The following is a 1,153,433-nucleotide window of genomic DNA, read 5'->3' as shown; positions in this document are numbered from 1 at the left end:
GTCTATCGCCACACACATATACTTTTGCTTGCAACTATATCTTAATTTTCGGTAAACAACCCTTGCCCATCTTTCGAACTTTAAACTCTGTTCTCTCTCTTTTCCCTTGTCTCCTTTAAATACTCTTCACTTCCTCACCCTTCCTCCTCTACTCCCACCTACCGCACCCTCATATACTTGACTCGGTGTTATGTACTCTTGCGTTAAACTACCCTTGTTCAGCCCTGAAGAAGCCCTAGGCCTGATGGCCATTTAGAGGGCGAAACACGTGTTGGCTGTGCCATCCTTGTTCTTTCCTTACAGACAAATAAAAGCACAAATTTCTCACCATTATCATTTGATATACTTGCATAAATTGGATATTTTATCCCAATCGACCATCAAATCTATACTCTTGCCCGGACACACAGAACTCATCTTACTTCACTCTAGGGGGATAGGGGCTTCTCCCCCTGTTTCTGGGCAATAAACAGCACAAGAACGATACATGCTTATTATATGATTAGTAAGGGATGTGGATCTTTTTCCCCTCACCTAAAACGCAACAAACCCTCTGGAGCATCAGACAGAGGACCAAGCCAAAACACAGGACAAAAGAGCGGAACCGCCACAACACGATGCCGCAGACAGTAGGCCTGACCGGCCGAGCGACGTAGCGACAAGGAGAAGGATGGACGTAGCGCAAGCTGCTCCAAGACAATTGGCAAGAAGATCGCACCTGCGACATACAGTGACGCCACGGAGAGCAAGGAACCCGAAAAGGGTGACCAGACCTCCCCAGCACATGACAGAGCTATGTAATAGCTACAAGTACCCCACATAGGGTAGGTATCATCCCAAGAACCATGGGAACACCTCTTAGGAAAACATTTCCGCAGCAGAGGACAAAACAAAAAGACCTGCAGAAAACCCCCCAGACGGCTTAACAAGCAGCCAGTAAAGAAGACACAGAAGGCCTAATCTCAGGGCCTACCAGGCTTACCAACAGCAAAAACCACAAGTCAACAAAGGCCTGGACCAGCAGCCAACAGCACCAAGGGCCCAACAAAAGGACCCCATGGGCACAGCAACCACACAGAACACACAACCCAGGCTACCCGTTACAAGGCCCCAGGAAAAACAACGGTAGAACACCTCCCAAAACACAGACCGACAGTCAGGTCACTGAGGGGGAGGAGGAAGAGGGGGAGGAAGAAGAAGAAGCCACGCAAGAAACCTCTGAATGGCAGAATCCGCAGGGGCATGGAACAACAGAGCGCCATCAAGGGGGAGGTCAACCAGCCGCTCTCTAACGTTCTTATGGAAAACACTATCCCATGGCATGGCGATGAAGGGCCACCGCAGTAGCCATGGTACGACCAAGCACCTCCGAAACGTCCAGACCCGAGCGAAGAATAAACGCCGCCAGCTCCAGGCCATCCCACACATGGTGCCGCAGGTCAACACAGGCACCCTTCTGAGAAGCGGAAGACAGAAGGGACTCCGCCGAATCCCATAAGCAAGAAGTGGCTCTGGCCAACAAACAAAGAGTGTTAAGGGCCCACAAAGCAGCACAGGAGGAGGCGAAGATGTTGCGCCCTCAGGAATCTAACCAGCGGGCCTCCCGGGACCGAAGAGCCAAAACCGATGGCAAGGAGGGAAAGGCAGTCTGTAAAAGAGGGCCCCTGGTAGAAGGGTGGAGGGAAAGACAGACAGGATCATGCGGAGCAGAACGGTGACGGTGCAGAAGAGGATGAGGCACCGGGTCCCCCGTGGCAGGACGTCCCCAGGCCATCAAAAGAGAATTGTGGAGCGCAGCCTCGAAGGGAAGAAGCAGCTCCCGTCCACCAGAGCCCTGATGGAGAACCTCCAGCAGATGATCTGTGGGGAAATGGGCAGCTGGATCGCCCATGCGCAAGATTCCTGCAGCCGTGGAAACAGCCCGAGCGAAGGCAGCACTCGCCTCTGTGGGGCCCCGTGGCGGGGAAAGCAGTTCCTCCGTGAGTGACGGCTGCAAGCTAAGGAGGCCGTCCCCCAACCCAACCGGAGGAAGGAAAGGCCAAGCCCGGAAAGGGGGAGGGTGGACCGATGAATGGGGAACCTGAGGCGCCTCCGGCGAAGACTGTGGGCGCGGTGACGGCGAAGAGCCGTCCTTGGAAGACGCCGGGGAAAAAGCCACGACGTGGCGACCCGTCTCCGGAGAAGATGAAACCAACAACCGCCGAACATCTGGAGAAGAGGGGGCATCTGAAGACGAATCAACGACCCGACATGCGCCGTAGAGTCCGCCACCGGCGTCAGGTCAACGACGACCGGCACCGAAGGGGCGCAGGAGACCGAAGCGGGGTCGGAGCCAGGGCGGCTAAGGATTGGCACCGAAAAGGCGTTGACGACCTCCGACGAGGCAGCCGCCTGCGTGGAGGGACGAGGGGGGCCCGGGGACACGCCCTGACCCCTAGCCGGCCCCTGTGGCGCCGCCAGGGCCAGCAGCGCTGACGCCTGAGCGGTGTTTCCACCGCCTGCCCAGAGGACAGAGGAGGACTTGAGGACCCGCCCTGAGCCCCGGCAACCTCCCGCGACACCACAGGGTCCCCCGCAGGGGTTTGCGGCGAGGCAGAGGCACCGTGGTCTGAAGGAGGGAACCGCGAAGGGCCGCACCTCAACGGCACCACACCCTCCGAACCTGGATCCGAACCTGTCAGCGCCGGACCCGCCGGCGACGCCGCAGAAGTCCCCACACGCGGCAAGGGATCCGCAGATGTCCCAGGAAGAGAAGGAGGAGAAGGAAGAGGCCGCATAGGCCTCCATCTGGGCTCTGTTCGCCCCCGGGCCGGGGAACGGCGGATAGGGTGGCGACGTGCGGAGCCGCACCACCCACAGAGAACCCACACCCCCCAACAGGCCGGGGACCGGGCCTCGGGGACAAACTGTGACACTTACCAACAGGTGAGTGACGCCCTTGCGGCCTGGGAGAAGGATGATGTCGGAGACGGAGGCGGCGGTTCTTGATGCCGTCCGCGGGGGACGGACGCGGCGACAACGCCGACCTGGACATGCGTGCCGAAAGGAGTTTCATCCGGCGCTCCCGTCGGGATTTCATCTTCATTTGCTGACACGCCTCACAGTCTGTGGAGTCATGGTGCTCCCCCAAACACCACATGCAGATCGGGTGAGGATCCGTTGCCGACATCTGGCGTGCGCAAGACGAGCACGTCTTGAAGCCCGAAGGCATTCGCACAGTGTTCCCAAGAAAAACGCTCAAAAGCGGAAAAAGAAGGCCTGAAACAGGCCAGGAACACGATCCAGATCCACGTTGAAAGCGGAAAAGAAGAAAACTGGCGCCAGCGCACCGGGGTGGGGTTTATGTGACCTCGCTGATTTCACGCCCGCAGAGGACGTCGGGGCAGAGTCGCGAGGTACCGCCCGCCGGTGCGCAGAGATGCTGGGCAAGAAAGTTTTCCGGTTCCAGTCTCACACCTGGGAATAATTCTACGTTAAGGAATCTGCGGCTAGTAGTCTCTATAAGATGATATCTCTGCTGTGGGTTGCAAGAGTGAAGTATACTTGACCATGACAGGGGCACGGCTATTATATGAAGGGGGCTCCTTTACTGTACATTGCGGGGAGGCCCACTAAGGTTTCCTAACACTACTGTCTGCACTTCTGTTCTACCATTAATGGGGAAGGGCCTCATAGTCACTATGTAGTTGTATGATCACTTCTCAGGAGGGGATGCCATACTTTTACTAGGATGGTACTGACACCTCCCAGAGGGTTCCTACTTTTCTCTGAAGGGATACAATAATTTTATTAGATAAAGAGAGCCCATTTGTTTGGAAAGTAGCTGCACTGGGATGTTCCCACATACAAAGCACTGTTTTCTGGTAGATAGATACTTTATTTGTGTATGTGTCTCAATCTGAGCACTCCTGATTAATGCCCGGTTACTTACCGGTAATTTTCATTACTCCGAGTCTACAACCTCCCTAAATGAGTCCTTACATCTATGAGTGTCAGCTCCTCTTGCAGCCTTTATCAAGCAAAACCAAAAAACACACATACAGCTCCCATCCCCTCCCAATAGGCCACATCCTGTGGGATATAAAACCCCTGAACTCATATCCGGGAATCCTGTAATCCAAAGCCAAATGAAGCCGAACACAGGGAGGGAGGGAGGGATGGGAACCAGGACTGTGACAGATAGTTCATAGACTCTGAGTAATGAAACGTACGGTAAGTAACGGGGCATTACCTACTCGTCCGACCCCCTCCGTCACAGTCCTACATCTATGAGCAGATACCCAAGCAATAAATCAGCTTCATACACTACTGTTGCAGAAACGGAAATGTATCTACTGAGCAGCACATTAGTAATCATGTACAGAACTCAATCCTGCATCACCAAAACATGTTTAAACATCACCGCCCACCACCAATCTGTGATGTGACAAAGTGTGTGGCGAACTGGCGGCCCTGCAAATATTTGCCATTGAAGCTCCGTTCAAACTTGCCCAAGAAGCAGCCATCGTCTTGTAAAGCAACCCTAAACTAAGCCAGGCACTGACTCACCCATGGACTCATGTGCCGCAACAATAGCCCACTTCAACCACCTACTGAGAGTAGACACAGAAGGCTTCAGACCCTGTCCAGCCAAAGCAAATGTTACAAAAAGTGAATCTACCTTACAAAAAGGAAATGCACGATTCAGATACACACAAATAGCCTGCTTTACATACAAACAATGCAGAAGAACTTCACCCTCTGTCTGAGAGTTAGAAAAAGAAACAGGTAAAATCAACTCCACCGAACAATGGAAAGTTGAAGGAATCTTAGGAACAAACTTAGGATCTAGACTCAGAACCACCCTATTCTAATAGCATTTCAAACATTTTACCAAACACAGCAAGGAGCCAAATTCCCCAAATCTTCTTGACGACATAATGGGCACTAGAAAATTCACCTTGATAGTGAGAAATCCAATGGAAATCTTCCCTAAAGGTTCAAAAGGCGCCAATTGCAAGGCCTGCAACACCAAAAGTAAAACCCAACTAGGAGTCTGTGACTTCACCATTAGTTTCTTAAGAAAACAACTCCTCAAAAGTCTTGCCACTAATGGAACCATGCTCCCACATTTTGAATCTCTGAATGTCAGAACAGCTATCCAATGTGCTAGTAAAGTGGAAACTGCTAAGCCCAAATCAAAACCGTCTTTACGAAAGTCCAATATCTTAATCTTGTCTACAGTTAAAGCTGTCCAAAGTTTCCCAGAACACCATCTCTGAAAAGAAACCCAATGCCTTATGCTTGGCATAAGATTTTAGCTTAGATGGTTTCCTGGACTGCTGGATAAAGAGAACAACCTCTGGAGAACAACCCAAAGTCACAAGGTTTAGCCTCGCAAACAGCCAGCTCGCCAACTGTAACCTGGCAAGACCCTCCGGAGACAGACTGGGAAAGCTCAGTGGACATGGACACAGTGTAATCCTCCAACAGGGCAACACTGCCAACTGCAACAACAGAGGGAACCAAGGCCTCCTGCTCTAGCCCAGAACCATCAGAATCACAGATGCTTTGCCCCGTTTGATTTGATCAAAACTCTCGGAATCAATGCAATCAGAGGAAAGACATACATCAACCCTTCCCCCCAGGGAAATAGCACTGCATCCACTTTCCAAACCCTGCTTAACTGACTAAAAGAGCAAAGTTTGCCCCTCAACCTGTTCTCTTGAGTCGCGAAAAGATCCCCTTCGGGAACCCCAAACTTTTGCATCAGGACTCCAAACACTCCCTTCTATAATGCCATCTCTGACAGGAGAGGAAAAATCCTGCTCAAGCGATTTGCATCTGTGTTCAGCACCCTAGGAAGATGAACTGCCCCCAGAGACAACAGATTCAGTTCTGCCTACTGGCAAATCTGCTGAGCTAACACATTCAAAGAAGACACCCTCACACTCCCTTGATGATTTATATAGCGCACCACCACTGTGCTGTCCGTCCTCAACAGAACTTCCTGTTGCAACATCACCGGAAGAAAATGAACCAGTGCCAACTGCACCACCTCCAATTCCCTTGAGTTGGAAGATCTCTAAGCTTCCAGGACTGACCAAAGTCCCTGAACTCAGTCTTAAGCTAAGACTGCCCCCAACCCAGTGTACTGGAATCCGTTATCAAGATCACATTCTGCTGATGCACAAATGGAGAACCCTTCATCAGATTCCCCACATCCAACCACCAGGCAAGCTCTAGGGAAATCTACCAACCCCCTGGAACCAACTAATCCTGCGACAGGGGTGACAAAAGCTGAAGGATGTGATTTACCAAGGGATACAAATACAATCTAGCCCATGGAACAATCATGACAGTAGCAGCCATCAACCCTTGAACTTTCAACCATTGTCTCCCCGTGGAAGCTCTGCAGGCCAAGACTGTCCTCAGTTCTTTCATACAAGTCATTCTCCTTGTCTCGGAAAGGAACTCTTTCCTTTCCATCATGTTGAAGACCCCTTCAATAAACAGCAGTTCCTGCGAGGGAACCAAATGAGACTTTTCCAGGTTTATCAACCATCCAAGCCTCTTTAACCGACCACAAACCTCCTGCATCTGGGACTGAGCCTTTGAAAAAGAAGAGGAAGAGATCAGCCTGTCATCTAAGTAAGGGAACAACTGGATCCTCTGAGCATGTAATAAGCCTACCAAAGGGGCCAACGCCTTTGTAAACACTCTAGGAGAAGCAGAAAGATCAAAGGGTAATTCCTGAAATTGAAAATGATCTCTACACAGGACCTCAGCAACCTCTGAGATGACTGGTGAACTGGCACATGAAAATATGTGTGCTTCAGATTCAGAGATGCCAGCAAATCTCGTACTGACAGAAAAGGGAGAATCATTTGCAAAGTCACCATCTTGAATGATTTTTGCGGAATGCACAAATTCACTGCTTTAATCCAACACCGGCCTGTAATCCCCATTTTGCTTCCTCACCAAGAAAAGGATCAAATATGTTCCTTTGCCCTGTTGATTCACTGGGACTCTCACAAAGGCTCTCTTTTCTAACAGGTCCTGTACTACTACTAACAGGGCCTGTTTCCTCACTGGTGACTTTGGAACAGGGGTAGAATGGAACACATCCACGGGAGGATTCAAAACTCTATCTGATACCCCAATCTGATGATTTGGAGCATCCAACGATCTCTGAAAAAATCCTCCAAAAACGACAAAATATTCCTGAGGCGACTCAAAACCAGGACCCCTTCCAGAGTCAAAGGATAGTCATGACTTAGACTGACCAGGAGTATTGGAACCTCCCTGCAGGTCTCAGGACATATTAAAGAAAGGGACTCCCTGGCCTCCTCCCCTACCATGAAAGGGTTGAGTGGCCATTTTGTTCTGAAATGCTTGCCCAAAAGCTCTTTTATAGCCATAAAACTTCCCTTTCTGAGGCCATTAACTGTACCATATAGCTAGTATATGCAGCGGATCTGATCACAAAATTTGAAGCAGCAAATGACCTCCTCAGAGCCCCTTCAACCCACTTATCATCCGGGTCTGAAGGCACTGCATCCTCAGAAGGAAAATGCTACTTACCAGTATGCATCTGTTCTTGGCATGTAGAACTGCAGATTCACACACTGTGCGTAGATCGCCATCTGGTGTTGGCCCCGGATGTTTGCACTTTGTTGTTGTATTGGAACAAGTCTTTGGAAGTCACGAGATAGGTGACTCCTCCTTTGGACAATAGTGCGCATGGGCATCGACTCCATCTTCAGATTGTTTTTTCGCCAAGAAGGGAAATGATGGAGTTTTGTAAGAAACAGAAATAGATGCCCATGTATGTTGTATCTAATTAAGATAATACTGGAACAGGTAAAAGTAGCCAGGGAGGCGGGTGGGCGTGTGGGAATCTACAGCTCTACATGCCAAGAACAGATGCATTACTGGTAAGTAGCATTTTCCGTTCGAGGGATATGAGCTGCAGATCACACACTGTGCATAGATTGCATAGAAGTACTCCTCCTCAGCGGTGACCACCAGTATCTGTTGCAGTAGTTTGAAATAGCGTTTTGAGTACAGCCTGGCCCACATTAGCTTGTTGTTTTGCCTGCACATCTACACAATAGTGTTTTGTGAATGTGTGTGGTGTAGACCATGTAGCTGCTTTGCAGATATCATCTAAGGGAATGTTCCCTAAAAATGCCATTGAAGCCCCTATTTTGCGGGTAGATTGGGCTTTAGGGGGAAAAGCTAGTGTACGTTTTGCTTTGTGATAGCAAATTTGTATACATTTGACAATCCACCTGGCAATCCCAGACTTTGATATGGGATTGCCTTTAAGTGGTGGTGAAGATACAAAAAGTTGTTTTGTTTTGTTCTGTCAATATAGTAAAGGAGTGCTCTTTTTACGTCTAGTGTATGAAGAGCTCGTTCTGCTACTGTTTGTGGTTGCAAGAAGAACACTGGCAACTCAACAGATTGGTTGAGATGGAAGGGAGAGATAACTTTAGGAAGGAATGTGGGATTTCTCCTGAGAACCACTTTGTTATGATGGAGTTGTAAAAATGGTTCTTGAATAGTTAGCTCACTGACTCTTCTAAGAGATGTAATGGCCACAAGGAAAGCGACTTTCCATGTAAGAAATTGTAGCTCGCATTTATGCAGAGGTTCGAATGGAGGACCTATTAGTCTTGTGAGGACGATGTTTAGATGCCACACTGATGAGGGTGGTACCCTGGAAGGACTTATTCTTTTGAGGCCTTTTATAAATGCTTTAATGGCAGGCACCCTGAACAATGACAGATGTTGTCTGTTTTGTAGGTAAGCTGAGATGGCAGCGAGATGTAATCTAATCGATGTGTATGCAAGATTACATCTTTGAAGACGCAGCAGGTAACATATGATGTGTTGAGTGGAGGCATCTAAAGGATTGATGGTTTTGTTGTTACAGTATATAACAAATCTTTTCCACTTGGCTGCATAGCAGGCTCTAGTGGTGGGGCACCTAGCCTCTTTGATAACGTTCATACAATCAGGTGGAAGATTGAGCTAACCAAATTCTAGGACTTCAGGAGCCAGATCGCCAGGTTGAGCTGTGCTGGATCTGGATGTCTGATCTCTCCATGGTTCTGTGTTAAGAGCTGTGGGGAGAGGTGTCATTTTTGGTGCGGGACTACTGATAGTTCCAGAAATGTTGTGTACCATGGTTGTATGGCCCTTGTTGGAGCAACTAGGATCAGTGTTAGTGACTGTTGTTGCAGCTTGCGCACCAGTAATGGAATGAGTGGGAGAGGTGGAAAAGCGTACGCAAATCTGCCTGACCAATTCATCCATATTGCATTGCCTTTGGACAAAGGGTGTGGATATCTGGCGGCGAAGCTTAGGCATTTTGTGTTGTAATGTGTGGCGAAGGGATCTATCTCTAGCTGCCCCCACATTTGGAGAAACGGTTCAAGAACTTGTGGATGAAGTTCCCACTCATGAATCTGTTGTGTCTGACGACTTAACAGTTCTGCCATGTGATTTTGAATTCCTGGAAGATGTTGGGCTAAAAGGAATATGTTTTGAGGAATAGTCCACCTCCATATGCTCTGTGCTAGTTGAGAGAGCTGCAGAGAGTGGGTTCCCCCGTTTTTGTAAATAGTACATTGCTGTCATATTGTTGGTGCAGACTAAGACAGCTATGCCTGATATCTGTTTCTGGAATGATTTGAATGCCAGAAAGATTGCTAGTAACTCCAAATGATTGATGTGGAGTAGTCTTTGCTGAGGTGTCCATGTGCCCTGTATGGTGTGATGAAGTAGATGAGCTCCCCAGCCAGTGAACGATGCGTCTGCTGTTAGCACAATCTGTGGAACAGGCTCTAGGAACGGTCGCCCTTTGGAAAGGTTTTGGGTGTTCCACCACTGCAGAGAGCGATGTGTGCGGCCATCCACCAACACCAGATCTGTTAGCTGACATTGAGCTTGGTTCCACTGACGTGGCAAGCATTCCTGTAAGGGGCGCATCTGGAGTCTTGCATGAGGAACTATGAATATAAAAGAGGCCATCATCCCTATTAGTTACATGAACACTCGAGCTGGAAGTGAGTGTTGCGGCTGGAATTTTGTTATAAGGGTTTGCATGCTTGCTATCCTGGCTGGACAGGGATATGCAAGGCCTTTTGAGGTGTCTATTGTGGCACCTAGATATTGTTGGATGTGGGATAGTTGGAGGTGAGACTTTGTGAGGTTTATTGTAAACCCTAAGTAGTGAAGTAGTTGGATTGTGGTGTGTGTGTGATTTACACACTGGGTATGCGACTTGGCTTTTATGAGCCAGTCGTCTAAATATGGGACGACATGGATTTGTTGTCTTCTTAAGTGGGCTGCTACCACTGCCAGACATTTTGTGAAGACTCTGGGTGCTGTGGTGACTCCGAATGGGAGAATCTTGAACTGGTAATGCTGACCTGTCTACTACAAACCAGAGATATTTCCTGTCAGCAGGTTGAATGGGAATGTGGAAGTAGGCGTCCTTGAGATCTAAGGTGGCAAGGAAGTCGCTTTGCTTGAGTAGAGGAAGGCCCTGTTGAAGAGTAATCATATGAAAGTGGTCTGATTGTATGTAGAGGTTTAATGGTCTGAGGTCCAAGATGGGTCTCAGGGTTCCGTCCTTCTTTGGAATGATAAAGTACAGGGAGTAAACCCCTGTGTTTTGGTGATGCAGGGGAACTGGTTCTATTGCATGTTTTTGTAGGAGGGAAAGCACCTTCTGTTTTAAGAGCGTTATGTGCTCTGTTGACATTGGGCGCTGTCTGGGTGGAATGTTTGGGGGAGTTGAAGTGAGTTCATAACCGGATTGGATGATTTGTCTCACCCACCTGTCCATGGTAATGGTGTTCCAGGCAGGTAGGAACTGTAGCAATTTTCCCCCCATCGGAGTAGAGTGGTCTGGGGGGAGTGGAGGGAAGTCATTGTTTGGGGTGGAGGCAGTGCGAGTATTGGTAGTTTTGCCTCTACCCTTGTTGTTATTGCCCCTGTAGCCTCCTCTGTAACAGCCTCTGGTAGATGAGGTCTGGGTGGGACTCTTGTAGGAAGTGGAGGGGTTGTCAGTGTTAAAGCCTCTAGAGGCGCCCCTATAAGAGGAGCGACGAAAGGAACTTTGGGGAGCTTGCGATTGCAAAGCTCCCATTGATTTGGCAGTGTCGGTATCTTTTTTCATCTTCTCCAAAGATGAAGCTACACTAGGCCCAAATAAGTGTTCCTGGTCAAACGGTTGGTTTAATATGGTAGTTTGGATTTCGGGTTTAAAGCCTGAAATGCGTAGCCACGCATGTCTGCGTAAAAGGACACTGGTATTAATAGCTCGGGATGCTGTGTCTGCAGCATCCAGAGCGCAACGAATGGAGGTATTAGTTATGACTTTGCCTTCCTGGATGAGATCATTGGCTCTTGTTTTATATTGATTTGGAAGGTGTTGTAGTAGGGTCACTAGCTCGTCATAGTGTGCCCTATCGTACCTAGCCAGCAAAGCCTGTGTGTTGGCAATTCTCCATATGTTGGCTACTTTGGACGCTGTTCTTTTACCAGATGCGTCCAACAATTTTGACTCCTTATCAGGAGGTGGAGCATCGCTTGTTGTTTGGGAGTTAGCCCTTTTCCTGGCGTTGGAGACTACTAAGGAATCCAAGGGTAGTTGCCCTTTAATGTAAACAGGGTCAGTTGGGGTAGATTTGTACTTATTTTCCACCCTGGGGTTAATGGCTCTGGCCCTTACAGGATCTTTAAACACTTGAGGAGCGTGTTTGATTACGCCTTTTAGCATTGGGGGAATGGAAGTGGACCTTTGAGATGGTGCAAAAGTGTCCATGAGGAAATCCTTTTCTACAGGGTCTGTGTGCAAATTCACACCGTGGTATTCTACAGCTCTGTGAATGAGCTGTGTGAACCCTATAGTGTGCTCTGGAGGGGATGGTCTAGATGGGTAGATATCATCTTGTGGTGCATTAGGGACATCAGGTGTGCCATAATCTTCCCAAGGGTCCTCTGGGGTGTTAGGGTGACCAGGTTCCCCTAAAGGGTCATTATCTTCTTCCTCCCCGGAGAGGTCTTCATCATCCTGTGGTGGAGGAGATTGTGAGGGTACTGGAGATGGGATAGGAGCGATGTGGGGTGGAGGAATTCTAAAAGGAGAAGTGGCAATGTCTCTCTTCTTTGGGCGTGGAGCTGGTACAGGTTTGTCCATTTTCCTTTTCCTGCAAGGACTAAGTATAAGTTGACCTGTCTTTGGGTCTATTTCAAGAGTTTTTTGGGTTGGATCAGGCCGAAAAAGCTTCCCCTCAGGAGTGTGTTGTTTCGGTGCCGATTTTTTCAGTTCCGATTGTTTGAGTGGCACAAGGTTTGGAGTGGTTTTCTGCTCCTTAGGCTTGGAATTGGGAGTTTTCCTGGGTTCTGTTGGGGTCTTCAGAACCGACTGTTTCTTTTGTTCTGTTGATTTTTTCGGATCCGAAGGTTGAGTGCCAGTGGTCTTCGGAGCCGGTTGCTTGCTTGGCTCCAATGGTTTTTTAGAAAATTGAGCGGCAGCCTTTGGAACCGGTTGTTTGGCTGGTTCCGACGATTTTTTTGGAGCCGAGACGTCCGTACCAGCAGATTTCAGTGCCGAAGGCGCCGATGTTGAACCAGGTGTAGGTACGGATGAAGACAGTGGTTTCTTCTTTGGCGCTGGGGATGGGTGTTCGGTACCGACGGTAGGCAGACTCGATCCCGAGTGGCCTGAAGGCTTATGTATTGACTTCTTTGCCGAGCCCGAAGGCGGGGCGTAGGAAGTTTTGTCCCGGTGTGCACCTAAGCCCGAAGATGAAGGTGTGACCAAAGCCTTCTTGTGAATGGGTGTGGGGGAGGGGTCGACGTCAGTACTTACGACCCGCTGCCCTGGAGTGATGTCTTTGACGTCGGAGTCGTCGGAGGCGCTAATGTCGCCCTCTTCGATCTGCTCCTGCTCCGGTACATTGATGCCTTCTTGGAAGATATCGTCCGGTATCGATGTTGAAGATTGAGCCATGCTTCTTCGAGCTCGACAATCCTGAATTGTCTTCTTGGAGCGGAAAGAGGCACAAGCTGGACAGTCTTTGGACTCGTGCTCGGGCGAAAGGCAGAGGTTACACACCTCGTGAAGATCGGCGTGTGGAAACTTGGATCCACATTGAGGACACTTTTTGCAAGAAGTCCTTTCCATGAGCCAATGGTCTAATGGCGCAGCTAGGCCTGAAGGTCTGCGTCAATGATCGGAATCGAAGAATTCAAGTTTGGAGAGATGCGCGTCGAATGGGAAACGCGATCAAAACAATACCGAAGAATGGGTGAAGGATTGCACGTCAAAAGGTAGAACGGTAACAACACCGAACTGGAGCGCGACAAACACATCCGAGCGCGATGGCGGAAAAAAACAATCTGAAGATGGAGTCGATGCCCATGCGCACTATTGTCCAAAGGAGGAGTCACCTATCTTGTGGCTTCCAAAGATTTGTTCCAATACAACAACAAAGTGCAAACATCCGGGCCCAACACCAGATGGTGATCTATGCACAGTGTGTGCTCTGCAGCTCATATGCCTCGAACATAATTATACCCTGAGAAGTCAGCCCAGCCATTCACGTATCCACCTTTACCCCTATAGGGAATACCTCTGCAAATCCCTGAAGCAGATATCTCTTAGCCAGAAATCTTGGAAAAGCATGTTTGTCCACATCCTTCCATTCACCGTCCAGGATATTCTGGACAGATTTATGCATAGGAAGAGACTCAGGCACCTTCCTCTGGTGGTTTGCAAAGAAATACTCTGTTTTCTCTGCTACCTGGGGGTCTGGAAAAGCCAAATAGTCTTGCGCATGTTGCAAGATACTCTTAAGCGCTGACTCCTGAATAAACCTTCCCATCACCTCCTACTCAGAATCCCAGTCAAGATCTGGAGGTTCAGGGGAATTCAACATTTGGTTATTTTGGGCCACAGAATCTCTGGCTTGAAAGGCATGGGGAACCTGCAGCCTCAATCATTTTTGGCACCTTTCCAAACGAAGGGGCAGCCTGAGGAATAGGAATCATCTCCTATCCAATTTTCCTACTCTTCCCCACTCTCTTTCCAGCCTCCATGATCGTGGATAAAGGAAAGAAAGGAATGAAACGTCCATTTATATCTATCCAGAACAAACCTGGGTCAATGAAAACATCTCAAAATCAACAATTTACCCACTTACTGCAACAACTGTTGATAGGAAGCTAACTACCAATGGAAATGTCCAAAACTCACAGGCAGGCCAATACCGCCAATCAACCAAAAGACGGAAATATAACTGGCCAAATCAGGATGCAGCGTGTTGGTCCAAAGAAAAACACCCTAATAAGGCTCGCACTGGCCAATCACAGTGGTGCTTCTCCGAACCAAGTAACAACCAATTCCTGAGACTCGTGCTGCTTAATCATACCCAGGCGCAAATCTTCCAATCGAGAGGCTCCTGCAGGCACAGCCAACAACAGCGTGGCCCCCTAAACTCTGCTCCTAGTCAGAGTCTCACTTGCTGAACACAACCAGGCATGCTTCCCAGAGAACAGAGACACTTCATTTCACAAAGCTCTTATGCCAACAATGCAAGATAGGAGCTGGTCCTTTAAAGCAGGGACTCTAATGCTCTGTATAGCCTAAATTGAAGAAAAAGGTTGCAATGCAAGCCCTTCACATACCTACCTGCACATTCCTACCAGCAAATCCCGGAGAGATGCCAACCAACAATCCTGCTTGACTACGACCCTGCAGCAAAAAGCACCAGGATTTACGGATATGAGGTCAGGGGTTTTATATGCCACAGGATGTGGGTGTGGCCTAGAGGGAAAGGATGAAAGCTTTATGTGTGTGCTTTTGGCTGCTTAATTAAGGCTGTGTGGAGGAGCTGGCACTCCTAGATGTACGGACTGTGACGGGGAGGTCATGAATTGTTGCGGGGCTGAATATAGCTCTGAGCTGCACATCTCTGCCAGAGTTGGATCTGTGCCGATACAGATCACATCTCCTTATAAACAAGCCTGTATTAATTAAATCTGCCTTTATTACACAAAGCTGCTTTTAGTACCTTTCCTCGATACAGATATGCAATATACTTGAATCTGACCTTGACAACAACCACTGAACGTAATGCCCCTTTTGGCTGTGAAACAGCTACATAGCTGGATGTGTTCTTATCATCAATATCTCTGAGGTTTTATGTACCTGTTGTTATAAAACAGAGAAGCACATTTTCTCATGCCTCATTGGATACATGATGCAGGCTGGCTTTTCTTTAGGTTCATTGTTGCTTACTTTCAAGATACTTAATTATATCCTCCCCAGCAGAATGCAGTTTCATACCACACCCATGACCAGGATTGTTTACAACGATTGTGTTTACTACCTGCAATGCCCCTTACAAATAGTTCTGTTTTATTCTACTTTACATCAATTACTGTGCACCCTAAAACTCGCTTCAGCTACACCAAAAAGAGTGACATGATTACAAGTAAAAGCTATTCTGAGTGTAGGGAAACTTGTGGAAAAGCGAGCTAGAGAGACAAAGAAGACTAAAAGCGAAGAAGTTATAGAAAATGAGATGGCAGGAGGAAGAAAAGGAAATAGAGTGGGCAGTGTACATGGGAAATAGAAAGCAGAAGAGAAGACTTGCAGTGAGGGACTGCTAGAGCTATGACGGAGGGAGAAATACAAAGAATGAGGTAGAGGGTGGGAGACAGAAATGGGACAAAGAAAGGGGAATAGGTAAAAGATAACTAGAGAGATAGGAAGGGGGAGGATACAGAGGAAAACAAAGTGGCAATGGGGCAAAGGTCAAGAGATACAGAGGAAGCAGATAGTGTGAGATGGACTAAAATGAGAGAGAAAGAGAGCGCAAAGGAGCAAAGTCAGAGTTAGAGACATATGGAGACATGTGATGGGAGGTGTTAAGTGGAATTTATAGGTTATTGTGATTTTTATAATGCTCCTGGCCAAATGTGCTTTCAAGTGCACAGTTATGCACTTATTTTGTAATTTTGCTCAGGTGTATGGCAGAATATTGAGGACAAACATATTGTGGCAAAAATATCGAGGACCAAAATGTTGCGAAGGTAAGTGCACATAGGTAACTTTAGATCTACTATTCTTAATTCCACATCTGCATACCTAGAAAACATATTTTATGTCACTGTACATATTTGTGGAGTAAAGTATAGTAAACCTCTGCTTACCTATAAACCTACAATATTTTTAGCCTTGATATTTTTGCCACAATAGTTTGCCCTCACGATACTCTGGTGTCAATACTCTGGTAGAATCCCTCATGCACTCAGTCTGGGACTTGAAAATGATACTTTAAAGTGGTTTTTAAAGTCCTATCAATGTCTGATCAATGTTACTTACCCGCCTTGGTTTTGGGCAGATCTCTTCATAATGGTGCTCTGCCACGCCTGGTTAATTATTACTATCTTCTCTCAGTTGGAAGTGCTCATACTGTCTTTTTCAATATGGAAACTCACTGCTCCTGGATGTACTGAACTCCGAATCTGCAAGCACACAGGGACAATCACTCACAGTGGTAGCAGTCTCATCATGGCAGTCTCTACCACCCAAGCTGAGAAAAGGAGCTTTACTCTGCATGTTTAGGAAAAGCCTCTAAAGATACTTCTTTAAGAAATATCTAAACACAGACAACAGTGACTAAAATTAACTTTGTGGACTAGCACTCTATAAAGTCTAAGGTCATTCAAGTTTGTCTCTCCCCTCCCTAATGTTCTACTCATTTCTTATGTGTCTGTGTATGATTGTTCTGTGCTATCTGAACTCACTGTCACCTGTCTGGTGCAGGTGTGCTATACAAATGAGTCAAATACATAAATAAATGTATATCAGTAGTGTCTAGATTTGCTGGCATAGTCACTGAAGTTATAGCGTATACATTGAGAGCTAATTTGGGATTCTAGTGTGTATTTAAGCTTTGCCATCTCTTAACTGCCTTATACCAAGAAGACTCCTTTCAGCTGTACCTCAATGCCGAGCAAACCCCATGAAACTAAATATTTTCCATTTCTTGTACACATAGCAGACTCCCATGCTTTCTACATTCACCACTCATAAAAGTATGTGCTTGTCGAAGCAATGTTAGCCACCTAGATTGTGCCACCATGAGGAGTCTATGGGATGACGATGCTGCATGTGCAAAAGAGGAGAATGATTGTCATTTTATACAAACCAGCATTTTCCAGCAGCCACATGGGCACAAGGCAAGCACCAGCAAAGAAAGAGGTCATTACAGAGTAGGATTCTAGATCCAACCTGTAAATGCACCACTTACTGACAAGGCCTTAGTGACAAGGCTGCTGCCTAGCTGGCCATGGTTCCTGAGACTGGAGATTAAAGTTCTGTCCTGTGCCATGCCAAAATCCTCAAAGGATCCTGACCGGTCCTGAATCATGAAGCCCGCACACCCGTGACTCCTTACAGCGTGGTACTCCACTGCTTACAAATCGTATACAGGCAGCAGCTCGTCCTCTCCATGGACCCATCAAGTTGCCAACGGACTCTCTCTGTAACTCAACCAGAGACCTCCCAACGTGCCAAGACCTGGACCCTTACGAACTAACAGACGCTTGCTTTACCGAATTATTCTGGTATTTCTCATCCCCACGATTAGGAGCCCTACGTTATTCTACGCCACTGTAATTAAATAAGAGTAACCTGGTCCTGATGATGGCCTAACCTCTTCTACAGGCCAAAACGCCGTCGACTCGACATTTTGGAGCTTATTCTTCAAGGATACCCACCTTGACTCAACTTGTATATATTAACATTCATTGTCTGGGTATCTCTACCATGTAAACTTCGTCACCAATTGTCTTTTGTTCGAGCCTTCCACTGTCGCTGTACATATTTTCTCACGTGTCACTTGCGCCGTAACCATTTTACGAGCACTTGTGCACAGTATCCCACAGGTTACATGCAGATTCATGTAACACAGTGCTGCTCTTATACATGTCTAAATATATGAAGTTAACTATAACAAATATATATGACTTTTTGTTGAATTGAGTTTTGGCTCCTTGGTCTTTTTCCTTTGCTCCCAGTAATTAATTGTGCTACTATTGAAATTGACTATTAACTGATACCCTTTGAGACATTGTAGTATGATATAAAAAAATAATCCTCAAAGGGGCTCAATCCAGGATTCCACAATCACCTAGCAGCTGCCATAGCAAAGTACTTTTGGCTATCTGAGGGAGGTCTATGTACAGAATTGTGTGAGTGGTGTGATGGGATTGTGTGAGTGGAATGATGGGGGAGGCTCCCAGCAGAGGGCAGATTTAGCAATTTTCTTCAACCCTACTTTAAATCTCAAATGAGCTTTAAGTGGTACCAGAAAAAAAAATCCTCCTATTCTTTCAAATAGAACCAAGCCAATAATGAAGAAAGGACACAATCCACTCTGTGCTTTAAAACTCATACTGTAACATAACTTACAAATATCAGCACCACCAGACCCCTTATTTTAGGTCGAGCCTAGCGCAGTGCACATGTGCTGCTCTTTGGGATGCTTCTTGTGAGCACTCTAAACTTCTCCGTGTGGGTCTGACTCCTCCCACCCATTAGATTGGCTTTTGTGTGTGTCTTTCAAAAATGAAATCACGCAAATGGCTAAAGGCGGGTGCATGTCCCACCACTTTTTCTAATGTTCACTCCTACGGCGTTTTGCCCTCGGGAGTGAGCAGCAGCGCGCAGGATGTCAGCTGCATTCCTCGTTTTTTATAGCTTCCACGGGGGTGCCTTTAACAAGGCTGTTTACGACTATGTGTGCTTCTGGGAGGGGTCAGGTGGCGAGGGCTGGGGCTCCGAAGGTGTCTCTTTACAGCGCAGGGCTCTTTTTTTAAAAGACTTTAAATATACTTTAACTCAGCGCAGCGCCCGTTTCACGAGCGCCGCACTTTATCTTCTACCACTCAGCTGTTACAAATAGCCGTATTTATTTCAAGTTTTAATCTGCATGCCTCCCCCGCCTTCTCAACCTCTGGGGCCCCATGTAATGAATGTGATAACACTTATTGTCCCTGACGTATGGTATCTTCGCTTTTGTGTATCCTCACATGCTTTCTCTTTTGCACTACACTCCTGGCACGTCTCGGCAAGACTGCATTGAGGTGTGCGTGGTGTTTTCTCAGACCCTCATTTAAGATGTGGCCAGGGTTGGCATCTCCACATTAAAGCGCTATATGTCTGCCCATCAGTCCGTGTCCAGGTGTGTACCACCCAATAGTGCCTTGCGAGGCTCTTGTACTAATTGGCGCTAGCCACACACAGACCTTCCAGGGTGTCTTGGACATGCTGTCCACGGTTACAGTCCCCCCCTCATATAACGCACGCCGCAGAGCGAGCTGTGTCTTGTTGCTAAAGCAATATACTGCAGCCATTCCACCCTCTGGTACTCTTTGTTGACGGAAGGGTAAAAGATTGAGTTGGCCCTGCAGTTGCACCTGTGCAACACGGCTGGGCTCTGCTGTGGAAGACGGTGTTTGCTTTTATGTGTGCATATTTCACCCACATCATAGAAGTGCAAATGTACGGCTGCCAGTGTAAACGCACAATCGACGTGTTTCCAAGTCCCGGGCCGCTCTTCGCGCTCTATGGCCTCAGGCGTGCTATAGTCAAGCGGCGCTTCACATGCCAAGCTGTAGTGAACTCACCTGTGTCAGGAATACGCTGCTCATAGCTTCCGTAAGGGCGTTGCCTGGCAGAGTGTAGCGCCTCAGGTTACAACTCTTGGCCACCCTCATGCTGTTATTGTCTTGATAAACCTCTTTGCCCGTCAGCGTGTGTTCACTGCTGTCCCTTCCCAATCTGTGGTGTCTCACTGCAGTAAAAGCGCTGCATGGAACACCTGTAGTGTCTTTCTCAATGGTGCCTCGAAGACAGCCCTCCTTCCAGAGTTCAAGGCGCTAAGTTGATGATTACTGTTTACTAGTGCTTAGAAACACCCATTCATCTCCAACGCATCTTGGCTCATTTCATATCGACTTTAAATAAAAGGTGTACGAATATTTGAAAATGTTGAGTGTGTGGGCATGCTAATAGGGCATAATCTGCTGCATGGCTAAACTTATAAGGTCCCAAAGGCTATGTCAATGCTTGTTTGGCCACAGGTCTGATTGGCACTAAGATGTATGCCAGTGTGGTGAGTAGAAGTGCTGTTGAGGTGGCACTACCTCGCCAGCTGTATGGTTCTGGGCTGTGTTGTACTCATGAAAATACCGGGGGGGCAAAGTCTAAGTGCATTGAAAAAATGTTGTGTAGTGAGCGCTGGTGGGTGAAAGCTGCTGTCGAATTACAGGTGATTTTGGCTTGTGAGAAGTGTGTTGTGCCATGTGTTGAAGGGGTGGTTGTGTGGAGTGCCTCGGTTCTGCGTGTTGTTTGTAGCATAGCACTTGTTGACTAAACAAGAAATCTTAGGTATCTGTTTGGCTGGAAAGGAAGGTAAGAGCAGAAAAAGCCAGAGAGGTAGGCTAACGGCTGGAGACGGAATTAGTGTCTGTCTGGCAACAGAAACTGGGCCTATCATAGGATTAAAATAAAATCTAGTCTGTGGGAGGGATACTAGGCCCAGGGGAATGGCTCATGCCGCCTACTCCTCTGGGGGTGCCTGCACTCAGACCACAGCCAGCTCCCTCGCCCTGATCCATGCCCATTTTATGCACGTGCCACAATCTGATGAAGGAGATGGTGCGAGTTAGAGCAGGAGCTGATTGGTACACTTTCCTCTATTTCCCTAAATGCTGACATACATGAGAGCTGAGGTAGTAGTAGTAAAAACTATATTAGATTTTAAATAAAAATCGTAAAGTGTACAAATCAAGTACAGTTCCTACACAATAAAAATACATCATCAAAATATGAGGATACCTAAGGCGATTGTCAATGAGCAGAATTAATAATATACCTAAGAGAATAACAACATAACAAAATATACATTTCAAGGCCCGTTGCGAGAGAATACATATACATGTACAGGAACAATGGCTAGAACTGTCGAAAAATCTTAGAGTCTCGAGCTCAAGACTCCTGCTAAAAACCATGTCACATAAAAACATGTATCAGGCACTGATAAAAGCTGCAGATATACAAATATGGGTCTCACCTGTCTAAAATTCAAAGTTGAGGTGTCAGCGATCAAGGCAGAGTGCTCTTAGGGATGCCACAGACACGCGCTCGTCACCTGAAGATGGCTTGGCCTAGGTTACCAGAGTGTGGAGCCACGCCCTGGTCACCTGAAGGTGGATTGGGCTAGGCTACCAGAGTATGGAGCCACGCGCTGGTCACCTGAAGGTGGATTGGGCTAGGCTACCAGAGTATGGAGCCACGCGCTGGTCACCTGAAGGTGGATTGGACTAGGTTACCAGAGTGTGGAGCCACACGCTGGTCACCTGAAGGTGGCTTGGGCTAGGCTACCAGAGCATGGATCCTTGTGGTACATCACTGTCGCAATCCGGAATCTTTCCCAGAGGCTGGCCAAACCAATGAAAGTTTGTAAGAGAGAGGGATAAAGTTCAGCAAGTTTTGTTTTATTCCAAAATTCAATTTGTCAAGAGCACAAAAATTAAGTCAAAGTCTGTGGTCTTTCAGGGGTCCTAACTCCTGGTTGGAAAAGGTTCCGTCTTCACCAGGTCTTCCCCTGGACTTGGGGTTGGATATTCGGTACGTCACCTCCCCAACGTTGATGGAAATGGCGTGGGTGGATGGGAATAAAACAACAAAAGAAATAGACCGGAGTGAGTCACAGGGAAAAACTTGCGTTTCTCTCTCAGGGAAGGGGAGTGAGTGGAGAAGTCACCTTTGACCGGCACCGAGTGAGCCCCGACGTGAACTCCCTCCTCCCTCTATACAACGTCCTTCCCCCTCCCGTGTCCCGTAAGCCCCTGTAGCATCGCCCGTACCTTAGTAAGCCCTGGGCAAAACGTAGTCCCGTTGGCCTCCCGGCTTGTCGTCTCTGCACGCCACAGCAGTACTTGCTTCGGTCTCTTCTTCGGCTCCGCTTCTTCTCGCTGCTATTCTGCCTCCGCTGTTCCTCGCTGTCCACGCCACGACCTCTCCTGCTCTGGGGAAACCCGCTTCCGTCTCCTGAAAGAAGGACGGCCCTCTTGTTTGCGCCCGCTGCTCCTCCGATAGGCCGCTTGGGTATGACGTCGTGGGCCACACCCCCGGGGATTCCGCCTGAGAGATTCCATTAAAGGGCTCTTGTCCTTCCTGCACAAAGGGTGAAACAACTGGGTCAGAATCGAAGGGCAACAAAGTCCGCAGTTCGTTATCGGACTTGTGACAATCACTTAGGTGGCTGCTCTATTGGAGTTCCTCAGCTCTGCACCCAACAAGTGCATGGGCTTGGTTTGAGCGTGTTTGGATCATGCTTATTGATACATGACACCAGCCCCAACCCATTTCCTGCAGGATCCTGGAGAGCAGTAGAGAACTATCAAGTGGGTGCCTTGCAGTGTTGTATAGTGCAATGTGGTGTTGTGTATCTTTGGTGGAAGGAGAGTACGATGGGGTGCTTGAACGGGAGCATTTTGAAGCCTGAGCTGGTGAGTGTTTGAGTGGGTGACTAAACAAAAGAATGGGTGCAGTGCGTACCCCAGGTATACTAGGGTATAAGGAGAAAAGGGTATGCGGAGATATTTGTAAGTAGGAGCAAAGAGGAGCATTGTAAAGTGAAAACTACCATTGCAGCATTGTTCCCTGACTCACCATGGATGCTATTGTGCCGGTGCCGCTTTGAAGCCTGAAGAGATTGGTCAGTTCTAACTCTGAGCTATGTAATGTAATGTAAATGTAATGTAATGTAAATTGATACTTGTATAGCGCACTACTCACCGGCAAGGGTCTCAAGGCGCTTGTACGAATACCGCTGTGGAACCCATCCTGGCTTTCCCTGTGAGGCGTCCACTCCTGGGCACCCCCAAGGTGGAGGCCAGGCATCCTTAGCGTTGTGGTGGCCGTTGTGGAGATTGAGCAAGCTATTGCCGAGAGTTGCAGAGTGGGACTCCATGATTGGAATGGCACCGAGGCGAGAATTATCAGGTCCGTGGAATTTTTGAGCCCAAGACCCGCCGAGGCGGGGGATTGAACCCTGGTCCCGGGCTAGACCTCTGCATCGGGGTCTGCCGCTCTAATCATTGAGCCACGCTATGAAAGGTGCACAAGAGAGAGCAGCACACTTTTAAAGCGCCCCCTCTCTCCACCTCCCTCTAATTTCCACTTTAGCCCTTCCAATGCACCTTAATACCTCTTGTTAAAAACATTACAATACACAGGCATGGTTAATACACCAGCATGCATTTGATATCTGATCAGCCACTTTAATGAGCGTTTATTGTGGTCTCATTAAAAGCATTAAATATTAAGGGGCAGATTTCTAGGCTGTCAGGCTACCAGAGCAGGCATTATTTGTCCCAGTCAGTTAGGAAGTGAATGGAACAACATTTTGATTAATTAAAGGGTGGCCTTAGTTCAAGTGCTCTGGTGCTGAATCCCAGCTTCCCTGCATGAGTGCACTGTGATGTGCTGAGCATGCTGTCCCGTTTCTCTGTACCTTCAATGTCATAAAGCTGAGTCCAGGTCCCAATGAGCATCTCCCTTCCAGACATTCAGCTATGCAGAATCAGGCTTTAGAGGGCCTGTACTTCCAGCCATGCCTCTATACAGATACAGGGAAGCCTGGTCCCAGGCAGTCTGTTCCTCCCAGCCTTGTTATAGAGACATCATGAATCCAGGTGCCAGGGAGTATGTCACTCACAGACATGTTACTATGCAGGTACAGCAAATCTTACAAAGAAAACCTGTCCGTCCCACACATACTATACTGTTATATTGAATGCGGGTCATGGACTGCCTGTCTTCCCTGTCTATCCAGACGCAGTAAATGCAGGTCCCAGGCAGCCTGTCTTCCCTGTCTATCCAGATGCAGATAGCCTTTTCCACCTGGGCTCAGTACCATACAGATAGAGCACAGCCAGGCCCCAGAATGCTCGCCCACAAAGGCATTAGCATACATATAGAGTGAAGCCAGGCCATAGAAGCTTGTCCTTCCCAGCCATGTAGCAACAGATCCCAGACTGTTTGTCCTTACCAGGCTTGTCCCATACAGAAACAGCAAGCCCAGGTAACAAGCATTTGTAATGCAATAGGTCTCGCATTTACAAGAGTTTTGTAAATGGAAAACCTATTGCATTACAAATGCTAGTTTGTGAAAACGCCCATGCTGCACTTTAACTTTAATGTCGGCCGCGCCCTTTTCTTTAGATGAGCCGTATCTAAGGAAAGGGGCGCAGCCGACATTAAAGTGTAAGTGCTCATGGGGCAATAAAATAAATAAAAAATAATGGTTAAAAAAAAACACGCGGCAGCGTTTGGCGCAGCAAGTAAAGCAAAGACACGCCTGCCACTATCAGCGTGGCGAGGCGTGCTATGTAAAAAAAATGATAAACCGTTGTGAAAGAGCGGGTCCTGTCTGCAACAGCAGGCAGGAGAAAAACATTAAACAAAATAGTGCGTGGAGGCTGTAATTAAGGCCTACAGAGGAACAATACATGTAAAAGGGGGTGTCCTCATGGGAGGTTACAAATGAAGAAGAGGAGGGATTAACAAGCCTATTAACGAATCAGAAGCCAGCATTTACGAAGGACAATGACACAAGCCAATGAAAAATATGGGCGGAGAGTGGCTGGGGCTTCAAGTTCATACTTTAATACAGCATGTCACCCTGAGCAGTGCTTGCGCTGCCCAGGCTTGACCTAAAAAGCCATCTATCCTTCCCAGTAACATTCCCTTACAGATACAGCAAATCAAGTGGCAGAAAGCCTGTCGCTGCACAGGCAGCTGCCACAGAGGGATGCCGGATGTCTTTCCAGGTATTTCTCTGACTGTTTGATGATTAGACAACCCAGGGGTGGGACTAGGCTACCTCTGGATGGGAAAAATGGTCGCCAGAATGAGACTGAAGCACAGTGATTGCCAGTTTCGTTGCTGAGCTTCGACTTTTAGGGGCTGTATGTCATTTCGGCGTAATACCCTGTTTCCAGCCTTTTAGGACAACTCTTAATGAGATTTGGTGTATATTATGGCCCAGGTCCTCACTGTAGCAGAGCACTGATTCTTACAGTACGCAGAGACAACGACAATCAACACAGACACAAAGAGACGTATTTAAGTGTGGAGGTACATATATATTTGTACAGCAATAAAGCAATTATTTGCTTAAGCTATTTTATCTAGGGCTACGATGTGCAGATTTAGTAATGACTCCTACAACAGCAGATTAACTCAAATGCAAGGAAACTCAGATCGTAGTGCAATGGGGCCTAAGGTACAAGCATGACTGCATTTACATGTGATTTCATTTATTCGGCAGTGTGACCAGCACAACAATCTAGGAAGCCCATACAAACAATAAGAAACTGGTGATACACTCATGCAAGCTTTCAAATCTACACATAAATAAATTGCAATGCTTTTATAGAAAATAAAATACTTTTGAAGTTAATGGCTTAAGTTCTGGCAGGATACAATAATGCCACCAAGACTTTGTTTTGGTAGCAGTTACATGGACTGACAATAAGTTAATTGTCAAAATTGTTTTTTGACTTACAATAAGTTCATTGCTATTCAGTTAACAGCAAGGTTAACTGACTAGGATGGATGCACTTGATATGTTGAATTTTAAACAGCACATCTCAGAGAGGCGAAGCTTGGTATCTGTAACCTCATTTAGCTGTCAGTAATAAAATGCGATTCAAAACATTGATGCAATAAAATGTGATTAAACAAAGACATTAAACTTGTCTCGATGGCGGCTAATGGATGGCAGCTCATAGGACCAGTGCCGGATTAAACCCAGTGGAGGCCCATAGGCAGTTGATGTGTTGCCCCCCCCCCCCCCCCAACGCCTGCTAATTATCTCCTAATACCCAATGCATTAGATTGTTTTACAAATTGACTGCTGCCAGAAGATGAGCTTTTAAGGGACAAAATGTTATGTGAATCTGATATCTCTAGTTTATGTACTTTAAGTGGTTAATGGGTATATTGCATTAATGCATTATTTTCTCTATAGAGTCTTTATTGTAAAGTTTTTGTTTCTTTGAGTTGATTCATTTTTTTTTCTATTTTTTGTAAATAATATTTAAGAAAGCTTGGTTGTAATTGTCTTTCAAGATCAAATCAATATTATTTTGATCTATTGTCCCGGGTCCCCTAAAAGGAGTGCGGCCCATAGACCGGTGCCTACTTTGCCTATTTGGTAATCTTGAACTGCATGGGATACTGAATGGCATAAGAGAGTGCAAAATTGGAAGAGATGGCACACAGGACAATGGAAATGCCACCTACACGTAAAACTACATTTCTCAGAGTCCGATTTGCAGCCCCAGCCAGTAGGGAACCAGCAGACACTGACATGCTTCCGGGACAGCAGTGGCAGCTATCGTATTTATGCCTGACTCACACTAAACTCTGGCAACAGCGATTGTTGTGACTCCTTGCTACTCGCTTTAGTTTGTACCCAGCTTGACTCACTCCTTCAATGTTGTTGTTTTCCCTCTGCTCGATTCCCTTGTTCCCTCTCCTGCTGTAATTGCTTTATTATTCTCTTGTTTACCCATATGTCAAGTTTGTATTTCCCTTCCCATGCGTCACTGGTCTTGATCTTCGCCTCCTGTGTTGATTTTGTGGTGCACCTGGGCTACCTACATCCTGCCAGCTGCTGCTAGTTCTCTTATTTACCATCCGTGTTTAGCACACCTATAACCTTGTGTTCTCTCACTTGTAGGTGGAAACGTTGCTTTGATATTTCTGACTTAATATGCTCTGCCTAGGAAACCATTCGGATCTTCCAACTGCCAACCGTCATGAATGTCTCTCTCTCCTTAAGGGAAAATATTCACACACCCAGAGGTTTCTCGCTTCCATATAGGAGTTCTCCACTGGAAGGGTTGGTGATACCGAAACACAGAGTGGAAAGAGTAGAGTTTTCAACAGTGCCAAATTGTAGTTGTTGAATAGCCGCCCCAGAGGCTTGCATCTAAAAAGCTATTTTAAATCGGCAATCTTGCGACCAATCAAATGACAATTCTTCAAAGAAAGGCCTGCAGTTTCTGCCTTCGGTCTGTACTGCAGTCCATTATGGAATTGTTCTCTTATGTGCAGGAGTTGTGTTGTGTGAAAAACTTTTTTTCTCTCTCTCTCTCTCTCTCTGTCCCCGTTTATATAATTCACCACGGTTCACTGACAAAATATCGAAGTTAAAAATATAGAAGTAAAAAATATCAATGTAAAAATATTGAATGCAACAATATCGACTCCCTATACTTCAACAGGCAAGTACAAAAATATCGGAAAAAAATACAGATGTAAAAAATATAGCTGTACAATATATCGAATATATATATATATATATATATATCTACACTTCAGTATTTCAGCCTATCCATGTATCCACTTGGACTTTGAAATATTCTTTTATGTGGATGTACAGCATACCCGCTAGGGTTTTATTGCCATGTAGGAACTGCAATGACCACGATGCACAGAGGCGGATTGCCCACCATGACACGCCCATTGGGGCGGGATGTAGTAATAAAGGAGCAGGTGTCCTACATTGGTTTTGCTGCACATTTGTTTGAGGGGCTCGTGAAGAAGGACTACTCGTCTGAAACGCGTTGAGCCAGCATATCAGAGATGGGAGAGTTGTGAGCTGTTGATGCCGTGTCCTCACGTTCAGGATTTAACCTTCCGGGTGGGCGTCTCCACATTGGTAAACTTTGTTTTGTGGATATATATATATATTATCTACTGGCGGCCGCCAGTAGATAGTTATAGTTAGGACCTATTTTCCATAGGAAATCCGCAACATTCTATTCCCAATAAGTCTGGCGCCGGTTGATGAATCCTTGCGATATTTTGCGGTGATCCGTCAAGCGGGGGCCGAGAAAAAAGGGGGGTCCCAAAACGCGTTTTCCCCATGCAATTTCCCATAGGATCTGTTGTCGCAGTTAAAGCCCAAACCGCTGAACGGAATTACACCGAATTTGGCAGAAAGGTAGACCTTGGTTCAGAGTCGTGCCTTTTGCTTAAATTGTGTAAATCCGTACAGTAGTTCCTGAGAATATCAAAATCAAAATCACATATATATCTGGGCGGAGCCTAACCACACATCTCATCGTGAGATCTGATTGGCTGTCAGTACTTCATCCAAGAAGTGTTGGCAGCCATCTTGGGACCAATATACATGATAGCACCTCATTAAAAAGCATTGCAGTTAATAGAAGGTTTTAAAACTTTAGTTACATTATAAATCATTTGTTGATGGTACCATACTCATTTTAGGAATTGTGGTGTGTTCTAAGGTGATTTCACCATGTGAAAAAGCCTTCTGCTGTGATATCATGAATCATGTTTGAGAGAAAACTATTTTCTCATGCTTTTCCCACAGAGGTTTGGAAGGTGATCTATAAGCTAAACTGAGAGCACATTTTCTGTAAATTCACATTATCTTTCTCAGTCATGTGAGAATGAAGGCTGACATTCTCAGTAAAACATGTACATCCAACAAGGGCAGAGACTGTCAGTTGATTCCTTTGTGTTCTACTGCAGCTTCACAGAGTGTTCCAAAGAACAACTAGAGCGCTAACAGTCTTACTTATGACAAAAGTATGACACACCTGAAGCCATCTTGATTGGAATAAAGTGGTAACACTTAAAACATTTAATTTGCAAAGGAACAAAATGAGGAGGTACATTTTGCCATAGAAATTATGATTAGTGCTGCAGAAAGAAAAATTAGGGCACATTTTGACTTCTCAAATCCTCTTCTAGTTCATAAAAAAATTCTGATATGCAGACTGAAACATGCACTTTGAATACGAGCAGCAGACTTCCCTGGTGAGCAGTAGCTTTACTACAGTGATCTAATGAGCAACTAGAGTGCTAACATTCAGAATTTATGGCAAATGTGTGACATATCTGAATGCCTTCTTGATGGAATCAAAGTAAAAAACTGAAAGCATTTCCTGCTGAGGAGACTGCAATAAATGAGGAAATTAGGAAACTTCATAACAAATAAATCTCCCAAGATGGCCACCAGAGACAAAAGAGCCCAAATGCAGCACAAATATCTCCCAGATGTAGCCCACATGAAGCCCAAACAGAATTGTGCAAAACACTTATTTTTTGTGTTTTTGCAGTTTTATATAGTGCAGACTTGTCAGGTATTGGAGTGCTTTACATGAGCATTGGTTACATCACACAAGATCAAATTCATTTTGGTTGTAGACATGGAGAGATTAAGTGATTTGACCAGAATCACAGAATGTTGAGCTGAAGCAGAAACTCCAACCTGGTTCCCCAGTTGCAAAGTCTGCAGTTCTGGAAGTAACACCACATCCTCTCCCCTAAGTGCAACAAATAATCAAGTGGTCAACTGGATAAAAAAACATAAAGATAACAAATAATTTAAAAGTGCTTTGTCGCTATTTGAAAACTCAGAAAATATGTCCTCATTTTAGTTTTTTAGAGCACTAACCATAATTATGATGCAAATAAGACCCTCTCATATATGTAATTTCTAAAGGAAATGCTCTAGGTATTACAGTTTTGATCACATCAAGATGACGTCAGGCGTTCCACACTTTTGTAATAAATATAGAATGTTAGCAATCTAGTTGTTCATTAGGATACTGTTGAGAGACAGAGGCCAGGGGCACGGACTCTGAAAATTGAAGGTAGGTAGGAGGGTGCAGAGGCAACAATTTGACCACACTGGGCAGGCAGGAAGGGCAGTGGCAGCACAACAGACTATGGAGGGCAGTGGAAAGGGGGGCAGGGGCAACAAACCAACAATACAGGACTGGCAAGAGAGGCTGTGGCAATATAATAGACCATTGTGGGCAGAAGGAAGAGGCAGTGGTAGTACAACCATACATGCCAACAGACCCGATTCAGCCAGGAAACGTCCAATGTTTTTAATCTCAAATGGGCTTTATTTGATCTGTCTCCTGTCTACAATCTCCTCTTTTTCAATGTAACTCATAGGGGAAAATCAATACCCCAGTTTGTTTTCAAAATCTCCCTCTTACCAAGTTAAAAATGTTCGCAAGTATGGTACATTGGATCATGGAAGGGAGGAGGAATTAGGGTAGGGACATGGACTCGGATAACAGAGGACAGGAGGGACATGGAGAGGTGCACCAAACTGACCCTACAGGGCAGGCATCAGGGTTTGCAGCCGCACAATACACCACAAAGGGCATGCGGGACGGGAGTGCAGCACAACAATCCATAGAAAGCAATAGGGAGGGGACAGGACCATGCACATGGACAACAGAGAACAGAGAGGAAGGAGGCAATGGTAGCTAGCTGACCATAATGGACAGACAGGAGAGAAAGCTGCAGCATAACATGCCATAAAGGGCAGGAGTGGCATTACAATGGAACAGACAAGCCAGGAGGGAGGGAATAGGGGTCTGCACATGGAAACATAGGGCTGGGGGCAAGGGGGCAGGGCAGGAGCAGCAAGAGGACCATGGAGGTCAGGCAGGATGGTCACTAGAAACAAGACACACCATGGAGAGCAACAGTGAGACTATGATGGCATACACACAGACCATGGAGGGAAGGTGGGAGGGGGTCAGGGGCAGCTAGCTGACCACACAGGGAAGGTGGGAGGGGCCGTGGCAGCACAGAAGACCATGCATGGCAAGCGGGAGGGTAAGTGGCAGCACAATGGCTATGATCGGCAAGAAGGAGGGTGCAGGAGCATGCACAAAGGACCATGGAGGATAGAAGGGAGGGTCAGGACCTGGGCACAGACACGAGAGTTCAGGAGAAGGGGCCTCACAACAGACCGCGCGGGGCAGGCAGGAGGAGCAGTTGCAGCACAACAGACCAGGGAGGGCAGAAGGGTGTGGCAGTAAAATGGACCATGGAGGACAGGAGGAAGGGGATAGGGGCATGGCATGTGGACAGTCTGGGTGAAGGTGGCAGGGACAGGTTACAGTCATCTGACAATGCTAGGCAGGTGGGAGGGGAGTGGCAGCTCAACAGAACACTCAGAGTAGATAGGAGTGGCAGGTCCATGGAACATGGTGGGCAAAAAGGATGGAGCAGGGGCATGCACAAAGACATCGGAGGGCAGGGGGAAGGAAAATAGGGGCAGCAAGCTAAGCACAGAGGCTAAGCAGGAGGTCATTGATGGGGCATAGAATTGGGCAATGGAGGGCAGGAGGAGTGGACTGGTACATCATGCTAAATGGAGGGCAGTGGCAGCACATCAGACCATGCATGGCAGGAGGGAGGAGGCTAGTCCATGGATACAGACAACAGAGGATAGGGAGGAGGTGGATGGTGCAGCAAGCTAACTGTTCAGAGAAGGTGGGTATTAGGAACTTTATTGTTTTTAAAATGTGTGTCTGTGCGAACTACTTAAAATATGAATAAGTATGCAGCATAATCTCACTTTTATTCAGGAAGAAGAGGACATTTGTGACTGTGACCCCGGGCTCACTTGGCAGAAACACCCCCTGACCCTCCACCCCCCATCACAAAATGTAATGACCGTGAAAAGGGTAGGTGAACGCAGTCTTATATAGAACATAGTTCTGGGAGCACGATTGAAAATTAAAACTATATATAGTGTATGGTATGAACTATGCATCAAAAAGTGTGATATAAGATGAACCGGGATGTGAAATATAATATGCAATACATTGTGCGCAATGACAGATTCATTGGAGAGCGCGAGATAGCACAGGCACTAGCGCATGCTATACGATATGCGCCTTGGAGTGTAATATGCACAGGGCAGTGTTGTGTAACCTAACTAGTCTCTAACGTTGTAATATAAAATATGTGCTGGGGAGTGCAACGTTGCATATGCACTGTGACAAAGATATGGATCCCAGATTGTAATATGAATGGCATAGCGCTGTGCGTTATAACATAGGCATCGAGGAAGGCACGTTAGATGGGACAATATAACCCGTGCGAAGGCAAGTGTGGCATGACATATTCACGGGGTGGTATTACAGTGCACTTGGGCTAGAGGGTGTCATAGCATACGCACTAGCTGGTGGAATACAACACAGAGGTGTGTGGCACTCGGCAGGCACTGGTGGGTGTAACACAGCATTGGGCTCAGCCAGGAGTGCGCTGTGACTCTCAAGTGAGGTTTGTCTCCTTTCCAGAGAGTAAAATAAAAAGTATTACACATCCGGTGGTGGATGTGTGTTTTATTAACCATGAGGGGGGTTTCTTGCATAGTTTTGGTCGAATTTTTGTCGATTCCCCTTTGAATGGCTTGGTGTGCGTGTGTATTAAATGTGCCCGTCAATAGCTACCCATGTTTGTATAAATAAACGACAAGGGCCAAGATGGCGGCGAGGTAGGACGCAGGATTCGGAGCTCCTGCCCGCCGCCCGCCGAAAACAGCTTCTGAGAGCTTCAGGGAGACCCGTGGCCGTCTGCAGATCACGGCGAGGGGCTGCCCCGGGGACCCGCTGGCTCCGACTGGAGCGGGAGGCGGCCACAGTTGGCTACGGCTAGAGACGGAGCCCTGAGAGGCGACCCGGCCTGCGGTGGCCGGTCCCCGGCGGAGGCTTCACCAACGCGGAGGCCCCGAGAGAGGCCTGCCGAGGCCAGCTACCCCGATCCCGGCCTCTGCCTGGGGGCCTGATCGCGGGCCGCCCCCGCCGGGCGTTGGAGACTGCGGAGGCCCGGGCGGCGAGAAGGGGTGGCCCTGGACGGCGGCGTGGCTTCTGAGGCTCGCCGAGGCCTGTGCCCGGAATCTTGCTGGCGCTGGAGCGGGACCCCTCTCTGTCCCAAGTGGTCGACGGGTGGACTGGTGCTGGGGGCTGCCCGGTGCCGGGGGGAGCCGTGACTGGAGCGCCGGCGGCTGGACGCGGACCGGGACCGGCTGCTCCCGTACGGGGCTCCGCCTGCTGCTGGGGTGACGGGGGCTCCTGGGGCGCCGACGGCGGGGCCCTCGACCCCTTCCTGGACCTGCACGGAGAGACTGGCTGCGACGCCCGGGGAGTGTGGAGGCCTGCCTGTTCGCCCTGTGCGCGTGGGAGTCGCAGGAGCGCCAAGGCAGAAGCAAGGTGAGAGCCAGGGAGGCCCGGTGGGTGCCCGGACTTGGAACATTGGGAGGCGATGACAGAGGTGCGCCCCGGGGGCTGAGGGTACCACCGGGGATCAACCAGCCAGTGGCATAGACAGTGGGCCCCGTTCGGGCATTGGCCTGCGGGCGCACGTGACTCCCCTCCCCCCCGTGGCCATTGCTGGGAGACGTGCCTACCCAGTTGACACCCCCTCCGAGACCCTGCCACCAGACCCGAGGGGCGACGGCGGGAGATAGCCTGCGACTGGCTTGGGAACTTACCTGCCGTTACTAGTCTCCACCTCCCTGCGCTTCCTGATCCCCGGCGGCGACATCGACGCGCCCCCTCGGCGCTGGTCACTTCGTGGGACACTACGCTATGCCAGTATCCAAGGCGAGGAAATCAAAGCCTCTAAAGGACATATTTGGGCGCCCTCAGCCTGTCCCCAGCAATCAAGGCGCGGATTCCCAGATGGCGACCCTGCAGCGTTCTCCCGGTGCTGGGGAGGAGCCGGTCACCAAGGCGTTCATGGAATCTCTCTTCCAGACTCTGCGGGCTGACCTACAGACAGTGAAGGCTGGCCTTACCGCAGAGATAAAAGACATTCGCAGGGATGTGGAGGAGGTGGGGGAGCGAGTGGCGGCGTTGGAGGAGAGGAGCGACACCACTGTGTCAGACATGAACACGATCCAACAGGAACTCCTCCGCCTGCGAGACCAGCAGCTAGATGTTCAGACCCACCTCGAGGACCTGGAGAACAGGTCCCGCAGGCATAACATCCGGATTCGCGGAGTGAAACCCGCGGACGACAACGCGGACCTCCATGCCTTCGTCGTGGGCTTCTTCCGCCACATCCTGGCAGTGCCGGATGACGCGGAGATCGTCCTGGACAGGGCACATAGGGTCGGTCCACCCCGAGCGCCCAACAGCCCCCCAGCGGACATACTGGTGTGCGTCCAAGACTTTAAAACCAAAGAAGCTATCCTCGCGAAAGCAAGGACTCTCCACCCCGTCTCTTATAAGGGGCACTCTCCAGTGCTCTACCAGGATCTAGCCCTGATCACTTTGCAACGCCGACGGCAGTTCCGCCCTGTCGCGGATCATCTCCGGCAGCGGGGCATTCCATACTCGTGGGGGCACCCATTCCGCATCATCTTCCGTCTTGATGGCAAACTTCACCAGCTACGTTCGCTCTCCGAGGCCTGCGGAGTGCTGGACTTGGTGCCACCGGACGGGGAGGAGGACAGTCGAGCTGCGGACTCGGAGCCGGGGCCCTCGGCGTCAGGATGGCGGCGGCAAGGAGGGCGCAGGCGGGGCTGGAAGCCTAACAAAACAGACATAGCTAAGAGTCAGCGGGACGCTCTGGCCTCGGCGACGGACGCGCTGGCCGGGCTGCCGGCGGGGACTGAGTGAGCTCTGGCCACTTGTAGCTACATGCACTTGACCCAGGGGTCTCCGGCGGGAGGTGGGCGGCGGTGGGCACCGATACTCCCCCTCTTGGTCACACTATGGTCCCCATATCGACGCCCTCCTGGCTTTGCCAAGGTGACGAACAATCTTACCAGATCATGACTTTGTTATTGGGTCTTGTTACTGTTGTTCTTATTGCTATATTTGTTTTGCAAGGGGTTTTGGGGTTTTTCTTTCGGTATGGGTTCCCTCGTCCGCTCTCCCCTGTTGCACCCCTCCAGATGCTGCACAAGGTCTTAGAGGGTTTTAGTGGCCACCCACACTTGCTTAGGATAGTTAGCGCCCTTCAGCGATTCCGCCTTGCTCACCGGACCGTAGATGCCACACACCCCCCTTAAGGTTCTTACGCTCAATGTGCGGAGGCTGAATAATCCCGTCAAACGAAAGGCAGTCCTTAGCTACCTGGAACATTCGAAAGCGGACATATGCCTTCTACAGGAAACTCATCTACTGGCTAAGGACCACCACAGATTGAAATCCCGAGCCTTCCCAACACAGATGTTTTCCTCTGCCAACTCCAAGACAGCTGGGGTGGCCATTTTGGTTTCCCGCTCCTTCACAGGTAGGGTCTTACACAAGGGGGCGGAGATCAGGGGTCGACTCCTCACCTATCAATTCTCACTGGGGGGGGTGACTCTGGATGTTGGCTCCATCTATGCACCTAATGATGGGCAGATTGCATTCCTCCTCAATGCTCTTGACGATGCGGCCGCCGCTTCGGGCCGCTGTCTGCTGCTGGGCGGTGATCTTAATATTGTCTTTGACAACGCATTGGACCGGTCCGGTCAGAGAACTGGTCAGGCGGGTGTCCTCTCGGCTGCCGGGCGAGCTCGTCTCCGTGATCTGGGACTGTCAGACCTGTGGCGCCACTTTCATCCGTCTAGCCGAGGCTACTCCTTCTACTCGGGGGCACACAAAACGTATGCACGCTTAGACTACTTCCTTAGTTCCTCATCACTTCAGGCCCACGCATTGAGCACTGACATCCTACCGGCCTCCCTCTCCGATCACTCCCCAGTTCTGGCCACCTTCCAGCTCCCGCCATCCCTGCAGCCTCTCCGACATTGGCGCCTGCGCGATACACTGCTACACCACCCCTCGACTATTGAACAGCTCCAGAAAGCCATCTCGAACTTCCTCACTCTCAATGCTAATCCGGATACGACTCTAGCGACACAGTGGTTGGCGTTGAAGGCTGTCCTGAGGGGGGAATTTATAGCCATCTCCTCTGCCCAGAACCGCGAGCGCAGCCGCAAACGGGCGGAACTTTCCCAGCGCGTCTCAGAGCTTGAACAAATGCATCAGAGGACCGGTGCTTCCCGGGCCTGGCGGCAGCTCTGCATAGAAAGAAAGCAACTTGCTGCCTTGGATCAGGACAGGGCCGAGTTCGCCGCGATCAGGCTTCGACACGCATACTACACGGGAGGGGATAGGTGCGGCCGCCTGCTAGCAAACAAACTGCGGGAGACCAGACAAAAGCAGGGAGTCCGCGAGATCCGGACATTAGGGGGGGAACCTGTAACTGACGACGTCGATATAGCGGAGGCATTCCGCGACTTCTATGCGGGCCTCTATTCCGGGGAGCCCCTGGAGACTCAGGCCTGCGCTGATTATATAGCGGGGGCCCACATGCCTTCCCTGCCTTCTGTGCAGGTGGATCTCTTGGAGAGGTTGTCTCGGCGATCTCCCGCCTTAAGTTGGGTAAATCGCCGGGCCCAGACGGCTACACAGCTGCCTTTTGTAAGACCTTTTGCAACCAAGTAGCCCCTCTCCTGACAAGTTTATTCAACACCTTCGATCAAGCGGGAGCTATCCCGAGTGAAATGCTAGAGGCCGCGATAGTCGTTATCCCCAAATCTGGGAAGGATCGGACAGCTTGCAGCGCGTACAGGCCCATCTCCCTGTTGAACATAGACATTAAACTGTACACTAGCATTCTCGCGGCCCGGCTGGCGCCGCATATGGCCTACCTGGTTGAACCGGATCAGGCGGGCTTTATTCCACAGCGGCAGACAAGCGACAACACTAAGCGCATCTTGCATCTGATCGAAAAGGCGTCTCGTACGCAAGGGGAATACATGCTCTTGGCCATTGATGCGGAGAAGGCCTTCGACAGGGTGCACTGGCCATACCTCGAGATGGTTCTGGAGAGCGCCGGGCTTGGGGAGAAGCTACGCACCAGGATCTTAAACTGCTACCGCTTCCCCATGGCGACGGTCCGGGTGAATGGCTATACCTCCTCCCGCTTCCCCATTGGGAGGGGTACTAGGCAGGGGTGCCCCTTGTCACCCCTCCTGTTCGCGCTCTATATGGAACCTCTGGCTTCAAGGGTGCGGAGGCATCCCCTCATCACGGGGATTAAATTTGGAGGCGACACCCATACCATTAGTCTCTACGCGGATGATATACTGCTTTCCCTATCCAATCCAATCTCAGCTCTGCGCGCTCTTTTCATCGAACTGTACGGCTTTAAGCGGGGCTCAGGGTTCAAAATCAATTTGGAGAAATCCATGGCACTTGACGTCTCGCTCTCCTCCCACACCCTGGCCCATATCCAGGCAGAGCACACTCTGAGCTGGGCAGCTGCCTCGATTCCCTATTTAGGCATTCACCTAGCTCCGACCCTTCAGGCCACCGCGGACCTTAACTACTCTAATCTCCGCTCCCGCATTCGATCAGAACTGCGCAGATGGAAAACTTATACGCTCTCCTGGCTAGGCAGGATTGCGGCCATCAAGATGACGGTCCTCCCGCAGGTCTTGTACCTCTTCCAAACTCTTCCCCTCCGCCCACCGTCCGGCTGGCTCCAACAGACTCAGACGGACCTGGCGTGCTTTATCTGGCGTAAGCCCCGATTCCGACATGCAGTAGCGACTCTCCCGCCGGAGCGGGGGGGGGGTGGGGGTGCCCGACCTCCAACTATACTACCATGCTGCTCAGCTTAGATACTTAGTGGAATGGCACCAATTGGAATCAGAGAAACACTGGCTGTTTCAAGCGGTGGCGGCCAGACCGCTGCAGGGCATCCCCTTCCTTCGTAAGCAGCATAGACCGCCCAATCTCTACGCCTCCTACATCACGGGCACGGTGCTGGAATCCTGGGATCGCACTAACCTTGCCCACCGACTGACCTCCTTTCCGTCACCGCTCACCCCAATCTTCGACAATCCAGAATTCCGCCCTGGTGCGGACGCCCAGGCCTTTCGCACCTGGCGCTCCTCCTCTTGTAGGTCCCTGGGTTATCTTTTCGATTTTGACGGCATAATCACGTTCCAGCAACTCAAGGAGCATTATGGTCTCCCGGAATCAGAGCGCATGCCATATTTACAAGTCCGACACTGGGCACTCCACCAACAGGTTAGGCCCCAGGCGCAGCGTCTCCTGACCCCTTATGAAAAATGGCTGATGACGCGCACGTCCAATAAGAAAATAATCTCTGACCTCTACAAAATGCTTCTGGACTCCACCGCACGCACATACAACGCAGGCCGGGCTCGGTGGGAAAGGGACCTGGGCAGATCCTTAAGCCACAAGGAGTGGGACGGTATCTACCATAGAGCGCGGCACTCTGCATACCACATGGGTCTCACGGAGACTCTAACCAAAATTGCCACTTACTGGTATTATACGCCAGAGCGCTTGCATCGCTTCGACCCTCGCCGGAGCACGCTGTGTTGGAGGAACTGTGGAGAAGTGGGCACCCTAGTGCACGTTCTATGGAGCTGTACCTGTATACAACCATACTGGTCCCAGGTTCTGGATGACATTGACCTGCACTTTGAGACAGAGCTACCGCGCTTCCCCGCGTACATTCTTTTGGGCTTGCCCAACCCATTGACGTACCCACTCAAATCCCGGAGGGGCAGGCTGATGGCCATCGCCTTAGGCGCAGCGACACAAAACATATTGATACACTGGCGCTCAGCCCAGCTCCCGACACACTCTGGATGGCTCCAGAGACTCTGGGAGGTGTTGGGTATGGAGAAACTCACACTCACTTTAGCTGGCAGAGGATCCGAATTCCCAGAGTTGTGGAGGCCCTTCCTCACCCTACTGGTGTCTGAATTCCGTGAGCTGACCTGTCCCCGCTATCTGCGGTTACTGCGCCTAGCAGACACGCAGATTCCGAAAGATACTTCCCAGAATCCGTTGATCCTTTAGAGGCTGCCCCTCCCTTGACCAGTTGTAGCGGACGAGGGAAAGGGAGGGGGGAGGTAGCATTGGGGTTTTGTATGATTTTAATATTTTTATAATTTTCTGTCCTCGGTTTATGTTTACCACCCGTAGTTTAGCTAAGCTTGACAACCCAGTTGCCTCATTGGTATTGTGCCTCTAGAATCGAGGGTGGTTGTTGTTCAATGTTTGCTTGAAATCAATAAAGAGATTTAAACCATAAATAAACGACAAGGGTGTCTACTTGGAGAGTACCAACCGGCGGGGGCACCGGGATTAGGCACGGTAGGGCGTCAGACACGTCAGAGCTTCACTAGCGGTGTAAATACATTCCACGTGGATTCATTCTATGCATAGTCGCCTTTTAATGAATATCACACAAATCGTCATGGTGATAGGTACATACGGTTTGTCCAGCATGTCCTAGGTGTTTCTATAAATATATATTTTTTTTCAAATAATAAAAAACAAAGGTGCCCCGGGGGATGGGGTCCCTGGGGCCATAAGTGGCTGAGGAGGGGGGCAACGCAGCCCCCCTCCTAAAGAATAAAAAAAAAAAAGGCCATGCCCCGGGGGTTGGGGTCGCCGGGGCCGATTAAGGCCTTGGGAGGGGGCCACGTGGCCCCCTTCGAAAATTCTTTTTTTTCAAAAATAAAAATTAGGGGGCAGGGCCTGGGGGATGGGGTCCCCAGGGCCAATAAATTAGAACAAGAAGGGGGGCCACACAGCCCTCCTTCTTAAAAAAATAAAAAAAATAAAAGACCAGCATCGCGCCGGAGTCCACGCCCCCTCCTTGCAGCACTCTAAAAACGCGCCCCCTGGCCAGTTGTAAGTTGGGGAATTAATTCCCCTTCAATACTGAGGGTCCCTGAGGGCCAATTAGCCCAACAGGTATCTCCAGTATGCACCAGGGAGCTGTGTTGCAGACAGGTGTTCTGAGGCCATGCCCCTTTTTACACTTCTCTGCAACGCAGCTATGTGGCGCATACTGGAGGTACCTAGTGGGCTAGTTTGACCCTAGGAACCCTTAGGATTCAAGGGGACTTAATCTCTCAACTTAGAACGGCCACAGGGCGCGTTTACACAGTGGTGAAGGGAGGGGACGGGGCCTGAGGTGACGTGTGCAAACACGCCCTGTGGCGCGTTTTATGTTGGGGAAATAATTCCCTTTCAATCCTGAGGGACCCTGGGGGCCAACTAGCCCACCAGGTGCTTCCAGTAAGCGCCACTGCTCTGCGTTGCAGAGAGGTGGTGTAGGCCATGCCCCTTTTTACACCGCTCTGCAATGGCGCTAACTGGATGTACCTAGTGGGCTATTTTGCCCCTAGTGACCCTCAGGATTCAAGGGAACTTAATCTCCAAACTTAAAAATGCCGCAGGGCGTGTTTACACAGTGGGGAATGGAGGGGACGGGGCCTGAGGTGACGTCTGCAAACAAGCCCTATGGCACGTTTTAAGTTGGGGAAATAATTCCCCTTCAATCCTGAGGGCGCCTAGTGGCTAACTAGCCCACCAGGTGCTTCCAGTAAGCGCCACTGAGCTGCGTTGCAGAAAGGTGGTCCAGGCCATGCCACTTTTTACACCTCTCTGCAACGCATCTCTGTTGCGCTTACTGGAGGTACCTAGTGGGCTAGTTGGACCCTAGGGACCCTCAGGATTCAAATGAACTTAATCTCCCAACTAAAAACGGCCACAGGGCGTGTGTACACAGTGGTGAAGGGAGGGGACGGGGCCTGAGTTAACGTGTGCAAACACGCCCTGTTGCGCGTTTTAAGTTGGGGAAATAATTCCCCTTCAATCCTGAGGGACCCTGGGGTCAACTAGCCCACCAGGTGCTTCCAGTAAGCACCACTGCGCTGCGTTGCAGAGAGGTGGTCTAGGCCGTGCCCCTTTTTACATCTCTCTGCAACGCAGCTCTGTGGCACTTACTGGAGGTACCTAGTGGTCTAGTTGGACCCTAGGGATCCTCAGGATTCAAGGGGGCTTAATCTCCCAACTTAAAACGGCCACAGGGCGTGTTTACACAGTGGGGAAGGGAGGGGACGGGACCTGAGGTGACGTGTGCAAACATTCCCTTTGGCACGTTGTAAGAGGTAGTTTTAATCCCCCTGCCCCATTATATACTAGGGGTTTACAGAGGAGGTCATGCTAATCACAGGGGGACCCCAACGCATAGTGTTCCCTATTGTATGATGGTGTTTTCACTGTATTCTGAGTGTCTTTTAACATAGCACTGGCTCTAGGACTGGTTAGTCAGACTCAGTTACCACCAGTATCCGTCTGAAAAAGTTGAGGGTACAGGATGATTTTGCAACAAGGCTTCTCTCTGCTCGTCTGTTTGTTCTTTCTGCACGTTATCCTTCTTCCTGCACTTTTCTTTGTCTTTGAGGACTTCTGTTGCCTATTTCTGCATTTCTTTTTTTTCTTTCTGTGCGTTTTTTCTTCTTTCTTCACATGTCCTATCTCTGTAGGCATAGTTAGAAATTAGCATTTAAAAAACCTCTGAAATTAACTGAAAAAACCATAGGCTTCAGGCATGTTATAGTTAGGAATTAGCATTTAAAAACCTTAGAAATTCACAGAAAAAACCATAGGTTTCAGGGGCGTTATAGTTAGTTGGACTTTTCACTCGTACAAAACCATTGAAATTTCCCCGTTATAGTTAGTTCAGCTAACTATAACTCGCGCGCCCGCAATGCACTGCTGATGACGTCACATATTACATCACTCATGACATGGTCAGTGACATCACTCATGATATCAGTGATGACATCTCAAATGACATCACTGATGACATCATCCTTGTAATAGAGTGGCAGACCTCCTCTCACCCTAATATAACCTTTGATACACACATTCAAAAATAGAAACTAACATTTTCAAAACAATGGACATACCAATACCAGTTACAACAACCTATTCAGTAATTCTAAGATCCACATACACATCCACTCATTCACCAAAAGTCCTATACAGTCACTCATACATGTACTCACTCATCATATGTACTCATACACCTATACATCCTGTTACACAACGCCACTCATCCATAGAGTTACTCACACACATAGTCACTCATGCTAGTAAAGAATCAAACATCCATTTACTTGCATATACAGTTGTACACACACCACCACACTTACTTCTACAGAAACTCACACATACTTAGTCTTTTAAACAATCACTTATAGAAACACATACTTATTCATACAGGAACTCTTCCAATCTCTCACTCTCACATATACTCACTTATATACACCAATAGTCACATATACTAGTTTAAAACATATGTAGTTACTAATAAAGACACCATTGAGACAGTCATTCACTCACTAACACACCCATGCACACACTCATCCACCCATACAGTCCTGCACACATGCTGTCTTCAACACATACAAACAGTGAGTCACTCATTCATGCACCTATGCACTATGTAATACCCCCCACCGAACCATACAGACACTCAGACACTGATACTGATACTCAAAAAACCAACTAATAACCTATATAGACACTCATGTAGCTACTCACCAACCCATGCAGCCACTTATACATAAAGTGAGAGACTGATAAGGATATTCACATATTTAAACATTACTCACTAAGCCATGTATTCAATAAGATACACTTAATCAGTCAGTTATACAATCAATTTTTCAAAAACAAATCATCCATTTAGACACTTATATACTTCCGTCTACCTTGAGATATACATATATAAAACATATTTAATTTTCAGAAAAACACACATTTATTGGATGATGTCATCAGTGATGTCATCAGTGATGTCATTTGAGATGTCATCACTGATGTCACTGACCATGTCATGAGTGATGTAATATGTGACGTCATCAGCAGTGCATTGCGGGCGTGCGAGTTATAGTTAGCTGAACTAACTATAACGGGGAAATTTCAATGGTTTTGTACGAGTGAAAAGTCCAGCTAACTATAACGCCCCTGAAATCTATGGTTTTTTCTGTGAATTTCTAAGCTTTTTAAATGCTAATTCCTAACTATAACATGCCTGAAACCTATGGTTTTTCAGTTAATATATATATATATATATATATATATATATTACATGTATTGATGGAATTCGTTATTACAAAATGTGTATACATAAAGCCAGTGGAAATTCACATAAAATAACGTGATCACATATTTGGTAAAATGACAATATCATATGGTCTAACAAAATGCATTGTGCATAATATCCCTACAATGATCATTAATTGTAGAAGTTCAATTGTATTTTACTTTTTATAATTTACTAAACATGATACTACAATATCCATAAGGCAAAGCACCATGTCACAGGATATGATGTAATATCGGTGTATGTACCTTTAAAAAGTAAGCATCTGACATTGTGTCTTGCACCCGTGAGCAAGGTCTGAGGACAGACCGAAACGTTGGGTTGTTGAGCTGTTTATGGACTTTGTTGCCGAAATAAATTAAGGCAATCTGAACCCGTGAGTGCGAGTGGAATTTCTCTTCCGAGAAGCTGTGGTTTAATTAAAACGGCTGGGCTCTGCCGTATCCACTGTTCGCACCGTCGTTAGAGCGCCATTGCCTTGCAGGGAGCCAAACGAGGGAGGATTAATTGAACAAGGCACCAGTGAACGCCGGCAAAATTGCTACAAAGGACGAATATCACACAATTACCGAAAAGTGAGGAAAGCGGAAACCGAAGCTGACAGCGGCGGTGAACACGGAGAATCCTGAGTAAGTGGAAGCGTGGTACAAGCCTTGCAACATTGTATCCACCTGAAATGCCGAAAAGAGAAGAACGCGGGAATCGGAGCTGAGGGGCCTCGACGAACGCGAAGAATCTCTGAGTAAGTAAGAGCGTGGTGTTGAAACATTGTATCTAGCTACAACCTTGTAAAGCCGGTTGATTTCCCCAAACAAACGCGCACTTGATAAATATCAGAGGCATAAATGTAGATGCCCCAGACTGTTCTGCAATATTGCAATGAAACAAAAGTTGCGCGTTTAGGGAAACGGGGACATTTTGCATTGAAAACACAAACTTATTCAATAAATATACAGATATAACAGGCATCACACAAAGATAACGCCATTCAGCTCAAATAATGGAGAAAAGAGGGGCTAAAAGGAATGAAATCCTGGATTCCTTTTTCGAAGAACAAACTGCAACTTATTCAGGCAATGGAGCACAATCTACTCCACGCAACATGGACGTGAGAGGGAAACTCAGACTTTGGGAGAGACTATCAAAAAAAGAAATAAACAAATGGTGGGAAGTCACCTCACTCAAAAAATATTTAGAAGTGAAAAGAGTCCCAAGGGGGTTACGAATAAGTCTGATGCCTAATCACCAGGACACTAGCAATGAACTGCTACATGAATGGGGGGAGCACATTCTGACATCCTCATTAGGTATAATGGAAATACTCATCAAACACATCACAATAGCACTGGAAAAAACAACTTTACAATTAAAAGAGCTGGGGGAAGAACTTGAAAAAATGGAATTAAGTGGGGATGTGTTAAAATTCAAACAAGAATTAGAACATCAAATCGATAAACATGAGGAATCAGTACAATTACGGAAACAATCCAAATTTCAAAGGGATAAAAACGACTACTCCGAAGGACGCATTATTACTTATGCCAGAAAATTTGACATTTTAAAGCAATAGGACAAGTAGGATCTGGCCACTAACACCTCAGGAAGTGTGTCGTCACTAACATCAACGGAGGCAAGTGAAAATGAATCAGAAAAAGGAGGGGCACGTCCCAAATGCAATTTTTTAGGGGAAATGAGACTGGCCCTACAACAAAAGAATTGGGAAAAAAGTATGGGGGCACAGCCAACAACAAACGGAGGACGGGGCAGAGGAAGGGGCCGCCCAAGAATAAACTAACAAGGAGAGGCAAGCGCATCCGCAGACCCCTCAAAACCCGGAACATCAACAAGGAGCATGAGACAGAAGAGACCTTAGATAACAAGAAACAGGAACTTGAAGTGATCAATCTCTCTAAAAGAATAATAACTGAAAATGAGATCAAAGTTCTGAAAAGAGGTTTATCATTTTGCCCCACCAATGAGATGGACTTAGCGCAAACAAGAATAGAATTTACAAATACATCAGAAAATTAAAACTTGCGAAAATACACGAAGAAAAATGGAAATTCAACACCTTTGAAAAACAAAAAGAAAACCCCTCAATGGAATTACAAATTAAAGATGCTGAGCACTTTGTAACATTAATAGAATTAGATCAAAATGTAAATGAACAAGGACATGCTCTGGAAGAATACTGCCCACAATTGGGAGAAGGAACCAGTGGAATGAAATGTAAATCTAAATTCTATCCACAGCTACAAAGTGGAAATAAAATTGATACATTACATGAAGCAATTGTCAAGGATCTATACAAACTCAAATCCTCCAATAGAAAATATAATTTAACAGCAGAAGAATGGAATGCTTTGCAAATGCTTAAAAGTGATGAAAATATAATAATAAAAATGGCGGACAAAGGTGGGAACATCATTATTCAGGATAGGGACCACTATATCCAGGAAGCCCACTCTCAATTGATGAATACCAAACATTACCAACGATTATCAGAGAATCCAACACCACAATATAAGCAAAATCTGGACATTAAATTACAAAATTGGTTTGAGGAAAGACTCTTAGACTGCGAGGAACTAAAATATCTAACAATAGACTTTCCAGTAACTGCAACAATCTATTTCCTCCCAAAAATACACAAACATCCAACGAGACCTCCAGGCAGACCTATAATCTCCGCCAAAGGATCTCTTTTAGAACCAATCGCTAATTACATAGATGGTTACTTGCTGCCATATGTAAAAAGTTTGACATCATACTTATGGGACACTAGTGATTTACTAAGGATCTTACAAAACATTACGTGGGAGCCAACATACAAAGTAATCACTATGGACGTTATCTCGTTATACACCAACATACAGAACTCGGTGGGCATGAAGGCATGCGAATATTTTCTAAAAGAACGAAACATTCATTACTCTAACCATAATGCGATGATAATGGAAATGATTAATCTGTGTTTGTCACAAAATGTGTTTATGTTTGGAGAGGAGGTATACTTACAAAAAGAAGGTACAGCGATGGGTTTTTCTTTTAGTACAAGCTACGCCTCTATCACCATGGGATGGTAGGAACAAAAAATAGCTTGGAATTCAGAAAACGACAAACATGTGGAAAAAGTAAGATCATGGTTGAGATACATTGATTATCTCCTGATAATATGGGATGGTTCAAAGGAAGACTTTGAGACATATTTTCAAATTCTTAATAATACAAACACAAACCTACATTTCACATATGACATCACTGAAAAAAGAGTGGTCTTCCTGGATACTGAAATTTACATCATAAATGAGAAAATTCACACAACATTACATCGGAAAGAAACAGCAAGTAATGCAACATCACATGCGGAAAGTTTCCACCAGGCCTCCTTAATTAAAAATATTCCATATGGAGAACTTTTAAGGATACGACGAATATGCTCTGAAAACCAGGAATGGCAAAAACATAGCAAACAGGCAATTAACAGATTCAAAACAAGGAAATACAACCAAAAGATTTTGGCATCTTGCTTAGAGAAAACTGAGAAAAAACAACGACCTGAAATCATACAAGAGGAAAAAACATCAAAAATAGTGGAGAAAGATGAAGTGATTCGATTAATTACAACCTACTCTACAGATTCCAAACAAATTGAAAACATCTTGAGAAAAAATTGGAATATCTTATGCTTGGCAATGGCAAAAATAGCTGGGAAACAACCCAGGATCACATATCGAAGAGCTAAAAACCTGAAAAACAATCTAGTCCACAGCTACCTAAAACCTAAAAAACGAAATACTTGGCTCACCACCAAAGGTTTTTTTAAATGCTCAACTTGTAAGGTGTGCCAGATCGCACACAACACAAAAGAAATATCAATGGCAAACAAGAAAATGTGGAAAATAAATCAACTAATAAATTGTAAAAGCCAATATGTAATCTACATAATAGAGTGCCCCTGCAAATTAAAATATGTAGGGAGCACAGTGTGTGAACTAAAAAAGCGCATACTGGAACACATAAGAGCAATGGGGATCGTAGCTACGCTGTAGCAGAACATATGGAAAAACACCACGAGGGTGATTGGAAACAACTGAAATTCTATGGAGTGGAGATGGTTGAACGCCATGTGAGAGGTGGCAATCGTGAAAAAACCTTGAGACAAAAAGAATCCCGTCATATTTTGTCTTTCAGAACTCTAAGCCCGTACGGCCTCAACAAGGATGAGGAAATGCATTCACACCTATAATGATTCACATAAGACTATAATAGTCTCTCAAAGAAATTGGGGAACCCAATCACAACGATAAATAACAATGAGCGGACAATCAGCACTGTAAAACTGTAATCATATCAGGATACATTTCCTTAGTCCCTAGTAGATAGCTAAGAGAAACAATGTGGTAGGGAATGTACACATTGGCCTAAACATGAGTTCAATAGTTTCCCCTAAAACGGGGAAATATATATGTAAAAACATCATTTATCACACCCACCTGAGGGTTAATATTGAGAATTACAGTGGTGAACAAACACAACCATATTTTGAGAACTTTGTAAAGGAACACCCACCAGAGGGGTATATTACATGTACTGATGGAATTCGTTATTACAAAATGTGTATACATAAAGCCAGTGGAAATTCACATAAAATAATGTGATCACATATTTGGTAAAATGACAATATCATATGGTCTAACAAAATGCATTGTGCACAATATCCCTACAATGATCATTAATTGTAGAAGTTCAATTGTATTTTACTTTTTATAATTTACTAAACATGATACTACAATATCCATAATGCAAAGCACCATGTCACAGAATATGATGTAATATCGGTGTATGTACCTTTAAAAAGTAAGCATCTGACATTGTGTCTTGCACCCGTGAGCAAGGTCTGAGGACAGACCGAAACGTTGGGTTGATGAGCTGTTTATGGACTTTGTTGCCGAAATATATTAATGCAATCTGAACCCGTGAGTGCGAGTGGAATTTCTATTCCGAGAAGCTGTGGTTTAATTAAAACGGCTGGGCTCTGCCGTATCCACTGTTCGCACCGTCGTTAGAGCGCCATTGCCTTGCACGGAGCCAAACGAGGGAGGATATATATATATATATATATATATATATATATATATATATATATATTACCTACTGGCGGTCGCCAGTAGGTAGTTATAGTTAGGACCACGTTTCCATAGGAAAACCTCAACATTCTATTTTGAATAACTTTGGCGCCGGTCGACGAATCCTCGCGAATTTCTCAAAATAGGTGGGGCGCTACGCTCCGCTCCTACCCTGAAAGTCTCGGGGGGATCCGTCAAGCGGGGGCTGAGATAAAAGGGGGGTCCCAAAACGCGTTTTTCCCATGCATTTTTCCATAGGACCTTTAGAACGAGCTACAGCCCGAACGGCTGAACAGAATTACTCAAAATTTGGCAGAGAGGTAGTCCCTAGGTCAAGGAAGTGCCTTTTGTAGGTTTGGTGTAAATCTGTTCAGTAGATTCTGAGAAAATAGCCTTTAAATCAATATATATATCTGAGCCCGCTTACGGTACGCTTACCGTACGCTTACGGTAAGCGTGCGGTGGCGTGCGCGAGCGCGATTCTGATTGGCTCTTAGATCTTAGTAAACATTCGAATCGGCCGAAACCAGGAAGCGGCGGCCGCCATTTTGTGTATTTCACTCTGAAAAAAAGAGTGAAAACAAGGAAAGGGGGCAATGAGGAGAGTTACAGACCCCCTAACATTTGTAAGGGGGTCAAAGAAGGACAGAAAAGTACAAAAAAAACATTTATTGATTTTAAAAAAAATCACGGGGTACGCGTACGGTAAGCTTACGGTAAGCGTACGGTAGAAAAAAAAAAAAAAAAAATGAAAATCAGATTTAAGTGTTTAGATATTAGGGGGCTCTAAAAAGAGCCGTTGTGTTTATGAAATGATTTTTTAGTGGTACCTACAAGTAAGTACCGATGCAGAGTCTAAGGTTCAAGAGGAAGACTCTGTTCCCTTCATCATTGAAGTGCACACCATCTCCTCTATAAATGTCTTGCATGTCATAACGCAAGTTGTTGTGGTAAATGGCACCCATACCATAGTCACGGAGGAAAGCAGAAACAGATTTGTTGACGTGCTTTCTTGCTTTGTCATCGCACCGCGTGCCCACCGTGCGTGCACGGCACTAACTGCGTAAAGTGGGCGCGCGGTGCGCGAAGCGCACCGCGTGCTCACTGTGCGCGCACGGTGCGCGAAGCTCACCGTGCGCGCACGGAACGAACTGCGTTAAGTGGGCGCGCACGCCGCGAATGGCGTAAAGTAACTTAGCATTTAAAAAACCGTACAAATTCACTGAAAAAACCATAGGTTTCACACACGTTATAGTTAGGAATTAGCATTTAAAAAACCTTGCAAATTCACTGAAAAAACCATAGGTTTCACACATGTTATAGTTAGCGGAAATTTTACTGATAAAAAACCAATGAAATTCCCCCGTTATAGTTAGTGCAGGCAACTATAACTCACGCGACCGCAATCTTCTGCTGATGACATATGTGTCTTTATGAAAAAAAAATATTTGTAATATATGTATAGCTAAAAATGTATGGAAGAAGACATGGGCAAATAAGTGTCTAAATACAGTATTAGCATCAGCAGAGGATTGCGGTCGCGTGAATTATAGTTGCCTGCACTAACTATAACGGGGGAATTTCATTGGTTTTTTATCAGTAAAATTTCCGCTAACTATAACATGTGTGAAACCTATGGTTTTTTCAGTGAATTTGCAAGGTTTTTTAAATGCTAATTCCTAACTATAACGTGTGTGAAACCTATGGTTTTTTCAGTGAATATATATATATATATATATATATATATATATATATATATATATATATTACCTACTGGCGGTCGCCAGTAGGTAGTTATAGTTAGGACCACGTTTCCATAGGAAATCCGCAACATTCTATTTTGAATAACTTTGGCGCCGGTCGACGAATCCTCGCGAATTTTTCAAAATAGGTGGGGCGCTACGCTCCGCTCCTTCCCTGAAAGTCTCGGGGGGATTCATCAAGCGTGGGCTGAGATAAAAGGGGGGTCCCAAAACACGTTTTTCCCATGCATTTTTCCATAGGACCTTTAGACAGGGCTACAGCCCGAACGGCTGAACAGAATTACTAGAAATTTGGCAGAGAGGTAGTCCTCAGGTCAAGGAAGTGCCTTTTGTAGGTTTGGTGTAAATCTGTTCAGTAGATTCTGAGAAAATAGCCTTTAAATCAATATATATATCTGAGCCAGCTTACGGTGCGCTTACGGTACGCTTACCGTACGCGTACGGTGGCGTGCGCGAGCGCGATTCTGATTGGCTCTTAGATCTTAGTAAACATTCGAATCGGCCGAAACCAGGAAGCGGCGGCCGCCATTTTCTCTCTCGCACTGAGAGTGATGTTTAAAATCTAAAGCACAAAAACATGTAAAGGGGCTGTTTAGACAGCTCCCACACACATAGCAATGTTGAGGGAGTCCCCAAAGATCCCCCAAGGCCAAAAACGGAATTTTTATTTTTTCGCTAATTTCGCCGATTACGCTTACCGTACGCGTACGGTTAAAAATTATAAAAAAAAAAAAATTATCCACTCTCTCCCCACCCCGTGTTCAATTGGTTCCCGAAGGGCACCAATTGAGCATGGCTTATTAAATATGAGTTAAACTAAAATATTTTTTTTAAAAATAATTAAAAAAAAAATTATCCACACTCTCTCCACCCCGTGTGCAAATGGTGCCCGAAGGGCACCATTTGTGCATGGCTTATAACATTTTCGAAAAATTAAAATATTACCTTTCAAAACGAAGTGCATCATATGTCCTCCATGTGCGCACGGTGCGCGAAGCGCATCGTGCGTACATGGCCCATTTAGCGTAACGTGGGCACGCGGTGCGCGTAGCGCACCGCGTGCCCACCGTGCGTGCACGGCACTAACTGCGAAGCGCACCGTGCGCGCACGGAACGAACTGCGTTAAGTGGGCGCGCACGCCACGAATGGCGTAAAGTAACTTAGCATTTAAAAAAACGTACAAATTCACTGAAAAAACCATAGGTTTCACACACGTTATAGTTAGGAATTAGCATTTAAAAAACCTTGCAAATTCACTGAAAAAACCATAGGTTTCACACATGTTATAGTTAGCGGAAATTTTACTGATAAAAAACCAATGAAATTCCCCCGTTATAGTTAGTGCAGGCAACTATAACTCACGCGACCGCAATCTTCTGCTGATGACATATGTGTCTTTATGAAAAAAAAATATTTGTAATATATGTATAGCTAAAAATGTATGGAAGAAGACATGGGCAAATAAGTGTCTAAATACAGTATTAGCATCAGCAGAGGATTGCGGTCGCGTGAGTTATAGTTGCCTGCACTAACTATAACGGGGGAATTTCATTGGTTTTTTATCAGTAAAATTTCCGCTAACTATAACATGTGTGAAACCTATGGTTTTTTCAGTGAATATATATATATATATGTATATAATATATATATATATAATGTGATCAAGGCCGCTTTGACGGCTGAAACGCGTAATGCAGGCGAGGAGGAATAAAATACTTTTGAATCTACACAAGGAGGTCTACGTTCGTTCTTTTTCCTTGGAGAAACTTGTGAGCGAAGAGAGCTCATATATATATATATATATATATATATATATATATATATATATATATATATATATATATATATATATATATATATATATATATAATCTACTGGCGGTCGCCAGTAGATAGTTATAGTTAGGACCATGTTTCCATAGGAAAAGTGTTTTTTGATTTGCTTATAACTTTGGCGTCGTTTGAGGAATGTTTACGAAATTTTCCAATAAACTTCTCTTTTCAGATCAGCTCCTATTTGGAAAGTTTGGGGGTGATTCGTCAAGGGCGGGCTGAGAAAAAAGGGGGGTCCCAAAACGTGTTTTCTCCATGCAATTTCCATAGGAAACTTTAGACAAGGCTACAGGTCAAACTGCTGAACGGAATTACGCCAAATTTGGTAGGGAGAAAGGCCTTGGTCCAGAAAGCACGCTTTTGTTTAAATGGGGTAAGTCTGCTCAGTAGGTTTAGAGAAATATCAAAATTTACAGATATCAATATTTGAGAATTCTGACATCTGATTGGCTGAGGCGTTACGAGCACAAGCGTGCGGCTCATTGGCTGCGAACTGCTAAAACTAGGAAGTGTTGGCAGCCATTTTGTGACTGAGTTGAAAGGCGTAGGGGGAAAAAAAGAGAGTAATTGTATAAGAGGGTATAGTAGGAACACTGTGGTCTTAGTTTAAGCAGTCTGTACGGTGAAGAGGCAGGGAGTTTGAATGTTGCGTAAGCTGTGGAAATCACGTCCGCAGAACAACTGTGCGCGGTATTGCGGCAAGGTTGCGTAGGCTCTGGAAATCCCATTGGGAAAACAATGCACCGTATTGCGGCAAGCAGTGTATAGGGTGCACACACAGGTAGGGTGAATGTTGCGTTGGCTGTGGAAATCACGTCCGCAAAACAATGATGTGTGGTACTGCGGCAATGTTCAGTAGGCTGTGGAAATCATATCGGGAAAATAACAATGCGCCGTATTGCAGCCTTCCTTTAATATAATGCCCAGTTATGTTTACTTATAATGCGGTGTTCACTTTTATCACGGACAGTGTCACTTTGTTAAACAAAATGTAATATTATGTGGGAGGGCGTGTTCTGTTCCAGTGCGCGGAACAAAATTAACGTTTAATTGACTGAGGTGTTCCAACAACGAGCTCAATGTTCATTGGCTGCAAACCATTAAAAGTAGAAGTGTTGCCAGCCATTCCCTCCCCCTGGGCAGAGTAGCAAGGACATCTGATTGGCTCACATGTTCCAAGCAGGACCTTCCAGAGGTTAATGTTCATTGGCTGCGAACCATTGAAAGTAGAAGTGTTGTCAGCCATTTCCTCCCCATCCGCGGAGTAGCAGGGACATCTGATTGGCTGACGTGTTCCAAGCAGGACCTTCCCAAGCTGGAAGTTCATTGGCTGTAAACCATTGAAAGTAGAAGTGTTGGCAGCGATTCCCTCCCCCTCTGCGGAACACCATGGACATTTTATTGGCTAAAGTGTTCCGAGTACAAGTTTGCTCATTATTGGCTGGGAACGGTTCACTGTTGTGAACCATTTTGTGACACACTTCAATGGAGTACGGGAAAACAAAGTAGTAGCAGGGAGGGTTGGAACACTATTAACTCTGTACAGTGGTTACAGGGTAAAAATTGTTTTTTACATATTTTAAGGGCCATTTATATAATTGGCATGGAGTGTACAAATCACGGTGGGAAAATAACAGAGTGTGTTGTGGTCTTCTTTTTATTAAGTTGACGGGTGGGATACTTCTTAGGAGCACTATTTACTTATAATGTGGTGTTTACTTTTCTGACAGGGTGGTGTGGTTGCGCAGCAAAAATTTCAGTCTAGGTTTGAAACAGTTTTTATTAAGCAATTACAAATAAACTTTCTTCGGAAACTGAAGCTGTATATATCAAAGGGGTGACAAATAAAAACAAAAGTCATAAAATATCCCTTAAGCGTGGCCATACCCTCCCTTTTTTTCTGCTATAGTTTGTAAAAGTGTTGCCCCATATTCTTGATAATATAGGAGGGCATGAGTTACTTTTAGATAAAGTAGAAAAGAAGTGCTACAAGAAACACTCCCGCACTACATCATCTCAGGTCACAAGAACAATAACAAGTAAAAACAGTTAAACACAAATGACTTTATATTATATAGAAATGTACTCTTAGTCTCCAAGTCCTGTTGTCTGAAAATAGGACACTGTACTAGAATATACACAGTGTTACATATGCTAGAGAAAAGGAAAAGGAAAATCAAGGAATGAACAAAAAAAAGATCAATAGCAAAATATTTTCCAGCGGTGAATATGTTCAAAGCATCTTTTCTCCGGGACTTCGAAATCTTTCCTGTTCGCGTCGATGGGTCATAATCTCCTCTGAGATCACAATGACTGTTAATATTATAATATACATATTCACCGTATATGATCTCAAGGGGGAAACAGAGTACGAACCAGAAGCTGCTGACGTTACATATAAATCTTTAGTCTTCGCGCCGACGGGTCACCAACAAATCTGAGGTCAAGTACAGTGTCAATATTATAATATACAAAGTCACACTATATGAGTTCAGAGGAGCCAGAAAAGGAACAATGTTTGCTGTATTCTGTCTGTTTCTGAAAACAAGCTGCAGAAGTTACATATAAATAGCAAAAACAACCAATAACACTTTTTTCTAAATACAAATGTTTAAATATTGACAAATAGCTACGTATTATAAATATCTACTATGCCATAATCAAACAACTTACAACTCTGGAATTTGTTTTGTTGCCGCAAAAGAAGAATCCGACGCTAGAAAAGGGAACCTGCATTACAGAATGGACATGCGTAAATAACTTGCAAAAACAAAACTAATCGAACAACGGGTGTGGTTTATATACTTTTTGGTTATTGAGTAGTCTATGGAAGGAAGATGCGGCTACCCATTTAGATGTCACCTTTTAACTGTTTAACTTGTGCACGTGTTGGGAAAAGTTACAAAATGTGAAGTGGTAAAGGTTTCGATTTCGATCCTAACACGTATAAGCTCCTTAATATGTACATACGTTAGAGAGCTTAAAAACTGTTACCCGGCAAACTGTGTCATTTCCATTGTAATGACTAAAAACATCTATTAATTTTCGTAATTCTAAATAGAAGACATAACAAAAAAATATCGTTCAGAATAGAAGAAGAAAAAATACGGGCTAATATTTCTCATCACTATGGTTTTAAATTAAAAAAATGCCAGCATTTGTAAAGCATACAGCTACCCCCGGAAGGGTGTGCCGGCGCTCGGCGGCGTTGGGAAGATTAAGCAAAGTGTTGCCCACAGTGACATAGTGGTGGGCTACCGTTCCGCTGGAGCCGGGAATCGAACTGTGAACGCTGTCGTTCGAAGTCAAGTATCATAGCTGCTGCGTCACACTTTTTCCACACTTATATGTTAATTAATGCTAATTAAGTTTAAAACATTGTTAAATTATAACTTATAACAGACTACTGTTACAGTTAGTTTTTCACTACAAAAAGTATGCCGTCTTTTAAAAATTTACTTAAAAACAATATAGGTTTCAGGGACATTGTAGTTAGAAATTAGCATTTATAAAACCTTTGAAATGCACTGAAAAAAACATAGGTTTTACAGACATTATAGTTAGAAATTAGCATTTAAAAAAACCTTAGAAATTCAATGAAAAGAACATAGGTTTCAGAGACGTTATAGTTAGTTGGATATTTCACTCATATAAAACCAGAGAAATTCCACTGTTATAGTTAGTTCAGCTAACTATAACTCGCGTACCCGCAATGCACTGTTCATGACGTCACATATTACATCATTCATGACATGGTCAGTGACATCACTGATGACATCTCAAATGACATCACTGATGACATCATCCCGTGACTGTGTGTTTCTGTAATTTTTAAATATGTTTTACATATATATTCCTAGGTGTATTGAAGAATGAGTGGGTGTCTATGTGTCTGGATGGAGGATTTAGTAGGTGGGTGACTGACTGCATTAGTCAGTGATTAAATGTGTCTTACTGAATGCATGGATTAGTGACTAAACTGTGTGAATGTCTGTATCAGTCTGTCTGTTGTTGTGCAAGCTGCTGCATGGGTTGGTCAGTAGCTATATGAGTGTCTATATAGGTTATTGATTGGTTGTCTGAGTATTTTTGGGGGAGATTGAGTGTGTGTGTGGGTGGGTGTGAGGTGTGTGACTCTGTGCATAGATGTGTGAGTGGTTGATTCACTGGGTGTATGGGTTCAACAGAGCATGTGGAAACACCTGTATGGGTGAGTGAGTGTGTGTATCGGTGTGTTGGTGAGTGAATGGATGTCTCAGTGGTACATGTCCAAGTAACTACATATGTAAAAGGCAGTGTATGTTAGAGTTGAAGTATATAAAGGACTCTACATGATAGTTTGTGATTTTGAGACTGGCTGTATAGACGAGTGTGTACTTGTATCGCTGATTATATAATAGAGTAAGTATGCATTAGTATCTGTATGAATAAGTGAGGTGGTGTGTATAATTGTATATGTGAGTAAATGGGACTGTGATAGATTCTTTGCATGACTAAGTAGGTGTGTGAGTAACTGCATGGATGAGTGGCAGTGTGTGATTGTCTGTATAGGTGTATGAGTGCATAGGATAGTGTTGTATTTATGAGTGATTGTATGGATGAATGAGTAGATGTGTGTGTAGACCTAGCAATCAGTGAGTGCGTATGTAGGAACTGGTATTGGTGTGTTAACGATTTTGAAAATGGTTGTCTGTATTTTACAGTGGGTGTATTAAAGGTTATATTAGAGTGTGAGGAGATGCATCAGTTTTTCACGTGGATGATGTCATCAGTGATGTCATCAGTGATGTCACTGACCATGTCATGAATGATGTAATATGTGACATCATGAGCAGTGCATTGCGGGTGCGCAAGTTATAGTCAGCTGAACTAACTATAACGGTGGAATTTCTCTGGCTTTATATGAGTGAAATGTCCAACTAACTATAACGTCTGTCAAACCTATGCTTTTTTCAGTGCTATATATATATATATATATATATATATATATATATATATATATATTTTTTTTTTTTTCAGTGTGGATATACTCCGAGAAATCTCAGTAAATAATCCGGCGGCACACCCAGGACAAAACAATAAGTTTATTATTGTTTCAAACGAACAGAACTACGCGTTTCGGCGAAGCCTTTGTCAAGTTAGTGACCCGTGCCCAAATTCCCCTAGAAATACAGGTCATGGTTGATGGATAGTGAGGAAATACTGTCGCGATCAAACATTTCATTTGTTTACATTTTCGTCATTTAGAATAGTCCATGATAACACATTCAAATAATAAATATACAGTTATTTACAAGTCCATCAAACAGCAGAACATAATCAATTAACATATTCATATGATGTCTTACTAATAGCACACATTCCTGTACACAATGAACACTAAATGATAGATAGTGAAAAAAATACTATCGAGCTCCACCATTTCAATTGTGTATGTTTGTACGATTCAAAATAATCCATGATAATGTCTTGAAATTGCTAATGATTATAATGCTATTCATGCAATTATTTTGCCATCTACATTCACAATTATAAGTAATTGTCTCTGAAATATTGTCGGGGTACATTACCTGTTATTTATTTGAGCACCTTAGTACCAGGTGGGTACCTCAGCCAAGCACCCTAGGACTTCTCGTTTTATGGTTCATCAAATTTAAGGACAACAATTAATAAGTTGTGTCACATGTGGGAGATATTGCATCGATATATGGATAACCTGTATTGTGACTTGTCTTAACCTAATCTAAATGTTTAGGATTTACGAAGAACGTCCATATAATGTATCAGAAATTATTTCTATGAGAATATGTCATTGGTGTACACTGGGTACCTTTACCAGGTGCATGTATGATTTTGTGCCTTCAGTGAGACATTGTATCAATTTGTTAAATTGACAGTATTATTATTTCACATTGTCGGATGAATTGAAAGATAATTGCATGAATAGCATTATAATCATTAGCAATTTCAAGACATTATCATGGAATATTTTGAATCGTACAAACATACACAATTGAAATGGTGGAGCTCGATAGTATTTTTTTCACTATCTATCATTTAGTGTTCATTGTGTACAGGAATGTGTGCTATTAGTAAGACATCATATGAATATGTTAATTGATTATGTTCTGCTGTTTGATGGACTTGTAAATAACTGTATATTTATTATTTGAATGTGTTATCATGGACTATTCTAAATGACGAAAATGTAAACAAATGAAATGTTTGATCGCGACAGTATTTCCTCACTATCCATCAACCATGACCTGTATTTCTAGGGGAATTTGGGCACGGGTCACTAACTTGACAAAGGCTTCGCCGAAACGCGTAGTTCTGTTCGTTTGAAACAATAATAAACTTATTGTTTTGTCTTGGGTGTGCCGCCGGATTATTTACTGAGATTTCTCGGAGTATATCCACACTGAAAATACTTAAAACGGAGTTGCGACTGAGGCTGGCACCGGCGTCGATAGGAAGGAGAGCGGAGGTTCGCAACAATCTCTTCGTAAACATATATATATATATATATATTAAATATGTTAAAAAATAAAGCAGATTTAATATAAATTAAAAAATATGATAAATAAACTGAATTGAAAAAGTTAAACACACAAAAAATAATTCATTTATATTTCCTTTAAAACAATTAATAAACTATTAATTTGAATTTATTTTAAATGTTATAATTATATAAAAATTTACATATATATGTGTGTGTGTACCAATAACACAAAATTTTATTTAAAAAACATTCTACTATAAATTAAAACATTAAACTATTTAAAAGTCTTCAAACTTAAATTTCCCACTCCGGTGAGTGCAACACTAGGAAAGTGTTGGGTAGTGGAGGGGTAAAAATTACTATTCCCACTCCAGTGAGTGCAACAGTAGGGAAAGTGTTGGATAGCGGAGGGGTAAAAATTACTATTCCCACTCCAGTGAGTGCAACAGTAGGGAAAGTGTTGGATAATGGCAGGATAAAATGTACTATTCCCACTCCAAAACTTGGAAAAGTAGGGAAAGTGTTGGATAGTGAAGGGTTAAAAATTACTATTCCCATTTCATTGAATGCAACAGTAGGGAAAGTGTTGGATAGCGGAGGGGTAAAAATTACTATTCCCACTCCAGTGCGTGCAACAGTAGGGATTCCAGAGGAGTAACAATTAACACTCTCACTCCAGTCAGTTCAAAGTTAAAAACAAACTAAATTTTAACAACAATAAAAAATTTCAAAAACAAAATACATTAAATAAATATATTAAAAATTCAAATACAAATATATTTAGTAGTAAACACAAAAAATTAAAAATATTATGTTAAATACATATAACAAATACCTACAAATATTATATTAATGAAATAAAAAACATTTTCCAAATAAATATTTTTTATTAAAACATTTTTCGAAACAAAAACATTAATCATTAAGTAACTGTTTTTATTTCCTACCCTATAACACTACACAATTCACAACACACATATACATTTAAAAAAAATTACTTCTTCAACTAACATAATTAATTACCAACTAAAAAAATATTATTAATTAAAAAAACTCATAAAAAGTATTACATTTCCCACACTTTACCCCTATAATCCCCACTACCCACATTTAAAATTAAACTACAAAAAATAATATTACACAATTAAAACTTACTTTCAATTAAAAAACTTTTTTTACACAATTCACATAACTAATTATAAATTCATTAATTAGTATTAATAACCAATTAATAAATAATTACAAATAAATTACTTCCCACAATTAACGTTATGAAATCTAAATTGCATAAATAAAAATAATCATTAATTTATTATAATTAAATTACTTCCCACGCTATTCCTCTATAAACCCACAACAGAACTTAAAAATGCAAAATGTAATTAAAATAAAAGTCATAACTACTAAAAATGTAACACATATATTAAAAAACATAAACAATACTTATACAAAAAAACATACATCACATACATTTAAAATATAAACTAAAATACATAATACTAATTAAAAAATCGATATTTTAAACATCTATATTTTTGCAAACAATATTAATGACTTCTATATTTTTTAAATTATATTTCTAACCTTAAATTCGATATTCTTGACCATATTATTCTTGCTGTCGGTATTTCTGAATCACGATATTTCCAACTTGATATTTGTGTACGTTGACATTTCCAACTCAATATTCTGTCTCAGCACCATTCACCACTACTTTTACAAAGTGGCCTGCCCCTTAAAGCCACCAAATATGGGGTATTCCTGAAATGTATGCAGTGTTCGCCTTCAGCAATGAATCTTATTAAATATTAATATTCATATGTTTTCAAACTCCACCTTCCTTTCTTCCTCCTATCAAAATAGAGGTTTAAACTCTCAATGTGATTTCTACAGAGCCCTTCTTCTTAGACTTGTCCTATTTCACATTGGCGTGTAATAAGCCTTTCAAAAGATTTCAAAAGTTCACTATACCATTGACGTGTTATAAGCCTTTCAAAAGATTTCAAAACTTCACTCTATCTATTAATAATTTTCTTTTTTATATTTAAAAATATTCACAACTGCATAATTTTCAGATCCCTGCCACTCTCCGAATGGTGACCAGGAGTGGTTTAAATATTCCAGGAACTCCCAAACAATTTGAATTTAATATCATGAACAAAACACGTAAATATTGGATGCTTATGATGCTTATGATGATGCTTATAATGATGTTGGCTTGTTTTCATGAATATACTTTCATTTATACTTTAAAAGTGCCCAGCAGTTGCTCTTTGTAATGTTTGAGAATAGTCCACGGGTGACTCCGAACAGCATATGAAAATTTCACTCTCCCCTACTTGGATAATTTCCAAAGCATGTCCAAATCATAGCTAAGAGATGAGTGAGAGAGAGAGAGAGAGAGAGAGAGAGAGAGAGAGAGAGAGAGCAAATAGTGACACCTACAGAAATGGTGAAGGCACATAATCACACTGGACGTGTAGAGTCTGTCAACATCATGGAATCTGGTGGTGGACAGAGAGCAATTTGGACAGAGACCAATTTGTTATAAAGATACAAAGATATAATCAACAGGTTCTAGTAAGTTACAAACTCAGGGGGAAGAGAAGCAGTATGGCAGACACCACCAACAAAAAGGTGAGAAAGTAAGAAATTGCTTTGGAAGAACAGCCTCGTAAACACCTTGTATCATGAAAGAAAATGAGCAACTAATCCCTAATCGTGAAACTGCCCCAGGGCAAAAATATGGTACAATGACGCCAGATGAGCATGAAATGCACGTGGCGCAACTAATCCACCAAAGTCTATTGCCAGATTAGCAGCCCCTGTTCTTTTCTAGGTTGTCATCTACCAAAAATACAGAAATGCAGAGGGACGGGATAGATACAGTCGAAATCCTAAGTGGGCCTGGGACAGAATACGCACCAGAGCTCGCCTGTAGATACTATATGCCCCCTCTGTACCTCTGTCACGAAACCCACAGCTCCCACCCATGGCTGATGATGGGAACATAGCATTGAAAAAATCAATGGGACTTGAAACATTCGCGGATCTATACCCTGAAGACACATTCTGTGCCCCACTGGAATCTACGGCCGAGGGCTCGAAAAAAAATTCGGAGCTATTTCTCTATTTTAAGATTAAAGCCACTTGCAGGCAGTTACATGCCACCTTCCCAAAACCCCCAATCAATTACCAGTACTAGAGCAGTTGATAAGTACTTCAGGCTCCTGCAGACTAATAACGAGGATGTACTGCTCTATGCAAATGTCAGTGACAGACGCTTCATTCGTCTTTGGCCCAAGCCGCTACACGGAGGTTTGGTTCCCCTGTTGCAGCCCCGGAGACCATTAAACGCCATCTTGTGACTCCGTGTTTTGACACAACTTCTTCCTTTGCAAACCGGACTTGACCGCCTGACGCTCGCACACATTGCGTGGATCGTCACACCCTCTCCCTGATTAATCACGTTAATTGATCCATTTTGGTTTTCAAACGGATTCCTGACGCATCGCTGGTTACCAATCCCCTGATTGCTCTGATCTAGACAACTGACTTATCCCTGTCTAATTCAGCACTACCCTCAAACTAATGATCATAGTCCTGATGATGACCTGAAATAATTCAGGTTGAAACGAAGTCGACTACCCAGCATAGAACTTGGGCGCTGTTGTGGTCAATTTATTTAGTCTGCATCTTAAAACATCAGCAAGGTATATATCTTTTTGTAAATTTTGACCACATTTCTCTTACCTCTTGTCGCCGTTCACGCTGTTTTCACCACTCTTGTGTCACTGCGCCGCTCACTATCACTTAAACACGCCCAGTGCTCACTTTATGTGTTATGGTCATTGTATATTTAATTGTACTGTAGTGCTGTAATAACTACTTACAAATAATATCCTTTTTCACTCCAACTTCATCATTGTGGTCTCCCTTCCTTTTGTTTCCCACCCCCGCTGTTATTTACATCACTGTTTTTGCATTGTCCTATGTTAATGATTTCCAGTTGAGACATTGTTGTTTGGTACACACTATGCAAACCACAGCACCACTGATTAAACCCAAAGCCCAGCAAAGCTGGAATGAAGATCTTGACGGTCAGGTAACGGACGAAAAATGGATCTTCTGTTGCGGCCAACTCCAGCTACTCTCACCCAATTATAAACTGAGATTAATACACTTTAAATACTTGTCCAGGTTCTACTGGACCCCCACTCAGTTATATCGCATGGGGTTAAGACCAGATAAGAGATGCTGGAGGTGTGGGCATGCCCCTGCCACCTTCTACATATGGCCTGGCATTGCCCACCCATCGCTTGCTTCTGGGCTGCCATTTTTAGTAAAATTCATGAAATAGTAGGAGTGCCCAGCGGACCTCAGCTGGACATTGAGCTATTGGGTTACGTGAAAGACACTAAGGCGGAGTACCGCAAATTACACGCTTTGTTAGTCCTGATGGCTAAATGAAGAGTGTCCATTCATTGGGGGATAGGAAACCGGGGAGGAGAGCTGGATACGACTAGGTGAGGCAGCGGAAAGCGCACCTTGATGAAGGTTTGACTACAGGGGCTTTCCCTTTATCCCCCCTCCCATGAAGTACATAGGATGAAAGCTGTGGGGTACAGAGGACCCCAGGTAGTGGAGAGTGACACCCACCCGACTTCTTAAACCACAGTGTTGGTAAGAGTGGAGCCCTTTATAAATATAAAGACAGGTCATGATGAATGCCATGTGCCACTGTTGACACTAGGCAGAAACATGTTGACCCAATTCTACACGGCGAGGCGTTAATAACCTTCCCCATACCGCTGTTCACTTGTTTTTAGATACCATACAGTTACCTAATCCATTAAAATTTAGTGAGGCAACTGTAATGGTTTTTAATCTCACTCACTCACTTTGGGCCCCCACTTAGCTTAGAAGTGCATCCCTGTCGTCAGGTGTATGCCCGCCCTCTATCAAACCAAGTTTTTAGAGGGCGAGGACGGCCGATGATGAAGCATGACACCAGGTGGTGTGTGAGGCCAGTCCTAAACTTTTTGTGAGATGCCTACACTCACATACACATAGCACACCGGAGCACTATTTAGGTCATTTTAGTGGGAGCGGCCTCATTTGTGTAGAACGGGATAGGAAAGCACCCACATTCAAGGCCTGGATTCAAGACGTCACTTTCAGTCACACTCAACTATCGACCTTCTGGGAGTAAATGCCCGTAGCCTCCAGGCCAAAAGATATATGGGGCCCCTTCAAGAAGGCATCCCTGCCTCCCCTAACCGAGTTACATCTCTCATTTCACAGTCACTCGAACCACATGCAGATACACACCCAGTTTAGCTAAACTCTCTTGAATGGTTGTGGGGACCTCACATTAGTTAGCCACTCACTGCAGGCTCAATGTGAGTAGCTTATAATGGTATTGATTTGTTGAGCTCTACATGAGGAATAGCCTAATGCCTACTGTCTTTAACTCGGTGATGTGAGTTATATATGAAGCCTCCTGTCCATTTTGAAATTGTTCTGTTTTGCTTTTTGTTTGCTTGTTCACACATTTGGGACGAAGTTGCTCTCTGATTACACAGTCTTGATATAGCGATGCTGAATGGGTATTGTTGTAAAAAATGTCAATAAATAAAAAAATGACGTCTTACCCTGACTCTTTTCCTCCTGACCTCTAAGTGTTCCTGTGCCTACAGTGTCCCCCTATACTGCCCAGGAAGTGCTTTACCCTGAGTCCTTGCAGTCCTGCCCAATACCATTGAGGGTGCACCAAACTCCCTTAGGCCATAGCCTCCATTGCTGTCTCCTGATTGGCCCAGCCCTCTTTGGCTACTGTACTGGATGCTGGCCTACTCTTATCAATGTTTTCTGAAACATGTGGGACTGGATGTTCTTCTGAACGCTGAAACATTCTCTCTGCCTCTTATAATACATTAATCTTACTGTGCCTTCCAGTTAGAGATTAGCTCGCCTAGCCTCCAGATCCAATGGTTCAGTAGACTGAGGCTCCTGTAACTTCACATCCTCTAACTTTTAGATGAAACGCCTCCAGGGTTAAATAAAGCTGCATAGAGCCTGTGACAGGGAGGATATTCTTATCTTAGGTTATAAGCATTTCAATTAATTTACATTGTGATTCATAAATTCTTAAATTTTGAGGATATATGTATTCCCTTGGTAACCCCACTTTGGAAAGCTACTAACTTCTCTGCATGAATCCGATCCGCTCATGCAGTTCAGCAAAGGTTCAATCACTGTGTAGTTTCCAAAATGGGCCATTAGAAGGTTCTATGTGCCAGCAGGGAAAATTAGGGGCATAGTGTGGGGATTTTAATATGACATTGTAACTACAAATCTAATCACACAAGAACTGCGTTTATTCAGTACCACCCTATCCTTTTAAGTTGTGTTTTTTTACTGCATTTTCTAACATGTTTTCATATAACCAAGTCACCCACAGGGGGCAATGCACAGGTGCTATTGATAGCTTCAAAGCTCCAGATTTCACTTTGACCATCACTGTGCAATGTGCAGCTGTCACTTACACACGTGCCACTCTGCCACACGAAGTACATTTTCCAAAGCAATAGTATGCATATTTGGGATTTCATTTTAATCACATATTTTGGTGTGGTACCCAACAAATGAATAAAGTCATACCATGGGTCTCATCTGAAAAGTTTAACAGTTATAATATTGTGATTCCAAAATTGAGCTGCAAAAATATCATACCAATGATACTGACTACCAACGTAACGTCAAAGAAAGTATACATACAGGGAAGGATTGATTACTCTGTTTAGTTGACATCGCTGACAAAATGTATGTATCATGATCATCACGTATTTTGTTGATTGGTACACTTGACTGGAGTCAAAACATTACAAGATGCAAACTATATAAGTATTGTTTTGTCTTCTTTGTAATTAATTTTGGTCCGGTGAATAAGTCAGAGTAACTCTGGGTTCCTTTTAAGACATATAAGAAGGTATCACTTTTGAATGAGTACCACAGGACAATTGTTATATTAATACATACCTACCCCGGTCCATGTGTGCAGATAGGGTTGTCCTTATTATTTAAACACTACTGGGCCTACAGCACGTATTGTGCCACCGACTTAAGAAGCTCCTTAAAACATGTCCTCAGGCATGCCATTGCTGCAATTTCGGCATGTCAAAATTACCCCCTTAACAAGCCTTAAACTACCTTTTCATTATATATATGTCACTCCTAAGGTAGGTCTTAGACAACCTATAGAGCAGGGTACATTGTAATTCAAAAGTTGGACATGTACTTTAAGGTTTACATGCCCTGGTAGTGAAAAACTCATAAATTCATGTGTCACTACAGGGAGGCCTAGTTCACCAATATGATAACAATAGGTCACCTTATTACATTTAATAAGTGCTAAAGTTTGATAAGGAGGAGGTGGTAAAGTCATGTTTGGTGTCTGAGAAATTGTAATTTAAAATCCTCTTTAATGGTAAAGTTTGATTTTTTAGTCACAATTTTGAACATGCCTCTTTTATAGCGTTGCCATTTTCCTGTCTTAACTATTTAGTGAATGCAGCCTTTTTCTGGGTCTCAATACCGGATGTAGTTGGCAGTTAGCTTTTGTATATTCCTCCCAGACAGCCACACAATAGAGGGATTAGGTGTGCCTGGGTGGGCCATCTCAGACAGGATTGGGGGGGTGGTGCTAGCCACAGCCCCACAAGTCAATCGGTTGTGCCCTGTCTTCAAACAAAGAACTTTACGCGAGCCTTTTATGCCTGCAGACAGACTGGGACCAGCGCCGGGAGGCAGGAAATTTCAAGCACTTTTTAAAAGGGAATCTGTAGAAACTTCTCCTACTTCAAAGGAGGTACCAGATATAAAGATAGGAACCTCAGACTCACTCTTCAGACCACTTCCGGAACTGTGGAAGACTCAGAAGAAGGACTCCTCTGCTGCTGCTGCTGCAAGAAGGACTGTTCTCCTGTCCTGCTGCTCTGCTGCCTGAGTAAAATGGACTGGACCTTCACCTTAAACCCAAGACCATCAGAGTGACTCCAAGGGCTAGTTGGCTGGCCTCCTTGTCGGAGCCTAAAGGACAAAAAAGCTCCAACTATCTTATACCCAGCACCTAGACTCTGCCTGCTGTGAGACCTAACCCCCACTGCACCCCCCCCCCACCAAGTGGTGCCTCCCAAGTCCTGGACCCTGGACAGACGTGGAACCAAAGGTGCTCTACCAGTACAGTTGTGGTCCCCTTCCGAACTGACGCAGCACAACACAACACATCGCAGCCCTTGCAGCTCCTCATCGGAACCAATGCAGCACAATGCAATTCTGAGCAGACCGCGCATCACAGACCATCACAGACCTCATAGCTTCTCCTCGGAACCAATGTAACATAACGCAAATCGACGCAGAACCCCGCATTGCTCCTCGGAACTGCCGCATAGTGCATAGCTACCCATAGGGTTTCCCAGTGCTTAGCTCGCAGACTACAACATGAACTTGCGACTTTGTTAAGACCTGGTGCAACCAGATAACCACAGTCGGTGCTTTGTGTTTTTAAGCACTATTTTCACCTAAATCTTTAAAATTGTATATGTCCGGTTCTACTAACTGGACGTTTGTTGTTTTGGTGATAAATCATTTATCAAATGTTACTCTATTTTTCTAAATTGGTGTGGGAGTTTTCTTGGGTTGACTTTTCACTTTATTGCTGTTTAAGTGCTGCATAAATACACATTGCCTCTGAGTTAAGCCTGACTGTTTTTGTGCCATGCTACCAGAGGGTGAACCACACGTTAATATAGTGAATTTGTGTGTTTCACCCTGGCAAGGATTTTGGCTGTTGCTTGAGTAGGGTTTCACCCACCTTAACCAACAATCCAATTTCTCACGTACACATACCCAACCAAAATATGTACGTAACCTTAAATATTATCAGAAACATAAAAAAGTGACACTTTGGCACTTTAAAATAAAAGATTCAAAATAAACATAAAACTACAATATATAAATATATACATATGTATTTAAAAAAACACTGTCAACATATTCACAATGTTAAAAAATAATATCAACAGCAAAAGCAATGTTACATGATATATAAAAAATATAATACATAATTAAACAAAAAAATAAATTATACAGAAAGTAAATTAAAGAAAATAATTCCCTAAAAATTATTCAAAAAACTAAAACATGGAAAACACAATAACAATACTAAAATAAATTATTGTCAATAATAATTTGCAAATACTACATAACGTATATACATTGTAATATCTGAATTTACCTTTGCCCTTCCATCCAATAAAATAGTACAGGAAGTGGTGGACTCGAAGGTTTACTATTCCCACTCCAATCTAACCACCATTAGGGAAGGTGTTGACTCTGGAGAAGTTAGATTTACTAATCCCACTCCAAAGAAAGCACATTCAGAGAAAGTGTTGGATTTTGGAGGGGTTAGATTTAAGAATTCCCATTCCAGGGGAGGAGCCTAGCGCTTGACCAAGATGGCCGCGTGAGCTTAGAGCTCCCGAGACCCTCGTGCCCTCCGTCGACTATCCTGTCTCTAATCCTGATGGTATGCATGGCATCGTGTTGCTGAGTTGTCAGGGAGGCGATTGATGCTACCCGCGGTCGGATCGCCCATCGAGAACCGGACTTACGCCTGGCGGAAGATCGCGGCCTATCTCCCGGGGATGCCAGGGGCTAGAGTTGGCAGAATGCCCGGCTCCTAGTTGATCAACAACGGACAGGCGAGGTGTGAACTGTCGGACGGAGGTCCCCGCGCTTTCACTTTCGATTTCGTTCCCTTTGTCTGCCCGGCCACTGGAGAGCTCTGGGTGGCTTTATTACCCCAAGGTCGCTCGGCGAGCTACTCTGGCAGCTTAAGACAGAACTGCTCACTCCTTATTCCTCTCTCTGAGAGGGACCAGTTGTAACTACACTGGACGGCCTGGAGTCCATTATGTCGGGCAAAGCAGAAGGGGATCGGCTGAAGACTAAGTCTACCAGGCGGGGAACGTATACCCAAGTCAACAGCATGGACCGCTACGCTCTCCAGAAAGTATCACCGAGTGGATCGAGCCAGGCACCGGATGCCCAGAAGGAGGACTCGCCTGTGACACCGGAGCTCTCCCTACAGGATGTCATGGGCGCGCTCGACGGGATGCAGACCTCGATGGGGAGACAGTTCGAGGCCCTGGCGCATAAGGTGGACGCCATCCTGGTGGATGTCAATCTGGTCCGCTCGGACCTGGGCAAGACGAACGAACGCGTTAAGAACCTGGACCTCAGGACCACGGGCCTCACTGATGATGTTGCGGAACTGCAGACCGAGGTCCGTAAGCTGAGGGCCGAGAGTGACCTCGTCGCCCGCCGGCTGGAGGACTTCGAGAGCCGGGCCAGGCGCAACAACGTGCACGTCATCGGGGTCCCGGAGTCCTCGGATGAGGCTTCGGCGGACCTGCTTGTTGAGGATTTGGTCCTTAATCATCTGAAGCCTAGGGGCCTTGGAAAGTTTTTTGCGGTGGAAAGGGCCCATAGGGTGCCGGGCGGGCGGCCCAAGGCGGGTGCCCCGCCGCGGCCGATTGTCGCCCGGCTCTTTCATTTTCGAGATCGGGACGCCATCCTGCAAGCATCGAGGGTGACGGGCCCAGTTCCCTTCCAGAATGCGTCGGTGAATTTTTATCCGGACTTCACCCAGCAGGTGCAGAGACAGAGACAGAGCTTCCTGGGGGTGAAGCGGAGGCTTCGGGAACTGGATCTGAAGTATGCCATGCTTTTCCCTGCCAGACTACGGGTGGTGCACGAAGATCGAACATTCTTTTTTGACTCTCCTGTTATGGCCGACGAATGGCTGGACGCTTTGCCCCGGCGACGGACGGGGGACGACACAGCCGAGCATGGAGACAATGGCCGGGATGGACAGGGCTGATATCTCAGAGACGGCCTGACTTGATTTGACTATACTTGAGAAATTGATCAGAATGCAGTAACTGTGGAGGGTTGCGGGAGGACGAGGGGTGCTCTTTTCCTCCCTTAGGGTACTTTTTGTAGACTTTGGGTTTTTTAGGGCGACAGGCACACTGCAAGTTGGGGGGGCTTTGTAAGCTGCAGCAGGGGTGCAGGGTGGGGGGAGTTTCGGGGATTTGGACTTTGTTGTTGGGGGGTTTATTTCTGCAAGGCATGATGATTATCCTCAGGGCTGTTCCATGGTGGCTCCTCGGGTGTGGGGTGGGCCTCTTTCCGTTTGAGGATGGGGGGTAGAGGCTTAAGTGTTATAAGCTGGAATGTTAATGGTTTGGGGGATCGCATCAAGAGGGGGATTGTTTTGCAATTTTTGAAACGCTCAATGCCAGATGTTGCCCTGCTGCAGGAGACGCATCTCATAGGTAATACGTGCTATGCCCTGAATAGGAAGGGGTATAAATTCATTGCACACTCTGGATTCTCTTCTGGGTCCAGGGGTGTGGGCATCCTAGTTAGAGCATCGTTGCCTTTTGAGGTGGACTCCACCATTGTTGACGATAGGGGGAGGTTTGTGGCGGTGGCGGGGAGGTGGGAAGGAAGGTCTTTGGTTTTGATTTCGGTTTATGTCCCGCTGGCCCTGCAGGCCTCCACATTTGCTGATCTGGGCAGGGCTTTGTTGACTCTCCCGGGGGGTATGCTGGTAGTGGGAGGGGATTTCAACGCTGTGGGCTCCGGACTGTTGGATAGATACCCGCCCAGGGACACAGGGGGGGCTCAGAAATGGCTTCCAGATTTCCTAGACACGCTTGGTCTGATAGACTGCTGGAGACTCCGGCACCCCACACAGAGTCAATACACGTTCCACTCCGGGGCGCATGGTAGCCTCTCCAGGATTGACTACCTGCTCACTCTGGCCGCACATGCCTCGTTGGTATCCGAGGCGAGGCACATGGCACGCGGTATCTCTGACCACTCGCCAGTGTGGATCCGGCTGGATCTAGGTCGGGAGGGAGGAGGGAGGGTGGCCCCCATCAACCCATGGTATTTCCGAGACCCCAAGATGCGCAGCGCCCTGGTAAAGAAGGTAGATAATTACTTCGAGGACAATCTGGGAACTGTGGACTCGGCGGTGTCGCTGTGGGAAGCTTTTAAGACCGTGCTTCGGGGGGAAGCCCTCTCCCTGGTGGTGGCTGCCAAGAATCGGAGGGATGGCGAGGTACGGCAGGTAGAGGAGGAGATCGCGGCCCTTGAGGAGGCTATGGAGGAGGGGGTTACAGAGTCCTCACTGCATGAGCTTTGCTTGAAGCAGACGGAGTATAGGGACCTGGTTACGAACGCCGCTAAGACCCTCAGTAGGGAACAACAGGGCCGCTTGTATGATGTTAGAGATAAGGCAGGGAAACTCCTGGCGTGGTTGGACAGGAAAGAACCGGTCAATAGTGTGGTGCCAGAGTTGACGGGAGAGAGGGGAGAGGCGATTGCGGAACCTGAGGGGATTGTGAAGTGTTTCGCGGAGTATTTTCATAGGGTTTATTCCTCTGTGTCGGACAGGCCGCCCGAGGACTCGTCGGATCTCCTCCGTGATATCGAGTTGCCCTGCCTCTCTGACATAGATAGGGACGATTTGGATGGTGACATAACAGTTGACGAGGTGGCGGGGGCTATTCGCGCGTTAACCTCGGGTAAGGCCTCTGGACCGAACGGATTGCCGATCGATCTGTACAAGCTGTTCCCGGATAGGGTCGCCCCTCACCTGCGCGCCATGTTTTTGGAGGCGCGGGGGGATGGGATCCTTCCGTTGGACCAGCGGCTGGCGTCGATCGTGGTCATACATAAAGAGGGTAAACCCCGAGATAGGTGCGCCTCCTATCGGCCCATTTCACTCCTCAACGCTGAGCCGAAAATTCTGGCTAAACTCCTGGCGACCCGTTTGATTAGGGTACTGGGCGACTTGGTTCACCCGGATCAATCCGGATTCATCCCGCACCGAAACACAGCATTAAACCTTAGGCGTCTTCATGGCGTCATCGCCAGGGCGGGCACGCTGCGTGAACCGGCTATTGTGGCGTCTCTTGATGCCACGATGGCCTTTGACACGGTGGAGTGGGCTTACTTATGGGCCGTGCTGGCCAAGTTTGGTTTTGGTCGCGGTTTCGTGAGTTGGGTTAGGTTGCTGTACGAGGGGCCGCTAGCGAATGTTGTGGTGAATGGTCGGGCCTCTACTCCGTTTCGACTTGGTAGGGGTACTCGGCAGGGTTGCCCCCTGTCACCTCTGTTGTTCGCCCTCGCCCTTGAGCCGTTGGCTGCGTGGATACGTTGGCACCCGGATATACGGGGCCTTCGGTGGTCGCCTGATCACGAGGACCGTATCTCGCTTTATGCCGATGATATCCTGTTGTATCTTGCCTCACCTAAGAAGTCACTTATAGTGGTCTGTGACGTACTCGCATCGTTCGGTGGGAACTCGGGGCTCGTTATTAATTGGGGCAAATCGTACTTGTACGTTCTTAGTGGCGAGGTCCCACCGATCCCTAGAACATGTTCGATACAGGTCGCCCAGGAGGGGTTCGTGTATTTGGGGATCTTTATATCCATGGACCCTGCTGTGCGCTACGAGAAGAATCTGCTCCCCCCCCTGGCACGTTTGAGGCGAGATGTTGAAGGTTGGCGGAAGTTGCCGCTCTCCCTTGTTGGGCGTGCGGCCCTGTTCAAAATGATGTCTCTTCCCCGCTTCCTCTACGCCCTCCAGAACACTTTGGACTGGGTCCCGGCCAAATACTTTCGGGAGGTCGAAGGCCTCCAACGGACGTTGCTGTGGGATGGGCGGCCGCGAATAGCTATTGCAAAGTTGACGCTCCCGTGGTACGATGGGGGCATTGCGCTTCCAGACATCCGACGGTACTATTGGGCCACGCAGCTGAGCGCGATCAACCATGGGTTTTATGGCCCCGCCCTCAGCCCTGGGTATGCCATGGACAGGTGGTTGCTGCGTGGTGGCAACTACTACAGGGCGTTGTATTCGCGGTCTTTAGACTCGTCCCTCACGGGGCCCACAGGTGTGGCGGTGCGTGTGTGGAAGATGGCGACTGACTCGTTGGGCTGGAAGGATAGGCTCACCCTCGCTACCCCATTGTTTGAATCGGAGAGATTGGGAAGGCTCTGGCATACGAAGGGCTTTGATAAGTGGGACCTGATAGGTATATCCAAGGTGGGAGATGTGCTGAATAAGGGGAGAGTGAAGTCCTTCGAGGAGTTGCAGACAGAGTATGAGCTGGGGCCCTCCGAGTATTTCAGGTATATCCAGCTGCGCCACGCCCTCCGATCAGTCCTCGTGGAGGGTGAGAAGGTGCCGGAGTCCTCTCCCCTTGAGGACCGGGTCCTTGATGGTCATATGCCCGAGAGCACGATCTCGCTCATATATAAGAAATTGATTAACGTCCGGGCAGACATGCTTTTGGGGCTGAGAGAACAGTGGACTAGGGATGGCCTTGAGTTGGACAATGAGGACTGGCAGTCAGCGGTTTCTTCTCCTAAGGAGGTTGCGATCCCGTCGCGTCTGAGGCTGGTGCAGCTTAAAATACTGCACCGGGTGTATGTGACGGGGCCAAGGCTGGTCCACATGGGATTCTCGGAGGATGGCCTGTGCAGGAGGGGATGTGGTATGGTGGGCACTTTCCTGCACATCATTTGGGAATGTGGTGTCATTGTGGAGTTCTGGAGGAGAGTCCATGCAGTTATGGGGGAGGTGATGGGCATTGCTGTGCAGCCGGAGGCGCGGTGTTGCCACCTGAACGTCTGGGGGCCCACTGACCTCGATGAGGCGCAGACCCAATGGGGGACTCTGGGTAACATGGTCGCTAAAAGGGATATCGCGCGATTGTGGGGCTCCTCGGGACCCCCTACACTGACCGCGTGGAAAGAGAACATGGACTGGAGCATGTTTAGGGAGAAGACGGTCTATTGCTCCAGAGGTCGCCCCCGGAAGTGGCATGCCATCTGGGGGCGGTGGAACCAATACAGGGGGGGAATATGTCTTGCCCCGGATCTGGAACCTCCCGAGGAACAGCTTTCCCCCTGACCTTCTTTCCGGCACAGTTGGGTTTTAGGAACTGTTTTGGGCCTCTGCTGCCCCCCTTTTTCCTCCGTACACCGTCTTGTAACTAGTAGATGAGTGGGGTCCGGCCTCCCCTGGGGGCTTTCACCATGGGCTTTCAATGTTCTTGCCTTGCTGGGGTTTGTTGTGGTTTTTTTGTGTTTACCTAAAATTGGACCTTTGCACTACTCTTTGTACTGTACTGGGGACACGTCACTGTATCTAATTCTCAATGCTGCCGAACCTTCGGGCTGTCGGCTGAATAGCTGTGTCCTGATTTTTGAAATAAAGGTTTTCCAAAAAAAAAAAGAAAAAAAAAAAGAATTCCCATTCCAGTGTAAGCAACAGTAGGGAAAGTGTTGGACTGCGAGGTTTTAGATTTACTATTCCCACTGCAGTCTATGCAACAGCAGGGAACGAGTTACTATTTCCACTCCATTGTAAACAACAGTAGGGAAAGTGTTGGACTGCAGAGGGGTTAGATTTACTGTTCCCACTTCAATATACTCAACAGCAGAGAAAGTGTAGGAGAACTTAGATTTACCATTCCTACTCCAGTCTAAGCAAAAGTAGGAAACATGGTGGACTGAAGATGGTTTAAATTCCCTATTCCCACTCCAATCTACACAAAAATAAGGAAAGTGTTGGACTCTGGAGGGGTTACATTTACTGTTCTTATGTTTCACCTAGCTACCCCAATATAGGCTCAGGTAGCAACCAAACATTTCACCTATATTTCCTCTGCCATTGCACCTCATAACTGTTTTTTTTGGACTGACCTTTTACCTAGTTACGGTACTGCTTACAGGACGTAGGGTTTTCCCTGAAAACTAGCCTCATGAGGGTCCTTGGAAACTCAGCAGGACTCCATCTCCTGCATAATAGCTATGTATGAGAGTAATTCCTTCCGTCATCCTAAGTCCGACATAACACAGCTAGGTAGATCCCCTGAGGGTACCACTTTGGGTATATAAAGAACATATCTTTGCTGAGGCATGGAGAGGAGAAAAAGGACTTCCATGCTGACACACTGACGCAAGACGCTAAGGTTCCTGCACGCAGACACTCCAGCTCGCAGAGGTCTGACATCCCTCGCGGGGTGTCTATCTCGAGACCAAGACAGGGTCCCACAGTCTCTCGCTTCAGGTAACAGGGTTGACTTTATCCTAGAGGGATTCTTAGCTCTTCACCTACATACATGCTAGGTACACTTAGGTACGTCTAGTTAGGGTTGCATCGTAGGAGTACGCATAATTACTGTCATGTATTATTATACCAGTCTGTATTAATTGTTTTAGCACTATGGTAGGAATCTACCATCCTTTTACTCAATTGGTGCTTATAATCATTTATAGCTCTTTCTGACTTATGGTTGTTTCAGCACACCTATTTTACACTAGAATGTCGCTGGTTCGATAAATGCTGATTGAAAACGTCCCCACTGTTTATTCTGTGTATCTCTCTGAGACAAAGTGAGCGCAAGTGACTGAGCGAAAAGTACTGTACTGTTTCCACGATCCCTGATGGTACAGAGATGTCATGTTCGATAGTTGCCAAGAACTATTCTCTCCTTGGTAAGATGGGTTTCTAGTGGCACTGTGAGCAAGCTGGTATACAGGCGAACATACCCAGTAGGGGTGTCTGGAATCAGTCTGGACACCAATCTCACAGTCTATGTTGTCTAAACGCGCAGATCCTATGTAGGTTTATAGGAACTACTCTACACTATGCCCACTGAAGTTCAACAATAGCAGGGAAAATGTAGGACTGTGAAGAAACTACCAATAACATTCCACATTCTAATATTTTTCTACCTTATATGTAAATACCTAATATGATATTCTCTGACAAACTATTTTTGTTTTAATTATATTCTTGACACAATATTTAGGAATAACAATATTTATAACTCAATATTTTGTGCCATCACTTTTGCAACATCACATTTTAAGGGGGTGTCATTAGACATAGGGTAGTCCTGGCTTTGTCAAATGGCCACCACATTAATATATATAAGGCAGGCCTACTGGCTGTCACCAAATGAATAACAATAACCAAATGTTATAATTTAGCAGCACACCACCATGACATCACAATTAAAACCAATGGGAACAGTATTCACATTCATTGCAATCATAAAACTCCATCTCTGGGAGGGCTTTGAAACAAGGTAAAGCTTTCCCGGGGTTATAACGTTTATGGTCCTGGAGACTTAGGATCAGTTTTTTCACAATACATCCAAGAGGGAAAGCTTGACTCCTTGCACCCCCAAACACACTTTAAGTTCGTTTATGGTGCCCCTGATACGTCTGAGATCACCACAAGCAAAAAGAAATGTATAAATAAGCCCTCGCACGGGCTTACTAGCCCTTCTCTCCCACTTCAGTACATATGACATGAGCGGCTTGCTCTGCTCCTCATTCTGCTTAGCAACCATATGCCACATGTTGTCCCTCTACTTCTCCTTTGGTATCTCAGGTGCTTATGGCCACCGGGCACCAGGGCTATGGGGGCAGACAGGGATCCCACTCCCTGTCCTTCTGGATCACAGTTCTCATGTGCACCCGACCTTATCAGGAGCACAGTTTGGTGCTGAGTACACCTGCCTGTCCCTGTGGTCCCCCAAGGCAGGAAGAGAATAATAGCCCAAGCCCTTTGCATTGGGCAGTTAGGGGCCCCCGGGGGAACAATATATCCAGGTAGGGTGCCCAACGCATTTCCCCCTCGCCCAGTGAAATCCGTTCCAAATTGATGCACCGACTCTCTGGTCCTGGCACAACCTGCGAGTTTCCTCAGCAATTGCAACAGATTGCTATGAACCCATTTTCTCTGTATCTGCCTTTAAATGGGCAGATCTTTAACTCAGCGTAACGTTGGTCCCATTAGACCGATTTCCCACATCCTGGGCTAGTTTTGCGCCCGGTGGCAGTCCTTGTCACCAGGACCATTTTCATCACTCCTCCTTCCCTCTAAAGTGACACATTTCCAGCGTGCTGGATTTGATTACTCCCGTGAACCAGCCTTCTGCTCTGCCTGACTTGTGGGGCTCCTCTTCTGCAAGTTGGGGCATCTTGCACAGCTCATCCACTGCCAGTCATAAAAGCACCCTTCTACCCTCATTTGCCAGGCCCCAGAGCCTTCTGACTTTGTTGCAGAGCACCTCTTGGGGGCTAATCGAGTCCAAGTCTTTCCCTTAACTGGTCCCTCGGGGGCATAAGGAGGCAAGCACCACCGGCCCTGTTGAGTCCTATTCTACTCCTGGGACCAACTGGTGACAAAGTCCTAAGACCATCTTTGCAGGGTATCCAATGGCTTCTTTTCTGGGCATCCGTTCCACCGCCCTCGCCTCCCAGTTCAAGGATCTTCTCAACTGTCTCTTTCTTGTGCAGAGGTTTTTAAGTAGGGGTGGCAACTTCTATATGCTAGGCACCCCTGACCAATTCTAGGATGCCACTTCATCCATCCACCCCGTCTCACCCTTCTTACACAGCACTCTGGGACAATCCATCATTGCAACTTCAAGTTTTCTCTGGAAACAGCTCTTCTGAGGGCTTCAGTTCCACCCCTATTTGACATCACCGCTTGAGCCCTTCTCACCAAAACGTTAAAAGAGTGCCCCTACCATGTTGGCTCCAGAGGTCGGGCCCTCCCCCTTTGTTCTAGTGGGCCTGGGCTGTCTCAGCCCAGGAGCAGTGTGACAAGCTAATTATCAGATGCAGATTTTCCTGAAGTCCCTTTCCTCTCCTAGGAACAGGGTCAATCACTGATATTGCTCCTATTCCTTGAGGAGACCTTTGTTCCCTATGCTGTGGAGCAGAGTAATTAATGTGTCCCTGTAGGGGAGACACAGGCCTAGAATCTGATTATGAGCTGAGCCCGAGAAAATTGACAATTCCTGAAGTCCCATTAGATGTGGATGTAGTATTTCGGTAACTGCAAATTGAAATGCAGCATACATGTTTTACTCCTGTTTGACACCTTGCTTGACTGTGTAGGTGTAAGAGAAGTGAAACTGCACTTTAGGCTAGATTTTGCCTACATGTATAATACAGCGAAAGCACTACAGATTCACTATGAATGCTGCCTCATATTATAAGGCCAACCACAGGTCAGCACCTATCCTTGCACATTCCCTCTGCACCAGGCTACCTGTGCACAGATATCAGGCTGTGCACAAAGCTAGTCTCACATGTGCAGCCTGTACATGTATGCATTTGCGTGTGAACTTCTGCTCATGTGTAACCAGCCCAGTGACCCTTACCCTAGCTGCGGCGCAGCAACCTTATCTTACAAGGTGGACAATGGTGATTACCACACCTAGTCCAAATATTGTGAGTTTAACATGGGTGAGACTTCGTAATAAGACTCACCCACAGTAAAGGTCCAAAAACAGGGAAGTCATTAGCGAGAAATTCGGGTGGAAGACATGAGCAAAACCCTTTCACTAAAAACACACTACACAAAGAGACCTGTAATGTACAACAAGCATCTTGAAGGATTTTCAAATAGTTCATCCTTGCAGATCTATCTCTTGACCATAAAAGATTACAAATTCTTTGAGACCTCACGTAACTGATGGCTGTTATGCAGATCACCTGGGCAAATCTATGCCATTCCCTTACCCTCCTCTCCAAGCCCAGCTTTTACAGAGAGGGCCCTCACATTGTTGTATCCACCACAGGAGGTGGAGTGAAGTTTTTGGCCAGAAACTCAACATGGGTCCTGCATAGTAGCTTATAACAGGCAGCTAACATAATCTGAGCATGTCTTTTCTTTCACTCATCCTTCCTTCATCACGCTAAGGGCTGCGTTCCAAAACACAATAAGAAACCCACTCAGGTTGCAAACGTATGCATAGTTTTGGGAAACAGCGCTTACATCGCATGCGATACTTCGTCATTACAACGCGGTTGTTACAACGACTGCGTTGTTACATCGTGAACCATTACATCGCAAGTCGTTGCAACGACTTGCTGTAGGGGGCAGAAGGTGTTGGATTTACAATCCAACACCTTCCCTGCTGTTGCACAAACTGGAGTAGGAATAGTAAATTATAATAATTCTAAATCCAGCGTGCCCCCTACAGCAAGTCGTTATAACGACATGCGATGTAATGGTTCGTAATGGAACAATGCGGTCGTTGTAACGACTGCATTGTAATGGCATGCGATGTATCGCATGCGTAGTAAAGACATATATTCCATAGTTTTACGCCTGTTATACTACCACTTTTATATCAGCCATATTGTTTTAAAACCTGATTTATGATGTACTCCTATCTCATAGCAAGATGTACAGGCTTTCTCAACTGTGAAATTAACTTACCTTACCTTCCTGCCGGGTCCTGCGTCTCTGCCCCATGCTCTCCTCAAGAATCAGGAAGCACAGCTAGGCCCCACTGACCAATCACAACGCTGCAATGCAGCGTTGTGATTGGTTTTGAGCGTCCTGGTTTGACATTCAACCAGGGAATGAGGGCCTAGACGTAGTGTCCATGCAGGCTGTAATGCAGCCTGCATGGAGACCAGGGAAAGTGCGCATGAGTGGTTTGGGCGGCCAGAGAGGGCCGACCAAACAGTTGTTGCGCACTTAGGAGCGGGCAAACCGCTAACTGATTATCATTTTAGGTTTCCTCTTCTCGCACTGCTTGTAAGCAGTGTGGTGATGCTCCGTTATCCTCCGCCATAGCGGAGGAGCCGCCACTGAGTTAGCATACTGTTAATTCAGCATAGAAGCCTTTGGCTTAGGCTCTTCCGACCACTAACCCTTGAGAACCAGGGCACCTGTCTCAGCTCCGGATTCTGTAGTTGTGCTCTTAGCCATGTGACTCTCTGTGTGCTTATCTGAAGAAAATGTATAAACGTTATGTGTTTTCTAGACATAGCATTATATGCTCAATAACTGAGGGCGGAGCAATGGGCTATAAGTTGCTATACAAGAGCAACTACAATACAGTGCAATAATGCAGTAAGAACCCCCCTGTGGGTCCAGTCCTGGTCTTTTCTCTTACAGATCATTGTAACAGGAAAGAAAGACGACAACTCCCAGAATGCAATGGTTAAATGAAATGCCATGGCCAGAGTCCTGGTCTCCTCTCCACTCCAGTAATCTGGAAACCCTATGTCCAAAGCCCTCTGCCAGTAAGTCTATGAAAAGACTGTGACGCAGGCCCGCAGCTTCCAGTGAAAGTAGGGCTTTGTGACCACTGAACTGCTGCAGCTTTCCAGATCTTTCCTTAAATCTGGCCGTGTACATTTTTTGGCCATCTCGTTGTACTCATGTTTGACGAGGTGTCCCTGTGGGGATAGCGCATTGATAGTCGGTGTGATTGATGGCTCTGCAGTTCCGGCCAGCATCGCGTCTCTGGCAGCCGCAGCCTCCTCTGCGTCCCACTGCAGCTCTGATGGCCTGAGCTCTCTGGGCGGTGGCTGAGGCGGGCGCCCCGCAGGCGGTGGGAAGGAAGCCTGGCCCTGGTTTCACCGTGTGAGCAGAAATAAAGCGCCATCTTCTAACGGCAGTGGCTCAGCAGGACGGATGGGCACGCCGACTGACTTTCCCTCTCTGGAAATAGTCTGTTTGGAAAGAAGCCAAAGACTGAATGGGCTTCGAATAGGGCCTACACATTTGTTGCCATAGTGGGCCAATAATAATACTTTTTTATAAACTGTGATGCCTGTTATTTTGGGACGAATGAAATGGGTACAATAATTGGAGAGTATCTTACAGTTCGAACAGACGCTTTTGTTGAAAACCTCTTGGTGTCATGAATCATATTACGAATGGTTTTGTGGTTTCCATCGCAGACTGGATGTGGCTTGTGAATCTGTGCTAAGTAGCAAGGACCTATTCCAACAAAAAATAAATTGCGGAACTAATTATCTTAGAAAGTGAGCAATGGCGTTAAAGGGAGTGATGGCACAGTTTTGTCACACCCTTCACTTTAATAGCATCAGTCAAACCAGAGATACAAATTTTATTACATATTCTAACCGATTTTGATCGACTTTGGAATGAGGTATAGTCAATACATTCTCCTTATAAATGTCCTTATGAAGGGGCGTGGCCAAGCAGGCTACAATGGTGGACGTGCCCTGCTGAGGTTCCACAACCGGGCGAGCATATCGTCCACCCCACAGCGTCGATTCTGGCAACAAAACCGACTCACAGCCATCGGAACACACGGGGCATCCCATGGTAACAAGCCCCTTCTGCAACGGAGCAGGGCTGCAGAGTGCACCGAGCCGTTACGGGACCCGGCACTTGGCGCCAAGATGGCGCCCACCTGCGCCTCTATCCGACTTCAAGAGTTCTGAGCCTGAACTGTGACGCAGGTCCTGGAGCGTGGATTACGGGACTAGGGAGACTGGAATCCGAAAGACCGACGACACCAATGTGCCCGACAGCAGGTATGGGCAGATAAGGCACCAAGGAAGACATCGGGCGCCGTGCGGGTGCCCGGAGACCTACCGTGTGAGGCGCAGCAGACAGAGCGCGAGGGACGTATAGCGCTGAGCACAGTTGTGTGCGGCCAGGAGAGTCTCACTGGGCGGCAGAGGTACTGAGACCCTAAGACGACCTTCTTTCACTGGCCACCGGAGACTGGTGAACGATCTGGGCCTAGAATGCCTGACCCCAACATGACGCCTGGTGAGCGCGACAACTGAACCTCCCTGGGGAGGGAGAGGAGATCCAGGCCCGCTAGGAGTGGACTGCACGGACATTGAGGCGGTGAGTGGGCGGACCCCCCCGGGGCTGCCTGATACTGGGGAGGAGTGCCCATGATCCCCCCCACCGCTAAGACCAGGCTCGACCAATGCCTGACCTTGGGATGGAGGGCCGACATCTCGATTGGCGCTCAACCCGGTGCTCGGCCTGAACCAAACCAGCGGCCGCAGGGAGGGCGACGCAACACGAGCCTCCTCAGCCCCATAGCTCGTCGGAGGGCCGTCTTGGACTGGGCCCTCCTGGCCCCACGAGCCACTTGCCAACAGGAGTGGCGGGCGGGGAAGGTGAAGGGGACTTGCGACCACGACGGATGCGCCCTATAGGCTGACGCCCACGGTACCAGCCTCGAGGCGCGGTCGGGGTGGGACAGAGCATACCCAGGACCCATCCTAGAGGAACAGAGGCTCAACAAAGCGGCACCACATCACACCACCCTGCACGAGACGAGATACCCCAGGAGACACGATGGGGAAACCCAGGGCCACGCAAACAATAACTGTGCCGGAGATGGCGCCGGAGAATATGCCACATCCCAAGACCGGGGTCAAGCTTACCGCGACTCCGCCCGACTCATCCATATCGGACAAGTTGGACAGAGTGTTAGTGGCTATTGAACTTTCCAGGGTGTCTATGGGGGAGCGGCTTGGCACCCTGACGACCGACATAAGCTTTATCAAGGACGACCACCGAAAGCTAGCAGACAGGGTACACGAAGGGGGAAAGATCGTGGCCGACCTGCAACCCACAGTTAAGGAGCATCAAACGACGATCTGCGATGTCCTGATCCGTCTATCCACTATGGAAGGGCGCATGGACGACCTGGAGGGACGCTCGAGGCGCTGTAATATCCGGGTGCTGGGGCTGCCAGAAGGAATTGAGGGATCAGACCCAGTGGGGCACATGGAGGCGTGGGTGAAGTCCTTTACTCCAGCTGCCGGCCGTTCGCCTTCTTTTCAATTGAGTGCGCTCACAGAGTCCCGGTGCGCAGACCCCAGCCTGGAGCCCCCCCCCACGGCCGATGTTGGCAAAATTCCTCCACTTTAGAGACCGGGATGCGGTGCTTCGAGCCGCCAGACGAGCAGGTCCCCTCCGGGTCGAGGACAAACAGGTAATGATCTTTCCTGACTATGCACGGGCGGTGCAGCAACAGAGGTCGCTATTCCTGGAGGTGAAACGACGGTTCAGGGCGAGTAATATTCAGTATTCCCTGCTATTTCCCCCAGACACAGAATTATCCATAACGACTCTGCCATATTTTTTACACGTGCAAAAGAGGCGCAGGACTGAGCGGACCAGCACTGCCCGCAGCTATCCGGGACAGAGACCGCACGAAGGCAGAACCGAAGGTCACCACGATCCAGGCGGCGCCACCCAAACAGAGGGCGGAATGAAGAGAACACAGTGGCACAGAGCCTCAATGTGGACTCCCCGGACTTGGAACAAATCATGCAGGAGCGCCGGGACGCTCTACGGGCAGTGACAGCACTGCAGGCCTCCCCGCCCTCGGACGACATGGACAGAGCCCCGCACCTGTTGTCATCCGTGGGAGAGGAGGATAGTGATGAGACTTCATCTAAGGGAGACTCCATCACACTACCCCAGGTCACCCCCCAGACAGGGGATCTCATAAGTTGATGGACACGCAAGGTCGCTACCACCGAGACGCTGTTCACAGTACCCCGCAGCAGATAGTCGCAGGGTAGCCCTACTAACAGCTTCTCTGCCCCCTCACAAAACTGCAGCTCTCCCAGGTTACACAAGCAACAATGTCCCGATGCATCCCGGGACCAGACGACGAACACTGATCCTTCACAAGCCCGTCGTGGACCAAACTCGCATGCACGTTCCACCACCCCATGGTTGCTTTTTGACGCTCTCTTCCTTCTGGAGAGCCAGTTTGGATGTATCGCTCCCAGCGATGGGTCCCCAGTATTGGGACTGTTTCCCGACCCCGGTTCTTAGTTCACCCACCCCCTGTGCCATGACCTCTTGTTACCTCCCATATAAAGGGCGGGGGCACTCACCCACAGCTCCACACAGCTTCGCGGGCAACACCCATTGGCAATGGATGGAAGGTTAATGCACCCCCGGAGACCCAACACTGCTGCAACATAACCTATCATCCACCATGGCACACACAGATTTCACTTTTTTAACCATAAATGTACGGGGATGCACACAGCCAGGAAACGCTATGCGATATATGCGTATGTTAAGCGCCAACAAGCGCAGATCATTTTCCTACAAGAGACCCACCTCACTCATGCGGAATTGAGCAAACTTCAGAAGAAATGGCGGGGCACATTCTGCGCCACAACCTACTCTGCCTTCGCGAGGAACGCTGGTCTGGATTTGGCACGGAGTTCCCTTTCGCGAAACCAGTAGGAAGGTGGACCCCGAGGGACGCTACGCGCTGCTGGAGGGGTTACTAGATGGGCAGCCCATCCTCATAGGTAGCATCTACACCCCCAACGTAGACCAGGAACCTTTCTGGGGACTCTGACATGCACCCTGGCGCGATTCACATCCTCCCCGTGGATACTAGGAGGGGATTACAACTGCTCCCTAGATCTTGCATTAGATAGATCATACCCCCCACCAAACACTCTCCAGCTCACACATACATGGTGGGACTTCGCGCTTGGGCTGCCCACTGGTCTTTAACGGACGCATGACGACATACACACCGACCACCAAAATCTATTCATTTCATTCTATCCCCCACAACTTACGAGTTCGTTTAGACCGCTTCATGTGCACACAGTCTATCCTGCTGCGCATTCGACACTCGGACTACTTGGGTAGGGTCATATCGGATCATGACGCGCATGTCGTGACCCTCACATGGCGCCCACCCACGCCCGATCCCTACATGGCGCCTCTCCAAGCTGCCTTCTAGACCCGGTGTTCCAACACGAGCAGTCAGAAACCATTCAACACTACTTTGCTGAAAACACGGGCACTACACCAGCGAGATCACTAGAATGGGACGCTTTCAAAGTAGTCTTACGGGGAGCATGCATCCGGCAAATCACAGGGGTGAGGCAAACACTAGAGAGGGCGGTACAATCCACAGAACAACAAGTGGCGCAGTTATCTAAGGCAGCAGATCAACAGGAGCTCCCTCCCGCGCCATTGGCGGAGGTCAAAACCAAATACGAGGAGGCGTGTGCCGACCTACGACGTTATAATTTCCGTACATACACCACTAGAGTCCATAATGAAGGGAATTGTGCCGGCACCCTGCTAGCTTGGCTCATTAGACAAGACACGCAAATGCAACCGATCACCGGCGTTCGTAATGCCGTTGGGGAGGTGGTATACACGCAAGCTGCCATCCTCTCAGCCTTCCACGATTACTACACCACACTATACAAGGAGTCGACCCAGGACAGGGGGGAACATATTCGAAATATGCTGACCACCGACACCATAGCCCAAATAACAGAGGAGCGGACGACATTAGACGCTCTACTCACAACGGCTGAGATAAAATCTGCCATTTCCCGCCTGGCCAAAAACAAGGCTCCGGGGCATGACGGTTTCCCCGTAGACTTATACTCCACATTGTCGCAGCAGCTGGTCCCGCCGCTGGGCGCTGTCTTTCACGAGGCATTGGAGGTAGGGCTACTCCCCCAATCTATGCGGGAATCCGTGCTGGTAACATTCCCCAAACCCGATTGGGACCCCTTGCTTCGGGCCTCCTATCGTCCCATCACCCTCCTGACCACGGATTGTAAAATACTAGGGAGGATCCTGCCAGACAGAATCACAGAGGTACTCCCAAGATTGATACACTCGGACCAGAGCGGATTCCTCCCTGGGAGGAACACCTCCCAAAATATACGTCAGCTGTTCCAGATCCAGGACGGGGTGCAGGGCAGGTTCCCACGTGCGGCGTGCCTTGTACTGGATCTCGAGAAAGCGTTCGATACCCTGGCATGGCAGTATTTGTTTGAGGTGCCCCAGAAGGTGGGCTTAGGGCCCCAATTCATAGCGTACACCCGGCTATTGTACACTGATCTCACCACAGGGGTCAGAATCGGACACCACATTTCATCCCCCATTTCGATCATGAGCGGCACACGCCGAGGTTGCCCCCTGTCCCCCGTCATATTTGCCATCGCCATGGAACCACTGGTGGCACGACTGCGAGAGGTGGGCGAGCATTGGGGCATTCCGCAGGGAGGCCGCACCCATAGCGTCTCCCTATATGCGGATGATCTCCTCATCTATGTCAGAGACATCACAGCGGACCTCACCACTCTATGGACCACGCGCGCAGACTTTGAGAGGGCGGCAGGGGTAAGGGTGAATTGGGATAAATCCTCTATCTATCCCCTACACCCGAACACACCACACAGAGAAATTTGCCTGGGAGATGCCTCACTGGCATGGACAGGGGACGCCCCGCGATACCTGGGTGTCAGACTCTACCATGCGCCTCGGGACCTCCTGGAGGGCAACCACTACCGAGCCCTCCGAGGGCTTAAAAGCCAAATTAACTTCTGTCGGACCCTACCCTTGGCTCCCATAGGGAGGGTAGCATTATCCAAAATGATCATGGTGCCCCGACTCCTTTACTACTTCGCTAATATCCCGGTCATCCCACCGCGGCCTTTTTTCCAAGAGCTAAATTCATTACTAATCTCCCTGATCTGGGGGAAGGGCCGATGCAGAGTGGTCTTGTCGAGCCTGCAATTGCCCCGTGATAAGGGTGGGATGGGCACCCCGTCCTTTGAAGCCTATTTTTTGGCAGCGCAACTGCAGTGGCTGTCACGCTGGACAGCACATCGCAATCTCGGGGAGAGAGACTCCCAGGACGGACAGATAGCAATCCCGGAACGAACCCGAATACTCCACCCAGGGACTAAATCCAACCCTGCTCATCCTCTGTTGGTCAAAGTGGCTAGATCTTGTACCATGAGGATTCATCGCCTGTCCAAAGGGACACCTATGTATTCCCCATTACTGCCGCTAGTAGGCCTCCCTAAGGGGCACGGGTACTACACCGTGGGAGAGCTCAGGATTTGGACCAAACACATGCTAACTGAAGCTGAAGCCCTATTCACCGACGGCCAACTGATATCGTTCGCAGGCTTGGCTGAAGAAAGCGGGCTCCCGGTCGGTCAATTCCTACTGCACAGGCAGCTGGTGGCAGACTGCAGACGGACCTGGGATCTCGGGGACGGAGAACCCAAAACACACCCGGTGTTGCACGCACTACTTCACACAGGGACGGGCAGACATCACATTACATGGATGTATAAATCCATTATGGAACTTACACACGCACCACTGACACGATTGCGGCTCCATTGGGAGGAGGACTTCGGCCGAGCCCTCCATGATAGAGAGTGGATCATAGCCCTAGAACACCACAAAAACGTGTCCCGCAATCAAAGATTAAAAAATGTACAGTTTAATGTGCTGCACCGTGCTTATCTCACGCCGGCACGGCTAAAACGCTTTTACCCGACGTCCCGCTTTGAATGTCCCCGCTGCCACACTCCAGACGCCCCATTCATCCACATGTTTTGGACATGCCCCACGATACAAACCCTTTGGGCAACGGTACACACTACACTACAAACAGTCACGGGTCTATCAGATTTCCATGCGTGGGAAGCGCGCGCCCTGGGCATATTTAAACGTAAGAAGCGAAAGAAGGTAGAAACCAAATTTGCTCTGCTAGCCATACTTCTAGCAAAACGCAGAATAGCAATGCACTAGAGTTCACCGGGCAGCCCCCCGATAGCAGCATGGTGGGGGGCAGTAAACAAATGGGCCACGGCCGAGGAAGATCTCATCCGGCAGGAGGAAGCTCGAGGCAGGCTACGGCAACCAATTTCATTAGAATGGGCGATGCTCCTCCATAACTTCAAACAAGCACACACTGCTGGCGCAGAACCCCCACAAGCCACCCAGACGGAACCAGGGCCCAGCGCACATTGATCCTTCCAAATTTCCCCTCCATCACACTAGCTCACCCTCCCAGGCCACCCGTAGGGGATCACACCGTTCGGAATCGTGGAAATTACTGCCCGCAGTTAACGTGACAATATGGAGCTGTACCGCACCTACCCCCACCTTCTGCGCCCCCCCCCCGATCCCTAACTTCCCGGGTTATGAATCCCCAGTTCAGTTTAGAACCTGGATTGCCATTTAGCATTACCCTATACAGAGAACAAAGGACTAGTGACTGTCATACGGGTATGGGTGGCACGGTAACCTTACCAACGGCATATTCAACGGTGTTTCCCGGCATATCCTTTAGAGGTGGAGAAGCGCTCCCTCCCCCAATAATAGTCACTCGGCGATTTGACACAGAAGTGTTGACATCAATTGTAATGTCGCAACAGATGAGTCGGATTATTTTATGACATGTTTAATGCTAAAATCCAATAAAAAGGTTTTGCAAAAAAATAAATGTCCTTATGAAAAGAATATAAGGTGTACGCCACAGAGCAACTGTAAGTGCCTGTTATCAATCCTGTTGCCAGAAGTTCATGGAATAACAAGCATTTGCAATGCAATAGGTCTCACATTTGCAAAAGTTTAAGCTATTGGCATTGTAAATGACAATGTCTTTTATTTATACATTTTGATAATTAACACATACATAAAAGGCATTGCCATTTACAATGCCAATAGCTCAAACTCTTGTAAATGCAAGGCCTATTTCACTTCAAAGAAGCAGCCTCTATTGCCCCGGGCTGCTTGGAAAGTGAAAGCATGCATGGCGCCCTGAATGTTGCAGGAAAACATGTGCCTGGAGTAGGAGAAACTCATCAAAGAAAATAGTGCTTACAGACTAAATAAGACATACCGTGTAACAACAGAAGTAAAAGTCACAGTCCTCATGGGAGGTTACAAATGAAGACAAGGCGGTACTAAGGAGGGACTAACAAGCCTATTAACGAATCAGAATCCAGCATTTACAACGGACTATGACACAAGCCAATTACAAATTTGGGTGGATAGTGTCGGAGCTTCAAGTCCATACTCAAATACAACATGCCTCGCAGAGCAGCGCTTGCGCTGCCCAGGCATGACCTAAAAATGACTTATGGCAACTACAGCTGAGTCCCCAAGTCCTATAAGGTAGGCCACAGCTTTTTCTTCTGCTTGGTCGCCAGCGAGTCAGAATGTTTTGTCCTGTAGGACCGGACCTGTCACACAGTACTGAAATGGCCAACAGGAGAAATAGCTCCCTTAGGGGCATATGTATGAAACTCCCGTTTTGCGAATCCCAATTTGCGATATTTAGCGATTAGCAAATTGAGATTCGCAAAGCGGGATGTAAAAAAAATTGCAAATGTTTAGCGATTTCTTAAAAATCGCAAAATATTCTCAGAAACCTCATTTGCGATTTCTTAATTGCGAAATTCACAAATTAAGAAATCGCAAAAACGGGAATCTGCAATACAGGTGCAGCCTGCTGACATCACAAACAGAAAACTGGAGTGATTTCCTGCACCTGCTCACCTGAGCCACACCCAGAGGCTGCTTGGAGAGTGTGAGGAGGCATCCCAGGAGAGAGCAAACAGCAATGGAGTCCAACAAACAACAGGAGGGCAAGGATGCAGAGAAGAGGAAGAGGAAACACAAGTTTTCAGAAAAGGAGCAGGAGGTCCTCATTGAGGAGATGGTGTGCAGCCCTGAGCTCCTTTTTGGCAAGAAGGCACTGCGTGTCCCGGAGGCAAGGAAACGCAAAATCTGGCTGGACATCCAAAATAAGGTTAATGCAGTGGGAGTGACCAATCGCACCATCGAAGAATTGCGCAAGCGATGGTATGATATGCACCAGAGGTCGGAGGAGAGGGTGGCAGCCAGACTAAAGGACGCAAACCAGACTGGGGGAGGACCATCCACAGCAGCACAGCCAACACCCCACGAGGAGCTTGTTGAGTCCACTCTCCTGCCTGAGAGCGTCGGTGGTGTGGCTGACATTGACATCTCCGACCCTGCATCCAGCAGCCAAGGTAAGATGCATGCAAAATCAATCTGCACTGATCCCCATCCCAAGCACACTTCCCCAAATGCGCTAAATAACCCCACAAAATGTCATTCCAGTCCAAGTCTTACAGCACACCCAGCAATGCATCATGGGACTTGTAGTACTATGTCTGACAGTGTGCCCATGAGACAAAGGAAATCTAATGCAACATGTGGGTTGGGGATAAGTGAATGATTCAGTGTCAGAGGTTAGCCGATACAAACTGTATGAACTTTATTGATTGCTAATTGCAGACAAAGACACAAACTCATGTAGTCCCCTTTACATCTACAGCACAATCAAGGGCACGTGAAGACAGTGCAGAGGGAGAGGAGCCTGCACATCCTGAGGACTCCAGTGACGAGACAGAGCTCATACCAATCCAGCGCAGGAAGCGCACACATGTGCCCCCACTGCCTCCATTTGAGGATGAAATACCGGCCACCAGGGAGGACAGTGAAAGGAGAGAGGGGAGTCAGGGTGTGTCACACATGCCCATTCAGGACACACCAAGGCCAAGGATTCGACCACAGGACACACGCAGGTCAAGGCCCAGGAGCAGCACTGCCACTGAAGCAGAAGAAACCGTTTTTTCTGGCCTGGAACACAGCATGCTGCAGGAACAGCACCTGCAAAGTAAATCACTCAGGTCAATAAATAGGCAGCTATGCCGTATCCACAAGGATCAGAAAAACATGGGGGAGGGCATCATGGCCATGACAGGTGCCATCCGTGACCTATGTGACACTCTGAGGCACAACCAAGCCACCAGTGAGAGGGCTGGCCGACGTGCCAATGCACGCCTTCACAACTATACCAAGGCCGTGAACTGCCTCTGCACCACCACCAGCACTCTCACACGCAGAAGCATCACAATGCAGGTGGAAATGGCGCACTGCTGTCAGGATATAGCCAGAGGACTAGCAAAGGTCACCAGTGCTGTGGAGCAGCTGCAGAAGGCCAAAGCAGGTGGCAGCGCTCTCATGGCCTCTGGCGAGAGTGAAGACACCTCCAGTAGGAGCAGCATCACTCCTACATTGCCAGGAGAAAGACGGCGCAGTTCCAGACAGGGTGCAGGACAAGGGAACACCATGGGGGGCACTCAGCCTGGACGCCAAACACCACCAATGCGTCACCGAAGGAGGTGAACTGTGCGGTGACACTTAATGCAAAAAGGGTGAAGTAACCCTACTATGCTGTTTGCACAGTTACTTGTGCCTTACCTGCATTGTGTGCATAACATGTGCTGGGGACAGCTACAATTTTCATTATTGTGAAGTGTGAATAAACACTGCACACATTATCAAGCTTTTTGGTCTCATGTCATCATTGCTCACCTAGAAGTAGTTTTGTGTGATCTCAGTCTGTCTCTGGCGTCCAGCACCTGCCCCGACTCCTGATGCAGGTCTGCCAGGGGGAGCAGGGCGATCGTCATCCGATGTGTCTGTATCGGTCACATCAATTGTGGTGCCTTTCCTCATTGCCATGTTATGTAGCATTGCACAGCTTGCCACGATTTTACAGCAGGTCTCAGGGCTGTATTGCAGTGCGCTTCCACTTTTATGCAGGCACCGGAAGCGGCTCTTCAGGATTCCAAACGTACGCTCAATGACGCAGCGTGTAGATCTGTGTGCCCTGTTGTTGCTCCTCTCACTTGCATTTGCTGGATCCAGATATGGGGTCAGGATGAAGTCCCGCACTGCATAGGCACTGTCACCTGCAGGGATAGACACAATAGGTAAGTCAATGTCCCCACCCTCCAGTGATGTAGTGGATGTATTGATGTGTGCCATGTATTTACCTAGCAGGTATCCCTCCCCAAACTCTCCAGCACTCAGACGTCTGTGTATTCCACTGTGTCTAAAGATGAAAGAGTCATGTGTACTGCCGGGGTATTAGGGTACAATGTCAGTGATGATATACTTTGCGTTGCACACAATCTGTATATTGAGGGAATGGTAGCATTTCCGGTTTCTGTAGACATATTCAGTTGCTGATGGGGGTGTGATGGCCACATCGGTCCCATCGATGCAGCCAATGACGTGTGGGAAACGTGCAATCTGGTAGAAGTCCAGTTTTGTTTGCTGTAATGCCTGTTGGGTGTTTGTGAAGTATATGTGATGTGGGAGCCTCTGTAGCATTGCATCTAGAAAGGCATGTAAGAAGCGCGAAAGTGCACTCTGTGACACCCCACCAACCTCCGCTATTACCCGTTGAAAACTCCCTGACGCCAGGAGGTGCAGGGAGCACAGGACCTGCACATGTGTGGGAATTGTTTGTGTCCTGCGTGTAGGGTGTTCCAAGTAGGGTTTCAGCTCCTCAATCAGGTCCATTATGGTCTGTGGGTGCAGCCTGTACTTGTCATAGATGTCCTCTTCAGTGTGCTGGAACAGAGTGATGCGCAGCCTGAATATACGTTCCTGTCTCATTCTCCTCTGTGCAAGAGCCCGAATACGCAGCCTCCTGGCTATCACGAACATTGCTGCCATTGTGGTTGGGTCTGTTGCATTGTGGGGTGGTTTAAGTACCCTGCACCAGTTTACCACCTGCATGCAATTGGTATTAATTGCGATTTCTTATTTTGCGAATTTCGTGAAATCGCAATTAGCGACTTTTTCATACATTTGTTAGCGATTTCTTATTTTGCGATATCCTTATTGCGAATTTCGCTAATTAAGAATATCGCAATTTAAGAAATCGCACAAATATTCGCTATTTTTGAGTTTCGCAGCCTAAGAAATCGCTAATTTCGCAATTTCTTAATTTTTACTAGGAATGTGTGTCATACATATGAAATTGCGAAAATTTAGTCGCAAACGCTGTTTTTTGCGATTCTCAGCGTTTGCGACTAAATTTTGGTTTCATACATATGCCCCTTAGTCATTCAGGAGGTCATCTTGTTCTAATTTTCTGTACCATGGGACTTCCGTGGGGCTAACATTCCAGGTGTACCTATCTTTTTAACTCCTTCAAGCCCAACCTGAGCATCACTTCAAATGCAAATTTCTGGAAGTACAGCCAGGACTACACCGTGTGGATTTGCAAAGGGTCCACCAGTCCTCAGCCTTTGAAGAGTACCAGTGTGTGTACTATAGAAAGAGCCCATGGGCCTCAACTGGTGTGTGTGTGCCGCTTTTATCACTCCTGGGGCCCAAGATATTCTATAAGACTGGTCTCAAAAAGAAGTCTCAGATTGGGCACCAACTTTTCACAACCAGTCTTCAGTTTTGCAATCTGACCATTGTCCTAATAGGTTGTATCACCAGATCTCCAGTCGCAGGGTGTCCCAGAACGACCCGACTACGAATATTAATTATGCAGGTAACTATTTGCAACCCTCTGTGATTGACTGCAAAACAGCAATGGTGGCCTGCAAGGAACAGCACACCACCGTGCAGCACATACTGAGGGTTTATTATATCTGAATGTTGTAGTTTTAACTCAAATTAATACTATATGGTGAAAGATTTCACCTTATTGGCGCTTGATTACCACCTGAACAGTGCTTAATTTGAGCTGGAGGTTTCCGGACTCGGCACCAGCATTTTATTTGGCAGCACTGTCTCTAGTGCTAGTCCACCACACCAGTGTTTTGAACTGAGCTCAACAACTGTGTTTAAGTCAATATGTATTGGAAATTAATAATACCATCTTCCCATTCCATTATTATAGCTTTGTGTGGCCTGAAATAGTCTGAATTTTCAAACTTGTAGGAGTGCGATGGTTAGGTGCTATGTTGGTACTGACATTGGCAGCGCTGGCAGGGCATGGGTGGTGGAGGCTACAGTGGCCTTCTGAGCAGGGCCCTGGCACTTAATTTTTTACAAATTAAGCACTGCACCTGAACACAACAATAAGCAATTGAAAGGACACTAGTGCCGCGACCACAGAACCACCTAATCTCTCTGAGCTGGTTATACGGCATCATATGCTCCAAGTATGGAAATCCTCATTTATTCTAAGAGAAAAATGGAAAAAGCTATTTAAGTGAAACATTCGATGTGCAAATCAGTCGTATTTTGGGGGAACTAAAACACACTGAAAATTCTGTCAAATTCAAACTCCTTTTAAGCTGACAGCAACAACGTGACAGCATCGTGACAAATATACTAATAAAAGGTGGAATATACAAGAGACTTTTAGGATCAGAGTGCTCAAACAAAACAGAGTGCTTTCAGCTGTGGGCTGTAATTGGGATGTTGAACACGTGCTATTAATTTCCCTGGTTTCTTTTGTATACCATTTCAGAGACCTATAAATTCTGAGCACTCATGAAAATAATACAATTCAGTAATTGTTTAAAGGCCCATCTGTTTAAAGCCTTTAAAACAATGTAATTCATTCTGTTTGACCTCGGTTTTTTATTCTTTTATTTAAAGTTGTTTTTACTGCTCTTGTTTTAGGTTTGTTTCAGGAAAATGTGTGTTTTGTTTCAGGCTCAAACCATAATAATGCTGTCAAGCTTACACTGGAGCAGCGGCGCAGTAAGTGTGTTACGGACGATGGTGCAATGTCTAGTGCAAAATCCCCCCAGGTTTCTCGACTCTGGTGCAACTGCACCTGCTGCACCATTGAACTGGACGGGGCTGCTGCGTTCGTGATTGCGGTCAGGTCATCAGGACCATGCGGCGCTAGGATAGCGTAAGTGGGGAGAAGACATCACTGTGTGTAGACAGTAGTGATGCAAGCTGCTTGTTCAGAATGAAAGAAACTCATCCAACCAGTGCCTGGGGCGATTTATGCCATAGTGCCTTCTATAGGAGTTATCTTGGGTGAGCGGAACGTGAGCTGCTGGCATTGCAATCGTGTGTTTGCTGGCCCGGGAGTGGTGTGCGTGCACGTGCAGGCGGCTCTTTTTGGAAGCACATACTCATGCTTGTAGCGCTCTCCCGCAAGGTGGATGCCGCCACAAGCACGAGTATGTGCTTCCAAAAAGAGCAGAGCGACGGCTAAAGGTCCTCCTACGCAGCGCATGCAGAGCTGCTTAGGCGAGACCTAAAAAAGCATGAATAGCGCAAAGATCAAATTTATGGTATTCCACTCTGTGAATCAAAAAAAATCATAAGAGAAGCATGTATGTGGGCAATAACTCAATTGACCAGGTGTCATATTACGATTACCTAGGAGTAAGACTTACGTCAAATTTAAACTGTGTTCCCCCAACTCAAAAAACAACACACTCTATTAACCCATCAGACAGTGAGCATAGCCAAGATCCCCAGATGGACAATATCTAATAGGGTGGCAGCGGCTCTAGAGATATACAAAATAAAGGCCTTAGGGGCTGCTATGTATGGCTCAGAAATTTGGAGATGTGCAAACACTAAAACAGTCAAACACAAGTTTACTAGATCTCTTCTGGGACTACCAGTTAGCACGCAATGATCCTGGCGTCCTTGGATTTGGCCCACAGAGGTATATCCCACACAATAGAGTGTAGACTTTTGATCTACTGTCATCAATTGTGGAATTCACCAGCTCTTGAACCACATTGGGTCTGCCTTGGAGATCTAATGACTACGGCATATGCAAAGAATATCCTGTGGCTGAACTGTGTGAAAGCATTATTGGGAAAACTAGGTTTGGAGAAATGTTGGTCTTCCCCTGAAGAGATGTGTGCGATATCTAAAGCAGGCCTAAAAGAAACTTACTGGGAGTATGTAGCTGTTCAAACTGTGATTAAGTGCAGAGGAATTTTAACAATGGAACGCCATGCCAGTCTCATGGCACCATTTTGTCAGGGAAAAACTTTTGCATCCTCCCAGGAGCCATGAAAGAAATACACAATACACAGCAGTTGCTAGGGAACCAAATTACATTTATTTGTAGGTACCAATACTTGCTGACCAGCTGGAAAGAAGTGCTCTCAGTCTTCTTCCCTGAGTGACTGGTCTTTGGGCCATGCATACAATTCAGTAAGTGAAACCTCAGCAGAAGCGGAAAAGGACGCGGTGCCAAACATAGGCAACAGAGAAATGCAAGATCTGCATTGTGCCAAATATAATGCTGACACACAACGTAAGCAGAAATGAACAACCTGATGAGCAAACTATAGTGGAAGTCAGGAAAAGCGAAGAGCTGCTATAAGTGGGATCCAAACAGCTGTGAAGTTTGTCCAGTAAAGGTCAGATTGGAAGACGCTGCAGCTCAGAGCATCTTCTTACGGGGAGAAGTAAAATAGTTCAGTAGGTCTGAGATAGTGCGGGTGAGAACTATAACTAAGTATGATATCTATGTAGTGAATACATAAGGATTTATATTTTTTTCCACGACACCCACGGTATGACCCCACAATTGATGAAATGACTTCCCTTCTCGCAAGTAAATTGTACATCCAGTTCTGATAAAGGACTCTCCCAACTAAAAAGTTCTGAAATAAATGGTCATCTGACTGCTCTGGGGGTGACATTGGCGCTGCCTTTGCAGGGGCGTTGGAATCCCTAACCCACATCCTATTTTTATGCCCGGTGTATCATACCGAAAGAGCAAAATGGATAGTTTCTCTTTGTAGGATTCTGGATACCAGACGTTACAAGGAGGCCTTTAGGATCCTTAGCCTTGACACCAGTAGAGTGGTGGAATTCTCCATGCCAAATGTTTGATGTCAGCATGGATTAGACGTTGACGTGTATCCAAGGTAGTGAGTGGTTGTTGCACAAAAGTACTTAATGAAGCCGGCTCTGTGGTCTGTGGTCTGTGATCTACTGCTTTAAAAGCTTCATAGGCCATAATGAATGGAGATCCTTGTTGGGTGGAACCTTGTTAACTCGTGTCCCTGAACTAACTTTGGCATATGCTGTAACAACTGTGATTTTTTATACCAGAGTACCCCATTTGGAACATTTTTCTAAACTGTTATTGCACTTTATTCCCTTTTTCACTTCCCGAATAAGGGACCTGTGTTGCTGGAAACGTATGTACCACCCTTTTTGGATTATATCAAGTTTATTGTCACTGGTGTCGACGTTATGGTTCATTATCGGGAGCTTGTGCACTAATCTGTTGTTTAATGTTGAATGTGGCCTCTTCGCGGTTTCTTTGCACTTTGTCTGTTCACTTAAAGTGAATGTTATTTTAAAGTATCAGCGCTTGAAGATGTGATTGTTAAATATAGTATTTATTGATGTAATCTATTTTGTCTTTAGGGAAAGGTAAGTTGTGCTCAGTGAAGCTTGCAAGGCTTACATAAGATTAGCTTTTGGAAGTCTTTTTAGTACTGGAGTCTTTTAACCCAAGTGTTCAACTATAAAATATATGTATTGGTGTCCTGAATCTGGGTTTTTGGAGCAGTCTTAGTGTTAGCCAAGAATGAGATGGAGCACTTTTTGTCCATTTTGTATAATGGTTTTTCTGGCTTTTAATTTTCCATTTATCTCGCTGTAATGGATAAATGTTTATACAATTCTTTTGATCCTGGTGAACAAAATAAAGTTATGATGATGATGAAAAAAGCATTGACAAAGCCAATAAGTTTGGCTTTCATGTGCCAACACGTGTAAACACTGGCATTTGTGCATGCTATTTATATGTATTTCATGCATAAATGCTCTTTATCACATTTCTCTAAAAAAAGCATACAGGAAATAAGCAATTGAATGTGACAAATGAGTATGGATTGCACTTTAGAGACAGAAAAATAGTCCCTCATGCATTCCAATGGAAGAGCTTCCTGCAAAGAGGAAAGGTTCACCTAATAGAACATAGCATGAGGTGAGAAGGTATTACTCCACTGGCTGGAGCCAAAGCCTCCTTTATGTATATTTTAAATAATTGGTAACAATATGTCTTGCAGACATGTACGCTGCTAAGCACGACCTAAAACAGTAGTTTTGTTTTTAAAGGTTGTGTAAAATGAAACACAACACGTGTAGAGGCCAAAACAATAACAAGTGTTTGAGGCAAAAAACGCATTGGCAAAGCCAACAGGTTTCACCACTGCGAGATCCATTGGCTTTGTCGATGTTTTTTTAGACATGCTGCACAGCATTGTGGAGCTAACTCGTCCTTTTCTTCGTGTTGTTTACTTGGTGGTATTTGCCACACAAGGTAGGTGATCTGTCACAGACTTTAGCGGTTATGATAATAGTATTTTTCCAGGAATCCTTAACGATCTGAAAATTGTAGACCTACCTTGTTTTATTGAACATCCTAGAATTTCCAAAGCTGTCTGCTAGAAGACTATATTGGTTATGAGCCAAAGTAGGGCTATGTTCAACAGAATCTTTCGGATCCCATCCTTTCACGCAGGAATCCAACTAATTGAATGCAATATTTTATCCTCTGCTTTTGTTCGATGATGATGGAAAGAGGTGGGAATCATTACAATTGGGGAACTACTCTCCAGCTCTTGTTTTAAAGATTTTCCAAGTATTCAGTCAGCTAGGGAAAAGGACATTGGCTGGCTTTATTTCTCACATCTTCAATTGCTTCAAATATTTAAGATGTATCCATGGGGTGCAAATCAGATAATCGATGGTTACATTAGATTCTCCAAAATAATCAGATTTAAGAATGGAGTCATGGGATAATAGGTTGCAAACTGAACCAGGAAACGGCTCAGCCCATATTAGAAGCAAATGTGGAGATCCGACACGCCTTAAATACTACGTCAAAAAATTATATAATATTAATAGCTTTAGATGCATAACTTAGAGGGGGCACAATTTAATTGTTTAATGTTGTTAGCAGATTAATGCTATGTTACACGCTTATTATATTAAATACATTTTCTTCTCAAACATCTTCCAGCTATCCCCAATGCATCAGTATTCAAAGAGGTAATTGGAATGTCCAGCCTTACAGGACTACTGGTGTGCTATTTCCAAGTATCATAGCCAGGAAATCGTCAGTCCCCTACATCCTCCTGCAAAGACTGTGATCTTTGGTATCCAGATGATGGTGGGATTCGACTGGCTATCCAAGTTAAATTCCTAATCTTCGTCTCAATACTTATTATGCGCAGCGTATGGTGAGCGAAGCAGTCTGACCTGATCACCGCAGAACTACCTGGACCAGAAGCAGCTGGGGGCAGTGTTACAATCAGCAGCCCCTCCCTTTCAAACCGGCGGCGGACTTCAAAAAGACCTCGCGCCTCCCGCTTCGCGGGACGCGCAGCGTATGGTGAGCGAAGCAGTCTGACCTGATCACCGCAGAACTACCTGGACCAGAAGCAGCTGGGGGCAGTGTTACAATCAGCAGCCCCTCCCTTTCAAACCGGCGGCGGACTTCAAAAAGACCTCGCGCCTCCCGCTTCGCGGGACGCGCAGCGTATGGTGAGCGAAGCAGTCTGACCTGATCACCGCAGAACTACCTGGACCAGAAGCAGCTGGGGGCAGTGTTACAATCAGCAGCCCCTCCCTTTCAAACCGGCGGCGGACTTCAAAAAGACCTCGCGCCTCGCGCTTCGCGGGACGCGCAGCGTATGGTGAGCGAAGCAGTCTGACCTGATCACCGCAGAACTACCTGGACCAGAAGCAGCTGGGGGCAGTGTTACAATCAGCAGCCCCTCCCTTTCAAACCGGCGGCGGACTTCAAAAAGACCTCGCGCCTCCCGCTTCGCGGGACGCGCAGCGTATGGTGAGCGAAGCAGTCTGACCTGATCACCGCAGAACTACCTGGACCAGAAGCAGCTGGGGGCAGTGTTACAATCAGCAGCCCCTCCCTTTCAAACCCGCGGCGGACTTCAAAAAGACCTCGCGCCTCCCACTTCGCGGGACGCGCAGCGTATGGTGAGCGAAGCAGTCTGACCTGATCACCGCAGAACTACCTGGACCAGAAGCAGCTGGGGGCAGTGTTACAATCAGCAGCCCCTCCCTTTCAAACCGGCGGCGGACTTCAAAAAGACCTCGCGCCTCCCGCTTCGAGGGACGCGCAGCGTATGGTGAGCGAAGCAGTCTGACCTGATCACCGCAGAACTACCTGGACCAGAAGCAGCTGGGGGCAGTGTTACAATCAGCAGCCCCTCCCTTTCAAACCGGCGGCGGACTTCAAAAAGACCTCGCGCCTCCCGCTTCGCGGGATGCGCAGCGGGACACACCGGGCTAAGCCCGGGCAAAGGGCGGGCCGTCTACGGCCGTCCAAGGCCGACCGAGGCTGGGCTGGGCCACCCCCCCTGATGTAGGCTACTCAAACGCTACAAGTTGTTCCAGAGCAAGGTGACTGTTACTTTTATTGCCTTACTGTGGGTATAAGGAGGGCTGTCTCTTATAGCCATTGACCGTTTTTTAGTTTTATGTGCCATATTACTTCTATTGCATGTTAGCATTGGCTTTCCTTCTTACTAGCGTTTTATCCCCAAATAACAAATTAACATGACCACGCATCCTACAAAACCAAGGCTCTCCCTGGTAGGGGGCTCAGTTAGGGGGACCTTAGACCATTTTATTACTAGGGCTGCTTCCGTTTTGGAACAAGAGATTGCCATTACGGAACGTCGCCTATCATTGGACCCTGTTTTTCAGAAGCATTCTTCCTTGGTTCCCATTCAACAGGTTCCCTCACCGCCATCTAGGACTCCTGATCCTGACTTAATCAACGATGATGGGATCCTCGCGCAATCTTGTGATCCAATAGACATAGCGCCCACTGTAATTGAATCCGATATACGTCCCCTCAACTTACAACCTTTAACAGGCACTCCCTGTGTGGATTTAACTCACATTCATACTGATAAGACACTTAAGAGAAAAGCCACTAAAACCACAGCCTCTTGCCCCAAGACTACAGCAAAAAAAATTCTTACTGCTCCAATAAAAAAAAGGAGAAAAGACTGCCACCAGGACGTGCCCAAACCCCCGCTCCAGTCAATATCGACTCCTACACAAATCAGGCCTTCTGCACTCCCGACACAGCCTCCTATTTCTCCTTTTTCCAACCTATTGACCGATATAGAGCACTTGGTAAGATCTTTACTCTCACCCTTAATAGAGAGAGTTAAGAACATTGCAACACAGCTAACATGTTTGGAAGCATCTCATGCTTCCCTCATTGCATTAAATAATGATTTGAATTCTCATTTATGTAAAAACCCCACTGTGTCTACCACGCCCCTCCCTTCCACTCAAACAACTACTCAGTCAAACACATTTAATCATACAAAGAAGATACAAGTTTCCCTGCCTATACCAGAGAAACAATTCACCGCCAATAGGCTTTCAAGAGAAGATCAAACTTCGAACCCAGTAGCGCCTCCGGGCAATAACATCAATTGGCAGCCCCCCCAGACTATAAATTCGATAAAAGTTCTTACATTGACTTACCCCCCGAAGCGGCTCCCTACGTAGTGACTCTTATTGGTGTCCCTGCGCTTGCTCAGGGTAAAACGGAGAGATACCAGGAACTCAAGAACAAAGTAGTACACTGGCTGACTCAAAATAGACCACTCCCCCCTGAAATTAATGGCGAAATATTACATGTCAGGAGACTGAAATGGTTGGGCCCCAGACCCAAGGACATACAGGGTGATGTCATTATAATTAACTTCCGAGATCGCAGGGTGCTATCCCACATTGTGGATTGGTATACTCCAGGTAGGGGTTCGGGAATTTCAACGGTCGACTTAAGCTATTTTTACCCCCGCTCTCTTTTGTCATCATATTCATCAGCGAGGGCCATCACTGAGCAATCTCATTTCACTATCCCAACCTCAAACAGATACGCCACTCTCTCAGGTTTGGACGAACAGGATTGACTTCTCAATCCTGGACCCTTGGTTGACAATCCTCCTACCATGAGCACCCCGTCATCTATTCTAACATCAGATAACTTCAATCCCAAGAACAATACATATCCCACTGACAATCCAGGGTGGAAGTCAACTCTTGACATCGTCCCTGACTCTTCATCTTTAGAGCCAATGCCATCTCCAGATTGTTTGATCACCAATCTTCCTCTCACTTATTCGGCCCACAGATATACTCTTTTCCCAAAAATTTCATCACACTCCTCAGAAATTGCTGAGGCTGTAACTGACCCCACGAATGGTAATATTGGTATGGATGAGCCCCTGCAGGGTGATAGTCTTTTGTCTTGGAACGTGGCAGGACTCCTTGACAAATTGACTAATGCCGCATGGATCCAAATTGTTTCCCGATATAGTATCATCTGCCTGCAGGAAACTTGGACTACCACAGAGCACCATCTCTTAGGGTATCAGACTTTTCACACCGCAGCTTCTCCCAGCTTTCATGGTAGAAATAAGGGAGGACTCATGACCTACATTTCTGTAGAATGTCGTCTTAAACCAACTTATATCATAGGGTCCTCAAACTATCAGTTAATTAGTTTGACCGGTGGCCTTTTTAAAAACATCGTCCTGGCCAATTTCTATAATAACATCCCAAACTCACACCTGGACTTGGTCCTTAATGGATTAAAATCCGATCTAATTAAAATAGAGTCCCAAACTAACTCTGACACCTTAATCATCTTGGTAGGCGATTTTAACTGCTCTCTATGTCCTCAGAGTATTAAAGGCATCTGTGGCCTGACAACTGATATGGATGATTCTTCCAGCCATTTTCGTCATACCAAACTGGGAGACTGGGAGATGAAGGCTGATTTGAAGACGCAACGCAACCCTGACGAGATATACGAATCCGCAGGTTGCGGTTAAGCTATCCAGAAGTCTCTGGGATAACGCTGACCATTGAAATCAGTGGGGGTGAGGTATGCAGTAAGTGAGCAACCCTTACGGTAAATATACCTGCTTTGAGTGTAACAGGCAGTACGCCCATTGCCTGGCTGAGTGTATGTCTACCCCACTGGGGTATATTTGTGGTGTGTACTGAACCTGTATATGTCCATTTTTATGTTTCCCCTAGGTGCTGACAAACCATATATTGGCCAGCATAAACAAAGCTAAGAGGCTAGTCGACCCTAGCCCTGAAGAAGTTGCCGCCAATCCATACAGGCAACGAAACATGTTGGTTTTTTAAGGGGATAGCCACACAGCCTGAATAAAAAGTCTCTTTAGCTAGTGTGGGCTACCCGGTTTTAAATTGGGAATACTTGGGTCCTGATCAGACTCATTCTCCCTAGTCTCAGGGTCGACACCCATTGTTTTTTGTTGCACATACACACAGTTAAGTTATTAGTTCTTCCCACAATAGGCACTAGAGACAAACGCTATACCTGTTGTGTCACTTTTGTGTTTTTCACTGGGGACGGCAGTAACCAATGATGATAAAGTGAGGTAACGGACGAGTACCTGTCCGCTTACACCTCGTGGGGGTTACGTCCGTGAGGTATTGCCGCCCTCATCCTTTTTTCCCACTTTTTCCACTTTGTCTACACTCTTCCTCTGTGGCATCGAAATAGATAACAATCTTTGGGGGTGGAATGTGAAATTGCTCAAGTTTTCTCCTTTTCCGCCTTTCCTTCCTTCTTTACATACAGGGGGGCCACACAGGTTTCTAGGGGAACCTTTATTAAATTCACTTAGTCCACAAGTATTGGTAGAGCTCGAGACCATAGAACTGTTTAAATCACTAATTTTAGTACCAATAGCTATAGGATAACGTACTGTACCTGTAGCCCTCAAGCAGAATAGAAAACATCTATTAGTCTTCGTGCTTAGAAAAGTAGGAATTTAGTTTGACGTAAGAGGCAGGTCCTTTGTTGTGCATTTGATATTGAGTGGGGGGCGACCTGCCTCAGAGACCCCCTTAGCTCCTTTGTGTAAAAGACCTTCTGAATGGCCTAACATCCCATTTTAATCTATCTTTCGTCAATGACCTATGTCTTCCACCTAAGTGCTTTAAACCCACTTACAATGGGAGAGGCTGCCATACCACGATTGATTACTCACTTATCTCTTCTAGGTATTCAGGGTCGATACTCACCTGGGAGACCCTTGATACTGTTATTAGTGATCACTATCCGATCGAGGTAACTTTTAAGTTAACCTCGCACACTAATGACAAGGCCAGGCAAAACCCCCTTTATTCTCCTCCCCTGCAGTTGGGAACCACTATGGGCCTTTTTCTTAAATGGGACAAAGTGGTTCCCCTTATTTTTCTAAATACTCTGGTTAATAATGTTTACGACCATATTCAAATTTGTCTGTCACCCACAAAAAATTTGCAGACAATAACAGATTCTTTCTCTGTAATTTTGTCTGAAATTAAAACTCTGCTTGCTCGTGCTCCAAATAAAACTACCCCACTCACCCATGGCTGGTTCAACAGGGATTGTTCCAAAGCTCTGCGACTTTTGAAAGCAGCTTTGAAGTCTAACCCTAGAAATCGTGCAGAGGTCCAGCAAGCCAGACACAACTATCGTATCCAGCGTCAGGCCAGACAAAACCAGCTGAAGTCGCAGGCCTGGTCATCTCTTGTGGAAGCCTCTGGGAAGAGGGATAACACTGCTTTTTGGAGGGCAGTAAACGCCCCCTTTTTTCGACCCTCTCAGCAACCGATTTTGGACTCAGCTATTACCCCAGAAATCTGGGTTAAACACTTTAGTACATTATATAACCCTATCGATTCGGATAATCGATCATCTGAGTGGGAAAATGTCCCCAACTCCCCTTCTAACTCAATCATCACCACCCCCTTCCCTTTAAATATTTTCTTTGACCACGCCGAGGTATTGATGGCCTTAAAAGACAGCCCCTCCGGGAAAGCCCCAGGCCCAGACTGCGTCCCAATAGACGTCTTTAAGTCACAACCTGACTTATGGGCCCCACTGCTTACCAATGTACTGAACTCTTTGAATACTACCGGTTTTATTTCCACCTGGCCAGAGGCAATTGTCGTCCCGATCTTTAAAAAAGGCGCAAGGGATAATCCCGCCAATTACCGCCCAATTTCACTCTTGGACTCCCTTATGAAGGTAGCTGGGCGAATTATTTTAAATAGAATACATGATTGGCTAAGCACTCAAGATATTATCTCTGACCTGCAATATGGCTTCAGACAAGGCATGGGTACTATAGAACAGGGCCTAAACCTGACCCTAATAATAGCCAAATATGCCCAGGCAAAAAAAGGAAACCTCTTTATAACTTTTGTAGACCTCAGTTCTGCATTTGATTGTGTTGACCACATGCAGCTATGGGAATCCCTTGCAGAGATTGGCTTAGATCCTCTCATTATATCATTCATTAAAGAGCTGTATAGGGACGCATCTGCCCGCGTGAGATATGGTAATAATGGAGAATGCTCCGACAAATTTTTTATCAGACGAGGTGTTAGACAGGGTTGTATACTAGCCCCCTTACTTTTTACCCTTTATATCAACTCTGTCAGCCTTCATCTGAATAGAACTTTCCACGATTACCCCACAATTAATGGTAAACCTATTCCCATTTTGCTCTACGCAGACGATGCTGCAATTATGTCCCAGACCCGCATGGGGCTACAAAGGGCAGTTACTGAATTCACTGACTTCATGTCAAAGAGAGGTTTAAATGTCAACACCTCTAAAACCTACACCATGTCCTGCGGCCTAGGGATCGGCAAAAAACCATGTACCATTTTTCTGAATGGCAAAAAATTAATTAACATTGATAGTTTCCCCTATTTGGGCATTACCTTCAATAAGAGGGGCACTTGGCGAGCCGCGGCCCAAGCCAGAGGGTTAGCACTATCTAAAGCCATAGGAGCACTGACCAACTTTTCCAAAAAATTAGGGGGTCGCCCAATAAGCCCCTTACTTCAGATTTACCGGGCGAACTGCATTTCAACTGGTACCTATGGATCGGGGATTTGGGGGATTGAACCCGCTGAGCATATCCAACGCCTTGAGAATGCTTTGTTACGTTACCTTCTGGCTGTACCTCCTCTCACTTCTACTTATATGGTGCATACTGAATTGGGCCTCACATACATTGCGGATACCATTAATTCTTCTCCACTCATATTATGGCATAAAGTCTGGACCAACGAAGAGACACCTTTTAATAGGGAAATTATTACAGACTGTCTAAAACTGAAAGAGGTCAAAAGCATCAAATGGTTGAATTATGTCAAGAGGTTATCCATTGACATAGGGCATCCTGAATTTTTTAACGATCCTTCAACCCTTGGTAATATTGCAAAAGCCAAGCTAAAGGGACTTGTTCTAAATCACTTGAGCTGCCAACGATGGTCCCAAGAAAAACAGAAGAGTACAACTGCGGACTATCAACATCTGATCACTACGAGCGGCATACAGCAATACCTACTCTTGGAACCATCACCGTTTACCCGCATGCTCTTGACCCGCTTTCGTACCAACACTTTTTTTAGACTTTTAACTTTTCCCAACTCAAATTGCTGGTCCAGTGACTTACCGAAATGCCCATGTGATGGCCTTTCGACTCAATCCAATATTCACTGCATCCTATTCTGTAGATTTTATCAACTCCCAAGGGTAATTTTCTTAAAACCGTTGCTTAAATCATGGGGATTACGCTCTTGCAAACTGGCTTATCAAAAACTAAAAATCTTGGAAACACCTTTAGCCCTGGCAGCCATCTCATCCTACCTGAAAATGACGATGAGGCTAAGGATATCAATGCAGACTTAAGCGGATCTGTATCTTGTTGCTTTGACTGTATTCATACTTTTTATTCTGATCTTAATCATGTTACAATTTGAATGAAATTTTAATTTGTTTTTATTGGATTTTTATATGTATGTACTTTTATGATATTGTTTTTATACATATCGAATAAAGTTCATTATCATATCATATCATACTTATTATCTGATCTATTATAACTACTGTTTTAAAATCCTCAATAATCCCATCTCAGATGGCTAGCGTGCTAAAATGATTGAGATTAATCAGCGGGAATATTGTTTTCACCTCCAGGAGGATAAGTTAGATAAGTACCATAAATGTTGGAGTAAATTTGCTAAGAGTTGGGGTGAATGTTAGATATTTTATTGGCTTTCTCGCACCTTTTCTTTGCCTTTTATCAATGGCGCCATAATTTTCAGCTAATAGATTTAGCTATATTTACATTAGGACGTTTAAAGTCTAGATTCATGAATTTCGCTTTATGCATTATTTAATCTTATTAACATGATAGCTAGCATACTTTAGATATCACATAATAAATAAATAAAGACGTGTTAAGCCAAGTGAACCTTTTGTGTACAGTCATACACAATGTGAATCCAAATTAGTACATCACATTAAATCTGGACAAAGCAGAGACTAAACACTTGGAGTGATGTTTTACACCCTATTTTCAACTGCTTAGATTAGAGAAGCACCTTGAGAATACACAATGTTCAAATGAACTAAATAATGAGATAGGATGATGGGATATTCATTAGCCCTGGTACTGCAGAGCACTCCTTGTTGAAATATAGCCTTGTATGTTATCCAATGTGCTGTTTCTTTTCAACGACTTGGGTGCTTATGTATAAAGACAATGTGTTTTTTCTTCCTTTTAATTTCTCTGTACTGCAACAAATACTCAACAAAATGAATTCATTTTTATATATAAAATATGTGCAAAATATGTATTGTGCTGTTATCTACAAAATGTCTTTGCGCCTGTGTCTGTGAAAGAAGTGAAGGTGTTAGGCAACACTTTAGTCTACATTTATGAAATAATAAATGCATTCATAAAATTTGATTACTAATAAAAAATGACTAAATATATATAAATGTGTGTGCCGTGTAATTAAAGATACATTAAGGGTTGCAGAGATTTATTTGAGAACTTATGTGGCTATTTGGAATGTGTCAGGCTGTATTGCATTCTGCCAGGGCAGAAGAGCAGAAAAGGCATGTACTATGCTACCCTGACAGACTGCAGCCCGCCATATTTAGAGGCCGCCACCTACCTAGCAGAGATGCCTGTGCCTTCCGGGGAACAGCCATCATAGCGGCTGTAATGCTATTTTTTTTATTTTTTCTGCTTAGGACCTCCATTCCTGCCGTGGTGGTCTCAAACAGGAAAAGAAATGCATGGCAGAACATCTAGCATAAAATAGGGTGGACAGCAAGAGGTACTTAGACTGAAGGCCTGAAGTCCATTGGGTTGTTGGTCTGAGGTTTCCAAACCACACAAAGAGAGAGGAAGGTAGGCCACAGTACGTCCCTCCAGACAATAAAACCTACCACATAACCAAGTATGGTAGGATCAATGGCAGTGTGAGAAAAACACACATTTCTCTATCTATATGCCTACCAATTATGGTAACAGACAGGAGACCAAAGACTTTTTGGACTTATGCGTGTTCAAAAAGAAAGTCATTCTTTATGGAAAAGGAAACCTCACACACATAATAGTGTCATGCTTCATTATCAACATTCTCTCCCCACCCCAGTAGGTAAACACCACCAGGGTGGACTCAACCTCCTTGAAGACTTAAATGGAAGGAGGAAGTTCTTGAATAAGACTAACTGGACAAAGATGAGATCCAGATTTTTAAAAATACCTTGATGCTGCCAAGTTATTACCTTTATTCAAAGGGACACCGGGTATCACAAAAAAATCCTCTTGAATGGGTATTATGAGTATAATGGCTCAAACCCGTTCCTCATCTTCCAACATGTTTCTGCCCAATGAAAATAGTCAAAGCAGTCTGCGGCATTCTTCAGGGTTAATAGATTCCTCCCAAAGTATTTGTGACTTTTAATAGTCACTAAAATGAAAAAAAGAAAGTAGAGGTTGTAGGAAAGTAGGATCTACTTCTATGGTTACCCCCCACTTTTTGCTTGATGTGATGCTGTATTTGACTAGTCTGACTGGGATCCTGCTAATCAGGACCCCAGTCTAGCTGCTTTATCCCTAAATTGGTTTGTTCAGTATTTAAGTACACCCTGAATTGGATACTGGAGTACCCTTATAAGTCCCTAGTATATGGTACCCAAGTACTCAGGGCATAGGTACGCCAGAGTCTCCCATGGGCTGAAACATGTATTATGCCCCCCATGAGAGACCATTCAAAATGGAACTACAGGCCTGCCATTGCAGCCAGTGTACGTTGGTGCATGCACCACTTACTAAAGATATAGGTTTAATATATCCAAGGGTCACTGCACTTAAAACCTATAAGTAACTCCTATGGCAGGCCTTTGCAATCCTGAAGGCAGGGTGCTTGGTCCTAAGTGAGAGGGTGCCCCTGCATGAGCGGACTCCCCTGCAGCCTACGGAGTCCATTCTCCTGGGTAGTCAGTGAAGCAGCCACATACTATATAGAGGGGCACTGCATAATTATGCAATGACCATCTTGAAAACGGCTGCAACAAATCATATCATGTTTGGTATCAAACATGTTGGAATCATACCCCCATAAGATTCTGATCAGACATCACTGCACTTCTACCGTCTTGGCACTCTGGACTTCGCTGGAATCGTTTGGGCTTGACTTTGTATCCCTTCCAGTCTGCCTCATTGTCTGTGCCTGTGCATCATACAGGAACCTTCCAAAGCATGTAAATCATCAAAGACAACCGAAGTAATCACCCTATGAGTGAAGGAGTCACTCCCCTGCATTTGCAGGCACCGCAACTAAGTCGACAGGTCTGCAGATCCCAAGCTCCTTCGGACTCCGTGGGCTCTGCAACACAGGTGGTAGTTTTCTTCAGCTCCCAAGGCCTGCTCTACCCTCTTACCAAGTTTGAGGCCAGTAGTCCTCGTGGGGGTTGCAATAACTGAAACCCTGGGTACCGCATCCAACTTGCAGTTGCAAAGGTTTGTTGGCTTCTTTGCAAGAAGATCTTCAGGTTCTAAGTAGCCCCAATCTCGAGTATCTCCTGTGACCAGAATCTTCAGCCATACCCCATCGTATGCATCTTGGCCTGCATCTTTTTGGTGAGCTGCTTCAGGTCCTCTCGCGACTCCAGTGCCTCGGGCCTGTAGGTCCACTTGAGGGTCACACTTGTTTTTTTTGGGCTCCCCTGATTGCTCAGGGCTGGCCATGACTCCCCTGCCTTTGGTTAGTGCCCTGGACCTTGCTTGTCCCAACGTTGCTCCTTCTTTCATTCCTGCGTGGCTTGCCTTTGCCAAGGCTTGTTGGTGCTCCCGCCGGACACCGACTCCTCAGCACTCGACATCCTTTGTGGGACAGCCCGTGCATGGCTCCTGGTCCTCCTCAGCATCGCCTGGTCCTCACAGCTGCAGAGTCAAGGTTATCTTCATCCATCCTGAAGCACCCGATATCGGAGGGCATTCGTCTTCCAAGTCTTCTGGTCACGCCTGAGTGACATAGACTCTGTCCCCTCTGCTTTCAGGTATTCTTCTTGAAGAATCCACATTTGGATTCCCAAAGACACTTTCTCCTCATCCATCAGTGACACTTTCCTGAAGTCCTCCATTGGGTTTGAAGGTGGTTTCCAAAACCACTTCACACGTATGCACCCGGCTTCCCTCGTGTAGGGAACATGGGTACTAGGGTATCCACGGGTGGGGTGGCTCTCCAACCTTCTGTCTTCCCTGGGGTTACTTCAGGGTTCACTGGGAATGGTCCTTAATCTTTAAAAATCCAACCGCGACTTGCACATAGACCTTAAGTGGTTCTTTGAGGTCCCAGCAATTCAGCGTCCTCTTGACACTGTCTTGACTCGAGTCGTGGTTCTTATACCACTTTCTTAATATATGGTTTGTGCATTGTGTTTATCTCCATGTTGGAGATACTTGAACATTCTACAGAGCATCATATAATAAATACATAGTTTTATAAATACTTGATGTGGCTTCTTTTCACTCAATCTATAGTATAAGATTGCATTCTGGTAAAACAAGCTGCTTTACACTCCTTCTGGACTAAGCCTGGAGGGTGCTCTCCACAGCTACCACTTATAGAGCCTTCTACGGTTGTCTAAGACCTCTTAAATCACCATAAGGGTTGCCTGAAGTTGTGCAAGGAGCCCACTTACGTTAGTGGACATCATATACCAGGCCAGCCTCTCAAATTGGCGTGCAGGGGTTGGGATTCAAGCTTGCATCATTTTACTAGATAAATCTTTGTTTTGATTAATTGAAAAACTATAACTACTGCTAGGCACATATAAGCTTAGAATAAGTAAGTTCTACTGAACTTGGGGTTGGGTAAGTAAGGATCTAGCACACCCTTTCTCCAACCTAAGAGAGAGCAGTTCCCACTAGATTAGGTCGGTGCAACACTACATCACACTTAGCATGTCTTCCAAAGGAGATACCAGTGGATCTCTGACTGCTAGATACAGAGGACTTTCGTTCCAAGAACTGAAAGCACTGTGTGCCTCTAGAAAGCTGAAGACAAGGAAAGGAGCCACTACTCAACGCCTGTTAGAAATGGGGGCCTCTAGTTGGCAGAGGTAGGTACCTTTGTCCAAATAAGGGCCCTTACTTCTAGTCGGGGTAAGGGGAATACACACTTTAGATAACCCCTGCTTACCTCCTTGGTAGCTTGGCACAAGCAGACAGGCTTATCCCAAAAGGCAATGTGTAAAGTATTTGTACCAAAACTCACAGTAACACAGGGATAACACCACAAATGAACACCACAACAGTTTAGAAAAAGAAAGTATCTTTATCTAAACTTAACAAGACCAAAATGACAAAAATCCAACATACAAGTATTAAGAAAAATGACATTCAAAAGGTTTTATCAACTGAGTCCATAGAAAACTATGGATGCGTGATTTCTTGGAAATGACCTGTCGCTGCGACAAAATTCACCAAGCCAAACAGCCGCAGCGATGGGAAGCATTGAAAAACAAAGAGATGCGTCGATTCCTGAGACCTTCGTGGATGCAATGCGACATTTCGACTGGACACAGGGGAGCGGTGCGTCGGGTCTGGTCTGTAGGGGGAAGCGATGCGTCGATTCTGAGACGACTCTGATCCGCGGGTGATGCATTTGCGTAGGCAAATGATGTGGCGGTGACGAGCGGCGCTGCGTTGGTTTCCTCAGCCGCGATCCCACGATTCGTCCATTCTTGCAGCGGCGAGAGGCGCTGCGTCGGGTTCCGCAGTGGCGCAGTGGTGCGGGGAGATTCTTCTCGCACCACGGCATTGCGTTGGAAAAACTGTCGCAAGAAGAGCGATGCATTGATTTTCTTGTTGTTGCATGGCTTTTCAGCTCCCAGCAGCAGAAACAACCTCCAGATGCCCCACACAGTCACAGGCACTCTTGGCATTTCAGAACTCTCATCAAGGAAGTTCAGGGCAGCTGGGGGTGAAGTCTTTGTGTTCCTGAGACTTCTAAACAGGAGGCAAGCTCTACTCAAGCCCTTGGAGACTTTCCTCAAGCAGGGGACACAGCACACAGCAAAGTCCTTCTCCTTTCTTAGACAGAAACAGCAACTGCAGGCCAACCCCAGACACACCGCAAGGGCAGTACTTCTGCTCAGCTTCTCCAGCTCTTCTCCTCAGCAAAGGTTCCTCTTGATTCCAGAAGTAATCTAAAGTTCAGGTGTTTTAGGTCTAATACTTATCCCTCAAAATGTCTTTGTTCTCTTTGTGCAAGGGTCTCTGAGCCCAGTCCAAACTAGTTCTGTCCTCTCTGGTGCAGCTGCCCAGCAGGAGGTTGAGACAGCATTGTGTAAGGCAGACATGCCCTATTCAGGTGCAAGGGAAATCTCCTGCCACCACTCTAAATGCAGACCAGGCCTATTCAGGTGCTAGTGAGAACTCCGCCCCCTACTCTGAACGTAGCCCAGGTCTATTCAGCCCAGCCCTGACTCATTCAGGAAAGGTAGGACATGCATCAACCCGTCCGGTGGCTGTCGGAGAGAATGCACCTCCCCAGCCCCTGTCACTCCAAAACCAGACAGTCACTACACAAACAGGCAAAAGGCACACAGAATGGTTAAACAAGAAAATGCCTACTTTCTAAAAGTGGCGTTTTCAAACACAATTTAAAAACCAACTTTAGTAAAAGATTTGTTATTAAATTCTGAGTTCAGAGAGCCTAAACTTTATTTATCTATCTTATCCCTATGGGAAGATATGCTTGTACAAGTTACAAAGCATTCCCTATTCTGTCCTATGGGGCAAGATAGCCTTCCAATTGTAAAAAACAAAACTGGCAGTATTTCACTATCAGGACATGTTACACACATCATTACACGTCTTACCTTTCACATACACTGCACCCTGCCCAAGGGGGGTACCTTGGACCTACCATAAGGGTGTCCTATATGTAAGAGAAGGGAAGGTTAGGGCCTGGCAAGTGGGTGCACTTACCAAGTCGACAAAGCAGTTAGCAAACTGCGCACAGGCACTGCAGTAGCAGGCCTGAGACATCTTGTCAGGGCTACTCTTGTGGGTGGCACAATCAGTGCTGCAGGCCTACTAGTAGTATTTGATTTACCACCCCCGGCACACTTAGTGTACTTTACTAGGGACTGACCAGTAAGTCAAATATGCTAATCATGGATAACCAATCATGTTCACAATTTACACAGAGAGCATATGCACTTTACCACTGATTAGCAGTGGTAAAGTGCACAGAGTCCTAAAACCAACAACAACAGGTCAGGAAAAAATAGGACGAAGAAACAAAAAGTTTGGGGATAACCCTGCAAAAAGGGCCAAGTCCAACAACGCCTCTTAGAGGTGTTACTGTTAGATGACCTCAGGAAAGTCTCAGGGTCAGATGAGCAGGAAAAAGTGGATGGGACAGGGCATGAGGCGAGGCCAGGAGGGGAGAACCCCTGTGACCTAGAATCTAACCCTGATGACTCCCACTTGGACAATTCAGACCTCCCAGATGAGAACACAGGTGGCTTACAGGATGCACCCTTTGATCCTCCTGGGAAGGTGCAGAGTAGACCAAGGAGGTCTAGATCCTCCTCTGCAGAATCCATTGGCTCAGGACAGTCAGCAGGGACCTCCATTTCTCAGAGAAGGGAGAACTCGTTGGATAGGGAGTACCAACTTCTGGAGCTTGAGAAAGCAAGGCTTAGGCTCAGGAAAAAGTTGGGACTAGAGTCCCATGGTGGCAGCAACAGTGTCCCTAGAGTTAAGGAATGGTCCTTTGATTATAGGAACCTCAACAAGATTGTCCCTCCCTACCATGTTGGGGTTGACATTCACAATGAATAACTGCTTTAGAAAGGGCCTGTAAAGTTTAGAGGGTCCCTCGCGAGCAGTAGGCAGCTATCTTGTGGCTCTCCTTTGCTGACAAAGGTAGAGATAAGCTCCTCACCGTTAGAGAAGAGGATGCTGGCAATTACTCAGTTTTGAAAAGGGCTCTCATTGATGGGTTTGGCTTAAACACTGAACAATACAGGATTAAGTTCAGAGATACCCAGAAAGTACAGACCCAGCACTGGGTAGACTTTGTGGATAGTGCCATTAAGGTTAGTTGCTTGGCAGCAAAGTGCATGACTATGAAGGATTGTACAATTTGATTATGAGGGAACAGATCCTTAATAATTGTCAAAATAAGCTTTTGCATCAATACCTGGTGGACTCAGATCTGACTTCTCCTCAAGAATTGGTAAAGAAGGCAGATAGGTGGGTCTGAACCAGGGTAAAGCAGAAAAACCAGAACAGTGGTGGTATTCAGAAGAAGCAAGATTCTTCTAAAACTCAAAATAAGGGTGGGGACATGTGTAAAGACAAAAAAGAATCTTCTCAAGGGCCCCAAAAACCTGAATCGGGGTGGGGGTGTGGGGGGGGGGTCACAATCCAACAAGAAAGACAAAAAAAACCTTGGTGTATCATTTGTAAGGTGAAAACCCATTGAACAAAAGATGCTGATTGTCCAAAAGCCAAGGAAAATACTCCTACTACCACTGCGCCTAAAGCAACTACGCCCCCTAGCTCAGGTACAAGTGGTAGTACAGGGAACAAGGGAATAGTAGGGTTAACCTTGGGATCTTAGTTGGGTTCTGGCTTAGTCAGAACTCCAGCTCAGGCTGTTCTAGTTTGTGATGGTGGCATAGATCTGACCACCTTAATTGTCAGTCCCAGTAACTTGGGCAAGTACAGACAACAAAGCAAACACAAGGAGACGATGGACGGACCGCTGAAACTTTTCAGACACTCACCCCCAGTCACAGATCTGGGTTGAATCCATCATCATTCTTTAGCTCACTTTGCCACCTCAGTTCAGACACAGCTATATGCAAATCAGTCTTGACCCTGTGCCTCATGGGAACAGTCCAGCCCGAACTGCCAAGCCAAGTCTTCCCTGAACCGGAAACAAGCATCCTGGGACTGGTTTCTGGGTAACACCCTTCATCAGCCAGGCTAGCTTGAATCCAGTGGCAAAGTGAGCAAGGGACCCACGTCTGGGCATACCCTGCCAACTTGGGGCGAACAAAGCAAACACAAGGGGATGATGGACGGAGCGCTGAAACTTTTCAGACACTCACCCCCAGTCACAGATCTGGGTTGAATCCCTCATCATTCTTTAGCTCACTTCGCCACCTCAATTCAGACCCAGCTATATGCAAATCAGTCTTGACCCTGTGCCTCATGGGAACAGTCCAGCCTGAACTGCCAAGCCAGGTCTTCCCTGCACCGGAAACAAGCATCCTTGGACCGGTTTCTGGGTAACACCCTTCATCAGCAGGCTACCTTGAATCTCGTGGCAAAGTGAGCAAGGGGCCCACGTCTGGGCATACCCTGCCAACTTAGGGCGAACAAAGCAAACACAAGGAGCTGATGGGTGGAGCGCTGAAACTTTTCAGACACTCACCCCCAGTCACAGATCTGGGTTGAATCCATCATCATTCTTTTGCTCACTATGCCACCTCAGATAACAGCCTTTGATCAATGGAACAGAGGCAATGGCACAGGGGCCAGTGTCACAATGGTGAAAGAAAAACTTGTGTCTCCTGGACAAATCATACTTGGTGAAATGTTCCAAGTGACCAATGCAAACAATGTCAGGACTGACCATTCCTTGGCAGAAGTTAATTTCAGCTGGGGAGGGGTAACTGGCCCTAAAAAGGTTGTAGTGAGTTCAGGCCTACCAGTAGATTGTTTGTTGGGCAATGTTTGAGGAATTCAGCCTGGGCTGAGGTTAGATTTAGGACTCATGCAGCAATGTTGGACATCTCTGCAGATGTGTTTGCTGTGACTAGGTCACAAGCCAAACTGATATCCACTGAGCAGGCCCTGGATCCTGGAACAATGGACCAGGTGCCTTCCAAGAGATGAAGCAGAAGGGGTAAGGCTGTGTCGTCCCCCCAGACTCAAAGTGAGGAGCAGTCTCTTGAGGGAGATGATCTTAGCCCCTGTGAAGGAACTGCCCCAGATGAACTTGAGGCTGGTCAGGTTGAGTTCTTGGGGGCAGGGGGCCCTTCCAGGGCAGACTTCTCTTGAACCTCTCAAACGGCAAGCTGTTGCTGAGGCTGCTGGAGATGTCATTAGGTCCCACAGGATTTACTGGGATGATGGACTGCATTACTCTAGACACCCCAAGCCTGGTGCCACCAGGAGGTTGGTTATACCTCTGAAGTTTAGGGGATTCCTACTCACCCTGGCACATGACATTCCCCTGGTCGGACACTTAGGCCAAAGTAAAACCTGGGACAGGCTTGTCCCTCACTTTCACTGGCCTCACATGTCTGAGGACACAAAGGAGTTTTGTCGCTCCTGTGCCACTTGCCAGGCCAGTGGTAAGGCAGGTGGCACCACAAAGGCCCCCCTGATCCCACTTCCAGAGGTGGGGGTTCCCTCTGAGTGGGTTGGGATTGATATCATTGGCCCCATGAACCCTCCTACAGCATCTGGGCACACTTAAATTCTAGTGGTGGTGGACCATGCCACTAGGTACCCAGAAGCCATTCCCCTTAGGACCACTACAACTTCTGTGGTGGCAAGGGCCCTCTTGGGAATTTTTTCAAGGGTGGGCTTCCCTAAGGAGATTGTAACTGACAGAGGTACAAACTTCATGTCCAGTTATATTACTGAAATGTGGAAGGAGTGTGGTGTGAATTACAAATTCACCACACCCTTTCATCCTCAATGCAATGGGTTAGTTGAAAAGATTCAACAAAACCCCAAAGGGCATGATAATGGGCCTCCCAGAAACGCTTAGGCCAAAATGGGGTGACCTTCTGCCCTGCATTCTCTTTGACTACAGAGAGGCCCCTCAGAAGGGGGTTGGCTACAGCCCTTTTGAACTTCTGTTTGGGCATCCAGTTAGGGTCCCTTGTGTCTGGTGAAGGAGGGATGGGAGTTACCTCTCAAACAAGACATAGTGGACTATGTACTTGGTCTCCGCTCCAGGTTGGCTGAGTACATGAAGAAGGCAAGTAAAAACACGGAGGTCAGACAAGGCTGTCCTGACTGTGTACAAGCCAGACCAGGCCAGAAAGTGTGGGTGTTGGAACCCCTGGCTCCAGCAGCTCTCCAAAACAAGTGGAGTGGACCTCACACTATCATTGAATAAAAGGGTAAGGTCACCTACCTGTTGGACCTTGGCACTCCCAGGAGCCCCATAGGGTGCTCCATGTGAACCAGCTTAAACATTTTGTGGACAGGGCTGACATGGGCGTGCTCATGGCAACTGATAAGGGACAGGAGGAAAAGAGTGACCCTCTTCCTGATATCCTCTCACAAACCCTGATGGTGGGTCAGTAGATGGTATAGCCTTGGCAGGCAGCCTCACTGACCAACAGCAGATTGATTGCAGGAAGGTCCTCAATCAATACAGACATATGTTTTCTTTGCCACCCAGTCACACCACCTGGTATACCCATGAAGAGGACACAGGTGAGAGTCTACCTGTTAAAAATAAGATTTACAGGCAGCCTGACCATGTCAGAGATTGCATCAGGACAGAGGTCCAAAAGATGCTTGAATTGGGAGTGAATGAAACCTCAGATACCCCTTGGGCTAATCCAGTAGTCCTGGTACCAAAACCTCACACCAAGGATGGAAAGAGAGAGATGAGGTTCTGTGTTGACTACAGGGGACTCAATGCAGTCACTAGAACTCATGCTCATCCAATTCCAAGGGCAGATGAACTTATTGACACTTTGGCCTCAGCCAAGTTCTTAAGCACATTTGACCTTACTGCTGGCTATTGGCAAATCAGACTAGCTGAGGATGCCAAAGCAAAAACTGCATTTTCCACCCCTAGTGGGCATTATCAATTTATTGTGATGCCCTTTGGCTTGAAGAATGCGCCTGCCACATTCCAAATGTTGGTGAATAAATTTCTTACAGGCCTGGAAGCCTATAGAGCAGCATATCTGGATGATACACCTATCTTTAGCTCCACCTGGGAGGATCACCTGGTCCACTAAAATAATGTTTTAGAGGCTCTACAAAAAGCAGGTCTCATTATCAAGGCTACTAAGTGTCACATAGGGCAGAGTAAGGCTGTGTACCTGGGCCACCTTGTGGGCGGAGGCCAGGTTCAACCCCCTTAAGAGCAAAATCCAGACCATAATGGAATGGGTTGCTCCAACTACCCAGACTCAGGTCGGAGCTTTCTTGGGACTGACTGGGTACTATAGAAGAGTTGTGAAAGGGTATGGGTCCACAGTGACTCCTTTGATATCCAAGAAAATGCTCAAGAAAGTTCAGTGGACAGTTAGCTGTCAAAAGGCATTTGATGATCTCAAGCAAGCCATGTGCACTGCTTCCATTCTGCAAGTCCTGACTACTCTAAGCAACTCATTGTCCAAACAGATGCATCTGAGTTGGGGGTAGGGGCTGTGTTGTCACAACTTAATGCAGAGGGCCAGGATCAACCAGTAGCTTTTATCAGCAGAAGGTTGACCCCCAGAGAGAAACGTTGGCCAGCCATTGAGAGGAAGGTCTTTGCTGTCGTCTGGGCCCTGAAGAAGCTGAGGCCATACTTGTTTGGCTCTCACTTCATTGTTCAGACAGACAATAAGCCCCTCTTATGGCTTAAACAGATGAAGGGTGAAAACCCCAAACGTTTGAGGTGGTCCATTTCCCTACAGGGGATGGACTATACAGTGGAACATAGACCTGGGAGTACCCACGCCAATGCAGATAGACGTTCCAGATATTTCCACTTAGAAAATGTAGACTCAACTGGGGAAGGTTAGTTTAATCTCCTTAGGTTTGGGTGTGTGTGTAGGAAAGTAGGATCTACTTATATAGTCACCCCCACTTTTTGCTTGATGTATTGCTGTCTTTGACTAGTCTGACTGGGAATCTGCTTACCAGGAAACCCAGTCTATCTGCTTTCTGCCTAAATTGGTTTGTTCAGTACTTAGGTACACCCTAGATTGGATACTGGGGTACCCTTATAAGTCCCTAGTATATGGTACCAATGTACCCAGGGCATAGGTACCCCAGATGTCTCCCATGGGCTGAAGCATGTATTATGTCACCCATGAGGGACCATTCAAACATTCAAAATGGAACTACAGTTCTGCCATTGCAGCCTGTGAACGTTGGCGCATGCACCACTTACTAAAGATATAGGTTTACTATATCTAAGGGTCACACACTTAAAACCTATAAGTCACCCCTATAGCAGGCCTTTGCAATCCTGAAGGCAGGGTGCTTGGTTCTAGGTGAGGATGATGCCCCTGCATGAGCAGGACATCCCTGCAGCCTACGGAGTCCATTCTCCCCGGGTTGTCAGTGAAGCAGCTATCTACTATATAGAGGGGCACCGCATAATTATGCGATGACCATCTTAAAAACGGCTGCAACGAATCCTATCATGTTTGGTATCAAACATGTTGGAATCATACCGCCACACTGTATCTGGTGTGGGAGATATGATTCCAAGCACTGGAAGAGCCCTTCGTTGGGCTCTCAGTGTTCCCGGCACCATCCTTCTAGACCAGGACAGCACAAAATGGCTGCTGCAGACCAATGACACATTTCTGCCCTCCTGCTGCTGAGCCAAGCTCGAGCAGAGGAAGGCGGAACAATAGGCATCCTATCACAGAGAGGTGTGACCGCCTCCCAGAGAGGATTTGGTGTATTGGGACCGGGTGGGTGTGCTTGCCAGCGCCTGAAAGTCTGCATGAAGGCCACATTTGGTGTCCCTGTGCATAGTCCAGTTCAAACCAGTTCTGGGAGCTCTTGGCTCCCGCTTTGGCACGAAACTGGATAAAGGACATGGAAGTAACCTCCCCCCTGTCCAGACCTTCCCCTGGGAGGGTCCCCTGAATCTTCCCAACACTTTTCCTAGGGTACTTAAAGGCTTATCTCGGTGTAGGTCCCTAGATTCATCGTGGGATGAGATTCAGATCTGACACCACTGCACTTCTAGTGTCTGGGCACTCTGTACTTCGCTGGACTTCGTTTAGGCCTGACTTCTTCTCCCTTCCAGTCTGCTGCATCGTCTGTGCCTGTGCATCATACAGGATCCTTCTAAGGCCTGTGAAGCATCAAAGACAACCAAAGTAATCTCCCTTTGGGGTGTAGGAGTCACTCCCCTGCATTCGCAGGCACCGCAACTAAGTTGACTGGTTTGCAGATCCCAAGCTCCTCCAGACTCCGTGGGCTCTGCAACATAGGTGGTAGTTTTCCTCAGCTCCCGAGGCCTGCTCTACCCTCTTACCAAGGTTGAGGGCAGTAGTCCTCGTGGGGGTTGCATTAACCGAAACCCTGGATACCCCATCCAACTTGCAGTTGCATAGGCTTGTTGGCTTCTTTGCAAGAAGGTCTTCGGTCTCCAAGTAGCCCCAAACTAGAGAATCTCCTGTGACCAGAATCTTCAGCCACATCGCATTGTGTGCATCGTGGCCTGCATTTTTTTGGTGAGCTGCTTGAGGTCCTCTCGCGACTCCAGTGCCTCCGGCCTGTGAGTCCACTTGAGGGTCACAATTGTTTCTTTCGGGCTTCCCTGTTTGCTCGGGCCGGCCCTGACTCCCCTGCCTTTGGTGAGTCTCCTGGACCTTGCTGGTCCCGACGTTGCTCCTTCTTTGATTCCTGCGTGGCTTGCCTTTGCCAAGACTTGTTGGTGCTCCCACCGGACACCTACCCCCTCAGCACTCAACATCCTTGGTCGGACAGCTCGTGCACGGCTCCTGGTGCTCCTCAGCGTCACCTTGTCCTTGCAGCAGCAGATTCAAGGTCCTGGTCATCCATCCTGAAGCAAACAACATTTTCCAAGTCTCCTGGCCACCCCTGAGTGACATAGACTCTGTCCCCTCTGCTTTTAGGTTCTCCTCTTCAAGAATCCACGTTTGGATTTCCACGGACACTTTCTCCTTACAGAAGTAGCGCTTTCCTGAAGTCCTCCATTGGGTTCGACGGCGGTTTCTGACAACACTTCACACGTATGCAACCGGCTTCCCTGGTATAGGTAACATGGGTACTAGGGTATCCACGGGTGTGGTGGCTCTCCAACCTTCTGCCTACCACGGAGTTTCTTCAGGGTCCACTGAGAAGGGTCCCTAATCTTTTACAAATCCAGCCGTGACTTTCACATAGACTTGTACGGAGCACGCATTCGTGTTCCCACATTGCACACGCTCTCTGTGGGGTCCCTATCTTCTCACCTTGGGTGGTTCTTTGGGGTCCCAGAAATTCTACGCCCTCTCGACACTGTCTTGACTTGAGACGTGATTCTTATACCACTTTCTTGGTACATGGGTTTGTCCTACCCCCCCAACCCCCCCCCCTCCCCCCTCCGGGTATATTTTTTTTTTTATTTATTTATGAAATTTTTTGTGCGCAACTAATACCCTAAGGTGTCTAGGCGCAGCGAGATACTCTAGATTACAGCACAGATCAGAGCGCGTTCTCATTGATTAAAAAGCCAGGTCTTCAGTAATTTGCGGAAGTTAATAAGGGTGGGAGCGGTTTTAATGTGCAAAGGAAGTGAATTCCAGAGCACAGGCGTGGTTACCAAGAATCGCCTGTCACCCCAGGTGGCCGTTCTTGTGCGGGGGACAGTCAAAAGATAGCTAGCTGCTGATCTTAGATTCTTTTTGGGGATGTACACCTGAAAAGCCTCTTTTAGAAACTTTGGTCCTGTCTGGTGGATGGCCTTATAGGCTATACAAAGAGCCTTAAATTTGATCCTGCTCTCAACCCTTAACCAATGGAGATGGCGTATGGCTGCAGAAGTGGAATGACGCCTAGGGATGTTAAGCAGGATCCGTGCTGCCATGTTTTGGACGGACTGAAGCTTGTTTAAGATGTATTTGTGTGTACCAAGAAAGAGAGCATTTGCATAATCTAATTTTGAAAATACTAGTGTGGTAACTAGCGTTTTTCCTGCAGATACTGGTAAATACGGCAAGAGTTTTTTTATTTTCTTCAGTACAAAGAAAGTAGCCGAAACCACCTTGTTAACGTGGCATCCAAAAGATAACTTATTATCAAAAATCACTCCCAGATTCCTGACTTTGGTGGCTGGCACCGGAGGCGGGCCCATCTGACTAGGCCACCATGTGTGAGACCATTCTGGAGAAATTGTGCCGTAGGTCATAACCTCAGTCTTCTCAGCATTAAGTTTCAGGCAGTTACTGTGCACCCATGATTGTACATCCAGTAAACCCTCCTGAAACTTAGCTGCTACCACGGGGCCATTCTTATACACCGCCAACACGAGCTGGGTATCATCGGCGTAGGTGGTTAAACGCATCCCATGGGATTTAATGACACTCGCCAAGTCCGAAACATAAATGTTGAAAAGTGTAGGACTTAGCGAGGATCCTTGAGGGACCCCACAAGGCAATTCAGTAGTGGGCGAATAATAATTGCCCAGCTTTACTGCCTGTCTACGGTTGGCTAAAAAGGAGGCTATAAGATCTTTGGCCAGATGATCGATCCCAAGGGTTGCGACACGGTCGACCAAGATGGTGTGGTCGACCATGTCAAAGGCCGCCGATAGGTCCAATAGAATAAGAACTGCAGCTCCTCCTGAGTCCATAATCTCTCTAATTTCGTCTGAGGCTTTTATTAGTGCTGTCTCAGTTCCGTGTTCCCTCCAGAACCCGAACTGAGTGTCGTCTAAGAGTTTATGATGTTCAATAAACTCTGAGAGCTGTTTATTCATAGTTGCCTCTATAATTTTGGACGTGAAGGGGAGGCAGGCAATAGGCCTGTAGTTGGACGAAATAGTGGGGTCTAAGGAAGGTTTTTTAATTAAAGGTTTAACAATGGCCTTCTTCCAGCTTGCTGGGTAGACACCAGATTTAAATATGGAATTACATATTTCAGTTAGCGGCTGTGTGATAACGTTCTGTAGTTTATTCATTGTTGTAGGTGGGCAAGTGTCAAGTGGGGAACCTGATTTGATCTTACAGATCAGCGCACTGATCTGATCTTCAGTAGCTGGCTGAAACTGATCAAAAGAGGAGTTATTGGGTGTTGGATAAATGATGGGTGTAACATCAGTTTTTCCTGCCTGTTCATTAGAAAAAGTGGAATAGATGTCCATCACCTTGGTTTTGAAGAAAGTGGCTAATGAATCACATAGTTCTTGCGAGTTCTCAATTATAGGTCCCTTTGGACTAGAAAGAGAATTCACAACTTGAAAGAGCATCCTGGCTGTATTTTGTAAGAGCAATACTGTATTTCGTGATATTTACTAAAATATTGTGTGCATTGTGTTTTTCTCTGTGTTGGAGATACTTGAACATTCTAGAGAGTATTATATAATAAATACATATTTTTATAAATACTTGGTGTGGTTCTTTTTCACTTAATCTATACTATAAGATTGCATTCTGGTAAAACAAGCTGCTTTACATTCCTTCTGGACTAAGCCTGACGGCTGCTCTCCACAGCTAACACTTAGAAAGCTTTCTAAGGTTGTCTTAGACCTCTTAAATCACCATAAGGGTTGTTTGGACTGGTGCAAGGTGCCCACGTACATTAGTGGACATCATATACCTGGCCAGCCTCTCACAGGTGTGAGCTACCTGGTTCAGGTTCTAATCTTCAATGGATTCCCTAAACTTTAGGGGATACCGGCTTCTTGGTCTCAAAGAGAGAGGTGTCCTTTGTAGTCACACAAATGACATTCAAAAGAGTGGTGGACGTTTGTAAAGGTTACAAATAAAAGAGGAAGATTCAATGAAATCCAATGGGATACTGGATCATCCTTTCAGCATTTTAGATATGTCTGATCAATGGAGATGTATCTACTCTATTGTTGTTCAGGATATACGAACCCAATCTCTTAATTTCATATTGGTTTTAGTAAAAAGAAAGAGGGAAAAAGAAGCTCTAATCTTAGACATTTGAGACTGTCTCTTCTGAAGAGGAAGATGATAGGGGCAGGAGCAGAAGCAGATCCCTGTGTTCCATCTCTGTCAGAGTCCTGAATCCTGATCCTATCAGAGAGCTGTACCATTCTGATATAAAGAAGATTGTAGATGAAACTGCAGAAAAATACATATGAAAAGAGAAAAGGCTGAACGCATTTTTAGAACACCTAAGGGAAAATTTGGGATTTCAACAAGCAGAGAAAAGAGAGGATGTTCTGTTATGTGGATTTATAAAGCATGGTAATCACCTGTGAGGGTATCCACGTGCTTGAGCAGGTATGTTGTCGTAAGGCCCCACTGAGTTAATTGAAGAGCCAGGTCTTCAGTCTCTTGCGGAATTCAATAAGCGAGGAGGAGGCTCTGATGTGTTGTGGGAGGTTGTTCCAGTTTTTGGGTGCGATGTAAGAAGATTAGTGACCTCCTTTCTACTTTTGTGAATGAAGATGGTGTGAGTGAGTGAGAGTGATGCTGAGTGTAGGTGTCTGGCAGGCTGGTGAAAGTGTATTCAGCTGTTCAGGTATGCTGGCCTAATGTTGTGGAGTGCTTTGTATGTATGTGTGAAGAGTTTTATTTGGCTGCATTCGTGAATGAGGAGCTAGTGGAGCTCTCTGAGGCATGGTGAGATGTGGGTGCGATGTAGGAGATTGAGAATGACTCTAGCAGCGATGTTCCGGGTGGTCTGGAGTCTATGAAGGAGCTGTTTGGAGATCCCATCGTAGAGTTTGTTGCCTTAGTCAAGTCTGCTTGAGATGAGGGCTTGTATGACAGTTCGTCTTGTGTCCTTGGATAGCCATTTGAAGATATTCTGTAGCATGCAATGGATTTGGGAGCAGGAGGAACTCACTGTGTTGACTTCTGCATGTCAAGTTGAGTTTTTCGTCCATAAAGATTCTCAGGTTTCTGATGTGATATGTGGGTGTTGATGTTGGTCCAAGCTCTGTCGGCCACCAGGTAGAGTCCAATGGAGAGTTCTGGTTTCCGAAGACCAGCACTTTCGTCTTGTTGGAATTGAGCATCAGACAGATGGACCGTATTCATTCTGCAGTTGGTGATGTTGTTTCTGGTGGTGCTGGTCTTGTCCATCAGGGCAAGGATTAATTGGGTGTCATTGGCATAAGATATGATGGTGATACCATGGGATCTGATGATGTTAGCAAGCAAAGTCATGTAGATGTTGAACATGGTGGGGCTGACAAATGAACCCTGGGGGACTCCGTAGATCAGGGTTCTTGGATGTGTAAGGTGGTAGTCTGACTCTTTGTGTTCTTCCTGTGAGGAAGGAGCCTATCCAGTAGAGGGCGCGTCCTTGGATGTCGATGTCCTGCAGTCTTCTGATGAGTGTGCTGTGCAAGACTGTAACAAAGGCTGGGGAGAGGTCGAGCAGGATGAGGGCTGCTGTGTGTTCTTGGTCAAGTAGGGTTCCGATGTCATCTGTGGCTGTGATGAGTGCTGTTTTGTTGCTATGGTTACTTCTGAATCCTAATTGGGTGTAGTCTTGTAGGTGGTGTAGTTCAAGGTGGTTGGTGAGTTGTTTGTTGATGGTCTTCTCCATCATTTTGGCTGGGTAGGGGAACAGTGAGATGGGACAGAAGTAACTCAGTTGGTTTGGGCGGGCCAATAGATTTTTGAGGAGGACGTTGACTGCTGTGATGGAGGTGTTGATGATGTAACTGAGGGTGTTACTGATAAGTGATTCTCCCAGGTTGTAGATGTAGTGTGGGCATGGATCTGTTGGGGCCCCGAAATGGATGGTCTACATGATCGTTGCTATGTGTTCTCTGGTGAATGTTTCTATTCTGTCAGGTCTCTGTCTTGGTTGGTGGTGGGCAGGTTGGTGATGAGATCTCTGCGGTCCGGTTGGTGTTCAAAGTTGCAGTAGAAGTTTGCTATCTTGCTATGGAAGAAGTTTGATAGGTTGTCAGAAAGTTCTTTGGAGGGCATGATGCTGTTGACTGCAGTCTCGAGGTGGTGAATTCCTTGACATTGGAGAAGGTTTTCATGCAGCTGATTGTGCTTGCTGCGATGTGTTCAGCTACTGCTCTTTTTTTGGTGTCTCTCAGTTGCTAGTGGTAGTGTCTGAGTGACGCTTTGTATGTGGTTCTGACAGTGGTCTCATGGCTGGTTCTTCATTTCCTTTCTAGCTGTTTGCAGTGATCTTTTGAGTCTCAGAGGTTCTCTGTGTACCAGCTGGCTTATTTGTCGGTTCTTCTTTGTTTTGATGGGTACAAGAGAGTTTGTGCAGTTCTCAATCCATTCCTTGAAGTTGGTGATGTCCTTGCTGAGGTTGTTAGTGGCGCTAGGTTGGCCATGCTGAGGCATTCAGCCAGAATGCTTCTGAGATTTTGCCGGAGCTGCAGCTTGGTAGGCTGATGCTGGTGGATGCATTGACATGTGGTGATTTGGAAGTGGATGATGGAGTGGCCTGTCCATGTGACTTGTGAAGAGAACTTGTAATTAATGTTGTCACTAGTGGTGAAGATTGGTTCCAGTGTGTGTCAAGAAATGTGTGTTGGGCCTGTGACGAGCTGGGTAATCTGATGTTGTGTAGACTTTCAAAGAGTGACCTGGATCAGGGATCTGTTCTGTCTTCTAGGTGGAAGTTGAGGCCACCGAGAAGTACGAAGTCTTGGAGTTGATAGGGAACGGGGTGATGAAGTCCATAATGAGGTTGCTCAAGTTGGCTCATGGTCCAGATGGTCGGTAGACGAGGTTCCCTTCAGGATTGTTTTTTTCCCTATTTGTAGACGAGGTTCCCTTCAGGATTTTTTTTTTCCCTTTTTGCAGTTTGAAGTGCACGTGTTCCATTATGGTGGTGTTGTCCTCTGTGGATATTGAACATTTGTAAGTGCCCTTGTGGATGATGGTGAGTCCTCTTCCTGGCTTGTGATGGCAGTCCTGCTATGAGATCTTGTAGTCCATTGGGATTGCCAAGGCGATCGTGGGTGCAGAGGAAAGGTTGAGCCAGGTTTCCGTGAGGTAAGGAATGTATGGCATGTTGTTGCTGAGTAGTTCCCAGATCTCAGTTGCGTGTTTGCTGAGAGATTGTGTGTTGAGTAGCATGCATGTGAGTCTAGGTTGAGGTGTGGGTTTGGTGTGTTGTGTGGTGTCAGGTGGGGGTTTTGACAGTGTGTGGAGGAGCTTTTCTAGCTTTGTGGTGGAGTTCAAAGTAGAGTAGGGACGCTAAAGTTTGTTTTTTCCGCGAGTGAAGGAGCCTGCACAGAGGAGGGGACTCTAACCCCTAAAGACACCCGCGCCTGGAGGCGCTCTTTCTCCCGCGTCACTCCCGCTGCACCAGAGGCCCTTAAATACATCACAGGGCCCCCACAGCACGGGACGCTAAAGTTTGTTTTTGCCGCGAGTGAAGGAGCCTGCACAGAGGAGGGGACCCTAACCCCTAGAGACACCCGTGCCAGGAGGCGCTCTTTCTTCCGCGTCACTCCCGCTGCGCCGGAGGCCCTTAAATACATACCTCTTGGCTAAGGTGATCCTGAAGTAAAGATACACTGGTAAGGGGTCGGAGAATCATCTAATTCCACACGTTGAAACCTGCTTGCCGGGAGCAATAAACATAAAATGGGGAAAAGAAAACTAGCCTCAAATAAGGGGAAGGTGGCCGGAAAAGTCGTTCCTATTACGAATTATTTGAAGAGTGCTATGGGTATTTTAAATGACGAAATAGTCCAAGTTGAAGAACAACTGGCAGCCGCCAAAACAGCCCTGAATATTGTACATAGGGAGGCCAAGACTACAGTAGAGGTCTATGACCCTGTTTGTGAAAATAGACTGGCCCCAGTTAATTCAGGGGATGTGGTGCAAGATAGTGCACAGAGGAACATAATAGTCCTGATATCTCCAAGCTACACTCTCCAACGATACCAGGTCCATGTGTATTAAACACCCCATTAGAAATATCAATGTCACCGAAAGTTTATGACCTGGCTTCACCACCAGCCAAAAGAAGCAAACAGCATACCGCCCCGGTAAAGTCCAATCACCAGAGAAAAAATGGAATAAACTATAGCATGATGGAAGTGGCATAGGGTTGGAACATGGGGTGTCACCATCTAATATGCTCGGCATTGACGTCCTTTTTAAGAAATTGCACGGAAAAATTGATACCATTGAAAGGCACATCATGACTGAGTTAAAAACAGTGCAAAAGGATTTCTACCAACTAACTGAACTGATTACAGACTTAAAACAACAAAATATTTCTACAGCAGGTATTAATATTGCGCCATGTAGAGAATCCGTTAAGCCACCATCTTTGCCTGATAAAAGTAAAGGAACAGATACTGATACAGGAAAGATTAACCCTGAAACATATGCCACGAAGTGTGCAGTAGGACTATCTGGTACTCTTGATAAAGAAAGAACTGAAAGATTACAAAAACAATCAGTTTACAAATCCAGATCTGAGGATTTTCAACAACCTAAAAATCATCATGGTGTCTTTTTAAACCTGCACCCCCCAGGCTACTCCTTATGTTATCATATTAAAAAAATTACCTAAATTGCCAGAAAATCGTATAGAAATGTGGGATTCATTGAAAAGTGTGTGATACATTGGTTTGCTAGTAACATTTGTTGCACTATCGAGGTTCTCGCTCAGGAAATAATTATGTTAAGGAGAGTGAAATGGGTGGGCAAAATGGACAAGACCTGCGAGGGTGACTGTGTTGTTGCAAACTTTCGCCACCCACATTTTGTGGCCTACTTACTAGATGAGGTGTTAAGTAAACAGGAGCGGTCAAGTAAAAATGACCATCAACATACTGGCATTGCCGCTGTACCTCGTATGGAACTTTTATAGACCTAGCTCTGAGCAATACTTTAAATATGGAAGATCCCAGTATTGTAATATTGAAGAAGCAATTCCAATCATGCCTAATAGGTTTGATCCCCTGAGGAGATGTAGTGAGGTGGACTGACTAAATATAAAATCTGACTATACAGCTGATTATCACTTGACAAGAGAATCCTTGGCTATTGAGATATTGCCCAAAGTATGTAATTCTCCCTCACCTTATATCAATACAGTAATATTGCCAGCAGAAGCTATGCCGCCTTGCTCTCATAATGATCTTATTCCTTCTAGCTACCCGAGCCAGATTGGAAAAGTAAGTAGCCGTTCAAGTGGTTCAAATCCTGTCATGGAATGTTGCAGGGGTTAATAATAAACTGTCTGATATACCTTGGCTTAATACGATAGCAAACCGAGATCTAATGCTAATGCAGGAAACTTGGCAAGTAGAACCTTTTTATGTAAATGGTTTTAAGACAATTTTTTCTGAAGCAATTCCTTCTAAGGCAGGGAGAGCAAGTGGAGGTTTAGCTGTGTTTCTATCTGTAACTTCCCCATTAACCCTACAGAAAACCTTTACTAAGTCACAGCATTTTCAATTTCTACTCCTTAGCGTAAAAGGAAAGCAAAACATTGTAGTGATTAACTACTACAATAATGTTTTTAATAAAACTACAATAGGGATAGTCACTGCAATGGAGGAAGAACTCTATACTTTTCTGAAGAGACTGGGGAATGAGTACATAGTGATTTGGGGTGGTTTGGGGTGGTGATTTTAATATCGAATTATGCAAGTCAATGAAAACGAATCAATGTGGCCATAAAGATCATTTAGGGGATTATATCATTCATTTCCCACATAATCCTTATGGCGAAATACTTAACTATGTTATGTATAAATATGGCCTGGAAGTTTTGAAGTTGAGTGACAATGATGGAGCCATTGAGGTACATACTTATGAGGGGGCTAGGTCTTCATCATGTAGTGATCATTTCCTGACATCAAGGAACAGTAGGCCTTTTGTGAATGATTGCATCATATCGCATAGTTTACTTAGTGATCATCACCCCATTTTGTTAACGTTAAACTCCAGCTTATACTCTATTGAAAAGACTTGTGCCACTGACATTAGTACACAAGGTGAAAATGGGATCTCTATTAAATGGACTGGCGTTAACCCTGCCAATTTTATGGAAAATGTGGCTACTAGCAAAATTCATGATATAGAAGTTTGCCTAGATGGATCTTCTAATAATATTGACATCGTTATGGCTTTTAATAATATTTCAACAGAAATTAATAAAAATTTGACATTAAAAAATAAGAGTCATAAAAATAAAAGAGATCGCTGTCCACGTTGGTTTAACCAAGAATGTTCGAAATTAAACAGAGAACTGAAGGAAGCTCTGAAAGTTAAGAAATAGAGAAAAAATTAGTAGCCTTAGAAAAAGTTACAAACAAGCACAAACCGCTAGGAAAACAGAAATTAGAGAGACTGCATGGGACAACTTGGTCCAGGCAGCTGAGACCAAAAACTCTACCCTCTTTTGCAAAACTATTGACCAACCCCTGTTTAAGGATATTTCTATGGCAGGGATTGATACAGTAGTTACCCCAGAAGATTGGTTACTGCACTTTGAGGATATTTTTAACCCCACTAAATGTTGTAACGAAACGAACCAGGACAGCAACATTATTCTAATCAAAACTAATAAAATTGAAACCATTACTGTTGATGAGGTTGAAACTGCTCTTCAAAATAGTGCAAGTGGGAAGGCTGCTGGCCCTGATGGGGTTCCAATTGATATATTCAAATACAATGGTGACTTTTGGTCCCCCATTTTAGTTAACCTTTTTAATGCTATTACTGATGGGGTGCTACCTGCAACTTGGGCCAAAAGTGTGATCGTTCCGATTTTAAAAAAAGGCAACAAAGCTAGTGCTAAGTGCTACCGCACCATTTCTCTCCTTGATTCCACTTTTAAACTTATGGGCAGGTTTTTATTAGCTAGACTTGAATGTTGGGTCAAGGATAGTAATATTTTAACTGAAGTCCATTATGGCTTTAGAAAGTGAATTGACACGGTTGAGCAGTGTGTAAATTTAGAGCTACTCATAGGGAAATATACCATGGCTAAAACTGGCTCACTTCACCTATGCTTTGTCGACCTTTCCAGCGCGTTTGACTTAATAAATCATAGTATGTTATGGCAAACGCTGGAAGGGATGGGTGCTCCACACAATATTATCAGCGTCCTGTCACACATCTATGCCCATTTAATTTCAAAGATTCGATATGGACAGAATGGGGAATGCACATCGCACTTTAGAGTAACCCGAGGTATCAGACAAGGTTGTGTCCTTGCTCCACTCTTATTTTCATTATATATTAATGGAGTGAACTTTTTATTACAGAGTTATAAGACAGACGCCCCTGTCGTTGGTAAACGCGTAACACCGGTTTTATTATACGCCGACGACGCAGTCCTGATTTCTAGGACTGCAAATGGCCTACAACTTCTGATTGATGAATTTACAAATTTTATGACTTACAAAAACTTATCGATTAATTTGTCCAAGACTCTAGTAATGACGTGCGGAAAAAGTAAAGCTAAAATTAGAACCCACTACTTCAATGGTGCACCGATTGAAAGGACATCAACTTTCTCTTACCTGGGGTTACTTTTTAATTGCAAAGGCTCATGGAATGCACATGTTACTTTATGTAAACTAAAATTTTTAAGAATAACTGAGGTCATTTTTAGATTCTCACAAAAAATAGGCAATAAGCCAGTGCGAGAGATTTTAAAATTGTATAGGAGCAAATGTATAACTGGGGTCTGCTACGGCGGATCGCTTTGGGGTATGGCGGATACTTTGCCATAACAAATATTGGAAAACAAATTTCTACGAAGAGTATTATCAGTTCCTAATTCTACAGCTACTTATATCATACATAGGGAAACGGATGTACCTTTTCTAAGTAACTTGATTAGCGTGTCCGCCCTAATTTTATGGTATTGAATCTGGACGAAGGAAGAAACTCATTTTACCAAGGACATAATACGTGATTGCTTAACCCTTGGTTATTGGAAGAATATACCTTGGCTGAAATACATTCACAGTCTCCTTATGGAGTGTGATGTGAGTGCTAATTTTGGAGATCTAATGAGTTTCGAGAAATTTAGTAAGGGGGAACTAAAAAGGAGATTCCTTAAATCAAGGGAAGCTGCCATGGAAACAGAAGTATGTGTTAAACCAAACGTTAGTTTGTACCGTGACGGACCCCTGTCTCCGGGCACTCAGCCATATCTTATTTTCATTAGAAATACTCAACATAGATTTTATTTAACTAGACTAAGGCTGAGTACTTTGCACTTCCAAATTGCATTCCCAAAGATGGGTAAATGGAGTGCATATCTCCCGAAATGTCCGTGTGATGGTAAGTCCATCCTTTTTTGTAACTTTTATAGGGATCTAAGGAAATTAATTTTACGACTACTTTTTATCTCGAATAGAATGTACTCATTCAAATCGGCCTTTTATTTTATTTGTGATTTAGAACATGTTTATATATGTAATGCGGTAATTGCTTATATCCAACTAGCCATTAAGAGAAGAAATGAGCTTTCCTATTTGGAATCTCTTGTTTATGAATAAGTTGTAGTCTTATTCAGTCTTTTTACACATGTTTTACATGTATTTTATGTTTTGAAATTCCCATGCACTGATAAGAAGTATTAACTGATGGTTATGATGTATTCATTGTAATATGTAAAAGGTGAAATTATATCTGAAAAAATTATAAATTACTGTCTAATTTATGATGAATTGGCTTTTGTAATGTAGAATGCTTTTATGGATATATATTCTAATATACCGAATAAAGCTTGTTTTGACTTTGACAGTGTTGCTGGTGTTTGAGTGCTGTGTGTCTGGGTTGCGGCAGCAAACCCCGCAGTGGCTTCAGGTGAAAGCTCCTACCATGCTGTGCAGTGCGGCAGAGCAGCAGTGGGAGGCGCGGCAGCCAGGGTCAAGCAAGCAGAGGAGCGCTGAAGAATAGTGCTGGGGGTGATTGGACCAGGGTTAGTGCCACTGGGCGTGGACCAGGAAGGGATGGGCACAGATGGGCCTCCCTTTGGTGTACCTATTGTGCACGGATGTGCAGCTATTAAGTAGGCTCTGGGAGAGGGGAGGAGCACGGGGCAGTGGATGGGGCTGCGGCGGTTCAGGAAGAAAAGGTGGGCAAGAGACGTGGTGGAAAGAGCAGGTAAGGAGTGGGAGAGGCAGAAGGCAGGTAAATCGTGCAGGAAGGAGCTAGGGGGGCTGAGGGGGCATGGTGGAGGGCGAGAAATTGTATTTTTTGTGGAAGCAGGCACAGAAAGCTCTTGCCAACAGAAAAGGAACAGCAGGGTAAAATAAAGCACAGAACAGCAAGAGACGTAGGAATGCAGAACAAGAAGGGGGAAAGAACACAGAGAGCTAGTTACATAAGAACTATGGCACAAGAAGGGTCTGGTGGCTTAGTGGACTAATGGCTCCACTGTAGTGGCCTGTGTTCAACCTGATGGTCACAGGTCCAAATCCCAGTGGATCCCCTCAGCCTCTCATTCTTCTGAAAGAGTACCATTGAGTTGGGTAACAATAAACATCTGTTATTTAGCGCCAAGATACCCTTGGGTGAACGTGTGCTTTACAAATACATATGCTATCTCAAGAATGCAAAGAGCGAGTGACAAAAGCACAAAAGCGTGAGACAGTGCAAAAAGACTATGCCACAAAATAGGTGAGAGGACACAAAGAGACTATGGCATAAAAAAGGTTAAAAATACCGAGAGTGATGGACAAAACAACTATGGGCTAAGGGCGAGAGTCTGCAGAGGAGCGGAGCAAAGGCACCAGGGGTGATCCCTGCTTGAAGCAGAGGAGATTGCAAAGGCCGGTCAGGAGTGAAGAGAACCTACACAGGTCAGTGGACCAGGTCCAGGTAGGTGGGGGCTGGGCCTAGGCACCTGAGTCTAGCACGCTGGTTTCACTGCCTGCTCTTCCATGATACGAGAAGCCACATTCCTTACTTATGAGAAAATGGAAGGAGTTTGGAGCATTTATCTATTCCTAGACTAATGCAGAAGATGTACCTGTGCTAAGAAGCTCATCCAGATCTACCTCGTTTTTTTGTAGGAATTCACTTGATTGAATAGTTAGTAAAAAAAATCTCAATAAAAAACAATTAATAGAAGATAATAATAATGGAAGGTAAAAGGCACACTAATATCTGGATGCAATAAGAGCACAGTGCAATTAAAGGATGGTAGCCACAGAGCAGAATAGCGCAGCGTTAGACTCTTGATCCATTAAACATTGTCCATGTTCAGGCTGGGAAGGTGTGAAGAAAGCAGGTAACAGTAATATTAATCACTGTAAATAGAATGTAAGTTTATTATTGACCGGCGTCAGCAAATCTTGTAAGGTTGCAAAGTAGCTGCAAATCATTGTTTTTAATTTTTTTTAAATAAGTCTTTATTAGCATTTTAGAAAACTTGGACATGTGACATATTGGGGTATAACATAATGCAGCAATATCGCGGAGATTGAATAATGTGCAAATAAATATATACAGCGATGTAGGCGTGGTGGTGAATTCCTTCTGTGCTGTGTACCCCACTGTCCGTCTGTACATACCGGTGTGCATCTGCACTGCACTGCTGGTAACGCTGGCCAGCATGGCTGCAAGGTAACTGCGTCTCTGTGGAGTCTCAAGAAAGAGGCTTTCAAAGAAGGTCTACGTTCACTTGCAAAAGCCACAGAATGTGTGTCACAGGCTCCGACCCATAGAAACAAAACTACAGCTGACATTTGGGTTCAGATGTTTTCATGGTAGTAGCAGTTCCCCTGCCTGAAACAGTCCCATTCTGACCCTAATACACTCAACTTTACAAGAGAGCGCACTTGGCCCAATCAGATGTGTGGGCAAATTCTTCTGAGAGTAGGGTTTCAAACAATTTTGGATGCCTGCGAAGAGTGAAATCAAGCAGGTCAACGAATCTTGAAAAGATGCTCAACTGGATGGACAACACCTTTTAAAAGGTGAAATGTGGCGGTGACAGATTCCAGATTCATGCAGGTGATAGGTTTTTAATCGCTTGCAGCAGCTGAGCATGCCAACTTCAGCTGCAGATGAGTTGCTCTGCATTTCCTTCCACAGCAGCCCTTTTGGGTTAGCTTCAGCAACGTGCCTAATCAGGGCTTTAAGTGGGATGGAAAAACTGGAGGGGTTCTCAAAGGGGCGTGGCCAATGTAATTAAGGGTGTGGTTTAAGGGGGGCGTGGCTTGGACGCCGACTGGAATGGCCGCCTGACTTCGGAGCTCCGCCGCACCGAGACGGATTTTCACGCCGTACGGAGGCGTTTCTGAACTTTTTTCGTTCCTTCTGGCATCTCTCAGCGTCGGAACGTAATGTGCACCTGGTGAGGCCTGGGGGGCTGCTCTTCTGTGAAGAAATGCCTCGTTTTCGGCTAATTTGCTAATCCCCTCAGCGCGTCCGCCATTTTGTCTGCATTATGTCGAGTTTGCGATGTCACCGCGTTTGAGGAGAATGCCTCTATTGTGCTTCATTGCTGTTCCCTGAGTCTGTCACGTTTGCCTTCAACACTCCTGAGAGGTGATTTAAATTGACTTCTACGCAATGTGGGCGCATAAAGATAGATTTTGTACCAGAGACTCTTTTGTCATGACATTTGGGCAATTTTAATGTGCCACCACAGATTTTGTTTCTTTTCAGTCAAGTCTCACATGGCGCTAAACCTACTATTGGGCAATGTTATCTAACCACCAATCCTGTCTGAATTGTTTCCGGTGGCTGCGTCAGGGGGATATGTCATTTGACCACATGAGGTGTGTTTATTAATGCCAGCTTCTCTGAAAGTCTTTTGTTTTTCCTGGAAGTACTGGGAGTCGTTGTGACATCTTCGCTGACAGCCAGTATTGTGTACCTGACAGTTAACATCTCTGAATTTTAATCACCCTTGAACTTCACTGAGTCGATACGCAGTTGGAATGTTGTGAAGAATAACGCCTGTGCTTTCCACCCCCTTGCCAGAGACGCATTCAGGTTCAGCAGACCACTAACAACCGATGCTTCAATCATGCTGATTTCTGCGCTGCCTCATTGGTCTTTCTGATGGTTCTAACATATCTTTCCTCAGTTGCCTTTATTAGCATTTCATTGCACAGTTCTTGCTGTTTTTGCTGTGTTACGCTTTTCCAACTCTGTGATTTAAGATATGTTTACGCAAGGCTAACGTACCTATCTGGAGGAACTCTTTCATATTCATGCTTGCATCTTTCTATGCTGCGCACCTCCATTTCCCATACTGTGACTCCCACATATTCCACCTAATTGTTCCTGCTGGGAGTTTGCGTGCTTTAGTCACGTTTGTGCATGTGCACGCTGCAATACCTCCTCCACCTAGTCTATTTATTGTCTGTCTATTCAAGTATCTATGGGCAAATTACGCAATCCAAAGTTCGTTTTTGTGCCCTCAAAGAGTTCTCCTTCAGTACCATCTTCATCTTCCTCAACAGTTGACTCTTCTTCTATCACGGATCAAATGGCGTCACCAGCTCCTAGTCGCCCTTCCTCATCCCAGTCAACTTCAAGTAAGTCCTCTCCTCCTATCACGTCATCTAAGCGCCTGAAACAGGACTCTCCCCCGCCGGATAAATCGTCATCTCCTATCTCCTTGGAACTTCTTCTGGAGGAGATACGTGCATTATGACCGTTTGTTGAGGAGACCAATAATAAAATGCAACTCTTTGAAGCAAAATGGTCGACTATGGAAAATAGAGTCTCTTCTGTTGAGCGTCAGGTTTCAGAGATCCCAGTCAACTCTCAGCCTATTTCCTCTCTGGAGAAGTCTGTTCTTGCCCTCCAGCAACATACTGAGGATTTGGAAAATAGAAATAGGAGGAATAACTTACGTATTTATGGTCTACCTAAGTCTTTGGAGGGAGACGATCCTGTTTTGTTTTTCTCCTCCTTCCTCCTGAAATTGTTGGACATGCCTGCTACCACCTCTCTTACTATCCAACGAGCTCACAGACTTGGTCCTCGCTCAGCAACCTCAACTAAGCCTAGAGGAGTCATTATTCTCTTTCTGAAATTCACAGATCTACTTCTTGTCCTCTCTGCGGTTCGCTCCAAGCGCCAAGTCTCCTGGTTGGGTCAGAGGGTTTTTCTCTCTCAGGATGTTTCTACTGTTACTGCAGCAAGAAGGAAAGAGTTTCTGAGCCTTCGTGCCCCTCTACGCTCTCTTGGTGCCAGATATGGTTTATTTCACCCCTGCACCTTCAAAGTCACTCATCAGAACCAGACTTGGTCCTTTCAAGATCCTGCTGAACTTAAGAACTTTATTCATATTCAGACTAATGCTGGCATGGATACTTCTACTTCTGCTAGTGGCTGATTGTTTAACTCTATTTTTTTTTCTTGCAGATTTTCTCTGATAATGTTTTTACATTGCCCTTGTTTATTATATTGTTAATTCGCCTTTTGTCTAACTCTTCAGACTTTCTATATGAACTTTTTCATTGTATGTTGCTATTTTGCTGATTCTCATTCTTTTTTATGGCCTGTCTTGTCATTATAGCGTTTCTCATACTTATTTTTCTTATCCAGATCGATTGGTGTCCTCCCCTACTCCCTTATATGGCTCGTCCTCTCATCTCTCGTCCTGATGCGGTCTGGTGGTCTCCTGGTCCCGGAAGGTCATTCTTGTTTCGTCTCTCCATTGCCCCGCTGTCCTCTTCATGTTCCCTTTAGGTATGTTATCTTCAGTCGTCCTTTTTGGAATTGTGCTGTCTCTTCTTGTATCTGTCTCTGTTTACCCTCCCCCTCTTTTCCCTTTGCCTCCGCTCCACTTATTATTTCTTTTTACTTTTCCTTAGTTTATCTTATTCTCCTCTCTTTTTAGTGGCTATGTTTCAGTTTTGAACTTTTTTTTTTTTAATTCTTCTTATCATCTATTTTCACTCAACCTTCTTATCTAGCTTCTATTCTTTTCCACTTTTTGTCATTATCTTTCCTTCTATTTGCTGCTGTAGGTATTGTTCCTGTTCATGTTCTTCAGTGTTTAAATTCAGAGTAATTTCCTGGAATCTAAAAGGTTTTAACAATCCCATTAAGCGTCAGAGGATTCTCTCCCATCTCGCCTCCTATAGTCCTGACATAGTTCTCTTACAAGAGACTTATCTCTCTGAGGCTGAGTCTCTCAAGCTAAAGCGTGGTTGGGTGGGTACGGTTTAATTTTCTCCTTCTACCAATAAGAAGAATGGTGTTGTTATTTTGTGTCAGAAAAAGTTAAAATGTAAGGTTTTACTACAAGAAACAGATTCTGATGGTAGGTGGATATTAGCTAAGTTATCAATCAATTCTATTCCCCTGACTGTACTTAAAGTTTATGGCCCTACACAAGCTGACTTGCTTTTCTGGCCCTCAATTACGAGCAAATGTATTCAACATAAAGATGACCTCTTCATTCTAGGTGGTGACTGTAACCAGATTGTGGATCCCTTTCTTGACCGAAAGTCAACGGTTCGGTTTTTACCTCACAAACCTCACAAGCAATTTCTAGACACCATTTCTCAAGCACGTCTCACTGATTCCTGGAGGCTCTCACATCCTGACACTCTTGACTTCTCTTTTTTCTCTCCTCCTCACTCATCTTTCCCTTGTCTCGACTATATTTTTCTTTCTTTCTCCTTATCACAAAGCCTGCTTTCTTCTTCTATTGAACCTATACTTATCTCGGACCATGCTCCTATTGTTACGGATCTTGACCTCCTTCCTCCGCATCCCAAGCCCACTCGTTGGCGATTTAGCAATTCTCTTCTTAATGATTCTTTCTTCTCCTCTTCTTTTCGCTCCTTTGCCATTGATTTCTTCCTGTTAAATTATACTTCTGATATCTCCCCTCACCTTCACTGGGACTCTTTTAAGGCTACAGCTCGAGGGTTTGTTATTGATTTTGTCTCCAAGAAGAAGAAACGTTTCCTTCAAAAACAGAAATCTATTCTTGCCCAGATTAAATCTTTAGAGCATACATTCTACTCTTCCCCTACTAATTCCGTGTCTCCGGATCTTATTCGTGCCAAGCTTGAATTCAATAAATCTACTACGGATAACGCTGCGTCGATGCTTCTTCGTAGTAGTGCTCGTTACTATGGTGGTCGTAACAGGGCAGGGAAGCTTCTGGCTAATTATCTTAAGACACGTAAGGAACGCTCTTTCATTGACTTTATTCATTCTTCGGACAACACTTTATTACATAAGTCTCAGGATATTCTTGACCAATTTCAGTTATTTTATCGTAACCTTTACACACCGGAATCCTCTACTTCTTCCTCTCTTATCTTAGCTTATTTTGACAATCTTCCTAAACCCTCGTCCTCTCATCTGAGTTTCCCAGACCTGGAAGTTGATCTTTCCTTACATGAGCTCTCTGCAGCTTTGAGGACTCTCACCAAGGGTACAACTCCAGGCCCTGATGGTTTTTCTGTTGAATTTTATTCTCACTTCTCTGATCTTTTACTCCCCAAACTTCTTTCTCTCTTTCAATCGTTTTATCTGTCGGGTAAGGCAGAAGGCACATTTCAAGAAGCTACCATATGTCTTATTCCCAAGGATGGTCGCGATCCCAAATTTTGCAAGAACTATCGTCCGATCTCTTTAGTAAATGTGGACTATAAGTTGTTTGCTAAAGTATTGGCTTTACGCTTAGATCCTCTAATGCCCCATCTCATTGGTAAGGAGCAATGTGGTTTTGTTAAAGGCCGGCTTACCTCTGATAATTCTCGCCTCTTCCTTAATGTTCTAAATAAGGTTTCTTCTCTTTCTATTCCCTTGGCGGCTATTTCTGTCGACGCAGAGAAAGCCTTTGATCGGGTTGATTGGTCTTTCCTATTTGCATCATTGCGTTGGCATGGTTTTGGTCCTCATTTTATCTCTCTTATATCTTTGTTGTATTCTTCCCCTAAAGCTTCGGTTTTGGTCAATGGTCAGGTTTCCTCATATTTTCCTCTTCAGCGAGGCGTTCGTCAGGGTTGCCCCTTATCTCCTTTACTCTTTGTTCTCGCACTTGAACCCTTTTTGTCTTCCATCCGTAATAATACCTCCATTTCAGGTTTTCCATATGGTAATGATCAGTTAAAGCTCTCTGCATATGCAGATGATATTCTTCTATTCATCTCTGCTCCAGACACTTCTGTTCCCTCTCTGCTGGCTGAGTTTGATTCTTTTTCACAGGTCTCGGGATATAAAATCAATTCGGATAAAACTGAAATACTTCCTCTTACAAAATTTTGCACTCCTCATGCCTTTTCTTCTACTGGATTTGCTTGGAACAGCTCCAAAATTAAATATTTAGGAATATGGTTTTCCAACTCTATTCCCTCGTCAATCACCCGCCACATGTCTGAGGTTTTGTCTCGTATTGAGCGACTGTTTTCCTCCTGGAATCCCCTCTTTCTTTCTTGGTGGGGGCGAATGGATTCAATTAAGATGATGATAGCGCCCATTTTAATTTACATTTGTCCATGTTACCTATTCATATCCCCGCAATTTATTTTAAACGCATTGACTCTTGTTTGTCAAAATTTCTTTGGAACAAAAAGAAATCTAGAATCTCCTTAGCACAGCTTCGTAAACCCAAGTCCAATGGTGGTGTCAATTTTCCAGACTTTCGTCTCTACCATAAATCATTTTCTCTTCATCAGGCATCCAGATGGCTTGCGTCAGTTCCTTCTCCTTTTGCTCCTCTTTGGCTTCACATTGAACAAACGTTGTTGTTGCCATTCTCTTTTGGAGAATTCATACGCTTTTCTGCCAAAACTCCGCACATGTCATTTCCTTTATTTAAACATACTTTTTCTCTCTTAAAGCCTATTTTCAAGTCTACACTTATCACTCGGGAATCCTTTCTAGCTTCAACGGTTTGGTATAATTCACTCATCCTTATAAATAATAGGCCCATTTTCTGGTATTCTTGGAGATCTAAGGGCATCATATGGGTAAACCAGTTTTTTGACGGAGCATCTCCTTGTTCCTTTCCCCAATTTCAGAAGTCCTATGGCTGTCCTCGCTCTTTTTTGCAAAAATGTGTTACTCTGGCCTCACTTATCCTTGATATTTTTTATTCTCTTCCTTCTTCCCCTCCCTCCGAGCCCCAGGCCCCTCTTCTCAAAATTCTTTCAACCCTTCCCAAAGCCTCGCTCATTTATAAATTCTTTCTATCGCCTAATCCTGATCGCCTTAAGTCTAAAACGGAACTCTCTTGGGAGGCGGACTTGGGATGTGTTTGGTCCGTTGCTCTATGGGATAAACTTAGGTCCAGATCTTTGAAAATTTCTCGTTCTGCTTCCCTCACTCAATCTTTGTTTTACATGTACCACAGACTATACTTTTCTCCACTTTCTCTGGCTCGTTTTTCCTCTTCTTCGGAGTCTAACTGTTGGACATGTTCTACCCCTAACGCTAATCTTTTTCATCTCTTATTTTTATGTCCTTCTGTTTCTCAATTCTGGAATAATGTTTGGCTATACATCTCTCGTATTTTCACACTCTCGTCTCAATACTCGATTTCTACCCTTTTTCTAGGCAGTTTATCTGACTCTTTAGATCTTCCTCTACATTTTCATGGTCTTTTGACCTTATGCCTTCTCTCGCCTTTCAACACATTTCCTCCAATTGGAAATCCCTCACAAAGCTTTCCATCCGTCACTGGTGGAACTCTCTATGTCACTTTCATAGGCTTGATATTGCTTTCGCAGCCTCCTGTAATCCTACACATAATAGGGATCTCTTCTGGTTACCTCTTACTTCATATTTAGATCGGATGGTTCGAAAGAATGTATCACGTGTCACTTCGGAAAATTTTGAGCCACCTTGAGGATATTGCCTCTTCTTTTTACTATATTCACAGTATACGATTTATTTATTGTTGTAGTTGTTCTTCTTGGTTCTATTTGATTATTGATTTGCTTACAGCACTTACTCTTCAGACGTATTTTTATACTTTCATAATATGTTGTTGACATTTTCCCTTTTTTCCCCCCTTTTTATTTCTTTATCCTTCCCCTTCCTTCCCTTTTTTCCCTTTTCTCCTTAAAACTGTATAAAATGCTTTTGCTCGTTTCTATATGATATTAGCTTGCTACTGTTATTTTACTTCTATTTGCTTATTTCTTAAGCCTCTACTGATATCTTTGTAATGACATTTTCTTGAATAAAGCTTTTCAAACACAAAAAAAAGGGTGTGGTTTAAAACCACGTAAGCTAAAAATCTGTGCCTAGCATAATGTGCCGCCGGACCGGTATTTTGCTGTTTCTGTCATTGCATCTAGATATTTGATACAACATGTAACATCATACCTACAACAAGTCTGGACTATTGGCTTTGTCAATGGTTGTGAGTTGCATAAGATAAATAAGCTGAGCAAAAATAATGGGGTGACCCGGTGTCCCTCAGAACCCGGGTGGACGTATTATATAAATACAATGGTTCTGTCGGGAATTTCTAATTTCTTCTAGAAAGTTCAAAAAATATTCATTACATGTAACAGATATCAGATAAATGAGGAAAAAAAGGCACACACCAATGAAGTTTGCACTTCGGTAATTTTTTTTTTTTTAAACTTATTTTTATTGCCATTTTCATATTTCACACAGTGTACATTATACAAAGTTTCGCAGAGTTAAGTCAATTGTACATCCAATGGTGGTACCGTTCATCTGTGTATACTGGTGGTACGTCAACGGGGAGCATGCATAACGTATAGATATATCGTATTGCGTATACCCTGTTGTCTCAGGTTCCAGATATGGCACATGAACTGGGGTGGAACAGGGGTATAACCTGGGGGACGGGTGTGGAAGGACATCCCCAGTTACTCTTGCCTAGGTATGTAACGCCGTATGGGGGAGGCTCCTCTGTGACTCACGGTTGCCTATCATATGTGGTTCGACCTAGAGCTGCAACAGTATACCTGATACTGTGGCTGGCCATGCGGTCATGTGGTCGGTATTTCGGGAGATTGGTTAGGGAGGGTCTGTGACTGCGTGTGCCGGGCTGACAGTGTGGGTAAACCATCTGTTGAATCTGTTCCCGGGGTTAGCTGCTTGAACTGATATAAGAGCATGGCCCATTCCATAGATATAGGGTGTTTGCGGACCCCTCTCACCTCCTCCTCCCGCAATGTCTCCTCCTCCGCCGTCGCCCATATGTGTGTAGCCCCCACCCAAGCCGCCAACGGTGGACCGGTGGGGGAGCGCCAGTGCATGGCGATGCTGCGTTTGGCTAAAAGCACCGCAAGGGAGAGAAAACGGGTCCGCACCCTGTGCTGTTTACTTGCGTGAAAGACGCCTATGGCGCTGGCCTCCCATGTGTTCATGCAGGTCAGCCCTGTGAGGGTACCCAAAGTAGTGTGAATGTGGTGCCAGAAAATTTTTATAATGGAACAGTTCCAAAACATATGTCGGAAATCTGCATTCTGTTCGTGGCATCTGGGGCATAAGAATTGAGTGTCGGGGTAGAATCGTTGGAGGCGCGCGGGTGTTAAGTAGGCCCTGTGCAAAATGTAATATTGGATATTCTTAAAGCGTGCGTTCCTCGAGACCTTCTTAGGGTACTTCAAAGCCCTCTCCCACACACTCTCATGGAGCACACGCCCGATTTCTGCCTCCCAGGTGGCTCTCAGGGTCTCCAGTGGTTTATTAGTCAGTTCCCGTATGGCTTTATAAAGCCATGTAGTTAGATGGCGTCCTGCTCCCATGTGTAGGATCGTGTGGAGAACTGGGTGTGTGCGTGGTTCCCCCTTGATTAGGTCCTGATATGGTCGGTAGCTATCTAGGAGTTGACGGTGAAGCAGGAATTGCCCCGGGGGAAGATCGTATTCTTCCGTAAGGCTGCGGAACGGTCTTAGTTGCCCATCCTCGAACAGAGACCCCACTTCTGTCATGCCACACAATGTCCACGTGCGAAGCGTGTTATTTGTGTAGTAGTGTTCCTGTTTGGGCCATCCCACCAAGGTGAGTAAAGGGGAGTACAAAGGGGCCCCCGGGGACATGCGGTGTATCCGCAGCATGCACCTGCGTGCTACTGACACCTGTAGAGGGTATGAGCGTTTTGGTTTAGTGTCAGGGAGGAGCAGGCGACGGATCTCCGGAACCGATATCCGTCCTGCGATGGTGTGAGTTTCCACAGTGTACCTGTCTGCCGTCCAGTGAGACAGCCATTGCAGCTGTGCTGCCAAGAAGTAGGCCTCGAATGAGGGGGCTCCCAAGCTGCCCTGTGTGGTGGGCAACTGCAATTTTTTCAGGGCTATCCTGTGTCTGGCGGATCCCCAAATGAGTGCGCTGAGGAGGGAGTCTAGATCCCGAAAAAAGGCTCTGGGCGGGATTACCGGCAGATTGGTAAAGAAATACAACAATCGTGGAACCATAATCATTTTGGCCAATGCCACTCTCCCAATTGGGGCCAACGGGAGGCTCCTCCAAAATCCGATCGCTGCCCTGATACCCGCCAATGCCCTGTTATGATTACCCTCGAACATATCTGTGGAGGAGTGGTAGAGACGGACCCCGAGGTATCGAGGGGCCTCCGCCCTCCAGGGCACCCGCTGATCACCCAGCCGAACCTCCTGTGGGGGCAAATCCGGATGCAGCGGGTATATCGTGGACTTATCCCAATTCACCCGCAATCCCGAGGCCACAGAAAAGTCCGTCAAAGTCTCCCAGAGGGGGGTCAGGTCTTCCGTGATGTCCCGTACATAGATCAATAGGTCATCAGCGTATAAGGAAACGCTATGTACCGTGCCTGCTACCGGGATGCCCCAACTCTCCCCCTCCCTCCGCAGTCGTATGGCGAGAGGCTCAACCGCTAGAGCAAACAGCAGCGGGGACAACGGGCAGCCCTGTCGCGTGCCCCGCTGGACCGCGAACTCCGTCGATATGCATCGGCCCAGGCGTATCCGCGAGGTCAGCCCGGTGTACAGTAGGCGCGTTTAGCTAGCAGGATGGGCCCAATGCCCGCTCGTTGTAGCACCAAAAATAGGAACTGCCATGTGAGGGAATCAAAGGCCTTCTCGAGATCTAGGATGAGACAGGCCGCCCTAGGGTATATCCCCCTCACCTGATCTTGTATGTGGAAAACCCGACGTATGTTCTGGGACGTGCGTCTGCCAGGTATAAATCCGCACTGATCCGGGTGGACCAAAGAGCGTATGATTTGCACGTATCTATCCGCAAGAGTTTTCCCAAGGAGTTTGCAATCGGCGGACAACAGCGATATGGGGCGATAGGAGGCCATTTGTTGCGGGTCCCTATGGGGTTTCAAGAACGTCACGATTACAGATTCTCGCATGGAATGTGGTAGTTCTCCCTCCTTCAGTGCCGCCGCAAACATCTCCACCAGTCGAGGGACTAGGTGCGCCGAGAATGTCGCGTAATATTCTAAGGGGAACCCATCTAGTCCCGGAGCCTTATTTCGGGCTAGGGCCTGCAGGGCCCGTGTCACATCGGCCGCGGATATTACGGCGTCTAGGGTCTCCCTCTCTGTCCTCGTAATTGTTGGGATAGGCAGGGGATCGAGAAATCGATCCACTACAATTTGTGGGGTGGAGGCGGGGTCACTATATATTTCCGCATAGTAGTCGCGGAAAGCCCCAAGAATCTCTCCCTGAGAATGCACCAGTTCCCCCCTAGGATCCAATATCTCGGTAATGGGTTTGATGTCCGTGTCCTGTCTGGCCAGCCACGCCAAGAGAGTGCCCGTTTTGTCCCTTTCTTTATGCATCCGTGTAGCGTACGAACGGAAGTTGTACCTTCGTAAATCCGCAGTTGCAGCTTGATAGGCAGTTTTTGCTTCGGCTATACGCCGCGTCTCCCCCTCGGACGTAGAGTCCTGTTTGGTGAGAGCAGCCAAGCGTTGCTCCGCCGTGGTGAGAGCCTGTTCTAGTACGCGCTTAACTCCCGTTATTTGCTTCAAGCACTCTCCTCGGGCCACCACCTTAAATGCATCCCATTCCACTAACGTGGATGATGCTGTGCCCGAGTTGCATAAGAAGTAGTCTTGGATGCTGCTCTCCTGTTCGTGTCGGAAGATCTGATCCGACAGACAGTCCCACGGCAAGCGCCAAGTAGGGACAGGCGGGTGTGGGGGCCGCCAGTGTAACTGGAGAATGTGAGCATCGTGATCAGAGATGACCCTGCCCAAGTAGTCTGTGTGGGCAATCTTGGGCAGTATAGTCGCCGAGCATAGAAAGCGGTCCAGACGAATGCGCAGGTTGTGTGGGATGGAGTGAAAGGAGTACAATCGGAGCAGGGGGTGACGCAGCCGCCAAGCATCGGTGAGCGACCAGTGTGTAATCCAAGCCCTGAATCTGTCCGTTTGCCTATGTGCCGGGGAGTGCGAAGGAGGGGGGTGTGAGCGGTCAAGGTTCAGGTCGAGTGTGCAGTTATAGTCTCCTCCCAGGACCCAGGGTATGGAAGCAAATGGGGCAAGGACCCCTGTGAGATGGTCCCGAAACTTGTCTTGTTCTACATTAGGGGCGTAAATGCTACCGAGAAGCACAACCTGCCCGTCGAACAGACCCTCCAGCAGTGTATATCTGCCGTCTTTGTCCACCACCCTCCGGAGCTCTTGAAAGGGAGTTCCCGGTCGTATCCAGATCAGCGCCCCTCGTGCATACGCAGAATAAGTAGTGGCGCATAGGAGACCCCTCCATTTTGATTGTAGTTTCCCGACCTCTTTCGCATTGAGATGTGTCTCTTGTAGAAAAACTATCGGGGTGTTGTGACGCTTTGCATAGGAGTACACCGCATATCGTTTGCGCGGAGTGTGGAGCCCCGTAACATTTAGGGTGAGGATGGTAACATCAGTGTGGGTTGTATGAGGTGTTATGGCTGTGTATCTGTTCGCCATGCGCGTGGCTGCGCCTAGTGAGATGCGTGAGGCGCGGTCGAACTAGCTGACTGAGGGCGCCTATAGCCTCCGACGCTGTGTAGCCATGAGTAGTGGATGTCTGGATTCGTGTCCTTCCATGCGGGGGGTTGGGGAAGTGTTGAACTGGGATAAGCAACTGAACAATCGGGGTCGGGGAACATTCCCAATGCCTAGGGCCCATCGCCGAAACGATGCGTCCAAACCTGTTCACCCAATTAAGGGGGTTACAACAATATAAGGAGGGGGCGGTGGTGCATGCGTACTGGGCCAGACACGGATCGGGCCATTAGCAGGATAAATGGACGTTGCTCCTGCTTTAGCGAGTAATGAGACTGATGCCTATGTTCGATGAGTGGGGGAAAGCGTACTTAGCTTCACGTTAGGTTCAGGAGTCCCTTCTCATTTCGCTCGAGAGCCAGATTGTTCGTCCAGAATAAGGTCCGCGGTCTGTGGAGTGACCATGGGGGGTGTCGCAGAGTCTTGTCCCGATACTGTTCCATCGCTGTCATTCTCCCCCTCCGAGGTAAAGATATGTGGTGGCTGGTCTATGTCGTTCGGGAGGGGAGACGCTTGCAAATCGATCACTGCTTGTAGAGCCTCCCGTCGCTCTTTCACAATTTGCTCTAGATCGGGAGAGTCCTGGGTGCGTGCACGGGCTCTGCCACCCACTCCACCTCGTGAGCGCCGCTGTGATCGCCTTCCAGACTGTGAGTGCTTAGGGTGTGGGTCTCTTACGATCTCCGCTCTGGACTGCCGTGTGCAATGTAAGTCTGCCCAATCTTGTGCTTCCGTGGCATTGGTGAAAAAAACAGTGGAGTCGGCGTGGACCACCCTGAGGCGAGCTGGGAAGAGCAGGGAGTATTGGATATTGTTTTCGCGCAGCCGGCGTTTCACACTCATGAAGGAAGCCCGTTGTTGTTGAACTGCTCTCGCGTAATCTGGGAACACCATGACACGCTGGTTGTCGACCCGCAGGGTGCCCGCCACTCGCGCTGCGCGTAGTACTGCATCCCTGTCTCGAAAGTGAAGGAACTTTGCCAGCATCGGTCTTGGGGGTGTTCCTGGGGGCGGTCTGCGGGCCGGGACCCTGTGGGCTCTCTCCATAGAGAAGAAGGCGGAGCGATCCCCCTCCGGAGTGAAGGATTTCACCCATGTCTCCAAGTATGGCAGGGGGTCCGTGCCTTCAATTCCTTCGGGTAACCCCAGTACGCGAATGTTGCAGCGCCTTGAGCGTCCTTCTAAATCGTCCGTACGTTCCTCCATGATTGTCAGGCGGTGCAGCACCTCCTGGAGAGTCTGCTGGTGTTTATCGATCGTCGGCTGTATGCCCTCTATCTTCTTCTCTCCGTCTTTCACTCTATCCACCAGTTTCCGATGGTCGTCGCGGATAAGGCTGATGTCCGTCGCTAGTGTCCCGAGCCGCTCCTCCATCGAGACTCTAGAATGCTCAATAGCGGCCAGAACCTGGTCCAACTTGACGGAGACCGAGGCATCGGGCTGTGTCTCCACCGCGCCCACCCATGTCCGAGTCTTGGGCATCTTCTCAGGGGCCGTCTCGGGAACCGCCGTCTGTTGGGTCCCCCGGGGTTTCCCCATCGCTGCGATCCGGGTGCGTCAGCGCCTCGGGCACTGCTACCGATTACTCGGGGTCCCTCTTTCCCCCGATAGGCAAGGGGGTCACCTCGTAGGCGGGCCTGCGATCCGCGTCTCCTCTGGGGGCGTCTGAGCTCCGCTGTAGGCCTCCGCAGGCCCCGTGGACCCTCCGCCGCTCCTCCCCCGTCCGTGGGCCACAAGGAGATTACCGTCCGTCGCCTCTAGGGATCAGTTAGGAGAGCGCAGGAGAGGGACCACCCAGCCCCGCGGTTCCTCGTGACTCAGGGCCGGTGGACACTCCGTCACCCAGTGCCCTCCAGTAGATCGCCAGGGGGCTGCCCTCCGTCGACTCGTGGGGTGTTGTATTAACACTGACGTTGGGTGTCAATCAAACTTGTGTCTCTCTCAGGTTCAGTAAGGGGAGAGCTCAGGTCGTACCCCGCTGATGCAGACTGTCCCTTCCCTCTTGTTTCGGGCTCCGGGCACTGCTACTGTGATGTCCCGTCGGGCGCCATCTTAGGGTCAGGCGCCCCAGTCTTGCCCCGAGATACACCAGGACTCCCCCTCAGCTTCGCTTGCACCGCAGATGTCGTATCGTTTACATGCCCTGCAGGAGGTGAGTCTTCCCCTGCCAGCGCTGCCTCGCTCCTCACCCGTGAAGTTGGTCACCGCGCGAGGCGCGCGCCGCTGGTGACATGGCCGCCCATCTTCTTCGCACCAATGCCGATATGAGGCCGTTCCCTCTCTCGGTATGCCTCCGGGACTCCGCAGCCCCCCAGCGCTAGTCAGACGCTGCTGCTGCTGTAAGCGTGTGGCACGGGGCAGCTCGCAGGCTATATCCTCATCATAGTCGTCCTCCTGGTGCACTAATGCGGACCTCTCGGATCGCCCGCCGCCATCTTGGGGCACCGAGTCTCGATCCGGCGTTTCGTCTCGCCGCCGTTGCTCTTCTCCCCTTCAACGCCCTGCGTCCACGCAGCAGTGGATGCCAGGACCGTTCCGGCGCCCGGGGTTGCGGTTCTATGCCGGAGCAACGCCTGGAGTCGGTCACTTTGCCGGCCCGATCTCAGAGCCCTAGCAAGCTGCAGCCACCATCGTAGCCGGCTTGGCCACGCCCCCTGCACTTCGGTAATTTAAGGGAATAAAGTATTATGGGCTGTCGTAATACATAAGTTCAAAAGAACAAAATATTGGTGACTTGTGGTGAGAAAGTGACATATGATGATAAATAGTATATACAATATATTTCAAATTCGGTAAAAGTGAATAAGTAGAATAGAAAGGTACATTATTTCTTGATATGTCTTTATGGTTTTTCACATGTGCTACAAGATCCTATGTGAAATAATCTGTGATCAGAAGCATTGTGTAGACATATAAGGGTATACAGCCCAAGCGCAGACTGAGAGCTGACAAGACCTGCTGAACTACAGATCCCGTAAATGATGGGACTGGCTTAAAAGTAAAACCCCAAGTTTATTGAAGCCATCATCCTTTTACCTCAAAAATCTTCAAGGCCTCCTCCTGATTCACCAGGACTACAACTTTGACTGAGGAAACCTTCTCGCCCGCAGATATTAACCAAAATCTGCGCTTGGGCTGTATACCCATCTGCACTGTCCTGAGGAAGACCCACCGTGACGCTTATTATATTTTGCGCAGTACACGGAGTCGAAATGTCGACGCACCCTTATATGTCTACACAATGCTTCTGATCACAGATTATTTCACATAGGATCTTGTAGCATATGTGAAAAACCATAAAGACATATCAAGAAATAATGTACCTTTCTATTCTACTTATTCACTTTTACCGCATTTGAAATATATTGTATATACTATTTATCATCACATGTCACTTTATCACCACAAGTCACCAATATTTTGTTCTTTTGAACTTATGTATTACGACAGCCCATAATACTTTATTCCCTTAAATTACCAAATTGCAAACTTCATTGGTGTGTGCCTTTTTTTCCTCATTTATCTGATATCTGTTGCATGTAATATAAGCAGCAACTATGGCTTGTATATAATATTGAAAAATCTTCCACTTAAAGCCCTGGTGACCCCACAACAGTGTTGCTGCTCCTGAGTTTCAAAAAGAGAAGGGAAATCCAGAGAGAAAATGACTCTCTTCAAAGGATTTCCCTTCTCCTACGACGCTCACCTGGAGTGACGTCATGCCGTAACTTCTCCCCTAGTGAGAAGTGAGCAGTGTGAGCAGCACACGCTAGTGAGAAGTGATCAGTGTGAGCAGCACACATCGATGTGCCTGCTATCACTGCAGTCCAGGAAAACACGGATCGCCTGTGCCAGGGCACAGAACAGAGCCCGATAGAGACCCATTTCGAGGCCCCCTTAAAAAAACTTGCCAGTGCTCAGACCCGGTGAGACCCGGCCCACTTAAAGCCCTGTGCCTAATTCAATGCCACGAACAAAGGGAAGTAGCATCAGACGCGAGTATTTGTCCTATGAGACAAAATTCCAAGCTGGTCTGCTCCTCAGAGGAGCACTAAAGCAGAAGAACCAATAGTCAGGCACATTGCATTGTTTTCCATCCAGCCATCTGGCCAGCTTCCCTGGGAAAGCCTTACTCCCATAATTGAGGGATGGGAGGAATTTGGCTTTAACCACATTGAAGAAAGGAAGCAGCGATGGTCTGGACAGAGCTTTAAGAAGTTTGCATGAAGCAGATGATAAAGACGTGGTTTTGGTTCTTCCCTGGAAAACTGATGCATGCGACTGCAGCGACCGCAAAGCCAAACACCAGGATGTTTATATGTCGCTGCCATGTTCATTTCTTTACTGTCCTGAAACTACCTCCCAGTTTTCCTTCTTTTCTTGGTGAAGAATAACACGTAGCCCCAATTCATATTAATGTTCAACTTATTTGCTTTGCAGGGGGAATGGAGAGCAGTTAGGCGGTGTTGTAAACAAATTGAAGTTTTATCTAATAGGAGAGAATCATCCTCATATTGTAGTTGGGAAGGTGGGTGCCTCCTAATCTTCGAGGGCAAGAATGTGGTTTAGTCAAAACATTGCTTATTATTTATTTATTTATAAGTTTTATATAGTGCTAGCTAGACCAAAGGTATTAGAGCCCTTTACATGATCATTGAGAATACAGTAAATTATAAACGTAATACTATATGAAGCAAGACTCAATGGATTATAGTACACATCAAAGAAAAACAAAGACAAGTTAGAGAGGATCCAATAGACAGCATAAGCAAACAAACAACCAACTATGACAGAGGGTCTAGTCCTGTAACGAGAGATAATTAACCAAGTTCAGTAAGCTTAAGAGTTAAGGTATTTGTTGAGGAGGAGGAGTTTCAGGTCTCTTTAGAAGCAAGGGAAGGAGGGGTTGCATTGTAGATCGCTAGGTAGAGAGTTCCATATGTTCGATGCATTTCCAGAAAAAAGAGCGAGTCTTGATTGATGTCTTTTATAGTTTGGGAGGTAGGAGCAAAAGTGCGTTGGAGCTTCTCAAAGATCTAGGGCCAGATGTATCAAAGGATCTTACCCATTCTGTGTCTATGGGAAAATGTGGTCATACATATGGCCCGTAGTACTCCAAGCTTTCGTAAGCTTCTTGTCTAAGCAGTTGGGGGTAGATGAGTGAAGGGCTTTGTGGGTGATGCAGGCAGTCTTGTAAGTATATCTTCCTTCGATAGGAAGCCAGTTGAGGATCTTGAAGGCAGGAGTGATGTGTTCAAACCGTTTAAGATCTGTTATGAGCTTGGTTGTGCCCCAGGGTGTCAGCCTTCTGGCTGGAGGTCTGCGCCGCCATCTCTGAGATAACCTCCACTCGGGTTGTCCCCCGACCCTCCGTTGTGCCTGTTGGGCTTTGTCGAGGTTTGTCCGGACGCCTCTCGCCGATTGACTGCAATGTTACTAGTCCCCGCAAGGCGCAGGGTGGCTATGTGTTGGGGTCGCAGACCGGTGCCCAAATTCACCCATTGGCTTGAAGACGCTACAAGATGTCAGACCCTTTTATCCGAGTTCTGGGACCTGATGCCTGCAAGGTCATGTCCACCCAACATATGGGGGTCCCTTGTGACATACCTCCACTCCCGACCCCAGTCGAGCGGAGCTCCTCTCCCGTGCTCCCCGCCGGCACTCCGCCCGCGGCGACTGCCGGTGCTGGTCAGTTACTGCCCCCCTCCTGGACCATTTCCCCCTTCTTGCCGGGCCTGTCTTTTTCCTCATAGGGCTATAACTATCTCCAGTGATTTTCTTTCATTCCCATCATGTCGGACGTGCTATACAGGTTACTTGTTACTATCATGTTGGAATGCTCATATGTCTATTGTGCTTTGGGACTCGCCAGATGTGTAAAATGCTCTGATTTTATGCAATAAGTGTACCATGACCGTGTTGAAGCAGTAAATAAAGGTTTTCGAAAAAAAATAAAAGATCTGTTATGAGTCAAGCTGCCATGTTTAGAACTGATCTAAGGGGGGCAAGGGGAGTTTTTGGCGTCCCTGTGAGGATGGAATTACCATAGTCCAGTTTGGAGAGGACAAGACATTGCACGACAATTTTAAAATCATCAGAGGGAATTAATGGTTTAATTTTCTTGAGGTGTTTTAGCTTCTAAAGCTCTCCTTTGGCAGAATTTTTGATGTGATCTTTCATTGACATGTTGTAGTCCAGGATAAAGCCAAGGAACTTTGCGGAGTTGAATAGAGTGAGAGAACAATTTAATGTGATCAGATCTCTGAGCCATTCGTGGATTGGTAGGTGGCTGCTTTTGGGGGCGAATAGAATTATTTCTGTTTTGTTGGGGTTTAGCTTTAAGTGGTTAGAGTTAAACCAAGATTGTATCTTGGTCAGTGTGGCGTTGAGATGTCAAATGTCACTGGGTGATTTGGTTTTGTAATAGTGTTGAGTGTCATCAGCATAAAGGTGATATTTGATCCCTGCCTGCTACAGGATGACTGTAGGGGGTTCCATGAAGAGACTCAAAAGGGAAGGTGAGAGAATTGAGCCCTGTGGCACGCCAAGAGTGACATGTGTGAGTTTCAATAGACATGAGTTGATTTTAATTTGTTGCGATCGGTGTTGTAGGTAAGATGTGAACCATTTTAAGACGGTGCCATTGATACCAAAGCAAACCTTCAGTGATTCAAGAAGGGCTGGGTGATTAACGGTATCAAAAGCTACAGATAAGTCGAGTATGCATGCATCTCCATCGTCTAAGGATGTCTGTGGATGTCATCTAAGATATTGAGCATGGCAATTTCAGTGCTACAACCTTTCCTGAACTCAGACTGGAAGGTGTCAAGGAGGCTGAATTTTCTGACATGATAGTTTAGTTGTTGTAAAACACATTTTTCCATAGTTTTGGCTAGGTATGGGAGGTCGGAGATAGGTCTGAGGTTGTTGAGATCATTAGGGTCAGCTTTGGGGTTATTGAGTATGGGTGTGATTTGTCTTAGTTGGAGAGAGGCCAGTACACAGCCCAAGGTGAGAGATGTGTTGATGACTGGAGTCCAGAATGGGGCAGTGATGTGGTTGAGATTTTGTACCATCGTGGATGGGACGGGATCCTTAGTGTGGACCGATGGCTTTGATTTCGTGATTATATTGAAGACTTCAATTTCAGTCAAGGGTTTGAAGTCAGACCAGTTGGCATAGTTTTTCAGTTGGGAGTGATTAAGGTAGCCGCTAGTTCCTTTAGGGGTCATTTGGTCAATAATGGGTTCTGGGGGGGAGCTGCCGAGGAGGGAGGATGGGTCAGTAAGGATGGAGGGAATGACAGAGACTTGTAAGAAGGATTGCTCAATTTTAGCGACTTAGTCAGAGAAAAAGCTAGCAATTTCTTCACATCGTTCATTAGTAGGGATTATATCATGACGGGGTGAAGACGTGGTTTGTTGTTTGAAAGTGTTAAGGAGCTCCCTGGGTCTATTCTTTGCACGGTCCAATTAGTTGCGGAAGAAGGAGGCTTTTTCTCTAAAAATGTGTTTCTTGTATGATAGCCTTGTAGTTCTAAGTAGTGCTAGGTGCTTTGTCGAGGGGTTTTGTCTCCATGCCCTTTCTGCTTGTCGGAGTTGTCTTCTTTCACTGTTAAGATCTGAATTAAACCACAATTTTGATTTGAATGATCTCAGTTGTTTTAGTTTAGGTGGTGCCTCTTGGTCGAGAACATCCAAAATTGCTGTGTTATAGTGTTTAGTGAGATCATCAGAGGTGTACGTGAGGGGGTGATGCTGTAGTTGTTCACAAATTTGGGATTACAGTTCCGGTATTGAGACTTGTTTGAGATTTCAGGTCCACTGCTTGGGTTTCTTTGTAAAGTCCAGGAGGGGTCGGACCGGGGTATTGATATTGAAAAGTATTAGATGGTGGTCTGATCAGTCAATAGGTGAGATGGAGCTGAGGGAGACCAGTTCATTTTTTAGTGATAATTGGATCTAGAGTAGAGTCTTTGATGTGTATTGGTTCATTGGAGAGTTGATTAAGGTCATTAATTTCAAGAAGGTTCGTAAGTAGCCGGACTGAAGTGTCTTCTGAGTTGTTCCAATGAATGTTGAAGTTGCCAAGGAACACATCCTTCATGTCAGTTAAGGAGAACTGAGCAGTTTGGTCAGATAACTCTTCTGCGAAGAGGGTGCGATCATCATGAGGGTGGTAGATGGTGTGGAATTGGATAGGAGGGTAGTCTTTGCTTTTAAGTTCAGCACCAAGGTATTCAAAAGTTGAGTATTTTGCCTTATTTAATGTGGAAAGTTGTATTTCTACTTTGTGAATTATGGCTGGCCCTCCACTAGTTCTTTTAGGTCTGTCATTGTACAATGATGGCGTACCTGGTGGGGGGGCGGTCAGCAGGTCAAGCATGGGGAGGGAGTATTCATTAAGCCAGGATTCCATGAGGAAAGCAATATTTATTTCCTCCCTGAGAATGGATTAAGCGACATCAGTAGCATGTTTGGCTGCTGATCTACAGTTGAGAAGCATGCACAAGAGAGGGCAGGGCTATTCCTTGGAGGAAGGTAGTGTTTGAATTATGGTGAATTGAGCAGGAGGTCTGGGCTCGTTGATCGGGGATTCTATTAGTGCTCAGTCTGGATCTTAGCAAGGTAAAATTCACTAAGAGCAACAGCTTCAAGATCAGATAGGGTGCGTTGAGCATGGTGGGGTCTGTGGGACAGACGACATAAAGGAGTACAGGGCCAGGGGATGTGTTTTGAGGCTGTGGAAGAAGAACCTGTGTGTGGAGGTAATTTATAACTCTCGGGGGTGAGATAGTGGGATAACTTAGCCTGACTTGAGATATCTAGTCTTAGGAGTGCTATGTCAATCACAAAAGAATCAAGTTTCTGTTCCATTTGGGACAAGATCTGTGTAAATGACTTATTGAAGCTTCCAGCATTGTGAGAGGGAGGATGTGAGGCAACTCCTAGGTAGAAAGGAGCAGAAGACACTTTGCTATGGGAGTGCTACTTACAGTTGGGACTAGGATTGTAGACAGTCTGAGTGGGATCAATAGGGTCAGCAATGGTAGGGAGGGGTGCGTCCGCTGAGGGTTCTGAGGAGGCTGGAACAACGTTACGATTTGTTACCTTGAGACTGCTGGTTAGGGTGGAAACAGGTGAAGTCCCACCAGTGGTTGTTTGTGGACGGGGTGTGTTGATGGGGGGGTAAGGTTGCTAGTCACGTCAGGGGGATGGATGGTGAATTAGAGGGGGGAAGAAGGTGGGTCAGTTCTGGGTTGAATGTCAGAGGTTGAGGTATAAAGGAATTTGGGACAGATAGCCCTGTTGTGTGAGAGGTTTGTAAAATGACAGGAAGTGTTGATCGAATAAGGTGAGGTGAGGGTCGGTCACTTGTATAAGAATGTTTCCTGTCTTAAAAATGTATATATCAATTTCCCCTCTAAAGGATGGGGAGGAGGACGTCGTCAGTTTTGTTCCATAGGGTATCTTGATAGTCTTGGTAACTTGGAGGAGGAGCAGGGAGATGTTTTTCCCTTTTGCTGGGCATATGGAATAGAAGACAAAGTTGGTTTTCTTGGTGCCATTGGTCATATTATGGTAGGTATCAGCAATTAGTGTATCCAGGTGCTGTTTCAGTAGTTTGAGTTTGAGATTCTTTTTTGCGTTATTGGAGACAATAATAGGATATGCAGTAGTCCATGAGTTAGGGCCATATCTGACAAGTGCAGTGTCGAGGGGTTTGTGAGGGTACACTGTAAGCGACATTAAGTGGCTGGTTAACAGATGATGGTGCGACATACGGGAGTGCATCAAAGGCTTGAACCCGGTGTGGTGAAAGAGTGACGAACAGTAGCAACCAATTAGAATTGATATGGTTAGGACACAATAGAGGGCTGGACAGGACGATTGAAGGAGCGGATATAAACTAGTGATTAAGACGATAAGCTAGTTTGAGGCGTATGTGAGTTTCTTTTGAGAAACTCACCAATATGTCCATCAACTGAGAGAAGAGTAGGCAAGTAATAGGCACTTAGTCAAAAACTTAGTTTTGCTCCATAGAGGATAAAAAGCAGGGGAGCTTGAAGTCAGCTCTGCTTAAGGCTTCTTTTGGTGTACATTTGTGGGGATGATGCCCTAGTGGTAGTGAGTTTGATTTGAATTCAGGCTGTAGGCTATCATCCTCCTACATTGTAATTTTGATCAAAGGAATGCACTATGAATGCAGTCTAAAGCTGTCCTGAAATCAATGAATCCCCAGGGTCTTACCAGACTGATATTCTTCTGAATTAACATGGATAAAGCAAGGATGTTATCAGCTGTGCCAGAGTTGGCTGTGATGCCTGTCTGGTAGCAGAGCAACAATTTGCACTCGTCCCCATTGGTATGGTCAGCCAGTAAAATGTTGGCATAATATTTAGCCTCACCCTCCAAGAGAGCTATTAATTTGTAAACACTAATACTGTTAAGTGGTCCCTTTTTAGGTCTCGCCTGACCCAGCGCATGCGCTGGTCTGGCGAGACTTATTGAGAGGGCTCCAAAAAGTGCTACCAGGCCAGCATAGAGCTACAGTGCATGTGCGCGGGCACGCGCTTTACCGCGATTACTTTCACTTTCGCGGCTGCTTTGATGTTTGATCGCGATCACTTTCACTTTCGCGGCCACACGGCTGCTTTGCATATCCAATAGGTCTCGCTTTTGGGACCTTATAAGTATTTAGTTATGCAACTGTTGCATAGCTAAACATTTATAAGGTCCCAAAGGAGAGACCTATTGGCTATGCCAATGCTTGTTGTATAATGGATCTTGAATACAACCTCTCCATGCTGAATCATGTTACATACAGAGCTTATAAAATGGAGTCAAACATTGACCTCAGAAATCTGGGTTGTGATTGAAAATTGCACCACACAGACCACTGAGGCCCAGGGCTCTATCTGACTTAGATGATTTAACTAACTTAAGCACATACGACATGGTCACCAGCTGTTAAAGTGCCAGAGAAGAATCAGTGATAGCGCTACGATCGGCTGCTTCTCCATCCACATATTAAGAAGAAATATGCTTCATTCAATCAAATAGAGAAACTGGCAGTCTGAGTTAGATTTGTTGGATGAAAAAAGGCATAGATGAATTCCAGAATCTTTTGAAGTCATTAGGTTTGCAAATGTCATAGATTTTTAGTCATGGAGCTTGATTAAACAAAATTTGTGCATTCCAAACTAGCATCTTATATATTTTTTGAGATCCTTGATTTTGTGCATAGCAAGATAATTACCTTTGCAATGACTAAGTTACTATTTGATCTATTGAGAGCCTTCTTATTTTGCTTAAGTAATTTCGAGAACCATTTTCCTCTTGAGGTGTAGCAGTCAGAAGTCAGCTTTAGATTCTTAGCTAGGTGTTTCGTGAGTAAACGCTTCTTTAAAGAGTTGTGCAATTTTGCTTTCCAGGGATTGAGTGAGTCATGGAAAGTAGAAGAATGTGTCAGGTTGTTAGTATTTAACTCTAATCCAAGAGCGCTTTTCCACTCTGAGAATTTAGGAGCAAGTTTAAAGACAACCCTTATACGTTTTTGCTGCCCAGCACCTACATGTAAACACAAGGGAAAAGGCCTCTTTCTCCCTAATCCGTGTACGTAAAAGATTTGCCAAAATTGATCCTTTCAGGCCTGCATAATGCAGTAAAATCCTCCACTGTGGAAAATAATTCCACCGGTAAAAGTATAACGCTGTACTATTGTGCTTGAGTTGACAAAATTAATTGGACTCATGAGTTATCCCCTGCAAATCTTCTGTTCAATGCTTTTAGACTTATGCCATGTAAGAAATTAACCATCTCTATATTTTTTTTAATCTTTGCACAAAGGGAATGTGTGACGGCGAAATATTCAAAAATTCTTTTTTGCACATGATACCAAGTATTTTCCAGGTTCAAAAACGTCAGGTTGTGGTTGAAGTCACCTGTTAACATGATTGGAATATTGGCATTGAAGGCTTTAAAACAAGCAAGCAAAGCTTTATGATCCTGTGCATACCGGTCTTTTACATTATACCTCAGATTACTATACACATTTAGCAGCAAGTAAGAGAAAGACCTGGATTGATCAACTGCTGTTCTACCACATACAATCAAGGTGGGATCGATGTTGGCCATTCATGATGTGCAAAACATCTGTTAATCCAGAGGACTGGTCTTCTTCAGATGTGATAGATTGTGAAGGGTAAATCAGTACTGCAAAGGCTTATGCTGGTAGCAATTTAGCTTTAGGAGCTGGGACTTATGTGGACCTACGCTGATCAGCCATTTAGTCAAAGACCTTGATTCCTTACCAGGAGCAACGCAAGAGTGAGACGGCTGCCCAGAATTACTGGTTAACATGGAGCAAGGAGTCAGATTCCTCTTGGAGTCAGAGCATCTGCCTTGGCTGCTGGTGATACCATATTATCATGATGTCAGATTTGGTTAGGAGACTCGAAGCTGAAAATTCAGAGGAACCTACACTGTTTCTGTTGTCTGATGTACAGCTGTTTTGGACCAGTTGGACACCATGGTAACTAAAGGGTAGGAAGCACTCCCTCGCTTATAAGGGTAAGAGTTCCACTGTTTCTACAATATCAACCTCCCAAGATACACACAAGCAAGCCAATAAGATAAATATTATTTCAGCCATGTTGGTAATCAAAGAAAAAACAACTCCAGTTCAAAAATCATCAATTCAAAAGAATAAGAATCCACATTCCTGGTTTTAAGGTGTAGGGGATGTCATTACACCAGTAGAAGGGCATATCCAAGATGTTTTAACAACAACCTGAAGGAGAGATGTCTCAGATTTATGGTGCTGGAAAATGTGCAGAAAGGTTACAGTATACACTTCTTATCCATCCCCTCAAGAGTTGGTGTGCATCGATGCTCCAGTGTACTGAAACAAAGAAAAGAGAGCCTAGTGCAGTTGTGCCAGTCGCTTCAGAAGAACATTTTTTCAATCATGTTTCTGGTACATAAGGCCTCGGGAGATGTCAGGCACTACTGAATCTGGAGAAAGTAAAATCATTGGTGACAATGATTCACTTAACAAAGGGCTGTCCCCGAAGGATTATACCATTAATCCAATTAGGTGAATTCATGGCATCATGTGATCTGCAGAACGCCCATCTATATATCCCTGGATGTAAGGAACACCAGAAATTTCTACAAGTTAAAGTTATAGATCACCATTTTCAATTTTGTGTTCTCCTGTTTGGTCTGAAATCAGCTCTAGGGTGTTTATAAAGGTGCTTGCTCCACTGGTAGGACTCTGCAACAACTAGGGAAGTGGTTTCCAACCTTTTTGGTAATAAGAAAATCACCCTGAGCTACTAATATTTTTACTGTTGTACTAGTGATGGATATAGGACAACATTATCTATATGGCCACCAAATGTAAGCTTATGAGCAGTGATCACCTCAGTTCACCAAGCAGGTTACCAGCAAAAATGTAAAAAAACGGCTTTGTCAATGCGGAATGCTTCTACATGGGTAATACATAACAGCCACAGCTGCAGCGCCCTTAGTACCAAGGGGATACTTTTAGTACTATGTCTCCTCAGTGCCACATGATTGGTCTGTAAATATGTTTAAAATATTATTCAACCAAGCAAAGATTCTGATTGGCTGGGCTGCACAAAGGACAGCTGCTCACAGGAAACTGAAGAGCTACCAGTAGTTCTTGTACTACTAATTGGAAAACCCTGAACTGGGGAACATCAATATACCTATACTTGGATGATGGGTTATTCCATGCATCAACAGTTATCCAAATGGAAAGGCATCTTCAGGAAGTAGTTTTGCATCTTCAGTCTCATGACTTATTGATCGATTGGAAGACGTTCAAGGTGACTTCTGCTCAAGTCATTAACATTTTTTGGAGCAAGATTTCAGAAGCTGAAAGGACAGGCGAGGCTTCAGTAATAAAAAGAGTTCTGAAAATTCAGAAACTTGTCTTGGCACTCCTGAAAAAGGAGTCACACACTGCAAGAGTTATGCTTCAGGTTCGGGGAGACTTGCCTCCAAGAATTATGTTGTTCCCAGGCTGCAATTTCATCCAGGGATTTGCATCCATCATCTCTTACGTTACTTCAAGCTAGCATCCTTGAAACTAGAGGCTAGGGTCAACCTAAATCCAATAATCAGAACTTAAGGGGTGATTAGATCTGGGAAATCTGTGACCAGGAACACTCCTATGCTTACCATGTGCAATGATAATCACAACAAATGCTAGTAGATACAGACGGGGCGCTACAGTGGACTCATTGCCTACATGACAAATTGTCTCCTAAGTACAACAAGTACTCCTCAAACTGTTAGGAGTTGGAAGCAGTCAGAATCGCGGTCCTAGGATCTGCACCTCATATCCTGGGAGTCACAGTACTGATGACAGCCAATCCATATATAAACAGATGGGGGTTACATTCTAGGTGCTTGGCATCACAAGCCTGTTCCAGTGGGTCACACTAAACTTATTATCCCTCTCATCCTTCACATCAAGGGAGTAGAGAAGTCAGCTATGGGCAGGCAAAGCAGGGTGTTTCATTCCTCACAAGTTATTGTGTGAGCCCTTTACCATACAACAAAATCTGCAGGAGATAGGGCTATCTTTTCCACACCAAGGACAATGCCCTGTGTACAAAGTTGTACACGAGGATCAGGAAGGAGGGGTTTGGGTGATAAAGGCACAGTCTTGTCCAGAGACTCCAGGCTCTTGTGCTTTTCCTCCTTTTACTTTGATTCCAAAGATGCTAGCAGAGATCAGATGGGACAGAGAATGAGTAGTCATAGTTGTTCCATTCATTCTAGTTTCCACTTTGTAGGATAGCGAGGGGTCAAGAATGGGTATTTTCACAAGTGTTCCTTCTCATCTTTGATGCCTCCTTCTGAGTCTGGAAATATTGTCACATCCACAGTTAATGGCTTAGATACTGAAAGATTGAGCCTACAGAGATAAGCTAGCTGTGGCAGCCCGGACTTAAAGAAAGCCATCTCATTTAAGATCCTATTCTCATCACTGTTTGCTTTTCAGAAATGATCTTTGAGAAATACAATTGATCCAGTTTCTTATGACGAGGTTTTCATTCTTTAATTTCTTCATGGAGCATTTTCCATTGGTTTATCAGTGGCTAAGCTTTAATTACAATGGGCAGCTAGTAAAGCTTTTAGATTTGGAAGGCAGGGCATCCTCCTGAGTCCTAAGAAGTTTTTTCCTGTCACATCCTCCATTTGAGAATTTAGTGCCTGAATGGGTTTCGATTTTGATTCTTTCAGCTCTTCAGAACCATCCCTTTTAATGTTTGGAATCAATGCCTGTGCAATTTCTGATTCGGAAAATCTTCATTTGGGTGGCTACCACCTCAGTTAGAAATATCCATTTGCATATTGCACATCGACTTTTTGCAAAGGGAAAGGAATTTTGTGAGCCAACCTGTGTTCTGAGAGGTTGATTTCCAACATTTGGAATCATAGTGGGTTGCAATCTGCCCGAACTCATGAATATCTATGAGGTAGGTTGTACATTGCAAGCCATTACGACTGGATGCAATCACAGGGATGGTGACCTGCAGTGGTGAGCAGACTACCATGTCTGTGATCGCATTTTAGTAGCGAAAACGTTTTTTAAAGTACAGCCTGTTTTCCTTAGAGGAAGCAGGACTGCTTTTAAAAAGAAAAGTTTATTACTTTTTTAGACTTTGAGAGTTGCCAGTGGTCCCGTGGACCACTGCCTACTTCCCAATAAACTTTTTTAAAACTTTTTTTACATCAAAATGGGGAAGGGACCCCAAAGAGATCCCTTCCATTTTGCATATGGGTTGACATCTCCTTAGAGGTGTCTGCAAAATGTCAATATTTTGCAACCCAATTTCAAATGCAAAACATTGATACATCCCTTCAACAAATCGCTGTTTCTGGTAGGGACACCCTATACAATTCCCTTTCAAATAGTAATTCGTATAGGGTTCTTAAACTCATTTTGTGATTCGGTAACCTGTTACTGAATAGCATTATTGGTTTAGTGCTTAACAGTTGGAAACCCTGTAATTTTATGAATTACAGGATGTGCAACCTCAAAATTGAATTGTATACCAGGCCATAGGCTCTTTTTTGTGCAGATCAACTACATTTTCTCCCTAAGGTGTATTCATCATTTCATTTAGATCTGGAGGTCATTTTACCAGAGTTTTTGACAGATCCTATTTCTCCAGAACAAGAAGCTTTGCATCATTTGGATGTTAAAAGAAAAATGTGTTAATTGATCTAGAAAGACTTTATACGTTTCAGAAAATTGATTTCTTAATTGTATACTATGGTCCAGTCAGAAGAGATTTAAAGCATTCTAATCCTCCTCTGCCTTGTGGGGTTTGTTCCACTATTGCTATTGATTATGAACAGAACAATTTGTCTTGTCCTGGTGGGATTAAAGGGAGGTCAACTAGAGGCATGCCTGCATTGTAGGCAGAAGTGAAGGACGTTTTTACTATGCAAATTTGCAGAGTGGCTTCCAGGCACTTCCCTCAACGTTTGGTAATCATTGTTTAATCAGACATGAAAACACAGCTGTGGGATCGAAGATCGTTTCAGCTGTTTTATGAAGAGGATTTGTTTAATAAACACTGTATAAAGCACCTTTGAAGGTTTTTTTCTTCTGTTTTTGACATGTTTTATAACCGAATTGACATGGTGTAGCTTAGGTATTCTTCAAGTACATAATGACTGATGAGGAAGTGCACTAGGAGGTACTGTTTCAATTACTTACCAGTAGTTTCCTAACTCTGAGTCCGTTAGACCCACATTTTTGGGTTGGCAATACCGGCTTAAAATGTTTTTGGGTAAAGCTTTATACATGCATGATGTTTCTCTGGATGGGAGGGATGTTTATTCACCATTGGAATGTTACGGCTGTTTTGACAGGCGCGGCCGGCAGTTAGGAGAGGTGGGACGGGGCTGGGTGGGGGGAAGTCGACAGACGACGGAATAGGTCAAATTAAATTAAAAAAGAACTAAAACCACTTATCTTGCGCTCCCCGCACCGCCATGTGCTTTATTGGGGCATTCTCCGCCTATCTGTGGGATTGATCAAGAAGTTCCTGCCCACATGCTTGACTGCCAGGTACGCACCCTTGCACCTGTGACCCATCATTCATTAATCCTGTACCTAGGTCTCAGGGCCTGCTTGACCACATATTTGCAAGTCGAGGCAGCTGTGGAGTTCAGATAGACGATTCTATTAATAAGGAGGAGATTTCATTTTTACTGGCGAACATATTGATTTCCATAGCGACAAATGGAACTACCATTAAGTAATTGAAACACTGTTGGATTACCTGCAATGGGCCATACCCTATAATCCAAGTGTCCCTCACCTCTAGTCCTTGCCTCATACCCCTGCTGGCAGAAACATGCTGGTGACATTTATCGATCGAGAGATAGAAAGAGGCAGGTATGAATACTCAGTATGTGATACAAACACAGAGCTACACACAGAGAGAAAGAGATGTACATAGGATTCACCCACACATCTCTGATGTCCTTGCGGTATGAACCACTGATGTTGTTATATGCTCTACTTCCCTTGTCCTCTCCCTTGCTTGTCAGTCCTGCCCCTTCCTCCCTTGTTGATATGGTCCCATTCCTGATATCATTTGGAATGTAGAAATTTCGAATGATAGTGTGAGGAGATTTTAAATCTGTTCTGAGAAAAGAACATTGGGGCTAACATCACAAAGCTCAATGCACTGGCGATGAGGACTCCAGCAGCTGTGCAGAGGACAGTCATCTCACCTCCACCCAAGTCCGTGCTATCTTCCTCAGTAGATGCTGGCCTGTGGAGAGGTTTTTTTCAAAGCAGCCAACATATACTTTTACACAATTTAGGCATTCATGGTAAAAGAAGTATTTGAAAACATTTCAGAATCTGCAATAAAAAAAAGAAGAGGGGGGAAGCCCAAACAGACATTTATCAGGTGATGTACAAGAAGTAAGAGGGACAATTTGGAGAGCAAGTAAATGTGGTATTGGAAAGGCATACATTTTTCAGCAGGGTGCAAGATAAAGAATAAATAAGTGCTGGTTACACTGCTGCCTTACACGGACACACAAATAAATCTAATTTTAGTGCACTATGTGATTTTTTTCCAATTAGGTACCAATTAGTGTGGTGTACAAATACCCAGCGAATACAAGAAAAATAATTATGTTGTTTGTGTGAAACAAATTAGGATTACAGAGGAGACAGTGAGTGATATTGTTGACAACAAAAAGAAAAATTAGAAAGTATTCAAGATGATATAGTTGAAGTCCTTCAAGACTGAGGGTCTAGCAGTCAACAGCAAACAAAGTGGTAACAGCAATTGTCTTGCAAATAACCCTAGCTGTCCTGCTAGAGATGTGGCATGCAGAAAATGTAGCAAGAGGGGCATTTTGCCATGGTTTGTAAAGAACAAGAAACCAAATACACTTGATAGAAGGTGGAGATGAAGAAAAGGAAAATTGGTGTTTCAAGTGAGTATGAATGGAGATGACCATAATTACCCCACTTAAGAGAAAGAGTTAGATGGGGAACCTAGTACTGTCATTCCTGACGCTTGGTCACATTTCACGCTTATAGACAATAACATTTTTCTGTAAAATTTGTAGACAAATGTCATGCACTACAGCGCCTGAGTTCATCTGCAAGGGCACCCTATTCCTTGAGAAGGTATGATCCAGTTGGTGTTAAATTGCACGTGCAATTTGCTCTTTTTCCAACCGTTCACAAATTGTGAATGCTTGGTACGTGCAATTTGTAATTCGGTAATTGAAATTCGTGAGTTACGAAATGCAAAAACTAATTGGAAAATAAAAAATCGAAAAATATTAGTTTCTCTATGCAATTTTAATGAACCTAAATGTTACGACTAATGAAACATCAAAGAAGCCCATTGTAATGGCCACCAACCATTTTGCGAATGGTTTGTGAAATGTTAATCCTTTGTATAACAGGCCCCATATTTGAGTGCCAGCCTCGGTTCAACATCCTCTTCCTTTAATTATGTTTGTCTACAGAAAAATAAGAAATGTAATCTGCTTCTCTTCTGAGAGACCTAATGCAATGAGGCCAAGTTTGCACTATATAAAACTAAAAAAGCATACAGCATCCTTAGCCAACTCTCAAGTTTCTTCAAGCTTGAAGTACATCAATTTCATCACACTAATGCCCCTATTTTAGAGACTACAGAGGGAATGAGGAAGGTAGGGCTGACACACTCTAAGTATATCACAATTATGGTATCCTGCTGATGTTCTCATTTCTTACAAATCAAAGGTTTGGAGCTCCCCAAGGAGACAAGGAGGGGCTTGGGGTGATTCTAGTCTAGGCTAGTCTTTTGGGATTATTATTGTTCTGAAGGGTTGGCTGCAATGAGACACTGTATCGCCTGTAGTTAATCTTCATTCATGTAATTTGAAAATATAATAAAAAACATGATTTACAAATGTTCAAGTGGGTGCATAAGAAGAACATCTCTTCGCTCCAATGCGTTTTATATCTTGCTGAAAGATCCTTTCAGAGCTTTGCTTACTCTTTTAGGAAGAATGGAGGTTTCTGTATTCACTCTGTCCCTAAATTTATTTGGAAAAAAATGTAGTCTGCTTCTGGTCGATTTCACAAACCTGTTCCAATTAACCTTTCAAGTTATTATTATTATTATTTAGGCTTTATAGAGAGCATGGCTACCCTAGGGCTTCCCAGCACTAAGAGACACGTTGTTAGTTGAAATCGGAACAGACATTAAAGGTATTGCTTAAACAGCCATGTTTTGAATGCTTTGCGAAACTGCAATTCTTTGTCCAGTGTCCTGTATTCTCTTAGTAGAGAATTGCAAAGTTTAGGGCTAGGTGGGTGAAAGATCTACCTCCCCAACTCTCCTTCCTGGCCCTTGTAGGTTTTAAGCGCCCCTCAGCGCTTGCTCTCAGATACCTATTAGGGATGTAAGGGGATACTAGACTCTTGATCTTCCTTGGGCCCCTGTTATGTAGAGCTCTGTGTGTTATGACCAGAGCCTTAAATTTGACTGTGGCCTCTACTGGGAGCCAATGCAGCCCCTTTAGGTGCTTTTGTACCGACTCTCGAGCAGAGACATTACACAGCAGCCTTGCTGCTGCATTCTGGACCACCTGCAGCCTGTTGGTCACATATTTCGGTGCCCCTAGGAATAACGCGTTTTCATAGTCTAGACCCGAAGTGACCAAGGAGTGAACTGCTGTCTTCCTGAGCTGACTTGGGATCCGTCTAGAACTTTCCGGAGAATTCTAAGTAGACCAAAACAGGTGGCTGCGACTTTGTTAGCTGGTGTCGCCATGGAAAGATCTTTTTCTAGCCAGAAACCCAGGTTCTTAATTGTTTCTTTAGGTATGGGTGGGCTGCCCAAACATTAAGGCCAGCTTATGGAGGGCCAGGGAGTTGCCTTGTTCCCGAGGATCATTAATTCTGTTTTGTCCCCGTTTAATTTTAAGCAGTTTTTTGTCATCCACTCCTTGACTTTTTCCATGCATGGTGATAGTCTCTCAGGGTCCCCGGTATGAGTGGGATCCAAGGAGATCACCACCTGTGTGTCGTCCGTGTGGGATGTCATGGAGATATAGAACTCTTGGACAATCTTAGCTAATGGCTCCATATACACATTTAATAGTGTGGGGATTAGTGAGGAACCCTGTGGTACCCTACACATTAACAACATCGTTTTGGAGAGGGTGGTGTTTTCCAGTACTTGGAATGCCAGGCCAGCAATACTATGTAGAAAGAAATATTACTCCATTGATTCAAGTCCTCACAAAATCTGTACACATATGAAAAGATGTTCCCCTATCCCGCTCTTGATCACAGGAAGCATTGAAGGAGATGCTGCAGCAGCACTGAAGGGAGAGAGCTGAAGTAGGAGCTCAGGCAGAACCTAATTTGTGCTGTCTGCTGCAGGTGCTGGGCACCTCATTTTTGGGGAATAAGACTCATTCTTCATCATCAAACTTTGACCCAGAGCAAGAGGGGAAAATGCAGGAAATGGAGAAAGTAGGAGGAAGAAAAAGATAGGAAAATATTGACTAGGGGACAGGGATGAAAAATAACCTGTTAGTGTGAGATACAGAGCCCGGAAGTGCTGAGTGTTGGACGTAGGAGGCATGAGGTGGAATAAAGACTAATCAGTCTTTGTATTCTAAAAATCCTGACATCAAGGGTTCATAAAAAATGTGGGCCCTAGCACTTTTTTAACAATTGAAGCAGGGGCGGCTCCTCCCTGTGAGCTGAGGAGCGTCATCCCGTCATCTAAAATGCCCCAAAAGCCCCAGAGATGAAAAAAATAAAATAGTAATAAAGTTAATTTGTAATCATTTTATTTTTCATCCACCCATTCCGAACTGAGGGTCAGGATAGGGCAGGGCTCGCTGATTCAGCAGCAGGGAGGAGGGTGGGCTGCCTGGGCACCTTTCAAAGTGCGCATGTCCCTATGGCTGGCAGTCTTGCCAGCTGGGTTACAGCAAGTGCAGGCCCCCAGTGCCCTAGGGAGAGCAGTGAGAGGCCGCTCCCTCCAGGATTGGTTAAGACAGTTAGCTGGGGCCCGCGCAGAACATCGGACTGCAGGAGCAGGATGAGGCCATGTTAAAGGCAAGTGTTTTTAAAAAACATTTACCCACCATCCATTTGCCTGCCCCGCCATTCCCCATAGATGCCAGCAGATACTAAGTACTGAAGCACAAACTCAAGACACGTTTTACAAGCTGGGAAATTAGTTTAAAGGCAAGAGAGTCAGGAGCATGCTCAATGAGAGAACAAGAAGCTTTAGAATATTATAATTGCTTCTCCCAAAATATAAACACGATGGGAAAACGACAAGGTGAGAGGGTGCCACAAAGGATGTTAAGACTTTTCTATGTCTTACGGATCATTAGCTGATGGATATAGGTATTGGCCATCCACATAATCCTGTACAGAATTCTAGGACCTTTCAGAAGGGTTTGCAAAAGTGCTGGAAAAAGGGCAGTTCAGAATGGACACTGGTGATTAATGTGAAGTCCAAGGTAGACCATTAATGGTGCCTAGTGGCCAACTGGCAGAGCTGCTATACTCTCATGGGAATCTATACTTGGAGGAAGAGAGTAGTGTAATTATATATGGAGGATCTTTGTCAGAGAGTTGTGGGTGAGTGGGGTAAATTTGTCTGTTTGATAAGTTAGTGTGCATATTATTGTGGATTACATGTTTGAATATTTTGCAGAATTTAACAAGGAGACTCTGTGATCAGTGGAGTGGCAGAGAGATATGCCACAAATACTCAAGGCTGGTAATCAATATCGCTGCAGTTTTTTGTGTAAGCTTTAGTGTTTGCAGATCTGTGTTTTTAAGGCTAGACAGGCAATGTGCTGGCTCAAACAAACCAATGTGCTTCATACATGTACCAATAGCGTCCAGTGAATAAATTGTGCTAGTGGTCGCAGGCAGTCGGCATCTGCTATCGTTTTTGGGGATCGGGACTTATTTTTCATTATCAGATTTTGACCCCAAGAAAGAGGAGAGGAGGAAGAGAAAGACAGGAAAACACTGACAAAAGGAGAAGATAGGAATAAAAAAGAAACTGCATGATCTCAAGAGAGTGGTGTTTGCGAAGTGGTGGGCGGCCGCGAGGTGGGCTGGCTGGAAGGGTAGGGTTACCCTCCAGACTCACCTTTCATATGGCTCCACTAAGGGGCTTGCCTAGCAGGGTTTGGGAGGAGGGACCTTATCTGTATTTCTCCGCTAGGTGACGTGTGGCAATGACGCACATGCGTTCCTTTCTGGATTTGCAGGCTGACTTCCAGCTCTACCACTCCCAGTTTTTCAAATTCCTACAGCTTCGGCGTGGCCTGATGTCCCTTCGTGCTTCCATTGGGGAGGTGCCCAAGTTTAGTCCTATGGAGGCCAAATTACTCATGGGCCCATTGGGCCAGGGAGGGGTCTCTCAAATATATCGATGACTGGTTCTCAAGTCCTCAGGGGTTGCTCTCCTCCTTACATACACAATGGGAATCATGGACGGATAGTATAGAAGATGGGGAATGTAGGGAGGCGATCATGGCCCTGAAGAAACATGGGAATTTCTTCCAAGCTTTGCTTGTTCCAGGTGAACATTTACATATCACATACTTGTTTCTTGTAGGAGAGTAGGATCTGCACTTATGTTGCCCCCACTTTTTTTCTGATGTATACACTGGTTTCTGGCTATAGTCAGGCTGGGTCCCTGCTAATCAGGGCCCCAGCCTCTCTGTTCTCTCTAAACGACTTGGAGTGCATATTAGATGCACTAGTGATTGGTTACTGTGGTGCCTTATGAGCCCCTAGTATATGGTACCTTAGGTACCAAGGGCATAGGTACTTCACAGGCCTACCAGGGGCTGAAGCATGTATTATGCCACCCCTGGGAAGCAGACTAAATCTGACACCTCAGGCCTGCTACTGCAGCCTGTGTGAGGTAGTGTTAGCACTCCTCACAGAGGTATAGGTTCCTATATCTCACCATACACACACATATAAACCTATCAGCCACCCCTATGGCAGGCCCAATCAATCCTGAGGGCAGGGTGCTCGGTTTACAATGTGAGGGGGTGCCTCTGCCTGATCAGGGCCCCTCTGCAGCTGGCAGGGTCTATTACCTGTGGCTGTTTGTGGATGCGGTTAAACCATATACTCTTAAGTGCATTATAACCTCCCGGTTAATGCTAACTTTGGAATGACTGCATCAAAGCATGTCGTGTTTGGTGTCAAACATCTTGGAATCATACCCCCACACCAGTAACTGGTGTGGGAGTATGATCCCACCCTTCTAGAAGGGATGACATGTACCTACTGTGGTAACACGGTAGAAATCTGAAAGAGCCCTGGCATCACAAAATGGATGCCACCAGCACAGACACTGGGCTGCCCTCCTGCTGCTGACCGAAACTCACAGTGGAGGAAGCCCAACAATAGGCATCCTGTCACAGGGAGGTGTCACCACCTTCCAGACAGGATTTAGTGTATTGGGGCCGGGTGGGTGCACTCTTAGAGTGCTTTGAAGTCCTGCACTGGGGGAGCAGTAGGCTCCTCTGTGCATATGCCAGCTCAAACCGGTTCAGGGGCTAACAGCCCCTGCTCTGGCGTGAAACTGGACAAAGGGAAGTGGGTGTAACCACCCACCCCCCTGACCCTCCTAGAGGAGTGGTCATAGAGCTAGTCCCTCCCTTTATTTTACTATAAGATAGGTACACCTTGCCATTGCAAGTTAGATAACGCTGGACGACGCTTTACAAGAAGAATCTTGGCCCTTCGACATTCCACTACCTTTGGAAGACAGAAGAATCTCCCTTGGAGTCAAGGAGTGACTCCCCTGCTTGGCAGGCACCAAAACTTGAAACAACGGTCGCAAACTTTCCCGCTCCCGCCGGAGTCCGAAGTCCCTGCAGCCCCAGAAGGGGATTTCCTGACCTCTCGTCGGCCATTTTGAGTCCCCAGTGAAGCTGTGGCGTCTGGACCCCACGAGTGACGAGGAACTGCAATACCTGGGAACCGTGCACTATTGTCGAGTGCAACCCCTTCACAACGTTCAACGAACTTGTGCTTTGGACCATTTGTGGCCCAAGCCTCCAGCAGGTTTTGCAGCGAAAATCAGAGGCCTACCCCATCCCGAGTGACCGTGGGCTCCTGTGAAGCATTTCCTCAAGAGGCGTCTTTGCGATCCCTTGCCCGTTGGCTTGTGGCTCCCCCGAAGACTTTCTTATCAACTAAAATGGCTCCCCTGGTTGCTCCAGGCCTGCCCTCATTCACCCTTGCTGGGTGAGTCCCTCAGACCTTGCTGGTCTGCACCATCGACTTTCTTCACTCCACACAAGACTTGCTGTTGCCAAGGCTTATAGGCTCCAATCCGGTTGCCGACACCGCAGTCAGCTGCAGACGTCGTGGGACACTCCGAATCCAGCTGCTGGTCATCGTCGATCTCTCCTGGACCTCGTGAGCGAAGAGTCAAAACACCATCGAGGACCTGAAATCAACCTACATCCGTGGGCATCCATCTTCCTGGCCCCGGGTCACTGGCAAGTGACTGTGAACACTGTCCCTTCAATTTTCCGGTCTTCTACATCTTGAATCCAGCCTTGGATTCCACCGGACACTTCTTCAGTCGCCGCAAGCAGCAAGTCTTCTTTGGTCTCCATAGAAAACAGCAACGCGACCCGACACCAAAAGACACCTATGCACCCGGCTTCCCTGGGTGTGGTAACTCCTGCACTCCGGTGCCCTAGTGTGTGTTGGCCCTCAAATTACTTACCTTGTAAGTGGCTTGCTTGTAGACTTCCTCGAAGTACCCTAAAACTTTAAAAATCAAACCGATACTTGCTCCATTGTAATCAATAGGGAACCCGCGGCTGTGTTCTCACACTGCATGCGTCTCCTGTGGGTCTGTTACTGACCTGCTATCACTGCAGTCGTGAAGCCTCAGCGGTTCTACAGGCCCTAGGCCTTGTCATTCTGCAAGTCGACTTTCCTAAACCTCTTTTTTAGTATATGGTCTGGTACGCCCCTAGGGCCCCAGCCATATTTGTGCTTAACTTATTGTGAAACGTTGATATTTGAATGTGTTCCTGGCTTCTAATCTCATAAAGAGATTAGTAGAGGGTGTCTAGAAATAAATACATATATATTTGATATATATACCTGTGTGGTGTCCTTTCATTTGGTAATTCAAGAGATTATAAGGTAAAACAAGCTGCTTTACATTCCTCTGAGACTTAGCCTGAAGGCTGCTCTCCACAGCTACCACTAGGATAGCTTTCTTTAAAAGGTTGTCTTAAACCTATCTACCATAAGAGTCGAATTGGACTGGTGCAAGGTGGCCACTATAACTAGTGACCAGCATATGCCAGGCCAACTTCTCACAACCCTGCTGCAGCTTTGGAAGGCGAGTTGTCTTTTGTCGTCTGCCTGTCACCACTGCAAGGCAAAGGGGGCTGACTTTTATCACGTAGTCTGGCTGTGCCCTGCTGTGTATCACTAATGGTTCTGGATCATAGGAATTTTGTTTAATGTGTTGGGGAGACCGGTGGACTGTTCACCTTGCATTGCGCTCCTGGGCCTGCTGGTGGATTTGGCTGAGAGCAGATCTGACAGGTAACTCGTGGGGCAGGGGACTCTGCTTCCAAGCAGGACATTGCGCAGAACTGGACGTCTGCTTCTGCCCTGGATTTGAATGCCTGGCATTGAGCTAAGGACTGCTGCAGCAAGATGTAGGAGCCTATGTATGCAGCGCGAGGCTGACCCCATAAACACAGTAAGATCTGGCATATTTGGCAGGACTTCTTTGGGCTTCAGGGTTTGATCTGATGATTATGCCTAATATGTGTGTCTGTGAAATAATGGTTTGGATGCATTGCTCTGCCTGTTGTTTTTAATTTTATTAGCATTATGTCTGAAAAATTCAAGACATTTTTTTTTTTAAAAGCACCCGAGTTCCTCAGGGCTCCATTCTTAGCCCTACTCTTTTTGATCTGTACCTGTCCCCCTGGCATCCATAGCAGAGGCAAATGGTGCAAAGATCATATCCTACGCGGATGACACGCAACCAATTTTCACCTGTGAAAAAGGAGCAGATTTCGACTGTGTTAATATCAGAGCCTGTCTCTCTAAGGTTTTTCAGTGGCTTAAGGTGAACCAGCTCAAATGCAACTTGGATAAATCCGAGATTGTCTTCTTTGACCAACCCGCCGTCAGTAACTGGAATGCATGGCGGCCAGAAGAATATTCGCCACCGCACACCGAGCAGTCAGCTGTAACAAACAACAAACCTCTGAGTTTTTCTGGATAACGCCCTGTCCATGAAGTCTCAGGCCCAAACTCTGGTTGGCTCCTGCTTCGGCATCTTGCGTATGTTGAAAGACTCCTCTCTTGACAACAGAGTCTAGGAAAATAGTGGTTCAGGCCTTGGTGACATTAAGACTGGACTACGCAAATGTCTTGCATTTCGACCTTCCCTGTTACCTTGTACAGCGCCTGCAAGTGGTACAAAACGCTGCAGCTAGGGTGATCCTCCAACCTAAACAATGGTCTCTGATGTCCCCCCTCCTTATATCACCTCGTTGGCTGAGACTGAAAGAAAGGATCAAATTCAAAGCTCTCGTTGTCTTTTTTAAGGCACTCCATGGGAAAAGAGCTGGCTACCTTAGCAAACGAGTCAATCGCTACATCCCAGCTCGATCTCTAAGATCCCCCTCCTCCGACCTTGCTCGTACTCCCAAAGTACGCCTGGCTCAGATAGGTGGCAGATCTTTTGGATTTTTGGGGGCCCAGGCTTGAAACAGGCTCCCAGCCACCCTATGTTCCATTTCAGATATCTCAGTTTTCAAGAAACACCTGAAAACGTGGCTTTTAAAAACTCATCAGCGTACCATTGCTCTCCCCTAACCGCTTCTGTTAGCGCCGGTACACTCTTCTGAGAAGCTGGTTTGCACTATAACAAATGCATTTAATTCATTCACTAGTGAAATAAACAGACAGGAAGTGTAGGGTCAATCAATTAATTAATCAGGGGCTTGTAACCTGCAGCTTCTCACTCGTGAGGGTCTCAAGGCGCCAGAGTAGAGTTAAAAAGTGGCATGAGGTGAAATGAGACTTGGCCGCCTTGGAATCCTGCAACTTGAGCATCAGTAAGCAAAGCTTTGCTCCCCACACTTTCTTTTGCTTCACAATTTAAGAAATGATATACTTTTAATGGGTCACCCAACTTATTCACACCAAAAACCAATGTCATTGTGTAATAACCTGCATAGTGCATGCAAAGAGGGCCTACATAAACCAAGGTTTCATATATAAAGCGGTGTAAATGCTAAGTGAGTCACTAATGATGATATAAACCTTTAAGTGTCGCATGCAAAGCAATTGAATGTTGGCCTGTTTCACCCCTTGCAACACACTCAAGCGATTTGTTTTTCTAAATGCAGATGTTTAGTCTCTCTCACTTGCTTCTGCAGCAAGCCTTCATCGGGGCATACCTAAGCATTTAGTATTCTTTAATAATATCCTTGACATTTGTGTTAATTTGCTACTTGAGAACCAATTGTGAGGCAGGTGGAAACGAGCTGATGATTGATACAGGCAGATCAAGGATGTGAAGCGCTTAATACAAAGTATCTGCACTATTGACATCTTGCTTGAGAGAAATCCATATTATTATGCATGGCATGCTGCAAGCATAGTGTCTATTGTGTAACTATAGGAGGAACTCATTAACTAATTGTTTGGGGATTGCTCTGTAAGTCAAACAAGACGTGTAGCTCTGAATGATATGTACATATTATACAGGACTCTGCTTCATTAACTCCTGAGGCTGAGGTCTCACATTTGAGAACTGACTGGGCCCGATTCTCGTGGCAGAGCCCCCAGTCGTGGCAGGGGCCCACACTCTTGGTGTGACCTCTGCATTGAGAAACTGCAATGCGCTGGTCCAGGCGCTAAACTCCCATTGGGCTTTATGGGCTTCAGCCCCCCCATCGTGTGTCTCAGCCCAGGCTGCTGGGGCTTGGAGGGCAGTGTCTGGAGTCTTATCTCTGGCACGCCCGAGTTTTTCACTAGTCTTTAAAGACCATTTGCATATTTACAAACCTTTGTACAGTGATTACTGAGGCTTAGTTTTTTTCTGGTTCCAGTACCCCCCCGGGAACCCACTCTGCCTATTCCTTTGCTGTAGTGTGAGAATGCATTTCGTGAAAAGGAATATAAAGTTGAGTTGCCAAAACAAAAATGCAAGCCATGTGTTGTTTATTTAAAGAGCCTGCAAAGATCTAGTCTTGACTAATGAGGGTTTTAAATAAAAAAGTACGTATTAATTTGTAATGTGACTTTTCTGTCTTTGTTCCCTTTAATTATCAGTCATAGATCATTCAGGCAGCCCTAGAACACAATTAAAAGTGTTTTTATTTACATTTGCTGTTCGAAGTATGCACAGATAAGTGCTGAAAATACGGCTTCAGGTGACTGTTCATTTTTGTACCGTCTGGGACATCAAAATAATGAGCTGGCAACCCTAATCATAAGACTCGAAGTTTGTTGCAGGATCAGCACATTATTTATTTCCTCCACCCTTGATCCTTGATTAATGCCATAATAGCAATAGTTTAACCTGTATCTTAAACCCTAAGCCGTCATCAATAATATGCTGAATTACTTCAAGTGTTGTCTCAATGCAGGGTGCATTCCCAGACTCACTCCTCATTCTCGCTCTTCACTTTCACGCTCACCCTGTACTCACAGCGATCGCAATGCACTCTCACTGATCATGATGCACTCACACCATTCACCCGCTCACCCTGCACTCAGTTATCACTCTGCACTCACAATGCACTTGCAATGTTCACCCTGCACCTCACCCTGTAGTCACACAAGTACGCTACTCACCCTGCACTACTGTGACATTTGACTCACCTGTCCCCCTCACAGCTCAATCTGAATGCCCATCACTAACCATACATTAATTCTTCCCACTCTGCCCTTACATCCGTGCCCAAATTCATATGGTCACCTCACTCACCCTGAAGTCACTCCTCTTACCCTACTCTCACACTGTCGCATCACTCACTGTGCACTCACATGGGCACTCCTGCCACCCACACAGCAGGTTAATGTGCCTGCTACAAAGAATATGTACCATGCAGATCACAGAACTAAGTGTGAGTAAACTGTGAGTAGCAGAAAGGTGATATAGAGAGATGAGGTGCAATTGTTAGCGAGTGGCAGTGAGGGAATTTATGGAAAAAGGAGGAACTGGGGGAGGGGGCGCCAAAAAAGACAGTTGCACCATATGCGACCAGTGCTAGGGCCAGCACAGGCTGGGAGTGTTAGCCCCCATTGGCGGCATAGCTGAGAAGCGTCGCCCCACTGCTTTCGAGCATTGGAAAGGAAATATAAAATGATAATAACTTTAAGTTATTAGCATTTTATGTTTCCTTTGCGGGCGGCGGGGCTGCTCTGCTCATGGAGCAGGGCAGCAGAGGAGTGGTATGCCCACTCTCAAGTGCACAATGACTGTTTTGTTGGCCCTATCGGGCCGCCCAAAAAGTCATTCACACTCTCCCCTTCTCCATGCAGGCTGCATTACAGCCTGCATGGAGAACATGCCCACCCCTACAGCCCCTGGCTGAGCACCATGTCATGGCGCTAAGACCAATCACAACGCTGCATTGCAGCGTTGTGATTGGCTTAGAGGAGCGAGCTTGGCTGCCTGCTTCCTGTTCCTGAAATCGGAAGCAGGAGAGCTGGACCAGAGATGTGGGACCCGGCTGGCAGAAAGGTAAATTTTTAATATTTTTTTTTTATTTCCCTCGCATGAACCCCCCACCCCGCGCGACACCCCGCAACTGCCCATGCAACCCCATCCGCGAGCCATGCTGGCCACCCCTGTTAGCCCTCACCCCCCGAAGTTCGGGTCTAGTTACGAGGGATACCCGGGGAAAACCCAAAGACTTTGTAAGACCCGCCACCAGCACAAAGGAGGAAATCATGAACCGGGTTTATCTAGAGCAGTTCATGGAGGCACTTCCCTACGGTACCCAGCGGTGGCTCAAACAGCATTCTAACCTTTCTGCGGAACAGGCCATAGAGATGGCCGCCAACTACTCAAGAGCTCAGCCTAGAGCCCTACCCTGGGATAGCGATAAAACCGCTAGAGGCGGGATTCCTCCAAAAACAGAGAAGAAGTCAAAACCAGGACTAGATGTCACAAGGAGTAAACCTATCAGAACTGAACTACCTCCGCTTAGAGGACCTCAGTGTTACGAATGTGGCGAATGGGGCCACATCGCCCGGCTATGTCCTAGACGGAAACCAGTAGACGAGCCCATGGAGGTCGGGTACATCCCAAAGGCCGTGCTGTACTCTGCAGAAATGGGCCCATCTTTTTATGTACATGTACAGGTGAATGACAAAGTGGTGAAGGCCTTATTAGACTCTGGGTGTAAACAGTCGATGATACAGAAGAGTCTTGTCCTCCCTTCCCAACACGTTCCAGACACCCTAGTCCACATCCGATGCGTGCATGGTGATGTTAAACCATACCCCCTTGCGGTTGTCACCCTACTCCCGTGTTCCCGGGCCCCTTGTACGGTAAGGTTGGGGGTAGTGGACTCCCTCCCCGAGGATCTTATTTTAGGGGTGGACAATCCCGACTTCCTTTCCCTGTTTCACGACACTCTTAGTAACACAGTAGGGAATCCGGGATCTCCCCTTTCCGCCCTAACGACCCCCGCGCCCTGGTTGATGGACCGTAGTTTCAGGTTTGCCCAGGCTAACGACACCACCCTCCTCAATGCCTGGGAAGAAGCCCATATCAACCAAAATACGCCCTCTCTTACTTATTCCCGGTTCGTGATAAAAAATTAGCTCTTATATCGGGAAGGGGGTGCGGGAGAGCCCATTCAACTGCTAGTTCCTTTGTCCTTCCGCGAACAGATACTGTTCTACTCTCATGCACATCTCACCGCAGGACACTTCGGAGGGGAAAAGACCACCCAAAACCTGTTGCGGCATTTCTACTGGCCCTGCATCTATAAAGCCACACAGAGGTACTGTCAGACGTGCGAAACATGCCAGAAGAAGAACCTTCAGCGACCCCCGGCCGTCCCATTACAACCAATGCCAATCATAGGTAATCCCTTTGAAAGAATCGGGATGGACATAATAGGCCCACTACCCCGTACATCCAAAGGAAACCTATACGCCCTAGTGATTGTGGACTATGCCACCCGATTCCCCGAAGCCTTTCCCCTCAGGGCCCCCACCTCGAAGAACATCGCCGAGAAACTGCTGGAACTATTCTCCCGGGTTGGTTTCCCCAAAGAGATCCTGACGGATCAAGGGACGTCTTTTGTGTCCAGGCTGATGAAAGAAGTGTGCCATTCCTTAGACCTACACCACCTACGCACGTCAGTATGCCATCCCAAACTGACGGCCTGGTCGAAAGGTACAACCGAACGATAAAAACCACCTTGAAGAAGATGCTCACACTGGAAGAGCGGAACTGGGATCGCCTCCTCCCTTTGGCACTGTATGTCCTACGAGCTCAGGTGCAAAGTAGCCTGGGTTGTTCGGCGTTCGAACTGCTTTACGGCCGACAACCCCGGTCGCTTATCGAGATCACAAAGGATGCCTGGGAAAAAGAAGAAGAAAGTGATCAACAGTCCCTCTTGGAGTACACCCTCCAATTGAGATCCAAGCTGGGGAAACTGAGGGACCTAGCCTACTCCCACTTGGAGAAAAGCCAAGAAAAACAAAAGAAACAATATGACAGAGGAAAAAAATGGAGGAGAGTATCGGTAGGAGACTGGGTGTTGGTTCTGCTTCCTTCGTCCACACAGAAATTTCAGAGTGAGTGGTTAGGCCCCTATCCAGTGGTTGAAACACTCGGTAACACAACCTACCGAGTCCAGATCTCTCCCACCTGAAAACAGTGCTACCACATTAATCTTTTAAAAAAATAGTTGGGGCCTTTGCCGACGACTGCCCAGCTAGTATTGCCGACATCCCCCGACAAAACAACTCTAGACCAACTTATAGTTAACGAGGAGCTCACCGGCGACATGAGACGAGACCTGCAGGACACCTTGTGGCCCTTCTCAGCCATATTCTCAAACACCCCAGGGAGAACAACGCTAGCTGAGCACTGCATTGAGACCCAGGCTGGAAAACACGTAAAACAGAAGCCTTACAGAATACCAGCGGCTAGAAGGGCAGAAGTAAAAAGAGAGATACAGGAGATGCTCCGGCTTGGGGTCATCCGGCCGTCCAAAAGTAACTGGTCCTCGCCTATTGTGATGATCCCCAAGCCGGATGGGACGACCCGTTTTTGTATGGACTTTCGAGCTCTGAATGCTATATCCTCGTTCGATGCCTACCTGATCCCGAGAGTTGACGAGTTAATCGAAAAGCTGGGGGAGGCAAAGTTCATCACCACGTTCGACTTAACGAAAGGATACTGGCAGGTGCCCCTTCGAGAGGAGGACAAAAAGAAAACAGCATTCGCGACCGAAGAAGGTCTGTTTGAGTTTAATGTCCTCCCTTTTGGGCCTCATGGCGCCCCGGCCACGTTTCAACGGCTCATGAACACCATCCTCCAACCCTATCCCTCGTTTTGCTCAGCGTATCGTCGTCTTCAGTACGTCCTGGGTGGAACACCTACAGCACTTGGACACTATCCTGCAGGCCCTAGAACGAGCCGGACTACACATTAATTCTAAAAAGTCACGAGCAACATACCATAAGGTGAGATACCTCGGATATGTACTGGGGAATGGAGTAATCGCCCCCCAATCAGAGAAAGTAAAGGCAATAGCGAGCACACCCTTTCCCACCACCAAGCGAGAATTACGAGCGTTCCTGGGGCTCATTAGGTATTACCGGAGATTCATCCCCCTATTCTCAGAGGTAGCAGCGCCCCTAACCAACGTCTTACTTAAGGACATCAAACAACAGCAGTTACTACGTCCCACCGAATCTATGACGAGGGCTTTTCAGAACCTGAAAGAGGTCATTACCACCAGTCCCGTGTTAATATCCCCAGACTTCACCAAGTCCTTCTTACTGTCCACTGACGCATCTAGCTCTGGATTGGGGGCGGTATTGTCACAAACTGGGGATGATGGGTTGGAACACCCCGTCCTTTACATAAGTAGAAAGCTATTCCCTAGGGAGTGTAAATACCCCACAATAGAACGGGAATGTCTAGCGATAAAATGGGCTGTCGATAAGCTAAGGTATTACCTGGAAGGACGTCCCTTCATTCTATACACAGACCACCCCCCTTACAGTGGATGAGCAGGAATAAGGCCCAGAACCCTCGGGTACTCCGCTGGTTTTTATCCCTGCAGCCATTTGCCTTTGAAGTACGTCACCGGAAGGGAAGGGAAAATGCGAATGCTGATTACCTGTCTCGGACATTTCCTCTCCCCGATCGGGAGAATCCAGGGGGGTGGTGTGTGACCGGGTGGACTCACCGGCCCCACAAAGTAACCCCGACAGGGACTGGTGGACCGCTATACCCCCAACTCTCCCTCTTTTCCCTTCTCAGCAGGGTGAGTGGAACTGGGAAAAGACACCGCTTGTGACAGTTCAAGAAGAAGAGGCCGGCGCATTTAACTGGGACTTTCAGTACGAAGAAGCCCCGCCCCCAGCTGACGTCAGCGGGAATCAGCTGCTAAAGTCCGAGGAAACCCGGAAGCCGGTGTGCATCGACACCGGAGGAGAGACGGAAAACGGGAGAGTCGTAGCGGTTGCAGTGACGGAGAGAACAGGAGAAGACGGAGGACGGAGACGAGCCGGAGGGTCGGTACCAGCGGACACCCAGGCTGAGCCAGGAGGCCAACGTCCCCACGCATCGCCGATTCACGCTCCTGGAGGAGCGTGGCTTCTACAGGTACGAGAGAAAGTCTCGGGTAGGTTGGGAGGCGGGGACGCCCGACTGCGTAAAGCGGAACAAACCCTGAAACCCCATACCGTCTCACGACCTGATTTTGGAACCTCACCCGCGCACTGGTCACTTTTCACTACCCTCCCTCCTACGTGGTGATCCTTTCACTCCCCGGTCCCTGGACTGTATACTAGCCATCGGACACCGTCCTGACCCAGTGTTTTCTTCCTTCCTACATGCCCTATCGATGGATGACGCACGGAGAAGCCTGACCTGACCCTAAGCAGAAAACCGGGCCCGAAGACAGCGCGACGAACCACCTGGCATCACGGATCCGGCTAAGTTTGCCACAGAGAGACTGTCAAGTCGCCATAAGCGCGTGTTTAAAAAAATAAAACCTTATCTACCGAGAACTGGCCTCCGACCTATCACTCTTACCCCGCCACACGGGCCCTCTATTTCTACTCGTGTGTTGCAGAACTCAAGCGGGCAGGCAGTACTGCACGCGGACTTAGACCCAAAACAGTGAACCTTGGGGAGAAAAGCCCGGAAGAAATCTTAAACACACCTAGGCCCAGATTCTGATTCGGTCGGTGTTTTCTGACCCCTGTACAAACAATTGTTAGTAGGGGCATTGAACTTCCAAATTTGATTGTATTTTCTGCACCCTGTAAATTACCAGGTGTGTTGAATAACTAACTCACTCTTCAAACAATTTAAGAACCATAATCTGCATGTTATTCCTCAAAAAATCTGAGTAGGTTTCATTTATTGCCCTGGGTAAATTCCAAGCCCCGCGTATCAGACTTTATAGGGTGTGATAAATAGCCCCTATAATACGACAAACTCAGAATCAGGGCCCTAGTCCTCAGGTACACCACACCATGAGCATCAACATTCTCAACTGCAAAAGAAACAGCAAGCAGTTTGGACTTTTCCCAGGAAGAGTTTTGGTTTGTTTGTGCTCATAAACTAGACTTAAAGCATTTTTTTTATAAAAAAGAATGTTGACGTTTACAGGTTCATAAGGCAAGCGCCACCCTCTGTACTGCAGACGGAAACAGTTAAGGTAAATGAAACCTTCAACAGTAAGGTGAATTAGGAACTTAGATGACCCGTAGGCTTCAAGAGAAAAGGATACAGGTTACCAAAAGAATATAATAATAATAATAACATTAACAATAATAGTAATATTAGTAATATTAATAAATTCATTTGAAAACGCATCCTGGCGCTGAACTTAACAGTAAACATGGATGTCATTTAGGGGTCGCCGGAGGTTTCAGCTGCGACCCCTGGCTTGCCCCTTGGGACCCCTAGCACTGCCTTTGCAACCCCTGGCATCAGAGTTGACAACATTAGTGCCAAGAACACAGTGGCTCCACATTCATTACTTTCTGACAGTTTTTCATTACACTAAAAATAAATAATATTATATTATTCACTATTATTATAATAAATGAAATGGACCTTTGGTGGCACCTGTAGGAAGTAAAAATGGTTTAAGTTGTATACATGCTTGTGGGTGAGAGTGCGATTGAGTGAGGGAGAGAATGCATATGTGTGAGCAAGTGTGTCATTATGTGAAAGCAGGTGTGTGTGAATGAAAGTGAGTGAGATTAGATTGACAGGTTGTGTGTGAGATTGTGTGGGATTGAGACTCAGATTTCCTTTTGTTTGACTCAAAACAACACTGCACCATAGCTACTGTGCTGCCTTGCATCAAAGGTAGAGAGAAGAAATGTGCCATACTTAATAAGATATTGCACATTTTTATCTCCCCGTGCACCAACGCACTTCTGGCAGGCATGCACCAATGCACACACTCTTAGGCCATAGTGCAAGGGTATGTGCATTTCCTGATGCATAGTTTTAGCACTGGAAGGCATCCTTTTCAGTACAAACTATGCTTTAAGGCTTTTCCCAATTCAGCACACATGCAAAGTCTAAAAAACATGGAGAAATGTAAAATATTTGCCCTCATTAGACCTGCTTCAAGGAAGTGTAAGATTGTGGTGCAAATTTCTGTCTACCAGTGTTTGTAGATAGGAATTTGTGCCAAACCTCAAGGCTGGTTGCATCTGAATGAAAAATAACCGAAAGTAGCACATAGGGCAACTTTGTGATACTGTGGGATACTATCAAACTCAAAGCCTCGATTTTTGTGATGTTAGGGTCATGTGACATGCCTCCTGAAAAAAATCAAGGTGCGGGGTCATATGATGTCACTTCTTGTGATGTCTTTAAGGTCAAAGGGTATGTGATGTCACTTCCGCTACCCCAGGCATTTTGGTGAATCAACGTCCATGACAGTAAGGCATTCTTCCTACCAACACTTACAAAGTAAGCAACCAGGTTTTTAGCAACTTCCTAAATTGTCCATGGTCCTTCTCAAAGAAATAGACGCGCCACTTGCAGCGAGAACGCTATGCCCCCACCCGAGAGAGTCTGAATTTTGGCTGAATCAAAAGACTGGCCTTTGCAGATCACAGCAAATGCCCAGGGCATTATCTGGTAAAAAACCTGTACCGCAATTACACCGAACCGACCTTATGGAAGGCCCTGTAAACAGAAAGATTTAAAAATAATCCTTTAAGGCCCATGTAACAAATGTAGTATTTTCAGCGCAGCAAAGGCCGATGAAACTCGTGGAAATGAGAGGGCAAATGCCAGCTGAAGCATTTCGTATATGCAGAGGGTTTAATCAATAAGTCTGGGGCTCCCAGGAAAAATGAATTCCCGTAGTCAAGCCAACTAAGTATGGTGGCTTGTTCAATCAGCAGTCGATGTTTGGCCGGAAGCAGAAGTAATACATTCCACAGTACTTTAAGTAATAAGAAACAGGTAGCTGCCACCCTGTTTCCATAGAAGGTAGATCACTGACCATTGGAAAGCCGACGTGGGGGAAATTAGTTTGAGTGTGCTCTCAGTGCCCGAGGATCTTAATATTGACATTGCACAGTACCTCCGTTGTATCCTCATTAAATTTGAGGGAATTCAAAGTAAACCAATTTGTTATGGTATGCATACATTGATGGTACCTTTCATAGGGCGTTGGCATCTTTGAGTCCACAGATATTATAAGTTGGGTGTCATCAGCATAATTCATGAAAACTACCCCTTATGTCAAAGTAACTGAGCTGCAGCCTCGAATACGTGTTAAATAAGGTAGGGATCAGCCCAGATCCCTGGAGGACATCCTGTTTGGTACAGCAGAACTCAGAATGCAATGACGGAAGGTGAGTCACCTGAGTTCTGTTGTCCAGATAGGACCACACCATCTCAGAGCTCCACCCTTCATGCCAATATCTGCTAGGCTTGAAATCAAGATCTCACTGGAGACCATATCAAAGGCAGCCGATAGGTCTAATAATACCAGGGCAACCCTGTCGACAGCCATCCTCAAGTCATCAATGTGACCTCCCTACCATGTATAGAATGGAATCCAGAATGGACTGGATCCAGTAGATCATTACTCTCAATATAACCCATTAGAATAGAGTTCACATGCCTCTAAGGATCTTAGCAGGAAATGGAAGCAGTGAGATACGCCGAAAGTCACTGAAAATATTGGGATCCGATGAAGGCTTTTTTCAGAAGTGGCACCACACAAGCCTTCTTTCAGTCTCAGGAGACCTTACCTGATGACAAGGAACCATTGCAAATGGGGCTCAGAACTTCCAACTGTGTATCAGCCAGAGGATGCCATACGTTTGGCAGTAACACATCAGTTGAAGAGCCAAAGCGGCTTATGCTCGTTTGGGAACTCTCATGTCAGAAACCTGTGAAAAGTCTCCCAAGGAGAGAGCCCCACTCCCAACAATGGGTACTAATCTGTGTACACAAGAAGGTGGCTAAACTGTACTAATCTGTGGTCGAGTTGGGATAGCGACAGGTGATTAATAGTACTCCGAAGGTAAGCAGACAGCTTTCATTCTTAACATGTCTACTGGAAGTCCCCAAGGCATTGTGAGATTTTACAAACCAGCCAATAGTCCAGACTATTTAGGGTGAGGATTTTAGTGACAAACAAGGAGGATGGATGTCAATGAGGAGGTGTCCTTGAGAAGGTAGAGTTGTACTCCAAGGAGGAAATCTACTGCAGATGATATTGTAACCGAATTGAATAATCACAATTTCTGTCAGCACAACCAATCCAGGCAAAGTTATAGAGCAGGTAAGTAGAACAGGCTAGCCAGTTTGAGGTGCAAGTCAGAACCAGAACATCAATTCAAGATTGGGGAACAGACAGAAGCATGTCAGGTCTGGGGGGTATCAGATACTTTGTGATAAAAAAAACTCCAAAATACCAAGCAGAAGCAGGTCACGAAACACAAACCTACTAAGACACTGAACCAACAAGTGGTAGAATCCAGGAGAATAGCTGTATAGCACCGACGTAGAGAAAACCTGACATTATAGTGTCTGTGCTGTCTCCACCTTTGTAAATACAGGATTTCTCATAACTGCTGGGAAATATATGTGGCAGTGCAGAAGCAGCTCGTACCTTTGCTACTGCTACTTTGCTGATGTTTGTGAGCACTGACAAGAGATGCATAGCACCCACCTACCAGCTGTACCCGATAGTCGCCATCAATGAGCCACACAGCCAGAAAAGAGGAGACCGTTCCACCTCAACACAACAGGTCCTTCCACCCACCTGGGAATAGCGCAGCGTGGCCTGACATAACCCATCATTACGCCTTTGCAGTCAGAAAGTCTGTGATTCAATATAGCTGTGACTAAACATCTGAATACGTGCGCTGGAATTCTTACAATCTGGGGATCATTGCTTCTGGTGATAAAGTGAGTCAATCATAATCGGTTTTGAGCTCTCCATTTGGGTGCATACAAATCAAGATGGATAGGTAAATGAATTCCAGGTCACTTCCCAGACCCTATGAGGATGTTTGGTTGTTCAATTGTTTTAATATACCCCCTTGTTACACTGTCGACGTGTTTCGACCCTGCTGCTGTGTTTTTGTGTTTCATCAGGATGGGGACTGGTGACATGAGGATAAACTCCTATCAGGCTAAGATGTGTGCAGCTTGTGGCAGTGATCACACTGGTGCTTTCAAATTCCTGCTTGTATTTGTGTTGCACATAATGGACCTTTGTGAGGATAATAAACCTTGGAATACAATTGTTCCTTTTCAATAAACAAAGTAGTTACAAGTATTGTGATAGATCAAGTACTTGGCTCACCGTCATGTTGGTATGTTTCACACCCCACAAACCAGCAGAACCTAATTTTCGTATGTTGTATAAAACCCAGTGCGTAAAGATATTGTTTAATATACTTCAAATATAGCCTGGGTTAAGCTCTTGTATCCGGTACCAATGGCCAGGGTGTGGTCTGGGAGACATGTGTCGGAGGCTATTAAGATAGGGAGGGGCACACGGCAGGTATGCCCGTCGTCTCTGTTGCTGTTTGCCCTGGCCATAGAGCCTTTGGTGATATGCTTGCACAGAGACATGGAATAGGTTACCTCTGTCGGTTATGGGGAGAGTAGCGTTAGCAAAAATGGTTTTGCTACCCCGTTGTCTCTATGTGCTCCAGAAGTCCTTTTGCAAAATCCCGAAGCTGACTTTTGATACGCCAAACAGCCTCCTGATATCCTAGGTCTGGGCTGGAAAGCAGAGCAAAGCCAAATTAGATATACTAAAACTTGACATAGATGGGGGTGGCCTAGGTTTGCCGGAACTACGACTATACTATATGGCGGGCTTGCTGCAATATGTTGCCCAGTGGTGCATGGGAGAGCGCACAGTTGAGATGGAATTACTGGGGAGCTGGAATGAAGGGATGCAACTCCAGAAATACCTAATGATGGGCTTGAGGGTCCCGAAAACGTGCCCGCATATAGTCCGCCAGGTTACTGAGGTCTGGGACCAGGCAGTGACTTAGGTGGTTAGAAAAGCCCCATGTGCTAGCGCACTATAGTTGCAATGGTTATAACGTTTTCAGAGGGTACAAGGAGTCATGGATCTCTCGAAATGGTACGAGGGAGGTTGTGCGACGGCCGGAGATTTATACCAGAATGGTACGTTCATGACCTTTCAAAATGCGCAGGCCTGGTTTCAGGTGCCACCAGGACATTTTTTACAGTACGCTAAGTTATCGCGTACTGTCCGGGAGATGTGGACAACATTTCCTGACGAACCAGAGGAGACCAGTACACTGGTGACTCTGCTAGACCCAGGATCCACTCGAGGGCTTACCTCCTGCATATATAAGGTGTTGAAGATGGATCGGGGCTCGAATTTAGACAGGGCTAGGGCACACTGGGAAGAGGACCTCCAAACCCCTTTGACAGATAGCGAGTGGAGGAGAGTGTTAGCACAGGTAGTCAGAGCTACCAGTAATGCACGATTTAAGCTAATTTAATTTTATTACCTTCACCGCACATACCTGAACCCCCCAGCGCCGGGCTCGATTCACGCCAGGGGTATCTTCCGCATGCCCACGATGTGGCACAGATCCAGCTACATTTCTACATATGGTCTGGAGCTGCCCCTGTATGCAGCGGTACTGGCACCAAATGGTGCAGTCTCTTGGCATAGTGACTGCGGTGCGCATAGATGTCTCCATAAAGCACTGCCTACTGGGGGTACTTCCTATACTTTAGAAAGGGACGAAGATGCGCTATAGGTTCGCTCTCTTGGGACTGGTCCTAGCAAAACAACGAATAGCTATTCATTGGGTACAACCAGGTCCACCTGCATAGAAAAAATGGAGGGAAGACTGACGGGAATGGGGGTTAGCCGAGGAGTGTCATCTTAAGATAGTGCGGACAGATGACAATGCGGAGAGTGATCTCCTGGAATGGGGGCAAATATTAAACGCAATGTCCACAACAACAAATGAGAGTGAGACGGACAGCGCGCATGGCACACAGAGCACCATACCCGTCTCAACACACCCTGAAGAGTCGCCGTTCCATACACCTTCTCACACCATGAACACATGATTCACACGTAGTTATGAGTGCACCACCAGCTTTCTACTAAGGTTAACCAGGTTGTGCCACCTGTCTGCCGCTGTCAAGAGGGTGGGCTAGGGAGGTAGGAGTTGGATGGGGAGGGAACTTAATTCCCTTTTTGGGATGATCACTAGTGTTGTTTATTTTTTATATAGAGTATAGGTCCTACGAACATGAAAATATAAACTGCATTTGCACTGTTATAATAGACGGATAGTACGCTCACGTGATGGTGAGACTGTCTGTGAACAGGATATATGTGGACACCACAGACTGTATATTGTTTATAAGATCCTAAATTGTATATGCATGTGCTTTGTACCTGATACAGTGGAAGCGGTTTTTAATAAAAACAAGGTCTAAAAAAATATATATACTTCATATATAAAGTCTGTTAAAATTTCATGACTCTTTTCCTGCATTTATCTTGTTATATAAAATTGTGAGCACGTTGAAAAATGTATCGTATTCAATGGAGAATTAATTTTTTGAGGGTACCTCGTATGAAAAGGCATACGTCTCGCAAAGTTAATGGCATGTAAAATGGTGGACGGTGATATCAATATTTATGCAGGTGGTCCAGTGTCCAACTTCCTTGTCTTAAAAAGGCGCGACCACGTTCTCTTCCACGGAAGAATAAAAGCTGCCACAAACTATCAATCAACAAGCATCATTACCTGATGGAGCTATTAAATTGCCACTCATTTTCAGTATCAGTAAAGAGTGATCTGACCAGTGGGTTTTGATGGTTAATGACCAGATTTCATTGCTTATAGAGTATAATCGTTTACCAACATTACACACACGCACCCCCACACACATAGATACACACACGCTTACTACACAATTTACAACCATCCCTAAATTACATATGGTTTTGCTAAACAAAATATCTTTTAATACACTGACAGTATACATAAACATAAAAATAAACGTCATCAACATCCTTCTACATTAAGAGCAATGGCACATCACTATACCCTTAACTTTAGCTAAAAATCTACCTGCATTTCTGCAGATATTCATTGTCACACCTGACAAAGGAATGTCCTTATCACTTTCCATCGCAAAATGAGACAAAAAGTGTTCTCTGATCCTTAAAAAGGTGAGACCATCTGAGAGAACTTGTTCTAGGGAGCCTAAAATCCTCACATTGCAAGGACAGGGTCTTTGATTCTTTAATAGACCTCTTTCAACTCCACAAAGGTAGGACTTAGCTTTCAAGCACAATTGCCTCAGTGTTAGCTTTTTCAGGTCTCTCATCCTGCATGCCCTAGTTTGGGAACTGTAGTGTATAACAAGGATAACAGAGGAAGGCAAGCTGTGTGTTCCAGATTAATACGTCTACCAGGTTTTAAAAAATCTGTTCTTACTTTTAAAACCGACAGACACAATTCCCGAATAAAGCAATGTTTTCAACTCATGATAAGACGCAGAGGAGGGAAGTCGGCTCCTCTGAACTCAAGTCAACAGGGCAAGTTTTGACAAACGAGTAGTAAAGGATCATTTGCCTTAACCACCGCTAGTTAAAAGTGGGGGTGGGTTTAAATGCCGGTGATGACACATGGTGCTAGCATCATAAAGCACCATGGCAGGGGCAGCCGTGGTATTAAAGAAGGATTTAATAAAATGGATAAACAACCAAACCACAATGCTAGCGGTAGCCCTCTAGAGCAGCACCGGATTTAAAATAACTCAATATAAATGTTGGTGATATAGTCCATTCACCCTAAGTGTGCAATTTTGGTTGACACCCGCCAGCACAATGTCGTTCCAGTGACTGGAAAATACATGTACAAAAACAACACCAAATGCACCACTTAAACAATGTAAATTAAATAAAGTCCGAGTTCTTAAGTTGTTTTTCGTTTTCTCAAAAAGATTCTTCTTGTGTTTGTGTGGGTTTCGAATAACCTTTTTGGGTATTAAATATGCGTCTGTATATACTTGGCATATATATGGAACTTTTAGTATTATTATGTTGTATCTGTTTGTGCCTTGTCCTTATGTTATATATTTACAATGCGCTTTTGTATACATCTGTTGCAGCCCTGAAGAAGTCCAGAGGTGGACGAAACGCGTCGGCTGCTTTGGCTGTTTTGGAAAATTGTTTTTTTAATTACAATACTTACTGTAAAATAAAGAAGAATCTTTTTGAGAAAACGAAAAACAACTTAAGAACTCGGACTTTATTTAATTTACATTGTTTAAGTGGTGCATTTGGTGTTGATTTAATAAAATGGAGTACACATTCCCAATTGTGTGGGCGATAGTCCTAAAATGGCTGTGGAAACCTGGCCACGGTGACCCAGTTTGACCATGTCTGGTGTTTCCTGTGGTTTTTCACCAGAGTTTGATGGAGTGGTTCCATGGTTGTTGCTGACTTTCTGGCCAGGGGTGAACTCCAAGTCATCTTCATCCACAGCTGTGGATGTCTACTCGCCCTTACACCACACTGGGGGTACTGTCAGCTGATTACAGTTAGAAGCATTTTTACCGGTGTTCCTGGGGGAGTCCATCTTTTGGAAAATCTCATAACTGGTTCCCAAGATTTCCCCTAACAGAGAGCGCGAGGGAGGGGCAGGGGCTGTGTGCGCAGATAGCAGCTGCTGTGTCTGTGCCATTCCTCGCTGGGAGCGGTGTGTGGGGTGACGTTCTAGCCTTTCTCGCCGAGACCTGGCAGAAGCTCTGCTGTGAGGGTTCTTAGGTCAGAAGGAGGATAAGAGTGACTGTCCTCATACGCCTGTTTGCTGGCACTCTGGTGAATAAAGAGAAGCAGAAAGGTCGTGAGTATGGTGGAATAACTAGCATCCTATTAAATGAAATGAAATGAATCGAAGCTCCTAGAATGAAAGCATGCAGCATTAAGTGCCAGATTTAGTCTGCCCTCTCATTGTAGCACACACATTTCCAAAGAAACAAACTTTTTCATTCCCTTAAGCAAGGGTGAAGTGTGAGCTTGAATATGGTAAACCATCTAAACACTGAAGAGTGTAGAATAAATGTGCTACATACATGAAAACGGTTTCCTGCCTTTCGTTTATTTGTATTATGTGAAACCAGCTTCTCTTTACATAAAAAGTTACTTTGCATTTTCTCAAACCCTTCAATCCTTTGAATATTTCTTACTTCCTCGTCTGTTCAATGATAGCAGCTTTGATTATCTTTAGGGAGATAAAGAGCCATAAACACACGGAGAGACAACACTGGCACCCTTAATTATAGTTGTTCCTTTGTATCGCCAATTAAACTCACATCTCCACTCATTTGAGGTTTCAGATTCTGCCTGAGCTGATAATGTGGAATATGTTGATCAATTTAAATGATTAATAGACTAGCAACTGGTCTATATTTATTACTGCGAAGTCAGGTCCAGCAATCTTGGATCATAAAAAAATCTAACTATTATTTCACTGCCTTACCGTAAGATCATTATAAAATCCGAAATTTTTATATTCGTTAGTGCGGGGTAGGATAGATAAAGAGTGACACTATGAGTCATAAATGTCTTCACCATTAGTTGGACTCTATTAATAATTACGAAGCAAAGTCTAGCAATTTCCTATCATAGAAAACGTCAACGATATTTCAGAGGTTTGCTGTAAGATTGCATTGAAATCGACAATCCATGCATGTGCATTAACGGCGCATAAACGGATAAAGGGCGGTCCTAAGAGTTAAATATGTTGGTATTCCTGATTATCATATTCAGAACTACTCACTTAGAATAAAACAGGGAATATTAATGGACATCGTTAGAACTGAGTAGTTCTCTGAAGACAAATGAATGAATGTGCTCCATGTAACTGATACAGATTAAATTTTATATTGTATTTGTGCTGATGTCATGATGTTAGAGTTCGTAGGAGCTAAATAGAGGTGAAATCACATAAATAATACATTATATGGTACATAAAGTGAAAATGACAACTAACTTTAGAATAATTGAAGCAACAGTAGGCGAACTGCGCGATTACACTCTAGTCCAGTTATGGCATTTGGTTATTGGAAATATCATGACACATACTATGACTGCATATACATGTAAGAAAATCTTTCTTTTAGAATAACATGTGGCTTTGAGAAGCATTCATCGCAGAACTCCATATCATAGGAATTCGCCATCACATAAGGATCATATTCAGTATATACATGAGGTATGCAAGATATATAAATGTTATGTACAGGAACTAATATATAGTTATGACTCGTGTAGCTGGTTAAACTGTAGGAATATGAAATGGTTATAATGGGAAACGCTTAACTGACAATGTTTATATATAATGGGACTTCCTCTTTGGTACTTATCCTATATTATGCGATAAATTAGAACAGTCCTGATATAATCAAAACAATATGCATGCTTCTCATGACTATGTCCTTGATGGTTTAATAAAATTGACTAGATAGTTGTGCTGAACTTTGTTGGTATGATGTAACGTACAGATGCCTATGGAAAACCATACATATAACTGCGAAGCAAATACTGTGACGAATACATGATGTAAAATACACATGATGTATTGAGAATAAGGTTTCTTTCTATCGTAGCATACCCAGGCCTTCTTGTCTGAATGTCAGTAAATGAACTGAACTGTTAGTGGTGCTTTGACTTTGGATTTTTAATGAAATGATATATATATTTTTATAATATGTTTGGATGAATTATTATAAAATGAGAGATTTGAGATTGTTTTTACATATTTTTTACATATGTTTTTTTGGTAGCCCTGAAGAAGTCTCGTGTGAGACGAAACGCGTTGGCTACAGTTATGTGAATATATGAATCATAAGAAATCTGCGATCAAGAAAAATAAAGAAGAAAAATCTCTACAATTTGTGTCACATGTTCTGATTATATGAGAAGTGTATAGTGTATAGTGCTGAACCCTTTGTGTCTACATATGTTCTCACTTGTAGCCCGGTTTCCAGTGCTCATTGCCATGCTAGACATGCACAATAAGCAGACGTTTTTAGCAGCCTACGCCTGAGAGGGGCGGCTCCTCCTTTGGAGCAGAGGAGCGTCACACCACTTAAATGCCCCGACCCCCGAGATGAAAAATAGAATGGTAACTAATTACCATTTTATTTTTTAGAATCCCGACCCGAACCCCGTCAGGACGGGGCAGGGCTTAGTGTTTCAAAGTTTGCATGTCCCTTTGGCCGGCCGTTTTGCGATGGCCGGCCAGACATGCGCACTTGGAAACCTCTAAGCTAGCTGGGTTAGAGCAGGTGCAGGGCCGTTTCTACCATTAGGCAAGACTAGGCGGCCGCCTAGGGTGGCAAAAGGGGGAGGGCGGCAAAAAAAATGAGTTTGGGAATATCTAATGCATTAATTCTTCTAGCCTGGATGGCAAGGGGAGAGAGTGATAGTAGTAAAAGGGAGGGGGCGGCATTTTTCAATTCTCGCCTAGGGTGGCAAAACACCTAGAAACGGCCCTGAGCAGGTGCAGGCCTCCAGAGCGATGTGGAGCACCGAGACAGGCCACTCCCTCCAATCAGGACGCTGCTCTCATGCTGGTGAGAGCAGTGCCAGGATTGGTCAAGGGAGTTGCTGGGGCCTGCACTGTAGTTGCGACGAGGTCTGGAGCGAGGAGGTCCTTTAGTGAGTTAAGTGTTTTTTATATATTTTAATTTCATTTGTGCTCACACGCCCGTTTGTTTTTATATTTTTACATTTTTTTGCACGCACGCAAAAGTAGATGCCAGCCATCATTGTTGTAAAAGGTGCTCAAAGCAAACAAAAGACGAGTATGTATAGTGCAGCAGGTCCACTGGCTCTATGGTGCATTAGGTGCAGTGGGTGTGCAACCCAGGTCTTGGAGGCTCCTACTTGGAGGTGTAGGTATCAGTAGCGCAGGGGGTGTAGTGGGACTGAGGCCCTCATGTGTGATGGGCCCACTGCAAGCCAAGTATGGATGGCTCTGATACCAAACCAGTGGTAAAGGTACATTTTCCTTGCTTGCATAAGGGCCATTAACACCCTTGCTATAACACTGGGAAGCAACTGTGGAAGCATGACTGCATTAACGTCCACTAAGGCCCATGGCAGTCTTGCTAGTAGTAGCTTTAGAAGATAGAACAAGAATGAGAAATGTAAGACATTGGGTTATTGGTATTGCAGGATTTGAGGCCTGCACAAGTACTAGGTCCACAATGTCCCCTTTCTAGGAACCAAGCACCTCATTTTGGCGCTTGACTCTCATGGCAGCAGAGCAGAGCAGACCAGGGCCTACTCAGGGGAGGTGGTGTGGGCTAGTAACCACCATTCGCTGGCACGCAATATTAACACTTAATTAACGCTTGTCCAGTCAGTGCTTTTACTTAGAAAATGAAAAAGTACATTTATAACAAACACTACAAAATCTATGCATTAATTTACAAATATATAAGGCAGATTAAAAAGACCTTGGTGACACTCTAATCAAATCAAATCAAATCAGGAATATTTATTTAGCGCAAACATATCACCCGAAAGTCTCATGGCGCTTGCAGAGAAGCTCAGATGTTAATTAAGCAGAGCCGTTTAGGAGTCAAACAGCCAGGTTTTTAACTCACCATGAAAAAGATTATGACTTGAGATGGTGCGCAAGTATAGGGGCAGTTTACTCCAGAAGGTAGGCACGAGGATGGAGAAGGATCTCCCTCTCATTCTGGTTGCACGGATTTTGATAGGATTGAAAAGAAATTTGTTGCTGGATCTTAGAGACCTGCATGGGCAGTACCAGCTGAGTTTCCTCTTCCAGTATCCAGGACCATGTCCATAAATGTTTGTATGAGTTAAGCAGAGAATTTTAAAACAAGTTCGTTTTCTAACAGGGAGCCAATGGAGGAGTCTTAAGTTTGAGGCTGAGAGGGATCTTGGAGAGAGATTCAGCAACAGCCTTGCAGCCGTGTTCTGCAGGACATGGAGCCTGGTTACGAGGTCTTCATTTACAGAAGACAGCAGAGCATTGCCGTAGTCCATGCGATTTATGATCAGGCCTTGAACTAATGGTTTTCTAGCTTCGGTCAGGAGCCACTTAAAAACTTTACGTAAATTCTGCATAATACCGAAGTTTGTTTTTTAACAGGGAACCAATGGAGGAGTCTTAAGTTTGAGGCCGAGGGGGATCTTGGTGGGAGATTCAGCAGCAGCCTGGCAGCCGTGTTCTGCAGGACTTGGAGCCTGGTTACGAGGTCTTCATTTACAGAAGACAGCAGAGCATTGCCGTAGTCCATGCGATTTATGATCAGGCCTTGAAGTAATGGTTTTCTAGCTTCGGTCGGGAGCCACTTAAAAACTTTACGTAAATTCCTCATAATACCGAAGCAGGAACCAACTAAATGGTTGACCTGATCTTTCATAGACAGTTTGTTGTCTATTTGGATACCTAAGTTCAGGACAGATTGTTTTGGATCTGGGCAAGTTCCCAGGGATTGGGGCCACCAGTCACTGGACCAGCATTCGTGGGCTTTGCCAAAGAGGACTATTTCAGTCTTTCCTCCGTTTAATTGGAGATGGTTCAAGTTCATCCAACTATCGATGCAGGTCATACAATCTTTAAAACATATTTTTGTGTCAGTGAGGTCCGGGCCGAGGGTGATCAGGACCTGAGTGTCATCGGCATATGACACGACTTCAAAGCCGTACGATCTGATCACCTCAGCCAACGGAGTAACGTAACGAGTAAAGAGTGTCGGGCTCAAAATAGAGCCCTGGGGTACTCCCATCCTTACAGGTCTATTACTGGAAACGAAATTGTCTATCTGAACAGCAGTGACTCGGTCAGTTAGATAGCTTCTCAGTCATTTGAGGGCTTTCCCTCTGACACCAATCTCCCAGAGTCTTTGATCTAAAATGCTGTGGGAGATGGTGTCAAAGGCAGCCAATAGGTCTAGTAGGATGAGAATTGATGATTGTCCTCTATCCAATGCTAGCCCGATATTGTCGGTGACTTCTATCAATGCTGTTTCAGTGCTATGTGCGGCCCTAAAAACGGACTGTGATGAGTCCAGAAGACCATGGCTTTCTAGGTAAGTGACAAGCTGTCTGTTGACCAGCGACTCGAGCATCTTCCCAAAGTAGGGGAGGAGCGAGATAGGGCGGTAGTTTATTGGAAGGTTTGGGTCGGCAGTGGCTTTTTAAAAAATAGGTCTGACTCTTGCGGCCTTCCATATTTTAGGGACGACAGCTTGTGACATCGTGTTGTTGAATAAGTCTGTCAGTCGATCCAAGCTTACAGGTGCAATTGTTGGAAGTAAACACGGTGGAAGAGAATCCACAGGTGTGCCAGATTTTACTATATTCATGACGCTAATCACATCTTCCAGATTGCATGGAGAGAATTCTTCCAAGGTAGGGATAGAACTAGGAGGAGTAGAGGAATGATTTTGTGAGATATTAGTGGCTTCTTGAAGTGGAAAGGAACTGTGAATTATGTTTATTTCGTCCTCAAAATATTCAGAGAGAGTTTTCACCCAGTTCTGTGAAATGGAAATTGGTAACTGTACTGGGGGTGACGTGAACTCCTTTAAGATGTTATAAAGCTCTTTATTAGAATTTGTTGTTTTTCTATTTGGTTTAGGAGGAATAATTTTTTCGCTTGTCTAATGCTTTCCAAGTAGGTACGGTGGATACTTCTATATGTTTCCCGATGTTGCTGATTCTTACTTTTCCTCCATTTTCGTTCCGCGGTCCTGCAAGAGAGTTTCAATTTCTTCAGTTGTTCCGTGAACCAGGGGGAAGTTCTAGGTTTGAAATTGACTTTAGTGAGAGGAGCAATTTTATTTAGAGCAGATGTTATAGCTACCTAAGAGAAGTTGCAACCAGGTCGATGTTATCTTCCTGGCATATAGATGGAGGGTTAAAATGAGTAGAAATGGAGGTAGAAGTGACCTTCCGCCATGACCTCCTCCATTTTGATTCGGTTTTCAGCTAATTTTTAATTTTCTGAGCTCGGATTGTAAATTTCAGTAGTTTGTGGTCTGACCATAATAGTGGGGACGGGGGTTCTACCCTAGTACATGACAAATTTGTAAATATTAGATCAAGTGTGTGCCCAGGGGAGTGGGTGGGGCTATCCACCTGTTGTACAAGTCCTAGAGATCTCATGTTGGTAATAAGCTGGTTAGTATCGGGATCGGATAAGATCTCTGCATGATAATTCAAATCTATTAGGAGAAAGAAATCTGAGGCTAGCACATGTGGAGCGATGTTCTCTAGTAGTTTATATGTAAAGTCGTTTCTCGGGCCTGGAGGTCTGTATACTAGGGTTCCTCTCCAGGTAACCTGGAAAAAACCGTTTATTCTAAAAATACATATTTCTAATTGATCTGTGCTGGCAGAGTCTAAGGTTGTGATGGTCAAGCAAGGAGTTGTGGCGATTAACAAACCTCCTCGTCTTTTTCCCCTTATATGAATCCCCTCTCAGGTGTGGAGTCCCTCAAGGTTACACCATCCTTCCCACTTCTTCATCCTTTATATGAAATTGCTGACGGAAATACTCAAGAATGAGAACATCACCTACTACATTGTCACAGACCTGGGGGCACTGGGAGTATCGAAGTCGATAGCACCCGAGCTGACTACGCTTTCCTAGCCCGCTCTGTGGAAACAGGAAGTCAGGCTGAGGGGAGGAACCAAAGACCTCTGTGGAGCGGCAGGACGCAAAAAGGAAGTGACGAGACAACTGCGTCGTCGGAAGCAGAAAAGGAGAGCAGAGAAGCGCGTTGCGGGAAGCCGAGTGAAGAGACTGCTTGGACAAAAGATCCCAAAGAACCCGAAGAGCCGGAGAAGGGAATCCCGGAAGAGCCAGAGTCGAGGGAAATCACAAGGACATCTGGGAAAGAGCTCACGTCCCCTGTCTGCTGGTTGGGTTCTGACCCTGGCCACGGATCAGGAGGGATGTAGCTTAACCAGGTGCGTGCACGGCTCCTAAGTCGAGCCCCTAAGAGAGAGGGAAAATCACGAGCAGGAGGTATGCTGGCTGGGGTAGAAGGAAAAGCGGATTATTAGTCACTGTGAACCGACGCTATTCTTGCCAAGGCTGAGAAAATTATATTTAACTTCTAGCCCCAGTAATTCTTTTCTGCATAATTATTACAGGTTGTTGGGGCCTGTTACCAACTCCTTTTACTTTTTCTTTTTGGTAGTTTGTGTCCCTTTCTCCTGGAGCACGGGTCCTTTCTTTAAGGGTATGCCACCTTCCTACTAATCCCACAAAACAAAGGACAAAAGAAAAGAGATCACCATTCCAACTACTCTTTACTAGACAATCCCGATAAAATAGTGACTTACCTGATTTCTTCTTTCTGTCGAGGGTACCAGCGGACAGGAACTCCAAAGGCCCTACAGAAGAAAAGAAGATGTTTTGTTGAATTTGAACCCTGAGCCTTCTCTTACTATTGTTTTTTGAAGACTGTAAAATAAAAAGACAACAAAATAAGTTCTGTAATAAAGCTGTGTTGTGTCAACCATCTAGACTGGCTCACACACACACATGTATGCTGAGATATCACTTAATTACATGATATGCTAACTAAAACCCAAAACCGGCTAGTATGAAAGTTCCTCAAATTAAGCTCTCTGAAAAACATATTCCTTCTCAACTCACTCTCCAACACCCCCACCCCAATATCAGAATAGATCAATCACCTTGACACCTTCAATTGCAAATTACCCTTCACAAACACGTTAACATGCATGCTCACATTAGTGCCTCCACTTGCAGTTTAGCCCACCAACTCTACCTACTCAAAAAGGTGAAAGTGTTCATCCCACCCTCAAACTTCAAGATAGTGGTACTGTCACTAGTTGTATCCAGACTGGACAATGGGAGCGCAACCCTGCCAGATTTACCAAAATCACGAACAGCTCCACTCTAGGCAATCCTTAATGCCGCAGCAAGATTGACAACAGGGAAACAATGCTTCAACCATTACACTTCTTTTCTCAATACTCTCCATTTTGAAGGCAGGTCCAACAAAAAATTGCATGCCTCACACACAAAGCCCTACATTACGATACTCTGTGATACCTCAAACAAAAGATCACAATATCAGGAGGTAGCCACTTCCTTAGGAGTGCTGAGTCCCTATGGCTATCCTACCATGCTGACAGGCTTTGGAATACACTGCTGGCTGAAACTAGACTACAACCAAATAGAGGTTTGTTCAGGAAGATGCTTAAGACCGTGCTGTTCTCGCCAAGGAGGCATTAACTACTCCACTCTCAGGTGATGCACAAGTTACTCGCTTCTTTTAGCGCCAAGACACCTCGGCATTCGTTGCGCTTCATAAATGTTTTACTTACTTACTTAGTTGTGGCTTGAACCCCCAAAATTCAGAAAGTTAAAGACCTACTCTCATAATTTCTCTGGTCCCACCCCAAGAATATGGAACTCTCTTCTACCTAAGATTCGTACGAACCCTTCCACCATAGCCATCGAGAAAGAAGTTAAAAGACTGCTACTCAACAAATTCCTACAGTAAGATCTGAGATCAAGGATGGCCTAAGGTCCACTTGACTCCCTTCTACTATAATGCAGTAGTGTGAGCCTCTCGAACAAGACTCATGAAATATTATTGGCCAACAAACTTTGAGAACGACTATATATTGTATATATTCTTTGTCATTGGACTATATTTGTTCTGTAAGGGGTATAGGTTGTTATTTGTATGGCGCTCTGATACCCTTGGGTCATGTCTGTGCTATATAAAACTGTTTAAAAAAAATATAAAAGGAAAGGGTTGTGTTGAATTTCAAAAGAAACCGCGACTCCAAAACAGGTTAGTCAAGAGTCTTTGTTCTGACCATCCGCTCTCACTAAAATCACAACAGTAGCTCCAACATTCTAAGTTGAACTCCCCTGGGTTATACCACTTGCTGGACAGAGGGAGGGGGAGGTGGAACATACCATAACGAAATACCTTATGCTTAGATTGCAACACATCTCCCCATGAAGGGAATATAAACAGAAACATTACTTCAAGCAGTGTTCACAACTCTGTCCTTACTCCATGTTTGTCCATTTTCTAAACGGACTACATTTCTACCTGCTTTATCCACCCTTAGGGGTACACCATACTTGCTCAAACCTGGTTGCACCTGACCAGGTTTTTTGATCACAACAGGAGAATTCGCTTTAAACTCCACATTCTTTGCTCCCTGTTTTTCGTCATACCACAACTTGTATTTCTGTTGATGTAACTCAACTCTCTCGTTACTTTGGCTTAAGTCATGTACCACACTCTTTCCCCCACCCAACCATCTTGGATTCATTTTGGTACTGGGTTCCCTCCCTCTGAGAAATACATCCCTGTGACCCCATTAGGAGTGGTGATACGCCCAAATGGACTCTCTTAATGAGTCCTCCACGTTGAATCCATTTGTGATGGCTAGCTGTATGTGTTCCTTGATCATACGATTCACCCTTTCTACCAACCCATTAGCTTTGGGACAATAGAGAGCAGTTCTTTCATGCTTTATGTTGTGTTCCTCCAAGAATTCTCTCATTGTCTCAGAAACAAACTGCACTCCATTGTCCGTTACAAGGGTGGCAGGGATGCCTTCATAAACAAAAATGTTCTTCAGGAATGAGATGAGACTGTTCGTTGTGGTGGAAGACGTAAACTTAAAATTTACCCAATGGGAGGTGTAATCCACCAGAACGAATATAAATCTCTTCTGTGGACCCAGAACCTCCATAGGACCAATGATGTCCATAGCCAGTTTAGTCCACGGAATCATCGGCACATTGACAGGAGCCAACGGAGCTTTGTGGAGAACTTTACTTTTGTCATTTTTCGCACAACTGACACACTCTTTAACTTTCAATTCTACCATGGAATCCAATTTAGGAAACCAAAAACAGCTTCGCACTTTGTTTTTCGTGAGGCTCCTACCCAAATGTCCTTCATGGGCCAAGTCTATAATCTTGATCCTCAAACTCTCGGGTGGAATGATTTTGTCCCCCCGATGTATGCGACCAGACATGAAAGAAAGTTCAAATCTCACTTCCCAAAAGTCTCTGACATGGTCAGGAACTTCTGACATCTTTTCAGGCCAACCTTGAATGATGAGGTCTTTTAACGTATCCATAGCCTTATCTTCCTTCATGCCCTTGTCCCATTCTACATCTGTTAGAGAGAGTAAATTCATTGACAAAATGGGTATATCTAACGCTTCCTCAACATGGTTATCCTTGAGTGGTAACCTTGATAGGAAATCCGCGATTACATTTTCAGGGCCTGGTAAGTACTCCACTTTGAAGAAGAAGTTTTCTAAACCCAGAACCCACTTGCTTATCCGGGGAGACATATTTTGTTTATGTCTAGACGAAAACATGAAAGTCAGGGGTTTGTGGTCCGTATGAATAGTAAACTTTGTTCCCCACAGAAAAAATGTAAAATGATGCACCGCCCAGAAGTATGCCAACGCCTCCCTTTCAATGACTGAGTAGTTGCGTTCTGAATCGCTCAAGGTACGGGATGCAAATGCTATAACCCTTTCTTCCCCCTCTCCTTTTTGGGATAACATAGCCCCCAACCCCTTGCTTGATGCATCCGTGGTTAAAATCATTTTCCTTTTTGGATCAAACGACCCCAGGCCTGGTGAATCCAAAATGCGTTGTTTTATCACTTCAACCATTTCGCTGTGTTTCTTCTCCCATACAAATGCAGTGCTCTTCTTTAGAAGATCACGTAAGCCATCACACAAGTCCGCAAAATTTCTGACAAATTTGGACATGTATTCCACCAAACCAAGGAACGATTTAATCTCCTCCTTGTTTGATGGATGCGGGGCATCCCTGACTGCCTGAATTAAGCTGTGCTTGGGCCTAAACCCTTCCTTGGAGATGGTGTGCCCCAAATAGTCAACTGACGTGACCTTAATCTTACATTTATCTAGCTGCACCGTTAACCCTGCATCTGAGAGTCTGCGACACACTGTATTGAGGGTAACATCGTGTTCTTCCTCTGTCTCTCCATACATTAGTATGTCGTCCTGGAAACAGAGAGTGTTCTTGACACCCTTAAGCACTTGTTGCATTATTTTTTGAAAAACGGAGGCCGCTGAGGCGAGCCCAAACGGCATCCTTACAAACATAAAGGCCCCAAAAGGCGAAGTGAATGCCGTCAAAGGTCTCGACTCAGGATGCAGCTCAACCTGATGGTAGGCCCTGGACAGATCAATGACCGAAAAAAAACAAGCCTTGCCCATAGTACTTATCATTTCATTTATATTGGGGAGAGGAAATCTCTCTACCCAAATATTTTCATTTAATGAACGAAGGTCCACACATAGACGAATACCTTTTCCATTACCTTTAGACGCCAAAACTAATGGCGCAAGCCATTCTGTTGCTTCAATGGGTTGTATGACTCCAATCTCACACAGTTTATCCAACTCCATCTTTAGCGTTTCTCTAAGGTGGAAAGGTACCGACCGTGTTTTGTGAACCACCGGTTTAGCACCCTGTCTGATTTTGATTTTATGTTGGAAGTCACGCAACTTGCCCAAATTCTCAGTGAAAAGTTCAGGAAACATAACCTGCAGGTTTTTGTCACTGTTATATCTTTCAACCAGAATGACCTGGTTCTCCTCATTGGGATTTAAAATAATTCCCAGCTCTCTCTGATGTTGCCATCCAAGAAGATTGGCACCACTCTCTACGATGTATACATTCCCCACCGTGGTTCTTCCTTTGAAATCAATTTGGCTACTCATCATGCCAACCAGGGGAATTGGATCTCTAGTGTAACCTTCTGGTGAGATATCAGGAGACTTTAACACTCTCTTACAACCACCCAGCGACTCCTCAAAATCTTTTACATTTACCAATGTGAAAGGTGAACACGAATCTGCATACACCTCTAGCGGTTTGCTATTGAACAGTACAATACACTTAGGATAATTTGGTTTCCCACCTGCAGCGCTATTTCTTACTTGAAACACATATTTTGCCTGAGATTCTTCACATGTACTAACCACCTCTCTGCACACCCTTGCTAGATGCCCCCTCCTATTACATTTTTTACACAGGACACTTCGTGCTGTACACATCGGGTTATTCGCAAGATGGTTGCTACTGCCACATCTAAAACATTTTAAACTATGCACTTCCTTATTGGATTTAGAGACCAGAACATCTTTGTTGCTCCATTTGTCAGATAACTTAAGCACTTCGTTACTCTTCTCCTCCACTTGTACTGATGCCACAACTTCATCTCTAACTTTCATCTCTTTTACACATTACGCTAGATTGTGCAATCGACACTGCATCCTTAAGCGTTGGATTTTTTGCCAGAAGTTTTTCTTGTACCCTACTGTTGTTTGTACACCTAACTAATTGATCTCGTATGAGAGAGTCATTTAGGACCCCAAACTCACATAGCTGAGTAAGACCCCTTAGTGCTGCAATGTAGTTATTGATCGACTCACACTTCCCTTGTACTCTGCTGAAAAACTTATGACGTTCCAGAACTACATTGACTTTGTCTCCAAAATGTATTTCAAGTTTCATTAGTGTGATATCAAATACGTCATATTCATCCTCATCTTCCACATCGGGTTCAGGTAGAGTTTCGTATACTTTGCACCCATGAACGCCCAAGTTATGCAGAAGAATTTGCTGTTTCCGCAATGCTGAGAACTTCTCACCACCCATAGCAATCAAATACGATTCAAATAGCTTAGCCCAATCTTTCCAGTGAATCTCTGGATCCCCACAGTCATTTAAAAAGGACGGAGGTTGACTCATACCTGGCGTGCCCATCACAAAAATGAAATGACTTTACGTAAAAATATTAACAGTCAAAGAGGGCACTCTACAGAATAACCCACAATACACGGGCGCAGAAACAAAGTACAATTCCTTGGACTACCCACAGATTGTTCACTGACATGTAACCAGTCTTGCAGGTGGGCGCCCACGAAACTCACCCTTCAGAAATACTGCTATACCACAGACTAGTCTCTGTTTTAATGGCCAAGCATGTCCCCCAAATATATAATCTTACTTAGGGCTGAAGAAATCCTCGTAATGTCACCAGCATGAAGTGGCGAAGTTGACCTTTTTCTCTCCGTAACACCTGAACTGGAGCGTGAACACTAAAGATATGCACACGACAAAGCTCTGAAGCGGTGGAAACGCCGGGCTTCCCACAGGAACTCACGCTGAGGGAGACATCCACAGGACAGCCCACAGCGTTTGACGATTCAGGAAGGACACCCCTCTGAGGAAGTCTACAGCTGATGGCCCACACACGGCTGGGGCGCCGGATCTACAGCGTGCACCAAGACCTTCCCGCGTAGAAGAACGGCCCTCAGTAGTTGGCGCGCCGGCTCCTCAGAGGAAGGAAATTACCTCACAGGACGTCCGCCGCCGGCAGTAATCTCCACACGTCAAAAGCTCCGGACCTCTGCAGGGAAGATTCCACCTCCTCCGTAAATCTAGCCGACTGGGACTTGGCTGCTGCACACGCCACAATCCTCCGTCAGCCCATGGAAGCAAAGGATGACGCTCCACCGACACAGCACACCGTCACCACTTAGGTTCTGAATAGAGGATCTCCAAAAGAATCACCCTCCACCGGAATCTAGCCGACTGGGACTTGGCTGCTGCACACACCACAATCCTCCGTCAGCCCCTGGAAGCAAGGATGACGCTCCACCGACACAGCACACCGTCACCACTTAGGATTTGAATACAGGATCTCCTCTATGGATCCATAAACCTCACTCAGGGATAAAATTCCAACGAGCCCCAAAAATACAAAATGCCCCGGGCAGATTTATTCAAAGGTAGACATCCGCCCGAACTCCACAATGGCTCCTCGATCAGCAGAATAGCGAGTAGGCTCACATAAGCAGCACAGCACCCTCTTAGATGCGCGATCACCACAGGTAGCTGATAGAAGGAGACAAGAAGGTCCCAGCAATGATGCTACGAACCAGTCCTCACCCCGGAGAGAATACACAGAGGGGAGATGGTCAGCTGCCCCCTACACAGCTCGTCGCCAGTGTTGAATTTCAAAAGAAACTGCGACTCCAAAACAGGTTAGTCAAGAGTCTTTATTCAGACCATCCGCTCTCACTAAAATCACAACAGTAGCTCCAACATTCTAAGTTGAACTCCCCTGGGTTATACCACTTGCTGGACAGAGGGAGGGGGAGGTGGAACATACCATAACGAAATACCTTATGCTTAGATTGCAACAGGTTGCTTGGATAAAGACAGTCAGAACCTTTGAGAACCTGCAAACTGGGGCACTGTAGAGTATTAGAGAAAAAAGTTGTTATATTATTTATTGACCAGCTGCCACTGAGACAGCAAGAGGGGGATGCTACAGACTAGGCCTGGGCGAAACTTAAATTAAAATGGCATAATTCACATAACGTTGAGAATATGGCACTATGCTTGCTACGCTAAATTCCTGAAAGTACTCCATTACGTCACGTCACATAGTGATGCTAGAGTTTGTGGCAACATTATAACGTTGGAATAACATGAACAAACAGTTCAGTTGAGCGGCTATTGTTCATGGCAATTGTATTTTTCATGCTACTCTTTAGCACAAAATGTGTCCCTGCTTCAATTGATAGGAGGACGTAATTCACACTATAGCACTAAATGACAGATTTGCATTTTGTGTAACAGTGTGTAATTTTCCTGAAATTTCACATAATATGTGAAAGCAAATTATGCCAATTTCGCACCCCGCTTCTACACACCCCATTGTCCATCCGGAATCTAATACAAATATGCGACTCTCCTGAGATAATGTTACGTAACATGCAGTCGCGGCTGCTACCTCCCACCCTCAGTAGGGCAGTTGGGGTGGGAAGGGGCAGGCGGAGGGGGGGATCAGGTAAAAAGAAAATCCCTTACCTCCCGGCCAGCTGGCTGGCCAGCCGCTGCCGCCACTCCTGCATCTTTTCCCTTCTTTGGAGAAACAGGAAGCGCTGGGATTGGTCTGAGTCCCGTGACACGGTGCTTAGCCAGGGGCTGGAAGGGTGGGCATGTTCCCCATACAGGCTTTAATGCAGCCTGCATGGAGAACAGGGAAAGTAAAGTGCACATGACTGTTTTGGGCGGCCCAAGAGGGCCGACCAAATAGTCACTGAAAACTTAGGAGGGTTGTACTCTCCCTCCCAGCTCTTCAATCCGGCCTGCCCCCACTGTCAAGAATCAAGTGAATGCTATTGTTTTGAGAAAGAGAAAATACAGGTGGCACAGGGTCCTTGTAAAACCTTCTTGGGTCAATCTGTGGGTGACTGTGTAGAGGTTTAGACATGTTTTAAGATGGCCGCCACTTTCACAATGAGTTACTGATGGGTAGTGAGGAATGACGAAATCTCGTGTGATTCTAGATTTCGAGTCGCGAGAATGCGCTTTCAACTGCGCACTTCAATTTGCCTCAAAGCAGTGAAGACTCGTTTTGTGACGCTCTCCCGACAGTTACTAATTTCAGGAAGTGTCTAATCCTTAGTAATTCCAGTGAAGTCGGAAGACTATTTAGGAGTTCCCCGTAGTTTAGAGACTCCCGTATTAGTATTTTTTTTCCCACTTGGTTCCAGTTTCACAGAGAGTTCGAAGCAGCCTTCCCAGACGAATTCACCTTCTGAATTGTAGCGGACTCAGCTCTCGTTCCTGATTTTGCCTCGGGTCTGTTCCGTGCTCTCAGCTTCCACAACACCTGAAGGTGAATCACCGAGCTCAAGAGCCCAGGGGAATTGAGTGAAGTTCCTGAGCCTTGTGCCTACTCTACAGTTCCCTAGTAAGCTAGTAATTTCAGTATTAAAGCAGTGTTTGACTGGAGCTACAGTCTAGACTTCTGTGCGGATATCCAGGGGCTCCAGTGCAACGCTTCACGTTACCTTTTGCCTCCCTAGCGTTACTTCCTTCTTTTTCCTTCCTCTCTTACCTTCCTTGATCCTTTTTGCGCGTTCCCTTCAGTGAAGCCGGACTGCTTGGAACTCTTCAGAAACCTAAATCTACCTTTGAATGAGAGAAAACTATTTAAAAAGAAACATTGACTTAACGAAAAAGGAGGGTAACTTCTACTGAACTACTCAACTAACTGTATGCTGTTGTTATTCTTGTTGAACAGTTGTTGAAGAGAATGTATACACCTTAATATTTGGTAGGAGCTAGTAATCATCACCAAGCCAATTTAAGGGTGGTTGGGTTGTAGAGTTTTTAACCCTGAAATTGTATTTCTCTGTGTGCACTAGGTACCTTCAGCGCAAGGAAACATATTTGCTGACGCTACCATACTGAATAGAAGAGGAGCGAAAACTCTCGTAGAATCTGGTAGGGAGAGGGGAGCATTAAAGGGTAATAACATATAATTGTACAGAGTACCATTATATGTTATTACCCTTTGAAAGGGGTTCCCTCAGCTCCAGAACTAGCCAAACAATTTAGTGAACACATAGTGAAAATACATGGGATTCCAAAGATTCTGATCTCTGATAGAGATCCCCAGTTTGTGTCTAATTTTTGGAAAGCCTTTATGCAAGGATTGGGAGTGGAAGTCAGACATTCGACCAGTTACCACCCTGAGACAAAGGGTCAGACCGAGAGGGTGAATCAGGAGCTGGAACAATATATTTGGTTGTTCCATCTGGATCAGGATGGTGAATGGTCTGATTTGCTTTGGATGGCGGAGTTTGCGCTCAACAATGCCAAGAACATTTCCAATGGGTATTCCCCGTTCTTTCTAAACTATGGATGACACCCAAATCCATTTATTTGTCAAGGAGATTTTGGGGTACCAGCAGTCAGAGACCTCTTGAAGGATTTAACCTAAGTCCATAAATCAGCTGAATCTAATTTGCTAAAAGCTAAAGAAAATTACAAGAAGCAGGCAGACAAACACTGAAAGATAGCGCCTGAGTATCAGGTGGAGGATGAGGTGTGGTTGTCCTCTCGTCACCTCCGTTTAAAGGGGAATAGGAAGTTCCAACCCCGCTTTGTGGGCCCATACTTCATAGAACAAGTGTTAGGACCAGTTACCGTCAAACTCCCTTCTAATCTAGGTATTCACCCAGTTTTCCATGTGTCTCTTCTCAAGAAAGCTGCGCCAAACATCCGATTAGGCAAACCAACACCTCCTTTGATGATAGAGGGACATTCAGAATATGAAGTGAAAGGAAAACTTGACTCAAAAAGAATCAGAGGAAAGCTGCTTTACTTAGTGGATTGGAAGGGTTATGGTTCTGAAGAAAGATGCTGGGAAGCAGCCGAAAATGTCCATGCCCCTTTGCTCACCAGACGTTTTCACTTGCAGCATTCTCTCAAACCAGGACCGATAAATCGGTCTTTGAGAGGGGGTACTGTCAGGAATCAAGTGAATGCTATGGTTTTGAGAAAGAGCAAATACAAGCGGCGCTGGGTCCTTGTAAAACCTTCTTGCGTCAATCTGGGTGAATGTGTAGAGGTTTAGACATGTTTTAAGATGGCCGCCATGTTCACAATGAGTTACTGATGGGTAGTGAGGAATAACGAAATCTTGTGTGATTCGAGATTTCGAGTCGCGAGTACGCACTTCAATTTGCCTCAAAGCAGTGAAGTCTCGTTTTGTGACACTCTCCTGATAGTTACTCATTTCAGGAAGTGTCTAATCCTTAGTAATTCCAGTGAAGTCGGAAGACTATTTAGGAGTTCCCCGTAGTTTAGAGACTCCCGTATTAGTATTTTGTTTCCCACTTGGTTCCAGTTTCACAGAGAGTTCAAAGCAGCCTTCCCAGACGAATTCACCTTGTGAATTGTAGCGGACTCAGCTCTCATTCCTGATTTTGCCTCGGGTCTGCTCTGTGCTCTCAGCTGCCACAACACCTGAAGGTGAATCGCCGAGCTCGAGAGCCCAGGGGAATTGAGTGAAGTTCCTGAGCCTTGTGCCTACTCTACAGTTCCCAAGTAAGCTAGTAATTTCAGTATTAAAGCAGCATTTGACTGGAGCTACAGTCTAGACTTCTGTACGGATATCCAGAAGCTCCAGTGCAATGCTTCACGTTACCTTTTGCCTCCCTAGCGTTCCTTCCTTCTTTTTCCTTCCTATCTTACCTTCCTTGATCCTATTTGCGTGTTCCCTTCAGTGAAGCCAGACTGCTTGGAACTCTTCAGAAACCTAAATCTACCTTTGAATGAGAGATAACTATTTAAAAAGAAACATTGACTTAACGAAAAAGGAGGGTAACTTCTACCAAACTACTCAACTTAGTGTATGCTGTTGTTATTCTTGTTGAACAGTTGTTGAAGAGAACTTATAGACCTTAATATTTGGTGGGAGCTAGTAATCATCACCAAGCCAATTTAAGGGTGGTTGGGTTGTAGAGTGGTTAACCCTGAAATTGTATTTCTCTGTTAGCACTGGGTACCTTCAGCGCAAGGAAACATTTTTGCTGACGCTACCATACTGAATAGAAGCAGAGCGAAAACTCTCGTAGAATCTGTTAGGGAGAGGGGAGCATTAAAGGGTAATAACATATAATGGTACAGAGTACCATTATATGTTATTACCCTTTGAAAGGGGTTCCCTCAGCTCCAGAACTAGCCAAACAATTTAGCGAACACATAGTGAAAATACATGGGATTCCAAAGAAAACTCTCGTAGAATCTGGTAGGGAGAGGGGAGCATTAAAGGGTAATAACATATAATGGTACAGAGTAGAAGAAGTTAGGTTATTCTGAAATTCTAACTCCATCTGTGCATTAGGAACTCTCCACGTCAGTCAAATAGAGTCTGAAGAAGAAGACTCCTCAGAAGAGAGAGTCCAGGGCCAGCCAGAGTGTCTCTTCTCTGTCCCTATCCCCTTTCCCCCTTTCTGGAGCAGATGCATTTATAGGCAGTGTGTTCCGGGGAGTGGGCATTGGGAGATTAGCCATGTTCTGCCTCCGTGGAGAATCCAGCACTTGACACCAAGCGCCAGCTGCAGCAGCTGGAAGACAATATATAATGATAATAACATTACGTTATTATAATGTCATTATTAACTTTCTTTTGCTGCATCAGTGGGGTGACGCTCCTCAGCCTTAGCGGAGGAGTCATCACTGATAACATGCCTTTGTAAAGGTCATGTTAACCCACTAGGGGTGTGTTGGTACTATTTACTAATCTATGTGTTTACCCAACTGGAATGTACGCATTTTCTCCGGAGGATGAAAGTTTGAGAGAACATGTGAGGATTTACACTTGTGGCCATTAGATCAAAACAGGCTCCCTGCACGGGCGGCTTTTGCCTACTCAGCCATCATTCACAGAAATTGGTTCTATTCAAGGGCTTTACGGCATCCCTACCAATAAGTGCTTACATTGTTCAACAACAATATGGACATTTTGCAGGTAGGCATTAGGATTTGAAGCCCTGTTCCTTGAACAGTATAGCAGCCCAACTGAGTTGTAAATGTAAATGTTGTAGACTTGTAAAGCGCACAGCTGCCCCAGCAACGGGGCGTCCCGGCGCTGCAGACCGCTGGGGAACCCGTCCTGGCTATCCCTGTGAGATGGTCCCTTTCTGGGTATCTCCAAGGTGAAACCAGGCATCCCCGGCGTCTGTGGGGGGCCGTTGTAGAGATGAGGCAAGCTTAATGCCCAGAGTTGCCGAGTGTGTTCCTGGTTATAGTAGGTACCGAGGCGAGAATTATCAAGTCCGTTTTGACCCTGGTCCACAACCCTGCCGCGTCGGGAATTGAACCCTGGTCCCTGGCCGATTCTCTGCTTACGGGTCTGCCACCTCCAACCAGTGAGCCACACCTCTCCACAGTACTGGCATTGTCCAATCCCACTGAGAAGTTTTAAGTAAGATCATGCAAAGAGTAGTAGCTACACTGTTTAGTGTTGGCATTGCTCAATAATTGTATAGCAGCTCTACTGAGGTGTGACTCTCCTGTTCCAACGAAGACATTGCAGCCCTCATGAGACGTGCTAATACCATCAAATCATCAAAAGCTTTATTTCGACAGTTTGTCATAAAAGCACAATACAACACATATCGCACAATAAATAACACATAGTACAATACAATTACAAGATAAAAGCTTATTAAATTCCATATACTGTCTGATATCTAAAAGTTTATAAGAAAAACACATTACTGTAACAACTGTTTCCTTGCAGTTCTTATCCTCCAAGCCCAACCCAAAAATTTAGCCATACAACAGGCAAAAAAGGGACAGGCATCTGAGCGCAATATGCGTAGAGCTTCCAAATGTGATCTTGTGCCTAGACTCCTACATAAAGGCTTCAACCATCTCGACCTGGGCACAGAATAAGCATGGCACTCAAACAACAAGTGAGCTATAGACTCCACCCTTGAATCACAAAAGGGGCAATAAGGAATGGTTTGGAATGGAGGTTTCCAAGTAGACGTGAAGAATCCTAGAGGAAGAACACCCACCCTGAATTTAAAGTATAGTGCTCTGTCACCCGGGTTGGGGATTGAATCCAGGTAAGGTTCTCTGAAAGGGATCTCCTTAACTAGCAGAAACTGGGCGACAGATTTGCAATGATTAGGGTTACGCAACCTCTCATTATCCACCCAGAGCCAATAAACCTTCTTAAGCAATTGTTTAGAGGGTGCTGTTCTGTTAACCCAAGCATCTCCTAAACCCAGCTCATAAAGAAGTCGCTTAACCTCCCTGAGCCAGATTACCTTATACCAGCCAGATAAGGATAAGATTTCGCTGAGGGCATCTGCATAGCTACTCAATTCAGGGACATTCCATATCCTGGCCCATAATAAAAGAGGACGTAGCCTGGCTTGCTCGCAAATTGGGCGTGTGCCTGCATCTAACAAGAGGGGAATTGTAGGGGTGCTGTGGGGTAACTTCATAAGATCTTTGTGGAAATTATTTTCAAGGTGTGTCAAGATGTCAACTCTTTGTGTACCCCACAGTTCCGCGCCATACAATGCTGCACTCACCACCCTTGCCCTGTAGATATCAAGTAGTGCCCCAATAGGTTTTAAAGCTGAGGCACGTTGTTCCTTGAGCAGGGCCCCTGAGACCCTCTTATGGGTCAAAAACACCTTTTGGTGGTGCGCCTTCCAACTCATATTAACACACAGTCGAATACCTAGGTAGTCAAATTCGTTGTCTCTATCAAGAGAAACAGAGTCCAAGGTAGGAGGAACAACCGCTTTCCTGGGAGGGTTAAGAACAAGGAATTTGGTCTTGCTTATATTTATAGACAGGCCCTTGGTATCACAAAAGGCCTTAAAGCTAGAAAGCAACTTTTGGATACCTACTGGTGACTTTGAAATTAGGAGGGTATCATCCGCAAAAAGGAGCGTAGGAACTTTCCTACCAGCCAAGGATGGTGCATCTGACGGCTGTTGAAGCAGATGGTCCACCACTCCGTTAACATAGAGAGAAAACAGAGTGGGGGCAAGCACACATCCCTGGCGGACGCCCCTATCTACGGAAATACGAGATGTCTTCTCCCCCTGGGTACCCCATCTAATCTGAGCAAAGTTGCTTTCATGGAACTTTATGAGCAAGGCCAACAAATAGGGAGGTATACCCAACCTACCTAAGACATTCCACAATTGGACTCGAAGGACCAGGTCGAAGGCAGTTCGCAAGTCTATGAAGACTAAATACAAGCTGCCCCCACCCAGCAAGACCACTTTCCAGTATATCATTAAAAGGCGAAACGTCTGTTCGATGGTGCCCATCCCTGATCTGAAACCTGCCTGGAAATCTGACAGAACCGGGTTTTCTTCGACCCACTGCAGGATCCTGCCTAGTATCACTTTGCCCGCAACCTTTTGTGTTGAGTCAAGCAGGCTAATAGGGCGATAATTAGCTGGGTCGTCCCGACAGCCTTTTTTAAAAATAGGGACGACCTCAGCACCCCTCCATGAGTCAGGGAGAGAACCTCCCAACACAGCCTCATTCAAAAGTGAGGCAATTAATCTACTCCACGGTAGTGGATATTTCTTCAACAAGTCGCCCGGAATTCCATCCGGTCCAGCAGCCTTATTGGGTACAATACAACTGATTGCCCTTGCAACTTCCTTAGTGGTGAAGGGGCAGGCAATGGTGGGAATCTCGGCTGGTAAGCTGGCGAGAAGGCCCATGTTTAGATGGGGTTCCCCACTTTGGACAGAGTACAATTTGGAGAAGTGGGCAAACCAGAGATCACCCGGAATATTACAAGTAAACTGGGAATCAAGAGGTTTGTCCCTAGCTCTCAGCAGATCCCAGAACCCCTTGGAGTCTTTCCTGGCACTTGCCTCCACTAGATCCCACCAAAAACTGTGATCGTGGGCCTCCTTCGCCTCTGCCACAACTTTTTTATAGAGTTTCCTCGCCAATCTAATATTGCCTGGAACCTTACTCTTCACTGCGGAAATGAGTTCCCCCTTGGCAACCCGACATTTAGAAGAATACCACTTATTTCTTGCCCTAGGAGCACCTTTCACAGAAACCTTCACGCTGGATTGGGGTATAATAAACAAATCACTTAACACCGCAATGGTTTCTGTGAATATTGGTAAAACAGTTTGGCTGGTGGCACCCAGGGCATCAAGGCGCGGCCCCACCGCTACCATAGTGGTCCCTGCCTGTGCCAACCTTTCCTCATCCGCTGCTACTTTAGCCCACTTTAAACGCCTGTCACAGCACGAGGGAACAAGCTCATGGGAGGTTTTCCACTTATGGGGAATCTTAACTGAATTCCCAACCTGCCAGGGCGAAATCAATGTTAAGGAGAGAGGATTGTGGTCACTATCGCAAGACGCAATAACCTCCATATCAAAGTGAAGTGACCACAAATTATAATTCAACACAGCATAATCTATTCTGGAAGTGTGTCCCATCCTGTTATAGGTGTGCGCACCCAAGGGATCCGATTTAGATCGGCCATTGGTTGGTCTTAGGTCATGTTCCATACAGAGTGCATTGATGTCTACCGCACTCTGGGACCATCTAGGAATCGGATCTATGGTCAGGGTGGGAATACCTCTCCTTGTGTCCTCATCCCAAGTGTCCAGGATATCCTCCCTAGCCAATGGCTCAAAGCAGCAATTAAAGTCGCCTGCAAGAAGAACATAGGAATAAATACTGCAGGCGGCTAGATCGCTGCTTAATCCTGTAGAGGACAGAGTGGATAACCCGCCCCTGGCCCCCCTTAAATAAAGGTTAAAAACTTCCAGCTTCCTACCCCCTGGGCATAGAATGGTTATCCACTGGAGATCGGGAGAATGCGTAGGCTTTTGGCTTACACTCAAACCTAGAGCTATATTAACCCATATAAGAAGGCCACCTGACGGGCGACCTTTGCATCCATAATGATGGGAAGCTGGAACAAAGTAGGTCGTAAAGCCCACTCTATGCCTAGGTTCGAGGCACCAAGTTTCCTGCAAAAGACAGATGTTATAAGAGGCCAAAGAGGCATTCCATTCAGGAATTTCAAAATTGCGGGCGAGCCCTGCCACATTCCAGCTTATGATCTTTAGCAAGGGGTCGTCTGTGGTAATCTGCCTTGGAGGGTTATCTAATGTAACCAAATTGGACACAAGTCCTACCCCCCCCGCAGCAGATCTATTTAGCCTAGGCGGTGTGTCAAGCTGGTGGTGATGGGGAGCCATTACTACATCAGTCAACTTCCTAATTGGTGGAACATTCTGAATTGGAGGCAAGGGAATCAAACAAGGTGGGTCCAGTTGATCCATTACTACTTGGGAATCAAAAGTACATGACGTATTCAAACCCGCCTCTATAGGTAAAACAGAAAACATTCCCTCTAGACTTGGAGGGCTAACAACCGTAGGTTCAATCGACATAAGAGAAGATTCATTATGCCCTAAAACCTGTGGTAAAGGAACTTGGGGAACAAGTTGGCGTGCGAGTCAATCTACCTCCTCAAGCCCAGCAAACCGATTCGAAGTGGAGAAGCCATTCCAGATTGTGGAGGAATCTTGGAATTTTTTGGGATGGCTCCTCCAGTTATGGTGGTGAACTAAAGACCAGTCCTCTTCCCGTGTATATCTAGGGCGCGGTGGGTAGAAAAAGGACAATGGCCTAGGTGTAACAAGAGAACCTTCACCAATAGGGCAGGAGCAGATATGATGTGCCGTGTGTGGGTCCTCAAAGGTCACCACTATACAGTCCCCGGGACTAGATTTCCTTGAGGGGCCTACCCAGGGGATTCTGCGTACCATCAGGATTCTGCTTCTCTGTCCGATAGGAATTGGTCTATTCGCATTAAGCCAATGAATTGTCTTATTCTTCAGAGACCATTGGTTCTCATGTTGGCCGTTTCCTATCTGGGGGACACCCGTCAACACAACCACATAATCATTGGCCTCTGGAGGGAGATCAATATAACCCCCTCTAAAATTATTCTTGACAGGTGGGCTCTTGGTTGGATGTAGCGCCACTTCACTAGGAGGGGGGCTACGCGGTACACCTACATTGGGTTTAACTGGTGGTTGAGAGATAAGGCACTTAGGAGCCTTGTGTATGGAGGCGGTGGTACTATGATCCACACCCACAGTCCCCAATGTAGAAACCGATCGTGCAGTAGCTGGAACTGGAGGGGAGGCTTGCGGGACTTGAGGAATTAAAACATGGGGTGGTGGCTCGACAACAGGAGAGCCCTGATTTTCAAGACTTCTCAGGTCGAGGGTGGCCAGAGCAATAATGCTCTTTTCCATCTCGAGCAAATTGTTCTCAATACGTGAGAGTCTGAGATCGAGAGGGGAAAGAAGTTTCTTAAGGGTTTCCCAAACTAAACCTATAAATTCCCCATCATTCCTATCCACGCTCCCTGCATGTAGGCCCTCAACCTCTGCCTCAGTTGCCGTAGGGTCAGTCGAGAGAGCAGAAACTAACCCCTCTTTGGCTCCCTCATAATGTGGTTGTTCCCTGGACACACACCCTCCAATAGGATTTAAAACCGGAACACTAGTCGAATTCAGGTGATGTGCAGCCGCAATTTTGGCCTTCTTACGACAGTAAGCAGACCGAGAGGTGCATTTTCTTTTAGAATGGTAATCTTTGCTAATAGTGCGCCTAGATGAAAACATTGCAGAGATGGAATTATTAGAACTAGCATCTTGCCTGAGAGGAATAGTGGGAGGATTCGCTGCGCTATCCTGAATCAATGGCTCTAAAGTGGGGGGTAGTGGAGGAAAAGCCGGAGAATGATGGACATCAACCTGTGTAACTACACAATGGGGGATTGCTGAACGTACCGGGGTAACCGCAGTGGCTATATGGCCCAGGGAGGATTTTTTTGCCTGTACTCCTTATGTAGCTGTTCTGACTGGAGTCCCGGAACTAAAGGAAGGTGTTCTGGAATCATATCAACAACTAAAAAACAAAGTTACGTTCTGGTTAAATAGGAACAGACCGCTTCCAAATCATTTGGATGGAAAGATCCTCTTTACTAGAAGGGTTAGTTGGGTAGGCCCAAGACCCAAAGACGTCCCTGGGGACTCCATTATTGTCAACTTTGGAGATAGTCGTACAGTGCATTATATTTGCGACTCCCCACTGGCTTGCGACCAGTCAAAAATTGGAGTACATGATTTAGGGTTTTTTTATAATGCTAACCCCAATATTCCTGTAGGATTTAGTCCAGCTTTGGAAAATTGGGAAGCAAATGATCTGTGTTCCTCTGTAGCTTTTGCCTGACCGGCACTTGGGACGCAGTCACTTATTACGCCTCTTAATCTAAGTATCCCAGTGGGAGGGCTTAAGCTTAACCAACATCTATGTTACTCCCCTGTTACCAGGGCGGACGAGATAGCAGATGTAGTTGCAATAACCCCTGATCTGTCTGTGGAATTACAGTGTGGACACGACCAGTCGTGTGCGCACTCTGCTCACGTCCAAGGCCGAGGAAGGGAGGGGGGGTCTATGGTATCCTGGAATATTGCAGGCTTAAAATCAAAAATGGACTCACCGGAATGGTTAGCCTATATAGGCAACTTTGATGTCTGCCTCTTCCAGGAAACTTGGTCCTGTGAGCCTCAGTTCCTACAGGGATTTCTGAACTTTTATGTCCCCGCAATTTCGGGTTTAAGGGGACGCCCAAAGGGAGGATTGGTAATTTGGGTTCGTCAGGACATATTTCCTGAGGCTTTTGCAATACCTACTGGGTCCGATGATATCCAATTAGTTAGGGTGTCACTTGGGATCCAGGGTAACTTGGATATCTACAATCTGTATCTGAGAGACCCTAATAGGACAGGCTCCCAGGTTTTGGCTTACTTAGTTTCCCTTATTGAACAGCACTCAGGTGGGAGGCAAATAGTTGTAGCAGGGGATTTCAATATCACCTTCGAACCGCTCCTAGACCCTGACTCTGGGTGGGGTGATGAAGCTATGGAAGACCAATTATGGGGAGTACCTGTGCTTGATCTCAGTCCAATTAAAAGGTGGACTGAGACTATTGTCCAGGCTAACGCTCTTTGTTTTGAGTACGGTTTGAGGGCCTTGAATGGGAGAACGCCAGGTGACAAACAAGGGGCGAAGACATTTGACAATGGTCGACATTCTAGCAGGATTGATTATGTTTTATGTAGCTTCCAACTATGGCAACCAGTTTTAGACATGGTTGTTGAGGTTAGAATTGAGAGTGACCATAACCCTATCTGTGTAGCTCACAGATGGTGGTCTAGTAATCGTTTAATAGCTAGTGAAATGGTCCCGTGCCTGTCTGAGGTAACTCTATCTACTAATATGCGTAGACTTAAGTGGGGGGAGCTCGAGCATAACATCCTGGCCATTACCGATATAGATAGCAAATTAGTTGATTCTATTGTTGAGCTTGAGGGTATGCTAATCCGTGACCCCGGCAACATCGAAGTCACTGCATGTCATGACAAGTTGTTTGCTGAAATAGGTTCCTATTTTATGAAGCCCTTGAGGAACATGAATAAGGCCCCAATTAAGAAAAATAGATGGTATGATGGGGCTTGTAGAGAAGCTAGGACCAACCTGGTGAAAGCTCTGTCTAATGGTGGACAGGAGTGTATCCGTTTCGCCAGACTAGCGTATAAAAAAGCTGTAAGAACGGCCAAAAAAAACTGGGATGAGCAACGCTGGCTTGATTTAAAAAGCGCCTGCCATACCCGAGATTCCCGGTTATTTTGGAACATTCTTAAGTGGGGCAGTGGTGGGCGGCCTGATAGTCCCTCTAATTACGTTTCACAGGCAGAGTGGATTCAATATTTCAAACCTCAATATGCTTGTAACATCTTGTTTAATTTTGCATGGGTGCCAAATTATGTCTTCTTCTCTCAGGGTCCCTTTTGCATCCAAGATGCCAATAGAGCCCTACGCTCAGTTACCAGTGGACGCGCCCCTGGCCAGGACAGGGTTCCTTCGGACGTTTTTCTTCACAATAAGGATAACTGGAGCAAGTATATAACCCTATTGGCTAACGCTGTGGCTGTAGGCGCGCCAGTCCCAAAATCATGGAGGGGGGCAGTTATTATACCTGTATATAAGAAAGGCGACAGGACGCTCCCGGGAAACTATAGGCCAATTAGCCTCATCGACTCCATTCAGAAGGTGGTAGGGAGGATGGTCCTGAACCAAATGCAAGATTGGATCGATGATAATAACATTTTGTCACCCTTCCAAGCTGGTTTTCGGAAATTAACCAGCACGGTGGACCAAGTCTTTTACTTTGTCCAGCTCCTTTGGAAGGTGGTGACATTGGGGAACGGCAGTCTTTATGTAGCTTTTGTAGACTTAAGGGCTGCCTTCGATCTTGTTCCACGCCATCGGTTGTGGGCAGTCCTTGAGAGACTAGGTATCCCTAAAGAAATTTTGACAATGGTGATGCGTCTCCACGAGTCTAACTATGCTAGGATTCAGTGGGGTGGGGCGGGAGAGGTTACATCAGAGTTCCCGGTCGAGCGTGGTGTGAGGCAAGGTTGTACTATGGCACCCACGCTCTTCTCACTTTATATCAATGGGATAGTTGAACTCATGCTTTCTGTTAATACGGACGCTCCAAGGTTGGCTGGTGTTTCCATCCCCATACTATTGTTTGCAGACGATACGCTAATCGTATCTAGAACATCTAATGGTCTGCAAAAAGCCCTTCGCCTGTTTGATGAGTTTTGCCTTGACCATGGTCTAGAGGTTAATGTGGCAAAAACGAAGTCTATGGCCTTTAACCCTCACAGCAGCTTCCAAGGGAAAAGAGTGTTTATGAATGGGCAACCCTTGGAATTAGTAACCAATTCTACGTATCTTGGATTGCAAATTTCAAATAGTAATAATTGGCGCCGGCATCTTGAAATGGCCTCCCTGCGATTTAAGCAGATAACTGGTGCCCTGAGCAGGGAATTTAGCAGGTCATTCACTAAACCAATAAGCCCGGTTTTGCAAGTTTATGAAGCAAAGGCCCTAAACTCTGTCCTCTACGGGGCGGAGCTCTGGGGTTTTGAACAGCTAGCGACTTTGTCAAGTGTGGAGCACAAATTCCTACGTAGTATAACTGGTCTTCCCCAGAGCACCCCTCTGATCCCACTTAGGTATGATCTGGGCAGGAGGTCCATCAAGGATATTGCAAGGCTCCGTCCGGTTTTATACTGGCGGAGGCTTTGGACTACTCCGGAACTTTCTCATTATGCCAATGGCCTCAAGGACATTATAAAATCTGATGTCTTTCATAAAATCGAGTGGCTAAAGAACTTGCATGAGTCTTTAAAAGACATGGGTATGGAAGGGATGTGGTCTGACCCAGCTACTGCCCAGTTTCCATCAAAAAGCTCTCTCAAAATAGCATACTGGGAAAGAATTGATTCCCAGGTTTTGAGTAGAGCTTCAGGGATGTCCGGGAACTTTCTGGAGTTCAAAGACTTCCCCAGCCTGGAACAATACTGGGATGTGGTGACTAATGTGGGTGACAGAAAACTCTACTTCCAGTTCAGAGCTGGTTCTTTGCCTCTTAGATCTTTGACTGGAAGGTGGGCCAGGAATTCGGAACTGCAGTGCCCTGCATGTGGGGCTGCGATTGAAACATCTCCCCACTTTTTGTTTGTTTGCCCGGCATTTTCCATTCCTAGACGTGTTTGGCTTACTCCAATGTGTAAATCTCTCGGCACAAGGAGCTGCGCTGTAGCATTACGCATTTTGCGCACTAGCTCCTTGGCATTAGTCTCTGTCGCATTGGCAAAATATCTGGGCTGGGCATGGGCATTGCGGAGAAAATCAATCAAGCGTACTCTTGATGGCCTCTAATGAATTCTGTGTCTGGGTTTCCCCTATTTTTATGCTGTGTTAGGGACAATTTTAATTCCAAAATCGTTTTTACTATATGTCAGTCCAATGAAGTGTTTAATGTTTTTTTAACAAGGTTTTTTAATAAGGTATTTTAATGTATTTATTGAAATGTATGTTTTAGGTACTATGTTTGTGTCTTTTATGATTGTTTTTTAAATCGAATAAAGACTGATTGAAAAAAAAAAAAAAAAAGACAAATCAATTACCTGGGACAGTCTCCTAGCAGATGCCAATTCCAGGGAAACACGAGTCTGAAGTTTGGAAATTTCATGGTCTATAGCTGTGTTGGTACGAGTAATGAAATCGTCCATAGGACCATTGATTGGCAGACCGCCATTTGCGGCCTTACTCCGTGTTAACCTGGTAGACATAGCTTAACAACCACAACAACGACAACCCCCTGACTTAACTGTGGGGATGAAGAAATAAATGGTATAACAGTTAGGCTCAACACAGAACTGTTGGAATTAAGACGAAAGGGGATAGCCCCGACCAGACCTTGCAGACCTCGAACGGCCTCAAACGGCCCGCTCTTTGCCCGGTCTTCGCCCCGGCTCTCGTCCCGCACGCGTCCCGCTAGCGCGCGAGAGCTGTAGTGTGATAATATAGAAGAAGGGGGCGGAGATAGGGGAGGAGTCGGGAAGAGGGCCAGGTGCAGCCGATGTGCAGCGCGCACAGCTCCCTGGTCCTCGCAGTCCCGAGTGCGTGGATGTCAAGTGGCAGACTCTCCCCTGTGGCAAGTGGGTTCAGGCAGCGTTGAGTCCTCCAAGATGCAGCGTCCGGTGTGATAGATGAGCCCCAAGGTCCAACAGCCAGGTAACGGTCTCCTCGAGCGGCTCCCGCGAAGCGGGGGCCGCGAGTCGTAATAAGCTCTGCGGGGGAGGAGTCGGGAAGAGGGCCAGGTGCAGCCGATGTGCAGCGCGCACAGCTCCCTGGTCCTCGCAGTCCCGAGTGTGTGGATGTCAAGTGGCAGACTCTCCCCTGTGGCAAGTGGGTTCAGGCAGCGTTGAGTCCTCCAAGATGCAGCGTCCGGTGTGATAGATGAGCCCCAAGGTCCAACAGCCAGGTAACGGTCTCCTCGAACGTGCTAATACTGTATTTTAAAACACAGCAGATCTTAAAGATATTCATATTTTCTAATATAGGTATGGCAGCCCTTCGGAGAAGTTGTGTTATCGTTCATGAAGAGTGTGGTAGTGCTAATAAAATGTGTTGGACCTTTCAATTAGGGATATGGTAGCATTGCTGAAAGTGTGCTTACATAATTTATGGTAACATGATGGGTTAATGGACCGCGTTTCACCTAAGTAGTCGAGCTGCTGCCTAATACCAGAACTTCTCACCCTGCTCACAGATTAATTATTAAATGCCCCAAAATTTTACGCACCTATGTGGACAATTTGATCTACATTGCCTCATACATTCAAGTCAAGTCAAGATTAACTTTATTTCGGTTCAAAGAACCATAAAAGTCGATACAAATGTTACAATTCATTAAAACAGTCAAAATAAAAGAGCTACAAGACAATTCATAAGATTCCAGCAATATAATATTATTTACACACAAAAGTCAATTCAAGCAGCATGATATACACCAGTAGTTATGTGCATCTTTTACTCATAGTGCTTACTAATTGCAACAGAAACTTAGTTGGCCACCGCGGTGCAAATATCTGCAGTGGCCAATGGATGCAGAAAATTAAAACCATCAATGTATGAGCAAGGACGAATCTTTCTTAGTAACAGAAGTAAAAATCTAGATCTCGCTGATTTATATAAAGTGCAGAATAATAGAAAGTGCATCATGCTTTGGCTCGCAAAAGAATCGCATGGGCAAGACATAAGCTTATCGGACCACCCTCCTTGGCACAGAAATGCCAACAAAAAGTGCACAGTGCATAAGCGGAATCTAGTTAAGTAAAATCTAATCTGAGAGTTAATGGAAAAAGTTAAATAATACAGCAGTGGGACGGGAAACTGTTGGGACACGCCCATCACGCCATGCTGATAATCGCGTATATTACCCCTGTTATGGTACACTTCTTTGGCATTTGGGGGAATACTTTCAGGATTTTCCCAAAAATGCGCCAGTCCTATCTCGTGCTATTTTTCCCTCAAATAATGGAGCCAAGATATCTTAAAAGCATTGCCTGAGTTTAGACAATTGTGGGAGGGACAGGCGGAAACAAAATCTAGGAGGCTTGATGTGCGGCTCAATTTTGGTGTAGTTTTATTGTAATGACACAAAGCAATACTTAAGGACAGAAATGGTAGGGGTATTCCCTGAGGTTCCAAACAATCACTCTCCTTTTTCTTTTTCCTCTCCAGGTATCTTCTGTCGAATAGGACACATTACAAAGCAAACTTTTACAACGCATGCCTTTACAACAAGGTTTTTAAATCGCAACATCCATTACAATGCATGATTTTACAATGCATGCCATCAAAACGCATTTTTAGAAACTACACTTACAACGCATGCCATTACAACGCATACTAATACAACGCATAATACTTTTAGGGCAACAGTAGTGTAAGTGTTCGATAGTGTAGGGGTAAAAATTACTATTTCCACTCCAGTGAGTGCAACAGTAGGTTCAGTGTTGAATAGTGTAGGGGTAAAAATTACTATTCCCACTCCAGTGAGTGCAACAGTAGGGTAAGTGTAGGGGTAAAAATTACTGTTTCCCAATACTTACTATATAATGCGTTGCAGTGGCATGCGCTGTAATGGCATGCGTTGTAGTGACATGCGTTGTAATGGCATGCGATGTAAAGGATGTTGCATTGTAATGACTGTGTTGTAAAGGTAGTGCGTTGTAATGACTGCATTGTAATGGTTGTTTCCCCTTCTGTCAGGACGACGTCCCCCGGAGTCTCCGGCAAAAGAAGAAAGTAGCGGTAAGTATGTTGGCCCTGTGTTTGGGCTTCTAGTAAAGGTTCCATCACCACACCAAAGCAAAAAGTGCAGGGATATAGAAGTGATAAAGGGTCATGAATGTGCTTGCCAAAAACCAAGAATATTGTGCCACTTTGTCTTCTCCCTCCCTCTCTGCCTGGTTCTGCCTATCCCTTAGTCCCAGGGAATAGGTCATTTACCACACGAAAACAAGAATAAAAAATAAATAAGGAATAGACCAACATGAGTGGCTCCAGTAGGTGATTATATCCCCCAAAGCATGTCTCAGCCTGCCTCTCCGGAGGTTATGGGTAATCCAGGTGTGAGGGAAAAGATTGAAGTAGTGCACAATCTCAGAGAGGTGTCCCGCTGTGAGCCCTCTCCTCCTTCCCTATTGTGGTTATTCTAGAACAGACCTTTAGGTTCCCTCCCTCGCCTGAGTCACCTACCACAACTGCCGCAACTCTCCTGAGGTGCGGCGGCTTGAAGGCAATCCCTGGGGGCGTCCACCAGTTCTCGCACCAGTCGTCGGGGTTGTCGTCTTTGCCGGCGTCTTCGTCCTCTCTCCTAGCGTCATCTGGGTTCTCCTCTTCGGTCGGCTTGGCATCTTCACTCCTCGTCACAGCTGGGCTCTCCAAATATTTGGCATCTTCCAAGTTTCCTCTAACGGCTTCCTGGGATTCTCTCCTGTTACGTCCTGAAGTCCCCTCCTTTTCCGCCCTGATCGATGTCATCCATTCGCCATCCTGCCGGGGAGAACGCCCTTCTTCCTGTGATGGGGAGGCGTTAGTTATTGTTAACCCCTTCCTGTCCCCTTTGTCCAAGTCGCAGACATCGAAGATTGGTGGACCATGGAACAGGCATGGTAGGTTACTGGCCTATTTCCGGTCGTCTTCCTCACATCCCGCTTCCCTAACTTTCTTGCCAAGAAATGAAGCAAGGGGGTGTCGGGAAAGATAGTCCGTATTTGTTTGGTCTTTCCCTTTTCTGTGAAGGGTGGTGAATCAAAAGGGTTGTAGAACAAGAAGCCATCTCATGATTCTATTGTTGTGTCTCTTGTTCTTTGAGAGACACTCCAATGGGGCATGATCGGTAAACAGGACAAATTCACGACCTTCTAAGTAGTACCTAAGGGACACAATGGCCCACTTTATGACTAATGCTTCCTTCTCGATTACCGCATATCGTTTTTTACGAGGGAACAGTTTCCGGCTGATATACAAGATGGGTCTTTCCTGTCCTTGGGGATCTATCTGTGATAGGACAGCACCTAACCCATATTCCGAGGTATTTGTTTGTAAAATAAAGGGTTTGGTGTAATCGGAACAGAGGAGGATGGGTCTTGAGGTTAGGGCCTGTTTCAACCGATGGAAGGCTTGACGAGACGATGGGGAGGGTTGTTTCAGCTCTTTTTCTGTTTTTGCTTCCTTTTTAAGGAGATCTGTCAGGGGGGTTGCTATCTGGGAGAAGTTGAGAATAAACCGCCTATAGCAGCCCAAGACGCCCAAAAAAGCTCTAAGGTCTTTCTTTGTTTGGGGGAAGGGCACATTGGTTATGGCAGCTAACTTTTCCTCCTGTGGCTTTATGAGACCCTCCCCCACAAGGTATCCGAGATACTTCACTGATTTAGCTGCTAGTCTATTCTTAGAGGGGTTTATGGTCAGATCGCTTTCTCTTAGGGTTTGAATGACTTTCTTCAAATGGTATATGTGTTGCTCCCAGGAAGCACTGTGAATAACTATATCGTCTATATAAGGCAGTGCATGGTCTAAGGACAGTGTTCATTAGCCTTTGGAAAGTGGCCGGAGACCAGTGTATTCCAAAGGGGAGTACAGTAAACTGATATAGTCCTCCTGGAGTGGAGAAGGCAATTTTTTCTCTGTCTTGTTGTTTCAGGGGCACTAGCCAGTAGACCTTACACAGGTCTAGGGTGCTCATATAGTGGGCTTTTCCAAGTCTCTTAATCATTTTATCGACCCGTGGTAGTGGATAGGAGTCCAATTGGGAAATCCTATTGACTTCCCTGAAGTCAATGTAGAACCTGATAGACCCGTCAGATTTCGGTACCAGAACAATGGGGGAACACCACTCACTGATGGAGGGTTCTATTATACCCATCTGGAGCATCTGTTGCACTTCGCTCTCGATTGCTTGCCTACGGAATTCAGGGATGCGATATGGACGTAGCTTTATCCTTTTTCCCGGTGGTGTAGTGATCGCACGTTCCACTAGGGAAGTTTTACCAGGGGTGAGGGAGAACACCTCCTGAAGAGGCTGTAAATGTGTACTCAACTCTCGTTTTTGTGGTTCAGCTAATTCAGATTCTATGCTCTGGTGGTATAAGGGGACTGGACATTCTGTCAGTCCTAAGAGAGTGGGTATAGCCCATTCCCACTTTTTTAATAGATTGATATGAAATATCTGCGTGTTGGACCTTTTTTCAGGGTCCATCTCAAGACGGTATGTCACTGGGGTTACTCTTTCTACTACCCTGAACGGGCCCTGCCACTGACTTAACAACTTGTGATCAGATGTGGGCATCATTAACAGTGCAAAATCACCTATTTCAAGGGTACCTTCTTTGGTTCTTTTGTCATACTGAAACTTTTCTGTTTTAGGTGGGTTCTTTTTTTTTTTGTCAAATATTTGTATTAACATTTTCGTATTGGTAACATATTGTATGGCAGTACATGTATATTGTATTTGGTTCGTACATTTTTAACATTTGTTATCACAGTTGTTTACCCGTAATGGCATCTATGTTTTACACAATATAACTGTTTCAATATACATTATCACATTATACTGCATGTCTTTGTATATGTAAGTGCATCTCCTTAGTTTTGACTATCGGCTTACTAACTACCGGTATAGGTTCTTAACTGTTAACTGGGGTGTTGAACTGGGGTGGCGTTCATGAGATCTGAGATTTGTGGGTCAGGCGGGGCATCAAGGCTGTGTTGCATCATGCCAGTGGTTGTATTTAATTTCTTATGTTTGGAACCCGTCCAGCCGTCTCTGCATTTCTGACTGACCAGCTTAGTGTATGGTTGAGTTGTCGTTCGCTAGAACAGGGAAGGATAGAGATCAAGCTCCTGGCACAAGTAGGGATAATCTCACTTTTTTAGAACAACGCCAAACAAACTATGGCCCAAACAACAGGGGCAGAGAATAAGGAAGAGGGGGTTTTTATCCCCAAAATCAGACTCAGAAACGGACATACATGAAAACAAGGAGTCAGAAGAATTGGGATTAGAGAATAAAGTCCCAATCAAAAATCTATCTAGGAGAGTTTTAACAGAAGATGAAATAGCAGTGTTAGAGAAGGGACTAGGTTCTGCCATTTCCTCACCTTAACTAAGTGTAACTTAGAAAGAGATCTACACAGTTTTATTTAGAAAAATTAGATTAAATAGATTTTTTGAAGGTAAAGAAAGACTACCTACTGAAAACAAATCAGGACTCAAACCAAAATCAACTTGGACACCATCAGTTCAGATGGTTAATAAAGAAATCAAGATTTTTGAAAAAGTTGTAGAGAAGGGAGTTCTCGAAGATCTGTTAGACAAAAAAATCTGGGTTAATAATAATTTGAGCCAACAACAACACAATGCACTATGTGATTTAGAACAGTGTAAGAAGATCACTATAAATTCTGAGCAGACAGGTTTCCAATTTACTAAGACTAGCAAAGGAAGACAGTATAATATGCCAAGAAGAATATGAGTTTTTATATAATGAAAATCCTACAATACCTGCTTTATAAAGACTTCCAAAAGTCCATAAGGATATTAATAATCCTCCCATGAGGCCAATAGTCTCTAGCATAGATTCTATCACAGAACCATTGAGCAAATATGTCGATATGTTTTTACAGCCGCTTGTCACTAGACAAAAGGCCTACATCAAAGATACTACGGCCATGATTCATAAAGTGGAAAATATTCCCTTCAATGCCAACAAACAATGGCTTGTTACATTAGACATAGAGGCCCTTTACACAAATATACCACAAGAGGCTATGATTGAGATGGTAAAGCGCCTCCTTGTAAATGAAAATGGTGATTTATCTCCACATTCAACATTTATTGTGGAGTGTGTTGAGATTATCCTAAAGAACAATATTTTTCTTTTCAATGCAGATCCAAGGAACCAGTATGGGAGCCATGTGTGCTCCCAGCCTGGCATGTCTTTATGTTTCTTTATGTTTTTAAGGGTACAGCGCAGTTGTACCAACTTGAGTGACTATGAATTCCATGCCGCAAGATTGACTAAAAAATGTACTGCTAGAGGTTACCCTAAAAGATTAGTAAAAGGAGCTTAGAAAAGAGCAAAATATTACAATAGAGATTCTCTGTTTGGTCCCAAAACAAAAAATCTGGATGTAAAAAAACAGCAAATTACTTGTGTAATCAACTTCAGTAATATAAGCAACAAAATTAAAAACCTTATTAATAGAAATTGGAATCTTCTAAACGGTAAGAGTGGAGTTATTTTACCAAAACCAATTTTTTCATATAGAAGAAACCGAACAATCAGAAACTGTGTAGGACACACATATAGAACAATATTGAAAAAAACAACTATGCATCACTGACGGCACAGTGCTTAAGGGTAATTACCCATATAGTTCCTGTAATAACTGTACCAATATAATCAAAGGGTCAACGATAGTGCATAATGGTACCACACATCACCTGAGAAACCTTCTAAATTGTCGCACTAAGAATGTAATCTATCGAATAGTATGTCCTCGCAATAGACGCTATATAGGAGAAACCTCTCGTGAAATACGAGTAAGACTCAATGAGCATAAATCTGCGATTCGAACAAAAAAGAAAAACGCTCCGCTAGTGGACCACTGGACAGAGAAGAGCTATACAATAGATGAGTTGAAATGGTGCATTGTAGAAGTAATTCAAATAAACATAAGAGGTGGAGACTTAATACTAAAGAGGAAAAGGAGAGAACAATTCTTTATGTCAAAATTCAACACCTATAAGAATGGATTAAATAGCAAGGAAGAATGGGAAAGGTTCATAGGATAACATAGTTTTGAGTCTCCAATTCGCCCCTCTTTCATTAGTAAAAGACTCTTACGATACCCAGAATGTAGTATCACTGTAATAGTGGGCTGTGATCTTAAGTCCTTCTAGTGAGTACTTTCCTTAAAATTTCAATAGGTTTTTAAACAATCTCTATATTGGACAGTTTGGAGCTGTTCCTGTAGAGATGCAATCTCATTGCAATTCGGTTCAGACATTTTCATGCCATAGAAGATGAATACGATTTCTCGTAATACCAGCGGTCTTCAGTTAAAATACATTTTAACTTGAGACCTTAAACTACTTGAAATCGGCTGACTCAGCTTTAACCATTATTCCCAAGTCAGTCACGATATTAGATCAGGTGAAATCAGTGGGGGACGCCGCCACAGCCATCACCACTACTGTTGCCGCACAACGAGGACTCCAACATCTGCAGTGCCTAGCTTCTCCCAGGAGGGAGGGGCCAAGGGACGCACTCTTAAGCCCGCAGCTCCACCGCAGCGCGGAACGCCGCCACAGCCATCACCGCTACTGTTGCCGCACACCGGGGACTCCAACATCTGCAGTGCCTTGCTACGCCCAGGAGGGAGGTGCCTGGAGACACGGTTTTAAGCGCTGCAGCTCCACCGCGGAGTGGGACGCCGCCACAGCCATCACCGCTACTGTTGCCGCACATTGGGGACTCCAACATCCGCAGTGCCTTGCTTCTCCCAAGAGGGAGGGGCCTGGAGACGCGTTCTTAAGCACCGCAGCTCCACCGCCGCGCGGGAGGCGCCCGGGCGGGACCCGTCCTTGCCAGGATGAGGCAGGGCAGGGCCACCCCATTTTCATAGGGCACTCTGACTGTGGACATTAAGACGGCAAGTTAATTTTGGTTAAGGTACTGTACTTGTAATATCGGCCCTGTATTTTATCATACGCCTTTGCCTGCCCAGCTTTGAACTAGTTCTAACATCTAGTCTGTGTAAACTTTCTGATCATGTGCACCAACTGTGTTTGATATCAATTGGCCATTGTTAAACCAGAGGCAGATGGTTGAGTATTAGTGGGTGTCCCTATTTGCGTCATCTGCAATTTAGTTAGAAGCGTTGAAAGATGGGGAAGAGAAAATCTATGGAGGGGAGTGGGAGCAGTGGGGGAGGTGATAACGGTCGGACTGACAAAGGAAAAAAGGCCAGGAAGTCTCAAAAGCATCCAGGTAGTAACTGTGTCCTAGACCGCATGGATACTCTTGTTAATGAATGCGAAAACATCCTTGAGGCTGACCCATCCACGCACACTAGCCCTGATAAAGCCCCCCGTCTGACCACCCTCTCAACTAAGTCCAAAGCTAGTACCTGCCCTACAATTTGTGCAATATTTCAAAAACCACTCAGAAAAGGGGTTTGCGCACCAAGCGCAGAGACAAACCTAGAAGCAGAGGGAGATTATCCCCCCTCCATTGCTCTTTCTGGCGCTGTTCCTCAAAAGATGGGTGCCGCAATTTCTTGCGTAAATAGGTTTTCACCTTTGCTGGACCTGCCTGATGCAGATAAGGATGACACACCCCAGCTATCCCTGTCGTCGGCTCCTGGTGGAGGGACAGGCCCTGGCCCCAGCTGCGACTCCCAGGAAACACTCCATCTCATAAACACCCTCAGACTTGAAATAACGGCTATGAAACTGATGATCGAGAGCCTCACTTCTCTGGTTAATCGTCTAGTTCACAAGGATTCCTCCCGGTCCAGGGTCCCGAGCCCCAACTCTTTGTTAAGCCATATTCAACAGTCCGACAGGTTAATCATACTGATTGCAACATAGTTGCACAGGGCTTAAGCACCCGCTCTAACGGCCCTAACCCATCCTTCACTGCGGCATCATCTTATAAAGTAGGTCTTCTGCCCCCACTGGTTAGGCATCCAATTAATTCTAGCACCAGCCACTTAAACACTCGCAATAATATGCCCCCCAACGCAGGGCCAATCATTTTGCCCCAGATCTCTTATTTCATCTCATGTACAATATTCATTCTGCGATCCCCAACACAGGCCGATCGAGCCGACCATCCCTAGTCTGGCAGAGGCACCCAAAATCTATATGGTCAAAGTGCCTAAGCTCGACTCTAGAAATGGATTTGAAAATGCAGACTCCCTGATCAATAAGTTCACTCATTGGATCCGCCAAGTCCAGGGTTGTCACTCAGTCATACGAGATGATATCATCAGGGCTCGGAGGTTCTCCCCACCTGCCGAATCATCAGATTACATTGAGCTCACCCTAAACGGGGTCGATCTGGCAGAAGGCCTTCTTGGCCTGGAGTTCCGCACTTGCCCGCCCGGAGATTCCCCCATTCAATTCAGGCGATTCCCATTAGTTAGGCAGGATAATCGAGCTGTTAGGCAATTACATATTCCTGGGGAAGGAAGCTCCTTATTGGATGCAAATGACTAACTACTGAATGAGTCCCAAATGGCTTGCGATCTCCCTATTCCTCCCATAATTAGGATTCCCCCTACTCCCAGTATCCAGGTACCATCTAGTGATGCTGATCAGACGCCTAGCATTACACCAGCTAGACCAATTCCCGACGAAGAGAAGCAGGGTAATAGTGGCACGGTCCCTAAAACAGCGGTTGGGAAATTGGCATCTTGTCCCACTGTAAACAAATTAGCCGTAATATCCTGGAATATTGCAGGGTTGAGGTCCAAGGTCTTTTCCCCTTATTGGCTTACTTTTATCGTGGGTCATGACATTTGTCTTTTCCAGGAAACATGGTTGACGGAGCCCAGGGTCTGGAGACGCGCTCTAAAGCACCGCAGCTCCACCGCGGCGCGGGAGGCGCCCGAGCGGGACCCTTCCATGCCCGTCATTGCCAGGATGAGGCAGGGCAGGGCCACCCCATTTTCAGAGGGCACTCTGACTGTGGACATTAAGACGGCAAGTTAATTTCGGTTAAGGTACTGTACTTGTAATATCGGCCCTGTATTTTATCATACGCCTTTGCCTGCCCAGCTTTGAACTAGTTCTAACATCTAGTCTGTGTAAACTTTCTGAGCTCGTGCACCAACTGTGTTTGATATCAATTGGCCATTGTTAAACCAGAGGCAGATGGTTGAGTATTAGTGGGTGTCCCTATTTGCGTCATCTGCTATTTAGTTAGAAGCGTTGAAAGATGGGGAAGGGAAAATCTATGGAGGGGAGTGGGAGCAGTGGGGGAGGTGATAACGGTCGGACTGACAAAGGAAAAAAGGCCAGGAAGTCTCAAAAGCATCCAGGTAGTAACTGTGTCCTAGACCGCATGGATACTCTTGTTAATGAATGCGAAAACATCCTTGAGGCTGACCCATCCACGCACACTAGCCCTGATAAAGCCCCCCGTCTGACCACCCTCTCAACTAAGTCCAAAGCTAGTAGCTGCCCTACAATTTGTGCAATATTTCAAAAACCACTCAGAAAAGGGGTTTGCGCACCAAGCGCAGAGACAAACCTAGAAGCAGAGGGAGTTTATCCCCCCTCCATTGCTCTTTCTGGCGCTGTTCCTCAAAAGATGGGTGCCGCAATTTCTTGCGTAAATAGGTTTTCACCTTTGCTGGACCTGCCTGATGCAGATAAGGATGACACACCCCAGCTATCCCTGTCGTCGGCTCCTGGTGGAGGGACAGGCCCTGGCCCCAGCTGCGACTCCCAGGAAACACTCCATCTCATAAACACCCTCAGACTTGAAATAACGGCTATGAAACTGATGATCGAGAGCCTCACTTCTCTGGTTAATCGTCTAGTTCACAAGGATTCCTCCCGGTCCAGGGTCCCGAGCCCCAACTCTTTGTTAAGCCATATTCAACAGTCCGACAGGTTAATCATACTGATTGCAACATAGTTGCACAGGGCTTAAGCACCCGCTCTAACGGCCCTAACCCATCCTTCACTGCGGCATCATCTTATAAAGTAGGTCTTCTGCCCCCACTGGTTAAGCATCCAATTAATTCTAGCACCAGCCACTTAAACACTCGCAATAATACGCCCCCCAACGCAGGGCCAATCATTTTGCCCCAGATCTCTTATTTCATCTCATGTACAATATTCATTCTGCGATCCCCAACACAGGCCGATCAAGCCGACCATCCCTAGTCTGGCTGAGGCACCCAAAATCTATATGGTCAAAGTGCCTAAGCTCGACTCTAGAAATGGATTTGAAAATGCAGACTCCCTGATCAATAAGTTCACTCATTGGATCCGCCAAGTCCAGGGTTGTCACTCAGTCATACGAGGTGATGTCATCAGGGCTCGGAGGTTCTCCCCACCTGCCGAATCATCAGATTACATTGAGCTCACCCTAACCGGGGTCGATCTGGCAGAAGGCCTTCTTGGCCTGGAGTTCCGCACTTGCCCGCCCGGAGATTCCCCCATTCAATTCAGGCGATTCCCATTAGTTAGGCAGGATAATCGAGCTTTTAGGCAATTACATATTCCTGGGGAAGGAAGCTCCTTATTGGATGCAAATGACTAACTACTGAATGAGTCCCAAATGGCTTGCGATCTCCCTATTCCTCCCATAACTAGGATTCCCCCTACTCCCAGTATCCAGGTACCATCTAGTGATGCTGATCAGACGCCTAGCATTACACCAGCTAGACCAATTCCCGACGAAGAGAAGCAGGGTAATAGTGGCACGGTCCCTAAAACAGCGGTTGGGAAATTGGCATCTTGTCCCACTGTAAACAAATTAGCCGTAATATCCTGGAATATTGCAGGGTTGAGGTCCAAGGTCTTTTCCCCTTATTGGCTTACTTTTATAGTGGGTCATGACATTTGTCTTTTCCAGGAAACATGGTTGACGGAGCCCATTTATCGCATAGTTTATTTAAACTACTTTACCTATTAGTGGGGGAAAAGGCCGTCTTTCAGGGGGATTGATAATCTGGGTTCGCCAATCGATTGGCTATAATATTCAGGCGCTTCCAACACAGAGCAGGGATATCCTTGCAATCAGGCTGAAAATGGGCACGAAGGGAAATATTGACATCTATAATGTCTATGCAAGAGGTGTGAGAGGGGGGAAAAGTTGGAATTTATTGTGACTCTCGACGATCTCCTAGATTTGCACTCCAGGGATTCCCAAATCCTAATTGCAGGAGACTTTAACTCGACCTTCAAGTCCCTTGCTACAGAAGAGCACGATCTTAAAAATGAGGAAGACTCTCAGTGGGGCATCCCAAAACTGGAACTAGCTCAAATAACTAAGTGGACAGATGTAACAATCCAAATAAACTCCATGTGCCTGGAAAAAGGCTTCTGGGCAGTAAATGGAAGATCTCCTTCTGATAGACAGGGGATAACACATTTAACAATGGCCGCAACAACTATCTCTTAATTAACCTGCGGCTATGGCATGCTTTTGGGAACATGTCTTTGACAGGGCGGGTAGAGAGTGACCACAATCCTTAATGCGCGACCTCTGACCTGCTACCCGAGAGGGTACTCCCCCGGTCGAGCAGCATGCTGACCACTCTTGACATGGTCCCCACAAATGAATTGAGACATGCGCAGTGAGTGCAGGTAATAGCGAAATCCGAAACCCTAGTGACTATTAATAATGGTATTGATGTTGCAAAAGCCAAGCTAGAAGCTTGCCTAGCTAAGCCCGAGGCTCCTGGTAACCCAACTGCTATTCACAATAAATTCTTTGCCCAGCTACGTTCCCACTTTGTGAGGCATCATAAGGTTAAGTGCTCGCATCAACCGAAAATAACCCACAGGTTTAATGAGGAATGTAGAATGGCCCGTAGGATCTTATGGGACGCCATCAAGGCAGGGGACCCTGTCTTAGTACTGTCATCCAGACTAAAATATAGGAGGGCCCAGGAAAAAGCAAAGAAAGCTTGGGACGAAAGCAGATGGCAGGACCTCAGTCTTGCCTGTGCTAGTAATTGCTCCAAGCAGTTCTGGAATATAGTAAAATGGGGCAGGGGAGTCCAGCCATCACCTCCACAAAATTACATAGCTCAGAACCATTGGGTCAACCACTTCAAACCCCAATATGCCAGCAGCACATCTGAGGGTGATCAGGCCGAGCTCCAACATTCCTTTTATCAAGACACACCCTTTGAAGGGACCAATGTTATTACCGCCCTAGGAGCAGTAACAGGTGGAAGAGCCCCTGGCCTAGATGGTATCCCGGACGATATATTCCGCCATGATCAGTCAAGATTGCCCTGGTATCTTGTTCTGCTAGCAGATGCAATAGCCCAAGGTGCTCCTGTGCCCGATGCCTGGAAAGGGGCAGAGATTATCCCCGTTTTTAAAAAAGGGGCTAAATCCCACCCAGGTAATTATAGGCCCATCTGCCTTATAGACTCTGTGCAAAAAATAATGGGGCGTCTAGTTTTAAATAAGGTCCAAGACTTGATAGAAGAGCTGTGCATTCTATCTCCGCTGTAGGCTGGGTTCCGGTCACACATCAGTACTATTGACCAAGTGTTTTGGTTTATATTAGTGTATTGGAGGACGGTGGTACTAGACAAGGGCAGCTTATATGCTGCCTTTGTCGATCTTAAGTCAGCCTTTGACCTTGTGTCTCGTAGCAAATTATGATCAGTACTACAGGAGATGGGGATGTCTCCTGAACTGCTGTCCCTTATTGCTCCATGAGGGCAACTATGCTCAAATTCGATGGGGCACTCAAGGTAACGTCACCAAACTCTTTCCCAGAGAGAGAGGGGTGTGCCAAGGTTGTGTCATGTTTATTAATGGGATCGTAACGTTTTTAGAGCCCATTCCTACAGATGCCCCGGTCCTAGGTGGCGCAAAAATTCCTATATTAATGTTCGCTGATGACCCATTAATCATCTCAAAAACACCAAACGGTCTTCAACGAGCATTAAAGATTTTTGAAGAGTTTTGCCTCCTACGGGGATTGGAAATTAACGTGTCCAAAACAAAATTCATGTCGTTCAACCCACACAAAGGATTTAGAGGAGGCATACTTTTGAACGATCGCCCCCTGGAACAAGTCAGCACCATCACGTATCTGGGGGTCATGTTACAGAATGACTTGAGGTGGGACCAACAGTTAGATATGGCCACGTTGAAGCACCGTAAGCTATCAGGAGTTTTACAAACTGAATTTAACACCTCGCTGACAAAACCAGTTAGCCCGGTGCTCCAAATATATAATATGACAATGGTCAGTTCCACCCTATACGGAGCGGAACTCTGGGGGTTTGAGAAGATGCCAAAGCTAACAGCAGCTTAAAATAGGTTTTTACGCAAGGTTACAAGCCTCCCGCAAAGCACCCCAATACACACACTGCTCTACGACTTAGGCAGGAAAGCGCTGGTTGATATAGCCAGACTGCGCCCTATATTATATTGACGTAGAATTTGGTACACCTCAGAACTGGCAACCTACGCCGCAGGCCTAAAAGATCTAATTAGCGCTGACTGCTTTCATAAAATTAAATGGCTACGGAAGTCAGAGCATCTCTAGTAAATATGGGCATGGCAACACTCTGGGAAAACCCCTCATGTGCTTCCTTCCCAACTAAAGAGATCCTAAAAGAGAAATACTGGGATCTGGTGACCCACAATATATACAGAATTGGTGACACGTCCTCACTCACGGGCAGATTCATAGAATCTAAATCATCCCCATGCCTTGAGCAGTACTGGGACACAATAACTAAACATCACAATCGGAAATTATACTTTCAGTTCGGAATAGGTTCTTTACCAGTTAAATCTTACACAGCAAGATGGGTCGCAGAGGGAGATAGCGCATGTCCCACTTGTAAGGCGCAGCTGGAGTCATTAGTCTACTTGCTGTTTGCCCTGCATATGAATCTCCGCACCGATCGTGGCTGACGCCAATTTGCAGGACATTGGGCACCAGAAGGAGAGAAGACGCACAAAGAATAATGCGCACAAACACCTCAGTTCCAATTGGTATCGCAGTAGCAAACCTTTTGGGTTGGGCCAGGGCTACTAGGTCGAAGGCACTTTATGCAATTTAAAGATTTTGTCAGTTCCTTTTAACCTACATTGGCACATTTGTAACACATGAACATGTTCTTACTGTCTGTGTTTGTATTGCGTACCCTAGTCCCAACTTATATAATGAATTTTAATTGTTTTTATGTTTCGTCATTTTATAGTTGTCTTAATCGGTTCTATTTTTCTTACTAATCCGACCCAAGATCTGAAGTACCAAATCATGGTTTTAAAACTTTGTATTTGTATTGTGTTTTATGGAGGATGTACTGTGCTTTTATGACTTGACGTCGAATAAAGCTTGTTGGATGCGATTGGTTACTTTACAAAAAACAATCTTTTCATATAGAAGAAACCGAACAATCAGAAACTGTGTAGTACACACATGTAGAACAATACTGAAAAAAACACAACTATGCATCACTGACGGCACAGTGCTTAAGGGTAATTACCCATGTAGTTCCTGTAATAACTGTGCCAATGTAATCAAAGGGTCAACGATAGTGCATAATGGCACCACACATCACCTGAGAAACCTTGTAAATTGTCGCACTAAGAATGTAATCTATCTATTAGTATGTCCTTGCAATAGAGGCTATATATGAGAGACCTCTCGTGAAATAAGAGTAAGACTCAGTGAGTATAAATCTGCGATTCGCACAAAAAAGTAAAACGTTCAGCTAGTAGACCACTGGACAGAGATGAGCCATTCGATAGATGAGTTGAAATGATGCATTGTAGAAGTAATTCAAATAGATATAAGAGGTGGAGACTTAATACTAAAGAAGAAAAGGAGAGAACAATTCTTTATGTTGAAATTCAACACCTATAAGAATGGATTAAATAGCAAAGAAGAATGGGAAAGGCTCATAGGATAACATATTTTTGAGTCTCCAATTCTCCCCTCTTTCATTAGTAAAAGACTCTCACGATACCCAGAATGTAGTAGCACTGTAATAGTGTGATCTTAAGTCCGTCTAGTGAGTACTTTCCTTACAATTTCAATAGGTTTTTAAACAATCTCTATATTGGACAGTTTGGAGATGTTCCTGTAGAGATGCAATCTCATTGCAATTCGGTTCAGACATTTTCATGCCAAAGAATATGAATACGATTTCTCATAATACCAGCGGTCTTCAGTTAAAATACATTTTAACTTGAGACCGTAGACTACTTGAAATCGGCTGACTCAGCTTTAACCATTATTCCCAAGTCAGTCACAATATTACATCAGGTCAAGTCAGTGGTTCCGTAGACCACTTTGAGATGGCCAAACCAATTTGTTAACTTTTTACATGGCGGTTCGACAAACACAAAGCAATTGCTAACTTCTTTGTGCGCATCCTGCTAAAAAAGGAATTAGGTTCTAAAGCAGATTAGTGTACGATATTCGCAAACAGACTGAGTGGTTATCACGTTATATACGATAACCATATAATTAAACTTAGGCAGTGGTTACGTAGACCTTCTTAAGATGGCCAAACCAGTTACATCTTTAATATCAGGTTAAGTTAGTGGTTTCGTAGATCACCTCAAGATGGCTGAACATATTTTTTAAAGTTTTTGCTTTTAACATGGCGGTCCGATAAACACAAAGCAATTGCAAACTTCTTCGTGCACACCCTGCTGAAAAGGGAATTAGGTTTTAAAACAGATCAGTGTAAGATATTTGTAAATAGACTGAGAGGTTACCACGTTATATAAGATAGCCATGCAATTAACCTAAGTTAGGGGTTACGCAGACCACTCTAAGATTGCCGAACCAGTTACATCGTGAATATGGCAGCATCACTAATTGATGCATTACACACCTGTTTAGTATTTCCTGCTACAAAAGGAAGTAGATTTTAGGAAGCGGGTTTAACACAATTTGAAAACGGAGGAACGTAACGCATTACCGGCAGAGCGTGGAAACGGTAAGCAGGTATCTTGGGCATGTAAGATGGAGTAACTGCAGAGTATGTAGTTTTGCATGCGTGTGTTTCACAGCAAGGTACCGGTTTACCTGCTCTTTGTCCCCCTTTCTTTAAATAATACAGGGAGGGATTGTTTTTTGAAAAAACCTTTAGATATCACGAAATCTAACACGTAATGTTCGAGGGGATTTGCCTAAAATGAGCAGTAACTAAGTATGACAACAAGGAACTGGTTTACCTTTCTTTCCTCAAATAACAGAGGGAGAGATTGATTTAAATATATTAGATACCATAAAATCCAAACATGTAGTATTTTAGGTGATTTGTCTAAAATGAGCCTAAATTAGATATCTAGATTAGACCTGATGTTTTTTGTTATTAAACACAATCATTTAAATTAAAGGATAGATTACAATAGCAGCTGGGACCTAGAATAACATATACACTGTCTGGTCCAGACTTATACAACTAAGAAAAATCCTATTTCTTATAGATCAGAAGTTAATGACTGGTATATTTGATTACCTACAACAAAGCCACACAGCAATATTGAATAAGCGTTGTGGCAATTTGACAATACTGAGTGGATTAAGGCAAAACCAAAGGAAATGATGGACGGAGTGTTGAACATTGCAAGCACTCACCCCCAGTCAACTGATCTGGGTTTAATCCATCACCATTCTTTAGCCCACTCTGCCACCCCAGTTCAGACATGGCCATATGCAAATCAGTCTGACCCTGTGCCTCATGGGAACAGTCCAGCCCGAACTGCCAAGCCATGTCTTCCCTGGACCGGAAACAAGCTTCCTAGGACCGGTTTCTGGCATTTCAGCCGTCTTCAGCCAGGGTTGCTTGAATCCAGTGGCAAAGTGAGCAAGGGACTCGCGTCTGAGCATACCCTGCCAACTTATGGTGAACTAAGCAAAACCAAAGGAAATGATGGACGGAGTGTTGAACATTGCAAGCACTCACCCCCAGTCAACTGATCTGGGTTTAATCCATCACCGTTCTTTAGCCCACTCTGCCACCCCAGTTCAGACATGGCCATATGCAAATCAGTCTGACCCTGTGCCTCATGGGAACAGTCCAGCCCGAACTGCCAAGCCATGTCTTCCCTGGACCGGAAACAAGCTTCCTAGGACCGGTTTCTGGCATTTCAGACGTCTTCAGCCAGGCTTGCTTGAATCCAGTGGCAAAATGAGCAAGGGACTCACGTCTGAGCATACCCTGCCAACTTATGGCGAACAAAGCAAAAACCAAAGGAAATGATGGACGGAGTGTTGAACATTGCAAGCACTCACCCCCAGTCAACTGATCTGGGTTTAATCCATCACCGTTCTTTAGCCCACTCTGCCACCCCAGTTCAGACATGGCCATATGCAAATCAGTCTGACCCTGTGCTTCATGGGAACAGTCCTCAGGGTATGCTCAGACGTGAGTCCCTTGCTCACTTTGCCACTGGATTCAAGCAAGCCTGGCTGAAGACGGCTGAAATGCCAGAAACCGGTCCTAGGAAGCTTGTTTCCGGTCCAGGGAAGGCATGGCTTGGCAGTTCGAGCTGGACTGTTCCCATGAGGCACAGTGTCAGACTGATTTGCATATGGCCATGTCTGAACTGGGGTGGCAGAGTGGGCTAAAGAACGGTGATGGATCAAGCCCAGATCTGTTGACTGGGTGTGAGTGGATTGCCAGGTAAGAAGTTCGGTTATTTGCTAAATATTTATAGTAATTTCTACTGATTGTTCATATTTATAATTTTGCACATTCATATTGAATGTAGGGTGGACCAAGGTCGAAGAAACATAACGTATACACAATAAGGAGCTATAGAGGGAAAAAGGCCTAGGTCGCCCTCCTCTCAATCAATATATTTCTGCACAGGCCTAGGTCTTAGAAGGTACAATGGCAATGGAATGTGGTTCAAACCCTTATCTTTTAAGGTATTTTGTACTCCCCATTTTTCCAAATCTTGAGGTAGTCGCCAACAACACTCGCCACCTTCAATATTTAAAAATTTTTTAAACTACTAAAGGTTTTACTTCTGGAAGTCATCCCAATGAGCCTCGCGGTGTGAAAAGCTCACCAAGTGTTTCTCAAATCAAGATAGTAAAAGAAACGTGAAGAAAAAATGTGAACGAGGCGTGATGGCACCTCAGGTGCGCAACACCAATTGAGCCTGCTGACTGGTACTCATCAGCTTTGCCCACTCTTATCATCATCGGTGGCCATCACGCTCCAAAAAAATAATAAACAAGTGTCCACAACATAAACCCAAAAGGAAAGTTTTTAGGTAAATAGTGCGACTGAATAGTGAAAAGTAAAAATTGAAAGGGATGCACCCTCTATAGGTTCACCCTTTATTCTTCCTTAGAAGTACACCCAATTCAAATCTTAAAAAAGGTTGCTAAATATGCATACCATTATGTAGTGCCAACATGTTTCATCGCCAGAAACAATTTATAGCGATTTCGTCAGGGCAGGTACAGTCGCTTGGCACACGTCAGTGACACTTCTTAAAGTTTCATTCGGGGACTGCCAAAAGTAAAAAGACACAAACATACACACAACTTAACTATTGCCACTGCCAGTTCTATATGGACGGATATGTGTCTCTCATTAAAAATCATCAATTACCCTTATAGAGCCATGGCCTCTCGTACCAGCTCTGATTTTGGTTTTTAGATCACCCCAAGGCTCCTTGTGTGAGTCCTCGTGATGGTTCAGCATTCAGCCGTAATGCCGATCTATAAATAGGGTAATTACAATATATTCAGATTTCCACATGCTATTAACAGCAGCGTCGTCTCCCACACTAGTGCCATAGGCCCCCGGTTAATAGTATTCTGGTGTTTATCTACACACTTATTGATGCTGTCCTGGGAAGTTCATTGACCGGTATACGTCCGTACATACTTAAATTTCCTCCCCATATATCACCGGACACCACTATTAATAAAGCGTCACCCAACAGAAGCAAGAGAGGCGGTTTTTAAGAAAGTGGTCGATGTATCGAGATTTTTCAAAATGCTTCTCGTACTTAAATATTTTTGATACTAGGCACGCACGGGATCGTATGGGGCCCCAATATTAACACAACGTCACCCAACAAAAGCAAGAGAGGCGGTTTTTAAGAAAATGGTCGATGTATCGAGATTTTTCAAAATGCTTCTCATGATTCAATGTTTTGGATATCAGGCACACACGGAATCATCTGGGGTCGCCTATGTCATATCCAACCCCCCTTCCTCTCATTCAACACCTCCTTACCACCCAAAGCCTCACGGAGCTCCTTCTCTCCGCCTGTCGCGTGTATTGTGTTCCCGTGTCCGATTATATTCCTTCTCTGGGGCCGCCCACCATATCGCGGCGCTAGTATAGGCGCCATTTTGGATTGGGGAGTATTAAATCAAGATCAAGCGCCTGCAAATATCAAACTGTATATTATACGCAGTTAAGTCCTGGATCGTGGTCTAGAAATTCATTTCTGGTATATTTAATCAAAGAGTTGCATAGTGAGTATTACACTCACCCATGCCTCCCGTTTATCCTTATGGGCGCCATCTTTTGCTAGTGTACTCAGTCGTGGTTAGGTATGTTGTTCATGCCAATCTCTATGCCGTGTCTTTAGTACAGATAGTGGATGGGTCATAGTCCATCATCTAGATTTTGTTTTCTTTTATTTTATTTTCCTTTTCTACTATACTACTCCAGAAGGCTACTAGGTGCGTGTCGAAGGAATATTACAATCACCTATGCCTTACATTTACCATTATGGGCGCCATCTTTGACTGGGAGATCTGATTACAACCCGGAAGGTTCAATTTCTGATTTGTATCTTTATAGATTCACCTTAGTCGTTTTCAGGAGTATATGTATCCAAACGCAGGTAATGCATAGATAGATCCTGGGCCATCGTCTAGAAACTATTTTCTTTTCTATTCTTTTCTATTCTGATGTGCTGCTCCAAATGGCTACTTGGTGCTTATCGGTAGAATATTGTGGACACCTATACCTTATGTATACCATTACGGGCGCCATCTTCGGCTGGGAGACCTGATTCCATCCCGAAGAGTTAGATTTCTGATTTATGTCTCTATTAATTCGCCTTAGTCGTTTTCAGGTGGGTATGTGTCCTAGATTAAGAATCAACATGATTATATCATGGGCCATAGTGTAGCAGACCCACAGCACTGCCCCTCTAACATAATTGTGGATACTTCTTAATGATTCTTTGTGAAATGTGACATGTATGTTACCCTACATGTATCCTGAAGGTGGGGGCTGTTATCTAGTGATTCCATGCCCCCCGGACTGGTATGGACCAAAAGAGGGAAAGTAAGGGAGAATAGACAAAGATATTGGACAACCTTAACCATTTATCCATAGATACAAGTAGTTCCCTCATATAAAGGTCAATATCGTGCCCTCCCCCACTCAATTTGGTCATTGAGTCCAACCTGGTCAGACTTCTCTTGGAAAATCCATCTGGCTTCCTTAGAGGCCAGTAGATCTTCAACGTTTTGGGGTGAACCTATTATCCTCTCTAAGACCACCCATGTGAATGTATGCTTGGTGTTATAGCAGTGTTGTACCAACTTAGTCGTGAGCTTACCTACTCTGATCGTGCTCAAATGTTCCTGTACTCTGACTTTTACCTTCCTCGTTGTAAGTCCAATGTACTGTAAGTTACATTGGCACGTCAGTCTGTAGACCACATTGACGGTGTTGCAATTGCTAAAGTTCTTCAAATGCCAAATTTTTCCTGAGTTGAGGGTTACACTTTGGGTTTTCTTTGTTAATCCACACACCGAACAAAGTCCGCATGGGTAGTGTCCTGAAGGAATGGACGACTCTGTGGTCCTCTGTGCCATTTTAACCCGTGTGTGTACAAGTTTGTCGCCCAGGTTGCTAGATCTTTTAAAAGCAAACCTCGGCGGAGGCATGTTAAAATCCTCAGTAGACAGTAGTGCCCAATCTTTCCGTATGGACTGACGGATCTGTGTGGCTAAGGGGTCAAACGTCATGACCACAGGCAAGCAGTCATCTTTTATTTTTTCATTTTTCTGGAGCAACACACTCCGCGGGGTGTTCATTGCTCTTTTTTTAGCTTGTCTAATGATTTTCCTAGGGTATTGCCTCGTCTCAAGTTTGGCACAGAGTTCTTCCGACTGGTCAAGGAATGTAGCAGTGGATGAACAGTTTCTGCGGTACCGAAGGAACTGCCCCACGGGTAAATTGTCCCTGAGGGCTCTGGGGTGATAGGAGTTGTAGGACAGGAGGGAGTTCTTATCTGTGGGTTTTTGATGCACCTTTGAACCCAATCTACCCCCTTCTTCATAAATATCAAGGTCCAGATATACTGCTGTCTGGCTACTGTAGTTCCAAGTGAACCTCAAGCTGGGGTCTTGATGGTTCAACCAATTAAGAAACTCTAATAGCCCGTCCTCAGGACCCGACCAGACACAGAACACGTCGTCTATATACCTCTTCCAGAGGCGGATGTTACTCTGGAAGGGATTAGACTGATGGTATATAGCGTGCTCTTCGAACTTGCCTACATAAATGCAGGCCAGACTAGGCGCCATCGTCGCGCCCATAGACGTACCCGTGATCTGCAGGAACATTTTGTCTTTATAACAGAAGTAGTTCCGGGTTAAGGCAAGTTCCACGCACTGTAATACGAAGGATTGTGGAGCATCATAGAACCACTCTTGTCCCTTAAGAGCATGCGCTGCTGCCACCAACGCTGCATCTTGTGGTATACAGGTATAGAGTGACTCTATATCGATGGTTACCATAAATTCCTTACATGAGTCAAAATGAAAGTCCTCTAAGATGTTAAGGATTTCTGTGGTGTCTTTTACAAAGGATTTCTGATTAATAACTGACTCCCTCAGAAAATAGTCAGCAAATTGTGAAAGGGGCTCCAACACCGACTGGATCCCCGAGACAATGGGTCTACCAGGCGGGGGACGTTGTGGCTTGTGGATTTTGGGTAATATCTAGAACGCCGGAGTTCTTGGCTTGTCATTAACCAAGAACTCCGCCTCCTTACTCGTAATCCATTTTTTCTCCTTAGCCACACCTACCGTCTTCTTGATGATTTCTAAAAGTTCATCCACGGGATCCTGTGTGAGTGGACGGTAGTTTTGGCGGGCACTTAGTAGTCTCATTACTTCGGTGTCGTAGTCAATGGTATTCATAACCACTACAGCTCCACCCTTGTCAGCGTTTTTGATCGTAAGTAGCTGGTTATCCTGAAGGCCCTTGACTGCTTCCCAGTCATCCCGACTCATGTTGTTGAACTTAGGGATAGTACTTAGCTGTTCTAATCTGGATATATCCTGTAGTACTTTATTCTCAAATACCGTTACTTCAGGGCCTACCATTGTGTTAGATGGACAAAAATTGGATGGCTTTCTGAGTGTGGTATTAAACGGGAGTGTAGGGTCCTGAGGTTTGTTAGCGAAGAATTTTTTCAATTTTACTCTTCGCAGGGTTTCATGGAGCTCAATCCTACATTTAAAGGGGTCATGTGTGGGGGTGGGAACAAAACCTAACCCTTTATTTAAAACTTGTTCTTCATTAATGGTGAGTACATGATCTGATAGGTTCACCACTATGTTGTTTTCGATCATGACTGGTTCCGTCCGCGACTCCGCGTTACCCTCGGGGAGTGGGTTTGCCATTGTTGGTTTTGGTTGCCCCTCCCTCTGCCCCTGCCACGTGGACCTCCTCCTCTGTTGCCCCTGTGGTTCTGTCCTAAAAAAGAGCGAAGGAGAGTGCCTAAATCTTCGTTGTTCTTCTCTTGTTCGTTAAATCGTACTCTCGGGGGGTTGGACTGCGGGCCTAGCTCTTCCTCTTCGCTGGAGGTATTATCGAAAGTCCAGTTATAAGGTGTGCGTTTGTTCGGTTGTCTCCCACCTCTACCTCTACTTCCTCTAAATGCGTGCTCTGATACAGGTTCGTAGTGTTTATCTTCCACATAGGGAAATGCCCATTCGTGGGAGAAACGATCAAGATTCCTTTTCAACCCTTTGATTTTCTGGTAGATCATATAATTTTTGTAGTCAGTTAGGTCTTCCTGGATCCTCAACAGCTGTTCCTTGGTATCTACAAGGGTGGTATCTCTCTTTATGCTCTCTTCTAGGTCCACAATTTCTTTGAGTAGATCTTCGCTTAGTCTCTTAGCAGTGTTAATTATAAGGATTAGCCAATCCCGTGTGCATTTATTGGCTATATAACTCCAATCTAGCCTAAAGGTTTTATCTTCTAGGAAGATTCTGGGTACAATCCTTACTAAGAGGCTTTCCGGGGCTGCACCTGCTCTTAGATATTCTGTCATTAACGCCCCATGGAGAGCTATCCTGACTTGTTTTTTCTTGGTTGTGCTAAGTCTCTCCCACTCTTCCCTTGCTGATGTTACATTTAGTAGGGGGGCATCGGGGAATAGTGAAGGGCCTGATAGAATTGCCGCTATCTGTTCGTCTGTGAAGGCAAGACAGTTTCTGTCCATTTGAAACGTGGAAGTATACCTTCCGGGGTGTGTGCACGGAAGTTCTAAAGTGAGAAATAGAAAGGAGTGGAAACGGTGCAGTATGTGTGTCTCTTTAAAAGGTAGTAACGTCACGGTGAGTTCTAAAAACGCTCTCACGGCTGATCCGCCGTTCTCAACATATACACAATAAGGAGCTATAGAGGGAAAAAGGCCTAGGTCGCCCTCCTCTCAATCAATATATTTCTGCACAGGCCTAGGTCTTAGAAGGTACAATGGCAATGGAATGTGGTTCAAACCCTTATCTTTTAAGGTATTTTGTACTCCCCATTTTTCCAAATCTTGAGGTAGTCGCCAACAACACTCGCCACCTTCAATATTTAATTTTTTTTTAAACTACTAAAGGTTTTACTTCTGGCAGTCATCCCAATGAGCCTCGCGGTGTGAAAAGCTCACCAAGTGTTTCTCAAATCAAGATAGTAAAAGAAACGTGAAGAAAAAATGTGAACGAGGCGAGATGGCACCTCACGTGCGCAACACCAATTGAGCCTGCTGACTGGTACTCATCAGCTTTGCCCACTCTTATCATCATCGGTGGCCATCACGCTCCAAAAAAATAATAAACAAGTGTCCACAACATAAACCCAAAAGGAAAGTTTTTAGGTAAATAGTGCGACTGAATAGTGAAAAGTAAAAATTGAAAGGGATGCACCCTCTATAGGTTCAACCTTTATTCTTCCTTAGAAGTACACCCAATTCAAATCTTAAAAAAGGTTGCTAAATATGCATACCATTATGTAGTGCCAACATGTTTCATCGCCAGAAACAATTTATAGCGATTTCGTCAGGGCAGGTACAGTCGCTTGGCACACGTCAGTGACACTTCTTAAAGTTTCATTCGGGGACTGCCAAAAGTAAAAAGACACAAACATACACACAACTTAACTATTGCTTGCCTGTGGTCATGACGTTTGACCCCTTAGCCACACAGATCCGTCAGTCCATACGGAAACATTGGGCACTACTGTCTACTGAGGATTTTAACATGCCTCCGCCGAGGTTTGCTTTTAAAAGATCTAGCAACCTGGGCGACAAACTTGTACACACACGGGTTAAAATGGCACAGAGGACCACAGAGTCGTCCATTCCTTCAGGACACTACCCATGCGGACTTTGTTCGGTGTGTGGATTAACAAAGAAAACCCAAAGTGTAACCCTCAACTCAGGAAAAATTTGGCATTTGAAGAACTTTAGCAATTGCAACACCGTCAATGTGGTCTACAGACTGACGTGCCAATGTAACTTACAGTACATTGGACTTACAACGAGGAAGGTAAAAGTCAGAGTACAGGAACATTTGAGCACGATCAGAGTAGGTAAGCTCACGACTAAGTTGGTACAACACTGCTATAACACCAAGCATACATTCACATGGGTGGTCTTAGAGAGGATAATAGGTTCACCCCAAAACGTTGAAGATCTACTGGCCTCTAAGGAAGCCAGATGGATTTTCCAAGAGAAGTCTGACCAGGTTGGACTCAATGACCAAATTGAGTGGGGAAGGGCACGATATTGACCTTTATATGAGGGAACTACTTGTATCTATGGATAAATGGTTAAGGTTGTCCAATATCTTTGTCTATTCTCCCTTACTTTCCCTCTTTTGGTCCATACCAGTCCGGGGGGCATGGAATCACTAGATAACAGCCCCCGCCTTCAGGATACATGTAGGGTAACATACATGTCACATTTCACAAAGAATCATTAAGAAGTATCCACAATTATGTTAGAGTGGCAGTGCTGTGGGTCTGCTACACTATGGCCCATGATATAATCATGTTGATTCTTAATCTAGGACACATACCCACCTGAAAACGACTAAGGCGAATTAATAGAGACATAAATCAGAAATCTAACTCTTCGGGATGGAATCAGGTCTCCCAGCCGAAGATGGCGCCCGTAATGGTATACATAAGGTATAGGTGTCCACAATATTCTACCGATAAGCACCAAGTAGCCATTTGGAGCAGCACATCAGAATAGAAAAGAATAGAAAAGAAAATAGTTTCTAGACGATGGCCCAGGATCTATCTATGCATTACCTGCGTTTGGATACATATACTCCTGAAAACGACTAAGGTGAATCTATGAAGATACAAATCAGAAATTGAACCTTCCGGGTTGTAATCAGATCTCCCAGTCAAAGATGGCGCCCATAATGGTAAATGTAAGGCATAGGTGATTGTAATATTCCTTCGACAGGCACCTAGTAGCCTTCTGGATTAGTATAGTAGAAAAGGAAAAGAAAATAAAAGAAAACAAAATCTAGATGATGGACTAGGACCCATCCACTATCTGTACTAAAGACACGGCATAGAGATTGGCATGAACAACATACCTAACCACGACTGAGTACACTAGCAAAAGATGGCGCCCATAAGGATAAACGGGAGGCATGGGTGAGTGTAATACTCACTATGCAACTCTTTGATTAAATACACCAGAAATGAATTTCTAGACCACGATCCAGGACTTAACTGCGTATAATATACAGTTTGATATTTGCAGGCGCTTGATCTTGATTTAATACTCCCCAATCCAAAATGGCGCCTATACTAGCGCCGCGATATGGTGGGCGGCCCCAGAGAAGGAATATAATCGGACACGGGAACACAATACACGCGACGGCGGAGAGAAGGAGCTCCGTGAGGCTTTGGGTGGTAAGGAGGTGTTGAATGAGAGGAAGGGGGGTTGGACATGACATAGGCGACCCCAGATGATTCCGTGTGTGCCTGATATCCAAAACATTGAATCATGAGAAGCATTTTGAAAAATCTCGATACATCGACCACTTTCTTAAAAACCGCCTCTCTTGCTTCTGTTGGGTGACGCTTTATTAATAGTGGTGTCCGGTGATATATGGGGAGGAAATTTAAGTATGTACGGACGTATACCGGTCAATGAACTTCCCAGGACAGCATCAATAAGTGTGTAAACACCAGAATACTATTAACCGGGGGCCTATGGCACTAGTGTGGGAGACGACGCTGCTGTTAATAGCATGTGGAAATCTGAATATATTGTAATTACCCTATTCATAGATCGGCATTACGGCTGAATGCTGAACCATCACGAGGACTCACACAAGGAGCCTTGGGGTGATCTAAAAACCAAAATCAGAGCTGGTACGAGAGGCCATGGCTCTATAAGGGTAATTGATGATTTTTAATGAGAGACACATATCCGTCCATATAGAACTGGCAGTGGCAATAGTTAAGTTGTGTGTATGTTTGTGTCTTTTTACTTTTGGCAGTCCCCGAATGAAACTTTAAGAAGTGTCACTGACGTGTGCCAAGCGACTGTACCTGCCCTGACGAAATCGCTATAAATTGTTTCTGGCGATGAAACATGTTGGCACTACATAATGGTATGCATATTTAGCAACCTTTTTTAAGATTTGAATTGGGTGTACTTCTAAGGAAGAATAAAGGTTGAACCTATAGAGGGTGCATCCCTTTCAATTTTTACTTTTCACTATTCAGTCGCACTATTTACCTAAAAACTTTCCTTTTGGGTTTATGTTGTGGACACTTGTTTATTATTTTTTTAGAGCGTGATGGCCACCGATGATGATAAGAGTGGGCAAAGCTGATGAGTACCAGTCAGCAGGCTCAATTGGTGTTGCGCACGTGAGGTGCCATCTCGCCTCGTTCACATTTTTTCTTCACGTTTCTTTTACTATCTTGATTTGAGAAACACTTGGTGAGCTTTTCACACCGCGAGGCTCATTGGGATGACTGCCAGAAGTAAAACCTTTAGTAGTTTAAAAAAAATTTAAATATTGAAGGTGCCGAGTGTTGTTGGCGACTACCTCAAGATTTGGAAAAATGGGGAGTACAAAATACCTTAAAAGATAAGGGTTTGAACCACATTCCATTGCCATTGTACCTTCTAAGGCGAAGAAACATAACGGCCATCCTCTGACAGGCATTACTATCATAGACAAACCGCCTGTTTGGGTTTTTATTATTGGTGAGTAACCGTTACAAAAGAGACTAGAAGGTACAGCATGTTGGGGTAATTGCTAAATCCATGCCCTTGCCTTGTAGATTTTACACGCTCTACCAAAGATATTGGGAGTGACTACGTTTAATTGCAATTCTGGATTAATGTATTGATGACGCCGAAGTGCAGGTCACATAAAGTTTACAGATGACCACGTAGGTGGGTGCATTCTTAAAATACAGTTTTTTCACAAACAGAAGACTAGTATTTATGCATAGTCTAATCAGTTTTCTATCTTTTGATAGAATTTTATCAGCAGTATACCACTGGAAGGGAAATAGGTTCCTTCCATTTTGACGTTGAGCCAAGAGACGACTTGTTGAAGGGTCTCAATATAACTTTATTTGGTAAGACTCTTTTTTCATGTTCTCTTGCCTACAAGGTTGTTCTGTCCTCTTTAAATGGATAGATAAGTTAATAAGGATCATGTGATATACGCACAAAAAACATTATTTGTTCTAATGGTTGGAAGGTCATAAAGCAAAAGTTACAGTGCATGCATAATCAGGTCAATGTATGTGATTTATAAATTTGCGAAGATTTTATTCAATTCAGTTGCTAGTTTTAGTTTAATGTGCTTCAAAAGAATTAAATGTCACATGTAATATGTTTCTAATGTGATGCCTTTATATGTTTTTGTTATTCAGAGAAACTGAAATAGAATTTGTTTGTCCTGAAGAAGGCGAAGAACTACTAAAATCTTGACGAAACGCCGCGTCGCCAGTATCTGACAGTTTTTCTGTTTACATAATACTTGTATTTATTTTTTATTTTTTTTTATTTCTGTATTTGCCATTTACCTTTAGATACAATAATACAGACAAAGGTAAAGAGATGAACTTGGTAATGGAATTACTGTGATTCTTGTGTATGAAATTGGATTTTATGATTTTTAACTTGGTTGGTTTATAAACAATAGTGTTTTTAATAAAATAATTGGAATTGAAGCCCATTATTGTTTATTGTCTTTTAATGAATTGCTTTTTTGGAATTACTCTTATAAGATCTCAACTACCTCAACACTGATTATTCTCTTTCACCTCCTTGTATTAACTATAGATGTTATTGCTTGCTTATATGTATGTTAAGTACCTATACCACATGATCCGCATTTGAAGTTAAGATTTACTCGTATATCCATCACGGTTACAATCGTTCTAGTTGAAAAGGGAGTACTTTATTTTTGTCCTTGACAGACCTGTCCCTTTTCTTAGCATCAGGGTTTCTCTCTTATATTTTTGCATCATGAATCTGATGTGGAAAATTGATGCGGGGCTTCCAGTGGGAGAATGACATAGATGATTGCATATTCTTATATGCAGATGATAAGCTTCTCTTTATTCTCTACCCTCAATGAACAGGGCAGCAATGTACCTGTATGAGAGTCATTCTCATTATGAGTTAACTTGTGCAAATCGACCTCAGCCTCAATTTGCTGAGACAATGATGGCCGAGAAAATTGACTGTTCAGACTACCAATTTCGAATATCTCAATATCTATATTGACCTTAGGGTGAAATTAGCATTCTGAAAAGGATAACGTTGTACAAAATAATCCTACTTTCTTAAATTCTATGTTGTTCAAAACCATCCATTTGAGATTCCCCAATAGTTCTTTGGCTGTGTGTGAGTCAGTGCACACAATTTATTGTCGGCAGATAGCTGAGAATTGATTTTGATAAAAGCAGTGTTGGAAGCATGAATGGCCAATATCCAACTTTACTAATGGGCTGCCATTAAGCCATGGTATATAACTGGTTCTTTGGAGAAACGGAGAACCCAGCCTTTCAGCTAGAGCAAGATCTTCTTGAGGGTGTAGAAATAGTGAGACTTCTTTATGGAACTCCTGTTACAAGAAAATCCCATGACTTAAGTTTAGCTGGAGTGCAGGTGCAGAGTCTTTCACTGTATTGGTTGGCAGGGGAGGATCACACAAGAAACCCCACTGTGACAGGACACTCAGCTAATGCAGTTGGCACAGATGGAGGGATTTGGCTTGTTGAATTTAAAAGCATATCCAGGTTTGAGGACATGTGGGAATGAGATCATATGAAAGTAAACATAACACTGCACAATAGGTTTGAGCTTCATAATTCACAGTTTTAGCAATATCTCCACTTATGACATGTGCTCAACACATATCAAGCCAAGGTAAAATCTCTCCTGAAATTCAACCCAGTAGAAGCTAAATTAATTATGGAAAAACTAATCAAAGGTGGGATTTCAACAAAGTAGAGGCCCCTCATGCCCTGTCGGATTGTATGAGAGACCACGAGAAGACAGGAGATTTGTTTTGTATGATAGGGGATGGTCAATAATTTGGGAGTATTGGCGCAACATTATCCAGACACTATTGCGTAGATCTGTCTCCCAAATTATTGATCCTTCGGTTGATGGAGGACCTTGGAGGCTAATGAGTGAAAAGGGCACTAGTGGGACTGTGGGTTCCCCTGGCCAAGATGGACATAGCTAAACACTTGAGGCCGGGAAGAGCCCTGTGACAGGATGAGTCGCTGAGAGCCAGGGATAGAAGCTCCCAAATGCAAGAGCCAAATTCTTGGACCAGAGGTGCCCGTCTCGCCATAAGGGGGGAGCTCTTTAAATGTAGCATTCATAGAGTGACAGCCCCCCTCTGCCTGGGTGGTGAATGGAATATCCCATCCTTTCAAACGATTAAACTGTGGATATTGCTGGCACCGGTCCTCCTGGTCATGTTATCAATTAAAGATTAACATCTGCTGATGTCACAACCAACAGACTTAGACGAGTTCAGTAAATTTTAAACATTGGAAGAAGCCTTTACATCCAGATCATTTATGAGGGCACTGTGGTGAATGTGTATGTTTAGGTCCTTGTGGAGACAGAGCACTTCTAAGTAAGGGTCCAATCATTAAATGAACCTGGCTATGGAATAAAAGAGACTTCCTGAGTAGTCCCTTCTCACTGTCGCCAGCAGCGTCCATGTGGCATAGGTATCAGAGCAAGCCTCCTGGAGACATCAAAGCAGGAAATACAGAATTTGTGGTGGGGAAAGGCAGAAACAAGAACTGTGGTGAGGTTGATGCCGGCAGGCTTGGCGCAAGGCAGACAAAGGGTTTAGGAAACCTAACTCTGCCCCTCTGCTGTGCCTCATGCACTAATTTATTCCCCGGCCCCAGAAACCTGTTATAAGTAAGACATTTTGCACCAAAAGGGTCGCTGCCCTGGCACTTACTAATATTTGCTGTTATCATCTGCCCAATTCTGCAGATTTAATACTTGCATGAAAGCAAAGTACTACCATGCCATGTGGGACATCAACCTTCAGAATGTTACAGTTTGAGACCTTTCATCTAATTTCACGTATAACATGGTAAGCGTGGGCTTAAAATCCCAGCATGTGTGCGGTTGCTTAAAAGACAAGTGAAGGTTGAAAGAGTCTCATTGGTAACAATGTGTAAACAGTTCATCATTCATGTCCATAGATGCAGGCACTAAGCATTTGAAGCAGGGTCTAGTTTTTACCATATAGTGCCCCAGGCCCATTCTGTCCATATCTTAAGCATAAAAGTCTCAATTGTCCCTGGCTGCCCACAGACAGGGTTGTGTTAAAATTGTCCACACTGCATTGAGCGTCTAGGAGGCAGTAGGCCCCTTGCCCTCCTGTATACTCAGATGTACATCTTTCTGAACATCAAGATGTAGCAATAACAGGATGTGTCTATCATTTAGGAGAACAAAATTGGCCAAGAGTAGGAGTGGCTGCCAACTGGGCAAACTGGGACTTTCCACAGCTTTAGAAATTACAAGTGACGTATAACATTTTGTATTCTTCTGCTTTCTTTCTGAGAAGTGACGCAAATCTTTTTAGATAAATGTTCAATTTCATTATGATTTACGGTCAAACATCAAGTGACCTTTTGGTAAACTTTTCTAATGTAGTGTCACTTCTGTTTTCCTAATATTTCCGAGAAGTGGCCAAAGTGCGTCATGTTCTGCGTTCAAAACACCTGATAATGTCGGGATTCTGTGGTCGATAGTTCCTTATTAAAAGAGTATAATAAATGATCTTCTCTTCAGTCCATTTGGCGGACTACCTCGCACAATTGATCCCATGTGTCATGACGCTTGTGTGTGTGCCCCTCAGCCAACTTCTCTAGCATCTTCTCTAGTATCTTTGGCTGAAGTTATAATGCTTATTATATTTTGAAATTGTCTCGTTCTCTCTCCTCTGCAGTGCTGTGATTTTTAAACTTACAAAATTGCATGATTTACTTTTTCATCTAGGAAGGTGTCTCTGAAACATGCTATCTTCTAGATTACATGATGCTATTTTTGATTAACAATGTGCCTTTGACATTTATTGCTTAAAATTGTTCTTTAATAAAGTGCCACTCTGACTCAGTTCCTGCATTTCACACATGTCTTATCATATAGTGGGATCGTATAGTGTGAGTATGTATATTGTAATATTCACATTTAAACTGACCTCAGAGGAGTTTATGACCCGTTGGCACAAAGACTAAAGATTTATATGTAACGTCAGCACCTTCTGGTTCAAACTCTGTTTCCCCCTTGGGATCATATACTGTGAATATGTATATTATAATATTAATAGTCATTGTGATCTCAGAGAAGTTTATGACCCGTCGGCGCTAAGATGAAAGATTTCAAAGTCTCGGAGAAAAGAAGCTCTGAACATATTCATCGCTGGAAAGTATTTCGTTATTGATCTTGTTTTCTATTCATTAGTTTATGTTCCTTTTCCTTTTTGTGTGCATCTTGACATTCTATATATTGTAATAGAGTGTGATATTTTCACACAACAGGAATTGGAGATTTGTCGCCGCCAGGAGTAAACCATCTGAAATACAGCTTACTGACCCTTATAACTTACTTGATCAGATATTTTTTACAGTGAGAATATTTTTCGAAATTGCAGTTTAAAAAAAGTTAGTTTGCTTACTTTCTTAGTGAATACCTTTGATAAACCCTACATTTCTGATTTTTTTTTGATATTTCTATTTTTCTCTGTTGAGGTTCCTATTCACCTTCTCCCTATAGAATATAGAAGACCAGTAGTGTTTATTATTATACTACTATCCTATATGTTCTTAAAGGAGTACGTGATTTGTTAGCGGAGCAGTGAGCGACCTCTAAGCACTATGACAGAACTTTCCCGAACTCTACAGCATAGAAATAGTAAAAAATGATAAAGTATACATTTCTATGTAATATAAAGTCATTTGTGTTTAACTGTTTTTTACTTGTTATTGTTCTTGTGACCTGAGATGCTGTAGTGCGGGAGTGTTTCTTGTAGCACTTCTTTTCTACTTTATCTAAAAGTAACTCATGCCCTCTTATATTATCAAGAATATGGGGCAACACTTTTACAAACTATAGCAGAAAAAAGGGAGGGTGTGGCCACGCTTAAGGGATATTTTATGAATTGTGTTTTTATTTGTCACCCTTTGATATAAACAGCTTCAGTTTCCGAAAAAAGTATATTTGTAATTGCTTAATAAAAACTGTTTCAAACCTAGACTGAAATTTTTGCTGCGCAACCACAGCTCCCTGTCAGAAAAGTAAACACCACATTATAATTAAGTAGTGCTCCTGGGAAGTATCCCACCTGCAAACTCAATAAAAAGAAGACCGCAACACACTCTGTTATTTTCCTGCCAGGATTTGTACACCCCACGCCAATTATATAAATGGCCCTTAAAATATATTTTAAAAATAGTGTTCCTACCCTCCCCCCTACTACTTTGTTTTCCCGAACCCAATTGAAGTGCGTCACAAGATGGTTCACAACAGTGAACCGTTCCCAGCCAATAATGAGCAAACTTGTACTCGGAACACTTTAGCCAATAAAATGTCCATGGTGTTCCGCAGAGGGGGAGGGAATCGCTGCCAACACCTCTACTTTCAATGGTTTACAGCCAATGAACATTAAACTTGAGAAGGCCCAGCATTGGAACACGTTATCCAATCAGATGCCCCTGATGCTCCGCGGAGGGAATAGCTGGCAACATTTCTACTTTCAATGGTTTACAGCCAATGAACATTAAGCTTGGGAAGGTCTTGCTTGGAACACGTCAGCCAATCACATGTCCCTGCTACTCCGCAGACGGGGAGGAAATGGCTGGCAACACTTCTACTTTCAATGGTTCGCAGCCAATGAACATTAAGCTTGGGAAGGTCCTGCTTGGAACACGTCAGCCAACCAGATGTCCCTGCTACTCCGCGAAAGGGGAGGAAATGGCTGGCAACACTTCTACTTTCAATGGTTCGCAGCCAATGAACATTAAGCTTGGGAAGGTCCTGCTTGGAACACGTCGGCCAATCAGATGTCCCTGCTACTTTGCAGACGGGGAAGAAATGGCTGGCAACACTGCTACTTTCAATGGTTCGCAGCCAATGAACATTGAACTCGTTGTTGGAACACCTCAGCCAATTAAACGTTAATTTTGTTTCGGGCACAGGAACAGAACACGCCCTCCCACATAATATTCAATTTCGTCTAGGAAAGTGACAATGTCCGTGATAAAAGTGAACACCGCATTATAAGTAAACATTACTGCGCATTATATTAAAGGAAGGCTGCAATACGGCGCATTGTTATTTTCCCGATATGATTTACACAGCCTACTGAACATTGCCGCAATACCGCACATTCACACTACCTGTGTGTACACCCTACAAACTGCTTGCCGCAATACCGCGCATTGTTTTCCCAACAGGATTTCCAGAGCCTAAGCAACCTTGCCGTAATACTGCACACCGTTGTTCTGCGGATGTAATTTCCACAGCCTACATAACATTCAAACTCCCTGCCTCTGCACCGTACAGACTGCTTAAACTAAGACCACAGTGTTCCTACTATACCCTCTTATACAATTATTCTCTTTTTTTTCACCCTACGCCTTTCAACTGAGTCACAAAATGGCTGCTAACGCTTCCTAGTTTCAACAGTTCGCAGCCAATGAGCCACACGCTCGTGCTCGTAATGCCTCAGCCAATCAGGTGTCAGAATTCTGAAATATCGATATCTGTAAATTTTGATATTTCTCTAAAACTACTGAACGGACTTACCCCATTTAAACAAAAGCGTGCTTTCTGGACCAAGACCTTTCTCCCTACCAAATTTGGCGTAATTCTGTTCAGCAGTTTGACCTGTAGCCTTGTCGAAAGTTTCCTATGGAAATTGCATGGAGAAAACACGTTTTGGGACCCCCCTTTTTTCTCAGCCCGCCCTTCACAAATCACCCCCAAACTTTCAGGATAGGAGCTGACCTGAAAAGAGGAACTTTTTGGAAAATTTGGTAAAGATTCGTTAAACGACACCAAGTTATAAGCAAATCAAAAAATGCTTTTCCTATGGAAACATGGTTCTAACTGTAACTATCTACTGGCGACCGCCAGTAGATTATATATATATATGCTTCGCTCCCCTATGACCACAGAACTAAAGCAACACTAATGACCGACTGTCACGATTCACTCCCTGTGCTCTCGTTCCCACCACCAGGGGGCCGAATTGTGGGGCTTTCCAGCATTCTAATATGCTTCCAGACACTCCCCTGTATGCATATCCTGACTTCCAGGCATTTGGACATCATTTAGGAATTGACATCCATTCCCAATCCATGTCGGGTTTTGTGGAAGCCAGTCTGCTCATGCTGGGAACTCCATTACCTATAATCCCCTGCTCACTGCTTTGTCTCCACCCCTGCAGGCCAAGGATGGGTGAAGGAATTCAGCTCACCTGTGGCTGGCTGCTGCTAGCCTGCTCACACCTGACGCGCATGAATACTGTGAGCTCTTTTAAGTCCCAACTCCCTTCAGTCCAGGGTTGGTCATTGTAGCTATGTACCGGTGAGACCGATCCTTGTTTCCAGTGCTCCCTGAGCTTTTGATATTCCTTGATTCCTGAGCTATAGTTAATCCTTGTTCCTTGATTCCTGAGCTATAGCTATTCCTTGTGCCTGAACTAGTACTGCCTGCAGTGCTACCTTGTTTCCTGAGTTCCTGAGCCATAGCTATTCCTTGTACCTGAATTAGCACTGCCTGCAGTGCTACCTTGGTCCTTAGTTCCTGAGCTATAGTTCTTCTTTGTTCCTGTTACTCAGCTATTTCTTGTTCCTGATTTGCACTGCCTGTAGTGCTCTCTTGACTCCTTGTTTCCTGAGCTGTAGCTATTTCCTGTTTCCTTGAACCAGTACTACCTGCAGTGCTACCTTGACTCCTGAAGCTTTAGTAATTCCCTGTTCATGAACTAGCACTGCCTGCAGTGCTACCTTGACTTCCAAAGCTTTAGTAATTCCCCTTTTCCTGAACTAGCACTGCTTGCAGTGGTACCTTGACTTCTCAAGCTTTAGTAATTTCCCTGTTCCTGAACTAGCACTGCCTGCAGTGCTACCTTGACTTCTGAGGCTTTTGTAATTCCCTGTTCCTGAACCAGCACTGCCTGCAGTGCTACCTTGACTCCTGAGCCTTAGCTCAATTATTGTTCCTGCCCCAGCAGTGCCATCTATGCTACTTTGTTTTCTTGATTCCTTAACCTGCACTATTCTAGTATACCCTTGTAGCCTCCCCTTCTGTATATCCCTTTCCAGTCCCTACCTTTCTTACAATTTCCTTGGTTCCAGTTCTAGTTTGCTGTCTTTATATTCTGCTGTCTTGCTTCTGTTACCTTGTATGTTTGTTACCTGCTTTCTGCCAAGTGTGCCCTGTGATTTCCTTCCTTTCCTGTTAAGCACTCCTCCTTGCTAGCTCCTTGTCTGTTGTGCTTGTGTTTAGTTCTACCCCTTTGCTGTTACAGCCTTGCGTGTTCCTGTTTGATCGCCAGGATCCGTGGGAACAGTCCAGCCCGAACTGCCAAGCCATGTCTTCCCTGGACCGGAAACAAGCTTCCTAGGACCGGTTTCTGGCATTTCAGCCGTCTTCAGCCAGGCTTGCTTGAATCCAGTGGCAAAGTGAGCAAGGGACTCACATCTGAGCATACCCTGAGGACTGTTCCCATGAGGCACAGGGTCAGACTGATTTGCATATGGCCATGTCTGAACTGGGGTGGCAGAGTGGGCTAAAGAACGGTGATGGATTAAACCCAGATCAGTTGACTGGGGGTGAGTGCTTGCAATGTTCAACACTCCGTCCATCATTTCCTTTGGTTTTGCTTAGTTCGCCATAAGTTGGCAGGGTATGCTCAGACGCGAGTCCCTTGCTCACTTTGCCACTGGATTCAAGCAACCCTGGCTGAAGACGGCTGAAATGCCAGAAACCGGTCCTAGGAAGCTTGTTTCCGGTCCAGGGAAGACATGGCTTGGCAGTTCGGGCTGGACTGTTCCCATGAGGCACAGGGTCAGACTGATTTGCATATGGCCATGTCTGAACTGGGGTGGCAGAGTGGGCTAAAGAACGGTGATGGATTAAACCCAGATCAGTTGACTGGGGGTGAGTGCTTGCAATGTTCAACACTTCCTCCATCATTTCCTTTGGTTTTGCTTTGTTCGCCACAAGTTGGCAGGGTATGCTCAGACGTGAGTCCCTTGCTCACTTTGCCACTGGATTCAAGCAAGCCTGGCTGAAGACGGCTGAAATGCCAGAAACCGGTCCTAGGAAGCTTGTTTCCGGTCCAGGGAAGACATGGCTTGGCAGTTCGGGCTGGACTGTTCCCATGAGGCACAGGGTCAGACTGATTTGCATATGGCCATGTCTGAACTGGGGTGGCAGAGTGGGCTAAAGAACGGTGATGGATTAAACCCAGATCAGTTGACTGGGGGTGAGTGCTTGCAATGTTCAACACTCCGTCCATCATTTCCTTTGGTTTTGCTTTGTTCGCCATAAGTTGGCAGGGTATGCTCAGACGTGAGTCCCTTGCTCACTTTGCCACTGGATTCAAGCAAGCCTGGCTGAAGACGGCTGAAATGCCAGAAACCGGTCCTAGGAAGCTTGTTTCCGGTCCAGGGAAGACATGGCTTGGCAGTTCGGGCTTGGCAGTTCGGGCTGGACTGTTGCCATGAGGCACAGGGTCAGACTGATTTGCATATGGCCATGTCTGAACTGGGGTGGCAGAGTGGGCTAAAGAACGGTGATGGATTAAACCCAGATCAGTTGACTGGGGCTGAGTGCTTGCAATGTTCAACACTCCGTCCATCATTTCCTTTGGTTTTGATATCCTCAATATTCATGTTTTCACCACCTCATGTCTGGTTAGAAATATAAAAAAAAATAAAGAAGAGTGGAGTACAACTAGATCCCCTAGATTTTATCTATAGGCAGGCTGTAACAGGAAAACATGTCATACCACAGGCCCTACTACAAGTTTCCGAAACATTTTATCAAAGATGGACTACGTGTCCACTGTAATATTCAAGCAGCAACAAATTTCACCAATGCCTGAACGGACTGCTTAAAAATAAAATAAGCACGATAAGGGCCACAATTGAGGGAAAGAAAGAAGAATAAATAAATAATTAAGAAAAAATAAAAATAGTTTATTGCCCATGGATCACCTGGTTATCACTCAAGTTCTGATCACCACTTAACGCCCCATCAGCTTGTCACTGAACATTTGATACATGTATTAGTACCAGCAACTAGACCTAAGAGTGAAACTGAAAGTTCTTCTGAAATTATGAAAAGTAAATATAAGAATATTTGTATGAGTTAACACGCACTGCGAAGTTTCTTTCTACTCAGGTATCCAGGCGGAAGGAGAAGGGCCCCATCATTCATGAGCTCCGATATATCCGTGCTGGAACACAGATCTTTGTCCAGTAAAATGTCAGGCAGTGATCCAAAAACATAGGGGCAGATTTATAATAACTGACGCATCCCTGCATATCGGCAGGGATGCGCCAGTTATTTTGCGCCCCAGCTCCGCCATCATGGATGCGCCGCATTTATAATGCGGCGCACCATGGGGCAAAAACGGCACAGATGCGTCACGCATCTGTGCCGTAAAAGTGGCGCATTGCTGGAGTTGCGTCGCAAGCGCGACGCAGCTCCAGCAAGGCTCTGGGGTGCCCTATCTGCACAATGCTGCGTCAATCCTTACGCCTGCTTCAAGCAGGCGCAGGGTTTTGACGCAGCATGGGCTCAACAGTGACTGAGTGAAATCTTGTAGATTTCACTCAGCCACTTTTAGGAGGCGTTCCTGCGCCGGAACGCCCCCCCCGCGCCGGAACGCCTATATGTGGCGCAGAGCTTCACAACATGACGCATCTCCCAGATGCGTCACGTTATGAATACCCCGCACCATGGCGCAGGATTTGCGCCGCCGCTGCGTCACAAAAGTGACGCAACGGCGGCGTAAATGAGGCGCAAGGGCCTCATAAATCTGCCCCATAGACTCTTCACCAACAGCTATCCCCATTGCCAAGAGGAAAGGATTAACGGAACAGACTTCAGGGTTGACCCTGCACCCCCTCAACACTGAATGACGAACTAGAGGAAGGCATTGTGTTTCCATTGACTGTCCAAGAAGAAGAAGACAGTGATCCCTTGGTCGTTTATGGATTCAGACCTCGCCGCAACACCCGCCGCACAGAAGTGTTCTATGCGAAGTTATGTACATACATGTTAATATTTTACATTATTGTCGGAGTGGCACTAGGAATATTTAATTAGTTCACTATTTTATCTCATTGTATTAATAGAAAGGCTTGTATTACTCAAAATGTTGAAGTTGCCAACACCACTGTGCACCACAAGTCACCTCCCAATATACCTGCTAGCACATGTACTGGAAATGGTCCCCGTAGGAATGCAAAACGTTCAACATCCTCTGCCAGTACCGTCAGTGCCCCAAATACCTATGCGCACTGTGTGTCCTCATCGCCTTCCCCTGTTGAAAATAATACTGAAGGGGACGGTACCATTGATATCACTCTACGCCCCCCACTATTGTCTTGTCATTGTAGGGATGCCCCAGTAGATAGACAACATGACGCTCATGACTCCCTTCACGACATCATGTGATAAAGGCAGATGACAATAGTAGGTAGACAGAAGATTAATGAATACTGTTATGTGGCTCATACATTCGCCATGCAGTAGGAGCAGATAGACTGATTTTCCTAGGGAGATACCACCACACACTGTATAATATCTCCTACACCTGTTACTCCACAGAATACAGGGACAAGTTCAGATTATTGAAGCCAACCTCTCTGAAGTGTTGGTAAATAGAACAGTATGGGACCACACCCCAATGATGCATGAAGTTATCACTGACAATTCCAGAATAGAAGGGAAGGTAACAAAGATATTTTAGATAGGAGTTCCTGATATCGACCTTAGTGTAGCTTTTGGTAGGAACAATGGGTTTATGATAACAGGATCACTATCAGACTGTAATGGCACTTTGCCCCACACCCTACATTTCCCAAGCCAAAATAGAACTGCTTTATGCTTATTTGCTTAAATTTACATCCATGACAAATGAAGTGCCCCAGATTACTTGAGGTATAGAGCAGCGTCCTTAGGGCCACATAGGGTAGACTCAGATTATGAAGATGGGATAGACTGGAAGTCTACTTGAGGTGGAGAGAAAATGTCCAAAATTATGAAAAGATTACAAATTAAAGTCACCTCTTCTCTGTTTTCTAGGAAATGGCACGGTACCTGTTGGGCGCAACTCTGGCTGCAACAGCACCATTTTTAATTCGGATATGCAACATGGAACCTCCAGCCTGATGGACTTCTATTGGGCCTGCGGAGAACGTCTCTATCTCCAACAGCCTCCTCGAAGGAGCAGCCTGTGCTCACTAGAACAATGCACAAAGTCTCCCTGATCGTTCCAGCAGCAAATATCTCCCACATCCATGCCCATTCCTGGTCTGTTACCTTGCTCCACAGACATTGGCGGTATGCTGAGTACTATGGGTGTACAGCATTACAAGACATACCACAGGAGTTCTGCCTATTGAACAGGGTCCAGAAATCTTCAAAAAATATCAAGAGGAGAGTATGCCTTCGGATAGGGAGTTTGTGCTGCACATTGCAAAAGATAAAGAAAATAGCTCCATCACCAAGGCCATTGAGGACTTAAACAACATAGAAAAGAAAATGATTGCTGGAGGAGGTGCCATAGCAGCCACTGATTGGTTGAACTTTGACTGGACACCTTCATGGCTGTCTGCCATTCTAAAAATGCTGTTGCTCCTCTGTTGTGCCATGCATATATATATATATATATATATATATATCACATCCACAACTTTTCGAACACTCACGAAAAGAAATCCAGGACTCCCAGGGGTGCTTGTTCAAAGTTTTAATCCAGGCAAATTATCGCCTCACCAACGCGTTTCGCTGTAAAAGCTTGTTCACGGTATGGCGAAAAATCGATTGCAATCTCCCCACGTACTAGCATTCATAGACATGAAAATGGGACTGAAATCAACCTTTACAGTCCAAATATAGGCGCCATTTTGTAGTGGTTTTACATTATAGTGCGAACTTTGAACAAGCACCCCTGGGAGTCCTGGATTTCTTTTCGTGAGTGCTCGAAAAGTTGTGGATGTGATGTAAAGGGCAGCCGGAGCCCGTCCAGGACCGCCGTGTTTGAAGCTCCGTACTTCCGGGGTTTTTGTGCAATGGAATTGTGAGAACGGAGCTACCCGCTAAGATCCCCGGCGGCATTTTGATTTATATTGCCGCTTTCAGAAATGATAACGTCAGCGCTGCAGAAACCATTTCTGGTGAGTGAAGTCAGCATTGGTTATTGAATTCGGATTTTATTTATCGGGTAACACGAACCAGTGAGCGGCGTCACGTAGGTGTACTCAGCCCATTGGTCCTAGTGAGACGCGAGTTGATCCGTGCAGCGGGGGAATGCGGAACGGAGCCTAAAGACCTTGGATATTACAATTGGTCATTAGGCACAGAGGTGCTACTTGAAGATTTGAGGTGTCCTGGCTGGATGAAACCTGAATAATGGCCTCTTTAATCGAAGCAAAACGTAAGGAAACTTCCAATAGACTTTTTTTCACCCAAGTAACAAATGGGTCGGTTACAGAAGGAGGATCTAGTAATGAATATGTACAGATCAACAAAGAAGTACAAATATTAGCACTATATGATTAGTTGGGAAAACTTCATAAAAAAGAATTGGCAAAATGGTGGGAAGCGGAATCCCTTCAAAAATATATCGATGTGGGACCTGTACCTAGAGGACTGCGCATTTATACGGTCCCTACTTATGAAAACCCGGACCCAGAAATGCTGGAACAGTGGGCGGGGAACTCCAAAGAATGTTTTGTAATCATGATGCGGATTCTCATTAAATATGCTCTCAAGGATCGCACTAAGATCTTTGAAGAAATTGATAAGACTTGCGAGGAATTATTAAAGTTGATCTCAAAAGAAACATTTGACGAGTTTAACATCGCAGTACAACTTAAATTGGATAAACTTGAAGAGGAAATTACAAATAAAAAACAGCGAAAATTTTAAAGAGATTTCAAAGACTACCAGTCGGGTAGAACTCTCACTTTCCACAGAAAGTATGATCATGTGTTCATGGAAAGTGGGACACCGAAAAGGAGCGAGGCCCCGCATGTAATATCAAGAGGGGAAATTACTGAAGAAAGTGATGTTTCTGATAGTAATGTATCTGATATATCGGCGGAAACTTTAGGTCAGAATGTACCAACCAGCAATGTAGGTAAAAGTAATTTCCTCAAACAATTCCAGATGATTACTAGAGCCAAACAGAATCAGCCACAAGGTGATCAGGATTTTCGTCGTGGCCGAGGACGGGGTGCACGAGGGAAAACGAGAGGGCGAGGAGGAACCGCAGGAACAAAGAAGCCAGAACAAGGAGAAGAAAAAGGAGAAGCCGGCAAATCAGTGGCCTGGTCAACCCGAGCCAAGAGGGGAGCAAGATGACTGTAGTCAATTTGTCGGACCGTAAGATATCTCCTTTGGACATTAAATTGCTTTCCTTGGGGCTTTCATTTTGTCCATCTAGACAAATGGATTATGTACAGACCCGCATTGACATTTTTTGTTTTTTAAGGAAACTCAAATTGAAAAAATGGTTTTATTTAAAGGCCCCACCAAGCAGAGCGTTGAAATCCAACCAAGGGGTAGAGTCACTGTGCATCTCTGATGTTGACATGTTACATACTATGGCTGAACTTAATGAGAATACAACCTATCAGGAGGATTCACCCATTAATCTAGATATACTGCAACTATCAGTAGACTCCGCTTAGAACCTAGTCATTTCAAACCTAAGTCAACATTTATACCATATATTCATTGTGATGCAATAGAGGTTTTTGAAAGAAGTGTTATTCAAGATCTTAAAAAATTGAGATATGAAATGGAGGGCAGAACACGGAGTAATTTAAATAGTGATCAATTTAATGCAATACAAGATCTGAAGAATGACCAGTCCATTGTTATCAGATGTTCAAATAAGGGTGGAAATGTTGTAGTTTGGAGTAAAAAGGAATATTTGAATGAAGGTCTGCGTCAACTTAATGACCCGCTTTGTTACATCTTAAGTAGCCAATCAGAGGTCCTTAAATCATATTCTGAATATAATGAGATGTTAGTTAACTGGTAAGATCAAGGGTTACTAGAATGGGAGGAATTTCGTAGTTTATACTGCAAACACCCTAAACTGCCCGTCATGTATTTACTTCCCAAACTCCACAAAAATAAGGAGAAACCTCCTGGGAGGCCCATAGTATCTTCAATGGGCTCCCAACTAGAAACAACTTCTAAATTTATTGACCACTATTTGAGACCTTTTGTTTGTGCCCTACCGGCATATATCAAAGATACAACACATTTCCTGACACTAATTGATGGGGTAGTCTGGGAAGAAGATCTGTTATTGGTTACACTGGATGTAACTAGTTTATATACCAGTATTCCGCATAACCTGGGGCTCCAGGCTATGAGACACTTCTTGAGAGCCAGGCATATTTCATTACTATTGCACACACAAATGTTACTTGAAATGACTCAGTACTGCCTAACTAACAACTATTTCTTCTTCAATAACAACATCTATAAACAAGTACAAGGGTCTGAGATGGGCACCTGCTTCGCCCCCAGCTATAGTCAAGTCAAGTCAAGTCAGAGGTACTTATATCGCGCACATATCACTCAAAGAGTCTCATGGCGCTTGCAGAAACACTCCGAAAAGAAAAGAGGGCCACAGATTAATTGCCAAAGAGCCAGGACTTTAACTTCTTACGGAAATCACCGTGATCAGGCATGTTAAGGAGATGATAAGGCATCTTGTTCCATGAAAAGGGTGCCAAATAAGAGAAGGCACGGCCACCCTGCCTAGCAGTGTGAATCCTGAAGGGGGTAAGCAGGGCAGCATCACTGGAGCGCAGAGCCCTATAGGGTTGGTACCAACGAAGTTTCGGCAGCCAATACTTGGGACCGTTTCCATACATTTGCTTGTGAGTTAAGCATTGTGTTTTAAAAAGAGTTTGTTTTCTTACTGGGAGCCAATGAAGGGTGTTTAAGCAGAAGCGGGCCGAGGTCCTGTATGGACAGTCCAGGACTAACCTGGCGGCCGTATTTTGAAGGACTTGAAGTTTAGCCAAGAGATCTGAATTAATAGCATGCAGAAGCGAATTGCCATAATCCACTCTGTTCATGATAAGGCCATGTATTAGAGGTCTACGGGCCTCGAGAGGAAGCCACTTAAACACTTTACGCAGGCTCCGCATAACACCATAACATGTGCTAATTACGTGCTTTACGTGGCCACTCATAGACAGGCTATTGTCGATGTAGAAGCCCAAGTTCCGGACCACGTTCTTGTGTGAAGGGCATGGGCCGAGCCTAGACGGCCACCAGTCATGCGTCCAATGGTCAGCTGCTTTGCCAAACAGCATGATCTCTGTTTTAGTTCCATTTAATTGGAGATGGTTTGATGACATCCATTCATCCACCTGGATCAGACAATCTTTAAAATGCTGCCTAGTTTCCCCGGGGTCAGGGCCCAAGGTGATTAGAATCTGAGTATCATCCGCGTAAGATATGATATTAAAGCCATATTGTCTAATCACAGCGGCCAGTGGGGTCATATAAAGATTAAAAAGGGTGGGGCTCAATATAGAGCCCTGAGGAACACCCATCTTTACCGTTCGTTCACTAGACGTGATGTTGCCCATCTGGACCATGGTTTTGCGATCCCTCAAATAACTGCTAAACCAGTTTAGGGCCGGCCCCCTGACCCCCATCTCCCAAAGTCGGCGTTCAAGTATATAATGGGAGATGGCGTCGAAGGCCGCCGACAAATCAAGCAGAATGAGGATGGCTGACTGCTGCTTATCCAAGGCTAATCTGATATTGTCCGTGATCTCAATCAGTGCCGTCTCTGTGCTATGTGCCGCACCAAAACCGGATTGGGAGGGATCCAAAAGATCATGGCTCTCGAGATGATTTACGAGCTGCTTATTTACTAGAGACTCCAATATTTTTCCAAAATAGGGTAGCAGGGAAATTGGCCGATAGTTCAAGAATGTTTCTGGATCCGCCAAAGGTTTTTTTAGAATAGGCCTAATTCTCGCTTTTTTCCAGCACAATGGAAAGTCAGCTTTTACTAAGGACTTATTGAAAATTTCTACAAGTCTGGACAGGACTGTAGGGGCCAGTGAAGAGAATATTTTAGGAGGGAAAGGGTCATCAGGGGAGCCAGATTTGATTTTTGTAATGGCCTCAGCGACCGACTTGAGGTCACATTCCTTAAAATTCAATAAAAGGTCACCTGAGCTCAGTGGAATCTGGGAGAGTACTTCCAGGTCAGTGTCAATATGTGCAGGGGTAGGCGGAAAGGTACGATGGATATTCATGATTTTGGCCTCGAAGAAGTCGGAAAGGGAGTCCGTCCACGTTTGAGAGACGGGCGCTGTGGATGCGTTGGTACTGGTTGTGAACTCTTTAAGGATATGGTATAACTCCTTAGAGGAATTTTCTGCCATATTTATTCTATCGACCAAATATGTTTTTTTAGCTAGTTTGATGTCGAGCATATAACCATTATGCATCTTTTTATAGTTGTCGCGGTCAACAAGATTTCAAGTTTTCCTCCACAGTTTTTCTGCAGTACGGCACAAACGTTTAGTGGCCTTAAGTGTATCAGTGAACCAAGCTATGCAAATTTATTCTTGGGCTGGTGGGAGGAGCAGGTGTCCCAAGACTGGGAGCTGCAGGGTGACAACATAGTGACGTGGGCAAGATTTATAGATGACATCTTTTTAATTTGGAGAGGGGATGAATCATCAGTTAATCAGTTTATTGAGACACTAAATAATAACGATATGAATTTGCAATTCGCCTCGCACATCAGTAAAACAAAGATTGTGTTTCTAGATGTGGAAATTCAAGTCAAAGGTGGAACCCTAGTCACTAAATTGCATAGGAAGAAAACGGCAGGGAATAGCCTCCTGAGTGCTCATCCATCAAGTTTAATACAAAGCATTCCATATGGAGAGCTGTTAAGAGCCAAACGCAATTGCAGTACTCAGGTTGAATATGAAGTGGAGAAGTCAGTAATGTATGACCGATTCAGAGAACGTGGGTATAGCCACAAAAACATCAAGCAAGGTGAGACTAAAGTTGACATGCTTCAAAGGACCAAGCTTTTAAGATCCAAGCCGAAAATAGATGAACAAAGTGATAATGTGAGATTTATTACTACCTTTTCGAACAGTGCTTTTAAAATTAGGAGATTATTCGATCACAATTGGCATATTTTATTAAGTGATGCTACTCTAAAGAAGTGTCTTAATGACACACCACAAATAACATTTCGTAGAAGCAGATCACTTAAAGATGAATTATGCAATAATGCAATTTCCTCTACAGTTAATGTCAACATTGAAGACAATACTGGCTTTAATACATGTAAGCGTTGTAAAGCTTGTGCTAATAGTAGAGATTGTAAGATCTTAAAATTTCCTAATAGCAATAGAGAATATACTATTAGAGGTAATTTTACTTGTGAAACTGACTACTGTATTTATTGCTTACAATGTCCTTGTGGAAAATTGTATATAGGGAGTTCTATCCATTGAGCAAAAAAAAGAGTTTTGGAACACTTACGTGCAATCAGGAACAATGATGTGCAATATCCAGTGGCTCGCCACTTTTACAAGGAACATAAGCAAAATGAGAAACTGTTATCTTTTGTAGTGTTCCATGCTATTGCAAGGCAGGAGAGAGGTGGTGACAGGGAACGACAATTGAGACGCATGGAATCAAGGTTTATAATAGACTTTGATACCCTGACACCGACAGGATTGAATTCAAGTGAGGAGATGGCTGTACATTTGTGATTGAGTAATATAGTATCATGTATTCTATTAAGTATGTTGGAATTTTCAGGAAATGCTAGCTATAATTATTTTGCTGATTAAATTGTAGACCTGTATAATTTTATTGGTATATTTTATCTGAATGAGAAAAGTCAATAAGATGCTTTTTCTCTTTTTTTCTTGTCACTCTCCTCCTTTCTAACATTCAGGGAATATTGATAGTGGTTTTTCATGATAGCCTCTTGGGACGGTCAGCTAAGAGATGTTGTGTTACTTATTGAATTATGCAATTACATGAATGCCCACTTGGGCGAGACTTCGCTTAGAATTATAGCACTGAGATAATCAATTTAATATTAAGTTACAATATCCAGTTGCCCAATGTGATCGATTGTAATAATTATTGATGAAAGTTGTGCTGTTAAATACAAGCTATTTCAAAACTTTATTTATACAACATGTTTAGAAATTTTGGATTAATATATATTCCAATTGTGTGTTATTTGCACGGATAATGAGTTCAATGTGTGATCGCACTATAATGTAAAACCACTACAAAATGGCGCCTATATTTGGACTGTAAAGGTTGATTTCAGTCCCATTTTCATGTCTATGAATGCTAGTACGTAAGGAGATTGCAATCGATTTTTCGCCATACCGTGAACAAGCTTTTACAGCGAAACGCGTTGGTGAGGCGATAATTTGCCTGGATTAAAACTTTGAACAAGCACCCCTGGGAGTCCTGGATTTCTTTTCGTTAGTGTTAGAAAAGTTGTGGATGTGATGTAAAGGGCAGCCGGAGCCCGTCCAGGACCGCCGTGTTTGAAGCTCCGTACTTCCGGGGTTTTTGTGCAATATATATATATATATGATATATCCGGATGTATTTCCCTTTAAATGCTGCTATTTCCCTTTGCAACGCGTCATGTGATCAAGGCCCGAGTGGGGGCTGAAACGCGTCATGTCAGACTGGCTTGAAGACATTCAAATAAACTAACTTGATTGGCACTGATCCTTGGGTCTGTTCTTCGTCCTTTCGACAAAGGTAGCAATTCAGACGATTTTACCTTCATCTAAATTACCGTGGAGCTTCAGCGGTACAAACGGAACCCCTCCCCTTTGTTTTGGGCACTGCGGCAGGAAGCAGTTGATTCCGGTTTCCGGAACCTTTTTGGATACTCTCGAGAGGAGGAAGCCGCCGTAGCCCCTGAGAACTGTATCAATTACCTACTTCTGCCACGGAAGCTGGGACGTTCATGGTCGGCCGACCAGAGAAGTGTTCCTGGCATTTGGCAAAGGTAGGAGACTACAGACATCCCAGTGGGGAGAGTGCACGGCGTGTGATTGGGACATTGCGCCGCGAATCCACGACCGCAATCATAAGTGTATTGTAAATTATTCTAATTTAGCCAACATGTCCGCCGACGCGTTGCGACACCGAGAGGAGGCAGCAAGCTCTATGTTCCTTGACACCCCGGCTGGGGAGTCAATACGGAGTGAAAGCCTTATGAGCCAATCAGGATGTGCTACCGTTAAAGAGCATTACAAAAAATTGGAGAAACTCATGCGAGCAGAGCAGTCCAAGTGGTGGGAACACAGGTCTTTATCCCGCTACTTGGACATAGGAAGAGTTCCTAGGGGTCTGAGAATTACCCTGGCGCCGAGCTATGAGAATCCAGACCCGGCAATGCTTGCCGAGTGGGCAGAAACTAACCTGGCATCTTCCAGCAAACTGATGACGATTTTAATCAAATATGCAGAAAGTGACCGAGCGAAGTTACAAATACAAATTGACGCTCTGGAAGTTGAGATTGACAAAATGGAAAAGAACAAATTGAGGGACGATATGCTGGCCCACCTGAGCAAAGATGAAGACGTAATTAAACGGAGAAAGGCGTTTAAATTTGAAAGGGACCGCGCTGACTACCAGAATGGCCAAATATTCACATATGCACGCAAATATGATGCGGTCAAAGCGAGGGGTAAGAGGCCCACACAGAGAAATATAGGTGAAGTAACAGCACTATCTACTTCGGCCTCTGAACTCAGTTCGGCTGCGGAAAGTGATCTCGAAGGGGATGCCACTAGAGCACAGCAATTGGGGTTTATCAAACTATCCCTCGCCCAGGAGGTCGACTGCCTATGTCAAGACAGACGAGAGACCCTAAGACCTCGTGGACCTTTGGCAGCAAAGAACAAAGACACAATTACAAACGAAATCAGAGAAGAAAGTGTGCCAAAAGAAAACAAAAACAAAAATGTGGGCAGAAAAGCATCAAGGGGGAGATGGAATCGCTTTCAAAACAAAAATTGAACATTAGTAATTACCCAAATGCAGTAATCAATCTAACTAATGTACAGTTATCTTCGGCTGAAGAGAAAATTTTGAGCTTGGGATTATCATTCTGTCCACCATGTGACTTCAACTATGTGGATACCAGAATGGATACCTATCGCTTTGTGAGGAAGCTTAAGTTACACAAATTCCATATACTCCAACCCAAAAAGGCCACAATCCCTTCTACCTCTAACCCGATTAGTCCTCCTTTACTCACAGCGGGGGATGCAGCTTTATTTCAAGATGCTTGGTCTCTAGTTACAGAGCAAGTGGAAGAAATCACAAAAAGGGAACCAGCATTAATTGGTAATAGAGGAACTTGTGAAACCCCGTTCAAACCTAAATCTACCTTTCAGCCCATTTTTTTGCACGATAATTTGGATGTATACCACGAGTTGGTGACCCAAGATCTGAAAAAGCTGTATACATCATCCAATAGGACTTTTCGCAGTAGAAATAAACACAACCTTAACTACCAGAATCTCATAAAAAAATTGGGATCTGATACCAATGTAATTGTGAGACAGGCAGACAAGGGCGGAAATGTAGTCCTATGGCCACGCCAGTTATATATGGATGAAGCGAAATTACAACTTGATGATATAGCATGTTATCGGAAGAGCAATATTAATGTGGTTAAAGCGGCATGGCAAGAACATTACTTAAAACTCCTGGCTTGGCAGAGTGGAGGATTATTGACAGAGGCAGAATATCGGTTCTTAATGAAGGAATACCCAGTTATCCCCACATTTTATCTGATTCCCAAAGTGCATAAGAGCACCACAATTCCACCAGGCAGACCGATAATCTCAGCCATCAACAGCATAATGGAAAATACCTCCAAGTACATAGACTACTGGAATGGGTTTGTAATTTAGCCTCATATGTACAAGACACTTCGGACTTTCTCCGCAAAATTGACCATTTATCGTGGGGTGATGATAAGTTCTTGATGACTTTGGATGTGACATCCTTATACACTTCGATAAGGCACTGCGATGGTCTCAAAGCAATAGAACATTATTTAAATTTGAGACCTATGAACTGCGCAGCACATAACAAAATGCTTATGTCGATGGTATCTGCGTGTTTGGAGCAGAATTTTTTCCTGTTTGATAATCAGATTTATCATCAGATTAGAGGTGTTGCGATGGGGGCCTGCTTCTCCCCCAGCTACGCATGTTTACACATGGGGTTGTGGGAGGAGCAGGTCCTTAAGGGTGACCACTTGGCTATCATTAAGGAACATGCTGTGTTATATTTGAGGTACATTGATGATTTGTTTTTTGTTTGGAGGGGCACAGAGCAGAGTGCAAAGGATTTTGTAAATTTACTCAATGTTAATTGTTTCAATCTCGAATTTACATCTTCAATCAGCAAACAAGCGATATGTTTCTTAGATGTTGAGATTTTTGTAGACAACAACATATTAGCCACTAGACTTTATAGGAAGTCGACTGCAGGCAACACTATCTTGCATGCCTCAAGTCACCATCCTCAACACCTCATTCGGAGCATCCCCTATGGGGAGATGCTCCGCATCCGGCGCATTTGCAGTTCTGATTTAGAATGTGACATTGCCCAGGAGGCAAGTAAACAGAGATTCCTTGCTAGGGGTTACTCTCTTAAATCAGTTGATTATGCAATTCAAAAAACAAGACTTATGTTCAGATCTAAAGCACAGTCACCAAAGGTTAGATCAGACAAGGTATTGGAAAAGACCCCTAGTTTCCAATCGAGAGTAATCCTTACTTTTAGCAGGCAACATCAAGAACTGAGGAAGATTTTTAGCCGCAACTGGAATTTGATCCAGGGCGACCCGGTTATTGGGGGTACCATCAATTGTAAACCAGCCATAACATTCAGAAAAGCATTTTCAATGAGTGATGGTTTAGTAACAAATAGCCCTGAGTCTGTCCCCGTAGTTACTTGGATGTCCCAAATGAAAGGCTTCAGGAAATGCTCAAGCTGTAAAGCATGCAAATTCGGTTGCAGCAAAACTCATTTTTCAAGTCCATTTAAATCGACACCTATTGAGATTAATAAAAGACTTACATGCAAAACCGAATTTGCAATTTATGTGCTGGAATGTCCCTGCGGGCTTAAATATGTGGGCAGCACTAAGCTGCCGGCTCACAAGAGAATATTGCAGCACATCAGAGCCATCTCTAACAAGGATCAGGCCTACCCAGTAGCAAGGCATTTTGAACAAAAACACAATGGCAACCCCAGTTTCCTACAATACTATGTCATCGACTCAGTATTACCGATGAAACGGGGCGGTAATCGGGAGGCTAAACTTCGGTTACTAGAAACCAGATATATTTTAGAACTAGACACGAAGAATCCGATAGGCCTGAACTCAAGTGAGGATTTTTATACTTGTTTATAGCTCTTTTTACTTTAAGCCATTCTTTGGTGGCGATACAATGTGGGCTCATGTTGTCATCCCGTAAAGAATTTGGAGACTTTTTGTTCCATATCATCATGAGTTATAGGAGTTCTTTCCATCTTTTCCTATAGTCAATAGAAGAAGCAAGCATGGATTTTTCTGCAGCTTTCTTTTAGGTTAAATATTGAGACGAGATACAGTATGAATTTGAGTGGGCATAACAACGTATTTCATGGAACTCATAAATCAATAGTATATGAATAGAGAAATATCAATAAAGATATAGAGAAAAGTAAAACAAAAAATGGAAAATAACTATAAGAACTCCAATCTAGATTGTAACAACCTATGTTTAGTTTTCAGAAGATTTTTTTAGGTATATTCTTGGTGTGGGAATTGCAATGAGACAGGGTAGACATTCCTTGCCTTGTTTGTCATTGGGTGTTTTTTTAATACACACAATCGAATTCCGTTTTATTCTCACCCAATGAGTTTTAGCGGGAAATTTTGGGATTACATTGTAAAGTGATTTTATGACCATTTTTGGATATGTATTGGCCCACTTGGGCATTTATCATTGAACAAAAAGACAGCATGCATTTTAACTCCTGTTATTACATGGGGGTTAATCTGTTCTGAAATCATCACATTGCACAATGAATTATTAATCCATTCTTCATATATAGACACATTTGGTTACATTTTTACAGCTGTGGTATTTTATGGATATTGCTGTATATATGTGGTGTTTTTACAAATCTCAAATATTTATTTTTGATACGAATATTTATTTATATATATATTTATATTTATATATTTATTTGTCTATAGATATTTGTAAGAGCCATTCTATATCTATATGGTGCAAAGTACTTCATTTAATTGTATAGTAATGAGGAGAGAAAATTGTAGTGATGATTTTAAGTAACTCTTCGCTGTCCATGACAACATCACACTAAGGTCATATCCGGATGTATTTCCCTTTAAATGCTGCTATTTCCCTTTGCAACGCGTCATGTGATCAAGGCCCGAGTGGGGGCTGAAACGCGTCATGTCGGACTGGCTTGAAGACATTCAAATAAACTAACTTGATTGGCACTGATCCTTGGGTCCGTTCTTCGTCTTTTCGACAAAGGTAGCAATTCAGACGATTTTACCTTCATATATATATATATATATATATATATATATATATATATATATATATATATATATATATATATATATATATCCACAGAGTAAGAAGCTCCTTCCGGAACTGCTGGGACACAAGAGAGGTGGCGCACGCGCCGGCGGAGCACGCCGGTGAAGATAATATCCACACGAAAAGCAAGTTGAGTGGTGCGCTCTCAGTAAGAAACAGGTAAACAGCGCGGTAAGTAATCCAAGTGTTTAATTCACACTACGCGTTTCGGCGACAAGCCTTGATCACGTGTGAAAGTGTGCGCTCCAAGCAGTCATTAATAAAGCATTGAAAGTTCGAGGTCATCACAATCAAGAAAGGACTACACGCATCAACTGGTAGCGGCCATCTTGGAATGGTCATATCACAAAATGTAAAGAAAAAGCATCATTTTAAACGTAAACATTGCGTGCTCAAATTTAAAGCAGATAAACAAGGATACATGTTATAGCGAAATGAAGCAGTGCAAGCCGCCAACCCAAATTGCCAAAGGGGGTATGATCCCTTAGAATACAGTACGTGCAATACTAGGCTAGTGAGTAGTACCCCTTAAGATTACAACTGAGACATATTGGGCTAGCATCCATAGTCAAAGTACGGGGTAGTCGCCAAAAGCATATTGTACAAAAGTAAAAATGCCACAAGGTAAATATCACGAAAAGTGCGTGAACTTACAAAAAGGTCATGGTACTTAAAGTCTACGGGCAAGTGCCCAGACAACCTACTGGTATGCTTAAGTCTCAGGCTGGGCTAATGTAGTGAAAGCGGTCAAGATAATACTAAAGTAGAACTACTCACAGACCTTAATCGTAAAATACATGTAATGACCATAGGTCAAAAGGACTTATCTTAAACCAAAAAACGTGCTCGTATGCTTTAACAAGGAACCGCCAGTGGAGAAGATGAGGTGATGAGCTAGTGAAGAGTGATACCATGGAGGAAAAGGGTAGGATGCCCGTGCTGGTGAGTCTAAGTGAAGGGCTCCTTCCTTCTCTCCTGTAAGAAATACAAGAAAGATATATATGTCAGTACAAACGAATAACATAGCTCATGAAAATTAGCAAAGATGTAAAGTGCAATACAATCTCATGGAACAAGAAACGAAATAGCTAAAATACAGAAAAGCAAAAATTGCTAAAAATACTTAGGGCAGGTAAGTATAAATACATAACATGCAAGGAAATGATAGCAGCAACTAAGAAAATACCAAAAGCCTGCTGTAATCCCTTATTTAAGGTGGATTGACATTTCTTCGTCCATGTTCAATCCACCTGGGCTTTTTGTTTGAAAATCTATAATGTACCTAGATTCCCGCTGTCTGAGGTTAAGAGTTCTGTCCCCACCTCTGGGATTCCTAGGTATGTGTTCAAGAATGAAATAGCTCATGTCATTAGTATTGGAACCATGTTTTTCATAAAAATGACGTGCAACAGGGTATTTTTGGTCATTGTTGGTAATAGCTCTCAGATGCTCCATCACCCTCTTTTTGGCTGGACATGTTGTGCTCCCAATATACCAGAGTCTGCACGTACACTCGATAACATAGATCACAAAACACGTGCTACAAGTAAGGAATTGTGTAATTTTCTTAGACACCCCTCCATACAGCAGACTGTCTTTGAATGTGCTGTTTCTGCAAGCTTTACAGTGGCCACATGGGAAAAATCCCATGAGGCCATGTCCAGTGTTAGTAGTACGATCAGTGATGTCATTTCTTACTACTATGTCCCGTATATTCCTATCTCTCATATAGGTTATACTGGGCCTGTCTGGAACCAAGTTGCCAACCACCCCATCAGATTTCAAAATATCCCAATGTTTGGCAAGGATGCGTTGGATTCTATGGGCATCAGAGTTATACGTGAGAATCACACGGACCTCATTAGTGTTGTCTTCAGTCTTTCTCTCTACTTTGTCTTTAAGGGTGTCAGCCCTACTGATCCCTTCCGCGCGTTCTTTCGCTTTCTTGAGAACCCAGTTAGGGTAGCCTCTAGTTTGGAATCGACTGACGATGTTATCCCTCTCAGCTAAGTAGGCATCGGAATTGTTACAGTTTCTCTTTGCCCTAAGCAGCTCCCCGTAAGGTATGCTCCATTTGAGCGTATCAGGGTGGCTGCTTAGGGCATGCAGGATGCTGTTGCCCGCTGTCGCTTTCCGAAAAAGAGTGGTGCATATCTTGTTCTGTATTACTTCCAGTCCTACGTCTAAAAAGTCAGTTTTGGTGGCATTGATACTCCCAGACAGAACAATGTTGTAACTATTGGTATTCAGTTTCATGATAAACTCCTCTGCATCACCTCTGGAACCATTCCAGACGATGAACAAATCATCAATGTAGCGACGCCACATGACAACTTTGCGGAGATCGGTTTCCAGGGTACTGCTAGCTGTTATTTCTTGCTCCCAGTAGCCCATGAACAGATTGGCGAAACTGGGAGCAAAGCAGGAACCCATGGCAGTACCGTTCACCTGCCTGTAGAGGGCACCATTGAAGGAAAAGATATTATTTTTAAGACAGAAATCAATCATTTCCATTATCATTTGGCTATGTTCCCTATACCTGATCGGTCTTTGCATCAGAAAGTGCTCACAGGCTTCCAACCCCTGTTGATGATTGATTATTGTGTGCTTTGCTACCAGTTTCGCCAATCTGTTCATGGGCTACTGGGAGCAAGAAATAACAGCTAGCAGTACCCTTGATACCGATCTCCGCAAAGTTGTCATGTGGCGTCGCTACATTGATGATTTGTTCATCGTCTGGAATGGTTCCAGAGGTGATGCAGAGGAGTTTATCATGAAACTGAATACCAATAGTTACAACATTGTTCTGTCTGGGAGTATCAATGCCACCAAAACTGACTTTTTAGACGTAGGACTGGAAGTAATACAGAACAAGATATGCACCACTCTTTTTCGGAAAGCGACAGCGGGCAACAGCATCCTGCATGCCCTAAGCAGCCACCCTGATACGCTCAAATTGAGCAAACCTTACGGGGAGCTGCTTAGGGCAAAGAGAAACTGTAACAATTCCAATGCCTACTTAGCTGAGAGGGATAACATCGTCAGTCGATTCCAAACTAGAGGCTACCCTAACTGGGTTCTCAAGAAAGCGAAAGAACGCGCGGAAGGGATCAGTAGGGCTGATACCCTTAAAGACAAAGTAGAGAGAAAGACTGAAGACAACACTAATGAGGTCCGTGTGATTCTCACGTATAACTCTGATGCGCATAGAATCCAACGCATCCTTGCCAAACATTGGGATATTTTGAAATCTGATGGGGTGGTTGGCAACTTGGTTCCAGACAGGCCCAGTATAACCTATAGGAGAGATAGGAATATACGGGACATAGTAGTAAGAAATGACATCACTGATCGTACTACTAACACTGGACATGGCCTCATGGGATTTTTCCCATGTGGCCACTGTAAAGCTTGCAAAAACAGCACATTCAAAGACAGTCTGGCGTATGGAGGGGTGTCTAAGAAAATTACACAATTCCTTACTTGTAGCACGTGTTTTGTGATCTATGCCATCGAGTGTACGTGCAGACTCTGGTATATTGGGAGCACAACATGTCCAGCCAAAAAGAGGGTGATGGAGCATCTGAGAGCTATTACCAACAATGACCAAAAATACCCTGTTGCACGTCATTTTTATGAAAAACATGGTTCCAATACTAATGACATGAGCTATTTCATTCTTGAACACATACCTAGGAATCCCAGAGGTGGGGACAGAACTCTTAACTTCAGACAGCGGGAATCTAGGTACATTATAGATTTTCAAACAAAAAGCCCAGGTGGGTTGAACATGGACGAAGAAATGTCAATCCACCTTAAATAAGGGATTACAGCAGGCATTTGGTATTTTCTTAGTTGCTGCTATCATTTCCTTGCATGTTATGTATTTATACTTACCTGCCCTAAGTATTTTTAGCAATTTTTGCTTTTCTGTATTTTAGCTATTTCGTTTCTTGTTCCATGAGATTGTATTGCACTTTACTTCTTTGCTAATTTTCATGAGCTATGTTATTCGTTTGTACTGACATATATATCTTTCTTGTATTTCTTACAGGAGAGAAGGAAGGAGCCCTTCACTTAGACTCACCAGCACGGGCATCCTACCCTTTTCCTCCATGGTATCACTCTTCACTAGCTCATCACCTCATCTTCTCCACTGGCGGTTCCTTGTTAAAGCATACGAGCACGTTTTTTGGTTTAAGATAAGTCCTTTTGACCTATGGTCATTACATGTATTTTACGATTAAGGTCTGTGAGTAGTTCTACTTTAGTATTATCTTGACCGCTTTCACTACATTAGCCCAGCCTGAGACTTAAGCATAACAGTAGGTTGTCTGGGCACTTGCCCGTAGACTTTAAGTACCATGACCTTTTTGTAAGTTCACGCACTTTTCGTGATATTTACCTTGTGGCATTTTTACTTTTGTACAATATGCTTTTGGCGACTACCCCGTACTTTCACTATGGATGCTAGCCCAATATGTCTCAGTTGTAATCTTAGGGGTACTACTCACTAGCCTAGTATCGCACGTACTGTATTCTAAGGGATCATACCCCCTTTGGCAATTTGGGTTGGCGGCTTGCACTGCTTCATTTCGCTATAACATGTATCCTTGTTTATCTGCTTTAAATTTGAGCACGCAATGTTTACGTTTCAAATGATGCTTTTTCTTTACATTTTGTGATATGACCATTCCAAGATGGCCGCTACCAGTTGATGCGTGTAGTCCTTTCTTGATTGTGATGACCTCGAACTTTCAATTCTTTATTAATGACTGCTTGGAGCGCACACTTTCACACGTGATCAAGGCTTGTCGCCGAAACGCGTAGTGTGAATTAAACACTTGGATTACTTACCGCGCTGTTTACCTGTTTCTTACTGAGAGCGCACCACTCAACTTGCTTTTCGTGTGGATATATATATATATATGTATATATATATATATATGTATATATATATATATATATTACTCTCCAAAGCGTCCAGATCTTGGGGAGGCACACGACAGCTTGCATCTCTTCAACCCTCCTCCAGCACTCCCGAATTCTCTCTCTCATGCCGACGCGTTTCAAGGTAAAGACCTCTTCTTCCAGGGCAGTATGTACAACTGGAGTGCAGTGAGTACTTTCCTATTGGCTCAGTGCTTTTACATTGATTGGCTTAGTGCAACTTCCTGTAGAGGTGCATGCTAGTTAAGTACAACTTCCTGTTGGAATGCATGCTGGGATATTGAGTCCCAAGGCAAAGTACAATTATTTTCCCTCAGTGGGCCACTCGCGCTCCTGTATTTTAAAACAAATCAATCCCCTATAGTAGGGTCTGGAGCTGCCTGGGAGGAATCCTCTTCCTTTCTGGCTCGCTGTGCTTCTCTGCCTGGATGTAGTTCCTGGCTCCGCCTCACTTCAAATTAGTGATGGTGCTCTCCCCCACGGCAGGACAGCCGCGTTAACATTACTCTCCAAAGCGTCCAGATCTTAGGGAGGCACACGACAGCTTGCATCTCTTCAACCCTCCTCCAGCACTCCCGAATTCTCTCTCTCATGCCGACGCGTTTCAAGGTAAAGACCTCTTCTTCCAGGGCAATATGTACAACTGGAGTGCAGTGAGTACTTTCCTATTGGCTCAGTGCTTTTAAATTGGTTGGCTTAGTGCAACTTCCTGTAGAGGTGCATGCTAGTTAAGTACAACTTCCTGTTGGAATGCATGCTGGGATATTGAGTCCCAAGGCAAAGTACAATTATTTTCCCTCAGTGGGCCACTCGCGCTCCTGTATTTTAAAACAAATCAATCCCCTATAGTATGGTCTGGAGCTGCCTGGGAGGAATCCTCTTCCTTTCTGGCTCGCTGTGCTTCTCTGCCTGGATGTAGTTCCTGGCTCCGCCTCACTTCAAATTAGTGATGGTGCTCTCCCCCACGGCAGGACAGCCGCGTTAACATTACTCTCCAAAGCGTCCAGATCTTAGGGAGGCACACGACAGCTTGCATCTCTTCAACCCTCCTCCAGCACTCCCGAATTCTCTCTCTCATGCCGACGTGTTTCAAGGTAAAGACCTCTTTTTCCAGGGCAATATGTACAACTGGAGTGCAGTGAGTACTTTCCTATTGGCTCAGTGCTTTTAAATTGATTGGCTTAGTGCAACTTCCTGTAGAGGTGCATGCTAGTTAAGTACAACTTCCTGTTGGAATGCATGCTGGGATACTGAGTCCCAAGGCAAAGTACAATTATTTTCCCTCAGTGGGCCACTCGCGCTCCTGTATTTTAAAACAAATCAATCCCCTATAGTAGGGTCTGGAGCTGCCTGGGAGGAATCCTCTTCCTTTCTGGCTCGCTGTGCTTCTCTGCCTGGATGTAGTTCCTGGCTCCGCCTCACTTCAAATTAGTGATGGTGCTCTCCCCCACGGCAGGACAGCCGCGTTAACATTACTCTCCAAAGCGTCCAGATCTTAGGGAGGCACACGACAGCTTGCATCTCTTCAACCCTCCTCCAGCACTCCCGAATTCTCTCTCTCATGCCGACGTGTTTCAAGGTAAAGACCTCTTCTTCCAGGGCAATATGTACAACTGGAGTGCAGTGAGTACTTTCCTATTGGCTCAGTGCTTTTAAATTGATTGGCTTAGTGCAACTTCCTGTAGAGGTGCATGCTAGTTAAGTACAACTTTCTGTTGGAATGCATGCTGGGATATTGAGTCCCAAGGCAAAGTACAATTATTTTCCCTCAGTGGGCCACTCGCGCTCCTGTATTTTAAAACAAATCAATCCCCTATAGTAGGGTCTGGAGCTGCCTGGGAGGAATCCTCTTCCTTTCTGGCTCGCTGTGCTTCTCTGCCTGGATGTAGTTCCTGGCTCCGCCTCACTTCAAATTGGTGATGGTGCTCTCCCCCACGGCAGGACAGCCGCGTTAACATTACTCTCCAAAGCGTCCAGATCTTAGGGAGGCACACGACAGCTTGCATCTCTTCAACCCTCCTCCAGCACTCCCGAATTCTCTCTCTCATGCCGACGCGTTTCAAGGTAAAGACCTCTTCTTCCAGGGCAATATGTACAACTGGAGTGCAGTGAGTACTTTCCTATTGGCTCAGTGCTTTTAAATTGATTGGCTTAGTGCAACTTCCTGTAGAGGTGCATGCTAGTTAAGTACAACTTCCTGTTGGAATGCATGCTGGGATATTGAGTCCCAAGGCAAAGTACAATTATTTTCCCTAAGTGGGCCACTCGCGCTCCTGTATTTTAAAACAAATCAATTCCCTATAGTAGGGTCTGGAGCTGCCTGGGAGGAATCCTCTTCCTTTCTGGCTCGCTGTGCTTCTCTGCCTGGATGTAGTTCCTGGCTCCGCCTCACTTCAAATTAGTGATGGTGCTCTCCCCCACGGCAGGACAGCCGCGTTAACAATACTCTCCAAAGCGTCCAGATCTCAGGGAGGCACACGACAGCCAATAGGAAAGTACTCACTGCGCTCCATGTGTACATATTGCCCTGGAAGAAGAGGTCTTTACCTCGAAACGCGTCGGCATGAGTGAGAGAGTTCGGGAGTGCTGGAGGAGGTTGAAGAGATGCAAGCTGTCGTGTGCCTCCCTAAGATCTGGACGCTTTGGAGAGGAATGTTGAACGCGGCTGTCCTGCCGTGGGGGAGAGCACCATCACTGATCGAAGTGAGGCGGAGCCAGGAACCATATCCACGCAGAGAAGCACAGCGAGCCAGAAAGGAAGCGAATCCTCCCAGGCAGCTCCAGACCCTACTATAGGGGATTCATTTGTTTTAAAATACAGGAGCGCGAGTGGCCCACCTAGGGAAAATAATTGTACTTTGCCTAGGGACTCAATATCCCAGCATGCATTCCAACAGGAAGTTGTACTAAACCAGCATGCACTCCAACAGGAAGTTGCACTAAGCCAATCAATTTAAAGGCACTGAGCCAATAGGAAAGTACTCACTGCGCTCCATGTGTACATATTGCCCTGGAAGAAGAGGTCTTTACCTCGAAACGCGTCGGCATGAGTGAGAGAGTTCGGGAGTGCTGGAGGAGGTTGAAGAGATGCAAGCTGTCGTGTGCCTCCCTAAGATCTGGACGCTTTGGAGAGGAATGTTGAACGCGGCTGTCCTGCCGTGGGGGAGAGCACCATCACTGATCGAAGTGAGGCGGAGCCAGGAACCATATCCAGGCAGAGAAGCACAGCGAGCCAGAAAGGAAGAGAATCCTCCCAGGCAGCTCCAGACCCTACTATAGGGGATTAATTTGTTTTAAAATACAGGAGCGCGAGTGGCCCACTTAGGGAAAATAATTGTACTTTGCCTAGGGACTCAATATCCCAGCATGCATTCCAACAGGAAGTTGTACTAAACCAGCATGCACTCCAACAGGAAGTTGCACTAAGCCAATCAATTTAAAGGCACTGAGCCAATAGGAAAGTACTCACTGCGCTCCATGTGTACATATTGCCCTGGAAGAAGAGGTCTTTACCTCGAAACGCGTCGGCATGAGTGAGAGAGTTCGGGAGTGCTGGAGGAGGTTGAAGAGATGCAAGCTGTCGTGTGCCTCCCTAAGATCTGGACGCTTTGGAGAGGAATATATATATATATATATATATATATATATATATATATATATATATATATATATATATATATATATATATATATATATATATATATATATCTTTATGAAAAAGGATAGAACAGGGAATGAAGATAACTTAGCAGTAGTAGAAGTCACAACAATAGGACTACATTCAATGCAGCCTGCTACCATTACCCAGTGCCAGGTCGATAGCCCCCAACTCACCAAGTAGATGCTAACTGAGATAGGATTTAATTATGGATCCACCATCACCTACACAGACACAATATACATCCCTCATTGACATATCTGAAGGAGAGTAAACAGAGTTAAGGAAGACGCAGGAGAGCCAATGTTCCAAATGTGCCAATGTTCCAATGTGAATGACACCCCGACGATACACCAACTAGAAGGAGGGCCTGTAAGAATTTTGTTCAAGATTGAACAAGAGGAGGGAATGAAGCAGGGTCTAGTTTTTACCATATAGTGCCCCAGGTCCATTCTGTCCACATCTGAAGCATAAGAGTCTCAATTGTCCCTGCCAGCCCACAGACAGGGTTGTGTTAAAATTGTCCACACTGAATTGAGCGTCTAGGAGGCAGTAGGCCCCTTGCCCTCCTGTATACTCAGATGTACATCTTTCTGAACATCAAGATGTAGCAATAACAGGATGTGTCTGTCATTTAGGAGAACACAATTGGCCAAGAATAGGAGTGGGGGCCAACTGGGACTTTCCACAGCTTTAGAAATTACAAGTGACGTCTAACATTTTGTATTCTTCTGCTTTCTTATAAAAAGTTTCCGAGAAGTGACGCAAATCTTTTTCGATAAATGTTCAATTTCATTATGATTTACGGTCAAACATCAAGTGACCTTCTGGTAAACTTTTGTAATGTAATGTCAATTCTGTTTTCCTAATTTTTCCGAGAAGTGGCCAAAGTGTGTCATGTTCTGTGGTCAAAGCACCTGATAATGTTGTGATTCTGTGGTCAATAGTTCCTCATTAAAAGAGTATAAATGATCTGCTCTTCAGTCCATTCGGCGGTCTACCTCGCACAACTGATCCCATGGGTCATGATGCCTGTGTGTGTGTGCCCCTCAGCCAACTTCTCTAGCATCTCTGGCTGAGGCTATAATGCTTATTATATTTTGAAATTGTCTCTTTCTCTCTCCTCTGCAGTCCTGTGATTTTTAAACTTACAAAATTGCATGATTTACTTTTTCATCTACGAGTTTGTCTCTGAAACTTGCTTGTTATGTTCTAGATTCCACAATGCTATTTTTGATTATCAATGTGCCTTTGAGGTTTATTGCTTAACATTGTTCTTTAATAAAGTGCCACTCTGACTCAGTTCTGGCATTTCACACATGTGTCTTATTATTTTAGTTAGCACATTTATAGGGCAAAAAAAACCACCCTGCAACACATTATTCCTTTGAATCTCTCTCAATCTGGAAGCAATGCATCAAAGTAACTCAAAGTGTAGCCCTCAGGTGCCCACAAAGGACCTGCCAGAACAGAAGTTTGAAATTATAAGAACTCATGACTTTTAGAAAGTCCCTTTTAGGTCATTGGCTTAACCACTGCCTCACCACATTCATATTACTGTAAGTATGATGTTTGTGGGCGCGTCAACTGATCTCAATCACCTGTGTAAATGTTAACCTATGGTGACCACACTCTGGCGGAAGATTTCCAGGTGACTGTGTGCTACCAAAGTTCTTGGATTGTTATTCTGCTCAAGCATGTTAATCAAATAGGTTAGCACAATTTGGTTAGTTGGCGGAAAACAAGAATCCAGCCACAAGGATGAATTAGGTAGTTCAATGAAAGATCAGAATTAGTTCAATTTATCCCAGGTGGCATGGAATCACCTGGTAACCTATCAACAGATCCTGTGCACCACACAACAGCCATGCCAGTGAAACTGAATGCGACTCCATGTCTCTTATAGTAACTGTAATAATAACGCATAGTTACACATCTTTTTACTACCGTGTAAAGCTCAAATTCAACATTATTAGTACAGTGTGGAGTAGCTGATGTGGGAAAACACTTCTTATTCTCTCATAGGTTGCATGACACAATGGACTTGATAACAAAACTACTCTGATAATAGTCGCCAGGGCTGCTCAGAGTGATTTTATCTCATTGCTTGGATTTAATGCCTATAAGCTCGTTCTGTTGAATCACCTTTGCTTAAAACTACTAAACATGTCAAAGCTGCCTGGCATAGACCTTAAGTGCAGATCCACATGCAGTATGTAGCTACTTACAGCTGTTGTTGAGCGAGGGGACCAGTATCATAAATGACTGAGTTTGCGACTCTTCTGACTAGGTACACACACCAGCCCTGGCAATTCAAACGGACCAGACATGGGCGCTAGTGTGAAGCACTGCTGCTGCTTTAGTTACATGGGGCCAGTATTGCAGCACAGTTGCAAAACTGGTCCCCAGTGAAAAAAAGGCCTTCACCGCTCCAAAACCAGCCCCCATCCTTCCAGCCCGACGGGAAAACGAATGATGCCCACTAAGGCAAGTCCGGTCCTGTGAGTCATGGCACACATTCAACAACGCTAATAAATGGTAAAGGTGCCACCTGCACCTTGTGTCCAAACCCCACAGTACTAAGTCAACATTAACTCTCACCCCTGTAATTAGCTAAGGAGTCATGAAATGAGATGTGTTTGAGAGAGACGTGTATAAACGTTGTATGGGGGCATGGTTGAATTCTGAACTGACACTGTATAGAACTGGTGCATTGTGGATATGTAGGTGCATTATGGTTTAATGTGTTGGCATGTGCCAAGTAAGTGTGGGTGTATGGTAGTAGTTGTGCATGTGTCTAATGGTGGCTGTTTAGGTGTATGATTGTAGCTGTGTCGGCGTATCATTGGGGCTGTGTGGGTATATGATGACGGTTGTGTGACCACTATTATGACTTGAGACAGAGTGAAAGGAGATATCTTGGAAAGAATTTTGATTATGTTTAAAAGCTAGAAAAAGGATTCATAATTTTGTGACTAACTTTTTGGAGGGCTGCCGTAGAGCACTCGTGAATGGTGGTTTTGTTGTGTATGATGATCTGCGTGTTGGTATTTGATGGAAGGTGTGTGGATTTATGACGGTGGTTGTGAGAATGCACTATGGTGATTTGATATATGAAGGTAGGTTTATTAGTGTATGCAGGGACATCTTAGGGATTTTGGGTGCCCTGGTCTAAACGTATTTTGGGGGCCCCTGTCTGGAACAATTTTGAATTTATAATCCAATTTCAGCTCTTTCATGCTCATTTTGACCAGGTTACTGTCAGTGTGTAGGCACACTTCTCCAAATTCTAAATGTATTTACATCTAACATTCAGGGCTAGTGGTGTATGTTTTCAATATAGTAACACAGCAGCAACTTACTAATATTACTGCAAAAAATCTCTGTGACACCCTCTCATTTCTCATATGCGAGGTCCTGTCTTGATCTAAAAGGAAGTTTTTTCTCAATGTTGCATGAAACATAAGCACAACATTTCTCTTTAAAATGTTTCTAACAGACTCACGCATCACCCACAAACTAAGTAAATTTAAGGAAAACAGTATTTAAAACAATCTGTTTAAGAATTATTCAAGGTCATTAGGGTATACTGGCTCTATCTGAGAGCCCCTTGCCCATGCCTTAAAATGTCTGTGACCATGGCTCCGAAAGGGATGATGGGAGGAAAGGCGCCATCATCCAGATACTTTTTTGTTTGAATATCTGGACTTGTAAATTATTTGGGAGTCTCAAATGACAGAGATATACAAAAGTGTTAACCCCTTAAAATGCACTCTGCACCTTTTATAAATACTAATATATTTTAAACTAATGAATGAATATATACCAAACCAATGTAAGCACACTTTCTAAGAAAAGTTCTACTTTTATGTCAAGTTTGGTGTAAATCCATTCTGAGGTTCAGGTGGCAGCCATGAGCAAAAATGGGAAAACCTTATCCTCCCCCTCAACTTTTGTTTTAATGGACGGCTTGTCACGAAACTTAGCATGCTGAAGGACTGCTGATGACGCTAGTAAATTGCCAATTTTGTTGAAATCCATCCGCAGAGCCAAAGGTTTTAGACCAATCAAAAAATGCCTTCCTTAATGGAAAGTGTGTCTGATCCATAACTATACTACATATATATAGTATATAGCCCAACACGTGCTGAGGTGGGTGGGGGAGGGCGGGGAAGCAAAATGGGGGGCATTTCTTAGCGTGCTGCCTTGAAAATTTGCAACATACAACTGTACTGGTAGCGATTTTACGAAGATGGCGGACTCTGAGAGGAGCAACACGGGGCTGGGAACCGGTCTTGTGTCCTGGAGCCGAGACCTGAGCTGCGGCAAGTGCTGTGGTATGATGCTCCGCAGTGTTATACCCCTGGAGCCATGGGCGGAAGTTTGGGAGCTCTGCCGCTTAGCTGGACCTGTGTAACGAGTTCGATATTTTGTGGACATCATGGAAAGGTGGAGCTGGACTCTGTAATCCTTGCCATTGCTATAAAAAATGTTGCTGGAATATCAGTTGGTTCAGGACTGTCCTCCGCATGTGACACCCTGATATCCCAGACCTACGGGTTGGGACGATCCTGAAAAGGGGAATCCTTATTCTGATGCTGTTCTGTTTCCCCTGCTGGGCCTTCTTTATTAACACTGAGCATATATTACTACTCCTTAAACAGAATCCAGATGTGGCCAGATTAACGCAGCTCTATGTTATGATATTCATCTCTGCACTTCCTGCAGTGTTCCTCTATCGGCTGCAGACCAGATATTTACAGAATCAGGGAGTGATTTGGCCTCAGGTTATAAGTGGCGGTGTTAAACGTCCTTAACATCGTTGTCAATGCCATCCTTCTGTATGCGATGGGCCTTGGAGTGGCAGGCTCTGCATGGGCGAACACCTGCTCCCAGTTTGCCTTCTCTGGCATGCTTTCCCTTTCCATTTGGTGCAGAAACATATATGTGGAAACCTGGGGAGGGTGGTCGACTGACTGTCCTCAAGAATGGGGTTTCTTTATATGACTGGGTATTCCAAGCATGCTCATGTTGTGCATTGAGTGGTGGACCTTCGAAAATGGAGGCTTTCTAGCAGGTCTTATCAGTATCTCTGAGCACAAGCCATAATACTGGAACTGGCCATAGCAGCCTAAATGCTGCCTGTTGGCTTTAGTGTGGCTGGAAGCCTCAGGGTACGAAACACTCTTGGAGCTGGTAATATTCAGCAGGCGAAAAGATCATCCAGTATAACTTTGCTGTGCACGGTTTTTTGGGCCATTGTGAGTGGAGTTTTGATTGCATCCTCCCAAGACGTAGTGGCATATATATTTACCAGAGACAAAGATAGTGTCAGACTGGCTTCACGGCTTATGCTAATCGTTGCTCCCTTGCATTTGTTTGATACAACTGCAGCCACAGCCAGTGGAATAATGAGAGGATCAGGGAAACAGAAAATTGGTGCAATATTAAATGATGTAGGATATTATCTCGTTGGATTGCCTATTGGAATCTCTCTCCTGTTTGCAGTGAAACTTGGAGTTATAGGCCTGTGGTCAGGAATGCTCATTTGTATTTCACTGCAATCAGTGTCCTTTCTAATATCTGTGTTCAAGATGAAATGGACCAAGGTTGCAGAAGAGGCTAAAGTTCGAGCTGGGATGAAAATGGTGCAGGAGGATATAAATGCAAACACTTATAGTCCTACAGCAACTATTTCCAGTGTGAAAATTGAAGCTGATGAGACTTTCCTAAATGATAGCTACACTGATGACCAGTGCATTGTAGAAGAAAGCCCTTCCTGTGCTATGACAACAGTTGGGGAAGTGTTATCTGTGCAAGCCCTCCTTCTTCGTAAAAGCGTTGCTCTGGTTGCTGCTGTTTTAGTGTTGCTTGTAGGGCTGCTGATAAAACTTACTTTAACTGGCAATGGCTAGATGACAGTGATTTGATGCAAACCAACAAGGGGAAGCTGGATGAGAACCGGAACCAACTTCAAATCGAAACCCATTGAAAAGATGAAAATCAGGACTGCAGAAAGAGGATTGTGAGCCTTCTTGATGTTCCTTTTAGCGCCTTGAGACCCTATGGGTAGGTAGTGCGCTCTATAAATGTCTTTGATTGATTGATTGATTGATTCCTTGGAACTTCTATGGGCAGGTGGATAAAATATGCAATGGTTTGTTCACATAATTTGTAACGTGTCATATTTTGAGGAGTGCAGCCAAATGACTGTATCCCCTCAATCCTATTTTCTTGTGCATCATTGAATTGAAGAGTTCACATTGGTGGTGAGGAGTCGGTATAAGACTTAATCAAGAACAGTATTGATCCAGCGGGTTACCAGCTTGTGTTACACACACCATATACTCACTTGGGCCCATAAACATTCAAACAATACGCTAGTTGCATCGCTGAGGTCAATTTTGATTTACCTGCAAGATTTATCTTCACCCAAATCTTACCAATCCAATCTCCTTGACAATAAATTTCCTCTGGTCAATGAATCTAGTAGCTAGTAGCTAGTAGAATATGTAGAAATAACATTTAAGGTTTTCTCCAATAACCACAGACTCAAAGAGTTTTAAAAGTGTTATCTAATCAAAAGTTTGTGAGTCAAAGATCAAATACGTGTTAACACCAGGTTCATTCAGGAAGAAATCAAGTTTTAGTTCAATATATGACTCATTAAAATATCGTGATGACAGTACCTGAAGAGGGAGAAAAACAAAGAGCAGGTACAAGGACAGATTTCACAGAATTATATTTACCTAAGATGATAGATGAACCCAACTCCTTGAAAATGAGTCAGATGGAGTCCACCAGGACAGGTGGAAGACAAGGATCAGGACAGGTTCTGGATTGGGAAGGTAACCTCTTCTAAGTGCAACGCCAGGGTCGCACCCCTCTCTGGCACTACTCTCCTCGGTTTTTCTTCCGCGACTCCCTTCTTGAATGTGCCTCCTCGACTTTTCTTCCGCGATCCCCTTCTAGATGCTTGGATTCTTCGATTGGTATTTCAGTCTCTTGAGCAGGGTCTCTGGCATCTGCAGTCTGCGTAGGGTCTGAGACAGCGTCTCCGACTACATAGACTCATTGACGGATCTGGGACGGGTCTGTGACATCTAACTAAAATACCCACCTCAATTATACTATTCTGTGTTCATGTAACATCCCAAATGTTTCAATATCGTGAAATCCCCTATTTCTGATTGGACAAGGCAAGGAGGTGAGTTCATCACACCATGCTAAATGTAATATTTTACTTTAGGTTCATTGTTCAATGTTCCCGCCCCTTAATTTACTTTCCCAAAGCTTTATTCCCATCCGCATTTCACATTATGATCAATACATTTTATAGAAATTGTAATTTTTGTTTCCTCTGTCCGGGTCGATGGGTTAAGTTCCCAAGAGATTCTTGCCAGTGCGACCTTGACTGGGTTTCAACGGTGTCATCATAGTTCCGGGCAGGGTTTGAGTGCGCTTGCGCACAGATCAGGGGGAGTAAGGATTTCAGTCACTTTTGAGGCCCAAATACGAACTAATAATAAAGTCAAAGAAAGACATGTTAGAATACGAAAATAAATGAATTCACTGTATACCACTTATCTCTACTCTATCCCCATTTACTTATATAAATCTTTCGCATTAGCATTTAGTAGAACTTATAAGGTTTATTTTAAGCAATAGCATGCGCATTAACATGTGAGTTTCAAGCGACCATTTTAGAAGCTATTGCGCAGCTGCAAAGTTTTCCCTCCAAGCATAGAAAATGGCATACTACATAGATACAGTAGACGCAGGCGCAGTGAAATTCCCGCGCTTTGTCAGCCATTTTAATGACACTCGGGTTACTGGTTAGTAATACACATAGGCAAGCTTCCCCTAGATTCAGTATAACATGTGTAATGCAATTATTAGTATTCACAAACAGATTGATTACGGTATTATACGTTATTTTGAGGATTGCATCGAGCAAGTTTCTTCTTTACGAAACCTTGCTCCATCAGTATTGAACTGGGGAACTTAAGTATAAAACTCAAACCTTATTGGGGCGATGAAGATCTTGATAAGAAGGTATTATGTAACATAGTAGCTTGAGCAAAATCAAGCTCTCTAGTTAGCACTCTCTGCATTTTAAAATAGTACAGAAATCTACATGTTATTTCTGGTTTGTATACTACACTTCAAGCACCGTATCATTCTATATGCTCTCTGAACTGCGTATGGTCTTAGCGGAGAACAGAATTAGGTATTGACGGGCATACTAGTCAGTGGTGTATTAAGTTGAGTATGCTAGAACGTCAACATCTTGTTATATCATCATAAATGACAGTCAAAGTCCACTATCACAGATGCAATTTAATGCCCGGGTCCTCTCGCCAGTCACATCACCAACTCCTCTCCCACAGCTGCATGCATGTGATAGAAAGCCGGCATTTTGACACACTTGTTTTGTCTTGCCTGGCTTTACTCCTGTGTTAGGGCGGCCCCAATTTCCCTGTGGTCCCACCTGTACGTTTTCTCCTCCTATTATTTTGTTCTTGTGTTGTCCATTTCGCCACATTCTTCAAGCTGAACAACCCGATGGAAAGTGGAGAACTGGGCTACGGCCTGGGTGCACTGTGCTGTGTTGAAATGTTTGTGTGGTCTCCACAGCTTGCTAACAAAGCGGGTACAGAATCACTTGCTGTTTCTACTTTTGGACCAGTATGTAAGCCTGCTGCTTTAAAATATTGCTCACAAGCCCTCTACCTCACCCCACCCCCACACAGTCAGTAAAACTACGATTTAGTACTGCCCTTTTGCCAGTATCACACCTGTGTGCCACTGTGATCTATCTCTGTTTCCAAAGTAGCTTGAATCCTCACTTGCATTCATTTTGCTGTTTGCAATGTAGTACCCCAAAATATTACACCTAAATCAAAATGTTAATTATACGCTAGTCCCTTTTTTCAAAAGAAAACGTCCCCTGGAGAAAAGAGGGTGGGGGGTTCATTACATAGGAATTCTACATCTCCAAAACCACTGAAACATTTTGCAAAACCAGAATAGACCAACTTGCTGGTCAAGCAAATGTAGAAGATTAGCATTTATAGCACCAGTTAACCATTAATTAAAAGTATATGAACTTTCTACAGCCGTAAAAGCGTCAGTTAAAATGTGAATCAAAAGAAACTGCAGTTTATACATTTTCTATAATGAGGTATTCTGAAGCACTTTGCCTGGACGCAGAATTGGAGAGAGCACTTTATGTTATTACAGCCTTATTTGTGAAGCCGACTTGATGGTTCAAAGTCAAACCAATAAAAATATGTATAGCCCAACACAGCAAACTCACCACACCACTTCACACGTATCTGTAGTTCCTATTCCTTCACACTCCTATTTTTAGATGTTTAAGCTATATATTTAAGTGCCTTGAAATAAATGGATGATGACATGGCTGGAAATGGTACTAGTTGCATACCACCCCTCCTGTCCACCTGGATATTAGATGCCAGAGAAAATAGACCAGTACATTGTGAAAGAATAAAGAAATATGCCTAAATCACACTAACTTGAAGGGCAATCATAATTACGCTTTTCAAGAAATGAATTGCCGGACTAGATGTGAAATTAGTCCAGCAGAAAAGCATTACACTGTGCCTTCAGATTCAGCAGACCATCAGATGAAACTGCATAAGGCTGCTAACAGACAGAGGGCTCCATTTTTTTTTTTAAGCTCTACATAAAATAGAAAGTGTTAAGAAAATATGCCTGATGAAGATTGCAGAATTTTGTGTGTAGTTATTGCGCAATTTGTGCAAGTGGTGAATACCAGCACAGTAGCATAGCAAAGATGCAAAGGGCCCTGGTGCAAGCAAGAACATGTCCTCTTTTACAGTTGATGGTGTCGTACAATCAGTAGCGGCTGGTGTCCGCACTGAGTGGTGAGCTGTATGGGGGGGACCAACAACAACAAAATACAAATACATTTTTATTTTTAGATCTCGCTGGCGTTGCAGTGCGAAGCGCTGCTGCCAACGAGACTATTGTTGCCGTGTTTACTCCCAAGGGAGACAGACCTGGGCACGATCCGATTCTGGTCTGGGCACGAGCCGATTCTGGTCTGTGAACGCGCTTCACAGTGGAACAGCTTGTGCGCGTTAATTCCAGTTGAGTGCTCGTCTCCGGAAGACGTGCTGCGCATTAATTATAGTTGAGTGCTCCAGCAGCCTGGGGCGCCTGTCGACATGCTGTGCTAATGATTACTGTGGGGTCTCATGCTGTGATAATTCTCACTTTCTGTGTTGTGATCGGGAGCAGGCGTATTACTGGCGCCACCGCCACGCCTTCATTAGTCATAAAAGCTGCATGGCAAGCGATAATTAGGGCGGCATGTTTTAGGACATTTTTAGCAATTACTTTGTTTACTTAGTGCTATTAGTGACATCTTTCGTGCATCCAATGCTCTATTTAAACGTGCAGCACTGAACATTTTCAAAGAAGGCGAATCAGCGACATTCATTGGAGACACAACCTATTTGAAGACGCTTGTTTTCCTGGGGTAAGTTTTGTGAACTGTTTAGTTTGTTTACTTTATTATAGTATAACTGGCAGGGTTGGCTAAATTATGCGAGAAAAGGAAAGATATGCAGGAGATGATGGTATGAGGCAAGTGTGGCAAATGTATAATTATGCGTACACCATATAAAAGCAAGTTGCAAAATGTCCGGTGTTGGGCGGATGGGTTCACTGTGCTGTTGCGTCGCCTGTAGGTGTGGTTATGAGTGCATGTGACTAGCTGGCGACATGTCCTTGTACTGTTACTTGCCTTTGCACTTGTTTTTTTTTGTATATATATATAGCACAAACTCGACCCGAAGTTTATTGGAGCGCTTTACACGAGCACCGTATTTACATTACACATTCAGGCACGGGGAGATTAAGTGATTTGCCCAGAATCACAGGATGTTGATGCGACCTTGGGGCTCAAACTCTGGTTTCCAGCACCAAAGTCGGCAGTTTAGCCGACGGACCACATCCTCGCCCTTGCCCTGCTGATTTTCAGGGACGGCTGCTCTGTCTTCACAAGGGTCGGGCGAACTATGACTCCGCTGCCTGACCTGGAACAGATCTGTTAGGTGTTTGTATTTATTTTTTAGTTTTTTTTATTTAGCGCAAACTCAATCCGTAGGTATTGGAGCACTTTACATGTATACCACATCCATTATAGAAGGACACATTCATGTTTGGTAGGTACGTGGATATTAAGTTATTCATAACCGGCGGAGCCAAGGCTGGTCTCTCTACCTCTGTGACTCCGGTTGCTGCTCGCGCCCCGTGTATAGCTGGTTTTCCTAGTTATCTGGCGAATACAAAAGCGGGCTTTGCTGTGTTTCTGTTTAAAGGCTACACATAAGGGGCTCAACTGATCGAATTGTAACCAGCTGTCCAACACAATACCGGCAGAAGTGCTCAGTGAGACGTACACTTGTAAGGGGCAGAGGTTACACTCCCGGCAAGTCTGCCTCAGCCTTCATTCTTTCGAGGTGAATCAATTGAATACCATTGATTGGGTAGTAGTTATATCTGTTAACCGAGCGTAGAAATGGAGCAAATTTAATACGGAGGGCTATTTGAAAAGTATAATTTTTTTCCAATGTGCCATATGAATTTGTCTTTATGTTCTTGGGACTTATAAGAATCTTGTAGTGTGTACATCAGGCGGGTCATGTGTCTTTGGAAAACTAGCACCTTTTTGTGATATTGTAGTTGCATGATAGTTTCACATTATAATAGTGGGGGCTCGGATGTCAAACCTCCTTTCCGGGTGTTGGTCCTTGCCAGCAGTCATCACCTACTGCCAAAGACCTGCTTTTTGAAATGTATATCACCTGTCCACCTCCTTCCCCTTCCGGTACCCCCCTCACTAGTGCCCTCTCTCCCTTTCGTTTTCACCCTTCTAGCCTCTCTTCCCCCATTCTCTCTCAGTCCGCCATTTCTCTCCATGCCCCCATTTCTCTCTCCCTGTTCCCCCTTTCTCTCTCTCCCTGTACCCCCCTTACTCTCCATCCCATTTTCCCGTGACCCATAGCTTTGGCTGCAGGTGAGTTGGCACAACTCCTGTGAGAGAAGTGTCTCTAGATGAGGTGGCACGTGCCCCTGCTGGGACCATGGTCAGGCGTTTGTCTGTTACACAGAAAACCACGTCTCCGTTAAACTGCAATTTGAGAGTATTTTTGGTTATTGTGTTTATTTACTGTACCAAATGAATCATGGTGGAACAGGGAATCTTATGCCAGAGCATCCCAGGAATCCAAAAATTAAAACTGAAAAAACACATTTTGGAGAAAAATCATGTGATGTTGCAGAAATCGCTTCATCTCTTAGTGGTGTTTAATGTAGGTTCATTTACAAACCCCAGCCATCATATAAGGTCTCTGGAATGCCTTAGACCTGGCAGAGTCTCTTGATGCCCATGAGCAACAGTAAAGAGCATGTTCACCGCTGAAGAGAGTGACCACTTCACCATTCATCCCTTTGTGCCTGCAAACAGAGCTGAATACTTCACCTTTCACCACTTTGTATCTGCAAACAGAGCTGACCACTTCACACCCCGTACTACCGATTTGTTTATTGCATATGATGCATATGATGCCCCAATCACTTCAAGTACATTTGTTGTGATCGGTAGTCCCTGTCCCCTGCTATACATTCCATCGTAAATTTTTAGATCCTGTTTTTTGTATTTTTATTCATCCATTCACACTCCTTTACGTTAAAATAGCCATAGCTTTACTGTACAGTTGCTAGAATAGCTTATAATATGGTATAGTGTGTAATTTTTAAATAATCAGTCAGTCAAATACTTTTATTCGATAAAATTAATATCATTAAAAAAAACAATCACAGAAATATTACATCAGTAAAAAGTGGAAACAGATATGGCATCAATAGTTAACATTATAGAGTCAATGAACAGGGACAAAAGACACAGTCCCCACAAATTCATACAGGGGTAAACATAAAAATTCCATACAATTAAAATCGTTAATAAATATTAAATTTAAGATCATGTTAAGAATCATAACCAACTAATAAAAACCCAATAAAAACCACAACATCATATCAGGTCAGAGTATATCTAGCCCTGGTCTTACTTTTCTTTTCTTTTTCTTATTATTAATACGAACAGCAGCAACTAAGAAATTAGCAACATGGAAGATTGTCCGGACATTACTCAGTAATTGTAGATATACAAGTGCTGGTCTAACCTGAGCAAACCCTATTTCTTTAAACAGCGGTAGTAAATACCTTTTCCTGATATCTGAGTAAAACCTGCAAAACATAACAAAATGTAGAGTATCTTGTGAAGATAAGTTATCACACTTGCAGGGCTCAGCTTTATCAGGAGTACCCCATTTGGGAAAGTCTCCCAAAGAAAAATGAATTAAATTAAATCGAAATCTGATTAACAGAAAACGATGATAGGGGCGTGTTACTAGCTTCAGGTAGGGTTCCAGACCAGGTAAACTCACTAACCCAAAGTGTAATCTTACTAAAGGTTTTTTCAACTCTAATTCTTCTCTTTCTGCAAGTTGAAAGTTTACCATAGCAGATTTTATCAAATCCAGATCTGCTTTCTTTTTTTTTTTTTTTTTTTTTTTAAAACCTTTATTTTCAAAAGTCAGGACACAGCTATTCAGCCGACAACCCGGAGGTTCGGCAGCATCGATATATAGAGACAGAGATGTGTCCCCAGTACCATGAAAGGAGAAGTGCAAAGGTTAAATTTTAATTAAATACAAAAACGCACAACAAACCCCAGCAAGGCAAGAACACTGAAAGCCCATGATGAGCCCCACAGGGGAGGCCGGACCCCACTCATCTAACAGTTACAGTACAAAGTAAAGAGGAAGAAGAGGGACTGTAGAGGCCAAAAAGTCCATAAACCATACTGAGCTGGAAAGAAGGTTAGGAGGAAAGCTGTTCCTCGGGAGGATCCAGATCCGGGGCAAGACATATTCCCCCCCTGTATTGATTCCACCGCCCCCATATGGCGTGCCACTTCCGGGGGCGACCTCTAGCGCAATAGACCGTCTTTTCCCTTAACATACTCCAGTCCATATTTTCTTTCCACGCGGTCAATGTGGGGGGCCCCGCGGAGCCCCACAATCGCGCGATATCTCTCTTAGCGACCATGTTGCCCAGAGTCACCCATTGGGTCTGCGCCGCATTATGATCAGTGGGCCCCCAGACATTCAGTAGACAGCACCGCGCTTCCGGCTGCATAGCAATGCCCGTCACCTCCCCCATCACTGCATGGACTCTCCTCCAAAATTCCGTGATGACACCACATTCCCAAATGATATGCAGGAAAGTACCCACCATACCACAACCCCTCCTGCATAGGCCGTCCTCCGAGAATCCCATGTGAACCAGCCTTGGCCCCGTCACATACACTCGATGCAGTATTTTAAGCTGCACCAGCCTCAGACGCGACGGGATCGCCACCTCCTTAGGAGAGGAAACGGCAGACTGCCAATCCTCGTCATCCAACTCGAGGCCATCCCTAGCCCACTGGTCCCTCAACCCCAGAAGCATATCCGCCCGGACGTTGATCAGCTTCTTATAGATGAGCGAGATCGTGCTCTCGGGCATATGGCCATCAAGGACCCGGTCCTCCAAAGGAGAGGACTCAGGCACCTTCTCACCCTCTATGAGGACTGACCGGAGGGTGTGACGCACCTGAATATAGCGGAAAAACTCAGACGGCCCCAGCTCGTACTCCTTCTGCAACTCTTCAAAGGACTTCACCCTCCCCTTAATCAGGACATCTCCGACCCTGGAGATGCCGATCAAGTCCCATTTGTCAAAGCCTTTTGTGTGCCAAAGCCTACCCAGTCTCTCAGATTCAAATAGCGGGGTAGCGAGGGTGAGCCTATCCTTCCAGCCCAGCGAGTCAGTTGCCATCTTCCACACTCGCACCGCCACAGCAGTAGGCCCCGTGAGGGACGAGTCCAAGGACCGCGAATACAACGCCCTGTAATAGTTACCACCACGCAGCAACCACCTGTCCATGGCATACCCAGGGCTGAGGGCAGGGCCATAAAACCCATGATTAATCGCACTCAGCTGGGTGGCCCAATAGTACCGTCGGATGTCTGGGAGCGCAATGCCCCCGTCGTACCATGGAAGCGTCAACTTTGCAATAGCTATTCGCGGCCGCCCATCCCAAAGCAACGTTCGTTGGAGGCCTTCGACCTCCCGAAAGTATTTGGCCGGAACCCAGTCCAAAGTATTCTGCAGTGCGTAGAGAAAGCGGGGAAGCGACATCATTTTGAACAGGGCCGCACGCCCAACGAGGGAGAGCGGCAGCCTCCGCCAGCCTTCAACATCCCGCCTAAGGCGTGCCAGGGGGGGGAGCAGGTTCTTCTCATATCGCACAGCAGGGTCCATGGAGATAAAGATCCCCAAATACACGAAGCCCTGCTGAGCGACCTGTATCGAACATGTTCTAGGGATCGGGGGAACCTCGCCACTAAGAACATACAAATATGATTTACTCCAGTTGATAACAAGACCCGAGTTCCTGCCAAAAGATGTGAGTACGTCACAGACCACTATAAGTGATTTCTTGGGTGAGGCAAGATACAGCAGGATATCATCGGCATAGAGCGAAATACGGTCCTCGTGTTCAGGCGACCATCTAAGGCCCCGTATATCCGGGTGCCAACGTATCCACGCAGCCAGCGGCTCAAGGGCGAGGGCGAACAACAAAGGCGACAGGGGACAACCCTGCCGGGTACCCCTCCCAAGCTGAAACGGAGTCGACGCCCGACCATTCACCACCACACTCGCAAGTGGCCCCTCATACAGCAACCTCACCCAACTCACAAAACCGTGGCCAAAGCCGAACTTAGTCAGCACGGCCCACAAATATGCCCATTCCACCGTGTCGAATGCCATCGTGGCGTCAAGAGACGCCACAATAGCTGGTTCACGCAGTGTGTCCGCCCTGGCGATTACACCATGAAGGCGCCGAAGATTTAACGCTGTGTTTCGGTGCGGGATGAAGCCGGATTGATCCGGGTGGACCAAGTCGCCGAGTACCCTAATCAATCGGGTCGCCAGGATTTTAGCCAGAATTTTCGGCTCTGCATTAAGAAGTGAGATAGGCCTATATGAGGCGCACTTATCTCGGGGTTTGCCCTCTTTGTGTATAACCACGATCGACGCCAGTCGCTGGTCCAACGGGAGGGTCCCACTCCCCCGCGCCTCCATAAACATGGCGCGCAGGTGAGGGGCGACCCTATCCGGAAATAGCTTGTACAAATCGACCGGCAAACCGTTCGGGCCCGAGGCCTTACCCGAGTTTAACGCGCGGATAGCCCCCGCCACCTCGTCAACCGTTATGTCACCATCTAGATCGTCCCTATCTATGTCGGAGAGACAAGGCAACTCGAGATCACGGAGGAGGTCAGACGAGTCCTCGGGCGGCCTATCCGACACTGAAGCATAAACCCTACAAAAATAGTCCGAGAAACACTGTACAATCCTCTCAGGTTCCACAATCGCCTCTCCCCTCTCTCCCGTCAATTCTGGCACAACTCTATTGACCCGTTCTTTTTTGTCCAGCCAAGCCAGGAGTTTCCCTGCCTTGTCACCAACATCATACAATCGGCCCTGCTGCTCCCTACTGAGGGTCTTAGCGGCGTTCGTCACCAGGTCCTTATACTCAGCTTGCTTCAAGCAAAGCTCATGCAGTGAGGACTCTGTAACCTCCTCCTCCAGCGCTCCCTCCAGAGCCGCGATCTCCTCCTCAGCCTGCAGAACCTCGCCATCTCTCCGCCGCTTGGCAGCTACTACTAGGGAGAGAGCTTCCCCTCGGAGCACGGTCTTAAATGCTTCCCACAGCGACACTGCCGAGTCCACGGATCCCTGATTATCCATGAAAAAATTATCTACTTTCTTTACCAGCGCGCTGCGCATCTTGGAGTCTCGGAAATACCACGGGTTGATAGGGGCCACCCTTCCTCCTCCCTCCCGACCTAGATCCAGCCGGATCCACACTGGCGAATGGTCAGATATACCACGCGCCATGTGCCTCGCCTCGGAGACCAATGAGGCATGCGCAGCCAGAGTGAGTAGGTAATCAATCCTGGAGAGACTACCATGTGCCCCGGAGTGGAACGTGTATTGGCTCTGTGTGGGGTGCCGGAGCCTCCAGCAGTCTATCAGGCCAAGCGTGTTTAGGAAGTCTGGGAGCCACCTCTGAGCCCCCCCTGTGTCTCTGGGCGGGTATCTATCCAGCAGGCCGGAGCCAACAGCGTTGAAATCACCTCCCACCACAAGCATACCCCCCGGGAGATCCAGCAGGGCCCTACCCAGATCTGTGAACGTGGAGGCCTGCAGGGCCGGCGGGACATAAACCGAAACTAAAACCAAAGTTCTTCCTTCCCACCGCCCCGCCACCGCCACCGCCACAAACCTCCCCCTATCATCAACAATGGTGGAGTCCACCTCAAATGGTAGCGAGGCTCTGACTAGGATGCCCACACCCCTGGACCCAGAGGAGAATCCCGAATGTGCTATGAATTTATAACCCTTCCTATTCAGAGCATAGCACGTATTACCAATAAGGTGCGTCTCCTGCAGCAAGGCGACATCCGGCATTGACCGTTTCAAGAATTGCAAAACAATCCCACGCTTAATGCGATCCCCCAAACCATTAACATTCCAGCTTATAACACTTAAACCCCTACCCCCCCATCCTCAAACGTAAAGGGGCCCACCCCACTCCCGAAGAGCCACCATGGAACAGTACTGGAAAGAATCATCATGCCTTGCAGAAATAAACCCCCCAACAACAAACCCAAAATCCCAGAAACCCCCCCCACCCTGCACCCCTGCGGCAGCTTACAAAGCCCCCCCAACTTGCAGTGTGCCTGTCGCCCTACAAAAACCCCAAAAATCTACAAAAAGTACCCTAAGGGAGGAAAAGAGCACCCCTCGTCCTCCCGCCGCCCTCCGCATTGACTACACTCTATTCAAGTCTTCAAATATAGCCAAATCGAGTCAGACCGGCTCAGAAAAATCAGCCCTGCCCATCCCGGCCACTGTCCCCATCCTCGGCAATGTCCTCCCCCGTCCGTCGTCGGGGAAAAGCGTCCAGCCATTCATCAGCCATAACAGGAGAGTCAAAGAAAAATGTCCGATCTTCGTGCACCACACGTAGTCTGGCAGGGAAGAGCATGGCGTACTTCAGATCCCTCTCCCAAAGCCGCCTCTTCACCCCCAGAAAGCCCTGTCTCTGCCTCTGCACCTGCTGGGTGAAGTCCGGGTAGAAATTCACCGACGCGTTCTGGAAGGGGACCGGGCCCGTCACCCTTGATGCTTGCAGGATAGCGTCCCGATCTCGAAAATGAAAGAGCCGAGCGACGATCGGCCGCGGTGGGGCACCCACCTTGGGCCTCCCACCCGGCACTCTATGGGCCCTTTCAACCGCAAAGAACTTTCCAAGACCTTTAGGCTTCAGATGATTAAGCACCAAGTCCTCGACAAGCAGGTCAACCGAAGCCTCATCCGAGGACTCCGGGACCCCGATGACGGGCACGTTGTTGCGCCTGGCCCGGCTCTCAAAATCCTCCAGCCGGCGGGCGGCGAGATCACTCTCGGTCCTCAGCTTACGAACCTCGATCTGCAGTTCCGTGACATCATCGGTGAGGCCCGTGGTCTTGAGGTCCAGGGTCCTAACCCGTTCATTCGTTTTGCCCAAGTCCGCACGGATCAGGTTAATATCCACCAAGATGGCATCCACCTTATGCGCCAGGGCATCAAACTGTCTCCCAATCGAGGTCTGCATCCCTTCGAGCGCGCCCATGACATCCTGTAGTGAGAGCTCCGGGGCCAAAGGCGAGGCCTCCTTCTGGGTATCCGGCGACTGGCTCGACCCACTCGGTGATCCCTTCTGCAGAGCATAGCGGTCCATACTATTGACTTGGGTATAAGCTCCCCGCCTGGTAGACTTAGCCTTCAGCCGATCCACCTCTGCTTTGCCCGACATGGTTGATACCAAGCAGGTCGGTTCAGATAAGACGGGTCCCTCTCAATGAAAGGAATCAGGGGTGATCAGTTCTGCAGTGGGCCACCAGAGTAGCCTGCAGAGCGTCCATAGGATAATAAAGCCACCAAGAGCTCTCCAGGGGCAGGGCTGACAAAGGGAGAGAAAGCGAAACTGAAAGGACGGGGACCTCCGTCCGACAGTTCACACCTCGCCTGGCCGTTGTTGTTCAACTAGAAGTCGGGCATCCTGCCAACTCTAGCTCCTGGCATCCCTCGGAGATAGGCCGCAATCTTCCGCCAGGCATAAGTCTGGTTCCCGGTGGGCAATCCGACCGCGGGTAGCATCAATCGCCTCCCTGACAGGTCATACACACGATGCCATGCATACCGACAGGATTAGAGACAGGATAAGCGACGGAGGGCGCGAGGGTCTCGGGAGCTCGGAGCTCACGCGGCCATCTTGGTCAAGCGCTAGGCTCCTCCTCCCAGATCTGCTTTCTTAATAGTTTCTGGCGCCGAGAAAATCTCCGGCCTACCGAGTTTTTTAAGGGTTAATTTAATGTATGCTAACCACTGGATTTTACTGGCCATATCTAAAGCCAAACAATCTTTTAGAATCATGTGGTTTAAAGAGATCTCATCGTTAAGCCAGGTCTTGAGCCAACATATTATTGGGCCCATTTTTACTTTATCTAGGACATAATCCAGCCCCGTCTCCACGTGTATCGAGAAAATGGGGGTTGACTGTGGCACTGAAAGTAAGGATCTTAGAAATGTATTTTCCACCACTTGGATCTGCTGGTTTTCTGTAACATACCCCCAGATCTCAGAACCATAAGTAGCTATTGCAAGGCATTTTGCCTTGTAAACCTTTATAATAGCTTCCATGGGTCTGGCTCCTAGGCGTTTTGAGAAACCCATAAGAGCTGATGTAGATCTTGCAAATACATTTCTTTTATGTTTCATTTGCGGACCCCAGGTCCCCTTCTCGTCAAATAGAATACCTAGATATGTAAAGGCAGGGACCCTACTAACCTCGTCTTTGCCACAAAAAAATGTCAATGTGTTTTTCTTTGTTCCCCCACTATCATTACGTGTGATTTCTTAGCATTTATTTTTAGATTAAGTGATTCCATAAATGTCATTAATAATTTATTTAGCCCGATGCCTGTGCGTGCCAGAAGAACTGCGTCGTCAGCATAAAGGAGAACTGGTATTGTTGTATCTCCTACTCTCGGAACATCTAATGATGCTCCCTTCAGGGCAGGTTCTAAAGCATTCATGTATAATGTAAAAAGCAGGGGGGCCAAAATGCACCCCTGCCTAACACCTCTTTCTGATTTAAAATACCTTGTGCATCTGCCGTCTTGAGTTACTCGTATAGAGGCGATCAAACCACAGTGGAGATCGGCAAGAAATTTAACCAATGTGCGATCGATCCCCATATCAATTAAAATTTGCCAGAGCTTGGACCTATTAACTAAATCAAAAGCTGTTGATAGGTCCATAAATCCCAGGTAGAGGGAGCCCTTTTTGGCAACAGTATATTTACTGATAAGGAGCTGTAGATTAAGACATTGATTTAATGTGCTCCTTTTTGCTCTAAATCCATATTGAGCATTAGAGAGGATCCCCCTACCCTCAAAATAATCTGTCAATCTAGCTAAAATAACTCTACCTAAAATCTTTACAGCAGAATCTATCAGGGAGATTGGCCTGTAGCAAGCTGGATCATCCCTCTGGCCTTTTTTAAATACCGGAATGATAGTGGATTTTGACCAAGATGTGGGCAGGGTATTGGAGCCTAAATTATTAAAGATGTTAGTCAATATCCTTGCCAAAATTTAGGAAAACTTTTATAGAGGTCCGCCGGGACCCCATCTGGGCGTGGTGCCTTGTTAATCATGGTCTCCATTATTGCTTTTAATACTTCTTTCTCCTGGAAGACCATTCCTGACGATGAGTCCGAATTAGAAGTATATTCTTGCAAACTCTCAGCACCCTGACTGCCATATATTTGCTCAAAATGGGCAATCCATAACTCATCTTGGATGATACAATCCAGGCGAGAATTATCCTCACTAGAAAAGTAGGGATCATTAATACTTTTCCAAAATTTTCCACTATCCCTCAGGACCTCCGGGGACAAAAGTTTGTCCCATGCCTCATCCTTAATCTGATTTTTTCTTAACAGAGTAGCTTGTTTATAGAGTTTCCTCAGCCTTTTTATATGCTCCCTGTTTCTGGGGTTCTGCTTTAGTGCTTTTAGGAGGGCGGAATGGGCCCTAGTACAATCTTTGTTAAACCATCTTTTCCCTCTGATGCTAGGTTCTGGGGGCATTTGCTTCGTCAGTTTACTACTGATTTGCTAACAGATACTTTCAAAAGCATCTATAATAAATAAATAAATAATCACTCCACTGCAAACAAAAACATTGATAAAAAACACTGCCATTTACAATGCCAGTAGCTCCAACTGCAACAAATGCGAGACCTATTGCATTGCAAATGCTTGTTTAATAACTTACCAGCCCGTCCTGCCACACAGCCACTATTTTCCTTCTCCCTCTCGCCAGCACAGACTCCCAGAATCCCCAGCAGCCAATCCTGATACTGCTCTCATTCATTAGAGCAGCATCAGGATTGGCCTGAGCGCCTTCGATTTGCACTCCCAGGGAGACTGGGTCTGCGCTGGGGTTGGAGAGGCCTTCAGTGCACATTACGCATTGGCCGGCCTGCCAAACCGTCATGCACACTGAATCACAGTGCTTACCCCTCTCCCCCCTGTGACCTCCCCCTCCCGCCAACCCAATGGCCCCGCCCCCAAGACTCGTCCGAGAGAGAAAAATAAAATGATAATAAACCTGGTTTATTATCATTTTATTTTTCACTTTTTGCAGCAGAAGGCGGGTGGGGGGGGTCGTATACAGCAATTATCAGGGTTCAATGGGCCCTTAAGGGCATTGTGCCCTGGTGCCACTGCTCTGCCACGCCAATAGTGGCTATGCCCCTGTAGCAGCACTCATTTTTAGGGGCTGGGCCTTCTTTCTCATCATTAGACTTTGGCCCAGAACAAGAGAGGCAGAAAAGGATGAAAGAAGAGAGACGCAGGAAAACATCAGCAAAAGGGATGGAAAAGCACCTGCAATAGTGCCAATATAGGCAACTGTTGTCACAACACACAGATACATAAATAAACCACACGACACATATGTAGGTGGAGAAATATTGCTGCAGGTTTATTAGCATAACCAATTATGCAAACATGGTGGGTTATCTTACGGGCGATCCGATCCCAGGGCAGGTAAACCCCTATGCCACCTGCCCGTCTGATAAGCCTGAATCACACCGTGGCAGTCGCCAATTGGTGCATACCAAACTTTGGGAGGGGCCACCCCCTCCCATCAGTGGACCACCAGTCCACTTGTTTACTCACGCCCCCCCCGTAAGAGGTGGGCGGAGCGTATTATGGCAGCCCCCGGTTGCTCAAACCCACAACCGACCGTAGGACTAACGGGGCGCCGTAGTTCTTCCAGGGGACAACGCTAGACATCCATGGGTATCCTGGCTGACCACATCCACGCTTGATTAGCCCTCACGGAACATTATTCCTAAATAGGGCTTCTACATAATTTTAATAAGGCTGGAGCTACCTCAGTAATAAAAACTTGAATTAAGTAGGACGGCTCTATACCTTTTTTATATACCTCACTCCTTGTGCACTACCCAGCCCTCACACCCACACGCACCCATATGGCTTCTTCAAAAGATCCCTGATAAAGAGCCCCGGTTTCGGGAGCCCGTCAGGCATTGCAGCGCTGGCCTGACGAGGGGCAAATGCCCAAATGATGAAGCATGACATCCTTTGGGGTGTGTGAGGGCATTTCGAAGAAAGACCTGTTCTTCCCCTTTTCCCCCCTCCCTAGTCAGTAACTCCCAGGAACTGCTCATTCCTCATACAGTATCCTGGCTTAGCACCACACTGTGCTGCTGCATGAAGTACCCCTTGGTATCTGCAGACTCTGGATCCTCCTGCAACACAAAGTAACATGTTAGAAGCGTAACCCCCCCTCCTTTGTACCTCCGTCTGCTGGGTAAACGGAGGGGCGGGCAAGGCGAGACGAGAGGGACAAGAGGGCGAGGAGGGGGCGGGGACAGCCTATATACCCCTGCCCCCTCCCCCTTCCGCCGGAAGATCCCTTGCCGGACGTCTTCCCTGGCCCAAGCCAGGAACTTGACAGGCTGCCCACAGTGCCTTATGCGGCACTAAGGCGGCCGCCCTTTTAGGGGGGTTGCTGCGCAACCCCCCGGGCAGCCTTGCATAGTGCCAATATCGGCAACTGTTGTCACAACACACAGATACATAAATAAACCACACGACACATATGTAGGTGGAGAAATATTGCTGCAGGTTTATTAGCATAACCAATTATGCAAACATGGTGGGTTATCTTACGGGCGATCCGATCCCAGGGCAGGCAAACCCCTATGCCCGTCTGATAAGCCTGAATCACACCGTGGCAGTCGCCAATTGGTGCATACCAAACCTTGGGAGGGGCCACCCCCTCCCATCAGTGGACCACCAGTCCACTTGTTTACTCACGCCCCCCCGTAAGAGGTGGGCCGAGCGTATTATGGCAGCCCCCGGTTGCTCAGACCCACAACCGCCCATAGGACTAACGGGGCGCCGTAGTTCTTCCAGGGGACAACGCTAGACATCCCTGGGTATCCTGGCTTAGCACCACACTGTGCTGCTGCATGAAGTACCCTTGGTATCTGCAGACTCTGGATCGCCCTGTAACTCCTCCACAGCCTTGGGAGTGGCCACCGTCACTACCAGGGCCCCCCACCAAGGTAGCCTTATTTCCTTACAACCTGCTGCAGCCAAAGCTTCCCCTAGGTCCAGTAGGAAAGGATCCATGCCTAAACTAGAGAGGTGCACCCCATCTCCCTCCAGGCACCCTGTGGACTTGGCGTGTATAAGATCATGCCTGATGAAGCCAAAACCGCTTTGCTCTGTGAAATCCCCGTGTATTGAGACTGATGTGACCAGAAACCTAATATAGGCGTTGGTCCAGTGTTACCTTAGCCTGGCTGAAGAACAATACATATGACAAGCCACTCCTGCCCGGAAGTGCCAATGCGGGTGAAGTTAAGGGTGACAAGCCTGCACTACTTCCTCTTTCCTCAGTATCTGAGTCTAGCACTAGTCGGAGTATGACCATCACCTTCCGACAGACACCACCCTATGTGAAGCCTTGCTCTCCCAAACTTCTGCTAGCATACCAGAGAGCCGACAGGACAGCGTGACCCAGGGGGAACCACAGCATAACTACCTCTCTATGTTGAATACTAGGAAAGCCAATAGTTCTCCTGCCACTTAGTAGCCCAAATATGTTTCCCAGGAGATTCCCCCAATCATATGGCCCAAATCGCCCCCGTTGGAAGGCCACTTCCACAACCTGCATCGCTGCAAGCTAGTGCTGGATGGCGGGAGAAGTTACTCGTTACCGGTACTCAATCAATGGTACCTGTTTCGTCGCACCCAAGGACGGGCTGCTAAGTGAGCAACCAGGCTCTGCCCTTGTAACCAGAGGTCAGACCCAAGCCCCTCTAAGTTCTGCTGCTACACCTGCCTGTTAACACGAATCCCAGGGCAGACCACCGGCCTCTAACCCATGCTTGGCCAGGACTGAGCTAAAACACCTCTGAAAAGCATGACAACAGGCTAACCACCAACATTACATACTGGATGTTCCTGACACTGCCAAGGAACATACACGTAACTGCAGCAACTGGCACCATGCCATAAAGTTGCAATTTAGCCTTCTATGAATGCAACATGTGCTCTTGTGGCTACCGTATTAGTGCTCCTTCCCAACAAGCAGCCCTAACCAGGCAACCCGCACCCTCTTGGCACTGGCACACTCCCGCCCCAGCTGCCCTAGAGTGCCTGTTCTAGTGTAGCCACAACCTTACGTGTTATCACTGACGTTATACCGGGTATGATGACACTCATCTGACTCAACTGCTGAGTGCCCGTTGCACCAACGCAAGTGTGTCTTAGCCTCATCAGTGTGTGGCTACAAAGGTTGATGACATTGCCAGCCCCAGTCCCGGGCGAAAATAGAAGCGATACAGCTGCACTTCCCTTACTCTTGTTGAGCACGAACCCACAACCAAATGCTAACCATGGTTCAATACCTTCCTGCTAATAATCATTTCCTTGAGGAATGTTGACAAATCTATGTTCTGCAATGGCACTACTTAACAGCCTGCACCATTCTGCGAGTGCCGAAACGACCTTTGTCATGCTGCCTGGCCTGATCATTATGGCCCTGCTCTAGAAGCGCCCACTTCTGCCTTAGGTCAAACAATTTGCCAATAACATAGCTTAGCCGAGATGCTGCTGGGTTCTGCCTCCTCATCCATAGCAACCAATTATGAATCAACCCTCATCCGGCCCTGCAGCAAGCAGGACTAGGACTCAAAGCGTCACACCAGGACTCACAGTCACAACCCCCGGTACGGACGTGCTCCCCCCACCCTACTGATCCACAGACCGCTTGTTGGGGGTGGAAGAAAGAGGCATCAAGCTGAATCAAAACTAGGCAGCCCTGGTATGCTGAAACCCGGCATTCGTCAGCACCAGCAGCTGGCTTCTATGAAAATCTCTGGGCCCCTGCTCCAATCACTGTACGCAATCACACTAATGACTAATTATATAGCAGACTATACAAACTGCACGTTATGCCAATTATTAACAGATGCTATTCATTAACCATCTCAATAAAACTCATGTTTTCATCCTTAGACAAATGGTAATGCTCAGCAAGAATTCCCACTTATGCCTTACTGATTACAAACAGATTTTTCCTGCTGTGGATGTCCCATTCAACTGGATGGATAGGAACGTGTTACCTTTGGATTATATATATTTGGGGAGAGGATGTGGTCCGTCGGCTTAAACTGCCGACTTTGGAGCAGGAAACCAGGGTTCGAGCCTCGAGGTCGCGTCCACATCGTGTGATTCTGGGCAAATCACTTAATCTCCCTGTGACTGAATGTGTAATGTAAATACGATGCTCCAATACCTTCGGGTCAAGTTCGCGCTATATAAAAGATGCAAAAAAAATGATAAAATATGCAGAACTCTGCAAAAAGTGCTGGATTCGACTCTGCTAGGTTTACATAGGAAATAAACATGTCATTTGCCAGATGCACGCAGAGCTCTGCAACAGGCATATTGTGCAAGACCGTGGAGGTGACAGACGGCACGTAAAAATACAAGTAAACCTGTCTGCGAACGCATCCATGTTTGTTAATAAAACATGTGGCGCGTACACTTCATGTTCGGTGCTTACACTCGGTATTTTGCTAGAAGTAAAGATGGCAACCTTGCAAAACTGATCCAATAAGTACTCATAAACGAATCAGTTACCAGTACACGTACTCCCTACACTGGCAGGTTACGACTTTTGCCCCCTTGCCCTTAAGTTACCCAATCACCCAGCAGAAGGATACAGACATGGTCCTCTTAACTATACAAACAATGACAAGGAAAGAGGAAGTGTGACGACATAAAAAGCAGATGACGTTCTCCGATTGGCTATTTTCTGTAGTACTTGGATCTTGTCGTGCGATAGGTATTTCGGGGATTGTAGTTTTATCGTGATGTCAGGACATGATTTAAGCCCCTTCAAGCCCCTCATCAGGGACAAGTGCGTGTGTTGCATGGCCGAACGCTGCGGAGGATTGGACCCAATCATTAAAGCAGCATTAAGTTACGTACCCTTCTGCACACACAGCCAGGCTGGGGCCGAGGGACTACGAGTCCCAGCGTGCACTGCACGACCAGAGGGAGGAGGACCGATCCGGAGCAGAGGCAGCCGCTTCAGAGCCCCGCACTGGTGAGTGTTGGGGGTGGCAGGGAGAAGGCTGCGCTCCAAAGTCTAGGAGGGCTGACCTTGGGGCTCAGTTTTAGGAGGCGACTAGAGTGTTTATGAAGGGAAAGCGACTCTGAGGACTGGTTTACGGTTCTCCTTCCGGAGACTTCCTGGGGGAAAGCAGCCACATCACAAATGTAGAATTCATGCAGCATTGGAATGAACGAGGTTGACAGAGTGAGACCGAGAAACGACAGAAAGAGAGCCTGTCATGAGAGTGACAGGAAGAACCATTCGCCGTATGACCCTTTCTCACGCGCATACACCCCTCCCCACCCTCCCCTGTCTCTGAGCTCATACGTTTGCAGCCCTCCTAATTAAATAGCACACTGATCCATTTACCTGCATCAAGGAGCTGCATGCAGACTGTGAGTTATGGGTTTAGAATAGATCCTTATTGTTTTTACTCAATCTATAGTTATTTTAAGAATGCAAGGATTGGCTCCTCTGGGAATTAATAACATCTTTATTACAGACAATCTCAATCACTAAGTTACGTTTTATAGCCTGACTGACTTTGTGTTTCGCCTGACAGTTTACTCTTAACATATAAAGTTTACAAATATGGACAATATGTGATTCCTACACCATATAACCCTCGTGTTTAAGTAACATTTGCTGTGCATTGATTTACTCTTTATTGTGTCTCTGTGTCAGATATGAAAGCGCTTTGACAGCCTACGCAGGGATGAGTAGGGCTAAAAAAGAACTAAATAGAAACATATTAGTAGGTGGCATTTAAATCATTAATAGTGTGATTGCATATAATTCAGATAAATCTTGCATTCTTACAATGCATGAACATCTCTTACATTAAGGGTTAAACAAAGTCTAAATCCTGCCTCCAAGTCATAGCTTCTCCAAAGTACTTGTGAAGGGATAAACTGTGCGTCTTTGTTTTCTTTCACTGCATTGACGTCTAGGTGTTAGGCTCCACATGGCTCCTGGTCAGGATGATACTTCAACAAAGGGCTGATGGCCTTTTTATTCATTTATTTTTAAGAACAGTGGTCCATAGAGAAACAATAGTAAAAAGGGGGGGAAATGAATATAGACCCAGTCAGTACTATATTTGTATAACTTGTCCAGCCGGACAGAGGTCAGATATTTAATATTTTAAATCCTAATAGGAACAATACAGACGAGACAATTTGTAAGTGGGACACAAGCCTGCATACAACTAAACCAAGAGGGACAAACAATGAAGAACATAAAAGGCTCAGGCAAAGCTGTAGGTTTGTTAAACACACAATTTTCAATGTGACAAACAAAATGCAAGAGAACACCTTTACACATTAAATGACAATTTAGAGCAGTGTATAAGGTGTATCGGGTGTCGACGGTGTTTCGATCCATATATACAATAAATGGATCATCATCAGGACATTTAGAATAAGCATGCCTGTGTGCAATTGCCTGTAATAAATGTTGGCAACTCCCTCATGGATAGTAACAAATATGGAACTGAGGGCACGAATGGTGAACAGCCAGACCAAGAAAAATACAATCAGGGGTGTAGGGGAACCGGACCGCTTAGAGCGTCAAAGGTAATGGCGCAGTATTAGTGAGACCCATCCAGTGATGGGAAGGCGTGATGGCTTGAGTATCCCAATGGGGGAGGGAGCCGCAGCCGCGTGCGCCTAATTCCAGATATAGGGTTGTGCTAGGTCCGTGTTCCTGAGTTGCAGACAGTAAATGCAAGCCACCATTACCTTTGACTCTCTAAGTGGTCCGGTTCCCCTATACCCCTGATTGTATTTTTCTTGGTCTGTCTGTTCACCATTCGTGCCCTCAGTTCCATATTTGTTACTATCCATGCGGGAGTTGCCAACATTTATTACAGGCAATTGCACACAGGCATGCTTATTCTAAATGTCCTGATGATGATCCATTTATTGTATATATGGATCAAAACACCGTTGACACCCGATACACCTTATACACTGCTCTAAATTGTCATTTAATGTGTAAAGGTGTTCTCTTGCAATTTGTTTGTTACATTGAAAATTGAGTGTTTAACAAACCTACAGCTTTGCCTGAGCCTTTTGTGTTCTTCATTGTTTGTCCCTCTTTGTTTAGTTGGATGCAGGCTTGTGTCCCACTTACAAATTGTCTTGTCTGTATTGTTCCTATTCAAATTTAAAATATTAAATATCTGGCCTCTGTCCGGCTGGACAAGTTATACAAATATAGTACTGAGTGGGTCTATATTCATTTCTGCCTCCTTTTTACTGTTTCTCTAGGGACACTGTTCTTAAAAATAACTTAATTCCCAAGGTCCCTGGCAGACCTTACTTGGGTTCCCTTGTTTCTTTATAGTAGGCCTTTTTATTCAGGCCTTTGTTTGTGCCCGGCTGGAAGTGAGAATAAGATAGCACCCTCACTACCTGCAGGTTGCTGCAATGAACGGAATGCAGATAGCTTGTGAGCTCTGCTCAACTGTGTACCTATGTTGGAAAATGACATCAGGACAAATTCAGCATATTTCCCTCTGTCGTCCGGATCCCAGATCTGGCGACAAATAGCTGCCAGAACCAGGATCTGGGGCGATCCCACTACTGTACAGCACTGCTTGAAAGGGAAATGGAGAAGTGCAATTACTCAGAGACCAAAACTCTTTCATTAACAAGTATTGGCAAAGTCCATTGGTCTCGACAATCCAAGAGCTATTGGCGCTGTCAATGTCTTTGACCATGTTGAATAGCAGCATTGTTGCCGTTCAACATGGCTGAAAGTTATGGAAAAAAGCGCTATGACATAGCTAGCTCTCTTTAATTTGAGAGTACATCTTACAGACAGTGCATGTGCTTTCTAGCCGAGACCTATGAGAGGAAGGAAGTGGCCACGGGAGAGCTGACCAGCAGGAAGCAAGCATCTGAGAGTGGCTCTGAAGCCATTCAATGGTAAGTGATAGGCAGCCTCCAAGCCCACTATCAGAAAATATGTCTCAAAGAGACAGCGCATGTGCTGTCTGGCTGAGACTTAAAAATGATTCCCAGCTTTCCAGTATAGACAGTAGATCGGCTTTATTAAATAAGCGCACAGTTAACAATGCTAGTAAATCGGACACAGAGTATGTTTTAATTAAGTAATCGGAGCACGGCTGAAGTGCATTAAATAAAAGTATGGGAACTGTGATGCATGTGGAGGAGGTGGGGTCAGTGAGAGTGGGGGCGGTGTTAAAGGTGTGGCTAAAAAAATATTCTGCAAGTGTTTTTGGTCTTTCAATGTCAGGTAGCTACATATAAAATAACACACAGCTTAAATGAAAAATAAATGAAAAATATTGTTACTCAGTGGGAAATGCACTGTAGTACATTATGAAACCTCTATTAGTTAATGCACTGAAGAGGTCTGTGTGTAACCAGAGAGTCAGAGAATGAAGTCTTGGTTGGTGCATTGAATACTAGTGACTTGTGTATTTTAAGTGCTACGAGGTCACAGCCTGTGACAGAAAGCACTGTAAATATGTAAGTCACTATTTTAAACTTGCTTTACACAAAGTATAAGATATACTGCAACAAAATGCGCAAAAGATTTAAGACAAAATGGTGCATCCAAAATATAGATTTCAGTAATAACCAGACTGTCCGTAATGCAATTTTTATATATAACTGACCCGTCAACACCTCCAGGGGCAGTAAGCGCTATATAAACACAATTACAATTAAAAGCACACACTTCACAGCTCAGTTGTTAACTCTTTGCACTACCACTCAAAAATAACACATCTTTGTCATCACAAAGCTTCAAGTGATTTGATCAATTAAAGCCAGTACCATCTACTATGCATCCTATACATTTGCAGATTACCTTTTACATTTGCAGTATAACATGGTGCTCACATTTGCATTTCTTTCAGGCCATCAGGCAACCTGGCAGGGAGGCTTGTTTAGCTGTCTTCCCAGCTTCGGTTTCACAGCACAGGAGCCAATGCCGATTGAGTTTAACCACATGTTAGTGACCAGACGTCTCCTTTTTTCAAATCTTATCTTCTCGCAACGCTAACTAAGGATTTCATCTTACTTTAAATAAACATTACACCCTGAGGAAGCCGGATGGCCGATGTAAGGGGGCAAAACATGTATTGGCTGTCCATTTAAAATATTCTGTTGCTTTATGGATCGATGATCCATTACTACTGTGCATGACTCTGAATCCTGGAAAGAGTCAAGTTTCATAAAGATCTCTTAAAGAGCATTAAAATTGGAATTTGCTCCTTAAAAAAAAGTGACGATTCTGACTTGTTCTGGCACACCGCTAAGTTCAGTACTAATAATGGGGAAGGGGTCTCCGATTGCCATGAACAAGTAAAACATAATTATTAGCCTTGAGTATCGCAGGATTGCTAAGGATCGGGACCCATTACCCACTAACTTCTGACCACAGCACAGGAGACTCACTGAATGACACTTCAACTGAAGCATTTAAAGTATCAAAATTATCCCATCCAACACACACAGACCTCTGGATCAGGAGAGTTTAAAATGTTACTCCTACGTGAGGAACTGTGGCAGTAAACTGTAATCGGAACTGCTGCAAGCTGACTGGGCATCGCACTCACCACACTTGAAGTTAGTAAATTTTCCGGGAAATGGATGTGTGTTCCACAGAGCCATCTAAATTATACCGTGCTTAAGATGTCTCAGAACAGAAAATGACATGCTGTGCACTTCAAATTCTGTCAAACGTTCAGAAGAAACAAGCAGAAATTTGCAGCAAGTAACTAGGGGCAACAGGGGGACATATGTAAGCAGGGCCGGATTGGCCATAGCGGGCACCGGGCATTTTCTTTGTGGGCAGGAAGGGTGGGGGCTGGTTTTAGACTGGTGGGGGGGGCATTTGTTATACAGGGCCAGTTTTGCAGCAGTGCTGCAATATCGGCCCCCTGTACCAAAAGCAGCAGCGGTGTTTCCCACCAGCACCCCCGCGGCTGGTCCTACTTAATTGCCAGGGCTGGTTTGCGTTCCCAGTCCAGCCCTGTATGTAAGCAGCAAACATATGCAACGAAAAGTCACACACAGTATATTATTCGATGTAACTGGATGATACATGGAGCAAGAAGGCATTTGCCGCAAGCAGACTAAACAGCAAATAAAAAAATGCAAACACATATGACAAGTGAGCACATGCAACAAGTGAAACATTTAATGTGTCTAGTGGTTGCATAGTAGACACATTTCATAAAGCTGCCAGTTGGGTAAGCGTTTAAAGCGCTGAGACTTGAATCCATGAACCATATTCACACCAGCACGCTTAGTTCCATTTTGTTCAGAGTGTTGTTACATGGGGCCACAGAGGTAGTATTGCGTCCCAACTATGATCACTGAAGAGATCGCAAGAGAGTAATGGAATAAAACTGAAAATAAAAACTATAGGAAAGTGCCTCTTTTGTCATGTTTAGCCCCCACTTTTTGCCTGGTGTATGATGTGATTTCGAATTGAAAGTGCACTGTGTCCCTGCTAACCAGGTTCACTGTGCCAGGTCTCTTTCCCAAAACTGAACCATGATTGGCACAACTTCAGTAATCCCTGTAAGTCCCTAGTGAATGGTATCCCTGGTACCTAGGGAATAGGTACTGAAGAGGGTCCTCTAGGCCTGCAGTACAAATTGTGCCACCCCAGAGACCCCTCACCCAAGACCATCCAAGTTGCCATTGGAGGCTGTTTGTCTTAGTGCAGAGGAAACCGAAGAGTCAACATGGCAAACAGCCCTGTGTGCCATGCCCCCATACACTGCATGAGGTATTGGTAAGTCACCCCTACTGCAGGTCTTATATCCCTTAAGCAGGGTGCACTATAGTCCATGTGTGGATATATCTGTATGAGCAGATTTGACCCTGCAATATCTAAGCCATTCTTTGATGGTGTAAGTGCACAGGGAAGCCAAAGAGAGTGCATGGGCTGGATACTTGTCATTACGAGTTTCCTGGCTCCATGGTGGTTTCACTGTACCCTAAAATGTTTGGTACCAAACATCTCATCTTAATAGATCCTCACTGATGCCAGTTTTGGATTAATTAATAAATGCACACAGGAGACCCTCTTAGAGGGTCCCTTGAAAACCTACCAAGCACTGTTGTGGGCACTGACTAGTCTTAGCCAGCCTGCCACCACCAGACATGTTTCTAACCTCATGGGATAAGAGCCAATGCTCTCAGAGGCCAGGAACAAAGTCTGCTCTGGGCAGAGGTGCTTCCAGGCCAGGATGGCAATCGAAGGCAGGAAGGTTCAAAGGGGATGCCGCCTTTAAAATGCAACCAGGCATCTCCAGAAAGTGGAGGATGAAACCCCCCCTTTCCTGTTCCACATTTGGGGGGAGGACAGGCAGGAAAATTAGTTAAATTAGGAGGTGGGTACCCATTCAGCCAGAACCACCCCAAAGGGGGGGCAGGTGATGTGGAGCCCAATTTTGATTTCCCTCCATCTTGGTTTGAGAGAGAATTGGCCAATTAGTGTCAGGGGAGTGACCCTTCCCACAGGAAGTGGTCACCTAGAGGATGTAGACACACTAAAGCTAGGTAGCCCATTGGCTACTACCTGTCATCCCTCTAACAGCCCTAAATGTAGTACTTAGGTGGCATCCCAAGACTCTGAACTTAGATTCGACAGACACAGAGAGGAAGGAGAAAGAAGACCTGCTGACCTGACGACTGAATCCCTGCTGCAGAAAATTGGCGGCTAACCCAGCCTGCTGCCTTAAGAAAGCAACAATGGTGGTGTGCTGTCTTGTGCTGCAACTGTGAGGCCTCCAAGAACCTTGGAGCTCCTTCAGCCTTCTGCCAATTGCCAAAGAACTCCCTTGGAGTGGAGGTACTGATCCCCTGCAGCTGCCTGGTCTGGGTACTGACGAACCAGCTGTGCTCCCGTGGTCCTGAAGCCCTTGTGACCTGCTCCCTCAAAGGGACCCAGCGGACTTTCCATTAAGTCTCCTTGTGCAGTGTGTTTTCAATTGGTCCCCTTCTTCGTAGCGCACCAGCTACCCACAAACTCAGCATCCTGCTCTCGGCCAAATCCGGGACGCTCCTGAGAATCCTCTGGTGGAACATTGGGCCTGGCCTTGCTACTTAACTAAATCCAGATGGTGAACCTTGAAATCCAACTGTGTGATTTTATATGCATTTTTCTATTTTTTCCCATTGACTTCAATAGTGCGCAATTGTACACACAAGTGATTTATTTTGCGAACTTGAAAAATTCATGTCATAAAAACTACTTCATGTAGAATGAAGTTCTTGGTCTGAAAAATTACATGAAAATCTGTTATTTTTGTAAATTGGTCACTGATTTATTTTTGAGTGTGTATGTCATTGAATGCCTTCACGAGTACAACAAATGGTTAGGACTACCCTCTGATAAGCCTAAATGCTAGCCCATGCTACCACAAATAGAGCATTAGTATTATCTACTTTTGCTGTATCCCAATCTGGGTCTCCCTGGGCTCTCTACCCAGTGTACTATTTTAGTTACTCTATAGAAAGCCAACTTCCTACAAAAAACAGCTGCAATTTTATTACATAGTAAAGTGGATTGTCTGGGCGAGCAGCGGTCAGGCCCTACCACAGGCCACAAGGAGAGGAAGACCTGGTCTTGTTTAATTGTGTAAGATAGATTTTCTGGAAGATAAAGTAGCGTGTTCAGTTGTGAGGGCCATCTGGCTGGGTTGAAATGGGGCGGGTGGGAGGGGGAAGAGGCTACAGGAGAAGGAGTGAGTGACGAGCCATATATTTTAAACATTGGCCACCGCATGCACTGAAGCTTCACATATATATTAAAGTAATCAGTTTAAAAAACAGATCTTTGACTGGGGCATATGCTCTGCATACCAAACAAAGTGACTCAAGAACAGAATGCAGTGCAAATCTGGTGTAGCTCAGTAGTGTTTACAGCTCACTTGTGCTTCACGCAAAGGAATAACAGTTAATGGAAAAGACGTGTCAGAGAAGGGCTTCCTGTTAGCTCACAGCATGCGTATAACAAGGTTCTTATGTACTTACCAGCCTGCCACGTATATATGGTACAGCTGAATACAGCAGAGCATTTCATTTGTCCACTGTATCATCTGTCAATGTGCATCTGCACCCCTTTGCTGCATGATGTGCTGTGAAGTGTTAATCAAAAGAAAGCAACTTTAAATAATTGCGGCGCCCTCTGAAACCATTGTCTGACATAAAGGGCCATATGTAGGTAAATTACATTTACCGATTCTTAAATACCGAATTTTACCGATTCGGTATTTATGAATCGGTAAATGTAATGTAGGTAAAAAAATACCGAATCGGTAAGTATCGGTATTTTAGAATCGGTATTTACCGATTCGGTAATGGCAACTGGCTTCCCATTCATTCCTATGGGCCTGGAGGCCCATAGGAATGAATGGGAAGCCAGTTGCCATTACCGAATCGGTAAATACCGAATCGGTAATGGGGGAGGCATCATCATGGGTGGCAGGGTGTCACATTGACACCCTGTTGCACCCCTGATTCGTCCATGTGTGCACATGTGGCGCACATACATGCCCTAAGGGCATGTATGTCTGCCACATTGCACACTTCAAAGTGCACAAAAATGCATTTTTACACCTATTCGTCATTTACCACCAACTTTTAGTTGGTGGTAAATAACGAATCCCCACACCCACGACACACTCCCCCTACATCTCATTTCAGGATTCGGTATTTACCGAATCGGTAAAATTACCGATTCGGTAATTTACCGAATCCTGAAATGATCCCCCTACATAGCAAAAGCCTAAATACCGGTCGGTAACGGTATATTTACCGAAAATCGGCCATTACCGACCGGTATTAGGCTTCCTACATATGGCCCTAGATCTCTGTATTTGAATGCTCAGCAAATGTGACGAGACAAGGAGATGATTTACAGCCCTGTTTACTGAAACGGTGCTCGGAGCCAGCGAAAACACAAGCGCTCCTGAGGAGGGAGGTTTAAACACCGGAAGAGGTATGACGCATGCAAGTTATGGACAAATGGTTTCGAAGAACATGAGTGACGAAGGAGAAAGCAAATGGGAAGCATATGGCGGGCCGAAGTCCACAAAGTACATACAACATGTCTCTTCGAGACAGCGCATGCTATGTCTAGAGCCAAGACTTAAGAACAGACCCCTATCTACATTGAATATACTGAACACCAAGGGTGCAATTACAAACCTCTGTTTACAGCCTGTTTTTATGGACCTTATTGGAGAGTTGAGCCCATGCATTACTTAATCATGATCCAACTGTCCCAGTACAGGGTCATTGTAGCCAACAAAAGCAGTGGCAATTTTCCTATATGTTCAGTTTGCGCCACAGCAATCTTATATTGACTCAGTCAAATATTGTTTTATAGTCCAAGAAGCAAGCCATCATTTAACCAGCATCATGGTCAATTGCGCAGTAATTAGCAACAATATGGCCAAGGTGTTGTCCATTTTCATAGTGCTAGAATCTAGCTGTATCTGTGCTGTGGCAAATGTAAAAACAGTGCACCATTCCGACTCTAACTACCATTTATTTGCACCTTCCAATATACAGTCTTTATCATGCTTGCCATTGTTCTTGAGGGCTGCTCCACTGGAGGCTTCAATAGCCTCATTATTTTCCTATGTAGGATCATTTTTCCTCTATTAATCTCTTACCATACCATTTTGCAAACCTCCTGTGAGCCTCTGACAATTTTTGTTTGGGTGAAGCGCACAATGAGACATTCAGAGAAGTTAAAATCATCCTACAGCACAGCCAGGTCTGAACCAGACCTCATCCTGAGCCATTCTTCAAACAAGGGCTTAATATAGGCACAGAACATCATTAAATAGAGTTCTTTCCTTGAAGTCAGACCCCATGTTGTACTTTTAAGGGCAATCACATCAGCCCTGGACCGTATCTCCTGGAAGTCACGAGATTTTGTGATATGAACCTTATCTGGACCTGGAAACGTTTCTATAATGCACATGTGGTTCTGCTTGAGAATGGCCATTCAAAATTCTCTGACTTTAGCATGTGCCATAAAAAGGCACCGCAAAGCCGATCTCGTGTAGTGTTAATGGAGGCGAATACGGAAATTCCCCGGTAAGAAGCCCCTGGCTCCATTTCATCATCCAATAGAGGAATTTGCAGTTAGCTTAAGTTAAAATCTCTGGTGACTGCCATCCCATCTTAGCAAGAATTACTAGTTATAAAGCGCATGCCATTGATTAATTTGCCACCAGCAACATCCTTTGCCTTGTTTGCGGTTAGGATTACAATGTTTGTTACAAATGATTAGACTTCTTTTCTTCTTATACAGTCATTTCTGAAGTAAATTCTTCTGAGTTTAATGGATGTTGAGTAGGTTAACAACCCATCAGCCATATATTAGTTTATAAGACACACACTTTATATTTTATTCAATAATTGGATTCCACAGTTCATGAATTGAATTCCTAAATCTGATTAACTTTATAAATAGAAAAGATAAACAATTTGGGAGCTATAAAAAATACTGTATGCTGAACCAGTGAGGGGTGAATAGACAAGATGTGTATTTAAAAAAAAAAGAAAAGATTTATCCCTAAGCACAGTGGTGTTCTTAGATGTACACAACAAATACACATGAGAAAGGTATTCAACATATAGTACAGAGTATTTGTGGCACTGGCAAGGTTTTGGTTCATAGTAGTTATTTGAATGAACCTTCATCAGGACTGGAAGTCTGGAACCGATTCATGAGAAATAAGTAATTGATCAGTCTAGCAGTAAATTTGTCCCCCCTATCCCAAGTGTTTCTAATGTCAGTTGAGCAATAGTATATGTAAAACCAGTTTGCTTAAATGGTAGAATATTTTCTTATTTCAAGGTTTGTTTTTCACACGTTTAGCAACAGACATACCTGAAGAACCCGCAATATAGAGTCAAGTGTCTAATAGTTGGGGCTTTACCTTAACACAAGGAACCACAAGGAAAACTCTATATGGAGTTGGCTTTCTTCATTGAAAATAATCCTCCTTAGGGCAATGTGCTCACCAGCAACAGAGCTGACAAAAATGATGGAAGTGAGATTTTTTAATGAAACCTCTAACCACAATTATACTGTACAAAATAATAGAAACTTGATAGTACAAAAGGAAAGCACCGGAAAACTTGAGAAGCCTCATTGCGATATCACTTTGGGGAATACTCAACTTAAGATGTTAGTGGATCCGGGTAGTTTGTTTACCATTATATCTAAAGATGTTTTTGAAAAAGTGAGTACATTGCAACAACCTGATATAAGAGCAGTAGGTTATGGTGGTAAGAGAATCAACAACGTAGGGATGGAATGGAAATACCATATTTTTTAAGAACAACGTTGTACATGGTAGAGTGTATGTGACGGAACCTGTTGGGGTGGGGCCATCAAAAGGACTTAACTATTATCCTTGATCCCAATGCTAAGGAGCCTGTAATGGTGGTGGAGACTATGCATGATGTTGATTTGGAGTGGGGAAAGAAATTAATGTTATCGTTTCCTCATGTATTTATTGATAAGTTAGGAATGTTAAAAGGTTTCACACATCGTATAATTTTGAAAAAGAATGCTGTTCCGGTGGTACATAAAGTGAGGTCCATTCCATTGTTAATGAGGGAGCCACCTCAACAAGAACTTGATAAAGTGTTAGAGAATAAAATCATTGAACCCATTAAGGCCTCTAAATGGCTCGCTCCAATTGTAGTCGCTCCCAAGGAAGAAAACAAATTTCGTCTCTGTATTGATTCAAGAGATCTAAATAAGAACATATGGGTGGATCGTCAACCACTTCCTAATACTGCAGAAATGTTAAGCGTAATGGGAGGTGGGAAAGTTTTCACCGTTTTAGATATGTCTGCAGCTTATCATCAAGTGAACTTACACCTGGATTCACAAGCTTTAACTTCCTTTGTTACACCGCTGGGTGCTTTTCGCTATTGTCGGATGCCATTCGGACTGGCATCAGCCTCAGCGGTAGTCCAATGGATAATGCACAATACTTTTCAGGGAATGGAAAGGGTCTTGTGTTTTCAAGACGATATTTTGGTGGTGGAAAAAATCGTTTGAAAACCATGATGAATTGTTGTTTGAGGTGTTGAGGAGGATTGCTGAACATGGACTAACTATCAAGAAGAAAAATGCCAACTAAGGAAAGATCAAGTAAATTATTTGGGCCATGAGATTTCTGCCAATGGGATCAAAGCAAAAAAAAGTATTGTAAGGGCAATTGTTTATGCTCCACGGCCTATTGATAAAGAGTTGTTGAGACCACTTCTCGGTCTTGCCGAATACTGTTCTAAGTTTGTGTCCAATTTCTCTGATATTGCCGAGCCAATGAGAGCATTATTAAAGAAAAGAGCGGAGTTTGAGTGGAATGAGGTGTGTGAATTGGCTTTCATTAATGTTAAGGAATCATTGATTTGTGCACCTACTTTAGGTCACTTTGATGTTAGGATGAAGACCATGTTAACAACTGATGCAAGCAATGTGGGCTTGGGGGCTGTGCTAACCCAGAAAGTTGATAATGAAGAGAATTGGGTATGTATCACGTCGTCTACAAGGTGCTGAAAGGTCTTATTCTGTTGTTGAAAAAGAAGCCTTAGCCTGCTGTTGGGCAATTAATCATTTGAGGTTTTGCCTTTGGGGACTACCTTTCATGCTTAGGACAGATCACAAGCCTCTATTACACATTTTTAAGGGAGGTAAGGGCCTTGAAGGGAGCGTGACTCCACAAATCTCTAGGTGGTTGTTATCAGTGATGGATATGAATTTTACGATTGATTTTGTCAGAGGAAAATAAAATGTGGTCGCTGACTGTTTGTCGCACATGCCTATTAATGATGAGGAAAAGATTTCCTTTATGGTAGAAGTGGACCCTTTGTCTACACTGATTGATGGAGAATTAGCATTGAGACATGAAGAATGGGCTGAGGCATTGAGTGCTGATGAAGTGTATAAAGAGGTAAAATGTGCGATAAGTTGTGGTTGGCAAGATGTTTCGACTTTGAGTGAGGAATTGAAACTATGTCAAGGTGAAAGATCAGTTAAGTATTCAAGCTGATAAAGTCTTAAGATGCAATCGGATTGTTCCGCCTAAGGTGTTGAGAGCAAGGCTGACTGATTAGGCTTGTACATAAAGGACATTTAGGGAGGAGCATGAGCAAAAGGAGATTAAGGCAGTGTTTCTGGTGGCCTGAAATGAATAGGGAAGTGGAGGAGATGTTTAAAGATTGCTGTGCATGTAGCAACAGTGATAAGTGTAGAGTTGTTCGTGAACCACCGTTGGGGTGTGTAAAGGTCCCTGATCGACCATGGGAGAAATGAGTTTTGGACTTTTTGGGTCCAATTGAAAGGTTGGATATTAGGAACAGATTTGTAATTGTTCTGTTAGACTACCATGGTAAATGGTTTACTGTCAAAACTGTTGAGAATATTACATCCATGAAAGTGATCGAATTTTTAAAGTGTTCTTAGAAGAGGGTATTCCTAGAACATTAGTCACTGATAATGGAGTACACTTGGTTTCCAGTGTAATGTCTAAATTCCTTGCTGAGTTGGGGATCAAAAATGACAGAGTGGCATTGTTTAGGCCACAGGCCAATGGATTAGTTGTAAGAGTTAATCGAATAATTGTAGACAACATTCAATTTTCCCTGGCTAATGGATTAATGTGGAAAGATGAATTGGACAAGATGATGTGGGCCCATAGGGTAACTCCTCATTCCGTCACTGGAGTTTCCCCGTTCATTGCTCTCAAAGGCAGAAAACCTGCGACCAAGGAGTCTCCTGTGTGAAGAAAAATCAAGTTTGGGTGGATCGTGAGTGTATTGCTGAAAGGGTTAAGGAGTCTCATGAGCGCAACAAAGAGAGCTACGATAAAAGGAAGAGCGTGAAGGGTGTTGACATGAGGTGTGGTGATTGGGTTGTTGCGAAGAGGATGGGTTTTGTCAGAAAAGGAGAGAGCAAGTATTCTCTGCCGCAGAGATTGGTTAAAGTGATGAGATCTGTGGTGAAATTGGATGACGGAAGAGAGTAGAGTATGGGTAATCTGTGTAAGATTTATATTCCAAATTCAATGGAATAGTGGTTTTATTGTATTTATGTTTGCTATATTCGTTTATGTTTTATTTATCAATTGTAATGAATCGTTTGTAAGGGGGAAGATGTGTGGAAATATCTTTCTTCTATTGTGGAATCCAATGATGTAATAGGATGACATCGTAGTGAGTTCTATGAGTTGTAGTCAGTTAAGCTGGAGGTAACTATGAAGCTGTATAGATGTACTTGTGAATAAATACGCTTCTACTTGCATACCACTGTAAGCATGGTTACTACACACGGGTTAGGAAAATCCGGAGCCTTTCTGACCGACATCGTAATGAAGCCCTAAGTTCTGACCAGGTACAGCTGACAATTGACCCTGTGACCTTTTCTGTATCTGGAAATCCAAGAATGCATTTGTTTGAGCTGGTCCTCAGGCAGAGGTACACCCTGTTAATTTGCTGTTACAGTAGTTGACACTCAGAACAGACATGCAAACTTCAGTAAAAAACAAATAGCGATAAACGTGGGGATGCTATTGCCTTTCCACATGCTGCAGACCATTCTAAATATACATCCACAGGTGCTTGGCATCAATATATTCGCGCCCTACATTAAGGACTTTGTGCTTAATCTGTTTCTGAGTGGCAGTAAATTCTAGAAGAGGGAACTGATCCACATGAACATAAGGTTCAGCTAATTAATCTTTATTGCAAATGTAGTTCATCAGACCACTTTTGCTTAAAAAACAAACAAGCATTAACTTTTTGTACCTAAGCCATTTTTATGACAATTGATTAATATAATAGTTTTAGTTATAACTGGCCCTGCTTGAAGTAAAATGTGGTGGGAGAGCAATGAACCGAAAAAAGAAAAGTATGTAGAAGAGTTTGTTCAAGTTATGTTAGTACAATGTTCCGAGGATAAAATCTACTGTGCAGTTAGTACTGCCACCAAGTTAATTTAATGTGATTAGCTATATGAGTTTTAACCGCTTAATATACAGAGTGCATAATAATAACACATTACTGGGGGGGTGCTAGAGTGCCGGCTGCAGGATGGCCGGCACATAGTGAGGCTCTGCAGGCTGGACAGACAAACCGGTACTTATCCTGCAGGCAGAACGCCCTTCGCAACCTGAAATGGTGTGAGGATGTGCCTGGATAGCTGCTGCTGCTGCTGTAAGAGAAATCAGGGGGGATACGAGCTGCGGCTCTGGAGCATAGAAGCGGGTGCTTCCCATGGAGAGAAAATGGTGGCCCCGGCCTGGACACCGCAGTAGCTGTGTTGGATCCGGTCTGATCTCGCCGGGGGTTGTGCTGTGGCCTGGCCATCACATGGCGGCGAACGAGACGACTCGTGTTGCAGGGGAGACGGCTTGCACCCAACGCACTCTGCGGGGCTGGCCGAGGGCGGTCCCTCACCCCGGGCCCTGGAACCACATGCTGAGAGGCCCCCCCAGCAGAGCCCGGACCTTCAAGAAATGTAGCAGGTTGAGTTGCACCCAGGTAGGGAACCATCGGCCGGGAGGTCGCCTGGCGGGGTGTGTACGTGGAAGCCGGGTGGTATGCAGCGGGGTGTTGTTCACCCGTGGGGCCGCAGTCTCAGTTTGGAGGTTCACCCCCGGTTGGGCCTTCCTGGGCTGGGACGCCTTCCGGCAGAGCAATCGGAGAAGTGCAGCGGTCTAGCGGATTAAGGGGCTGTAGAGGTGGCGCACCCTCTGCCGGCCCCCAGTAGCGAATAATAAATGCAGCACAGGCCGGGACGGACTGAGCTGCAATTTATTACACACCAGTGAGACGGAGCAGATCCCTCTGAGGCCCAGTAGGACGCACTGGGAACAGACTTGGCTGAAGGCGCTGGGGGTGCAAGGGACCGTAAATATTTGAGAGGCCCAGGTGACTGGCAGTAAGTGGACTGCGGGTGCCGCCATACGGTGTGGCAGAGGAACCGGCTGGAGAGGGGTGTGCATACTGTGAACAGGTGAACCCTGTGCCGCTTGTGGCCCCCCGCCCTGACCTTGGAGGAAAGTGTTGGATGGGGCACGCAGTGTTCTGTGTTGCAGGGCCTCTCGACGGCAGTAGCGGCACACCGGCCTGGTGAGTCAGGACCAGTGTCAAGACCCTGCGGTGAGGAAGCACAGGCCTTTTAGGGACAAAGAGATAAGAAGGGGCCTCGTAGTCTGGAGGGTCTCATAGCCTGGTGTCAGAATAAAGGCCCCTGCTTTTTCCCAGCTTGTTGTGATCATGATACAGGGCGGCCCGGTGGGTCTGACTGAAGGAATAACCCCTGGAGCAGCCTGGGGACACGGGGGCAGCCCTCTTACTGGGTCTTATCATCCCTGGAGGAGGAGAGAGCCCCTGGCCCCCTCGACAAGTTCCGTGACGACCCTGAGGAACGGGGGCACTTGAAGGAAGACTGCATTTACCCGCGGCAACGCCGGGGGCCACTGCAGTATAGACGTTTTTGGGTAGAGAAGACTGCGCCCCACGACGCAAAAGACCCAGAGTGCACCCTCGCAGTGACCCGATTGAGCCTGGGCCAGCTGGGTTTCGGCAGACCCGCCTTGGTGGGGCTCACCCCCCGTTGCATGATCAGGCAGTGCGCCATGGGCAAAGCGGATGCGAAACAACCGAAGATCTCATTTGAACAACGCAAAACCCCCAAGGGAAGCACCCCTCCGGTGGAGGAGCAGGAAGATGCGTACATGGCAGCTGCGTCGACTACCGAGCCAAACATCTGTGCCATGATTGTGGATCTGAAACAATTCCTGGCAGCAATTGATTTAAAAATTGACTTGATGTGAGACCGCCTAGATCGGCTGAAGAACAAACTGACAAACCATGATGAGTGCATCGCGGAGGTCGAACAGCGGACCTCTGTGCTGGAAGACGAAGGCACGTCGACCCGCGAAAAACTGCTCCGCATGGAGAAGGTGCAGGAGATCATCAGGAATAAAAATGAAGACCTTGAAGCCAGGTCCCGGTGCAATAATTTGCGCATCCTTGGAATCCCTGAAACTACCGCGATGTCCTGCGTGGAGGACTACGTTGAAGAAATGCTTCGGTCCCTCTTTGGGGATGCCCTATCGACAGTTTGCGTTGTGGAGCGAGCTCATAGATCCCTCAGCCCGAGACCCCCTCCGGGTGCCCCGGCCTGTCCCATCATCGCAAGGCTTTTAAATTACAGGAATCAAGACACGGTGCTGCGCAAGGTCCAGGACCTGCAGGATACCAGATACCAAGGCAATGTTGTTTCTTTTTTTCTGGATTTTACCATATCCGTCCAGGCTGCCCGTCGAGAATTTGTGCCGGTAAAAAGAATGCTGCCGCAAATAAAATATTCCCTACTTTATCCGGCGAAACTACAAGTCTTCCACTCCGGTAAGACATCCTACTTCACGGACCCCAAGCCGGCCGCTAAGTTCACCCGCAGCCTCAAGCGCACAAAACCGGCTGCCTCCATGGACAGAGACCAGGTGGAAGAGAACCCGCTCAACGAGAATGATGGAACAATATGCAGGAGCTTCACAGAGCAAGACGAGCTAATATGCATTCCAGCGATTGAATGGACTGAAATCTGTTGTTTGTACCCCGGACACTGTCCTTTAATGGTCATTTGAGCTGGACAGGTGCTGCGTAGGTCGCCCGTCTGATTGACTTTGTGAGCGCTATTGGTGCTCTTGTCCAGCCACCCAGCACTTCAAAGCTGGGAAACGCCGAGCTCCCTGGTGTTACCCCATGGGATGAGTCCCATGTTGCAATTTGTTGCTGGCCCCTTGTGGCCTGGTTGGGTGGGGGTAGATGCTCTCCAGCCAAGTTGGGTGGCTCTACTGGGTGGGGGATGGGTTGTTCGAGTGGTGGGTGAACTAACTGGGTTGCAATGCGCTTTGTTCCCTGCTGTTTCCCCCTCCCTTCCTCCCCCCTCTGAATCCAAAACTTCAGCTGCAGGTTTTTGCCCCTCTCTTGTCGTTCATGGATATGAGGTAGTGCAGGGATGGTTGAAAATTCAAGTAGCAATCACCTGGAATGTGCGGGCCTGAATGATGGTAGAAAGGTGCGTCTAGTGGCAGCGCTGCTTAATCGACACGGGCGGACATCTGTTTTTTACAAGAGTTACATCTGACAAGGGACAATTATTTGTGCTTGCGAGCGGGGTGAATGGGCGAAAAATGTATTGCAGTGTATTCTAATTATGCCAGGGACACAGCCATTATCCTCAGAAGCGAACTGCCATGGCACACATGCACTGCCATCTGAGACCCTAAAGGCGCTACGTGATGGTTGCCGGGATACTTGGCAGTCGTCCTGTCCGATTGGTCTCGGTGTATGGGCCTAACATTGATGATACCCTGTTTTTTTGTGAAATATGGGGGCTGGTGGAGTCCCTGGGTCCTGGTGCAGTGCTATGGGGAGGAGATTTTAATGTGATCCTCAATCCCAATAATGACACATCGGGCGGCTCCGCCGGTATCATCCGCCGGGTGAGGGGGATAGAGCCTAGAAAACTCTTGCAGGTTTTCTAAAAAAGCCGAGGGCAAATGATTACCTCAGTGAGCTGCGGATGGGTGAGGACGAGCTCGTGGAAGGAAGAGGTTCAGGCCGAAATGTGTACATTCTATTCTTCATTATATGCCGCACGCCAGCCGGGTGTACCTCCTGATATGCTTCCCTTTTTTGACTCGATCGAGCTTGTCTGGCTTAGCGACGCCCACCGTAGGTTTTTGGATCAACTGATCAACTGTTTTCCGGAGAGGAGGTGATCGGAGCAATTCGGGCTACGCCCGAGGACAATGCACTGGGGACTCCCCTCCGCTTTTTATAAGGAATTTGCGCCGCTGCTAGCGCCTCATCTCCTCAACATGTATGAGGATTCGCTGGAACAGGGTGTTCTCCCCCCTTCCCTTCGTGAGGCACTCATAGTGACCATTCTTAAGCCGGACAAGGATCCGCTAATGTGCGACTCTTATAGGCCACTATCAATGATTAAGATTGCTAATAAAATTATTGCTTAATTCCTTGCCTCGCACCTGCTCCCATTGCTCCCCACGATACTCAGACCTGATCAATGCGGCTTCGTCCCTGGTAGAAGCACAGCTCACAACCTCCGTACCCTCTTCGCCACGATGCAGGAGGTAGCCCCTCCCTCCCTGCGGTGGCCATTTTCCTCGATGCAACTAAGCGTTTGACATGCTGGAGTGGCCTTATCTATTCTCGCTGCTTGCTCGTATTGGTATAAGTTCCGCGCTTCTTAAGAAGATAACATAGCTCTACACCACCCCAATAGCCAGGTTGCGGATCAAACAGAGTCGTATCCCCCCCTGGTCCAGGTGGCTTGTGGCACTAAGCAGGGGTGCCCGTTATCACACCTCCTCTTCGCTATCGCAATGGAGCCGCTGGTGGCCCGGTTGTGACAGTTCCATGCGCGAATAGGGCTTGCTTTTACACCCTGGGTGATCCTTGAGTCCATGTATGCGGATGATGTGACCCTTTACGTCAAACACCCCGCGACTAATCTTGATCCCCTTATACGAGAGATCATCAGATTTGGCGGCCTATCAGGTATCACCATAAATTGGGGAAAGTCTATGATTTTCCCGCTTACAGTAGCCACGGACACGTTCCAGTCAGAGTTTCCATTAAAGTGGGCGGACTCTCCAGTGAAATACTTGGGCATCTGGGTCAGCAGCGATCACGAAGAGCTGTGGCGATATAATTGCGGCAGGCTCATGGAGTGGCTGGAAAGTCGATTACCCCGCTGGAAGGCGCTCCCTCTTTCATTAGCTGGTCGTATCGCCATCGCCAAGATGGTGATACTGCTCAAGTTCCTATACAGTTTTGTTAACCTTCCGCTCCCTGTTACGGTGGCATTCAAGAAACGGCTATACTCTAATCTGATCTCTTTGGCATGGGTGGGTGGTTAGCCGCGGGTGTCCCGGGAGACTCTTACACTCCCATTCGAGCAGGGAGGCCTGGGTGCGCCGGACATGGAATTGTATCCTTGCTGTGCACGGGCCCAATTTGCGTTCCATTGGGTATACCCAACACGTTTATGGCGCACACGGCCACTGAGAGTGACCAAGCGGACCCAACCCCACTGCATATGGTGCTGTTTCGACCCCTGAGTCGCCCTACACTCTATTTGCACCCTTGGTGGCGCTCACCGGGCACCTGGCATTACCCTTCACTGCAGAGGCGGGAGTCTGTCAGCGTCTGCGTAAGCTTCAGCTACATACGCTGGGACGGCCGTTTCCAGACGGTGTATTCATAGATTTGGATGTTGCCTTGGGGGACAAACACACGGGCCGCCTGGATAGGATGACATATTATTAGCTGTGGGCGGCCATGCGGGTACAGTATGCTTCATGTTTCATGTCCTGGAAGCATTTTTATCCAATCCTTCACCCCACAAGCTTATCACCCGTCTTTACTCTGGAATATAGTGAGATTTCCCAATAAGTGTGCCCTCTGAAGAGCGCAAATGGGAGGAGAGCTTGGGAGTCCCCTTCAAAGAGGGCATATGGACCTATTGTTGTACGCAATCCAGAGATATGTCGCCCAACTATAGGCTTAGGCTTATCCATTTTAAATTCCTCCATAGATTATACGGAACTACTGTGTGGCAGTGCAGGGTGGGGCTGAGTGCGGATGCATGCTGTGTCCGGTGTGGTGCACTTGAGGCCTCCTTCATGCACTTGGCATGGGAATGTTGGGAGGTGGTGGTATAATAGGGAAGGGTGTTTGATGCACTGGACGAAATGCTGGAATGTAGGACACCCCGTTGATAGCTCTACTAGGCTATGTCAAAAACCTCCCTAAAGACAATAGGAGACTTGCGGCCATGATGTTGTTACTGGCGAAGAGACGTGTGGCGATCTGTTGGGGCCGCAGGTTCAAGCCGCGTAGGGATGAATGGCTCAGAGATGCAGCTTTCTGCCTCACTCAGCTTTCTAAGTTTTGGGATTTAATGCCCGGACAAGCACGCCCTCAAAACATACGGGAACCATTGCAAAGCTTTCTACGCACGCATCAGGCTAGCCAGGCGCAGGCCCCTGCAGCAGGTGAGTAGGCGAGAACAAAGGAGTCCTCGCCAAAGGTGGGGGGCAGGGGGCTGCCCCATGCTCCCGCACTCCACCATTCTGAGCTCAGCCAAAGAGGATTTCCCACATTTCCCCCTCTTTTCCCCCTGTCTTCCCTTCCTCCTTAATTCCTTGTTGCTTCCCTATTGTTGGCAGGCGACTGTTGCCCTCTGGGCAAATACAGGGGCTGGCTTTGCTATATTCGGCTCTGAGGCCACTGCATGATCAGTTGGACTCTCCTTTTTTCCCCGAAATAATAATTGTTTCTGCGAAGTTAGGCATGCAAACGCAAATTCCTCTCCGAGTTTCTGCCCTCACCTTATTCTGTGGCCAAATGTCGCTGTTTGTAATTGATAACATTTACAAATAAAGTTTTTTAAAAATAATAATAACACATTACTCTGAACAGTTAGCCATATAGCTTACATTTCTGGTAAAAGTATTTATTATCAATCAAAATACTGCATATGTACATTGAATGAGTTGAGGAGTAAGATATTTTAGTTTTTATATTGTCTTAGGTCACTCATTAGTGTTTTAGTTGATTAAGATATTTAGGGCATAATGAAACATCTATAGATAAATATCAATGCCTGTTTTAGGAAGCAGTACTGGTCTTTTGGTCCAAATTTGCAATAACGGTTGATTTGAGGATGGGGTTTGCTTAGGGTCACATGATTCTGGCCAAGTGTGGTGAAGCTGGGACCGTAACTTCTATCTCCTGATTACACAGGCTGCACTTTAAGCAGACTGAGGGAACGCAGTAGCACATTTTGCTGCGGGCCACAAGTAGTTTCCCCAGCTTTTACCACATGACCCCTGCTGGTCTGTAGTAAGCACGCTTGCTGGTTTCCTGTCTGTGTAAATGGTGTTTTGTAAGTGCTGAGCAGCACTTATTAAAGTGTTGCACCGAAAAGGGGGGGGGGGGAGTGTAAGGTGGTGTTTGGAAGGCTGTCTTACCTAAGACAAATGATTTTCTTAGGTGACAAGTGCATAGGCGGGTTGAATCTTGTTAAGGAGACAGATGGTAGGTGCAGCTTTTACATGACTAAATGACTTAATGACTAAAACCTGTTTCTTACATCTTAAAGTTCTTAGATATTTATGTTTCTCTCTATCACTTGGAGATTAAAGATGATCATTGCTTTTGTTCAGTCCCAAATCAGCCTCAGTAATTTGGTCCATCGCCTCATACATAACAGGAGCATCTCAAAGCTTCAATAAATAGATTTTATGGATGCAGGAATTCTCCTGCACCTAAAGAAATTTGACCTTGTGTCTGATACTCCATGTCTGCTTCACTGGTTCCCTATGAGCAAGCGCCTCACTTTTCAAGCTGCCTGCACGATGCATCACATCTCCTAAGTTGGGAGGCCCAACTCCTAAGAAGAAAATGTGATAAACATGCTCCTTAGAAGGCTCTGAGATCTACTGGGGAGCTTCTAATGGAAGCACCAACATTCAAACTGAAAAATTTGGAGGTAAGGCTCTTCTGTAAGGAGCCTTGTTATGGAATATAATTACTGTGGTCTTCCAGATCTTTCCCTTTTATTTTTGCTTTTTGTACCACGACATTCAAGGATGAGTACAAATCCGCCTTCATGATGCTCTGTAGGAATAGACCAGTCTGAAGTGCTCTGCCCAAAGCCAATTGGTATGGCATTTGCAGCCAGCCTTTTACCTTTGCCAATGCTTGTTTTGCTTTATCACTTTTTTTTTGTAAAACTTTACTGTTGGGGATCTTTGGCGACCACACAACAATGTTACCAAAATAGACTAAAAGTAATAGTAATAATTTGTGGAACTGAAGGGAGCCACTTTGTGTGTGAATGTGCTCCTCATGAAATACCAGTATGTTGTCACTCGCAGTGAAGTTAACCAATAGCTAAACCCTTTACTCCATGCTATAATGGTCGGACGAAATATGTGAATAACACGACGACTGGCCAATGGATGAAGAGGGCTTGGTAAAAGCCCCTATATATAAGTATATCTTATATCAGATTGTACTGAAATCAAAAGGTTTTGGCCAACGCCAGACATAACAAGCATTGGAAATGCAATAGGTCTCGCCTTTGTTTAAGTTTAAGCAATCTGCTTTGCAAATGGTATTTTTTTTTGCTTTGTATTATTTGCTGCAGCCAACATGTCATTCTGAAAGACAGTAAATGTTATTTTTTCGATAAGCCCTAAAACTGTGGTGAGAGCCTCCGGATCTTTGGCAGACCAGAGAGGTGACAAATTGATGGAGGGAAGAAAAAAAACCTACACGAAGTCGTAGTGTTGTCAATCGAGGATGGTGCATATAAGACCCAGGTTTCGAGGCCATGAGACCAATGAATTCCACATGCTAACCTTGTGGGCCCATAAATATAGATTGCAGCGGTAACAGGATAATATGAATACCTAGATGTGAGCCTAGTCGTATGGGCTGTGTTATTAATATTAGTCAATTTCTTGTAAGTTATTGGATTTCTGCTTTTTTCTTTCACTTTACAAAATATCTTAGTGCTGAAAGATAAAAGGCACCTGATTCCAGTTCCCAGTTCTATCCAAGTTTAATGTGGTTTAGTTAGTCAAATGGCCTCTTGATATCGAAGCACCAGAAAACAACAAAAATTCGGGTTCTGTTTGGGCGTCAGTACCTAGTGCAGCAAGACATGAGGGCTCCGAGCAAGACACTGTAGACAGGCCACACATCCCATGGGCTGGTTGTAAGTGAGCAGATCCTACAATCAGCCTACATCACTTCTCAACTATCTGCACTACCATTAACCCGAACCAACACTGTAATCAGGCTGATACAGGGCGAGCTCACTGGGCGGTGACTCGCAACAAACATTCAATTTCTGCCAAAAACGCTACATCAAAAGCAACATCAACCACATAGCAAATCGCAGTCACAAGCGCAGCTGCAATACTAGATACAACAGCGGGTTTAATATTAGCTTTATGACACTTCCGGTAAAAGTAAATGTAGTCTTCCGAGAGACCGGAAGCCTACTTGGGACGGTCATATTTGATTGCAGCCATCGAGTGCGCTACCAGCAACCAGTGTGGAGTGCTCACTGACAGAGCACGCTCCTTGTTTGCATTATAAAGGGTCAATGTCCACACTGTTCATGTGACTGTGGTGTGTAATGTTTCCTTTGCGTGGTCACGGGGCTCTAAGTGCAATAAAATAATTATGCACACAAGCAGAAAAAAAGCGTCCTAAAATGAAAATACAATTCTGGAGTGGAATCTTTGCTGATTCTAAGGTACAAGCAGGGCAACTGCTGCAGCTAACACATTCTGCCGAACCGTCTCTAAAACGGGCAGGTCAAAGAGGCTCGAAGCGCGTTCATTCACACAGAAGGTGCCGTAGAAATCCAGCTCTTGTTCACGGATGAGAATATCTTTTTTAAATGGATTTGGCGTTTTACCTTGTAATCCTGCAAGTGAAGCAATGCGCCAGACAGCTTGTCGACGGCGGAACCAAACGGCGTCAAGGGTCGTGGGACCTATCAGCACACCCTTCTACGTCACGGGACCAAAGATGGCGTCGGGCTGTCCAAATGGGCCGTCCTAAAATCAGACCAGGCGGTAACCAAAAAGCCCAATTGCCAATCACGCGCCGTTGTTTAACATAAACGATGACGCAAGCCAATTGGAAAGAAGGGCGTGGCTTAAAGCACCCTTCTGAAACCGTATTGATTCCAAAAGCCCCTCGCAGAGCGAGCAACGCATGCGCACTGCAACGCCAGGCGAGACCTAAAAATGAAACATGCTATAGCACCATGAGCAAACACAATGCTTGGATTTTGTGATGAGCACTAAACATAGCAAGAAGTTAAAGAAAACAGCATTCTTATATAAAAATATAATGCAATGGAAAGATAACATGTTTTTTCCTTGTTCCCTATAAATGACTAGAACACCAATAAGGTACAATTTAAAATTCAAAGCAAAGTGGGTTAACATGTCACAGTAATTGTTTTAATGAGGCTTTCAGCTACAATGGTTTTTGGGAGAATAGTTTCTGCCAAACTGTGTGAACGATGACAGCGAGATGGCATATTAATTTGTACTGTTTACTACGAGGCCAGCCTTTGCAGCAGACTATCTTTGTGGAAATAAGGCAGTCCAACCAGACCCTTGATCCGGCAGCCATTGGTGTAAAGAAAAGTTATGGGGCCTCCTGCAAGGCGCACTGAAGGGGCATCTTTGACACCCACATGCTATCCTCGTACCCTGCTTCCCACCTTTAAAGGGAGTCGCAGAGGGGAAACAACATTTACAGCATGATCATTACCACACGTCTGTGCCATGCAAAGTTACCACACATATACCTTTACCACGCATGGCTTTACAATGAAAATGTAAGCATTTTGGCGGTAATATATATATTAAGGTAAGGGTATTTTTAGGTTATAGGGTAGGAGATGGTTTTTGAATGGCATGGGTAATTTTTGGGTTTAAGGTGGGTAAGCATATATGTGTGGCAAGGATATTTATAGGATTTCGGGTTGGTAAGGGTATTTGGGTAGCAAGGGTGTTTTTAGGGTGGATAAGGGTATTTGGGTGGCAAGGGTGGTATTAGGGTTTAGGGTGGGCAAGGGTATAGGGTGGTAAGGGTATATTTAATGTGTAGAGGTGGTTAAGGGATTTGGGGTCGATATGGTTATATATATATATTTTAACGAACTACCCGCGAAAGTCTTCACTTTTGACCTTTCCAGCACACAACCGGCATTGATAAAGGCATCCGCCGAAATGCGTCTGCCAGGAGCTGTGAGAGAGGACATCGCAATATCAAAATAGTGCTGCATGGTGGCATTATATTTCTGCAGTACAACCCAAGCATGTGTCAGACCCGTTTTTATCCATAAAGCGGGATTGGTGGTATATTTGTGGCGGAGGTCGGCTCTGCATTCTGACACGCCTCTTGGTCTGGTGCTCCGCATATCGCCGGCAACCTTGTGGACTCCGTGCATGAACTGCACAATGTGGTGCCCCCCCAGCCTGGATATTGGAAGGCACTGGGGAAAGAGCAACAGATGTACTGTTGATGAGTTGCACTTCGGCGATGAAATCCGCCATGGATCGCGCAACTTACAAGGAGCATGGCGCTTGAGGGCTGACTCTGTCAGTGCACAAATGTATGCACGAGCGGGTTACTGAACCGGGCTCGCGATTCCAGCGTTTCATCGCTCCCGAAGCGTGATTGGTGCACTGGAGGAACCTTGGACTTAGAGAGGGGACAAGTACTTACTTTGGAACTTTCACAGTCCTCTTTCTATGATTACATCTAGGGTCCATTGGGATTACTCACCTGGAGTTTTTAAACGAACTACCCGCGAAAGTCTTTAATTTTGACCTTTCCAGCACACAACCGGCATTGATAAAGGCATCCGCCGAAACGCGTCTGCCAGGAGCTGTGAGAGAGGACATCGCGATATCAAAATAGTGCTGCATGGTGGCATTAAATTTCTGCAGTACAACCCAAGCATGTGTCAGACCCGTTTTTATCCATAAAGCGGGATTGGTGGTATATTTGTGGCGGAGGTCGGCTCTGCATTCTGACACGCCTCTTGGTCTGGTGCTCCGCATATCGCCGGCAACCTTGTGGACTCCGTGCATGAACTGCACAATGCGGTGCCCCCCCAGCCTGGATATTGGAAGGCACTGGGGAAAGAGCAACAGATGTACTGTTGATGAGTTGCACTTCGGCGATGAAATCCGCCATGGATCGCGCAACTTACAAGGAGCATGGCGCTTGAGGGCTGACTCTGTCAGTGCACAAATGTATGCACGAGCGGGTTACTGAACCGGGCTCGCGATTCCAGCGTTTCATCGCTCCCGAAGCGTGATTGGTGCACTGGAGGAACCTTGGACTTAGAGAGGGGACAAGTACTTACTTTGGAACTTTCACAGTCCTCTTTCTATGATTACATCTAGGGTCCAATGGGATTACTCACCTGGAGTTTTTAAACGAACTACCCGCGAAAGTCTTTACTTTTGACCTTTCCAGCACACAACCGGCATTGATAAAGGCATCCGCCGAAACGCGTCTGCCAGGAGCTGTGAGAGAGGACATTGCGATATCAAAATAGTGCTGCATGGTGGCATTAAATTTCTGCAGTACAACCCAAGCATGTGTCAGACCCGTTTTTATCCATAAAGCGGGATTGGTGGTATATATATATATATATATATCACCTCAAACTCGTGACACCTCCCTCTGCTTCGCGCAGAAATAACGAGTGCAGACCAGCAATAGTGCAATTATTTATTCCAGCATTTTGTCTAGACGCGTTTCGGCCGTACAGGCGGCCTTGATCACATGACTGTGCTTGACTTCATCCCCAGTTTTTAAAGTGACAGTGCATACATCCAACCATGAACATAGAAAAAATATTTGTAAAATACTTGTGGTAGGTCATTGAATAAAAGTTTTTTTATCCAAATATAAATATTGTCAATTTCATATAAGCTTAAATGCTTTTGATGACATAATGATCACAGGTCTAAATAGATCACAATTTACCTAGACAAATATGTGCTTTTTATATATATAAAGGCATAAATGCATTCCTGACCAAATTTCTACCGTACACAGGTGGTGCAATTAATAAATCAAAAAAGTGACAAAAACTTAACGTGCTCCCTGAAGGTGAATTAAAGGACTTTACCCCCCTGTATAGTCCAAATAAATCGGAAAAAACATAGGGCAATAGTTCCAGAAAATATAATAAATAGGCCAATTACCCATTTCCAAATATATCCATTTTCACAAGTCAATAGTTTGTTGATGAGATGTTGACATAAAGGGTATGGCATCTATCTTGACCATTGCCCTAAGGTAATCCATCTACTATTATACGGAGTTCTGCTTGGTAGCCCATGCTGTTTCTATACTTCCGAAAACTCAAGTAGTTGCCATTTTTTGCAATCCCTACCTTAAGTTGATGAAACTATTAAAGTGACATCATGCTACAGTACTTGGAAATAAGGTGACTTGTGCCAATAAAGTGCCAATGCAGAGAACTTAAATTCTATTATATATATATATATATATATACATATACACACATAGAATTACATATGTACATATATATATACATACACGTATACACACACATAAATCCTTTGTGTTTCAAGTATACCAACCATAGGACAACTCTTAGTTTGTACTCTTAGTTTGTAGTTCTTATTCAGACGTGCGGACAAAAATGATGTTAACGACCTATAAAAGAACAATATAAATATCAAATACACAGGGACCCCACTGAAAAATGACTAGTTAAAAAGGCATAAAGATAAGAAAACTACCCTCCTGTCTAAAAACCAATCATCAAGACCTGGACCATAAATAGATTTAGTGCAAAGATATAGTTCCTAAAAATGGTCTTGGTTGGGGTAAGACAATTTTAAAAAACATTTTATCCCCATCATAGCATCTGTATTTTGCATAATAAAACCATCATGTATAACATCTTAGTTCAAATCGACTAGATAGATAGTCGAGCCTCAAAAATATTGTGGATAGATATGTGAGTCCTCAAAGAAATGTGTGTAGATCTTCTGTTGCATTGAGCCCACCCGGAGACTTGGAATCAAATTCCAAAATGTAGCTTGTTTCCAGGCGTCGCAATTTAGCCTCTCTGTCGCCCCCTCTTTTTGCCACAGGTATAGCTTCAATGGCAAAATAACGAAGATATTTTGGGTTACTATCGTGTACTGCCTGGAAATGTCTCGCAACTGGGTAGCTCTGATCCTTGTTGGATATTGCCCTTAAGTGCTGCAGAATACGCTTATGGACTGCCAACTTTGTGCTACCAACATACTTTAAATGGCAGTCACATTCCAAAACATAGACGCAGTATTCCGTCCTGCAGGTTAGATGTTGTTTAATTTCCCTGACCGTTCTGGAGAAAGCTGTAGTATACGTTTTTGTATTGCTCCCAAATTGACATGCTCTACACGATAGGCACTTAAAACACAATGCTTGGATTTTGTGATGAGTACTAAAAATAGCAAGAAGTTAAAGAAAACAGCATTCTTATATAAAAATATAATGCAATGGAAAGATAACATGTTTTCTCCTTGTTCCCTATAAATGACTAGAACACCAATTAGGTACAATTTAAAATTCAAAGCAAAGTGAGTTAACATGTCACTGTAATTGTTTTAATGAGGCTTTCAGCTACAATGGTTTTTGTGGGAATAGTTTCTGCCAAACTGTGTGAACGATGACAGTGGGATGGCATATTAATTTGTCCTGTTTACTACGAGGCCAGCCTTTGCAGCAGACTATCTTTGTGGAAATAAGGCAGTCCAACCAGACCCCTGATCCGGCAGCCATTGGTGTAAAGAAAAGTTATGGGGCGTCCTGCAAGGCGCACTGAAGGGGCCCCTTTGACACCCACATGCTATCCTCGTACCCTGCTTCCCACCTTTAAAGGGAGTCGCAGAGGGGAAACAACATTTACAGCATGATCATTACTACACGTCTGTGCCATGCAAAGTTACCACACATATACCTTTACCACGCATGGCTTTACAATGAAAATGTAAGCATTTTGGCGGTGATATATATATTAGGGTAAGGGTATTTTTAGGGTATAAAGTAGGAGATGGTTTTGAATGGCATGGGTAATTTTTGGGTTTAGGGTGGGTAGGCATATATGTGTGGCAAGGAATTTTTTAGGATTTCGGGTTGGTAAGGGTATTTGGGTAGCAAGGGTGTTTTTAGGGTGGATAAGGGTATTTGGGTGGCAAGGGTATATTTAATGTTTAGAGGTGGTTAAGGGATTTGGGGTTGATATGGTTATATATATATATTCACTGAAAAACCCAAAGGTTACAGGGATGTTATCATTAGGCTCAGATTTCACTGGTACTAAAGCAGTGAATTTCAGCAGTTATACTTAGCTAGGCTAACTATAGCTCACGCCCCCGCAGTGCACTGCTTATGACCTCACATATTATATCACTCATGACATGGTCAGTAACAACACTGAGGACATCTCAAATGACATCACTGTCCATTTTAGTCCTGAGGCCCTCAGGGGTAAAGTGGAATTCATTTCCCATCCAGCAGCGCGCCAGCAGGTGTGTTTGCAGGGTGGTGGAGAAAGGGGACGTGGCCTCCAAGTCCTCCCAGCAATCCTTCTGTGTGGGACCTTACTGGAGGTAACAGAGGAGGTTCTTGGACCCCCAACCACCACTGCACCAGGAGGCGCATTTGTAGAGTTGTGGTGAAGGGGGCGTGGCCTCCAGCAACTAGCTGGAGGTTTTTAATTTTTTTTTTTTTTAAGAATTTAAGGGAGGGAGGGGGCTGCGTGGTCCCCCCCTTCTCTAGGCCATTTTTGGCCCTGGGGACCCCATCCCCCGGGCTAAGCCTTTTTTCATTGAGTCCCCGGGTGGATTTTGGACCCAGGGACCTCATCCCCGGGGCCGGCCCTTTTCTTTTTCATATTTTTTTTTATTTAAAAAGAAAGGGACTGAGCGGCCCGCCTCCCAGGCTATTTTTGTCCCCGGGGACCCCACCCTCAGGGGCCCAGTCTGTCTTTTTTTATTTTACATATATATATAAATACATTTTTTTACTGAAGGGAGGGGGCCGCGGCCCTCTCCTGGGCTGATTTCGACCGCAAGGATCCCTTCCCCCGGGGCCTGGCTACTTCCTTATTTTTTTTTTTAATTAGTAAAAGAGGGGCAGGGGCTGCGCAGCCCCCATCCCTGTGTTGATTTGGGACCCAGGGATCCCATCCCCTGGTGCATGCCCATTTAAAGTGGGTGCCTCCAGGGCACCCACTTTCCAATGGGACCGTGGGGGAGCCTGAAGGCCCCCGCAGAGTCTGCCGGCTCCCCGTCCCCTTCAGGAGCCGGCATTGCTTTGAGACCCAGGGAGCTGCTAAGATGCAGCTCCCTGTATCTCAAAGTAATGGGTCTGCTTCCCTGCTTGCTTGACAGCTGGCAGAGAACAGACAGATGCTCCACTTTCAGCAAGCGAGAGCATTTTCTGCTTGCGCTTCCTGAAAGTATGCTTGAGTTTGCGGTGGCTTGGCAGATGTGGTGTTCCCCCCAAGCCATAGCAAACTGCAATATCCCAAGGATGGGCATCCTGAGACATTGCTGAAGCTAGCCCTGGGGGGGGGGGAGGGGGGGGGGGGCCTTTTCTTTATTTTTTACTTTATTTCCAGGACTCTGCTTCAAGCCGAGTCCCAAGATGGCTGCCAACACTTCCTGATTGAAGTGTTGGCAGCCAATCAGTTTTTAGTAGGATTCTCGAGTCCACTGCAAGGACTCACGTCCCCAGATATCTATATTTGTTCAACTTAAGTATTTCAAAACTACTGAACGGATTTATATCAAATCACAAAAAGCACGCTTTTTGGACTACATCTAGCTTTCTGTCAAATTTGGTGAAATTCCGTTCAGCGGTTCGGGCTGTAGTCGTGTTCAAAAAATGTAAAATCCCCATAGACATAACATGGGGAAAACGTGTTTCCTTTTTTCTCGGCCCCCACTTGATGGATCACCCCGACACTTTCAACACAGTAGCTGAACCAAAAAATTGAAATTAAAAAGAAAATTGTGAAGATTCATCAAGCGGCACTAAAGTTATTGGCAAAACCAAAAACGATTTTCTCTAGTTCAACGCTCACTTTAGTTCCACAGGAGGTTTTAAACAAGGCTACAGCCCGAACTGCTGAATGGAATTACACCAAAATTGGCATAAAGGTAGCTGAGGGTGCCTTTTTGTTTAATGGTGTAAATCCCTTCAGCAGTTGCTGAGTTATTTAAAGAAATTTCCAGTTGTATATATAGGGGCGCGGTGGAACCACGACTCCTCACAATCTCATGCTGAGATCTGATTGACTGCCAACACTTCACACCAGGAAGTGTTGGCAACCATCTTGTGACTCGGTTGAACCAAGTAACCTGGCAAAAAAATGTTTAAAAAAATAAGAAAAGGGGGCAGGGTAGAAACACCCTGACCCCTAGGCCTCTTGGTCCGGGTCCCACAGGGACCCTGCAAGGACAAAAAAGCATTGTTTTTCAAAAATGTCGGCGGGAGTCACCCTGGATCCACGACTCCCTCTGAAAAAAAAGAAAAGAAAACGAAGCACAGATTCCCACGCTTTGTTTCCCATCGGCCCAGGGTGGGCCAGATCCCAAGGGCATGTCCATTGTATGTACAAGGGAGGCACACAGGCCCCCCTCCTAGGTACCTTAAATCCCCGGGAACCGCCGCTTCCCAGCAGCATACTGTGTAATTTATGCACAGGTTGCCCTGGGAACCGCCACCTCCCCATGGCAAATGTTATATTGATGCAGGGGGCCTGTGCCCCCCTCCTGGAGCCAAGGGGACTGCCATCTCCCTGGGGCTAAATATGACAAATGCACGGGCCACGCGGTCCCCAGCAACCCCGGGATCGCCAACCCCTCCGGAGCTAAATAAATATTGTGTGAGGGGGGGCTGCAGCCCCGGGGACGTCACCTCCCCGGGGCAAATGATTACAATTAAAGTGGGGGGCTGCGCAGCCCCGGGGACCACCACCTCCCCGGGGATAAATCAAACAATGGAGAGGAGCCATGCAGCACCCCTCCTGGAGCCATATATGGACCTGGGGTCTACCAGGGGGAGCTGCATATTTAGCAGCTCCCTCTGTCCAAAACCAATGCCGGCTACCGCATGACGCGGGGAGCCGGAAGGGACCATTGGGGGCCTTCAGGCTTCCCCTGCGGTCCCCAACGTGGGGACACACCGTTTTCTCCACCACTCTGCAAATGCGCCTCCTGGTGCACTGCTGGTTAGGGATGAAGTCCTCCTGGATGCTGAGGTTTCTTGGGGGCCCATAAGCCCCCCTGTTACCTCCAATAAGTCAGACACAGCAAGATTCCTGAGAGCTGGTCGAAGGCCTCGCCCCCTTTGTCCACCACTCTTCAAACGTGCCTACTAGTTAAAAAACCTTAGAAACCTTTGGACATTAGAGTTAAAAAAAAGATTTTGAAAAACCTTCGAAATTCACTGAAAAAACCAAAGGTTACAGGGACGTTATAGTTAAGCTCAGATTTCACTCGTACAAAACCTGTGAAGTTCAGCAGTTATAGTTACTTGAGCGAACTATAACTTATGCCCCCGCAATGCTTTGCTTCTGACCTCACATTTTACATCACTTATGATATGGTCAGTGACATTATGATGATATCACCTCACACTCATTCTCACATCTCTCTCTCCCTCTTGGCTGTACCTTTGTAATTCCAGCTTCCTCTCCTCTGTCCTCCATCGTTCCTGGTTGACTTTCCCCATTTCCTCTGCCCATTCCCACTCTCGATGGGCTGCTGTTTTTTTCTTTCTTTGTTTTTGAGTTTTATATAGCGCACAAACTACACTCGAAGGTATCCGAGCGCTTTACATGAGCACAACCAGTTGCATTAGAGAGACACATTCATTTTTTTGTTTGGTTTTTGTTAGGCACAGGGAGATTAAGTGTTTGCCCAGAATCAAAGGATGTTGAACATCCCTGCCCAGACTCAAACCCGATTCCCCTGCTCCAAAGTCGACTGCTCTAGCCGTTAGGCCACATCTTCTCCCCTAAAAAGTTTTGCAAAAATCTCCGTGACATCCAGAGACTTGTGGGGGCCGTTTCGCTTTTGGCCCTTACATGCCAACAATTCATTAATATGTATTTTTGTTGCTTGTGCTTCACCAGAAATACATGGTGATAGGCTGCACTATGCAGCAGGCGGTAGCCAAGCAGCAGCTGCGCTGATTTGTTCTGCATGCCTTTGCACACAGACGGCAGAAGCAGGGAGAGGCCCCAGCAGGATGGAGGCACATGTGCCTCCACAGCAAGGCGGGGGCTGTAGGGTCTTCAGTGACACCCCTGCCCGCAGCTATTACTGAGCTGGGATCTGGCCCCAGTGAGATATGCTGAATTTGTCCCGGAGTAATTTGCCCACATGTGACACATTGAACACCACCTGCAAACTTCTGGTTCGGAACAGCAACCTGCAAGTGGTGAGGGTGCTTTCTTATATTCACTTCCGACTGGATACAAAACAAATGTCTAATTTAAAGGGCTATCGGTCCATTTTGTTCTGTGTCATCCTGGCAAGGAGCTACTTTAAGCCTAACACCCGAGCCTGTATTACACACACAGTGCATTTTCCTTGATTGCGCCGGGGACACCTTTTAAAAAGTACACCCGGCGTAATCAAGGCAAATGTGCCCTATTAGGGTGAATGGCCTGCCCCAAGGGCAGTCGTGAACTCGCGCTGCCCTGGGGGCAGCGCATACACGTGAAAAACGGAGCGGCTGCTTTGAAGCCACTCCATGTTTTCTCAGTGCGGGCGGCAACCCACCTGCACTTTTAAAGGGGATTAGAGCTCCCATTGCAGGCGGGTGCAGTGAGTGACTGCACCCACCTGCAAGGGGATGTCTGCAGAGTCCATTTCTCCCCGCCAGAGGGGTGCAATCAGGGGGCACGCTTGAGTGTGCCAACTTTTAGGAGGCGCACTGCCAGTGCGCCCGAGTCTGTAATATGATGCAGGCGCTGAGGCAAAGGGATTCCCTCATTTGCATAGGGCCACGCCCCCATGCAAATGAGGGGGAACGCCCTCTTGAGGGAGCGCTGTATGTGTGCCAGTGCTTTTGGTATTACAGAAGGGGATGCACAGGCGTCTGCGGCCCCTTCTGTAATACCAAAGTGCCCTGGGGGCGCAAAGCGGGCACAAACGCCTGTTGCACACCCAAGGCACTTCTATAATACGGCCCCTGGATGCTAATACAATGGAGGGGAATGGAAGGCACACAGCTTGTTATCACTTCACAAGTATTTAAGAGAAAGTGTGATTTTAAAAAGCAGGTTTTTTACTTTTGATCAACATCTGTATGAATGAGATATGCATTTACTGTAATAATGTCTAATGTACATGTCTGGATTAGTGATAACACAAACAATTATTTAAACAGCACTTACTAATTTATTTATTTTATTTTATTCTTTCATGGCACTGCTCACCCCAATGTAGGGTGTTGAAGCGTTTTACATCACACACATTCCTTAGACAGAGGCAATAAATCATACACGTGTAAATCAATGTATAGGAAAGTATACATCAGGCAATGAGGGGTGCAAGGTGTCGAAGTGCATATTTTTGATACTGGTAGGCATTATATGTTAAGCATGCCTGTTATGGAGAAAGACACAGTAACCATGTAAAACATAACACAGTGGTTTGGGTTGTCTCTACTAATAAAACTGTATTACTACACAAATGATTTTTTTAGCAACCTTACAATAATGACAGATTGAGATTAAAAAGCAATAAGGTTCCAAATCTTTGCCTTGCATTTTGCATTTAGCTCCTAGATGCCTTTCATAGCTCAATGTGCTATATTAGAAGGATTCCAACTTATGAACTGCAAGTAACAAAAACATCTCTGTGTCAAAAGCAGTAACTCACTTACCTAGCTGCATAAAATACAAATCTGTGATCAGCATGCTATATGATGTGCTTTCCTGCAGGGCACACTAACCCTCTGTGCTACTTTATGAGTCGAAACAGTGACCAGACCAAAAGAGATCTCTCCAGTAAGAGCACTAACCGCCAGAGTTATCTTGCCATTATCATAATCCCCTGAAAATTGCTGGGCACACCATTCTCTCTGCTGCAGGGACCTTAACCCAGTAACATATGTTAAAGTGCAGTCTCTTTGTATCCAGGATTTACTGTCACATTTGCCCTTGTTGCCAGTTTCTTTGAATGTCAGACTCTGCTTTCTCATGACTCCGCCCCATAGGGACTCCACTCTATTTCCACTGCCGCACCTTGACCCCCAATATGTGGGTTCCTGCGGTAATTCGTTTTCCATGTCCAACGTTGGATGGAACCTCCTGTCTACCAGCCTGCCTTTATCACCAGCAAACACCTCTTTTCTCTAATATCCTGGGAAACTGTGACTTCAATTTGAGAGGTGTTAAATGCAACAAAGAACATCAGAAACATGAAAGTAAACTGAGCATTCAACCGCCTGCCTGTCATCTCACTTTCAGTGGGTGAGAAGGGGCATGATAAGCGGTGTGGCGTCTGTGGCGGCATTGTGACGCCACTAGGGGTCGTAGCACAAATTTATTTTTCAGATGTCTAGCGATGTTTTAAAATATATATATATATATATTATTATTACAATGACGTCTTGCACCAAAGATGCTCATAATAAGAGAATAAATGAAAGACCATGGATCAATTATTTTTATTAAAGCCACATCGGTTCAATGGCATACACAGCTAGTCACCTACAACCTAGGGGGCCGGCAGCGTTCAGTGAGGCATCTGAATCCCATCTAACACAGCTATCCGCCTACAACGCTGGGGCCAGGAGCATTGCTTAAAGGTGAAATAATCCAACAACCAACCCCCTCCCTCCCTTCTCCTTCCATAGTAGTAGCTAAGTGGTCCATAATAATGGCATCTCAAAGCAGCACGGTTTGGCAGGTAATATAGTGGTGTGTAACGACAGGTTAGGGCTAACTATTAATAGGGGCAGTTTCATTGATCAGGTGTAGTAACCTCAGCTAGGCCGGGCATGTCAGCTCATGGAATTCAGAGGAGAGAATCTGAATGAAAGGCGCCCACAGATCGGAGTAGGACTTGTGTCTCCGGTCAATCAACAGGGACAGTTTTCCAAACCTAGGAAAAACAACAGCTTGTGGAGCTAAGAGGTATAAGGAGGAGTCTTGTCAGTCCCCATAGGGAAAGAATCACCTAATGGGCCCCCCCGCAGGGCAAGAACCATTTGCCTCTCTCTCATAGAGCGGAGCAGGTGGGTCTGGGTATTAGGAAGCCTGAGTATAGTGTAGGCAGGGAACCTCGGGATTGAGGTACTGAAGGTGAGGTCATTGTCAGTCAGGATTTGATGCCAGTAGTGAGTTTATTTCATGCAGCGCCATAGAAGGTGGAGTAATGTTTACGTGCCCACGCACCCTGCCAACATTACTTCCAACACCTCGTGTTCCCTGCCTGGAGCCTTGCTGGTGTCAAATACAAATATGACACTATTTTGTATGCAGTCTCGGTGCTTGCCATATTATGTCGGCTTCTGTAGTAGATATCTTCTCATTCTTTGGAAGAAGGAGTACTACCCTGCTCAGCCTCCTATGTCAACTGCCCTTTAGAGTTAGTCGGTGGATACCCTTTACCTAGTAGGGCATACAATTCTGTGATAAGGCATTTATCATCTGTACCTACTTCTTGATGGGAGTCAAAGGCCTTCCTGCATGCAGTCTCATTTCAGATTGTATTACCCAATGTCGTACCTGGAGGTACTCTATATGGTCTATTTCTTCCAGCGAGTAATCACATTTCAGCTTTTTAAAGGGGATGATCCCTTGGGGCTCAAAGAAGCATCCACTGTGTTTACATCCACTGTCCCACCAGCGCCGAAACCCTTCCTGCTGCATCCCTGAGCTAAAGTCTGGATTAGCCAAAATCAGAGTCATAGGGGAGGGGAAGGTCGTCAAGTCTGCCCTAAAAGCTATTGACTCCAATACTTTGAATATGGAGTTAGTCACCGGCGAGGAGTAGAGACCCAAAGCTCTACGCTTGCAGGGAGGCCAGGCTTCCTTCCATATGTTGGAGCCTGCTACGGCTTGGTCCATTAAGGACCAGTGCTTTTCCATTTTACCAGGAATATGAGTTGGGAGGCTTGGTGGTAGCGCAGTAGCATGGGTACTGCCATCCCTCCCTCTTGCATGGGGCAAGAGAGTAGGTGTTTATGGAGGCAGGGTTTCTTCCCATCCCATTGGGACAAACCTTTAGAGAATTGATACTGTGCTCATTGTACCTAATCGGGACACTGCATTTCACAAAGGACTTCATGTCAATGCAAAGGCACAAGGCTGCAGGCACATCTGTGAGGCTGCAACCATAAAGTGATCTGTTACACGCTGAAAAAATTTGGTTTCATTTCTCTTTTTTTACCACTATTTCTAGTTCGACTCTAGAATCCAGGCATGGACAACTATACATGCATAGCTCCCAGCTTGGTAATGATGCGTAGATCTCAGCCACTTTTATAGGTGTGTAGCATTGGGCCTGTTGTAGATGCATTCCTCTCAAACCTTTATAAATAAATAGCTCTTTGCCTATTTTAGATGGGTACCTCTCGTCCTTTTAAATATACATAGCTCTCTGCCTCTTACAGATGCACAGCTTTCGGTCAGTTGTAGATACGCTGCTCCCGGTAGGTTGTAGATGCGCTGCCCCCGGTTGGTTGTAGATGCGCTGCCCCCGGTTGGTTATAGATGCACAGCTCCCGGTCGGTTGTAGATACACAGCTCCCCGTCCGTTGTAGCTGCACAGCTCCCGGCCTGTTATAGATGCACAGCTCCCGGTCGGTTGTAGATGCGCTGCTACCGGTCGGTTGTATATATACAGCTCCCGGTCAGTTGTAGATACACAGCTCCCCGTCCGTTGTAGATGCACAGCTCCCGGTCTGTTATAGACGCACAGCTCCCAGTCTGTTATACATGCACAGCTCCCGGTCGGTTGTAGATGCGCTGCTACCGGTCGGTTGTATATGTACAGCTCCCGGTCTGTTATAGATGCACAGCTCCCGGTCTGTTATACATGCACAGCTCCCGGTCGGTTGTAGATGCGCTGCTTCCGATCGGTTGTAGATGCGCTGCTTCCGGTCTGTTATAGATGTTTAGCTCCCAGTCTGTTACAGATGTTTAGCTCCCGGTCTGTTCTAGATGCACAGCTCCCGGTCGGTTGTAGATTCAGAGCTCCCGGTCTGTTGTAGATGCACAGCTCCTGGTCTGTTGTAGATGCACAGCTCCCGGCCTGCTGTCGATGCATAGCTCCCGGCCTGCTGTCGATGCACAGCTCCCGGCCTGCTGTCGATGCATAGCTCTTGTTCTGGTAGAGATGCATAGTTCCCAAACTGATATACATGCAAGGTTTCTGCCAGTTATAGATGCTTGGCTCTCAGCATGTTACGGATGTATTGGTCTTAGCATCTTATAGATGAGTAGCACTGAGCTTGTTAAAGTGTGTTTATAGATGCACCATCTTCCAGCCCGGTATAGATGCACAGCTTCTCAGCCTCTTTTACGACAATGTCTTTGAGCTTGTTATAGACGAGAGGCACAGCTCTCAGCCTGTTATAGGTGCATGGCTCTGAGCATGTTCTAGAGGCATAGTTCTTATTCTGTTATAGATGTATAGCAATGAGCCTGTTATAGAGTCACGGAGCCTGTTATAGATGCATAGTTCTTGGCCTGTTATGGACACACAGCTACTTGCCTATAATAGATGCACACATCTCGACCTGCTATAGATGCATTGCTGCCAACCTCTTTATATGTGCATATCTCTCAGCCTGTTATAGATACCTAGCTCACAGCCTGTAGTAGATGCATAGCTCTTGGCCTATTAGAGAGGTATATCTCCCTACCTGTTACAGGCGCACAGCTTGTGGCCTGGTATAGATGCACTAGCCTCCAGTTTGTTATTGGTGTACAGCTCTCTGCCTGGTTTAGATGCATGTCTTTGAGGCAGTTATACATGACCAGTTCTCAGCCGGTTATAGATGCATCGCTTTGAGCCTTTTGTAGAGGTATAGCTCTCAGCATGTCATACATGCATAGCCCTCAGCATATTTTAGATGTATGGCATTGAGCCTGTTATAGATGCATAGCTCTCAATCTATTAAAGATGCATAGCTCACAATCTATTAAAGATGCATTGCTCTCAATCTATTAAAGATGCATTGCTCTCAAGCTATTAAAGATGCATAGCTTTCGTTCTATTAAAGATGCATAGCTCTCAATCTATTAAAGATGCATAGCTCTCAATCCATTAAAAATGGTCTATTAAAGATGCATAGCTTTCAGTCTATTTAAGATGCATAGCTTACAATCTATTAAAGATGCATAGCTCTTAATCCATTAAAGATGCATAGCTCTCCTTCTATTAAAGATGCATAGCTCCCAGTCTATTAAAGATGCATACGTCTCAGTCTATTAAAGATGCATAGCTCTCAATCTATTAAAGATGCATAGCTCTCAGTCTATAAAAGACGCATAGCTCTCAGCCTATTATGCATAGCTCTAAATCTATTAAAGTTGCATAGCTCTCAATCTATTAAAGGTGCATAGCTCTCGATCTATTAAAGTTGCATACGTCTCAATATATTAAAGATGTATAGCTCTCATTCCATTAAAGACGCAGAGCTCTTACTCCATTAAAGCTGCATAGCTCTGTCTGTTAAAGATACATAACTCTCAATCTAATAAAGATGCATAGCTCTTAATCTATTAAAGATGCATAGCTCTCAGTCTATTAAAGATGTATAGCTCTCAATCTATTAAACATGTATAGCTCTGAGTCCATTAAAGATGCATAGCTCTCAGTCGATTAAAGATACATAGCTCTCAATATATTAAAGATGCATGGGTCTCATTCTACTAAAGATGCATAGCTCTCATTCTATTAAAGATGCATAGCTTCTAGTCTATTAAAGATGCATACGTCTCAATCTATTAAAGATGCATAGTTCTCAATCTATTAAAGATGCATAGTTCTCAATCTATTAAAGATGCATAGCTCTGTCTATTAAAGATACATAGCTCTCAGCCTATTATGCATAGCTCTTAGTCTACTAAAGATGCATAGCTCTCATTCTATTAAAGATGCATAGCTCTCAATCTATTAAAGATGCATAGCTCTGCTATTATAGGTGCATAATGATGCATAGCTGTCATTCTATTAAAGATGCACAGCTTTCATTCTTTTAAAGATGCATAGCTCTCAATCTATCAAAGATGCATAGCTCTCAATCTATCAAAGATGCATAGCTTTCATTCTATTAAAGATGCATAGCTCTCAATCTATTAAAGATGCATGAGCTCTCAGTCTAATAAAGATGCAAAACTCTCAATCTATTAAGGAGGCATCGCTCTCAGCCTATTAAAGCTGCCTAGCTCTTAGTCTACTAAAGATGCATAGCTCACAGCCTAATATAAATGATAAGTTCTAAGCCTGCTATGGAGGCATTGCACTGAGCCTGTTGTAGATGCATAGCTCCCTGTCTGTTATAGAGGCAACGTCTCAGCCTATTATCGATGCATCTGATCAGATGCCAATACGAGAAACCATGGCACGTCAAGTAAACGCGACAGCAATGAAGGAAGGTGAACGGGGTTGAAATAAAGACCATATATGAAATTAAACCTCAGATAATTGCCCTGATGAAGTCCCCATAAGGGATGAAACCGTGACTGGGTCTACCATGTTTGTGAATTGAATAAAGGATTTTGTGATAACAAACAACGTTTGATGATTTGGTTAAAAGTTAAAACAAAGACTTTATGTATGATTGGAAAGGAAAAAAAGAGTGATTACAGCTCCTAAATCGGATGGTCACTGAAAAATAATTCGATTATATTGTTGCCCTCCTACATATAAAAAAAGGTTTGTGAAGTATTGAGCTTGGGAAGCAGTGAGAACATTAGGAGTTGGCACATCATCAAAAATATAGAGTGGTACTTTGGCCTGTGCACACCAAGGATCACCACTGCCACTTGTGTGAAACCCTCAATGTTTGTTACAGATAGTTTGTGATCTGTTTCATATGCACGCTTCCAGCCTGTTATAAATGCATTACCCCCAGCCATTTAGGCTGGGGGTAATGCAGTACCCCTTTGCTTTTTACAGACGCTTACCTGAAAGCCTGTTATAAATGCATTGCTCTCAACCTGTAATATGTGCATATCACTCAGCCTGTTACAGATGCATAAATCTCAGCACATTATAGATGCATAGCACTAAACATCTTATATATGCATAGCACCAAGCCTGTGATGGATGCAAAGCTCACAGCCGGTTATAGATGGTTGTATGACATTACAACGCATGCTTTTACTCCGCATGCCGTTACAACCTAATTTTTTACCCCGACTTGCTGTCGGGGTTGCACTGGAGTTTGGATTAGTATAGTTTACTATTCCAACTCCAGTCTGTTCAACAGTAGGGAAGGTGTTGGAGTTAAATCCAACACCTTATAACTTCTAGAGCAAGCAATTTTCATTATAATGGCATGCAGGGTAAAATCATGCGTTCTAATGCATGCATTGGAACGGTTGTTTCCTGTTATAGATGCATTGCTCTTAACCTCTTATAGATATCTGTGCTTGTTATAGATGCATTGCTCCCTGCTTGCTTGTCATAGATAGATAGCTCTTAGACTATTATAGATACTTTAAGGGTGTTATAAATGCATAAATCTAAGCCTTTTATAGAAGCTTTGCTTCCAGCCAGTTATAGATGCATATGCCCCAGACACTGATGGATGCACCCCTCACAGTTTGCAATAGATGCCTAGCTCCGAGCTGGCAAAAGATACAAAGCTCACAGCCTGCGATCGAGGCACAGCCTGCGATCGAGGCACAGCCTGCGATCGAGGCACAGCCTGCAATGGAGGTATAGCTCGCAGCCTGTTACAGACACATCTCGCAGCCTGCAATAGATGCCTAGCTCACAGCCTGTTGGCCAGTTGTAGATGCATAGCCCTCAGCATGTTATAGAGGCATAGTTTCCAGCTTATTATAGATGCATACCTCTCAGCTGTTGTAGATTCCGGGCTGCCTGTTATGGGTGCCTAGCTACCTGCCTGTCATAAATGGTTTTGCCTGCTATAGCTGCATCTGTTAGCTGTCTAGCTGGTTTGCCCCAGCCTGTCATAGATGCTTCCCTCTCAGCCTATTGTAGATGTATCAGTCACATACTGTTATAGATACAACCTAACCGCCTGCAGGTGCTTTGCTCCTAGCCTGTTGTAGATTCATAGCTGTCAGCATGTTATAGATGCATAGCTCCCAGTCTGTGATAGGTGCTTTGCTCCCAGCCTGTTGTAGATTTATAGCTGTCAGAGTGTTATAGGTGCATAGCTCGCACCCATTTACAGATGCTTTGCTCCCAGCCTGTTATAGCTGCATAGCTCTCAGCCTGTGATAGGTGCTTTTCTCCCAGCCTGTTCTAGATGCATAGCTGTCAGCATATTATAGAGGCATAGTTTGCAGCCTGTTATAGATGCATAGCTCGCACCCATTTACAGATGGTTTGCTCCCAGCCTGCTATAGATGCATAGCTCTCAGCCTGTGATAGGTGCTTTGCTCCCAATCTGTTTTAGATGCATAGCTGTCAGTATGTTACAGATGCTTATCTCCCTGCCTGTTGTAGATGCATATCTCCTCGCCTGTTGTAGATGCATAGCTGTCAGCATGTTACAGATGAATAGCACTTGGCCTGTTACAGGTGCATAGCTCTCCGCTTGTTGTAGATGCATTGCTGTCAGCATTTTGTAGACGCTTATCTTCTTCCTGCCTGTTACAGATGCATATCCCCGCCTGTTGTAAATGCCTAGCTGTCAGCCTATTGTAGATGTATAGCTGTCAGACTGTTGTAGATGTATAGCTGTCAGCCCATTGTAGATATATAGCTGTCAGTCTGTTGTAGATGTATAGCTGTCAGCCTGTTTTAGATGCATAGCTGTCAGCCTGTTGTGGATGCATAGCTGTCAGCCTATTTTAGATGCATAGCTGTCAGCCTGTTGTGGATGCATAGCTGTCAGCCTGTTGTGGATGCATAGCTGTCAGCCTGTTTTAGATGCATAGCTGTCAGCCTGTTTTAGATACATCGCTGTCAGCATGTTGTAGATGCATAGCTGTGAGCTTGTAGATGCATAGCTGTCAGCCTGTTGTAGATGCATAGCTGTCAGCATGTTGCAGATGCATAGCTGTCAGCATGTTGTAGATGCATAGCTGTCAGCTTGTTGTAGATGCATAGCTGTCAGCATGTTGTAGATACATATTCCCCCACATGTTGTAGATGCATATTCCCCCACATGTTGGTTGCAGATGCATATTCCCCCGCATGTTGCAGATGCATAGCTGCCAGCTTGTTGTAGATGCATAGCTTGCAGCCTGTTGCAGATACATAGCTGCCAGCATGTTGCAGATGCATAGCTGTCAGCTTGTTGTAGATGCATAGCTTGCAGCCTGTTGCAGATACATAGCTGCCAGCATGTTGTAGATGCATAGCTTGCAGCTTGTTGTAGATGCATATCTCCCCACCTGTTATAGATGCATAGCTTTCAGCTTGTTGTAGATGCATATCTCCCCACCTGTTGTAGATGCATAGCTGTCAGCCTGGTATAGATGCATAGCACTTGGCCTGTTACAGGTGCATTGCTCCATGCTGGTTGTAGATGCATTGCTGTCAGCATTTTATAGACGCATATCCCCTGCATGTTGTAGAAGCATAGCTGTCAGCATGTTGTATATGTATAGCTGTCAGCATGTTGTAGATGCATAGCTGTCAGCATGTTGTAGATGCATAGCTGTCAGCATGTTATATATGTATAGCTGTCAACATGTTGTTGATGCATAGCTGTCAGCCGGTTACAGTTGCATATCCCCGCCTGTTGTAGATGCATAGCTGTCAGCATGTTGTATATGTATAGCTGTCAGCATGTTGTAGATGCATAGCTGTCAGCATGTTGTAGATGCATAGCTGTCAGCATGTTATATATGTATAGCTGTCAACATGTTGTTGATGCATAGCTGTCAGCCTGTTACAGTTGCATATCTCCGCCTGTTGTAGATGCATAGCTGTGAGCATGTTACAGATGAATAGCACTTGGTCTGTTACAGGTGCAAAGCTCCCCGCATGTTGTAGATGTATTGCTGTCAGCGTTTTGTAGACACTTATCTTTCTGCCTGTTACAGAGGCATATCCCCCGCCTGTTGTAGATGCATAGCTGTCAGCATGTTGTAGATGCATAGCTGTCAGCCTGTTATAGATGCATAGCTCTTGGCCTGGTACAGATGTCTGGCTCCCTGCCTGTTACAGATGCATATCGCCCTGCCTGTTATAAATGCATAGCTTGCAGCCTGTTGTAGATGTATAGCTGTCAGCCTGTTGTAGATGCATAGCTGTCAGACTGTTGTAGATGCATAGCTGTCAGACTGTTGTAGATGCATAGCTGTCAGCCTGTTGTAGATGCATAGCTGTCAGCCTGTTGTAGATGCATAGGTTTCAGCCTGTTGTAGATGCATAGCTGTCAGCCTGTTGTAGATACATAGCTGTCAGCCTGTTGTAGATGCATAGCTGTCAGCATGTTATAGATGCATAGCTCTTGGCCTGGTACAGATGTCTGGCTCCCTGCCAGTTACAGATGCATATCGCCCTGCCTGTTGTAAATGCATACCTTGCAGCCTGTTGTAGCTGTATAGCTGTCAGCATGTTGTAACTGCATAGCTCTTGGCCTGTCACAGATGTCTGGCTCCCTGGCTGTTACAGATGCGTACCTCTCTGTTCTAGACGCATAGCTAAGGATCTTCTGAACCCAGAATGCTGAAACTCGCCTTACAATACATACCTGGGAATAGATGTAAGTGTGTCTGATCATCTAGATACATGAGGTTCGGGAGCGTCAAATTATTAGCCCTTAAAAGAATTGCAGTTATGCACATTTTCCTTTGGGAAATAAACCTTTCTCATCTTCAGTGACTTACAGATCCTCTCCAGCAGTGTTCTACAACACAGAGTGTGGGGTAGCTCCACTCTAGACTGAATGCGGGCCTTACGCAAATCCGCCCTGGCCCTACTTCAATAGGAACAGTCAAGCCCAAACTGCTGTGCCAGATGCCCGCCAGACAGGAGCACACCTATATAGGCCTCATCACTGAGCTATAGCTTGAGCAGTACTGCACACTGGGCATACCCATGGCACTTAAGGGGTCACACTGAACATAACAAATATGTGATGCCAGGACCCTTATATGGAGACTCACAACCCCAGACCAATAATGCTACTCCCCTGATGGCGGTGCAGTGGGGTCTTTATACTGGAATTGATTCCCCAAAAAATAAATTGGACATCCCATTATTTCAACATTTCATGGTCCAATGCTGCAAATATCACGGCTGTGACATTAAACAAATGTCACAGCGTATTTGCCTATCGCAAAAGAGCAGCAGTTGAAGCTGGCACATTTGTGAAGCGCTCCAGACCCCATTGCTCTCAGCCATAAAAAAACCACACCATTCATCTTCTCAGAATGGCTTGGAGGTGATTCAGATCAATGCCACAGAAGGAAGCAGGCTCTTTCATAAGCAGAAAAGCATGGCATTTATACTGTAAGAAATGATTCTATCCCTGCCATAGATAGTTGAAGCATTGAACGAGACGTTTGATGAAACCCTGCAGTCGTGTATGAGCAAGTCACCGGGTGCTCACCCGGCACAGATGGGGAGAAAGAGTGGGTGCAGCCAGGGAGGAAACCGTGCAGAACCCCGAAGACCAGGCGACCGAATGGCACGCATGCCACATGCGGAAATGCTAAGGCCATGAATGGAACAACTTGCAAGAGGCTGAAAGAGCAGAGATTGTACCCCCGTGATAAAAGAGGCATGATCAGTCACAGAGTCAAAGGAAATAAATGTCAGGTGCGACAGACAGGCGACGGAATGCGGGCAGAGAGAAGTCATGCACAATCTCCTTCACTGTATGACACGAGGTTTAGATTCTATTAAAGACAGAGGCGAAGACTGTGACTCACTTGTTTATGGGACAATGTCCTACGGCAAGGAAATAATATACATGAATATAGATCCAACGTGTACAACTGAAAACAGCATGAATACAAACAGTTTAACAGGCCACAGCCCTATGGCGCTAGGATGTCATGGCAGGCCGCCGAGGCTCCAGAACATGCCGGTCGACAAAGATTCTCCTGAAATCGGACTAAAAGGAAAGGAAAACAACTCCTTAAAGGAGCGGCAGGGAGGGGTGATCGGTGTTCCGTGTTCCTATGTTTGTAATCGGATCTAAGCCTCCGGTCAGTTCATACCAGAGATTCTGGGATCTATGTGAAATGCGGAGGCTCACGTATGACAAGCTCAGAGTCTGCCAATCACATTATCTGATACATGAGCCACCACTTGTGACAGAGCATTCTGAAATGGGATTTATAAGACCAATCTGCCGCTTTCATGATATCTGCCGAACAGCCAGAAGCTGTTTTCCCAACTCTTTTAATGTACACCAAAACATCTGTCCTGAGCAGAGGCGCAACTAGAGCCAAATTTCGGGGGGGGGGGGGCTGAGTAAAAATTTCGGGGGGGGGGGGGCTGAACTTTAAGCAATAGACAGAGTGGAGCTGCAGGGGCTCTTAGAAGGGGTGAAACAACAGCAAGGCCTCATTAACATGCAAATGTGAAGTGCTCGGGTGCGGCTGCTTTTTTGCCCGGGAAGGTGTCTCATTCCGGGCTGCCACACACGACGGGGGGGGGCTGAAGCCCTTTGAGTCCAATGGGTGTTGCGCGCCTGGTCCTGAGCTATTAACTCTCTAGTTCAGCATTTCCCAAACTGTGTTTAAGGAGTCCAGAGCCACTGCTCATTCGCCATTTCTAGTGAGTCCCAAAAGAGCAATAAATAAAGATGCCTTTTTATTTTGTAGTAGTAGTGATATTCTTTACCGGTTCAAAACAGTGTTACAATGCAGAAATATAAAATAGATTTTTAAAAACACAGAGGCCAAAAAGCATACAAACAATAAAATGGATGTCGAGCGCCATAAAAATTAACACGGAGGCCATAGGCCAGATCAGGGCCAAGCCTCCCGAAGTTAGACTGTGCTACTTAAACACCCAGCATTCACGCACCTGTAAACATCCTTAAGCATTAAAAGATACACCAATACAGATCTCACTTGTTTACATTTTAAAACCTTTAGAATTGGTAATAAGAATCATTTTCTTGAAAAAGAATAAAACGGGCAAAAAAAGACAAAATGGAGAACAGGCTGTGCTGAAATATTGTCACTCTCACAGGGCCCAAGGGAACAAATGGCAGACCAACCCTTGGGCAAACTAATGAGGTGCAAAAAAATATTTAATGTAAACCTAATTAAAAGCTGGCGATGGTACACATTGGTCACCCATGTCATATAAGGCTCAGTAGAGATTACAGTTTTTATCAGGCAGGTTTCTGCAATTCATTGCCTTCCCTTGCAGCAGTAGTATGCCTTAAACAAATCAGTTTACCCACATGTAATCAGCCTTAATTACCTTGTCTGTATATAAAAACAGATTCGAGCATCCCAGTGAGGCAAATAGGGACTTAACGTTAGAGCGATTCTCTGGTCGAATTACATTATCCAAGGTGGGGCAATCCCCAGTAATCAATATATTCAGAGTTGGCTCACTCTTGTACTATATTGATAGCCACCATAACAGTGGCCTCACGGATAACATACGTTGGGGTGCTTTACGGGGCGCCCTATAGGCACCTGGCAAACCTATTTTCCTCAAGCTGAATAGCAGAGCAGTCCTAGAACCCCCAAATGTCGCTGCCATAACATATCGCAGATACACATTTGGTATTATAGAGATGGAAGAGAGCCTTAAATGGTTTTTTCCCCAACCTAGCACTAAAATCCAGAACAGCCCCCCAGGCATGCACCAACATTTTGTTTTAAAACATTTTTTTTGCCTTTTTTAAACAACAACGCATCCACAATTTCGGCAAAACATTTACATATTCCAGCCCGTTTATACATGTCTCAGAGTTAGTAATTACAGAGAGTACTTATTCATGTCAGTGACGTAACAATTAGTTGTAACGCTGCTGTCTAATCCACCTGGCATGCACCAACATGAATCTTTTGGAGGCAAGTAAGGGTCCCCATGTGAGTGTGAGTGATCCTGGATTTATTGCAGAAAAGGGCTTTCTGCTTGGCGGGTCTGGCACCAACAACCATTACATAGGATTTTATATTGATAGACAAGCCAAGACTAGTCCTAAAATCAGCAAAGGTGTTAAGTAGGGATTGACACCCTAAAGCCGTCCTTGACATAAGCATGGCATCGTCTGCATATAGCAGAGCTGGTAATAGGAGGGTGCCTACATGGGGTATGTCACATTGTTTACCCAATAACACCTCAGATGGTTTATGTAAATGGTAAATAAAAAAAAGGGGACAAAATTCAACGGGGCCTAATACCCCGGGTAAGAGAAGAAGGCTTAGTACAGAAGCATCTGCCCAAACCTCACAGTTGCACACATATGTTTTTTGTCTGACATTCATAGTGATTTCAGGGCTGGGTCAGCTCCTAGGGACAGCATCAATGAAGCTTAGCACAGTTCACCAGGTCAAAGGCAGAGGTAAGATCCATGAACCCCAAAAAGTGTGTACCCTTTTTGCACAAGGTATACTTCTGAATTAGTAGATACAAGTTCAGGCTCTTGGTCGATGGCACTAAGACCAGGCCTGAACCCATACTGTAAATCAGAAATTATATTACTCTCCTTTGCCCATGACGACAGCCTTTCTTTCCTGTTCACCTGGCCCCTCCCTTTGACAGTGGTATCTATCAAGGAGATGGGCCCGTAACATCTAGGGTCAGCCTGATCTCCCTTTTTGAAAATAGGCCAATAATAGAGTGAGATCATAAGCAAGGAGGACCCAAGGTTACCTCTGCATTTAAAACTGTGGCCAACAGTGGGGCCCAGATAGTTGTATCCCTCCTTAAAAGGTCCACAGGAACTACGGGAACTTAGCGTCTCCTGCGGCCCCTCTTTTGAGTGTTGCTGCCCCTAACAACTCAGGGCATGGGGGCACTTCCAGTTCCAAGTGCATTTCCACTGACAACTCAAAGGCTGATTGTAATGGTAAAGTCTTGTGTTTCTGAGATTGGTTATCTTCCTGTGCTTTCAACCTTAAATAGGGCTCAAACGAAAACCATTTCAGATATGCGCCAGGATGGTTTTCGGTCCAATATCAACCAGTTGGACCTCTCACCTACTGAACACTTTATGTGCTGGTTTTGGTAGACGTGCCCTCACTTAAATGCTACCAAAGGATTCCCACAGTTAAAGAACAAAGTCACACACTGGTTAACTAGGAGGGTAGGGGTGGACACAAATATTTACACCCAAATTAATATGATATGAAGGGTGGACTGGGTAGGGCGGGACACTAAATCCTTCATTGGTGATTACATAGTGCTGACTCTTAGAAACAGCTGGATTGCTGGGAGACTTTTGGCCTTCTTTGTGGGGAGGGCTGCGGCCATTTTTTTTTTTTTTTTTTACAGACCAAATATTGTGTTTAATGTGAGACCGCCTAGGCATACCCCCTCTAAGGTGAACCGAGACCTCAGAAGGTTCATCCTGGATATGGCCCCCCTCCCCTTTCAGTAATTGGCCAAGCAATGGGGGATAATGTCCCTGGGGCTGTAATCGACCTCTGGAGGGAGGATGCAGATTGCCGGCATGTGGGGGTTTGGCCATAGACCCTGGCAGCAGGCCAGGCCTTGTAGCCGGAACCCATATGGTGTACGGTTGGTGCCTGCGGAGGGTTGGCCACTGGATCTGGGTTGGATTGATTTATGGTAATTAAAATTACAAAAACCTTATAAATTCACACAAAAATCAAAGGTTACAGATACGTTATAGTTAGGTTCAGATTTTACATGCACAAAACCATGGAAATTCAACAGTATTATTTATCTGCAGAAATCAACCCGGGAAGGGGTTCTGCATGGCACCCTTCCCTTTCAGTAATTGGTTGTGCCCCGGAGATGTAATCGGCCCGGGGATAAGGGCTGCATGTCACTCTCCCGGTTTGCCTGCATGTGGGGGGTTGGCCACACGCCAGGCCCTGGGGTCATCCCTCCCGTTGAGCACAGCCTCCGGTCATGCGCAGCACAGAGTTGGGTGCCTGCGGGGGGGGTGGGGGGGCAGGGGGGGATGTTTGGCCATGTATAGCGGGGGTTGGATTAACGTAAGGTAATTAAATATTTCTTAACATTATAAAAACCCTAGAAATTCACTGAAAAACCAAAGGTTACAGGGACATTATAGTTAGGAAATATAATTTGAAAAAAACGTATAAATTCACAAAATTACGTAATACTTGGGTTCAGATTTTATATGCACAAAACCACAGAAATTCAGCAGTATTAGTTATACTTATCTGAAGAAACTGCAACTCGTGCCCTAAGGTAAGTATAACTCGCGCCTTCGCCATGCACTGCTATTTACTTCACATATTACATCAATCCTGGTCTTTTCTATGATATCATTGATAATATCACTGCAACATTTGCAATGAAATTATTGATGAGAAAACTGTGCATGGCAGGGACACAAGTTATAGTTTCTTCAGATAAGTGCTGAATTGCTATGGGTTTGTGCGTGTAAAATCTGAACCTAACTATAACGTCCCCGTTACCTTTGTTTTTTTTGTGTGTAATATATATATTTATATATTCAAAATCACAAGTTTCACCGGAACAAAGTGGAGCACTCAACACGTTCTGCACGGGCAATTTATTGACATCCAGCAAGCGCGTTTCGTAAATTCTCCTTTTTCAGTGCCGGTATAAACATGGAGGATGTTGTTTTCAAGTTGTTAAATACATCTTGAATAGTCCCCATTGGATAATAGTTTGTGGCAAGTAAAAGAGGACTCTCAATTTTAGTAAAATACTCAGTTTGTATTCCCTTCACCAAGCGCCGCAAAACTGCCCAACCTCCGCCAATGTATAGAGGGTAGTAAGTCTGCATAGTTTTGTGGAGATTCACACAAACTGGTTCAAAGCTATCAAGAGGCAAAAATCTGAAGAATTCCTCTCTCTGGTAACTCTAACTATAACTACAGAGTAAAAAGTCTCTGAAATACACAAATAAAATTTAATCAGCTAACTATAACTTGCGCCCACACCATGCGCTGCTTATGACCTTGCATATTATGACACTTATTGCATGTTAAATTACATCATTGATGACATTATTGATAACACCAGTTATAACTATGCATTGCCAAATGGATTAGGTTGACTGCTAACTTCTTATATCATGCAAGTTGAAGTAGAGAGCCAGTTTTGCCAACTCCACCCATGTACTTATTATAATCAAGAATACAGTAGGGCTTGTGCACTTTTGCACATCGACCCCAGACCATTACTGGAGTAATAATCTCATTGTTAATTGCAGTAAATACATATACTTGTGGCCTCTCTAGGAATTTCACAGTCAGTGGTTTGTTGTAATGCAATGCACTGTTCTGGCCTTTTTGGAGCTTTTTACCATTTAGCTCTTGAGGGAATTCTTTGCGGTAAATTTGAGTTGTACCACAAGCCACAGAGCCAGCATTGTACAGTTCACTGAACAGCTGTGCTCCTATGTAGAAGTTGTCCTCATAAAGGTTATAACATTTATTAAGGACTGATTGAGAAAGCTCCTATACAGTTTAACTAATTCCCAGTTTGGAAAGGGAACCTGCATGATTTATACTGGAGTCCTTACACTCTCCAGCTAGATGCATAACCATTGGAGCTCTCACACAGAAGGCACAGCTTGATGCTGAGCCATAACAAGCTCCTTTGCTTGGTATGCACAGGCTGAACAGCAGCTACTTTTTATACAGGAACACCTTATTGGCCCCTGTATTCTTCCTTGGAGTAAACATCTCTGGAACCTGAGGACTAATGCCCCACAGCAGGATGAATTTTCGCCAATCTGTCATGATCTGGATGATCTTGTGGCAAAATGGTGCAAAGTTATGACTGAAATACTACATACACTGTTGAGTCAAAAAGTGACATCCGGGCATGACAGATGGGAAGCTAGATGTTGCACAAATCCTACAAGTAGACCAGTAAGACTGTTCTGTTGGTTTGTGCAAAGTCCTATGAGCAGGGTAAGACTTCAAAACGTTTTCAGCTCCCTTTGTGAAGTGTGAGTCCACAGGTGTGCCCTAAAATGAGGTCCTAGAGTAATCCATAAATAATATGTTTCCTGGGGCACATGCTGGTTGTCCTATTTGTAAGGGGGGGCGCTGAATTTTCACATATAGTTTGGAGGTGTTTAGAAATGACTATTGAAACAAAGTGTAACAGTTTATCAAAGAGGCCACGGGCAGGTCTGTCTCTAATGTTCCAGCTGCATGCTTAGTGAGTGTGTTTCCAAGAACCAAAACCAACAGGGTGTCCAGCAAATTTATAGACCTAAAGCTCGTACTGGCCAAATGACAGATATCCATGAGCTGGTCCTAACGTGTGGAAATTGTATAAGGAAGTCTCCAAGTAGTCTAAATGTGAGGAGGCAGCACTAATAAGGCAGCCAGGAGGAGGATTCGATAGCCAGAAGTGGCACAAGTCTGGGGTGATATTGTGCAGAAAATACCAACAATTGACAGTAATGGAACAGTGCATGCCACGGTTCATAATGATGACTAAGAAGTTTCTCATCTGCTTCCCCTCACCAGTAAATGTAAAATTGTATTACATTGTATAGTTCTAGGATTACATGTACTAGCTTGGGCACTATGCAGAATGTAAGTGATCCCCCTGCGAACTATTTATATAGCTATCATTCATATTTGGTCCTGTGTGTCTTGTGAGCCCAGCTGCCTGTTATTATTGTAGTTTATTAGTCAGAATGTAACATCGTTGCAGTGTACATGCTCAGTCCTGAACTAGATATACCGCTACTGTGATGAACCTTACAGAACTGTGGGCTATTTCATCCTCTATTACTGTTGTGTACATTACTTGCCTCTATGAGTATAGGACACTGGTTACAGCGGCGGCTCCTCTGCTATGGCAGAGAAGCGCTCCCCCCCCCCCCCCGCCCGCAGAGACAAATGTAAAATAAAATGATCATCATTTCATTTTTTGTCCTGTAGCTGAGTCTTGTGGGGCGGTGCCAGAGTACTGCAGACGGGAATGGTGGGTACTGCTGTCAGTGCACATGGCGGTTTGGCCGGCCGTCTCAGGATGGCCAAACCATCATGCGCACTGACATCTCTCAAACCCAGCTGTGTTGCTGGGTGGAGAGACCAGCAGGCACAGACTACCAGCTCCAGATGGAGCACAAAACAAGACTGCTCCACCCAATCCCGACACTGCTCTCATGGCTATGAGAGCAGCATCTGGATTAACCGTAGGGAAGTATGGGAGCTTCAGTCTGTGCCCGGAAGAGCGGTGAGCAGAATAATCTTTTTTATTGTTTGTTTTGTTACAGGTCTCCCCCCGTGCTGCCCCACTACATTTCCCTGACACCAGCCGCTACTGACTGGTTATGGATAGATAAAATGTCAATTGTTTACTGCACGTTTGTTCAGTGTTACTCTGAATACTTAATAAAACTGTGTTCCCAAAAAATCTTCAAAGTTCCTCTTTGAGTCAAAATTCACAGATTTGACCTGTTCATGGAGATTTTATTTCTAAACCTACCGCAATGGAAAAGCTTATATTTACATAAGGCCTAAAATTAACAGTCAATCTGCAGGAAGTCATACCTTATACATCCTGTGTAGCTTATCCAGATTTATAATAGATTCACATGCCTGTGGCTTAAAACCTTGCTCTACCCTTGGTCTGTCTTCTGAATCCATGACTGCCCTTGACACTTCTGACCATAACTTTTATATATGGGATGTGGGTGCCCTTGTAGGCTTTAGTGGAAGATGATGCTTAGACCTCTGCATATAAAAATGAGGTAAATCCAGATCCTAAATCTTTTAGTAGACCCAGTTCTTCTGAGAAGTCATTCTTTGTTGTATGATGCCAAGGTTGCGGGTGTGGTCTGTTGGTGTGGGACTGTGTTCGTTTCACGGGGAGGTGTTGTTCCCAAAAATCAGCACTTCCATCTTGTCCATGTTGAGCTTCAGGTAGTTGTTTTTCATCTAGTCAGCGATGCTTGTCATGCAGCTATGGAAGTTGGTCCTAGCTATGGTGGGGTCTTCCAAGAGTGAGAGGATGAGCTGGGTGTCTTCTGCGTAGGATATGATATTGAGGCCATGGGTTCTTACGATGTTGGCCAGGGGCATCATGTAGGTGTTGAACAGTGTAGGGGTGAGGGATAAACCTTGAGGGACACCGCAGATGATGCTCTTGGTTTCCAAGGTGAAGGGAGGTAGGCGGATCCTCTGGGTTTCTCCTGTGAGGAAGGATGGGATATATTTGAGGGCATCTTCCTTTTTCCTGATGTGGGGGATTCTGTTGATGAGTGTGTGGTAGAATACGGTGTTGAACGCTGCTGAGAGGGGGACGCAGTTTCTCCCTGGTCGAGGAGTGTTCTGATGTCATCGGTGGCAGTGATCAGGGCAGTCTCCGTGCTGGGATTGGCGCAGAATCTGGATTGGGAGGTGTCCAGCAGGTTGCTTCTTTCCAGGTATTTGGCGAGTTGGTGGTTGAGGACCTTCTCAAGGACTTTGGCAGGGAAGGGGAGAAGAGAGATGGGGTGGTAGTTCTTGAGTTCCCTGGGGTTGGGGAGGGTTTCTTGAGAAGGGGTCTGACTTTTGCGTGTTTCCGGCCATCTGGCAAGGAGGCCGGAGTGATGGATTAGTTGAGGATGGAAGGGAGTTCGCTCCTGATCCTCTTGCTCCTGAGGTTGAAGACATGGTGGGGGCATGGGTCAGTGGGTACTCCGGAGTGGATGGAGTTTTTGATGGCTGTGTTCCTCTGAGTGGTGAGCTATTCCCATGTGGTCTGAAAAGTTTCAGCACTCCGTCCATCATCTCCTTGTGTCTGCTTTGTTCCCATGTGGTGGGTGGTTGGTTGTGGGTGGCGTCCGTTAGTGTGAGGTGGTCACTGAGGTTGGTGGGCTGGAGTTTGAAGTTACTGTAGATGGTCCTCTTGTAGTTGTAATCACTTGTCTGCATGGTAATGCTAAGGGTGCTGATGTTTCATTTAATCTTTTAACATTAACTCTCTTAATCTTAAATTTATCCATGGCTTTGATGGTCTAGTCTACTAGAAGTCTTAAGCCCCCCACTATTGCACCTTGCAACAAAAATGTAGTGACACTAATAAAGCTTTACATCCTGCTCTAAGGTGTATACTCCCTGATTCCTTTAAGCAGTATTATGTTCTAGAAAAGATTATATTACACTCGCATTATGTCTAAAATAAGAGCGCTACAAAAGGAAAGTCAGGCTGCTGTTTCTAAATGTCTTTGGATTTTTGGAGGATTGACAATAAATCCTGGTTTTCACCAAAGCATGATAGGGCTCTTGAAGTGAATATTTAAGCAACTACCGGGTCAATCCCTTTCCCTTCATTTATGATTCCAGTTCCAAGCAAAGGTTTTCTAACAAGTATTCAAACCGTTTGCTGTCTTTTTTCGCAAAATAATTTATTAATGCCATTAATGGTAGCCTAGCAGTAAAGCTCCTGGCCCGTACAGGGTACCTATGGACCTGAATTTAATGTCAAAATTGTGGGCCCATTGTTACCATTTATTTTAAACACAGCTCATGGTGGAATTCTGTTATAATTCCTTTCTTTAAGGGAGAAGATGGAAATGATCCTGAGTTTTATCGTCCCATTTCTCTCGTAGGTTATTGGCAGAGTGCTTCTGTCACAGTTTCAAGTATGGGCAGAAGACTGAGGAATCTAAGCAGAAGCACACTTGGGCTTTGCGACCCTCAGAACAGTGCCTTAATCTTAATATACTGTTATGAAGTATGTTAAAGTTCAAAAGGGTTGGTTACACGTGGCATTTATGGACCTTTGATTCTGTTAACGGAGTGGGAAATAACAGCACATGCGTTTGTAGATCTGGCTCTGATTCATTTTCTTCAGTGTATGCTCAGAAATCTGACAGCAAGAGTACGATATGGCTCTAGTCGGGAGTGCATGGATCCTTTTTTAGGTCTCGCCTGAGCCAGCGCATGCGCTGCTCTGGCGAGACATTTAGTGAGTGGGCTTTAAAAAGTCAACCACAACTTTTTGTGTGGCCTAGCGCGTGCGGTTACATGCACAGTTACGAGCAGAGGCACCATCTGGCTTTCCTCCCTCGTCATGGCTCATTCACTCTCGTCGGGCACCCTTACATCGCTCTCGCGATCACTTTCACTTTCCCTGCTTAATAAGCCCTTAACCCCACATCGCTTTCACGTCCACGCGGCCGCGTCACTTTCACGGCTGCGCGGCCAATGCTTGTTATCTGTGTGTCTGTGGCCATTTTCCTTTCTTTTCCATACCCGTCTCTCGTACTGTGCTTCAAAGATACCTGCTGCGGTAGCAATGATACTGAGCTAGTTTATGTTTACAATGGCTCCCACATAGCCTAAATGTAGAAATAATGTTTGTTGTCAAGTCCTCCGATATGGTGGTTCATTAAGAGCGGCCCAGCGGTACCAACACCAAGTGCATAGCTGTGGAGTAGGGACTGCCAAACACTTTACATTCATCCATCTCCCTTCTGGACTTGGGGACGTTTTGTATGGTCAAAGGTTGGGAGAGCAGTCAGCTGGCATATTTGCATTTCCAAAAGCGGATGACAGCTTGTGACATCATGAGTATTCATCCAGTCTGGTAGTTCTAAGCGGCAAGGCTAACATCTCTTGGGACCCATGGTGACTTTTGGTTTGGTAAAAGCATTGTCTGCACGTGGCAAACGTCAAGTGCAACTTTTTTAGCTGAGCCAATCAACACTTTTGCAGCATTTTCCTCATCGAAGTTGCGACACAAGCAGCTGTGCAGCAGAAATCGCAGATTTTGAGTACCTCCGAGTGAAACATTGCCAACCTACCTCGTGCATTTGTCCTTGGTGTAGTACAACACCTTCAAAAGCCCTGTGTGCACGAAGACAGTCCGATGCAGCGAAATTTGGTAAACGAGCATCTAGGCGCTATTCTTCAGCCAGAGGTGAAGGGATATACCGAAGTCAAGCATTTATATGGTTGCCCTTATCTATAGCCATCTGTCCCTAGCACTCAGTGCAATATGCTATTTGCAGAGCTTGTTCGTAATGTGGGACTTAGTTTCTGGTTTTCCTATGAAAATGATGTGCTGGCTCCTCTTTCGAGGCAAAAGGTGCAGCCTATCATTGGTGGATGCATCATATGTCTTTTGTTTCTGTGCCACCATGTTCCCATTCCTGGTTTGTTGACAGTTGTTAAAGAAATGCATCCTGGGATTTGTAGTGCGTGCCAACTTTAATTGAACCAAGCGAAAATCAAGTACCGGGGTAAATAGGTTTATAAAAGGGAATCCAAGTACTTAAAAGAAGGTGTCTGGTGACTTGAAATCTTCTACTCACCTAGTGCTCGTACTGTTCGGGCAGGTGGTTTTATATTTTCTGTAAGTGTTACAGATATTTTCAATCTTCTTCCTAACGGCACCTGACATGCACTGACGTAGTACTAGTGCCAGAGCCCCTTATTCTTTAATGAGTAAGATTCTTTTATTAAAGAAGTGCGAAAATGTTTCCCCAATACTGGTAGGAGTAAAGGCTTGTGGGATCTAGTTCCATAACATGCATTGGCAAAGCCAAAAAGTGTAGCTTGTAATTTTATTCTAGACTAAAAAAAAAAAAAGTGCTGCACTGAAAAAATAAAAGTGATTGTTTTCTATATATCTTGCATGTATGAGCTAAAAAATGTCCTGCATGATGTTTTAGTTTACTTTTGATGTGTCATATAGTCCCCCATGTATTTGCAATGCAGGCACCCCATAGGAGGCGGAATAATGTGCCAAACCAACAAATAAAAAAAGTTGAGACAATTTTACTTCTGCCAAGGCCCACCCTAAGTAGATTTGAAAGCATTGGTATCAAGATGTCTGGCGCACAGCTGCAATGCCAAGCAGATCTAAAGTGGTCTTTATTTGAAAAACATTGAATTGCCTTTGCTTCCTGCAGCCTCTCTTTTGAATGAAGAGAACCTGATTCAATTACAATTCAGTCTCTTTTTGGGGTTAATGATATAGGCGATCAAATGGTTTCTTGCAAAGCTGTTGATTATTTCTGTGGTAAAAGTTAAGTTAATACTGATGTGGAGTTTGTTCATTTTTATTATGTAAATTGTATTCTAAATATACAACTATTTGTAATGACTATTTACTTTGGTATTTCTTAAATGAATTTTGAAGTTGTTACGAAAGTTTTGTTTTTTTGTTTGTTTTTTAAAAAGCCTATAGCTTTTTTAGAGGGGAGTCGATGCCGCTAACAAATGTTAGCTTTTTACAGGGTGGGTTAATGAGGTAAGCATTGGTACTGCAGCAACCTAAACTGGACTGTACAATGAATTGTATTGTAACCGGAAAGGTTGGTGTCATTTCGCACCTGCCTGTGATCCCAGACATCTCTTTCTGAGTGCAGTGGCCGCCTGCTGTAGGCAGATGCTCTGTGCAGCCACCCCCAGGCTTAGCCAATAGGTCTCGCCATTGGGACCTTATAAGTGTTTACCCATGCAACAGTTGATGTTGTTGCACCAAAGATATTGTGCTGCATAACTAAATACTTATAAGGTCCCAAAGGCGAGACCTATTGGCTATTCCAATGCTTGTCCTCCTTGAGAGAAGAATGCTATCTACCCTGGCCCCCTTCCTGTTTGCTCTATGTACAAACCATCTAGAGTACACTTTGAGGAAACGAGGCAAGGATGCTCAAGATTTGTTAGGAAGCATAACTAATCTTAAGCATATCCCCATACTGCTATTCTGTGACGCTGCCGTTTTCATATCGCGAACAACCAGCGGCTGACAGGAGCTGATCAAATGCTATCTGACTTTCACAAGGAATTTGGATTGAAATACAAACCTCTCAAATTACGTCAATGTCCTTGGCCGTACAAATAGGAAAACCAAGACTATGTTTGTTGGGAATGCAATGCTTGAATCTGTGAAGACATTCCAGTATCTCTATATCTTTTTTTTATTCTCAGCTTAACTGGAATGCTCTTCTTTAAGATAAGAGGTTAAGCCAACTCAGGCGGTTTTCAGCCTCCCCTCAAGACCAGGACACAAGCAATTGACCCAGATTTTAATGGTATACACAGCCTAAATAAATAAATAAATAAAATGTATATCTTCTGTTATTTATGGATCTGGGGCTATGTAGATGTGGACTGTTTTAAAAGAGGAAAATACATTTTTGAGATGTCCGTGGGTTCCCCCAGTCAACTCTCCTTTTCCCTGCATGAAGGGCTTGGTTTTAAGGACGTGAAGAATTGTATTCAATTCGCCCCGTCGTTGCTTTGGGGACCTCCCTGCAGCAATTCTGTTGTGAATTTGAATAGGGAATTTATGCCTGACTGCCTCCTTTTCGAATATTAGTGTAGGCTCTCATGGCATAAGTATATACGTGACTTCAGCAGGGACATCAGCAGCCTAAAACTTTTCACCAATCCAGATAAGATGTGGACTGTGGATAAGAAATGGCTGGTGGGCACACTTTTGTAGCCAAAAAGTGTGGAGAGAGATGATATTGAATTAAAGAAAAGCTCCACAGGAGCTTATTTTTCCTGAAAAAAGTCAACCAGATGGAGCCATATCAGACGTGGGTAGCTAGTAGGTAAGACAAGACTTAGGTTTGGTATCATAAGCCACTTGGCTCTTTCATTCTAGCACGCCTTTCTAGCAATTCTAATGATTGCGTTCATTTATCTAGTCAAAGTAGCCTGTGTTTGTTGTTTCTTTGTAAATTCCATTCTGTTATCCCTAAGAAATTTATCATTCAGATAATCTGAGAGACATTTTAGGATCTGTTGTCATGTTTTTTTTACATCCTTTTATTATCGCCGCCCTTGATTTGTGATGCTGTGAGGAGATAATCTACGGCAGCAGTAAAACACTGAAGAATGAATTAATTTTGCTATTGTTGGGTCACTCTTGAACTAGACTATAATGACTAAATGTTTTAGGTCTAATTGTGTATTTGACTTTGGATGTATTTTGTACACTGGCTATGTTACTAATTGATTCCTTTCTTTTGTCATCTTTGGCTTTGTAACGGAGTAAATTAGTTATGCAGCATATGTTTTTATTATTTATTCTTGGTTTATTGGCTGTTTTATGTGTTGTTGTTTTTATGTTTTATACAATGAACGGAAGTAATGTTTGTCCTGACCTGATTTTAAAAAGAGCTCATAATAAAAGCCTGGTATTAAATTAATTCAAAACACTTTTTCTGCTTAAATAGATTGGTGGCTATTTAGGATATTAATTATAGTGCCATGGGATTCTTAAAATGTTCAATTATTTTATTTTTCTTTGTCATCATGGCTGCCAGAGATTTTCCAGTGCAGAAAAGTCATAACTGAGCACCCAGTCGTGTAATAGAATCCCAAAGCAGAAAAAAAACTATGGTCAAGGAAAAACAGAAGCACAACTGAAAGAGACAATGCAGAGTTTGAGGATGAAAAATAAATATAGATTCACATTTTTCATTTGTTTATGTTCAAAAGGAACAGTGTAGAGTAATTTCACCTTCAGACTTTTTTTTAATTCCATTCAGAAAATATGTTTCTTCATGGAGCAACTCCTTTCCTACACCAGTTTTGGTTGATTTCCCTCATGTTTCCACTCTACATAAGAATGTAATTTTGTTACCTTGGGATAAGTGTGTATCATCAGACAATGCCCATGGTTGGAATGAGCAGTAGAAAAGTGTGTTACTATCAACAAGCATGTTAATGTGTGGGGGTTGCATATCAATATATCATAGATGAAATAGCTCCCTAGAAAAATATTGTATCAACGTGAACGACTACCACTATATCGTCAAACTAAGTATATATGTGGAAGTATTAATTTACTCACCATCTACTTACCATGACGATGAAGTGGTAGTTAAGATTGTGGATTCGATATTTTTGTAGTTCTATGTTTTGATCACTATAATGGAACGCCACCCCCATCGTTTGTAGAGCCACTCAAACTTCACAGCACATCTCCAGTTCTGGGACACCCTCTCCCCACCTATGGGGGGAAATGTGCTCACAAGGAAAAGTATGTGTGAGTTTTGTGATTATCAATTCCCGTTTTGAAAATCCCAAATGTAATCCAGCGATTTAAAAACCTGATCTGAACTTAGATGTGAATGTGAATTTGTGACTGGAGTCCATAAATTCACACACCTAAGTCCTTATTTTACTCCAAAGCTCTTAGGAGAAAATGCCAGAAAAATAGTGAATATGAAATCTACATCTTTGCAGAGGGTGGAAGGAGGGCCGCGATCTCTCTCTCTGATCACCGTACTATGTTTTCAAAGTGGCAGGTTGCATAGGTCTCATTTAAAGCAGGAGTGTGGAATTTTCTATATAGGGTTCCCAGTGTTATGGTATTTATTTTGTTGACTTTTTTGTCTGTATTTATCCATATTTATTTTTTGCTAATTTTATCTGTATTTATCCGTATTTACTTTGTGTTTAGTGTAAATAATAAAGCTGCAATGGAGATATTTCCATGTTTATTTACCTGAGATATTATTTACTCATCTTTGAATGTCAAATGAGTTTTAGCCATTTAATGTACGATACAGTCATCTGGAATCATTTGCATTGTACAGCAGCTTAAGCAGCCATACAGCTGCTGTTATTTAAGCTTCATTAGGACATCTTTTTTTTCAACTCCCTGCCTGTCCGTGTGCATAGATATTGACCTAGAACACATGATTGACAATAGTGAGAATCGTCCAAAATAAAAACTATTTTCTGTATTTTTCCATATTTAAAAATAAATCAGACACGAAAAATAGATATCTCGCTGTATTTATCTGTAGAATTCGGTAAAACAGTAAACTTGGAGCCTTATTTCTATATTTATAAAATATATATCTGTGGAAATGACTGGATTTTTCCAAAATCTACTTGTCATGTAGAAAAATAAATCTTTGTTCTTTTTGGCGCCATGCAGTGAGGTGACAAATGATGGCACGCTCGCCCGCACTATTGCCTGCCTTCAGTGGGGACTCTAACCCCCAGCCTGCCTTGCTGAAAGACTATAAACCCTATCAGTGCTAAGAGGAAACAACCCACCCGCCCAACCTCATCCCGTACCGCATTGAGTTCATGGATACTTGACTCTGCCTCCTCCAAAGCTTCTGAAGTTCCTGCGCACATTCCAAATAAGGAACTCAGTCATTCTATCGGCAACCAGACTGATATTGGTTCCTCTTTTTCAGAGTGCTGTAATCAAGGAGAATCTTTTATCAATCTTGTTGCGGACACTTTATTTGGAGGTGTCAGAGACTTAATGGATAACAATTTTGCTATTTTGAGGAAACGACTGGATCATTTAGACACGAGTGGTGTTAATTTAAGTTCTCAGATTAATTCTATTGAGCCTGGTAAACTCGGGAGTGCAGAGCCGAACGCGACAATGAATAATGCCCATACTTCTAACACTGATATTTTGACAAGCGCACTAATACCCACCTCATCTACTGATTCCTGTATGACTTGCAACAAAGATAAGGAATGTTTTGTACCAGAGTCTTGTAGGGTGCAAAATAATACTTCTGATATTAGTGGTGCGGATAGTCTGTCAACTAAAAACCTGCATTTGCCTCGTAACCCTCCTATTGCCTCTACTGGCGTTCCGGACAACATTATTTCTGGGGGTGGCAAACCAGGCGAGGGCGGTCTAGATTCTGTGCGCACTCTAAATCCTAAGTGTAGCTGGGAGACATTGAATTTACTACCAGCAGCCTGTCCCTACATTGTGGTTTTGGCAGGTGGTCCTCCCCTTAGAGAAACCAGGTCGAAACCTGGGATCAATTACGTAATAAAAGTGTTGACTGGTTGTCCAAACATAAGGGGTTTAGGGCATCCTTTATTAATAATATCATCATGACGTGTAGAGTTGGCTGGGTGAGACAGTCTCCAAAGAACATCGAGGGAGACTGTATAGTCATAAATTTTCGTAAACCGTCTTTGGTTAAATCTATAGTAATGGCTCAGGAGACCAACTCCAAAATCCCAACATGCATTTGGGCTTTGCCCCTGGGCTATTTCTATAAGCCAATCTTGGGGGCTACAAACACTGACGCTCCTCCCCTTTCTACATATAATAGGTTTTTACCATTATATGATTTGGACAATCAGGATTGACTACCCCCCGTAGCAGTATCACCTGAGCCCATTTCTTTACCAATTGAGTCTCTATCCTGTGGCTCTTGTACACCAATTGTGTCCGCCCCTGATTCTAACTTAAAAATACTCAGCTGGAATGTTGCCGGTCTGGCATCCAAATTAAATTCACCAGACTGGTTAGAACTAGTTCAAAAACAGAACATTTTAATGTTTCAGGAGACATGGGCTACAAGGGATTTATTTTAGAGGGGTTTGAGTGTTTTAACATCGTTGTTCCTATCCCAAACCTAGGCCGCCCATCAGGTGGCCTTTCAGTCTGGGTAAATATCTCTGCACGTGGAAGCGCAAAGGCCCTTGATACTAACAATGATACATTTCAGGCAATCATTTATAAAAGAGGGGTTTCTATTTGTTTTATCAATTTTTATAATAATGATTTTCAGAATGCACCAAATATGAATTTCATCAATTTGTTTACATTTATGTCCACTATACAGAGTCAAAAGAGTTTTGCTAGGTTTTCAGGGATTTATTTAGGGGGAGATTTTAACGCAAAGATATCCAGCGGAAGTTACACAGCTATCCATCCCACTAGCAAGACACCGCTATGTAATGGGGGGTTGAATTAATAGACCATTTGTGTATCAACAACCTCCTAGATGTAATGGAGATTGATGCAGTATCTAATAGGGATAATAATATTATTCCAACATACAGAGGCAGGGGTAGTGCCTCCGTAATTCATTATGTCTTCATATCCCCCTCATTAGAAGATTGTCTGCTAAAAGCAGAGGTTAACCCCACGATTTATGGAGATCATAACCCCATTAATCTAACCCTGAGACTTGACCCTAGGCCAACATATGGCCAAGTGTGGTGCTAGAGATCTGTCTCCCTCCACCGATAATCTTAGATTGGTCTGGCGTGGTGTTGACAATACAGTTTTATTTGACAAGATGGTAAGAGAACACTTTGATCTTATTGACACTTGCTTGTCTTTTAAAGAATATAATCCTGCAGTAGTTGGTGCCTTCACGCAATTATGTGAGGGTATCAAACATATGCTATCTAGGCCCATTAAGGAAACATTTTCTGGTCCTCGATGGTTTAATAGCGACTGCTCTGCATCTAATAGGGATCTTCGCAGGGCACTTGCAAAACATCCCAGAGATCAGACTGCTATTAGATTATCTAGACAACGCTATAAGGCAGTCATCATGCTAAGAAAGGAGCAAATAGTTAAAGAGCGCTGGGACAATCTTGTATGTGCCGATACGTTAAAGGACGGGAACGGATTTTGGTCGGATGTTATAGACATGAGGTCCTTAGGATATCCCCTGTCTCCGATCAGCTGCAATTTCACCAGCGAGATATGGGAGGCCCATTTTTCTAAGATTTATTCAGCTCCCGTTCAAAATATGGCCTCCTATGAGCACCGAGTAGTTACCAGGGTTCAGATAACTCTTTCTGAAGTGGAGGAAGCAATTCAACAGAGCCTGGGCAATAAAGCCCCAGGCCCAGATGGCTTGCCTATTAATCTTATTAAAAACCAGCCAGAATTCTGGGCGCCTCTTTTATTGAACGTTTTTAATAATTTAATAGTTTCATTAATACCAAATACATGGTCAACTAGCATCATCGTGCCAATTTTTTAAAAGGGTGATCGTTCTAACCCAAGCTGTTATAGGCCAATCTCCCTGATTGACAATACACTGAAAATTCTGGGGAGGACCCTGTTTAACAAGATCCGGACATGGGCTTAGGAGGGCCATATTTTACACCCTTGTCAGTTGGGGTTTAGAAGCTGGATTTGCCTAAACCTCAATTTGATCATTGGTAAATACACAATAGCTAAAAATCCCCTATTTACCTGGCTTTTATGGACCTTGCCTCGGCTTTTGATTTTCTCAACAGGTCCCGACTTTAGTCTATCCTTTTTAAATACGGCCTGGACAAGGATCTAGTACACTTTTTAGCCTATTTACATATGTTATGTTCTGTTAGATATTTTTTATAGCGCGCAATAGTTACTCCGAGGAGTGTCCCAGCGCTAAGCCAAGTGAGGAGATAACAGAGTAGAAAGCTATGGAAACAAATGGGTTTTAAGGAGACGCTTAAAACAGAGTGGGTCCTGAGTATTACGCAGGAAAAATTGGAGAGCATTCCAGGCCACGGCGGCTTTGACCGCAAGCGAGCAGCCCCCTATCCTGGACCGGGAGAAGCGCGGAACCCTGGCCAACAAAAGAGCTGACGAGCGTAGTGCTCTAGTCGGAGCATAAAAGGCAAACCGCCTCTGCAAATAGATGGGACCCAAATTGTGGAGGGCTCTGTGGACAATGACCAATGCTTTAAACTTAACCCTGTCAACCATGGGCAGCCAGTGCAGGGCATGAAGATGAGCGCGAACACTACTACTTTTAGCGATACCAAGAAGCAGCCTTGCGGCCGCATTCTGGATCACTTGTAGTTTGTTCATGGAATAGCCAGGTAAGCCAACATATAGGGCATTGGTATAGTCCAAGCGGGACAATACCAATGCCCGAACAACCGTTTCCTTGGCAGATCTAGGGAGAAGAGGGAGAAAACTCCTAAGAACCTTAAGAAGGCCAAAGCAGCCGCCCAAGATCTTCTTCACCTGGACAGAAAATTATAAATTATCCTCAAACCAGACTCCTAGGTTTTTAGCGGAGCTCCCATTAGAAGAAGGAGGGGGGAAATCCGGGGGCCAGATCTTACATCTGAAGTCCAAGGGGAAGTTACCATAAAGAAGGATCTCCGATTTGTCTTCATTGTACTTGAGTTGTGCTCTAGCAAGCCAACCAAATACCGAAGACAAACACTTCTGCACAGGCAAGACGGAATCATCCCCCTTGCCCCAGGTGAAAAGAAGCTGGGTGTCATCGGCATAAGCTATCACCTTAGCCCCCAACTTCTCGGCCAGAAAGACCAGAGGAGTAACATAGATGTTAAAGAGGAGGGGGCTAAGGGACGAGCCCTGGAGGACACCTGTGGAGACCTCCTGCAGGGAAGAGGCTGCCGGCGGCAACCAAACCTGTTGGGTACGACCCTCCAGAAAAGACCTCAGCCAGGCCAGAGCCAAGCCAGAGACCCCAATCTCAGAGAGGCGGGCGAGCAGTCTGGCATGCGGCACCGTGTCAAATGCTGCTGACAAATCAAGCACACCAAAACTGCTCTGCCACCTACATCTAAGCAGTCCCGAATTGCTTCCGAGATCTCAACTAGCGCTGACTCCGTGCTATAAGATGCCCGGAACCCAGACTGAGCTGGGTGCAGAGCCTCAGAACTTTCCACAAATTCGGAGAGTTGTCTGGTCACTGCCTTCTCACAGACCTTAGCTAGGCTGGGGAGAAGGGAGATTGGGCGGTAGTTGCCAGGCAGCGCGGGGTCAAGGGACGGTTTCTTCAATAAAGGAAGAATTTTGGCCTGTTTCCATTCCGGCGGAACCCCAGCCTCCCCAAGGGAGAAGTTAATAATGGCATTGACCTCAGGATTGATGGTCTCCGCAACTGCTGCCAGCAGTCTGGCTGGGCAGAAATCCGAGGGCGAACCGGACTTAAGACCCTTAAGTATTTTCAGAGAACTAGCGAGATCAACAGGAGAGAAGACCGACAGGGCGTGATTCAAAGCACCCTGGAGAGGCACAGTCTGTCCATCTTCCACCAGGGAAGCCGCACACACAGGCAGGGACTACTGTATCAAACTGATTTTATCCGAGAAGAAACAGGAGAGGGTGTTGCACCAGCCATCCGTGGCCGGGCCAGAACAGTTGAGAGCGGCAGGGGATGTAAAACTCTGCACTATATGGAAAATCTCCTTCGTATTATTACAGGCCTGCTCAATACGCTCTGTGAAATATTGCTTTTTTGCCTGGTAAATGGCAGAATAATAGATTTTTTTGACTAACCCTCAAAGCGGCCTTAGCCAAAGGACAGTAATCCCGGCGACGCCAAATCCGTTCCAGCCTTTTGCAATCCTGTTTAAGCGCACGCAGCTCAGCCGAAAACCAGGGCTTTGATGGCGAAACTCTCGAGGACCTAGAGGAGGTGGGAGTAGCCAGCAAGGTCATAGACTTGTCTAACCAGTTAGTAAAGCCAGCGAGGCTCCCCTCAAGATCACCGGTAAGGGTCGGCCTGGAGGCCGCCAAGGCCCCAGCCAGGGAGGCGGGATCCACCTTCTTAAAGGCTGGTTTCCGCGAGATAGATTCGGCACCACGGGGCGGGCCTACCTTCCAGGAGAAAAAAGTGATGAAGTGGTCTGACCACACAAGGGGAAGAGGATCCTCTACTGAAATATAAAAATTAGAGCAGATAGGATCAAGGATGTGACCACCCTGATGTGTTGGGTGGACAACCCATTGAGACAGTTGGGCAAGCTGAAGCATATCTTTTAAGGCAATAGCATCAGTACACGACCCTTGATCCAGATGAATATTCAAGTCTCCGAGGAACAGGAACTGCGAAAAACGAAGCGCCCTGGAAATCAGCTCCTCACCCCAATACTGAATGGTGGCGTGGGCAGAACCAGGGGGGCGATAGACCAACGTCCCACCCAATAGAAAATGGGGGGAAAACCTGATACTAAAGTCCAACGCTTCCCCTGTCCCCCAAGCATGGGTCTCGCCCCTAATGAACTCCCACTTCTCTCTAAATATGACCGCCACACCGCCACCCCTTCCTTCCAAGCGATCAGCCCTAGCAACTTTGTGTAAAAAAAGGGACAAGGGCAGCTTTGTAACCCGCAGGAATAGCCAGAGTAACAAAAGGGTCAGAGTTGGAATCGAGCCATGTTTCCGTAAGGAACAGAAGGTCAACAGGGTGGTCAGAGAGCAGCTCGAAGATGTCGGAGTGATGTTTTTTAAGGGACCGTACATTGATTAGGGCGCCAGAGATGGATGGTGCAGTATCAAGCTTAGGCCGCCGGCCTGACGCAAATGAGGCAGCTGGAGGAATGGCCGGGAGACAGCAGCCACATGCAGCACAGACATGCTCCTGAGCGGCCAACAGGTCAAATTGAAGGTGGGAGAGGCCTAGAGTCACATTCAGATTTAGTAACTCATCCCTACCGTATGTCAGCGCAGCCTGAGCGCCCCCCGGTCGGCGGGCAGAGTAACAGGCCCTGAATGCCAGGGTGCTGATCAGTAAGGGCGGAGAGGTATAAAAAGACATCAAAGTTGGTAGAGGGGTCAGGCAGGGTTGTGTCCTGGCCCCTCTCCTTTTTATTCTTTATATCAATGACTTGAATTATTTGTTGGAATTACTTACTTCTGATGTCCCTAGCATTAACGGTAATGCGTTCCCCTCCCTACTGTATGCCGATGATGCGGTCCTAATGGCCGGCACACCAAATGCTTTACGCGTTTTGGTGCGGACTTTGTTGATTTTGGGCTAGTTTGGACCTATGAACTAATTTTAAGAAATCGTTTTTAATGGCTTGTGGGTCGAAAAAGGTTTCTAATAATACTATTGTTGTAGATTCAAATAGTTTACAGAGCACTTGCACTTTTCCCTATTTGGGGTTGGTTATTGCAGCGAATGGTTTGTGGGCTGAGCAGGTGGCGTACAGTAGAAAAAAGTTTACTAAAGCAATTAATAACATACTCGGCCTGCCCCAACCTAGAAAGACAGAGGTAGTTATGTCTACTATTAAAATTTTTAAATTACAATGCACCCCCACTGTTACTTATGGTGCAGAAGTTTGAGGTTTTAGACGGTGTGATAGCATCCAGGGGGAAGAAAATAGATTTTGTCATAAACTACTGGGTGCCCCTATTTCTTCATCACAGTATGCCTGTCACACTGGACTGAAACTGCCCTACATCGAAGGTTACATCAAGGCCCGCCCCGCAATATTTTGGCTTGCGGTCTGGATGAACCCTGCAGCACATTTAACTTGGGAAATAATAAAAGACTGCCTCAATTGTGATAAGGGAAGGGAAATACCCTGGCTTGCTGCTGTCAGGAAGAGTTTGATCAGTGTGAATCTTGAGCGAATATTTTTAAATCCTATCGACTCAGATGGTATCAGTAAAAAAAAGCCTGCAGAAGTCACTTTATGCTGTTTACAGTAAAACCAGATATAAAACAGAGGTACAGAAATCCTTAGTCGCCAGATATATGATGATCGAGGATACCTCCCATTTACCATCTAGCTACCTTTTAAAACCTATTGGCCGCTGGGAGAGGGGTTTGCTCTTTCGATAAAGGGTCGATACTATGACATTTCTGCTCTGTTTCCCTCTGGGGTACAAGCCTAACCTCGATCACCTTCCATGTCCTTGTAATGATCAATGTAATCAATCAATGTTGCATTTTTTATTCTTTTGCAACTTTTATTTAAAATACACTAAATGGTTTTTGATGCAATTTTTTAAGACTATACCTTCGATTGATTACAAGGTGGCCTATAGGGATATCATTACCTTGGCAGATGGGGAGTTAACCTTCCGCGTAGACTCCTTCTTGAAAGCGGCAGCACGTGCTCGAAATTCAATGTGCTTCCTTTGAAGCCTGTTTTTGCATATTTTATGCTGTAGATACATCTTGTCGGACTCTGTTTTTTTAATATTGTATTTTTAACCTGTATCGAAATTCATGATGTATTTGTTTGATGCTTAATAAGAAATTATTTCAGCCATGATCTGTTTTATTTTTAACTGTCTCCCCTCTTATTGGACTTATGTTTTATTCCTATAGGCTGTGATCTTTGGATTTGTGCTTTTATGGATATTTATTGTATCCGAATAAAGATTTTGAAATGAAATGATGGCACGGTTCTCATTATATGGGAGCTCTGTTAATAGCCTCTCTGATTATGTTAGGCTAACAATAATCAGGGTTTGGAATCCGGAAGTGCTCTTCGTTTGCCCTTTTCAGCAAATATATGTACAGGGGGTTGAAGTAGATAGGAAACAGTAGTCAAAGGGTTGGCACGCCCTATCAGTCTGTGCGCATACAAATCTAACTTGTGTAAGGTATTTACTAACTCCTCTCCAATCACTTCTAACACTGGAAAAGGCTGGAATTTTACTCCTGACAAGGGCAGAGCTAATACGTTTTCTAGGGTGGGTAAAAAGAAGGTGTAGGAAAAGTGAGTATGCAGTTGTTCAGTAGATGCTGCGCATGAGCATATGTGCATGTATATATTTGCTCATGAAAACTTGGAAATCACCAAATGTTTGGTAATATGGCTTCCAGGCCTACTTCTGTAAACTCTTGTGAGGTACTAAAAGTTGGAAATCTCATCAATGCAAGATCATAGCCCTGAGGGGTAACTTTTATGACTTTCTTTAAGAATTGGGCTTCTAATTTATTTTCATGTTGCCCATAATGATGGCCATAATGGGTTTACACTGATTCTGTTTTATTAATATTTTTTTTAATATTTGCTGATATCAAACACGTTTTATTGAAGGATGCCTCAAAGGATTGGCATTGAAAGGTTCACAATAGCTTATCAAAATGTTGTTCTTCAAGTTGCATTTTATTTGTGTACATTTTATTTTGAAAGTGAACAAACATCAGTCTTGCTTTTATGCTTTTGCATGTATTTGCATGTCACCCGGGAGTATTCTGGGTGCATTATGAATAGCCGCAAATGGTTACATTTTGTAAACGTGTGCACGTTTTAATACGGTAACCACTGTCCATAATGCAAGCTGAGCTCTCAGTTTACTACATTTCCTTGGAGTGCGCCTGCTTATAGTACATGCTTTGCGTTATTGATTCATATGCACACATTTGAATGACTTCTATATATGGATCCAAACCTTCATCCTCTTTCGCTGACAGATGAGGATTCCACACTCCTGTAAAAACAAGCTTTGTCTACATCAATGATGATTCACTTTCAGTAACTGCTCCATAGTGCATTCTAGTCCTTTTAATGCTTGGAGATACCAAGGTGTCTTTTGCTTTGTTGGTAGTATGCAACTGCCACACCATGTTCACTGCTTGTGTAGCGCTCACATGACCGCAAGGCTGTTCTAAGCTCTAAAGTAGAACATAGAGGGTAAGGGAAAAGAGGGACATACAGGGCATAATGAAACATTATCAGCATTTGCTTAGAACATTTCTGCTATTTGACTCGTCTCGCAGTAGTCGTGGCATTTTAGGGAGCCTTTACTTTGGCCCTCCTTTTCTCACTGTAGCCGGGTATCTTTTCTCACGTCTGTGTATTCAAAGGTCAGTTCGATGTAGAAGATAGTGATGGCTCCTATCACCTAAATGAGCAATGCCTGTGCTGGAGTTTGCACACTGGCTTTGTGTTGTGTAAATTGGATGAGTCGTATGAGTTTGTCTCATTCAACAACAGTTAGTGGTTGACTCGAAGCCGAACACAAGCTGTGTTTTTAAGGTGCAAGATTCAAGTTGCCAAATATTTGAATATTGCGCTGTGTTGCATGTGACAGAGTGCTGAGAGCCTGTTGGCGTTTTGGTGCTTCTTTGATATTTTGCTGTGTTAACTACTTGCTACGTGTAGATTTCGAACTGAACCAATGCTGCCTAGGGCAATTGGTGGGACTTGTATTTTCAGTTATGAGCCAGATCTACAAGCTTTGTCAAAAAAAGCAATAAAATATCGAGGTACATAAAATAAGAGTAATGAATGGAATTGGAAAATAGACTGAGATATAGTTTACATTCAAAAGGAAGATTTAGAGTAGGTATGAACGTAAACCGCATCACATTTAGAGAGACTTGCTATGGAGGAGCATAGGATTTGGGTTGCAGAATCTGGGTTGAGTAGGGAGCTACTGATAACTAGGCAGAAATCTTTTTTACAGGATGAGTAAGCAAGGTTTGTGAGCGTCTGCATACACCTCGAGGAAGTGTGCTTGTAAAAAGACTTGTTTTATCGTCTGCATACACCCTGAAAAGTGTACATGTACAACGTCGTGTTTTATCGTCTGCATACACCGAGAGGAAAGGCTCTTGTGCATAGACTTGTTTTATTGTCTGCATAAACCTGATAAACTTATTTTATCGTCCGGATATACCCTGAGAAAGTGTGCTTGACTAGGCTAGAAATATGTATTTAAAGGATGGGTAAGCAAGGTTTGTGAGCGTCTGCATACACCATGAGGAATTGAGCTTCTAAAAAGACTTGTTTTATCGTCCGCATACAACTGAAAAACTTGCTTTATCGTCTGCATACACCTTTAGGAAGCGTGCTCGATTTGTTTGATATTCTGCATATGACTTGAGCAAGTGTGATTGTATAAAGACTTGTTTCATCGTTAACATACACCTTGAGGTGTGCTTTTAAGAAGACTTGTTTTATCGTCTGGGTACACCCCGAGGAAGTGAGCATGTAAAAAGACATGTTCCGTCGTCTGCACCCTCTTCAAAATTGTCATTATTAGCAAAAAGAGGAAAATAAAACAATAGTGAAAGGGTAAGTGAAAGAAGTAGCTGGAATGGAAGCCATGCCCTGCTGCATTCCTTTAGGAGAGTTTAGAAACTGACTGCCTGGCTGTAATGGTGCGATGGCACCGCGGCTAAACGAACAGGAGATACACACAGTGTGTACTTAGTCGTGGTCTCTAAACTGAACACACTTATTTAGCACTGGCTAAATAATGCAAACATCAGGTCAAACCAAACTGCTCACACCCTTGGGGTATCACGACGTCTCCCCCCCCCCTCCCCTGGGCATCCCACATGGTGTTGCCTAGAACATCGTGACACTATGATCCTCCTTTACCACGGATTTAAAAAACAATAACAAAACAATGGAAACATTGCATGAAATAACAGCAGCAGAATTCAAAGACTCATCATGGTTACTCGGAGCCAAGGTCTGAGGCCCGTGTCAAATCAGTCAGTCAGAAATTCAGCATACCGCTGGGAAGGCTCTGGATCGAGTCTCAGGTGGTAGCGCCCTCGGCCACTCCAGGCAGATGCTGCTGGGTCAGTGCGGATGGTCTTATGGCATCAGGAGGGCTGGATGTCGTTTGGCTCAACGCACCAGATGTCGGGACCAGACTTGGGAAAGGTGCAGCTTGCTGAGGTCAAGGCATGCTTGGCAGACTGGTTGAGCCCCTCGGGCACGGTCGAACTCTTCTTCTCCATCGGTTACACTGCCCACTGACCCATCATCCAGTGGGTCTCATTCTTCTGAATCAAGAACAGGAGGTGAAGGAGCTTTCTTGAACTGAGAGACATTACTGGTGACACTCAGCTCCTCTCACCGCGGTCACAGTCCAGGGGTCAATTTCGAAGGGCAGCCGGAACTTTCCCCCCCGGGTGGCGAACTTTCACAATGACTTTATCTCCGATTCGGAAGGTAACTCGCTTGGCTTGCCGTTTCCTGGATGTATAGTCGTTGTGGGCTTGCAGGGACTCAGAGTGATTTGTGGGATTCGGCTGATCTGCCCACATGGCATGATAGAGAATTGTGTCTATCCAAACATAGCTTGCTTGAGGTGATGCCAGTTGTAGAGTGAGGCGTGAGCCGGTACTCTCGCAGGAAGTTGTATATAGCTGATTCGATGCTGGTAATTTCGGCCACTGCAATGCGGCTCACCATAGTCCGGGTCCTCACCATGCACTCCACCTCTCCTGGTGGCTCTGGAGTGAAGGTAATCCACCCATTCATGACCATTAAAGGGGAGTCATTATCTGTGTGGATTTCACCAAACAAGCCATGGGTGGCCATCTGCTTCTCCATCTTTGGGATGACTTCAGCCGCAGCGGTGGTTGAGACAATTTCTACCTCAGGTACCGGAAATAGTCATCCACAACAATGAACATGTGGGAGCCATCGGAAAGACTCCCAAAGTCTGAGCTGACGTGCTGCCATCTAGCGGTCGGGCCTTCCTCAGTAATGATAGGTGCAGGAGGATCAGGCAGGCTGGGGGCCTGGCAGGCGGGGCAGTTCTGTATACCTTCTTCCACTCTCTGGTCCAGGCCAGGGAACTAGACCTTGCCCCACAGCCTGTTCTCCGACTTGAATATGCCTTAATGTGCTCCATTGGCTAAAAGGACTGCTTTTTGTCTTAGGCTATCTGGGAGTACTAATCGTGGGCCCCTCAATAGACAGCCTTCATTGATAATGGACAGTTCCTGGCGGATTCACCTCTGCAGTATGATACGGGGCCGGGCAACGAAGAGAATGCCAGTCCTCAGACAAGATCACTTGGATCGTGATTTGCAAACATTCATTGTGTTTTGTGGCTTCCACCACCCCTGTGAGGTACAGGGATATCGGCCTGGATTGTTCCACTACCAGGCAGACGTATTCCCCTGTCTTGAGGGCATCTGCTGACTTAAGGGGGTGGCTGGGCGAGCATGACGGGATCGGAAGTCTGCCGAGTACAGTACCTGGCTGGTACTCCACTGCGAAGTTGAACTCCAGCAGTTGCAGCATCCATGTTTCAATCCTAGGAGAAGACTTGGATGATAATCCTTGAAATAAGGAGACCAAGGGTTTATGGTTCGTGACAATGGAGAATGGGTGCCCATACAAGTAGATGTAGAAGTGCCGGCACCCCCACTTAATAGCATTTGTCTCCCATTCAATCTGGGAATAGCGCTGCTCAGTTGGTGTAAGTGTTTGGCCAGGGTAACAACCGTTACAACACATGCATTACTCCACATGCCATTAACCCGCATTTTTTACACCGCAAAAACTTTTACAACGCAGGGCTTTACACAGCGAACTGTTACAACGCATTCCCCAAAGTAACGCCCCGTGGAGATAGAATAGTAATTGTGTTGGAATGGGGAATGAGTTGTAAAGCCCTGCGTTGTAAAGGTTTTTGTGGTGTACAAATGAGGGGTAATGGCATGCGGAGTAAAAGCATGTGTTGTAACATCATACAACCGTTCGGCTAGCATAAGCGATTGGTGCCCATTCGCCACACTCCTGACGCTGGGCTAGCATAGCTCCCAGTCTGATAGGGCTGGCATCCACAACCAGCTGAGAGTCCTTCTTAGGATTGAAGTACTTTAGGGTTGTGTCAGCGAATGACGCAGCCTTGGTTTGTCTGACGGCTACTTCCTGTTCCTCTCCTCAGATGCAGGGGTTGGTGGACTTGGTGAGCTACCTGAAGGGTCCGGTGATGTCAGAGAGATTTTGCATGAAACATCTGCATATGTGACAATACCAAGGAAACTGCGGACACCTGACAGCGAGGAGTGTACTGGCGCGTTTTGAATGTCCCTCACTTTGTCAGGGTCAGGGCCAATCCCTCGGTCGCAGAAATGGTACCCAAAGATACTGATATCGTTCCTCAGAAAGTCACACTTCTCCCTGTGGAGAGTTAGACCTTGTTCTTTGAGACTAGTGAACACAGCTCTGATGAGAGTGAGGTGCTCTTCAAAGGTTGGGGCATGTACTAGAGTGTCATCACTCATGTTGAGTACCCCTGGAAGCGTGCAGAACTTCCTTGACGATAAGCTGAAAGACTTTGGCTGCGTTGGAGATTCCGAAGTTCAACCGGGAGTACCTCCAGAGGCCGACATGAGTGGAGAACGTGGTGATTGGACGTGAGTCTGGGTGTAGCGGTATCTGGTGGTATCCAGATTGAAGGTCCATCTTGGAGAACCATTTTGACCCTGCAAGTTCAACAATTATGTCATCAATGGTCGGTGCGAGATGACACTATCATTTGATTGCTAAATTGGGTATTTTCAGGTCCACGCATATGCGTACAGCGTCTGGCTGCTTAGGCTTTTTACCACCACAATTGGAGAGACCCACAGGGGTGGGACTCGAACCATTTCAATGATGCCAGGCATTTATTAATGTTTTCTGGGTTTTTTTCGCCTTGAGGCAGAGGTGGAAGGCAATTCTGCGGTGTTGAATTGCCACTGGGGCTACCGTGTCGTCAATGTGGAGGTGGATAGCTGGACTTACCAGGCAGCCAATACCATTAAACAGGGGAGCAAAGCCATTTAGCAGCTGGTCAAGGTTATTGGCTTATACACTGAAGGTGAACTGTACTAGGGTAAGATCTTGGGCGGTCTGACAGCTGAGGAGAAACCCTTGTCTTTCGTGAGACATGTACACTTTGGCTCTCCAGCTTTTGGAGTCATGGTTGAGATCAGCCTGGAATACGCCCTCCAGTTGCAGTGGTGAGCATTTACATATACGTGGACTTTGGTGCGGTGCAGGGCTCGAGAGTCAGCAAGGCTATGATAGACCTCCACGGCCATTAGGTTAACAGAGGCACCTCTGTCTGTAAGAAGCAAGACAGGATGCTCCTGCACATCTATGAGGCATGTGGGCATCGACTGGTGTGTTCTGCAGAGCTGGTCGATTGCCCGAACTACCCAAACAACTTCAGCGTCGTCGTCATCTTCCATGTCGCTTTCTGTCAATGCAGCTGAATGATACTCCACAGTGCTGATCGGTTTCTTCGGGGGTGTCGATCTTTGCTTCGAGGGAGAAGAACGGTGCAATTTGAGAAATGGTTGAGTTTGTCGCAGGCGCTGTATGACTTCCCTTTGGGAGGACAGTCACCTGCATGGGGATATGAGCCCCCACACCAACCATAGGTGAGACCAGATGCTTTAGTCTTGGTGAATTCTGGTTTTGATTTGCATGTTTCTCTGCAAAGTGTGTTTACAGGTTCCTCTTTGCTGGCTGCGGGTTGGTTGAGTTCCATGTGGGCGGCACAGGCTTTCAAACGTTCTTTGGAGCGGCCTAGAGTCAGGATGTCGCACACGGACATGTTGGGTTCCAGTTGGATCCTTTCACGGAGTTTCGAAGAGGCACACCATTGGATGAACTGTGCTCGCAACTCATCAGCTTCATCTAGGAGGGTGCAAGTGCCTGCAAACTTCTTTAGGCATTTGACAAACATATAAACAGACTCATCAGGCTTTTGCCTCACTTGGCGGAGAAGAAAACATTCATAATCGGGATTTACGTTGGGCTCAAAATATGCTGTGATAGCATTCTTCATAATGGTGAAATTGCACGGGGTCACGGCCTCAACAACTGTCTTCGAGATCTTGTGGATTTCAGTGCCACCCAGGTGGAGAAACATGGCACGTTTTCTCTCTGGGGTTGTCTCCACTGCTTCAAAGAAATTCTCCAGCCGTTCCACCCAGTCTTTCCAGCGAGCGGCCTGCGATGGCAGGGGCCTGGTGATCGTGAAGGGCTCTAGAGCTGGAAAGAAAGACATAGGGAGGTGGTCGAGGTGTGGAGATGGGAACAGGATGTCCTGTCTCTGGTGTCTCCAGCAGTTGAGGCAGCGACTGATGTGGCATTCTGGTACACCCAGGACGTGTGCAGCCAGCAGGGGTAATGTTGGGTAGCAACCAGCAGTGGCATGAGCTGGAAGGGCCGAGGCAATCTTTATCTCCACAGCCAATCTGTGGCACCTAAGATGGAGGCATGGGGCCAGAACCAGCCAGTGAGCTGTAGGTGTGGCCAGAGGAAGCGGAGAGACTGCAGGTAGTGCTCAGGCAGCTAGGAACAGCAGGGGAGCCGTGGGCTGGGGCAGCTAAGGAGAAAGGTGTTTTCCCTTGAGTGGAGTGTCTCCGTGGACGAAGAGCAACTATAATTATGTGGGGCGTGGCAGCCCCAGGCTGAGAACTCTTGAACAGAGCCACACCGTGGGAAGTGTCAATCCGGCTGTCCCCTGGGCAGAGGCAAATTAGGTGTGGCAGCAGCTGTGCTTGGATGTGCCAGCCACAAGTTGGCACTGGTGTGCAGGTGGCCGACATCAGCTGCAGATGCAGGCAGCGCGCGCTCCCAGAACGAGTGGCCAGGTGCAGTGGAGCAACCACTCCAGGCCAGCAAGCTTCTCAGCGCCAGAGCAGGTGGGTGGGAAGGCTTCGGGCAATGCAGCAGATTGGGATTTTGGACAGCCGCCTGTGGTGACTCAGGTGAGCGTGCTCGCCTGTTGATGAGAGGCGGCAGGCTGCTCCCAAGGGATCAGAGGTGCAGGCACACGCGGTAGGATAACGTGTCCCACCCTCATCGCTAATGTAATGGTGTGATGGCGCAACGGCTAAACAAACAGGACACACACAGTATGTACTTAGTCGTGGTCTCTAAACTGACCACATTAGTTTAGCATGGGTGCTTTATTAATTACTATTGGAAAGTGGGTTATTAGTAGTGGTAAATATGCATCTGCTACTGGCAATAAGGCCACTAACACAGTCTAGGGCTCAGAATAGGTCTCAGAAAATTATTCCCATGCTCAGCACTTGGTAGCTTGGCTTCAAGCAGGCAGTCTTAACTTCAGAGACAGGTATGTAAAGCATTTAAAAACATCTATTCAGTAAATAATTTAGGCACAACGCACAATAAAAATCCAACACCATTTATAAAAATAGGAAATATTTTTATCTTTTAAATGACACCAAAATGAAACAAATCAAACGTAGGGAATCTGAGAGGATTTTTTTAAAGATAATCACCCTTATGCATCAAGCCAAAATCCAGTCGGTAAAATACCGATTCCTTATTAGCTCCCGGTATTAAGTAAAAAATACCCAATCCCAATGCATCAACCCAAAAGCAGAAATCGGTATTTAAGGAATCCTTAAATAGCGATTCTTTAAATAGGGATTCCTTAAATACCGATTCCTTAAATAGCTCTTGCATTTAAGGAATCCCAAAGTGAGATTCCTTAAATGCAATGCATCAAAGTTAAAAAATTAGCGATTTCGCTAATAAGGGGAGCAAATTACCATGAAGATGAACTGCATGGTAATTTGCAAAAACTTTGAAAAATGCACTTTTGTGCATTTTTCAAAGTGTCATGTTGCGCACACACATGCCCTTAGAGCATGTGTGTGTGCAACATATGTGCACATATCATTTTCAGGGGTGCAACAGGGTGTCCTTTTGACACCCTGGCACCCTTGAAAGTGCTCCAGCTATTAGCGATTCGGTAATACCGAATCGCTAATACAGAATGGCTTTACATTCATTCCTATGGGCCTCCAAGCCCATAGGAATGTATGGGTAGGTATTCCTTATTACCGATTCGGTATTACCGATTCGGTAATAAGGAATGTTAAGGAATCGCTATTTGAATAGCGATTCCTACATGCATAGCCTTTTGCTATTCCTTATTAGCGATTCCTTATTTTTCGCTAATAAGGAATCGCAAATGCTAATGTTGATGCATATGCCCCTAAACCCTTTTTAGCACTTAGTCACTTTATGGAGTTTTTTTCCAAAGTTGCTCCAAACTTCTTTACCTTCTTCCTGAAGTTCACCTTCAGGGTCAAAAGGGTCAAAAACACCACCCAATGGTCTAGAAGCTCCAAGATGGTTATGGGACGTTTGGGACCAGAATTCCCACAATGCAGCTGGCCAAAACCCTTAAAAGTCCACTGAATGCATTCCAGGCAGGGGACACTTGGTGGAGTTAATGCAGGTAAGCTCTGTTAACCTGTAGCTAGCAGGGAGCCCACTCTTTATTCCACTTGAAACAAGGTACATCCAAAGGGCTGTATTTCCAGATAATGCAGCAGGCGCAATAAGTCAGAATGAAGGCCCTGAATGTGCAAATCAAGTTTTCAGCTTTGCAATCCTTCTCTCAGTTTCAAGCAGCAGAGCTGAGAGGCTCTGCCTTTCTCAGATACTTATTCAGTGTTCTCTGGTGTCAAGCGAGAGGGCACTCCTGTCCAATGAGGTGCAGGCTAACACCCCAGAGCATGGTCATTTCCTCCAAATTGTGGCATAATCGTCTCCCAGAAAGCACTATTCTTCCAAAATTCGAAATGGCTGAAGTCTGAGTTGAGAAGCAAGAGCTAGCTAAACCAACCTCTAAGATGGCTAATTTCCATAGCTCCTCTCCCTCCTACATCTGCAAATTCCTTCCTTAAGCCTGCTATCTGGCTGGGTTCAGAGTGGAAGGGGGTAGATGGACCTGGCGGTCTCTTTCTACCTTTGAAGCTGAGGCTTAACTTCCCCTCCCCCCTGCTCTAGCATTCCTGTGGAGCAGGGCTCTCTTACAAGAGATAGCCTTTCTCATTGTAAACCACTTATCACTTTATCAAAGCAGCCTGGCGAATCCACTTAAATCTGACCAATCAGGGCAGATCACAAGAAAGCTGAATTTTGGCTTACAGCAAGAAAGTCTTATGACTTCTTTTCTGTACGTTTTAGGATAAATTAATCAACAGCATATTGTTGAATTTATCAATACCATTCTCCTAAGTCTTTGAATGATATTTTTTGGTTGTCCGTTGCGGTAGTTATGAATTCATAAACTATTGCAATGTTAACCTATGTGGCTGGGGATCTACAATGGGGAAAATGAAATGTCTAATTTCTACAACACCAGCATTGGTGTAACAAAGGCCCCCGCGGTGCGGGACCCCAAGCTTCAGGGGGTCCCCTCAGCACAGTACCTTAGCCAGAGAGCTCCTGAAGGAGTCCGAAGGGGGGGGGCCTCCATGTAGTATGCCAGGGGCCCTCATCAAGTTTTGTTACGCTAGTGAACACCAGGGCCTATAAAACTGATTTTATGATGACCCTGCTTATATGGGAGACTTTAGGGGTCCTGAATATACAAAATTAATGTAGATCCTCACGCCACGTGGCTCCTAGCACAAAAGTCAATTTTTTTAAGCACTTTACTACATTGAGGGAAATTAAATGTGCAATTGCTCTATCCCCAGGGCATATAAAACTCCTTTTATAAGGGTCCTCCTTATAAGTTCTTGACCCCCACCCCCACCCCTGGAACACCTAGGGGAGACCCTGGGGTGCCTAGTATGCCACAATATTGTAGTTTATCAATTTATAAGTGCCCCAAACACCAAAGTCGAGTTTGGGCACAATGTACATTTAAAAGTTGTTCTGCAACACGGCTGCTTTTAAAATGACCTCAGGCTTCAGAGGTGCACACATGCAAGTACAGAAAGGGCTGCTGTCCTCTAAACTGCCATGCCCTATTAAATACTAGGGATTTAAAGGTAGTTGTAATACTCCACTCTATTATGTACTCGGGCCTTATAGGTGAGGTCATGACAATCATAGAGGTACCCTAACCCATACTATACCCTAGTGTAGGTGTTTTCACTCTATTCAATGTGTTTTCAGCATAGCACTGGCCCTGGACCTGGTTAGACAGAGCCCAGGGACAATCAGAGACAGTTATCACTAGTACCAGTCAGCAAAAAAATAAATGTGGGTACACAAGTTACAGGATGACTTTGCAACAATTCACTGACGCAAACGTCAGGTCAAACCAAACTGTTCACGCCCTCGAGGTGTCACCACGGCTCTCCTATCCCCTGGGCGTCCCACATGGTGTTGCCTGAAACATTGTAACACTATGCTGACTAGTGGAACACTACAGAAACCTGCATGTGTCTGTCTCTCCACAGAAGCCTAAAAAACATATCTTGGGCGATGGAATGTTACCTAGGGGGGCCAAATGACTGTGTCACCGTGCATTAGTTTTCCAGTTCTGTGATTTGATTCAACAAGTCAGTGTATTCTGGATAAGAGAGGATTGATTTTATTCCATCGAGCTAATTGCACTAACTCACATTAAGGTAATTGCTGATACAAGGGAAGCCAAGGAATGGAAAACTGGTGTCCCAGTGACATGTGATCACCCTTATTCGTAGGTAAGATTCCTATACTTCTGTGACTCCTGTGGGCATTTCGGAGGTTTTGTAGATATGAATTTATTTCTTGATCATTTTTGTAAATGTATGGATTTTTTTCTCTCGGAGTACTCTGTGCAAAGCTGTGTAATATAAATAAGTAACATTGATTTATGTTAGAATGTAAGTTTATAAAGTCTGACTCCAATATGGCCATACTGTACTCCTAATTGGTAGCCTCACTTCACAAAGCATTCAGACGCCTGAAATGATGTTGTCTGCTATATGAAAACACAAACCCATAACTGAAATAAATAAAGCAGGGAGATGAACCAGTGTTTGGGAAGCAAAAAGGAAGGACACACAGGCCTTCCCTTCGGAGTCTATATTTATCTCAGCAGTTGCTCTTCTGTCTAAAGCCTTGACTTTTCGGAATTGTGTAACTTCAAGGCCTGCTCTGCTCTTCTTGGACAGGAGGAGATATTTCTGGCATTTAACTGTTTGAAGGTTTGCAAATACTGTACTGTAACTGTAATTGCAATCATATTGCGCTTACTACCCCTGCTGAGGAATTGAAGCGCTTTGCACAGGGCAGCACGCTCCATAGAACCCAGTGTTAGTCCAGTATTGGTGGTTACTGGGATAAGTCTTGTGTACTGAAGTAAAACCATTCCATGCATTCACTCTAGTTTCTTTGTGGTGGATTCCATTAACAGGAGATAGATGCTTTCATTAGTGGAGGGGGGGTGTTTGTGAGCTCAAGCACCTGGTCGGTGGGATAAATAGAGGAGCTAGAGGAGATTCAGTATTGTTAGGCTGCATGGATGTGACTTTCAGAGGAAGGAGGAGAGGCTGTCATCTTGTAAATGAGTTGTGGGCAATTTGTAGAAATGCAATGCATGAGATTTAGCAAACATGCAGGTGGCAGAGAGGATGCTTGTCAGAGAAAGGACACCTGCAGAGGATTAAAAGGCAGGAGAGAGCGGTTTGTAAGAAAAGGGGAGTGGTGACAATCAGAAGTTTTAATTAAAGGTCAGTTTTAATGCCAGAATCTAGGGATACAGAAGATATTTTTGATATAACATGCAGTTTGGAGGTGCAAGTCAGTAAAAACACTATTTGCATATGAAGATTGTGTTATCTTAGGTATTTTTGATAAGCACTATTTGTGTACTAATGTATGGACTAGGAACTGATCCACCGGCGCTACAGGGGCAAACAAGGCAAGAAATAGTATATAAGCGAACATGAAAATGCGAAAAAAGGTCACGGTGTTGGCCAGACTGGGAACTGAAACCGGCCCTGGCAAACAGCTCGTCTGGCACCCGGGGTCAGGGCGGGGGTGCGGCCGAGCTGTTCCCAAACCCCCGGGATCCAAAACTGACCCCACCCTGGCGGCCCACCGGAGTAAGGTTCTGTGCCCACTACGGCCAGTCCGGCCCTGATCACTGTGGTCGAAACGAATAAGAGAAATAGTTTTTCCTAAAAATAAAAAAGTCAGCAAACCCTAACAATATAGAGCTTAACTTCCCGGAGAAGAACCAGTTGGGCCGTGCAGTACCTGTTTGCAAATGCACTTATCTATTCGCGCACGTTTGGGTTGCAGTGAGTTGTGCAGGGTGACCGAGCGTCAGCTGCTCATAGTTAAGGCAGCGTGGGCTGCCCTGGTGTGCAGAGCGTGCTGCTGCCCAGATGTGAGGCTAGTTTCATCATCCTAAGCAGATGTAAGCCGCACACACCCTTGCCACGCTCTGTCCCACAAACAGAACATTCTACAACACTGCACTTCCCCTCTCTCCCACCCCGCCCCCACAACCAGACCCTAAACAGATGCAGACACTCCCCAGAGACCGCTTTGCCTCTCAGCGCCGCTGCCGCAGTCATTACCGAGGAGCTGCTGCTGTGAGCCACAGCTGCTGCTCTGCTCCAAGGGCCCCCGATCCAGCAGCAGGTGCGCCATGCTGATGGAATCAATCAGTCAATCAATCAAACAGGGGTTTGTGACGCGCAACTACTCACCCGCAAGGTTCTCAAGGCGCGAGGTGCGGCTCCGGTGATTGCAGGGATGCTCCGAAGAGCCAGGTCTTGAGTTCCTTGCTGAACTGGGGCAGTGTAGGGGTTTGCCGGAGGTTGTTCCAGGCCTTGGCTGCGAGGTTGGAGAAGGACTTTCCTCCTGTTCTTGTCTTGTAGATACGCAGGATGGTGGCCAGAGATGGGTCAGCTGATCGGAGGTGTCTCTTGGGTGCATGGAACAGGCTCTCGTTATTGTGGGTGCAGTGCTTAATTTGCTAAAATAAAAAATAAAAAGTGCCAGGGCTCTCGTAAGGAGGCCACTGTAGCTTGCACCACAGATTGCCCCTGCCATGCTGCCAATGACAGTAACAACACAACTACTGACCGTCACACTCCTACAGGTGTGACATTTACGACTATTCCAGTCCCTAAAGCTACAACAATGGCTTGGGCGGCAGGTAATTGTCATTTTTAATGTATATTGAATTAATAATTGCCTGTTGTGGTAGCCATCTATAAATTAGCCAGACAGCGCCACCTTGTGGCAGACTGTCACAAGCCCCAGTGTTGACAATTAAGTGCCGATGCCAGCACCAGAAACCACTGGCTCAAATTAAGCACTGGATTAAAATGCTGAAAGTCCTATTCTCACACTGTCTCTAAACGCTCAGTGGAAGCTGGAAATTACTACTGATAAGACAAAAAAAACCTCTGGGGAGTAGATATGCTGTGATGACTAAATTGTCTACCATGGAAGTATGTGGTTCAGTCGCTGCACCTCTTCTTGTCCATATTGTGTGACCCTGGGAAAATCACTAAATCTCTCTGTGGTAGGTTCTGCCAAAATGCAAAAGAATTAAGCTAAGTGGCGTGTTATCTCAAATTCAGTATACAATGGATATTTACAATGACTGTATGCACAGGCGCCTGGACCTTGTCTTTCCTTAAGATGATCTTAGAGCTGGGGGGGCTGTAAGCAGGAAGAGGTTTACCCCCCCCCCCCCCCCTCCCCCCTTGAGCAGTGAAAAGACTCTGGATTTGGGGTGAGGATTTTAGAGTAGACAAAGAGCTCTTTGTTCCACTTACAGGATTTTTTGGTACCTAGAATCTACATCCACCTTGCTGTGTTGCTCGTGATGAGAGTGCAGAGTTGGCAGTGACATTCTGGCGAGTGGCACCCTTCCATTTGGCCGTGCAAAGTGGAACAAAAATAGGAAGAGCATGCGTGAGATCCGACTGACCGAAGGGATTAACCTCACTGTCAAAGGCCTGGAATTGTTTTATGTTTGTAATCTTGGTGTTCTTTCTGAGGCCTCAATCTGCAGTACCTGTGTACCCGGAGGGAGAGACAGGTCTTCTGTGTGAGGCATGAGCCTGTCAGATCTGTGTGACCTGAGCGATTGCCAGCTCTTATGTCTGATTCCGGGTTTGTAGGATCTGCGGAATCCACGATGCAGTCTAAGACCGAACCTTGTCAGATGTGTGTAACCTGGCTGATCATTGTTATACTGCAGTTATTGCAACCTAAGTGTTAGCAGTACTGGTTAAACAAGCATTTATAATGCAATCGGTCTCGCCTTTAGAACCTTATATGCAATTAGCTATGCAGCACATTATCCTGGGTGCTGAAACATCTACTGTTATTTAACATGGAGGGAAAGTAAGCACCAAACTGTGTGACACGCCAGGTATGGGAACACATGGAGAGAAGAAATGTTGCCTTTCAACAGGAAATGGTATAGTCCAAGCTCTGTTTTTAATATAAAATCAGGGCCTTCTGTGGTCATATCACTGAAAATACAAGATTTGAAAAAAATATTATTGTGCTCGTGGAAGACAATTTCTATGGACTGGAATCTAGAGAATGCTGAAGTGATTCTGGAATATTACTGACCTCTGCTGGTCGTTTTCTATCAAGAAAGTTAAATAGAGGCAGTTGCCAGAAAAATTAAAAAAAGAAAGTCCCTCAGCAGAAAGCAATTCTGGTATTTTACTGACCTCTGCTGGTCGTTTTCTATCAAGACAGTTAGAGGCAGTTGAACAGAAAAAAAGTCCCTAAGCGGATGCAGACAAGTCCTAGGGCTGATCTCAAGAGCCCACAAAGTACTTACACATATAAGTATATACTAAAAGTATATAAGTATATACTAAAGTATACACAAGAGGTCTCGAATGCTCGACCTAAAAAGGCGGGCTCTGCGATGTGAGGCTTGAGTTTTTAAGATCTATTTTGTCTGAAGTCTAACACGTTTGGGTCTGTAAGCTATGTGTAACCTGAAGTCTAGGTCTGCTGAGTAAGGGCTGAGTGTACAAAAAGGATTCTGTAATGTTCCGCTAGCCCCTTGTCATGCGTTACCTGTCCGTGGCTTTTTAACCAATGCCACTCTGCATGCTGCCATGTATACTCAATAGTTGTATAGTCCTAGAGTTCCTACCATTTTGTGTGGAAGGCTACAAGGCAGGAACGGCTGAAGGTGTAACTTGACATAGGACCTCTTGGCAGCTCTTAACATCGAATAAGTCCAGTGTTTAGGATTGCACATTTAACATAATCCTAGGAATGGCTCTTCTGCCCAAGGTCTAAAATCTGTAAAATCCCACTAAAGTCAGTGATGTGAAGGAGTGACCTCCGTCCAGGGCCTAAACCAGCTGTGCAAAAGGTAAAAAGGTAAATACAGAAACTACAGTAAACATCCAAGTGAGACTCTTCGAGCTGTTTACTTCTCCTGGAGAGATGCACCAAGGCATGCGCAGCTGGTGAACCATGGAAGTGAGGTGGCATAAATACCTCCCACAAAATATGCCCGAGCAAGCAATCTTCATTGTTCCAGGGTGATTTGGAAACTTTTCCCTCAAGACCAGTTTTGGAAAACAAAACGGGGCCAAAAGCTGAATTTCACAACACACTGTCAACATAAACTGGTTAAACATCCATAGGTTGTGAAGGGGCTCTAATTAAATATTCCAATACTTCCATGGTGTATCAGTCAAGCTGCACCCTTTCTATGGGTTGTTTGGAGTTCACTCTCCCCTTTAAGGTTTTGGACAAGTGGTAGCAAATTGTCTAATTTTCATCAAAATCTCCCCAAATACTACCTGTAGAACATCAGGCATGAAAGATAGTTAAAAGAAATCTGGCTATGAAATTTCACAGGGGATATCATTTTTTAAAATGTACGTAGCTTATTGCTTTTCTTTCCATTTTCCAGCTTGCCCATTCCCAGTGAATTCTCTTTCATATGGTTATGACTAAGAATCTACTTGGAAGGCACATTATGGATAAATCAAAAGTTACAAAATCACTGACCATAGCCAGCAAAAGTGGACATATATTATAGCCTTAGAGCCCTTCGTAGCGGGCTCTATCAGCCATTAAAGACCAACTCCAGAATTAAAGGCCCGAGCCAAAGACGAGGGCCTTTAACAAGGGAGTAGGCCTTTACTGGCCGTTAGAGCCCGCTACGAAGGGCTCTTAGACCATTCTGCCCCTAGAGGCCAGAACGTTCTAATGTGTAAAAAAAGGCCTCACAGAGCCTGAGGGGGTTGAAATCCCCTGGGTGCCGTGAGGCCTTTGATTACAGCTGTTGCTGTGGCCAAGCATTGGAATGTTGATGCTCCGGGCTTCTACCAGCCATTAGAAGCCTTGAGCACTCCATTGTCTTTAATGGAGCGCTCAACATTCCAATGTTCTAATATAGCCTTAGAGCCCGACCTAGCTGGCACTACCAGCCATTAAAGGCCCGCTCCAGCGTTTAAAGGCCTGAGCCGAAGACTAGTGCCTTTAACAAGGGAGCGTGTTTTTAATGGCCGGTAGAGCCCGCTAGGAGGGCTCTAATCCTTTGCGTGCGCACGACAGCCGGGAGCTGTCGTGCTCCACAGTGCTCATGTGCGCAAGACGGCTCCCAGCCGTCCTGGCACATGGCACTGGAAATCCGTCTGGTGCAGGCACCAGATGGATTTCTTTTTCTCCCCAAAAGCCTCGGGAGCTGGGGAAGAGCTTCCCCAGATCCCGCCGCCCCCCGTTTCTTTGAAATGACGATCAGCCCGCATGTCGCGCTGACGTCATTTTTATAGAAACCGAAACTGAAAAGAGCTTTTAGGCTCATTCAGTTTCACTTTCTATGTGCTCAGGAGGCTATCTCTGCCCCCTGAGCATGTATAAAGACAGGAGAGGTATTATTGGAAAGGGAAGAATCTCCCCAGTGGATCCCTACTTTGGGATCCCAAGCAGGGATCCACCCACTAGACACCAGGGAGGGGGGAGTGGCCCCTTGGGCAAGGGCCTTTGCCCCCCCCCCCAAAAATTGGCAAAATTCAGTCTTTCTGCCCAGGGGCAGAAAGCCCACTACAAACCAAGGATTTATGTTGTATTCATCGAGGGGTGGGGGCTGCCCAAAATGGGCATGACAGTACCCCCACCCCCCAGAGAAATTCCATTCTTTCTCACCCCCTTTCCCGGGGGGAGGGGGGCAGATGCGGGCAGTGGCTCCTGATCTGCGCCCCGGGAAGGCAGAAAGCCCACTAGGCACCAGCGATTACGCTGGCTTTTTTAATACGTGGGGGTGCGGGATGCCCAGAATGGGCATACCAATGCCCCCACCCCCCAAAAAATAGCCACAGTCTTTCTGCCCCCCCAGGGCAGCAGAAAGCCCACTAGGCACAGACTTTTTTTTTAGCAATGTGCCTACCTGTGGATTTTGGGCCCTAGCGCAGCCGGCACATAGGGAAACCGAGCAAACCTGTACATTTTTTAAAACTAGACACCAAGGGGAATCCAGGATGGGGTGACTTGTGTGCCTCTCACCAGGTTCTGTTACCCAGAATCCCTTGCAAACCTAAAACTTAGTTTAAAAAACACACATTTTCCTCACATTTCTGTGGTGGAAAGTTCTGGAATCTGTGTGGATCCACAAAATTCCACCCACCACGCATTCCCCAAAGTCTTCCGAGAAAAATGGTACCTCACTTGTGTGGGTAGGCCTAGTGCCTGTGACAAGAAGCAGCCCAAAGCGCAACGTGGACATACCACATTTTCACAGTGAAAACCGACCCTTTTTTTGCAAAGTGCCTAGCTGTAGATTTTGAACCCTAGCTCTACCGGCACCCAGGGGAATACAGGATGGGGTGACTTGTCTGGCTCTCACCAGGTTCTGTTACCCAGAATCCCTTGCAAACCTCACACTTTGTCCCAAAAAACAACTTTTCCTATCATTTTTGTGTTGGAAAGTTCTGGAATCTGCATGGATACACAAAATTCCATCCACCCTGTATTCCCCAAAGTCTTCAGAGAAGAATGGTACCTCACTTGTGTGGGTAGGCCTAGTGCCCGCAACAAGAAACGGCCCAAAACGCTACGTGGACACACCACATATTCACAGTGAAAACTGACCCTTTCTTTGCAAAGTGCCTAGCTGTAAATTTTGAACCCTAGCTCTGCCAACCCCTAGGGAAACCTAGCAAACCTATACATTATTAAAAACTAGACACCCAGGGGAATACAGGATGGGGTGACTTGTCTGGCTTTCACCAGGTTCTGTTATACAGAATCCCTTGGGAATCTCAAACTTTGTAAAAACAAACCCACATTTTCCTCATATTTCTGTGGTGGAAAGTTCTGGAATCTGTGTGGATCCACAAATTTCCTACCACCCAGCGTTTCCCCAGGTCTCCCGATAAAAATGGTACCTCACTCGTGTGGGTGGGTCCAGTACCCGCGACAGGCAAGGGAACAAAACCTATTGAGGCGACATCAAAATTACCTATCACAAAACAACCTGGTTTTGCAAGGGGGTCCCCTGGGTTTTTAGCCCCGGGCTCGGCAGCCATCTTGGGAAACTAACCAAAACTCATACATTTCTGAAAACTAGACATCTGGGGGAGTCCAGAGAGGTATGGCTTGCGTGGACCCCCCCCCCCCCCACGTTTTCCCCGGAGACCAAAAAATGTGTGGATCCATGCATATTCCAGGACTTTCCACCGCAGAAATGTGAGGAAAATGTGTTTTTTTCCAGTTAAATTTGAGTGTTGCAGGAGATTCTGGGTAGGAAAATGTTGGGGGACCCACGCAAGCCATACCTCGCTGGATTACCCCGGGTGTCTAGTTTTCAGAAATGTGAGGTGATCTGTTGCAGTTGCGCCTTTGGCTGGTGCTTGAGCTGGCCCTTAGCGAAACCCCGGATGGTGGCTTTGCTCGCCTCCCACAGGGTGCCTGGAGAGGACACCGATCCATCATTGGTCAGGAAATATTGCTTAAGCTCCATTCCCACCACCTTTCTATACTCTTTATCCTCAAGGAACCAGGCATTCATTCTCCATGTCGGACGCGCCGATGGGGGGGGGGGGCCCCCGTGCTAGGCAGCCCCGGGGAATGATCAGCCATACCCCTGGGGAGGATACGGACATCTTGAATCGTGGTGCAGTCAGTCGAAGGGACAAAAATCGCATCTATCCGCGCCTGTGTGTGGTGAGCTGCAGAGGTATGGGTGAACTGTTTGATGTGAGGGTGCCAGGTACACCATGCATCGCAGAGGCCTAGTGATTCAGACCAATTCGTTAATTGCTTTGCCTGCGCAAGTAGAGTGGTGGACGGGGGGCATGTTGTGTCGAGGTCTGGTGAGGAAACGGCGTTGAAGTCGCCCCCGATAATAGTGGCACCCAGAGGCAAGGAGGTCAGCAAAGCGGTGGACTGTTTCAGGGTCGTCGTGAGCATCGAGGGGGTGAGTACATAGATAAGAGATTAAGGGGATTACCACTCAGCGAACCACAGAGGGCCACCAACATTCCTTGGTGGTCATGAATGACCAGCGTAAGCACAAAAGGAAGGGTGCGCTTCAACAGGATAGCCACCCCACGGGAACCCCGGGCGAAGCCAGAGTGCCACACTCTGTCGTACCCATAGCGTGCCAGGAAGGGGCAGTGATTACCCATCAAGTGCGTCTCTTGGAGCAGGAGTACCTCTATACAGAGGCGTTGTGCATAGCGTAGGACAGCCATACGTTTAAGTTGATCCGGGAGGCCGTTAACGTTCCAGGACAGAACGTGAAGGGAAGCCCCTGGAATGGGCGAGTCAGTCATGGCCGTTGCCGGTCAGAGTGGTGGGGCGCGGCCCTACTGAGAGTCGTGGAGACATGCGGGATCTCGCACCTGTATGGCAAGGTGCTTGTGAAGAGCCATATATATCCCATGAGGGAGTGAAACAGAGTGTCTCGTGATTGCTGGCACAACAGAACAATAAGAAACAATAACCTTGGGAAAAAACAATTCCATTCCCTCCCCCTACCCCCACCCTATACTTCAAGAACAGAAGCATCTGTCAGCCCCCCTAGTGGAACAAAAACCAAACTGAAACGCTCGGGTTGAGTTGCGTCGAGGACCCCTCCATGTAGAAGGATATGCAATGTCTCGGCAGAAAGACGGTAAAATAGAGCAAAAAGTCTGCCGTGGTTCCGGGCCCCCGTGGGGGTGGAGTGGGCCCCCAGAGAGATCGCACTACCGGCAGCGCCCACTGGCACCTCAGAGAGTTGGGCTGCGGGAGAGGTCTGAGTCTGCCCTCAGTGAGCCCCGTTGAGCCGGTGACGGAGGAGCCATAGGTGGACTGCCAGATGAGTGGTGCCTGAGGCGGGGAGGAGAGCCCGATGGGCTTGAAGAGTCTCGGAGTCTATGGGCAGCCAGGCTCGATGATCTTAGTGGTGCCGCCTGGGACAGGCGCCTCCTGCGAGATTGCGTGTGCCTCCGGCGCTGGTACCCCGGCGACCGAGGCCCCGGGGACTGAGAGCCCGATGGCATAGGGGACAAGTTATGCTGCTGTCGGAGAGGCCGATCCTCCAGGTCCAGGCCACCTGGGGCGAGTCAAAGAACTGCTTAGTGTTCTGGAAAACGACACAGAGGCGTGCAGGAAACTGGAGTTGATATTGCAGACCCAAGGATCGCAGTTTCTTTTTAACTTCCATGTAGGAGAGGCGTTGGTCTTGCACTTCCTTGGTATAATCAGGGAACACCATGATAGTGTGGTTCTGAAATTTAAGGGGTCCCTGAGAGCGCGCCTCGCGCAGGATGGCGTCCTGATCCTTGAAGTTAAGGATTTTAAGTATGATAGGGCGAGGTGGGGCCCCAGGTGGTGGTTTTGGTGCGAGGGACAGATGTGCTCTCTCCACCATGAACCAAGCGGAGAAGGAATCCTTGGGCATCCATGATGTGAACCAGGCCTCTACAAAGGCGGAAACCTGGGTCGTCTCGACCCCTTCGGGGAACCCCACTATGCGGAGGATGTTGCGGCGTGCACGGTTATCAGCATCCTCCACGCGCTGATAGAGTTCCTTGGTGTGTGATCTTAGAGTGGCCACCTGCTCCTTTAACTGAACGATATCGTCCTCCGCCGTTGAGATGCGGGATTGAGCCTCTGTGATGCGGGCAGTGGCATTACGGAGGTCCTGCCGAAGGAGGGACACGTCCACCTTGACCTCTCCGATCTTCCCCTACACCGAAGCCTGCGATGCGCTGATAGCTTGTAGGATGGTTGTTAAGTCTTTGCCCGGAAGGGGGCGGGCCCCGTCCGTGCACCCAGGGGGTTCCTGCTCAGAAGTGGTAAACCAGTCCATCTTCGTTTGCGTGGGGGCAGTCGTGGATTTAGAGGCCTTGTCTCTCTCCATGGTCGGTGTCAAATCGCGCTCCAGTACGAGCTCCAGGAGCCAGATGGAGGGGACCAGACCCAGTCGCACGCCCCAGTTGAGATGGTGTGATCCCCCCCCCCCAGGATCAAGGGCCACGAGGCAGGGTTAGAGGCCACTGTAGGGAAAACAAATCGGGGTAGCTACAGTCACTCCGGTCACCGGTGGAACCCTTCAGTGTGGGAGGTAAGGATTGGGGCCGTGGACGGGGGCGACAGGTGTCAACCGCAGTGATCCCCTGCTCCGGGTTGAGGCACGGTGAGGTCTTTCTGAAGGCTCAGGTTGCAAGGTCAGTATCATGTGTGGTCGACGCCCTCAAGGCTTGGGGTGGTGGGGGAGCCCACTCCCGGGAGCCCCCCGCTGCCCGATCAGTGCAGCCGATCCCCCCCATCTGAGCGGATGATGTCCTGCACCGTATGCCACCACCAAGGATACGGGATGACTTGCTGCTGCAGTCTCACCTGATAGGTGTGACATGGAGCCCTCCTTTGCCTGAAGGGCCCCCCCAGATGAACGGATCGCTTGGCCTAAGAAGTGCGTCCAGGAGAAGCGGCCCCAGGAAAGCGAGGGGCACCGGGATGCACCGGCCGATCCCAGCGACGCCACCCGAAATGGCGGCAGGAGGGAGAATGGGTGCCCCACCTCCACGTCCCAAAGTGTGCAGCCGAACTGCACCCCCGCCGCCCCACGAGGCGAGCTCGCAGCCCCGGACCAGGTCCCCGGCCAAGGGAGCGACGCGGTGGCAGAAGTCCCGATGGGATCTCGGAGCACCACAGCACTGGGGATGACGAAGAAGTTGGGGGGGCGGGAAGCCTAGCGCTGACCACTCGCACCACCACCCGACATGGCATCCAATCCCCAGCCCTGTCCCCACTCACCGGGTGACCCCTCTTCCCTGGGCTCCGGGCTGGCCTTCGCTGTTTGATTTGGGCGGCTCCGCCGCCGGGTATGCCGCTCTCAGCCCTGGGATACACGTCACCGCCCGCACTCCCACTGCCTCCTCACAGACCAGGTCACAATGCGCCGGTGGAGGGCAGGCCACTCAGGTTCACCGGCCGTGGGCGCCAAAGGCTGCCATTTTGCGTGTGCGGGAAAGCCAAAGCACCAGACACGTCCGCAGACGTCCGGGGCAGCTCCCGGAAGCCAGGCCACTCGTCGTGTTGATGCCCCGTTGAGCAGGAGAAGCAGCACCGAACGGGACCCCCCGGGGAAGGCGCCGCGGTCACTGGCAGATCGCAGTGGAGGCCGCCATATTGCGGCCGCTGGGCCTCAGAAAATCCGGATCTCAATAGGGCGCTTGGAGCCCGGACTCAGCAGTTCAAACGCGCCGGAGCAGCGCTCTCCCTTCAGGGGACCTCTGCAGGCAGGTATGGAGGACGGATGACAGCCGCTGACATCAGGATGCGAGGCGGATGACTGAGGGGTCCGGAGCACTCTTAGAGTGCGACCGCCATCTTGACGCCTCAGGCCACGCCCTCTGTTGTTGTTTTTTAACAGATTGTGAGGTTTGCAAGGGATTCTGGGTAACAGAACCTGGTGAGAGCCAGACAAGTAACCCCCTCCTAGATTCCCCTGGGTGTCTAGTTTTCAAAAATGTATAGGGTCCGTTTTCACTGTGAAAATGTGGTGTGTCCACGTTGCATTTTGGGCCGTTTCCTGTCACGGGCACTAGGCCTACCCATACAAGTGAGGTACTATTTTTCTCAGAAGACTTGGTGGAATTTAGTGGATCCACGCAGATTCCAGAACCAAGTCACCCTATCCTGGATTCCCCTAGGTGTCTAGTTTTCAAAAATGTATACGTTTGCTAGGTTTTCCTAGGTGCCGGCAGAGCTAGGGTTCTAAATCTACAGCTAGGCACTTTGCAAAAAAAGGGTCTGTTTTCACTGTGAAAATGTGGAGTGTCCACGTTGCATTTTGGGCTGTTTCCAGTCGCTTGCACTAGGCATACCCACACAAGTGAGGTACCATTTTTCTCAAAAGACTTTGGGGAATGCGGGGTGTGTGGAATGTTGTTGATCCACGCAGATTCCAGAACTTTTCACCACAGAAATTTGAGGAAAGTGTGTTTTTTTGGACACATTTTGAGGTTTGCAAGGGATTCTGGGTAACAGAACCTGGTGAGAGCAAGACAAGTCACCCCATTCTGGATTCCCCTAGGTGTCTAGTTTTAAAAAATGTATAGGTTTTCAAGGTTTCCCTAGGTGCCGGCAGAGCTAGGGTTCAAAATCTACAGCTAGGCACTTTGCAAAAAAAGGGTGAGATTTTCACTGTGAAAATGTGGTGTGTCCATGGTGCGTTTTGGGCCATTACCTGTCACGGGCACTAGGCCTACCCACACAAGTGAGGTACCATATTTCTCGGAAGACTTTGGGGAATGCGGGGTGCATGGAATTTTGTGGATCCAGGCAGATTCCAGAACTTTCCACCACAGAAATGTGAGGAAAATGTGTTTTTTTTAAAAACAAAGTTTGAGGTGTGCAAGGGAATCTGGGTAACAGAACCTGGTGAGAGCCAGACAAGTCACCCCATCCTAGATTCCCTTGGGTGTCTAATTTTAAAAAATGTATAGGTTTGCTAGGTTTCCCTAGGTGCCGGCAGAGCTAGGGTTCAAAATCTACAGTAAGGCACTTTGCAAAAAAAGGGTCAGTTTTCACTGTAAAAATAAAGTGTGTCCATGTGTCCATGTTGCGTTTTGGGCTGTTTCCTGTCGAGGACACTAGGCCTACCCACACAAGTGAGGTACCATTTTTATTGGGAGACTTAGGGTAACACAGAATTGGAGAGCAACTGTTATTACCTATTGACTTTCGATGCATTTCTGCCTTCCAAATGAAAGACAATGTGTAAAAAAGAAGTCACTTTGAAAAATGTCGTGTAATTCTCATGCTAGTATGGGTACTCACAATTTCTGAAATTTGCAAATAGCTACTGTTTCTAAACTCTATATTTTGTTTCAATTTCAGAAAAACATAGGTGTCTTTCATCCCGATTTTTCACTGTATATATTTTCCTTAATAAATTGCTATATACCCGGTACATAATAAAAAAACATTGAAAGACGCTGCTCAGTTATTGGCTCTGGGTTTGTCGGGTTTGTGGTGAACCTACAAGTCCTATATATCCCCACAACCAGAAAGGTGCAGCGGATGTAACGGTATATTGCTTTCAAACATCTGTCATGATTAGAAGTTACAGGTGAAAACGCTGGCACAAATGGCTGTTTTTTTAACTCATTTTCAATTTTTCCTATTTTCAACTGTTTGTTTCTATTAAAGAATCCTTGAAGGATCTACACAAATGACCCCTTGCTGAATTCAGAAATGTGTCTACTTTTCTAAAATGTCTAGCTTTCCAGGATCCATTACTGCTTTCATACCCATTTCTACCATTAACTGGAAGAAGGTTGAAAGCACGAGAAATAGAAAAATCAGGCTATTTCCCAGTAAAATGCGAAAACTGTGTAAAAAATGTTAGTTTTGTGACAAATGTCTGTCAGTCCCTGAAAACTAGGAAAATGGTGATTTCAGCCCCACAAACCCTTTGTTGATACCATTTGCAGGGAAAAAAACAGACGCTTTCATTTGCAGCACTTTATTCCCATTTTTCCAAGAAAACAACAAAATTTAGCTGTATTTTGGCTAATTTCTTGGTCTCCTCTATGGGAACCCACAAACCCTGGGTACCTTTAGAATCCCCATGATGTTGGAAGAAAAAGACGCAAATTTGGCGTGGATACCTTATGTGGTCAAAAATTTACAGGGGCCTAAGCGCTAACTACCCCAAATAGCCAAAAAAAGGCTAAGCACAGGGGGGAAAAGGCCTAGCAGCGAAGGGGCTAAGGCAGAGCTTTCCAAACTCTGTGTCGTGACACGGTACTGTGTCGCCTGCAAACGGTGGGTGTGTCGCGGGATGACGCCGGTACTGCGCAGTTCATACGCCAGACATACGTGAAGAAAGGAGAGGGAGACCTTTTGGCGATCGTGTGCGCGCACGCGGTACATTCGCAGTCCTGTCTACAGAGCCATTCCGGGTAGGAGTGTTAGCCCAGGGACAAGGAGGAAACGGCAGGCCCGGAGAAGAATCCGGTACTCCGCTGTCTGTCTGAGCCCCTGCACTAAGAGCATCAAGCCTCCAGCTGGCCTGACCGACCTGCTGCACACTTCATTCTGACACTGTAAGTAAGGCCTTGACATTCGGGACTTTCTCACAAGTACAGGTGTTCAAGTAGGTAGGGTAGGGCCATAGACCGCGCCTTTCTGCCTGATGTGTTGTTTGAATATTCGCTGGTCCTGGTTTGCCCCTGCCTGGAGGCTGAAAGTAACGTGTTAATAACTGGACTGCTGAGGGGCCCACTCAAGTATGCCGCTTTCCGTTCGCATCAAGGTGCTTCGCCATTCAAACAGTGTGAGTTTTGCACATTGCGTTTGTTCCCACATCGCCACATCACCATTTAAGTTTGCCAGCAGCTGTCAACAGCTTTAAACGTGGCTGAGTTCCCCTTTCTCTGGCCCTGCTCATGACTCATGGGACTTCTCATGTTGCCAACGGTATATTGCTAGCCTTAGTCATAAAACATTTTTTCAGGATTTTTCTTATAAATCTGAGTGGTCGGCAAATCCGGAAATGCTTGAAAAGTCATAAATAATTTAGCTCGGTACCTATACCAGCGTTATCTCGTCCGGTATGGGTTTTAAATATTTAGTACATCAGAAAGAAAATGCACAGAGCTGTCCGAGAAGTTTAGGCGAGGGTTTCTGAATGTGGCCATCAGCCTGCATTATCTTTCATCTGTACTTTGTGCCATGGCTAGATATACAGTAGGAGTCCTGCTGCTTGCAAATGTGGAAGCTCAGACTCGGTTTTTACCAAGACTGTGGATGGACCAACGGACATCCGTCTGTCAATCAGGTAGTTCCATAGCGCCATGAACCCCACATAGGTCAAAAGCAGGGGGCTGTCCCAGCTGGGAGAAGTTACTGAAACAGTGAGTGTCTTCTAGTGCCTTCATGACCGTGCACTCTTTGTTTAAAATAATCTATATGAGAAAATATGTAAACTGGTTTAGAGGGAAAGAAAATAGAGAGTGATCCAGCGCAAAACTAGGGGGGGGGCGAAATTTACAAATCCTCCCTGCGTTGCAGACCCGTCGTCACGCTAACTCATTCACACACGCATTCATTGGTGGGGCCCATAACACCAACACTTGTTTCTCTTACAAGTCTGCACACAGGAGGAACGATGCGCTGGACATGTGGGGGGGGGGGGGTACCTTATTACCTATAGGGAAGAAAAGTTATATTACAGAATATACATTTGCATCACCACCTATAGGATCCTAACCTTAACATCAATGCACTCCACCACTTGGTCGACGGACCAATTAGTTGACTGGTTGATGGTGATTTAGAACCAGCTAAAACACATTAAGCTATAGAATCCTCTAATCTCATATTGGGGAAAAAATCACAAACTCATAATCTCTTGTTAATCAAATTATTTTTATCAAAATCTTATTTTCAATTAGCATTTTAGTCAATCAAAGTTTAAATTTTTTCAGATAACACAAATTGCATGACATTTATTTTTACCTATTCTTGTTATTGGGGTCTTTCTAATTCAATTGGCTCTGCATAAACCAAATTTTCTGCTTAATTGTCCCAAAAAGCAGGCCAAGACTCAAAGTCCGGAAAGTTCTTTGCTCAGCACGTCACAGTCCCAAAGATCCCCAAAGGACCAGAAAATGTGCAAGCATCTGTCATCACCTGCGGGGTCGGTAGGAGTGTACGGTCATCGATCGATCTCCAATCTAACTCCTCCCTATTCTACTGCCCTTTTTATAATAAATTTCTGGGTAACATGAAACATTCTTTTAAGAATACTATAATCCGATTGGTCCATTTGAAGAAAATTTTAACATCACCCTACTTTCCCATGCTTTTGGTTCTCAAAGAAGTGTTAAGTAACTTCCTCGGTCTGGGTCATATCCATGAAACTTTGTATTTCTTCTGGTTGTGAATATTCATTGTTCTTGTATTGGTTTTTACTAACTGAAGTTTGGCAGTCCTCCATGTTCCTATCCTTGACCAGGAACACTGTGCTCTGACTTGAGGTTGCCTGGAGGTCTACGGAGCCATCTGAGTCTGCGCAGTAGACATCGCGCTCACGAGACGGTGGCCAATTCTGAACTCCATTTTGGATGTCATGGTTTGGTAGGCCTAAATGCCAACTTAAGCAAAACAAACACAAAAGAGTAATTAATACACCGAAATGAAGATTCTAATGTTAAACCCTCACTAATCCCTTTTTGTATTAGTATTTTCCTAGCTTTTAGCGACATTTAAAGCAATAAAACTCACCATTCGGTCCAAACAGGAAACCAAACGTCACCAAAGCAACATAAATCATGCAATATCCTATTACTACACGTACTATTATTAATAGGCGTACCACAGTTAGTTATTAGGGTTATTCTGCCATGCAAATAGCAATAAGTCCCGAGTGTAATTTGTGTTTACCAAAAGTGGAAATGGTTGATTAATATAACACTGCAAACAGTTAATTCAAATTATAATGTAAGTCGATTATGTGATTAGTATTTTCATGCAAAATAGAGAAGGTATACAAAATTTTGCTTTACCTGCTCCATCAATCCCCCCTTTGGTGATTTTTAATATCACCACAAATTCCCTTAAATTTTAATAAAATTTGTAATAGAAATGAATTCAGTTCTCTTAAGTTTTGTTAGGTCACATAATTGTTTCCCCTGTCTCTTTTTCTCTTGTCTTTTTATACACATTCTCTTTCCATTCTTCTAATTCTATGTCTTCCATTTCTCTTTCCTTTCTTTATTTCTCTCTTTTCTTAATAGCTTCTCTTTTTATATGATTTTGTAATTTTCTTCTTTTACTACATAAGCACCCTAATCTCAGAATTAATACTAAAAGTATCACACGTTACTGGAACTAAAATCTTACGGGGAACAACCTTTACAACGCAACTTTTACAACGCACTACACTTACAACGCATTTTTTACAACGCACAATCCATTACAACGCATGACATTACAACGCATGACACTACAACGCATTTTTAAAAACTACCTTTACAACGCATTCCATTACAACGCATACTACCATTACAACGCATACCATTACAACGCATAATATTACACTACACTATCCAACACTTACCCTACTGTTGCACCCCCTGGAGTTAGAATAGTAATTTTTACCCCTATACTATCCAACACTTACCCTACTGTTGCACCCCCTGGAGTTAGAATAGTAATTTTTACCCCTATGCTATCCAACACTTACCCTACTGTTGCAGCCCCTGGAGTTAGAATAGTAATTTTTACCCCTATACTATCCAACACTTACCCTACTGTTGCACTCCCTGGAGTTAGAATAGTAATTTTTACTCCTATACTATCCAACACTTACCCTACTGTTGCACCCCCTGGAGTTAGAATAGTAATTTTTACCCCTATACTATCCAACACTTACCCTACTGTTGCACCCCCTGGAGTAAGAATAGTAATTTTTACCCCTATACTATCCAACACTTTCCCTACTGTTGCACCCCCTGGAGTTAGAATAGTAATTTTTACCCCAATACTATCCAACACTTACCCTACTGTTGCACCCCCTGGAGTTAGAATAGTAATTTTTACCCCTATACTATCCAACACTTACCCTACTGTTGCACCCCCTGGAGTAAGAATAGTAATTTTTACCCCTATACTATCCAACACTTACCCTACTGTTGCACCCCCTGGAGTTAGAATAGTAATTTTTACCCCTATACTATCCAACACTTACCCTACTGTTGCACCCCCTGAAGTTAGAATAGTAATTTTAACCCCTATACTATCCAACACTTACCCTACTGTTGCACCCCCTGGAGTTAGAATAGTAATTTTAACCCCTATACTATCCAACACTTTCCCTACTGTTGCACCCCCTGGAGTTAGAATAGTAATTTTTACCCCTATACTATCCAACACTTACCCTACTGTTGCACCCCCTGGAGTTAGAAAAGTAATTTTTACCCCTGTACTATCTAATACTTACCTTAAATGCAATTTAATGTTATGCGTTGTAATGGTATGTGTTGTAATGGTAGTATGCGTTGTAATGGAATGCGTTGTAAAGGTAGTTTTTAAAAATGCGTTGTAGTGTCATGCGTTGTAATGTCATGCGTTGTAATGGATTGTGCGTTGTAAAAAATGCGTTGTAAGTGCATGCGTTGTAAAAGTGTGCGTTGTAACGACATACATCCAAATCTTACCAATAAATGTACTACCTAATTTTAGTAAAAAGTCCTTAATAGTAGAAAACCCTTTTCCAATCTTTTCCCAAACACTTTCAACCTGCAGTGGAACAATCTCCTCATGCAAATCAGTTATATTCTTTATATATGTCTTCAAATCTTGACTTTCGTCAGGAATATAAGTACAACAATGTTGAACCTTCAGCATTCCACAGACTCCACCCTCTTTGGCCAAAATAATATCAAGGGCAAGTCGATTTTGCATCACCATGGCTCGCATGGCAACCATTTCTGTGTTTCCCAATAAAAATCCTCCAGCAGTGCTTGTTGATAAGCGATCCACTACTGTAGACAATTTTCGAATTTTGTGTGCATTCAGAGATATTCCAACGGCTGGTATCAGTGCTCCAAAAATATCCCCTACAATTTCTGCCCAAGATTCTCTCCTTCTACGTGTTAGTTGTCTACCTATCTCATGTGCACCATCTTTTCCCCTTCCCACATGAAATATCTTTGGGAAAACCAGGCCTAGGTAACATGCCATACCAATGGCCAGGTAATCGATAATAAGCTTTGTTCCCGCAGATAAAATATAATCCAGGGAATACCGGATCATTTCCTCCTTTAAATCCTTCTACTACACAATTTCCCTTTCTGAGGCCAATCTAAAGCCATAGCTGGACTAGTTTCTCCTTTCAAATATTTTTCTCTTTCAACATCCCAGACTGTCTTTTCTTTTTTTTCTCTCAGGTATTTTCTTTTTCATTGTTATTCTCCTTTCTTCTACCATATCTAGGAAAGTCTTTTCTTGCTTCTTCAAACTACAAGTGAGATTATTTCTAAACACTGATTCCAATGTTAATTCTCTAGTTTCTAGGAAAAACTCTCCTAACACTTTACCAGGTTTTACTCTATTTAATTCAGAGACTACTGGTACTTGTGAAAAAATGTTATCTACATCAGAAATATAATATTCTAATTTCCCTGTTTTATAAAACAAACTTGCTAGCACGCTACATGTTATTCCATATGTTACTGGAAGGTGATGGTACGTCACTCCCTCAGACACTGATGCAGGTAACTGCATACAGACATAGCAGTCTCTCACATCCATTGTTTTGACATATTCATACAATAATTTTGAAAAATGATTGTTAGAAATATCAGTTATGGACCTATCTTTATGTAAATAAGTTCTATCTATTCCTCTAGTTGGATTAGTATCATGAATCTTCTCTACATCAGTTTTATTTTCAGTATGACCTTCTATTGTCTCAAATGTTACTTTAAATGATACTATTAAAGCTAACGCACTCCACAGCAGCATTAGTAATCCTGTACAACAGCAACACACCTTGCACCATCTTCGAATGAACACAAATGTAGATTTTCTACTTTCTGTGTTTGCCATTTCAGAAAATGATCAGTGTCTTTTGACTTAGCCTCGTCTACACACAACTAGTTTGTCTAAACCCAAGGCTCTAGGCGCCTAGTTGGTTCTTTTCAGATATGTCTCGGTAATTTTCAAAATTTCTCTTCTGGATCACTTTTGTCTCTTCAATTTGGCATTTGATCGTCTTTCACTTTGCTCTCACAATCTTGATTCAGAATTTCCTGAACATCTGTCTCTTCCCCAATGTCGGACAAGATAATTCTCAGGATTTCCGATTCTTCGTCTTCCTCAACCACTTCTGGTATAGTCACTGTGAGAAGTTGGCCTGATATATGATGTCACTAATTCTAGTGTACACCTTGTATCAGTCCAAACAACCCTTATGGTGATTGGTTGTAAAGTCAACCTTATAGACCAGCTATCCTAGTGGTAGCATGGACAAGAGCAGTCTTAGGCTAAACTCTGAATGGCATGTGAAGCCAGCTGTGATACCATATATAATCCCTTGAATACCAAATGAAAGGACACCACAACAGATATATATATAAAATAAAGTGTATTTATTCTAGTCAAACCCTCAGCACTCTTTATGAGATTCGAGGTAAGTACAACACAGTCTTATTTAAGCATACATTAAGTCACACAGGTAAGTAATACAGTTAGGCCCTAGGGGCCACGCAAACCATATACTAAATAAGTGGTATAAGGACCACTGTCACGGAAATAGGATAGGCCTAGGCCTAGGGAATCGCTGGGGCTACACTACACTACCCAAGGTTAGGAAGTGGGAGGCCCACGGGATTCAGGTGCAGAGTGAAAACACTCACGCGTAATGCGTATAATCGATAGAAATAGTACAATTCAGAAATAAGCAGTTTTAGGACACTTCTGGTATAGCTAGAAAGTCGAGACTCGGAAACTAGACCCTAGGATAGTCAATACCCTTGTGAGCACCGAAGTACCCAAGTTACCTAGCCCACGGGCTGCGGGTGCATAGGTGTGAACTTGCGTCGGGTTTCGTCGTGGACTTCTATGGATGCCTGAAGGAAAGATGCAGACAGGCAGTCAGTGAAGAGTGTCCGGTGGATCCCAAGGCCGGGATCAAGAAGGAAGGATACCTGCAAGCAGAAGGGACAGAGTCTGGGTCACTAGCCAGTGACCACGTGGAACCAGGAAGGAACCAGGCGATGTTGTGAAGATGCAGGTGAAGAGGTGAAGCTTGTCGCAGCAGCCACGGGTACCAGGAGACGTCGAGGACGACCAGGACCAGGAGGTGAGCTGTCCCACGAAGGCTCTTGCTGTCGGCGGCGTCGAAGTCGAACTAGGACTCACCAAGCCTTGGCAAGCGGAACCCACGAAGAATGGAGGACTTGCTACTGGTGCAGACCAGGAAGGTCTGGGGTGCTTCTCGTTTGCAGAGGAGCAGGAGCCAGTCTGGAGGAGCCAAACCAGCAGTGGAAAATCAAAGGTGTGTCGTCGCAAAGGTGGCTAGCCAACGGGCAAGCAACCGGACAGACGCGGCAAGCAGGAAAATGCAGAAGGGCCCCACGCAGGACTCGTGGAGTGTGGGGGGCTGATCTTCGGTGCAGATGGTGCTTGGGGTTGGGGCTTCTCAATCCCCGGTGCACAACTTCGAGGGTGCCTCAGAAGCTGCGCTGGAAGATACTCGCCACTTTTCCCAGGTAGCCGGTCCCACGTCTCTCGTCGCCTCCACGGATCTCAGCTCGGCTGTGGATGTGGATCAGGGTCGGAGAAGTCTGGAAGTCAAGGCTCTGGTCGGGCTCTGCAGTCGGTCCCTCGTAGAACTTCAGCAAAGCAAAGGGTAGTCTCTTGATGGTGCCTGTTTGCACAGGGTAGCCACTCCTTGGCCACAAGGGAGATTCTTCAGTCTTCTTTTTTCGTCGAATGTCGAAGGTCCAGAGTTTCTGTTCAAGTTGCAGGTTCAGGATAATCTAATCTCCTGGGGCCCAGCTACCACACTTCTACTAATCTGGGGGGCTGGGTTGCCTGCTAGGTCACGCCTTATGGGTGGGACCTGGGAGGGGGGGTGGTTACACCCCCTTCCCTTTGTCCAGTTTCGCGCCAGGACTGGGGCTGGAGTGCCCCAGCACCGGTTTGAACTGGACTATGCATGGGACACCTTGTGTGCCCCAGGCAGTGTCTCGTTTCTTTCATCCCTCCCTGCCCCAATACACTAAGGCCTGTCTGGGGTGGTGCTCGCACCTCCCAAGGCAGGAAACCTATTGTCCAAGCCTCCCGTGCCGGGATCACTCCCAGCAGCAGGAGGTCAGACTTGTGTTGTGGCAGCAGCATCCATTTTGTGATGCTGGGGCTCTGGTTAACTTTAACCGGGTAAGTAGGTTTCAACATGTCTTCTCCCTCTAGAAGGGAGGGATAATATCCTCATCCCCAGAAATGGGATGGGGGTATTATTCCAAAGTGTTAGACACCTTACACGATATGTTTTGATAAAGCCAAACCATAGTTACCATAACCGTTTAAGATTATAAGGCACTTTAAGAGTAAATGGTAGGCTATATCATAGAACAGCTATAAGGACATGGTTCCGAAAGCTGCAGACAGGCTCCGCTCATGCTAGAGCACTATCTCACATGTTACCAAGCACTCTGCCTCCAGGATTGTTAAGGCCTGCCATAGGAGTGGCTGATAGGTACACATGTGTCTATATATAAGGTAGGTATAGGAATACTACACCTAAGCAAGGGGTGATTACACGACCTTGCCCCAGCTGAGTGATCAGCCAGTTGTGTCATAATGGAAGGCCAGGCCAGGGGTGGCATAATACATGCTGCAGCCCCTGGTAGGCCTAGGGTACACCTATGCCCTGGGTACCTAAGGTACACTGTACAGGGGCCAATAAGGTGATCCTATCCAATGAGGTTATGCACCTAAAGTACCTAGTATTAATTTAGAGAGAGAACAGCAGGGCTGTGGGTCTGATTAGCAGGCCCACAGCCACATCTAAGTCGAAAACCAGTAAAGCAAAAAGCAAAAAGTGGGGGTGAACATAGAAAGCAGACCCTACTCTCCTACAGTCACCCCCAGATCTCCTTGGCTGTCTGCTTCCTCTTGTACTTCAGGAAGTGCCACATATGACCATTCTGGTGACTTATACTTCTGGTTAGGCTTTCTAGTCCGTTTTCTTTCCTCCGACGGTGTCTGTTCAACGTCTTTCGATTTCCCCTGGCTAGACACCTCATTCACTTGTTCAGCTCTGGATGACTTTACTCGTGTCAATCGGTATCTCAATCTCTTTATCTTGTTTGGCCAAACTTCTTCCCTTGCTGGCCTTTTAAATGTATTTCCTTTTTCACTTCTCTCAGTTCTCCATGCTCTTTTTCTCAGAACTCGACCTTCCTGTACTTCGTCATCACTGTCCTCAGATTCAGTTCCACCTTGGCTCTTACTTTCAGTAGTCATTCTTTCCACCACTTCCTTTTTCTTATCTACTTCTGTCCCTCCTCGTGTTTCTTCCACACAATCTTCCTGCTGACTAACTGTCCCTTCTTCTATCTGGATGTATAGTTTCCCTACACCTCCTCAGGGGTCTTCCGCAACAATCTTTCCCTCTCTCTCTGTATCTGGTACCTCACCATCTACCTCTGTGATTTCAGGTGGAATTTCTATTGTTTTTTCATGTGGTGCTTCTTTTTCAAGAATTTCTGTGACAGTTTCTTCACTGTTTCCCTTTACCCTTTCATGTACCTGTACTGGTTCAGTATCTCACTCTGAGCTAGTGTCAGAAATTTGCAATCTCCTTCTTGATGGTAGATTCTCTGGTGCTATAACTGGACTTGGTTCTGAATCCCCCCTTTCAGGAGTTGGTCTTGCTTTTTTCTCTTCTGTATCTGACTCAGAACTGGTTTCAGATTCTTCAAAGTATTCTTCTCTGTTATCCACTGGATTTGGAATTCACAAGGTATGGCTAGCATGAATCCAGCTCTTTACTCCTGCACATTTCACAGCTGTCGTCGTGGTCAGAATCATCTGACGTGGTTTACCCCACCTTGGGACTAGACAATTTCTTCTTCTATGCACTTTTATTCTCACCCAGTCACCTGGGCTTAGATCATGAGCTGGCTTCATTTCGAGAGTGGTTGCATCCGATCCAACCTGATGAAACACAGAATGAACGGAATCAGCCAATCCCTTGCAATAATCCAACACCAAGTCATCACATATAGGCAATAGTTTGTTGACAGGAGTGAAAACATGTCTCATTGCCCTCCCCATCACTATCTCATGGGGACTCAATCCAGTATTCCCATCAGGAATAGATCTAATAGTCATCAGGCCATTTCAAACCTGTGGCTAAACACATTTTTCCCAATCTGTTTTTAATGGTGCCATTATCTTGTTCCACCACACCAGAAGCCTCTGGGCGATAAGCACAATGCAGTTTATGTTGTAAATTCAATGCTTCACAAATCAGTTTCATGATTTCATTATGAAAATGTTTTCCTCTATCTGATTCAATCGTGACTGGAAAACCAAATCTGGGAATGAACTCTCTCAACAATAGCTTTGCTACAGTAATTCCATCACTTCTAGTTGGGTATGCTTCCACCCATCGTAAAAACAAACAAACTACCACCAGAACATACCTCAACCTATTGCAGGGGGTCATTTCAATGAAGTAAATCTGCATTCTTGTGAAAGGCCCTCCTTCTCGTCCTATTGTTTCTAGGCTTACCACTGTTTTTCTTCCGGGATTGTATTGCTGACATATTAGGCATCTTTGACATAGGCTTTCAGCTACAAGTCTATATTTGGCATTATACCATGTCTGTTTGAAAAGTCTGATCATAGCATCTCTTCCTACATATGCTTGTCCATGATACATCAGTGTCATGGTAGAAACCATGCTATCAGGCATGACTGGTCTTCCATTCCGATAAACCCACACGTGATCTGTCTCCCGTGGTGCACATCCTGCTTTTACCCATTGTCTTATTTCCTCATCTCCTGCTTCTTCCTGCAACTGCCTCACTTCTTCCCATGTATTTACAGTGTTAGTAAAAAGCAAGGGACATGAATTAATTTCCTTTTCCCTACCACGATTGACCGAATTCTGATTTCGTGCAAAATATTGTGCCATGTCATTAGCAAACTCGTTTCCCGCTGATATATAATCAGCAGACTTCGAGTGTGCAGCACATTTCACTACTGCCAATTGCTTAGGCAGCTGTATCGCCTCAAGCAACTTTCCAACCACTTCAGCATTCCTTATAGGAGTTCCACTTGATGTCAAAAATCCTCTTTGGGACCAAATTTTCCCAAAGTCATGCACCACACCAAAACCATACGGACTATCGGTAATCACAGTCACTCACAGATTCTTTCCCAACTTGCATGCTCTTGTTAATGCAAATAGTTCAGCAACCTGGGCTGATTTCACTCCTGTTAGACAAGATGCTTCCAGTACAGCTGCTACAGTACATACTGCGTATGCTGCACTCAAAATTCCCTCGTCTGTTCTCAAGCATGAGCCATCCACAAACATCACATAGTCACTTTCTGTCAAAGGTACATCCTTTATATCAGGGCGTGGCTTGGTACAAAAATGAAGCACTTCCAAACAGTCATGATTCACATCATCCCTGACTTCCACATTCTCAGCATCAGGTAACAGTGTTGAAGAGTTCACATTCAGACATCTCACAAGGTTCACATTTGTTGCACCTAAAATGACTTTCTCATATTTAGTTAGACGGCTATGGGTCATAAACTGAGTGCTGCTCCTAGTTAAAAGGATTGCCACATCATGAGGCACAAACACTCTCACAGGATATCCCATCACAATTCCTTCACTCTGTTCCAGACTCTTACAAGCGGCTGCTACAGCTTTCAGACAACCAGGCAATGCCACAGCTACAGGATCTAACATAGCTGAAAAATATGCAATTGGTCTTCTCAATTTTCCATGTTTCTGTATTAATACAGAAAGTGCACATCCATTTCTTTAGCTGCAATAGAGTTCAAATTCTTTCTCATAGTCAGGCATGCCAAGAGCTGGTACTTCACACAAACCATCTCTCAATTGTTTAAAAGCCTTTAACTCTTCTTTATTTAATTCAATGGGGTCTTTTACATCACTCTTTGTTAAGCGTACCAGAGGTTTCGCAATCAATGAAAAATTGCTAATCCACTGACGGCAATATCCAACCATTCCAAGAAGCATTCTTACCTCTCTCTGAGTTATTGGTGCTCTCATTCCTTTGATTATCCTAATTCTATCTGCAGTCACTTTTCTTAGCCCTTTTTCAATTTTATGGCCTAAATACTGTACTTCTTTTTGACAAAATTGTAATTTTGATGGGGATACTTTAAGTCCTCCATCTGCTAAATGGTTTAGCAATGCAACAGTATCCACTACACAAGCTTCTCGAGTCCTCGATGCCACCAACAGGTCATCGATATACTGGACTAGTACTGAGCTTTCGGGCATTTTTAAATCTTCTAGGGATTTCTTCAAAATTTGATTAAATATCGATGGACTTTCTGTATATCCCTGTGAGATTCAGCACCACGCCAAAGTACGTTCGCCAAACCGAAACGCAAAAATCTGTTGGCTATCAGGGTGCAATGGAATAGAAAAGACAGCATGACACAAATCAATGACTGTGAGCCATTCTGCATCGTGAGGAATCTGATATAAAATCACAGAAGGATTTGGTACGATGGTACTACATGATACAACAATTTTATTCACTTTTCTCAGGTCTTGGACTATCCTGAAAGTTCTGTTACGCTTTTTCAGACCCATAATTGGCGAATTACATGGACTGCTCATTATTTCTCTCAAAATACCTTGTTCAATCATTCTGTCTATTATAAGTGTAACTCCTGCAATTATCTCGGGTGTCAATTTGTATTGTGGAATATTTGGGTAACTTACTCCTTCTTGTACAGAAATTTTTACGGGATCTACATTTTTCATTAATCCCACATCTTCTCCCGTGAAATCCCATACCTCCGTTTTCACTGTTTTCTTCAATTCCTGAGGCAATTCTTCAGGGTCAAATACAGCAAATGCCTCAGTAATTTCAGGTTCCATATTAGCTATAATCATTTTGTACAGTACATCCTCATCAGGAGTCTCAAAAGCTATGCCATCAGGAGTACAGAAAATTGTGCAGTTCATTTTGCACAGCAAGTCCCTTCCTAACAAATTTACAGGGCTGGTATCGCACACGACAAAACGGTGCATTTCGGAACATTTCCGTATTTTGACCTTAACTGGTTCAGGAAGATATGTTTTTATCTGTCTGTTGGATACTCCAACTACTTGGATTGTTTCATCCGAGGGAGCAAGATTTTTGACATCAGCTGATCTAACAGTTGAACGAGTAGCACCAGTATCTACTAGAAAAGTAATATTTTCATCATTTATCTTTCCATCCACAAAAGGGCCTGGCTGGTCTACTTCTAGAGTTGCGCCAAGTACGCACTCTTCTTCCTCTCCTCAGCACCGTCAATAACTCTCTTCTGACTCACTCTCACCGCGTTGTAGCCAATACTGCGAAACAGCACTAGCGCGCGGCAGCTTAGTTACCTGTTCTTCGTTGTAGAATCTTGTCTCATTACTGTATTTCTGAGGATTTACGCTCTGTGGAAAAGGCGGTTTTGGCACCTGACACTGTTGGGCAACAACCTGCTGCTGTCCCTGAGGTTGACAACTCACCTCATTCTGCACCTGTGGATTCAATGATGCATTATCGCTGTTAGCACTTGGGGGAAATTTACACTCGGTTTTCCAATGCCCTATCCTTCCGCAGTTATGACATGGCCACTTCTTTTTGGCTTCTTCTATACTAATCTGTCCCTTTCCTTTTCCAATATTGGGCTTTTGTTTCATGCTCATGCCATTTGCCTGTTCAACAAGTTGGGCTTCCTGTCTTTCTGCCACTTTTACTTGAGCCCACATGGCTTTTTCTTTTAACTTACGTTGCTTGGCTTCAATCTCCTCACTAAAATATTTGGCAACATTTTGTCTCAATACTTCATCTATCTTTTTATTTTGCCAATCTACTGTATGCTGTTTAATCATTTCACTTACTTCACGATGCAACCCATACACAAATCGATATACAAAATGACTCAACTCTTTCTCGCTCAAATTTTCATCACCACTGTATTGTTTAAAAGCCAATAACAATCTTTCATAATAGGCATGTACAGATTCTTTTACTTCTTGGTGAGTTCTATCAATCTTTACCCAATAAGTTTCTTTTGGAGGCACTTTATTCTTTAGGAAGGTAACTACCTGTTCATATTTACTCATTACGTCCGGATCAGGGGCACCTGTTTTTGGATCCCTAGGGTATTCTTGAGTAGGTCAACCTATTGTAATTTTACATTCTGCCCATAGATCTGCTGGCACAATTATGTCAAATAAACTGTTCAAATCAATCCATAGTACTTTTGATAATTTGACAAACCTGTCTACCTGCCTATACCACTCGACTGGCTTCTCGCGTCTTTGGTGAATGATAAAATGTCCTGTCTCGTCCAGGGGACATGCACATTGCCTCCTCTTGGAATCTCCCTCGTGGGACATTCAGTTACCACCTTTTCTTTGTCTCTTACTGGAAAAGCTGCGAACGTTTAATCTGTTGCATCGTCCCTTTTTCGAAACCACCTACTTTTCCATTTATCTAAATCGCCCCATTTTCTCAGCAAAACAATTAGTTCTTTAATTTGAGTTATTCTTCTTGTTGTATTCAGATTCTCAATGTCTTTCTCAGCAAAGTCTACTCTGTATGGTTTTTGTAATGATTTTTTTTTTTTTAAATCGATACCCATTTCACTTGCTACTTCTTCCAATTTTTCATGTAAATTTCTCGCTCTCCATGTTATACTTTTACATAGAAACATTAGTTCTTCATCCTGATATGCTTTTAATTTTTCTGTGGGGATAGTTCCTACTATTAATTCTTTTAAAACTATCTTTAATTTTGCCACATCTAAAGGTCGAGGTTCAGCATCTTTTTGCTGTAAACTCCTTAACCATTCACTTAGGTCATCAGAAGTAGGACCTACAGGAATTATTTCATTTCGTGTATGTTCTAAAACTCTTTGGTGTCCCTGGTACTGATTCTGTCGTCATTATTGCTTTATTTGCTAGGCTCTGATTCACTGTCACATTTTTAGGAGTACTTAATCCAGAAGTTCCTACCACTTGTCCCCATAGATTTTCTTATAAATCTCTTTTTTCCATTTCGGTTTGTTTATTACTGTTGTAAGGGATCGTTAGACAATGTTCACTATCTTTTTGCTTATCAGAAATAGGCATTACTGGTCCTATTGTTACAGAAACCGTTACAGCTTCCATATTTTTAGTCAATTCCCTAATCTTTTCAGTTAACTCAAGAGTAGTTCTGGCTAATTCAGCTGAGTTTTCATTTGTCATTTTACCAGGTTGTATATTTTCTGATTCTCTAAAGGAATTATTTCTCCCTACCTCAGGTGGCATTGACTCAAATTTTATATTTTGTGGTGACTCTTTTACTGGGGCACTAGGTGTCAATAACGTAGAATTTGGTTGATACGGGGGAGGATTTTTATAAAACATGTCCTCAAGTACATCATCCTCCGACTCGTGCACTCCATACTTGTAGCCTTCTGACCCTGTATTGTTTTTCTTCTCTATACATTTTCTGCCACCAGTCTCTTCAGCATTTCTCATAGGGAACATCCCATCAGCCATATTAGCACTTCGCCATCTTCTCATCCTGTCATCATGGTTCTCTTGTCCACTTGGTCTACCAAACATGTATTTATACCTTCCGCCACTCCGCTGTCGCTCTCTTTCATACATCTCATCTTCCCATTCTGTTGATGCTTCAAACTGAGTAGGTCTAGGTCTCGGTTCTAATCTCATCATTCTTTCTCTTAAATTCCTTAATAGCGCCAAATTAAATGATTCATGTTCTGGAAAAGCTAAAACTCCATCATCTTTTGTATACTTTGCCCAATTATCTAGCTAAATGCATGTATGATACCCATATTTTGCAACCATGAAGGATGCGTGTGATTTCGGTGGAGGAAGAAACTGTCCCTCTCTAGTCACAATCGGTTTATCCTTTTTGAATAAGCTCTTAATCTTTCCAAACCAAGATTTTTCTCCTTTTCTGGTGGATCGTAATACATAATTTTCTCTTCTCAGTATCGCTAAATTTCTTCTACGACTATTTTGGTCTTATCCAATCGTAGCGCGACACACACTAACGCACCAATCAGGAACGTCTATGTCACTTTTGCAATTCTCCAATCCCAGCGCGATTTACACTAACGTACCAATCCGGAGCGTCTACGTCTCTTAATGGCTGGCCAATCCCAGCGCGGTCTTTTCTGACGTCAGCTTTCTCGCTACTCCTGCTTCTGCTGACCCCTCCTTTACAAAAGTTATCGGCACAATTTCTCTTACGCTCTCTTTTACTCAAAATCTGTTAGTAACGACATAAAAAAACCACCATTGTCCGTCTCGCTAACAAAGAGATAGTTTTTGACCTTTTTCACAAGAATTCCATATTTCTCGAGAACAGCGCTTACCTCTGCCCTACCACAGAATTATTTCTCTCGCCGATAAAGTAGCACTTCCCTCTACCTTACCCTTCTAGCAAGCATTAGCTAACCGTTTCTCTGAAAATAAAACACCTGTTGGAGACTACACTGCTCCTGAGAATTAAGACCAGAGTTTCACAACTAAGCCGAATGCTATTTCATTTACACACATTCATACGGAAAATGTAGTCCATTCGCACAGAATCCTGTATTTCTCGAGAGCAGCGCTTACCTCTGTCCTTCCACAGAATTATTTCATTTGTTGATAAAGTAGCACTTCCCTCTACTTTACCCTTCTAACAAGCTTAGGGGACACCTATTACCTTTCCAGTGATAAGCGTAATCAGAGCTCACAATTGACTCCTGTTACTTAATACCAATATTTTACAGGTGGCCTTCGCTACCCATACACCTCTTTCATACAGAAATGTCCCTAACGATAACACACGACGATGTTACCAATTCGAACCCAGACAATGCGTCGTGCAACTCCAATCATCTCACGTTTTCCTCATGTACCTACAGGGCAACATACAATACACCATGTGACTTCACTTGCCACAGGGCATCCGACTTCCTACATCCCAGAAGTCTTCAAAAACAACATAGAAAGTAACGCGACTCAACAAAGAATGTTAGTACATAAATCAATACTCATCCAAACATCCGTAATCAATAAGCAATAATCACCAAACCAATGCAATAAAACCATCAATCTGCTACCAGAAAAAACTGATACAGCGCAAAACTAGGAGGGGCGAAATTTAGAAATCCTCCCTGCGTCGCAGACCCGTCGTCACGCTAACTCATTCACACACGCATTCATTGGTGGGGCCCATAACACCAACACTCATACGTTTCTCTCACGAGTCTGCACACAGGAGGAACGATGCGCTGGACATGTGGGGGGAGTACCTTATTACCTATAGGGAAGAAAAGTTATATTACAGAATATACATTTGCATCACCACCTATAGGATCCTAACCTTAACATCAAGGCACTCCACCACTTGGTCGACGGACCAATTAGTTGGACTGGTTGATGGTGATTTAGAACCAGCTAAAACCCATTAAGATATAGAATCCTCTAATCTCACATTGGGAAAAAATCACAAACTCATAATCTCTTGTTAATCAAATTATTTTTATCAAAATCTTATTTTCAATTAGCATTTTAGTCAATCAAAGTTGAAATTTTGTCAGATAACACAAATTGCATGACATTTATTTTTACCTATTCTTGTTATTGGGGTCTTTCTAATTCAATTGGCTCTGCTTAAACCACATTTTCTGCTTAATTGTCCCAAATAGCAGGTCAAGACTCAAAGTCCGGAAAGTTCTTTGCTCAGCACGTCACAGTCCCAAAGATCCCCAAAGGACCAGAAAATGTGCAAGCATCTGTCATCACCTGCGGGGTCGGTAGGGGTGTGCGGTCATCGATCGATCTCCAATCTAACTCCTCCCTATTCTACTGCCCTTTTTATAATAAATTCCTGGGTAACATGAAACATTCTTTTAAGAATACTATGATCCGATTGGTCCATTTGAAGAAAATTTTAACATCACCCTACTTTCCCATGCTTTTGGTTCTCAAAGAAGTGTTAAGTCACTTCCTCGGTCCGGGTCATATCCATGAAACTTTATATTTCTTCTGGTTGTGAATATTCATTGTTCTTGTATTGGTTTTTAGGTCTCGCCTGACGCAGCGCATGCGCTGGTCTGGCGAGACTTTTTGTGAGGGCTCAAAAAAGTGCTACCACTGTAGCCTAGAGCTACAGTGCATGTGCGCAGGCACGCGCGCCTCACTTTTGCGGCCGCACGGCCGCTTTGATGTTTAATCGCGATCACTTTCACTTTTGCAGCCGCATGGCCACTTTGATGTTCTCCGTGAGCCAATTTTATTTTTCCTGTTTATTACTTCTATGTAGTAATGGTGGCACCCGTGCGCCACCAGTACTACAGAGCAGTAATAAACAGAAACAAACATTGGCATAGCCAATAGGTCTCGCTTTTGGGACCTTATAAGTATTTAGTTATGCAACTGTTGCATGGCTAAACACTTATAAGGTCCCAAAAGCGAGACCTATTGGCTATGCCAATGCTTGTTACTAACTGAAGTTTGGCAGTCCTCCATATTCCTATCCTTGACCAGGAACACTGTGCTCTGACTTGAGGTTGCCTGGAGGTCTACGGAGTAATCCGAGTCTGCGCAGTAGACATCGCGCTCACGAGACGGTGGCCACTTCTGAACTTCATTTTGGATGTCGTGGTTTGGTAGGCCCAAATGCCAACTTAAGCAAAACAAACACAAAAGAGTAATTAATACACCGAAATGAAGATTCTAATGTTAAACCCTCACTAATCCCTTTATGTATTAGTATTTTCCTAGCTTTTAGCGACATTTAAAGCAATAGAACTCACCATTCGGTCCAAACAGGAACGCAAACGTCACCAAAGCAACATAAATCATGCAATATCCTATTACTACACGTACTATTATTAATAGGCGTACCACAGTTAGTTATTAGGGGTATTCTGCCATGCAAATAGCAATAAGTCCTGCGTGTAATTTGTGTTTACCAAAAGTGGACATGGTTGATTAATATAACACTTCAAACAGTTAATTCAAATTATAATATAAGTCGATTATGTAATTAGTATTTTCATGCAAAATAGAGAAGGTATACAAAATTTTGTTTTACCTGCTCCTTTAAGAGAAAAAGGAAAAGATGACAAAAAATGAAAAATAGAAAAGAAAAAATCATTGAGCAGTGCTCCAGCGCAGAAGTGGAGAAGGATTGAAAATGTAATCCAATGAAAAAGGCAGGCATTATTGCTTTCCTAACAATATACCGGCAATCCCACATATATAGTGTCTGGTGGTGAATGAATATTTGGAATTGTTGTGCTACTTCCAATTTCAATCACACCTGAGTGGCTTTCTTGTCAGTTCCGTATATCGTCACACCAGAGTGTGCATTCTAAGTTGTTTTCCATGGGTGTTTTGCAAGAATCTTGTTTTTAAAAAGCTTTTACAGCCACACAGTATTGAGATGTGTATTGGCTGCTCTGATCGAAGGATGCAACAAAGGAAAATAAAGGAATGCAGTGTCATTCAAACGTTGGCATTTGTTGCTCTGATGTCAATTATAACCAGGAACACTGGAATTCTGTGCGGGGTTGTCTGTATAATAATGGAATTGACACATTTGCCCCATTATCCACCATCTCCTGCATAATTTGCAGATTGTAACAAAAAAATGTTACTAGCTCAAATAGATAAAAAGTTACGGAAAATCTCACTATTCATGTTATCGCACACTGGAAAACCTCTTGCAAAGATTGACTTGTCATCTTTCAGTCGCTTATCGCTGTATTTGGGTGTTAAACTGGTGCACCCATGTGTATCTACAGAGAGAGACTTAACATGGGTAAAAGGACAAAATATTGAAGTAATACTGCCACAAAAATGTGCCTTTTCTTGCTGCATAATTTGGTCCTACCCTTTCACTTAATTCCAGTAGCCCTGACTATAACATGTTTTTCTAAACGAAAGGGAACTCGCACTGGCAGTGAACACAAGGAGTCTTTGGCAATGAACACACGAGATGGGAGTGTACTTCAGTTAAAGGTCTCTCTATGTGTGGAATGGTTGTTGGTTCTTAGTCATTCCAGCCAACACCATTGACAGCAGGTGTCAACCAGTCAAGAGGGCCCTTCGAGGACTATGTGAAACTAGAAAGAGTGACATCAATATGCCTGCCAGAATCTGTATGAATTGTCACTCAGATATAAGCTTTAAAAATATTAACCTTTTTGGCTTTAAACATCATCTTGTTAGTTTCTGAAAATACACACATTTTGCAATTAAATACTGACTGTTGACTTTTTACGTAGTACTTTATGTACTACTGATACACAAGGACAGACCCTGATGTCCATTTATGATTCGGGCTCCCAGTTTTATCTGTATTTATCCATATTTATTTTGGGTTTTGTGGAAAAATTAAGCTGAAATTAGTATATTTCCACATTTATTTAATCAATAAATATGCTCTCATGCTTGAATTCCTGCCAGGTTTCAGTAACATGAACACCCGCAGAAGAAAAATCAATACACTTATATGAAAATATGCACATCTCAGCATCAATGTGCATATCTACTGCTGTTAAAGGCTCTTTACTAAAATTCCTTTCTTTTTAACCCCCTTTTCTGTCAATCCACACAGCTATTGGCCTGGCAGTCATGGCAGACAGTATTTAGAATTACTCAGAAAGCAGCAAAGAATATTTTCTGTCTGTATTTGACTGTAAAAATCAGTAAAAACGGAAAACAGGGAGCCTTATTTAACATTGGAATGTTGGGAGCTCCATTGAAAACAATAGAGTGCTCCGGGCTTATAATGGCTGGTATAAGCCCGGAGCACCAACATTCCAATGTGTCATTGTTCACAGCTCTGGCTGTGAACAAAGACTTCAGGGAGCCTGAGGGGATTTCAATCCCCTCGCGCTCCCTGAAGGCATTGTTTTGTTAGAACATTCTGCCCTCTAGTGGCAGAATGTTCTAAAAGCCTTATAGCCCTTCGTAGCAGGGCTATACCGGCTTTTAAAGTCCCTCTGCTTTGTTAAAGTCCCTCGCCTTCGGCTCGGGCCTTTAACGCTGCAGCGGGCCTTTAACAGCCGGTATAGCCCGCTACGGCGGGCTATAAAGCTATATTAACAAATACTTGAGATGTACTTCATGAGGAAGGAGCTTTCTCCAGAACTCCAATAGGCTGTCCGATGGTATTATGTGAATGCAATAGCGCCTTCCCTCAAGTTCATTAAGGGCCCTGTGATGGTAGGCGTTTGCATGTGGCACCACCAGCACCCTGTAAAGACAAGTAGGCATCTCCCTCTCCTAACCTGAAATCGCTCCCTCTTCCCTTCCTAGTCCATTTTCCTCTTGCCTGGGAAAACAAAGAGGAGGGATCAGGCCACAGTCCAGCATCCCATCGTTCCTCCTGAGGTACTTTACATAGCTGGCTGGGTCGCTCAGTCCCGTCTCTCTCTTCCCAGGAAGGGGAATAATTGGATGATATCTTCTTCAACTACCACTGTACTCCGCTGGGATTGGTATCATCATTGTGTCCGGGCATCCCTTTAAAGTCTTCACCCTGCCTGTGGGAAAGTGTGTTTCTGTTGCAGTACCCCCCCCCCACACTTTTTGCCTGGCCTGGCTTGTGATGCAACTTTGACTGTAGAGTACTGTGTCCTTGCTGTCCAGGTTCCCAGTACCAGTATTCTTTCCCTAAAATTGCACCACAATTGGCACAACTTCAGCCTCCCTCCCCCGTAAGACCCTACTAAATGTTACCCCTGGATCCTAGGGCATTGGGACTGAAGAGGGTCCCCTAGAGACCCCTCACCAAGGCCACGCTAACTGCTACTGCAGCCTGCATGCCTCAGTGCAGACAAAAACGACAAAGTCGACATGACACACTGCCTGTGTGCCATGTTCAAGCAGCACTACTTAGGGTATGGGTGAGTCAACCCTTATGCAGGCCTTACAATCCTAAAGCAGGGTGCACTATATGTCAGGTGTGGGCATAACTGCATGAGCATGTATGCCCCTACGATATTTAGGTATATTCTTACATTTTGCAAGTGCCAGGGAAGCCATAGATAGTACATGTGCAGGAAACTTGACAACTCAAGTTCCCCAATACCATGATGGCTTCACTGTACCTAGGAGTGTTTGTTACCAAACAACTCCTCTCAATAAAAGCCACACTGATACTAGTGTTGGATTTAGTGAAACATACTCAGATGGCACCTCAGAGGTGCCCCCTAAAAACCCTACCAACCCTGGTGTGGTCTCTGACAGGCTTTAGGCAGCCTGTCCCACCAGACATGTTTCTGAATCCCTGGGTCAAGAGTCCCTACTCTCTGAGGCCAGAAACAAACCATATCCTGGGCGAAGGTGTCACACCTCCTCCCCCAGGAAGGCACGGTGCTCCAGAGGGAAGCTTCAAATGCCTTACCACTTTTGTAATGCGACCCAGCCTCTGCAGCAGATGGCAGACCCTGGTTCAAACCCCCACTTTGCCAACTCCACCCCTCAGGTATTGGAGGCGAAGTTAATTACATTTATCAGTGCCCACCATCTTGGATAAGGTGGGACTTATCCAATCAGGGCTAGGACTATGCCGCCTCCCACAGGAGGGTGGCATAATAATGAGCGTAGACACCCCAGGTAAGAGACCTATTGGTCCCTACCTGTTACTCTCCTGTAACACCCCTTTTTTGTTTAGAAATTGCCAAATAGATTCAGCCATCCTTGGCTGGACCTCTTTGCACCAGAAGAGAATGCCTTTTTTTCACAGTTTCTGCAGTTTAATAAAGTCAAAGAAAGCATGGGGTATTGATGTATTATCCCTTATGTGTTTTCAGGGTCTACTTGATTGTCTCTGTCCCTTTTTCTAATATATCTCAAGTTATTCGAAAGAACAGGGAAGAAAGGTGGAGGTGAAATATTTGCCTATATGTTGTCCCTGTTGCCCATGTTACCCATAACTCATGCAAATGTCAGTAAAGTCTCACTGGATATTTATGATTCACCAGTCCCCTCCCAAAGTTCTTGTTCTCTTTCAATAAACTCAAAAGAGGCAATGCTTCTGTGTATGGATCTTCAAAGTTTGCGTTTATACGACTGAGTCTACTCAAGTGAGATAGCTTCCTGCATACAGCTATCGCTTCATTCAATCACCATGGGTCACTGATCATCACTAGTGCAATTTTGAATTTTGATGCATGTTAAAAGACCTCTAGGCTCTTTCGTGTGAGCCAGTTAAAGTCCTTGGCTTCCTTAGAGCTGGGGTTCTCTTAGTTATAGCAGAGTCGGGTGTTTTGTTTCTCACTCCCTGTTCGACTTTTTCTACTGTTTCCTCTGATCAATCCCTGACAGTTTTGGCCTTGCATTTGCCTCTCCACTCATTCCCTGCAGAATACTTGTTATTTCTTTCGGTATGTATGAATCAGGATGGGATGAGGGGTGGACGGAATCTTGTGCCGATGATTTGGGATTGTCTGATGTACTCAATGCTGCTTTTACATATTTGCAAATTAATGAAAAACAGAGTTAACCTTAGAAGCCAGTGGGTGGCTATACAGGCATTTAGAGGTTCAGAAATGGCTATAGTGTCTGATTTGCTGGCAGACTTGTTAATAGTTTGTGGGGGAACAACCACATCAATCTACAATACCCCCCTAGACTCTTTCCCTGGAACTACAATATTACCAGGTTCGCCTTTTGAACCACTGCAAGAAGTGGATTTGAAATTTTTGTCTATTAAGGTTCTTTTTGAGTGCCCATTTGTTCAGCGCCACACATTAGTCAATTACGCGCTCTTCTCTCCTCTACTACATTTGTGCTTTTCTTTTCAGATAATGTAGTTTTTAAATCAAGTGCCGTTTCTTGCCATGTTCCAACTGGTTTCCGCTGTATGCAAGAATTGGTTCTTTCAGCTTTTTTTCTTTACCCAACATCAGAGGAAGAGAAAAGGAGGCTTCAGGCTCTAAACATATATACAGCTCTTTTGATTGTTGGAGCATACAGCACCTTTCCGCAAACCCGATGCACTGTTTGTTACTTTTGGTTTTGTGGGACAAAATCATTGCTCCTCTTGTCCGCCCACTATTAGTCATTAGCTAAAGCTTATAATTTTACTGTTGTATGATACAGTAGGTATGGATCATCTGGTTCCTGTTCTGGGTAGGTCTAAAAGGGAGTTACTACTTGTTGCGCAGCTTTCAAAGGTGCTTCTTTGTAGCACATTTGTTTTGCTGACATATGCTCACCTTCTTTTATGAATCATTAGAGATGGTATGTGAGGGCAGAGACTTTTTTTGTTTTTTTTAGAACACAAGAATTGCCATCAATTAATGACTTAGGGGCATTTGTATGAACAAGCCCTTTTGCGATTCCTTAATAGCGATTTTTAGCGAATTGCTATGAAGGAATCGCAAAATGCTATGTATGTAGGAATCGCAATAATAATTGCGATTCCTTAATATTCCTTAATTGCTAATCGCAAATCGTGATTCGCAATTAAGGAATACCTTCCCATTCATTACTATGGGCGTAGAGGCCCATAGGAATGAATGGGAAGACATTCTCAATTTGCAATTACCAATTAGAGAATCGCAAATTGAAAATGCGATTTCAAGGTTGCAAGGGTGTCATAAGGACACCCTGATGCACCCCTGAAATGAGCATGTGTGCAAATGTGGTGCACATACATGCCCTAAGGGCATGTATGTGTGCCAAATGGCACTTTGAAAAAAGCAAATAAGTGCTTTTTTCAAAGAATTCGCAAATTACCACCAACTGTCAATTGGTGGTAATTTGCGATTTCTTATGCCAAATTCTGGCGATTTCTTATGCCAGAATCGGCCCGTTTGCGAAGGGAAAAGGGCTTGATACATATGCCCCTTAATGGGGTATACTTATTAACCACAGTTGGCAGTCTTTTTCTTCTTTACTTTAATTTGCAGGAAGGATTGTACTTAAATTGAAGACCCATTTGGATTGACACTTTTAGCGCTACCCGTACTGAAGGAGCGCCTCACCCCCAGTTTTGGCCTGAGACTGCAAGATAGGAAGAAACTAACTCATGGTGCTCCCATTCACTCAAGGACCTGGCAGTAGAGTTGAATTTCTGGATATACATGTTTTATCTCCTCACAGAGGGTAGAAACACTTTTTTGAAGATTACCACTGTTAACTGCAGAGTTTAGGTTGGTGAATGACTACTGAGTATAGCAATATCTGCTTTGTTGTTCTGTCCTTAGATGGTGGCCAAGACTGTTTGGGTATATTCTCAATGTTGTTAGGACTGGGATGAGTAGACCGATGAGGAGGCAATGACTAGCTTACTTATCTGTAATCTTCTTTACTGCAAGTCCAGGTCTTCCTCGTAACAGTCCGAGACTCCTTTCTGCCCACAGGGTGGGGTGTTCTTGGGTGTTCCCTTTTTTATATTTGATAGAATATTGCAGAAAGTGGAGAGGTCATAACTGCTTATTGGGCTTCTAACAGGGGTGTGGAACCTACATTTCGGAGAATTTACATTTTATGCTTTTTTGTAGCTTCTTTTATAAATATGAGAGTGAGTTCTGTGTGACGAGGTAAAACCTATGCTTTCTTAGAGCTGTGACGAGGATGACCTGGACTGAGTAATGAAGATTACCGATTAGTAACTGGGTCACCCACCAGATATATGCATGAGGAGCATGGTGCACTTCGATACCTGGCCTAAAACTCTTTTATAGCCTTAGAGCCCGACCTAGTGGGCTCTACCAGCCATTAAAGGCCCACTCGAGCGTTAAAGGCCCGAGCCGAAGGTGAGGGCCTTTAACAAGGGAGCGGGCCTTTAATGGCCGGTAGAGGCCGCTAGAAGGGCTCTAAGGCTATTAGAACATTCCACCCCTAGAGGGTAGAATGTTCTAATTAGTAAAAACAAAGGCCTCTCGCAGCCGGAGGGGGTTTAAATCCCCTGGGGCTCCGAGAGGCCTTTGTTCACAGCAACAGCTGTGAAAGTAAAACAACATTGGAATGTTGCTCTCTTGGCTTCTACCAGCCAGTAGAAGCCCGGAGCACTCCATTGTCTACAATGGAGTGCTCAACATTCCAATGTTCTAACCCTGGTTAAGATATGGTGACTGGGTCTTTCTGCACACTCACTATAGCCAATATTGCAGGCAGCAGGTGCATGATGGCTACTATAGCAGGCACAAAAAACAGCTTTTAGCCACAGCCAAAGGTACGAAATTATGGCAGCAGTGCATGCACATACCTATAAGTTAGCTCCATGCCATCACAGTGACTTTTAGTCAATGCTGGGCTTTAAGCGAAAAGTACTATAGACACTGAAATAATGTGATTCAATAGGTGTGCTGCATTTTCCACATAATTAGGGATTTACTGCATTTACCACTTAATCCGCCATCTGCTGCTTAGTTTGCAGATTCCAAGAAAAAAATGTGTTCCTTAGCGCAAAAAGATCAAAGGTTACTTATGGTGCCACACAGTAGCAGGTCATTTGCAAAGGGTAAATGGTCGTCTTTCGGGTGACGATTGTTGTACTGCGGTGTTTAGCTGGTACTAATGAGATGAAACATTACTCAGACAATATTAATGGGTCTTGAAATTACAAAATAGCACAATAACACTACCATAGAATGTGTACTATTAAGATACATAATTTGCCTTTTCTTGCCTCATAATTTAGTCTCTGGTTATAACCTGACCCCTGGAATTATGCATCATTGGAGGCCAAAACTACGCAGATCGTTGACAATGTTATGCAGCATAGAAAAGGAAAATATGCAGTATATAATGTAGAACGTCAGATTTTGTTAGACATGCCCTTTCTCCTTTCCAGAGTAAAACAGTTTGTGTAAAACAGATTAAATGATGCGTTCACCAGAAAATAAGCATATGTATAACATTATTGTAACAAAACAGTGCCCTATCAATTGTGACCATCTGAGACACTTTCTAAAACGTTAGCACCTTTTAGAATGGCTGATTACAGTAATCAATAGCTGAAAGCTGACTAGTTACATTTTGCAGACTGCCCGCTGTGGCGATGCATCCTGTCTAATAAACCTTTTCGACTGTTTGCGCTAGAAATATGTGTTGTTAATCTGCATGCTATGCATCACGTAATGGACCGTGTGACAGGTATGATTCTCAATGGCCTATAATCCCTTGAGAAAAGCAGAAAATCACTTTTTAGGTGGACTGTCCGGTTGCTAAAGGCTTCTTGGGGACATTCGTAAAGCAAACCCAGGAATGCATTTCGCCCATTGTTTACCATTGGCTGTATGGTTTGTAACACATTTGCTTAGTTTTTATTTGTTGGCTGTATTTGTTTTAGGTTTTCCAGCACAGCTTTGTCCCTCCCGGGTGAGCATATCCTGATCACTGTGTTTTTCCATGAGTTATAGTTTTCTGTAAACACGCCTTTACATTTGGTTCTTATCTTGTCACATTTGTTGTACATTCAACGAGTTTGAGTTCAAATGTCAAGCTATGCCTTCAGAGGGAACTTGGTGTTTTGCGTTTCTTTCTTTGACTTCAAAGTGAAAGACTTTTTCTGACAATCTGAGGTGTGAAAGAAAAGTTTATTTCGAACATACAACAAATTTTAAATATATGTAAATAACCTATGTAAATATTTTAGAATATATCAGAATAAGGAAAGCACAAATGAAGCAAATTTTTTGTAATTCTGAAGTGTGCTAAAATCATAATTTAATACAGTCAAAACAAATCCATACACTAGGTGATGCCATTTCCACATTTTACCGTTGATGAGCTGTATAGTTGTATCAGTAAAAATGTATGTCTATGCAAATATAATGGTAATTCCAATTGAAAATTAAGGGCAATCCAAGGGATAATAAGGGAAAAATAACACGCAGAAGAGCTCAACACTGAAATTTAGAGACAAACCGGGGATTGTTTTCACTCACATTGAAGTGACTCGCTTAGATGTGACCCACACGATGCCACGGATTTTAAAACAGGCAGACCCCGGAGCACGGAACATCAGCACTGGAAACGCCTTCTGCCGGGCACATCTAGCTGTGTCTTTCAGCCTTACCTTTTTCAAAAGGTCCCTCCATATCGATTTAAGGCAACATAGTGTTCTTACATAGCCGAGCTAAGCCCGGTCATTAATAGGAATACAAAAATGGCGTGGGCAAAAAAGGCGTGTTGCTTGAGAGGCACGGCCTCTGCACAAATTCAAGTGGAACAGAATCCTTTGACAAATTCAACAAGCATTGGAAAAGCCAATAGGTCTCGCCTATACAAGATCCAGGCGCGCAACGCCCATAGGGCTCAAAGGGCTTCAGTTCCCCCCCGTTGTGTGTGTCAGCCCAGGCTGAGACAGCTTCCTGGGCACACACACAGACAGTTTTTGAGTTTATCACAGCTGCACTCGAGTACTTCACATATCTTTAAAAGACCATTAACGTGTTAACGAGACTTTGTTGTTTTTTCACCCCTTCATCGCCCCTCCCGAAATTTGGCACTAGTTGCGCCTCTGACAAGATCTATTGGCTATGGCAATATTTTTTATCCATGCTGCATAGCAGCTTGGCCACTCTGCAATGAGTCTTAAAGTTTTAAAAAATGAAAGTGCTATAACATGGCTACTCTTGTTTACTTATGCTACTGCTAGGATATTTTTTGACAAAAAAAAATCTAACAAACATTATCATTTGCAACGCCAATTGCTCAAAGTTTCACTAATGCGAGACCTATTGCATTGCAAATGCTTGTTATTATTTCACAATCAGTGTGGACTGAGCCAAGCTCAAGTGGTATTCATCTAAGGTGTTCCCAGACACACCCTTAAAAAGTTCAGCAAGCATAAACTAAAGTGAAATAAAGTCACATGTCTAACTTTCATTGAAAAGCAAGGTTATAACTCCGAAAACTCTGTTCGCAAAAAGAGGCTTCGAAAACATGTGGGGTGCATTTGCTAGGGGCGTAACGCAGGCCCCTGAAGTCCCTGCGGCTCAAGAGGGCCCCTCTAGGGGCCTCCAAAGCCTCACAGGGCCCCTTAATCGCCAGAAAAACAATGAATTTCTCTAAGCTATTGGAGACTCTCTGCAGGGGGCAGCATCAGTTCTTATTACGCCACTGCCATGTGCTTGATGGTTATAACTTAAATAAACATATACTTATCGAACTCGGAAAAGAAACTGTATGATAAGCGAGTGCGGCTTCTATATACGAGACCAGCAGGTCACGCGTTACGAATCTCGGTAAGAGAAGTAAAGTTATCAAACAGAAAGGCCATGTTCAAATGAATGCAGATAACTTTATATGGCGCTCTCTGAGCATCACGCCTGCTGGCCCATTGGTGCAAGAAGCTGCCTTGGGCCGGTCGGCACATTAATGTATACAGAGTGAACAGGGGCAGAGGGCCGAGTGGAAGTGGCCTCACTGGAGTCTAGGTAAGAAAGGCCAGTATAGTCACCACTGGGGGCTGGCAGTGCGCCTTGACTGACCGCCACCCCCACTGATGGCGCTGGTTGGGCAGGTGGTGATGGCCTGAGTGGCTTCAAGTTCTGACCTTCCATGCCTGAGAAGGTTATTCAGTCCAGGTTTTATGTCTGCCTTCAAAGATTAGTGGTACAAAAGGGGGTGGTGATGGACGGAGCATCAGAACCAATCAAACACTCACACCCAGTCAACAGATCTGGGTCTGATCCATCACCGTTCTTTAGCCCACTCTGCCACCCCAGTTCAGACATGGCCATATGCAAATCAGTCTGACCCTGTGCCTCATGGGAACAGTCCAGCCCGAACTGCCAAGCCATGCCTTCCCTGGACCGGAAACAAGCTTCCTAGGACCGGTTTCTGGCATTTCAGCCGTCTTCAGCCAGGCTTGCTTGAATCCAGTGGCAAAGTGAGCAAGGGACTCACGTCTGAGCATACCCTGCCAACTTATGGCGAACAAAGCGGTACAAAAGGGGGTGGTGATGGACGGAGCATCAGAACCAATCAAACACTCACACCCAGTCAACAGATCTGGGTTTGATCCATCACCGTTCTTTAGCCCACTCTGCCACCCCAGTTCAGACATGGCCATATGCAAATCAGTCTGACCCTGTGCCTCATGGGAACAGTCCATGCCTTTCCAGTTTGAACCCAGCCATATAGCCTGGCTGATCAGGGTTATGAACTCAAAACCGGTCCCAGGATGCTTGTTTCCGGTCCAGGGAAGACATGGCTTGGCAATTCAAGATAGCCTGGCTGATGAGGGTTATGAACCCGAAACCGGTCCCAGGATGCTTGTTTCTGGTCCAGAGAAGACATGGCTTGGCAGTTCGGGCTGGACTGTTCCCATGAGGCACAGGGTCAGACTGATTTGCATATGGCCATGTCTGAACTGGGGTGGCAGAGTGGGCTAAAGAACGGTGATGGATCAAACCCAGATCTGTTGACTGGGTGTGAGTGTTTGATTGGTTCTGATGCTCCGTCCATCACCACCCCCTTTTGTACCGCTTTGTTCGCCATAAGTTGGCAGGGTATGCTCAGACGTGAGTCCCTTGCTCACTTTGCCACTGGATTCAAGCAAGCCTGGCTGAAGACGGCTGAAATGCCAGAAACCGGTCCTAGGAAGCTTGTTTCCGGTCCAGGGAAGGCATGGCTTGGCAGTTCGGGCTGGACTGTTCCCATGAGGCACAGGGTCAGACTGATTTGCATATGGCCATGTCTGAACTGGGGTGGCAGAGTGGGCTAAAGAACGGTGATGGATCAAACCCAGATCTGTTGACTGGGTGTGAGTGTTTGATTGGTTCTGATGCTCCGTCCATCACCACCCCCTTTTGTACCGCTTTGTTCGCCATAAGTTGGCAGGGTATGCTCAGACGTGAGTCCCTTGCTCACTTTGCCACTGGATTCAAGCAAGCCTGGCTGAAGACGGCTGAAATGCCAGAAACCGGTCCTAGGAAGCTTGTTTCCGGTCCAGGGAAGGCATGGCTTGGCAGTTCGGGCTGGACTGTTCCCATGAGGCACAGGGTCAGACTGATTTGCATATGGCCATGTCTGAACTGGGGTGGCAGAGTGGGCTAAAGAACGGTGATGGATCAAACCCAGATCTGTTGACTGGGTGTGAGTGTTTGATTGGTTCTGATGCTCCGTCCATCACCACCCCCTTTTGTACCGCTTTGTTCGCCATAAGTTGGCAGGGTATGCTCAGACGTGAGTCCCTTGCTCACTTTGCCACTGGATTCAAGCAAGCCTGGCTGAAGACGGCTGAAATGCCAGAAACCGGTCCTAGGAAGCTTGTTTCCGGTCCAGGGAAGGCATGGCTTGGCAGTTCGGGCTGGACTGTTCCCATGAGGCACAGGGTCAGACTGATTTGCATATGGCCATGTCTGAACTGGGGTGGCAGAGTGGGCTAAAGAACGGTGATGGATCAAACCCAGATCTGTTGACTGGGTGTGAGTGTTTGATTGGTTCTGATGCTCCGTCCATCACCACCCCCTTTTGTACCGCTTTGTTCGCCATAAGTTGGCAGGGTATGCTCAGACGTGAGTCCCTTGCTCACTTTGCCACTGGATTCAAGCAAGCCTGGCTGAAGACGGCTGAAATGCCAGAAACCGGTCCTAGGAAGCTTGTTTCCGGTCCAGGGAAGGCATGGCTTGGCAGTTCGGGCTGGACTGTTCCCATGAGGCACAGGGTCAGACTGATTTGCATATGGCCATGTCTGAACTGGGGTGGCAGAGTGGGCTAAAGAACGGTGATGGATCAAACCCAGATCTGTTGACTGGGTGTGAGTGTTTGATTGGTTCTGATGCTCCGTCCATCACCACCCCCTTTTGTACCGCTTCAAAGATTAGTGGCCCTGCTGATCCCAGCATGCAATCAGGGCTACATGTACCAGAATGCGAAGTATAACACCTATACTCGATGAGCTATTCATGCGCTGGCCAGGGAAACTGGAGATCTCTGCAAGCGGCGCCCCAGAAGAGGCGTGCCCACTCCCTACTGCTATAGACTGTTCGTGCTGGTATCTCCTCACTGATGTTCAGATGGGGTTCACCGGTGTGAACCAATCCATGCACAAGAATGCGTGCTGACAACGTGTGCGCTTATGTCAGTGAAGCTAAGAAAACAAATGTTGAGAGTCAACAGGTGCTCCGGGGATCTTTACAGCTATACTGGCAGCCCAGTAGGTTAATGCACTTACTGCATGATGATGGTCATAAAAATGTCACTGGTTCGGGTCAGCCCCTGCTCATACTGGCTCTGTTATAATAATGCTAACTACAGTCACAAGCGTGGAGTCCTCTCTGTGGCTTTTTGGTAACATGTTTTCCTGCTGGGACTTTGATCCTCTGACAGAAGTGTCAAACGGAGCATCGATTACTGCTCTCTCTCTAATTGCAGCTTGACTAGTTGATATTTTTTTCATCATTTTCTGCTCACCTTGTAATGTGAACTTGGGAACACTGTCAGACTGCAATAACACAAAACCCACAGCCAGCTCTACAAATACTGGTCAGGCACATGTTTAAACATCCTTAATTACATAGACAATGCTTCTTGGAAATAAATCAGTTACACTTTTTTGGCAACTCCTCTTTTATAGGACAACCCTCCACTTTTTCATACCACTTAAAAACATTGAACCATTGTGTTTTTGGGGTGCACAGAACTATTTTTGATCCCAATCCAACCCTACCCTGATGGCCTTTGCAGATTTTTAAAACTTGATGAAGGGCCAGCATTTTTCTTTTGGAAAGGGGGCAACCACTGGAAGGCAGTGCCAATGCAGGGGCCCTTTGAATTCATTCCCGTGCTTTTTTTCGGGCTGGGCTAGTACTTCGGCTCTGATCCACGCAGACCCTGGGCTCGGCTCAGCTCTACAGATGAATTGTGTGGTTTACCCACCTCTATTCAAACACTCAGCACTGCCAAGAACTCCGTATCAAAGGCATGTGTACTTATTAATACATGTGCACGTCATATGCATATCAAAACAAGTTACTCACGAGCCTCCCCGGACAGCTGTATCCCTTCTATACACCGAGACACCAACATCTTACTCCTGCCCCCTCCATGTGACGTACAACACTCGACAGCTCCCTGCAGCAAGTGCATGGACATGTTACTCACGAGCCCCCCCACACCTCTCTAATTACCTAAGCTTACTGCTGTATCCCGTCTATACATGAGACCCCAACATCTTACTCCTGCCCCCTCCATGTGACGTACAACACTCAGACAGCTCCACGCAGCAAGTGCATGGACATGTTACTCACGAGCCCCGACACCTCTATCATTACCTGACCTTACTGCCGTGTCCCGTCTATTTACTGATACCCCAACATCTTACTCCTGCTCCCCTGCCTGCGTCACGTACAGCACACGGGCAGCTCCCTGCAGCACGCGCATGGACAAGTTACTCATGACCCCCCGCCCAGCTTTCATTACCTGACCTTACTGGTGTGTGCCCCTATATACCGAGACCTCAACACCTTACTCCTGCCTCTGACGTACAACACAGAGACAGCTCTCTGCAGCATGCACATGGACCCAGGGAGTCGACTGGTATCTTGTTATTAACTAGAAAAAAAAGCAGAAGCCTGCGAGTGGTGTGCGAGTGTGCGCCATTGCGAGCCATATGCTTTCAATTACCACGCCCGTGTCTGGGCACGATAATTGAAACCACATGGCCTATTGGTGTCTATTACGCGCACCAAGCGCGTTATAGACACCAATAGGCTATGGGCGGAGCAATGCGCCCGCCTGTGGCCAATTGCGTGCAGTCTTTTATAAAAAGACGCACGCAAAGGCCAATGGGCTAGCACAAAAGGAAAAGGACACGCACAAGCGTGTGCGATTCCTAGGTCAGTGCTAAAACCCCGTTTTTCACCTACTAAATGTCTCGTGCTGCGCGAGCACTGCTACGCAGTGCAACGCTAGGCGCGAGACCGAAAAATGGGTTCTCATCACATGACGCATGATAACAATCAACGGGATATGTTATTAAACAGGTCATAACACAAATTCATCCAGGGTAACTCGACAACGTAAGTTTGAAAGTAAGTGGCAATACTTTAGTTATTCAGTGGAAATGAAATGAGGCTTTAGGTCTTGAAACTCCAACTGAAACAAAAGTAACCATCCTGCGCCACGAAAGAGCCTTCTGGTTGTGACACTGCGTTGCAGCACTAGCATGTGACGTGCAGGCAGGGCTTTTTGCAACTGTGAATGACTGAAAGAGAGGGCCCCTGTAGGGCTTTGGTTTATTGTCCATTTTTGGGTTTGCCAGGCTGAGGCTCTGGCAGGGCCGGGCACATTTAGGATAACTCTGAGCTGTTTTGCGGACCCATTTAGCTGGTGATGAATCCAGACACAATGAGTTCACTACGCAGTACAGATGTCTGTGCTGTTTGCTCCATTATGCTTGTGCATACATGCCAACATTTTAGGACAGGGACGTGGGAGATTTAAAATAAAAAATCGGGAGAATGAAAATTCCCCATTGACTTCTATTGAAGAAAATGCAATTTCAGGCCGGAGACAGCTAAAATAAAGCCATTTTTGCCTTGAAAAATCGGTAGTCTCCCGCCTGAATCTGGTCTATTGGCATGTATGCTTGTGTATGTGTATTTATCTTCTGGTTTGCCAGACCATGTTAGGGGGAGGCAAAGGGCACACGGCTACTGGGTCCCAACCACCATGGCTGACCTCATTTGCCACTGGTGTGCAGGGGTCTGTCCTACTATGGTGCCGCAACCTGGGCCAAGTACAAACCGTTCCCTGTTGTGCTCAGCTTTTGAGGATTTCCCAGTGCTCAGAGTGGCATGCACGCAGGGCTGACTTGCCCCGGTGGAGATGAAGGGGACTGCGCTTACGAAGCGATGCACACTTATGGGCTCCGACGTCTGCTGGGAGGTAGGGAGCGAGCCCACAGCCCAGCCGTGGTGCAGTACCTAGGGGCCAGCGACCGTGCTATTAGTGTGATCCGGGGACATTTCCACCCCTGCAGCCTCAGGCTTCATTCCCAGGAGCGTGCTGGGCATCACAAGCAGCTCCCTGGCAGTCCCGCTCAGGCCGAGGGACGGCCCAGGCCCACTCCCAGCTGTTTCCAGCAGCAATTCCCAAGAAGTGCGGGGCAGGACCCAAGCAGGTCCGCAGTGTAGTGTGTCGCGGCCGGCTATCGCTGCTAGCCAGTCCCTTTCAGGCGATTCCCCTCGCAGGGTGCCGAGGCCCCCATCAGGGTGCTCCACCTCTCCCACCACAGGGCCCCATCTGTTTCGTCGAGAGCCTGCGCCACTGAGACGCCCGAAGGCTGCTGAACTGCTCTCACCTTCCCAGCATCGGATAGGGAAGGCGGGCAGTCGGCATTGGCTGATGAGCCGGCGCCAAAGGGTCACCAGTGGTCTGATTTTTGTCAACCGGCCCACAGAGCCTTATTGTCTTCCCCACCAGGCCACTGTAATGGGGGGGAGGGGGGAGGCAGCATCACGAGCAAGGAGACTCTGAGGGGGTTGCTTTCAGCAACCTTGCTAGGCCAATATTGTTCTGTCCGCTGCAGACTCTATCTTGGCCTCCCGACGGGCCGGCGCAGACACCCAGAAGCTCTGTCCCACTCCCCTGCTGTGGGCCATTATCACCTCGGCTCCCCTGGAGCAGCAGCAGCTCTGTGCTTCTCTTCACCCCTCCCCTGCAAGGCCATCACCCTGAGGCTACAGTTGGCTGGGCTGGGGTGATTAAGTGAATGGCCTTGCCTAGGGCCTGACGTTGGCATCTTGGCTACAGTATCTTTCAGGCCTTGGTGGGTGGGTGGTGGGGGGCGGTGTATATTTGCATAACCTGGCTGTGAAGCACCTTTCCCAGAGCGGAAAATTTAGATAATGTAATGTTCGGGTTTCAGCTGCCGAATGTGGAACTATGGAAATAGGTTTGAGTCTTAATTGCACAAGGCCTAAAATAAAAATGAATTTGATCTTCTGTAATGTAACTGGTGCTTATATAATTGGGCCCTTTGGCTGATTTTACACTATATAAAACTACAATAAAAAAAACTTCTGTTTGCTCATTTTTTAAGAATCTGCAAAGGCTGGAACTTAATAATGAGAGAGGATTCTTTATTCAATAATAAAAAAAAGTCTGTATTCCTTCTTAACATGGCTTTACTTCATTTGTTTAGTTTTAACTATCAGTCACGGAATAATTAAAGAAGCTTTATACCACATTTTAAACTGCCTTCATCTTACGTTTACTGTTAAAACTTTAAAGTACATATCGATCAGGGGAGAAAATACCAGCTTAAGGTGTTTTTCTTCATTTTCGTACTGACACGGGCATTAAAATACTGGTAATGCTGGTAAAAAAATAACGGCCAGGTGGCAAACATAGCCATATCAGAAGTTGTGGCCTTTGGGCCACTTTATTTCACTTCACCCGCCCGCCAAAATGTAGTGCTTCTAGTTTTCAGCAATGTTTCTGGCTCTATGAGCTTTAAAATACATAATTTATACAACATTTCTCTAAAAATGAGCCAGATGAGACCAGGCAAATGCTGTTTCGTGAACAGGCGTGATCCCAGAATCTGGGCCACTTTTTTGTGAGTGCCCGGGCCGAATTCTGATCCCAATCCAACCCTGCACCTTCCCATGCGCTGGGTGCCGGGCCACATCAGACCGCGTCAGCCGCGACCTCCCAACTCATTGCTCACCAGTCCTTGTCAGAGTCTGAGGTCTGCCGTGGGCCGCACAGGCCACGTTGCCAGCCCTCGCACCACCAGTCCTAGCACCATCAGCCCTCGCACCAACAGCGTAGCCAAGCCTCGCAGGTGGCGTCTCAATGTCCTCAGGCTGCCAGGAATTACTCACCTCACGGTCTGTGGGAGCGCAGCTCAGGCATTCGGGGTCCGAGCATCTGCCCCTTTCCGCAGAATCAGTGGCAGCCCCAGTGGGTCACAAAGGGCCAATGCACGCCACAGGCCCAGATCTAGTGGGGTCCTGTCACAACTCCAGCTCCTGGCCACAGCTCGTGCAGATGGTGCTTCTGACGTTTTTCAGTCGTCAGAGTTTTCCAGGCCATGCCCCTGCAGTGATTATCTTGAAATCCATCATGTTGCCACCCTAATCACCATCACCCCTCCCCACCACCATCACCCCTCACCATCCAAACCACCACAGACTACAACCTACCACACCCTACTAACCAACACAACACTGTTAATTAACCAATGCCATTCTACCATAACTACCACAACCCCACCCAACCGACAACCGCCCTAACCACCACCTAAGTCAGCACCACTACCCTCACTACCATCCACATGCGGAACCATAATACTACCACCACCATATCCCTACTGCCACCACCCTGCTACCACAACAACTAACCCTACCACAACCCCAGCCACCTCACCCTATTCACCCCGTAACCTCCAACACCCTACCCTAACCACCAACAACTTCACCATCCTGACCAGTACCCTAACTACTACAACCACCGCCCCTGTCACCTTAGGGATTATGGTGGCCCTAGGCCAGGGGTCTCCAACAACTAGCTCAGGAGCTACTAGTAGCTCGCCAGTACCTTCAAAGTAGCTCTCTGAGGTGAAGTCAAGCCCAGTATCAAATTCAGATAGTAGGTGCCTATTAAAGAAGGCAGCACCGATCATCTCAAGACCCTTAGAGTGACAGCCAGCCAAACTTATGACAGTAACTAATACTAACACTCAAACACACACTATGTCGGCTTATAGGACCTGCTGCATGATAGTCTGTATCCAATCTCAATATAATTAAGCCACAGGGAGAGTGACCATGTTGTGGTCCCTCCTTTATCAGTCACAACATGTGTGTGAACAGTGCACCATCAAAAAACTATCGCAGCAGTAGCCTGAGCTGTAATCAGTGCTTACTCACCAAAGTGCGGGACTGCAGGAGTCAGAGTGAAAATGTGTCTGTTAGATGCATGATCAGCTCAAGACCCGAGGAGAACAGGGTATGATCCAGACCAGAAAAAAATTAAGAGATTCATCAACATTTATGTGTGTGTCCATAATAAACACTATTGCTTCCTGAAACTATGCCTGGTGCCAAGAACTGCCAAATATATATATGCTAGCCCCCATCATAAGAGTGTTATCTTTGGCATAATTGTGTCCATTCCTGACATAAAAGTGTCAATGGAATAATAATGGTCATCCTTGACTATTTTAGTATTTGTGGTCTAGTTGTGGTATACTGACAGCCATCATAGACCTACTAAGAGCATGACTGGTCTTTATGTACCTATTCCTGGCATATTAATGGTCATGACTGATATATGGTCTTATCCCTGATCCGTATGGTTTCCAGGCTTGGCACAACTGTGGCCCTAGTTTAATGATGGGCATTACTGGCATAATCCAGGCATCCGTGGTGCTATGGTAAGCATCCATGGCATACGACTGTAATACCTGGTAATTCAAAGTAGTCTGTCCATATAAGGCATTTGTACATGGGAGTACATGATTAAAATGACAAGCTAATGTTTTGACACTGTGCATTTCTCAAACTGAAAACTGATATTTTAAAAGCGGTTTTAGTTTTCAAAAATGGGTTTTCTTCTGGAAAATTGAGTTTGTTTGCCCACAGTGGAAAGTGGTATTTGATAGAAAAATGTCCATTTTCAGAAACTGGTGAATGATAATTCAAGCTGAGCTGGGGAGACCTACTGCTGTGCTTATGTCCTTTGTGCCACTGGGCATGTCAAGATTTGAATGTTACTTCATAAGTCAAGGGGAGGCATTTAATATTGATGAACTTTTCCCCACCATTTCTGCTGGTAACCGTACTTGGTATACATGGGTGGTAACTACTGAAAATCTTGCATTGGGTGGTCATAGTGTAGTCACTATTTTACAGTTAGAAAATTTGCTAGTAGCTCAGGAAGACTTTCCTTGAGCAGAAGTAGCTCTCACTACAGAAAAGGTTGGAGACCCCTGCCCTAGGCAAACCATGTTTGGATTTTATAACCCATTCTAACTCTTCATGATGCTAAATAATACTAAATTGTGTGTTAATTTTGAACAAGGTCATGTACAAAATGTCAAAATATGTCTTACCCGGGATGCCAAAAGTCCTTAATGTGACACTGATTCTAAGAGACAAAGTTGGAGGTAACGATAGTAGAAGGGGTAGTGTTTAGAGAGAGACATAGAATAAACAAAGGCCAAATAGAGATACAGTTAATTTTACCACAGGGTCCCTCCGAAGGTGGGGGCCATGGGCAATTGCGCATGCCTTAAAACTCCTCTGCTTAAAGAGAGATATTGCGCAGCTTTGGGGTTCCCAGCGGCCTCCCACCGTGTCCGTCTGGAAGGAAAACATGGACTGGTGCATGTTCAGGGAGAAAACGGTGTATGTGGCCCGTGGTAAACCGGGGGCTTGGGGTAAAATTTGGTGGCAGTGGAACGCGTATCGTGGGTCTATCTGTGCTCCCCCTTTGGTAGATACGTCCGGGGTTGCCTCGTCCCCCTGATCCTTGAGGGTTCCTTGTGCATCTCGTACTTCGGAGTACAGATTTGGTTCTCTCGTTGCCCCCCCCTCCCTCTCAGGTCTTCTTTTATTGACCGCCCTCGGGTGGTGTGGTGTTGACTCCCCCGGCTGGTGTTCGCCGCCCTTCATAAGTCGTTTCGCCTTGTTTGTTGTATTTTTGTATTTTTCTTTTTTGTTGTTATTCATACTAAAAGTGTGTATTCTGATTTCCTTTATGTGCAGTCTGATTTACTGTGATAGTGCGGAGCCCCTGTGGGCTAGCCATTGTTTTCTGATATGCTGGACCACTTTGACTACTAGCGGCCGGCCCTGGTGGTTGTAGGCCCGTGTTTGTAACCCTTTTATGCACAATAAAATCTTTTAAAAAAAAAAAAAAAAACTCCTCTGCTTACCCACCCTCAGCATCACCACCAACCTACCACCCTCACCAGTTTTATCGCCAACACCACCTCCGTACCCAAACCACCCCCACCCTTTAACTAAACATGGCTCTCAGGGGGGTGTAAGGGTAGAGTCTGTAGAAAGAATTGTAAGAGGTTGATTGAGCAAACTAGATTAGAGTGTTGAAGCAAAACTATGGACAGCGCCCTGTGGTACCCCACCAACTTTTTAGCAGTTTCTGCGTGCTTTTCTAGGGTTGAGCCTGCGAGAGCATGTGCTAGCACATGCGTCTCACTTGCGAGACTCTCTTGTATCCAAAAAGGGCTTGGAGCCTGCCCGTTGCTTACCATTTGACTCCTTCAGGGTCACTCTTCTTTACAGGCATGGATATTGGCCAGTGCAGCCGAGAGATTAAGCCATTTGACCAGAATCACAGGATGTCGAGCTTCCCGCTGAGACTCAAACCCGTTTCCACAGCTTCAATGTCGGCTGCTCTAGCCATTACGCCACATCCTTTCCACTTCTTATACAAATGCAAACCTTGCTTAGTTTTGACCTGTGATTTACTGTTTTACTTGTCATGCACGGGTGATGTGCTTAGGATCAGATGTTGAACCGATGCTGGGAAACATATTTTTTCGCCCTGTCTCCTCCTATTCCCTCTCCCAACTGCTCTCCATATTTTGTGTGTGCGCTTGCATGAAAGAAAGTGATAGAAGAGAAATGAGCGGGGCATCTTTTTTCTTTTTTTAGAACAGTCTCTGATTTAGTTTCATTTAAGGCAGCTTGAAGTGTTCCCGGGAAACACAGCAGAAAGTCGCTAACTCTCATGAGCAGGCTTCCACATCCAGTCGCACTATACATGCCAGTATTCAGGAGCGGGTTAACTCGCAAAAATTACATTTCTTTGCTTTTGGGGACTAAAAAAATGAGCAAAATGTTGCTTTATTGGGAGAGGACGGTTAAGAAAATGGGATCTCAAAATGGCATACATTCATAATATTAAACTTTTAATTTAGAGTCCGTTTTTTAGGTCTCGCTTACGCAGCGAGCTTGCGCTGCATAGGAGGGCCTTTAGCTGTCGCTCTGCTCATTTTCAAGCACACACTTGTGCTTGTGGCAGCATCCAGCTTGCGTGAGTGCGCTGCAGCGCGCCACAAGCACGAGTGTGTGCTTGAAAATGAGCAGACATCTCTCCCAAGCGTGCCTCTCTCCTCGCCCACACGTCCCGGCGACTCGCTCCGCCCTCTCCGTCTCCTTTTTTTGCTTGTGCGTCTCTCGCACTTCTTGTTCTAAACATTCATCAGTTTTCCACCCTTGTTGGATATATTTTATTAACAAGGAATCCTTTAATACTTTTATGCCAAGCTGCGGTACATGTGATGTTGGGACAAAATGGGATGGGGCGGGAAAAACACTTTCTCAAAATATTGTATTTCGTGCTACAGATATATTTTCTCTTTGTGTCTAGTTGCTATGTAATTGTAGATAGATGTACTTTTGTTTGTGTATTCAATTAGTATATGTGTAACTATTTCTGACAGGCAGGTGGCTGTATGTAACATGATGCGTGTGTGCGTGTGTTCCTGTATACATCGCTTAAATTTTCACACATGCGCTTGTTTCTTCCAAACCACGCTGCCTCAGGATTCAAGCAAAGCGAGTGGCTTTAGGCAACAGTCCTATGCCGAAGTGAGACAGGTACAGCACAGGGCGCAGCAATGACAACCGGATTATTAATTTTCTGAGTGCTTTATGGGCAGAGTGTGCATGACTGTTTCCTCTCTGGTCAATGCCCAGGGGCACACAGCGCGCCTCTTGAAGGTGTATAGAGCCGAACTGCTTCTTTCAAAGCCATCCTCGGGGAGCAGTCACCTCGCTCGTTGTTTTGGCTCGACTTGTTTATCAATGGCTGACAGTTTCTTCCTAAGTGCCGGGTGGGGTGAATTTGAATGCGGGTCAATGCCCTATTTAGCATAATCTAAGACTCAGATTTAAATTACAAGGATCCGTCCTTCTCCTGAAGTTTGTAACTGAAAGACCCGTGCGTTTTTTCTACATTTGAAGCGGTGGCCGCTTTGCGTAGCAGTCCACTTTAAAACTAGTGCTTTGAGATGCAGGGAAGTTAAAAAGAATCGTAATTAAGGAGAACAGTGTATGCCTCTGGAGTTCAAGTTTGAATAAAACAACGAATGACTCGAGTTTGCAAGGTGGAAACCTGCTCGGGGTCGTAATTAAGGCGGGCAATAACATTGACATTACCGGTTGCATGTGTCTGAAAATTAAATCCGTCTACAGGAATCTGACATGTAAAACACCTTGGTACGGTTTTTTAGTGTACTAGTACTGTGGAAGACACAAAAAATAGAATACGCCATTTTAAAATGAACACATCCTTTAATACTTTTATGCTAAGCTCTCGCGTATCTTTTTTACATTCTCTTACTCAAAGCGTCCGTCACTCTGTTTAGCGCCTTTTTTTTTTAAGCTTCCTCCTTGGGCGCCACTTCATTTGCTCAACCACATCAGCACCCACTCAAGTATACCAGTCTTTCTCTATTTCCATTCTTGCTATGGCCGAATATTTTATTATATACGTGCACTGCCTTACCAGTGTGCTTGAGTACTTCTGAGCACATTCTATTAGGACAAAAAGGAGAAGTCTTTCCACACACAGCCTTTTTCCCTCCATTAGTGATCTCCGCGGATGTTCATCTGGCCGGGACTGAGAAATTCTCCAACTGAAGTCCCTTCCATGGACACACAGATGTCGCCTTTGACCCTGCCCTACAGCCAAACTCCCCAACGTCTTACTACTTTCTACCCATGCGGGGCTGTCCTGTTCACGTCCCAGGATGTGGACTTCAACAACCGAGCCTTCCTCCTCCAGGCCAAGGTAAATGCAGTTCCTCCCCTCTTTTCCTCATCAGGGATGGCATACCTTTTTTTTAAAAAAAGAACAGCAGCCCGTGAGCACTACAGTCAGTCTTTACTGTATAGAGTTTTGTCTCCCCCACCCCCCATTTCAAATCTCGTCACCCCTGCCTATTTTCTATCCTGCAGAGAAACTTGACCTAGTCGATCAAGAGATCCCAGAGACTTTGCATAAAGGTGTTATTGCCCCTGCTCCAGCCAAGTGTGGTTTTGAAAGCTCTATTTTCCTAGTACACAAGAAGGAACAAGCATTTGTTTTTTAAACATAAATAAAAGGCATTGTCATTTACAATGCCAATAGCTTAAACTCGCGTATACGCGAGACCTATTGCATTGCAAATGCTTGTTTGTCTTTATTGCCTTTTTAGATGGTGTGTTGCAATGTAAGTAAGGTAGAATGCGCCTATAATTGTTGCAGCCTTGTGCACTTAGTATTTTTACTTTATGGAATTCAATGTTGCAATCTAAATAAGGGTGCGCCATTGTCAGGACCTGTATTCTGCTTACATTGCAGGTTGTTTAACAGAGTGTTGGTATTTTATAAGGTCTTGCCCGAGCTGAGTTTGCACAACTGCGAAGTGCAGCTGATTTCTTGTAGTAAGTAAAAGCTAAGACTTCATTTTTCATATTATTAATGCAAGTTTCAATTTGGCACATATACGGCAAACACTAAACCGATCTCTCTCACGTGACTGTTTGTAATGTAGTTAGTTATTAACAGTCTCCTCCTTTCACCAATTTGGACTTGTACATTTACTGCATTTTGCCGATTTTTGATGTCATTCTCGATTTTTGTTCTAAAGGGCATCATCTATGATTCCCAAGCTATCTATTCCATGTATCGCTATTGCAATGTTTCTCCTAAAAAGGCTGATGGTGTTGGGTGTTTCGATTGAAAAAGGAACACTGAACTACCAAAATGACTGAATGTTTGCAAGATGTTCCAGTGAGTTAAGCAGTAACTGCTTACTTCTGATCTTGTCGACTTGAATCATGGCAAAGCCTAGTATGACTTCCTTTGAATGTAGATTCAGTTCCATTACATTTTAATGGCAGTACCACATTGGAAAAGCCATTACGTCAGCACTCGCCTATTAAAGGCGCGACCTATTGGCTTGGCCAATGCTTGTTTATCTCAGCTGATGGCCTGCATCAAAACAAAGTTTTTGCAGTGTACTGTAATGGCTACTAGTTCTGACTGTCGCTGGACATTTGCACCAGAAGGCCCACACCAATGAAAATGCAGAGCAGCATGACGGCTGCCATCTTGAATGATTGCAGCCAAAGGTCACCACAGGCCTAAAGTAGAGATGAGGCCATTTTCATTTTTCTGCCATATTTATAGCTGAGACCCAGACCTCTGAGCACAAAGCCTCCTTGTTTAAACAGAACGGCTACTGTTCTACATTGCTTTACATAATGTCAAATTGTTCAGAAATTGTAGGTCCATTTTAGTAAGCTTCCCAAGCAGCCGAAAATTACCCAGATAGGTTTACATTAACCTTGAATTGGAAATGTGCCAATGAAAACTGTCTCACACAGATGCAGTATGTGTGGGTTAAAGGTAGGATTGATGTACATTTTTAAAAACGTGGCAGCAGCTTTTGACGCTTCAACTTTTCAGCATTGGTGGATATGGTATGCATTTTATGATTAGAATTGGATACTTTCTAAATATTTTTCCAACACTGTTGAATGCAATCAAATGAAGCACAGATACTGCCACTTTAAGGGTTCTTGGAGGCAAGAGAAACACACATTTTTCAATCCCCCTCCTCCCTCGCCCCCTCATGAAACAATTTTAAATGTCTTTATCCACTTCCAGCTAACTAAAACCCTCCTGATGGCGAACAATATATACTTTTACTAACAGCCTCATGCGAGGGAACGTTAAGAACGGCCGAAACCTAAAAGTGCTTGGCGTCGACCAGGCAAATAATACCAAAAGAAAGAACGAGAAAACATTGATGAAACAATTTCTTTTTGGCCGTGTATCAAGATTTGTTGTGTTACACATTCAGTATCTAACGAGCTTGCCCCTCCCATTGCAGGAAAAACGCAAAGGTGGCTTGGCGAATATTTAGTGGGCATGTGCACATAATACATGAAACTGTAGATTTGAGTCCGGATACTTCAGTGCAGGCATTCAAGCTCCAGCAGTGACAATCTGTAGGAGAGTAGGATCTGCACTTATGTTGCCCCCACTTTTTTTCTGATGTATACACTGGTTTCTGGCTATAGTCTGTCTGGGACCCTGCTAATCAGGGCCCCAGCCTCTCTGTTCTCTCTAAACAACTTGGAGTGCATATTAGATGCCCTAGTGGTTGGATACTGTGGTACCTTATGAGCCCCTTGTATATGGTACCTTAGGTACCAAGGGCATAGGTACTTCACAGGCCTACCAGTGGCTGAAGCATGTATTATGCCCCCCCTGGGAAGCAGACTACATCTGACACCACAGGCCTGCTACTGCAGCCTGGGTGAGGTAGTGTTAGCACTCCTCACTGAGATATAGGTTCCCTATATCTCACCTTACACACACACATATAAACCTATCAGTCACCCCTAAGGCTGGCCCTATCAATCCTGAGGGCAGGGTGCTTGGTTTCCATGTGAGGGGGTGCCCCTGCCTGAGCAGGGCCCCTCTGCAACTGGCAGAGTCTTTTCTCTGTGGCTGTTTGTGGATGCGGTTAAACCATATACTCTTAAGTGCATTATAATCTAGCTGTAAATGCTAACTTTGGGATGGCTGCATCAAAACATGTTGTGTTTGGTGTCAAACGCTTTGCAATTATACCCCCACACCAGTAACTGGTGTGGGAGTATAATCCCACCCTTCTAGAGGGCTAGACGTGTACCTACTGTGGAAACACGGTAGAATCCCGAAAGAGCCCTGGCATCACAAAATGGATGCCACCAGCACAGACACTGGGCTGCCCTCCTGCTGCTGACCGAAACTCGCAGTGGAGGAGGCCCAACAATAGGCATCCTGTCACAGGGAGGTGTCACCTTCCAGACAGGATTTAGTGTATTGGGGCTGGGTGGGTGCACTCCTAGAGTGCTTTGAAGTCCTGCACTGGGGGAGCAGTAGGCTCCTCTGTGCATATGCCAGCTCAAACCGGTTCAGGGGCTACCTGCCCCTGCTCTGGCTCGAAACTGGACAAAGGGAAATGGGTGTAACCACCCACTCCCCTGACCCCTGATAGGAGTGGTCATAGAGCTAGTCCCTCCCTTTCCTTTAGTATAAGATAGGGAACCCTTGCTATTGCAAACTAGATATCCCTGGACGACGCTCTACGAGAAGAATCCTGGACCTTCGATGTTCCACTACCTTTGGAAGACTGAAGAATCTCTCTTGGAGTCAAGGAGTGACTCCCCTGCTTGGCAGGCACCAAAACTTTGAATCAATGGTCGCAAACTTTCCCGCTCCCGCCGGAGTCCGAAGTCCCTACAGGCCCGGAAGTGGATATCCTGATTTCTCGACGGCTATCGTGAGTCCTCAGCAAAGCTGAGGCAAGTGGACCCCACGAGTGACGAGGAACAGCAATACCCGGGTACCGTGCACTATTGTCGAGTCAACCCCTTCACAACATTCTACGAACTTGTGCATTCACAGCAGGCTTTCCACGGAAAATCAGAGGCCTGCCTCGTCCCGAGTGACCGTGGGCTCCTGTGAAGTGAATCCTCCCGAGGCGTCTTCGCGATCCCTTGCCTGTTGGCTTGTGGGTCCCCTGAAGACTTTTCTATCAAACCAAAGGGCTCCCCTGGTTGCTCCAGGCCTGCCCTGACTTAGCCTCGCTGGGTGAGTCACTCAGACCTTGCTGGTCTACACCGCTGACTTTCTTCACTTTCCACGAGACTTGCTGTTGCCAAGGCTTGTTGGCTCCAATCCGGTTGCTGACACCTCCGTAAGCTGCAGACATCGTGGGACACTCCGAATCCAGCTCCTGGTTGTCGTCGACGTCTCCTGGACCTCGTGGCTGAAGAGTCAAGACACCCGTGATCACCTGAAATCCCCCGACGACTGTGGGCATCCATCTTCCTGGGCCCGGGTCACTGGTAAGTGACCTTGAACACTGTCTCCTCTGCTTTCAGGTCTTCTTTCTTCAGAATCCAGCCTTGGATTCCACCGGACACTTCTTCTGTCTTCACAAGCAGCAAGTCTTCTTTGGCTCCCATTGAAAACGACGCCGCGACCCGACACCAAAAGACTCCTATGCACCCGGCTTCCCTGGGTGAGGTAACTCGTGCCCTCCGGTGCTCTTGTGTGTGTTGGCTCTCGAACTACTTACCCTGTAAGTGACTTGCTTGTAGACTCTCCCGAAGTACCCTAAAACTTTAAAATTCCAACCGCGACTTGCTCCATTGAAGTCTGTTGGGATCCGCGGCTGTGTTCTCACACTGCATGCGTCTCCCGTGGGTCCTTTACTTACCTGCCTTGGGTGGATTAGTGAGGCCCCAGAGCTTCTGAAGACCTTAGGCCTTCTCCCTTCTCAAGTCGTTCTTCTTATACCTCTTTTTTAGTATATGGTCTGGTACGCCCCTAGGGCCCCAGCCATACAAGTGCTTAATTTGTTGTGAAACATTGATTTGTGCATATGTTCCTGACTTCTAATCTCATAAAGAGATTAGTAGAGTGTGTCTAGAAATATATACATATATATTTTATATATATACCTGTGTGGTGTCTTTTCATTTGTTAATTCAAGAGATTATAAGGTAAAACAAGCTGCTTTACATTCCTCAGAGACTTAGCCTGAAGGCTGCTCTCCACAGCTACCACTAGGATAGCTTTCTTTAAAAGGTTGTCTTAAACCTATCTACCATAAGAGTCGCATTGGACTGGTGTAAGGTGGCCATTTTAACTAGTGACCAACATATGCCAGGCCAACTTCTCAAACAATCAAAGCACCGATCGGAGGATTTTGACCATTCTTTAAGATGACATGTAATCTCTGCTTATTCTATTCCCTCGCTTGCCCCTGCGCTCCTCTTTCTATGTGCCCATTTCTCTGACTAGATGGTGACATCCCGCTCTGCTGGGGGGGTTGCTTGCGAGGTGAGGCATCTGTGAAGGATGCATCGGCAAGAGAAGACCGACATCAGGATTTCCACAGTCAGTTATAACTGTATACAATTTCCTGTGTCTGCATTATGTAGGGGTGGGTAGAGGTGGATAGGGGTGGCTAGGGGTGGCTACAGGTGGGTAGGATGGTAGAGGTGTGTAGGGAGATCGGTGAAGAAGGGAGAGGCTGAGATAAAGAGAGAAAAGTGTGTTAGCCAGAACGAAGGTACAGAGAGGCAGGACGAGGCAGAAATAGTAGGAGAGGTAGGATTTTAGAGTGAGGAAAATGGAAATAGAAGGAATAGGATTTTTTTTAGAGAGGGGTGGGGTGCGCGGAGGGGTGCATTAGAGAGTGAACAAGTAGAAAGACAGGAGAATTAGAGCAAGGTGACGACAGAGTGAGGTAAGGTGAGGTAGAGAGAGAAGTATAGAGGGATACAAGGTACAAAAAGTGATGAGGTACACTGTCAAAACGAGAAGACGTACAGAAAGACAAGTCAGGTAAATAAATAGTGATCGAGAAAGGTAGAGCAAGAGGGGTGAATGGTAGAAAGATGAAGTGCAAGGAGAAAAGAGGTGACAGAGAACCAGAGAGGAAATTAAGCAAGAGGCGGTGTTTTTACAGGGGTAGAGAGAGTGGGTGAGGTAGAAAAGGTAATGCAGATAAACTACAGATATGTATAAAGAGCAAGGTAGAGAGATGTGTGATAAAGAGAGTGAGTTGAAATACAGAAGGCGGTGGAGAGAGCGAAGAAAGTGACGAAAGAGCGAAAAGGCACAAGGGTATGATAGAGAAAAGAGACAGAGGTATAGAAAGACATTGCAGGAAAGGAGAAAGATAATGAGGTGAGGTAGATAGAGAGCAGAGATATTAGGAAGAGGTACAGATGTGAGGTAGCAAATGAATGGAGAGTAAAACTCCTAGGTTAGGCAGTGAGAGGGAGGTTGGGTTGAGAGATGATATAGTGAAAGATGTGGAATAGAAAAATGAGGTAAAGAGAGAGGTGGGTAGAGAGTGTGAGGTAGAGGGAGGACTGAGAGAACCAAAGAGATGAGGTATGATGAGATGACACATGATGGAAAGGCTGTGCAAAAGGGACCTGATGTTGAAAGAGAGCGCTGTGAAGGAACCAGCAGTGATGTGCAGAGAAGCGGGAGGTATAAAAAGATTTGAGGGAAAAAGAGTAGGAGAGAGTGTTGCATTGAGAGGTGAGGTAGGCATAGGAGTGGTTTGGAGAGCTGAGATAGAGAGAGAAAGGGAGTAGGAATATAGAAATTCAGACTAAGGTAAAGAGGGCGAGGTAGAAAAGATGAAATTAAGAAAGGAAAAAGAATCAGAACCATTAATCTCACATTTGATTGCCACCAGCTGCCTGCAAGAACAGAGATAAAGGTCAGGCAGGCCAGGAATGCCAGGATGGCAAATTAAAAATCAATCAGTTTGTTATGCCTGCCATTATCACTTCACCAGGGGGCTCCTTGGAAGGTCGGGCTCTGGGCCATTGCCCACTTAGCCCATGCCTTGATACATCTCTGAGGAAGTAGGCTAGAGGGGGCTGTGTCAGTCTGTCCACTACTGAACGAGGACCAGGACATTTTAAGGGGCAAATCAGTGGTCTTTTGAAAATCCTCCACCACCCACTCCAGTGACTATAGAAGGGGATGTAGGACACATGGTTGGGTCCCTTTAAAACTTTGATTAGTTATGTATGGGTCCCTCTCTGTTTGAAGGTCTTTAAACCAAAGCCCTTGCGGTATACTAAGGGAATATTTTAGCAGTGCAGAGTGGTGGTGGTGAGGTCAGCCAAAGGAATAAAGAGATGAAGTAAAAGAAATAATGAGCATTGGTAAAGTACAGAGAGAGAGTCAAATTGAACGATTGAGGGAGTGAGAAGAGATTAAAATAGTAAGGAGGGGAGAAGAAACAAAGATGGGGAGAAAAAAGAAAGGGGGAAGAAATAGAGAAAGAAATTAAAAAGGAGACAGGTAGACAACAGAAGGACATGAGAATGGGGGAGTGTGAGGAAAAAAGAAGGGAATGGATGTGAGAAGTTGGCCTGGTAAATGCTGTTCACTAGTTATAGTGGGCACCTTGCACCAGTCCAAACGACCCTTATTGATGATTAGGTTAAAGACAACCTTTATTGAAAGCTATCCTAGATAGCTACAATTTCACACTTAGACACATACATGTAGCATAAAGCAGAGGTGTGCATGCTCTTTACTAAATCAAGTTCTTGAAAAGATAAAAGAAAAATAGGTATAAACTTGATACCTTTTCCCTTGTTGGATTGTGACTCCCCACCAGATGCAGATTTTTGGGGCCCTTGAGAAGACTTCTGGTCTTTACCCTTCTCCCCACCCTTATTAGAGTTTTTAGAATCCTGCTTCCTGGAGTCACCACCTTGGTTCTGAACCTTCTGCCTCACCCTGGTTCTGACCCATTTGTCTGCCTTCTGGCCCAATTCTTGGGGAGAGATCAGATCAGAGTCCACCAGGTACTAATGCAACAACTGATTTCGACAATTATTAAGGATCTGCTCCCTCATAATTAAATTGTACAATCCTTTAAAATCACACACTTTACTGCCAAGTAACCAGCCTTCCAGAGCTTTAGTGGCACAATCTACAAAGTCAACCCAGCCTTGAGTCTGAGCCTTTTGGGATTCTCTGAACTGTGTACTGTATTGTTCAGTGGTTAAGCCAAACCCATCCATCAGAGCACTCTTCAAGACTGTATAGTTATCAGCATCCCCTTCTCTAACAGTGATGAGCTTGTCTCTACCTTTGTCTGCAAAGGAGAGCCACAAGAGTGCTGCCCACTGCTCCTGAGGGACCCTCTGTACTTTACAGGCTCTCTCAAGTGCAGTTATCCATTTGTGGATTTCATCCCCACTCTGGTAGGGAGGGACAATCTTGTTCAGGTTCCTAAGGTCATGAGTATGTTCTCTACCTCTAGGGACACTGTTGCTGCCACCATGAGGCTCTAGCCCCAACTTTTTAGAAGCTCTCTGAAGCTCCAGGGATTCCCTATCTAAGGCCAACTTCTCTCTCTTGATTCTGAGCTTAGCTCTCTCAAACCCAAGCAGTTGGCACTTCTTCCCATAAGAGGACTCCCTTTTATGAGAAGAAATCCTATGAGAAACAGAGGTCCCTACAGAAGTACCAGAATGATTGGATTCATGAGAAGGATATCGTGATCTTCTTGGTAAACTGTTAACCCTTCCAGGTGGGGTAAAGAGAGGGCCACTGAGGCCTTCTCCCTCACCTTCAGGAAAAATTGGATTGTCCAGGTTAGAATCATCTTGATCCTCCTGGTCAGCTTCAGAGTCTAGGTCCTGGATGTTTTCACTTCCAGGCCTGTCCTCTTCTGCTGCCCCACCCAACTTGCCTGCCTCGTCAGACCCTGGGGTCTTTCTGAGGTCATCTAAAAGCAAAGCCTCTATGAGGCGTTTAGTTCTAGGCTTTTTCCCGGTCTTCAGTTTTCTAGATGCACACATATTTCTCAACTCCTGAAATGAGAGATGGTCATACTTAGTTAGCAAGGAGCCACTGGCTTCTGCTCTAGAAGACATACTAGTGTTATTTGGCGTGGCACCTACCTAACCTAGTGCGAACTACTAAACTCTCTTGAGTTGGAGAAAGGGTGTGCTAGACCCTTGACTTAACCAACTCTAAGTTCAGTAGAACTTACTTTATTCTAGTCTTGATTATATGTACCTATGTTGGTTTTCAGTTAGTCACACAATGAGATTATCTGGTAAAGCAATAGCAATCTTGAATCCCAACCGCTGCACACCAATGTGAGAAATTGGCCTGGTATCTGCTTAGGAACCCATCTCCTGTGTTGCAAAATCTTTGGAGTCCGTCAGGAGCTGCGTAGATGCAAACCGGTCAGATGTGTTTTAGGTGCCTGCCTTGCAGGAGAGTAACTCCTTTACTCCAAGGGAGATTTTTCGGTCATCCAGTGTAGTGTAGATAGTTAAAGTACTTGGTTTCTGTAGCAGAGTTTCGTCCAGGTAAATATAAAGTCCTATAGCCAGGGGTTCCTACTTTATACCAAGGAAGGGGTGGGACAATCTCTGGGGACCCACCTATGGGAGGGTCAGGACAGAGGGGTAGCTACACCCATGTCCTTTGTCCAGTTTCGCGCCAGAGCAGGGGCTAGTAGCCCCTGCAACCGGTTTGAGCTGGACTATGCACAGGGACACCAAATGTGCCCCCAGTGTAGACATCAAATCACTCTGAGTGCACCCACCCAGCCCCAATACACTAAAGCCTGTCTGGGAGGCTCCGAAGGCTGCAGAGGGGCACCCTCTCACATAAAACCCAGCACCCTGCCTTCAGGATTGATAAGACCTGCCATAGGGGTGACTGATAGGTTTATATGTGCAGTGATATAGATAGATATAGTGAACCTATATCTAAGTAAGGGGTGCATGCACCACCTTGCACAGGCTGCTGTAGCAGACCTGTTGTGTCATTTTGAATGGTCTCCCAGGGGTGGCATAATACATGCTGCAGCCCCTGAGAGGCCTCTGGGGTCCCTATGCCCTAGGTACATAGTATACCATGTACTAGGGACTTTTAAGGGTACCCCAGAATCCAATCTGGAGTGTACCTAAAGTACATGTAATCAATTTAGAGAGAAAGCAGATAGTCTGACTGGGATCCTGCTAACCAGGACCCCAGTCTAAGTCGAAAAACAGTAAAACATCAGCAAAAAGTGGGGGTAACTATAAGAAGCAGATCCTACTCTCCTACAATGGAGAAAGAAAGAAGGAGAGAAAGGAGAAAGAAATCAGAAATAAAGGAAAGGTAACAGATAAAGGGAGAAAGCCTGAGAGGTAGAAAGAAAGAAGGACGCTGAATGGGAGGGAGAAAGAAGGAGAGATTAAAAATAGAGGCGGCAGGGAGAATGCCAGAGAAAAAGAAGGATCATTAGAAAGAAGAAAAGAATGGGAAAAGCGATGAAGAACAAAGAGAGTAGCAAAAGGGGAAAACGAAAGAAGAAGAAAGATAGGATTAGAAAGAAGGAAGAAGAATGAAAGGGGAAGGAATGGGGCACAAATAAAAGCTTAGAAAGAAAGGTGAATAAAAGAGTAAGGACAGAATGAAAGTGAAATAGAGCAAACTGTGAGAACAAGAGAAAATGGAAGACAAGGCGGAAAGTAAAGAAATAAAGAGAAAGTGGTGAAAGAGAATGAAAATAGCAAAAGGAAGAAATGTAGTGAAAGAGGGACCAGAGAAACAAGGAAACAAGTGAACAAGAAAAGAATGAGTGCATCCATGAGAGAAGAGAATAGAAGAAAAGACAAAAATGTCAAAGTGACAGACAGTAGAGAAGAAAGGAAATACAGAAAACAGACATGAAAGAAAGAGTAGAACATAAAGGGAAAGAATGAAAGACAAGGGAAAAGAAAGAATAAAGATAAAGGAAAATAGAAAGAACAAAACGATAAGAAGGAAAGAGAAAAACCAAATAAAGTTGAGAAAACCCAAAAAAGAAAAACAAGGGAGACATACATAAAGGAAATAATGAAAGTAAACAGAGGGAAGAATTGGAGAAAGACTGTGTTAGAAAAACAAAGAAAGAAAAAGGAAGATCAGGAAGCTAATAAGACAAAAAGAGACCAAAAAGAATTGGAATGAAAAGGGAGAATGGAAAGAGATGAAAATCAAAGGAAGAAACAAGTAAGAAAAATTATGTAAACATAAAGAACTTCCTGCTCCTTCCTGGCTTCCTAGCACAATTTCCTGGTGGAAGCTGCCTAAGTTGGACAGCTTCACTTTTGCAAATCAAATACCATAGCTTTTGAGGTGTCAGTATGTGATCAATGGATGGTTGCTGCAATTGCAGTTCCAAAGCATTAATACATTCCATTGTTACTTCTAAATTATGAAGGGAACGTGCCTTGACTTCACCCCTCATATTGGTTATTCGTTATTGATTACAGAACCACTTTTGGGAGTGGAAAGGGCTTTTCTGACTTGGAAAAGAGGTTTTGCATTTTTCAAACTAGTGTTTTGTGGTGGCAAACCCAGTGATTTTGTGAATTGCTTGCTTTGCAGATCGGGACATTCTGTTGATCATCTGGCTCAACATCTTTTAAAGTGATAGTGATTGCACCAATTGATTTCTGCCTCCATTGTATTGTATTGCATTGTAATTGCATTTATATAGCGCTTGCTACCCCTGATGAGGCATCGAAACGCTTTTTCGGCGAGTAGCACGCTACTTCGGAACCCATAAAGGATTAGTGTTGAATTAGTATAGTAAAATATGAAAGTAATTTTAGTGGTGGATAGGTTAGTCACTTATTTGGATTCGGAAGGATAGCGGAAGGTTAGAAGAAGGAAAAAAGGTTTTATTTATATAGCGCTTGTTACCCCTGATGGGGTGTTGAAAAGATTTTTGGCAAGTAGCACGCTACTCCTGAACCTATAAAGGATTAGTGTTGAAAATTAGTATAGTGAAATATGAAAGTAATCTGAGTGGTGGATATGTTATTCAGTTATTTGGATAGAGAAGGGTAACAGAGGGATAGAAGAGGGAAAAGGTTTGCATTTATATAGTGCTTGCTACCCCTGATTAGGCGTTGAAGTGCTTTTTCGGCGAGTAGCACGCTACTCTGGAACCAATATTAATAGTGAATTAGTATAGTGAAATATGAAATTTGAGATGTGGACATGTTAGTATGTTACTTCGATTGAAAAGGATAGTGGAGTGATAGAAGAGTGAAGGACTTAGAATTTCTTTTTTGGTTTGTAGAACATAGCAGTAGGAGGAGGCTTGGGATGAGTAAAAAGGGATGTGGAGGGGAAGAGCCAGAGGGAAGAGTTTAGAAAGGCTTGTTTTGGGGGATCGGTATAGTAAAAAAGGGTGTCAGATGATACAAGGAGGGGTAGAGTAGGGAAGAGTCTAGAAAGGGTTATTTTGGGGATCATAGTAGTGGTATGGGGTTTGGGATGAATGAGGGAGTGGATGTATAGAGTATATTGATAGAGGTATATGGTGGGAAATAAGGTACTGCATTGGAAAGACAAGTAGAAAGAAGTTTGAGATGAGTCAGAGAGTTGGGGTAGGAGATATATTGAGAGAGGTATAGGGTGAGGAATATGTGGTGCATTGGATATGCTGAATTAGAAGAAAGTAATAAATATAAAGATCCATAAGTACATGGAAAGTATATAGATGCATAAAGGAGGTAAGTATATGTAGATTAAAGATATTGACAGAGGTATAGGATGAGAAATAGGGTAGTGCATTGAATATGCTTTTTTAAGAGAAAAGTAATAAATATATAGATCCAAGTACATGGAAAGTATATAGATGCATAAAGGAAGTAAGTGTATGTAGATTAAAGACACATTAGATAAACTCTGGTTTTCAAGTGTTCTAAAAAATATTATTTTTTTTTGACAACATAATTATTCTACATGTTTATACAAAGCAATACATAAAGATAGGTACATATCCATAGTACAAATAAATGCTTATATACAGAGGGATATGTTGTATATTTCTGTTTGCATATGGGGCTTTGTTATATTCCATATAGGTACCATAATATAGGCCCCGGTAACTTCATTACCCTTCACCTATATTCTTACCTACATTACACTTGTCACGGTTTACAGGGACTGACTTTTTACCTAGATACAACCCTGCATTCAGAACATGGGTTTTCCGAAGTTGAAGATCTCATACATTATGCATGAGGATTCTTGGAAGCACAGCAGGACCATCTCCTGTATAATATCTATGTATAACGTTCATGCCCGACGTCATCCTTAGGCCGACACAGTAATACAGAGAAGTAGGACCCCTGTGGAGACCTATGGGTATATATACATCACATCTTGCTAAGATAGAGCAAGCAGAGAAGACTGAGACTTCCCAGCCGACACACTAACCAGAGACGCTGAGGTTTCTGCATGCAGACACACCAGCTCGCAGTGGTCTAACATCCCTCGCGGGGTGTCCAGCTCGAGACCAGGACGGGGTCCCATAGTCACTCACTTCAGGTAATGGGGTTGACTAAATCCTAGAGGGATTCTTGGCTTAACACCTATCCACATGCTAGGTACATTTAGGTACATCTAGTTAGGGAAGTATCGTAGGAGTACGCATCTTTTTATCATGTGTTTTATATACTCATATGTATTCATGATCATTATAAGATGGTAGAGGTATACCATCCCTTTACCTTTTTAGTACTGCTAATCATTTATATCTTATACTGTCTACGTTTGTTGCAGCTCTTCTATTCTACACCAGAATAACAACTGTTCAATAAATACTTATTGAAAATGCCCAGCCTGCTTATTCTGTGTATATCTCTGAGAGAGCACGAGTGACTGAGCGAAAAGTAGTATATTGTTTCCACGGTCCTGAGGGATCAGGGTTGTCATGTTTGATGGTTGCCAAGAACTATTCTCTCCTTGGTAAGAGGAGATTCTAGTGGCACTGTGAGCTAGTTGGTACAAAAGGGCAACATACCCGGTGGCGGTGGTCAGAATCAGTCTGGCACCAATCCTACAGTGTATATTGTCTAAAACGCGCAGATCCTGTATAATTGTTATAGGAACTACACACAGCTTATGTGGGAAGAGCCTATTCGTGAGTAGTTTTCTGAAGATAAGGTGGTTGTCCGTGGATCTTATGTTCGGGGGTAAGGAGTTCCATAGTTTGGCTGCTTGATAAGAGAAGGATGTGCCACCCATGTTTTTTCTTGTATCCTGGGATTTTGCAGCGAGGTGCCACGATAGAGCGGAGTTTCCTCTGTTGAATGTGTTTGGTGATTTTATTCCTGATGAAGAGCGGTCCCATTCCATTTATCGCTTTGTGGGTGATACAAAGCAGCTTGAACATGGATCATCTGGCAACCTGTAACAAATGCAGGGCTTTCAAGGCAGGTGAGATGTGGTCTTGTGGTTTGATATGCAAGAGTAGTCTGGCAACTGAGTTCTGAATCCGTTGTAGTCTTTTCATGGTCGTTAAAGGTGATCCGTGGTAGAGGCTAATGGCGTAATTGAGTTTGGACTGAACAAGGGAGATGGTATTTTGGACCTTGTGTGGAAATCCCAAATGGGGGAAGATTAGTCGCAGAGTTTTTATAGTGACAAAGCTTGATCTTGCTAGTTTGTCCACTTAGGCATTCATCGATAGCTTGGAGTCCATGGTCATTCTGAGGTTTCGTACTTCCTTTGATACTTTAGGTGGTGATCCCAGTTCATCAGGCCTGGCAGCAAACGGGTCATAATGTTTCCAATCGCCACACATGAGTATTTCTGTTTTAGAAGCATTCAATTTGAGATGTATCCAAGTCATCCATTGATCCACGTCTCTGAGACAACTGAAAATTGGCGAGTTTCCAATGTCTTTGAGGCATTCCAGTTGAAGGAGTATTTGTGTGTCATCTTCATAGTTATAGCAAGTGAGGTGAAATTGATTGATCAGTACCGGTAATGACTTCATGTAGAAGTTGAAAAGCATGGGCGAGATGATAGAACCTTGAGGGACCCCTGCTTTTGTGGAGTATGGTTTGGATGAGAAAGGTGAAGTATGGATGATATTAGTTCTGTTTTGAAGGTAGGACGTGATCCAGTCTGGAGCAGTCCCCCCTCTATGCCGGCTTCGTAGAGTCTTTGATTCAGAGTGTTATGGTCAACCGTGTCAGAGGCAGCCGAGACGTCCAAGAGGAGTAGAGCAGCAACCCAGTTGCGGTCATCTGTGTTTCTCAGGTCATCCCAGATGGCAAGGAGGGCTGATTCTGTGCCTCCTCCCAGATGGAATCCTTTTTGGAAGTCTGAAAGTATGGCATTCTCTTCAATGAATTGTGACATCTGGGCGAACGCTGTTCTTTCTATTAGTTTGCCCAGGAAAGGTCCATTTGTGATGGGTCTGTAGTTTTTAGGGTACAGCAGGTCCAAGTTTGTTTTCTTCAGTAAAGGGCGTATGTATGACTTTGAGTTCTTCTTTAAATATTCCTGTAGTGAAGGAATCGTTGATGATTCTTCTTACTGGAGTGGCAGCAGAGGTTGTTAAAAGAATTGTCTTGAAAGTTTGAAGTGGACACGGGTCAGAAGGCCTGTTGGCAGGCCGGCTTGCTTTGACCAGGTCCAAAAATTAATTGTGTGAGATGTGTTGGAAGGAACAGAGAGGCTGGATTGGAGTATTCTGGGATTGTTGTTTTGTAAAAGGGTTAGTGCTGGTGCTTTGTCTCTGTTTTAAGTATGAGTCCAACATGACTGCTTTGTCCGTGAAATGATTTGCCAGTTTGTCTGTGAAATCTTGAGTAATGAGATGAGTTCCTTCTAGGCAATTTGGTTTACGAAATCCATTGAGTATTTTATATAATTCTTTATTATCACATTTAGCATTTTGAATTCTGTCTGACTAGTACCTTTTCTTTGATTTTTTGACAACTGACTTGTATAATCTATAAATTTTCTGTAGGTAAAGTTTGTCTTGTTTTGCGTTTGTTTTGAGCCAGGCACGTTGCACCTTTCTAATTTGTTGTTTAGGTCTTTTATCTCTATATTTCTCCAAGGTGCTTTTTTTCTTTTGTTCTGTTGTGTGGTTTTGAGTGGTATCCGGATGTCAAAAGCTTCCTGAAGCCACTCATATAGTTTTTGAACAGAAATTATTGTTTCCAGATCTGTATTGGATGTTAGTTGTGTTTCTAAGTGTTCCAAATTGAGTTTGTTCCATGGTCGATAGATGCATGCATGTAAGGTAGTTTTAGTGAGTCGCTTAGTGTTGTTTTATGTTGGAAAGCAAGCAAATGCTGGTCTGACCATGTGACTGGAGTTATAGTTTGAAAGTTAGTACTTGCATCTCTTGGGTTTGGCCAGTGTTTCCCATGAGATGAAATCAAGTTGATCTTTGAAGTTGGTCCTGCCTGTAAAGCTCGGTCTGTGGGCATTGTGGAAGCCCAGCTAAGGGATTTTAAACTTCTGACCTTTCTACCACTCAATTCATAAGTCACCATCTCACATGTACCCCCTGTAGGACATTTCATCTTGGGAATTATTAACCTAACAAATAGACCGGCAAGTTCAGATGCTTCCAAATAGGCGTGCTCAGACTTAGAAACTCGTGAGATTGGTATACAAAAGGACTAATACGGGCACATTAAAAGTTCATATTATTTCCAATTTATTTTGATACATAAATTGTAATCTAAAGAAAATGTTCATGGACTGAACTGTTTTTGAGTAATTTGTAATCATTTGCCAACTCTATGGTCAGTGCCAACGCATGTATCGCGACCTCCCTAATAGTTTGTCACTTATTCAGGGCACATTTACTACACATTTGTCTGCGTTACCTCTTAGTATGCAGATGGTGTTAATCCTAATTTACCAAAGCAACTCTTTCTGTGCAACTGAAATGTTCAATCGTTTCAGTTATTTAGAAATGATTGAATATTTCTGTTACATAGAAAGTGTTAATTTGGTATATTTAGATTGACAACTTTTGTAAACTGAGAGCTAATCCATACAGATGTTGGCTGGTGAATGTAAGTTAAAATAGCCTGTGTCCAAGGTAGTAAAAAAGAATCAGCGGAGTATCAAAAACAGGCTCTAGTGGCAAAAGGGCATCATTGATGGTCAGAAGATAGTCTGTGCCCCAGCACTCACACGGGCAAGGAAGTCTGGTTGGGAATAATGTTGGGAGTCTGGGGGTTTCGGAGGAGAATCAGTCCTTGGTGGTTGCACTTTCTAAGTGTAACTGTGTACAGGATGTTCAGCCTTTCTGTAATGTTGATGTTCATTCCTTTAGAACTGGTTCCTAAACTTCCAGTTCTGAGGCTCACTTATTCTGATGCAGTTCTACATTTAGAATTAGCACATTAAATGCTTTCAGCACATAGGTTGACTACGAGTCCTCCAGATGCATGCAGGTATTCTCCGTTACTGGGTTTTCTCCATCTAGACACTTTAGAAACACGTTCCTCTCAAAGAATTAGCAAGCCTGAGCATATCGACTCTCTCCACAGACTGGAGTGCCCAGTAATCCTAGCACCTCCAGGCAACTCGCAGCCACTCCATAGGCATCGTCAGAGCAGGCAACACCATTCCTCAGGCTCAAAGGCTTTAAGGGCCAGATGTACAAACATTACGAACAGCAATTTCCGAATTGCGATTACTTCCGAATTGCAATAAAGAAATCGCTAATCCTAATGAATAGAACTTCCTATTTCAAAATAGCAATTCCTAATGTTTACAAATTGACTTACCTCATGAATAATAATGAGATAAGTCGCAAGTTGCGACCCATTAGAAATTGCGGCCATTACATGGTTTGTGGCCTGCTAAGATCAGCAGACCACCATGTCTGTGATTGCTTTTAAATAAAGCAGTCTTTTATTTATTTTTTAAATGCAGCCCATTTTTCTTAAAGAAAAAAAGGATGTGTTTGAAAAAAAATAAACTGGTTTATTTTTATTTATTTTTTAAGAGTAGGCAGTGGTCCATGGAACCACTGCCTGCTCTTAAAAAATATTTTTTTTTACTTTCTCACATAGGAAGGCATCACAATTGGACCCTTCCCATTTGCAAATGGTTACTACCAACTTTGAGTTGGTGGTAAAGTATGAATGTTTTGCAAGCACATTAGTACATATCATTCAGACTTCCTACTTGGAAGGTACGCCCTCTGCACGCCCCTTCACGTTGTTTTGTAATAGATAGGGGGCGCCTGCGTTTTTCGTCCCGGGCTTGGTGGCCATCTAGGGAAACCTACCAAACCCAGACATTTCTGAATACTACACACCTGGGGGAGTCCAGGGAGGTGTGACTTGTGTGGATACCCCAACATTTTCTTTACCAGAATCCCCAACAAACCTCAAATTTAGCTAAAAAGTCACATTTGCCTCACATTTCTCTGTGGGAAAGTTGTGAGATCACCGCGCCAGCACACATTTCCCACCACCTAGCGTTCCCCTCAGTCTCCCGATAAAAATGATACCTCACTTGTGTGGGTGCGAAAAGCAGAGTCGGCCTGAACATGTATTTTAAAAACTGCCCTTTTGGACCCACTTTGGTTCCCTCTCAGTTTTTTATGTTATCTGTTTTTATGTTCTCTGCTTTGGGCACCCCCACAACTGAGGCATCATTTTTATCAGAAGACTTAGGGGAACGCTGGCAAGCGACAGTACAGGCACACTGCCAGCCAAGCGCTAGTCCACACATACTGCCAGCGAAGCGCAAGTCAACACATACCGCTAGCAAAATGCAATTCACGCACAGCCAGCCAAGCACAAGTACATCCATGAGCCGAACTCCATTTCACACGCACACACAAACACACAGGAACGTTTGCCAGTGATTTTCTGTCCCCCTTTGGAGCAGATGAGCATGAAAATAGGCTCATCTGCTCCGACGGAAGGAGGAAGAAAAGGCCTAAATGTGTGCACAGAAAAAGGGGAAGCGGCCCTTGACCATGGGACCGCTCCCTGACATGCCCATAAACATATCTGTTACCTAGTGGGCAAAAAGAGTATATCTATTTTCGGTTGAGGGCATTAGCATGCCCATTCTGGGAAACCCTCCACCCATCACATGCAAACAAAAATGTCCCTGCTGCCTAGTGGGCTTTCTGCTGGGAGCTATTCCCCCCCATATGCTTCCACGGGGGGCAGAAAGACCGTGCCCATTTTGTTTTGAGTGGGGGTCAGGGCATTGGCATGCCCATTCTGGGAACCCCCACCCCATCTCTTCTAAAGTAAAATAGTCCCTGGAGTCCTAGTGGGCTTTCTGTCCCCCGAGGGGCAGATCGGGGGTAATAGCCCCCATCTGCTCCCCGGGGGGGGGGGGGGGACAGAAAGACTGTCCCTTTTATTTTGGGGGTAGGGGCATTCGCATGCCCATTTTGGGCAGCTCGGGCTGTTGCTCCCATCTGCCCCCATGGGGGGCATGAAGACTGAATATGCTCAAAGTAATATGGCGGGGAGCAAATGCCCTTGCCCAAGAGGCCGCGCCCCTCCCTTGTGTTTAGTGGTGGATTCCTGCTTGGGGATCGCCCTCCTGAGGCCAATGTATAAGACTTTGGTTCTGTATTATTTTAAACATTTATTTTTTATTTATTTATTTACTGAGTTTTATATAGCGTGAACTTGACCCGAAGGTATCGGGTATCAGAGTGCTTTACACGAGCACCAGTTGCATTACATGAGGACACATTTATTTTTGTTAGGCACGGGGAGATTAAGTGATTTGCCCAGGATCACAGGATGTTGCGTGTCCTTGCCGAGACTCAAACCCAGTTCCCCAGATTTGAGGTCGACTGCCCTAGCCGTTACGCCAACTCCTCTCCATTATCTTTAAAAGATTTTCAAATTTCCATTAATTCTAAGAATCAGTTAGGGTTTCCTCTGAAATTCGAACAAGTTTTTTAAAATACAGATTACAATATTTTACCCCCCTGCAAACTAAGGGAATCGAGGTCCCACCTAACCAGGTGATTACGGCTTCTCTGTATGTTGGAATGTTCATGTTTATAAATATTTATTTTAATATCTTTCTTTCTTTTAATAACTTTGAGCATGTGCAGAGAATTGTGTTAATTTCTTCTACAAAGCCAAATTAAAACGAGCATTTGCAAAGCAATAAGTCTTGCATTTGCGAGATTTTGAGCTATTGGCATTATAAATGTCAATGCATTTTATTTATGTGTTTTGAAAACCTGGAATCGGTGCGTAAACATGCTTTTTTACTTATAGTCGTTGCTTACGAGAAGCAAGGCTGGCATTAACTGTGCTTCTTTTACTGCCAGCCTTGCTTCTCGTAAGCAAGGACTATAAGTACAAAGTGCGTATTTATGCACTGCTTGCAGGCTTTCAAAACACATAAATAAAAGGCATTTTCATTTACAATGCCAATAGCTCAAACTCTCGCAAATGCGAGACCTATTGCATTGCAATTGCTTGTTCCCTTATGTATTCCATGTGCATTAACCTCCATTGCACTTCCCCAAAAATTTTGGTACCCATCGTATTCTATGTACTTTGTGCAAATGAACAAAAAGCATTAACAATTGAGAGGCTTCAATCGGAAGGCAGACATCGTTTCAATAGGGGACTGAATGAGCACCTGAATAAAACTAAAACTGACCTCTAAATATCACAGCTCCCCTTGACCACGATACTTAAAGGATGGGATGCCGCAACCAATTTTTAAAACTTATTTTGATAGTGCCCCCAGTTAGCACCTTCAACACCAAAGGACAGTTGTGCACAATGTGTCCAACACTGATTTCTGGAAGTGAAAGACTTTTAAATTGCACCCCTGTCTGAACTCTGCAGGTCACAATGTCGTAGCACCTCGGACTTCACCTTCCAGGTAACGCAGATAGAATTGTCCTATACCTACTGCACTTCATCCCGTCCGCCGATATTTTTCACAGTTAGAGAAAGTGAGAGCGCGCATAGTGTGCTGAAAATACAAGAAGCTGCGCCATTGCTATGCGCTGTCGCACTGGAAATACAAGAAGCAGTGCCAATCGCAATGTCTTGCCTGCTTCAGCAAGACATGAACTAATTAAACAGTGCTCCCTAACTGCTAATGAAAGGTAGGTGTAAGGACACAAGTAAAAGGGGCTGTCCTTATGGGAGGGAACAACAAAAGAGAGGTAGGTACTAAGGAGGGTCTATTTAAGACTATTTTTCAATCAAAAGCCATCATTTACAGAGGACAGGAAGAGGAGCCAATTGTAAAGATGGGCGTAAAATGGGAGGATCTTAAAGTCCATATCTGAATACAGTATGTCTCGAAGAGACAGTGCAAGCGTTGCTAGGCGAGACCTAAATAACAGTAAAATTACACAGAGGGGAAAAAAACTAAATTGTTATATTATCCATCTGGACACATCACTGAAATGCCAAGGATAGGTGAAAGTGGCATCACACACCCTTTAACCATGATGACATCACAGGTTTGACAACATGTTCCATCTTTAGCACTTGTAAAATGTCATCTTCGCTGTTTAGGTGCTGGGGCAGTGTAAGGATTGGACACCAAGGCCCTTATGTATCCTGAAATGTTATGGTTGTTAAGTTTCCGATTAGTAAAATCTGAGCCTTTCCGATAGCAAATGGCATTCTTAAATTCACCAAACCCAATTTGCAATTTGGTAATATGTTACCGAATATTACTGAATCACTAATTTGGTTTGGGAATAGATACTGAATCGGTATTAGAAAGGGACGTGCTAAGGGCGTACATTCCAAATACTGATTCCTTTAGAGATTAAATATTATTTTGCAACCCAAATCTGGTTGCAAATCATTATATTTTACCACCTCCTCAAATGAGGAGGTAAGCTATACTCAAATGGGAAGGCATCCTCTAGGGACCCCTTCCCCTTTATGAATGTAAACAAAAATGTTTTTTGTCAGCATGCAGTTGTCTATGTGACCACTGCCTGCCCATAAGAGAGCACTGAATAATGTTATTAAACGTATCCCTTTTTCCTTTAAGGAAAATGGGCTGCATTTGGTAAAAAAGATTGTTTTATTTAAACACAGTCACAGACATGTTTGTCTGCTGACCCCAACAGGCCACCATGTCTGTCACTGTGGCCAATCGTAGTGGATCTCAATGTACGACCTACCTCATGCATATTAAAGAGGTAGGTTGAATTGCGACCCACTATGAATTTGTATTTTGAGAACCAACCTATTAATACATAGGTCAATTCTCAATATACCTATAGATTCATTAGATAACAAATTCATTTTGTACATTTCATTCAAGGAATTGCAAACCGTTATTTGTCTCAATTTACAATTACTTAAATGGAATCTTTGTACATGAATGCTGAAAAGAGGTAAGCATGGATTTAAGAGGCCTGTTTAGTACCTGTTCTTGCCGCTGCCCTCATGGCCTCCGGGGTAGCAAGGGCAGTGCCGGGATTACCAATGGACACGCCAGGAATTACAGCCGATATCTCTGGCTACCCCTCATTGGTGTCAATGCCAAAGAGCTATTCATAGGTTAAAAAAATGGGGACAACCTCTACTTTACCGCTGTGCATGTGACATTCCTTCTCATCAGCACAACTTGGGGTGTTGCACATTAGAGGCAATTTCATCAGCAGCTGCCTTTTAAGGACAGTTATTTATATAAGTGAAGCTGGAACAAAATGTTAAGGGCAAAAACATGAATTAGCATCCTCAAATAACGTATCTAGGGCGCAAGGGGGGAGAGTGCGCCCTGGTGCCAAGGCAATCCATCCAAGATCTGCAACTGGACTGGGCTAATCCGTCGGAGCGCAGGAGATCAGGCTGAAATCTCGACTGAGGGTGAGAAGAAAAGGACAGAATAGGGAGAGCGAGGAAAAAACAAGCAACATGGGTGATGTGACACAGAGAGAGCAGAGAGGCTCTTCAGCGACCCTGGGAACACGAAGATGTGGAGCTCAGAGGGATGAGTGTCATTTGAAGAGGTCTGTATACCCAGATCCCCGACTCAGATTAAATCCTTTTCAAGCTTATAAAATGAGTACAGTCAGTTGTAATAATTATTACTTAAGTGCAAAAAATAGGTTGTATTTTGAGTCCTATAAACTATCCATAGTAGTAGCATTAAATACAGTACAAAGTCCTACAAAGGTCTTTGTCATTGTTTTGAACTAGTGGCTTGGCTCCTTAGTGTAACATTAATACAGATATGAATAAAGGATATGGACAAATGTTGTCCCATATACAGCCCCATAATCTAATGACGACAATTGTCACTAGAAAAATATGAAGTGATGTGTTTCTGTCTCATTTGTATATTGGTATCTGAGGCGTTCCTAATGAGCAGAAGAGATCTCTAAATGAAAGTGATGCAGAAGTCTATCATTGTAACAGATGCATAAACCCAGTTATTTTCAGTATTTAATGACCTCCGGAGAAATGTGCAAATGGAAGAATCACGTCTTGTTATTGGAGAGCATAAGGGATGAAAGCCCAAGTCATGGACATTGAATTAATATGACGTATGCATGATTTTCCCTCATGGAAGGATGTTATTTTCCTAAAGTTTAACACAAGTGTCCCTGTGATGGAAGGATCAGCCCAGGCCTTTCCTTACATGAGAGCTGTGAGCCGCTTCAGTAAGAGGTTTTTCTTCTCTTCCAGGATCATCCCTGAGCCCCCAAAGGTTCTGTGTGTCTCCATGGCACCCACCCGAGTGGAGTGGACAGTCCTTGTCCTGACCTGCCAGCACAAGGACAGTGTGGCCGCATTCCAGAAAGGCAAGTGGAGTGTTTCCTAAAGTGGTGGGCATGGTGTCAGCCTTGGTCTTACAGTGTCCAACATTATGCTTTTGTCATCTGACATACTTTGCTCCCTCTAGTATTGTCAACGACTGCCAATGAGAAGCTCCTTGGCGTCCATCTATGGGCGCGTGCCCTTGAGAGCCAAATTCTGCTCTTCACATTGGAGTAATGGGTTGATTTTGCTAATAGTGAAGCATCGTCCGTATTGTGATAGATCACAGGGATCAATTTGCAGCCAAGCCCTCCCCTCAGAATTATGCAGTAAAGTCTTCTACCTCTCTTCAAAAGCCCCCAACATATTAACGCTCTTAAATTGTGAACATCTGCAGTACCCATTAATGAGAAACCTTACTCTTTTTTGACCTAAACAAAAATGCACACTTTCTTCAGAAACAGTATTATAAAGGACATTATTAATGGAACCCCTACAATTTAATCGTTGTTTTTCGCACATATCTCCATTTATTGTCAGCGTCCTATATGGTTCTGAAATACACTTAAGGGCTGAGAAAATAGTTTGGTTTATGTGATCAACCTTACCATTGGCCGTGTGACATCACCTATCGGTAGAATATGACCCAACTATTTTCATGATAATTGGTCTGTTGAACAGTATCCACAAGGCAACACTGATAGATTTGATTTAGAATATGGAGTTAATGGAAAATCCTCGAATTTGTGCAGCAAGTTGTAAATCCTCCAATCATGCAGTGGAATCAGCGGGATCTAAGCAGAGATCCCGTCACCAGACAGTTCTCCAACTGAGGACTCACTGCTTCCTTCACCGATCTGTGGCTCCCCCCTCGCAACCCAACTCTAGATAAAGCCCTACCTCAAAGGACATCAAAGAGGGGTAGCCAGTGGGGGCAGTGCTACCTACCTCTTGCCCTTTACTACCCCCTGCCACCTGCTACCTCTAATCACATGGCTCGTGAATGTAGCAGCAGGAACAGAAAAGAAACAGGGCTCGAAGATCCTTGTTGTCTTTCTGTGGTTGTCTCTGTGTGCCCTTTCATTGCCCTTTAGCAGCAAATAGGAATCTCTTGAAGGCCTAAGCCACGTCTGGGACAATAGATAAATGATGTGATACCATTGGGGGTCAAAGGTTGTGTGATTCACCTTCACTAGATTTGGAACTTGATACATCTACTCCCATGACCACGTCCCCAGGGCCAGCTGAAGATAAAGAGGGGCCCATTTTATTTCAGTGAATGGGACCCCTGAACATATCTGGGCACAATCCAATGGCAGATGTGCAGTATGTATACTTTAATGAAATATCAGAACACTAAACATATAAATACTGTAAACACAAACTATAAGTGCAGTATAAGCACCTCGGGTGGGAACAGAGCATACTATAAACAAACGCAGCCTCACTTTAGCTGAAGCTGCAGGCTCCAAGCTCCTTCCATCATGAGGAGAGGGCCACAAGACAACAGGACCTACTTTGATTGAAAGGGATGAAATGCCGGGACACTGGCACTTTAAGACCCTAGATGGGAGAAATGGGTAAGGCCATGTACTTGCACGTCGGTCTCATTGAGCCTTGGCATGTGGTTGTATCCGTCTCCCAGAAAAAGGGCATCTTATTCAGATCTGGAGAGGTAGAAAGCTAGTACGCCACAAGCAAAGTGCATAGTATGATTATTGGAAGTGTGAGAGCATGTTATTCGTTTTTAATTAACTTGGACATTACATTATCATGTTTGCCAGTAGTTGCATATCATAAATCGCATGTGTGTGGAATACAGTGTCATGTGATATAGTGCAGTCAATGTTTCTGGCGTGCCTACCTACACTGGTTCTCCAAGATCCGCCATATAGGCTGTCCTCGCAGAGAAAGAACCCCATATTCATTTCGAGGTGCTGTAGGGTTGCTGTCTCACATACCGACATACTATTTCAGCTCAGAAATTGATTGTCTTGTCTTGGTAAATTTGTGCGGGCTCTGTGGGGCACGCAGGGGACGTGGCAATTCAAGACTCACTACAACGAAGGTGATCTGCAGTTAACAATCCCAGGTCAATAATCCCTTCTTATTTCCAGGAAGCCTATCGACATTTGTAATATTTATAAATGGGAGCACTTACTCCTCCCACTCCCGTATCCGTGTAGTCGCCCTATTCCCCCTGAGGCGCTTGGAGCGGCCGACTACCCCTTCCATATGAACCCAAATGCTGCTCTTTTGACCCATTACTAAAACCTTTGATCTACACAGGAATTGCAGAGGTGTGATCTGCACCTTTTCCCTATCACCAAACCCAAATCAAGATACATATTACCCATTTTCTTCTATTTGTGACGGGTCTTAAACCTAACAAACACTCTTTGGGTCTCATGACAGCAGTCCTAACCAGCATCAACTGAAGCACATTTGTACTTTTCTCCAAATATCGTGAAAGCACCCCATACCATATGTCAGAAATCCGCCTTTTGCTCTCGTATCTAGTACAGTTGAATGGTACTGTAAGGTATATTCTAGACAGACGCTTGGGTGCCAGGCATCTCCTATACAAAAAATTTAACTGTTACATTTGGGATAATTCTGGAAGCCTGCATTATTACCTATCCTGTGAACATCTCTCTTTCAGGTCCATGAGGTAATTTGTTTTATATTCGATTACAAGTACCTTTTACAGAATGCTCACCACTTTCTTCCTTGCCCTCATCGTAAGTAGCAATTGTAGGACCAGAAATTAGAGTGGCTCTAGGGTAATATCTCCCCCCATAGAGAAAGGATAGATCCAACCAGCATGACATAGGATAGGGATTATCCCACGGTTGCACCATGGCCTTGCCTCAGTTCTTAAAAGATTAATAATTTGCCCTAGGTTTCAGAAAACAGGCCCCTTTTCCAGATGCCCCCAACTTTTGCCCCCATTTGGACTCCTGGTTTTCGACTCTGACAGTGCACTGAAGCCTGTTAACTAGGCGCCAGTACTCTCTCCCTAAAACTGTTGTGTGTAAATTGGCAACACCAACTAACAAGGACTTTACTCCCTAATAAGTCCCTAGTATATGGTACCAGGGGTAGCCAGGGCCTGGGTGGTAAAGAGGTCCCCAGGGCTTGCAGCACTATTTGTGTCACCCAAATAAACTACTGACGGCAGGCCTGCCATTGCAGACTGCCGGAGCTGTGCAATCTGCATGAACTCAACTTTTTTTACAAACTCCACCCTCACCATGTGTGGCAAAGTCAATGCACTGTCTTTGATATATGCCAGTCACCCCTAAGGAAGGCCTCCTAATGCCCAGGATGCATTATATCAGAGGTATGGACATGTAAGTGCAAGCTTATATGACCCTATAATGCACTTTACCATTAAAGGACACAATAAGTGATAGACGTTGGTAAGATAACATGGGCTGGCACCCAGGCAAACCCGAGGTTGTCATCTCAATTATGGTGCAGCCTAAATATGTCATGTTTGATATCAAACAACTCACCTTCTCTCCCCTGATATGACTCTCGTGTCCAGGGTAATGTGCCATGCACTCAAGTGACTACCTTAGACACTGGGCACCTGGTTGCCCCAACTTCTCTGTGCTCTGGCTGGCAAGCCCGCGCTTGCTGGTGCCAAGACAGGATTCTGACCTCCTACCAGGCAGTGTGAACACTCCCAGGAGTCAGGAACAAAGGCCTGGGGATGAAGAAGGTCACATCTCCACCCTCCCAGGCAGGCTAGTGAAGTGGCCCGTCAAGGCGGTGAGCTTCAAATGCTGCACTGCCTCTGGTATGCATCAGGGCTGACTTCCAGAGGAGGAATGAGCCCTCCCCCTGCCCCAGGCACATTTGCACTCGGGCAGGCCGGAAATTAGTACAAGGAGGTGTACACCTACAGTAGGTTAGACACACCTCCAGGGTGGCATCTCAGCCTGTACACTGAAAGAAGGGTTCCGACATTTTTAGACCCACACCCCCAGATGTGGTCATCTGGGGGGGATGGGGGGGGGGCAGCCCATTGGCTACTTGCTCCCACACCCCAAACACCCCTAAATCCAGAATTTAAGGAACACCCCTGACACCAAAATCTCAGTTCTGAAAAATCTGCTTCAAAGAGGACAGAAGAAGAGAACTGTGTTTGTGACAACAGGAATTGCATAAAGCAAAGGAGAGATACTCTGCACCTGTGGCAACGCTCCTGGAACTGCCTGATCAAGACACATCCTAGGCAATCTCTTGTTTCCCCCAAACTGAGGGACTCCTGTGGAAGCCTGACGCGCCCTAAGACTTCCCTGGACTAGTGGCAATGGTACCCTGCAAACTGCAGGTAAAACAACGCCCCAGATCCAAAGAATCACTGGACATTGGGTCCTCCGAGGGATCGCCCAAATTCAGATGGTCTAGTGCATTGTGGTAACTGTAGTCCTGCCCTCTACAAAGTTACAGGGAGCTATTGCATTAGCTACAGCGTTCCCCAGGACCTCCGGACGTCGAAGTAACTTTCTGTTCCACTTACTGCTGCCAGGGCTTGTTGGTCACCAGTCCAGGCCCAACCCCTTCACTCGATGCTGCACCTGGAGGGAACTCCATCTGACCATTGACTGACGTTGGTAACCACCCCATTGTTGTGTTTTTGCATCTTTTTCACCAGCAGCACAGTTTCAGAGGTAAAAGTAGCTTTCCAGCGGCTCCTGTTCCGCACCAGGGACAGCCAAGACAACTCTACACCCGGGATTCACAGCCCAAGTAAAACTGTATTGACTGTTGTGGCCTGGACCAGGGACTTGCATTATCTTAATCCTGCAAGGGTTCAATGCAACTCGATCTGCAAGTGACCGATTGTTACTGGTGGTTCTTCCCATTGGCAACTATTTTACATTTTCACTGTATTATTTTGCATTGATTTCATATTGCTTCTAAAATCTATAAATCCGATAATATGTATGCTATTCCGTTCATATTTGTGTCTGAAATTAAGATAAAAATACACTCTATTTTTATAAATTGGTGTCGTATTTCTCTCAAGTCATGTCAATTACTTATCGTCCATGTGGGTTCTCTGAAATGCTTAACACATGTTCCTCTAGTAAAGCCCGACTGCACTTTGCCACTCTGCCAGGACTGAGCTAAGGATTTATTAGTGTTAATCCAAGGACCATCTTTGGAGTTTGTGACAGTAGTGCACAGTGAGGCATAACCAGCATCACCGCATAATACTCCACCTTCTTACACAAGGCATTAAGCTCGCCCTACTCACATGTTCTGTAAACGTCCAACTGCAGCAGTCCTCTCCCCGGTTCACCAGTCAATGCATCAGTCAGAGCTCCAGTTGCAAATAGAAAGCTTCCTTCACAGACATTTCTCCCAGCAACTCTCTACCAACTTAAGCAGACCAGGGAGACCTCTCTGCATTCGCCCTGACACCAACCAAAAGGCTGTGACACCATTGATGCTAAACTCCTTAAACTCCACTAATACTGTGAGGGACACCCACTGCAACTGCAGCACAAAATAATAGAGCTCATAGTCCAGGACCGAAGGCTCTCTCTCCGAATAGGGGTGGCCTGAGCACCTGCAGCAATACCCTATGCCTGTCAGAGTTCCAGGTCAAGGCCGTCAACAGTCCACCCAGCTCTTTAAAGATCCTAGCAGATACTGGAAAGGACAAATTAGCAAAATAATTCAAAAGGCAGGCAAAATCACCATCTTAAGTAGCACCACCCGGCCCATTATTGTGATTGGAAGTTTCCTCCAAAAGGTGACACAGCCTCTGAGAGATCTAATTGGCCTGTCCACTCAGTGTTATCAGTATCATTGTTCTGAATATCCATATAAAGAAATATCAGAGATCCCACTTGGGGTTATTTGCCAACATTAGATTGTGTAAACCTACATCTTCAGGCCTAATCAGATACACATAGGATTTAGATCTATTAACTCGTAATCCTGACATGCGTCCAAAGTCTGAACTCTTCTATCACAGTCGCAACATGTGCTAATCCGTTGGGAAGTATGTTCAGTAGATAAGTAATATCTGACGATACCAAAGATTACTTAGAACTCATGGGAGTCATGATCACGGGAGGAAGCTCAGAAAAAACAAAACATTTACTTACCTTTCCACCGGTCCTGGGTCCAGCGTCTCTGGTCCTGCTCCTGCTTCTGACTTCAGGAATGAGAAGCAGGCAGCCAGGCTCCCTCCCCTAAGCCAATCACAACGCTGCAATGAAGCGTTGTGATTGGTCTGAGCGCCATGGCACGGCGCTTAGCCAGGGGCTGTAGGGATGGGCATGTTCTCCATGCAGGCTGTAATGTAGCCTGCATAGAGAAGAGGAAAGTACGCATGACTGGTTTGGGCGGCCAATAACGTTATCATTTTATATTTCCTTTCAACTGCTCGAACGCAGTGCGGTGACGCTCCTCTGCCATAGTGGAGGAGCCGCCACTGCTGACACAAAAGAGAGGACAAGAGCACCGCAATGGTCTCTCAACCACTTTCCACAAAGACTAACTGTTGGATCATGTGCTTAGGCGCCTCTTGAGGGATACGAAGCGCTACTCCAATGCAATTATAATACAATACAGTACAATACTTCAGCTGCTCCTGGTAAAAGAAAAGTGATATCATCATTAATGGGACAAACTAAGGGGCTTATTTACAAGCCCTTTGCTGGTACGTCACTTTTTCCCATATTAAAAGTGACGCATCTGCAGTGCAAGGGGTTTGTAAATAAGCCCCTAATTTGCTTGAATCCAGCGGAGCAAGGCAAGCGATGTACTTATTGGTCCATACGTAATTTGAGTGGCATTGCAATCATGATTTGAAGGGCTATGTTGTGAGTCGTTTTAAAAAGGCACTGGTAAGTTGCTGTATCATGTGGTTGCAGTTTTTCTAATGCGCTTGTACTCCATTTAAATGGTCTCTTGGTTCTAAAGTTTACCAGAACCGTCACAGAATTCGAATGGTGTAGCATACTGCAGTACATAGGATGGAGATGCTTATTTCCTGAAGCCAGTGTGGCCATCAGTGCAGTGATGAAAGTTCCTGAGGGCTGCAGCAAGGACTGAAAAGGCCTCCATTCCTTAGATCTCTCGGAGGTGGGTGGGGGAAGAGGGTGGCGGTTACACAAAGCACATCCTGAGGTGACCTCATGGAGTGGCTTGAAACATGATGATACAGTGCATCAGTGAGTGAAGGTAGATCCTTTTGGGAAGAGACCCTGTAGGTCATACTCAGTGCTTGAATTTCATATTTTGGGAAATGAGAAGCCAAAGCAAAAAGGCTAGGGGTGAAAAAATAGATTGCCCTCTATAGCTCAGCACTGCTCGAACAACTTTCTCCCCAATAATCTGCCTGATCCTCAGGCAGAGGGAAGAGCCATAATGAAGACAAGTCTGGATAACTGCAGCAAATGCTAAGATCCTGTTAGCCAGGGAAATGAAAGGGAAGCATTTGGTCTGTTCACTGCTAGAAAACTTTGACACTATATTAGGTAATTAAATAAAAAGTCCAAGTTTTGATGTGATGGCAAGACGATGGTGTGGCATACGCCCCTTACACTGTCAAAATATCATCAACATGTCATTAAATGGCTGGGGTTTATTGATGATCTGCGTATTCTTTGGTTGGGAAATGAATTATTACTGTTGGGATTGTGTTCAACATTTGCATGCTAGTTACCTGAAACTTAAAATGAAAGAAAATAACTATTAGTAGTCAGTTAGTGGTTAATTTGGATCTGAACATGAGGGTAGAATTGTTACCTCAGTACATCAAATTATTTTGGGCACAAACACAATTACTTTGTTTATTTTTTTTAAAGGGAAGGAGAAGGCAAAGATGGATGTGTCTATCCAATCAGGTACTAAAGGCAGCTATATAGAAAGTTGATCAAACATCAATATTGTTTTAGAGGCAGCTCCTACTAAAATCTTTTCGAAGATCATCTAATCTATATTAAATGTTTCTGCCCAATCGCAATATTTGAATCGTGAAAATTGGCATTTCATAGGGTTGGATTTTATTTTAAAGAATGGCATTGGTGCCTCTGCGCAATTTACTTTTAGTATAAAGCATACAGGATACAGTGAACTGGAGTCTATATCTTATGAAACTGTCAAATAAGATGGCTTAGCAAAAGCGCTAAAGACTTCTATGTGTGTGGAAAGTGTAGTATATGAAGTTATGGCAGATAAGGAACACATTTGACTGGAAAGATTCTTTATTGAAACAAAATTAACGTCACACTTCTGATCACCTATATCTCTACTTCCAAAATCTATTACTACAAAATAGTTTATTTTGGGAAATTCTTTCCTTAAAAACTCAATACAACATATATGATTCATCAGTAATATGGCTGACCGCTAGACAATATATTTGCTAAATCATTATCCTACACTAAACTTTGTAGGAGGTGCATGAATTCATTAACAAAGAATATAAACAATGAGAATATTTTTTTAAATGTTAAAAAAGTTGAAAATATATCATGAGATTTAAAAACAGTAATTCATCAGTACTACGTTTCCATTAGGAGGCTGTGCTCTTAACCAGACAGACAACAAATATTTGGACACCAATATACAATATACAACTAAAGTGACAGTGTCAGATCTGGAAATTCTTAGTGCCTCACTGTGTCGTGTGCAGCCAATACACTTGCATAGCAGAACTATCCATTTTTTCCCGATGTGAGACTTATTACTTACTGAAGATGAGATGGACCACCCTCTCCATCTCAGTAGTACAAGCGGGACATTTGTTAGATGTATCTTCTTGGTGTCTCTAGTTTTACAGAAGCTCTTGGTTTTCAGGAGGTAAAGCATCATCCAAAACGTGTTCTAAGGATGGTACCATTTTAAAATCACCAAAATTGTCCACAATCGCTCCGCTTTTTCAGTTCTGAAAATTCTCGTCCATCACAAAGTTCCAGTACTTCTCTTTGATTAATGACCTGGAAATCGTGGCCATCTCTTCAGGGTGTTCTCAGAATCTTCACATTCTTAAACTGGTCAGTGTGGATTTAATATATTTCAGCCATGGTATTCTACTGCTGTCGGTACAGCAGAGAAGTTATCTTGGGCCGACTCGGTAAGGACCAGCTCATCTGTTGTCCACAGAAGATACTAGTATAGGACTGGGCGACTATGTATCTTTTGTACGATACACTTAGGGCCAGATCTAAATACATTTAGATTCAGAGAACTCTATCCTCGGTGGCAGATAAAATATCATAGTTCATCGGCCCCATAGTTCAGTTTTATATAAAGCTACCCTCAATGCCTTGATATCATACATTTATATTGCATACTGTTGTAAAGTTGCTTGACCTTTCTGTAGCTGGGGGGTCCAGGACAAATCATGGTTTAACCTTATTCCTAAATAATCAGTGTTGGAGACATGCCCAATCTCATCTATGCCTACTTGCATTTGTATGTTAGGGCTTTGTTGCTGCTAACAACATATATTTAGTCTTCACCCCGCCTACCTTTGGAAAATGACTCAAAGGCATTTAAGAACTACTGGCCGCAGGAGGTTTTAGACTCTAAAACTGTGTCTTCCGCAAATAGAAGGGCAGGTATCCCCTGCCCTCCCATTTTCAGCATGTCGAAGCCATCCCTGTCTAGCCCGCTCACCACGTCGTTAATGAACAGATAAAATAACATAGGGGCCAAGACACACCCCTGTCAAACTTCCCTTTGGATTGCGGTGGGGTTGGTAAGTTGCCCTCCAGTGCTCCGACTTACCTGTGAATAATCACTGGCATGCAGCCATACCAATATGGACAGTAGGTTAGATGGAAGTCCCATATCATCTAGGACTGCCCAGAGCTTGTTTTTTGGAATCAGATTAAAAGGGCGAGCCTAAATCAATGCAGGTCACATTCAAATTACCCCCCCTGATTAATGTGGTCTTCCAATAAATATTACAAAAGTAAAAAACCTGATCAAGCATACTCCTCTTAGATATGAATCCCGCCTGGTAGGATGAGAAGATATCGTTTTCCATAATCCAGTCCTGGATCTTGTCAAGTATTTGCCTGCAAAAGACCTCCTGCAGGCTGTCTATAAGCCTTATAGCTACTGGGAGATTCGCAAGAACCCTTTTTAGGTCGAGCGCAACGCGCATGCGCTGCTCTAGGAGCGAGCCTCTTGGAATCACTCTGGACTTTTATCAAGCTTGTGCGTGTGGCTTTTTTTACATTATTATTACTAAAAGACAGCACGCAATTGGGTAAAGGAGGGTGCATGTCCCACCTTTCCCAGTACATGTATCTGCCCACGGCCTACAGCTTGCCGAAGCAAGCATTGGCGCCATCTGTTTGTGATTATGTTCCAATTAGCGCGTTCACGGTCGCCGCGCTGCCCTGCTTGTTTAAGGTAGGCTTTTCAGTTGTTTGCTGACAGAAATGGCAGCGATGTTGTCCTTTGGCTGAAAATGCAAGTTTACTGATAGTTGCCAATTTATCGCAAATGTTGTGTCTGATGTTCTGTTCACCACGAATATGCCTTTGAGATGGAATCTTACAATGAAAGATTGGTTGGCAGATTCTCTTGTGCATAAACGTGAATCGTCAGTAATCCATAGATTTGTAATAGTGCTTGATTTGTGAAGTGTGTAGGCTTTTGTATGATTTCATTTTACAGCTAACTTGGGGGGTATTGTTGACTTGTTTAAAATATTCTCGATTGTTTCGGTTTTATGATTAATGATGAATGCAGACTTTATTATTGCCAAATTCAAATTCAGTTCGCTCGATGATTTGAAATGAATACATTTGCGAAGAAACGTGTTTTACTGTTGCACAAAGGTGAATTACAGTGCAGTGAGGACAGGCCAGTCCTGGCGTGTAGTCCACTGAGTGCACAGGAAGCTCTGGACAGTGACTGTGGAGAGTGTCCCACCTGCAGCCGCGAGTGCAGCGCTGATCAGGAGTGCAGGGAGTCTAGGACTGCTTGTAGGCTTCAGGGCAGTGAGTGCAGGGTCAGTTCTGACTGGAATGCTAAGTCCTGGGACATAACAGCCGACGAGGGCTCCGAGTAGGGGATGGTGCAGCCCGGGCCTACAGGAACAGGGGACACGGTGACGGCCCCTCCCGTGCGCTCCCGGGCAGGGGGTGGCGTGGGCGGGGTACGTCCACTCGCGCTGCTGGGGAGCTCCGTTTTAAATCTGGTACAAATCGATATTCCATTCTCCCGCTGTGTTTACGCCTCTCTAAATATTTAATTGTGCGCCTTGTCAGCCTCCCGTCTGCATGTGGATTGGCCCGGTCACTGACAGCCGTTGGATGTGACAAAATGCATAGCCCTCCCCCACCTGGCCTCTCAGTGCTGGGAGCTGAGCGCCAGATGTAGGAACACGTAGATGGTGCCCTAGGCGGCATAGCCACCGGTGCATCTGCTGGGACACCAGGCGGAGAGGGGTGCCAGATCTGTTTTTCCCTTCTTTCATACTCTGTTTATTATTTCACGTTTCCGTCATTGTCTCCCCAGCTGCCCCCATTTTCTTCCGTGATCTAATACCCCTACTACCGCCTTTCCCATTTTCTATCCAATCCACTTCCGCCTCCCCTCCCCCATAACTTCTGCTTGTTTTAGCCACTTCTCCCTCTTAGTCCGTCCACCCTCTGTTCGTCCCTACCTTCCTCTGTCTCACTGCATGACCGCAGTCGTCTAGGGTTTGGCACCGCATCATTCCATGCAGAGCTGTAAGTGGGGTGAAAAAAATAGTGAGGGTGTCTTTACAAGGGATGTGGCATAAAATGCATAACTAAGAATCCCTTGAAAGGGGCGTGGCCTATGTCATTAATGGTGCGGCTTAAAACATGTAAAGTAAAATCCCTGTGCTTGGCATACTACCACCCCACCAGTTTTTTAGGTCTCGCCTGACCCAGCGCATGTGCTGGTCTAGTGAGACTTATTGAGAAGGCTCCAAAAAGTGCTACCAGGCTAGCCTAGAGCTACAGTGCAAGTGCGCGGTTGCGCGCGCCGCGCTTTACCGCGATTACTTTCACTTTCGCGGCCGCACGGATAGCCAATAGGTCTCGCTTTTGGGACCTTATAAGTATTTAGTTATGCAACTGTTGCATGGCTAAACACTTATAAGGTCCCAAAGGCGAGATCTATTGGCTATGCCAATGCTTGTTTGTGCTTCTCTTCAAGCTTTCGTCAAGGGCCTATCACGAAGTAACAGACATGCCCCTAAACCAAACCAAACCTATTGGCTTTGCCAGTGCTTGTAACCAGTATTGGATATTTCATTTTGTTGTGAATAATTAGAACTGAAAAATTGTTCAATTTGGAACATATGAGTGAATTAAACATTTGAAGATCTGCGGAAGGGGTGGTAGTCTTAAGAGTGTCTCAAACATTCCCTTTCTTCCAGTCATATTACTTTACTCTGCAGTCTGTCTGCTACACACCTACACCCAGGGCTTTAAGTGGGATGAAACAATTATTAGGGGGGGGGGGGGTCCCTGAAATGTCAGAGCCTAAATTAATTAAGGGTGTGGCTTAAACATATACACTAAAATTCCTCTAGAGAACCACCGATGCCACACATATGCATAGAATCACAACGGCAATTGCATACCTGAACATTGCTCTGTGTGCCTTGCAGCGGGGCTGAAGATTGAACAGCCACTGACAGGAATTGAGAAAAACACGCGTACTACCTTCAGCCACAATTCAATTGTGCCCGTTATAAACACTTCCATGTGACTTAGTACGAATTATGCACTAGACAAGAGCAATATGCTGCCTGGAAAAAAAAAAGGTAACACATCATCCTTGAACAAGCAAACACTCACAGGGAATACAAGATTAAGTGAAGCACGTGAAAAATACATCACAAAAAGATGATGGACGCAGGGGCGGCTGGTGACATTTGAAAGTGGTGAGGCGTAAAATGATTGTGGTACTGCACTGCGGTGAGAGAGCGAACTTGAACAGTCTTCGGGGGGATTTCCTCCCATGGAGAAAATTTTAAATAAAGAAAGGTCAAATTTTACATTTTCAAGCAAATTTGAGAAAGCAGGAAGGTTAATAAAGCAATTTTGAATCAACTAACTATACAAACAAGCACTCTGTTACATACTCACTGGAGCTGCTTTTGTTAATATAGAGGGTTGATATGGGACAATGAGTATTTGTTGTTTCACCTCTCACTTTGGTTAACACCCAAACTATCCTCAAAGCCCGCACGACAACAAAGATAATAGAAAATGAATCTGCTTTTAATGATCAATAAATTGCTTTGAAACATCAATTAGGCAAAATCAACTGCCAAAAAAGTCACACAACACATGATAGTTCAAACAAAATGGAATGGGAAAGTCAAATAATAACTCTGCCTTTTTGTATCACATACAGGAGCCACAATTAAAGCCATGTTGGAAAAAACACAGATAAACTCTGTTGCAAATATAAAAAACAAAATAGAGGCAACACAAGACCCAGCGAGTCTCAAAATTCACGTTAAAGATCAATAAAAAATATGCACTGCCTTTAACGACGATGCTGTGAGGGAATAAATGTAGTTCCACAGTCGAAAAGCAGCATATGAAAATGTGATACCCGACGAGTGAAAAAAATGTCATTCGTCGATCAATAATCCCCACGTGAGGATTCAATGCAACAAACAAAACATGCTTAATGCCATGGTAGCCCATGTGGTTAATGTAGAATCTTGATTGTTTCAGCAACAAACTTTTAAAAGTTATTTCAGTGCAGGAGGAGAGCCGAGTTAAGAGTAATTGCTCGGACTCTGAGGCTTCTCGTAGCTGCTGAAAATTATAAATAAAAGTCGGCTCAAATACAGTGAGAGATTGTCCTTACCCAGAAATTACTTACCTGTTGTCACACCCCATCCTGTCAATAATCTGCAGTGCTATGCTGTGACTGCAGCCGGTGCCAGTGTCCGTCCCAAGCAATAAACACAGACATGGAATACAGCATACCTGCAGTATTCTGTGATTCGGGCATCATCTTTTTTAGCGAGTTGTGTATGAGGAGTAAGTCTCTTTGTATGATAGTAATGTGCACCTACAGCAGATGCAGATACAGATGCAGCACAGGCGTGGACTAGGTGGCCCAGAGTGGGCATCTAAACAGTATTAGCACTTTAGCTAAGGGCTGGTTGGCAAGATACTGCCATGGCCTCCAGGGCAAGAGAAGTAAATAGGCAGGCCTCTGGGTCACCGCACAGGACCAGCAACCCTATGTGTGGGTCTGGGCACTGAACTCCTATGCCTGGGTTCTGGCTGACCGCTGGTGACCTCTCCTGGGTCCGAAGTCCTCGCGGCACGGTCCAGTCTACTCTGAGGGCCTCTGAGTAGGGCACAGGAGAGTCGTCCTTTAAAACTTACAGTCCACAGTCTTTGGAGTCCACCCACGAGCGCGCCCTCACTTCACCTACACCAGGGGCAGCTCTGGAGCAGGGACACTGTGCGGGCCAGGTGTTGGTAGCCCTTGGAGCCCAGCGTGAGATATAACAGAGCCCAGGCGCCATACTGACTCCACTGATCCCTGCCGGAATGAAGGCACTGGCGGGGGCCGGCGTGAATGAGCGCTGCACTGACATCCCCTCGTGCATTACAACAGCCCTGTACTGAAGCACACGGAGGACTGCAACATCTTACGCCCACCTTAAAGGGCAGTGAACTCTGCCGTGCGATAGACCGGAGCAGGGGGCTGGAGGGGGAATCGGGCAAAGGACGACATAGCTAAAGTGCTGTGCGTAGAGTGGAATCTATCAGCTCAGGTTTAAGTAAAACCGATTATACAGCACTCATGACTAAGTGATTTGTTGTCTCTTGGCGCTTAACCGGTCGGTGAGTGTTCTAATTAAGCAAATCGGTTCTTCAGTTTTTGGTTTTTGGGATTTTTTTCTTCATCTTTTATATAGCGCAAACTCGACCCGGAGGTATTGGAGCGCTTTACATAGCACCGTATTTACATCACACATTCAGGCACGGGGAGATTACGTGATTTGCCCAGAATCACTGGATGTGGACACGACCTCGAGGCTTTGGGCGGCTGAAAGGCTAAGTCGGGCATTCCAAGTGATGACCCCCAGGCTAGATACCATGGCTATCACGGAGTCGTGCACAGCTGCACGGAGGCTCGCTGCAGGGCCTGGCATGGCTAACAAAACTCATCATTGATCTGCCTTACCTGTGTCGGTGGAGGACAGGAGCAGCAGCAGGGCCGCGAGCGTGGAGGGGTAGGAGCGCGCCGAATCTGATTATGCCGAAATCAGAGCTACGCAGTCCAACGCTTCCACAGCCCACTCCCCCAGCTCCCAATATCCAATAAGGAGGCCTAAAAGTCACGCGAATGCAAGGGGAGCTCCAATTGTTGCCACCCACCACTACTCTGTCTTTAGATAGTCAAGCCCTGCCCCTTGCCATTCATTTCAATAGCGCGCTGCTAAAACTGCCTGGGCCACAGCATAAGCGCCCCATTTAAACTGAACCATTTTCCCTTTCTCTGGCCACTCCCTTCAGGCTGACATCACTGTTCTCAAATGTGCTTCGTGGGCGAGCAATATTCTTCGCCCTGACTAGCACATGCGCAGGAGGTCTCTGATCTCATCCCTTCCTAAAAAGAAAACGGAATTTGTATTCAACATAAAGCAGTGAGCACTTCATTTGAATCAAATGAAATGCTCACTGCTTCAAGTTGAATTCAAATTCCGTTTTCTTTTTAGGAAGGGAGCTGCAGCTGCTGCATTGTTTACAGTTTCTTCTCCTCCCCGATCCTAGTCCCGACTGACACCGAAGCTAGTGGGGAAACGCCACTTTCGCCCCTTAACACCAGCCGCCACTGGATGGACGGAAGGTTGAACATTGTCAAACATTCACTCCCAGCCACAGATCTGGGTTTAATCCATCGTTATTTTGACCTTGTTCCGCGTCGAAACAGTCCAGCCCCAATTGCCGTCTCCCTGGACCTGAAAACAAGCATCCTGGGACTGGTTTCGGGGCATCACACCATCAGCCAGGCTGGCTTGAAAAACATGAAATATAAGCAGGAACGACATGGAATACCTTAATGTTTTTACTTACACTCATTATTCAGAAGTCTATCAGTGTTTTTTGCATTGAAAGTTGAGGACATATATACAGGGCCCGAGACACGTTTTAATGTCCGTTTTAAATCACTACCGGGTTTGAGACACAGAAGGACCCGACCCACTTGAAGCCCTGCCTACACCCCCACATCTATGAGAAATGCTCCATTTGCATAGCTCACACCTCCTCTATTTCTTCTTCAGCACCCTCTTTTTACCCTCTCCTGCATGTACTTCCTTGTATCTCCTTCACCTCACCGTCCCCACACACCACAGGCACTCACTCACCTGTCTGCACTTCATTTTCTTTTATTTTCGCAGTGTCAGTGTTTCAGCTCCTCTGTACCTCTTTCCCACGCTTTCGCATAGTATCACAATTCCAGTTGGGCCACATGACCATTCCTGTGTGCGATCTGCAGAGAGGCCAATGATTGGATGAGCATGTATTCTTAACTCCTTTATGACCCACTGAAGGGCGCTGTGAGAAACTCGCACTGCCTCCAGCCTCCACTGAACACTTATAAGGACACAAAGGCAAGACCTATTTGCTATGCCAATGCTTGTTAAAAATTGGAATAATCTCAGCAGCATTCCAAGACTTCCAAAATCTATGCGTAAACATGTAGGTGTTCTTTATTATATGTTGGAAGCACAATCCATAAATTTAAAAATTATTCAGAAGCATCTTCTTTTTCAAATACCCTAATTTCATATCTACTCTCATTGTGTGTTTCTAATATGGATTGCGGCACCTCAGATGTTTGCACAGAAAACCTATTTAGGGCATTTCTAAAACATATGAAGAACATTTCTTTCCCCAACTCCCTGCACAGTGGCAACAATGAACTTCACCAGTTTTTCATTATTCGTTTTGTTTAAAACAGACATAACAATACAAAATACACCATTCTAAATCCATGATGCAAGCTATAAGAATGGTAAAATGCAATCCCAGTTATTACAAACATATTCATCAGTCATCAGTCTTGAAGTACCTGAGTACACACTATTTCATATCCCAATTTGACCCCAGTAGACGATGATTCCTACAAATGCAAGTGTATAATATGGAGATATAAAGTAATGTATTTTGTCACCCTTACAAGAAAAGACTAGTGTAAAAGGTGTAACACGCTCCTGGACAGGACATACCCTGAGTGAAGCTGAGTGAGTTAGTAAGTAGTATCTAAGGGGACATATATGCTGTTTTATAAATGCACAGTACATTGGATGTTCTTTGAGACTGAAATATTTTGAGAAACTTTGTGATTAAATGTTAGTTGGTGCTGTTGTTTAACCATGTAACCTAGAGAAGCTGTCTTTAATTAGTCTATACTGATGCATTCACAATCAAGACAGCGTTTGGACTTGGCAACTAAAGTGTAGTTTGAAAACATTGCTGTGTATGTAAATCAACCAGGCACGAGCTCCGTGAATAAATACTTTTGAAGGACACTCACCCTCAATTGTGCTGCTTATAATCTCATTCCTGCACTTGCTGTTTAGAGGAGCTACAGGCTAACCTTGTAATGTGATTCTAGAAAATACAGCTGTAAACTATAAATATGAGTGTTGTTGATCCTATGGGAGCTGCTTTGTTTTGTAATTCCCAAGGGACTGCTGCCCACATTTTTTTAATGAACACATTTTGCAGACTCACCCCTAAAAAACCGGGCGCTGAAGCTTCTTTGACAACTTTATCTATTTAATAATATTATCCTTGGAAATATATTAGCCTAAAAGTAAGCCTAGAAAAGAAATGGTGGAATTATTGGAAAAATAGATATATTTAAAACGATGTACGAGTGTATGTTAATACTTGAGCGATGACAGACCAGACTTTCATACTTCCAATATGAATACAAGTAGTACCATTAATTGGGGCAGTAGTAATAGTTGTTGTTTTCAGGGATTAGAATTGGCAAAAATATGGTATTAAAAGTTATAAAGATCCAAGTTATTATTTTACATAGCACTATGTCTAATAAATGAATTCCTTTGGGAAGCACAAATTGCACACCAAGTTCTCACTGTACACTCAGACACCAGGAGCTTATCACAATAGCCAGCCAATCAAATATGTAAATGTTTATTCATTAATTCAATAAAAACAAGTTAATAAGTGTAAAAAACAAGCATTTGCAATGCAATAGGTCTCGCATTTGCAAAAGTTTAAAGTATTGGCATTGTTCATGACAATGCCTTTTTTATCTATTTTATAAAACAAACATAAATAAATGCCATTATCATTTACAATGCCAATAGCTAGTGTTGCATTATTATTAGCAATGCCAACTGCTCACACTTTTATAATGTGAGACCTATTGCATTGCAAATGCTTGTTGGAGCTTGCCAAGCAGCTCGCATGGCAGTACAGAAAAAGGCCTGGGTGGCTGACGGCTGGCTAGAGGTGCTTATCACTAATAAAAACCCTTCTCCCACGCCCCATCACGCTGGCAACAGCAAGAGAAGAAAAGTGCGTCTTCGCCAGCTAATAATATAGAGATGTGCCCTACCAGAGTCCAGTCACCTCTTCTTAATTGTATGAATTTTAGGCTTTTGGCTAGGCAGGGACTAAGGGCTTCCCACACTTCAGTAATGCTGCTGCACAACAGCAGGCACCCATGACGGTAAACTCCTTATTTCAACAACTCGTACCACAATTAGCTGAGAAAGACCATTAGTCTTCATGTTTATCAACCACCACAGTATGGATTAAATCGATTTTATTGAGTGTTTTCAAAATACAACTGCCTATTTCTGAAGGCCGAGGGGCATTAACCACGAAACCCAGTACCTTAAAAAATATATCATCCTTTTCTCCAACTCACAGCTTGTGAGTACACCTAGTTACACACACTATAGATAGTGAGACCACTTAGAGACCTCGACCCGACTGTATATAAGTCGTAATAGAACCAACGTATCTTACTGTTCTTTAAGATTTTCTATCGTTGGTCTTCCACCTGTCCTGTGAGCTGAAGAAACTAGGACAAGGCAATTCCTTAAATTTGCTTGGCATCGAAAGACGGGTGGGATAACACTGGTTGCCCGAAATCTTCCTCCATGTTCAAAGGCCGCTGCCAACTTCTCCATTGGCATCAGGTTCATAAAACATGTATCTAAGACCTGTAATTTGGTATTTTGTCAGAGCCTCAAAATATGAATATAGTTTACTTTGCAACACACACAGGACTAGTTAATATCAATTTGCTCTTCGGGGAGAGTACAGGGTTGGGCTGTCTGTTCAGGAGTATGAATCTCAGTATCAAACATGGTGTCGATATAATTGAAGACCAGTTTCTGGAATCTTTTCTGCTTGAAGTAGTGCCACAGACGCTGTAAGCGGAAGCAACAGTCTCCACATCTCCTCCATCATTCTTGGGACTTGGAACGGGCACATTTGGGTATTGACAGGAGTGCAATATCAATGTAACATGATTTGACAGGCGCTTTTTCTCAATCGTAAGCCAGCAAATATCCTTCCATTAAACGTCAGATAGGGCTCAGCCCAGTTCTCGCTCCCATCCCTTAGACTAACAGTTATGCAGACTTCTTGGGCAGGGATTACCAGTAACTTGTATATGTCTGAGAGGTGGCATTTATTGCCAGTCTTCATAAACATTCATCTTTCAAATTCTGTTCGCTTTTACTTCCAAATGGCTGGATAGAATTTTCAGTGGCCCAATGTCTAATTAGGAGATATTGCCTTCTTTATTTTTCAGTACGGCTGCATTCAGATTTAATTTGCTCACATGATTTTAATATCATGTGGTCACAGAAATCTCCATCTCTTTTATAACCTGCCCCCTGCCAACAAATAGGATTCACCCGATGCTTCTGGGATAAAGTCAGGGTTGCCTATGATGGAATTAATTGGTGACGGTTGGTTTATAAACCCCTTTTTGATGGATACCTTATATCAGGTTGCTAAAGTCCCCCATGTTACCGGGGATGAGTAAAGGCCTATGCTCACTGTTTGTTTGGGACCAAGTGGCCTTCTATAGATGCATACCCATCAACGCTGGTCTGTGAAGCACCAGTACGTCTCCGATTCTAGTCTGTTCCACTCTAGAAAACAGCAGATGTAAGCCACAAGGTAGTAACTGATCAAATTAGGAACCCCCCCCAGCCGTTTTGTCATCTGTCTTACTACATTAACTTTTCTTTCCACTCGCCACCCAGCCCCCTGATTAGAATGTGAGGGTCTGCCGCAGGAAAAGTATTGTGGGCAGAAAGATAATTTTAATTTCATCTAATCTTCACAACCATCAGGTCTAGAAAAACCTGAATTTATTTTCCAGACCTGCAGGTTTAATGACTTCTCGACCTAACTGTAATTCACTTGACCCATAAACTCATCTTAAATTGTGTGACCCAAGGCAAATATTTTGCTTCACAGATTAGCTTTTTTCATCACTCTCACACAGGAGAGCACCTTCAAATTATCAAGTTCAGTATGTCTGCTGTTGAAAAAAACTCTATAAGTATTTAGTTATGCAGTGCAGCAACATCAACTGTTGCATGGCTAGAAACTTACAAGATCCCAAATACGAGACCTATTGGCTATGCCAATGCTTGTATTTTTTGGGCAGGAGGAGATTAAGCGATTTGCCCAGAATCACAGGATGCTTGAGCCTCCCACTAGACTCGAACCTGGTTCCCCACTTCAAAGTCGGCCGCTCTAGCCTTAAGCCATATCTCTCTCCTTTCCAGTGTTCTTTTATTTACAAGACTCTACATATTTGTAACCAAACGTTGGAGTGTGAAGGCGCAGTTATTTTCCTGTGTAGTAAATGAGTATTGACCAGGAAAATCATAATGTGAGCAGTGTCCCAGTCACTGGTGTCAGTTTCTGCACCTGTTTACGTTGCACGCAGGACACAATGTGTAAGTCCTTGGGGATAGGGGTGGGGTCAGCTGCTACCACTGACAGGCCCCCGGGGCGCAAGGGGCGGGCTGCACAGCTGTTTCAGGGCTGCCACTTCCTGCTCCGAAGTCACGTGACGACGGCGGCCGCAGAGCGCGAGGATGTCTGCGGGTTGAAAATGGCGGACTTCTCCGAGCTTCGGGTGAGGGGTGTGCGCGTCTGGCGACTTTGTGGGCGAGGCTCTGGCTAGCGGGAGCGGGGCGGGTCCCGCTTCAAGGATTTTGAGGTCGTGATGAGGGGCGCTGTATCTGTAAAGGGGGGGGGGGGGGGGAACAGGCCATTCCTACTTAGGGGCTTAACCGTTGACCGTGATACGGGCTAGTGCTGAAGTGAAATCTAAACTGGTTGTCATTGGACTGAAATAGTTTGCGAATAGCGACGTGCCCTCAGCCTGTTGTATTCCCTCAGTCGCAATCCGGTGCTTTCTTATTTGTGTGTTTGGGTTTGTAAAATAAGAAACGGGACCACGGCAAGGTTGTGGCTCGGCGACGTTCCCAGAACCGCAACTTTGGCCAGTGACATCCCTTCGACCAAATGTTTATTTATGTTTACAGTTTTGTATAGCGCAAACTCGACCTCTTGGCATCGGAGCGCTTTGCACGAGCACCGGTTACACCTCACAATGTCTTGTTTGCTTTTAGAAATCGGGATATTATGTGAATAGCCCATAATTACAACATGTTGAGCTCACGCGAAGGCTCGAACCTGATCCCCCGTGTTTGAAAGTCGGCAGCTCCGGCCGTACCACCACATCCTCTCCCAGTATTACAATGACAATCATTACGGGCAGGGCACAAATCCTAAACGAGGTGTGTGCGCGCGCGTTAGGCAGCCGCGGATGCGGTGAGGGGGGTCGGCAGCGGCGGGGTGTGTGCGCGCGCGCGTGTGTCTGTGTGTGCGTCTGCGCAAGCGCGTCTCAGAAGCGCGTCCACAGACCCCGACCCCAACCGCTATCGCTGCGCGTGCCCCGGTCTGTCTCCCTTGAGAGGCATCTCGGCGACAATAGGTCTCGAGAGCGAGACCTAATCACATTAAGCACTCCGCTCTAACATTAAAAAGCATACCACACCAATGCATTCAGGGTTATTGCACAATAAAATACACAGTAAAATACGTATTTAATCATTCATCATGGACACTCTGTCAGACGCGGAGATTTTTCAATCCCGGACTGCAGGGTGTCGAGTTTTGACAGGAAAAGTGCCGAAGGAAAAAAAAGGGAGGCACTCGTATATTTTTTACTTCTTCCACAGTGGAAATTCCCCGGTGGAGTGTGTACATAATCAAAAGATGGGAATGAATAGAAAGGAGAAGATTACCGCCTGCTTGGTCTAAAGCTTATTGGCTAAGACACAGTGTTTACCTGTAGAAGTAAATTACCTGGAGATAAGCCCTATTTCCAGTGAAGCTGGATGGAAGATTTAAGTCAGGAGTTTTTTTCCCCATATATAGATTGTATACCCAGACTACGATTCAAAGTGATGGGAATATTCAATTGTGTCTTTGTAAAGCCTGAAGAAGGTGGTTGGACCTGTTAAACACCACCGAAACGCGTCGCTTCTTGGTCGTTTTTTTAAAGAAATATTTGTTATCTTTATGGAATCAAAATACATCTCACCATAGAAATTATATAACTTAAGGTTGATGTGAGATGGACTATTAATGCTGATTCCTTAGATCGATGCGCACTTTGTTTTAAATATGTATTTTACTGTGTATTTTATTGTGCAATAACCCTGAATGCATTGGTGTGGTATTGTTAGGTCTCGCCTGACCCAGCGCATGCGCTGGTCTGGCGAGACTTATTGAGAGGACTCCAAAAAGTGCTACCAGGCCAGCCTAGAGCCACAGTGCATGTGCGCGGGCGCGCGCGCCGCGCTTGACCGCGATTACTTTCACTTTCCCATGTATCGCATTCTATTTAACATCGCACATTCGGAATGCTGTAATGTCAAGGTTTTTTTTTAAACATGGAGACGTCGTATTTGGCAGGGACAATTCCTTCAAATAATATGCAATGAGTCTGAGATGCTTTCTCATGTTGATCGGTGAATGTTTTTAATTTTTACGAACATATATTCTCTAAATCCAATTACAGGGTGTGTGTGTGTTTTTTTAACGAAGTTCACACAATAGAGTTCAACATTCCTGAAAAAAACCAGGGGTGCATAATGCTGGCTCTGAGCAGAGCAGATCGTCGGTTCTTTTGAGCTGGAGACGGCTACAGTTCAAACATTTAACTCGGAATTTCTCCGAGTTAATGCACGAACTTTAAACAAGTTGGAAACCGTGAGCAGAGATTGCCTCTCCCTGTTTCCTACTTGGCCTGTCTAAAGTGCGTGCATCAACTCTGAGAAATGGCGAGTCATAGTTTTGAATTATAGAGCGAATAGAACAGGTGCGTGATTTTGCGCAGGGCCATCATGATATGCCCTTGCGTGCCATGTTATGAACTGCTGTCCTGGCTTGGCACAGAGCGAAGCACCTGCTTGTTTGTAGTAGGACTGACAGCCATACATTTAACTCTGAATTTCTCCAAATTAATACATGAACTTCAGAAAGTGCATCTCTGAAACAGGAAAAGACAATCAGTGCTCACTGTTTCACAGTTGTGCTGTCTGGAGTTCGTGCATAACCTTGCGGAAATTCAGAGTTACAAGCATGAGCTTTGGACATTACAAACGCATAGAATAAGTAACTTGACTGAATGGTATATGCCCTGGGATGTTACAAAAAAGGATGCTCCTGTGCAAAGGTGTTTGTACATTTCTCAAAGAAATTCACATAAGGAAAAGAGCTGCTACTTATTTGAATTACAATCTAATTTGGCATTAGGGCCAGGGCTATTAGCTTTTGCAAGATTTAGTTAAGAAATGTGCATATTGTTTACACATGCGCACATTTCTTGATATACCATAGAGGTCATATTATGAAAGGGTGCAACGCAACTATTTTGGAGACATTGCACTGTCTAAAGTGCAAGCCTTAAATAAGAAATTCTCTCTCTGAGCTGTAGATAACACTGCTTAAAGCCAGGGAGCAGTACCCACTTCTTGCTCTTTCCAAGCTCTGCAGCTCATGCCCTAACTCAAATGTCTCCAAGGTAAATATATGCATTTTAGACTATGCAATATCTTAAGTGTTGCACAGATCTGGTCTGAAAGAATGAAAGTGTTCATAACATGACTCATGTTATTACAGTAACTGTGCTTTGAGGATAAGTCGTGACAGTGACACTAAGTTTCAGACCACTACTTCCTGTTAATTGGCACATGCTTGATGCATGGACTAGTGCTTGGGCTATGTCCAGGGTCTGCATAAGGAAATTTCTCACCCTAAATGACTTGATAGTTTGCGCCACCCTCTCTTGCTACAATGGCTACATTTCCTTCTCAATCACATCCATGTGTACCTGTAGTGAAGATGGGTTAAACAGATGCAGTGTCCTAACAACTATCAATCTGAGTCAACGGTAGTCCTGAAGTCCATTGAAGAATACCTTCTTTGTCTTAGGTACAGTTTTTAGGTATCATTGTGTAACCAACGTGAAAATACACCCCAAGGGCCCTGTGACTGTTCCGGCTCCCCAGAGTGTGCCATGCTTTTTAGACCTCTGTAGAAATGGGAGAAAATGTGTTCATCTGAAGGGGCAGCTCGAAACGCACATGGAATGGCTGCATTTTGTACCGACTGTTCATTAGATGCAAGGCTAAGATTGGTCAACTTGTACCAAGCATCCCTGTCTCGGATGATTTAACAAGCGTGCCTCATTTGTTTTTTAGCTTTTACGTATTTCCTAGGGACAACTTTATCTGTCTCGCCAGCCACTTATTTTCATAAATCATAAAAAATCATACTTAAAATAGCCACTAATACATACAGGGCCTTTCAGTCAGCCCTCTTCATCCATTGGTCTGTTCAAGTGCCATTCACAAATGTGCTGCCCTCCTCACAGCATTCAACAGGATGCAAATGGTCAGCCCACTTCTTCCATTGGCTTTTCCTCCACTGTGAGAGTGACAGGCATTTGCCTTGGCTGTGGGAATTGTTTCTGAACAGCACGCCTGCAGCCTACCTAACAAAAGCTAAGAATGAGAAGTTGAATAAACTGTGCTTACTGTGGACAAAAATAAAACAAGCATTGGCATAGCCAATAGGTCTCGTCTTTGGGACCTTATAAGTGTTTAGTTATCCAGCACAAAATCCTTGGTGCAACAACATCAAGTGTTGCATGGCTAAACACTTATGAGGTCCCAAAGGCGAGACCTGTTGGCTATGCCAATGCTTGTTTTTAAAGTTGTAGTGGAGTGCTTATGTGATATTTTGCACTTATTAACTTGTTTTTTATTGAATTAATGAATAAACATTTACATATTTGATTGGCTGGCTATTGTGATAAGCTTCTGGTGTCTAAGCGTAAAGTGAGAACTTGGTGTGCAATTTGTGCTTCCCAAAGGAATTCATTTATTAGGCATAGTGTCAAGTTGGTGTCCTGTCCCTTTGGAAGAGTGGGACCCCTCTCTCTTATTTTATAATTATTTTACATAGCGCCACAAACCATACAGGCACTCGTTCTTACGAAGGACGCTGTGGCTAATGTCGTATTGGTTAACAAATGAGTTCAGCAACATTGGTTAGCACCAGGCAGGATTTGAAGACCAATTTACTTTACTAAAGAGTTTCCCTCTAAAGTTCGAGGATATTAATTTGCTACACTGCATTTCAACTTTATTAGATTTAAGACTACTATGCAAGGGGCAGAGAGGAAACTCGCCCAATGATTTTTTGGGAAACATAGCAATGTATCGGAAAGGTAAGTAGAATTTAAAAAACAATTTATATACAAACTAGAGTGGCCTGTTCCTGGAACGTCTCGGACAACAAAACCCTTGACATTGTAGGGTTCACCCATCATTATTGTCTAGTTACAGGCACACGAATACATAGACACACACAAACCACTTTGCAGCAGGCACTTAACCCGCTAAGCGTACTTACCTAGACTGAAGACTGTGCTATCAATGCAATGCAATGCACATAGCATTGAGGCCTCTGCAGCTGATTCTTTAACCCTCTGAGCTAACTTACAGCTATTGGAACGCGTGACCTCGAAGATCCACACAGATCTCTGTAGCAGATAGCCAGATGTTTCAGTCAGGCCAGTGAACTTCAATGGGAGGCTCAAATTGGCTCAACATTTCATTGTGAGATGAACCTAGTAAGTTGAGGGCAATGTGTCACATCACTGGAATTATATATTTTGTCACTGGCATTTTACTTTTACACAGCTAACAAGTGAACCCATGTCACGTTACGCCATCATCTACCATCACTATGCATGCTGGGAGTTGTAGTTTCACTTTTACCGGAATAAATATGATAAATTAATTCTATAAAAAAAAGACAAGATAATAGTTTTCGATAGACCACAGGTGCATTCAGCTACATACAAAATAGTGCCGAAATACTGCAAAAAATAACGGTTAATGTTTGTCGGGCAAGAGGGCAGTGTGAGAAATGTTGAGCGGCCTACCGCAAAATACCATCATGTATAAACGAATAGCAGGTTTAAAAGATGTGGTCGAGTGACTGGCTTGAAGTGATGGTATTGGAGCATGGGGAACCAGGGTCTAATCTCGACCTCAGCTCAACACCTTGGGATCCGGAGCAGCTGACTTAATCTCCTTGTGCCTACTGTAGTGAGCCACCAAGGGCTATCCAGGTTTTCCAGCGAGGCGACACTGTGGTGGGGTCAGCCAGTTCACTAAAAGGCTGAAGTACACCCACAAGTGCGTGCTGTGGCGGGAATTGCCTCTGAGGTGAAACTCCTAGGGGCACAGCGTTGCCATTATCCCCCATAGCAGGGTGGGTGTGCAATGGGCCGGGCGTGGCCTGCAACTCTCTGCACTTACAGTATCAAAGTGGTATGCCCTTGTGGTTTGTATTTATTTATTTGAAGAGTTTTATATAGCGCTGGCTAGACCCAGAGGTATCAGAGCGCTTTACATGAGGAACATTGAGTTACAAGATACAAATTACATCTGCTACAAGAGCATAGTAAAAACACAGGCAAAAACAATGTTAAGGTAGTTCGTCAGAGGGAGGGGGAGGAAGGACACACAGCGGGGAGACAAGGAGAACTATGCCCAATGTCCGGCTGGGTAGGTGACGGCCGAGGGGGTAAACCAGGGTCGATCTCCTCTATAGCTGTCTAGCAGCTCCACCGGGCATCAGCCATGTTGCTCAGGTCTCCGAGGTCAGGAATAACAGTTTTGCATAGTTACATTTAGTTACAGTTGCATAGTCAAACATATGAGGATAAGTCCCCAATGGAGGATGGATGGAGATGGGGAGGGGAGTAGAAACAGGGGGTTGGGAAGAAGATCAGTTCTGGCAGACCGGCAGTGGAAGAAAAGTACCTCATGGGAGCCCAAAAAGATTAGAGTAAGCGGTCCCAGAACCCAGGTGGGGTCACATAGTCACTAAGTCCAGTGCCAAATTCAATCACCGCGTTGGGTCATCTCGGTAATTTGGGGGACCTCAAGGCGGGGGTGAAATAAGGGAGCCTCATTAGTTCCCATTAATGTCTGGAGGGGGAGAGAGCGTCCCAGAGGGGGCCATCCAGGGGCAATGGACAGGCAGGCGACCAAAGGCGTGGACCGGCGGCAAGCAGTGATCCAGGAATCGGTCGAGGCCAACAAGATGGTGGGCCCAGAGTAACAGTAACAACAACCTCGGCACAAAATGGCGGTCCCCAGATCAATAGAATATGCAAGCCAAAGAACAGCTCCAAACTCTTCCACAACCAAGCGCATTCCGTATAGTCCATTATGTGCACCATCTTCACCACTACGTTCACATGGCCCCTAGGAACAGCATCGATGCCCTCTCCACACCAGGTCACACACCCAGCTATCACCGACGGGGGGGGGGAGACAGTCTTCAGCACCCACAGGCCCAGTCAGCTGCTTCACGGCAGATAGCAGCCCATGCAGTAATTTATCGCCAGCACGTCCAGCGGGCCACAAATACTGCTAGTCCCCTTCTCACCTGCCCGGTAGCACAGACGCGGTCACCACACTCGCAGTGTCCGCCTGCTTCAGCCACAGCTCCTCTAGTGCTTGCAGCGGTCGCTACCCCACAGCCAGGATCACATGCACAACTCCAGTTAGGAGGAGGGGGCTCACTTTACTGTTGTTGTTTTTCTCTGTCCTCAGTTAAATTGTCAAATAGATCAGAGCAGATGGAGGTAGCGTGACACACAGGAGTGCCACTCGCGGTCATCAAACCGGATGGGGCCAGGTAAGGGGGTATTCCTTGGCGAAGTCTCATTCACTGTGAGGTGGGACCCAGTGAGCTACTTGGTGCAAGGGTAGGGTTGTTGATTAGGCAGACAAACAAGTGCGTGCAGGAGGCAGGGGCAGGAACTGCGGCAGGAGGGGAGCGCAACTTACTGGAAACTGGGACATCTTAAGGATTTTGGGGGCCCTGAGCAGTGGCGGCTGACTCTGTACAGGTCAGGAGTCATGAAAAAAGAAGAAAAATACATACCTTCTTCGCCGCCGCACGTCTCTCCTTCGTCCTCGCTCTTTGCCACAGGAAGCTCCCAGGCTCCCGGACTCTCCCAGCCAATCACGACAATGCAGTAGCAGTGTCATGATTGGTCTGAGCGGCCTATTTGGTCACTCAGGCAGTACCTGGGAGGCTGGGCATGTACTCCACTGGGCTGTGCAACACAACCCAGTAGAGCATATGCCAAGTGCACATGAATGTTTGGCCTGCCCCAGAGGGCCTGCCCCAAGCCATCAAGTACACTTAGAGATGGAGTGCAAACCACTCCTGCTCCAGCTCCGCCCTGCCTGACCTGGCTGGAGTCCTGCAAATAAAAACAAAATAATAATTTCTTGTTATTATCATTTTCTTTTTCTTTTGCACTGCTCAACAAGCAGTGGGGCGACGCTCCTCCACCTTAGCGGATTAGCTGCCACTGGCCCTGAGCAAAAAGTATTTTGGGAGCCCCTGTTCAGAATTGCTTTGAATTTATGATCCATTTCGAGCTCTTTTATGCCCTCTTTCGCCAGGTCACTGACAGTGAACAGGCACACTCGTCCAAATTCTAAATGTGTTTACATCTGATATTCAGGGATAGTGATGTGTGTTTTCAGTATTGTAACACAGCAGTTGCTCACTAACTTTACTGAAAATAATGTCTGTGACACTCTCCCATTTCTCTTATGTGAGGGCTTGTCTTGATTTAAAAGAAACTGTTTTTATGGATGTTGCATGAAATATAAACAACATTTCTCTGGGAAATGTCTGCAATAGACTCATGCATCACCCACATAAAAAATAATCAAAGGAATACAGTATTTAAAACAATCTGTTTAAGAATTATTAAAGGTCATCAGTGAAAGATCTAAAGGGGCTCCTGAAAGGCTGGGGCCTGGGCCAGAGCCCACTTTGCCCATGCCTTAAAACGTCTCTAACTGGAAAGCGAGCATGGCACTTGCCTGTCGCGCTTCCGCGGGGGAGGCTGTGCGCCTGAGTGTAGCGGCAGCCAATGTCGTCCTCTTGAGGAGCAGGGCCACAGACCGGGCCGGAGTGCACAGCCAGCTCCAGGAACCAAGCTTTGGCCAGGATCGACAAGCAGGTGAGCCACCTGGGCGGCGGTGACGGCATCCAACATGCGGGGCAGGGCGCTGCAGAAGCTGCTGGGTTCTGGAACTGACCGGAAGAATTGTAGCAGACAGCAGGTGCTACTGCAGGGGCGGCTTCTCCGCTAAGGAGGAGGAGCGTCATCTCACAGCTATTTGAGCAGTGCAAAAAATCAAAATAATATGATAATAACAAGTAGTTATTATTATTTTATTTTTCTTTGCGGGACAGGAGCCAGGTCGGTGCGGGGCTGAGCAGAGAAGATTGGTTTGCACTCTCTAATTGCGCATGTAAGTTTGGACGGCCCTCTTGGGCCAGCCAAACATTCATGAGCACTTAGCATGTTCTCCACCTGGCTGTGTTGCATATCCCGGTGGAGAACATGCACAGGCTCCCAGGCACTGCCTGAGCGGCCAAACAGACCACTCAGACCAATCATGACACTGCTGATGCAGCATCGTGATTTGCTGGAAGAGTCTGAGAGCCTGGATGCTTCAGGCGCTGCCAGCAAACTGAGGGGGGGGGGGGGGCGCAGAGGTGTTCAGCAGTGAAGGTAAGTTTATTTCTTTTTTATCCATCAACACCCCGACCCCACCACCCCACCACCCCCGTTCCGAAGCAGCCGTCACTGTTCTGCTGGGTGTGAGAAGGAAGACACCCTCATCGCCAGAATTGTAAGACGCCCAGGTATAGGTGAGGGGCCTTGCCAACAAGGCCTCATGCAACCCCCAAGACCCACAGAATGTACACCCACACAGGATTACTGTACCGACAGTTAGACCATATGCAGTCTACGCCTTTATTTTATATCCTCTGGCCAGAGGATGTACTTGGTGGCAGCCTCGGATTGTCAAGGTGGGCAATTGGGCATCAGCCGATGGGCCTCTGGCTAAGGCCAGTTGGTGAGCCGTTTTTTTGGACTCCACCCCTGGTGCACAGCGTGAAAGGAAGTTGTTACAGCCTTAACAAACATGACCCCATGCAGCTGAAGTCAGACCAGCGGGCTAATGTCAGAGGCAGAATGACAATAGGCTGTTCCTCTCCGACTCTCACATCATGAGGTGTGCCTGCCTCCGTCCAGGTGTGACAGAGGCCTCAAGGAGCTGCTGATGGGAAGCAATTAGCACTTACTTTTCAGGGTTGTATGACGTTACAACGCATGCTTTTACCCCGCATGCCGTTACAATGCAATTTTTTACCCCGACTTCCTGTCGGGGGTGCGCTGTATGTTGGAATAGTATAATTTACTATTCCAACTCCAGTCTGTGCAACAGTAGGGAAGGTGTTGGAGTTAAATTCAACACCTTCCACCCCCTACCGCAAGCCATTTTCGTTTCAACGTCATGCTGGGAAAAGCATGTGTTGTAACGCATGCGGTGTAACGGTTGTTTCCCACTTTTCAGCGGCCTGCAGCAGGGGAGAGGACTGAAGCATTGGGGGGTGGGGTTTGTGAGAGCCAGCAAGGAAGCGCCTCCGTTTTTTATCCTCCTTCACTGCATGCAAGCAGCAGAGATAAGTCAGTCTCTTATCTTCTCCTTTGTCTAACAGATAACAATTACTGCAATCAACAGGGACAGGTTGTGGACTTAGTTGCCTTTGAAACTGGGGAACCAGGCTCAAGTCCCAGCGTCAGTTCGATATCCTGTGGTTCTGGGCAAATAACAATCTACATGAACCTAATAAAATGAATAAGACCCTCTGTAATGCTATCTGGTGCTCAGGCAAAGCGCCCCAATGACTCTGGGCCTAGTTCATGCTATGTAAAACTGCATGTAAGGAAAGTGACACTATTGTTTGTTTATTTTTGGATTTACGCACCAGCATTATTCCCTTTCTCAGAACGTACAAATGATGCAAGCCACAAGTAAAACAAAAAACAGAGATGCACCTTTCACCAGTCTCTGAACATTGGAGGGCCTCTCTTAAGTACTGCAAAAAATAAAATGAATATCATAAACAGTGAGTGTAAAAGACATATCATGTTTCCCAGTGAACAATAATCAAAACATCCACAGAAAACGTATGGATAAAAAAAAAATTAGAAGTGAGTTCCCAGTATTTTTGATAATTCTGTGCTTCTAAATTATATTTTTTCATTGGTAAGTTAATTTCTTACTGAAGTACTGGCCCTATAAGCTTTACAATACTTTCATTACCGCAAATGTTTGTCATCATTTAGCTCCATTATCCAAACTAAGCGGTGCATTATGAAAGGTTGCAATCCATGACTGTGAGCTGCTGTTTTTGGCTGCCCGGGCCGAATTGTGGCCCCAATCCAACACTGCTTGGTGGTGCATCCGGGTGAGGGCCTCCTTGTAGAGTCCCGGGTGGCTCACTACACCCACAACGGATAAAACATGTGTAACGTTGTCCGGTTCTTTTGAGAAGCCCTCTAACGCCCTTGGGCCAGTTCGCGCTATACAAAATTGCAAAAAATGAATAAATGAAACATAAGTGGATACTCTCTAACAAGTTGCCTGTTCTTACGTCGATGTCTGGCAGCAGGACCGCGCGGAATCTCTTTTCAGCAATTCACTGGTAACATATCCGAGGGCTTCACGCCCGGCGTAAGAGCGCGCCGTTATGACCTCAGAGCTCTGGCGACGCTCTGTTTTCACAGCTGTCTTTGAAACACTGCGCAGAGCCAGGCTGCTGCGGGGTTTGAGGCCTGGCACGAGGTCACTCAGAACCAACAACACGGAACAGAGCGAAGGGTGTATGATGGCTTATTCGCAGGTCGCGGCTGCAAATGTTAATATGTCACCCCCATCACTTCCCACGGCCCTAGTCCGGGGCTCTGCTCCTGGGAAATCGGAGACACCAGTTGGAATATTTTACAAATTACACACGCGCAGTATTTATTTTTTATTTTTTTGCATATTTATATAGCGCGAACTCGACTCGAAGGTATTGGAGCGCTTTACATGAGCACCGTATTTACATTACACATTCAGGCACGCGGAGATTGCCGCTGCCCGCGTCCCACGAAGGGGGACATCAGCAGGGCAGCCCTCTAGTGGCCACCCGTCGGAGCCCCCCCCCTGCTCCGCCTCTCTAGCGAGGCCGCGCCTCGGGGAGGGGAGGCCCCCAATGGGTTTGTCTTGGGGGAGGCGTGCCGCGAGGCTGGGGTGAGGCTAGACCCCCCTCTTAAGCGCCTCACCCCCTCAGAGCTTCCTCTGCTCGGCTCGAACTCTGGTTTCCAACACCAAAGTTGGCAGAAAGCCGTCCTTTCACCGCTGCCTTTTCGGCCACGGGCGTAACGAAGGTCTCGGAAGCCCCTGCGACGTGGGCGGAGGCTCTCGACCCCTCAGTAGGGCCCCCTTCATCCCATGTCCATGAACATGTGCGAGATAGGACCAGGGCTTTAAGTGGGACGGGTCCTGCCGGTGCTGGCTGGCAGTTCTCAAAAGCGCAGGTGCTGAGAGGGGTCCCTATGGGGCTCTGGCTCTCCGTTTGTGCCCTCACCATCAGGGTGAAAAATAAATCTTACCTCTGCAGCACTACCCCCTAGCACTGCCTTTGATGTAACTTTAAAGAGACTAGTTATAGTTTTTTCACAGTCATCATTTTTAGATCTGAAGCATTTTCAATGCTATATACAAGGAAGCCTTAGTTGTTGCATATCTTATGCAACTGACAACCATTGACAAAGTCAATACGGTTTGTTGTAGGTGTAATGTTACTTGTTGTATTGTCTGGGTGCAATGACAAAAGAAGCAAAATACCAGTGGGGCGGCACACTATGCTAAGTACAGATTTTTAAGTCTCGCTAGAGTCAGCGCATGCGCTGCTCTTGTGAGACATTTAGTAGCTGCTTCAAAAAGCGCTACCTTGCTGGCCACCAGCTTGCTAGAACGCGCACAAGCGCGCGCGACGTGCACAGAACTTTTTCCTGTCGCGCGTGTGCGCACATCTCACGTCACACTTGCGTTTTTTATTATTTCATTTTGCGGCCGCCGCGCAGCCAATGCTTCTCTTTTTTTTCCTTCCCCATCCTCAACAGTCTTTGTTTCCCCCGATCCCTCACCCACTTCCCATTACTTCTCCAACACTTGCTCCTCTGTCGGTCCCCCAACCCAAACGGTCCCTTCAATAGATTATATTACGTTTTTTGGAAAGCCTGGCAGCTACTGGTTCGCTTCACATGTCAAAATGCATTAACGTGCACGTAAAATGTCATTTTTAATATGTGTCGATCCAAGTGATATCTGCGGTTCGATAAAAACAAAAAAATGAAAATGTAATTCCATAAGTAAGCGCACACATGCTGATGCATGCACATGCCTAAGAAGTGACCTCACGGGCAGTTGCTGCAGCAGCATTGTGTCTTTTTTTTCCCCGATGCTGCACAGGATGCCAAATTCTGCTTTTTTACGGTGCTGCACAGCACCAACAAAAAGCACTGTCAAAGCCAATAGGTCATAAAGGCAGAACCTATTGCCTTTGCCAATGCTTCTTCCGATGGTATGCAGTGGCAGGGCTCATGGGGTCTGTCTTTGTAAACAAGGACATGTAATGTTCCCCAAACAGTGTTGCCTCTCTAATGATATTTTCAGTGGTGTTTAGTCTGCTAAAAGGGTTTTCCTGGCAGCGCAGACAGTGGCCACTTCACCACCCACTCCACTTGACATGAGGTGGGGATGCGAGAGGTGTCCACCAATTTCTGGCAGCTGTCCCATTACAGAACCTTTTTATCAGGCCATGTATAATCTCGAGTAACACAGCTTATTTCTGATCTTTCTTATCTTTTGTGACGCTTCACCTCGATACCACAATTGAATATGTGATGATAAAATAGTTTTTGCGAGAGGCCGGACTGTGATAATGTGGAGAAGACAGTAACTAGCTGAAGAGATGAGGTGACAGCTTCTGGCCTTTCATGACACCCTCTTGCCTCACCGATATCTCTCTAGCAGTCTACCATGATTTCTCAACTCTGTGAGATGCCCTGATTCCTGACAGTCATCTCCTCCCCCATCCCCCTTCACCCCCACTCCACAACTTGAAAGCCCTCTCTTCTTCTTTTCCATGCTACTCACTCCTTCCACGCCCTCCATAGCTTCTCCTCCACCATCCCTGGTGGCCTGTCCAGCAACCAACACCAGGTACTCACAACTCATTCTCGACCCCTTTCTGTGAGGAGCTAGTACTTCAGCGAAGACCACTTTGTCTACCATTCATTCTATCTTATTTCCTTATTTTCCTCTCTCACCATTACACGTTGTTATAGCGCTAAGAACCCCCATGTGCTAATAAGCACTGTGGAATCTGTGACAATTAGGCCTTTGCAATCAGGCCTTCAGAAAAGAATAATTTTTATTCCCTCCAAAAACGTAGACAGTGCTTGCCAGGCCTGAGCCCAGGCAAAGCGAATAGGTCTAAAAAAACACAAAATGCTACCGAATACTGTCGCTTATCATTGGTGCTTGGGCCCTAACATACTATTTAATTCCAAGGGTATAACCAAGTTATATCCCTTGTACATTTATCTCTCCAAGGGCAGCGATTGCATGTTTTCACTGCATTGCATACTTTTAAATTGACCTTGTTAGTGTTTTGTTAGGTATGGCCCAAGTTATCGGTGCTGTGATACACTTTAGTGAATCTGAACTGTCAGCCACGGGATTCTATTACACAATTTTGTTCTTCCTTAATTATATAGGCCGAGCCTCTTATAGTGGTTTCTTGGCAATGCTTTATAGGGCAAACTCCTTTTAGAGCCCAACTACCTTTTCATTGTTTATTAAGTATTAGCTTACCTGTCAGCTTGTTCCACAACATACATGCCTGTGATAAAAAAGAAGGTGGTGCACTCCCACTCTTGTCGTCAAAGATGGAGTGTTGTATTGTATTCTGCTATCCTGCTGTTGCTTCATACTTGCGGAGAGGCACCAAAGTGTATTTGCGAACAAGCAGCATGCTTCTGCGTGGGTTTACTTTTCTGGTGAGGCGTAAATGGGAAATATTTCACTGTCACACCTTTTATCCGATTTGTGATGCTGCTCCATCAGGGCCTAATTTATTTGTTTTTGCTGCAGGCCTTCTTGCTGCTCTGCCCTATGGAAAACGAAAAGGGCAGGAATGCGCTATATCTATCAGATACAATGCATTCCTGTCCTTTTCCCCTGCGCTGGCACATGATGGGCTGCTGTGTACCAACACAGGCACCTTTGTACCATGGTGCAAGGGTGCCTGCGTTGAGGGGATGATTATTTTTGTCCAGGTTGGAAACCTTCCTGCACCAAAAGAATCAGAAGAGGCTTTTTCCTCTTTCTAGAAAAAGGAACAAGCATTGGCATAGCCAATAGGTCTCACCTTTGGGACCTTATAAGTTTTGAGTTATGCAGCACAATATCCTTGGTGCAACAAAATCAAGTGTTGCATGGCTAAACACTTATACGGTCCCAAAGGCGATTTATATGCCACGCTCTTCATTATAGCTACCACGCTGCTTTGAGAAACCCAACCCCCCCCCCCCCCCCATTTTGTCATCACACTTAAATCCCTGGCTATTACGGCACTGACTGACCATCCATGGCACATACATACATGCCACTAGACCTGATGAAGCCAAGAATTGCTTTCTTTGGCTGCCTCGCACCTGAAATTGCCTCGTCTTCAATAGAAGTCAATGGGGGAGTTACAGTCTCCCGAATGTTATATATTTTTTTTAAATCTCCCACTTTTTTCTTAATTAAATGTTGGCTTGTGTGCACCTATCCTCAGGGCCATTCGAATTATGCAGCGAACAAGGGCCAAATTATGCAGCAAAGGAGAGACAAATTATGCAGCGATTATATAATTAAAAGACAAATATGCAGCTCATTCTGCAACAGTAATTACTAGCCCCTTTTCCTTTATTCAGGCTAGGTAGTGTTATAGAAACTACTTAAATGTATTAATAACGAAATTATACATATTTTGCGAATCCTTATAAAAAATAGCACTCACCACCAATTAATTGTTCCACTTAATTTGTTCATGTCGGCTAGGCATTAACTATAAAAAGATTGGCAATACAAAAGGATCAGGCAATAGTCTATAGAGACAGAGCTCTGTGATAAACTCAGGTCCTTCTTCACCAACAAGTGCAGTGCTTTCAGGGCGAACAATTCTGCCATCATCCAAGGCATAGAAGAGACAGACCAGCTGTCACTAGCTTAGAAGCTCCCTTTTTATGATCTGGCTTGACAGCACAGCTGGCGCCAGACAATTATGTAAGAATCACTAGGAGAGGGGCTTTGGCTCCACCCACATGTTGGGAGTCAGGAGTACATGTTTTCTTAGCAGAAGTGTTGTGCTTCCACAAAAAAGTGCTTGGCCTCCACACAGCTCTGATCATTTTGTTATTTATTCTGCTGCCTAAACTTGAACCTTAGTGGGCACACATGTCATTGTAATGCTATTAAAGTGCCTCAGATAACTAGAAACTTTATGGTGTTTTCTCTGGTGGCAGCGCAGATGTAAACAGAGCAGTCATTAACCTGCATGGACTTTCGGGTCTGGCCTGGCAGTGCAACTGCCACCTGACCTTTTAACTTACACTAGTATTATTATTGTATAGTTATTTGATTCCACACAAACATGTATCCATTCCCATGCTGTCTACATGTAATACTCCACATTACCACACAACATTCCTGTAAAGCCAGACCTATTGTCATTGCCAATGCTTTTGCGAGTTTGCCATGGTCAGAGAGACTGATATTCAGAGAATCTAGGCCTCTTTCAAAAAGCTCTAACCACCCTGGGACATCTTCTATACCAAAGTGATTAACCTTGGACTTGCAGCTTTTGCTTCAAATAACACTGCTCTAATCAATGCCTCTCTCACTACTCAGGCCCTCAGACCTGTTATCATTACTCCTGTCCAAAAGATAACCGTTGCTGATCCTGGCAGTATCTCCAGGTGTAGACGTATACCAGGCATACCTTGTATTGCCAGGGCACTAGGCACTCTTGACGCCTGTCGGCTGGCCTCTCATCTGGAATCTAATTGTTAAGTCATTTCTATTCAGGTTTTAGACCTAGCTAACGCACTGATACTGACACTCCTAAGCATCAGGGATGAACCTCTCAACAGCTGTGAGCCCCTGTTCTCTGATTCTATTGAACTTCTCGGCTATGTTTGATACTATCAACTATCTAATGTATCTCAAAACATTGGCCAATTTGGTCCGCATTAACGGAGGTGCATTATCATGGTTTGAATTTTTACTTCATAACAATTCGCACCTAGTTAAACAAGGTCTTTTCCGTTCAAGTAATACCAGTATCTTTGTGGCGTGCTTTAAGGCTTGGCCTTACCACCAATGCTTTTCATAATATACACTGCACTTCTGACCATCTTTCTGGACTTGTTCAAGGTTGGTCACCTTATGCTGAGAATACCCAGGTTTATTTCACGGCGGAAGATAATTCGGCGAACCAACTCAAAGTGTCTCAATGTTCATATCTGCTGTATCATTGAATGCAGAAAGACTGGCTCTGTCTGAATGACAAAAAATAATTTCTGGTAATGCGCCCTGTAAATCTTTATCCATTGCTATTTTCTTGACTTGAAGTTTTGGACACCCCCTGCACCATTAGCAAACGAGTGTGCTAGTAGACTAATTTCTCTTTCAACCCTCAAATAATGTTGTACATAAAACATTCTTCTATCAATTACGCCTGCTTCAATGAGTCCTATTATTCCACCACCTATTTCAGAAAGTCACCCGAATCCTTGTTATGGTTTTGCCTCACCAGAGTTACTGCAGTAGCCTCCACGCTGACCTCCTAAACAAATCACTTGCAAAACACCAATGAGTCCAGACCCCGACTGCATTACACCATTTCGACCTAAAGTGCAATGATGGTCTTATACGGACTTTGAATAACCTCATTGAGCTCCATGTTAACGAAAAAACAAGTTTCAAAACTCAATACTCTTTACACGCCTGCTCGCCGTAACACCGCTCCAAACTGTCCCATACTCTCCACCGAGAAACCTATGGTCTGCCAGTCAAAATCAATTGGGATGAGACACCACAAGAAAGAAGGTGGAAGATTCCTCTATGTTCAACGCTCTTTAAAAGCAAAGAGTCTGAAACCCAAAATAACCAAAAAAAGGCTAATCACAACAAACATGAGGGATGGGAAGGCCAGGGGCTAAACTGTAGTAGGAGTGAGGAAACTTAGCAGTATGCACAGCTAATAAAAGACTACGAAGGAATTAGGAAGAGTCTGCCTTGTTCTCTTCTGCTGCTGTTCCACCTCTGATCCGGAAGTAGGGCGTCTGTGATATATAATGTATACCAAAGGTATAACCTTTTATATAGAAGTTTGTAGTAAGGAGGTCCGCGCAGGTAGGATTAATTGAGGAATCTTTATTGTAGATAGTTACATGAAGAATAATTCCAGTATAACAGGTAGTTATGTTCTGAAGGAGAGCCCCACCAGGAGCAGCCTGTATGCTGCTCAGCCCATGTCCAACTGTCACTTCACCTCTCTGTGTCCCAACATTCCGAGGCACATCAGGACTCCAACATTCTATTGAGCACAGAGCACAGGCACTGGCTGAGCAGGAGGTGTGAAATACATTTCATGACAAATGCAGGGTACTACATATCCCCTTTCCTTCCAACAGAAGCACAATTACTATATATGAATAAAATGTAACAAGAGTAAACAAAGAACAGAACGCAAGGGAGGAACAATGGTGTGACAGAATAAACGTAAAGGAAAAGAGTAAGCAAGGCAGAGCGAAGAGACAGGTGGAAGAAGACGAGGAGGAAGTAAAGAGCATGAACACACAAATGGGAAAGACCCAAACGCTCCAACAACGAATACAATGAGGCAGCAAAGAAATGACCAAACAGAAGAGAGTGAGGAGATAGATGAAAGAAGCGAAGAGAGAAAATGCACGGAAGGAAAAGACGCATGCCCTCCAGAAAGGAGTTAGAAAGGAGAAGGAAGCAGAGATAAAGCGAAGTAAACAACCAGAGAAAAGAGAGACATAGATGCACCAAAGTCTACCCCCAAACATACCCACTGGCCAGGCAGGCAAGAAAGGAAGGAAGAACAAGGCATGACGCAAACCGGACACCGGCCTACACACAGACACACAGAAGAGGGAATAACGGATCTCCTCCTGAACAGGGAAGAAAAAGAATGAAAATACGAACGAGGGAAGGCTGGAGACAAAGGATGACAACAAGCAATGTAAATCCAGAAACCAAGGATGAAAATTATGTATAACATCATCACGAGGAAAGCTGGACATAAGAGAAAACAAAGAGGAGGAAAATAAATACAATCAGTGCAACAAATCCTCTCCCAATTTTCAAAAAGACAATACAAATCAGATTTGAGAGTAACATAGCGTTGTAAAAACAGCAATGTGACAATGTAGAAAGACCATATCAGCCAATGGGACTAAAACCCATGACCGTCCTCTACCCTAGGCAAGAGTGTGAGGAGCACATAGAATGGGACTAAGACCCATGAAGAAACCACCTGTGAAGGGGCAACCCGCGTGTAAGGGTAGGATGCAGTGCAAAGAAGAAATGGGACTAACACCCATAAGACGCACCCAGTGTGAGGGTAACAATGTAAATGTAAATGGGACTATGACCCATGAAACGGTGCCCTGTGTAAGGGTGAAAACCGTATGTAACCTGAGTAGGCAAGTGTAAGTGGGCAAATGGGGGTAGTACCCATTGCCATCCCTGTGTGGGAAGAAAGACAGTGTAAAGCGTTCAAATGTAAAATGAACAATGATCCCCTGGGGGAATGTACCAAGAGTCCATGTATGTAAAATACAATCCCATGGCGGATAAGTGTATATAAGAGCAATTCCATCAAGAAATGTACAATAAGACAAAACATGAGTGAACGTTGCATAATCATAAACAAGCAATACAACTGGCATAAATGAGCACCATCACCTTTGGGTTTATAAACTTTAAAGATTAAAGGTGTGCGTGTCACCGAAGTCTTGTGACACCCACTAGAGCTCGTATGTTAACCAGATTCTGCAAAGGTAATGAACAGCTGACCTAGTAATGTAAGTAGCTCGTAGACTGGTAGCACAGAGAAGAAGTAACACGTATAATGTGAAAGCAGATGTCAAGCTAATGCTTAATCATCACATAAAATAATGTGCAAGATGGAAGTGTGGAAAGAGAATCATGGGATCACCCCTGTGGGCTGCGAGTACAATAAGTGGTAAGACTTGCATGTATGGTCGTGAAACCGGAGCTGTACAGGGTGGACTGGAACACCAAGCACAGAATTTACTCAAAGAATTAATCTCACGTCCATGTAAGTCTTAGTTATATTTACATGTTCTTCAGATCTGCCAGGGTCCCAAAACTTGCAAATAGACGAGTTCCGGTAGGTGCATTGGCCAGTATTGAACCGTTTTATAAACAAAGTCTGCTGTATTCATGTAGATTCCAAGCCGGGTGGCTCAAGGCCCGTACAAGCACCAAACTGTAACTTTGCCAGTACTGCCACGGAGGTCTGTATGACGTCACAGAGGATCCTGACGGGAGGCGCGCGGTATCCAGTCTGAGGTGAGTTACGCGCGCATGTAAACTGACACAAAGCGGCGGTTAAACGGCCAAAGACTCCATGTCTGACGTGAGCGAAAATGCAATAAAGAAATGTCTGACTCACCGGCAATGTGGTGAGCACGTGAGATACTTTCTCTTTTCTTACACACTTTTTTACACATATACATTGGAAGCTGGTGGTATGTGTAAACTAAACAAAATAGAAATTGTTCTCAAAGTACTGACTGTTCACTCTTTCACTTTATCTGTTTCCTTTATTTTTTAGAGTATGAGGTACGCTGGATTGGGTCACACCAAGACATTATTTAGGTGATTGAGGTTTTTGATAAAATGATCTTTCCTCTTCCCAACCTTGGTTAAATTGAAGAGTGCCTATTTGTGCCGGACCTTTCTTTGTCCCTGTGGCTGAGAGCAGAAGGCCAGCCAAATAGCGTTTGGAGTTACTCTGGCAGTCCTTGTTTCAAGCAGAAAGGCAGGCCTCAAGCAGCAGGGCAGTCTTCTGAGGGTACAGGGCTGGCTTCAAGCAGCAGGGCAGTCCTCTGGTAGCAGCAGGGAAGTCCTCTGAAATACAAGGCAGGCATTCTGAGTGCTCCTGCAGGTCCAGAGGTGTACTGAAGAGTGACTCTGAGGGTTTTGTTTTTATACCTGGTGCTAGCTTTGAATAGGGAAAACTTCTAGAGTTTCCTCCCTCACAGTTAGTTCTGGAATGTTCTTCCTTCCCTGCCCAGGCTTCAAAAGGTCTAGGTTGACAAAGACTGGTGTCAAGTTCGTTGTGAGTGCTCTGAGGCAGCGCCTTTGAAATGTAAGTGGGGAAGGGAACCGCTCTGCCCCTCTCATCCTGGCAGGATAGCCCATCCTTCCAGCACCTAGCCCCCCATTGTCTGACTATCTGGGAGGAATACACAAAGGCCAACTGCCGATATATTCACAGTCATGTAACCGAGGACATGGGCTGCATGGCACCAAATAGAACAAGAAAATTGCAACTTTCGAAAAGTGGCATTTTCAGAATTGGGACTTAAAATGTGATTTACTATTTAATTACAATTCTTTTGAGACCAAGCATGACATTTTTACCTGTTCCCAAACAAAAGTTATCGCTTATCAAAAGTAATAACGTACCCAATATTATCGTACGGGAGAGATAGGCTTCACGGTAGTGAAAAGCGAATTTGGGAGTTTTTCACTACCAGGACATATAACACTTACAACTGCATGTCCAACTTTTTAAATACAATTCTCCCTGTCATATGAGCTGTTTAGGGCCATATCTGAGGGGTGAGTTATATATATTAAAAAGGGAGGTTTAGGCCTGGGAAAAGGTATATTTTGCCAGGTCGAATTGGCAGTTTAAACCTGCACACGGTCTGCAATGGAAGGCAGACCTATTTTAAAATGCTACCTAAGTGGGTTGCACAAACAGTGCTGCAGGCCTACTAGTACCATTTAATCAATTTAATTTACAAACCCTGGGTACATGTTGTACTACTTTACTAGGGACTTCTAAGTAATTTAAATGTGCTAATCATGCGTAGGCCAACTTGGCCATGTTTGAAGGATTAAGCACAGGCACTTTAGCACTGGCTAGCTCTGTTAAAGTGCACAGAGTCCTAAAGCCAACGAAAACTAACTTCAACAACAGGAGGTGAGTAGGCAAAACGTTTGAGGGAAGACCATCCTAACACTGACCGGTCTAACCGTGGTAGTTCCTTGCATTCTGTAGGCATTTAAGGCATGGTGGTGACTACCACTAGTATTATGCTGACCCCTAGTGTTCTGCAGAATTATTTAGTGATAATCACTCTCATTGTTCGAAATCCTAGGAGTCTAATCAGAAGGTATATTTCACAGTACTTGGAGTAGTAATACTCTAGTACTAAAGAAAACTATTCACTAACTTACAGGTAGATATCCCTGCATGTCCCATTTTTTGTGTGCAGTGATCTCCGGACCAATAAGTCTACATTTTAGTAATAATTGTAGGAGGGACGAGGGAGAGGATCACTAGAAAATGGGGATTACTTACTACAAAATCTGAGGGGTTTAGGGAAAAGTAAGGAGGGGTTCAGAGAGGGACAGGCTACTACAAACACCAACTTAAAAAAGAGAAATCCCATTGCTATTCATAAACTACACATCTAAAGTTACTACAGCCCTAAACATAACACAACAAAACAGTAGTAAATGTAATCCAACCCATTATTGGAATAAGTCAAGGACTATATATGGCCAGTTAGATGTGCTGTAACACACTCCCATAGAAAATCATGGAGGAAGGGACTAAAAATAACTCCCCATTGGAAATAATGGTAAATATATAAAACTATATATATATATATATAGTGTTGAATGTTAAAAAAAAAAATACATACAATTGTTAAACATTTTATCTATGTATTTATTTTAAATTAAATAACATTTTTAAACTTTTGGTAAAACCTTTGGTAAAAAATAAAAGTAATTTCAATTAGTTCTACACATAACGTTTAAAAAAATGTAATACATTATAAATTGAAATAATGGGTGGGATTAAAAAAAAAAGATTCTGTAAGAAATATTATTTATAATTTGTTTTTTTATTAATAAATTATTTAATACACATTCAATGTACTGAGTTAATTTGTTCCAGCATTCTATTTTAATAGTTGTAAGTTTTAAATAAACATTCTAAACCATTTTACATGTATATTGAAATATTTTAATATTTAATATTTTTCCCTATACTTTCCCAATAGAGTGACCTCTGTTGTGGTGTTGGAGAGCTCCACCTACATGTGAAAAGTTACTAGTGTTAATTTGACCTCATAAATCCTGTCATAAGAGGCACCATCAGGTGGTGGAGACATGTAAGTCTTCATTTAGGTGTAAATCTACACTTCGGAGTTGTGAATAGCAAAAAAGTTTAGTTTTTCACCAAGGTGCAGTAAAAAGTTTTACTCGTGAGCAAATCTACACATATAAATTTACCTTTATGAATCGGACACCAATTTTGTAAGTTTATTGTTACCAGTCTGCTGTTTGAATCTGTAAGACTTCTGTGCCCTGAACAATAGCACTGGAGTACGGGTCGGTAAAAATTGTCTCCCTTTGCCATACTGCCTAGGATTGCAAACTTTTTAATTTTTTAAGCTTAAAAGAATGCCTTCTTCCATGACTGACCTCATACAATTACTGGCCAATCAGATAGTCTACTCCTGTAAAGAGGGTAATCAATTTTCCAACCATCCTTACTTGGTACTACTTTTTTTAAGATATGAGAGCTGGCAGACAGCTAAGCTTTCTTTAGCTAGACCTAACAAGAAAAATAGTTCATACAGAGTGGGTCTTTGGAATGTTGATTAGCCTCTTTACTGGAGCTAACCATCTGATCTGATACAGACTTCTAGCCGCAGATTCCTTACCTTAGGATTATCCTCGAGCGTCAGACTGGATCCGGACATTTTGCACAAGTAGTACCCCTCCACGCAGGTAGGCGGCATCTTTCAGCTCTGTGTGGCGTCGTGGGCATCGTCTGTGCCGAAAGTGACATTTGCATTGCCTATATAGGTGACACCCCAGCGAGCTGACATCAGCTCTATTCTTTCCATGCCAGTCAGCGCAGATCCAGAGACAGCTACCCTCAGTCGTTTTTCGAGTGTCTTTTTTTATGTTGAAGCTTTTTGAGACTTGTCTCCTGGTGTGGCAGGGATGTCAATGAGGAAGCCTGGATTCAAGCCTTGTGGGCACCTGTTACCAATAAATATCGGTGACGGACCCGCACCTCATCTGTTTCAGGTGCCTGGACCTGCATCAATTGTCACGCCATGCATCCAAGGACATGAGGGAGCAAACCCTCAAGCTCCTTTCTGCTCTATGTGTGACGACGCAACGGTCTATATTCCAGGCGAGAGGAAGGCATCAATCTTCGTTTCAGTTGAGGTCGTCCCATTCCTGTAAGCCCCACAAGAAAAAGAAGAGCAAGAAGTCGAGGAACTCTTCGACTTCAACCCGACCGTCGATGACCAAACGAGGGAGCATCGACACTGTAGGCCTGCCTCTGCAGTTGAGTCTGTACCTGGGTCGTCTCCACACCTCGCAGAGTTTCCAGGAGATGGAGCTATTCCTGCACAACTTTGAGAAATCTTTAAGGCCATGCACCTCATATTTGGGCAGCCCATCCCCGCTGGATTGCCTTTGGGCCCCACAGGTTCAGGAGGTACCCCTACAGTTCTACCACCGGCGGGTTTGCCCTCAGTGCCGGTCAGGTCCATTGGATCCACAGATAGAACCAGAGTGGTGCCAATTCAGCTACCTCGACCTACCCCTGCGCAGGTCTCGCTGCTGTTTGCGCCGTCCCCATTCTCATCCCTGACTCCGACACTGAGCCGGATGGGCGTAGTTTGACGCTGACTCTTGAGCCGACTGGAGACATTCCCTCCAGGGTGGAGCCTAAGCCCTATTCCTATGGGCTTAGACTTGGGGAAGATTTGGAGGGGCTACTGGAACCTTAATTAATGCCAGCCCCTAGACCCTAATGAGGACACCTGTTGTGAGGATTTGGCAAATGCCAGTGGCCTGGACATCTCCGCAGATACTGGCTGATCTCTTCTCCTAGCATGGCTACGGAGGACAAAGCGTCATTTACTATGGTCGTAAGGAGGGTCGCAGAGTTCTGGAACTTCAGTGGCCCTCCTTGGTTGTCAAGACTACTGTCTGGATGAAGGTGCTTCAGCTGGAGTCACCCCTTCAGAACCCCTTCTCCCATTTAATGAAGCCCTCACGAACGTCCTGCTCAGGGCCTGGTCCAAGGCTTGCACAGGTACTCCTGTGAACAGGACAATTGCCCACCGCCATCGCCCCCCCAAGGCACCCCAACTCCCTCACCCAACACCCTACCCCAAAGAGCTTGGTGTTTCAAGCCTCCACTTCCCGAGGAAATCCTGGCGCATAACCTACCACCCCACCGGATAAGGAATCCAAAAGGCTGGACCCTTTGGGCAAGAAAATGCTTTCTTTCGTCAACCTGGCACTGTGGTCGGTGAACACCACATGCCTTATGGGCCGGTACTCCCATTCACTCTGGGATTCGGTTGTTTAGGTGCTACCTATGGACCCGGTGAAGGCTCGAGCCAAAATCTCCCAAGCTATTGCTGACGGAAGGGACACTGCTAAGTTCACAATCTGATCTGGGCTGGACATGACCGACTCACTAGGCAGAGTGGTTTCTTCGTTGGTGGCCTCATGGCTCCACGCCTGGCTGAGAACGACTGCCTATTCTGGGGACGTGCAAGCTTTGCATATGGAAATGCTCTTTGATGGCTCCTGTCTCGCGCTTCAAGGACAGCAGAGCTACGGCCTTTCCATGGACCCTCGCCAACCCTAGTTGCTTCTTTCGTGTCCACCGAAGGGGCTTGCAACAGCATCTCTACCCGCCCAGCCACCAAGGCATGCAAGCTGCGCAGCCCCTACGTGGCCGAGGATGTGGTACCCACAGACCCCATAGGCCAGGCAGCCAGAGGTTGGAACAGTCCACCACTCCCCCAGCAGCCTCCAAGCATCTTCAGTTTGCCCTACGACCATCATGGGCAACAGTGGGAGGCAGGATACCCATCACCTTCACCACTGGAGGTCGATAATATCCGACCACTAGGTTCTCCAGGTTGTCCGAAGGGGCTGCTACCTCCCCTTTGTGGCCTCTCTTCCACCCATGCCACCCACTTGCGACAGGCTGACAGAGGACCATCTTTCCTTACTCCGCAAGGAAGTAGCGGCTGTCTTGGCCAAGGAAGCCATAGAGAGGGTGCCAGCAGCAGAACTAGATTGTAGTTGCTGTTTCTGCTACTTTTTGGTGCCCAAGAAAGATGGAGGTCTTTGTTCTATCCTAGAACTGCACCCTCTTAATTTCTTCCTGAAAAAGGAGAAATTTGAAATACTCCTGTGTGCCCTGGACCCGGGAGACTGGATGGTAGCATTGGACTTGTGGGATGCATATTTCCACATTCCTGTCCTGCCTGCGCACAGACATTACCTGCGGTTCACAATAGGTCATGAGTACTTTCAGTTCACCATACTCCCTTTCGGCCTTACCAGCGCCCCTTGGGTGTTCACCAAGGGGATGGCAGTGGTTGCAGCTCATCTTCAGAGATCAGGGGTTCCAATCTGCCCCAATCTCGATGACTGGCTGTTGAAGGCAGGCTCCTCTTTATGCGGTCGTCTCCCACCTCCAGACTATGGCGGACCTCCTGTACTCGCTGGGAGTCACACCTGGCCCCTTCTCAGATGCTCTTTTTCATTGAAGCTGTTCTGGTGCAGTTACGGGTTTACCCTACAGAACGGCAAATCTAGGATATGATACCGATATTTCAGCCTCTATCCTGGGTTTCAGTGAGACTGACTCAGAGGCTGCTGGGCCTCATGGTCTCCTGCATCCTGCTTGTAACATATGCCCACTGGCATATGCAGGCTTTGCAGTGGGACCTGAAGTTCCAGTTGGCCCAACATGGTCCAGATCTCAGAGGGCACTGCAAAAGAACTACAGTGGTGGTTAATGAACTGTGATTGGGTCAGCAGCAGACCCCTCTCTCTTCCCAAACCAGACCTGACAGTAGTAACAGTTGGATTACTCCTGGGATGGGGCGGCCATCTGGAAGAGGTTGAGATTAAAAGCCTCTAATCTCTGGTGGAATCCGGGATCTCTGGTGGAATCCGGGCTTACATCAACCTATTGGAGCTCTGAGCGATCCGGCTGGCATTAAAAGCCTTTCTACCCTCCATCAAGGGAGGCTAGTGCAGGTGTTCATGGACAACACCACTGCCATGTGGTACAGCAACAAACAGGGCGGGTGGGTTTGTAGACCCTTTGCCAAGACGTCCTGCGACTCTGTACATGGCTGGAAGTCAGACCATACCCTAGCAGTTCAACACCTGGCAGGCTCTCTAAACACCAGGGCCGACAAACTCAGCGAAAGGTGCCTAGCGCATCACAAATGGCATCTCTACCCCAAGGTGGTGCAGGATCTCTTTCAGCAGTGGGGAGAGCCTTGGTTAGATCTGTTCACCACCACTAAGAATGCGCAATGTCAACAGTTTTGTGCAATGAAGTTCTTATGGCGGCCCTTCCTCATACAGGCTTTTCGTCTCGAGTGAAGCTCAGGCCTTCTGTATGCTTTTACGCCCATACCACTTGCGCCCAGAGTTCTTATGAAGATCAGGAACAACTGGACCCAAGTTATCCTTGTGGTTCCGGACTGGACTCAGAGAGTTTGGTATCCCGAGCTGTTGAGTATGGCGGTCTGTCCTCCGATTAGGTTACCCCTTTGGGAAGATCTTCTGTTGCAGCAGCAAGGGAGGGTTCTCCATCCGAATCTGTCAACCCTCCGCCTTTATACATGGAGATTGAGTGGCCACAGTTGACAGCTATCGACCTTCTGCCCGAAGTCTGTGATGCTATCTTGGCAGCCCGGTGTCCCTCCACCAAGATGATGTATGCAGCCCATTGGAATAAATTTGCGGCATGGGGTGCTGAGAAACAAGTTGATCCCTTATCTGCTTCTCTTTCCCATTTTCTTTGGTTTATCCTAACCGTGGCCCAGCAGGGCTCTGCGTTGGGCAGTTTGAGAGGTTATTAATGTGCCACCTCTGCTTTTCTGTGGCTCCTAGATTAGCCATCTCTCTTCAAGTGCCCTAATGTGAATACGTTTCTTAAAGGTCTGCAGCACATGTTTCCCCCGTTCCCTTTGTTATGCCTTAATGGGACCTTGACTTGGTTTTTACTTTCTTATTGTGCACTTGCTTTGAGCCTCTTCATTCTTGTTCCTCACCATCAAGACCGTCTTTCTTGTGGCAATAATATTTGCCCGGAGGGTCAGTGAGCTACAGGCACTGTCTTCTCAGTGTCCCTACATTTCGTTTTTCCTTGACAAACTGGTCCTTTGGACTCGAGCTTCCTTCTTGCCGAAGGTAGTCACCCCATTCCACATAGGCCAGTTCATCATTTTGCCTACCTTTTACTCTCCACCTCTTCCCTCTAAGGAAGAGGAGAGAATCCACCCGCTGGACCCAAAATGAGCATTGCTGTTCTGCCTAGACTGCATAAAACCATTCTGGGTGGAGGATCAACTCTTCGTGGGGTATGTCAGGGCCAAGCAAGGTAAGGCTGTGCAGAAATGGACCATCTTCCGATGGATTGTGCTCTGCATTGAAATCTGCTATGCATTGGCCAAGAAGCAACCCCCAGAGGATTTGCATGTTTATTCCACCAGAGCAAAGGCTGCGACCACTGCGTTAACACGCAGAGTCCCTGTCCTAGACAAGTGCCAGGCAGCAACGTGGGACTCTATGCACATGTTCACTAAGCACTACTGCCTGAACAGTCAGGTCCATCTGGACAGGCACTTTGCCTGTTTAGCCATGCAGGATTTTTTGGTGTGAAATTGTTTCGCAGACCCACCTCCAGCAAGTTATTGCTTGGGTATCTATTCTAAGGTAAGGAATGTGCAGCTAGAAGTCTTTATCAGATGACAAATCACTTAAAGACAACACCTTATCTGGTAGAGACTCTATCTTACCACATATTCCTTACCGATCCTCCCTGCTCTGCGAACGGATTTCTAGAAAAAGGGCTGTTCTCCTTGCAGGGCCCTAGTTTTCCACACCAGTGGTTAGTTTTATTTTTCTGCACTCCTGCTTTGGAAAGTCTTGAAAAGAAACTGGCATCAGCGCACTGGGGTGGTGCCTATATAGGCACCGCACAAGTCACTTCCGGGTCGGAAAACGCTGATGACAACGCAAAGTCGAACAACACCACTTACCCGCGCTGGGGTGCTGCTCACGAAAAAGTTCTGGATCCAGTCTGACGCCTGGGGATAAGGTAAAAAATCAGCGGCTAGATAGAGTCTCTACCAAATAAAACATTACCAAAGGTAAGTAACTTGATCATTAGCGAGTAATTGTATGAACATATAGAGAGAGAGGCATGTGTTTTTTTTTGGTCTAGCTAGAGTCCGCTTTAGCTGCATGCTGGAGATCATTTGATGAACAAAAAATATATACAGAGAAGGGCTTTGGGTTAGCTCCTTTTGCCTCGCCAGCCCAACAATACCCGCAATCATAGCAGGGACCACAGCAGTGACGCAAACTATTACCTAAGCAGCACTCACAAAAGTTGCCAATGTCTGCCACCATAATATGGAAAATGTCTGCAACCAAAGAAAGGACCACAGCTTCCACCATGACGGGGACAATACCAGAAACACCAGCTTTCGCCATATCAGGGACCAAAGCTACAATAAAAGTTGCCAGGACCACAGCAACAATTGCTCTGACAGACGTAATCAAATCTGCCACAACAACGGTGGCCACAGCAAAGACAACAATAGGAACCATGGCAGCAGCCATAGCTGCCACCAAAGTTTGCTTTTACAACAATTACTGTTCCAGCACCCACAAAAACAGCAACAATACCATTATCCTTGTAGTCCAATCCAATGGGCGCGATGTGAGCTTTCACACTTTTCCAAACCCACAGTCAACCTTGCATTAACAACTTGTAGGCCAGAGGTAGACCCATGGAAAAGAAATAGGACAACAGAGAGAAACAGACATACTGAATATCATTACTTTGCCTGATTGCACAGCTGGGCTTCATCTGTACTTCAGAAATATTGATATCTAAAGACAAGAGAACACTTTCAGTGTTACTTTGGAAACTAATGTTTGATAGCAGATCTGATGTAGCCGTTGTCACTCTCTGTACTTCATGCTCTATTTTGTGGAAATGAAATACAATATTTCTTCTGAGCAGCAATATAATTAAAGCTGATATGGTTACTGCAAACAAAACTCTGAGCCATTACATATTGTTTGCCATAAGCTACCTTTATTATCAAGTCATAGTCTTCTGTACATCTGATTATATTGAGTGCAATGATTGATAACTGTAACATGAAAATCATATGTTTGTATCCTGATGCTAGACCTCTGGTAAAAACTAGCAAAGTGCAATATACAAGTTTGTAATCATCATAAACAAATCTAGGGAAGAAAAACAATTGCAAGTCTTTATCCCAAGATGAATGGGTGCAAGGCTATCTGTTTTCTGGATTTCTTTCTAGAACATTGCCCTGAAAGGGGTTTTCTAGACCCTCTGGCACCAAAGACTTAGTCAGTGTGCCACCCGAGAGAGAAAACCTGATGGACTTCAAACACCTCACAACCCATTGAGCATTCCTTGAGTGAGTTAATTCTAGATAACATCAATCCTGTGAGATTTCACAGAGATAGTTAATGGAACCCGAGCTCTTACATCATGGAAAGGCATATCCGAGAACACTAGGAAGCCATAAATAATTTTTCAAAATGTATTTAAAATCAAAATACTTTCCTAGTGCATACAACCTGAATAGTAGCTATTATATAAATAACCAAATTAGTGGCAGCAATACTTATTAGGAGGACAATGAACAAAAACTGTTGTAACATTGTGATGATATCCTAAAGCTTCTTTATATCAATATATCCAACCCCATCATTCTCTCAACTAGCAAAGCTAAACTTAGCACCAAGTGAGGCCTCCTTCATGTTTCAGAGATGGCTCGTACCTGCATATCTCATATGAACGATAGAATCAATGTTGAGCAAAGAAACAACATCTGTGTCTGCAGGTAAGCCCAGGAGTGAAGGCTGGAGGTGCCTTCCCTGTAGCATTCAGCAAAAGACGGTATTTACAGCTTGTCTGACCTTCAGTCTTGATTCCCTGGTACGATGTTCCTTTCTCTCCTATTACAATCTGTTCTTAGTTTAAAGATTGTACCTGAACATTTCTGAACATTTGCAGGATAGACAACTCACAGTAAAGCCCTTGCAGTCTTTTACTTACTTATATTCTGTGAAACTTTTCTTGTTGTTTTCAAACAATAAGTGAGAAGTGAAGATAGTAATTTCTAGGAAACCTTGTTCATTATTTAAAAATAATCACTGGAAACACTGCTATCCACAGATGCCATGCAGAAGTGGGGGTGACATATATATAGGATGCGATCAAGATTAAGCTCGTGCTCATATGAATCGCAACCAGAGGCGGGGCAATTATAGCTTTTATGAAGGACTGTCCGTCAATAGATAGGGCCTCGTAATCTTGTGGATAATCTTTTTAAAGTGCTCCCTCCATAATCTGTGGTTGGGAGAATTTCTTGCTAGACCAGACCCATTAAATAAGTCATCCAGAGACATCTTACAAAAAGTGTTTGAGGAACATGTGCGAAAGTCACAATTGATGACAGAATCCAGTAAACCAACGGTTCTCATATGCTATTATTTCAAAACCATCTGTAATTGAACCTTATTTTAAGTATGTGACAAGCTCCCAGGCAAGGTACTATTTGATCAATGTTTAGGCTAAATCTGGTTCATCGCTTGGTATATGACCCACTGGTTGGCCATGAGTATAAAGAACCAAAGAAATGTCTCTGACAACGTTACGAATGACAGCACACTGCACTTTATTTATTTTTTCTGAACTTTATACAGGACCAAGGAAAAGATCATTTCTATCAATTCTTTGTGCAGCAAACTTGAGACGGTGTCACCTTGATCTTTTTACAAATGCTCTCTTTATCATTTATTGCGGCTTGATTGTATAGTTTATACAGGCTTTAAAGTGTGTATTGCAATCCTATGTGTGAATTAGCAAGTCTTGTATTCCATTTTAACTATAATATTTATAGTATTTTACTTGTACTTTTAGTCTTAGAATATGTATATTAATGTATATATGCATCTGTGCAGAATAATACATGGAAAAAAACTAGACTGTTTAATTTTATCTTCCTTAATAATGGTCGATAGGGAAAACACAAAATCCAAAAAACCCATCCAAAAAGTTTTAAAAATGGCACAAATTTTCCCGTTTAGATGAACTCCATTTTGAGAACTGTCACAATTTCTTTGTAATGAAAATGAAAGAGACCAAACATTTTCAGATTTTAGGGCAAATTTTTTCTCCAGATGCTTATCATGGTCATAAGTGTCTCAAAAAAGAGGAGGTTGAAATCGCAGGTGAAAATGGTGTCTTTGGTGATGTCGAAGGCAAAGCTGAAACATTTTGTAAAGCGACACCAATTTAGTCTGACAACGTAGACACGGTTGATGTTGAGGATGAAGCGGGCACATTTTGACAATAGCAATGGAATCTAAATGTTAGACACTGTTGGCGATGTGATTCTAACCAGTGTCGTTATGGGTGGGGATACCTCAGGTGATGGCATTGGTGGACTGCTATATAGAGCTTCTCCAATGATTAGCAACTGCGTTGCAGTTCAATATGCTTGATGCACTCTTACTGGTTTTATTACTTCTTCCACGGCAAGGGCCAATATTGGCAATTGTTCCAACGGAATTCCCAGGTAAACTGTTTCTTGGCAGATAATGCACCAGAAAGCAGGCCTTACTGGGGTATATAAAAATAGTTTATTTTTACGAAATACGGCCCCAGCAGGAAATCAGTTGAAACAAAGTCTCCACTTAGGTTTGACTGGAGTTCCTTCACAGAATTTAGACCTGATTGACATAACCATCTTTGGCATAACCTGCCAAGACTGTACGTAGTTACAGTCCTAGGACAATATATATTTTATTGAGGGTTAGGTCTGTTTGCTAATGGACCAGCAGCTTTAGGTAGGAATCTGTTCATACATACATCCGTATTTATTGGCCGTAGGGCTATTCCATCTGAGCCGAACATAATTAAATGTTATGTTTAAACGTAAACATAAACATAATGTTCCATTCTGCACCAATTCTGTTGACTTGCTATCAGTGATGTTTTTGTTCCATTTCCAACCTGAAAAGTGTCAAATTAACATTGGCAATTGTGGGTGTCTTTTACATCTCTAAAATACAAAAAGCTCAGGCATGCTGTATACTGTGCTGTCTTGTTTAGAAATATCATTTCACTGGGTATCATGCATGTCCTAAACAGGGTATCAGTGCCCTTAACTTGCTAAAGGTTGGTTCCCCACAAAAAAACATCTGTACATATAGTCCTAAGTGTTTGAGATGGCCGCCACCATCTGCAAGTGTTGTCAGAGCTCTGTGGCTCCCTAGGGTTGATCTGAGCATTACTCAAGTGTTTAGTGTAACACACCTTTTTGAAGCACAACGTTCCGGTGCAGGTGGCACCCGCATTCTGCGCACCTCTCCATCCTTGCCAGGTTTTGAAGACGTATATGTTCAGAAGATTCAGAGAAGTGCGTCGCACAGGACAGTTGCACTGGTATAAGCATGTCCCGCATTGTACCAAGGAACTACAGCTATAACCACCACAGGGAACACATCAGTGACAACAGATGTCACAAGGGCAGGGACCATAACCAAGTTGTGAGAAAGTGCCCTCTTTCTTGCATGGTGTGCCCCCACTTTTTGCTGAATTGCTGATGTACTTTGACTGAGTGTACCCTGGGCTCCTGCCAATCAGGTACCCAGGGCCTTTGTTCCTTCCCTAAACCTGCATTGAAGCCTAAACCCAATTGGCATCTCTGGCCAGATGTCAGCCCCTGGTAAATGGTACCACAGGTACCCAGGGCACTGTGACCAGAGAAGGCCTCTAAGGGCTGCAGCACTTATTGTGCCATCCTTAGAGGTCCTGTACCCTGACACTCACACACTGCCTTTGCAGTCTGCGTGTCTTGGTGCAGAACAAAACAAAGAGTCGACAAATAACCTGCCCACAAATAACTGCTCTGGCATACATCAGTCACCCCTCTAGCTGGGTGCCCTATGCCAGTGGTGAGGGTACAGGTGCATGAGCCCTGTGCCCCTACAGTGCCCAAGTCCATTCCTGGGCCCTATAAGTGCAGTGTTGCCATTAAAAGTATATGGTGCTGGGAGTTTGTCATTACGAACTCCACAGCACCATGATGGCTCCACTGAAGACTGGGAAGTTTGGTATCAAACTTCTCAGCACATTAAACCCACACTGATGCCAGTGTGGGATTTAATGTAAAATGCACAACAGAAGGCATCTTAGCGATGCCCCCTGAAATTCGACCAACTTTCAGTGACCTGACTGAGTGGCTGCATAGGCTGCCACCACCAGACATGTTTCTGGACCCCTGGGTCGAGAGCCTGCTGCTCTCGGGGGCCTGAAACAATGCACATCCTGGGACGAGGTGCCAACGCTCCACCCCCAGGATGGGCAGGGGTCACAAAGGAGAAGCTTCAAAGGCATGCCGCCTTTGTGAGCCTCTCCCGACCATTTACTGCTGTCAGCAACTGGTCCCCACTGGTTCTACCCCTCCACTTTTGGCGGCAGAACTAGCGGGAAAAACAAGTGAGGAAGGGAGGTGTGCCCACCTCTGCCAACTCCACCCCTCAGGTGGGGGAGGCGAGGTGAAGCCCAACCTCAAGTCCCCGCCATCTTGAGAATGGGGGGACCCAGCCAACCAGGGACAGGCTCCTGCCCCTCTCCCACAGGAGACTGGCAGAATAGGGGGTGAACCCACCCCAGGGAAGGGACCCATTGGTCCCTGCCCTTTACCTACCTGTAACGCCCCTAAATTTAGTATTTAGGGGGCACCCTGAACCTTGCTTCCTCAGATTAGAAACCACAAGAAAAGAAGATAAGAAGAAGGACCGAAGAGCCGTGCAGAGCTAACAAGAGGACGACGCCCACTGACTTGGCCCCAGCCCTACAGGCCTGTCTCCCTTCGAATCTGCTTTTGCAAAATTCCGGCGTGTCCTGCAGCCAGCAACCTCACAAACCCCGGAGGGCCTGCCTGCCTTCACTTCCAGGACTCTATCTCCTGAGAACACCGGACGTGTTTAAAACTGCATCTTCTGGTGCCAGCCAGAGACAGCGAATCCAGCACACTCTGCACCCGCCGACCCCGAGCTCGAGTGAACCAACAACACGAGGAGCTCCCCCCAGCAATCCTGACCCGAGATCCGGCGACCCCTGACCTGCCTCAAGCCTCCGGACGACGCCTGCAGCCTCAATCCAGAGGACCCCCCCACCACGGTAAGAAAATCAGACGTCAAAAGGCACCCCTACACTCGACACCCCACTTGTGTGCCCAAACCAACGGTGCCTAACCAACCCTCAACATCCCAACTTGCCCCTCGAAGTGGTGGTCGCTCCTGGAAGATCCTTGTCCCCGAGCCTGCAGTGTTTCTTTGTCCCAGAGAATCCCCATTGAAATCAACAGGGCACCCGACCTCAAAACAGCACCCGGCCGCCATAGTGTCGCTGTGGGTGCACCTTTGGTGCTACTTTGGTCCCCAACTTGCCCTGAGCTAAACCCTAGGAGCTTTGCTCCCACAACCCCGTGGCCCGCTTGCCAGCAGCCACCAACCGGAGCCCCCCTATCCTCCATAGGATAACATTGGGCCTCAACACTCTGCACCCGGCCGCCCTAGTGCAGCTGAGGGTACAACAACAGTGCATCACTGACCCTGGGAGACCCCTGAGTCTAACCCTAGAACCCCAACTCCAAAGACCGAGTACCTACCTCGAAACCGATAACCTGCTTTTCCTCATAGGATAACATTGACACTTTTTCTCCCAAAAAGTTTCTAAGTGTCGACTCTTGAAAACTAAGAATAGTCTTTAAAAATCGCACAAATAACCAATACGCATTTTCTCAACTGTTTTCAGGAAATGTCCCAGTGCTGAATCTAGGTATCCAGCACTGAGTAGGAAAAGTAACGTAAGCATAACTTACCTGTGAATTTAATTTCCTTTCTTAGGATAACATTGGTGGTTCTCTGTGAAAAAGTTTTTAAGTGTCAACTTTTGAAATACAAGAATATTCTTTTAAAATCGTACATCTAACTACAACGCATTTTCTCAACTGTTTTCAGGAAATGTCCCAGTGCTGAATCTAGGATCCAGCACTGTGTTAGAAAAAGTAATCCGAAAAGTAACTTACCTGCAATTTATTGAAAAAGCCCATTCATTTGAATGTACTATACCTGCTAAGTGTTGCAAACTGCTTCCTTAACTGTAAACCAAAACCAGTATAATTTCTACAGCAATTTTGAACTGTGTTCACACAAGTTATTTATTACTGCAAAGTATTTTTATGCTTACCTGTACCAGGCTTGCTTGGTTCTAGAAATAAAACAACAGTATATTTTTTTTATGCAAAAACAATTGGCTTAGATTTCAGTTCTTGAGTGTGTGAATTCATGTGCTGACTGAGTGTGTACTTCAAATGCTTAACACAGTCCTCTGATACTGCCTTACTGCTCGACCAAGCTACCACTTTAGAGAGTAAGGTTCTATCTAACTTTAACCTCTGCCTACCTTTGGAGACTCTTGGACTCTATACACACTGTACCTCACTTTGGTGCAGTGTATATAGAGCCAGTTTCTTACACAAGTCCACAGCTGCATCAACAACAATGACCAGAACATTGATTACAGCTCCTACCACTGCAAGGACCGCCACAGCAAGGACTGCAGTAAAAACCAAAGCCATGATCACATCTGTCACCATAGCAGGTAGTTTTGCAATGACAACAGCTGCAACCTCAGCATGAACAATAACATCAACCACAGTTGCCCTCTCAGCACGCCCAGAATAGCTTCAATAGTAATTTATACCACAGCACTGTGACTGGCCACAGCAGTAACAACAGGCGCCATAACAATAGCTGCTACAGCTACGTCAACAGCAGCTGCAACAATGGCTGTAAGCATAGCAAGGACTACAGCACTGATGACAAGTCACATCACAGTTGTAACCTCAACTGTCACCAAAAAGCAGCACAATAACAGCAACCACAGATATTACCCCAGCACTTTCAACAACATCCACAACAGTAGGGACCACAGCAGCAACTACAGCTGTAACCACAAGAACGACCACAACAGCAACAACAGGTAATAACATGATACCACCACTAATAACAGTGCCAGTGAGAATGCAGGCGGGGACAGCAGGATTAACTCCAGTTGTAACTGATGGAAAAAACAACAAGCATTGGCATAGCCAATAGGTCTCGCTTTTGGGACCTTATAAGTATTTAGTTATGCAGCACAATATCTTTGGTGCAACAACATCAACTGTTGCATGGCTAAACACTTATAAGGTCCCAAAAGCGAGACCTATTGGCTATGCCAATGCTTGTTTTGTTAATCGCTGGCTTAAGAAATGACAGTCCGCATATGCATAATGTACATCCCACTTGCTCTATAACAGAATGTTAGTGAACATCCCGTCTGGCTCTGTTACTGGGACAGATAGATATTCAAGAAAAGAAATCAGTAGTGTGCCTGTAATGGTACCAGATGTGGAACAAAATGACATTCTGAACTGGCGACTTTACGGCACGCTACAACAGGAAAAGTCATACAGAAAGCAAAGCGGTTGCAATATCCTCACTAACGGCTGGTAAAAATGATCTGTTACTCGAACACAAATGATACGGCGAATTTGCAACAAAGAAGAACTTCCATTAGAGTTCCACGTATGCTGGTCCGTACCTGAATACTGCTCCTGCTCTTGGTCGCCATGCTGGAGTTGTTAGCTTGGGGTTGCCTCGGAAACCAAGAGGCGGGTGAGTGACTTCCGGCGAGCCTGCCATTGGGCAATGGAAGTCACATGATGACTGAAGAAGGCCAGTTATTTTTCGTTTTTTGCTTTTAATGGAAATGCGGCTTCTGGGTCTAGGAAACAAGCATTGGCCGCGCGGTTGTAAAAGTAACGCCGCGCGGCCGCAAAAGTCATCGCGATCACGGTGAAAGCGAAAGTGATCGCGATGACGCACTCTGTGCTCACAAAAATGAAATAAAAAAAACACGAGTGGTGATGCAAGTGGTGCGTACGCGTGATGGGAAAAAGTGCTGTGCACGTCGCGCGTGCTTGTGCGTGTAAAAGCAAGCTGGTGGTCGGCAAGGTAGCACTTTTGAAGCAGCTACTAAATGTCTCACCAGATCAGAGCATGCGCTGGCTCAGGCGAGACCTAAAAACTTGGTGATTGGATTGCGTAAATTAATCCAAGCCACTGCTATTAACTCTGGGCTGCATTCCTGTTGACCTTTGTATCACTGTGCCATCACAGACAAATACCAATTATATATAAATGATCCTTGTTTCTGCTGTAGCACCAATAATCCATATGAACTGCAAGTCACATCCCCTCTCAACGGACAACAAGCAATCCCAGACTAGTATTGTTCTTGTTAGAACTCATCATTGAGGTACGACTTAAGTCCGTGGCACAGCGACCATTAGTCCCATGTCTGGGCATACCCTTCGCCTTCGTGGCATCTCACTGAGAAAAAAAACGAAGCACTGGCAAAACCAATAGGTCTGATTATAATATTTGAACACCAGCTGTCTTTCGTTCCTGTGAAACCAGCCTTGTTCTCTGCCTTCTAGGTCAGTGCCATGTTTTTTTCCTAAGATCACTGTGCCACGTAGCAGGCTATTGTGCTGTTCTTAAGATCACTGTGCTACAGCAGGCTACCTGCAATAGAGTGTACTCTTCGGGGAACAATATTTGCAGGTATTTTTAGTAATAATCATGGCACACCCTCAATAGTATGCATGCATCTATACATGTCTTTCATTGCATGTGTTAACACATTCAAGCCAGAAGTGCTGGCTTTGCCAATGTTTATTTTTTCTACCTATGAAGCTATTGAAAATGCTTCTAGCTACATGTGGTGGTGTGCTTGATTGCCAGTGCAAGCGCCATGAAGAAGGAGCAATGTAGTATTTTCAGTACCAAGTTGGTGATGCTGTAAGTTCTTTTTCCTGTTTGGAAATGGAGTCACCGGGTTGTCTTGTAGCAAGCGTTGAGGGAGAAGGAAGGGGTAGAGTAGGCTAAAATTGGTTGCCCAAAAAGAAGGGGAGGGGAAAGCCCTGGTATAATATATGAACAATATAAGGCCATTGTCTCTTCCCTTTGTTGGGCACTTTTCCATTGGTAGAGTCCCCAAAGCCTATGATTTTTTCAAAGTCACAGAGCGATGCCCATGGCAGAAGGCTTGTTTACCAAAAACCTTACTGTTCTCTCCATGCCTGTACTTAAGCCACAGGAATCTACTGGTGGATCTGCACGTGTGTTGAAGGACTTCCAGAACCTCCTCTCTTCCTGCATGCCTGCTTATTAGCTTGTGTTATACTCACTGAGCCATAACTGCGACAGACTGGGTCAAACAGCGCTAAAGAAGGTCGTCAGTCATGTGACATGGTCTCCGTGGCATGTTGGGAAGCTCTCTTGGGGTCTCACCTCTCATGATCAGCCATGCAGTTCAGTGGCCTTATTCCGAGCACTGTACCAGAGGTTTGAGAGGTCTAGAGGCACAATCCAGCACCGCTCTTGGCGTCTGCATCCATGCTTCTAACAGTACCTCTCATACAAGCATGTCATTGAGTCTCACCATAGACTAGCACTGAACGCTCACGATTTGACAGAGTGTTAGTCTTGAAAGCCAAGAAGAGGAAACTGCCCAGGTTCCAAACTAGGATGACATCTTGAGTATCGGTAGGGAAGGATCAATGACTCTACTCACACTTTTTGAAGCTTATAATACGTTTCCTCATGACATCATTATAAAATGTATCATGGGGGGGGTTTTAGAGCCTCCGGGAACAGCCTTTTGTGATGAGGCTCATTCTTCTCCATCAAGTCAGACTAGACTTCTTCCTCCTCGAGCTCATCTCCGATCCTGCTGCTTCCTTCAGGGCTCACCCCTCTCTCTGCTCGTCTTTAACAGGCTCCCTCTCCTGGAGCTTCTCAGGGACCTCCTGCTCTCCTTCCACTCCTGGACTGGTGATAGCACCCGTTGGTTAGTGGTTGGTGTGGGCCTAAGACACCAGGATGGTTAATTGTAAAAGAGTAGGGTCCACCTGTACACAACCACATATGGCACCCTCACTTAACCTGCCCATCATTTCAGAGACCAAGTTCCTTTCTATTGATTAGCACAAAATCCTGAATTTAGCATGAACACTCCCGTTAGGACAGTAGTAAACAGAGCACACTTTCAAATGAGGCAGCTCAAGTGACTACTATCCAGCAGTGCACTAGACCTTCATGCTGCAACCATGTGTACCTTCACTGGTTCAAACCTGAACTTAGTAAACATCCTGTCTTTATGATGATCAAACTTCCATCCACAAGCCTGATGGTTCACGTTGACGACAATGGAAAGAGACACTGTCTCTGCGCTGAAGTGTCTTCACAGGCTCCCACTGAAAGCCACAATTCACTTCATGGTGTTTGGACTGGCTTGCAGGTGGCCTACGTGGACCTCACTAAGCCCTGTATGCGACCAAAGCTGCCTATACATCTTCAACCAAGAAATTCACTCTGCCAACCACCAGTCTAGACTCAAAAATGATAAACTGAACCCCTGTTGGGTTGATGATCAATACACCTTCTGAAGAAACACAACTCAATCCGCACTACTGACATATGTCTGCACATCCCACAAAGTACACTATGTGCAGTTAAATTATTCACCTCGAAGAGTCAACGCTCAAGGTGTGAACTCCCATCCTTCTGGCCAACTAGTGACCTCCTTGGTGACACTATGAGCTTTTAATAAAAAATGTGATTGACTACTGCATTAGGTTTATAACATTTTCTTTGAAAGTATTAAATAGCTCCTTTGAACTCATGAAGCCGTACTGGAGTCTGTACTGCCCATGAGATCATGTAGTGTAGGCGTGTCATCGACCTTTGCTCTCCTCCTTGCATGTCTGCAAATGAAATTAGATTGAATATCAATTCGTATATTCAGTAGAATTGCTAATACTGGTACCCTTTAATTGGTTTGCGAAACGTGCAAACTGCTGGAATTCTTGATGTATTCTAGCATAAAATCTAAAGTGGGAGAAATTTTGACTCAGTAAAAATGTTCCTTTTCATTGATCATGGAACACGTAGCATGCTACTCGCCAAAAGAGTGCTTCGACGCCTCGTCAGGGGTAGCACGCGCTATATAAATGCAATTACAATATGATACAATACAATTGACTACCTCACATACACGTTAATTGGGGCCTATTGACGAAAGCTTTTTTGAGAAGGTCAAGTTGTACTCCAGCAGTCCTCCTTGATGTCCTCACAGACTGCGGCTGGAGATCTCTGCCCACGCCTCCCCTGTCTCTTATGTGCACAGCACTCCACCATGGGCTGGGGACACTGCATGTGGAGGTCTTTGGTTCAGAAGTAAATGTGGAAGGGGGAGGGGAGTAGGAAGATCTGGAATATCTTTTACTAAATGGGGACACTGTACATAATAGAACATCCTACCTGTAACTGTAACCCAAGGTGAGCAAAATGGACATTTGCTTTAGCTTTGCAGATCACCTACACAGGGAAATCTGTCGGTGATGTACAGGCAGGATTTAATTGGTAATCAAGAGGCTGGCGTGGACCCAGGAGCGTCAGGGCTTTGTCTTGTTTCCCCCGTGTGTCTCATCGTATTCTGAAAGATTAATTTCAGAGCCGGTTTTACGATGCATCTTAATAGGAGCTGCCTGTCTCCTCACCCTGCGTTGTCCGGCAGTGTACCGAGTGTTTACAGCAAACATCACTTTGCAATTCTAAATATACAGCAGCTTAAAGTTGCATCTCTGCTTCTGGAAGTTCTGGTTTCACCTTCAGCTACCTTCACTCTGTTCTATTATCCTCTGTTTTCGTGTATTTTCTGCTGGGCTAAACCGTAAGTGGGTTTTCTCCAGTGGCAGACCGAGGACTGCAAGCAAGGGTAGCATGCATCGCCAGCCCGTCCTTGCCTCGGACCGCTGGAGGTGTTGTCATGCATGGCACAATGCCCATTTGTTACAGCTAGGTGGACGCTTTGAGTACATTCCCTTCGGAGTACGGATTAAAGTCCACTCCTGTGAAGTATGTGGTTCTGGTTAATGCGTCAATGGCTCCATCCGAGTCTGTGGTATTGCCTGGGGTGATATCATGGGTCCGGCTCTGTTAAGTTCCAGATGTGGCGCACACCGTGTGGCTGCTTTCTGCTTCTGACTGATGAATATCAGAAGCCTAATGAGATGTTAATGCGCAGGATGTTTATTTTTTCATGTTTAGTAGAAAGCGCTTCGGTAAGGGTGAGGGTCGTGTCCTGCAGCAGCGCCCTGTGCACTTGTAGTTCCAAGGGGAATTTAGGGAGTGAGCGTCATTAGAGAACTGTGAACAGATCCTATCGTTTGACTCCTTTCCTAATATATGCTTTAAGTCTCCTTAAATTACCACTTTTTAGGTCTCGGCTAGACCGCACATGCGCTGTATCTCCGGGACATTTTGTTAACTATTCATTGGGCTTTGGAGGGCACCCATTACTTACCATTGGCTGGCATCATCCTGCCTGTTGCTTACATTCTGTTGCTCGGCGCTGCAGTATCCACAACTACTTCTGTGTGGTGCTCCCCAAGAGCAAGGCCCAAGTACTGTGTCCTTACACTGCTTTGGTTTATGGGAGCTATTTTTTTCTTTTTGCTGACGTACTCCACAGAGTGCATCATTTGTAGTTGGCTTAGTCTTGTATTACTCCCCTGTCCTCCGGCTCCCTCCCTCACATTGTTGTGCTTACTTCTTACCTCCCACCATTTCCCAGTTGCCTCACTCCTGTTGCCCCTCAGCCACCATACCAAAAAATGTGCAATAACGTGACTCCGCTGGTCACTTCATCGCGCTTTTTTTTTACCTTCTACACACCCGCCATCTACCCATTCTTGTGATTTGTTGCTTGCTCAGCCCCCGTTTGTTTTGCTTCTTCATACTTTCCTTGTCAACGTTGCTTCTTCCACGTGTATGTCCCCTAGCACATGCTTGCACAATGTGAGTATTTCTGTGTAAATTATCAGTGTTTGTGAAAATGTTCCTGTTGTGTTTGCTTCTTACATCCCACCTGTTTTCTGTGTTGTCTCACTCCTGTTGCCCCCCCACCCATAATAGCAAAACAAGCATTGGCAATGCCAATAGGTCTCGCATTTGCGAGAGTTAGAGCTATTGGCGTTCTAAATGACAATGTCTTTTGTCCATGTGTTTTGGTTTGGAGTTGATGTATGTGGCTTGGAGTGGAATTATGTGGATTGGGTTGGAATTGTTAGCTGTGGAATACTGTGGTACCGAGTAGATTTGTGTAGTGGAATAATGTGGTATAGTGTGCAGTGGAATTATGTGGATAAGATCTATGTGGTTTTGAGTGCGGAGTTTAATTACGTGGATTGGTATTTTGTGTTGTGGAGTGGTATGTAGTGAAGTTTAATTATGTGGTGTGCTGTTGAGATTTTGGGCATGATGTAGAATTCTGTGGCGTGGTTTGGATGTATGTGGTGAGTTTTGTAATTGTGTTGTTGAGTTACATTATGTGGTTTGTTGTCAAATTATGTGGTGTGGAATGGAAATGTGTGGAGATGAATTGTGTGGCGTGGTGTGAGTGTATTTATGTGGATTGTTGCTATGTGACGGAGTGGTTTTATCTGGGGTGCATTTATCTGGTATTGAGTAGAGTATAATTATGTGGAGTTGAATCATGTTGCGTTCAGTGGTATTATGTAGAGTGCAATTATGTTGGGTAGCGCTGAATTGTGGGGCGGCGAATTGTGTGTTGAGGAATTGTCTGATGTTGTTTACAACACTAAACATGAAGGTATGCCACAAGGTATCCAAGGAAGTGGAGCAATTCTGTTTATTTTACATCTTCTTAAGACTATTCAGATAGGATTCGCATTAACCCCTTCGGTGCGGAAGGAACAGTTCCGTCCTCCGCCACGGTGCTCATATGCAGAGGACGGAACCGTTCCGTCCTCTGCACACGACCATCAAATCCCTCTGCTGTAAATAGCAGAGGGATTTCCTTTCTGTTTGTTTTTTAGACTCAGGAGCTACTCCAACCTCCTGAGGCAATTTGTTTTCTGAATGTATTGACAATCGCACGCATGGTGTGCGCACGTCTTTACATATAAAGTGAAACTGAAATGAGCTGATCGGCTCGTTTCAGTTTCACGGATCCAGTGCTGGAGGGGCTATCTCAGCCCCCCTCAGCATTTTGTTGGAAAGAAGGAGATAGTTTCCAATGGTACCTTTCCAATGGTACCCTTCCCTACCGGATCCCTGCTTGGGGATCGTCGCAGGAGGGCGATCCCCAAGCAGGGATCCACGATAGACACCAGTGGGGGAGCGGCTCCCTTGGGCAAGGGCCTTTGCGTCCCCCATATTTCTATGGGTATATTGGGCATTAGCCCCTGATCTGCCCCCCAGAAAGCACACAAGGCACCAGGGAGTTTTTTGTTTTGAAAACAAACATAGGGCTGGGGTTGCCCGAAATGGTTATTACCCCCAATCTGCCTCCCATGGGGGGGGAGGGGGCAGAAAGCCAACTAGGCACCGGGGATTATCATTTTTGCTTTTTTATAAAAGAGGGGTGTGGGCTGCCCATAATGGGAATGGCAATGCCCCCACCCCCTCCCCAAAAACAGGCACCATATTTCTGCCCCCTGCGGGGCTTTGGAGGGCAATAGCCCCTGATCTGCCCCCTGGGGAGGGGCAGAAAGCCCACTAGGCACCAGGATTTATTTTCCTTAGTGTAGGAGTGGGGGCTGCCCCAGAGTCTTTCTGCCCCCCCGGGGGGCATATTGCAGAAATGGCCCCCATTCTACCCCCCAAGGGGGGCAGAAAACCAACTAGGCACCAGGGACTATTTTTTATCTTGTGCAGGGGTGAGGTCTGCTCTGAAGGGGCAATGTTGATGCCCCCAAACCCCCACAAAAAATGGGCACAGTCTTCTGCCCACCCCCTGGGGGGCACAGATGGGCTACAGCCCCTAACCTGCCTCCCCTGGGGGAGGGTGAAAGCCCACTAGACACCAGGGTCTATTTTTACTTTGTGTAGGAGTGGGACTGATCAGTGATATTTGTAGGCTCATCTGCCCCCAAGCGGGGGCAACAAAACAATAGATATCAGGGAAAGCTTGTGTGTGTGTGTGTGAACTGGAGTTCAGCTGATGGTCTGCATGTACTGACGTTTGGGTGGCTGTGTGTGTACTGGCATTTTGCTGGTGATGTGTGTAGACTTGCGCTTGCCTGGAAGTGGATGTAGACTGGCGTTTGACTGGTGGTGTGCGATGTATGGTGCTTGGCTGGCGGTGTGCTTGGATGGTACTTGGCTGGCAGTGTGTGTGGACTGGCACTTAGCTGGTGGTGCGAGTGGACTGTCGCTTGGCTAGCGGTGTTGCTTGCATGAATGCTCCAGTGTTTTTTTCACAAAGCAGTCTCTGCAAACCTAAAATTTAGCTAAAAAGTCAAATTTTCCTCACATCTGTGTGGGAAAGGGGAAGGATCACCATGCCAGCCCAAATTTACTACCACCCAGCATTCCCCTCAATCTCTTGATAACAATGAATCTGATAGAACCTCTAGTTGTAGATTTCTTACCTTTTGAGTTGCCCCCAGGCATCAGTCTGGATCCGGAGATTTTTTCCTCAGCAGTACACCTGTGTGTCGTTAGGAGGCGTTGGTCGGCTCAGCATCCGTCGTCCGCATCGTGGGCACTGGGATGACGTCGCAGGACCTACATAGACGCCGTCCATGCGAGCTAACGTCAGTTCTTTCTTTTTCCACGCCAACCTAGCATAGATCCGGAGAGAGATACCCCTAGCCCATTTTTGGCTAGCTGTTTCGACTTTTTGTCTATGTCTTTTTTGAGTTGTAGACTCCTGGTGCGTCGAGGATATCCCAGCGAACGACCGGCTTCAAGCCCTGTAGTTCCTGTCACCTGATGATGTCTGTGATGGATCCGCTCCTCGTGTGCCTTTGGTGTCCCGAGTGCAAATACAACCTGAGGTAATTCTCCAAGTGCCGGGCCATGAACCTAAAGGCTTTGCAGGAGCAATTCCGGAAGCTGCTGAAGGCCCGGCGCTCGGCTCTGCATCACTCTCGTTCGAGGTGAAGATCTCGAGAACAGTCGCGGAGCCCACACTCCTCGCACTCCAAGTCATCGGGTAGGTATTCGGGTAAGTCAGGGAAGCACAAAAAAAATTGAAGAAGCACAGGCATTCTTCGACTTTTCCCCATCAGTTGGCTGATGCGATGCTGGATCCTGAGCATCGTCGCTCGAAGGCTCCGTCTCCGAAGCCTACTTCTGACATTACTCTGCGCATCCCTCCCTTTCCGTGAGCCAGAGAGTCTCCTGCCCAAATCCAGAAGTTCTATGAGGCCTTGTACCTCATATTTTGGCAGCCCGGCTCCGCCAATGTGCCTTCGGGCGCCACGGAGTCGGTTGGGGGTCCAGGAACTTCGACACCGGCGGCTCCGGAGTGACCCCGTGAATCAAGGCCTGGATCCGGTTCGACACCGGTCAACCTCACTCGACCTTCCCTGACCTCGATCCTGACGATGACGTTCCCGGTGTCGACCATGCCTTCGGCCGGCGCTGACCTCATCCTCATCCCCGAAGTGGACACAGAGCCGGACCGACGTCGATGAACGTGGATTCCAACGCCTGAAGGGACTTTCGTCCCTGTGTTCATTCCTGGTGTTCCTTTTGGGCCAGAAGGTGAGAAAGAGGACTGGGAGGGGCCAACTGCAGTGGTGGCTAACAAACCAAGATTGGGTCAGAGGCAGATCCCTCTCCCTTCCCTAACCAGATCGAACAGTGGTGATGGATTCGTAGCTTCTGGGATGGGGAGGCCACCTGGGAGAGGTGGAGATCTGAGGTGACTGGTCTCCGGCGAATTCCGACCTCCATATCAATCTTTTGGAGCTTTGGGCGATCAGACTGGCACTGAAAGCATTCCTTCCCTATCTAAGAGGGATAGTGGTGCAGGTGTTCACTGACAACACCACTGCCATGTGGTACTGCAAAAACAGGGCCGGGTGGGTTTGCGGACTGTTTGTCAAGAGGCTCTCTGCCTCTGGACATGGCTGGAACATCAGGACATAATCCTGGTGGTTCAACACCTGGCGGGCTCCCTGAATGCTAGGGTGGATGAACTCAGCTGCCGGTGCCTAGGCGATAATGAATGGCGTCTCCATCCAGAGGTGGCACAGGGTCTCTTTCAGCGGTGGGAAGAGCCTTGGTTAGACCTGTTCGCCTCCAAAGAGAACGCGCAATGTCAGCAGTTTTGCGCATTGGAGTTTCCAGATGGGGCTCGCTCTGTGATGCTTTTCGTCGCAAGTGGAGCTTCGGCCTCCTGTATGCCTTTCCGCCTGTACCACTTCTGCTCAGAGTGCTCTAGAAGATCAAGCGCGACCAGGCTCAAATTATTCGTGTAGCTCCGGACTGGGCAAGAAGAGTCTGTTAACCCGACCTTGAGCATGGCCATTGATCCATTGATCCTCTGTCAAACTGCCCCTTTGGAAGGATCTTCTGTTGCAGCAGTAGGGGAGTGTTCGTCACCCAAACCTGTCCAGTCTCCACCTCTTTGCATCGAGATTGAGCTGTGGCAGTTGGCAGCTTTCAGCCTTCCACCCGAAGTTTGTGATGTTATCTTGGCAGCTAGGCATCCCTCAACTAAAACAGTATACGCCTGTAGATGGAACAAATTTGTGGCATGATGCACAGCAAAGGCTGTTGATCCCCTTTCTGCTCCTCTTTCAGAGGTTCTTTTGTATATACTTTCTTTGGCCCAGCAGGGATCCACCTTGGGCACTCTTAAAGGTAATCTTGCAGCCATCTTTGCTTTTCTTCTGCTGCCAGATCAGCCTTCTTATCTTCTAAGCCCCCTTCTCTAGCTGTCTATCTAAATAAAGTGGCACTTCGGACCAAACCTTCATTCCTTCCTAAGGTCGTCATGCCTTTTCACGTGGGACAATCTATCACACTGTCCATCTTTTATCCACCCCGCATTCCTCCAAGGAGTAGGCATGACTCTGCTGTTTGGACCCAAAACGTGCATTGTCTTTTTATCTTGATCGCACAAAAGACTTCCGGTGGATAATCAACTCTTCATTGGCTATGTGGATGCCAAGAAAGCTTGGGTTGTTCAGAAATGGACCATCTCCTGATGGGTTGTCCTTTGCATTAAGATATGCTATGCTTCGGCAAAGAAGTACCCTCCTGTGGGGCTGTGTGCTCATTCCACCAGAGCAACGGCAGCAACCACAGCATTAGCATGTGGAGTTCCAGTCCTTGACATCTGTCAGGCAGCTACGTCGATATCTTTGCACACATTTACCAGACACTACTGCCTGGACAGCCAGGTTCAGAGAGATGGGTACTTTGCCCGTTCCGTCCTCCAGGACTTTCTGGTATGATCTTAGTTGGCAGATCCTCCTCCGGAGATGGTATTACTGGGGTATCTATTCAAAAGGTAAGGAATCTACATCTAGAGTCTCTATCAGGTGAATAAGTTACTAGCCTTTGGTATCAATGTGTCTGGTAGAGACATATTCTAGTTGCCCGGGACAGGGAGGGGCACAAAACTTATTGTGGATGCATCAAAATGATCGATAAAAAACCTGGTTTTGAAAGGGGGTCACCTGCGTTTTTGGTCGTGGGCTCAGCAGCCATTTAGGGAAACCTACCTAACCCAGACAGTTCTGAAAACTAGACACCCGGCGGAGTCCAGATCCCCAAACATTTTGTTACCCAGAATCCCCTGCAAACCTCAAATTTATCTAAAAAAATCACATTTTTCTTACATTTCTGTGGGTGAAAGCTGTGGGATCACCGGGCCATCACAAATTTCCTAAAACCTAGTGTTCCCCCAGGTCTCCCGATGAAAATGCTACCTCAGTTGTGTGGTTGGGCCAAGTGCCCGTAACATGGACGGGCCAAAAACGTGTGTGGAGGCATCAAAATGTTCTATCACAAAACGACCTGGTTTTGCAATGGAGTCACCTGCGTTTTTGGTACAGGTCATCTAGGGAAACCTACAAAATCCAGACATTTCTGAAAACTAGACACCTGGGGAAACGCTGGGTGCAAGAAATTTGGGTCAGCCCAGTGATCCCACACACAAATGTGAGGAAAGCATGATACATTTTTTTCAGATAAATTTGAGGTTTGCAGGGAATTCTGGGTAGAAAAAAGTTGGGGTATCCATGCAAGCCACACCTCCCTGGACTCCCCTGAGTGGCTAGTTTTCAGAACTCTCTGGGCTTGAGAGGGTTACTGTTGCGCCCGGGCAATAAACAAATGACGGGATAACAGCATTGTTCCACCACTATTTATTTCATAAGGGGAATTTCAGGCTTGTAGGTGTAGCATTTCACATGGGTTTTCGGCTTCAGTCAGTGGCCCAGCAGGTTGTAGGGAAGTAGATGTGCTCTCCTTTGGGATTCTCGGTTTTCCCCGGGTTTTTGCCAGATGAACAGGATCAAAGAAACAAACAAATAAAAAAACAAAAAATAAGCTAAGTAGGGGTCCTAGTAGAAAAAAACAATAAACACTCAGGGTAGGGAGTGTGGGGAATAAGACCTGCGTTCCTCCACCAGTGACGAGCGTGCAGCACGCGTTTCTTATTAGCAGCGCTCTCTGCTCACTATGATCCTGCCTTTATTTCTGAAGGGGACTCCTAGCGTGAGTCCTCCTTCCCCAAAAGGTACGAACCGGAGCACGTACCTCTTGAAGCCATGTTCCTCCGGGAACGTGGCAGGTGTGGTTGTAGTGCCGGACAGAGTCCGGCTCCCTCTTCTTAGTGGTAGAGTCACCGTCCGATGTCTCCTGGGAGGCTTCTCGTCGTGGTAGGGGATCCGCTCTCGCAGCTTCAGGTAGTTGACGACTGGACAGCTCCAACTCTGTTCCGATCCTGTAGCGGGGCTCTTCGGCGTCCTGAGGTTGGGCCAGCCTCATTTTCATGTCCTCTGCCTCCCCATACTCCCTGCTGATTGGTGCATGTGACCACGTCACATGGGTTGGAGATGAATCCCAGACATCAGTTGTCTTAAAGGGGTAGTGTAGCTCCTGAGGCTCGTAACTGGAGGCAGACTGGAAATAGAGGAGAGGGGAGATATGAGAGGGAAACAAGTCCTCTCTGAAGGTCACAGGTAGGCTCTTCGTGACACCCCCCCACCCCAGATCGTTCCCGTTCGGGGAACAGGGGAACACAGGAAAGGAAGTCTGCGTTCCCGATACATCACCCCATGCGATGCCTGACTTCGAAGGAAAAGGGCTGTAAAGAGAGGAACCACTGCAGGACACAGGGGTTGTTCCCCTTATTACGGGTCATCCAAAGCAAAGGAGCGTGGTCCGTGTACAAGAGAAAATGGGAGCCCTCGAGATAGTAGCAGAGCTTGTCTACTGCCCACTTGATAACAAGACATTCTTTTGCTATTACTGGGTATCGTTGCTCTCGGGGAAACAGCTTCCGGCTGATAAACAGTACCGGATGATCTATTCCTTCGTCTGAGGTTTGGGATAATACCGCTCCTAGGCCGTTCTCTGAGGCATCGGTTTGGAGGATAAACTGTTTGGAAAACTCCGGGGTCCTCAGAATGGGATTGGAGGTGATGGCGGTTTTTAAGTCTTAGAATGCTTATACAGCCAAAGGAAGTGGATTCAGGAGTTCCCGTGTTTTCACTTGGTTCCGAAGGAGGTCTGTCAAAGGGCTTGCTATGTCCGAGTATCTAGGGATGAATCTTCTGTAGTAGCCTAGTAAGCCAAGGAAGGCCCTGACTTCTTTCTTGGTGGATGGGAAGGGGGTGTTTGATTGCCTTAATTTTTTTATTGTTGTGGTTCGATAATCCCGTTGCCACGTAGATAGCCCAGGGACCTGACCTTGTAGAACCCAACCGCGGATTTCTTAGCATTGATGTGAAGGCCTGCCCGTTTTAGCGCCTGTAACACCTGTTGACAGTGGTATAAGTGTAAGTCCCAAGTAGGGCTATAGATGACGATGTCGTCCAAATATGCGGACGAATACCCCTGATGGTCCGAGAGGACTTTGTTCATGAGTTGTTGGAAGGTTGCAGGTGCCCCGTGGAGGCCAAAGGGCAGGACAGTAAACTCATAGAGACCTGTAGGAGTGGAAAAAGCAGTCTTTTCCTGGTCTTGGGCTCTGAGAGGCACCTGCCAATAGCCTTTGGTAAGGTCCAGGGTGGTTATGTACTGTGCGTCACCGAGCTTCTCTATAAGTTCACCGACTCAGGGTAGTGGATAGGAGACGAATTTAGAAATGGAGTTAACGGCTCGAAAATCTATGCAAAACCTGACTTATCCATCCGGTTTTGGTACTAGGACTATGGGAGAAGACCATTCGCTTTGGGAGTCTTTTATCACCCCCATGGCTAACATGCTCTCTACCTCTTTCTTAATAGCTTCTCTTCGGGCTGCAGGTATGCGATAAGGCCTTAGTTTGACGGTTTTCCCGGGAGGAGTGGGGATTGTGTGTTCTTCCATGGTTGGTTTTCTGGGGAGGTCGGAAAACAGTGGAGAAAAAGGCAGCAGGGTGGTCTGGAGGGCTTCTTTTTGGCTGTCAGACAAGGCGTCATTCACTACCAATTGCTCTAGGGTGTTGTTATGATCTGAAAAGAGGACAGTGAGGCGTACAGTCTGGGGTATGGGACCAAGCCATTTTTTTAGGAGATTTATGTGGTACAATTGGGTACGTTTTAATGTGAGTTGTATCAGATAGGAAGTCAGACCAACCTTTTTGACAATACGGAAGGGTCCTTTCCATTCGGAACGACCCTTGGGTAGACTGGATGGTAGAAGCACCAGTACCCAGCCATCCACCTTTAGATGTCGCCATTTCTTCCCTTTATCGTAGAAGAGCTGTTGCTTGACTTGTGCTTTTTCTAGGTTTGCATTAGCGAAGTCCCTTAATTTGTGTAGTCTGGTGCGTAAAGCTTAAGTATAGTCAAGGAAAGACCGGGTCTCTTCTTGTTTCTCTTGTTTCCATCCCTCCCTGGTGATCTCTAGAAGATCACGGGGGCGTCTTCCGTAAAGGAGTTCGAAAGGTGAACAACCCAAACTGGTTTGTGTTTGGCTCCTGATCACAAAAAGGGCAAGGGGAAGGAGTAAGTCCCAGTCTCGTCCCTCGGCCGTGAGCATTTTTTAAGAGATAGTTTCAGTGTGGCGTTATAAAGTTCACACAGACCATCGGTCTGTGGATGATACACCGAGGTCTTGATATGCAAGATGTCCAGTGATTTACATATCTGGTTCATCAACCGCGAGACAAAAGGAGTTCCTTTGTCTGTGAGAATTTATTTAGGGAAGCCTACACGTGAAAACAGTTCTAGGAGCTTGTCACTGATGTTAGTGGTTGTGGGAACTCATAGGGGAAACGCCTCTGGGTACTGAGTAGCCTAGTCTACTATGACTAACGCGTATTGGCTGCCCTTCTTAGTGCGAGGGAGTGGCCCTATAAGGTCCATCCCCACACGTTCAAATTGTTTTCCGGCAATTGGGAGGAGCTGAAGTGGAACGGCAGGGGGCCTGTATGGGTTGTTTCGCTGACATATCTCACATTCCTGGCAATACTTGGTGATATGTGAGTATATTCCTGGCCAACAAAAGTGTTATAACACTGTAGTGTAGTTCCTATTCCCCTTATAGGCTCTGCGCATTGGAAAAATATACACTATAGTTTTTACATAGGACTAAGGTCAGTATGCTCCTATTGAGTACATTAAACTTAATTACTTGTGTGTGCCAGCTAACTCAGAGGTCACTAGAAACTTCTCAAATAAACAAGAAGGGATTCGTTTCTGACAACCGCATAAACATGACAACTTTGTTTCTCTTAGAATCGGAACGCGTCTCAGAATCGTGGAAACAATAGATAACAGTTTCACTCCGTCAACTGTGCATGCTTAGTTTCTTTAGAGTTACACAGAAATAGATAGACGGGCGTTTCAATAAAAGGGTTTATTGAACAGTCTTGTTTCTCGTGTAAGAGATGTGAGCTGTTACAATCATTAGACAGTAAGCAAGATATAATACACACAGCGTAAGCAGTAAGAAGAAATAATACTGCAATAGCATTGTCTTTTAGCTATGACATATATTCATATATACATACATAAATAAAACATAGGCTAAAACGTGAATACTCGTCTGATGCTTCTAAACAGTTATACCCCAGTGTACCCAACCTAAGTGTAGCATGAGGTAAGAGTAGATGCTGTTTTCTATAGTATGGTATATACTAAGTTTGTATGCCAAGAGTCCCTCTAGGGTCTAATCATCTCCATACCTTTAGAATGAGAGAGGTGGGTATCTCTTTCCGGGTCTCAAACTCTAACACCCCGCGAAGGGAGTCAGAACACTGGAAGCTGGATTCTCTGCGAGCAGGGATGACAGCATCTGGTCAGTGCGTCAGGCCGGGATATGGTCTCCGAACTTGGCGCGGCGAACCATGCAGTCAAGTTGTGCCGAGCCGTGCCGTCGTTTGCCATGGTATGGGAAGATATATTTATACCTGGAAGGTGCTTAGGAATGCTAGCATTGACGTAAAGTCGGGCAGAGGAAGACGTCATGAATGAACCCCTAAGGAATAGTAGTTCATGCATAATAAATGAGTTTTTGGAGAAATCAATAATCCTAGCTAGGGAAAGTCCCGATGGCTTAAGGGTCTGGTTTCTAAGAACTCATTGTGACGTGGGATGGACGGATGTAGGTGACCATGCCTGTATTTGGTTAGCATGGCTAATGCCTAAATAAGGACTGGAATTCAATGTCTAAATAAGGGTAATGCGAATTGTGCCTATATAAGGACATGATTCAGGGAAACCTATGTACGGGTATCTAAATCGAAACACAACAACACCATGTCAGTGGTTTTTTGTGTGCCTCTGTGTCCTGCAAGTAAATGTGTATGTGCAAAAAACAGGATTTGATCCCAGAAGACTTGGGGTACCAATAGTTGGGAGGAGGCTCTATGGTCACTTGTCCTATATAGTAGGCAGTTCTCTATATGGAAGAGGGGGTAGATAGGATGGAGTGCTGTGGCTGACTGACGTGCATGGGTCCAAGCAGGTTGGAGGGTGGGGTCATGTTCTTAGTTGTACCTAAAACTCTTATCAGAGATCCAGGGGGCTTGGGTTAGGAGGAAAGCCTGTTTTTGAGGTTGGAGTTTGGAAGGGTGTATGTTGGCCTTAAGAAGGTGTAAAAACAGAGGATTATCTAGACCTAAGATCAGTTGCTCTGGAAGATTGGGCAGTACCCCTAATCTGGCATGTATGGTTCTACCATCCCAGAGTGTAATGGGAAGTCGTACCACAGGGTAGATGCGGACATCCCCATGAACTCACCTTATGGGTATACGTTCCTCTGTTGAAAGGGCCGACGTATGTACCAAGTACTCAAGGATGATAGACTGACGGCATCCTGAGTCTAGTAAGGCTTTTACCCTCCTCCCCTCCACCTGCACACTTACGTAAAAACATGGGCCCATCTCTTCAGCGGATAGGATGGAACGCGGTATGCAGCTAACATCCATTGGTTCTTCTGTTGTGTTTTTTGTGGGGGCAAAATCGGGTATGTGGCCCCACTCCTCACAGTCAAAACTCTGGGGACCCTTCGATGGGGGGAGCTCTGGTCGGAAGCGAGGTCGGGGAGGTTCTGATGAGGGCTTAGGTATTTTTTTCTCAGATTTATGAGGCTATAGCTGGGCGACTCTTGTCGTTTTCTCATGGTACTGAACGGGGTTGGGCCCTAGCAAGCATGGTGGCCATGTCTACGGCTTGTTCCACTGTTAGGTGCGAGTGTTATTTCAGCCACCTCTGTGTGGGGTACGGTAAGGCCTCTATATATTGTTCTAGGTAGATCAGTTCCATGATCTTCTCCTTAGTGTTCTCATGAGGTTGGAGCCCCTTATCGGCAGCAGCTTTGAACTTGAAATACAAAGTCTTGGGGTTGTCCCCTGGCATACCTCGTTCCTTCCTAAAACAAATCCGATAGGCTTCGGGATCCAGCCCTAGATGGTCCAGGATAACACTCTTTATTTTTGTTTAAGGGGTGTTCCCCAAGGGATTAGCTACCTGATATGCGGCTTGCACGTCCCCCGTCAATAGGGGGGTCAGAAAGTAAGGCCACTTAGCTTTTGGCCAGCCGCAGGCACGAGCGGCCCTCTCGAAGTTCATTATAAAGGCGTCCTGGTCCTCGCCAGGAACATACTTCTGTAAGGATATGTTGAGGCCAGAAGAGTGGATATTGGGTCTTGTTTGCATCTGAGAGGCGAATTGGGCTTGACCACCTGCAACCTTCTTTATGCAGTCCACTTGTTGGCTCATGGTATTCCTAAACAGTTTCCTGTCTGCCTGGGCCGACGCCATCTGTTTATCCAGCACCCATTTTAGTTTCTGTTGTCCTGCAATCAGCTGTTGAATTAAGTTCTCCATACTGAGTCTATGGAGCTATGATGCTCGCATTCTCCACCACATGTTGGGCTGGGCAATAAACAAATGACAGGATAACATCTTTGTACCACCACTCATTATTTCATAAGGGGAATTTCAGGCTTGTAAGTGTAGCATTTCACATGGGTATTCGGCTTCAGTCAGTGACCCAGCAGGTTGTAGGGAAGTAGACGTGCTCTCCTCTGGGATTCTCGGTTTTCCCCAGGTTTTTGCTGGATGAACAGGATCAAACAAACAAACAAACAAGCAGCGCTCTCTACTCACTATGATCCTGCCCTTATTTCTGAAGGGGACTCCTAGCGTGAGTCCTCCTTCCCCAAAAGGTACAAACCCGATCACGTACCTCTTGAAGCCATGTTCCTCCGGGAACGTGGCAGGCGTGATTGTAGCGCCGGACAGGGTCCGGCTTCCTCTTCTTAGTGGCGGAGTCACCCTCCGATGTCTCCTGGGAGGCTTCTCGTCACGGTAGGGGATCCGCTCTCGCAGCTTCAGGTAGTTGACGACTGGGCAGCTCCAACTCTGTTCCGGTCCTGTAGCGGGGCTCTTCGGCGTCCTGAGGTCGGGCCGGCCTCGTTTTCATGTCCTCTGCCTCCCCATAATCCCCGCTGATTTGTGCATGTGACCACGTCACATGGGTTGGAGACGAATCCCGGACATCAGTTGTCTTAAAGGGGTAGTGTAGCTTCTGAGGCTTGTAACTGGAGGCAGACTGGAAATAGAGGAGAGGGGAGATATGAGAGGGAAACAGGTCCGTATCGTCCCCTCTCTGAAGGTCACAGGTGGGCTCTTCGTGACAGTTCCCTACATGCCTGCCGAGCCCAAGACCAAAAACTCAGGTGACTCCCTCACAAAACCAGGTCTTTTTGTGATCGAAAATTTTGAAGTCTACACCGTACGTTTAGGGCCCTTCCCTGTCGCGAGTACTTGGCCCGCCCACCCACACAAGTGAGATACCATTTTTACATGGAGACCTGGAGGAACACTATGTGGTAGGAAATTAGTGTCGGCACATTGAACCCACAACAGGAAAATGTGATTGTTTTGGCTAAATTTGAGGTTTGCAGGGGATTCTGGGTAGGAAAACATTGGGGGATCCATGCTAGCCACACCTTCCTGGACTCCCCCGGGTGTCTAGTTTTCAGAACTGTCTAGGTTTGGTAGGTTTCCCCAACTGCCTGCCGAGCCCGGTATCAAAAACGCAGGAGACTCTCTTGCAAAACCAGATCTTTTTGTGATTAAGAATTTTGAAGTCTCCACAGTACGCTTTGGGCCATTTCCTGTCGTGGGCACTTGGCCCGCCCACACAAGTGAGGTACCATTTTTATCAGTAGACTTGGGGGAATGCTGGGTGGGTGGAAGTTTATGACTCCTCACAGATTCCAGAACTTTGAATCACAGAAATGTGAGGAAAATGTGTTTCTTTGACAAAGTTTGAGGTGTGCAAGGGATTCTGGGTAACAGAACCTGGTGAGAGCCAAGTAAGTCACCCCATCCTTGATTCCCCTGGGTGTCTAGTTTACAAAAATTTAGAGGTTTGCTAGGTTTCCCTAAGTGCCGGCTGAGCTAGCGTCCAAAATCCCCAGCAAGGCACATTGCAAAATAGGGTCAGTTTTCAGTGGAAAATTGTAATGTGTTCACATTGAGTTTTGGGCCATTTCCTGTCGCGGTGAGTAGGCCTATCCACACAAGTGGGGTACCATTTTAACGGGAGACCTAGGGGGATACAGACTAGTAGAACAAGTGTTATTACCAATTGAATTTCTATACATTTCTGCCTGCCAAATGTAAGACAGTGTGTAAAAAAGATGACATATTGAAAATCGCCCCCTAATGCACATGCCTGTGTGGGTACCCACACATTCGGTGATGTGCAAATAACCTCTATATATTGTTTCCATTTCAGAAATACATAGGTTTCCTTGATACCTATTTTTCACTCTTAATATTTTACTGAATAAATTGCTGGATACCCGGTACACAATGAAAAACCATTGCAAGGTGCAGCTCAATTATTGGCTCTGGGTACCTCGGTTACTTGGTGAACCTACAAGTTCTATGTATTCCCGCAACCAGAAGGGTCCAGTAGATGTAGAGGTATATTGCTTTAAAATATCTGCCATACTTAGAACGAGTTACAGGTGAAAACGCATGGCTGTTTCTTCACCTCAATGTCATTTTTTTTAATTTCAACTGTTACCTTCTATTGGAAAACCTTGAATGATCTACACCAGTGGCAGTGCGTTCATTAGGGCGCTGGGGTGTTGACCCACAAACCTCGCCTGCTGACTCCCGAGACAGTCATTTAGCAGAGGCTCAGCTCCCTCAGCGGCTCTGTCTGAAGGGGGTGGGCGGGGCAGCCAGCAGGTTGATTCCCGGCATCATGCTGACTGACATCTCATTATCAGACTCAGCAGGCCAGGGGGTGTCGCGGAGCGCACAGCAGGCAGCAGTGCGCATCTTGGGTCGGAGAATTTTTCCGACCAGCCCAGTCATGCGCACTAGTGTTTGCTGTGGCTGGCGGCAGCGCATTAGGAGAGCAAGGGTTGATCAATGCCACAGCGCGGCAGCCCTCGGTCTCCTAATGGGCGGCGAGTATCCCTGCTAAGCCAACCCTGGCTCTGCTGGAGCAGCGTCTGTATTGGCTGAGAGGGGTTGCCACACTTGCGCAAGCGCCAGCAGCATCAGAATTGGTGTATAGTTGCCGCCGGTGGGCGACATTAGTACACAGCTCTGGGCCGGGACCGCAGCATGCATTAAGGCGGCAGGCAGCGCTGGGGCATAAAGATCAGGATCAAGGCTGGTTGACATGGAGCCTTTGGGTCAAAAGAAAGGACTTGGATTCCCCACAAATTCCTTCATCGACATGAGCCAGAGAGTCTCAACGCAGGTTTGGAGTTTCTGGCGGACCTGATTCCAAGGTGAGGGGGCATTTCTATATAAACGCTGTCAGCAGCGACCATTACGCTAATACCCTTTTCAGGCAGACAGCAGGGTGAGTCCAGGAGCTCCAGGCAGAGTGCGCCGGGATTGTGTATGGATAGGGCCAGAGCAGGAGCTGCACACATTCACACAGCGCGTGTGTTAAAACAGCTTTGTGCTAGTATATTCCATGCATGCACTTCTAGCTCCATACTCTCTCTGTCTTGTCTATTACACTTGTATAGGCACGCTTACACCTCACCACTTTAAAATGTCACCAGCCGCCACTGATCTACACAAATGACCTCTTGCTGAATTCAGAATTTTCTCTACATTTCCGAAATGTATAGCCTTCTGGAATCCATTATTTGTTTCACACCCGTTTTCTACCACTAGCTGGAAGGAGGTTGATCGCACAAAAATAGAAAAAATAGGCTATGTCCCACTAAAATGCTAAAACTGTGTAGAAAAGTTTGGTTTTCTGACAAAAGTCTGCTTGTTCCCGAAAGTTGGGAAGATGTTGATTTTAGTACAGCAAACCCTTTCTTGATAAAATTTACAGGGGAAAAAAATGACACTTTCTTCTGCAGCACTTTTTCCCTCCTCAAAAAAAAATGTAGCTGTATTTTGTCTAATTACTTTGTCCCCTCCAGGGGAATCCACAAACCCTGGGTACCTTTACAATCCCCAGGATGCTGGAAGAAAAGGACGCACATTTGGCGTGTATGCCTTATGTGGACAAAAAGTTACGGGGCCCTAAGCATGAACAAAGCCAAATAGCCAAAAAAGGCTTAGCATAGGGGGGGAAAGGCATAGCAGCAAAGGGGTTAATTAAGATTACCTGATTTGCCCACGATTACACAATGTACTCAAATGAGAGAGTCATGATTAAAATCTAAGTTTACTGGTTCCACAGTCAACAATTTAAGCTTCAAATCTTTTCTAAGAAATCGGATGTATATATAGCTGATTATGTGCAAAATGCAGAGCGTGAGCAAATGTAGGAAATTAGACCACTTCCTATCAAGAAACTCTCAAACTGATAGGAAAATGGCAATTACAGTTGTCTGCAGCTCTAAGAAATGCTTGCTTGTCCTTAGGCGCGCACTTCCACAATTCAGATGGAGATGGTAGATTATTTAAAATACGTGGCCATTACCTTCCTGCATCTTTTTGTTCCTGAATTGTTGTTGTGGTTATCACCTTTCCCGCAAAACTTCTTTATTAATGAACATGTGTTAGAGTATTGACAAAGCTCCAGAGGTTTGTTTTTTGTATGCTGTGTGCACTCGGACAGACACCATACTGCCGTTCATAAAACATGGGCATTGGCAGGCATGAGTACACTGATTTTCACAAAGTCGAACAAAAACGAGCACCAATGGCGGCAGTGTTGTTGAGGAAGACTGAAGAGTGGTGTGGAGGGGAAGGTAATAGAGAGCAAGGAAGAGATAAGAAGAGGGAAAAGATGGAGAAAGGGAAGCCGAGAGGAAGATGGAGGGAGGAAGGGGAATGAGAGTGGGAGGGACTAGAAATAAGGCAAGACTGGAAAAGGATGGGAGAGGCACCCTTGGAAAAAAGCAAATGTGATGGGAGCGGTGCTAGTAACTAAATGCAATGTAAACAAGAAGAATTTGGAGCATTCCAACCTCAGGAGGATGATGGGCTGAGCATGCTGTTTTTAGCAATACATTGGTTTTAGTGTTTTGCTGTGTGCCCTAAGGTGGTGTTTCCTTCCTCTTAAGGAGCCTCTATGTGCTGCAGGCCTGCAGTAGGCATGAGACATTTATGAAATGGGAGTCTCACACGAGGACCCATGTGTACCTTCGTTTAGCTTGAAATTGCAGTAAGTGAGGAACTAAAACTGAAAGTACATTTAACAAGCACAGTGGAGTGAAGCTGGAAACAGAGATGTGGAGTGAAAGTAAATCAAATAGTGGGGCGCTGCAGACCGAGTGCGGGCACACAGGGCTGTGGGGGAGTCATAGGAGACAACACAAAGAAACAACTGGGAGAGGATGTAGCCTAACGGCCAGAGTGGTCGACCTCCGAGCTGGGGAACCGGGTTCGAGCCTCAGCAGGGACGCTCAACATTCTGTGATTCTGGGCAAAGCACTTAATCTCTCTGTGCCTAACAAAATGAGTGTGTGCTTCTGTAACACAACAGGTGATCATTTAAAGAGCTCTGATACCTTCGGGTCGAGTTTGTGTTATATAAAACTTAAAGAATGGGGGTGAAATATTGTTGAGTTAAACAACACAAGGGGGTGCGGCTTACAAAACTAGAGGGATAACTCAGGCCCTCTGTTAGAGAAGACCGCATGCAGACAAATGATGCAAGGTTATTGGCACAACCTTCAGCAACATGAAACCGGCCAACAACTGAAGCCACACTGCACCCACGGATACCATAACACTTAATAGGCAGGTGAGAAACTTTTTGCCTGAGCCCTCAGCTTTAAAGACAGGAGGGGCGATGCTGCTGCGGGGAGCAGCAGTGCTCCGTAGCAACGGGACAGAGGGGCCGGTGCATGAGGTGATGGATGTGATACAAGTACAGGCCAGGTGACTCTCAGCAGTGGAACATGTTCCAAAAATGAACAGTCCGAGTTAAAAAAAAAATCATTGGGAAACAGCTTTATCTGTATCGAAAGCTTAAAATATAAACAAGTGAGCAGCAAGGAGAGAGCAGAAAGAAAAACGAGTGCGCCAGAAACTTAACTTATGGCCGATAGTGAAAGGATCCATGTAGCAGGAGCAGCCTTCAGGGCGGGAACAAAACAGCCGAAAGGCAAGATAAATGAAGCAACTAATAATAAAAATAGCAAAGCCCCCAGTGTGAATACGGCATGTCTTGAACACAGCGCATGTGGGCTGCCTAGGCTCGACCAAAAAAGAGGTATGACGTGACTCCCCTGGCCACGTCATAGAGCTTTTTTTTTTTACCTTTTGCAGACTTGCCCGCTACCCCCCTCCCATGTTTTGATGCTTGCACAGACCCTGTGTTATGTTGCTAGTTTTATTTGTGCTTTACTTCTTAATGTTGCTTCCTCAGCACATATGTCCCTTAGCACATGCTTGCACAATGCACATATTTCAGTGTAATTTATAAGTGTTTGTGAAATATACATTGCACTGTTTGTCACCTAGGGAAACACAAATCTGTGGATGCGCATGTGACCCCATTTCCATTTTCCCTGATAAATGGGTGCCTGGTTTGGAAAGTCCACTCAACCCAGACTTCACATGTGCAGTGTCCTCTTTTCCTTTTCCAAGGATGTAAAATAATTCAAAATGGCAACAGCTGGTCATTCTTTCTAAGTTAGTCGTCACAATAGCTTAGATTTACCTAAATGCTGAAAGTGCGAACACTTCTTGGGTTCTGACTGAGAGTCCTCTCGAAGCATTTTTTTAAAATTTCAGTAGGTCTATACTAGCTCGATAGCAAGGTGAAAATATATTTTCTGCGGAAAAAATGACAATATTTCAAGGAAAGTGCCTTTATTAGGTTAACATAAAATTTTGGTAATTCGCTTTTAGTACATATAGGTCTCTTTGGCTTCCTGAGGAATGGAATACGGGGCTCTGAGTGAAGGTAGGATTGATAATGCGTAATTCTAATGAAAGTACCCTTCTTACTAGATATCACATGGGTTTGTAAATAACAAAATGTACCATCAGGAGACTGACATTCGTCAAGACTTTGTCTAAACGAAATGGGAAAACTGGTAAAGCATACTATTCAATAAATGCCTTCATATTATTTCTAAGGTGTTCTTTTCACTAGAAGCTTGATAACAGGACTTCAGGGACCAGTTTTACTGTGAATCAAGCCGGCTCTGCCTATTCCTCTTTTACCCACATGGGAAGTTATTAGCCTCCCCTTCCATTGTCATTACTTTCCCTGTCACCCCGGCACTCCGTTCGCCATCGTTGTTTGGCACGCAGGGTTGGAGCAGAGGAAGTTGCATGCAGCTGACGCCACAGCGTCTTGGTCTGTGTGTGAAACTATCTTATGAGGTAGATGCCCATAGAGTTAAGGTCTATACAGCCTGCTGGTCATGTTTTAAAATTCCTGCAGGGCCGTCCCACATGGCTAAAAGACATTGACGTTGACAAAGCTAATAGATCTTGCATTGCTGAGATCTTCTTGTTTTGCCAATGCTCGTTAGGCCTCAAATTAGCCATGACCTTTTGATTTGACTTAAATTAAATGTACAATATACTTTAGGGGCTTTCAGCGAACCCTTATATTTATTTATGCATTTTTATACAGCGCAAACATTACCCAAAGGTGCCAGATCACTTTACATTAGACATATGTCGTTCCATGGATAGGTATAGAGGATTCAAGAATTACCAAATATAGTTACATAAGCTCTAGAATTACAAAGTAGTAAATCATTATAGTAAAATGAAACAAGTTATACTATAGGTATATACAGCAGGAAAAAAATTGTAAGCACCTGATGGTATGCAAGTAATGTAATTCTGTGCCTGGAGGTGAGTGAACATGTTCTCAATGGTGAATATTAGCAGCAATGAATTAGCTCAAATATCATTGAAAAGATAAGCTTTTAGTTCCATTTTGAAGGTTGCCAGCGAGGTGGCAGTGCAAAGATTTGGAGGTAATGATTTCCGACATCTGGTTTCACTACTCAAAGAAAAATTGTGCCAGAAGTCGTTCCTTTTTAAAGGTCAGGGGTTCTAGCAGCAATTGTAGGAAGGTGGAATCTGACTGCATGGTTGCCCCCACTTTTTTCCTGGTGTTTTGCTGGTTTTCAACTTAGTCTGGCTGGGATCCTGCTATTCAGGACCCCAGTCTATCTGCTTTCTCCCTAAAATTGATTCCATGTACTTTAGGTACACTAATAGATTGGATTTTGGGGTACCCTTATAAGTCCCTAGTATATGGTATACTATGTACCCAGGGCATAGGTACCCCAGAGGCCTACCAGGTGCTGCAGCATGTATTATGCCACCCCTGGGAAGCCATCCAAAATGACACCACAGGTCTGCTACTGCAGCCTGTGTAAGGTGGTGTATGCACCCCTTACTGAGATATAGGTTCCCTATATCTCTCCATATCACTGCATGTATAAACCTATCAATCACCCCTATGGCAGGCCTTATCAATTCTGAAGGCAGGGTGCTGAGTTTTATGTGAGAGGGTGCCCATACATGAGCTGAGCCCCTCTCCAGCCTTCGGAACCTTTTTTCTGGGGTTGTTTGTGATGCAGCCAAACCATATACTCTTAAGTGCATTATAACCTCACGGTAAATGCTAACTTTGGAATGGCTGCACGGAAACATGTTGTGTTTGGTGTCAAACACATTGGAATCACACCTCCACACCAGTAACTGGTGTGGAGGTGTGATTCCACCCTACTAGAGGGAGAACCATGACTTCACCGGTACACCCGGTACCAGCTTCACAGACCTTGGCATCACAAAATGGATGCTGCCAGCCACAGACACGAGTCTGCCCTCCTGCTGCTGGACGAAACTCCGGCAGGGGAGGCCTGGACAATAGGTTTCCTGTCACAGGGAGGTGTAACCACCTCCCAGACAGGCTTTAGTGTATTGGGGCTGGGTGGGTGCACACCAAGAGTGCTTTGATGTCTGCACTGGGGGCACATTTGGTGTCCCTGTACATAGTCCAGCTCAAACCGGCTGCAGGGGCACTAAGCCCCTGCTCTGGCATGAAACTGGACAAAGGACATGGGTGTAGCCACCCCTCTGTCCTGACCCTGCCATAGGTGGGTCCCCAGAGTTTGTCCCTCCCCTTCGTTGGGTATAAAGTAGGAACCCCTGACTACAGGACTTTAGATTTACCTGGACGAAACACTGCTACAGAAATCCCAGAACTCTACTTTCTACATGACGTTGGATGACCGAAGAATCTCCCTCGGAGTAAAGGAGTGACTCCCATGCAAGGCAGGCACCAAAGACGCATCTGTCCGATTTGCATCAACACTGCTCCTGAAGGACTCCGACGATTTTGCAACACAGGAGGGGGGCTTCCAAGCTTCCCTGAGGTCGATCTGTGCTCTCAGCAACTCTGAGATCCAAAGCCTTCGTGGGGACCGTGCAACCCGAACCCCTGGACACCGTGCACATATGCAGCAGCATATGCTTCTTGGCGATCCCTGAGGCTGTGCTTTGGGCTACTTGTAGTCCAGACCCCGAGCAGTGATTCCACCGAAGATTGCTGGCCTACACTCCTCGAGTGACCCGTGGGCTGGTATCTAGTGATTCCTCTCGAGGTCCTTTCATGATCCCTTGTCCGTCGACTTGTGGGTCCCTGAGAAGGGTACTTTGACTTTCAACGGGCTAACTTGGTTGCTCCAGACGTGCCCTGACTCTCCATCGCTTGAGGAGTCCACAGGACCTTGCTGGTTCACACCGAAGCAGTTTTTCTCTAACCGCGTGGGTTGCCGTTGCCAAGGCTTGCTGGTCTCCAATCCAGACACCGACCCCCCAGCACTCGACATCCTTTGTGGGACAGCTCGCCTGCAGACTGTGGTTGTCATCGATGCGTCCTGGTCTCCGTGGCAGTGGAGTCAAACTTCACCTCATTGCACCTGAAACACCCGAAATCGGTGGCCATTCATCTATCATGCCCCTGGTCACTGGCAAGTGACCCAGACTCTGTCCCCTCTGCTTTCAGGTTCTTCACATCTTCGATCCAGGCTTGGATCACACCGGACACATCTCCTTTCCACGGCAGCAGCACTTTGCAGCAACTCTCCATTGACGACATTGAAGATACCCGACACCATTTAACACCTATGCACCCGGCTTCCCTGGGTTAGGTAACACGAGTACTCCGGTGCTCACATGGGTGCTGGCCTTAGAACCTTCTAAGTCTAAAAGGGTTTACTCCAACTCCTCTCCTAAGTGTCCTTAAACTCTAAAATTTCAACCGCAATTTTCCCATAGGATTGTACGGAGCTCGCGACTGTCTTCTCACACTACACGCGTCCCCCGTGGATCCGCTGTGTCACTACCTTGGGTGGTTCCTTGGGGTCCCAGTGATTCTACGTGCTCTAGGCACTGTGTCTAGTCAAATCGTGGTTCTTATACCACTTTCTTAATATATGGTTTGGTCTCCCCCAGGGGCCCATTGTATATGGTGCTATTTACTGTCGTTTTGGAACTGTATTATTGTGTGCCTTGCTCTCTAACTTCATAAAGAGGTTAGTAGAGAGTGTTTAGAAATAAATACATATATTTTATATATATACCTTGTGTGGATCTCCTTTCATTTAGTTATTCAAGAGGTTATAATCTGGTAAACCAAGCTCCTTTACACTCCTTCAAGACTTAGCCTGACGGCTGCTCTCCATAGCTACCATAAGGATAGCTTTCAATAAAGTTTGTCTTTAAACCTATCATCAATAAGGGTTGTTTGGACTGGTGCAAGGTGCCCACTATAACTAGTGGACAGCATATACCAGGCCAACTTCTCACAGCAATGCTTCGGCATTTCGTGATGGTCTAGAACCTCCTGAAAGCTTGAGTTTGCCCAACAGGTAATGAGAAGTGGCTGTGTTTAGGGCCTTATGGGTGATGCAAGCAGTCTTGTATACAGCCCTGGCTTCAATGGGTAACCAGTTGAGCGAGACCAGCATAGGTGTGATGTGGTCATTACTTTTGGCCCTGTAAGCAAATAGTGCTGTTAAGTGTAGAATCAATTTAATGGGGTGAGATGGGTTTTGGGGATACCAGTCAAGACAGAGTTACATTGGTCGATTTAGGAGAGCACCTATGTATGAGCAAGAGATTTCAGATTATGCTCAGGAACGTTGCGCTGGATTCCCCTGAGAAGACACATTTGATAATCTGTGTTTCTGGCCATGGTGCTGATTTGAGACAGCAAGTTGAGCTTCTTGTCAAGAACAACTCCTAGGGATTTAGCACTGTCACTAATGGTGGGTTTATGGTTGGGGATATTGAGTGTGTTCATCCAGAATTATAATCGAAGATTTTATTTCAAAGTGGAGTTGAGGAGGAATACAGTTTTGGAAAGGTTCAGCTTTAGGTGAGTAGAAGTCTTCCTATTTTGAACAGAGTTTAGGGTGATGGCGAGGTGCGAGATGTCGTTTGGAGTTGTGTATCATAGGCATATTGATGATAGAAAATCCCTGCTATCAGGCACGGATAGACTCTTTGGGGACACCTTGCTCAACCGCCATTGTTGTTGAGAGACAGACATAATTTTTGCAATCTGGTCCTGAAGAATGATATAAACCAGTTAAGGACCATGCCATCAATGCCCATTCAGTTTATGAGCGTGTTTAGGAGCGAGTGGTGGTTGACCGTGTCGAAGGCTGAAGATAGGTCGAGAAGAATCAGATGGCAGGAGTTGTCTGAGTCTTGGATTCAAAGTGCATCATCGACCAATTGTAAAGCTGTTCCTGTGCTGTAGACCTGATTCAAAGTGGATTGGCATTTGTGTAGGAAGTTATCTTTGATGTGTTGGGTGAGTTGCTCCGCTTTCAATGATTTGTGTGAAGAAAGGCAGGTTGACGATCGAATGATAGTTGTTGAGGGCTGAGGAAGAGATATGCCACTTTTGTCCAGTAGTGAAGCATGTGAGTATAAAGGTCTTTGGCAATGTTACCCAGAATTAGGTTCGCAAAATGGTTTGAAAATTTGGTTTTCTTGTTGATTTTGAGTAAGTCTTCCTCTGTAATGATGTTAAATATTTTCAAAATGTCTTTGGATTTTCACATCAAGGGAGAGGGAGAGTGGACGTCTTGATGTATTAGGCTGTTGCTCTCTCATTCACGATTTTCTTCCACCCGCTGCAGCATACAGCATGGGGCACAGAGCCAGCTGCTTCAGCCATTGGCTAGCTTTCCTCTTGTGGCGTCATTGTTCCTGGATACAAAGTAGTTCCTTTGTATGCTAGGAGATACAAACTATGTCAATGTGCGCTTTCTGGAACCCCGCCAAAGAGATTTTTGCTCTTAGCTATGTTTTTATATTGGTAAGGGCACTGCTGCTACTCCAACAAGAAACATTTAAAAAAAACACTGGACAAAACAAGCATTGACAAAGCCAAAAGACTGCCACCCACTGTAAGACCTAATGGCTTTGCCACTGCTTGTTTAAATCTTTCTTACTGACAATCTAACCTCGGCTTCTTACCTAGAACTATTGACTGTAATTTCTGGTGCAAATCAGAATTACTTCAAAAGTACGTAAGTAACTCCTTCAATTCTATATGAAAATTTCACTCCCCATAGGTACATTGCAGGGAATCTGCCTTGAGGTGAATGGCTTGAATTATCCGTTGAAATAAAGATAAATGCTAGATTGCTGTCCGGGATTGAAACGAAATTGTGACCTTTTGCGGCAAACAAAAACCAGCAAAAATCAATCAGGGAAATAAGATTAGCTCAAATAAGTACTTATTTCTTGAGCAATAGCGAAGCTAAATCTTTTTTACAGTGAGACAAGCTCATACTTAATCAGGCTTCCGGGGAAACAAAATAGAAGAGTTATGACTGCTGGCAGGTTAGGGTGGGAGGAGGAGCAAAATCAAAGAGTCTATAAATGTCGATGCTGTTCGCGCAGGCGCGGCCCATGGTCATTTAATTGATATTAATGCAGGTTTTAGTTTGATTTTTGGCGGGGACTTCAATTTAGTACAATAACACCTAATGGCAATCTAGACTCACTCCCTGGGGAACTAATCTCACTCATAGTTGTTGTGTAAAGGCCTAGTTCAGGATAGAGTACTTCTGGAGAGCCCACAGTCCTGGTCAGATATCCGCTTGCGTCTCCTTTCCGCGTTTATCATTCACGCATAGAAGAACAAGCATTGGTGCTGGTATTTGAACCCCTTCGTGTCCCTAATCACGCTGTCATTTATTTGGCCATTCCTGCTCGGAGACCAGGGGTGAGCGGCATTGCATTTTTTCCTCATGTACAGTAGAATTGGGCGAGCCAACTAATTAACAGGGCGAGCCGGGCCAAGGCCCTGGCTGGAGTCTAAGAGCCAGTTCACGAGCCGAGCTCTGAAAATAGATGGCATCTAAATGATGCAACAGACAGTATGTGAACATATGATAGGCTCTTTAAATTTAAATAAAAGCTATTTCTTTAACATGCAGAAGAACTTCAGCTTATACATCAGATTATTTTGGTACAGTGCATACCCTCAACTCACCTATTAGAAGGCACGCTCATGTGATAAAGAAGAAAAAGGAGTTTCTATAGGATAAAATATTTGCCTAGGATCACGCAATTTAGTTAAATGGGGAAGCCAGGATGGATCCCATTATGCAATTCACCTATTACATGGTTACCTCTCTCTCCCTTTTAACACAAGGTGTATGCTTTGATTTCAATTTTTGACGAATGATGGTAGAGCGTGGATGGCAGGCTGAAGCCACATTAAAGCTCGGCTCGTTTTGGGCTCGAGCCAGATTCAGGCCTCTAGCACGAGCCCTAAGTGGCTCGCCCACCTCTAAAGTATTGTAAGAGTAATGTTTGAAAACATTGTGTATATGATGAAAAATGAGCTTCCGCGGTCATCTGCATGAAAGTTATACCCTAAACTTGCCCTCAGGGTTAAAGGTCACGCATGGTACCTGCACAATGTATTTCCTGAGTACTTTCCCTGAAATACTTGCTCTGCTGGAACCAGTCCTCTATGAGCAAAAATTAAGCCAAAAGCATACTGTTGAGAAAAACAACATGCAATGGCAAAACCAATAGGTCCCATCTTTTAAATGCAGATACAGTGCTATCTATCGGCTTTGCCAAAGCTCTTTGTTTTTGGCATACTTCATAGTCGAAATGACCGCCCCATGCGTGCTGATGTGTGATGTGTGGAGATGCACAGGTGGCCATCCTGGAATTTTTATTGACATATCAAAAATCAGTCTAAGATGACCCCCTCCCCCACGCGTATACGTGCTCATGCGCCACTGGTTATCTTTGAATGATTTTTTAAAATACTTTGAAAACAAAGTTCCAAGATGGTTACTGTGCATAAGCATGCATACAACTGTACAGGCTATCTTGATTTATTTTTTTATTTTTAAGAAGTCACAATAAAATGGCCAGTATTGCCTGCTAATGCATGTGTGCTCAGACATGGCGACCTTTTTGGATTTTATTTTTAAAGTTTGTTTTTGCCTTTTGAATATGGTGGGCATCCATTTCGAAAAAGTAAATTAAAAGTGGACTGTGGTCAGGTTGCAGCATAAATAGGGACGTGCGTGTGGTCCACTAGCAGTGTGCCCTGGCCCTCCCAATCGCAGCATTGTAATCTCATTACCACTGAGAGGGGATTAGAATGCAGGGTGACAAGGGGTAGGATGAAAGACTTATGTGATAACATAACCAGCAAAATAAAACAGGCACATCAAAATGAGATGAACATATATGAATCCTGCTGCTAGGATTGCGAAATACCACCTTGGTATAGAAGTTCCCCTAGCAGCCCAAGATAAGCATGTCTTTTGTATGGCTATTAAATGTTTGAAAAGCACTGAATTGAATATTCGATTATTAGGAAGACTGGTCAGGCACCGTATGAGCACAAAGAAGTGCTAATCGGCACAAAGTCATGGCAACAACAAGACCCGAAGCTATAACTTTTAGTCTGAGATCCAGAGACCATACTCTTATTTGGCACTCACAGCCCACCACCGGTGGCCAGAAGCTATGACTTTCAGTCTGAGATCGAGAGACCATACTTTTATGTGGCCCTCACAGCCCGCCACCGGTGGCCCGAAGCTATAACTTTCAGTCTGAGATCCAGAGACCATACCCTATGTGGCACTCACAGCCCGCCATCCGTGACCCGAAGCTATGATTTTCAGTCTGACACTCAGAGACCAAACTCTATGTGGCACTCACAGCCCGCCATCCGTGACCCGAAGCAATAACTTTCAGTCTGAGATCCAGAGACCATAATCTTATTTCGCACTCACAGCCCACCACCGGTGGCCAGAAGCTATGACTTTCAGTCTGAAATCCAGAGACCATACTCTTAAGTGGCACTCACAGCCCGCCACCGGTGGCCCGAAGCTATAACTTTCAGTCTGAGATCCAGAGACCATACCCTATGTGACACCCACAGCCCGCCATCCATGACCCGAAGCTATAACTTTCAGTCTGAGATACAGAGACCATACTCTTATTTGGCACTCACAGCCCACCACCGGTGGCCAGAAGCTATGACTTTCAGTCTGAAATCCAGAGACCATACTCTTATGTGGCACTCACAACCCGCCACCGGTGTCCCGAAGTTATAACTTTCAGTCTGAGATCCAGAGACCATACCCTATGTGGCACTCACAGCCCGCCATCCATGACCCACAGCTATAACTTGCAGTCTTAGATGCAGAGACTATCCTCTTATGTGGCACTCACAGCCCGCCACCGGTGGCCCGAAGCTATAACTTTCAGTCTGAGATCCAGAGCCCATACTCTTATGTGGCACTCACAGCCCGCCATCCGTGACCCGAAGCTATGACTTTCAGTCTGACACTCAGAGACCATACTCTTATGTGGCACTCACAGCCCGCCATCCGTGACCTGAAGCAATAACTTTCAGTCTGCGATTCAGAGACCATACTCTATGTGGCACTCACAGCCTGCCATCCGTGACCCGAAGCTATAACTTTCAGTCTGTGATCCAGACACCATACTCATATGTGGCACTCACAGCCCGCCACCGGTGGCCAGAAGCTATGGCTTTCGGTCTGAGATCGAGAGACCATACTCTTATGTGGCACTCACAGCCCGCCATCCGTGACGCAAAGCTATGACTTCCAGTCTGAGATCCAGAGACCATATTCTCATGTGGCACTCACAGCCGGCCATCCGTGACCTGAAACAATAACTTTCAGACTGCGATCCAGAGACCATACTCTATGTGGCACTCACAGCCCACCATCCGTGACCCGAAGCTATGACTTTCAGTCTGACACTCAGAGACCATACTCTATGTGGCACTCACAGCCCGCCATCCGTGACCCGAAGCTATAACTTTCAGTCTGAGATCCAGAGACCATACTCTTATTTGGCACTCACAGCCCGCCACCGGTGGCCCGAAGCTATAACTTTCAGTCTGAGATCCAGAGACCATACCCTATGTGGCACTCACAGCCCGCCATCCATGACCTGAAGCTATAACTTTCAGTTTGAGACACAGAGACCATACTCTTATATGGCACTCACAGCCCACCACCGGTGGCCAGAAGCTATGACTTTCAGTCTGAGAGACCATACTCTTATGTGGCACTCACAGCCCGCCACCGGTGTCCCGAAGTTATAACTTTCAGTCTGAGATCCAGAGACCATACCCTATGTGGCACTCACAGCCCGCCATCCATGACCCGCAGCTATAACTTGCAGTCTTAGATGCAGAGACTATACTCTTATGTGGCACTCACAGCCCGCCACCGGTGGCCCGAAGCTATAACTTTCAGTCTGAGATCCAGAGCCCATATTCTTATGTGGCACTCACAGCCCGCCACCGGTGTCCCGAAGTTATAACTTTCAGTCTGAGATCCAGAGACCATACCCTATGTGGCACTCACAGCCCGCCATCCATGACCCGCAGCTATAACTTGCAGTCTTAGATGCAGAGACTATACTCTTATGTGGCACTCACAGCCCGCCACCGGTGGCCCGAAGCTATAACTTTCAGTCTGAGATCCAGAGCCCATACTCTTATGTGGCACTCACAGCCCGCCATCCGTGACCTGAAGCAATAACTTTCAGTCTGAGATCCAGAGCCCATACTCTTATGTGGCACTCACAGCCCGCCATCCATGACCCGCAGCTATAACTTGCAGTCTTAGATGCAGAGACTATACTCTTATGTGCACTCACAGCCCGCCACCGGTGGCCCGAAGCTATAACTTTCAGTCTGAGATCCAGAGCCCATACTCTTATGTGGCACTCACAGCCCGCCATCCGTGACCCGAAGCTATGACTTCCAGTCTGCGATCCAGAGACCATACTCTATGTGGCACGCACAGCCCACCATCCGTGACCCAAAGCTATAACTTTCAGTCTGACACTCAGAGACCGTACTCTTATGTGGCACTCACAGCCCGCCATCCGTGACCTGAAGCAATAACTTTCAGTCTGCGATTCAGAGACCATACTCTGTGTGGCACTCACAGCCTGCCATCCGGGACCCGAAGCTATAACTTTCAGTCTGCGATCCAGAAACCATACTCTTATGTGGCACTCACAGCCCACCATCCGTGACCCAAAGCTATGACTTTCAGTCTGACACTCAGAGACCGTACTCTTATGTGGCCCACACAGCCCACCATCCATGACCCAAAGCTATAACTTTCAGTCTGACACTCAGAGACCATACTCTTATGTGGCATTCACAGCCCGCCATCCGTGACCCGAAGCTATGACTTTCGGTCTGACACTCAGAGCCCGTACTCTTATGTGACCCACACAGCCCACCATCCGTGACCCGAAGCTATAACTTTCAGAGACTGTACTCTTATGTGGCCCATACAGCCCACCATCCGTGACCCGAAGCTATGACTTTCAGTCTGACACTCAGAGACCATACTCTTATGTGGCACTCACAGCCCGCCATCCGTGACCTGAAGCTATGACTTTCAGTCTGAGACCCAGAGACCATACTCTTATGTGGCACTCACAGCCTGCCACTGGTGGCCCGAAGCTATAACTTTCAGTCTGAGATCCAGAGACCATACTCTACTCTATGTGGCACTCACAGCCCACCATCCGTGACCCAAAGCTATGACTTTCAGTCTGAGACCCAGAGACCATACTCTTATGTGGCAGTCACAGCCCGCCATCCGTGACATCGGGAGGGCTCGTGTGCTCCCTTCTGACTGACACTATTGGGTATCAAGTGAGTCAGGGCTGCAGCTATCATTAAAGCAGCAGTGGCACAAGACTCGAAGCTGTATTTTACTTCCCAAGGGGGCATGTTGCTTGCTTGCGCTAGGACCCAGAGCGCCTCTACAATGCGAGTGCGACTGCAAAGAAAAGTGCAAAGCATATGGCTCTACTTGGTAGTGCGCACTAAATCAGATAGTGGTTCTAAACTAGGGGCTGCCTTAACCAAAAGTGTCTGCAAAATTGAAACGGGGGAAGGTTTTTATTGCAATCAGGGTGCACGCACGTGCATAGTTCCAAAGTTACAATTTAATTCAAGCCTTTCCCCTACTTTCTCATGAAGCAAACACAGGACTAAAGCGACAGTAGATGTTGACCTCTTCACCTTCAGACAGAGGTCAATCTACTTACCCATTAAGCCACAAAGGATGTTACTTAAGTATTCAGATAGGATAACAGAAGCTTTGAGGCTTATCCAGTACATACCGGAGACGCTAATGCCTCATAATGTAAGATTTCTTATCTAGCTTCAAAATACATAGAAGTAGGCTATGAAACCAAGCATTGGCAAAGCCAGTAGGTCAAACCCCCTTATGGTCTATTGGCTTTGCCGTTGGCGTTTAGAAACACTGCACAACATCCCTGATGCTATGTGCAGTGTGGCTAAAATTGAAAAAAATACGACTTTTGGCATGATGCCTGTGTCATTTTGTAGGTACATGTACCACACATGGTGCCTACCATATAACACAGTTGCTTTTTTGGTGACCCCTGAGACAGCGCATGCACTGTCGGTGAATAACTTTATTAACAGAAAAAAGAATAAAGTGGCTTAGATCCCGCCCGTTACTTTCCTTTGGTTGGCTTCAACGTCACTCGTTTCCTTGCTTTTTACTAGTCAGCTATCTCCTGGTTCTTAAGTGTTTTTCCCTACAATAGAGCAGGGGCCAAGTATAGCTTCCTGTCTGCATTCAGTGTCCCTCTACCGGCTGTGTGCTCCTTGCTCCTACAGGGTCTTGTTTTGTAACTTTTTTGCATGCACTCTATAAGTGTGCATGGGGCATATTTAGAAGCCCCTATCGCCACAGGAACATTACTTTTTACGATATTCCTGTGGCGACAGGGGCTTCACTCTATTTACAAGGCAGCGTTAAGCCACTTAATGTGGCTTAACGCCGCCATGTAAATAAGGCACCCTTTCACACTAAGTTGAAAGGGGTGGGCAATGGGTGTTGTGGTGGACGTCCCACCGCAACACCCATTGATTTTGACGCTGCCCCAAATTTTCAAGGGTGGCTTAAATATGGGGCAGCACCAAAATTAAAACCAGGGAACACCTGGTCTTAACATGGCGAAACAAGGAAAAATGCTTATTTTCTCCTTGTTTTTACTGTTTCTATGTGTGCTGCATTGCGCAGCACACATGCTGCATTGTGCAGCACACATAGAAATAGCAAAACGCCATGAATGATTGTTTATGTGCAGGAAGGTGGCCTTCGGCCAGGTCACTGACAGTGCACAGGCGCACTTGTCCAAATTCTAAAGTTGTTACATCTAATATTCAGGGATAGTGATGTGTTTTCAATATTGTAACACTAATATTACTGCAAATAATCTCTGTGACACCCTCCCAGTTCTTATATTTGAGGTCCTGTTTGGTTCTATAAGAAGCTTTTTAATGGATGTTACATGAAACATAAACACACAATTTATCTGCAAACTGTCCGTAATAGACTGTCACACACCACTCACATTAAAAATAAATTAAAGGGAAAGGGTAACAGTATTTTAAACAATCTGTTTAAGAATTATTCAAGTTCATCAGGGCAAGACTGCCGGAAGTTCCGAGCTGACTCTATCAGGGCCCCCCTTAAAGGCTGGGGCCCGGGGCCAGAGCTCACATTGCCCATGCCTTAAAACATCTCCAGGAATAGGAGGTAGGCCATCCTTTTTTTGGTAGATATTTTAATTGAAATTTCAAACACAAAGAAAACAAATGCAAACACACACTGCCCAACTCCGCAGAGCGAGAGTCCGCTGTACAAGTTGCCCCCATAGAAATAGCAATAAGAGAGAGTAGGCCATTCCTGAACCATCCATGGGCCACCACGCAATCCACCTCCATCCTGCTGCTCCTTTGATTCCAGATGCACCACACATGCCTGAGGAACGTGAGACAAGAGCCCTCAGTTTCTCGCATCATCGAAGTGGGGGCCTTAAGAGTATCCTTAGCGCTTCAGGGGACCTAAGAACCTGAGCCGTGAAGTGCACGAACCTGAGCCGTGAGGTGCACGAACCTGAGCAATGAGCTGCAAACCAAGATATGGTTGGCCATTGCCATGCGCTGCAGTGTAGTGGGTGTCCACACCTGGATAGATAGGGGGCAGGCAAGCAGTGGACAGACCTCTGGTGCTGGGGCATGCTTGACAGTGCAGGGTGTGCTGGGGATAACTCCCAAAGCCCCATGCGTTACCCTGGACTCTCCTCACTACTGGAGGGTCTAGGAACACCATGGCCGACCTTGGTGACTAGCTTTAGGCCCACAATCAATTGCAAGGCAGTAAGTCTTACATTATTATTTGTTCAACACTTTTCATGGAGTTTGAAAATTTTGCAATGCCATGTGTGATGTTTAACATGTTTGTTATGTCGGAGTTGTAACTATTGTATGCTTATACTACAGTGCGGTCCAGATGAATGCTACTTATGGATGTATTGGTAATTCTATTTTGTAATTACGTTTTTCAGTATATTATGTTTACACAAAGGTTCATTTTGATAATTATATTTGTACCTCACTGTTGATATGTGGCCTTATTTTTCACAATGACTAACTTTCGTTTCCACAAACCACCTAGTTGATGTTCTCTTGTGAGAACGCATCTTATACAGTGTCTTCTATATCTGTTAAATATGTTGTGCCTTAACAAGTTTAAGCATGTCAATGTTTTGTTATGTAATGCACATATAATGTAGTTACAATTACTATCCATGACATGTCCACATAAACCCTTGTTACATTATGTTTACGTTTAATTTTGTTCCGAGAGCCTCCAGCATCGGGCTTGTGATACCCCATACAACTAGGCCATATCACCCACTCACAGGTGTCCAACTGCACGCAGATTGTTACTGAGTCTGGCTAACCCAGGCAGACCTGCTGAGGTCGTGTCTTCAATGGACTTTTTACAGCAATTTTCCATTCACCACATCAAAACACTATTTCCGGACTTTCATATTAATTGAAAGCTGTGTATCATACATATTGTGGAAATATGGATTTTCCTGGCCGGTTATGTCCCCTATCTTGGACCCCAACGGTTCTATGTGCATGTCGCAAGTACATGTATGCTCCCTCCCGTTCCAGTAATGATGACGCAAACACATGTGCGTCCACCGTCAACATGTCCTCTGTCAGATCCGCCATAAATGGGCTGGATATTCCATTTCTAAATATGAAAGGCCACCGGCTTTATATGGTTCACTTATGCCATTTTACAGTCCAGGCAAGAAGGCCCTGATTCTGTCATCGAACTCCTTTTCTCTTCTGCCTCTGAAAGCTCCAGTTCAAGCCTGCATCTGTGACCATGAACTTTGTCTCATTCTCTGCGCGGCTCGCGAAGCCTGACATCAGCCTATTCTCTGCCAAGAACTGTATTTCACCTTCGAATTATCTGCTTCCCCCTCAGCCGATGCATTCCTGCCTAGTAGCTTAAGTAAACATTCTTCCAGTTACCAAGCAAAAAGGCCCATCTTCTCTGTCCTCATGCAAGTAATTCATAGCCCTGTTACCATGGAATATTCCTACCCCCTCGCATTCAGTGTAGACACCTAGACGCTTGTACACGCACGCACAGCCAGTATAGAATAGATTCTGTCCGAGAGTCCTTCTTTTGTGGATAACATAGTTCTTTAAACATAGGATGTTAGATATGATTTGGGATTAGGTTGACTTGACCCCCCAGACTTCCTGTCTCCACACGTAGAGCTAAATGTCAAGTCCCCGTCACCCCCTAGTTACACGTCAATTACACGTCAGACTGCTGCGCGCGCATCAATGCCAAGTATTATCTTATAGATCCACCTATGTATTACATCATAGCCAATCATGTTCCTTTTTACTCATTATTACACCCATTTTCGGTTACGTAAAACCAAACGTCAATGTCCTTATCAATTGTTACGCCTACTGTATTCACTTCATTATGATGTATGTATTATAAAAGTTACTGCTTGTCAATAAAGTATGTACTTCACTTCCTGAACTCCCGTGGTGATGGAACTTGAAGCATCCGATTATAATCGCTTATTGGAATAAAGCCCATTCTGAAACTCTAGTATCACGGATTCTGCCTCTCATTTCATTGAGCTATTTTACTATGTTCCTGTATCAAATTCAGTCCCGGTAAAGGAGAAATATTTACCACATGATGGCGCCCGAATAGGGACACTTTCTCATCTCACGCGCCGGCGGTGCGTTGCAGGCCCGGTCTCCTGCCACAGCTGGACGGACAATAACGCGTACCAGCAGGATTTCCTGTATCTCCCTCCGGTCAAGCGGGGGCGACTGAGACTGCAATCAACACCCAGACGAGGCGGTGAGAAGTGCGAAGTATCCCGACCAGAGCCTAGCTGAGAGAGCAAGATCCGAGGTATACAGAGACCCACCAGTCCGACGTCAAGCCCAGTGTCCGACGAGTCGAGTCGAGTCCAGTCCAAATCCGAGTCAAGTTCAAGTTACTGAGGCCTTCCGTTTCCGAAGCTACCCGGTGAGTACCATTACTGGGGAGGCATTTCTGACGTGCACATAGGTTGTGCCGGTCAAGACGGGTTTGGGTACACAAATCCGGTCTGCACTGTTTTAGCAGTGTATCTGTACTGTTTAGCAGTATATCAAGTATTCCGAAGTATTCCGAAGTGTCTAGTTATTGTCTAGTTATTGTCGAGAATTAAGCTTGGTGATTAGTTATGCAGACGATCATCATTGTTGTTTCAGTTAAAGGTTTAATGTTTAAGGTTTGAAGTGTTTAAGTATATCGTGGTATGAATGACTGTTCATTATCGTGTTTATTGTATTAAGTCTGTTCAAATTCAAGTATCAGGTCAAAATCAAGTATAAGGTCAGTTCTCAATATGCCGCTCTTCTCGAAATTAAGACAAATCACTACCAGAAAAGGGGTTCTCGAAGAAGCCGTCCCTATTCCTCCTAGGGACACTCCAGGGCATTTTATGTATCACAAACATGGCTTAGACGCTATATTATTTCTTGACTTATGGGTAGACTATACCAAGGGATTACCAGAAAGTCAGAGGTGGCCCACAGCAGGGACCTGGGATGCAGAGTGCATCATGAAAGTCGAGGAAGAGTTATGGAAAAGGAAAGTCAGACAGTCACAGAAAGACGCCGTTGAATTATGGCGTAAAGAATCACATAGACGAACAGAAAAAGCACGTAGACAGGAAGAGAGGAGTAAAGAGAATTCCAATAAAGTTCGAGAGAATCTATTAATTGAGGAAGGTATCCGAGTGAAATCAGAACAAGTAGACAGACAAAGAAATGCCCTTATGAATGGTATGTATCCCCTTCTGGCCGAAGGATTACCTAAGGCTACTCCGGAAACGCCAAAAGACTTGCCAACCCCATTGTTCCCCATAAAGGTACATCCTAAGGGGCATCCTAGAACCGCAGAAGATGTTTTTCTTTCCTCATATTTAGATGACGCAGCTCCCGAGTATGCCAATTCCGCCCCACGTAGACCGCCTACCAGGGAGGTTCAACGCCAAGATCCAGTACCCGTATCCCTACAGCAACAGATCGAGTCACAAGTTCCGGCAAGCACATCTGTTTCTGTATCCGTTCCTACAGCTACTTCTATGGCTGTGTTCACACCTGTAGTTGCTGTGTCACGTTCAACGAATCCTTTTACACCCGACGCCCCAGATGGAGCCGCGGGAGGAGCTACCAATGTCTTTTCTACGCCACCCAGAATAAATAAGCTTACTTTTCAAGAGTCAGCGCATTCACGTACACCCAAACTCCTTAGTGCCCGTGCGCTTAAGGAACTTCTTATAGATTGTAGATATGACCCGGTGCCTGGAAAAGAGGACGAAATGACCCTAGCATCATTGCGTATCAGACGAGCCGCAGTGTATTTAGCGAAGTTACCAGGAATGACTGCGCATCTAGATAATATATATCATTTTGTCCAAACAGGGCGAGATCCAGAATGTATTTACAGAGCTATGGAATACCAGAAAGTAGAGATACAGGGGGAACTGTTACGTTTCCTCATAAACTGTGTGATCAGAAATCAAGACCGACCGGGGGTAGACCCGGAAGCCATGAGAATTCTTACAAGATGGAGCCAGAATATATCAGAAGGGAGACATGATAAACAAAATTGTATAATAGCCATGTGCCGAAAGATCCGTAAAGAAATAGAACGCCTACACGAAGAGAGATTAGAGACAGACGAGTTCGAACAAAACGAGGAAGAAGGGCCAGGACTGCCCACAGGACAGTCAGACACCATAGCCTATGTAGGTAGAGGAAGATCTTGTAATAGGAATCAGACTAGATATCATACTGACTCAATACATCCGACGTGTCCAGATAATAACAGGAATTTTCAAATACCTATAATTAATATAAGGTCTAACGAGCATTCGTTCCAAACCGCCGACAAACTACTCCGAGAACGAAGGGGTTATCATTTCCTCGATTCTATGGATGAACAAGATTTAGCCAGGGCAGCTGTCCATTGGGTGGACAGTGCCGGAAAATATAGTGATGATACAGTAGTACGCACATTTTTGAATCTTACCTCAGATGAACAAAGGTTAGCTGGGATTTATATGATCCAACAACTCATTATACTATATCGGAGTCAGCATTCGGACCCTGGTCCCTTGCCTGACATACTGACTGAATTACTTATGAATAAATGGAGAGGTCCAGGTACTGAATTAATTAAAGAAATTCTAGAATCAAGAAAGCAGTATATTCTTTTCGTATGTTCAGAACATGTTCCATTGTCCGTCAAGGAAAGAACTACGTATCACATAGATAGACAGAATCCCTTACGAGAAGTGCACCCAATAAAGGGTGAGGACAATGAGTTTAAACGCGTATTTGTATATACGCCTATATCGAAAATAGAATTATTAGAAATGAAGAAAGTAGTACCCAGTCATGACAAGGACCCAGCGGGGTTTCACCGAGAAATTAAAGACATGTTACTCATGGGAGAGTATACCTACCCCGACATTATGACAATATTAAAGGTGTTGATGCCTGCTGGCATTTATGAGAAACTCAAAGAAAAAGAGTGGGAGGTAGGTGATCAAAAGATAGAATGGTCAGCATTAGAAGCAGAAGAAAGGGCCCGAGGTCCAGGTTCGGGGCTTGGGGACAAAACTAAGGCATTACCAGGACTACTAGTACAGGTACTGCCACGTTTATTAACTACGAAAAAGGAAGATTGGGGTACAATTTCAGCCTGTAAACAGAAGCAAGATGAAGACACTAGTGATTACTATGCCCGTTTTGAAAAATGTTTTGGTATAAATAGTGGCATAAAAGCAAGTAGCGAATCATACCCACATCTGTTTGTAACAAAATTAGTAGAAAATGCTCTGCCTCCAGTAAAGAATAGAGTATTAAAATTCGAAAGTACCTGGCAAGGTAACACTCCAACACAAATGTTACAAATGTTACAGTACCACCACAATAGAATTAAAGAGGAACAAGAACATGAACACAGACGCATGAAAGACACAAAAATGAAAATGCTAGTTTCCCAGACAGTTCCAGCTGAAGGACATAAAAAGGGTATGACACATTCCGATTCAGCAGGACCTGTAAAAGGGACATGCAATTATTGTAAAAAGCCAGGCCATTACGTACACGATTGTCCAGTTCTAAAACATAATATCGCCATAGGAAAAACACAAGAAAGATCACGGCCACTCAGACAAGACCAGAATGAACAAGGAGCTATACAGCATGTCCAGGCAATGCCAGCCGCACAACAGCCAATACAGTTTGTGCCGGCTGCACCCCCATTGCCTGTTGCTGCCACACAAACAACAACACGACAAATGTATCAGACCGCACAGTATGAATATCCCGAGTATCAGCGTTACGCATGAACTAGCCTAGAGAGGGAAGTTGACTTACCCCTTATCGAGATTCCTGTAGATCAAGAAGGACCTTATGTACATAGTAAATTATTAGGTCAAGATAGAAAATTTTTACTCGATACAGGGGCAAGTCGAACAACTATAAAACGTAGTGAAGTTCCAGGGGCACCCCTCTCAGGCTCACAGAATATTTCCCTGGGTTTTTCAGGCAAACCTATTGTTAATGAAGTGTCACAGCCTCTTCCACTCACGATAGGACCTCTGACCCGAACTACAGATTTACTGCTTACTAAATCATGTCCAGAAAATTTATTAGGAATAAAAACGTTAAAAGCTCTAGGAGCCATAATATGTTGTTCTCCGGAAGGAGTAAGATTGTTTTTACGTGATTTTAAAGGTCACTATGTATCTAGAGACATGGATCCCCGACTACAGACTTTACCTACACATCTATGGGCACAAGGCCCTACTGATGTTGGTTGCATGAATATTACACCATATCGAGTCACACTAAAGGCAGGAGTGGTGCTACCACGAATGCGACAATACAAGTTACCACCAGATGCTGTAGTGGCTTTACTACAAATCATTGATGAGCTCATTGCCCAAGGAGTAGTTGTGGAAACAGACTCCAATATATGTAATTCACCGATAATACCGATTCTTAAACGAACAGATCCGAAGGCCCCGCCAGTATATCGATTGGTTATTGATCTGCGCGAGTTAAACAAATGCATTGTGCCACAATTCCCTGTGGTCCCAGATATCTCGTCATTACTGACAGCTATTGATTCCGAAGCGACATTCTTCACTGTAATCGATCTCAAGAATGCCTTCTTCAGTGTCCCAATAGATCCGGAAAGCCAATATTTGTTCGGATTTAGTTTAAATGGACGTAGCTTTAAATTCTCACGCGCACCTCAAGGATTTACAGAAAGCCCCAGCATCTATAGCCAAGCATTGAAACGAGAACTTGACAGTATCCACATGCCAGTTAACACGGCTCTGTTTCAATACGTCGATGATCTGCTGATCACCGCAAGAAGTGAACCTGAATGTGAGAAAGCATCACTGACAGTTTTACAATTTCTAGCCGAAAAGGGGCACAAGGTGTCCCCTTCTAAGCTGCAATTCTGTGTCCAGCGAGTTGTTTATCTTGGACACTCGCTGGACAAGGAGGGAAGGCAGCTTACACCCGACCGCATTCAGTTAATAGCTAACATGCCAATACCCAAGACACAAAAGGAGGTGCGGGCTTTCATAGGCGTCACTTCATATTGTAGACAGTGGATCCCGCAATATGCATTCCTAGCAAAACCACTCATTCAGTTGACAACCCAGGAGGCAGCCACATCGACTGTTCTCCCTTGGACTCAGGAACACACACAAGCTTTTGAAAACCTAAAGAAAGCTTTATGTCAAGCACCAGTTTTAGCAACGCCATGTTACAGAAAACAGTTTACACTCTTTGTTACAGAACGCGAAGGTACTGCTTTGTCAGTACTCACACAGGAACAAGCAGGAGCACACAAACCTTGTGCTTATTTCTCTAGTACATTAGATCCCGTAGCTCAGGCTTTGCCTGCATGTCTGAAATCAGTGGCAGCAACAGCCTTAGCAATCAGACAAAGCGATGCCATAGTGTTAGGACATCCATTAACAGTTCAAGTACCACATGCAGTAGAGGTTCTTGTAAATAGAACACAAACACAACACTTGACCGTAGCACGACTTACAGGGTATGAACTTACATTGTTTCAGCCACATATAGAAATAAGACGCTGCAACACATTGAATCCTGCCACACTTTTGCCAGTAATCGGAACAGACCCACTAACCCATGACTGTATTGAAGTTATTACTGTAACGACAAAACCCAGACAAGACTTGACCGATGTTCCATTGTCAGATCCAGACCTGACATTTTATGTCGATGGTTCATGCATGAGAACAAGTACAGGAGAGTTAGTAGCCGCTTATGCAGTCACAACAGATACTGAAGTCATTGAAACTAATCGTATAAATACTTTGTCAGCTCAAGCCGCAGAGCTCATCGCTCTGACACAAGCCTGTATTCAAGCCACGAATAAAAAAGTCAACATATACACTGATTCACGTTATGCATTCGGAGTTGTACATGACTTCGGCGTGCTGTGGCGAGAGAGAGGTTATTTAACTTCTCACGGTGCCCATATTCAGCACGGACCCCTCATTCATGCATTATTAGATGCAATACATCTACCCACTGCAATATCAATTATGAAATGTAAAGCCCATACAAAGGTTACTGATACCATTTCCCAAGGCAATGATCTAGCCGACAGAACAGCTAAACTGACTGCTCAAACTCAAACCCCCGATATGACAAAGACAATAGTCCCGACACCGACACATTGTATGACAGTTAAAGATCCTACTCTTGACGTAATTGACATACAGACACATGCTACACCGGACGAAATAAAGAAATGGACTGAATTAGGAGGGATCCAAACGGACCAAGGATGGATGATGAAGGAAAGGTCTGTGTGGTTCCTCCCTGATTCAATGGTCCAAGTCATAATTAACACTATACATAGTCCAGCACATCTAGGAGAAAAAGCTATGCTAGATAGCATTCAACACATTTGGTTTAATAAGCATTTACGAGCAGCAGCCAAACAAAAGGTCCGTACCTGTATGATCTGTTGCCAGTTCAACCCAGGAAAAAGTGTTCCCGTAGAACAGGGTGGATTTCAGCCTCCTGATCACCCTTTTGAAGTCCTACAGATGGATTATATCCAGATGGAACGATGTCGAGGATTCAAATATGTTCTCGTAGTTGTCTGCGCTCTGTCCCGTTGGACAGAGGCGTACCCGGTTTCAGATTACACTGCCCCGACTACTGCCAAACAGTTAGTTCGAGAATTCTTCCCACGATACGGTTTACCACGTGTTGTCTACTCAGATAACGGCCAGCCGTTCTCATCCGAATTAATGAAACACGTTTCACTTCTGTTAGGTTATCAGTGGAAATTCCACTGTGTCCGACATCCCGAGGCAGCAGGTCTCGTAGAAAGACATAACCAGATACTGAAAATCAGACTGTCCAAAATATGCAGAGAGAAAGGGGTCGACTGGATAGTAGCATTACCAGTTGCACTCTTTTACATGAGAATGGTAGCACACTCTAGAACAGGGCTATCCCCGTATGAGGTGATCTTCGGTAGACCACCGAATATGTGGGGGACGCCCATACCACGCAAAATAACTGATATTGACTGTAATATGCTGACAGATTACTTGGCTTCCTTGATGTCTGCACTACAATCTTCTCGTTCACAGGTAGCTGCAGCCTTTCCCGACAACACTGAGGTGAAACCCCATGACGTTGTTCCGGGTAATCTTGTCTTTGTGAGAAATTTCGACAGAAAAACTCAACTGGAGCCCAGGTGGAAAGCACCCAAGTTGGTCCTGTTGACCACAAGAACAGCCGTGAAGATCGAGGGCCGCAAGGGCTGGATTCATTCAAGTCACATAAAAAAATTTCATGGACTACCTTCGGATATAGACACTGTGCCCTGCACTCCCTCCCAGACTGATACAAAACTCCCTTTTGTTGAACCTAACAAATCTGAAAATTACAAACTAAAGCTTAGGCCCACCAAGTCGAGCAATTTGATTGTTTAAGTCCTCTCCAAGGTGAAGCGGTTGAATTGTCTCTGACATGTATCCCTTGGACCTAAGTAGAGGAAATACCGGAAAAATGTTGAAACGACAGGCGTATTGTAAATCACTGCGCAGCCACTGCATAGTGACATTATTAATTTTGTTTTCATTGAGTCTTTTAATAATTATTACAAGTATGTTGTTGTACATATATTACCCTATTTCTAGACATGTTTATAATGTTGCTGCAGAACATTCTTTTAGTGACTTACCTCCGCATGAATTGTCTTACAGACTTGCGCTGCGCAATAACACTTTCATTAGTATGTTACATCATTCCCATCAGACTAGTAACGCCACCAATTGTTGGGTGTGTCGCCGACTCCCTCCCTATCAGAATTATGAAGGAGTCCTGCCTTTCTTTCCGCATCCATTTACACATAATGGCTCCTGTGGAGCATGGTTTAGTTTAATTAATTCCATAGACTCAGACACAGCAGTTTACCAAGACCATTGGATATGGGGAAACCTGAACCTAGTTTTACTCAAAATCTGCTACCCTGACAAGGAAGGTCGCCCCAAAAGAACAGGAACTGATCTAGAAAATGAAGTATATGGATTAGGTAATTTTACACCTAATCTCATGATTCTAAATGTCGTATCCGAAGTTGAGCTAGTCTTACCCACCATGTCAGTATTCCCATCAAAAGGTGAATTATGTGTAAGAAAGGTTGGTTCTATACATATGGGCCATAGTAAATGCACTACTACAGTAGAATTCAGTGATCAAGGCAAATCTTCATTCAGAGCTTCCCGCCACTCCTACTTTATATGTGGTCAGACTGCATATATGCGTCTACCTCTAGATTGGGATGGTACCTGCTACATAGCATTCCTTTTGCCACCTGTTTTCCTAGCTCCTCCTGATTATTACAGAAATATTCATTTAGTACACAACAGAGAACGGAGAGATCTCCCCATTGTCGATTACACTGAGACGGCATGGGACAAGTATGTAGATTTTAATAAAGGCATCTTTCCCTATATAGGTACTGTTACTAATAGTAAACTAATACGTAGATTAACTAGAACCCTTGAAACAGTAGTGAATGAAACTATTTCCGCCTTAGGCAATTTAACAGAAGAACAGTCTGCTATGCGGATTGTTGTGCTTCAAAATCGTCTCGTCCTTGACGTCATCCTGGCTGATAGAGGCGGAGCTTGTAGGGTCATCGGATCAAGCTGCTGCGTATTCATACCAGAAAATTCGCCATCCGTATATAAAGCCATCACTCGCCTTCATAAGATAGTAAGCCAGATACACCAGAACCCAGGCACTTGGACTTGGTCCAGTTGGTTTTGGAATACGGTATCAGCCTGGGGATGGAGAGTTCTATCCTTCCTAGGTATTGGCCTTCTCATACTATTCAGTTGCTGTCTATGTCTGCAATGTGGACCAGCAATTTGTGGTCTATGTGCCACATCGTGCATTCCACATCAAGATTTTCATTCAAGATCCCGGAAGAAGAAAGAAGAACAAATGATGCTATATGAACAGATCAATGGATTGATGAAGATTGATATCTCTTGAAGGGCAAGAAGGGGACAAGGAGGGAATGTGGAAATATGGATTTTCCTGGCCGGTTATGTCTCCTATCTTGGACCCCAACGGTTCTATGTGCATGTCGCAAGTACATGTATGCTCCCTCCCGTTCCAGTAATGATGACGCAAACACATGTGCGTCCACCGTCAACATGTCCTCTGTCAGATCCGCCATAAATGGGCTGGATATTCCATTTCTAAATATGAAAGGCCACCGGCTTTATATGGTTCACTTATGCCATTTTACAGTCCAGGCAAGAAGGCCCTGATTCTGTCATCGAACTCCTTTTCTCTTCTGCCTCTGAAAGCTCCAGTTCAAGCCTGCATCTGTGACCATGAACTTTGTCTCATTCTCTGCGCGGCTCGCGAAGCCTGACATCAGCCTATTCTCTGCCAAGAACTGTATTTCACCTTCGAATTATCTGCTTCCCCCTCAGCCGATGCATTCCTGCCTAGTAGCTTAAGTAAACATTCTTCCAGTTACCAAGCAAAAAGGCCCATCTTCTCTGTCCTCATGCAAGTAATTCATAGCCCTGTTACCATGGAATATTCCTACCCCCTCGCATTCAGTGTAGACACCTAGACGCTTGTACACGCACGCACAGCCAGTATAGAATAGATTCTGTCCGAGAGTCCTTCTTTTGTGGATAACATAGTTCTTTAAACATAGGATGTTAGATATGATTTGGGATTAGGTTGACTTGACCCCCCAGACTTCCTGTCTCCACACGTAGAGCTAAATGTCAAGTCCCCGTCACCCCCTAGTTACACGTCAATTACACGTCAGACTGCTGCGCGCGCATCAATGCCAAGTATTATCTTATAGATCCACCTATGTATTACATCATAGCCAATCATGTTCCTTTTTACTCATTATTACACCCATTTTCGGTTACGTAAAACCAAACGTCAATGTCCTTATCAATTGTTACGCCTACTGTATTCACTTCATTATGATGTATGTATTATAAAAGTTACTGCTTGTCAATAAAGTATGTACTTCACTTCCTGAACTCCCGTGGTGATGGAACTTGAAGCATCCGATTATAATCGCTTATTGGAATAAAGCCCATTCTGAAACTCTAGTATCACGGATTCTGCCTCTCATTTCATTGAGCTATTTTACTATGTTCCTGTATCAAATTCAGTCCCGGTAAAGGAGAAATATTTACCACAATATGCAGTTCCCAAACAAGGTGCCAGGCTGTATTCCGAGAACCTAGTTGATGAAATGGTTATATACATGCAGTGGTTCCATTTAATTTATTTGGAACACGAACTAAAATATTTATGGAGTCAACTCATGAAACATCCCCTTAGCATCAAATGCATCACAAAGACAAATAAGACTGTCCAAAATAATACCAGGGCAAAGAAGGGGCAGTAATGTTTAAATCAAATAGCACTCGGTGAATTTATATCAGGCTTGGCCTTAAAAATACATTCAATACATGCTGTGTGTGAAGGTGCCCATGAGTACTGAGTAAGTGAACCAAATAAGCAGCAACAAAACAATAAACCCACCTAACAATTTTGGCTGTGAGATAAATAAAGTATCAACATTGATAATTCCACTGTAAAGGTTCACTGAATCCAATTATAGTCCAAAATTAGATAAGGGTTGATGTTTTGATACAGAGAAACGACTTAACAAGGGGCTTTATCACTACAAGGATCATAAGACATTTGAATATCACCCTGGAAAAAGTGAAAGAGGCCAAAATCAATACTGTACAACAGATATGGCAATGGCATGACCAAAGACAAAATCGTCAAGGCTTACCTAAATGTGGCTTACCTAAATGCAGATGGTCACTCAAATATCACTTTTACAGAAGTTGTAACCTCATTACAGAGTGAGAAGGGGTGTGAAAGGTGCACATCCACCATAAAACATGCATCTGCAAAAAAGAGCATAATCAACTTACTTCTTCAGATCATTGGCCAGGTACCCTAGTCGAAAAAAGGACATTTGTGAAGTCACAAAATTATGGTTCTATGCACATCAAAAGTGAAAGGTTGAGTCCCAGAATAAGGTAAAACGGGACTTGCTGTGGCACACTCTGAAACTTCATTAAAAAAGTGTAAACAAAATTAAACAATGGCACGACCTAAAGAGTTGGCAGAGGTGGTCATCAGGTGCTCCTGTATGAAATTCACTACAACCAGAATGTAACATCTCTTATTCTTAAAATGCAGCGTATCGCACACCTGATAAAGCCAAGTAAATAGAATAAATCAAAGCAAATGTGCGGTTGCTCAAAATCAAATGCATGGACAGTTTATTATTAGACATATCAACAATTCAAAAGGTACCAAAACCTTGAAAAGGGAAATTGAAAGTATGTCAAGGTGCACAGCTACCAAAATTGTAAGATGACAAGGGTGAGTCATGAAAGTGGGTAACTGACTTTTTCAGTCTTTTTCATTGAGTCTGTCGTCCATTTTTATGACTCCTTCTAACAGTTTTGGTAGACTTGAAGTCATCTTTATTTCCCTTTTCCATATAATTCCGCCAGTAGTCCATCAAGGTCTGCTGATCTCCCTGTTATTTGAGCTTGTACTGCTTCTAAGACCTCTTGAGTTGTAATAGCCTTCTCTAATTTATTTTCTGTCTCCAACTCTACTTAGGGGAAGTTATACTTCTGATAACCATCTATCTATGGCTTCTAAATTTGGGCTATTTTTCTTTATATTGAACATGGATGAATTGCCTAAATTCCTCTCTTATATTTTTTGTCTGATGTTACAGTCCCCCTTGCCGTCCTGTATTGTAAATGATTTAGTATTATTGCATGATCTCTCAGCTTTAGTTTGTGGCATGCTAGGATTACAGCAACCTGTTACCCATATTCAAAAAAATTCAGTTTACTAGCTCCTCATTTTCTTCACACTATAACATCCAACAATACTTGTAGGTCAGCCTTAGCAATTGTTGAGTAATTTAAAAAGTCAGCGTTTCTCTCTGAAGAGACTTAATTCTTTCAGCTTTTTTACAGTTTCGTTATGCTCCCAGACCTTGGCCTTCCTGACCTGTGAACATTTTAGATGAAGACCCATAAGAAAAATCTTATAATTATCCCATACCACTTGTATTGCAATGATCCTTAATTAAAACAAAAGGGTTCATTGGTATCTTGGATTAAACTCTCCGTCACCGAAAGATCCTGCTCTAATAGTCTTGTTAATGTCAATCATGGGCTTTTCCCTTTGTTTTCGCAAAATTGATTATTGAATGGTCTGAAAGTGGTGTTGGTAAATGAAAGACCTTTCTCACTGTGGATGTTACATGTCCACTGTTAGGATTTTCCAAATCAGAAGACTAAGGGCCAGATGTACGATCCTTACATTTTGCAACTCGCAAAATGTAATGTACAACAGTGTCACAGACACTGTTAGCGATTCCCAATGGGGCACAAATTGCCTGCCTCATCAATATTTATGAGGCAAGGGCAATTGGCGACCCCCTTGGGAATCGCTAACACTCCCAGGGATGGTGGCCTGCTGGGGTCAGCAGACCACCATGTCTGGGACTGCTTTTTAAATAAAGCAGTTTTTTTTTTAGGCAGCCCATTTACATTAAAGGAAAACAGGATGCATTTAAAACAAGCATTTGCAATGCAATAGGTCACGCATTTACGCGAGTTTAAGCTATTACCATAGTAAATGACAAAGCCTTTTATTTATGTTTTAAAAACGAAAAGAAAAATAAAAGGCATTGTTATTTGCAATGCCAATAGCTCATAGTAGCGTACATTTTCAAAACCAACACATAGATAAAAGGTTTGTCATTTACAATGCCAATAGCTCAAACCTTTGCAAATGCGAGACCTATTGCATTGCAAATTCTTGTTTAATATAACTGTCCCTTAAAAGCAGAAACTGCACAGCTCAGCAGGAAACTCACTTGCACTACCACTCAAAAAGAATAAACCTGTGTCATCATGAAGCTTCAAATGATTCCATCAATTAAAGCCAATACCGGCTTCCAAGCATCCTTTACATCTGCAGATTAACCAGTTGCGCACATGTACATTTCTTGCAGGCAAGCAGGCACCCTGGCAAGTAAGCTTGTTTAGCTCTCTGCCCCTCTCTCAGTTTCACAGCACAGGAGACTCCTTGCCTGACTCTCAGCTGAAACATGTAAACTATTGGAATTACCATGGGACGGTTGTCCTTTCACAAAAAGTAGGGTAACTGTTTTTCATAAATTAAAAAAGTATGGACACGTTGTGTCTCTCCGATCCCGTACACTTCGACCTCTGACTCCACGACTTCAACACATCATCATTCCTAACAATGAACACACAAAACATCCCCCCTTACAAACATCATCATCAACTCTAAATGTGCAGTTTTGCAAATTGATGCACACACAAAAATAAAACGTGAACACTCCACCCTGACTTCCCTCTGGTTCAACAAAAAGATAAATATTGCTGGTAATTACTTGGGATGACCTGCCTGGTTGTCCAAGGGTATCATTCCTCAAACATTCCGGCACCACCAAAAATCTGTTTGCCAATTTATAGGGATCTCATAATCTTAATAATTAAGACTTCTACACATTTTTCAAACTTAAAACATGCATAAGTAAATTATCAATACTAGATTAAAAAATAAATCTACATCATTCAATTTGCAAGTGTATTAAATGCAAGGGGTAACCTACTTTTAAAGACCTTCGAAACTCTTACAGAAATACAGAATCTTCCAAACTTTTACAGAATACAGACTCAACATGGGAAACTGATACTGTCGATTCTGATAATCAAACTGATTGGTCGATTATCTGATACTATAGCACGAGGACACCTCCCTAGACTTCCAGGGATGTATCTGAAAAGAACAAACAATATTTACTATAGGAAAACTCACTGTGTAAATGTGCTCAATGCAGAGCGTTCTTACTGTGCAGTATAACATACATTCTAATAGTTAATGCCCACTTCAGGCAACAAAACAGATGGTGCAGGTGAACGGGTTGCTAATTATTTGTGTTTGTTTTATGTTCCATTACTATGTTTGTTTTATGAAGTTGGGTCATATTTGTTGTTGTACGTTCCAGTGTTCAGTAGTATAACTTGTATTTCTGCTACAACTGCCTTTTTCCACACATTTCCTGTCATTGTTTACTCTTCATTCATTGTGCAGCTTTTTCAAGCTCAAAAAATCCCCCCCTTTCCAGTTTGACCAGGTGAAAGGATTGAGCAGGTTATATTTGCACGTGCTCGTGAGCTGTAAAAAGAAGGCGTTGTAGTTCGCTTCCGGACACGTGCGCTGGAGTACAAAAGATGTTCATCATGGCGAGAACGCTGGTCGGCTGCTGGGTTATTTTTCTCACGCTGGCAGTGCTTTCTAAGCGTGTGCGCGCGACGAGTGCAGCAGCTGTGTGCCCCTGCGCGGACCCTAAACTTTGCGAACCTATCACTGAAGTCAGAAATCAAGAGGTAGGGACCACTCCGCTTCTAGAAAACGTCTTGTAGGAGTCCCGTGTTCATTAATCCTTACACATGCGTAGCAGCTTCCGTAGTTGAAACAATACAAAAATGACATGATGTAACTGGTTGGGAACCGGGTAGAGCGGCCGACTGAATTTCGGGAACCAGGATCAGTCTGGCGGTAGGTTCAAACATCTTGTGATTATGGGCAAATCACTGACTATCCCCATGCATAACAAGCACGATGCGCGCGCACTGCAAGGAATGTGAGGTATGCAGCTGGCACCCGGCCGCGCTGCTGCTCGCTACCGAGCTCCCTAGGCCAGGGGAGAGAGAAGGCGGGACATGCACCCGCATTTGGCCAATTGCGTGCTGTCTTTCTTAGAAAGATGCACGCAAAGGCCAATAGCGTGTGAGCAGAAAAAAAAGCAAACGACCAAGTTGAAAGTTCTTACTAGAAACCTCGCAGAGCAGCGCATGCGTGCTGGCTCAGGCGAGACCTAAAAAGAAAAATGAAACTTTTCAGTTTCATTTTTAAAAACTATTTTCTCACACACTCACAAAGGGGAAGGGGTCCCCTGGGGACCCGTTACCGTTTGCGAGTGGTTAAACTGCAAATATTTTGCGTCCGCAAATGTGGTCGCAAAATAATAGTACATGGCAGTGAGTCTCGCTATTAGGAAGGGATGCCCCTTCCTAATAGCAAGAGTCACAAACTCTTAAACTCGTAAACTTGCAAAATAGCGTTTGTACATGCCATAACCCTTTTTTGCGGTCGCAAACGGGCCGATCTTGCGCCAAAAAGGGTCCTACATCTGGCCCAAAGTAAGTTCCCCTTACCTGAAGGGAATGAGACCAGGATTTCGGGAAAATCAAGGCAAATATGAAAATACAGTGCCTTGCAATTATGTGCTAATATCAGACGGTCTGCAGTCATGGCCAACTCACATGGGCGTTGCAGGATCAAAATTTGTTGGGGTAGGAAGTCGTTGAAGCAAAACCAGCCTATCTTCAGCTTTGGAGGTTCCCAGAGATGTCAGCAATGTACATGCCTGGACCATCTTGCATGTAGCACAATACATGTCCTGGGCCAGTTGCCATGGACTACATGGTGGAGACTGAATGGTACCGAGTACTCAGGCAGAAAGGAGAGAAGAGGGTCTGGCAGCGTAATTACATACTTTTAAAAAGGCAGTGTACTGACCTGAAATCCCTTGAAAAGGGAGTGGAGGATGAGGATAACCACCATCCAAACTTTAGAGTCTGATTGGATGGGTTGGCCATGGAAAAGGAGCTAACAGAAAGAGTAGCCAATCAGGAATGTGGGCAGGAGAGTTTCAGAAAACCTGTCCAATACCCCTGTTATTATACATATAAATATATTCACACAAAAGAAAAGGTTATTTGGTGTGTCATAAGTTTCATTATTAATGCAGTGATTTCACATGCTCTAATTTCTGTAATATGCAGGGGGTATAGGTAGTGCATGGAGAAGGGGCGAGTTATAGTTAATGTAGTGTGGCGAGTGAGGAGACTGTACGGAGGTGCGTGAGAAAGTTTTCTTAACTATAACTTATCTTTAACCTTTGATTTACTTTGTGAATTTCAATGCTTTTTCTAATGCTAGTAAGAAATGTGTGATATTGATACAGTTTAGTGGAGTGGTAGAATATAGTGGATGATAGTGATGTAAAGTGTACTATGGTACAGTATATTTTGGTATACTGGAGGGGAATAAAGTGGAATTAGGTATACTGGAGTGGTGTACACTGGAATGGCGTACAGCGGAGTGGCGTAGAGTGGGGTGTCATACAGTGGAATAGCGTACACATAAGTCGGATTCAGTAGAGTGGCGTATATTGCACTGGCTTAGAGTGTAGTGGCGTACATGTGCTACAGACATATACAGTGGGATAGCATAGAGTGGAGTGTGATATTTTTGAGTTAAGTCCTGGAAATATTGTAGAGTGTATTCGTTTAGACTGTTGTGGCATACAGTGTAGTGCTTTAGAGTGGAGTGTTGTATAGTGTAGGGGCATATATTTGAATATTGTATACTAAAATAGTGTACAGTCGAGTGGCGTAGAGTGGAGTGTGGTACAGTGGAATGGCGTAAACTGGAATAGTGTACACTGAAGTGCGGTACAGAGGAGTGCCATACATTGGAGTGGCGAACAGTTGAGTGATGTACAGTGGGCTTACATAAAGCCGAGTTATCATTCAGTGTAGTGTTATAAAGTACAAATGCGTAAAGTGGAGTGGCGTATATTGGAGTGCCATACAGTGCAGTGGTGGAGAACAGAATACTGAACACTACAGTGGTGTACAGTGTAATAGGTTACAGTGCAATGGTGTATACTGGAGTAGCCTAAAGTGTAGTGCCATACAGTAGAGTACCATACAATTAAGTAGTGTTTACTGTAATAACGTAGAGTTTATTTGGGGTTATGTCTTGATACATACACTGGAGTTGCATAAATAGAGTAGCATACAGTACAGTGTCATACAATTCAATAGAGTTAATTATCAAAGCGCAGAGTCCAGTGACATACACTGAAGTGTTGTTTAGTAGAGTGGCGCAGAATGTAGTTTTGTAAAGTGAAATAGCATACAGCACACTGTGTATACTGCATTTTAGTAGGATTGAGTGCTGTAAAGTGGAGTGGCGTACACTTGAATAGCATACATTCCAGTAGTGTACCATAAAGTGGGGCATGGTGGAATAGCGTAAAGTAGAGTTGCATACAGTGGAATAGCATACAGCTGCGAGCAGTACAGCGTAGAGTCGACCAGTAAATCGGCTACATAAAAGTGTAAAAGAATACAGTGATAAACTGTATAATAGCGTAGAGTATACTGGTATAGACTGGAGTGGCATACAGTGGAGTTGGGTGGAGAGAGTGGAGTAATGTCCAGTGGATTAGCATAGCATTTAATGGCATATACTGGAGTGTCATAAAGTGGAGTGGCATACTGTAAATATCATAGAGTGCAGTGACAGAAAGTCAACTCTTATACACTGGAGTGGCGTAAAGTGCAATGTGTAATTAAAATGAAAGGTATCCAAAAATTATGTGAAAACATGTGAATGCTGTATCTAAAAAATGTGAATTTTATTATCTAAATGTTAATAATTTTCTGGCTGTATATTTAAATAGTGTAAGTAATTGTAAACATATACCTCTTAAGAAACGTAGTTATATATTGTGCTATGGTATAACGTGCGAAGTTCACGGTATACCGCAGTACATGGAGCTTAGAACTAGTGATGTGATTGGTTGGTGACCGTGTTTAACAAAGGTAGAAATCAGCTATGTCATTTTTATGACAAATTTGCATTATTGTACGATCAGCATTTGGCTGACTTGTGGGTGAGGGTGTTACATATAGTTAATTAGTAAGTTCTATTATTGTTAGCTACCTAATACCACTTTCATGAAGTCGTAACTGGTTAACGTTTTTGTTTTGAAAGTTGTATATATTATCAACCCATGGATTTTAAAAAATTTTATACCTTAATAACTTTGCACCCATTTGTGGAATGTCTGCACTTTGTAGCAGACTTCTTCCACTGGTTTAAATCAGTAAGGAAAACAATATTTTGCAGGGTTGGCTCGAGGCGGTGTAAATATAAATAGGGTCCCACAATGTGCTTAAATCGAATATATTTAACATACACTATAACATTTTGCATTGGGTGAAAACCGGGAGTCGTATTTTGTTTAAATTTGGCAGGATTACATATTATGGTGCACACATGTTTATTTTGTGGAGTGCAGGTAAGTAATGTTTTGAAGTGTTAAGGGGAAAAATAGGCACTCCCTGAAATAATTCGAGGTCCTAGAGGAGGGAGTAGATACGAGCAAAAACGGAAAGAAAACCTCTAATCTGACATTTTTGATTTTAAACGACCCAATAGGGTTCTGAATTACCAAACAACCTTCTGCATATGATAGATTGACATGGAAACTCTGAAGATTGTGGAGGAGCCAAGATGGCGACCGGGACGGCAGCGTAGATTCCCGGCTCCGTGAACCTCCGCATCCCGCACGGATATCCTGCACGAGATCCTCAGTCTGCGCTATGAGATCGTGTTTGTGAATGAGAGTGGCAACCGATCGTGTGACTCCGAGGTTTCTGGCTGCCGTACCACCGGAGAAATCTGCAGTTGAACTTTGCGGCCCGTGCAGCCCCGGAGCCGGGACCGCGAGTGGACGCCTTGGCCGGGTGGCAGTTTAACAACAGCGACCTGTGGTGACTGGGTGGAGTCGGTCCACCGGAGCGGTGCTGCCCTCGGCCTGCATTTCGCCGTAGTCGCTCCCACTGCTGAGCGTAGCGGACCGAGGACATGCCCGGGGGTGCAATTCTCAGATTCTTCGGTGCTTGCCCCTGCCTTTGACGGTGAGCTGCCCGGACGCCGCCCCTAGCTCGCCCTGATCCTTGCGGGCTGCTCCTGGATTTTCGCGGGAGCTGGTCCGTGGCGGGGACGACTGTTTCCCGTGACCACGCAACGGCTGAATTTGTGCCTGCCCCCGGACCCCTGTCTTCAGCGACGTAGACCTCGAGGCGCTTGTCCCTGGGTCCCGGCCCCAATACGAGTCGGGCCTTCCCGGCGGCCATCTTGTTGCGATGCAGCCTACCATCCTGTCCACTGGGTCGCAGCAGGATTGGGAGTGTGTGACTTTTGGGAGTGTGGCGGAGCGATCGCAGAGAGCTGTGCTGGGGTACGGCGACCTCCTAGAGGCCCTTGGTGCCCTTCATTTCTCCTTGGCTCGTGGCGCCGGGGTCTTGGGGAGTAAGCTCGATGGTGTGGCATCAGCGTTGGGACAGTGGCGGCATGCTGGTCCACAGGTACACAGGGGCTTCCCACACTGCACACAGGAGGATAATGTCGCGGCCACCCCTGCGATTAGTGCACAGCCGGACACTCCGGACAGTATGCTACCGTGTGATCGGCTAACTGAGGGTTTGATCTGTTCCGGAGGTATTGGACCTGAGTGGAAGGTGGTGGCCTTGTCCCGTGCACGGCCTCCGGCGACCCAGGGACAATTCCAGCAACAATTGTCTACTTTGGCTGATTCAGCCTTCCTGGACCTTGTGTGCAGTGCAGATCCTGGGGCAGCACTGGGAAAGACGTCCCTCCATGATGCGGACTGTGTTGGTACTCAGAGACTTCCACCCCACCTGTGTGCGTCGCTTCCCGGTTGTTTTTGGACACTCCTTTACCTTGGAACATCGGACATGGTGCTGGGTCTAGGGGTAGGCATGGGCAGAATTGCAAAGAGTGGTCAAGGATGAGGCTGATCCTTCGGGGGTGGTCATCTAGTAGACGGGCGGACTCATGGTTGCGTACTCTCATGGTTATTAGCATAGTTGGTGCATAATGCTCCCCATCCCCCTTTTCTGATATGGTCGATTTGGTGCTGATTATTGTTTGCTGTGGGGAGACTTCACCGTGCGGGAGGGAGAAGCCGGGGGTATGTTTTGAAGGCCCTCCTCCAGTTTATTATACTTTCTCCACCCCCCCGTCTGGTGGGGTTCTTTCTTACTCCTTTTTCCCTGTTTCTTCTATATTTCGGGTCTAGTTCCAGGGCGACAGGCACACTGCTGGGGGGGGGGGGCCATACTCATTTGCAGAGGTGCAGGGTGGGGGGTTGGGGGAGGGGACTCTTTCGTCTTTATCTCTTTTTCCATGGCCTCCTTTTTCTTCTCCGCTTCTTCTTGTTTTTTCTTTTCTGGGATCAGCGCGGTACACCTCCTTTGTTGTGAATCGTCGCCTCTTCATGTGTGCCACAGTTTCCGGGGTGTTCTCTGGGCGTTAGGTACGGGGGCCTGCAGGCGCAACTGTTTTTGATATTCTTCCCCATCCGGAATTTCCTGTGTCTGCGCCATAGATCCAATAGATTGCTGCTTATTGCTTACGTCTATTATTCTTGCCCCTTATCGCTGTTGGGAAATTGTTTGGCACCTGATCCTACTGTCTTGTTTCATTATAAAATGAAAAACCCTTTTTCTCCTGGTGTCCTACCTGCGCGGCTCACTGGCCGGACTATATTGGAATGAAGATTCTGCTCTCCGAGGTGCCGCCTGTGTTTACATTTGCTCTTATTGCTCTGATTGCTTAGCGGCCGGCCCCGGGGGGTTGTAGGCCCATACTTGTTAATGATTGAAATGTCAATAAAGGTTTTTCAACAAAAAAAAAAAAAAAAATAGATTGACATGGAAGACTTTAAATATTATTAAAGGAACATTTTATTATCAAGCTTTATCTTTTGATTTTTTTATTTTATAAACATTTTTCTATTTTATGCAACTTTAAATACATAAAAGGGTTGTCATAGCACATCTAGTATTTCAATTTTCTCATCATATCTTTTTTAACATTGAATTCACAGCGGACATCCCATAAACATCAAAAATAAGTAAAAATAGAAATACTAACTATTACCAATCATTCAAAAAACTGCTGTCATACTCACACATGCTTACATTCATACAGCACCTTTACAAAACATACTGTCTAAAATAAAGAATAGGACCCTGAGATGGATCTCAAAGGTGTTAACAGGCGGGTTAATACATTCAGTTTACAGCACCGTCTGAAAATAGGGGATACAAATCTCCAAGACCACTTTTCAGGAAACAATTCGCGGTCTATGCGCGTTTCAGTGGGGAACCACCATCCTCTCAGCAGGAGCCTCTCAGAGCTCTCACTGAGTTCATCATGGCTGTGCCACATACCAGTCCGAGCTTCTTTCTCCTCATCAATGAGACTGCTCATCAACGAGACTGCTTACCCACGTGTGCACCTTCTGTGCCTCATTCTCCTTTCTAATGCAGTTATTCTCTTCTATAGCCTCCACAAGCTCCTCTATTGACAGTGCTCGGGGACATGTTAGATCAGTGATGAGATGTATGAAATCTTCGACTCCTCCGTCAGTTTGTATCTGTGTCCTTGGATCGTCTGTTAGGGCGTGGCGTGATAGGAAATCTGGATTATTTACTCCAGGTCAGTATGATATTTCAAAATTGTACTGTTGTAACTGCACCCCCCCCCCCCCCATCTCTCAATTCTTGGTGGCCCATTCCTTGCCATTCCACTGAATAAGGGCACCAAAGGTTTGTGATCCGTGATGACATGAAATAGGTGTTCACAAAGGTGAATGTGAAAGTGTTGGCATGTCCACCGGATAGCAAGCGCTTCCCTCTCGATTTGGGCATATCTGGTATCTACCACTGATAGTGTCCGACTGGCATAAGCGATGGGTACCCACTCTCCCGAGGAATTTCACTGTAACAATACAGCTCCGAACCCTAGGGGGCTGGCATCCATAATGATGTCTGTCTGCCCTCCTGGTGTGAAGTAGCCAACCAGTGCTCCCTGTAGCAGTGCTCATTTCACGTCTCTGAATGCCTGCAATGCTGCACTCATCCACTCCCATGGCCTATCCTTCTTGGTTAATGCCCGCAAAGGTTCAGAGACGGTCCCCAATTGGTGTATTAATCCCCCACAGTAATTAACCATCCCCAGGAAACTATGCATCTCCATGGGGTTTTGGGCAGTTGCTGCTGCTCTGATGGCTTCTACATTCGCAGGATCCATTTCAAGGCCTTCTTTCGAAGAACCGATAGCATAAGAATTCTATTTCACTGGTGTAGAATGAACATTTACTCTTATGGAGTGTTGGTTCCTGGTCAACAAGTTGCTGTAAGGTAGCCCTCAGCTGGACATGATGCTCCTTCAGTGTGTTCGAAATGATCAATATTTCGTCACTGACATTGATAACGCCAACCAGTCCTGTTAACGCCTCCCTTATCGCAACCTGGAACACCTCCGCTGAGGATGAACCTCCAAAGCTGAGCCTCTTAAATCTCCTCAACCCCACATGGGTTTAAAACGTGGTTATATATCGACTGGCCTCATCCAGCATCCTTTGGTGGTGCCCCGAGTTTAGGTCCACTTTGGAGAACCACTTAGCTCCATTTATGTCTGTCACTATTTTGTTGATTGTCAGGGTGGTATGTCTTTCCCTCGATTACCTTATTCGGTAATTTCATGTCCACACACAATCTGATTGCCCCCAGCTGTTTTGGTTTGGTGGCAATTACCAGGGGTGATGTACATGGAGGATTGGGACCAGACAGTTTTTCGATCACTCTCGCCTTCTCCAGCCTGTCCAGCTCTGCCTCTACTAGGGGTCAAAGGTAAAAAGGCACACACCGATGACTTAGTGCCACCGGCTTGACTGCTCAGTCGAAATGTAACTTCACTTTGACATCTTTCAGGCATCCTAGCCCCTCACACAGTTCTGGAAACTCAGCCATGATGTCTTTTGAATGTGACGAGTGTACCTGCTTGGTGAATAATACCAACCACAAGTCCTCTACGGTGTGGCAACCCAGCAGAGTTCCTTCACTCTCCTGTGTGATGTAAGCGATGCCACTTTTCCACCACTTCTATGACTCCTTGCAGGGGTATGGGAGTAGTGTCTCCGTAGTTATATATCTTCACCTTGGTTTTCACCTGCGGAGACCTTGGCTCTTGTTACTGATATTGCTCGGCATCGATAATGTTCACTGACGTCCCTGTGCCGATGAGAGATGCTATTGAGGTGCTTCCAATGTTTACCCTACACATCTGTGGTGGTCTCTTCTTTTGGTTGTTGCGCCCTGTGAATGAAACTGTGAATTCTTCTCTTTCATCATCCTCTTCCTCCTCAAGGATTTGCATTTGTTGGCGGACCATTTGTGCCACACTCTGTCCTTCCTCATCTTCATAAACAAGCTTGACTTTTCCAAACTTCTTTTTCCCGGTCACTTGCCGGCCTTAATGCACCAGGACATGCTTTTGCATAATGATTTGGTTTCCCGCATTTCAGGCATGTTCTCCCTTTTGCTGAACAGCCTCTCAGGGGATGACTGGGGAGTCCACAGCTCCTGCATAACCTCTCACTTGGGGAGGTCCGGGCCCTTCCCTTTCTTCTACCAGACCATTTTCAGATGGTGTCAACACATTCCTCCTCGACCTTCACCTAAACACCTTGTGATGATGATTCTGCTGTGCGAGCCAGTGCCGATTCCATCTCCACAGCCCAGGCGTCCCCCAGTTTATGGGATCCACCCAATATAAGGATTTCATCAAGCGATATACCTGGCTGACGTAGGATCATTCTCCTAAAGATGGCAGACAGGCAGCCCTGAATTAGTTGTGCCCTTATCTCCACATGCGTGTCGATTCCTATGTACATGCTGGCTAGTTTGCGCAGTCATAAAGATATGTCCACCTATTCACCTTCTTATTAACTAGCTTGCCTCAGTTTAAAATGTTCATAATCCGGTTTTAATTGCGGATCAAAATACCTGTTTAACGTCACCACCAGTGCATCAAAATCCTCATCAGCGCCAGTATTCTGGAGATCCAGAAATAGTTTGTATAACTCATCTCCAACTATATGCAACATGATCGACCTTTTTACAGCACCGTCCATTTTGCGTGAAGCGCAAAAGCAATGTTCTAGCCTCCCTAACCACTTCCTCCATCTCAGCGCCACTGTGGCAGAGTCAGCCAATTGACTGAAAGGTGACATGGCCACCAGTGATGCGTTTGCACAGTGCTCATTGGTGGTCTCCTGTTCCTCATGGGCCTGCACCAACATCTTGTTAATTCTTCCACCTGCCTCTCACCACCAGTGCATCCTGCTCATTGTAGCTCACTGTCTGTCTCCCCAAGCACAATTTGTTCACTACCACTTTTCTCCACAGTCACGCTACACTGCAGGTGCTCTCTACTGCCAACGTGTACAATTTTCCTTCTTGATCTTTTATATATTTTTTTTTATGCTGTAAATGTGTTTTTTTTTTTTACCTCAAAATGCTCCCGTCTGCTTCTCCTGGGCCTTTTCTCCCTGTATCCCTGTACATTTACTCTGACCGGGAGGAACTGCAGAACTGCTCCGCCTCTCACTTGTCTGCATGTGGCCTCTCCAGGCTCACCTTGGTACTCTTCTGGGCCTTGGGCCATGGCCACACCCAATCGCGTCTCAGTGGTGCAGCCCAGCTGCTGCTACCACTCGGGGTAACCTTCTCCACGGGCTACCTTGTCTTCAACCGCCTCGCTGGGCAGTGGATTGCAGCCGCCAAGACTTCCTCAGCTACTACACATAGGGAAACTCCGCTCCCATTCACAGCAGTGCTCAACTTCACTGCGACTGGGCCACTCCTCACCATTCAGCCGGCACTGCCTCAACATGAACCCCCAGCAGCACAGCTCCACACCACTCGAGCCACAGGGTAAGTCCACCTCGTTGCCAGTGGCGGACGGTGACATTTCAAAGTGGTGAGGCGTAAAATGATTGTCATACTTCAGCATAGCGAGCGAGCCCGAACAACCTAAGGTGGGTTCGGGGGGGTTCTCCCCCCGCGAAAATTTTGAAAAAAGAGTGGAAAAATGGTGCATTTTCAAGCAAATTTGAGTAAACAGAAAGGTTAATAAAGCAATTAAGAAAGTTCAGTTATTACAGTAATAAAGAGATCATGTCATATAACATAGGTAGCTGCTTATTCAGTATAACCACAGAGCTTCATAACAGACTTTGAGATATAATGCATTTCTGAGTACCTCACAGGTGTTTTTTATTTAACAAACAACTAAACAGGTGGTCGGAAACTAGCAGCATTCTCTGCCGTCGCCATCTCACGGACTACATTACAGTCTCCTTATTCTAAGGTTCGTTGACTGCAATCATGCTACCGTGCAGCTGCTGCCTACGGGGACTGGGCTTAGGGTAAAGGATAGCTCGCTGTATTGCTTTATGAAAAGCACAACATGTCGGAATAATTACAATGAGGTCCCTACCTCATACACACACAGCATTCACTAACATACTCAGGCACTCTCACACTCATAGCAAACTGCAAGATGCTCAGCACCTCCCAGCTGTTCACTTTACGCACACAAACATAAATAGCAGACAACGAACGATAATCTCCCCCATCAACATCCCATTATCACACAGGCAGTAAATGCAAAAGTGCCGGAAGCACTCCCGAGTGGGATTTCATGTAATAAGCGCGCACACTAAATGTAGCAGTCCATCTGATGGTAATCCAATACATTAGTGAGTAATCTGCCCTCCCCCAGATCGCTCCAGTGCCACACGCCTGGCAAGAAGCCAGCCACGGAGCCCCAGGCCGAAAGCAACAAGACATCATGGGAAGTTTGCACAAACACGTCAAAGAAAAAAAAAAGAGGAGCAAGATGTGATTACATGTCGGCCCAAGGCTTGTGTATTCAAGGTGGGGAGGCCGGTGATCTCAAGTTTATAATGCTACCGTTTTCTGACCAACCTCTTATTCAATGTAAATACTAATAACACACTGCCTATTCACTTATTCGTTTACCAGTTGAGAACACACACACATACCGCTAGTGTTTGCTGCTACTAATTCTAACTGATTTCAATGCGGCCAGTTTTCTATATTTATGTTTTTTAAAAGGTTTTGTTAAAATTAGGGCTACAAACGTATCCGTGGAAACGTGTCAGATGGTACATACGGCTTTAGCTGTCTGCAAGACAGATGATTCATTTCTAATTTATAAATACTGTAGATAAAAGCACACTACAGAGGAGGATTACTCGCCACGTGCTATTGGCTATTTGGTGTGTCATTCCTCCTTCCAAAAAGGGAGGACTATTTCTATCTCAAAACTACAGTGAATCGCCACACTCAATCCGTTATGCCAACCATGCAGTGAAAAGATCATTAACACAATTATAACCATCTTTGCCTATTTCCATGGTGGGAGACACAAATAACTCTACTTTTGCAACTGCGTCCTGTCCTACCTCGCCATCCATTTATTTTCTTGTCAATAATCCATTCATTAAACATCAGATTAATATGTGTACCCATAAATTTACTTTGCAGTTTAACCAAATATTTTTATAAACCATTATCAGTCTGTGATGAGCTACAAGGACCCCTTTTCCAAGACTTCTTCAGCTTACGAAAGAGCTGAAGAAACACAATCACAGAGCACTACATCTCAACAAAGTAAACCATCCCCCTTTTCTTTCAGAAGCCAACACCCCCGGCCTAGATTCACTCTCTGATTGTATCTCTGCGCTCGACCCTGCACAGCTCTCGTCTGTCTGTCAGCTTGGTTTGATCTATGCAAATACTACTTACATGTATATATAGTGTTTTTTCGTAGCCACACCTCTTATAACCTTCGGTGTCTTTGTCTACCCCCCAATGTATGTGTTCTTAATCGCAATTCCAGTGTTTCTTTTCTACTTTGATCACTACATGGAGCACTGATATGAAAGCAGAGACTTGCGCATAGACTAAGGAAGAGAAGGCAGTTTGTAAGAGTAATTTGTGAGATGATGCATACTGCATTTTAATGCGCAAAATCAATAGCAGTGTTAGATGTGGAGTGAATCGTCTATGGCGGGCACAACCATCAGTCAGTCAGGACAAGATGCTGTGCATGAAATAGATTTTAAAAAGCATGTTCAGGATCAGGAAAAAAATGAAACGAGGCGCTTCGACTCTCGGATTTTGGTGCAGTTGTGAAATTATCAAATTATAATTAAATCCAAATGTCAGAGCGCGCCCGGGTCAGTCAGCAGAAGAAAGACTCGGAGAGATACTCCGAGACTTGATGCACGTGCCGCTCAACAATACATCACAAAGCCCTAGTGTTGTTGTCTGTGTGAAGGTAATTGCACTGGAAGTCATGCCTCAAACTACAAAAGTCACGCAAGAAACTGTTCAATAGTCTTTGTGCTGCGAGGCAAAGTTACGTTATGCTTTGAATCACGAGCGGCGTGTTATTTTGTTTGTTTGTTTTAGTTGGTGATGTCATAATCACATGCAACGTGTTAAATTTGGCATTGCACGAAATTCGAAAACCCAAAACGTAACACTTTGCATGCGCAAGAAAAGGAATTTTAATCCCACACTGGGGCTGGTCACGGTCAGCATTAAATGGAGTAGGCGAAATTGAAATTCATTCTTTTTATATCATGACCCATGGTCATTGGAAACTTTCAGACACAGATCTGTCACTGTGGCCCAGTCTTATTTTATCACACGTGGTGATCTGTTTGTGTAAGCATTCTCAGCTGTTTGCGCAGCATGCCCCAGCACAGTACGGGAAGTCCACGCAGAAAATGCAAGTCTTGAATCTGTTAGAGAATAAGATGTGTCTCTCCTGAGACCTGAGTGCAGAAGCAGGAGTCTGTTTCACACGCCACGAGTTGTACTCGAGAATGTGTGGCCTCTGTTAAGCAGGGTGTGTGATTTTTTTTTTTTTTTTTTAAGAGGTAATAAAATATAATTTTATCAATTCTGATTTCAATCCAGGGTTCCAGAGTTTAACAAAGTGTCAGTTCTTTAGTATGTGGGAAAACAGCCGTGAATTTATGTCGCAGTTACTGGCAACTGAATGCGCACTCAAATTCAGCAAATTAGCTCTTAAACTCTAACTCAGGTTTACGACTGACAGCATAAATGTAATTGGTTAAACGTTTCATTTGATGACAAGCAGGAATCAACTAAAACATAAGTAATGGTTCACCTGACTTGCTTTAGAACCGGCGAGTGCTGTGAACTGTCATTCTAATTACGAACTTGCATTTCTAAATAATGCACAGCAGGTTTACCGAGCTTTTTAGAAAGATCGTGCTTGTGTATGTTCAGGTAGTTGATAGGTAGTTCTATGGAAGACGATAGCAGGTTGTTTCAGTCGCGGCTTGTGAGGGGAGAAGAGGGGGTGTCGCGCGGGGGAGGGGGCCGGGGGAGGGAGTTTTAAAATAAAATCAATCCTCCTACCTGACCAGGTCCGCGCCGCCGGCCTCGGGTCCGTTCTGGCGCCAACAGTGGAACAGCCGCGCCGCATCACTGCTGGGAAGTAGCAAACCCCTCTCAGCCAATCCTGGCGCTGTAGCAGCACCAGGATTGACTTAGAGCAGGCCAGGGCAGTGTTACGCTTTGTCCACCTGCCCATTAGGAGACCGAGGTTCGCTCTCCTTATGGGCATGCGCCAGCCTGAGCAGGCACCACTGCGCATGACTGGGCATGGTGAAAAATTTGCCTACCATCCCCACTCATGCGCACTTGTGCTTGTGCTGCTGCCTGCCCCTGACAATCATGACTGTCAGTCAACATGACGCCAAACCGCCCACCCCCTTCAGACTCTGAAGGGGGTGGGCGGTCCGACGTCATGCTGACTGACAGTCATGATTGTCATCAGTTCTCCCTTGGAGCCGCTGCAGCTGAACTTAAATAAACTAAGAGTTACGGTGCGGGCGCGGGCGGGGGGGGCAACGCCCCAACGCCCCCAATGGATGCACCGCCACTGCTCGTTGCCAGTGTAGAGGGTGCCACCCTCACATGCATCGCTCGCTAGCTTGGCCCCTCTTACAGTGCACAGGAGAACCACTCTGGACACCACTATGTGATTACGTGCTTGGACCAAGAGCGATCCATGCACCTTTATTTATTCCCTCTGGTCCAAGCCCGGCACTCGGGTGCATGCTGACACAACTTATAGTAGCGGCCTGGTGGCTCACTACAGTTGTTTCGTTCACTGACAACCAAGCCTGGCTGCACTGTTCATCAGGTGTGTGCTGCTTGCTGAGGTGTGGGGTGCCTGGCCGGAAAAAGAGATGCCTGAGACACTATCTTGTCCCCGGAACCGGTCGGCTTCCTGCTTTCACTGGGCTCTCACTCTTCGCGCACCGTCCCTCCAATGCATGCTGGGTACCTGGACCTGTCCTTTTTCTTTTTTTTTTTTGTGGTTTTATATAGCGCAAACTCAACCTGAAGGTATTGGAGCACTTTACATCAGCACCAGTTACATTACACAAGGACACATTATTTTTTTTTTGGGTAGGCACGGGGAGATTAATTGATTTGCCCTGAATCACAAAATGTTGAGCGTAAACGGAGACTCGAACCTGGTTCCCCAGCTTTAAAGTCAGCAACTCGAGCTGTTAGGCCACATCCTTCTTGTTTACAGCTGGTGACGTGCTTAGGTGAAGGTTGAAGTGTTCTTTGCCTTAAATGCCAGCGTGTGCCAGGAGCCTCGGCAACCTACACGGTGACAGCCATCAGGCCGGATCAAACAAAAGAAAAGACTGCAATACAAAATTTGAACGCATGTCTGCCCCTGCATCCCCTTGGAGGGATGAATACAGCAAATGGTTTATTGAAAAGCTTAGCTTTTGAGCCAAGAAGCACAGTAATAAAACTGTACATTAGGTAAGGATGGCCTGAATAATTTACACCATATCATCCACCCAGGGCACAAGTCCTAAAAAAAGAAGTGGGGGGACGCTCCAAGTTAGGTGGTGTCACCGGAAGTGATGTCACGACAAGAAGTGACGTCACGAAATTTGCCGGCCTCCGTCTGAAATGTGGTGAATACATACAAGATACAAGTAGAGGTATAATACTTCAATAAGTGGCAGTCACTCAAAACACAAGAACACACTAATACACAGAACCCATTCCTCAGATTACACGGTTATTACAGACTCGGGCCGTAGGCACTACGGGCATCTGACGGGGTCCCTGGAAGTGACATGCTCGGCGTGTTGACTGCGCAACTCCTTGAAGCCTTGGCGCCCCGTCTGTGCTCTGAGAAAGGCTGGCAAGGGGAGGGCACGAGGTGGCAGGGGAGATTAGTCTGAGCCTCGGGTGCATTTGAAAGGCTATCATACGCTGCAGGTGCAGACTCGGGTACCGGCTCCATCTTTTGGGCAGGGGGGACGGCGTCCACCCCCTAAAATAAGTGGGGGGACGCCGTCCACCCGCGTGGTACCCCGACTCGAGCCCTGCATCCACCAGGTTTCATGGGCTCACTTAAGCATGAGGAAGAGGTGTGGTGCAGTGGCCAGGGCGGCTGACTCCGTAACACTGGGCTCACGGTTTGATCGCCGGTGGCAGGTTAGCCCAGCCCCATGTGACTCTGGGCAATAGCTTGCTTAATCTTCCCCAAGGCCCCCAGTGCCTTGAGACCCTTAGGGGGTGATTAGTTCGCACTTTACAAATACCGGGTTAAGAGTTAAGGGTTATGTTTGCCGAGGTTTAAGCATCATCCAAAAACGTCTGTGCTTATGTCAATGCACATTCACAAAGCAATTAGCAGTGATTGTGTTGGGTGACAGTGTTAAAGCCTGAGGCACTCTGTTCAGTTTCCTGAATATTTATTTATCCCTCGTGACTGCATTATACAGTTAGCTTCGCATGTCATTGACTATTTATTGCTTCTATATATAACAATGGGCATTATTTGGATTTTGGCAAACAAACACTAATGATTGCTATCCGGTTAGGTTTTGCAATGGTTCACTTCCTTCCTCCACAGCAGATCTCAAAGAGTCAATTAATCAATACATTCTTTATTCGATTTAACAGGTAAAATCATAAAATATCATAAACATTTACGTTCAGATTGTCATAGTCAAACTCATTCATGTTTTAACACCCCCAACAAAAAGCGTACAAGAAAAAAGCAAACAAGAGGAGAGTTTAAGAGCTGTAAAAACAATAGAGCAGGCCTGACTTGGGTAAAATTAACATAGTGATATGTAGAGTATTGTTAATCGTTATATTATCACACTAATAGCTGGGCAGGTCCGAGTATGAAAAACAACTGTAATTAGAGGGGTTAAGGCGAGGAAATAGGTTCAACCTGAAATGGTTCAGCAGACGACGCTGATGGCGTGTCATATTCCAGGTTAAACGTGGTTCTATATTACTGACAGTTTGTACTGAAATTGCATGATGCATAGAGTGTTTAGTTAGTACAAAATCTTCGCGCTCTGATGCCAGCTTGTCCCTAAGCGCTGTTACTGCCTTTATGCACACAAAGCATGTCAAAGCAGAGGGATTATCATACAGATCAAGCCGCCCTAGGACCCACAGATTACCTGCCACATATGCCAGCCACGGGAACAGGGACGGTTTTTCCAGCTTAAATAGTCCTGCAGAATAAATCTGCTAAAACTAAGTTTCTCCTTTAACCAAATTGAGTTCCAGGGCTTTAAAGGGCGAGGCGTAGCTCGTCAGTGAGAAAGTGTAAGCCTAACTCCTCATGGACAATTTCACAGGATATACTTTGGGGGACCCCTAAAAGACCTCTTAAGAATTTATTTTCCGCTACTTGAAGAGGGGCAACCCGACCATAACCCCATATTCCACTACCGTAGCTCACTAAAGGGATGCACTTGGCCCTTTAAATTTCCATGACCGATTGGAAATGAGTGCATCCGAGCTGACAGGAGAAATCTTTAATACTGAATGTCACTCTATTAAAAGCCAGAACATTCTGGGGTATAAGTGAGTGCCACTTAAGCTCTGAGTCTAGTAGAACCCCCAAATACTTGAAGTTTTCTACCTGGCTGATATGTTGGTCTTCAACTACATGTTTCATTGTTTTAGTGTTGGGGGAGCCGAATTTCATAATGTGAGACTTAGAGAAATTTGTCAACAAATCCAGGCTGCTCATGAAATAGATAAAAAGAGGAAGGAGTTTTTGTAAGCTATTAGCTGTGCGGGCAATTAAAACAGTGACATCCGCTTAGAGCAAGGCAGATATAAGACAACCTTCTGCTTTTGGAACATCATCACCTGGTACTGACAAGGCTTGCTCTATGTCATTAATGTAAAAAAGGGGCTAAAATATAGTCTTGTGGCACCCCACCATGCAATTTAAAGTGCTCAGGGCATTCACCATTGGGACCAAACCTGATGCTAGCTGAAAGGTCAGTGTGCAAATCACGCAGAAATCTTATTAAAACTGGGTCTATGTCCATCTGTTCCATCAAGGACCAGAGCTTGGAGCGATTGACTCTGTCAAAGGCAGAGCTGAGGTCCATGACGGCCAGATGGACTGTCCCCCTTTTAACCCTAGTGTATTTACGTGTTAATAAGTAAATATTAAAAGTCTGCTCAATAGTCCCCCGTCCAGGGCGAAACCCATATTGTAAGTCAGTTAGAAAGCATCTGTCCTCAGCCCAATCAGCTAGGCGGTTTAATAAAATCCGGCCGATTATTTTCACCTCTGAGTCAATGAGGGAAATTGGCCTAAAACATGCTGGGTCTGATCTATTGCCCTTTTTGAAAACCGGGACTATTATCGAATTGGACCAGGTTGATGGAAGAGGGCTGGCCGCATTTAGATGTGATGTCAATAGCGGTGCCCATGGGTCAGTACAGTTTTTAAAGAGCTCCCCTGGGACCCCATCAGGCCCTGGTGTATTATTAGATGGTAACTGGGAGATAGAGGCTTTGACCTCAGAAAGGTTAAAGATAATGTGATTATCTGTCTGGTGGTCTATTAATGGGGCAGACACTTCATCTAGGTTATAGATAGCCGCAAAATGGTCATCTCAGGCCTGAGGAGGGATGGTACAGGCCTGGCTGGAGAGTTGATCATTACTAAAAAGGGGGGAATTAACCATGCTCCAAAAGGCAGAGCTATTGCGTTGCCTACTGCCAATTTGTAGCTTTTCCCACATCTCCTCTTTAAGTTGGGCCTTACGGTCCTTGCAAGCTGTTCTAAAGTCTGCCCTGGCCTTCCTGATCTCTGCTTGGCATCGTGGTTTCGCATTCAGAAGGTTTCAGAGATCCTTGTGGGATTTGGAGCACCGGTTGTCAAACCATTTTTCTGCATGCGTTTCCCGAGATGTGGCTGTTTTACAAAGCACGGATTTAATGAAGCTGCAGATGTTAACAAATGATGCCAAGATGTTAAGTGGTAACTCATTTTCAGACAAACATATACAGAATTCCGTATGACACAAGGAGATCAATCTTTGGGTAAAAACCTCTGGGTCAATAGGGGGCCACCTCACCCTTCGACCCTGATCCGTCAAGGTCAGAGGTTCTTTATATAAGAATATTGGATCTGGTGATTTGTTATCCCAAAGAAATAAAGCTGTTACTGGGTTATGATCCCTTGGGTGATGACTTAAAGCCTTAAAATCTAAAAGTTCAGGGAAAAGGCAACTAGAAACAAAAATATAATCAATAACAGTAAAATGTCCCCTCCCTTAATTGTAGGCATTCTCTCGTATTGGGGATCCTGAATGCTATCCTTTTGGTTTCTTAAGTTAAACTCGGAAACAAGGCTGTTCGCAGCGTCACCTAGGCGGTAATGTTTAAAATGCACCAACGATTCAGGTGAGCCTTCAAGGTCGGAATGCCTGATCATTGTACATGATTGACAGGGGGGCAAATTAAAGTCCCCGGAAGTCATGATTAGAGTGAAAGGTGGTTCAGCTGAGTAAAAGTCATCGATAAGTGCTTTAAGGCTGGCGATTGAATCTGACTCCTCTTTGAATGTGACGGCGTTGTAAAAATTAATAAGAAGCAATCTACGCTTGTTGGGGAGTGTTAAAAGGGTAGCCTGGGAGGTCATGGAGGAGGACTTTAAAACCTGTACTGTGCACTTGTGCTCCAGTCTTACTAAGGTTATTAGACCACCCTTAGCCTGTCCACTAGAGGAGCGGGTTGCTGGGACAAAGTACAAGGAGAAACCATTGAAATGTAAACAGCCCACAGTAACCCACGTTTCCTGTAGACAAATGTTGTTATAACTCTTTATCATACACAGCCACCCTACATCTGTGAGCTTACTCTGTACCCCGGCGATGTTCCAACTAAGGACTGCAATAGTGTTTGGTTTCCTATTAATATGTTCCTGGTTCAGAGTGGCTAGAATCTGAGTGGCAGTTGGGAGCAGGGCCGGACTGGCCGTAGCGGGCACCGGGCAATCCCCCGGTGCGCTGCACGGGTGGGTGTCGGTTTTGGGCCCTGGGGCCATTTTTGTTACAGGGCCGTTTTTGCAGCATAGCTGCAAAATCAGCCCTGTAACAAAATCATCCGAAAACCGGCCCTGGCAAAGAGCTCGGCGGCACCCCCTAGCCGGGGGTGGGTTGGTGGGGGCCGAGCACTTTGCCAGGGCCGGTTTTGGTTCCCAGTCCGGCCCTGGTTGGGAGTGGATGGTCCAGTCAGTTGGGGTCTTCCAGCTCACTCAAAGGAAAAAAATGGTTGGTTAGTTGTAGGGTGGGAGTGATAATGGGGGCCCAGGGGGTCAGTTGGCTCATGGCACGGCTATAACTGTATCGAATGCCAATCTTTCCTGACCAGGGTGTCAGGATTCATGGGTAGATAAAAAAAAACAAAGGAAGAACGGATATTCGATCCGTTGGAGCGCCTTTATTCCTCAGAGCATGGAGGGTCAGGCCGGCTTGTGCAGGATTATTAAAGTTCCCTATAATACTATCACCCACAAAAGATTTATGAGTTCGACCCAGCCAACTCACCCTCCTGACCATTATGATTTCTTCAGCCAATGTCTGAGTGGGAGGCTGCCGGGGGCAATTGGATAGTAGTACTGGAGGGGCGGTGAATAGGAGAAACAGTTGGAGATGTACAGGGGGCAACCAAAACTGAGTTAGAGAGACTACCCTGGATGGTAGACTGGGCGTTAACAGAGGCTCGCTGTCCAGGATTGGCTATGCAGGGTGGTACAGTTTGAAGATCAGCTCTGACCCTTAGAGATAGTTGTGAAGAGGCAGTAGATGGAGCCTGAGCCCGGGCCTGATCCTGAGAGGGCGCTCCTGCCATTGCAATACCCATAAGATCATTAGGAAGAGCTCTACTACCAATAAAAGACATAGGGATATGGAGGCTATTAAGCCAGCTGGCAATGCTTATTTGGGGGTTGTTCACTGTCCCATTTAAAGACCCCACTATTTGCTCAAGAGCGGTTATCCGTCAAAGCATCAAAGGCATTAAGAGCTGTGACAATACTGGTTTCCAGGTCTAAAAGATGCAACAAACGAATCCTCTATTGTAATCTGACTACACGCTGTATGATTGTCAAGCGCAGACACAGCCGAAGCCTACCTGGGGCCGGGAATGGCCTTATTCATGTTTGTAACAGAAGAAGGCTGTCCTCTGGTAAGTTTTGTGTAGAGCGCCCAATTTACCAGATCTACCAGGTTTATCAGTGCATTTCAACATGATGTCCCTCGACTCAGGCTGAGAGACCTGAATGCTAGGGCGGGTAACTGAAGGGACATGAGGGGAGAGAAGGGGTGTAGGTGAATCCCCAGCATTAGTCTCAGTCAGAGTAGGACCAGCCTCTACCCCTATCTGGGCAACTGGGTCTTGTGAGGTGGTCTGGCAATTAGCTTCCAGTTCTATTTCTGCACTGGAGATCTAATCCGTTAGGGCCCCCACCACCAGAATCAAAAAGGACAGTATCGATGAGCTGGCTCTAGGCCTGGACTTTTTGTCACCCCCTAGAGCGGTTTCCGCCTTTCTTTTCCCCATGATAGGGAAGTCCACAGTCCACAGATCAAACTGGCAAAATGTAAAAGGGTGAAGGGGAAGAAAACTACTTGTAAGGGAACAAACAAACTCGGAGGCCGCAAAATCACGAGCACAAAGTCACAAACAGACCCCCAGAAAGGCTGAGGACACGTTCACTCACCAAGTCCCAAGGCTCCTCTGTCTGGGCACTAAAGATAAGGGGGGTGGCCCAGCCCAGCCTCTTCTGGGCTATGAAGAGTCAAAACGGTTCCATCTTGGCCCAGTCTTCGCCCAGAGCCGAGCCCAGGCATGCCACGCGCACACCCTGCACTGCAGAACACCTCTTCCGATGTTATCCTGCACTACCGCCCAAAGCAAAACACAGCATGACTCCTCCCAGCAGTGTTGGAGGCTCCCGCGCTGCATAACGCCTCTTCCGAAGTTATCCTGCACTACTGTGCCAAGCAAAACACAGCGTGATTCCTCCCAGCGGTGTTGGAGGCTCCCGGGCTGTGTGACACCTCTTCCTAAGTTATCCTGTGCTACCGCACCAAGCAAAACACAGTGTGACTCCTCCCAGCAGCGTTGGAGGCTCTAAGAGTCAAAGTGAATCAATCCCTATCTCAGACATCTACAGTCTCAATGGAGATTTCACAAGGGTCCGCCCTTTCACCCATACTCTTCAATTTATTCTTGGAACCATTAGCTAAAGCTTTGAACTCAGCGAACATTCTTTTTCACATGTATGCGGATGACATCCAACTTTATTTGAAAGTCTCCTCCCCGGAAGACTTCATTTCCCTCAACTCCATCCTGATAAACACTCAAAACTGGCTCACTGAAAACTACCTCATGTCAACACCTCCAAAACTGGCTACCTTCTTTAGACAATCCTAAGCTTTTTCAACATCTTTAGCAATAGTTTAAAAGTAATCTCTTGGAATGCTGCTGGTATTCATAATAATGCTGAGAAATTACAGTATTTATTCTCTATGAAAGCCAGCATTATTTGCCTCCAAGAGACCTGGTGTTCTAGTAGTCTATATGCAGGAAAAGACTATTTTGTCCTCGAGGCAAGGGCATTACCTTCAAAGAAAGGGCATGCCAAAGGTGGTCTTGCGTGCCTCTTGTCAAATAGATTGAAATGGAATTTTACACATTATGTTGATCCAAAGAATCTCTTTCAGGCAGTGACCCTCTGCTCGCAATCAAGTTGGGGTACCAATACTTCATTAGTAATAATAAACGTATATATTCCCCCGGATGAATGTTTTAATATTTTATTGAAGCAAGTCTTTTCATACATTAAACAGCTAAAAGAGCTAGATCCTTCCCCCCATGTACTGTTAGTTGGCGATTTTAATTGTAAGGTTTCCAACACTAGTTTAGAGTTATTCAGAAATAAATGCAAAGAAGAAGCCTACCTTATCCCTCAGATTCTCTTTCCTAATAAAATTAAAACTAATAAAAGAGGGAAGTTGTTATTGGAAGAACTTTCTGCAACTGAGGGGATAATAGTGAATGGTAGGCTTCCCTCCGATTTTCCTGCTAACTATACTCATAGATCCCCCTTCAATCAGTCAATCTTGGATTATGTAATTATTGACTATGATGTCTTTTCTCTAGTAAAAGATCTGGTAGTCTTACCGTCATTATTCAGTGACCACAACGTGATCATTATAGATTTGTCTTTATTTTTTCCAGATTCTGACTCATGGCATCTTAATAGCGATATATTTAATTTTCATAAGAATACCGGAAGATGTTTCTGGAATTTTAAAGCCAGGAAGGGCCTGAAGTGTATTTTAGGAAAAACGATCCCAAAATTGATCAATTGGCAGGGTTCTGAACTGACTCATTTCGAGGATTTTATGAAGGAGGTTATTCGTGCTGCTAATAGATCCTCCTCTTTCAAAAAGAGGAGCTATGTTCCCAGTTCGCTGATCCCTTTAAATAAGGCAATAAATAGGTTAGTGCGGGAACAATTTCTGTGTAGATCTACTGAATTAAAAAACAAAATATATTTGTTAAAAAGAAGGAGAAGTCGCATCAAGAAGAAACTTAAAAAGGAAAAAGAGGATTCTCTTTGGATCAGATTAAGGGAGGCGGTTGTTCATGGCAATACTAGAAAATTTTGGTCCCTTATCGGAGAGGGTTGTGGAGCTAGAGTCAGCCCTCATCCTATTCCTATTGCCGAATCATTATGGGTGTCGTTTATCTCCGCCCTTTATGCTGGGAATGGCGTAACATTTGAAGGTGAGTGCTCCTTAGAAGCTCCGAGAGATGCTGAGCTTTCTATTGAAGCCCCTTCAGAGAAAACCATTGAAATGGCTATTAAGGATATGCGTTCCTCTGGAGCTATGGGGCCTGATGAACTTCCCATTTCGATATTAAAGTTAGATCCTGCCCTGTGGAGTAAAATCCTCTTTCCTTTATTTAGTGCTTGCTTTTCAAGTAAGACTGTGCCATCCTCTTGGAAGGGGAGCATTTTGGTGCCCCTGTTCAAGAAGGGCGATAGGAATAATCCAATGAACTATCGTCAGATAGCTCTCCTTGATGCTATTGGAAAAGTCTTTTCCAAATGCCTTCTAGCTTTAATTACTGATTGGGTTGAGGCGAATCAGATCTTGCCTCTTGAACAAACGGGCTTCCGCAAAGGGCATAGTACTTTGGATAACCTTACAGCCCTGCAGGTTATCCTGGACAAATACGTAAGAGTTCGGGGTGGAGGAGTCTATGCGGCTTTTATTGATTTCTCTACAGCATTCGACAAAGTGGATCGTCCTCTGCTGTGGAGAAAGCTAGCTATATTAGGTATGCCCCCCCTTCTATTAGACCTTGTACGATCTCTACATTCGGACACTTGGTGTCGAGTGTTACAGGGTGGAGAAAGGGGACTCTCGTGTGCTATTCCTTCCACTAATGGTTTAAAACAAGGTTGTCTTCTGGCTCCTCTGTTGTTCTCCCTGTATATTGCTGATCTTCCAAACTCGCTCGCATCTTGTGTTGGTATAGCCCCGGTAGTGGGGGGTTATACTATAGCCTGCCTTTTATATGCTGACGATATTTTAATCTTAGATTTAACTCCTAAAGGCTTAGCTAATCGTCTGCAGGCTTTACATGATTTTGCTGAGTCCCACTTTTTGAAGATAAATGCCTCAAAAAGTAAAATTATGTGCATCACAGGGAGGAAAAAATCCAAATCTGAGAATTATGGTTGGTCAGTAGGTGGGCAGAAATTAGAAGTGGTTAAATCATATACCTTTTTAGGAAGAATTGTTTCAGCAAACCTGAGCGAGAGGCAACACATTGATAACAACTCTCGTAAAGCCCTGTCTCAAGGCAAAAGCTTGAGTTCTCTTTATTCCGCTACAGGGAGAAGACATTTTGCTCTTTTATTAGAGGTTTATAAGGCAAAAATCCCCTCAACCCTCCTATACGGAATAGAATTGATGGATTTAAAACACTGGGGCTTCCTTCACATGATTGAAGGAAAATTATTAAGGTCTTTAACCACCCTGAATTCAGCTTGCTCTACAGCCGCTCTTAGACTAGAATTTGGTCTGCGTAGCTGTTGGGTACAGGGCTTGTCTGCATTAGTACGTTGGGTCGCCAGCATTGCCAGAGGAGAATTGGGGACTTTGAGATCCCTTCTTAAGAGTGAATTATTGGGAAGTTTTAAAGAGCACTCTCAAATTGTTAAGAATTTCAGAAAGGCAGTGGCACTTCTTGAATTAGATGAGAGTTCTATTTTTATTATTTCTTCTTCCCAACTAAAATCTCTTTTGAAGCAGGCTTCCTGGTCTCTTTGCTTCAGGAGGGATAAAGAATCCATGATAGCTAAGAAGCGAAGTGCCCTATTGTGTAATACTTACTCTAGGAAGTTTGTTCAATATTATGTATTTTGGAATTTAACACATGGTATTCGGAGATTTTGGTTTCTTTTGAGGCAAGATTTATTGCCGCTTAATTCCCTCTTGGCTAAATGGTATGGGTCTTCCCCCCTATGTAATCTCTGTAATTTGTCAGCACAGGATCGTACTCATGTATTGTTTATTTGTCCTGCATTACGTTTACTTCGTTTAAGGTGGTTAAAATCAATCTGTCTACAATTAGGAATCCTTGATGCGAATTCCTTTTTAAAAGCTTTGTATACCCCTCCCAATGAAATGTTTTGCTTCAATATTTTTAACTTTTTTAAAGGTTTTTTAGATATTTATTGATGAAATGAGGAGGATTGTGTCATAGTATGCCCTTTTCGATGGAGAATGTTGTAATTGTTTATTTTTTCTTTTTATGGAATATGTATATGTATTTTGTATACTTTGTTTGTGTGGCCCTCTTTGTAGTGCCAAAACATAATAAATAATAAATTGAAAAATAAATAAATTGGCTACCTTACGAAGCTAGAATACAACTAAAGATTGCTTACTTGATTCACAAAGAACTGCACTTCAAGACCCTCATCTATCTGGCTCACAAATTAGAATTATCAGGGGGTGGCCGTCCGTCTCGAAGTGCAAACTCACTGCTCCTGAAACCACAAGTCTTCCACAAAAACAGAACGAGTAACAGAGCATTCTCGGGCATGGCCCCGAAGATTTGGACCTCCCTTACACCCGAAGTCCGTAGAATCCCATCCACACCTTCCTTCAAAAAAGAAGTGAAAAAAAATCCTAATGCTGAAGTTCTTGCCCTAAAGTCCTTGGCTCAGCTGCTTCAATACCGCCCTCCTCTCTGATGCCAGGACTGTCTATTACACGGTTGTACTCCTGGGATTAATAGTGTTAGCAGACCATTGCACATCTTTGTATGGTATTTATGGAATGTTTTTCTCCCATTACCTGATCGTTGTCTTTTACATGTGTGTAATCCGGTGATTAATAGTGTTGGCAGGCTATGATGTTACTGGCATTGTGTACATTGCTTGTTCCTCTCCATTATTGGATCAGAACGGACTAGTTTTTAAATGCTCTGAATAGCGCCGATATCATGCTCTCGTCTTGAACCAATTGCTCTTGTCCCACTTCTGTATCCTACCTACACCAACTGTGAAGCACTCTGATACCCGCCTGGGTCATGTTCGTGCAATACAAAACTTTATAAATAAAATAAATAAATAGCATATCACACCTTTGGGTGTAGGCATAACACACCTTTGGTTGTAGGTATATCACACCTTTGGGTGTAGAACCACTTCCGGGTAGATAGATTCCTTTTTTCCTTGGTTTGTTGGCGGAACTGAATCTTTCCGACACTGTGCTGGTTTGCATTAATAGATGTGTTTCCCCTGGTATAATCAGAAGGAAAAAAATAATCTTATGCAGCAAGTACCAATTTCATTTTTTTTTACATCTTTTATATAGCGCGAACTCGACCCGAAGGTATTGGAGCGCTGTACATGAGCACCGTATTTACATTACTTATTCAGGCACGGGGAGATTAAGTGATTTGCCCAGAATCACAGGATGTGGACGCGACCCCGAGGCTCGAACCCTGGTTTCCAGCACCAAAGTCGGCAGTCTAGCAGACGGACCACATCCTCTCCCCCATGGTGAAATAATGGCACAAAAACAGTTTCAAACTTGGTGACCGTTTCACAGACGATGCATAAATGTATGCTTCGTCGACTTAGACCTATGTATTATGTACATGAATACATTGCAGGAGATTCTCAAAAATTCACCGATGTGTGTTGGTAACCTACATGAGTGGTAGATTTCCTGGCCTATGCTTACTGCCCTATGCTTAATCCAGCGGATTATATGCATGACACATAATGTACAAGCAAAAGTATAGCGAAATTGGTATTTGCTCATTTTGCTTTTTCTTTTCTTCTACCACTTTGAAAATATTTTTCCATGTGGGGAAATCTCTATTCTAGCCCTTGCTTAAAACATATAGTTGCTTGAGGTACTTTCACACGCATTTTGTGCACTTCACAGCCATCTGTTTTTTTATCTCTTAAATTAAAAGGTGTCTTTTAGGTTTTATTTACACCCAATCTGTGCATTAAGCCACTTTTTTCGCACTAAAGTTAAAGTGTGGATGTCATTGCAAATGCCTGTCAATCGCATGAAAGTTCTACGTTTGTAGGCTAATGATTACATGCCACATGGGTCACTTCCCTGAAAAACGCCGTGTTCTCTCTCTGAGCCTGTTATGCAGTGGCTGAGCCTGAAAAGCATTGGCTAAGCCTGTTATCCATTGGTTGAGCCTGTTATGCATTGACTGAGCCTGTTATGCATTGGATGAGCCTGTTATCCATTGGCTGAGCCTGTTATCCATTGGCTGAGCCTGTTATTGGCTGAGCCTGTATCCATTGGCTCCCAGGATTGGGGCCTAGTGCTATCAGCAGGACCCTGCCCTATACTGATGGGAGCCATGTAAGCAGCATTACCTTGTGCCAGCCTTGAAGGGCTCATTATTGCCAATGATTAGATTTATATTTCTACCACTAGGTGAGGGGTGGCAATGTAAAACCGTACTCGCCCACTCATGTATCTAATGAGCGCTGGAGTAGGGGGTGTCTGCAGTACAGAAGGGGACGTTTGCAGCCCCCAGCCTGCATGGCACCTTCTCCAGTACAGCCCTGTGCTAGATCAGGGTATGTAAACTTAAAGTACAGGTTCAATGCATACTTCAGTGAGGGATGCACTGTAATATGTGACTGCCAATGCAACTGGGACAATAATCCCAGCTGACATTAACAGTTGAAATTCTGTCCCCGTGAAACCAGACCGCTAAAACCACCTGCTTTTCAGGTCAGATATTCCACTCGCTAGAAGCAGGGCAATGCCTCCTGGTATAGGACTCGCTGCCCCAGTTTTACATACTGTGTGATCCTGGGCAAATCACATGTTGCGTGAGAGATGACTTACCAGCTGAAGCTGGGAGCCCTGAAACACAGGGCAGGGACAATGATAACAACTACGTAACAGACTGAACGCGTTCCAGCTTCTGGGCAGAGAAGCACTGGAAACAAAGCATCTGCTCGCAGTCATTATGAAGCCATTGACATAATTGAGAGTGAATGAAAACCCCCGACCATGAACCGCGGTGCGATCACTGCCAAGGATAACCTGTAACAAAACAATGAATGAGATGAAGTACTGCAGCAATCAGTGCGAAGGCCGAGGTGGAGCGCGTACAAGGTCATGTCAGACTCAGAGAGGACGCTAGTGGCACGAGTCCAATTCACCCCGGAAGTGAATGTTAATGATAAGACCTTCATTACTGGTAGTAAACTGTGAAGGTACTTTAATGCAGCTGCTCGCCTGGCCGCTAGTACGTACTGGCATTTACACTGCACCAACCTACCTGATAGCGACGAAGAGCAGGCAACACGTCTATCGGGGATTTGCAAATTTGCGTTTCACAATAATATTATATTTCATATCTTTACAATTGCATTTTTGACATGTTTACACTTGTAAGCCCAGTTCAATTGTGCTTTGTTCAGAATCACACGATGTACATAAAGTGAAGTACTGGACCCAGCAGTACAGCCCAAGTCGGCAGCTTTGTTGTTAGTCAGCATAGCACCAGCAGTAGGCAACACTCCCCACCCCACCACAATAGCATGCATGTTCTACGCCTAAATAAAACACACCACACAATTTTTGTTTGGGAAAAAACTGCTGCAGATTTATTACATACACCTTTATGTAATATGGTGGGTTATCTTACGGGCGATCCAAGGGCAGGCAGCCATCTGGGCCGCCTGCCCGCCTGATGAGCCAAGCAGCACTGGGGCGAACCGCATCAGTGCTGCCCCTTCGGTGATCCTCCACCCGGATCACGGTCCCTTATTACTCACGCCCCTTTCAGGGCGGAGCGTAGCAAGGCAAGCCCCCGGTTGTTCAGGCCCACAACCGCCCGAAGGACTAACGGGGCGCCGACACGGTTTTCCAGGAACCTCCCATGAGGCTCCTGGGCTCTGGCTCTGGCACCCCCTATGGTGCCGCGCAGAGGTACCCTTCGGTACCCATTTGGTTCCAGATCGCCCTGTAACTCTGCCACAGCTCTGGAGGCAGCCACCGTCGCCGCCAGAGCTCCCCACCAAAATAGCTATAGTCTTGCCCGCTAACTCTCCTGTCTAGAGCCTCCTGCAAATCTAGATGAAAGAGAACATCCCTACTGGTTATCGGTGCCCCATCTATATCCCAATAGCCCTAGACGTTATCTTGGATCAGCTAGTGTCTGATGAAACAAAAACGCCCTTTATGCCTGTGAAGTTGTGCCAAGCACTATTCACCTCACACCGCAATGTTCCCCTGCATCGCATAACTCATCCCCGTCCCACTCAGGGCGGGACAGTTTCAGACACCCTGGCACACGATGCCCTACCTATTTGCTGATCACACTGGCAGCCGCCCATCTAGCACCGTGTGTGGCTGGACACATGTGTCTCATCTCTGGGACAGCAGCTCACATGTTAGGAGACCGCTCCAACCCCCGCTTGCCAGCTTAGGCTATGCGGGCGAGGGAGATTATGCTCAACCCTGGCACGGTCCCTTTACTTGCTAAATCCATGTGCACAGGGATGTCCATAACACGCGTATGAGACAATGAGCATGGCTGCCCTCCAGCACTTGCCCTGCATCCCTTATTCCTTATGGGAATTTCGAACGCTCAGCTCCCTCCGGTGAAGCCCCCTAGGCATACCCGCTCAGAGAATCTGTCTGATACGATACAGGGTGCACTGTCTGTAATCCAGTGCCTAACACTTGATGTGGGAGATGCCACACACTGCCTAGGTCATGGGAACCTAAGGAGCACCACAATACAGAAATCTAGGGTCAAATCAAAAAAGATCAAGCAATTGAAACATGTAAATTGTCTACACATGAAACGTGAATCCCATCAGCCACCATAATAGCAGCCCACATCATTTGGGATTCGATAGCCCTGTCTGAGCCATCAGAAAGAACAAGGCTGCAAACAGTGCGGGCACCTCTCTATACATCTTGAGATGAGGTGTCTATCAAGTGATAGTGTGGCTGACAAACATACACAATGGTGACAAAAAGCAGTGCAAAAAAACAATACATTTTTAAAGAGAGTGATGTAAAAATGCCCAATGGAAAGAAAAACTATTTATTAATGTCTATCCATGTGGCAACAGTTAAAAACAGTGTAGACGCAGTTTTGACAAAATAACTGCATAAGTCCAAAAATTAGGTCAACATGTTTCAGCCGATGATGACTATTAATCCGGCTTTCGTCAGGACCAAACAGAACTCTTGCTACTGCTGTAAAATAGTGTGAAATCAAATTTAAACTAAATTTAACCCCAGTGCAAACCAAGTGGATTATTGCAAGTATCAAACCTCTCCTTACGATTTGTTAGGGGAGCGTCTTTATTTTAATCCTAAATGGTAAGAAGCAAAAAGAAGGGAGAAAACGTACATGTGAAGACAAATTGCTTGATCATACTTGGACTTATTAATCCACAGTTTGTTAATTTGTTGCAAGTACATGTGAATATCATGAAATAACAGGGAAAACCATGCTTACCCATCTATAGTATAGGAGACCGCCTCACCTCACCTGGCATCCTGCTCAGATAAGAGTGGCCCCGCTCTATATAAAAAAGACAAGTGGTGCAAATCCTTTAGTCAGCCTCTTGTCTGTAATTAAAAACCAATTCTACTCGTCTCCTAATAGGTATCCTACCCTATGCCACGACTAAGTGTTAACTAGAAGAAGCCTACTTCAAATCGTGATAAAGCTCATCATATTTCACCAGACATACTGTACTATACAACTTAACCAGCCTATACATAACGACTGTAGTGTGAAGATCACATAGGCTATACCAACTCGTTAGTTCAAATGGTAACATCAATCGGCAATGTCCAGGCTTGACTTCTCATTACTATAACGGTAATGGTCTACCCAAACATGCAACACGTGTTAAAAACAACGTAACTCAGATAAGAAACAAAACACAGCCCGGGAGACATTGGCAATACACTAACCTGTCCGTCGGTACCACGGAGCATTAAAGAGTAGGACGGCAAGTTGCAAACGCTCCGGTGCTGTTGGTTGAAATGCACTTTCCGATGTCCGCATCGGAGTGTGACGTCATTCGAGAGCGACTAAGCATCATGGGATATGTAGTTCCCGAGTTTCATCATTGTAAATACACGGACGCTGTCCATCCTTGCATTTTCTCAAAACATAGTGTGGCAATGTATCAACTGATTGAAATAGAGTTACGAGACCCGCATATATACGTGTAGAAACTGCAAAACAGCTGGGAATCAGACGGCTTTTAGTCATAAGGAGTCACATGGTGCGTAATGATCGAAACGATCATGAGTAATCACATCCCTCGTTCTACGTTCCCATGCCAACGGAACCAGTGTTTTGTAACATGCCGTCACGGAAAGTAAGAACAGACTCATGAATCGACACCTAGGACAGCGTGATCCTATTAAACTAGTTGAAATTAGGATATCGCCCAGTACATACAAGTGAGTTCTGACTAAGCCTTCAAATACTAATATGGAAGGGGATTATTGTGTCTCAACACAGCTGGCAAAAGCCGACAATCTCATAAATATATTTCCATAATGTGGCTCTACATTACGGTTCTTTTGATCGTGTTTCCCCGCTTGATCTAAGTCAGCTTAATACAAACTCGTAACATCCCTGCATGTATGAAGAAAGAGTACAGACCAACTATACGTGTTGAATGAAGGTTGTCTTGGTAAATCAGTAAGCTCTCACCAGAATATTGAAAGAATGCACCGACCGTGCCCTACATCTGAAGGCTTATGAAGACCACCATATATAGTTATTATAGGACGTCATCATAGTGCTGTCCAAGGAATATCATCATTTAACCCTTGTGCATCAGTACGGAGTCTATAAATCCATTTCTGTTCCCTTTTGAACAAAAAATGTGAAATATCACTCACATGAGCAGGTATGTATGGCTGTTCAAGAACAGACCACTTGAGATCTTCCGCTTTATGATTGAACATCAGAAAGTGATTAGTTAAGCGAGTGGCCTGTTTTTTGCACCGAATAGTGCTCTTATGTTCACTGATACGTAGCTTCACTTTGCGTATCGTCATACCTACGTACTTCAATGAACAAGGACAAGTAATGATGTAGATTACTCTTTCAGAATTGCAGTTCGTGTGCTTTTTCAGAACCCAAGGTCTAGGGGTTCCTATGTCTATCTGTTTTACATGTTGTGTTTGAGGGCAAACAGAACAAGAACCACAAGGGAAGTGGCCTTGTACCGGAGGAAGGTTCCATAAGGTGTTAGTTTGAGTGAGTGTATCATTTCTTGGTCTCGTGTGGACCAACATGTCCCTCAAATTAGAACCTCTTTTATAAGAAAACAACGGACTAGGTACAGTGTCAGGCCCTATGTTGAGGATCCGCCAGTGTTTGCGTATACTTTTTTGCACTTTGTTCGTCATGGTGTTAAAAGTATGCACAAATGTCAGTCTGTTTAAAGGTTGTTTCGTCACTGGGGGTTCCAATAGAGCCTCTCGGTTGTTATTAGAGGCTCTCTTCCACGGTTTTTTGACCAGTCGCATCGGGTAGCGACGATATTTCAATTGCACTGACAAATTTTTTGCATGTTTATGAAATTTGACAGGATCAGAACAATTCCTCTTGATACGTCGGAACTGGCCTACTGGCAAGTTTTCTCTCAGTGCTCTAGGGTGATGACTTTCAAAAGTGAGCAATGAGTTTCTTGCCATCGGCTTCTTGTATAACTCGCTGCCAAGAAATCCATCTTGTGGATATATACAGATGTCTAGAAAGGGAAGACATTCCTTTGTGAATTCAACTGTGAATTTTAGAAAGGTATTCTGATGGTTCAGCCATTGATGAAAAACTTGAATGTCAGACGCTGTACCTCTATAGATGACAAAAATATCATCTATATATCTTTTCCACAACAGTATATTGTTGCGGAAAGGATTAGTGGAGGTCAAGATGTGGTCTTGTTCAAACTTGTGGACATAAAGATTGGCTAACGAAGGTGCAAAAATACTGCCCATAGAAGTTCCCGAGATTTGAAGATAAATATCATCTTCAAACCTGAAAAAATTCCTAGTCATGGCCAACCTTGCGCATTCAAGAATGAATGACACTGGTGTAATAGTGTCCAAATTTTGTAATCTAGATTCTAGAAGCTCCCGTATAGTTTCTAGAGTTTCTATTTGTGGAATCGAGGTATATAACGATTCTATGTCAAATGAGACAAGATAATCCACATTTACATCAAATGATGTTGCTGGTAATAGTCTCAGAATATCTTGTGTATCTTGCAAAAAAGTGGGCATCAATCTCACCATTGGTTTCAGGAAAAAGTCGACAAAGGTGGATAATGGCTCCAGAAGGGACCCTATCCCTGAAATTATTAGGCGTCCCAGTGGAGGTCTTTGTGGTTTGTGGATTTTCGGCAAAGTATAAAACTGAGGCATGATAGGAAATTTGGATATCAAAAAATCAGCCTCATTGGGTGTAATCCATCCCTCAGTTTTAGCTTCTTCAATCAAAGTACCAATCTCTCTAGTTAACCTAGGAGTGGGGTCAGTCTTTAAAAGAGCGTGAGTCACCCAGCTGGCGTAGACATTCTTGTCGATAGGATGAAGTATCTTGAATAACAATCGCTCCCCCTTTATCAGCGGGTTTGATTGTGATATCTGTGTCATTAGACAAAGTTTGTAAGGCCTGCTTCTCATTGGTCGGTAGATTGTGATAAGGTCTATCTTTTGAGTCACAGATCGCCTTGATGTCATGGGGGACATCTTTCTCAAACGTTAACACTTGCTCTGGTACAAGGTGATGTGGTGGATTGAACTTGGAAGGTAATTTCAACCCTGTGTTAGAGGAAGCCTCATCTAGCATCGCAATCTCATTCTCTTTATTTTTGAAGAAGAAATGAAGGCGAATTTTCCTAAAAAAATGCGCCAATTCACATCTCATAAGGAAGGGATCCCCAACATTAGTTGGTACAAATCCTAATCCTCTGTCTAGGACCGCATTCTCGTCAGCAGTGAGGATGCGTGAGCTCAAATTTACAACTAGACTGTCGTGTTCGAGCTGGTGCTGGGCTGTTGTAAGCCCTTCCTGCTCCGTGTGTTCGGGGGAGGTGGGTCGTCTTCCCAATGGACAAACTGTTGCCCTCTTCTCCTGCCTCTGTTTCTGGTTCTGTTTCTTCCATGGCCTTGTTCTAAAAAAGCCTGGTTCCCAAAGAATTGTGTAGGAGGAGGAAAAGGTTTCATAGAGGGGTGATATTGTGGATAACCCCAAGGTGTCGGGGGCCACCACGGGCCTGATTGTTGATAAGGACCATGCCTACCTCTTCTTCGATTAGGCTTTGAGTGAATGCTCATGCCTTGATTGTACTGTGCATCATAGTTCGATGATTCTGAATCGCTTGACAATGTGTCTGACCCTGAAGAGGAGTAATTGGAACCAGTTTTTCTACCCCTCTTGTTGAATTCTGGTGCCACATATCCTTCTTTGGTGTAAGGGTAAACGTTCTCAAGCGAGAAACGTGCCAAATCCTTCTTGAATTTTTCTATCTTGTTTAAAAGAATAGAGTCTTTATATTCTTTGTTGGATTTGTTTGTTTCTTCTAGATCCTTTTTGTACACTGTATTTGTGATGGTGGTTTTAATTTGGCCTTCTAACACTTGAATCTCAATAAGGATTGCGTCAGCAATTCTTTTGGCAGTGCTTCTAATGAGTATTAACCAATCGCGTGTACACCGCCACGCGATTAGAGACCAATCTTTCATGAAGATCTTGTCAGTAAGAAACAATCTTGGGGCATTCGTTGTACACGCGATTGGTTAATACTCATTATAAGCACTGCCAAAAGAATTGCTGACGCAATCCTTATTGAGATTCAAAACCAGGCTTTTTTAGAACAAGGCCATGGAAGAAACAGAACCAGAAACAGAGGCAGGAGAAGAGGACAACAGTTTGTCCATTGGGAAGACTACCCACCTCCCCCGAACACACGGAGCAGGAAGGGCTTACAACAGCCCAGCACCAGCTCGAACACGACAGTCTAGTTGTAAATTTGAGCTCACGCATCCTCACTGCTGACGAGAATGCGGTCCTAGACAGAGGATTAGGATTTGTACCAACTAATCTTGGGGATCCCTTCCTTATGAGATGTGAATTGGCACGTTTTTTTAGGAAAATTCGCCTTCATTTCTTCTTCAAAAATAAAGAGAATGAGATTGCGATGCTAGATGAGGCTTCCTATAACACAGGGTTGAAATTACCTTCCAAGTTCAATCCACCACATCACCTTGTACCAGAGCAAGTGTTAACGTTTGAGAAAGCTGTCACCAATGACATCAAGGCGATCTGTGACTCAAAAGATAGACCATATCACAATCTACCGACCAATGAGAAGCAGGCCTTACAAACTTTGTCTAATGACACAGATATCACAATCATACCCGCTGATAAAGGGGGAGCGGTTGTTATTCAAGATACTTCATCCTATCGACAAGAATGTCTACGCCAGCTGGGTGACTCACGCTCTTATCGTCTTTTAAAGACTGACCCCACTCCTAGGTTAACTAGAGAGATTTCCTATCATGCCTCAGTTTTATACTTTGCCGAAAATCCACAAACCACAAAGACCTCCACTGGGACGCCCAATAATTTCAGGGATAGGGTCCCTTCTGGAGCCATTATCCACCTTTGTCGACTTTTTCCTGAAACCAATGGTGAGATTGATGCCCACTTTTTTGCAAGATACACAAGATATTCTGAGACTATTACCAGCAACATCATTTGATGTAAATGTGGATTATCTTGTCTCATTTGACATAGAATCGTTATATACCTCGATTCCACAAATAGAAACTCTAGAAACTATACGGGAGCTTCTAGAATCTAGATTACAAGATTTGGACACTATTACACCAGTGTCATTCATTCTTGAATGCGCAAGGTTGGCCATGACTGAGAATTTTTTCAGGTTTGAAGATGATATTTATCTTCAAATCTCGGGAGCTTCTATGGGCAGTATTTTTGCACCTTCGTTAGCCAATCTTTATGTCCACAAGTTTGAACAAGACCACATCTTGACCTCCACTAATCCTTTCCGCAACAATATACTGTTGTGGAAAAGATATATAGATGATATTTTTGTCATCTATAGAGGTACAGCGTCTGACATTCAAGTTTTTCATCAATGGCTGAACCATCAGAATACCTTTCTAAAATTCACAGTTGAATTCACAAAGGAATGTCTTCCCTTTCTAGACATCTGTATATATCCACAAGATGGATTTCTTGGCAGCGAGTTATACAAGAAGCCGATGGCAAGAAACTCATTGCTCACTTTTGAAAGTCATCACCCTAGAGCACTGAGAGAAAACTTGCCAGTAGGCCAGTTCCTACGTATCAAGAGGAATTGTTCTGATCCTGTCAAATTTCATAAACATGCAAAAAAATTGTCAGTGCAATTGAAATATCGTCGCTACCCGATGCGACTGGTCAAAAAACCGTGGAAGAGAGCCTCTAATAACAACCGAGAGGCTCTATTGGAACCCCCAGTGACAAAACAACCTTTAAACAGACTGACATTTGTGCATACTTTTAACACCATGACGAACAAAGTGCAAAAAAGTATACGCAAACACTGGCGGATCCTCAACATAGGGCCTGACACTGTACCTAGTCCGTTGTTTTCTTATAAAAGAGGTTCTAATTTGAGGGACATGTTGGTCCACACGAGACCAAGAAATGATACACTGACTCAAACTAACACCTTATGGAACCTTCCTCCGGTACAAGGCCACTTCCCTTGTGGTTCTTGTTCTGTTTGCCCTCAAACACAACATGTAAAACAGATAGACATAGGAACCCCTAGACCTTGGGTTCTGAAAAAGCACACGAACTGCAATTCTGAAAGAGTAATCTACATCATTACTTGTCCTTGTTCATTGAAGTACGTAGGTATGACGATACGCAAAGTGAAGCTACGTATCAGTGAACATAAGAGCACTATTCGGTGCAAAAAACAGGCCACTCGCTTAACTAATCACTTTCTGATGTTCAATCATAAAGCGGAAGATCTCAAGTGGTCTGTTCTTGAACAGCCATACATACCTGCTCATGTGAGTGATATTTCACATTTTTTGTTCAAAAGGGAACAGAAATGGATTTATAGACTCCGTACTGATGCACAAGGGTTAAATGATGATATTCCTTGGACAGCACTATGATGACGTCCTATAATAACTATATATGATGGTCTTCATAAGCTGTCAGATGTAGGGCACGGTCGGTGCATTCTTTCAATATTCTGGTGAGAGCTTACTGATTTACCAAGACAACCTTCATTCAACACGTATAGTTGGTCTGTACTCTTTCTTCATACATGCAGGGATGTTAGGAGTTTGTATTAAGCTGACTTAGATCAAGCGGGGAAACACGATCAAAAGAACCGTAATGTAGAGCCACATTATGGAAATATATTTATGAGATTGTCGGCTTTTGCCAGCTGTGTTGAGACACAATAATCCCCTACTATATTAGTATTTGAAGGCTTAGTCAGAACTCACTTGTATGTACTGGGCGATATCCTAATTTCAACTAGTTTAATAGGATCACGCTGTCCTAGGTGTCGATTCATGAGTCTGTTCTTACTTTCCGTGACGGCATGTTACAAAACACTGGTTCCGTTGGCATGGGAACGTAGAACGAGGGATGTGATTACTCATGATCGTTTCGATCATTACGCACCATGTGACACCTTATGACTAAAAGTCCTCTGATTCCCAGCTGTTTTGCAGTTTCTACACGTATATATGCGGGTCTCGTAACTCTATTTCAATCAGTTGATACATTGCCACACTATGTTTTGAGAAAATGCAAGGATGGACAGCGTCCGTGTATTTACAATGATGAAACTCGGGAACTACATATCCCATGATGCTTAGTCGCTCTCGAATGACGTCACACTCCGATGCGGACATCGGAAAGTGCATTTCAACCAACAGCACCGGAGCGTTTGCACCTTCCCGTCCTACTCTTTAATGCTCCGTGGTACCGACGGACAGGTTAGTGTATTGCCAATGTCTCCCGGGCTGTGTTTTGTTTCTTATCTGAAGTACGATGTTTTTAACACGTGCTGCATGTTTGGGTAGACCATTACCGTTATAGTAATGAGGAGTCAAGCCTGGACATTGCCGATTGATGTTACCATTTGAACTAACACGTTGGTATAGCCTATGTGATCTTCACACTACAGTCGTTATGTATAGGCTGGTTACATTGTATAGTACAGTATGTCTGGTGAAACATGATGAGCTTTATCACGATTTGTAGTAGGCTTCTTCTAGTTAACACTTAGTCGTGGCATAGGGTAGGATCCCTATTAGGAGACGAGTAGAATTGGTTTTTAATTACAGACAAGAGGCTGACTAAAGGTTTTGCACCACTTGTCTTTTTTATATAGAGCGGGGCCACTCTTATCTGAGCAGGATGCCAGGTGAGGTGAGGCGGTCTCACATACTATAGATGGGTAAGCATGGTTTTCTCCCTTATTTCATGATATTCACATGTACTTGCAACAAATTAACAAACTGTGGATTAAGAAGTCCAAGTATGATCAAGCAATTTGTCTTCACATGTACGTTTTCTCTTCTTTTTGCTTCTTACCATTTAGGATTAAAATAAAGACGCTCCCCTAACAAATCGTAAGGAGAGGTTTGATATTTGCAATAATCCACTTGGTTTGCACTGGGGTTAAATTTAGTTTAAATTTGATTTCACACTATTTTACAGCAGTAGCAAGAGTTCTGTTTGGTCCTGACGAAAGCCGGATTAATAGTCATCATCGGCTGAAACATGTTGACCTAATTTTTGGACTTATGCAGTTATTTTGTCAAAACTGCGTCTACACTGTTTTTAACTGTTGCCACATGGATAGACATTAATAAATAGTTTTTCTTTCTATTGGGCATTTTTACATCACTCTCTTTAAAAATGTATTGGTTTTTTTGCACTGCTTTTTGTCACCATTGTGTATGTTTGTCAGCCACACTATCACTTGATAGACACCTCATCTCAAGATGTATAGAGAGGTGCCCGCACTGTTTGCAGCCTTGTTCTTTCTGATGGCTCAGACAGGGCTATCGAATCCCAAATGATGTGGGCTGCTATTATGGTGGCTGATGGGATTCACGTTTCATGTGTAGACAATTTACATGTTTCAATTGCTTGATCTTTTTTGATTTGACCCTAGATTTTTGTATTGTGGTATTAGTCTTAGAATTAAAGGGATTAGTCTTCTAGTGGTCGGTAAAAATTCCTCCCTTTGACCCTCCTTTGATATATTCACCCGGGCGTACCACTAAATGGGACTGGCTCCGCCCAGCTGTAACGCTCCTACTGGGCTGAGTAAATGCGGCCCAGGATGACCCTTAAACAATCCGCGTGGTGTGCTGCCACAAGCCGTATTGGTAATAAGAACCTTAAGAAGCACACAATTACCACCTGGGTGTACCCCTCAATGGGACCGGCTCCACACAGCTGTAGGCCAGGGGGACACAATATTCAACCGATATACTGGATTCTGCCACTTGGTACCCTACTGGTTGCGGCTCTGTGTTTATGTGAAGCGCGCGTGCCCCCGGGGCATTAAGTCGCTGATGACCGGGTAGTTACCCACTCGCTGATGTATCGCTAACTGCCCTTCTTTGGACTGAAGGAAAGCTGGATGATTCCTAAGTACTGTGGACTTAATACTCCAACCCAGTTTGCCCCCAAACTTGGGACAGGCCATGAGGTAATCACGCCCTTCAAGGTACATCTACCCCAGCAATGACTATCAACATATTTGGGACACCGGTCGCAGAAGATGCCCCTTCTACTCTCAGGTTCTAGACCATAGAAGGATAACCAGGGAGCGGACAAGTCTGTGGGAACCAGGGGGGGACAACTGTGCAAAAACCTGCACTTTCCTGAACCTTGGGACACCAAAAGGTATAAGATACCATGATGCCCTATGGCACTAATGCAGTGTTAACCAAACTTTACTGCGCCACAGCACACTTGTTAGCTGACAACTACTACCACCCGCCTGCTGCCCTGGTTAAGGCGCGGGTGAATATATCTTAACTGAAGCGACCTGATACCTGCCCTTGGCTGCAGACGAATGCCCACCCCGTGAACATGGTACCCAATTCTATAAGGTGCCCGCAGGTGTTCCCCATGGAGGCCCTCGTAGCCAATTGCACAATGCAGTCATTATTTGTAAGTGCCTCTCTCTGCGTTGAAATTTCCTGAGTAAGTGTAAAATTATACTTTCCCACCATTGGGCAGGAAACCGGTGGCAAAGGCAGACTGTTAATTTGTGGCTTCTGACATGGCCACTGTGTAACTACTACAAAACCACAGTACACTTACAACATGCCAATACCATTGGCTTGACAATGCTTGTTAGTTGATTAAGATAACTGAAGTCACAATTCCAGCTTCGCTGCGTAGCATATTGAACATACCTCCATTCAGAACTGGTGGCACTGTCACCTTAACGTGTTGAACATAGCATGAATTGTCTCCCTAGGAAGAGTAGTGAGCTTAACCGCTATTGGGACCATTCCCCTAATCAACTTCCGCAACAGCCAGACAGGTCACCTGCACGTAAGCCAGGTACCGAAAGCGGGAGCCCTTTGGAAATGGAATAGCGGCGCACAATCCCTGCGTTGGAGACAAAAATTGACATCGTTGTACTGCGAACGAGCCACATGCGGAGACAAAATAACTATTCTTAACAAGACAGAGCCTGTCCGTATCTTTTGCCTGTATAGGGACAAAAGATGAACCATGCTATTATAACTGACCAAGTCTGTGATGTCCTCTTCGCTACCTCTGGCATGTTTCTCAATTCGCCATATATGACTGACCCCGCACTCTCAGCCTGTGCTTTGTGTGATCTTGGCCCACTTAGGTGTGACCAGAGCCCCGTGAAGATGAAACCATACTTGCCGAGCCCCGGCCAGAACCGAAAACCATTTTACCATTTGTCATCAGTAGCACATTCATCAATAGGACATTGAGAAGGGCCACATGCATAACTCCTGGTGGCCAAAGGACCTTGCTGGCCAAGCGGCGAAATTTTCGTTCGATGCCACAATACGAAACAGACTTCTCACGGCGCACGCCAAGCAGGACACCGAGGTTTACACCTAACATCCCAACTCCAGAGAAAAGGCACCCCAAACCCAAACCCCTGCGCGAGTCACTCACCAAGGCAACGCTGAAGGATTCACCCCTGAACAACGCCTTCGACGAATATCAATCTCAACCGCAAATGGGACCATTACACTAAGCAACACCACCAATCAACGGAAATCAACCATACCCCCCTGTAAAAACAGGTAAAATTTGTGTGAAACCCAGCCATGGCCAGGCGAAACCATAGACGTAGTTTTTCTGGGGCAGTGTAGAGACGTAACCGATACCAGGCAACCTGTCCTTTCCATCTGAAAATCGATAATCATTAACATGTCTGGTGACCTAGAAAAGGCATATCACTGTGACAGCTCCCTGCGGTGCAAAGGCTCATGCTATAGGAGGGAACCTCCAATAAGGTGCTTTCTTTACCTGCCTTTGCATCATCTGTGAACCTAACAAAAAATGAAACAAGCATTGGCATAGCCAATAGGTCTCGCCTTTGGGACCTTATAAGTGTTTAGTCATGCAACAGTTGCATAACTAAATACTTATCTGGTCCCAAAAGCGAGACCTATTGGCTATGCAAAGCGGCCCTGCGGCCGCGAAAGTGATCGCAATCACGATCAAACATCAAAGCGGCCGCAAAAGTGAATGTAATCACGGTAAAGCGCGGCACGCGCGCCCGCGCACATGCACTGTAGCTCTAGGCTGGCCTGGTAGCACGTTTTGGAGCCCTCTCAATAAGTCTCGCCAGACCAGCGCATGCGCTGGGTCAGGCGAGACCTAAAAACTCCGGACTGCAGCCATGAAAGCTAAATAAATGAATTAGCCCCACCCCGGGCACTCCAATTACCACCAAGGAAGGCGCACTGCAACTCCAATTGAAGGCAGACTTAGACTTTCATCAGTGAAATGTGTTTGTTTCATGCAACCTCCATAAAACCTTTTTTTGCGTGGGCCTGCAGCACTGATTGCGCCACCCACACAAGTAGCCTTGCAAACTTCTCTAAGGCCTGCCACTGCTGGGCTTGCGTGGAGTGGACAATGAGAGGCCAAGAGGAGTTGTGGGGCAAAACAAGAATTTATTAGGAGTTGTACAACAGTCAATAGGTTGTGGTCTGGTTTCCCTCCCGTCTTTATGTCAGAGGAAGGATGTACCTAAGCACTTCAGCTTCATTCCAGCATTATGTAGTCCGGGGCGTGGAAACAACAAACAAAGAAAAGAAACAAGAAAACTGTTTTAGTGTATGTACGCTCGTCTCTTCTATATAATGGGGAGAGGAGTGAGGGAGGTACACCTTTGCCACCACCAAGTGTGTCGCCAGCGCTTGATACCCTACGTTGCGAACAGGCGCAGGCTTCCTGGCACTATCCCTCCCCTGCCTTGGCAGCCGGTTTACTCCCCGCGGGGTGCCCCCTTGTAAACCACCCCTGGATTTGGGTACGTACCTCCGGTAGCCACACTCCTCCAGGAGCGTGGCTGGCCTCAGTGTGGTACCGGGCAGGGTCCGGCTCCCTCTTTGGATCGTCCTGCGGTCCTCGTCTCTGCGCGACGGGCTGTATCCTCCAGTCGGTGCCTCGTGAAGCAGGAACGTCACGTTCTGGAATACGGCGTGTCTCCTGGCTTGAGGTCTTGGGTTGCGCGTCTTCCTCGAGTTGTTCCAGCGCTCCTTCGTTTTCGCGTTCTCCCTTTGAAGGGCCGCCCTCACGTCATCATTGGTCATCGGTGGGTCATGTGACAGCGTCACATGGGCTGGCTCGGCATCCCGGAAGAAAGGGATCTTAAAGGAATCACGGTCGTCTTCCGGAGAATGTCCTCATGGAGACTGTAAACATAATACGGGAGAGGCATGAAGGGGGAGGAGGTCATCGGTCCCTTCATCCTGATCGGGCATGTCGCGACACATCTTCCCCCCTGACAGTTCACGATCGGGGAACTGGGCCACACGGGACAGAAAGTCTGCATTCACATTGGAGGCACCTTTCCGATGACGGACCTCAAGCCAAAAGGGCTGGAGAGAGAGAAACCAACGGAGAACACTGGGATTGTTCCCCTTGTTACAGCTCAACCACCGAAGGGGGGCATGGTCTGTGTAGAGGATAAAGGGGGAGCCTTCCAGGTAATATCGGAGTTTGTCAATTGCCCATCTGACTGCTAAGAATACCTTTTCAATGATAGGGTAGAGTTGCTCGCGGGGAAAAAGCTTTCTACTGATGAACACAACTGGGAGTTCTATGCCCTCGTCGGAAAGCTGAAACAGTACAGCCCCTAGACCGGAATCAGAGGCATCGGTCTGAAGGATAAAGGGTTTTGTGAAGTTAGGGGATATCAGGACAGGGCTGGATGTGATGGTGTTTTTTAAATCCTGAAAAGCCTGGATAGCTTGGGGAGAGGGAAACAAGAGATCTTTTGTCCTAACTCCCTTCTTTAAAAGGTTGGTTAGGGGGGATGCTGTCTCTGAGTAACGGGGTACGAATCTACAATAGTACCTAAGAAGCGCCAGGAAAGCCCGGATGTCTTCTTTTGTGGTGGGGTAGGGAGTATTGGTGATAGCCTTTATCTTCTCTTGTTGAGGCTCGATGGCCCCTTTCCCCAGGAGGTACCCTAAGTAGCTGACCTTCTGGTACCCCACCTGAGACTTCTTTGAGTTGATATGGAGTTATGCTGTTTTGAGGGCCTGGAGCACTTTCTGACAATGGGCTAGATGTTGTTCCCAGTCAGGGTTGTATATCACTATGCCATCGACATATGCCGAGGTGTACACCCGGTGTTCTTGCAAAACCACGTCCATGAGCCTCTGAAATGTGGCTGGCGCCCCGTGAGGGCCGAAAGGAAGGACAGTGAATTCGTACAGCCCTGAGGGGGTTGTGAATGTTGTTTTGGCCTGGTCTTGGGGAGAAAGGGGAACCTGCCAGAATCCCTTGGTAAGGTCTAGCGTGGTAATGTATTGGGCCTCCCCCAGCTGTTCGATTAATTCGTCGACCCTAGGTAGGGGATAAGGATCGAATTTGGTGATAGAATTCACAGCCCTGATGTCGAGACAGAATCTTACTGAACCATCTGGTTTTGGTACCAGGACCACCGGAGATGACCATTCGCTCTGAGAGGGTCGAATGACTCCCATGGTGAGCATGTTCTGGATTTCCTCTTCTTTGGCTTTCCTACGGGCGGCTGGGATTCGGTATGGCCGTTGTCTTACGACCTTCCCCGGTATAGAAGGTATGACATGTTCTACTAGTGAGGTTCGCCCAGGAATATTTGTGAACATGGGGGAGAAAGGAGCCAGCATAGCGTTTAGGGTTTCTTTTTGGTTACCCGGAAGGGCGTCGTTGATGTTCAATAGGTGGAGAGTGGAGAGGTCTTTATTTGGCTCTCGGGCTAACATAAGGCTGTCTTTAGGAAGGGGCCCTAACCATTTCTTCAAGAGGTTAATGTGGAAGAGTTGGGTCTTATTTTTAGTGAGACATAGACGGTATGTGGTGAGGCTGATTTTATCGATCACTTCATATGGGCCCTTACATTCAGCCCGTGTTTTGAGAAGGGAGGAAGGCAAAAGGACCAATACCCAATCGTGTACTTGGAGGTGACGCCATTTTTCCCCTTTAACATAAAAGACCTGTTGGCGTTTTTGGGCCTTTCAAGGTTATCATGTGCAAAGTCACGCAACTTATGCAAGCGGGATTTCAACCCCTATGAGTACACCAGGAGAGTACGGTTTTCTTCGGTTTTTTCTTGCTCCCAGGCTTCTTTGGTCATTTCTATGAGGGTATGGGGCGGTCTCCCGTACATGAGTTCAAAAGGAGAACACCCTAAGCTGCTTTGTTTTTGGCAACGAATGATGAACAGGGCCAAGGGAAGTAGGGCGTCCCAGTCTGCCCCTTCAGCTGTCATCATCTTTTTCAGGGTCAGCTTGATGGTGCCGTTATAGCGTTCACTCAATCTATCCGTTTGCGGATGATACACTGATGTTCTTATTTGTGTGATGTCCAAGGACTTAGACAAACGAAGGGGGTGCCCTGATCCATAAGGATCTCTCTTGGACACCATACACGTGAGAACAATTCTAGGAGCTTTTCACAGATATTAGCAGTGTTTGGTGTTCGTAACGGCAAAGCCTCGAGGTATCTGGTGGTATAGTCAATAATGACCAGGGCGTATTGATTCCCTTTCCTGGCTCTAGGTAAGGGGCCTATGAGATCCATGCTGATTCGGTCGAAGGGTTTCCTAATGATCGGTAGGGGCTGTAGTGGAACGGCAGGGGGACGATAGGGATTTCTTTTTTGACATACTTCACATTCCTGGCAGTATTTTGTGATATGTGCATGTATGCCAGGCCAATAAAAGTGTTCGAGTATGTTTTGAGTGGTCTTCTGGGCTCCTGTGTGACCTGTGAGCAGATGGCTGTGTGCAAAAAACATAATTTGTTCTCAAAATCCTTGCGGGACAAGCAATTGATTGGGACTGGAGGAGTTCCCCTTCCTATAGAGCAGGTCATTCTCACTCACAAATGATGGATATGTATTAGATGGGGAGGATGCCTGTTGCCATGCTGCTCTAAGGGTGGGGTCATTTTTCTGGGCGTATCTAAAGCTTTTATTGCTCTGCCAGGGGGCCTGAGACAGGAAAATCGAGGTGGTGGTCTGAGCACCATTTATCCTATAGTAAAGGAGTTTCAAGAACTCGGGGTTGTCTGTCCCTTGTTTTTCGGGGAGCTTGGGTAGAACCCCTACTGTTACTTGCATGTCCTTCCCATTGGGTAGTCGTACCCCCACTCGGGCTACTGGATATGTTTTAACATCGCCATGTACTCATCGGATGGGTACCCGTTGGTGCATGAGGATGTTTTCGGGTCTAACTAAGGCCTTTTGAATCACCGACAGCCGGAGTCAAGTAGCGTTTTTATGTATATCCCATTAATCACCAGACTTACGTAAAAGCATGTGCCCATTTCCTCTGTGTATAGAACATTTCAATTTAGAAACGGGCTATGCGCTCCCAGGTCCCGCAGTCAAAACATTGTGGTCCCTTTGCGGTAGGGGGTTCAGGTTTGGGGTTGCGGATCTTGGGCGGTTCCACAGCAGGCGTGATGGATTTTTTCTTGGGTTTCCTGTCCCTGGGCGTGTGTTATTTTCTCCTTCCCAGGTGGATGCTCTTGGTTGAGCCCTGGAATAGGTGGTAGCCATTTCTACTACTTGTTCTACTGAGAGGTGGGTATGCTGCTTGAGCCATCTCTGGGTGGGAAAGGGAAGGGCATCCATGAATTGCTCGAGATAGATGAAGGACATAATTTGCTCCTTGGTATGGTCTTGAGGTCGCAGCCATTTATCGGCGGCTGCCTTTAGTTTGTAGAACAGGATCTTGGGACTGTCCCCAGGACTGCCCTTCTCTCTCCGAAAGCGTACTCTATATGCCTCTGCATCCATCCTCAAGTGATCAAGGATAATGTCCTTCACTTCTGTAGGAGGGGGTACCTGTGGGGTTGGCCACTTGGTAAGCCGCAACAGTGGAGCCAGAAAGAAAGGCCATTTCTGCTCAGGCCACCCAGATGCCTTAGCGGCCTGTTCAGAGTTAACAAGAAAGGCGTTGGGATCATCGCCCGGGGTGTATTTTTGTAAGGTGATAGGGGAATAGCTGGTTTGGGGTCCCTGGCGGATCGGGGTTGATGTGGGGTGACGATCCTGGTCCTCGGACCACCTATGGAGGCTCTCTAGCTGCTGGTTGATGGAGGTGCTAAAGAGTTTCCTGTTGGCTTGAGCCAAAGTTATCTTTCTCTCCACCGCCCACTCCAGTTTCTCTTGCCCACGAATAAGCTGTTGGATGAGGTCCTCCATTTTAGTATGTCAACTGAGATAATCCCACTTCTGACACCATATGTGGATAGGACAATGAGAGGCCAAGAGGAGTTGTGGGGCAAAACAAGAATTTATTAGGAGTTGGAAACAGTCAATACGTTGTGGTCAGGTTTCCCTCCCGTCTTTACATCAGAGGAAGGGTGTAGCTAAGCACTTCAGCTTCATTCCAGCATTATGTAGTCCAGGGCGTCGAAACAACAAACAAACAAAAAAAAACGAAACCAGAACACTGTTTTAGTGTATGTACGCCGGTCTCTTCTATGTAATGGGGAGAGGAGTGAGGGAGGTACATCTTTGCCACCACCAAGTGAGTCGCCAGCGCTTGATACCCTACGCTGCAAACAGGCGCAGGCTTCCTGGCGCTATCCCTCCCCAGCCTTGGCAGCCAGTTTACTCCCCGTGGGGCGCCCCCTTGTGAACCAACCCTGGATTCGGGTACGTACCTTCGGTAGCCACGCTCCTTCAGGAGCGTGGCTGGCCTCAGCGTGGTACCGGGCAGGGTCCGGCTCCCTCTTTTGATCGTCCTGCAGTCCTCGTCTCTGCATGGCGGGCCGTATCCCTTAGTCAGTGCCTCGTGAAGCAGGAACGTCACGTTCTGGAATACGGCGTCCCTCCTGGCTTGAGGGCTCGGGTTGCGCTTCATCCTCGAGTTCTTCCAGCGCTCCTTCGTTTTCCGCGTTCTCCCTTTGAAGGGCCGCCCTCACGTCATCATTGGTCGTCGGTGGGTCATGTGACAGCGTCACATGGGCCGGCTCGGCATCACGGAAGAAAGGGATCCTAAAGGAATCACAGTCGTCTTCCGGAGAATGTCCCCATGGAGACTGTAAACATAATACGGGAGAGGCATGAGGGGGGAGGAGATCATCTGTCCCTTCTTCCTGATCGGGCATGACGCGACAGCTTGTGTATTCAGTTTACTGCCACTTCGACTTGGCATTTAAAACTACTTCTCACACCAGAGGTGGGGGACCAGACATGCTACACTGCAATGAAGACCATACTATTCAACAAGTTTGGGCTGACATCTGAGAAATACCGACAGAGGTTCAGGGCCAATCACAAGATTGCATCACAAAGCTGGGTGGACTGCTTGGACTATGCAAGTGAGGCACTAAAGGGCAGGGTGAGGGACTGCAAGGTTGATGATTATTCAGGGCTGTACAACTTAATTTTAAAGGAGCACATGCTTGATATTTGTTTTACAGAGCTGCACCAACATCTAATGCAGTGGTTCCCAATCTGTGCGCCGCGGCACCCCAGTGCTCTGTAAAACACTAGCCAGGGGCGTCGCGATCAGTAGTGCACCAAGCACACAGTTTGGTTTGGGATCACTGTGCTATGGGGTTGGGTGATCACTATGATCAAACTGTCTCAGCAGACTGCGTACTGGAGCAGTGAGGAGTGTGTTGGTTTTTAAAACCCCACAGCACCTCCATCAAAACCAGCCCACAAATACAACAATTAGAAAAACAGTGAGGCATTATTCACTCTTGCGCACAGATCGAAATCCAACTTTAGAATGTTGACTTTGAGAGGTTTTTTTGTGTGCTCCCGGGTAACATACAGAGTAGAGGCGTGTGTTTAGTAGTGCATGCCTTTGGCCACCTCAGACTTCATAATCCTAAAGCCACGTGAAATGTCAACAGCAACAGTATTTCCGAAACATCGCATCAACCTCAGACTGAAAGGCGGTCTGCATCCTGCCAGAAATAAGCAACATTTCTCAGCAGCAAGCACCAATTCTACAGCGCTGTCTACCCACAACAGCCAGACGAGAGTGGAGATGATGTCACTGATGAAGTTACATGAATCAATCAATGAAGCTTTCGAGGATCTTCTCAACCCCTCCCCTTCCTCAAAAGTCACAGAGACATGCTTCCTCCCCCAAGTGAAAACCACTGACTCAAAGGGTTTTCATCCACAGGCTAGATATAGACATATTCACTTTCATTTCCAGTGATTAGTTTGTAAATGAAAGTGCCAGTGCTACTAGATGCCAGTGAAACGAATACCAAGCCTGCATAGTCTTGAATCTACCTCATGGCTCTTTAACTACTAGGCACCCTCTCTCTGCCTTTTTATCTTACACTTGCATGTTTCTGCTTTCTCCTTTTGCGATGGTTTTTCTTCTTTCTCTTCTTCCGTCTTTCTGCTTTGTTTTTCCCTCTCCTGCTCTCAGGAGTGTCTGTGTGAGCTAAACAAGCATTAAAAATGCCATAGGTCTCGCCTTTCATTAAGTTAAAGCCATTTGCTCTGCTATACAATACCATTAGCAAAGCAAATGGCTTTAACTTAATCAAAGGCCAGACCTATTGCATTTTCAATGCTTGTTATACTTACCATCAGTGCGAAAATCAAATTATTAACTCTGCAGCAGTACCACCTGTTGTATTTTACATGGGTTAACATGATGTGAACTACCATAGCTCTTGTTATGACAACGTGGAATGCTACAGTCTCTTAGCAACTGTGAGAAGTTGGCCTGATGTATGATGTCACTAGTTCTAGTGTACACCTTATATCAGTCCAAATACCCTTATGGTGATTGGTTGTAAAGTCAACCTTATAGACCAGCTATCCTAGTGGTAGCATGGACAAGAGCAGTCTTAGGCTAAACTCTGAATGGCATGTGAAGCCAGCTGTGATACCATATATAATCCCTTGAATACCAAATGAAAGGACACCACAACAGATATATATATAAAATAAAGTGTATTTATTCTAGTCAAACCCTCAGCACTCTTTATGAGATTAGAGGTAAGTACAACACAGTCTTATTTAAGCATACATTAAGTCACACAGGTAAGTAATACAGTTAGGCCCTAGGGGCCACGCAAACCATATACTAAGTAAGTGGTATACGGACCACTGTCACGGAAATAGAATAGGCCTAGGCCTAGGGAATCGCTGGGGCTACACTACACTAGCGTTAGTTAGGAAGTGGGAGGCCCACGGGATTCGTGTGCAGAGTGGAAACACTCACGCGTAATGCGTAAAAGTCAATAGCAATAGTACAGTTTAGAAAACGGTAGATTTAGGACACTTCCGGAGTAGCTAGGAAGTTGAGACTTGAAAACTAGACACTAGGATAGTCACTATCCTGATGAGCACCGGAGTACCCAAGTTACCTAGCCCACAGGCTGCGGGTGCATAGGGGTGAAGATGCGTCGTTTTCGTCGTCGACTCCTATGGATGCCTGAAGAAAGATGCTGACAGGCAGTCAGTGAAGAGTGTCCGGTGGATCCCAAGGCTGGGATCAAGAAGAGAAGAAACCTGCAAGCAGAAGGGACAGAGTCAAGGTCACTAGCCAGTGACCACGTAGAACCAGGAAGGAACCAGGCGATGTCGTGAAGATTGCAGGTGAAGGTGAAGCTTGTCGCTGCAGCCAGGAGGACCAGGAAGCGTCGAGGACGACCAGGACCAGGAGGCGAGCTGTCCCACGAAGGCTCTTGCTGTCGGCGGCGTCGAAGTTGGACTAGGACTCACCAAGCCTTGGCAAGCGGAACCCACGAAGAACGGAGGACTTGCTTCTGGTGCAGACCAGGAAGGTCTGGGGTGCTTCTTCTTTGCAGAGAAGCGGGAGCCAGTCTGGAGGAGCCAAACCAGCGCAGAAGATTTCAGGGTGCGTCGTCACAGAGGCCACTAGCCAGCGGGCAAGCAACCGGACAGACGCGGCAAGCAGGAAAATGCTGAAGGGCCCCACGCAGGACTCGTGGAGTGTGGGGGGCTGATCTTCGGTGCAGATGGTGCTTGGGGTTGGGGCTTCTCAATCCCCGGTGCACAACTTCGAGGGTACCTCAGAAGCTGCGCTGTAAGTTACTAGCCACTTTTTCCAGGTAGCCGGTCCCACGTCGCTCGTCGCCTCCACGGACCTCAGCTCTGCTGCAGATGTGGATGAGGGTCGGAGAAGTCTGGAAGTCAAGGCTCTGGTCGGGCTCTGCAGTCGGTTCCTCGTAGAGCGGTCGCAAAGCAAAGGGTAGTCTCTTGATGGTGCCTGTTTGCACAGGGTAGCCACTCCTTGGCTACAAGGGAGATTCTTCAGTCTTCTTCTTTCGTCGAATGTCGAAGGTCCAGAGTTTCTGTTCAGTTTTGCAGGTTCAGGATAATCCAAAGTCTTGAGGCCCAACCCCCACTCTTATACTAATCTGGGGGGCTGGGATACCTGCTAGGTCACGCCTTATGGGTGGGACCTGGGAGGGGGTGGTTACACCCACTTCCCTTTGTCCAGTTTCGCGCCAGAGCTGGGGCTGGAGTGCCCCAGCGCCGGTTTGAACTGGACTATGCAAGGAACACCTTGTGTGCCCCAGGCATGTCTCATTCCTTTCAGCCCTCCCTGCCCCAATACACTAAAGTCTGTCTGGGGAGGTGCTAGCACCTCCCCAAGCAGGAAACCTATTGTCCAAGCCTCCCTTGCCAGGATCACTCCCAGCAGCAGGGGGTCAGACTCGTGTCTGTGGCAGCAGCATCCATTTTGTGATGCTGAGGCTTTGGTTAGAGTTAAACAGCAAAGTAGGATTTTAACATGTCTCTCCCTCTAGAAGGGAGGAATAATATCCTCATCACCAGAAATGGTATGGGGGTATTATTCCAAAGTGTTAGACACCTTACACGACATGTTTTGATAAAGCCAAACCATAGTTACCATAACCGTTTAAGATTATAAGGCACTTTAAGAGTATATGGTAGGCTATATCATAGAACAGCTATAAGGACATGGTTCCGAAAGCTGCAGACAGGCTCAGCTCATGCTAGAGCACCATCTCACATGTTACCAAGCACTCTGCCTCCAGGATTGTTAAGGCCTGCCATAGGAGTGACTGATAGATACACATGTGTCTATATGTAAGTTAGGTATAGGAATACTACACCTAAGCAAGGGGTGATTACACGACCTTGCCCCAGCTGAGTGATCAGCCAGTTGTGTCAAAATGGAAGGCCAGGCCAGGGGTGGCATAATACATGCTGCAGCCCCTGGGAGGCCTAGGGTACACCTATGCCCTGGGTACCTAGGGTACACTGTACAGGGTCCAATAAGGTGATCCTTACCAATTGGTTATGTACCTAGGGTACATGGAGTCCATTTTAAAGAGAGAGCAGACAGCCTGAGACCCTGAATGGCAGGATCTCAGGCCAACTAAGTCGAAAAACCAGCTAGACACTAGGCAAAAAGTTGGGGGTAACCATAGTCAGATATCCACCTTCCTACAGCAACTATCTACCTGATTGTAAACTAGGAATGTTGGGGGGAGATTGATTGCGGTTGGACCTGTGAGCAGATGTGTCCCAGGGGTCTTTACTATACTACAATAAATACTGGTTTCTTCAAGGAGTGTGAATCACCTTCTTCATAAAACTGGCGACGAACGTGGAGGTAAACCTACAGCAGATGAACATTTTTACAGACGGGCTACAACCAATTGGGACTGTGAGTGACCCCTGGATTATTCTTTGCGGTGACATTGATTGCTCATCAACTTTCAAGCATCTATCTGGTAACCATTTATTGTGATCTCTATATGGAAAGTTAATCCGAATTATACAGGGAAGCGGCACCGAGTGTTCTTCATGTGTTGATCTGAAGCGGCGCTGCTGTGGAGTTATTTTAACTGTCTGCTGAGATTGCTGCTGAGACCTTGTGGTCTCGTTCAGATTTGGATTTGGTGTAGTGGTGACTGGATTGTGAAGTTTGCGTTTGAGTCGGGCGTCGGACCGACACTACGCATGCTGAGGCTGCTGGCTATTGTGCTGTGAGGATTGCCAGCGCGCACTTGTTCTGTTGGTGTCGTTCCGCATTTGTACTACTGGTCACCGCTACTTGGAGCTACTTTGAGTGCCACCGCTGGCGCTACCACAACTACTGCCGGTGTTACTGTCCCATATTTACCAAGCTGTTGAGCAATCACTCTGAGCGGCATTTGGGTGTTTGGCACGTTTGTGGTGCACTAATAGCCATCAACAACTGTTTCTACAGCGTGAATACACGGATCGACAATTGCGCTTTATTTAAAATTAATTGTGCACGTACCTGGAGCTTTCGTGCATCGAGTCTTCTACAGGAACGTTCGTCTTCCGGCTGACCTCATTCTGCTTGCAAGAACGTTTCCTCACGTTCACACACAAAGGATCATGGTTATGCTGCGAAGACAAACAAAGGACTAACATTGGTTTCTCCCAAGGGGTGCAATAGTAACAAACAAAGGACTATTGTACAAGTACTAAGGCTCAAGGATATTATTATTCTACGGAAAAAAAAAAGAAAAACTTTTTTTCAGAAAAAAAGGAGAAAACAATTCTTTTATCTTCATTGTTAAAAATTTTTTTCTTCATATACTAACTGAAATAAAACTTTAATTGGAACCTTAATAATTTTTTTTTCTCCTTTTTTGACAGAAGCTCATTAAAAACGCAGCACCACCCAACCTTATTGGTATTTCTCTACAACTACTTATTTCAGTGAACAATGTCTTCTCAAGTAATTCCAGCGCCACCTTATTTTCTACCAAGTCCAGGTGAACCATGCATGTTATGGGAGCACTGGAAAGAAACGTTTGAAACTTATTTAGAAGCCATTGGGGGTGATGACTACGTTTCAAAAAGAAAATTAGCGATTTTAAAACAATTTTTAGGTTTGGAGGGAAGAAATGTTCTAAAAACATTACCTTCAATGGAAGCCATTGTGACTGAAACCAGCGCTGATAGTGAAGCTTCAGGGGACAGCAACATTGATATTTTTGAAGTTGCGTTGAAAGCGTTAGAAGAGAACTTTGGAAAAAAAGTCAGTGTTGTGGTAGAGAGACACAATTTTTTTTCACGTGTACAAGCAGCAGGGGAAACCATCGAACAATATGTAGCAAATTTAAGAATGTTGGCTGTTACATGTAAATTTAATGATATGAGGGATGATCTAATTAGGGACCAACTAATTAATAGAATGTCTAATTTAAAAATACAGGAAAAACTTTTGGGTTTAAAGGATCCTTCTTTAGATAAAACTTTGTCAGTAGCCAAACGGATGGAAAACACTTCCAGATACGTAAAAGAGCTAAATACACTTTCCCCAAAAGTTGTCAAAGAAGATGACACTATACACATCATAAAAAGTAGTACGAAAAAGGTGGCAGGCAAACCTATATCTCCCAACAAACAAGAAGGTGTGAAATTTAAACCTAAAATTTGTTATAGGTGTGGCAGCCCGAAACACACAGCTGATGCTACTTATAGTCCTGCAATTAAAACGAGGTGCCATAAATGCAAAAGGTTAGGGCATTTTGCAAGATGGTGTAGAAGTACTAATTCTTCTGCGATATCGAAGTCTGTTAACGCATTAGTTCAAGATAATTTGCCTCACATGGAGGAGTCGTTCTATGATAGTGAGGGTGAGAATGAAGATATTGAAGTCATGGTCATTGAATCAAGTCAAGTTCTCAAATGTGACACAAACAAACAAGATAGTTATCGTCCTCCCAAATGCATCATCAAAATTAGAAACAAAGATGTACATGTATGGGCAGATTCTTGTTCCCCATTTACTTTTATAGACAAGTTTATTTGGGAAGGTTTAGGTGGTAATGTAAATGAATTGCAGCCCACCGATGTGGTTCCAGAGGGGTATTGTGGTGAAAAACTTCCTGTGTTAGATTGCATAGAAACTGAGATGTGTTTTTTAGAAAACTGAGATGTGTTTTTTAGACACCTAATACTAGACAAAACATGGTTGCATGTAAAGCCAATTCGGGTTCTGTTAGTGTGCCTATTGCTAAAGTCAAAACAAGTTCAAGACAATGTACAATGCCAACAAAATATCAGGATTACATATGTACAGTTTTTTTTATATTTTTATTAATTATTTTATTATGTAGTTCATTATTGTTTAAGGGGGGAGATGTGTTGTATCTTACATGGGTTAACATGATGTGAACTACCATAGCTCTTGTTATGACAACGTGGAATGCTACAGTCTCTTAGCAACTATCTACCTGATTGTAAACTAGGAATGTTGGGGGGAGATGGATTGCGGTTGGACCTGTGAGCAGATGTGTCCCAGGGGTCTTTACTATACTACAATAAATACTGGTTTCTTCAAGGAGTGTGAATCACCTTCTTCATAAAACCACCGTTTACAGCCTTTGATGTAACTTCAAAGACCCTTGACCCTGAGTTCAGGTAGGTCGCCCCCCCCTCTGCCGCCTCACGGTCCTCCTGTGACGCGGCCTGTGCCTGCCCCGCAGCCTGCTTCTGCCGCTTCCTGCCCTCGTGCCACCGGTACACTTGTACTGTTTTGTGCGTCTCTTGGTGCTGTATTTCCGTAATATTGTGCCTCTTTCTTCTGTATTTGTGCCTCAGTTCCTCCACTTGTTGTTGCCCTCATTGTACCCCTGCCTCCCGTTTTTTGCCTTCTGTATCCCCCCTCCCGCTCCCCTCCCTCGCACTCTCCCGCCGCTGCGTCCCTGCGGCCCCGCCCCCCTGCGAGCCCATTCGCTGCCCCGCTCCCGCCTCCCAGCTGCTCCTCCCTCCCACTGCCCTTCTTATGGAGGCCGCGAAGCGGTGAAGGGAGCGACCCTTGACCCTGAGTTCAGGTAGGTCGCCCCCCCTCTGCCGCCTCACGGTCCTCCTGTGACGCTGCCTGTGCCTGCCCCGCTGCCTGCTTCTGCCGCTTCCTGCCCTCGTGCCACCGGTACACTTGTACTGTTTTGTGCGTCTCTTGGTGCTGTATTTCCGTAATATTGTGCCTCTTTCTTCTGTATTTGTGCCTTAGTTCCTCCACTTGTTGTTGCCCTCATTGTACCCCTGCCCCCCGTTTTTTGCCTTCTGTATCCCCCCTCCCGCTCCCCTCCCTCGCACTCTCCTGCCACTGCGTCCCTGTGGCCCCGCCCCCCTGCGAGCCCATTCGCCGACCCGCTCCCGCCTCCCAGCTGCTCCTCCCTCCCACTGCCCTTCTTATGGAGGCCGCGAAGCGGTGAAGGGAGCGACCCTTGACCCTGAGTTCAGGTAGGTCGCCCCCCCTCTGCCGCCTCACGGCCCTCCTGTGACGCGGCCTGTGCCTGCCCCGCTGCCTGCTTCTGCCGCTTCCTGCCCTCGTGCCACCGGAACACTTGTACTGTTTTGTGCGTCTCTTAGTGCTGTATTTCCGTAATATTGTGCCTCTTTCTTCTGTATTTGTGCCTTAGTTCCTCCACTTGTTGTTGCCCTCATTGTACCCCTGCCCCCTGTTTTTTGCCTTCTGTATCCCCCCTCCAGCTCCCCTCCCTCGCGCTCTCCCGCCGCTGCGTCCCTGCGGCCCGCCCCCCTGCGAGCCCATTCGCCGCCCCGCTCCCGCCTCCCAGCTGCTCCTCCCTCCCACTGCCCTTCTTATGGAGGCCGCGAAGCGGTGAAGGGAGCGACCCTTGACCCTGAGTTCAGGTAGGTCGCCCCCCCTGCCTCCTCACGGTCCTCCTGTGACGCTGCCTGTCCCTGCCCCGCTGCCTGCTTCTGCCGCTTCCTGCACTCGTGCCACCGGTACCCTTCTTATGGAGGCCACGAAGCGGCCGCGCAGCGGACGCGCGCAGCGGGCATGCCAAAGGCAAGCCCGTCTGCGCCGTCCGCGCCTGGACCGCGCCCAGCACCAGAACCTCTGGTCCTCACAGGAACCAGAAGCCCCGCCTGAGATACGACACCGCTGCCCTCCACGCACTCAACACCGGCCAAATACCCGCCTGTCATCAAGCCACCCCGAAACGCACCCACGGACCCTTCACCTGATAAGCCTGCAAATTCACCTGCCTCCGAACCTGCACCGCGCCCCCCAGACCAGGCGCCAACAACAAACACCTCAAGTGCATCCTGCTCAACACCCGCTCCGTCCACAAGCACGCTGTCAAACTCTGGGACCTCCTCGACACAACAACGCCAGACGTCGCCTTCCTCACGGAAACCTGGATGAACGCCTCCTCGGCCCCCGACATCGCCATAGCCATCCCGGACGGCTACAAGATCACCCGGAAGGACCGCATCAACCAAACCGGAGGAGGCATCGCCATTGTCTACAGGAACACCATCCGCATCACGACCAACTCCGAGGACACCCTCACCACCGCCGAACACCTTCACTTCCAGATACACACCGACCCCAAGACCACCCTCCAAGGTACCCTTATCTACAGACCCCCGGGGCCACGCACACAATTCAGCGAAGCCATCGCAGACTTCATCAGCCCGCATGCCCTCGCCTCCTCAGACTACATCCTCCTAGGGGACCTGAACTTCCACCTAGAGAACAACAATGACAACAACTCCACCACCCTGCTAGACAACCTCGCCAACCTCGGACTCAAGCAACTGGTAGACCCCCCCCACCCCCCCCACTACGCCGGCCACACGCTTGACTCCGTCTTCTCCTCCAGCAACCTCGTCACCTACAGCCACTCTACCGGACTACATTGGACCGATCACAGCTTCGTCCATTTCAACTACAGAAGGACCACGACTCACCACCACGCACAACAGGCTCCCTGAAGATGCTGGAGCAAGATCACCACCGACCAGCTTACCACTTCCCTCAGCCAAAACCCCCCCACCTATACTACGGACACCAACGACGCAGCCCGCAACCTTGCACAGTGGATCACCAACTGCGCCGACGACCTGGCACCACTGAAGAACCCTCGAAGCAAACCTGGCAGCAGGAAAGCCCCATGGTTCACCGACGACCTCAAAGACTCAAAGAAATCCTGCCGTACCCTCGAGAAAGCCTGGCGCCACGAACAGACGGCAGATAACCTGACTGCCCTCAAGAACGCCACCCGAAAACATCACCAGCTGATCCGCGCACCCAAAAGGACTTCGTTCAGAGAACGACTGGACAACAACACCCACAACAACAAGGAACTCTTCAGCATCGTTAAAGAGCTCTCCAACCCCAGCGCCAGCAGCAACGACATCACGCCTTCGCAAGACCTCTGCAACTCGCTCGCCACGTTCTTCCACCCAAGAACGTCGATATACGCGACAGCTTCGGCGCCCAGCCCACGTACCCCACCACCGCACCAATGCCCCCCACCACCACCCTCTGCGCCTGGACCCCCGTCAGCACTGACGACACCACCCACGTGATGAACACCATCCACTCCGGCTCCCCAGCCGACCCCTGCCCCCACCACATATTCAACAAAGCCGACTCCATCATTGCACCCCAACTCCGGAACATCATCAACAACTCTTTCACATCCGCTACCTCTCCGGAGAGCTGGAAGCACGCAGAGATCAGCGCCCTCCTGAAGAAACCCACCGCGGACCCCACAGACCTGAAGAACTTCCGGCCCATCTCACTCCTCCCTTTCCCTGCAAAAGTCATTGAGAAGACCGTCAACAAGCAACTGACCGCCTTCCTCGACACAAATGACTCCCTCGACCCATCGCAGTCCGGTTTCCGAGCGAACCACAGCACCGAGACCGCCCTCATCGCAGCCACCGCCGACATCAGGTCCCTGCTCGACAACGGGGAAACTGCCACCCTCATCCTCCTCGACCTATTGGCTGCATTCGATACAGTCTGCCACCGCACCCTAACAACCCGCCTCCACAACGCCGGGATCCAAGGAAAGGCCCTGGAATGGATCACCTCCTTCCTCTCCGACAGAACCCAGAGAGTCCGTCTCCCGCCCTTCTGCGCCGCGGCCACCAAGATCAGCGGCGTACCCCAAGGCTCCTCGCTCAGCCCCACCCTCTTCAATGTCTACATGAGGCCCCTCGCAGCCATCGCGCGCAACTGTAGGAGAGTAGGGTCTGCTTTCTATGTTCACCCCCACTTTTTGCTTTTGCTTTACTGGTTTACGACTTAGATGTGGCTGTGGGCCTGCTAATCAGACCCACAGCCCTGCTGTTCTCTCTCTAAATTAATACTATGTACTTTAGGTGCATAACCCATTTGGATAGGATCACCTTATTGGGCCCTGTACAGTGTACCCTAGGTACCCAGGGCATAGGTGTACCCTAGGCCTACCAGGGGCTGCAGCATGTATTGTGCCACCCCTGGCCTGGCCTTCCATTTTGACACAACTGGCTGGTCACTCAGCTGGGGCAAGGTCGTGTAATCACCCCTTGCTTAGGTGTAGTATTCCTATACCTAACTTACATATAGACACATGTGTACCTATCAGTCACTCCTATGGCAGGCCTTGACAATCCTGGAGGCAGAGTGCTTGGTAACATGTGAGATGGTGCTCTAGCATGAGCTGAGCCTGTCTGCAGCTTTCGGAACCATGTCCTTATAGCTGTTCTATGATATAGCCTACCATATACTCTTAAAGTGCCTTATAATCTTAGACGGTTATGGTAACTATGGTTTGGCTTTATCAAAACATGTCGTGTAAGGTGTCTAACACTCGGGAATAATACCCCCATGCCATTTCTGGACATGAGAATATTATTCCCCCCTTCTAGAGGGAAAGACATGTTAAAATCATACTTCAACTGTTAGCCTCTGACCAAAGCCTCAGCATCACAAAATGGATGCTGCTGCCACGACACAAGTCTGACCTCCTGCAGCTGGGAGTGATCCCAGCCAGGGAGGCCTGGACAATAGGTTTCCTGCTTGGGGAGGTGCTAGCACCTCCCCAGACAGCCTTTAGTGTATTGGGGCAGGGTGGGCTAAAAGGAATGAGACATGCCTGGGGCACACAAGGTGTTCCTTGCATAGTCCAGTTCAAACCGGCGCTGGGGCACTCCAGCCCCAGCTCTGGCGCGAAACTGGACAAAGGGAAGTGGGTGTAACCACCCCCTCCCAGGTCCCACCCATAAGGCGTGACCTAGCAGGTATCCCAGCCCCCCAGATTAGTATAAGAGTGGGAGTTGGGCCTCAAGACTTTAGATTATCCTGAACCTGCAAAACTGAACAGAAACTCTGGACCTTCGACATTCGACGAAAGAAGAAGACTGAAGAATCTCCCTTGTAGCCAAGGAGTGGCTACCCTGTGCAAACAGGCACCATCAAGAGACTACCCTTTGCTTTGTGAAACGTTCGACGAGGAACCGACTGCAGAGCCCGACCAGAGCCTTGATTTCCAGACTTCTCCGACCCTCATCCACATCTGCAGCAGAGCTGAGATCCGTGGAGGCGACGAGCGACGTGGGACCGGCTACCTGGGAAAAGTGGCTAGTAACTTACAGCGCAGCTTCTGAGGTACCCTCGAAGTTGTGCACCGGGGATTGAGAAGCCCCAACCCCAAGCACCATCTGCACCGAAGACCAGCCCCCCACACTCCACGAGTCCGGCGTGGGGCCCTTCAGCATTTTCCTGCTTGCCGCGTCTGTCCGGTTGCTTGCCCGCTGGCTAGTGGCCTCGGTGACGACGCTCCCTGAAATCTTCTGCGCTGGTTTGGCTCCTCCAGACTGGCTCCCGCTTCTCTGCAAAGAAGAAGCACCCCAGACCTTCCTGGTCTGCACCAGAAGCAAGTCCCTTGTTCTTCGTGGGTTCCGCTTGCCAAGGCTTGGTGAGTCCTAGTCCAACTTCGACGCCGCCGACAGCAAGAGCCTTCGTGGGACAGCTCGCCTCCTGGTCCTGGTCGTCCTCGACGCTTCCTGGTCCTCCTGGCTGCAGCGACAAGCTTCACCTTCACCTGCAACTCTTCACGACATCGCCTGGTTCCACGTGGTCACTGGCTAGTGACCTTGACTCTGTCCCTTCTGCTTGCAGGTTTCTTCTCTTCTTGATCCCAGGCTTGGGATCCACCGGACACTCTCCCCTGACTGCCTGTCAGCATCTTTCTTCAGGCATCCATAGGAGTCGACGACGAAAACGACGCATCTTCACCCCTATGCACCCGCAGCCTGTGGGCTAGGTAACTTGGGTACTCCGGTGCTCATCAGGATAGTGACTATCCTAGTGTCTAGTTTTCAAGTCTCAACTTCCTAGCTACTCCGGAAGTGTCCTAAATCTATCTATTTCTAAACTGTAACATTGCTATTGACTTTTACGCATTACGCGTGAGTGTTTCCACTCTGCACACGAATCCCGTGGGCCTCCCACTCCCTAACTAACGCTAGTGTAGTGTAGCCCCAGCGATTCCCTAGGCCTAGGCCTATTCTATTTCCGTGACAGTGGTTCTTATACCACTTACTTAGTATATGGTTTGCGTGGCCCCTAGGGCCTAACTGTATTACTTACCTGTGTGACTTACTGTATGCATTAATAAGACTGTGTTGTACTTACCTCTAAACTCATAAAGAGTGCTGAGGGTTTGCTTAGAATAAATACACTTTATTTTATATATATATCTGTTGTGGTGTCCTTTCATTTGGTATTCAAGGGATTATACATGGTATCACAGCTGGCTTCACATGCCATTCAGAGTTTAGCCTAAGACTGCTCTTGTCCATGCTACCACTAGGATAGCTGGTCTATAAGGTTGACTTTACAACCAATCACCATAAGGGTATTTGGACTGATATAAGGTGTACACTATAACTAGTGACATCATACATCAGGCCAACTTCTCACATTGGTGAGCAGCGGTTGGGATCTGAGCTTGCTGTTGTAATACCATTGTAATCTTGAGATACTAAATTGAAAGATCACACAGATATTGTCTAGGTACATATAACATAGTTTATAATACTTAAGTCCTACTGGACTTAGTGGTTGTAGGTTGAAGGGAGTAACACACCCTGACTACAACTACTAGAGAGGTTTAGTAGAAACAACTAGTGTAGGTAGGTGCACACACCACACCCTCACTAGATCATGCCTCTGGGAGGAGATCAAGTAGATGCTCTCTCAGGAGGGGCAGGTCTGCAGAAGACCCCCTCTAGGTATGATACCTTAACATTCCAGGAGATGAGACAATTGTGTACCTCCAGAGGAATAAAACAGGGTGCAAACCCTACCCTCCTTCAGTTAAGACAACTCCTAGAGGAGTATGATGCTCAGAGGGCATCTCAGGAAGGTGCCCTAGGCACAGAGGAGGGTCTACCCACCACAGAGGAGTCAGATGGGGCTTCAGATGGGGAGGTAGACAGCCAGAGCCAAGTAAGGAGACTTAGCCAGGCTAACTTAAGTTTACATGGGAGTTTGCATGGGATCCCCCCATACAGACCCACAAGTAGACATTCACAGAGAAACAGGAAGGACAGATCCCCTTCAGGGGAATCCATCCACTCCCATGTCTCTAACATCTCTAATGCTTCCTCTCACAGGGGAATGACTTCACCTGAGAGAAAGGAGCATGCAGCCAGAATGAGGGAGGCTAATCTGAGGATTCAGAGGGAAGAACTTGCCCTTGCCAAAGAGAAGCTTGCTCTGGCTAGAGAACAAAAGTTAAGTGGGTTAGAACCCACTGGTGGCAGCAACATTCCTAGAGATAGAGACAGGCACTATGATAATAGAAACCTGAGCAAGATTGTCCCTCCCTACAAGTGTGGGGATGACATCCACAAATGGATAACTGCTTTGGAGAGAGCTTGCAAAGTACAGCAGGTACCCCAAAGTCAGTGGGCAGCTATCTTGTGGCTCTCCTTCTCTGAGAAAGGAAGAGACAAGCTCCTCACAGTTAGTGATGAGGATGCAGATAATTACACTGTCCTGAAGAGTGCTCTGATTGATGGGTTTGGCCTAACCACTGAACAATGAAAAATGAAATGAAATGAAATGAAAAATTATATTTATATAGCGCGTAACTACCCGGAGGCCTCGTCGCGCTTCAGCAATTACTATGACGAGCTCCAAGGTACATTAGCACGCTTTCGCAAACAAATGGGTTTTTAGGACTTTCCTGAATGCCATCCTATTGTTGATCTGTCTAATACTCACAGGAAGGGAATTCCATAGTTTGGCGGCAGAGTGTGAGAAAGAGGTTGTTGTTCAGGGATACCCAGAAGACACAGACTCAGGACTGGACTGACTTTGTAGATTGTGCCACTAAGGCTCTGGAAGGCTGGCTAATGGGAAGTAAGGTTAAGGACTATACAGGATTGTATAATTTGATCATGAGAGAACAAATACTTAACAACTGTCAAAACCAGCTATTGCATCAACACCTGATTGATTCTGATCTGACTTCTCCCCAAGAATTGGGAAAGAAGGCAGATAGATGGGTCAGGACTAGAGTTAAGCAGAAAAACCAGAACCAGGGCGGTGATCAGAAAAAGGCAGACCAGAAGGGTAATGAGCAGAAACAAAAAGACCAGAAGTCTTCACCAGGCCCCCAAAAGGCTCAGGGGGAGGGTGGTTCCAAAAAGGATAAGAAGATAGAAGGCCAAAAGAAACCATGGTGCAACTATTGTAAGTCTACCTCACATTGGTTTAGTGAGTGCACCAAAAAGGATAAGCCCCCAGCCACCATTGCCCCTAAGGCAACTGTACCCCCTAGTTCAGCTGTAAGTGGTGGTTCCCAGCAAAAGGGTGTAGTAGGGTTAACCCTGGGAACTGAAGAGGATTCTGGCCTAGTCAGAGTACCTACTCAGGCTGTCCTGATCTGTGATGGGGACTTAGCTTTGTCCTCTACTGTAGGCCCCAGTAACCTGGGCAAGTACAGACAGACACCTTTTATCAACCAAAGAATGGCTCAGGCCTACAGGGACACTGGGGCTAGTGTCACAATGGTGACACCTGCTTTTGTGGACCCTGGACAGATCATACTAGGTGAGAATTACCTAGTGACCAACGCTAGCAATGCCACTACCTCCCATAGTGTGGCTATTGTTAACTTCTCCTGGGGAGGGGTAACTGGCCTCAAGAAAGTTGTTGTTAGTTCAGACCTTCCTGTAGAGTGTTTACTGGGCAATGATCTTGAAACTTCAGTTTGGTCTGAAGTGGAGTATAGGACCCATGCAGAAATGCTGGGGATAGATGCACATGTCCTTGCTGTGACCAGGTCACAGGCCAAAAAGTGCAACACTGAACAAGTGCTGGATCCTGAAACTATGGACCAGTCACAATCCAAGAGAAAGAGCAGTAGGGTTAAGGCTGTGCCTTCCCCCCTGCCTCAGGTGGTAGATCAGCCCTCCCAGGAGGATGATTCTGAGAGCCCTGAAGGAACTGTCCTAGAAGAACTTGAACCTGATCAGGTTGAGTTTCTTGGGACAGGGGGACCTTCCAGGGCAGATCTGAGGCAGGCTCAATTAGACTGCCCCTCTCTTGAACCCCTCAGACAGCTGGCTGCTGCTGAGGCTGCAGGGAATGCTCAAGGTACCCATAGAGTGTATTGGGATGAAGGGCTACTGTACTCAGAGGCTAGAGACCCCAAGCCTGGTGCATCCAGGAGGTTGGTCATACCACTGAAGTTCAGAGGCTTCCTTCTAACCTTGGCCCATGATATTCCCCTTGCAGGACATTTAGGCCAGAACAAGACTTGGGACAGGCTTGTCCCTCACTTTCACTGGCCCCATATGTCAGAAGATACTAAGGAGTTTTGTCGCTCCTGTGTCACCTGCCAAGCCAGTGGCAAATCAGGTGGCACCACAAAGGCCCCCCTCATACCACTACCTGTGGTGGGGGTCCTCTTTGAAAGAGTGGGCATAGATATTGTAGGACCAATGGACCCACAAACAGCATCTGGGCACAGATTCATACTGGTGATAGTGGACCATGCCACCAGGTACCCAGAAGCAATTCCCCTGAGGACCACAACAGCTCCTGTTGTGGCAAGGGCCCTGCTTGGAGTATTCTCCAGAGTGGGCTTTCCAAAGGAGGTCATTTCTGACAGAGGTGCCAACTTTATGTCAGGATACTTGACTGCAATGTGGAAGGAGTGTGGTGTTAACTATAAGTTCACCACACCCTATCACCCACAGTGCAATGGGCTTGTTGAGAGATTCAACAAGACCCTAAAGGGAATGATAAAAGGATTACCAGACAAGCTTAGGCGAAGATGGGACATCCTTTTACCCTGCCTTCTGTTTGCTTACAGAGAGGTCCCACAAAAGGGGGTTGGCTACAGCCCTTTTGAGCTTTTGTTTGGGCATCCTGTAAGAGGACCCCTGTGTTTGGTGAAGGAAGGATGGGAGAGACCTCTCAGACAACCCAAACTAGACATAGTGGATTATGTACTTGGTCTCCGCTCCAGGATGGCAGAGTATATGAAGAAGGCTTCTAAAAACCTTGAGGCAAGCCAAGAACTCCAAAAAGCTTGGCATGACCAAAAGGCTGTACTGACTGTTTACCAGCCAGGACAGAAAGTGTGGGTGTTGGAGCCAGTGGCCCCAGCAGCACTCCAAGACAAATGGTCTGGACCCCACACTATTGTTGAGAAAAAGGGAGAAGTCACCTACTTGGTGGACCTTGGGACTCCCAGAAGCCCCCACAGGGTGCTTCATGTCAACAGATTGAAGGCATATGTTGACAGGGCAGACATGGGGCTACTCATGGCTACAGATGAGGGGCAGGAGGAAGAGAGTGACCCTCTCCCAGACCTGTTGACTCAGAACCCTGATGATGGCTCAGTTGATGGTGTGGTCTTTTCTGACAGCCTCACTGTCCATCAGCAACAGGACTGCAGACAAGTTCTGCAGGCCTACAGACATATGTTCTCTCTGACCCCAAGTCAGACAAACTGGTGCACCCATGAGGTGGACACTGGTGACAGTCTGCCTGTGAAGAGTAAAATCTACAGGCAACCTGACCATGTCAGGGACTGCATAAAAGTTGAGGTACAAAAGATGTTGGAGCTGGGAGTCATTGAACCTTCAGAGAGCCCTTGGGCTAGTCCTGTAGTCCTTGTGCCAAAACCTCACACCCAAGATGGTAAGAGAGAGATGAGGTTTTGCGTGGATTACAGAGGTCTCAATGCTGTCACTAGGACAGATGCCCACCCAATACCTAGGGCAGATGAGCTCATTGACAGACTGGCAGCTGCTAAGTTTTTGAGCACATTTGACCTAACAGCAGGCTACTGGCAAATCAGACTAGCTGAGAGGGCAAAGGCCAAAACTGCTTTCTCGACCCCAGGAGGACATTATCAATTTGTGGTAATGCCCTTTGGTTTGAAGAATGCACCTGCCACTTTCCAAAGGCTGGTGAATCAAGTCCTTACTGGGTTGGATGATTACTGTGCAGCTTATCTTGATGATATTGCTGTCTTTAGCTCCCCCTGGGAGGATCACCTGGTCCACCTGAGGAATGTTTTAGAGGCCCTGCAGAAGGCAGGCCTCACTATCAAGGCCACTAAGTGCCAGATAGGGCAGAGCAAGGTTGTATACCTGGGCCACCTAGTTGGTGGGGGTCAGGTTCAACCACTGGAGAGCAAGATCCAGACCATAAAGGACTGGGCTCCTCCAACTACCCAGACTCAGGTCAGAGCTTTCTTGGGCCTGACTGGGTACTACAGAAAGTTTGTTAAGAACTATGGGTCCATAGTGACACCACTTAATGACTTGACCTCCAAGAAGATGCCAAAGAAAGTTCAGTGGACAGTAAGCTGTCAAAAAGCATTTGATGACCTGAAGCAGGCCATGTGCAGTGCACCTATTCTGAAAAGTCCAGACTACTCCAAAGAGTTCATTGTCCAGACAGATGCTTCTGAGTTAGGTGTGGGAGCTGTTCTTTCACAACTGAATGTAGATGGTCAAGACCAGCCCATTGCTTTTATAAGTAGAAGGCTGACCCCTAGAGAGAAACGTTGGTCAGCTATTGAGAGGGAGGCCTTTGCTGTGGTTTGGGCCCTGAAGAAGCTGAGGCCATACTTGTTTGGCACTCACTTCAAGATTCAGACAGACCATAAGCCCCTCTTGTGGCTAAATCAGATGAAGGGTGAAAATCCCAAACTTCTTAGGTGGTCCATTTCCCTACAGGGGATGGACTTCACAGTGGAACATAGACCTGGGACTGACCATGCCAATGCAGATGGACTCTCCAGATATTTCCACTTAGAACATGAAGACTCAACTGGTCAAGGTTAGTTTAATGTCCCTAAGTTTGGGGGGGGGTTGTGTAGGAGAGTAGGGTCTGCTTTCTATGTTCACCCCCACTTTTTGCTTTTGCTTTACTGGTTTACGACTTAGATGTGGCTGTGGGCCTGCTAATCAGACCCACAGCCCTGCTGTTCTCTCTCTAAATTAATACTATGTACTTTAGGTGCATAACCCATTTGGATAGGATCACCTTATTGGGCCCTGTACAGTGTACCCTAGGTACCCAGGGCATAGGTGTACCCTAGGCCTACCAGGGGCTGCAGCATGTATTGTGCCACCCCTGGCCTTCCATTTTGACACAACTGGCTGGTCACTCAGCTGGGGCAAGGTCGTGTAATCACCCCTTGCTTAGGTGTAGTATTCCTATACCTAACTTACATATAGACACATGTGTACCTATCAGTCACTCCTATGGCAGGCCTTGACAATCCTGGAGGCAGAGTGCTTGGTAACATGTGAGATGGTGCTCTAGCATGAGCTGAGCCTGTCTGCAGCTTTCGGAACCATGTCCTTATAGCTGTTCTATGATATAGCCTACCATATACTCTTAAAGTGCCTTATAATCTTAGACGGTTATGGTAACTATGGTTTGGCTTTATCAAAACATGTCGTGTAAGGTGTCTAACACTCGGGAATAATACCCCCATGCCATTTCTGGACATGAGAATATTATTCCCCCCTTCTAGAGGGAAAGACATGTTAAAATCATACTTCAACTGTTAGCCTCTGACCAAAGCCTCAGCATCACAAAATGGATGCTGCTGCCACGACACAAGTCTGACCTCCTGCAGCTGGGAGTGATCCCAGCCAGGGAGGCCTGGACAATAGGTTTCCTGCTTGGGGAGGTGCTAGCACCTCCCCAGACAGCCTTTAGTGTATTGGGGCAGGGTGGGCTGAAAGGAATGAGACATGCCTGGGGCACACAAGGTGTTCCTTGCATAGTCCAGTTCAAACCGGCGCTGGGGCACTCCAGCCCCAGCTCTGGCGCGAAACTGGACAAAGGGAAGTGTGTGTAACCACCCCCTCCCAGGTCCCACCCATAAGGCGTGACCTAGCAGGTATCCCAGCCCCCCAGATTAGTATAAGAGTGGGAGTTGGGCCTCAAGACTTTAGATTATCCTGAACCTGCAAAACTGAACAGAAACTCTGGACCTTCGACATTCGACGAAAGAAGAAGACTGAAGAATCTCCCTTGTAGCCAAGGAGTGGCTACCCTGTGCAAACAGGCACCATCAAGAGACTACCCTTTGCTTTGTGAAACGTTCGACGAGGAACCGACTGCAGAGCCCGACCAGAGCCTTGATTTCCAGACTTCTCCGACCCTCATCCACATCTGCAGCAGAGCTGAGATCCGTGGAGGCGACGAGCGACGTGGGACCGGCTACCTGGGAAAAGTGGCTAGTAACTTACAGCGCAGCTTCTGAGGTACCCTCGAAGTTGTGCACCGGGGATTGAGAAGCCCCAACCCCAAGCACCATCTGCACCGAAGACCAGCCCCCCACACTCCACGAGTCCGGCGTGGGGCCCTTCAGCATTTTCCTGCTTGCCGCGTCTGTCCGGTTGCTTGCCCGCTGGCTAGTGGCCTCGGTGACGACGCTCCCTGAAATCTTCTGCGCTGGTTTGGCTCCTCCAGACTGGCTCCCGCTTCTCTGCAAAGAAGAAGCACCCCAGACCTTCCTGGTCTGCACCAGAAGCAAGTCCCTTGTTCTTCGTGGGTTCCGCTTGCCAAGGCTTGGTGAGTCCTAGTCCAACTTCGACGCCGCCGACAGCAAGAGCCTTCGTGGGACAGCTCGCCTCCTGGTCCTGGTCGTCCTCGACGCTTCCTGGTCCTCCTGGCTGCAGCGACAAGCTTCACCTTCACCTGCAACTCTTCACGACATCGCCTGGTTCCACGTGGTCACTGGCTAGTGACCTTGACTCTGTCCCTTCTGCTTGCAGGTTTCTTCTCTTCTTGATCCCAGGCTTGGGATCCACCGGACACTCTCCCCTGACTGCCTGTCAGCATCTTTCTTCAGGCATCCATAGGAGTCGACGACGAAAACGACGCATCTTCACCCCTATGCACCCGCAGCCTGTGGGCTAGGTAACTTGGGTACTCCGGTGCTCATCAGGATAGTGACTATCCTAGTGTCTAGTTTTCAAGTCTCAACTTCCTAGCTACTCCGGAAGTGTCCTAAATCTATCTATTTCTAAACTGTAACATTGCTATTGACTTTTACGCATTACGCGTGAGTGTTTCCACTCTGCACACGAATCCCGTGGGCCTCCCACTCCCTAACTAACGCTAGTGTAGTGTAGCCCCAGCGATTCCCTAGGCCTAGGCCTATTCTATTTCCGTGACAGTGGTTCTTATACCACTTACTTAGTATATGGTTTGCGTGGCCCCTAGGGCCTAACTGTATTACTTACCTGTGTGACTTACTGTATGCATTAATAAGACTGTGTTGTACTTACCTCTAAACTCATAAAGAGTGCTGAGGGTTTGCTTAGAATAAATACACTTTATTTTATATATATATCTGTTGTGGTGTCCTTTCATTTGGTATTCAAGGGATTATACATGGTATCACAGCTGGCTTCACATGCCATTCAGAGTTTAGCCTAAGACTGCTCTTGTCCATGCTACCACTAGGATAGCTGGTCTATAAGGTTGACTTTACAACCAATCACCATAAGGGTATTTGGACTGATATAAGGTGTACACTATAACTAGTGACATCATACATCAGGCCAACTTCTCACAGCAACCACAACCTCAACATCATCTCCTACGCTGACGACACCCAGCTGATCCTCTCCCTCACCCCGCCACCGCCAAAACCAGCCTCCAGGAAGGAATGAAAGACGTCGCGGAATGGATGAAGCTCAGCCGTCTGAAACTGAACTCAGACAAGACGGAGGTCCTGATCCTCGGACCAACCCCCTCCGCCTGGGACGACTCCTGGTGGCCCCCTGCCCTGGGCTCCGCCCCCAAGTCCACGGACCACGCACGCAACCTGGGTTTCATCCTTGACTCCTCCCTCACGATGACCAAGCAAGTCAACGCAGTCTCATCCTCATGCTTCAACACCCTCCGCATGCTCCGAAAGATCTTCCGGTGGATCCCCACCGAAACTAGAAAGGCGGTCACCCAGGCCCTCGTCACCAGCCAGCTGGACTACGGGAACGCTCTCTACGCTGGAACCACAGCCAAGCTACAGAAAAAACTCCAGCGCATACAGAACGCATCTGCACGACTCATCCTGGACATCCCCCGTCACTCCCACATCTCCGCCCACCTGAGAGACCTGCACTGGCTCCCCGTCAGCAAGAGGATCATGTTCAGGCTCCTCACCCACGCACACAAAGCTATCCACGACAGGGGCCCCGAATACCTCAACAACCGCCTTACATTCTACTCGCCACCGTGCTCCTCCGGCCTCGCCCTCGTCCCACGAATTCGCAGAACCACCACCGGAGGAAGATCCTTCTCCTACCTGGCCGCAAGACGTGGAACTCCCTCCCCAACCACCTACGACTGACCCAGGACCACCTCTCCTTCAGGAAGCACCTCAAGACCTGGCTCTTCGAGCAGTAGCAGCCCCCCCCCAGCGCCTTGAGACCCGCTCGGGTGAGTAGCGCGCTCTACAAATGTCATCATTGATTGATTGAGGCTGCATTATAGGTACTTCATAGTCTCATCATTTCAAAACTGAAGCATTTTCAATATGCTATAATGTAACGATGTCATGCTTGTTACTTATTTATGCTATGCAACTAACAACCATTGAAAAAGCTAATAGTACTAGCTTGTTGTAAGTGTAATGTTACTTGCTGTATTATATATCTGGATGTAATGACAGAAGCAGCAAATACCAGTCAGGTGGCACACTAAACTAAGCACAGACTTTCAGTTTACATGTTTTAAGTCACGCCCGAAATTACATCGGCCACGCCACTTTGAGGGACCCCCCCCCCCCCCCCCCCAATTTTTTTGATCCCACTTAAAACCCTGGCTGCAGCTATACCAGTGACCAGTCAGTGAACGCCGCCACGTGAGGCAACTGGTGTCACACCAAGTAAATTATAATGTTATAATCTACAGACAGACGTGGGGATCTCAAGCTATTAACACAATGCTTCTCTACGGCACGTGCCATCACATGGGGATGCAGAGACCGCCACAAAGGGCAATGCTTCTTGGCCTTGTATCAGTCATTCCCTTTGTAACATGTCAGCTCGCCAAGCACTAAACTCTTTGAAGAATGGCTGCGCAGCACTACAAACTGCGACCTTCTAGAGGGGGTGCACACTTCAGCCCCATCATTCATCCATCACTGTGACCTTCACACAGAACGACTTAGCAGGTACAATAACCTGCTGAGCTATATTTGAACCGCACCCATAAACTTGCCGGTACATACACTTATGCAGCAGGTGCATTAACCCCAAGTGTCCTTACCGCCTTGAAATGAAGCCTAATTACCCAGTCTCTGGCACCGGCCAACTTCACGGAGTTGGGAGCCCAGCTCGACAGCCTTGAAGCTGCATAGATATAGCACATGCTCATCGCACGGGCTACGCCACCATCGTTCCTACTGGCCACGTTCAGAAACACCCCGCCCACACCTTCACGTGCCAGGAGAAAATACCAATAGAACGCTGGGAGTTGTGGTCTTGGAGGAAACGGGGAAGAGGTTGAATAGCGGGAGGCGATCACAATAAAATCATGTGTGTAGAGGGTCAGTCAATCCGCCTCCTGTAGCGATGTGTTTATGCCACACATTTCTGGTTAAATCCTTACACACTAGATCAGTGGGTTAATGCACTGATCGGTGTACATTATTGATAAATTACAAACTGAACAAGTTAACTTGGGGGTTAGTGCACTTGTTGCAGGTATTTGTGAGCAAGTTACCAGTCGCATACCGGCAAGTTATAGAAGGGGGTGGGGTGGTGTCATGCAACCGACGAATGAGCGAGCGAATGGGGAGGGGGAGTTGTTAAGGTGCAGTTATGTGTGTGCCCATTCAACTTCAGGAAGTTAGTATAGGAGTTAAACCACTGCTGCAGAATAGTTGTGTATGAAGCGCAGAAAAAGGGAAGATTTGTTTTATACTGAAGAGAAACCAACGATTTCCCAGAACCACAACGACGTGTCTTTTCCTCATTTTGTTCTCTCGTAAACTACACTGTGTTTAGATGAAGGTTGAATGACTGCCTACAAGTAAAAAAAACAAATCGGTCTGAAAAATTAGCTCCTGGAAGAAGCCTGGATATCCATCCTTCGCGTCGAGACTCGTTTCCTATCAAGAACACCCTTGGGCGGAGGCGCGCACAAAACCAGGCAAGTACATTATGTCGCAAGACTTCAGTTATGCAAGGTTCAGAGGAATGGGACATACATCATATAGCGTGTCAGAGATAAAGAGACAAACGCAGCATTTAATTGGAAGCCCAACCTACTCTAACCCATTCAAAACCATATCTACGATCCTGAATTTTCCACATACAAATCCGTGATTTCAGATGCGTGAGTCTAACTAGCTCAATGGTAGCAAAACAAAACTACAATACCCAGACTGCATTAGGATACTGCTCAAAAGTCCAGGGCTGAAAACAAGTTCTGTTATGATCTAAGGAGTGCTGGTCACCCTGTTTAGAAATGTGGCATTCTGGTTGACAGGGGTGACTACCAACGTTGAGCAGAAGTCCAGTGCCGACACCCGGTGATCCCGGCGGATTAACCAATTAAAGCGGGGGCCGCTGCATCGCCTTCGTTGACCTGAACTGCCCGATTCCACCTAGTGGCTCTTTTTTCCTAAAGTTTTACAGTGGTTTTAATGTGACCGTTTTATAATTACTTCTTTTCTGGTAAGGCTTTTGTGCTGCCTGTACCATTTTGGAGTGTGCGTGTGTGGGAGTGTAGGAGGGAGCTGCGTCTGCGCGTGTAATACAGAGAACACGTCTTGCTCTCTTGCAAAGAGCTCTAGCGCCTTTGGAACAAGTCTGCGCTATAGAAGACTGTAAACGTGATGCGTCTGCACGTGGTAACAGAGAAGTAAGAGAACACCTCTTGCCCCAACGCCATTGTGCTAAGGAAGACTGCAAATAATAAAAGAATATAAAGTACACGTCCCTGAAGCGCAAGAGCATAAGTGCCCAGTGAACTTGCAGCACCTCTGGCTGCGTGCAGTGCCCGCTGAAAGGCCGTTGCAGTGTTGATATAGGTGCTCGCCCTGGAGGACGTGAAGCCTTTCGTGGCAGTTCACATGTCGGCCTTGAGGTTTGCACTGTGCGTTTGTAAACAGAACCTCGGCCTCAAGGTGCCCGCGGTCAAAGCAAACAGGGAAAATAAAGACTAGGCACGCGACATGGCTGGGACCAGGGCTTTAACTGAGATGAAACAAGCACGGTACCGCAAAGGCAGCCACGTGTTTATTTTCGCATCGCGCTTTCACTTCAAGTAAGTGAAAGCGCGATGCGAAAATAAACACACGGCTGACTTTGCCAAAGCCGAATGTGAAGAAAAAAGTGCGTACCAACTAATGCAGGTCACGCCGCCAGTAAACAATCCAATCCCAGTAGGCGGGGCCAAAGGGAGACAAGGCGGCAACAAGGAGGGACTAAGAAGTCTCCTTTACAATCAAAAGCCAGTGTTTTGCATGGAAGATGACGTTACCCAATTAAAAAGATGGGCGGGGCTTCAACTACGCCTCTGAGAGCTTCGGAATCTGTATTGATTCCAAGAAGCTCTTGAATGCCGAGAGCAGCGCATGCGCGCTGCTATCGCCAGCCGAGACCTAAAAAGAGCAGGTGCCCAAAAACGAGTGCCAGTGACCCCACTAGTAGATACAGGATCAAATTGAGCACCGGGCCCCACGTGCAACCCGCAGCTCAAATTAAACCCTGTCTGAACCGGAGCGATTCATTTAAGAAATAGACAAATAAGTCCTGTACCAACTCGCTTCTTGGTCCAAAATAAGGCTTGAAATGAGGAAAACAACAATTCAACAACAAAATTCACAAACGGGTCTTCCGTCTGTACACGGCAGAAAACAGCCAAAAGTTTTTTTTTGCCAAAACTGTCCATTATCAGAGAAGTGACTCAGTCCAACCTCAGGAGCCCTGCAGCCAGTGACAAAGAAAAGCACAAATTGCAGACACAACACTGACCCACCAGAGGAGGCATCGTCATCAGGACACTGCTTTTCTATTCCCGTGTTTTATTGTTACATGTCCTCTTCAGATGTGTTGGCCCCACTGGCCCTAACAAAATGAATCAAGACCACAACTCACAGAGTCCCCCAAGTTGAATTGAAACCCAGAAGTGGAAAATTGTGTTCCTGTGACATGAAGTCAGACATAGAAACCAGATCTCATGTAGTGGCTTTTGCTTATTTGCACTGTTTGGGAAATTAAGCTGCACTAAATTACATATTAAGTGCTGTAAAGGTACGATCTAATTTTTGCATTTTTTCCTCATCACACTGATGTTCTTAATACTTGTTTTTAGCAATTTTAACAAGTCGTTGTCTTATTTTATGGTGTATTATACTGTATCTGTCTTTTTGCTGTGACTTTTATGGCTCAGTCGAGCCGAATAAAGCATCTTGATGATGATGATTAGGTCACCCTAATCATCATACAACACCTCTCCATGCTGGGAGTGTAGGGAAGACTGACTCGCCCACATGCCAAAACATTTTGATCGGCTCAAGCCCTCCCACTGAAGCTCTGTCTATCTACGGTGGCCCGAGTTGAGAGCTTTTTTTTTAATTTTTATTTTTTAGAAAAGTTCTGTATATTCAATGAATAGCCATCTTCATTTATGTTTCTTGATGTAATATGTTCAGGTACATGCTGCCAGGTTTTTATTATGTGTGACATTTCCATGTCTTCAGACATTTTGTGGTAATAGTAACATACAGCCCAGCGACGTTTCCCAGCTCCATGTTTGATGAGGTGCGCCAGTGCAGAGGTTTTCCAGACAACAAAGGGAGACCAAAAAAGGAAGAAGACTCATGTTCGATGATCATTTTGATTGTGTGGTTTAGCTGTGAGAGGAGGGAGAGGATCTGTATGCTGTGAGGCAATTCACACTTAAAGAGAGCTAAATATTGACATGCAAAATATAGACACTAGCCTATCCTATGCAAACGCACAGAATATTTTGAAACCCTGCTGCCTGACAGGAAAGCTGCTTTTAAATATTTTTCGGTAGTAGAGTAAAATCAAGTTCCTTTTCTTCATTACCATATAAGAATTTGATTTTTGTATAGCATGCTCCCTGAAAAAACGAACTTCATGATGTTTTCAAATTAGTTGGCCAAGTAAAATGAGTGTGTGAAGTAAAGCGATTTGCCTGAAATTTCTTTGTCCTGTTAATAGCAGGTGAGGATATCTCAGAGAGGCGGTGCTTAGATTACAGCTCTTCAACCGGACAAATGGAGTGTTCTTTACGCGTTCTTCGTTCAAATTCCAGTTGCCACTCAGCTGTCTTGTATTCAGTGGTGGTTTTTGTCTTTAAGAAATACATTAAGGAGAAATAGAGGCACTGTCTGGGGTTCTGGGTCCAGCTTCTTTTAGGGTCACTAGTTCCACTGGCAATGGCAGGGCCAGGGTCGATATTCAACGGCAGGCAGCTTCCAGTCTTTCCTGGCTTACCCTTCTCTAGTTGGGAGGAAGCGCACACTGCTACTTTCCTACAGCACAGTCCCTTCACTAATGGAAGGAAGATAACGCTTCAGGGGTCCTACAGTACCAACTTCAGTTTCAAGGACCACACTGCCAAGGAAAGGAGGACTGCCTGGTACCATTAGACTGGAAGCAATAATGTGCAAAACAAAAAAATAGATGGCAGAGCAGGACCTTCTCTTATCTATGCACCCAGGATCTAAAACAACATTCCTGTATCTATCAGGGTCTCGCAAATCCTGCTCAGGAATGAGCTAAAAACATGTCTTTAAAGAGCACTACATCACACTGCAGTAACAGTTAACTTTTCCGAGAACCCTGTGTCCCTCCAATCAGTTGTTGACACTACATGGGGCTCCGCAGTGGATAGGATAGGATTTCATCTAGGATTGTAATACCTTCATCAGCTTCATCCCAATTATTTTCAGGGAGAAAATGAAGTACTCCGGACGCCAGGCTTACACCTCACCTCCCCCCACCCCAAAAAAGTGACATTATGGGGAGCCATGGCCAACTGCCAATAGGTCAAGGGAGCCGCGTGTCAAAAAAGGTTGGGAACCACTGACCTAATGGATAGTAAGGTTTCTGGCCACAGGAAGCTTGCTGAGGAGGCTGACATCTGAGTCAGCACCACAGTGTCCAAGACGGTGTCTGGGGGGACTCCCAAAAGGGTGGTCAGGGTTCTCACCAGAAGGAGGGGAGAGATAAAAAGACAGGGTTCTGTAATGGCCCCAAAAACAACTCACAGGGGAAAGGGTCTGATTCTCATTCCCAATCTGGCCACCAGAAGAAAAACTACCCTGACAAGAGTCAGCAGCCCAAGCCCATGTAGTAAGCTACATTCTGGCTTTCAGAAGCCAAATGGTTAAGTTTTGGAAGCAAGCTTCTGACAACTTAGAAACCAGTCAGGATGTAATGAAACAATGGCATGGCTAACATTCTACCACTGTGGACTTGCAATGTGGGCAGAAAGTGTGGGCTATGGAACCAGTAGAGCCCCAGGATTCCTAGACCGCTGGACTAGGCCCTGTGAGGTGACTGAGATGAAGATTGAGGTCACCGACCTGGTGGACCTTAAGACCCCTGGGCACCCCCACAGAGTGCTCCATGTCAAAGCCTCAAAACTCACTTTGAGAGGTCTGAGCTCATCATGCTGTTTGTGACAGATGGAGGAGAGGAAAGTGAACCCCTCCCTGACCTCTTAGACTCCAAGGAGAAAGATTGATCTGTGGAGGGAGTAATCTTCTCCCCAGTCTGACTCCTGAACAGCATAGGGACTGCCACCAAGTGTTGGGGCAGTACCCCTCTCTGTTTTCTTCATCCCTAGGACTACCCACCTGAGTTCCCATGATGTGGACACAGAAGACAATCTTTCAGTCAAGATTAAATCTTACAGGTTGTCTTATAAAGTGAGGGCCAGTATTAAAGAAGAGGTTTCCAAGATGCTGGAGTTGGGGGTGATGGAACCCTCCAGTAGCCCCTGTTCCAGTGCTTTGGTTCTGGTACCAAAAGCTGCCCAACCTGACCTCACACCGGAACTCAGTTTCTGTGTGGATTATAGAGGGCTAAATTCACTCACAAAGACAGATACTCATCTCATCCCATGGGCTGATTAGCTTATTGACAGATTAGGGGCTGCCCATTACTTAAATACCTTTGATCTTACATCAGAGGGTACTGGCAGATCGCCCTAACAGATGGAGCAAAGGAGAGGGCAGCCTTTTCCACTCCAGAGGGCCACTATCAGTTTATGGTGATACCACTGGGACTCAAGAATGCCCCTACTACCTTCCAGAAGTTGGTGAACCAGGTCCTTGCTGGTATGGAGGCTTTCAGTGCTGCCCATCTGGATGACATAGGTGTCTTCAGTAGCAGCTGGAAGGACTTTTTTCACCTCTAGGAAGTGCTTCAGGCTCTGCAACAGGCAGGCTTGACTATCAAGGCCAGTAAGAGCCACCGGATAGGGCAGGGGTATGTGGTATGCATGGGTCACCTAGTGGGCAGGGGTAAAGTGCAGCCTCTCCAGGCCAAGATAGAGACTATCATGGCCTGGGAGTCCCCAAGACCCAGACTGAGGTCAGGGCATTCTTTTTTTTGTTTATATCTGTTTATTAACATTTTTGTTTTATCATTTACACATTACAGTGTCACGGCAGGTGCCAAGCAATACAACAACTAATGGAGAATGCAAGGACGTACAGCTCAGTCAGGATAGCGTAGTAAACAAATTATGTCCCCATTTCAGTTCAGTTACAGTAGTGAGCAAACATCTGGGAACCCATACAATACGGTGTTCACTAGGGCTGAGTGTCTTTTTAGGACTACTGTCCCGTACATGCTCAGCTGCAAAAGCAGTGTTTTTCTGGGTACTGACTCCTGTATTACAAAAGCAAAGAAAGCAATACACCAGACAAACCCCAGCTAACTATAGAAATAGATTCATGTGTTATGGTAAACAGTTAACTAAATCCTCAAACAGCAAGGAAATGCATGTGGCATGAGACAGTTCCACAAATACAGCCACGAGGCAGAGTACATCAGAACACAAAAGAAAACAAGCATGTCGCCACCCATCTGTTTCAGTGATGCCTTCTAGTTAATCGTGTAGCCACCCACATACCCGCCCAACAATGAATACATCCAGTAAAAACAATAGCAAGGCATGGGAGGGGGATGACAGTGCGCGTCATTTATTAGCCGGGAGGAGCGGTCTGCTGGTAGTGGGGCCCTACGGATACCATATGTGTGGGGGCAGCATTTCAGCGCCCTCATTAACTCTATGAAACTCTATAAGCGAGAGGAAAAAGAGGTGTGACAAAACGTATATAACTGGACCAACTTAGCCTTTCTGGAGCCACATTGGCCCACTAAGTAGCTAGTTGACTAGATTATGTGACCCTCGGGCGCCCACCACCCACGTCCAGTTGATGAGGTGTATGAAATCGACGTCCCTCCTCAGGTGCCACCCAGCGCATGTGAGTCACTCAGGGAGGGTGGTGTTCCCATCGACACCCCTGCCCCCCACCGCCGCTGGGTCAGCACCCCTCAAGGGATTCGCTTGGAGCGACCACGGAGGCAAGTGCGCAGCTGTGTCACCAAGCTATAATCCCGCGAGCCATCTGGCCACCCACTGTAGTTGAGAAACTAGATAGTATTGTACCTATGTTAGGAACAACAGACTGCCCTGCTCTGCTGGCAAATAGAGCTTGGAGAGCGCCACTTTGGCAGCGGGAGCGGTTCCAAATAAACTCCCTCATAGTTCACTTAAATGTGCAGAAAAAAGGGGGCGCATCATAGTGTGGCAAATAAGTGAAATAGTGTAACAGCCGTGGCAGGACCACCATCTTCAGCAGTGCTATCCGCCCCATGACCGACAGAGGAAGTGTGCACCAAAAAACCATCTGAGATCGGATGGCTGATGTAGCTCTAATTAGGTTACCATCGAGCTGATTGGTGGGACGATGATAGATTTTGAATCCAAGGTAGTGGAAGATGGTGGGCTGCAACGTAATAGGGATACCGGAGAGCACCAGAGAGGGATCAGGACATGTGGGCAAGAACGGAAACAGACAGGACTTCGCCCAGTTCGCTTTCAATCCACCGAGATCAGCAAAATCGGCGAGTATGTGAGTCAATGCAATGGGAGTCGATCCCACAACTTGGAGATAGAGAAGATGATCATCCACATAAAGAGATATGATGTGTGGATCGCCTCCCAGGAGAATGCCCTAATCAACACCACGTGCACGAAGAACAGCCGCCAATGGCTGTATTGCCAGGGAGAAAAGCAAGGGGGATAACTGGCATCTTTGACAGGTGCCCTGGCACACAGGGATGGGGTCAGATAGGTAAGAGCCAGCCCTCACCCTGGGCGTTGGTGCAGTGTAGAGCAGGCACACCAGACGAATGAATCGGGGCTCAACACCGTATCGAGGCAGGGCAGAAAAGAGGAAATCCCTTTCCAGAGAGTCCAAAGCCTTCTCTAGGTCAAGGATAAGGCATCCTGAGGTAGGCCAGAGAAACGTTGAATAGGCAGAAATGCAGAAGAAGCGGTGCAGATTAAGGGAGGTGTGGTGGGCTGGGACAAACTCGTTCTGGTCCGAATGTACTAGGGATGGGACGAGAGGCGCTAGTCTGTCGGCGAGTATTTTATCTAAAATGTTGTAGTCTGTATTGAGTAAAGCCAACGGACAATAAGAGCCCAGGGCAGTGGGGTCCCTGTCTAACTTAGGGAGGGGGATGAGGAGCACCTCCCGCAGTATTGTTGGGAGGAAAGCAGCTGCTAGAGCATCTGCAAATAAAGTATGAAGGCGTGGAGTCAAGACTGAAGCATATGCTTTATAGTATTCTGCTGAAAGGCCATCTGGCCCAGGGGTCTTACCATACGCTAAAGACCTGGTGGCCTCACTAATCTTAGAAAGCAAGATGGGCTCCTCCAACTCCACCCTCTGCGTGGGAGAGATAGCAGGCAGAGTTATGCCAGGGAAGAAGTCAGCAAGGCGCTCTGGGTGAGATGCAACAGTTGACTGATATAGCAAAGAGTAGTGGTGCGTCAATTTGGCATGTATTTCATGTTGTGTATGTATGAAGTGACCCTCTTGGGCATGCAGGGAGAGAATAGTACGCCGGGGCTGCTCCTGATGTATCAGCCATGCCAACAGCCCTCCTGCTCGATCCGATGCTGCATGGGTTCGTGCAGAGTGTGCCGTGTAATTAAGAGAGTGTAGCTGTTCAAGTAGCTCGGTGTGCTCGCTGCGTGCTTTGTCTAGATGGTGCGCAGAGTCTGGGCAAGTTACCGAATGCGTTTAGAGTGGCAGAAGTTTACACTCAAGTTTGGCAATAGTGTTGTCTAGCTGCTTACGAATATTCCATGTGATACTTAAGCTGTGCCCTCTAATTGTGACCTTAAAGGCATCCCACTCGATCAGCTTGTCATAAGCTGAGCTGGCATTAAGATCGAAGTACGCTGTGATGGCGGCACCAAGTAACTCCTGAAACGGTGGGTCTTCTAGGGCCGCTGGTTGATGGGGCCACATGGGGATGGCAGGGACTTCCCTGCCCCATGCCAAAGTCAAGAGCTGGGTGTTGTGGTCTGATCGTGTGCGACCTAGGTAATCAATGTGACAAATTGGGGGAAGAACAACAGCTGACCCCACCATGCGATCAAACCGCACATGCAGATTATGCGGAGCAGAATAAACAGAATACATTTGCAAAGTCGGATTGAGGCTGCACCACAGGTTCACAAAAGACCAGTGCCGTAACCAATCGCAGAAGGCATGGGCGTTAATCGCGGCTGCTGCAAATTGCAGAGGGAGAAAGGAGCGGTCCAGAGTAGTCTCAAGAACTGCATTAAAATTTCCACCTAGAGGCCAGGAATCCCGCTCCAGCGAGACAATATGCCAGGCAGTTTGTGCAAGTATGATGTCTTGTCTGTATTAGGGGCATAGATCACACCTAAGAGAACCTGCCTACCATCCAGTCGACCCCATATGAACACATACCTGCCTTCCGCATCCGCTACCTCCTTCTCCACCCTGAATGGCGATCAGTCTCAGTGCCCATCGGGTGCGTCTCTTGTAGCAGTGCTCTGTGAGTGGATCTAAGTTTAAGGTACGAATAGACTGCATAGCAGTGTGAGGGAATGTGCATACCGTGCACATTCCAGGTGACTATATTATTGTGAGTCACGGAGATGGTGCAGGAGGGCCACGTACCCTTCCCTCCAATCCCCAGCAAAGGGCTGTAACACCCGCATTCGGGCAAGTGGGCAAAGTCAATTTGTAGGGCCAAGTGTGCCTGGGCAGCAGGGCAGAACCTGAAAAAAATATTAAAGGGAAAAAAAAGCACCCAACACATGAAACATTATTAGAGCAGTAGCATAGAAAGCAACTGCCCAAACTATCAAACTGGTTGTGGCAACTACAGTGAACATTGGTGAAATCAAGGGGGCGTAAGAGTGACCAGAATGGCCAGGGGCTACCCCAACATAGAGGTTATAATCCACTAGCAATCAATGTATATCAAGGACATAGTGGCAACATTAAAACGAGGACCTGGAGGACCCCTGCATAATAAACAATGCATCAGGGCACACGTTGTAACCAGGTCTCCCACAGAGTATAGGCATATATAACAACCAACTAAGCACCCCACCATCCCGAGATACATCTTTCCTGCAGGCCATTGTGCCCAATAATTGTGATCAGAGTCCAATATTCTGATTATATCGTTTGCCGTCTGAGGCGTAACATCAGGAGGATCAACTGTGTCTGTTCATAATGGCCAGGTGTCAGCAGACCCATCTTCGCTGAGGGACTTTGTGGAATCAGCATATTGGTCAGCGCCTGAGGCGCGGCTGCGGATCGTGGATGCTATGCCCAGGGCTTGCCGGCGTTCCGTCAGCATCTGTTCTAAATGCAGGACCGCTTTCGGAGGAGGGGGGCCGAACTGCCCTCCCACCTCTGCCCCGCCGGCATAGCTTACCCGGGGGCAGTTTTTTAGCAGCTCCAGCGGAGGGGGGCCGCAAGGTAACCAAACCATGCGCCTTCACCCAGTCCCAGGCCTCCTCAGGAGAGTCAAAGAAATGAGTGCGCCCTTCAAAAGCTATTCGAAGACGAGCAGGAAATAGCAATGATTGCGTAATTGCCTCTTGACTGCTTGAAAGGAGATCCTTTGTTTCGAAACTGCTAAGGTGTAGTCTAGGAAGAGCATTCTCGAAGCGTTGTTCACTTTGATTACTGGGAGCGTACAGGACTCACAGAAGCCCTATAATTCAGTAGGTGGAATAAGAAGGGCCTGGGGCCGATTCCAGGAGGTGGCTTTCACGTCAGGACCCGGTGGGCCCGCTCAACCGAGAAGAAGGGCGTGAATTGCACATCAGGCAGGAGCATGCAAATCCATCTTTCCGTGAAAGCGACGGCATCCAGGCCCTCCTCCCCCTCCAGCAATCCCATCACCTGAACATTGTTCCTGCTGGAACGATCCTTGGCATCTTCCACCTTATGCTCCAGAGTATGGACACGATCGACAAAAGATTGAAGCAAAGCAGTGTGGTCACGAGTCATGGGCTGGAGCTCGAATAGTGTGCGCTCAGCATCCCGCACCTTTTCAGCAAGCTTACGATTGTTTGCATAAAGGAAAGTGAAATCTGCTGTACTCTTTTCAATCCTGCCTTCCAGTGGTGCGCGCCTCTGTTCAAGCGTCATGTCCAATTTAGTTCCCAACAAGACTTCCGGCAGGGGGCATCCGATCCTGAACGTGCGTCAGATGTCTAGTGCATAGCCGACTCTGCAGGACCAGGAGTCAGCGGTCCAGTCAAACGAAGGTGACCTATGGCTTGCTGCTGGGCTGTGGGCATCAGGAGGGCCCACGTCATGCATGTTGCAACAAAGGGAAGAAGGTGTTGACACTTGGAAACAAAGCCTTTCGATCTCTGTCCCGCAGTCCCTTCAATGGTATGATCAGCAGCAGGTGTTGCAGCCATCTCCAAATCCGTCATGCAAACAAAACTGGTGGCTACATTCACCGCTGGTGATGCCACTAGTGTGATGAGGAGTGGGGGGAGGAGAGGGCCTCTATACCCTAGTAATGCTAAAGTAGAAGCGGGACGCCTGTATCCAGCAGTCAGACAGGGCCAATAAAGCCAGCGTGCTCGATTGAGGCCGCTGCTACGGTGCGTTCCATGTGTCCACAGAAGTGACAGCCACCCCCAGATCGATAGGTCCCAGCTGCAGGAGAACCCACGCAGCCCGGTGGGGGGCAGCAACAACGTGAGTGGTTTTCTTATTCACTGCTAGATGCCAGAGCTCAGTCAGAATGGAGCTTCACAGTCACACTGCACGCACAGCCCCCACAGTTCGCGGTGCTTGTGCCTGTATGAAGAGGGCCTGGGATTGACACTACCCCTGTGTTCCCACACTTGCACCAGCTGGATATGGTGCTGATTGAGAGACCACGCAGCCTGATGGGGCACAGTTTGCGGTGCTTGTGCCTGTATGAAGAGGGCCTGGGCTTGACACTACCCCTGTGTTCCCATACGTGCACCAGCTGGATATGGTGCTGATTGAGAGACCACACAGCCTGATAGGGCACAGTTCCATGCAATATGGCCGGTTCTGTCACTGTCATCCACCAGGGCCCAGTCACACCGCACTCCTCAATGTGTGCAGTTCGCAATGTATTCGGGCGTGAGCTCAGGGCCTGCACCCATTCCCACCCTTGTGCCCCCACTCGCTCACTGGGCGGCAATCCACTGAGGCTAGTTATTGCTGTTGCACCACAATTCCACATATCTAGGTGTTTATGCCTGCGCGCAGAGGGCCTGGGCCTGACACCACCCTCGTGCCCCTGCACATGCTGGATGTGTTGTGAATTGGGAGGCCACACGGCCTGATGGGAAGAGCCCCATGCAATGGGGCCGGCCCTGTCACCGTTCCCCACCAAGGCACGGCCACATTGCAGCCCAGAGTCCGCACGGCTCACAATGTTTGTGGTCGGGAGCCAAGGAGTCTGGGTCCTATACCCACTCGTGACCCTGCTTACCCTCTAGTCAGCAGTCCACTACAGCTAGTCCACGCTGCTGCCTCATACCTCCACAGGACGTGGTGTCTGTGCCCATCTGCAGGGGGCCTGGGCCTGGCACCACACTTGTGCCCCCGCGCTTGCACCAGCAGGATGTAATATGAATTGAGAGGCCTCACAGCTCATTGAGGGCAGTCCCACGCAACGCAGCCGGTCCAGTCATAACCATCTGCTAGGGCCCAATCACACTGAACCCCACATGCTGCACCGTGTGTGCTGTTTGCGGTCGTGTGCAGAGGGCCTGAGCCTGACCCCACCCTCATGCCTTCACTCACTTACCAGGCAGCAATCCACCTGGGCCAGGCCACTATGCAGCACCGCAGCTCCGGCCCCAGCCAGGGGAGGAGGGTGAAGGACCCCGCGATGCACAGGCGGCAAACACCTTCACAGTCACCTCCCGCGTCGATCAGACCCAGGCCCAACACAGCCCCGGGGTCCCTAAAGTCAAGGTTGTCCAGGAAATGAGAAAGGACCCCCTCTGCCGCACCTCGCCTCTGCTGCACGTAGGCCACCCCAGTAGGCTGTCACAGTGCCTGTCTCAGCACCGAGGGGAGGCCAGCCTGCAGCTCCGCTAAGTGGGTCCCAACCAGTCCAGTAATCATTTACCAGGGGGTTCCGGGCCCAACGTATCACCATCGGCAGACAGCGTGTCCCCCAGCCCAGAGGCAAGTAAAAGCGTCAGGCCCACCGGCTCAGGTCAGTCAACCGCATGGCAGGGTGTGCCTCACTATGCCCCAGCTCTGATTCGCCGCACCAAGGGAGCCAGCGAGCCGAGGTGGACAGGAAACAACAGCTGTGCATTTCAGGGACCAGAACTGGTTGGCTAGGTCGCTTGATGTAGTTGCTTGCATGGGATTAAGGGCGGCTAATGGGGTAGCCAGACAGAGCCTTGTTTAATCCTGCCCGCCATCTTGACTACCTAGCCACCCCCCTTGAGGTCAGAGCATGCTTGGGCCTCACTGGGTACTATAGTGGGTTTGTCAAGGCATATGGCACCATTGTTGACCCCCTTGACAGAGCTGACTTCTGAGAAGCAACCCAGAAATGTGATTTTGACGGAGGCATGCCAAAAAGCATTTGACTCCATGTCATGTGTACAGCCCCTGTGCTCAAGGCCCCAGACTTCTTCTAGGATTTCATCATTCAAACAGATGCCTCAGAACATGACATAGGGGCCGCACTATCACAGCTTAATGATTAGGACCAAGACCATGGGTACTCACAAACTTTCTGTTGGGGGGAAAAAATTACAGTGTGGTTTGTGGCCGAGGGCCGCACCGGTAGGGGTGGGGTCAGTGGGGGGCAGGGCTAGAGTAAAAAAAATCAAACCTGTTTCAAAACATTAGACAATGCGACAATGCTGTATTTCAAAAGCAGATGTACCTACAAAGAGCACATTTTAATAATACATTTTTATTAGCAGACAATAGCAATCTTAAGAGGCATTGCAAAGCTTCATACACACTTTAACCCAAATTTCATCACAGGGTTACTTTTGGCCCACCCTTAACCCCACAATAGCCTGCAATGTCTTGCAAACGGAATGGCAGAAAGGCAAGGACTAAAAACTGATGAAAGTCAAGAGGACGCCAAGAGTTTACTTTTTATTCCTGGAGCAAACAACATGACCGCTGAGGCCAGTCTGAGAGGGCCCCCAGATTTTCTTCTTCTTCCGCTTGGCCTTCCTCCTTTTATGCTCTTATAGTGCATACTCTAAGAAACGCCCTTGCCATTGCTGGAAGGATGGGAGATGGCGATCCAGCCATGCTGAAGCAATACAAATACGACAAACTGCCATGGTGATGAAGACCATCCCTCTTTCACTGTTTACTTCATCCTTTCTCTTACAAGGTGGACACCTTCATACCCACGCAACCACACTGCCATCACACACCCTGGATCTACTACCCATATGTACTATCAGTGTAGCTGACTATTCTGATCCTTTTTCTGGGCTCGCTATAGACTGCTTCATAAGTCTTTCCCAGCTTTGCATACAATATTACATAGAGTGGGCTTTGGTTCAGTCCCTGCTCATGATTGCAACGCTTTTTGTCCATTCCATTGTCAGATCCTGATTTTGTCTTTTCTCTCTATTCTTGTGCTGGTCCCACTCCTAGAGAAATTTAGCATTACCCTAATTGAATGAGTTGTTTCCTTGAAATGCTGATATCAGCGAACAACTTTTCTTTTATTTCTTTACTATTTGTGTTTACCACTCCAAGGAACTGCATGTCCTGCTCTTTCCCCTATATTTTCTCTTTATTTAGCTTTGCCCTTTTCTAGCTCATGCTTGTTCCCTCACTTCTCCCCTAAAGTAATCTTTTGTTCTTTCCTCCCTCTGGCACAAAGTACTGACTTCACAAAGTACTGACGTCTCTCTCTCTCTTAGTCAGTCAGTCTCTCTCTTTCTCTCAGTCGGTCTCTCCCTCTCTCTCTCTCTGTCAGTCGCTCTCTCTCTGTCAGTCAGTCTCTCTCTGTTAGTCTCTGTTAGTCAGTCTCTCTCTCTCTCTCTCTCTCTCTCTCAGTCAGTCTCTCTCTGCCAGTCAGTCAGTCTCTGCCAGTCAGCCAGTCTGTCTCTCTCTCTGTCAGTCTCTCTCTCAGTCAGTCTCTCTCTCTGTCAGTCAGTCTCTCTCTACTCTCTCTCTCCACTCTCTCTCTCTCCACAAAAGCTGGGGAGCCATGGGGACATTACTAGCAAAGTCAACGGGCCGCCAAGGAATGCCTGCGGGCTGCTGGCGGCCCGCGGGCCGTACTATGAGTACCATGTGTCACTCAGGCTAGTTGACTTACTTGAATGAGCTTAGAGCGAACGCCAACATCCACAGGAGCGAAGATCAGAATCACAACTCTCCCCTAGGGTATAGTCATCATCAATGGTGACCATAAACTGAGTAATGAGTTATACCCAGGGGAAGAGCCGGGACCAAGGATGGATCTCAGGGTAGCCCACCAGGGAGGCTGAAGGGTTTCAGATGGGAGGAGTCAGGTAGTGACACAGAAGGCTGCAGCACAGGAAAAATAATAAACAAGGAAAAAGAAAGGGAAGAATTAATGGCAATATTACCATAAGCTAAACCACACTTCTTCCCCCATTCACTGAGTAAGACGTTATGTGTTTTAATAGAGGTGTGTACCTTCGCAATCTGTTGCTGTTCTCAATGACTCTGCTCAGTGCCATACGTATGTTCCATCCAGTGAGCTAGGCGTGAAGTATGAGGGAGAACTTGACTCTCCTGAATGAAGCAGCTTCCAAGCAACTTGAAAGGCAGGGCGAATAGTGTCAATAAAGTTTTGTTGTAAAAAAAGGAAAAATAAACAAAAAACAAAACGTAACACCTCAATCCGCTAGGGAGTCTTTGAGATTGCGCAAGAGGCAATTTAGTAGATTGGCAGAGTCTTGAGTGTTTGTTGCCCTGAATACGTAATCACCAAAGTCAGCCGGGATGCGAATAGTAATGGTAACAAGAGTCCTGAGAAGAGTTAAATCAATAACAGCTGCACGCACGCTGTGCGTGTGACGTACCAGGATGCCGGGAACTGGAGCGGGAGAAGGAGCGGAGAGAGACTCTGATGACTGTGGATGAAGTCTCCCGTCGCTGGTGCAATGCGGTAGGCGGAAGAATTAAAGAGAATCCTTCCCCCTGCAGGCAGCGCGGGGACCTGGGGTTCTTTACACGGGAAGCGGAGACAATATTGCAGGAACAATCCTCGGCTCAGGGTTGTCGGCGACAACAAGTAGCGCAGGGAAGTACCCACCAGGGATCGGGGAACTTCAGTACAGCTAGAGCCGTTGTCCAGGGAATACAGGTAATCCAGATCACAGAAAGACAAGGGTTCCAACGAGATTCGCCAGAGCTTTGAGAAGCCAAGCAATGAACTCAAGGCGGAGCTTAGTTTTAAATCATCCAGGACCAATGAGATCGTGCAATGAGGGACGGACCAATGAGCTCGTGCAATGAGGGATTGGGACGGTACACAACTCGAACCCTGAAGTGGTGCATTATGGGTGTTGTAGTGCGAAAGCGGGATGCTTGCTTACCGCACAAGTGGATGAGTGTGTAACACCATGGGCCTAGACCAATGTGTACCCTTCATCTCCAGGCGGTTACTTTCCAGGGAACAAAGGTGGAGTGCTATAGAAAGAGAAGTGTTTGCTGTGGTCTGGGCACTGAAGAAGTTAACGTCAAACCTGTTTTGTACTCACTTCCAGATTCAGACTGATCACAGGCCCCTCAGATGGCTCGTGGAAATGAGGAGTGAGAATCCAAAACTGTTGAGGTGTTCCATCTCCCTACAGGGTATGGACTTCAGAGAAGAAAACAGTACAGGGGTAGACCGCACTGGACTGGAAACAAGTATCCTAGGACTGGTTTCGGGGTTTCATCCTGTGGCATGGAGAGCATGGGACTCACGTCTGGGCATACCCGTCCCACTCAGGGTGAGCAAAAGAATGATGGATTTAACCCAGATCTCTTGACTGGGGGTGAATGTTTTGATTTGTTCTGCATTCCATCCATCAATTGTGTGTCTTTTGCTTCCTCGCCCTAACTGTGCCGGGTATGCCCAGACATGGGTCCCGGGCTCACTGTGCCACTGGATTCAAGGTATCCTGAATGATGAGGGGTAAAACCCCGAAACCGGTCCTAGGATGCTTGTTTCCGGTCCAGGGAGGACCTGGCTTGGCAGATCAGGCTGGACTGTTCCCATGAGGCACAGGGTCAAGACTGATTTGCATATTGCCAGGTCTAAACTGGGGTGGCATGGTGAGCAAAAGAATGATGGATTTAACCCAGATCTCTTGACTGGGGGTGAATGTTTTGATTTTTTCTGCATTCTGTCCATCAATTGTGTGTCTTTTTCTCCCATAAACATGTTAACATTGGTGTATATACAATTGCTGTGTTTAATATACTTGTAAGTTCTTTGTAAAGTGGTATAACGTATAGCCAAGGCCTATAAACTAAATGCTTCTAGTGGGTCTGCTGTACTGATTGTGCCTCCACACAAGTATCCTTGCAAATCTGTTACAGGCCTGCCATTGCAGGGCCTGTGTGTGTGCTACTTCAACTTGGCATTTAAAACTACTTGCCAAGCCTTAAATTCCCCTTTTATTACACATAAGTCACCCCTAAGGTAAGCCCTACGTAGCTCATATGGCAGGGTGCTATGTAAGTAAAAGGTAGGACATGTACTTTTAAGTTTTGCATGTCCTGGTAGTGACAAACAGCTATATTTGTTTGCCTACTCCTCTCATATGTTAACATTGGAAATGCCCTAATACACTTTTACCATGTAATTCCTGATTAGAAAGGAGTAGTTAGATCATGTTTTATATCTTTGGAATGGTAATTATAAATACTCTTTACTGGTAAAGAACAAGTTACTTACCTTCGGTAATGATATAGCTGTAAGAAACATTAGTTAGTTATAGATTCCTTACCTTAGAACTACCCCCAGGCGTCAGACTGGATCCGGAAAGTTTTTTGTCAGCAGTACCTCTGCACGTTGGAAGGTGGCGTCGGTCGGCTCCGCGTCCGTCGTTGGCATTGTGGTCGCCGGGATGACGTCGCGGTAGGTACGTAGACGCTGCCCTCGCGCGCTGACTTCAGTTCTGTAGACGACTTTCCGCGTCAGGAACGCAGAGCCATACAAGACACTGACCACTGGTGCACAAAACTAGGGCCCTGAAAGGATATCCTTAACCATAGAAATCAGTTCGCAGAAAGGGAAGGATGGGTGATGTGGTAAGGAATCTATAACTAACTAATGTTTCTTACAGATATATTGTTACCAAAGGTAAGTAACTTGTTCATTTGAAAGAAACATGTTAGGTTTAGATTTCTTACCTTAGAATAGATACCCCAGCAATACCAACCCCGGTGGTGGGTCTGCAAACCAAGATCACACCAGAAAGTCCTGGAGAACAGAACGGCCAAAGAAGCCATCTCTCCGGAATTGGCTGTCCAGACAATAGTGTTTCGTAAATGTGTGCAGTGATGCCCATGTAGCTGCCTGACAGATGTCATGTAGAGGAACTCCTCTTCCCAAGGCAGTAGTGACTGCCGTCGCCCTGGTGGAATGGGCGCGTAGCACTACTGGAGGCTCCGTTTTAGCCAGGGAATTACATGCTTTTATACACAAGAAATGGTTCGCTTGTGAATGGCCCGACCTTTCTTGGCACCCACGTAGCCAACAAAGAGTTGGTCATCCACCCGGAACTGATTTGTGCAATCCAGATAGAAAGAAAGCGCACTGGAGCACACTCACTCGTCCGGCAGAGGTGATGGCCACCAGGAACGCAGTTTTGAGTGTCAAGAGCCTTAAAGGACAGTTATGAAGCGGCTCAAAGGGAGCGCACATTAAATACGTTTAAACCAGGTTCAAGTCCCACTGAGGCATAACGAAGGGAATAGGAGGAAAGAGATGAGTTATGCCTTTCAAGAAGCGACTTACAACCGGTGACTTGAAAAAGGAAGGCTGATCTGGAAGCCGAAGGAAGGTAGAGATGGCTGAAAGATAGCCCTTGATAGTGCCCAGAGCAGAATCCTGCTGGGCTAGAGAAAGAAAAAACAAGAGAACCTCAGAAAGAGGGGCAGAAAGGGGATCCAAAGCCTTTGCTGTGCACCATGCCACAAACTTGTTCCACCGGCAGGCATATACCATCTTAGTGGAGGGACGCCTGGCTGCCAAGATTACATCACAGACTTCAGGAGGTAGGTCGATCGATGTCAACTGCCGCCGCCGCTCAATCTCCACGCAGGGAGATGAAGGCTGGACAGGTTCGAGTCGAGGACGGTCCCCTGCTGCTGCGACAGAAGATTCTCCCAAAGAGGCAGTCTGATCGGAGGATCGATGGCCATGTTGAGCAGCTCGGTATACCAGACTCTTCCTGCCCAAACCGAGGCCACAAGAATGACTTGGGCCCAGTCGCGCCTGATCTTCTTCAGCACTCTGGGCAGAAGTGGTACAGGCGGAACAGGCGTACAACAGACCGCAACTCCACTTGCGACGAAAGGCGTTGCGTAGCGAGTGCCGCCTTGGAAATTCCAACGTGCAGAATTGCTGACATTGCGCGTTCTCTTTGGTGGCGAATACATCTAACCAAGGCTCTCCCCACTGTTGAAAGAGGCCTTGCGCCACCTCCGAGTGAAGACTCCATTCACGATCCATCATGCACCTGCGGCTGAGTTCGTCCGCTCTGGCGTTCATAGAACCTGCCAGGTGTTGAACCACCAGGGATATGCCCTGATGTACCAGCCATGTCTTGACATAGGGTCCATGACCCCACCCCACCCTATTTGTTGCAGTACCACATGGCGGTGGTGTTGTCAGTGAACACCTGCACTACTCTTCCCCGGACAGAGGAAAGGAATGTTTTCAGTGCAAGACGAAATGCCCGGAGCTCCTGAAGGTTGATGTGGAGCCAGACTCCGCCGGAGACCAGAGGCCTCTGATCTCTGCCTCTCCCATGTGGCCGCACCAACCCAGAAGGGATGCGTCCGTCATCACAGTGTGGTCTGGTTGGGGAAGGGAGAGGGATCTGCCATTGCCCCATTCTGGTTCGTGAGCCACCACTGCAGTTGCGTGCAGTGCCCTCTGAGATCTGGACGCAATCGGACAGATTCCCCAGATGCTGTGCCCACTGGAACTTCAGGTCCCACTGCAGAGAGCGCATATGCCACCTGGCATGATCCACCAGCAGGATGCAGGAGGCCATGAGGCCCAGCAGCCTCAGAGTCATTCTGACCGAAACCTGGGACAGAGGCTGAAAGATCAGAATCATAGCCTGAATATCCCGGACTCGCTGTTCGGGAGGATAGACTCGAAACCGCGTCGTGTCCAGACCCGCTCCGATGAAGAGGAGCTTCTGAGAGGGAATCCGGTGTGACTTCGGCACATTGATGGAGAACCCCAGTGAATGCAGGAGGTCAGCCGTAATGGGAGACAACTGCCTGGGGTGAGCCCGCCTTCAACAGCCAGTCGTCGAGATAGTGGAAGACTGAAACCCCCGATCTGCGCAGATGAGCTGCTACCACCGCCATCATTTTCGTGAACACCCGAGGGGCGCTGGTAAGGCCTAAGGGGAGCACGGTGAACTGAAAATGCTCGTGGCCTACCGTAAACTGTAGGTAACGCTGATGGGCCGGCAGGACGGGGATGTGAAAATAAGCATCCTGCAAGTCCAACTCTACCATCCAGTCTTCTGGGTCGAGGGTAGACAAGACCTGCGCAAGTGTCAACATCTTGAACTTCTCCTTCCGGAGGAAGCGGTTGACGTCCCTGAGATCCAAGATAGGACACAGGCCCTTGTCCTTCTTGGGGACCAGAAAGTAGTAAGAGTAACAACCACGACCTACTTCTGGGACAGGAACACGCTTGATGGCTCCCTTGGCCAAGAGAGCCGTAACTTCCTGCTGGAGAAGGGCTTGATAATGCTCCGACATGCGGTGGTATCTTGGTGGCATGGTGTAGGAAGGTGGAATCTGACTGCATGGTTACCCCCACTTTTTTCCTCGTGTTTTGCTGGTTTTTGACTTCGTCTGACTGGGATCCTGCTAATCAGGACCCCAGTCTATCTGCTTTCTCCCTACATTGATTGCATGTACCTTAAGTACATTCCAGATTGGATTCTGGGGTATCCTTATAAGTCCCTAGTATATGGTATACTATGTACCAAGGGCATAGGTACCCCAGAGGCCTACCAGGGGATGCAGAATGTATTATGCCACCCCTGGGAGACCATCAAAAATGACACCACAGGTCTGCTACAGAAGCTTGTGTAAGTTGGATGCATGCACCCCTTACTTAGATATAGGTTCACTATATCTACTTCATATCACTGTACATATAAACCTATCAGTTTCCCCTAGCTGGCCTTATCAATCCTGAAGGCAGGGTGCTGGGTTTTATGTGAGAGGGTGCAACTGCATGAGCAGAGCCCCTCTGCAGCCTTCGGAACCTATATTCCGGGGTTGTTTGTGATGCAGCCAACCCCATATTCTTAAGTGCATTATAACCTCGTGGTAAATGCTAACTTTAAAACGGCTGCATGGAAACATGTTGTGTTTGGTGTCAAACACCTTGGAATCATACCTTCACACCAGTAACTGGTGTGGAAGGTATGATTCCACCCTCCTAAAGGGACATATGCGACACACCGGTACACCCGGTACCACCTTTCTTGACCCTGGCATCCCAAAATGGATGCTGCCAGCCACAGGCACGAGCCTGCCCTCCTGCTGCTGGACGAAACTCTGACAGGTGAAGGCTTGACAATAGGTTTCCTGTCACAGGGAGGTGTGACCACCTCCCATACAGGCTTTAGTGTATTGGGGCTGGGAGGGTGCACTCTGAGAGTGCTTTGTTGTCTGCACTGGGGGCACATTTGGTGTCCCTGTGCATAGTCCAGCTCAAACCGGTTGCAGGAGCCATTTGCTCCTGCTCTGGCATGAAACTGGAAGCCACCCCTCTGTCCTGACCCTCCCATAGGTGGGTCCCCAGTTTGTCCCACCCCTTCCTTGGGTATAAAGTAGGAACCCCTGACTACAAGACTTTAGATTTTACCTGAACTAAACTCTGCAACAGAAACCAAGTACTTCGACGATCTGCACAACGCTGGATGACTGAAGAATCTCCCTTAGAGTAAAGGAGTTACTCCCCTGCAGGCAGGCACCTGAAACGCATTTGACTGGTTTGCATCTCTGAAGCTCCTGAGGACTTCGAAGATTCCTGCAACATAGAAGGTGGGTTCACGAGGTCTCTGAGGTTGATCTGTGCTCTCAGCAATTCTGAGGCCCGTATCCCTTGTGGGGGCCGTGCAACCTGAACCCCTGTGCACCGCGTACATTTGCAGCAGCATATGCTTTTTGGCGACCCCTGAGGCTGTGCTTTGGGCTACTTGTAGTCCTGACCCCGTGCAGTATTTCCACTGAAGATTTCCAGACTACACTCCACAAGTGTTCCGTGGGCTGGTATTTTGTGATTCAGCTCGAGGTCCCTTCGCGATCCCTGGTCCGTTGACGTGTGGGTCCCTGTGAAGGTAACTTTGACTTTCCGTGGGCTTTCCTGGCTGCTCCAGACGTGCCCTGACTCTCCATAGCTTGGAGAGTCTCCAGGACCTTGCTGGTCCTCACCGAAGCATCTTTCCTCTGACCGCGTGGGTTGCAGTTGCCAAGACTGGTTGGTATTCTATCCGGACACTGACCCCCCAGCACTCGACATCCTTTGTGAGACAGCTCACCGCCAGACTTTGGTCGTCGTCATCGTCTCCTGGTCCCCGTGGCTGCTTCACCTCTTCTCACCTGAAACACCCGACATCGGTGGGCATTCGTCTATCGGGCCCCTGGTCACTGTGAAATGACCCAGACTCTGTCCCCTCTGCTTTCAGGTTCTTCTCAGCTCCGATCCAGGCTTGGATCACACCGGACACTTTTCATCTTCCTGGCAGCAGCACTTCTTCGCATCACGCCATTTAAATCAACAAGCGTTTCCGACACCACTTGACCCCTAAGCACCCGGCTCCTCTGGGATAGCTAACACAGGTACCTCGGTACTCTCACGGGTGCTGGCCTTAGAACTTTCTATGTTCCAAAGGGTTTGCTTGAAGTCCTCTCCTAAGTGTCCTTAATCTTTAAAATTCCAACCGCGACTTTCCCATAGAGTTGTACGGAGCTCGCGCCTTTGTTCACACACTGCACCCATCCTCCGTGGGTCCCCTGTGTCACTACCTTGGGTGGTTCCTTGGGGTGCCAGCGATTCTACGCGCTCTAGGCACTGTGTCTAGTCAAGTCGTGGTTGTTATACCACTTTTTTAGTATATGGTTCGGTCTCTCCCTGGAGCCCGCTGTGTATTGTGCTATTTACTGTCATTCTAGTGCTTTAATATTGTGTGCCTTGTTCTCTAATCTCATAAAGAGGTTAGTAGAGAGTGTTTAGTAATAAATACATATATTTTATATATTCCTTGTGTGGTTCTCCTTTCATTTGGTCATTCAGGAGGTTATAATCTGGTTAACCAAGCGGCTTTACATTCCTTTGAGACTTAGCCTGAAGGCTGCTCTCCATAGCTACCACTAGGATAGCTTTCAATAAAGGTTGTCTTTAACCTAATCATCAATAAGGGTTGTTTGGACTGGTGCAAGGTGCCCACTTTAACTAGTGGACAGGATATACCAGGCCAACGTCTCACACATGGCTGGAAGGGTAGTCTTGAGGAGAGGGAGTAGCCCCTTCGGATTATTTGCAAAACCCACCTATCCGACGTGATGGTACACTAGTGGGAGAGGTGATGGTGAATCCTGCCGCCCACTGGCGTTTGATGGGCCTGAAAGGTCGGACTAAAGGGGTTTGGAGGCTGCTCTAGAGGGGGGGTTGGTGGACAGGCCCACCTGCTGGCCCCCCGAACCACGACGGTTGTTCACACGTCCCCGGCCACGGAAAGGTTGGGTAACTCGCTGTGGCCTGTGGCTCTTGGCAGGACATAGCGGGGCACTCCTTCCGTAGCCACGAAAGGGCGAAAAGCAGACTGCACAGGGTGGGTGGAGAGGCCCAAAGACTTGGCCGTAGCCTGTGAGTCCTTGAAACACTTTAGAGCGTTGTCTGCTTTGTCGCCAAAAAGGCGACGGCCATCTAAGGGCATGTCCATCAAGGTCTTCTGGACATCCCCAGAAAAGCCAGTTGATTTCATCCAGGCATAGCGACGAAGCGCTACTGACGTTGAAATGGTCCTACCCAGAGACGGTGTCCAGCCCACAACGAATGGTAAACTTCGCCCCATCCCTCCTGGCGGCGACAGCGTGGGAGAGCACTGCCTGGGCCTCCTCCGGACACTGAGGTAGCACCTGTGCAACCGTATCCCACACCAAGTGGGACTAATGGCCCAAGAGACATGTGGTGTTTACCTACCTCAGTCCTAAGCTGGCGGAAGAGAAAATGTTCTTTCCAAGATGGTCCAGATTCTTGGATCCCCTTTCCGGTGGAGCGGTAGGGAATGTGCTCTTGGAAGTGGAGGATTGGACTACCAAGCTCTCCGGGGTGGGGTACTGGGAGAGGGCCTCATTAAACAGCAGCAAGGGCTCCGAAGAGCTCGCAGCTGGTTGAAGCACCTCTTTCAGGAGGTTAGTCCTGACCCCCACCGTAGGAAGCTCGAGGTTGAGAGCCTCGGCTGCCCTACGCAACACCACTGTGTATGACGCTCCCTCCTCCGTAGCCACGGTAGGAGGAGACAACATGCCAAGGTCAGGGAGGTGTCCAAACCACTGGCATCCCCCAGTTCCTTTCTCCAGTCCTGCTCAGATCCCATCTGATCAGTTTATGGGTCACCTCCTTTTCCTCAGGTTGCCTATCTGGGCGAAAAGGGACCCCAGGAGTGAACTGGGGCATAAAAACCCCTCTCAGCGCCGGATCCAGTGTCTGGCGACGCCGGTCCACGTAGGGATGGAGGCCGGTGGCGGTGGCGTTGCAGTGCCGGAGGAAGTGGTGCCGGAGGAAGCGGCACCGGTAGAGGCGTAATCAGGTCACCCGTGCCGATCTGAATCCAGGCCTGGATCCATGGGGGCCTGACAGCGCCGGGCCAGAGGTGACGGCGGAGTAGGCCTAGGACCCCCAACCGAGTCCGCAGGGCTCAAAGGAGCGCCCGCGGGATTGGGTCGCCCAAAGATGGCATGCATCGCTTCGTAGAACGTACGAAGTTGGGCGGAAGTCGCTCTGGGTCACGGGAAGGGGGGGAAACCAAGAGCCGACTCCTTGGGCTCCGCGCGCTGAGCCGCGGGACGGGCACCGCCCGCATCCCTTGTTGCATCAGCCGACTGACGGGGAGAAGTCATAGAGCGACGATGCTTCTTCGACGTCTTTTTGTGCTTCGACTTACCCGACCCCGAGTGCGAAGACTTCAAAGACCTGGACGAGTGGTGATGGCTCCGTGACCGGTCCCTCGACCTCCTTCGCGACCAGGACCTCGAACAGCGCGAAGCGGACTGCCGGCACTCAAGCAACTTTCGGGACCGCTCCCGCAAAGCTTTCAGCACCATTGACCGGCAGTCGGAGCACGCCTTGGGGTTGTGGTCGCACGCCAGGCAAAAGAGACACACGTGGGGCAGATCCGTAACCGACAGCAGTCGGGTACAGGAACCGCAGGCCTTGAAGCCGGGCATCTCTTGAGCACCAGGAGTCGGTAGACTCAAAAAAGAAGTCGACAAAAAAGTCAGTCAAAAAGTGACTGGAGGTACCGCTCTCTCCGGATCTGCGCTGGCTGGTGTGGAAAAAGAAAGAACTGACATCAGAACGCTAGGGCGGCGTCTAAGTAACTACCACGATGTCATCCCGGCGACCACGGTGCCAACGATGGATGCGGAGCCGACCGACGCCACCTTCCGATGTGCAGAGGTACTGTCTGACGCCTGGGGGTAATTCTAAGGTAAGGAATCTATAACTAATGTGTTTCTTTCAGATGTTGAATTTACCATTACTATTCTAGAAATGCCACTATTAGAAAGTGGGCATTACTCTGCTCTTACTTCTCTGTGTGCCTGCTGCCTGTCTCCAGTAAACGTCTGGGATGGGTGACAGCTTTACTTTGTGTATTCCCTCTAGAAAGCCTCAGACACAGGAAGGTTAGGCGTGTCCAAGCACTCATCTGCATTCTGATGGCTCTTCCTGGGCAGGAAGGGGGGGAAGGGCTGACACTCACATCTGAACAGGTGGCCTGATCCAACACAAAGGGCTGATTAGCCCCCCGATAGTCTGGAGCCAGGGCTGAGGAAGAAGGGATACTTGTGCTCTTCAAACACATTTGGGTATACGTTCTGGGCGCCTACTCAACAAAATCAGACATTTCTGAACCTACAACTGGACTCTGTCAGAAGAACTGCTGTGCTGCATCAAGGACTGACACTTTGCTGGACTGCTGACCTAAAAGGCCTGTTTTTGCCTTGTGCTGCCCTGATGCCTGCTGCTCTCTGAGAAGAGCTGGACTCTGCCTTGCACTAAAGTGATCTCCAAGGGCTTGTTGGCTTGCCTCCTGTTGCTTGAAACTCAGGGATAGCAAAGTCTCTACCCCTGCTCCTGTGCCGGGTTCACTGGAAATGAACCTAAAGTTTGCATCACCGAAATCGACGTATCTCCAGTCTGCATGTAGCAGAACCGGTGCATTGACCCGGTTATTGGAGTAGAATCGGCACATCGCTCTTGGAACCTACGCCTCGCCTTGAGAGCCCGACGCCTCTGAACTGCACATCACTGTCACGGCAGTGTGGAGAGATCGATGCATCCTTCGACTGCGTGGGGAAACCCAGCACATCACCCTTAAGGAACCAATGCGTCTCGACTTGGCTCTTCGTCTATGGAACCGACGCATCTCCACCACTGTGGAATTGGCACTGACGCATCACTCGACTGCGCCCCGCATCTTGCTGTTGCGACCAGTATAAGGTACTCTGTCCACTGGGGCCTGCATGGGTCTTGTAGCCAGCGTACGCTCCATCGCCCGAACTATTGATTTTTGCCCCTGTCCAGCATGACCAAATAACCCCTTTTGACACTTATTACTTCTAAGCATTAGAATTCTTTTTATTCTTTAAAATTTCATAACTCGACTTCTATACATTCGAGTTTTTTCATTTTGGTCTTGATTTATGTATACAATTTTTGCCAATTTTTCTAAACCAGTGTGGAGTCTTTTTGTGGTGTATTCATAGTGTAATTGTGTGTGTGTTGCACAAACACTTTACACATTGCCTCTTTAGATAAGCCTGACTGCTCTGTGCCAAGCTACCAGAGGGTGAGCACAGCTACCCTGACTAGGATTGTGGTTCCTGCTTGGACAGGATGCATACCTCTGCCAACCAGAAACCCAATTTCTAACATTGGTGCAAAATGAACTCGCTAGTTCCTACTTGAAGCAAGATTCTAGTTTAAATGCACTTTCCGCCACTGTGTCAGCAAAGTACCGGCTCACAATGTCATCAAGACTAAGCTCAAAACCTTCCTAAGGAAGATTTTCAAGAAAAAAGTTACCTACCATTGATTTCACAGTGCTTTAGTTTGACTTTTGAGAACCCTTAAAAGACACATTTATTTACGTTTTAATTATCCTTTCCATGCATTTTATGATGCATGATTTTGTTTGCTTCCTTATAAGTTGATAGTCTAGCAACAGTTCACATTTCATATATTCATACATTTTTAGATTTAGACAGCAACACAGTAGTTTTGAACAATGTGAAAGGGACTTCATATGTTTCTATTCACACCTTCCATCATGACTCGCAAGGCTAATTTAAAAAAAAAAATTTATTATAATAATGCTAAGAAATTGTGTATAAAGTCTGAGCAAGAGCCTCTCAAAGAGAGTTAAGCTTCAGGCTTTCCAGAAGGAGCTTTGATTTCAGGTCAAGGTTGAACACTGGTGCTTGCTAGTGGGAGCTATCTGCTTCTTGGTAGAAAAGGAACATAACGTAAATGAAGATTGGTCTTGCTTCAATGAGCAGGCTGCAACTGGGAAAATGCTGAACTATGAGCAGGTATGCAAACGATTCATTTCGAAAGCTCTTATTTTTGACACCATTTTTATGCTAATCTTGAACTTGGAAAACTTTATTATCTACGTTTTTTTAGTGAACCATAAAAGTCACACACGTAAAATGCATAAAAAACATAAGGCTATCAGGAAGAAGCTTAACACACGTAAAATTTATTTTAAAAAACACACACACATCATAGCAAAGTGTCTTTTCAAAGTGGCGGGCAGGTTTCGATCCAATGGAATCCATTATCCTTTTTAGGTTGAGCATAGAGCCAGCGCGCATGAGCTGCTCTGTGAGACTTATTGTAGAGGAGTAGGGAATAGAAGCTCCGCCCACTCTCCGCTCATATTTGCTATTGGCTTGTGTTATTGTCCGTCCTAAATGCTGGCTTCTGATTCGTCAATAGGCTTGTTAGTCCCTCCTTAGTACCGCCTCCTCTTCATTTGTCAACTTGCATGGCGACTGGCCCCTTTACTTCGGTTGTCACACGGTACGTGTTAATTAGACTGTGAGCACTATTTTCTTTAATGAGGTTCTCCTACTGCAGGCAAGACATGCTTTGGTGCCTTCTATACTCCCCCCCCCCTCCCTCACATTGTTCTGCCTTCTTTTCCCCTCCCCGCCCTCTCTCCCGTTGGCCGTGTCTTCTCCTCTCCACCCCGCCACCCGCCCGGCCTCCTGTTGTCCGTGCCTTATCGCCCCCCGCCCACCCACTCGTTGTCTGTGCCTTCTCCCCCCGCCTGCTCTCCCTCCCATTGTCTGTGCCTTCTCCCCCGCCCGCTCTCCCTCCCATTGTCCGTGTCTTCTCCCCCCACCCGCCCTCCCTCCCGTTGTCTGTGATGCCTACCATTTGCAATGAAATAGGTCTCACGTAAATGTGAGACCTATTGCATTGCAAATGCTTGTTTCGTTTACTTTCAGATACAATTTGGGTTTCAGCCAAGACATACTACCTTATAAACAGTCATTAATAAAGTGCAAAGTGCTTTTTTGACAGTGCCAGAAAAACAAATTGAAATCCTCCACAGGTTGCAGGTAATCTTTTAAAAAAACTCAGAGGGTAAAAGACAATACAAAGTCTTAGAGAAAAGAGGAAAGGAAAATGCTACTTACCAGTATGCATCTGTTCTTGGCATGTAGAGCTGCAGATCCTCACACTTAGCATTAGATCGCCATCTGGTGTTGGGCTCGGATGCTTGCACCTTGTTGTTGTCTATGAAGAAGTCTTTGTAGTCACGAGATAGGTGACTCCTCCCTTGGACGTTAGTGCGCATGGACATCAACTCCATCCTCAGATTGTTTTTTGCCATTATGGGAAATGATGGAGTTAGTAGAAAAGAAAGAGATGTCCATGTGTGTATATCTAAGTAAGATAGTACTGGAACATATACAGGTCCCGGGGAGGTGGGTGGGCGTGTGAGGATCTGCAGCTCTACATGCCAAGAACAGATGCATACTGGTTAGTAGCATTTTCAGTTCGAGGCATATGAGCTGCAGATCTCACACTTAGCATAGAGTGTACAGCAGTATCTCCCCTAGTGGTGGTCACCTGTATCTGTTGCAATAGTATGAAAAAGTGTTTTAAGAACAGCTTGGCCTACAGAAGCTTGTTGCTTGGCTTGCACGCCAACACAATAGTGTTTAGTGAATGTGTGTGTTGTAGACCATGTCGCTGCCTTACAAATGTCTTCTAGGGAAATGTTCCCTAAGAATGCCATGGAAGCCCCTAGTTTGCGTGTTGAGTGCGCTCTAGGCGGAATTGTTAATGTGTGCTTGGCTTTTTGGTAGCCTATTTGGATACATTTACCGATCCATCTTGCAATCCCAGCTTTTGAGATGGGATTACCCTTATGCGGTGGAGAGAAAGCTACAAAAATTGTTTTGTTTTGCAAAAGGATTTAGTCCTGTCAATGTAATAGAGTAGAGCTCTTTTTATGTCTAGGGTGTAAAGAGCTCTCTCTGCTACGGAGTTCTGGTTTTGAAAAAACACCAGTAGCTCCACAGATTGATTAAGATGAAATGCAGAAATGACTTTAGGCAGGAATTTTGGGTTTGTTCTGAGAACCACTTCGTTACGATGTATTTGTAAAAATGGCTCTTGTATGGTTAAAGCCTGGATCTCACTTACCCTCCTGAGAGAGGTGATTGCAATAGGAAAGCTACTTTCCATGTGAGGAACTGAAGTTCACATTTATGTAGAGGTTCAAATGGGGGTCCCATGAGCCTAGTAAGCACAATGTTGAGATTCCACACTGGAGAGGGTGGTAATCTGGGAGGTATGATTCGTTTAAGGCCTTCCATAAAGGCTTTAATTGCTGGGACCCTAAACAGTGACAAGTGTTGTCTGTTTTGTAAGTAAGCAGCAAGTGCTGCTAGATGTAGACGTATGGATGAGTATGCCAAATTAAATCTTTGCAAATGTAGTAAGTAGCAAATGATGTTCTGGACGGACGCATCCAGTAGATCGATATGATTGTTAGTGCAGTAAATGGCGAATCTTTTCCACTTTGCTGCGTAGCAAGCTCTGGTGGTAGGGTGCCTGGCCTCTTTAATGATGTTCATACAGTCTGGTGGAAGGTTAAGGTAACCGAACTCAAGGACTTCAGCAGCCAGATCGCGAGATTCAGTTGAGTTGGATCGGGGTGCCTTATCTCTCCATGGTTCTGTGTTAGTAGTGATGGGGAGAGGTGTCGTTTTTGGTGTGGGACTAGTGAGAGTTCCAGTGGTGTTGTGAACCACTGTTGGCGCGCCCATGTGGGAGCCACTAGGATAATTTTTAGAGACTGTTGTCGGAGCTTGCGTACCACTAGTGGAATCAGTGGGAGTGGCGGAAAAGTGTACGCAAATCTGCCTGACCAGTTCATCCATATCGCATTGCCCTTGGACGGGGGTGTGGAAACCTGGCGGCGAAGGTTGGGCATTTTGCGTTTTCGTGTGTGGCTGTAGTTCCCATTCGTGAATCTGTTATATCTGTCAACTTAACAGATCCGCAATGTGATTGTGAACTCCTGGAAGATGTTCTGCGAGGAGGTATATGTTTTGTGGGATGGCCCACCTCCAAATGTTCTGTGCAAGCTGGGACAGTTGTAGAGAATGTGTTCCTCCCTGATTTTGTATATTATACATGGCCGTCATGTTGTCCGGTTGTATCAGGACGGCTTTGTTTTGTACATGGAGTTGGAAAGATTTCAGAGCTAGGAAATCGCTAGTAGTTCCAGATGATAGATGTGGAGCACTTTTTGTTGAGTGGTCCATTTGCCCTGTGTTGTGTGAGCTAAGAGATGGGCTCCCCACCCTGTGAGTGTTGCGTCTGTTGTTAGTACTATCTGTGGAACAGGCTCGAGGAATGGCCGCCCTTTGGACAAGTTTTTTGTGTTCCACCACTGCAGAGAGCGATGTGTGTGGCTGTCCACCAACACCAGATCTGTAAGTTGTCCCTGAGCCCTGATTCCATTGATGTGCTAGACATTCCTGTAAGGGACACATTTGAAGTCTTGCGTGAGGTACGATGAGAATGCAAGATGCCATCATGCCTATGAGTTGCATGAACACTCTGGCTGGGAGGGAGTGTTGGATTTGAAATTTGGTGATGAGAGCTTGTATACTGGCTATCCTGGCTGGGCTGGGATACGCTAGAGCTGTGGAAGTATTTATTGTGGCCCCCAGATATTGATGTACATGAGAGGGCTGAAGGTGCGACTTAGTATAGTTGATTGTGAACCCCAAGTTGTGTAGTGTTTGGATGGTTTGAAGAGTGTGTTGGATACACTGGTTGAATGACCTGGCTTTTATTAGCCAGTCGTCCAGATATGGGAAGACGTGGCTCTGTTGTCTTCATAGGTGTGCTGCTACTACTGCAAGGCACTTGGTAAACACTCTTGGAGCAGTGGTGACCCCGAATGGAAGGACTTTGAACTGATAGTGTTGTCCGTCCAGTACGAACCTTAGATACTTCCTGTGAGTAGGGTGTAGGGGAATGTGGAAGTAGCGTCCTTGAGATCTAGTGTGGCAAGGAAGTCTCCTTATTGTAGTAGTGAAAGCACCTGTTGGAGAGTGATCCGAGTGTATATACTGATTGAGGGGTCTGAGGTCGAGAATTGGCCGTAGGGTCCCGTCCTTTTTGGGGATTAGGAAATACAGGGAGTAAACCCCTGTTCCCTGGTGTAGTAAGGGGACTGGCTCTTAAAGCACTGAGAGAACCTCTTATTTCAAAAGTGTAAGATGGTCTGCGGACATTGGACGCTGTCTGGGTGTTATGTTTGGGGGGGTAGCTGTAAGTTCCAGGCAGTAACCATAATGGATAATTTGTCTTACCCACGTGTCTGTTGTGATGGAGTTCCAGACAGGTAGGAACTGTGTTAATCTTCCCCCACCCGGAATGGAATGGTCTGGGGGGAGTGGAGGGAAGTCACTGTTTAGCAGCAGGGGAGGTACGAGTGTTGTTGTTACCTCGGCCTCTCCCTTTATTGTTGTTCCCTCTGTAACCTCCTCTAAAATATCCTCTATTGAGGGATGTTTGGGTGGTGTTTTTAAAGGAAGATGAGCTATCTGTGCCCACGTTCTTGGAGGCTCCTCTATAAAAGGAGCGAGGAAAGGAGCCACATTCGTTTGCGGAGACTGCAAAGCTCCCATGGACTTAGCAATCTCTGTATCTTTTTTCATTTTTTCAAGAGCAGTGTCCACAGCCGGCCCAAAAAGTTGGTTTTGATTGAATGGCTGATTTAGAATGGTTGTTCGGACCTCCTGCTTGAAGCCTGAAATGCGCAGCCAGGCATGTCTTCTGAGCAGTATACTAGTATTAATAGACCTAGCGGCAGTGTCTGCTGCATCAAGGGCACATTTAATTGATGCGTTGGTGTTTGCCCTCTTGGATTAGGTCATTTGCTTGAATTTTATACTGGTCAGGCAAATGCTGTAATAGGGTTTCCAGCTGATCATAATGGGCCCTATCATATCTAGCCAGCAGTGCTTGAGTGTTGACTATGCGCCAGTGATTGGCGGCCTGCGCAGCTACCATCTAGCCAGATGTGTCTAATAATTTAGATTCTTTATCAGGGGGTGGTGCGTCCCCTGAGGTTTGTGAATTAGCTCGCTTCCTAGCATTGGACACTACTAATGAATCTAGAGGCAGCTGACCTTTGATGTACGCAGGATCGTCGGGGCAGGTCTGTATTTCTAGGATTAAGAATCCTGGCCCGTACAGGATCTTTAAATATGTCAGTGCATGTGCACCCCGTGAAATACAGCAGCCCTATTGATGAGTTGTCCAAACCCAATATTATCATCTGTAGGAGATGGTTTTATTGGGTATGGTTGGGGGCTTGGGAGGTCTGGGGGATCTATTGGATCATTGTAATCCCAATTGTCTTGTGGTGGGTCATCTGGATCTGTGAACGGGTCATTAGGGTCACCACCCACCCCTAGTTCATCATCATCATCGTCTGGAGGTGGTGTATGTGGTGAAGTTACAGGCTGAGGCGGTGTAACAGGTTTGGGGAGAGGAGGGGTGTTAGATGGAAGGACAGTAGAAGAAGGAGACATAGGTGATGTGGCACAGTCCTTCTTCTTCACAGGCACTGGAGGGGTTTGTGCTGTTTCCAATTTCCTCTTCTTGCATGGCACAGCTGTGACATGTCCTGTTTTAGGGTTGATATAGATCTTTTTCTGTTTAGGATCAACAGGATCTGGATGAAGAAGTTCCTCCTCCTCGATAACTGCTTTCGGCGCCAATTCTTTTGGTTCCGAGCGGGGCTGTTGCTGAGTCTTATGCTCTTTGGCCTTAGGAGGTGTGGTGGAATCCTTAGGGTTGGTTTTCGGTTCCGAAGGCTTTGGTTTAGGAGCCGTGTCGTGATTCTTAGATTTAGAGGTGTTTGACGCCGGCTTATCCAGGGGCTTCGATGTGTTCCAGGCCGGTTTGTCTTTGGAAGTGGAAGGAATCGGAGCCGATTTCGGAGCCGAGTGTTCTTTTGGCTTCGTTGCCGAAGGTGCCGGTGGGACTAGTACATGCGGTTTGCTCGGTCCCAAGCTACCGGAAGGCTTGTCTTTTTTCTTCGGAGGCGGGCCCGGAGGCGATTTTTCTGAAGTGTGCTTTCGGTTGCGACTGGGGCCAATAGGCGAAGTCTTGACCGGTGCCTTCTGCTTTGGTGTGGGGGTTGGGGTAGGGGCAGTAGTACTCACTCGTTGCCCAGAAGTGATGGGGTCGTCTGAGTCTTCTGCCTCTGACACGATTTGGAGATCTTCGGAATCTTCTTCTGGGACATCTGGGCCTTCGTCGAAGATGTTCACCGGTTCCAGAGCTGATCTCTGCGCCATGACCTGTCGTCGAGCTCGACGATCTCGAATGGTCTTCTTTGATCGAAAGGAGGTGCAGGCTGGGCAGCTGGACTCGTGATCTGGCGAGAGGCACAGGTTACAGACCTTGTGATGGTCACTGTGTGGAAAATTTGCTCCACACTGGGGGCATTTTTTGAAAGGCGTCCTTTCCATGAGTCGTAGGCCTTACGGCGTCAATAGGCCCAGTGGCCCGCGTCGCCGACTGGAATCGAACCGATGGAAGGCGTGTCGAGATTTCGATGAGTCTAGTCAATAGGAAAAGTTTGTGAAAGTTCTGCGCGTCGAAAAGTTTGAAACTAAAGTTTTGAACCGGTGTGCAAAAATTGCATCCGAACCCACTGGCGGAAAAAAACAATCTGAGGATGGAGTCGATGCCCATGTGCACTCTCGTCCAAGGGAGGAGTCACCTATCTCGTGACTACAAAGACGTCTTACAAGACAACAACAGGGTGCAGGCATCCGAGCCCAACATCAGAAGGCAATCTAATGCTAAGTGTGAGATCTGCAGCTCATATGCCTCAAACATCATTTTCCAACTAACCTCCTTAAGCGAATTGCAGCAGAAATAAATCTATATATCTTTTCGCAGATATATTCTGATTGAAGTAGTCTGAGATAGAACAAAGCTGGCCTACATTTTCTGATGTTCAAAACACTCAAGAGTGGTAAAATGAATTCCCTGCTCAGTTTATTATATAACTCGCAGAAAAAGAGGAAGTGCAGCATGTTCTGGCTGGCTTGAATTACAGTCACAAGGGCAGGGATCCAGATGGGCATCATGGTATGTATGGCTAGGATACAACACCAATAAATGAGCGGTGCTGAATCTGAATCTACTCAGGTAAAAAAAAAAAAAAATGACTGAAAGGGTACAGAAGATATGGCTCAATTCCTTCAGTGGTAACCAGGGGTAAGTAGTCGACTACCTGCTTTTTACTGTGGTCCACATGTTCTCTGCGCTCAATTAAAATGTTTAAAAAATCTTTTTAGTTGGAGTTTCATAACGGAGGTAATAAGATAAGGGTTTGTGAAACAATCCTGCCTCCCCATGCGAGCCAGCTGGGTCTTCACATAGCTGAGCCACGGTATTTTGTGTGCATGATCACAGTTTGAACAATCTTGAATTATTTCTCGGTTGAGGGCCGATCCTTCATTTACCCAGATTGAGCGCCATAGCATGATTGGGGCACTTTGTATTTGAAAGCCGCCAGGGGGGGGTTACATCCAGTTCCCTACGGCATATGATAGAGGGCAGGCTGGGGTGGGCAGACATTAATCTTCTAAGGAATACATTTTCCGTAGTATGTAAGATAGATGAATTACAGAATCCCCACACCCCAGCCCCATGCAAAATCACAGCACAGCATCAGGCGTTATAGATGTTAATGAGGGTCTTGATCGGTCTGCAGCCAACTTCCCTAGAGAACCTGAATAGGGCTGTTGTATCTCAATAAATGAAGTCCAAGCAGAGGAGAGAGTTGAAAGAATAGGTTTATTCTCAAAGATTGAAGTCAGCACCAAGGATCCTCACGAAGCAACTCCCATTATCAGCCACTAGGAGACAACTGACCAACATTCCAATATGCTTGGCAACCAAGAATGATGGATGACGCAACACGCACCATTACACAGTGAACAGTAAAAGCAAAATAAACATAAAGATATAACACACCTTCCCCCTTCAAACAAAAACAAAACACAACAAATATGATTAAAAACAAAAGAAAAAACAAAAGAGTTCACATAATATGGTCTACAAAACATTTAAGTACAAGTCAAAAATAGTTCACATTATATAGTCTTATGGGATATTTAGGCTTGAATCTCAATCTACCCTGCGTGGGCACCGGCAGATCAGCTCGTGAAACATCAGTGACTACTTCTACACCAGAAGGCTCCTCAAGCAAACCTGAACCCACACAATTCTGCTGCACGTTTACCTGCTCTGACACAGACTCCTCAGCAGACACTCCCACATCAAAGAAACTATTCTCCCTGGCCTCTCCCCCATTCCTTGAACTCACACCCTGATAGGACTCAGACACTTTAACTTAACCACAATTGAGTTTATCTACTCTCCGTTTGCTCCACCACTTTCCACCAACAACTTTCACTGCATGCTTATCAATTTGAACAATCTTGGTCTCCGGATAAAATTTAGAACCACCCCTCTTGAACAGTCTCCATATCAGACACACTCACCCACAACAAAATCTTCTTCCTTAACCCGCTTGGCATCATCATACGTAACTTTAGATTTGACTTGACTCAATTCCACACGTCGTCTCACTTGATCACTTTTAGGGATTTGATCATCAACACATGAATTAGAAACCACCCACCCTGTAAACAGTTCATTAAAAGAATGCCTACCCCTCAATAAGGCAAACTGGGGTACTCCAGTGGTGGAATGAGGGGTGTTATTATAAGGCCATACTCCCTCACTCGCAGCATCGTGCACTTGTAAACCTGAAGAAACAGCCAATTGTATAGTGTCTTTCCAAATACGGTTCACCCTCTCCACCAAACCATTTCCTTGGGGACTATAGAGAGCAGTGGTGAGGTACTTAACTCCAAAATTCATCATGAATCTCTTCATGTTATTCAAAACAAATTGAACCCCATTATCTGAAATCAAAAATGCAGGAACTCCTTCCAAACTAAATAACTGTCCTAAGAAATCAATGACATTATCAGTGTTGGGCTCCCTAATGAACTTGAACGACCCCCATTTAGAAAAGTAGTCAACCACAGTCAAAATGTACCTGTAACCACCATTCAAACCACCAATAGGACAGAAAAAATCTAAACCATGTTTTTTCCAAGGCCTCTGAGGAAAAGTGACAGGACACAAAGGAGAATTGTAGGTGCGAATGGACTTCTCCGCATTACCACACTCTCTAAAATTACTCAACATGGTCTCCACCGAACTATCCATCCCAGGCCACCAGTAGTATAACCGTAATCCAGTCATTCCCACATAACCCTTGTGTGCCAAAATGATCAGCTTGCTCCTCAACCCAGCAGGAGGAATTAACAACGATCCTCTCATGAGAAAAACACTTTCCACACTCAACTCATCCTTGACCTTGAAATATGACTTAAACTCCTCCCCAACGTGACCTTCTCTAGGCCACCCACTACTGATAAACTTCTTGAGCATAATCTGACACTGATCAGAAGCAGACATGTTCCCAATCTTGACGAGAAATAACATATCTGGCCAGCACAAAACCATCAACCAAACCAACAACAACTTCCTTGTCTTCATGAAACATCTCACCAGTACTTGAATTGGAGGGGCACCTGGAAAGAAAATAAGCTCTAAAATTATTTCCTCAAGGAATGCGTTTCATGGTAAAATTGTACAGTTTAAAAAATAAACAAATCAACCTTGGGCTAGCATTACTCAATCCCTTGTCATTCCACATGAAAACTAAAGGTTTGTGATCAGTGACCACTACAAACTCTCTCCCCCACAGATAAGTTGCAAAATTATGTACGCCCCACACGCAGGCGAGTGCCTCTTTCTCGATGGTGCTGTAATTCTTTTCTGCAGCAGCAAGTCTACGAGAAGCAAAAGCCACCGTATTTTCAACCCCATCAACCACCTGACTGAGTATAGCACCAAGGCCTAAACTACTGGCATCAACTGTAATGAAAGACATATCATTATCTTTGTATGTTTGAGGAGAAGGTGTTTTTATGATCAAGTCCTTTAAATTCTTAAAAGACACCACTTGCTAATTTTCCCAAATGAATGTAACATTACTTCTGACAAGTTTTCTCAAAGGTTCACTTACAAGTGCAAATTTTGTACAAAGTGAGAGTAATATTCGCTTAGACCTAGGAAAAACCTCAAATGATCTTTATCTGTGGGTTGAGCACAATCACAAATCGCCTTCAAGAGATCTTGCTTAGGTCTAATGCTGGTTGAAGAAACAACATGCCCCAAATATTCGACCTCCTTCATAAGGAACTTGCACTTTTGTTTCTTCACAGTCATACCATGCTCTTCAAGTATACCAAGAACCCGATCAAGTTTAACCGAGTGTTCTTGAACAGAATTGAAGGAAATCAAAATATCATCTTGATAAGTAAGTACATCTTTCGCATCTCCTTATAATTGAAACATCAGCTTCTGAAAAACTGATGCTGCTGATTCAAGACCGAACGGCATTCTAAGACAACGAAATGCTCCGAAAGGAGTATTAAAAGCAGTGAGGTCTCAAGAGTCCTTGTTCAATTTTATCTGATGAAATGCAGCCCTCAAATCAATAGTAGAAAAAACCTTAGTACCAGTAAGTTGAGCTAACATGTCTTGGATCCTTGGTAGGGGGAAACAATCAACTTGAATGTTGAACAATGGGAGAAACCCATAAGGATGAATCTATAGGCTCAATAACTCAATCAGAGCATAACTTTTGAAGATGCTACTTCAATCTCTCTTTAATACTCAAAGGAACATGTCTGACTTTATGGACAACTGGGTTAGCATTAGGTTTAAGAATAATTTTATGCTCATATCCCTTAACCACTCCTAGGTTGACTTCAAAAACAGGTCGATATTTTATAAGTATACTGTCCAAGAGATTCGCGCTCCTTTGCAAAGCATTCACTAAAGAAATTGAGTGCTCCGTCCCAGGTCTCAGAACCATTCCAAACTTTCCTTGATCTTTCCAACCCAGAATGTTGTAACCCTTCTTAGCTACGTAGACTTTTGAATGAATGAGTCTATCTCTGAATTGCAAACTTTCTGGAAAATAACCAATCATGTCAATCTCTTGGCCTCCAAAAGCCACTGCACGAATGTCTGGAGGAAGCAGATTAATGCCATCCCACTCTTTTATAAAAAATTGGTCTGTAATGAGGGTAATAGGAGAGCCCGAATCTACAGTGACTCTGGTATCAATGTTCCCAATCTTAACATCACAAACAGGATCTCCACAAACATGAAGTGATTGTGCATCCTTGAACTTGAAATATGGCTTGAACTCCTCCCCAACTTGACCTTCTCTAGGCCACCCACTACTGATAAACTTCTTGAGCATAATCTGACACTGATCAGAAGCAGACATATGTTCCCAATCTTGACCAGAAGTAACTTCTCTGGCCAGCACAAAACCATCAACCAAACCAAAAACAACTTCCTTGTCTTCATGAAACATCTCATCAGTACTTGAATTGGAAGGGCACCGGATGAATATTAGAGAAGTTCACAAATCTTAAAGTGTGCAGGGAACTTCCAAGAATTCACGCTGACCAAACATAGTAAGAGCAGGCTCAGATCAGGGAATTAGTATCCGCAGGGAGATAGCTGAATTGTTTTGGGATGGTCCTGAAGAGTGTTTAGAGAAGAAATAGGTAACCATAGAGCTTGAACACGTAGAAGTAGGTTCTCAGGTGCTGACTTCATCCCATCCTTGTCGCCAATTCATGTTGTATCTCAATAAATGAAGTCTGTGCAAAGGAGAAGGTAGAAAGAATAGGTTTATTCTCAAAGATTGAAGTCTGCACCAAGGACCCTCACAAAGCAACTCCCATCATCAGCCACCAGGAGACAACTGACTCAACCTGGAGCTTCCAGGAGACCAGCATTCCAATATGCTTGGCAACCAAGAATGATGGATGATGCAACACGCACCATTATACAGTGAACAGTAAAAGCATAATAAACCCAAGGATATAACAGGAGCTTCAAGCGTTCCATCAAAGCTCCTTTTCTTGACCTCTAAGAGATGGGCCCAGGAGCCTTTTTGTTCAAATGGCATGCCTAGGTAACAAAAATTTGAAACCTGGGATAATTTGTCATTATTAATGAAAGAGGGTCTCATTTTACAATTAACTTTCCCCACCACCATGACCTATGACTTGGCGGTGTTGCTCTTTAGACCCAACTCACTCATAAATTCATTAAATCTGATGACAAGGGTTTGAAGACCCACACCTGTTCTTGAGATTAATAAGCAATCATCTGCATGTAATAATGTGGGGAGGTTTCTCTGCCCCACCCTTGGCACATCAATCGCCCCATCATTCAAGAAACTCTCCAAATCATTTACGTACAAACAGAACAGGAAAGGGGCTAACATTCACCCATGTCGAACGCACTGTTCATTTTAATCGGGGTGATAATTCTCCATCTGCCCCCATATCTCACTCTGCCCGACACGTCCTGATGGATCTGAGCTAGAAAGTGAACCAGGGGAGCATCTATACCTATACCTAACATCTTTTGCCATAGTTTCCCTCTCATCACACAATCAAAGGCCGATGTCAGGTCCATAAAGCTCAGATATAGATTAGTGTTTTTGTGCCGTAGTATATTTACTGATTACCAGATGAAGATTGAGGCATTGCTTCACCATACCCAGGCCCCTTCTGAAACCATATTGGATATCTGAAAATTTCCATTTTCCCACTATCCATATTTCGAGGCGGTCAAGTAAAACCCTGCTCATCAACTTACATGTAGTGTCAATCAGTGATATTGGACGATAACATTTAGGGTGCCACCTATCAGCCTTTTTAAAAATGGGGACATTTATTGTTGTTTACCAGGATTCAGGGGACCTATAACTGCGACTTAAAATATTGGTTAAAATGGGGAGCCATAGGTCAGATTTTGGCAGGAAGAGATCAGCGAATCTAAATATTACCGAGGGCTAAAGAAGGAGAAATACTTTCATAGACTTTACCCAAACCTTGACGTCAATTTGCTTAGATGCTGCTAATTTTCAGCATATTTATTTGTATCGTCTGTTTTTTTTAATAACCATAATGAGAATATCTGCAATTATGATTTTTCATATTGGTATTCATATTGAAATGTCTTTCTAAGAGTCTCGGGCAAGATTGATCCTTACCCGATATACATTATCTCCATTTAAGCGATAGGCTGTGATTCATGCATCTCCAATCTGTTTCTCGTGCTCAAGTTGGTTTGAACCTGGCCTTATTTAAGGTCCAACGAGAATCTTCTTGGCCAAATTTAAAGGAGTGCCATAGTTAGAGGTGGACCTGTATCAAATCCTTTTAAAATACTTTGGAGCATGTTTACTGTCCCCCTAAGGTACCTTGGAACATTTTTGTTTCCCCCTCCAACCCAGTGCAAACATTTTTGAACTTTCTGAAATTCAAAATAATTTTGTTTCAATTTCTACACGTTCCTACTGTGGGATAACTGTATCTTATTTCAATAATGTTTAATGTCTGATGTCATGCTTCCTTGATCCACCAAGTACCCAAGTGTTAATTATGAATCCATTAAAGTATAATTTGAGATCTGGTTCATTGAACACGATGTAAATACATATGTACTAATTTTAGACCGGTGATAATTACTATTCCGCTTTTTTCATTTGCTTTTTCAGTTGCATTAGAACTTATCTGTAAATATACACACAGATGGTAAAACTTGTTTTCTTTAAAAAAAAAGAAGTATGTTTATTTAAACTGTATTAAAAGAGCAACTGCTCTAATGGGAACTTCCTACTCTAAACCCCAAACTTGAAATGGAGTGAAACCTCCCTGTTGCAATGTCGTCCTGTGCCCTGGGCACCCCCCAACATTCTGCTGACTGATGCTGGTGGTAACTGACTCTGGGCTCTGCCTAACCAGGCCCAGGGCCAGTGCTATGCTGAAAGAAACACATTAGAATACAGTTAAAACACCTACATACACTAGGGTACACAATGGTATGGTGGGGTACCCCTGTGATTGGCATGACCTACCCTATAAGCCCCTAGTATATAATGGGGCAGGGGGATTGGAACTACCTAGAAGTCCCTAGTACCCTGGGGCATGGCAGTTTAAAGGCCAGCAGTCCTTTTTGCACTTGCATGTGTGCACTGCTGAAGCCTGATGTCAGTTTAAAAGCAGCACTGGGTGCCAGGACTGCTTTTAAAATGAAAGTGTGGGAGGGAGGAGCCTAGCGCGTGATCAAGATGGCCGCGTAAGCCTAGAGCTCCCGAGACCCTCGCTCCCTCCGGCAGATATCCTGTGCACTATCCTGTTTTCGACGCCCGGAATATTGGAGAGGAGCCGCTGCTGAGGCGATAGCCGCTGTCCGGATTGAAATCGCCCACCGGAGACCGAAGTTGTGCTGCATGGAAGTTTGTGGCCTACTCTCCGGAAGGTGCCCGGGACTTGCGTTGGCACAGTGCCCGTGCACTAATTGAACAACAGCGGCCGTGCGAGGGGCGAGTCGTCGGAAGGAAGGTGTTCCCACTTTCACTTTCGCTTTCGCTTTCCTGTCTCCATCGCGCCCGGGTCTGGGCGTGAGTTGCGCCAGTCACTTGCTGCATGGTTGTCTTCTCTGTATGGGCAAGGAGACTGTCTCCGCGGCAGATTACAATGTCGAGCAAATCGGACGCCGAAAAACAAAAGCCCAAGAGTACCAGGCGGGGAGGCTACACCCAGACCAACAACATGGACCGCTATGCCCACCAGAAGGGGTCTCCGGGCGGATCGGGACAGGCACTGGAGGCCTTGAAGGACGGGTCGCCCCCCTCCGCGGAACCAACCCTGCAGGATATCATGGGGGCCATCGAGGGGATGAAGTCCTCTATAGGGCAACAATTTGAGACCCTGGCGCTTAAAGTGGACGCCATATCGATCGACGTCAACTTGATTCGGGCAGACCTGGGGAAAACTAATGAGCGGGTTCAGTCCTTGGACCTTAAGACCTCTGGCCTCCTGGGTGATGTCTCCGGCCTGCAGCTGGAAGTCCGTACCTTGAGGACTGCAAATGATCACTTTGCCCGAAGGTTGGAAGAGTTCGAAGGCCGGGCAAGGCGCAATAACGTGCGCATTATTGGGGTCCCGGAAAATTCGGAGGAACAGTCAGTGGACCTGTTTGTGGAGGACTTGGTGGTGAACCATCTGGCGCCCAAAGGCCTTAGTAAGTTCTTCACTGTTGAGCGGGCTCACAGAGTCCCTGGCGGGAGGCCCAAGGTGGGGGCCCCTCCGAGGCCGATTGTCGCCAGGATCTTCAATTTCAGGGACCGGGATGCCATCCTGCAAGCATCACGGGTGTCCGGCCCGATGCCATTCCAGAACACCACAGTAAGTTTCTATCCGGACTTTACCCAGATGGTGCAGAAGCAACAACGACAAGGCTTCCTGGCGGTCAAGAGAAGGCTATGGGAGATGGGACTGAAATACGCCATGCTCTTCCCGGCCAGGTTGCGGGTGGTGTTCGAAGAGCGGACTTTCTTTTTTGAATCACCGGACATGGTCGGAGATTGGCTGGACACGTTGCCCCAAGGACGGACTAGCGTGGAACGCTCCGGTGGAGCGGACGGTGGCGGCGATGAACAATGAGCCAGGACTTGAGTGCTAGATCTCCGGTTCCCCTAGGAGGGTGATAGTCCGGGGGGTAGCGAGGGCAGCATGGGAGCTTTTTCCTCCTCTGGGGTTCTTTTTGTAGATTAGTCTTTGTAAGGGGCGACAGGCACACTGCAAGTTGGGGGGCATTTTAGAGCTTACGCAGGGGTGCAGGGTGGGGGGTGGATTGGGGTTGTTGTTGGGGTTGTTGGTGTTTTTGGTTATGCAAGGCGTAAGGATGCAAGCTTCTGTGACTCGAGTGCGGTTCTACGCGGGGGGTGGTGGTCTCCCTACATGCTGGGATGCGGGGTAGGGGCCTAAAAATACTCAGTTGGAATGTTAATGGCTTGGGGGATCGTATTAAGCGTGGGATTGTCCTGCAATTTCTGAAGCGATGTACTCCCGATATTGTCTTATTGCAAGAGACGCACTTGATAGATAACACGTGCTACGCACTCAACAGGAAAGGCTACAAATTTGTTGCACACTCCGGGTTTTCCTCGGGGTCTAGAGGGGCTGGAATACTTGTCAGGTCCTCTCTGACATTCGAGGTCGACTCCACTACTGTTGATGATAGGGGACGCTTTGCGGCTGTAGCGGGGAGGTGGGAGGGCAGGACGCTGGTCCTGGTGTCGGTGTATGTCCCTCCTGCACTGCAGCCTTCCACACTTGCGGACTTGGAGAGGACTTTGTTGGATCTCCCAGAGGGACTGTTGGTGGTGGGTGGCGACTTTAATGCGGTTGGCTCCGGATTGCTTGACAGACACCCGCCAAGGAGCTCGGGGGGGGGCTCAGAAGTGGCTTCCGGACTTTGTAGATACCCTTGGTCTGGTAGATTGTTGGAGACTGCTGCATCCCACACAGCGGCAATACACTTTCCACTCCGGGGCGCATGGCAGTCTCTCCAGAATTGATTATGTGCTTACCCTAGCCGCGCACGCCTCCTTTGTGTCTGAGGCCAGGCACATGGCACGGGGTATTTCTGACCATTCGCCGGTATGGATCTGTATGGATGTTGGTAGAGGAGTGGGGGGCAGGGTGGCTCCAATTAACCCGTGGTATTTCAGGGACCCTACGACTCGTAATGCGGTGCTGAAGGCGGTCGATCGTTATTTCCAGGAAAACCTCGGCTCGGTCGCGTCGGCGGTGTCTTTGTGGGAAGCGTTCAAAACAGTGCTGAGAGGAGAGGCCCTCTCACTGATAGCAGCGGCCAAGCGTCGGCGAGACGCGGAGGTCGCCCAGATTGAGGCGGAGATCGCGGATCTAGAGTTGGAGTTGGAGGGGGAGGTCACGGCAGCGGCACTGCACAATTTGAGCCTTAAGCAGTCGGAGTACAAGGCCCTTGTGACGGATGCGGCCAAAGCCTTGAGTAGGGAACAGCGGGGCCGCCTGTACGACGTCGGGGACAAGGCCGGGAAGTTAATCGCTTGGCTGGATAAAAAGGAACGGGTCAATCGTGTTGTGCCAGACCTCGTAACGGAGGATGGCGTCGTTGTCGCGGAACCGGATGGCATAGTCCAGTGCTTTGCGGATTACTTCCACACGGTCTATGCCTCAGTGTCGGACAGGCCAGTGGGGGATTCGTGTGAACTCCTGCGTGATCTTGATTTGCCTTGCCTCTCCGACATAGACAGAGACGATCTCGATGGCGATATCACAGTCGATGAAATCGCGGGGGCTATCCGTTCATTGCGCCCGGGCAAGGCCTCGGGCCCGAATGGCCTGCCAATTGAGTTCTACAAACTCCGGCCGGATAAGATCGCTCCGCATTTGCGAGCTATGTTCGTAGAGGCGCGGGAGACGGGATGTCTCCCACTCGACCAGCGCCTGGCAACAATCGTGGTCATACATAAAGATGGTAAGCCCAGGAACAGGTGCAGCTCATATAGGCCGATCTCGCTCCTTAATGCCGAGCCGAAGATCCTCGCTAAAATCCTTGCCAACCGTTTGGTCAGGGTGATCGGTGATCTGATCCACCCTGACCAATCCGGTTTCATCCCGCATCGTAACACCGCGTTGAACCTTAGGCGCATCCACGGCGTGATCGCAAGGGTGGGGACGATGCGGGAGCCGGCCATTGTGGCAGCGCTCGACGCAACGATGGCTTTCGATACGGTAGAGTGGGAGTACCTGTGGGCTGCGCTTGCGAAATTCGGCTTCGGAACTGGCTTTGTTGGCTGGGTGAGACTATTGTATGAAGGACCTCTCGCTAAAGTCGCGGTCAATGGTAGGGCGTCCCGTCCCTTTGAGCTGGGGAGGGGCACCAGGCAGGGCTGTCCCCTATCGCCGCTGTTGTTTGCTCTTGCTCTTGAGCCGCTGGCGGCCTGGATAAGATGGCACCCAGATGTGAGGGGGATTCGTTGGTCACCTGACCACGAGGACCGCATCTCCCTTTATGCCGACGATATTCTGCTCTATCTCACTACACCCCGGAAGTCCCTCATAGTTGTCTGCGATATTTTGACTTCCTTTGGGAGGAATTCGGGACTAACCATTAACTGGGGGAAGTCCTATCTGTACGCCCTGTGTGGAGACGTCCCGGTTCCCCCGCGGAATTGCCCGATTCAGATCGCCCGGGAGGGTTTCTTGTATCTTGGGATTTATATTTCTACCGACCCAACGGTACGGTACGAGAGGAACCTGCTCCCTCCGTTGACACGCCTGCGGCGGGATGTAGCGGGCTGGCGGCGGCTGCCGCTTTCCCTCCTTGGCCGTGCTGTGCTATTCAAAATGATGTCTCTTCCCCGTTTTCTCTATGCCCTGCAGAACACCCAGGAGCTGGTTCCGGCCAGCTACTTTCGGGAGGTTGAGAGTCTCCAGCGCTCGCTGCTGTGGGACGGCCGTCCGTGCATAGCGATAGCAAAACTAACTCTCCCGTGGTACGATGGGGGTATCGCGCTTCCTGACATCAGAAGATACTATTGGGCCTCCCAACTGAGTGCGATCAATCATGGAGTCTATGGCCCGGCGCTTAGCCCTGGCTTTGCTATGGACCGGTGGTTGCTGCGTGGGGGTGGCTACTTTAGAGCACTCTACTCGAGGCCCTCGGCTGGGTCCCTCACGGGGCCGACCGGGGTGGCGGTGCACGTGTGGAAGGCAGTCACGAACTCGTTGGGCTGGAAGGATAGGCTCACCCTCGCCACTCCGTTGTTCGACTCCGATATGTTGGGGAAACTTTGGCACTCGAAGGGATTCGAGAAATGGGATCTTATTGGCATCTCCAGGGTGGGGGACATGCTGGCCAAGGGGCGGATTAAGTCGTTTGACGAGCTACGGACGGAATATGCGCTGGAGGGCACGGAATATTTCCGGTATGCACAGGTGCGCCATGCACTGCGGTCGGTCCTCGTTGAGGGGGAAAAGGTGCCTGACTCCTCTCCCTTGGAGGACCGGATCTTGGACGGCCATATGCCGGAGAGCACAATCTCCCTAATCTACAAAAAGCTTGTTAACGTCCGGACCGACCTCCTCCTGGGGGTGCGGGATCAGTGGACTAGGGACGGCCTTGAGCTGGACGATGAGGATTGGCAGTATGCCGTCTCCTCCCCTAAGGAGGACGCGATCCCGGCAAGATTAAGGCTGGTCCAGCTTAAGATACTGCACAGAGTCTATGTCACTGGGCCCCGGCTGGTCCACATGGGTTTCTCCGAGGATGGGCTATGTAAGAGAGGCTGCGGGATGGTGGGCACCTTTCTGCATATCATATGGGAGTGTGGTGTGATTGCAGAGTTTTGGAAGCGAATTCATGTTGTGATGCAGGAGGTCACGGGTATTGTACTGCAGCCAGAGGCGCGGCGCTGTCTTTTGAATGTGTGGGGTCCTACAGATTATGACGCTGCGCAGACTCAGTGGGTGACCCTAGGCAATATGGTGGCTAAGCGAGATATAGCACGACTGTGGGGCTCTCAGAGCCCGCCCACCCTGGATGCATGGAGGGACAACATGGACTGGAGCATGTTTCGGGAGAAAACGGTGTATAGTGCTCGGGGGAGGCCTAAGAAATGGCATAAGATATGGGGAAGTTGGAACCAGTATAGGGGGGACATATGTCTGCCTCCTGCCACTGAACCACCTGAGGAGCAACTTTCCCCCTAGCCTCACTTCCAACTTGGGTTCTTATGATGCAACTCTGCTAGAATGTTAGCGCCTCTGCTTCTCCCTCATCCTCCCGATCGGTGGCTTTGACTTGATGTTGGAAATGGGGCCACGCCCCCGTCGGGAACTGGCACGAACTTATGGTACCTACTGCCTTGCTTGTTGTGTTTATTGTAGGTAGTTTTCAAAAACGAAACCTTTGTCTTTCTCCTATATTAGAGCTGTGGACGACTCTATGTGTTGATTGATTAGCTGCCGAACCTCCGGGATGTCGGCTGAATAGCTGTGTTTCTGACTTATACGGATAAAGGTTTAAAAAAAAAAAAAAAAAAAAAAATAATGAAAGTGTGCCCAAACTCGACTTTGGTGTTTGGGGCACTTAAAATGGACAACCTACAATGTTTTGGCATATTAGAGACCCCCAGGGTCTCCCCTAGGTATCCCAGGGGCGATGGGGTCAGTTATTCATAAGGTACGCCCATATAAAATGAGTTTTTATATGCCTGGGTAAAGTGAAATTTCACATTTCACTCCCCACATTGTGGTACAGTGCTACTCAAATTCGACTTTGATGCTAGGAACACTGTAGAGGAAGAATCTGCAATATTTCTACAGATTCAGAACCCCTAAAGTCTCTCCTAGTTGCACATGGGGTGGAGTTCCTGTAGATATAAGACAAGTACTTATAAAATATGTTTTTGTAAGTCCTGGTGCTGGAAAAATGGCCCAAGTCATTTTTCCCATTGCAAATTCCCTGTTACATAGCTTAACATGGTAGGAAGTTATTGATTAATAACTCTTGATAGGAGAGGGATAGAAATGCCATTCAAAGACTTCCCAGAATGGTATTAATAAATCCAACAATATCAAATTGTTGAATTTCTCCTAAAGTGTACATACAAGAAGTTATAAGACGTTCTTGTTTGTAAGTCCAAATTCAGCCTTCCAGTGGTCTGCCATGATTGGTCAGAGTTAAGTGGATTAGCCAGGCTGCCTTGAAGAGGTGATAAAGAGCCCCTGGGGTTAACCACCTCTGCTGGCAGGGCAGTGTGCTGTTCCATAGGAATGCCAGGCCAGGGGGAGAAGTCGTAAACTATGCTCTTCAGAGGGGAGAGTAGAGACCATTGTCATTTACAGCTCTGAACTTCCTACCTTAGGCAGATGGTGGGATTGAGGAAGGTATGAGCAGATGCAGGGGGGAGAGTCTAAGTACATTAGCCATCCTAGGGGTGTGTTTAGCCAGGTCTTACCTCCTTGCTGGAAAATCAGCCATTATGTATTTGGAAGATTTGATGCACTCTGGGACAAAATAATGCCACACTCTACAGGATGTGGTCATAACGTTGAGGAGTTACCCTGCTCCCATTGGTCAGAAGTGACCTCCTGCATGACCCAGAGAACTTGGAATAAGTACCTGAGAGGGGCAGTGCCCTCCAGATCTGCTGCTTGAAACCTACTGAAGCAAGAAGTGTCCTGCTGAGAAGTTTTGCTGTGCAAAGATTTCTAATGCCTGACCTCTGAAAACTGCACCATCTGAAACTACAGCCCTGTGGATTATTTTTCTGAGAAAGGAAAGAGTGGACTCCCTGAAAGCTACAGGTTAAAAGAGCTCAACTGGAACATCACCAACTAAATCTACACCTTGGAGAACCATCAGTGGATTTGTAAGGGTTTTGTACCAGTGGATTGTGGGAACTGACGTCCTCAACTTTCAAGGACCATCTTGGAGCTTCCAGTCCCTTGGAGTAAGTTTGAGACACTTTGGGCCCTCTTGAGGAACTTCGGGAAGAAGCTCAAGAAGTTTGGAGAACTTGGAGCAACTTTGAGAAAAAGCTCCATAGAGGGACCGACTCAACCTGGTAAGCCAGGCCGCCTGCCTTCAACCACGAGCCGGCCAAGCCAACCAGGTTCATGCGGCTAAAAGCTCCATCGCTTCAACTTCCAGAGATTGACCGGGACTAGAAGAAATCTGAAGCCGGCGAACCCTCACCAGATCTGGCTTCATGAGGAGCATCGAGAGACCCCGCGAAAAAAAGCCCCCAAAAAGTTTCTAAGTCCGCTCGTAGAAACGGTGACCGGGAGCAACCGCGAGAGCCAAGCCGCCTGCCTTCCATCGCGTGTCGGCCTGGATTCCTGGGTTGTCCCGCTGAAGCTATCTTGAAATATTTTCTAAGTCCCCTCCAGGGAAGCTGACCGGGACCTCGTCACAAGTCAAGCCGGCGAACCCTCACCGGATCCGGACTGGCTGGGAACTTTGAGGACCCTCGGGAAGAAAAACTCCAGAAACGTTTCTAAGTGTGAAGGTAGAAACTGAGACCGGGACCTGCCGGGAGCTGTAGCCGCTCAGGGCTCCATTGCGCTCGGCCTGAAACTTTGACTTTGGTCTGGTCTATCGCGAGCAGGTATCACAATATGGTGCTATAATCTTCTAAGTGTTTTTAAGATTTTATTAAATCTTTGAAAATTCATATCTCCGGGTCCCTACATTGGATTCTTGTCGTTTTGGTGTCATTTTAAAGATAAAAATATTTACTATCTTTATAAATTGGTGTTGGATTTTTATTATGTGTTGTGTCTTAATTATTTACTGAAATGGTGTTTTTAAATGCTTTACATACCTGTCTTTAAAGTTAAGGCTGTCTTCTCACAGCCACGTTACCAAGGGTTGAGCATAGGAATAATTTTCTAAGACCTATGCTGAGTCCTACCATGTGTTAGTGGCCTTATTGCCAGTGGCAGACCTACATTTGACCCTACCAATAATCCACTTTCCAACACTCCCATACTTACGGATTTTGTGAAAAAAAATATATCGAGGTGCATTTCTGTAACATAGTAAATACACACAGCTGGTTTAATAAGGCAGTGATCACAAGACCAGCGAGTTACCAGAGCTGGAACTGGTTTGACCAGCACAGATCTTCTAAAACTATAGCACCTGCTCTCCCCACTTCTAAGGTGGACCCTCCTTCCAAGCGATGGCCCCTACGGTGAGGATAGGTGCACCTGTTTTGCAGTTGGACAAAGTGGATGCTGGTAGTTCATAGCTGATGCAAGTATTGTATGTTTAGAGCCCCCATATTACCTAACATTAACAATATCAGCCTGTCCAGTAACCCTTCCTTGTTGCTCTGCAGGAGTTGGCAGTCCAGTCTCATATCACACTTGGAGGAAAATTTGCAGTTACAGTCCGGGTAGAAAGAATTTTTAGTTTTGGGAATGAATTAGGGAATATTTCTGTGTATTGCTTAAAAACCTGTGTGTTGTGGCAGTGGGGTTACCAAAATGTGCACCTTGCAGTACCTAGAGTATAGGACATGAAAAAATGCCACCGAGTAGCACAACACCGCTGACCTTTAGGATGAATATAAACATTGGTGCTAGACGTCGTTAAGACGACGTTGGTTATGTTTAATTTTAGAGTGGCAAAGACATCAAACATGGTGGACAAGAAGACCCAGTGGGGGCTAGGGATCACCCCCTTGGTCCCACTTAGTAGAAAGTGCAAAAATGTAGTTGGTGGAGGGCAAACTAAAACCGTCAGGTAAGCATTTTTTAGCCCTGTTTTGGTTAACAAGTCGCTGGTAGGACGTTGAAAATGAAGGCGTTCTTGCAGAAAGGCCAAGCCGTGAGATGGAGCGAACAAGCTCTTCAGAAGATCACGTTGAGGCCTATTTTGACAGGGGAAGTGGGAACGCTTAAGGACAACTAGCAGCTTTTTAAAATGGCCGCCTTCGGAGGGCGTGCCGGCCAGTAGGGCCTTTGAAGTCTTAAATGTACCTAGCAATGTGCAGATCTCATCTTTGTACTACAACAATGTGCCGGAAAGCAGAGGGGAATACCCCCTAAAATCTATCGCCCTTCAGAGAATATATAGTAAAAAAAAAGTACAAGGCTAAAAACATACATGTTGTGTTATTAATAAAACCACTTCAGTTTTTTTTTTTACTTTCGTACAAAACTTGTAAATTGTATATCAAAAACGTACATTGTCTTAAAATGGTAAATATTTTTAGGGAATAATATTTAGTACAGTATGCAGGACTCTAACTGTTTTTTCCAGTCTGTAATGGTGCTGCTGCCCTCACCTTCAATTCTGGGCTCTTTGCTCACCTTTACCTGTTCACTTCACTGGAGACGGTTTCCGTTAGGATGGTAAAAACATAATATACATTTTGTATTGATATTTCTTTGCTAAGGTGAATCCAAAAAGAATAATGGAATAATACTTCTTCCATGAATTATTCATTTTAAGCCTTCTGTTATTCATTAAATAATTGCCTTGTACTTGGAGATGAGAAGCCCACTTGCACATTTTCTATTTTACAAGTTCTGTCCAGAATAAGATTTGTTGTCGCATTAAATATTGCGCATCCACAAGAATAAATGATTATTCAAAGATTCCCAGGTCTAATGTGAATTTCTCGTGCGCGCTTCCGTCTTCCTAATTGGAGCTATAGATGCTGAAATATTTTATGACCTTTTCTAATTCTAAGGTCGTTTATCACTCTTGGGCGCTACCTCCCCCTGCTCAGCTTCTGTGCCTCAATATTATTAGCAATAACTGCCATTGCTCCCATATTTACAACCTGCGGGTTCCTAATGATTCCCTGGGACGTGTACACAGTAAATAGGTTTCTTGTACAAGAGTAATAGCCAGCTGCTAATTCCCAATATATGGTGCAATACTATTTCATTTTAGTGTACTCTGAAGGCTGTTTAGGTACCATAACATTGTACGCAGTTATCCAATCTCTTTTGAAGAAACAACATCACTTGTTTATCTTCCTTGACCAATCGAAAGGGATCTTCACCCCCTGAACAATACCTTTCATTTAGTCCTCTGTGCTTTTTTAGGATCGAGCCTGCCAGAGCATGCAGTAGCGCAAGTGTCTCGCTTGCGAGACCTGTAGTATACACAAAAGGGCTCGGAGCGCACCCGTTGCTTGCTATTTGTTGGCTTGCGTGGCACTCTTCTCTACAGCTTCGTAATTCGTCACTTCAGGCCTAACATCATTTCCGTTCCTCTCTGTGGAGCAGGGATCAAGCACTGATTGATTCAACGGAATAAGGGCCTGTTCTCCAAAGATGAGGATTATTTTATTTCAAAGCAACATTGTTTTTATTCTTACGTGTAATTTCTGAAGTTATGCTTCAACACATAATCGTGCAGTACACCCCAATCGAATCCACCCCACTCCAAGCCAACCCTCCTCACCCTGCACCAATCAGCCCCACTCTTTCTAATTCATCCCAGACCAATCTAATACAATCCACCCCACTCCGATCTGAACCACTCACCCCAATACAATCAACTCTAATTCTCCACACTCCAATTTCCTAACACATCCCACTCCAATCTGCCTCACTCCAATTCACCCCACTCCAATCCAAAACAATCAGCCCCACTAAAATATTCCACTCTCCAATCTGCCCCACTCCAATCTCCAATAATCTGCTCCTCTCCAATCTGCTCAACTCCAGTCCAAAACAATTTGACCCACTCCAATCTGCCCTACTCAATCCAAAACAATCTGCTCCACTCCAATCTGCCCCGTTCTAAACTGCCCTACTCTGATCTGCCCCACTCCAATCCAAAACAATCTGCTCCACTCCAAAACAAAGCAGTACAAAAGGGGGTGGTGATGGACGGAGCATCAGAACCAATCAAACACTCACACCCAGTCAACAGATCTGGGTTTGATAAATCACCGTTCTTTAGCCCACTCTGCCACCCCAGTTCAGACATGGCCATATGCAAATCAGTCTGACCCTGTGCCTCATGGGAACAGTCCAGCCCGAACTGCCAAGCCATGCCTTTCCTGGACTGGAAACAAGCTTCCTAGGACCGGTTTCTGGCATTTCAGCCGTCTTCAGCCAGGCTTGCTTGAATCCAGTGGCAAAGTGAGCAAGGGACTCACGTCTGAGCATACCCTGCCAACTTATGGCGAACAAAGTGGTACAAAAGGGGGTGGTGATGGACGGAGCATCAGAACCAATCAAACACTCTTTGATATCCATTCCTATAGAACACTTGTGCAGTTGATGTACAGACAGTCTGCCTCCCCGACAGGTAGGCCCCGCTGTGTAGTGTGGTCTCTCGAACCTACGGTCAGTTTGTCTCCCTGACAGGTAGGCCCTACCCCGCTTCGTGGTGTGGTCTCTCGAGCCTACGGCCAGTCTGCCTCCCTGACAGGCAGTGTCAGATTGGTAAAGGGGGCACTCTGGCAATGCCTGAGGAGCCTTTATCCGAAGTCCAGCTGTGGGCTGCTTTTTTGAGCAGCCTGGACAGGGGATTCGGGCAGTTTCTGCATTGTTCGATGCTGCCAGCGGCCCAGTGGGTGCCTGAGTGGCCTTTCTGGAGGTAGATGGGTGTCCATTACCTCCCTTTTATCAATGGCCGAGGTGTCACTCCCTTTCTCTCACTTGGCCGGCTCATTAATATATGCATATTGAGAGGGGCAGGTGGGCCTGAGCAAAAGTGGCCTCACTTGTTTTCAGGTGTGTTTCACCAGTGTAAACTAATCCATGATTTTTTTTTAACCTACCCCCATTTTTTAATAAAATTTCGCCGAAGCAGTGTTCTGCAGAAAGGCAATATGCAAATGTGGGCCACTTTATTTTAGCGTTCCGGGCCGATCTTTAATCCCAATCCAAACCTGCTGACAGGCAGGCCTCGCCCCGCTGGTGGTGTGGTCTCTCGTCTCAAGGCCGTGTGGTATAGTTCCCGCGTGCATTCTCTTTGCCCCTGCAGTGCCGAGGTAGACTTGGTGTCTCCCAGTGACGCGGTAGAGAATCACGGGCACCTGGAAGCATCCCCACATTAGACTAAGAAGGCAAGATAGGCTGCACTGCAAATGTTCCCGATAGGCTGCACTGCAAATGTTTCTCCTGCATGCGGGCTACAAATGGGTGCCCATTTTAGGTGGTGGGTATTCCAATAATTCGTAAGGTACAGTTACAATTTACGGGATTTTGCGGTATATGGTGGCACTAATGTACATATGGTGGCATTTCTGGCCATATAATGTCATTGCTTGGCAAGCTAATGAAAAGCACTGCCTGGCTCGCAAAGGGCGTTTTTAATGCCATGACATTATTCACCGGGCCCATATATATATATACATATGGACTGGGCACACACACAAATATAACCACGTCAGACATTACTGCCTAGACCAGGGGACTGATGGTTACATCGGTGTGGCGTTCTTTTACACTTCATCTGGCAGAGTGGAAGGTGCCAGTGTGTACATGTATGAGTGGGCATCCATGTGCATGTTTGTAAATAAGTGCATACATGTGTATGCGTGCGTTTCTGTGCATGTATTTCCATGCCTGCCAGTTTGTCTGCTGTGCATATATTTGTGTGTGTGTGTGTGTGTGTGTGTGTCCATATGTGTCGGTTCGTTTCAAATGAATGTTTACAAGGGTGTGTAGTAAGATTGGCTGTGAATATGAAATCGTTATATAGATTCTATGCCAATACTGGAGACATGTTGGCATTGTTTACTATCTGAAGCATTACTTGGCATATGATAAATATGTGGCAATGCTGGGCATATTGTGCCAGTTCTTTTGATGTATGCCCGCTCTAGCGTTACTGTGCATATTATGGCATTACATAGCATCTGTTGGTTGTACTGAGCACATGATTGCTTTACTTGGCATCGGATGGTATTGTGAGGGAAACCATGATATTGTCTGACTAATTATTGCTAACTCTTTTTATGTGATGGCTATCACTGGCTTTACTGACCATATTCTGACATTGATACGCTTAGGATGGCAGGACTAAGCCCGGGCAGAGTTTGCGGAGTTCCGCAAAGTGACAAAAACTCTGCCAAGCTATGCGGAGTTCCACGAGTGGCTGAGTGGGTTACCTTGTGCCGTTCGCACTGATTTCTAGAGCTGGGTGTTTGTCCCGTACTGTAAAAGCCGTGCGAACGGCATCTTGCACAGTGCAAGAGGGCGTTGCTTCTTTCTGCCGCTCGAGTAGAAGTTTTACTCGAGTGGTAGCTTCCTTAACGCGAATGGAAGACTTCTCAACACAAGGGGTAGTGACCTTCCGCGACCGCCCACATTGAGAAATCTCGCAGGAAAGAGGTCTAGCATTGGATTTTCCTCACTCACGATCACAATCTTACTGTTGCCGAGTGCAAGCAAGGTAAAAACTCGAAGCTGAGTTTTTCGGAGTTTGAAAAATTCTGCAAGCTCCGTGAACAGAGCGGAGTTCACCGCCCAGGCTTAGTCAGGACTGGCGTAATGATGGCATAACTGGCAAATTATACCATGGCTTGGGTTATAATGGTCATTCCGCAATGGCACTGCATATTATGAGAATCGCTTACACGTAAAATCCATTCCTGGCATAGTATGGTCATCCTTGCCATATCATGAGCAGCATTTTTATGCCATGGAAGAACAAGGCTGAAGTTGGACTTTCAAGAATGAACCTGGACGTGTGAGGCTGTACTTTGACCCTGTAAATCAGTGGTAGCCATTTGTTTGATGATTGTAGAAGTAGCTTATAGATTACAACATATGGGTGAATAAGTTCAGTCAGAGTTATGGTTTGAGCTTCTGATATCAGATACATATTGTACGTTTGATTAAGTCCTGAGACCCCAGCAATCATAAACTAGGCAAGGCATTGAAGACAGACCATGTACCTCCAGATCTATACATGCATCTCACTGAACGAGGGCATCATTCCTCTGCAGAGTTTCAAATGCCATGCATCATGTGGGAGAGTTCCTGAGCCACGGACACAGGTCATTGGCGTTTCCATTTATAAAGAGGGTCGATTATTAGATCCTGCTTGTTACTGACCATATTTATAAGGGATATGCCCACTGTAGGATTGAAGACCCTAGCATAGCTCTCATCAACTATGTGTTTTCCTGTGCAGGGGACTTGTATCATGAGCCCTTGACAGGTGTTCTGCATGATTTTGGATGTTGCTAACCAACAGTTTGCTAGACACTGTTGGGTGACACAAGTACACCAAAAACATTGCTTGTTTCATCTTGAGTGACTGCTGTCTCCAAGGCTAGGCCACGACCTGGCTAATGGTGAGCAGCAAGTGAATTTCAGTTGTGGGATTCATACCTATGTTTCCGCACCCAGGTGAGAGATGGCCTACTGGCTGTCTGGGTGAAAACTCTACTGTCTGTCAATACAGCTCCCCCAATTCTCACTGAGAATAAGAGGGTGCATAAACTAAGTCCTGAATACATGAGAGCTGTGGTACCACCTGTTAAGGTTCCTTATATGTACACAGCCTTTAAGATTGTAGAATGCTTCATCATTTTAGTACAACAGCAACGAATGATGGATGGAATGCTGAATTAATCAAACATTCACCCCCAGTCAAGAGATCTAGGTCAAATCCATTGTTTTTTGGCTCACCACGACACCCCAGTTGGGTCCCAGCGATATGCAAATCAGTCTTCACCCTGCTCCTCATGGGGACAGTCCAGCTCAAACTGCCAAAACAGGCCCTCCCTGGACCAGAAACGAGCATTCTGGGATCGGTTTCGGGGCAACGCCCCTCATCAGCTAGGCTAGCTTGAATCCAGTGGCAAAGCGAGCAAGGGACCCACGTCCGGGCATACCCATCCCGCTTAGGGCGAACAGTGGTAAAGTGCTCCGATTTACGGAGTGATGTCCTTTTTTTCTGTCTGTTTGATGAGAGACAGAAAAAAAAGAAGAAAGAACTATCCCCCACACCCAAGGAAAATACTCCCTGCATGCGAGAGTCATTAGTTATTTGTTTTCCAGTTTATTTACTGATCTATCTATTGATCTATCTCATATCGGTAAATTAAAAAAGAGGGCTCTGCGTCATTTTGTAGGCATGCATCCATAATAAGAGTTTGTATTGCTGATGCTGTACAGCATGGCTCAAAGGCATTGGCAAAGCCAATAGGTCCAAAAGGCAAGTACCATTAGCTTTGCTAGTACTTGTTTCAAAGAGACATAACACTGTGTAGACAATTGAGTTATTGTGAGATATTTATGTGCTAACTAATACTAATGTTTACCCCACAAACAGCCGTTAAGGGTAAGGCTTTACTGCTCAAACTTGCTACTTCCAAAAGTCAAACCTAGAGTGAGCTCATGGTACTAGCTTCTTCCTTTGCAATGCTCAGTTCAGCCCCTTCCGCCCAGTAGCAAAATACCCCAAACTCTGCATGGGAAGCACTGCTCGGACTGATACTATCCTTTTAACAAGATAGAGGTTCCTTTCTAATTACACCACCGTTTCACCATCAGTCGTCTGCTTCGAAGTTAAAACTAAAGATGGGTGGTGAACTTCGCTCTGCCAGCGGAGGTTGCCTAGTTTTGCCAACTCCGAGCTCCGCTGGGAACGTGGATTTTGGCAAAAAAACTCTGATTCCGCCACATGGCACTGTTTGCCCCTGCCGCCCACCCCTAAAGTAAGCAACCAGGCCTTGCTCCTGCCAGAGTCCTTACCTGGATCTCGGCGTGGCATTCTCCGTGCCCAGGCTGTCTCCACGTCCTCGACGGTGTAGGATTATCTTCCTGGGCTGCAACTAATGAAACCCCATTTGCTCCAGGACTCGCGAGGACTGCGCATGCGCACGCATGGAGAGTGGATACCAGGTTAAGGTCTCCAGTCTCCATGCGTGCGCATGCGAAATCCTCGCGAGTTCTGCAGCGAAGCGGTTTCATTCGTTGCAGCCCAGTACTGGAGAAGAAACACTGGGATCACTGCGACGACAGAGGTAAGCCGGTGTAAGCAGGTGGCAGTCTGGGGGTCAGGAACCCTCCATGACAAACGTGCAGTGCGTTGCTCAGCCAGATCTGTGACTCTGCTGCTGCATAGGGTGGAGTGGAGCTCCACGGAATTCAACAGAGTTCTTAAGCAACTCAGCGGAATTCCGCGTAGTGTCACTCCGCCAACTCCACCCACCCTTAGTTAAAACCAGAGGTAGACGCAATGAAAGCATCTTTAGATACCAAAGACCCACTTAATTACAGGCCTGTTTCCGGACTCCCTTTCCCTTCTGAAAGTGGGGGAAAATGCCATTAATCTAGAATTGTCAGCCTTCATCAAGCAAAATGAAATTTTGGATTCCTCACAGTTCAGTTTTCCTACACATTACAGCACAGAACTTGCCGTAATCATGGCTACTGAGGAGCTCAGACGAACACTGGACAACGGGGGAGCGCCACCCTGATTCGGTTAGATCTATCAGCAGCATTTGACACTTGTCAATCACAAAGCGCTCTCCCTGTTAGGTGCTTGCCTGTCGGAGCGATCACAGTGGGTCACTTTAGGTGACTTTGTGTCCCTCTGTTTTTGCATGCCGTGTGAGGTACCTCAGGGCTCCTCCCGGAGTCCCACTCTTTTTGAACGTTATGTCCCGTCCAGGTCATTAAGATCAGCAGATCTTGGAAATCTGATCGTGCCCAGGGTAATAAAGACCAAATGGGGCAGCAAGAGCATCATTACACCCACAGCTAAATTGTGGAACTCGCTGCCTACCTCTCTCAAGAAGGAGACTAACCTGCTGATATTTGGGATGAGACGAAAAACCTGGCTTTTCCGGGCATAAAACACTTATCTCCTCTGTACCCAGACGCATATGCTTTCAGGTAGCGCCTAGACACTTCAGGGTATTGCTGCGCTTTACAAATTATTCATTCATTCATTCAAAGCAGAAGTGAAGAGGTGATTGATTTTGTAGAAAGATCAGCCACCTCAGTTGATTGCATTTCAGCCTAACCACATAGGTGGGGTCAGCCAACCAAGAATTAAACCAAATTTCAGCTTTGGGTTTACCATGTGGCAAGAAGATATGTTACTTACTCAGAAATGCACCCCATTTTATTGATAGTTTGTGATGAGGACTCACACGGTACACAGTAGCTTGAAGTGAAGGCTGGTAGTCGTTTAAACGTGAGAGTATGAGCCCTGGGTCCAGATCAAGCATCTCAGGAACCTTCGCCCTTTAAACCTCTGGGTTCCAGTCTCTTCTCAGTACGATGTAGGGTGGTGCTGTTGTTGTGTTATATGTTTCTTTGCTGTAAAGGACCAGTGCAGAACGAAGCATTTCCAGGTGTAGTCACTTCTTTAGAGCTGCTTTGTTTCTTTCCACAGAGCTGGAAGTGCGCCAGAAGCGAGGAACCATCGCTGCAGGGACCCTCCTGCTCACCGTTGATGACCCAAAGGCCCATCTGGGCAGCGGCGGGGCCACACTTAATGCCCTACTCGTGGCAGCCGAACACCTCAGTGCCCGGGCTGGCTATACAGTGAGTGTGAGAATTGGATGGTTTGGGCACTTGTCACTGAGGACAGTGAGCAGCTGAAGGGTAGTCCCTGGAAGAGGCGTCGGATCCCAACATGTATAAGAGCTGGAAGGAGCAACTGTGCAAGGGAGCTGGAGTTTCTATTTCCATTGCAGACCTGCTGATAGAAGGATGGCATAGAGAGTAAAAAGGATAATCATTAGGAGTGATATGAATTTTATTCACCATGCTACCCCTTTCAATATCTGGCCTCTCAATGAAAATCACCTCGAAGGTTATAGGGGACATTGGACCAGATGTACCAAGATATTGGTCTCAAAAAGTGGTCACAAATTGCGACCAGTATCTCATTTTGCAAACCGACCTGTGTATTAATAGTTTGGCTCGCGAAAAAAGAAATCGTAGGGAGTCATAGAATGACCTACCTACTGAATATTATTTAGGCCAGTCACAATTTGAGGCCCTATATGGTTGGCTACAATCATAGTGATGGGGGCATGCAAGGGACAGCAGTCATCCATTCTTTTGATTACATTTCAAAGTTGAAAACCTTGTGTTTAATGCAGCCCAATTTCCTTAATGGAAAAAGGGTCTGTTTAAAAAACCAAAAACAAAAAAACGTTTTCAGTAGTGAACTTTAGCAAAAGTTGCCAGTTGTCCCCTGGACCACTGCCTTCTCTGCTTCCCAATAGGGAGGGGGCCAAAAAGGACTCCTTACCCTTCGGAAATCAGTTACACACCCAGAGTTCGTTACTGTTCAGTGTTTTCAACCAGAATTACAGTCACAATCATTGATACATATAGTCACAATTCACAGTTAGGAAGGAATCTTAAAATAAATCACTTCCAAATTGTGAATTGGTAACCATTTCTAAACCCTTTTTACGACTTGCTAAACCTTTACCCGCTCATAAAAGGTGTTTAGTAAATAGGGAAAAAAGGATTTTGTAGTCGCAAACTCTGTAATGTTGTGAATCACAGAGTTTGCCACACCAAAATCCCTTAGTACATCTGGCCCTTGGTTTGTAAACCATTCATTCTTTGGCCTCTCGCTGGAGGGATAGGGAAATTTGTCTGTAAACCTAAGCAATCCTTTACCATATTGAATTAATCAATCAGGGTTGGTAAAGCGCAACTACTCCCCCGTGAGGGTCTCAAGGTGCTGGGGAGGGGTGGGGCGGTTCCGTAGAGTGCTTATTCTTGAGTGATTAAGTCGAAGGCCTTCATTAGAAGTGTCCCGGAGCAGTATCTTGGGCAGGATTCCAATCCAGGCCATTTGAACATGCTTTATCCGGGGCTGGAATTGCCAGCCGTGCAAATACTGGAGCAGGTAATGCCAGGCCCTGAGACACTGGAGCCTAGTGCGGAGCTATGGTGGCAGCGGGCAGCAGTTGTGTCTGTCCTCCTCATGCACAACAGGGGGAGAAACTCTGCTAAGCTCTTCCATCACCTCCTCTGCTCCCCCTGCCGCCCATCTTCCACATCACAGCTCTACAAATGTGCCCCACATCCATTCACCACCTTTTCCAAGCAGGTGGGAAATGGATGCGGAGTTGGGCCAATTTTTTTTCTTGGAATGTGGAAATACTGCATCATTTGTCCTGGTATTCCTGTCCCAGGTGAATATTAATTGTAATCCCATTATTTTGGTGCAGAGATACCAGCTGGAATCTGTGACTCTGCCCTCTGCATCTCTCACTAAAATACAGGTGACAGCACATTACATATTGGCAAATTCTTCAGGGCCTAAATTGTAATAGGATAGATTTTCCCCACCCCGAGTTACTGATGAGGAAAGAGCAGCCCATTTTCCTGGCCACTCACAATGAGGACCAGGTAGACGTCAGGGAGAGAGAGGGCCGATGGGGGTCGGTTGGACAGGGGGAGCACTGTCTGCTCTCCCATAATGCTGCACAGGTTGGACAGATGCTGGGCTGTCTTCCTACCTCTAGCCCCTGTCCCTGTACCAGTTTCACTGGATGCATTTCCTCACTGGTGAAACCCGTCCCCTGTCTCCAGACTCACATTATTGAGTCCAAGGATATGAAATTGCCCTGAGTGGTACCCACCTTGGAGTTAAATTTCGGGGTGGAATACTACAACTTGGAATTGTGGATCTATGTATTCAGGCTTTATGTCTATTTCTTCTTTGGAATCACCTCTAGGGTGGGAGTCTGGGTCAGATGTGATTGGAGGTCCCCATCTCTGGCTTGTATCTCACGGTGTTCCTCTGTTTCGCCTCAGGTGGTCTCCGCTGATGTCCTGCAGAACGCCTGGATCCTGATCATGCACATGGTGAGTCTTACCTGTGATGGTGCAGTGGGCGCCAAGCACTGATGGGTGGAGGGATGCAGGCAGACACTGTTGATATTGCGGCCATTGGCAGGGCAGTCCGCCACAAACGTACCCTTTACGCCGAGAGGGCTCTGACTTCTGGTACAAAATATAGCACTTTTTTTATTGCATTCATCACATCATGTATTATTTTTGAAGAGCAGTATGATATTTGCTTTGTTTAATCGCATGTTAACTGAAAAGCCAAATAAGGGAATATCTCCATTATGATCCCAGTTGTAAGAATCAATCAATCAGGGGGTTTATAAAGCGCGCGACTCACCCGTGAGGGTCTCAAGGCGCTGTAACTCTTTCCAAATAAATGAAACTCTTGTGGTGTAATTGCTCAAGGAGATGCATGAGGGTTGGAAGGGATGGAGAAGCTAGAATCAAATATAAATATTTCGAAACAATGAGGGATGAATCCTCTCTCACACCCACGTTTTTATCTTCTCCATGTGGATAAGGTCCTCATGCTTATTCACTGTATGATCCATGATACGCAGCACAACTTGTAAACATAAGCTATCAGCACGGGCAGATTTGTGAGAATTCCAGTCTAATCCAAAATCATGTTACATTTATGCCAAGTCAGAAAACTTATGAATTCGTCTACTGCGAAGAAAGTTAGTTGAGAGAGCTGTGCAAATTTGTTTTGACTTTAAAAGCCAGTCGTTTCCACTGTTTTTAGAAGAGGGCTTAATTCCGCACCCACAGTTCCTCTACACGACTCAGTATCTACTTGTGGAAATATTGGTTTAGGCCTAAGACCTTTACACCATGTGATCGTATGGATGCTGCTTCTACCACTGAAGTCAAAAGACACACATTGATAGACAGAATGCAGAACAAATCAAAACATTCACCCCCAGTCGATAGATCTGGGTTAAATCCATCATTCTTTTGCTCACCATGTCACCCCAGTTTAGACCTGACCATGTGCAAATCAGTCTTGACCCTGTGCCTCATGGGAACACTCCAGCCCGAACTGCCAAGCCAGGTCCTCCCTGGACCGGAAACAAGCATCCTAGGACCGTTTTAGGAGTTTCACCCCTCATCAGCCATAATATCTTGAATCCAGTGGCACGGTGAGCCCGGGACCCACGTCTGAGCATGCCCGGCGCACTTAGGGAGAGAAAGCAAAAGACACACAATTGATGGACGGAATGCAGAACAAATCAAAACATTCACCCCCAGTCAAGAGATCTGGGTTAAATCCTTCATTCTTTTGCTCCAGTTTAGAACTGGCCATATGCAAATCAGTCTCGACCCTTTGCCTCATGGGAGCAGTCCAGTCTAAACTGGGGTGGCATGGTGAGCAAATGAATGATGGGCCTATGTCTCTCTCGTTTCCGTGCTACAGGTTTTGGGATGCATTTGGGGGTGCTATGCATTTTCTTTTGCTAAGTAAATGATTTCACTGTTATAGAGTAAATGCCCTTGTTCACAAACTTGATTTTAATTACGATCACCCTTCGTTACTGAAACGGTATCAATTTATTTGGATGATTAAGTTAGATATTCATTTCTGTTAGACCTTCAAATCCCTTGTTGATATCTTCTAAGGTAAAGTATTGCAGCTCGCAAACTGCTTGGATTCCCTGTTGGTTTGCATTTGATGTGATCATATATGTTCCCTTAAAGAGGCAATCTTTTAATACTACAGAAGTCATAGATTAGCAATTCAGGTGTATAAGTCTGAGACAAACGTGGAGCTGAGGCGTCAAGAGAGCACTTGTGTAAAAGAACCTAAGGACCCAAAACCCCAGGTGTTAGAGGGAGCGTGCCTCTATGGAATTTAAAATTAGAGGATCATTTTCCGGCCATGGAAATTGGCCTCCAAAGTATAGGTAGGCCTTAATGGACAGAGGCTCACATATCAAGGATAAAAATTAGTTGTTACCTTGAACAAGCCAGCCTGAATCCTCTCCAATAAAAACAATTGTTGCCTCTCCCCCAAAAGCATCTTCCTGCTTCATCAGCAATCCAGTATGGGTTAAAGCGTTAGAGTTTAATCCTTCTAAGAAACCTCCATGTAGATGCTTTGATTGCTAAATGCTTTGAATGCTGCAAGAGTAGCTCAAAGGAGTTACTACAGTCAAGAATACCAGTGAAGCAGCTAGCTTTGTGAGTCTATGCATATCACCTCTAAGAGGATATGGCATGGATAGTAGGATGAGAACTTTGTAATACATGTATTAAGGCAATTCTTGTATAAAAACCTGCTTATAATATAATTTCCTTATTACAGTTGAATTGTGTCTCTACTCACCTGTAAAAATAAAATTATGTACTTGCTCAACTATAAGAATTTATTACACTTGATGCCTGTTGCCTAACTCCTGGAAACTAGGCATGTTCCTCTTATAGGTCTCTTCTCGTCTGCCCACCATGTCCTGTGCTTTCAAATATTGTTTCTTTTGTTTGTTTGTTGCCAGGGAGCCTTTACCAGAAACCCTTTGAAGATCCTACACAGGAGCTGGCAACTGAGATGTCTAAAAACATTGGAACTCTAACTTCAAGTGCTTAGAGGGAAACATTCTGGTAGGGTTATATACCCTAGGTCACAGCTAACAAAATACCTTGAACCCTTTATGCTAGAATGCTACAAAGCATCCAAAGGGTGGGCATTACATTTTGACTTCGGCGACCTACAGATGTAAAACAGTATGTGTACACAATCTCACAGTTCGGGAGATTGGTGGATTCTGAGAACCTGCAGCAAAAAGAGGCCCTACTGCCTCAAGAGATAATGAAGAGAAGTAGGCCACGAAATGTGGTCTCAAATCTGGTAGAAGTTTCATCCTTGTCTTAAAGACCAGTTGTCTGTGGTCCATGCAAAGGTCCATACAGGCTTATGTACTTACTGGCTGGGTGATTCATCTGTTGGGATAAACTATTTTGCTATGGGCTCCTTTAAAACACCATAAGAAATAACACAAAAGCCCTGTGTACGATGTCGGGCGGACTTGCATCTGCCCGACACCGTTGCAGAAATGAACCACCTGACCATGGGTCGGCAGTTCCGCAATTTCAATTTGGATGTAACCGCACATATTATAAACTTTAATTTGTCAATGGGAGCTCCCATTGAAAAATGGAAGTTTCTAAACATCCCTGCACAGTGTGCATGCCACACGGTGCAGGGATTTTGAGGGGGCACAATAGGTGCCCCCAATGGCAGTATGCAGAGGGCCAGGGGGGCCCTACTAGGGGCCCCCAGTGTCCCTTTCCGAAAGCCTTCCCATGTGGGAAAGGCCAACATGGAATGGCTGTCGGAAACCGACCTCATAATCCTGATGGCAGAAACTCCGTCTTTAAGGAATTATATTGCCTTTCCGACTGACTGACAGGCTCCTTGAGCCCGTCGTAAACACGTCAGAGTCCACGCAGGTTAAAACTCCGACTGGCGTCATCCTAATACGGCAGTCGGACTTTAAACCTACCATGCTGGGCAGAAAGCCTATGACCGCCAGTCTGAGAGCCTAAGGGCAGTGTTGCTTTCCCACTAGATTATGCCTATCCCAGGAACCGTCTCTCTGCATCCCCTGAGACTGCATGTCAAGGTTACATCTCAAGGTTACTCACCTACAGGCAGGGCCACTGGCATTGTGTGACAGGGGAAGACCAAATTATGCGGCAAGGTTGACTAAATTACACCCCAAGAAAATGCAGATTATGTGGCATTATGCAGCACTTTTTCTGTCAGTATTATTGCACTATTTTGTCTTTTCTTTATTTTTTTTTTTACAAATTTTAACACTGTCTGGGCAAAATTTCAATCTCATTAGTACAGTTTAACACTCACATAAAGCAACAGGCAAATGAATGGTGAGTCAACTTTTGAAAGAAGCCTTCCACTGCGCGCAACATGTTACTACATTTTGAACCATTTGAGCTAGAAACATGCAGGTAAAGATGGATTATGTGGAAAGTCCACAATTATGCAGAAAATTTTGTGGCTGGAAAATCGCATAATTCCAGTAGCCCTGCCTACAGGCAAAGTAAGTAAGAGAGAATAGGTTGCCTCAGAGTATAAGCTCTCCGTCGTCTCATGTTGAGCACATTTTAGTTTAAAGCTTTTTTCCTCAGCCATTGCAATGGACACGGAGGTGTCATATTTGGTTGAGCCTGGGCAAGGCATGCCCTGCGAGGCATGCTGTATTCGGGTATGGACTTAAAGCCCCACCCACTCTCCCCCATATTTTTAATTGGCTTGTGTCATTGTCCTCCGTAAACGATGGCTTCTGATTCGTTAATAGGCTTGTTAGTCCCTCCGTAGTATTGCCTTTTCTTCATTTGTAAGCTCCCATGAGAGCTGGCCCTTTTACTTCTGTTGTTACACGGTACGTCTTATTTAGTCTGTAAGCACTATTTTCTTTAATGAGTTTCTCCTGCTGCAGGCACTACATGCTTTCCTGCAACATTCAGCACGCCATGTGCGCATGCCATTTCACTTTCCAAGCAGCCGGGGACAATAGCAGCCGCTTCTTTGAAATGAAATAGGTCTCGCATTTACAAGAGTTTGAGCTATTGGCATTGTAAATGACAATGCCTTTTATTTATGTGTTAATTATCAAAACAGATAAATAAAAGGCATTGTCATTTACAATGTCAATAGCTTAAACTCTCGAAAATGAGAGACCTATTGCATTGCAAATGCTTGCTCCACTTACTGCTGAGGCCCACGCACGCAGACTGTGGGCCATTATGGATTTCTGCGCGCTAAATTATCAATCTAGGTTTCTGTTGTACAGATTTTGCAATCTCCCCAGGGCTTGCAGCCTTGTCTGCCCCTTCCCTGGCCCAGTCTCCTGTCACTTTTAATATTTATACTCCGTTCTGGAGAGCGGAATGGCGGGAGGAAACACCTCATTGATGTGCAGGCCCCGTCTGTCTCCTTCCCTCGCGTGAGATTTCAGAACGTGAGAGCAGAGGAAGAGGACGGGTGGCCACGTGTCTAGAGGTTTTCTAGAGGTTTTGGGCCTCTCCATACCTGGTACCAAGGTACAGAAGGATGATGGTCACTGGACTGCACAAGGAATGATACGGCAGGGAAGCATCAATTTATGATGCAGGGTTTACAAATTATTTAAGAAAAGGCAAATTATGTGGCATAAGGCTGCACATTTTTTATTAGTATTACTTCATTATTTTGTAATTTGTACACGTGGTAATACTGTCTGGGCAATATAGAAATAAGCCACAGAAAGATGACCTATTAACCTTTGCGAGGGGCCTTACACTACATGCTACGTTTTTAGTAACTTTTGATCTGTCTGAGCTACAATTCTTTTGTCAAAATCTGCAGATTATGCAGCAGATGATGGATTATGTGGCAAAGGCTGCAAATCCATAATCATGCGAAAATAGCCTCGACTGTAGAATCACCTAATTCCAGTGACCCTGATTATTGGCTTTTGATGTTCAATGCCCCGGGCTATTTGGTATTGCAGCTGCGAGCAGATAAATAGTGCACCCTAAAAGGTATTGTCTGCTCAGCAAGGTAAAAAGTGATGGTTGAAAATGCTTGAATTAATCTTAATCACGGGCAATTTTTCTGGGTTGATTCCATTCCATAGTTTTTTGCTCACTCTGCCATTACCTCTGAGGACGAACCATGTGCAACTCAGTCTTGGCCCTGCCTCCGGCAATGACCAAGCTTTCAAAAGTAGAGTCTAGTATATAAATGTGTGTGCTCTGTTCAATGCCAGTAATAGGACTTTGCTGCTAACAAGGTCCTTCATCCCTCCATCCTCGACCAGGGAAGGTAAATAATATAGCTGTAAATATGTGGTTACCAGTTATTTATTTTAGGGCTTTGTGGGGTGGAACTCTACTTTTGGTTACGTCAGAGCGAAAGAAGCCTTGTCAAAGTCAACTTTGGGGTACACGTGGGGGACAGGTGGGGCGTTAAAGTCACAACCTCTTTCCATTGTAGAGATCAGCTGTAGGCAAGTTTTAACAGTTCAGTTTTAATTATTTTCTGAACTGCACATAGTAGTTTGCAGGTTTGGATTAAGGGCATTCTAGGAACTAGAGTTTAGAGCATGGTTACTTGCAAACATTTCCCCGGTAGCCACAAAGTACTGACTGCGGTATGCCCGAGGGCCTCACCGATGGCAACAATGCGAGGGTCATTGATGGAATGTGAGCGTACGGAAACACGAAACAGATACATGGTGTGGACAACAAACCGAGCCTTCACGTGACTACTGTCTGCCATTAACGCTCTATTCTCATGCACCAAGAATTAAAGTCAAAGCATTAACTTCTAATGTAAAATGTGAGAGGTAAAGAGATACTTATCTGGTGGCTAAATTGCAAAATGTGAAACCAGAAAACCTGGTATCAGTGCTGGTATCCCCACTTGGCAATTGGTTAATTTCACTTTGGCTCCTATTTCTTTATTACCACATATGAATATAAGAGCCCCTTAAAGTAGATATAAGAGTTTAGGGTGTGTGCTGTACAGAACCTTCTCTTGTGTTTTAATATATTTTTTTTTTTTAAATAAACTCTAATGTTGTTTCAATTATATTACAATTACGGCTACGCGCCAGGTGCACCTGACAATGACTTGCCTCTGGTTCACTAATAGCATTGTTTTCAGAAAGGGGTCGGTATCAATATTTCCAAGATCATGTTTGAAAACTATCACTGCTAATAAATGCCTCCCAATGTAGTGATATAATCTGATCTACTAAGATAAAACGCTCATACATGTTTAAAAAACAATACAAGTTTTTGAAGTTTGGAGAGAGTATATCACGTTTTTTACATGCTTAGTGCAAGATGTCTTTAAAACTAAAGGTGTCCCTAAATATAAGTTGTCTAGGACACCTTCTTTTCTTCTTTATCATTACTTTAGTTAAGGTGATAATAAAGTATGCCTGTTTGTTTCACAGTTTTCTGTGTGCTCCTGCTCTGTTCAAGCGAACAGCGGCCCAGTGCCTACCAGGGGGCCGCAATTAAAGGTCAGGAGGGCTGCATGCAGCCCCGGGCCCTTCTTTGAGTATCCCTGGTAGAGCTTTATTGCATGGTGTAGTGTGAGTCATTAAGCAAAGTTTCTTGCTTTTTAAAAAATATTTTTTTATTGACAATCCATCTAGTTACTTCATTTATCAGATACATATTCTATCCCAATCTTCGGTACATACATTTTATATGTGGACTTAGTTCAGGTTGCATATTAGAAAGTTATTAAACCGTCATAAGTAGAATATAGGCCATGTCAAGGGATTTGTATTTCACTTACTCGGCTGGTGTCATGTGCAAGGTTGCCCTGAAGCAACAATCTGCTCCATGTATAAGTACTTTTACCTGGATGTTGCCAATGTTATGGTAGTAAACATGAGCAGTATGTGAAGATAGGTTGGAACACAAACTGTCACTTATCCCGTGCAGCTTAAACTAAGGGGGCTTACTTCTAGAAGTGGAAGTGTAGAATGAGGTCTAGTCCCTGGTTGGGGTAGGAAATGAGGAAAGGTGGCCATGGCATTACCTAGGGGAATTACACATGGAGGCGGTAATACAGCTATCCTGAAAGTAAGGGTCGTACGCATATGTGCAGTGAAAGGGTCATTGACCAGGGATATGGTAGTAGCAATGGTGCTGTACACCAAGTGTTTTCATCCAATAACTGGGCCCTGATTTCAGTGGGGTCTAGTGTCATCCTTGTTTTAAAAAAGGTTCTACATAACTCATCCCATTCACTAGTGATCGTGTACTTTTGCGTTCTGCGTGCTTCCTCCCTGCAGAGTGCCGTGCTCTAGCTAGCTATGAATCTCCTCACTGCCGCCTCCTATTGTTTAATATCTGGGCCAGTGATGGATTTCACTGTCACATCATGTTTCTCCAGGTCAACAGTTAATTTTTTTATCTAGTCCCATGCACCACCTGGTTTAAAGCAAGAGATCAGTCCCTCAGGTCAGGCCTCAGGAGTTGCATAACAGTCCCTGCCTGACGGCTCATCATCCCGCCTGGCTACACCACATAAAAAAAACTACTGTTGACACATCCTATGTGATGGCAGAATGTAGCCAGTGCTTCAGTGACTCTCTAGCAATTGCTTTTCATCTACAGTTGAGGAGGTCTATAACAATTTTCCTAATTGTAATTCTTCTTTCTCAGGAGTTGCACCTCTCTTCTCACCGGGCGTAGCAGCTCCTTCATAATTTCATTTTATTCCCCCTCCAGCTGAAGAAGTCACAGAGAGGTTTAAATCTTCTAAACGAGGCTCGCCAACAGACCCATGTCCTCCGAGAGTGGCATCTCTGGTGGCTGAGACCTTAGGGCCAACACTGGCAGACATTTTTAACCAGATGTGTCAATCAGGAATTTTTCCATCAGTATGGAAGACAGTGTCCAACAGACCTCTGCTAAGCAAATCTACACTCGACTCATCAGACACCAGTAGTTATTGGCCCATTTCTTGCCTTTCTTTACCTACAAAAATCATTTAAAGAGTCATGACTGAGCAGCAAGTGGATTATGTACAAACAAACTTCTGGGCTATACCCAATTTGGGTTTCGGGCAGGACACAGCACGGAGATGGCCCTCATCAAGGCAACGGAGGAGATCAAGATGTCCCTTGATCAGGGAGGTAGAGCGGCCCTAATCCTGCTTGATATGTCAGCAGCATTCAACACAGGATGGGGGTGACGGGGTCTGCATCGAATTTGCTCAACTCCTTTCTTACAGGATACGAGCAATCAGTTCTATTAGGAGAATTTCCTTTAGCTCTTTTTTCTCTTCCATGCAGGGTTACCCGCTGAGTCCAACATTTTTCAACACCTATGTTACTCCCATAGCTGACCTAATCTGTTCCTTTTGCTTCACATTAACATTTTACGCTAAAGACACCCAGATTGGTGTGTCGTTTACCACGGATGACCAAGCAGTTGCAGGTAATTTTTGCAACTGCATGAGAGAAGTGAGCAGCTGGATGGCTGTGAATTCTCTCAAGCTGAACGCTAGTAAGACCGAGGCGCTGTTGTTTGGGTCTCAGCCATCATTTTTTTCTCCACTGTGGTGGCCTTCGGAACTGGGAACACCTCCTTCGATGGTCAAGTCAGTTAGGAATCTGAGTGTTCTTCTAAATGACATATTGTCCTAAATATGTCCCCATGTTCCCTCATCGGCTCTTGCCATTCTAAAAATGACTAGGAAAGTGATGCCTTTTATCCCCGTTTATTTACATAAGACCATGATTGCAACATTGGTACTACCACACGTTGACTACTGCAATGGTTTTTTATATGCATGCACACCAGCCTATTTTGAACAAATTACAGATCTTGCAGAATGCGGCAACTTGGTTGCTCTTTAAGATCCCTCAGCACCAGTCAGCCTCCCAAGCCCTTCAGAAACTACACTGACTTCCAATTAGAAAGATAATTATTTTTAAAGCTCTTAGTTTAGTTAATAAAGCACTGCATCATCAGGGCCCCCTCTTTCTAAGGAAGTGTATTTCCTGGTACATGTCAAGCAGGCCCATACATGGGGAGAGGATGTGGTCCGTCGGCTGTGATGCCGCCTCTGGTGCAGGAAACCAGGGTTCGAGCCTCGAGGTCGCGTCCACATCATGTGATTCTGGGCAAATCACTTAATCGCCCCGTGCCTGAATGTGTAATGTAAATACGGTGCTATGTAAAGCGCTCCAATACCTTCGGGTCGAGTTCGCGCTATATAAATATGCAACAAAACAAAAAAAAACATTCGGCCTCAGCTAACCTGGCGATCATTCCTAGATTTAAACGGGTGAATTTGGGAGGAAGAGGATTTGTGTTGGGAGCCTCAAAGGCTTGGAATGGCCAACCCCCTATCTTGGAGCCATACCTAACCATTTGACGTTTAGAAAACTCCTGAAGTCATGAATTTTTTCCTCTATTTAATTTGGCTGGGTTATTAGTAAGCATCATTCAGTTAGTGCTGAGATTACTTTTTTGGGTATTTGAGCGCAATATATGAGCAGACATAACATTAACACCTTGCTAACTATATAATGGGTCATATGGGCTCTATGTGTTTGATAATTCTGAATGAGTTGCAGTCCAGCATTACAGGACACCCTCCTAGGATATTCAAGCAATCTTCCCTATTCCTTATCTGTGAGGGTCGTCCTGTGTCAGCCTCCCAACAGAGTTTAAGTTTGGGTTAGGGAGAAGAATACAAAGTCTGTAAAAAGCCTTATAACCAAGTGATTCATCTTCGTCCCAAGCCATGTTAAAAAGTGTCTGCATATAACTTTGTGTTTCCTGTACGGAGTCATGAACCTGAGTCTGAGTCATGAGCCTACATGACTCCACTGGCCGACATCCCGCACTCCCATGGACTCAGCATCATCTCATACGCTGATGATACCCAACTCATCCTCTTTCTCACGTAAGTCACCACCTCTGTCAGAATCAACTTCGAGAATCCCATGACCAACTTCGCTGACTAGATGAGATCCAACTGCTGAACTAGGACAAGACGGAAGTGCTCATCTTCGGACAAAACACTTCCCCATGAGACAACACATGGTGGCCCACTGCACTCGGACCCCCACCCACCCCCACCCAACACACCCATAACCTCGGCATAATCCTGGACAGCAATCTCTCCATGAAGTGTCAGGTCAACGCAGTGGCCTCCTACTGCTTCCACACACTCCGCATTCTTCGCAGGATCTTCAGGTGGATGCCCGCCAGCACCAGGAAAACAGTGACTCAAGCCTTCAACACCAGCCGACTGGACTACGGGAATGCACTCTACACCAGACCCACCACCCAACCCCTCAAATGCCTACAGATCATACAGAATGCCTCAGCCAGAGTGATACTAGACCTCCCCAAACAGACCAGTATCACCCCCCACCACAAAAGCCTCCACTGGCTCCCTGTCCAGAAAGGATGCCAGTTCAAGCTGCTGACTCACGCCTACAAGGCCCTCCACAACACCGGCTCCTCATACATCAACTGCCGCCTGACCTTCCACCAGCCGACCAGACTACTCCGATCCGCATCCCTCGCACTTGCACACATCCCCTGCATCCAAGAGAGCCACAGTGGAGTTTTTTCTTTCTCCAACCTCACCGCCAAGTCCTGGACTGACCTTACACTCCACCTCTGAACCTACCCTACACTCACCATCTTCTGGAAGGGACTCAAGACCTGGCCCTTCGACTAAGACCCACCATTCGTCAACGCCGGATTCCCCCACCCTCACCCAGGGTGATTCATCATACTTTATAAATACTGATTGATTGATTGAGCACCTGCCAACAAATCTCCGGGTGTAAGGAGTGACACGGAAGAGAATGATAGGGTAGGAACTAAATTTGATGGGAATCAATACTCAATTTTTAGGTTTTGCCTGAACTGTGTTTGCGCTGTACTTGCAAAATCTCTTGAATTTGAAAAAAAAATCTTAAAAGGTGCTAACAGTTTGCCCATTACATACCTTTACTTGCCGTTGGCTGGCTCCCACACCACTCTTGTTTCTTTATATCATATTGGTCAGCCTCCCTCCTTACCTCTGTCTTCTTCCTAATTTTCTTGTCTTCCTCCTGTCATGGAGCCTGGACCAAGTGCAGCTTCCAGTTTCTAGTATCTTACCAAAGCAGGCTCCAGTAGGTACTCATTTTTAGGTCTCAGCTCTAGACATGCGCATGTGCTGTCTTGAAAGAGACATGTTGTATATACGTTGAGGGCTTCAGTCCACCCATAGGCTTTCCATTTGCTGGATCCATTGTCGCTCTCCTAATCTTTCTACTCATTTGTCCATGGCATGCATGCATCATGCCTCTTTCTGTGTTTAGTCCTCCCTGAGAGCATGGACCAATTACTATTATCCATCCACTCCTCCCATTTAATGACCATTTTAGGAACTTCATACTTCGTTTAGGAGCCCACCTCAGGAGCGGTAGTGTTTCACTCACTTCAAGCGCCACACAGTTTCTGTAAACAGGCCTGTAAATCATGTTCTTATCTCGTTTCTTGTACCATCTGCCAATCACTCTCCTTCCGTTGTTGCTTTTTCTATCCCGCGCTCCTGTGTCTGCTTGCCCTATGCTCCTCTGACAGTAATGGAACCGGCCTGTAAATCATGTTCTTATCTTGTTTTTAAAGCCACAGCATGTTTTTCAATTACCAGGAGAGCAGTTGCCAGGAAAGAGAGAGAGAAAGTCAGTAATCCCCTCAATGGTCTCCATTGCCTTGCAATGTCGCATGACTGCTTCGTTTCAGCTGCCTTTCACTCACTCATTCTCACCCCCATCCCCACTCCTAAGATAGTTTAAAAAAAAGGAGTGTGTCATAACAGGCTCACTGGTTACTAATAAAACAGGCTTCGGGAAGAGCTTGTTTCAATTCACTGGATGGACATTGTAAAGTACCACATCCAACTGCACTCCTAGGTGCTGGAGTGCATCTGTATAGTAAGCCTTTTGGAGTTTAGATTACAGTGCACAGTAGATAAGCAAGCACATTTTATTTATTCATTTAAAACATGTCTAAAGTGCATCTGTCACCTAACAGGTATCCTGTCGCTATTGTAACAGTTTGAGGACAGGAAAGAGTGGTCCTGATCGATAAATTAGTAATCTTACAGTCCACGCCTAACTTAGTGGGGGGTATGGGCATAGCTGCCTCAGTCGCATCATTTCTGTATCTAATGATGTATCTAATGATGTTGTTTCTGCCTCGCTTGACAAAATGTTGATTAGGGTTACTGCCATTGAGGATCTATTAAGATTAGGGCAGAGTTACCCCCAGTAATTTTTTGAATAAACCTCTACATTTTATACGGGATGAAGTTACGGTAGCCCCCACTTTGCAGACTGAACCCGTCCATATTGTAGATAATGTGCCAGAAAGTTCTAGGGGTCGTAGTAGTACCTCGCTTAGAGGTGCCTTGACTATTAATAATTTAAGAGAAACTCAGCCCATATCCATTTCCTGTTTATCCTCTACAGTTAGGGAGGAGATTAGTCTGAATCTACCCCCGGAAGCTACCCCATATGTCATCATTTTGGCCAATGTACCCCAGCTCCCTCTCATGGCTAACGAAACGTGGGAGGGATTGAGAAACAAGACTCTCTGTTGGCTCGGAACAAAAACCGGGCTTACAGAGGTCTTGTTTGGTGAGTTTAAAATGGCAAGGCGAGTAAACTGGGAGGGGAATAGCGATAAAAAGCTTCCCGGTGATTGTATTGTCCTTACTTTTAGATCACCTAAATTGGTACAGGAGATTCTACGTAGACTTGGTAATGTTTTTATTGTCGATAATGGCATAAATGTATTGCCCCTTGGTTTCTTTTATTCCCCAATGAATTATGTCAATCCCTTCCGAAGGCAGAGGCCTAACAATTCTAACACACATGAAGGTTTTATGGTACCTTTGCACAATAGATTTGGTATCCTGCCATCCCTGGATGATATAGACTGACTCATTTCCTTGCTTGGCCCCACAGTGCAAAGAGGGTCTTTTTTATCTAATTCTTTTTTTTTCAGAATCTATGCCCTCTGTTGCAAGGGTACCTGTTCACGACATCCTTAGCCCGAGGTCTGCTATTCCCGATATTTATTCTTATGGTGGACTGGGGTTATCGATAGGTGCCAAGTCATCTAGTGATGTCGCTGGTAATATCACCAAGGGAACACAGCTGTGTAATGTGAACACGTTACATCCATCTTTATTTTTTAGTTTGGCCCCTTCACCCAATGCTACTAATAATATAGCTGTCTGTACTAAGTCTGTTGCTCAGGGTGAGCCTAGGGCTAGCCTAGTGAATATTCTTTCTTGGAACCTGGCGGGACTAGCTACTAAACTAGCTGATCCCGCCTGGTTAGACTTCATATATAACTTTGATATCTTATGTTTCCAATGGGTTCAAATCTTATTTTACGCCGGCCGTACCTTCTAATCGTGGGAGGAATAGGGGAGGCATAAGTATATATTTATCCCATAGGATGAATTTGAGCAAGATAGATCTTTCCGAATCTAATACCTATTTTCAGGTCCTGAAGTTGAGCATTGATAGCACACATTGTATTGTTCTTGTTAATTTTTACAATAATATACCTAACTCGGCATCTGAGGTAGTAATAAATCAGCTACAGAAGGCCTTGGATAAAGCACAAAGGGGTAATAACAAGGATTTTTGTATAATGTGGGTTGGTGACTTTAATTTGGGATCTTGTCCACATGCAGCAGACGGTAATTGTGGTTTATTGTCTGGCGATGAGAAAGATATGGAGTAGTTTATTTTCTGTAACTCCAGTTCTGTAGTAGGGGTATCTCTGTTATAGTCATAATCTAGTGAATAGTCCCGCCCATGTGCGTGGACCCCGGAGCAATAAAAAATAATCTCTAAAAGGTGACAAATCATGCAGACCTGCATACACCTTTAAGAGAGAATTTAATTTAAAGACAGATAATGCAGCCTATACCCACAGGCTACACTGTCCAGTACTTCAACTAGAATTCCACCAACATCCACAAACAGCACTGCCTGTCTAGTTTTTCTCCACATAGGAAAAAACCCTGCCTCTACCAGCAAAAGCCTCTGGAATGATAGAGAGGAAGGAGTGGACAGACAAGCCCCATAGGCTGCCATTATGTGGCTCAAAACAGGATACTGTGCCTTTAAGAAAACTTTCCAGATTTCCAGAACTTTCCCCAGTATCCCAGAATGCCCAGCAGATCCCATTTACTTTCAGTTCTTTTTTAAGGCGAAGCACGCCAGACCTGTAGCATTCTTCATCTGAATAAATATCTCTCCACCGGGGAGGAGGGCGGGCGCTTATGACTATAACAGAGATACCCCTACTACAGAACTGGAGTTACAGAAAAGAAACTACTCCTTCTGTAGTAGGGGATCTCTGTGTATAGTCATAATCTAGTGAATAGAATGGCAAGCCCATCCCCACACAACAGAGCGGTGGAGAACACACAAGACAAACCCACTACTGTGCGAACAAATTTCGCAGCGAAGCCTGCCCAACCTGAGCATCTGCCCTGGCATCCGAGTCCAGACAGTAATGCGCAGCAAAGGTATGGACCGACTTCCAAGTGGCCGCCTTGCAGATTTCCGCAATCGGAACATTGCGCAGCAAAGCCGTCGTGGCAGCTTTGCCCCTGGTGGAATGAGCCTTAGGTTTACCCCCTAAGGTCTTATTAGCCTTTTGATAACACAATTGTATGCAGGACACAATCCACCGAGAAATGGACTGCTTAGAGGTCGCAAGACCAGTCCTGACTGAACCATAATTAACAAACAATTGGTCAGACCTACGAATATCCTTGGTCTTATCCAGATAAAATTTCAACACCCTCCGAACATCCAGGGAATGGAGAGACCTTTCCGCTGGCGAAGAGGGATTCTGAAAAAACGTAGGTAAAGTTATAGTCTGGTTGACATGAAAGTCAGAGATAACCTTAGGCAGAAATTTAGGGTGAGTACGCATCACAACCTTAGCAGCATGAAACACAGTATAAGGTTCTTGACAACATAATGCCTGAAGTTCACTCACCCTGCGGGCCGATGTGATGGCCACTAGGAACGCCGCCTTCCAGGATAGGTGCTGCAACGAAGCCTTGTGGATGGGTTCAAAAGGCTCCTTCATCAGCCTGGACAGCACCACATTCAAGTCCCAGGAAGGCGAGGGAAGTCTGACGGGAGGAAACACTTTCTTCAGGCCTTCCAAAAAATCCTTGACCACAGGGATCTGAAAGAAGGAAGTCTGTGAAGGGCATTTCCTGTAAGCAGTCAAAGCAGCCAGATGAACCTTAATGGAATGGAAATTAAGGCCAGACTGCGCCAGATGTAAAAGGTACGGAAGGATAACATCTTCCTTACATGTCGTCGGATCAAAGTTCTTGGACTTACACCAGATACAGAACCTCTTCCACTTGTAAGCATAGGATGTCCTAGTGGAAGGACGTTTAGACTCCTTCAATATGTCCATACAATCGTCTGGTAGATTCAGATGGCCATATTGCACTATTTCAGGAGCCATGCCGCCAAACTCAAAGACGAGAGGTTGGGGTGCACCATCCGCCCCCCGAACTTCGTGAGAAGGTCCGGCCTGCACGGCAACCGCATGTGAGGAAGGAGAGACCGGTGAAGTAGGTCCGTGAACCACCACTGTCTGGGCCACTCCGGGGCGATCAGGATCATCCGCGCCCTGGACTGGGACAGCTTGATGAGCACTGCCGGAATCAGGGGAATGGGTGGAAAGGCCTACAGAAAGCTGTTCGACCAATCGATCCATAGCGCATTCCCCAGCGTCCCCCGCTGGTAGTACCTGGATGCGAAGTCTCGGCATTTGCTGTTTTCGGCGGTGGCGAACAGATCTACGTCTGGAGTTCCCCACCTTGCGAAGACTTCTCCTAGTACTTCGTCGTTTATGACCCATTCGTGGTTTTCCTGAATCAGCCTGTTCAAGGCGTCCGCCTGAGCATTCTGTACCCCTGGCAGATGCGTGGCCGTAATCGTCAGTCCTCTGGTCAGCAGCCAGCGCCAGATCGCCTGCGGCTCCTGCGACAGAGTGCGCGATCTCGACCCCCCCTGCTTGTTGAGGTAATACATCGTAGTTGTATTGTCCGTCTGTATCAGCAGCGAGTTGGTCTGGAAGGACGGAAGGAAGGCCTTCAGTGCCAGGAAGACAGATCTGAGTTCCAGGAAATTGATGTGGTACGTCGATTCCAAAGCAGACCACTTTCCTTGAATCTGCAAGTCCCCGGAATGCGCTCCCCAGCCCTGGAGAGACGCATCCGTCACGACACTCGTCGTGGGAATGTCCTTGTGGAAGGGAACCCCCTTGAGGAGGTTTTCCGCCGAGCACCACCACTTCAGAGACTGAAGAGCATGCAGCGACAGTCGTATCTTGTCGTCCCAAGAGCCTGTCCTCTGATCCCACTGATCCTCCAAACACTCCTGCAGTGGTCTCATGTGTAGCCGAGAGTGAGGCGTGAGGAAGATACAGGAGGCCATCGATCCCAGCAGCGAAGACACCTTCCTCACTGTCGTCGATGGAGCAGTCCTGAGGTCCTGAGCCTTCCGAAGGAGTGATAACCGTCTCTCCTCCGAAGGAGACACGCTTGCTGACCGCGTATCGATGGAGGCCCCCAGGTACTGTATGCACTGGACCGGAGTCGTGACCGATTTGGACATGTTGACGTGTAACCCCAGCTTGTGCAAGAGCTCGCACGTCCATCGGAAGTGTTCTTGCGCTTCCGCGAAGGATGATGCCTTGATCAGCCAATCGTCCAGATACGGGTAGACAAACACCTTGTTCCTCCGCAGGTGTGCCGCCACCACCGCCATGCACTTCGAGAAGGTCCTGGGCGCAGACTTCAGCCCGAATGGCAGTACTGTGTATTGATAGTGATTGGCGCCGACTTGGAATCGCAGGAACTTCCTGTGCTTCCGTGCTATGGGCACGTGGAAGTACGCATCCTGTAGATCTATGCACAGAGCCAGTCTCCCCGTTGCAGCTGAGGGTAAATCTGGTGCAACGATAACATGCGAAACTTCTCTCAGCGAATCCATTTGTTTGCCTGTCGCAAATCCAGAATGGGCCTGAACTCGTTCTTGTCCTTCTTGCGAACGAGGAAGAACCGAGAGTACAGACCTCTTCCCCTTTGAGACAGAGGTACCTCTTCTACCGCCTTTTTTCTCAACAAGATGTCTGCCTCCGCCTGGAGCTCTCTCAGCTGGAATCGAGAGCTGACCGGAGGGATCGCTGGAGGCGGGCTGATAAACCGAAGACTGTATCCATTGCAAACAATATTCAGCACCCACTTGTCCTGAGTAATTTTTCTCCACTCTGCCGGAAAAAATTGAATGCTTCCCCCCACTGGAGTGGGTAACGGTTGAGGGGGAAGTAGCCGCTCAGGGCCGAGACCCGGCCGGGCCCTTGGTCGTGGTAGAAGCCTGCTGGCCTCCTCTACCCCTCTGGCGCTTCTGGAAGGGCTTGCGGAACTGCTGCTGTTGTTGCTGCTGCTGTCCCGAGCCCTGCCCACGCCCTCTGCCCGAAGACCCGAACCTCCTCTGGAACGGGCGCTTCTTTTTCTTGGCCTTCTCCAACCCGACGGCCGTCAGGGTTTCCGCCTCCGCCTTCATGCGGGCCATCTCATCGTCCGCATGCTTCCCGAACAGGGTTTTCCCCGAGAAGGGCAGGTTGGCCACTCTTTGCTGCGCCTCTGGCTTGAGGGAAGTCAGGCGCAACCACGAATGGCGCCGCTGGTGGACGCCATGACAGTAGGCGTGGGCGGCCAATAAAGATACATCCGCCGCTGCACTGATCGTTTGGTTCGAAACCAGCATGCCTTCGCGCACTGTTTCCAGGAAGTCCTCCTTCTTGTCCCGTGGCAGTTGGTCTGCATATTGCTGCAGGGACTCCCACAGGGCCCGGTCGTAACGGCCCAACAAAGCCCCTGCACTCGCCGCCTTCATGGTGGTGGCGGCGGTCCCACACACCTTCCTGCCCGCAGAATCCAGCCAGCGGCTTTCTTTGTCAGGTGGGACCGTGGAGGAAGGATCCGACTCCGGGGCCCTATATTTCTTCATGAGCCTGGAAGGAGCGGCCTTCGTCGTCGCGGGAGTGAGGAACAGCTCCAAGGCAGGTTCTACCAGTCCTGGTACCAGAGGCAGTAGGGGGCGAGACAGGTGTTTTTTATGAAGCGTCTCGAATATCACGGACGTCGTGGGTGTTGGAACCGTCACCGTGATACCCAACTTTGCAGCCCCTCGCAACAGCACCTCTTGGAACGAGACCAGGTCGTCCACCGGAGACACCCTAGTCCCCGGGGAGTCCGACAGCGTCGGGGAAAGGTCTCTGTCCGAGGAGCGCGTGTGCGACCTGGACCTATACCTCCTACGGCGTCGTCTTGAGTCCGACGAGGACCGTCCACGGCTCCGTGACCTTCTCCTCCTGTGAGAGCGGGATCGCGACCTCTTCGGTTTCGGCCTGTCCGCCGGTCTAGCCGGTCCAGGCGACCGTGGGCGTCGTTGCTTCGGGGTCCCCTGCGGCGGAGTCGGGTACCTTGGAAGGGAAACCGACCGCGGGCGAACCGGCGGCGGTCCCACAGGAGTGCGTGGCAGCGGCTGAGGCTGGGGCGGCGGAGGCAGCGTCCGCGGCTGAGGTGGCGGTGGTGGCGGAGGTGGAGGCGTTGGTGGAGGTGGTGGAGGAGGAGTCGGCGGAGGCGGGAGAGGAGGCGGCGACGGAGGCATCCGAGGAGGCGTATACACCACCGAGTACACTGATCCCGGTGACTCTCTTCTCCTCGACGTCGATCTTCTCCTCGACGTCGATCTCCTCGACGGCGACCTGTGCCTCGACGGCGACCTGTGCCTCGACGGCCGACCTGTGCCTCGACGGCGACCTGTGCCTCGACGGCGAACTGTGCCTCGACGGCGACCTGTGCCTCGACGGCGTCCTGTGCCTCGACGGCGACCTCCGCCTCGACGGCGTCCTGTGCCTCGACGGCGTCCTGTGCCTCGACGGCGACCCTCACCTCGACGGCGACCTGTGCCTCGACGGCGACCTTCGCCTCGACGGCGACCTCGAGTGTCTCGACGTCGATCTCCTTCCTCTTCATCAACGGCGAACAGCGATCCCTCGACGGTGAATGCCGACGCCGGGTCCTCTCTCAACGACGACCGCTGGACGGAGCCGACGACGACGGCGTCGTCGCCGACGACGCCGATGTAGTCGACGGCGGCCTATTCAGGTCCCTCGACGGCGATCGTCGACGCCGCTTCTCCCCAGAGCCCTGGGGGGACGGCGAACAGACGGTGGTCATCCTCCTCGACGTCGCCGTCGACGCCCTCGACGGGGAGTGGGAGCGCTTAGTGGTCTTCCTGCCCCTGGGGAGCCCCCCAGGGGCCTCAGTATGGGCCAAAGCAGCCCCTCCAGACCCACCTGGTGCCTTCAGTCTTCTCTCCTCCAGAACTTGAAGCCTGATTTTCATCCTGTCCCTCAGGGTCCTGGCTGAGAACGAGTGGCAGATGGTACAGCTTTCAGGCACGTTGGACTGGGGAAGGCAACCTTTGCACACCTCGTGTGGATCAGTTTTAGCCTTCTTTCGACCACATTCCGGGCACTTGTCGAACAAGCCAGGCATGTTGACAGTACCAGCTACTAAGCACAAGAAAAAGTGACAAAAATTGCCAAAATCTCAAATAAACCCTTGAAAAGGGGAGAGCTCAATGCTCCAGGGTCCTGCTAGCAGGAGCCGGAAAAAAAGAACTGAAAGTAAATGGGACCTGCTGGGCATTCTGGGATACTGGGGAAAGTTCTGGAAATCTGGAAAGTTTTCTTAAAGGCACAGTATCCTGTTCTGAGCCACATAATGGCAGCCTATGGGGCTTGTCTGTCCACTCCTTCCTCTCTATCATTCCAGAGGCTTTTGCTGGTAGAGGCAGGGTTTTTTCCTATGTGGCGAAAAACTAGACAGGCAGTGCTGTTTGTGGATGTTGGTGGAATTCTAGTTGAAGTACTGGACAGTGTAGCCTGTCGGTATAGGCTGCATTATCTGTCTTTAAATTAAATTCTCTCTTAAAGGTGTATGCAGGTCTGCATGATTTGTCACCTTTTAGAGATTATTTTTTATTGCTCCGGGGTCCACGCACATGGGCGGGACTATTCACTAGATTATGACTATACACAGAGATCCCCTACTACAGAACTCCCATTTCCTGCATACTCCGTTTGGGGATCATTTAAATTTAATTAAGTTTACCCAGGATTTGGGTTTTGACAATGATCTATGTTCACCTGCCTCCCCATTTAGTCATACTTTCAACGGCCGTGGGTTGTGCTCAACCATAGATTTTTTATTAATATCTAACAGACACGCTGGTAGGATATCTAATTTTAAAATGTATCCAGTTGCCTTCAGTGACCATTATCCTCTGAGTGTTATTTTGGATTTGCCAGCTAACGTGCTATCTAAAAAACACACGTCTGCACAGGCCTCACAAGATATTGCCATCAATAGGGTTAATGGCTACACTATTAAATGGGCAGGGATAGATTCACTTCAGTTAACTAAGTCACTTTTGACTAGTTGTAAAACAGATTTTTTTGTCTGTCTTGATGAGACCGCCTTGGACTCCAATATCGTTAACTCCTTTTGTAAAATTACACAGGCCATACAAACTAACTTAAAATCAGACCCTCAAAGATCTTTTAAAGATAGGCCAGGCTGGTTTGACCATAGTTGTAGTAAGGCGCATGCAGCCTTGATAGCCGTCCTACACCAGCCCATGAAAGATCAGGAAGCCATCAAAAGGACCAGGGTGGCGTATAAAAAGTCCCTAAAAGAGCGAAAGGAGGTCATAAGGAATGACCTATGGCAGGCGCTAAAGCAAGCTTCAGCCAACAAGGATACAAAAGGGTTCTGGAGGGCGGTGAACGCTCAGTTTCTTGCTACACAAAAATTACCCAGCATTGAAATTTCGATTAGGGAGGATCAATGGGTGTCTCATTTCTCTAGATTATATTGTAATCATGATGACACCCCCCAGGGTGATTATCCCGGACCTGCTCTGTCTAACTTCCTCCCAATCGATATGGATTTTAACACGGAGGAGGTAATCTTGGCTATTAATGCAAGCAAGGGCGGAAAAGCCCCAGGACCAGATAGTATACCTGTGGACTTATTTAAATCTTGCCCCCTGTTGTGGGGCCCACTGCTTACTCTGGTCCTACGGGCCTGTTGTACTTGCGGCCTCCCTCTGACCTGGACGGAATCAATTCTTGTCCCGATATTTAAGAAGGGCGATCGTAACGACCCGGCTTGTTATAGACCTATTTCATTGCTAGATTCTCTAGTGAAGGTAGCCGGGCGCGTTATTTTAAATAGACTGCAAATGTGGGCAGAGAATGCCGGTGTAATTTCTGAGCTTCAGTACGGCTTTCGCCAAGGTCTTGGCACTGTGGAGCAGAGTTTGAACTTATGCCTCCTATTGGGGAAATATACACAGGCAAAAAAGGGGAGTTTATACCTGTGTTTTGTTGATTTGAGTTCGGCTTTTGATGGTGTTAACCATCAGAAGTTGTGGAGCATACTGGAGGCCATGGGGGTGTAAACCCCTTTAATTAATTTCTTAAACCAATCATACCTTGATGCCCGGGGTAGGGTTCGCTATGGGAGAACAGGAGAACTCAGTGATAATTTCCCTGTCAGAAAGGGGGTAAGGCAGGGGTGCGTACTAGCACCATTCCTGTTTACCCTCTATATAAATAGCCTGGGGGATACCCTATCTAGGGATTGTCTAGATATACCTATTGTTGGCAAACGGTCTATTGGCGTACTTTTATATGCTGATGACGCAGTTTTAATAGCTCGTACACCACTAGGCCTGCAGAGACTAGTCACGAGTTTTGTGTTGTATATGTCTAATTTAGACCTAAATGTAAATATCACCAAAACTTTTACAATGAAATTCACTAAGCCTTCTACCAAGTGCCGTGATATTTTTATTGGTAACAACAGGTTGGAATTTGCCAAGTCCTTCTCTTATTTGGATATTGTGTTTGAAAATAGGGGTTTGTGGGCTCCAGCTATCAATTCCAGAAAATTGCTCTTTGCTAAAGCCGTGGGAGCTCTTTTAAATTTTGCTAGGAAGCTAGGCAAGCGTCCCATTAAAGATCTACTGACAATTGACAAGACCAAATGCATTTCAACTGCACTGTATGGAGCTGGCATTTGGGGCTATGCAAGTGTAGAGTCTATTCAGAAAATCGAGAAGTTTTTTAAAATGTCTTTTAGCTGTCCCAGCCAGCACCGCTACGTATGTTTGTCACGCCGAACTGAGACTACCATATGTGTCCGACTTAATAAAAATACAGCCAATATTATTGTGGCATAAAGTCTGGAATGGTATTTCCACCAGTCTCAACCGGGATGTGATAAACGACTGTCTGAATTTACAAGGGGTTTTACGTATTCCCTGGTTGGTGTATGTCAAAAAAAGCCTGTATGACATGGGTCATCCCGAGTTTTTTGATAAACCTGACCGTTTGACTTCAATTACGAGGAAGGAGTTAAAGTCCCTATGTTTTAGTCATCTGGAGATGCTTAGATTTTCCTCTAACATTATGAAATCAACGGTCAGTGCTAATCAACTGATCCAGACTGAACCAGGGTTACAAACTTATTTGTCTTTTAATTTGAGTATATACGCTAGGATGCTTTTGACGCGTTTGCGTCTAGGCAATTTTCATAACATGGTTTCATTCCCCCAAATTAATGATTGGTCACATCTTTTGTGCCCATGCCCGTGCAATGACATCTCCCCACAGTCGACAATACATGTCATATTTTTCTGTAAGTTTTACATCATAATCAGGAAGAGATGGATCATACCCATTTTAAAATCACATGGTCTGAGACAGTGTCGACCTGCATTCATTAAACTGCAATATTTGGATGATGAAATCAGTACTGGCCATATAGCTATATTTTTAAAAGGGGTGGTTAAATCTAGAAACTCGATGTAATCGGCGTCCAGCGTAACTGATTCTCGATTTAATTCACTTTAGGGATGTTTAAAGAAATCTGTATTGTATTTTTGATGTTCTTACATGGATTGATACATCATGTTTTTAAGTCTTTGTTTTTATGATGTGCTTTTATGATTTAATTGTTTTTAAATCGAATAAAGCGTATTTTTGATTTGATGTGATTTGAGTGGTCCTATGTTACAATAATTTCATGCCATACCGAACCATTTCAGTGTCACACCGGGAAATGCCAAGATTTAAGACGCTTAATGAATTGCAATAGGTTGATGGATAATCTCAGGGTGTCTGGTAATTGATTCCAGAGTTGAGCTGCTTCAGTAGAAAAAGCTTATCCTCCTTGTCTAGTTCTTCTATATCTGGCCACATGTGCCAGCTTAGCTGAAGAGATGCGAAGGCTCATCCCCGGAACATACCATTTCAAAACACTTAAAGCCTGACATATTTAAGTAGTGCAAGAATTTATTTCTGTCACACACATTAAGAGGATTCATTTTATCGACCATAGAACGTACAAAGGCTGTGTTAGCCCTGCCAGGATCCGGCCACATGATCCAGTGATAACAGTACAGTGGCCTAATGAGCAGGTTTACTGCTTAATTGCAATGGCCTTGACATCCAGGTGGTTTTTCTAAATCCAATTCACTGACTGGAGGGGAGCTATGGCCAGACTATACCATGTGTATGTCACCAGATAGACACAACAGTGATCCACAAAACACCATATAGGAGGAAGACAGAATAGATTTAATAAAGGATACCTGAATTTCAATCTAAACATGCAATGATCTCTGCATTTTGATAATTGTTGGCTGTGGTACTTCTAGCCAGTCGGATAGCTCAGTGGGTTGAGTGCCCGCAGCAGGCAAGTGTGCGTAACACGCAAGTCAAAAGTATGAATTGCACTAAGGTAGACGGTACCTTCTGATCTTGAGAGGTGAACAAAATAAGTATCATGATTTTACTAAGTAATTTTGTCAGCACTCGTTAAAGGGAAGTGACACATTTGATACTGTGTTATGCTCTCTATCAAATGGTAAATTTAATTTGGGATACCTTGTTCATGTCTGCCCATAGTTTCACAAAGGAGTAATGGCGCACCAGCTGTGGGCGCTTGGCTGCTGCATCTGCCTAGGGAACACTTACCATCTGACCATGCAATGCCAAAACACATTGACAAAGCCAATAGCTCTCGCATTGCCGAGACCGATTGTCTTTGCCAGTGCTTGTTTCTTTAAGTGCAGCTCCAAGAGGCTACCACTGTGGAACGCATGTTCGTGAGTATTCAAATACCATCATTATTCTTTTATAAGCTAATAAAACTCGTGCACGGTACTGCCCTGCAATGCGTGCAGAACATTTCCTGGGTTTCTCGATCACAGCTGAAGCCTGGGGCTGTTCAAAAGTTCATGCAGTCTTTCACCCCTATCATCTTTCCGTGGCATTGTCTGCGGCCCCATCCTTTTCAATTACAGCTTTCAAGAGCTCCCCGGGCCACCTTGAGACGGGCACAACAGAAATAAATTCCTCTTCCCTAAATCATTTTTCTGTCCTCTCCAACAACTGTCACGATAATGGTGCACGCCGAAACACTGATGTTCTTGCCACAGGGAATGGGGAAATCATTTGAACCCAGGAATTGGAGTTGTTTAAACATTCACTTTTTAAAACATGTTGCACAGTGGCACTAGCTGCTGTTCGACATGGCTAAAAGTTTTTTTTTTTAAAGCGCTATGACGCGGCCAGCGTTGACCGTGCTACAGCAAAACATTGACAAAATCAATATATTTTGCAGAGGTGAAACCTATTGGCTTTGCCAATACTTTTTAAACATGTCTCCTAAGGAATTTAATCAGGCCTGCTCCCAGCTAGTCACGGTTCTACTGTTACTCCCTGCCAGGGGGCGATCAAGAAGCCCTGGGAAATGTTAGGAGCATAGGACACAGAAGGCAAGAGAAGGAAGGGCGTAGCAGGGTCGGACCCATTGCGGTAATTGTGCTGCCCTAAATTGTTAGGCATCTTGCACTAGTTCATCAAGATTTCGTTTCACCAGCCATCGAGATGGCCACTGTGTTTGGGTTGCTAAATAATATAATCCAATGTCTGGGGCACCTCACCCTCCATGTTCCACGCGTCGTTTCAAGATCTCAAGTGACACCCTGGAGGACCACCATTCCAAGTAAGGTCCAATAAAAGACAATTGAGTTCCTTGAAATGTTTTTTCGGTAAAATGTATGGTATATTTGTGTAGTAGTACAGGATACGGGGAGCATGATCACCTTTGATAGCGCTATCTGACCCGCAACAATAAGGGGTAGGGAGCAACAGAAAGTCACCTGAGACCAGAGAGATCCAACAGCTCTATCACTATTGCCTTTGATTACATCTGCTTCTGGGGGATAAATCGGATCCCCCACATATCTGAAGGTAGAGCCTTCCCATCTAGGGAGAGTGGAAGAAGTAACACCCCAATCTTAAGGGAGATATGCTTTTCACTATGGGTAGATTCTAGTTTTATTCCAGTACACCTTCAGTCCAGATAATTTGCCGAATGAAGCCAGCTGACTTGTGATATCTTCTGCGTCTTTCTCCTCCTCTCGTACCCATAACAATAAGTCATCTGCCTAAAGAGAGATGATGTTGCACATTATTTCACTTGGAATCCCTCATTCACCCAAAAATGTCCTGTAAATTGTCCTATGACCGAGGCGAATAAGAGAGGGGAAATAGGGTGCCCTTGCCTTGTCCCGCTCCCCGCTAGATATTGGCCGGGGATCATCTGGTCGGTGCGCACACGTGCCAAGTTATACAAGACACAAAAACATTTAAGAAAGGTGACTCCCCAAGACAAAGGGATACAGCTCTTTGTATTAATACCTCTAGCTGAGAGAGTCAAACCCCTTCTCCATATCCACCAACAACACAGCTGCATTAAGAAATGTCTCAGCAGCCATCTCCAATATCTTAAGCGAATGCGGTATATTTTGAGATGTGCTGTGACCAGGAATTAAACTTTTTTGGTCAACATGGACATGGCATTTAAGGTAGTAATCGGTGGCTAATAACTTACCAAGTATCTTGTAATCTACATTCAGTGTTCAGAGGGGGCGATGAGCTGATAAATCGTCTGGGGTTTTTCCATGTTTCAGGAGAGCCATGACTAATGCTTTACTAATAGTGGGAGAAAGAATAACCATCTCATATGTCTCATTATAGAGGCTGACCAAATTAGATGCCAGCTGGTCTTTGTAAACTACGTAAAATTTGAAAGGGAGACGTCCGCCTCCGTGACCTCACCCCATGCTTGTAAGGATATGATGTCCTTCTCTTCCTGTATGGATATTGGGCGTCCCAGCGTGTCCTGATCTTGGCATTTCAGCGGAGGCAATGGCGTGTCCCTCAAGAATGCATCTATAGCAGAATCTTGTCCTTGGTTACAATTAGTATATAGCTGTTTATAGTAGTACAAAAATGCGATGTCAATGCCGCCTTGGGACTGCGGTAGTGTCCCATCAAATTATCTTTTTCTAGTGAGGGTGGACCTCGGTCTGTCGACTTTTACCAACAAGGCTAAGAGTTTGTCTTATTTGCTGCCTTCGGCGTGCTGGCAAGCTGCATGTGTGAGGAAGTCAAGACAGTTTTGCCATTCACCCACTCCAGCATGCTACTCCCTAGCCTTAAGTAAGGCAGTCGTATGTTCTGTCTCAGTGATTGTTTTCTCTTCAAGAGCGTGGGTTCATCTGTCTAGCGCTGCAAACTGACTGTCCATCTGTCTCTGGATCCCCACTGAGGTCTGTATGCAATGGCCATGGATGGCTACTTTAAATCCTTTCCAAACCGTAACGTAGACACTGTTTGAGCCCTTGTTTTCTTTAAAGAAATGCCCTATAAATGCTCCAAATGACATGCTAACTGCCTGGTCCCATATTGCTTGGCACAGCAACCCCCATGTGGGTTTGGGCGCTTTACCTCTCCCCCATAATATATGCAACAGCAGTGGGTTGTGGTCCGATACTGTTCTGTCTAGATATTTCACCGCAATGGTCTCCAGCAGCTTGGTAAAAGGGCAAATAATGCAATCTAGGCCACCTGACCACCATGGACTGTTGAGTAGTATGAATATTCCTGTAGCATTGAGGTTCCTATCGCTAAATGTCCCCATAAGACCAATGAGTTACCAGTCCATAAGGGCTCTGGCAATCGCATGCACTGGGGAGCCAGGGAGGAGGGGATAAGAACAATCTAATTTTACATCTCCCACTCCACTGAAATCCCCTCCCGTAAGTGCTGGGAACTTGGGACAGTTCACTAGTGTGTGTGTGTGGGGGGGTCCTATGTTAGGAGCATGTATGCTACCCAACAATAAGAGTCTACTATCTAATCTACCTTCAACAAACACATATCTGTCATTATTGCCGACAATATGGCTACAGAGCTCGAATGGTACCCCTGGGCTTATCCAGATAAAGTGATCCCCTGGCATACGAAGAGAACTCATTGCATATGACTTGTCCCCTCATCTGATTTGGAGTTTCTTACCCTTCCAAATACTCTATTGGAGGATAGTGATGGGTATTCACATGCTGTAGATATCCCATGGATATTTCAAGTTAAAACCGTAAATGCATTCACACGCATCCTTAATCGAGCTTGAATGGCCACTAGACACCAGGTACTAAAGTTATCCAACAAGACATTGCCTAACACTCCACCCCTCCCCTCCCCCCCAAAAATGAACAAACTTGTAACCAAACATTTAAAAGAGATGCTTCTATTTCACGTGTCTTACCACTCAGAGGAATAAATGTGCTACAGGGTGAGAAAGGGGCGACCTATAGTCAACACAAAACAGCAGGTAGGAAAATTGTGGAAGTATGGAGAATGGGCTCACAACCAGCCCAGCGTTCAGACTGGAGCACAATACTGAAAAGGCTAATTGACCCAGAAGTTGCCGTGGCATCTATATCCTAAAAGGAGCAAACATTGGAGACTCGCCATGTTCATGAGTTACTTTGCCGGTCAATTCTTTGCAGGTTAGGGGCTGCACAAGCCACCCAGGAGTCAGTGTATGGCTGGGTGGAGGTGGACAAAGGTGGGCCAGGGGTAGACCCACACCTTCCCAGAGAGGCAAGAACTATAGATGCTCAGAGTATGTAATCGTCGGCAGTCTGTGGTGTAACAGCATGCTAAACAAGGGACACTGCATTGCTGGTGTCCGAATCAGTGTCTATGTTGGAATAATGAGTGCTGGTGTAAAAAGAAGTGTTTGTTGAGGGGTGGGTTGGCTGTAGGAAGAATGCCGCAGTCTTGATGGTCACTTGTCTGCCCTGCTGTGTACTCATGGGGCAGAGAGAGACTGCTACCCAGAGATCCCCCTGTGTCTCCCACCACAGCATCTCGAGGAACGTGGCTGGGAGACATTCTTTATCTCCATACTGAATGGCATGCTCATGGTCCCTCACTGTTTGGGCCATTCCCAGGCCCCCTCCAGCTCAGCGAAGAAAAATGCTCATTGGTTGGCCATGATCCTTAACCTGGCATAGAACAAGGGAATGTACCCAAGCCATACTGCGCATAGCTTTCATGTGACTTCCAAAAGCTGGCCCTATGGTGCTGCACCACTAGAGCATAATCCAGGAAGATCATGACCCTGCTGGATCCCATAACAAAATGTGTCTTTCCTGGTGAGCCCTCTGAATGACTGTCATGATCCCTGTAGTTAAGAATCTTTACAACAACAGCCTAGGTGGTGAAACAGGGGGAGGTTGCTGCAGAAGCATATGGTGGGCTCTCTCCACAGAGAACAAGGTTGAGAGTGCATGGGGAGCATCTTTATCAGATAGCCATGTCTCAATATAGTGAATAGGATTGTCCCCCTCAAGGCCTCCACCAACCGAACAATGCGGACGAAGTTCCATCTGGCCCTCCCTTTGATGCCTTCAGCTCTTCCGTGCGAAAAGCATATGTGAGCTGTGAGCTCCTGCACCACTTTCCGTAGAACTTTTGCCTGAGAATGCAGTTCTTGTAGTGTGAACTCTGTGGGGCTAACTCTGTTGGATAGTTTACGCTGGTCTTCCCTTAAGAGGGCAGGGTCTGTAGCCAATCCATCCACTTTGCCTTTAAGGGTTGTCTTTGTGTCTATTATGGACTCTAGGATCTTATCTAGTTTAACCTTGGCAGGGTCAGTGGTTTCCGGCAGGTTAGAGGGTTCAAGTCCAGCTGATGTTCCAGTTGCGATTATTAGAGTAGTACTGTTAGAGCTGGTGGGGGTAGGTGGGCGTGTAGGGTCTCTGAATTTGCCCATTTGCAGAAGAAAAAAAGCCCGCCTCACCCAGTCTCATATACAAATCCGAGCACCACTGGGGGCACGAGTGGCAGGGGTCTCCAAGCCAGGGAAGCGGGATCCAGTCCCAGTGCTGTGCGGGAAACAGGGAAGACATTTGATCAGGTTCTCAGGTAAGCGGTAAGGTGGTGTTGTCACCTTAAAAGATAGAACACTTTTCAAGAAATCAGGGAGCATTCATCTCGAATCTGTGCCTGGACAATTGACCTCCTGTAAGTGGGTGGCCACCCAGTCCGAGTCAGGTGTGGGTGGTAGACTAGAGGAGAACAGTTTAATATATATATGTCACCTCATCACATGGAGGTGCCCGTGATCCCCCAGCTACAGTTCAAAATATGTTCCACACTCCATGAGGTCCATGTCTGGAGAAGCTAGCGCAGCTCATCAAGTTCAAGCAAAAGTGTGTTGGAAAGCTCCCCTGGAGGCCCGAGGCATGCTCAAGTGATGGAATGTGACTCCGCCACTACCAAGGCTGGACTGGCCATAGCGGCATTGAGGAAATGCCAGGGAGGCTGGAAGGGGGCCGGTTTTGCAGCGGTGGTAGCCGGTTTTGTTACTGGAGGCCGGTTTTGCAGCAGTGCTGCAATATCGGCCCCCAGTATCAAACGCGGCAGTGCTTCACACTTGCACCCCCCACAATCCCTGGGGAGCTGATTCGACAAAATTGCCAAAGCTGCTCAGGGTTCCAAGTCCTGCCTTGGCCACTGCTGTGCGAGCACTTCAAGAATGGCAATAGGGCAGCTGTTCTCCCAGCTAAGGAGAAAATCACATGGTCCAGCTTGCAGTCCAGGGGTTGAGGGGAGGCCTCTGAAAGCAAATATATTAACAATGTACCAGCAGTGTTCGGGGTGTCCTGGAGCAATGAAACCCCAGACTCCCAACCCACCCTAAGCAGGGCCTCAAGAGACGAGCCTGGAGACCTAGGCTATATAATCAGGTTTGTAGGCCGGTGCCTGCGTCATCAAGAAGGCCTTACATAGGACACCTCCTTCAAGTCACCTCCTGTCCCAACAAGTAAGATCCCAGGTGAGTGGCAGTTATTGTAAGGTATTGGCCCTGTTGTCACCAACATGGATGCTGTAAAGATGGGCATACGCCTGCACTGGACTGCCCCCAGGGAATGGGCAGCGGGAAAGGCTGTCAGCTGAGCAACTGCCCAGCCCGTCTTGACTGGGCGACCACCATTTCAGTAAGTCGGCAACGTTTCCTGGTTAATGCTTATTGAGAGGCTGCAGAGCATAAGTATTCTGGCCCTTTCCCCAGTGTGCTTTGTGGACATTGCAGAGGGTGTCGAAGTTGATTTTTGCGCCCACAGGAATCTAAAGGAGCTGGATTGTTCTTGTTGCCTTTTCGAAGGTTGAAGGACATATTGGCTGCATGATTTGTCCACCTTTGCAGCCTATTGAGGAGCTTATTTGGAAGCCCAGTGTAGATGAAGTTACAGTAGTCAGACGTATGCCAGGATCTGCACTTTCATGAGCGCCCCTGTGTGATCAGTTTGAACAAGAGGGAAGATTTGTCGCACAATGGAGACCTCCATGCTAACCCCTTTGTCTGCTGTGTTGATTTGAGGTGTGAACGAGCACTCGCCATCGAAGATTATCCCCTTGTTACTGTGAACTGAAGACAATGGAGGAGTTCTAAGTTCCAGGCCATATAAGGGGCGATGGGCCTGATTCTGACCCTCCGTCACCATGATTTCAGTTTTCGCTCCATTCATTGAAAGATAGCTCTTCATCCTATGGAATTTGTGATCTGGGTACTGAGGTCATGCTAGTTTGTTTTTCTGGGCTATTTAGGGGGTGGATTTGTTTTTCATGCTAAAGGTTCACCATTAACTCCTAACACTTGAAAATACAGTACGTAACTACCTTTCAATATACAAAATCCTATTCTAATCTACGATTGGTATGATATAAAAAAACAGAGCTTGTTTAATTTATTTTTTATTTATGGAAAAAAAAATTTGGGAGCGCGAACATGATCCAAGGGTATCAGAACGCCGCACATAGTAGAAAGATACATAATACAAGTAAACACAATACAAGCTGAAAAGAAGTGACTAGTCTATAATACCCAACCAGCTGCCTCCGTTCTGTAATCCTGGTTTAAAAGCTATTGATAATAACGTCTTGTATTTAACAATTTCTTGTAACAGAAGACTTGCCGTTTTGTCGTGCTGCCAATAGCAGATCTCACTATTAACTGAACAAAATATTGTTTTTCAGCCCACTGAAGATAAAAAGGCAGGTTTTTCCTGCTGCGACTCCTCATGGGATGTTGTACACAGATGTCACAGCAAGAGCTTAATACACTAAGCTGCCTCACTGGGTTACTAGGACTTAATAAAAATATTTTTCAAACCAGGTCAACGCGTTCTCTAAAGAAACAATTTGAGAATGGTGGTGTTTATTGAACTAGGAGGATAACTCGGGCGGACAGATCAAAACACTTGCTGCTGGTGTTTTTTAACGGTCTAAGAGGTAGCAGTGGCAGTAACACACTTGAAAAGTGCCCTAGTTGTTTTGGTTTACATTCAGACTAACTTCTCGCTGAGGGATTTTTTCATCTGGAAAACTTAAAACAAGCATTTGCAATGCAATAGGTCTGGCATTTGGGAGAATTTGAGCTATTGGCACTGTAAATGACAATGCCTTTTATGTATGTGCTGGTTTTTAAAACAGATAAATAAAATGCACTGTCATTTACAATGCCAATATCTTAAACTCACGCAAATGCAAGACATATTGCATTGCAAATGCTTGTTTGTGAAAGCGCCCCATGTCGCGCTTTCACTTTAATGGCAACACGCCCCTTTCTTTACACAACCCGCGTCTAAAGAAAGGTGCACGATTGCCAATCTAGTGAAAGCGAAGTATGGGGTGTTTTTACAAAAAAAGTGTGGATTTGTTTGTCAAGATAACAAACAAATGTTTTTGTTGTTGTTGTAAAGTGCCTCATGCCGCGTATTCACTTTAATGGCAGCCACGCCCCTTTCTTTAGACGCAGCCCATCTAAAGAAATGTGCGCCACCGCCATTAAAGTGAGAGTGTGGTATGGGGCGCTTTTACACAAAAAAAAAAGCATTTGTTTTAAGTTGGACCTATTGGTAATAAAAATGTAAAAGCGGGCGCTGTGCTGAAACTGTATTGCGGTGCCTGGAGGCAAAGCGGGCACCCTTGCAGGAAAGCACTTTGCCTGCAATAGGGGAAAATCATTAAAGCAAACAGTGCTCACAGACTGTAGATAAAACAGACCGTGTAACAACACAAGTAAAAAGTCCAGTCCTCGTTGGAGGTTAAAAATGCAGACAAGGTGGTACTAAGGAGGTACTACTAAGCCTATTCATGAATCAAAAGCAACCATTTAGAAACAACAGTAACAGGAGCCAATTGAAAAAATGGGCGGAGCTTCAAGTCCATACCTGAATACAGCATGCCTCACCAAGCAGTGCATGCGATGCCCAGACTCGAACCCAAAAACCTGCATGCACGAGTTATCTTTCTGCACAGGCAGTAGGCTCTTGAAACATTGTCCAAGCATAAATAAGGAAAATCGGCAATTAAGTACATTTCCAAAAAGCAGTAATCTGGTGGCTCCATCAAACATCCAGTGACAAGATGTAGCAGTATGTATAGGCACACTGTGATCCTATCTCTCGCTAACATGTGCACCTCATACGTAAGCACTGCTGCAATATGAGCACACCTCTGAACCGCTCACATGACTCCAAGCATACTTCTTTCAAGCTACACCTCATTCCGCCAGTCTTTCAACCATGCATAGCAAACTGAGGAGCTACTTACTTGACCATTCATAAAGCGCTTTAGTTTCCCATTAAAGACAAGAAGGTGCTATACAGATGCTACAATACCATACAATACAAAGCAGGGTATGTGCAGCATTTTAGAAGAAAATGTGTTGTTTTTCTTTTTCACAGTCTCCTTTAGATTTTAATTTCTCACATTCGTATAGTGACTTTGGGATTGTCGCTTGTTGGATCTTAAAGAGAAATTACTTTTTGCTGAGTATTTTTCCTCCATTGAGTCGTTGGGGGCTGTTACAGTCAGAGGCTAGGGTTCAAAGAGAAGGTGAGAGGGTTGTCGGGGCACATGGGGATGAGACTGCCCTTCCTCCCTGATCTTCATAGCTACTCCTTCTGTTCTGCTGGATATGGCATCTCAACTGAATTTAATAGTGTGGCAAACATGGAGTCTCGCCGATCTGATGTGGGTGTGTCCAACCTTTGCTCCTAAACAACACCACCGATGGACACATGTCCATGACCACTCCGGTAAACCAGAAAGGTCTGGCATAATGAGTTTAGAACGGCTTGATCTGAGTGCAGACTCTTCTTTGAGGGTGGAGAGCAGAGTACAGTGATGAAACTCATGTGTCCTGCAAGCTGTCACCTGTGTGTGAGTTTACCAAAAATCTTTCATCTTCCATCTCCAGCCAGGAGGGCACACTGTTGTTTGCCCTCCTGGCTCAGAATGAATTGCTCTCTTATTTTTGTGCAGAATTTCACACACTCCCTTCTTGGAGTTTTCCTCTGTGATCTGCATGCCAGTCTCAACACTGTGTTGGGGTCCACAAAGTAGCAGACGTACTCTTCCGCTATTAAAGAGGCTAATGTTATGTTGGGCAAATAGGATCTCTAGAACAAACACAAAGTGCATGATTTAGTTTTTCCCCTGAGCTAACTATGTGAAATGTGAACTTTTGGTCTCGCTGACACAAGCTCCATCTCTCTCTCTAGGAGAGCATCTGAGTGTTGGTGGTTCTGAAATGTCAGATCAGTGCTGGGTGTTGAGCACAACAATGACATCTTTTTAACAGAGGAAAATGTCAAATGTTCGGAGGCGCACACAATTTGCAAACGCTCCAATTTGCATTTGGTGTACTTTTCGAGTTGGTGATTGAAATGATTGTTAGCTGCACATTGCCCATGGAGGGAGTGTTGTCGAGGGGAGTGCCGTGCTTAATTTGTACGGATGATTGCAGTTGGTGGACACTGGCACTCACTTTTGGGGAGAGAAACCAAGACATATTTTATCATCAGACTCTGAGCAAGAGAGAACAGCAGAAAGAGTGAGGCAGAGAAAGATAGAAACATTGTGATTTTCGGCTCTAAAGAAAAGCTTTCTCGTGTGTGCGCACGTGTTTGTGTGTGTAGTGTGTTTCTGTGCATCTTTAGCGGTCGCTGCTGTACATTGAGGAGTCTTTGCATGGCTGTGCATGCGCATTTAGATCTGTGTGTGTTGAGCCTTTGTGTGCACCACTGTGTGTCTGTTTGCCTGCCTGTACTTCAACCTGTGTCTGTATGCCAGCTAGTAAGTGTTTGTCAGTGTGTATTGATGAAAGCATGATATATTCGCTGTGGTACATGTGTGCATCACTGTGCATTGTGAAAAACGGACACAAATGGGCATTACTACAGCATGCAGGAGTAGGACAGATAAGTTCGCTACTGCATATAATTGTGTTGATCGGGAAGCGTGCGGTGTCAAAGGGACAGATATTTCCACTAGTCCAGGACTGTAGAATTTGGAGTGCCATGTGGACCAGTGTGGCATTGTGAAAATCAGATAATGTAGATTACAGGAGCATTGTGACAAATGTGCTAATGCGTGCTGTATTGCATTTTTACGCAGTGGCAAATCTTCGGAAGCATTGCAGCACTAGGACAAAGGTGCGGCTAGGATGACTACTCACAAATGAGCCCTCATATATACGTACACAGGTGGGAATGGCGGTATATCTTGATTCTCCGCCTGCGTGTACTGTTACAGCATCATCATTGTTTTTTTTTGTTTGTATATATGCTGACCTCCACCTGGAGGAAGACCAACTGGCTTCTCTGTAGCGTCCAGAAATAAAGATAAAAAGAGGGTGTGAATGTGCTCAGGTGTAGTGAAGTTAAAATTCTCTACATCACTCTTTCGCTAAAATTTATTGAAGAAGACGTGATGTGGGAAATAAAAAGATTGAGGGGTGCGTGTGTAGATCAAGTTACTAGTCTACCGCACTGTCATGGGTCAACATGTTTCAGCCTCCTGTTATAGTCTAGAGGCTTTCATCAGGACCGGATTTAGTTGTAGGAACGCGTTATGGCTCCTAATCTCGTGGTTAACTTACCACTCTTATTTAAGGAAGTCAGATCTATAGTATCTGTACCTGTGGGAGAAGAAGAAAAGAGAAAACATGTGCAATGGTGATTCTTATCTGTCATTCTCCCTGCATATATAACAATATGGCATAAGTTTGTTTTTGTACACGCAAAGGCTACTGCAACAGTTAACATATAGTGACCTAAGAGTCTCTGTGACCCGAATAAGTCAGGGTTGCAATAATTAAAAGCAGAAAAAGCGCAGGTAAGTATGGCTTTTTTTTCGAAAACAGCAGGAATCATAAGTACTGGTATCAATGGGCAAGAAGGGGATTGCAATATTTATCCTGATCGACCGATTGAAATGCGGTCACTCAGCTTGTGCACTTCATACTATTCTCATCAATGCCTTAATAGTGTAGAGTTGGGCATCTTTCATAATTACTCTATTGTTATGTAGAGATTAGAAAGCTCGCAGTGTCACGCCCCTGGTACGGCGTTTGTTTGGAGAACTTCGGACATTCTGTACATCGTGTATTCAATGCGGAAGTTTGTGTGATGTGGTTCTCTTGTCATCTAGGGTTAAACAGAAAGACGAGAGTGTGGGCCGCCTATGTGTCGTTTGTAATGAGCTGAAAATGAGATATTCACTCAGTGGATTCAATGTATATATTGGCATCGTATAGCGTCGCTTTGGTATCATATTTGCATTTTAGTAACGGTTTTTCTATACCGCCTGTGCACTGTTCCCTCAAAATTAGTAGTGGGAAGAAGAGTAACCTAAATGCATCGTTTGTTTTTTAGTCTTAGTGTGACTGACATATGAAGGATGTATTACGGCTTCGTTCGTTACCTTATAATTGCGGGATTTTCGCTTCCTCGGAGTACCAAAAAGCACTTTCGGAAGCCTAATCCTGTAACAATAAAATTACAAAATAGATGGGGGATTAGTCACGCCTTACTTTGCAGGGTCATCCATGGCCTCGAGAGTTCCTGCCGCAGCTTACCGATTCTAGCAAGTCATTGACTTGTTCTGGCTCTGTTCGCGGTACCCCGGGTTTCAGGAGTTTGGCCGAGGTTCCTGCGTAGAGGGCGTTTCCGTAGTGCAACCTGCTGCTGACAAGGGCCTGTGTGACCGTTCTTCTCGTTTCGGTGGGGATCCACTTGCAGATCTTGTGGAGCATGCAGAGGGTGTTAAAGCAGGAGGAATAGACGGCGTTGAACTGCTTGGTCATGGAGAGGGTGGAGTCGAGGATGACCCCTAGGTTGCGTGCGTGGTCGGTGGGTGTTGGAGCTGTTCCCAGTGCGGTCGGCCACCAGGAGTCGTTCGAGGCCGAAGGGGTGGATCCAAGGATGAGGACCTCCGTCTTGTCCGAGTTCAGCTTCAGTCGGCTGTTCCTCATCCATTCGGCGACGGCCTTCATTCCTTCGTGGAGGTTGATTTTGGCGGTGTGGGGGTCCTTTGTGAGGGAGAGGATCAGCTGGGTGTCATTGGCGTAGGAAATGATGTTGAGGTTGTGCAGTCGGGCGACGTGGGCGAGCGGTGCCATGTAGATGTTGAACAGCGTTGGGCTGAGGGATGAGCCCTGGGGTACGCCGCAGATGATCTCGATGGCTTCGGAGCAGAAGGGGGGGAGGCGGACACTCTGTGTTCTGCCGGAGAGGAAGGAGGTGGTCCAGTCCAGGGCCTTCTCTTGGATCCCAGCTTCCTGGAGGCGTGTTCATAGTGTGCGGTGGCAGACCATGTTGAAGGCGGCTGACAGGTCCAGGAGGATGAGGGCTGCGGTTTCTCCGTTGTCTAGCAGCGTCCTGATGTCATCGGTGGCGGCGATGAGGGCAGTTTCGGTGCTGTGGTTGCTGCGGAACCCGGACTGGGACGGGTCTAGGATGCTGTTCTCTTCGAGGTAGCGGGTCAGTTGTTTGTTGACGGTCTTCTCGATGACCTTCGCCGGGAACGGGAGATGGTCCGGAAATTCTTGAGGTCCTTGGGGTGAGCCTTGGGTTTCTTGAGTAAGGCGTTGATCTCGGCGTGCTTCCAGCTCTCCGGGAAGGTTGCTCTCTCGAAGGAGATGTTGATGGCTTTCCGGAGATGGGGAGCGATGGCGGTGCTGGCTTTGTTGAAGATGTGGTGTGGGCAAGGGTCTGACGGAGATCCGGAGTGGCTGGTGTTCATGATCTTGATGGTGTCGTCGTCGTTGATGTTGGTCCAGGAGAGCAGGCGGTTGGCGCGGATGGTGGTCGTGGGGGCGGAGGTCTCAGTGGTTGTCGGGGCGGTCGTGGCGTTGAAGCTGTCGTGGATGTCTGCGATCTTGCGATGGAAGAAGGTGGCCAGCGAGTCGCACAGGTCTTGCGAAGGTGGGATGTCGTTGGTGTTGGAGCTGGGGTTGGAGAGTTCCTTCACGATGTTGAAGAGCTCTTTGCTGTTGTGTGCATTGTTGTCTAGGCGGTCTTTGAAGGAGGCCCTTTTAGCTGATCTGATGAGGTGATGGTGTCTGCGGGTGGCGTTCTTGTGGGCTGCGTAGCTGTGCGGTGTTCGTTCACGGAGCCAGTTCTTCTCCAGCTTTCGGCAGGTTTACTTGGAGGCCTGGAAGTCTTCAGTGAACCAGCTTGCTTTCTTGCTGGTGTGACTGTTGGAGGGTTTCTTGAACGGGGCGAGGGTGTTGGCGCAGTCATCGATCCACTGTCTGAGGTTGCGGGCGGCAGTGTCGGCGTCGGTGGGCTCTGGGCGAGGGTGGTGGTTAGCTGGTCTTCAGTGACTTTGCTCCAGCAGCTGCTAGGCATCTGTTGGGAGAGGTGGTGCGTGGTGGGTTTCCGGAAGGTGAAGTGGATGCAGCGATGGTCGGTCCAGTAGAGTTCGGTGGTGTGGTTGAAGGAGACGTGGGGGCTTGCGGAGAAGATGGGGTCGAGCGTGTGGCCGGCGGAGTCGGAGGGTGTTGTGACGAGTTATCTGAGTCCGAGGTTGGCTAGGTTGTCGATCAGGGTGGTGGAGTTGGTGTCGTTGTTGTTCTCGAGGTAGAAGTTCAGGTCCCCGAGGAGGATGTAGTATTATATTATTATTTTTAATTTGTATTTGTATTCTTGTATAGCGCAGGAAGTCAACCCCCGGAGGGGTATCTCCGCGCTTACGTTTTACCAAGGAGCCAAGATCTTATACTGATCAGAAAAAGGAAGGGGGTGAGAGACCTAACAGGCGACAAATAGAAACGTTTTCAGGGACTTCTTAAAAGATTGAAAATTAATAATATTTTTGAGAGCAGGGGGCAATGAATTCCAAAGGATAGGGCCTTTGTAAGACAAGGCTCGCCCTCCCTGCCTGGCTTTTTTTATCCTTGGAATCTGAAGTTGTTGCTGGCTGCTGGAGCGCAGGGTACGACTGGGTATATAGGATTTGAATAGTTCTTTTAAATATTTAGGTCCATTGCCAAACAGACAGCTGTGGATAGTGCAGCAGATTTTAAATTTTACACGCTGTCTAATTGGCAGCCAGTGGAGTTTTGTCAAGAGGGGGAATGATGGAGACCTTGGCTGAGCGTTGAGAACTAGTCTCGCAGCCGTATTTTGGACCACCTGTAGTCTCTGTAGTTGTTCCTCATTTGCAGAGACCAGCAGGCCATTACAGTAGTCCAGTCTACTTATAACCAAGGCTTGGACAAGAGTCTTCCTATAGAAGTCTGACAGAAATGGGAAGACTCGTCGTAGCAGTCCAATGACCTGAAAACAGGAGCCTGCTACTTGGTTTGTGTGCTCTTTAAACAGAAGAGATTTGTCCAAGCGCACACCGAGATTTTTGACAGTCTGTTTGGGGGTAGGAGTTGGTCCTAAATCCGGGGGCCACCATTCCGGGGACCACAGAAGTGTGTCCTCTCCAAACAACATTACCTCAGTCTTGCCTACATTACACTGGAGGCGATTAATAGCCATCCAGTGGGATATTGCCCTCATTCCGTCCGCAAAGGATTTTTGTATTGCGGGCGTCAGGATTTTAAAGGGGAACAAAAGCTGAGTGTCGTCGGCGTACGACACAGGGGTGAATCCATGAGATCCTACAATATCCGCCAAGGGGGCTACGTATATGTTGAATAGTGTAGGGCTTAGGCATGAGCCCTGTGGCACTCCTTTGGTGAGCTCCCTTGAGATAGAATGGTGGGAGCCCAATCTTGCCTCTTGTTGGCGGTCCGAAAGAAAGCTTTCCAGCCAAGTAAGAGCCACACCATCTATTCCCCTCTCCCTTAGACGATCGAGGAGTATCTCATGAGACACAGTGTCGAAGGCAGCGGATAAATCTAACAGCACTAGAATCATTGAATTTCCTCCATCCAGTGACATCTTGATGTTATCAGTCACTGAGAGGAGGGCAGATTCTGTGCTGTGATTGGGCCTAAATCCAGATTGTGAAAAATCTAGGCCCTCCGTTGCCTCGATATATTTGGACAAGTGAGTGTTTACGTGTCTCTCGGTCATCTTGCTGAGAAAGGGTAGGAGAGAGATGGGTCGGAGATTGGAGAGATCGGTCCATGGAATTGCTGCGTTCTTTCGGACTGGGTTCACCACTGCTTTTTTCCCTTCTATGGGTACAGATCCTTCCCTTAGAGAATGATTAATCAATGTTTGAATATGGGGCCCGAGCAGGGATTGCAAAGAGACAGTTATTTTAGCTGATAAGAAGTCATCTGGGGATCCAGATTTTATCTGGCTCATGAGGAAGGTGAGATCAGAGTCATTGACTGCTGGAAATATCTTGAGTGTGGTTTTATTTCGTGTGGGCAACACAGAGGTGGAAAAAGAGTTATCACTATTTTGATTTTGATTATGGTTGACGGCCAATAAAATTTTGTCGTAGATCAAATTGATTTTATTTTCAAAGAACAGGGAGATATCGTCACATAATTGTTGGGAAAAGTCATCAGGGCTTTTGCATGCAGTAGGTTTTACGAACTCCTGAAGAATTTTAAATAATTCCTTAGATTGGTTTCCGGCTTCTGCAAGTTGTTGGGAGATGCTATTCCTACGGGCAAGTTTGATGTTTTTATAATATTTGGTCTGGGCCTCATGATGTGCTTTCTTATTTTCTTCGGTTCGTGTTTTTCTCCACTTTTTTCCAGCCTCCTACATTTTTGTTTTTCTGTTCTAAGCTCCTCAGTATACCATGTTTCCTGTTTGGTTGCAGGGTATTGTTTGTGTAGTTTTAGGGGTGCTATTTTGTCGATTGCTTCTTTGAGGGAAGTATTAAATTTAGTCAATATGGTCTCTATATTATCTGTCTCTGTAGGAATGGGCTGCTTCCATTCCTTTTGCAAATCCTCTACAGTGACTTTATGCCATTGTCGACGCCAGATTGGTGGTAGAGAGTTTTTATTGGAGGACTTCTCCACCTTAGATAGTAAAAATTCCACAATGAAGTGGTCAGACCAAATTATTTGAACCGGGGAGGAGCATTGTACTTTGGGGGAATTGGTAAATACCAGGTCGAGAAGGTGACCACCTATATGGGTGGGCTCGTGGTTTTGCAAAGTCAGACCGAGGGAGGATAATTCAGAAATCAAAGAGATTGTTTCAGGGAGTGCGGGATTGTCAACATGGACATTAAAATCGCCAAGAAGAAGGAAATCTTCTTTTGCTTTAAAATGTGGGGCCAAAAATTCCAATAATGCAAGGGAGAAGCCTGTAGAGGGCCCTGGAGGGCGATAAACTAAGGCTCCTTTCCAAAATCTGTTAGTTGTAAATTGCATTTTGAAAATTATTATCTCAAAGAGAGGGCTGTGCTTCTGTTCTAGTGTGATGATCTTCAGGTGTTCTTTATGCATGATGGCTAAGCCACCACCTGTTTTCTCTGGCCGATCAAAATGAACAAGTTTGTAGCCAAGAGGAACCCCTACAGCAATAGCGGGGACAGTATGGGGTTTCAGCCACGTTTCCGTTAGGAAGCAAAGGTCAGGTTGAGTAGTGTGTATTAAATCCCATACCTCAAGTTGATGTCTAGGTAGGGAACGTACATTTAGAAGAATGCACTTTGTCCCCTTAGTCCCTGTAAATGGAGTTTGTTCCCTTTGGTCTAACTTCTCAGTGCTGGGTTTTATGAAAGGGGTTTGATATTTGCAAAATATGCAAGAGAAAGGGCCCTCAGGGCACAGCCAGGAATCTCTGGAGCATTCTGAGAGAGGGAGTGGTCTAAGGTGTAGTAGCATTTGCGCCGCATACCTGATGTGGGTGGCCTTTGCAAATGTGATGGGTGTGGGTGTCTGGTCCGAGGCCCCTGGTCCCGTCCTGTCGCGGACGGGCGCAGATGGGCAGGACTGACGGGCGCAGATGGGCAGGACTCTGGCACGACTCCGGCGCAGATCCGGCGCGTCCGCAATACGCGTCCGCTGCGCGGAGTCATAGCCGTTCTTATTTAAAGCGCTGCTAGAGCGCGTCACCCGCCTGCCCCACACCCAATATGGCCGCCAAAAACCGGGAAGCCAGCCCTCGGTGTCGATACTCGGCCGAGGGCGGTCCGGAGGCAGGGAAGGGGGGAAGGAACACACAGCGCCTAGGAGCGCGAAAAAAGTATCCAATCCACACCGCTCTGAACAAGCGATATAGATCACACAGGTGAGGTTACAGTCAAAATGCTAAAATGCACAGAATGCACAGAACGCTCAAAGTAAAAGAAAGACACCTCCCGGCTTCCGCCTCAGGAGGGGAAAGATAGCTGGAGGCGGGGGCGTGTGTGCTGACGAAGTCTGCGATGGAGTCGCTGAACTGTGGTCGTGGTCCGGGGGGTCTGTAGGTCTGTTGAAGAGCTCTTTGCTGTTGTGTGCATTGTTGTCTAGGCGGTCTTTGAAGGAGGCCCTTTTAGCTGATATGATAAGGTGATGGTGTCTGCGGGTGGCGTTCTTGTGGGCTGCGTCGCTGTCCGGTGTTCGTTCACGGAGCCAGTTCTTCTCCAGCTTTCGGCAGGTTTGCTTGGAGGCCTGGAAGTCTTCAGTGAACCAGCTTGCTTTCTTGCTGGTGTGACTGTTGGAGGGTTTCTTGAACGGGTGAGGGTGTTGGCGCAGTAATCGATCCACTGTCTGAGGTTGCGGGCGGCAGTGTCGGCGTCGGTGGGCTCAGGGGGTGGGCTCTGGGCGAGGGTGGTGGTTAGCTGGTCTTCAGTGACTTTGCTCCAGCAGCTGCTAGGCATCTGTTGGGAGCGGTGGTGCGTGGTGGGTTTCCGGAAGGTGAAGTGGATGCAGCGATGGTCGGTCCAGTGGAGTTCGGTGGTGTGGTTGAAGGAGACGTGGGGGCTTGCGGAGAAGATCGGGTCGAGCGTGTGGCAGGCGGAGTGGGTGGGTGTTGTGACGAGTTATCTGAGTCCGAGTTTGGCTAGGTTGTCGATCAGGGTGGTGGAGTTGGTGTCGTTGTTGTTCTCGAGGTAGAAGTTCAGGTCCCCGAGGAGGATGTAGTCCATGGAGGCGAGGGCGTGTGTGCTGACGAAGTCGGCGATGGAGTCGCTGAACTGTGGTCATGGTCCGGGGGGTCTGTAGGCGAGGGTTCCTCTGGGGGTGGTGTTGGGGTCAGTGTGGATCTGGAAGTGCAGGTGTTCCGTGGTGCTGAGGGTGTCGTCGGTGCTGGTCGAGACTCTGAGGGTGTTCCTGTGGACGATGGCGATTCCTCTTCCTACTCCGTTGGTGCGGTCCCTGCGGGTGATTTTGTAGCCTTCCGGGATGTCTATGGCGATGTCGGGTGCCGAGGAGGGTTCGGCCAGGTCTCCGTCAGGAAGGCGACGTCTGGGGAGGTTGAGTCGAGTAGGTCCCAGAGTTCAACGGGGTGTTTGCGGGCGGAGCGGGTGTTGAGAAGGATGCAACTGAGGTAGTTGGGTTCTTTCCTGGTCGGTGGGTTGGCGGGTCGGGTGCTGGTGAAGCTGCAGTTCCAGCAGGAGAAGGGTCCTTGTGCGCGCTTCGGGGAGGCTAGGCAGCAGGTGCGTGATCGTCCGGCATTGAGTGCGTGGAGGGTGCTGGAGTCGTAGCGAAGACGGGCATTGTGGCGTTCGTGGGGGCCAGGGGTTCTGGCACTGGGCGCGGTCCAGTGGCGGACAGGCGCAGACGGGTTGCACGCGGCCGCCATAAGAAGGGGAGGTGGTAGGGAGGAGCAGCTGGGAGGAGGGAGTGGACGAATGGGCGAGCGAGGGCGGGGCCGCAGGGGGGACTGCATGAATATGTGCATTATTCTAGCATTCCGAAAACGGGCTAACTGCATTGCCGCATCTTTGTGTGCAGAGTGTACAAAATATGCTGCAGTGCAGCACATTTGTGGAAACGGACATATGTGCTTTAATGTGCAGTGTGAAAAATAATGTGTAGTTCTGTAGTACGGCCGCTAAAGTGAAAGCGTCCCGCGCTATTAATTAAATAAGCACGGCCGCTAAAGTGAAAGCAGCCTGCGCTGTTAATTAATGAATTAATTAAATAAGTGGGCCACTATAATTAATGCGGACCGCACAGTAATTTAAATAAATGCCTTACTAATAATATAAAAGCGAGCAGCGTGCTGCAATGACGTGGGTGGAATAAGGGAAGATCATTATAGAAAATAGTGCTCACCGACATATAAAGCAGACCGTGTAACGAAACAAGTAATAAGTCCAGTCGTTATGGGAGGTTGCAAATGCAGACAAGGCAGTACGAAGGAGGGACTAGTAAGCCTATTTACAAATGTAAAGCAACAATTTCTCAAGGACAGTAACAGGAGCCAATTGAAAAGATGGGCGTAAAATGGGCGGAGCTTCTTTGCCTAACCTTATTACAGCATGCTCGACCTAAAAAGGATTTGTTTGAGTCTGGACTTGCTGTCTCCTGCCTCCTTACTCATTCAGCCAGTCACAAGCCGTGCTGTCTCCTGGCATTTTATTAACTCGTGGTACTAGCTCTACTGACCGTCAGATCATAACCCTATGTGTAAAGCCTGTAAACAATTCAACCTGTGACTGGCTAAACTCAGAAAATAACACCACAGCCAGATGAGAGGTCAATTTCGATTAGGGGAATTTGAGAGACAAGAGACTGGAATTATAATGTAGAGTTGCGTCCAATAGTATCCTGTTTTGCAAAAAGTCAGCTCAATCGATCTGCTCCCTTTATATTAAATAGATTATTTCGAGTTTTAACAAATCCTATTCAAATACGTGATTCCTCTTCTACTGATAATTTGCAGAGAGTAATAATCAGTTAAGAGACGCTCACATCAATCATTGTTATCAATTCTGGCGATTCTCAAATTCATACAGTGAAATTATTGGGTCTTGGAAGGCTTCACTGAAGTGAATCACCAGACGCATTACATTCGTATCATTAGTAGTTATAAAAAACGTGTTCCACACGCCTGCATTTCACTTGCCTCAGTTTTAAGTGATGTTCACTGCCTGTCTGCCCTTGGAATATTAATCCGTGCAACCACATTGTCCAGGTTACGAAGTCCTAGGTCGATCTTGGAAAAAACTATGCAGTAAAGAGAATATTAGAGCTTAATATCAAACACTGTCAGGTCAGCAAGCCTACTTCAAAAATAAGTTAGTGTTGAATACCCTTCTAGATTCCAGTGATGTCTTCATTTTTATCACTGATCACGTTAACAACATTAGCAAGCATTGGCAAAGCCAGTCGGTTTCATCTTTTTGACCTCTTGGATTTGCCAGTGCTTTTGCCATCTCTCTGCAGCATTGGCAACATGAAATGCGTTTCGCTGATGCTGTGCAGCATTGGGAAACAAGCATTTGCAATGCAATAGGTCTCGCATTATAAAAGTGTGAGCAGTTGGCATTGCTAATAATAATGCAACACTAGCTGTTGGCATTGTAAATGATAATGGTATTTATTTATGTGTTTGTTTTATAACATAGATAAAAAAGGCATTGTCATGAACAATGCCAATAGCTTAAACTTTTGCAAATGCAAGACCTATTGCATTGCAAATGCTTGTTTCAGCACTGCAGGCTTCTTTAAAGTTTTAGTCACTACTCAAAATGAAATCCATTTTATCAGCATTGCCAGTGCTCCTTTATGTTTAATGCCATAAATGAAACACAATGTTCTAAGCAGATTGCTAAATAGCATCTCCAGCCCCGATCACAATGTCTCACTTCATGCTGGACAGTGGGCACCCTGTTTTCATGCAGCGTCAAGACGGGGTGAACTAATGCACAGACTGAGGTCTGTCAGCCTCCGAGGCTCAAAGCATTCCTTGCAACAGTCCGCTGTGTCAAGGTATTGCCATGTGTACAGCACAAACTCTGCAACAGCAAGTGGTTTCAAAGTTGGGGGTGACCTCCCAAACTTTCCCGAGGTGTTCATCGTGTTTAGTGTCAGCGTATTTATGCTGACAGCCCAAAAAAACTGTTTGTGGTTGTGTGTTGTGTGTGTGGTTGTGTATGTGTGTGGATGTGTGCGTGTGTGGTTGTGGTTGTTTGTGTGGTTGTGTGGTTGTGTGTGTGTGGTTGTTTGTATGGTTGTGTGTGGTTGTGTGTGTGTGGTTGTGTGCGTGTGTTGTGTGTGTGGTTGTGTGTGTTTGAGGTTGTGTGTGTGGTTGTGTGTGTGGTTGTGTGTGTGTGGTTGTGTGGGGTTGTGTGTGTGGTTGTGTGTGTGGTTGTGTGCGTGTGTTGAGTGTGTGGTTGTTTGTGTGTGGTTTTGTGTGTGTGTGTGTGGTTGTGTGCGTGTTTGGTTGAGTGTGTGGTTGTTTGTGTGTGGTTTTGTGTGTGTGTGTGTGGTTGTGTGCGTGTTTGGTTGTGTGTGTGAGTGGTTGTGTTTGTTTGTGGTTTTGGTTGTGTGTGTGTGTGTGTGTGTGTGGTTGTGTGTTGTGGTTGTGTGTGTAGTTGTGGCTGTGGTTTCAAAGTTGGGGGTGACCTCCCAAACTTTCCCGAGGTGTTCATCGTGTTTAGTGTCAGCGTATTTATGCTGACAGCCCAAAAAACTGTTTGTGGTTGTGTGTTGTGTGTGTGGTTGTGTATGTGTGTGGATGTGTGCGTGTGTGGTTGTGGTTGTTTGTGTGGTTGTGTGTGTGTGTGTGGTTGTGTGTGTGTGGTTGTGTGTGTGTGTTGTGTGTGTGGTTGTGTGTGTTTGAGGTTGTGTGTGTGGTTGTGTGTGTGTGGTTGTGTGGGGTTGTGTGTGTGGTTGTGTGCGTGTGTTGAGTGTGTGGTTGTTTGTGTGTGGTTTTGTGTGTGTGTGTGTGTGGCTGTGGTTGTGTGTGGTTGTGTGTGTGAGTGGTTGTGTTTGTTTGTGGTTTTGGTTGTGTGTGTGTGTGTGTGTGGTTGTGTGTTGTGGTTGTGTGTGTAGTTGTGGCTGTGTGTGTTTGTGTGTTGTGGTTGTGTGTGTAGTTGTGGTTGTGTGTGGATGTGCGTTTGTGTTATTGTGTGTGTGTGGGTGTGTGTGGTTATGTGTGTGTTGTGTGTTTGTGTGTGTGTGTGGTTGTGTGGGTGTGTGGTTGTGTGTGTGGTTGTGTGTGTGTGTGTGTGTGTGTGTGTGGTTGTGTGTGTGTGTGGTTGTGAAAACTCAGGATTAAAAACATAACACGGTGGCTGAAGTCTATACTAATGAGAATTTCTATACTACTTTTAGAGAGTAGGGAAAGATTGACGAAAACAACAGTACATTTCTAAGCCCGTGCATTCAGTTTTTACATGCCTCTTTCTTGCCACTTCATAGCTCAGTCAGCCCTGAGTGGGCGGGGGACCTCCATGTACTTTGCAGGGCGGCCTCATCAGGTTTTGTTACGCCCCTGGTTAGCTGAGCTCCCCATTCCTCAAAAAATGTTTGTCTAGTTGCTCCGCTGGTTGACGGTCCTTTTTTCGTGTACATCTGGCCTTCAAGCAATTTGATTCACTTTAAGTAGAGCATGTTCTTGCTGGTGTTTGTGGGCGAATTATGGCTTTTGTACATGTATGAATGTTCGTGTCTGTGTGTATATGTGCCTGTGGGTAGGAGTCTTTCTTTTTGGCAGTGCATGCGTATTGGTTTTGTCCCATGTGTCAGTTTGTACATGTTGTAAACAAAGGAGGGACAAGGAGCCGGGTTTATGAGGTCCTGCTCACTGGCTCCCAAAGGAGATCAGTATCAGGGGGGTGAGCAGTTCCTAGTAGGACCAAGGGAAGGGGGCTGCAGGCAGGTCTTTCTTCGTAATGCCCTCACACACCCCAAGGGATGTCATGCTTCATCATTTGGGCATTTGCCCCTCGTCAGGCTGGCGCTGCAATGCCTGACGGGCTCCCGAGACCGGGGCTCTTTATCGGGGATCTTTTGAAGAAGCCGTAGGGTGCGTGCGGGTGTGAGGGCTAGGTAGTGCACAAGAGGTACAGTGGGTTAAAAAGGTTTAGAGCAGTCCTACTTAGGTCAAGTTTTATTATTAGGTAGCTCTAGCCTGGTTAAAAACAGTGTAGGTACCCTTATATTGGAGTAATGTTCCTAATGGGCTGGTGTGATGTCAATGGTCAACATGTTTTGTGCCCAGGCTGCCCCTAAAGGGTCAATTGGCACTTCGTCAGGACCGTTAACCCCTTCGGTGCTCATGACGGAATGGTTCCGTCATGACCCACGGTTGAGCTGTGCTCATGACGGAACCATTCCGTCATGACCACGCCCGCGCAAGATTCCGTCAGCACAGCGGCGGAATCTGCGCAGCATCGAAGGGGTTAAACTAAAGGTAGTGTGTGCACTACCGTCTGGCAAATAAGGTTAGTTGTGCCAGAAGCGGTAGGGAGTATACTAGTAAGCTAGTGCTGGGGTATACTTTAGACCTGTGGGAGAAGGAAAAATGTGGGGGGGGGGAAAGGAAAAGGGGACAGACAACCAAGAAATTAAAATAAAATAAGCGTTTAAAAATAGAAGCAGTAATCAGCTCCATAATTACAAATAAAGAGAACAACAGTATCATGTAGAACACATTAATTAAAGACACTCATATGTGCGTCAAGGATCAATAGTTGGAATGCGAAAAATTATTCTATAGTTGGAATGCGAAAAGTTATTCTCAGCAAGCAATAGGAGGCAGTAGTATGTTCTTTAGCAGTATTGGCAAGCTAAGAGAACCAGCAGGTATAAGTGAAACACACAATTTGGGAGACACATTGTTTTAAGTAAAGGATACCTATTCGTGAGAGTGACTCGAGGGTTGAATTTCTGAAGGGAGCCACATAGAAGGTGTACTAGGGGTCGCGCTTGTACTGTGGTTAGAAGCAATAGTCGTTGTGAAATTATCACATATGAGGGCGCATTGGTGAACAAGCACGTGAGGATCACAATTTCGTGATAGAACGGGGTGAAAATTAGTCCAACCAATGTCGGCGCCGAAAGGAGTGGGGGCCGCCGTGCGTGATCATAAGACACGCGGGACAGCGTCGGGGCAGTAGCTCCGAGTAGTTCGCCGATGTTAAAGGTGGTGTTCCCTAACAGTGGGGTTGGAATTGAACATAGCACTTGAGGGCAAGTAACCCTCGGCGGATAGGGACGGAAAAATGATCGGGTGAAACCGATGGAGATGTGGAGACAGCGTTCAGGTTAACTAATATTGCGGGGAGGTGGTAGGGTGGTACCGGTGGTTAGCGCGAGAAAGTAGTGCGCGGTAAGATTTGATTCTAACAAACAAAGAAAAACGTTCTTTCGCGATAGTAATACACTCAGCCCTATTCTAACCAGTCTTTTTTTTTATTTTTTTATTGATTTTCACAGCAGCAAGTAAGAGTTGACCAAACACAGTATTATCCATTAGGTTATACAAGAGCATAAATAGTCAATTAAATGATTAAGACAGCTTTTTTAAATACAACATAACAGGAAAATCAGGTTAATTACAAATTATATTTTAGCATTGTAACCAGTCGTAGATTGGAGCCCATAGTTTAGAGCCAAAATTCCTCTTTTTCGTCCCCTTTAAGCAATACACAGCATTCTCTAGTTGATACACATTTAACAATTTAGTTTGCCATTGAGAGAATAAAGGGGGATCAGCATCAAGCCAGTGCGAGGTGATACAATATCTGAAAATAGACATTGATATGAATAGAAAACCCTCTTCAGCATGTGTGTACAGCCGAACTGGATTAGATTGAATGCCAAGTATTACGAGATCAGCAGACAGTACTAAGGGAATATTCGTTATTTGATTTAGAAACGCTTGAACTTCAGACATGAATTGAAATAATTTAGGGCATAAGAAAAACATGTGAATAGAATTTGCACCTATACATCCACAACGATTACACTTGTCTCCAGCATTCCCTTTCCATTTTAATAACTTGGCAGGAGTATAATATAAATCAAAAGTACTCATAAAGCTCTGACTCTTTAGGGATCCGTTAATTAATACTTGTTCAGACAGCACTAAGGTATCCAATACGTCTATATTTTCAATACCCATCTCTTTTTGCCATTTTGCATTATAAGATACAAGATTGTCTTCTAAGCCTTTAATCATTGCCTTATATATCACCCCAATTCTATTTTGTTTCAAACAGCATTCTAGTACCTCATGTTTCTTAATTTTGTTAGAATTCACTAAATTTTTTGAATTTAGGAAGCTGCGTATTTGAAGGTATTTAAAAAAGTCTGCTTTAGGTAAATTATACAATTGTTGAAGATGAGAAAATGTTATAAATTGTTCATTTGGAAAAAGATCCCCAAGCTGACAAATATTACAATTTTGCCAACGCTGCATGATATAGTCAGAAAATATTGGTGGCAGCGATGGGTTGTCAAGTAAGGGCGTATAAAAGTTAAAGTTACTATCTAAATGGAGTCTTCGTTTGCATATTTTCCATAGTTGGAAGGCCGTTTCCATTATTTTAAACCTTGTCTTCTTATAGTAGCTTGGTTCTAAAAAACGGACCAAACATCTTTGTGCTTGACTACCAAGAATCATTGTGTAAATTGAAGGATATAAAAAGTCATCCAAAAATATCCCCTCAAAAATTAAACTGCTCATTAGTCTAAGTTTTATCGCCATGTAATAAAAACGAAAGTTTGGGATTCCCCAACCACCTCGAAGCGGGGGTAAAGTACAACTAATAAAAGACTTCCTTGCTCTTTTATATCCCCATAAGAATCTAGACGTTATCCTATCTAATTTAATAAAGAAACTGGATGGGAAAAGTAATGGTATAGTCCGAAAAAAATAAAGAAATTTAGGTAAGAAAAGCATTTTAACGACATAGCACGACCATACAAAGAAAGGTGTAAATTATCTAACCTCTCGAGGGACCTATTCGTAGAGACAAGTACGGGGTCAAGATTAAGCCCGACAATATCTTCTACTTTAGGTGACAAAATCACGCCTAAATACATAGCCGTCTTAGATAATGGCAAACCAATTGGTGCGCCAGCAGCTGAATGAATCATCTGTGTTTTTGAAATATTTAATTTATAACCAGAATAGGATCCAAATTCAGTAGCTGTTTCTATAATCTTAGGAAAAGCTCGATTAATGTCGGAGGTCACTATCGCGACATCATCGGCATAGGCCAGAATTTTATACTCAATTTGGTGGATCGTCACTGGGGGAACATTGCCATCTCGCAAAATTTTTTGTAAATATGGTTCTATATATAATGCAAATAGCAGGGGGGAGCAGGGACACCCCTGCCTTATCCCCCTCGTTATTGAAAATATTGTAGAAATATCCGAAGCAATTCGTATGCTTGCCTTAGGGTCAGTATATAAGGCTTTCAAGGCTGCTATATATCCACTTGGGAATCCCTTCCAGGCTAGGACAGACCAGAGAAATCCCCAGTCAACCCTATCGAACGCCTTTTCAGCGTCCAATAGTGCCACACCGACCGGGGAACTCGAAGCCTGGGCCCAGTCTAGGAGGGTAATGATTCTTCTTATATGGTCCGTTGTATCTCTATTTTTAATAAAACCATGTTGAGTTTTTGCGACTAAATTAGGCATGAAATCTTTCAGTCGGTTTGCTAATATCTTGGAAAAAATCTTGCTATCAGAGGTTAGTAGGGAAATTGGTCTGTACGACCCTAAATCCAGAGCATCTTTACCTTTTTTTTTAAATACAACTATAGTTGCTAATGACCATGAAGGAGGAGATCTACCTGAAAAAGCTTCTTGGAAGATTTTTAATAATTCAAGTTTCAAAGTGTTACGGAAGGTACGATAAAATTCTAGAGGGATATGGTCCGGACCCATCGCTTTGCCAATAGCCAGACTCAGTATCGATTCCTCTACCTCTTCCCAAGTTATAGGGGCAGATAGTATTGTACATTGTTCAGTAGTGAGAGAAGAGGGACTATCTAAACTTGAAAAATAATTAAACACATCATTCCTTATACTGGTACCATCATTCGACTTATTGTATAAGGATTGGTAAAAATCCCGAAATGCCCCTAATATGCCAGCAGTAGACTCCTGAACTACGCCATTTTGGTCTATTATTTTGAGAATTTCCGTAATGGCTGCTTTTTGTTTCAGCCTTTGAGCTAGAGTCCTACCCGTCTGTTCACTTAGTTCATAACAGTCTTTTTTAAATAACTTATATTTTATCGCTACCTGTTCAGCCAAAAAAGAATAGACAGTCGAGCGTTCCACAGATACAGATTTCTGAGCTTCTTGAATACCAATACCGCTTCCAATACAGGAAGCTAAGTTTACTTCTGCAGAGGTAATTTTATCCAAGGCAGCCATAAATTCAGCCTGTTTTTTCTTTAAGCGATGTTGTGAAAAACTCAAAGTCTCGCCTCTGATAACCGATTTGAAAGTATCCCAAACTACCTGTATCGATGTAGATCCATTATTATTAACAAAAAATTCTTTAATAATCCCTTCCATATGGGATAAATAATCCTGATCTAGCAGTAGGTTTCTTTGAAATGACCATTGTCTCTTGTTGTAATGCTCAAAAGAAGGGATTGAAAGTTTTAGAACAATAGGGTTATGGTCAGAAATAATTTGTGGTAAAACCTCTATGCTTAAATCATCAAAAACCTTAGGAGAAATAAAAAAATAATCTAAGCGAACAAATTTACGATGCGGTGCAGAAAAATAAGCAAAACCTGGTTCTGTTGGTCTAAGCTTGTTCCAAACGTCAATCAGACCATTCCCCAAAACTAAGTTCCTAAGGGCCCTGTAAGATTGAATCTTCCGTCCTTGATAATTCCTGATATCTCTTATATTACAGTTCGCTGCGATGTTGATATTAAAGTCACCACATATAATTAAAGGTTGATTCCAATTCGCTAATTCACAATTGATAAGATTAAAGATTTCTTTATCGTCTAGATTAGGACCATATAATGAACAAACTGTCACTTCTACCCTATCTATAAAAATCTGCGCAATTCCCCATCTGCCCCATTTGTCACCTAACGTTTTACTACACTTCCCGATCCCTTGTTTTATAAGGACAGCTATTCCTCTTGCAGTTCCCATTTGTTTAGAACAAACTAAAAGCTCAAGACCCAGTCTTTTTAACAAGTCCCTCTTAGCCCAAGAAATATGTGTCTCTTGAAGACAAAGAATATCAATATTCAACAGGTGAATCAAATATCGTAGGACCCCGATCTTCCTATAATCATTCAAGCCATTAATGTTTAACGAACAAATTTTTAATTTTCTCCCCATTTTGTATTCCTAACAAAAAATTATTAGTACATTTCTGCTCATGAAATTTGTTTTTTTGTGTATTTCTAATACCTAGGTCAACCATTCTTGCTGCTTTACACCCCAAACCCCACCACCAAAACCCCCCCCATCCCCAGATACACGACCTTCGGCCCAAACCCCTCCCCCCCCACCACATGAGACTCAGGAACTCTCAGTTCCTGCTAGAAGAGGCACTGCGTTCACTGAACTCCGCGTCAGTTGAACAATGAAGGGAAAAAAAAGAAAAAGGAAAAACATCAAAAGTACTGTTCTCTTAAGAGAATAAGTCTTCACAAAGTGAAACAAATAAAAGCCCTTATACTAGACAAACGAGCTTTAGATTAGAGAGTACCCAAATATTCTTTGGCCTTGATCTCTGAGAAAAAAAAATTAGTTTGGCCTTTCCACAAAATCTTTAATTTGGCCGGGTTCTGCAAATAAACAATGGCTCCCTTTTTCTGAAAATCTGGAATTAGCTGCCTGAGATGCCACCGCTGGGTCACAGTTGCCTGACAAAAGTCCGGCCGTACAAAGAAACAACATCCTTTAGCAGTTGCTTTTTTATCTGGTCTAGCTAGAGTTGAAATGTCTTCTCTCGCCAAAAAGTTATTAAAGCTGACCAGGATTGCCCGAGGATACTCAACTTCACCCTGCTGTGGCTTCCTAATAGAAAAAGGAAAGCGGTGAGCTCTTTGGATCTCTTTTGACCAGTCCCACTCCTTTAGATCCGGAAAGGCCTCATTTAAAAGTCCAATCACAAACTGCCTAGCGTCGTTTCCCTCTTTCTTTTCTGGAATTCCGAGGAAACGCAAATTATTCCTACGAGCCTGATTTCCGAGATCTGACAGTTTATAGGAAAGGTCATCCTTAAGGCCTTTGACAACTTCAAGTTCTTGCTTCTGGGATTTCATCTCTTCTTCTAGTACTAAGATGCGGGCCTCAGCTTCTGTCACTCTATCCGCTGTTTCAGAGGAAAGTTTGATTGCACGACGAACCGTGTTTTTTAATTTTATACAGGAAGCCTGAGTACGAAGATTTTCTAATTTAGTTTCCGCCCGATGAGCCATCATAGTGTCATAGATGGTCGACAAGGTAATTTCAGGAGGTGATTCCATCAAAGAGTTCATATCTGGAATGGTAGCAGACCTCTCTGTGCTTACAGCCCCGGTCAGACCATCCAAACCTTTTTCAGCAAGAGAAACAGGAACAGTATTCTCAGCGTTTTTAAGATTATGTTTATTAGACGCGATATTATGAACGCTCCTCTTCTTACGTTTCTTCAAGGTAGCCATGCTATCGTTGGGTGAGACTAAAAAAGATTGACCAGCCTCTTCATCTTCATCTTCATCTTCATCGTCATCTTCCCCTTCACCCGAAGGACTGTTTTCTTCCGTATTCTCCGCCCAATCTCTTCTTTCACTTAAACTTTCGTCAGATGAATGATCTGACAGAGAATAAAAGTTTTCCAGAGCCTCTTGGGTCTTGAAGCTTTCCACAATGTGATTAGCATTTATGGCAGCAGAGGACTCACTGGACGTAATATCCTGCAGCAAATCAACTTGGCCTTCATCTGCCATAAAACTCTGAGCGTCCCGGGCCCTGGGATTCAAACTTGTTACTGTTGAGTCTGTGACCTCAGATGTCCCGCCACCCATGGCAACATTGTTACTGTTCATAACTGCAGCCTCCGTAATAACAATCGTTGAAGATACTGTTGCAATATGCTTAGATATTTTTTTATCGAAAAAACCATGAAATGGTAGAGCGTTTTGTTTTAAAGAACACTGAGGTACAGGTATAGATGAACTTATGCTGGTCTGATCTCCCGAATCGTAACCCACACCATCAGTACTGTCCGTAAGTTCATGTACTTTTGTAAGTGAAGGTTCAGTTACAGCATTTTTAACTATAGGCAGTCTCTCACCCACAGACGGCTTTACCTTTACACTACGCGTCTGGACTTTTGTTTGCGGTTTCTGTATTTTCTGTATTTTCTGCGGCATTCTCCCACCTCCTTGCAAAGCGCTGCTCCTGCTCTCTCTCCCACGGGGAACCAGGAGCCGACTTCCCACCACGAATCCTAGGAAACGCCACAGAATGAAGCGTTCGCGGGACCGGAACACATCGAGAGCGTCAAGCAGCATCCGTTGCAGCTGCACTCAGCGTTCAACACCAGCCGGGCAATCCGCAATCTCCGTACTGGAGCGCCCGGATCGGACACGCTGGTAATATCCAAAACCGCTGAAGTCGCCACTGTCTCCGAATTTTGCAGGTTGGTGAGTTCCTTTCATATAATAAGTACTCGCATAAGTGCTCTCGATCTTAGAGATGGAAGATTCGTCGAGAATTCAACCCTCCGTCGACATATTTTTCTCCTTTTCTCCAAAAACGCGGAGCCGTGGAAAGGAGCTGCTTACACAGCCCACATCACTGCCGCCATCTTGCCTCCAAGCGGTAGGGAGTATACTAGTAAGCTAGTGCTGGGGTATACTTTAGACCTGTGGGAGAAGGAAAAATGTGGGGGGGGGAAAGGAAAAGGGGACAGACAACCAAGAAATTAAAATAAAATAAGCGTTTAAAAATAGAAGCAGTAATCAGCTCCATAATTACAAATAAAGAGAACAACAGTATCATGTAGAACACATTAATTAAAGACACTCATATGTGCGTCAAGGATCAATAGTTGGAATGCGAAAAATTATTCTATAGTTGGAATGCGAAAAGTTATTCTCAGCAAGCAATAGGAGGCAGTAGTATGTTCTTTAGCAGTATTGGCAAGCTAAGAGAACCAGCAGGTATAAGTGAAACACACAATTTGGGAGACACATTGTTTTAAGTAAAGGATACCTATTCGTGAGAGTGACTCGAGGGTTGAATTTCTGAAGGGAGCCACATAGAAGGTGTACTAGGGGTTGCGCTTGTACTGTGGTTAGAAGCAATAGTCGTTGTGAAATTATCACATATGAGGGCGCATTGGTGAACAAGCACGACCCCTAGTACGCCTTCTGTGTGGCTCCCTTCAGAAATTCAACCCTCGAGGCACTCTCATGAATAGGTATCCTTTACTTCAAACAATGTGTCTCCCAAATTGTATGTTTCACTTATACCTACTGGTTCTCTTAGCTTGCCAATACTGCTAAAGAACATAGTACTGCCTCCTATTGCTTGCGGAGAATACATTTTCACATTCCAACTATTGATCCTTGACGCACATATCAGTGTCTTTAATTAATGTGTTCTACATGATACTGTTGTTCTCTTTATTTGTAATTAAAGAGCTGATTACTGCTTCTATTTATTTTTTTTGACCATTGCAACAAGATTTAATCTATTGTTTGTTTCCGATCATTATCTAGTTTATACATTCTTTTTTTTTATAATAACATTTTAATTGATTTTGCCAAGTTCACATACAGAGTAACATTTGTGCCGGCAGCACCATAGAACACTTTTTCCATATGTAAAGTATAATGAATTGCATTCACAATTTTAACACTTCTCTCAGTTCGTTTTGCCTCAGTGTTAAGTCCACCACTGGGGATGTACATATGTTCCCTCGGTACCCATTCTATGCTTTCCATTTCTTATCCCACTTCTTGGGGCATCCCCGAATTATGAACACTTCCTTTTCAGCTATCATGCATCTGTCTAACTCCTTTACCCATACTCGTATAGATGGTGCATCTGCCATCCCCCAGTGGCGTGCTATTTCCCGTTTGACCAAGGTGAAGCTCAGCGTTGTCATCTGCTGCTCGATCTCCGTGAGGTCCGTAGCCTCCCATATGTTAAGTAGGCCCATCTGAGGCGTGAGGGCCAGCGTTTTCCCCAGCGCGGTTTGAAGCTTAGTCGTGACCCCCTCCCATATCGATTTAATCGCAGGGCAGTTCCATACCATATGATAGAAAGTGGCCTCATGTTGGCATCCCCTAAGACAGGGTGCATCTTCCCTAGCCCCTATCCTTGCAAGGACGACCCCCGTCATATAGGACCTATGTAGGATCCTGAGTTGGATCAGCCGGTATTGGAGGGTGATCGCCGCCCTCCTAGGAGACATCAGTGCCTTCCTCCAGTCCTCTTCCTCTATGGGTCCTATGTCTCGTTGCCACTTCTCTCGAAGCGTCTCAAATGTATCGGGGAGGTTGTTGCATAACTTCTTATACGTCAAGGAGATGGCCTTCGAGTGCAATGGTCCATCTAATAGCCTGTCCTCTAGAGGCGACGAATCCGGAATGTCTTGCAAGTTAGTAAATGCTGTCAGAAGGGCATGTCGAATCTGAAGGTAGCGAAATAGTTCTCCTTGCGCCATATGGTAGGTTCCTGTCAGTTCCTCAAAGCTAAGAATGGAACCTTTTTTAATCAAGTCTCCAACCTTTGAGATTCCAATCAAGTCCCACTTGTCAAACCTCGGCTGAAAGCATAGGGTACCGAGTCTCTGGGTCTGCCATAGTGGTGTCGCCTTTGTGAGGGTTTTTGCCCACCCTAATTGGGCATTCGCTCGGCGCCAGATGTCAATCGTATGAGACATGAGACCAATAAATTTATGCCTTTTAACTTTAGAGTAGAGCGCACCCAAGTACCCTGCTCGACACGTTTGATATTTGTCTAGCACATACGCCGGGTCATCCAACTGCGAGGCCCAGTAATATAGTTTCAGGTCCGGCAAGGCGTTGCCTCCATCGTACCATCCCTTGGTAAGCTTTTTCAGCGATACCCGAAGGGCCCCGCCATCCCACAGTAACGTACGAACCTTGCCCTCCACCGCTGCAAAATAGGCATCTGAAACTCGGTTCGGGCAGTTCTGGAGTATGTATAAAAACCACGGGAGAGCAAGCATCTTAAAGAGGGCGGTCCAGCCCACCAGGGAGAGCGGCAGGGACTTCCAGTGCTCAACATCGGATCTCAGTCGTGTCAGTGGGGGGGCCAGATTATGGCTGTAGAACAGACAGGATTCGCCGTGACGTACACCCCCAGATAACGAAAACCATATCCGGCCACCTCCAGTTTACAGTCAGCTGGGAGGGGAGGGACCTGCCCTCGGAGCATATACAGTATAGACTTATTCCAGTTAATGGCGTAACCGGAGTATTTTCCAAAGTTTGTGAAGATATCCAAAACAGCCCGGATGGACCTATAGGGGGAGGCAAGATACAGTAGGATATCATCTGCATACAGTGATATTTTATCCTCCTGGTCCAGTGTCCATTTCAACCCCCTTACCATTACATCCCGCCGTATCCATGCTGCCAGCGGCTCAAGCATAAGGGAGAATATTAGTGGCGACAGTGGGCAACCCTGCCGGGTACCCCTTCGTAACCCGAAGGCCCGGGATGTGTGGTTATTAACCCGTATTTGGCCCCGTATATCCTCATAAAGTAACTGCACCCACTTCAAAAACTTAGGACCAAATCCGAATCGCGCTAGTACCTCACATAGATATGGTCATTCTATAGAGTCAAAAGCCATGGAGGCGTCCAATGATAGGATCGCCGCGTCTTCCTCTAAGTAGTTTCTTCGAGCCAGTACGTTATGGAGACGACGAATATTTAGCGTCGTATTCCTACCTGGCATAAAGCCGGATTGGTCTGGGTGGACCAGGGAAGAGATGACCGTAACCAACCTTGTGGACAGTACTTTCGCCAATATCTTAGCTTCTACACTGATCAGGGAAATTGGTCTATATGACCTACATTGGTCCCCGGGCTTTCCGCGTTTGTGGATTACTACTATGGTAGCTAATCGTTGATCAGGTGGGAGTCGACCGGTTTCATAACTCTCGTTGTACATGGCCCGAAGGTGTGAAGTTATCTGAGAGCTCGTCACTTTTAGAAACTCAATAGGGGTGCCATTAGGTCCAGTCGCCTTGCCAGAGCGGATTTGGGCAATGGCTTTCTGGATTTCCTCATCAGAGGACTCTATCAAGGGTGTCTCTCTCTTGTTCAGAAAGGGTGGGCAGGTCGCTATCAGCGAGGAGCTGGCGGGAGTCCTCTGCATTGTAAGTGTTAGATGGAGAATAGGCTTTCTCGAAATAATTTACGAACGCTTCTGCTATGTCTTTGGGGTGTGTAACCGTCTCACCGCTAGGCAAATCTAGTCTCTGCACCCACCTGTCCCCATGATCTCTTTTCTCTAGCCACGCTAATGTCTTACCCGCCTTATCTCCCAATTCGTATAATCTATGCTGCATATTTAAGTGTTTAGTCATCATATGCTCCCTCGCCTTTAATTTATACTCCTCTTGTTTGAGTGTGAGACGATGCAATGTATCGTCTGCGGGTCTAGTGGCATATTCAGCTTCCCAGTGTTGAAGCTCAGCCTCCAACTGGAGTAGCACTTTGCGTTTGTTACGTATATAGCCGGTTTTTAGTGCCAAGGCCCGTCCCTTCAATACCACCTTAAATGCCTCCCAGATAGTAAGGGCCGAGTCCACCGACCCCAAGTTGTCGTCGAAGTAGTGTTTGGTGTGTGTGCACAGGTCTTCTTTAATATCAGGTATTTTTAGCAACCATGGGTCCATTACAATCGTAGTTCGAGGCTGTCGTTCCCAGTGTGTGTATTCGATCCATATCGGCAGGACTCGAGGATGTGTGAAACCCCCGATTGTGGCCGCATAAGTCAAAAAGTAGTCAATACGTGATGAACTCTTAAGCGCATTTGAGTAGTAGGTAAACTGTGGTGTGGCTAGGTGTGCGTCGCGTCCAATACCTATGAGGCCCATAGCCTTTGTAAATTCTGTCATGAGCCCATTTGGTTTAACCCCGGGTCGCTGTGGGTGTCTTGTCAGTTGTATCGCCGAGTGTGAGGTTATAATCCCCTCCCAGGATCAGGGCGCCTGCAGGGAGGTCGGTCAGTATCCTTCCCAAGTCCGCTAGGGCTTCTTTACCCAGTGCCGGTGGCAGGTATAACGAAATTATATTCAATGCTCTCCCCTCCCATTGACCCTCCAAAACAGCAAATCTACCCCGAGGGTCAGTCCATGTCCGGTGTACAATCAGGGCCAGATTTTTCTTGATTAGAATACCCGTTCCTCTGGAGCCAGTGGTGTAGTCTGCGTACACTAAAAGTATATTTCCCCATCGCGTGAGAGCTTTGCTTTTATTCCCCACTAAGTGTGTCTCTTGTAGTAACACCACGTCTGGAGATTGGCGTTTTAAGTATTGCTGTACTATTCCTCGCTTTATTTTGTCCCCCATCCCATTTACATTCCAGGTAAGGATGGAAAGCGACACGTCCCTGTCACCCCCCATCATCGAAAACATGGAAAAGCAATGTATCACCGATCAACAGCAGTGTATGTGACATGACTGGCATCGGGTGCCTTGCCACTTCAGTACTTCCGCGCCCTTTCTCAGCTCTTTGCGGTGGAAGGAAGTTAGCACGTACCCCCCCTCGGTCGATCCAGCAACAGCCCCCCAACCACAGCGGCTGCCCATGTGTTGGTACGATACCCCCCCCCCCGCTGAAGGGGTCTAGCTGGTAGGTACTGCATAACGGCCGTTTCCCCTGTCCAGAACTACCTATGCTCAAGAACTTTTTCCTTTGCAAATCAATAAAATCAAAACCATATGAACTCCCTCCTTGTTCCCTCCCTCCCCTGCCCTCCCCCCTCCCTGTGGATTTAGAACTACCCACTCCCCAACATGGCAGAGTGCCTCTCACCCCCACCTAGGATGCGAAAAATTCGCGGGGTCAGTAGTTCCAACCCCTGCATGGTCATATCACAATAGTTATGCTTTGCCATCCGTTAATATTAACTATCAAGTCTCTAGTTGGTCCCCTTCCATAGGGCCCCACACTCAACCCCCGTATCTGTGTCTACATACAGTGTCTCGTGGCGGGTATTGTTCTACCAGTTACCTTCCCCCATCTCACTTGCTGGTTCGGCGGGGAGCCTTCCTTTTCATGTCTCTCCTGAATTAGTCGCTATGGGTCCGTCGGTTGGCCCTCCACCTCCGGAGGATTGGTTGCAGGCGGCTTCGGGCGGCCTCCAGTTGGTCGGTTTGATTTACCATTGCGATCTCGTCTCTGATTTCCAGCTCTGGCCTTACCCTCCATCCAGTCCCATGTCTCTTCCGGGGACTTAAAGAACCAAGTTTTCCCGCCCGATTCCACTCTCAGTTTAGCCTGGAACAGCATTGCATATTTGATTTCCCGGTCCCGCAGTTCCCGTTTCACTGCCTGAAAAGCTGCGTCGTTGGGCCTGTACCTTAGCCGTGAAATCCGGGAAAAAGGCCACTTCACTGTTGCCCACTTTCAGTGGGGGACCAGCCCTGGCCGCCTGTAGGATGATGTCTCTATCGATAGTTGAATACTCTGGTGATAATCGGTCGCGGTGGAGCCCCAGGTTTAGGCCGGCCCCCGGGTACTCTGTGTGCTCTCTCAATTGAGAAGTAACTGGACAAGGCCTTAGGTTTAAGTTGCTGGGTGATTAGTTCCTCCACATAGAGGTCCGCCGCCGGCCCCTCTTCCCGCTCCGGAACTCCCAAAATTCGCACATTGTTGCGGCGCGCGCGACCTTCATAGTCATCAAGCTGCTGAGCCATTCAGTCCTGTTTCTGTAGCATGTCGGCCATTTGTGCTTGCAGCTCTGATGTGTCCGTCTGCAGAGCGCCAGTCACTACCTTGAGGTCTTGAACCTTCTCATCCATCTTCCGAAGATCCGCCCTTATCAGGGACACCTCCACTGTTGCAGAGTCCAATGAGGCACGTATTCCATTTATCGCCGCCATAACATCATGCAGTGTTGGCTCTGTCCCCTGTTTGGGACTGGTTTGTGACAGGTCTGTCTCCGTTGGCAGTGGTTCAGTCATGTCGCCTGTTTTGGACCAAGCGAACTTCGCCAGTTGTTTCTGTGCGTTAGCTTTGGTCCCTCTGCCTCCCGACGCCATTGATGCGGGGCTCCCCTGCCAGGGCCGATCGAGAGACCAATTCTACGTTGGGTAGTATCCAACTCGCGAACCCAGGGCACCCCCCGCGGGACCCTGCTGACTCCCGCCGTGTTATCTAGTGCTTAATACTTGCAGTCCCGGCCCATCCAGGGGCGTCCAGGTCCCCGCGTGTGATCAGAGGCGATCGCAATATGGACTTGCCTGCTTCGCTTTCCTCACCTGAGGTAGGGTCCAAACCGCAACGGCTGCTCTCGCCTGCCTGCTTCAACCGGTGCACCCCTTCCTGTTCTTGTGGCCCTCGAACCTTCGGGGCTCACGTCGATCTCTCCGCCCCCGCGGCACAGTCTATTATTACCGTCTCCCCTCTGGTAGAGCTCCACGTTTGGGTGGTAGGTCAGCCGTTTAGCCCTCAGTACGTGGTGTATCCTGCGATTCAGGGCCAGCCGTAGCTCCCACTCACAGCAGGAGGCAGCTCTATCAATTCCAAGTCGGCGGCGTCCAGCCAAGCTCCAAGGGTAATTTAGGTAGGCCGTAGCAGAACTGTTGGCCTCAGGTTCTGGGATGCTCGGGTGAACCTTTGCAGTTCCACTCTCTGACCGGCGTTCAAGGTAGGGTGTGCACGGCCCAAGTTAGACACAAGGCTCCAACCCCAACCATCAAGCACACAGCAGCTCCAGGCGTACGTATCCTCCCGGCACACTTACAGCCTGCACCTCTCGCCGGTGGCCGATCGCCTCGGTTCTCGCAATGCTGCCGGTCAGGACCTCCGGTGTGTCGCAGACCTTCCTACTCGCCTCGGGCCCTCTGTTGCCACCGTAAGTGTCCTCAATTCCGTGGGTATATCCAGTGCTCAATCCCTTTCCCCTCCCCTGTCCAGGGAGGCCCACATTTCTGGCAGCGCCGTGTGGTCTGGCATCAATTGGGGGCTGGTCAGGGGCAAGCCCCCACGTGTAGGCCCAACAGCCGGGTCGCGCTGATGAGCGCAGGTCGCCCGGCGCTCACCTTCCAGCCGCTGGTGCTCCCCTCGCGGTCGTCGAGTCTTCCCCTCCTCTTCTCGGCGTCCGCAGACGCCTCAGGCTGGGACCGCTGGTGCAGCACAAATCGCCCCCTCACCGCAGGTCCACTGTTCCCCGCATTGAGTGTCTTTGGATCTGTGGGGGCTCCCGGTTCTCGTCGCCTCTCGCAGCTAGTCTCCAGGGGGCAGATGGGCACTGCAGTGACTTGTGTTGTGGGCGCCGAACGGAGGCAGGCCGGGGGCAGGCCCCACCTCGAAGGCCCAAAAGCCGGGGCCTCGATTAGGAGCACAGGCCGCCCGGCGTTCACCCCACAGCCGCCGATGCTACCTGCGCGGCCGCCGCGCACTCCGTCTCCAAGTCTCCCCCACCACTTCGCTGGTGGGGTCCCGCGACTACCTCGGAACCCCACCAGCGCCACCTTGATCCCCTCTCTTCTACGGCTTCCGCCTCCGCTCCCCGGGCCTCCGCCGCCGCCGGTGATTCCTCGGGGGGTCCTGGGTCTAAGTCTTCGGCGCCAACAGGGGTGAGGCTGCCCGCGGGTCCGTTATGTGGCTTAGCTCCCCCCAATCGCCGCGATTAGGGGGACTTGGATGGCACAGGATCGGTCAGTAATGCATTCGGGGCTCGGAGCTCACTTAGGCGGCCGCCATTCTTGCCGGCTGCTAGCCACGCCCTCACTGCTTCTATTTTTAAACGCTTATTTTGTTTTCATTTCTTGGGTGTCTGCCCTTTGTCCTCCCCCCCCCCCCAATTTTTCCTTCTCCCACAGGTCTAAAGTATACCCCAGCACTAGCTTACTAGTATACTCCCTACCGCTTCTGGCACCACTAACCTTATTTGCCAGACGGTAGTGCACACACTACCTCTAGTTTAACGGTCCTGACGAAGTGCCAATTGACCCTTTAGGGGCAGCCTGGGCACAAAACATGTTGACCATTGACATCATACCAGCCCTTTAGGAACATTACTCCAATATAAGGGTACCTACACTGTTTTTAACCAGGATAGAGCTACCTAATAATAAAACTTGACCTAAGTAGGACTGCTCTAAACCTTTTTAACCCACTGTACCTCTCGTGCACTACCTAGCCCTCACACCCGCACGCACCCTACGGCTTCTTCAAAAGATCCCCGATAAAGAGCCCAGGTCTCGGGAGCCCGTCAGGCATTGCAGCGCCAGCCTGACGAGGGGCAAATGCCCAAATGATGAAGCATGACATCCCTTGGGGTGTGTGAGGGCATTACGAACAAAGACCTGCCTGCCCACCCTTCCCTTGGTCCTACTAGGAACTGCTCACCCCCCTGATACTGATCAGTTTGTACATGAACACACGTTGCCAGTCTGTATCAGCTCTAGGTTGTGTGTGCGTCATTACCCCCAGGTCCCTCCGTCCTCGTCCCATTCCTTACAAAGTGGAGATTACTATCTCCGCGACAGAAAAAAAGAACAGGAGCATGCTGGGATACCTAACCCACTCCCTCCCGCTGGGAGTACATAAGCGGTACCAGCCCAGCATGCAGCCTGTTCTTTTTTTCTGTCTTTCGACAGATTAGGACGTGTCTGAACTTACCTGTGATCTCTTCGATGGATGTCTCGTAGGGCTGCTGGGCTGTCCTCGACATCCTCTTCCGCGTCTCCTGGCCTGCCGGGCTTGCTGGGAGTCGCGTTGATTGGCGCCCGGCCCTTTGCGGCTGGGGCGCCGGATGTCCGGATTCCTTCCGGGTTCCAGCGCGCGTCTTCCTACGGCTTGGCCTGGCTGGAAGACTCGCTGCTGTGGATGATATGGGAGTCCAGGGGCTGCGCCGGGCGGTGCTCCTGGTCTCCCTTGGTGTGCTGCTCGCCTCCTTTCCTACCAGTGCCCCTGCTGTTCCTGAGGTTGGTGCAGGGACGATGCTTGATGAGGGTCGATGTCTGACCGGTGGCTGCAGCTCTCTTCCTCGCCCGGCGCTGGTGTCTTGGAGGGCGCCTGGGCTGGGTCTTGGGGGCAGGGCGCTTTTGGTGTGCTCTTCCTGCCCCTGTGGTGAGTACCGCATAGCGGTTCCGATTTCTTCCATGCTTGTTCCTCTGACTCTGTGCTTTGCCTGCTGGGTCTGGCTGTGCACGGTGGGCTGCTTCGGCGGTCTTGGCTGGGGGTCTTGCTTGGCTGCTTCGGGGGTATTCTCGGCGTGCTTGCTGCCTGGCGATTTTTACTCTGGGGCCTGGCGTCCTCTGGTCTCACCGTTTGCTGGTTGATTCCTGTTGGGGTTTGTCCATGCTGGCTTATGGCGCTCCCTGTTCCTGCTTGCTGGGTTGGGGGCGTTGCGTGGCTTTCTGCGCTGTGTCTCTGCCTTGCTTCCCGGTGCTGCGGGGGGGGGGGGGGGGTGCTTCCTCCTCCGGTTCTGGGTTCCCTGTCACCAGGAGCTATAGCTCATTGGTAAGTCTTGTGCCTACGGTTGTAAAGGGTCTCACAGGACAAGGGTTCGAGTCCCGCGACCTCTGTCTAAGTGGCATAAGGTGGCGAAGTTTCAATCACATCTTTAATACTCCTTGTTTCCGCTTGCTCGTCTCTTGTTGCTGGATGGCGTCTGGGCGGAGGGGTTGGGGGACGGTCTCTGTTTTATGGGGTTGGCCTGTCCCCCTGGTGGGTGCCGCTTTTCTTTCTTCCATGTGCTGCGCTCTTCTGCTGTGCTGGCCTGCGGCCTTGGCTCCCTGTTTTCCACTGATGGGGGTGTGCCGGGGCAGCCGGGTGCTGTGGCTGTCCCCCGTTCCCCTGTGCTCGCTTCTGCTCCCCTGGGCTATTTCTTTTTTGGTGAGGTTCGTCCTGGTTCGTTCCTCTGTCCTGTGGGCTTCCAGCCTTCCTGCGTGCTTCTGTTTCCCCCTGGTTGGTGCTTGGTTGTCTGTTCGCACGGATTCTTCAGCCTGCTGCCTGTCCGCCCTGTTGGTTCCTGCCTGTTCTTTATAGCCGGGCCTGGTGCGTGCCTGTCTGGGTGCCTGCCTGCGGCTCGGGGTGCTGGGCGCTTCTTGCGTCCTTCCAGGGGTGTTGGTGTGGCCCGTGCTCGGGGTGCCTTGTTTTTCTGCCCCCCTGTGCCTGTCCGGTGCTCTGTGCTTCACCGTGTGGGGTTTCCTGGCCTGTGGCCTTCCCTCCCTGCTGGCACCTGCTCCTGTCTTGGTGTTGCGGCTGGGCACTCCGGTGCCCTTGCGTTCGCTCTCTCCTGTCCTCCGGCGTATCTTCCTGCCTGGGTTGGTGGGCTCCTTCCCCGGCAGGTTCCCTGTGGGTGTGCTTCTTGCTGGTTGTGGTCGGGGCGGTGGGCCTGTGGCCCCCGGTGTTCCCCCGTCTGAGGCTCCTCTACTTTTGCGCTTGGCCTCTGCTTGTGTTTGGCTGGGTTGCTTCTTGCATCCTGCGTCTGGGTCCTTGTTGCTTCCGGACTCCCTGTTTCTTGGGTTCTCGGGGGGAGGGGGGGCTGTTGTGCCTTCCCTCTGTTCCGGTGGGTCTTGGCCTTGGTTGGCTGTTGGCTCCGGGGCTTTCCTGGTGGGCTTTCTGGCTGGTGTTGCTGCTTGCCTCTTCCCTCTTGCCTGGTGCTGTGTTGTGGTGCGCTGGGTTGTCTGATGGGGTTTGGTTTCCTGTTGTGGTTTCCTTTCCCCTCGTGTCTCTTCTTTGTGGCTTGCGGTCGTTTGCCTCTCGCTGCCGCTCCTTTTGCCTCCTGTGGTGGCTAGGTGTTGTGGGTCTTCCTTGGCTTCTGCCTGGGTGGTTCCTTGTTTCTTGGGTGCACTGCTTCTGTGCCTCTCCCTGTTTATGGGTTCGGGTTGCCCTGTGCCCTTCTTTCATGCTTTTGGGTGCCGCTCCTGATGTCCTCCTCGCCGTGCCTTCTCTTGGGCTTGGCCAGTGGTTTTGTTGGTGGGACTGCCGGTTGTGGTCTAGCCTCCCGTAGTGTGTGGGCCACGTTGCTGCGTCCCCGCTCCTCTTTTTCGGCCTTGTGCTGGTGGTTGGCTTTGCCTGGGTCCTGGGGCTCTGGTTTCCCCTTGTGGGCCTTTTCCTTGGGCTTGGGGGTTTCTCGCTCCCGTGCGGCCTGCTTTCGGCCTGTGGTGTCTCTGGCCGTTGCTCTTGCTGGCTCTGCGTGCTTTGTTCTTCCCTTTTTGGGTGTGTGCCCGCTCCCCCCGGGGGTTGTGCGCCTTTGGTTTCTCCGGGCTCCTGTCCTTTGGTTTGGGGGTGCCGGGGGTGTTCCGGGGGTGTTCCGGGGTGCTGATGTGTTTCCTCCCTCCGGTCCTTGTTTTTGGGCCTTCCTTTACGGGTTCCCTGCCGGGGGTCCCTGCCTGGGTTCTTCCCTGGCCGCTCGTTCTCTGGTGCTTTTGGGCCTCTTTTTGGCCTCTTGCTGGCCGGTGGTTCTGGCCCTGTTGGTCTGGGTGCCGGGTTGGTCCTGTGTCCTTTCCTGCGCTGCTCCTTTGCGCCTGGCTGGTGTGCTATGGCCTCTGTGTTGGTTACCAGTTGTGGCTTGCCGGTCTCCCTCTCTGTTCCCCGGCTGCTTCTCCTCTCTTGGTGGCTTGGCTTGCTTTGGTGCCGGTCCCTGGTTCCTTCTTGGTTGGGGTTTTTGGGTTTGGGTCAGTTGACCCTATGCCTCTCCTTTCGGGTTCTGCTGCTCCTTTTTGGGGCCTCCGGGCTGGCTGGCTTGTCCGTTGTCCGTTTGGCTTCTTGGGTCTTCTGGGCTGCCTGCGTTGTTGGGCTGTTGGCCTCCTTGTTGGTCGTTCCTTTTTTGGGGTTCGCCTTGGGTGGTTCCTTGGTGTCCTCCTGACCGGTGGGTCGGCTCTTGGTTGGTGGGGGTTTCTCCTTCCCGGTTCTGGGGTTTGTTTCCCCGATTCTGTGTTCAGCCCTTGGTTGTTCTCTCCTGGCTGTTCGCTGGCCGTGTGTGGTGTCTGCTTTGGGTGGCGCTTGTTGCTCTCCCTGGCCTTGCTTGGGTGGGTTCCTGGGTTCGTGTCCCTGTGTCTCCTGCCTTTGGTTGCCTCGGTCCTGGCCTTTGACTGGTTCCTGTGACCGGGTTTTTTTTCTCCCGGCGTGGCGGCCTTGGCTGCGGCCTTCCGGTGTCTCTGCTGGGGTTGACGGCTTGTCTTCCTGCCTTTTGGCCTGGGCCTTCTGTCCTTTCCTCTTCGGTCTTTGAGGCTCTGCGGGTGTCTTCCCTTGGTGTGTTGGGGTTGGTCCTGTGGTTGGTCGCGCTCGGTGTTTTTCTGAGTTTGACGTGCCTCTTCGTTCTCCTCTTCCTTCCCCTCGCCTCTTGGTGTGGTGTTTGTGGATTGGTCCGGCTGTGGGTCGCCTTCTTCTCTGTTCTGGGGGGTTCGCTCTCTGGCTTGCCCTGCTATGTTCCTTCCTGGGTCTTTGGCGTGTCTCCCTGTGCGTCCTGCTCTCGGGCGCTCTGCGTTGGGCCTGGATGTGCTGTTTTGTCCCTTTTGGTGCAGCTGCTTGGTGCTGCCTGGGGCTGTGGGCTTCTCCCTTGGTGGTTTTTCTCCCGGGTTGTTTGTCCTTCCTGGCTGGGTTGCTCCTTTGGGGCGCTTCCGCTTCTCCGGGGTTCCCTTTCCCTGGTGGTTCGGGGTGGTGGTTTCTCTTTCTGCCCCTCTGGGGGTTCCCTTGGGTCTTGCTTCTGAGTGCGGGGCCTCCTTCGGGCTTTCCTGGGGGTCTTGTGTTCATTTGCGGTCCTTTCTTGCTAGTCCCCTGCTTCTTTTGGGGTCTGGGTTCTTTTCGGCTTGGTTGGAGGCATGGCTGGTTGTGTTCTCCTGCCTGCTTTTCTTGTGGGCTCCCTGTTGCTTCTGTTGGGGACTGTTTTTATCGGTCTGGTGCCCCTGGCTTTGGTGGGGTTCCGGTAGGCCGGGTTCTCTGCTTTGGTATTCTCCACTTTGTAAGGAATGGGACGAGGACGGAGGGACCTGGGGGTAATGTCCTATTACTTACCGGTAATCTTCATTACTCCTGGTCCCGTAGTCCTCGTCCCATTCCTTACTTCCCTCCCTCCCTCCCTGGCGGCCGGCCTTCCGGTTGTTGGCTTGGTATTTTCAGGCTGCATGCTGGGCTGGTACCGCTTATGTACTCCCAGCGGGAGGGAGTGGGTTAGGTATCCCAGCATGCTCCTGTTCTTTTTTTCTGTCGCGGAGATAGTAATCTCCACTTTGTAAGGAATGGGACGAGGACTACGGGACCAGGAGTAATGAAGATTACCGGTAAGTAATAGGACAATGTTTGTGTGCGTTTGCCTTAGTGCGTGCATGTCAATGTTTCTGTCATTGTGCGTGCGGAATTGTGCAATGGGTGTTATTTTTTGATTGCATGTAAGTTGGTGGGTCCGCTTATACGTGCATATGCTTGTTAGTGTGTGTATCTCAATCTGCTCGTCATTATATGTATTCGTGGGTCGGTATGTGTTTATAAATTGGTGTATGTGTCGCTGTTAGTATGTGCATGCGTAAGGAAATGTGCCAGTGTGATTGTGTGCATATGTTCTTGTTGAAGCCTCGGTGTGTCAAGTGTGTTAGCCGGTGTCAGTGTATGTAGTTGTGCCTGTAAGTGTGCTTCTCCGCGTTAGTCGGAGAGGATACGTGTGCGTTGTGTGGTAGTTTACGTGTACGAAGATGTGTCAGTACTACCAGCCTTCTCTTGGCGCTAAAAATAGACCGGAATTGTGACATAATTCACCCGCTAACCTTACGAAACAGAGAAGTGAATAGATGGGTTTTACGGGGACTTTCTGGAAGCATCGTAATCAGTGATTGCCCTCGGGCTAGCTGGCAAAGCGTTCCAGGCGTACGGGGCGTTAAGAAAAGCTGTGTGATGGGCTTCCAGTCAGTGAGGCCGTGTGGGCCGGCCCTTGACACCCCAGGGCCTCCCCACAGACGTGGGAGCCAGAGGGAGCAGCCTCAGCTGTCAGAGAAGAGGGCAGAGTGTGCCATGCACACCGTGGAACAGGCGGAGAATGTTTGCAAGGGGAAGCCTGTAGGATAAGAGGGGTAATGAATGGGAAATGTGCAGGAGAGGCTGCAAAAAGTTGCTGAGTAGTGCCTCCCGATCTAAAACCGGTGATAGTGATAGATACTGGTGTGGTCTGCACCCCATGGGCTACGGTCAGTCCTCCTTTTTGTCGGATATTTGGACCCCCTTTCTCTCTGGCGAAAGTTAGGTGGAGACGGATCTGCAGATCATTTTGAAAATTTCAAAAAGCTTCAGAAAATTAGAAATGTTCAAAACCTGCAGAAAAAGTAAGACATCTGCGGAAAACAAATTAATCTGTGTTCTCTCGCAGAAGGTCTGTACCTCAGATGTGGAGTGCCCCTACATATTGCTCCCACTTTATACAGAGCACTAACAGGCGCGTCGCACTTCGTTCTTTTCTGTCCAGGGGGCAGGCAGACAGCCAGCGGGCATCATGTTGAGAATGTATGTCCCTTCGCTGCATTCTAACAATGCCCAACTCCCCCTTTCCTAGTCCCCTCCCGTGCCCTTGGGTATTTGGGGCACTGACACGGCGAGCGAAGGGTTAATGCCATGGGCGAATGGTGAGGTGGCAGGGGGCCGGGCAGGGCCTCGAATGCCCTGGTTCCCTGGGTGGGGCCACATATCATTAGCAGCCTGTGTGAGGATGCGAGACCCTGTTTTCCCTGCTTCTCCATGAAGAGGAAGGGGCGATTAATCAGAGCGAGGGGCCCATTGTGTGCACAACACAGTGCGGAAGATGTACACCGCGGCGGGGTCAGAGGGTACCAGACAGCTCAAAATATCCCCTTCCAGAGGCAGGTCCCGCAGGCCCTTTCTGAGCGAGGCAGCCATTTTCCAGGCAGTAGGCTGTGTTTTCAGTAACAATAACTGCATTTTCATAGCATTTAATAGCGTAATCGTTGGTTTTAAACACTGCAAATAAATATATTATCAAACTGTATAAATATAGAGAAATACATGTGTGCTTCAACATATGTAGAACAATTTCCAGATAGAAACAGTAAGGAAAAGCGTCTTATAGAAAAGCATAGTGGAGGAGGGAGAACAGAGGCTCACCTTATTTGAAAAGATTGCACAACTGATGCATCTGTTCCAAACGGTAGTGTCTGGTAAACGTGTGTCTGTTGGACCATGTTGCCGCTTTACAGATCTGGCAAAGAGGCACACCGGCAAAAAGAGCTCGGGATGACGAGATTGCTCTTGTAGAGTGCGCTCTTGGGGTTGCTTGTAATGGTCTTCCCGCTTGATCATGGCATAAGCAAATTGCAGCAGAGATCCAATGAGCAATGGTTGGTTTTGAGACCGAATGTCCTTGGCGTGGTTTGCCATATGCCATAAAGAGTTGGTCTGATTTGCGTATTGCTGCTGTCCGTTGTAAGTAGAACTTGAGACATCTTTTGATGTCAAGGGAATGCAAAGCCCTTTCTGCAGCTGAGAGCGGATTTGGGAAAAAAGTCTTTAAAATTATAGGTTCATTAAGGTGGAAATCCGCCGGGACTTTTGGCATGAATTTTGGGTTAGTGCGCAGCACTACAGATTTGGATGTAAATTGTAGAAAAGGTGGATGTATAGTGAACGCTTGGAGGTCACTAACTCTTCTGGTTGATGTTAAAGCTAGTAACAAGGAAACCTTCCAAGAAAGGAACTTTAAATCCACCTTGTGAATAGGTTCGAAAGGGTGCCGCATTAGTTGTGTAAGCACTATATTAAGGTGCCAAGAAGGAGGTGGACGTCGGATAGGGGGGAACATCCGGAACAACCCCTTGAAGAATTATTGAATGACTCTATTTGAATAAAGAGAGTTAACACCATCCTGCCGAAACCTTGAAATTGCCACCAAGAACACCTTTAGAGTAGAATGGGAGAGGCCAGACTTCGCCAATTGTAGAAAGAATGGTAGAATTTGTTCTGGTCTTGCCTGAATAGGGTGGATATTGGCAGACTGACACCACATGCAAAACCTCTTCCATTTCTGTTTGTAAGTTTTAATCGTAGCAGGTGCTCGAGCATTAGCTAAAACCTCCTGTAAATTCAAGGTGTTGAGGAGCCATGACGCTAATCTCAGCGATGCTGGGTCCGGATGACAAATTTGTCCATTCTGGAGGGTCAGAAGGTTTGGAATTGGCCAGAACTGGATGGGCTCGCACTCCGAGAGGAGAAGAAGTTCCGTAAACCAGTACTGGCGAGGCCATCTGGTAGCAATGGGTATCATGCGGCAAGGTTGTTTCTTGATCTTGCATAGAACTCGTGGAAGCAACGGAACCGGTGGAAAAGCATAGGCATATATTTGTGACCAATTTATCAAAAGCGCATTTCCGAGCGAATCTTTGTGGGGAACCCAACTTGCAAAGAATGGGCATTTGAGGTTCTGGCTGGATGCAAAGAGGTCTAGATCGGGATGCCCCCATTCTTGAAACACCCTGTTTAGGGATGGTTGGTGCAGTTCCCACTCGTGGTTTGATGTTCTGGATCTGCTGAGGGAATCCGCCAGAACATTGGTGACTCCTGAGACATGAATGGCTTTGAGGCTGATTTTGTGATGAATCGCCCAATCCCAAATCTCTTGAGCTTGCCGAGATATCAGGGCTGACTTTGTCCCGCCTTGTTTGTTCAAGTAATGCATACTTGTCGTATTGTCAGTTCGTATTAGTATGGATGTTCCTTTGATGATGGTTCGAAAGGATTTTAGAACCAAGAATATGGCTCGTAACTCTAGAAGGTTGATATGTCACCTTTTTTCTTCCAGAGTCCATCTGCCGTTGACTGTCATCCCCTGAAGGTGCGCCCCCCATCCCTCGAGGGAAGCATCTGTGGTTATGGTAAAATCCGGCATTTCGACTACAAATGCACATCCTTCTTTCAAGTTCTTTATCTTGCTCCACCAATGAAAGGCTTCCTGCATCTGAAGAGTGATGCGAACAATGTTCTCGAACGATCCCGAAATCTGGAGCCATTGAAGGTTGAGCTCCTCCTGAAGTGGCCTCATTCTGTAACGGCAGTTGGGAATCAGAGGAATGCAGGAAGAGATCATTCCCAGGAAGGACTTGTACAAACGGACTAAAACGCACTCTTTTGACAGCAAGGAGTGCGCGAGGTTGCAGATCTTGACTTGTCTTTCTTTTGAGACAAAGGCGTGGGTCAGTTTTGTGTCCAATGTTGCTCCTAGAAAAGTCCTTCTTTGCGATGGAGTCAGATGAGACTTTTTGAAATTTATGGGAAGACCCAGAGACTGGAAAAGTAGCAGGCATTTCTGAACATGTTCGGATGTTGTTTTGACAGAATTCGCCTTGATAAAACAGTCTTCTAAGTATGGAAAAATTTGAATGCCCTGCAGGCGAAGGTGTGCGGTGACAGGCGCTATCACCTTTGTAAATACCCGGGGTGCTGAACGGAGTCCAAAAGGAAGGACTCTGAATTGAAAGTCTCTGCCAGCCACTCTGAACCGTAGAAATTTTCTGTGTCTGTGAAGGATTGGCACATGAAAATAAGCGTCCTGGAGGTCGAGGGTGGCCATGTGATCCCCCGCCGAAAGTAATTGTAGAATTTCTTGAAGTGTTAACATTCGGAAGGACAGCTTTTTAAAGAATTTGTTGAGGGCGCGAAGGTCGAGAATAGGGCGCCATTCTCCCGACTTTTTTCGGATGAGGAAAAATCTTGAATAAAATCCTGTTCCTCTTTGTAACAGAGGGACTTTTCCGATTGCCCCCTTCCGGATCATCAGATTTATTTGGGAAAAAAGCTCTTTGAGATGAGTAGGGGGTGGACCCTTGGGAGGAGAGTTTGGGGGGATCTTTGTGAATTCCAGAGCATGGCCTATGGCTACTATATCCAAAACCCACTTGTCTGTAGTATTTTTGGACCAGTTTGAATAGAAGTGGGATATTCTTCCTCCAATTCTTGTATGGGGCAACGGCAGAAATGGTGGCAGTTGGCTGACCTCATTGTTTTTTATTGGACTCTCGTCTACGAAAGGATTGCTTCTTTCTTGACTGCAAATAGGAATTACTTCGCTGCCCATAAGATTGCTGCCTGTAGTTTTGGAATCTTTGATTAGTTTGGGAAGATTGATAAGAACGTTGTTGATTATATCCTCCCCTGTTGGTGAAGGATCCACGTCCTTTGGCACCACGGAAAGACGACCTTCGAAACTGCAGGCTACCAAGAGACCTCGCCGTCTCTGCATCTTTTTTAATAGCGGAGGTATTTAATAGCGGAGGTATTTAATAAAGGTGGTCTTTGGGTTCGTGTGGAACTGGAAGTGCATGTGTTCGGCGGTGCTGAGGGTGTCGGTGGTGTTTGTTGAGATCTTGATGGTGTTTTTGTGGATGATGGCGATTCCTCCTCCGGCCCTGTTGGTGCGGTCTCTGCGGGTGATCTTGTACCCGTCTGGGATGGCTATGGCGATGTCTGGAGAGGAAGCTTCGTTCATCCAGGTCTCGGTTAGGAAAGCGACGTCCGGTGATGTGGTGTCGAGTAGGTCCCAGAGTTCGACTGCGTGTTTGTGTGCGGAGCGGGTGTTGATCAGGATGCATCTGAGCTGGTTGGCTTCCGTTGTGGTGGGTGTCTTGGCGCTTTCGTGGCAGGAGAAGTTGCAGTTCCAGCAGGTGAAGGGACCGTGGGTGCGCCTCGGGCGGCCTTGTAGCAGGTGTGAGTTCTTCCTGGGTTGATAGCGATGAGGGTCTTAGCGTCGTAGCGGAGGTGGTCATACTGGCAGGTGCGGGGGCCAGGGGTTCTGGCGCTGGGCGCGGTCCAGGCGCGGACGGGCGCAGACGGGCTTGCCTTAGGCGCGCCTGCGGCGCAGCCACCATATATGGGGAGGTGGGGAGGGAGTAGCAGCTGGGAGGTGGAAAGCGGGAGGTGAGGGATGGGTGTGGCGAATGGGCGTGGAGGGGGCGGGGCCGCAGGGGAGGCAGCGGCGGGGGACGGGAGACCGGCGCGGGGCACAGAGGAGCGAAGGTGTACAAAAGCAAAGGGGCACAGAGCAAGGGGCGATCAGAAAACAAAATGCAAAATACAAGGGGCACAAGCAGAGCGTCGATCAGGATACAGAATATAAAATAGGAGGGGCCCAAAGCAGAGTGGTGAGCGGGGTGCATGGGGCACAAGCAGAGCGACGATCGGGATACACAATATAAAATAGGAGGGGCACAAAGCAGAGCGGCGAGCGGGGGGCAGGGGGCACAGAGCAGAGCGGCAATTAGGATACACAATACAAGATAGGAGGGGCACAAAGCAGAGCGGCGAGCGGGGGGCAGGGGGCACAGAGCAGAGCGGCGATCAGGATACAAGGCAACAGGCAGCAATGGAACACTGGAAAAACGTACCTAAGGCCACCACTGGCCACCAGGGATGAGGCGCAGGTGGAAGCCTGCGGGTGGTGGATGGCCTCGAATTCCACCGGTGGCAGCAAACAGCGGGTGTGCAGGTGGCGCTGCAGCGGGGGGGAGCGACCTACCAGAAGGTCAAGGGTCGCTCTCCTCACCGCGCAGCGGCCGCCATATTTGGGGAGGTGGGGAGGGAGGAGCAGCTGGGAGGCGGGAGGCGGGAGGCGAGGGACGGGTGTGGCGAATGGGCGCGGAGGGGGCGGGGCCGCAGAGGAGGCAGCGGCGGGTGCGGAGGACGGGAGACCGGCGCGGGGCACAGAGGAGCGAAGGTGTACGTTGATGTAGCGTCGACAAAGATAATCGTCGACGAAGGAGCACTCGACGACGCCGTCGACTACGGCATTTTTACCTGAGGTAAATCTGTCAGGAAATCTTTTAGGTGCCAGAGACTTTCCTGATTTCCTCGGGGGCGTAGCAGGCTTGGATTTGGAAGGTGGAGAAGCCTTCTTTGAAGAAGTAGAAGAAGACTGGCTAGAGCCCTTAGCAGGCTGAACTTTCCTCAACACCTTCGCCCCAGGAGAAGATAATTCTTCATCAGCCATCCTCTTTCTGGAGGATACAGAGGACCCAGAGGCTGCACTTTCTACCTTAGATAAAGGGTTATCCTTGTCCTTAATCTTCTGTAGCCACAGAAGTAGGCGTCCTTCTCTATCCCTGAGGGTTTTCTGAGGGAAGGTCCTGCAGATCTTACAATCCCTCACCTCATGTTCCGGATAGAGGCAGTAGATACACTTCTTGTGAGGATCTTCAGAGAATAGCCAGAGCTTTCCACAGGACTCACAAGGCCTAAAGAGAGACCTCTTAGAAGTTGACATCTTGAAGTAAGCAAAACCAGCAAAAAACTGTGAAGTACTGAGCAGAGCTCAGGGAGACTCCCTTCACACGACGTGCGGTAGAAAATCTGAGAGCCTGAGCCTCTGAGGAGAACATTCTGGTGGGTGCTGTCGCCTGATTGGCTGCAGTTTGGACTGTACATAATGACTGTGATAGTCATAGGTGTGGAAGTGTTTTTCCTTGTAGCTTAGGCTACTTTACTTCCTGGTTTCAGGTTACCAAAGTTTTTTGGTTATTATACGCATAATTATTGCTTTTTTATGTACCGTGGGACTCCCACTCCGACGACGGGGAATGATTCAGGCATGTGAATCTATGAAAGACACCCCAAATACTGGAGAACAGGTGTTAGTGTCACAAATTCAACGGTCCTGAAATATATCGACCACGGAAGGATAAAAGGCTGAGTTGGCCACATCGGGACTCGGAGTCACAGAGCCGTCTTGCTAAGGAGGATGTTTGGTATTGTATATCTTGTTGTTTGACTTACATTCCACGAAATGTAATGATGCTCTAAATAAATGCATCGATGTTGGAAAGATGAAAGGCTGAGTCAATCCTGTCTTCAGTTGCTGAGCTCTCTTGCAAGATAGGACTTTAGTCTTGATGTGTGTTTGGATTGGGTCTTTTATAGTGTGAACTAAGCTAGCAGGGATGGAGCTGACCGTTATGCCTCGTGGGGTTAGTACACCCCTCTTCGAATGGGGCCCAAGAACTTATGGGAAGAGTTCGAAGTACCTTATCAGTTGAGGATGAGATGCGCCTGGAATAGAGCCTGTACTCCGAGGAGCTTGGCATACACAGGGGCTCGCGCCAATGCGTTACACTGACATTTGACCCAAAAACAATGCAAAACATGTAACTCAGTGTAAATGTTACTGTTGTCTGGGGTCTCTTTCTGGATATCTCTTTCTCTGTGCCAATGGGTGTCCGCCTCCCGTGCCAGCCCCGTCTCTAGTTTAACCCTCTAGCTCCGCGCGCCAGTGAGCCTGAGCCCTCTAACCCTGGTCCCGGCCTGTGCCAGTCAGACCCCGCCTTCCTCCACCCCAGCCCCGCTCCTGGTGCCAGCCCAGCTGTGTGAGCCAGACTCTGAGAATGAATGCCAGAGGCTGACCCGACCCCACAAATCATAGTGCCTGCCCCAGCGCTGAGAGATCCGTGCCCCGCCGCAGACCGCCAGTTTCCGGCACCTTTTATCTGCGCGAGTCCAGGGGCGTGCATGCATGTGCGTGAAAGATTTACTCCTCGGGGGCCGAAGGTCACAAATTGGAAGGTATCTGTCAAAGTCCTTGTCCCTACTCCCCCACCCAACAATTTGTCAAGGGGGTGGATGCTCGCTCTAACCCCTCTTTTAAGCACATGCCTCTGGAATGAGAAGCCCGCACTCGAGGCCTCCGAGGCCCAGACAGGCACGGGTGACTCCCAACCACTGAGCCCCTGAGCCGTCATCCTTGCCCTGCGGAATGCCAAAACCTGAACAAATGTCCTAATCTGGAGACCCCTTTGAACTTGAGAACTGGGCCAAAGGGCCCTCCTTGCCTTCTGGCAAGACCAGAGCATGGCCACACTGGCTTCCTCCCACGAAAGGCAGGCAACTCGCTGGGCCAATCCCAGCGCGGCTTGCAGGGACGTAGGAGCCCACAGCAGATGAAGCTCCCGGCAGTGATCTCTTGTCTTTATGGGGCCATGTGTTTGAAACACATGGCCCCATAAAGATAAGAAAGCTTTCACGACGCATGGGAGTCAGAGAGCCCGTCCAAGAGGGCCGTCTGAAAGAGCCAAAAGTAAATGTCACAAACAGTTCTTTCCCAATGGCAGGCCACCGTTTAGCATAAACGGTGATGCCAGCCAATGGGAAAGAGGGGCGGGGCTTTAAGCCCTTTACAGAACTTACTCCAAATCATTAAATCTCGCTAGCGAGACTGCGTATGTGCGCAGCCCACGCCAGCCGAGACCTAAAAACGTATTTTAAGAACCGCAATAGGTAGGTGAGCAACAGGGGAGCAGGTGGGGCTATGTGTTTAGCCATGCAGCACATTCTCCCTTGAGCTGTGCCACTAGGTCTTGGAGAGCTATACAATTACTATACACTGAGTCATGCAGTCTGATTCAGGAATACATGTTTGCTTGAAACACGGAAAGGAAAGTGTATCAATTAAAGTGCACAGTTTAAAATATTTTGCAAAGGACGCCCTACTGCACCTTAGCCTTTCAACGAGGTGGGCCCCGGGATTGAGCAGCAAGACCATGATGGGTGGCAGGGGTGCTTTGGGATCGTTTAAGAATTTAAAACATCTACGTGAGAGCAGTACATTATGCTACTACAAATGCATTAGTTGCTCACTCAAGGATTCCACACACGCAACAGAACATACAGCAGTCACTGGCAAACCAAACCTCCTTGTATGGGCGTTCACAATGTAATGGTCTAAAGTAGGCCCGATTGGATATTTTGAGAGTGAGGCCAGAACCCGAGCGTGTTTTGCTTACAAATTATGGGCTGCCTTGTTTCCACGCATTACTGTCAACTTATCACGGAAGGATTACATCTGGGGCTTTAATACGCGACAGAACGTAAGCCTAAAAATCGGATTTCCCAAAATGCATTTGTTATTTTTCTACTTTGGATATTTGCCCCTTGTTTCCTTTTGCGATCCCTTAGGTCTCAAAAGTCTCAGGAAGGATAAGGCCCTGAACGGCGAGTAAAAAATTAACAAATGCAAATTCACATCCAAGATGCCTGGTGCATGCCACCGTAGCTTTTTTTCTTTTTTTTTTTAGTTAAACTCCTTTGCAATACAATACTGTGTTAAAGAGTTGGTCCAGGATAGTGATAATGAATTGTAAATAGAGAAATAGCTGTCTGCTCACTGGCACTTAAAGGGCTATGAAATAATAATTCAACAAGGCCTGCCATGTTTTCACTTTGTTCTCAGACCCAAAAGCTGAAAAATAAACATACATGTGCTCGTGGGAGTCAAATGTTAAAAATAAAACATCAAGCACCTGTTAATAAAGTGCTGCGTATATGCAATGTTTGCAAACCAGAATGTCTAGCTGGCGCAGAACAACTTAGTGCGTAGCTCCCCTTCCTTATCTGTATTGTCGTTCCTCATCAGCAGAAACCACAGCAATTACATGGTAAGTACAAAAGCGAAGGTTGATCAACGACGATAATGCCGGCTTCAGAGAAATGCAGCGACAATGTGCCTATGAGTGTCTGGGCTGACATGCAGTTGTCTGGTCTTTTAGGCTAACCAGGATGCAAACGAGGCATCCCCGCTAAATGGAGCAGGAAGACTGCAATATTTGTCGACCTGGGGTTCTCGAGGAAAAAAAAACCTATGATTCACTGCTCATTAAGTCATTTAGCCGTGCTCAAGTACATAGGCAGAATTAATAGGTGAACAATGAAACCAAAACTCACTCCCTGAAACTCCCACGTTTGGCCAAATGACATGTAGGCAAATCCTTCTAAGTTGTGCTTTTAATAAAGAAACTTTCCAAAACTGAAAATTACCCCCTTGCAAAGGGTCGGATGTCAGCACCGTCAGAGACCGAGGCGCTCCACGAACGTCGCACGCTGGAGTGTTTGGAGTGAGAACGCGGGACCGACAGGTGTGCACTTTTGGGAGCACGGCTGCCTTCAGCAAAGAAACAAGTCACTTTAAATTCTTGTCACCGCAGTCAGTTGTTGGCAGAACTGACGTGGTTGTGTAATCTCGTTTGTGAAGGAAGAAAACCTGGGGAAGGTAAAGTTTGTTAAAACAAGCGAAAGCGTAACCTGACGCACGAAGAATGCAGCTGCCGACCTGCGCGCCACTGCTCGCTCCCGAGAGCAAAACGCCGTGGGAGTGAACAGAAAAAAAGAGGTGGGACATGCACCCGCCTTTGGCCATTTGCGTGCTTTCATTATTGAAAGACACGTAAAAGCCATTCCAATGTGTGGGAGGAGACAGACCTACACGGAGAAGTTTAGAGTGCTCACAAGAAGCCTCCCATAGAGCAGCGCATGCGCCCTGCGCTAGGCTCGACCTTAAAAAGGGTGTGGTTGGGGAAGCAGTGGGCAGGGTGAAGGGTTAAGCAACATGGAGCTCAAGGGGTGGGAGGAAGCAGGACACAAGGACAAGAACAAGTGGGAAAACAATGGACAAGCTGAGCTTGTGGAGATGAGAGAGGAATAGGGAATGAAGGGGACTGGGTTATAAGGGGGAAGCAGCACGCGATGAAGAGAGCAAGAAAACACATGCACTCTCATGGAGTGCTTTAAAACTAGCATTAGCAAAGCCAATAGGTCTCCCTATGCAAGAGCTTGTGGCTTTGCCAATGTGTTTTAGCTATATTGTACACCAGCGTTTCTGCTGTTCAGCATGGCTAAAGGCGAGTGGAGTGTCGCAGAGGGGAGTGTCATAGACTGGAGGGGTATAGAGTGGAGTGGCGGAGAGAGGAGTAGAGTTTCTTACAATGAAGTGGCGCAGAGTGAAGTAGAGAGTAATAGATTGGAGTGGCATAGAGTGGAGTTGAGTGTTGTAGACGGGAATGGAGTAGAGTGGAGTAGAGTGGCACAGAGTAGTGTGGCATATCGTGGAGTGGCATGTTATAGAAAGAAGTTGCGTAGAGTGTCGCAGATTGGAATGGAGTAGCGTAGAGTGTCATAGAGGGGAGTGGTGTAGAGTGTTGTAGAATGGAGTGTCATATAGTGTTGTGGAGTGTTGTAGAGTAGAGCAGTGTAGAGCGGGGTGGTGTAGAGTGAGGGTGGTGTAGTGTGTTGTGGAGTAGAGTAGAGTGTTGTGGAGTAGAGTGTCAGAGTGGAGTGGTGTAGAGTGTTGTAGACTGGAGTAGAGTGCCGTACACTGAAATGGAGTAGAGTGTCACAGAGTGTCATAAAGTGGAGCGGCATAGAGTGGGGTGTCATATAGTTTTATATAGTGTCAGAGTGGAGCAGAGAGGAGTAAAGTGTTTTAGAGTGGAGTGGTGTAGAGTGTTGCAGAGTGTGGTGGAGTGGCATAGATTATTGTGGAATAAGGTAGAGCGGAGTAGTGTAGTAGACTGGTGTGGCGTACAGTGTCCTAGACTGGAGTGGCCTAGAGTGGAGTGGTGTAGAATGGCATAGAGTGTTGCAGAGAGGAGTTGGGTGGCATGGAGTGGCATGGAGTTTTGTGAAAAGGAGTAGAGTGGAGTGACATACAGTAGTTGTAGAGAGGTGTATCTTTGAGTGGAATGTTGTAGAGTGGAGTAGAGTGTCACAGAATGTAGAGTGTCATTGAGTGGAGCATTGTAGAGTGGAGTGTCGTGGCGTGTCACAGAGGTGGGTAGATTGTCATAGAGTACAGTGGAGTGTTGTGGAATGGTGTAAAGTGGAGTGGCATAGAGTAGAGTAAAGTAGCATAGAGTGGAGTGGAGTGGAGTGGAGTAGCGTAGAGTGGAGTGGATTAGGGTAGGGCAAAGGGTCCTTGAGTGGCATGGAGTAAACTGGCATAGAGTGGCATGGGCATGAAGTAGCATAGAGTGGATTGGCGGAGAGTGGAGTGATGTAGAGAGGAGTGGCATAGAGTAGAGAGGCATAGAGTGGAGTAGTGTGGTGTGGGGTAAAGTAGAATCATGTGGAGTGGTGGGACGTAGAGAGGAGGGGCATAGAGTGTCGTGGAGCGGAGTGGTGTGGAGTAGCATAGAATGGAGTAGTGGCGTAGAGTGGAGTGTTGTAGGGTGGAGTAGAGTTGTTTAGTGGAGTGGCATAGAGTAAAGTGGCGTAGAGTTGCACAGAGTAGAGTGGAGTATAGTGTCTTGGAGTAAGAGTGGATTACAGTGTTGTGGAGTGGTGCTAGTGGAGTAGAGGGTCTTAAAGTGGAGGGGAATAGAGCAGAGCAGAGTGTCTTAGAGTAGGGTGGCGTGGAGTGGTGCATAATGGAGTAGTGTTGTGGAGTGGCACAGAGTGGGGTCGAATGTTGTAGAGTTGAGTGGCATAGCTTGGAGTAGAGTGGTGTAGAGTAGAGTGAATACTGTGATGTCGAGTGGAGTGGCATGGAAGGAATGGAGAATAGGGGAGTGTTCATGGTGTGATAGCTCACTGCCATTACAGACGACAGATTTTCAATAGAAATTACCATTACATTTGCACAGATATAAGATTCTACTGCCCACAAGCAATGATGTGTGGAAATCGGTATCACCCAGTGTATTGATTTGTTTTGAGCGTATTAAAATATTAGTTTACACCACACTTTAGAATGATACAAATTTACTTTATTTGTGCTTTCCTAATTGTGATATATTCTCAAATATTTGTACAGTTAATTTACTGGCATTTAAATGTTTTGAGTGCTAGAAAAAACATAACATCTTACAGCCTTTCATTTAAACCCTCAGTACCCAGCAAGATTGTCACATAAATCCTCTCACTTTCCAGTCCGAGAAAGAAACGTAAACACCAACTTCCCTCGGAAGACAAAGCCTAACATTTTAACTCTGTCTTTAAATGCACGGCAAATGTAACAAGATAAAAACTAAATTTTAAAGCATGTTTATTGTTCACTTCTGAACTCCAGCATGGTTATTTTGGGGGTGCTTCAGCAACCCCACACTCCCTTACTTCCAGCGCCTATGGAATGGGCATGGAATTGAGGAAGAGGACTATTTAAGTTATGCTATTAGTAAAGAGCACTGACAAAAATAAACAAGCTCATTTATAGAACATTACTCCTCACATGCATGCAAGACTGATGAACTGGTAGTGGCAGAGATCAGGAGAATCAGTCACAAAGAAAGCTAGGAGGCAGGAAACCTCTTCAACCAAATACAGCATATTTACTGCTGTGAACTACCATTACAAGGGAGACAACTGAAAATACATTGTACTCTCATGGGGTGCTCACGAAAAACTAAAAAAGGGTTCCCAGAAAGCGAGAACTCTTGGAAGAATACAAGGAGCAAGTCAGAGAGATGGTAAACAGGTTATGCTCCACAGGAAGGTCAAAGAGAAGCTGGTCAGCCTAAAAAACATAAAGCCATCAAATACAGAGCACCAAATGTGAGTTACAAAACACAAAGCTAATGGTAAGTAATGGATGGAATGCATTCCTAGGGAAGCTTTCAGCATGCCCCCACTATGTCTTTGCAACCAGACAGCTGTGCTGTTTGGCAGACTTCAACCTAAAAAGTAGTTCCTCAAATGTCAGCAGTGGATACACGTTATTTACTTAAAAAGATGGTGAAGAAGCTGTGCTCCAGGGGAAGACAACCAAAAGAAGATGTAGGCAAGCCATTGAGTAAGAAGATAGCAAGCGAGAGTGGCAATAAAGCAATGGGCTCCCTGTGAGGCCACTGTACCTTCTTGGTATGGTCCACAAATGGTAATTTCACAACACATAGCTAAAAGACCTAAAATAACATATTTTTAGCTCACTAGAAAAATACTTATCTTTACCAGTCCTGCTTAATTAATCCATTTATGAATATATAAGTGTGGGAACATTAGTTATTTACCTTCTGTTCTTTTCAGAGGTCACTGTTGAAAGGCCACTGCAACTTTATGGCCACTGTTCATAGCTCCTTTACTGCGCCACCACAGATGTCCAGAAGGAGTCACCTAATGGTTGCAGTAATTGGCTTCATAAATACCTAAGTGAACTATTGGACCCCTCTCAAACCGACTTTAGGGCCACCAATAGTACAGAGGCAACCCTCCTGGCCATCCTTGACAACATAAGATCGTTGTTGGATCAGGGGAAGGCGGTAGCCTTTGTTCTGTTGGACCTGTCAGCAGCATTCGACATGGTCTCACACCATCTTCTGTTGGAAAACCTTCATGAGATAGGTATACATGCAAAAGCCCTTCAGTGGTTCAGTTCTTTCTTGAGTAACAGAACGCAAAATGGGTGCGTTTTCCTCGAGTCCAAAAATCGTCATTTGTGGTGTCTTGCAGGGAGCCTCCCTAAGCCCTACTCTCTTTAATGCCTATGTATCATCTCTGGTAAAAATCAGCACGAAATGGGGTTTCGGCATTTGCTCCTAAGCGGACGACACTCAACTGACGATAGCCATTGAAGAGAGGCATGAGGATACCAGGGCAAAACTAAACAACTGCCTCTCTGAGATGGTGACCTGGATGTCAGAACACTGTTTAAAACTAAATGCTGAAAAATCAGAAATCCTGCTCTTTGGAAGAGCCATTCTTATCTGGGATGCTTCATGATGGCCCCAACCGTTGGGAGATGCCCTGGCACCCAAGCAGTGCGCAAAAACATGGGTGTCCTCAATGACAACACCTTATCCATGCAGGATCATGTGCGGACCCTGTGTGGAAGAAGCTTTGCCACTCTGAAACAAAAAAAAGGCTCTTCCCCTGGATTCCATTGGAATGCAGAAGAACAATCACACGAGCCCTATTTATCACCAAGTTAGACTACAGAAATGTACTGTTCGTTGGCACGGCATATAACCTTTTCACACCCTTGCAGGTGCTACAAAACGCAGCGGCCAAACTGGTGTGCAATAAAGGAAGATACAGTTCATCAACCGAATGCTTGAGACAACTTCACTGACTGCCCATGCATCAAAGAGTGAGATTTACGCTCTTAAGCTCTTGGGCCATGCACACTAGGCACCATACCAATGCGGCCCTATTGTTCTTCAGAATAAAATAAAATGTTATGTCCCGACCAGGTGCCTAAATTCATGCCATCAGGCGTTAGCGGAGGCAAAATGTATTAAAAAGACTAGGCTAGGACAGGAGGTCACACTTTCTCATATCTTACAGCCATGCACTGGAACAAGCTTCCAACGGATTTACGTCTCACTGCGGACTACATGGCATTTAGAAAGAAACTCAAAACTCACCTGTTCCCCAAGTCCTGATGTCAGACATGTTAGCAGCCCCTCTTCACCTTCACCATGAAACCCCGCAACATTAGCGCCGTGATATCCTGATGGATGAATGTCGCCCTTTATAAATAAATAAAGTAAAATACCTTTGCAAATAAATAAAAAAAATGAGCACCCAAATTTCAAAACATGATTTTGCCTCGGGCTCCGAAAATCCATGCATTGGGGCTTGTACCAGCTAAGCACTAAAATCCGTGCACTCGTCCAACTATATTTACTCCTCAGCTCAGATCTAGTGAGTTTCATCAGTGTCGGCTGCCTGACGACAAAATGCCTCCAGATCAGATCTTCTACTCTGTCAAACCTGGGGCATTGTATTATAAAATACAATACATTTTAGGCTTATAAGCACATAAAGTCTCATTTCACTAATCGTGCATTTTTCCGACTGTCTACTGTGGCCCTAGTGTCCTCTCTTGAATCCGGGGAAGCTCCGCATGCTCCTCTATGCACCCCGCATGTTGTATACTTTGGTTTGGGATACATGAGTATTTTAGTATCTGTCTCAATACGTACTGGGGGCTGCATCAAACCTTTTCAGTTTTGGCCAGCTATTACGTTTACAGAGATCCGCTGTTTATGTGAGGGCCCACAGCACCCTAGCATGAAATGTTTTTAAACAAATATTCCCATTACCAATCAAATTTGTTTAGGTTTTTTTTCCTTCATTTTAAAGCAGCAAATGAATACATCTTTTTTTTAACCGATTTTACATCCTTAATTTTTGGGAGATGAAAATGTGGACAGTGGCAGAGAATCGCTCAACTTGTCTGGGCCTACAGAATGAAAAATACTCCAAAACTCTATTAGAAGCCAAAACAGTGTATTTTAATCCACTGGGCTACGTTATTGCAAATGGCATAGCAATTATGCCATAGGCCTTAATGTAATCGAGAAAATGGTCCCCCAGTCCCACTTGCACACCTGGGCCCCTGTGCCTCTGCAGGCTTCCCAAATGATAGCTAAACCGCTGCTTCTGGCACACATAATTTAGGGAGAAATTAGATTTCCCGGCTAGAACAAGCGAATACGGGGGGCAGAGTTGGTCGTATGGTTTGGTCTATTGACCAGCATACCCAGAGCACACCTTGCACCTCTGCTCATCTGTGCAGCCTGCTTGGTTTCCTGCTGCAAAAGTGTTGATCCCATCTCGCCTATTTTGATCGCCCAAACCTGTGACGCTTAGAGGTCATATGTCAGTTCAAACCAGGCTGCATCATTCACAAGTCTCTACAAACAAGGTCACCAGACTACCGGCCCTCCAACTCATCATGTCGGGTAGATCCCGCGAACTCTGTCTTCGACTTGAAGAACCACTCTTCAAAAATGAAATCTCTTACTCTGAACAAATCCTTTTCAAGCAGCACCCCACAAATCTGAAACTCCAGTCCCCCCAGCCCTCCTCCGAACCATAAGAATAAACCCCTCTGACAGGGGCGGCCGGCACAGATCGGTGGTGGCAGGGCATTGAGGGACGGGGGAAAGGGGGGGGGGGGCAACGAGGTGTAAATTGAAAAAAAAAATTAAATTACCTCCTGCTCGCCGTGTCCTCCGCCGTCCTCCCTTGCTGCCTATCTCCTCAGACCATAGGAAGCACTCAGGCTGAGGCTCCCCTTCGCCAATCACAACCCAGCATTGTGATTGGTCTGAGCACCAAACCACAGAGCTGAGATGGGGACAGGGAGCCTGGCTGTAATGCAGCCTGGATGGAGGAGAAAACAAGTTACTTACCTGTAACTACAATTATCCAGTATTGGTATCTTTCATAGATTCACATGCCTGAATCATTCCCCGTCGTCGAGATGGGAGTCCCACGGTAAAATACACAAGCAGTGCCATAAATAATATATAGGCTAAAATGGCCCAAGGCCATCTAAAAGTAGCCTATCTATGTCCTTTTTAAAAAAGGACCAAATGTTGTCTTCAGCCAATCAGCTGCTAGCACCCTCTAGAACACTCCCAGCAGAGGCAAGTTCTCTAAAGATTTTCTCAGCACAAGTGGGAAGCAAGGATCCCAAAATCAATGAGAACTGACTCCACGGGAAGGAGGGTGGGCTGCATGTGAATCTATGAAAGATACCAATACTGGATAACCGCAGTTACAGGTAAGTAACTTGTTTTCTTATCCAGTATGGGGTATCTTTCATAGATTCACATGCCTGAATCAGAATAGCAAGAAGTACCATAACTGAACTGTCGTTACCGGAAGGTGGGAGACATGTAACTTTCAACTCCCAATAATTATCCAATATCCTTTACACAATGCATGTGCTAAACGTTACAGTATATTGAAATATTAAAACCAGCAATGTTGAAGTAACTATCCAAATATACATCAAAAACCATATTGTAGTACAAATCGCCAAATACAGTTACATAATCATTTATCTTGATTAAAATAAATAGAGAAAGAAAGAAAGAATTCCTCTTATGTAAAATAAAGAGGCTGACCTTAGTTAAAGAGATGAAGCAGTACAGCCTGGCTAACCGCTGCATCCTCTTGTTGTGCAGATTGCAGACAGTAGTGTTTCGTAAACGTGTGGACATTCTTCCATGTCGTAGCATGGCATATCTTGTCTAATGTCACTCCTGCAAACAAGGCTGCAGATGCAAAGACTCTTCTTGTGGAGTGTGCTTTAGCCCTCACTGTCAGAGGTTTGTTAGCCTTTTCGTGGCAGAATTGTATCGCAGATGCGACCCATCTGGCGATCGTGGCCTTCATTACTGCCGTTCCTTGTTTTCCTTCACCGTAAGCTACCAGGAGCTGATCTGTTTTCCTTATTTCCTTTGTCTTGTGAAGATAAATGTTCAAGCATCTTTTGATTTCCAACTTATGCAAGGCCCGTTCTGCTGGACTAGATGGGCTTGGAAAGAAAGATTGTAATATCACCGACTCGTTGAGATGAAATTGCGTTGGTACTTGTGGAATAAACGTTGGGTTTGTCCGTAGAGTGACGTAATTTTCAGTGAAATGTAGAAAAGGTTCCTTGAATGTAAAGGCTTGTATCTCACTCACTCTTCTTGCAGAAGTAAGAGCTAGCAAGAGAGAAACTTTCATGTGAGAAATGTAAGCTCCACTTTATGAATCGGTTCAAACGGCTGGCTCATCAGCTGCGTCAGGACCACATTGAGTTTCCACTCCGGAGGAGGAACGCGCACTGGGGGAAAAGCGCGGAAAAGGCCTCTCATAAATTGCTTTATGAGGTTAAATGTACAGAGAGAAGGATTTTGAGGAGTTTTCCTGTACCGGGAAATTGCAGCCAGATGAACTCTTACTGAAGAGAAAGTGAGACCTGATTTAGCCAGAGAGAGGAGGTACGGCAAAATCTGCTCAGCAGGGGCTCATAGAGGATGAACGTTATTTTTTCCACATCAGCAACAGAATCTTTTCCATTTCAAACTATATGTTTTGATAGTGCTTTCAGCACGGGATTTAGCAATAATTTCTCTACAGTCTTGTGGAATATTTAGATCTCTAAATTCTAAGAATTAAGGAGCCATGCGTGCAGGTGAAGAGAGTGTGGATCCGGATGAATCACTTGGCCCATGTTCCTCGATAACATTGTTGATGACTGTTGTAGACGAATGGGTCTCGCTTGCGACAACAGGAGCAGCTTTGGAAACCAATATTGCCTGGGCAAACGATTTGCTATCAGGATTAGGCAGCAACCTTCCGATTTCCTTTTGATTAGCACCCTGGGAATTAACGGGATGGGGGGAAAAGCGTAGGCATATATCCCTGACCATCGCATTAAAAGGGCATTCCCCCATGACCCTGGTAGTGGAAACCTGCTGGCATAATACTGGCATATGGTGTTCTCCTTCGTTGCAAAGAGGTCCAAAGCTGGTTTCCCTCATCTTTGGAAGACCTTGTCCAACTGTGATTGTTCTAGTTCCCACTCGTGGCAACCAGACTGAGACCTGCTTAACATGTCTGCTAGAGTATTGTGCAGATCCTTGACATGTTCGGCCTTCAACGAGATTCCATGGTACGTTGTCCATTCCCATAATTCCTGCGCATCTTGTGATAGCGTAACGGATTTTGTTCCTCCTTGCTTGTTTATATAGTACATGCTGGTCGTATTGTCCGTACGGACCAACACTGAGGAACCTGCTATTCTTGGCAGGAAAGATTGGAGAGATAGCAATATGGCTTTGAGCTCCAAACTGTTGATGTGCTGCCTTTTCTGTACCAAAGACCATTTGCCCTGGAATTGCAAGTCCTGCAGATGAACTCCCCATCCCTCCATGGAGTCGTCTGTTAGAATGAAGTCTGGGGTATTTTGAAGAAAGGTTAGGCCTTGAACGAGATTTGTCGCTTGAGACCACCATTGTAGTGTTTCCACCATCTGTGTTGTTATTCAAATTACATCTTCGAAGGATCCCAAAGCTTGTTGCCACTGTTTCTGCAACTCTTCCTGAAGAGGTCTCATCTTTAGTCTGGCTAGAGGTACCAGGTTTATTGCTGAAGAGCACATCCCCAGGAGCGATTTGAACATTCATACAGAAACTGACCCTTTTCTTGAAATGGTCTTTGCCAGCCTTTGTAGATGCATCTGTCTCTCTTGAGGCAAATAACCCTGGGCGGACAACTACTCTACGCTCGCGAAGTTTGCGTAGTTTGTGGTACTTCGCGCTACGCGAATTGCACGTAGCACAGTGCAAAATCGTGTAGCGTAGTTGGCATTTTTTGCTCGCTCGCGGTCCTCAACGTCAAGTTGGCGACCGCGAGCGAGCAAAATGACATCCCGGCGAGACTTTTTCCTCTTTCACGATCAGCAACATCAAGTTGCCGATCGCGAGCGTGGAAAATAAACCTCCCAGCAAGATTCTCAACGCGGTGAGGTCAGGTTCTCATTGCGAGTGGTCGCGTATGCTCGCAATGAGAAACTACCAGTCCGCGTTGAGAAAGCTGCCGCTCGAGTAAAAATTTACTCGAGCGGCAGAAAACGACAGTTCGCACTGTGCAAGATGCCGTTTTCAATGACTGCACAATGCGGACAAGCATCCGGCACTGTGCAATCATCGCGAACAGCGCACTACGCAGTTCACGTAGTGCTACGCGTATCTTGCGTAGTGCGAAGTGCACTTCGCGTAGCTACGCGTAGCGCTACTACGCGAACTACGCCCAGGGTTAGAGACAAGAACGCCTTGCATTGAACGGTGTCCAAGGATGCTCCCAGAAAAGATATTACTTGAGTTGGACGTAAAATTGATTTATCCCTGTTTAGGGTGAGTCCCAATGTATTTAATAGACGGAGGCAAGCTCTTGTTTGATCGACTTCCAGCGCTTTTGCTGCTTTGAGCAGCCAATCGTCAAGGTATGGAAAGACTTTGTGGAAATCAAAAATAATTGCTGTTAGCATGAGCTGAGGCCATCTTGTTTGCAGCATCCATTTTGTTAGCCTTGTGACTCTTCCGTCTTTACTGCTGCTTGGTTTTTGTATTCTGCTTGAGTAATCAGCTTTAGTTAACTCCTTCTATTCTAAGCTCAAGCAATGTATATGTGCTGAGAAAAGGCCTGTAGCTGCTAGAATGCACCTGACTAAAGACATAACTGTCAACTGTGTCTTGCAACTGTAAGCACTCCTGCTCCCCCTCCAACTTTGCTAAGTGATCTCCCATCTGCCCATGTTTGTTGGTAGTTATTCGTGTGTATGCTTGTACCTTCTATTTGTAACTACATGCTTACTCTGCAACAAACTCTGTATATAAGGCCTGTGTTCTGTGACTTAATGTACTACCTCAGGCAGCACTTGAGAGTGCTGTGTGGACATAGTCCCACTCATGAGTGATTAATAAACTTGTAGTTTGAATTCCGGCTTCAGTGCCAATCTCTATTTTGTTGGTTTAAGGACCCGTGGACAGAGAAGGGTGACCCCTGCACCTGTGTGCCCCTTAAAAGGCACATTTCCACAACTTGAAACCCCTGAGACCGCAGGGCCGCCACTACTGGCGCCAGGCACTTGGTGAAAATCCGTGGCGCTGATTTTAGGCCAAACGGGAGCACCTTGAATTGATAGTGGGTACCAGCCACTGTGAACAGTAGATCTTTCCGGTGCTTTGGGTGAATTGGTATATGGAAATATGCGTCTTCCATGTCGAGCGAAGTCATGAAATCTCCTTTGTTCAAGCATCCCAGAATATCGGAGAGTGTTACCGTCCTGAACATCTGTTTCTTGAGAAACTTGTTGAGTTTCCTTAGGTCTAGAATCGGTCTTCAGTCTCCTGACTTCTTTCTTATTAGGAAGAAGCAAGAATAGAAACCTCTTCCCTTCTGAGTGAATGGTACTTTTTCTATTGCTTCCTTGAGGAGCATGGTCGAGACTTCTTTTTGTAATAAGTGAAGACGAGGGGGAGGGGGACCACTGGGTGGGGTGATAGGTGGCCGTTTAATAAATTCTAGAGTGTGACCCTTGGTGACTAGGTCCAAAACCCAGCGGTCTGATGTTATCTGGTCTCATGCCACTGCTGTACATAAGCAGAAATCTTCACACCCACGGGTACATGAGGCAGTACTGGTGGTATGGATGCCAGTGTTTTCATAATCTTCATGCCCTCCTGCCATATATGGTCGATAATAGGAATTGAGTGAACCACCTTCATTGTGTCCTCTTTAAAATCATATAGAAAACATTCTGTTTGTTTTACAGTAATGGGTAGATGGAACCTGTTGGCTGCCCGTTACATTAAATTGTGAAATCCCCCGATATCCTCTGGGGAAGAGTCTGAAGGCAAGTGCGGAGAAGGAGATGGCGTTGGAATCACATAATCATCCCAAGGATCAGGTACAGATGCCGGGTTTGGTAATTCACCTTCCTCTACCTCTTCTTCCGAAGAGGAAGTGTTCTGTTCTTCAGGGTCAGCTGCCCCCGAGCCCATTGCCTTCACAGGTGTGCAAGGCATTTGAGGGATTGGTGCGCCTGTGGGTTCTTCCACATGAGGAACCTGCTCTTCTGGTGGACATTGTTGAGGAGGGAATCGTTGTCTCTAATCCGCTAACATGGCTTGCGTATCTTGTATTAATGGTGGCGGTAGATGAGCCATTTCTATGTGGCACGGTTTCTGTTGGAGTTTAAATTGGTAGCTATGACGTGGAGCCATATAGTATTCCTGGTAATAACGTGCCTCCTGATAATCTTCCTCCCCTTCATCATCATCTTGGCATTTTACATGGAGCTCACATGGACTATGAGCTACCCCACAGAGGTCATCATCATCCCCCTCTTCCTCGATATACCCTTCCACAAGATTCGATGGAAGTAAAGGTGACACCTTGCTATCATCCTGGAAAGACAGGCGTAAAAATGTCTTTGTTGGGTAGTGACCTGAGTTATCCTCATCGACAGGGGCCAAGACGATGCAGAAATTATAATCAAGGAGATTTCCTTCGTCGACGGTGCTGTCATTGACAGTGCTGTCGTAAACTGCAGTGTCATTACGGGTGCCGTCATCGACGGTGTCTTCGACGATGGTATCTTCAGAGACTTTAGTAGATAGAAAAGGGGACTGGATCGCCATCGTCATTGTTGAACTATGCTTAAAATGGCCACTGAGACTCCATTTCGTGATGCCATGCTCTCTGCAACCTGGTGAAGGATTGCTTTCTATGTCTCTGTTAGAACGTGCTTAACCCTCCTCGCTCCTTGCGGTTGAGCCGATTCCAGAAGCTGCTTGTGTACCTCGCCCCCCCCAGTTGTGCCAGAGACTTAGCCACATCCTGTCCACTGTTGGTAACTCAGCCTCTTACACCATCAGCTGTGCTCCGTGACCACGCCATCTGGGCGCTGAAGCAAGAGGCTGTGTACATTGTGCAATCAGAGACCAACGCTCTCTGACCACGATTACGCCACCTGAGACTGATGAGGAACTTGTTGGATGTGTAAAGGGTGTGGCTAGTGCTATAATTATGTGTGCGCTGCGGAGTGAAGCAGCAGTCTCCGTAGAATTGTCTTTGTACCATTCTGGGACCGTCCTTAGCTCGAGCTAATAAATTAAATTTACTTTCCTCCACAGCTAAGTTGTCTTGGCCTCTTTGTTAATGCATGAGTAATCAAGGCGAACCCGTAGATTCTAGGTGTCCCCTGTACCGCTGGCTTTGACCCTCCAGTCGGGAGGGGTCTCTAAAAGCTGGTTCTACAATTGGCACCCAAACGTGGGGCGTCTTCGGTGGTCGTCATCGAGCCTGGTGGTCGTGAGGGGTCCGTGATCGAATTCCAAGGGAGGCGTGCCACTACATCGGCTGAAAATTGTCCTTGTGGGCCCGAGGTCTCCGATTGCGTGATTCCTCCCTCCTAGGGGCTATCCGACTGTGCCCCCGATTGACGCCCCAATTCCAGTTCCTAATTTTGGGAGATCGAGACCTTTGTGACACTTGCTGTGCGAGGGAAGATTAACGGTCAGGTAAGAGTGGGAGTGACCCATTTCTTTGGTGAATTGTATTTGGTTTTGGGTATTGTTCGACTTTTGCAAAAGCCGAAGCCAAGGGGTAAGTACAGTCATATGCTGTAACTGTTTAATTGTACCCTTTGATGTTTGGAACCAGGATACGCGTCTAGAGATGCCTGGATTTCGGAAATTTCGGAAATGGTGTTGTTGTTGTTGTGCACAGGACTCCGCATTGGAGGAATCTTGTCCGATTCCTCCCTTGGGGACCCCTAATCACGGAGTCTATGTTAAACATGGTATTGGCCCGATTGTGTTTTCCTCACTCTGGCACAAGTATATAAAGGGTATTGCTGAGTTACAATGGCCAATGCATGGTAGTTTTGAACGTCCTGTATTAGACAATCTGGAGGAGAAATTGTTTCAAAGAAAAGTTAGACCTGCGATGTTTGATTCCTTTCGGGTTTGGCGCAAGGAGTCCAAACAGAAGGAAATCAAACTCAAAAAGAGCGAAGCTAAAACAATGCGTATGAGTGTGATTCAGAAGGCCGAGAATCGTGATGATCAGAAAATAGAAGAGGGTATAGTGATACATGATAGATTACATCAAATGCAAACAGATGGATGTTACGTTACTAAGAAGGTCCACGAAAAGGCCCTTGAAAAGGAGGATGACCCTCTCATGTCCTCCATGTTGGACACCCCTCCACCTTATGCTCCCACCATGTACCCGGCCCTTGATCACGCACAATTGGCCCTAGCTGCCGCTCCAGTTGTTGCCCCTGCCCATGCCCTGGTTCATCCGATTCCTCAGTCACTCGTTCCCGATGCCCCGACTGTTCAGGCCACTGTACCGGTGCAGGTCCACCCTTCCCCTTCCCTTGTTGCTCTTTCCACTGGTCCCATGCCTGTCCAACCCAATGTGCCTTTAACTCCCGTCACAACTAATCCGTTTCTTGTTGACAGTCATCCGACACCTTGCCCCAGTGCAGGGCTATTAGCAAATGTTTGGTCAGTGGTCCGTGATTATATCCCTTATGTAACCCCGCATAGACCACCCACTCCCAGACGACGTACTTTGCGCAGACAGATAGGTAATACACAGGAACAACTCGCTATGAGTCAACAGGCTCGTATGTGGATGGGAAATGGCACTATGTACACCGCTCAGGATATATGGATGACCATGGATCAGTGGACGCGCATCCAACAGATTGACAATTTTTGTGATATGTGTGACATACTGACCCAAATGTGGGTAGATTTGGTAGAATCAGGTCCACCCCCAGATCTGTCTGACCTTCGCAATAAGGTGGTGAAGGGGGACATTCAGGGCCTCGCACTATTCTGCGATCTGATCATGTTAGTAGTCTTTAGGGACTCTTTATCTGATGCCATGCTGAATAAGGGTTTTCCAATGAGGGCGGTACAGCCTGTTTGGAGGGACCGCGTTGCTGGCATGGGTGACCAGCCTGACATACCGGCTGGTTTTAGGCAAATGTGGGTCCATGTCCCTTGGAAAAGGTCTGATGTCCTCCAGCTTAAAGCCAATTGCCTGACCCGCGTAAAAATCCAGCGGGTTATTACAAGGAATTGACTCAGACCGTCGAGTCTTGCGTGATGACTTTAGCAGATATCGATATGTTAATGGGACAGGTAGTACCAACTGAAGTATGGTCTAAAATACGTCATAATGATCAGGCAGAATTTGGCCACACTTGGCAACAACTTGGGGAGGCCGACAGAGCTCGAACTGGCGGTGAGAAACCTGATCCCATGATCTTGGCCCTTCCGGCCCAGATACTGACCGCCATGAAAAAGATGTTGACACCTCACCGTATTAATTGGGATAAATTAGCTGCTTGCAGGCAAAAGATAGATGAAAGTGTCTCAGACTTTTTCACACGATTTGAAAGCACGTTCACCGACTACAGTGGACAGGATATGACTTCAGAGGGGGGACAGCGACTGTTTGTGGATACATTTGTGTCCAATTTGTTACCAGAACTAGGGACTAAGCTCAAAATGTCGGAAAGTGCCTGGCCCATTTCCATCCCGTCTGGCATTTTGAGAATGGCCCAGTATTATGAGAATAGGGAGAATGAAGAGCGAGACAAAACAGATAAGAAGACTAAAGATTTCAAAACAAAGGTATTTCTCCAACAGGCATACCCGACCCAGACCCAAAACAGGGGTGCTCGAAGTTTCAACGAGTTGCTCAGAAACCTGCCCCCGTGACTCCTTGCCCACCGCTGGGGTCCAATCAGTGCGCTTATTGTCGCCAGGAGGGCCATTGGCGCGATGAGTGTCCCTTGTTGGTCCGGAACCACTCTGCTCCTGCTGACCGCTTCACAGGGAAACAGCCCCAGAGAGGACGAGGACGAGACGGACTTAGAACCCAGTCACAGGACAAGCGCCCCCTCATGCACGAGAATAGATTTGATGCAGCCAATTATGAAGATCGCAATTTTTTTACTGAGGTTTATGGGCCCGAAGAAGGGACAGGGTTTCTGTCCCACTAGGATTGCCAAGGACAAGGAAAGGGACCCGTGCCTTTTCCTGTTGACCAGAAGGGACCATATATTCACGTTACAACACTGGGTTCTACGGAACCATTCTTGGTCGACACTGGTGCAACCAAAAGTTCTATTGCTAGGTCTAAAGTCCCTGGGGCCACCTTGTCTGCCGCAAATAACGTTTCTGTGGGGTTTTCTGGTACCCCAGTGTTTAGCCCCGTCTCACAACCACTGGAACTAACGATAGGACCCTACACGGTTGATTCCCCTTTGGTTTTGACTTCCACATGTGGAGAACATTTGTTGGGTTTAGATCTATTGAAAAGATTACATGCCACCATATACCGTTCTCCTGATGGTGTTTACATCACTATGGGCCCCCCTACCACACACCCAGTATATTTAGCCTCCTCAGATCCCCTTCCCCAGGAACTTCAAAATGTCCCTCCCACCCTTTGGGCCCAATATGATACTGATGTAGACCTTTTGTCCATACACCCCTTTTCTGTTACCCTAAAGGAAAATGCTCGCCTTCCCCGACTTCCCCAATACAAAATACCCAAAGAAGGGGAGAGGGCGTTACTCCAGATCATTTCTGAACTTGTTGACAAGGGCGTGGTTGAAGAGACAAGAGGCAATGTGTGTAACAGCCCAATTTTGCCTGCCCTCAAATGCACTGACCCTTCCAAGCCCCCTGTTTATCGTTTTGTCATTGATTTACGCGAAATAAATAAAATAGTGGTTCCCCAGTTTCCTGTGGTCCTAGATATCACTGCCTTACTCACTATGTTCCCCCCGTCGTCATGTTTCTTTTCTGTCATGGATTTGAAGAATGCCTTCTTTAGTATACCCGTTGATGAACAGAGTAGGGATCATTTCGGATTCTCATTGGCAGGTCGTAGTTTCCGGTTCTGTAGAGCTCCACAAGGATATACAGAGAACCCTTCCATTTATAGTCAGGCCCTCAAGGTCCAACTTGATTCCCTGTCCCTACCTCAAGGTACCGCATTACTCCAGTACGTTGATGATTTGCTCATAGCAGCAGACACCGAGGCATTATGTAAAGAAGCTACGATGAAATTGCTCCTGCATTTGGCACAGTTCAATCAAAAAGTTTCCCTCTCCAAGCTCCAATATTGTCGACATGAGGTTACCTACTTAGGTCACCCCTGAACGAATACAGACTATCAGTAAAATGCCCCAACCAAAAATGCAGAAATAGGTCCGTGCCTTCATTGGTATCACTTCCTACTGCCGCCAATGGATACCCAATTTTTCTCTACTCATTAAACCTTTGTTGGCCCTCACACTTAAAGATAATCCTCACCTGCTTCCTTGGACAAATGAGTGCCAGCGTGCATTTGAAGAACTGAAAACCACCTTGTGTTCGGCCCCGGAGCTAGGCACCCCTAGTTATCAGAAACCCTTCACTCTTTTCATACATGAGCGTGATGGTTGCGCATTGTCCGTATTAACAAAGCGTTTCGGTGACAGATAACGCCCCTGTGCATATTTTTCTGCAGTTCTAGATCTTGTGGCACGCGCGTTGCCCAGTTGCTTGAGAGCAGCAGCCGCAGCTGCCATATCCATTCGCCAATCTGCTGGTCTGGTTCTTGATACTGCGCTTACAGTTATGGTTCCTCATGCAGTTGATACTTTATTGAATAGGACAAAAACTCAACACCTTACTAGTGCACGTTTGTCCGGATATGAGTTGACTCTCTTAGCCAGTCATATCACCATCCGCCGCTGCAGTACACTGAATCCAGCCACATTGTTACCCTTTGTTGATGGTAACACTAGTTCTGATCCGCATGATTGTGTCCTCCGGACAGAGGAAGAGACTAAAAGCCGTGTAGACTTGACTGACACACCCCTCACTGATTCTGATGGTACCCTGTATGTGGATGGTTCTTGTTTCAAACTTCCTGATGGTAGCACAACTGCCGCCTATGCCATCACCACGTTACAAACCGTGGTGGAGAGTGAGAGGCTACCTTACCAATCAGCACAGGCCGCTGAGTTAGTGGCGCTGATAAGAGCGTGTGAATTGAGTACGGGGATGGCCGTCAACATCTACACCGACAGCCAGTATGCTTTCGGAGTGGCCCATAATTTTGGGCGACTGTGGGCTGAGAGGGGATTTTCAACTTCTCACGGTACTAAGATACAACATGGTCAACTGGTCAGCAGACTGTTAGAAGCATTGACCCTTCCTTCCAAGATAGCTGTGATTAAATGTAGCGCCCACAAGAAAGTAACAGATGACATAGGAAGAGGTAATGCATTTGCTGACCAGACTGCAAAGGAAACAGCAAAAAATGTCTCCACCCGTATGTATGTAGCTGGCCCCTCAAATTGGGTACCGGAGGGAGGGATGCTTGAGGACACTCTTGAAAATGTGAAGGAAATACAGGCGGAGGCAACTAGAGAGGAAAAGACTCTCTGGGAAGAGCAAACAGGCCTATTAGATGAGAATGGCTGTTGGACGGATCTGTCTGAACAACAGCGGTGGTTGTTACCAGATGCCTATGTTTTGCCAGTGGTCACTATGGCTCATGGCCCAGCTCATATTAGTGCAAAAGGATTTGCAAATTGCTAGCTCCGGTATGGCAAAACAAGCACATCCCAAAATATGCTGAGAGGCTAGTCAGGAATTGCATGATTTGTTTGATGCATAACCCAGGTAAGGGCACACCAACACCTGCTGGGAATTTTGCGCCCCCATCTTGCCCCTTCCAGGTGCTCCAAATAGATTATATTCAGATGGAAAGATGCAACAACCTCCGATATGTCCTGCTGGTTGTGTGTGCCTTTAGTAAGTGGATTGAGGCATACCCCCTTAAGGACAACACTGCTATCAGCACTGCTAAGATCCTGTTGAAGGAATTCTTTCCCAGATTCGGAATGCCCAGAATAATCTGGAGCGACAACGGAAGTCACTTTACAGGAGAAATAATGAAGAAAGTGTGTGTAGGGATGGGGATCAAACAGAAGTTCCATGCCGCCAATCGCCCCCAGTCAGCGGGACTGGTTGAACGCCACAATGGGACATTGAAATTGAAATTGGCTAAAATACAGGCTGACACAGGACTGTCTTGGCCGGACGCCCTGCCCCTTGCCCTTTTATCAACTAGAGCCACGGCACATTCCCGAACCGGACTATCTCCTTATGAAATAGTGTTTGGTCGACCAGCTAATGTTTGGGGAGTGCCCCGCCCAAAGAAATATTCTGATATCGAATACGCATTGTTGATTGATTACTTACATGAATTGACCACTAACCTGCGTCCTATTCATCGTCAGGTACAGGACATCCTGCCACCCAAACCCGAGGGCCCTGGCCACACCATCCAGCCAGGTGATTGGGTCTGCATCCGCAACTTCCAGAGGACCAAGAACCTGGAGCCGAGGTGGAAAGCGCCCCAGCAAGTGTTGTTGGCTACCAGGTCTGCAGTGAAAGTGGCAGGAAGAAAGAATTGGGTACAAGCGACGCACTGCAAACGAGTGCCTCTGCCACTGCCATATGACCAGTGGGTCAAGAAGGGCCTGGGAGACGACGAATGTGAACAAGTCCCACTCTTTGTACCCTTCAGTGACGCTAACATTGCCTGGGCTTCATCTGAGCGAGAGGACGACGACATCCTGCAAGCTGCTGTTCCTCCACGTTTGAGGCTGCTGGACACTCAACAGCCGGAGCCTTTGTTGCCTGATCAAACAACGCCCGGGCCCACCAGGTACAACCTTCGACCCAGAAAAAAGGACTGAAGAGACAAAGGTCTCTGCCCTCTACCTCACCTGGCCTGACGTTCGCTGCAGGGCTGTGATATTTGCAGGCGGATATATCTGACCGGTACCGGTGCAGCGGACCAGAGTGTGTCAATAGGACTGCTGGAATCACTGTCTGGTGAAGCAACCAACAATCACAGGCAGCAACTAGGGACGACCGGGTGAGGCATGACGCTGACAAAAATGAACGCTGAAAGCTTAAAGGACAGGAAAATGAAGAAAAGAAAGTACATAAAGATAATACATGGCCGGTACACGATCTGTCTACTTGTACTCATAACTATTTCACTTGTACTGGCCTGCCTCAGGTGGATAACACACGCTGCCCTTGCAGCACCTGAGTCTCCTACCTTTACAGAATTGCCTCATCAGCGTGGGTCATTGCCCCCCCACGTGCAAACAAGGGCAGAATTTTATAACAATACTTTCATTCAGATGTTACACCAGCACCAGCTTGTGGTGAATACAACAAACTGTTGGGTATGTGGGTTGCTGCCCCATACTGCGGGCACAGGGATGCCCCTGATTCCCGCTTATCTCGAGCCGGTTCAGCCTACGGATGGTTTATGGTATTCTTTGACGCCTTCTATTCAGGTAAACCATCTACGCGATCCCCAGGGAAAATTGGAGCAAGCAAGCATTCACCCACATTTTGGCTACGGAGTGGCCGAATATGAATAGGACTTCACCCGAAAAGGATGAATATGAGAACAACCAGGGGTCTTTCTATCCGCTGAGCCTCACCGGCAGTGGAGGGAGACGACGGCTGCCGCCCCTCAGGGACCTCCCTGTCTTCCCACATTCTCGACGATACTGCATCGAGAGCAGTGGAACAGTATGGGTGGGGGAGAGTGACTGCACCTACACGCTCCAGCTTAATGGCTCGACTCGCACAGCACTGGTGGCTTCGCTCAATACCTCTTTTGTGTGCGGGAGCAAGGCCTACACCTGGCTGCCCAAGTCATGGGCTGGCACCTGTTATATCGCTTGGTTGCTTACCCCAACATACACAGCCGATGCAACACACCACATCCAGAAGAGAGGTGTAATTGACGCTGAAGACACAGCTGGCCAAGAATTTTGAGACTTTGCTAAAGGGTTCCTCCCCTTTTGGGGCCCTATGGTCAATAGTCGCAATATTCGACACCTTACAAGAGTGGTAGAGGCCACCGGTGCTCTCAGTAACATCACTGCTGAACTTCAAGCGGACCGCCTCATGACTTTGCAGAACCGGAGGGTTCTTGACATAATCCTAGCGGACCGTGGAGGAGTCTGTAAATTGATCAGAACCAGCTGCTGTGTATATATACCTGATAATGCACCGACAGTTTATCAAGCAATCCAGAAGCTCCATAAGATTAGTTTCGACATCCATCAGGATGAGGGTTCATGGTCCCTAACCAGTTGGTTTTGGGGCCTGGTCTCTCAGTGGGGATGGAAGATATTGATTTTCTTTGCCATCATTGCAGCCGCATTCTTTTCTTGCTGTCTCTGTGTTCAATGTATGCCCGCGCTATGTAGCCTCTGTGCCACCTCTTTAACACCCAAGCCAGTAAATTCACACCACCAGAATGCCATGATGATGCTTGAGAAGGAGGTCTAGAATATGATGGACATTGACCTAGGTGATGACTGAAAGTTGCCTCTTCATGGCAAAAGGAGGGACTGTTGAACTATGCTTAAAATGGCAACTGAGACTCCATTTTGTGTTGCCATGCTCGCGGCAACCTGGTGAAGTTTTGCTTTCTATGTCCCTGTTAGAACTTGCTTAACCCTCCTCGCTCCTTGCGGTTGAACCGATTCCAGAAGCTGCTTGTGTACCTCGCCCCCCCCCGGTTGTGCCAGAGACTTAGCCACATCCTGTCCACTGTTGGTAAGTCAGCCTCTTACACCATCAGCTGTGCTCCGTGACCACGCCATCTGGGCACTGAAGCAAGAGGCTGTGTACATTGTGCAATCAGAGACCGACGCTCTCTGGCCACGATTACGCCACCTGAGTCTGATGAGGAACTTGTTGAATGTGTAAAGGGTGTGGCTAGTGCAATAATTATGTGTGCGCTGCGGAGTGAAGCAGCAGTCTCCGTAAAATTGTCTTTGTACCATTCTGGGACCCTGTCCTTAGCTCGAGCTAACAAATTAAATTTACATTCCTCCACAGCTAAGTTGTCCTGGTCTCTGTGGTAATGCATGAGTAATCAAGGTGAACCTGTAGATTCTAGGTGTCCCCTGCACCGCTGGCTTTGACCCTCCAGTCGGGAGGGGTCTCTAAAAGCTGGTTCTACAGTTGTGACGGTTGCCGTCGATGATGGTGTCGACGATGTTACACATATTGTCGTCGACGAGAGAGAAATTGCCGTTGACGATGGCTTTTTTAACTGTTTTTTACTCACAGTATCGGAAGAGGAAGATCTCTGACGATCTCTATCTTTCTTGACAGGCGTAGAGGGCACAGACAGCTTTGGTTCAGAGGAATGCTTGGTAATCCTCTCCTTGCTTACAGGCTTTTCTTGGAAAGCTTTAAAATGTTTTCTTCCCTCACCTGAGGATCCGTCCTGAGATCTAGCCCTCTTGTGGGATGTTGAAGCCAACTCCTCTTCCTCATCAGAAGAACAAAATTGTTATTTTGTGGTTTGAAGCCACAGTAGTAATCTTCCCTCTCTGTCCTTGAGGGTTTTGTTAGAGAAGGTGCAACAGATCTTACAGTCTTTCACCTCATGCTTGAGATATAGGCAATAAATACATTCTAAAAAGACAATAATATGGCAACATAATGTGTGCAACATACTCCCTAACCCTCAAGCGTCTTTGATTGTGTGTGGTCTCACACTCACATTAAACTGAGATGGAGGTCTGCATAATATGAGTAGTTGCCGTCCTAAGAATAAGAGGAAGCACACACGCTTGCTGGAGACACTTGGTCTTAATGTGAGTGAAACGTAAAAAATAAACAGCAGCAGCTTCCGAGAAGAAAGTTCTCTTTTTCACACAGCCAGTCAATGATCCGTTTCTTTCCTGGCTAAATTAGAATTGTTTCTCAACAAACAGAGAAGTCTCCTTATTTCTCTTCCATAAGGAGTTATATCCGTTTCAAGTGTAGTCAGCGCGTCCGAGCGCGGCCTAACGAAAGGAAAGGAAAATGAAGTCTTTGTCTTGCGTCGCTTTTATAACAGGCGGGTGCTCTTGAGCACGGAGCGCAGAAAATGGAAACCAGCAGGGAGGCACTTATCTCAGCAGGTCAAAAGCTTTTAGCAAGTTCGGGAGGGCGTGCCAAAGGTAAGGTTAATCCGTTTTCTCCTGCAACAGGTTTGCGCGTTCTTCGCGCACGGAAGGAAAATAATGTTCCAAACAGGTTGGCGCGTTCTTCGCGCACGGAAGGAAAATAATGTTCCAAAACAGGTTGGCGCGTTCTTCGCGCACGGAAGGAAAATTATGTTCCAAACAGGTTTTACTTTTCACACACGAAGGGATGGCAAGTTGGTGCTTCCTTGCGCCCGGAAGGAGATATGCAAACACAAATGGATACAAGAGCCCCCACGGGAGTATCACTCAGCAGAGATGATCAGAAGTGCAGGGGATCACGATGATTCAGGACCGGCAGGTTCCAACGGTAGAAAGAAGCCAAGCAATTAGTGTTAGGGGCGGGCCTCATTTAAACACAGGGTCAGCTGATACCTCCTCAGGCTGCGTGGGATCACACACAATCCACTCACCCACCCAGATGCATTGTGGTACTAGTAGTGTAAGGGGCCTAAGACTAAGTGCATGATGCTAGACGTGTAACAGTTGAATTTTGTGGTATGATGTTGAATTCTGTTTTCTAAATTTAATATATGTGGTGTGGAGTGGAATTGTGCTGTGGAGTGGAATAATGTGGTTTGGTGTTGAATTATGTAGTGTGGAATGGATTTGTGTGGAGGCGAATAGTGTGGCATGGAACAGTGTGGTGTTGAGGGAAAATATGTTGAATAGAATTATGTGGCATGATGTGGAGTGTATTTATGTGGAATGTTATGTGTCATATAGAGATGATTTAAGTGGAGTGTATTTATGTGGTATTGAGTAGCATGCAATTAGGTGGGGTTAAATTATGTGGCGTTAAGTGGTTTTATGTGGACTGTAATTGTTGTGTGGTGTGGAATTGTGTGGCTCTGAATTGTGTGTTGTGGAATTGTGTGGCATTGTTTTGATTTATGTCCCGCTGAATGCATGTTGTTTATCTACAGCAGTGCTGACTGAGTACATAAAAAAACGGTGAAAACTTCATGCACAAGCTTCAGAAAAACAATGTTAACATTCGTACAATTTCTAGAAAGAAAGCTGTGCTGTTTGGAGTTGCTGAGTGAGCAGAATTATTTTTTCAATTCCAGTAAAGGAGTCATTTTGTAGGAACCTGTGGGTTATGGTTGTTTGATTAAAACAAATAGCCCAGATGTATTGGTTACATCTAATATTCTCTGTTTACAGGTCTTGAGTTCCCTTGGATTTTGAATTATATTTTACACTTTGGAAAATAACGAGATTAAAAAAGGACATTTTTTACAAAAGCAGCACACTATCCCATATTAAAGAAAAAAAGCCTTGGAAGATATTACAAATATTTTTTTATGATAGGCTAGTAGTGTTGGGTTTATCCCGTAAATGTTTGTTAAAAAATAAATATAAAAAGAAATGGATGATTTCGACTAAATTTCACACTGTATCATATTATAGTAACAGGAAAGCAGCACATGTTTCTTGAAAACAGACATAGCCTTTGGTTGCTGATCCTTATCTTATCAGGGCTGTCTCCTTCCTGGAGCACCCATTAAAAAAGCTTGAGAAGCGTGAACACTTAGCTATATACTCTACTTAAGAATAACAAAAGACTGGCTTTCTCAAAACAGTGACAGTTGCATTTTCTAAAACTTTGTGTTCTAGCAACTGAAATGTGTGCTAAAGAAAAACACTTTCTTTGCACTAAAGCCAGAAAACTGCATTAAGTGACAGTAAATAAAAGATGCAAGGGGCTGTTACTGCACTTATAATAAGCATAACAAGATTATTTATAAAGTGCCTTCCCTCCTATGTCCGCAGAGACAGCGCATTTTGGACACAATGTTTCTTTAATGCATTGCTAAACGGTCTCGGCAGACATAGGAAGAGAGAGGGCAATTCATAAATAATATGGTTCTTTGAAAAGTACCACACTTCACCTTTGTGGAATTGTTTTTAACATCTGAATGGTTGTAAAACTCTTGTTTTTGAGAAAAAAAAGATGACTGTGGGGAAAACTACATTTAATGTGGGTTTGCCAAAAAAAAGTGTTTTTTCCAAGTTTAATCTTTCTCTGCCAGCATGCATTACTAAATCCTCCGTTTACAACACTCATTTCTGCATGGCAATTTAAACAAGCAACAGGAGGGTGGGATGTTGGTGCTAATTAAAGCAGGGTGGGGGTGTCAATGTAAAACTCGCAGCAGACAGCTTTGATTAAAGAAGCATGAGGGAGGAGAAGGGAGCCAAGGAGAGGGAAGGAGCGTCTGTCAGATGTCTTGCCTGTGATAAGAGAAAGCCATTTAAGAAAATAGTGCCCACAGACAGTAAATAAAACATACAGGGTAACACCACAGTAAGAGGGCCAGTCCTCACGGGAGGTTACAAAGAGAGACAAGGAAGTACTAAGGAGGGACTACTAAGCCTATTGACGAATCAAAAGCCATCATTTACAAAGGACAGGAAGAGAAGCCAATTGTAAAGATAAGTGGAAGATCGGCGGAGCTTTATGCACATATGCTGAATACTGCATGTCTGGAAGAGACAGCGTAAGCGCTGCTCTATGCAAGATCTGAAAAACAAAATGATTATCATTTGATGTTTCCTTCCACTGCAGAAAAGCAGTGCGGCAAAGCTCCTCCGCCTTAGCGGATGAGCCGTCCCAAGAAAGAACTTCAAAGCTATCGCTGTTCCCACTCCTGATCTGCCTACCCTGTATCGCCGGCTTCTAGGAGACCGCGTGCTTAGCAGCGGAAGGATTACAGAGATAATGACTTTCGGGGCACCACTCCGCATGCTACTCCACTGCCTCATCTCGACTGGACCCCTGGCCCTATCCAGGGCCGGACTGGTAATGCCGGGCACCGGGCAATCCCCCGGTAGGCTGCCTGGGGTGGGGGCCGTTTTTTTGGCAGGGGGCCGGTTTTGTTGTTGGGCCGGTTTTTTGTCCGGCGTGCCACGTTAATCAATAAATAGAGACCTGCTAGTAGTAGTCTGCGTCTCTCCTCACTGCTCCGCGCTCCGTGCGGGGGCAAAAAAAAGCACACCATCAATAAATCTCTGGACTTTCTTTTTCTGTACTGGTGCAAATGCAATCAATATCATTATTTAAAATAGGGGGTGGGTCGCGCGCAGCGCGCAGCGCAGATGTCTCCGCCACCGCGTCTGCGCGGTCTCAGTTCACCCACCTTAGGGTGGGGAGGGGCGGCATTGGTAGTGACAAGACATGCGCATTGGGGTTCGCGCAATAAAAAGTGCGCGTGACTCGTGAGGCCCGAGCATTCCAGAACAACTAAGCCAGCCAGAGACTGAGGCACGCTGCACGCACCCCATAATTTAATTATTTGAAGTAGCCCCTGCCTTCGTGTCCCACTCTCCCTCCCTGCTGCTTGCTGCTGCTGTCGACTGTCTGCAGACTGCCGCCGTCCCGCCGCCCGCAGGTGAGTGCATTTTTGAAAACTGCATTTTCATCATGGCATTGGCACTAGTCTGAGGGCCGAGTCGGGCCGCGGCCGGGCCGGGATTAAAACAAAAGGTATAGAGGCGGCCTGCAGCCGGCAGTCACTTCGGAATTACTGCAGTCAAGTGCATTGCTGCGAGGACGATGGGTTTTTTGGTGCAGCAGCCTCTGCTACGGGCTCACTAGCTGCAAGATAAGGAAATATGATCGCAGGAGCTCAATGCTGTATTTATCAGGTAGTTGTGGGGGGAAGAGGAAAATCTAGTGAAAGCACCCTCACAAAAAGGAATTTAGAAACACCTGGCCTCCTCACTGACATTTCAAATAACACACGGCGGTGAAAGGCCTATGATGCAAGCCTTCTCATAGACATGCTGACTTGTTGCTCGTAGCAGTGGGACAGCAGTTAAAGGACAGTTTGAGAGGGGTTTTCTTCTCTGTCATGAACAGATGGTAGGACCAGATTATAATTTACAAACTTGTTTAAAATTACCTAGCACAGAGAGGCTCGAACCTCCCCTTTGTCTTTTTGGAATAGTGTGTTCTGTGATATTGTAAGCCATAAAGTTAAGAAAATAGTGAACAAGAGGTTACAGTTTGAGAAAGTCAAAGCATTGGGCTTATGTTTCACCAAAAATCACTACTGGGTGGCTACTATAAAGGGGGCTGTCCACCACATAGAAGTTGGAATACTCTGTGTTGCTATAATCATGCTGCATATTTTCTTCGCCAGGCTTGTGCATAATAAATAACTATAGATGCAGCCAGCCTTTGTGTGTATACTGACTTGGGGGTTGACAAATGGATCCCTACCTACAGATTCCTTGTTGGGTCTTTGGCAGGTGTTATTCCATGTTTCCTTACTGACCATGGCAGGGCCTTTGATGATGTCTGTGGTATCCTCACTGCAGGCTCGATAGACCCTAACCACAGGCCCTAAGGGTCCAAGAGAGTTGTTCCTGGTGTGGCCAAAACCTTGGCATGCATAAGTAAGGCTCCAGAATCGCCTAGGACAACTATACCCTTTCAAAATGAGCTCAGGCACCCTCTTTTCTAAATAAAAAAAAAGGCAACGTCCAGCTGGCAGTTAATTGGGATCGGTTTTCCCTATTCTTTCAGACGTTTGTTAAGCTCAACAGTTAAAAAGGAAGCCCAACTTACCAACAAACACCAGACTCAGTTAACACCTGGCTGTCTTAGTAACATTGACAGATGTGTACCAATTTAAAGGGAATAGGTATCTCTAAAATAGAGTCTCATAAAATAAATCTAGCTTTAATTTCCGACTGATCCCATTCCAGTTTTGTAGCCACTGTGCTGCAAGTTCACCGGCCACACTAGGCTCTGCAGCAAATCTCAGACTTCAAGGCGACCATGCTGCAGCTTTTACAGATGGTTTGGAACTCTCTGGTGCACCTTTGGGCCCCACAGATTCATCAGGAGCTTGAAGTTGGTTGGGCGTCTGGTGGCGGTTACTCCACCAAAGCCAACTGACCCTGTACTTCCTCTCTATTTCATGGTGTAGAATGCTCCCTGATAATGCTCACTCAAGCCCCTGTGCCACCAGTGGTTTCAACAGTAGAAACATCTGCTGAATTCGTGAGCGCCGTGAATGCCGAGTTCGGATGGCAAGGTCCGGACCGGAGCCAGAAAATGATCAGTTGGGCCTATTATAGGTCTCCTGGAGGCACGAGCAAATACAGCGCCATGTTCATGGTCATGGTATACGAGGCTGTAGAGATGAACAGCTCTGCCAAAAAAGGCAGAGAAAAAAACATTTAAAAAACATATAATATACATTGAAAGGCATAGTCAGCTAGTTTAGAGGCTAACGTATTAACCGGTCGCCATTAGGACCACATGCACGTTATACCTTGGTGTACGATAAAACAATTCCTACATGTTTTTAATATTTGCTAAATCTGGCACCAATTAGCATGCTAGTGTAGCACGGAGCATGAAAGTTAAAATAATTGGGTTAAAGCCTTTTACTCCAAAACGTTCTTAATGCTGCTAGGTTTTTGGCTTAAAAACTAGACGTTCCTCCATTTTATCATGAAATTCTGCGTATCCATTGTCAACAGGCCACTAATAGACAAGCACTGGCAAAGCCAATAGGTCTTGCCAATGCGAAAGCTATTTGCTTTGGCAATGTGTTTTAGCCATGCTGTATACCAGTGTGGCTACTGTTCAGCATGTCTAAAAGTTAGTGGTGTGGAGTAGCGTGGGGTAGATTGGAGTGGGGTAAATTGGGGTAGTGGAATAGGGTGGATTGGGGTAGAGTGGAGTGGGGAAGATTGGCGTAGAGTGTAGTGAGGGTAGAGTGAGGTAGAAGGGAGTGGGGTGGATTGGGGTGGATTGTAATGGGGAGACATTAGGTAGTTGGGTAGATCAGCGTGGTAGATTGGAGTGGGGTAGATTGGATTGGGGTGGATTGGGATGAAGTGGGGTAGATTGGGAAGAGTGCGGTAGATTGGGAAGAGTAGAGACGATTGGGAAGAGTGGAGCAGATTGGGGTAGAACGGAGTGGAGTGGGGTAGACTGGAGTGGGGCATACTGGAGTGGAGGAGTTGGGTCTACTGGAGTAAAGTGGAGGGGGTAGATTGGAGTGGGATATATTGGACATATTGTAGGGTAGATTGGGACTGAGTGGGGTAGATTGGGGAGGTGTGGGATAGATTGGGGTAGATTGTATTGCAGTGGAGTTGGATAGAGAGGCGTGTGGTGGATTGGGATGGGGTGAGGTAGATGGGAAGGGGGTAGATTGGAGTGGGGTTGATAAGATTGGGTTAGGGTGGGGTAGATTGGAAAGGAGTATATTGGAGTGGAGTACATTGGGGTAAATTGGAGTGGTGTAGATTGTAGTGGGTGGAATTAGATGCAGTAGACTGGAGTAGGTTTGTTTTTTTTAGCATGTTTTTATTGCAATTGGTACGAAATCAAGGCATAATAAGGCAATACAGATAATGCAAGGTATCCATGCCATTGCCATATCCAGTTCAGCATGCCCAATAAGGAGATGGCGGCAGTGTTTGTCAATTATATGTTATCATTGTAAACTCATCTCAATATAGATTAGAGTGGGTTAGTTTGAGGTGGAGAGGGGTAGGGTAGATTGGAGTGGGATGGCCAGGGCTTGACTAGTTGTATATTGCACGTTGCCTGGGCCTTGCCGGCCCTGACTCCCGGAGCCGAGACAGTGACACACACGAACGAGCACAGAATGATTAAGCCACTCCGAGAGTCCGGCTACGCTAGTCCTACCCCCCGCTTCATGTCATAAACACAAAAGGCAGTGTTAGGGCAGTCACTTACCCCACAGCGGTTAGCACAGCACCCCTTCTTGCCTGGCTGTCGCCTAGATGTGGATGGCTGAGATCAAGATCTGTTCAAACTTCAAAGACAAATGATGTGTATTAAAGTAAATTGCCGCTTCCTTATAGAGTCGCCTCTCTCTAAGCCGAAGTGTCACCTCCCCCTAGGTTGTGAATAAAAGATTGGTCTAACCTTTGTGCCTGTCTATAATCTGGGATTATATTAGTATTCTTCTGTATCTGTCCTGTAGATTTGTCTTTTTGTCGTTCCTCTATGTCAGTCTGCCTTCTTTGTCTGTTATCTGTGTTCCCCTTTACCTGTCCTCACTTTATCTTCCTGTGTTTTTTATTTGTCCTTTGTGTGGCTTCTTGTGTGATTGCAGGTCAAGCCGGCCTACAGGCAGACCCATCTATTTGTGTGTCTTCCTGTGTATTGGTTATTCTTTCGTTCCGGTCATAGATGCATCTGTCTTCTTTCCTATGTGGTAAAAGGACACCTCCTGCCAGTCTCAGGTTTGTTCAAAATACGCAAATATTGTCATACTGGAAAACAGCAGGATCAGAATAAACTGTGCCTTTCATCACTGCACTGTCCCAGCTTCCGTCAGACCTTGGTTCACCCCAACTGGACCCTCAGAGGTCACACCACACACATTCATTGGCAAGACAATGCCACTTTCAAGGCCGCTGCCCCGAACCACCCCTGAGAAAGAGCTGTGTTGTCAACAGAGACATCTAAAGATTTTAGGACTGCACAGGAAAGAGGTGGGCAAACAGGTCACATGGATCAAGCAAGAGACGGGCAGATGTGCAGAGGGCACTGTTGACATCCCTGGTTTCTTCAAAGCATCTCTATTCCACTCCCACCTCCAACCACATATCCTGTGGGAGCTGCGCTGCCTATGTCTATCCTTGTTTCAGCACCATCTTTATGTACGTTTCTTTAGAAATCATTTGTCTCTCTTTGAAGAGCTTGGAAAACGAGAACACTTTCATATCGGGTTGTCTCTCAGCTAGCTTGTGGAATCAAACTGTTCTTTCTGGTGGTATTCTGGTTCTGGCAGCAAGGTATGAAAATATCCAGTTAAGTTGAGTTTTCTCAACTACTTTAGGACACATTTTTGACAACAAGCATTGATAAAGTCAGCAGGCCTAGCTTTAATGTGAAAACTTATGGAAACAGCATGTGTGTTTCAGGTACATGATGTGACTGGGTGGGTAACCTGGTGTTCTTTAAGGTCATCCTCTACTATTTACTGTGCTTTAAAGTTGATACAATTGAATATGTAATGGAAAATGTGCTGTAAAATTGACCATGTTGGTCTGTCTTTTTCCACAATTTTCTTTGGGGGCGAATCCCCCCAAGTAGTCGTCAGGCTCGCACGTTGCGCTCGCTCGCTACGCGCCGGATGGGGGCTGGTCTGGGAAAATTTGCCAGGGCTGCTTTCAGTTCCCAGTCCGGCCCTGGCCCTATCTCTCCCTAATTACGACCCCCACCCGATCTCCGTCACTGGCGAGAGCATCCTGTCGTGAACTTGACTTCTCCCGCAATTGATGCCTGCCCCACTCATGTCATTGTACCTCGCTCGGTCGATATGTTTTTTACCATCAACTTACATATTTAAAGCGCTGTAATACTCTCCGGCTTTGGTTTGCGTTGTATAAAGGCTGCACATAAACAAATATTAAAGGCTGCACATAAACAAATATTAAATGTCAGATTTGCCTATTTAACCAACAAAATCAAAGCTGACCCTCTCACCCCACAGCTCCCGCAAACATGTTCACAAAGGGAAGCTTGGCCCAGAGAACAGCCATAGGCCTGTCCCGGTATCCGAGGGCTTTCGACTAGTCCCTTTGAACCCTTGAACACTCCGTGCTGTCAGCTCCATGTCCTCTTCTACACCCGACACAGCAGCTGTCCCCCGCCTCTGTTTGAAGCTCAAAGGCCGGCCCGCCGTAGAGTTGCGGCGGAACAGAAATAGACGGCTTTTAGCCCTGCAGCCAGCGGTGAGCATCCCGGAGGAAGCAGCGGAGGGGAGGGGGGGCTGCTGGCTCAGCTGCGCCGGCTGTCACAGCGGAAGAGATTTATTGACCAGGGAGCCATGATCCGCTGTTTGATCAATGGAACAAGGCGCCATCAGCGCTCTGCTGGGAGGTAGCGACACGAACAGGAGATGGAGAGGGGAGATAAGGAGAAAGGGAGGGAAAACAGCAGAGGAAGAGAGGGAACACCTAGATAGACGGGGAGTGGAGCAGAAAGCTATAGGGACGCGAACAGGAGATTTATTTATGCAATTTTATATAGCGATGGCATTACCCGAAGGTGTTAGAGCGCTGTCCATAAGAAGTAGCAACGTTACATGTAGGTAACTAGTTACACATGCATTACGAATGAGGATCGAGATCATGATGCAAGAAGCTACAGGTCTGTGCAAGCTATACACAATGTATACCTGGGAAGAATTAGCAAAATAAGCAAGCCGGGCACAATCCATTAGTCATGCAACAGCCCTCTGGAAGCCTAAAGCAAACAAGATGGCGAAGGTGCTTAACCGAGTCCGGTGAATACGGCGTGTGATATTCATGAGAGATACAAATTAACATGTAGAGGAGATGTGAAAGTTAAGAGAAGTGGATTAGTCTGTCACAGGGGCAGAGTGAGAGGGGCGACAGGTGAGAAGGAGACATCCCGCGCCAGACCTTCAAAGGTGTCTAGGGGAAGCATTCTATTCAGAGCAAGCCCAGGACAGATCTGGATAAGAGGGACTAATTAAAACTATCTTTGGAAAAGGAGGGATCGCACTTCTGCTTTAGATATAGACAATCACTTAGTGGATTGCAGTCCCGGGGCAGAGAGTTCCAGACTCTGGCATCACTGTCAGATGAAGATTGGGTCCTTGTGTGTTCTTTTTTAAAGGTTGGGAGTTCAAGACCCAGGGTTTTAGCACTGTAAGTGGTTCAAAGCCCAGCAGAGATATTTAGCTTCGATGCCAGGTGTCACGGAGCGTGTAGTGCCTTATGCACGTTGCATTTAAGGTTCTGGCTTTAGTAGGAAGCCAATGGAGAGTTACGAGTACCGGTGAGATGTTGACATCCTTTTAACACCTGAGAGCAGTCACGCTGGAGCATGGAGCGCTGCTTTCAAAGGAGCAAGATGCTCTTTGGGAAGACCAGTCAGGAGGGAATTGCAACCATCAACCCTTGACTGCACCAGTGAGTGGACAACGGTCTTCAGATCTGGAACAGCAATGAAATGACATATCCCCATTGCAGCAACTGGAAGTGCGCATGTCTGATCATTGTATTAGTTTGCTTCTGAGTATTTCGTGTTTTATCAAAAATGATTCAAGTAATTGGCAAGATCAGTGATGGTCGGTTTGCTATCAAGAATGCATATTTATTGCAAAACAGCAAGTTCTCTTAAGAAGGTGACTGACCATAGGCTGGCCACTGAATAAATAACCTTGTCCTGTCCCCTGTACATACCCTGAACCACTCTGTATATATTGCACAAATTGTTTTTCCACTTGAACACATGTCACTTGAGCACCATATTTCATCTATTGCATACTGTCACACTCTGTAAAAAGTTTTTCTAAAAGGAACTTATTTGAATGAATCAATTCAGATAAAAATGCAAAGTGGATATGCATTCAATGTCTTTTCGTGATTATTTCCAATCAATGTACACATATGTATAGGCGTGGGCGATATACAGGTCTTATGAATAGTTTGGTTGTGCGACCCTGTGCGCATATGAAACAACTCTTTAAGCACCCTACAGAACCCCCTTTTTTAAAAATAAACTTTATACCCAGGTTCTGAGGGACACCGGGCCGCCCCTTTTTCTTTGTATATGACCTTAGGGAAGAGTCATCAGTGAAGAAAATTAGATAAGTTTTGAGTTTTGTGTTGTGACCACAGTGGTGTGGGTTGGAAATAAGTGTTTCAGGGAACTCTTCCATGATTCTGTTTGAAGTTTGTGAGTGTGCTTTTGAAAGATAAGGAGAGAGGGAGAACACTGGTTGGGGAGGGAAAGGAAGGGAGAGAATAAAAGATAGGGGAAGGGGAGGAGAGGAGAGAAACAAAACTTGACACAGAATGGGAGACTAAGAGATGGAGAGGGAAAGGGAAAGGTAGGGAGAGAGAGAACAAAAGATGGAGGGGAAGTGAGGTGAGAGACCTGGAGATGGAGAGGAGAAGGCAAGGAGAGAGAGAGAACAAGGGATGAACAGAGAAATAGAGAGAACAAGATATGGAGAGGTGAATGAGCAGTGCTTAATTTGAGCAAGCAATTGCTGGTGGGGCCCAACTGCACTCTTTTTGGTGACCGGAAGTTATTTTTCCATTATTAGACTTTGATCTCAAACAAGAGACAGAAAGGCAGAAAAGGGGGAATGTAAGGGAAATATCTAAAAACACTGACAATGGGAGAGAGCAGGGATGAAAAATAATCTGGAAGAGTGAGATAAATAGGCAAAGAGGCCTGGAAGTAATACTTGTAATAGTGACTAGAATGAAGAAGTAGAGAGGAATTTACTTCTCGATAGGTTACGTTTTAGATGGTGAGCGGACGTCCAGTCATGAAAAGATTTGAGAGTATTTGTGAAATGGGAGACATTTTTTGGAGAGGAGGTCTATAAATTTACCTGATCACATTAAAAATTATACCACAAGGTTATTTCCATTCACACTTTAAAGCATGCCCAATTGTGCTTGGTGATAAGTTCAAAATCAAACCAAGTACTCTTCTCAGTGAGATCTCCTAAAACAATATGATCACAAGTCCAATAATTCTGAGCCATATAGAACCGCCGGAGGGATTGTCCTCTTAAAAGCAGTAATCAACTGTGGCATCAAAAGTCCTCTGCATTTTATTTTTTATATTTATTCTTATTTTAAAAGCTTTATATAGCGCTAGCTTTACCCGTAGGTATCAGAGCGCTTTACATACATACTGTAAAGAAAAACAGACGGAAATTGCATTACATGGTATGTAGGCAGTAAGGAAGCAAAACCAGGGATAGAAAAAATACAGCATGGAAGATAAGGTGGTTAACACAGTCCGGTCACCAACTATCCTTGAATGTCAACAGAGAGAAGTAAACTCGGATATTGAAGTCTAGGTTAGTTGACGTTGGTCAGGAAAGTATTTGTTAAGGAGATGGATTTTCAGGTCCCTTTTGAAACAGGAGAAGGAGGGGTTGCATCTGAGGACTCTAGGGAGAGCGTTCCACATCCTGGGAGCGTTGCCAGAGAACGATCGGTATTGTGTGGTTTTCTTTTTCAGTTTCGGAGGAATAAGAAGGAGTGAGTTGGAGCTTCTCAGTGTTCTGGATTGACCTGCTCTTACCAGTTTGTTGTTCAGGTAGTTAGGGGCCGGAGAGTGAAGGGTTTTGTGTGTGATGCAGGCCAGTTTGTAAATACATCTCCCTTCCAAGGGAAGCCAGTTGAGAGAGTTGAGAGCTGGAGTGATGTGTTCAAATCTTTTTACTCCGGATACGAGTCGACCGGCCATGTTCAACACTGCCCTTAGAGGGGCTAGGTGAGATTTTGGAGTTCCTGTTAGGATGGCGTTCCCGTAGTCGATTTTAGAGAGAACTAGGGATTGGACTACTGTCATGAGGTCATCATAGGGAAGAAAAGGTTTCAATTTCTTGACGTGTTTTAGAGAGAAAAGAGCACTTTTTGCAGAGTTTTTGATGTGGGCCTCCATTGATAAGTTCTTGTCAAGGGTGATGCCTAGAGACTTAACTGAGTCTGATAGGACGATGGGGCAGTTTAGGGCGACCAGATTCTTGAGCCACTCTTGGATTGGACGATGGTTGCTTTTTGGAGAGAATAGGATTAGTTCTGTTTTATCTGGGTTGAGCTTTAAGTGGTTAACGTTGAACCGAGTTTGGATCTCGGTTAGAGTGGCATTGAGGTGTTGGATGTCGCTGGGAGACTTGATTTTGAAATAGATTTGGGTGTCATCAGCGTAAAGGTGGTAATTCACTCCAGCTTTTTTCAATATGATTGTCAGAGGCTCCATGAAGAGATTGAAGAGGGCCGGGGAGAGGATCGAGCCTTGCGTGACCCCAAGTGTGACTTTTGTTGGCTTCGAGAGACAGGAGTTGATTTTAATTTGTTGCGAGCGGTGTTGAAGGAAGGAGGTGAACCATTTTAGTACTGTGCCATTGATGCCAGAGCGATTCGACAAGGTCTCCAGAAGCGCTGGATGATTTACTGTGTCGAATGCCGCAGATAGGTCAATAAGGATGAGTAGGCAGGCATCACTTTCATCTAAAGCCTTGTGAATATCGTCAGAGACGTTGAGCATAGCTGTTTCCGTGCTACAGCCTTTCCTGAATACTGATTGAAATGTGTCGAGGAGGTTGAACTCATCAATGTGTTTGTTGAGTTGGTGGAGAACGCATTTCTCCAATGTTTTTGCAAGGAATGGGAGGTTGGAGATAGGTCTGAGATTGTTGAGATCATTAGGGTCGGTCCATGGTTTTTTGAGAATGGGTGTGATTTGTCTAAGTTGAAGGGAGTCTGGGACACAGCCTGAGGTGAGAGAGGCGCTGATGATTTTTGTCCAGAAAGGGGAAATGGTGTGGTTGAGTTCTTTTATGATTGTGGATGGGATGGGGTCCATAGTGTGGGAGGAAAGTTTTAGGTTAGAAATTATACTGAAAACCTCATTTTCCGACATTAGCTCAAAGTCGGCCAATACGCATTGTTTTTTAGCTGGAGGCAGACCTGTTTGTCCTTGGTAAGAACTCTTTCTGAATGATCAGGGGTGGTTAGAGTGGGGCAGGTTAAGAGGGAAGGAGGGTTAGAGGTTTGGATGAAGGATTGATCAATTTTCGAGACTTTATTAGTGAAGAAGGTGGCAATTTCTTCACAACGCTCGTTGGTGGCTTTGATTTCTTGAGAGGGAGTGCAGTTAGTTTGGCTTTTGACAATGTTGAAGAGTTCTCTCAGTCTGTTTTTCGCCAGATCTAGTTGGCTGCGGAAGAAAGACGCCTTTTCACTGAAAATGTGTTTTTTGTATGCTTGCCGGGCAGATCTAAGTTGCGCTAGGTGTAAGGTCGAGGGGTTTAGTCTCCAAGACCTTTCCGTTTGTCTGAGTTGACGCCTTTCCTCATTCAGATCCACGTTAAACCAGGGTTTAGATTTGGTTTGTCTCAATTGTTTGAGTTTGAGAGGAGCTACTTGGTCTAGAGCCTCTGTCATTTTTAAGTTAAAGTGTGTAGTGAGGTCAACAGCCGTCGATGATGAGGGTTGGAGTTGAAGATGGGCATGAATCCTGGATTCAAGTTCTGATAAAGGGATTGCTTTGATATTTCTGGTCCAGTGTTTAGGTTTGTCATCACAAATAGGTTGGTGGAAGACAAGTGCATCAATCTTGAACAGAATGAGGTGGTGGTCGGACCACTCAATGGGAGAAATCGCTCTCAGAGAGACCAGATCATTGTTGGTAATGATCGCATCCAGTGTTGCACCTTTGATGTGAGTTGGTTTATTGCAGAGTTGTTTGAGGTTATATATTTCAAGTAGGTTGGATAGGTTCTGGGCAGTGGAGTCTTCTGGGTCGTTCCAGTGGATATTGAGGTCACCCAGGAACACGTCTTTAGTGTCTGTCATGGAGAACCGTGATATTAGATCTGTTAGTTCTTCAGGGAAAAGGGTACGCTCTCCAGGAGGATTGTAGATGGTGTGGAATTTGATGGGTGAGGTGCCCTTGGCAGTGAGTTCGACACCCAGGTATTCAAATGATAGGTATTCTGCAGGTTTAAGTTTGGTAATCTGTATTCCTGCCTTGTGGATGATGGCTAGTCCTCCCCCCGTTTTGATCGGTCTGTCTTGTCTGATGATGGTGTACCCTGGAGGGGTGAGAATGTCAAGAATGGGGGTGGAGTGGACATTGAGCCAGGATTCAGTGAGGAAAGCGATGTCAATTTCTTCAGCGAGTAGAGCTTCAGCAATGTCTGTGGCGTGTTGTACTGCTGATCTGCAGTTGAGGAGCATGCAAGAGAGAGGACGGGGAGCCTTGATGATGGGGGGAGTAAGATGGATAGAGGAGTATTGAGCAGGAGGTCTAGGTGAGTGGACATTTTTAGGGATTCTGTTAGTGCCGATAATAACAGGGATGGGGAAAGGGGCTGACTTCTGGTTTAAAGCGAAGTAAGAGTTGTTGATCTCATCAGGTTTAGGTATCGAGAAGGGTTGGTGATCCCGGTTGGGTCGAGGTGCCTGACTCACTGGAGGGATGAGGGGTGCACTGTGGGGCCAAGGGAGCGGTATTGGGTGGGAGGAAATCTACCTGGGGAGAGGGAGCACGGCGGCTTGGTCCTGTTGAGAAGATCTTGTTGTAAGTATAGGAAATCAGCAGCAAGGGAGTTAATTTTCAGCTCCATTCTGTTCAGTTGCTGTGCTATTGAGCTGAAAAAGTTAAAGGTTTTAGGCAGGCACCGATAATGACTTGGGTCTTTGGAGGAAGAGTTGATAGGGGTCGGGGATTGGACGGAATCAGTGGGGTTAGGAGAGGGGAGAGGTTGGACGCGGGGAGCCGGATTAGTAATGCTCCCATTCAAGGAGTTCAAGGGAGGAGTAGAGGGTCTACTGTCCAAGTGAGGAGGGAGAGAAATTCTAGGTAAGAAGTCAGAGTTCCGGGGAATGTTAATGAGATTAGCGGTGGAGGCAGGTTGTGTATGTGGGTGTGCGACGGCGGAGGGGGAGCATGTAGTGATAATAGGGGGGAACAAGATTATAGGATTGGTGACGACGTTGGCCATGGGGATGTCACGGGGGTTGTCAGTGAGGTAATCGGTGGAGACCGGTTGTGTCTGTGGATGTGGGACATCGGAGGGGGAGTGTGCAGTGGTAGTAGGGGGGAGAGTGACCACTGGATTGGAGATGACGTTGGACATGGGGGAAGTAAAGGTCAGGGGAAAGGGTCTGTGTTGGAGGAAGAGGTAGTTTGTGAGGGAGGGTACAGATTATCAGGGGTCGAGCGGAGAGTGCCTGTGGGGATTTCGGTCACGGGAGGGCCGAGGTTAGAGTCCGAGCTGTCAAGTTCTAGATCGGTCTTGTGGTGTTTGTTAATTGTGAGTTTGTTGTTCCTGGTGTGCTCAGTAGATGTAATAGTTGTGGGTGTTTGGCGGCGGAGAGTAATGATGGGGGTAGTGTGATTATAGTGAGTGATGGTGGATATCCATGAGTTGAAGAGAGATTCTTCAGGGCAGGGAGATTGGATCAGTTCCACGTTATTAATAAGGGTGATGGTGGGTTGGGGAGATATGGTTTGACGGCTCAGTTGAGTTAACGAGGAAAGAAGTGTGGGGAAGTGGCGGTCAAAAGTGGTGAGGTGCGGGTCGGTGGCCTGTATGAGAATGGTTCCAGTTCTATAGATGGAGATGGTGAGTTCCCCTTTGAAGGTCGGGGAGATGGTAGTGGAGATTGTTTCACCATAGGGAATTATTACTGACTTAGCGACTTGAAGGTGAAGAGAGAAGGTGGTTTTCCATTTATCCGGGCGATTTGTGTAGAAAATGAAGTTAGTTTTCGTGTTGGTAGTTATCTACAATGAGTGTTTCCGGGTGTTGTTTTAGAGTACTATGCTTGAAGTTCTTTTTTGCATTACTGGTCATTTTGTCTGGGTAGTTAATGGACCAGGAGTTGGGTCCATAGCGCACAAGATTTGAGTTCCGGGTGGGGTAAGGTGGGCGCATGGTTGAACTGTAGAAATTCCGAGATACAATCAGGACTCAGGCCAATGAAGAAATGCTGAGGCACAGTCTGGAATCAAGCATAAGGCAGGGTGGTAGTTATCATACAATTATATGCAGTATATACACTAAACTTTAAAGTGCCATATTAACTGCAGTGTAAAACATTTATAGAAGTGTATCTCCTAAATCACAAGAGGTCAGGGCCCCACCAACCATGTTTTCAAAGTATCTGCTGTGCCTTCAGGGGGGTGAGGGTGCACTGCAGGCCTCAGCGCCTCAAGCCTGGGCGAGAACCTCAAGCGAACTACAGGTCCACACTTGGACCAAGTCTCGTCGGGCACTCCAGCCAGCCAGCCGAGCCCTCACCCATCAGCAGTGCCACCTGGGCCACACTCGAAAACAAAGGCCCAGCCTCACCTTGAGTTACACTCATCACCATCGATCCAGGGATGCGATGAAAACCAGCGACCTGCCGGGGCACCTCTCCTGTCCCTTCTTGAAGCGTCCCGGCCACTGGCAGCGAGTCCTCATTTAGATAGGTTCCACATTGATTCTTAGAAGTCCCAGACAAGTTGCCAAAGCCTGCATAGAGACTAACACTAGATGTTCAGACTGTTTTAAGGAGCTAGTGAACATTAAAGGGGAATACTTGTAAGAATTCACTATTTCTACAATATTATCATCAAAGCCATTGAAAAATGTAGACGCTTCCTTCCAGATCTCAAAATCTTGGTTTTGTAACAGTTAAACAATTTGGTATGTAATAAGAGTGGAAGTTTTATTTTAGCCTAGTGGGAGTAATCCATTAACACCAAATCCTCTCGTAGAGGAGAAGGGGACAGGAGGCCTATCAATTATCGGATAAAAGGAATTACAGCCCCTCAGTTTCATCAGAGGATCAACTAAATAAAGGCTGTATCAGATCGGGTACAACATGCAGCCTTCGTTTTGGCCATTCACAGTCCCTATTTTCTGCAGCGGATGGCCAGAGAGGTATTATTCTGGGGCTCAGTTGAAACAATAAAGCTCATCTAATATTGTGTTAAACTGCTGTTTCCTTTTGTTGCAGGAAGAACTGGGAGTTATTAGAATGTTTTGCAGTTTTTGGGGATTCATCTTTGAGTTGGGCTTAGAGATGAAGACTGTCCTTGGAGAAGGATATTAAAAAAAAAATTGGATGCCATCCAAGTATTTGTAGAGGGCGATCCCCAGCTCCTCTTGAAACCCCCATGTCTGCATGGATCGGTTAAACAATGTAGGCAACAGAATAACTCCTTAAGGCATTACGGATGAAATGCAAACATGCCCTGGGAACTGCACCCCACTCAATTTTTCCAGTTTCTGAAGCCTATCCCAGTCTTACACTTTTCAGGCGTGTGATTTTATTTAAGGGGTAAAGTTTGGCACTATTTCTTGTGTGTGATATTTAACCTACAACGATTAATGAAATCCTATCACTTTCCGCCCTTACATACTCTCTTTTCTCTCTTTCCCTGTACCTCCCTTCATTTTGTCCATTTTTGTTTGCTGCCGGATGGACCTTACATCACTGAGACCTTCTGCTTTTTACTATTCCAGGGCCGCGACTTCCCCTTCGATGACTGTGGCCGTGCCTTCACCTGCCTCCCGGTGGAAGATCCCAGTGCTGCTGCTGAAGCACTAGTATGCAACCTGGACAGCCTGCTGGAGACCATGACACAGAAGGTGAGCTGGAAGCCAGGGGGCTCACAGGAGTGCATTAGTAACGCCTGGAGGCAGGCGGGGGAGAGCATTATGGGGGACTGGGATGTATTTTCTCCATCACGCTCTCCATAAAGCCTGGCCCAGGCTACTAACCCTCTGCGATGTCCGCGAGTTACGGATTACTTTCCAGAGCGTAGAGCAATCAGTCTGCTAGAGGTCATCATTGGACTGAGTAATGAAGGGTAGGGTTGTAGATCATGTAGGATCTATGTGGACTGGGGAACTCCGGAGACTGGAAGGTCTTATCTTCTTTGATATCCCATGTTTTAACAAGAGGTCTCAAATAAATCCCATGTTTTGACTGGGGGTCTCAACTAAATCCCATGTTTTGACAGAGGATCTCAAGTAAATCCCATGCTTTGACAGGGAGTAATATGCAGTCTATAGCATAATGACATTCAATGATTTATTTCCCACATTCATTAAAAAACATTAATAGGTGGCTGGCACAGAAGGTAATTCTTTGTCCAGTGTGGTGCTATACGTTGCAGGGGTTGGGATCCAGGCAGGTGAGCATGCCACTTCTTGTGTTCTTCCTCGTCAGAGCATCTCCCAGAGGGTCACTCATCAGTGAAGGTGACCTGAAAGGGAACCCTCTCTCCTTGGTGTTAAGGCTAGATAAATGTGACTCGAAGAATAGAGCTTCGGTGCTATGACCTCTCTTAAAATTACTAGTGATTCTGCAAGCAGCGCCCCTATCAGAAGATGATGGTGGGGAGGGTTCAGAGATGTTACAAATGCCCGCTGATTGGCTGCTCATTGAGATCTGTCTCAGGGAGGGAGTTTAACGATGTCAGAAATAACGTGTGTGCCTTTAGATGCGAATTTGTTCCATACAATTTGTTATGTAAAGAGAGTATGGAACAAGAGTGCCTCAACATATGGAAAACTGGCAATGGGAGGCTAAGGGCACAGTTATTTGAATAGTTATTTGGGCTAGTACAAGCAATTGTGTGCTAGGTTTCCTAAAATGCAGAGAGTACACTCTTTTATCAGTAATTTTTTAATTTAATCAAACAATAAAGAGGAAGTCTAAAAAATGGGAGCACCTTGTATTCACATCGCCGTGCAACGAATTTGTGTTTGGGTTTCGTCACAAGTTTTTTTTGCAGTTTTATATATCGCTAACTCAACCCGAAGGTATCAGAGCGCTTTACATGAGCACAACGGATACGTTCATTTTTAGGCACCAGGAGATTGAGTGATTTGCCCAGGATGTTTGAGCCTCCCGACAGACTCAAACCTGGTTCCCCAGCTTCAGAGTTGGCCCCTTTAGCCGTTAAGCCACATTTGGAAATCGGGATAGTTTTGAACTTGTTAAAATACGTTGTATAGGTGTTTTGCAAGGGATGGGAGACTACTAGTATTTTTGCTTGACGCAGACTGTCTGTGGTATTGTCCAGGTATCAGAGCTCTTTACATGAGCACCAGTTGCATTACAGATGGACACATTCATTTTCAGGCATCGGGAGATTAAGTGATTTGACAAGAATCCCAGGATGTTTGAGCCCTACCACCAGACTCCAACCTGGTTCCCCAGATTCAAAGTCGGCCGCTCTAGTCATTAAACCACATCCTCTCTAAAAAATTGTAAAGCTTTGCACAGTTGTTGTGCACAGTACAACTCAAGTGCAAAATGTGGTGAAGACCAGCTAAAGCCTAGAGGTGACCGAGCATGTACGCACAATTACAGGTGATATGTATGTTATTAGATGAAGACCAATAGTAACCGATTATACTGATAAAGTCCAACACCCCTCTCAGGCACTAGCATCCATAATAAAGAAAGTGATGAAAAAGAACAATAATATAGTGGATATATTGGCTAAGAGGGAAGTGAGTGGGCAGTGGGATGAGAAGAGAGATTAGTTATGGAACAGAGTGGGAAGACTTGATGACTTTTTCCCATACATTACTGATAAGTAACGATAAATGGGGAGGGCAGTGAGCCCACAGGCACACGGCTCATCAAAGGTCAGTTCACTGATTTTAGGGAAAGGATTTGAAAGCCGTACAAATGTCTAATGTTAACTGTATGTATGTGTAGTACCTAAAGCTTAAGGATCCATTGGTTATCCGTTGCAAATTATCGGCGAAGGGGCAATTCCTTAAGTTTTTTTTCTTTTTAATTTTAAGTTTCTCTATATCCTAAATCCAAGCTACCTCAACCTTAAGAATTAAATATGGCAATGAAATGAATACCACTTTCATTACCTAGACATCAACTGCACTTGTGTAAAGTTTCTCAGTAGATGCAATAGCTATCCATATTTCTCCCAAGGCCCTGATCATCATCGATACTGTAATCATTCCCTAACTGGATAACCAGTGTAGCCTACTCCAAGGTTTTCCTCTAATCCTACATCTCCCTCTGTCTTCTCAACCAATGGACACTGTCACCATCCTCAAGCTCCACTTCCGTACAAGGACAGCCAATACATTGAGCGACAGTACCAAGCCAGTAGGCTACCAAGTACTGTGCAGTCCTCAAATTACTTATCCTAGATTCCTTCTCTTTCTTTGACCTGCCCTCACTCTCGCTCCACTTTCGTACAAGGACAGCCAATACATTCAGCGTCAGTACCAAGCCAGTAGGCTACCAATGACTGTGCAGTCCTTAAATTACTTACCCTAGATTCCTTCTCTTTCTTTGTCCTTCCCTCACTCTTCCCCATTTTTCACTCACATTATATCTTTCTACACTTCAGATTGACTCATCTGCTTCCAAGCCTTCCACTGTCTCACCAGTCTAGGCCCCCATTTGCTCATCCTGATTTTGATCATTAGCTCTGTTTTTTATCCACTTTGCACTGTGGTGCCTCTTGACCAGAGCAAATCCACCCCCTTGACAATTGTGAAGACCCCTTAAAACATATCTACTCCAGTCAGAGAGCAATCTCGGTCACTGCCCTCTGTCATCCGTAAAGTCTTGACAATAGTCACTGGCACTGCGCAGTATACAGGGGTGGATACACATTAGTGGCCCACCTCCCAGCCATTCAGTGCTGCTGGTTATTGTACTTAGTTCAACTGTTGTTCTACTTATATAGTGCACCCTTGTGCCTCTATATGAATATACGTATACTTTAAAAGTCTGTGCTCCTGCAACCAATTCTCCCCAAAAAATCAATTAGTTGCCGTCTGCCAGGAAAGCATATTGATGCCAATTCATAAGAAAGTTTCCAAAACAATGCCCTCTCATTTTTACCCAATAGCCCTTCGGCATTGTGAGGAAAAAACTTTAGCAAAACACCTATTAACTGAGCTGACAGAATGGACCCAGGAGAAGGAGTTACTACCAATGGAACAGGCACCTTTAGACTTGTGACTTCTGCTATTAACATCCTGAGGTCAACATAATACAGCATATGTTATAGTCTAGTGCAGACGGTGCAAGGTGCATAGGGTGCTCAGTGTGTGATACATATGCTGTATTGGTGGAATAAAACACTATATTTGCAAATTGAGCTGGTCCTCGTGAATCATTGTATGGTTTACTACTAAACACATTAGCAGCACTTACATTGAGCCGATGTTACAGGTGGGAGCCATCAGCACTTATTTTTGGGGACCAGCACTTATTTTTCCGCTTCAGACATTTACTGAGCGAAAACAGTGAAAACACAGAGTTCAGAAAGATGGATAAAGAGAAAGACAGCAAAACTGTCACAAAAGGAGAACATAGGAACCTACAAAAGTGATATAAACAAAATCAATAAAGAAATAATAAAATAAAAACAAAAGTGATATAAACAGGCAGGCAGTGTCTGATAGGGATCAAAGAGGCATTGGGTGGATTTAAGACTACCAGCCTAGGAATTCACCAAGCCAACGTTTAATTGCACAGACCTCTGGCTACTGAGCAGATTCTGGCACCAGCAGCTTTTCTTTTGCAAATTAAGCCCTGCCCATAAGACTTTGGTTGATTTTAACTTAGTAGACCCTCTAATGAATTTGCCCTACTTGACCATTGTATTCGTTCAAGATTCTAACCTAGGTTCCAGTCTGGGTTTATGGGTCGGCCCTTGTTGTTTCATATATAGTCTTGACAAGGGGAATCCAAACACAAACCATCTATACTGCAAATGGACTAATAATTTATATTTGGCACACCTGCCTAAAGTTCTATCACTGACGCAAACTTCATGTCTCAAACTAGAGTATAAAAGCTTTCCATTGCTAACAATCATGCCTGGTCAACCAGACTGCAGTTGTGCTCCAATGTCTTCTACCTCAACGTGGTGACTACGTCATCAACATCAATAATGACAAGACAAAGATGTTAGTCTGTCAGCGGCAGGTCCGTATTCCTATGGTAAATTCACAGGAGATCAAATAATTTGTTGAATTCCTTACCCAACTTAAGGGTGGTACTTTCACCAGAATCATCTTGGGCACCCCAATTAAAATTAATGCCGGCCAAAGCAGAAGGGTGCAAAACTTTTATATTATGATGTGCTAGTTAGAGCCATTGTTGCAATTGGCACCAGATTTGGCTAATGCTGTGATCATCTATAATGGTGAATTAAATAAACTGAACATCATTGAGTGAAATCAGCCAAAATGTTTTGATACATGTATAAAGCAACTCCAAGTGTTTTTTTACTTGAACTCGGGCAGTTTATGAAGGGGATGCAGGCAGATAATGCTGCCCTTGTTACACCTTAGCACTTATCCAAGTATGATTTCACCTCAGTATGGCATGATGAGAAATTACCCGCTAAAGCAAACAAGTCTTTTTAAAGCATTACTGCCACCTTTAAAGTTGGCACTGACATAGGAAACCTCAAAAATTACAAATCTGGTCACCTGCTTACTCATAGATATTCAGCGCTCTGACTGTAATGTTATTTGTTAGCACCCGTGTTCTCTAAAGTTGTTCCTAGTTTAAGGCAAATTTGATTTGATTTTGTCATCTTTTGTCACTTGCCAATAACGTCTCATGGTAGACAATCCATGACTAGGGATGTTCTACCATGAGACTATACCATTTGCGAAATAGACACCGGAAATGACTGCCGTACGTCTCATTTGCCTGTCCAGAATTGAGTGATTTTAGATGGTGCCTTTTTAGAAAAGGATTTCGATCTCAAGGGATATGGTCTTTAGCTGCAGCAGGTAAATTCTTTGACCAGGGGTATTATTATTGAACCTGTGTATACCTCATACATTTGATCGATCAATCTGAGGAGTATCAGCACTGATTTAAGTAGTTTTATTTAGAGTACGTTTTAATATCACCAATCACTTTGAATTATTAACACCTTTAAAAAGAATGCACGTACCAGCCCAGTGAACAGGGATACTTGTAAACATCAAGGTCTCTTTGAGTCCAGGCCCCTTTGCGGATCATTGCAGTGTTGTGTCAGACGGCTGTACATAAATGCACATTGTCTATCAAGTTATTTTCAGATGTTCCTTTAACATTTGGGATCTGCATAGCCTTCACGTGACATGCGTCTGCATAGAGGCGGCACTGGCATCTTTTTCTGAGTCACTAATAATGGCTAAATAGGTTCTTTTGTCTAATGTCAACGAGAACAAGATAATAATGACATCTGTTTTGAAGTGATACACTTTTAGTATATGGTCACTTGTCTTCCGCTGGTCAGGAAGACGCCTGGTAAAAACGTGTCAACCTGTTTTTCAACAGTGGAGCCAAGAAAAGATGGACTTTGCCTTAAATATATGAGTGGAAAAGGTCTGAAGCATTGAATAGTCATTCTTAGACCTCCTCTAACCGTGCCTACCTCACAGTGGATGATAGACCCTAAATAGATGTATACACCAGTGCTTTTGATTCTCCTGAGTGATGCCGTCTCACTCAACATGGAAGACTGACAGACCCTCAGTCCCTAGTCCCTGTCACAACAGGCCGAGCTAATGCTGAGCTTCTCCACGCTGATGTACAGCTTCAGTTTGTCCATTTGGGAGCCTCAATCTCTCCTTTTTAGGTCTCGGCTAGCGAAGGCTGCGCTTGCGCAGTCTCGCTTGGCGAGATTTAATGTTTTCTAGTATGGGGCTTGAACCCGCCCCTCTTCTCCATTGGCTGGCTTCCTAAACGGAGGCCAGCCATTGGAGGAGAGGGGCGTCTGTCCATTTAAGCCCCGTCTTTTTCGGATTCGGGGGCGTGTTTTTTAGTTTCTTTCTCTCCTCTGGAATGTAAACATTCCAGCCAATGGGAAGAGGAGAGAAAGAAAAACACGCCCCCGAGTCCGAAAATGACGCTGCGTTTCTCTAAGGCATTTCTGCTTGACCTTGGAGAAACATGGTGGTGTTCATGGCGATTCCCTCAACGACTGGCAGCTGGGCTCACTTGCCGCAGTAGCACCAACTTGGCACCTACACTCTAGTTCCCATCAACTTTCCGGTGACGTACTTCCCTTGACCCTGAGCTGCACGCAACCCGAGGATCTTGAATGGAAGCTGCCTTTCCACCAGCCGTCGCTAAAATGGAGACTCCAAGCCCACTGGCAGCGCTGCCTCCCGAGGACGAGCTTGATGAGGACGATGACGAGGAAGGGAATGCTGACAGTGCTGATAAAAGGCTTCAGCACCGGATGTCTCCTCCAAGCCACTCACATAAAACTAAAGCCGCGGCTCCTTCGGCGAATCCGGAAGCCGGGGCTGCGCTCGTGCTCTCCAGGGCGGGTGAATTAAATGTCCACCTTCCTCTTGTCGTTTCCTGACGGAGAGAGTGTGCAGGGCAGGGGCGGGGAAGGGTCATTCATGGTGACTGACAACGGGTTCTGCATTGTTTGCCGCGTCAGACATTTCCTCCTCTGGTGGTCAGAGGGCACCCCTGCGGCGTCTGGGCACCAGGGGTAGAGCCAGAGGTACAACCGGGTCAGCGACGGGTATGAGAGCGGAATCACAAACCCGTCAGACTCTGGGCACGAAAGAGCGCAAGGCACAGCCATCAGGCTTGAAAGAGCACAGTCACCCAATTTCATACACGGGCACAAGAGAAGGTCAGGGAAAGCCCCTTCCAGACTCCGAGCACGAGGGTGTGCAGAGCTCAGCTACTGCCAGTCACCGGACACGACCTCTGTCAGACTCCGAGCACGAGAGCGGGCAGAGCTCACCTCCTGCCCGACACGACCTCTGTCAGACTCCCGGCACGAGAGCGTGCAGGGCTCAACTACTGCCAGACCCCGGTCATGCCCGATGTCAGACTCCGAGCAGGCGAGAGCCCGGGACTCGCCACTGTTAGACAACAGGAATTGAAAGGCGGGTAGGGGGGCGTTGGGGGTACAACCTCATGAGACTCTAGGCCCCAGAGCGCACGAACCACAGCAAGTAGGCATGAGAGGGTGCGGGAGACCGCCATAGTCATACACGAGCACAAGAGAGCGCGAGGGACAGCCAGTGACAGACACCGGATACAAGAGAGCGCTGCTCTGCCACTGCTATACCCGGGGATGAGAGCGCGTGGGGCACAGACACTGTCAGACACCGCACACCAGACAGAGCACGGGACTCAGCCTCAGTTATGCACGCCAGTCCTGGAAACTGTCAGACACCAGCAGAAGAGTACAAGGACCAGCCACTGTCAGACACCGGGGACGTCTCATTAGCTAGGTCGGTGCACGCCCACCAACAGTTTATGAGACATCACGCACGAGGAAACAGGGCCGCATGCTCTATCGGACATGAATGTGCAATTCCAAAACGAGGCCACACTCATTGCGTATGATCCACGTGCATGGTATCTGGAATGATAATATTGGGGCAAGAGTGCCCTATCCGTGTTTGATTGGCGGTGTGAGGCGCAGGTGTCGTGTTTCCTGTGCCCGGGTTGTCCGAGCCCATCTGAGTGCGCACAGGACCGAGTCAGACTGCGGCCCTCGGTCACTGCCTAAACAACATAAGCAAACAAGCAGCCCAGCGCTATTTACTGTTCTGCCCAGCCGTTTGCAGACTCGAGTCGGGTTGCTCTGGTGTGTACTCCGGGTGTGCTTGAGTCGGGCGGGAATAGTGGAGTTCGCGTTCACACAGCCAGTGTTCCAAATATTACCTTAACGTGGTGTTGTCATAAGCCTATGTACCGAATTTTCTGTTTTTCACATCTTTCTTGGCAAATTCCTGTACATTCAGCAAGTGTTCCGGTTTTCAGAGAGGGCCAGCAGGAGTAGTGACAGTCCTCATCTATAAATCAACCTTGTTAAAACAAATGATGCTATGTGTAAACCAAGCGCTTATTTCCTCGTGGCGTCTTATTGTGTTTGTTTTCTTTGTTGATGAGATGTTTGCCGTGAGTTAACCCATTCTCTGCCTTTTGCTAAATGTCACATTGTAGTCCTATGTCTGTTTAGGGGATGCCCCAATTTTTAGGTCTCGTCTGAGACAGCGCTTTAGCGCTGCTCTCGCGAGAGCTTTTGTTAAAGGGGGATCTGGAAGTGCAAACGAGTGCTTTTCAGGCCTCCAAATACAGTGCATGTGCGCCGGGCGCGCGCACCATTTGGCAGCCTGAAAAGCACTGCCTGATCACTTTCACGGCCGCTTTGATGTCCTCAGTGAGCCGCGCAGCCACTGAGGACATCAAAGCGGCCGTGAAAGTGCACACCATTTGCCACCCCCTTCCTGCTTGTTCTCTGAAGGTTCCGGATATCTTGTTCCCAGCCAAGAGAAGTCACGTGCTGCTCCTCTGCTGTTTCCAGTCTCTTATCCGCTGAATTTAGATGAGCATTGTGATTGGCGATAATTGAGTTTAGTGATTTCTTTGTTTTGTGTCTTCTGTAGTTGAGGTTTTGATCTTTCCCATTCATACTTTGATACTTTTCTTATATGACTGCCGTCTTTTTTGTCAGAGTGGCGAGGTTTTGTTTACCATTCAATGCCTGCTGTGTGGCTAAACATGTACAGCTCAACGGTATCTGTTCCCCCAAACCAAGGTATTTTACTCTACAAGGAGACACATACATCAATTCGAAATCTAACAACAAGCATTTGCAATGCAATAGGTCTCGCAGTTACACGAGTTAAAGCTATTGGCATGGTAAATGACAATGCCAATAGGCATGGTTATTTGCAATGTCAATAGCTCAAACTCGCGTAAATGCGAGACCTAATGCATTGCAAATGCTTGTTGGTTTTTAAAATCTGTCCACTCCAGGAGCACAACATTTCTGAAGGTTTCAGCCCAGCTAAACACAATCGAAAGCTTCCCTGATGAACCCTGGAGATGCCTGCAGCGTTCTGCGCATGCTCGAGTAACTACAACTTGCCAGCAGGTCTGTTCAAGTGCTCTCTGAAGAAGCTCAGCGCCTCTCCTGAAAGGCCTCGGGCTTCTCGGCGTTTGTTCGGATGTAAAAGGTCGCCGGGGTCATAGAGGGCTGTTGTCCAATTCAAAAGCCTCGGGGCTAACGTGAAATGGCTCAGAGTAAATCTAAATGAAACCGCTCATTCGGGTCTGAATGGTACCCTTCTCTGTCAGGGTGGCTCAGTGAGCTGAAAGCTCACGTGAGAAAAACTGCATGGGTGATTTGATGATGAAGTGTGAATCCTAGAACGGCCAATTGGGTACCAATAAATTGTGTGATAGTAGCACCTCTAGTTTACAGCGTTTAACAAAAAGGACAAAGGCGCTATATACATACGTTATTATTACTCTGAACAATAACGTGATCTGACAACTGAGTGTTGATCTCCCAAAAAGATCTCTCGTAATTAGGAAATATCTGTGGATTCCGCGATCTTATGTCACTTGGCCTCTAGTGTGTTTGGCTGGGAATGCTGTCCACGGGAGTGTGGGTCCGTCTTCAATAAGACAGCGCACACGTTTCTCGCATCTTTTGTAGAGATCTCTGTGTCACTGGTAACAGCTCAGTTGTTCTTGTGCTCAATGCACTTGTTCCAAAGATTTGTGAATATCTGCGGGCTACGGATTTCAATCCTGTAACGCAAATTATGTGGTTGATGCTCCTGCTTTTCAAATATTTTATAACCTGCATGGGTACGCTGTCTGTCCCTGTACGCGTTGCCAGATTTTAAAAGCCAAAAACCGACACACACCACTGATATAGAAGTAGGACTACTGTATAAGTAATGTATGCCACTGATTCCACCTGAGCTAAAGACATTTGTTCTGCACCGAACACTCACGACTGAAAGGTACTAAGTTGCCATGCCAGGGTAGGAGCCAGGGGGCCGGTCAGCGCAGGCTGGCTACAAGGAAGGATGGTCTGATAGTTTTTCTGCCGTACCGCCCAACAACACACGTGTCAAACTAGCCAGGTCCGATGTTCTATTTATTTCCTGCCTCAGCCTGTTCGATACTGTGAGCACCAGCACTGACCCCAGACAGATTACAGTATGATCATCTTAGAAAGGGGCAGCAGGTTAGTCCTTTTCAGGTGTCTTGTAGTAGTTTCAATATCTTTTTAGAGCTTCTCATTGTTCGACATTGTGTAATTTATTTCTTTCAATGCACTTCATTTGCTTGGTTTGACTTACAAAAAAGTGTCATTTCAAGTGTTACACATGTTGTTGAATGTCACTTCTAAGTACACTGAAATCATGAAAATGTGACACATACGAAGTCTGACAAATTGGCAGCTATGAGAAAGCGCCTGAGACTAGGTGACAATATAATCTCCTAGTTGTACTTGCTATCCTATAAAATTTGTTTTTGTTAGGCTACTGCGCCATCATGAATGATCAGATTAAAGAGATTATATTCAGACCAGATGAAGTGCCAGCCTGCCCTCTTTAACTGAGAACGGCAGCCTGTCTCCAGGTAGTGCCCTTCCATTTCTGGTGCATTTCAGCAGTTTTAAGATCGTCTTAGAATTTCTTGTTGCTCAAATGGGTGTAATTTCTGCTATATATGTTACCCTTGTCTTAATTGCTTGATTTTTGCTCGCTAGAAAGTGTCACTCATAGTCGTTGAAATGTTACTCATAATTATACTGAAACTTTGGCAGCTATGTAGCAGCAGCTACTTTGCGAGAAACTGAGCCAGCCCCCGAGGCCTGCCGGGACCAGCGCGCAGCCTGGGTGACCAGGCGCTGCCTCTTCTGATGAGTACCAAAAAGTACGAAACATACATGCACTCTTTAGACCTCGGACATGTGAAAGGCTGCAGAAACTGGCCCCACAAGTTACTGCTGACCAGGAGACCCCTGCCGGCTTTCTGAACTGGAAGATCGGCCTCCACTTTCAGACCCAGCCTAGCTTACTGCATGTTCAAGTGATTTTCTTTTTTCTCCCTGGGTTTGTAGTCCTGTTTGACATTTAATTCATTCAGCCCTACAAGGACCAGAATCAAGAAAAGTATCCGAGCGCTTTACACGAGCACCAGTTACTGTTTTTGACAATATCCTTGTGTATTTCGCTGCTTCAAAAATCATAAATCTCAAAAAGTCTTTTCCACCTTTCAGATAATCTGTCAATTTTTATTAGTCATTTATTTTTTAAATGCTTAATTTTTAGTGATAAATGCAAAGATCTAGAAACAACGGTGCCACTTCTGCTTTGGGTCCCAAGATCAATGTGTATGTGTCTAGATCTATGTGTGTGTGTGTGTGGTTCTGTATGTGTGTGTGGCTCTGTGTGTATGTGGCTCTGTGTATGTATGTGTGGCTTTGTGTGTGTGGCTTTGTGTGTGTGGCTCTGTGTGTGCGTGGGAGGCTCTATGTGTGTGTGTGTATGTGTGTGCCTCTGTGTGTGTGGCTCTGGGTTGGTGGCTTTTATTGTAGGTGGCTCTATGCGTGGGTGGCTCTGTCTGTGTGTGGGTAACTGTGTGTAGGTGGCTCTATTTTTAAATCTGGTTCCCGTGCCTCCCCCAACAATTATAGACTTATTGCACTCCTGGACATAAAGGCGAAACATTATGCGGGTCTCCTGCTGGAGGAGTTGAGGATATGGGCAAAGGCACACAAATTGATACCAATTAGCCAAACAGGCTTTATCGCCAATTCTGGGACAATGACCAACCTATTAGCACTGTCAACTATTGTCGATAAAGCACTCTTCACATCTAGATCGGTGTTCTGTTGCTTTGTCGACTTTAAAGCAGCGTTTGATAGGGTTCCGAGGGCTGCTTTATGGGAAAAGCTGAGGAAATGGGGGATCCCGGACAAACTTCTGGAGGCTATCATACAACTTTACTCCAGAACCTGGGTTAGGGTGAAGTTGGGGTCCGGCACGCATCTCTCTCGGAAAATCTGGACATCAAGAGGTGTGAAGCAGGGATGCGTGCTGGCCCCCATGCTTTTCAATCTGTTTATAGCGGATTTGTCAACCTCACTGGACGATACTAATAGCCACCCCCCAAAGGTAGGAGGAATGGCATTAAGTAATCTCTTATATGCCGACGACCTGGTTCTCTTTAGCCTCACTAGGGTCGGGCTGCAAAGGCTCCTTGACAAACTGTACACCTATACGACCATGAACCAACTAGAGGTCAATTTAAAGAAAACACAAGTAGTTCCATTTGGTCGGAAACGGCGCATTGTTGGAGGGTGGTCATATAATAATACAGGCCTCGTCATAGGTCATTCATATAAGTACCTAGGTGTCCACTTGGACTCTAGGGGTAATCTTACTAAACACCGTAACGAGCTCACAGTAAAAGCCATAACCCTTGCTGTATCACTAGCAAAACTCTCAAAAAATATCTCTGGTCCAACTCTTTTACCACTTTTAGAAGTTTTGAGAGCAAAAATCGGCCCCACCCTATCATATGGCATAGAGATATTCAGGGGCAAGCTGAACACTGTCTTAAATCAACATACAACCAAAATTTACAAAAAGGTACTCCACTTGCCAAACTCCGCATCTCCAGCTCAGGTAAGACTTGAGCTGGGGATATTGAATTATAATGTTTCTAACATTGGCACATATCTAAATCTTTGCCACAAACTGAGACAAGCGGACTCAGGCACGCTAGAATCTTTGGTCTGGCTGGAAATCAGCCAGAAAAACCCTGGAGGTACGTTTGGCTCTCTTCAAGGACTATATCCATCAAATGTCGGCGAGTGAGCTATGGGCCCTCAACCCCAGCCGAGCAGCAGTCAAAACTGCCATCAAAAAATGTGTGAGAATGAGCTCCCTCACAATGGATAAGGCACTCTTTACCAAACGTAGTCATTCTTGGGCTCTTGTAAATTCTTACAGACGGCTAGCCCCTGCAACTTATCTGTCTTGCACATACTCACTGTATTTAAAACGTAGCTTCATGGCAATCAGGATGGGTGACTGGCGCTTTTTGCAAGATCTGCCCCCCTGGCGGCGTATGGCGGAAAATGTAATTTGCAGAGGGTGCGGCAAGACAGCCGAAACCCTGCTACATGTAGTTTGTCTTTGCCCAGCTTTTAATCCCCAACGCAAGTGCAAACTTAAAGTAGAGTGGAATAGGATGGGTGTTCGGACATGTAGGCAAGCCATTATAGAGGCCCTGAACCCTGAAAATAAAGACTTAAATCTGGGTCTAATAACTTTTATTCAACAAGCATATCGTTATTTTATGCAAAACAGGACTTGTTAATAAAAATTTTAGAGAAGAAATGAAATGTTTACCATGTTCTGCAAATTGATAGTTCAATACTCCCAATCCCATTCCACAGAACACTGCCTTGTTTTTAATATGCATGTTGTACTTTTACAGTTAGCGTAATATATAACAGTGTATCGTATTTTAAACCAGCAGGTGCTCTTTTTAACTGTGAATTTTGTAAATGCTTTTAAAGATATCTGTGTTATATCTAAATAAAGATTATTATTATTATTGTGTGGGTTGCTCTATGTGAATAGCTCTGTGTAGGTGGCTCTGTGTGTGTGGGTGGCTCTGTGTGTGTGGGTGGCTTTGTGTGTGTGGCTCTGTGTGTGGGTGCAAATGCATTAGGTCTCGCATTTGAGAGAGATTAAGCTATTGACATTGTAAATAACAATGCCGTTTCTTTAAATGTTTTATAAACAAAAACATAAACAAAAATAATGTCATGAGCAATGCCAATAGCTCTAACTTTAACAATGCCGAGACCATTGCATTGTAAATGCTTGTTATAATCCTTTCCCAGAAACAAATGTGATTTAGGGTCTTTGATCTGGGGGTTGCCTACTTTGAAGTTGGCATTCCTTTGTCTTGCTTTTCCTCCTCATGACCAGAAATTTGTTACCAAGGATCCAGAGATCACTGTAGCTTGGGCACTCAGGGCATGGGTACACGTCTATCACCATGTGACGGACTTTTCCATCCCAACACTTCTAAATTGTACAAATCTTCTAAATCTATGGTGTAGAACTTATATGGCACTAATTTGGTGCGGCATCTTGATGCCCTTAAACCCAAAGCACACAACAATTAAATAAAGGGGAGGGTTAAAACAATTAAAACATGACTTTTTATGAAATTTTTCTAATGCAATTATATTATGTTTTGAGAGAAGAGAAAGAGAGAGACTGTTCCGGACCTTTGCAGCTGCAACTGAAGGCTCTGTGTTAGACCTGGCATCTTTGGCGTGGTTACCCCTGACTTTTTGCCTCTACCCCCTGTATTTTTGATGCTATGCTGGATTTTGTTTTTGCTGGTTTAGATGCTTTGGGCACTTTGCCACTGCTGATCAGTGTCAAAGTGCAAGTGCTCCCAAGGTAAATTGTTATATTGATTGGTTATCCATGATTGGTATATTTGTTTCACCTGTTAGCCCCTAGTAAAGTGCACTGAGTGTGCCAGGGCTGGTGATTCAAATGCTACTAGTGGGCTGCAGCACTGATTGTACCACCCACAGGAGTAGCCCTAAAATGATGTCTTAGACCTGCTTGCAGTGCCTATGTGCAGTCCAGGACTGCCATGTCGACCTGGCCAGTGCAACCACTGACCAGGCCTTATCCTTCCCTTTCTGTACATGTCAGGCATCCCTATGGTGGCCCCAGGTACCCCCCTGGCCTGGGTGCAGTGTATCTGAAAGGTAGGGCATGTACTGAGGTGTGTAACATGCCCTGGTAGTGAATTACAGCCATTTTCGTTTTTCACTGCTGAGAGGCTATCTTGCCCATAGGACAGAATGGGAGAGGCTGTTTACATGCCTATCTTCCCATAAGGGCAAGATAGAAAATCCAAGTTTGGTATCTTTGTGTTCAGAATTTAATTATACATCTTTTTAGCAAGATGGTTTTTAAATTCACTGTGTGAGAATAGCACTTTTTAGAAAGTAGCTTTTCTCCTGTTTAACCTTCCTGTGTGCCTGTGTGCAGATTGGCTGACTGGTGTCATGTGATGGGCTAGGTGGCTCCAGGAGTCTGGATGAGTCAGCAGCAGGGTGAATAGGGAGATCTGCTTTAGATGGGTGGGAGGAGTAGCCCCTGGGTTTGAGTAGGGCTGCCTCTGCCAGCACAATGCTGGCTCCACCCCCTGCTGGCCAGGCTGAGGACTCTGCCTCTGCCAGCACAAAGAAGGCTCCACCTCCTGCTGAGCGTCTAACGACCCTGCCCCTCACTCTGAAAGGAACCAGGTGCTCCAGAGCAGAGCACACCCAGGAACCGGTTTGAGCAGGGGAATCCCCCCACTGAAACAAAAAGAGACAAAGACTTGGAGGGGTATAAGAAGAGGACCCCAGACACCTAATCTTTAGATCACTTTGGAACTAAGGAGGAACCTCTGCCAAGGAGAAAGCTGAAAAGAACTGAAGAGGAGAAGACTGCCTGCTTGCTGTTTTGCTTTGCTGCCAAGGAGAGGGGAAGGACTTTGCTGTGTCCCCTTATTTTGATTCTGATCTCCAAGGGCCTGAGAAGAGCTGGCTCCCTGTTAAGAAGTCCCAGGAACAAAAGGACTTCACCACCAGCTCCCCTGGAACTCTGCTGAAGGCGTTCTGACCTGCCTTGGAGTGCTTGCCCAGTCTTGGGGCCTCAGGAGGTCGTTTTGCTGTGTTTTGGGAGCTGGAAAGCAGAACCGTGAAAAAGAGTAACTGGTACCCAACGCATCATCCGATTGCGTGTCGCAACAACAAGAGCGCGAGGAGAATTTCATCGCGGCGTCATCGCAGCACCCGGAGTCCCCGCATCGCCGAGTGCGGCGAGCATCGTTCCAGTGCGTAAAGATTCCTGACGCTGCGAGGGTCGTCGCAGAACCAGTTTGCGGGCCGCACCACTGCCGGTGTGTGAAAGTATCCAGTCGCTGCGTGTGTCAACGCAGAGTCCCGTCCCGTGACACATCGAGGGTTGCGGCGCCAGAAGTCAACGCCGCGCACCGCGACGCATCGAGGGTTGCAGCACCAAAAGTAAGCGCTGCGCCGCGCATCGCGCCGCATCGAAGATCGTCGCATCGTACCTGTGCGTGAAGCTTCCCCCTAAGAAACCTACGCAACGAAAGCCAAAGTCATCGCATCCTCCCCCTACAGATCAGAGCCGGCGCATCCACCTCTGCTGCGTGAAGCAGGGCTGCTGCAAAGCCTCCCCAAGATCTCAGGAGTATCGCATCGCCTTTGCCATCTTTCTTGTTATAGCTTTTGGGAACCTTATCGCAACTACAGGTACTGTTGGGCACGAGAGTGTCGCATTTTGTGCATTGAGAGTCGCATTGTGCAGGACACTGACTTTTACATCCTGGAGTACTTTCTGCAAACTCTTGAACTATCTTTAAAGTAATCTTTTTAATTGTATGTTGGTTTGTCTGTAGTATTTGGTCTTGTGAAGTTTTTAGTAAAGATACCTTATTTTTCTAAAACTGGTGTGGAGTAAATCTGTGGTGTTTTCACTGTGTTACTGTGAGTGTTGGTACAAATACTTTACACATTGCCTTCAATAGCCTAGACTGCTCAGGCCAAGCTACCTAGAGGGTGAGCAGGGGTTATCTTAACAGTGTATCCCCCTTTCCCTGACTAGAAGCAAGGGTCCCTACTTGGACAGTGGTACCTACCCTGCCAACTAGAGATCCCCAGATCTAACATTGGTGGTCTGCGGTGAGGATTGAACTTGTATTTGTACTTGACCCACAGTAATTGGTGTACATCACTAGTTTAAGTGCAGACCACTACGCAACCACATACTGTGTTTTTGGTTCTATTTTTGAGTAACTCTTCAAGAGCATCATGTCTCAGGTGGCAACAAGTGAGAGGGCAGAATTGGAGTTTTCCATTGAGTATTTGTATTCGTACAGAGTTGAGGAGCTCAAGCAATTCTGCAAAGACCTTGGTTGCCCTGTGAAAAGCGGATCTAGAAATGATGTGCTACAAAGAGTCTTGAAGGCCTGGTGGGAGGCCCAAGAGGAAGGTGATGCTAATGAAGAGGATGGTTTTGTTCCCCAAGATCTGCTCGTGGGCAGAACAGTCTCATGGGCTGGCAGCTCCCATTCCAGTAGGGGGCTCACTCCAGAGGAGTTGGAGGAGAACCAAAGGGTGAGAAACCATGAATTAGAAATAATGAAAATGAAGCAATTGGAGGTAGAGAAGGAAAAGGCGGCGGAGGAGAGCAAGAATGCCCGTGCCGTGGAAGAGAAGAAATTGCTTCTGGCTCATGAAGTGAGCATGAGGGAACTGGATATCAAGGCCAAGCAGGCGGAGTCCGGTTCAAATGGTGGCAGCGCACAGCCAGTGCAGGGGGGTAAAGTATATATCCCCAAGGATTTGGTACAGAATTATAATAGGAGTGAAGATATCTATGCCTGGTTTACCTCATATGAAATAGCGTTGAGAATGAATGGTGTGCCTGAACAGCATTGGGGGGCGGGCCTGTGGAAACATTTTGAGGCTTCTGGGAGGAGTGCTCTAGAGCCCTTAGAATTAGCAGGTGCCATTACCTATCCCAATATGAAAGACGCCCTATGTCTCAGGTATGGACTTACTCCAGAACAGTATAGACTGCAGTTTAGGAACTCCAAGAAGAAAGAGTCTGAGACTTGGATGGAGTGTGTGAATCTGTACTCGCGGGCACTGGAAGGTTGGATGAAGGGCAGCAAGGTAACTGATTATAAGAGGTTGTTACATTTAATTAGTTGGGAGCACTTGAGTAGTCTATGTGTTCCAGAGCTGCGCCAGCATCTTTTAGACAGCAAGCTGACGGACCCCATTGAGCTTGCTAAGGAGGCGGACCGCTGGACCAGTACCAGGGTCCACAGAGGAATTGTGGGTACCATAGCCAAAGGTGGGCAGGGTCCCCAGCAGAAGAGTGGGGGGGACAAGGGTAACCAAAAGGAGTTCTCACAAGGGCCCCAAAACAGTTCCCCGGGTAACCAGTCCCAGCCCCCCAAGTCCAAACCCAAACCAACCTGGCCCCCTAAGGGCAGGTCGGATAACAAGGGTCCCATTAAGTGTTATCACTGTCAGGAATTGGGTCACATATCCCCTGTGTGTCCCAAGAAATCCCAGGCACCCTCTGGTGCTCCAAAACCGGGTATAGCTAGTGTAGCTTTTGGTGGGGATTTAATTTCTAGTGATTTGGAGGGATTAGCAGTTATGGCCCTTGTCTCTTTAGGAGACACAGAGATGGTCCAGGAAACCCCTGTCTCTGATAACACTAAGAAGTACAGGCAGTGAGTGACCATCAATGGGAAGAGGGTGGAGGCTCTCAGGGACACTGGAGCGAGTGTGACCACGGTCAGGTGTCAGTGGGTCCCTGAGGAGCTGATCATTCCCAATGTACTTCACCCTGTAGTGTCAGCTGACAACTCTGTGCGCCTTTGCAAGGTAGCACATGTTCCCTTTGAGTGGGGGGGGGGGGGGGGGGGGGGGGGGGGGGTCTCAGGTCCTCTCAGAGTTGTTGTGAGTCAATCCATGCCAGTAGACTGTCTGCTAGGTAATGACCTGGAGAGTTCCCCATGGAAGGAGGTGGAACGCCAGGCTCATTTGGAGATGTTGGGTTTGCCTGAGTGGGTCTGTGTGACCACTCGGTCCATGGCAGCCAGACAGGGTTGTGAAGCAGACCTGGAGCCTGAAACAGTGGCCCAGGTCCCTGCCAGAAAGAGGATGGGCAAGGGGCGTGGTGCGCCCACCCTCGCTGTTCCCACGGTCCAGGAAGGCGCAGACCCTGCGGGGGATGCCCTGGAGCCTACAGGGGAACAGGTAGCTGAGCTGGGAGACATACCTGAGCTGACCCATTGGCAGCAAGAGGGTGGTCCCTCCAGAGAGGAGTTCTGCCGAGCGCAGAAGGCATGCCCTACTCTTGAAGGTCTGCGGCACCAGGCTGCAGACCAGGCAGCAGGTGCTGATCCAAAGAACTTCTTTCTCTACTGGGAGAATGACTTGTTGTACAGTGAGCCTAGGTTTGCTGAGCCCAGTGGATCACGTACCCTGGTGGTACCCGCAGGGTTCAGAGACTTCCTACTGGGTCTGGCTCACGACGTGCCTCTTGCAGGACATCTCGGGCAGGACAAGACCCGACAAAGGCTTGCCACCCACTTTTACTGGCCCGGGATGAAGACGGACGTCGCTTCCTTTTGTAAATCATGCCAGACTTGCCAGGCAAGTGGCAAGGCTGGAGGAAAATGCAAAGGCCCTCTCCAGCCTTTTCCTGTAGTAAGCACCCCTTTCGAGCGGGTGGGGATAGATATTGTGGGGCCACTGGACCCCAGGACAGCCTTAGGCAACAGGTTCATCCTGGTCATGGTGGATCATGCCACCCGGTACCCGGAGGCTATCCCTCTCTGGACAACCCCAGACCCGGTGGTGGGCCGTGCGTTGATGGGGATCTTTTTCCGTGTGGGTTTCCCCAGAGAGGTGGTATCTGACCGGGGTACCAACTTCATCTCCAGGTATATGAAGTCTCTGTAGGAGGAGTGTGGGGTAACTTATAAGTTCACCACTCCTTACCACCCTCAAGGAAATGGGTTGGTTGAAAGGTTCAACCAGACCCTGAAAGGCATGATCATGGGGTTGACAGAACCCATGAGACGGAAGTGGGACGTCTTTTTGCCATGCCTATTATTTGCCTACAGGGAGGTACCACAAAAGTCTCTAGGGTTCAGTCCCTTTGAGCTTTTGTACGGGCACCCTGTTAGAGGACCTCTCAGTCTGGTGAAGGAGGGTTGGGAGAAATCCCCTGGGAAAACCCCCCAGGATGTGTTCAGCTATGTGCTGGCCATCCGCAACCAGACACAGCGCTTCCGGGCCCTCGCTCAGGCGAACCTGGAAGCCAGCCAGGATGAGATGAAGAGATGGTATGACCAGCATACCACTCTGGTGGAATTTCAACCTGGGCAGATGGTGTGGGTGATGGCGCCAGTGGAGCCTTGCGCACTCCAAGACAAGTGGACTGGGCCATATGAGGTGGTGGAGCGCAAGAGTGAAGTGACCCACCTGGTCAACTTGCGGTCTCCCAGGAACCCCATGAGGGTCCTACATGTGAACCGCCTCAAACCCCATTTTGAGAGGTCTGAAATAACAATGCTACTTGCTACAGATGCAGGGATGGAGGAGGATAGCGATCCTCTTCCTGACCTCCTGGAAGCTAAGGAGCAAGATGGGTCAGTGGATGGAGTGGTCCTCTCGCCCACCCTGACCCCAGAACAGCAGAGGGACTGTCACCATGTGCTGGGTCAGTTTGCATCTCTGTTCTCCCTGACCCCCGGTATCATCAACTGGTGTGTCCATGATGTGGACACGGGAGATAGCATGCCTGAAAAACAGAAGTTTTACCGGGTTGGCTGACAAGGTCAGGGCCAGCATCAAGAAGGAGGTTTCTAAGATGTTGGAACTAGGGGTGATTGAGCCCTCCAGCAGCCCCTGGGCTAGCCCAGTGGTACTTGTACCAAAAGCTGCTGCGCCAGGTGCCACTCCAGAACTTAGGTTTTGTGTGGACAACCGTGGGCTCAATGCGGTCACGAAGACTGAGGCACACCCCATCCCCAGAGCTGATGAGCTTGTGGATCGGTTGGTTCTGCCAATTACCTCAGTACGTTTGATTTAACTTCTGGGTACTGGCAGATTGCCTTAACTGATGGGGCCAAGGAGAGGTCTGCGTTTTCAACGCCAGAGGGGCACTTCCAGTTCCGTGTCATGCCCTTTGGGTTGAAGAACGCCCCAGCCACGTTCCAGAGACTGGTCAACCAGGTACTGTCCGGGCTGGAGCAATTCAGCGCCGCATATCTGGATGACATTGCTGTGTTCAGCTCCACTTGGGAAGAACACTTGCAACACCTCTGCGCAGTGTTGAAGGCTCTGCACAGTGCAGGCCTCACAATCAAGGCCAGTAAGTACCAGATAGGGCAGGGTTCGGTGGTGTATTTGGGACACCAGGTAGGAAGCGGCCAGGTGGCGCCCCTACAAGCCAAGATAGATACCATCCGGGCTTGGGAACCCCCCAAGACCCAGACAGCGGTGAGAGCCTTCTTAGGACTCACCGGGTACTATCGCCGTTTTGTCAAGGGGTATGGCACCATTGTTGCTCCCTTGACGGAACTAACTTCCAAGAAGTTACCGAAGAGAGTGATTTGGACCAGTGCCTGCCAAGAAGCTTTTGATACCCTGAAGGAGGCCATGTGTACAGCACCTGTACTCAAGGCGCCTGACTTCTCCAAGGAATTCATAGTGCAGACAGACGCTTCTGAGCATGGAGTGGGAGCGGTGCTTTCACAACTAAATGAGGAGGACTTGGACCAACCTGTAGCTTTCATTAGTAGGAGGCTACTTCCCAGGGAACAGAGGTGGAGTGCGATTGAAAGGGAAGCTTTTGCTGAGGTCTGGGCTCTGAAGAAGCTGAGACCCTACTTGTTTGGGACTCACTTCCGGGTTCAGACGGACCACAGGCACCTTAGATGGTTGATGCAGATGAGGGGTGAGAATCCTAAGCTGTTGAGGTGGTCCATTTCCCTACAGGGGATGGACTTTACGGTGGAACACCGCCCCGGTACAGAACACGCCAACGCTGATGGTCTGTCTAGGCTTTTCCGCCTTAGCGATGAGAACTCCCAAGAGGGTGGGTAGTTCTCCCCACTTTCAGCTGGAGGGGACACGTGTTAGACCTGGCATCTTTGGCGTGGTTACCCCTGACTTTTTGCCTCTACCTCCTGTATTTTTGATGCTATGCTGGATTTCGTTTTTGCTGGTTTAGATGTGTTGGGCACTTTGCCACTGCTGATCAGTGTCAAATTGCAAGTGCTCCCAAGGTAAATTGTTATATTGATTGGTTATCCATGATTGGCATATTTGTTTCACCTGTTAGCCCCTAGTAAAGTGCACTGAGTGTGCCAGGGCTGGTGATTCAAATGCTACTAGTGGGCTGCAGCACTGATTGTGCCACCCACAGGAGTAGCCCTAAAATGATGTCTTAGGCCTGCTTGCAGTGCCTATGTGCAGTCCAGGACTGCCATGTCGACCTGGCCAGTGCAACCACTGACCAGGCCTTATCCTTCCCTTTCTGTACATGTCAGGCATCGCTATGGCGGCCCTAGGTACCCCCCTGGGCTGGGTGCAGTGTATCTGAAAGGAAGGGCATGTACTGAGGTGTGTAACATGCCCTGGTAGTGAATTACAGCCATTTTCGTTTTTCACTGCTGAGAGGCTATCGTGCCCATAGGACAGAATGGGGAGGCTGTTTACATGCCTATCTTCCCATAAGGGCAAGATAGAAAATCCAAGTTTGGTATCTTTGTGTTCAGAATTTAATTATACATCTTTTTAGCAAGATGGTTTTTAAATTCACTGTGTGAGAATAGCACTTTTTAGAAAGTAGCTTTTCTCCTGTTTAACCTTCCTGTGTGCCTGTGTGCAGATTGGCTGACTGGTGTCATGTGATGGGCTAGGTGGCTCCAGGAGTCTGGATGAGTCAGCAGCAGGGTGAATAGGGAGATCTGCTTTAGATGGGTGGGAGGAGTAGCCCCTGGGTTTGAATAGGGCTGCCTCTGTCAGCACAATGCTGGCTCCACCCCCTGCTGGCCAGGCTGAGGACTCTGCCTCTGCCAGCACAAAGAAGGCTCCACCTCCTGCTGAGCGTATAACGACCCTGCCCCTCACTCTGAAAGGAACCAGGTGCTCCAGAGCAGAGCACACCCAGGAACCTGTTTGAGTAGGGGAATCCCCCCACTGAAACAAAGAGAGACAGAGACTTGGAGGGGTATAAGAAGAGGACCCCAGACACCTAAACTTTAGATCACTTTGGAACTAAGGAGGAACCTCTGCCAAGGAGAAAGCTGAAAAGAACTGAAGAGGAGAAGACTACCTGCTTGCTGTTTTGCTTTGCTGCCAAGGAGAGGGGAAGGACTTTTCTGTGTCCCCTTCTTTTGATTCTGATCTCCAAGGGCCTGAGAAGAGCTGGCTCCCTGTTAAGAAGTCCCAGGAACAAAAGGACTTCACCACCAGCTCCCCTGGAACTCTGCTGAAGGAGTTCTGACCTGCCTTGGAGTGCTTGCCTAGTCTTGGGGCCCTAGGAGGTCGTTTTGCTGTGTGTTGGGAGCTGGAAAGCAGAAGCGTGAAAAAGAGTAACTGGTACCCAACGCATCATCCGATTGCGTGTCGCAAGAACGAGAGCGCGAGGAGAATTTCATTGCGGCGTCATCGCAGCACCCGGAGTCCCCGCATCGCCGAGTGCGGCGAGCATCGTTCCGGTGCGTGAAGATTCCTGACGCTGCGAGGGTCGTCGCAGAACCAGTTTGCGGGCCGCACCACTGCCGGTGCGTGAAAGTATCCAGTCGCTGCGTGTGTCGATGCAGAGTCCCGTCCCGTGACGCATCGAGGGTTGCGGCGCCAGAAGTCAATGCCGCGCCGAGCACCGCGACGCATCGAGGGTTGCAGCGCCAAAAGTCAGCGCTGCGCCGCGCATCGCAGATCGTCGCATCGTACCTGTGCGTGAAGCTTCCCCCTAAGAAACCTACGATAGCCAAAGTCATCGCATCCTCCCCCTATAGATCGGAGCCGGCGCATCCACCTCTGCTGCGTGAAGCAGGGCTGCTGCAAAGCCTCTCAGGAGTATCGCATCTCCTTTGCCATCTTCCTTGTTATAGCTTTTGGGAACCTTATCGCAACTACAGGTACTGTTGGGCACGAGAGTGTCGCATTTTGTGCATTGAGAGTCGCATTGTGCAGGACACTGACTTTTACATCCTGGAGTACTTTCTGCAAACTCTTGAACTATCTTTAAAGTAATCTTTTTAATTGTATGTTGGTTTGTCTGTAGTATTTGGTCTTGTGAAGTTTTTAGTAAAGATACCTTATTTTTCTAAAACTGGTGTGGAGTAAATCTGTGGTGTTTTCACTGTGTTACTGTGAGTGTTGGTACAAATACTTTACACATTGCCTTCGATAGCCTAGACTGCTCAGGCCAAGCTCCCTAGAGGGTGAGCAGGGGTTATCTTAACAGTGTATCCCCCTTTCCCTGACTAGAAGCAAGGGTCCCTGCCTGGACAGTGGTACCTACCCTGCCAACTAGAGATCCCCAGATCTAACACTCTGTAAGTGAATTTACAGCTCTGAGTTTTGGGAATTGTTCGACAAAAGATATGGGCTGTGCGTAATGTTCTCTTTGGCATATAAAAAGAGAATCTATTAGTAAAAATTCTGGAACAAGTTGATACCCAGTTCTTTGAACTATGATTACAGCCGTGAAAAGGATCCTATCTTTAACTGGCAGCCAGGGCAGCTGGTGGAAAAGGGGTGAAATATGTACTCTTTCACAAGCTCGGTTAGTCATTCTTGTGGTTGTATTTTGGACCAACTGTAATTAATGTAATAGGTTATTGGGGAGGCCAAGTAAATAGCATTCTTGTAGTCCACCCTAGACAGGGTCAATGAGTTTACAATGGTGACATGATGATTGATCTCTGTAATGAGTAGTAAGGATTATAGTTTTTTTTTACAGACGTAACCCCTTTTTCGCTACATGGTTTACCTGGTGTTTCATTGATAATTAATATCAACCAAAATGATTATGTACCACTTTAGATGGGGTGGGTCAATTATAGTAGATCATTGGAAAGAGAGGATTGAAACAACATTCTGTGCTGTGCACTGTAGCTCAGACATTTTGCTCATCACTAACTGGAACACCATCTGTCATTTTTGGGTAAAAACTGTACATGTCTGGAAAGTCCACCAAAGAGCTGCCTGCTTTTGTCCGCCAGGCAATAGAGGTGAGTTCCAATCAGGAAAGTACCACACACCATGATTTAGGCTAAATGTTTACCGGCGTTTTGCAAACATGCACTGGGAAAGCCAAAAGGACTCGTCTGTGGGACCTATTATCTTTGCCTAAGATTTTAGCCATGCTGTACAGCAGTGTGGTAAAAAATAACAACAAAAACAAAGGTCTGACACATTCATTGCTACTGTGTTTTTTTTAAGCACTATGATGCGGTTAAAGCTATAGCACTTACTATTTTTATTTCAAATGGGGGAGTGGGTTAGGGATGAAGCAACAAGTAGAGGAGAGACAACACGAGGTGAGTAGGGTAGAGGACACTGGATTAACCACACAGACAGCAGTATGAAAAGCACACTGATAACAGAGGCTGGGCAATGGGGTAAAGCACAAGGACAATATAAGGGGGGCAAGGGGGGGAAGCAAACAGACAACAGAGGATGTGCGTGGATAAAGCACAAGGACGGGTGATGGCAAAGTGGGGAAGGGTGGGGACAGAAGCAACACTGCGGCATGCCGGATTCAAAGCAACACCCAGGGTGCAAGAGGGGAGGGGGCAGCGCCGGCTCCTCCGCTAAGGCGGAGTAGTGTCACCCCACTGCTCTCAGAGCAGTGGAAAAAGGAAAAATTATAACATTAGCATCATTTTATTTTTAGTACGGGCTAAGGGGCCAGGTAATGATGGGGCAGGGCTGGGCTCACAGGGAGGAGGAGTGGTTTGTGCACCATAAGTGCGCATGACAGTTTGCCTGGCCGTCTTGGGCCGGCCAAACAGTCATGCGCCCTTAGCATTTCTCCACCTGGCTGTGTTGCACAGCCGGGTGAAGAACAGTCCTAAGGCCCCCAGGCACTGTCTGAGAGGCCACACAGGCCGCTCAGACCAATCACGATGCTGCTGTCATGCTGGTGACTGCAGGATCGTGATTGGCTTAGGGGAGCCTGTCTGCTGCCGTAAACTAGGAAGAGGAGAGGAAGGAGGAGAAGCTGTGGCCACAATCAGGTAAGTGATTTTTTGTAATCCCGCCCTTGTTCCATAGCTGCCCCCACTAGGAGGGGTGTATAGTAATAATGGGGTAACCCTGTGTTCCTAAGAACCTGAGTATCTATATGGAAAGCTACAATGGTTCTGTCGGGAAAGCATGAATACTTCACAATAAGCTTGATCATAAAACATTTATTTAGATTTGAACAACCATGTATAGCTAATAGAGTTGGAACACAAAAAAAGAAGCAATTTTGCATAGTGAACAAAGTATTTAGTTTTTGTTCTATAGAGCGGTATTCATATGCATTTTGTGATGAGGCTGTCAAAAATTCAATTCAAGATTGAGGTGACATTCAATATAGTGAAAAAAGTGCTCAGTGACATTGGTGAGGTAAGTGTTGTATATACATAGGTGAAACAGACTTATGTACAGATTTTCAAGACAAAAATAGGCTAAAAGGTCAGAATAACGGATGAAACAATGTCTCTGGTAGGTTGCATGGTTGCTTGCTAGTTTAGAACCAGAAGACCTGATAAAGCTGAACCAAAAACGAACGTCGATGTTTTGACCGTGACGTAAGCATTATTTAACAAAGCGTCATGGTGGGTCTTCTTCAGGACAAGGTGAAGGAAGAGAAGGGAAGACAGCCTAAAAATGGAAATGAATTCATATGTGTCAGAAAGGTTCCAAGTAGCAAAAACTGAAGAGTATGGAGAGGGTATCAATGCCAAAATACCCATTTGCGGGGATAATTCTCTTGAAACTGCCTTACTGGATATAAAGACTTGCCGGATATGAACACATTTTACTTACCTGTTGTAGGAGAATAGGGTCTGCTGCCTATGTTCATCCCCACTTTTTGCTTTTGCTCCACTGGTTTTTCGACTTTAGTGTGGTTGTGGGCCTGCTAATCAGACCCACAGCCCCGCTGTTCTCTCTCTAAATTGATACCATGTACTTTAGGTACATGCCAGATTGGATATTGGGTCACCCTTGTCAGTCCCTGTACAGTGTACCATAGGTACCCAGGGCATAGGTGCACCCAAGGCCTACCAGGGGCTGCAGCATGTATTATGCCACCCCTGGCTGGCCCTCTTAAATTGACACCACTGGCTGATCACTCAGCTGGGGCAAGATGATGTAATCACCCCTTGCTTAGATATAGTATACCTATATCTAAACCTATATATAGACACATAGTTATCTATCAGTCACTCCTATGGCAGGCCTTGACAATCCTGGAGGCAGAGTGCTTGGTATTATGTGAGATGGTGCTCAAGCATGAGCTGAGCCTATCAGCAGCTTTCGGAACCATGTCCTTATAGCTGTTCTATGATATTGCCTACCATATACTCTTAAGTGCATTATAATCCTCGCGGTTAAATGCTAACTTTGGTTTGGCTTTATCAAAACATGTCGTGTAAGGTGTCATACGCTTTGGAATACTACCCCCTTGCCAATTCTGGCGACGGGGGTAGCATTCCACCCTTCTAGAGGGAGAAGACATGTAGTAGCTACTGTACCCGGTGAAAGCTAACTCGAACCTCAGCATCACAAAATGCTGCCACCAACACAAGTCTGACCAACTGCAGCTGGGAGCCCTTCCAGCAAGGGAGGCCTGGAGAATAGGTTTCCTGTCCGGGGAGGTGCAAGCACCTCCCCAGACATCCTTTAGTGTATTGGGGCAGGGTGGGTTGAATGAAACGAGACACTGCCTGGGGCACACAAGGTGCTCCATGCATAGCCCGGTTCAAACCAGTTGCTGGGGCACTCCAGCCCCGCTCTGGCGCGAAACTGGACAAAGGGAAGGGGGTGTAACCACCCCCCTCCCTGGTCCCACCCACAGGAGGGACCTAGCAGGTAATCCAGCCCCTTAATTTAGTATAAAGCTAGGAGCTGAGTCTAGAGACTTTAGATTACCCTGGACCAACACTCTGATACAAAACTCTTGGACCTTCGACATTCTACAACCAGAAGACTGAAGAATCTCCCTTGTGGTCAAGGAGTGACCACCCTGTGCAAACAGGCACCAAACAGCTAACTGCCGGTTTGCTTTGTCGCCCCCCCACAAAGGATCCCAACGAATCTGCTTCACAGGGACTGGACTTCCAGACTTCTCCGACCTTTATCCACATCCACAGCCAAGCTGAGACCCGTGGTGGACACGAGAAACGTGGGACCAGACGCCCTGGCCATCTTGCGACCTGCTGACCTGCGCTGCTCCTGAGGTATCCTCGAGGCTGTGCATTGGGGACTGAGATACCCCTAACCCGAGCACCCACTGCACCGAAGCCCAGCCCTCCATACTCCACGAGTACTGCGTGGGGCCCTTCTGCAGTTTCCTGCTCGACGCGTCTTCCCGGTTGCTAGCCCGTTGGCTAGTGAGCCCTCTGAAGACGATCCTTTTTCTTGCTACTGCTGGTCTGGTTGCTCCCGACTTGCTCCTGCTTCCCTGCAAAGGAGAAGCCCCACAGACCTTGCCGGTCTGTTCTGACAGGAATCTTCACATCCTGCGTGGATTGCGTTGGCCAAGGCTTGTTGGCTCCCATTCAGGTACCGACACCGCCGGCCTCCAGATCCGTCGTGGGACAGCTCGAGTCCGGCTCCTGATCTTTATCAGCATCTCCTGGACCATGTGGCTGCGGAGACAAGTTCCCATTTCTTCACCTGAAGCACTCGGGGACGCCTGGTTCCTTCCTGGTCACTGGCTAGTGACCCAGACTCTGTCCCCTCTGCTTTCAGGTCGTCCACTACTCCGATCCACCCTTGGATCCATCCGGACACTTTGCTCCTGGTCGCCTGCAGAACTTCTTTGCAGCTCTCCATAGGAAACGACGACGAAACCTGACACGCTTTGGCACCTATGCACCCGGCTTCCCTGGGTGAGGTAACACGAGCACTCCGGTGCTCCCGTGGGTAGTGACTATCCTAGTGTCCTAGTATAAGAGGTTTCTTTCCTAGCTTGACCGCAAGTGTCCTGAATCTATTTAAATCTGACTTCTTCGTTCCAATTGCATTCCTATGGGAACCCGCGCGTGAGTTTAGACACTGCACACGCCTCCCGTGGGCCTCCCACTTCCTAACTATAGGTTGTTTAGTGTAGCCCCAGTGATTCCCTAGGCCTACTCTGCGTTTCTATTGTGGTACTTCTACCACTTTTCTAGTATATGGTTTCCTCCGCCCCTAGGGCGCGACTGTATATGTGCAACTTAAAGTGTGTTATTTAAGCTTCCTGTATTGTGCTTTGACCTCTGCCCTCATAAAGAGAACAGAGGTATCGTGCTTAGAATAAATACATATATATTTGATATATATCTTGTGTGGTGTCCTTTCATTTGGTGTTCAAAGGATTGTTCTGGTAAAACAGCTGGCTTCACATGCCCTCTGAAGTTTTAGCCTAAGGCTGCTTTGTCCATGCTACCACTAGGATAGCTGGTCTATAAGGTTGACTTTACAACCAATCACCATAAGGGTTGTTTGGACTGATACAGGGTGTCCACTAGAACTAGTGGACATCATATATCAGGCCAACTTCTCACACCTGTAAACTGTGGTTCTCCAGTATTGGTGTCTTTCATAGATTCACATGCTTGAATATTCCCCGTCGTCGAAGTGGGAGTCCCACGGTACATAAAAAGCAATAAGCCTCATGTATATAAATATACACATAAATAAATATATAAGAATAAAATACATATATAAATAAACATTATATATTTTAAAATAACATACCAAGTTAAAAGTACCATAGGATAACATTGACACATAGGAATGCATTGAAAAAAGAAATCACTTTACTGACATATCCATGTCGTTTTTATAGTCCAAACTCCAGCCAATCAGGCGCAAACACCCTCTAGAACCTTCTCCTCAGAGGCTCAGGCCCTCAGATTTTCGTAGTACAAGAGTGACAAAAGAGTCTTATGAGGAGAAGAGAGCCTCTGAGGGGAGGAGGGTGGGTCGCATGTGAATCTATGAAAGACACCAATACTGGAGAACTACAGTTTACAGGTAAGTAACATTTGTTCTTCTCCAGTATTTGGGTGTCTTTCATAGATTCACATGCTTGAATAGGTTAGTGAGCAGTACTCTGCAGCCTGAAAAGGCAATATCGAAGTAGCATGAATACAATGACATAGCATCATAGAATCACAAAACTGATAACAACCCAAGGAGGAGGGAAGTAACAGAGGCTCACCTTATTTGAAAAGATTGCGAAGAACTGCTTGGCCCACTGCTGTATCGGCTTCGTTGTTCGCCTCCAGGCAGTAGTGCCTCGTGAAAGTATGCCTGCTGGATCATGTAGCTGCCCGGCAGATCTGATGAATGGGCACACCAGCGAATAAGGCAGTGGAGGAAGACATCGCCCTCGTAGAGTGCGCCCTCACCCCGGAAGGAAGAGGCCTGCCAGCCTTCTGATGGCAGAAAGATATCGCTGAAGAAATCCAACGTGCAATTGTTGGTTTGGTAACAGAATGTACCTTACAGGTATGCCCATAGGCAACAAACAGTTGGTCAGATTTGCGAAAAGGTGCCGTTCTGCTGATATAAAATTTGAGACAGCTCTTTAAGTCCAAAGAATGTAGACTCTGTTCCGCTGGAGATTGCGGATGAGGAAAGAAGGTTTTTAAAATCACAGGCTCATTAAGATGAAAGTCGGATGGCACCTTCGGCATGAAAGCTGGATTAGTTTGAAGGATGTTTACCACAAAAAGCTGCTCCTAGTGTGATAACCCAAAAGAGTTACGAGAACGTCGTGAGTGTGGGCATCTCACAAAGAGTTACGGACTGGTCTCACACACCACCTGGTGTCATGCTTCATCATTGACCAGTCCTCGCCCTCTAAAACCTTCGTTTGATAGAGGGCGGGCATACACTTGACGACAAGGATGCACTTCTAAATGACTAAGTGGGGGCCCGTGATAATGTGAGTGAATTTAAAAATCATTATGGTTATCAGGAGTGTTTTTTAATGTGGCTGATAACTATATGATATTAAAATATATGCGACGGTGAATGGGGTAGTTAGTGTCCCCTGACCGTCTCGTGAGTGGTCAACATGTTTCTGCCGTGTCGGCCCGGTTGGGTCCAAGGCATTCATCAGGACCTAAAATAACAGGGGGCTCCGTTCTTACCAACTGGTGGCAAGATACTACCACTGCGCGGGTGTGGCAAAGGCCACTCTCCACTTCCTAGATGGCTTCTGACGGTGAAGCCTAAAAAGAGTATGGAAGAAATCAAAGTTACTTCGAACATATTGGGTCAAAATACCTGTAAAGGAAAAGAGAACAATGCATGCATTGATTTCTATAAGTGAGTGATAAATGTACATGACTTCGTGACACTCTATTTGTGTACACATGTGTGAGAATTCGAGAGGTGGTAGTAGCTGAAGCTACCACCAGTCTTACCCTAATTCTATGGACTACTTGCCCCATGGGGGGAGGGGGAGGAGGGAAAACCTGTTTGTCCGCTCTGCGAAAGGAAGCATAAAACACCATAGTTTCCATCAAACAAAGTGGTGGAGCAAGGTCTCCAAACATTCGGAACAACATCCACTCATGCACCCGAGCGAGTACGAAAAAAATTGCATGTCTCTCAGTTCATTCGCACTCTTACTATGACAGGTACTGGATTCCTCCTGTGTCCTATGCGTCCGCTCCCGGTCCTCCCGGATGTAGAAATGAGAGGGAGCGGTCACCGTCTTTTATAGTGTGGCTGTGTCACTTAGTGTGTGTAATTGACGTTAATTGAGGGAAGCGAAGTGTTGTCTGATGTGCATTTCCCGGTGTCCCAAGCGCTAAGATAAAAGTTCGCCTGGACCCAATATGGCGTTTATGGGCGTGTCTGCGATGGTAATACGCAAAGGAAAGTGAGCCCATTCGATGTAAGGCTGTGGGCGATCCTCGTGGTCGTGTGGTTGGCTGGAGTACCAGTGGGGGCGTGAGCAGTTGTGAGGTAGACGCCGCATGTGTGGTAAACAGGGCTCGTGCTTAGCCTGGGTGCGTCAATGCGTGCTTGGTTGGCATGGTGACGCTGCACGCGCAGTGAGGAAGAAACGCTAAGGGCACAAGATCCAATCTGCCTATGTTGTATAGTAAGAAGGAGGCTAACGTGTGCCGTAGGACCCGCCCATGATGGGAGTGCGAGAGAGCGCGCTGCTGACACAATGGTGCATTGTTAGTGAAACGAGTCCTGATTGGGGCTCGCTCATACGGGAGACTTGCAAACATGCTTAAGCGCAAGTGAGCGTGTGCCGGTACCATTGCATGGGATCAAATGATAAATATATGGGAAAAAACCCAGTCTGCAATGCGCAGTAATAATAATGGAAACGCCGGCTTTGTGGTATGGATGCGTGCATGGTGTAGCTATGTGCCATACAATATTATTGTACGTGGGTGTCGATGGTATCGAAGAGGTCATAGAGGTAATGCCTACCATTAGTAAAATTCGATGGGTAAAAGTGTTCAATAAACAGGTATACTGGGAAGGTGTGTTTGTATATACCTCCGGTTCAGTAGAAATTACTTTAGGTGTGTGAACCAGACATGGTTGCGAGCGTGTGGACGGTGTCAGTGTCTTATTGCGTACGCTCTATAGATGCTGAACATGCTCTTTATGTAGATATGGATGTTGAGTGGATTTTAAACTGGAAACGACAACTGCCATAATAGTGAAAAATTATTATCATCGCGCTAGCTGCAACCATGGGAAGTCGTCATTAAGGCCTTAGTTTGAAGGATAACACAGTACGATTTAAATTGGAGGAAAGGAGGCTGTATTGTGAAGGCGTGAATGTCACTCACGTGACGTGAGGAAGTCAGAGCAAGCAGGAGGGCAACCTTCCAGGTTAAGAATTTAAAATCTGCTGAGTGGATTGGCTCAAAGGGCGCCTTCATAAGTTGCGCCAATACAATGTTAAGACGCCATGTGGGCGGAGGATGCCGAATGGGTGGAAACATCCGGAACAGTCCCTTAAAGAACTATTGAATCAATCTAGATGAATAGAGAGAGGAGGAGCCATCCTGGCGAAAACGAGAAATTGCTGCCAGAAAGACCTTTAGAGTGGAAGGAGAAAGTCCTGACTGTGCCAACTGCAAAAAGAAAGGCAGAATTTGTGCCGGAGAGGCGTGCACTGGGTGGATGTTAGCAGACGAACACCAATGACAGAATCGTTTCCACTTTAGTTTGTAGGTTTTCACAGTGGAAGGCGCCTGCGCCTTGGCAAGAACCTCTCTGCAGGCAGGCGAAATATTCAAGTGAGCAAATTCAAGGTGCTCAGGTTCCAGGCCGACAATTTGAGCAAACTGGGGTTCGGATGGCAGATCAGACCATTGTTCATTGTGAGAAGGTCCGGCCGGGGGCGAAGAAGGATGGGCTCGCATTGCGAGAGGAGCAGTAACTCCGAGAACCATGCCTGCCGAGGCCACCGGGGAGCAATCAGGATAATGTGACATGGTTGTCTCCGCATTTTCCACAACACTCGAGGTACCAGCGGGTTCGGCGGAAAAGCTTAGGCAAATATCTTGCACCAGTCCATCGAAAGAGCATTGCCGCACGACCCGCTGTGGTGAAGCCAACTTGCGTAAGACTGGCATTTGCGGTTCTGTGGAGTTGCAAAGAGATCCAAGCCCGGGTGACCCCAGAGGCTGAAGACGAAGTCCAGAGTCGGCTGATGCAACTCCTACTCGTGAGTCGATGACGTGGACCGACTGAGGGAATCCGCCAGAATGTTGGAAATGCCTGGTAGGTGGACTGCTGCGATCGTGATTCGATGGAGTATGGCCCAATCCCAGATCTTCTGAGCTAGCTGGGAAAGCAGCGGAGATTAGGTACCGCCCTGCTTGTTTAGATAGTGCATGCTGGTGGTGGTGTCCGTTTGAACGAGCACTGATTCCCCTTGAAGCAGAAGACGGAACGATTTGAGTGCAAGGAAGATTGCCATCAGTTCTAGCCTGTTGATGTGCCAAGAACGTTGGGACAGATTCCACTTGCCTTTGATGGACAACCCTTGAAGGTGACCACCCCATCCTTCCAGGGAGGCATCCGTGGTAAGAACGAGTTCTGGAGCCGTTGCCAAGAAAGAAGTGCCGGCTGCGATGTTTCGAGGCTGCGTCCACCAGCGCAGAGCTTGATCCATACGAGCGGTTACGAAGATCCGGTCGCTGAATGAACCGGAGACCTGACGCCACTGCTTGTCTAGTTCTTCCTGAAGTGGACGACTCTTCAGTCTGCAATGCGGAATCAAAGAAATGCAGGAGGATGCCATACCCAGAAAATACTTCAAGATGCGGACTGAAACGGACCGTTTTGATTTGATGTGAGCTGCGAGCTGCAGGATCCGTTTCTGCCGATCGTCGGAAACAAAAGCCATGGCCATGGAGGTGTTAAGAGTAGCGCCTAGGAAAGTCCTGTGAAGAGCTGGCGTGAACTGAGATTTTTGTGTGTTGACTGACAATCCCAGAGAGTGGAACAGAGTCCGACAAAACTGAGTGTCTAAGGATGCCTGATGGTAAGACCGAGACTTGATGAGACAATCGTCCAAATACGGGAAGATCTGAATGCCCCGCAATCGTAGATAGGCCACCACCGGGGCGAGAACCTTCGTAAAGACCCGGGGGCGGAGCGGAGCCCAAAGGGCAGGACTCTGAATTGAAAGTCTCTCTGACCTACACGGAAGCGCAGGTATTTCCTGTGGCGTGGTAGAATCGGCACAAGGAAATAGGCATCCTGTAGATCGATTGTCGACATGAAGTCGTGTTGAGAGAGGAGCTGAAGAATTTCCCTCAATGTGAGCATACGGAAAGTCTGATCCTTTAGAAACTTGTTCAGAGCCCTCAGGTCGAGGATAGGGCGCCACTCCCCAGACTTCTTTAGCACGAGGAAAAAACAGGAATAGAAACCCAGCCCTTTCTGAGACTTTGGAACCACTTCGATGGCCCCTTTTTTTAGCATGAGTCTGATCTGTTGGAAAAGCTCCTTGAGATGAGCGGGAGGAGGACCGGTTGGGGGGGTGTTCCGAGGGAATTTGACGAATTCCAAAGCGTGGCCTTTTGAAACAATGTCCAACACCCAACGGTCTGAAGTTATTAGTGACCAATTTGAAAATAATTTTTAGATTCGTCCTCCAACTCTGATAGGGGGGGCCTTGAGAGGAGGGGGGTGTAAGCATAGAAAGTCATTGTTTTTTGGAAGTGTTTCCTCGATAGTTAGACTTTCCCCTGTAGGACTTGTTAGTCTGTGGTCGATAAGACTGTGGACTTTGGGAGGAAAAACGCTGATTTCCCTGATGGTATGAACGATATTGTGTCGATCCGCCACGAAAGGAGGAGGTGGTGCTGCGTCCACGAGCACCCCGAAAAGGCTGTCTTTTAAACTGCAGCGTGCCAAGGGAACGAGCTGTTTCTGTGTCCGTTTTTATTGTTTGGAGTGCCTCATCTACGTGCTGACCAAACAGCGAATCAAAGGGCATGTCGAGGATCTTCGCCTGGACTTCCTGTCGAAAAGAAGTAGAGCGCAGCCAACCCTGCCTCCTTAGAACAGCTGCCCCAGCTAGCTGGCGAAAACCAGTTGAGGCAATATCCACAGAGCAATCGATGATCTCTGAAGATGCCCTTTCTCCCTCCTGAAGAATCTTGAGAGCGTCCACTCTAGAAGGCTTTGGGATGAGGTTGATGAAAGCAGCCATGTCAGACCACATTTGGCGGTCGTAGCGACCCAAGATGGCCAGGGAATTCGTTGCTCTGACAGTTGTAGAGGCCATGGTTGAATTTTTTTTGCCAATGGCATCCAAGCGACGCCCATCACGGTCAGGTGGAGAGGTTAGTGGAGAAGAGGGATTCTTTGAGCGACGTTGTGCCGCCTGGGTGATCATGGAATCCGGCTTTGGCTGGGATACCAGGCAAGCAGGAGAAGAGTCCGGAGCCTTATACTTTTTCTCCAACCGCGGGAGAACTGCAGGAACTGAATTTGGTGCTTTCATCAATTTTATTCCCTCGTTCCATATGAAATCAATTATGGGCACAGCCCGAACCTGCTTCTGCGGCTGAGTTTTAAAATCAAATAAAAAGCAATCCTCCTCTCTGATTACTATTGGGAGATGAAAACGCTGCGCCGCTCTTTCCATCAACTGATGGAAACCTGTAATATCAACAGGAGGAGAGTTCACTGGTGACCCCGGAGGGCGAATTGATCTGGTAATCGTCCTAGTCAGCCATAGTATCATTATCGTCCCCCAGGAGTTCCCCTTCTTCTGGAACTGGAAGGACGTCAGCGTCATCTGTAGGAGGAACTTGGAAAGGAACGGATGGTGTTTGTTCCGCCGGTGGCAGAGGAGGTGCTGGAGTATTCGGAGGCGCTTCTCGCGGAGAGCCATGGGTAGAAGATGGAAAACGGCGATTGTAATCCTCCAGCATAAATTGGAGATTAAAAAATAATGGGATAAAGGCAACTACGCCATCGGAATCTGCGCAGGAGGTTCCTCCTCCTCCTCCTGATAATAATGATCCTCCTGATCCTCATCGTCGAAATCTTGACATTTTATGAAAAGCTCCGATGGACTGCGAGCAGCCCGGAATGTGGTGTCATCATCCGAGGCAGAATCATCCTCATTGCCAGAGGGAAACAGTTGCAGCGGCGGTTGAGTGGGTGGTGGCAGTGCAATGGTATCCAAAACAGCATGACGACGCTGCAAGAGCGAATCGTCGACAGGAGCAGACTTTGGCGTAGAAAGAGGCACCAATGGAAGAGATGCAAAATTTTACGTGGACGAGAGACCTGCCGTCGTCGAAAGAGCCACCACCGTTGACGAAGCCACCACCGTCGGCGAAGCCACCACCGTTGACGAAGCCACCACCGTCGACGAAGCCACCGTCGACGGTCTGGCACGTTTTTGAAAGGAAACTGCGCTGGAAGAGCCACAGACGCCTGAGAGTGAGATCTCGGGGGCGTGGGCGTAGGAGTAGAGTGCGTTGGCACTTTGGCAACCTCCAAAAGTTGAAGCTTCCTCTTTTTAAGAAAGGGGGAGGGCAAGTCTTGTACACTGCTACACTTAGAGGAGGCTCCAGTGCGTCCAGAAGCCAAACTTTCGACGTCAGAGAGAGGGTTATCTGAGCTCTTAAACTTCTGTAGCCACAGAAGGAGGCGGCCCTCTCTATCCTTAAGAGTCTTCTGTGAAAAAGTCCTGCAAATCTTGCAGTTTCCCACCTGATGGTCAGGGTAGAGGCAGTAAATACATTTTTCATGAGGGTCCTCTGAATAAAGCCTCAACTTCCCACATGAAGCGCAAGGACGGAAAAGAGACTTCTTACTAGAAGACATCAGGAAAAGTTGAAGAAATCCCAAACCAGAGAAAAAACTGAGCAGGGCTCAGGGAGACTCCCTTCACACGACGTGCGGTAGAAAATCTGAGGGCCTGAGCCTCTGAGGAGAAGGTTCTAGAGGGTGTTTGCGCCTGATTGGCTGGAGTTTGGACTATAAAAACGACATGGATATGTCAGTAAAGTGATTTCTTTTTTCAATGCATTCCTATGTGTCAATGTTATCCTATGGTACTTTTGACTTGGTATGTTATTTTAAAATATATAATGTTTATTTATATATGTTTTTTATTCTTATATATTTATTTATGTGTATATTTATATACATGAGGCCTATTGCTTTTTATGTACCGTGGGACTCCCACTTCGACGACGGGGAATATTCAAGCATGTGAATCTATGAAAGACACCCCAATACTGGAGAACTAGAGAGATCAAGGTAGGGAGATCTGCATTAGAATCACCCCGGGCAAGAATGAAGGGGGGCAAACATAGAAGGCACAGGAGGAATATAAATGGGGAGAGAGTATAATGCAACAGCGACAGCTGGAAAACATGCACTCTCGGTGAGTGCTAAACTAAAAAGTGCTAAACTAAAAGAAAATAGTAGTGCTTGTTAACGGAGCCGTGGAAGGGCATTAGCTGGACCATGCAAAGTTGTCCATACTCCAGGGGAGGGAAAAACTCAGACGGTCACTGTAGAGCACAAACAAGCCATCAATAAGAAGCCAGCAAATGAGAGTGACATGAAGCCAACCGATGGTAACTCCTGAGTGGCTTCTAAGCCCCTTTCAGGTAACAAAAGATCTCGCGAGAGACATCGCGTGCACAATACCTAAAAACTGGTTATGTATTATGTGTGATTTTGGTATTACGAAGACGCAGGAAATGTGACAAAAAGTAAACTACCACTACTTTGTAAAATATTGACAATCAATCAATCATTGTATTTATAAAGCGCACTACTTACCCGTGAGGGTCTCAAGGCGCTGAGGGGAGGGGGTGCTGCTACTGCTCGAAGAGCCAGGTCTTGAGGAGTCTTCTGAAGGTGAGCAGGTCTTGGGTCTGCCGTAGGTGGGTGGGGAGGGTGTTCCAGGTCTTGGCGGCGAGGAAGGAGAAGGATCTGCCGCCGGCGGTCGTTCGTTGGATGCGGGGGACAGCGGCGAGGGCGAGGCTGGCGGACCGGAGCTGGCGGGTGGGGGTGTAGAAGCTGAGTCGGCCGTTGAGGTAGGCTGGTCTGGTTTTGTGGAGGGCTTTGTGTGCGTGGGTGAGTAGCTTGAAGGTGATCCTCTGTTCGACGGGGAGCCAGTGCAGGTCTCTCAGGTGGGGGGTGATGTGGCTGCGGCGAGGGACGTTGAGGATCAGTCAAGCGGAGGCGTTTTGGATGCCTTGCAGTCGTCGCAGGTGTTTGGCTGGGATACCTACGTAGAGTGCGTTGCCGTAGTCCAGCCTGCTGCTGACGAGGGCCTGGGTCACAGTTCTTCTTGTTTTGGTGGGGATCCACTTGTAGATCCTGTGGAGCATGCGGAGGGTGTTGTAGCAGGAGGAGGAGACGGCGTTGACCTGCTTTGACATGGAGAGGGAGGAGTTGAGGAGGATTCCCAGGTTGCGTGCATGGTTGGTGGGTGTCGGTGCTGTTCCTAGCGTGGTTGGCCACCAGGAGTCGTCCCAGGCTGAGGGGGTGGATCCGAGAATGAGGACCTCCGTCTTGTCCGAGTTCAGCTTCAGTCGGCTGCTCCTCATCTATATGGCGACGGCCTTCATTCCCTCGTGGAGGTTGGTTTTGGCAGTGTGCGGGTCCTTGGTGAGGGAGAGGATCAGCTGGGTGTCGTCGGCGTAGGAGATGATGTTGAGATCATGTTGGCGGGCGACATGGGCGAGGGGGGCCATGTAGACGTTGAACAGCGTCGGGCTGAGGGAAGAGCCCTGGTGTACGCCGCAGATGATGTCGGTGGCTTCGGAGCGGAAGGGGGGGAGGCGGACGCTCTGGGTTCTCTTGGAGAGGAAGGGTGTGATCCAGTCCAGGGCCTTCTCTTGGATTCCGGCATCTTGGAGGCGTGTTTCTAGTGTGCGGTGGCAGACCGTGTCGAAAGCGGCTGACAGGTCCAGGAGGATGAGGGCTGATGTTTCGCCGTTGTCTAGTTGAATCCTGATGTCGTCTGTGGCGGCGATGAGGGCTGTCTCGGTGCTGTGGTTTCTTCGGAACCCGGACTGGGATGGGTCTAGGATGTTATTGTCCTCGAGGTAGCGGGTCAGTTGCGTGTTGACAACTTTCTCGATGACCTACGCCGGGAACGGGAGCAGGGAGATGGGCCGGAAGTTCTTGAGGTCCTTGGGGTCCGCCTTGGGCTTCTTGAGAAGGGCGTTGATCTCGGCGTGCATCCAGCTTTCCGGAAATGTGGCTGTCTCGAGGGAGATGTTGATTACTTTCCGAAGTTGGGGTGCGATGGCTGCGTCTGCTTTGTTGAATATGTGGTGTGGGCAGGGGTCTGACGATGATCCTGAGTGGATGGAGTTCATAATCTTGCGTGTTTCGTCGTTGTTGACGTTGGTCCAGGAGGTCAGGCGGTTGATGCGGGTGGTGTTCGCCGGGGGGCTGGGGTCTGGCGCTGTCGGGGCGGTCGTGGTGTTTAAGCTGTCATGGATGTCAGCGATCTTGCGGTGGAAGAACGTGGCCAGTGAGTCGCACAGTTCTTGTGAGGGCGGGATGTCGTTGGCGCTGGGGTTGGAGAGTTCCTTGACGATGCTGAAGAGTTCTTTGCTGTTGTGTGCGTTGTTGTCCAGGCGGGCTTTGAAGGACGATCTCTTGGCTGATCTGATGAGGTGGTGATGTCTGCGTGTGGCGTCCTTGTGGGCTGCGTAGCTGTCCGATGTTCGTTCGTGGAGCCATTTCTTCTCCAGTTTCCGGCATGTTCGTTTGAAGGTCTGGAGCTCTTCGGTGAACCAGGCGGCTTTATTGCTTGTGCGGCTGTTGGATGGTTTCTTGAGCGGGGAGAGGGTGTTGGCGCACTCGTCGATCCATTGTCTGAAGTTGCGGGCGGCGGTGTCTGGGTCGGTGGGCGGGTTCTAGACGAGGGTGTTGGCCAGCTGGTCTTCGGTGACTTTGCTCCAGCAGCGGCGGGGCAGCTGTTAGGTGCTGTGGTGGGCTTCTTGTAGGTGAAATGGATGCAGCGGTGATCGGTCCAGTGGAGTTCAGTGGTGTGGTCGAAGGAGACGTGGGTGCTTGTGGAGAAGATGGGGTCAAGCGTGTGGCCGGCGGCGTGGGTGGGTGCGGTGACCAGTTGACAGTGAAAGGCCAGACAGTAGGCACGGAGCAAATCAAGCTAGATCTGTATGCAGATGACAAATTATGCTTCCTCACAGACTCCTCTTCTTCCATCCCTGCTCTAAAAGAAGAACTGTCACGTTTTATTGAAGTCTCAGGCTTCTTAGCTACTACATAACATCTAGTGGCCTGGCGGTACCTGCCCCATGAACAGAGAACCGTGATGTCATTAAGTGTAATGACCTCACATGAGCCTGCAGTGGCGTAGCGGGGGGGGGGGCACCGCCCCGGGCGGCACGAGTTTTGGGAGCGGTGGGATCCCCCTCTTTTACCTGTGGCCGTTGCGGGCGGCCAATGAGGAACTTGCCAGCACCCCCTCGCTCTTGCACACGGTTGGGGGGCGGCAAATGAAGGGGCAGCCCCTGGCGGCTATAGGTCTAGCTACGCCACTGTGTGCTCAAACAACTATCCCTTATTTGGGAGTGCATATTCCTGACTCGAAGGAAAAGCTGTATCAATGTAATGTTTCATCCTTTTTAAATACTCTTTTTAAGGACCTCTCCTGCTGGGCAAGTTAGAAATCTCCTGGCTAGGCAGGATGACCTTAGTTAAAATAAAGTTCTTGCCAAAGCTCCTGTACTTGGCTCAAATCCTATAATTTAATATATTTAATTTTGCAGTTTATATAGCGTGAACTGGACCCATTGTGTAATGTATACTGGTGCTTTACATGAGCACCAGTTTACATTACACAAGAACTCATTCATTTTTTTTTAGGCACAGGGAGATTGAGTGCTTTACCCGAAATCATAGCATATTGAGCCGATTCCCCGTTTCAAAGTCGACTGCTCTGACCGTTACATCACATCGTCTCTCATTAACTAAGCGTCTCTGTGTTTACTGATGCCGGCACGTGCAGGGGCGCCTAGCAACTGTGAAAATCAGTGGGGCGCAGCTCGCCTTAAACTCACGGATATGTTGCCTTTCTCCACTCCCCTCTCTCAACGATGACAAGCAGGAAGGAAGGTTGTTTACTTCCTGCTTACGAATCCAACCAATTCTGGAGCTGCAGAAAGCACCTCCAGGTTTGGATGGAGCAGGCTAACCCAGCACTCATCTTGAGGCTGGGGGCCTATGCCTGCAATCCCTCCGCTGTTTTACAGCACTAGGATTGCAGGCTTTGAAGTGCGCATGACAGATTGGCCGGTTGTAGAAAGCCGGCCAATCTGTCACGCCCACTGGGCAGTCATCCTGCAATAGGCAGGAATCTGTCTGCCATGCCCCCACCATCACGCTTGCTCTAGCACGGACGGCAGCACACAGAATAATAAAATGGTAATGACCATTTTATTATTAGGTGTGTACCCGCTGTGCTCGCAGCGGGGGGGCCGGGGGGGGGGTGACGCTCCTCGCCTTAACAGAGGAGCCTCTAGCGGTCACATGATTAATTATGGTGTTTTTGACGTCTGTATATACAAATCTCATTGTAGTCTCGCATATTGGATATTACTGGCCCTTCAACACCATGGGCATACAAACGTTCAAAGCTCATTCTCAGCCATAGTTTTCCAGAAATACCTTGTAGCTTTCACATCATTTCACAGGGGTGACCTACAGATCAGCTGTCAAGCCGCCAAGTCTCAAATAGACTGCCAAGTTCCTGTGCTGTCACTCCCACTTACACAATAATACACTTGCAGCACACGTGCATTGTATGTGAGTGTGAGATTCTGCAACATTTCCTATTGTGCTGGGGCAGTTAAGTCAAGCTCCCATCCATGCACTCATGTACTCCGGGCACCTGCGCTATATCCCTCATACACTCTATGGGTCCTACTCGATCTCACATCATACTATATGAAACCTGCACAGTCTCATGCACACAAAACACAGTGCTTGCATCATTTCGTGCATGTATACTCTATGGTTCCTACATCGTCTTGCCCAATATCACTTTATGCACAGTTGAAGAAATTTCAATATTGTTTCACACGATTTAGTTTTTTCAATGCTTCTTTGTGTTCTATTGATCGACATTAATATTCTTAATTGAAATAATCGGTTTACACCCTTGGGCCACTCCTTTCTATTAATATGAGTCATGACGTGGCTACATAATTATGGTTCATTCATAATGAATGAACCATAATTATGGATCCAAGCCAAGATATAATTTGCATAGCAATAATCCCATTTGTGTAGGATGATTTTATTTGTATTTTTATTTTAAAGTCAATTTTGATCTTGTCCTGATGAAGCGATTCCAAATATTAGTAAACACTTAGGATACACAAAAGGAAATGGCAAATACAATCACAGTCTTGAATTAATAAATCAATGAAATTCTGATTATCAAACTCAAACAGTTGTGCAATAGGCTGATCTTTTCAAATGTACAACCGCCTGATACATATTGATAGAAAGTGCTCCCCTTGAATATGTAAACAAGTTTTTGATTGCATGTGTGGGAGGACAGTGTCCTACACTAACAAGGGTAGAACTATACGCCGCTGATCACTACACAGTGGTCCAAAGTTTCTTTTAAATAATTTGTACCTGGAGAGCATTTATAGCAGTGTATGAAAGATATTTCTATCGATGTTATCATTCAAAATCAATAGTTCCTCAATGCACTGCGGGGTCCCTTATTATAGAGTGTATTGGTATTTGAAGTTTAAAATGGAGCTGATTCATACCTCTTTAAGGAGGACAATAAAAAACATGGAAACTTAGTAAAACAACAGTTTACAGCACAACGTGACAAGTAAATTGCTTAAAAATACATGTAGTTTTCAGGCATGTTTTAACAGTTCCTCATGGAAGTTTCCAAAACCACAGAGTCTGGTGTAGTTCTCAGGAGCATAACTATTCAACGACAGCAAATCATGCTGTTGGCTGTAAGAAATTTTGTGCTGCCCGCTTCTTTTTACATCTTGCGTGCATAAGCACATGTGCACTAACGCGTGAGCTAGCGCTTGAGAGAGACATTGTCTTAAATAACCCGCTTGCAGCCCGCTCATTGCTTGCCATTCGTGGACTTCATTGTCACTCTCATTTGATGTCTTTTTATTAGGCAGCGTGAGCTGTCTTCACTTCCGCTTCTTTATGCAAAAGCACAGACCAAGTACTGATTGCTTCAAATTTATTAAGGTCCTTCCGCAGCTGACACTTTGATTAAGGCATTTAATAAATACATTCTTTCTTCTCCACCTCCCCCTGCTTCCCCGTCCATGTTGCTTCTTCTCCCAGACCCCTGTCCATATGCTTTTCCCCCATCTCCATCCATGTTGCCTCTTCTCCCAGATCCCTGTCCATATGCTTTTCCCCCATATCCATCCATTTGCTTCTTCTCCCAGACTCCTGTCCATATGCTTTTCCCCCATCTCCATCCATGTTGCCTCTTCTCCCAGATCCCTGTCCATATGCTTTTCCCCCATATCCATCCATTTGCTTCTTCTCCCAGACTCCTGTCCATATGCTTTTCTCCCAATCCCCATCCATGTTGCTTCTTTTCCCACCCCCAAGCCCTATCCATGTGGCTTCTTTTCCCTCCCACCTGCCCCATTCACGTTGCTTCTTTTCCCTCCAACCTGCACCTTGCCCATGTTGCTTCTTTTCCCTCCCACCTGTTTCCTCTCCCCCATTTCCCACTTTCTTCTCCATCCACTCGCCGCGTCCCCGTTTCATCTCCCAACTGCCCCTCCCTATTTCTTCTCCCTATGCCTTTTCTCTCCCCCAACAGCCCCTGCCTTATATTACCCCCTCTCTCCCGTCACTGTTTCTTCTCCCCCCCAACCGCCTGTGCCTGTTTCTTCTCCCCGCCTCCCAACAGACCAAAGGAAAAAAAGGGCTATGACGTGGTTCATGCAGCCCTCTTTATATGGATTTTTTTTACTATCCTGCTTTCCACCCCCACCCAATTGCCAAGACCAATAGCTTACCCATAGGCGAGACCTATTGTCTTTGCCAATGTTTGTTGAAATCATGTGAGCACGTTTGATACACAGCGATTCAACATGAATTGTAAAATAATTCACAGCATGACAAATTAAAGCACGCATGTGCACTATGATGACATTACACTGTGCCCGCCTTTCCATCTATGTGCCGACTCGGATACTGTGGCTTCCCTTTATGTACTCTCTTATCACAGTGCGCTCTCTGTCTCAGCCTGTGCCATCTCTCTCCCATCTTGTTGCCTTTTGTGCTTTCTCTGCCAGTCTGTGCCCCTTCTGCACAGTGTGCTGGGTATTCCAGTATGTACCCTTCCCATGTCTGTGTTGCACCCTTTACTCTATTCCTCCTGGTGCATTCTCTTCCAGTATGTATCCTTCCTACGAGTCTATGGTGCACTGCCCCTGTAAAAACAGCCCCCCTGCTTGTGGTGTAGGGGTTTTTATACATATTCTGTATTACAACAGGGTAAAATTTAGGGGAATTTTATGTAAATCAAAAGTAAAAGAGAAACAGGAATAATGAATTGTCTCTTTCTGTTATATGAACGTGTGAATATCACCGGTCCTTGTGTGCTTCCGGGTCACTGCCAACCCCTGTCCATTCAAAAGCCACACTGAGAGAGTTCACAAGTTGAAAAAAACTGAGTGTCCACATCTGTGTTGTCAGCGGCCTATTTTCAGATTTGCCCATCCCCTCCAGGTTAAAGGAGGACATACGGTCAAAGTTTTCAAGTTTGGAACTGGGGAACCTGGCTACGCCCAACATCCTGTGATTTTGGGCAAGTCACATTCTCCCCAGTGCATAAAAAATGAATGTATCTTTGTGTAATGTAACTTGTGCTCATGTTAAGCGCTCCAATACCTTCAGGTTGAGTTTGCGCTGTATAAAATTGCAAATAAACAAGCATTTGCAATGCAATAGGTCTCGCATTTGCAAGAGTTTAAGCTATTGGCATTGTAAATGACAATGCCTTTTATTTATGTTTTAAAATCCAACACATAAATCAAAGGCATTGTCATTTACAATGGAAATTACTGAAACTCTTGCAAATGCAAGACCCATTGCAGTTGTCACACACACAAGCGGACACAGGCCCACACACAAGCATACACACAGACATACACACAGGCAGACACACAAAATGACTCATTAAAGAGTAAATAAACAAGCCGACATTAAATGGAAAGGCAAGAAAGTAGTTGCACGCAGGAAAATGAGTTTGTAACAAGCGCGCATCTGCTATTAGCCATATAAGAAAGTTATGGTGAGCATAGAGCCCACCAGCTGCTTAACGTTGGTGGTCGACTGCCGTGTTAAAACATAAAGCGGGTACTGTATAGAAAAACAACACATATTAATAGCAGCACGGCCAGCAGCCATGTTAAAAGCATGTTGGGCGCTGTGTTGATAAATAATACACAAGGGCAGCGCAGCCGCCTTTTTAAAATATGAAGCGTGTCTGGCGCCTGCTTTGAAAAAATTTCTACGCAAGTAATTAATTTTTTTTAAAAAGTGGGCGGCCAGCGCATTTTTTTCCGATTTATTTGCTTTAGTAGAATTCACGTCTTGCTTTGCTTTAGATGTTTAAAGCTAAAAAGCGTGTACCAAGATTTCTACAAAAGTAAATAAATGGAAAAGAAATGCGGCATCTGTCCGCTTTTTTTTTCTATTTATTTACTTTTGTAGCAATTGCGTCACACCGTGCTTTAGCTTTAAACATCTAAAGCAAGGCATGACGCGAATAATACCAAAGCAAATAAACACAAAATAAGGTGGGCGGCCCACATTTCTGCTACTAATAAAGTAAATAAATACTGGGGGAAAAACCCTTTACTTTGTACGTGATGGCTGTGGGAAAGCACGCCGTGGGTGGAATAGGGGAAAACCATTAAATAAAAAAGTGCTGACAGCCTAAAAAAAGCAGACCGTGTAACAACACAAGTAAAAAGTCCAGTCCTCTTGGGAGGTTACAAATGCAGACATGCGTTACTAAGGAAGGACTAAGAAGCTTATTAACGGATCAGAATCACCCATTTAGAAAGGACAGTAACAGGAGCCAATTGAAAAGATGTGCGGTGAGTGGGTGGGGCTTCAAGTCCATACCTGATTACCATTGGGAGATGAAAACGCTGCGCCGCTCTCTCCATCAATTGATGGAAACCTGTAATATCAACAGGAGGAGAGTTCACTGGTGACCCCGGAGGGCGAATTGATCTGGTAATCGTCCTAGTCAGCCATAGTATCATTATCGCCCCCCAGGAGTTCCCCTTCTTCTGGAACTGGAAGGACGTCAGCGTCATCTGTAGGAGGAACTTGGAAAGGAACGGATGGTGTTTGTTCCGCCGGTGGCAGAGGAGGTGCTGGAGTATTCGGAGGCGCTTCTCGCGGAGAGCCATGGGTAGAAGATGGAAAACGGCGATTGTAATCCTCCAGCATAAATTGGAGATTAAAAAATAATGGGATAAAGGCAACTACGCCATCGGAATCTGCGCAGGAGGTTCCTCCTCCTCCTCCTGATAATAATGATCCTCCTGATCCTCATCGTCGAAATCTTGACATTTTATGAAAAGCTCCGATGGACTGCGAGCAGCCCGGAATGTGGTGTCATCATCCGAGGCAGAATCATCCTCATTGCCAGAGGGAAACAGTTGCAGCGGCGGTTGAGTGGGTGGTGGCAGTGCAATGGTATCCAAAACAGCATGACGACGCTGCAAGAGCGAATCGTCGACAGGAGCAGACTTTGGCGTAGAAAGAGGCACCAATGGAAGAGATGCAAAATTTTACGTGGACGAGAGACCTGCCGTCGTCGAAAGAGCCACCACCGTTGACGAAGCCACCACCGTCGGCGAAGCCACCACCGTTGACGAAGCCACCACCGTCGACGAAGCCACCGTCGACGGTCTGGCACGTTTTTGAAAGGAAACATGCGCTGGAAGAGCCACAGACGCCTGAGAGTGAGATCTCGGGGGCGTGGGCGTAGGAGTAGAGTGCGTTGGCACTTTGGCAACCTCCAAAAGTTGAAGCTTCCTCTTTTTAAGAAAGGGGGAGGGCAAGTCTTGTACACTGCTACACTTAGAGGAGGCTCCAGTGCGTCCAGAAGCCAAACTTTCGACGTCAGAGAGAGGGTTATCTGAGCTCTTAAACTTCTGTAGCCACAGAAGGAGGCGGCCCTCTCTATCCTTAAGAGTCTTCTGTGAAAAAGTCCTGCAAATCTTGCAGTTTCCCACCTGATGGTCAGGGTAGAGGCAGTAAATACATTTTTCATGAGGGTCCTCTGAATAAAGCCTCAACTTCCCACATGAAGCGCAAGGACGGAAAAGAGACTTCTTACTAGAAGACATCAGGAAAAGTTGAAGAAATCCCAAACCAGAGAAAAAACTGAGCAGGGCTCAGGGAGACTCCCTTCACACGACGTGCGTTAGAAAATCTGAGGGCCTGAGCCTCTGAGGAGAAGGTTCTAGAGGGTGTTTGCGCCTGATTGGCTGGAGTTTGGACTATAAAAACGACATGGATATGTCAGTAAAGTGATTTCTTTTTTCAATGCATTCCTATGTGTCAATGTTATCCTATGGTACTTTTGACTTGGTATGTTATTTTAAAATATATAATGTTTATTTATATATGTATTTTATTCTTATATATTTATTTATGTGTATATTTATATACATGAGGCCTATTGCTTTTTATGTACCGTGGGACTCCCACTTCGACGACGGGGAATATTCAAGCATGTGAATCTATGAAAGACACCCCAATACTGGAGAACTAGAGAGATCAAGGTAGGGAGATCTGCATTACAATCACCCCGGGCAAGAATGAAGGGGGGCAAACACAGAAGGCACAGGAGGAATATAAATGGGGAGAGAGTATAATGCAACAGCGACAGCTGGAAAACATGCACTCTCGGTGAGTGCTAAACTAAAAAGTGCTAAACTAAAAGAAAATAGTAGTGCTTGTTAACGGAGCCGTGGAAGGGCATTAGCTGGACCATGCAAAGTTGTCCATACTCCAGGGGAGGGAAAAACTCAGACGGTCACTGTAGAGCACAAACAAGCCATCAATAAGAAGCCAGCAAATGAGAGTGACATGAAGCCAACCGATGGTAACTCCTGAGTGGCTTCTAAGCCCCTTTCAGGTAACAAAAGATCTCGCGAGAGACATCGCGTGCACAATACCTAAAAACTGGTTATGTATTATGTGTGATTTTGGTATTACGAAGACGCAGGAAATGTGACAAAAAGTAAACTACCACTACTTTGTAAAATATTCATGACAATCAATCAATCATTGTATTTATAAAGCGCACTACTTACCCGTGAGGGTCTCAAGGCGCTGAGGGGAGGGGGTGCTGCTACTGCTCGAAGAGCCAGGTCTTGAGGAGTCTTCTGAAGGTGAGCAGGTCTTGGGTCTGCCGTAGGTGGGTGGGGAGGGTGTTCCAGGTCTTGGCGGCGAGGAAGGAGAAGGATCTGCCGCCGGCGGTCGTTCGTTGGATGCGGGGGACAGCGGCGAGGGCGAGGCTGGCGGACCGGAGCTGGCGGGTGGGGGTGTAGAAGCTGAGTCGGCCGTTGAGGTAGGCTGGTCTGGTTTTGTGGAGGGCTTTGTGTGCGTGGGTGAGTAGCTTGAAGGTGATCCTCTGTTCGACGGGGAGCCAGTGCAGGTCTCTCAGGTGGGGGGTGATGTGGCTGCGGCGAGGGACGTTGAGGATCAGTCAAGCGGAGGCGTTTTGGATGCCTTGCAGTCGTCGCAGGTGTTTGGCTGGGATACCTACGTAGAGTGCGTTGCCGTAATCCAGCCTGCTGCTGACGAGGGCCTGGGTCACAGTTCTTCTTGTTTTGGTGGGGATCCACTTGTAGATCCTGTGGAGCATGCGGAGGGTGTTGTAGCAGGAGGAGGAGACGGCGTTGACCTGCTTTGACATGGAGAGGGAGGAGTTGAGGATGATTCCCAGGTTGCGTGCATGGTTGGTGGGTGTCGGTGCTGTTCCTAGCGTGGTTGGCCACCAGGAGTCGTCCCAGGCTGAGGGGGTGGATCCGAGAATGAGGACCTCCGTCTTGTCCGAGTTCAGCTTCAGTCGGCTGCTCCTCATCTATATGGCGACGGCCTTCATTCCCTCGTGGAGGTTGGTTTTGGCAGTGTGCGGGTCCTTGGTGAGGGAGAGGATCAGCTGGGTGTCGTCGGCGTAGGAGATGATGTTGAGATCATGTTGGCGGGCGACGTGGGCGAGGGGGGCCATGTAGACGTTGAACAGCGTCGGGCTGAGGGAAGAGCCCTGGTGTACGCCGCAGATGATGTCGGTGGCTTCGGAGCGGAAGGGGGGGAGGCGGACGCTCTGGGTTCTCTTGGAGAGGAAGGGTGTGATCCAGTCCAGGGCCTTCTCTTGGATTCCGGCATCTTGGAGGCGTGTTTCTAGTGTGCGGTGGCAGACCGTGTCGAAAGCGGCTGACAGGTCCAGGAGGATGAGGGCTGATGTTTCGCCGTTGTCTAGTTGAATCCTGATGTCGTCTGTGGCGGCGATGAGGGCTGTCTCGGTGCTGTGGTTTCTTCGGAACCCGGACTGGGATGGGTCTAGGATGTTATTGTCCTCGAGGTAGCGGGTCAGTTGCGTGTTGACGACTTTCTCGATGACCTTCGCCGGGAACGGGAGCAGGGAGATGGGCCGGAAGTTCTTGAGGTCCTTGGGGGTCCGCCTTGGGCTTCTTGAGAAGGGCGTTGATCTCGGCGTGCATCCAGCTTTCCGGAAATGTGGCTGTCTCGAGGGAGATGTTGATTACTTTCCGAAGTTGGGGTGCGATGGCTGCGTCTGCTTTGTTGAATATGTGGTGTGGGCAGGGGTCTGACGGTGATCCTGAGTGGATGGAGTTCATAATCTTGCGTGTTTCGTCGTTGTTGACGTTGGTCCAGGAGGTCAGGCGGTTGATGCGGGTGGTGTTCGCCGGGGGCTGGGGTCTGGCGCTGTCGGGGCGGTCGTGGTGTTTAAGCTGTCATGGATGTCAGCGATCTTGCGGTGGAAGAACGTGGCCAGTGAGTCGCACAGTTCTTGTGAGGGCGGGATGTCGTTGGCGCTGGGGTTGGAGAGTTCCTTGACGCTGTTGTGTGCGTTGTTGTCCAGGCGGGCTTTGAAGGACGATCTCTTGGCTGATCTGATGAGGTGGTGATGTCTGCGTGTGGCGTCCTTGTGGGCTGCGTAGCTGTCCGATGTTCGTTCGTGGAGCCATTTCTTCTCCAGTTTCCGGCATGTTCGTTTGAAGGTCTGGAGCTCTTCGGTGAACCAGGCGGCTTTATTGCTTGTGCGGCTGTTGGATGGTTTCTTGAGCGGGGAGAGGGTGTTGGCGCACTCGTCGATCCATTGTCTGAAGTTGCGGGCGGCAGTGTCTGGGTCGGTGGGCGGGTTCTGGACGAGGGTGTTGGCCAGCTGGTCTTCGGTGACTTTGCTCCAGCAGCGGCGGGGCAGCTGTTGTGTGCGGTGGTGGGCTTCTTGTAGGTGAAATGGATGCAGCGGTGATCGGTCCAGTGGAGTTCAGTGGTGTGGTCGAAGGAGACGTGGGTGCTTGTGGAGAAGATGGGGTCAAGCGTGTGGCCGGCGGCGTGGGTGGGTGCGGTGACCAGTTGACAGTGAAAGGCCAGACAGTAGGCACGGAGCAAATCAAGCTAGATCTGTATGCAGATGATAAATTATGCTTCCTCACAGACTCCTCTTCTTCCATCCCTGCTCTAAAAGAAGAACTGTCACGTTTTATTGAAGTCTCAGGCTTCTTAGCTACTACATAACATCTAGTGGCCTGGCGGTACCTGCCCCATGAACAGAGAACCGTGATGTCATTAAGTGTAATGACCTCACATGAGCCTGCAGTGGCGTAGCGGGGGGGGGGGCACCGCCCCGGGCGGCACGAGTTTTGGGAGCGGTGGGATCCCCCTCTTTTACCTGTGGCCGTTGCGGGCGGCCAATGAGGAACTTGCCAGCACCCCCTCGCTCTTGCACACGGTTGGGGGGCGGCAAATGAAGGGGCAGCCCCTGGCGGCTATAGGTCTAGCTACGCCACTGTGTGCTCAAACAACTATCCCTTATTTGGGAGTGCATATTCCTGACTCGAAGGAAAAGCTGTATCAATGTAATGTTCCATCCTTTTTAAATACTCTTTTTAAGGACCTCTCCTGCTGGGCAAGTTAGAAATCTCCTGGCTAGGCAGGATGACCTTAGTTAAAATAAAGTTCTTGCCAAAGCTCCTGTACTTGGCTCAAATCCTATAATTTAATATATTTAATTTTGCAGTTTATATAGCGTGAACTGGACCCATTGTGTAATGTATACTGGTGCTTTACATGAGCACCAGTTTACATTACACAAGAACTCATTCATTTTTTTTTAGGCACAGGGAGATTGAGTGCTTTACCCGAAATCATAGCATATTGAGCCGATTCCCCGTTTCAAAGTCGACTGCTCTGACCGTTACATCACATCGTCTCTCATTAACTAAGCGTCTCTGTGTTTACTGATGCCGGCACGTGCAGGGGCGCCTAGCAACTGTGAAAATCAGTGGGGCGCAGCTCGCCTTAAACTCACGGATATGTTGCCTTTCTCCACTCCCCTCTCTCAACGATGACAAGCAGGAAGGAAGGTTGTTTACTTCCTGCTTACGAATCCAACCAATTCTGGAGCTGCAGAAAGCACCTCCAGGTTTGGATGGAACAGGCTAACCCAGCACTCATTTTGAGGCTGGGGGCCTATGCCTGCAATCCCTCCGCTGTTTTACAGCACTAGGATTGCAGGCTTTGAAGTGCGCATGACAGATTGGCCGGTTGTAGAAAGCCGGCCAATCTGTCACGCCCACTGGGCAGTCATCCTGCAATAGGCAGGAATCTGTCTGCCCTGCCCCCACCATCACGCTTGCTCTAGCACGGACGGCAGCACACAGAATAATAAAATGGTAATGACCATTTTATTATTAGGTGTGTACCCGCTGTGCTCGCAGCGGGAGGGCCGGGGGGGGGGGGGTGACGCTCCTCGCCTTAACAGAGGAGCCTCTAGCGGTCACATGATTAATTATGGTGTTTTTGACGTCTGTATATACAAATCTCATTGTAGTCTCGCATATTGGATATTACTGGCCCTTCAACACCATGGGCATACAAACGTTCAAAGCTCATTCTCAGCCATAGTTTTCCAGAAATACCTTGTAGCTTTCACATCATTTCACAGGGGTGACCTACAGATCAGCTGTCAAGCCGCCAAGTCTCAAATAGACTGCCAAGTTCCTGTGCTGTCACTCCCACTTACACAATAATACACTTGCAGCACACGTGCATTGTATGTGAGTGTGAGATTCTGCACTCATGTACTCCGAGCACCTGCGCTATATCCCTCATACACTCTATGGGTCCTACTCGATCTCACATCATACTATATGAAACCTGCACAGTCTCGTGCACACAAAACACAGTGCTTGCATCATTTCGTGCATGTATACTCTATGGTTCCTACATCGTCTTGCCCAATATCACTTCATGCACAGTTGAAGAAATTTCAATATTGTTTCACACGATTTATTTTTTTCAATGCTTCTTTGTGTTCTATTGATCGACATTAATATTCTTAATTGAAATAATCGGTTTACACCCTTGGGCCACTCCTTTCTATTAATATGAGTCATGACGTGGCTACATAATTATGGTTCATTCATAATGAATGAACCATAATTATGGATCCAAGCCAAGATATAATTTGCATAGCAATAATCCCATTTGTGTAGGATGATTTTATTTGTATTTTTATTTTAAAGTCAATTTTGATCTTGTCCTGATGAAGCGATTCCAAATATTAGTAAACACTTAGGATACACAAAAGGAAATGGCAAATACAATCACAGTCTTGAATTAATAAATCAATGAAATTCTGATTATCAAACTCAAACAGTTGTGCAATAGGCTGATCTTTTCAAATTTACAACCGCCTGATACATATTGATAGAAAGTGCTCCCCTTGAATATGTAAACAAGTTTTTGATTGCATGTGTGGGAGGACAGTGTCCTACACTAACAAGGGTAGAACTATACGCCGCTGATCACTACACAGTAGTCCAAAGTTTCTTTTAAATAATTTGTACCTGGAGAGCATTTATAGCAGTGTATGAAAGATATTTCTATCGATGTTATCATTCAAAATCAATAGTTCCTCAATGCACTGCGGGGTCCCTTATTATAGAGTGTATTAGTATTTGAAGTTTAAAATGGAGCTGATTCATACCTCTTTAAGGAGGACAATAAAAAACATGGAAACTTAGTAAAACAACAGTTTACAGCACAACGTGACAAGTAAATTGCTTAAAAATACATGTAGTTTTCAGGCATGTTTTAACAGTTCCTCATGGAAGTTTCCAAAACCACAGAGTCTGGTGTAGTTCTCAGGAGCATAACTATTCAACGACAGCAAATCATGCTGTTGGCTGTAAGAAATTTTGTGCTGCCCGCTTCTTTTTACATCTTGCGTGCATAAGCACATGTGCACTAACGCGTGAGCTAGCGCTTGAGAGAGACATTGTCTTAAATAACCCGCTTGCAGCCCGCTCATTGCTTGCCATTCGTGGACTTCATTGTCACTCTCATTTGATGTCTTTTTATTAGGCAGCGTGAGCTGTCTTCACTTCCGCTTCTTTATGCAAAAGCACAGACCAAGTACTGATTGCTTCAAATTTATTAAGGTCCTTCCGCAGCTGACACTTTGATTAAGGCATTTAATAAAGACATTCTTTCTTCTCCACCTCCCCCCTGCTTCCCCGTCCATGTTGCTTCTTCTCCCAGACCCCTGTCCATATGCTTTTCCCCCATCTCCATCCATGTTGCCTCTTCTCCCAGATCCCTGTCCATATGCTTTTCCCCCATATCCATCCATTTGCTTCTTCTCCCAGACTCCTGTCCATATGCTTTTCCCCCATCTCCATCCATGTTGCCTCTTCTCCCAGATCCCTGTCCATATGCTTTTCCCCCATATCCATCCATTTGCTTCTTCTCCCAGACTCCTGTCCATATGCTTTTCTCCCAATCCCCATCCATGTTGCTTCTTTTCCCACCCCCAAGCCCTATCCATGTGGCTTCTTTTCCCTCCCACCTGCCCCATTCACGTTGCTTCTTTTCCCTCCAACCTGCACCTTGCCCATGTTGCTTCTTTTCCCTCCCACCTGTTTCCTCTCCCCCATTTCCCACTTTCTTCTCCATCCACTCGCCGCGTCCCCGTTTCATCTCCCAACTGCCCCTCCCTATTTCTTCTCCCTATGCCTTTTCTCTCCCCCAACAGCCCCTGCCTTATATTACCCCCTCTCTCCCGTCACTGTTTCTTCTCCCCCCCAACCGCCTGTGCCTGTTTCTTCTCCCCGCCTCCCAACAGACCGAAGGAAAAAAAGGGCTATGACGTGGTTCATGCAACCCTCTTTATATGGATTTTTTTTACTATCCTGCTTTCCACCCCCACCCAATTGCCAAGACCAATAGCTTAACCATAGGCGAGACCTATTGTCTTTGCCAATGTTTGTTGAAATCATGTGAGCACGTTTGATACACAGCGATTCAACATGAATTGTAAAATAATTCACAGCATGACAAATTAAAGCACGCATGTGCACTATGATGACATTACACTGTGCCCGCCTTTCCATCTATGTGCCGACTCGGATACTGTGGCTTCCCTTTATGTACTCTCTTATCACAGTGCGCTCTCTGTCTCAGCCTGTGCCATCTCTCTCCCATCTTGTTGCCTTTTGTGCTTTCTCTGCCAGTCTGTGCCCCTTCTGCACAGTGTGCTGGGTATTCCAGTATGTACCCTTCCCATGTCTGTGTTGCACCCTTTACTCTATTCCTCCTGGTGCATTCTCTTCCAGTATGTATCCTTCCTACGAGTCTATGGTGCACTGCCCCTGTAAAAACAGCCCCCCTGCTTGTGGTGTAGGGGTTTTTATACATATTCTGTATTACAACAGGGTAAAATGTAGGGGAATTTTATGTAAATCAAAAGTAAAAGAGAAACAGGAATAATGAATTGTCTCTTTCTGTTATATGAACGTGTGAATATCACCGGTCCTTGTGTGCTTCCGGGTCACTGCCAACCCCTGTCCATTCAAAAGCCACACTGAGAGAGTTCACAAGTTGAAAAAAACTGAGTGTCCACATCTGTGTTGTCATGGGCCTATTTTCAGATTTGCCCATCCCCTCCAGGTTAAGGGAGGACATACGGTCAAAGTTTTCAAGTTTGGAACTGGGGAACCTGGCTACGCCCAACATCCTGTGATTTTGGGCAAGTCACATTCTCCCCAGTGCATAAAAAATGAATGTATCTTTGTGTAATGTAACTTGTGCTCATGTTAAGCGCTCCAATACCTTCAGGTTGAGTTTGCACTGTATAAAATTGCAAATAAACAAGCATTTGCAATGCAATAGGTCTCGCATTTGCAAGAGTTTAAGCTATTGGCATTGTAAATGACAATGCCTTTTATTTATGTTTTAAAATCCAACACATAAATCAAAGGCATTGTCATTTACAATGGAAATTACTGAAACTCTTGCAAATGCAAGACCCATTGCAGTTGTCACACACACAAGCGGACACAGGCCCACACACAAGCATACACACAGACATACACACAGGCAGACACACAAAATGACTCATTAAAGAGTAAATAAACAAGCCGACATTAAATGGACAGGCAAGAAAGTAGTTGCACGCAGGAAAATGAGTTTGTAACAAGCGCGCATCTGCTATTAGCCATATAAGAAAGTGATGGTGAGCATAGAGCCCACCAGCTGCTTAACGTTGGTGGTCGACTGCCGTGTTAAAACATAAAGCGGGTACTGTATAGAAAAACAACACATATTAATAGCAGCGCGGCCAGCAGCCATGTTAAAAGCATGTTGGGCGCTGTGTTGATAAATAATAGACAAGGGCAGCGCAGCCGCCTTTTTAAAATATGAAGCGTGTCTGGCGCCTGCTTTGAAAAAATTTCTACGCAAGTAATTAATTTTTTTTAAAAAGTGGGCGGCCAGCGCATTTTTTTCCGATTTATTTGCTTTAGTAGAATTCACGTCTTGCTTTGCTTTAGATGTTTAAAGCTAAAAAGCGTGTACCAAGATTTCTACAAAAGTAAATAAATGGAAAAGAAATGCGGCATCTGTCCGCTTTTTTTTTCTATTTATTTACTTTTGTAGCAATTGCGTCACACCGTGCTTTAGCTTTAAACATCTAAAGCAAGGCATGACGCGAATAATACCAAAGCAAATAAACACAAAATAAGGTGGGCGGCCCACATTTCTGCTACTAATAAAGTAAATAAATACTGGGGGAAAAACCCTTTACTTTGTACGTGATGGCTGTGGGAAAGCACGCCGTGGGTGGAATAGGGGAAAACCATTAAATAAAAAAGTGCTGACAGCCTAAAAAAAGCAGACCGTGTAACAACACAAGTAAAAAGTCCAGTCCTCTTGGGAGGTTACAAATGCAGACATGCGTTACTAAGGAGGGACTAAGAAGCTTATTAACGGATCAGAATCACCCATTTAGAAAGGACAGTAACAGGAGCCAATTGAAAAGATGTGCGGTGAGTGGGTGGGGCTTCAAGTCCATACCTTAACACAGCATGCCTCGCAGAGCAGTGCATGCGCAGCCCAGGCTCGACCTAAAACCAGATAGAAACCCTTCAAGACTTCATCAGTGAAGTTGGTAAGCATGTGCATTAAGGCCACACTAAAATACCAATAAACTTACCAAGTTGGACAGTGTCCGTCTTTTGGTTGCCTCTGTTGGTGGTATTCTGCCAGATAAAGCACATAAGCAGGATCAGGGGCGGTGTTAAACCTCAAGTATGTATGGGCAATGTGTTCTTAAGCATCACACAATACAAGATCAACAAATAGCATTTCAAGGAGATAAATCCTCAGGAGTCAGAAGTTAATAAAACATGCAGCCATATTTAGATAATTCAGGATATATATACAGAAGGCAAAAATAAGATTCATAATAAATGAATATAGGGAATTATCAGAAGGCTCAATCAGATGCAGTAGTACATAACATGAAGTCAAGGCATAAGGCAAAACGACAAGGGTTCTGCCTCTAAAGCCAGGCAGTCGGAAGACTTGCTCACCTTCAGAAATACATTATTTTATGGCCTAATTTACAATGGAAGTCAATGGAAATTGCACAGTCAGCATAGGATGTGTAAACGTACAAATGAATAGACAAATCACAGTTCAGAATTGTACAACGTCACATAATACAACCATTCTAGCACAAGCCCCTAACTGAATAATAATGTGACGTATTCTAACCTAATGTCATCACTTGTGGCAGTACAAACTTGTTACCAAACAATGGAACTCACACAAGTAAATAGCTACTGTCAAGAAAAGTCTTGAATGTTGTAAAGTTTTCCGCCATGATTCTTCAAGAACAGCATGTCAATACAAAGCATTACAAGTGCACGTTTTGGTTACATCTAGTCAACAGAATAAGAAATGAAAACAAACATTATGGCTGCAACAAGAAACAAGATGGGGCCAAGGCCCAGTCATATCAAGCTTCAGAAATACAGTTTTGCAATGTGCAGTGTTTTCGTTTCAGTGCAGAATTGGATACAATGTTGAGCATACATTTTTATCAAATTGAAATCAGCTTTCTCATCTGTGGTTAGTGACAGATCGGTAGGTACTGGAGATAGGCAGACTCCTATCCTTTGTGTATGCATGTCTGTGGCATTTCTATAGTGGTAACTTAGCCAAAAGACAGCTGAGTGCTCACAGGGTCAAAGATAAGCATAACGTCAACACGCAGGAGTTTGGTTGTGGAATGTTAATGCACTCTGCTGTGATGTAGTGGTTTTTAAAGAGGCGTGTCTTCAACTGTTTCCAGTAGCGGCTGATCTAAGGGAAATGTGGAAGGGCGGGAGCAGTGCGGAAAGAGCAGAGCAAGGAGGGAGCAGGGCAGCGGGGCAGGACTGAAATAAAAAATAAATCACAGGCTCCCTGCTTTCCCTGCGGTCATTCGCAAAGCGGCTCTCACCATGAGAGTAGTGTAGAAATTGGGCGGAGCGCACTGGCTTAGCGCTCCATCGGGACATGAGACCCTGCGACTGCTGATCTCTCCAGCCAGCAATACAGCTGGGTTAGAGAGATGTTAGTGCGCATGACGGTTTGGTCGGCCTCAAAAGGACGGCCAAACCGTCATGTTTACCGACAGCAGTGCCTACCACTCCTTCTCGCCCTGCTCTAGTCCTGTAGCCCGCCCCCAGGATAGCCGCATGACCAAAAATAAAATGATCAGCACTTAGATCATTTTATTTTTTGTTTGCCTCTGCGGGTAGTGGGCGATGCTTCTCCGCCATGGCCAGAGGAGCAATCCCTGACTGTTTCCTAAACAGAACCAGTGCTGGAGCAGTCTTGATGGATACAGGGCTGTTGTTCCAGATCCTGGGTGCATAGACGGGAATGGTCTGCTGCCTTAATTTCTTTTTTAGGTCTCGGCCTGGCGAAAGCAGCACCGTTCTGCCAAGCAGAGGCTTTTTGAAATCGATACGATTCCAGAAGCCTCATCCCAGCTCCGCCTTGAGTTTTGATTTGTACGTGTCGTTTTGCGTCACGAATTATGCCAAAGGCAGTGCAATGATTGCACCGAAGGCATGTCACTCGCTGATTGTTGCCACCCTGTCTCCTTTTATCCACGTCCTGCGGGATTGGATCTCTTACCCACGGCAGTACACAGGCTGATTTTTATTGCTTTTAAAAAGTCAATTTCTTGTCAGTTTATTTAACTTGGTGTGGCGCCCACATGCTCCCTTCTGTCCACTTCAGGGTGCTATTGAGAATATGAGACACTCTTTGCCGCGAGATTGTTTCTGTTTCTGTAGGACACATCTGTAAATTATAAAATACGTCACCACCTCAGGATAAAGTTGTCCTCAGTGAGGTTGTCAGAACAACGAACCCAATCTCTTCCCTCAATTATCCGTCCCCGGACCCCCTTCTCACAAGAGGAGTGGCTGATGGATTTGGTTTGTTCTGGTGTTTTTTTTTTCTTTTTTGTGTCTTTCTGTTCAAGAAATGCAACATGACTTCTTTGTGCGACAAGACGGGAGCGCGGAATGGAGCCGATGGCGCTGAAAGGCTCTCGGACCGGCCTCTGTAAGCGCCCTGGTGGGAAGTCATTGGACTGTTAGCAGAAAGACCGTCTGTGCACACTGCACCCCCTCTCGCCGCTTCCCCCCGCGAGCGCCACCGTAGTGTGCTCCAATGGAAAGTTCCTCGGGTATCTTGATGAAGGAGTCCTTCATCAAGACACCCGAGGAACTTTACATTGCCTAGTACCTTCCGGGCAATAATGCACTCTCTCACTTAACAACACAGTGTAGTCTGGGAGTTGTAGTACTGCCTCTCCTCAACTGAATCCATTGGAATTTCTTTTTTTTTCTTTAGGAAATGGAACGTGGTGTCCCAGGTGACACGGAGTCTTGTTGTAAACTTTCCCTGGCGGAACCTATCAATGGGCCAAGTGTGCTAAGTTCATATTTTAGCCGCTCACAGTTTGTAGTAACTACCGTTCTGCATTCTGGGGCTAGTAGGCCTTCACTAGTAAACCAAAGTTGAAACTACAAGCTCCAGAATATAAAGTGCCTGTAGTTTAAAAATAATAATAACTGTTCTGGCTAAAGTAGGAGTGGGTTGGCAAGATGTCCCAGCAACTGTGGCCTTACCAAGAGCAGTCACAAGTTCCATTCTCAGCAGGGCTACTGCTTCCCTTCATCCTTCTAGATCGGTGCCCGGAGTACTGTTTAATTGGGTAACTTTTTAAGTGGCAGCCCCTAGTCTGCCGCTGTTAGAACTGAGCCGAGAGGGTTCACTTGGGTTTCTGCGCACACTCATTCCCGTGGGGGGTGTCTTGTTTGTACTGGCCCCAGGGTTGACACCTTGCTTCATTGAATCCAGTTACCGTATTTTGAGTCCTGGCCTTTATATGACAGCCCTGCGCCCAGTTATTTTCTGTCTGCGTTCATGGCTCGAGACTCGAGTTCAGCTGATCATGCACCTGACTGGTCTGTTTAGTGACAGGAGTGCAGACACACGCAGTTAAGTATCAACACTGAGACACTTACTAGAAATGCAACCCAGATCTCTGAGAGGCAGAGACTTTATAAAGCATGGGAAAAGTGGGCTCTGGCCCAGGGCCCCAGCATTGCGCCTCAGGTTGTGAATGATGATCAGCAGTACGTGTCCCACATAAGTGTGCCTCGAAAGCACTTACAAAACGTTTAGAAGGCTTTGCTCTGGCCTGCACTGGTGGGCAAATAGTGACAAGCCTTAAGTAAACTGAGCAAGTGCTACAGCGTGCGATGCCTTGTGAAGTCAGTGGGAGGGAGGGGGCACTAGTGAAGGAATACCTGTTGCTTCAGAGCATCCGACTGCTTCCACCGTGAGCTGACTGAACGATGTTTCTCGACGGTGACGCTTATTTACCCAGCAGGCTTGGGCAGGTTGCCGCAGGAGGGCCTGGAGGGACGGGTACCTCACCTGTCCTCTCCGGTGTGATTGCTCACTCCTGTCCTGCACTGCGAGGCGGCTTCGGCGCGGGTCATGAGACAGAGCTGTGGCCACCTCTTCCCCAGGTCGCTGGCCATGGAGGGCATGATCGAGGGCCTGGGGGTTTACTTTGAGAATGGCTATGGAACTCGTGGAGATGAGCTAGAGTGCTTCTGGCAGAGCCCCCCAGGCTGTCTGTACACACAGTTAGTTAACAATTTATAGAGCGCGCAAATACCCTGGGGTGTCTCGGCGCTGCGGACTAGATAGAGGTTAGGCCGGGGAAGGAAGGTCTATTGATTGATAAGCCAGGTCTTTATCTGCTTCCTAAACGCTGGTAGGGATGGGCATGTTTTAATATGTTGGGGTAAGGTGTTGCAAAGTTTAGCGGTAGCGACCGTAAATCTTCTGTCACCCCAGGTCACTTTCTTTGTTCGAGGGATGTGCATAGGTAGGCCGTGGAGGAGCGGAGGGTTCTACTGGGGATGTAGCCACATAAGGCTTTCCTGAGAAAGGCTGGTCCGCTGTTATGAATGGCCTTAAAGGCGAGGCAGAGGGCCTTGAACTTAATCCGGCTTGTTATGGGTAGCCAGTGAAGGCTTCGTACTGTTGCTGAGATAGGATGGTACTTGGGGGTGCCTGTTATCAGTCGTGCGGCTGAGTTCTGCACCATCTGGAGTCTGTTGATGACTTTTTTCTGGGCGTTGATTAGAAGTCCGTTACAATAGTCGATTTTGGAAGTGACTAGGGTATTGACAAGGGTTTTCCCTGCGTTAAGTGGAAGGAAGGGTAGAAGTTTTTTGATCATCCTTAGGGTGTAAAAGTGAGGAAATTTGATTACGGCTCCATCTTGCGTATTGACACCATTGTGATGTTGCCCTCACTCAGGCACCGACGACCTTCGTAGCGTTTCTTTCATACTCTGTACTGTAACACGTTAAACGACCTTTTCCTGTCTCTCTGAGCAAAATGCATTCCAAGACCCGGCTCAAAGCAACTAATTCCCGTGATAACCATCTATTGACCCTTGGTAATCCTTCTCTGCTTCTCCAATTGTTTTACGAACCACCACCTGCAACACGCAAACACGTCCTGTTGTAAATTAATTAAACATAGGAATGCTGATGCCACCTGGCCTATAGGGTCAGGTAGAGACCACGACCCTAGGGAAGGAATTTCAATTACCTATTATCCTGTATCTTGTACGAAGAATGTTTGCTAGTGGATGATTTGTTTGTTTTTATTGCACATTGAGGGGGTTGTTGCTTTAGTGGATTCAAGCGCTATAAAATACTGTGAGCCACGGATTGAAGTGGCAGTCTCCTGAGAACCTACCGCTGATGTACTTCTAGGACAACTGTACCTAGCTGCAGCTAATAAATTGAAGTTCCTATGCCAACAGAGTGTTCCGTGTCTCTGTACATTTGGAAGGCGAACTCAGAAGATTTCAGGCGTACCCTGCGCCGCCAGGTCTAATTCAGCCTGGTTCTTCAAAAGGAGGATGAGACAATAGAGTTGACGTGTGAGCTGAAGTTCATTTTATTGTCGAAGAGTACGCCGAGGTTTCTAACTTTAGACACCGGGTGAGGTGGTGGGCCTAGTTCAGTAGGCCACCAGACGGGGGACCAGACCGGATGGAGTTTGCCGAGTATCAGGACCTCGGTTTTGTCGGAGTTTAATTTTAGGCAGTTTTCAGCCATCTAGGAGCTGATGGCGATCATGCCTGTTTGGAATTTGGCAGCAATTTCTCCTCCATTTTTATGGATTGCCAGCACCAATTGAGTGTCATCGGCGTAGGAGGTGAGACTCATCCCGTGGGTTTTGATGACCCTGGCCAGGTCCGACACATAGATGTTAAAAAGTGTCGGACTCAAGGAGGAGCCTTGTGGCACGCCACATGGGAGAGTGAACAGGGGGGATTTGTAGTTGCTGAGGCTCACAAGTTGTGTGCGGTTGGCAAGGAATGAGGTCAGTAATTGGCCTTGTGTTTGATGCCTATATTCGAGATACGGTCGATCAGGGTGGAGTGATCGACCGTGTCAAAAGCTGCGGATAAGTCTAGTAGTACCAGTACTGCTGTTCCCCCTTTGTCTAAGATGGATCTGATTTCATCTGATGCTTTGATGAGGGCTGTTTCTGTGCCATGGCCTTTCCTGAAGCCGAATTGAGTGTCGTCCAGGAGGTTGTTGTCTTCTATATAGTTGGCAAGCTGTGTATTCATTAATTTTTCAAATATTTTGGCAGGGAAGGGAAGGCTTGTGATGGGTCTGTAGTTTTTAGTATCATGAGGGTCAAGATGCGACTGTTCCAGAAGTGGCTTGATAATGGAGTTTTTCCATGTGGTTGGGTAGTTGCCGGTGTTGAACATGGCATTACAGATATCCGAAAGTTTAGGGGCCAGAAGTTCAGGAAATAGTTTTAGAACCGAAAAAGGGCATGGATCAGTCGGGGAGCCGGACTTGATAGTTAGGATGAGATCCATGATCTGTTTTGGTAGCACTTGGCTGAAGGTTGGGAAGGAAGGAGTGTTTTCCTTATTGTCAGGGACGACTGATGGGAGATCTGGTTTAGCATGGGATGCGAAGTTGACAAATATGTTGTTAACCTTCTCTGAAAAAGTTGTAGCTAGTTCATTGCAGAGCTCTTGGGTGGGTATGATAGGGAGGTTTGTGAGGGAGCCTGATAATTTAGTGACCACTTTGAAGAGTTGTGTGGTGGAGTTTTGAGCTGTCTCAATCTGGTTGAGGAAGTATTTACATTTTTCCTGAATGATGAGTTGCTTATATTCGGACATGGCTTCCTTGTATCGGGCTTTATCTAGGATGTTGTAATTTTTGCGCCAGTGTCTCTCTAGGTTTCTGCAGCATTGTTTTTCTAGCCTGAGGACCTCTGAGAACCAGGGAGCTGAGGGGGTTTTTCTATTTTTAGAGACATTTTTCTGTGGTACAAGGAGGTGAAAGGCATTGTTAAGCCAGTTGGAATAGTTTTGTGACGCGAGTGATGGGTCTGGGGTGAAATCGTAGTTGGTCGATTCCAGGTATGTTTTTAGGCGTTGTTGGTCCAGACCACCCCAGACATTGAATTGTAGTGGTAGGGTGGGTGTGTTAGAGCAGTGGGGGACAGATTTTGTCTGTATTTTGAATAAAATGGCATGGTGGTCAGTCCATGTGAGTGGTAAGGCTTCTGTTAGAGAAATATATATGTTGTTGGTGAAGAGCCCATCAAGCGTATGGCCGGCTAGATGGGTAGGGCCATTTACTAACTGGCGAAGATTTACTGCCTCTATTTCTGTGATGAGTGTTAGTGTGTCGTTGTCATCTGGGGAGTCTAGGTGAAAATTAAAGACACAGCCCATCTGCGGGGGAGTGCCTCTGGGGGCAGCGTGCGTCAGAGGGGGCAGTGAGCAGGGACGCTATAAGCTGACAGCTAGAGCAGAGCTCACGGTCTCCCACTACACGGCCTCAGGCTATGCATCTGACCCTGGCACACAGTCTTCGCACGGCATGCTGTACCCCTGGATGCGGAATGCCAAGGCCCAACAGCCCCAGCGAAGCAGATACAGAGCTCAGTACACTGGTGAGCACTGCCCGGCCGCCACTCACTTCACTGTCACACAGTCGCCACTCACCTATATGACACACAGCTGCCACTGACCTGACACACGGCTATCATTCACCTCGTTGCTACGCGGGCACCACTCACCTGACCGCCCCCACAGCACTCACCTCAAAGCCACGCAACGCAACCACCACTCACCTCACTGACACACAGCCACCATTCACCTATCTGACACACAGCCACCACTCACCCCACTACTCCCGGCAGAGCATTCACCTCAAAGCCACGCAGCCACCATTCACCTCACTGACACACAGCCACCATTCACCTATCTGACACACAGCCACCACCTACCGACACACAGCCACCACTCACCCCACTACTCCTGGCGGAGCATTCACCTCACAGCCACGCAACCATCAATCACCTCACTGACACACAGCCACCATTCAGCTCACTATCCCTGAAGCATTCACATCACATCACAGCCACGCAATCACCAGTCACCTCACTGACACACAGTCCTTATTCTCCTCACTGCCATGTAGCCACCGGTTACCGTACACCTCCACTCACCACACTGAGGGTGTGACTTTACGGCTAGAGCGGCCGACTTTGACCCTGGGAAACCAGGTTCGAGTCTGGCGGAGGCTCAAGCATCCTGTGAGTCTGGGCAAATCACGTAATCTCAACTTGCCTAAAAAGCATGAATGTGTACGTCTGTAATGCAACTGGTGTTCATGTAAAGCGCTCCGATATCGAGTTAGTGCTATATAAAACAGAAACAACAAAAATCTGTCCCACAGCTATCTAAGCTCACTCCTTCGGAGCCACCACTGGCATCCCTACCATGCAGCCCTCACTCACCTCACCGCCCCAGTCTTTACTCACCTTACCTGCACACATCCATCACTCATTTCACTGGCACGCCGTCGCCGACCCCACTCGCCCCACTTTGTATTGTAGTCACCACGCACCTCACTTACACACAGCCTCACCGCCATGCAGTCAAAACTCACATTGTTGCCTAACAGCTACTACTCACCACAACCCATCACTCACCTCACCGCCACGCAGCTTTCTAATGTGGTTAAAGAGGGACTCTCAGAGCACAAGTCTGTGATTGTTAGATTTTAGAATATCCTATTGACAACTGCACATCTTAAAATATGAAAAATTGGAATTCTATAAAAAAAAAGTCCCAATACAACCAATTAAACAGGAAGACACCTCACAAAAATGACTGAAGTTGATTGTAATACTCTACTGCTAAAGGATACAAACATTCGCTACACGTCTACTAGTTCCACATTTACGGACGTGACAAGGACAGTAAATATACTGGCTCAATTCCTTCTATGAAAGGCATGCTGCGTACAATAATGCATTATCTTGTTTTTCGGGAAGGTGCCCGACACATTTACTACTAAGCGCAGTTTTTGTTCTAGCGCTTGCTTTTGTTTGTTGTTTGGAGCGCTGTAAATTACAGGTGCCACTATTGGTATATAATATCGGAACACTTCTTTTATAAATTATAAATGTTTTTTCTTTCGTTTAAAAAATGAAATGGGTATGTGTAACGCAGTAAAATTTTATTTCGGTAGAACATGTAACACCTTTAGTAAGAAGACAGACCGTTGAACAGTACATAACCTACAACGGTTATTTCATAATAAGTGGAATAAATACCATCTTTATCACATTTTTAGGTCTCGGCTAGCGAAGGCTGCGCTTGCGCAGTCGCGCTCGCGAGATTTAATGACTTGGAGAAGAGGGGCTTGAACCCGCCCCTCTTCTCTCCTCTTCTCCATTGGCTGGCCTCTTAAATGCTTGTCAGCCATTGGAGAAGAGGCTTGTCTCTCCAAACAAGCCCCGTCATTTTGCGATTCTGGGCGTGTTTTTTGTCGATTTTTCTCTGGGCGTGTTGTTCGAGAAAAACACGCCCCCGAATCCGAAAACGCCGCTGCCCTTCTCCAAGGCATTTCTGCTTTCACCTCGGAGAAAGGCAGTGGTGTGCTTGTTTTCTTCTGGGAGTAAGCCTCTCTGTATTCAGATGCTGCCTGTGTGCCTGTTTTCTGCCTCGCCGTGTGCTGGAATCCAGAGTTCGTCCCTCGGGGTCGCGTCCACATCCTTCCCCGTGCCTGAATGGGTGACGTAACCGGCGCTCATGTAAGGCGCTACTAATCTTCCCGTGCCAAGATGTGTAATGAAAAACGGTGCTATGTGGCGCGCTCCAACACCTTCCGGTCGAGTTCACGCTATATCATTGCTTTGTCCGTCGGCTAGACTGCCGACTTTTGTGCTGGAGACCGGAGTTCGTCCCTCGGGGTAGCGTCCACATCCTTCCCCGTGCCTGAATGTGTAACGTGACCGGCGCTCATGTAAAGCGCTACAAATCTCCCCGTGCCGAAATGTGTAAGGTAAATACGGTGCTATGTAAAGCGCTCCAATACCTTCCGGGCAAGTTCACGCTATATCATTAGTTTGTCCGTCGGCTACACTGCCGACTTTTGTGCTGGAAGCCCGAGTTCGCCCCTCGGGGTCGCGTCCACATCCTTCCCCGTGCTTGAATGTGTAACGTAGCCGGCACTCATGCGGGGCGCTCCAAATCTCCCTGTGCCTGAATGTGTAATGTAAATACGGGGTTATGTAAAGCGCTCCAATAACTTCCGGGCGAGTTCGCGCCATATAAATATATAACTCTGCCAGCTGGTGCTTTCGTTCTACTGCTGTCTACATCGGGAGAATAAAGGGGGTTAAGAGTGCTGGTTAAGTGTTGTGTTGAGGGTCGCGTCCACATCCTTCCCCGAATGTGCAACGTAACCGGCACTCATGTAAGGCGCTCAAAATCTCCCCGTGCCTCAATGTGTAATGTAAATACGGGGCCATGTAAAGCGCTCCAATACCTTCCGGGCGAGTTCACGCTATATCATTACTTTGCCCGTCGGCTAGACTGCCGACTTTTGTGCTGGAAGTCAGAGTTCGTCCCTCGGGGTCGCGTCCACATCCTTCCCCGTGCTTGAATGTGTAACGTAGCCGGCACTCATGTGGGGCGCTCCAAATCTCCCCGTGCCTGAATGTGTAATGTAAATACGGGGTTATGTAAAGCGGTCCAATAACTTCCGGGCGAGTTCGCGCCATATAAATATATAACTCTGCCAGCTGGTGCTTTCGTTCTACTGCTGCCTACATCGGGAGAATAAAGGGGGTTAAGAGTGCTGGTTAAGTGTTGTGTTGAAGATTTGTGGTGGGGTTATGAGCAATGCCAATAGCTCTAACTTTAACAATGCCGAGACCATTGCATTGTAAATGCTTGTTGTACCTAGTAAATTGCTCCTGACAGTTCTGTCTATAATGCTTAACGCTCTGTGCTGTTGACGGGAATGGTAGTCGCGGTGCACGCGTGTTTATGTTTGATTCTGACTAAAGCACATCTTTGTGGTTTAGGAGCTTGTGTGCTATGCCAGTGCTTTAAATGGGCCGGTACTGTCAGTTACGGAATACCGGCAATTTTTTACTTCTCAAGACAGACGTAATACTTTTAATTGGCACTTCTCATTTCAAGCACTGGCTATCACTTATTTTGTGTTATCCTTAAACGAGACAATAGAAGGCGTGGCAGCCTCCACATAAGGCAGTGTGTTTTGTAGAAGATCTAATTAAACGCTGCTTTGTACATATGCGTGGAGAGTTTTTTTTTTGTTGCATATTTATATAGCGCGAACTCGATCCGAAGGTATTGGAGCGCTTTACATGAGCACCGGTATTTACATTACACATTCAGGCACGGGGAGATTAAGTGATTTGTCCAGAATCACAGGATGTGGACGCGACCTCGAGGCTCGAACTCTGGTTTCCAGCACCAAAGTCGGCAGTTTACCCGTCGGACCACAGCTCCTTAGATTTCCCGGGCGAGGCATGCAATATTTGTGCTCTAGCACGTGAACTGTCGTTTCATGGACCTCCGAAGGGTGAAAGTTTGAGTCTGCCCCACCCTGATCAGAACCAGGGGGTAGCACACAGTCTTCTGGAGCGGGTGCATTAACCCTCTCTGCTAGTTCAACGTTCTTCTTGGATACTATGAACTGGTCAGGTTCAGTACCAGTGCACAGAAGGCAGCGCGTCGGCTGTGTCTTTTGCGGAATGTGCACTTAGCCATGGTCCTCCTGTGCATGCACAGGGTAGGGGTTTTAAGGAGGAAAATAGAGAAGGGAACATAAAAAAAAGAAAAGACGAGTGAGCATTAGACCGAAGGGGGAGCAAACATATAATTGATGCCTAGGTGACGCCAGCAGAAAGGTGGCAGGCAGTGACTGGTATAGCGCTACGTTGTCATTTGCAGTGATTCGTATAGCGCTGAGTTGTCATTTTCGAGGGTCTGATTCTTGTGTGCAGACACTGTTGCCGATTACACCTATCCGTGGTTTCTGGTGCCCTTAGTCAACACTTTACCAGACGAGCCTCGGAGAGCAGGTAAACCCCGCTTAGTTACTTGTATATAGCGCCTCTCAAACGGTCACAATAGTATGTATGCACAAGTTGAATCGATTACGGCCTCGCTTGTTTTAAATTAGCAGGGCATTAGCACGCAGTGTGCCAGATGGTGGGGTGGGCTGGCTGCATTCCAGCTTCAGGTTACGTGCTTCATCGGCTTGGAATGTGCCTCTTTATCACCTCGTGCGCACTCTGTTTAAGTTGCTGCATGACATGGGAGTTTCTTTAAGCCTGGGAATATGGAATAAAAGGGATCTGTGTCTTTTTAAGCTGCGGGGAGATATCGGCTGTCGTTTCCTTTTCAAAGAAGTTTTGGCTGGTCACACAATATTATTGCAATCAAGAAATAAGCACAATAACACGTGATTTGCTACAAGAAATATTTCTCAGAGGTAGGTACACACGGTATGGAGCTTGTGTCCAGAATTGCGAACTTTTGGACTAGGATGTTGAGGACTATAGCATTGAAAATGCAATAGGGTTGACATTTTAAGTTAAAGCCATTTGCTTTGCTATACAATACCATTAGCAAAGCAAATGGCTTTAACTTAATAAAAGGCGAGACCTATTGTATTTTTAGGTCTCGCCTGACCCAGCGCATGCGCTGGTCTGGCGAGACTTATTGAGAGGGCTCCAAAAAGTGCTACCAGGCCAGCCTAGAGCTACAGTGCCCGTGCGCGGGCTCGCGCGCCGCGCTTTACCACGATTACTTTCACTTTCGCGGCCGCACGGCCGCTTTGATGTTTGATCGTGATCGCGATCACTTTAACTTTCGCGGCCACACGGCTGCTTGGCATAGCCAATAGGTCTCACTTTTGGGACCTTTATAAGTATTTAGTTATGCAACTGTTGCATGGCTAAACACTTATAAGGTCCCAAAGGCGAGACCTATTGGCTATGCCAATGCTTGTTAATGCTTGTTTTAAGCTTCTTAGTCTGTAGTTCATGCATCTTTAAACTGGGGGGCCTGAAGTGATCCTAGGGGGTGGGTTGGTGGGGGGCCACCAGGCTCTGGCCAAAAGATGCATTATGCTGATAACAGTGCTCTTTTTTTAAGGGGTTAAAAATGAGCGGCAGTAAGCAGCTTTCTAATGGGCCATCACTAACATCGTTTGTCATTTATATCCTAGCTGGGAGTGTATCAAAACGGAAGGAAATCCAAGTATTCTTCAAAATCCCTCCCCCATTTCTAATAATCACACTGTGGATGCCTATTCACGTTAGCAAGACCTGCCTGACCAGAATAGTATGTTAGGCAATCATGTATTTGATTGCATTTTTAAAATGGTTACAGAAATTCACTATAATTGTTAAATAAGTCTCAACATATTGAAACATTGCCAATTTAATAGCCTAATTGTGAAACAGTTTGTGACACAAAAAGTATATTCTCGTTACATTGAGATCACAGTGACTGACTACATATGCAAATTACTGAGTATCTTAAACCAGATTTGTCTAATACAGTGCAAGAGCTACTCACGAGTAAGTTATTTTTTCAAAGAGTGCAATATGAAGAACATAAAAATCATAGTGATACCAGCCAAAGTCACCATAGTAAAGTGCAAATGCAATTTGGGTTTAGCATCATCAAATATAAAGTGCATAGGCAGTTCCAGAAAAACACTCTTTCATATTGCGCAAAAAAGATACATGAATATATTAAAAACGTTTTTAAACAGTGAAGTATTTAATAATTTTTAAAACCTCAGTGCATATTCAAGATTTTAAAAACTCAGTCTACTCGCCCCACAAAGCCTACAAGCCATTTTAAATGGCAAAAGCAGAGATTTGTTTAGATCTAATTCTCCAAGCCCATGTTAAAATCCAGGAGACAGCAAACACAATCTGCTTCTTGTGTTGTTTCTAAAAATTCTTAGGACAATAGTGAACCGCACCAATACGCTGAAATACTTCAATAATCCACCTCCTATGAGGCAGTGCGTACCTTGGACAGATGAAAAAGTGTTCCTCTGTCTCCTGGAGCAATGGGCAGTGTGGACTGTGAGATGGTGAGGAGCCCCCTTTATCCTATTTTGATGTGAAAGATCTCAATGGCAAGATACCAATTCTAAACTTTACATATAAACATTTAGCCTGAAACGGGCAAAGTCTATTCAAGTATGGCTCGAAGCTAGGGAAACACTTGTAATTTAACATAATTTGGTGATACTCCCCTCTTTGTGATCTCTACTCATTTCTGCTGGGGAGTTCCAAACATCTTCAAATGTAATCATTTCACACAAGTGTTTTATTAGCCTGAGCCACGGGGTGCTCACATGTCTATTAAGTCTTATCAGCTCCACCAGAGCTTCTCTATAGGGTGCCAACTTTAAGGCAGTCCAAAAGGCGGACCCAATACAATAACGGTTTTAAGGTTGTTACCAGATGGATTTTATTTAGCGCTAAATCAAATCGTAGAGGTATAAGGGGGGTGCTCTGGGGTAGGGTAAATAGCATTCTGATGAACTTCTTTTCAGTCAGTGTAAGCAGAGATTCATCAGCATAGCCCCAAAGTTCAGCACCGTAAGTGTCTGTTGCCATTGCAGTAGCTCTGTATACTTCGAGAACTGGAGCCACGAAACCCTCAGAAGTGGCCTTACGTTCCCTCCCAATTGCCAACAACCTTTGATGAAAAATGGCTCTACTTTTTATAATTTGCAAGCCCCAAGACAGATTGTCTGCCAGTTTTACTCGCAAGTAATCAAAACCTTTTAAGGGGGGCGTGGCCAAGCAGGCTACGATGGCGGACGCGCTCTGCTGAGGCTCCGCGGTCGGGCTGACAATTAAGCTGCATCACATCGTCGGATCTGATCCCCAGCCGTATCCATGGATGTCGGAACGGAAGCTGCACCTGATGACGCCCGCGGACTCCTGCAAAAACCCGGAGTCTGCGGTGATTTTTCGGAGCTAGTTCGCCCCGGGACCCGAAGGCAAGATGGCGCCCACATACTCCTGCCCGTGACTGCAGCGCGGCCGGACCCGGACACCGAGCAGCGCGACGCCGGAGGGGAGGGGCACCCGATGGTTGGCCCCGATAGTGGCGGAGCAAGACTGTGTACCCTGACGAAGGATAACCTCCCGCCGGCCGCCACCGCCACGACAGGCTGCAGAGGGGGACGCCCAGCGATGACCCGCGGTCGGGGACGGCAGGACCTTACCTAAGCGGCAGGACCCCAGGGCACGTATCCAGTGTGGCGGCCGAGCAGATCTCCGTCTCCGCCGGTGTGCGGCTGCCGGGAACCGGATCGCCGGGGCCGGCCGCCCCAGCATATCGAATGGGGCATTGTCGAGTCGGGCCTGCCTGATCCCAACATGGTGCCAGTGAGGAGGAAAGAGCCGGATCACAGAGAAGGGTTCCCCATGAGATCTCCGAGGGCCCGGTGGCAGGTGAGAGGCGGGAACTAGCTTCAATCCTGCTGGCGCTAATAGCGTGGATGCCTCCCGGCTCACTGCAATACCCACGTGATGGCCATATCCAGAGACCGTTCCTGCCTGACCCTAACATGGAGACTATAAGGCAGCCAGGTGATCTGTGGGCGCACTAAGGCTTATCCCACAGTGGCAGCAGACTCGGATCTGACGCGCCCTAGACACAGGCTCTCGGCACTACCCACCAACTAGAACCCAGCGGGGAGACTCTAAAGGAGCAGGGCCGTGTCCCCAACGAGGGCTGTCGACATAACAGACACTAACTCAGGAGAGACTGAAGTTGGGACACCCGGTGAGCCCCAATACCACACCCCACATGTAATAGTGCACACGGAAATAGTGTGTGAGAGTTGCAGCGGGGACTCGCCGCACGCGTGACTGGCGGCCAGGCGGAGAACGCCCCACCGGGGCGGCGAAGACCTGCGGACACACTGCGCCCCTTACACCAAGCGGGCGACCAGACAGATAAACTGGCCACACGACAACGGGCCGACTACGCTCCACCCGCCAACTGCACTGAGCGCGACACACCTCATCCCGAACGCCGCCATGGGGAAGCCCAGAGCCACACAGCAGGCGACGGTCCTGGAGACCGCACCAGAGAACCTGCCGCGCTCTCATACGCTGGCCAGGTTCCCCACCACCCAGCCGGATCCGACCATCTCGGACAAACTGGATCAAGTGCTAGCAGCCATCGAACTGTCGAGGGTCTCCATGGAGGAGCATCTCGGCACTCTGACCACGGACCTTAGTCTCATCCGAGATGATCATAGAAAGCTGGCCGACAGGGTAAAGGATGGGGAGAAGTCACTGGCAGAGCTACAACCCACCGTCATCGAACACCAAAAGGCGACGGGGTCGGCGCTGGCCCGCCTGGCGGCCATGGAGGAGCGCCTGGACGATTTGGAGGGGCGCACGAGACGCTGCAACATTCGCGTCCTGGACCTACCGGAAGGAGTCGAAGGGGCGCATCCAATCACGTACATGGAGACCTGGGTCAAATCTTTCACTCCACCCACGGAACGCACAGCTTTGTTCTCCATAGAACGAGCCCACCGAGTTCCGGCCCGCAAGCCGCCACCCGGCGTCCCAACCCGGCCGCTCCTCGCCAAATTTCTGCACTTCCAAGACCGCGACGCGGTGCTCAGGGCTGCCAGGAACGCGGGCCCCTTGCAGGTGGAAAACAAGCGCATCATGGTCTTCCCCGACTATGCCCGGGCGGTGCTGAAACCATGATCATCGTTCCTGGAGGTAAAACGCCGACTGCGAGCTAGCAACATACAATACTCATTATTATTCCCGGCCCGGATGAAAGTGATCCATGAAGGCACCACCCACTTCTTCTTCACTGCCGGAGACGCTTGTGACTGGGCAGACCACTACTGCGCGCAGAGCTCTACAGCAGAGGCCACTCGGGAGCGGACGAATAGATCTCCGCGTGCCAGGCGGCACGGCCGGCAGCCATCACAAACCCGGAGACGGCAGGGCAGGAGAGAGTTAACGGAACGTCGTATCCAAGACTCCCCGGACCTGGAGCAAATCATACAGGAGCGACGCAAGGCCATGCAGGCGGTGACGGATCTCGGGACTGCCATGCAGGGAGAAGACTTAGACGGTGCCCCACATCTTTTCTCGTCGGAAGGAGAAGATGAAAGTGACGAGACTCAATCTAAAACTGACTCTGTCACTGTGAGAAGTTGGCCTGGCATATGCTGTCTCCTAGTTATAGGGGACACCTTGCACCAGTCCAATTCGACTCTTATTGATGATAGGTTTAAGACAACCTTTAAAGAAAGCTATCCTAGTGGTAGCTGTGGAGAGCAGCCTTCAGGCTAAGTCTTGAAGGAGTGTTAAGCTTATTGTTTTACCATAGATAACCTCTTGAATGACCAAATGAAAGAGTAGTCCACACAGGTATATATATAAAATATATGTATTTATTCTAGACAGAATCCCACAAGTATTTTTATGAGGCTGAGGCAAAGTTACAATTCAAACAAGCATTGATAGATACAATAAATAGCACTGGAATCATAGGGCCCCGGGGGGGGACCAAACCATATATTAAAAAAGTGGTATAAGAACCACGACAATTCTACAGACAATGCCTAGGGCATTTAGGATCGCTGGCCCCTTAAGAATCCACCCCAGGTTATGAGGAAGGGGACCCACGGGAGGCGCGTGCAGTGGAAATAGCTGCTATCGGGATCTCTATTAAAGCATATGGAGAATGTCGCGGTTTGATTTAAACAGATTAAAGACACTTCTAGCAGGAGCTCAAAGTTAAAAACTTAGAGTTAAGCTTTTGAGGAGCCCACTACCACGGGAGTACCGAGGTACCACTGTTACCTGCCCCAGGGAAGCCGGGTGCATAGGTCGTTTTCGATGTCGGGTCACGGGCTGATTTTCAATGGGAAACTGTACAAAACTGCTGCTAGCCAAAAGCGTTGATGATGCCGTGAAGATTGAAGTTGTAGATCTTGTAGAGAAGAACCTGAAAGCAGAGGGGACAGAGTCTGGGTCACGGCACAGTGACCAGGGAGCTCAAAGGAAAGAGCCCTTCAATGTCAGGTGCTTCAAGTGGAAAGAGGTGTAGCTTGGATCTGCAGCCACGGGCTCCGGGAGGCTTCAAGGAAGGCCAGCTTCGGGAGGGCGACTGTCCCACGTCAGATGAGGGTCGCTGCGGTGTTAGTGTCCGGATTGGATCCACTAAGCCTTGGCAACCGCAACCCACGCAAGATGAACAAATCAGCTACTGCTGCCGACCCACGAGGTCTGTGAGAGGTCTCCTTTAGAGAGACTGTAGATCAGGCCTGGAGCAACCAGGGGAACTCTTGGAAGTCGAGATTGTCCTCCGCTAGGGCGCACAAGTCGAGAGACAAGGGACCGCGGAAGGCAGAAAACTGGAGTGCGTAAAAGGGAGCCCACGGGCCTCCAAAGGGGGCTAGGGCGCTGATCTTTGGCACAATTGCTGCTGGGTGGTTGGCTCAATAATGGGCCAAAGCAAAACACCCCACTGGTCAGGGTCGTGTGCTATGCAAGAGGTGGCCGGTGTCCTGGGGTATTTGGAATCTCGGCACCCACGTGGTCCACGGTGCTCAGACTTGCTATGCACACTTACTGGCCTCTGGGATGCTTAGGAAACCCACCTCAAGGTTTCTGGGAGTCGACGAAGTCCGTAGGAGCAGCGAAGTTCCAACCGGGTCACTTGCAGTGTTTCAGGTGCCTGCCAAGCAGGGGGGTAACTCCTTTACCCCAAGGGAGATTTCTTCAGTCAGCTGGGCAGCAGCTCGTCGAAGGTCAAGTCTGTGAAGTCCAAGATTAATCTGAGGTTCTGGGGACACAGTATTCACCTTTATCCCCAAGATTAGGGGAGGGTCCAGATCAGAGCCTACCAATGAGAGTTGAGGCGGGAAAGGGTGGCTACACCCACTCCCCTTTGTGTGTTTCCCGCCTGGGCGATGGGCAGGATGCCCCTGAACCGGTTCCAGGCGGTGTATGCAGAATGTAGGCGCTGTAGCAACCTATGTGCAACTTTGAAAGGCAACATATGGTGCACCCACCCAGTTCCAATCCACATACCCTGTCTGGGGAGGTGCTAGCACCTCCCTGCCACAGGAGCCCCATTGTCCAGCTGGCGAGGCTGGGATTTTCCCCAGCATCAGCCAGCCAGAGTCGTGTGGGTGGCGGGTAGTAGCCATTTTGTACTACGTGTGCACTTTTAAATTGGTGTCTAAATTCTGCCGCTTTTCCCATATCGCCCCTCTAGCAGGGGGAATCGTGCCCTCATGCCCATGGCTGGACTGGGGGTAGGATTCCTACATGTTTGACACCAAACATGATATGGTTCTGTGTAGCCATTCTCAAGTTATCACGCTATCGCGATAGACTTACAATGCGGTTAAGAGTATATGGTATGGCTACACTACAAACCTCTAGGTCTGTTTGAGCAGTTTAAGTACTTCCGGTTCACGATCCGGTTTTTTCACCATATAAACATCCGGACCTTTTCAGTCCGTTGACAACTCGTTCACTTGCTGAGGCGTTTCGTCGGATTCTTAGGCTCGTTATTCTTCAATAGGTAAGGATTCTTCACCTGATCATTACGGTGGTTTACCAACCTTATATCTTGACCTAGAGCCGCGTCTTAATTTTCCCGGCTTTCTTTCTCTTCTCTTTTTTCTACAGCTCACCACACACTTAAACTTAAGGTAAGATCTTTTACGCACTTTTAATGTCTAGCACCAGTTTATATCGGTCTGTCTTTCTCTGCTTGCACACGTCACAACTCTTCGCGTTATCGTCTGTTGATATGTTCTACTTTCTCTACACAGAGCCACAAAGTAGCTTGACAGAGGTAAGCTTATGAATCCATTGCACCATTACAGATCTATGTTTACGTCCTTTATTTTAGGTCCCAGTTGCTAGATTAACCCCATGTGGTTCATTTTTTACATCTACAGAATCACGAGGTTCCTCACTCAACAGAAAACAAACATTACACACACACAGGTAACTCATTTTTGAGGCGTGATTGGTACACAATTGATTGCCAGAGATTGAGTCCCTAAAAAAACAATTTAAACAATGAAATGTTTTATTTGTTATTTTTTCGCAGATTGGCCCCTGACGAAGGAACAGTGGTTCCGAAATGCATTGGGCATTCTATTTTCTATTTTTTTTGTGTTGTAATCATGTTATATATTGAATTGTTGACATCAAATGTATTGAAGTCACGCTACACATGAATACTGTATGTAAATGAGTTTGATGCATACAGCTTATGATTTTGTTCCGGTACAGACTGGATTTACCTTATTTGTTGTCTCACGCCTGAACATAATGAAATGATTCAGTGAATTTTTTGTTTCCTTGTTGAAAATTAAACAAATACTATGAATCAAATTGGTTAGTGTCAGTTTAGACACTTTATGAACAGTGCTCAGCTACACACAGGTCCGTATCCTGTCATTACTTGTTTTTACACTACAAACAACCCAGCAATGATTTTACGAAGATTGCAGAGAGGCCCTACTCAGGTAGGGGTCCCCCCTCACACATACCTTAGCACCCTGCCTTGTAGGATTAGCAAGGCCTGCTATAGGGGTGACCTATGAGAGTATATGTTTTGTAATGGGGTGGGATATAGGGTACCTATATCCCTGTAAGGGGTGCTAGCACCACCTTACCCAGACTACAGTAGTGGTCTGGTGGTGTCAGTTTGTATGGCTGTCCCAGGGTGGCACAATAAGTGCTGCAGTCCTGGTAGGCCTACTGAGGGACCCATGCCCTGGGTACCTAGGGTACCATCTACAAAGGACTGTCAGGGCATCCTCAGTATCCAATTGGTTTGTACCTAGGGTACTCACATCGTTTAAGAGAGGAAGCAGATAGGCTGGGGTCCTGTATAGCAGGGCCACAGCCTGGCTAGAGTCATAAAATAGTCAAAACATCAGCAAAAAGTTAGGGGCAACTATACAGTCGATGCTACTCTCCTACAGTCACCATGCCCCGGGTCACCCCCAAACGGCCGACACTCTGCACTGAGGATACACGAATTGACGAGCAGAAGTATTCGGTAAGAGTGGCGGACATGTACCCCCGCACCCCGATACACCACACTCACGAAATGCATTGCCACATTTTCTTTGGGTTCATCAACCGGACGACGAACATTGATCCTACTAATGCCCTATCAAGACTCTGCCCCGCAGGCATGCGCTGCCACCCCCTTGCATCGATTGTTCACTCTCTAGTTCCATGAGAGTTAGTTTGGACGTATCGGCCTCGCCGATAGGTCCCAGGTATCCCACCCCAGTTGATTGTTCCACCGACCAGGTTAATTCTTACCCTTTACCCCCCCAGGGAATGCCAGTGACAAGCTAACCGCCACCCTTGGGCGGTTGCCACCAACCTACATATCTGCTGGATGCAGGGCCAGGACACAGTCAGCACTTATAGCACAGCCACTCCTCACCGCACCTAAGGGCGCAGGTACCACTCACCACATATCCAAATGGAGAACACAGACGTTAGCGTACTAACCTTGAACACAAGGGGCCTCCACACGCCACGCAAACGGTACGCGGTCTACTCCTATATCAAGCGTCACCACTCACAAATAGCGTTCCTCCAAGAGACCCATCTCACCATCCCAGAGATTAACAAACTACGGGCCACCATATGCGCCACGTCATACTCCGCTTACACACGGGGCGCGCTGGTCTGGGTTCGACCGGGCACCCCATTCCGAGAGCTCCGAAGAGTGGTGGACAAAGAGGGATGATATGCACTGTTCGAGGGACTCTTGGATGGGCAGCCCATTCTCTTGGGTAGCATCTATACCCCAAATATCGACCAAGACAAGTTTTGGAAATCCCTTACTGGGGTGTTAGCTCAATTCACAACTATCCCATGGATCTTAGGGGGAGACTACAACTGCGCGCTCAACATCACACTGGACAGATCCCATTCACCACCGCCACATTCTTCTGCACCCAAACAGACTGAGCACTTCCTAAGGTGGGTCACACACTGGGCGCTAATAGAAGCTTGGAGAGCACATTACCCTCAGACACGTCTCTACTCATTTCATTCCATACCACATAACCTGCGGGTCCGTCTGGACAGATTCTTGTGTTCCCCATCCCTGATTCCTCAAATACAACACATAGATTATCTAGGCCGGGTGATTTCGGACCACGACGCGCACATCCTACGTATCAAATGGAGGCCCCCTCACCCTCCGGTGCCCACTTGGCGCCTCCCACGTGACTGTCTAACGGACCAAGTGTTCAAACACGACCACGAGCAAGACATACAGGACTACTTCTCCAATAACTCTGGGACGGCGTCCTCCAAATTGGTTGAATGGGAAGCATTTAAGATAGTAGCACGGGGAGCATGCATTAAGCAAATAATAGGAACGCGACGCACACTCGAACGCACACTCACCACCACGGAACTGAAGTTAGCCACCCTCACTCGACAGGAAGATGCCAATGCTGCAACTGCAGCACAAGTAGCGGCAGCCAAAACACAACACGCTGCTGCTATGGCAGACCTACGCAAATACAATTTTAGAGCCTACGCCTTGCGAATGCATAAAGAAAGAGATAAAACGGGCACACTCCTAGCCTGGCTAGCACGACAGGACCCTTCCGGTAATCTAGTGAGGTCCCAAATGGACATCCTAACTGCATTCCAGCAGTATTATACCACAATTTATCGCACCCCGTCACAGCTTGGGCAGGAGGCGATCGACCGCTTTCTGGAACCCCTATCTATCCCGCACATCTCAGATACGGAGAAAAACGCCCTTGACGCCGCAATAACACCGACTGACGTCACCCACACGATTCGTGCGCTGGCGCGAAATAAGGCACCAGGCCTTGACGGTCTACCTCTCGAGTATTACAGCACCTTCTCCCCCCTGCTAGTACCTCGTCTAACGGAGATGCTGGTGGTCGCTCTAGAGAGGGGAGAACTACCCAGCTCCCTCCGTGAGTCGGTCATAGTGACGTTCCTTAAACCGCACCGAGACCCGCAGCAGTTGTCCTCTTACCGCCCAATCACGCTCCTGTCGGCCGACTGTAAAATACTGGGGACATTTCTAGCGGAGAGGTACGAACAAATTTTGCGACCCTTAATCCATCCGGATCAATGTGGGTTTGTACCGGGCAGGAATACATCACAAAACATGCGGCGCTTGTTCCATATTCAGGATCAAGTCGAAAATACACACCCTAACACGGTCTGCCTAATCTTAGACCTCGAAAAGGCCTTTGATACTCTTACTTGGCCATACCTTTTCGCTGTGTTGCAGCGAGTGGAGATAGGCCCAACCCTCCTCGCGTATACAAGGCTTCTCTACACCGGGCTCACATCCCACATTCGACTGGGCCGCCATATCTCCTCATCAATCGAGGTGGAGAGGGGGACGTGGCAGGGGTGCCCACTATCGCCCCTGCTCTTCGCCCTAGCGGTGGAACCGCTGGCAATCCGATTGCGTGAGGAGGGAATCTAATGGGGCATCCCCATAGCGGACACCGTCCATAGTGTCTCCATGTACGCGGACGACCTCCTAATATATATCCGTGATATCACCACGGACCTCACATCCCTATGGACAACCCTAACGGAATTCGCGGAGGCGTCTGGTCTCAAAGTAAACTGGGACAAATCTACCCTATACCCACTACATGCAAGCTTCAGGCCGCTGGAGGTGCGAATCGGTACGCAGCACCTCTCATGGAGCATACACGCCCCCGATATCTCGGCATCCACCTATACCACTCCCCTACGGACCTATATGCGCGGGCTGGCATTCGGTCGGCGGTGGGATTCTGGAAAAATCTCCCGTTGGCCCCGATAGGTCGGGTGGCCATAGCGAAGATGATCGCAGTCCCCCGTCTACTGTATTACTTCACAAATTTGCCGGTGATCCCGCCCAGGGCCTTTTTTCGAGACCTGGACTCGCTCCTTCGCTCACTCATCTGGGGCACGCACAGACATCGGATAGCCCTCACCAAGCTGCAATTACCCACCACACAAGGGGGACTGGGCGCCCCATCCTTTGAGTCGTACTTCCTGGCGGCGCAGTTACAATGGCTGTCGTACTGGACGGCGGGTAGGAATACAGGAGAAACACATACGTCCCAAGGCCGGGTCCCTACCCTGGAGCTCTGTCGCCTACTGCTTCCAGGTACTAAACCTCGATGGACATATCCGTTACAGGTGTCAGTGGCCCGCCGATGTATGCAAAGGATCCACCGCATGTCAACGGGGACCCCACATTACTCCCCACGGCTACCGCTGGTCGGCTGGCCCAAGAGGGAAATGTACTTTACGGTAGCCATGCTCCGTGCGTGGTCGGACTGCGATATAACAGAGGCAGAGGCATTGTTCGCGGAGGGGCAGTTCAGACCCTATGTTAGAAATGGGATTTCTGGTTGGCTAGGGCTTGCGCCAAAGCCAGGCAGAATCCACCACTCTAAGTCAGGGCTGGGGAGTTACACGCCAAAGATAACCTCTGCTCACCCCCTTGGTAGCTTGGCACGAGCAGTCAGGCGTATCCCGGAGGCAATGTGTAAAGCGTTTGCGCGCGCACCCAGCAACAACACCCAAGGCCCACCACAAAGAAACTCCACACAAGGTTATATATAAAATAGCCTTTGTATTATACCAAACACATTAGATAATAAATACACACTTTACAATGTGCCACTGGCACGGGCAGAATTTACAGGGGGAATTATCTACATGGGACAGGGCCTCATGGACCACTGTCAGGAATAAGCACTTTTAGAACTAGTACGTTGTAGACTTAGCTCTTTGTAGGAATAATACTTTATAACATAGCACACACAATCACTGTAGCACCAATTATAAAATGTAGCGCACAACCAGTAACCACTGGTAACAGGTAAGTACCACCTACGCAACCCTAACCACCTTAGGAAAATATTACGCAGGGAACCATGAACTCACTAGTATCACTATACTAGGTAACACAACCTCCTAGGTATAAAAATACATCTAGAGGTGAAAACAGCATCAAGGCAGGGCACATTGCGCAAAAGTATACATGTTAAAATGACCATGCACCCTAGGGAAGGGCACAACACAGGAAAACTGTCCCCAGGCCACTTGGCCTCTCAGGGGCTCAAACGCCCTTTGTCCAGCAGAGTCAGGGCTAGACTGCGCAGGCTGCGCAAGCCAAAGCGTAAAGCAACAGGGCACAACCTAAACGTTGCAGCTGCCCACTAAGTGCTGGGCAGCTGGGAAAAGGAGCCTGGGCACCACTGTGCCTTTTAAAACAAATATGTAGCCCGGGAGCCACCTAGGCTCTGGGAAGGTGTATGCCACACTATGGAGCCTCTCTGGGCTCTTAAAGAATAATGCCCCCAAAACGTTGGAGCCTGTCAGGGCTCTAAAACAAATATGGCCCGTTGGAGTCCCTCTGGACTCTACAAAATACTGCCCCCGTCGTTGGAGCGCACTAGCGCCCTAAACAAACAAGGCTGCGTCCGTTGGAGCCCTCTAGGCTCTTGAGCGACTATGCTCCCGTACGTTGGAGCGCACTAGCGCTCTGAACAAACAAGGCTGCGTCCGTTGGAGCCCTCTAGGCTCTTGAGCGACTATGCTCCCGTACGTTGGAGCGCACTAGCGCTCTGAACAAACAATGCTGCCCCCAACGAGGTAAGTTCTCACCTGTTGGAGCACACGGGCTCTGTGGATCGGAGGTGCCACTCGCGGGGCTCTCTGTGAGCCTGGGAGCCCCGCACCGTGCTCGCGCCTGGCTTCACCCGGCCCCCTCCTCAGGACCGGGACTCGGTTCGGCGGTTGCTTCCCCCCTCTTTTCCAGTTACAGGGGAAGGCTGGCAGGGAGCTTGCGAGGCTCCGGGCAAGCCGCGCGCCTCAATGCCCCGCCCACCACCAGGCTGGACTTCTTTTTGCTTCTGGGTCGCCGCAGGCAGCGCGGCGTCCCAGAGTTCCCGGCGACGGCGGCGATACGGGGTGGGCTCCCGTAGTTTAACCACAGAGATAAGCGGGGTGGGCACCCGCGACGACACAAGTATGCGGGGTGGGCTCCCGCCTTCGGGAAAGTAACGCCAGCAGCGGGGTAGGCTCCCGCTTAAGCACATAAACGTGGGTGGGCACCCGCTCGTAATTATAATAAGCCGACAGGCGGCGGGGTAGGCTCCCACATGGTGCAGCTTCGGGCTGTAGGCAGATCCGCAGCGCTTCTCCTCTAAAGCGCTCTCCAGTACTACAGATATAGAGCTCCCCAGGTGCTGCAGTCCACAGTTCCCGAGAGAAAGGGGAAAGCTCTCCTCAGCCAGGCAGTCCAGGGGAAGTCTTTGGATGCAGGGGGACAAAGGCTGGGCCCAGGGGCCAGCTCACAGGGCCCTCCAGCAGGGAGGCAGTCCCCAGTGGCGGTCTCTCCTGGCGCCCAGCAGCAGCAGGCCCCCTCAAAGTAGGATCAGAAGGAGAACAACATTCATGGGGTCACAGCCCCTTCTTACACACAGCTTTCCTTTGTTACAAGGTGCAGGGAAGGGGCGAACCAGTTACAACTGGTTCCTGAGCACTTTGTTTTGCTCAGCCCCTCTCCCTATTCACAGAACAGGCCAGGGTCATCAGTCGCACCACAGGGGGCGGAGCCAGCATTGTGTGGGGAAGCCCAGCCCTTTTCAGGTCCCAGGTGTACTCCTCCCACCCATCTGGCTGCTGATCTCCCTATTCACCACTGGGTGACTCCTCCTGACTCTGGGGATTCCCTAGCCCATCACATGACCTCAGCCAGCCAATCGCCAGACAAGGCACTCATCTCACACTGCACACAAAAATGCCAACTTCTAGAAGTAGCACTTCCACACTAGGTATATTGACGCCGCACACATCATCGCGCAGCATGCCATCACACGAGTCCGCACATACCAAACTCGCACCTGCACTCCCCACGCATCAGGAACTACCAGGGTCACACACATTCCCCATTCATTCCTATGGGAGGGCAGGTCAGTCTAACTAAACCATACACAGAGCGCACGCGCTTTCCACTGGGATAGTGTGAAAGCGCCTAGAGGCCTAAAACCACTAGTCCTCCATAGGGAAAGAGCTAATATACTCGCAAAAAGTTTAGGGGTGAACCTGCCAGAAGGGCCAAGTCCAACACCCTATGATCAGATCGCGGAGGATTATGGTTTATCCGCGGGACAGTTTTCAACCCATCGACAGCTCCTTGAGCACTTTCGGCCGCATGCGGACCTTTCCACAGGCGAGCCCAAGACCCACCCGGTCATTCACACCATCTTACATATGGGTACAGGTCGGCACTTAGTTACATGGATCTATAAATCCATCAGAGAGCTTACGAATGAACCACTGTTCACTCTTCGAGCCACATGAGAGGACGAACTTGAACGTCAGTTGCACGACCGGGAGTGGGAGAGGGCTCTAGAGTTCCCTAAAAAAGTATCGAGGAACGCACGCTTTAAAAATATACAGTTTTATGTCTTACATAGAGCGTATCTAACACCAGCGCGCCTGCAGCGGTTCTACCCGGACACTCGATTTCTCTGCCCCAGATGTCGCTCGTCGGATGCACACTTTCACCACATGTTCTGGAGCTGCCCCACTTTGCGGCAGTTCTGGTCAGTAGTCCTCGAGACACTTAAAGAGCTTACAGGCCTTCCGGACATTCACACCTGGGAGGCGGTCGCTCTCAGAATATTCCATAGACCAAAAACACTGAAGGTGCCTATTCGCTTCGTAACCTGGCAACACTACTGGCGAAAAGAAGCATTTCCATGAACTGGCGTGCCCCATCGGGACCTCCGGTGGAGGCATGTATGGGAGTGGTAAAAAAATGGGCGGCAGCAGAAGAGGAAACACTTAGGGAGGAGGAGGTGAAAGGTCTAGGGAAGCATCCCATATCTATAGAATGGGCCATACTGTCCCATCAGTTTTAACACTTACAGTCGCGTACCGCTTCTAGTGCACCGAAAAGTCCCACTGCGGAACTGGAAGCATGTAACCCCAATGTGAGTACACCTAACACAGCCCCTACCTCCCCAACCAATGAGTGAGGCACACTAACCCCTCTGTGCACTACACGACCCGCAGCCACTAGCCTGGATGTCCTGGCGCCTGCCTTCGAACAATGTCCTGACTGTGATAATTGTTTATTGTAAAAATGATAATAAACACATGTTTAAAAAAAAAAAAAAAGTAATCAAAACCTTTTACTCGTTCCAATTGAACTCCCTCCATCGTCATCCTACCTCTAAAGGACCGATGAGGGTTCATTGCCATAAATTCTGTAGACTTCTTGATGTACAAAACGCTGCAAAAGAATCTAAAACAGATTGGAGGTCCATTGTGTTCTGGATAAAAAGAGCGTGTCGTCGGCAAACATAAGGAGGGGGACACTAACACCAGCTGGTTTAGAGGCATCATGGTTGCACTGTCCCAGCCACTCATCTGCACCATTAATATATAGACTAAAAAGTGTTGATGCGAGCAGGCAACCTTGTCTAACATCAAGATTTATGCGTATCCTAGATGTGAGATCTCCTCCCATATTCCATCTTACATGAGCAAAAGTTTCAGCGTGTAGAGTCTTCAGAACCCATTGGAGATCCATGGGTATACCATAAGATTCCAAGACCTTCCACAGATTTTCCCTCTGAACCAGGTCAAATGCTACCCTCAGATCTATGAAAGTGACATATAGATGGTCTAGCCCCAAGACAACATAGTTCCAACATATTGTCTTGTAGCAGAAGACCTGGTCGAGGGTGCTGATCTTATTTCTGAAGCCCGCTGAGGTATGGTGGTTGGATATCCATGTTTGGAGTCTGCTGTAGTCTGATTGTTTCCCGACTGCTGGAGAACCGAGAATCAACAGAGATGGTGAGCTTGTCTACAAGATAAGCGGGGGTGCTGGTTGTGATGGCTTTGTAAATGTTGCGGTTGGTTTTGAAGATGGTGCGAGAGTTCCATCAGGATGGGTGTGATGCAATCGTATTTTTTCAGGCCCTGGTTGAGACATGTTGCTGCATTTAGGATTCTCTTAAAGCATGCCATTGTGGATTGTGGGAGGCCATGAGCAGGGTGTTACCACCATCCTGATGTAAGAGTACGAGTGCTTGAACAGGAGTTCTGAAGTCACTTTCTGGAAGAAATGATTTCCCTTACTTTAGAAGAAAGAGCTGGTACCAGGTCCTCTTTGGTTTTGCATGATATCAAATCAGACAGTAGGATGTGTGGTGCTCCAAAGACTCCTTAAATTTAGCTCTAAAAAGATTCAACAAAAAGCTGTGGGTCGCAAGTCTTGCTTATTGTGACCAATATCACACACTCCATATAGTCAGGGGCTCTGAAATTATGTGGTTAGGGAGGACCAAATTATGCGACAGGGTTGACTATATTATGTTGCAAGAAAAGGCAAATTATGCATATTGTGATAGTATTACTTTATTATTTTTCTATTTTTACTCACGTTAACACTGTATGGGCAAACAATTGTGAAGGGCCTTACACTACAGCACAGCACATGCTGCTGCGTTTTTAGCAACTTTCGATCAGTTAGAGCTAGATGTAAAAGACATTTGCAGCAAGTTATGTTGAATTATAGGTAATTTTATTGCTAATAATCTTGATATTCAAGTCCTTAATATCATTGTTGTTATTCGTATTGTTATGTTGTTTTTCTACTATTAGCATTATTATGTATATTAAAAGGTCTGTTGACTCTTTTTCTCATGCAGGTGTGTCCTGGCTCTCCTCCTGGTGTTTGGGTGTGCAGCACAGATATGATGTTATCTGTTCCCTCTGGCCCAGGTGAGGAGACACTGGCATGCGGCTCATCTCATTCCTATACTGCTGTACCCCTGCTGTATCCGCACTTGGACCCTCACCACACACTTCTGTCAGTGTATTCCAGTGCTGACCCTTAGTAACTACTGCTATTCCAACACTGCCTCCACTCTTCTCCCTCTTAAGGGTTGTCTCCTGTAAAGCAGCCCACTGACAGTGTACCTTATTGTAGTGCTGCAATTCTGACATGGCTTTGCCCCCCTGAATATGATGAGGGGCCACTGAGTCTCCCATATCTCACAGATATTCGTTGGCCTTGGGCTGGATCGGAGCGCTTGAAGTACTGGGGGCCCTAATTGAATGGCTGAGGGCCCCCTGCACCACAGGGGCTGCAGGGGTCTATAGTACATGCCTGAGCCTAAGCATTGGCCTTAACCGCCGTTTTATTCCACTTACCCGCTTTGGCAATTCATCTATTTCTTGACCTGAAGCACTCCCTAGTGTTAAACTGATTCTTTTATTTTATTGCAGACGATTAATTAAAAAACAATTCAAATAGCTACTGACATTTTATAAAACAGTTAAACATTAATAATTATCATGCTTAATTTTCACAATAATAATTTAGTTAAATAAAAAGATACTAGGTGAGGTCACATGGGAGAATCAAAAACAAACTGCATGCACAAATGTGATTGCCCGACTTGGCACAATTATATCTTATTTAAGTCAACATTTTAATGAACCATGTATCTTGTAATCCCATCGTCAATGAAGATTTGCTTTAACAGCCTTTATCTTTCAATACTCACTCCTTTTTGTAATTACAAAGTCTTCAGCTAACACTGTCACCCAAATTATTTTTCCAACCTAGCCTAAATTCTCTAATCGCAACGAGTAACAAGCATTGGCATAGCCAATAGGTCTCGCCTTTGGGACCTTATAAGTGTTTGACCATGCAACAGTTAATGTTGTTGCACCAAGGATATTGTGCTGCATAACTAAATACTTATAAGGTCCCAAAAGCGAGACCTATTGGCTATGCCAATGCTTGTGTTTCTTGACTCTCTTTCACTCACTCTAGGGAGACCCTTCACTGTTGACAACGGCTCTAACTCCCCTCCTCGCACCGCTCTCGGGTCTCCTCCCGAGTGTTACGCCTAATGGAAGCATCGGGTCAGTAATGAGCTGTGATTCCGTTGGGAATTCTGTGAGCTGCACAAATCAAGCTTGGCTGGTTGTAGTACCGGGACACTCCTGGGAGTAGCCGTGCGCTTTACAAATATTAGTTAACATTACATAGTGTAAAATCAGTGCAAGAGGGACCAATTGTCTTGCTTGCATAGGGAACTGGAGACACTATTGCTGCGTCACTGGTTGCGAAAACTGTGAATATTTGACCCGAACCACACGAGGTGTAATGCAATTGTGCACCAACTGACCAGTGCAAAAACGCTATTCCTACCAACAAAAAATGCATTTTTGCACTCGTCAGTGAATAACAATGTTTTTGCACTGGTCGACAAGTGCAAAATTGCACCACATCGGTGTAAAGTTTATGTAACCCGGCCTGATGTTGGCCTGTACTGTACGTATCTACGGTGTGATGTGTGCACGTGAGCCCTGGCTCACATGCGGCTTGATGTTTGGATTCGATGCATGTTAACGGCGGGGATGGGCTGGAAGGATAAGTTACTTACCTGTAATCCTAGTTCTCTTCCAGGGGTATACTCATCAAAGTCATAAGCACTGAATATTCCCGCCCATGTGCGGGGACCCCGGAAATAATAAAAATTATATATGAAAAACACATATATATATACAGCTCTGTATATGTATAAACACATATATTATTTTTTCCAAACCAATGCAGCCCCCATAGAAGGCTAGACAATGTAGATATAAATATCCAAATAAACACCATAGGTATACAAATGCACCTAAAGCTCTTTTTTTTTTATTTTTTAAATGAGACAAAACTCATGAGAAAGAAAAGAAACACTGTGCCAAACACAGATCAAAAAACATTATTAGCCTGCAGGCTGCATTGCAATACAATACCATAGAGACTGAAAAGCCTTGTACAGGTAAAAACTGGCACCGTGCCTTTAAGGCAGCCCTGATTCCATTATCCCATCATGCCTCAGGGGTGACAGTTGGGTCAGTTGTTCTTTGTGGGACCCGTAGGTCTAAACACAAAGATATACCTCTTTCATATTTATTAATATAATCCTCTCATTTGCCTGGGGAGGCGGGTGAGTTGCTTATGACTTTGATGAGGATACCCATGGAAGAGAACTAGGATTACAGGTAAGTAACTTATCCTTCTCTTCCAGGGGATCCTCATCAATAGTCATAAGCACTGAATAGAATAGCAAGCCCACCTTCCACCTGCAGGCAAAATAGAAACTGCACTAAAAATGAAGACAACAACCGAGATAGCCAGTTGTTGAACAGATTCCTCAAAGAGGCTTGCCCTACTTGAGTGTCTGCTCTGGTGTCCGAGTCCAGACAATAATGCCTCGTGAATGTATGGACAGATCTCCAAGTAGCTGCTTTACAGATCTCGGAGAGTGGGACATTATTGAGAAACGCAGCAGTAGCCGCTTTTCCTCTTGTGGAATGTGCTTTAGGTAGAGGCCACAAGGTTTTTTGAGCCAGTTGGTACGCTAATTTAATGCTTGACACAATCCATCTGGCAATAGAACGTTTAGATGCTGCAAAACCTGTACGGACAGCACCATAGTTTACAAACAATCGGTCAGACTTTCTGATAGCCTTAGATCTATCGAGGTAGAATTTGAGAACTCGCTTAATATCCAAAGAATGTAACGCCCTCTCAGCTGGCGAGGAAGGGCTGGGAAAGAATGTTGGTAGCGAGATAGTCTGATTTACATGAAAATCGGACACCACTTTAGGTAAAAAAGATGGATGAGTCCTCATAACCACTCTATTAAGGTGAAAAACCGTGTAGGGTTCCTTTGAGCAAAGGGCTTGAATTTCACTCACCCTTCGTGCTGAGGTAATAGCTACCAAGAAGGCTGCTTTCCACGTAAGGTGCTGTAATGTAGCCTTATGTATGGGTTCGAAAGGAGGACTCATAAGCTTTGAGAGAACTAGGTTCAGCTCCCAAGGAGGCGAGGGAGGCCTTATTGGGGGGTAAACCTTTTTGAGCCCCTGCAAAAAATCTTTCACCACTTGTAGTTTAAAGACTGAATGCTGAGAGGGAGAGCGCCTATAGGCCGTTATGGCCGCCAGGTGCACTTTGATGGAGGAAAATTTCAATCCCACCCTGGCTAAATGAAGAAGATAAGGTCAAATCACTTCCTCTTCACATTTCGTAGGGTCATAATGATTTTGAATACACCATATGTAAAATCTCTTCCACATACAGGAATATGAGTGTCTTGTAGAAGGCCTCCTAGCTTCCTTCAATATGGTCATACATTCCTGAGGGAGGTTTAAATGGCCATACTGGAGGACCTCAGGAGCCATGCTGTTAAGCTCAGCGAAGGAAGGTTGGGATGGTAAATACTCCCCTGCATCTTGGTTAGCAAGTCCGACCTGCACGGCAGTCGCTTGTGCGGGCGGATCGATAGGTGAAGGAGATCTGAGTACCACCACTGCCTCAGCCAATCCGGTGCTATCAAGATCATCTTGGTGGCAGAGTGTTGCAGCTTGGTCACCACTTTTGGGATTAGCGGAAGAGGAGGAAAAGCGTACACAAATGTCATTGACCAGTCGATCAAAAGGGCATTCCCCATTGACCCTGGTCGATAGTACCTTGAGGCAAAGCCTCGGCATTTTGTGTTGCTTTCGTCCGCGAAGAGGTCTATTTGCGGACGGCCCCACTCCTCGAAAATGTCCTCTAGCACCTCGTCGTTGAGGACCCAGTCCTCTGGATCTTGAAAGTGCCGACTGAGTGAGTCCGCTTGAACGTTGAGCTCGCCTGGCAGGTGTACCGCCTTAATGGAAATGTTCCTTGCCAGGATCCAGTGCCATAGGGATTGAGCTTCCAGCGAGAGAGTCCTGGAACGAGTACCTCCCTGCTTGTTTAGGTAGTACATCGTGGTGGTGTTGTCCGTTGGTACTAAAATGGAACTGATTGAGGGCAGGAAAGCCTTGAGGGCGAGATGGACTGCCCTGAGCTCTAGCATGTTGATATAATATAGTTGCTCGCTGCTGGACCAAAGCCCCTGGGTCTGTAGAGTCTCCAGATGCGTGTCCCAACCTTGGAGTGATGCGTCGGTGATTAATGTTTGCGATGGAGGTTCCTGATGGAAAGGAATTCCCACCTGTAGATTGATGGGTCTCATCCACCACCTGATCGACTGCCAGGCCGTTGTCGAAAGACACACTTTGTCCTCCCAAAGAGAAGTCTTTTGGTCCCATTTGTCCTCCAGATCCTGTTGGAGAGGACGCATACGTAACCTGGCGTTGGGCACTAGGAATATGCAAGATGCCATGGCCCCTAGCAGGGATGATATCTGTTGCGCTGTAGACAGATTGTCGACCATGACACGTTTGCCTTTTTGAGCGAGGGATAACTGTCTCTCCTCCGAAGGAAACACTTTTCCTACTTCGGAATCTATAATTGCTCCTAGGTAGTGTATTCTTTGCGTTGGTGTGAAGGTGGATTTCTTGTAATTAACCCGAAGCCCTAATCGGTGACACAGATTCAGGCAGCGTGTCAGCTGAGAGCTTTCAGTCTGGGGCGATGGACCTTTTGGTAACCAATCGTCTAGCTAGGGATAGACGAAGACTCCTGCACGCCTCAGGGCAGCAGCTACCACCGCCATGCACTTTGTGAACACTCGAGGTGCTGATTTCCGGCCAAATGGCAGAACCTTGAACTGGTAGTGGGAGGTTCCAACCACAAACCTGTGGAATTTCCGATGACGTTGGCAGATTAGTATATGAAAATACGAGTCTTGTAGGTCCAGCGAACACATCAAATCGCCTCGACGGAGATGTGGATATATTTGGTGGAGTGCTAAAATGCGAAACTTCTCATTTTTGATATGTTTGTTGAGTGTTCGTAAATCCAAGATGGGTCTGAACTCTGTTTTTGTACTTCTTTTCTGTATTAGAAAGTATCTGGAGTAGACTCCTCTCCCTCTCTGCGCTCTCGGAACCATTTCTATGGCCGATTTTAGAAGAAGGGTCGCCACCTCTTCTCGTAGCATCTTGAGCTGATGTTTCGAATGCACTGGGTGGATTGAGGGAGGAGAACTCCGGAAACGAAGAGAGTATCCATGTCACAATATAGTTAGAACCCACTTGTCTCTGGTGATGTTTTGCCACTCTTGAAGATGTCGCAAAATACTTCCCCCCACTGGAGCGGTGGACGGTGTTGGAGGAAGCGATTGCTCATTGTTTGCCTTGAGCTTTGCTACCGCTGTTGGATTGGCGGTTATTCCCTCGTCCTCTAGATGATCTACGAGACTGGAATTGCTGCTTTTTCTGCCCTTGCTGGTCTTGATTCTTTTGCCAGTGAGGGGTTTGAACCCTCTGCTGGAAAGTACGCCTGTCAGATCCCCTACGACGACGAAACTCCTTCCCCTTCTCCAGACCTACAGCCTTCATGGTCTCGAGCTCTGATTTCATACGAGCCATCTCGTCGTCGGTGTGTGAACCAAAAAGAGAAGCTCCAGAAAAAGGTAGGTTGAGAATCCTAGCTTGAGCCTCAGGTTTAAGAACCGTTAACCTCAGCCAAGAGGATCTTCTGGCTGAAATCCCATGGGCGTAGGAGTGAGCTGCCAGAGTAGCTCCGTCTGCTGCCGCACTTATTACTTCATTGGAAACCAAACTGCCTTCCTGTAGGATCTCCTCAAAATCCTTCCTATCCTCCTGAGGAAGTCTGTCTACGAATCTTTGGAGAGAATCCCAAAGCGCTCTGTCGTAGCGCCCCAAGAGCGCTGAGGCACTGGCAACCTTTAAGCTGGAAGCGGCTGATCCGCATACTCTTCTACCCCAAGAGTCTTGCGTTTTGCTCTCTTTGTCCGGAGGGACTGTAGACGACTACGCCACTGAGTGAGTTTTCCTAGCGGCCGCCGTGATTACAGAATCAGGAGGAGGATCCGCCTTGAGAAACAGAGGATCCTCCGGAGCGGGACGATATTTTTTAAAGATTCGTGCCGGAGCCGACTTGATGGTAGCCGGCGTGAGGAAGACGTCCATCACTGGCTTAAGCAACCCAGGGACCAGAGGCAACAGTGGACGAGTCGCCGTTCTTTCATGAAGGGTCTCAAAGATGACGGAGGAAGTTGTTTCCTGAACAGGCATAGGAATGTTCAACTTTGCCGCTCCCCTGCACAAAACGTCTTGAAATGTGCTTATGTCATCCACTGGAGAAACTCGAGACTGAGGCGTATCTGACAGTGTGGGGGAGTAATTTCTCTTGGAAGAACGACTGGATGAAGAGGATGTAGGAGACCTACGCCTTCGTTTCTCCAATCGCACCGACTCTCTTCTGCAAGAGAGGTGGATCTCGATCTTCTCCTGGGCGAACGTGAACGTCGTTCATACTCTCTTTCCCGAGAAAGGGAACTTTCTGGTCTCCTTGGTTGGGCAAGGTTCCTCAATCTAGCCAAGGAAATGCTCACTGCATGCGCCATAGCAGGCATACGTGGTGGTATGGACTGAGGTAGGACTCTGGTGGGGCTTTGTCCCGGAAGATGTCCCTCATTCTGCCTTTGGAGTGTCGGTGACGCTCTCAATTGAGGACTTGTTGGTCGAGGATGGTCTACTGGGGAAAGAGGAGCTGGAGAAGAATTTATTACTTCTGGTGATCTGGATCTTGAAGGAGACACAGGAGATCCTGATCCTGGTGAGGCCGATGGTGAAATGGAAATAGGCGGAGACCTAGAGGCTGAACCATGCTCCGATGTCACATCAGGTGTATATCGATGATCTGACTTCTCTCTATGCGGAGACTTCCGTCTCGACGCTGACCTCTCCTGAAGCCCCATAGCGGAGGACTGTCTCGACGGCGATAAGCCTATCGCCGGAAATCTGGACTTCGACACCAAATGGACAACCGGCGATGAGTCATGCCTCGACGTCGAGAGCCTTGTCGTCGACGGAGGGCTTATCCTGGACGGAGGCCGAGAACCCGACGGGGAACTTCGCCTCGACGTCTGTATCCTCGCCGTGGAGGGTTGTTTTGACGTCATGGAAACTTTTGACGACGGAGGCGCCTGCCTCGACGTAGATACATGCTCTGATGCCGATCTTCTCCTCGACGTCGACAATGTCTTTGACGACGATCGCCTGCGCCTTTCTCTCGACGGCGATCTGGGCCTCGACGTCAATGATGCCTCCAACGACGATCGCCTGTGTTCTTTCGACGTCGATCTTCGTCTCAACGTCGCTGCTGATTTCGACGGCGACCGCCTGTACCTCGACGTCGACTTCCATCTAGATGTCGACTTCGACGCCGAACGGTGATGCTTCTCTCTAGACGCTGATCGATGCTTCTTCGACGGCGATGCTTTCGACGACGAACGTCTGCGTTTCGCTGCCGAATCCTGCTTCAACGCTGATTTTCTTTTGGAAGCGTGACTCTCCCTTGTCTCCTCACCTCTCAACGACGATCCCGCCGCTGGAGTCTTCGACGCCGAGCCCGACGCCGATGGAGAACATACAGGGATCAACTGCTTCGACGTCGACCGCATCTCAGAAAGGCCATAAAGCCTAATCCTCTCCCTTTCCTTCAAAGTCCTCTTTGAAAGGTTCTTACAATGACGACAGGAAGCAGGAGAATGTGTGTCAAATGACACACACATCATGTGTTTCCAGCCTTCTTTTTGCCACAGGATGGACAGGGCATGAACAATGAAGGCATTTTCTGACAGAAAAAAGTTTAGAAATCTGTCAGGAAAATAAGTAAATGCTTCACCAAACAGGAGAATAACTTGAATGAAGCAAAAAAATCACCAAAAATTGGCTAGTTCTTGACTAGAAAGTAAAAAATGAAGAGAGCTGAATTCCAGGGTCCTGACAGAAGGAGCCGGAAAGAACAACTGACCCAACTGTCACCCCTGAGGCATGATGGGATATTGGAATCAGGGCTGCCTTAAAGGCACGGTGCCAGTTTTTACCTGTACAAGGCTTTTCAGTCTCTATGGTATTGTATTGCAATGCAGCCTGCAGGCTAACAATGTTTTTTGATCTGTGTTTGGCACAGTGTTTCTTTTCTTTCTCATGAGTTTTGTCTCATTACCTCATTAAAAAAAAAAAAGAACTTTAGGTGCATTTGTATACCTATGGTGTTTATTTGGATATTTATATCTACATTGTCTAGCCTTCTATGGGGGCTGCATTGGTTTGGAAAAAATAATATATGTGTTTATACATATACAGAGCTGCATATATATGTGTTTTTCATATATAATTTTTATTATTTCCGGGGTCCCCACACATGGGCGGGAATATTCAGTGCTTATGACTATTGATGAGGATCCCCTGGAAGAGAATGTGCCGCTGGGCACCCAAGCGTCGGAGGCCCTTTTGCAGGGCCCTGGTATTTCAGAGGGGTGTGTGCTGTCTTTGGAGAGTGCGGTACCAGGGGAGGGCTCCCCCGCCGTGCGGATATGCTGTGCTGAGGTGTGTAAGCTTTGGGATAAGTTGTAGCTGGGGAGGGCTAGGGTGTGTCATTTTTCTCTGTCACATTAAAGCTGAGTCGCCTCTGGGAGGCGGGGAGGAACCAGTAAGAACGAGTTCGATGTTAATGAAATACTGCAGCGTTTCTGGCCCCTGGGGCTTTTTTTCTATTGTTTTCACAGGCAGCGAGCAGACAGTGTTTTTGCTTCTGTGCCAGGTGAGAGCACAGAAAGGGAACATGATGAAATAGAGTAAAAGTTACATTTTTAAGAGCGTTTGTCCACAAAGTGGGGAATGGACCCAAAGACCACATATTAAAAGAGAGATTGAGTCTGGGGACTTAACGCAAGATGATGTCCTACCTCTCCCCCCGCCCATGACCGCGCAGCAGTAAAAGTAACACCGTGCGGCCGTAAAAGCGAAAGTCATCACGATCGCTCTGAAAGCGAAAGTGATCGCGATGACGCACTAAAGCACGAGTTTACAAAGTGCTGCTGAAGGCTAGTGGTTTGCGCGTGCACGCTCGCGTGATCGCAAGCGCTAGGTCAGCCAGCGGCACTTTGAAAACTCACCTCCAAAATGTTTGTCCGAGCCAGCGCATGCGCTGGGCTCAGCGAGACCTAAAAAGCACATGCGGATAATATTCTATTAACAGTGTTTACTGAGGGATTCTTCCAAATGATTTTGCTTGGTTACAGTGCCATGTGAATCGAGTAAAAAGAGAGCTTTCTTAGATTGCAGGTTCTCTAAATAATCGGAGTCATGTGAACATAGTAATAATTGCTATTTTTAATGCTGTCTGTAGCATTATTTTAGAGGATTTGCCTGCCCAGATGTCCTCAATTTCCAGGTCTGTTTTGGCTTGGTCTAACTAATATGCCATGGGGTTGGTCGATATTTCACTGTCCTGGGTTATGCTTCTGAGTACTGCCTTTGTGAGCCCTCCTTACCACATCTAAGATCTATGGGCGATTTAATGTAGGCTACCTTACAGGAACGGTCTTCCTGCAATAATCCAAGTTCCAACCTTATATATGACCTACTCCTGCTCTGTAGTAGGGTGAAAGACCCTTTTATAGTTCTTGTGCTGGAGGAGGTCCAGTGTAGAAGTCATTCTGTTTGGAAGGGCACACTGACCACTGGCAGGAGCTGGTAAGAATTTGACCTTTAATACCCTAAAAATATCTTCCACTGAGGAGTTTTGCATTGAGTCTAGGTAATGCAAAAGTTAAGGCAGCACCATAATTTTTCAAAGTGGACAGTTGGTATTGCTGAATAGTTTTTCAGTGCGCCAAACTCCCAGATAGTTGTAAGTAGAGGTAAGACCTAGGAAAGAGGGCCTACATACCATTTTTTAGGTCGAGCCTAGCGGCAGCGCGCATGCACTTCTCGCTCTGCGAGACATGCTGTATTAGGGTATGCACTGGAAGCCCCGCCCACTCTCCGCCCATATTTGTCATTGGCTTGTCATTGTCCTTCGTAAATGCTGACTTCTGATTTGTAATTAGGCTTGTTAGTCCCTCCTTGGTACCACCTTGCCTCCATTTGTTACCTCCCATAACGACTGGACCTTTTACTGGTGGTGTTACACAGTCTGCTTTATAAGTTGGTGAGCACGATTTTCTTTAATGCTCTACCCGTGTTCCACCCATGACATCGCAGCACCCACCTGCTTTTATATTATTAAAGTGCTTATTTACTTTACAGCGCGGCCGCGCTTTCGGAACCGGTAGAAGGCATCTACTCGCAGCTGCTGGTTGTCACAGAGTCAGATTCCACTTCTATTGGTAATGCTTGTTGTCTCACAGTCCAAACATTCAATATATTGCAGAGACCAACATTTGTGGGACACGGTGCTTGTTACTCGTTCTTTCCAGTAAACTCTGAGCCGGGAGACCCCCACCTTCTGCGGCAAGTGGCTGTCTCCAGGCACGCGGGAGGAAGCGTAGACGCCTCTGTCTGGCAGCGTGCAATACACACAATCTGACTGCTTCTGATTTCTGAGTGAAACAAGCATTGGCATAGCCAATAGGTGTCGCCTTTGGGACCTTATAAGTTTTTAGCCAACAGTTGATGTTATTGCACCAAGGATATTGTGCTGCATAACTAAATACTTATAAGGTCCCAAAAGCGAGACCTATTGGTTATGCCAATGCTTTTTTTGCAGATTTGTATCACGCAAACTCGACCCGAAGGTATTGGAGCGCTTTACGTGAGCACCGGTTACGTTACACAAGGACACATTCATTTAAAAAAAAAAAAAAAACTTTTGTAGGCAAGGGGAGATTAAGTGATTTGCCCAGAATCACAGGATGTGTCGGCAGCTCTAGCCGTCAGACCACATCCCTCTCCCCTAATGCCATTTCTTCATGTTGACCAGCATTAAAACAGTGGCTGTACAGCATGAAGGAAGGATAATAGAAGCAATAATAACATAATGAGCATGATGACGCAGCCACTCGGTCATGTCTTTTTTAAAAAAAAAATTATTTACTTGAGTTTTATATAGCGCTGGCTAGACCAGGAGGTATCAGAGCGCTTTACATGAGGAGAGTTACATAGTTTACAAGGTACATCAATTACAAGTTACATCTGTTGGTTCATGGTGTGTAGAAGGGTGGGGGGGTAATGTAAAAGGGCGACGGGGAGGGAGATTAAGCGGAGAATAGTCATATTGTAGGTGTGTACCTGCGCTAAACATGAAATCTTACATGTTAGTTTTACACACTGCATTGCTTTTAAAGACTCACCCTTACCTGTTAGTAGTACAGAATGCACTTATTTAGGATGTATACTTTGGGGAGGTGGCGTGGGAATGTATTAGATGCCCTCTGGATTCTCGGTAGGTTAGTCTCTGGAGCCTGATCTTGGAGTAAATCTACTGCCTGGAGAATCAACAAACCCAGTATGCACCCCGCTTCATGGTGACGTCGGCATACCGACAGACTTACCCTACCCCCGCCTCAGATATTTTGGATAAGAATGGGTGTTGGGCCTTCAGGTGGAGATTAGTTATTGGTAGTACCCTTAGGAGGACACATTTGTCCTGCTTTGCAATGAGTTGACTGGGTCAGCTGCTATGTTTCTTAATTTATAGAGGTCCAAAAAACTGTTTAATTGCCGCTATCAATCTTGCATAATGTGCATGTTTTCGGTCATTTGCAGCTCCAAGCATCAGTGTTCTGGTCGTCGTCGGATAGGGGAAATGTATACGTAAAGCTGCGCTGCGGCAGTGCAATATTACTAATCTGATGTCAGAGGTTCACATTTTTTAAATTACACTAAGTGATGTAAATTAATCTGTTTTTTCCATCCTGCAGCGTGCCTATGAACAGAACATTAGTTCACATGCTTCACTAAATAACTGTTCATTTTTTACCTTTTAATACCCATTACAAGCGCAGATTTGTATCACGTCCCAGAAATTATTCAGGCAGGAATGCCGACACATGCGAAAAGCATAAATACAATATGAACTTAATTTCACACCGAAAGGAGATGCTGTTCCAAGAGTGCATCGCTACACAGGCTCAGTGGTTTGAGCACCTGTGCGTAGGTTAGAGTGCAATCGTCAGAGCACAGCGTCGGGGTCGAGCCAAGCAGGACTGACCCTTCCAATAATCCTTCCAACAGACGAAGAAAGGGATACCTCAGCCAATTCAAAATAACAATAACTCGATGAGTTATAATGTCATTGCTTCTAAAAATAAAACTTGTAAATTACGAGGAAGTTCGATTTCACTATTGAAGATTATGGGAGAAAAGGCATTTGCACTGAAAACTTATACCAGCCAGTGCACAGCATTAGTTTCCCCATATTTGTAGAAAATGAACCATACAGACATCGAACACTAAAAATATCAGCGAACATTATGCATATTTAAAGGAGAATGCGATTTCAGCGCCCTCACTCAAAAAAGTAGCTAAACCTAGCAGCCCAAACACCACTTGTGTAAAACAGCTGGCGGTTTCTGTCTCAAGTTTGCTCAAGTAAATTTCTCTGACATAATGCAATCTTCGCTGCTGTAGCACAAGCACGGTCTGAACTGTTTTGTTTAGTACAAGTTTCATGAACATTTAAAAGGTGGTGGCACTCCCAAACCATAGTTTGCCATAGAAGCAAACAGAAACAAAACAAGGGGAAAAAGTGAAAGTGATCGCGATTGCGGAATGAGCGACGTGATCTTGCAAGTTCTTATGGAGAGTGCTTGGGTCGAATACATAGCAGTTTTACACATCCTTTTACTTTATCAACTACCTTTTGTATGCCTCTGTTGTGATGTTTATTAGAGGAAAAAGGCATGCGCAGTCATAGCAGACTGCGTGGAGGTGCTTTGTCCCTTGTCTGCTCAATAAATGGCTCGCTGTGGTCTCTGCCAAGAAAGCATTTGTGTGCCTGTTCCCAGCAGAGGGCGGGTGACTTGTGACGCAAGATGTCTTCAGGAAGCAACGTGGACGACTCACGAGCCAGCAGCGAAGGTGTTCAGCGAGCGAGGGGCACATTTACACTGTGCAATGGCGAGAGGGGACAAGGAGTGGGAGAAAAGCCATTTCGCCATGTCAAAGTAGGCACACTTCCTTTCAGAGTGTTGTTTGTTGCCTAATGCCTTGCTTGAAATTAAAATGCACGCGAGTGGTGCGTGCATGCGCGCACCTTGCGCTAAAAGTTGAAGCGCGAGCAAGACAGAGAGACGGAGCGAGGCACGCGCGCTTGGGAGAGCGAGAGGAAAGTCAGATGGCGCCTCTGCTCGTGCCTGTGCGAGTAACCGCACGCAGTATGCCACACAAAAAGCTGTGGTAGGCTTTTTAAAGCCCACTCACTAAATGTCTCGCCAGAGCGGCGCATGTGCTGGCTCAGGCGAGACCTAAAAAGCTCAGCGCACTCCTCAACAGCTGACATCACAGGCTTCAACGCCTTTTTCTTTTTTTAGACTTTCTTGGGCGAGGCTTGGCAGCATCAGCTCCCTAAACGAAACATCTGACTGAAATCTCACATGAAGCAGGCTCCCCACGAATTAAATTGCCACGTATCTCAATTATAGGGGGACAGCTCGTTTACACAAGACCTTGGTGGCAGTCACAGTTCATGAACCTCTGGTGAAACAGAAAAAATACAAAATCACAGCTTAGCAGAAATCTGTTTTCTTTGTCAAAGGGTGACACGATTAATAATAACTGTTTATCGACTTGGAAATCTGACCAGGTTCCGGACAGCTGCCTGGAGGCAAAATTCCTAATACTGCACAACGGACATTTTAAATTTCTGAGTGCCCGAGTCTAACTGATCTGTAGTTTCATACACTCCATAGCTAGTCTACAATTAGTGAGCAATAGAGCGAATTAAATTCAATAGTCATTTATAGTAATTTCTGCACATTTAAGCTTTACGGTCACTCGATAAATAACTAAAAATAGGCCAGTTACTTTGATAGAGTGCAATGACCGGAAGAACCGAAAGAAGGCATCTGCTCGCAGCTGCTGTTTGCTATGGAGTCAGATTTCACTTCTATGGGTAATGCTTGTTATACAATGCAATAGGTCTGGCATTTACGCGAGTTTCAGCTATTGGCATTGTAAATGACAATACCTTTTATGTTTTGGTTTTTAAAACAGAAATAAAAGGCATTGTCATTTACAATGCCAATAGCTTAAAGTTGCGTAAATGTGAGACCTATTGCACTGCAAATGCTTGGTCTGGCCTTCCTGTTGAATTTTCCAAAGACCAATATTTTTGTTTTAGGCTGGTTAGCAACTAGTTTAGTGAGTAAGATTTATCTGTGTAATTTCGTGCTTTTTGTAGGCCTATTGCAGTTTGGTCCAGGATCACTAGATTTGTATTGTATGTGGACCTGTTCTTGGTGGAAACAACCTTGTCTTATTAAGGGCAAAGCCAATGTCAGCTGCCATAGAGTCTGAACAATAAAGGCACCATGATGCATTGAAGAACAGACAGAATGTACTTTTATCCCACAGCCTCGATAGGTTTTAGACCAAGTTCCACTCACTGACTTTCTTTTTTCCTCCCATGTTATTTTCTTGTAATTCATTTTTGTGTATAATAGGTTAGATAGAATCTCGGAGTTATTGTGACTCTTCTTGCATTATCTTTGAAGAACTCTTAGGTAAATTCTCGGTTTTCTTCAGGGAGGCAGAGTACAAACCTTGATTACATGTAAATGTTGTTATGGCTATATATACAATTAATACCTTTGTCTAACCTATCATTTTCGTGGTTAATTGCCAGTGGCCGAAAGGACAATGGGAGGGACGTGTAATGGGAGTTGAGTAAGCTAGTCTTAATTTGTCACAGAAGGGGTGTAATGCAAATTGACTAAGCTATTCTGAATTTTCTACAGAAGGGGTGTAATGGGAATTGACTACGCTATTCTAAATTTTCCACAGATGATTGCCATTCTTTTTAAGTTTCCCAGATTCAAAGTAATCCATTTGATCCATTTCAATTGACACGTGCCCTCTGGGGCCCCAATGACAATGAAATCATCAGCTCATGACAAGTAGCAGTGAAAGGAGGCTACTATAGGAAAGTTATCACTTTCATTCATTTTAAAGACTTTAAAATGAATACAAACAAAAAATAATGATTTCCAGACAGATATACATTCCACTTCTGCACAGCTACCTAGAGAGCAATATGTAAACGTGTTTAAAAAAGACATGTTTTTACAGCCATTTGAAAGAATATGAAAACTCTTAAAACAATCAATAACAATTTTTGAGTTGCATCCAACAAGGATGTTTTACTCATTACCCTCGCCCTGATTTAAAGTATGGTTAACGCACCGTGACGTGACACGATTATTGACCAATAGGTTTTGATTCAAATCACCTGTGATTAGCACCTGGATATGAGTATATTAGATGTTCGATCTCATTGCAGAACCTTTTAAGAGTATCTTTTTTGTTGCAATTGTATGCATTCAGGTATACATTTAACAAAAGGATACAGCAGGTTGGCTCTTGAAACTGACATTTTTCTATTATTACTTCCTGAAACTCAGAACAAATTTCCTTTAAGGAGATTATTTTGGTTTTAATAGCTCTGCATATTTATAAATTTGCAGTTTGACTGAAGGGCGGTGTATATATTGATCTTTGTTGCAGGAATGCATGTTTCTTGATATGGTTTGATTGTTAGAGACTGTATGCTCCATGTTTCCTGTAAACATAGTATGTCCCAATTTTTCAAAAAAAGGAGCTGGCTGTATTGTCTACTACAATAACCTACTACATTCTAGAACATTACAGAGCAGGAAGCTTGAGACTGCTGAAGTGCTGTTAAGTTCTACTTGATAAATATGCCCCTTTAAGGGGGCACCTAATATAGAATGATGCCAGGACCAGTCCAGTCCACCCCGTGATTAGATAGATTAAATTCTAATTTGACAGCTCCTCTGATTGATCTTCCTGGCAATCATGCTTATTAGTTGCCTGAAACCAAAAAGTGCCACTGATCACATATGGGCTCCCTTCAATATAATGGGCGGGACTTGTGTTGTTGATAAATATTTAAATTGTGTTACTAATGCTACAGGATAGCTTTCTGCTTCTTTTCTTTGCACATTTTTATACCCCGACTGATGAAGAGGTCGTTGGAGTTGTAAAGTAAATCAGCATAAAATAAGGATTCCATGTTGTCAAGTTTGCTTCTTTGTACAGAAATAAGGGCATAGTGATGATTTCTACATCTAAAATATCTTCTGACTTTATCATAGCTAAAGTAGGGATGCTGGAGAACAAACACGTAATGTTACCTCTATTTAGGATGTTTTCCTTGCTACAGGAGAGATATCCAGGAATGGAAATAAGCTTATTGTTTAATGTTGTGTTCATTCCAGCTGCATAGTCTGGGGGACATACCAAGGAGGCTTTACTTATGTTGGGAAGGCGTATGCTATTTGAAGAAACATTGTTCAGGATAGTTGCTGGTTGATGAAGAGCTGGCATTATAGTTTTTGAGTTAAATATGCATTAATATGGGAATGTTGGGATTTTAAGCACTGGTGTCCGGAGCTTGCATTTCATACTGTGTGCATTTGTGATTTTTAATAACCGCTGAGGGGTCAATAGTTAGATCGTCTGCAATGAAAACATCTTGGTTGTGAAACCTTGATGTATTTTTGGTTGATTGAGGTTCTGGATGTTTAAGTGAATTTTCTTCAAAAAACAGATATGCCTTTTTTTAACTAGTCTCAGTGTTTAGTTGTAAAATTAGAGAAGTTTTAAAAACAGATTCTCTAATAGCTTTCTTTTTTAATTTATGTTGTCCTTTCTAGTGAAACGCTTAAAATGTGCATCCATGTTCAGAGGAGAATTTTTTTTTCCGTAGTAGGATCACCTAGTGTAGTTGTCTATTGAGCCCAGCATGTTATCCATAACATCAGTGGTCATTAAAGTTGAGCGATCTGGCATAATTGGTTTTCTGACGACTGATGTACAAGTTTCCGTAATGGGGGGCTTGTCATTAACACAATTCAGTGATTATAAACTGTCAATAGTCCGGGTAATGTGCAAGGTTAGTCTACAATAGAGAAACATACAGAGCTCACTGTTGATGCCATTAAGTTATGGTTTAACAGTAGATTATTAATTTCTGGTATATAAATTCGATTTGCAGGATGTCTGTGATTTCAGTAAGTTACCTGTACTCGAGTCGATGTGATTGCCAGTTAAGACCTTTTATGGCAGCTGTAAGAGTAAAATTAATTATTATAGCGATTGGGGAAAGAGTAATGTATAAGTAAGTATTATAGCGGCTGGGGTTTTGCTACTCAAACGAATCACTTCCTCTGTGCGCGGAACATCAAAAGGTTATCTACAGTGATTTTCCCGTCAATATTCGGTTTTGTGGAACCCAGCTTGACTTTATTATACAGGGATACCTGAAGGGTGGAATATATTTCTAGAATTAAGGAATCCCATGTAACTGAACAGCTTTAACTGAATGATGCACTCGGGCTGGAACCTGTTATGGGGATACCTGTTTTGCAATTTTTTAACCGATATCTTCCGAGTCCTAGCCTTCTTGGAGTTTGAGAGGAGGAGGTCATGAACAGGTAGCTTATTGAGGGTCTTTAAGATGAAAAGGAAGTGATGGATCTTATCTTGACTGCTGATGAACGGGGTGTAATTGTATTGATTGAGGATCATCTGTCAGCAGTTGCAGATAGTTGATTGATTTCATAGATTTGGATAGTTTGGTTTGAACTGGTGAGGTGTACGCGGTTTGATATATGGAATCTTTCTAACATTCAGATGATGTAAATATACAAACGTTGTTGCTCTACTGCCACCAGCCCTCTTTTGAACAAATGAATGAATGAACCATCTAGTTTTTGGTCTCGGTCATGATTGTTAGAGGCAGTTCAAATCAGTTCAAGTCCAGGTGAAACAGAAAAAAATCCAGACAATTATGATGGCAAAATTTGAAGCCAATGGGTTATTCAGTGGTCTAGACTCTCGCACAAAGTAGGTGTATGTCAAGGGGTAGATGTCATGCTTGCACAAACTTTGCTTAAGGTTAATCAACTTTAATAAGTAACATTAAAAGTTGCCTCTGCTTGTTGCCCCTTGGTTTGGTTAGCAGCAGCCTATACAAGTTTATGTGTTGGCAGACTGGTTACAGGTTCCGTTTCAGAAAAGAATAGGCTCAATGCATATTAATCCTTTCCTTGCATGATAGGGTCACTACCACCCACAACAGGGAGCATGTAGGGCGCTCACCTTCTTACACCTGTTGCTCATCGGCCAGGCTTCCGCTGCATGTAGGACACCCATCAGCTCCCAAAAAGGAGGGCTCTGCATGGTGAACAACTTTAGAGCAAGTGGTGAGGGGGTACAAGCTGGCTCTCACTTGACCATCAAGAGCACATGAGCGTGCCAGGTGGTTCTGCACCCTTAGTCCTAGTCCTGAGGAGTGAGGTGAGCTCCGGTGCAATGAGCTAAACACCTCTACTTTCTTCAATTTTCCTTTGTTTCCTGTAGAGGCGTATTTCTTAACTGGTGTCCCACAGGTGGCACTTAATGCCTGGGGCCTCCCTGGTCTACTTTGGGTCGCAGAGAAACCGTAAACAGGCTGGCAGTAACTTGGATGTTGCTACGTGGATACAGCAGCAGCGTTAAAGCGTTGGTGTGAGATGTAAAATGAATGAAAGGAGGAGCATTATGACAAGCAGAGATCATCCCCACAATTTGTGTTCCTTTATAGAAATACAGCAGTGTTCCTTTAACCTAGTTTGCAGTAGCCCTGATCTAGTGCTGAGAATCCACATGTCTTAACCAGCCCACTTCAACCATGGCCATACATCACTTTTACACTCCCTCATCTGGAACCTCCAGAGTGCTTTTTCCAGAGCTACTCGTTCTTCGCTTTCAACATTTCCCAGATATTAGTAATCTCTTTATTGCTTTGAGGTGAAAAATTGTCCCCACTGCCTGCCCCTACCTCCCTCTCTCTGTCTGTTAGTTCTACTTATTTTTATGCCGTTTAAATGCAGATGAACCCCTCTGTCATAAACGCTAAACCTTCTGTTTTCTGACCAAAACACTGTTTTTATTTTTTAACGAGAATGTCATCTCTTTGAGAAATACCCTTCCTGTGGTCAGAAGATGTTAAGAAGAACTCATAAGGACTGACAAAAAATTAGTCTCTATAGACTGCAAGATCAGCGCAGGTGTCAGGAGTCGACACCAGGGAGATCTGAGAGATATGGAGAAGTGACTTCCTCTCGCATAGCTTGCTCCACCTTTCAAAGGACACCTCCAGCGGCTGATCTGAAGGAAGGTCCAGGTATGAAAAAGGTTGTCACAGCTGGTTGATATCCAGGAGGGGCACAGTTGCCTTCTCTTTGCCATCGAGAGCTAGATCATTGTCAAGGTACAACAAAACATCTAACATCGAAGACACCAAGAATTTCGAAGTTGAAGGACATGTTGATGTCCAGGCACATTTCACAACCCAAAGGCTCACACCAGGCAGCTCATTACACGTGTTTGTTGACCGGATTAGGAAACTGAGGATGAGAGGAACCATCATGAATTTTCTGATTCATTGTATTTCAGTGTGCACTCCACGTCCCATGAAGGTAATGCCCCTGGTGGACCTTTCTTTGCCTCTCTCTCCTACCAGATTCTTAAGTCCCAGGCACACATTTTCGCACACCTCTGTGCCTTCATCTCCAATGTCTGCTTCCACTCAACCACCAACAGAGCATCCAACTCAACCTCCAGCACTTTCTCCACCTGATAGAGTACCAAAGTGTATGTCTCCTAGAACGAAGGCACACACTCCAGCATCACAAGCATCATTAAAGTCGTTTCAGGCATTTTCTAGAGAAGTCACGCTAAAGAAAAGATGTTACACACCAAACTCTAACTCTTCTACTACTTCAACATGTTATAAGAAATGTTCACGCACGCTAAAAAATTCTTCTCTAACCAGGGTATCGCCTATTGATGACATTAATAACTTTAATTAAGTTTTGATTAGAGGGGTAGCAATCCTTTACATACCAGGGCCTTTTCCATCAGTGATTTTCAAGAAGCTCAGTCACTGCTCAACTGCTAGACCACTGGATTCTCTAGTTCTGGGACTTTTGGAACCAACCATGGAATTTATCTTGACTCCATCTTCAGCTAAGTCAGCACCTGCTAGACTTCAGAAACAAATACAAGTTTCTTGATCAATACCCTGTTATCTTCTGAGCAGATCCACAACTGGATTCTGTCCTTATGTCAGAAGCTCAGAGGAAGCATGCCACTGCACAAACATCTACATTGACTGATTGACATTACTAAACCGATATCATAGATCTGTGTGGAATCCCTTACAGTATTTCACTGACTAATCCACTAGCGGTAAAGTTGCAACTGTTGCCTTGTTGAGGAACGACCCCATACCAGAGATCTGTAAGGCAGCTTTCTGGCGATGAGGCCATGCTTTCATAAGACACTACTATCTTGATTCAGATTCCAGGAAGGACACCCAGGAGAAACCGGCCTAATTGCGGAATCCTTTAGTTAAAGCATGATATTTCATTTCTCTTTCACCGCCTGATGTTTGAGGTGGGTTTGCCATTGTATTTGGTGTTTATGATTATTAATGGAGACTTCATGAAGGAGAAGGAAAAGTTATATACCTGTAATTCTAGTTGTCTTTTGGTGGGATCCTCCTTGAAATCATAACCAACCCTCCCTCCTTCCAAGTGGAAGAAAAGAAACAATAATTCCTTATAGGTATGATACTAACTCTCTGCTCTAAAAGAACTGGAGCAACTGCCATTCACGGGGCATGATGGGATACTGGTACAGTATTCTTCTTTAAAAGACCATTGCGAGTCTTGTAGCTTCTCTATTTAGCTACATTTGCCTTTTTTCTGTCACTTTTCTTATAAAAAAGGATTGAAAAATAGTTTATCTTGTCACTTTTTTAATGTAGTTATATTTTAATTTAACATTATCTCCTGGCCAATTGACAGTAAAAGTCTGTAATAACATTGTTTTATTTTTGTTTTCTAGAAAGCCACAAAACTTACTAAATTAACCTGTAGTTAACCCTCTGGAAGCTTGCCACAAGAGCAGTCAGACTTAACCTAGAGGCAATGTGTTAAGTATGTATGCAGCACTCAAACAGTAATAAAGGGGAAACACCACACAAGCAAAATCCCACAACAATTAAAAAAATGTAATAAATAATTTGACACCAGAATAACAAAACTCCAATTAGTCGAACCGTAGTTATGAATTTAAAAAACGTTTAGTAAAAACTAGCACCTAAAAGATTAAAGCGCCAACCGTGGGCATCTAGTCACGTGAGAACGTGTCAAAGTCAAAAGTTATGGCCGACTACGATGGAGCGTGGTTGGGATATACAGGGTGGATTGGGTAAGGTCTTGGCTTAGCTTTGTACTTAGAAGAAATTTTGGAGAATAATGTCTGAAAAGATAATGTTCATCGGGGCAAGGCAGCTTGCTATGTCCATAGAGGAGGCCTCGTCGTCAAGAAGCAGCTGGATGAAGTTGCAGTGAAGAGTTCCACGTTCAGACTTCTTCTCTTTTTTGGAAGCTGGAAATCTCCAGGGGGATGAATCTCTAGACTGTAGCCGACTAGAGCACCAGGAGGACAGATACCCTTCTGAAGAGAAGCCTCTGAACAGGATTTGCTGCTTTGGAGTAGAACATAGCAGGAGCTACCCCAAAGTTAGGCGAATCGACGATGCACCTTAGGCGACTCCGAGAGCAGGTAGGTCCCAGTTTCCTGTCAGTTCTCAGAGCACTTTCTGTTGAGCAATTTTTCAAGTCCCAAGTTTTGGATTTCGACTGTTTGGGCACCTTTAGCATCACTTCCAAGGGTCCAGGACTGAGTTGGCACTACTTGGAGAGTAGGACTCATTTCAATCAGGGTCCAGGTGTGAGTTCAAGGTTGTTGGAGGTTTTTGTGTTCCTGTAGCTTAGAACAGGAAGCCAGCCAACTAGGCCTTGTAGTCTCTCTGGTAGTCCTGGGATCAAGCTGCCAGACAGGCCTTAAACAGCAGGGTAGTCCTCTGAGGGTACAAGGCAGGCTTTAAGCAGCAGGGCAGTCCTCTGGTAGCAGCATGGCAGTCCTCTGAAGTCTGATCAGGCCTCAAGAAGCAGAGTAGTCCTCTAAAGTAAAGGCAGTCCTTCTGGGATTCCCCCGCAGGTCCTGGAGTGAATTGAAGAGTGGGTCTGAGGGTCCCTTTATTTATACCTGGTGCCAGCTTTGAAGTGGAAGAAACGTATAGAGTTTTCCCGCCACAGATGGTGTTGGAATTTCCGTCCCTCTGCCCAGGCTCCAAGGGGTCTGGGGTCCAATAGGCCAGTGTGAAGTTCTTTGTGAGTGTGCTAAGGCAACTTTCACATGTAAGTGGGACAGGGAACAGCTCCATTCTACACATCCTGCCAACACCTAATCCCCTTTTGTCTCACGGTCTAGGAGGAATACAAAATGGCCAACTGCTATGCTAATCACAGTTATGTGACCCAGGCTGCAGGCACAAAATGTAAGGACAAGAAATTGCCAACTTTCTAAAAGTGACATTGTCAGAATTGTGAGTTGAAACCATTAAAGAGGATTTTAAATTACAATTCTTTTGAGGCCAAACATGATATTTCTACTCGTTCACAAACAAAGGCTATCACTTTTTAAATGTAATAAGGTAACCCGATGTTATTCTATGGGAGAGGTAGGCCCTGTAGTAGTGAAAAACTAATTTAGGGGTTTTCACTACTAGAAGATGTAAAACTTAAAAGTAAATGTCCAACTTTTTAAATACAATGCACCTTACCATATGGATGGTCTAGGGCAGGGGTACTCACAAACTTTCTCTCGGGGGCCAAATTTACAGTGTGGTTTCTGGCTGAGGGCCGCACCGGTGGGGGCGGGGCCAGTGGGGGAGGGGGCGGGGCTAGACCAAAAAAAACTATGACCATTAGGTTGAACACAGGCCCCTGCAGCGGACGCCTTCGTCCACTGAGCCACCAGACCAGGCATTCACACATATCTATCTATCTATCTATCTATCTATCTATCTATCTATCTATCTATCTATCTATCTATCTATCGCTCTGTCTCCCTCCCTCGCTCTGTCTCCCTCCCTCTCTCCGTCTCCCTCCCTCTCTCTCTCTCTCTCTCCCCTTCTCTCTATCACTCTCCCTCTCTCCGTCTCCCTCCCTCTATCTCTCTCTCTCCCTCTGTCTCCATCACTCTGTTTGTCTCCCTTTCTCTCTGTCTCCCTCCCTCTCTGTCTCACTCACTCTGTCTCACTCACTCTGTGTCTCCCTCTCTCTCTGTCTTTCTACCTCCCTCTCCCTCCCTCTCACTCTGTCTCCCTCCCTCTGTCTGTCTCCCTCCCTCTGTCTCCCTCTCTCTCTCTCCCTCCCTCTCTCTCTCTCCCTCCCTCTCTCTCCGTCTCCCTCCCTCTATCTCTCTCTCTCAATCACTGTTTGTCTCCCTTTCTCTCTGTCTCCGTCCCTCTCTGTCTCCCTCCCTCTCCCTCTCTGTCTCCCTCTCTCTCTCTCCCTGTCTCACTCACTCTGTTTGTCTCCCTCTCTCTGTCTCCCTCCCTCTCTCTGTCTCCCTCCCTCCTCCTCTGTGCTCCCTCTGATTCAGGGTCCTCACTGTAGCGGGGGGGGGGGGGGGGCAGGGTACAGTAAAGGGAAGCCTCCGTCCCCCCTGAACCGAAGCAGGTGATGGGCAGCCCTGTTTTTCCACAAGCTGATGGCAAGGGAAACTCTTCCCCCCTCTCCCTCTCTCTCTCCCTCCCTCTTCCTCCCACTGTCACCTCACCCCCTGCTCTCACTCCCTGCTGCCCTCCATCACCTCACCCTGCTGTCCTTGTCACCCTCAGTCACCTCACCCCGCGCTGAGACAGCTTCCCGGGAACGCACACAGCCGCCGCACCCAAGTACTTCACGGGTCTTTTAAAGACCATTCACTTTGGTTTTGCTTTGCTTATTAAGAGAGACAGGCCCAGCGGGGAGCACCAAAGTCCTGTAGGAACTACACTGTGACCCGATGCCAGTGCGTCGAAAAGAGATTCAATGTATGGGTTTTGCACGCTGCCATTGTGCTTTGTTTTTAAGGATTTTTTAATTAGCTTTTGCTGCTAGAGTTTACGGTAAAGAAGGTTCGCCATAATCTTTGTCTCTGTGAAATCTAAACCTCCTGTCACAATAATGCGGGGGTGGGTTACACTATGGTCCACACAGTGCTACAGTTCAGAGAAAAATACTACAGAAAGAATACAGAGAGGGAGTTGCAATCTGTATTTTCCGTCCTAGGTATGGAGGAATAACGAAGTCACATGTCCACAAAATGTTGTTTAACTCCAAGTGGAGGCTCTGAGATTTAAACGGGTGGACAGCAGCTGTGGGGCTGTTTTGTTGTCTTGGTGTGTATACATTGTCTTCGTGTGTATACTTCTCGTAGCAGTGTCGTGGAGTAGCGATACATTGGTGTTACATCAGCCTCTCTACAAACAATTTCTCTCCTGAACTGCACATGATGAGAGGGGAGGCGGGGCGGGGCACAGAGTGGACAGAGCGCACACAGCCGCCGCACCTAAGTACTTCACGGGTCTTTTAAAGACCATTCACTTGTTAATGAGGCTTTGTTGTATTTCACCTCTTCTTAGTGCCCCTGCATTTCCACTCAATCAGAGTGGAGATGCAGGGGCGCTAAGAAGAGGTGAAGTACAACAAAGCCTCATTATCAAGTGAATGTTCTTTAAAAGAATCGCCCGGCCCTGATAGCTCGCAACCGGCGATATAAAAAACACGAAGGCATATGATGTCGGCAAGGTCCGCGGGCCGCCAAGGAAGGCTTGCCGGGCCGCTGGCGGCCCGCGGGCCGTACTATGAGTACCCCTGGTCTAGGGCCTACCTTAGGGGTGACATATGTATTAAAGAGAAAGGTTTAGACTTAGCAATAGAGTTACTTTGCCAAGTCAAACTGGCAGCTTAAAACGGCACACAAGCTGCAATTGCAGTCCTGAGGCATGTTTTAAAGGCCTACTAGGTGGGTGGCACAATAAGTGCTGTAGGCCTTCTAGTAGCATTTAATTTACAGCTTCTAGGCACATGTTGAAACACTTTACTAGGGACTTATAAGTAAATTAAATCTGTCAATTGGGTGTAAGCCAAATTTACCATGTTTAGAGCAGTGAACACAATCACTTTAGCACTGGTTAGTAGTAGTAAAGTCCAGAGAGTCCTAAGGCCACCATAAACAAAATTCAGAGAACAGGAGGGGTGAAGATTTTAGGGTGACCCTGTGGGGAGGGCCTCGTCCAACAAAAAGCATATAATATATATTATTTAAAATAGTGCTACAGGATCTCACATGTGGTCCAAACAGTTTGGTGCTCATGATTTCAATCGAGTCCTTTAAAAAAGAACTAGGATTACAGGTATGTTTTCCATCTCAGCAATTAACCCCAATGAAGCTTTCTTTTCTTGCCTTCAGTCCTTCATGTGCTCAATTCTTCTGGGTTCTGTGTACAAATTTGGTGCAGGTCTCGTATTAGGGGCCAACTCCAGTCAGTTTTCAGGATGTTCTGGTACTGCACCGGTCCATTGCTTTGCTTGCAGACAAGAGACTTTTGCATTTAGGAAATATGGATTATATATCAGGCATGTATCAAAGTCTGCAGATTCATAGTAGTGTAGGCTTACAACTTCCATTACAGGACCCTCCTTGTCTAGAGCTGAGTCCCAGGACTCAATAACCTGCAAGGCTGGTGAATTTGTCAGCACAGTAGTGCTTGCACCATGGGACCATCCCAAACAGGATGGGAGTGCCCATTGGTCAGACATCAGTGAAATACCCCAAGAAGGTATACAAGGATTAGACTAAATTCTTGCATTTAGAGGGTGTGCTTTGCTGTCTCCATTGTCCATTGTCCCAGGAGCAGTAATCGGTACCAGTGTATACTGCGTCATGCATAGCTAAGCAAGTACACCGTAAACAGTCCCAAGCATACATGGCGTATCTAACGATGATCATGGCGGGGTAGTGTAAAGCATCCCCTAGATCCATGGCCCAAAAATCTGTACCAGATCACGGTCATGTGGTCCATGGTTCACATGCAGGGAAAGCATAAGAAATGTGAAAAAAGACCCACATATAAGTACCACACTACTGGTTTGTACTATGTAGTGACCAATCAAATTTCTTGGTGCTTTTCCTCCAGTACTGAAGGTCATCTTTCCACCTTTTGGATTTCTCAGACCAGTTCTACAGACTGGATTCTGAAGGACAGTATTTTAATCCATAAGAACATTTCACATTTCCTTCTTAGGAGATGTTGCAACACCTGTTAGAGAAGAATCACCTACCCTCACTTTGCTCCTTCTGACTTTGTGTCAAGTCCATCCTATGTTTTAGAGCACAACACGCTCCCCTGGTGACAGTGTTGATACCAATATATCTCTTTGATACACCCCGTGAGTGTAGGTGTCCTGTCCCACAGCACTTAATATATGTACGGCACAGCAAGTCGCAGGGTGCAGGCCTTATAGGAGCTCTTGCAGAGCCTGATGGTACAGATAAGTCTCATAAACTGGGGAGCGGCAAAGAGCCGCTGTCCACCCTCAGTGATCACTGCTTATCACGCAGTTAATTTCTTTGGTAGGGATTGTAAGGCTACTGTAGAGGACCTCTGCAGCAGTCAAAAGAAAGGGCTCCACAGCAGGCAGTCCCTCCTTCCTGTTGGCCACAGAAGGTCTGGTCATTGGATCACCCGATCTCCATAATCAGATCCCAGGATTACCCTTTCCCCAGAGTCTCTGAGGGAGCGCAGTGCGGAACTGTTAGGTTGCCGAGAGATACCCTAGCAATACATGGTTATTCATTGTTAATCAGTTTCAAGCAAGGCTAATCTTGAGTTAACCGCGTTTTTGACCACACGTTTAAGAAGGATATTTTCAAAGAACACCTCAGTGCCCTTTTAGCCCCCTTCCTTTTTACAGAGGGTTGAGGTCCCAGCTTATGAATTTCACTGGTGCTTTAATCGACGATTTTTCTCGTGGGTCTGATCTCAGCAAGCAGCAAGGGCAGGTCTTCACAGGACCAGGAAATCTCAAGAACATTGACATGTTCCAGCTTTGATATCTCACAGGTCCCCTAACAGGGTCAACCATGCGATGTCTGCAGTTCGCTCGCGACCCCCAGCATGGCAAGGGAACTCCATCTTGAAACCAGAATGACCACCACCTCCACAAGGGCCACCACACTCTTTCTGCAGTTAATGCACTCACTGCTCATGCAGCCGAACTTTGCTATAATTTTAATCCCAAACATGATTTCACGCATATTGTCTGCTGCGCATTACAAACTGTTTTTATTCAGAAAGTACTAACAACTATGCTGCAATTAATTAAAATATTTAATTAAAAATACTAGTTACATTATAAATCATATAATTACAGCAGTACTAATTTCCCAGATGAGTATAGCAGGAAAGGGCGGCAGTGAATTATGTTATGAGATTGTGCTAGCTAAGCTTGGATCTTAACTTCCAGGCACTTCGGGTATAATTTGCAGTACAAAGATGGAAGAAGGTACTTGTAGGCAGTTTGCAAAGATTTAGCCAGTCATGTCTAGTTAACCAGAAGGCCCGTAGCTTTCAAAAACAGGAGCCTGGAAAAGGAACCTGTATTTCATCTTCAGAGTCCCCAGTACTGTAGTCACAAAAAGAACAGTGGGAGGAACCCGTTCCATTTTTTATTCAATTTATTAAGGGAGAGGGGCTCTAGCCTAAATTTCACATAAAAAGGAAATAAGTCGACCGAAGCTGATTCTCCCTTTAAATCATTGCCTCACCAAGGACTGACCTCTGACTTAAAAAAGCACCAGGAAGTGTGTCTATACCCTCTTGGATACACAATGGTCCCTTCTCTCGGGGAGATGCATTACTGGGGCCAGGGGTGTTTCTATGGGCCAGATGCATCAACAATCCATTTTGCGATTTCCTAATTGCGAATTCTTGCAATTCGCAATTAGAAAATCGCAAAATGGAATGCATGAAAGTGTGTTTAACACTTTCTGCAATTCCTAGGGGATCACAAATGACCTACCTCATGAATATTAATGAGGTAGGTTGCAATTTGCGACCCCTAGGAATCGCAAAAATCACAGGAATGGTGGCCTGCTGGGGTCAGCACACCACCATGTCCGTGATTGCTTTTAAGTAAAGCAGTCTTTTTTTTTAAACGCAGCCCATTTTCCTTAAAGGAAAACAGGATGCTTTACAAAATAGAAAATGAAAACTTTTCATTTCATTTTTTAAGAGCAGGCAGTTGTACGGGGGACCACTGCCTGCTCTAGAAAAATGCATTTACAGACTTTTACAAAGGGGAAGGGGTCCCTTGGGGACCCCTTCCCATTTGCGAATTGGCTACCACCTACTTGAAGTAGGTGGCATAATGCAAATGTTTTGCGACCGCATTTCGGTCGCAAAACATTCATGCATACCGATGAGATTCAGTATTAGGAAGGGACGCCCTAAACATGCCCCTTCCTAATAGCGAATTGCAAACCTTGCTATTCGGCAACAGGTTACCGAATCGTAAAATAGGGTTTGCTGCATCAGAAAGGCATTATTTTGCGTTCGCAAACGGATGTTTGCGAAGGCAGAAAACGCTTGAAGCATATGGCCCTGAATGCCTTGCCTCTCTTCCTGTTGAACTTCCGCGTGAGCCAGGAATCTATTTATCTTCCAGTTTTTTCCAAATTATTTTCATATGCTAAGAAAATCCTCTATACACTGGACGCCTGGAGAACACTTAGCTCCCATTTGGGGCGTACAAAAGCGTTTTTCCTATATAACAAACATGCCAACAGCCCGGATTTTTTAAAGCAAAAAATGGCTTTATTTTGGCTGTCTCCCGCCTCAAATTGACTCTGGCTCAATAGAAATCGATGGAGAAACTACATTCCCCCAATTTTTATTTCAAGATCTCTCACTTTACAAGCTTAACATGTTAGCATGTGTAGTATATAAGTTCTGTCTCTCTTTTACTTAGCATGTCTGCAACCTGGGACCCTCAGGACAGGACGCTCTCGAGAGCTCTGTTTTCTGTAGGGCAGTTCAGTGTGTGTGTGCTAGAGTGTTACCTCATTGAGTCAAGGCGCTGCCAGGTGCTCTCCGAGTTACCCTTCCTCTAGGTGATCTGCAAGGCGGTTCTTGAGCTGCTGCTCAGACTTCTTGTCTCTCAGTTCTCTGGTCTGACCAGTGCTTGCTGGGAAACGTTCCATGTATTGTTTGTTGGACTGCTTAATGATGCACACCATGGGCAATGAGTATCACAACCTCTGGACCAGATGCAAAAAGATCTTTCTCCCCATCTGGATCATTTTATCCGTGTCGTCTTCATGAGTAGGTCTGAAGATGATCTAAGAGACCTTTTAGGCACATATGCGGTAATGAGTGTTCTGGGTAGGGCTGGGCCTCTGCTGTTCATGGCTTTGTGAGCCAGACATAAAGATTTGAATTTGATCTTTGCTTGGATGGGCATCCAATGAAGATGTTTCTGTGAAGCTTTTGCTGATTCTTGTCTGGGTATTCCCAGGAGTATCCTAGCTGCCGCATTTTGGACCACCTGTAGTCTGTTCACCATGTATTTAGGGGATCCCAGGAAAAAGGGAGTTACCGTAGCCGAGAGACAACCAAGGCCTGTACAACAGTTCTCAGAGTCTGTTCAGGGATAAGGGATAGGATCTTGCGAAGCATGCGGAGTATCCCAAAGCAGGTGGCTGCCAATTTCCTTGCTTGTATTTCCATGGAGAGATTGTGGTCCAACCACATTCCTAAATGTTTTATGGATCCTTTAGGAATGGGCGACTGCCAAGTTCATGTAGCCAACTGATAGTAGCCCGGGGCACAGAATTATTTCCCAGGAATATCAGTTCAGTTTTATCTCCATTCAACTTTAGGCTACAGCTGGCCCTCCATTTGGCTACTTTTTCCATGCAGGGAACCAGTTGGCTGTAATTGGACTTAGGGCCCTCCGTCACTGATACTACCAGTTGCGTATCGTCTGCGTAAGATACGAATGATAAGATAAATTCTTGAACTATATTGGCCAATGGTTGCATGTAAAGGTTAAATAATGTGGGACTAAGACCGGATCCCTGTGGGACTCCGCATGAGACCTGAAGCACATCTGAAAGGTACATGCATTCCATTATCTAGAAGGATCTGTATTTTAGAAATGAGGATAGCCAATGTAGGGCGCTATCCCGGATAGCTGCCTTCTTCAACCTGTAGATGAGGGGTTATGATCCACAGTGTCAAAAGCCGCACTAAGGTCGAGGAGCAGGATTGTGGCGACACCCCCCTGATTAAGAATTCATTTGAGTTCCTCAGTGACCACCAACAGGGCTGACTCCGTGCTATGCTGCGGCCTAAAACCCATTTGGGTCTGATGTAACACATAATTCTCTTCCAGAAACTGTGAAAGGGTATGGTTAACGTGCTTTTCCACTATTTTTTCTTGAATAGGTAAAAGTTATATGAGACGGTAGTTCCCCAGGTCTGTAGCGTCTAAGTGGGGCTTCTTCAGTAAGGGTCCGACAATGTCACGCTTCAATTTTTTTGTCATACCTCTCATCTGCAATGAGGAAGAGTTTGTTGGGCTGGTAGTACAAGAGCCATTAATGTGAGTAGCCTATACTTTGTACCTTACAGTATTTGGGCTCTGCTTCAGATGATCAGTGCTCTACCGGTCCTTGCTGCCCTTATCGTAGCTCTACTGCGGAGGTTCCCTGCTGTTTCATACTCACGGCCTCCACCTCGGAGCAGGATCAGACAGAGGCTCTTTGAGTCCTGGATCGCTCCCTCACGACTCCGCTGTACATAGATCCTGTACATTCCTTTTCGCCCTACTAAGCCTAGCTGCCGATGATCTAGGTGCCATTCCATACGTGATCCATTTTCCTCCAGTTTTGGCCGAATATGCTGGACTGTCCCTTATAAAAGCCATTGCCCACCAGTTACGGATGCTACTTGTTATACCACTCCCTCTGCAAAATTGATGAATGCATTACAAGCCCTTACTTCACTCTTCCCAGCCTTGAGGTAGGTAAACACTTTATGCTTATCTCCCACATTAGAGTCCTTCTGCGGAGAGACGATCTGACCCACCACTACTTCTCCCCTCCTCACTGTGTGCTGAGGGATCTGTACAAATGTCATGAAATTCCTAGTCCCCACCTCCCATCGCGGCCGGATGGTGAATGGCATATGCTGTAGTGACCCGGCTCCCACAGGGACTCCCCATTTCCTCAGTTGTTCCTGTGTTTGCATTAACCTCTCGATGTTGACGGCATATGCTGTATTGACCCAGCTTCCACCTTTATGGATCTCTTGCAATCAGACCAACGACAATCTCCTTAATTTAGGCTGTGCTGCAGGCAGTACATTTATGGTGTACCAAATCCATATTCTTGCATCGTCCCACGCAAAAGTTCACATCACATTTTGACTTCTGTGCAGTTCAAGCCTTTGTACCACCTATCATAGCCCTTCATCCACCGATACATGCACTGCTACTCCCTAAGCTCCTTATTATTTTGTTACATACAACACATTTTGTACCAGCCGGTCCCCACCTTGCTGCAAGCAGTGCACTGAAAATGTCAGGAATCGAGAGCGGAAGCAGAGTTTTGCATCTTTGTTCTGAAATAAGCAGGTATTTGAATGTTTGGGATATGCAAATACTGTCCAGAGTTAGGTTTCTGTTTTAACGATCGTCTGTGCTTCTTGCTTGTCCAAAAATCTCAAATCACCATTGCGCAGCTTTTTGTGGGGGAGCTTGCCTCATTGAGCTTTCACCTAGCTGATAAACATAACAGCGGCGCCTTTGACCACATCTCTGAGGCCATGTGCCATGCCCGCTCTCTGTGCAACTCCTGGTTCACTTACTTGTTCTTACACCTCTGTCCAACTCCAACTTGTTAATTTGTGTCTGGTTCTTATTTTGCTTGTAGAGTCCCTCTTTCTAACAACCTTGTTGTTTCTTTTCCGTCTTTTGTTCTTTTTCCTGGTACTGGGGCCAGTTTCCTGAGCAAAAACCAAAGGAAATGATGGACGGAGTGTTGAGCATTGCAAGCACTCACCCCCAGTCAACTGATCTGGGTTTAATCCATCACCGTTCTTTAGCCCACTCTGCCACCCCAGTTCAGACATGGCCATATGCAAATCAGTCTGACCCTGTGCCTCATGGGAACAGTCCAGCCCGAACTGCCAAGCCATGTCTTCCCTGGACCGGAAACAAGCTTCCTAGGACCGGTTTCTGGCATTTCAGCCGTCTTCAGCCAGGCTCGCTTGAATCCAGTGGCAAAGTGAGCAAGGGACTCACGTCTGAGCATACCCTGCCAACTTATGGCGAACAAAGCAAAAACCAAAGGAAATGATGGACGGAGTGTTGAACATTGCAAGCACTCACCCCCAGTCAACTGATCTGGGTTTAATCCATCACCGTTCTTTAGCCCACTCTGCCACCCCAGTTCAGACATGGCCATATGCAAATCAGTCTGACCCTGTGCCTCATGGGAACAGTCCAGCCCGAACTGCCAAGCCATGTCTTCCCTGGACCGGAAACAAGCTTCCTAGGACCGGTTTCTGGCATTTCAGCCGTCTTCAGCCAGGCTTGCTTGAATCCAGTGGCAAAGTGAGCAAAGGACTCACGTCTGAGCATACCCTGCCAACTTAAACCCAGATCAGTTGACTGGGGGTGAGTGCTTGCAATGTTCAACACTCCGTCCATCATTTCCTTTGGTTTTTGCTTTGTTCGCCATAAGTTGGCAGGGTATGCTCAGACGTGAGTCCCTTGCTCACTTTGCCACTGGATTCAAGCAAGCCTGGCTGAAGACGGCTGAAATGCCAGAAACCGGTCCTAGGAAGCTTGTTTCCGGTCCAGGGAAGACATGGCTTGGCAGTTCGGGCTGGACTGTTCCCATGAGGCACAGGGTCAGACTGATTTGCATATGGCCATGTCTGAACTGGGGTGGCAGAGTGGGCTAAAGAACGGTGATGGATTAAACCCAGATCAGTTGACTGGGGGTGAGTGCTTGCAATGTTCAACACTCCGTCCATCATTTCCTTTGGTTTTTGCTTTGTTCGCCATAAGTTGGCAGGGTATGCTCAGACGTGAGTCCCTTGCTCACTTTGCCACTGGATTCAAGCGAGCCTGGCTGAAGACGGCTGAAATGCCAGAAACCGGTCCTAGGAAGCTTGTTTCCGGTCCAGGGAAGACATGGCTTGGCAGTTCGGGCTGGACTGTTCCCATGAGGCACAGGGTCAGACTGATTTGCATATGGCCATGTCTGAACTGGGGTGGCAGAGTGGGCTAAAGAACGGTGATGGATTAAACCCAGATCAGTTGACTGGGGGTGAGTGCTTGCAATGCTCAACACTCCGTCCATCATTTCCTTTGGTTTTGCTTTGTTCGCCATAAGTTGGCAGGGTATGCTCAGACATGAGTCCCTTGCTCACTTTGCCACTGGATTCAAGCAAGCCTGGCTGAAGACGGCTGAAATGCCAGAAACCGGTCCTAGGAAGCTTGTTTCCGGTCCAGGGAAGACATGGCTTGGCAGTTCGGGCAGGACTGTTCCATGAGGCACAGGGTCAGACTGATTTGCATATGGCCATGTCTGAACTGGGGTGGCAGAGTGGGCTAAAGAACGGTGATAGATTAAACCCAGATCAGTTGACTGGGGGTGAGTGCTTGCAATGTTCAACACTCCGTCCATCATTTCCTTTGGTTTTGCTTTGTTCGCCATAAGTTGGCAGGGTATGCTCAGACGTGAGTGCCTTGCTCACTTTGCCACTGGATTCAAGCAAGCCTGGCTGAAGACGGCTGAAATGCCAGAAACCGGTCCCAGGAAGCTTGTTTCCGGTCCCGGGAAGACATGGCTTGGCAGTTCGGGCTGGACTGTTCCCATGAGGCACAGGGTCAGACTGATTTGCATATGGCCATGTCTGAACTGGGGGTGGCAGAGTGGGCTAAAGAACGGTGATGGATTAAACCCAGATCAGTTGACTGGGGGTGAGTGCTTGCAATGTTCAACACTCCGTCCATCATTTCCTTTGGTTTTGCTTTGTTCGCCATAAGTTGGCAGCGTATGCTCAGACGTGAGTCCCTTGCTCACTTTGCCACTGGATTCAAGCAAGCCTGGCTGAAGACGGCTGAAATGCCAGAAACCGGTCCTAGGAAGCTTGTTTCCGGTCCAGGGAAGACATGGCTTGGCAGTTCGGGCTGGACTGTTCCCATGAGGCACAGGGTCAGACTGATTTGCATATGGCCATGTCTGAACTGGGGTGGCAGAGTGGGCTAAAGAACGGTGATGGATTAAACCCAGATCAGTTGACTGGGGGTGAGTGCTTGCAATGTTCAACACTCCGTCCATCATTTCCTTTGGTTTTGCTTTGTTCGCCATAAGTTGGCAGGGTATGCTCAGACGTGAGTCCCTTGCTCACTTTGCCACTGGATTCAAGCAAGCCTGGCTGAAGACGGCTGAAATGCCAGAAACCGGTCCTAGGAAGCTTGTTTCCGGTCCAGGGAAGACATGGCTTGGCAGTTCGGGTTGGACTGTTCCCATGAGGCACAGGGTCAGACTGATTTCCATATGGCCATGTCTGAACTGGGGTGGCAGAGTGGGCTAAAGAACGGTGATGGATTAAACCCAGATCAGTTGACTGGGGGTGAGTGCTTGCAATGTTCAACACTCCGTCCATCATTTCCTTTGGTTTTGCCAGTTTCCTGAGCCTATTTTTTTTATCTTAGGCCATATTGTTGAATAACATGGTTTCCACCTGACAGTTTAACGCCTTCCTTTTGTCTTTGTTATAGTTTACCAGTCTGGTTATGATGTGTGTTCACTTTGCCTGGTGCTTTCCCCCCTCTGTCCCTTTTCTTATTCTTGTTTGCCTTTTACTTGTCTTACTAGTGCTTCTATCTTTTTCTTGTTGGTCTGATTCTTGATTCTTTTTCTTGGTTGTGGACTCGACTCAACCCTCCTATTCAGGTCTATTTGGTGCTTCTTCACTCTCTATTTTCCTCAGTTGGTCATATTCCTATATTTACATGGACCGCTGGATCTGAATTAAATATACTGTCTGTTGATAGCCAGAGGGCAGAAAGGGATATAGTGTTTCAGCAGGACATGAGTGGGGGGAAATAGGGAACTCTTTGTGCAGCTACTTCGAGTCCAGCTCTCATGGAGAAATGTTAATGAGAGGAATACCTTAACTAATTGACATATTGACAATCAACAATACACTTTGAGTGATTGACATCGCTCGCCACACACTACAACTCTGTTTGTCTCACTCAGGGATTGACTGGGAAGGATTTCATGGCGCCAAGGTGGTCTCGGTGTCGGGAAGTGTGGCTTATGCGAAGAAGCATGGAGTCTACCTTGTCGATGAGCAGGTAAAGGATAGGTCTGTTGTTGCATTGATGGATAAAGGTTGCACAGTCATCAACAAAGCAGCTGTGTGGGTGCTACTGGAAAAGGTTGCTGATGTGTCAGTAGAACAGGCGGCCTTTGCTTTCTTACCCCAGCCTTACATTGCTGTCTTCTGTCTTTGTCGAGCGGATGGTCACCCTAGTGTCCATACACACTGACAGCTCAGTCTACCATAGAGGTCTCTACTCCTATGCTTGTCCTGTTTTATGACCATTTGGATGCCCCTCTTCCAACTCTCCTAGCCCTTGATTTTCCCTTTCACTGTCTTGCTTTCTATATTTTCAATCATCATGTTTTTTCTTTCCTTTTTCTTTTTCTCAATTCTACATTTCTACAGTTATATCTACTTCTCTTTTTAATTTGTTCACTAATTTATTTTTGCTCAGACTTGTTTTACTCTTTTTAAAAAATTCCCTTCCTTTCTCTTTTGTTCTCCTTATATTTTTTCTTTTTCCTTCTTTTTTGCTTTCCTTTCTGCAATGTTCCTTTTCTCTCGTTTTTTACTTATTTCTTTTTCTTCAGTTCTTTCTCTAACCTTGTCTTTCCATCTCAGGCTCTCATTATTTCACCCTGTGCTCTCCAACTCGTCTCCTAATCTTTTACCAAGATGATCACTGCTCTGAATTGCACACCAACTCTGGTGGACTCCACCAAATCGCTTGGAATTACACTGGATAAGAACCTTAACATGAAAACGCACATCAACCTGTTGGCTAAAAATGCCCGCTTTCACCTAAGCTATGTCAGAAAAAACGAAACCATTCATCGAAAGCCCGACCTCAAAATTGCAGTTCAGGCTTTAGTCATTTCGAGGTTGGAGTACGGATGTACTACCCTCTCGGGGCTTCACAAAATCTCAACAGCCCCTTTAAAAGCCTGTCTCAATGCAGCAGCACGACTCCTAACAGGATCTAGGAAATTTGACCACATATCGCCACACCTGAAGGCGCTCGGCTACCCTATAAAGCTAGAATCCAACTAAAGATGGCCTGCATCACTCATAAAGCTCTACACCACATTACCTCCTCGTCCAGTCTTCCTCGCCACAGTAATATATATGAGCCTCAGGCTCCACACAGAACTCCAAGTAAATAAAAGAGCAGCGCTCTAGTCTTCCCTCCCTCTTCCAATATGGCCCCCAGTGGCTTCAGCCAATCCTATAAAAGGATACAAACAAACCAGCTCGATCTGTTCTTTTTTTCTGCACTTCTCCGAGTGCTGTGTACCTGCTGGTCAGGTGAGTGGGGCTGGGGTCCTGCTTGAGCAGCCCCCTTTTGTCCTAGGGTATCAAGTTTGGGGGAAGTAGTTTGTTTGTATTGTTTTTCATAAATTTTGTCTTTCCCCCTTCTTCTGCCTTCACGCCTCTGCTCCTGCTTGAGCGGACTTTCGTGGCGTTTGTTTCTGATATGGTCGCTTTTTGGACTCGTTATTGGAGTCCTGCTATGCCTGTGGCTGAAGCTTCCTCCCTGTTGCCGGTTATTTGTTTCATCTCCCGACCGCGCGTCCTAATGAGCGGACGTAGCGCGACCGGGTACGTTTGCTCTGGGGGCCGGAGGTTCCCGGTCGCATTCCTACCTGCTGCCGGGGCCGAGTGAGATTGCTGTGGGGGCAGGTAGCTCCCGATCGCATTCCTTTTCTGCTGCGGTTCTGGGCATGTTCTTTAGCTGCGGTGGGGCGGCTTTCGGATCTAACTCCGACCTCACGCGACGGTCTATGACTGTCTATGCGCATGCACGCGGCTATTCTTCCGGCATTTATGTTGTTTTTAGGCATGCATGGGCTGGCTTGTATGGTTGCCTGGCAACCCCGGGGCCTTTTATACCAGGCGTGTTGTCTTCTTCTTGCCTGTGTTTGAATCACTCGTCCACTTGTGTTTGGCTATGATGGAGCGTGGTTCTATGGATGATACTGCTCCTGATCCCTTGGTTGTGGCTTCTGGTTCTGGTATGCAGATCCCGTCTATGGACTTGTTACAGCGGATGATCAATTCTGCTGTGGCTGCTGCAATACAGGGTCAGGTTCCTGTTCCTCCTGCGAAGCAGGCTAAGGTTGATGACACTGCTGCTGCTGATTCTGAGAATGAGGAAGAGGTTGATGTCAGGGGTCGCTTTGTGCAGGGTGCCGACCTGAAGGAGGTGCTGGGTCACATTCGCGAGAACTTGGTATTTACTGCTTCTGTTGTTCCTCTGGAGGAAGGACGATCTATTTGCACAATATCAACGTCCTGAACCTGATTCTTTGCCTCTCCACTCTTCGGTCTTGAAGGTCTTGGATAATGAATGGAAGGATGTGGACAAGGGTTCCTTTCCACGATTTTTAAGTAAGAGGTACCCGCTGCAGGATTTTGCTGTGAAATTCCCTTCCTCGGTAAAGGTTGACTCCTTGTTTGCTAGCATGTCGTCTCATGGGACTGTGGTTTCGGAGGATTCTTCTCCTGCTGACCCGGTTGACCGTAAGGTGGATGGTGCGGTGAAACACACTTTTGCGGCTGCAAATTTTTCTATCAGGGCTGCTGCCTATTCATCTTACGCTATACAATCCTTGCTTAAGGATTTTCAGTCTCTGTCGGAATTGTTGGACCAGGGAGAGGATGTTTCTTCTACCCTGGCTATGATGGAACAACAGGTTCGGCTGCTTTCGGATGTCTCCTTTGACTCTTTAGGAGCGGCGGCTTCTGCGGCTGGGTCTTCGGTGGCTGCGAGGCGCCAGTTGTGGCTTCGTTCCTGGAAGGCTGATGCTGCGCAGAAAAGTCTCCTGATGAAGATCCCATTTTCTGGGGTTAAACTTGTTGGGTCACCTCTGGATGACATGGTGAAGAAAACGGCGGAGGACCGTAAACTCCTGGCTCCTGAGAGGGCGAGTCACTTCCGTTCATTTGGTTCTCAGCGGGCTTTTGGACCTTCTAGGAGGGGTCGGGCTGGTCAGCCCTTTCGTGGCAGGGGGCGTGGCCGGGGTGCTCCTTCCTTTGGTAAAACCCAGTTCTCCGGTTCATCTTCCTCCTCCACTCCTGCACCAAAGTCATGACTGGATCGCTCCTGGTTTGGGTCCGGTTGGGGGGTCGCCTCAGTTTCTTCCTGGATTCTTGGAGAATGACTGTATCGGACAAATGGGTGCTGCAGGTGGTTTCGGAGGGCTTGCGTATTGGATTTATCCAGACTCCCCCAGACTGTTTCAGGGCCACTCCTTGTCCCAGAGACCCTGTAAGGAGGTTGGCGCTTTTGGAAGGCATCGAATCCCTGGTGGTCAAAAGTGCGGTGATTCCTGTTCCCGTAGATCAATTGGGGTTGGGTGTGTATTCCATCCTGTTCCTGGTGTCCAAGCGCACTGGGGATCTTCGGCCAGTGATGGACCTAAAGTGGTTGAATGCTTACATCCCTCGCCAGAAGTTCAAAATGGTTTCGCTTCCATTGATCCTTCCTCTGATTTCTCATGGCGACTTCCTTGCATCAATAGACTTGAGAGATGGGCATTAGTGTTTTTCCTTATCTGCACGACATTTTAATTTCTGATTCTTCTCTTTCTAAGGCGGAGTTGCATGTCCAGAGAGTGTGCCATGTCCTGGAGCATCATGGGTTCCTCGTGAATGTACCGAAGTCCTCCCTGGTTCCTGCGCAGGAATTGACTTTCATTGGGGCTCTGTTCAGGACTCAGTTGGGGATGGTGTTCCTGCCCCCTCCCAGGATTCTGTCCCTGGTGTCTGCTGTTCGTGCCCTGTTGTTAGGGCTTTCTCCTCCTGTGAGCCTATGGTTGAGGGTTCAGGGTCTAATGTCGGCGTCATTGTTGACGGTGCCGTGGGCTCGCCTCCACATGTACCCGGTGGTGTCCCACATTTTGTCGCATTGGGACCCCTGTTCCCTAGATATGGGTGTTTTGGTTCCTATGTCGGAAGATGTTCGGGTGGTCCTGAGTTGGTGGTTGGACAAAGGTCATCTGTCCAGGGGCCGCCCATTTCTGATTGTTCGCACCCGCGTGGCCACTACCGATGCCAGCCTGCTGGGGTGGGGTGCTGCTCTGGGGGATTCGACGTCTCAGGGGGTTTGGCCTCAGTCGGTTTTGTCATGTTCCTCCAACTACAAGGAGCTGAAGGCCGTCCTTCTGGGTCTGTTGGATTTCTCGGATCTTGTTCGGGGTCACCATGTGCAGATCCGAACGGACAATCAGGTTGTGATGTCTTATGTGAACCATCAAGGGGGGTGCAAGGTTCGATCCCTCAGTTGCCTCAGCCGTCGGATATGTTGTTGGGCGGAGGTGCATCTGGAGTCTCTCTCTGCCATTTACCTACTGGGCGCGGAGAACACTGTGGCGGATTGTCTGAGCCGGGTGTTTCCTTCCATGGGGTCTTTGTCACTGACGCATGTGATGTTCAGGAGGTTGCGGAGGATGTTTGGCTATCCGATTGTGGACCTGTTTGCTTCCCAGGAAGATGCCAAGATCCATTGCTTTTGCACGATTATGCCTTGCCGGGATGCCTGGAGAGTGGATGCCCTGTCGTTCCCTTGGCCGACGGGTCTGTTGTATGCCTTTCCACCTGTTCCCCTGATTCCGGCGGTCTTGCAGAAGATCAAGAGGGAGGGATCCTTTGTGCTTCTAATTGCTCCGGGTTGGATGCGTCGCCCTTGGTATCCCCTGCTGTTGGAATTGGCTGTGTCTCCGGGGTGGGCTTTGCCATTCATTCCTTATCCTCTAATGGGTCCTCTTCTTCCTCTGCCTGTGTTCCGTTCCTTGGGTCTGCAGGCCTGGCTCTTGAGAGGGATTCGTTGATGCGAAATGGTTGTTCGATGACTGTGGCTGGGGTCATTCAGCAATCCAGGAGGCCTTCTACTCTAAAATCCTACGCGAAGCACTGGGATAATTTTGTTTCTTGGTATATGAGTCGCGAACTGTCGGTGGCTTCTTTGGACCCGGCTCGCATTCTGGATTTTTTAAATGATGGTTTTGTGTTGGGCCTGGCCATTTCGACTCTTCGGGCTCAGTGGGCTGCGATTCGGGCTTTCCATGTCCTCCCTTTGGTTTCTGTTTCGCCATTGGTTACTAGACTTTTTAAGTCTCTCTCTTTCAAACGCCCCAGTCCTATCATGTGTCCTCCTCCTTGGGACCTGCCTTTGGTTTTGCGTTCCTTACAGTTGGCTCCCTTCGAGCCATTGGAGTCGGTGGGCTTGAAGTTTTTAACAATCAAGGTGGTGTTTCTTGTGGCGATTGCTTCTGCCAGACGTATGGGTGAGTTGGGTGCTTTCCTTCGTTCTGCCCCATTCTTCTTGGTTTTGTCGGACCGTGTGGTCTTGCGCCCTCATCCTACATTTATTCCGAAGGTGGATTCTTATTTTCACAGGTCTGCTGAAGTGGTTCTTCCTGATCCTTCCTCGACTGAGGAATCCCTTTTGCACCTCTTGGATGTTCGTCGTGCCTTATTGATCTATTTGTCACGCACTTCTTCCTTTTGCAAAGTGGACAACTTATTTGTGAATTATGGTTTATCGCGTCAGGGCCTGAACCCATCCCTCTCGACGATCAGTCGCTGGATTAAGGAGGCCATTATGTTGGCGTATGCTTCGGTTTCTGAGGTTCCCTCACTTCCTGTTCAGGGGCGTTCCACCCGATCTGTTGCTGTGTCTTGGGCTTCCTTCAAAGGGGTGTCCATGGAGGATGTTTGCAGGGCTGCTACTTGGTCTTCCCCTCATACATTCATGTCCCATTACCGCCTCCAGCTTGGGGGTGGGGGTTCTGTTTCATTTGCCTCTTCTGTTCTGTCTGCGGGGGTGACTTGAGAGGTTTTTCTTTTGATTGAGGTGCCTCTGTATATTAAATTATGTTTTTCATTGCACTTTTGGTGTGGTCTATTTTCCTTACATGAAGCTGATTGCTTTGGTATCGGCTCATATATATTACTGTGGCGAGGAAGACTGGACGAGGAGGTAATGCCCCGGTTACTTACCGGTAATCTTCATTACTCCGAGTCCTAGTCTTCCTCGCCACAGTATAGTTTCCCTTCCCTCCCGGCCCTGGTAGTGGCTTCATGTCTGCGGCTTGGTTATCAGATCGAGCTGGTTTGTTTGTATCCTTTTATAGGATTGGCTGAAGCCACTGGGGGCCATATTGGAGGAGGGAGGGGAGACTAGAGCGCTGCTCTTTTATTTACTTGGAGTTCTGTGTGGAGCCGGAGGCTCATATATATTACTGTGGCGAGGAAGACTAGGACTCGGAGTAATGAAGATTACCGGTAAGTAACCGGGGCAATACCCCCCAGTACCTATCCTACAACCTTACCTTAATGGGAGGTAACAGACACTCAAGGAGCGCCAACTATCTACTCCTGAAACCCTCTCGTTTCAGAAAGAAAATAACTTCTGACAGAGCATTCACCGGAGCGGCACCAAGAATATGGAACTCGCTACCTCCGCGCATCATAAAAATCTCCTCTACACCACTATTCAAAAGGGAAGTAAAATCATTCCTGATGAGCAAATTCCTCTCTTAATTCCGCCAGGCACTGAACCAGTCTAAGACTTCTAACTTGTTTACTCACTCCCCTTAATAACACCTTCGCCTCTATAACTTACGCACACTTGAACTTGTTCCTGCTGCTCCATGTTCGTTGCTGCTACCTACCGAACCTTGCAAGAAATATTTTGATACTTTGTCTGATCTGTTTTTTTGCAAAATGTTCTATACTTACTCTGCTTTCCTTGTAAAGCGCTCTGATACCCTACCCTGGGTCTTGTTTGCGCTATAGAAAACTCTAAAAATAAATAAAATGAAAATCGAAGTTTTACACTCATTTCGTTATCCTCCACAATCCCTTGTGCCACCCACGTCACTCACTTTGTTATTCTCACACAAAAGATGTCTGTGTTCTAAGAACGATGCACCAACTATGATATTGATTGCTGGAATGGAGGTGTCCTTAGTCATGTGCTATTTTCATGCAGAAACGGTTGGAGTGCATATCTGCTTAAAGTTAGGATCTGCATTCATAATATGATTGTTGGAATAGTTATCTACTCTGAGTGGTTTGCTGCCCTCCTACAGATAAGTGCTGAAGCTAGAATTTCATTGCCTAAGACACCCCCCTTTAACCTTCCTACCCTGTGTACTGTACCACTTCGCTGCACACCACGTGGTGGTCTTAAAGTTGTCACCCGTGTACGTGTGGGTTTTGGTTGAATCTTGCGCTCCGCACACAGAGTTAATAAAAGTAGGTGGGCATGGCCTAGTTGGTTCATCAAGAGCTAGCATTGAACCCGACAAGTGGCTCTGTGTCGTTACTGAACCTGCACTACTCAGGGCCTACAGCACATGGCGCAACCACTTTACACTGATGACGAGGCGAGTATTCAGACTCAAGCACAGCTGCCACCAGCGGTGTGCCCGCCAACTCTTGAGCCGCCTGCTTGCTGTTTGAGGAAGCACCTTTGGGCCACGAGTGCGGTCAAGTCCCGCATCCTGCTCCCAGCCCACAATCAGCCAAATATATGAACGGTGGGCGCCTGCTGTGCAGCATCAAGTCTTCCCAGCCTACACAACGTTTGTCGGACTGGCTTCGTCTGAGGTGGGTGTTCCCTATATTCCCACTGCACCGACTCTCACCTCTACGGCCGCGTGGTGCCCAGCAGCTAGCGCTGCCTTGCTGTTTATGCCTGCCCCACCCCCAATCAACTGTGAGGAAACAACCCCCCCACCTGCACTTTACTGACGCTGTGCAAGGAAGCCCAGATCCAAGACAGCAGCAGGAGCACAGAAAAGGGAGCACGCCCCACCCGCCAGCACTCTCTTGCTTACTGGGAGGATATCCCCAGACACAGTGTACTTCCAGAAGCAGGTGCAGGCAAAAAGAATAACAAAAAAAGAAAAGTAACAAGACAAAAGAGAAGGCACAGAGACCATATAAGGACAAAGTAGACCAGGACTGCCCTCACCATTGTGAAGCGGTCACTGGCAGTCTGCTGCACGCCACTCTGTGTGACGGCAACCCTCGGACCGGCGGCTGTACCACCAAACATCACGTGGCGTCAGTGCTCGTGCCACGAGGAACCCCAACATGCAATCAAAGCATCCCTTCTGCCAGTTGACCATGCCACACAATGGGCTCAATTTCGGCAAGAGAACCATTTATTGTTGACCCAAATAGAAATACTGTGTGGAACGCCTCCAATTTTATTTTGAGGGCGTCTATACTGTCGTGGAAAGGCGCCAAGCTCTCCTATTGCACCTGGGGGGTAAAGCAATTCACAAAATATACAAGACTCGGGTTGAAGCGACATCCAAGTCATACGCAACATTACTCAGGGCTCTTAATGCACATTTTGAGCCAATAGCGAACAGGGATTATGAACGATTCGTGTTCCGTCAAGCCCGACAAGAGCCAGAAGAATCAATAGACACCTTCCATTTTCTGCAAAAAGAACTAGCAAGCACCTGTGGCTTTCATGATGAACAGGAAGAGATAAGGGGTAAAATAATACAAGTCTGTTCTTCAAGAGTCTGGGAATTGCTCCAAGGTATTTTGCCCCTCGAACTGTCACAAGAACTATCTAAAGCCAGAGTGTTCCATATGGAGGCCATCATCCACCGACCAATTAAAATGGAACTGGTCAATGCAGTCCAACCTTGCCACACTCCAGGAGCTCAAAAACACCCACCAGGAAAACAAAAACAATGAGGATACTGTGGAGGACAGCCCCACAAGCTAGCTGAATGCCCCGCCAGAGGTAAAAGGTGCTCCACCTGTGGCAATATATAACCATTTTGAAAAAGTCCAAGCAGTCACAAGCAACCCCGACAAACCAGAAAACATGGACAACGACCTGGAAGAGTATACTGTCCACACCATTTTTGCGATGGGAGCGCCTCGCTTACCTCGCCGCCCGCTTTCGCAATGCCAACTTCAAGTTGGGCCTCACTCTGTCACAGCAACCATCAACACTGGCGCATCCATCAAACTAATGTCTGTGGACAAATACCGCACCCTAGCCAAACCCTGGAACTGGAGAAAGCGAGAGTAAGGGTTTTCACGTATGGACAGGCGCATACATTACCTTACTAGGTTGTTTCAGATCACCAGTGTCCCACAAGGATGCAAGTGTTGACACCATCATCTATGTGCCAGATGGGGGACACAGCATGCTGGTTAGCGGACAGACGGCAGAGGCACCTGAAATTATATTTTTTGCCCTCAGAGTACAAGAATTGTCTACCATCCTTCAAGAGTTTTCAGAACTGTTAGAAGGCATAAGCTGTTTTAAAGAGAAAGAAATGAAACTACACATTGACCAGTCAAGTCAGCCAGTAGCCCCATGATACCGGCGGATTGTGTTTCACCTCCAGCCAAAGGTTGAAGAGAAGTTAGAGAAGCTGGAACACGCAGGCATCATCGAAAAGGTGACAGGCTACACCCCATGGATCTTACCGATTGAAATCACAAAGAAGTAGAAGCAGCCCGGGGAAGTCCACATCTACGTGGACATGTTACTTCCTAACGTCGTTATCAAACGTGAACGCCATCACACCCCCACCGTAAACAACATCCTTGGAGAACTCATCAGAGGAAAATAGGTCTTCAAAGGTTAACCTTCGCTCAGGATATCACCAGTTACCACTCAACCCTGAGTCAAGGTATATAACCACTTTCTCTACTCATGTCAGCCTGCGGAGGTATTGCTGCCTTAACTTCGGCATAGCCAACGCCGCTGAAGTCTTGCAGAACACTATACAGGAAATATTCAGAGCACTACCAGGAGTTATTATTGTCAGCGATGACATTCTGATAAGTGCCAGGTCAGTCAAAGAACATCATGAACACCTCTGGAGTCCTGCAGAGTATCAAACATTCTGGGCTAACTCTCCACTGAGACAAATGTGAATTTCTAACCCAGCGAATCAGTTTATTTGGTTATACCTTCTCGGCAGAAGGAGTAGTACCTGACCCAGAGAAGGTACAAGATGTAGAAGAAGCCCCAGCGCCCACTTACATCTCAGAAGTATGGAGCTTCCTTGGTGGCCTCACCCAACCTCTTCAGGAACTCACCAATGCCACCTGGGGTGCAGAGCAAGAAGACGCATTTCGTAAGACCAAAGAAGCTATATCTGTGGACATCACTCTTTCATACTTCGACCTGCGTAGGCCAACAAACATCGCCGTGGACCCCAGGCCAAAAAGACTTGGGACTGTTCTCACCAAACAACAGCCACATGGAGGTTGGAAAATCGTTGCCTATGCTAGCAGATCCCTTACCAAGACAGAACAGCGATACTCTTTGATTGAGCGAGAAGCTATTGCCATACACTGGGAATGCCAACATTTTCAAATATATGTGTATGGGCACCCCTTAAAGATCAGGAAAGGACACAAACCCCAGTGCCCCTATTCCAAGGATCTGTATCCAAACCACCACCTCGTATTCAGAAATGGATGCTCCAGCTGCAAGAGTATGACTGCCATGTTGAATACCAGCCCATTGCCACCAATCCAGCGGACTGCCTCTCTCACCACCCTCAAGCAGCAACCCCTAAGAAAGCATAGGAGGCGAAAGAGAAGAAAGAAAATGTTTAATACATTGCAGAAAGGTCCCGGCCGTTGCCCCCTTACCACTTGATACCATCCGACAGGCCACCAAGGAAGACAAGTGCCTCCAAATAGAACTAACTGAAGTCCTGTCAGGAGAGTGGAGGACCCTGAAAGCCCACCTCTCTCAGAGGAACCCAGAGGCTACGAATGTCCTGGAATCCTTATTCAACATTCGCCAAGAACTGTCAACGGATGCGAGTGGGTGCCTGCTCAGAGGACCACGCATGGTGATCCCCACCAGCCTCATCAAACACGTTGTACAACTGACCCACAATGACCACCAGGGGATAGTCAAGACCAAAAATAGACTCCACACTGAAGTATGGTTCCCCGGCATGGGTGAGATGGTGGAGGTAGCGATAAGGTCATGACCCCGAGGCCCTTGCCCCAGTGCTCACTGAAGAAGGTCCACAGCAGCCATGGGATTGCACCAGCCTGGATTTTGGCCACCTACTGGTTTGAAGATATGCTCTGGTTGTGATAGACGACTTCACCAAATACCTGGAGATAGAGCTCATTGGGTCACAAACAGCCGCCGAAGTCACTGCCGAGATGGAGAAGATGATTGCCACTCTTGGCCTCATGAGAGAGTTGTGGACGGACTATGGGCCAACTTTTCAGAGCCAATAATTTGCAGACTAACTCTGGTCCTGAGGCATCAAGCTTCGCAAGATAACACAGCGCTGACCGCAGACCAATGGAGAGGTCAGGAGCTTAATGCGCACACTGAACAAGGTGATGCGCATTTCTCATACCGATCAACAACCAATGGAGAGACCAGTTTACGGATTCCTACATGAATATCGGCAGACGCCACACTCAACCAATGGCCAACCCTCAGGGCATGCCAGCAAGGTAAGTGTTGTCATTGACACCATCCCACATCACCCTGAGTGGAGCCCAGACTCCATTGACAAGGAGAGGTTCTCAGCAGGAGGACTGCAACCAATCAGCGAGCCAGTGACAAACGTAGGGCCAGGTGTTCCGACATCCAACCAAGAGACTCAGTATTTGTCAAAGAGAGGCACCCAGGCAGCAATTCTGACTACCTTTTGAACGCCAACCATGGTCGGTGGTGAGGCGCCAGGGTACCATGATAAAAGCCCGAAAAGGGGATGGAGAACTCACCTGTAACATCTCTTTCTTCAAAAAATGTCAAAGGGTCGCCTTGCAGAACTACCAGTTTCTCTTCAGACACTGATCCTGTTAGAAACCGATGAAGGGGCACAATCATCGCCTGTGGCTCTGAGTCCGAGGGAGGCCTCTTAGAATCCAGTGGAGACATGGCCAAACCCCGGCTCCATCAGATAGCTCTCCAAGCAGTGTTTCAGGCATCAGCATCCTTCACTTTAAAGTCCTCGGGCAGGAGTAACCACTACTGATAACATTTGGGAGCCTGCCTTGCACCATCCACCCGCCTGAAGAACTTCCTAGTCTGATGACCCGATGTGACACCAGGAGCTGGGTATCCAGACACAGAACCGTGACCTAGGGCGTGATAATGTTATATGTTGTCAATGTGTAACATCATGTCGGGAACTTGGTTATTGTTATGCTTTATTGAAGTTGGGGAGGAATGTACTGTACCACCTAGCCGCACAGTGTGGCGTGGTCTTAAAGTTGTCACCCACATACCTGTGGGTTTTTATTGAATCCTGCGCTCCACGCACAGTTAATAAAAGCGCATGGGCGTGGCAAAGTTGGTTAGTCACACGCCAGCATTGAACCCGACAAGTGGCTTAGTGTTGTTACTGAACCTGCACTATCCAGGGCCTACAAGTGGGGCAACCACTTTACACCCTGCTCAGTTTGGGTAATCCTGCTTCCTGCACAATAGATTTTCCCGTCCCCATGACCCCAGATCTTCCTTCCACCCTGACTGCAGACTTACCGCCCTTTCTCCTGATCCCCCTGCTCCCTTCACTTTAGCCCATCGTATCTCTTCCTCTGAATTCCCAAATCACCTTGTCCCTAGATTCAACTTAGCTCCTGTCATACCAGACTGTACCCCTTTTTACTCAATACTTTTCTCCCACTCTTCAGTCCGGACCTCACAGCCCTCTTCACACCTGAACCTCACTTCAGACCTTTCTGCCTTGTCACTACGTATTTTGCAGCATCTCATTCTAGCCTTTTTTATTTTTGCAGGGTTATGTGCAGGATATTCTTTACCAGGACAGTGAAGAACGGATCCAGCAGTGTGCTAAGCGTGATGGGAAAGTGCCCCTGGTATGTCTCGTGGTTTTTTATCTGCTGCTAAATGTTGGCAAAAGTTGTAACATCAAAGAATATGGATAAAAACTGTCAGTCTCCATCAGTCACCTGATGTGTCACTTGTATGGAGGTGTAGTCTGTCCCGGGCTCCATGGTCCTTCCTTGTAGCCCTCCTTTGGTGTTCTGTTTGCCCTAGGCCCTTGGGGTCTCGGTTGTAGTCTTCTTCTCGAGGGTGGTCTGATGAAGGCTCCTGGACTCTCTCTTGTAGACCTCCCACCATTGCGGGGTAGTCTGTCCCATGTATGCTCTCCAAAAGACCTACTCAGCCCCCTCTTTCCATATTATATTCCTCACTCAAGAGGGTTGTGCCCTTTGGTTTTCTGCTCTCCTTTGTACTGTTTGCATGTTAAGTCTATATTTCGCTCCTTAACTCTCACTTGTATCACTCCCGTAGAGAGCTGTTGACCCAGGTCACTTTCGAGCCCTATTTTGCCGTTTCACCCCCTGAACGCTTGTGGTTGTGTTTCCAGGTATCCGGGATAGTCTTCTTCTCTACTGATATAGCAGAGCGGCTCCTGGCGACCCACGTCATTCCACCACTTGATGCTTGCACATACATGGGGCTGGACTCTGGGGCTCAGCCCATCCAGGTAAGACCAGCATTTGAGGTGAGCAGGAGGCAGCTCCACTGGTAACGCACTGCTATTGGTGGAGGTCTTGCTAGTAAATGTGAACTGCTAATTAGAGAAGACCAAGTTTACACTTCTTTGCTGGTACTTGGTGTTCCTCTGTACATTGGCTCTATTTTTAGTAACTTATTCTGGTGACTGGACATGTTGCTGTGGAACAGACTCTTGGTGAGAAAAAGGCGAAATAGAAATAGTTTTCACAATGTAGAATAACCTTTATACTTGTAATGTTTACCTGTACTACTGAAGTTGTCTTCCAGAGGGAATCAAGTACGATAGCAGCTTCAGTTGTGCATGAGACAATTCTTTCTCATGTTATTCCAAATTACCAGGTGGAATCTGAAAGGCACACTTTAGTATTGAATGTCAACATGGCCAGTGCTGTAAAGACATTAGTTCAGAGTGAGCCTTGATTGGATGTTCTGGGCATGCCACCTTACTTTGGGAGGGCTTTGGGTGTGTTAAGCACCAAACTCCACTGTATTCTCCTTTTTTAGGGTCAAACACCTAGTTGTGTGTTATTTATTCAACCCTATAAATTCTAACTCAGCAGTCAGATTTTATCAGGTGCGACAAATATTGGTCCAAACACCAGGCCCCTCATAATGCGGGCCATGGAGGCATCATAAACATAATAGCATGTATTTGTAAAGCGCACATTCACCCAGAAGGGTATCTTGGCGTTGAAAAAACAGACGTTTATTGTTACCCAACTCAATGATACTCATTTTATCGACCTCCGAACGATGAGTGTACCCACCGGGATTTGAACCTGTGACTATGAGGTCAAGCACAGGCCCCTACAGTGGCTGCATTAGTCCGTTAAGCCACCAGATCCGTCATATGGGTAGGACTGGTGAAGATGCATTTGAGGCATGTCAAACACTCTGCGTGCATTTTGTAAAAAAATTCCTGCACTGACCTCAAGGTGGCAGTATGCCCAAAATTTGGCATGGGGGTGAAAGTAAGAGAGCTCTGTCCCCTGTTGGCAAAGGCTATAACTGATGATTAAGTGTTTCTCATCCCCAAATGAGAGTGTTTTTAAAATAACGTTTGTGAGATCTTCGCCCCCAGCTCTCACTGTTCTTTGACATCCTGTGGTGCATGGCTAGAGGGGTGACGGAAGAGGAGTTCCTGAAGGGAGGCGTCTACAGCTCGGGCGGTGCTATGAAGAGTGCCAGGACGGTGTTGTGGAAGGAGCTGCATGATGTGCCACTCAGTATCGGTGGGTGAAGTCAATTACACGTTTTACAGCTGCTGTTGTGACTATATTACCTTTCTGCCAGTTGTCCCTTTGGGGACGCCACTGTCCCGATGTACTAAGAAACCGGTCTCAAAAAGTGTTTGCAAATTGTGCACTGACTTTTTGTCAATTGCCTCTAATTCTGTGATACGACCTATGTACTAATAGGTCAGGTCACAAAATCTCCTGTCACAGTGGATCGCAGAATGAGCGTTGGCTAAGCATCCTGTGATTCTGGGCAAATCACTTAATCTCCCCATGCCTAAAAATGAATGTGTTCTTGTGTAATGTAACTGGTGCTCACGTAAAGTGCTCCAATACCTTCCGGTCAAGTTGGCGCATAATAAATCTGCAAAAAAATTAAATTACATACATCATGAATATTAATTTGGCAAGTTGCTATTTACCTTTTTTCATGCTAATTTTCATTCATAACCACATAGCACTTTACTTTCCGTTTTAGAGAGTAGGATGTATTTTGAGGTAGGCAGTGATGGCGCTGGGGGAATGAATTATCTATTGAGAAAAGAGGACACGTTTGTCAGTGGTGCAAGCAGTAAAAGGCTGTTTATTCCAAGTCTTTACGAGTGGTACACTCCTTGAGATGCCAGGGTATCTGTATGTACCTGGACATCCTGCAAATGAAGGCCTTTTCAACACTGAATGACCAACGCTATAAGTATCGATTTAATTCTCAGAAGATGTAGACGTCTAGTATGAAGCATTAGAGACAATGTTTAATGGCATTATTTGGAATGTTATTTGGGAATACTTGTGTTTGTTGCCAGTTTTATGGTACTTATGTTTGGCATTTCCGTTTCTTTATTCATATCTATTTTTTTCTCATCTTTTCTGTAATTAGCCATGTTTAGTTTTGTTTAGAAAAAGGAAGTTGCACCTTATGTATTTCTAATTATATTTGACCGATGAACACATTTGCACGCTTGGATGCCTATGAGCTTTCAACGATGTGAGGAGACGTACAATACAGCAGTGTTCAACTGAAAACATTAACATTGTCATACAAACATAATAATCCCATCTACATTTAGCTTAATTACACAGTTTTGTATCTTTTTTTTCCTTAATTCCCGTGCAGTTCATGTGCCCAGCACGTGGACTGGTGATCATGATGGAACAGTATGGAGTTTCACTAAATACATAGTTGCAACTTTTTTTGTTTTAAAAATACATGGACGGGGACAATGGTAGCCAGTACCATGGGTCCTCGTGCAAGGAAGGAAGTGGCCCCCACTGGCTACTGTTTAAACGGTGAAATGCAGCTATTATCAGGGTTCAGTGGGCCTCATATCGACATCACATAATTTCCTGTCTTTTTGTGTGGAACCGGAAAGCGCCTTATTTTAGCATAACGGCGTATTGTTATGTCTCATTGTTCAGCCCCTGCCACCAGAGTCCGTATATCTTATTTTACACATTCTGGCTCCGTACCTTCTGCCAGGGATACCCGGGCGGCTGGTCTGGGCGCCAGTACGTCACGAGTCTCTCAGTCCGTTGAATAATGGCGGACCGCTTCCCTCCTCCCACTTACCGAGCGGGGTGAGGAGTCGGATAACGAGCCGGATAACTCTGCGGGGAGATTCTGCAGTTTCAGCTGCTGCTGATACAGCAGATACACTTTTGTGACATGACTAACCGCTGTAATCAGCGAGCGGCCGGCGCTGGCCCCGGGCCATCCCTCAGCCGCAGGCACGAGGCGGGAACAGCGAGCGTTCTACAGGAACTGGCCCGGGGCACTCTGGGAACTCCGGGCAGAGACTATAGAGAACACGTTGATCTAAGTCAAATTCTCACCGGAGCCTCAGCACAAGCAGTAGCGCAAGTTTATTGTTGTAGTGACGCAATGTCACAAATGTTAATTTTCCCAATTATTACTTGCTGCAGATTTATGCTTCCGTTTGAGTTTTTTCTCTGTCATACGGAATCTGCTTGGACAGAAAATAGGTCAGGGCACCCGAGTCAATGTGGCCCCTATTAATGAATCAGATAGCTAAACAAGTTGCCAACATTTGTAAATCGGCGCTACAAAAGGGGGTGGTGACGGACGGAGCATCAGAACCAATCAAATACTCACACCCATTCAACAGATCTGGGTTTGATCCATCACCGTTCTTTAGCCCACTCTGCCACCCCAGTTCAGACATGGCCATATGCAAATCAGTCTGACCCTGTGCCTCATGGTAACAGTCCAGCCCGAGCTGCCAAGCCATGCCTTCCCTGGACCGGAAACAAGCTTCCTAGGACCGGTTTCTGGCATTTCAGCCGTCTTTAGCCAGGCTTGCTTGAATCCAGTGGCAAAGTGAGCAAGGGACTCACGTCTGAGCATACACTGCCAACTTATGGCGAACAAAGCGGTACAAAAGGGGGTGGTGATGGACGGAGCATCAGAACCAATCAAACACTCACACCCAGTCAACAGATCTGGGTTTGATCCATCACCGTTCTTTAGCCCACTCTGCCACCCCAGTTCAGACATGGCCATATGCAAATCAGTCTGACCCTGTGCCTCATGGGAACAGTCCAGCCCGAACTGCCAAGCCATGCCTTCCCTGGACCGGAAACAAGCTTTCTAGGACCGGTTTCTGGCATTTCAGCCGTCTTCAGCCAGGCTTGCTTGAATCCAGTGGCAAAGTGAGCAAGGGACTCAACGTCTGAGCATACCCTGCCAACTTATGGCGAACAAAGCGGTACAAAAGGGGGGGGGGGTGATGGACGGAGCATCAGAACCAATCAAACACTCACACCCAGTCAACAGATCTGGGTTTGATCCATCACTGTTCTTTAGCCCATTCTGCCACACCAGTTCAGACATGGCCATATGCAAATCAGTGTGACCTTGTGCCTCATGGGAACAGTCCAGCCCGAACTGCCAAGCCATGCCTTCCCTGGACCAGAAACAAGCTTCCTAGGACCGGTTTCTGGCATTTCAGCCGCCTTCAGCCAGGCTTGCTTGAATCCAGTGGCAAAGTGAGCAAGGGATTCAACGTCTGAGAATCGGGGTAGTTTTAAACTTGTTAAGATACCCTATAAAGATATTTTGGAAGGCATGGGAGACTACTAGCATTTTTGCTTGCTGCAGACAATGTTTGTGGTAATGTCCAGAAATCAGCAGTAAAGACAAGCATTGGAAAACCAATAGGGTTCGCCTATGCAAGAGCTATTTACTTTGCCAATGTCTTTTAGCAATGTTGTACAGCAGTGCAGCATGGCTAAAAGTTTGTAAAAAAAATTGCTATGACGCCGCAAGCACTGGCCGAGTCATATCATTTTTTTTTCTTCTTTTTGCGGGTAGAAGTGGAAAACACGGACAACAGGAACGAGGGTCGGATGGGAACAGCCAGCAAGAATAACACAAGAGAGGGTGGTTTGCAATGAGACTTTAAAAAAGCACTATGATGTGGCCAGCACAGGCCGTATCATATCACTAACTTGTCAGACCAGCCCTTTTGGCACTCCTGGATTGCCCTACATGCAGGGCCACTGGAATTATGTGATTTCTGCCTAGTTTTGGATTTGCTGCATTTGCAATATATTCCATCATCTGCTGCATTTACTGCAGATTTCACCCCAAAAAATGTCTAGTTCAAACAGATCAAAAGTCAGTAAAAATGCAGCAACACGTGTAGCATCACAGTGGAAGTCCCTTTCTTAAGGTTGACTGGTTACCTTTCTGTTGCTTTTTTCTGTATTTGGGTGTCAAAGGTGTACTAATGAGGTGAAACCTTTGCCAGAAAGTGTTAACTTGTAAAAAAGCCAAAATAATGAGGTATTACTAAAACAAAATGTACCACATTATGCTGCATAGTTTGCCCTTTTTTCCGCAGAATTTAGTCAACTCTGCCTCATACTTTAGTCTTCCCTTGCCGATTAATTCCAGTGGTTCTGCCTATAGGACAGTCCAACCAGCTGTTGAACCTCCTGCATTGCTTGCGCACCCTACTTTGTATCTCGCAACGGCCTTTCTGTGCATGGTTCCTTCTCATTCTTTCTGTGTGTTTGGAATGAAGGGCTCGTTCTGGAAGAGGATAGTTGGCAAGGACGTCGATGTGTACCGCATTGTATGGATCATCAATGAGTGCTGGAGGCTTATAATTAAAGATATCCCTTCTGCTGGAAGTTTTCGACTTCCGTGTTTCTCTCATACAGAGAACTAGTACACCATGGCCAGCTGAGGTGGAATATTCCTTCATACAAAGAAAAGTACAGCAACAGCAGCAATAATGCAAGCTTTCCTCGCAGGCAGCAGGAGTGTGAAGTGCCTAGTCAGCTGTTCGCCTCTCTCTCATGAAAGGGCCTTGAACGCAGAGGTCTCTAGCTGGGCCTTTATTATACGCAATCTCCCTGCTCCTTCAATCTATGACCTCTCTCTAGGCCTTTAAGACATTCTTTGGTGACTTTCACTTGTAGCAGCTGTTGTGATTTGGTCGCTCAGCAGACCGAAGGAGTTAGACTAGCTTTTTCATGGGATGAGCTGTGGTACATAGATTCAGTTGTACTCTTTGAAACTTCTAGATTTGGGTCATAATCCTGGTAGACTCTTCTAGGGCACAGTACACTCTACATGAGTATGAAGTCTTTCAGTTATTCTTTTCTACTTGACCACATAGTGTGATTTTGGGCAAATTAATTTACCCCCCCCTTGTCTGCCCAAACAAGGATTGATTAAAAGCGTGGTTGGAGCCAGAGATTTACAATGTGTACCTCTGATCAGCAAACTAGATTGAAACCCTTAACCATTCTCCTTCTGAATGATCCCTCCACCCCAAGTCAAGGCACTTACAATGAACACTGGCAAAGAAAACAGGTTTAGCATTGGCTGCCAGTCTTTTGGCTTTGTAAATGCTTGTTTTGTTTTATCATAGTTTTTATAAAACTTTATTGTTGGGAAAGCTGCCGGGCCCTCATCAATTAAAAAAAGGTTTTGACTAAAAGCAAAATTAATTTTTGGTTTCAATAATCACACATTGCCATAGCAGTCCCTGGCACTGAATGTAACTACTTTTTGTGCTGCCTATGATCCTCGATGAGGCCCGTGCCATACTCTCCCAAGCGATGGCTGATGGGAGGGACGCAGATAAGTTCAAGATCAGATGTGGGCTGGAACGACTGACTCGCTAGGCAGAGCGTCTTCTTCATCGGTGGCCTTACGAGGACACGCTTGCCTGAGGAAAGCTGTTTGTTCACGGGATGTCCAAGCTTCGCTTATGGACATGCTCTTTGATGGCTCCTATCTCTTCAGAGACAAGGCAGACTCTACACTGGGGCGCTTAGAGGATAGAAGAGCTAAGGTCAGGTCCTTGGGCCTTTCCATGGCCCCCGAACCCCAATCCACCTTTTGCTCCTTTCGTGGCCACGGAAGGAGTTTCCTACCGTGTCTCTACCTACCCAGCCACCACAGCACGCAAGCTTCCCATCTCCTGCGCGGCCAAGGACTTGGTACCCACAGACCACATGGGTCGAGTAGCCAGAGCTTAGGCCAGTCCACCACCCCCCGGCAACTGCAGCCTCCAAGCCTCTTTAGTTTCCCCTCCAACTATCATGGGCAACCAGTGGGAGGCAGGTTATGACATCACCTGCACCATTGGAGGTCGATAAAATCCAATCTCTGGGTTCTCCAAATTGTCCAATGGGCCACTCCCTCCTTTTCATGACCACCACTCCACTTATGCCACCCACTTGCAGCAGTCTCACAGAGGACCATCTCTCCTTACGCTCTGCAGTGGGAACTGAAGTTCCAGTTGGCGCAGAATCAGACGGTACTGCAAAAGATCTGGTGGTGGTTAACAAACCCTGATTGGATCAGTGGCAGACCCCTCTCCCTTCCTTAACCAGATCTGACTGTAGTGACAGATGTGTCACTCCTGAGATGGGGAGGCCATCTGGGAGAGGTGGAGATCAGAGGCCTCTGGTCTCCAGTGGAATCCAGACTCCACATCATCCCGCTGGGCTCAGAGCGATCCGACTGGCATTGACAGCCTTTCTACCCTCCATCAAGGTGCAGGTGTTCAGAGATAATACCACTGCCAAATAGTATTGCCACAAGCAGGGTGGGATGGGGTCGTGGATCCTTTGTCAAGAGGCCCTGAGCCTCTGGACATGGCTGGAACATCAGGGCATATTCTTGGTGGTTCAAAACCTTTCAGGCACTCTGAACACCAGGGTGGATGAACTCAACCACAGATTCCTAGCAGATAACAAATAGCGTCTTCATCCAGAGATGGTGCAAGTTCTCTATCAGCAGTGGAGAGAGGCTGGTTAGATCTGTTCACCAACGCAGAGAACACGCAATGTCAGTGGTTTTATGTGCTTGAGTTTCCGAGGCAGCTCTCGCTCGGAGATGCTTTTCATCTCGAGTGGAGCTCAGGCCTCCTGTACGCCTTTATGCCCATACCACTCCTGCCCAGAGTTCTCAAAAAGATCAGGAATGCCTCGGTCCAAGTAATCCTTGTGGCTCCGGACGGTGCTCAGATAGGTTAGTATCCCAAGCTGTTGAGCATGGCCATCGCTCCTCTGACTAGGCTGTCCCTTCGGGAGGATCTTCTTTCACAGCAACAGGGGAGTGTGCTCCGCTGGAACGCTTTCAACACTACACCGCCATGCGTGGAGATTGAGCGACGAAAGTTGCCAGCTTTCAACCTTCTGCCTGAAGTCTGTAATGTTATCTTGGCAGCCAGGTGCACCTCCACCAAAACAGTATACGCCTGCCGTTGGAGCAAGTTTGTGGCATGGTGTGAAGAAAAACAGGTTGATCACCTATTCCCCTTTTGGTTCCCCTCTTTCAGGTCTTTTGTTTATTTTTCTCTTGCCCAGCAGCGCTCTGCTGTGTGTTCCTCAAAAGGTTATCTTCCTGCCATTTCAGCATTTATGCGGTTGCCAGATCAGCCATCCCTGTTCAGATCCCCTATTGTGCATACATTTTAGAAAGGTCTCCAACACAAATTTCCTCCTTCACCCTTTATCATGCCTCAGTGGAATCTAAATTTAGTACTCGCTTTTCTCATGTGCACTCCCTTTGAGCCGCTACACAACTATCCTATCAGGCTACTTACCATCAAAACGGACTTTCTGGTGGCCATAACATCTGCCCGGAGGGTTAGTGAGCTCCAGGCTTTGTCATCTAAGTCTCCGTACCTCAACATCTTTCCGGACAAGCTGGTCCTTCGCACTAGGGCTTCCTTGCTTCCGAAGGTGGCCAGTCCCTTTCATGTAGGTCAATCCATCATCCTGTCTACCTTTTTGTTCTTCCTTCACTGCCCAAAAGAGTTCTGGATGGACGACCAACTCTTCGTGGGGTATGTTGGAGCCAAGAAAGGGAAGGACGTGCAGAAATGGGCCATCTTTCGGTGGATCGTGCTCTGCATTAAAATCTGCTACACATTTGCCTAGAATCAACCCCAAGAGGGTTTGCGTGCTCATTCCACTAGATTGAAGGCTGCGACCACTGAGTCAGCACACAAAGTCCTGGTCCTGATCCTCTGCCAGGCAGCAAAGTGGGTTTCTCTGCACACATCCACAAAGCCCCTTCTGCCTGGACAATCAGGTCCATTGGGATAGACACTTTGCCCGTTCGGTACTGCAGGACGTTTTGGTGTGAAATTGTTTTGCAGACCTACTTACAGGGAGGTATTACTTGGGTATCTATTCTAAGGTAAGGAATCTGTGTCTAGAAGTCTCTATCAGAGGGACAAGTTACTTACCTTTAGTAACGCCTCATCTGGTAGAGACCCTATCTAGCTGCAGATACCGTACTGACCCACCCATCCTCCCTGCTCCGCAATTCGATTTTTAGGGACAGGGTTTTTCCCCCTTTCAGGGCCCTAGTTTTACACACTGGTTGTTGGTGTTCTTCATGGTTCCATGCTCCTGGCGTGGAAAGTCTAGAAAAGAAAGTGATGTCAGTGCGCTGGGGTGGCACCTATATACGCACCACGCACGGTACTTCTGGCACGGACACCGCGGCGATGCAGAGCCCAACAACACCACCTACCTGCACGCAGGGGTACTGCTCCCAAAACATTTCCAGATCCAGTCTGATACCTGGGGATAATTGTATGGTAAGGAATATGTAGCTAGATAGAGTCTCCACCACATAAGGTGTTACCAAAGGTAAATAATTTGACATGAACATCTGTCCCACCATTGCCCTGACAACACTACCATGAGAGAACAAAGAGCTGTCAGTTTGTCATGTGCTCTGTATGGTGCTGCTTTAGGGGAGAAATATTACGGTCTATTAAACTCCAAAAGGAAGGCTTTTAGACAGTGCGCAACCTGAACTCCTTTCATCTGGCCTAAAATTTGACACTCAATCAATATAAGGCACATTGAAGTAAAGTGATTTACATACAATCACTTAATTTGGTCTAGTGGGAAAAACACAAAATTGAACCCAGGTTTGCTGGTTACACATTGTGCAGGTTAGTTACTGGAAACATAGCTCATTTTCCACCAAAGGACAATGCATTGTAATAAATTATTTAACGACCTAAACGTCTACAATTTATTAAAAAAACACAAGTATCACCCGTTACAAGGAAAAAAAAATGTGCCTGGGATGCTTACCTCAGCTCTGTCTTAGCTCGCAGGCTCCATGCGATGATGGCCCAACCAGATTAAGACATTTTGGCCGAGCCATACTTGAGCCTTGCTGGGCCTGCCTGAGATGCAAGGATTGAGCACATTTGAAAGTCAATTTGGACATGTGCATCAGTGTACAGAACCTCAATATGGTAAAATGGGCTTACAATAGTTACTGCCTCTTGTAGCTGGGTAAATTATAATTGTACCACCTTCCAGTAGCGTAGCAAGGATGCTATGGACCCTGGTGCAAATAAGGAAAATGGCACCTTTGACTGCTATTAGGGTAATAAAGTACAGCAGTTATCAGGGTTTTATGGCCCTCAGGGCTCTTAGTCCCGGTGCAACTGCATCTGCTACACCAATGGTAGCTACACCCAGCACCCTCCCACACAGTAGAAAGTTCTCCATAGGAGGAGCTGACGGGCTCCCGGATGGCCACAAATCCTACAGTCTTTTGGCCATTCATCTTTGTCTGAGGCACCCCTAGACGGATTTCATTGTGAAAGGGCTCAGGCTTGACCAGGTTGATTTGAAATGGCACCGCATTGGAGTATGTGTTGGGAGATCTCACCTTACTCCAGCAGCTCTTAGCAACAAAAGTACTTAAGCCTGGTAATGGTGCACGCAGTAACTGTTAATTAACTTCTGTGCATTAATTAAATAGCAGAATTGAAATATTACTACTTGCTTCATCTTTGGTGCAAATACATGAGGCATGTTTTAAACATTTAGAGGCAGAGACTGGAATGGATGGCCTCTGGGGTCGGTAACACATTGCTAATGCTTGAGCCAACGTTATCATTCCAGGGGAATTAACTGGCTTTTACTTGGAAGAGAATATAGTGGGCATTTGAGAACATTGGGCCCCCTAGGCTGGATCCCACTGGAATATGTGGCAAAAGCCGCTGAGAGCGTGCTTTTGCCCGTAGGTATATGATCAGTCAGTGGTGGGGAATATCTACCTGCACATCATCAGAGTATTGGAATAGGATTGAAGTGCAGTAAGTGTAATTGCATTTACATAGCGCTTACTACATCTGATGAGGCTTTAAAGTGGTTTATGCCAGGGCGCATGGTGCTCTGGAACGCAAGGTTGGTGGTTAGGATAGTATTATTGTTTACTGCTGGTTACTGGGATTAGTCTTGTGCGCCCAAGCAAACCATTCCATGCATTCACTGCAGTTTCTTTCTGGTAGATTAAAGTAATAGGCGTTAGGTCTGATCATTAGTGGTAAACAGGAAGATATGTGAGTTCATACAGATGTTTCGTGAGATTAATAGATGAGATAAAGGAGATTGGGTAGTTCGGTTGCAGGGGTATCACTTCTAAAAAAAAAAAATGGCCACGTTGGGTTCATGCAAGCTGGGGATGAGGTGCCATGCAATGAATTCACATGATAAAGATTTTCTTTGAAGAACCCATTTGCTCCTGTTTCCTGACCACTCGCCTGAGATCTTGAAGGGTTAGAGGGTGTTTCTGAGAATAAAGAAAGAGCTGACTGATGGGCAGGTGGCAACGACGTTTGGTCACACCTCCAAAATGAGGGTCGAGTTGGGGAGAATGCAATGCATTTTTACCCCCTATGAATCTGCTTGGGAAACAGCCATTACAACACAGCAGTTTCCACGCATGCCATTACAACGCAAGCGTTACATCGCATGCTTTGTAACAATGCGTAAACTTTACTACGCATTTTTTTACAACATATATCCTTTTACCACACATGCCTTTACAACGAATTTCGTTGTAAAAAAATATAAGCATGATCGTGGAAACAACATAGTGCAGGGTTAGTGTTGTAGGGTTTGGGGTAGGGCAAGGGCTGGTCATTCAGGGGTAGGGTTTTAGGGTTTAGGGCAGGGGAAGGGTATTTTTTTTGGGAAGGGTTGGGGGCTGGGGGTGAGGTGTGCCATGGAACGGGATTTGAGTTTAGAGTAGGGGTCAGGGAAACCTTTACCATGCATATGTTTTTACCAAACATGCTTTTACAACAAATTCCGTTGTAAAGGCATGCGTCATAAACATATATTCATTATAAAAATATGCTTTCGAAAGGTTTGCAATGTAATGGCATTCACATTGTGATACATGCGTTGTACAGGCATGCATTACAACGGAATGCGATGTAACGTCATACATCCAATCTGCTGAGTGTTTCCTTTCTTTTCTCATGAAGTTGAGGCGCTGGGCTACTGGCCCTTTGAAGTAAATATGGGGGGTGGAGTTTGAATTTTGAGTGGCGGGCTGTGCTACATTTTCTGGACCCTGGGAATTTGCCTGCTGGGAGTGGACGGGCTAGGCCATTTTGAGAGCTAGCTCCCTAATTGGCTGTGATACTGAGTTTTTTCCATCCTTGTCTCTTTTCTTGTCCTCTTTCTCCATATTGTATACTTTTGGGGATCCAGGCATTGCTCAAGATTATTTCTCTACCTTGTGTTAATGTTTCCTAAATGTATTAAGTTCTGTTTTCTGAGATCCAGTGGATGGATCCTAAAGAGGAACTAAAGGTTGATGGCACAGTGAATTGTAAAGCCTGTTTTTAGTGTGCAATTTCTAAAAAGAAAATGTCAGAAAAGAAGGGTTCTCCAAACAGTAGCTTGTGATGGATGATCTGACCAGGCGTGAACCTCAAAGCTTCCTGATACTACATACTAGCTGGCGGCCTGTCGCGAAAACAATGGAGAATTTTATTTCAAGCAACATCCTGCCAAATCAGAGAGCTTTAAAACAGATGTCATATGTTATCTTTCTATGGAGGATGACCGGAGGTGATGGCCCAGGGCACTTCCTCTATGCCACAATAGCACAGCTGTGACTGACGCAGCATTGACTCATCCTGTCATTGTGCAACATGTGAAAGGGGCAGGGTGGACAACCCTGAAACCACTCTTTAATGTACAGGAAAGTAAATTCCAATATAAGACAGACGTCTTCCCATCACAAAGAAGGCCAGTGTGGCCCTGCACAGAACCACCAGGTGAAGCGTGCCCACTGAAACCCAACAATGGAAAGCCTACAAATACCACACAGGCAGAGATCTGCAAGGCCTCCAATGGTAAGCGGCATGATCTGAAAAGAGACAAGCTATGCAGAGAGCAAGGCACAGAAGTGTGTGGGTCTCCATTTCCAAGGAGAGATAAATTGTCAATGCATTGACTGACTGACCTTGGAGTGAAGACCTTTTGGAACCAGAGGTGAAATCCTTGTGATCCTAATTCCTCCCTGCAGAGGGTATCTGCTAAAGTCCTCTCAAGCTTCAGAGAAAACACTGTCTTGACAGGAGTTCATGATACCTAGCTTATCACATCTGAGGCTCTGTCCCACAGAGAGGGGAGGGTTTTTATTATTTTGTATGATTTGAACTTGAAGACCCCGATGTTCTAGTGCTGATGAATATGTGTAACCCAGATCCTACACTCAAACTGTCATAAATACCAGGATCTCCTCAAAGAGCTCTTGTTAGGACTAAGAGAATATATCAACAAGATTGAGACTCTGGCTGGTATGGAGATGTTGATGCCCTGTTGGCATAGACGCCCTGTTGGCATAGATGTAGGGGTACATGTTAATGCTCTGTTACCAAACCCTGTGGCAATACACAAATGAGACAGTGGAAGATGAGCCAAAGGGGTAAAAAGAACAAATATTTAAACAACATCCTGATAGCAATAGGCAATAGGATAAGTGAACGGGAATTGTATGGGGCACATGAATGAATGAGTGAATTAACGTTTTAACTTAGAAAAAGCATATGCATCTTTTTCTTTATGGCTCTAGTGGGTGCCCAGTGGCTGCTACTGCTTAAGACCTACATGATAAGAAAGGTCTTAATGGGCCTTGGAGATTCCAAATGGTGAATTTACAATGGCACAAAGAGCAGTAAATTGCCTCATATGTGAATGAGTTTGCTGAAGCTGCACACTTCTCATACTGTTATATCTGGAGCCAGCTCAAGTTTACGAACTGGAGCACTGGAGACGTCCAGCTATAATTCATTCCCATGCAGGAGCCGGGAAGATAACAGTGTGGGAACCACCAGTACATTCTTGTCAAATGAATGATCTGCATGCTCTTTTTTAGTAGCTTCAAGTGAACGCTTGTGGTATCCACCAAATTCACCTGTGTTTCCCCAGAGAAATCAAATTCAAGTTAAAATCCTAGATTCTTTACTGAAGAAATGGGTGTCACAGGCTTTCCATTGGATACCATTGTAGTCTTTTGCATGCTTTTATGTTGATTTCATATTATGTGTTCTAACATTGTATTACATGTAAGTGTATAGTCATGTACCAAGTTATAGATTTTTATAATCTACAGGCTGAGGTCAAAATAGTCTCCAATCTTATCCTCTATCTCGATGCAGAAAAAGGCACAGCTCACTCCTCCTCCCTCTCATCACCCCATGGAATGGGGAAGAAAGGGATCAGGATGTCCCAGACTCCAGCTCCACTCCTCTCTTATAAATCCTCCTCCTTCCATATATCTTGGACTGGGTTATCTCAATTCGTTTTTCACCAGCCCAGTTGTAGTTTTCTTCATGCAGATGATTTCTGAGTGTACACAAGCAAAGTTCCATTCGTCCTACCTCAAAGATAACAGTTAATGATACAAATGTACTCTGTAGGCACATGCACCCTGAGATTTTCTTGCTTTAACCTGATGTATAGAAGTCACACTGGTTAGCCTTGTATGTCAGAACACAACCAGCTGAACATACTGTATGGTGTTTGCCTTAGCAAATCCTACATCTCTCTCTTGGCGTCAGCCTCTTGTATATGAAGATGCCCTCTCATTGTATTCTGGCTAGTTTCAGCTTTTTGACTAAAAAATAGGATTTTGCAGACCGGTTCCTGCACCATACCTTCTATCCAGGGAAGAGAAAAGTACTCCCACTCCCCTTGCGAAGGATTTGGCAAAGCTCTCTACGTCAAGTGGGTAGAGTCCCCTGGGGTTGGTGGTTGGGTCAGGGATTTCGACCCTCTCTGTACCTGACTTCACGGTGGAAGGGGGGCTGCAGTACATTCTCAGCATTACTGATATAGCGGCCTGGAAATTGCGCTCCACCCACCTACCATAATCTCTGTTTTACTGGTACTTAATGTCAGGAAGTTGTTCCTCATCTACTTCACAAATGGACACCAGACTCTCTCTAAACCAAGCTTCTGAAGATAGTGGACCTCACTGAGCATCATCTGGTTCTCATCAGCATAGTAGTATAACTGGAAGCAATTCGAGCTGGAGAGGAGAGCAAATGGCTCTTTATCGATCGCATGGAACTAAGAATAGTAGGCTGGATGCTGAGCACAGTGCATGGCTTGCAAGGGTTGGTGTAGGTTGGATAAAAGAGGTGCCTAGTTAGGAGATGGCCCTGACAGTTGTTCACAGGCTTTCAAAATGAATGTCGTTTAATCAAGAGCCAGTGTAGTTTCTAGTCTCAGATACTTGGTCATAGTTCTTCAGTCTGGGCTACAGGTGACCTTTTTTGTGGAAAAGTTCTTTATTGAATGTTCAAATCAGGTGTGTTATACAGACAACAAACATATATAACATGCACATCTTTTTAAATATCCATTTAAGTTGGATGAGTACGTCCAGATTAGCCCTCTGCCACCTGCACATGCAGTACCACGTTAACAAAGGTTCCAGCAGTGTAAATGGCATGTTAAAACAGAACAGCATCTGCCAAGTAGGGACACATCGGGCAACAGCATCACAATATATTCCGGAAGAGCACATCCACCCGATGACAGCGGGCAAACTCCTGGGACCCATCTATGCAGCGCATAGTAATGTACATCCTGTCTCCCACTATGTATCTATTGGGCGATCACACAATAGGGTAATCCCTCAGAACGTGGATGTGGGTAACGTTTGTCTGCAGAGCTTGGTGTTTGGGAAAGTAAATAGGTCTGCACGGAATTCCAAATATCTCTGGGTATAGAGCTGGGAAGTAAAAGTTTGGTGTAAATGGTAAGCTGGTCCTTGCAATATATTAAGTCATGCCGCCAGTCCTTAAAGTTTGGGACTCGTCCCCTACCCCATCTGCTTGTCAATCCGGTGCTTAGCCAATAGAAGGCTGAGCGCCCCATATTTCTTAAAACTGGCCTCTATTTCCTCTGTGTATCCCAATAGGGCTAGCAATGGAGTCCGGTTAACAGCATGGCTCAGCATGAGGGCGAGCCATCAGAGACTTCCCTCCAGCAATCTTGTATTGGGCCGCATGACCAGGCGAGGTGGAGAAAGTCCGCCCCCATCTTGCCTCACCTAGTATATCTATCATTTGAACATAGATGATAGTGGTGCAATCTTACGGGCATATAGTATATTTTGTGTAAAAACTTGTAATGGATAATGCAAAGGCAGCTACTCAAGACAATGCAATTAGTATGCTGACACCAACATGTCTATTGACATTCTGTGAATGTTACCCCTATCTCCAATTCCCAACCAGAACAAGCCCGCCCCTCAGATCAGGGTGCCTCCAGCTGAGTCACAAGGTAGAGATGGGAAACCAAGTGTCTCAGACTTGCAATCTTAAACTTTGTGTATAGGTTGTCAAATATAGGGGGTTCCCGCGAGATGTCAGGGGTTGCTGTTTTTACACTGTTCCTCAACCGGATATAAAGGAAGTATCGAAATGGATCAGCTCTTCATCTACAAATAACACCTCACAGGAAACAAATGATCCATCCGGGTATAGATCTCCCCAAGTGGACACCCCAACATTGAGGAACATGTGTCTACAAGCTGCTTTATTTGTGAATGGGAAAGAGGGATGATAGGGCAATGGGATCAGCGGAGAGTAAAGCGAGTCTCTTTGCCAATTTATTCCATGCCGCTGTTGTGCAGTCAACCATGGAATCCAGTGGCGGAACCGATGCTCTCTGCAAACCCAGATAGGAGGATGAAGGAACAGGGGTCTTGTATCCCTGCTCTATGGCCCGATGGGGCAGGAAGGGAGGCTGGGCTTGTACCAATGCGCAGCATAGTGCACCTGAGCACATAAAAAGTAGAGCTCCATGTCTAGTGCCTCTAAACCTTCCATGGCAAAGGGATGTTTAGGGACTCCCATTGTAGATGTGGTTGCTTCCCCACCCAGGCCAGCTTTAAAGAAGTGTTGTCCCAGTGTGTAGGGGATATTAAGGAATAGATAGAGAAATGTTTGCAGGGCGACTATCTTCATGAGCGAGAGACGATCTGCCAGGAAAATGGGCAGCAAAATCCACCTGGTAATGCTATCCATGATATTAGAGAGGGCTGTACCATAGTTCGCCCGGATCAGCTTATCGCAATCTCTGGTCACCGCTATCCCCAAATAGCCAAGCTCCGAATCTGTCTTGCTTCACCTTTCAGATAATACAGAATCTTCCACACGGTGGCTCAAAACACAAACACGGCGAAGCAGGAGACATAACACAAAAACAACACCTAGAAAAGGTTTCATTTTACAAAATGCAAATACTCTCTTTTCAGAGTAAGGCTTGGGGTTTTATTTTACGCAATGCTCTCTAACAGAAAGGCTTTCCCAGATGCCAAATGCACAACATTCAAATACACATAGAGATATATATATTCATATGCAACCAATAATAACACACTTGGTAAATGCAACAGTTTAATGCATGAATAATACTGATGAATAAACAAGCAGCAAATAATATGAGATAAGACTCAAGCAAATATAATATGGGATGTCCTGCAAGAGATCAGAAAGATATATATACACTAGATACATCAAATTATTGCTTTGGATGTGCACCTCAATTAGTCACACATCACAAAGAAAACACCTCAAATGATCAAAGCCACTGACCACACATCGCAATGGCAATAATCAAAACTAAAATACCTCAAATGACCACAGCCACTGAAACCACGCATCACAATGGCACTAGTCAGAAACAAGTCACCTAACCCGATCGTTCACTCGACATCCTTGCCAATTCTCGGTGGGAGGTCCGTTCACAGCTGGCTTGGACTCTCGACCGGGACTCAAGTTCCGTTTGTCTTATAGCAGTACGTCTACTCTGTAAGTGAGCACCCAAACTCAGCTGTCAACAAACCTCAGCTTTATAGTCTCAAAACTCACACTAGAAGGTTTGAGAATTTCCTCCCTGCGCCAAAGGAATCTTACCGGGACTGGACAGCTTCCAAGCAAGCATTCCATGGCAGGAAGGAGTTCCCACGTCCCCTCTACAATCTCGCATGTTTCAGTCTTTATCTTGACGAAGCTCACGAAAGCCTTCCAGAGTACATTAAACAATCTCTCACAAAAACAATCATTGAACGTGATTAACCCAAACAACTTGCAAGCGTGGCTGTGCACGCAGATAAAGCTCAAGCCAGGCAGAGTCAAAATTCAGGATGACCTGAGGCCGTGTCAAAGCCAATAGTAAGAACTTTATAATACTTATCAATGTACAACACAGTGCACATTTGTGCACAGCTGCTTATAGCATCTCATACTTCATCTCTCAATGTACAACACAGTGCACATTTGTGCACCGCTGCTCATAACACTGCACTTCAAGACCAAAAAGTACATCCCACACCTCACTCTCTCTCTCTCATGCTTTCAAATGCACATCCCACACATTCTGTTCTTGGCAAGGCTGTTATACTATGTGACAGCTCCCACTGAAAGACAGCAAGATTACAAGAAAGAAACCCCTAAGAGAAGCAAGGCATATGCAGGACGTCGTACATTCAGGCTAAGATAAAATAACACACCAAAGTCAATCAAAATAATGGTAGTCAAAGGTCATCACAGGGTGTCAGACCACAAGAGTGCCTCTAGTACTACAGAAGCGACACAATTTCAGTGGAATAGTCAGCAGCAAACTGCGTTGTGGATGGAGTCAGGGGAAAGGCAGTGGATTTTCCCCAGTTAATGTTTATGCGCGAGAGTCCCCCAAAGCGTACAAATTTGTGCAGTTATCTTATGCAAGCTTTTCTGAGGATTTCTCAAGTATAGTGTAATGTTGTGGGCATACAAGGACACAAGCAGATGTCTAGTGGGATATCTGATGGCATAGTTGCAGTGATGCTGCTGAAGCTTGACAGACAATGGCTCCACTGCCAGCGTGAAAAGTAATGGTGAAAGGGGACACCCCTGCCTAGTGCCCCGGGAGATAGGGAGTAGGACCAAGTTAGTACAATTGATCTTTACCCTGGCGACTGGCTGAGAGTAGAGGAGGGCTACCTATGACAGGAAGGAAGGGGCAGGTCCGTGCATCGCAGAACACTCGCTAGGTATTCCCATTCCAATGAGTCAAATGCCTTGGTGTCGTCAAGGAACACTGCTACAGTGGAAAGGTCTGGATCTTGTCTTGTTAGAGTGCAAATAGAGTGTGTAAATTGTGGGAGGTTGCTCGCCTAGGAATTAACCTCGAATGGTGTGGACGAACCAGGAATGACATGAGGAGCTTGGGCTACAGATAGGCTTAATGTGGGTCAACACCACTCCTAAATTCATCATATGGCAGCGGATGTGGAAAGCTAGCTTAAGAAGGGTATTCAAGGTATGGTCAGACTAGAGAGTGACCACTGTCCACTCATTCAGGAGTTGGTCTCTGATCTGCTAGAGAAGATGATGGATTGGGGCATCTGTGTGGGATATATTGACATAGGGTCTGCTGGAAGTCATCTAGTCAAGACACAGCTTCATGGAGACCGACAAGAGTCTACTGGAAATCACATACCAAAGACACATATCTATGCAGACCAAAAAGGTCTGCTGGAGATAATCTACTGAAAACACAACATTATTGAGACTATAAAAGGTCTGCTAGGGGTCTTTTACTCAAAACACTTCCCCATGCCGACATGAAGGGTCTGCTGGACGTCTACAAAGCGGCTGGCAACACCCAAGATACAGTAGCTTCACACATGACATTTTAATAATGGAAAAGGTCAGATCAGCCTGAATGATGCTGCAAAGAGAGAAAGCTCCATAAATGAATTGCATTGTAACAAAAATATTGCAAGCAATTCCATCATGGTTCTTACCAAACTGTGCCAACAGATGTGAAAAACAATGCGAAGTCCAACAGATTGTAAGAGATCAGTTTACTTTTTAACACGAAAGAAAGCATGCCTCATAGATTATGCAAACTACCATCCAATTTCTCTAATTTTATGTGACAGCAAGATAATGCACAGGATACTTCAACACAGATTAGAGCCTTACAAGGAAGAGAATTGCTAGATGTGCAAGCCGGGTTCTGAGAAGGCCGGTAAGCTAGAGACATCATTGCTGATGCCCTCTGGATAGCTTTAAAGGACTGCTAAACAAAAATCATTGTGTACTTTATTTGTTATATCAGGTCTTTTGATTGCGTCAACCATGTCAATATGTAATTGTAAACAGCCCTTATGACAATGAGCTTAACAGAACATCACATTTGTGTTGTGCATACCCCATACATCAGACAAGAAGCCACAGTCAAGTCAGAACATGGTGAAACAAATTGGTTTCAGAATGGCAAAGTAGTTTGACACAGCTAAATTCTTTCACTCATCCCATGAACTTATATGCAAAATGCCTGATGAGACAAGCTGGCCTAGAAGATGAGCGCGTATTCATCATTGCAGAAGAAACTGCAACATCCTTAGATGTGCTGATGATGCAACTTGCACAGTTGTCAGCCAAGAAGCTCTGAGAACCCTCATAATAAACATTTCAGAGTATAGTGGAAGAATGAAACTATAACTAAATATGAAAAACTCAAAGTGATGACAGTGGGTGCAACAACCAGGTTTAAAGTTAATGATGAGGACCTTAAAGTGGTGGCCAGCTTCTATTGTCTCAGGTCAACCATCATAATAAAGGTTGCAGCAGTCAAGGCATATTCTGCAGATTAGCCCTGGGTAGAGCTGCAAAGAAACACTTGGAAAAGATTTTCAAATCTGCTGATGCATATGCTAAAACAAAGGCCAGAATAGTAAAAATGACAGTATACCTGTGACACAAAGTATAAAGGAAAGGGACATGAAGAGAACTCTGCTAGTGGAGGAGGCTTCTTGGAATATCATCGTCAGCAGGGAAAACAAACAGATGTATCCTTTATCAAATCAAGCCACTTAAAGCACAGATAACTCAATTACAGCACTTTTACCTTGGATGCATATGTTGTACAGTTAATGCGGAGCACCAGTTCCCCAGAACAGACTTTGATGCTCGGAAAAGCTGGAGGAGAAAGAGGAAGAAGACGACCAGCAGCAAAATGAATGCGCTCAATTGCAACACCAACAAATGTACCACTGGAGGTCTGAGGTCCAAAATAGAAGACAGTGCATTCTGGACACACATTATCTATACGGTCACCAGGAGTCGTCATCAACTTGATTGGACCTAAGATGAATAAGGAGGTGATCTACATAAAACTCCACTCTGTGCAGTCAAAAGAGTCCGCTGGAGTTCATCTACCAAGACACTGCTCCATGCTGACCAGAAATCGATTGCTTGAGTCTCGTCTACCTAGGTGACCTCATCCACTTCCGGAGCTGGACAGAGACCAAAAGTGACACTGTAGGTGGCTATGTAGTGGGTCTCGTAAACCTTCAGACAAGCTCTGTCCTGCAGTCCAGCGAATGGCATTGCCAGTAAATCCATGATTAGGGTTGTAGGTTGTATCTCATCTGAGCCAGCTTTAGTTAGACTTGTGGGGTATTTTAGAGTCCAGCCGAAAGTGGCATGCAAACCCTAATCGCATTGATAACATTATTACTGAGTATCACCCATGATTTTGTTTTCTTGCACATAAGTTGCTAAACAACATATGGTAGCAACTTTCCTGCTCTTTTCTTTTTTTTTAAGAAGTTTTATAATTCAGTGTTACTAGAATCATTTTGCTGCTAGTATCTGGGTACCGTTTTTCTGTGATAGAAGAAAGATACTGTATTGACACTTCACATCTGGTTAACCCCTTCGGTGCCCGCCCCTTTCCCCGCCCTGTGCCGGCCGTTACATTAGCGGACGGGGTTTGTGACGAGCTGGACTCGTCATGGGCACAGCGCCACCGCGGCCCATGACGAGTCCAGCTCGTCACGGGCACCGAAGAGGTTAAACTGCACAACTTAAAATGGGTGCAAACAGGAAAATGTGCGGTAAACAGGTTACCTCACATTTCTCCAGTTTGTTCACAGGTCTAAATGCCCAACTTCGTTATTCTTCTATATAGGATTCCCTTTATTTGTCATTGAGTTTTTGGCATAGCTCATTATTTATACTGCGTTCAAAATTATATTTCTTTTTCAATACAACGTTTTCCTTAGTCGTCCTTCTGCTCAGACTTTCCTCCTTATATGTTTAGTTGTGTAATCTCAACTCCTCTCTTGTCCTTATCACTAATGTATCTAAAAAAAAGGCAACAGGTGAGGTGTGGAGTGTGAACTGGGAGGCTAAGATGGTAATCGCGCAGCACTGAGCTCCTGACGAGGTTCATCTGCCTGCCTATGACTACCCTCTAGCCTTCTACACGTCCCATCAGGGCTGTGCCCCGCCAACGGTCAAGAGGACCTCTGACATTGGGGTGGGAGCCCGACAACCTAACTAGCTTGGTAAGTGCGCATGGGAGGGACTGGGGTGACCTCTCTCTTACTGGCGTCTCTTGCGGCATACGGTGCTCCACGAGGCAAGCTGCAGAGGTCCTTTGAGTGGAGCCTTCTGCGGGTGCAGACTTCTGCCCCTCAAGCTCTGTTACCTGTCTGGGGAAAAGTGGAGCCCAGTACTGCAAACAGCATGGAAGCGGGGTGCCCGCAGGTATTGGGTCATGTGCTCATGTTGTGGGGTGCCGAGGACGAGTCTGGCCGCGGTGTTCTGGATGGTCTGGAGTTTGTGTTGTAGGGATTTGTTGATTCCAATGTAGAGGGCGTTTCCATAGTATAGTCTGCTTGTTATGAGTGTGTGGGTGACGGTCTTTCTGGCTTCGGGGGATTCACTTGAAGGTCTTGCGAAGGATGTGGAGAGAGTTGAAGCAGGTAGAGGTGACAGCGTTGATCTGGCGAGTCATGGTGAGGGAGGAGTCTAGAATGATGCTGAGGTTCCGGGCGTGGTTTGTCAGGGTGGGAGGGTTTCCGAGGGCAGAGGGCCACCAAGTGTTGTCCCAGGCTGTAGGAGAGGGTCCCAGGATGAGGATCTCTGTCTTCTCCGAGTTGAGCCTTAGGCAGCTGCAGCTCATCCAGGCTGCGGCGTCTTTCATTCCTTCCTGGAAGCTGAGTCTGGTGTCTTAGGGGTTCTTCGTGAAGGAGAGGATGAGCTGGGTGTCGTCGGCGTAAGATACTATGCTGAGACCATCCTGTCTGATGAAGGTGGCGAGGGAAGTTGGATGTACTGTAAGCGGGCCAGAGCTTGGATGCTATCCCGCCACACCATATGCGACCTGAGCAATTGCAGCGATGTGGGGATTCTCTTCTGCCCCCATCCTAGGCTCCAATATATAATACATTATCTGGACTCGCTGGCAAGCTGCAAAAACTGCTGGGAGGCCTGTCGGCATGGGATCTAGGCAGCTTGGACATTATGAGCTGGGACAGGCCTTCTTCTTCACAGACCCAAGCAAAGATCAATTAATTTACTGCCCTAGCGTCCGAGTTTCAGGGAGTGGTGGATAGGGTTGATTGACCAATTCAGCCCCGAGCCCCGGCAATACGGATACGATCCTCCAAGCCATTCAAGCCTTACGTGCAGTACAAGAAACCAAAATTGGCAAAGTAGGCATGGAAGTGGCATTTTTGAGACAGGACTTGCATGGGGTAGCTGACAGAATTTCTGAGACGTTGGGATGAGTATCTCAACTGGAAGATGCAGTGCGAGAACTCAAATCATTGGTTTCCGTCTTTCCAGTGCTTCTAAAATCCTGAAGGACTGTGTGGATGTCGCGGAAAACAGGGCGCTGTGATGCAACATCCGATTCATGGGGTTTCCAAAGGGGGTGGAGAGTCTGACACTTGAAACATTTCTGGAATCCTAGTTTGCCACCTGGATACTTACGCCCCAGCTCTCCACTTACTTCATTGTAGAACGAGAACATAGATCCTTAGCACAGAAACTCCCAATATTGCAAAAATACTGAACTACTGAGAAAGAGATGCAATGTGGGAGATCTCCACTTCCAAGCAAGCCAGATTAGGATCTTCCTGGACTATGCCCACCTGGAACAACAGCAGCTGAGGTCCTACAAAAACAAAACTGCTCAGAGCCCTGGGTGTTTAATACTTGCTCCTGTATCCAGAAAAACTCCAAGTGCTCCATGACTCTAAATTCCTCTTTTTGACACACCTAAGGCAACATGTACCTGGGAAACAGAGTAGAGGCCTCACAAGTGCAACCACCCTCCGCTCACCCCCCCTCTCCACGGGGAGCAAATACGCAGCTACGTGACAACATCAGAGGAGCCGCAAACGATCAAGGAGGCGGAAGCGTCGGGGCACGTCAACATAAGCTCCATCGGACTTCGAAGACTACCAAATTGGTGGTGCCCCTCCACTTCCTCGGACACATCCCAACGTATGACACCTTCTTCTCTGAGCAGAACAGGGGAACTAGATTCACACGCTACTGACTAAATGCGTCACTCAATTGACCATACTGTTTTTTGTTAGCACAACTGTACCCTTTTTTCTTACTGTTCCTGCAAAGGTCAGCATGGGACTCACTTAGAGAATTTACACTTAGTTCTGCTTATGGGAGGGTGACAGATGGTTCTGGGGCGGAAGTGTGGGATGGGTAGGGTTGTTGTATGGGGTAGCGTTCCTACTATGTTTTTTGTTTGTTCTATTTGTTCAAGTTCTAGATATAACCACACTATCTATTTGGCTGCATTATCTCCATATTATTCTGCATGACTTATACTTGATGTTCCTGCCACAGCCCACCACCAGACTCCATGTGAACACGCCTGGGGAAGCCCACTCAGCTTTTCCTCTGCTTCCAGACAGTGATCTCTCACTCTCAGGCATACCTTTACCCTTATGAGATAAATGTAAACGGCTTAAATGACTGAATAAAATGAGGGGCAGTGCTGTGATTTTCAAAACACCACTTGCCAGCCACTTTACTCTTGCGACAGACTCACTTACTGGGTATTAGATGCCCATTTCTTGCCCGTTAAGGCTAGGACAAGGTGCACTATACCAGATACACCCAAAGCTCTAGAGTGGTGCCAATTCTCCTTCACAAGACTTTACCCTTGTAGTTTTATCCATAAAAATGGCTTCCCTTGGGAGATACGTTGTGGTAAAAGGCTCCCTTGAGGTCTACCACCTCAACCTACTCAGCATTTATACCACCCGTTACTCTGTAGGTCCACCTTTAAGGCTCTAAAATATAAAATACTTGTGTTGCCCATGGGAATTACCGTTATTGGTGATGGCTTTATTTACATGATGACACCCGACTTGAACTCCACTCTGCCCACGGTGGAAAGGAGCAGGAACCAAAGTTGGCTGTGTCAGTGGGTTGACACCTTAGGCTTTTGTGGCATGTGGTGAATATTGCATCTAGATACCCTCATCTTTCTATGTCCGCAGCATATAAAACAACATTGCGCAGTGATTTACTCCTCCTCCCTGCCATTGTCCTTTCTATCACAACAAGCTCCCACCTACTTGCCTGTGGCATATCTGATCTTTCTCCTGTGATGCTAAGCTTTGGTTTCTCGGAGACACATCTCAACTTATCTGGCAACTCACCACCAGGTGTCTAGCAGATAAACAATTTACACTGTATTTAGCCGAGGAGGTGAGGACCTCCTCAATAAGGACATGGTGGCCTCCCCGGGCACACTGTGGACAGCTGGGAAGGTGTCTATATGAGGTATTGCCAGATCCTACCTAAAGGACAAAGAATGTGAGAAGTACAGCCAAATAACTGACCTGGAAACCAGGGTTTCATCCCTCTAATGGGACTGCCTCAAACATCAGACAGAGGTGCCGATTACGATCTGGTAAAAACCGGGTACGAACCGTCGGTCGGAGCGTTTTCTCCGTCCGACTCGTACCCGGTCGTAAAACTTTACAAACATGGAATTACGATTCGCACGGAAACACCATTTCCGTACGAATCGTAAAAAAACACCGACCGACGAAAATATACATACGAATGTGATCCGGGAATGCTGCGACGTGACGTCGGGACGCTTTCAGGCAGCGTTTCACGACCCAGGAATTACGAATCGAACCGACAGCAGTCCGGACGGCAATATTTTCACGGCACCCAAAAAGTGCCGGAAAAGCGAAGTACGGCGCGAAACGACCAGAGTAGGTGGCCCGGTACGCACCGTACCCCCCCCCCAGCCCCCGTATGTACGCACCGTACCCCCCCCAGCCCCCGTACATTTGAGTCGTACCCCCCCAAGCCCCCGTACGTTCGAGTCGTACCCCCCGTGTATGTACACCCTTGTACGTGTCGGACCCCCCGTGTATGTACACCCGTGTACGTGTCGAACCCCCCGTGTATGTACACCCGTGTACGTGTCGAACCCCCCCGTGTATGTACACCCGTGTACATGTCGAACCCCCCCGTGTATGTACACCCGTGCGTACCCCCATACACGGGTGGGGGTACGACTCGAACGTACATGGGTGTACATACACGGGGGGGTTCGACACGTACAAGGGTGTACATACACGGGTGGGGGTACGACTCGAACGTACGGGGGCTTGGGGGGTACGACTCGAACGTACGCGGGCTGGGGGGGTACGGCGCGTACATACGGGGGCTGGGGGGGGGGGCGGCGCGTATGCGGGCACATGTCTCCATGGTTGCTATGGGAGTTCGGTGCGGACGGTGTTTTTTCCATACGGTTGTAACATCGGACGCACGGGATGGATCATGATTCCGCGGTCGGACTTCACTTTTCACATTTGTACGGTAAATCGTCCGAGGACGTGTCGGACACATTTTCCGACCCGAGGACGTGTGGGGAATAATTTCCAATGCGATTCGTATGGACTTTTTCCCATGCAAATCGTAATTGGCAGTTGGTACGGCACTTGTACGATTCGTACGGTAAAAAGACCGGATACGAGTCGTACGGGGAATTTTTTTGCCGGATCGTAATCGGCACCAGAGTGTGTGCAACGCATACCACTAGGGCGAACCTTGCAACAATTCTTTCTTAAAGAGGCACGCCAGTTCTAGATGGCATCGGCGAGGAAAGTGTACGTTTGGGGGGACAAGTCGAGCAAATTGCTGTACTGGTTAACCATATGAGACACCACCTCCAGGTTGGTTCCACACCTCACTGTTGATGGGGACAGGGTACTTACAACTGCAACAGATATCGTGGGGGTGTTTGCGGATTACTATTGTTCTTTATATGTGGCCATGGCACACCCCACAAGGGAAGCCTCTGAGCCACTTGTTGTGGTAACTGCATCCCAGCGGACAGATGGACCTAGAACATGACATCACCAAAGAAGAGATTGTGGAGGCACTTAAAGCTATGTAAATACTATGGCAAAGCCCCCGGCCCTGATGGCTACCAGGTGGAGTACTACTGTCACTTCCATTTGCTCCTCATTCCGCCACTCCTGAATATTTGCCAGGACGCTATTAAAAACGGCCAAATTCCATCCAAACTGTACCTAGCAACCATTGTGGTGCTCCATTAGCTAGGTCTGCCAGTAGACCACTGTGTCTCATACCAACCAATATCCCTCATTAACATGGAACTAAAAATCTACACGAAAGTCCTGCCGAATAGGCTACTCCACCTTAGGCCCAACTTGGTCCACCTGGACCAATGTGGCTTCATCCCCCATGTTAGTACCGAGCACTGTATTTGCGGAGTTCATAATGGCTTTTGAAGACCTTGAAGTGTTGACAGGTCCTACGGTTCTTATGCTGCTAGATTTTGAGAAAGCATGCGATTAAGACTGGCCGGTGAACTCAGCTCCGCTCGCGGAGTTTTCTGCACTCCGCGTTACACGGAGCTCGCACAGTTCCGTAAAAATGCAGTTTTCCTCACTCACTCTCATCAACATCAAGTTGGCGAGCACGAGCAAAGAAAATCCTCCTCCCGGCAAGATGTTTCCACATTCGCGCTCGTCAACGTCAAGCTGGCGAGCGCGAGCAAGGGAAATAAACCTCCCGGTGCCATTTCTCAATGCGGGCGGTCGGATTTCTCAATGCGAGTGGCCGCATATGTTCATGACCGCTCGCGTTGAGAAACAGTCCGTTCGCTTTGAGAAAGTTGCTGCTCGAGTAGAAAATCTACTCGAGCAGCAAAAAGGAAGCAGCACCCGTTTGCGCTGTACATGGTGCCGTTCGTGATATTTTCACAGCGCGGACAAACACCTGGCGCTGAAGATTACAGTGAACGGCATTTTTTATAACTCCGTTTGTGTGGCTGAGTTTTTTGCACTTCACAGAGTTCTGCGTAGCGGAATACCGTGAACTCCACCCAGTCTTACATTCGATTCAGTGACTGGTTCTCGATGATATATTACAAACACTGAAACTAGGCCTGAAATTTCAAACGTATTTTAGTCTTTTATACATTCGCCCAAAGGCAAAAGTTTGAGTTAATAACACTCTCCCCCCCCCCCCCCCTCCCCACTGGCGGAGTCTCTAGACAGGGATGACGCCTGTCCCCTCTTCTCTTTGTCCTCACTAAAGAGCCCTTGGAGGTATGGGTTCACTGTGATGCGCAGTTTTGGGTATTTGACTGCAGAGTGGCAACCGAGGACCAGATCTTCTTGTGCACAGATGATATCCTCTTGTTTCTCTCAAGGCCCTCCCTCACAGTACTTCAAGGGACTCAGATGTTAACTTTATATGTGGAGGCCTCTAGACTTACGGTCAACTGGGTCAAATCCGTCGTGGTCCCTCTTAAAGGCTACAGGAGCATGACAGACTAGTAATCGATATTGTCGGTCCGTAGACTCAGCTTCCAATATTTGGGAATTCACATCGCGCAAGAGACTCACCTACCCTGGCTTTGAACCGGAGACCTTTGTGCTGAAAATGACCATGGACCTTACCAGATGGGTCAACTTGCTACTTTATGTCCGGGACCGAGTAGCCCTCTTTAAATGATGGTATTGCCATGGCTGCTCTATATCCTACAGAACTTTCCCCTGCCCATCTCCAAAATTGGGTTCAGATACCTATCAGGGAAGATTCTCACCTTCCTCTGGTGACCCTGGCCTCCCCAGATGCCTTTGGCAAATGTGTACAGTCCCCTTATGATGAGCATGGCGGGCATCCATTTTTATTATTGGGTTGTGCAGATCTTAGTGGTAAATGATTGGTTGAGCAGGGGCTGGCTTGACCCTTCCATCCGTTTGGAGATGGTCAAGCTGGACCAGGATGCGATTGTGTGGCTACGGTATGGGAACTCCATCTCGCACGCTCTCCCTGAGATCCCCACTGTAGCCCTGCTCGCTTAGAGATCCTCACTGAAGTGAACGGAATGAAATAGGAAGCTCACACTTGAAACTCCCCTGTGGCAGGGTAACTGGTTGAGAGACACAATGACCTTCAAGGGCTTTAGGAGCTGAAATCTCATTGGTATATTAAAACTGGGTGATCTATGTTGAGGGATACAAATGCAATATTTTACAGACCTCCAACTGGACTTTGACCTACATAAATCACAATTCTTTTGATACCTGCAAGTCCATCATGCACTATTGTGCCACCGTAATTCCCTTGATGCACTACTGAAATGTAGTCCAATAGAGGCTACGGTTCTACCGGGCCCCTCTGGGAGGGGGTGGGGGGTGTTGCAACTATATAAATCTCTGGTGATACGCTTGCCAGATATTTTCCGGTCCTGAAAACGTGATGGGATACCTGGATGGGACCGCTGGATGATAGCTATTGGAGGGATGCACTATGTCCCGGAGGGTGCTAGTCATCCACTGAAGGCTTTGCCTTATCCAACTTAACTACCTACATATTACCTAACTTACGCCCGACGCTTATGACACACTAATAAACTCTCCACACCTATTTGTTTCCGTTGTCTAGCAATGCAAGGCGATTTTTTCCACTTGGTCTGTAGTTGTGCACTTATTGGCTCATACCAACAAAAGATATTTGATACCCTAACAAAGGTTCTTGCGGGGTGTGGGAACCCTCTACCTTTGTGGCAAGACTGGGTATTCTGGAGGACGTGGGAGAGAGCCAGGGAGACCGTACTCTGGTGGGGATTGCACACTGCTTGCTAAAAGGGAGATTGCCAAGCATTGAACATTTGCGAGTTCCCCAGGTTGGGCACCCGGCGAATGGCGATGGCTGGAGGGACCAATATAATCAGCCAGGGGCTGCCCTCAGAATCATAGCACAGTTTGGTGGAAATGGTGTGGCTATTATAAACTGAACTAAATGTACTTGGATCATGTTTCACATATTGCCTAAGACAGATATTGTTTAATACTGCAGCAGTGTGTATACTTTCATGTTTACCTGTTGTTGCCTATTCATTATAAAATCAATAAAATCCTAATTATAAGATAAAAAAAAGAGGGCAACAGAAAGAGATGCTTTTCAGTTCCCCAAGCAACTGCCCTCTGCAGTAAGTGGTGTAAGGATCAATGGTCTTGTTCCGCAGGAGCGCCAGGAATCCTGAAGAGAAGTCCACTGTCGTCCCCCACGCCCCTTCCGCTCTATCAGACTCTAGAGTCAGGAGGGACGCTAGGGAAAACAGGGAAACAAAACAAGGGTAGGCGGGGGAAAAAGGTAGATCGTGCAGCACACAACTTCTAGGTAGCAGGCAGAACTTCACAGCTGTAAGACAAGACACTTCGTTAATGTGCATTAATATCCCCTCTTTCTGTCTAACCTTATGTGGATGAAAATACACATACCATGCTGTCCTTGACCTTTGGGGATTCTCAGTATGTAGTCTAGTATAGATGTCAAGACCCCTATGTGAACATACAAAAATTACAACCACGTTCACCACCTTCCTGGACCAATAATCTATAAATGTGATGGTGGCTCTTACCCCTATCTTCTAATGAGTGTGCATCGGCGGGATGCTAGTTTCCTTGGGTGTTCACTAATAATTGGAGATGAATGTGACAACGAAGAGCTGCAGGGGAATAGGGGCGGAAAAGAATGTAAAGGATATGCACGAACTACTTTCTCCCAAATATACTCATGCAATGACCAATGGTTACCGTGTTCAATGATGAAGTACCACTGTAACCTATGATACACCCCAAGGGTCCACGCCAGCTTCTCCCGCCTAATGGGAAGGTAATGAAATACGAATGGAACTAAAGAGAAAACAATATGCTCTGGCCAGAAGAGACAGAGAGAATCCTTAACCGCAGGATTCGTATAAAACCAGCACAAGAAATCCACAACAGCGAAGGGAACCGCCCCGTGAGTAGCACCGCGCTACTAACACCGAGGCCTTACTTGACAGAGGCTTCTGGACCGTGGGCGACCTCAGCAGGGCAAAGGAATCAGCGTGCGACTACCGAGGATGTCCTCCAACAACTCCGGGAAATACAATCACTGCCGCACAAGGAACAGCGCGGAGCTTGCACAGTCCGCGGCACAACGAACTCTGAACCGGAAACAGGAACCGCTACCAAACAGGAAGTCAGGCAACACAACAACGGGACGGAAACGGGCTAACAGCTAGAACGCTAAGCAGCGTTAGAAGCCCTCGATGCTCCTTAAATACCTTCCGCATCTCCAGACGTGACCGCGGGGCATGACAAGTGGTCTGTATGTTGTTTTTCACCAAGACCCACTTTTCAAAAACCTTCTTAGAGCTCCAGCAACAGACAACCAGTATGACTCTACACAGCACAAGCCATTCTTCATTATCCCACCCACATTTGAGAAATCTTAAAAAAAGACTGAACATAAAACAACAGGCGTTGTGCAAACTCAAACTGAAAATATGACTTAATTAACTTTTCAGAATTATGATGTATTTGCAACATAAATGCAGGTGGTGTAGGAAACATTAAAAGGGCTGACGCTAAGCAGATAAATTGAATCTTCAAAATTTTACTCATGAGGGGAGAAAATAATTAACCATTAGGCACAAAAAAGAAAACTAACATAGACACACCATTAATAAAACAGCTGATAAAAACATCATCAGGTTATAGAGCAAAACAAATAATGCTGCAGTAAATTCTTATATTTTGACACACAACCGGGTAATTTAAAGTCCCCGGGTATACAATGTTCCTACATAGGCAGCGGAGGCATGTTCTCAGCTTCCCTTGCAGATTATAGCCGCCATGTTTAGAACTCCCTGACTGCCGGGGTAAAATCTCAATGTCTGCAGAGGAGCCGTCGCCACTGCAGCTGCTCCGAAGGCAAAGTAAGCTTACCATTTCTTTTTTTGCCCTGGCCTGGGTTCATACTACAAACGCCCCAGTAAATTACTGCACAACAAGACTTGCTGCACTTCGGTTTGTAACTCGACAAGATGTTAAGTGTAGCTCTGTGTGGGGCAGGCTTCAGCTCGCCATGATTTATTTCTTAATCTGGTGTAAATTCTTGGGAGATTTATAGCGGCAAATCTGCTCAACAATCTTCCACGCTTTTGGGTAAGCAGCACGGCAGGTCCCAAAGTCCTAGTAGTGTAATTGCTTTACTAATATTTAACTTCCGGTCTAATTTATTTCATGCTTATGCGTGTGTTCAGATGGCATGGAGTTGGTGTAATAATGTTGTAGATGTCAAGTTAAAGCTTGGTGCTGTGTGGTCTGCAAGTGCTGAGTGCTGTTGTATGTGTTTCTTTTTGTCAGAGGGGTTACTGCATAGGCTGTTTGGGCTAGGGTGCTGATTGGCTACTAGGGCTAGGGTCTCCTATTTGACTTGGGGATTAGGGCTTTGGCTTTTATTTACTGTTAGACTTAGGGCTGTGATTGGCTGGTTAATAGGACCAGGCCTCCCGTTGGCTTTAGTGTTAAGGTTGTGATTGGTTAGGGTTAGAGTCCCATTGGCCAATAGGGCAATTTTAACCATAGGGCTCAGGGCATCTCAGCCCGGGCGGGGAGGCTAAGGGCGGAGAGGACTGGGGCAGTTGTCTGTTTGGGCTCTGCGGAGAGGACAAGGGAAGTTGCCTGTTTCTGCCTGTTCAGGTCGGGCCTAGGGCCAGAGATTCTGACCAATTTTCACTCACTAGCTACCACTTTAAGCCCTCCACATCTGCAAATACTAAACACAATATCAGCAAAAGCATTATACTCATGCACCACAAACAAACCTCATACAGATTTCAATGTGCAACCACTACAAAACCCCACAAACCATACCTACACAATTCCACCTCAACTACAACACAATGGCACCTGCATTCTCATACAAATAACAACTCTGCCCTATACCGCTAACACATCCAAACATCACCAACACAACACAAATCCACATTATACATATCTTTAATGCATCCAGGCACACACTCACTGTTCAAAGAAAACACCAGCTCTATCCTCCTCTTGCTCCTAACAGATCCCCTTTTTATCATGACAAAACCTATACTCCACCTTCAATCACACCATCCACCAACTTCCACCTCCTCTTTTGTTCAATTACACACAGCCATACAACCCTTACACACCACTCCACCAAACACATCACCTATTCCAGTGATGAAACCTAACACACACATAACGCATGTCCATCCCCTCCTACACACCATACTCTTCTCCAAAACACATCACCGCCCCTGTACTATTCAAATACCACTCACCAGCAGTACTGCACAAACAAATCTTTTACAGGAAATCACGACATCAATATCTCCTTACTACTCCACAGAAACAAAACACACAAATCTCAATATATTATATTCTTTGCACATATGTTCCCTTACTATGTACTCATGCACCTCTATATTTTAGTCCTAATGTACAAGAAATCACCTTACACCTCTATCAATCTATCCTCTATCTTCACTCTCTCTCATCCCCAACCCTTTCCACAACTATGATCTCCAAAATACCCCTTCCTAGACTCCTCCCTCCTATACACCTCCTGGATCACCCCAAACATCAGTTTACTAGTATGTTCTCCCAAACAACCTTACTAAATTCTCCCTCGTGTTATATCTCCTTTGACTCATCCAAAACCTCATTAGGTCTTGCCTGACCCAGCGCATGCGCTGGTCTGGCGAGACTTATTGAGAGGGCTCCAAAAAGTGCTACCAGGCCAGCCTAGACCTACAGTGCATGTGCGCGGGCGCGCGCCGCGCTTTACCGCGATTACCTTCACTTTCGTGTTGATTAGGTCTCGCCTGACCAAGCGCATGCGCTGGTCTGGCGAGACTTATTGAGAGGGCTCCAAAAAGTGCTACCAGGGCAGCCTAGAGCTACAGTGCATGCGCGCGGGCCGCGCTTTACCGCGATTACTTTCATTTTCGCGCTTTACCGCGATTACTTTCATTTTCGGATCATGATCGCGATCACTTTCACTTTCGCGACCGCATGGCCGCTTTGAATAGCCTATAGGTCTCGCTTTTGGGACCTTATAAGTATTTAGTTATGCAACTGTTGCATAGCTAAACACTTATAAGGTCCCAAAGGCGAGACCTATTGGCTATGCCAGTGCTTGTTTTTCTATTGATTCTCTTTCTCCCTAATCCGTTTCTACAAGCTCTTCCCTCCTCCATCTCTCCTTTACTCAATCCCAGACCTCAATTTACTACTATGATCTCCCAATTAGCACTTCTGGTTTTCTTACCTCTTCTATCCCTCCATTACTCTATTCAACCCAACTAACGGACTCACAGGTCCTCTGCTAAAATTAACTTATACCACCTAATACGCATACTATATTCATATTTCTCTATACTAATCCACCGTTAATGCTTTTGGTTTCTGGAGAAGCGTGCTATTTGCCGAAAAGTGCTTAGACGCCTAGTCTGGGGTAGTAAGCGCTATATAAATGAAATTACTGAGGTACTATGGTGACATCAGATATACACACTCTATTGCTTTTTCACATGGTTTTATGCCTAATATAGGAACATTTCCCAGCTCAGAGAAGTACTTGGGTATGCACTGCTAACCGTAAACAATACTATTTCCCACACTTTATTTTTTGAATGGTTATAGAGAATTCATAAAGTACGTGCTCTTGAGACAGGTCACTACTACTATTTTACAGAACTGCAATGACATCACTTCCTGCTTCTTCTTCAGCAGTTGCCAAAACACTGATTCTTGACCTTTCTCTTACGTTTGCAGCGTATGTTGAAGATGGATGCTATGATTACATGACCCTGTCCGCCTATGACCACATTCGTAATCTGACCCGGAAGAGCACTGATGATGCAGGCGGACTTCCGTTCTCGAAAGTGGCTCACTCCCATGTCTCGGTATGGGTTCCGAAATACTGTCTCAGACCTTGCCTATTGCTGCTGCCATATCTTTTCTGTTTTTGTCAGTAGTTACTAAGTGGACTCTCACTAACTCTCTTTTGCATCAATTACTACTCATGTTTCTAAAATGTCCTTCTGCATGCTGGTCAGTGTGTTATGTTGGTCACTCCTGTCTGCATCAGAGCATGTTCCTAGACATGCAGCACTTGTGTCTATACTGTTTTTATGTCATATTATAGTTCTACTGAAAGGTTTTGAAGAAACCCATTTCAAGTGGTTTGTAGTAGAGATTTGTGTACAGCCGATTGTTCCTGTGCATTTATTACCTGACCCCCAGAACCTCTGTTTGATTCCTTGTGTCTAGCACAGACTTGTGGCCTCACAAGTGACCGACTACACAGTGAAAAAATGAGTTTAATGTGTCTATGGGAGGTGTCAGTGCTAAACAGGTGAAGAAAAAAACATTGGCGCAGGGACCGACCCAAGTTTTTCTTAGGTGCCCACCGACGGTGCTGCTGAATGTCGCGGTTACCGTAAACCAAGGCTGCCAGTCCATCTGCAGAGGTGCCTAATGAGTGTCCTCCACTGCCATTCCAACTACAGAAATGTCTGCGGAGTGTTCTCCACTGCCATTCCAACTACAGAGATGTCTGCGGAGTGTTCTCCACTGCCATTCCAACTACAGAGATGTCTGCTGAGTGTCCTCCACTGCCATTCCAACTGCAGAAATGTCTGCAGAGTGTTCTCCACTGCCATTCCAACTGCAGAATTGTCTGCAGAGTGTTCTCCACTGCCATTCCAACTACAGAGATGTCTGCGGAGTGTTCTCCACTGCGATTCCAACTACAGAGATGTCTGCGGAGTGTTCTCCACTGCCATTCCAACTGCAGAATTGTCTGCAGAGTGTTCTTCACTGCCATTCCAACTACAGAGATGTCTGCTGAGTGTTCTCCACTGCCATTCCAACTACAGAGGTGTCTGCGGAGTGTTCTCCACTGCCATTCCAACTACAGAGATGTCTGCTGAGTGTTCTCCACTGCCATTCCAACTACAGAGATGTCTGCAGAGTGTTCTCCACTGCCATTCCAACTGCAGAATTGTCTGCAGAGTGTTCTTCACTGCCATTCCAACTACAGAGATGTCTGCTGAGTGTCCTCCACTGCCATTCCAACTGCAGAAATGTCTGCAGAGTGTTCTCCACTGCCATTCCAACTACAGAGATGTCTGCTGAGTGTTCTCCACTGCCATTCCAACTACAGAGATGTCTGCGGAGTGTTCTCCACTGCGATTCCAACTACAGAGATGTCTGCTGAGTGTTCTCCACTGCCATTCCAACTACAGAGATGTCTGTGGAGTATTCTCCACTGCCATTCCAATGATAGAGATGTCTGTGGAGTGTTCTCCACTGTCATTCCAACTGCAGAGGTGTCTGCGGAGTGTTCTCCACTGCCATTCCAACTACAGAGATGACTGCGGAGTGTTCTCCACTGCCATTCCAACTACAGAGATGTCTGCTGAGTGTTCTCCACTGCCATTCCAACTACAGAGATGTCTGCGGAGTGTTCTCCACTGCCATTCCAACTACAGAGATGTCTGCTGAGTGTTCTCCACTGCCATTCCAACTACAGAGATGTCTGCTGAGTGTTCTCCACTGCCATTCCAACTACAGAGATGTCTGCTGAGTTTTCTCCACTGCCATTCCCACTACAGAGATGTCTGCAGAGTGTTCTCCACTGCCATTCCAACTACAGAGATGTCTGCTGAGTGTTCTCCACTGCCATTCCAACTACAGAGATGTCTGTGGAGTATTCTCCACTGCCATTCCAATGACAGAGATGTCTGCGGAGTGTTCTCCACTGCCATTCCAACTGCAGAGGTGTCTACGGAGTGACCTGCAGAGATGTCTGCGGACTGTTCTCCACAGCCAGTCCATCTGTAGAGATGTCTGCGGAGTGTTCTCCACTGCCATTCCAATGACAGAGATGTCTGCGGAGTGTTCTCCACTGCCATTCCAACTGCAGAGGTGTCTACGGAGTGACCTGCAGAGATGTCTGCGGACTGTTCTCCACTGCCAGTCCATCTGCAGAGGTGCCTACGGAGTGTTCTCCACTGCCTTTCTAACTGCAGAAATGTCTGCGGAGTGTTCTCCACTGCCATTCCAACTACAGAGATGTCTGCGGAGTGTTCTCCACTGCCATTCCAACTGCAAAGGTGTGTATGGAGTGTTCTCCACTGCCATTCCAACTGCAGAGATGTCTGCGGAGTGTTCTCCACTGCCAGTCCATCTGCAGATGTCTGCAGAGTGTTCACCACTGCCATTTCAACTGCAGAGGAGTCTACGGAGTGAACTACAGAGATGTCTGCGGAGTGTTCTCCACTGCTAGTCCAACTGCAGAAATGTCTGCGGAGTGTTCTCCACTGCCATTCTAACTACAGAGATGTCTGCGGAGTGTTCTCCACTGCCATTCCAACTGCAAAGGTGTGTACCGAGTATTCTCCACTGCCATTCCAACTGCAGAGATGTCTGCGGAGTGTTCTCCACTGCCATTCCAACTGCAAAGGTGTGTACCGAGTATTCTCCACTGCCATTCCAACTGCAGAGATGTCTGCGGAGTGTTCTCCACTGCCATTCCAACTTCAGAGATGTCTGCAGAGTGTTCTCCACTGCCAGTCCAAATTCAGAGATGTCTGCGGAGTAAAATACAGGGTTGTCTGCAGAGTGTTTCCTACTGCCATTCCAACTGGAGAAATGTCTGCGTAGTCTTCTCCACTGCTATTCCAACTGCAGAGATGTTTACAGAGTTTTCTCCACTGCCAGTCCAACTGCAGAGATGTTTGTGGACTGTTCTCCACCGCTATTCCAACTGCAGAGATGTCTGCGAAGTGTTCTCCACTGGCATTCCAACTGCAGAGATATCTGCGAAGTGTTCTCCACTGGCATTCCAACTGCAGAGATGTCTGCGAAGTGTTCTCCACTGGCATTCCAACTGCAGAGATGTCTGCGAAGTGTTCTCCACTGGCATTCCAACTGCAGAGATGTCTGCGGACTGTTCTGTACTATCAGTCCAACTGCAGCGATGTCTGCAGAGTGTTCCCCACAGCCAATCCAACTGCAGAGATGTCTGCAGACTGTTCTGCACTGCCAGTCCAACTGCAGAGATGTCTGCGAACTGTTCTCCACTGCCAGTCCAACTGCAAAGATGTTTGCGGACAAGGACGATCCTGTAGACTGGGACTTGCATTGAAGGTAGCTGCGCACCCTAAATCTGAGGGGTCCCCCTCAGCCGCAGCTTTTTTATGTTGTCGATGTGTGGCTTTTTAACCATTTCTCTTTAACGTTCTAAAGTTGTGTGTACAGCAGGTTGAAGCCAAGCTTGAAATTAAATCAAGCAATGGCTAAGCAAAAGTCTGGCCTTGACGAGCATGAAATGTTTATTTACTTATTAATTTTTCTTTCGTAAACACTTCCAGTGTGCAAAAAAAAAACACAAATGAGTCTCCCAGTAGCTCCGGCACACATGCCTGGCACTAAAATGCAATTATTTTTAGGCAGCTGTGCTCATGTGAGCAGGCCACATGCCATCACTCACAATGCAAGAGAGCCAATAACCTAAGTGGGCTGACCTATTACCCCATGCTATATGGGAGGAAGAAACATATGAATGACACTTGAGCAGACCACTGGAGGAAGAGGGCTTGTCCAAAATCCCTTTGTATGTATACATTTTAAATTGTGAAAGCATGGAGCTGGTGAGACATCTAATACTATTAGGCCAGACCTAAAAGAAAATCTTGGACAAAATGAGAGGACACCCCATACGCTGTGGATGGGACCTCCTTGTGTAAAGGCATGATTTGCTCCATATTTACATTTACCTTTTTATTTAATTGTTTTATTAGCCGATTGTAATTTTTTGCTTTGGATCCTCTCATGCACCCATGTTATAGAACTATAGACAAAGTGGAGGTCAGTGGTAAAACTGGGGAATACAAAATTGAATATATTTCAGAGATAAAAAGAGGGGGGTGAAAGTGACATTGAGTGGTCACTGTGAGGGAATGAGAGTGATAATGTTGAAAGTAAGAGGGAAACAAGAGATAAAGGTAACTGTCGTCAAAGATAGGGGTGAAGATGAAAATGAAACTGGGTGGGAGAGAGGGAAAGAAATTGTGATGTAAAGGTGGGGAAATGAGAGGATCAAGGTGAGAATAAGAGATGTGCATGGAAAGGAAGTGGAGTGGCAGCATTAATTGTCTGTTGTGCATCAAGTGTTCCAGAAGCTGATACATGATTCGCTGTGGTTGAGAAATAATGCTTTCGGGTACTCTCCAAGATCTACGAGCACTGAAATACTCAGTGTGTTCCCTTTCAGAGTGATCTCTTAAGGCAATAGATTACTGTCTAATTTCTTTGCAAAACTGTTTTATGACAAAAACTCAGTTTGCCCCTTTTTTCACCACATTTTCTTAAAGTGGGACCCACACGCGTCAAAATTCTTCTGCTCTTTTCAACTTTATGCCCTAAGTAACTGCCAACTGAATCACCTCTAGGCACACCTAGTTTTGGCAGACAAGGGAATTAAGGCACAGATAGGTAAATCGAGTTTCGCAGTATTACACAATTTGATAAACAGTAGAGTTGGGATTCGAACCCGTGTCACTTTAGCTACTAGGCAGCGTTTCTTTATCAGTGACTTATAGGTAGCACTACAGTATGTGGACTGTTCTATGACAAGTAAAATAAAGAGCTATGAAATTAAACATGAAAAGGGGGGAATAACGTTTTTAACCAATTATTTAAGTTAGCGATTATGACATAATGAAGAGACCCTTATAGGTTGGTGCAAATGTGGTCAGCCAATTTAGACTTCACCTCTTGTTAAATAGATTTTGTTGACACCTTACTAAGGGGCATATCAACAAGCAGGCGATAAAAAATTATCGCCTCTTTTGCGTCCATTTTCGGACAAAAAGCAGCGATCATTTTATCGCCTTATCAGCAAGGTCACCCTATCGCATGAAATCTTGCCTTATCACCATTTCCCTTAACGCCCAACTTTGCATCTCTAATGAGATGCAAGAGAGATGCAAAGTGGGCGTTTCTCCCCAGTATAACGGGAGAAATAGCGAGATTTCTCCTATTATCAAGCCTCACGCAAAGCAGCATAGCGACAAGAAAAGTAGCGATAACCTCTGTTATCGCTACTTTCCTTACACCTGCTTTGAAACTGACTTAGCCATAATATCCTATTGAAGGTGGATATCATGGCTAAGTATGTGAGGCCCTATCAGCAACCTATCGCCAAACTTCATGGGATTATCGCTGGGTTTCCAGCGATAATCTCACATTTGGCAGTTAGCGCTAGGATTTTTATCGCTTTTGAGATAAGCGTTGCTAAAAGCACGCTATCTCAGCGGTAAAAATCCACGCTAGCCGGCGATAATTATCCTAGCGCTAAGTACGCTTAGCGATAATTATCCCCGGTTGTTGCTGATATGCCCCTAAGTATCTCCGGAAATATCGCCTTGGTAAGGACTGCGCGGATTTCAGTTTCTTTGAAAGTAAGGATACGGTCAGCCCATCAACCCCAGTTTTGTAATTTCTTAAAACAAAAAGTAGCTTTTGGTGCGCCTCGCTGCCTCTCTGCTAGTTGATCTCACACTCCTGTGGATACTGCAGGCGGTAGGAGTGCTTTGCCTAGATATTAGAACATGGGGAGGGGGGACTACGTGGTGAACTAGAGCCAAATTTCGGGGAGGGCAACGAAAAATTTCGGGGGGGGGGGGCTGAATCGTTTAAGCCATGGGCAGAGTGGAGCTGCAGGGACTCGTAGAATGGGTGAAACAACAGCGAGGCCTAATTAACATGCAAATGGTCTTTTAAAGACCTGTGAAGTGCTCGGGTGCGGCTGTGTGCGCGCCGGGAAGCTGTCTCATCCCGGGCTGCCACACACGACGGGGGGGGCTGGAGCCCTGTGAGTCCAATGGGTGTTGCGCGCCTGCGTGAGGGCATGAGTTCTCCTCGGCATACACTTCCGGGTGGAATTTTTGTACATTACCTCCGGGTCTCTCATGGTACTGACCTGTGCAGCCCTTGGGTCTCGTCCTTTCTTGCAACATTAACTCTTCACAGGCCAGGCCCTTCTACCAGGAGCACCCGGCGGGCCCTGCAAATGTTGTTGAGTCGCACCCCGTCAGCTTCGCTCTGCCCACTGGCATCATCACTCCTCTTACTCTGTAGAACTGACGGAAAGCATACACTCACTGTCACTCCTTCACACAGCCAACCCCTTGCGCGTGCGCACCCAATGGGAGGCCTCCAAGTGCTGTCACTTGTAGTGGACGCAGCCCTTACGCACTGCTAGCAGCGCCCCCTATTGGACCCACTGGTTCGCTGCGTTCCTGCGCCATTGAGGTATGAGGCCTGTTCTCAAGCAACGCCTACACCCACGTCAGGGTGGAAGTGGCGGGAAGGGATGTATCGCCCCAGAGACTAAAAGACAAAAAAACATTCCATACATATCGGAAATTGTGAGGAAACATTGGAGGCTTACTGGGTGGAGGCTTGTTTGGAGTCGGTGGTCGGTGGAGGGGGCCAAAGTGATTTCTTAATTAGACAGGAAGAAAAAACACTGCACTGTTGTAAGATTGTGCGTATGTTATGAAGTCCAAGGGATATCTCTTGCCTTTGAAGTGGGATAGGGTCCGGGCAGAGAAAGGCACTGGTCAGCGGTTCTGGATTCGGACTATATCTTTCAACTTTTCATGTGCATTAATTCAACAAGCATTGGCAAAGCCAATATGTCCTGCTTAGCCATATCTATTGGCTTTTGTCAATGTTTTTGAGTCCTTTTAAACAGCAGCTCAGCTGCTGTGCAGCATGACTAAAAGTAATAAAAGTGCTATCATTTGCTCAATGCTGGCCGCTTACACCAGCATTTCTTACATCCAACCATGCTGCACAGCAGCCATGCAGCTGTACGTGGCAAAGAATACATTGACAAATCCGAACACCTCTACTATGTGGCTTTTTAATGTTTTGGTTTGAAACAGGCAGATTGGACAACAGAGTTGCACTATATAAAATGTACTGAAAAAAAAGAACAAATAGTACCTCAATCACAGCGTGAGCATGGATGGACACTAAGCTAAATCAATGTGAACTTGGTTTATGCACTACACAAAGAAACGGAAGTGGCGCAGGAGGGGGAATCTAGGATGCGCTGCTGAATTAGAAGGTAGCAAAAAGAAGAGTGATAATGATGCAACGAATGGCAAGTAATGAGGAGGCTAAAACGCCCCTTTTTAGAGAGTTTTTTGATATGCAATAAATCATTGCCAGGCGACAGAATCTGCGTGCTGCCTGCGGACAAGACTTAAAAAGACCCTAGGCGGAAGTGGAGGGACAGTAGTGCCCAGGGGTGGCCGGCACGGCTTGCAGGTGGGGGCACAGGGGGGCTCACGGGATGCTTTTAAAAAATAAATATAACTTACATTGCTGCCGCCGGGTCCCGCGTCTTCTCTCCTGCTGCAGTGTCCAACTCCCGGTTGGAACAGGAAGCAGGCAGCCAGGCTCCCACCCCTAAGCCAATCACAATGCTCCAATGGAGCGTTGTGATTGGCCTGAGCGCCGTGACACGGTGGTCAGCCAGAGGCTTGAAAGGTGAACATGTTCTCCGTGCATGGAGAACAAGGGAGTGCGCATGACTGTTTGACCAAACAGTCATTGCATACAAGAGTGTCTGCCTCCTCAGGTACTGCCAAAGGTGGAGGAAAAAATAAAATGATAATAACATTCCGCTATTATCATTTTATGTTTTTTCTTTCTTTGCTGCTCCGGCAGTGGGGCGATGCTTCTCCGCCTTAGCGGAAGAGCCGCCACTGGGTAGTGCCAAGTAAGCAAGCATATGACAATCTGGGAGCCAACCAGTGAGACAAGAACAGACGGGATATTGTGCAAACTGGGTGCGTCTGTCATTCGTTACAGTCGCTTTCTATACCTATTTCTTCCTGCCACACAATCGATGTCAAGCAGTGTCCCAATCTATAACAAATATGGTTGGTAAATACAACATCTCTAGCCTTTGGGATCTATTGGCTTTGCCAATGGTATTTAGCCATACTGCACAGCATGCCCAATTCTGTTAGCATGGCTAAAGAATAAATAAAAAAAACAACAACATTTGACGCAGCTGGCTGTGTTACTTTGAGGGTGCTCATGCCTCAAAAATGACTCGGACATCCTTTTTGCTTTTTAATTACTAATCTGTGTGTTGCACTGGTAACTAAAAAGACAATAAAACTTGTGAAAGCATTTTTAATCAGGTGAGAAAAGCTACAGGGGATGTAAGAAACATGGGGGCGCAGGTGGAGGCCAGAAACAAAACAGGGGCAAGGGTGGTGTTGAAGCTAAAGGGATACATGGGTGGCAGAAGCAACACGGAGGGTGCTGGTGAGAGGAGCAAACAGACGAAAGAGAGCTACATAGAACTGGTGGGGAGAAAGACAGACAAGAAAGCAGCTCAGTGGGTAGAAACACATGGGCGCAGGAGAGGAACATGTAGGATGTTTGATGGGGGGGCAGTACATGTGGGGGACAACTGGAAACCACATGTCCTCTCACAGAGGGCTTCATGAGAAAGAAAAGAGATCCCGAAAATTAAGCATCTGAAGAATAGTAGGACCCAATCAGACGGCTATGTTCCATGGTAGGGAAAAAGACATGCTGGCCAAGTTAAAACAAATAAAGCCAGCAAATAGAAAGCAATCAAATAAATCTGAGTGACAAAACACAAAGCCAATGGTAAGCAACGGGCAGAATGCATTCCTAGTAAGCTTTCAGCATGTCCCCAATATGTCTTTGAAACCAGACGGTATCTGATAGGCAGTGCTTTAAATGGGCTGGTTGTGGGAAAGGGCCCTCTTTCTTGCATGGTATGGCCCCACTTTTTGCTGAATTGCTGATGTACTTTGACTGAGTGTGCCCTGGGCTCCTGCCAATCAGGTACCCAAGGCCTGTGTCCCTTCCCTAAAACTGCATTGAAGCCTAAACCCAATTGGCATCTCTGGCCACATGTCAGCCCCTGGTAATTGGTACCATAGGTACCCAGGGCACTGTGACCAGAGAAGGCCCCTAAGGACTGCAGCACTTATTGTGCCACCCTTAGAGGCCCTGTACCTTGACACACACACACACTGCCTTTGCAGGCTGAGTGTCTGGGTGCAGACCAAAACAAAGAGACGACATGGCACACATCCCTGTGTGCCATGCCCACAAACCACTGCCCTGGCATACATCAGTCACCCCTCTCGCTGGGTGCCCTCTGCCAGTGGTGAGGGTACAGGTGCATGAGCCCTGTACCGCTACAGTGCCCAGGTCCATTCCTGGGCCCTGTAGTTGAGTGCTGCCATTAAAAGTATATGGTGCTGGGAGGTTGTCATTACCAACTCCACAGCACCATAATGGCTGCACTGAAGACTGGGAAGTTTGGCATCAAACTTCTCAGCACATTAAACCCACACTGATGCCAGTGTGTGATTTAATGTAAAATGCACGACTGAGGGCATCTTAGAGATGCCCCCTGAAACTCGACCAATTCCCAGTCACCTGACTGAGTGGCTGCGCAGGCTGCCACCACCAGACATGTTTCTGCACCCCTGGGTCGAGAGCTTGCTGCTCTTGGGGGCCTGAAACAATACACGTCCTGGGACGAGGTGCCAAGCCTCCTCCCCCAGGATGGGCAGGTTTAACGAAGTAGAAGCTTCAAAGGCATGCCGCCTTTGTGAGCTTCTCCAGACCACTTGCTGTACTCAGCAACTGGTCCCCACTGGTTCTACCCCCCACTTTGGGCGGGAGACCCGGCGGGAAAAACAAAGTGAGGAAGAGGGGTGTTTCCACCTCTGACAACTCCACCCCTAAGGTGGGGGAGGCGAGGTGAAGCACAACCTCGAGTCCCCGCCATCTTGTCCCCCTGCTGGTCAGAGTAAATACTCCTCCAGGGACTTGGTCCGACTTCATTCATATAGGCCCCCCCCCCTCCCTCTTATCCTATCAAACTCTGAGTCACTGGGATTTCTTTGCACCAGAGACATTTTTCCTGAGATAACAGGTTCACCCTCAACTTCTTCCCCTAACACTCCTAACACTCGCCCCCTATCTAATAATCAGACTTCACCCAATCAGCTGACCGTGATCTACCTTAACACTCGATCACTGGTAAAGCATCAGCTGGAAATTTTTGCGTTGTTAGACTCTGAGCAGCCAGATATACTCCTGCTCACAGAGACTTGGTTGAATGATGACTCTGCTCCTGATTTACTCGCTGCAATCCCTGCTGGTTACTACATCCTCCATGTAAACCGAGCCTCTGGAAGGCCGGGAGGTGGGGTAGCAGCAATCATTAAAAAGCCCATTCGGTTCTCTGCTCTGACCTCAATCGGCATCCCCTCAGTTGAATTCCTCACGGCTAGACTGGAATCCCCTACCACCCCACTTATCTGTGTGTTAGTCTACTGCCCCCCTCAACCCATGCAGAATTTCCCTCTGTTGTTCGGCGATATGTTATCCCAACTCATCATTAATAATTCCAGAATTTTGGTCCTGGGCGATTTTAACTACTGGCCCTCTCATGCTAAGGAGAACACTTGCTCCATATCATTTACTGAGCTCCTGTCCAGCTTGAATTGTACCTCACACATACAAACAGCCACTCACGTCAAGGGCCATATTTTGGATCAGGTTTGGACATCCAACCTGGACATCTCTATCCCCCTTATTTTCCCCTGTCTTTGGTCAGATCATTTTATAATCTCCTTCTCTATCATAGTTATCCCCAGTCCCAGTAGACCCAAGGAAGGAAACCTCTTGGCTCGAAACTGGAACAGGGCTAATCTTAACGATCTCGCCACCTTACTTAAAACCTCTACCCCCTCCAGTTCGGGATCCATTGACACCCAAGCCTCCGCCCTTACACAATGGTTGGAGTCAGCTAGCGACATCGTGGCCCCTCATAGACAACTAAAACTTAGACGCCCCCACGACGCCCAAAAATGGTTTACGGACGATCTCAAAGCCTTGAAGTTGGGCCTTAGGCAGGCTGAGCGCCAGTGGCGACGAGGCTACGCCCTTGACAAGAAACTACATTTTGCCACTCTGCTCAAAGATTATAAACTAGCAGTCTTGCGAACTAAATCTATGTATTTCTCAAATAAGATTGCCAGCCCTGCCACTAAAACCAAGGACATCTTTTCTATTGTCGAGGAGCTGTCAAACCCAGACAGGATCACCCCTAAACCCCTCCCATCCCAGGCACTCTGTGACTCTTTAAATCTCTTTTTTGTTGAAAAGATAGCTAACATTAAGAACAGTATTCTATCCTCAGCCTTCTCCTACCATCATGGCCCTGAGCCCTCTTTGCCATTTCTCAATCCTAGGCAGCTGACCCAGATCCCTCTAATCTCTGAGATAGAATTCTTAGCCCTTCTTAAGAAGGTTGCGTCAGGATCCCCTACTGACTGCTGCCCCCCCTCAGTCCTCCGTGAGGCTTTTACAGCTTGCCCCTCTCCTCCTCTGGCACTGCTGAATAATTCTCTTTCCTCTGGCACTGTTCCCGGATCATTCAAACGAGCTGAGGTCACGCCTATCCTTAAAAAACCTACGGCAGACCCCACAATTATGAGCAACTTTCGACCCATCTCCCTTCTCCCTTATCTTAGCAAAGTCATTGAGGCCCATGTGACCAACATTTTGAGCACTTTCATCGAGGACTCTCAGTTCCTCGACCACCAACAGGCTGGATTTAGACCTAACCATTCCACAGAATCTGTCATACTTTCAGTGATGGAGGAACTACGGAGAGGGGCAGACTCTAACATCAGTCAGGTCCTGGTGCTCCTGGATTTGTCGGCCGCCTTCGACACGGTCGACCATGATATTCTGATCGGCCGTGTTGGGGAGGCCGGCATCCGGGGTCCTGCGATGGCCTGGATCCGCTCCTTCCTGAGCAATCGCCATCAGGCGGTCCGGCTCTCTCAGTTTTCTGCGGATGAGGTTAAGCTAACCTGTGGCGTTCCGCAGGGATCTTCCTTATCCCCTCTCCTTTTCAATTTATATCTCACCCCCCTTATCCGCTCGCTACAAGGCAGTGGCGTCACCGCGTTTAATTACGCGGATGACATCCAGCTGGTCTTCAACATCAACTCCACGACCCAGTCCATCGATAACTTTCAATCCACTCTTTGTCACATCAGTGACTGGATGGGGGTGAACCATTTGAAGCTTAACCCCGACAAGACTGAACTTTTGCTTGTCGGGGGTATAGCTAACCCTTGGAATTCCACCTTTTGGCCCTCCAGGCTGGGCACCCCCCCTAACCCCGTCAGCTCAGTGAAGAGCCTCGGGATTATCATCCGCGATGATCTCTCAATGAAATCACAGATCAGTGCGGTGGTGTCCTCTAGCTTCTTTCAACTGAGGAAAATCCGTAAGATTGCCCGCTTCCTGACCACCAAGGCCCTTACCCTGGTTTTGCTGGCACTTGTTATCTCCAGGTTGGAATACGCCAACTCTCTCTATGTTGGTCTACCTGTATACCAACTAAAGAGGCTCCAACTGGTCCAGAACCAGGCAGCACGGCTTATTTACCCTCAACCCAAAAATCAGCATGTACGCCCTCTTCTGAAATCTCTCCACTGGCTCCCTATCACTGAGCGGTGCAAATTTAAACTGGGCTGTATTATTTTTAAGTCCCTTGTTGGTACAGGACCCTTGTTTATTTCTTCACTTCTGCACCCATATGTCCCTTCCCGTAACCTTCGTTCTTCTTACCTGGCTCTACTTCAAACCCCCACTTTCAAACGTAAAAAACATGGAGGACTAAGGTTCTCATTCCTTGCCCCCTCCTTCTGGAACGCCCTTCCATTAAGTCTGAGACTGGCTTCCCCTTTAATCCATTTCAGGTCTCTCTTGAAAACCCATTTGTTCCGTATAGCTTACAATTAGTATCTCCTTAGCCCCCTGGACTATTTTGTTCTCTTTCTCTCTGCCCCCAGCGCCAAGAAACCGTCTGGTGTTAGCTGCGCTTTATAAATTCTTTTTACATTACATTACATTACATGGGGGGACCCAGCCAACCAGGGACAGGCTCCTGCCTGTAACACCCCTAAATTTAGTATTTAGGGGCACCCTGAACCTTCCTTCCTCAGATCCAGCAACCACAAGAAAAGAAGGACGAGAAGCCGTGCAAAGCTAACAAGAGGACGACGCCCACTGACGTGGCCCCAGCCCTACAGGCCTGTCTACCCTCGAACCTGCTCCTGCAAAATCTCGGCGTGTCCAGCGGCCAGCAACCTCAAAAACCCTGGAGGACCTGCCTGCATTCACTCTCCTAGCTGTTTCTCCTGTGAACACCAAACGTGTTTGAACTGCAGCTTCTGAAGTCAGCCTGAAACCGCGAATCCAGCACACTCTGCACCCGCCGAGCCCGTCCTGTGTTTGAGTGAACAAATACCACGAAGAGGTCCCCCCGGCGATCCTGACCCGAGATCCGGTGACCCCTGACCTGCCTCAAGCCTCCAGACGACGCCTGCAGCCTCAATCCAGGAGATCCCCCCTACCGCGACCAGAGCGGGTAAGAAAATCCGACGTCTAAAGGCACCCCTGCACCCGACGCCCCACGTTCTTGTGTGCCCAACCCAGTTGTGCCTGACCATCCCTCTACATCCCAACTTACCCATTGAAGTGGTGGTCACTCCTGGAAGATCTTCGTCCCCGAGCCTGCAGTGTTTCTTTGTCGGGGAGAATCTCCATTGAATTCAACAGGGCACCCGACCTCAAAACTGCACCCTGCACCCGGCTGCTCTAGCGCCACTGAGGGTGTCCCTTTGGTGCTAACTTGGTCCCCAACGTGCCCTAAGCTTAACCCTAGGAGCTTTGCTCCCACAACCCTGTGGCCTGCTTGCCAGCAGCCACCAACCGGAGTCCCCTTATCCCCGTAGCATAACATTGGGCCTCAACACTCTGCACCCGGCCGCCCGAGTGCCGCTGAAGGTGCAACAACAGTGCATCACTGACCCTGGGAGACCCCTGAGTCTAACCCCAGAACCCTAACTCAAAAGACCGATTACTTACCTTGAAACCGATAACTCATTTTTCCTCATAGGATAACATTGATACTTTTTCTCTCAAAAAGTTTCTGTGTCAACTTTTGAAAACTGCAAATATTCCTTAAAAATCAGCCGATTAAACAATACACATTTTCCCAACTGTTTTCAGGAAATGTCCCAGTGCTGAATCCAGGATCCAGCACTGAGTAAGAAAAAGTAACGATAACCTAACTTACCTGCTAAGTGAATTTCCTCCCATAGGATAACATTGGTGATTCTATGTGAAAAAGTTTCTAAGTGCCAACTTTTGAAATACAATAATATTCCTTAAAAATCATACCTTTAACCAAAACGCATTTACTCACCTGTTTTCAGGAAATGTCCCAGGGCTGAATCTAGGATCCAGTCCTGTGGTTAGAAAAGTAATCTGAAAAGTAATTAACTGCATTTTACTTAAAAAGCCCATTCAATTGAATGTACTATACCTGCAACGTGTTGCAAACTGCTTTCTTAAACCTGTAATCAAACCCAGTACCAGTTATACTGCAATTAAACAAGTCAATTACTACTGCAACGTATTTATATGCTTACCTGTACCAGGCTTGCTTGGTTCTAGAAATAAAACAACAGTATCTTTTTTTATACAAAACAATTGGCCTAGAGTTTTGTTCTTGAGTGTGTGAGACCATTTGCTGACTGAGTGTGTACAAGAAATGCTTTACACTGTCCTCTGGTACTGCCTTACTGCTCGACCAAGCTACCCCTTTAGAGAGTAAGGTTCTATCTAACTTTAACCTCTGCCAAACCTCTGGAAACTCTTGGACTCTATACACACTGTACCTCACTTCAGTGCAGTATAAATAGAGCCAGTTTCTTACACTGGTACTACTGCCCGGTACTGAGTACCGGCACTTTTTTAATTTGAAAGGTAGAGTACCTGCGCTTCTCAAGAGCAACGTAATACTTTTAATTGGAGAGTACCTGCACTTCTCAGAAACACGCAGGTACTCTGCTACTGAGTACCTGCACTTCTATTTTTCCATTTCAAGCACTGCTGGTAGGCTTCAAACTAAAACGCACTGCTTCCTCGCAAAGTCGGTGTCTGTGTCCACGTGCTGATGCCCAGTGTCGAATCGAGTTACTGCAATGCACCTGTGTCAGGTTGTGGGCAGCTAAATGTAGTGCGTGAATGACCAGTACCGTGTCTTTTTCTCTCCTCTCTTGTGCTTAGCATCCACAGGTTCTGTCAGACGGCTGCTCCGTCACCAATAGTGTCTTGGAAGGGACCATCACAGTGGGAAGCAACAGCGTGGTGCAACACTGCCACCTGCAGGTAAACAGCAGAACAGCAGTAGTAGAAAGCAAGGACACAATAAACAGGTAAAGATAAAGTGATTGGGGCGGACTGACCGTCGAGTCAAGTTATGGACTGGGATACCACCATCATCAGAACCCATATTTTACTAGACATGTGTCATAACTATTGATGATCTAGATGCCTTAATTTGTGAAAATTACATTAGCCCTGTGCATTACACATTTCATCCAAAGAGAAGGCTGGGAAAGGTGTAGTTTACCGCCACGTACAGTATAATTATGTAGCTCTGCTTTCCATATACTTTAAAGTTTCAATACTTGTGTCAGATAAAACAATTACATGATATGTAACATGTTAAAGAGTGCTGATGGCTTTTACAAACCACTTTGCCTTAAGGTTGATTATCATGGGACAAGAAGCCCACTTTGACATCATTGATCCAGGGCATTGTTTCCCAAACTGTGGGTGTGGCGCGAAAGTCATAGTAATACAAAAAGATGGCTTTAACTTTTGTGTTTAACTTGTCACATTTGCCAGTGATTCAAAGACAGAGGTTGAAATGTCGGACTGCATTATTCTTTTAACATGGGGATTGGAGTTTACTTTTCTTTCTCTGACTGCAAAGTGACAGGAGGTTTGAAAGTGAATTATGTGCCAATGTAGGATGTTGTTATTTGCAATACACAGCACAATGTAAATAGCTGTACATAAACTATGCATCCAGAAGTTAGAAAAGCAAAAATGAAGCACTTTTTTTGTAATTTTCAAGTGTGATGGAAATAGAGATTTTAATAGAAATCAAGGTACTTACTTGGTGATGCACAAATGATAAATATTCATCGAAATCCGACTCCAAAACATTATAATTTGTGTGGTATATACTTTTATCAGTAAAACTGTATGTCTGTGCAAATTTAGGGGGCCATTTCAATGGACAATGTGCTGTCTGTAAATGACAATGTTCTACCACACAATGCTTTAGTTACATTCAATCATTGCCCAGCCTCACGTCCATTAAAGATAGGTAGGTTGCGAACGTTTGTTGTTTGAAAAAGTGGTCGCGGTTCTAAAAAGTTTGGGAACTGCTGAGCTAGTTGTTTGAGAATAATAAACTTCACCCCCAAAGTTTTGCATTATCCCCTTCCTGTTCCCTACAGTTGAAAGTCCAGCCTGACATCTGGTCGAAGGGAATTATTTTCTTTCTGATACTTATGGCTCCCATCCCTGAGTAGCAGCAGAAAACATATTAGCCACTTACTTACAATCCGCATAGCTCTCTTTTCCTGCTTGTGGAAATCCTGCGCTGGGACTTGTTTCCTCAGGCATGTAAGCTGGGCTATTTGGAAATGATAGATGCAGCGTGGCTCAGGACTCGGCTGGTTGTGGAAATGTACTTACCTCTTCAGAGATTCCTTTTTTTTTTGATGATTTTTATTTATTTATTTTAAAATCCAAGCTTAGAACTTCATGAACCTGGGAAGTTTATAAAAAATATTTTAAATTTTCACCTCCCATACTACATAGTTGCCTAATATGTATCTTCCACCCTCCGCACACACAGCTATAGCTAAGACAGTAGTATCCCAACACTAAAATAGCACCACTAAAGCTGAGAATACTTTACAATTTCCAAGGGGAATTCAAAATAATGTTTGCCTAAGCTATTGAAATTTTTGACTAAAGTTTAGTAAATTTCAAATGGCCTCCTGAGATGCATATGTGGTTACATATGTGAAATTAGATGACCATCCATCAAGGCTTTCATAGTTTGAAAGATGATTTTTCTTATGACTCATATCCATTTATCCCCTACACCAATGTAACATTACTGTTGATAATAGCAGATAAAACAAAATAAATTAACATATAAACAAAGAATCCTATTGGCTTCTAGGAGAGAACTTTACGTATGTTTTTTTAAGTCTGAGAGATTTTCTGTGCAGCCCTCTCCATAAATCGGGCAGCAAAGAGAAGCATTTTTTCATGGACCAGCTGTGACTCCTGATTTACTGTGGCAGTTGGTAGTAGCTGAGCAGGCTTTTCTCGGAGAATTGTCAGGCAATACTGGTCTGTGCTGGCAGAGTTGTGTCTCTGCGCTGGCAGAGTTGTGTCTCTGTGCTGGCAGAGTTGTGTCTCTGCGCTGGCAGAGTTGTGTCTCTGCGCTGGCAGAGTTGTGTTTCTGCGCTGGCAGAGTTGTGTCTCTGCGCTGGCAGAGTTGTGTTTCTGCGCTGGCAGAGTTGTGTCTCTGCGCTGGCAGAGTTGTGTTTCTGCGCTAGCAGAGTTGTGGTTCTGCGCTGGCAGAGTTGTGGGTCTGCCCTGGCATAGTTGTAGGTCTACGCTGCCAGAGTTGTGTCTCTGTGCTGCTAGAGATGTGTCTGCGCTAGCAGAATTATGGGTCTGCGCTGGCAGAATTATGGGTCTGCGCTGGCAGAGTTGTGGGTCTGCGCTGGCAGAGTTGTGTCTCTGCGCTGGCAGAGTTGTGTCTCTGCACTGGCAGAGTTGTGTTTCTGCGCTGGCAGAGTTGTAGGTCTACGCTGCCAGAGTTGTATCTCTGTGCTGGTAGAGATGTGTCTGCGCTAGCAGAATTATGGGTCTGCGCTGGCAGAATTATGGGTCTGCGCTGGCAGAGTTGTGGGTCTGCGCTGGCAGAGTTGTGTCTCTGCGCTGGCAGAGTTGTGTCTCTGCGCTGGCAGAGTTGTGTTTCTGTGCTGGCAGAGTTGTGGGTCTGCCCTGGCATAGTTGTAGGTCTACGCTGCCAGAGTTGTGTCTCTGTGCTGGTAGAGATGTGTCTGCGCTAGCAGAATTATGGGTCTGCGCTGGTAGAATTATGGGTCTGCGCTGGCAGAGTTGTGGGTCTGCGCTGGCAGAGTTGTGTCTCTGCGCTGGCAGAGTTGTGTTTCTGCGCTGGCAGAGTTGTGGTTCTGCGCTGGCAGAGTTGTGGGTCTGCCCTGGCATAGTTGTGTCTCTGTGCTGGCAGAGTTGTGGTTCTGCGCTGGCAGAGTTGTGGGTCTGCCCTGGCATAGTTGTAGGTCTACGCTGCCAGAGTTGTGTCTCTGTGCTGGTAGAGATGTGTCTGCGCTAGCAGAATTATGGGTCTGCGCTGGCAGAATTATGGGTCTGCGCTGGCAGAGTTGTGGGTCTGCCCTGTCATAGTTGTAGGTCTACGCTGCCAGAGTTGTGGTTCTGCGCTGGCAGAGTTGTGGGTCTGCCCTGTCATAGTTGTAGGTCTTCGCTGGCAGAGTTGTGGGTCTGCGCTGGCAGAGTTGTGTCTCTGCGCTGGCAGAGTTGTGTCTCTGCGCTGGCAGAGTTGTGTCTCTGCGCTGGCAGAGTTGTGGTTCTGCGCTGGCAGAGTTGTGGTTCTGCGCTGGCAGAGTTGTGGGTCTGCCCTGGCATAGTTGTAGGTCTACGCTGCCAGAGTTGTGTCTCTGTGCTGGTAGAGATGTGTCTGCGCTAGCAGAATTATGGGTCTGCGCTGCCAGAATTATGGGTCTGCGCTGGCAGAGTTGTGGGTCGGCGCTGGCAGAGCTGTGGGCTAAGCGGGCAGAGCTGTGGGTCTCTGCTGGCAGAGCTATGGGTCTGCGCTGGCAGAGTTGTGGGTCTATGTGGGGTACCAATCTATAGTGGAAGAGTTTTCTTACACGAACTGGCAGATTCGCTGGAATGGAATGGTAGATTTGACATGCTGGCAGAACCACTAGAGGCCATCAGCTGAACTGACTGTTTTTCTCTTCATCAAAAGTGATTTGATTCTTTCATTTCTTCTCTTTCAGGGTCCCATGCAGGTGGGCACTGGCTGCCTTCTCACAGGCCTCGATGTGACATCTTCGCTCGCGCTCCAAGGCTGCCCGCTTACTGATGTCATCATTCAAGGACACAGCATCAGACTAAGAGACGAGTCTGTCACTGTCTTCACCATGCTAGGAAGCCAGGATTACTTACAGGTGATTGTCTGTGTTGGAGTTTACAGAGCGTATAAGTAGGATGCGCAGGACTGTCAGGACATGCAAGGACAAGGCGGACTGGTCCATGACAGATCAAACTGTAAGGTATACTGGAAAAAAAGGATTAGTGCTGTCTGGATGGTTCTCAGTCTACACCCATAGAACTGCTCCTTCTCATGGAGTGTATCTACAACACCAGCAAAACTTTAAATCTCCTCTCCTTAAATGCATATTTCTCTACCAACACCTTTAAGTGTAGCTTTGACTCAATGGCCATAGGTGCTGAGATAGAAAAGAGACTACGCTTTTTGACATCTTCCAGCAAAGTCTTTTAACATAGCTGAACTGGAAAAGGGACTACACTTTTTATCATCTTCCAGCAAAGTCTTTTAACATAGCTGAGCTAGAAAAGGGACTACACTTTTTAGCATCTTCCAGCAAAGTCTTTTAAAATAGCTGAGCTAGAAAAGGGAGTACACTTTTCATCATCTTCTAACAAAGAAGTTTACCATAGGTCTGGCTCAAAATGTTGAAGGCATTTTATCTTTCCAGGCTTAGCATCCTAGCTATGGATTGGTTTAAAACTATCAAAACCAACCCAGAATAAGTAAAAGCAGCTTCTGAAACGTGTTGTGCTCACATTAAGGGTCAGTAGAGTAGCATAGCTTTGTCCAAACCAAAGGGCACCCAGTGCAAGTAAAAGCCACAGGTTTGCAAGTGTTTCGCTGCGCATAAATTATACAAAACGATTTTGGGATCTCTGGGTTGTTCCTTGTCTTGAGACAAAGAGTTGTGATCCCTCTCCCCTCAGTGTGCAGTGTTTCTCACTCTGTAGCATGTCACTCATCATTATGCAGCACACCCCAAAGGCAGCATATCCGGCATAACCACAGTGCAAGCCAGAGCACCCTGCAACATGCTAAATCAAACTGTTCTGCAGCACATCTTGCTGCATGCACCATGCTCGCGTCCTGCTGAGAACACCACAGTTCATGGTCACCCTGAAACCTATCTGACCCCTACCCGCGTATTACATGGGGTCAGCCTAACTCTGCTTATATTCCCCCTTCCAACCCTGCTACTGCAAGGCAGCCTTCTCTCTCGTTGCTTACCCAACACAGGGTTATAGATGAGACACAAACAACATTTTGAAACAAAAGAGTCTCATGCATTCTTTAATATTTCAAATATCTTGAGTTTGAGTTGTCTCTGTTCTCTGAAATGATGCTTAAATAAAGCACCAAGCCCTTCGGTGGTTCTTGTCTGTAAAGGCTCATTTTGCACACTCATATCTATTTCCTTCTCAGCATTTGACGATTGTTTGTTTATGAGTTTGTTTATTCTGACTCTTGTATGCTTCGACAGACCCAAGTAGTAATGAGTATTTAAAAGCGTGCCCTTCAGGACTCACTAGAACTTTTCTGTACTAAACTTCTTTGTTGTCCTTTTCAGAAATGCCTTTGCGGGTCAGCACAATTCCCCCAGAAACCAATCGTTACCTATTGATTCTGTCTAAACTTCTCAGAGCTATGCAATATGGATTACTTCGTCTGTGTACAATCCAAATCACATCTAAACTCATTTTTAGACAGGGATGGTAAATTAGCATTTTCCTATCAATAATTCTACTTCATTGGCCCATATGGTGTTGTATATTGATGCTTATAAGATGAAAAGACAAGCACTGTGGTCCTGTGGGAGCACTCCCAGTCTGTGCCTTTGTCGAAGTTGCCTTCCGGCCAAATACAAGTGCAAACCTCAGTTTAAACCTGCAAGTCGGGGATGTTCGACTGGAAAGCTTCATTTTGAGCTGCTCCTTCATCATCTGTTCAGCAGCCTCAAACCTGATCAAACGCTTGTGGAAACAAGGTAAAATGGCTACTGTCATAGTGGGCATCTGCAGCTACTTCATTCTCCCCCCTGCCCCCACACGCACAATGTTATATCCTGCTCTTGTAAATGCAATGCTATTTTACCACCAGTAGAATGTTGCTGTGATGATGCTGTTCAGAACGTTGGGAATCTGTCAGAGAAATCACAGTTGAGTGGGCTGAGCAGCATGCTGGCTGCTCCTGGTGGGGCTTGTGCTTCTCATCTTTGTATCCTGTAACTCTCCTGAATAAATCTTCATGAAACCCATCACGTCTACCTGGAGTTAATCACTACACACAATCAAGTTGAGGTTTCACGAATGGAAAGTCCTTATTATGCTTGGCCTAGGCACCTGGGCTGACTGATGTCATTGAGGCTAAGTTAATTAAAAGTACATGATTTTACTAATGGAGTATTGCTCATTGTGTAGCTCTTTTATTGTCAATTGTTAGGACCTATGCATCCTGCCTAGGGATTCAAGGTTTGGAGAAAAGAGTAAGAAGCAGATTAATTGCCCGGCCTGTTGACTTTACTGGGGCTAACCTAGGCTCTGCCCATGACTGTTGTGAGTAGGAGAGGTACATGCCAGTGTTAGGGTTAAAAAGTTTCAGGACCGGCTTGTCCGACCCTGCTGTGAAACCGAAAACTAGTGCTTGTAGGAATAGAAAGAAATAGACTGCACCAGGAGCTGGTCGAGGGGGATGTTGGCTTCAGAGATTCAATTATGTCTATTTTTTGGCACTTAGGAAACAGTGTGGGAAGCTGGGTTTCTGTGGCAGTACCCCCCCCCCCCCCACACACTTTTTGCAAGATTTCTGATGCACTTTGACTTGATGTGCCCTAGGTCCCTGCCAATCAGGTTCCCAGGACCTGTGGTCTTTCCCAAAACTATACCTTTGTACCCCCAATTGTCACCTCTCTGGCCACATGTAAGTCCCTTGTAAAAAGGACCATGGGTAGGGATGTATGTCTAAACAACTACTGCCTAAACCACGACTTCCTCAACCACGAAAGCTAAACAACTAAACCACTACTTTTTTTTACAACGACTTCCTAAACCACGAAATGAAACACCTCGTGACTGACCAATAGATGGCACTATTGTAATAACAATACTTCAACGAAATATTTTTAAATTGCTCATTACCCATTTTATTGATAGTTTATTCATGGATGGTGGCTGTGGGTCCTCTCAATTTTGACAACAAATAACAGGGGGATTTTAACATTACAACCTCTGTCCATAAAACTGAACAAATTAATCCATTGACAAGCTTTTTTCACAACTACCTGCAGCATATGACTAGGACATGGGACATAGGAGATCTGCGTCTGCATGGATTCTTATAATTAAAAGAATGCTTTATTTTTAAAACTATGATGCGGTCTACTCGGCATCAGTAAAGCTTTTGATAATGCTTAACACAGAAGTCTGGCATTCGGGGTTTGTGGCCTTGGATTCAGTACTGACAAGGTGAGATGTGGCAGATATTTGTGGGAAATGAGGTCCAAACTTCTGAAGAAAATTAGGTGACAGGTCCTTGTCTCGGGGTTGGTATTGCACTTCAGAAAGGTGAGGGGGCGGAGATGAGTGACATAACACTCCAACACTGCCCAATCAAAGTGTAGATGAGGGGTAGGGGGGTGAAGAGAAGTGACGTGCCTCACATACTGCCCGGATACAAACAAGACGTAAGCCTGTCTGATTCGCCATTGAAAAGTCGTTGTTCAGGACTTCGTGGTTCAGGACTTCGTTGTATGCGATTCTTCGTTGTTAAGACTTCGTTGTTAATGTAAGTCGTTGTTTGAACTTCGTTGTTTAGGATGTTTCCCCATGGGTACTGTGACCAGGGAAGGCCTCTAAGGGCTGCAGCACATATTGTGCCACCCTTAAAGGTCCTGTACCTTATCACCCACACACTGCCATTGCAGGCTGCATGTTTTGATGCAGAGAAAACTGAAGAGTCGACATGGCACATATACCTGTGTGCCATGCCTGCAACCCACTGCCTATGGTATAGGTAAGACACCCCTCTGGCTGGGTGCACTATACCACTGGTGAGGGTACAGTTGCAGGAGCACTGTGCCCCTACAGTGTCTAAGTCCATTTTTAGACATTGTAAGTGCAGTAAAGCCATACAAGAGTATATGGCCTGGGAGTTTGACATTACAACCTCCACAGCACCATAATGGCTTTACTGAATTCTGAAATTTTTGGTAGCAAACTTCTCAGCATAATAAACCCACACTGATGCCAGTGTATTTGTATTTATTATACAATGCACTCACAGGGCATCTTAGAGATGCCCCCTGAAAAACGACCAGCCTCTGCTGGGTTCCCTAACTGGTAAAGACCAGCCTGCCACCACGAGACAAGTTCCTGAACCCCTGGGGTTGGAGCCATTGCTCCCTGAGCCTAGAAACAAAGCCTTTCCTGGGTAGAGGGGGGTCACACCTCCCCAGGTCAGGAAGACATCTGTAGCAGGGGAGCTTCAAAGGCCTTGTTGCCTTTGTAACACAACCCCCAGCCTCTCCTGCTATCAGGAGCTTGGTACGCAAGTCACTTGTTTCATGCTAATGGTTCGATCTCTTATTCAAGTAAATTGGATATTGGGCCCATCAATTCCCATGTATTGCTCAAAATTTTGTTTGCAGAAGGATTTACCTGTACTTGTGTTGTACGCTAATTGATAATGGCTGCTGTTGTGTTTATTGTGTTTTCTACAAAAGGGCTCTGCTTCGGAGAAAGAAATTGGAACCTACCTGAATAGGCCCTGGGCAGACTTTTTCCAGAGAACTGGAATATGGTGAGTAATGACCTCTGACAAATGTTTTCAAATGTCATTAACAAAACAAATAATTTGCCTCTTTCACATTCTGTAGTTTCTAAAGGAATGAATGTGTAATGTTAGATCATGAAAGGTAGTGGCAGGACTTTAGTCCTAGACTTGGAACCCATTTATTTGTAGCAGCGTCCCACAAGGCCTCAAATTATTGAGAGGAACTTCAGAAAGTATTGAATCATAATTTGAGTGATACTCAAAGTGTACATGTCTATATAGAGACTAAGTAAAATACTTCAAGTGTTACCATAGAAAAGAGGGATGTGGTGATATGTAACTCCCACAGCTACTGAAGCAGGTAAATGGGCGCATACATAGCAGTCCTTAGCTTTCATTGTGCGTGTATACTCGTACAGCAAATTAGAAAAGAACGTTAGTAGGAAAGTCTCCCTCTTAAGCATCTTTATGTAAAACCGTAATGCAGCCATAAGCATAATACCAATTATAAACACTCCAGCTACAACTAACCTACACTGATCTTTGGTAAGCATATCCATAATCTCAACAGTCAGACCTTTGAATAGAATAGCAGCAAGCAGTCTTATAAATTATGCAACGTTCTGCTTGTGCTAATAGCAGAACTTATAGTTATTCCACAATGAAGCTAGCTTTATATACAGTGATCTTTGTGAGTCATCCCTAGCCATACGCCATCTTTGTCTGTATGGCAAGCCTACTCTTCTACTGGAGTCTTGGCCCGAGGGAATCTTCATAATTCAATAAATGCAAAGTTTAGTTCAGCAAAGTTCAAGGCATAGTACGTTACAATGATGATGATCAACCTAAAAGGTTAAATGCTGTTGCTGTGTGGACGCAAGTCGCGGAGACTAAGTTGGCAGACTTCTCTGCTCTCCCAGATCATAAGTGATCAGATCGCGTTCACTCAGAGGCAGTGTACCTCCTACAAAGCACCCTCGCTCTTTTTGATCTTCTGATTACTGGTTGTACGTCCTTGCGGTCATTCAATCCACTTGACTCGAGCTCTTCAATGACAGCTTGTGGTATGCATTCAACAGATAGACTCAGTTTTAGACTCTCAGTCCCTTGGCCACTCATCTCTCCTTCGATCATGTCTGGTCACTTCACGCGTCCCTTCACCAGGATCGGCATCTGCAGGTGAGGCTGATTCGCTGTGATTATTCTTGATTCACTACTACAGATTCGGAGTTTGCCTAAAATTGGCTTTGCGCTACTTCTGGAACTTGAACCACAGGTTGACTCTGAGGTCCTTGGATGTTCACTTCACCCCCCTCTTCTCCTTCTGAGTATTCACAAAATGGGGGTTGAAATTCAGCAGCAGGTGTTACCACCTCTTCATCTGGATTTCCCACTTCCTGGGTATGGGAGGCCACAGTGGGTCCAGGATTTTTCAATTTAGTGAACAGATACTTGTCTGGATGCTGGTTAAAGCGTTTAAATTCATAAATGCAGTACACAAATAGCTTGTCATCCATTCCACTTCTTCTACATATATATATTTATAAGACTTGAGGGAAGGTTTTTAATCCAGTTCAGGATAAGTCCACTTCATAGGTTGGCCTTCTGCCTCATCTTCCTGTGCAACAGAAGGTAGAAAATGTGAGTTTTTGTCAACACCCCACTTTTCATGTTAAGTTGGGCCACCCCTCACCTCCTCTCCTAGTCTCATGGGATACACAGCCACCTTCTTGTAAAATGGAAGGTAGAACACATGAGGCTATCTGTCACACCCACATATTCTGCCTATCGCTTGCACTTGTTTTATACCTTTCTGGAGCCACTGTTGTCTCCATGTATGATGCCATTGGTAGGATGGGCCTGGAAACCTCACAGATTATGTTACTTGGTTTGCTGGCTGTGGGAGGTGCCATCCTCCTCCTCCTCCGCTTGCGCAATTGGGTTTGGTGAGACATACCAGCTCTGCACCTCCTTGCACACCTGCAGTTACAGGCCCAACGGTGCAGCTCCCTTATAGCTGCTACCTGTGTCTCTTAGGTGCCTCTTCTTCGACATTCCCGAATCCTAGAAGGCTTTATGTGCCACAACAGCAAGCCATGGCCTTGGACTCGGACAAGTCATCTACCCCTCAAAAAAGATAGCATGCTTGTGTTTCTCCCCCAGTGCTCAGTGTAAAGATCTTACCAGGGGGAGGTGAGGCAGCGCAACAGCCAGAGCACTAGGCCATGTCACAAAAGACAGCATCTTCGTGCCCCTCCACCCAGTGTTCAGTTGAGAACACTTATAAGGCAGAGAAGAGGCGGCCCAACCACTCTAGACCACAACTCTCGAGCCATGAGGTCAGGTAGAACGAGGAAGGAGCTACCGATAGGCACTTTAGGCCCTCATAAGACAACGCTCTGGGACTTTTTCAAGAAACCCCTGTTGTCAACAGGACAGTCATAGCACAAATATGGCCACAGGAGAGAGAGTGCCTCTACCATACACTCTAACCCAGGGTATCCAACAGGAAGACCCCCGCTTTCCACGTTCCATGCTATGATACACCCATCCCCGCCATCGCTGGGTGACACGACCTCTTCGGTAACCTAACGGAGGTGAATGAGGCAACAAAAACTGCAAACCCTATGAAAAACCTACATTGTTGGTAACACCTGTTCTTAATGAAAAGTTCGACCTGCAGTCACCTCCCCGGATGAGCTCTTCTAAACACAATCTTTCTCCAGCAGTCATAGTGACAATTCCCCCATATTTTTGGATGCCACACCCTCACTCAAGGAACCCCCTCAACAGGATGTGCAAGGCCTCCACCCTAATGCAAACCGATCCCAGTTACTGACGCCATCACTAGTCCGCCCGTGGCTGAATAGACCCAGACTCCAATAGAAAACATAATACCACTTGCACCTATGAAATCCCTCTACCTGGATGGTTCAGAAAATCCTGTAAATAACCTGGAGGAAAAGTCCTTCTTTCACACAGATCCAACGAGGAGCCCTGGCTTACAAGACAGATTTACCCCTGAAATAACGACAGATATCTCTAGAACAGTGTGGCCTCAACTTCTACAAATTTTGCAATCTACAGTCTCTGCTTTAAATTATCACTCTAATAAATTGGACGTGCAAGGTGATCTTTTGAACTCGCTGGCTATGTTCACAGAAGGAATAGACAACATATTGGACAACCAAAACAAACTAATTATAAGAGTGCAATCAAACATCAACTTGGTGCAATCAGTATGCTGCTGCTGTCCGATAATTGAAAGTCTGCCCTCACTCCCAACGTTCTTTAGTACAGTTGGACCGAAATCAAAAGACTTCCTGGGGGACCCAGTCTAAGTCAACAACACACGGTTGCAGTCACCCATTGAGCTCCAAAGAGACACAATGACGCAAATGTAACCTCCAACATTGGAAATCAAGCCTCCAGATTGAGTCCCAGCACTCCAGCAACAATGGAAGCAATGATATTAAGAACTGGCATCCACCGCACTGGTGCCATGAGCGGAAAGCCCTGGAACGAACTATAGCCCTCCTGGAGATGCGGCCCGACCAGTCAGAAACACTGATAACTACTCCCTCACCAGCGAAGGCTCCCTCTAATGGAGGTAAGATAGCCCCGGGCGAAATACCCTCTAAAGCTCTCCACCACTACCCCCCCTCAGTAAGAGGGAAAAGAAAAGGCTTCGCAAACAGCTCAACAAGACAAATGGTGCCATCGAACCTGCAATGTGCAGCCTGTTCTCAATATTTGCAAGTGAAAGAACAGAAATCGTCCACTCGAATGGAGCAGAATGCAGCCCCTTACAGTCTCAGCTTCCTCCAACACTGACCCTAGGCGCAGTAGCAGAATCCACAGACTCCAAGATGCTGAAAAACCTTCACATGGGTGAGCCAAGTCAACCGTCAGGACACTCGGGTTCCTGCAGAGGAGGAACAACATCTTTGCCATTCATTGCAGAGTCGAGTAGAGAGAGGTAGACCCAATCACCCTTGAACCATAGCACCAGTGGAGTAGCACCAATAATCAGGATTGTCAATGCAAGGCCGAGTGTACAAAACCTGCTGACCCCCCTCCCCATCCCCGAGATGTAGCCACCAAGCAACCCAATCTTACCAAAGCTGTAAGCGACGACCTAGTACGATTTTCAGTGGACTCTATTTGGTCTGCTGTTCAGCCCAGAGTATCATTTGCAAGGTTCTCATGACATTCTAAATAGGATAAACATTCTCAGGTTTGTGAAAGTCCATCCTTGAACTGAGCAGATTGGAGTCCAATGACATAATAGCAATTGAATTCCTTCCTCCTAAAGGTCCTCAAATCTCAGAACCCACACTAGCAATATTCATCTCGACTGCTGTCATATAGCTAATATTATCCAGATCAGAGTTATTTAGCTCATGGGATAGCAAGATCATCCCGTTCAAAGAGATAGGTTATGCCCAGTACTAGTAAAATCACCAGCTCCCACAGTGTCTAGTAGGAAGAAACCATTCTCAATTTTTTTTAAATGCCCAGGGTTGTGTCATCACAAAACACGACGAACAAAGTGTGCAAACCACAGATCACATGTGTAAAGACTGGGCTTGGCTGTCCACAGCACTATCCAGAAGAAACCTTGACTGAATTAGTCCTCAAGCATTTATCTGCTTCTAACCGCCTTCATTATCCTTGTGCTCCTGGAATATCATCGACCTCACCCAGAAACTTCAGTCCCCAGACATTATGTTCTTAAAGAACCACAAAATCATAGCCCTACAGGAAACATGGGCCAAGACAAGTCTACCGATTCTAGGTTACAACGAGCTCTGGACGCCAGCCTTCAGGGAGCATACGCACGGTAGATCAAAAGGCTAGCTAGCTATCTACACCTTAGTCAAGTTAAAAGAGATTGTCGATTCATTAACATTTGAGGAGAACTGGCTGTCAGGAATCAAGATAAGGAATCTGAGATCACAGCAATTGATACTACTGATAAATGTTTACATCTGTCCAAGCGCAAGGAAGTAAAGGCCCAAATGTAACTGTTTATTACTAACCATGTGCGACTTAACCAGCGACTACCCTAAAGCAGCATGCTTGATCACTGGGGATTTCAATACAAATCTTTTCCAAGATCTCTTGGATGACCACGAGGAACACAACCTAGGGAGTGCCCAAAACATCATTGAACAGGCAATGCCAATCGTCTGCCCTTGCAGCATGCTTGGCGAATATATGGTCCTGCAACTCAGCAGCGTGGGCTACAGGAATATTGAATGATCATTTCACCAAAATGGACGAGAACCGACGGGAAAACCTGTTCCTTAATTGACTCCATTTGCAACGTTGTCATTCAATCTACAGCACCATGCCTTCGCAAGGTTGAGATTCAGCGGGACCCACATGGAGAACCTCAAACGGCTCAAATAGACCGACTCCATCAGTGGTATCATTATGGTTCCATGTAAGGAGCACTTAGATGAAAACTGTGCTAATAATGTATCCCAAGTCACAGAATGGATGACTTTACCGTGCAATTGCTTAGAAAATTCCATCGACATACCCGTCAGCTCGTTTCCTCTAGTGAATCCATCACCTCAACCTCGATTAAGGAACTCAAGAAAAAATGCAACAAAGCTTTGAGGAGAGTTCGGTAGTCTCCGGGTGCCAGGGAGCTACTTAATGCATTCAAGCAGGCACAGAAAGCCTACAGGCAGGCAGTCTTCGCCGAGAAGCGCAAATGATCAGAGCATTCTAGACAACACTACTTTACGCCAGTAAGAACCGTAACTCTAGGGACTTTTGGTCCCTGGTGAACAAACAAATGAATGCTCAAAGGGGCTTGGGCTGCAACAATATGCCCCAGAAGCAGAATGGGCATCCTTTCTAACTGCGCACTTTGTGGCAACTGAGGAAGAAGTTAGTTCCATAGACAATAATATGAAAATGGCACCCACAATTGCCATTGGGGCTTCTCACCAAGATTTGGACCCCTTGCACCTCAATGCTGGGAACCCAGCCTCTCTCACACCCCATATAATGCATGGAACACCAAAAGGAAGAACAGATGGGGCCCCTGGACCGAATAGTTTGCCACAGGCGCCATGCAAACAAGACATCCGATTCTGGGCTGCACAGTTTACCAGGCTCTTTGACTTCTGCCTTTGGTCCTCACAGATACCAGATCCGTGGTGAGGCACCATAATACGCCCAATATATAAAGTTGGTACCAGAGCAGATCCAAACAGCTATATGTTGATAGCCCTCCTCGACAATGACGCCAAATCCTATGCCAGTGTGCTTCTGGAAGATCTATGGCCATGGGTGGAACAAAATCGACTACTCCCTTTCAGCCAAACCGGGTTCATGGCAAAATGTGGGACACTAACCAATCTAATGGCAATATCTTTCCTGATGGATAAAACAACAGCCTCAAAATCTCTGACACACTGCTGCTTCGATCGAGTACCACGGGGATCCCTGTGGGCTAAGCTACAGTAATGGAGAATACCCCGAAACCTTTAAGAGACTATAATCCAGCTACAGTCCGACACATGGATACACATTAAACTGGGAGACGTAATGCACATATTCATAAAAATGATGACATTGCGAGGAGTGAATGAAAAAAGGGTGTGATGCGCGATTGCGAGTCACCTAAGCGCTGCACAGCCTTATACACATTTGTGATCCACATTATACACGTACTCAAAAGTATTCAAAGTAGTTCATTCCACTTATTTCTGTTCAGTCTTCATAATTTTGTCAGTCGCATCAATTTTTTTTTTGGAAACGTATTTTTATTGCAGAATTAAATGTGAGACCTCCATAATAGCTTCCCTTGCCCACAATGTGTCCCAAAGGCTCGCATCATTGTAACACTTTACACAGCCATTCAGCCCACATCCCGGAGGCTGGGCGGCACAACATTACCGGCCCCTGAATATCATAACCAGTCTGACCCCATAGAGCAGGTAAATTTCCCATGGCAACAGCTGCTTTTCTCCCATCCACCTCAGTCCCCAGCTGTCCGTCAATATATTAATACAACACCCCGAAAACTCCCCCCCTCCCCACCCTCCTGCCCACCCATTACTGCTGACGGGGGCCCCTATCATGCAATCTAGCTTACTATTGCTACTGCTACCGGATATTCGCCTGTAGCCTCCAGGCCTCACGGAGCCCTTCCCTCTCGGTCATCCTGCTCAGTGCTCTCCAGCCGGTAATCTTTCAGAGCCTGTACTATCTGCTCCCATGCCCTCACCCAGTCCAGCCCCTTCTCATCCCCTGCCCTGGTCGCCTGACGCCTCCTAAGCACGCTTTCACAGCTCGCCCACTTCAGCAACTCAGCCATCCATCTCCCATATGACGGGCCCTCCCGCGATTCCCAGTGCCACGTAATTTCTCTCTGGGCCAGCAGAGGCCCAAGTCAATGAACTTACTGGACACTTTCGTCTTCGCCGTGTGTGGGAACCAGAGCAATAAACAGGCCGCCATATCAAACTCCACCTCCCGGTCTGTGACAGCATTCAGAAGCTCCCCCACCTCCGCCCAATACGTCCCTAGCCGGGGGCACCCCCATAAGAGGTGGTCGAGCTCCGCTCCAAGTTCCAGACATCTCGGGCATGCCGCATCCTGTACCTTAAAATACAGTTTTATCCTTCCCGGGGTCAGATAAGCCCTATGCAGTACAAAGAAATGCACCTGCTGGAAGCGGGCATTCCTACTCCCTTTCCACGTTCTCCGTAGAATATGACTCCATACCGTGTCCGGGATGGGTTTTCCTATACTACTCTCCCACTTCTCCTTCAACGCCGCGAGCGGTTCCAACCCCTCTCGTAGCAGCCTGGAATGGATGCAGGTGACCGCCTTAACTCTCCCTGCCGCCATCACCACATACTGGCAGGTCTGAACCACCGCGGGCTCCACCAGGCCCTCCCTCCAGTACCGCTGTACCGCCGCGCACACCGCCGTGTGTAACAGGTAACTCCCATCCGGGAGGCCAAACTGTTCCTGCAGCACCCCAAATGGCGCCAACGCCCCGTCCACATACAGGTCTCCCACCATTTGCAATCCCAGCTCTTCCCACTCCGCGAGCGGCGACCAATCGCCACCATGCGGCAACGCCGTCAGCATCCCCAGCGGGATCTCTGGCGCGTACGGGTGCACCGCCTTCGCTCTCCTCATGCTCCTGCGCCAACACTGTCGGAGTGTCCTCTCCTCTATGGTGAGGTCTCGTAAGTCCAGCGTCTGTTGCAGGACTATGTAGGATAAAACGTGTCTCTGGATCCCGGAGTCCCTCTCGTGCTCAGGGCCTCTAAAGACTCTAGCGACATTTTGCGTCAGTACCTGTAGCTGCGCTGCCAGGTAGTACAATTCAAAATCGGGGACCGCCAACCCGCCGTCAAGTTTGGGTCGCACCAAGGTCTCCAAGGCCACCCGCCGCCGTCCGCCCCCCCACAGGAAGCCGACCACCAGCGATCTCAGCTCCGCAATTGTCCGTCGCATCAAAGGTACAAGGTTCAATATTTTCGTGCGTTTTATCTGCTCCAGAATTGCCCATCCGGGCCTAATCCCAAGCACGTTATGAAACTTGAATCCTCCGTTTACAATGGAGTTCACCCAATGCATTTCGGTCATCATTGGCCTTCGTCAGGGGTATCTACAATTATTAATAAATGTATGTCAGTCAAACAGAATGATTCTTATGCAACAACAGAACATTTACACACTTTGATTTCACCCCCCCTGCCCCTTAAATAAAATAATCGATGTTCGTGAACACCAAAATACAGGGCTATCTTCTAATAACTTATTCCAGAGATATCTACCCCTTTCTGCCATGCATTCCCAACCACAATCCACTAAACAGTGCTCATTAACCTTAAATGCTAACGTACCTCCCAAGTGCAATTTACGTGACCCTAAGTGCAAACGTAACTGCCAAGTGCAACTTACGTGACCCTAAGTGCAAACGTACCTCCCAAGTGCAATTTACGTGACCCTAAGTGCAAACGTAACTGCCAAGTGCAACTTACGTGACCCTAAGTGCAAACGTAACTGCCAAGTGCAACTTACGTGACCCTAAGTGCAAACATAACTGCCAAGTGCAACTTACGTGACCCTAAGTGCAAATGTAGCTCCCAAGTGCAATTTACATGACCCTAAGTGCAAACATAACTGCCAAGTGCAACTTACGGGACCCTAAGTGCAAACGTAACTGCCAAGTGCAACTTACGTGACCCTAAGTGCATACGTAACTGCCAAGTACAACTTACGTGACCCTAAGTGCAAACGTAACTGCCAAGTGCAACTTACGTGACCCTAAGTACAAACGTAACTGCCAAGTACAACTTACGTGACCCTAAGTGCAAACATAACTGCCAAGTGCAACTTACGTGACCCTAAGTGCAAACGTAACTGCCAAGTACAACTTACGTGACCCTAAGTGCAAACGTAACTGCTAAGTACATCTTGCTTTCATTCCGCTAGTGAAACTCAAAGTGACTAATTGATGAGTGATGCCTCCTGTGCGAATCCTCTCCGATTTGTAACTAAACAAAACTACTGTCTGAAACATTCCAGTCTCCGGTAATCCTGCCCCGCTACAAACAGCGGTCCTTCTTTCTCTGTTCTCGAGCATAATCACATTGAAATCACCCCACGCCACTCTTTATAAAGCCCTCATAACTCTCCCCAGCTGTAACCAATCCGTATCATCTAATCCTATGCTCCACCCCCAGGAGTCTCCTCCGACCCGACTACAATACCCCCAATCCCTCTAACGTGAAATACACAATGTCCTGCTCCCCGTGTATATCAAAAAGCGAGGAGTGAAGCAGGAATGAATGCTAGCCCTGCTGCTTTTCAGTCTATTCATTGCTGACCTACCACAGATACTTGATGTTGCTAATAGTCACTCCCCAAAAATAGGCAATGCAACTTGTTGTGCTGCAGATCAGGGCATACAAATTCTCCCTACTTCCACGGATAGAGTAATTTCACAGATACACGCACACGCACTCATCACACACTTGGGCCCATTTCACTAACACACGCTCGATTACTCTATCAGCACTAAACATGGAGAGAGAAAACTCCTAAAACACCCTGTATCTACAGTAAGGCCAATGCGATCAGATTGTTACTGTCCTGAGTCATGATCTAAACAACAATAATCACATAAGAGTACTCAATAATCGACAAGAAATAACCACCAACACAGTAATTCATAAATGATATTTTATCTAAAATTAGTTCAAATGAAAGTCAATCAATAGCAAAATCATTATTCTCAAAGTTACCTATTCTAGCTAAATGTCATAAATGGGTCAGGACAGGTCTCTCAGTAAAGTCTCCCGAGTCGCCGTCCTCACAGCATCGATCCTCACCAACGCAGGTTTGGGAAGAAGTGGCCTTAGACCCTCCCTAGTCTAACAATATTTATAATAGAACTTGCAAAATAAAGCAACATATAAAATTCTAAATGTTCATTGAATCACCAAGCAAAACGAGCAGGAAAGGATGTTGCATCGCAACATTTGTAAGAACCTCCGCTCAGAAAAATCACAAAAATAAAAAGACGGAAGAAGGAAACTCGAGTTTTGCAAAAGTTACTTTCATGAACGCATTTCCTCGGAACCATAGCGAAGCCACCGCTGTAATCACAAAGTTCATTGTGGCTTTCTTTTCCTCCAAGGACATTTGGAAGCTTGCCTGGAGTCGCTGTCATCACGGAAACTTTCTAAACTCCAGCAGGAGCCATGGTCAGGTGACTGTCAACCATGTTCAGCAAGGCCTTCTGACATTTTCACATTCACTCGAGTGCAGGCTGTAAACGGTAGCCATCTTGTTATAGGCCAAAACAGACCATCTTAATTAAAAGAGACACAAAACAACGTTACCACAGCATAATGATAAAACAGTGTTAACCCCACTAATACCCTTATGTGTATGTAATTATCTAGCCTTTTGCAACACAATAAAGCATTAGTACACGTTATTTCAAAAGCATTTTGTACTTTAAAACAAACAGCACTTAGCAACATTCATTTAATTAAACCTGCACATTATTATTGAGCAACATATATGCATTCCCACGTGTAGTTTCTCTAGTTAGTCATGTTGGTTAGTCAAAGTTTTCGCACAAAACCAATAATTATCGATTATAGATTAATAATTTTAGTCACGACTTATAGACAAAACTGGAGCTTAAAACTCGATAAATTTTCAACAGAAAACCCTGCTCCAGCAATCCCCCCTTTGGTGATATCATCACCAAATAAACAACCCAAAAAAAAAATTGAGTCCCATTTTAGGAGAAATTGAAAATGTCTTTTTTCTTTTTCACAACACTACACACCAGACTCCCTTTCATCATCCCTCTTCGTCTCTAAGTACACACTCTCCCTCAACTCTTCTAATTCTATCTCTTGTGGATCTCTCCTTGACCTCTTTTGTTTCTTTTCAGCATTACTTCTAATTATTCTCCTTTTCCCTCCCCTGTTTTTACAACACAAACACACCAATCTTAGTATCAACAAAGCAACAATTACACAGGTCAAAGGAAACAATATCTTACCTATAATAGTACTACCTATCTTAGCAATAAAACTCTTAACTGCTATCACTTTATTAGCTAATTTAGTCCAGATACTTTCAGCTTCCAATGGTACTAATTCTTCATGCAAATCAGTAATATTTTTGATATAGACCTTCAGGTCTTTGCTTTCGTCAGGAATGTAAGTACAACAATGTTGAACTTTCAGCATTCCACAGACTCCACCCTCCTTGGCCAATAGAATATCAAGGGCAAGTCGATTTTGCATAGACATGGCACGTACGGCAATCATCTCCGTATTCACCAAAAGAAACCCTCCAGCGGTACTTGTCGATAAGCGATCCACCACTGTTGACAGTTTCCGAATCCCATATGCATTTAAAGAAATTCCCACTGCTGGAATTAAAGCTCCAAAAATATCACCTACAATTTCTGACCAAGTTTCTCTCTTAAAACGTGTTAGTAAATTAATATGTTCTACATCTTCTATCTTATCTATATGAAAGATCTTTGGAAAGACCAGGCCCACATAACACGTGCCATACCAATGGTTAGGCAACCTGTAATAAGCCTTGTTCCCACAAACATAATACACTCCTGGGAAACTGGATCCTCTCCTCCCTTGAAACCCCATCCTGTTGCAATGAAGTATGTATCATGACACTCACTAGTCCCAACAAAATATGTATCATATTGGGATTTCTTTCTAGTAATACATAGTTTACCCTTCTGTGGTGCATCTAGAGCTAAAGTTGGACTAGCCCCATTCTTCAACTCTTTTCCCATCTCAATGTCCCAAATTGTCTCACTCACTCCATATTTCCCTGCCTTTTCATGCATGCTCATTCTCCTTTCCTCCACCATATTTAGGAAAGCCTTCTCCTCTTCTTTCAAACTGCAAGTTAAATTGTTCTTAAAAATGTAATCTAATGTTAATTCTTCTTTCTCAATAAAAATTTCACCAAAAATGTTAGCTTCTTTAGCTGGATTCAGCTTTTTATTAATAGGTAACTGCCCAAAAATGTTATCTTTGTTAGACATCTCATAATCTATTTTCCCTAACAAATAAAAAACACTACTTAGCACACTACAAGAAATTCCATACGTAGCTGGTAAATGGTGATAAGTAACACCCTCTGAAACGGATGCAGGTAATTGCATACATACGTAGCAATCCCTAACTTCCATCGTCTTCACGTATTCGTACAACAACTTTGAAAAAACATTGCTAGAAAAATCATTAATTGACCTATCTTTATGTATGTAAGCGTTACTAATTCTAGTTGGAACTACTTTATGCGAACTCTTCTCTGCATTAGTCACATTCTCAGTGTGTATTTCAAATGTACCTATTGTAACTCTAAAAGTAACTAATAAAGCTAGTACACCCCATAATAGCATTAATAATCCAGTACAGCAGCAGCACATTCTACACCATCTTTTTAAGAAGGCACATCTACTTTGATTATTTTCTATGTTAGCCATTTTACTACTTTGACCGTGTCTTTTGACTTAGCCTCTATTATTTCACTACTGGCACTTCTAGAACTTTGGATTACTTCAAACAGCTTAATTTCAGACTTTCCTCTCTTCACTTTTCTCCAAGTGACTCCTTTAGTTCACTCAATTTGGATATTCATCACTCTTCACTTCAACTTCTTCGACATCAAATTGTATTAGATCTCCAACAACATCCTCAGTATCTGACTTTTCTTCAATGTCAGTCAAGATAACTTTCAGGATTTCACCTGTATCTTCCTCAACCACTTCTCGTACGGTCTCCTCTGGATTTCCTTGACTTTCTGCCTCTTCACCTTCAGACAGTGCCACGTACGTCCATTCCGGTGACCTATACTTCTGGTTAGGTTTTCTGATTCTTTTGATTTCCTCTGGTTCTTTCGACTCTCTCTGCTTTTCACCTTTTACTGGATTTTGACTCGACACTTCGTTCACTTGTTCAGCTTTCAATGTATTTGCTCGTGTCAGTCTGTATCTCAGCCTCTTTATCCTGTTGTTAGGCCAAAGATCTCCTCTTACAACCTTTTTTTTGGTCTTACTTCTTTATTATTTCTTTCTCCAATCCAAGTCCTCTTTCTCAGAACTCGACCCTCTGATTTCTCATTCTCACTTTAATCTGATTCTGTCTCATTTGCCTCTTGTTCTTCAGCAGTTTTCTTTCGCTTCACAGTTTTTACCACCACTGATTGAGATTTCCCTAACTCTGTCCCTCCTCGGGTCTCCGACACGCAATCTTCTTGCTGTCTACTTGTCCCTTCACCTAGCTTATCAGGAATGTTCCCTACACCTCCTCGGGGGTCTTCCGCAATCTGTCCCTCTCTAACTTTTACTGACCCTGCTTCTTCAGGTGTAATCTCAAGTGGATTCTCAACTTCTTCATCTGATTCAGGAGTAGTCACTGTGGAATTGTTCTTTTCTCTTCTGTTTTCTCCACTGCTCGTTGGAACTTCAGGCACTCTTACAGAATCTGATCTCCCTTCTGAGACTCTCAATGGTTCTCTTGAAGCCTCCTCTGACTCTCTTTCTCCTTCACCTCTTCCAGAATTCCGATTCCTTCTCACTGGCTCAGCTTCTTCATCATTGCTTGAATCTGACTCTTCAAAGTACTCCTTACCAGTCCCATCTTTTGGATTAGGAACTCTCAGAGTATGACTTGCATGCACCCAGTTTTTCACACCGGCACACTTCACTGCAGTTGTCGTAGTCAGAATAACTTGTCTTGGCCTTCCCCACCTTGGAACCAAGCAATTCCTTCTTCTGTGCACTTTAATCCTCACCCAGTCCCCTGGACTCAGATCATGAGCTTGCTTCTTCTCAAGTGTTGTAGCGTCTTCTCCAACCTGGTGAAACACAGAATGAACTGCGTCAGCCAGGCCTTTACAGTAATCCAAAATCATGTCATCAGTTATTGTCATCAACTTATTGACAGGCACAAATGCATGACGCATTGCACGTCCCATCAAAATCTCATGTGGACTCAAACCAGTAGTTCTATCTGGAGTAGATCTAATAGTCATTAGCACTAGAGGCAAGACATCAGGCCATTTCATTCCAGTGGCTAAACACATCTTACCAATCCGATTTTTGATTGTGCCATTCATCTGCTCCACCACACCAGAAGCCTCTGGTCTGTATGCACAATGTAGCTTCTGCTGTATGCTCAATGCTTCACAAATTAAACTCATGAGCTCATTATAGAAGTGTCCACCTCTATCAGACTCAATTGTTACTGGAAACCCGTACCTAGGAATCAATTCTCTTAACAGTAACTTTGCAACTGTTATTCCATCATTTCTCCTAGTCGGATAGGCCTCCACCCATCTCAAGAACAAACAGACTACCACTAGAACATACCTCAATCTGTTCACTTGGGGCATTTCAATGAAATCAATCTGCATTCTCGTAAAAGGACCACCTTCTCTGCCTATCGTTCCCAGACTCACCACTGTCTTTTTCCCAGTGTTAAATTGCTGGCAAATCAAACATCTTTGACAGATGCTTTCTGCAATCATCCTGAACTTTGCATTATACCAAGTCTGCTTAAAAGACCTGATCATCGCATCCCTTCCCAAGTGTCCCTGGCCATGATACATTCTTGCCATTGTCGACAGCATAGAGTTGGGCATGACTGGTCTACCATCTCTATAGATCCAGACATGATCTGTTTCTCTTGGGGCACAACCTGCCTTGATCCAATCTTTCTTTTCTTCATTTCCTGCCTCATCCTGCAACTGTTTCACTTCATCCCACGTTTCTAGGACATTAGTAAACATCACAGAACAAAAAGACATTTCCTTTTCTCGTTCCCTATTAATCGAGTGATTATTTTTAGCACAATACTGTGCAATGTCGTTTGCAAAACGATTTCCAAGGGTATCAAAATCATCTCCTTGTCCATGAGCAGCACATTTTACAACTGCTAATTCTTTAGGCAGCTGTATCGCCTCAAGTAATTTCCCAATCACTTCAGCATTCTTTATTGGAGTCCCACTCGACGTCAAGAAACCTCTTTGTAGCCAAAGCTGGCCAAAATCATGCACGACTCCAAATCCGTACTGACTATCAGTCATTACAGTCACTCTCAGATTCTTCCCAATCTTGCAAGCTTTCGTCAATGCCACCAATTCAGCAACTTGAGCAGACTTCACTCCTTTCAATGGTGAAGCTTCCATAACTTCTGAAACTTTGCACACTGCATATGCTGCACATAGCACACCATCATCATTCCTCAGACAAGATCCATCCACAAACAGCACATGATCACTTTCAGGCAATGGAAGATCTCTTATGTCTGGTCTCGGCTTTGTACAGTAATCAAGCACATCCAAACAATTATGATCCTCTTCGTTCTTTACACCCACATTTTCAGTATCTGGCAATAATGTTGCTGGATTCACATTCACACATCTCTCAAGAGTCACATTTGATGCTCCCAAAATGACTTTCTCATATTTAGTCAGCCGACTATGTGACATATATTGAGTTCTGCTTCTCGTCAAAAGAATTGCCACATTATGAGGTACGAATAACCTTACAGGATATCCCATTATTATACCCTCACTCTGTTCCAAGCTTCTGCATGTGGCAGCTACTGATTTCAGACAACCTGGCAAACCCACAGCTACAGAGTCAAGTGTCGATGAGAAGTACGCAATAGGCCTTTTCAGTTGTCCATGCTTCTGGATTAACACTGAAAGTGCACATCCATTTCTCTCACTACAGTACAACTCAAACTCTTTTTCATAGTCTGGCATTCCCAAAGCAGGGGCTTCACACATTCTGCTCTTCAACTCCTCAAATGCTGCCCTTTGTTCTCCATCCAGTTCTAATGGATCTTTCACCTCACTTTTTGTCAGCTTAATCAGTGGCTTTGCTATCAGGGAGAAATTACTAATCCACTGACGACAATAACCCACCATCCCCAGAAACATCCTCACTTCTCTCTGGGTCCTTGGGGCTCTCATTCCCCTGATAATTTTGATCCTGTCATCAGTCACCTTTCTCAGACCCTTTTCAATATTGTGTCCAAGATAATGCACCTCTTTCTTGCAAAATTGCAGTTTGGCTGGAGATACTTTTAACCCTCCATCTGCCAGATGATTCAGTAAAGCTATGGTATCTACTTCACAAGCTTCACGTGTCTTTGATGCCACAAGTAGATCATCAATATACTGCACCAATACTGAGCTTTCAGGCATGATCAGACTCTCCAATGATTTTTTCAATAACTGATTGAATATCGAAGGACTCTCTGTGTACCCCTGTGGGATTCGACACCATGCTAAAATACGCTGGCCAAACCTAAATGCAAAAATCGGCTGGCTGTCATGATGCAATGGTATCGAGAAGAAAGCATGACACAAATCAATCACTGTGTACCACTCAGCATCATGTGGAATCTGATACAAAATCACTGACGGATTTGGCACAATGGGACAACATGCCACCACAATTTTGTTAACCTTTCTCAAATCTTGTACAATCCTGAACTTCCCATTAGGCTTCTTTAGCCCCATTATCGGTGAATTATACGGGCTACTCAGTAATTCTCTCAAAACTCCTTGCTGAATCATTTTCTCAATAATAGGAGTTATTCCTTCAATTATTTCTGGTGTCATTTTGTACTGAGGAATATTAGGATAAGTAATTCCCTCTTTCACTGAGATTTTCACAGGATCTACATTATTCATCAATCCCACATCTTCTCCAGTAAAATCCCAAACTGTCGTTTTCACCGTGTCTCTCAGCTCCTGAGGCAAGTCCTCTGGATTAAACACAGCATATGTACCAACCATCTCACTCTCTCTATTATCTAGAGTCATCCGGTACAAAACATCCTCATCTGGTGTTTCAAAAGCTATTCCATCCGGTGTACAGAAAATTGTACAATTCATCTTGCACAACAGGTCCCTGCCTAACAAATTCACTGGACTAGAGTCACAGACAACAAATCTGTGCATGTCTGAAAATTTCCCTATTCTTACCCTTACTGGTTCAGTAAGACGTGTCTTGATTTGTGTATTAGCTACACCAACTACTTGGATTGCTTCATCCGAGAGAGGAAGATTTCTAATATCTGCTGACCTGACAGTTGATCTCGTCGCTCCTGTGTCTACTAAAAAAGTAACACCTTCTTCATTTATTTTCCCATCTACAAATGGTCCTGCCTGGTCTATTTCTAGAGTTGCACCAAGTATGCACTCTTCCTCCTCTCTTCGGCACCGTCAATAATCACCTTCAGACTCACTCCCTTCATTCTTTAACAAATACTGTTGTACCGGGTTAGAACGCCTTTGTTTGTTTACCTGCTCATCATTGTAGAATCCCGAGTCCTGATTGTACTTTTGGGACCCTCTATTCTGCGGCAAGGGCGGTCTTGGCTCTTGACTCTGCTGTTTATCACCCTTCTGCTGTTGCTTCTGGTGATTACACCCCTCAGTCTGCACCTGTTGATTTAACGGTTTACTTTCATTATTCACTAATGGTGGATTGGTACACTCGGATCTCCAATGTCCCAGTTGACCACAGTTGTGGCACGGGAACTTTTTCTTTGCCTCTTCTAAATTCCCCTTTCCTTTCCCCACATATCTGGGCCTATTCCCCGGATTATTTGCCTGTTCCACCAACTGTGCTTCTTGTCTTTCCGCAACTTTCACCTGTGCCCACATTGCCTTTTCTTTCAGCTTTCTTTGTTTTGCTTCAATTTCATCACTGAAGTACTTTGCATGTCTCAGGATCTCATCTATTTTCTTACTCTGCCAGTCCACTGTATGCTCACGAATTCTCTCACTAATCTCAGGTCTCAGGCCATATACAAATCTGTATACAAAATGACTCAAATCCTTGTCACCCAGGTGTTCATCCCCACTGAATTGTTTAAAAGCCAGTATCAGCCTCTCATAAAAAGCATGAACTGATTCTTTTGCTTCCTGATGTGTTCGATCTATCTTAACCCAGTCTGTCTCTTTTGGAGGTACTTTATTTTTCAGGAATACAATTACCTGATCGTATTTTTTCATTACTTCTGGATCTGGTGCTCCTGTTTTCTGATCCCTTGGATATTCCTCAGTAGGCCAACTTACAACTATTTTACACTCAGCCCACAAGTCTGCTGGAACAATTATATCAAACAGACTATTCAGATCAATCCACAGCACCTTCGACAACTTCACAAATCTGTCTACCTGCCTATACCACTCGACGGGCTTTTCTCTCAGTCGAGGGAAATCATTTGTAAATGATAAAATATCCTGTCTGGTCCATGGAACATGTACATATCCTCCTCCAGGTATTTCTCTCATGGGATAAGCATCCACTGTTTTCTCTTTTTCTCTCACAGGAAATGCTGAATAAGTTCTGTCCACTGATTCTTCCCTTTTCTTGTACCACCTATCCTTCCATCTTTCTACATCACCCCATTTTCGCAATAAGGCAATCATCTCTTTAATCTGTCCTGTTCTGCCTGCACCATTTAGATTTTCAATATCCTTATCCGTGAAATCCACCCTGTAAGGTTTCTGCAAAACTTTCACCTTATCCATGTCAACTCCCTGTTCACTCGCTATTGTTCTTAACCTTTCATGTGTATTCTTAACCCTCCAAGTGATGCTTTTGCACATTAATAACAATTCTCCATCATGATGGGTTTTGAGTATGTCTGTAGAAATTGTCCCTGCAACAAGCTCCTCCAATTCAATGCGTAACCTGGCTACATCAATTGCCTGCGAATCTTTATCCTTCTTTTAAAGGACTTTCAACCAATCATTCAAATCTTCAGCTGTTATTTCTGTAGACTTTTTCACTGCACCCATTTTCTCTGGCATCCTTTGTGGTTCCAAAATCGGCATCCCTGAACTACTAGTATCACTAGTATCCAATCTTGAATTAGACTGCACCTCTAATCCTCCACTACATGTGTCACGTCTTGATTGTCTCAAATCATTATTTTCTGTCCTTATTCCTGACTCTCCTGAAGGACCAGCCAAACTTGTTAATTTATTCCCTACATATGGAACCATCAAACCATTCTCACCCGTCCTCTGCTTATCAAAAATAGGCATAACCGGACCTATGGTTACAGGCACCGTAACAGCTTCCAAATTCTTCGTCAGCTCTCTAATCTTTTCAGTCAGTTCAGATGTAGTTCTGGCTAATTCTCTCGTATTCTCATCACCACATCGATTCTCTCTCTCTTTTTCTCTAAAAGAGCTACCACTTTTTAAATCAGGTGTCACAACTTCTGTCTCTATGATACGCAAAGTATCTCTTATTGGAGTAGCAACTGGTGTGCTCTCTTCTGGTTCTGGTCTATATGGTGGTGGTCTCTTGTAAATCATGTCATCCAAGACCTCATCCTCATAATCATTAACTCTATACCTTTTCACTTCTGCTTCTGGTACCCCTCTTGTTTCCTTTCTTTCTTCCTTCTCTTCAATTGCCCTCATAGGATATAATCCTTCTGTCTCGCCATCTCCTCATTCGATCACGATGAGTTTCACGATCATATTTCCTCCCAAACATATACCTATAGTTGCCTCCAGACCTCTGTTTTTCTCGCTCATATACTTCATCTTCCCATTCCACCAACGCCTCAAATTGTGTCGGCCTTGGTCTTGGGTCAAGACACAACATCTTTTCCCGTAAATTTCTCAACACGGCCATATTAAATGAACCATGTTCCGGGAAGGCTAAAACACCATCCTCTCTAGTGTACCTAACCCAATTGTCTAACCATATACAGGTATGATACCCATATTTCGCAGCCATGAAGGATGCAGGCGTTTTCGTCGGAGGTAACAATTCACCTTCTCTTGTTTTAATGTCCTTATCCTTGTCGAACCATCTTTTTAATTTACCGAACAAGGATTTCTTCTTTTTCTCTTCTTGGTAATACATTTTAGCGTTTACCAAATCTTTTTAATTCCTTCCGTAACGCAACTGTACGGTACAATCTTTCGTCCAATAACAGCGCGACTCACACCAACGCACCAATCCTGGAGCGTCTACGTCACCCTGTACTCCTTCCAATCCCTGCGCGGCTCACACCAACGCACCAATCCCAGCGCGAACACTGTTCTGATTCACTACCCAATCAGAGCGCGGTCTCTATGACGTCACCAGTCGCTGACTGCAGCTTCTGCTCTGTCTCCTGTCACTCGTCTACCCCTCCTTTACAAAATCCCCTCAGTAGACTTCGTTTTAATTTTCCACAAAATCTATTAGTTACAACATTAAAACATTTCCATTGTCTGCTTCGCTAACCACAGAACAGTAAAGAAAATCTGTTTTACAAGAATCCCGTCTTTCCCTGAAACAGCACTCACTTCTGCTCCACTACGGAATTAATACTCTCGTTGACACAGTAGCACATTCCTCTACTCTGCCCTTCTAACATGCATTCATTAACTGTTTCCTCTAGGACTGCTCCAAAGAGTCTTACAATCAATTAAATGCTCATACATTCACGCACTTTCATACAAGAAAATGTAGTACATACACACTAATCCTGCTTTTTTCGAGAACAGCAAACAGTCTGCCCCACTACAGAATTATAACACACGTTAACCAAGCAGTGTATACCTCTGCCCAGTCCTTCAAACAAGCTCAGAGAATACCTATTACTTCTCCAGCGGTAAGCTTTAACGGCAAACCTTACGGATCCCTGGGACTTAAGACCAGAGTTTCACAGATAACCTTCGCTATCATACGCACTCCTTTTATACCGAAAATATGTCCCTAATAGTAACACACGACGATGTCACTGATTCCGAACCCAGACAATGTGACGCGCAACTTCAATTGTCACACGTTTCTCCTGCATACGTACAGGACCAACAATCCCGTCTTTCCCGAGAGCAGTATATACTTCCCTCTGCCCTACTACGGAACTGCCACCAGCTCCTAAGTTCCAGAAGCACTACATAAAACTCAATACGACGACTTCAACATATAGTATTAGTACATATACCAACATCAATCAATAAATCAATGAATCAAAAAGCCAATATACAAGCAATCTAATCAGATCAAGACAATAATCAAAACCATTACTCTGCTACCAGGAAATTGCTGCAGATCAGGGCATACAAATTCTCCCTACTTCCACGGATAGAGTAATTTCACAGATACACGCACACGCACTCATCACACACTTGGGCCCATTTCACTAACACACGCTCGATTACTCTATCAGCACTAAACATGGAGAGAGAAAACTCCTAAAACACCCTGTATCTACAGTAAGGCCAATGCGATCAGATTGTTACTGTCCTGAGTCATGATCTAAACAACAATAATCACATAAGAGTACTCAATAATCGACAAGAAATAACCACCAACACAGTAATTCATAAATGATATTTTATCTAAAATTAGTTCAAATGAAAGTCAATCAATAGCAAAATCATTATTCTCATAGTTACCTATTCTAGCTAAATGTCATAAATGGGTCAGGACAGGTCTCTCAGTAAAGTCTCCCGAGTCGCCGTCCTCACAGCATCGATCCTCACCAACGCAGGTTTGGGAAGAAGTGGCCTTAGACCCTCCCTAGTCTAACAATATTTATAATAGAACTTGCAAAATAAAGCAACATATAAAATTCTAAATGTTCATTGAATCACCAAGCGAAACAAGCAGGAAAGGATGTTGCATCGCAACATTTGTAAGAACCTCCGCTCAGAAAAATCACAAAAATAAAAAGACGGAAGAAGGAAACTCGAGTTTTGCAAAAGTTACTTTCATGAACGCATTTCCTCGGAACCATAGCGAAGCCACCGCTGTAATCACAAAGTTCATTGTGGCTTTCTTTTCCTCCAAGGACATTTGGAAGCTTGCCTGGAGTCGCTGTCATCACGGAAACTTTCTAAACTCCAGCAGGAGCCATGGTCAGGTGACTGTCAACCATGTTCAGCAAGGCCTTCTGACATTTTCACATTCACTCGAGTGCAGGCTGTAAACGGTAGCCATCTTGTTATAGGCCAAAACAGACCATCTTAATTAAAAGAAACACAAAACAACGTTACCACAGCATAATGATAAAACAGTGTTAACCCCACTAATACCCTTATGTGTATGTAATTATCTAGCCTTTTGCAACACAATAAAGCATTAGTACACGTTATTTCAAAAGCATTTTGTACTTTAAAACAAACAGCACTTAGCAACATTCATTTAATTAAACCTGCACATTATTATTGAGCAACATATATGCATTCCCACGTGTAGTTTCTCTAGTTAGTCATGTTGGTTAGTCAAAGTTTTCGCACAAAACCAATAATTATCGATTATAGATTAATAATTTTAGTCACGACTTATAGACAAAACTGGAGCTTAAAACTCGATAAATTTTCAACAGAAAACCCTGCTCCAGCAGTTGCACGCAGATGACCTTGCCCTATTAAGGCTCATAAGGGTAGGTCTCCAACGACTGCTTAACCAGCTGTGCATTATTCCAATAATTTAGAGGTGAACCTGAAAAAAATGAAGGTTGTAACATTTGGTTTGAAAAAACATCAGGGGGGGATGGTGTTATAATGGCAATAGAGTCGCGTTGGATCACCTAGGAGTATACATTGATGCCAGATGCTGTTTTGTGAATCATCAGGAAGAAGTTGAGGCAAAAGCCCTGACCCTTCAGGTGACACTATCGAAATTAATATTGGGTTCAAGCCTCTCTCCACTACTAGGGCAGCAAACCCAGCCAGCTCAATTTTAAAAGGAGTTTAGGAAAGTGCATTCGCCTCTGGTCATTTCTCTCGCACAGGGCACTACCCGCGAAACGCAGGCATGCTTGGGCAGTTATCAGCAGGTATCAGCCAGCCACCCCAGCATCATATCTTCCCTGTACATAAGCCATCCATCAGAAGGCAAGATTGATGGGCCTTAGGCTAGGGAAGTGGCCATTCCTGAAACATCTAGCTAGTTGGCGTCGTCCAAGTGAGAATACAACCTGCAGGGGCTGTGAAGAAACATTCAAACACGTTGTATGCCTCTGACCATCACTACTGAACGAACGTAGGACCAGACTACAGAGAGAGTGGAACAAACTGAGTCCGTACATGTCGGCAGGACATCACTGCCTATTTAAATCCCGAACATTTTACTGATGAAGTTTGTCACCATTGCATCCAGTATGTTCAGCCTGCTAAGGGTTAACAGCTGAGCTCTGCAGACTCTCAAACTATCTGCTGAAATTGATCAGCCACATGAACTGTCCCCAACAACAACAGACCCTTGAGCGATGCAAACCCGAGGGTGCCTACTTTGAGGATTACTCTGTCGCTGCCCATGTTGTTTTTTAGGTCGAGCCTAGAGCAGCGCATGCGCTGCTGCTCGACTTTTAGTAAGGGGCTTTTCAAAGTGCTACACTGTGGCCTAGAGCTTGCGTGTTTTCTTTCACATTCCTGAAGTCGATAGCTTCCTTGTTGCTCTTTGTTACCACAACTGTCCACAAGGTGGTGGTGTTCCCACATTGTTGTATATGGAAGCTACTTAAAATAGACAACATAGAAGTTAATACGGCATAGTGTTGCTTCCTGGCCAGTATTGTATCGACACAGCTGGTGTTTGTATGTCACGACCGTTTAAAAAAACAAGCATTAGCATAGCCAATAGGTCTCGCCTTTGGGACCTTATAAGTGTTTAGTTATCCAGCACAATATTCTTGGTGCAACAACATCAAGTGCTGCATGGCTAAACCCTTATAAGGTCCCAAAGGCGAGACCTATTGGCTATGCCAATGCTTGTTTTTTTTTTTTGTTTTATCACACCAGCATGCTATCAAACAACTGCTCTGTTATAAATGAGGTTCAATTTGCTGCGATTACGGTTGAAGCTAACCCCGACGGGACATACTTGAAGTTTATTTTTGTGTGTAAAAACGGGTGTCTCTAGGCATTTGCACTTTATCTAACTGTTATGCTGCTACCAATGAGGAATAACTAGCAGCTATTTTTATCTAACCGTCTAGCGCGGTATATCCAGTATGTTTTAAATTGTTGATTACACTGTCTTAGTATGTGTGGACCCGGCTTTTGCTCTATTAATTGAACATGTTTTTAGCAAATAAAATCAAACTGCAGTTTTTAACGTTGTAATATGGACTCGGTGTTCTTTTCAAACTTGTAATGGTTTTAAATAACCACAAGCAATAAAGCATTATATATGCATTACTCTCTTGTATGAAAAACAATAATAGGCAATCCTATAGAAAAGTAAAGGTGAAGTAATGCTCATTTTTTATTCTGCTTCTGATATGAACAAATAGGAAATTCTGGATTCATTTTTTTTAAGTCGGGTATAAGGAACATTGTTGATGCAATGTCTTTCCTACTGTTAATGAAAGCATTCCCAAGGCATCGAGTTAACCAGGAAGCCAAGGAATAATCTAGAGTGAGTGTGATGTGAGTGTAATACAGAGTAGTGACACACCACAATTTTATTCATTGTGATTTTTGTAATTTTGTGCTATGGTCTGGGCAATGAATTTCTTGTTATGTAACTTTCTGTTCAGTATTGATTCACAGAATACTCATTGTATAATTTATCACTCTTCGAAATAAGGGCCCAGTGAGAGTCATCCTGTTAAATGTGAGCTTTAAAACAGTTTCCCTGTCTGCCTCAAAAGTCTTTGTATGATTTCTGCCATTAACTGAAGGCTGCCTGCCCCTCAGGACAAAGCAGGAACTATTTTTGCTGAACATTTTGTGTGCATCTTCCATCAGTTTCCCAGTGTGCAGATATTTGCGGTTGAGACTAGTGGGGCAAGTTGTTTCTTGTGAAGTCCCTTTGATCCTGACATCCCTTTAGTGAGGGGTGGCACAGGGAAAAGTCCATAAGATTCGAGCTTCTTGAGAACAAACTATGTCATATTCAGTAGGAGCACATGGCCAGTACTATATTGAAAATAACAGTGAAGCCTGACATGTTTATCCACCTGCTCCCAGGGAGAGTGATGTTTGGGGTCTGGAGTCTTCCCAGAGTAGTCGCTGTTTGATGAACGCCCGTCTCTTCCCTGTCTTCCACGCCACGGAGTCGCTGGGCTTGAGGGATGTTCTGTGGTTCTTGGACCCGTTGCCGGACAAGAGAGAGCTGTTGCAGTGGCGGGCGTCATGGCGCATGTCCTGGACAGAGCTGTTGCAGTACCGGGACCAGGAGGCAGAGCTGAGGTTGCGACGTACCATGTTCTTTCGCCAGGCGCAGGAGAAGGTGCGGCGGTCACTCCTGGAGCGACGAGACTGCAGCCTCCTACCACTAATCAGAACCGCTGTGTATGAGAGCGCCCATCAGCTCATGTTGAACACATTGGACCAAGGTGAGAGTGCAAGACAGCAAAGAGCAGGAGGGGGCAGTAGTGTAATGGTAAGGACTGTGTGTGTAGCAAAAGATGTTTCGGATGATCGTCAAAAACTGGGACTGCTGTAGGGCACGATGAGGTGTGTTTGGAAAGATGCATGTGAGCTTTGTGTGCGAGAGCAGGAGGTGCTTGCTGCAGGGTGGATTGAAGTTCATTGGCAGAGCCGTACAGGTCGCCTGGCACTAGAACAATAAAGGGGCAGCAGGCCAGAATTGAACTGCATGACAGAGTATGCAGACCCAGTAGTAGAGAAGCAGGAAGTGTAGATGATTAGGGTGAGTTGCATCAGCAGGACTGAGTAAGTTGCACCTAATTAAACCAAAGGAGATGAGTACTAAGGTGAATGATAAATGTGTATGAGCAAGACATGGGATCAGCAATTTGGGCTTGAAGTATGTGACGGACGGAGCTTTGTTGGTTTCCTAGAACTGGAATGGGCGGATTAGACAAATTTGAGTGGAAGGGTGAACTCCAGAAAAGCATTTATGCCAGTGACCGAGATGAATGTAAGCACAGCTCTCATCTTGTGCAAGGGTTGTGGATTTGCTATAGGGGTTCTCATATATGAAAAGGATCCATATATGTTCTATTAACCAATTTTAATCATACCGGTATATCCACTGTGACCCTGTCTTAGATGTGCAGAGATGGCACCCTGTCAGCAGTGGTAGAGTCCTAGTCAGTAGGCATTATTAGAGGGTTAGGCCTTCTGCAGACAAATTGCATGTTTGCTCCAGTTAGAGTCTAAAGGTTTCTCCTTGTTCCATAGTGGCCTCTGTCGCCAAGGACCCCGGGGTGGCAGCCCGTGCACTTGCTTGCATCGCGGACGTTCTGGGCTGCATGGCTGAGGGAAAGGGTGGCTTGCGGAGTGGACCAGCGGCCAACCAGGAGTGGACCAGGGCCTTCCAGTATCTCGAGCAGAAAGATATTGTTAACGGTGTGGAGGAGCTGGCAAGAGTGAGGAACAAGTGGCTGAGCAGGTGATGTATGGGGGATGGGTGGTGTTTAAGGACATTCTGTGTTGTGGGCAGCACTGCTTCACCTCAGGATAACGATGATTAGTCCATCGCGGTTGATGTTCCTATTGAAATGATTCCTGTGAGCTTGACATGGCTGGGTAGGCTGTGGTGGGACACCCTTCCAGAAGGAATCAGTGAACATCTGCTTGTGCCCCAGCCCTGACAGACCCTCTCAGTTTCCAGGTCAGACTTACACACAGAGAGAAGGCCACAGCAGCCAGCCCACCAAAACACAACTGGAGCAATGCTAATCAAGCAGGCGGTACATGTAAAGAGTGACCCCCAGAGTAGAGTAGGAGAGAAGCAGGCGAGCCAGAGAACTGCAAGAGAACCAGATGGAGAGCCGTGTGCTCAGCACTGAGACTCCGGGACCAAGAGGGAGTCTTAGCGGGGCCTCAGACCCAAGTAGGACCAGCCTGGCACCATTGGGGAGCTTGGGAAGAGACACATAGACAGGAAGTGAGTAGAGTCTCTGGACTGCAACAGAACCAGAGTTGTAAGAGCAAGATCAGCCTAAATGGAGACTCAGGTACAGCCGGGCACGATTAATGAACCTTGAAATGTGCCACGGTGTCTAACCTGCAGCTCTGGTCATTCGCCATAATTGTTTATGATTGACATAAATGGCACAGTGAGGTTGTTTCTGTTTATAAGTGGATGAGCCAGCCGTCAAAAATAAAATATGGAATATCTAAGCTGGCATTCTCAATCTGTCCGCTTGTTCCTCCAGGCCGGCCCTGCTGGTGAGAGCTGCGCGACACTATGAGGGGGCAGAGCAGATCCTGATCCGCCAGGCTGTCATGTCCGCTTGTCAGTTTGTCACTGTTGAACAGACAGTACTTCCTCCTGTTGGTGATTGGGTGGTAGTGGAATGCCCTGCCCGTATTGACGTATCAGGTAAGTTGTTTCTAATGAGTAAGAGGGGTGAAGTGGAAGGAAAAAATGCTATGAATCAGGATTGGAGCTAATGGGAGCGTGTTTAATTACAGGTAGAGATGTTGTCCTCTGGAAGACTCTAGACCTGTGGTCCTCAAACTTTGTAGAACCACGATACACTTTTTTTAGAAAGACAAACTTTCGCAACCCACCTACCTTTAATGGACATGAGTATACGCAATTTTTGAATGTAACGAAAACATTTTGTGGTAGCACATTGTCATTTACGGACAGCATGTTTTGCAATGAATTGGCCACTAGCTCTGCATAAACATACAGTTTTACTGATAAACGTGGATGTGGCTTAATGGCCAGAGTTGCTGACTATGGAGCTGGGGAACCAACTTCGAGTGTTAGCTTCCTGTGTTTCTGGGCAACGCACTTAATCTCCCTTCACCTAAAAAAATGAATGGGACTATGTGTAATGTAACTAGTGCTCACGTAAAGCACTCCGATACCTTCGGGTCGAGTGCACGCTATATAAATCTGTAAAAAAATACATTGAGAAAAAGGGAGTTGGAGCACAATGTGAGCAATTACTATTGAATGTGTACTGAGTCATAAAATCCTGCAGAATGTGAGCTTAGGGGAGCAATTAGTATGGGATGTGTACTGGGACATAACGTGCTGCAGAATGTGGGCTTGGGGGAGGAATTACTGCACTGCAATTAGTGTTATGGTTGTTGATTGTGCCAGTTCCTTCATTTGGGAGGAATACATATATAAACTACCTAGGCTACCATTTTAAGAGATGCAAACAATGAGTGTTCTATATGAGGCCACCTCTCAGAAAGTGAGACGGAGTAAAAAGGGAAGACATGTTGAAAAGTAAAGCATGATACAGCATCATCAATATCAAGAGGATGGATGGGGGCAGAAGGATTATGTCACATCCCTTATAAACTTGTTTTTGTTCAACTCACCCCTGTCCATTTGTGAACATATTGTTCCTGAAATTCTGTTGAAAATGTCATTTTAATTCTTTAATTATTGCTTATTTTTAAAATTGCTGAAAGAAAGGAATAAAGATATTACCACAATGTACCAAGGTTGTTGACTTCTGACGTAGGAGCCAATTACTCATGGGTCGTAGAGTGAGAACGGTTATAGTTTTTTGACATTGCCACTGCTTGTCTGTTTTCCAGGTGGGTGGAGTGACACCCCTCCCATCACGTATGAGCATGGCGGGGCGGTGGTGGACATTGCCATTCTCGTGGATGGGCGCCACCCCATCGGGGCACGAGCACGGCGCATTCCCGAGCTGGAACTGAGGCTGGTCAGTGCCAGTGGGGTCCAAGGGTCAGAGGTGGTGTCAGAGGTGGTGTGCCGGAGTTTGGAGGACTTGCGTGACTACTGCCAGCCTCACGCTGCAGGTGAGCGCCTGAGGGAAGACAATAGATGGGAGTCTTGGGGCTATGGGACCACAATCTGTCAGGTATGCATCTGGGACTAAGTAGAGTGGTAGACCAATGGGGCCTAGTTGCCTTTTCTGGGGGATCTGTATCTGAGTTGGGATTGAAGACAAAAGAGAAGCCTGTGTTACCTAAGGTTTTGTGGGCACAAGGGATCAGTTGTCAGAGTGGCATCCCTTAGTCGTCAGAAAGAGGGCAAAGGAACCCCAGTATGTGGTAGGTTTAGTTATTAGTGAGAAAGTGAGAACAACATGTAGATACAGTGAATGGTCTGAGACACAGACTGGCGCTTGTATTTACCTCAAGGATTGGACGCCCAAAGACTGGTCTTGTGTGGAACCTCTACCTCTAGAACTTCATCACTTTGTCCCGAGGGCATTAAGCCTTCTGTCTTCATGATAGGTTGACTTGGACATTGATTGCTCATACATAGGCACATGAATAGTCTTTCAGCTCTAGGACCGGCCAGTGTGGGGCTTTGGCATGGGCCTACAACGCCTGTCACAGCCAGCACGCGACAGCTCAGAGAACCGCTCAGGGATGCAGAGTATTTTTTTTCTTGGACTTCATGGCTTACAGACTGGCTCTAGTAGACAGACGTATCAACCTTCAAATGAGCCTTAGCTACTGGACATAGACTTTACTGTACTTTTGGCAAGTTTTTACAAATACTTTCACTTCACTCCTGCATAAACATTTCCTGTCAGGTGCATGAAGAGGACACATGAATTCATCAACTTCCCATGTAAAGTTAACACCATCAGCGAGCGCACATTACCAAGGACTAACTTCTTACTCGATAATCCTTGCAAATAAGGGATGAGCAAGCGTGTCTCCCAGGCAATTCTACCTGCCCTGCAGGGGGTGAAACGAGGGGGGGAGGGGAGCTAAATAATAATTGAACTGCAAAATACTGCTCACTTTTGCAGTTTTATTTTCGACATTTTTCTTTTACTATTTCCAACTGTTAAAAAAGTCTAAATCATTTTTTTACATTTTTTTATAGATTTTCTATGCAGTACATCTTATACATATTCCCGTATACATATCTGTGAGTCTTCAATAAACATCAGAGCTACACAATAATAGATATAAATCCCACTTCTTATTGCACTAAATATAAGAATCCAATATTCTGATTAAATAATTTTAACGCTCGTAGTGCAATACATGTCAGTGACGTCCAATATGCATTAGTTCTGTTCACATATCCAACTGTAATTACAATAAAACACCACACCCTATTTTGCTCAACAAAAAATCTTAACACAACATTTCTAAGACCCCCTCCCCGACTCAGTTACCCGTACATATGCCTGTAGCGGTCAACAGTCCCATATTTGCCATTTAGCAGCAGTGACACAGCCTTAGCAGATAAATCCTACAATCAGTTTTAGTTGTACAACATCCTGTACTTTCCAACAGTGAAGTCTAAACCAAACACTGATTCCAAATGACCTAACTGCTCAGTTATCTAGTTGGCACCCTGGCTGGAATATTTAGGCAGCTCGCCCAGGACAGTGATGAAAATTTAAATCCCAAACAATTCCTGATCATATTTTACGGAATATGGGAACCGTAAAAGTACATCTTGGGGACAGCACCGGCCATACTCGGAATCCAAGGTCTTTCAATAGAGCGTCAAGGATAGATTTGGCTTGTAGCTGTAACTAAGGCTTCAAACGTTTACCTTCTAGTGGATTCGGGTCAAATCCTTTCCACCCGGCAAGTCACTGTGTCTCATGTTGGTTGAGCGGCACTACTTCACCCTTGAAGCCTTTCATTATAGGACCTACAGATAATCCCCTAAATTAAGATTCAAATGTAACCATTCCAAATGTACAGGATAGAGCCAGGACCTTTATTGTCACTAAGATGTTCTGACCTACACAAGGAACCGTGAACGTGACCTCTAAAAAAATTTAAGAATGTTTTTTTTCGACAGCAACCAGCTAAATGGATGGTGGCTATTGCTAAAAATGTAATTTGTTTTTTCTGTGTTCACTGTCCATTAATGTGTGGTACAGTAAGCATTGAGATCCTTCAAGTTATATTGTAACCCCAGAGGCTTGATTAGTAACTCAGCAACTCAGACATCCCCAATCTTTGGTGAAAAAGACTAGCCAATTACAAGCCAAACAGGGCTGGAATGAATACTCCGCCTTGTGGAAAACAGTTGTTCACAGGGTTGCTCTGCGACAAACAAATCCATGAGTCGCTCTCTACCTGTGTCTGATTACTGCTGTTCAGGAACTTCATTATGGGTAAAAGCATGGGGGAGATATTCCATACTGCTACATCACTTCAAAGCATTGGCCAACCAACTAGATGTTGACAAAGCAACGGCAAAGATTGACTAATAACGCCACTGACTTCCGGGCAATTCTCAAAGGGCGAAAGAGTGACCTAGGATTGAACGGCAAAATCCTCCTTGTTCACGGGGACCAGATTATCTTCTACCTATGACCCAAGCTGGGTAAGACCAACTTAAAACTGAATTTAGCATACATGCCAATACTAGTGGTTAGAATATATGTAGCTGGGTCGCTCGCCCCTCTTATAAAACGATGTCATTGGAGACCCCCAATATGAAACAATCTCCTAATGAATCTCATGAACCTCAGTCCTAGGGCATTAGGAAACCTTTAAAGCAAGCGCCATTTCACGTGCACGCCCTTTCTCCTATTCAACTTTTCTCTGGACAACAGAGAGTAGCTTGTGTCCATAACAGTTTATTTGGTGTCCTGTTGCATGGGTCAGCCCTTCCGAAAATAGCTAAAGGAAGGAAATAGATTATTTTATTGGTGTTTTTTGTTTTGCTGATATGGGTGTTCACAGTGAGAAATGAGTAATATAACATTGTATTAAGAAAAACCAGTAGCGAGAACATAAAATCTGCCTAATTTCATGATTAGGAGACTAATACTGAAACATAAAGTTTCTCATTGTAGGACTGGGCGTCTCTTGTGATTGGAAATATAGTATCACTTCTTAGAGATTGTTGTGAACAGAGTGAGCGAAATACAACACATTTGACTGCTTGAATTGAATAGTTCTTATCATACTATAGCTATATAGATCCTTTTTGTCTATAGAATTGAAAGGCACCACAGGTGCTAATCTACACTACCCTTGCTGTACTGGTACCTGTGTGTTTTTCCTATTCTTCAAGGAAACAGGACATTTGCCAATGAATGTGCTGTTGCCCAGATGATGGTGACCTTGGAGAACAGTTTTTATTGGTGCCCGTATCCACCTTTCATATGATTTGAGTGACCGATTGTGCCAGTGTCGTGGCATCCTCCATGGTTTAGGTCTGTGAGATACAGTGCGCATGGAGACACTGACATCCTTGGGAGAGAGTGGCCATTACCCCATGCATTTTATTGCCCAGATATTTAAGATAGTGGTCCTCTTTCATTGCATGTTGCCTTTGGTTCCGCCTATCTCAAGATTCTTGAAGATCTGGATGTCCTTGTAATAAATTGTTGCTCTCAGCCATTCCAGTGTGTAAGCGTCTGAAAGACGGGCATTGTTAGGTAAGAGACATTGTCATGTACTGATTTGTCAGGGTCCAGGCTGTAAGGTCTTTCATCGTCAACTGAGAGTGTTCACCATCCTCAACAGTGCCGTTGTCCAGGTTTTTCATGGTGTGTTGGTCTTAAGGTGAGCGTTGTCATTTATTTTCCTTATACTGGAAGAACTGTAAATAGGTAAGACTGAGCCCTGGCCTCCCGTTTGTCATTGTCCAAGTGTTAAACGTTTGGTCATCCTTACAGTAGACTAGTTTTTACAGCTGAGACATTATGCAGGATCTGCGAGTCCTTCAGGGAAAGTAGGGCATAGTTGTAAGCGTTGATCTCTCCAGTGCTCGTGTCCTGGGTATAAAGGTCTGCCCATCGCTGGGTGAGTGCTGCTTTTTACTGCCATTTTTTAGATGTTTGAGCGGGTGATCATTTTGGAGAATTGGTGAGTGCTGTCCTCTGCTGTTAATGTTTGCATGTAGAAAGGTCTGTCTGGGTGTCTTGGGGTGGGAGAGAGTGTTTCCTTATGCTGTTCAGTTTAGGGATGAGACTCAAAGCCCTTCTTGAAACTCTGATTCAGTGTCCATGTGTTTGAATTGCGATTGTCCTCGGGCGGGAGCCAATAATGCTCTGTTCTGTTGTTGTTAGGAGGTGTTAGAAGACCTGCTTGTCATCCCATAAAAATGGCATTTTCCTCTGCTCTGACAGTAGCATTGCGTCTAAAGTCACTGTTTTCCTTTGCAGCGGCTCTGCTGAAAGCAGCTTTCATCTGCTCAGGAATCGTCACATACCACTCCCAGAAGCCCCTGCAAGCACAGCTGACTGAAGGTTTTGGAGGAGGGTTTGAACTCCATACTCGTTCTAATCTGCCTCATGGATCCGGCTTGGGTATGTCCCGCTCATACAGCATCATGAGACGGGGATACAGCTTGTTGTTTTCCATAGAGCCCTTCTGTAGGACATGGTAATTGGAAGTAGCGACAGGACAGTGAGATCCATATTGTCACTAGTATCCAAGTTTTAGCGGATGCTTTGATTGTATTACCCATAAACCCAGACTACAACAGAAGAGGGCCCCTGAAGTGCCGAATGAAGGGGGAGGGAGCAGGGGAAATACTAATAGAAAAAACAACAGGAAAATCTCCCCCTATTTCTTTAGAATAGGTAATGAATCCAACATTTAGAGCACAAACCTCATTTTGACCACACAATTTGTGAATTTTTTTTTTCCATTTATTTAATATCAAAAGTATGGAGATGAGACATACGGACGTACAATATCTTTCAGTACAGCAAAAAATACTTTAAATGGAGAGTTAATCACCACTGAAAAGAGAATAATACAATAACTGAAATCTCACAGTAAGGAAAAGTTAACCAAAAAGATATGGAGCACATTAAAGCAAAACACATACACAAAAAAGAGACAGTTAGAATTAAGTCACAAAGTCATAGGCAACAAATACACAGACAATAAAGATGACCAACCACAATCACAAATGCATAAAAAATACAAAGGTGCAATGAAGTAACACAAAAAAGGCGCCGACGCGCGTTTCGGAAGAGGACCGAGGTCCAACAAATCCTTCGTCAGGGCGCAGAGAATCACACTTTTGTATTAGGTCATAAATCCATGTTATATATTGCTCAGGTCATCCATCCAAAAAAATACAATTCTCAAAAGGGCATATCAATACCAACTGTGAGATGTCAATGATTCAGGATGTTAAGGACAAATCTACAATGTAGAAGTCCGACCAAAAGTTAGCAAATAGGACACAGAAGTACTGGTAGAGTACGTCAGTACGCAGTCATGGGGGCGTTACTTAGGTACTGCTATGGAGGATTCACGGTCTAGAGTGCATCGGCATTTCCGGGGAGGTGTATTTATTCATAACACAAAAGAACCTCAGGAGCACAAAGCTACGATTAGCTTGCTAGTATTCTCAATAGATCAACGTAAGTAACGCATACAGGTAGCCAACTAATCCTGTAGTATCCTTACAGAAACCCTCAGGGGGTCAGGGCTTTAAAACGGGTACGGAATCTCGTAAATACTTCTCTGGATGCCACAGTGATCCGGGGGGCCCATAAACCCATGCAGATGTGTGGATTTTGGCAGTTGACTGGTTATGAAGAGATAGTTGAAGGCTGACCTGGCCAAGTCCAAGAGTGATGTTTTTCTGCACTAATAGCCCACCATCAACAAGCAAAGTTAAGTTGGAACAGTCACACGTGCTGTTGTTTAGACCCTGATGAAGGAGTGTCCGAACCGACAAAACATTGTCAGGTCGGTATTTAGTTAAGCCATGATCCCAACCTACTAGATATACCCCGTGATCCAATGCATTTATTTTACAATTATTTGCATGCAAGATACCTAGATTATGAAAGGTAGATGAGCAATTTATCTTTCAGATGATGCTGTTTTAATACTGTTTTGTCAAGTTTTTAAACCACGCAAAATAAGCCTAAGAGGCCAAGCATAAACGGAGAACAAGCATCAAAAATTACACAACTACCAAACATGATATAAATAAAATATACACCAAAAATTCACATTTTTTCTTTTTTTAGTTAAGATTTTGTGTAATCCATTAAGCTCTTGAAGGCACACTTATTGAAATATTCCTTTATATAACATTGGATGATAATTTCAATCAGAAAACAGTCTTGTGAGTTGGTCTCTAAGATGCCTCCCAACTCAAGCGACTGGTGATCAGTGTCAGGAAATGCTTAGAAATTGAAGTGCAGAAATAGGTGGACAGTGAGTATGTAATTATTGTAAATGACAAATTCTGGAAGCCATCTTGTACAATGAGACCTGGAACCTACAGGTGTCCTTTAACCCCAGCCACACCTTTTTCCACAGTCAGTGCCTCTTCACACAGTAGTACAAATCACTGATCCTTACATGAGAATGAGATGGTAAGGGTCTTTAGCGGGGTGTGGCGTGAGGCTTCCTCAACCTGGAAATGTGTGACTCCAGAATTTGGGATTCAAAGCAGATTTCGATAAGATGTAGGACAGTTGCGAAAACATTAACTAAGACACACCAATTGCAAATTTGATCTTAGCTAGTGTATAGAGAACTTGCCTTTTGCAGCTCTTCATGTGCAATAGAATAATACAAAAGTGGATATATTTAATTTCCTGTATGAGTCATTTAAATATGCCACGCCCAGTGCATTGCATTCTCAACGATTTCTGTATTTGTTAGTGCTAAAAACTGCCTGCTGTATTTGAATTTGCTATGGAAAATATTATTTCTTGACATATCACTAGCAACAATGAAACAATACATTGCATATGCAATATGATCTAATACGACACTATTTACTGCAAACAAATCAATATACCACCAGCACATCTACAACTGACACAAACATGTCTACATGATACGGGTCAGGTTCTGTCTTGGGTTGTGGGGTCTTTGTTGGAAGTTGGATCTTGGAGAGGATTACCTGAAGTTTTGGATGTTGTACAACCTTTGTGCGTGACCCTCTTGCTCCTCCCTTTAGGCACAAGCAGCATTCTCGCTGGGGCAGTAATGGCGGCTCTGTACCGAGCAGCGGGGAAGTCCTCCAGCACAGAGTCACTCATCCATGCGGTGCTCCACCTGGAACAAGTCCTCACCACAGGTACTGTAAGAGTGGGGAGAGCATGGCTAGCGTGCCTGTCAGAATCCTTGTAGATTCCCTTCTCATTTACAAGTGAATCTTGGTGTTCACCATACCTAAAACTGTTTGCAGTGTCACGACAAAGCCAGACAGTCTCTCTGAGAGAGCGACCCCTTTAACTGTAGGGGGCATGCAAAATTTTTGTCCAATACGCCATGCACGTCCTCTAGAATTTGTATGTTGGTGGTTTTGCTGCTACAACCTTTAAAGAATCCATATTGGCTGGGTGCTAAAAATTGCAGTTTTATAAGAAATAGTTGAGCTGTACAGAGGAATAAAAAAGAGGTTTGTAACAGGTCGCTAGTTAATTTGGATTGGCTTGATGTTTTTAAAGCAATGGGTAACTTGGCCCACTTTGGAAAGTCTGAACCTCATGTTAGAAGACCACAATAGTACAAAGGGACATGTCTGCAGGTAGTGGACGTGTGAGGGCACCTTCGGTTACAAGTATGAGTAAAAGACGTGTATTCAAGGTGAGAGACCACAACACCATAGGGCAGCGGGGCCCATTTTTTACGTGCCTACAGGCGCATCTCATTGCTCGACTTCAGCCCTTTTCCTCAGCGTCAGCAGTGTATAACACAAAATACAGTGGAGATTCCCAACCTGAATGGAGGATTAAGTGGAAGGGGGAAGAAGAAGGTGGCACTACAGGCAAAGATGCTGCCTGTGATTCTGGGCAAATCACTTAATCTCCTCTGCCTTTAAAAAAATATGGCTTAAAGTAAAAAAAATAAAAGCGCTATGACGCGACCAGCATTGTCTGCGTCATAGCACTTTTAAAAACTTTTTTTACTTTAAGCAGGGGCGAAGGAGAGGGACCGCAGAGACATGCACTCAAAAAAAAGAGTACCTGAACTACAGGAGCCTGCAGTGGAAGGACACTGGTGGCCCGGAAGCAGTACTTAGTTGGTCCAGGCGTCATGGAAGGACCACAGGAGGAAGACAGAGCCGAGGCGGAGGTACTGACCAATAATAAGTAAGGAAACAAGAGTGATATGGGAGCCACGTGGGAGCTAGCCAATTGTAGGTAAAGTGACGTGGAAGCCAGTCAATGGTACACTCTAAGCCCCTTTTAAGATAAAAAAAAAGATTTTAAATACAAGAGATTTTGCAAGCTCTGTGCAGCAGAAACCTAAAAATGACAAAATAATGATGTAATACTATCACAAAATGTTCCGCAGTACACTTCATATTTTGTCTAGTACTACATGATTTAGTCATCCCGGACGCATAATTCCAGTGGTCCTGGGTTTAATAGTCTCTATGATTTGAAAAAGCATTCTGCTGAAAATGAGTCTGAGAATGATGCTCTGCAAGTGAGAATGAAGGTGGGAGAGTCCATGGCACCAGGAGAAAAGGTGGAATTTCAACAGTGCTAGGAGGAATGTTCTATTACTCTCTTCAGCTCCTTGAACCGATATTTGAGCCAGATGCGGCTTCTCCTTTTGAGCGGAGGAGCTCGTACCACAAGCCCCAGAGCTGAAAAATAAAACGGTAATAAACTGAACCTGAACTAAGTGTCAGGACAGTGCTGGGCCAGCGTGGCAGAGTGGCAGCAGCAGAGAGCTAGGCGCTTTGTCTCTTTGGCTGGCCATCTTGGGCCGGCCAGCCAGACATGCGCATTTTGAAGTTCTCTAACCTAGCTGTCTTAGACAGCTGGGTTATAGAAAGCACAGGCCTCCAGTGCTCTTAGGAGCGCTGGGCGAGGCAGCTATATCAAATCCTGACTCTGCTTTCATGTTGTGAAAGCAGCGCCAGGATTGGGTAGTGCAGTTTCCTGCATCGGGAGCTTCCACGAGGAGAGAAGACACCCAAAGGAGGAGGACGTTGCGCTCCAAGATATGGTAAATTTCATTTAATTATTATTATTTTTTGTGCCCCCCTCCCTTCACCCTTGGTACAAGCCAGCCGCCACTGATTTAAGCACGTATAAAACAAATTACGCAGTTGCTTTCTGAACAGGAAGATATGCTAGCTATAATTCACCCTTTGTCAATGAACACCCTCCCCTCCCCAGCTCCCTGTTGATCGAGCTCTAGAGAGCCTTTAGCCTCCTTGCAAGAGACTGCACCTGGCTTGGGTAAATGGGTGCAGTTCTCAAGGAGTGGGAGTGCCCATGTTAACAGGATCTTGTTTCTAAAGTGGCAGGGAGGAAAAGAGGCCCATACGAAGAAGGCAAGGATAAGATTTTGTCCCCCTAGGTTGAACACATCTATGGCCCCTATTATGAGTCAGGCAGAGTACTATCCCTGGGTAGGATACGATACCGCTCGATCACGAATTACTCAGTGTTCCTGCACCTGGATTTTCCAGGTTTAGGGACACTTGACACATTTGGGTAGGCCGGAATATCCTGCAGGTAAAATTGCTTTAGGTGGGAGCTGCAATTGCGTTCCGGCTTTGGGCCCTGCCTCCAACTAACCCTATTCTAAGGCACAGAGGGAGCTTGTAAGAGTCCATCACTCCAGATCACATCCCCTCTAACCTCTCCCTACACATCGCCTCATAGTAGCCAACTGCTCAGAACAGGTGGTAAATGTGAGCGCTAATCCCCATGGAATTAGGAATTCCATTCAGTATTTTGCAGTGAAAAAATGGGTCCATAAAAGATTTAGAACCCCAGCCAAAACAAATACGAACTCTAAAATTGACCAATAGCAGGCAAGTAAGCCCTGTTATTTTCATTAAGTTATGGGTTTTTTTTAGGCTCGCCTACAGTCTCTTCGAGTCATGCTGTATTCAGGATAGGGGCATTAAGCTCCGCTCACTTTCCACCCATAATATGTCTGGAGTTAGGCGATGGATTCAACCCAGATCTGTGACTGTGGGTGAGTGTCTGGAAAGTTTCAGCGCTCCCTCCATCATCTCCTTGTGTTTGCTTAACTCCTAACAAGCTCCATGTGTTTTCGCTTGTTCAGTTTGCTGGAAACCTTCATGCGGTGCTTTTAATATACGTCTAGAGAGTCGCTACTTAAAAGCGTTAAGCCTCATACCCATCTAGACATTCACAGCGTCACTGAGCAAGCAGCTTCAGCCCTTCTCAAAGGAGACACTGGTCGGGATTGAACTTTTATATGTGGGATTGATGTGATTTTTTTTTTAAACGCTTGGGCGTACGCTTGCAGACGTGGGGTTGGTGCAGCTCGTCAATAAGCCCAAAAGTATTCTTTTAGCAGCATTATAGCCGTGCCGGCTTTATGAAAACCAATCAGGGATGTTGTAGAGGGCAAACATGTAATATAGAAAAATTAGTTTTGTTAATGAATGTTACAATGAGCAAAAACCAAGCACAGCTAGCATTCCCTTTAAGCGCGCTTTTAACTTCGCAGCTTTTATTTTCATTTCTTCCACATTGGCAAAGCAATGCATTGCCTTTAAGAGCGCGCACTGCAGCTCGTTCTGCTCCCAGCCCCAATCATTGATGATAGAACTTGCTGTCCTGTCCGACCCTCATTTCCCCACTCCTCCTCCATTCTTTTTTTTTTTTTTTTTTTAAACCGTTTATTACAGAATCCAAAAGATATACAAAGATGGGCCTACAACCTTCAGGCCGGCCGCTAGCAGACAGAAAGAGCATATAATACAAACAGTAGAACACACGCTGCGGCAGAAGAGAGATCACAGGAGTTGAAAGAAGCGTTGGCAGCAAACACCATCCGGACCCCACACAACGGTTTCATTTTTATATAAATAACGAAGAAACAAGTCCACAAGGCAACCCACAATCGGAAACAATAGCATGTGCTCCCCTGGGGGGGACCCTACCGATCCACAGGAATATCAAGGGGGGGGATAGGTCGGGACGGAGACAAAGTGAACTCAATGCCCAGAACCAGGAAGACAAGCAGGCTAAGGAGACGGGGCCGGTGACGGATCAGGCATCAGCGGCGGGGTACAGATTCCCCCACGGTAGGCGTTCCAGGGTCCTCCTCCATTCTTGACCATTTCCCTTGCTGCGATCTCCTGAGCCATTCAAGACACGTAACTTTTTAAAACAAGCAATTGCATTATTATTTACAACGCCAATAGCTCAAACTTTCAGTAATGCGAGAGCAATTGCATTGCAAATGCTTGTCTAGTTTATTTTCCATTATGAATGCTGGACTACAAGGACCACAATGCAACAGAAACCAGTCTAGGACTAGCAGGCATGGAAGAACTAATAATCAGTCAGTGCACAAATGTGGAATAGTGTTCGCTTGAACCCAAAGGCAAAAGGCAGCGTCTGCATTTGCTATTTCTATAGCGCTGCACAGAATAAAAAGGGTTGACATGGGAATTACTGCATGTGTACCCTATCTCAGGTCCACTACATTGAGGTGCCACTACACCGGAGGCACTACACTGTAATGATCACTGTTGAGGCTACAACTACATCAACAAGCATTGGCATAGCCAATAGGTCTCGCTTTTGGGACCTTATAAGTATTTAGTTATGCAGCACAATATCCTTGGTGCAACAACATTAAATGTTGCATGGCTAAACACTTATAAGGTCCCAAAGGCGAGACCTATTGGCTATGCCAATGCTTGTTAAACTTGGTAACACTGTATGGGCATTGGTTCAACCTCATTAGTACCAGTTCAACACCCAGATATAGCAATAGACAACAAAGAGGTGACCAGTCCAGCTTTGCAAAGGGTGTTCCAACGCACGGCAACACGTCACTGCATTTTTAGCAACTTTTTACCCATTTAAGTTAGACACAAACATTTGTTTTTGTTCAAATATGGTGATTATGTGGCAGATTATCAATTGTGTGGCAAATGCGGCACATCTATAATTATGCATAAATCGGCGTGGCTGTACAATCGCATTATTCCAGTGGCCCTGAATATAAGTTTACAAAGTTATTTTTTAGCAGTCAGAACAGTTTGTTTTCTTTGTGCTCTATTTTTCAAGACCTTCCATATTCCATGCATTTATAGCGTGGCTAGTCCAGGATTCTAGTTTGAATTCTTATGTTTGCCGTTCTAAATGAGTGATGGGATATCAGAATTATGCGGCCAGAATGCAAAGAAACAAACACTGGCCAAGCTATTGGCTTTTTCAATGGCTTCTTTGTGTGCAGTTGTGTCTTTCTCCGATCTTCGGTTTGCCCTACTAATGAATTTTTAAGAGTAAGACATATTTACTCTTGGAAAACAGAGCTCTGGTGTATCCAACGTCCACGCAGAGGCGCTCATGCAGTCCCGGTTTCATCATTGGAACTCTCGGATCTGTAGTCCTGTATTTTTAAATTAGGACAACAATTCACATGCTGCAAAGGGATTTAAAAAAAAATGAACACACCATACTGGGAAAGCTACTTATGATTCCTCCTGAGAAACATTAGCGCTCTGGGAAACAAGCATTCCCTTGGCAAACCCAATGGATCGTGTCTATGGGAGCTATCGGCAATGATTTTAGGCATGCGTAAAGGAGAGCAGCTGTTGTTCAGTATGGCTAAAAATATTTATAAAACAAGCTCTATGATGTGGCCATTTATATGAAAAAAACTGTCACATGGGTGAGTGGGTGAGGGCACAAGGCAATACAGAGGGAGGGAGGGAGAGAATGAGGCAAATGGGAGCAGAGGGCACACAAGGGAAAATGTGGAAGCGCACTAACAACAGAGGATAGGCAGGAGGGGCTGGGGAAGCAAACAGACAGGGGAGGCAAACACAATGGAATGTGGGTGGGAGGGTCCGATGCCAGCAAGCTGACAACAGAGGGAAGGCAGGAAGGGATGGGGCAGCAAGCTGACAATGGATGGTAAGCAGGAGGGGCTGGGGCAGAAAACTGGCAACAGAGGGCAGGAGGGGCTGGAGAGGCAATGTGTCAACGGAGGGCATGAGAGGGGACGAGGAAGCCGAAACAAGCTGACAAGGAAGGGAGGGTGTGAGGCCCTGGGGCAGCAAGCTGATAATGGAGGGCGGGTAGGAGGGGCTGGTGCAGGAAGCTGACAAAGGAAGGTGGGCTGGATGGGCTTAGGAAAGCTAGTTGACAATGGAGGGTGGGCGGGAGTGGCGGGGGCAGCAGGCTGACAACGAAGTGTGGCCATGAGAGCATGGGTAGGCAAGCTGACAACAGTGGGTGGTGGGAGGGGATGGGGCCGCAAGCTGACAACACAGGGTGGCGGGCAGATTGGTGAAAGCACATGGCCAATCGAGAGCAGGTGGAGGTATGGGCAAACACACGGACAAAGGAGGGAGGCGGGAGGGGCTGGGGAAGCAAATGGACAATGTAGGGTTGAAGGGGTGTGGTTGGGAAAGAAACGGGCAAGAGGGCGGTTGGGGAAGCAAGAATAGCAAAGGAAGGAAGGTGGGTGGGGAAAAGGAAAGAACAGCAACTGAAGGAGGCCAAGAAAAAGCCACACGGGGAAAGAGGGAGAAGTACACTTCGCACACAGCTAGTAAACACACTTTCTTGTTGAGTGCTCAAAGAGAAAGGAAAAATAGTGCTTGAAAAATATGCGGAGTAATGGTACAAGTACTGCGTCTATGCTCCAGGGGAGGGAGAAACACAAGAAGAGGTAGGAAAGCCTACTGAAGCTGAATAATAAGTAGCAAGCAAGTAAGAGTAACAATGAAGCCAACCAATGTTAAGCAATGGGCGGGATCTAAGCCCACTTTTAGCAAACATGATTCGCTGCAGACAGTGCATGCTCCTAGATGAAACCTTAAAAGCTTTTTGGTTGTGTTCGGGAGTAAATAGGTCATACTTCTCAAGTAAAACAAAACTATTTGCAGAAGAAGCGATGATTCGCACCTTAATATATTGAATGGATGCCAATGTGTCCGACAAGGGGACCTTTTGCGGGGTCATATGGACCACTGTTTTCAACGATGAGCCAGCGCCAAACACTTAGTAACCCTAAAGTTCCTACATTTTAATTGTGGAGACACAGTCGCTGCAGAAAGAATCTTTTGTTATGAAGGATTGCGGTGGGCCAGACATTCATCACCCATACTTTCATGCACAATCATTTTGCCGAAATAGACGCAAAGATTAGCCAGGCACACCTTTGTGGCTTCATTCAAACTCTGAATGAACACCTCCTTGTGTACACGGGGAAGACGCGTCTGGCTCGCAACCTGCTCCAGGTAAAACCCTAATCACTCCCTAGCCTATGTCATTTGACCCAAACAATGGGTACTAACAATGTTAATAGTTTGCTGTAGGAAAGTGGCTCTATATATACTGTTCCCAAATAGGTACTGTGTGTACAGAGTCCACAGCCCCCAGAGGTTTGGCAGAGGCTAAAGTTAGATAAACCCTTACTCTCTAAAGTGGTAGCTTGGTCGAGCAGTAAGGCGGTATCAGAGGACAGTGTAAAGCATTTGTTGTACACACTCAGTCAGCGAATGGTCTCACACACTCAAGAACTGAACTCTAGGCCAATGGTTTGTATATAAAAATATATGGTTGTTTTATTTTAGAACCAACAATAGGTATCAAAATATACTCGGGCGGCTGGGTGGAGGGTGCTTTTGAGCCTTCGGGCGCTCAATGGATTGCAATGGAGAAGCTCAAGAACGAACAAAGGCTGCAAGCTCGGGGATGAAGATTATTCAGGTGTGACCACCACTTCGAGAGGTAAGTTGGGTAGTTGGAGGATAGGTAGGTGCCCAGGAGTTGGGCACAGGGGGCCGCAGGGCGCCGGGTGCAGGGGTGCCTTTTGGTGTCGGGAAATCTTACACTCTGTTGATCGCGGTTGGGGTAGTCCCTGGTTCTGAGGCTGCAGGCGTCGTCAGGAGCGTCGAGGTGGGTTTTTGGGTGCCAGATTCGGGGTCACAGTCGCCGGGGGGACGTCCTCGGGGTGTTTGTCCACTCCAGCACAGGCTAGGCTTGGCGGGTGCAGTGTGCGCAGGGTTTGCGGTTCCTGGCTGATGCCAGGGGTCAGTTACTTGCTTTGAGCAGTGCCACTGCTCGTGGGAGTCCCAGATGCTCAGAGTCACAAGGTAGCCAGGTCCTCCGGGGTTTGTGAGGTTGCTGGCCCCAGGAGATGCCAGGATTTAGCAGGAGCAGGTTCGAGGGTCGACAGGCCGGTATGGCTGTGGCCAAAGCAGTTGGCGTCTTCCTCTTTTTAGCAGCTGCACGGCAGGTCTTCTTTCTTCTTGATCTTCTTTGCTGTTTCGTAATCTGGATCTAAGGAAGGAAGGTTCAGGGTGCCCCTAAATACTCAATTTAGGGGCGTTACAGGTAGGTAAAGGGCAGGGACCACTGGGTCCCTGCCCTGGGGTGGGTACACCCCCTATCCTGCCACTCTCCTGTGGGAGGGGGGCAGTGGCCTAGTCCTGATTGGGCAGGGCTCCCCATCTTCAAGATGGCGAGACCCCGGAGATGTGCTTCACCTCGCCTCCCCCACCTGAGGGGTGGGGCTGGCAGAGGCTGGCACACCCCCTGTCCTTCCTTGGGGTTTTTGGCCAGTCTTCCCGCCAGAGTGGGGGTTTAGAACCGGACAAAGGAGGGAGGCGGGAGGGGCTGGGGAAGCAAATGGACAATGGAGGGTTGAAGGGGTGTGGTTGGGAAAGAAACGGCCAAGAGGGCGGTTGGGGAAGCAAGAATAGCCAAGGAAGGTGGGTGGGGAAAAGGAAAGAACAGCAACTGAAGGAGGCCAAGAAAAAGCCACACGGGAAAAGAGGGAGAAGTACACTTCGCACACAGCTAGTATACACACTTTCTTGTAGAGTGCTCAAAGAGAAAGGAAATATAGTGCTTGAAAAATATGCGGAGTAATGGTATAAGTACTGCGTCTATGCTCTGGGGAGGGAGAAACACAAGAAGAGGTAGGAAAGCCTATTGAAGCTGAATAATAAGTAGCAAGCAAGTGAGAGTAACAATGAAGCCAACCAATGTTAAGCAATAGGCGGGATCTAAGCCCACTTTTAGCAAACATGACTCACTGCAGACAGTGCATGCTCCTAGAAGAAACCTTACATTTTTTTGGTTGTGTTCGGGAGTAAATAGGTCATACTTCTCAAGTAAAACAAAACAATTTGCAGAAAAAGCGATGATTCGCACCTTAATATATTGAATGGATGCCAATGTGTCCGACAGAGGGACCTTTTGCGGGGTCATATGGACCACTGTTTTCAAAGATGAGCCAGCGCCAAACACTTAGTAACCCTAAAGTTCCCATATTTTAATCAGTGCTTAATTTGTACAATATTAAGTGCCAGTGCTCTGATCAGGAGGCCACTGCAGCTTTCTCCACCCATCGCCCCTGTCATCACTGCCAAAACAACTATTAACCATCTATCTTGCATGTAAATGCGACAGTTCAGATTATTCCAGGTCCCCAAAGCTAAAGGAATAGCTGGGGAGGCAGGTATTAGCAATTTTGTAATGTATATTGTTTTCTTAAACAACTGTTATACTGCTCATCTCTAAATTACAGGATCAGCGCCACCTTGTGGCAGACTGCCCTAAGAATGGTGTTGACAATTAGGTGCTGGTGCAGAGTACCAGAAACCAATTAAGTGCCGGTGCTCAGCACCGGAAAGCACCGGCTCAAATTAACCACTGATTTTAATTGTGGAGACACAGTCGCTGCAGAAAGAATCTTTTGTTATGAAGGATTGCGGCGGGCCAGACATTCATCCCCCATACTTTCATGCACAATCATTTTGCCGAAATAGACGCAAAGATTAGCCAGGCACACCTTTGTTTTGATTATAGTGCAACAAGATACTTCCTGCTGTTTACAGTAAACCACTATCCAGGTACAATAGAGTGTGGTCTGGTGTCACGGGAAGGAGACATGTTGAGACTAACAGCAGCCAGGGTGCAGCGGATTCTTTCTCGGACAGTTTGTCCGGTCAGCTCGGCGGGAACTACGCACACAAAAATACCTTTTGAAGAGCCAGAGTCTAGCACTGGGGCACATTAAAGTGTTTAATTTAGGCAGGTGGCGTCTCGTGGCAGGAAGTAGACACCAGTACTCGTTTTTGGCGAGGGACCGTCATGTTATTCTTCATCATCAGACTTGACCCGGAGCAGAACGGAGAAAGAGGGAAAGGGAGTAATAAACTAGAGAAAGCAAGAAAGACGGGACAAAGGGGGAAGCAGAGATGGGAAAAAACCTGCGAGAAAGAAGAAAGGCAGCAAGCGCAGAGTGGGGAAAGAAAAAAGAATGAGTAGGAATCATGGTAAAGCAGTAGGGCGTTACGTGGGATGGGAAAAGTGTGGGGGGACCCTAAAAAGGCATATCCTATATAACTAAGGGCGTGGCTTAAACAAACTAAAATTTCCTTCGAGGGCCAGCCTACCGATACATTTGCATAGAATCACAACTGCAATTGGCATACCTGACCATTGCTCTGTGCGCTTTGCAGAGAGGCCAAGGATTGGATGACCATGTATTCTGAATATACACTGGACACCTTTTTGACCCCCCGATAGGCATTGTGAGAAACCCACTCTGGCTGCAGCCGTACCCCTTTCAAGGTATGCACTACTCAAGAGTAATATGCTGCCTGTAAAAAATAGAACACAATATCCCGGAAAAACAAACGCTCTTAGGGAATGCAGGATTAAATAAAGCATGTGAAATATAAACAGGAACGCCATAGATTAACTTACCTTTTTTAACTCTCATTTTCCAGAAATAAATCAGTGTTTTACCTGTAAACATAAGGACATGAATACAGGGCCTGTAAGGTACCAGTTTCAATGTGCGGTTTTAAATACTACCGGGTCTGAGACCCGAAGGGACCCGGCCTACTTAAAGCCGTGTTAAGCTGCCTTGTTGTTCATCAACCCCAGCATTTTTCAGCGGGCTCCAAAGACAATCTTTTGGGTCCTGCACTTATTTATTTAAAAGACAACAAATAGTTGATCTGCTGTGGACTGGATGCAGCTGAGAAGCAGCAATCCTGCGGCCCTTATGGAAGCAAGTGAAATAATTGGGCTCACACCTGCGCTAGGTGGTAAAAGTCAGCAATACAACTGGGGTGAAGTGAGATTCTAAACCCAGTACCTCTGTTCCTGCTACCCTAACTATTCCCTTGACCCTGCGCGCCTCGAAAAACAGCTGGCACAAGCTATTGTGCACACAAAGGTACTTGGCATTTCCAACATCGCAGAACCAGGAGCCAAAGTCCACAACACGGATCTTAATCAGTTAACCCCCCTGTGTTATAATTGAATCTGCATTTAATTCGACTACAACCAACATTTATACCAAGTATTTTAAGAAAGAGTGCGACTATTTCTCCCACCGCTTAGTGAAGTGAAATCAATAATCTAGCTATTTTAAATAGAACTAGCATATCATATGGAGGAGCGCTTCCCATGAGCACAACCCTCGCTATCAAGGGGTCACGGCAATTACCGCACCCGGAGCAGCGACTGGTAAAACGTGGTTAAATTGCTAATACTTTCTACCCTACCCCACATTGCTGTCTCGTTATGCACGGAAGCCTTCACTCTTCCCCTGGCCTCATATTCATTAATTCGAGCCGAAAACAAGCTGGTGCCACAGTCGCCAAAATGCAAAATTAGCATCTCTGGTTAAGTAAACAGACCATCGTAAAATCACAGGCCACAAGAGATCCACCAGTTAAAGCTGGTGCTTACCAGCAGGGCACAAGTCCTAAACAAGTAAAGGTTCAAAGCAGTGAACACCAGAGAGGATACAAAAAAAGTGAATACCACAAGCAGAGAAACTAAAGGCAGCAAACCTATTAGTGCGGAGCGTAAAGGAAGCGTTGATAACCTTCAGTGGTAAGTGAGGGAAAGTTCAGGGAAGTATTTAAAAAACGAGCATTGGCCGCTCGCTCGCACCTCGTGCTCAGTATGGAGAGGTGGAGGGGTGGGGGGGCTGAGAACAGCAGAGCGGCCGCGAAAGTGAAAGTGATCGCGAACGCGATCAAGCGCGGCTAGCGATGCGCTTAATGAGCATGACGAGGAAAGCCATATGGCGCCTCTGCTCGTAAGCGCGCTCCCGCGCACATGCACGCAAGCTGTAGGCCGGCCATGGTGGCATTTTTTGAAGCCCTTACTAAAAGTCTCGCCAGATCAGCGCATGCGCTGGGTCAGGCGAGACCTAAAAAGGGTGAGTTTAGCAGCATTTCATTTCATTCTGTGTGATTTATTTTAATTCAGGGGTTAAATCAATGTAATTTAAATTGATTAAATGTTTTGGCTAGCTATAAGGTTGTGTCCATTTATATTTAATTTAGGAATAGTTTATGGTTAGCATCATGGTTAGGTTAGGATTACTTAATTCAATGAAATTTCATTTAAATTAATTAAGGACTATAGTTAGCATTAGGGTCGTGTTAGGGTTTCTTTTATTTTTTAATGTATTTCAAACAAAAATAATAGTAGAGTTACAGTTTGCATTATAGTAAGGTTTGGTTTAGTAATTAAGGGGTGTATTTATCATACTTTCACGCAGCACAGCAAGTACCCTTGCTGCACTGCGTGAAAGTAAAGGGCAGGAATGCTCAGTATTTAACATCAAATGGCACATTCTGGCCTTTACTTGCACTGGCGCACTTTTGGCTGCCTAGCTCCAACACAGGCACGCTTGCACCGTGATGCAAGGGTGCCTGCATTGTAAGTAGGATTGTTTTTGTGCAGGAAGGGACACCTTCCGGCACAAAAACAATCATGACAGGCATTTTCCTCTTTCTATGAGTGTTGCACAACGAGGCACACTTCGAAAGCGGGAAAACGGAAAGAAATAAAGATATTTCTCCTTGTTACACCTCCTCTGGGGAAACATAGCATTTTGACGCATCCCCAGCGAGGAGCCAATGCAGAAGGGTTGGACAAGGTCTTGGTGCCTGTAGCATCATGATTTTGGTAGATGTGCCAAAAGAGGTGACCCGACCTCATATGTCTGACATGGGATTCTCTGTTGCAGGAGGAGGCTGGCAAGACCAGGTGGGTGGCCTCATGCCTGGCATCAAGATCGGGCGCTCCAGAGCCCAGCTGCCACTGAAGGTGGACGTGGAGGAGATCAGACTTCCAAGTGGCTTCATTCAAACTCTGAATGAACACCTTCTCCTTGTGTACACGGGGAAGACGCGTCTGGCTCGCAACCTGCTCCAGGTAGAACCCTAATCACTCCCTAGCCTCTGTCATCTGACCCAAACAATGGGTACTAATAGCAATGTTAATAGTTTGCTTTCTGACTTCCTGCTTCCAAACAAATGTTTTATCTTTCACACTGTTCTGGTTGCTAAATGGATCTGAACACTGATCGCTCTATGACTTTCTGAGCTAAGTAGACTAAGGGCATATGGCAGCCAGCTGCTGCAATTTAAATAAATTCCCTATCTAAAGTTTTATCCTGTTTGCCATTTTGTTCTTTTTGTTTTCCAAAATGACTCCTGTCTCCATGGCTGGTGTCACTTTGATGAAAATAAAAGGACGGCTGGTTCGTTATTCATTGGCAGCATGTCCGGCCCCCCTTTTTAGGTCGAAGCCTACAAAACAGCACAGCTGTCTGGTTTGCTAAAGGCATCTTGGGGATCTTCAAAAAACCTCCCAGGGAATGCATTCAGCCCATGTTTACAATTGGCTTTGTGTTTTGCTCCTCACATTTGCATGCTTTCTATTTTCTAGCTTTGTTTGTTTTAGGATGTCCAGTTTGAGTCCATTCCGTAGCCCATACCCTATTTATGGTATCCTTCTACCAGTATCGATTTCTGTAAACAGGCCTTTAAATTTTGTTCTTATCATGTCACATTTACTGTGCATTGAAAGACAAAAGGTCAAATGTCAGATACTCTTTTCCGAGGGAGCTTGGTGTTTACTTTTCTTTCTCTGACTTCATAGCGAAAGGATTTACGTGATGATGATGCTGGCTACTGGGCGTGGACAGGACGGAAGGCTGTTTGATGTTATTTATTTCTAGCACATAACAAAATGTAAACATATGTAAATTAACAGTGCGAATATATCAGAAATAGGAAAGCACAAATGAAGCACATTTTTGGGTAATTCTGAAGTGTGGTGGAAAAATATTTTAATACGATCAAAACAAATCAATACACTCGGTGATGACATTTCCACACATTGTTTGTGCGCGGTATTCTTTTAGCAGTAAACCTGTGTGTCTGTGCAACTGTAATGGTCATTTCAATTGAAGATGTGCCTGTAATGGCAGTATTGTACCACCCCATGCATAGTCCACTTTGCCCCACTCCACGCCACTGCACTCCACACTGCGTCACTGAAGCATACTCTGCACCATTCCACTGAGCTCCACTTCACTCTATGCCTCTCTACTCTGCACCACTCTACTCTACGCCATTGCACTCTACTCTACTATGTACCGCTGTACTCTACACCACTCCCTCTAGGTCACTCCACTTCACTCTGCAACACTGCACTCTACACCAATGCACTCTAGGCAAATACACTCTGCACCACTGCACTCTTCGCCACCGCACTGTAGTCCACTCCACTCTACACAGCTCTACACCTCTCAAATCTGCCACTGCACTTTACTGTGACCACTGTACTTTAATCCACTCCGCTCCTCGCCAATGCACTCTACAACACTTTACTCAAAACCAATGCACCCTATGCCAATCTACACTGCACTCTACACCACTATACTGTACAACACTCTACGCCACTGCACTCTACACCATAGTACTCTATCACTGCACTCTATGCTACTCTATTCTACTCTGCACCACTGTAGTTTGTCATTGCTCTCTACTCTGCACCACCCTACACCACAGCACTCTACGACACTCTACTCTGCAACACTACAATCTCCGCCACTGCACTCTACTCTGCACCACTATACTGCACACTATGCCAATATATCGTACTTAACTACACTGTACCTCCCTACACTGCATCACTCTACTCTGTGCCAATGCACTCTTCGCCACCGCACTGTACACAACTTTAGTCCACTCCACTCTAGACTACTTCACAACATTCCGCTCTATACCACTGTACTCTGCAACACTGCACTCTATGCCACTGCACTCTACTCTTTACCACTCCAGCCAGTGCACTCCACGCTACTACTCTGTCACTGCACTCTACCCTGAATCACTTCACTCTTCTCTGCACCACTACAAGCCATTTCACTCTACTCTGAAACAATCTACTCTATGCTTCTCTGCACCACTCTACTATGCTCCATTTTACTCGACACCACTGTGCGCCACTCTACTCTAAACCACTGCACTCCCGCCAATGCACTCTGCTCCATTTTACTCAAAACCAATGCATTCTATGCCACTGCACTCTACGCCAACTACTCTGCACCACTGCACTCTACACCACTATACACTACAACACTGCACTCTACGCCAGTGCACTCTGACACTTTACTCTGCAAGACTGCACTCTCCACCACTGAATTCTCCACCACTCTGCAACACTGTACTCAATCCACAACTCTACGCCACTCCACACCACTCAAGTCTTCTCTATGCCAGTCTACTCCACTCCACTATACTCCACAATACTATCCTTTATGCCACTAACATTTAGCCATGCTGAACAGTAGTCACGCTTGTGTACAACATAGCTACAACATATAGGCAAAGCCGATAGCTCTTCTGTAGACAAAACCTTTTGACTTTGCCAATGCTTTTTCATTTTCCAAAGAAAAATTCCTAAAGCTGTGGTGCATCCTTGTAAAATAAAAGACAAATGTCCTTGATACACTGGGTAGTTTTCTTTTACCTATTGGTGGCCTTTTCATGCTATATCCGGTACTAATGTGTTGCACATGGCCTTTCCAGACAGCTGTCCAACGTAGCACTGGAAGGCTCTTCTGATGACAAGTTTGTAGGCGGCTGCCCTTCATTCTTTGGGAAAATCAGCATTTTCTTCACTCTAAACGAGGCAATAGATGGAAAGGGTGGGCCAGTTGCCAATCTTTGGCGGCTGTGCCATTACAAGTCCCTGTAAAACTGGCCCTAAATAGTTTACGGTCATCATTATAAAGCATATTCCACGTTTAGGAGAATAATCAGTTTTATACAGATATCATGGCAATCTGTCCGGTTTACCAAGCAGTGATCTACACATACCTAAAAAGCCAAAGTAGTGTCCTGTGCAAGTCCAGGCAGTGAGATCAATGTCCGATTTTTGAGATATCCACATAAGATAAATTTGCATGAAATTAATCCAAATTAAATAGTGGTATTCCTGAAACTATGGCATGGCTGTTGCCTCCTTGGCTGATGTTGGACACCATCTTACCTATAGACTAGGTACAATAGATGTCAGTACCGAAGTGAAAAGCAATATACAAAAGGGAGTGCTTAGGAAGTCCAGTGTTTTTACTGAAAGTTCACTTAATCACATATAAATTTAGAGAATTCAAACATATGAATTGTTCTTATAGATCCAATTTTAATGCAAGAGCCATGATATGATATTCCAAAAAGAATAGTGGCATCATCCAAGGTTCTTTAAACATTCTTTATTGATTCTTCTTGGAGAAGTGTACACCAGTGAAGGGAGAAGGCTGAATATCTGTATCCCCAGTGGGATCTGACAAGCTGAGCAGAAAGACGCGGTATCCTATCCGCGCAAGGCCTTCTCATACAGGTATGATTTACACTTATCCCGGAAGAATCAATAAGGAATTTTTAATGAACCTTGGGTGATACCACAATTTAGCCCCCTCTTATTTTGGGTGGCTTACACTTGCCCACAAGGAAACACTAAGAAATCTATAAACCCTGATGAAGACCCTTGTCAGGACGAAACACGTTGGCTGGGCTGCAGTTTGAGGTTGTGAAGAATAAAGAAAATCTTTTTGGGAATATCATGGCTCGTGCGTAATATTGGATCTATAATAGGAATTCATATGTTTGAATATCCTGGAATAATATGTGATTCAGTGAATTTTCAGTAAAAACATTGGACTTCCTAAGCATTCCCTTTTGTATATTATTTTTCACTTTGGTTTACGGTTTCGGAGCAGTAGAACCATTAGAAGGTTGAGTGCTATGGTATACATATTAACAATACAAAACGCCTGTGCGGTCAGTAAGAGCCAATACTGCTCTTTTATGGAATGTGATGTCAGTACCATATTACCTGTGACTCAGATTCTCAGTAGTCAGAGTAGTAGACGGTTGCATAATCACCCCATCCAAAAATAGATTCTTATGGGTAATATTCATTTTATTATTTTCCTTTTATAGTGGCACTAAATGAGTACAATCTTTTAAACTAAGAGCCATATTTATGACCCTTGTGGCTCAAGGCAGCGCAGCAAGTCACCTTGCTGCAATGTGTCACGGGAAAAGGGCAGAAATGCACCTTATTTATCCAATACTGTCCATTCCTGTCCTTTCCCCTTGCGCTGGCGCCATTTTGGCAGCCTAGAGCCAACGCAGGCACCCTTGCACCATGTTGCAAGGATGTCTGTGTTGTAGGCAGGATTGTTTTGTACAGGAAGCAGCATCTTCCTGCACAAAAACAATCCTGAGAGGCTTTTTTCTCTTTCTATGTGTGCTGTGGAGGCAGGAAGGGAAAAACAGAGACAAATGGGGGAGAAGAAAAAGGGACTGGAGGACGGGGAAAGTATAAACAGGGATGAGAGGGCAGGTGGAGGGAAGAAGAACAATGATCTTACACATGTATTCAATATCACTGAAAGCACAAACGTGCATTTTTCTGTTATTATACATTTGAAATAAACAATTGCTCTGAACTCAACCCCAACATTGCATTTTTTTGCCTTTAAAGTGCTCCAAAATGGCATGTTGGCAGCGCCAATATTATACAAAGCCATTGTAGTCTAGAACTGGAGCAAACTGAGGTGGCAGAGGACTACAGTTTCCTTTATGCACCGGGCTCATAAATAAAGGTCCAGAAGAGGAACTTTGTGCCCCTATGACAATCGTCTATGCCACAGAGTACAGAGTATGTCTCGATGATATATTGTTACACACAGGCTGTAATTTATTAGAATATCGTTTGTCTAGCCAGGTCTACAAGACATTGAACAGTGAGGCAACTGTGTTTAAAAAGATAAGTTGTCTGCGGGAGAATTGTACAATGTCTGCAGCACTCAGGCTAGCACTAGCCAGGCTGCTTCCCCCTCTGTAAACTGACCCTGCATGCATTAGTCATTAAGCAGCTTTTATTGGAAGTGGGCTCCTCTCGAGGGCTCGCTCGTGTTACGGCCACAAAACGGTAAACAGGAACGGAGTGGCCAAAAGCACGATCACTTGTGTTACAGCCAGAAACAATAAAGAAAAGTGAGCCAAAAGTAACATAAATGGCCAGAAGTGAAATGAGGCATGTAGCGGGGCCAGTGTCCATGGGGGGGGGGACAACAAACCAAAAGGAGGGACAAATGGTGACGAGTCACCAGTGAAAAGCAAGGAATTTCTAAAGGCCCACAAAGGAACGAATGAAAAGCGATGGACATGTTGAAAGCCCACAGAGTAGATACAGCATGTCTCGAAGAGATGGCACTTGCGCTGCCTAGGTGAGACCTAAAAACAAGAAGAAATAAATATATTTCTCCTCGTTACTCCTCACCTGGGGAGGCAAATCTTTTTGGCGCATTCCCAGGTTTACCAGGTTTGGTAAATCTGGGAATGTGTCAAAAACCATGGGAGTTGCTTGGGAAAACCCACATAATGTGCATGCAATGCCTCCCTTGCGCAGAGTAATGCAACAGAGCAATTTGTGCTGCGTTGCATTACTCCATATTTTTGAAGCCATTCAAAGCCACGCAAAGTGGCTTTGCGTAGCTTCAAAAATGTGACTTTAGGTTTGCATCTCTCTTGCACGCAAGAGCGACCAAAACTGGGTCATAAATATGGCCCTATGTGTATTAGTGCCAATGGTTTGCATTTTCTAACACAGACTGTATGTGATAAAGTTACCTGGAGGGCAGCTCTTGTAGAGTGAAGAGCTGCTTCACTTGCTGGAGGTGTTAATTTACAACTTGGTGTTCAGTAATATATTGATAACAAGTTATAAACCCATTCATCCAGAACAGGGATATCCAAGGTACGTACTGGCAGGCCCCATCCATACCAAATTTTTAGGAAATTTACAAACTATAAATTTATCTTAGAATGTAAATGGAATTCACAGTGAGCTGTTATCTTAAAAATCTGGCATGGAGCTGGCCTCTTGGATGCAAGCTGATTTGCAACTTCTGATCTAGAATAAACTGCTTGATATGTGGGCCTCCTGTTTATGGGAAAAGCATCAGGTATCCTGGAATTTGGCATATGCAGATATCATGGACCTGTTTTCACTTGCAGGACGTGCTGCGGAACTGGTATTCCAGGCTGCCCACTATCGTGCAGAACGCTGATGCACTGGTGAGCAACGCAGAGGAGTGTGCCCAAGCCTTCAGCCAAGGTAATAAACCACCAACATGTTGTAATGGGAAACAGAGTGCTCAGGAAGCTGCACGTGCACCGTAACTGCTGCATGAGGATACCTGGCCTGCATCACACTGAAGGGCAAGGGTGGCGGGATGGAGGAACATTAAGCTGCTTACATTTGGAATTTGTCGATCTCTTAGCCATCACACAGGTATAAACCTTTACCGTAGCCAGGTACATCAACTGAATATAGACTTCAGAAAAGTGATGGATGGAAATACTTGAATTAATTTTAACAACTGGGAATTCTTTTGGGTACCTTTCCATTCCATATGGAAATCAGTACTCTACCTGTCCCACCTCAGAAGGTGCAGCCCAGCCTTACCTGCTAGGCTATGTCTCCTCTAAACAGGTCTTATTGAACATCAATGCTGTAGTGCAGCTGGGGTCTCTGTCTGGGAATCCTGTTTCACTTAGGACAACTCACACAGTGAAAAAAGGATGCATGGGAATGTTTGCATGAATCTTAACCTTTGAGAACTCTGCGTAGTCACTCTTACTTCCTCGCACCATTCATAATCACATGAGCGATTCCCTCATATAGTGATGAATGTTATGAAGACAATAGGATCAAGAGTAACATGCAGTTTCCTGTGGCCTGGTCCTTCCAGATAGAAGGGCACCATTGTTGTATCTGGCATTGCTTTCTCTTACTGTTCCTAGCCCTCACCTGTCCCTTGTGATAGCCGTGCACATGTTGGCACCTGAGACAGTCTTGAGGTGAGTTTACTGCCCGTACATCTCTTGCCTCTTGGCAGTACCCTGACCAGGTATGGTGCCTGGAGCATGAATTTCTAAAACTTGAGATGATGAATGGCCAGAACATCTTTTGCTGGACAGCGAGTTTTCTGCTGAGTAGGAACAGTTTCCGGTAAACCAGCTGCATAAAGGGCATCAAACTGGAGTCGCCATTCACAAGTTATGTTTAGTTATCTGCACTACTGGCAATATTGTGGCATATTCCAAGCTGTGCCCCCCAATCGTTGGCCATTGGCATTCAGTAGCGGAGTCATTTTATTAGCCATACAGGACCCTGACGTGGTCTCATCTCACAGTTAGTGATGAAGTGTTAAGGTGGTGGGAGAGATTAAAAAGTGGGAGGAGGGCACCCACCCTGACTGAGCAGCACCAGTCACTCTCCTGTGCTGCTATTGCTACTGCTACTACTACTACAGTTATTTCTGCTCTGTAGCCAAAGATGCCCAGCGAGTGACATATTCATTGGGTGCGCATAGGGTGGCATATTCTGCCTTCAACAGGAACACTACTTTTTTTTTAAGCTTCTCTTTAAACATTCTAGGTTTTTCTTTAATGCTAGTAGAGATTGTCATGAGACAGAATGTATTGTTATATCTTGTCATTGAATCTTAAACAATGGAGCTTTGGCATTTCTTGGCGAGGGTTCCAGACTCCAGTCCGATGCTGTTTGGAGCCTGGAGCAGTCACCAGGGAATGTTGTGTGCTGTCAATTTGTTATTTGTGGCATAAACGCTTCATCTTATCTTCATTTCACCTTGTCTGAAATTGCTGGAACACAACAGGAATCCATGTGCAGCTTTCCTGAGGATTACCTTGAGCCTTGCTACATTATCTCCCATTAAGGCTGTAGGATGAAACCATTTTTCGCAGCATCAGATTAATAAAAAAAATGGTGTAGAATAATTAGAGCGCTCCAGTATAGTCTATGGAAGCTCCATGCTGATGGGAATTAGTAAGCTTTCTGGGGTTCCTAGGCCCGAGAAGATATTTGACAATATACTTGCTATGTACAAGTTGACTATACTAGATTGTTTGGAATATGCATCAAGACCCACCTGCCGCGGACTGAGAAACCCTGGTCCACTCTGGAGGCCCAGAGAGGCATCAGAATCATTGGCAATGCTTGGCCCTCAGTTTCATACTCTTCACAGCATCCCATCTTCTCTTGTGCCTGGAAGCTATCACCACATCCTGCAGCCTGGTTAGCTTTCCCTACTTCTAAGGACTGCTGTTCAGTGAAGGGTTTGTCAGTCGGATGGTGGCACATGTTTTCTGCAGGGAACAGCAAATTGTCAGTGAAGCCAGGTAGCTCTGGTATCTCATGCATCTATGGTGACTGTCTTGCTTCTGTGTCTTCCAGGTGACTTGCACCTCATAGGGGAGTGCCTGGACCGCTACTGGCAACAGAAGAAAAATATGGCACCGGGTTGTGAGCCGCTGGCAGTGCGGCGCATGATGGATGCCTTGCGACCCCACGTCTATGGACAGAGCCTGGCGGGCGCGGGAGGTGGAGGCTTTCTATACCTCTTAACGAAAGAGCCCAACCCGAAGGAGAAACTGCAGCAGATACTGGCAAATACAGCGGTGAGTCCGGGTGAGGGGAAACGCAGACAGTGCCCAATGTGAAGTGCTACCCAACACCGTGCCAACGGGATCTGCATAAATAGGCCTGCCATCCAACACCATTAAGACAGCATCTACTCTCAGGGGCAAGTATCACCTGCCACCATTCATGCATCATCTGCCGAGGTAGGGCTGTCTCATGTCACCATAGAGACAGTCCCACTTTGAGATAAGACTGTTTTCTAATTCTATGGAGACAGTATCTCCTCTGGGGTCCAAGGGGCCACCTACCACCATGCACACTATCTTCCTAGGTAGGGCCGTCTCCTATCCCCTGTAACAAAAGACTGTTACCCAACACAATAAAGATGGGATTTACTGGACGATAAGCCTGTCAGCTGACACCATACAAAGAGAACCCACTGTAAAGAAAGACTGTCCTCTACCTCCATGTAGAAGCTGTCAGTAGCAAGTAAAGACGGAATTCTACTTGGAGATCAATTCTAAACCGCCAGCACATAACACCAAACAAATGCGTGCTTCGCTGTCTGGTTCTTAGAATGATTGAATCCTCACAAACCTCCCTGTGGAGTTTTTAGTTTCGAGAAAATCATTGAAATCCAAAGAAGTGGCATTGGAACCCATCTGGTTGATAGTCTGTGTTCAATATGCAAAGCCTGGATGCGGTGCAAACTGAGTGAGAGCAGCACATATATAATCCCTAATCTCAAGTGCGGTCCTATGGAAGAGCGAGGGATATATAATCCCTAATCTCAAGTGCGGTCCTATGGAAGAGCGAGGGAAGAGGGCGCACCTCGAGATTCTAAGGTGATAAAAGCAGTAGCTGACATTTCCGCTACATTGGTTCTCACAGCAAGTGGTTTGTGATCCTTTAACCCAGGTCTGAGACGTTACCAGGCTGATAGTGCTTCCAATACCTGCAGAGATGGGGACTCTGGCCAGGTATAAAACTTCTACTTTCTGGTGCTCTATTCTCCTATCACGCCCAGTCCTTCAGGAACTTTCTACCTGTGGCGCTTTAAAGCGGCATAAGGGGCGCGGAGTGACACGCATGCACTGACATGACCGAACATTGGACACTTGCCCCCAACTCAATACCACTGTCTCAACAGAACGCACAATCACTCCACAATAACTTCACCCACCAACAAAGCCCGAAACACTTTTGATTAGACCCCGTTTGTTAGGCAGAAGGTTGCTAGACCAGATTTCTCTCAGCCACCACGTGGAGATAGGATGGACGATAAGTGTACCCTGACATCCAACACTTTGCAGATAGGATGGACGATGAGTGAACCCTGACATCCAACACTTTGCAGATAGGATGGACGATAACTGAACCCTGACATCCAACACTTTGCAGATAGGATGGACGATGAGTGAACCCTGATATCCAACACTTTGCAGATAGGATGGAAGATGATTGAACCCTGACATCCAACACTTTGCAGATAGAATGGACGATGAGTGAACCTTGACATCAAACATTATGCAGATAGAATGGACGATGAGTGTACCCGGACATCCAACACTTTGCAGATAGAATGGACGATGAGTGAACCCAGACATCCAACACTTGGCAGATAGAATGGACGATGAGTGAACCCTGACATCCAACACTTTGCAGATAGGATAGACGATGAGTGAACCCTGACATCCAACACTTTGCAGATAGAATGGACGATGAGTGAACCCTGACATCCAACACTTTGCAGATAGAATGGACGATGAGTGAACCCTGACATCCAACACTTTGCAGATAGAATGGACGATGAGTGAACCCTGACATCAAAGATTATGCAGATAGAATGGACGATGAGTGAACCCGGACATCCAACACTTTGCAGATAGAATGGACGATGAGTGAACCCTGACATCCAACACTTTGCAGATAGGATGGACGATAACTGAACCCTGACATCCAACACTTTGCAGATAGAATGGACGATGAGTGAAACCTGTCATCCAACACTTTTTGCAGATAGGATGGACGATAACTGAACCCTGACATCCAACACTTTGCAGATAGAATGGACGATGAGTGAACCCTGACATCAAAGATTATGCAGATAGAATGGACAATGAGTGAACCCTGACATCCAACACTTTGCAGATAGAATGGACGATGAGTGAACCCTGACATCCAACACTTTGCAGATAGGATGGACGATAACTGAACCCTGACATCCAACACTTTGCAGATGGAATGGACAACGAGTGAACCCTGACATCCAACACTTTGCAGCTAGGATGGACGATGAGTGAACCCTGACATCAAAGATTATGCAGATAGAATGGACGATGAGTGAACCCTGACATCCAACACTTTGCAGATAGGATGGACGATAACTGAACCCTGACATCCAACACTTTGCAAATAGAATGGACGATGAGTGAACCCTGACATCAAACATTATGCAGTTAGAATGGACGATGAGTGAACCCTGACATCAAACATCATGCAGATAGAATGGACGATGAGTGAACCCTGACATCAAAGATTATGCAGATAGAATGGACGATGAGTGTACCCTGACATCAAACATTATGCAGATAGAATGGACGATGAGTGAACCCTGACATCCAACACTTTGCAGATAGGATGGACGATAACTGAACCCTGACATCCAACACTTTGCAAATAGAATGGACGATGAGTGAACCCTGACATCAAACATTATGCAGTTAGAATGGACGATGAGTGAACCCTGACATCAAACATTATGCAGATAGAATGGACGATGAGTGAACTCTGACATCAAAGATTATGCAGATAGAATGGACGATGAGTGTACCCTGACATCAAACATTATGCAGATAGAATGGACGATGAGTGAACCCTGACATCCAACACTTTGCAGATAGGATGGACGATAACTGAACCCTGACATCCAACACTTTGCAAATAGAATGGACGATGAGTGAACCCTGACATCAAACATTATGCAGATAGAATGGACGATGAGTGAACCCTGACATCAAACATTATGCAGATAGAATGGACTATGAGTGAACCCTGACATCCAACACTTTGCAGATAGAATGGAAGATGAGTGAACCCTGACATCCAACACTTTGCAAATAGAATGGATGATGAGTGAACCCTGACATCAAACATTATGCAGATAGAATGGACGATGAGTGAACCCTGACATCCAACACTTTGCAGATAGAATGAACGATGAGTGAACCCTGACATCAAACATCATGCAGATAGAATGGACGATGAGTGAACCCGGACATCCAACACTTTGCAGATAGAATGGACGATGAGTAAACCCTGACATCCAACACTTTGCAGATAGGATGGACGATAACTGAACCCTGACATCCAACACTTTGCAGATAGAATGGACGATGAGTGAACCCTGACATCAAAGATTATGCAGATAGAATGGACGATGAGTGAACCCTGACATCCAACACTTTGCAGATAGAATGGACGATGAGTGAACCCTGACATCCAACACTTTGCAGATACGATGGACGATAACTGAACCCTGACATCCAACACTTTGCAGATAGAATGGACAATGAGTGAACCCTGACATCCAGCACTTTGCAGATAGAATGGACGATGAGTGAACCCTGACATCAAAGATTATGCAGATAGAATGGACGATGAGTGAACCCTGACATCCAACACTTTGCAGATAGGATGGACGATAACTGAACCCTGACATCCAACACTTTGCAAATAGAATGGATGATGAGTGAACCCTGACATCAAACATTATGCAGTTAGAATGGACGATGAGTGAACCCTGACATCAAACATTATGCAGATAGAATGGACGATGAGTGAACCCTGACATCCAACACTTTGCAGATAGAATGGACGATGAGTGAACCCTGACATCCAACACTTTGCAGATAGGATGGACGATAACTGAACCCTGACATCCAACACTTTGCAAATTGAATGGATGATGAGTGAACCCTGACATCAAACATTATGCAGATAGAATGGACGATGAGTGAACCCTGACATCCAACACTTTGCAGATAGAATGGACGATGAGTGAACCCTGACATCAAAGATTATGCAGATAGAATGGACAATGAGTGAACTCTGACATCAAAGATTATGCAGATAGAATGGACGATGAGTGTACCCTGACATCAAACATTATGCAGATAGAATGGACGATGAGTGAACCCTGACATCCAACACTTTGCAGATAGGATGGACGATAACTGAACCCTGACATCCAACATTTTGCAAATAGAATGGACGATGAGTGAACCCTGACATCAAACATTATGCAGTTAGAATGGACGATGAGTGAACCCTGACATCAAACATTATGCAGATAGAATGGACGATGAGTGAACCCTGACATCCAACACTTTGCAGATAGGATGGACGATAACTGAACCCTGACATCCAACACTTTGCAAATAGAATGGACGATGAGTGAACCCTGACATCAAACATTATGCAGTTAGAATGGACGATGAGTGAACCCTGACATCAAACATTATGCAGATAGAATGGACGATGAGTGAACCCTGACATCAAACATTATGCAGATAGAATGGACGATGAGTGAACCTTGACATCCAACACTTTGCAGATAGAATGGAAGATGAGTGAACCCTGACATCCAACACTTTGCAGATAGGATGGACGATAACTGAACCCTGACATCCAACACTTTGCAAATAGAATGGATGATGAGTGAACCCTGACATCAAACATTATTCAGATAGAATGGACGATGAGTGAACCCTGACATCCAACACTTTGCAGATAGAATGGACGATGAGTGAACCTTGACATCAAACATTATGCAGATAGAATGGACGATGAGTGAACCCTGACATCCAACACTTTGCAGATAGGATGGACGATAACTGAACCCTGACATCCAACACTTTGCAGATAGGATGGACGATAACTGAATCCTGACATCCAACACTTTGCAAATAGAATGTACAATGAGTGAACCCTGACATCAAACATTATGCAGATAGAATGGACGATGAGTGAACCCTGACATCCAACACTTTGCAGATAGAATGGACGATGAGTGAACCGTGACATCAAACATTATGCAGATAGAATGGACGATGAGTGAACCCTGACTTCCAACACTTTGCAGATAGAATGGACGATGAGTGAACCCTGACATCCAACACTTTGCAGATAGGATGTATGATAATAAGTGACAAGTGACCGTGGCATGTAACACAATGCATATAGGATGTATGATGAGCAAACACTTGCATCTTAATACCGTGCATATAGGATGTATGACAAGTGAACCCTAGCAGCTAACACCATGCAGATAGGATGGACGACAAGTGAACCCTGACATCCAACACTGTGTAGATAGGATGTATAAGTGACAATGGCATGTAACACAATGCATATAGGATGTATGATAAGTGAACTGTGGCATCTAACACCGTGCAGACAGGAAGTATGACAAGTGAACCCTGACATCTAACACTGTACAGATAGGAAGTAGGATAAGTGAACACTGGTGTGTAACACAATGCAGGCAGTCTGTACTGTATGTGAAGGTTATCATTGAGCAGCAAGCAGCCAAGCCCTACTGACGGAGAACACTACTCACGGATCCTAGTAGGGGTTTTTCGAGACACTGCATTAAAGAGGTAAGAGTGTTCCTAATTCATTTTTAAGGTTTTAAGTCATTATTGACTCACAGGTAAGGTTGCTCTCATCACCATTGTGGTGCATCGCGTGAGTGCCGGTGCAGACTTAGGAGTTCCCTAAATAGTATGCCAAGGATTTGGATCAGAACTGGTTTAAATGCCAACACCTCGGTTGGTGAAAAAAGTACCCTTACTACCATTCAAGGTTACAAAATTCAGTACTCGATGAGAAGTTCAAGGGACGATTCAGTGACGATGAAAAAAAATAACCAGTTATTTTAATCCAGTGTTGCAATGCAAAATACAATTCCAAGCAATAAACATCCGAGAATGTTGCAGCAACCCTGAAAGATAATTGCGCTTTTTAGGAAATAGTGAACACTAAAAAGCTAGAGTCAGGAATAGATTGTCATATAATAGAGCATGAATGGGTTGCTTATTTTTAAAAAATATTTAACACGCAAATGCCTGATAAAAATCAAAGACTCCCAGCAGATCCTGTTGCAACCACCATGGCACTAGTTGAATTTAGTAAATCCACCTCCGTGCGGGAAGTATGCACAGCCATACTCTGCTCAGCATCAGGCAAGGCAGCAGGACCAGACGGGGTGCCAGTAGAGATTTTTAAACACAATTTAGAACTATGGGCCCGTGCCTTATAAATGTTTTTAGGTCTACAATAGTTTGGGGCCAATAGAGTCAAGGAGGCAGTCAGTCACCTTCCCCATATATAAAAATAGGAGATAAGAGCGTCCCTTCCAATTACCACCCGAATGCACTGCTTTACTCTTCAGGAAAAATCTTTGGTTGGTTAATCTTAGTAAAGTTAGATGCCTGGGCGAGTGAAAACTCCTTTTTAGGCCTCGCCAGGCGTCGGAGCGCGCATGCGCTTCTCGCCCTGCGAGGGCCTTAGTATACACTACTAGAAGGGGGGCTTTAATCCACGCCCCTGTGTCTTGACCATTTGCAATTGGCTTAGGTCGTGATTAATGTTTTTTCCGTGCTTTTGGTTTGCTGGTTGTCACTTTTGTTGACGCCCTTGATGTTTTGTGATGCCGCCCATCGTGACAAGCGCATCTGTTTTCACTCAGCCCATGTGACAGCCAGCAAACCCAAAGCACGGAAAAAAACATTAATCACAACGTAAGCTAATTCTAACAAGTGACTGAGTGAAAACTGATGGTGAGCGTTTTTTTTTCTCTTTGTGCTTTATAGCCCTCGTGAAGAATTTTCTTATCTGCTTGTAAAAGTCTTCAGAACAGCCATGAAGCATACGAGCCAAGGCGCACAGGCATTCCGAGGGCGCCTGTTCCCAGCACTTACCCTCCAAGCGTTTCCAAGACATATTTTGATTGTTTAGCCTGCATTCCCTGTTAACTTGGCCTGGAGATGGATGTGTGGGTGAAGACATTCAGCTGCTAGTGCACATTGTTTTACATCAGAACATTTTTAGACTCAACAGCAGCTACCATGCCATGTTAGAGAGCACTGGCTGCAAGGTGCCCCAGAGCTTCACCAACCTGTTCATGGAGCCTTCAAGAAACAAGCATTTGCAATGCAATAGGTCTCGCTTTTACGCGAGTTTAAGCTATTGGCATTGTAAATGACAATGCCTTTTATTTATGTTTAAAAAACGAAAACAAAAATAAAAGGCATTGTCATTTACAATGCCAAAAGCTCAAACTTGTGTAAATGCGAGGCCTATTGCATTGTAAATGCTTGTTTACTAAAGTGCAATATGGGTTCTGCCCAGGAATGGGCACTACAGAGCAAGCTTTAAATCTTTTCTTATCTTGGGTTAATACATCAAGGTCAGGAGAGGAGCCATACATATGGCCTTTATGGACCTCTCCTGTGCCTTTGACTTAGTGGATAGAAACAAATTGTGGGTCATTATGGGACATGCGGGAGTGGATTGACCTTTATTGAGTGTGTTCAAAAGTCTCCATCAAGATACGAATATGAGAGTTCGCTATTTCCAGTCAGGCGAACAGACTTCCCCTATCCAAGTTACGTGAGGGGTGAGACAAGGCTGCATCCTGGCACCTTTTTTATTTCTTTTTTATATTAATGCCCTTGACTCCTTTTTAACAAACTGCACCCCTGATGTCCTGAGAATTGGTTTGCGCCTAGTCCCTGTTTAACTATACATGGACGATGCCGTCCTCTTGGCCCGCACTGCTAATGGTCTGCAAGCTCTTTTAGATGGGATTTATAGTTTTATGAATCACAGGGATAGGGACTGGGGCTTGACAGTTCCAGCATATGTGCCCCTTGTTACAATGGCGAAAACAGGGGTATGCAGTTCCTAGAGGAAACCGAAGTGGAGGTAAGAAAGGAGAATGTACCAAGTGTCCACAAAGGAGTGAAGATAGAGGTGGAGTAGCTCCTATTAGGAGCAAGGGCCCTCACACACCCCGAGAGGTGCCATGCTTCATCATCGGGCTACTCCTCGTTGGGCCGGCGCTGAAATGCCCAACGGGCCCCACGTAACTTCACAACGGCAAAAAGAGAAGACCTCTGGCAAAGAGCTCCCTCGTGGGGCCTGCTGGGCATTGCAGTGCTGGCCGAACGAGGAGCTGCCCGATAAAGAAAACAATTAATTTTGCTACTTGGGCATTTTATTTAGCGCCAATTTTTAATGAGACCCTTTGATCACTCCAAAGTCCCAATCGATGGGGGCAGAATGTGAATCTTTGTTTAGATTAGCAAAAAAAGTTAGGACATAAACTCCCCAAAGAACTGACAATGTTATACAGAAGTGAATGCCTGTTGGTAAGTACATATGGTGCAGGAGTATGGGGACATACATCTGTAAAGCCCCTTCAGGCAGCAGAATACAAGTTTTTAACTAGGCCTTTAGGACTCCCCAGATCCACATCAAGTTTTATCACTCCCAATGAAATGGGCCAAGATTTCCTAGAAGATACAGTGGGCTTGGCACCCATCTTGCTGTGGGTTAAAACCTGGTCCACCCCGGAGAGAAGTTTTACTCTCGGAATAGTGGAGGATTGCCTGAAACAGACTAACATGCTAGCTGTCCCATGGATTAAGTATATATAAAACACTTTTCAAGACCTAGGATTATCTAGTGTCTTCGAGAATACTAGCGAGATTGGCTCACGCACAAAGGCTTTGGAAAGGGCACATATCATGCCCACATAGAAAAGATAAGACTTGAGAAAGTTCTAGACATGGTAACTGTCCATTCATATATCCTATTGTCAACCTGTGAAGCCATTGAGCCCTATCTATCATGGATAAAAGCACCAGAACACAGATTTTATTTAACTCGCCTTCAAGTAACTATGACTCACCTCTTGGTGGCTCTCCCCCTTATTGGGAAGTGGTTTGCAATATTACCCTGTTGCCCATTCAATAGAGTGTGCATACAGTCCACTCAGCCCTTTATGGTATTTTGCACTTTATATTCTGCTTTTAGAACCCGATTTTTATGCCAAGTTTTAGCCGGGAAATGTTTTAAAACACATCAAGAGGTTTATTGTTTGTACAATGCTATAAGTCCCCAACAATCTGTTATGCAGTGTTGAGATTAATTACTCGGGCGAGGAGCTTAAGGAAAAAATATGCCGTATGATCCATCTATGATGACATGGAAGGGCAATAATGACGTACATTTTAGTAATTGACTTCTGTGATTCCAGCGGTTTGTAATTGTTTTTAACATGTACTTTTCTTATCTTGTTTGACTGAAAAAATATTATTTTGAAGGGGCATTGAGTGACTCGGGAGAAAAAAACTGTTATTTGTATCCAGTGCTGCACTGCAAAACAAATCCTCTTTGAGACATATTGGGCCTGATTCACAAAGGTAAACTTAAGCTTTTGAGTAACTTTACTACTTTTAGGTATTCACAAACTACATGCAGAGTTTTACTTCTCCGCACTCCCTATACTTTGTGTGCTGAGTGCTCCACATCTGGAGACTCTGCAGTCGGGGCGGAGAACTCCACACACATAAGTATAAGGAGTGCGGAATTGTACAACTCTGCACGTAGTTTGTGAATTATATTTTGTAGTACTACCAAACGCACGACAGAGTTCAGTTTGTGAAACAGGCCCCCTGTGTCGCCCTTTAACGGGCTTCCTAAGCTGCCAGGGCATTAAGTCTGCACTTGTGGCCCATAACAGCTTGCTGCCATATTGAGTGAGTGTGAGTTAGAAGGAGGCTGCTACCAACACCGTGCTGTGGCTATGGACAGGTAAGAGCCGAATGAAATGTTTTCTTTCATACTTTGTTGGGCATTGGATTAGTACTCAGGTGAAACACTTGGGATTACTAAAACGTTAGAGAAGAGTGCAGCATAGTATCATAATTGTACTTGCTCAGAGGCCAGAGTGCAGGCCAATACCAGCATTAGGGCACTGAGCTAGTACTCCAAGAGAACAGTGTCCACAAACACAAAGCTTGGATTAGGCCAACAGTGTCAGCGGGAAAATAGCACTACTGACACCATTCTGAGGCACTGAGATGGTTTCAGGGGCACATTTATTATTTTTTACCACAATTCAGTGCAGCCACCAAAGTTGCTAAACTACGCAATGAGGAGAAAGGTGTTCAAAGCCCTATATATTAATGAGTGCATGATGCTCACTACTCCTGCACTGGCGCACTGTAAAGGCTGCAGAGCTTCACACACAATATTTGCACAATGGTGCAGTCATGTGAGCATGCTTTCTAGCATAAGATTTGTACTGGAAGCATAGCATTGAAATACAAAATCATATGCCTAGACAAATGCTTAAAATTTCCATGTATTGTATGTTATTGTTAATTGTGATTTATAGAGCGCTTAATACTGGCAGGTCTCTAAGCGCTGCAAGAAGAATAGCTATAGTCCCAGAAGTGAGTGTAGTCTCTAAGTGGTAACCGGCTCTGTGAAGAGTAACGTCTTCAGTTTCTTCCTGAATGGGAGAAGGGCTCTTTCGGAACGGAGATGGCCTGGCAACCTATTCCAGAGTTGCGGGATGAGGACCGAAAAGGCTCGCCCACCTTTAGTGGTGTAATTGAACCGTGGACATTAGGGTGCGGCCAGGGACGTATTTCACCAGGCGTTCTTTGATGTATTTTGGTGTATGCTATACAGTACAGAACATACGCAGTGTGTGGGATCTTTGGAGAAATTAAAGCGTTTATCTTGTTAGCACCTGCTTCAAGGAGGCATTATATTTTGATGCAAAGCCTGGTCTAGCTATCTTAGTAGATTGGGCTTTGTGTCAAACACTATGTATGGTGCTTGCATAGATCCCCATAAGCTGCACCCTAGTAATGCCCTCTTAACACAAAGCAGACAAAACGCTATTTACAGTGAACAGGACACCTTTCCAGCGCAATCTACTTTTTTGGCTGGAAAGTAAATACTCTTGCAAGAGTCTGTGCCGCTTTGCTTGACTTTGCCCCAGCACAAACCCTTACTAAACATGGCGCCCAGAGAGAAGTGCTGCTTGATCCATGGCATGGCAATGGGTGAGCACATGCCCGGAGGCGAGAGTTACTTTAACATAATGCTGTAGAATGGGGTCACTGCTAGTCCAGATGCCCGGTCTGCTCCAAACTGGGATCCCACTGCCTGCTGACTACCATGGACTCACCATGACTGTTGCTCTTGTGAAAGGATGATGTGATGACAGTGAAGTCTTGTAGGCATCACATTTGTCTTGTCTCTTGCAGGGTCTTGGAAAGTTCAGTCTGCATCCTGTCGAGGTGGACACAGTGGGTCTGTCTCTTCGGTTGGAGCCAGGTGAGGACTGAGGCGATTCTGAAACACAAAGCTTGGAGAAAACAGAAAGCGAACACTCCATGAGTGAGTAGAGTGTCAGACATCTATGCAACGAACATCAAGATGGAAACCAAAGCCACCTCCAAGACACCTACTATGTTAACTCTTCTTTACACTTTGAGGAACCAAAAGTCCCTGCTGAGAGTAGAGTTGGTGATTGTTGTCTAGGGATGAGGGCTAGGCTTGGCAGTGTTAGCATTAGTTAATCACACAGGTGCATTCTGGGACAGCAGCTCTGATTTTCTTCACCAAAGGAGAAGGACTGACTGTTCTCTGTGGACACTGGAGAATGCAGATGACTGTCAAATTGGGGGACGCTTTAAGAACGCTTAGAGCTTAGTTAAGAAAAATGTAATGAAGCATTTATTTTTGCAATTGCCCATTTAGGCCAAATAAATCTATATCTCAACGAAAGATCCAGATGTGCATTTACTTTGTAACCCAGCTGTGTACGCTTTCTGAAGAACGCGCATTATCAGTAGGAGAGGACTGCAGCTGAAAGGGTCTTCCATCCAGCACCGGCGAGTCCCATGAAATCTCCATAGTCCCAAATAACTAATTCCGAAAGTTAGGTCACTTTTATCCAAATATTCCACAGATGGGTTTTGTTAATTAACAGGAATTGAAAAGGTTGCACTTTCCCTAGGGAAGAGACCGTAGAAAAGTCAATACATATATAAAGGCTATAAAGGCTTCTGTGTTTTGCTATTGTACTGGGTTTTAAGGCCTAAATGAAAAGTTATATAAACATTAGAGCATAGCTTACCAATTCCATTACATTTATGACTTTCGACTGATTGGCTTTTCCACAGAAGTTGAAGTTATGTGGTTCAGAGTACTACTTTTAATAATGGGAGCTGCCTGGTCAGTAATACAAATGAAATCCTTCTTTGGTCATGCGTATAAGTTACTTATATAGTTTCTCTAATTATATTTGTATGGCCAGAAATGGTGAATACTATTTCTATAGCCTTTACACCATTTCAATAGTTGTTTAATGTACGTATCCAATGTTCTTGATCTGATAGAGACATCAGATCAAGCGTCAGGCTGGATCCGGGAACTTTTGATTGAGCAATACCCTTGCGCGCCGGTAGGTGTTGTCGGTCAGCGCTGCATGACAGCGTCATCCACGCTGGAAGTGACATCAGCTATATAGGCGCCACCTTGGCACGCTGACGTCAGTTCTTTTCTTTCAGCGCCAGCTAGCGCAGATCCCTGAACAGAGCCACCCTCTGTCTGTTGTTGACAGGCTTTTAAAAAAAAGAAAATTCTGAGAAGTTGGCCTGGCATATGCTGGTCACTAGTTATCGTGACCACCTTGTACCAGTCCAATTCGACTCTTAAGGTGATAGGTTTAAAAGACAACCTTTAAAGAAAGCTATCCTAGTGGTAGCTGTGGAGAGCAGCCTTCAGGCTAAGTCTTGAAGGAGTGTTAAGCTTATTGTTTTACCATAGATAACCTCTTGAATGACCAAATGAAAGAGTAGTCCACACAGGTATATATATAAAATATATGTATTTATTCTAAACAGAATCCCACAAGTCTCTTTATGAGGCTAGAGGTAAAGTTACAATTCAAACAAGCATTTATAGATACAATAAATAGCACTGGAATCACAGGGCCCCAGGGGGGGACCAAACCATATAATAAAAAAGTGGTATAAGAACCACGACAATTCTACAGACAATGCCTAGGGCATTTAGGATCGCTGGCCCCTTGAGAATCCACCCCAGGTGATGAGGAAGGGGACCCACGGGAGGCGCGTGCAGTGGAAAAAGCTGCTATCGGGATCTCTATTAAAGCCTATGGAGAATGTCGCGGTTTGATTTACACAGATTAAAGACACTTCTAGCAGGAGTTCAAAGTTAAAAACTTAGAGTTGAGCTTTGGAGGAGCCCACTACCACGGGAGTACCGAGGTACCACTGTTACCTGCCCCAGGGAAGCCGGGTGCATAGGTCGTTTTCGATGTCGGGTCGCAGGGCTGATTTTCAATGGGAAAATGTACAAAACTGCTGCTAGCAAAAAGCGTTGATGATGCCGTGAAGAATGAAGTTGTAGATCTTGTAGAGAAGAACCTGAAAGCAGAGGGGACAGAGTCTGGGTCACGGCACAGTGACCAGGGAGCTCAAGCAACAGAGCCCTTCAATGTCGGGTGCTTCAAGTGGAAAAGGTGTAGCTTGGATCTGCAGCCACGGGCTCCGGGAGGCTTCAAGGAAGGCCAGCTTCTGGAGGGCGACTGTCCCACGAAGGATAAGGGTCGCTGCGGTGTTAGTGTCCGGATTGGATCCACTAAACCTTGGCAACCGCAACCCATGCAAGATGAACAAATCAGCTACTCGTGCAGACCCACGAGGTCTGAGAGAGGTCTCCTTCGAGGAGACTGTAGAGCAGGCCTGGAGCAACCAGGGGAACTCTTGAAAGTAAGGATTGTCCTCCGCTAGTGCCCACAAGTCGAGAGACAAGGGACCGCGGAAGGCAGCAATTTGGAGTGCGTAAAAGGGTGCCCACGGGCCACCGAAGTGAGCTAGGGCGCTGATCTTTGGCACAGTTGCTGCTGAGAGGTTGGCTCAATATTGGGCCAAAGCACAACTTCCCCACTGGTCAGGGTCGTGTGCTACGCAAGAGGTGGCTGGTGTCCTGGAGTATTGGGGATCTCGGCACCCACGTGGTCCACGGTGCTCAGACTTGCTGGGCACGCTCACTGGCCTCTGGGATGCTAGGAAACCCACCTCAAGGTTGAGAGGAGTCGTCGATGTCCGAAGGAGCAGTGAAGTTCCAACCGGGTCACTTGCAGTGTTTCAGGTGCCTGCCAAGCAGGGGGGTAACTCCTTTACCCCAAGGGAGATTTCTTCAGTCAGCTGGACAGCAGCTCATCGAAGGTCAAGTCTGTGAAGTCCAAGATTAATCTGATTCTCTGGGGACACGTTACTCACCTTTATCCACAAGATGAGGGGAGTGTCCAGATCAGTGTCCACCAATGGGAGTTGAGGCGGGGAAGGGTGGCTACACCCTCTTCCCTTTGTGTGTTTCCTGCCTGGGCGAGGGGCAGGATGCCCCTGAACCGGTTCCAGGCGGTGTATGCAGAATATAGGCGCTGTAGCAGCCTACGTGCAACTCTGAAAGGCATCCTATGGTGCACCCACCCAGTTCCAATCCACATAGCCTCTCTGGGAAGGTGCTGGCACCTCCCTGCAACAGGATCCTTATTGTCCAGCTGCCGAGGCTGGGGATTTGCCCAGCAACAGGCAGCCAGAGTCGTGTGGGTGGCGAGTAGCATCCATTTTGTGATACGTGTGCACTTTTAAATTGGTGTCTAAATTCTGCCGCTTTTCCCATAGCGCCCCTCTAGCAGGGGGTAATCATGCCCTCATGCCCATGGCTGGACTGGGGGTATGATTCCTACATGTTTGACACCAAACACGATATGGCTCTGTGTAGCCATTCTCAAGTTATCACGCTATCGCGATATACTTATAATGCGGTTAAGAGTATATGGTATGGCTACACTACAAACAACCCAGCAATGATTTTTACGAGGGTTGCAGAGGGGCCCTACTCAGGTAGGGGTCCCCCCTCACACATATCTCAGCACCCTGCCTTGTAGGATTAGCAAGGCCTGCTTGAGGGGTGACCAATGAGAATACATGTGTTGTACATAGGTGGGATACAGGGTACCTGTATCCCTGTAAGGGGGTGCAAGCACCACCTTACCCAGACTACAGTAGTGGTCTGGTGGCTGTCCCAGGGTGGCACAATAAGTGCTGCAGCCATGGTAGGCCTCTGAGGAACCCATGCCCTGGGTACCATCTACAAGGGGCTGACAGGGTGTCCTCAGTATCCAATTGGAATGTACCTAGGGTACTCACATCAGTTTTAGGGAGGAAGCAGATAGGCTGGGGTCCTGGATAGCAGGATCCCAGCCAGACTAGTCAAAAACCATTCAAATACCAGGCAAAATGTTAGGGGCAACCATATAGTCAGATTCCACCTTCCTAAAGTTTTGTAGATGATTTTTGGTGTGTAGGTTTTCCCTTGATGTTGAAGAAGACTTTTGGATTCAAAGCATGCGGCACCTACCACCGCAACATGTCAGTAACTGATCCACACTTAATTTGTCTCTGGTGTCTGGAGCACGACCAAGACTGGACGTCGTGCTCCAACTACCGGGACATGGCTCTAAAGGCTTTGAGGAAGTGGTCCCTAAAGCTGCTTGCGGCCTGGCATTCAACTCCAAGTTGCTGGCCCCGGAGGTCTCGTTCCCTGTCTGTCAAGAGGAAGTTCCGGGCGCCGGGAGTCCTAAGTCCTCGTCACCCCCAGCTCAAAGTCATCGAGTCAGTCAGGTAAGAGACATAAGAAACACAAGAAGTCAAAGTATGCTTCTTCTCCCCGTCCATCTGCCGACGTGACGGAAGAACCTCGACGCTCTAGGCCTCATTCTGCGGAACCTGCACCTGGGTCGGCTCTGTGCATCCCTGCATTTCCTGGGGCCAGAGCGATCCTCGCCCAGCTTAAAGATTTCTATGACGTCTGGCCCGGAGGCTCAGGTGGGGCTCCATCGGGTTCAGCGGCACCAGCCCCAGCACCAATTACCCCCAATGGATCCGGTTGCAGATCCGGACCAGTGCCAGTCATAACCCTGTGACCTTCCCCGGCGTAGGCCCCTGCGCCGAGACAACCAACACCACCAGCGCCCCTCGGGTGGCGCCAGTCCCATCCTTATCCCCAATGAATCGGAGCGGAATCAGCTTCTTTTGACACACTCTGGCGCCGACTGCACCCTGGGGTCCTAGGTTGGTTCCTCAGCCTTATTTTGAGGGGCTATGAATGGAGGAGGATTGAGAGGGGTTGCTGGACCCTTTACAAGACCAATATGAGCACGTAATGGACTGGTATGAGGAACTGGGTGAGGCAAGTGGACTGGTTACCTCCACGGATTCTAGCCTGCATTCTCCCCTACCGTGGATACAGAAGAGGAAGATTCATATTCTATGGTGGTGAGCAGGAGAGCTGAGGTCCTGGACCTTCAGCTCCCTTCGGTGGACATCAAGACGAACAGCCGGGTGTCTTCTCCTCTGAACCATTTCTGCCTTTCAATGAGGTATTAACTGATGTCCTTCTGGGCACCTGGTCCAAACCCAGCACTCCTGTGAATAGGATCATTGCCCGCAGCCATCGCTTGCACCGGGCGACCCGAAATTTCTCACCAATCACCCTACCCCTGAGAGCTTGGTGGTCCAAACTTTACCTCACAAGGTGTGTTCCGAGTTAGGGCAAGAAGATTTTTTCTTCCACCCCCCTTCAATTGCGGTCAGTGAACACTGTATACCTATTGGGCCATTATGCCCACTCTTTGTGGGAAACAGTTGCGCAGGTGCTTCCACAGGTTCCGGAGGAGACCTGGGTTTTACTCTCCCAAGTGGTATCGGATGGGCGAGATGCGGGCATTTTCTCCATTCGTTGTGGGCTTGACACCACTGACTTGCTGGGCAAAGCAATGTCATAAACGGTGGCTAATCAAAGCCACGCCTGGCTGAGGACTTTTGGCTTTTCTAGGGATGTCTAGGCTTCCCTTATGGACATGCCCTTTGATGACACCCATCTCTTCGGAGACCAGGCAGACTTGCTCCTGGAGCGATTTATGGACTCGCGGGCTACGGCCAAGTCCTTGGGCCTCTCGGTGACCACCTGTCCCCCTGCTGCTTTTGTAACATTTGAGGCCACAGAAGAGCCTTTCAGCCACGCCAGTCATAACCCAGCCACAAGACCAGACCAGTACAGCAACTTCTGCGTGGCTGTGGGCGCAGCTCCTTTCGACCCCGTGGATAAGGCGACCAGAGATCCAATTATTCCACTCCTTCCCCTTGCAGCCTCTAAATCGTCCTAGTCCTGCCCTTGAGGATCATGAGCGGCTGCTTGGTGGCAGGATCAGCCATCACCTCCACAACTGACAAAACATCACATCGGACAAGTGGGTTCATCAGATAGTTTGGAAGGGCTACTCTCTACCTTTTGAGACTACCCCTCCCTCCATGCCTCAGACCAGCTGACGGAGGAACACCTGACCTTGCTTCAGGAGGAATTCAGGGCTCTCTTGGCCAAGGGAGCCATAGAGAGGATTCGGAAGCAGAAGTAGATTGTGGTTGCTATTTTCACTACTTTCTGGTCCCGAAAAAGGACAAGGGCATTTGTCCTATCTAAGATCTATGAGCCCTCAACTACTTTCTCAAACAGCTCAAGATGCTCTCTCTGGCTCAGGTATTGCCTGCCCTAGACCCAGGAGACTGGATGCTAGTGTTGGACTTGCAGGACGCCTATTTACACATTCTCGTCCTGCCTGCTCATCGGCGTTACCTGCGGTTCACGGTACACCACAAGCACTTTCAGTTCACAGTGCTCCCCTTTGGCCTTCCCAGTGTCCCTCGGTTGTTAACCAAGGTGAGGGTGGTGGTCGCAGCTCATCAGCACAGATCAGGGGTGCCAGTCTTCCCCGTATCTCGACAACTGGCTGTTGAAGGTGAGCTTACCCCAGGCTGTCTCCCACCTCCAGACTACAGCGAATCTCCTGCTTTTCCTGGGGTTCCCTATCACTGTGCCGAAGTCACACCTGACTCCCTCTCAGACGCTCCCTATCTTCGTAGCTGTTCTGGACACTACAGCTTCGGGCCTATCCACCTGAGTAGCGAGTCCGTGATATTCAGGCTATAATACCAATGTTTCAGCCTCTATCCTGGATTTCGGTGCGACTGACTATGAGGCTGCTGGGCCTCATGGCCTCCTGCATCCTGCTAGTGACACATGCCAGATGGCATATGCAGGCTCTGCAGTTCCAATGGGTGCAGCATCAGGGGAATCTCTCCGACATGGTTCAGATCTTGGAAGGAACTGCACAGGACCTGCAGTGGTGGCTGACCAACCACGAATGGGTCAGAAGCAGACCCATGTACCTTCACCAATCAGATCACAATAGTGACAGATACGTGTGAGAAAGTGGCTCTGTATATACTGTTCCCAAATAGGTACAGTGTAAACAGAGTCCACAATACCCAGAGGTTTGGCAGAGGCTAAAGTTAGATATAACCTGACTCTCTAAAGTGGTAGCTTGGTCGAGCAGTAAGGCAGTATCAGAGGACAGTGTAAAGCATTTGTTGTACACACTCAATCAGCAAATGGTCTCACACACTCAAGAATTGAACTCTAGGCCAATGGTTTGTATACAAATATATGGTTGTTTTATTTTAGAACCAACAATAGGTATCAAAATATACTTTCTCAGAATGAGAAGCTTTAGTTAAATACTTTGCAATAGGCAATTGAATTTTGCAGGTAATAGTTACAGTTTGTTGCAATAGGCTACACAATTTCAAACACAATAGTACATTGAGCTCAATGGGAATTTTAAGTTATATGCAAATGATTACTTTCAGGATTACTTTTCTAACTCCAGGACTGGATCCTAGATTCAGTCCTGGGACCGTTCTTGGAAACAAGTGAGTAAATTCGTTTTAGTTACTGTTGTGATTTTTAAGTAATATTTTGCTATTTAATGGTTTAAATCTGTTTATTGATTTCAAGCAAACATTGAACAACAAACACCCTCAGTTCCAGAGGCACAATACCAATGAGGCAACTAGGTTGCCAAGCTTAGCAAAACTACGGGTAATAGACATAAACGGAGGCCAAAAAATATAAAAATAGTAAAGACCCTTCAGGCAGCAGAATACAAGTTTTTAACTAGGCCTTTAGGACTCCCCAGATCCACATCAAATTTTATCACTCACAATGAAATGGGCCAAGATTTCCTAGAAGATACAGTGGGCTTGGCACCCATCTTGCGGTGGGTTAAAATCTGGTCCACCCCGGAGAGAAGTTTTACTCTCGGAATAGTGGAGGATTACCTGAAACAGACTAACATGCTAGCTGTCCCATGGATTAAGTATATAAAAAACACTTTAAGACCTAGGATTATCTAGTGTCTTCGAGAATACTAGTGAGATTGGCTCACGCACAAAGGCTTTGGAAAGGGCACATATCATGCCCACATAGAAAAGATAAGACTTGAGAAAGTTCTAGACATGGTAACTGTCCATTCATATATCCTATTGTCAACCTGCGAAGCCATTGAGCCCTATCTATCATGGATAAAAGCACCAGAACACTGATTTTATTTACCTCGCCTTCAAGTAAATATGATTCGCCTCTTGGTGGCTCTCCCTCTTATTGGGAAGTGGTTTGCAATATTACCCTGTTGCCCATGCAATAGTGTGTACATACAGTCCACTAAGCTCTTTATGATATTTTGCACTTTATATTCTGCTTTTAGAATCCGATTTTTATGCCAAGTTTTAGCAGGGAAATGTTTTAAAACACATCAAGAGGTTTATCGTTTGTACAATGCTGTAAGTCCCCAACAATCTGTTATGCAGTGTTGAGATTAATTACTCGGGCGAGGAGCTTAAGGAAAAAATATGCCGTATGATCCATCTATGATGACATGGAAGGGCAATAATGACATACATTTTAGTAATTGACTTCTGTGATTCCAGCGGTTTGTAATTGTTTTTAACATGTGCTTTTCTTATCTTGTTTGACTGAAAAAATATTATTTTGAAGGGGCATTGAGTGACTCGGGAGAAAAAAACGGTTATTTGTATCCAGTGCTGCACTGCAAAACAAATCCCCTTTGAGACATATTGGGCCTGATTCACAAAGGTAAACTTAAGCTTTTGTGTAACTTTACTACTTTTAGGTATTCACAAACTACGTGCAGAGTTTTACTTCTCCGCTCTCCCTATACTTTATGTGCTGAGTGCTCCACATCTGGAGACTCTGCAGTCGGGGCGGAGAACTCCACACACATAAGTATAAGGAGTGCGGAATTGTACAACTCTGCACGTAGTTTGTGAATTATATTTTGTAGTACTACCAAACGCACGACAGAGTTCAGTTTGTGAAACAGGCCCCCTGTGTCGCCCTTTAACGGGCTTCCTAAGCTGCCAGGGCATTAAGTCTGCACTTGTGGCCCATAACAGCTTGCTGCCATATTGAGTGAGTGTGAGTTAGAAGGAGGCTGCTACCAACACCGTGCTGTGGCTATGGACAGGTAAGAGCCGAATGAAATGTTTTCTTTCATACTTTGCTGGGCAATGGATTAGTACTTGGGTGAAACGCTTGGGATTACTAATTCTTTTGAGAAGAGTGCAGCATAGTGTCTTAATTGTGCTTGCTCAGAGGCCAGAGTGTAGGCCAATACCAGCATTAGGGCACTGAGCTAGTACTCCAAGAGAACAGTGTCCACAAATACAAAGCTTGGATTAGGCCAACAGTGTCAGCGGGAAAATAGCACTACTGACACCATTCTGAGGCACTGAGATGGTTTCAGGGGCACATTTATTATTTTTTACCACAATTCAGTGCAGCCACCAAAGTTGCTAAACTACGCAATGAGGAGAAAGGTGTTCAAAGCCCTATTTATTAATGAGCGGATGATGCTCACTACTCCTGCACTGGCGCACTGTAAAGGCTGCAGAGCTTCACACACAATATTTGCACAATGGTGCAGTCATGTGAGCATGCCTTCTAGCATAAGATTTGTACTAGAAGCATAGCAATGAAATACAAAATCATATGCCTAGACAAATGCTTAAAATTTCCATGTATTGTATGTTATTGTTAATTTCGATTTATAGAGCGCTTAATACTGGCAGGTCTCTAAGCGCTGCAAGAAGAACAGCTATAGTCCCAGAAGTGAGTGTAGTCTCTAAGTGGTAACCGGCTCTGTGAAGAGTAACGTCTTCAGTTTCTTCCTGAATGGGAGAAGGGCTCTTTCGGAACGGAGATGGCCTGGCAACCTATTCCAGAGTTGCGGGATGAGGACCGAAAAGGCTCGCCCACCTTTAGTGGTGTAATTGAACCGTGGACATGTTAGTAGGCCCTCCATGGGAGACCTTAGGGTGCGGCCAGGGACGTATTTCACCAGGCGTTCTTTGATGTATTTTGGTGTATGCTATACAGTACAGAACATACGCAGTGTGTGGGATCTTTGGAGAAATTAAAGCATTTATCTTGTTAGCACCTGCTTCAAGGAGGCATTATATTTTGATGCAAAGCCTGGTCTAGCTATCTTAGTAGATTGGGCTTTGTGTCAAACACTATGTATGGTGCTTGCATAGATCCCCATAAGCTGCACCCTAGTAATGCCCTCTTAACACAAAGCAGACAAAACGCTATTTACAGTGAACAGGACACCTTTCCAGCGCAATCTACTTTTTTGGCTGGAAAGTAAATACTCTTGCAAGAGTCTGTGCCGCTTTGCTTGACTTTGCCCCAGCACAAACCCTTACTAAACATGGCGCCCAGAGAGAAGTGCTGCTTGATCCATGGCATGGCAATGGGTGAGCACATGCTCAGAGGCAAGAGTTACTTTAACATAATGCTGTAGAATGGGGTCACTGCTAGTCCAGATGCCCTGTCTGCTCCAAACTGGGATCCCACTGCCTGCTGACTACCATGGACTCACCATGACTGATGCTCTTGTGAAAGGATGATGTGATGACAGTGAAGTCTTGTAGGCATCACATTTGTCTTGTCTGTTACAGGGTCTTGGAAAGTTCAGTCTGCATCCTGTCGAGGTGGACACAGTGGGTCTGTCTCTTCGGTTGGAGCCAGGTGAGGACTGAGGCGAAGCTTGGAGAAAACAGAAAGCGAACACTCCGTGAGTGAGTAGAGTGTCAGACATCTATGCAACGAACATCAAGATGGAAACCAGAGCCACCTCCAAGACACCTACGAAGTTAACTCTTCTTTACACTTTGAGGAACCAAAAGTCCCTGCTGAGAGTAGAGTTGGTGATTGTTGTCTAGGGATGAGGGCTAGGCTTGGCAGTGTTAGCATTAGGTAATCACACAGGTGCATTCTGGGACAGCAGCTCTGATTTTCTTCACCAAAGGAGAAGGACTGACTGTTCTCTGTGGACACTGGAGAATGCAGATGACTGTCAAATTGGGGGACGCTTTAAGAACGCTTAGAGCTTAGTTAAGAAAAATGTAATGAAGCATTTATTTTTGCAATTGCCCATTTTGGCCAAATAAATCTATATCTCAACGAAAGATCCAGATTTGCATTTACTTTGTAACCCAGCTGTGTACGCTTTCTGAAGAACGCGCATTATCAGTAGGAGAGGACTGCAGCTGAAAGGGTCTTCCATCCAGCACCGGCGAGTCCCATGAAATCTCCATAGTCCTAAATAACTAATTCCGAAAGTTAGGTCACTTTTATCCAAATATTCCACAGATGGGTTTTGTTAATTAACAGGAATTGAAAAGGTTGCACTTTCCCTAGGGAAGAGACCGTAGAAAAGTCAATACATATATAAAGGCTATAAAGGCTTCTGTGTTTTGCTATTGTACTGGGTTTTAAGGCCTAAATGAAAAGTTATATAAACATTAGAGCATAGCTTACCAATTCTATTACTTTTATGACCTTCGACTGATTGGCTTTTCCACAGAAGTTGAAGTTATGTGGTTCAGAGTACTACTTTTAATAATGGGAGCTGCCTGGTCAGTAATACAAATGAAATCCTTCTGTCGTCATGGGTATAAGTTACTTATATAGTTTCTCTAATTATATTTGTATGGCCAGAACTGGTGAATACTATTTCTATAGCCTTTACTCCATTTCCATAGTTGTTTAATGTACGTATCCAATGTTCTTGATCTGATAGAGACATCAGATCAAGCGTCAGGCTGGATCCGGGAACTTTTGATTGAGCAATACCCTTGCGCGCCGGTAGGTGTTGTCGGTCAGCGCTGCATGACAGCGTCATCCACGCTGGAAGTGACATCAGCTATATAGGCGCCACCTTGGCACGCTGACGTCAGTTCTTTTCTTTCAGCGCCAGCTAGCGCAGATTCCTGAACAGAGCCACCCTCTGTCTGTTGTTGACAGGCTTTTAAAAAAAAGAAAATTCTGAGAAGTTGGCCTGGCATATGCTGGTCACTAGTTATCGTGACCACCTTGCACCAGTCCAATTCGACTCTTAAGGTGATAGGTTTAAAAGACAACCTTTAAAGAAAGCTATCCTAGTGGTAGCTGTTGAGAGCAGCCTTCAGGATAAGTCTTGAAGGAGTGTTAAGCTTATTGTTTTACCATAGATAACCTCTTGAATGACCAAATGAAAGAGTAGTCCACACAGGTATATATATAAAATATATGTATTTATTCTAAACAGAATCCCACAAGTCTCTTTATGAGGCTAGAGGTAAAGTTACAATTCAAACAAGCATTTATAGATACAATAAATAGCACTGGAATCACAGGGCCCCAGGGGGGGACCAAACCATATAATAAAAAAGTGGTATAAGAACCACGACAATTCTACAGACAATGCCTAGGGCATTTAGGATCGCTGTCCCCTTGAGAATCCACCCCAGGTGATGAGGAAAAGGACCCACGGGAGGCGCGTGCAGTGGAAAAAGCTGCTATCGGGATCTCTATTAAAGCCTATGGAGAATGTCGCGGTTTGATTTACACAGATTAAAGACACTTCTAGCAGGAGTTCAAAGTTAAAAACTTAGAGTTGAGCTTTGGAGGAGCCCACTACCACGGGAGTACCGAGGTACCACTGTTACCTGCCCCAGGGAAGCCGGGTGCATAGGTCGTTTTCGATGTCGGGTCGCAGGGCTGATTTTCAATGGGAAAATGTACAAAACTGCTGCTAGCAAAAAGCGTTGATGATGCCGTGAAGAATGAAGTTGTAGATCTTGTAGAGAAGAACCTGAAAGCAGAGGGGACAGAGTCTGGGTCACGGCACAGTGACCAGGGAGCTCAAGCAACAGAGCCCTTCAATGTCGGGTGCTTCAAGTGGAAAAGGTGTAGCTTGGATCTGCAGCCACGGGCTCCGGGAGGCTTCAAGGAAGGCCAGCTTCTGGAGGGCGACTGTCCCACGAAGGATAAGGGTCGCTGCGGTGTTAGTGTCCGGATTGGATCCACTAAACCTTGGCAACCGCAACCCATGCAAGATGAACAAATCAGCTACTGGTGCAGACCCACGAGGTCTGAGAGAGGTCTCCTTCAAGGAGACTGTAGAGCAGGCCTGGAGCAACCAGGGGAACTCTTGAAAGTAAGGATTGTCCTCCGCTAGTGCCCACAAGTCGAGAGACAAGGGACCGCGGAAGGCAGCAATTTGGAGTGCGTAAAAGGGTGCCCACGGGCCACCGAAGTGAGCTAGGGCGCTGATCTTTGGCACAGTTGCTGCTGAGAGGTTGGCTCAATATTGGGCCAAAGCACAACTTCACCACTGGTCAGGGTCGTGTGCTACGCAAGAGGTGGCTGGTGTCCTGGAGTATTGGGGATCTCGGCACCCACGTGGTCCACGGTGCTCAGACTTGCTGGGCACGCTCACTGGCCTCTGGGATTCTAGGAAACCCACCTCAAGGTTGAGAGGAGTCGTCGATGTCCGAAGGAGCAGTGAAGTTCCAACCGGGTCACTTGCAGTGTTTCAGGTGCCTGCCAAGCAGGGGGGTAACTCCTTTACCCCAAGGGAGATTTCTTCAGTCAGCTGGACAGCAGCTCATCGAAGGTCAAGTCTGTGAAGTCCAAGATTAATCTGATTCTCTGGGGACACGTTACTCACCTTTATCCACAAGATGAGGGGAGTGTCCAGATCAGTGTCCACCAATGGGAGTTGAGGCGGGGAAGGGTGGCTACACCCTCTTCCCTTTGTGTGTTTCCTGCCTGGGCGAGGGGCAGGATGCCCCTGAACCGGTTCCAGGCGGTGTATGCAGAATATAGGCGCTGTAGCAGCCTACGTGCAACTCTGAAAGGCATCCTATGGTGCACCCACCCAGTTCCAATCCACATAGCCTGTCTGGGAAGGTGCTGGCACCTCCCTGCAACAGGATCCTTATTGTCCAGCTGCCGAGGCTGGGGATTTGCCCAGCAACAGGCAGCCAGAGTCGTGTGGGTGGCGAGTAGCATCCATTTTGTGATACGTGTGCACTTTTAAATTGGTGTCTAAATTCTGCCGCTTTTCCCATAGCGCCCCTCTAGCAGGGGGTAATCATGCCCTCATGCCCATGGCTGGACTGGGGGTATGATTCCTACATGTTTGACACCAAACACGATATGGCTCTGTGTAGCCATTCTCAAGTTATCACGCTATCGCGATATACTTATAATGCGGTTAGGAGTATATGGTATGGCTACACTACAAACAACCCAGCAATGATTTTTACGAGGGTTGCAGAGGGGCCCTACTCAGGTAGGGGTCCCCCCTCACACATATCTCAGCACCCTGCCTTGTAGGATTAGCAAGGCCTGCTTGAGGGGTGACCAATGAGAATACATGTGTTGTACATAGGTGGGATACAGGGTACCTGTATCCCTGTAAGGGGGTGCAAGCACCACCTTACCCAGACTACAGTAGTGGCCTGGTGGCTGTCCCAGGGTGGCACAATAAGTGCTGCAGCCATGGTAGGCCTCTGAGGAACCCATGCCCTGGGTACCATCTACAAGGGGCTGACAGGGTGTCCTCAGTATCCAATTGGAATGTACCTAGGGTACTCACATCAGTTTTAGGGAGGAAGCAGATAGGCTGGGGTCCTGGATAGCAGGATCCCAGCCAGACTAGTCAAAAACCATTCAAATACCAGGCAAAATGTTAGGGGCAACCATATAGTCAGATTCCACCTTCCTAAAGTTTTGTAGATGATTTTTGGTGTGTAGGTTTTCCCTTGATGTTGAAGAAGACTTTTGGATTCAAAGCATGCGGCACCTACCACCGCAACATGTCAGTAACTGATCCACACTTAATTTGTCTCTGGTGTCTGGAGCACGACCAAGACTGGACGTCGTGCTCCAACTACCGGGACATGGCTCTAAAGGCTTTGAGGAAGTGGTCCCTAAAGCTGCTTGCGGCCTGGCATTCAACTCCAAGTTGCTGGCCCCGGAGGTCTCGTTCCCTGTCTGTCAAGAGGAAGTTCCGGGCGCCGGGAGTCCTAAGTCCTCGTCACCCCCAGCTCAAAGTCATCGAGTCAGTCAGGTAAGAGACATAAGAAACACAAGAAGTCAAAGTATGCTTCTTCTCCCCGTCCATCTGCCGACGTGACGGAAGAACCTCGACGCTCTAGGCCTCATTCTGCGGAACCTGCACCTGGGTCGGCTCTGTGCATCCCTGCATTTCCTGGGGCCAGAGCGATCCTCGCCCAGCTTAAAGATTTCTATGACGTCTGGCCCGGAGGCTCAGGTGGGGCTCCATCGGGTTCAGCGGCACCAGCCCCAGCACCAATTACCCCCAATGGATCCGGTTGCAGATCCGGACCAGTGCCAGTCATAACCCTGTGACCTTCCCCGGCGTAGGCCCCTGCGCCGAGACAACCAACACCACCAGCGCCCCTCGGGTGGCGCCAGTCCCATCCTTATCCCCAATGAATCGGAGCGGAATCAGCTTCTTTTGACACACCCTGGCGCCGACTGCACCCTGGGGTCCTAGGTTGGTTCCTCAGCCTTATTTTGAGGGGCTATGAATGGAGGAGGATTGAGAGGGGTTGCTGGACCCTTTACAAGACCAATATGAGCACGTAATGGACTGGTATGAGGAACTGGGTGAGGCAAGTGGACTGGTTACCTCCACAGATTCTAGCCTGCATTCTCCCCTACCGTGGATACAGAAGAGGAAGATTCATATTCTATGGTGGTGAGCAGGAGAGCTGAGGTCCTGGACCTTCAGCTCCCTTCGGTGGACATCAAGACGAACAGCCGGGTGTCTTCTCCTCTGAACCATTTCTGCCTTTCAATGAGGTATTAACTGATGTCCTTCTGGGCACCTGGTCCAAACCCAGCACTCCTGTGAATAGGATCATTGCCCGCAGCCATCGCTTGCACCGGGCGACCCGAAATTTCTCACCAATCACCCTACCCCTGAGAGCTTGGTGGTCCAAACTTTACCTCACAAGGTGTGTTCCGAGTTAGGGCAAGAAGATTTTTTCTTCCACCCCCCTTCAATTGCGGTCAGTGAACACTGTATACCTATTGGGCCATTATGCCCACTCTTTGTGGGAAACAGTTGCGCAGGTGCTTCCACAGGTTCCGGAGGAGACCTGGGTTTTACTCTCCCAAGTGGTATCGGATGGGCGAGATGCGGGCATTTTCTCCATTCGTTGTGGGCTTGACACCACTGACTTGCTGGGCAAAGCAATGTCATAAACGATGGCTAATCAAAGCCACGCCTGGCTGAGGACTTTTGGCTTTTCTAGGGATGTCTAGGCTTCCCTTATGGACATGCCCTTTGATGACACCCATCTCTTCGGAGACCAGGCAGACTTGCTCCTGGAGCGATTTATGGACTCGCGGGCTACGGCCAAGTCCTTGGGCCTCTCGGTGACCACCTGTCCCCCTGCTGCTTTTGTAACGTTTGAGGCCACAGAAGAGCCTTTCAGCCACGCCAGTCATAACCCAGCCACAAGACCAGACCAGTACAGCAACTTCTGCGTGGCTGTGGGCGCAGCTCCTTTCGACCCCGTGGATAAGGCGACCAGAGATCCAATTATTCCACTCCTTCCCCTTGCAGCCTCTAAATCGTCCTAGTCCTGCCCTTGAGGATCATGAGCGGCTGCTTGGTGGCAGGATCAGCCATCACCTCCACAACTGACAAAACATCACATCGGACAAGTGGGTTCATCAGATAGTTTGGAAGGGCTACTCTCTACCTTTTGAGACTACCCCTCCCTCCATGCCTCAGACCAGCTGACGGAGGAACACCTGACCTTGCTTCAGGAGGAATTCAGGGCTCTCTTGGCCAAGGGAGCCATAGAGAGGATTCGGAAGCAGAAGTAGATTGTGGTTGCTATTTTCACTACTTTCTGGTCCCGAAAAAGGACAAGGGCATTTGTCCTATCTAAGATCTATGAGCCCTCAACTACTTTCTCAAACAGCTCAAGATGCTCTCTCTGGCTCAGGTCTTGCCTGCCCTAGACCCAGGAGACTGGATGCTAGTGTTGGACTTGCAGGACGCCTATTTACACATTCTCGTCCTGCCTGCTCATCGGCGTTACCTGCGGTTCACGGTACACCACAAGCACTTTCAGTTCACAGTGCTCCCCTTTGGCCTTCCCAGTGTCCCTCGGTTGTTAACCAAGGTGAGGGTGGTGGTCGCAGCTCATCAGCACAGATCAGGGGTGCCAGTCTTCCCCGTATCTCGACAACTGGCTGTTGAAGGTGAGCTTACCCCAGGCTGTCTCCCACCTCCAGACTACAGCGAATCTCCTGCTTTTCCTGGGGTTCCCTATCACTGTGCCGAAGTCACACCTGACTCCCTCTCAGACGCTCCCTATCTTCGTAGCTGTTCTGGACACTACAGCTTCGGGCCTATCCACCTGAGTAGCGAGTCCGTGATATTCAGGCTATAATACCAATGTTTCAGCCTCTATCCTGGATTTCGGTGCGACTGACTATGAGGCTGCTGGGCCTCATGGCCTCCTGCATCCTGCTAGTGACACATGCCAGATGGCATATGCAGGCTCTGCAGTTCCAATGGGTGCAGCATCAGGGGAATCTCTCCGACATGGTTCAGATCTTGGAAGGAACTGCACAGGACCTGCAGTGGTGGCTGACCAACCGCGAATGGGTCAGAAGCAGACCCATGTACCTTCACCAATCAGATCACAGTAGTGACAGATACGTGTGAGAAAGTGGCTCTGTATATACTGTTCCCAAATAGGTACAGTGTAAACAGAGTCCACAATACCCAGAGGTTTGGCAGAGGCTAAAGTTAGATATAACCTGACTCTCTAAAGTGGTAGCTTGGTCGAGCAGTAAGGCAGTATCAGAGGACAGTGTAAAGCATTTGTTGTACACACTCAATCAGCAAATGGTCTCACACACTCAAGAATTGAACTCTAGGCCAATGGTTTGTATACAAATATATGGTTGTTTTATTTTAGAACCAACAATAGGTATCAAAATATACTTTCTCAGAATGAGAAGCTTTAGTTAAATACTTTGCAATAGGCAATTGAATTTTGCAGGTAATAGTTACAGTTTGTTGCAATAGGCTACACAATTTCAAACACAATAGTACATTGAGCTCAATGGGAATTTTAAGTTATATGCAAATGATTACTTTCAGGATTACTTTTCTAACTCCAGGACTGGATCCTAGATTCAGTCCTGGGACCGTTCTTGGAAACAAGTGAGTAAATTCGTTTTAGTTACTGTTGTGATTTTTAAGTAATATTTTGCTATTTAATGGTTTAAATCTGTTTATTGATTTCAAGCAAACATTGAACAACAAACACCCTCAGTTCCAGAGGCACAATACCAATGAGGCAACTAGGTTGCCAAGCTTAGCAAAACTACGGGTAATAGACATAAACGGAGGCCAAAAAATATAAAAATAGTAAAATCATACAAACCCCAATGATACCTCCCCCCGTCCGCTTTAACTGGTCAGGTGAGGGCAGCCTCTAAAGGATCCACGCCGCCGCTTGCGGCGATTCTGGGAAGTGGCGTTTGGGATCTGCGTGTCTGCTAAGCGCAGTAACCGCAGATAACGGGGACAGGTCAGCTCACGGAATTCAGACACCAGTAGGGCGAGGAAGGGCCTCCACAACTCTGGGAATTCGGATCCTCTACCAGCTAAAGTGAGTGTAAGTTTCTCCATACCCAACACCCCCCAGAGTCTCTGGAGCCATCCAGAGAGTGTCGGGAGCTGGGCTGAGCGCCAGTGTATCAGTATGTTTTGCGTCGCTGCGCCTAAGGCGATGGCAATCAGCCTACCCCTCCGGGATTTGAGTGGGTATGTCAGCGGGTTGGGCAAGCCCAGAAGAATATACGCGGGGAAGCGCGGTAGCTCTGTCTCGAAGTGCAGGTCAATCTCATCCAAGACAAGGGACCAGTATGGTTATATACAGGTACAACTCCAGAGAACGTGTTCTAGGGTGCCCACTTCTCCACAGTCCCTCCAACACAGCGCACTCCGGCGAGGGTCAAAGCGATGCAGGCGCTCTGGCGTATAATACCAGTAAGTGGCAATTTTAGTCAAAGTCTCCGTGAGACCCATGTGGTATGCAGAGTGCCGCGCTCTATGGTTGATACCGTCCCATTCCTAGTGGCTAAAGGATCTGGCCAGGTCCCTTTCCCACCGAGCCCGGCCTGCGTTGTATGTGTGCGGTGGTGTCCAGAAGCATTTTGTAGAGGTCAGAAATTATATTCTTATTGGACGTGCGCGTCATCAGCCATTTTTCATAAGGGGTCAGGAGACGCTGCGCCTGGGGCCTAACCTGTTGGTGGAGTGCCCAATGTCTGACTTGTAAATACGGCATGCGCTCTGATTCCGGGAGGCCATAGTGTTCCTTGAGCTGCTGAAATGTGATTATGCCATCAAAATCGAAAAGATAACCCAAGGACCTACAAGAGGAGGAGCGCCAGGCGCGAAAGGCCTGGGCGTCCGCGCCAGGACGAAACTCTGGATTATCAAATATGGGGGTGAGCGGTGACGGAAAGGAGGTCAGTCGGTGGGCAAGGTTAGTGCGATCCCAGGATTCCAGCACTGTGCTTGTGATATAGGAAGCGTAGAGATTGGGTGGTCTATGCTGTTTACGAAGGAAGGGGATGCCCTGCAGCGGCCTGGCCGCCACCGCTTGGTCTTGAAACAGCCAGTGTTTCTCCGATTCCAATTGGTGCCATTCCACTAAGTATCTAAGCTGAGAAGCATGGTAGTATAGTTGAAGGTCGGGCACCCCTACCCCCCCCCGCTCCGGCGGGAGAGTCGCTACTGCATGTCGAAATCGGGGCTTACGGCAATGCCAGATAAAGCGCGCTAGGTCCGCCTGAGTCTGTTGGATCCAGCCGGACAGTGGACGGAGGGGAAGAGTTTGGAAGAGGTACAAGATCTGCGGGAGGACCGTCATCTTGATAGCCGCAATCCTGCCCAGCCAAGAGAGCGTGTAAGTGTTCCAGCTGCGCAGCTCTGTACGAATGCGGGAGCGGAAATTGGAGTAATTAATGTCCGCGGTGGCCTGAAGGGTTGGGGCTAGGTGAATGCCTAAATAGGGAATCGAGGCAGCTGCCCAGCTCAGGGTGTGCTCTTCCTGGATATGGGCCAGGGTGTGCGGAGAGAGTGAGACGTTAAGTGCTATGGATTTCTCCAGATTGATTTTGAACCCCGACCCCCGCGCAAAGCCGTACAGTTCGATGAAAAGAGTGCGCAGAGCCGGTATTGGATCGGACAGGGAGAGCAGTATGTCATCCGCGTAGAGACTAATGGTATGGATGTCTCCTCCAAATTTAATCCCTGTGATGAGGGGATGTCGCCGCACTCGTAGAGCCAGAGGCTCCATATAGAGCGCGAACAGGAGGGGTGACAGGGGGCACCCCTGCCTAGTACCCCTCTCAATGGGGAAGCGGGAGGAAGTATAGCCATTCACCCGGACTGTCGCCATGGGGAAGCGATAGCAGTTTAAGATCCTGGGACGTAGCTTCTCCCCAAACCCAGCGCTCTCCAGTACCATCTCGAGGTACGGCCAGTGCACTCTGTCGAAGGCCTTCTCCGCGTCGATGGCCAAGAGCATATATTCTCCTTGCGTACGAGACGCCTTTTCGATCAGATGTAAGATGCGCTTAGTGTTGTCGCTGCGGAATAAAGCCCGCCTGATCAGGTTCAACCAGGTTGGCCATATGCGGCGCCAATCGAGCCGCGAGAATGCTAGTGTACAATTTAATGTCTATGTTCAACAGGGAGATGGGTCTGTACGCGCTGCAAGCTGTCCGATCCTTCCCTGATTTGGGGATAACGACTATCGCGGCCTCTAGCATTTCACTCGGGATAGCGCCCGCTTGGTCGAAGGTATTGAATAACCTCGTCAGGAGAGGGCTACGTGGTTGCAAAAGGTCTTATAAAAAGCAGCGGTGTAGCCGTCCGGGCCCGGCGATTTACCCGGCTTAAGGCGTGAGATCGCCGAGACAACCTCTTCTATCCGAATATCCCTCTCCAAGAGATCTGCCTGCACGGAAGTTAAGGAAGGCATGTGGGCCCCCGCTATGTAATCAGCGCAGACCTGGGCCTCCAGAGGATCCCCGGAATAGAGGCCCACATAGAAGTCGCGGAATGCCTCTGCTATATCGGCGTCGTCAGTCACAGATTCCCCCCCTAGTGTCCGGATCTCGCGGACTCCCTGCTTTTGTCTGGTCTCCCGCAGTTTGTTTGCCAGCAGGCGGCCGCACCTATCTCCTCCCGTGTAGTATGCGTGTCGGAGCCTGATCGCGGCGAACTCGGCCCTGTCCTGATCCAAGGCAGCAAGCTGCTTTCTTTCTATGCAGAGCTGCCGCCAGGCCCGGGAGGCGCCGGTCCTCTGATGCATTTGTTCGAGCTCGGAGACGCGCTGGGAAAGTTCCGCCCGTTTGCGGCTGCGTTCGCCATTATGGGCAGAGGATATGGCTATAAATTCCCCCTCAGGACAGCCTTCAGTGCCAACCACTGTGTCGCTAGAGTCGTATCCGGATTAGCATTGAGAGTGAGGAAGTTCGAGATGGTTTTCTGGAGCTGTACGATAACAGAGGGGTGGTGTAGCAGTGTATCGCGCAGGCGCCAATGTCGGAGAGGCTGCAGGGATGGCGGGAGCTGGAAGGTGACCAGAACTGGGGAGTGATCGGAGAGGGAGGCCGGTAAGATGTCAGTGTTCAAGGCGTGGGCCTGAAGTGATGAGGAGCTAAGGAAGTAATCTAAGCGTGCATACGTTTTGTGTGCCCCGGAATAAAAGGTGTAGCCTCGACTAGACGGGTGAAAAGTGGCGCCACAGGTCCGACAGCCCCAGATCACAGAGACGGGCTCGCCCGGCAGCCGTGAGAACACCCACCTGACCAGTTCTCTGACCGGAACGGTCCAGTGCGTTGTCAAAAACAATATTGAGATCGCCGCCCAGCAGCAGACAGCGGCCCGAGGCTGCGGCCGCATCGTCAAGAGCATTGAGGAGGAATGCAATCTGCCCTTCATTGGGTGCATAGATGGAACCAACATCCAGGGTCACCCCTCCCAGTAAAAATTGATAGGTGAGTAGGCGACCCCTGATCTCTGCCCCTTTGTGTAAGACCCTGCCCGTGAAGGAGCGGGAAACCAAAATGGCCACCCCAGCTGTCTTGGAGTTGAGCGAGGAAAACATCTGTGTTGGGAAGGCTCGGGATTTCAAATGGTGGTGGTCCTTAGCCAGTAGGTGGGTTTCGTGTAGAAGGCATATGTCCGCTTTCGAATGTTCCAGGTAACTAAGGACTGCCTTTCGTTTGACGGGATTATTCAGCCCCCGCACATTTAGCGTAAGAACTTTAAGGGGGGTGTGTGGCATCTACGGTCTAGTGAGCAAGGCGGAAACGCTGTAGGGCGCTAACTATCCTAATCAAGTGCGAGTGGCAACTCAGACCCTCCAAGCCCTTGTGCAGCAACCGTCGGGGTGCAACAGGGAAAAGCGGACGAGGGGACCCATACCTAAAAAAAAAACCCAAAACCCCTTGCAAAACAAGTGTACCAATAATAACAACATTGGCAAAACCCAACAACAAAGTCACGATCCAGAAAGATTGTTCGCCACCTTGGCGAAGCCAGGGGAGCGTCGGTGTGGGGACCATAGTGTGACCAAGAGGGGGAGTATCGGTTCCCTCCGCCGCCCGCCTCCCACCGGAGACCCCTGGGTCAAGTGCGTGAAGCCACAGGAGGCCGCTGCTCACTCAGCACCCGAGGGCGCCCCGGCCAGCGCGTCCGTCGCCGAGGCCAGTGCGTCCCGCTGACTCTTAGCTATGTCTGTTTTGTTGGGCTTCCAGCCCCGTCTGTGCCCTCCCTGTCGCCGCCATCCTGACGCCGAGGGCCCTGGCCCCGAGTCCGCAGCTAGACAGTCCCCCTCCTCAGTCGGCGGCACCAAGTCCAGCACTCCGCAGGCCTCAGAGAGCGAGCGCAGCTGGTGAAGTTTGCCATCGAGGCGGAAGATGAGGCGGAACGGGTGCCCCCACGAGAATGGAATGCCCCGCTGCTGGAGATGGTCTGTGACAGGGCGGAACTGTCGTCGGCGTTGCAAAGTGATCAGGGCCAGGTCCTGGTAGAGCACCGGAAAGTGCCCCTTATAAGAGACGGGGTGGAGGGTCCTTGCTTTCGCGAGGATAGCTTCCTTGGTTTTAAAGTCTTGGACACAGACCAGTATGTCCGCTGGAGGGCTGTTGGGCGCCCGGGGCGGACCGACCCTATGTGCTCTGTCCAGGACGATCTCAGCGTCATCCGGCGCTGCCAGGATGTGGCGGAAGAGGCCCACGACGAAGGCAGAGAGGTCCGTGGTGTCGTCCGAGGCTTTCACTCCTCGAATCCGAATGTTATGTCTGCGGGACCTATTCTCCAGGTCCTTGAGACGGGTCTGAACATCTAGCTGCTGGTCTCGCAGGCGGAGGATTTCTTGTTGGATCGTGTTCATGTCTGACACGGTGGCGTCGCTCCTCTCCTCCAGCGCCGCCACTCGCTCCCCCACCTCCTCCACGTCCCTGCGGATGTCTTTTATCTCTGCGGTGAGGTCAGCCTTCACTGTCTGTAGGGCAGCCCGCAGAGTTTGGAAGAGGGATTCCATGAACGCCTTGGTGACTGGCTCCTCCCCAGCGCTGGGAGAATGCTGCAGGGTCGCCATCTTGGAATCCGCGCCTTAAGTGCTGGGGACAGGCTGAGGGCGCCCGAATATGTCCTTAAGAGGCTTAGGTTTCCTCGCCTTGGATACGGGCATAGCGTAGTGTCCCACGAAGTGACCAGCGCCGAGAGGCGCGTCGATGTCGCCACCGGGTGTCGGGAAGCGCCGGGAGATAGAGTCCAGCAACGGCAGATAAGTTCTGGAGCCGGTCGCGGGTCGTCCCCTCCGTTGCCCAGCAGGTCCGGTGGCAAGGTCTCGGAGGGGGGCGCCAATCGGGCAGGCACGTCACCCAGCGAAGGCCACGGGGGGAGGGGAGCGATGTGCGCCCGCAGGCCAATGTCCGATCGTGGCCCACCGTCTGTTTCGCTGGCTGGTCACTGGTTGTACCCTCAGCTCCCGGGGCTCGCCCCCGTCGTCACTTCCCCACGTCCCGGGTCCGGGCACCCACCGGGCCCCCAGCCTCTCACCTCGCTCCTGCTCCGGCGCTCCCTCGACTCACCACCTCCAGGGCAGCTCCCGCGGCCCCAGGCCCGGGCCGCGCTCACGTACACAGGGCGAACAGGTAGGCCTCCACTCGCTCCAAGCGTCGCAGCTCGTCTCGCCGTTCAGATCCAAGAAGGGGCCGAGGGCCCCGCCGTCTTCGCCACAGGAGCCCCAGTCACCCGGGCAGCAGGCGGACCCTCGCACGGGAGCAGATCACCGGATCCGGGCCCTGCCAGCGGTGCGCTTCAGCCGGACCACGTCCAGCCGCCGGTGCTCCAGTCCCAGCTCTCCCCAGCGGAGGTCAGCCCTCAATACCGGTCCAGGCGTCGACCACCCGGGACAGAGAGATGTCCCGCTCCAGCGCCAGCAAGGCTCCGAACGCAGGCCCCGGCGAGCCCCAGGAGCCGCGCCGCAGTCCAGGGCCGCCCCTCCCCCGCCGCCCGGGCCTCCGCAGTCGCCAACGCCCGGCGAGGGCGGCCCGCGATCGGGGCAGCAGGTCCCCAGGCAGAGGCCGGTAGCAGGGTAGCTGGCCTCGGCAGACCTCTCTCGGGGCCTCCGCGTTGGTGAAGCCTCCACCGGGTACCATCCGCCGCAGGCCGGGCCGCCTCCCAAAACTCCGTCTCCAGCCGCGGCCAACCGTTGCCGCCTCCCGCGTCAGTCAGGGCCAGCGGGTCACCGGGGCAGCCCTCCGCCGGTGTCTACAGACGTCCACGGGTATCTTGGAGGCTATCAGAAGCTGTTTTCGGCGGGCGGCGGGCGGGAGCTCCGAATCGTGCGTCCTACCTCGCCGCTATCTTGGCCACCTATTTTGCTATTTTAAAAGTTGACACTTAGAAACCTTTTCTGTTCAAATTACCAATGCTATCCTATGGAAGGAATTTCACTTAGCAGGTAAGTGGGGTCATGGTTACTTTTTCTAGGTCAGTGTTGGATCCTAGATCCAGCACTAGTGTACCACCTGAAAGCAGTTGAGAAACTGCGTTTAAGTTATACAGGCGATTTTTAAGGAATATTTATAAGTTTGCAAAATCGACACTTAGAAGAAATTTCATTGAAAAACAGTCAATGATTCCTTATGGAAGAAAATTCAAGTTACGGGTAAAGTATTTTCACGTTACTTTTGTAATCCAGTACTAGGCTCCTAGGCTCAGGGCTGGAACATCTATCTAACACAGCTAAGCATTTACTTTTTCACAGTTGGTACGATTTTTAAAGAATATTTGTAGTTTGCAAAAATCGACACTTAGAAGAAATTTCACAGAAAAACAGTCAATGGTTTCCTATGGAAGAAAATTGAGTTAGTGGTAAGTACGGTTGTGATTACTTTTCAGGGTCAGTGCTGGGCACCAAGATCCAGCACTGGGATCTCTCCTAATAGCAGGCGAGTATTTCCGTTTTCGTTACTCGGTTGATTTTATGTTTAAATCTTTTTTATTAGTATTAACAGAGTATCGTCAACGGCATCAGCATCTATCGCCTACAACCCTGCGGGCCAGCGTGTTACTGCACATGGATATCAGCATGTCTCAAGCCCCTCCAGGCCCCTGTTGTCAGGTCATTCTTAAACACAGCATGCCGCCTACAACCCCTCAGGGCCGGCTGCGTCTCAAACTGGAGGGAACTGCCCGTTATGGAGTATATCATGTACAAGCAAACCCAAAGGATACACGCCGAAGAGAGTGCCATCACTTGGCTGCCAAGGCTCCGTTCTGGGCGGCAGGCTCTGCAACTAAGACCCGTCCGATAGGACGTCAATCCGCTTCGATACTTAGAAAGAAGAAACAAATTCCTTCCCCAAACCCCCCCCCCCCCCTCCCCCCCCTCCCCAACTCCCAAATCCCCCCTCCCCTGAACTCCCCCCTCCCCCCGTCCAATGCGCGCCTCCGGTCGCTCTCGCTTGTCCCCGTGGTCCTCTCCCAGGTGCCCCTTTTCAAGCGTAGTCAAGAGGTTGAGTCCCCCTGCGTAGTAAGCCGCAGGAGTCGAAGGTATCTCGGGCAGGTCAGTTCTCTAAATTCCGTGACCAGTAGGGACTGGAATGGTTGCCAAATATCATTAAACTGCTCCGCATCACCTGCCACTGCCAACGACATTTTCTCCATACCTAGCACATGCCACAATCTATGTAGCCATCCCGTGACCGTGGGGAACTCGGTTGATTTTAGGTGAATACTTTAAAGCTTAGAAACTCAACACTTAGAAAAAACTTCAGAGAAAACCAGTCAATTTTATTTATTTTAATTTATTTATTTTTTATTTTGAAGGTTTTATATAGCGCTAGCTCCACCCGAGGGTATCAGAGCGCTTTACATCAGCAAAGTACATACGCAAGAAAAAACAATCATAGCATTTGAGCGAAACAGGTCATACAGGTGGTCGAACAAAGTAAAGGGAACAATTTAGGGGACATAGTAAGCAGAGGTACATGTAGGATAAACAGAAAACAAATTTAAAGAACCAGAATGTTCTTGTAAATAATAATTTCACAGATTGCCAAGGTGGACTCAGTGGACATAGTAGGGAGTGGGGGCGGTATAATGAGGGGGATGGAGGTGAGGAGGGTGTCAGGAGGGGGGTGGGTGAGTGTGGGGGGTAGGAGGAGTTGTCTAAGGAAGGAGGAGCGGCAGTAGTCAGAAAGGAGTAACAGGATTTACTATCCCCATAATTTAGTGAGAAAATGAATTTTAAGGTCTCTTTTAAAGCTGGAATAGGAGGGGTTGCATCGAAGGTCTTTGGGGAGGGTGTTGGATAGGACAAGAGACTGGATAATTAATTTGAAGTCTTCAGCTGGGATAAAAGGTTTGATTTTTTTGAGATGCCGGAGTGTGAAGAGTGCACTTTTTGCTGAGTTCTTTACATGGGAATTTAGTGTGAGTTTATTGTTGATGGTGATGCCGAGTGATTTAACAGAATCGACGAGGGAGAGAGAGCAGTTTAGCGCGTTAAGGTCAGCGATCCATGTTTGAATGGGGAGAGGGTTGTTTTTGGGAGAGAAGAGGATGATTTCAGTTTTGTTAGGGTTGAGTTTAAGATGGTTGTTGTGGAATCATGTTTGGATCTTGGTTAGTGCGGTGTTAAGGTGCAGGATATCAGCATGGGAATTTATTTTATAGTACAGTTGGGTGTCGTCAGCGTACAGGTGATAGTTGATTTTTGCTTGTTTAAGTGTACGGGTAAGGGTTTCCATGAAGAGGTTGAAAAGGGCAGGGGAGAGGATGGATCCTTGAGGGAGACCTAAGGAGATAGGAGTTGGGCTAGAGAGGCAGTTTTGAATTTTAATTTGTTGGGTTCTATGTTGGAAGTAGGAGGTGAACCAGTTAAGGACAGTGCCGTTGAGGCCGAAGCGATTTTTTAGTGTATGGAGTAAAGTAGGGTGGTAAACTGTGTCAAATGCTGCGGAGAGGTCAAGAAGGATGAGTAGATAGGTCTCGCCCTTGTCCAGGGCTAAGTGAATATCATCGACTATGTTGAGCAGTGCGGTTTCAGTGCTGCAAACTTTGCGGAAGCCAGATTGCTGAGGGTCTTGAAGGTTGTACGTGTCAATGTGTTTGTTCAGTTGGAGTAGGGCGCACTTTGAGGGCTTTGGAGAGGAGGTTGGAGATAGGGTGGAGATTGTTAGGGTCATTTGGGGTCAGCCTTGGAATTTATGGGGATGGGAGGGATTTGTCCGAGTTGAAGGGAGATGGGAACACTCCCTGTTAGGAGGGAGGTGTTAATGATGTTGGTCCAGTGGGGGACAATGACGTGTTTGAGATCTTGGACAAGTGCGGAAGGGAGAGGGTCTTGGGTGTGGGAGGAAGGTTTGAGTTTGGCTAGGGTGTTAAAGACTTCCCGTTCAGAGACGAAGTGGAAATTATGTCATGAGGCGTTATTTTTTAGCGGTCGGGTAGTGGGGGGTTCAGGAGGGGTATGTGATGGGAGGGGGAGTGAGGGAGTCAGGGGTGTGTTCCAGGGGAGGGGTGGATGAGGTGTGGTATCCCGGGAAAGTTGAGGGGTGAGCGAGGGTTGAGTGTAGAGGAAAGCACGGTCAATTTTTGCGATTTTTTCACTGAAAACGTTGGCAATTTCTTTGCATTTGTTAGTGGAGGCCACCGCGTTAAGGGGTGCAGGGGAGGTTTGATTTCTAATAATGTTGAACAGTCCTCTAGGTCTGTTTTTGGCACAAGAGAGTTGTAGACGAAAGAATGACGATTTTTCGGAAAAGATGTGTTTTTTGTAAGAGGATCTCGCAATTCTGAGGAGAGCAAGATGAGATGGGGAAGGGTGTTCTTTCCGCCAGTCTCAGTGAGTGTCTTTCTTTATTAAGGTCTAGGGTGAACCATGATTTGGAGGGGGCATTTTTTTAATGTTTTAGTTTTCAGAGGGGCAAGTTGGTCTAAAGCATCAGAGACTGTTTTGTTAAAGTGCTCAGTGAGTTCATTTGCATTTGAAGGGGGGGGGTGACACCGAGTTGGGATTGGAGTTTAAGTTCCAGTGCGCCGGGGGGGGGGGGGGGGGGATTTGCTTAAGATTTCTGGTCACAATTGTAGTTTTATTGATTTTTATAGGGGCGGGTGGGGCCGGAGGGGAGATTGTGAACAGAATGAGATGGTGGTCAGACCAGTCGACAGGGATAATGTTGGATAAGGATGTAAGATCAGGGTTGGAGATGATGGCGTCTAGAGTAGCTCCTTTGGCGTGGGTAGGGGAGTGGCAAAGTTGCTTGAGGTCGCTAATCTCAAGGAGGTTATTGAGAAGGAGGATTGCAGGGTCATCACGTTCATTCCAGTGGAGGTTCAGATCTCCTAGGAAGAGGTTTTTGGAGCTGGAAAGTAGAGATTTAGTTAGAAGGTCAGATAGTTCATCGGCAAAGGGAAGGGGTTCACCAGGAGGGTGGTAGATGTTATGCAGTCGTATTGGGGGGGAGCTTTTCATTTTGAGTTCGGCTCCTAAGTATTCGAAGGTTGTGTAATCAGGGTTGTTAATCAGGGAGAGTTGTAGTTCTTTAAAAATGATTGCTAGACCACCCCCTATTTTTTGGGTCTGTCTCTTCTGAGAATAGAGTAGCCGGGGGGGCAAGAAGGTCGATGATGTGGGAGGAAGGTCTTGGGTGTGGGAGGGTCTTGGGTGTGGGAGGAAGGTTTGAGTTTGGCTAGGGTGTTAAAGACTTCCCGTTCAGAGACGAAGTGGAAATTATGTCATGAGGCGTTATTTTTTAGCGGTCGGGTAGTGGGGGGTTCAGGAGGGGTATGTGATGGGAGGGGGAGTGAGGGAGTCAGGGGTGTGTTCCAGGGGAGGGGTGGATGAGGTGTGGTATCCCGGGAAAGTTGAGGGGTGAGCGAGGGTTGAGTGTAGAGGAAAGCACGGTCAATTTTTGCGATTTTTTCACTGAAAACGTTGGCAATTTCTTCGCATATGTTAGTGGAGGCCACCGCGTTAAGGGGTGCAGGGGAGGTTTGATTTCTAATAATGTTGAACAGTCCTCTAGGTCTGTTTTTGGCACAAGAGAGTTGTAGACGAAAGAATGACGATTTTTCGGAAAAGATGTGTTTTTTGTAAGAGGATCTCGCAATTCTGAGGAGAGCAAGATGAGATGGGGAAGGGTGTTCTTTCCGCCAGTCTCAATGAGTGTCTTTCTTTATTAAGGTCTAGGATGAACCATGATTTGGAGGGGGCATTTTTTAATGTTTTAGTTTTCAGAGGGGCAAGTTGGTCTAAAGCATCAGAGACTGTTTTGTTAAAGTGCTCAGTGAGTTCATTTGCATTTGAAGGGGGGGGGGGTGACACCGAGTTGGGATTGGAGTTTAAGTTCCAGTGCGCCGGGGGGGGGGGGGGGATTTGCTTAAGATTTCTGGTCACAACTGTAGTTTTATTGATTTTTATAGGGGCGGGTGGGGCCGGAGGGGAGATTGTGAACAGAATGAGATGGTGGTCAGACCAGTCGACAGGGATAATGTTGGATAAGGATGTAAGATCAGGGTTGGAGATGATGGCGTCTAGAGTAGCTCCTTTGGCGTGGGTAGGGGAGTGGCAAAGTTGCTTGAGGTCGCTAATCTCAAGGAGGTTATTGAGAAGGAGGATTGCAGGGTCATCACGTTCATTCCAGTGGAGGTTCAGATCTCCTAGGAAGAGGTTTTTGGAGCTGGAAAGTAGAGATTTAGTTAGAAGGTCAGATAGTTCATCGGCAAAGGGAAGGGGTTCACCAGGAGGGTGGTAGATGTTATGCAGTCGTATTGGGGGGGAGCTTTTCATTTTGAGTTCGGCTCCTAAGTATTTGAAGGTTGTGTAATCAGGGTTGTTAATCAGGGAGAGTTGTAGTTCTTTAAAAATGATTGCTAGACCACCCCCTATTTTTTGGGTCTGTCTCTTCTGAGAATAGAGTAGCCGGGGGGGCAAGAAGGTCGATGATGGGTGTAAAGTGGTCTTTGAGCCAGGTTTCGGTGAGGAAGGCGATGTCGGTACCTTCATTAAGAATGGTTTCTGAGATTTCGGTCGCATGCCGGACAGCCGAGCGGCAGTTCACGAGCATGCAGGAAAGGGGCTTGGGGTTGGTGATAGGGGCGGGGAGTAATTGAATGCTGGTGAGTTGAGGGGGGGTCTGGGGGAGCTAGTAGACACTGGGATTCTGCTGGTCCCCAGGAAACAGGGATATTGGAGTGAGAGGGGTAAAGATCTTTAGGTGGGGGATTGTTAAGGTAGGCGTTGCAGAGGACAGAGAGATCAAGGGCGGTGTAGGTACTCGAGGTTCGAAGGGGTCTGTGAGAGCGGGTGAGGAGAGGCGTTGTTAACCAATGTTTGGGATATGCGTGTTTTCGTGGGCAAGCATATGGGGGATAGGGCCAAGAGGGGCGGGCTATGGGTTTGTGGGATTTGAACCGATTGAAATCTTTTCTGAGTAGGGTAAGTTCAGTAGCTAGGGTAGAGAGATTGTGGTCCAAGTTACGAAGTGTCTGGCAGAGGTTGGATAGGAGGGAAGTGGAAGTGGTTGGAATGGAGGAGGAGTTAGGGACGGAGTGGGTAGGGAGAGAAGGTAGACAGCTTGGGGTGAGCGGTTCATCAGGGGGGGATAATGTGGGAAGATCAGTGTTTGAATGCGGAGTGTGGGAGGCCAGGGGAGGGGAGAGTGGTGTAGCCCGGTATAGGGAGGGAGGGATGGGTGTGATGTGTGATGGCCTGGAGGGGAGAGAGGGGGAAGGGGGAGAGGTGAGAGGAGAATGTGAGGTGCAAGAGGGGATGTGGTAACAACGTAATGGGTGGAATTGCTACTAGGGAGGTGATAGGGTGTTGGAGGTGGACGGTCATTTGGAGACATGGGAATTTGGAGGAGTGTGTTAGAGGAGTAGTGGGGGAAGGTTCCAGTGAGGTGGTTAGAATAGGAGTTAAGGAGAGGGATGTGTCATTACGGGTGGGAGTGTCATGGAGGTGTGGAGTTTGTCTCTGGGAGGCGGAGGAGATTTGGGAGTGGGTGGGGGAGGCAGCTGGTGTGGGGAGAGGGGATCGGGTTGCGGTAGGGGAGAGTTCAAGTGAGGGTGACAGAGTAGTGTTGTTTGTGGAGGGAGGGGCAAGGACATGAGGGGTTACGATCGTTATGTGACAGTTTAGAAGGGGAGGAGGGGTACTAGGGAAGTGATATGGTGTTGGAGGTGGACGGTCATTAGGGGACATGGGAATTTGGCGGAGTGAATTAGAGGAGAAGGGGGTGGATGGTTCCAGAGAGGTGGGTAGACTAGGAGTTAAGGAGAGGGATGTGTCATTATGGGAAGGAGTGTCAGGGGGGAGAGGGGTTTGTCACTGGGAGGCGGAGGAGATTTGGGAGTGGGTGGGGGAGGGAGCAGGTGTGGGGAGAGGGGGAAGGATTGCGGCAGGGGAGAGTTCCAGTGAGGGTGCCAGGGTAGGAGTTGTTATATGGGGACTGTCGTTAGGGAGAGGGTTAGGGGTTGTGGCGGCTGTGGGGTGCTCGGCGGGGTTTTGGGACTGAGCGGGTGTTGTGGGAGGAGTAGGTAGTGACAGCTGGTTAGAAAGACTGCTGAAAAGGAGTGCAAAAATTGTGAGGTGCTGTTCTGAGGCTTGATTCAGGATGTTTCCAGTTTTGTAGATGGAAATGATTATTTCACCAGGGAAAAACGAGTCAATGTTACCCTATGGAAGAAAAGTGAGTTATCGGCTTTTGGGTAAGTACTCGACTGGCAGAGTTAAGGTTCTGGGCACAGACTCAGGGGTTTCCCAGGGTCAGGTAAGTACAGTTGTTACACCCTCAGCGACACAGGGGCAGCCGGGTGCAGAGTGAGTTAGGCCCAATGTAATCCTATGGGAGGCAGGGGGGCCTTGGTTGGTGGCTGCTGACTAGCAGGCCACGCGGCTGTGGGAGCTGGGCTCCTGGTCACTTGCTCAGGGCAAATGGGGGAGTAGGTAGGAGTAGAAGTTGCACTGCCAGGGCCACTCGGGCGGCTGGGTGCAGGGTGCTTTTGAGCCGTTGGGCGCTCAATGGATTGCAATGGGAAAGCTCGAGGACGAACAAAGGCTGCAAGCTCGGGACGAAGATTCTTCAGGTGAGCCCACCACTTCGAGAGGTAAGTTGGGTAGTTGGAGGATAGGTAGGTACCCAGGAGTCGGGCACAGGGGGCCGCAGGGCGCCGGGTGCAGGGGTGCCTTTTGGTGTCGGAAATCTTACCCTTTGTTGATCGCGGTTGGGGGGTCCCTGGTTCTGAGGCTGCAGGCGTCATCAGGAGTGTCGAGGGGGGTCCTTGGGTGCCGCATTCTGGGTCACAGTCGCCGGGGGGACGTCCTCTGGGTCTTTGTCCACTCCAGCACAGGCCAGGCTTGGCGGGTGCAGAGTGTGCAGGGTTCGCGGTTACGGGCAGATGCCAGGGGTTAGATATTTGCTTTGAACAGAGCCACTGCTGGTGGGAGTCCCAGATGCTCAGAGTTACATGGTAGCCAGGTCCTCCGGGGTTTGTGAGGTTGCTGGTCACAGGAGGTGCAGGGATTTAGCAGGAGCAGGTTCGAGGGTCGACAGGCCGGTGGGGCTGGGGCCAAAGCAGTTGGTGTCTTCCTCTTCTTAGCAGCTGCACGGCAGGTCTTCTTGTTCTTCTTTGCTTTTTCGGAATCTGGAATCTGAGGAAGGAAGGTTCAGGGGGCCCCTAAATACTAGATTTAGGGGCATTACAGGTAGGTAAAGGGCAGGGACCAATGGGTCCCTGCCCTGGGGTGTGTACACCCCCTATCCTGCCACTCTCCTGTGGGAGGGGTGCAGTAGCCTAGTCCTGATTGGGCAGGGCTTCCCATCTTCAAGGTGGCAAGAGCCTGGAGATGTGCTTCACCTCGCCTCCCCCACCTGAGGGGTGGGGTTGGCAGAGGCTGGCACCCCCCCCTTTCTTGGGGTTTCCGGTCAGTCTTCCCACCAGAGTGGGGGTCAGAACCGGTAGGGGCCAGTTGCTGAGTACAGCAAGTGGCCTGGGGAAGCTCACAAAGGCAGAATGCCTTTGAAGCTTCCCCTGCCCATCCTGGGGAGGAGACCTAGCACCTCACCCAGGATGTGCATTGTTGCAGGCCCAGGAGAGCGGATGGCTCTCTACCCAGGGGTCCAGCAACATGTCTGCTGTGTGGCAGCCTAGGCAGCCCCTCAGACCAGACATGGATTGTAGGTTAGGTTCAGGGGGCATCTCTAAGATGCCCTCTGTCGTGCATTGTACATTAAATCTCACACTGACATCAGTGCGGTTTTAATGTGCTGGGAAGTTTGATACCTACCTTCCCAGTCTTCAGTGCAGCCATCATGGTGCTGTGGAGTTCATGTTGTCGATCTCACAGCACCATATACTCCTAAATGGCAGCACTGCACTTACAGTGCCCAGGAAAGGACCTGGGTACTGTAGGGGCACAGGGCCCATGCCCCTGTGCCCACACCACTGGCATAGGGCATTCCAGCTAGAGGGGTGGCTGATGTATGCCAGGGCAATGTGTGTTGTGGGCACGGCACACAGGGATGTGTGCCCTGTCGACTCTCTGTTTAGTTCTGCACCCAGACACTCAGCCTGCAAAGGCAGTGTGTGTGTGTGTAAGGGTACAGGGCCTCTAAGGGTGGCACAATAAGTGCTGCAGCCCTTAGAGGCCTTCTCTGGTTACAGTGCCCTGGGTACCTATGGTACCATTTACCAGGGGCTGACCTGTGGCCAGAGATGCCAATTGGATTTAGGCTGTAATGCAGTTTTGGGGAGGGAATACAGGCCCTGGGCACCTGATTGGCAGGAGCGCAGGGCACACTCAGTCAAAGTACATCAGCAATTCAGCAAAAAGTGGGGGCATACCATGCAAGAAAGATAGCACTTTCTCACAATACGTCACTCCTGGGATGGCGTCCATCTGGGAGAGGTGGAGATCAGAGGACTCTAGTCTCCGGCAGAATATGGACTCCGCATCAACTTGCTGGAGCTCCGGGCGATTCGCTTAGCGTAGAAATCCTTTCTCTGTTCCATCAAGAGGAAGCTGGTTTAGGTGTTCACAGACAAACACCACTGCCATATGGTACTGTAACAAAAAGGGCAGGTGGGGTCCTGGACCCTCTGCCAGGAGGCCCTGCATCTTTGGGCATGGCTAGAACAGCATGGCATATCCATGGTGGTTCAACACCTGACAGGTTCTCTGAACGCAAGGGTGGACTTACTCAGAAGTCGATGCCTAGCGAATATGACGTCTCCATCCTGAGGTGGCGGAAGATCTCGTTCAGAAGTGAGGAGCCTTGATTAGATTGGTTCGCCTCCGCTGAGAACGAGCAATGTCAGAAATGTTGTGCACTGGACTTTCCAAGCCGGCACTCGCTCTGCGACACTTTGTCTCAAGTGGAGCTAAGGGCTCCTGTATGCCTTTCCACCAATACCACTCCTGACCAGGGTGAAGAAGAAGATCACAAGCGACTGAACACAATTCATTCTTGTGGCGCAGGGCTGGGCAATGAGAGTCTGGTATCCTTAGCTTCTCAAACTGAGCATCGATCCTCCGATCAGGTTGCCCCTTCGGGAGGATCTTCTATCGCAGCAGCAGGGGAGACTCCTCCACCCGAACCTGTCAACTTTACGCGTTGTTGCTTGGAGATTAAGCAGTTGACAGCATTTGACCTTCCTCCCGAAGTCTATGATGTGATTTTGGCAGCCAGGCGTCCCTCTACCAAGATCGTGTACACCTGCCGGTGGCTGAAATTTGTAACATATTTTACAGAAAGGTTTATTGACCCTTTTTCTGTTTCGGCCTTGTCTGCCTTCTTGAGGCTGCCAGACCAACCTTTTGTATTTAAATCCCCTATTGTAAACAAATTTCTTAGGGGCTTGTACATAGGTTCCCAACTGCCCCATTCATCATGCTTCAGTGGGACCTAAATTTGGTTCTCGTCTTCCGGATATGCGCTCCGTTCAAACCTCTGCACAACTGCCCTCTCTGACTGCTTTCAATCAAGACAGTCTTTTCAATGGCAATAACTTCCGCCAGGAGGGGGAGAGAATTGCAGGCTCTATCACCCAACCCTCCTTACCTGACGCTTCCCTGATAAGTTGGTGCTTCGCACTAGAGCTTCTATCTTACTGAACGTGGTAACACCATTTCATGTGGAGCAATCAGTCACCCTGCCCACTTTTTATGCTCCTCCGCACCCCTCTAAAGAGGAGAAGCGACTCCACATTCTGGACCCAAAACGAACATTCTCGTTCTCCCTTTAGCGCACTAAAGAGTTCCGGGTGGATGACCAACTCTTCGTGGGGTATGTTGGATCAAACAAAGGTCGTGCAGTGCAGAAGAGGACTATCTCGCAATGGGTTATCCTCTGCATCAAAATCTGCTACTCTCTGGCCAAGAAACAGCCTCCTGAATGCTTAAGAGCTCATTACACAAGAGCTAAGGCTGCAACCACAGTGTTGCAATGTGGTGTTCTAGTCCTTGACATTTGTCAGGCAGCAACGTGGGTGTCACTGCACTCATTCACTAAGCACTACTGCCTGCAGGGATGGCCTTTTTGGCCGCACTGTCCTGCATGACTTCCTGGTCTAAACTTGTTCTCAGTCCCTCCTCCTGGGATGGTATTTCTTGAGTATCTATTCTAAGGTAAGGATGTCTCTGTCATATGAACAAGTTACTTACCTTCGGTAACGCCTTATCTGATAGAAACATAATCTAGCCACAGATTCCTTACCGACCCACCCATCCTCCCTGCACTGCAGACAGGTTTTTAGGGTTATGACTGATCCCTTTCAGGGCCCTAGTGGTTCTATGCACACCACTGTCAATGCACTTCATAGCACCATGCTCCTAATGTGGAAAGTTGTGAAAAGTAACTGACGTCAGCGCGCCATGGTTGCGCCTATATTTGTGATGCGGATGACGTCACACGTAGCCGACCGCCGCAAGCTACCTGTGCACAAGGGTATTGCTAGAGAAAAAGTTTCCGGATCCAGACGGACGCCTGGGATAGTCTAAATTAAGGAATCTGCGGCTAGATTGTCTCTTCCAGATAAGGCATTACCAAAGGTAAGTAACTTATCCGTTAAGCTAATGTAGTATTTTTTCTATTTCTGCAGTGAGTGATGTTAGGTGCTGTGACAATCTCCTTTTATGGTCATACATTTGTACTAATAACCTCGTCCTGTTTTGTTGCCACGGTGGATGGGTACTAGCACACTGGCCTTTTACTAGTGCTGATTGTGTTTCACAAACTAGACCTATTTCAATGGCCAGCTGTTTAACACAATTTATTTTGTTTGTCATGGCTGGTGGATGTTGGTATGGTTGTGTTTTTTCAGGGCTCTATATGGTAATCCTGTTTGTAGTGACACAAGGAAAAATAGGCCAGGTAATTTTCTACCAGTCCATCACTGAAAGTATTTTCTAGGCTAGGTCCAAGAACTATAACCAACTAAAACATATACGTTAAAGGGGATATAATTGTTTTTTCAAAAGTGAAATAAGTAGTGCCTTACTAACAATGTTTAAGCTTCTGCTTTTTTCAGATCAAAAGTTGTTACATCATTATTTTTTAGGTGTGAAGTGTAGAGCACTTGCACCATTCATGACAAACATTCTATTCTCACTTTGCGGGGATTTGGGTCAGCCTCCTTCAGCCATTGACTTCTTTTGCTCTGGAACTCAGTCATTGGCTTCACAAACTATCAATCGCAACTTGATCAGCCACACGATCACAATTTTTCATTTGGTTGCGTCACTCTGCCTCCCCCAGAATGCATGAGGGACTATTTTTTTTCTGCAACGATTCTTTATTGGCATATCAACAGCAGTGCAGTGCCAAGCGCCCATCATAAAGTACACTGGACAGGAAATCAGTAAACCAACAAACAACACGTTTCTTCTTTTCCGGTCTTATAAATCGGATTCGATCAGAAGTTCCTCAGGCCATTTTTTGGCCTACCTCGATGGTTTCGTCAGATGGAACAGTGTGCTTTTAAACAACTTTTCATGTCCTCGGGGTTCAAGCCTTGTGGGTCCTGTGGACAACAAATGTCTGCCTTGGACTCTCACTTGGACTTTTGTATGTGGTGTCTGGTGGAGCACCATGACTCTGAGGGGTGTGGCTCCTGTCGTCATGTTCGACCGAAGGAGCTGAGAGAACGTCAAATGAAGCTCCCAGTGGCGCAGATGTCACAGTCTTCCAATACATCCCATCGACCTTGGTCCCCTTTGCGCTCCATGGACGGCTGCACCAATCCAAGAGCCATTACCGTGGGCGTCACTCTCGATCGACATCCCAAGGTTAGTTACAATGCAGGCAGATGAAGTCGCGGAGCCACCTGACCGCCACATAAAGCCTGTTCCCAGTCTTCGGTCGAAGAGTCAGTGCACGAGTCTACCCCGTGCCTTCCAACCTGCCCTGGAGCCGGGGTGATTTATCCAGATGAGAGAATATTACAATTCACTGCATACTATCTTTGAGTCTCACCTTCCCCTGAAGCACCCTTGGGCCCCAAGGAGGTGCACGAGGCAGTGACTGTGTCCACGCCGGCGGGTTCGCTCTCTGCTTTAGTTTGCCTTCCAAATCTGTTTCGACACCAGTGAACAGTCCTTCGGGGTTACCACTTTCGGCGCCTGGGTCTGATCTACCGACTCCTATGACGGCACCATTGGCACTGCTCCACCACTTCCCTTCTCTGTCACCGCCTCTTCAGCACCGGACAGTGTCTGATGTGGCGCTGATGGAGCTGCCAGTCTCAGACTCTTACCCGGCACTCTAGAGCTCACCCATCTTGTTTTTCCCTCTGAGGAACACGATTATGGAGGTGATGGAGAGGGTTTGGAGTTTCACCTTTCCATCTCTTGCATGGTTCAACCTTCTATGGAGTCCAACTGGTTGATTGAGTTGGGTGAAGCTAGTGTCTTGAAGTCTTCCCCAGCCTCGTGCCTCCTGACCCCTCCTGGTTTGGTTACGGAGGCGAGCTCCTCTCTGGCGGATATGCTTAGACAAGTTTCTGTTGTTTTGGACGGGACACTTCCTTTTGTGGAAATGACGACATATCCCTTACTTGGCTTCCTGCATCAAGACCAATCAGGGGTAAAGCCAGTGCTTCCTTATAGTGAAGCTCTTATTGATATTCTGTTGGGGGCTTCGGCTAAACCTGAAACAAGGACCCCTGTGGATCGCTCTATTTCTCACATACACCGTCCGGCCACTGGAGATCCGACATGTCTCTTCAGACATCCAACTCATAATAGTTTTGTGGTACAGGCTGCTTTGGCCACCCAAAATGTTGATTTCTTTCCGCTTTCCCACCAGAAAGAGAGGCCAGAAGACTAGACACTTGTGGCAGGCATATTTCTGGATCCCTCAATGCCTCTTGTGTCCTCCGATGCTTCTCCCATGCATTGTGGGACTCATTGGAGCACCAGCTGCCCTCCCTTCTGGAAGAGACCCAGAGCGATCTTGTTCAGTTAGTACAGTAAGGGCAACAAGCGGCTAAACTAATCATTTGCTGTGGTATGGATATCACTAATTCTGTAGGTTGGACTATGGCCTCTTCCGTGGCACTATGTCTGTGTTCCTGGTTGCACATCTCTGGGTTTTTGGAGGCTGTTCAAGTCACCTTGATTGATATGACTTTTGATGGCACCTGTCTGTTCGGCGCATATGCAGACTCTGCGGCGATTTTGAGAGAGTCGGGTTGGAGCAGATTCTTATCTCTGCCATCTGCTTACCAAGTACTTTTGTACTAGGTTTGTTCAGGGAAGTTCCCTTTTTCATTCCCATATGAGCCATTCACAGGGTGGAGCTCATTGGTTTTTCTTTTTAACCCACTCCCCCCTTTTTTTTTTTCCAGTTCCAGGGTGGCACCAGGTGACGTGATCCTGCTTGCTACAGGTACTTTTATTCTCTTTATACTGTTGGTGACAGGTTAAGTTTCCAGTTATCTGGGGCATATGTTTTGTAGCCATATGTGCACCTATTCATACAGGCTTCTTTCTGAAGCTAGGTTTTCTACCCGAGTACTTACTCTATGGAGGGCATTTTGCTTGCGTTGTGCGGATGCACTGTTGCCTTGTTCCCTTTTCTACAGGTACCATCTTCTTTATGCCTTATAGGCAGTTTGGATCTACTTCTGGTGCTTGGAATCCCTTATAGTGACTTCAGTTTATCTGTCTCTGCACACAAAGTGCTTGTAAGTGCCGCAGTGCACCACCCCGCAACAATCAACAAATTGATCAGGTTTATTGTAAAGCATGACTACTCGCCCGTAATGGTCTCATGGCGCTGAGTGGAGGGTGGGGGGGGGGGGGTAGATCTGCAGTTCAGTCGAAGAGCCAGGTCTTGAGGTCCTTCCTGAATTGAGGCAGTAATAGTGATTGCCTGAGATGTAGAGGCAGGGAGTTCCAGGTCTTCACAGCGAGGTAGGGGGAAGGATCTCCTTCCAGCCATGGTCTTGCAGATCCATGGGATGGTGGCCAGGGCCATTTGGAAAGAGCGGAGATATCTGTGGGTGTGTAGAAGGAGAGGCGGTGGTTGCAGGTCCGGTGTTTTGGCGGGCTTTGTAGGCATGCGTGACGAGCTTGAAGGTGATTCTCTTATTGATTGGGAGCCAGTGACAGTCTTTCAGGTGACTGGTGAGGTGGCTCTGATGGGGGGCGTTTGGGATGAGTCTGGCGGAGGCGTTCTGCAGTTTCTTTAGGAGTTTCTGGGTGGTGCTGGTGTAGAGTGCGTTGCCGTAGTCGTGTCTCCTGCTGACGAGCGCATGGGTGACTGTTTTCTTGGACTCAGTGGAGACCCACTTGAGAAGTGGGGATCCAATTGAGAAGCAGGTGGATGATACAGCGTTGATTTGGTGGTTCATTGAGAGCGAGGAGTCCAGAATGATGCAGATGTTTCATGCATGGTTTGGGGGGTTCTGAGCGCTGCGGCCCACCAGGAGTTGTCTCAGGCTGAGGGGGTGGAGCCCAGGATGAGGACCTCTGTCTTGTCTGAGCTGAGCTTAAGGCAGCTTTCCTTCATCCTGGTGACGACTGCCTTCTTCCCATTGTGAAAGTTGCTCTTGGCAGCTGTGGGTTTGTCTATGAGGGAGAGAATCAGCTGGATGTTGTTGGCGTAGGCGACCAAGTTGACCCCGTGGTTTCTGACAATGGCTGCAAACAAGGCCATTTAGATGTTGAAGAGGGTAAGGCTCAGGGCAAATCCCTGAGGCACTCTGCAGCTGATCTCTGTGGGGTTCTGAGTAGAACGGAGGAAGTCTAGCTCTCTGTAATCGGCCAGTGAAAAAAGGAGCGGATCCATTCCAGGGCTATGTCATGGATGCCGGCGTCTTGCTCAGACGGTGAGGTAGGAAACTGTGTCGAAGGCGGCTGAGAGGTCCAGGAGGATGAGGGCTGCAGTTTCGCCACAGTTGAGGAGGGTGCAGATGTAGTCTGTAGCGGTGACCAGAGTGGTCTTGGTGCTGAAGCCCAGGATGTGGTTTGTTTCGATGAACTCGAATAGTTGGGCGTTGATGGCCTTCTCGATGACTTTGCCAGGGAAGGGGCGCAGAGAGATGGGTCTGTAGTTCTTGAGGTCCTTTGAGTCAGCAGAGGGATTCTTCAGAAGTTGGTTGATCTCTGCGTGTTTCCAGTCTTCGGAGAAGGTGGCGGACTCGATGGAGTAGTTGATGGTGTGGCAGACTTCGGCGGCGATGGAGGTGCCTGCTCTGTTGAAGATGTGGTGCAGGCAGGGATCCAAGGGGTCTCTGGAGTGAATGCTCTTCATGATCCTGAGGGTGTCTTTAGAGGTGAGGGAGGTCCAGTTGGGCAGGGTCTGTGGCTAACTGCTTCTGTGGTTGCGGGTTGGGTGGGTGGGTCCTGGGTTGCGAAGCTGTTGTAGATCTCCTTGATCTTGCGGTGGAAGAAGGTGACGAGGTTGTCACAGAGGTCTTGCGAGGGAGAAATGTCTGTCTGCGTGCTGGGTTTGGCGAATTCTTTAACCACTGTGAAGAGATCTTTGCTGTAGTGTGCGTTGGCATTGATGCGTGCCTGTATGTTTTCTTTGTTGTTCTGATGAGGTGGTGTTTGAAGGCTGCGTAGTCTGCCAGGATCTTGCTGCTCCCCCATCTTTTCTTGAGCCATCTGTAGGTGCGCCTGGACTCTTGGAGGGTGGGTGAGAACCAGCTGGCTTTCCTGAGGGAGTCAGTGTGTTGGCTTCATCATAGGGGTTATCTCTCAGATCAATGGGGCATTTCTACATTAAATTGTATCTTTCTTTCCATATAGGTGGTTATGGAATGAGTAGCAGGATCCTTGCCGATTTTTCCCTTTGGCCAAAGACCTTTATTAGTGCGTTGGCACTTCTTGTTCTGCTTTCGCTATGCATTGGCAAGAAGGTTTCCTGCCACTGATCTTCCAAGTTCCTTGTTAGGCAATAGCTCAGCAGCGCATTGGGTATCAAAGGCCCCTCTAATGCAATGGTTCATATCCCACCACTGCTGCAAGGTTACCTTGGTCCGGTGCCTTCGACCTTGCTCCCATTTTTCTGCTTTGTCCCTGGAGAGGATGTTGTTACTCATCGCATCCTGGAATGCCTTGTTCCCTTTTTACCTATAGGTATCATTATTGTGAGAAGTTGGCCTGGCATATGCGGTCTCCTAGTTATAGGGACACCTTGCACCAGTCCAATTCGACTCTTATGGTAGATAGGTTTAAGACAACCTTTAAAGAAAGCTATCCTAGTGGTAGCTGTGGAGAGCAGCCTTCAGGCTAAGTCTTGAAGGAGTGTTCAGCTTATTGTTTTACCATAGATAACCTCTTGAATAACCAAATGAAAGAGTAGTCCACAGAGGTATATATATAGAATATATGTATTTATTCTAAACAGAATCCCACAAGTCTCTTTATGAGGCTGAGGCAAAGTTACAATTCAAACAAGCATTGATAGATACAATAAAATAGCACTGGAATCATAGGGCCCCAGGGGGGGACCAAACCATATATTAAAAAAGTGGTATAAGAACCACGACAATTCTACAGACAATGCCTAGGGCATTTAGGATTGCTGGCCCCTTAAGAATCCACCCCAGGTTATGAGGAAGGGGACCCACGGGAGGCGCGTGCAGTGGAAATAGCTGCTATCGGGATCTCTATTAAAGCCTATGGAGAATGTCGCGGTTTGATTTAAACAGATTAAAGTCACTTCTAGCAGGAGTACAAAGTTAAAACTTTAGAGTTAAGCATTTGAAGAGCCCACTACCACGAGAGTACCGAGGTACCACTGTTACCTGCCCCAGGGAAGCCGGGTGCATAGGTCGTTTTCGATGTCGGGTCGTGGGCTGATTTTCAATGGAGAAATGTTCAAAAGTGCTGCTAGCCAAAAGCGTCGATGATGCCGTGAAGATTGAAGTTGTAGATCTTGTAGAGAAGAACCTGAAAGCAGAGGGGGACAGAGTCTGGGTCACGGCACAGTGACCAGGGAGCTCAAAGCAAAGAGCCCTTCAATGTCGGGTGCTTCAAGTGGAAAGAGGTGTAGCTTGGATCTGCAGCCACGGGCTCCGGGAGGCTTCAAGGAAGGCCAGCTTCGGGAGGGCGACTGTCCCACGTCGGATGAGGGTCGCTGCGGTGTTAGTGTCCGGATTGGATCCACTAAGCCTTGGCAACCGCAACCCACGCAAGATGAACAAATCTGCTACTGGTGCAGACCCACGAGGTCTGTGAGAGGTCTCCTTTGGAGAGACTGTAGAGCAAGCCTGGAGCTACCAGGGGAACTCTTAGATGTCGAGATTGTCCTCCGCTCTGGCCCACAAGTCGAGAGACAAGGGACCGCGGAAGACAGCAAAATGGAGTGCGTAAAAGGGAGCCCACGGGCCACCGGAGGGGGCTAGGGCGCTGATCTTTGGCACAAATGCTGCTGGGTGGTTGGCTCAATAATGGGCCAAAGCACAACTTCCCCACTGGTCAGGGTCGTGTGCTATGCAAGAGGTGGCCGGTGTAAGTTTGACCTGAACTTAGCCATTGCCTATGCATTTCTTTTCTCCTCTGGGTTTCTACATTACATAGCCCAGGCTTTTTCTCAACGGAGCGTTTTTTCTCCTACTGAGAGCGGTCTCTATCAAACTTTGTTCTTCTCGCAATGATTTTGTTTAACATTGATGGGATCTCGTTCTTTCTCTCTTTCCATCATTGATGTGCTCTGAGATTCCCCTTTCTCCGGGTCTCTCAGGGTAGGGTTAACTCACATACTAGTTTCCACAATAAGGAGCTAGAGCTCTAATTCAGTGGTATGGGCTATTGTCCTTGGTCCTTTAGCCTAGTCCATAGTATAATGGTTTCAATGATGTGTTTTCTCCAACACTTTCCTATCCCTCTGCTGTGGTTAATGTTGTCCACATGTTTCTCAAGGTCTTGCAGACTTCAGCTCCCTATGTGCTTCGCATAGTCTTTCAGGTGGAGCTTCTTCTTTGCCTCACCAATAATTCGTAAGACAGCCTGGTCCCTTTATCTCATTGCTGACTGGCTAGTCCTATTCAGGGATCTTTTGTGAGTTCAGTTCACAGACCGTCCTGCAGGGATGGAGTTGCTTGGGTATCTAATTCCAAGACGAGGAATCTGCAACTAGATGTTTCTATCAGATGAATAAGTTACTTACCTTCTGTAGTGCCTTATCTGGTAGAGTCAGGATATAGTCGCAGATTTCTTAACGACTCACCCATCCTTCCCGCTCTGCGGACTGCTGGTCCTGTTACCTACAAGGTCCCTTCCTTGGCATTCCGATGCCATTCTTTAGGCCTTCGTATTTGTTTGACACAAAGATATCTTTTTTTTTTGGTACGCTGTTTCCATAGGCAGTTTCTATAAGTGGATCCGCGTTGTTGGCGCGAAAAACTGTCACAGAACAAACTGATGTTAGCGAGTAAGGGGAGGGCTTATATAGACTCAGTCTACATCACATCTGGAGGACGACATCGATACGGAGTCGTTTGATCTCAACCACGCGATCCTGAATCCTGAATCCGTGTTTTTGTGCTGACCACTGGCTGCAGTGAGCGAGGGAGCGAGGAGGAGGAGGACGCCAGATTGCTACCTCGCAGCTCCCGTGGCTCTCGTCAATCCTGCCGTTCCTATATACACATTTTACCCACTGGGATCAGCTCTTCCCTTGGTGAACCTGGCAGGGAAAGAAAAGCCTGGGCATCGTCACTGCGTTTATCACGCCAGCAATATGGAGATTGTATGCTGTGTAAGGGAAGCACTGTTTTACTGAATATAAGGTAATGGGATCGGAGTGATAGGAAACAGGAAGAAACACTGCAATTATAATACAATAATCGAAGTTAGAACTATCACGCTGATTCAATAACACATTCAGAAGTAGTTTTTATTTAACAACGTGGTCTTTTGTGCCCTCCTGTGGCCACAAATGGTATTTATTAAATAAACAAAACTCATTTAAACCACTGAAAGCTCCAGTCTAGGACGACATCGATACGGAGTCGTTTGATCTCTACTGACGCGCAGAGGTCCTACGGTAAAACATTTCTGGATCCAGTCTGGGGAGAATTCAAAGATAAGGAATCTGCTGCTACATCCTGCCTCTACCAGATAAGGCGTTACTGAAGGTATGTAACTTTTTTATTAGTGTTCTTACAGGGACCACTCAGAGGCAATGAGGATCCTTGCCAGTTTTTGTTGCCTTAGACTGGCAAACGAGAAACAGCCTTTACAACGCTGCATTTCCGACGCAATGCCTTTACCACGCATGTGTGTACCATATGCCTTGACAATGTATATTGGGGATTACGGTAAGGGTATTTTAAGGGTTTAGGTGTGGGTAAGGGTAAAGGGTGGTAAGGGTGCTTTTAGGTTTAGGCGAGGGGCAAGGGTATTGGGGTGGTAAGGGTGCTGTAGGGTTTAGGGGTGGGTAAGGGTAATGGGTGGTAAGGGTGCTTTTAGGGTTTAGGCGTGGGTAACGTTATTGGGTGGTAAGGGTGCTGTTAGGGTTTAGGCATGGGCAAGGGTATTTGGGTGGTAAGGATGCTGTAGGGCTTAGAGGTGGGAAAGGGTGTTTTTAGGGTTTAGGGGTGGGTGTGTTTAGTAGTTGATAAGGGAATATATAACACTCACACATATTATAGTTATATATTTATATATATATATATACACATGGGTGCATGACACACACACATATTATAGTTATATATTTATATATATATCACCCCACTACCAAGGCTCACTAAGAAATAGAAGCAAGTCGGACACAGCTCCGGAATGAAACATCAGCATTTAATAGAGCTTAGCAGCGCTTGCATGCAGTCCGTGAAACGCTATGGCAGATGCGTTTCTGGCCGAAATGGCCGTCTTCAGTGCCGGTCTCAACGGCTGACAGCTTTACCATTGAGTGAGAGTCCACTCCTTAAAAACAGTCTCTCAACTCCTCCCTCATGTCCAGGTGGAAATCATTAGTGCTGCTGGGTTCAGATGAGCTGCATGCTGGAACTCGTAGTGCAGCGTGGTGCCTAAAACAGTGGTATAGGCTCCCAAACAATCAAGTGATGCCCAAAATTCATGGCGCTGTGATACATGTTACCGCAGCCTTCCTGATAAAGTTGATACTGCTCTTGCTGATGTCGTAGTCCTTATCAGGCAGCTCTCGCCGCCTCCTCTCTCCCCTCGCGCTCATCAAAGCCTTGGTGGCAGTAGTTTCTGCTTGGGGGGGCGCCGCGTTTACACTCCTCGTGTTGCACCAAATTTTTGCTGAAGACGCGGTGCTCCTGACCGAGAGGGCGTGTCCTTGTGCCGGACTCAGCAAGCCGGCTATACTCCACTACCAAGACTCACTAAGAAATAGAAGCAAGTCGGACACAGCTCCGGAATGAAACATCAGCATTTAATAGAGCTTAGCAGCGCTTGCATGCAGTCCGTGAAACGCTATGGCAGACGCGTTTCTGGCCGAAATGGCCGTCTTCAGTGCCGGTCTCAACGGCTGACAGCTTTACCATTGAGTGAGAGTCCACTCCTTAAAAACAGTCTCTCAACTCCTCCCTCATGTCCAGGTGGAAATCATTAGTGCTGCTGGGTTCAGATGAGCTGCATGCTGGAACTCGTAGTGCAGCGTGG

General features: G+C 46.2%; 1 protein-coding gene and 1 pseudogene across 5 annotated transcripts; both read left to right on the top strand.

Moving 5' to 3' along the window:
* The first annotated feature begins 286,957 nt into the window (after positions 1 to 286,957).
* Positions 286,958 to 288,620, top strand: LOC146773061 (multidrug and toxin extrusion protein 2 pseudogene; annotated as a pseudogene).
* A 20,870-nt stretch (positions 288,621 to 309,490) lies between these two features.
* Positions 309,491 to 1,117,883, top strand: FCSK (fucose kinase). Of its 5 annotated transcripts, XM_085639470.1 has the most exons (25): positions 309,495 to 309,644; positions 472,767 to 472,882; positions 717,873 to 718,024; positions 720,266 to 720,316; positions 841,884 to 842,009; positions 928,891 to 928,963; positions 964,415 to 964,512; positions 977,259 to 977,339; positions 977,855 to 977,974; positions 979,088 to 979,238; positions 1,013,032 to 1,013,162; positions 1,028,500 to 1,028,601; positions 1,032,357 to 1,032,527; positions 1,037,130 to 1,037,206; positions 1,062,686 to 1,063,053; positions 1,063,865 to 1,064,075; positions 1,064,845 to 1,065,011; positions 1,066,196 to 1,066,423; positions 1,070,731 to 1,070,874; positions 1,073,508 to 1,073,627; positions 1,086,527 to 1,086,714; positions 1,092,882 to 1,092,981; positions 1,095,127 to 1,095,350; positions 1,106,664 to 1,106,733; positions 1,117,374 to 1,117,883. In XM_085639470.1, exons 2-25 carry the CDS (start codon positions 472,804 to 472,806, stop codon positions 1,117,445 to 1,117,447), a joined length of 3,306 nt encoding a protein of 1,101 aa, XP_085495596.1. In that variant the 5' UTR covers positions 309,495 to 309,644; positions 472,767 to 472,803; the 3' UTR covers positions 1,117,448 to 1,117,883. The 5 variants fall into 5 exon arrangements, with proteins under 5 accessions (XP_085495598.1, XP_085495596.1, XP_085495597.1 ...); XM_085639472.1 differs by lacking the exon at positions 1,070,731 to 1,070,874 and having other exon boundaries at positions 309,491 to 309,644; XM_085639471.1 differs by lacking the exon at positions 1,117,374 to 1,117,883 and having other exon boundaries at positions 309,498 to 309,644; positions 1,106,664 to 1,107,186.
* The last annotated feature ends 35,550 nt before the right edge of the window (positions 1,117,884 to 1,153,433 follow it).

The sequence above is a fragment of the Triturus cristatus genome, chromosome 12 (genome assembly GCF_964204655.1).
Source record: "Triturus cristatus chromosome 12, aTriCri1.1, whole genome shotgun sequence".
NCBI lineage: Eukaryota > Metazoa > Chordata > Amphibia > Caudata > Salamandridae > Triturus > Triturus cristatus.
This window is presented reverse-complemented; position numbering and strand designations above follow the sequence as displayed.

Excerpts from the sequence above, each read along its gene's own strand:
- FCSK (XM_085639470.1), top strand. The coding sequence starts at position 472,804 with ATGGCACCCACCCGAGTGGAGTGGACAGTCCTTGTCCTGACCTGCCAG. Across the intron at positions 472,883-717,872 it reads TGTGGCCGCATTCCAGAAAG|AGCTGGAAGTGCGCCAGAAG; the intron begins GCAAGTGGAGTG and ends TTCTTTCCACAG. Across the intron at positions 1,066,424-1,070,730 it reads CTGCCAGCCTCACGCTGCAG|CGGCTCTGCTGAAAGCAGCT; the intron begins GTGAGCGCCTGA and ends TTTCCTTTGCAG.